At 39.7% G+C, this 1,094,963-nt stretch overlaps 6 protein-coding genes and 2 long non-coding RNA genes across 35 annotated transcripts; 3 read left to right on the forward strand and 5 right to left on the reverse strand.

Annotated features, from left to right (window-relative positions):
* Positions 1–229,536: 229,536 nt before the first annotated feature.
* PHEX (phosphate regulating endopeptidase X-linked) lies at positions 229,537–328,687 on the reverse strand. The gene is made up of 22 exons (XM_051608956.1): positions 328,576–328,687; positions 324,394–324,462; positions 322,333–322,494; positions 306,462–306,548; positions 305,147–305,373; positions 301,852–301,920; positions 299,100–299,216; positions 297,302–297,385; positions 296,862–297,007; positions 290,379–290,472; positions 283,639–283,767; positions 279,983–280,084; positions 262,166–262,243; positions 260,459–260,562; positions 254,585–254,643; positions 243,354–243,408; positions 240,113–240,180; positions 236,959–237,089; positions 234,019–234,084; positions 233,772–233,876; positions 231,906–231,982; positions 229,537–229,639 (listed from the first exon to the last, which is right to left on the reverse strand). The coding sequence occupies exons 1-22, from the start codon at positions 328,685–328,687 to the stop codon at positions 229,537–229,539; spliced, it is 2,244 nt and encodes a 747-aa protein (XP_051464916.1).
* On the reverse strand, positions 276,443–751,497 carry CNKSR2 (connector enhancer of kinase suppressor of Ras 2). Of its 16 annotated transcripts, none has more exons than XR_007888446.1 (25): positions 751,300–751,465; positions 709,509–709,672; positions 697,297–697,499; positions 686,330–686,417; positions 670,393–670,434; positions 658,860–658,979; positions 652,136–652,195; positions 647,363–647,431; positions 632,972–633,118; positions 622,707–622,840; positions 619,765–619,976; positions 615,193–615,282; positions 613,388–613,602; positions 591,701–591,749; positions 590,637–590,809; positions 588,692–588,765; positions 586,176–586,247; positions 580,473–580,540; positions 575,193–575,293; positions 573,494–574,034; positions 544,995–545,061; positions 535,746–535,840; positions 535,405–535,601; positions 530,844–532,291; positions 276,443–276,452 (listed from the first exon to the last, which is right to left on the reverse strand). XR_007888446.1 is itself a non-coding variant. In XM_051608949.1 (24 exons), exons 1-24 carry the CDS (start codon positions 751,361–751,363, stop codon positions 532,076–532,078), a joined length of 3,261 nt encoding a protein of 1,086 aa, XP_051464909.1. In that variant the 5' UTR covers positions 751,364–751,497; the 3' UTR covers positions 528,955–532,075. The 16 variants fall into 16 exon arrangements, 13 of the variants coding, with proteins under 13 accessions (XP_051464909.1, XP_051464900.1, XP_051464901.1 ...); XR_007888445.1 differs by lacking the exon at positions 276,443–276,452 and adding an exon at positions 357,678–357,689; XM_051608949.1 differs by lacking the exon at positions 276,443–276,452 and having other exon boundaries at positions 528,955–532,291; positions 751,300–751,497.
* On the reverse strand, positions 344,554–398,326 carry SMS (spermine synthase). Of its 2 annotated transcripts, XM_051608968.1 has the most exons (12): positions 398,186–398,326; positions 383,855–383,992; positions 380,612–380,732; positions 368,848–368,941; positions 368,022–368,086; positions 365,460–365,635; positions 363,474–363,630; positions 362,526–362,613; positions 361,403–361,517; positions 360,788–360,867; positions 350,735–350,850; positions 344,554–347,413 (listed from the first exon to the last, which is right to left on the reverse strand). In XM_051608968.1, exons 1-12 carry the CDS (start codon positions 398,232–398,234, stop codon positions 347,371–347,373), a joined length of 1,242 nt encoding a protein of 413 aa, XP_051464928.1. In that variant the 5' UTR covers positions 398,235–398,326; the 3' UTR covers positions 344,554–347,370. The 2 variants fall into 2 exon arrangements, with proteins under 2 accessions (XP_051464928.1, XP_051464929.1); XM_051608969.1 differs by lacking the exon at positions 383,855–383,992 and having other exon boundaries at positions 398,186–398,323.
* On the reverse strand, positions 416,942–453,723 carry MBTPS2 (membrane bound transcription factor peptidase, site 2). Its single transcript, XM_051608958.1, has 11 exons — positions 453,461–453,723; positions 448,117–448,265; positions 446,119–446,257; positions 443,372–443,475; positions 440,858–440,985; positions 437,728–437,846; positions 436,611–436,791; positions 433,421–433,515; positions 431,602–431,797; positions 425,472–425,547; positions 416,942–424,113 (listed from the first exon to the last, which is right to left on the reverse strand). Exons 1-11 carry the CDS (start codon positions 453,533–453,535, stop codon positions 423,891–423,893), a joined length of 1,485 nt encoding a protein of 494 aa, XP_051464918.1. The 5' UTR covers positions 453,536–453,723; the 3' UTR covers positions 416,942–423,890.
* Positions 453,715–455,135, forward strand: LOC127380251 (uncharacterized). The gene is made up of 2 exons (XR_007888452.1): positions 453,715–454,445; positions 454,970–455,135. It is a non-coding gene; the product is annotated as an uncharacterized LOC127380251 (long non-coding RNA).
* On the forward strand, positions 466,395–519,224 carry SMPX (small muscle protein X-linked). Of its 12 annotated transcripts, none has more exons than XR_007888451.1 (6): positions 466,395–466,553; positions 470,167–470,226; positions 475,207–475,296; positions 478,924–479,077; positions 481,384–481,453; positions 483,027–483,236. XR_007888451.1 is itself a non-coding variant. In XM_051608984.1 (5 exons), the coding sequence occupies exons 2-4, from the start codon at positions 470,188–470,190 to the stop codon at positions 479,062–479,064; spliced, it is 270 nt and encodes an 89-aa protein (XP_051464944.1). In that variant the 5' UTR covers positions 466,395–466,553; positions 470,167–470,187; the 3' UTR covers positions 479,065–479,077; positions 483,027–483,236. The 12 variants fall into 12 exon arrangements, 8 of the variants coding, with proteins under 8 accessions (XP_051464944.1, XP_051464942.1, XP_051464943.1 ...); XR_007888450.1 differs by lacking the exons at positions 481,384–481,453; positions 483,027–483,236 and adding exons at positions 481,256–481,296; positions 518,660–519,224 and having other exon boundaries at positions 466,396–466,553; XR_007888448.1 differs by lacking the exons at positions 481,384–481,453; positions 483,027–483,236 and adding exons at positions 481,256–481,296; positions 506,697–507,804 and having other exon boundaries at positions 466,396–466,553.
* KLHL34 (kelch like family member 34) lies at positions 525,697–528,853 on the forward strand. Its single transcript, XM_051608957.1, has one exon. The coding sequence runs from the start codon at positions 526,450–526,452 to the stop codon at positions 528,235–528,237; it is 1,788 nt and encodes a 595-aa protein (XP_051464917.1). The 5' UTR covers positions 525,697–526,449; the 3' UTR covers positions 528,238–528,853.
* A 68,783-nt stretch (positions 751,498–820,280) lies between the features above and the next one.
* LOC127396417 (uncharacterized) lies at positions 820,281–1,044,139 on the reverse strand. Its single transcript, XR_007891998.1, has 3 exons — positions 1,043,255–1,044,139; positions 1,042,246–1,042,318; positions 820,281–820,371 (listed from the first exon to the last, which is right to left on the reverse strand). It is a non-coding gene; the product is annotated as an uncharacterized LOC127396417 (long non-coding RNA).
* Positions 1,044,140–1,094,963: the final 50,824 nt, after the last annotated feature.

The raw sequence follows: 1,094,963 nt of genomic DNA on the forward strand, positions 1-1,094,963 counted from the left end.
TACATCAGGAAAACAGAGTAATAACAGCATATGGATTGAGACATACTGGTAAAGAGAGAATAATTTGTGTGAGCCTGTTTGGAAAGAAATAGTTATATTGGTTTTGTTATCTAATTTGAAAATAAACCTCAATGTTCTGCTAAACTATATATCTAAATATTTATAGAGTTTTCAAAGATAGAACCTTATACACTCTGTGTGAATTTCCTTTTTTATAACTGGGTTGAATCCCTTGGTTTTAGATGCTTTTCCTTTGTCAGTCCTTGCTGCATAACATCATCTCTTAAAATGGTGGCTTAAACAAAAGGCAGACTTTAAAGCAAGGAGGGCTTTTCCCCCACACCCACACTAATATCTAAAAATAGACTTGAAATTATTCAGTAGTGAAGCTCTTTATGGTGAAGTTCTTCAGATACATTGTGTTTTGCTTTTAGAGCAATGAGTCAGTTTTTCATATGCTGTACCACCTTCAGTCTGAATATTGCTATCATTTTTACATTTGTGGAGCACTGCAAAAAGCTGCCTGCTTATGATTTGATCAAAATAATTTAGTTTTAATGCTGTACTTTGGGGAGGGAGTATGTTTGATTGTAAGAGCTGAAAGGTGTACCACAATACATGGAAAGTAAAAAAAAAATGTTACAGTTAAATTCCTGCTAATTAAGTAGGTTCAGCCACGGTAATCTGTGATGGTACTATGAAAAATGCATTGTAATCAATTAGCACTGCTTGAATAGGAATCATCAATATTCAAAGATGTATGCCTTTTTGTTGCTTCCAAGTATCAAAAAGATTTTCACTGAAATGGAAAATAAAGTAGTAGCAAAACAAAACAAAAAAATGATACAGTGTTCCAATATTTCACTATTTAAGAAATAAATATTTTTATTTATGATTCCAACCTTCTTTTAAGGAAGATTGCTTGAAGGCAGGGAGGCTCTGCAGAAGGATCTGGACAGGCTTGATTGATGGGCCAAGGCCAATGGCATGAGTTTCATTCAGGCCAAATGTTGGGTCCTGCACTTGGGCCACAACAACGCCGGGCAGAGCTACAGGCTTAGGGAGGAGTTGCTGGAGAGCTGCCCAGCAGAGAGGGACTTGGGAGTGCTGGTTGACAGTCGGCTGAACATGAGCCAGCAGTGTGCCCAGGTGGCCAAGAAGGCCAACAGCGTCCTGGCCTGCCTCAGGAATAGAGTGACCAGCAGGACCAGGGAGGTGATCCTGCCCCTCTACTCCATCTTGGTGAGGCTGCACCTCAAGCACTGTGTGCAGGTTTGGGCACCACAGTGTAAGAAGGATATTGAGGTGCTGGAGAGAGTGCAGAGAAGGGCAACTAGGAGGATTAGGGGTCTGGAGAACAGGTCTTATGAGGAGAAGCTGAGGGAGCTGGGACTGTTCAGCCTGGAGGAGGCTGATGGGAGACCTCATTGCTCTCTACAACTACCTGAAGGGAGGTTGTAGTGAGGTGGGTGTTGGCCTCTTCTCCCTAGTCACTAGCAATAGGACAAGCGGAAATAGGGTCAAGTTGTGCCAGGGGAGGTTCAGATTGGATATTAGGAAAAAGTGGTGAGGCATTGGAACAGGCTGCCCAGGGAGGTGGTAGAGGTACCATCCCTGGAGGTGTTAAAAAAATGAGTGGACGTGGTGTTTCGGGAGATGGTTTAGTGGTCAGGGGTTGTACGGTGGATGGTTGGACTTTATGATCTTGAAAATCTTTTCCCACCTTGATCATTCTATTAATATACTTAGGAAAGAATGTTTAACACAAAGATTTGTCCTGCAAAGCTTCCTGCCTTTTGTCTCTTTTGTAGGACAGAATCTGTGGATACTATGGGGAATAAGGGAGAGAGAAACTTTAAGAAACTAGAATAGGCTTAATGAAAAGTAATACTGATGGTGAATTACAAATATATATATATAAACATGTAAACATGAAACCCACACTCCTCAGGTGGTAATTACTCCCCAGCCAGAAAAGCCCCAGACTGGACTCAGCAGCAGATAAGAGAGCCCAAGCCCAAGTTCTAGTAATAGTCCACCACAGCCTTGGAGCAACTGAGCTGGACCTACATAGTGAAGAGTGTTCTTTGGTGAGGAAACAAGATGCAGGAGGAGCAGCAAAGGGAACCATGACAGCCCCCAACCCAACCAGCACCCCAGCCATAGGAGGGCTCTCTGAGGAGCCATTTCATATTGAGCCCCAGGCGCAGGAGCCCTGTGGCTGGCCCATCTGGGTCCCCTGACCCACCCTCTCCTCCCCACAAGCACAGCTGCTCCCCCACTGTCACTGACCCACACACACAGCCCTGCAGCACTGTGGGGACAGGTGGGGTCAGGGCAGGATGGACCTGGGCAAGTTTTATACTGGTCCTCTCAAACCGGGACACCAGTTTACTTGTTGTGGTGTATAGGTTGGTTCTAGCAGGGTGTGTATGGTGTGCACTGTTGTATGTCTAATTTAGCAGATGAGGATCATTCTGCAGAGTGTGAGAGAATGGCAGGAAACCCAGCATTCCCACTAACACCTTCTTAGAGATGCTTTTCTGTCCCACTGAATGAATGACCACGAGCAGATGGAGATCACCCAGTGCACCTCAATTTGGTTTCATCCCAGATGAACGCAGACTGGGTGCTCTGAGGTTGCCCTGCAGTGGAAAGCAAAATGAAGGGGACTGCTTAGGAGAATCTCTTCAAAAGGGCACTCCTGACCCCAGCTACACTTGTAGTGGAGATGCATCTGTTGAAGCTGGGATTTTCAAACTGAGTTGAAGAGAATTAGTTGCCTCAAGAGCTGTATTCAGGCACTTGTAAGACAGTAATTCTGAACAGTGATAGACTGCTGCATCATTCATTTGCTTGAGCGGGAACAGAAGGTCTGTATTTTGAATTCTACAGTGGAGTGCAAGGTTTTGGTTAAAATGCTTTTAGGTCTTAATACACTACTGAAGTGTAAAACCCAGCAAAGCTTCATTAAACAAAATCTCAGCAGCTTCAGCTTCCAGACTTATCCTGCCATTTTTAATAGGAAAGCTAATTATCCTACCCTGCAGTAGAGGCTTGAAGCCCTGGAGACAGTGCTGCCCAAAGCTAGAATAAATATGTTTTCTGCACATTGCTCCAGTCCAGACATGGTGCTGGGAGAGTGCTTGTATCTCTCTCACTATATGACTTTGTATAGGGCGAGGTGGGCTATATGTTCTGCTTTCTGGCTTTCATTGGGCATGAGAACCCTGGTTCTCTCATGTTCCTCAAGTTGAAATGCTCATTTTAATTTCATTACTATAGCTGTCTAGCCTCCTGCTGACTCAAGTCTTTCCTCCTGCAGTAAGAAATGTTGTGTGGACACAGTAATTTTATACATATCCATGTTCAGTTTTCATTATTACCTGTATTAAGTCTCTCATACATCAGCAGCTTACCTATCAGTAGGGTGTCAGAGTGAGCAGCTGGAAAAATGTCAGTAATTTTTTAATCTCATCTGATTAACATAAAATATTAAAATTATTGCAATTCATTAATGGCACACATTTTTTCATTAGCAACATAACTTCTAGACCTCTTTTCTTGGTGAAATATTCTTACCACCTAATTTAATCAAAGAAATTAAATTTCCTTTGCATTGTAGTAGAAATGAGTAAAATTATCAGAGTTTGTGAACTGTTATGCATGCATTTAAGTGATCCATAACATTATAATTATACTGATAGAAATAAGACATTCCCAGACAAAAAATACATTTGTGATTACTCTGAATAAACTAAAATACAACTATTATGTCACAACCATGTCATAAAGTTACTTTCATTGTATCAATATTTTATTTTTTAATCCTTAAATCTGATGTAAGTGAAACAGTTTTAAACACATGCTTGATTTTAAAAAGAATTTTAGATTTTTCTTCCTTTTAATATTATGCAAAATTTGTGCACATATTTTTCATTTTAAACCACAAGCTGACATCTTTTCTACATGGAATACCTAATTGGTGAATATTAAACTCTGAGTCCACCCATTGTAAAAGTTCATAGGAGGTCAGTCTAAAAAGCAGTACAATTTAACTTCAGCATAACTTAGTTGAGTCTTTTACCTCAAGCATTATCTTCAGGTTGGTGTGCACCTGGAAGACACTGAAGCTTTTTGCTTATAACTTGCTAAGAGATCACCTTGCCAAACAACAGAAAGGTCCTGTAAATTGCCTCTTATACTGTGAGTGCAGTTATTGAAGAGCCTGTTCTGAAGAGCCACCAATATCTATCTGGGATCCCCTTTGAGCAATAAACTGTTTTAAAAGAAATGCATATTGAAAATGTTGAAAGGTGTCATGAGTCCTTGCATGCAGGGGAGAGATGGCATGCTATTAACAATCCTTTCTTACACAAGCCAATTTCAGTCATTTTATATAAAGCTGGAACAGAAATAAAAATAATCCTTCGTTAAATGCAGCCTTTTCTGCTGTTCCTATGGCACATTAGACTTATTTAAATAACATTGTGAATTCTTGGGGAAATAATACCTCAGCTATTATTTCAGTTGTAGTGTGGGAAGGGCTTTGCTGATGTAACAGCCATGTTGATGGATAAACCATACTAGACAGTGATTATGAAGGAGAGAAATGAGCTAACAGTGCAGGAAACTTCAGGTGATGTGCGACAGGAAAAACATGTAAAATTTTCTATAAATTCAGGTTAAAAATTTGGTCCAGAGTGATGTGAACAGGTTGGAACACAACAGATTTCATGCAGGGTTAGAAGTCAGGGATCCAATGAGGGCACTACTATGTTGTGTTAATTAGGTAAAACATGTACTAATGAATGTATTTTATCCTTCCTTTCCTTCATCTCAGACCAATGTTTCTTAGAGGCCCCTGGTGCCTAAAGTTGGTATGCGAGTCACTTCACAGGCGGGTGGTTCTTGATGCACTATCCTCCTCAGGAAGAAGGATTCCTTACAGTCCTCCCCTGCTTCCCCACAGGGTTCCTCTCATGGGAGAGAGTCCTCCACAAACCTCTCCTTCATGACACCTTCCCATGAGGTCCAGAGCAAGCTGCTCCAGCCTGGGCTTCCCACAGAGTCACGGACTCCTTTGAGATCAAAATCGCCTGGTGCCGGGGTCTTCCAAAGCTGTGTAATCAGAGTCCACTGGCACCAAAATCCAAGTTCACCCCTCCTGGTGCCTTCAGCGAATGTTCTACCACATTCCTCCATGAGTGCAGGGGCACAGCTGCCATCTCACCATGGGTTTCAGGGAAGCTTCTGCTTGGGCACCTTCTTACCCTTCTTCCTCACCAACCACCAGCACCGCTCGCCTTCACCAGCACTGCTCACCTTCCCCAGCACCGATCTTCTCCTCCAGCACAGCTCCTGTCCCCCCTCAAGTGCTTCTCTGCTCAGGTGTTCTCTCTGTTCTTTCGTATGTTAATGGCAGAGGTGCATCTATTGTCCCTCTAATGGCTTTTTGGCTGGGTTTGGAGCAGGGGGATCTTCTCAGCTTCTTGCAGGAGCCCCTCCTGTGGCCCTTCCCCTACTACCAAAAAACCCACCAAACCAATCCAGAACAGTGTGCAAAATCACAGCAGGAAGAAGTAGATGTAAAGCTCTCCAGTAGCAAAAAGCTTCTGAACTGCAATGAGAAATGCAGGGTTGATGAGATCCTCCAGTGACTTCAGATGGGCGCCCTATGAAACACGACAGCTTGAACCTGAGTGTGTCAGGGACAATCTGTAAGCAGGATAGTGGGTACATGTCATGGAACACAACTACAAGTAAAAAGAATATATTTTTGTAATTTTGCCATCTGTTGTGAATGTCTCTTACTGTCCTATATAATTCCCTTCTCTGTATACTTTACATGAGTCCAGGACTTGTTAGCTGCCCACACTGACATGGTATTTTCTTTATTGAGTCACAGCCATTCTAACAGCACATCTGAGGATGAACCTTGGCTGCTACTTGGTAATATGAAGAGAAGGGAAGTTTTGGGTTTTTTCTGAATCAAATGAATTTCCAACAAGTTGATATGAATCAACTTGTGTTGGGAAGATGGAGCCAGGCTTTTTACCGTGATGTCTAGTGAGGACTAGGGACAATGGCTAAAAACTGGAGCATAGGAGGTTCCACGTAAACATAAGGAAAAACTTTACTGTGAGAGTGACAGAGTGGTGGAACAGGCTGCCCAGAGAGGCTGTGGAGTCTCCTTCTCTGGAGACATTTAAAACCCGCCTGGACGCCTTCCTGTATGATGTGCTCTAGGTGATCCTGCTCTGGCAGGGGGGTTGGACTAGATGATCTTTTGAGGTTCCTTCCAACCTCTAAGATTCTGTGATTCTGTGACTCTGTAAATGTATTTCCACCTACCTTATAGATATGCATTTCACTATTTCTATATTTGAAATATTGACAGTGAATATTTGCTAGTGAATGACATTCTATCACTGTGTGATAACTATTATTCAGTCACAGGCTTGTATTTAAGCCTGGTAATTGCTCAAACACTAAAGACCACAATTATTTCTTCCGTAATTCGGGACTGATTGACTAGATAAATCATGTTATACTGTTTCTACTCCAGGAATAGATGTCTTCCAAATCGACAGAGAGTTTTATCAATTGGTACATCAATAATTCTGTGATAAAGAGTGATAAAATAGTGATGGCATAAGGGATATATGAAATATTTTTTCTTCTCATAGCCATTCCTGGAATAAAATCTTGTTTGCAGATTAAACTGTAGAGTTGTTTGGGAGTTGTAATTTACAGGCAAGCAGTCCCAGTAACTTTAAAAAGGCTGGTAGGGATGAAAAAAACAAGTAATTGATTCACCTTTAAGTGATTACACAGAAAGCTGTGTTTCTGTAACTAAAGGTGATTATTACTCTAGTGTGTGAACTTTAACTGACAAATGGGGTTGCATGGGGGTGCATGCATGTGAATGCCTACACAACCATAGATCATGACAATATTGCAGAGACAAAATAATCCAGTGACAGCTAGACATCTGGAAAAAAGAGTCAGAAAGATGAGGCTTTGATACCAATGACAGGAGGATGTCAATGGTTTCTAAGTAGTCCCACAAAACTTGTCAGACATGCCACATTAAAATTAAGATTTAGTGAATAAGGATAAAACTTTAATGTAGCTTCAGTGCCCTGACCTAGATAAAGTTTTTAATTTTTGATTTATAACTGGGTACATAATTTTAATCTGCAGTAAGAAGAGAAATTTTTCCATTTCAGTGAAAATAAGGGTTTTCTTTAAATACTGAGACTCTGAGACCAAACTCTTGTGACATGACATAATAACACCAAAGCTACTTTACCTCAGCACTGAGTTCAAGGTTTGACATATCCTCTGGACTCTGCCCAGTGCAAAGTGCAAAATGTGGTTGCTCTTGCTCTGGACAAAACTGACTGTGAATATATGCCATTTCAGATGTCTAACCACCACTGTGGTTTCTAGTCTTAAATGGGATTCTTGCTTGCTTATATGAAAACTTTATTTTTCCTCAAGTTCTTACTTCTCTTCTGTTACTGCCTGCTCTTCTTCCAGTATCACCTTGCCAGGAGGTCTGGTTTTATACACACATCCCTTGATCTACTAAGCAATCTTCCAATTACACGCCAAACATTACATGTGTTTTGCAAAATCCTGCATCTCTCAGTTTAATTAAATGGATTCTTTTTAAGCAGTGTCTTACCCTAGATTGAGAACGAGGTTGGTCTCACACTGCAGAGTAGAGCCTGTCCTGGTTTGCACACAGTGAGCAAAGCCACAGGCACCCTGCCTAGAGGCTGGTGTTGCTGGTTCATGCCATAGGCTGCTGGCAGGGGTGAGGTGCTGCCCAGAGCAGCTGGAGCACAGCTGGAAACATGAGGCTTATAGAGACACAAGCTGGGTAGGAGGAAGGAGGTGGCAGGAATGGGACACCTACAGTGTTGCATTGCCCTCTAGTGACAGTCCACCTAATTAGGTTTGTTTCTCACCACACCTTTTCAAGTTGTGCCAAATGTTTCCTTCATTGGATTTCTAGACATCCAGGCAGGTGTAGCATGGAATTATGGAGTAAAGATATGGACTGAAAAATGGACTCCAGGAGTCCCTAAGCTGAGGTTTGTCTCTGTAAAACCACTGTCTCACATTGTTGGTTTGCAGACCAAAGAAACCTCCATTCTCTATCTGCCAACATCACATACTTGGTCTGCCAGGAATAAGGCGATTTGCCTCCTCTGTGCTTATCCCACTGTTACCAGTTATTTTGAAAGCAAAAATAAGCTTCCAGATAGTACAAGGGGTAATGGATACAAGTTGGAGCATAGGAGGTTTAAGATGAATATCAGGAAAAATTTTTTTACTGTAAGAGTGACAGAGCACTGGAACAGGCTGCCCAGAGAGGTTGTGGAGTCTCCTTCGCTGGAGACATTCAAAACCCGCCTGGATGCCTTCCTGTGTGATGTACTCTAGGTGACCCTGCTCTGGCAGGGGGGTTGGACTAGATGATCTTTCGAGGTCCCTTCCAACCCCTAGGATTCTATGATTCTATGATTCTATGAACAGCAGTTGTAGGTCTTTTCTTACCTACAGAATAATAATTAATCGAAACATCAGATTTTAGTATGGCCAATAACAACTTTTTTTTTCTAATTAACAATGAGGAAGTTGGATCTGACATCACTACTGATTCACAAGCATTGAGGAGCAAGAAGGGATTCATACTTGTACACAGAGAGGAAAACAACAACTTAAAGTCGCCATCAAGCCAAGGTTTTTACAAACTCAGTCAGGTTACACTAAAAGAAATTACCTTATTTTTTGTTTACGTTCTTAATGTCTGTGAACTGTGGACATTTCTTGACAGCTTCTTAAGCTATATGATATAATTTCAGACAATTAGATAGCTAGTCAAAGGAAAAAGATTGATTTTATTATGAGTTTTTGAAGGTTATACATCTATTTTTGTTCCATACTGGGGCAAAATCACAACCTTGTAATTCTGTTATGTGAAAACATTTGAATCAAAATGTCAGTTTTCAAGTTGAGAAATGAAATATTTTGATTTCTTTTTCTCTTCCTTGTTTTCTTTCTGAAATTGATAAGGAACCTCTTTAAAATGTCATTGAAATGAATGTGTCCCTGCAAAACATTTTAGATTGCACCAAAAAATAGTCTAACCTACTTTAATCTACATGGCTATTTTGCTATTCAAAAATCCTGCTGAGGAAAAGGCTCATGTTATAATTACTGTTTACATTTTCTGATTTGCAATTAGTTTTTTTCTCTGACTCTTTCCAGATTTGCACCTGAAGCTTCAAAAACAGGGTCCTCCACACTTTGCAACACAATGCACACAATGAAGTTATAGTTCCATTGCAGTCAGTGGCAAATCTGTACTTCATTGGATCACAAGTATCAGCAATAATGATATCCCAAAGGAATTAAATATTTGGTCCATTTTTTGTATTTGGTTTATGTTGTCCTGAACTCATCATGCAGATTATTTTACCTTCTCTTATAGCACACCAGCCCAATAAGACATTGTTTCTTTCTTAGCAATGAACTACTGCTCAGTGGGCCAAGGTAAAACTTCTTGATTTGAGACAAACTAGACAGGGGAAGAACTTCTACATAAGAGTTAAAATTTTGATTTATCCACCCTTGCAATATCATTACTGGAACAGAGACATTTTCAGGTACTCTGCTTATTGCTGAGATGGAAAGGAGTGAGCATGGCAAGAGCCTTAAGCAACAAGTAAGCAAACTCAGGATCTGGAGCAATTACACAAAAAAGCAAGAAAAGAATAATATTAATGCACAAACTCTGCCTTTCACCTCTGGCTTTGTCTGTGCTTTCTAGTTCCACTGACTGCAGAAAGTATGTAGAGGTGAACCCATTCAGCAAGATTTGGACAGACTGGAGAGCTGAGCAAAGAGGAACCTAATGAGGTTCAACAAGAGTAAGTTAGGAGTCTTGCACCTGGGAAGGAACAACAGCAGGCACCAGTACAGGTTAGGAGGTGATCTGCTAGAAGGCAGCTCCATGGAGAAGGACCTTGGAGTCCTGGTGAACAACAAGTTATCCATGGGGCAGCAATGTGCCCTTGTAACCAAGACAGCCAGTAGTATCCTGGGATGCATTAGCAGCAGGTCAAGAGAGGTTCTCCTCCCCCTCTACTCTGCCCTACTGAGGCAACATCTGGAATATTGTGTCCAATTCTGGGCTCCCCAGTTCAAGAGGGACACGGATTTACTTGAGAGAATCCAATGGAGGGCTATGAGGATTATTAAGGGACTGGAACATCTGGCTTACGAGGAAAGTTTGAGAAACCTGGGGCTGTTTAGTCTAGAGAAGAGGAGACTGAGAGGGGATCTTATTAATGCCTATAAATATCTGAAGGGTGTCAAGAAGGAAGGGCAAATCTTTTTTTTCAGTTATGCCCTGTGATAGGACAAGGGGCAATGGATGCAAACGAGAGCACAGGAAGTTACACACCAACATGAGGAGGGACTTCTTTACTGTGACGTTTACAGAGCTCTGGAACAGGGTCCTCAGAGAGGCTGTGGAGTCTCCTTCTCTGAAGACTTTCAAGACCCATCTGGATAAATTTCTGAGTGACCTGCCCTACATTCTGTGGTGGTCATGCTCTGGCAGAGGAGTTGGACCCAATGATCTCCAGAGGTCACTTACAACCTCTAACATTCTGTGATTCTGTCATTCTGTGAAACTCAATTTTTTTCAAACTGAAGTTATGGGAAATAATTTGGTTTTATGTTTTAAATGTGAAGACATACAGTTTTAAAGCTGTTTCTATTTCTTATGTGTTTCTGCTTGACCATTACTTTTTTAGCTTCAAAGAAACACATTTATTTGGGTGGCATTGTTACTCTGGCCAGATGTGCATGTGACACATTTTCGTGTGTGTGGTACTCTAAAGAGAAATAGAAAAGTACACAAGATTGGGAAAATTCTCCTGGCTAGACTATTTTCAGCAGGCTTCAGTTTTTCCTTAGAAGACTGTTGGGACACTGAGAACATTTTGCATATGTTCACATTAAATGGCTCCATCTGAAGTGCTGTTTTAAAGGTCTGGCATTGTCTTTGCAGTAATTTCTTCACTCTTGCTCTTTACCTGCATGCTATGGCCTGCCATTGGCAGTACTGAAATATAGTCAACCTCTTATCCTAAACTAGTATTAGGTCCAAATATTCAGAGAGACTACTGGTTAAAATTTTTTGTGGTTAAATTCTTCTTTTAACATGTAAGGGTTAAGCTTTGCAATGTCAAAATCAGAGTGAGGAGCAGGTTGCCACGTGTATGATGACTGCAAATTGTCATGTTACTGATGGGCATGTGTCATCCATTTGAATCAGAACACCCCCTTTGCAACACTCAGAGCAAAGAGGCCAGTGTCTGGAAACCAGGGAGGTCCATCCGGCAACAACACAGTTCATAAAGTCTGCCCAGCCTGCGCTGATGGGTAGTGAACACATTCTGCTGGGGCTACGTGACTTGCTTTTCATTGTAAGTGGCAGCAGGTAGTTTAAAGTTACTTTAGACTCACTCATGAAGCAGCCAGAAACCTAGTGACTGCAAAGTAGCCACACCTATAGCAGGGATTCTGGGTAGAATGGTGGAAGCAATGTGTGAGGAACTGCAGTCCTAATGCCTGTACAACACAGGTTAATAAACTGTAAGGTAACACCCATCTGCCACAAGTTGTTAGTGCTTATACCTGTATTACCTCTTCTGTGGGAAGTAAATTGTAAAGTCATTATTCTGTTATCGTTTGGTCCTTTCTGAAGCCTTTAAAGCTTTGCTTGACTCTAAGGATCGGGTAAGGGATGTCTCAGTTCTCTCTGCTTCCAGCCAAGCACTTCTTTTTTTTCTCCGTCAGTGCAAAGTCTCATCTCATCTTATTAGGAAGGTCTCTCTTGCAACAGTGTGTGAATGTACAAATTTGCTCACAATCACAGTTGGAGTGACTTACAGTAGAGACAGGTCATGCTGGGATTTTTCACTTTGGCACCAATTAAATTCTTCTATGCAGCAGAGGAGGAAATATGAGTTTGTGGTTTAAAGTCAATAGAAGCTGCAGAGTGCAGGGCAACTTGTCTTTTTGTATGCTATTCTTTGTAGATACAATATTGTTAAGAAGTCAAGCTCACGCCTAGCCCTAGGGCTTAGTTGCCTATCTGTACTGCCAAATCTGTCCAACTAAGAGAAAATAGTCTGAAAACAAGGCGCAAGAAGATTTTGAAGAAAGTGCTATTAGGGTAAGCTGTGGCAAGTCTTTGCAGTGATCAAACTGGAACCTCTAAATATGTGATGTTTTAAAACAATTACATAAATTGTGCTTCATGGGCTTTTTAAACCTTGTGGCTTAAAGTAATTAAGAGAACATTCAGTGAGCTTTGGCGTAGTGACCCTTGAAACTTCAAAAAAATCATAGAAATAGAATGATACAGAAATATGAATAAGCTGATGGTGAACCTGCTTGAGAATGTGTCTATTCAGAACTTATGCTTTGTTAGGGCTTTCATAGTGTGCCCTGAAGTTTAATTATAGAACATGACATTGGAATCAGTATGGACTCAGAGCAGCTGATCTGTTAACATTTTTGCTCAGAGTTAATAGATGCTGAAACCTGATTTCCCGTTTCCTTTTCCATTTCCAGGTAATATTTGACTGCTTTGATTGTGCTTTTGCTTTGAATTATTAGGCTCATTCTAAACCTCAAGAAAAGCTGGAATTTTAATTGAAGTTCAAGACAAGAATCCTATTGTCGGACCTAAAATAAAAGCTGATTTTTAAAAAATGATTGGCAAATTGTGATATTGTGCTAGATTATTCTCATTACCACTTATTTTCTGCAGTGACAAGGAAAACTGATTTTTAAAAAATAGTTTTGCTACCAAATTACTCACTAATTGCAGATCAGGAGAAGGAATCTGACTGTTCTTCTGGATGTTTCACAGAAAATGGCCTTTTTGCAATTTACTGACAGCAAATGTAGCTTCAAGAGAAAGTGCAGGCAGTGCCATACATAGTCGAGTGGCATTTTGGCTGGATTAGATTTTGGTTAGTTCAGACTTTTTCTGCCACCGAGTATGAATGTAAAGTGTGAACTCACATGCATGATATTTACACCTCTTGAAGCTGGAATTAGTGGATATTTGCTCTAGAAGTAGTTCCCAATGGAGAATTGACAGAACAACGTATGACTCATTTGATCAATCACAGCTAGCTAATACATCTGAAACAGTAAGTATTGAACACTTCATAGGATAGCTTGTGGTGCATCTGGAGATATTCTTGCTCCTAGATAATTGTTTTGGATAATTGCGTTGTGTAATTGTTTTGGATAATTATCTAAGTAATGATCATATTTAGAGAAACTGTAGCCTTCTCTTACTGTATACTGAACATAAAAGTTACCAATTAATATGATAATCTATTGACTTTGTTCAGTGAGTCATTTATTTTAACTTGCAGTGAAGGAAAAGAATGCTAATCCTCTTTTTGAATTAAACTGCTGTAGCAAATTCGGTGCACAAGCACTCACATTTGAACCCCTGCTGCCCTGTTTTCCTTGTTCTTTAATTTTCCATGAAGGAGTTTAAGGCAAATGGGCAGTTGTGCTTTATGGTTAAATGGCAGTGCTATCTCTGCAGTAACATCAGCTTTATAGAGGCATGTGCTCAGCAGAGGTCCAGACTTGGTGCTTCGTCTCTCCTTTGTGCAAGGATTTTGATTTTGCTGTAATTGTTTTGGAATTAGATTGTGCTGTGGAATGAGTCATCTCCACAGACCATAGACCATGGGCATCTTTGCAATGTCTTTTCTCAAATAATAGCCTTACCGTTTGCCTTTTTCAGTCTGTACTGATCATTGCCAGGGGGTGACAAGAGGTAAAGGGTCTGTGTGGTGTTGCTGAGAGTTACCCTGGAGGAGAAGAGGAGGAAAAACTATTCTGAGACAAATACCAAGCAATCCCTGTTCTGAGGCATTTACAAAGGCCCCCCTCCCAAGCTCTGCTCAGTCCAGTTTTCTGGATAAAAATCCAAGTCAGTGGAAGCTCAGTTAAGTAAAAATAAACACCGGAAAAAGTCATGGGGTTGACTTTCAAAACACCTTCATAGTTCAGTCTAAAATCTCTCTCTGCCATATACAAAAAAAAATGTATAAGAAGTATGAAGGAAAGCAGCTGGGCAACTGTCCTGTGTTTGCACAGCTTGATAGACATGACATCTGTCTAATTTTCCAATTTACTAGCAGTGGGGAAACTCCTCAGCAGTAGTTCCGGTGAAGAGGATTCATTTTCTGGCAATTTGAAGACCACTAATGCATGATTGGTGTGGTCCACACTAATCAACATCACCTGGTTCATTTGAAATAAAAAAAGCACTGTTCAGCAGCCACCAAGAATGCAATCCCAATTGCTTGTTCACGGGGATCTTTTCTGTAGCTCTTCAAGCTATGTGCTTGTACAGGGGGCAAGTGGGTAGTGAGGAGATGAGTGTAAGAGAGGGAGATGTGCTTCTCTTGGTGCTGACTCAGCAGCTGCAGGTGTAAAACCAGCCAGGTGGGAGTCATGTCTGCTCCCTCCTGCCCTATGGTCTTTCCTTGCCTCTGTGCAACATGGAATGGAAAACCCTGCCCAACTCTTGCAAGCTGCCTGGGGTTGACATCCCTTTGCTGTGCGTTGCTTTCCATCAGCAGAAGTTCCTGGTGCTGCAACAGTTGGCAGCTCCTGAAAATCTCTGTCTTGGAGTACAAGGAGCAGGATACCTTCCACCTTGGCTCCAGAGGACAAGAGTAGGGAGCATATCTGCTGCTTTCCCCTTTGCTCTGTGCCAGGAATGGGACCTCCCTGGCACAAACGTGGCTTATGCTGAAAGAGGGATACACCCTCTGGCTGCTACCTGCTGCATGAAACATGCAGTGCTGCTGTTTCGTGAGCACAGTGCTGGGTTTTGTCGCCCAACAGTGTCACTGAGGTCCCCTCTTGGCTGTGTGGCACAGTGGTACATCGCCTCGCACTGCAAAGTCTCAATATGAGTTAGGTGGGAGAGATCTGGCACATTTGGATGGTAAACTGCTTCCTGGCTTAGTTAAAAAAATAAGGAAAAGCAATCTTATGGCACCATGCATGCTGAAGCATTAAATACAACCGTTTTTCCAGTAATGTGAATAACTAAATTACTATTGCCACCTATTTATTTACTGTTCTTTACGCTCTCTGAGCAGCTAATTTTTTTCCAGAAGAAAAGGTTTTAACAGAGAAGGTAATCTAAGCATTGTAAGAAATAATTATATTCTTCTGTGTTACTGATAAGCTAAGCAGGTTTTAATTGTGTTTGGTTTTGTAAACTTGCAATGTATTGAAAGTCTTGATTACCTCTTTTTCTAGGTATATATTTGTGTGTGGGTATTGTTCTACCCACCCAGCAGAAGTTTAGTTGCTATACACACTGAAATCAACCTGTGAATTTGTGGAAGTTTAAGACATTTAGAATTTAATTCAGCTAATATGCACTCAGAGTCCCTTGTGCTTTGATCTCTGCTGGCATCACCCATTTCTAATAGCAGGGCAGTTGCCTGAGCTATTGATGAATGATGGGCACAGTGGGACATCTGAAGAATTATGTATAAAAATCCCTGCTTTGGTTGCTGGCTCACTACTTAGCAGGGTTGTTAGACATCTCAGAAACTGAATATATTTTTGAACCAATAGAGGCCTGTTAATGCTTGAGCCTCAGAAAAGTGGGAAAAACCACTACCAGAATGGAAATCAAGAAGGTAAAGTACCAAAACTCTTTCTAGTGCATATTTTGGAGGGGAGCGTGAGTATGCAGAAATGTGAACGAGGAATACTGAGAGAAAGGAGGTATGTGCATGTAATGCCTATTTAAAAATGTCTAGTGTTCACATAATGTAACTATGGAACTAAAACTGAAGTACACTACTCTCTGTAATACTGCTCTGGACTTTGCTCCATGGTGCTGTGGAAAACATGGAAAATTATTGGACAGAAGGATTAGGGACCTGTGTTCTGGTCTTTCTCCTGAAAGTGGATGGCTCCCTGTGGGCAACTGCAGTTCTACACCCAGGTATGACACCTCTGCAAGGGTTTCATAGCCCAGTGGAGGGAGGGTGCCAGGTGTGCTTTTCCAGAGCTGCTTCCAAGGAGACACTGGAGAAGATTTGTTTTTATGTGAGGCACAGGCTAAACTAATTTGTTTGAATTCCAGCTCGATGTTGAGGAGTATCCTGTGTGGCTGTGTGTCCACTCAATAGGTGTTTCAGAGGGAGCCTGTGCCTCTGAAAATGCTATAGGGACTGCTAAAAGCTTGTGGTTACTGAAAGAGCTGAGAGGCTTTAAAAAAAGTGTCTTTCTTCAAGTTCCAGAGAACTGCTACTGAATTCCCAAATATGACAGTTTCCTCCTTCTCCTTCCCCTGTGGAAGACAAATCATGTTCTTGACCCTTCCCCTCCTTGCAAAAAGTACACAAAAAATAATTGGATTGACAGTTTGGTATCCCTTCCTTCCTGTGCTGATAAGATAATATGAAACCCTCCAAAACTTTCTGATAACATTCAGTAAACCAATTTAATAGTCATTGAATTCTTGAAAGTTCTCATTAGGATGCTAAAAGCAAGCATCTGTGTAATCTGAGTATGGTCAGCTTCACAGTGGAGCATGGGGAACTGATGTTGAAGCTGACTGTTCTTCATACAAACAAGAGTGTATTTATTTATCTTTTTAGTTACTGCAAATGTATTTGGAAGGATTGCACTGAGGGAAAGAAGAGGAAGGAGAAAAAATGATCACATTGTTTTCTTTGCTGGAAATCCAATGGTGTATATGCAACTGTATATATTCTTAGTCACATACTAAGCCTGATCAAAAGGTATTGTACTCCCTCTACCTTAAATTCAGCTGCTTTATGTTGTGCTACTGGTATTGTTCCAGTCCATCATATGCTTAGATGACTCATAGTGCATGCATTGTGGTATTTAACATAATGTTTTCCTCTTTTTAAGTTAGTCTGCAGTGTATAATGTGAAGTACAATTCACAATTAGCATTTCAGCACTATTAAATCCAGCTTGAAGTGTTTTGATGGAAACAGCAATCTGTTTTATTCTTCAGATTTACCTAAACAAAGCAAATGTATCGATAGCTAATAGTGTACATTATACGGTATTAACCGGTGTCTTTCAAACACAATAATATTTAAGAACTGCTTTTTCATAAGCCACTAGCAGTCAAAGAACCCATTCTCACCTCTTTCAACAGTGCTGAGTTATATCAGGTTTGCTTTGCTTTTGATTTATCCCTAGCACTTCTGTCAAGAGCCAAGAAGTGAGGCCACCTCTTTGTTTTGAGTTCCTTGGTCACAACCAACCACAATCAGGTGAGAGAAAACTAAGTGGGCAACTGATGTGATGCTGGATTGTTTTTGTAAGCGAAATAGCCAGAGTTGTTGTCGTGTCTGTGTTGATTATGAGGCCCTTCCAGGTTTGGCATTTAAAGTGACAATCTCTGACAAGGCCTCACAGGCAGAAGAAACTACAGCTGCAAGAGCTGGAGAGAAAGCTAATAGCACATGTACACATTTAAAACAGATGCAAACTGCATTGCAAAAAGAGGCATGACTCTGAAAAATACTAGAAATAGAAAGAATGGAGGCGGTGCATGGAAGAGAAAAACAAGAGAATAATTAAGCAAAGGAAGGTACAGGTGAAACAGTGAGGAAGAAGAAAAGAGCAATAATGTGATCGATTATTCCTCTAAAGCAACGTAAAGGTTGGATGGATGGGCCATTGGAGAGGTCATCAAATGAAGGACAGAGTTTAGCAGGACATTGCTCTCACTCATTAGCACCACTATGTGCAGTGATGTTAACGCAGCAGTGTGTCTGAGCAGAAGTGCTGACAGGGCTGTCTGACGATCACACGTCTGATTTAGAAAGTCCCTCTTCCATCTGAGATTGACTGTGCATACACAGTTGGTGTGATGCCTTGTGGAAGTTTTGGACTAACCCAGCCTGTATGGATCTTCTGGTAGAATTTGCAAATCTTAGTTTATCTTTGTCATCTGCTGAACAAAAATATGGGGCATAACAGGCAGACTGCAAGCTACTCAGTCAATCTGTGTCTTCCATCTGGACTGGGGGTTCTTTGCTCCAAGCCAAGATCCCTCCACCTATGACATTTCTGATGGTTTCAATCAAACAGTGCTTTGAAATGGAGCTGATGGAATTTTCATCACCCTCCAGAAAGATTTATTCTACTGACTTAACCATTACTGAAAACTTCTCAAAGCTCTATGCTGCAATTGAAACTCTCAGTATTTCATCTGGTTCATAGAGAACATATTTTGTTTTGTGCCTTGAAAACATTCTTCTCCAGATAAAACAATTCCAGTCCTTTCAGTTTTTCTTCAGAGATCAAATCTCTTCAACTTTGCTCAGCATTCTCGTCTGGGTTCTCTTTTGTCTGTTTACATCTTTCTTGAAAGGTCATGCCCAACAGGTGACACATCAGACCAGCTGAGACTCCATGGCTGGTGAAAAAAGTGGGAAAGAGAATTATTTCAGACCTTTTAGAGGTTATATTCCCATTTGTATATCCCAGTGTAAGGAGCACTAATTTCCACAGCAGTAGCCCACTGCTGAGACATTTTCTGTTTACATCTGTAGGATCTTTTCCAACATGACTGGTGCCATGATTCGTTGCTTCCCATGTTGTATTTGTGTACACTAATCTAGAACTAGAATTTACACTTACTGAATTGCATTTTTCCAGACCATTTTTCCAGTTTTTCAAGAATACCTTGCATTCTATCAGTGTTTGCAGTTCTGCACATCTTGTTGTCATCTAACAAAGCATGACCTCTGTTACAACACCTGGGTTACCAAGAAAACATTGAATGCACAAGGCCCCATAGAACTACTAGCCAGTGAAATGAACTTGAAATCTAATTCACATGCTCTAAGACCTCTCTGAGATGTGAATGAGAGCAAACCAAAGGGGAGAGGGAGAAGATTCACTTTTGATCCTAGCTAAAGCATTAATGTAATTGTATGCAAATAAAACTGTAAGAAAGGGAAGGAGATAAGAAGAAAGTGGAAAGTATTGTCTAAGTGGGAGAATGTAGTTTTGCTTTCTGGTAGTTTTAGCTGCAAAGAGAGCTTGTGACTCTGTTCTCTGTGTTTTATTAATTTGTTTTTATTTCTTTCCTTATAATTCCCTTTGATGATAATGTTACAAGTTTCCCACCAAGAAGTTCAGTCAGAAGGAATTGGCAGACTTAGAAATTCCACAACAAAATCTGTTTCTAAACTCTTAACTTTCAACTAATAATTGATGAGCACTGAATAGGATCTGCAGATCTTCAAATTATCATGAAGGCCTTGGCATATTAAGAACTTGAGTTTTGGCAAAGTATTTTTTGATATCCTGCAACCAGGTAAATGCAATAGGAGAACTCATTTCATCCATTTATGAGATTGACTTGGAGCCAGAATTCAGCAATAAGACAATATGAGACATGAGTTGCTACAATTAATATGACAATGAAAACCCTGTGATGACTGAAACATAGAGTATCAAAAGCAACTACAACAGTGTTGAAGCAGAGAAAAGATCAAACTGCTCAGAAATCAAATAATCAATCAAAATCTATGTAATTGCCTTGATAAGATGAGTATACTAAATTGTATATGAACAAAAGGCAGATATTCTTTATCTGCATTGTATCAGTTACAGATCAAAATGTACTGCAGTTCAGAACATCTTTGAGGTATACAGGCTACCTGCTCTTCCCTGACATGATTTTGCTTTAGATTCAATGGCTTCAGAGGATTCTTGCTGTGATTATGGATGCTTTCCTCTTGATGGCTAAAGCCTGTCTCTAGTTCCCTGTGGACTAAGGAACCTCTAATGATCTGGCTAAGGAAAGAATTTGCCCTTTTTGTTCAGTGCTGGTACAGTCTGATACAATGAGAGGCATATGAAAACTGTCAGTTTAAAAATAGTTGGTTGATAATTAGTACTAAAGAATGTTGATTTACTAATAACATAAATAGGATGAAGCAGTTCTTTATGTCTAAAAAATAGAAATATGTCCACAAATCGAAAATCTGCCAACTTGTGCTACTGTTTCCTCCACCTTGTTCTTTCCACCCTTATTATTCTTCTAGTAATGCCCCGTGAAGCTTTTATTCCTTGTCTGTCTCTTGCAGAGTGAGGTAGTCTTTTGGGCAGGATCTGTCTGAAATACTCTAAGCCTTCAAAAACTCAGGTGCTTTAGTCCATGCTAAAGATTTGGCCTCCATCTATCGCTGCAGAGTGGCACCTCTGCAGGGCAATTGAAAGGCATATAAATGAATGAATTGCTGCCTGGAGGTGCGTGTGGTTTTCCCATATCCTTCCTTAGGTTAGGAGAGACTGTCTCTCCTTGCTGCCTGCCTCTGATCTCCACCTCACCTTGTGAGCTTTTCACTTTCCTCTATTCACTAGCTCTCAGCATTCATGCTAGCTGATTCTGAGATCCAGAGCTTGAGATCTAAAGCCTTTTTGCTTTTAAAGGCTGCCAAATGATTGCACTAAACTCAAGGTCAGAAGCTGGGGGGGGGGGGGGGGGGGGGGGGGGGGGGGGGGCAAAACTCAAAGGAATTATACCCCTCACACTGCAAGTGTCTTGCACATCTGACAATTTGTGTATGTACAGTAACAGCATACCAAACAATATATATATATAAAATAAGAACAAAAATACTAAAGTATAAAATGTATTCTCTCAGCTCTGAGGACGCATTTCATTTGGGGCATTGATTCTGTGGAATTGTCTGAACTGATGCTTACACTGTCATTTGCAAAACGGCTTTGCTGTTACAGTGATTTCAGTGGAGAGAGACATTAGTCTGTCTCATAATCTTCATACTCTGTGTGTGTGAGCATTACAGAGCACATAAGTGAATAGGAGACCTATAAAATATTCTTTCTGATATAAATCAAATAAAAATTAAAACCTGAGGTAAGAGTGTTTGAGCACTCTGGGTCTCAGGGGCTCAGCACCTCTGGTTGTGTTGTCTCGTGCTGGAAGTTGGTTTGAGAAACCTTTGTCTCCCGCCTTACCATTTCTTTGCCTTCTAAAGAAGGCATCCTGCTTGCCAGTAGGGCCTCGAGCATATTTTAAATACATCCTCCAAAGCAGCGAGGTTGTCAGGGTTTGTCCTATAGCCAATAAAGAAACATTTGCTCTCACTGTATCTTTTGGAGCTAACCCCTCTGCCTCCCAGGGTTTGCAGAAGCCTCCAGTCCATTCTCCTAAGCTGCCACACCTGTCATCTCCCTTAACATGATATTAAACAACACATTGTCTGACAGTTCTGACTGCTCCAAGCAGCATTTCATGACAGCCTGTGGTATGACTTTTCCTATGTATCTCTGGATTGAGATTTTTAATATTGGGTATGTAAGTGCGTATACTACAGTGCATAATAAATATTCTGATTTTGAGATTTATCAGCTTCATGACTCATTCTTTGTACTCATTCTTGGTGTTTGGAATAATTCTGTATGTATGAATAAAGGCTAAGTGGATGGTCTTTAATTTTTTGAGCCATTGCTTGGTTTAATTACTGAAAGTGATATTATTTTTCCTGTTTAAACTGCTTAATAAAAAACTGAGCCTAACCAGGGACTCTGCAGACTTTTAATTCCCTTTATTTCTGAATAAGTACCTGTTTGCAAGATTTAAAATATCTTGAATATTTTCTTCCTGCTTGCCTGCTTCCTAATGGTCATACTTGAAGTCTTGGTGCATACGCTTGACTTTTCCCTTCCCCTAATGTACGGTTACAATGGCCTCTAAGAGCATCTTATTTGTTCACCTTATAGAATATTTTTGTGAATATTATTTTATTGCTTCCACTTCTTGATGACTTCTTAATTATATTAATTGCCTTCCTTTTTCTATATCTGGTACCCTTGACATTTAACACTCTTCATTCTGTAACATTATTTTACCTGCATACTGGGTTTTCAGTGTATCCACAGTTAGCACTTAATTTCTGAATTGTCTCTAGTAGCTGCACTTTTAACAATCTGTCAGCTCCAGCAAGTTTTTTTTTGTCTTTGTGGATCTTGGGTTTATTTGGTTCTGATTGAATTCTCAACCCTTTAGAAGTTGTACTATGGACCAATAACACAGTCACATTATTTTCTCAGTTATGGAAGTAAGAAATGGAGAATTTTCTGAAATAATAGTTTCTCTTTGGAAAAAGCATTTCTGTTTATAAATAGTAAAACTTTATGTAAAAAATCAGTTTCAATAACATCCAATTAGGGAAAAATGATGAAAATGTCTTTTTCACTCTTACCCATAATAAAATGTTGTGGTTTCTAATTTAAAAATACTTATCATTTTCACAATCTATGGTTAAACTGAACATAATATTAAATCAAAATCTGAACAAAAAGATTTGTATTTTGATATGTAGCATTTTACTTTATCCAATTATTTTTCTTTTATTAAATTTCCTTATAAAATAACATTCAGTTTCTCCTTTTGTCCCTATTCATAATGAAAACAAATCTGGTGTTTTCTAGTAGAACAGAAAGTCTGTGTTCAGACCATCATGAACTGACTTTATTTGCTTAGTATTGTAGAATAATTTTAACTGCCAAGCTATGTGGAATAGATTAAACATAAAAATGGTCATTATTTTTAGATATATATGTCAGCATTTGGAAGGAGGGAGAAGTTCTGCCCATAGCTGTAGTTTTCTGGGTTAGAATCTCCTACTTTGTGGTTAGCTGAGTGCCTCGAGTATATTGAAAGTTACCTTGATAATTTTTTGCTGCTCATTGTGCTCAATCAACTACTTCTTTTATTTATATTTTCATAGTTTATATAGCTGCACAAAAGACAGTTTTTATTCCGCTTTCTGTTATTTTTCTTGTAACTGGTTATGGAAAGCAATTTATAAGTGATCATACCAAATCTCCATTCCAAATAAGTATGAGCGATCTCCTTGGTGAAAATTGAATTCACAAGGGAAGGAGATACGTGATGTGAACCAGAGAAGTTAATGTGCAGCTTGGCAAAAAACACTCACTTTTGGAGAAGTAGAAATTACAGCATTTGCAGGATCTGAAAATGGCAGAAAAAAGGGATATGTTTAGTGCAGAAGATGCATGTGTCTTCCATTTTCAGTTATTGAAGACCTGGCCCACTGAAACAATTTTTTAAGCCTACATATTGCAGAAGGGGGCTGGTCAGCCGTGGCATTATGGGAGAGAGTATGACATGTCATAAAAAAACTGGGACTTCCAGTGATGTGTTGCCTCATCTTGCTTGTAATACATGATTCAAGACTTTTGGTGTAAAGTAAAAATCTAGTTCTGGCCAAAAGACAGCTGACATCAAACCCACCATCTCTCTTCTATGCTTTTGGAGGTTACTTAAACTGCTGGAAAGTCAGACAGCAGTCAAATGCAGTGAACACAGATGACCATTCATCTAATAAAGGAAAAATTTTAAGCTCTTCCTCGGAAAGATGTAAACCTAGCTTTGAGAAAGGATTAAGGAAACTGCACTGGAAAGAAAAGTCCTGTGTGGTAAGTTCTGAACCAGAAGACCTGTAATAGCTTTTGTTTTTATTGCTACTTTCTGAAACTATTGTTTTTTTACACATTTAGAGCCTAGTGCTGCTATTCAAATCACAGTGCCAGAGTCTATGCCTTCCTCACCTCCATATTCCTCGTGCAATTATGAATCTCCCATTTTACTTGCTTGTAATGAAAAAGTCTTACCCATATCCACTAGAAACCACAGTTTGTTGGAATTCAGAGTTTAATTCTTTGGGGTTTAGTCATGAGCTAGGCAAACTAAAGGCCCTCATTATAAGGCACAGAAGTATCAAAGATTTTGCTAAAGTTAATCTTACAAAGCACCATCTATTAACATGAAGTCACTTAGTCTCTCCAGACTATTTCCCACTGCTTTTAGCATGAAAGTTCTTAGACTGATTCCTGGAAAATGAATGTGCAAACTGAAAAAATAATATTTATCTTCAGCTTTTGCTTTGTCTTTGCATTATATCCCTCTGGTGGTGTCTTCATGAAGCCATCAAGGGAGACATTCATTTTACCCCTAATTTTTTCTTAGTATCTTCAGTTATGAAAATTGCTAATCCTGGAGTGTATGGTTTCTAAAAACACAGTGGCACTGGGAGAACTGGAAGCCATTGGTAATGAATTATCCAGGGAACTCTGGCCACACTGCAATTGCATGGCTGTGCGAAGTGTTGACTGACAGGAGAATAATGCTTGCTAAAGGATAGTCTGGTCTTCAAAGAGAATTATGTTTACTTGGATAAACATGATTTACAGAAACAAGAGCAATCAAAAGCCTTTCATTTTGAACATTCATTGTGAGATAGATTCTTTATGGTTATTATTCCATTTTGTATTTTGTTAAACAGTTGGTGTCTTTAACAAATGACATTTTCTGTCTTGCTCTCTTGTTTTCATGCCTAGACATTTAATACAGACCCTGCATCACAGATTTCAAAAATCTGCCATTGTTCTGACACAAATCATATTTTATGGGATAAAATAGCTATGGCTTAACTGCAAAGAAAAAGGATTGAAGCAGTCTTTTGAAAACACAACACTGCCTTCTTTGTAACCTGCACCATTAAATCCCATTCCAAGAAAGATATTTTGCATCTCTTTGCTTGTACTCCTTTACCAATGAGCAAATCAATCTGAATCTCTGTAAAGTTTTGGCCACTCCAGTACTTACTTGTTGACTCAGTGTTGGAATTTGCATATTTTACCATTCAGGAGAACAGGATGGCATTTTTCTTCTGATGAAATAGTATAGATTTTCTCCATCATTAATATTATCCTTAGCCTATTATTAATCAGGCATTTTCTCTGCGAGGTTCTCCAAATCATTTGGTCATGTCCTCTGTGGTCACATTGTAGCTTTAGCAACCCATATTTTATCTGAGCCCTCTAATTCAATGCCAACACAAAATCTCACATGTTACTTCTTGCTTTCCTTGCTCAGTGTTTGTCTGCATTCCTAGCCAAATTTGTTCAACATTAAGAGTGTGGAAGTTACGCACTTGAAAGAGACTGTTCTTAACCTCATCATATTTTTCTCTAATTTTTGAAATTTGGGAAGAGAAAAAGAGCTGCAGAGAGTCTTATACGTAGTGTTGGGATCTGACAAGGAAATAAACAGCATTCTGGGAAAAGATATAGGAAATTTATTACATTTATATATACTTTGACTATTTTACTCCTTAGGAACTTTGTATGGTGAAATTGTAAAACCTGTGCCTAGTAAGAGTCACAGCACCATTGTATTTGAATGGTACATGCAAATCAAACAATGTAAAAACAGAAATTAGAGGTTTCTTTTGTGTGCCTTTCTTTGTTGAAGAAGTGACAAAGTACTTTTCTAGGGCACTGGCAGAGGGGCAACAAATGGGAGACCAGCCTAACCCTTTGGTTAGAAGGAAAGTGTGAATTTGTCTGCTTTCACACGTAGGTGGATTGTGTAGCAAGCTATAGGGCTTGAAGGAAAAAATGAGGAATCTTTGAAAAATTAAAAAACCCTATTTTTAAACTTCAGCTGTTCATGGTGGTGTTTGGTTAGCTCTCTACTGGTGCAATCTTCTTGAGAAACTCAACATGACCTGGCAATGTGCTTTTGCAGCCCAGAAAGCCAACTGTATCCTAGGCTGCATCAAAAGAAGCGTGGCCAGCAGGTCGAGGGAGATGGTTCTCCCCTTCTACTCTGCTCTCGTGAGACCCCACCTGGAATACTGTGTCCAGTTCTGTGGCCCTCAACACAAGAGGGACATGTGCCTGTTGGAGTGAGTCCAGAGGAAGGCCATGAGTATCAGATGACTGCAGCACCACTCCTCTAAAGACAGGCTGAGAGAGTTGGGGCTGTTCAGCCTGAAGAAGAGAAGGCTCCAGGGAGACCTTGTAGTGGGCTTCCAGTACCTGAAGGGGCTACAGGAAAGCTGGGGAGGGGCTTTTTACCAGGGTGTGTAGTACTAGGGTTGGGGGTAATGGCTTTAAAATGGAAGAGGGTAGATGTAGGTTAAACGATTATGAAGAAATTCTTCACTATGAGGGTGGTGAGACACCAGCACAGGTTTCCCAGGGAAGCTGTGGATACCCTGTCCCTGAAAGTGTTCAAGGCCAGGTTGGATCGGGCTTTGAGCAACCTGGTCTAGTGGTAGGTGTCCCTGGCCATGGGAGGGGATTAAAACTAGATAATCTTTCAGGTCCCTTCCAACCCAAACCATTCTTTGATTCTGTGAATCTCTTCTGATGAATCTCTAGGGATGAAGGACAGATGGTACCTGCAATTTGTGCGTCTTTCCTACCATGGATCTCATACTGATAATGCAGAGCACCCTATGATGATTATGAAATTAGTATAGTGGAAACTGCTTGGGAATGTGGTTTGAAACAAACTGCAGATACTATGAGGCTGTCTAATAGGACAGTGCAGATTAGATACTATTTTTTCTTTGTGACTGTGTGCCTGCACATACCTATACATGTGCTTTCACTCTGTACCAAAGTACTAAATTACATTTAATCTAGTTATATTTTACTGATGCCTTATATACATACCAGTAGAAAGTGATCTCTTTCTTGCCTTTTTCCTCTCTTTCATGCGTTTCATTATTTATCAGTAATGCACCACACAAATGTCATAGATTTTTCAGTTTCTGATTGTATTTTTCTTGCTTATTGTTAGTCAGAATTTACTATCAGGAGCAGACAGCAGAAACTTATTTTTGGTGCCATCATTAATATAATATTGAGAGGCTGAAGATCTACTGCTGATGTCTATCACAACCCCTTATAAATTCTTTTGCTCTTGAAATTCACTTCCTCCCTTTGGTCTGTTTGCAGCCAGCCCAGTAAGACAACTTTTCGCTTATTTCATGTTTCTGCACTTTAAACTTTGATGAATTGCTTGGCTAAATGCTTTTTGGATATTTAAGTACTTAACTCTATTTTCACCAAATCTGTAGGACTGAAAAGTCTGCTAAGCAAGTCAGGCTGGTTTTAACCTTTTAATAGTATCTATTTTTATATAGACACTTTTGTCAGACAAAAAAAAAAAAATAAGGACTTACGCATCTCTCACTAATAAAATTAAAGTTGAATTAAATGTCAGGATTAATTATTTGGCCTAGAAAACCCGGTAGAGACAAAAAATGCTCAAACTTCATATCTCTTCTGTGAAGAACACAGCCAAATGTAGAGGAGGGCCCAAGGTGGGTCTTGCTGGAGAGGCATCATGATGCCCGGTGTTTGCCACAGGCGAGTCTGGCTCTGCTGCTTGTTTCTGCCTCATCTGGGCTTAACAACGAACAATGTAATCACACAGAGCTAGGAAGAGCGGGAAGGCTGGGGAATTTGAGGGGATGGTGGGCTTGTCCACAAATGGTTAATGAGTTCTGGGTCATGGAGAGCTTAATGGTAGCCACAGCTTTTAAATTACCTCTGATATATTTAAAATCCAGTTAATCTAAAAATGATGTTGACTAATATCTTTGATCCTAAGCCTACCTGAGGCCAATCTTGTCTGTTTCCTCAGATAACAGACATCAGCCTGGCAGACTAATGGTGAAGCAGGAGGGAGAGCTGGCATATTGCAGCTGAGGAGAAGGATGATATGACAAGGCTGGGGGATACTTCCCAAAGCCTAGATGTGGTAGGACCAGCACTGTCATCATTCCAGACACTGCTTTCCAAGCCTAACCACACAAGACTTGCAATGGGGTAACAAATCACCCCTGTGCTTCATGTTAAGCCCATACTTTCTGTCGCTATTCCAAAATGCCAAAGGCACGTGCCTCCTTGTTTGTATTGATGAACAGCTTCTGGCAATAAATGTATTGCACACTACTGTCAGGATATGAGCCATCTAAAAATTATTTTGTCCTGGCTCCATCAATTTTGTTCTGAAAGAAGTGCTCTAATACCTACCCTTCAGTTCCCTGTTTAAAGCACCCTAGCTTTCTTTACACAGAATCATAGAATCATCAGGGTTGGAGAAGACCTTCAAGATCATCAAGTCCAACTGTCTGCAACCCATATTTGTACTTTAATACAGTTTCTTTTCCCGTGATAGGTCTGGAACTTATTCGTTGACTGTCTGCCCACAGAAGTGGTTGAGTCACTATACCTGGAGGTATTTAAAGATGTATATAGTTGTATATAGATTAAAGACATGGTTTAGGGGGTAACTTGGCAGTGTTAGGTTAATAGTTGGACTTGAATTATCTTAAAGGTCTTTTCCAACCAAAACGATTCTATGATTCTATGATTGTATTCTATGATTTGCTCTTGAAACCAGTGTGACTTGATTTTAGAACACACATTTGAGGTTTTTGGAATTATTCTTCTTTCTTTCTGGAAACAAACTCTGTCCCACCTTCCCTAAAAACATCCTAATTCAAGTCTTCTGGTGAAGGACCATGGACATAGTGGCTATCAAAGCTCATGTCAGAAACATCCCAAGACAGAAGCGGAGGGATGCCAGCAAAGGGAGTGCTGTCAGGAGGGAGGCGGGGAAGGAGGAGAAAGAGAGAAAACTGAGATTGGATAAAAGTACTGGTATTTTAAGGGGATGATTTAAAAGATTTAATTTTTTTTTCTGAATCTCATGGAACAACAGGGATCATGAAAAGAAATGATAAATCACTTTATTTTCATTATTTGCTGTAGGTCCCACTGGCTTCTGTTCAAAGTAAATATTCATAGTTAATTTTGGTACAACCCCAAAACAGTATCTTACAGCAAAGCATTGTTCTTATTACAAGTTTTAGAGTGTTTATGAAAATGAATCAATGAGTCAGCTAGCAGAATTGAATTTCAAATGTGTGATGAGCTACCCACTTTAGGTATAGCTATACACAGAAATTATGTGCACCCTGCCATAAATTACGTGGGTGTTCAGTGCCGAAATGCTGGAATGCAATTCATTGCATTTGGAAGATTTGAAACTCCTTTCATTTTCTTACTTTGAAAGATGGCTAATAATTCAGGCCTATTCCATGGAAAATGTGGCTAGAAAGAAACGTATAAAAGCCCTAACAAGGCAGCTTTTGTCACTGTTTTGCTCATGATGCACAAACTAAAAGCTTACTATGAGACCTGTGCAGGTATATCTTCACCCCCATAAGGGTGTCTCTAGAGGGCCCAGCAGAACAACCTAAAACCTTTCACACTGGATAGACTAATGATGGCTTTTAGAAATCATTATATCTGAGAGGCCTATTTAATTTTGTTTTCAGTGAAAATAATTCTGTAGTCAGTAATTTTTTGCAGTACTGATTCACCAGCAAGTGACCTTAATTCCCTCATGCATTTGTTAATTTTCCTTCTTCGTCCTACCTCCCATGTGAAAAGGAAACTCTCAATAAAATAAAAAATCAGTTTCCCAAATAAAACTTAATCTCTTCAAGAAAAAACAGTCTCTTGCCCACATCTGCTATAAAAAAAATCTGATATTTTCATTGGGTTGATATAGAAGAACCTCCTGTATCACATAGCTTAAAATTAATGTGCTGATATATGCAGAAGAGGGAGTGCATTTTTGACAGATTGTGGTTCAGTCAAGAGCAGAAAAGTAGGCAGCAGTATATAGAGCGGAAAGCAGTTCACATCAGCATAGGAAACCATAGTGATCTCATCGGCTGACATTCCTTGCCATCTTTGCTGTCTCAGCATATGATCTGTCATGGTTCATGAAGCAACACCTTAAAACCAGCAAGGTATCTTCCCACCCTAGTTCCTACTGACAGCTCTCTTAGAATTGCCCTGGCTTGACTGTTGGGAACCTTCTTCTAACTTCAGGTTTCAATACATTAAAGAACATAACATAATATAAGGATATAAAAAAAGCTCTTTCTAGCCAAGCATTCTGTTTTTTCTGCAACCAGTGGCAGGTGCCTCATCTGCAGGAACACTAGAGCAAAGCAAAAGCTGATGTTTCCTTAGTGTATTATCCCTGCTCCCAAGAATATAAGAGTTGTTAACCCCTTTTTCTTTTTGCCTCTGGAGAAAGGCAGTAACTTGGGCAGAGACATCCTACAGGCTGAATCCAGCCTGTGGTCCAACATTTGAACTATACAGTCTTGTGTAATCACTGCAGAAGAAATTGTCCTGCTTAGACTATACCATATAGCCTTTCCTTTCCCAGATGTCAGGTAGTGATTTTCTTGCTGACACTGAGTGCTATCTTATTTCTAGCAGAGTACCACTGAGGTCACTACAAATTATATAGGTAAGGGAACCTTAGATGTGAATTTTGCACTCTAAGTTGAGGATTTAATCCACTCAGCATGGTGTAGCCTCTCTTCTTTCTAAACAGGGTCCCACTTTTTATGCCTCATGGTGAGGCTAATTATTCTCAATTTACTTGCACAGCCCTGCATTTGCCATCTATTATTCCTGAAATATAAAGTGATCTGACTTCTTTTATATCTGGCTGCACTACCTAATTACTCCTCGTTTGTTTTTATTCTCTTCCAATTTACTATCATCTGCAAAGTTGGAAATCATGTTTTCGTATCATAATTAGACCTCTAAGAACCTAAGAAAACTGCTTGGTGAATAAGCATACAAAAGGCTTGTGTTTTTCCCCCCCCTCCTATTCTCATTTTAATAGAGATCTACAGTGAGACAATAAATTAGAAATGCATGAAATTATGAACTAAAAAATTAAAGTTGTTTGCCTGTGGGCCATAATATTGCAGCAACCAGAAGTGATATGAGGAAGTAGTTATCATAGGAAAGTTGGTAAGGAATGGCTGATAAGGATGTAGAAACTGAGCTGATGCATGCCCAGCTCCTCACCAACTGTGCTGCATTAGAAGATGTGCTTATTTAGACAACATGTCTGCATTGCTGGTGTCAGGAGGATAAAAGTTCCCCTTCCTCTTCTGCCCTATCTGCCAACATGCAGAGGGAAGTCAATTAGCAGCTAGGACTTTGATGCAGATATAATTTTCTACCTTGAGCAAGTCTTTCTCCACCCTGAACATTAAAGGTTGTCCCACATTTAAAGAAGGGCTTATAGCATTTCCTGCACACCTTTAAAATATGACTTATAGTATTTACTGCACCTCAGAGATACACGTGTCTCACACCTGAAGAACAGTGAAGTTAATCAGCACACTTACAGTATGACAGAAGATTCTTTAATTATGGTACTTTTCATTCTGCAGCAGAAATTGACAGGTATGGCATTTTCTGATGCCAGCAAGGCAGAGCAACTCATGAGCCTTTGCTTCAGTCATCTATGTCTGGCAGTGTCTGTCTTAAATAGGATGAGTGCCATACAGTATAAATCTTCTGCCCTTTGGCTCATAGTGCTGCAGTTGGATGGCTTGCTTCAACAGATTACAGAGCTGTGAACAATTCAAACCACTATGTATTTTCTCAAATGTATACAATCAGAATGAGGGAATAACTGTCCCATAAACTAACAAACAAACAAAAGCAAATGAAACAGAAGATCACTCTTCACCATACATGTTTCAGTCCATGTTTTCATGAACAAGATTAATACTGAGGTCTGCAGTCCTGTCAGAAGAGGAGCAAATCTGATGGATCAGCCCAATCCAGGAACAGGCCTGGAGCTACAGATCCAGTTCAGACCCTGAATTGCTCTTCTTCTTCATTACCAAGTGGAAGAGATGGTGTTCTGCTTCTTGTACTATATAGGTATATAACTATCTTAAGCTCATTTCCAGCAGAGAATCACAGAGCATTCCCTGTGTGAGTTCAGACAGGTGCAGACTCTGCCAGTAAATTTATAACAACTGTGATACCCTCCTCTTTCCTGTTCAGACAATGCTCAGAACAGGTCACCTGCATTAAATTGCCCCCTCATGCTGTTCCTTATAGCCTTAGCTCCATTTTGGGGAATCGTAAAGCTATGGGACAGGGCATGGGAAGTCAGCTATGCCTTGCTGTTGGCTGCTTTGTTAGTCTTGATAAACCAGGCATGAAGAATGAAGCTCATTTTCCAAAGACACCGCTGTTGGCAATGGGTGTGACAGATGCTGTTGGGAATGAGGCTGGGCAAGCCATCACACTTGTGGAATCCATCTGATGATCTGAGCATTTCAGAGCCTGATTCTGACTTCCCTGATGGTGTCAGTCAAGAACAGCCCCTTCAAATTCTGTATGGTCGCACTGGATGGTCATATAGCATGAGAGATCATAGTCCCTCAGACTGCAAGAAGGGATAGTTTTTTAATTGCAACGTATAATGATTTTTTTGGACCTCACTTTGTAGGCACATTCAATTACAGGTGCAGCTGAAATAATTTATCTGTCTTGCTGGCTGACAGATGCATTGGTTAATGTCCTATCTGCAAAATTCTGCCCACAGATATGTGCACCTGTTGTTCTGAGCAAGCAGCAGGAATGCGTAGGTATGATACTTTAGTAACGTTATCTCATCTCTGTAGATTGCCAAAAAAAGGAACACATTTTTTTTAAATCCAATTGATCCTAGTAAGATAGGATATTTAAATATAGTTATTAAATATAGTATCTGCAGGGCAAGGTTGAAGGGCTTGTGTAATGTAACTTGGTATTTTCCTTAAATCTATCAGACATTACTCTTAATTGTAGCTTCAACTATAAATTTACAAGGTTTGGAGCAGCTTGGTTTTTGACAATGACATTCCTGCAAAACCTATGATGTTGCAGGGTGATTGAATCATTTATCTTGGAAAGTAAAAATGGTCATAAAATGGTTGCAATGAACACTTTAAGTCTGACCCTATTTCTGTAGAGCTCCTCCTGAATATAGATTAAAGTGTTCTTTGAGTGCATGGTTAGTGTCCTAAATCTAACATAATCTTTCTATTCCTTCATGAGATACTTCAAATATTTCAAAGGGAGTTTATAAATTACAAATTACAGATCTTAAGAAAAATGCTCTTTAACATTAACACACTTTTTTTTAAATTAATTTTTTTAATGATTACTTTTTAAAAATTTCAGGAACAATTTCAAGCATGCCTAACATTTCTTTAAACATTAAGAATAACTGACAATGAAACTGATACCAAATACCCAATTGCAGCAATCTGGATGTTATTCATATATCCTTAAAATGCTAATGTAACTCTTAGAAATTAAGAATTTATGTGCAAAAGAAAAAAAATGAAGGGGGGACAAAGACATCTGAAAATGCCATCTGAATTATAGAACTTTCAAGCTTGCAAGTAGGAACAAAAAAATATTTTGGTAAAAATCAACTTTGAAGACAATAAAAGATTTAGTTCAAAGGGAAAGCTTAAAATGAGATCCCTCCTTCGATCTGGTATGCCTTAACGGTGAAAATCTTCCAGTACTGACTTGGCCCAACTGAGTCCTAAACATCTTCTTCCCTTCCTTCCCATGCCTTACTGAATCATAGAACCATGGAATCACAGAACTATTCCATCTGGAAAAGACCCTTGGGATCACCGAGTCCAACCATCATCCCTACTCTACAAAGTTCTCCCCTAAAGCAGATCCACCAACACCACATCCAAATGACCCTTAAACACATCCAGGGATGGTGACTCAACCACCTCCCTGGGCAGCCGATTCCAGTGTCTAACCACTCTTTCTGTGAAAAAAATTTCCTAATGAGCCAAATTTTTTTTCCATTTGAGCCAAAGCAACTGGCTTTAAGGTGGGACAAGGTGAAGCCTCCAAGTCCCTGTGAATGACATTGCTCCCACCTTGTCCCTAAGGTTGTCACAGTGCTGGCCATGACTCTTCCAAACTCAGAGAGGAACTGAACATTGTGGGCTGTTGTACACCATGCTTTCCTATCATGATCAGTACAGAGACCTTGCTGTGCAGTGTCTGGTGATAAGTCAGCACAGAGATATTTTCTGTGGAAGTTGTTGGTCAAAAAATTCCAGTCACTTCTTTGCCTGTATTCTCCCAGCTCCCTCTATCCAGCAGCATCAAAAATATAAAGTGCTGCAGACAGCTCTGAGTCTCTACCTTTTTATACATTTTATTGCAACTGACATTCAATGTAACTAAGTAGGAATTACACCAAATTCCCTCATTACTGCTGGATTCAATGGAGAGGGCTGCCGAGTAGTTTTGAAGAAATTGGTGTGTTCTTGGGCTCTTTGTGATGCAAGTTCCTTCAGATTTCATGGTTTTGTTGTGCTTGAGGTCATGTGTACTGCACTGATCAGCCAGAAAACTATCCTTTATTTGAAATTAAATGTGGAGAAGTTGAAATTGTTCAGTGTGTATACAGCCATAAGTAGCTCGTCTTTGGCAGCACTCAGATTATTTATATGGCAGCTGCAGTAAATTTGAATTGCACCAAATGTAGCTCTCTAAATGGCAGCTCGATTTTCTCAAAATCTTGCATTTCAGTTGTTACATTACTTGTTGCAGATGCTAAAATTCTTCAAAGGACAACTATCACTTTGAGTGCAGCCAAGCATTCAGAAAAATATGGATCACGACGGGATATTTCTGTATTGTTTTTTCTAAAAAAAATATCAAAGTGACCTTTGCATAAATGTAAAGGTTTTGGGGTTGTGGGAATTCACCTTCTCTGTATATAGATAAACACAACTTTCCCATAACTTCTGATGACTGCAGTTAGTGTTAATGTAAAAGTTTGGGGCATATGGGTGGAGGCAAGTCCAACAGGACTTTCTTTTCTGCAGCTGAGTTAATGCAATCAAGTCCAGGAAATGTTAATTTAAAAGCTGACAATTTATGTAGACTTCTCACTGATTATGTTCATTTTTTATTATCTCCAAAAGTTGTCTACATTATTTTCAATAACAAAAGCAAGAACATAATTATTTATCATATAAGACCTTCTGCTAGGCAATTAGATGATCATAATTCGCAGTTTAAAAGTGGTAAGGCAATTCCTACATCCCTTTCAGAAACTCAGAAACTGCTGAGCTCAGGGTCAATTAATATTTTTATTCATTGAGAAAAATGAAAAGTTCATCACCACATGTAAGAGTTGGATGACAATAATAATTGATTGTCATTTTCTTGATTGAATTAGGGCACAATTTTCTGTTTTTGCATCAAGTAACAGAACAGAAATAAGGAGAATTTGTGTGAACGTGAGGCAAATCACTTGAAAGAAAAATGAAATATCTTAAAAGACAGCTTTTAAGTAGACTGGTAACCTGTATAACTTAGAGTGTTCTGTCTCCTGTCATACAACTATAGTCTAAGATTTTTGTTTGGATCAGGTGAAAAAAAAAATAATCTGTGTTCTTAGCTGTAGAGTTTTGAAGACCCCCATTGTATTACTTGTTACTGTGGATGTTAATGCCATGATGGGGCAGCAGCAGTGTGACAGATCTTGTCCTTCTGCAGCTTTGACTGTCAGATCACATTGATCCAAGTTACTGTTTGTTGGCATTTTCTTTTCTGACCAGTCACCTTTAATTCCTCAAAGTTTTAGCTTCACTTAATTGTAAATCAAGAAGCTAAGTTTCTAGACTGAAAAGAATTCCTTTTCATTGTGTTTTCACTGGTCACCTTGTTTGTGTAAATCAGGGACTGTTTGAATGGGATGGTATAATGGGAGGAAATGTTGGTTTGGAGAAAGTGCCACAGAAATTGCCTTACCTATATCTAGTTTTTTCAGCTTCACATATTCATTTTCAAAATACTTTCTAACCATTTTCCTTACTATGTTAAGTGTCTAATTTTTATTGTTCTCACAGATCACTCATTGAAATTTTCACCACAGTTACATCAGCTTATTGCCATTGTATTATCATTATTATAATGAGTTATGCTTCATTACCAAAAAACCAATTCTAGCGAGATAGGAAATATTATAACTTAACAAAATTATTGCCAGTGGAGTTCTTTTAAAAGAATATTAAGAGGACAAGTGTAATGCAGGTGCTCCAAATTTCTGGAGCAACACTTATTTTCCCATTATCTGTAAAAGGAGCCTTGCAAATGTAGTTCCCTTGGGTTTGTGGCTCTCCCTGCTGATCCTCAGACTCCAGAGGAGTTGGTGGTGGCTGCTTCCAGGGCCCTCTGGAGGGGTGATGCAGAGTGATGCTGAACCCATGAAATAACCTCAAGCAATTTCTAGGGGCCAAAATCTGTTCCACATTGTCTGGGTGAATTTGTAGGTATTGAAATAGTCAACAAAGGTACCTATAAAAATTAAGGAATAAATGGTTCTTTCCTTTTGGCCCAAGCACAGAAACAAGAGAATTAATTTTGGTTTTTAGGAAACATGCTGATTTAATTTGTGAGAATCTAGGAAACTTGTTCTATACTCAATGGGATCAGTCCTTTTACATGTGCAGAGCTTAGACAAAGGAAACCTCAGAATAGATGGGCAGAATATATATGAGGTAGAAAGGAGAGAGAAAAGGAAATCAATTCAACTAGAATATTAAAAAAAAAATTCATGCTCTGCTGGTGGAACAAGTACAAGATCTTTGAACTTATGGTTTGGCTGGGGAACATAATCTGAATTGGATCCACTTGAAAGGGTGAAAAGTATCACTGCTCTATACAGTAATGCCACAAATCTTCAGCTTTTGTGGTTGTTGTTATTAATGTAGCATCTGACTTTTGATAGGGAGTATTTACACTTCAATTTTAGCTTCCAGCTTGAGTTCACAATTTACCTTTTTGTAAAAGAGTTAAGTTCCATTGCTTTGAAGCCCAGTTTAATTTTTCATTTTGAGTTTGCCATGTAAACTTGATTTCTTAAGCATATTTTCCAGCTCTGCTCTTCTCTTATTAGACTCAGGATATTACGACATTTTCAAAATGCTTCCTATTTATAACTTAACATTATACAATGTCAAGAATAATCAAAAGCATAAAGACATGACAGAGAAAAATCCCATTTATGTGATCTTTCTGGGTCACAGTTCTGTGTTCCACTCAGAATGCCTGTTTTGGGAGCTAAAATTACCTTTTTAGCAAATGAAACATGCAAATAAAAGTTAACAGAAAATGGACATGAGGACTCAATAACTGTATTAGTACAGGTTGTCAAAGTTCAGAGCTAGGTGACTTCATCACAGATGTTTCAGGACTGGTGTCCAGCCCTCAGTGTGACTGACTTTTTCAATGTATGAGGACATAACCCCAGCTGACAGATTCTCTTTCTGTTAGGCACCATTTTCTCTCATTATTTTTTCCCTTGGTCTTCAGTTTTGCTGCTCTGGGTACAAAGTATAACTGTAATTTTAGTATTTCTTTACTTAAACTGTGTGTTTGAAGGAAGTACTGCCTTCAGAAATCAATATAATTAATATAATTTTGAAAAAATGACTTTATGACAGGCCAATTTTTATTATATATTTCTGCCATTTGTATATATATATGTATCCTCTTAAAACATATACTATTTTTATTTCCATCAGCTGATTGCTGTGTTGTCTTTATTTTTAGGATTAGGGCTTCATTAGGCTTCAGCCTCTCCACTTTTTGCATAAAGCCAGGCTGCTTGTAAAAAAAATTCTGAATCAGATGATGACAGTGCCTGTTTGTGCTCAGAGTTGGTGATACCACTTGAGCATTTAATGATGCTGATACAAAGAAAGGAAAAGATGTGGAGAAACTATTAGGGATTTGGGGTAAAGCTTCTCTGGGGCTTTGAGGGGACGTGGAACAGGGACAGTTACCCAATCATTCTTGCTGACTGTGGAGCTGATGGTGCAGCTGGCTAGGGAGGAGACCTTTAAAGCATGTTGCAAATTGCAGCAGAAAGATGGCAGAAACCTTGAAAGCTTCTTCTCTCCACTCCCTCTGAAATACAAACTCTGTACAATATGCTCTTCTTGCAGGACCTTCAACTTCCAGCTGCCCTCTTGCACCCAACAGTTCCTCCTACTCTGCTCTGCTCCTTTCCCCTGCCCCCTGCTATGCAGTGGGATCACGCAATAGCACTAGTGCTGCTGGTTGGAGGGAGCAGCAGGTGAGATGAGGAGAAAATCAGAGCTATAGCCAGGCCACAGAACACAGAACAGGTCAAGGAATGGCTTACAATGTGTCCTACATGGGATGGTAAGGCACAAGAGCTGTAAGGTAAGGCACAGCTCAGTGGTGTCAGCACCTAGTCAGTTAGGTGCCCTTTGGTGTGTTAAGATTTCAGTATATAGACTGACAATGCTGGCATGCATATACCTGCATGTATACCATGATCTGTTCCAGATGCTTAAACATATCATGGGTCTAGAAAGCGTACGATGTTATGGTTAAAAAAAGGTTATTTATAAGTCATAGGTCAAACAGGGGCTTTTATGCTACTTAATATTTGGAGACTCTAGACAGAATCCATAGCCTTAAGTTAGAGTTGTAGGTTTCCTATACAGTGTAAAAGAAAGATTGTGTGATTACCAATGACATGCACAACCCCAAGCCGTGAGCCATCTGAGGCAGCAATATCAAAGCCCTGGGGACTTACTTGTGTCTTAAATCCCCACCCTCTCAGAGGCTTAGGTGTGCATTTCTCTCCACACATGTTTTACAGCCATGAAACTAGGCACTTAATCCTTTTCTTCACAGAAAACCAGATAAAACAAGAATCAATCTTTTCTTTTAAAAGAGTACCAGAGTAGTAGGTGGTGATTCCTCTCACCTCCTCCTCACCTCCTTTTCAAGAGGACATCTTGTTTCAGTCCTTTTTTCTGCTAGTACAAGCACAGTCTGGCCTGGAAAGTTCCCCTGTATATAGCTGCCTGGGAGGAGAAATACTTTTGAACTCTGCCCTCGAGGATGTGGTGGATTGTATTAAAGAATTAAAGATTCAGTTTGCTAGGGACTGGGAGTAAGAGTAACCTTGATTTTCGCAGTGTTGTTGTTAGGCTGCTTCCACGGGTATTGAACACTCTAGGCAAGGCTTCAAGAACAATTTAATTATCTTCTGTTACATAGGTAGAAGATAAGGTATGGCAACAATTGTTGTAGCAGAGACAAATATTAAGGACTTTGCCTATGGAAATAGTTTCCCTAGGCAGCTACACTACAGGGCCAAGCCTGCTTCTTTATCTCCATTCCAATAACTGCAAAAAACCTCAAAAATTACTTAAGCAAAATACTTAAGAAAATTAAAATGCAAACTTATGTAAATCTCTAGAAAATTTTGGAAACTGATCACTATAATTTATTTAAGTACTTAATTTTGAAGATGGTTTAAAGAGCTAATTATATAAAGCAAGTGGGGAGACCTGCAAGCTTGAAAAATTGTAGTAAAAAAGTGAAATACTCTTCTAAGGAAAAAGGTAGGGATGACAGTACATGAAAGGGAAGAGTTATATAGATGAAGGGCACGACAGCAGTAAAAGACACAGAAGGAGGGTGACAGCATGAACCAATGGGGAGTGCAATAGGATCAGTGCAAATTGGCATAGAATTTCTGAATGGCACTTTTTGGAAAGAACAGACTTGTGTTGCATCAGTCTTAAGGACCTTCTGCTGCTCAGATTGTGACCTACCTGTGGTGAAATCCATGCAAAGATAGTTATCTAGCATGTATATAAATATACAAGTCTATATAGTGTGGATATATATATATAAAAGTAGATATTGAAATATTTGCCATGTACTGTGATGTGTCATGTTGTAGGACTTCCACAATAGCAATTTCTTCCTTGTGTATTTGAGAAGTATCTAATTATTGTTGATAGTGTACTTAGTTTCTCCAGCTCCTGCACACTGCACAGATACATATATACACCCACCTTCTCATTTTCTGCATATGTAGAAAACTTTTATCAGGGACCATTTAGGCAAATGATACAGAACTAATAGCACAGGACCTATCCACAGGCTGTAACATATGTTGGGGAGCAACACACAGGCACTTGGTACCTGGGTGGTGTGGAAGTCTGAATTGAAATGTTGAGGTTTTATCATGTGTGTAATATCACACACAGAGATACACACAGATTTATACAGGCACTGGCCCTGGCAACCTCTTCAAGCTCTGTCTACTGTAAAGGGTTGCACAGCTGTCAGTTGTATTACATGAATGGACAGGCTGATCAGGACAGGGATGTTATGCATCCTCTTATTCCAGCACTCTGCACCATTAGCAGCACTGCTCAGAAGTGCTGATAGGCCTGCACAGTGTTGCCTCCATCTTATAATACCCAATATCTCAGGCACAACATTTGTGAAGCAAATTTAGAATTTCCCCCTTTCTATATGTGCCATTATGGATGGCTACAGATGGTTCTGTTCTGTACAACGGTCTGTTGCAGAAGGTAAGAGCTATGAAGTATACACTTACATATGTGAAAAGTATGTGAATGTCAAATGTAAGCTAGTTTGGTTGGACCAGATAATTCAGAGTTTACCTCAATTTCAATGAAATTACTTACAGAAGAAGAAAATGTTTCACCTGAAAAACAGAGAGCTCTTGTAGCTGCAATGAAGGCTGAAGATACTGATGATAAGCAAAATTTAGACTTGAATGTTGGTAATATTAATGCTAACTAATGACATTAATACGGTAAAAAGACATGGTTTTAAAAGCATATATTATGTACAGAGTTATCTGTCAAACCTAGCTTGTAAGACCATAAAGCAAAAAGAATGAGAGCTATTGTTAGTAAAGAATTTCTTTCAGAGAACTCATTGTGTTTTCTCTTCCATAGTATAGGCATTTCTGAAAATAAGCTGAAGGTCACATCTGGAAGATGAGAATATATTTTCCCACAGAAGATATTAAAGGCTTTATGATTATGCCACAGCACACTGTTAAGTATATGGAACTGTTAAAGCTTGACAAGGCACCTGTTCTAGATTAATAACATTCCCAAATTCCAGAGGAATCATTAAGATAAAGTAAGAAAAGGTGTTAGAATGTCTTTTTTTCACATCTTGTTAACAGCTAGGGAAATATCAAAAGACAAAAAGAGGGTAGTGCTGTTTCTGTAATTTTTGGGAAAAGGCTGAAGATAGGAGTCTATGGAATGTGTGATATGGAATGATCAAGGCTAGTTAAAGACCAGGCGATCAACCTTGACAATTAAGCAAGGTTTTTGTGTTGACAGTCCTTAATAGCTAGAGGAAAGTAGACTAAAGGATATATTTTGTCTGGACTTAAGAGCTTCTTGAAACTATATTGTATGTAGATATTCACAAAATACATTACTTGAAAAAGTTAGGCTCAGATAAACATGGAGTGCTAGTGAAATTAATTTTAATTTAATTTAGGAGGAAAAGTAAAGCATCTAAATTAAAGGAAAATGCTTTATAAGAACAGATAAAACAAATAAGTCAGAACTAGTGTTCAAAACTGAACATCACTGGCATGCAAGAGGGAGAGTTACTGGAAAAAGAGCTGATTTTGCAAAAACAATGTATGGAACAAATGCAAAAATACCACTGTGTAAAGACAAAATAATGGTTTTAATACTATGCTACTAGGAAAGCATGACTGCTTCATTTAATTTAAAGTAGTAGAAGAATGCAATTAACCCCACCTCTGCAAGACACTGAATGACAATCAATAATAAGAGGTGAACATGAAGGTAGTAATCTATCTGTGCAATGCTTGCCAAGATAATAAAATAGATTACTTAATTTCTACATATAAACATACTGTATACCTACATGTAATACAGTTACTCTTATAAGTGGTATTACATGCAAGAGATTGATGGCAAAAGATAGACGATACTGTGCTGAGCTCTAAAGCATTTATTGTGCTGTGCAGAATATAAATCTATCTATATATCCATCTTAGTTTGCTGGGAATCATTCATCCTCCTAGCATCTCTGTCATGTTCCTATTCTTCGAGCAAATAATCTTCAGGTAGAACTTGACAGTTCTTTAATGTAGCTGTAGTTTATTTTGAGGTTAATCTGTGTCAAGCTTGTAATACTCCTTTGGCTTTTGAATACTAGTTTTGGATTGTGGGCAGAATCAGAAAAAACATGTTGCACAAACATTGAATGAAGCAGTGAGTAATGCAGGTCAGTCCCAGTGAAGTAACAATAAAACCTTTAGGCCATACCGTATTTTCATCTTCATGACACACATCACAGATACATGATTTTAAGAATATACAAGGGAATTTTACAGAGTATTTTAGCACACATTTTTCTGCTGGTAAAGCCTTGTGTTTCTGTACTGTAAGATCTGTTGTGCTGAGTGAGTTATCCCTGTGAAGAGGGAAAAAGACATAATGTTTTTAAGTAGAAGACCAGCTTCTTTCTCAGGGTTTCAGCTTCTAGTAGGTCTGCAAGGTCAGAAAAGGATATGAAGTCCTACATGAGAGCTGGGAATCAACTCCTGTGAATATTGTCATGTGAAGCCATACTTGCTGTCTCTGAAGGACTCTGCATTATTGAACTTCACAGCTGTCATGGTTTTGGGCATAGGAGGGGTGCTGCAGACGGAAAAAGCTTCTTACAGCCTTTGTGCAGAAGTAATCTCAAGGAAAGAAGTGCATAGTTGGTGGTTGCCATTTTAAAAAGTTTTTAAGGTTGATAAAAGCTGAGTCTCTGGCTTGGATGCTAACTAAATCCCAGATAATGAGAAGTGGGCAGAGGAAAATAGTATCTATTTTGAGCAGTAAATCTGGTTGGCAATACCTACAGGCTGAACTGATGGATCCACAGGTTTAAATTCTCTTCAGTGAACTTATCCCATAGCTTATATAAGTTTCAAATACACGTTATTAAAATAGTTATCCAGAAAAAAAAGGCCTTCTTTTGTGAAAAATTATCTCAAAATTGCAATTGCTCAGGCAGTATGCTTGCCCACTGCATTGTCTTAACAGTTTAAGTTGTTTATTTATAGCAACACAATTTTTCAAAGCACCCGCAAAAAACAACATCATCCTCTCCCAGAAAATTAATAACATGGGCTAGAATCTCCATTTGTCTGTGCTGTGCATGCTCATTTAGATTATGGTAAAGGGGGATATAAAACACTACTGGAACACAATGCAAATGATGTATGCCTCTTTGCAATGAGATAAACAATTATATGTGGTATCAGAGCCATAATTTTATGCTTGTTAGTCATCCAATTTTGATTAAGGGATCATTTATTTTAAGAATGAGTTGGCATCCCTGTGCAGGCTTTCTTTTTCTGCATCAAACTATATGTGAAAGAGAAGACAAAAAGCAACTCAAGACTAGGACAGCTGGGACTGGTGTGGTGGAACCAGCACAGCACTTAGCCAAACACTCCTCATTAGAAGAGGTACAAAATAGAGCTGTTGGTTTCCAGCTTCAAAGGTAGTTTTGGTTTAAAGGAACTTGGACCCTCAAGGTAGACATTGTTCATAAAATGCTAAAACCAGCACAGAATGTCTTCCTTCTAAACAGTATAAACTTTTCAGATTAATTCCACAATTATATACGACATGGCCATTTTGATAGTTCCTAAAGTATTTCTGTGGTTACATACAAGACAGATACTCCTGAACCAAGTTTAAATGAAATGAAAAAGGAGAGCCAGGATCATATTGGAAAGATCTTTACATTTTTACTGCTACCTCCTAAATCTCTCTTGTGCCAGTGTTATGAGTAAAACCAGGACTTTTTTTTTTTTTTCTTCCTTTCTATATAATTGAGTTGAGGTAATACCAAGTAAATATCCCTTCTGACAGGCAGGGTGACTCAATGCCAGAAGGAAGCGGTTCTTAGCTGTACCTTGGGTAGAAGAGTGTGAAGATGAGTGCCATATTCATTGCTATTTAGATTCAGGAAAACCTGTCTGATGGAAGATGTATGGGGTGTCTCCTCTGAGGCCTGTATCCAAATGTGTTCACTTCATTTGTATTGGGATAGCTGATTCCTGGTGCTTCTGGCCATAAACTCATACATGCACTGGAAAAAACTAAGTCTTTTTTAAGTACACAGTCATTTAAGGCTTTGGTTCAAACATTTGGGGAATGAAGGATCTAAAAATACGTGCTATCAGCATAATTTTCCTTGTATCTTAAGGAAACCATTTGCTCCTCTTATATACAAGCCAGCCAAGCTGGGTGCAAAATTCATATCCTGGCTCACAAAGGAAATAGTCTGCCACAATTCAGATATTTCAAAACATTTGTCATTTGAAGTATGACACAACTCTTTCCAGTATACCTATAGTGGCTTTGAATTCCTAGCTCCTGTATCAGTCACCACTGAACTGTAGCAGGGGGTCAGCTCATGGGCAGGAGATGTGTGCCAAGCCCCCTGCTGCTGTGGCTGCCTTGCCATGAGGAGCCTGGCTGGAGAGGGGCAGCTTCTGCAAGCAGGACTCATTTGACAATGGGATGCACTGCCTGGAAGATGTGGCTTCTTGCTGAAAGGGAGCAGGGTCCCCTGCCACCTGCTTGATGTGCATGGATTTATTACACCAGAGTTTTCAGTCCTGACAGAATGATTTAACATATATTTAAACCTGCACTGGCTGGGATATATTTCATATCACAGTTTTCTTTACGTCTAGTTGTCTCCACCATCCCAGTGAGCCTGCAGGGCACATTTTCCTGGAAGACAAATATGCTTTTCCATGTAACATCCCATTAAGTAAAGCCCTTTAGCAAGGACAAAGCCTCTGAAGATCCTCTTCTGGCATAGAATATTTACTGGCTGAAGCACAAAATCTGCTGTTTCATTAAAAAATAAAAAAATTTCAAAAATTCCCAGTTAATCTGCTGATTGCCCCATTGATTTTTTTCCATGGCTACACATACCGAAATGTTCTCTTTGTTTCCGTTTGATATTTCCCAGGAAAGCTGCTGCTGCTGTGGCTTCTTTAACCTCTTTGTAATGGCTTTGTCAATAATTTTCAAACATTTGTTGCTTTTTTTTTTTGTCAAGTTTGCATACTTCAGATCTATGTAAATAACAAGGGTGTTGGAAAAGAAAGGAGGATCCAGGCTACTGTACATGTGCAAGGCTCTGAGAACTGCAAAAACAGTGAGCTGTAGGTGTGCAATAGTTGTACTGTGCTGGATTGTGCCTCCAGCTGTGGAAATTGGGGAAAATATGCACCCAGCTGGAGAATGACACAATAGTGTGGGATGTCAGGGAAATCTTCTCTACAGAATGGCTATTTGGGATCAAAAGTTTGGTCTTGGTGTGGTGGAGTGGTTTCATGAGCCTTGGCTCTCAGCTTTGCAGATGTGGATTAGTAAAAAAACTGTCTGACAGGTTTAATATATTGCATGCCTGCAGAGCTATTCCAAACAAATTGGACATGTAGAGCTGGTGTCCATGGGATGAGTATCTTCCTGATGGATGTATTCCATGTTCTTAGCTTCAGATCAACATTAAACAGCTTTTTTTCCCCTATTTTTTCTCTGCCTAGCAAAGTGTTTCAGTCTGCCATTCACAACTTCAGTAGAATTTATTTCTTTCCACCTACCATGCACAGGAAATTTGACCCAGATGAGACGCAAATAGTATGCAGGGTTGACCTTTTCATTTACAGGATAACTAATTAGGTTGAAAAGTAAGATGTTTAGTAAAATACATATGTCATTAGATAATCCTCCCTAGCTCCTTTTGGTTGCTCCCTAAAATACATCTTACTTGTGTTGCAATTAACTGCTGGCTTGCTGTTGATGACCACAGACCTGTAACAAATGCAAAGTAACTTAATGCTCAGTCTCTGATCTGGCAACCTCATAGCTACTTCTTTAGTCATGCTTTGGCACCACAGTGTAGTGCTGACTGAGTGTCTTTTCCAGTTCTGCTTCCTTTTTGCTATAGGACAGAATGCAATGTGTGGTTTTGATATGAAAGACAGTAAAATATAAACATTTTTAAAGTAAACTTTTGGGAAAGGTAGACATTTCGGAGGTGGTCTAAACTCAAATGGCAGTCTGGACATGGCTTTAAGGTGAAGCTGTGCAATTTGCTGGGTGGCTTCCTTTAGCTAAGCTGTGTGATGGTATTTACATGTAGATGACTATGCTGAGGCCTGCTCTGTAGTTGTAATTCATATTGTTACTTCACTGAGCAACAGCTAAGAAAGAGGTTATCATTGTTATTATTAACTGTGAGGACAGCCTGGTATTCAAAAAGTCTGGGGAGAGGTAGTTGTGTCCTTCACCAAAAGAAGGGCACAGAAGAGGTGGTTATGTAAACACAAGGGATAGAAATAGAAAGAGATGGCCAAGAAGTGGCCCAGATAAGAATAACATGGTGCTGTTGGATTGAGTCTAGAGGAGGGCCATGAAGATGATCAGAGGACTGGAGCACCTCTCCTTTGAAGACAGGCTGAAAGAGTTGGGGTTGTTCAGCCTGAAGAAGAGAAAGCTCCAGGAAGTGGAGCGTAGTGGCCTTCCAGTACCTGAAGGGGCCTACAGGAAAGCTGGAGAGGGACTTTTTACAAGGGCATATAGCAAGAGGACAAGGGCCATGGCTTTAAACTTGAAGAGGGGAGATTTAGGTTAGACATTAGGAAATTCTTCACTATGAGCGTGGTGAGACACTGGAACAGGTTGACCAAGGAAACTGGATGCCCCATTCCTGGAAAAGTTCAAGGCCAGGTTGGATGGGGCTCTGAGCAATCTGATCTAGTGGCAGATCTCCACCCATGCAGGAGAGTTGGGTCTAGATGATCTTTAAGGTCCCTTCCAACCCAAACCATTCTATGATATGATTCTGTGATTCTGAGAATTTGACCCAGGTCTTCTAGGTCAACATGAAGAAGGTGGCCACTTGAAAAACACAAAGCCCACACGAGATTTCCTTTGGGTGTCATTTATGGCTATGAATACACATTCTCAACAACAGTTTACCTTAATTCTCACATGGTTTTGAATCTGATGTAGGATGATTAGTATTCCTTAGCTCTGGATTGCAGCATCTGGTTTTTGGTGCCACCTCACAGTATGGTGTGGCAACAGAGATAAATGGTACCCTGCTGCAAATGGTGAGCACTGATACTTTGCAATTCTAATGAGTTCATCCTGTGCTCTTCAGTGTCCTTTAAACTCCGAAAATTAGCAAGAGCAAAGAAGGGGGAAAAGTCTTACTGGGTGGCAGGTAACAGGGAAGTGAAGCCTGTGACTGCCTGCAGCAAAGAGTGTATGATCATTTTGTCCTGTTCTCTCTTCGGATTTATGTTGAAGGTGCTTATGTTTTTATTACAAAACACATCAGTTAACTGCTTCACTGTTTTATGTATTTTTTCCTGATCCAGAAGTGAGCCTGATATTGCCATTAAATCACCTGTTTTGTGTTTATTATTGTATTGTTCCTTGTCAATTTATTGCTTCTTTGCCTTTAATGAAGCAGAGGTGGCAGCTTTAAAGATGGGGAACTAGATCACAGAGAAACTACGTGGCTTTTTGCACGACCTATGCACACAAAATTAATACTCCCTCTTAGTGACAGGTACAGGCACTGGATGCGAGTGAAGTAAGCAGTTTAGCTATGTTGGCAGTGCTGATTTGTGAAAAGTTCAATTTTTATGAGAGAATGTTTGAGGTATTAGTGCAAATAGTCTTCTCTTCCTTACACTTTTACTCCTGGTGCACCCATTCAGCAAAGGCTTTATGTACCTTTAGGCCCTCCCCTGGATACTGCTGGGTACAATTTCTCTCCTCTATAACTAAAGTGCCATTGCTGAAGCTGCACCGGTTTTCATGTTTAGTATGGTCCCTCAGAGGAGCTACTTCCTCATGGAGCTCTCTTTAGCCTCCATAATTTCTTTCTTTTCCCTTCCTGCTAGCTTTCTGTCCTCCCTTATGGCCTTTTCTCATACTCTTCCTTTCTCCTTTTCTTTTAGCAGGGTCTCTCACTTGCAGTTTAGGGCAATCTTCCTCTCCCTTCTACCATTCACTTGGTTCTTTCCTAGAAGCGGGTGCTAGCTAGTGCTGACATCCTTCCCCTTGCCTCCCAGAAATAGAGTAGATTGCTTTGCTAATTCCTATAACAGAAATTTTGTGGGGGTGGTTTTTTTTGTGTGGGTTTTTTTTTTTTTTTCCTTTTGCTTTTTCCTTCAATTTTGACCTTTCTGCATCAAGCTGATCATTCTCTGGTGAGCTCAGCACAGTCAATGGAATCACTGTAGGCTTGTACAGAAGCATATCCTGTGTGGTCCGTATGAGGCACACAACAAAATCTATGATGTGTATTACAAAAACTCAAGATTTTGTAAACACCAGTGCTTCAGCTGAAGCCTTGTTATTGTTAATTGTCAGAACTGAAAGGCTGCTTACAACATTTTACCTATGTAACTGTACCGGGGCTTATGTGCATACAGAGGTAATCCTTGGGTAGAGCATAATGTTACTTAGCAACGTAAGACTAAGGGATCAGGCTTGAAAAGGAGCTTGTGGGAGGTAGCCTGGCTAAATAAGACAATTTTAAATCAGGTGGACTGTATGGATGTCATTGCTGGATTTTTAACAGTGGGACCATGATGTCTGAAAGACTTATTAGCAGATATCTTTGAGAAATGAGGACGACGGTGTGGTGCCACTAGGTGATAGAAGGGGAAATGTCTTTTAAGATGCAGGAAAAAGAAGAGCAAGGACAATATAGATCTGTCAGCTTCTTCAACACCCGCATGAGTGTTAATTGATGCTAGAGGCAAAATCATAGTGTATCTGCTGTCCCGTGTCAAACTCCAGACTCAAGTGCTACTTGTATAGAAGTTGGGTTCCCTAATGGTTTTGGAGAAGAGGCTTCCAGGTGAGGTTCTCACTTTGAATAAAGCTCTGTAGGAGCCTGTCTCTAGTCCTTGACTGCACAGGGGCCCAGGGGAAGTAAATTTTGAATCTAGGCTATGTTAATACCCTGCAGTGAGACTAAATCAGTTTAAAAGTAGTGACTATGTTCTATATGACTTACTATATAAAGCTTTCAATATTAACTGTAATGATTTGCTTTACTAAACTTTGTTGTCATGATTCCTCAATAATCAGAATTATTTGCCATATCTTGGAGGGTGACTGCAAGAGCAACCCAACCATAATCTCTTAGTAATAATTATTTTTGAGCAAGTAAGTGATTAATTTAGTATTATTTCTTAAAATATATGTATTTATTTATATATCAATACATTAAAGTACAATAAATATTATATATTTCTACTTTAACATATATATATTTATAATGAAAGCCATCTTATGTGGATGTGGATTAAGCTGGTATTTTATACAGAAATTATGAGTATTAAAATTATTCCTCTGAAACTTGTCCTTCTCCAGCATAAATTTCATTTGTATAAAGGTCCATGAGTCTGTCTGATCTTCATAGGAAAATGGGTAAGAAACAGAAAAAACTTCCAAAGAGTTCCTGAGATGTCCTTAGTACATCCCTTTACCTACTATACTTACATTATTCCTCAAAAATGTTTGTCTGTTCTTAAACCAGTCCCTCTATTATAAATTTATGCCCTAAATATTGTCTTAGGTAATTTGCAATTACAGTAGTGCTAATTAGTATTAACTGACAATGCTTACAAAAATGATCTTTTTTTCTAGTGGCATGGGTCATGTGGTATTTATTTTGTGGGGATGTAAATGGTTTTTCTATCAAGTGTGAGTTAGAAGTTAAAAATGTGAAAGTCTGAATGAGATAGACCTCTCACCAATGGTATCCTGTGGCTCAAAAAGATCTTGACACTGCACGAGGGGGATATGAATCGGATGGGATGTACAAAACAGACCAGAACTTCCACCTGGACACTGAAATACACATACCATTTTTTAACTCCAGAGAAAAAGCCTCCCTTTACTTATATGTTCATTTCAGTGCCTGGCATTTAGGTTTGCAATGGCACTGCCTTTTCTGTGTACCAAAATCCTTAAACTAAAATTTAGCCTAGGTACTTGTAGATGAGAATATACTAATCAGCAAATGTACTGTTTGCAGATATGGATAATTTTGTGACACATGACTAAAGCACCATTTTGAGAGCGTGAATTGATTTAATAGAGCTTCTCTCTTTTCCCCTTATAAAAGTCAACAATGGAAGACACATCTTAGGGCCTGCGACAGCCAGGGAGTAGTCTATCATGTATCATCACCATTGGACAGCTTTACTCTGAGCCCAGCCTGCAAACTCTAAATTTTCTGGTAAGAATCCAAATACTGGCTTATTTCTTTCTTACATACCCACTGTTAGTGGTCGCCAACGATGAACCACTCCTACCAGAGGAAACACTCCTGTTAGAATGAGAAGAGCTAAAGTCTTAGTCTTTTACCCCTGCTACAGGTCAAACAAATCACCCTGAATTTTTGGTATAATGAGAGTGACAGCTGAGAAAAGCAATTCATTTAAGACAATTTCATGATATTGAAGAACTGCTGTTTGAAATAAAAGATTCAGTGCAGAAAAAAAATTATCTAAAATAAGGTTGGAATATGTTGTCTTTTTCAGATCAAATGTTAATATTACTTGTAGCACTTCTTTTAGGAAGTCTGCAGTGCTCTGGCTCATCACCCCCATTCTGTGATTACCCATCTCATCCTCTGCAGCACCAGGGGGAAGCTGGCTCCCCAAAGACCACCTTTACCTTCATCTCTTACCCATGGGGCAGGTGGAGTGCCTGGGGCTTGATACTGCTCCTCTGGAGTCAATTTTAGTGAGAAAACTGGATAAGTATCCTACCCTACTGACTTAAAATTTTCAGATTTTGCACCATCTGCAGAACAGGAGGAGAGGCAAATTATGAATCCTTCACTTCCAGTCCTTGAACAGGAATTGAAAGGTCATGCAACAATATATAGAAACGGGCAGGTAATAATGGTATAGGCTGACCCTAGTGTCATAAGTATTGTATTTGATGTATTTTTAAGAGTGAGAGGCAGTAGATTTAGTATTCTAAGCTAAATGTATGGTAGTGTACACAATACATTATGCATCCAGTTGTTTCTGCATACATCAAGCATTTCATAAAGTAATGGCAGATTTGAAAATCTCTGCTGGATTGCAAAATGCTAATATACAGCATTTGGGTACTGGAGGAAATTACACCATGTTTAAGTCCCAGAGTGCCCATTACACAGTCATATAACAGCATGACAAATTGTCTATAACACATGACAAATTTTGTACCAATATCTACCAAGTAGACTCTGCTCCACAAAACATACATGATACCAATATTGGAAAAGAAGGGATGGCTTTTATATTGTGAATATTTCCTGCTCTTCCTCACTCCTATATGGATCAGAGATCTGGTAATGGTATAATTAGCTCACTTTTTCTTTCTTCTTGGCTGAAAGATCTGGATCCCTTTGGATAGTCATATGATGAATTTATTAGTAACTTTTCCATTGCCTTTCTAAAATAATTTGGCTAATTTGCAGAGCTGAACTTCCAGCCAAGTCTGAAAGGCTTTTTTCCAAGTTTAGAAAATGCAGCTGTTCCCTATGTGCAGCAATAGTTTTCCCTTAGAAGAGGGTAAAATTACTCCATCAGAATAGCCTCTGGTTTTCAGATACCTCTCTTGGGTACTTTCACAGAGAAAACGGCCTCACTAAAGTACTTATGAAAGGGAAACCCTTTTACCTGGTTTGAGACAGTCATGGAGTGCATTAGGTAGGTCTGGATGCCTCTGCTTTGTTTGCCTTCACAGTGTCCTCCTCTGTAGGACAGCACAGTTGAGCATCATTAGAGGCATACCTGCCTTGTCATTATGGCTGTACTAGCTTTGATCCTCAGCCTCTGAAGATGAAAAACTAGTTGGTGTCAACTACTGCAGTGACTTTTTGATCATTGCCAGGCTGGATCAAAGAGCAGAGCATTTTCGTGGAGCTTGCGTCAGGGCGTTGCCTCACGCAAGTGGGATGGAGGCAGACTGGGTGTGTAAGGAGTATCTTTGCCCCAGTCTGCTGTGGCTCTCCATGACAACATGATGGCAGAAGCAGACTGCTAGAGGTCAAGGCAGTGGCATTAAGGCAGCAGGCAAGAGGCTGCATACAGCAGCCAATTGAAGCTGGTGTGTCAGTCTGGTCTGCAAGATGACCAGGCTTGATAGCACCAGGCACAGTGCATGTGCAGCTGGCTGCCAAGGGGCAGGGTTATCTAAGAAACTGCAAGTGCAGTGGTGATTGGAGTATTTTCCCATAAATATCCCTTAAACATAAATAATAGTGATGAAATCATAAAAGTAATTGGCTCTTCTAACTCCTTTTTTGGAAACAAATTACACCTAAAAAAAAGTAGAGACTTCTTTTCCAGAATATTCTTGAAAATTAATAGACCATCTGAGTCTGCGGTATCATAAAGTCTGTAACCATTTTTTCACATACCTGCAGATTCATCTCCAGCAGCTCTCCCATCTGTTTGCAGGCTGTTTTCTGAACCAGTAAGATGCCTCAGGTGCAGAAGAGAGGGACAATAATTAACAATGTGGCCTACAGCATCTTGGGGAACAATTAATTTTAGTGAATGGATGGGGGAGGAGGAAGAGGGAAGGTAAGCTTTGCAAATTGGTCTGCTCGTGCATGCATGGCTGTGCATGTTGGATAGATGTACATACAGATATGTGTGTATCTCCCAAAGTTATTTTCAGCATCCAGGGTTTCACTCTTTTGCAATGTCTGTTGTGCACAGAAACTACTTGGAAAAGACAGTGCTGTCTGCACTGAGGAGATTAAGGGGTGTCAAGGAATATTCTTTTTCACTTTTCACATTCCTGCTTTTCTCCACCCTGTCCCTGGAAAAATCCCAGCTTTTAACCTGTCAAACAGTTTTAAAGCTGGTCTCTGGTGTATAGAAGCCTGTGAGAAATAACCGTGACAGCTACATACTGTCGAAGGAGTAAGACTGCATAAAAAAATACCCCCCCAATATTGCTGCATAAAAGAACAGGGAAATGCATGAGGCTGCAATAGCATGTGGAGTAGCTTTTTTCATGCATATCTATGTACATACACTGATGAGGGAATGCAGAATTTATATATAGAAAGACCATTTAATGGATTTATGCTAAGAGAGATTACAGTGTGTATACAAAGCACTGAAAATTAAAGATCTGTACATCTACAGAGAGGTTAAAAATGAAAACCATATGGTTAATTATACTTTTTTTTCCCCAAAAAAATTAGGTCCTGAAATTAGAAAATCCATTTATAAGCTCTTAAATGCAAGTGGCCTCATTTCAGATGTGCTGAGCAACTACTGCATCTGCTGGCTCCTATTAAGACTGTCTCCATTTCTGAAAAGCAGCTGTCAGGAAGGAGATCCTATAGGATCTCCTCTGACGTGTCTAGCTAGCAGATAGCCAAGCATGATTGCATTAGCTACGTGCCATATGAGTTCAGCTGGAGATACAGAGAAGGGGTGCTGATCTATCTGACTGGCTATGTAGTCTTCAGGGAGGAATCCAGCAGAGGCACTGAGGGAGGTACCTCATGACACAATAATTAAGTATTTTTCTGCTTTGGCTTCTTTACTCCGTTTTCATATCCCTCTGTCCCCTCTCCTTCACACACTGTTGCCCATGCTGAATGCAGAGACTATGTGAACCAGCAGCTGTGTTATTTTTAAGAGTGGGATATCACAGATGTCACTGCTTACTTCTGGGTGCTACACAGGCAAACTAGGTATTTCAAAACTGGTTCATCTCACAAGTGGCCAGATCTGGCAAATGGTTGTGTTAATAAGGGGAACCTGAAAGCTTAATCTTAGCCCAAATAAGGTGATTTCTAAACCTTCGTCTTTATTCTGCAGTTTTGTAATTGCACTAGTGTGAGTGCTGCAGAGAGAAAATAGAGTGCCTCACTGGAAACCCAGTAGGGCATTTGTGCCTTCAGAGAACAAACTCATTAGCCCTTTTCTTTTTATATCTGCTTATTCAAACAATTAAATAAATTAAAACCAAGAAAATGTTCTGCTCTGAGTCACTCTCAAATGTTTTCAGGCATTTCAGGCAATATATGAGAATCAGTAATCTAATGCAAAACTGATTTGGGCATGTTTACATGTTGTTAGGAAGCTAGAAGGTTTATTCGTGCCCTTGGTTCTGAGTTGATGTGAAAATATGTATTATGTCTAGAAACAGCTGCATATAGAAGCTGCTGTTGGCTGCCTGTTCTGTGAGGAAAAAAACCCACAACACAGCAAAACCTGAGCATTTGTCTTTTTCTCCTCTAAACGTCCACACTATGACAGCAGGGAAGACTACAGACTGTCTTCTAGGATGTGAAAGCTGTCATTTGTGCATCCAAGAGAGGACTGTGCTATGAAGGTAGAAGTATTTTTATAGAAGGAAATGACATGCTGGGAAAGAATGTAAACCTCTCTAGAATGTGAGGAGCAGATTATGTTAATATCTGCATATCAACTTTGCTCTCTTGATTCACTTCATGCTACATCAATTATACTGTAACTTTTCAAACTGCTGTCTGTAAGCAGTTTTGTTAGCTATAGCCAAAGGTTGGGAAAAGATTATCCTTTCAAAATTTGATTGCTTGCTCATCAGGAAAGCAACAAGAAGTGGGGGTGTGGGAAAAGTTTTGCCAGATCCTGCAGATCTTGTACAGAAATGGAATTCCATAAACTTTCACTTTTAAATGCAACTAAAAAATCAGAAATACCCATGTAGTATTCTAATCACTACACCTTTAATGTCTTTAAATCCTCCAGTTTTGACAGTATAAAAAAAATTTAATGTGAAATATGATTTTCGTTATTATATATGCATGATATTGCATAGCAGAAAAAATACATATCACACAACAGTGTCTATAAAAGAAAAGAAAACCAGAATATTTTACTTTGCCAAAATGCAAAATGCAACATTCCACTTCTCTTACTCAAAACCAATTTTATATAAAGAAGTTTTCATCAAAATTGACAGATTCCCATTAATTTTCTCATACCATTCAAGCTCCTAACTCCAGTGAAAGCTGTTCAGTTTAAAAATTTTCAACTTGTCATAGGTTCCCCAGGCTTATCTTGATTTAAAATGTAGTTTTCCATGTCATGGTTTGTATTACTCCTTTTTTTCATTGCTAATGGAAATGAATTTATGACTTGAAGAAGAAAGCAAACAGTAGCATAGGGAGCTCTTCCATAATGTAGACTGTAGAGCAGATGAAACAACTCCCAGGATGTGAGTTTTGTACATCTGTAACCTCTGTAATTCAGTGATATTTCTTTCATTTCTTCCAGTTCTTGGTTAAATGGCTACTGAATATAAAGGATTAGACTCTCTTAACTCATACTATTAAAACACTTGTTAGCAAAACTACTCTTTCTCTTTCACATCAGTAGGGGTTATTGCTTGAAAGAGTATCAGTCTTTCATGCTCGATGAAAGGTTTTCCCAATGCTCAGCATTCCCTTGTGTGAGTAAAGCCAGTCTAAGTATTGACCTCCTGATGTTAAAGATAACACAGAAGGAGCTATATAAATTACACCAGTAACTAAAGGGTGGGAGGAAAGAAAAATTATAGGGGGAGTGACAGCCGCAGAAGATTTACTAGGAAAAAAAAATGCTTTTCATGGGAAAAACATGAGTAACCAACAAAGAATCTAAAAGAAGGAAAACAGTACAAAGGTGGCTGTTGAAAAAATAGCATTTTAAGATAGGGAGATTAATGTGGAAAGAACTCTCCTTAGGTGCAGATTCTGTGCTGCCTGAGAGCACAGTTGGAGTCTCTGCTCTTCCTGATTAGCCAAATTCTACCGGAAGAGGGAAATGATGCCAGGGCAAGGCATGTTCCTCCTGAGAGGTGAGACTTGAGTGTGTTTTCAGATCTCTCTGCATGTTACTTGAAGACACAGTAAGAAAAACAAAATAAAAAACAAAACCACCAAGTAAAGGAAGAAATCTCATCTTCAGAAACTGTTATTTTATTTCATTGACATGATAAGAGTCCAAGGAACTCCAAGGCTGTTTGGTCCTGCAGTAACAAGGCATAGAAGAAGGAGGAACCTGTAGCAATACTGGAAATGTTCATAAATTATTTTGAGCATGCCCTATTGTAACGTTCTTGGTTTCAGAGAGAGCTGGTTCCTTAGCCCTGTGTGATGATGAGCCTGGCCCAGAGCAGTGAGAGAGGAAAGGAAGCAATCTAATGAATTCTAAAACAGAATTCAAAGTGCCCTGGTAGGGAGAAAGATTTTTTTTTTTCCAGTATTTTTGTCTTTCATGCTGCTGGCAGTCCGTGATGATATGGTAAAGCCACTATATACCAAGCAAAAATTGAAGCAAAAGAATATTAAAAAGGTGATGAATTCTTCCACCTCCCTTTTTACTGTGAATGAGACAGCTCTTTGTTTACACCACTAAGCATGGCTGGCAGTTACTGTATTCCCTGTCTCCTGACCTACAGATGTTCCTTAGGCATGCTATGCATATTTTAGCTCATTTGATCTTTCCTTTGAAGTCGTTCCCTCCAGCTCTGTCATTTTTCTTGTTTTTGTCTGGACTCCTTCTAATTCATCATGGCATGGAGGTAGCCAGATGGCAGTATTTAGGATGTGCTTTCAGATATATGCTATCAGGAAGGACTACCCAACCTTTTCCATCTCTCAGGTCACCGTGCTAAGTGCAGGGAACCACTAGTGGCCCTGGTGCCCTCCTGCTCCCAAACTGTATTTTACAGACTGGACACCTACAAGCATGTAATAAAAGAGCTGCACATTGCAGTGCCTGTTAGTTTTGATTTGTTTATTTTTTGTGACTGAATGCCACAATGCCAGTTCTGTGTATACTCCTTAGATCTTTCCCAGCATTGCTACCTTTCTGTTTTGTTTCTCCCAAAGAATGTCTATGCTGCAGTGCGTGATTCATTAGATACAGTCTTCTGCATTATTCCAATATGTATCTTCTTCTGTGTTTCTAGGTAGTATCACCAGGTGCCTTAGTGCATTGCCTTAGGTATTTGTGTTTCTCCTTGGAGGGATATTCCCATGAATCAGAGATTATTGTCTGGACTTTATGAGGTCAAGGCACATAATGGTCCCCATGTTACAAACAGGAGATTTTGGCTCAGTTTGCTGCTCTTTTTCAATTTCCTAAGTCTCTCTCCAGAGCCTTAGTCAAGAAGACAAACTATGTGGTTTCTCAACAGGTTTTGCTGCTATGCTCCTCATTTGGAATGCAAGTTAATTAACAATCTTTCCAGCACTTTTTGACCTTCAGTGATGTTTGAACAGTGAGTTCTGCAGCCTTGAAAGTGAAACTGTAAATAATAGAGATCTCTCAGGACAGTTTTTAAGAGATGAGATTGCTGTCCCATGCCTACGAAAAGGTAATATCCTTCTTCATGAAACTAACACACATGCCCTTCTTTTTCCCAAATGTGACGACAGTATCAAAGGGAAGGGTAATGGAATTATCATGTCAGGTATCTCAGTGTGATATTCCAGATAGATTAAACATGGTATCCTGAGTATCTCCAAACCAATGAATTCAGGTGTATTTCAGAATGTTCCAAATGTCTTATGAAATCCAGATCTTGTATTTATATCCTTTTCCATCAGCCATGTAGTTTATAGTCCCACCAAAAAAGCTGTCAAGATACTCTGCATTATTTATTCATTAATATGTCATGATTCATGCAATGTATTCACCTGGATGTTTTTTTGCTTAATTCTCCACTGTGCGTGCTGCTGTTTTTCTGTACAGTAATGCTTGGATAAACCTGTATTTTGTTCTTTGAAAGGCCTCCCTGCTTGCTACTTTTGTAGTTCCCTGTTTCACCAAACCTTTTGAAAAACAGCAATTAAATTATTCTCCAAATGCTAATTTTGTAATCCCCCATCAGGTGTACCATCTCAGTCTACTGATACTGAAACATATAATGAGAGAGCAGATCAAGAGGAGCAGCCGTCACAGTTAGTGATGTCCGTAGCCAGCAGAGTGGTAAAGCTCAGACTGGAAATTCATTTGCTATAGGGAGGCTAAAAGTTGAAAAATATAGTGTAGGTGAGAGGTAGAGAGAGATTTTTCAGAGAAGAAAAACGCACATTGATAGATATATACCAAAATAATTTTTTGCAGATGTTAGTAGATCAGTGTGTAGAAAGAGTGTATATGTATATTTGTACACACACATACATATACACATACTTGTGTGTGGGTGTCTACATCTTCAGACTTGTAAGCAGCAGAGGAGAATCCAGAAGCAAAATGGCATCTTCAAGGCCATTAAGGAGAGTCTTCAGCTGCAGCCAGGTAGCTCTGAGGGCCCTCTGAGATCTCCAGAGGACCCCCAAATGTCTTCCCAGGGCTAGCTGGTGTCAGAGTCAGAGGTGGCTAGGAGGCATCCTGCACTGCCTGAAGCATGAGGTGGGGGCTGGGTTGGGGGCTCCACAGCGTGCAAATAAAACAAGCTCCCTGTATTTACACAGCTGAATCTCAGGCTGGTGTCCAGATGAGCTCTTCCAAAGGAGCTCCTTAGCATCCACTAATGAGAAAAAGTTTAGTTATTTACATCTGAATACTGAAGTGGAAATGTCTTCACATCAATCTGAGTTTCTATCCTGATGTCAAACATATAACTCAATATGAATTATCAAGACAAGGTAGGAAAAGATACGACCACATCAGATGTAATTCTGTTTAATTTTGTACATTTTTTTTCTTTATGCAGGTACCTGCAATTAATGGCTTCCAATTAATTAGCTCCATCATGCCTTTACAGACTTTTAGCAAGCAAAGATAACTAAGCTACTGCTGGATATCCTCTCTTGTTCTGCACCTGGTGTTGTGTGCCACAAGCAAGCAAATCTTGTGGTACATTTGTTGTGTCAGGATGTGACAGTTTTCTGAGGAATTGGACACAGAACTAAGTGGAATGGATAAATAGAGGAAAAGCTCCAATGCTGTTAGAAAACTAGATATTTTGGTAGTCCTTGATCACACTCTGCTAGAGCCATATTCTACATGTCTAGAGTCATACCCTATATATCTACAGAGATTACATTACTTATAATTGAGATAATGAGGCTGATTAATGTAATGGCAGTCAGTGACCAGTCTATTTCTGTAATGCTGAGATAAAGCCTTTTTAAATAAAATGAGGCCCTGCTTCAGGCTGAATACTGCTAAGCCTCAAGAAATATGTAAGGTTTTATGAACTTCAAGTTCCTTCATCCTTTCTCCCTGTCTTCCTATCACTTCTTCCCTATCTGTTCTTCGATTTCACTATATCTGTGTGCCCTGTCCTTTCCTTCTCTATCTAGCCTGAAGGATACCATCCTTATCCTACTGTAACCTGACCTGCTGCCTTAATTTGTGCTGTAATGCCAGTATCTTTGTCCTCTTTGACCAATCAACTCCTGCATACTGAAACATCCCAAGATTTTAAAAAAGCTGTCACCAGCTGTTAACTGAAGATATGCTGGGGCCTGTGATTTTGAAAGGACACTGCAGTAAAAAGGATTAATCAAAACCTGTTACATATGGAAAAGTCTTTTCCTATCTCACAACAGAGGCAAAATTCACTCAAAAGCAGAGGGTCAGTGCAAGGGGAGTAAATTATCTAATCATAGCTTGAGAAACTAAGAAAAATACAGATTTGTGGTGGTTTTCTACACAGGGATGTATTTCAAAGGGGTAGAGCAAGACTGGGCAGATCTCCTCAAGTGCTGTTAGGGGTGATGAGACATGAGGCAATGGTGGCCAAAAGGCTGGATCACCACATTCATGTGGTGACAAACCAATGTGCTCAGCTCCAATGTGCAATCTGATGTGCATCTCTCTCTACTGCGAAGGTGTGGGGCTTTTTGACAATGTACGTGAAGCTCAATGCAGACAGATGAGGTTTTTCTTTTTCTGCATGCACTCAGACAGGTGTACCACAATACCATCAGAGATAGCAAAAATCATATCACAATATCAGAATTTGTGACTTTCTCACTTCTTTCCCCCCCCTTATTTTCGTGTCACATTTCCTGGAGTTTCTTAACCAGCCTAACTGAATACGTAACTATTGTGTTTGATTGCATTGAAATACACGTGACTTTTTAAAACACTGTTGTTTGCTTCAAGATGGATTGTTGCTGCCTCAAAACTCCCTTCCTTCTCTTTTTGCAGTTGCTTAAGATGGGAGCTGTGAGATCAAGGACATGAACAACAGCTGTACTAAGCAAAGAAGGAAATAGAATTCTCTGAACTTTGTTGTTCCTTACTGGCAGGGCTAGATAGTGCACTTACATCTGTTGTTATATGAATACTGCAGGAAGCCATGTGCACCTCAAAATCACACATTCTATGTTAATTCTTTTAACATGCACATGCAGTTTAAATGTGTATCATGGGTTTTTTTAAAACATGTGTCCTGTCATAATGCCTAAAATGCATGTCCAGCTGGGTTCCACTCTACTCAGTTATATGTAAAACAACATAATCCATTAACTCCTTAGCCATGAGCCTTGACAGTGGTGTGTGCATCAGGGCCCTGAGCACACCAGATGTAGCTGCAGCCTCCTCCTCCCTCCCCTGGCACTTGGCTGTCTGTGCTCAAGGCCATCAAGCTCTGATGTAGTGCTGCTGTGCAACCAGGCATTGGCCAGGACTCAGGGAACAGCCCAGTTGTAAGGAGGAGCTGTGAGGAGCTTCCTCTGGAGCCCACCCCTTAGCTCAGGAGCTGCACTGTGGCTAACTCCCTGTCACTGGGTCTCCACATGGGCCTCGCTGCAGCTGTGCCTGCACCTGCCCATCACCTGCTCTTGCCTCCTTGCCTTGGCTCTGCAGCCTTCCCAACCCCTTGGCCATGCCTGGCTCTCCCAGCTGTGCAGCAGACCCTGGTTGCTCTTCCTGGCCTGGCTCTCTTCGCCAACTCCAGCTGCAGTGGGATGGGGTTGTGGGGGGAGGTCCCTGACCCAGCCTGCTCCAGTGCCCCAGTGGTCCCTGCAATCATCCCACAGCTTGTTCTTGCTGCTGCCTGACAGACATGCCTGGTGCTGTGAATGTGTGCTATTTGTGCAGATACGGTCTTCCCATAGTTCCCAAGTAGGTGTACACTTCTAAAGCCATGCATTCCTTGATCGCTTGAAGCTTACCACACAAGGGCACTAAGTGAGACTGTCCTGTGGAGCTTTTTAACTGTAGGACAGAGGAAATTCATCAGCAGAAGAGGTTACTCAAAGGGAACTAAAGAGCAGCTTGACTATGAAATAGGCCCTGAGGCGACTGTGAAACGACTGAAAAAGAAACAGTGAAGGATATAGCTATAATGCGAATGCAGGCACAGATGCCCCTGTTGGAAAGATGTGCTTCAATTCCATGCTTTGTGAATGACAGTTTAATTGCTGGGTTTCTGTGTTTGTGCTTCATCCACTACAAAGAAGAAAATAAGTGGGAATAGAAATATGGGAATAAACATGCTGGGAGTAACTAAGCTGTATTGAAATGCTATGTACAAGCCGATGGTTTTATAATGGGCACATCTGCCCACCTCACAAAACCTCTGCAAAAATTGGCAGGATTTGTAACGTCTACTGAGAAAGTTTTATCTTCAGAATAGCAAAAGGTGTTGAATGTTGGAGTTTTGGAGCTCAGCTGCACAGGTGTTGAGATTCTTAGTTTCTTCTTGTGCTCTGGGAATGAGCCCTAATCCTGACCTCAACAGGCGGATTTTTCTCTTGCTTTTCTTCTGGACCTCCACTGAGATGTTAATTTTTTCCCCCTACTGGAAGCTGGCTTTGAGCCTGTTACAGTCTCCGTGTGTAAATTAGGCTCTCCTTACACTTTATCCACTTAGCAGCACTAGAAATTTTAACAGATATTTCCATCAACATCTCATTCTTTTTCTAAAAGTTCTAGTGGTTTTGGCACTGCATCTCTCAAAAGAAGTAAAATATTCACAGCAAAGCTTCTTTGCACAGATTGTATCACATTCTCTTGTAATATTGTGCTAAAGTGGTCTAAGCTTTCCACTCTTGCTATAGATAATGGTCATCTTGGAGCCTTCTGTAATCTTGTGAACGTTTTCCACTCTTTAAAAAAATTAAAGGTATTTCTCAGTATAAAAGTCTTCTGTAACATGAGCATGTCCAGTTCTCCTCACGGGATATAGCTGTTCACCTCCCAGACAGCTACTTTTTCATCCTTACTTGCCAACCAGTCCTGATGTTCTTTGGCAACTCCATTTACCTCTTATAAACAACTGCTTCTGCTCCCTGCTTCTGCACCACTTGAAATTACTCCTGCTTTGCCACCAGCAGGCTTTCTGCATTGGAAAACCAAAAGTTCAGTCAGTTGTCCCAGTCGGCTGCCTTTCAGCATTAACATATCAGCTATGTTCCCAGTTCTCTGAGAAGTTTCTCAATACCATCACTGCTTCTGTATGAACAGGTTTCTGATGTCTACATGTTGATACAACTGAGTGGCCCATCAGGCTCTGTTTTAGTTTGTTTTACATAGTGCTTCTTTCTTTCTGGTTCTGTAATGCCACCCTGCCCTTTATCAAGAAAAGTCTCTTCTGTTCCAGTCGCTTCCTCTCTTCCTCGTAAACAAGATTTCTTCTGAAAAATTTGTCTTTTTTCTACCCTTTTTTCTCCAAATACAGAGAAAGCAAACAAAGAAAATGTACAATGAATCTACAAAGCACTGCAGCTTGGTCTTGTGTTGTCAGGGAACAGCTATGATTCAACTTAAGGCAGAAGTTCAGCCTCAGCTTTGCTTTTCTTAAGAACTCCTAGAGGACTTTCAGTGCTTCTCACTTTTCTGCAACTTCAGAGGGGTAGTCCTGTGTTGCTGGCCAATGAAATACACCTCTTTGAGGCAGGCTCTTGTGTCACCAGCTCCCAAGATGGCCCTTGCATTAAAATGCACCCGGCTGCTTTACAAGATACCCTGGAGGACTGTACTGCAATGGTGGGCTTTGTAAGAGAACTCCAGGGCCTTCTTTGTAAAGATTACTATGCCACAAGGAATGGAATGACACAAATAAAAGAAAATGAAGGATACATTTGCGATGTCAGAATGAAATAACACAGTCACAAAAAAGTAGCCAATAGGAACATGGGAAACCCAAGATTTTATTTGTCTTTGTATCTAATCCAGGAGACCTTATGGAACTCCTTCTGTTGGCAAGGTATGAAGGTGGATCTAAAATGTGTGAGCAAGGGCTCAAAGTCCTGGCTGGTTGAAACCTACTGACCCAGTTGTGCCAGGCTCTGCTGCTTTTTCCATTCAGAACTAAAAAGTTTACCATCCAGCTCATGGATTTCTGAATCCCTCCCAGAATATCACTGGCTTCTACCCACTGCTTTGGAAATCATTAAGTTCCTTGGCAGAGACAGATGCAATTATTGCCTGCTTAGATGATAAACGGAATCAGATAATGGCAACTTTGGTGTTTGGTTAGACATCCCAGTTTAGCTCCTGTAAAGGCATGAAACCCTTTTCCATAAGGCTTGGTAGTAGTATTTTTTGTCTTCTGGATGACATATGTCATGCAAGTGTCATTTGCTATTCAAGCCTTGCACAATCACATAATTTGTATGTGCTACATACTACTGGCATTTGTTTGAGACTGCATTAACAACTAAACTTTGCTGAGGGGGTACTGAGTTAAGGAGTGACATTCACCTGAACTCTGTCCTTGGGAGCACTAATCAGTACTTGGCTGCATGAAAACTATCTGTAACTCCTGTTATTTATATCCACGAACAAAGTAAATGAGGTCACCAAATTGTATAGCTAAGTCTAAGGTCACAGAAGCAGGGCTTATACTTGACATAAAATATTCAGTTCAACTTCTATGGTTTGATTTTAAAATTAAAATTAAAAGGAACATTTTAACAGCTTTAGGTAGTTGGCATTGAATTAATGCCATTATGTATTGTAGGAGGTTAAGTATTACTAAGACTGACTGTCCTTGTGAGGCACTTCAGTAACAGCACATAACTTAATTAGAGAAGAAAATCCCTAATTGCCAAATATGTGGACCAACTTAGCTTTCATGAAATAAATACAGGATTGCTGAATTGATTAACAGTAGCAAATACAAGTCAAAAACTGGATGGGGATTTCCGTTCTTCTTGTATCACAAATGTGTGGTCCCTAAACCACTGATCTTACAGTCTAAAATAAAGATGAAAGTTATTTATTTATTTCTGGGGGTTTTCTCGTGAGCTGGTGAATATGCTGGTACATAGGCATTGTTCTCCTAATGACAAACTGCAACCTGATTTGAAATGTCATTGGTGTTTTTGTAGGACTATTTTAGGTTAATTGTTATTTGGGAATGATCAGGTCAAACCTCTTTGTGGTTTAGTAGTTGAATAATTTATGATCTCACTCATACATCAGAAACTCAAAAGTACTTGTCTGGGAAACCCATAGTTCACTGTGGTTGTGATTTTCTTACCTTGTGAAGAGGATAAAGGAATGTTTTGTGATTACTGTAGGTCTCTGGAAGCCATACTTACAACCTGCAAGAAGTTCACTGCTGTAGGAAGAGATCTGGCTGGTGCCGATGACCTGATGTGGGCAATTCTTCCCCATTTCAGGTAAGCTTTGCTTCAAACTAGCTCTGGTCTGGTCCAAAGGACTAAATGGTCATGGCAGCTGGAGGGCAGTATGTGTGTTCCTCAGTCCCATCTTCCAGTTTGATTTGTTTTGAAAAATAATCTGGTTCATATCCTTCAAGACCTCTCCATCATATGAATCAAAGCATGCAAAGTGGCAACAATTGCGAGATCTGCCTTCAAAAATTTGTGATCTGAACTAAAGCACAATCATAGGCACACTCTGTACGAAAATAAATACAGCTGCACTTAAAGGATTAATTTTATGTCAGAGTCCCATATTTTGGGATTTGGCTATAAACTCCTTAGTAACCTGAAATGTTGCAACTTGCCCCATAGCAACTTCTATATGAATGCCTGGACTTATTATTTCATTGTTTTCCATATTTTGCAGGTTGCTGAAAAAGAAACTTGTAGCACCCTGATCTAATTTACTAATTGGCTTGGAAATCACCTATAGTAAACAATGTAATTGTATGGGGAAATGGTGTTTTCTGTCCAAATGTATTATTCTGTGTGTGTAACTCCTTTTTCTGTGATGTTCATATTCAGATGCTACTGAGGCTTTATAGCAAGCTGTACATTTACTAAACTGCCTGCTCACCGAGCATTAAGAATGTTAGCGTGTATGCAGCATTTAAGGAAACACAAATTCATTTTGTCTGATTTTTGTTGAATAAGCATATCTAATTCAGCTTGCTCTTCGATGACAGAATGACAGTTTAATATCCTTTTTTACTTAATGTAACTAGCTTGCTATAAAAAAAAAAAAAACAGTTGAAAACTAACAGATTTTTTTTTCCCCCAGTCTTTCATTGCAGTTTCTTTAAATCAATGTATAAGCAGAGTGATAAAAATTATTAGCTGGAAATTATCTTGACTGAAATTTGAGACATGAAGCTCAGCTAGAGGTGCAGGAACTAGAGGAGTCAAATGTAGTTCTAATTAAAAATTATAAGTTAGAGCTGCAAGAGTGTGGGACCGCCTGCCTGGTGAACGATCTTACTTTCATATACATATATAAAAAGGTCACTGAGTTCCTGAACTCCTAGAGATTAAAAGCAAATAGACTCTGTCTCTTAGGGTCTCAAGAGAAAAGCAAGCACTTTGAAACTACTTTCCTTAGGATGTAATATTGTGGCTGAATTTCCTATCACAGGAAAATTTACCCTATCTTTTGCAGATATAAGAAGGAAGGAATAGCTAACCTGTTAGGAAAGTGATGGTCTCACAAGAGCCAATTAGTTAAGAAAGTTTGTCAGCATGAAGAAGTCACAAGTTCAGGCTCCCCTTCTCCTGATACAGGCTGGCTATGTGTGTAGCAGTTTTCTCAGGTGATTATGCTCTTCTAGCTCTTCCATGCTCCATCAGCCCAGCCCAGTCCAGGAAATAATTTAAATTCTCGTTTTCAAAAGGGGATTTCTGTCTGGTCCCCAGACTACCCTCAAATCTTAGAAACCATCCCTAAAGCTAGTACATTTCTGTGAATGGCAGGGTTGATGGAACAATGTACTCTTCTGAGAACATTTTTTACCAAGCCAACAGTACTTAGGCTTTTAACTTTCACCTCTCAGATTTATTATTGCAAGCTGTCTGATGAGTTGTCCAGACTTTCCCACATAAGGTCAGATTCCTCAGCAGCAATGGTTTCAGGGTCACTTTTCACTTAAATGAACATTCAGTTTCTGAGATACAGCTAGAAACCTGCCTTAATGAAGAATTTGTTTTTGTGCAGTCAATAACCAAGCTATCTGAGCATTTTATATCTGGAACATAAGGTTACCTGGTGTTTTTATTAGAAGGGACATATGTGATCATGGGAGACTTTTTCAAAGCAAGCGGATTCTCTCAGCTTGAAGCTCATTGTCAAAAACCACTGAATAATCTCTCCCCATGAAACTTTTCCCTTTGTTTCTAGCTCTTCACTGTGACCCCATGGATTCCCAGACTTATCTCAGTTACATATGGCTTGTCTGCATCATGGCTTGAACGTGTTACGTTCCTAATACAAATGTACTCTAAACTTGTCAAAATACTGTGGCTAGACAAACTTAAAGTAGGAAAGTGATGAGAAAACTCTTGATTATGGAGAAAGAGCTACTGCTATGAAAGTAGCAAACTAAGCATGGTAAACTTGTGTTGAAAACTAATCTGTTCCCCAAGCTGTAACTGAGTGCTACGTGGAAAGCTGCCCTGGTAGCTGTGGTTGAGGACTAGCTCTGAGGGCTCTCCCAGGCATGTGCTCTGGATCACCTCATTCCTGTGACACCTGTGCAGGGTAAGCATTTCCCCTGCATCCAAATGAATCCTCAAAGCACTTGCTAGGAAGGTCTGCATTCCCCTCCTGGCTAATCAGTTTAGGGAAGCATATTGTAGCACACTTTGCTGTTTGTGCAAATGCAAGTGAAGCCTTGTTCGAGCTTGTCTGTGACTGGGACAGACAAAGCCCTTTTGACAGGTTGATTTTCTATACCCTGCTCATCCTCCCGTTTCAGAAGCTGTTTGAACAGCAAACTTCTGACTCCTCCCTTTCTGGACACAGAGCTTGTTCTGTGAGTCTTTTCATGGCACTGGAGCAATTTACAAAGGATTAAGTGTAGGATGTTCCTGATAGTTCTGCAGAATGTGATGAACAGTTTGGTTTGTACAAAGGTGGCAAGAAGCATATGAAGAACACTGGTATCGCTGGGCAGTTTTGCTCACTGCCCATCACTGACATTTTTTTAACTCCTGCCAATCATAACATAGTCATCTGTCCACCCTTCCGAGCAGTGTCTGTGTGTAAGAGCAAATACATATCTAATGTCTTACTCTCTTTCTGCCTTATAACCTCCTTCTAACCAACACATCCATATATAAATGTAAGGAAGAATATTTAGACTATATTAAATAAGAGTTTTGAAAGGTGAGTGAGTATAAGAAATAACACATATTGCCCGTAAGTAGAAGGTTGTGTAACACTGGTAGCGGTATAGAATCGAAGGTTTTTGATAGACAGACAGAGACATAGGTAGACAGATAATGGGGAATGGAAGCTAAAGTAGATCTCCAGGCATTTTAACTCTCTGCTGCTGTTTAGGACCACAATCAATAGCTCTGAAAATGGAAAGGCATTTGAAATTCTAATTACAATTCACAAGTGGGGGTGTACTGAGTGGGTGGAAGAGTTAGTTATTTGCTTGCTGAGAGACATTTCAAAGCTGCTGACGTTCTGATACTCATAATTCTTTTTATAAAACAATTATCTGCTGAGCCCTTAGCTGACTACAACACAGAAATAATTTCTAAATCAAAGAAATCAAGGAGGGTGATACTTCCTCAGGTAGTGATTTTCTGGCAGGTTTAGTTTCTTGTCTCAGTGCTCCCACTGAAAGGAGAGATGCGATGGAGAGGTGCCCACCATGGAGCTTGCAGGACTGTTGGTGTTTGCTTGTCTTTAGAGATTTACAAAGAGTCTCTCAGTCCAAAGTTTTGTCAAATATTTCCTGTATTTTTTTTTTCCTATTTTCTGTCATCTATGTTTTTGATTTCTGAATAATAAATGGATATTTTCACCCATGACATGACCTGAATCTGCCAACCTTGTTTACCCTGGTTAGTGCACTACTCTGAGCAGGTTTGTTGACCCCACTGGAAGTACTTGAAGAATGAAGTGCAAATCAGGGTTACAGAGGGTGACAAAACCAAGCTCTTTCCTCCTCTCTCCCTCCTTAAGCTGGGGTGAATGTTCCCTGAACTCCACAAACTAACTCCACAGCGTGAAAATATATGTTTGTGTGTATCAGGCCAGAGTGGAAAATCATTTTGGGGAAGATGAGGAAGGAAAATAATGTTCTGATGCTAAGTCTTGTTTGTGCCAGCCAATTCTCAAAAGTGCCACAGATCTCTTAAGCATGTGGGAGCATGGAATAGCAAAGGCACCTGTCTCCTGACACCCTGCAGTCTGCTGCTGACCTCCCAGTATCCCCCGGGCTGCTCAGGTACAACTTGGGTTTGGATGTGGTGTGGAGTGGATGTTACTTTGTGCACTCAGATGCAATTATTAATTTGGTCTATGTGAAGATTTCTGCTTGACACAGGGTAAAAAAATGCCTTTCCAGGCCAATTCAGAATCAGAGTGAAATGTTTTCTAAAACACATTTGTTCTGAAAAATCCAAACAAAACAAAACAAAAGCTCAAACCTCAAACTTCTTTTTAACTTCTGCCAAATTCAACAAATAATTATTGGACAAAAATGGAGAACTTTAAAAAGGCAGTAGATTGTCTGTTTCCATTCCAATACAGTGTTCTGAAGCTAATTTTAGCACATTCAAATTTTCAATCAGGTGGAAAAAAAAGGTCATAAAATAAAATAATTAATCTCCAAGCAGTTTAATAATCTCCAGTTTGCCCTGAAAATTCTTACCCTCTCTTTAGTCACAATAAAATGTATTTATTACCTCCAAAAGTATGTAAACATTATAACTTAGTGAAGTACAGAAGATACCTTTTACTATGATCTTATAACATCTTCACTGCCTTGTGCCAACATGCTGCAGAGAGGTGGATCCCCTTCTGTAATGTCCAGGTAAAACTGGAATAACTCTGCTGATTCCAACAGGGTTCCTGAGAATATGTTCCAGAGTGTCTGCTAGCACAACCCAGCCAAAGACTGATATCAGAAAACCTGCTAATTTACAAGGAAACAAGGAACAAGGACTTAGGATGACTGTGTGATAATACGCAGAGTTGTAATGCTGTGAGCAGTCTTTCTTTGCTTCTCTTTCACATGGTTTCAAGAATCTTGTTCATATTTTTTATTTGGATTGCATTATCATTCAATATCCATCACAACGACTGAAACTGGCTCGTCTGGCAATGAAAAGTGGCAAGAAGAGGGATCCAGCAAACTGGATCCACAGGGACAACCTAACACAGGGTGGGACTCAGTACCTGTGCTCCAAAGGGCCATTGGCCCTGCAGGCTCAAGGTGGAGTGGTTAGATTGTGCCTGTTGCTTTAAAAATGATACCTTTCTCTTGGATGTTTAATATGGAACTGAGGAGTTTTGAGAACACCGGTCCTGCATACTGACTCACAGACAATAAATCTCTGGCTATGAACTCTGTGAAACTGTTTGGAGATTTGCTAGGTTGGTTTGTAACAAGATAAATGAACTCCAAGCACTTAATGAATGGGTAGTGGATCATTATATCTTGTGTAAATATTGAAAAAATCAACAAATAAATACAATGGATGACATTTTTAAAAAAACCAACATTGATGAATTGCAACAGGTACAGAAGCAGCAGTAAGATTCTCATTTTAGGAAATGCTCCAAATGAGCTCTAAAAAGGTGTGTCTTACTATCTGTAATATATGGCAATGTGACACCCCTTTAAAAGTCTCAGCACTGAGCGCTCATCTGCTTTCTCAAGGCAGATCGAGCCGAGACGGGACAGCTTGGGAGGCAGCAGGTTGTGAGGAGCAGGCTGTCTCATACAGGTCTGGGAAGGCTTGCTTGGATCAGAGGTCTCAATATCTGTGTTCATGTGATACTGAGCTCGAGTTAATGATCTGATGAATCTGCTTGCTTGGATGTGGTGCAGATGTGGTACTCCCACTCCTGGACATCAATTATCTGGAGTGGAGTGCTTGAGCACCAAATGAACTTTAGGAGTGAAACCCCCTGGGTGCAAAACAATATTTTCTAATGAAAGTTTATTTCCTATGAAATTTGCCAACTAATTATTCCAATCTCCTGTTAGTTTAAGCATGTAAAAATGTTTCTATGAGGACATATTATTCCAGTGGCTAGCCAGCCACCTCAGCCTGAGGTCTGGCATGATTTCCTCATTTGCATTTAATCATAAGTTCATTATTTCTAGCAGATACTCTGAAAGTTATGGTTCATGTGAATTGAAAGACCTGTGAAACTAATTACAAGATTATAATGTTAATCTGCACATTGGTACAAAGATTCTTCTTTCTAAAAACTCTGATAATTTCTCATGTCTTTCCCAGATGTCCATGCATTACTGAGAGTGCAACTAATTCTGTTCCTGTCTAACTCTATAGGCTGGTAATTTTCCTCAGCTTTCTTTAGCTGTATGTCTATTTTGAATAAAGCAGTTTCATCCTTTTGACAGTCAGATATTAATCTTTGGTTTAAACAACGTTAAGGCTGTGAGATAAAATCCAGGCAGTGTTTAAACAAGGTTGACATCATCTCCTTTAATCACGTGGCTTTGTGTCTTGGCACATGCTGGCATGCATTGTCAGATTAACTATGGTAGGATTTACAGTTTTATGGACTTCCAGTCTTGATTTTTCGCCTTTAACAAACCCGATGATTTCTTCCACCTTGGAACTTCTCACCAGGCTAGCGACCTCTTGTGAAAAACAAAAAAGAATTCATCACGTGTTCACCAGGTTGAATAACGTTAAAAGGAATTTGAAGATTATAAGACATGTTAATCTTCTCTTCTGGCTACTTTATGTCATGAACTGGGAGGAATTTGGGAAGACATATAAAAATTTATATCTAAATATAAAAAGTAAATAAAAAATGTAAGAAGGTGGTTGAATGAGATTTGAAACTTTCAGAATAAAAGCATACAGCAATACTTATAATTTTCAGATACTACAAAGAGAAGTAAAATTGTCTACTTATTTTCTTCAAATAAATATGTCAGGTTTTAGGAATTAAACCATTACATAAAAAAACCCAAAAAACAATCTCTAAAATAGTTCGTATTCAACTTGACAAAACCTGAAAGTATCTTGAGAATGGGAATAAGAAGAGAAATCTGGTTTTGTTAGTAAAGTGACAGCAGGTTTTTTTATGATTTTAGAGATTAAGAAACTAAAAATGTGTTGTGTTACATTACAAAAGAAGAAGAGAACTCAAAGTCCTCTGACACAATTTTGTTTTGCAGTCACTGGTTAGAAGGTATAGTTAGAATTTGAAAATGAGAAGCACTAAATGTTCTTCATGTGCTCATTTTTTTTCTAATGTATTGCAAATATGCTTAGCAGAGTCAAAGCTGTATGAGTGTGAGGGATGTCAGTATTTTGGGGTTTGGAATGGGGGTTTTACAATATGTTGAGTTGTGGCTAACATAACAGGGTCATAATTAGTGGTTCAGATGTTACTCTGTCCATAAATCCAGGAACTGGTCCCAACAGCCAACATTTGAGGCTGTCTTTTTTTTTAACCTTGTAAAAAGCATATTTCCGGGGGAGTGCCTGTGGGACACCCTCCCCAGACAGCAGAACTACAACCTGGGGCTAGGTGCACCAGACAGAGATGCTATATTCAACCTTAGGGCTGGCATGACACTTCAAGCCACTGGGTCACTCTGTTCAATTTGATTTGCTCAGGTCACGTTTCCAAATACTTGCTCCCTTGCTCCTAATCCCTTAATGCCTACCTCTGCATTTTGGCCTCTGTTTTGTAAAGGCTTTAATGGATGAGCTCTCAGATTACTCTGAGCATCCTTGTGTGCCATGCAGAGCTTGCGGGCAACCTGGGGTGCTTTGATCTACTTCTGGCATCCAACGTTTGTGTGTCCAACTCAGGCACTGGTGAAAGGAATACTGAATGTGTGCAATTCTGGGTCAGCATGTCTCTATTCCACTTCTTCTGACTCACAAATTGAATGGTTCATTCTTGAGTACCATGAGAGACTCCCTCAGCAGCTGACATATTTGACAGTCACATAGCACTTCAAAGAACTTCACAGGGTTGTTAGCAGTAGCAAGGATTTTCACAAAGTTGTATTTTTAGTGCAGAGTCTGAAGAACGGTTTGACATACAGTACAGTGATCATAACCGTATTCTGAGCATGATAGGCTGCTTAATTTATTGCTTCTTTTGGAAGTAAAAAAAAACCAGCATAGAATGCTTAGCACTGTTGAAGTTTCTCTGTAAGAACCACAGAAATGCTGGCTGAGCATTTATTAAAAGTAACTCTCATTGCATTGTTTATTCCATAGTATGATTGATTCCCTAGCTTTCCCTTCATTGTTTATTTCATGGAGTTTTGGCTGCTACCATTACAGTCAAAGAGATAGGGTTTTAGTAAAATACAGTAGCAAACTGGTTTAAAATAAATATTTTCTGTAATATTTGGACCAAAGGAAGAAGTTTCTGTTCTGGAACTTTCATTATCTGAAAGCATTTCCAGAGAAAAATGCGAATATGTTAAGTCTCTGTCTGATGAGTGCCCATGTGTCTCTTTTTTGACTCACTCAGGCATGTGACCAGTGATGAGTATTTTTAAAGGAAGAAAAATATGTTTTTAAAAAAATCTAACAGAATATATAAAGGTCAGTGAATTGTCAACAGTAGTTCAACCTTCTTTTGATTGCCTCCTTTCCCCTTCTTTCCTTATTCTTTCAATTCACCTATTTTTGCCACAAGTTATCATCCATCCTTTTCAACTAATTAAATCTGTGAGGAATAGACAATCGAAGCAAGTAGAACGTGAGCTTGCTATTATATTAAGTCATTGGCTGACGTGGTATTGCATTCAGACTTCTCAGCTTTTTCTTTCTTGTTCTTTTCTAAAGGATCTTCTTGTGTAGATGACATACTGTGTTATCTAGAAGATGGGAATTGACTCCATGTGATAAACCTGTTATCTTCTTTGGCCTTTTGTAGATTGATGTTCATGGCTCTGTTTGTAGTTTGAGCGAACTCACTGTAAATTTACTCAGTTCATACTGCTGCAAATACTTGTCTAGACACTTGGCAAATGTTTGTGGTATATGTTCAGATTAATCCAAGTATGTGCAGTGAGTATGTGTGTCGTGGAGCAAATCCTTCAGGCTACCATTTATATAGTGGTGGATCATTTAAACCAACACCAATCCGAGTTGTCACAGAGGTGCTAACTCTGTTCTGTGGTTGCCCTCGGTGGAGATGCTTTGCCCCTGCTGGACCCCTGCTTTCTGCAGTGTGCTCTGCCAGGTGGTATGGCCTCAGGCCTTGGGGAGTTTCACCATCATTGTGGTGATGATACCACCAGCAGGGTGTGTCTGATGTTTGTGAAATAGACATTCGGTTGATTAAAACAGGCGAGCATAAAATAAGCCTAAAGAAAAAAATTCAAAGGCTGCAGCAGACAATTTATGTAGAAAAGAATTTTTTCTAAGTGGAACTTCCTAGGGTTCCTGAATGAGTGTTGTAACGTTTCCTTTTTGCTTACACCATGGATATTTGTCAGCCCTACTTCCTGCTCTAGAAGGGAGTATGTAAATGATATTTCTCTTTACCTCATTACCTTAAATTTATTTTTTTTGCACTACTATGAATGTGAAAAAAAAAATAATTCAGGAACACTTATTTGTTAATTTCAGTTCCCGTACCTAATGGACTTAATGTCTCCTTTTAATCTTTCTTTCTTTCTTTCTTTCTTTCTTTCTTTCTTTCTTTCTTTCTTTCTTTCTTTCTTTCTTTCTTTCTTTCTTTCTTTCTTTCTTTCTTTCTTTCTTTCTTTCTTTCTTTCTTTCTTTCTTTCTTTCTTCTTCTTCTTTCTTTCTTTCTTTCTTTCTTTCTTTCTTTCTTTCTTTCTTTCTTTCTTTCTTTCTTTCTTTCTTTCTTTCTTTCTTTCTTTCTTTCTTTCTTTCTTTCTTTCTTTCTTTCTTTCTTTCTTTCTTTCTTTCTTTCTTTACATTAAAAGGTGCACTGAGTCTTTTTATCTGTTTTTCTGATTTACCTTATATGCATGGAAACATTTCTAAAACCTGAATAAGGGCATATCGATACCATTTAATTTTTTTCTGTGGGTTTATCCACCACATTTTATCTTAAACTGGGGGATTAATTTGTGTTGCATATTCATAGAATCATAGAATCATAGAATCATAGAATCTTAGGGGTTGGAAGGGACCTCGAAAGATCATCTAGTCCAACCCCCCCTGCCAGAGCAGGGTCACCTAGAGTACATCACATAGGAACGCATCCAGGTGGGTTTTGAATGTCTCCAGTGAAGGAGACTCCACAACCTCCCTGGGCAGCCTGTTCCAGTGCTCTGTCACTCTCACAGTAAAAAATTTTTTTTGCATATTCACCTTGAACCTCCTATGCTCCAATTTCCACCCATTACCCCTTGTCCTATCACTGGTCATCACTGAGAAAAGCCTAACTCCATCTCCCTGACACTCACCCCTTACATATTTGTAAACATTAATGAGGTCACCCCTCAGTCTCCTTTTCTCCAAGCTAAAGAGACCCAGCTCCCTCAGCCTCTCCTCATAAGGGAGATGTTCTACTCCCTTAATCATCTTTGTAGCTCTGCTATATGAGTCTGTCTAAGGGACAGAAAACATTAAAAGAAAAGTTTTTATTATTTTATGGAATTATGGTGAAGATTTTTTCTTTTCCTTTTGCAAAGAATACGAAACTATGAAAATCCACACAGATTAAAAACTATTAATATGAAGAATATAGTCTCTCTAAAATACAGGTAGCATTTTCTTGCATCTAAATCCATATGAAATGAATTTTGATGTGGCATAAAATCATAACTGCAGAGGTGGGGAGTGGTACAGAAAAAACAGAGAGCAGCAGCTGTCTGTTATCTTTCTGAATTTCTGTTGTAATACTGATGGAGAGAAAACTCTTTTAGAACTCTTTTATTCTTATATTTTTTATACTCCATTTTCACATGTAAAACCCATAGGCTGATTTAAGACAAAGAATGAGAAGTACCCTGTAAGTGAGCAGTGGTTCAGGTTGCAGGTGTGTAGGCATCAGGGAGTATATTCCTTTCCATGGCTGCCTGACGGCTGCAGCCTCCTCAGCATCTCCCCATCTCCTTCCTAGCAGATATGTCTTCCTGCCTACACCTCTGCTATTTTGTGATGTTTATCTCAGGCTGTAGGTAGCGGAGGCTTTATTTTCCAATCCTGTCACCTTTAAAAAGATCTAGGATGCCTGGGTTACAGATTACGCTGTGAAAAGATGGTACTTAAGCCATGACCTTGTGGGCTTCCAGATAACTACTGGATACATGTTTTTCTTTAGTTTATCCCATTCTTACAAGCCTTACATGTATTTTCACATGTCATTTGCCTCTCTAGGTATATCACAGTATCATACAATCACCAAGGCTGGAAAAGACCCTTAAGTTCATCAAGTCCAGCCTATGACCAACATCACTACATCGGCTAGATCATGGCACTAAGTGCCACATCCAGCCTTTCCTTGAACACATCCAGGGACAGTGCCTCCACCACTTCCTTGGGAAGTCCATTCCAATGTCTAATCACCTTCTCTGTGAGGAAGTACTTCTTAATATCCAACCTAAACCTCCCTTGGAGCAGCTTGAGGCCATGCCCTCTTGTCTTGTTGCTAGTTGCCTGGAAAAAGAGCCCAGCCCCCACCTGACTACAACCTCCCTTCAGGCAGTTGAAGAGAGCAATAAGGTCCCCCATGAGTCTCCTCTTCTCCAGGCTAAAAAGTAGTCAAAGTAGACCCTGCATTGTAATGTTTTCACTTTAACTCCAATCTTGTATGTATATTTTCAAAGACCATGAGTTGTTCATTATCTAATGGTTTAGGAGGCTCAGTGACTGTGATCCTGATTTGTACTGTGCTAATGGAGACTATAGTAAGAAACACAGCATCTCTGTACAGGTCTGAAGAAGGATAAAAAGTTTCCTCTGCTACTGAGTGCTGGTAACTGAAAGCACATTGTGAGTCAATAATGTGTTTGGTTACTTAACCACCTTTCCTAACCACTGAGGCAGACAGGCAGGCAGTGGCTTCAGTTCATACATTGTACTTGACAATTAGGCCAGAGGGATCTATTTTTCAATTTGCAAAAGTAGATTTAATCCATCAGCATAGAGGGCAATAGGAAGCACATTCAGATTATGAATACTGGTTTTCAGGGCCGGTTTTGGGCTCCTCAGGACATCCGTGCCTGGGAGGACAGACCATGTACCAGCTCAAAATCAGCTAATGTCTGAAGCATGTTATCAACCTGGGCCACAACCAGCCCAGCCTGATCCACGCTCTCCAAATGGTCTCTGGAAAGTTGGTGAGGCAGTGTGTGCAAACGACCAAAGTCCACCAGACTTGGACCTGTGCTGTGTGGGACCAGCTCAAGTCACTCTCCACTGCTGCCAGAGCAGCTGTGGGTTGAGTTATCCACTCCCACAGGGCATTCTAATTCATCCTTTATGTATAATGTGGCACCAGACCTGAAGGATACTGGTATAAAAGCTGCTATTCTAGATGCCAAAAGGGCTCTGACTTGTTGTGCCATTGGTTACTTGGAAGAGGGAATGTGTTGGAATTTTTTAAAATGATATTGAAGTGTATTTAGTGGACTTGAATTTGGATTCTGTAGGTGATGAGGAAACCATAGAGATGTTATAATGAAGTACACTGGTACTTCAGCATAGTCCCTTACTAGTAATGGGCCTTCATTTATGGGCTTTGACACAGAAAGAGGTTTATGCAATCTCTGAGTATCTGTTCTTAAATATGGTTTTCTAGCTTGAAATTTGTTGTTGAGAAACAACCAAAATTTGCTGAGCAAATATAGCAAGCAAAATATCCACCTTTGAATCAAGTGAACGAGGCCCATTTAAACCAGCTAATATAGTAATATTTATATTCTCCAGCTTTTCCTGGGTACTATTAAAAACTCTGCCTAAATTCAAAACCAACCAAAAAATCACATGGATTATTATAATGGAGGAAAACATAATTTTTCATGATGGGGGTCATAACTTTGCATCTTGATTGAATAATAATAAATCAAGTAAAGAGTATTAACTAGAAACCAAGTCAAAGTTTTAATTAAATCTACAACATTTTCTATTTTTCAATGTACAATGGAAGAGGCTGGGGATGATATATTCCCTCAACTGAAGAATGTTCAAGTTCCAGCTGAACAGCACTTTAATTAAGTTAATTTTCTCCCTTTTCTCAGCTGAGGTCCCACTTCTTTATGATTCTGAATCAATCTTAAATGTAATGTTTTGGAAAATATAGCTTTTTTGGTGTGTGACTGCAAAATATTTTTTTCAGGAGGCTGAAAACCTGAAGAGTTGGTACTCTGAAATTTGTGGTGGCAAGGGGGAGGTGGGGAAGCCAGAGGGAAGATTACAAATGTGGGAAGTGTGTCCTGTTCAAAGGCTGGTATGCAGCTCATGCTTTTAATGGAGATGCTTCTGTTTCTGCTGTTTGCCAGCTGTAGTGTGACACTGGGGATCTGCTCAGTAAAATGATAACACTTGCACAACAATTTGTCCCTGGCTGGTTGACAAACTGAGCGCAGTGGTATCATTGCTGAACAAGAGCCTAGAGTCTCCTCCTTGTCATCCTCTCACACTGAGCTAATTGCTAACAGTGGAAAACTAGCATCTATTTCACAAGTTGAAGTTGAAGGAATTTGTAGAAGTACCCAAGAGCCTGGGTCAAGGTTTTCCTCAAGCCTGACTTCATGGGTGTAGGTAAATCTTCACAGGGTCTTTACACAACTCAGGCAAAAGGCTAGTGGAAGGGACCTGCCACTAGTGGCAGCCAACACCAATCCTCTCCCTGCCAGTCACTGGAAATGTATTTTATAGCACATTCAGTAGGCAAAAGATGCCAGGTGTTATGCATGTAGCAACAATAATTTATCTTCTCAAACAGTTTTGATTTCAAGAGAATGGTGCCAGACAAATGAGGTTGGTCTTTGTAAACTGATCATTTGGGAAGGCTCCATTGAAAAGACAAGTGTGATGCATAGGTATCTAGACCACCTTTTATAGCCATGACTTTAATTTCACCTAGAAATGGCAGAATTAAGAAACAGGGTGTCAGCAGACTAATAACATCTAAACCAGGGGGCTGTCTGGGAGTTTGGTATACTAGAGAAGCCAAGACACAGCATGTCATGTGTAATGGTAAGGGACATAATGTTTCAATTATTAAATCAAGCTTGAAATGTAAATATTGCTTTTTTTCCCCCCCTAGATTTTGGTTTAGTGAGTTTCTTTTTTCTTCCCTGTCAATACTGTTTATAGGATAGCTTGGGTCTCAGGGACTTTTTTGATAGCTTCTGCTGGGTCTTCAAATGATCTAATATATTGAGATTATTACAGTTAGAGTTACTGAGATCTCAGAGGCAATGCTACTGCCAATTTTTATTTTTTTTTAAATTCCTTTTACTTAGTGATGCTTGTGGTGTTACCTCTAGGACAAAAGAGCAAGAGGAAGCTTTGAGTGGAGGTGTAGTTGTTTAACTCTCTATTTTCCTTGTTGAGACAGAGTATGGCAATGCTGCAGTGCAGAGATATTCGAGCTGGCATTAAACTAATCATGTTGGGTACTGGAAGCATATTGGCTACAGCAGAGTGGAGTCCAGTATGTTCTGATTTTCCCTGCCAAAAAGCTTAGCAGCTTGGGCACCAATGAACCAATAACAATAAACAGCAGTGTCTGGATAGGATTTTATGGGGGAGTTTGTTGTTCTGAAATTTTTCATGTTGCCCACTCTTGCTTCCGTAGTCTTTCATTTCTCTTTCCTAACTTCAAAGGAAAAAATGAAGCAAACAAGGATGACAGGATGCAGAAGCTGCGGGCAATACATCATCCAACAGCAGATGCCTGACTGCAGCTATTTCTCAAACGAAGGGTCCATGCAATAATTCCTGAGCTACACAAAACCAAATCTTTACACAGAAAATAGGAATTGAGCTTAATAAGAAGATAGGACAGATAGTGGTGACGAGGTCCCACTTTTGCTACCTCTGTATCCAAACCGGGTATTTCTTATAGGGTTGCCTAGCCAATAATTTACCAGTCCCTGGTGCCCCAGCAAGACTTCACTCCTTGATATGTTCCCAATTCTTCCTTTCACTATTTGTGAGGTTTGCCCATCATCACATCACTCTTAACCATCTGTGAAATCCAGTCATTCTTCATTACATTACCCCTAACACTTGTTACCTTCTCACTCTGTTTTCTGCCATGTCCAGTAATTCTCATGGTTGGTTCAGTGAACCTGTAGCAGAGAACTTGTGCCCGCCCCTACCCCACAGCCCTGTTGTGGGTGTTGGGGGTTCTTATATTATCTGTTAAGCTCTCTGGAGATGCTGGGCTGTGGAACTGCCAGCAGGCAGGTTGGCACTTTGTTTTTGCTGGCAATTTGGGGGTTGTGAGGGGTGACTGTCTGAAACATGCTCCCAAAAAGTGTTTTGGCCCAAACAATTGCCCATAACAATTAGTGAGGTTTACAAGACAGCTTGATGAAGGGTTAAGTGAATGGGATTTCAAGTCTGAGCTTAATTTGTCTCATAATTTGCCTGTGACTTGGTACCTAGTGCTGGTGCCAAAACAGAGCATCAGGATTCAACGATAAAGTGTGTGTAAAGGGGCTACATTTTCTGAATACATTGTAATAACAGCAAACGTAGAGCAGAAAATAAAATGCATAATTTCATTCCAAACTGCTGTTTGTCTTCTGTGATTTTCATAACTTTACTTTAAAAAAAAATAATAAAGTTGAGGGTCTGAAGTATAGAAGGAAAGAAAAATTTTCTTACAAGTTTGAAGTTTCAACTTATTTACAAATAAAGACAAAACTTTTGAAATGTGTCATCAAGAAGAAACAATGAAAGTAAACAACTAACTTTCCCCCCACTGCCTCCTCCTTTATTTCCTCTAAACACCATCAACAAAAAACCTAATAGCCTGCTGTACTCTCCTGAGGTAGTGAAGACCTTGCCATAAGTTTTAATTCCTACAGAAAGCAGAACTGACCAGGGTTTTCAATGACTAAATGAGTATCTTAGGCATCCAGCCATTTTAATGTACTCATGATTTTGCTTTCTCCAGAAATTGCATCCAACATCAGAGAAATGTGTTTAGTGAACTGTGTTGTTTTAGGCACTGGAAGAAGAACTGATATTTTAATTTTAAAAAATTAAAAAGTAAATAGGAGGCTGTGGACAAAAATGATTTGCAGGATAGCATGCAATACACAGAAACTTTAAAACTGCCTACCTCAAAACTGAAATCTTAGACCTGAGTGAAATGGAAAACATCCGTATTTATTCCCAAGCTGTGGACTATGGAGTACAGTGAAGTCCTGAAAAACATAAAGCATTTCTGAAACTTAATTAGTATTTAAAAAAACTCCTAAACACATCTGAGTTTGAAAGAATAAAATGAGGTGAGAGAACTATAAAAAAAATAAAATAAAAATAGAAGCACAGAAATTTAAACATCGTATCTTAAACAGTTTGATTACAAATTTTAAGATTAGATTTAGAACTTTGGCATTTAAAAGTCCAGCTCCTTCCAGTATCGTTTGCAGAAGAAAGTCCTGGATGTGGGTATAAAATGAGGATAAAATATGACACTAATTTGCACTGAAGTAGCAAATATTTTACAGTAGTTTCAGATCATTAATCTATCTTCCAGCTAAGGGAACTACATTAATAGCTTATGGGATTTACAGGGCAAGCATCAATTTAAGGGTTCACCTTAAGTTTGAGGAAAATAGGAAAGGGCAGGATACTAGAGCATACATTATATCTTGGTGCATTAAAAACAATGACAAAACTTTCTTGGCTTAAAATGGCTCCTAGATAGTTTCTAATTCCAGTGCTGCTGCTGCACCTTAATTTCCTGTCTGCAAAATGGAAGTGACCATCTTTGTCTGCCAAGCATTAAAATTGACTCTTCCCCTTAGAGCTCTGTCTTGAATAGGAAAATAATCTGAATGAATGTGGAGTTTTACTTGCGTTTTTGGAGACAGGCAGGGTGAGGGTTGCTTTTCTTCACAGTGACCTCAGTCTAGAGAGGAAATATCTGCAGGGTCACACAGTTTCTCTTGTGGTATTTTCTAAGTGGCTTCCGTCACTGGAGTCCTGCCTGTGATTTGTCACTAATCCCTGTGTTCTTTGCACTGTAATATTTTCCTGTGCTTTGATGCTAGGTGAGAAACCTTTTTTTGTTCCTTGCAGTTGGAGATAGAGGATACCTTTGTAAATAGTGAGAGGAGTGCATTATGCAGTCTGCAGATTATTCATGAGAAGGCTCAGAATAAGAACTGGAAAATAATCTTGCAACTTAATAGCTGAAACACTATCTTCACAGGGAAGAGTCATGCTAGTAGAGCACCTATAAATCAGTGTTGGTGCAGTGCATCATCAGATATGCAACCTTTTTTAAGGTGATAATTCCCATAATTTGGGTATTGACCTTGTTCTATGTTGTACAGACTTGTAATCTGTGTTTTTGAATGATCCCCACAGGTGGGACATTTCTAATGTGAAATCATGCTGTGAAACACCTCTGAGTGTGCTGGGAAGATGGGATTATAAATATTCATTGCTTTTGCAACCTTCAGCTATGAATGTTTCAAATTTTATCAGCTAAGCAGAACAGGGCCCAGTCAGAGAAGTAAAAAAAAAAAAACAAACAACAAAAAACAACTCACAACTTTGGTAAATCCGGGTGATAAATAAAGTGGAATGGATAAGAAAGTGAGAGTTTTTTTGCTAGGTTGATTGTGAACCCATGTGCCAATTTGATTAGGAGAGATACATAAGTGCAATATAAATTCTAATCACTTATGACAAAACCAAAGCAGGACAGATTTCCACTCCATTGGAAATACAATGACTGCTTTACAGTCTGGTTTCAACACTGAAGAGCAAAAGACCATGAGCTATATATATTTGCTGATCTCGCAATCTAACTCCCAGGTCTGAGGAACAAGCACGGTCAGGCTCCCCCATGCTGTCCTGTCCTTCCTCATGGTGGGACCCCAGCCACTGACCATGGGAAATTTAATCAGAGCTGTGAGCACTGGCTGTGGGCTTGGAGAAAAATCTGGCTCAAATCATGTGTAAAGCCACAGCAGTTTCTTTCAAGTCTATGTCTGACAAGCAAGGGATGGAGGGCAGTAGGGGCTCATTTTTGTTCCTTTCCTACTTCATTTGTCCAGATACAGAAGAAGGTCCTACCCCCCTGGCCCAAGGGCACCCTTCCTGAGGTGGGATCCTTGGGGTTATCCCTGGGAGACACAGGGCATAGATCTTCTGTTTCTGCCACTACATCGATTTTCTCTCTGTTCCCAGTGTGCAAATGGAGCTATTTATGAAGCTGCACTGGAAAATAAATCAGTAAAAAGTTTCAAATTAGAAAAATTATCCTTTTAGCAATTGGTATTTTTGCCTTGAATCTAAATGGCAGTTGGACAAGATGATCATTTTAGTTGTCTTCCAACTGAAATATTCTAGTCTAGTTTAGCCTAGCCTAGTCTAAAAGGAGAGGAGAAAGGGGGAAATGTTTTAAACTATGTTCCCTGGTGGACAGAAAATGGTGCTGGATTATCTCCTTTTTGATATGACAGGCCCAAAGCATAATATCTCTGTAAGATACTTTCCTGGTGGTGGTGACTTTTTACCAGGGCTTCAGGACACCTTCTTCCAAAAAAATATAAAATACTGTGTACTTGAACGAAGTACATAACAAGTGGAGAAATGGTTAAAGTCCCAGAAATCTTTCCCCCCAGGATCTGGCCTGCAGCTTTGCCCCCTGCTGAGCTTATGGGATGACTCATATGCATTAACAATCCCTGCGTTTCATATGGCATCTGCTGCTAGACATTTATTGCAGGATCATGTCTTAGAACAGCTGGTGACAACCCACTTCCTCTTGCTTTCTTCAGCAGAGATTTTTTTTTTTTCCAATTGTTTCTTGTTGTGCTGATGCGAAACCTAGTGTTGGAAAAACAAGCCCATTTACCCTGATTAGAACCAGCCATTTAAGCACTTGCCAATTAACAACCCATTTGTTATTCTTCTAAGGACCAAATAAATACTTTCTCTTCCTCCCGTTTCACTTTCTCTCCCTTCACTTTCTTCAGCTGTGGTTTCATATAAGCAGAACAAAATCAAGCCCTTTTTATGTGATGTGGTATTAATATTTCCTTTGTTCTCCCTCTTCCTTTTGTCCTACAGAGTTGGAGATGAAGGGATCCTTTACGAATCGTAATTAGCTTGACATCCTGATAACCATGCTGTCTCCTTAAACAAAAAGAAACTGCCACTAATGATGAGTGTTATAGACATGACCTTTGGAAAAACAAACAGGAGAACATCATGCTCACATTAGAAACAATGATACTAAATGTAATGAATTCTAGTTATTTTATGCCAATTGTAACAGGCACTAAGAAAAGTAATTTAACAAGCATGTGTCTTTAGCAAAATTAGAGACAGTCTGGTTTATCCTTGTCTACTACATTCAGTGAAACAGAATCCTTCTTTCAGGGATTTGATCTCAACAATCTCTATGAAATCATACACTATGTTTTCATACATTTGGAAAAAGTATGCACTAAAAATCTAGCTTAATGTTTAGACACTGTTTTTTTCTTTTTGTCCTCTCATTCAACACATCAACATTCCCTTGACAGGGACCACTTTTATTACATAAATATTTTAAGGAAGTACTAAATGTTCAATTGAGACCATCTTATTTCCATTTTTGAAAATACATTTATCTCAGACAACTCCAGTAGCAGTTACTTCAGAAACTGCATATGATCCTGTCAGACTTAAAGGCAATAAAGGTAAGGGCTCCTCTACTTTAAAACACTTGCTGTGTTTGTTGCTGATTTGATGGCTATATCATTCTGTAGGAATTTTCTAAGGATTTTTTTCCCCCTTTTCATAATTCCAGTTGAAATTATAAGCTGTAGTGTTTAGACTGTACTTTGCTGTTTATTCCTATAAATAGTATCTGCTTATATCTTCACTTGTGCTTCGTCTGTCCCTTAAAACCTAGGTATACTTATGGTAGATGGCTATTATGTGTTCTGTGTCTCTCTGCAGAGGTATCTGTGACAACCAGTGCACGCTGTGAGTTGAGTCTTCCCTTGTTAATGCCACAGAGCACCTGGCTGCAGAGGAAGGGTGGTTTTTTTTGGAGTTACGCTTGCTTCCTACCATTGCTGGGTATGTTGACTGGCCCTTTGTGATACACATTTCTTTGGGTCCTGATTTTAAATACCAAATAAGCACCTATATTTACTGAAGAGTTGCCAAATTTGGTTGTTATTTCTTTGTTTCCTGCGGCAAGGGAGGATTTCAAGCCACTTAATTGAAAACAGGATCTATTTTTGGTTCTCATTTGAGTTCCCATGATGGATCAGTTGAAAACTGTTACAACACTAATTTACTTAAAGATGTATTATGTGCACTTTGCTAAAATGCTGAGACGAAAAAGCTTTGCTTTTGCAGTTGTTTGGCCTGAAGCCACGATTCCCTGTGGTGCTGCATGAAGAAGCCAGAAGAGAATTATCCACATATTTTTAGGCATACAGCTTTAGTGAACTGATTGGCTTGTGAACCCATGCCCTTCTTAAAATATATTTTTAAATGGGCTGAAGGTGCACCCTTTCACTGTAGCTGTGCAAATCAAGGAGTGATTGTGAAGCATTTGAAGGAATCTGCTCCCTCGACCTGACATCAAAACAAAACATTACTGCCTTATAGTCAGAGATGAAAGGTTTCTCATTTCCTGAAAAGCAGCGCAAGTGCAAAGAGAGATGCCAAAAGCCATGATGTTCATTTTTTTGCAACAAACCATAAAGGTTAGGTACACATAACTGTTAGATAATTCCTACTGTATTAGCTGTAATTTCCACTTGAGCACACCTTCGGTCCGTGGTGCTCTGCAGCTGAATGCATAACGTCTCTTGGTCCCTGGGGCACTATTGGTAACAATTCACAGTGCAGCAACCTGTGTTATGCCTGCTCTATGAATAGCAGTGTCATTTGTCATGTAGTTGAAAAGACTGCCTGTTCAACATAGCTGATGACAAATTTTAGGGTGAGATAGATTTGTCCTCTAGTTCACAGACTAGTTCTTTTTCCCCCTGCAGTGCTGTTCACCGCAGGCTAACCCTTCCATGCCCTTTCTGTTCTCTGAGAGAAGACAGACCTGCAGATAGATGGATATTGAATATCTGTGTTTCAATGATCATATTATTTAAAGAATCTGGTGCTTCACTTAAAGTTCCTCAAATAGTTATCTTGATTATTTACTATTGCAGAGCTGGGGTAAACTCGTTCACTTCTCCATTTCTCTCTGCCTGAATTTTATTTCTGAAAGCAATCTCAGATAGAGATTTTAGAGTCCTGATTACATGCTGCTGTTGTCAGGTTTGTTGTTGCAAGTGGCAACACAGAGTATACTTTACCTTTCACTATATGAAATGCCAAGAACAGAATATATTCTTTTTATTGTGATATTTCAGAATGGCTTTTTTGTGAGTTTTTCCAGAATGGGCATATCCGAAAGCCAAGATAGCTGTATTCAGCAAGGATTTATCTATGATAGTTAATTACAAGAGTTCTGCATGTATTTACATAATATATTAGAGGGTTTTGCTGTGAAAAAACAGCTCAGAGCCCCTACAACAGTATCTGACTTTTTCCCCTCTCTCCTGTCAATTAGCCTTGAGTCATGCCACTTGCTTAAGCTTCAGGTCAATAAAAGGAATTTCAAAGCAGAATCCAGTAAGTGCTGAGACACTAACTTCATTGCCTGCCTCTAAAAAGTGCAGATTTTTTCATCATCCTTTTCTCCTAATGAGATAGTTCATCTGATTTTATTCTACAGAGGGATCCTAATGTATGTTCAATGTGGTTTCATTTAAATAATTTCTGCACATCCTTGGTTTCCATCAGCATGCACTTTATTTTTGTGTGCACAATTCTGAGGAAGAATCTTCAGTTTCATTCGCGTAATTTGCAAAAAACATCAGGTCCAGAAGGGGCAAATTTTATCATAGAAGTTTGATAAGGTAGATAGACTCTCCTTAAGATGAATAACAGTAAATGTTTTGTTATGTGTTTTGGAAGTTACAGAATACTTTATTGTTAGTTTCAATAATGCTGTGTGCTGTGTGTCTTAGGCAGTGTCAGTTATTATGAAATGGAGAATTTCCATGCCTTCTCATATTTGGTTTTGATAGAAAATTAGGCAAAATGTTGAAAGTGCAGAGTTCCATTAAACTGGAGTTGTTGTTTTACATTTTCAATCAACATAGAATACTCCTGAAATGGAAGAGAATTCCTGTAGAATGAAGAGAGTTGTGGTACTGGTTTTTATTGTTCCCAGCTGCTACTGCAATTCCCACATGCAACCATGGGATTATTATTATACTGCACCACATGGAAGTAATACAACCTGAGAGATACAGTGCATTACAGCTGGAGTAATTTAAAGTTCCTTGCCCCCAAAATAGTAAAGGATGGAATTAAAAAATAAACAACACAATACAACTACTGGGAATTGCAGGGGGAAATGCAGTCTAAAATACAAGCATTTGGATTTTTCGTGTTTTTCAGTATATTTCAGCTGAGTGTTTCTAATACTCATGACTCTATTTCCAATTATATGGAATATATTCCATATAGCAATTACACTATTACAGATAAAAATCTCAAGGGATCACAGTTTTCCCCCTTGTTTTACAGAATAACACACTAGAGAAGGTTAAAGGGGGCATATGATTTTACATTCCAGGAGTATGATTCCTGAACTTGGAGAGCAATAGTTTAGTAAAGATTTTAGGGAGAAACACACTCCATCACAGTGTCCCACTGCAGAAAAAAAACATGCTGACCCAATACTAGTGGAATTGTTCCATGACAAATTGTCCTGAGTGTACAGGTGGGTTTGCAGGCAGGCAGGGCACTTGTCCAGGTTTTTCACAAGCTAAATCAAGTAGTGCTGCAACTTCTCTTGTGCAGGATGAGAGAAGAGAAGGGGCTCAGGCTTGAGCCTTAGTTTTTTTTTAAGGAACCTCCTGGAACACAGAAGGTAGTCAGTAGTCACACAGTCAGTAGTTCCCAAGAGAGTACATACAAAATTCATAGAATCATAGAATCATTTATGTTGGAAAAGACCTATAACATCATTTAGTACAACAGTATTTAGACTCTGGATACTGTATAACCTTGTTTTGTACTGGATACCATACCTTCAATTTTTTTTTAGGAACTGTTTTCAGTTTAACTCCATCTCAAATGTTGGCTGCCAGATTTAAAGGAGGGGGGGAAAAAGCAGGAGAATGGAAATAATCAGAGAGAGAGATAGATGTTCCTTGTTGTTTCTCTATGGGTATCCCAGATAAAATATGGCATGTCTGGTACACTCAAAACTTTCATCTGACACATGAAGAAATAATGCCACGTTTTTTATTTTACTTTTTAAAAATTATTATTTATTTATTCTAAATAATCATCTTACTTTTCAGCAGCATGCTCAACACCTTCTTTGCCTCAGTCTTCAGCAATGGAACTAGCTGTTCCATGCATATACAGCCACATGAACTAGGAGACAGGGAGGAGATGCAGAATGAGGTCATCACAATTAAAGAGGAAGTGGTCAGAGACCCGATACTCCATTTAGACACACACAAGTCTATGGGACCAGATGGGCTACATCCAAGGGTGCTGAGAGAGTTGGCAGATGTGATTGCCAGGCCACCTTCCATGATGTACCTGAAGTCCTGGCTAACTGGGGAGGTCCCAATGGACTGGAGGGTAGCAAATGTAGCACCCATCTGTAAGAAAGGCAGAAAGGAGGATCTGGGAAACGATAGACCTGTCAGTCTGACCTCAGTACCAGTGAGGGTCATGGAGAAGATCATCTTGAGTGTTATTAGAAGTTATATAGTGGACAAGCAGGGGATCAGGCCCAGTCAGCACGGGTTTATGAAAGGCAGGTCCTGCCTGACTAACCTGATTTCCTTCTATGACCTGATGACCCGATTATTGGACAAGCGAAAGGCTGTGGATATTGTCTATCTGGACCTCCAAAAAGCATTTGACACAGTTTGCCGTAGAACTCTCATAAAAAACTGGCTGCTCATGGCCTGGATGAGCATACGATCTGAAAAGGACCTGGGGGTTCTAATTGACAAGTGGCTGAATATGAGCCAGCGGTGTGCCCGGGTGGCCAAGAAAGCCAATGGCATCCTGGCTTGGATTAGAAATAGTGTGACCAGCAGTAGAGAGGTGATTGTCCCCCTGTACTCAGCACTAGTGAGGCCACACCTGGAGTATTGCGTCCAGTTTTGGGCACCTCAATTCAAGAGAAATATCGAGGTGCTGGAGTGAGTGCACAGGAGGGCAGTGAAGCTGGTGAAGGGCCTAGAGAGTAAATCCTATGAAGAACACTTGAAGAAGCTGGGAATGTTTAGTTTGAGAAAGAGGAGCCTGAGGGGAGACCTCATCCGTCTCTACAACTACCTGAAAGGTCATTGTAGAGGGGTTGGTGCTGGTCTCTTCTCACAGGTAATTAGCGACAGAACAAGAGGGAATGGCTTCAAGCTGCAACAGGGGAGGTTTAGACTGGACATTAGGAAAAAAATTTTAATGGAAAGAGTGGTCAGACCCTGGAATAGGCTGCCCAGGGAGGTGGTTGAGTCACCATCCCTGGATGTGTTTAAGGGTTGTTTTGGTGTGGTGTTGGTGGATATGGTTTAGGGGAGAATTTTGTAGACTAGGGGTGATGGTTGGACTTGGTGATCCCAAGGGTCTTTTCCGACCTGAGTGGTTCTACGATTCTATGAAAAAGAAGTCAAGTGGGCCTCAGTTTCTGTTGACCAAAACTGTTTTCAAACCTTCAAAGGAAAATAGACATGTGGACACAAGAAAGCACAGATGGCATTTTGTTTTCTTCTTTGAACATACTCTGGTGAAAGGTCTGGTGACCTTTTGTAGAAGATGGCTTCCTGAGAATACAGTGAATTTCCCTTCCATTCTTCTCTCTGGAGATCAATCTGCCTTCTGTTTATAAAGAGTTGTCCTGGTTTGAGCCAGGATTAAGCCAATTTTTCTTTTCACTGATTTTTTTTTCCTTCAGTAAGCTTTCTTTTAACTAGCAACTGTGTGTTCTGCTAGGCTGATAAGACAGTGGAATGTTTTTCTAACTACTAAGGTTTCAAGGTTACACATTCACTCCGCCGGCTCAGACACTATGGGGAGATCTCTGACGCCCCCCCCGTGAGAGGCTGAGTTAGACAGACAGCAAAATTGGCCAAAGATATTCCATTCCATATATCTACGTAAGCTCAAAGGAAGGTCAGAGATCATAGAAGACAGCTTCCTTCTTTTCCTCGCCTTCTCTTCTGTCCATGGCCGGCGTCCAGGGAGGACTCTGTTCATCCATCACCGTCGACCCTTAGGCTCGAGCTCTCCTGACCCTCATAACTCTCTGCTTTCTCCAGCTGCAGCTCCGGGATTCCTCGGGACTCTTCCCAGTTCAGGGGAGTGCTGTGGGAGTTGCTGGGGGTGGGGGGAGGCGAGAGGCTTTTGCCCATATCTGAATATATCTGTATATAATTGTATATATTTTCTTGTATGATTCATTAGTGTTTTAATTAAAGCTGTGTAGTTTAGTTTTCAATCCAGCCAAGTCTCTCTCTTTTTCTCTCTCTCCTTCCCTACCTGGGTGTGGGGGGGAGGGGATCGAGAGCATTGTTGTCAGACCTGAGTCAAACGGTGACAAGAGTAAATAATCCACATCATATCGTCTTGGATTCAAGGATCCAACTAGCCCTTTATCTCTTTGGCTTTTGGTCTTCCAATGGCTGTTCATCATATACTTTAATAGGCAAATCTACCCATCAAAGTCAAGAATGAGACACCTATATGTGCTTAGGATTGTAATTGTGTTAGGAGTGACTTCATAGATGCATGTAAAGTCTTTGGAATAGTCATCCCCTGAATCAAGAACAATTCATCAGGTAAAACTAGGATGTTCTGGAAATTCAGATACATACAAAAAGTTGGAATATAGACTTCATGTTTATTCTTAAACATGTGTCTATTTCTGTGTAGATAAATATGCACACAATTTTTTTTGAGCATTAAAAAGTAATGATCTGATCTTTCACTCCCCACATTGCTATTTGTTCCACATCAGCAGCCTCATAACAGATTCACTGGCCCTTAAGCTACAGCTTTTCACAAGCAAGAGACAAATGCTTAGAGAGCTTTCCCTGTGTTTGATCCTTGTAATCAACTTTATTTCCTCTACAGAATTCCAATTATCTGATTAAACAATGAGTCAAGATGCTTATATTGATACAGGTGCCTTAATTGGTTAATTTATACTCCTGCCAGCCCCAGCTAAGAATCATTTCCCTGAGGCCTCCTTAGATAACCACAGTACCTCCTAAGCTGTAATGGTAATTCCTGGCAGGCAGAGTACTTGAGCGTGTTTAGACCTGTGCACAAGCAGCCCTCACCACACACTAAGCTGTGTTTAGCCATGTATAAACGTCTTGTTGAGCTTTTATTTGCTTCTACCTTATAATTTCTAACCTATTTAGTTTTAATGATAGGGTGACAATTATGCAACACTGACTGTATGTTTTTAAAACAAATTTGCAAGAAAAATCCTAATAATATTGTTTTTTTTAGTAGCACTCCAAAGGAAGTAAGCACTTATCAGATGCCAGTGCATTCAACTGTAGTCTATCATATGCACATTTATTTGCCTATGCTGTCTGATGAGTGGCATTGTTTTCATTATTGACTCATGAGGATGGAAGTAATGGACAGATTATTTACTGAGCTGTCTTTAATGCTGCATCTACCAAAATAGCTAATTAAATGTGTAACAGCTTTCACAGACACATGCTGGGAGATTTTAAAGTCAAGGTGAAGAAAAGGACAAGTGCTAGTCTGTGCTCTGTAAGACTTGTTCTCACTGTGGAAAGAAAATAGGATATCTAATCTTGTAACTCATCAGAGAAACCAGATAGAACTACAGATAGATTTTAAAAAAATAATTTAGTAGAAAATCAGTTTTTCGGGACTAGACAAACCTGCCAGTGAACTGCCAGAATTATTATTTTTCCAAACTCACATCCTGATAAGTGTCATTAGCAGGAGTTTCTTCTATAGACCCTAGAAGGAAGTTTCCAAAAGAACTATAGAAGATTCAAGTGCTGCGCTCAAGAGGCTGTAACAGTTGTTCCTTAACTTCATTTCCAGTTTAGCTTACTTCACCTATTTAATTTCTTTCCCTCTGCTGATGTTAATTAAGAAGTCATCTTCTCCTCCCCTTATTCTGCTACGTTAGCTGAGAGCTTGCAGGCAGGAATGGCTGTAGAAGAAGGCAGTGTCATCTCTAGTTCATAGATGTAGTACTGTACTTGCCAAAGGCAGCAGCTTCTAGAGAGCAACTTAAACTGCATCTTCTGAGTTGCAGACTAACATGCAGAATGTGGGATGATTCTGATTTTCTGTTCATTGGAATGTGTCTCTGTTTATCCTTTCAGAGGATGCATTCAGTTCATATTAAGTAAATTAAACAAGCAGTTTCTGCCAACCGTCGCGTACAATACCGATTTTGCATTCTCTCTGTTGTGGCTCTGCTGTATGACGTGGATAACTCCTTCAGATGTGCTAAAAGCTTCACACATGAACAATTTTTAATAATAAAAGAAGTAATGCCATTTGACTGGAAAACCCCCATTCACCCCAGCAAGATAGCCGTATCTGCAGAAAATACATACCAGCAAAGTATCTTGTTATACACGAGGTAACAGGAAAAATTTGTCAGTGGCTCAGTCACTATTCAGCTGAATCACCAATCTCTTAAAAAATAGCATGGTAGTGGGGAGGGTGTTCATCCCCTCTATAGTAAATTAGATCAAATTCAATGCAACACATTCTCTGAGGACATATATTTTGGGATAGAAAATAAATACTTTTCTCCTTGTGTGTTGGCTAATATTTTATATTGCTCAAGTAGCATCACTGATAGACTGGGGTGCCAATTGCTGCTATGCAGCAGTATGAATAACATCATTTCCAAATGTGCCATCTTCAGGAAAAAAATCACAAAAACAGTGAGGCTTCTCCTCCCAGGCATAAGTGAACTGCATAAAACAAGTTCCTGTTCCCAAATACATAACCTTCACAAGAGAATAATACCTACCTTTAGGAAACTTGCCTCAGAGAGGAAACCAATGAAAATGGTGACTAAGCTGCCCTTTCAGCTAGGCTCCCCAAAGACTACAGCTGGAGCATCCAGACTCTTGAGCACAAAGCAATTCCTAGAGGACACAAACATATTTTGCAATTCTGCTTCCTAAGAAATTCAGCCAGGATTCATTCCCTTTTTCCAAAACACCTACTTAGGTGGTAATTTGGTATTTCTTCAAATGTATGTGGCAGTATCTGGTACTTTGATTCCTTACATACAGTGTACATTTAATGTGTTTCATGGAGAGATCTTAGATAACTGTAACCTAATTCTACCCTTTGGTTTTCTTGGGTTTAGCCTGGGTCTATCCCCAGGTACCCATTATAAGCGGACAGAGCAGGTGAACGAACTTGCTGCTGGGACAGCTGGATGGGGAGTACTGGTTAGAGAGAGTTTTACAGAAACATGATTTAAAGAGGCTGGGTTGCAATACTAGGGGTGGTAACACTGCTGTGTTTTCTGAACATCACACAAAGCTTAATGTTCAGGGTCTAAATAGTTGTAAACACTTCCATTGTATGGAACAGTACACATTTTTTATTCATTTAAATGGCTCTATTAGCACTTGCCAAATTTTGTACCTTTTTAATCTCAAAATTTGCATGCCACCCAAATTAAACTCTTACAGCTGCTGTAATACATGCTGGGTGTGTACCCTTGCCAACTACTCCATTGAAATTACAGGTGGCCACATTGTGTGCATTGTTTGAAATGTATCTTCATCACATGTGGCATAAATTATGAGCTTTGGATGCCTGCTTTAGCAATAGAGGGATTATTGGCAGAATATGTTGTGGAATACCAGAAATCACACAATCACAGAATTATTTGGGTTGGAAGGGATCTTAAAGGTCATCTAGCTCTAACTCCCCTGCCATGGGCAGAGACATCTCCCACTAGATCAGGTTGCTCAGGGCCCCAGCTCAGGACCCCATCCAACCTGTCCTTGAACACTTCCAGGAACGGGGCATCCACAACCTCCCTGGCCAACATGTGCCAGTGTCTAACCACCTTTGTAGGGAAGAATTTAATCCTAATGTCTAATCTAAATCTGCCCCCTTTCCATTTAAAGCCATTGTCCCTTGTTCTATCTCTACAAGCCCTTGTAAAAACTCCCTCCCTGGCTTTCCTGTAGCCCCCTCAGATACGGGAAGGCCACTATAAGGTCCCCCCAGAGCCTTCTCTTCTCCAGGCTGAACAACCCCAGCTCTCTCAGCCTGTCTTCATAGGAGAGGTGCTCCAGCCCTCTTATCATCTTCATTCATGCAGAGACTGCACATCCTGTGTTCATGAATTGTTTTCAAACTCGAGGACCTGAGCTGCAAAAATTCCTCAGGAACGGGAACTAGACAGAGAACTCCCTGGACAATGAATTATTCATTCATTTTGCATAAGGAAGCAATAATCTTCAGATTGAGTTTTATTGATGGTTCAAAATGGTAAGCTGAGAAAACCTTTCCTACTGCTGGAGGTGAGCAGGAAATGAAAACCTTTCTGAAATACTGCACATCCTTTCCATGTGTTCTGACCAGTGTGGATAAAAAGGGTTTGTACGAGCAAAGGGGGACAGCCACCACCACAGAGTTTTCAACTCACTGCTCCCTGTGGTTGTTATCCAAAAGTAGCCTCAGTAGAAATGTCACAAATAAAATTAAAATAATTTTGTGAAGGTCTGAACAGACTGTCATTTACTTCCTGGGACCAAGAGAAGGAATGTCACCATGCTCATACAGGAAGGAAACTGTAGTGCTTGTCCAGCTGACATGAAGGAAGAGTCTCCTCCACTCTCCAGCTGTCCCATAGTGCGATCACTGAGTTGCAGGTGACCCTCACCAGTATCAGCTCAGGGTCAGTCCTACCATGGCAGCTCATTATGGGGCTGGCTGCCATGCATTTCAAGGGGAATTAGGCCTAAAACAGCAAAGCAGTCCTGGGCTTCAGCAAGGTTGAAATTTTGCTGCTCCCAAAGTATCTGACTGTGGGTCAAAAGAATGTGGTAGCCAGTGGTCTTGTTAGTGGCCATAAGATACTGAAAATAACTAGTACTGTGCTCAGACTCTTACAGAAGATGCATGTAAGGAGAGCACTGATGTTTTGAGGCTGAATTAGTAATAGTTGCTGGAACAAAACAGTGTATAACCCACAGAATTTTTTTTCCTGGGCTAAAAGTAATGAAATGACATAAATAATGGTTTCTAGTGGGTATAATTTCCACTTCAAATGGAACTCCAGGCAGTACAAAAGGCAAAGATAAGGCTATCCATAATGTTTCAAACATCTCTGAGTCTGAGTACCCATATGAGAGATTTATCTGCCACCTATGAATGAAGTTTTGATAGTAGGCTAAGATTCTTACACATTTGTAAGGAACTCTGCACCAAAATAGAGAGGATACAACTCACAATTTCATCTACCTTCTGCAAATCAGAGCACCAGAGTGGGTAAAGCAGAGTGTCATTCTAGAGGTCATTTAAGTGTTATTTTGGTCAAGACCAGCTAGTTAAACAGAACTGGTCTAACTAGTCAATTCTAGCTACTAACAGGAAAAAAAATAGAATTTGGGAATTTGTGCAATTTAGCTTCAAAGGTAGAGATGTGCTGAGCTTGCTTGCACTTTCTCTCCATGGTGGAGCATGTTCTGATTGCAACTGAGTCACCTGCATGTTCCTTGGTACAGAAATCACTGTCTAGAGATGGACGTTCTTGGCCCAGTGTTGAGGCAGACAAGACCTAGTAGTAAGAAATGCTCTCAGTCTTCTCTATAAGATATTATTTTTATCTGTTCCACCAAGATGATCAGCATTACCCACTGGTTTGAGAGCCCATTTGTGCCAGAGCAATGCAAAAGGAACAAGGCATGACTGAGAGAGACTCACAGTACAGTGCTTTTCACAGCTTAGTTTTAGACTGGAAATAATGTTGGTTTTGATCTTCCTTGACAGCTGTTTCCAAAGGCACCCAGAATGGGCATTGCTATTTTACCTGTCAATTCAATCTTGTTTACTAAATCAAGGAAGCATTTTAATGTACTGAGATTGTTGATTGTAGTTTTCTTTTCAGTTCTTTTCTTGACTCAGATAAAAAAAATTCCAGTAACTTACTTATTTTCACAGAACATTACTTTTTCTTTGCTGTACACAGGGGAAGTGGGTTTCTGGGATAGACCACATTTTCTCTGATTTACTTGATCTGTGTAGTGGGCTCTTGAAGAAGAAATGGTAACTAGGAGATAGCAATCCTGAGCCGAATGTAGGCAGAGTATGACCACAGGCCTCCTTGCAGAGACCCATGTTTTAGCATGAGTGACTGATGAATAGCCTGAGCCCTTTCCATGACTGTCATTAGCTCCTTCCTATAGAGACCTCTAGGAGTGTACTACTCTCAGCCAACTTGGTGACTGCTTAACTGATAAACTCTATCGGAGATGCCAGTGTGTGAGTCCAATACTGTACATGTGGACAACATAATCTACGTATTTTGTCTTGAGATGCAGCAGGGTGTCTACATGTAGCATTCCTTTACCTGGCAGAAGCAATGATAAATAGAATTATTTACTTCTAAGAAAATCCAATAAAATCTCCACAGACCATAACAACAAAGAACCTGGCCATGGATAGGATAAGAGCACTGTGCCATGACTTGTGTGAAGGGGCTTGTCCAGTGCCGCGATAAGAGGGGTTCACAGCATCAGAAAGGAGGTAAGATTGCTCTCACCTTTTCTACTCTGTCTGTTGGCATCAGAAGTGCTGTCACCTTTTTTTATCATCACTGTCACCTTTTATAGTACTTCTATTCTTTATACTATAAGATAGTTACATCTTTCTTATTCAGATCCCAAAAAGGCTGGCACCTCCTTGGCGCAAAACAAGATGTTGGGAGGACCTTCTGTTTTCATCTTAGTTTCATAAAAATCAAGTGGTGAACTACATGTTGTGGTGGCAGAGCATGCTTTGCTACTGATTTCCTGAACTTATTGGAGTTACTGTTAAGTCCTTTGTCAGCTTCCTTCAATGGCTGAGAATGATTGTTCTCATGGCTCCTGTGCTGAGCTAATGTAACTTTGCATGTTTCTCTTCAATGTTTTGGGAGTGCATCCAAATCCACATTTTCTTATGCAGAAAAGCCAGACATTTTGCAACTCCTTGAAATAGGTGTGAGTGCTAATCTGAGCCCAGCTAATTAGCAGTGACAAAACTTTCAATCCCTGGGTGGTGAGGAGGAGAGAGAGGAGAGCAGGGTGCACACACTCCCAAAATCTGGACTGTCTGTTTCTTCTGCTTAAATTTGTCTTGCATGGAGACCAGTTTGGGCTGAGGTGCATGACACACAGATCCCACAGATGATTAAAATTCAGCCACAAACAGCCAAGGCGTTAGGAGCTGCAGCTGCAACCTGTTCCTGGCCTGTATCCACGTTTCTGAGGCTCTATAGGGTGAGCAAAGGTGCAACTGGGTAATCTCTGTGCCAGGTGAGGGTGTATTCACCCAGGAGATTTTCCTTCAAGAGGGACTCCCCTTCAAGATACGGCTGCTGTTGTTCAGTTGGCTGGGTCAAAGTAGCTGGAAAAGGGCCTGGTTTGAATGTGCAGAAGGAGCAAAACAGATAATCAAAGACAGGGAGAGAGGATATTCCCTGGAGAATCAGGGCTGGCTGGTATGGTTGTTGTAACTCTCATCAGTGAAGCTACCAATGCTGAAGATGCCAAAGGGAAAAAGAGACTTGAGCAGAGCAGCAGGAAGCAAGAGGACAATTGCATTTTAAACCTTTTCCTGCTATCTCAGTAGATGGCTTTGATCCTTTCACAGAAACCAATGGGGGAAAGAAATGACACCAGAGAGGCAGAAAATCCATTTCATCCTCCTTTTTCCTCTTTTCTAATGTGTTCTCCAATAAAGAGATGGGAAAGATACATAATAACAGCAGAAAAACACACAGATGAGGATTGAAAGAAAAAGAAAACACACTAAATGCTACCTGCTCTCTGTCTCTCATCAGATCAAAACTAACAGGTCTCACCGCACATATTTTAATCTCTGGAATTCAAGTTTTAATTTGAAATCTGTGATTTCTCTGAAATTTTTGAATAAGTTTAAAGAAGGGCATAGGGAGAGAAGAGAAACAGGCAGGGACCGGTCAAGGACTAACTTCTTTCAAAGGCTGTTCTGCCCAAATATAACAAAGAAGTGCCTTAACAAAAGAGGAATTCTACCAAAGGAAAGTCAATGTGAGATAATAAAATGAAGGAAGAAACGTGTCGTAATAGAAGATTAATAGAAACATAATTATTCTCAAATTTGCTAGAGAAACAAAAGAAAAGAACCTCAGATGAGACAATTACTGGAAAATTGTGCCCAGTAATCTTGAAAGGATGGTAACTGCATTTATGTCAATGTGAGACATCTAACTCCAAGGTAAAATTTGCTATCCGTTCTTTCTCCCAGGGTTGTTTCTCTCTAGGGTTTTCATCAACCAAGTCCTGCACTTGGGCCACAACAACCCCACACAATGCTCCAGGCTTGGGGAAGTGTGAATGGAAAGTGTCTGGCAGAAAGGACCTGGGGGTTCTAATTGACGAGCAGTTGAATATGAGCCAGCAGTGTGCCCAGGTGGCCAAGAAAGCCAATGGCATCCTGGCTTGGATTAGAAATAGTGTGACCAGCAGAAGGAGAGAGGTGATTGTCCCCCTGTACTCAGCACTGGTGAGGCCACACCTGGAGTATTGTGTCCAGTTTTGGGCACCTCAATTCAAGAGAGATATCGAGGTGCTGCAGCAAGTGCAGAGGAGGGCAATAAAGCTGGTGAAGGGCCTAGAGAATAAATCTTATGAAGAACGCTTGAAGGAGCTGGGAATGTTTTGTCTGAGGAAGAGGAGGCTGAGGGGAGACCTCATCAGTCTCTACAACTACCTGAAAGGCCATTGTAGAAAGGTTGGTGCTGTCTCTTCTCACAGGTAATTAGCGACAGAACAAGAGGGAATGGCTTCAAGCTGCAACAGGGGAGGTTTAGACTGGACATTAGTAAAATTTTTTCAAAGAAAGGGTGCCCAGGGAGGTGGTTGAGTCACCATCCCTGGATGTGTTTAAGGGTTGTTTTGGTGTGGTGTTGGTGGATATGGTTTAGGGGAGAACTTTGTAGAATAGGGATGATGGCTGGACTTGGTGATCCCAAGGGTCTTTTCCAATCTGAATGGTTCTATGATTGTATGATTGTATGATCACACAGTCCCTAGCTGCCATTGATACAACAGCTGTTCAGAGGCTTTGCCAGTACTGGTGATATATCAAAGCTTCATTTCGCAAAGGGCAATGTCCACACCATCCAAAACCCCTCCTTGAACTCTATGGCTTGCTGGAATCAGAAGGAGCAGCACAGAGGTTTGAGGAGAAATCGGCATGGTGGAGGCAACCAAATGAGTCACACGGCTTAGGTTGGCTATATGTTAACCCATATTTTATCACCAGCTTCCTCAAAAGGAGCCCAGGAGCTGCTGGTTACTTGGCAGTATGTTTCTCTGAAGGCACCTGATGGGTTTTTCTTACATTGCAGTTTAATTACAAAGTATTTTCCTCCTCTGTACCTGGTTCCATCCATCTCACATTCAAATGAGTGGGCCTGATTTTTAGGTTCTTCCAACATCACAGTTCTGGAGTGCCCCTGAGACAGTAGTGTGCTTCAGCATTTTAGGGCTTTCCTGTGCTTAACTAAAGGTCCTGATTAATTGAGTTTTAAGTAGAACTGGGGTGTACTTTCTATCATATAAAGTTTAATGGAAAATTGTAGATATACCACACAACCTAGATGTCTCTGAAAACCGAAAAAGAATAGATCTTCTAATCTCTGAAATCACTATTGTAGCCAGCTCCTAGAATGGGTCACTTAGCCATTAGATTTGTTTTCCCTTGTGTATGTGTACAGATTCATAGTACTTCCATTCTACATATCAATTATGTAGAGGAATGCTACTTTTTAGTGTATCAGAAAAGCCGTGGAATATAGAAATGTCTCACAATTTTTACGCAGCTAGGTTCCAATTTAATGAAACTTCATTCTCCTCAGATAACAATCATCAATACCGAGGCCTAATCCAAAGTCCACTTGAGACCATTAGAAAGACATTTGGGCAACACTCCCATATGCTTTTTTGGTTGTTGCTAAAGATCACTCTAGAATATACTGTTTTAAAGAATTACCCCCATCTATGTACTTATCTTTCTCAGTCTGAAGTGATACATAAGGATTGCAGGCAGAGAAGCCACCAAAGTAGCTCTGTGTAGGCTAAACCCAGGACTGAAAGCACAGGGAATCCAAGCAGGTCTGGAAGCAGCACAGTGATGAGGAGCAAGGTTTGCTATTCAGCCAGTGTCACACAAGCAAGGCTCTGTTCTTTCTGACCTCAGCACATAATTTTACATGGCTTGAGCTGCAGAGGTTGAACTTGGGCCAAAAGCATTCAAATATGGGTGATTTCAGAGACTTCTAGTGCTTTAGAACAAACATCTGCTGAAAGATCTATTGTATTTTTCTAGTTAGTCAGTGTTTCTTGTCTTACCAAAGTAATAGTGATTGAGCTAGACATGCCTATATAAAATATGACAAGATTAAATTTACTTCAAATACTGTATGGACACAAATATGTAATGCAAAAATCATGAAGGTGGATTTTCAAAAAGAGATGGTTATTGGTTTTTTTGCTGTTTTGCAGTGCTGCTTTTTCTCTATTGAATGGTCTCCATAGTCCCTCTCAATGGTGTTAACTGGTTATATTCATTTACACGTCAAAAGAAAATACGAGGGGGATCTTTTAAGTTAGCTGTACAAAGGTACCTGCTGGTGGTCTTGATGTGATAATTGAGAGAATAAACACATTACTAGATAGCTATAGGAAGCCAAAGAAGCTACAAAGTTCATAGAAACAAATACCATGAGCTGAGCAGAAGCAGGATGTTACATAAGTGGGAGAGGCCTTGAGCATGTGTGAATCAATATTAAGTTGCCATAGTCAACAGCTACATGTAATTTAAATTGTATCAAGCCCTAGCCCCTTGATGATGATGAGAGACTATCTAATTCTGACATCCCTTTTTGCTAACTAAACCAGACCCTCAACCCTGACCACTCGCCTAACATCTCACCTTCTTCCCCTCGCCCATCGCAGACATTCCGTGTGCCAAACCTTTCTCACTCCCTCATCCCCAACTCATACACTCCTGGGATCCTGCAGCCCTGCACTATTTTGCTCCAATCTTTACCTTCCCTGTTATTCCAGGTCCCCTGGGACACTCCTGCAGCGACACCACCACAGCTCAGGGAGAGGGTGTAGCTCCATCACGGCAATTGTGACACAAAATGCTGGTCTGCTCCTCTCTTCTCCCATGACCCTTCCTGCACCTCCTGTCTCAGATAAAAGACAGTGAAGTGCAATGCTTTTCTCGTTACAATGGGTAAGTTCAAATAGCACTAAGTTTATGGACTTGGGCTGCCATCTGTACTATGCCAGAGTTCACCAATATCCCTGGTGTTACAAGAATATAAGAAGTATGTTATGCTGAGAATGACTGGGGTGGAATTTGAGCTGCATTTGTCTCTAAAAAAATAAGTTTCCAAGTTAGCAGGCTCCACTTCCTCCCTCTATCCAAATAATCTGTGCTTTTGGGGTGAAACTAGCCTGCAAAGCCTTCCTGAGTATGGGACCCCAATGCCACACATGCATTTTATACATCAAAAGACCACCTCAGAAAGCAGTGAAACTCAATGCCACTTGGTACCACAGTCAGCTGATATAATTTACAGATGCTCTCATTTTAGGACCGAAGGCAGGATAACTTCATTATCAGGTTGCCAGAACCAGACTCACTAGTAGCTAGCACTTCCCACACCAGTTGTCCCTGGCTCAAGGGCAAAACTGGGCTGTGAGTAATAAGGTATCAGAACAATTGGTGACTCACTGAAAGTCCATGGTCCAAGATATTGACAGTCTGCCAACCATTTCGGCATAGTTGTCACTGAGGGGCAAGATAAGAACAAAACTAAAAAGTCTCTTTGATTTTTAAAGGTCAGGGTAATTATGGCTCAAAGTCACTGTGGGTAGAATCTTCTGGAATTTCACACAGTTTCCACTAAGTAAGGGGTAAATAAAAAATTGTTATAATAATAATAATAATAGGATTACCTGCTCTTAATATAAAGAAATGCTGAATATATTGAAGTATTTACTTGTGCATTTATTGTCTCTCCCCCCACAAAGGTGGTGTCAGGTAAGTTTCTGCTGTGGGATTGGCAGAAAACAACCAATGAATCACATATGCTTGTAGTTGATCACCTCTGTTGAGGAAGGTGGGAGAGCTCCAAGAGTTAACAGTTGTGTCTGAAAAGCTTGCTTGCTTTGTATTTCCAGTCTGGGCAGATGATAGGTTTCACCTTGCTGTTCTACTGATCTTTTCCAAATTGACAAAATGACATTCAACTGGTTAAAGAATGCTATTCATTGTATACATTAATACAGATAATATCCCTGGGGTTTTCATTTGACACAAAACAGATTTAACAAAAAATCAGATTATCCTCAATATAAATGAGTTACAGTATTTTTGTGGTGCTGCAACTCACAGAAGAAATAGAAGATTACAAGCCAGGTGAAAAAAAGTCTGAGCCCATGGGAGATCTGTAGGTCCCTGAGCTTGAGATAGCTAGATGGAATAACTTATCCTTCAGGCTAGTCCTTCCATCTCTGACAGTGGCTGTCTCGTTTGTTATTCCTCTGCCCCTACTATATGTGGCTCACAACTGTTATCCTCACCACTTTTTCCATGAGCTTTTGAACACAATACTAGGATTTTTCCCTTTCTAGGTCTTGTTCTCTTGAATTACCCAGTCAAGAACATTTATTAATCAACCATATTTTCTACCTTTTTGCTCCATAGATTTAAACAATAATTTTTGCTTGAAGGGTAACACAGATAATGCAAGTGTGCTCCATTTTAGGTAGGTAGCTCAGCTGATCTGTTAAATATCTCTACAGTGTTCCTTTCTTGCTTTTCTTTTCAGACTCAAAGCAGAATTATTAACATTAACTTCTAAAATATGGGCAATAATAAGTATCGATACTGAGTCTAGACAGACATAAGCCACTGATTCACCCATACTGAGAAATTCCTCACTTTTTTGCAGCTCTTTTGGCACAGGAGACTTGAGCTTAAAACTCAAGCCTCCCTCGTGGTCATTGCATCACGCAGAATAATAGCTCATTGCAGTTGTGAAGCTGCTTTCTGTAAAGGTGAGAAAAGCCATTGCTCATCTTCATACTTCTGTATATTGAATAAATCCCTAGCTCTGAGACTGAGATACAGAAAAGTAATGCACAAGCTTCCATTGTGCAGCTGAGAGGACCACTGCAGAACATTCACCGGGTTTCTTTCATTGCGTCTCTTTGAGAACTTTGTGATTTCTCTAGGTCTTTGCTGCCTTGCATAAATAGTATTCTTTCAGCACAATAGCTGATGAAGAGCCCTTCTAGTGTTATCCTGACTTAATTTAGCAAAAACTGGCTGTATCTATTGTTAAGGAGAAACTCAGCATTCCCTAAAATACATTTTTGTATGGCCCCCTAATTTATGGCAAACCTAATTTTAAATTTGCCAGAATAATGCATTCCTACTGGTTCTTACAGTGTGGGGGATTTTTTTTAGTGTTGTTTTTTTTTTTAATTCCTTTATAAATTTTTATTGAAAACTTGTAATGCTAAAACTCAAAATGGAGGATCATTTAGCCAGATGGCTGACTGAAACAGTAGCAGAGCTTACTACAATAAGCTGCACAGACTCATAGCTTTGCCTTGCCTTTTCTATGTTTTTTTATCCTCATAAACTTGAAACACCATCCTGAAGACGAAAAGTGGAACCTTTTGGAAAATAAAAGTATTATTCTGTTTTTTTTCTTTCAAAGCAACCAGGATTTTAAAAGAAAAATGTACAGTAGTGAATGTACTATAAAATTTCCCCAAAATCTCTGGCTTTATGTGGCTCTTAAAGAGGACTCCTTCTTGTCCTGCATCACACTTCACGGCTAAGTAATTGTATGCCACAGAAAGTACTTATCAAAGGATTTGATCTTAGCTCGGTTTCCTGAAGGTTTTATGCCGAAGTTGTTCATATGTGCATGTGTCCTGTCCATCCTTGGTAATGTTGCAGCCTCCAGTCACCCTCAGTGACATCTGATAGAGCAGCAGAGTTCTCAGAGATGTTTATTCTGACAAGCTTCATAAAGATCCAAATGGGAGAGACATGTTTTGAGGTAGAGAACTTCATATATTCACTAAAGCTGGTCAGGCACTCCAGTGTTTGTCTCCTCCTTACATCCTCCTCTGCCAGTCCCTTCCTCTGCTTCTAGATCTTCCTGTGGTTAATAAGTGGTACTAAGTCTGATAATCTCATGCTTCAGCCTTGACATAACACAACTGAAATCTGTCCACTAATAGATGCAAAGTAGTTGCAACCCGGGCTTCCTTAAAGTACTCACGGAGATACTGGCATCTGACTGGAGACACAGCATCTTCAGAACATCTCAGCAAATTTAATATTCTTGATGCCCCACTAGCTGAATTCTTTATTTCATATGCAGTAAGTGAAAACTTGAAATATAACCAAACCTTTCATGGGTGTTCAGCTGAAAAGACAGTAATTTATACTCATATTCCATTGTGAAAAATCTTAATGGTATCAGACAATCCAACTCTGATAGTTTTTTCAAGACTCTATGATAAAAAAAATTGCCTTGCCTTATATGTTTTGTTTGTTTGTTTGTTTCCTTGCTTGTTTTTGTCTTGACCTTTCTGTGTTTATGGAATTTTCCTCCTTAATATTCCTTAGCTTTCAGAGAATAACTCAATCCCAGCACTAGGCGAAGTCTGCTGAACTAACCCATTTTTGTGTGGATCTCTGAACTGGGCTCTATTTTATTACTGAATTCTTATGAATTACTGAATTCTTATGAATTACTGAAACTTCAATGAAGACTGTTAATGAGAAGCTCGAAGTCCACTGATTAATTAATATGCTGTAGTCTCATTTCAAGTTTTAGTTCTCTACCACTGCCTGGGGCTATGGATCTCTTAGGCTATCTGGCAGCAGCCTCATTATTCAGGGAAATGGACAGTAGTTTCTTCAAATAAAATCTTTTCATTGATCTTAAAAGAGAAATTTTAACTTTGAGCTCTTTATTTAGTTTCATAGCTGTCTTTTTGTGCCATTGTTATAACACTGGGACCTGAGGTCTACTCTAAATGGTCATAACACTTTGTGCTATGTGTAATTAGGAGTTGCAGATCTGATACACTTGGATCAGGAACTACATAGCTGTGAAACTAAAACAACTGCGAAGATTGAGGTCTACGTGGATGGCATTCCTCCCTAGAAGTCACTTCGGAATAAAAGCACACAATACCATTTTGATTCTGGTTGAGGCAGCTTTCAGACACCTTTCACAAAAAACACAGTTCAAATTTATAACCTGCAGTCACTAGAGGTCAGATCCATAGACACTTCTAGATGTCCATTTTACACCCAGAACATCCCCTCAAAATCAGACAAGATAATGGATGCCCTTATAAGACTCAATGGTTAGTTTCATAGACGCAGGCAGGTTCAATATTTGTTGATGGTGTTTGATCTACCAAAATGCACCAAAACCTACCAGCTGGGATTTTCTGGCCTTAGGAATGTCTGCGTGGGATGCTAACTCTGCAGACCAGCCCCAACTCCAAGAGTTGTGTTCTGTCTAACTCAGTGCCCTTGTAGTTTCAGGAATGTAAGGACTCACTCTATATTTTATGACATTATCCTGGTTTTTGAAAAATATAAATTAGTCAATTAAATGTTAATTTATGGCTATATACTCTCAGGAGGACTTTCTCTGGAGAATAAAACAATTGTTGAAAATTTGTGAATACTGTATGTAACAGTTATGAGTCATGCTACATAACATTCAGCTGAAACACTTTGACAACATGCAATGATAATTATGATGTAAGAAGGATAGGATAGGATAGGATAGGATAGGATAGGATAGGATAGGATAGGATAGGATAGGATAGGATAGGATAGGATAGGATAGGATAGGACAGAACAAACAGAACAGGTATTCAAAGATGAAAGAACACAGTCTTCATAGGGCTGAAATGTATATCCATGTATGCTGCATGGCCACATTCAAATTTGCATTTCTGAAGGGTGTGAAAACTGCTGTAGGTTATTCAGCAATTGGGGTTATTCTATCTGTTTTATCAATTCTTTATTTCCCCCCTACTTATTTCCCCAATAATTTTCACCTCTGCTACTGCACATTAGGAGGTCTTTATGTTCACAATTATTGACTTTTGGAATCATTTGCTCCCTGTAGTGTAAATTGTACTTAAGAGAATGTGCATCATTTTGCTCTTACTTCCTGTGATCTGGAGAGATCATACCACATATACCACGATTTTTTTTTATATATTGGATATTCTCACTGACACATTTGAGAAACAAAGTGAAATCCAAGTTGAAAGACCTAATTTAGTTGCTTGACCTGGAGACTTCTAATGTCAGTACCCCACAGCAGAGTGTGTCTGTCTCTGGTGCATAAACACATAATAGTCAGTGGCATCAGATTCTGCCTTTGACACATTCCTCTAGAAATAAGTATTTCTCACTGGGTTATTGGAAGATCCTTCATGTTATAATTGGAATTTTATATTTCTATGACATAAAAACAAATCTGTGTGATTTGCAGAATCATTGTATATTATAGAGATGTTTAGGAAAGGAAAAATATGTCCAAGTTTGGAAAATGGTAAAAAATCTCCAGTTTCCCACATAGCTCTAAGATTTATTGTTCCCACTCTTCTCTGTGTGAAGAGAATATGTATACATATAATTTCTTCAACAGCTTTCCAGATGGTTTGCTGAATTTGACATGGAACTGGAGGACTTTTGACACTGTCTCCCTCAGCATTCTTCTAGACAAGCTGGTGGCTCATGGATTAGACAGGCATACTCTTTGCTGGATAAAAAAAATTGGGTGGATGGCCAGGCCCAAAGAGTTGTGGTGAGTGGAGTTACATCCAACTGGCAGCTGGTCACCAGTGCTGTTCCCCAGGGCTGTGTTTGGGCCAGTTGTCTTTTATATCTTTGCCAATCATCTGGATGAGGGCATTGAGTGGACCCTCAAGTAACTTTGCAGATGATACGAAACTAGTAGGTAGTGTTGATCTGCCTGAACGTAGGAAGGCTCTGCAGCAGGACCTGGACAGGCTGGATCAATGGTCTGAAGCCAATTGTATGAAGTTCAACAAGGCCAAGTGCCAGATCCTGCACTTGGGGCACAACAACCACATGCAATGCTACAGGCTTGGGGAAGAGTGGCTGGAAAGCTGCCCAGAGGAAAAGGACATGGAGGTGTTGGTCAACAGCTAGCTGAATATGAGCCAGCAGTGTGCCCAGGTCACCAAGAAGGCCAACAGCATCCTGGCTTGTGTCAGAAATAGTGTAGCCAGCAGAAGTAGGGAAGTGATTGTCCCCATGTACTTGGCACTGATGAGGCAGCACCTCAAATACCGTGCTCAGTTTTGGGCTCCTCACTACACGGAGGACATTGAGGTGTTGGAGGGAGTCCAGAGAAGGGCAGAAAAGCTGGTGAAGGGTCTGAAGCAAAAGACTGAAAGAGTGGTCAAGCGTTGGAACAGGTGGCCCAGGAAAGTGGTGGAATCACCATCCCTGGGTGCATTCAAAAAACCTGTAGCACTTCAGGACATGGTTCAGTGAGCATGGTTGTGTTGGGTTGACAGTTGGACTTGGTGATCTTAGAGGTATTTTCCAACCTTAATGATTCTATAATTGACTTCTATACTTGACTTAGATACACCATTTAGTAACAGGTTTGAAGCTGATAAGTGATTGGGTGTAACAGGGGGACCAGTAAGGGACAGACTGACAGGACCTCATCCCCAGTAGAACTAGGCTAGCCACACGTGAAACAGGTACTTTGTTTCAATGGAGGGAAAAGCACTGGTCAGATCTTAGTTTGTTAGCAAATTCAACCATAATTCCTCCTTAATAAATCAGACTTTGCTGTTTATACTGTTCCCAGAACTGTTTCTTATATGTTTATTTTAGGGCTCTGTCCCTGCCATAAATTTGGGGCTGTTTTTCAGAAAGTGACAGTGATATATTGGTATGACTATGCTGGCTCCCAGAAGTGGGACTGCAGATATGCTGAACAAACAGAAGTTCATGTTTCCTTTTTAAAAAAAAAAATAAAAAAATTCACCCGTCATGAAATTTATCTGTGGTCAGAGTCCATAAACATGGTTTACTGTTGACCACAGGGACTGTGAAAGAGCTCACTCAAGAACATTTGCTGCAGGGTGAATTTCAATTAGTAGTGTTCTTGAGCTGAATTAATTTTTTTTTATGATCTAACTTAAACAGTATCAGGATTTTCTTAGCATTATGGGGCTGGATAAGATCTTCTAGGCAGGCCATCAGTGTGAGGATAGATGTCTTTAAAAGCAGCCTTTTTCTTTCAAGACTTTTTCTCTATCTCAGCTGAAGTGAGAGCTGACTTCAAGAATAAAATTAAGGAAAAAAAATTTTTTTTGTTTGCCCTTAAAAAGTAGTGTCAAAAGCTCACCCATCATTACTGGCAGCAAGGTAGGGGACAATGAGGACAAGGTCAGAAGCATAGTTCAAAAATGGGAAGCTCTCAGAGACTGATGCTTCCTATGTGGACCAGGGGGATTTTTTTGGGTGCAAATCTTAGTGATCAGAAAGCAAAACGAACAGTGCAGGATGGGGACACGAGAGTAGGAGGAACATGTGGAGACCCAGGAAGTTAACCAGCAGCACCCTGGTGGGACAGGATGACAGCGAAAACACAAGCCAAAGCAGGCTGGGTTTGGGAGCAGAGTAGGGAGGGGTCAGGTGCCAGGGCAGGTGTACAAAGGGAAAGAGAAAAACATGAAACCTGGAAAGCAGTGAGAGAGCGAATGGCAGACAAGAGGATTTTGAACACCCCACACTGAGAGGAACAAAGGACTCAACACCCACTAGCTGGCCGCATTTCTTGTTCCTGGCAGTAGCTGGTCTATAGAACATAGACACTGGTTACTTTTTAGCCCGGGAGGTTATATACTAGGGTGACTCTGAAAGGTATCACTTCAGTTCTATGCCCATCGATACCAATTTTTGAAGACAACCCAAATTTTGGTGTTCCAGTGCATTTGAGTAGCTGACTTTGCAAACTTAACCTTGAATTCTTGTCATAATGTGTGTGTGCTAATAGAGATACATGATTGAGGGGAAAATGCCAGAAAACCAAGCTGAAGTATAAATAATGCAGCTGGCACAAATCCCAAAATAAGAGTGATACAAGGTTGTTCCTACCTGTTCCTCTTGTCCTTCTCTACCCACAGCCAGACAGAATGGGATGTTTTCCTAAACTGGTACAGATTATGTTTGCTGGCAAGGCTAACTGAGAATAGAAATTCAAGAATACCATTTCTGTTGCACCTGCTGCTTAAATGGACCATCAATTTGGTATTATAAATGTAACCACCAAAAATTACCTTCTAAACTGTGAAATCTGGGTGTAGGGGGAAAAAAGAAAAAAAAAAAAAGAAAAAAAAAAAGGAGTGGAAGTGATTGTGAATGATGCTTATATTTTTATGATTTTATGATTATGTACTGAAGTACTTCTGTGTCTATGATAAGAACACGCTCTCTGATCTCCTTTCAAGCTATATGCACAAAGATTGCTCAAGCCATCTTCTTTTCCCTGTTGACCTGATTACGACATCCCTAGCTTTGAGAAATCATTTATGTTGTCTTCTCCTCTCTGTTCTTTTCTCCTCTGTGCTGTCTCCTTCAAAGACCCACACAATTCTCTTATTCCTTATTTAATGCCTCTGACATGCTTCCAAATGCCCTCACTCCTCTGCAGGTGCTTTCCCAGTCTTTTCTGACAGCCTAGACAAGAATTGACTCCTATACTTCTAATTATTTGCAAGATTTTTGCAGTGTTTGGGGGTCATATCTGGACAAGTAGAGAAAATGTCTTCCATCACATCATGTATTTTTCTTTAGGAAAATTAGTCTAAGGCATCCTGTGAACCTTTTTCATTCACAATAAGGAAAATATGTAAACAAAATGCAAACATGTGGGGTCAGTACTATTCAATATTTTCATCAACGACCTGGATGAGGGAACAGAGTGTGCCCTCAGCAAGTTTGCTGATGACACTAAACTGGGAGGAGTGGCTGACACACCGGAAGGCTGTGCTGCCATTCAACAAGACCTTGACAAGCTGGAGAGTTGGGTGGGGAGAAAATGAAATTCAACAAGGGCAAGTGTAGAGTCTTGCATCTGGGGAAGAACAACCCCATGTACCAGTACAGGTTGGGGGCTGACCTGCTGGAGAGCAGTGTAGGAGAAAGGGACCTGGGGGTCCTGGTGGACAGGAGGATGACCATGAGCCAGCAATGTGTCCTCGTGGCCAAGAAGCCCAATGGCATCCTGGGGTGTATTAGAAAGGAGGTGGTTAGTAGGTCAAGAGAGGGTCTCCTCCCCCTCTATTCCGCCTTGGTGAGGCCACATCTGGAATATTGTGTCCAGTTCTGGGCCCCTCAATTCAAGAAGGACAGGGAACTGCTTGAAAGAGTCCAGTGCAGAGCCACAAAGACGATGAAGGGAGTGGAACATCTCCCTTATGAGGAAAGGCTGAGAGAGCTGGGTCTCTTTAGTTTGGAGAAAAGGAGACTGAAGGGTGACCTCATCAATGTTTACAAATATGTTAAGGGCGAGTGTCAGGAGGACAGAGCCAGGCTTTTTCAGTGATGTCCAGTGATAGGACAAGGGGCAACAGGTGCAAACTGGAACACAGGAGGTTCCACTTAAACATCAGAAAAAACTTCTTTGCTGTGAGAGTGACAGAGCACTGGAACAGGCTGCCCAGAGAGGCTGTGGAGTCTCCTTCACTGGAGACATTCAAAACCCACCTGGATGCATTCCTGTGTGATGTGCTCTGGGTGATCCTTCTCTGGCAGAAATTAAAAGAGGATGAAAAGGTTTTGAACTTCCATTGAAGCTTGTCTGTTCATCACCATGACCTTTCCTTTTTCTGCTGGCCAAACATGAAATGAAGTGCTTTGCTTTAAGGGACCAGCTTCACAGGCATCCTACTGGTGAGGTCGAAGGTGTGCACCTAAGCCAGTGGTCTGGATCCCAGTATTTTCCCTGCAGGTCATACCATAGCTGATCGATCCTCTTCAGCTGCATGATTCTGTAGGGAAGACAAATGTTTCTAGAATCACAGCAAGCCATGTTCCCCTGACACAGGTACACTCAAAGTGTGCCTGCTTCTACAAAGTGGAAAAGCTTTGATTAATAGGAGTAACACTAGACTTTAAGGCACACTTCATTTCATTGATGAGCTTTGAGGTGTCTCCAGCAGTAATGGTTTTGTAAACTGTAATCGTTAGCATCACTTATTCAGGATTTACAAGCGAGACTAACATTACCTATTTTTCCAGGCTGCTACAGGGATAAGTAACTGATGTTGAAGAAGCAGATCAGAATTTCTGTGTGGGGAAAAAAAAAAAAAGGAAAAGAAAAGAAAAAATAATGTTATGTGGCTTTTATAACTAGCAAGGCATTTTTCTGAGGTGCCTGTAAATGTGTATGGTGTGATGTGACTGTTTTACAAAAGAGGGAAGGGTGATGTGTAGGCTCCATTTCATAATATTATTGCAGAGCTTAACTGGTAAAGGGGCATAAGGGAAAAAAGATATCATGGAAATCAATTTACATCATATACCACTTAGAAAATATGACTATAACAAGATTAACTGCCAAGGAAATTAAAATTATGTAAGAAGAAAAGCTAAAGAGATAATCCAGGATGATCCAAAGGATTTTGCAGATATCCCTGTACTGTTAACAATCTTGCCATTAAATCTAGCAATTTAATGAGCTACATTCTCCATTGGTACAATTGGGTGTAGTTCCATTTATATATACCTAATGCATTTTCTACTTTAACATAGATCTAATCATGATATGCTGATCATGTTGTGCATTAGTACACATATATTTAGCAGTGCACTCCAGTTGAAGGCAGTATATCTGTGTAAAAAGCCAAGGATGTGATTCATAAACCATTACTTTCAAGAAGTCTGAAGCAAGTGCTTGAAATCGTGCTTTGTACTCACAGTGATGAACAACACTGCCTTGTATCTGCAGTTTAATCTCTCTGTTGGTGTTTGCTGTTGTCAGACATTTTGACACATTGTACTGCTTTTATTGGCTGAAAACCAATGTAATAGTAAATAAGAATAAAATGAGCCAGTTGTCTTCACAAGAAAAACACTTTAGAAAGGCGCTGTGATTTTCTTGATGGTTAAGTTGTGAATTTGCATAAAAATCCTTGTGGAGTAATATGACTGTTTCTATGAATGTAGTGAAGACAGTTTGGGACCATCTTCATGTCATAAGTCACAGTAGAAGCAGAAAGTGGCAAGAGCTGATTCCTGACCAGTGTTTATTGTGCTTTGTTTCAGTTAGTCTGATATGTTACAAAAGTCAGTGAGTGATTGCTGTCTTCCTTCTCCTGTCTTTTGCTTGCTTTTTATTACCTCCTGCTCCTGGAGATTTCTTGAAGCAAATTCAGTGCAACCCTTATCATCTCTTCTTGAAGTCTGTTGCTCCAATAAGCCTCTTCTTCCCATGAATAATCCCCGCTTTCTTTTTTAAAAATATTAATATGTGCTTCACTGGGGCTTTACTTGCTTCATCCAGTTGTCTTTGCAACACAGCCTACATCTCCTCCTCTGCATGTGAAACGTGTACAGATCAACTCAATGTTTTATAATGCCTTAATTACTATACTCACAGACTACTGGGTTATAACAGTATGCCAGAGGGTCAGTGAACCTTTCAAGTAAAATGAGGAGATGTATCTTCATGGGACCTAATTAGAAGGTGAAGTTAATAAAGACAGAAGGGGGAAAACAGCCACTAAGAAAGTAATCTATCTTCAAAAACTGTCGCGGGAAGTAATCTTCTGGGGTCTTTTTTAGTGCAAGCAGGGCTTTCTCAGTAGAGTGTGTAGGTCTTGGTGAGAGCTGGAAGTTCCAAAGTGGTAGTTCCCTTTGTAACCCAAGGATCTGCAGATGCGCATCCTTGTGACACCTCCCAAGAGGAGGAACAAGAGAAGCTGGGGAAGCAGCAAGAAGCTTGATTGACTGATCACATGGTGTTGGTAGTCTAAATAAAGGCAAGGAAAACAGTAGAAGTATGTTTGCTGATGTCTTCTCCATTAATGCTATGTGGGAACCGTGTTCCAGAGGAAGGGAGCCTATCTATTGACATGCCTATGTTGGAGAGATGGACACAGAGACAACTTCTAGGGCAAATAAGCCCAGAAAGCTTCTGTTTGAAAGAGCATGGAGGCTCTTATGCCATAGGCTTTTACTGATGCCATACACAGTGGGACCCCTATGTTTTAATGGGGGCTTTCTGTTGGGATTCTAAAACCTTCTTCTGAAGCCCTGAAAAAATAATTGCTTGAAGTTTGAGTATTTCTGAGTCGCTCAATTGCAATGTTGTTTTTAAGGGCTATGTATGGAATGAAAATAGGTGTTGTCCTCCTCCATGCAGCCTTAGGCAGAAAAATTCTTGATGAATTTCAGAAGTTGGTTGTTGGCACCACTGAATTGTATTTGGAAACAAACAAACAAACAAACAAAGCACTGCACTGATTTTCTTCAGTATTAGTGATTCAGTACTAAGAATAACAATCTATTGTTTCTATTATTCTGTGTTCATGTTCCTCTCTGAACTTTATATAAGCAGATCCCCATGTATATGTGTAGAAACCTATTGAATTCTGTGGAAACTCAGTATTAGCATTTATTTTTTCCAGCGTATGTAATTTGCTTAAAAGGGCAAGACTGTGACTTTGACATTCACACCTAAATTTCATTTTCTATTTTAGATATGTTCATTTTATTTGTAGATTCTTCTTTCCTTTTGTCAACAGTGCACAAATCCTGGATCCTCTCTGGATCATAAACACATATAGGATTCCTGTATGTTAAAAAACCTGCTCCATAGTATTTGGGTGTTTGCTAGGCACAAATATAATCTTTTATATTTTTGTATTTCTGAAATTATTTTCAAAATATCTGTACTTTCCTGATCTTTTTTTTCTGTGGGGCATTTTATTTTTTTGGGGGCAGGGGGAAAGGGGGACAGGGAGGAGCAAAGGGAATTAAAAAAACTTCTGTGGTTTAATTTTCATGCCTTGTTGGCTGAAAAAAGCCTTCAAAGCAAAGTGTGTATGTTCTTTTGGGGCAATTAATTTCTTAGAACCAATCTCATCTCTTTTATCTTTGTGAACCATGCATCATAAAAGGATATACTGGGCAAGTTCATGGCACTGTCTGCCAGGCTAGGCCAACAAAATTGTTGATGTTTTGCCCAGTACAGGACCTGGCTACCTTGGTGTTTTGAAAACATCAGCTCCTTGCATGGAGAGAAGAGTACTCATGATGCTCTGAGAATGTCAGATGGTCCTACAGCCTTCAAATAGCTATCACAAAACTCCAGGTTAGATTTTCTTGTTACTTTGGTGTGCCTCACTGTGCTGCAGTGAAAAGGCATTTCCCTATCAGAACCAAGGAGCACTTTTGAACTTAAAGTGAACAGAAGTTAAAATATAAAGGTCAATATTAAAAGAGTTTTACTCATAATGTTAACATAATATTCAGAATCACTTAGAGAAATGTGTGGGAAGCCAAATTTGCACAGCAGATCTGGGGTTGAGAGGTTGCCTTAGGTGAATGACACTGCTCTCAAATAGCTGGTGACAGGACTGTGCAAGCAAATGAGCAGGCATTGGGTTTTTTTCCTGATTGCTTTTTTGTGAAGGAGTAGGAGACACTTCTTCAAGTATTTCATCCCTGAATCTTCTGCATGACTGAACTCTTCCTAATGGAGCTGACGCATTCTGGGCCTGCTGTGAGATGACATAGCCCAGCAGAGCAGCAAACACAGCCAGTGAGAATGACTGTTTACAGAAAATTAAGACAAATCTGGATGTATAAGATTTGTCCTTTAGCAAGACACATGGGATACTGACATTTATAAGAAAACATGGGGAAATGTGAGAATGAGAATGAAGAACACTGAGGAAATGATGCCACACTTCCAGGAATGGAGATGGTTTCTGTGGATGTCACGTGTGCTGGTGTACTTGAAGCAATCTGCCATCATTGATCAGATAAATTCCTATTCAGGAGATGCAAAAAACCTTCTTTAAATCTGAAAGAAGGAAGTTTTTTTTCTTATTATAATGGGTGGGAAAGAATATGTTTAAAGGTCCAACAAAAGCAATTGCCTCTTGTGTGTGGAAGTGACCTATAGAAGTAAACTATTTAGATGAAGAACAGAGCCAGAACACAACACAGAATTCCTTCATAAAACATTTTCTTCAAAGATAGTTATATATATTTTTCTGTTGCAGAAATATAAGTTATACTGCTATGAGCTTTGCACAGATGAAATGTCTGTACAGTTTCGTGTTTATCTTTCCTTTGCTTTTACTAGAGTTTTACCAGGCTTCTGCACTTTTATTGGGCTGGTTTACACAGTTCACAGGGCTATATTTATTGTCCATTTTTTGATAAACCAAAGCCTTAGTTTTTTATTAGTCTAATTGTTCTCTTTTCCAGTGGTTGGTGCAGCTCTGCTAAAACTGTTATTTGCATTAGGTTTGTGAAGAGATTGAGATAAAATTCCACTTATAGGGGAATAATCTGTAATAGTTTGTGTATCTTCAGTGGATTTACTAAATTAATTGAAGCACTGAGATTGAAAAGATGCCCTTTTGAAGTTATCTGGGAATTTGGCCATTCATTTCTGTGGACCTGCAGTTTCACCCCAAATACAGACTCAATTCCTCAGAAGCTTTTCCCTCTAAGCCATCAATTTCCACGTTGTCTGTACCAATATTTTCAAGACATACATTTTCCCATACATTAATAACTCCATTTTCTTAATAAAGCAGGGCCAGCTCAATATAAAGGCTCTGTGGGCAGAGGAGATAGACCTCTAGCTAGCAAACAGTGAATGTCAACACATGCCTGTACTGAAATCAAAAATGGGGCCACGAAAATGATCGAAGGGCTGGAGCACCTCTGCAACAAAGACAGGCAGAGAGAGTTGGGCCTGTTCAGCCTAGAGAAGGCTCCGGGGAGACCTTATAGGGGCTACAGGAAAGCTGGGAAGGGATTCATCAGAGAAGATAGTGATAGAACAAGGGGTAATGGTTTAAAACTGAGAGAGGGGAGATTTAGGTTAGATATTAGGAAGAAATTCTTCACTATAAGGGTGGTGAGGAACTGGAATGGGTTGCCCAGCAAGGTTGTTGATGCCCCATCCCCGGAGGTTTTTAAGGCCAGGTTGGACGAGGTTTTGTGCAACCTGGTCTAGTGGTAGGGTTCCCTGCTCATGGCAGGGGGGTTGGAACTTGATGATCTTTAAGGTCCTGTCCAACCTCAATGATTCTATAATTCTATGAAAAACTCCCATTACCTGAATACTAAATACTTTATTCAGGAAAGCTGGGGAGGGACTTTTTAGAGGGCCTTGTAGTGAGATGACTGGGGTAATGGCTTAAAACTGGAAGAGGGGAGATTTAGATTAGACATTAGGATGAAATTCTTTAGTGTGAGAGTTACGAGATATTAACAGGTTTCCAAGGAAGTTGTGGCTGCATCATCCTTTAGAAGTGTTCAAGACCAGGTTGGGTTGGGCTCTGAGCAACCTGGTGTAGTGGGAGGTGTCCCTGCCCATGGCAGGGGTGTTGGAACTAAATGATCTTTAAGGTCCCTTCCAACCCAAGCCATTCTGTGTTTCTATGATTCTATGATATAGCAGAAAGACCAGAGATATTGCAATTGCAGAGTCAGAGGAATAAAATGAAATTAAAAAAGCTTCTGATTCATGAAGATTGTATGAAGCATCCGTAGCTAACCTAACCTAAACCTTCCGAAATTATTCTGTGCAAATTATCTTATTCTGTTCCACAATTCTGCTTCTCCAAATTGCAGTGAAGTTATCTGTCCCTAAGTCAAATGACCCTAACTATGTGTGGGCTGATAGTTGGAAATAAAAATCAATTTCACTGGTTAATTATCAGTTAATCAGTTACAGGTCTTTCAAAAGTGTACTAACAAAGTTGCTTTGATTAGAAATATATGAATATTGCATCCCTGGGAGTTCCAAAGCACCAGAACTTTCCATCCTCTTAGTCATATCTGGAGCTCCTTTAAATTCCCTCGCTAAGGTTAGTCAAGACAGTTTGCTGAAATGTGCCCTCTGTTTCAAGCTAGAGGCAAATTAGTGCCAAATTATGAGCTTTCTCTCTGCTTAGCTGATGGATAATATTTTAAAATATCATTTTGGAAAGACTCTAAATGTCACAACAAATATATATTTTTTTTTAAACAGAATCTTCACATTTCTTTTAGTGCTTTATTTTCAGGCAAAACATGCTACTGAAATGCATAAGAGAAAATTACATGTCTGAGATTTAGTAAAATGTTCACGTAAGGAACCATTGGTTTTGCTATTAGCATTTTGTAGCAATTAGAATGTTTCTGGTTTTCAGTCAAGGAAGTATATTCTTGTTCTGTATACCTGAATTTTTGTGAAGTTTAATGCATCTCTTCCTCCCTCCCAAGACTGGCCCAATACTTGGGTAATTTCAATTTTCTTCCTTTTTGATTTTTTTTCCTTTCTTGTCTTTTGTCTTGTTTTTTGACATAGCCTCTCAAAGCTTCAGCCAAGAGGAAAGCATTACTAAGTTATAACAAGCAGGATTAGGGCATTCCTTAGAAAGCCTCTAATCTAGCACAAAGTTTTGCAGATGTAGGACAAGGAGAGAGGAAACAAATTACATGAGAGATAATTAGGAGAAAAAGAAAAAAACAGTTTGTCTGGAAAGTCAGATGATTCCTCGTTGCTTTTTGTTTAGGCTAGAAAGTCAAATCAGAATGAAAATTTCAAAGGCACAAATATTATTTGAGTCCAGAAAGTTTTGTCTTTGCAGCTGCAATGGAAATGATCATCTGAATCCCTTCCTTGGCCTCAGTGACACCTGCTGTCCCCTGTAGCCTCTGCCTGTCCTTGGGCCACCACTGTGAATCACACAACTCCTTAGACTGACTGCTGTGGCCCACATGCTGTGTCTCCAGAGGTCTCCTCTCCTGGGGAAACAAGATCCACAGGAGTCCCATGGAACTGCTGTTCCCATACATTGAGCTGAAGCTTTACTAGCAGATTGGTTAGTGTCAGCTTGGTCTGAGCCTGTATGTTGAACTTCTGAGTGCAAAATTCTGCCTTATCTCTTTCCTCTTGCTTCCCCAGAAGCAAAATAACAAGCAAAATAATAATTACAGAGCAGTGTTCAAATTATGCTTGGAATAAGCATAGTTCCAAAGCCAAGTTGACTTTAGTTATCACTGCCAGAGAACAAGTGAGGCTGAAACCAGAGTTAAGTGACTTGGCAAAGATCACATAAAAGGCAATACAGCAACCATTGAGTCCACACATCTTGAAGGTTTTGCCTGCACAAACTCTTCAGTCAGTCTAAAAGCTGGAATTCATCTGATGTCACCTCCAAGATGCTTGGAAAATGATTTTGTTGTTGTGCAGTCTCTGCTTTGGGCTTGAGAGAGAGAAAAAAATCCTGAATGCCATGGGAAAACACTTGTCTTTCTGTTCTCTTTCTCTTCATTTTTCTTTCCTCTTCTTTTCCCTTTAGTTTTTCCATTTATTTTGTTCTTTCAGATGTAGGCAGACTGTTGAGTATTTATAGTCTATATATTAGCAAGTGTTATTCCCCATCTCCACCAATACATTTAGTGAAGACAAGTTTACATAATTTCTGCTTAGGGATTTCATATCGGACAGAGGATAATGCTAAACTTCATAGACGCCAGTGATCGTTTCCAATGGGAATGTGCTACACTGGCTTGATTTTGTGTTTCTGAAACTGTCATTACAGCTGTGTCAGGCTGTATATGGCAGCTCTGGAAAAGCAAAAGGCTCCACAGGGATTTCAGCGTTCCCAGCTTAATGTTTTTTGTTAATAAAAAATAAAAGCAAAGACAGCAATCAGGGATGAGGCTGGAGAGCTGCAAGTCTAACAGGGGATACTTTTTAACATCTTGTTAAACATACTGTTTGACATCTTTGTTGGAGATACGGACAGTGAGATTGAGTTTATTCTCAGCAAGTTTGCTGATGATACCAAGCTGTGTGGAGTGGTTGACACCCTAGAGGGAAGAGACACCATCCAGAGTGTCCTTGACTGGCTGGAGAGGTGGGCTAGTGCCAACCTCATGAAGTTCAACAAGGCCAAGAGCAACGTCCTGCACCTGAGTCGGTGCAACCCCAGGCACAAATACAGGCTGGGGGTAGAATGGCTAGAGAGCAGCCCTGAGGAGAAGGACTTGGGGGTGGGTGGTAGTTGATGAGAAGCTCAACATGAGCTGCCAGTGTGTGCTGGAGCCCAGAGAGAACTGCATCCTGGGCTGCATCAAAAGAAGTCTGGCCAGCAGGGCCAGGGAGGTGATTCTGCCCTTCTACTCTGCTCTGGTGAGACCCCACCTGAAGTACTGTGTACAGCTCTGGTGCCCTCAGCACAAGAAAGATACAGACTTGTTGGAGAGGGTCCAGAGAAGGGCCATGAAGATGATCGAAGGGCTGGAGCACCTCTGCAACAAAGACAGGCAGAGAGAGTTGGGGCTGTTCAGCCTAGAGAAGGCTCTGGGGAGACTTTATAGAGGCCTTCCAGTACTTGAAAGAGCTGCAGGAAAGCTGGGGAGGGACTTCATCAGAGAAGACAGTGATAGAACAAGGGGTAATGGTTTTAAATGGAGGGGAGATTTAGGTTAGATATTAGGAAGAAATTCTTCACTATAAGGGTGGTGAGGAACTGGAATGGGTTGCCCAGGGAGGTTGTTGATGCCCCATCCTGGGAGGTTTTTAAGGCCACGTTGGATGAGGTTTTGTGCAACCTGGTCTAGTGGTAGGGTTCCCTGCTCATGGCAGGGGGGCTGGAACTTTATGATCTTTAAGGTCCCTTCCAACCTTAATGATGCTATGATTCTATAATTCTACTTACTGTGGGGATGATTTGAGTTGGCTTGTTCCCCATGGCAACATAAGACCTCTGGAAGTCCTGCTGTTGCCCGTGCTGCCAGTGAGCACAGGCATGGAGGGCGATGGGGCAGAGTGGAAGGCAGGCAGGGGAGGAAGAGGAGAGGAAGGCACCTCTATCAGGGTCTGCACAGGGGCAGCCAGGAGCACCAGCTCAAGCCAAATCTTAGATGCAAGTTAAACTTGCACCTAAATTATGGTGTCTTGTGAAGGAGTCTTTCTAACTTAAATGTTCACATTCTCAAGTATTAGCAGGGGGACAGCTGGGCACTTTTGAAGGACAGCAGAGAGAAATCCCGGATGCTTGTGTTTTAAGCACCTGAATCAAGTGCCTGGTTCCCACCTGGCTGGTTCTGTATCACTCTCCTCTTCAAGCTTTTAGCTACAATAAACAGAAAATGGGCAGAACTGAAAGAGGCAGAAGTAATTAGTTCTCCCCTCTGTAAGGAAGTGTCTGGTACAAGAACTGAGGAGGAAAGAATCCTAGGCTTTCGTGCCTGGATTATAGCTCCTGTTTTGTTTGTTGGGTTGCAATCCACAAAGACTCTGGTGTAAAATGCATAGCCAGATGCAGGTTTCCATCTCCCAGGAATGTGTCCTGATCATTAGACTCCTAACCATCGGCATGAACAAACCCTTGAAATGTGACTGAGCAGAGAGCTTTCGTTAACCAGATCTGTCATCCACAGGCTTCCAGAGTTTTAAGTATGTTCCAGAATGAGCCACTAAAAATCAATTTTGTGCATTCCTTACATTTAAATTGCTCTTGTGACAACTATGGCAACCATTATAGCTAAAAAAACAAACCCACCTCGAGTGGAGAAAATGCACATTTGTTTTAAATTAAGGGATGGAAAGTAGAATAGGAAAATGTAGTGAAAAGAGCCTAAAGCAAGAAGCTGTTGCTGCTTATGATCACTTTGGTGTTTAATAGAATCTTCTTTCTTCTTTGACTTTTTATTTATATTTTTCTGTACATTCCAGCTGATTTTCTGCAAGTATGTCAGAATATTAGAGCATATTTTTTTTGTAGTTTCCTTTCTTTAAATGAAAAATAATCCAGACATAGTCTAATAAAGAGGCTACAATTTCTGATCTGATTCATGTGCAAAAGCCCTGACTGTGAAGTCCACAGAATGGGATATATATAATTCCACTTGGCTTTCAAGGGGTGAAGGAGCAGAGTGATGCCTACATATCCCTCAGGAAGTAGTCATAGCACAAAGAAAGTTCAAGTGGTTGTAAGGAGATTTATGCTTTAATGGAGTGGTTTTAAAGGTATGTAGAGACCTGTACATGTAGGTAGGTACTGAGGAGTATCAAAACAGCTAAGCAGGCTAAGTACCTAACTTGTGTAATTTCTGTGGAAGTTAGGGACCTAACATATTGAGCCAAGGTAATAAATTTCCCTAGCCACTATCTGTGCCTTGATATGTTTAACATGCCTGTGTACTTAGAACGCCAGCCTTAAATGTTAGTATCACCTATAAAACCATTTGATCATGACCGCAAACTCTAGCCATACTGCATAGTATTTACCATGGAAATGATTGTTAAGATTAGGGGCAAAACTAAGGAATTGTCACTGAAGTGAAAATGCCTTGTGTAGTTGTAGATGTAAGCTACTATTTAGGATTATTTTGGCAGCGATGACTCACTAGAAATCCATGCCAGTGGCTATGGAGTGGTGAAAGGTAAGTCTAGTTGTTCTGGCAAGATCTCACAAACACTGCTCTGCAAGAAAGAGCTTGCAGAACAGTCTTTTGGGCACAGCTGGCTGAGAGGAAATCATAGCCAGTGCTTGGAGGGAAGACTAGAATTTATGTATCTTTGAGTTCCCTAAGACCTAAGAGAAGCACTGGCAAAGGCTGGAGGGAGAGAAAAAATGAGAAACAGAAAAGCTGAATTGAAATACTTACAGTATACTTAACAGTAGGCTATTGTTTTTAAAATATCCTTTTTTTTTTTTTTCCATTAAAATTTTCCTGCTTCTAGTTAGAATTGGATAGGCAAGTTCTGTAAGAATGATTTTGGTATAAAAGCTGTTTCTCTATCAGCATGTTACCGCATGGGAGTTGCATAAGTCTCCATTCTCTCACTTGGTCTGGGCGCACCAAGAAAGACAAGAAGACAATAAGATCATCTGGCTTCTGAATAGAGCAGGGTACCATGAAAGAGAAATACAGCTTAGGGCTGAACTGACATTTAGCTAGTGTTTGAGGAATATTCAATAAACCAGAATGAATTATTTTTTTTTTCAACTTGTGAAATACTCTGTCAATACAAAACCTTTCAACTCTCTTGATTTTGTTTCTTCAGTATATCTCTCCAGCAGCAACCAAAGAAACTCTTTTCACTACAGTGTGAAGAAAAAGACAGATCTGAATATCCCCCAGGATGGTGGTTCTGATACAATAAACTCCTAGATCACTGAAGAAAAAAGATCCCTTTCCCAACCAGGCCGTGCACTGAAAGTGTCTTCTGTGCTCCCAGCCCTTCTGCTCTTCTGCTAAGGAAGAGCTCTCAGTGAGCAGCTCAGTGGCCCCAGCTGGGAACACAGGGGTGCAGGCTCAGCAATAGCAATGCTTTCTTTGCCTTTTCTGGAAAAAATCTAGGAATTTTGGTTTTGGATAGCTGCATGAAGAAACCATCTCTAACTCTTGTGATTTTTAGTTGAAAAATTTCATAAAACATAAGGGCACAGAAAGTGTACCAATAATGCAGCCACTGGAGTAAGAATATAAGCATGCTGAAGAATCAGCCTTCCATTTTTTGGTAAAAATGTAGCTTTCCCAAAAATATAGATAAAATATTATCTGATCATAATTTACCTAAACAGTCTAGTTACAAATTCAGGATACTTGCATCCAAAGATGCAGGGAGTTTGAATGAATGGTTTAAATTATTTTTTTCAGGTAATGAATAGATTAAAAAAATGCATTTTGTTTAATATATGATAAGTATTAAAGAGGCTAAATGCATGACATCTCTAGAAATTGTTCAGTGTTATCCACCACTATATCTTCCTTTCAATTTTTCAGTGACGGTGAAAATTATTGAACTGAGACTCTTGCAAAAGAATTTCACCAGGAGTGAGATTAAGGCAAATTCACTGAAGGGAAATTGAAATATCTCCTCCTTTATGTCTGTTTCTCTGCAGCACAATTACATTTCAGTAATGTTATTTAACATGTTTTTTTTATATAGTGCTCATTTAGGGCCTGCTGGATAATTACATGGGAAATACTGTGCTGTTACTGGGAGAAGTTTCTTGCAATTGCAGGCAGTAGGAAAGCATAGTTATAATAAACTGATAAAATATTGGTATTTTTACTGCAAAATCACTAGTAGCTATTATTTGCACTGCTTAGAATTAATTTAATTTACTTTGCTTTCAATTAGGGTTGTGCATACAGAAAAGTTTGCTTCGGGTTTTGCTCCTAGCTGAAAACAAATGTGGAGTGAGAAATACAGCACTTCAGTGCAGTATTTGTGGAAAACCCATCACTTATTACTGCTGGAGCTCATGAAACTGCCTGTGGCTAAGCTTGCCTGATATTTGCCATTAGCCCTATTTTCATTGGTTTATCGCTACACAGAATTGCTCAAGCTGAAATTTGCCATGCTTTCCTCCACCTTAGGTAGGGTTTTGTGAAATATTTCAGCAATAATTCCTCAGCTGCTTCCAAGAATGAGTTTAGAATGAATAAGTAACATTTAAGTGGTTTCTGCTTCTCCTTGGCAGTGTGCTAAAGACTAACAAAGGGCTAACATTCCAGCTGTGTTGCCTCTAAGGAAATGCTACTTGTTACTCTCTGCCAGGGAGCATGTTGTAACACATGTGTCTCTCTGGAGGCTACATCAGCATCTGTAGGGTCTGGTGAGGACAGGGGTGCACTTTGGCAGGACCACATGGACAGAGGGTGTGGACTCAGCTGCCACTGGAAATTCAGATTCAGTTGGATAGAGGAAAAGAAGGGAAGCTTTTCCTTCCTCCTCTATATTCAGCAGTAAAGCAGCAGGGACCTCTGTCCATCTGGCAGGTATCCAGGGAGTCACCAGCGTTCCTTTCTGGCCAAAGTGCCACATGGTGGCAGTGGGTTCCCTCCCGGCACTGCTCAGGAGCACAGTTAGTTACAGAAGTTTGCTTTAACAAGTCAACCAGAACAAAGTGCATGGTTATCCTCAGTACAGTGATTTCAGCTGCTGCTGAAGCACCAACCAAGAGCTCAGTCTCACTGGCAGACACTGGCTTCTCCAGGTTAGTGCCACAGCTCTTGAAGCCAAGGTGCCCATCACTTGGAGTGAGTCACTAGCCTTGGAAATCATTGGTATTCAGACCTGTTTGTTGGCATCCTCCTTGAAAGCTGCTGCTACATATTCACTTGTCATTCCTGGCAAAACTCCCCTCAGCAGCAAGAAGCTGTTTCCAACCTCTCCCTGCTCCTGGCATACAGCCTGCCCAGATGACACAGAGCTTTGTGGTCAGAGCCTCCCTGCCTCTGCTTCTGGTCCACAGACCATTCCTTGAATGAGAGCCCAGGATTATGATAGTGAAGGCATTGCTAGTCCCACTTCTCTGGCCACTTGGCCAGTGGGTACACTGCGGTGGGCCAAGACCTGGCTAAATGGTCAGTTTCTAAAAAAATTCTTGCTCAGTTCCAGTTTTTAATGCTTCTCTAAACCATCTTAAAACAAGCATGTTCCTTTGTGTCTTGGCTCTTTCTGAAGGCTGCACAAAACTGAAATGTTGTGTGGGATTGAGTGCAACATTAAGGCAAGGTAAGGCAGTGAAATGCTCAGGAAAGGTCCAGAAAAAAATGCTTCAGCTGCTTGTTGCCACCATTGGTGAAACCAGCAGCTTTATAGCTCTCTCAAGCAACTGAAGACTCCTACTTTTTTTGATAGATGGATAATGAAATAAGTTGGAGACAGTCAACTCTGACATGGTTAGGGATATGACCTAATGCAACTGTTAACCTGTTAAAACCCACTGTCTTTCAGAATAAATTTGTCAGGGATGTGTTTGCACTGGAGTTGTTTATAATCTTTTCAGCATGCTGGAAACAAAGCTCATGAATTCAGAGTCTGCTAGCAAATAGCTGTGTAAATCCCTGTCAAGGCAAGAGCTGTTTCTCCTGTCTAGTAGTTTGTCTACCCCACCTGTAATAACCATGACCAGTTTGTCTTGTTGGACCAGGAATCATCCCAACTGCTAATTAAAGTTCCTTTTCACTTGACATCTTGGGACTTGGTGTTATTTCACTTCCATAAAAATGCTTTGTTCCTTTGCAGCACTGACAAGGAATGTTCTTAGATGGTCTAATGACTAATTCATATGTACCTTTAATCACCTCTCTTTTTAATTTACCTAATTACTTTGAGCAAAAATTTTATCATATTACCTGTCCTCAGAGTTCAGGCTATTTCTACAATAAAAGATGATATTTCTGCAATTAGAACTGACTTTATAAAGTGGCCTAGTATGTTTTTAATTTTGTTATTCTTGTTTCCTTCTCTAAATAATTTTCTCAGCTGTGAGTGAAAAGACCTGTGAGAAAAACTGAACAGTGGTTTTATTATTACCTTACTTTTGTGTCCTTGGAAGCAAAAAACTAATTTAATGTTGTTACCTATTTTCTACACCTTTCATTATTGTTAGAGCATTTCAAACCTATTTGTAAAAAAATCCAGCCTTTATATTGTTGTTGTTGTCACAGTGTAACACAGGGCTGGCAATTAAACCCCTGACAATAATGTTCTTGATCCCCTCCCCCTCCCACCCAGGTAGGGAAAGGAGAGAGAATAGGGAGAGGCTTCTAGATTGAAAACTGAACTAGACAGCTTTAATTAAATACTAATGATAAAAGAAAATATGCAAAAAAGATATACAAGTCTGTGCAGGAATATACAAAACCCCTATCACTTCCCTCCACCCCCATCAACTCCCAGTGTAATCCTCTGACCTGTGGACATTCCCAAGGAGGTCCTGGGCTGGGCTGTTTCTGGAGACAGCAGCAGAGCAAACAGGAGCTGAGGGTAGAGATATGAGGGTCAGGAATGCACGGGCCTAGGGTTCAAAGGAGATGAACTGATGGAGTCCTCCTTGGACATCAGACATGGACAGAAGAAGGAAAAGGGGCTTGAATTTTGTGATCCCTGAATTTATACCGTGTGTGACATGTATATGGGATGGAATAATCTGTTTGGCCAATTGTCTAGTCCGCTTCTCCCAGTGAGAGGGTTGTAGATACAACTCTTTTGCTCCTTTAGTGTCCAAAGCAGCAGTTCCAACAAGCAGAGCGAAGTGTCCTTGGTCTCTCAGCAGTAACTATAAACATTTGGGCATTATCAGCCCACTGGCTGGAAAACTTGCTGCTACTTTCAGCAAGTGTGCTGCTTAAATGAGAGTTCACTGAAGAAAAAAAAAAAATAGTAGAAAGAAAATTGCCTTAATCCTAGCTCAAACAAAGACAGCTGTGAATCTCAACTTAATGCAGGAGTTCTGTGTTTAAAATTGATCTTAAGCTGGTATAAGTTTAAGTCCAGCAGACAAGCTCTGATGTTTTCTCCAGCTGTTTAGTATGTTACCAACCCATCTCCCATCTGTGACAGAGTCACAGGACCTGTCATATGTTACTATCCTTGTTTTTAGGGATTTCAGAGGGAACGTGCTTTCTGCACTTCACCTGCAGACTGTCTTTTGCAACTTTGGGCATGGCAGCAATGCCTCATGAAACCCTTGGGGTCTGGGATGACCTGACAGAGAGTGAGTGCTCCCTCCTCACCATCTGGCATGGAGCTGCAGAAAGCACACATCATCCAGCTCCCCTTTGTAGCACCCTAACTTCTGGGCAGACATTTGGACTGATGTCATTGAAATCCAGCTGGGTTTATGGCTGAGGGGGATAACTAAATATTGCAGTTACAGTATGGGAACACATTAAAAGAACTATATTTAATACCTTACATACTGAAGTCTAAATCCTCTCTGTCTCTTCAACTGGTTGGAAAAGAACGGAGAGATTTAGCAACCTCCCTAGAGTCTAGGGATCCCCATGTAGTATTCCACATGCAGGATTTCTAACCCTTCTTGGGAAAAAAAAAAACCAAAACTTTAAAAAGGGTAGTTTACTTCACAGTTGCCTTAATCATGTCTTCAGTATTTAATATGCCACTCAAATGATTTTTTTTTACCATCTTCTTGCGTTACACAGATAAAATTTTTGCTAATCATATGCCAGTTCAAATTATTTCTATTTGGTACCATTTAATATAATTGCCAGAATTTTATTTATTTCAATCTGTATCTGCATGTTCCTCAGATGATAATCAGCAGTCTTTTTCTTTCTCTGTCCCACGGGAGACAATGACCTTATCACTTTTTTCCTTGCTAAATTCTGCTCTGTTCCCCAGGCACCAATTGCATTTCCTTTCAGATTTGTCTAATTGATTGATGGAACTAAACTAAACTCAGAGCAATTGCTCTCAGCCTTTATACAGCAGCTGCGTTGCTGTTTCTATTTCAGACCTGAAGAGGAGCCGGTGTTCCAAAAAGAAGGGCTGTTATGCCAAAAACCTGCCTGCTTTTCCAAAGGACTAGTTATACTTCTTCCCCAGAAGCCTTTTTTCAGGTACACTCTCAGGCCATTGGAACTAAGAAACTACTACTCTAGGGTGTGTACCTTTGTAGATAGAATCTACTTCATATCGAATTATACCAAGGAAAGCATTTTTTGAAGATTGCAGTCTCCTGGATGCTAGCCAAAGCCACCTGTGCCCCATCAGTACACTGCAGCATAATGTACAAGCTTCAAAAAAGCACTAATATATAAAGTCAGCACACATTATTGTATTATGTTACATTCATAGCATCAGTCTAAATATTAAAAGCATAGCAAAGCTATGCTGTATCTATTTTATGCTTTTGTATCAGTCTGCCTCCAGAAAGAGAGATAGGATTTCACTGTTTTTGCAGCTACTTGCTTTAGATTCACTGGCTAGCAGAGCATGCCCTTTAGAGCTGATTAATTTATTTCTTGTACCCAGTGGCTGTATTGCAGATAATACTGGGATAATACTTAAAAAAACCAAAATCATGAGCTTTTTAAAGTAATGCTATTTCACTTTATAGCATGAAGATGCAGCTCCCATTACAAGCTCACAGATACTTACAAGCTCACAGATACTTTCAGTATCTGAATGACACAGGGAGGTATTCCCTTGGGAATCTTAATTATCCAGATGCAGGAGAAGCTTGAAATATTTAAGGAAAGAAGAAGGAGAAAAATAGATTACATTCCAATATTGCTTCTTATTAATAGAATTCAAACCTTAATGTCATTCATCCTTTAGTGCTTAGAAGGGAGACACAGCCTCTCTTGGGCCCTCCCCTAGACAAATTGATGTTTTCTTCTGTAAGCTGCCTCCTCCCAGGTCAGGATTGCCTCTGTTATAGTCCACCAGTTTTATTATAGAAAGGCACTGTATTTCAGTTTGGAAAAAAGGAAATCTTGATTGACACACTCAAGAATGGAGAAGAAATAATTCCAAAAACATTGTAAAAGCTAAAGCTCAGACACCTCAATAACTTAAGGTTGGAAACCTCCCTCAGTCAGCACTAGACTTCAACATTAAAGCTTAAAGGACAAATACAGCTATTGGCTGCACTGTTTGACTTTGTACTCATGTATATCTGCCTTGAGATGGTGAAGTCAAAAGCAGAACTAGCTGTACTTGTGTTTCACTTACTTTCCTTAAAGGGTTAAAAAATAATTCAGACTTTCATGTTGGGGCTTTTTTAAAATAAGTGTCATCTATCTCAATTGAAAGATGTCTGTGCCCTTTGAGAGCCCTTCTAATTATAGGTGGCAGGTTGTCCTTGAGCTTTGAAGCAAATGCTGTTATCCAGTTCAATATATTGTACATTACAGATTATTGTTTTATCTTTCCACCCAAAAGTACATTTTCAGCTTTTGGTCATAGGTTAACTGTAATTACATCACCCCTTCTAGAGGTGCAGGCTCTATAAGCACCTTAAAAGACAGGAGTAATACATTTACAAGTGCACACACAACGAATTTTCTCCATTTAAAAGTGAATTTCAAGAAATGTGTTCTTATTTCCCAGTATTGTATTCACCTGGGCATGGACTTCATGAGAACCCTTTGATGGCGGTGACAGAGTTACTGTTTTGTACTTGCTGAACTGATTGTCTGAATGTCTTGCCTAAAGAGCTCTTAGCTACATACTCCTTTGACATGATAATTTCAATTGATTATTTTCACTGTGTCCTGGAGACATATATAATTCTGAGAGTGCAGAAGTCATCAGGAAGAAACATGGGTACCAGGAAGACTAGCCCAATTCACACACAGACCAGAAAGAATTATTTTCACATCATTATAAAAGAGGTTAAAATGTTTTGTAAGCAGAAGTGATACTGGTCAGGCTTCCTAGCACAAGTTATCTCCTTTCAATCTGAAATAGAAGCAGAAATCCTTCAAATAAGTAGAGGTGGAGAATATTTGTTCCAAGTTTAACTTAATTATGTTGTTCAATTAATTAGTAACTCCTGGTTTCCTGGAGCATATATAAGTGACCTGACTGTCAGGACGAAAAGTCTGGTTTCACTCACTAACTTCAGCATAAAGCCATTAATCACTACTCTTTTCCCTTATACCAACACCAACCTTCTAGACACAGCAATAAAAATAAGCGACAATAACCTACCAATTATCAGGTTCCCATGGGCTGACACAATTACCTCCACAAATCAACCATCAACCTCAAGTCACCAGAAAGTCAGTGGTGCAGAACCAGCCCTTCAGGTGCTGCTGTGGTTGCTCTTTGTAGAGCACTTATGGACCCCACCTCACCAGTGAGAAGGGACCTCAGCCCAGGGAGGACTTTCCCCTGCAGTGAGAAATTATATTGCTTTTTCCAAAAGCTACAACAATGTGTATACCACTGCCTGCACATTTTCCTTACTTGGGCCATCACTGCTCTAATGATGCCATTACCATTTATTTAAACTGTCAGAATATTTTAAATATTTTTTGTATACTTAATATTTTTGTAATATTTTATCAATCCAGGGTACCATGGTGAATTGTGCTGATGGAAGTTGTTGTTTGTTGTTCACATCTTTTAAATTCTAATCTGTGTGTATTTTCTATGTAAGAAAATACACCAAGTTTTTAAATTAAGAAATACAGAATTCCTCTGGATGTTTTTCATCTTATCGATCAGTTCCAGAGGGATCTCATTTATGTATAGTGCTCCCTTTAACAATGTTAGTTACTTTTTTATTTGATTTTAGTATTTTTGAGAAGTACCAGACTTTAAAAATAAAGATAAACAAAGATTTCTGTGCAGGTCACCCTCTTAAGTCATTGAGAGATTATATTCAATTAATAAATTGCCACAATTTGAACACTACAGAAGTCTTACATATCAGGAACAGAAATGTGATGTACAAGAATATTTTAGGGATGACATAATAAGATAGGCATGCTGATAGCAGCACTGGCTGAGCTCCAAAACTCCCATTCCCAAGTGAAGTTGGTAGTATGTACTGTAAATTGCCTCAGAACACCAAAGGCAGCTTATTTCACATACTCTGTTTGATCACAGGTTACATTGAATATGAAGAATAAAAACTCCAAAGAATGTGTCTTTGCATTTTCCCAAGAAAGTGACTCATCTGACTTCTGGTGCAAACATGCCTTTCAACATAAATGAATACCATAGTTCTCAGAAATTCCTATATTAACAAAGTGATTGTATATTCCAGATGTGTTGACTCTACAGAGAGGTGTAGGTTTCATCCTCTGTGGCCACCAAACAACCAGACCTTCTTACAAGAACATAATAACATGCAAATGAGGTATTTTGGTTTTATATCACATAATGTATACTTCTTAAAAAATTGCATCATCACTGCATCTATCCCTGGAGCAGCTGACTTTTATTTTGTTACTGACTTATAGGACAGAATGCCACGGTAGCACTGACATCCTACAAAATCAAAGTCCACTTCTCAAATATTTCCCGGGCTGCTGTTCTGAACTGTCACCCAGGACGTGCAGGTTGAGTGCCATTACTGTGCTTGGAGATGATAACAAGGTGAACTGCAAGCCTTCCAGGATTTCTCCCATCTTTGTTTTACAGTTTTCCAAAGAGGAGTATGTACTCTGAGCGTCTTATCTGGAAATAGTTTCTCATTTGATTATTTTTTTAAAGAGAAATCTTTTACTTTTTCAGCAAGTAAAATACCCCAAGGACTGAAAACTAGGAAAGAAACAAGCTGGAACATAATAGATGTGGTCCATTTCTATAGAGACCATGTTGTGTCATGAGTTTATTCTCACTTTCTTTGTGCTGTTGAATATCACACAAGCCAAGCAAAGCAGATCCAGGATTTGCTTATTGATGCTGCTCATAACCAGGTCCCTGATTTACATCTGAATTGCAAATAATATTATTTCTTCACAAAAAGGCTAAGTGTTCAATTTAATTAGCAGATACTAAGGTATCATTGTATGCTTCTTCCCATTAATTTCAATGAGTAAATGACAGATGTATAAAATGTTTGTCTCAGAGACCTTATGACTGGCAGCTCTCAAAAGGCAGGCTGGTTTCTGTGTACTTTCATCATCTGATAGTTTTGATTTTGCAGTTCTACTCAAAAATGATACGTAAAAATAAGGTCAGATATCAAAGTTTATTTGAAGAAAAAGCAAAAAAATGTATTTATATTATCGTAATATTCTCTTAACTATTGTTGTGGCATAAACATGAAACATAGGTGTTTATTTGGAAGATGAGTCTAAGCCACCATCCAAGATCTAAATATTTTTGTCAAATGTTGATAAATGAAATTCTTGTAAGTGCAAAGATCTTTTCCCTCTGAGAGTCAGAATTCAAAACACAAAGACTCTTTAACTTATTTGAAATTGCTCATTTGACTCAGGGTATAGTCTTCAGTTTCCAAAAGAAAAGTAACTGTCAAAAATTCAAGATCCCTTTTGAAATCTTGAAATACTTCTCTAAAGCACATGATTTGGAATGTATATTTTTGTTGAGAAGAAAAATAACTTATCTGTACGAGCAATTTCCAATTTCTTGCATAGAAGCAAGGAGTGTTAATTCAGGTTCTTAGGCACAGAATTCTTCTTAGCAATTAACTAAGTATCTCTGAAAATAATCCTGCAAGCGGACAGCACAGACATACCATACGGTTTGTTTTTGATTCTCGAGCGTGCTAGAGTTGTATCCACTTCAGATTACTTTAAGCTCATCTTCACAGCAGTCAGTTTTCTAGCTTTCTAACAATTCGACAGCTAGTTGAGATTCACAGCGGTGATAACACTAAAACAATTAAAGCTATTGCAAATGAGGAAAAAGCAACAAGTCCTCATGCCTATTCTACAGTGTCAAATTCAGCCACTTCAAGTTCTAAAGCACTAATGAGACAAGATGAGGCTATAAATACACCTCTCCTCTTAGTACATGCTATTATTTATTACTTAGTTATTCCATAGTTATTATTTTTTTATTGTATCCCTGCCAGTCGCTGGCACTGTAAACCTCTCAAAGGGCACACTGTCTTTCTCTGTAGTGGTCCTACTGGGAAGACAATGGGAAGAGCCAGGCTCCTGATTTCTCGGTGGGTTTCCAGATCATTGTGGTGATAGTGAGTGAAAATCTTTCTCCATTGTTAAAGTTCCTGTGAGTCCATCCTAGAGACAAAACCTTGGAAGGTAATAATGTTTGTATTTTTAGACTCTGTTTTTATGTAAACCTTGGAAAATGGTATTCAAGTGTCTGAAAACCAAGGACCAGAAAGAATCAAGGTAGTCTGGAAAACCCGTAGAAGCACAGTTATGGAATGCAATTCAGTAGTAGTTTCAGTGGATGACTTTCATGTTAACATGGCATTAGCCATAACCCTTAGCACAGTGTGGTCAGGAGTTTGGTCTACCTTTCGCTTCAGCAAGGTATACTGTGGAAACTGTTCCATATTTTTGAAGCATTGCAGCTTCCAAAGGTCATCAGAAATCAGTGTTGGAAAGTGAATCACGAGACCTCAATACAGAACATGTAAAGCACTTCTGGAGCTTCAGAGCAGATTAAATTAAAAGAAACAACCAAGAAAAGTTGTAATCTAAAGTGAAAATTGACTAATATATTCTCATAGGTTTGACAAGAATAAGTGCACTGTCATAGTAATATAAGACATTCCTTGTCTCTAAGTTATTTGTATTACTTTCCATCAAAATGACCCTGACTTTTACCTCTCATGTGCAAAATAAACCCAATGGTTAACATAAGCCTGGGTTTTTCTGCATTTTGTGACAGAATTCCTGAGACAGCCAGTGTGGCTTCACAACGGGCAAGTCTTGCCTGACCAACCTAGTGGCTTTCTGTGAGGGAGTGACTACATAAATAGGCAAGGAAGAGCTATGGATGTCATCTACCTGGACTTCTGTAAGGCCTTTGACATGGGCCCCCACAACATGCTTCTCTCAAAATTGGAGAGATATGGATGTGATGGGTGGACTGTTTGATTGGATGGTCACATCCAGAGGGTAATGGTCAATGGCTCAATGTCCAAATGGAGATCAGTAGCAAGTGGTGTCCCTCATGGGTCTGTACTGGGACCAGTACTGGTTAGCATCTTATTCAATGACATAGATAATGGAATCAAGGGCACCCTTAGCAAGATTGCAGATAACAGCAATCTGAGTGAAGTGGTTGACACGCCCGAGGGACCAGATTCCATCCAGAGGGACCTTGTCAAGCTCAATAAAGGGGCTCATGCCAACCTTATGAAGTTCAATAAAGCCAGATTCCAGGTGCTGCACCTGGGTCAGGGCAATCCAAAGTGCCATTACAGGTTGGGTGGAGAAAGGATTGAGAAGAGCCCTAAGGAAAAGGACTTGGGATGTTGGCTGATGAGAAGCTATACGAGCTGGCAACATGCACTCACAGCCCAGAAAGCCAACTGTGTCCTGGGCTGCATCAAAAGAAACATGACCAATGTGTCCAGCATTTGTCACCTCCCTGGAAGTGTTCAAGGCCAGGTTGGATGGAGCTTTGAGCAACCTGGTCTAGTGGTAGGTATCCCTGCCCATGCAGGGGGGTTGGAACTAGATGATCTTTAAGGTCCCTTCCAACCCAAACCATTCTGTGATTCTATGTTTCTATGGCCAGCAGGTCAAGGGAGGTGATTCTTCCCCTCTAATTGGCTCTCGTGAGACCCTACTTGGAATACTATGTCCAATTTCAGGGCTCTCAACATAAGAAGGATACAGAGCTGTTGGAGCGAGACCAGAGCAGGGTCATGAAGATGATCAGAGGGCTGAAGCACCTGTTCTATGAAACCTAGAGAAGAGAAGGCTTTGAGGAGACCTTGTTGCAGTCTTTCAGTACTTACAGGGTGCTTATAAGAAAGATGAGGACAAGGGGTAATGGTTTTTAACTAAAAGAGGGTAGATTTAGCCTAGATATAAGGAAGGTGTTTTTTACAATTAAGGTGGTGAAACATTGGAACCGATTGCCCAGAGAGGTGGTAGATGCCCCATATCTGCAAACATTCAAGGACAGGTTGGATAGGGTTTTGAGCAACCTTTTGAAGTTGAAGATGTCGGTGCTCATTGCAAGCCAAGGGACTAGATTACCTTTAAAGGTACCCAAAGTATTATATGAGTCTGTAATTGAATGGCAGAAGTTTGGAATTAAAAGAAAAATGCAAGTTGACAAATACATTGAAAAAAAAATATGTAATAATCTCAAGGTAATACCACACTATTTTACATCTGCAGCCCCTCAAGAGATACTGTTATTCTGGAAATCATGCCCATAATTTTTTGAAACCTGTTAAAAAATCATAGGCAATGTTATTAAGAAACAGTAGAAGCCATAAAGGGTAGAAGTGCTGCAAACTTGTAAAGAGATGTAAGTACTTTCTCCAGGATACTCTTTTTCATGTCTTTTAGCAGTTCCAATGATTAACCTTGTTATGCATTATCATATCAGATTTGGGGGCTTTTTTCAGCACTTCTTTGATTTTGTTAAATTGAGAAATATGTTTGGCTGAAGAGGAAACATGGTCTAGTGGCACTCTTGGAATGATATTATTAGTAGGGTTCAAGAGTGAAGCAGTTTGCGATAGATAACTAGGGATTATGCAGAAATAATTGAAGTAACAAAACTAGGAAAGACATTGTGAGGAACAGTGAAACTAAGATATTTGGTTTATAAGTAGCCTAATAGCCTGGATTTAATTTGCCATTGTGTAGTCCCTCAAAGATTTAAATACAATGAACTTACATTCCACTGGATGATCTTAAGGGTTTTTTCCAACCAAAATGATTCTATGATTCTTCCACTGCCTGAGGGATCATTTTATGTAAAAGCTTTACTGATTTCTCTACAGATTCACACTGGATTTTATTTTTCATTAACTTCTTTGACACTGCATTTCGAGGTCTCAGGTTAAATACTTTTGCGGAAGTCTTTAATTAAGAATAAATGTTTTAATTAAGAATAAATATACTTTCTGAGTATATTCTGCCAGATTTTCAAAGAGATTGAGGCAGCCTCAGAGGCAAAGTGGTTCTTCAATTTCACAAACAAACGGTTAAAGAATTTAGTGAGTTCAGTAATTGATTCCAGACTTCTGCTTACACCCCAGTGCCAAAAATCTGTCCTGCCTAATGCAGGGGAAGGGCTAGAGCATCCCCCAGCCTCTCCAGCACTACCCAGCTCCACATTGTCAGTTTGGACAGGGAGGAGACAACTGGAGTAACATGGCCACCTATGTGGTGCTGAACAAATAGATGCACTCACGTCTTCTCTTCCAGCACTGAGTGCTGGGGCACATGAATTATCTAACTTGCACAGCCTGGCAGTTTGTCTCCAAAAAAGTGAAATAATGTTCTACCAAATAGCTGGACTTTTCTGCCTGGCTGCTTGAGATCTCAATTTGATTCTCACATGGTCAAAGCCTACTCTGTGTTGTGACAGGTCACTAAAGAGCATTTTCTACACACATTAGGGCACCAGTTTGGAAAAATGACTGAAAAATCTTTATCACAGGTTTAAAGACTGTAATTTCTTCTCTCTTTCTCTTTCCCTTTCTCTTTCTCTTTCCCTTTCCCTTTCCCTTTCCCTTTTTCTCTCCCTTATTCTTCCTCCTCCTGCTCCTCCTCCTACTCCTCCTGCGATATCTGTACAATTTTTCCACACATTCAAGGATGGTGATTCAACCACTTCCCTGGGCAGCCCGTTCCAGTCCTTAATAACACTTTATGTAAAGAAATTTTTCCTAACATCCCACCTAAACTGCCCCTGGCATAACTTAAAGCCATTTCCTCTTATCCTATTGCTAGTTACTACTGAGAAGATACCAACTCAAGTCAGTCAGTTTCATCTTAGTATGTAACTGATGAGCTACTGAAGCTAGCAGCAGATTTTCCAGCCAGCTTTGCTCTTCCCACACAGAATTCCAAGGTAAAGGTCTTGATGACCTCTGGAGGCCAAAGTGGGAAACTTAAAATTCTTACCATGTAGTTCTGCAAGAAGAGTGTAGAGCTGTATCCAGTATAAATCACTGCTCTCCGTTACCATTAATTAGGATATCCCACTAAGGACCAGGTCCAAGATACAGAAAAGGACTGAGGATGAAGGAATTTGGAAAAGCTGTATTTTTGTTTTATCAGAGAGCAAAAGTGTTTGATACAGACAGAAAGACAGTATCTATGGCTCTGACACTATTTACATTGAACATATTGTGGGAAACATAGAAGTATCATTATTTTACGTGTGATTTTTTTTTATTTTCTCATGCTCCCTCACACTATGGAAATTCAAGTAAATTCTCAAACCTCTTTCCTAAGTCTGACCTCTTGCCCTTATATTAATCCTGTTTGACTGCTTTGCCAAACACCTGTTTTAATTATTTCTTTGCTACTGAGAGGTTTATACTGCTATAAACATGGCAGTCAGTCTGGTTCTCCTTTCCTTAATGACAGTGAATATCAGTCATAATCAGTGTCAAATGATAAATTGGGCAGAAGGTACACTTGAGCTAATCCTGAACATAGGGTTTCACATTAAACAGGTACTTAAATTCTATTAAAACATGGAGGCCTAAACATCCCCATAAAGTCAAAACCATTCTTAGTGCTTTGCAGAATAAAAGATTATACTGTTGTTTATCTAAGATAGGGTAATTCCCAGTATCATCTCTATAATTTGCATCCTTAAATATTCTCTAATACTAACTTTTGGTATTTATCCTTATGAGGCTTATATTTTGACCTGACTGGTTTAGTATTTAAGATTAGATGGGATCGTCTGAACAAGCAGCCTTACTATCTGCAGACAAAGGCTTGTTATTGTCCCCATCATCCCTGCCTGGAGACCAGACCTGGTTAACTGAAGCACTGCTTCCATAAAGACACTTCCTTGGGACTTGTGGATATTGAATTTATTCTTCTAATGTCTTGCTCCAGTGGTCATGGACTGTTACTGTTAGAAGTTTGCACTTTATTTCTCAACCAGCTGTGGTTGGCCTCAATATTCAACCACTGGCTCTTGCTGTGGTCTTTGCTGAAGTTAAGAGCCCTTTTGCATCTTTCCCCTGAGGGCCACTCAGCACACATCACTTTGCAGTTCCTTCTTTGACAAGCTAAATAGACTCTCATTTTTTCACTGTGAGAAATTGTAATAATTTAAATTAAATTTAATTTGATTTAACTGAACCTAACATATTTCAACCATTTTAATAATTGTTGTGGTCCCAAATAGTTTTACTTTCTTTTTAAAATGTAGGCATCACAACTGTTACTTTCTATAGTACTATTTGTTTTCTCCTTTGAGATACTTTAATTTTTTTCAGAGTTCCTTGTGCTGGGACAGAGGGCTGTAGTCTCTTTGCATGGCATGCATCCCATTTTCCTACACATATCACTTTTCTTTTGGCTCTGTTAAAATGATTTGACTCAGTGTATGGTCTATTGAGAGCTTCCTTTGTTCATGCCCTGCTCTCATCACTGCAGACATCATTAGATGCATTCCTGTATGTAGGCTTAAACCAGCCAAATTGCATTAGGAATGATTTTGTATTTGCTTCTAGAACACAGATAGAAATGATGAAGAGTATCACTTAGCACTGATTTTTGTGAAAACCACTTAAGAGATGCCCTCATGGATTGCCTTTTGAGATTTTAAAACAGCTTAGTGTAAGGTTATATTGTATAGTACCAATCTCTCAACTAGGAGGTGTGTCTGTGTGTTTGTAGGAGTGTGATGACAACAAATAAAAAATGCATCAATTACATCTATTATATATATAAAAATACCTCTATTACATCTATTATAGTACAGCAATCAACCAGCACATAACCTCACTAAAGAATAAAATCAGGTTTGTTTTGACAAGTCTTGTTGCAATCAAATTATGTTGAGTGACTTTCACTGGTCTGATTGTTATTAATTAATTTTTATATTTTTCTCGGCTTGAAATCAGAATAACTCTGGTCTACAAATGCACACAACAGGCTGCTGGTCAAGTCTGAACACTTACCATGGGAATTTTGTTAAGCACTGAAAGTTAATAGTAATTAAGGTATGTACATCAATCAGAGGTCTCCTCGCCTGCCTCTTTCATGTTGATGGTTACTCAGGCCAGCTAGTTTAAAAACAGATGGCAGATGAAAATAACATCTTTTTTTGAGTCCTTTTTGAATAAAAAATGCTTCTTATCCTTTTTTCTTAATTAGTGAGCTATACTGCTTCCTTCCAAATAAAAACTAACTATTATTTATTGAAAACTATTTTCCTTCACTGTTAGCTGTGCTATCACTCTTGTGTATCATGACAGGTATATTTAGCATCTCTAAGATTTCTTCTTCCAATATAGTTGTTTTAATTCCATATCACCATTCACACTTCCAACCAACCATAATTTTTCTCAAGTTTTTCGCTTTTGACTTCCATTTTCATTTTTCTGTGCTCCAGAAGGTTACACTAGGTTTACACTGACTGCTGTCTATTCCTCCCTTTTCTCTTTGCAGCACATTTTGCTTATCGTCTTTGTCTTCATTTTGCTACTGAACTAAAAGGAGCTTTCAACAAAACATGACATCTTTTCAACTGTACATCCATGGCTTTTAAATCATCTAATATAAGTTTCTAAAGAGTCCTCTGAGAAGCAGAGAAAATTAGACTGCCAGGCAGAAAATAATCACTTCTTCTCATAATTTCCCTCAGCTTGAGACAACTAACCCTTATTTTCTGTTTTTTCACACTGAATGTAATCAGATTGTGATCACTGATCTCCAGCCTTTGCCTGTCTCCCCTCCAGCAACTCCAGCCAACAAAGCCTGCAACAGAATTGCTTTGTGTTGGACACAATACTGCTGCTGTGAGAATGCACCATTTACTGCTTCTGGACTGTGGTGTTTTACTACAGGCTCCCTGGATGAAACCTAAAAGCCCTCTAGCATTTTTTTTCTTTTTCCTCTGCATTGGCAAGGAGTGCACAGGAGGACACCCATGTTGCTCTGCTGCTCAGTTCATGCTGTGTCCTGTGGCAGCCACCCAGACTATCTTCCCTGTCTTGGTTTCCCCTCCTGGGTTTTGTCCGACATGCAGCAGACACTGCAGTTCCGCAGTTCTCTCAGTTGTGCTGTCCTGGAGCACTCCAGGTCTACAGCTACCTGCACTGCTGGCTGGGTCAGGGGGAAGAAACAGGCAGCTTGGCAGACTGGGGTCCCCTGGAGAGTGGGCGAGCCCAGCTCAAGTCTGAGCTCCCCTGAACACACAGCAACATAAAACTGTTGCCACTGCTGCAAAGTCCACCTTTGGACTTGCATAGTCTGGATACCCTGGCATTTTCTGGGGTGGCATAACACCAAGCTGAGTGAAGTCCTCACCTGAGCCTGGTTTGAACTATTGCCCTCAGGCAGCAAGGTGAGGAGAAAAGGTACGTGACTTTCTTCCTTCTGTGGGTACACCTCCAAGGCATCTGCACAAGCTTGGTATCAAACATCCACCACCCTTAATGAGTAGTTTTGAATTTAAAAGTACAGCTAGACACAGGAAATGAAACCAGAGTAAAAAGGTGCTGCAAGTATTTTAGAAGGACCATAAGGGCATTTCTTCACAGCACTGCAAGAATTCACTATTACCAACCTACCTGAAATCTCTAGCATTTTTGTTTGAAATAATATAATGTGTGTGTTGTTTTTTTTTCCTCTGATGGCTTCTCATTTTTAATTGCCTTTTGCTTGCAAATAAATTTTGAAAACTTCATTTGAAAACAGCTATAACTTCACAGTTTCCAATCAGAGTCAGAAATCTGTATGCAATTGCATCCAGTATTATATTTTGCATAACTTATTTGGAACTTGTTATTAAAGCTGCTTGCATAATAAAATTAAATGCAGTTTACATTTAGTAATGTGTCTGTTCACTTGCCTGTAATCAAACTGACAGCTTTTCCTTTCAACAGTCAATCAAGTCTCCAGTTCTTTTTGGCTCTGTTTGCTTTGATTGGAGTTGAGATGTCATAAAACAGAATGGAATGTTTTACAAGTTCTGATTACAGGCTTTGACTTTTTTAGGACTGCAATTTCTTTCATTCATAAAAAAACCCACCGAATTATTAAAATAACCCCAATTTTAGTTTCTCAGTTGATGCTACAGCTACCCAAAGCACAATCTGAATTCTAAATGTGTTTGGTTTGGGGTTTTTTTCTGCCAAAACTAGCTAAAAAGCCTACACACTAAGATCTTACTTGATTAGATTATAACAATGGTTTCACAAATAAGGCATAATTTTTCTAGGCTATATCCTATGAATAGAGCTGTATTTAAAGATAAGGTAAATGACTCTGCTATAGAACAGAATTTAGGAGCTGAATGATAAGCCTGTAGCTGGAATAGTAGGTGGTTGTTTGAAGTAAAAAATATTACCTGAATTTTTTTATTATTTAGAAATTAAGAACATGTCCCTAATGTCTTGAAAGGAAAGGAAATGAAAATCATCAATTAACATGAAGCACCATAAAACTTTATATCTAATTCATTAAAAGGTAGACTCTTGCTCATGTGTAGGAAAAACTCCTGAACATTATATTTCAGATCAGTCCTCACTTTCAATTTGTAGTATTTGGCAGACTGCATGAGCATCAAACACAGCCATATTTTTATTCATTTCATCTTACCCTTTGATGTTTTCACACATCATACACAGATACTTAATGGTCTTACTGCTACAGGTCTTGTGGGATTCTATAGTCAAAATGTATTTCTGAAACATGTATTTGAAATAAGCACTTTAAATACTTATGAAAACATGAAGGTTAAATTCACTTCTTTCTATATAACCTGTTAAAACTACCAAAAAACCTAGGACAAGTTTTTTGGTCCTGACTCCTTCTTTGGGTTGTGTCTAATTTGTAGTCCCAAGGCACCCAGACCATACCAAGATATGACTTCTAATAAAGATAAATAAACTAAGAATCCAAGCCAATGATATACCATACACCTAGAAGGAATGTATGTCATTTATAAAACTCTTCAAATACACTTCTTTAACTGTGTGACATGAACTCTGAAGAAGGTTATAGGACCAGCTTAAGATACCTTTTCTCCATGAAGTTTAAATAGGAATTCCCCATAGGAATGGTACCCCTGCTAGTAGACATATTCCTGTCTTTTATAGGTATATGATCTGCAAAACCAATATCTTGAAGCGGTCTTTCACAGGGAAAACAAGCACAGTGTGAGAAAGTGTAAGAAGCATGATTCAGAATTGTAGCCTTTACTTTGAGGTCTCACAAATTAAATTTGTGTCATGGGATTGGTGCTCTTTTCTGAATGTTTGGTTGTGCATAATTTTCATAAGTCTTAACTTGACTAGAGATGACCAAAATAAAGATAATGCCCTATACCTTGCTGAAATGTTTGCATTGATCCCGAGATGGGGGTGTAAGCCCTTCTTACCCAGCTTCTGCCCCATGAAAGCACCTGGGCTAAACCAGGGAGGTCTGTTCCCTTCCTAGACAGGGAGAGGGACCTTGGTAAGGCAGTAGCTAGCTTCAGGGTCTATCTGAGAACAGATTAATCACTTTCTCTCCTCCTAGTAGCTACGAGGACAGTCTAGGTCACTACAGAGAGTTCACGTATGGATTTTGCAGGACTACATTTATATAAGAGAAATCTGACCTGGACATAAAGACTGGTTGATTATTGTACTATTAATTAATGGTGACTACAATTTTAGCAGCTCCATTAAATTGAAAATATTCTGAATATCTCTTTGAGTATAAAAATTAAACTCTATATTATGGATATAACATTACTAGAAAGATAATGTGAAATATCCAGCCTGAGGGCCTTCTTACCTCCAGCCCTCGTGGATTCTTACAGTTCTTCCACATTTTAAGATACTGAAAATCTTAAAAGAAAATTGCCTTGTACTTTCTTCCTGTACTCTGTCAATACAGCTCCTAAAGGAAATGTCTGTAGATATAACGGAGTTCTATCTAAATTATTAGAATTCAGATTAACATTATCTGTAGACTTAAAAATTTACAGTTTGGAAGGTCAAAAAGTATCTTCTTCATATATAAATGCATCAGCAGTCTTCCAAACCCCTTTGAGAAGAAATTACCAGGATAATTACAGAATTTTTGGAGGTATGGGGAAATGAAATAATATACTAGTGCAGCGACTGAAGTACATTTCAATAGTCCTCTAGCCATTATGAGATTGTTTAGCTGCTAGAAGTAACAGTCTAATTTAGTCACTTCCTGTTTGTGGAAATTAAAAATAACATAAAATTGTTAGGGCTGTTTTTTTACATCTCACCTGTTCTCTTCTGGAGTATTTGCAGCTACTGGCAACTAAATACGTGAGATTATAATAAACCAGTCATTGAAAGAGGAGCAAATTTCTGTATCTTGATGGTGAAAAAGCTTATTCGACTCATTTTAGAGTCAAGGCTTTGCAGTCTATAGTACAATCTCACAATGCAGAGGACTCAAGGAGTATTGATCTTAGAGACAGTACAGGTTTCCATGCCTTCTTTCTGTTTTACGTGTGCACATATTTCCATAGGAATGCCTGCATTCCCGTTCTCTATGTTGGGCAAGGCTTGAAGCTTACCTGTGGATTTCCTTCCCTACATCCTCCACGTGGCTGAGCAGGGGCAAAATGGAGCAACCTGGGAAGGAGACAGGAGAGGACCAGCTGGCAGTGGCTAATAGCTGGTACAGCAGAGGCACCAGCACAGTACAAAGCTCAGCTGGGCAGCTTGGAGCTGCTCACAGGCATGAAGACCATCACACCCTGAGCTTTGCTTTTGGGCTTCCCCAAGTACAGGCGGGACATCTGGTGAAATTCTACAGTGACAGGTGGCAGCAGCTGGGCTTTACCTTGCTAGATTCACACTGCCATTTTTTGCCAAACATAAGTAATGCTCTTGAATCATGGTCATTAGGGCTCTGTAAAAGCATTTGGTATTTCCCCCTGCTGTACTTTTGCTTTAACTGCAAATAACTGTCCGCAGCACTTTTGTTTCTTTGCACAGCCCTAACTTGATATAGAGTCCCTTAGACTGGTATCTCATCGCTACTCCCTGCACATTACAGAAAGACAAGTCTTTATTTTATGGCAGTTTGGCTTTAGCTGAGCTTTGTGTGCTCCTCTTAACAAGACTGCAGAAGGAGGCTGCCTAAAATATTTAGCAACTTTGCAGTTACTTTGCCACAGAACAGCAGTTCAATGTTTACATGCAGGAGCCTAATAGGACCACGTAAGAAAAATGAGGGATCCTCTCCTTCCTAAAACAAGAATAACACTGGATACAACTTCTTTGCAAGAGGTTCTCCCCAGCCTTTGGAGAGAATATACTTCAAAGCTGCCAATCGTTTTTTCCCAGTCACAAAGCTGCCTGTTGATTTTCAAAGTGCTCTCTTGACATCTACAGCAGCCGTTCAGCATGCTCTGATGTGTGGCATGCTTGCCATCAGTCCCAGTGCAACAGATAAAATTATATCCTCTGACTAGTTGTCTTCTGTTTCATAGCCCAGCATCACAGCTTTTCTTTCCCATTCCCATGCACTCTCATTCAGTTGCATTTCCAACATGTCAAATAATTGGGCGACTGCATTTTAGAAGGGGGTTCCCAAAAATAGCAAAGCTCTCACCAGCTGGTGCTGACAACATTCATCGTACAGGGATGGTTTTGTTGCAGCTGTGGTGTGGATGCAATGCCTGTTTATCCCTGCTGACCAATTGCTAAGAAAGGGCTTGCCAGACTAAAGGAATAATTGGTTTCTGCCTGTCTAAGATTGCTTTCTACTCTCCTAAGATACCTATATTGCAATGGTGTTTTTTGAATGTATTTTTGAATTGTTGGTTAACTACTCCCATATATTTCAAGCAGAGAAGGGTTATTTTAGAACTTCAGGAAAATAAATCCACTTGCTTCTTGTGTATGTGCTGAGTATTGGTGTGTTACTGGAGTCAGTGTCATGGAGAGTCTCACAAAATGTGCAAAATTGCTTTTACTCCATGAGCAAAGACTTTCACTGTGTTTCCAGCCTGCAGCACAGCCAGGCTTTGGGCACCACCTGTAGGACTGTATCTTTCTATCAGGTTCAACTATCATTTGGCAAAACAGAAATTGACCCTCTCTTCACCACAGCTTGGCCTATACTTTGGTGATGCAGAGCATCCTCTGCAATATACCCCCACCCTGGGGAGGTTTTGGGATCAGGGTACATTGTTTTCTCAGGTAGTGCTCTAACTTCTGCCCTGGTTTGTAAAATGTAGGATGCCTTTTTGAGTGAAAATGGCCCTGGTTGCTGTGTACGTCCTGGGCTCAATGCTATCACATGCTTCAAGGGTAGCCCTCTAGGAAAGCTGGTAGAACCTATCCACCACTCTGTTTCAGTAGCAGCAATTTTATATACCTTATCAGAAATCCAGAAAATTCTGTTAGAAATATCTCTAGGCTACATTTCCCACACCAGTGTTCAGGATAGGTTTTGTTTTTGTAACCAGGGAGGGAAAATTTCCCTACATGTTGTCTATATGATGCATACTTCCTTTGGAGGCTATGAAACGAAAATGTCAGGCCAGAAATATTTTGAAAGAAACAAATTAAATGCACACCTTCCTCAGTGTTAACAAAGCATCCAAGAAACACTTTATCTTAAATACTTCATTATGTATCCTGGCATGAAGAGTTGCAAGAGGAAAAAAATTGAAGTAATGCTATTCATGAGTCCATTTATCATAAGTAAGATGAATTTACATGTTCTCAGGGTACTCAGCCTGAGTAGTGTGCGAGACACAATTTAAATAGATTTCTACAAGTTTTAAAAAAGCTGAAAGTGCTGTCCCTGAGATGAAAGGTCTTATTCATACAGATAGCTTCCCACATTAAAAATGAAAATGCCAGGCTGATATGTCATATTAAATTAAGCAGCAGCAATATTCAGACATAGTCAATCTGCCTAATTTGAAGCCAAAGAATAATGATGTTTATTTCCAAGCTTATTTAGATTGTATCTAAAACAGAAATATTTATTTTTTAAAGGATAAGAAGCATAATACACTAATACTGCTAGACTCATTACTTGGAGAAAGGACTAAAACTTTCAGTCATTAGGCGAAGTCCCATTTATTACTGGCATTTTAGCAGTTTTCCAGATTTGAATTCAAGACAGTGATGACATTTGCATTTTTCTGGGCAGCAGATAATAAATGAAGTTATCCCACATCTTTTATTGTTTAGTGGCATTATAACCTTATATATGCAGGAGACTGATCTGATTGAAAGATCACTCCTTTCAAAATCATCAGGTGATCATCAGACTGGGATGGACCTGTTTTATTTTTTTTTTAGTTGTAGTAGTATTAGCTGAAGTAGTTTTGTAAGAATAAAAGCCAGCCTTTTTGTCCCTATATTTAATTTAGAACACAAACCCTTGCACACTGTCTCTGTGTTGGTGAGGCTCACAGAAGTCACACCACTATCACAGTTTGAGTTGAGGGAAATTCATCACAGGAGCAGTTTCTGTTCAACTTTCCTCCCCTTGGGCACACCTTTTTTCCTGATGTTCAGGTATTTCCAGTGCTTTCACCAATGTTTTGTTTTCCGTCCCCAGGAAACATCTGTTTCAGGTACATTTGCCTCCCAATCCCTGGCAAACACTGTGACAGGGGAATAATTTTGGCTTCCAGCAAGTGTGAGCTCATTTGTCACAGCACTGCCTGTGCTGCCTCCACGGCTCCTTCTGCCTCACCCTCCCTGACCTCTAGATCTTCATACATTTGTAAAGAAGAGGATTTGTCTTCACAGTTCTCTTTATTTTTTATGTTTATTTCTGAGCTTGGGCCATCTGTTCTGTGTAGAAGGAAGGGTTTAAGGAGAAAGGCAGATATGTATGCCTTTACAAAATACTTTCTTTAGCTTTTTCAGCTTCTTTGACTGATGAGTCCTGCTCTTCCTATCTGCCATGATTTGACTTCATTAAATGCTCTGATCCATGCCTAAAAACATTTAGATCTGTGGCACTTCTTTACAGATCTCCTTCTTCATTTCTAAACATTGCATCCCTCAGCACTTAATCAAGGCAGAAAAGCTTCCTAAGGTACACTGTGAGGACAGCAGGCAGTGTAAACCCAGACAGAAGGATTAATTCAAGCCTGAAAGGTCTTTAAGCTGGGAAGGTGTGCTGGGAAGGTGTTCAGCACAGATAAGGATAGGAGACCCAGGGAGACAGAGCCTGAAGTCAGGTCTTTTTGAGAATTTTGGGGAAAAAAAGATGCCAGTTGAAATAGCAAGTAAGGATTCAACTGGACAATGCAGTATCTGGTAGAAAGGTGTTAATGGGGAGCCTTGGCCCTAGAGGAGCAGGGAAGCTGGGGAGGAAACTGAGAGGAATGGAGGTCATCATTGCTTGCAAATAGCAGGGAGGTGTTGGGACTGTGAGAAGAGTTGGGCAGTGGGTCCAGTTCCCTGCTCCACCAGCAGGCAGTGGAACAAGCATTAATTACAGCAAAACTACAAAAGTCTAGTGTTTCTCCCCCTCCCCACAAATTGAATTCACTCTTGACACTTGAATCCACTAGTGGACAGGATTTTTTCCAAAAATAGGAATGAAAAACTAATTGGAAAATCCAGATTCTGACTCTAAAACACTTCTGAAAAAAAAATGAAGGCTTTGGAAGGGTAGAAGAACAAGGTGAAAATCTTCCTGTTTCTACCCATACTGAAGAAAGACTGGAAGCTTTCCTCTCTTGCTATTTTTGCATTTTTCTTGGAAGCCCTTAGGGTCTCAAACCATATCTCTATGTAAGAGAAAATGAGAAGCATACCTGAATATAACAGTCATAAACAAAAAAGCAGGAACATAAAAAAAAAAACAACCCACTATGAAGAGAATCTAGAAAAAATGAGGAGGAAGGTTACAGCAAGCATTTTGGGAGAGCTGGAACTGGTGGTCTACGGAGACCTGGGAGAGTGAGCACTGTATATCTCTGTGAGGAAACAAAGACAATCGTACATATTGTGAGCAGGCTTATATATACTGTACAGGGAATTGTACCTCCATTTTAAGGTTTTTAAGAGTTCACAAAAAATAATTACAGAAAAATTAATTTAAAAAAAAGGCCATCGTGCTCAAGATGTTATTTCAATGTGAACTTTGTCCTTTCCATTATAGCTCCTAAACTCCACACTAAGGTGCATGTCTGTACATATTCTGCCTCTGGTTTAACTCCTAACATACAAAAACAGAAGGCTGTAGTAACTTGTAACAGGTTTTTGTTCCTTGTTAGAATAAGATTCAGAACTCACCAGCTTTGGGCTCACTCCAGAACAGGTTTTGTCCTTGCTACAGGAAAACTTTTAGGGTGAGATCCAAAATAACTATTGTCGTATCGAGTGCAACTTAGAGGTAAAGCACCTAACTCTAACAGCATGATCTGAGAAAACACTTCTCAGTCTTGTTAAAGCATTTAAGAGGTAGTAGTCTCCTAACTTTCCATAGCAAGCTCATTTACCTAGAGTTTTATTTTGTATACACCTACAAATGTCATGATTTTAGGTGCACTGAACTCACATCCCACCTGCCTATTTGGCAGGTGCCTCCACCACAGTCTCCTGAAGAGCCTGGCTCATTTGGCATGCTCAGGTAACACCAACACAGCACAGACAGCCCTCTATTCACTCAAAGAAAGGAGGAGAAGGAGAGCAAATGCAATGGATGCTGCTTTCATAATAGGTTTGCTGCAAAGGCACTCTCCCAGAAAGCAGGTGATACACATTCTTATTTATTCTGGCTCTGAAAAGAATTGAAACCTATACTTGTGGTACCTAATTTGTGGTACCTAAAGATGCTCCTGTGGTGGAAAGAGAGGACCACTCCCTCCTTCTCAAACAAAAAAGTTAAAGATGGAAGCTATGCTGCAGAGGAGCAAGAAAACAGAGTGGGTCTACTTTTAAGTGCTTAGTATCTGCATGAATGAGGCAGTTTCTGGCCTGCAGTTCCAGTCTGACAGAGGCATCTGTGCCTGGGAGGTGCGAGAATGTCCACCTGTTGCTGTGGTGGTCCTGAGCCGGTCTGCATATATTAGCATGAGACAGTTCTCAAGACAGTGCCCAATTATAAATAATTGTCACAGTTTCTGCCAGTACCCTCCTTATAGTCTTTTTAGACATGTTTAAATATCATAGAATGAAAATGGTTTTGTTAGAAGGGACCTTAAAGATCACAGTTCCAACACCCCTGCATGGAAAGGGATGTTTCCTACCAGACCAGGTTGCTTAAAGCCCCATACAGCCTGCTCTTGAACACCTCTAGGGATGGGGCATCCACAACTTCCCTGGGCAACCTGTTCCAGAGTTTTGCTACCCTCACTCATAGTGAAGAATTTCTTCCCAATATCTAATCTAAATCTACCCTCTTTCAGTTTAAAACCATTCTCCCTTGTCCTATCACTACAAGTCCTTGTAAAAAATCCCTCCCCAGCTTTCCTGTAGGCCCCCTTCAGGTACTGGAAGGCCACTATAAGGTCTTCCTGGAGCCTTCTCTTCTCCAGGCTGCACAACCCCAACTCTCTCAGCCTGTCTTCATAGGAGGGGTGTTTCAGCCCTCTAATCATTTTTGTGGCCCTTCTCTGTACCCTCTCCAATAGCTCCATGTCCTTTTTGTTCTGGGGGCTCCAGAACTTGATGGAGTACTCCAGGTGGGGCCTCACTAGAGGGGAGAATCACCTTCCTCAACTTGCTGGCCACGTTTCTTTTGATACAGCCCAGGATATGGTCGGCTTTCTGGGCTGGGAGTGCACATTGCCGACTTACGTTGAGCTTCTCATTGACAAGCAAATAAATTCTTTCCTGTTAAACTGGGTTTTGTGGATCCCATGAGAAGCTTCTTAACTCCAACCTCTAAGCATGTAGGAAGCACACACTTAGGCTGATACAACATCACCAATTCCTGATCCGGAGTGCAGGAAGTTTAAGGCTTTGCGGCACTGACTATCACAGTGGTGAAGCCCTGTATACAACTGTTTTAAATCTGTGTTAAAGAGCCATTAAGTTTTCATGGATACATACTGAGCATACACTTACATGCTTTTGTTGCCCCACGTTCTTCAAAAGTATTGTCATGAAAGACAGTATGACTGAGAGTTGAATTTCCGTAGTGGTTTAACAGCAATAGGCAGAAGATAGTCAGGATATCTCAAACCACTATAATTTACTTACTGCTACATCCCTTTCTTGTTTGCTCAGCTTCTATATGAGTTTAAATTCGAATTGACATTTGGCCTTTTGTCTCTTTGTGGCAAAGTGACTAGAAAAATATTTAATTACAGTTTTTCTGTTTAATCTATCATGTTAAAAATAGATCAGAGCTGAGTCCTGTAGTATTGCTTAAATAAGAGAATGCTCTCACAAAAATTATGGTATCTTGAACAAAATGTTCATATGATTATCTCAGTGTTTCCTCAGTGACATAATTAGGACATAAAACTTGTATGTTCCATTCTTTGGGGCAAGTGAAAAGAGACATGTCCTCCCATAAGTGCCTGAAAGATCTATGTTTGCATCCCAGCTTGTCTCCAAAGTGAGTATCAGGGGCTTGGGAAGCAGGAGGGGGGTTGGTATCTATGTGGAATAAAATATTCACAAATGGGTATGGAATTTTTTTTTTTTTTCCAGTGTGTCCTTAGATTTATCACTTCCTCAAACCAATTTCCTACAAAGACACCAAAGCCTCTGTTAGATGCAGACAGCATTTTTCACATGAGCTGTTTCAAGAGTCCCATTTTAATGCTTTTTGGAAGCTTATTGCTACATGGGTAATGGATTTTCTCACTCTGCCAAGTTATCTGACAGCTACTTGATAGCCAGTGATAAGCTAACACATATATGCTAGACAGGTGCCTGCATGTGATTAAATTAGCATTATCTGCATTTAAACTCTTTTTTTCTGCACAGTGAAAGTACACAAAGAGGAAGCAATCAGCAATTACTGAACCTGAGATGTGAAGTGCTACAATAGATTCTCAGTACAAAGGTTTTCTCTAGCTGGCAGTGTATTTTGGTTATCTAGTTTGATAAAAATGGAAATTCAGCTGCCTGATTTCAGGTGACTCTTCGGGTGTCTGTGTCTTCCATGCTTTTGCAGTGTCAGCTAAGTTTCTCATTAGCTGCTAGCTGTTCTGGCAATCTAGGGGCACAAGAAAACATGTTGTCAATGCCATAATTTGTTGCTGAAAATCTTCAGGATTTTCAGAAAAATCTTCATTTGGCAATTCCTCACAGCAACCCAAGCCCCTTAAAATCACAGGTTTCATGTTTTCTGTGGTCTTGGTGATCCTCATCCTGAGCCTTTCCCTACCCATTCCGGTCTTCTTCTGCCACAGCCCGCTTTTGGAAAATACTGTTTCTGATAAAGAGAAGAGTCTGTTCCCAGAAAATTCCTAGGTCTTGCTATGTCAGAAAAGAGGGCTGCAAAGAGGGATCAGGCTCTCAGGACAACAAACAAAATGTTTTACTAAATATATTGGTGTGGGAGAGGACATCATTTGGAACACCAGAGCCTGTGCTGTCACAGCCACCACTTCTTGTACTTTACTAAAGGTCTTTGTCTCCCTTCAGATTTACCATTGTACATGTTCAAGATCCATTGTTTAAAAGATATTTCTGGGGAAGTTTTAAGTGCTTTGTGATTTCCTCACTGATAATTATTCATCAGTTACACCAGTTTATACATGATGTGAATTCATCAGAGGCTTTAAGAATACTTGTCTGTGTTATGCTTCTTTGTGTAGTTAATTTCTTTTTCCCTTTGTGCCTTTTCCCTACCACTTTCTTTTCTGTCACTTGCCAGTGTGTAATGCTGTTTCCATCACTCAGTAATTTATTTATCTGATGCAGTGATAAAAGGATATGGTACCAGCCTTTCAGACTGTCATCTGCTTAAAAGAAATGTCAACAGTGCCAAAATCTATGTCACTCGTCACATTGACACTTCAAGGGTACAATTAAATGGCTAGATTAAGACCCATGTGGGTCAATTTTTTCATGCATTACAGCTAAATGAAGTTGAGTGTTGCAAATGAAAAAATGCCTCTTACTAAGCACTTAACATAATATCTTTCTGTTACCTTAGACACCTACAGAGAGCACATAGCTTGCATTAGCTTACTGAAGTACACTCTAAAGGTTCAGGGAAATGTCAGATAAAAGGACACTGTATGGGTTCTCCTACCAGTGTGGAGAGGTAATTCTCAGCACAGCTGTGGTGGGGAGGCCTGGGGAAGGATGGAGGTGGATTTCATAAGTCAGGAGTGAAACACATCAAGGTGCTGTTCAGAACCACAGTGTGCCTTCTTAGCCCAGGTGTTCTTTCAGCAAATGATTCACATAAAGCCCCAAAGAAGGATGGTGAGAGAAATAAGATTTTTTCCACCTGTGGAGGTCCACTGGACTGAGGTAGATAGTTATTCAAATATCTCAGCTAAGTTTTGGTTGCAGCTCTCACATTTATAGCATCCTGATTAATTCTTTATTATTGAACACACATAATTTACACACATGTTCCTTTTCCAATTTTGATAAAGTGGCCCACGCACTTGAGTAAGGCCAATATGTTAATGTTTGTATGTTGAAATGACTATATGATACCCTTTTCAAATCCTATGTACAATATTTCCTACAAGTTTCACATGGGATTGCTTCCCAGGGCATGAACATATATTGTCTATTTACAGTCAAAGAAGTCATACAGTAAACCATGGAGCTCAAAAATACACAGGCAATGTCCACTGACATTAATAGAGCTCTCCAAGAAGAGCTCAGCTGCATTCTTCTGTCAGGTCTTTGGCTATTCAGCCAGTCTTGAGGTTCTTCCTGTCTGGTTACTGCAACATGGACTAGATTCCTGCCTGGGGCCTTCACAATTGGAGTATGAGTGACTGGAGGTTTCCCACGCCCTAGTAGCTGGGGTAGTATGAGGGAACTGGACCAGGTAATGGGGAGAAGAGACTGCTCCCTGCAACCTGGCCAATCAGCCAGCCCTATAGGAAGGATGATATAGTTCCAGTTCAATGTATTGCCAGTTTATAAACTCCTTTCCTGCAAAACCTATTTCTTCTTCCTCCAGTCTGCTGTCACCTATGGCACCTGTGAACACTGCATAGCAACACAAGTCAGTGAGAGTTGTCAATGTCATATGTAACAGAGGAGTCATAAAAAAGCCCCCAAACACCTGCCTGACTCCTCCTAACACCACCCCTGGGCACAGGGCAACAGTCTATATGATCAGTTGCCAAAATGTTGTCTCAGCTAGAAAAGAACTATTGAGTGGTCAGTGAAGCCAGTCAATGGGTCTGGAGAAGGTAACCATAACTCAGCACTGGGGGAGAGGCTAAGTTGATTACCCCAAAGGACATCCAGCAGAACCACAAGAAGGTGTAGCCAGTGCAACAAAGCCCAGATAGTAACTAAGGTCCTGACTTAAGAGAGTCATGGTTACTCCTGCCAATTCACATACAGATTTCAAGTTATCCAGTCTACATACAGGTTTCTGTATATGACAATGCAAATGGCAGGAAGGAAAAAGGAGTGGGATCTTTAAAACAATGTGTCAAAAATGAAAAAATCTGCCTTTTTGGAATAAAAGGGGGAAATATAAGAGGACAAAGTATGCTGGGTTCCTCTAAGAGAAGGTGACCTTGATTTAAATCTTAAAGAGAAAACTGAGATCCCTCTGCTGGCAGAAGTGATTACCTTTCCTGACCCCCCTCCCCCACCCCCCTGAAAAACAAACAAACAAACAAACAACCCAACCACAATTCCTCTGCCTTCAATGACAGAACAAATCCAGCACAGACAACAATACTCTGCATCAGTCTATCACTGTGTCTCAAGTTTATTCAGAAGGGATCACTCCTAGGGCAGGAAATTACGCAGTTTTATTATGCAGTGCGACCATCAGTGTCAATTTTCTATCTGTCAGCAGGGTGCAAGCTGTGTCAGTGCTGCTGCACAGCTTTTTTGGCAACCTTAGCAGCCCAGGGCTCAGGCTGCAAGAGTGCCTGTTGGTGGCACCCACACTAGGTGAATCTGCACTAGCTTCGTAATCATAGAATGATAGAACACCAGGCTGGAAGGGGCCTCAAGGATCATCTGATCCAACCCTTCTAGGTAGTACTGTAGTTTGTATGAGATGGCTCAGGACACTGTCAAGCTGTGACTTAAAACTGTCCAATGTGGTGGACTCTACTACTTCCCTTGGGAGACTATTCCAAAGTTTGACTGAAAAATTTACCTCTTGTGTTCAGATGGAATCTCCCCAGGAGCAACTTGTGCCTATTACCCCTTCTTTGCCATGTGACTCCTTGTAAATAGGGAGTCTCCACCTTCTTGGTAGCCACCCTTTAAGTACTGGAACATGGTAATAAGGTCTCCCCAAAGACTCTTTTCTCAAGGTTGATCAAACCCAGTTTTCTCAGCCTCTCTTCATGTGGCAGGTCCTCCAGTCCTCTGATCGTCCCTGTGGCCCTTCTCTGGACCCTCTCTAATCTGTCTGCAGACTCTTTGTAGAGCAGGGACCAAAACTGAACACAACACTCCAGGTGTGGTCTGATAGGCGCTGAGTGGAGCGGGTTGATGACTTCTTTATCTCTGCTGGTGATGCCCTTGTTGATGCAGCCCAGCATCCTGTTGGCTTTCTTTGCCACTGCAGCACACTGCTCACTCATGTTGAGCCTGTTACCCACCAAGACCCCCAGGTCCCTTTCCACAGGGCTACTCTCTAGTCAGGTGGATCCCGGTCTGAACTGCACTCCTGCTTAGTTCTGTTTAGAACTGCTTAGGTCCCAATGGGCTGTGCCAGCCTGACATGTGGGCTACACCTTTCTTGTGGACAACCAAAAATCAGCCTGATGGAGGGCAGTTTCTTCAGCATGGGATTTCCTCTGCTGAGTATGTGTTGCTCCCTGTAAGGAAGAAGCAAAGCAGTGGAGAGACAAACCCATAATGCCTGTCTGTCTCTCTTTCCAACAGTTTAACCCATAATGCCTGTCTCTGTTTCTTTCCAACAATATGTCTTTCACAGCTCACTATGGGCACATCACTTACCAGACCAGAGAAAAGAAACACAGAAAAGCCATTGAATAAGAAAGCTATGGCTACAGGAAGCATCCTTCCAAGATACTGTTATGACTTCTTTCCGTGGGGGCAACCAATTTGTTAAAAATGCATATTATTCAATATCACAGAGCTAATGCTGTAAGAAACAACTCTTTTGACAGCTGTTTGATTTAGTAATCTATGGGAAAGTGGATCATATACACTTTCCTGTAACCTGTCACCATTTAACTCAGGATCAACAATTAAACGTCCTGCCCCCAGCAACTTTCAGTGTACTCCCCTGATCTGCAAGGTGGTCCTGAAAAAGTTCCAGACCACTCCTGGAGATAGTGGCAGAGCAGAGAGGAGCTGAGGGGTAGAGATATGAATGTCAAGAATACACAGGCTGAGGAATCAAAGGAGATGAGCTGATGTAGTCCTCCTTGGACACAGGCCATAGGCAGAAGAAGGAAGAGGGTCTTGGCTTCTGTGATCCCTGAATTTATACCATGTGTAACATATATATGGGATGGAATATTCCATTTGGCCAGTTTTGCCATCTGTCTAGTCCCTTCCTCTGAATGGGAGAATTGCAGATACGACTGATCTGCTCTTTTAGTGTGCAAAGCAGCAGATTCAACAAACTGAGCAAAGTGTCCTTCATCTCTCAGCAGTAACTATAAACATTTGGACATTATCAGCCCACTGGCTGGAAAACTTGCTGCTACTTTCAGCAAGTGTGCTGCTTAAAAGAGAGTTCACTGAAGAAAAAAAAAACGAACAGTAAAAAGAAAGTTGCCTTCATCCTGACTCAAACCAAGACACCTGACACATGGCATGATTTTGAAATGTCAACCCCAGACTTCTGAAATTTCTAGTCACAGAATCCACATAAATAGAAGTGAAAATTAAGGTATTGTGAAATACTTCTCCTGAGATCAATAGAACTCATACATATGGGGTGTTGATTTGTATTTTAAGAACTAATGTTAGGTTATTTTAGGTATTCCTGAAGAATGTTTGATCTCAATTTTAATTTTTAAAAGGAAAAAAAGAAATTAGGAAAATAAAAAAAAATATTTGATCAGCTCTAGGTATATGAAAAATGGGCAGAAAGAGTAAATTACCTGTTGGAAAAGAAGACATTATCTAGATTATATCTGAATTAGAGGGTAGATGGAAACAGTGGGATATATTATGTTCTGCTTGTGCCTCAGGTGGCCATGTTTCTACCATGGAAATCAAGATACAGAGCTGGGGGTGGATGTCCTCCTGACATCAACAAGCAGCACCTCCTTCATCAGGACTTTATCCTGCAGTTCAGAAATGGCATACTGAGAGTGCTCCCAACATTTCTCAGTCCTTTTCTCTCTGGACTCTACTATTTAAATTTGAGATGGCTCATAGAGAAAGTAATGGCATTTAGCCATTTATTCAGGAACATCCTACTGGATACTCACCTGGGAGATACAGGTAGAAGTCCCACTTTACAGCAAACTTGGAATATAGGTCAACAGACTTCAACTTCTCAAGTTTTACATGAATCCAAACGTCACCAAACAGGAGGGAAACAGAGCCAGAATAAAAGCCAACTATTTTCTCCTTGCACCTTCATGTTCTGTTTTCCATGGGTGAAAAAGAACATCTCCCATTACTCTACATTGACTACTGACAGGCTGGAAACAACTTCCTTGGGGTCTTGCTACATAAGTAACACATCAGGAGAAATTAAGTTGTGCCTTGACACACCATGGTACCGTGTGTCACTTCTGATGGAACAATGGCCATCTCCGTACGTTTCATTTGAAAATGATGGGAAATGATTGTGTGGGGACAGCAGGATGTTCCAGCTGCTGCAGATTAGAGAAGTCACCTTCAGCACATTCTGTATACCAACCTGAATGGGCAGAAAAAGGAAGCGGATGATGAAGCACTGCTAATTTGCAAAACACTTAACCTGTATGCAATTATCGTGTATAGTGCCTCTAGCAGATCAGCTCTGCCACTTTCTGCTCTTACAAAACAGCAGACCCGTGCTGGGGATCACCACAGGACTATAACTTCATGCAACTGGATTACAATGTAAGATGCTGTGTAATTTTCCACAAACCTGCTTACTTAATTGGTGCTGCCAGAAAAGCCAGTACTCTGCATTTCCTAAAGAAGTCAGAGAAGCACAAAACAAAATAAAAGAACATTTCTTTTCTAGGTGAAGACAATTTGTGAAAATATTAGGGGTGAATGGGTGGCACTGAATCTTTGCTGTAGTTTTTATCACAGCAGGCACCTAAGGTCATTAAATACAGATGCAATACACTTCTTATTGCACAGCCAAGATTACTAATAAATCAAAAGTTGCAAGGGTTCAGAAAGTTGTAATAATTAAACTTTTTATAAAGCTGCTCTCTAAAGAGACTGCTTTAAGGAAAAATAAGTGAGCTACCTGAATCATAAATCAATGTTTTTTATTTAGTGTTTGATCTAAAACAAATTGGATGGAAATTAGAGACCAGTTCTTCTCCTGCTTTTACAGGGGGTTTAAAGAGCACACCCTCTGGTATTTCCATTGCATTTCTGTTTTCTCAAATACCCTGTTTTTCAACCAGAGCGTTTGATCTGTAGAGAAATCTTCATCTTGTATACTAAAAGTGCATGATACTTGTCTTAGCTCTAAGTCTGCAATCTGGGGACTTTTCAGAACTACAGAAGACCTGAAAATGAGCTTCAGGTCTAAGTTATGTCTTTACAAACAGGACACATTTATTAGAATTAGCCTTTCCTTTTTGCTGCCCATCTCATCAGCCTATGGGCTTTTCTGTTTCCTGCCCATCAAAAGCAATTCTGGGACAGCTAAGTAAATTACAGGTCAAGTTTTTTAGTTCAGCTGCAATAGAAAACACCACCTTCATAAAGGCTGACAAATGCCAGGAGCCATATTAATACCTTTGCAGGGGCTTCCTCTGCAGTGAGCACCTCCCATGCTGGGAGACCCAAGGAGCACAATGCGGATGATACCTATTCCCATGTCTCCCTGAAGGAAGGGAAACTTTTCCAGAGGCCATTATGTTATGTAGAGCTGGAGGGAACTGCAGCCCTGGTGACTGTTTTCTGAGGTTTCAACCTCTTGCACTAAGCCTCACTCTCTCTGTTAGAAGGACGCAAGAGAAATCTGCAGGAGGAATGTCAGAAAAAAGAGTTTAGGCTCGTAATTTATTTTGCCCACAAAGGTCTTGGCCAGGTCCTGAATGAGACAGTGGCATGACTGCCCTGAAGCTAAGATCTACTCATGCCACATGTCAATGCAGTGGGTTGTGCAAAGCCCACTGAGTAGTAAATCCAAGGAGCTGACCAGACATAGGCAGGCCAGCAGTCATCTCGGATTTAATCAGCATCCATTTTGTGGCTCTGTAATTCATCACACAGGCCACTACCTGCTCCTCATACTTGGGGTTTGTCCTTTATTTTACATTTTTAATAGCTCAGTCTGTTGCTCCAAGTGTTTCTTAAATGTCGTGCAAATGGCCTCAGACCTGACACAATAAAAATTGCTTTCTGTACAGTGATAAAGTGATGCCCCTGAGGGAAACATAGGGATATTGCACCTCCCTCTGTCAAAACAGATTCTGAGTGGGTGGTATATAATTTACATCAAAAATAAAAACCACTGCAAGTGGAATTACTGGGAAGGTCATTTATACCAAGGAGGACACCTTGCAGCTGTTCAGGTTTCCTGCATGAATCTTTCATTTCTTTGTTCTTATTACTCTTTGTAGTGATGAGAGACACATATTTGGGCCTTGCAGGCCAAAGAGCCTGGGTATCATCATTAAGCAGACACTCGAAGATGTGGTACGTGTGCTAGGTAATCAGACTTGGGCTGAGACTGGAAATCCCCCTGCAACTGTTTAACATACACAAGAATCTGGCACAAGACTCACAGGGTTTAATCTGAGGACTTTTGCTGCTTGAGCCATATGAAGCTGCTTCTGTGATAATTAATCTGCAATTCTCTTTTGTAAGCTTGAATGTTCATGTGTTTATTCTTTTTCATAAGCTGCTTTGGCTGGCACATGAAACTGAAGAAAAGAGGGGAAATTATTCATTCCCACAGCCCAGACAGGAGACAGCAGTTCATAGGTGTTTTTCTGAGGGGGTACACTGAGTTCAAGGTCAGCTCTTATATGTGAACACCTTATCGGAGAATGGAACCCCTGTCTGCTTTAAGATAGTAAGTGTAAGGTGGATTCCACCCCCCATCTTTTGACCACTGCTCTGTAGTATTTGTTTTCATTCCTGTCAGACAGTGTATGAATTTTGGAGATGTCAGACTGCAGAAAGTTAGCTCTTCCACCAACTTTGACATTCTTCTTCCTCCACCCAAACCAGAAAATGTCCACATCTCACACCCAGAAGGATGTCAGTCCAGCAGCAACTCCTAGCCCGCTTGAAAGTTACCAGTCGCTGAAGCTCTCAGGAACAACCAGACCAGCTAAGAACCACCAAATGACATGCCCCTTCCTGCTTTACTGCCCAGCACCATGCCTTGGTCTGGGTAGGAGTGCAGTGTGCCCAGCCAGAGTGCTTGTGCTTGAGAATGGGGATCAGATCACACTGGCTCAGACCTCCCAGTGGCTGGCCTGTGTTAGGGGACCAAGCTGGACAAGTGTTGATGCCTACATATTTTCTTTTGTACTTTCAAATAATCTCCTGCAGCAATACATGCACCACATTATAAGAAGCCTTCCTGCTAGGTAAAGGACTGATCTGCTGGTGCCCTGCACCTTTTATAAGAAGAGATGGAAGATCTGGAGATTTAATCTCTAGTGTAGCAGATGAATCTCTAGAAGAAGAAGAAAAATATCTATAGGCTCTAGCAGGTGTCTAGCAGAATACTACATACTGCTATTGCAACCTCCAAAACATGTGCCAGGCTTCCTGTGACTGCTTAGCAGCCTCTCCAAGACAGGTCCAGACCTGCAGCCAGCCTGTGATATGGTCAGCTCTGGTCCCTGAGGGTGGGGAAGACCCACAGTGGTATTTCTTCTGATGCTGACTTTGGCACCTACTAAGCTTTGGTCCAGCACCAGCACTCTGAGGGTGTTATCTAGGTGCCAAAAGGAAAAAAACGGGTATTTCATGCATTGCATGGCAAAAGAGATCCACCTTCTTTTGTCATGAACTTCCCTTACCACAAAGGTCCCTCACTAACATTACAGGAAGGTGTGTGCCCAACCAGAAGTGAAGTGAAAGCATTCAGCATGAGGAGACACACTGGGCAGAACAAAAGGCAGCTGTAAATGCAGAGCAACAGTCAGCTGGAATAATGACTCAGGGAAAAATTTGCAAATTTAAAATCAATAGGCACCAATGAATCAACTGATAGCATTGAAGACCACATAGGGCTGAGAGAGTGATGGCCAGTGAGCATGTCTCATTAATAGTTTTATCCAAGGACTCTTGTTCTACACTCTTGGCCTATCTTCTATCACTGTTTTTCAGTCAAATATGAAGAAGTTGGCAAGTAATTCTTTGTATTGATATTAATTTACCTCTTGTCTGTTAACCCAGTCAGCCTCCCAGTACCTTTCAGGTTTGGTGGTCCCAGGACAGAGGAAAAACTTCTCTGGATGCTCTGATATGCTCTGAACCCTATCTTGAGTCTTCAATTACCTGCCCAATGCAGTTTGTCCCTGCCTACATTAACATTCAGATTTTATCACAGTACCACCATATAAGAAAGCTATAAAGATTTACTCTATTTTTGTAGCCAAGAAAGAGAAGTGGTAATTTGCCACCACAATGTTTGCAAAGCATTCCTGAAAAATGACAGGCAGGAAAACAAGAGTAATTGGAGCTAATGGAGACAAAAATCCACAGTTATAAAGGTATCTGGTACTTTAGAAAATTGATTTAGTACCTCTAGCCAAAAGCAAAAGGGAGAACACATGACATCCAGTCATTCACAATGTACTTGCTGTGAGTCTTCCTAATTGAATTGGTATCAGTATAAATCAAGCAAGCAATATAATAGATACCAATGATGATCCACTGATACTAATCAGTGTGAGATCAGAATGAATTTCAAGATGTGGATTTGAGTTACTTTGCTGCATGCTACTTGGTGACACGTAAAATACCACCAAGTAATTTTTAAGTCTCCACATGACTTAAATCAAGGTCGGAAGTCCAGTATTTTGCAGATCTTGTATCAGGACTGGATAAACTAGAAAAGTTGCTCCAGTGGTTTCTGCTAGAAAAAGACTCACACTTGCCAGGACACCAGTCAGTTTTCTTTAGGAAAAGGTATAGTACCTAGCATTTACCAAACAGCCTTTGTCCATATATATATGGATATAGATATAGATGCAGATATAGATATATTTTTATTATTTATTTTTAAGAGTACAATGTCACTGCACTTGATCTCACAAAGAAAAGCTGGTATTCTTGATGCACAATAGAAACTGAAAATATTTGATGTGGACATTGAATTTTAGGCATATAATTAAGGCATAAAGCAGAATATAGTTTGAGAGCTTACCTAATACATGGCTGGTTGACATAGTGTGTTGAAATAATTCTGCACTCTTCTCTCTAGCCAGATTTTGCCAGTGGGAGCAGAATGCATTATGCCATTTCTGCAAAAGATCTATTGTTAAATGCCTATATATAAAATGTAGTTGTTTTATTTCGATATACTTGGATATTATGATTATTCTGCCTTTTAACCATTCTTTCTTTGTGTGAATGTTGCTAAATATATTACACACACACATATATATATATGCACAATTTGATATTGAACCTGTGATCATGGAGTTAGTGTATGTAACATATGGCTAAATTAACTGTTTTCCAAGCAAGGCCTCCCATATGCTGCAATGGCCAAGGGACTGATAATTCAAGCATTTTTTTATTACACTGAGGCATTCCCTCTGTCAGTTCTCCATCCTTTTACTGAAATTCCCTGAGGAGTGACAAGTGCATTTATTGGCTGATAACAATGGATATCATGACTGGTACACCTTGAGTGTTCAAAACCTAACAGACACAACAGATTTCCTCTTCTCAGAAAAAGAAAATGGTTTTGCCTAAGGACATTCACTTTATAAGTATGTATGAGTTTGGGGCATGCCCTTGTAATCTTTTTGAGCAGGAGCAAGAAAAGCTGTTGAGCTTGGAGTTCAACAGGAAATTTTTGTGCATATATATTGCTTCTCCCATGGAGTTTTCAAAAAAATGTACTTCTTGTTGGTGCTTTGCAACAGGTTTTTTTCTTTTCTTCTTCACACGTCTCTCAGATGTTTTTCTGCACCATCCTTCCTGCGAGAGAAGTACATCTTAAACTGAACATGCCTCACAAGGAGATTGCCTTCCACTAAGTTTAAAAAAAAACTAAGAGAAACTGGGAAGGAAGACAGCTTTTTGTTCTTTTAGCACTGAAAAACCACTAAAATTGCTGTACAGGTTTATGAGAATGAATTTATATGAATCCACTCTAATTGTGCATAATCCATGCATTTTGAGGCAAGACTGAGAAATAACTCCTGTAAGAAGTCAAGTTTTCAAATAAAATAAACTTCAGTGAGTATACTGTTCTTAAGAGGCAACTTTTTAAGGCTTCTACAATCTCCAACACAATGTTATGTTATTGTCTTGAAATTACAGTGTTAACTTGCATGAACAAGCACCATTAGGAAGATACGCAGGAAAATGAAATAAAATTGCCTGGGGATAATGACTGCAATGACGTCAACTTTCTTTGTTCTATTTTGAGGGATTTTGTTTTGCTTCAGAGAGATTTTCCTCTTTTCCCCAAAGTACAATCTGACTATTAATAGCACCAGAGTATTCCATGGTCCTGATTCATCCCAATGTAATATACTGAAGTGTCATACCAGACTTTGAATTGAGTTACTTGCTCTCCGTCCCATCCATCCATCCATCCATCCATCCATCCATCCATCCATCCATCTATCCATCCACCCATCCATCCATCTTTTTGAACTGTTTATGGTCCATGAATAAGGGCCTACAGTCTGGTAAACAGAAACTGCTCTTTAATGTTTAAAACAAAACTCTTTCACCAGAAAACTATTCCTCACAGTGTTGCAACTGTGCAGCTGTGAATGAGGTGCTTAGACCCTCTGTTGCAGTACATGTCAGTTGGTGGTCTTGTAGTTGTGTCTGAGATCTGGAGGACATTTGTTTGCTGAATTGCTTCAGTTTTAGGTCTGTGGAACATTATTTTGTCTTCTGGACTATGGAACAAGTTTTGGGAATGGCTAGCATGACAGCTAGCAATGCAAAGTGATGATCTATTACCATCAGTTACATTGTTGCCATCAGGCTATTGACATGAATTCAAGGCTCATTAAATGGTTGAATGAATGACCTGTCAGTCCTTCACTCATTCATGGCAGGCCTACTAACATATGCTAGCTCATGTCCTCAGCTGATGTGCAAGCACACTAAGCCTTTCTATACGGTCAAAATAGATAACAATGTCTCAGATGCAAGTAGTTAAGCCAGGAACTGAGAACTAGGGTTTTTTAGCATGAGCACCCCCAGTAGCCTGAAGTTGTTAGCCTGTCTTTGCCCTTGATCTTGCTTTAGAGATGCTCACTAACCTTGTTGGCATCTAGCACTGGGTGTGGGAAGGTATATCCATGAAATACATGGATGCTCCTGGGGAATATCTATGAGTACTGTATCTAGTATATCTGTATTTTTTTATTGTGTTGTATTTTTTAATATATATTCTGTGTAGATATAGACGCCCTGTGCAACATAAGATGGTGGATTCTCTGGAATCATGCCATCTCTGTCCAGCTCTGTAGAACACTATTCCAGGAAAATTGTACCTGCAAGTACAGAATAGACAGGGATCTGGACGAGCTGGATCAATGGGACAAGGCCAGCTGTATGATGTTCAACAAGGCCAAGTGCCTGGTTCTGCATGTGGATCACAACAACCCAATACAATGCTACAGGTTTGGGGAGGAGTCACTGGAAAGCTGCCCAGAGGAACAGGACATGGGGGTATTGGTCAACAGCAAGCTGAACATGAACCAGCAGTGTGCCCAGGTGGTCAAGAAGGCCAACAGCATCTTGGCTTGTACCAGGAATAGTGTGTCCAGCAGGATGAGGGAAGTGATAGTTTCCCCATACTGAGCACTGGTGAAGCTGCACTGCAAATCCTGTGGTCAGTTCTGGGCCCATCACTACAAGGACATCAAGGTCCTGGAGGGAGTCCAGAGAAGAGCAACAAAGCTGGTGTAGAGTCTGGAGCACGAGAATTACAAGGGCAATCTGAAGGAACTGGAGTTGTTTGGTCTGAAGAAAAGGAGACTGAGGCCTCTTCACAACTACCTGAAAGGAAGTTGTTGTGAGGTGGGGGGCAGTCTCTTCTCCCAGGTAACAAGTGACAGGACAAGAGGAAATGGCCTTAAGTTGCACAATGGGAGGTTTAGATTGGATATTAGGAAGAAAATTATTTACCAAAAGAGTAGTCGGGCACTGGAACAGGCTGCTTAGAGAAGGGATTGACTCATTATCCATGGAAGTATTTGAAAGACATGTAGATACGGTGCTTAGGGATGTGATTTAGTGGTGGACTTGGCAATGTTAGATTAATGGTTGCATTTCATCTTAAAGGTCTTTCCAACCTAAATGATTCTATGATTCTGTAATCAGGACATGGACTTTAATGTCAAAAAGCCTTTGAACATCTCCCTCCACCTCAATAGTCATCCTGTTTTTTTCCTCTCAGTTTTGATAAGACACTGTAGACCATAATATTACAATAGTTTGTGAATACCTACTCAGATTTTTTTTAACTTCCATAATAAGATATCCATATATCCAGTGTAATAATTAGATTATTTTCCTCCATAGGCCATCAGTGTTGATGGAGAATATTGTTCTTTCTATTAGCACTGTTAAGCAATTCGCAAATGATGTGTTTCCATTACAACTCAACGGCACCAAATCCAATTCTTCTCCAAAATTTCTGAGACTTGGAAGAGAATCATAGGTCAGTAGGTGATTTAAAACCCATTTATGCAACATAAAACTGTAGAGAAATGTAAAAATCAATAAATTAATGGCATCCAAAGGTCAATTTTTAAACAGAAATTGGTATTAACCTATTCCTCTGGCCATGGGCTGTGCATACAAAGAAGGGTAACAGATACCATAGCACTTCAAGAATGAAAGTATATTTATCTCTATGTAGTGCAAATATAATAACTTGCACAATATGATTGATCAGAATGATTGAGCTCAGAGTGGGTGTCTAATAGATGATGGATATAAAAAATATGAAACTGAGAACAATTTTCATGTTCATTTGACTTATTCTTTAAAGTGTTTTAAATGAGCATTAGAAACTAAATCAGGGAGAATTGTCAGGACTTGGTTGAATGATGCTTGCTCAACACAGATTATCTGTCACTGGGCTACAGGTTATTGGTTGAACTAATGATCTAAAACAGGAGCTAATCGAAAATAATACAAAACCAAAAGTGATCATAAAAGAAGCCAATAGCAGCATGACAGACAAATCACTCTGTAAGAGCAAAGTAAGCATGACCTATGTATACCAGGCATCAGGCGGGATTTGCCAGCACAATTTGTCATTGGATTTCTGTTTCTCACAGATATTCATAATTAATGGTAAGCCATTTTCTGCCCTCTGAGTCTCTGCATAGTAAGTAAAATCTCAGATAAAATCTTCAAGTTAAATAGAAAAGGATTTAGCCACTACAAATCAGACTGTAGAGGATATAATCATCATTGTTGCTGTGTTGCTGTTGCAGTTGCCGATGCCACTGAAGCAGCAAAATTGCCAGTAGGATATGGTAAGCACACAAACCAACACAGAGAAAGCAATTGCTTCTCCAAGCCTCCTGTTGCATGTCCCATAAACCAGCACTCTGCTGCTATTGCTCTCCTTTCCCTCTGTGCCTTTCCAAGGAGTCTGGCACGGCCACTCTTTGCAGTGTAGGAACGCAAGGGTTTTCCTCGGTGTAGCAAAAAGGAAGACAAGGGTAAGAGCTGAGGTCTCAGGAGCAGGAGGGCAGACACCATTCTTGTGACATGGTAAAGATTTCCTACACTTTCTCAAGGCTCAGGTGAGGCACCACGGTCTTGGGAATCTTAAGCTACTCAGAGTTGAGGTTCAAGCAACGTTGACCTTGATACACAGTTCTAAACAGAAATCACTCAAGATGTACTGTATATATTCCTGACAGAAAAACTAAGCAAATGACATCTCAGAAGAGCTTAGGAAGCTGCAAATCTCTTCTTTCATTATCTGAGCCAGTTCTTGATAAGCTAGGTAAACCATAGCAACCAATAGTACTCATAAGACACTTGCAAATGACTTTTTTTAACAGGTCTATTAACACGTAATTGAGGAGATCAATTATATTTTTTTGTTAGACCTTTTATAGCACAATTCCTTGTTTTGTCATTAATACTTTGGTCTTTTCATAAAATTTCTCAAAACTGATCATAAAGCCTTCTATTTCCTGAGCGTAGAAAGAACATAAAATGTCTGCTTTTCTGGGGAAACAACACTAGAAAATAACCTTTTTGGGGGATAGAGAGAAGTAAAACTAAATACTTTAACAGCTTTTGAACTATCTTTTTCATGCCTCTTATACTTTAAATTTTCTTTTGGGTGTTTTTCAGTCATGTTTGTGTTATTGATGTGACAAAAATCTCAGTAAAATTTGTAGCTTATAGTTGTTTTCAAAGGCATTGCTTTTCCAAAAACTGTCAGATGGAGTGCTTAACTGGTAGAAAGCATAGATATCAGCAGACTTCTAAAAGCATTTGACCTAATATTATTTCCTTAAAATAATAGCATTATATGAAATAAAATAAAACCCTTTGTAAATGGATTGCAAACTGGCTGAATGATACATCTTGAATTACAGGATCGACTGAAAACAAAATCACCCTCTGAAAGGGTTGGTATCAGTCAAATCACCCAGAGATCTGTTTTAGCTCAGTGCTATTTAATATTCTCACCCATGACACAGAAGAAAATATGATTCATTGCTGGTACTGTTTTCAGATGGCACAAACATTATTGGATCAGGGAAGAGTTATAAACAGAAGTCAGTTTTACAGGATGATTTGTATTTCTTGATATTCTGGGTCTACATAGATGGAAATCTTCCATAATGAAGAGCTGGGGGCCTATGGAAACATCTATAGGGCTGCAAAACTATGCATCAAAGCCATAGAAAAACTGTTGAGGACACGAGTAAATCTGTCTTGAAAGTAAGACTATATTATGTGCAATATATAATGTGTGGAATACACACTGAACAGTAAAGAGAAAACAAAATGCTCGATAACTGCCCATAAGTGAGCACAGTCTATTTTAATCCACTGAATGAGACAAAGTGCAAAAAAGTGATTTGATCCTTTGCCGTAACTTTACACTTTAAACTTGTCAGATATGGTAAATTATAAAAGAATCAATGTGTGCATATCCTCATGAGTAAGACCCCAGCTCTCTCTGATTGAAAAGGCTTAATATATTGATTAATCACAAGCATTTGTACCACTGTCATGGTCTAGTAAGTATGTCTCAGCTGTCCAATTTACCAAATTGCAGGTATTGATCCAAATCTGATACTTAAAGTCCATTGTTCTTTACAGTTCTGTTTAAAACATTTCATTATTTAACTCATAAAAAGGAAATCACTGCATTTAACATAGATAACTAGCCTCAGCATGCAAAGCAAATCAGTCATGAACAGTGTATCCACAGAAAATTACCCGCTGAATTAGTAGGTGGATATTTACAACAATGGTATTGATTCAAGCAAAGTATTCCTGGTTTCCAAATGATTCGTCAACCAATAACTGTGATGAAAATGTAAACTCTTTAAATGAAAATATTATCCAACAGAAGCTTCTGCCTGTATATCTGTGGATTTCTTTTTGCACCCAGCTTCCTGATTCCTCAGTAGGCAGAAATTATTTAAACTGAAGCTGTACAACAGATCATAACCATTGTATGAATTACATGATTCATAAGGAAGTACTAGTGAAAGCTATTGTGAGGTTTCAAGGAGAGAGAAAGAATAAAATTTACCTAAAATAAAGGTGTTAATGCTGAAAGGTCTGGGCTATTGGTAAAAAGCTCATTTAGAAAGTGTGCTGATAATGGATTGAAAATCTGATGTTATGGAAATATTTACTGCTCATTGTGAACCTTGTTTAATTTGGTTAGAAAATGAGGGACAAGAAAACTGTTCCCAGGACATGTTGGTTTGGGAAAGCAAAGGTATGTTTTGGAAGCAGAAGGAATGGGATCTGAAGCAGTGAATGCAGCAGATCACAGTTTGACTAAGAGCTGTCACAGAGGCCCATAAATGCCATTAAAAATTTATTTCAAAGTTTCTAAGCCATTTAAAAATGTTTGACAGACACTCAAGATCTGTAGAAAATATTACTCTTTATTTGAGGGGTTTTTGTGTTTGTGGAGTGTTGTTACAATCATGTCCTGGAAGAAAGGTTAAGCCAACCATCCTAGTAAGCAAGGGCTTAAAAAATCTGTGTGGAATTGAAATAACTCCGTGAGGAAAAGCACAGTACATGTTATGGCAAGGAAGTGTTTCAATGTCATTACCATGCAGGTCTTTTCAGCTCCTTAAACAAGCACTGCTATATGTGTGTTTTCCTTCTCTCCATCTGCAGCAAAATTGGGTTAAAGTGTCATATTTTGCCAAGCAAGCTCAGCAGAACAAAAAATGGTTGCCCTCTATGTAACATAGAATTATAGACATGAGATGATGTAAATATTGTAGTGCCACAATAAAGCTGCCACAACACCAGGTAGTGAGGATACATTTAATCCTTATAAAACTAAAAAGAGATAGCTCAGCTCTTTAACAGTAAAGAGAAATGTGAGAGGTGTGTCATAAGACAGATATATTTATAAAATATCAGGAGGGTAATGAAAATTCATGTCAAATTTTGTATCCCCTGCCTTTTCTTTTTTGCTTTCCTTTGGTGTATTCATTGGTGGAATTGGGCAGTAAAGTAAAACAACATTCATTATGCCTGTCACTGTTTAATAAACTGACTTATAAAACTGTCCTTATCCCTTTATATTGATTACTATATTTTTTTCTCTGATTGATTAACAATATGTTAGTAATCTATTCATTTTCATCATCAAAGGAAAGGACAAGGAAATACCATTTGCTTTTCCACATTCATATATGCAGTGCTATTTTGAAATATGCCATCAGAATAAATATTGCTTAGGGTTTAAGCTTATTCTTATCCTAAAATAAGGAAACAAACAAACAAACAAACAAACAAAACCCCAAAAGAAAACAAACACCAAACCCTTAAAAAATGGTTGGAGAAAGACAACATTTTTTATTAAATACCATAGCTTTTCTTACAATGAACCATTATTTAAGAAACTCTAAGTTCTCTTCAAAGAGATGACAATTCCTAAAGTATGCATGAATACTCCATTGCTTGTATCGGATTGGGCTGTGATGCGAAACATGGGATGTGAAATACCCTCCCGCTTCCTCCTACCACTGGCCATTTGGCAGTGGGGTTAAAATATTGTTGCTGACAATCTAGTTGGTATTTAAACCACTCAGACCTTTGAGAGTGCAGAGAGTTGTTTCTCTGAGCTCTGGAAATGCTTCTCAGATGATATATTGATATCAGTATAAACTGCAAATGTACTTGTAAATGATAATTCAGTGTTTCACTTTAACAGCAAAATGAAACCGCAGTCCCAGACCCAGTGAACCTGCTGGGACGCATTCAACCAAGAAGGATTTTTATTAACACGGAACAGGCATTTGGCTGCAAATACACAAAAGGCGCTAAAGTATTCGTGACCAGTTCTGCCACAGTATTTCCCATAGAGAGTCATTTAGACATGAAGAATATGCATAATGCAAATATATTTTTCCTTTTTATCTGGGTCTTCCCATTTACTAAGGTTAGAGGACAAGACTTATGCCCTTTTGTACAATAGAAATAATTACTGCAACTTTTCAGTTTCAATATTATTATGTTTTCTGACCATCAACTTGTCTGAATCCCTTGGATTTCTATGCTTTATACAGTAGAGACAGACCCAAGCTACAAAATATCCATAAACTGGGTTCAATTGTAAAAGGTAAGGGATCGTTATTCCAAAATTTGGAATTTGCCAAATTTTCTTTAACTATATTTGTAGTACTATTTCATATATATATTCTCATATGTATATGTGTGTATATATATATATATATATTTTAGTACTATATTTCCCTTGCTGCACAGCAACTTTGAGGAGGAAACACAAAATGAATATTTCATCTTCTAAGGAGCATGTAGATGGCCATTATTCACCAAGACAAAGCAAAGAAAGCTACCACATTGCTTGCAAATACAAAACAAAATATGAAATTCAGGCACTATGCCTAACCTGAACATGTTCCTTTGCATGTAATACCACAGGGACTAAGCTTAGCATTAGTATTTCTATGCCTGTATAAGAAAAATGTCTGTATTTTTATCAAGTCTTGAAGATGATAGTTGAATAAAGAGCAGGGATTAAATGACAGACTAAATTCTGCTCAGAAGTCGTGAAGTTCTATACAAGTCCCTTCACTTTCAGATAATCTTCCAGGCCTGGCTAAATCTTTGAAGACCTCAGAATCACTGCACATACATAGGTCCCAGCAGCTATTTGATGATGTATGAAATGTACACCACTGTATCTGCCCATTTTCTAATAGATCATAGCTCAGCAACCATGACTGTGGTTTTAAGCACAGGACGTGCTTGTCTTAAAATCAATAGACCAAACTGTGTCCTCCCCTTCTGCCAGCACAGACTCTCAGAATCTGGATAACCTCAGGACCATCTAAAGCTGGTGTGGGTTCATTGCCTGTTTGCAATATGCTGGAGTCATGCTTCTACAGCCTTAAGAACAATCCGATGTTTGTCAAGATGAAATGTAATAGGAAAGATACATTTTGAGAAATGTTTGAAATGGAAAATAAGTAACAAAAAAACTTGCACAACATGTCTTCTTCCTTTGTCAATGATTTTTAAGAGTAAAGAGATACAGTAGTGAGGGAAAAATAGTATTTTGCATATATTGCTCATACCAAGGTATTAGATTTTAATATTCATCCTGGTTATCACATGAATGCTTTTGCTGAAGCTGAGCTAAGGAGGCAATCACTAAAGACTCTGTCACAGCTGTATGAGCACCAAGTTTGTGCTTCCCCAGCAATTTAAACTGATGTAACCTGTAACCACAGTGGTACTTAATTCCTTCTTTGTCCAAGCCGACACTGAAGTTCCCCCAGTTGGGCTGTGAGACGTTCAGGGATCTATTTGGCCCTCAGACTGAGTGCTGATTCATTTTGTTGGGTTAGTTCTCAGCTGGGTGCTCTCCTGGTGCAAACCTGTGCAGGGCAAGAAAAGAGGAGAGCAGCCCCAGTTGGCAATTAGTCTGATTTACACTGCTATAACCATTACTCACAACATCACTTAGAAGGGAGACCTTTCCTCAGTTCACATTTCTAGGTAGTTCAAGTGAGTCTACACTAAAGAACAACAACAAAATAAATAAACGAGAAAAGTCTATAAAGATGAAGTGAACCTACGCAGGGTGAAAATTAGGAGAGCCTAAGCACAGCTAGAGCTCAAACTAGCTACAGCTGTTAGGGATAAAAAAAATGTTTCTATAAGTTCATTAACAGCAAAAGGAGGATGAGGGAAAATCTCCATCCTTTATTGGATGCAAAGGGAATCTTACTAACAAAGAATGAGGAAAAGGCTGAGGTGCTCAACACCTACTTTGCCTCAGTCTTTAGCAGTGGAAGTAGCTGCTCCATGGATGTACAGCCACATGAGACAGGGAGGGGATGCAGAATGAGGTCATCACAATGAAAGAGGAAGTGGTCAGAGACCTGATACTCCATTTAGACACACACAAGTCTATGGGACCAGATGGGCTACATCCAAGGGTGCTGAGAGAGTTGGCAGATGTGATTGCCAGGCCACCTTCCATGATGTACCTGAAGTCCTGGCTAACTGGGGAGGTCCCAATGGACTGGAGGGTAGCAAATGTAGCATCCATCTGTAAGAAAGGCAGAAAGGAGGATCCAGGAAACTATAGACCTGTCAGTCTGACCTCGGTACCAGAGAAGGTCATGGAGCAGATCAGCTTGAGTCTTATTAGAAGACATATAGAGGATAACCAGAGGATCAGGCCCAGTCAGCATGGGTTTATGAAAGGCAGGTCCTGCCTGATGAATCTGATCTCCTTTTATAAGCTGATGACCTGACTATTGGACAAGGGAAAGGCTGTGGATATTGTCTATCTGGACCTCCAAAAAGCATTTGACCCAGTTCCCCTTTGAACTCTCATTTAAAAAACTGGCTGCTCGTAGCCTGGATGAGCACATGATCTGTTGGATCAAGCACTGGCTGGATGGTCAGGCCCAAAGAGTCAGTGGAGTCAATGGAGTCAAATCCAGCTGGAGGCCAGTCACAAGCGGTGTTCCTCCGGGCTCAGTGTTGGGACCGTTTCTGTTTAACATCTTTATTGATGATCTTGAGAAGGACATAGAGTGTATTATCAGTAAGCCTGCAGATGACACCAAGCTAGGTGGGAGTGTTGAACTGCATGAGGATAGGGAGGCTCTACAGAGAGACTTGGATAGATTAGATCCTTGGGCTAATGTTAATGGTCTGGGCTTCAACAAGGCCAAGTGCCGGGTCCTGTGTGGCTGGAAAGTGTCTGGCAGAAAGGACCTGGGGGTTCTAATTGACAAGCAGTTGAATATGAGCCAGCAGTGTGCCCAGATGGCCAAGAAAGCCAGTGTCATCCTGTCTTGGATTAGAAATAGTGTGACCAGCAGAATGAGAGAGGTGATTGTCCCCCTGTACTCAGCACTGGTGAGGCCACACCTGGAGTATTGTGTCCAGTTTTGGACACCTCAATTCAAGAGAGATATTGAGGTGCTGGAGTGAGTGCAGAGGAGGGCAGTGAAGCTGGTGAAGGGCCTAGAGAGTAAATCCTATGAAGAACACTTGAAGAAGCTGGGAATGTTTAGTTTGAGAAAGAGGAGCCTGAGGGGAGACCTCCTCAGTCTCTACAACTACCTGACAGGCCATTGTAGAGAGGCTGGTGCTGGTCGCTTTTTCACAGGTAATTAGTGACAGAACAAGAGGGAATGGCTTCAAGCTGCAACGGGAGGTTTAGACTGGACATTAGGAAAAAAAAAATTAATGGAAAGAGTGGTTAGACACTGGAATAGGCTGCCCAGGGAGGTGGTTGAGTCACCATCCCTCTATGTGTTTAAAGGTTGTTTGGATGTGGTGTTGGTGGATATGGTTTCGGGGAGAACTTTGTAGAGTAGGGATGATGGTTGGACTTGGTGATCCTAAGGGTCTTTTCCAACCTGAATAGGTCTATGATTCTATGATGATTCTAAATCTGGAATGGGATCTGAAACCCAGTGCTCCACATCATCTCCTTAGACCTTCTTGTCTCTCAAAAATACTACAATTTTACACCAACAACTCAGACAAGACCCCTACAAAAAGTTCAAATGGATACGCATAACTTTCCAGGACTTCAAATTACTAACTTTGATGTTCCAAAAGAGCAGGATTTTCTCACCATTAAATAGAAGTCAGCATAGTTTCAACCCATTTGGGGAACAAGTAAAGTGAAATCCTAGTCCTCCTGTAGTCCTTGCGATTATGGCTATTGATAAAGTTGGGGCTGCACCAGGAACCTTTGCTCCATCAGGCTGCTGAAGGAAATGGCATAATGTGCCAGATCCTAAATCCTCCCAGGGTTCCTTTTCCATGCTCCTCACAGAACTTCAGGATTTCTTCCAGCAACGACAGTAAGAAGGTAACTGAGATAAAACACCCCTAACTCTATGCATAATGGCTGTTCTGTTTATTACTCAGTCTCCTCACACCAAAAAGAATAGACATTGAATACATTTAGTTTTTCCAATAACTAAACTAATGAAAAGAAAATAAGTATATGATCTTTTGAAGGACTGTACATATTGTAGACTTTCAAAGCATTTTAAAGAAATATCTGCACTTACTGTGTTTAAATCAACATATATAAATCATAAATCCAAAAAAGTGATTACTTTCTCCTTTTTCTACTGTGTATTTAAGCCCTTGGGAAGATCCATTTTTTGTGTTCATACCTTGTTGGTTCTTTGTAACTCTTTCTAATTTCCTTAAGACTGTGTTTCCACAGACGTGGCACTATTCTGTGATAATGATAAATAGGCCTGTTAGAGATATTCAAAAACTCTATTCTTCATGTCTATCTATAGCACTGCAGTGCATGCTTTTTGGAAGCATTAATAGGTGCATTTCATTTTACTATATAAATATTTAAAGTTTGTAATTTCTCTGTTGCTGACACTGACAGTGTCAAGGCAATGCAATGTTTCATTATCAGCTCCTAGAATACACATAATCTTGTCAGACTTTGTTTCCAATAAATATAGCCTGATATATTTTGAATATTTGAATAGCTGAGTGCATTCATACTGCTTTCAGTCATGACCTGCTTACAAAATCTCAGCTAAGAAGTACAGCCACATGGAACAATAACCTCCAAGTATTGTGCCAATATATTTTCATTAGTAAGTGACACATAGCTGAAAAAAACAAAACAAACCAAAACAAACCAAATCAAAAAACAAACCAAAACAAACCAAAACCAACCAACAAAATTAGACTACGTCCTTCAGAAACAAGTCAGCTCCATTCCTGGATCCCCACATTAGTATGAGCCACATCCAGGACCAATATTGTTACTGTTTCAAAGTTGTAAGCAGGTAGTTCAAATTTAATCTACCCTTTTCCATTCCTCCTTCAGGAATCTTTCTCCATCAGTGCAGAGTTGCCTTGTGTGTGAACATCCAGGAGGAATGGATGCTCTCTTAGGTCTTCTGGGAAATCAGTCTCAGAACAAGTATTTATTAATGGCCTCTGATTTTGAACTGGCCGTGAATTTTGTATTATTCTGCCCCTTTCTGAAAGCTGCAATGTGTTTTATCAAAAGGGAAGATAACTTGGAGGAAGTCTCTCTTTTTGTCCCAATTACAGAAAATATAATTCTAAACAATATGGAAGCAATTTGTGAGATTCCTGCTGAATAAGTACATTCAGGTGTACTGAGTAACACAATATTATGTGGGATGTACCCAGGTTCTAACACAGAGGAAAGGAGGCAAGGGCACAGGTAAAACTGAAACTGCTCTCCTCTAGATAAAGCATCTTTAACCATGATAAATGAGAGCCCTGCCTGACCTCACAAAACAGAGGTCTGAAAGCCAACTGCCTCCTGACTCCCTGCAAGCCATCCTAGAGACTTTTCCCCCATTTTCCCTTTCACACCCAGTGCTAGCATCGTGGATCCTCAGTTAACTGCTGATGCATTTCCAGAACTCTTAATCTGGAGTTGATTAATGCATTTCTCAATTTTTGTTTTTTGGAACTGACTGATAGATGAAAAGGATGACTGTCTGTCAATGAAAAAGGTTTCCAGCTCACACAAGATTGAGCTTGTGAGGAACAACAATTAAGAAAAATTACTTTCATGTAGCCTATGAGCTCAGAGTCCCAGTACAAAAGAAAAATAATCTGAATGCTATTGCTAATTTTCAGGATTTTGAACCTGAACTCAGAATTGTTGAACCACGACACTATTCTTTAGTGCTAGGAGTACTGGACCAAATGCAGATTCAAGCTGTACTGGAAATATAGGCTAGTCAGATTTTCTCTCTGCCCAGTGGCTCTTGTTTAACAGTCAGAGATGAATTAGCACTGGGACTTGGGATACCCATGCCCAAATTTGTCTGCCTTCTCTGGATTTAAGATGAATTCTGTATAATTCACTGATGAGATGAAGCTTCATTTTCTTGAGTGAAATTTCTAACCACCAGTATCTTCTCATTGCTGCTGGGTTTTGTGCAAGAAAGGAATGATCCAGTTCCTTTGGTGGAACCAAAGATTCTGAGACAGTCCATGACTGTATATACCTAGAAGGAAATAAACAGCCTCCCCCAGTGCTGCAGAATTTATTTTGAGAGTAGAGATTTCTAAGCCTAATATTTGCATATAAACTTCTTAAGTACCTCCACTCTCTTTTAGCACAGAAATAAGGATCAGTCCAAAATGTTAGGTTTCTATTCATTTACAGTGCTAAGCAATATTACTTGAAACTATCCCTGAGGTGTAATGCACAGGCAATATTTTGTTATTATTTTTATTAAACTTTATGTTGCAGACACATATAAAAATCTGCAAGTTTATAGACTTTCTTACAGAGGTAGACACCTCTTTTGTGCTAAATAGCTCACCAAGCAATAAGCACAGCCACACAAAGAACATAATTTGTCCCTCAGAGCTCTTCTCCACTATTTGGACCATAATCTGGTCCTTGCAGCTTGCCATTTAGCTCAGTTTATCTCTCCTCTGAAACCAACTGATCTCTTACAATGATATTTAAATGGGTGTTCTGGTCTTTACTGGGCAGGCTGGTGAGTAGCCACATAGTAGTAGGTGACAACCTCTTCTTTCAGTGGTCATACATGAATTCCATTTAGATCCACTACAATGAAAGAAGAAGCCCCTCACAATTACATTAACACAGTTTATCATACTTTTTTCTGTCCCAAATAGTAGACTAAGAGCTTGACCTCTTGCTGAAAGAATGAAAATGCAACCAATGATGAATCAACCATGATGTGCAGAGGAGGGGAAAGACAGTAGAGATGTTGGTGAGGAATAAAAGATGTGGAAGTATCAAAAAGGCAGTCCAACAAGGACTAGTGTGCAATATGGTGGAGAAAGGAGCAGACAGCTTATTTTCAGCCTTTATTTTCAGCATTTCATTTGGTTTAAATATTTATTCGCTATAGCATTTAATCAATTTATTTTTTATTATTTTTTTTTTTTTACTATCCAATGAAATTACACAAAGAAGAGCTGAGCAGACCTAACCTATATGCATTTTAAAAGCTGACCTTGAACTCTTTTGTAGCTTTCCCTTGAGAAATCCTGATCATGTTTCCATAAACCATGTTTGAGGCTCTGGCGAAACACTGCCTTACATGGCAGCTGTTCATAGCTCAGGGACATCATCTTAATGCACCCTGAATCAAGTGAATAACTTGTGCAAAAAAAAGACCATGATAACAAAATGTCACATGAGAGTGGATTCAGCCATTGGGGTGGTTTCAAATGCTTCATAGCCTTCTGCTTTAGTACCGGAGATACCATCGTGATACTGAAGTTTTTTTTGTTAAATCTTCCCAACTCAGTGCATAAATTGTGCCAGAAGATGCTGTTGTGGCTGACAGCTGAGCTCAGGGAATGGTGTCACCACTTGCTTTCCTGCAACCCACACAGAAACATCTACCATTGTTCTCAACAGCCTTAGGGCAGGTGTATCTCCCATGGGCAGCTGAGCTCATCCTATGTCTTCATCCAGGGCTATAATGGCATCCCCAAATTACTAGTTGCTCCCTCTCCTGAATGTATATAATCCAAATCTGCATTTTTGTGGACTCAAGGATGCTGATTCACCAAAAAGCAAATGTAACCTTGTACTGGTTTGAGCCAGGATGAAGCCGATTTTCCTTTTACTGATTTTTTTTTCCTTCAGTGAGCTTTCTTTTAACTAGCAACATTCTGTTCTAGCTAGGCTGATAAGACATTGGAATGTTCTTCTAACTGCTGGGGCTTCAAGGCCGCACCTTCACTCTGTTGGCTCAGACACTACGGGGAGATGTATGAGCCCTCCATAGGAGGCTGAGTTAGACAGACAGCAAAACTGGCCAGAGATATTCCATTCCATATATCTACGTAAGCTCAGAGGAAGGTCAGAGATCACAGAAGACAACTTCCTTCCTGCTTCTTCTTCCCTTGTCTTCCATCCATGGCCGGTGTCCGGGGAGGACTCCTTCCATCCATCACTGTCGACCCCCAGGCTCGAGCTCTCCTGACCCTCATCACTCTCCGCTCTCTCCAGCAGCAGCTCCGGGGTTTCTCGGGACTGTTTCAGCTCCAGTGGTGGGAGTTGCTGGGGGTGGGGGGAGGCGAGAGGCTCTTGCACATACCTGAACATATCTGTATATAATTGCATATATTTTCTTATATCATTAGTGTTTAATTAAAGCTGTGTAGTTTAGTTTTCAATCCAGCCAAGTCTCTCTCTTTTTCTCTCTCTCCTTCCCTACCTGGGTGGGAGGGGGAGAGGATCGAGAGCATTGTTGTCAGACCTGAGTCAGCCGCTGACAACAATTTACTGGTGCCCGACGTGGGGCTTGATTTTAAGCCCAGATTACAAATTTTCATCAATTGGAAGTGTTCAAAATTCCATCTCTGATGGGAGGAAACCCTCAGATAGCAATGGGTAATAATTCTGCTGAATTTCCTGACGGATTGAAAACTGAACAGACACTTGCTGCAATGAATCTACTGGATCTTTTTCCAAACCTGCAACTGTACATGTGGTGTGCAGCTGAGAGCATTCTGCTCTTAGTAGCTGCTCTTGTGATTGTTCTATGGTTTATTGATAGAACTGTAGCCATAATCAACCGTATGATTACTGGCCTAGTGATCCTAGGGATTATGATACTGTTCTTTATGGGGGCACTGTATGTGTACAGTTACAGTACAATTGCTATTGTACAACTTCTAAGGTGAATGGAACGGTTCATGTTGATAACAGCAGTAGCTGGTTCAACTTTACCTCTCCATTTTCTTTCAAGCTGAATCTCCCAGCTCTTGATCTGAGTAGCATTGTTGCAGTAGGGATGCTTCTGCTGAATGTTTATAATGTATTGTGGATGCATAGGGCAAGATGCTGCTCTACTCACTGCCACTCCCCCACAGGCAATGCTGCTGCCACTGCTGCTGCCAACTCCACTGCTCCTGATACCACCACTCGTACTGCCACAAAAACAGCTGCCTCTACAAGTGCTGCCACAAAAACAGCTGCCTCTACAAGCGCTGCTACAAAAACAACTGTTTCTACAAAGATAAAGTCCACTCCCTTTCAAATTAGGCTAGTTCATCCTGTGACCAGAAGCAAGGCAAAGGCAAAACGCTCCTCCCTGAGATATCCGGAGCTTCTTGTAACAACAGAGGCTGAGACTGAGGAAGGAGAGGAATCTAAATCAGTTGATGGAGCAGGTACATCTCAAAGAGATAAGAAATCAGACCACTCTCAAGCAGATAGAAAAGCAGGCCCTCCTCAATCAGATGACGATGATGACCTTGTCCAGCCTTTCTCTATGAAAGAACTGCGCCTCATGAAAAAGGACTTCACCCGCTCTGATGGTGAGGGAATTCTTCCTTGGTTGCTCTGATGCTTTGATAGTGGTGTTGAAATCTACAACATGGATGAGAGAGAAGCCAAGCAATTGGGATCCCTGGCCAGAGATTCTGGTATCCATCCCCTCCCAAACCCTGAGTGTGAGTCTGATTGACATTTAAACCCATCCCTGATTCCTTCAAATCTTACCTCAAGGGTTGGCCTTAGGCGCAGATGTAGCACACACAGGCCCCCCTGTAGAATACAGGAAGTTACTGGTAAAAGGGCAACAGAGCTCTCTTCTGACAAGTAGCATTTCAATGGTAAGAAACACCTACTTGTGAGCAGAGCTGTCTGTAAAGTGCTGGCGAGGCAGCCTAGGACAGATCTGATCATTAGTGGGAAATGCTGTAGCAAGAACTAATCAATGCAATTAACATGGTTATTTAAACTTTTTGCTTACAAAGTAATTGTCAGGGTAATAAAAATTAAGACTGTGATAAAATTAGCCAGCTATCCTAATTACACTCCCAGTTTTGCTCCATTATTTTAAGTCTCCTCATTACCTCAAATATTACTAAGGCATGGGCCATGGTACATGTGTTAGTAATGTTCTGGATCACCTCTTTCACAAAAGCATTTTTCCATTTTACTATTAAATCTCTGGCATAGGCATAGTCTCTGGGAAAAATGTAAGGCAAATAAAAGTAAGCTACATTCTTTTTATGATTTAACATATTTCAGTAGTAGTGGTTTCCTTAAAATAAAAATGGTTTCTTCTATTAACTTATTTTTACAAAGCTTATAAACAGCAGAATCTAAATCAATTATGTTAATGGTTACAGGCTTTGTTGAGGCTTTCTTCTTAACAAACAAACTGAAAAACAAACCAAGTGGATTTCCAATCTTCAGTTGACAATAGGATACACAAAGAATTTTCACAGCAGTATTTAAATGCTGATTTCCTCCTAATGAAAATGGAAATGGAGTGTTTTTTTGCAGCAGGGTAAAGATAAGTGGTTTGTTGTTAAACCTTCCTATACAAGATGGTGAGTGAAGGATTTTTATTTTTTCCAAATACAGCTTTTTGTCACTTCCAAGAACCATTCTGCATCACTGAAGTGGAAAACATGTATGCTTGTCTAGACTGGTGGGGTTTCCCTGCTTCCCTCCCTACTGCCCATTGCTCCCTCAATCTCTGAGCAAGGCTGCATGGAACTGACAGGCTGATCTGGCCCTAAGCATCCTATCTCAGCCTTTTGAAATGGTGTTACTTCATTCAGGGAATTTGAATGATTACAGTAAATAAGTTATGAAATGAAGAAAGGATGTTTTCAAGACAAAATTCACTCATTAACTGCTAGAAAGCTGAAGAAAAATAAGGCAGGCTGCCAGGTTTTGTTACATTGAATTCTAGAGATTATAGCTGCTGTGTAGAAGTTTTTCAAATTAATGGCAAGTTAAAAAGAATCCACTTTCAAAAGGGAGCTTTTTTAAATCTGTGGATTGAAAACATGATTTTTACTTGTATATGCAGTTCACTTGACAGTGCAGGTTTTTCACACAGGTTGGTGTTAATAATTTATGTAGACACAAACTCTTACATACCTTATAAAAATGGAGCACAGCTGGATTCTCCATTTACAATCCATCCTCTATATACAACTCAGAGGGAAAAAGCTTTGTGTGCTGAAGCAGAAGTCATAGGGAAGCCTCTCCGTAAATTTAGCTCTTATTGTGAAGAATCTGAATGCATGCTGAAGCAAGACATGGGTAGCCTTCTCAACTATTTTTTGGTTGCTTGCCTTAAATATCTGTAGAGAATCTTAATGAGCTCTGCATCATCATGTATCCTGTAAACATCCCCAGCAGTACCATATTAATGGTCTCCATGAATGTACATGGTTTAATTAATAGGGGAAAAATTAATTTCTGTAGCAAGGCCAACCTTTTAGGTGCAGCCTGAAAGGGAGTAAGGGAAGACTTTCTTCTTTTGCCACTTAGCAGACCATTGCATATGGTTAGTCGAATATCCCAGATTCAACCCTGGAGATCATAGCCGGTCATCTTAATCTCCCTAATGAAGTGGGAAAATGTACCTGATAGTCTTAATCAAAACAGAGAAAAGAAACTAAAATTCTCAGTATTAATTTGCTGGTCATGCTGATACAGAACTGCTGCACAGTCTGGGGATGAGCTTTTCAAGCACGGACATTATAGCTGCTGGGGCTGATCCAAAGCCCTTTGCAGTGAATGGTAGTCTCTGAATTACATGGTATTGGCCTCATTGATTTAAATGGTCATTGGATCAGGTCCGTAATTAATTATTGCTTAATACAGTCCACAAGCATGGCTAAAATTGTTAGGTAAAACCCCAAGGAAGAAAAGCAGGTATATTGCAAATGTCTGTCACTTGATTTCCCATTACAAAATTTCCTACTTAATAAATATCATTGATTCAGATTGCAAACAATCACAGTCTGATCAAACCTACCATTCATAAAACCAGCTCTTTTAATTACATTCTGCAACACTTGGTTTCCCTTTTTATGGATCAGTGATAATGGTGTGGTGCTCTTCAGACTGTCTGCTGGAATTGATCAGGTTATGGAGACACTCCTAGGCCTGTATCATCACAGTAATCACCTGTGTTTAATACACCAGAGTGAGCAGTTAAAGCTCTGAATAAAGCTCTGAGCAGAGTAAAGCTCTGAAGCTTTACTCCTAAACTCCAAAGGGTCTCATTAGACAATAGATTATATCTGACCTAATTAATAGCATCTCTTGTGAGGATAATTTTTTTCTTGGTTTTATATTTCTTTCAAGTTCACAACAATCGTGTAAGTAACCATCTTACATCTTAACCTATCTGAAAGTACACGAATATGGAACTGTTATGTGATTCTAATTCATCTGGAGCGACAGTTAGTAGGCAGTAAATGACAGACCATAGTCAATATATTTAACAAAAACTGAGTGCATCAGGCTACTGAAATAAGCTTTTCAGGAACTTTTAAGTTCCTTTGTTTAACATTTCAACACAAAAATTTCTCACCTGGTCCTAAATTTCTACAGCATGAAGGCAAACACACAGCTAGTTAAGTCCTAATAACACTGGGCTGGTTCCCCACATAACCTGACATTCCATCCATAGTCACAAAACAGGCATACCTCCCTGTGAGAGGAAAAGCCTTCACTGCTCTGAATAGGCATTAATGCCAAGTAGGCATTAAATTAACAACAGTAGAGTCCTTTTCTCTCCCTTTCCTACTTCCCTTTCTCCCACCCTGGTGGGACTTCTAGCCAGCAGTAAGGCTGAACATGGAGCAGCCCAGTGCTGCTCAGGGTGGCCACCAGTAATTGCTACAGGACTGTCACCACCTTGGTCTTTAAAAAAGGAGACTACAAGCAGGGGGATATGTTCAGCCTCCCAGTTGGTTATAGGCACTTTCTGGTTGACTTGAGGTAAGCCTAAACCTACCCTAGGGAAAAAAAAAAAAACACAGAAAACTCAGTTTCTCAGTCTTCTCCGCTAACCAGCAGAGGCAGTGTGTCAGCTGCTGGGAAACGTGCTGTGGTACCTAGACCTCTTGCCTGGTGTGTGCAAAACTAGTGCAGCAGCTGTGAATTCAATGAGGCTTAAATGTTCTAAATATCTGCTCTGAATATCACATAGCTTAATACCTCCTTTGGGAATACATATCTAAAAGTGACAAAATTTTACTTCTGTGGTCTTGAAGGTAAGACACAGGTCATTTTCACCTCCTCTTCACAGTGATTGAATAGGTGGATGTATTTTGACCCCAGGCAGCAACCAAGCACCACACAGCCACTCATGTACTCCCCCTGCAGCAGGAGAAAACTCATGGGTTGAGATAAGAATGGTTTATTAATTTAAATAGTAATAATAACAACAATACTACTACTACTAATGAAAATAATAATGAAGAGGAGGAAGAAGTAGTTTTAATGAAAAGGAAAATAACAATGAGAGAGAAATAAAACCCAAGAAAGACAAGCGATGTAAATGAAAAAAAAAAAATGCCCGTTTGGGGTCAGCTGTCCCAGCTGCGTCCCCTCCCCTACTTGCTGGTGGAGTGGTGTGAGAAGCAGAAAAGGCTCTGGTTCTGTGTAAGTGCTGCTCAGCAGTATCTAAAATGTCCCTGTGTTACCAACACTGTTTCCAGTGCAAATCCAAAACATAGCCCCATACCAGTGAGTATGAGGAAAATTAATTCTATCCCAGCCAAAACCAGAACTGTGGAGAAAGCTCAAGTAACAGACCTTTACACTGACCCAATGATGTCCTCTTAGCTTGTGAAAGGATTTTGCAGTGAGCTGTACATTGCTTACAGAGGTGGGTTTTTTTCCTCAATTTTTTCTAGGAAGTAGCTTTAAAATGGCATTCTTTCTTTATAAGTGCTATGCTTCTGTTGAGTCAAATTGCAAATGGAAGAATCTTTTTTTCGTCCCCACTGCCAGTTCTATTAGTTTAGCTGTGGATCTGAATGTCAGGCAGAGCTATTTTGTTCCTTGTGGACCCTGAACAGTAATATTGGTTCCCCATTTGCAAGTTTGTTAACAAAGCTCTGGATGGGTATGAATCAGCACAGTAGTCACTTCTTTCCAATTAGCTGATTTGTTCCATAAGTTTTATAAAAACTGGGGCAGGGAAAAGCAAAAAGTTAGTAATAAACTGAAATAAGTGGGAAAAAGCCCTGAGCAGCCGGTGAACCAAGGGAGAAGGAGTTGTACAACTCTGAACCAACACAAAATTCCAAAAAATACTCCAGGCTCAGAAAAGTGTTATCAAAGGTTACAAAGCTGGAGTAAAAACCATTTTTCCCAATGGATTGATGCTCCCAGGATGGCTGCTCCTGTCTGGCAGTGATGGGTTTATCATCTAGTGTCAAAGCCTGCAGCAGAGAACAGACACAGCCTTAATGCTCTCAGCTGCAACAAACTAGCATGTGCATGTACTGAAGAAACAGTCTATAATTTCATGGAATGGCTTGAGTTGGAAGAGACCTTAAACATCTTCTAGTTCCAACACCCCTGCATAGGTATGGACACCTCCCACTAGATCAGGTTTCTCAAAGCTCCATCCAACCTGGCCTTGAACACTTCCAGGGATGGTGTAGCCACAACTTCCCTGGGCAACCTGTGCCAGTGTCTCACCACCCTTACACTGAAGAATTTCCTCCTAATGTCTAACCTAAATCTCCCCCCTTCCAGTTTCAATCCATTACCCTTTGTCCTGTCACTACAAGTCCCTCTCCAGCTTTCCTGTGGGCCCTTCAGGTACTGGAAGGCAGCTATGAGGTTTCTGCAGAACCTTCTCCTCTCCAGGCTGGACAATCCCAGCTCTCTCAGCCTGTCTTCACAGGAGAGGTGCTCCAGTCCTCTGATCATTTCTGTGGCCCTCCTCTGGACTTGTTCTGACAGGTCCATGTGAACTGGGCACAGTACTCCAGGTGAGGTCTCATGAGAGCCGAGCAGACGGGCAGTATCACCTCCCTTGCCCTGCTGGCCACACTTCTGCTGATGTGGCTCAGGATGCAGTTGGCTCTCTGGGCTGTGAGTTCACATTGTTTGCTCATGTCCAGCTTTTCATCCACTAGTACCCCCAGGTCCTTTTCTCCAGCCTGTCCAGGTCCTTCTGAATAATATCCCGTCCCTCTGGCATGTCAACTGCACCAGTCAGCTTCGTGTCATCTGCAAACTTGCTCAGGGCACCCTTGATCCCACTGTCTATATCACTGATGTAGAAATTAAACAGCACTGGTCCCAGTATGGACCCCTGAAGGACACCACTTGTCACCCCTCTCTATCTGGACATCAAGTAATTGATCACTGTCCTTCGGATGTGACCATCCAGCCAATTCCTTATCCACCAAACAGTCCCATCAAATTCATATCTTCCAAGGTACAGATGTTATGCTGACAGGATGGCAGTTCTTGGGGTCCTCCTTCCTACACTTTTTAAAAATGGATGTAATCTTTCCCTTTTTCCAGTCACCAGGAATTTTGCCATGATTTTGCAAGTATCATGGAGAGTGCCTTGGCAACTACATCAGCCATTTCCCTTAGGACTCTGGGATGCATCTCATGAAGTCCCCTAGACTTATGTATGTTCATGTTCCTCAGGTGACCCTGCACCTTGTCTTCACTTGCAGTGGGATGCACTTCCTCCCCCTGGTCCCCATCCTGAGGTCCTTTAACTCAGGAGGTGTGAGGAGAGAAGTAGCCAGTGAAGACTGAGGCAAAAAAAGTGGTTGAGAACCTCAGCCTTCTCCTCATCTCTTGTTACTAGTTAACCACTTTTGCTTGTCAGGAGGGGGACATTTTAACCTTCCTTTTCTGATTGATATACATGTAGAAGCCCTTTTTGTTATTCTTCACATCCTTTGCCAAGTTAGGCTCCAGCCATGGCTTGGCCTTCCTGACCCCATACCTGCACATCTGGGCAGTGTCCCTGTACTCCTCCCAAGATACCAGTCCCTGCCTGAACTACTTGTGCAGTTCCTTCTTGCCTTTTAATTTGGCCAGCAGGTCTCAACTCAGCCATGCTGGTCTCCTCCCTTCCTTACTTGATTTCTTGCACCTGGAGATCTACAGCTCTATGGAAAGCATCCTTAAAGACCTGCCAGCTCAGTTCTACTGCCTTGTCCCTGAGGAGTGTTTCCCAGGGGGTCCTACTGACAACTACTTGATGAGCTGGAAGTTTGCTTTCCTAAACTTCAGGGTCCTGACTACACTCCTCATCTGACTCATATCCCTTAGAACTCCACCAGTGCAGCCCACTCTGCCTCCAGTCTTGACATCCCTGATGAGTTCTCCTGCATTGGTGACCATCAGGTCCAGTGTCACATCCCAGGCAGGACTGTCTATTTGCTGGCTTAAGAAATTGTCTTCAAAGCACTCCAAGAGTCTCCTGGATTGCTTAGACCTCAAGTTACTTTTCCTGCATACATCATGGTGGTTGAAATTCCCCAGCAGGAAAACAGCTGGTGAGAAGGCTTTATCAGTAGGTTCCCCTTGATCAGGCAGCCTGTAGTAGACACCAACCACAAGGTTCTGCTTGTTGCTTCAGTCTCTTATTCTGCTCATAGTAGTAGCTGTTAATTTTCATTGTTCTGAAAGCAATCTTGAAAAGCCTAAACCAAAAGACCTGAAAGGTGTGACATTTCCCTTTCATCTTCATGAAATACTAATCCAGAAATCTAAAAGTGACAATTTAATTACCAATATTAATGGTAATGGATTTCATTGCAAACAGTTTTCATTAAAAGATAGTTATTTGCCTGTCTGGAAATATTTAACTGCTTAATCCTTCTGCAAATCTTGTTTTCGCCAAGCCCCTTTCAACTTCCCTAAACTTCTAGTTCCCCCATCTTCCATAGCCCACAGTCGACTCGAATCTGAAAGGACATACTAAAATAATTGAATTTAAAATCAATATGAATAGCCTAGGGCAATTGTGATGACTGCTGCATTCATTGGCTTTTTTTCCTGCTACACCAGAGCACAACAGAACGTGGTCCCCGCCACTGGATGCAGAAAACTCTGGCTTCAAGGTACTTCTCAAGGCAGCCTGTTGAGTACTTTTTGCTATCTTGCAGGCCAACGGCCAAGAATTTAAATTTAACCAATACAAGATTTATAGCCTGTTAGTAGTTCGCCTTTTTTTTTTTTTTTTTAATCCAAAATTGTTCTTCCATACACACATGTAAACACACATGTATCCCACACATGCCTGATTAAATTTGATATATCATCTCACAATGAAGAATTGTTTACTGTGAAAGATTTTTAGGGAAAAAAATTGTAATAGGATTCCCAGGATTCTGTATTGCCAAGTCTGGCTAGAACATGAATTCGTCAAATAGACAGATGCCTCATCATTTTCCCCAAACACTATCGAGTATGATAATAACATCAACCTTTCTTTTATCATCACTCAGAAACAAAGATTTACTCTAAATCCAGCCTTTTCCCATAAAAAAATGAGTTATTTGCCCCTGTCATATTGAGTATGGGAACATTAGAGCTGTTAGCATTTTCTTTCCTTAAACTCAAGGCATGTTATTTTACTCGAGGATATGACCTAGTGTCTCAGACAGAAACATTTTTCATCTTCATTGAGCAGAAATTAGTTAAGTTCAAAGTTACAATAGTGGTTTCTTCAGCGTAGTTCTGTGATGATGGTAATTTTGGCATGAACGAAATGTAATTTATCACCATTAAAACAGAGAATGGAAAACACAGAAGCTAATCAGAAAATTTTCTATAAAATTATTTTTTGAACAAGTAAAGTTAAAAGTGTTTTACTATTATAGTGAGCCTATTTAAAATTAAGGTGAAATCAATGTTTATGATAACTTGAAGAACATTGTGATTTTGTTTGGAGCTTTTGGGAAATCATCCAAAAAGCCTTGTTTGGGATTATTTCTTCAACATGTTCTTATTAATTAAGAAATGGTTGAGTGTCCTGGAGTCATGGGATGCCCAGGAGTAACAAGGTGATATGCTCCTTTCTGATAAGTAAATAGCAGCTATTAAAAGCAGAAAAAAACCCCAAGTGAATTAAACATACATTCCCATGAATGAAAGAATTTCACCCAGAATTGAGACTTTTCCTCAGGTTCAGATAGATCCAAATAATACATGGTCCCATCACTTTCAGGTGTTATATGTCTTGACACCCTCAGGTCACTAAGTACTGGGAATTTCAGAAGCAAGCCAGTCAGGATTTCTATTGCAGAAAAGCAGCTTGGATCATTCACACAATTGAATCAAAATCTCCAAACTCAGTTTATGACTGCTGCTGTTTGTTTGCCATTTAATACTCTTGGAAGAGCTCCACTAAAGCCCAGCTTCCTGCTACACCCTAAGGTCAGACCTCATATATAGTTGATGGTAATCCCCTGGAATCAATTGGCAGATGCATGGATCTCCTTCCTTGTCACAAAATAGCAGTTATAACTAACAGTCTGTACATTGTCCATATAAAGTTATTTTATCACTTTTAACAACCACAGTCACTAACACTGCTTCTTACGTATGTGGGTGACACAGGCAGGATAACTTGGGAGAGCTCCACCAGAGCTCTGTCAAAGCCAGTAGAGATACTGATTTATGCCAGCTGCTAACCTTGTTTTTCTTCTTTTCTATTTCTCCCCCTTTCTTTCACATGTGCATTGACAGGATGACAGTAACTCATCAGATCTGTTGTTATGCACTAAATCCAACAAAACTCAGCCCTTCCACAAGAAGCTTTGCTACCAGTAATCCACTGTTCCCATCCCTCTGTCAGGTCTGTAGTAACCACCTAGAGGAGACAGTACCAGTCAAATGAATATGCCCTTCAGTGGATGACATTTCCGTAACAAGCTGTTTTATTCAAATATGATTTTACTGTCTATTAGAAGTGTGAATACCTTTTTTCCCAAAGGCTGGATGCAGCCAATGTCTTCATTATAAGTGCATTATAAATATATTGTGTAAAAACCTCGGGATATTTCTCCTTTCTTACAACTTTTTCTTGAGCATAGTCAGAAAGCTGAACAGTGTTTTGGCCTTACCCAGCACATCCATTCTCACATCACTGAAGTAAGTGTTAGTCTGTAGCCTGCAAAAGGTCTTTTTGCTCTGCAACAAGGGAAGAGTTCCTCATTCCTGCTCTGGAGGTGTTACTACATGTGTAACTGGGTGTCAGGTAATATGCAATTCTTCTTTGAGCAGAATTGCAAGGTGGTGTCAGAAGAACATTTTGCAGCTGATCTGAGCACCCTGTGTGTGTTGGGAAAATGAATATATGAATCATATTTCGAAAGATCAATTTGTTTAATGTAGAAAGTGAACAAATGGAGTAACTGAAGACGGCACTTTGGCAGCAATGACAGATTAAACAAGGTGTGCCAATTTGTATGACAAGAAACATCACTAGATACAAGGCAAGACATCAAGTAACAGGAGAAACAAAATTCCAGTGGAAGTGTCAACTGGCAGAGACTATTTATATGGCTGCAAAATACAGACGTAATGCTAGAAGATGCTCAAGTCTTTGGGATTTAGAGGAAAGGAATGAAAACAACAACAAAAAGGGGTCCTTGGATTTAAAATTTTAACTTCTAAGCCTCAATTTTTTTTTATAAAAAGCACTCCAATCTTTAATTTAATACATGGATGTACAACTACTATGACTTTAAAAAATGAACAAGCAAACAAAAGAGTGCTTCTGAGCAGTGAAGAGCACTTTACAGCACTATTGTGTTTGCACTCATGGGAAATGCAGAGATGCCACAGTGATTGCAGTACTGGATGGAAAAGGGCATTTATTCTGAAATCATGAGAGTCACCTGTACTTGACCCTCTCTTTCCAGGAAATCAATATTGTGTCTGGCACTATGCATACCACAAGATTTTTAGCTAGCTTTGACATCTATTGAAGTCCTTCATCCACTAGTTCCAGTTTTCCCTGGGCTTTTCTACCTTTTTTCTAAAACAGGTTTTCTTATAATGTACATTGTTTGCTCTTTCACCAGGTAGCTTTCTGATAGCTCTTGTGAAGGGACAAAAGGTGGCTTATCTCCTCCTTATCACCTCACTTCAACACGTTTCTAAACTGCTGTGCTTTGTTTTCTGTATGCTTTTAATTATGACTCTCAGTCTTTTGGAAGGGTGAGGTTTGATTCCCTCCCTCCTGGGGGCTGTCCTATTTCCCCCAAAGCTCCCCCCACCCCCCCTCCACTTCTCTCCTCACTACCTTAGTATTGACAGTATCTTTATTAGTGTCTGATTCTGTCACCTCTTGTTCTTTAATTATGCTACCTGTCCTTCTCAGAACGGTGTTCTGAGGATTAGGGTTATATCTGTGCAGGTGTTTTGGAGCAGGGTGAGGGAGGCTCAGGAACCTCCCAAGGTCATTGTCCTGGTTTGAGACAGGACAGAACTAAATCTCTTTTTAGTTGTTTTACTTCTCAGTTAAGTCTCTTCTATTTAGCTGCACTTGCTGAAATTAACAATTTTGAGTCAGTGTCTGCTTCTAGGACTGATAATGCTCTATGTTTATAGGTATGGCTGGAGAAGGGTGTGCAGAAAAGGTTATACTTATTCCTATAGAAACTAAGATCACCGCTTTGTTCTGCCAAACTTATTGTGTACTGGAAATGAAAGGGAAGAAAAGGGGTCACACCTGCAACCCTCATCTGAAGAGAAGCCGACTGGACAGGTGACCAAAACTGACCAAACAAAGAATTTCATCCCATATGTGTTGTACTCCGTATAAAGCTGAGGGATCACAAGAGTCAAGCTCTTTTCTTTTTGATCCCAACCTGTATGTTCCTGCATCAAGCTCCCATCTATTACTGACTCCAGAATCCCAGTCCAGGACTTCCCCAGGTCCCGCCCTGCAGCCTCAGTGGTGACGTGAGCCTTATTGAGGGGTAACGCAGTAGCGGGTTTGTATATATTTGTACATATTTCCATATGTTTCCCTATATTTACATATATTTCATAATTTTCTTTTTCATAATTACTGTTTCATTAAAGCTGTGCAGCTTAGTTTCCAACCCATAATTCTCTCTCCCTTGTTCTCTTTTCTTTCCCTTTCTGAGAAGGGAGAAGGGTTAATAGAGAGCATCAGTCAGTCTCTTAATTGCAGCTCTAGCTGTTAGTAAATGATATGCCTTAACTGCCAGGAGAGCAAGGATGGGCTGGAGTTGGGGTGGAGAGTGGGCTTTGTTTTCCCTTATCTCCTTCCTTTTAGAAGCATTTACTTGCCATCTTTCCTTAGAGACAAAGTTGATTTGCCCTTACTAAACATACAGCTACCACAGGATGATGTTTCCTAGGCAACATTCCTATGGAGAAGTAGACTGCTGGCCATTCTCACTTTGAGACGCCTCTTGTGAAGTCAAGAAACAATAAAATTTATTATTCTTCAAAGTGTGGTGGCCACTTTGCAAGTGAAACAGAAGACAAAGTATTTAAGAAGATGCCACAAGCTGGTCTCTACACACTGCTCATCAGACAGCACCACTGGCAAAGTGCTCCATAGCCTCATAACCTTTTCTATATAAAATTATAATCTGCTGTTCAATGTAAGTGTTCTATGATTGAATAAACTGTAACTAGTCTTTTTATTTAAACTAGCAGTACAATCTGTGTCAGCAGCCCTAGATGGAGGTGACGATAGTCTCCAAGCTCTGTTGCAGAAGGCCTGTGCTGATTGCTGGGGTCAAAGTACCACACTTTGAATGCACACAGCACTGCACAAATGCTGAGGTCTGTTACTGAAGTGCTCCCCTTGTCATCATGTCTGTCACTATTGCATCATGAAATTTATATTTTTGTAAGATAATTGAAGCCTTCTTCCCTGATAAGCATGGCTTTAACCTTATTTTTTCTTTTCTTTTTCGAGGAAGAGGAAGGAAGGAAGCAAGTAGTGAAGGAAGCATCACCCACTGATGTAATCAACCACAGGAGAGAAAAGCAAAACCTCTTTAGCAGCAGGTGACACCTAAATGAATGGTGAACAAAGCAGTTAGTCAATACACTGGTCCTGTGCTTCCTGATCTGTCTTTCTTTCCTCAGATTCCTAACTTGACAGACTGTTGATTGCCCGCTTTTTCTCAGGAGACATCACTAAAGCCTGTCAGAGAAACTTGCTGTGTCTATTCTTAGCCTCCAGATCTATCACAGGAGAAGAGAGGTGGGGTTCTTCTGCTAGCCAAGACAAAAAACACAAGATCCAGCTGCCTGCAGGCTGATAAAAGCAAAGCTGAAATTTCTACTTATTCTTTGGTTTCATATATGTGGTATTGGGCTGCTTCAGCTCCCTGTCACTGTGAGGTCTGGCTTGTTGGGAGGAGCAGCCGTAGCTAACAAAAGAACTAGTGTCACTGTCTTATTACATCACTCCTAAGCAAAAAATGGTCCTCTCCTTGCAATCCCAGCAATTGTACCCCAGAAGCACAACAAAGAATAAACTAGGTGCTGTGTTTTAGATAGTTCATTCATGGACATGACACCCAAATGAGGTTGTTGTTTTATAGTGGGTAGATGGGGATCCCATCTTTTTTAGTTTATCTTGAACAAGCCACGGTGGAACATGAGCTGCAGAGGGCAAAGTGCTGGCCATCAGTGATCCTGAGGAGACTTTCTGTGCCAGCTTCTCCAGCTTAGCAGCATTTACTGTCACTGTAAAATTATGCAACTGGCTCTAGAGCAGAGTAGATCCATGCAACCCAGGGACATCAATGGTGGAATTCTGATACTTGCATGAGGAAACTTAAAGGCCTCACACACAGAATATGAGTTGATATAGTTTTCCTCATGGGTCTTGCCTATGCCCTTATGCATTCAACAATCAGAAGGAAAAACACCCTCCCCTCCACAATCCCAGAGGGCTGATGCAGGTCACACCTGAATGAAGGCAGCTATTTCACACTTGGCTTGCAGAGGACACAGTGTGAGCATCTGGGGGAGTGCAGAGAGGAGGGAATGGGGGAAGGAGGAGGAGGAGGGAAAATAGTGTGGTGGGACCTGAATCTGTCCTTGAATAATTTACAATACCATCTGGATCTAAATGCTATTCACTGAAGAGGTTGTCTTTGAGTATTTTCTTTGCTCATTTGTCAATGTCATTTTTTGAGGGGTTTTTGAGTTCTTAAGTAGTTTTTTGTTCTCTATCTTTGACTCACTGTATTTTGAGACTGCTTAGTTTAACTCGCAGACCTAGGAAATCCCACAAGCTGCCCTCCCAATGCCATTTAAAATTTTGAAGTCACTCATTACATACAGTGGAAAGAAGCATACTAGATTCATTTAGTGAAGTATATCCCAGGCACACCTGGCAGATAAAGCTAGTATAGATTTTTAAGAGATGCACCTACTTCAGCACATGCATGCTATCCCTGGTTCTGCTGTACAGCCCTTTAGGCCAGTAAAAGACAAAAATTTACCCCAAGGACATCTCAGATAGTGAAGAAGTGATGAGAACAATTTTTTATGCCTCTCAGTAAGCATAATTACAAGCCATGATGCTTGTGTGAAACCAGAGAGATGCAAAGCAGGCTGAGTGAGTGAAAACTGCCTGTTAGAAGTATATCTAGATACCTAGATTTTTAGATTTGCAGGTCAGGTTCTTAAAAATTCCCAGAAAGAAACAGAAACACTTTTCAAGTCTTTCTGAGACAAGTTTTGAATCACATAATCTAAAAAAGATTTCCCAGAATCTTTTTTTTACTTGTTCATTTTTTGTTTGTTTGTTTGTTGGTTTTTTTAATAAAAACTCATATTTGGAGAGGAGGAAGCACATTCTTTAAAAAAAAACAAGCAAAGGCAGCAAATGGATGCAGATTTATATAGTTTTATTCCTTTTCTGATTTGGACTCAAATTCAGGGTTTAACAAGAGTGTGCTCAGTCTTAAAGAAAGGTCCTCTGGGGTACAGAGCTCCAGAATGCAACTTTTTAAACAGGTTTTGGTCACTGTCTTGAGAACTGGTCACAGAATGGTTTCTCTCACACTTTGCTACAGGAAAAATAGCTTGGGGGTGGTAAAGTTACTGGTACATATCTGGCATGAATGGCACTAGGAAAGCTGATGTACTTCTTTTCAGGATCCATTTTACACTCCTTCCAGAGGCTGACATCCCTGCCTACACCAGGCACACCTTGACTGGGATGTGTAGCTGTCCCTGCAATGCTGTACTTACAGCTTAATATGTCAAAGCCAGCTCACATTAATTTTAATTCCTGTGACTATGCCAAGCTGTAAATTGAGGTGGTTCATGAATCATTCAGCTAGGGAGGCAGCTTCCAGGAGAGAAGCAAGGCAGATGGTTGTGGCAGCTAAACCTTCCTGGCTATCACAGGTTTAACTTACCCCTCTGGAGCAGTACTCTGTCTGCCTACTGCAGTTCTGCAGAGACAAAGTATTACCACTCCCTGCAGCTTGTTCAGCTTTCCTCCTCCCAGGAGCTACTCAGAGCTGTCAGCTCACCCATATTTGTCCCTAACCGGCTCCAGATGAAATGAGAAAGGAAAGCCAAACAGCTTCAGCTGTAGCCTTCTGGTAAGAAATCCCTGTTTGGATTGCACGGGAGGAGAGCTTGTCTGAGCACCTCAGGCAGTAATTCAGAGGGACAGAGACAACCAAGAGCAGAGCATGAGCAGCTGAGTTTTCCCTGGGAAACCTGGCCAGGGCAGTATTAGTGAGAGATTATCCCAGAAACTGGTGAGGAAGATGTTGAGCCTCATATTCTTAGTCAAGGAGCAGTGTACAGAAGAACTAGAATGCTTTTGAAGGCAGGAGAAAATATGGGCTAAAGATGGAATATTGCCTCACTATTATATTATATATATCTAATATCAAATATTGATTATCTAATATCTAAATCATTACTATATTACTATATATAAACTAGCTCCTTGCCTCTGCAAAGGAGCAGTCCTGATCTGCCTTGTAAAGATTTTATCTTTTAAGAAATCCCTCTCTAGAAGTCACCCCCTTCATTTATGTGTGTCCCAAATACAGGGCTCTCATCTCCTTCTGTATCTGAGAGCCGGAGGGCAGCTTCTCCCCAGGCCATAATGTACACGACAGTTCAGGCAGCGTTCTTTGGGAGCCCTCCTGCTCCCTGGATAACTAGCCCTTTCCTGTCTTCTAATCTCTGAGAGGTAAAACACAGGCATGCACCCCACTGCAGCTCTGGGAAATGCTTTTACTGTGAGGGGAACAATAGTGGTACCGTGATCCAGTTCTCCATTAATTACCTGATGCTCAGTAGCCCAGGGTTGTCCTTGGGCTCTCCTGGGTCTCCTAAGGTCCAAGCAAAGTGAGAGGCATAGGCAGGTACCCAAGAAGTGCCCCAAAACGAGTGCCTGACAAGGACAGGTTAATTCTGAATCAGCTCTGCAGAATAACAGGAATCTTTAAAATCAGTTATCTGAAAAGCTGAGGGAAGCCTCAGAATTTGCTTAATTTGCATTGTATCAGTTTTGTAAATACCTCAGAAGGGATACAGCCAGAAATGTTTCTACCATTAGATAGCACTGGCTTTGCATAGTAATGAGCAAAGAGTGAAGGAAAGGATAAAACAATGTTCTACAGTTGCATTATGTCTCCTGCAGCTCAACCAAACAACTCCCGATTTTGAGCTCATGAACATTTACTGTGCGTATATTTTATGGGCTTTGGGTAACTCTTCTCAGTCAAAGGATTTTTTCAGCACATATGGGCTTCCAAATATAGTGAAACCAATTTGCTTTGAAAAGCAATATATCTGCTAAAGGGCAGTTTTATTTTCCTTTAGGTAATGTACATCTTTTATGCACAGCAGGATCCTGAAACACAAAGCCCATCAGTTGGGGGTAGGGAGAGAGAGGATTGTAAAACTAGTTAAAAACTCTGTGACATATTTTAAAGTCTCTGAGGAACCTGAACTCAAACCTTTTTACAGCAGCTATTCCCAACTATTCAAGCTCCTGCCAGCACTTAAGCAAGAATGAGCAATCACTATTTCACTAACTGTATGTCTATTTAAAAAAAAATTAAAAATAAAAATAAAATTGTTTATACATTTGAATCATTTGTAAGCATTTCACTGAGAACATACTCAACGGTGATTAAAGAAAAGTAGGTCTGCCAAGAGTACTGCTTAGTAAGACAGTGAGACCTCTTCTGCCACACCTTGTGCACTGCCCCATCCATCCCTGCCTGCCCCACACTTCAAGCTGTGCTCTCACAGAGACCTGAAGCTTGTTAGTTCACTTGCTGCAGTGACTTGGGGAGCTAAAGGCAAAAACTGGAGTTCAGAGGTATCTGGGGTCTAGATGCCATGTCTAGCCAGCTGAGGACATCAGGAGCCAAAAACCTACAGTCTGAGAGGGAAGTTGCCAAGAGTTTGCCACTGGGAAACACTAGTTATGAGATCTTGCTGGCAGGGTGTGATGACTAAATATAACTGTGGTATGTTAAATGTCAAAACGTGACCCACATGCCCAGACTCTGTAACCAGTGGCGGGTCAGGTTCCAATTCAGCTCCCAAGCCTCACCTTCTGGTGCCATTTGAGACACTAAAGGGTAGCCAAGACACCTGCACAGGGCTGGCTGAGGTGATGTGGAGCTTAGGGAAGACCTCAGCCTCCTGGAGGGAGGCAGAACATACCACAAGAATAAAGCTATACTCAGTCCAGTTGGCAGAGCCAAGAGAGTTCACCTACAATGAATGGCAACACTTCACCCGGTCAAAAGCTCTCCTGGCTCTATTAACTGTATTGACAATATAGTCCACTGACCTTAATGGGAGCATGGCCACCAGGTTCTTATGTAGACAGCTACATTTTGGTGTGTTAAACTGGAGCTTAATCTCACCCTAAACGTGGTAACACGTCCAAATTCTTACTCACCTCTGGAGTGTGTAGGTTGCCATTCCACCAGGAGAAAAGTGGATGTCTTCTATGCAGCTAAATGAGGTCCAGTCTCCTTGAATAGCTGGTGAGGCTGACAAGATTGCTCTTCTGCTCCAAATTTGTTGCCATGCACAGCCAAGCATACAAAGGTCATGGGACATGAAGGTCCTTAATGTAGATGAGTGTGATGAGCAATACCATGAGAAAAAGGAACAGGTTCCTGATCCTGGATTGTGGGGCTTGGGGTTTTCATGAGTTTTGTTGGTTGATTTTCTTCATTTTGCAGAGAAGAGGAGCAGTTATGAATTGCAAAAAAGGCATCATCAGTCCCTATAATAGGAAGCAATGTCTGACTTCTTTTTTTTTCTTTCCACAAGTAACTGAGTAAATCATAGGGCTAGAGAGCTCAGGTCCCACTTGCCTACACTTACCCTGGTTTTGGAGGCTAATCCTCTCCTGGCCTCATTGCAACCCAATCCCATCAGTATCACAGTTACAGTGAGGAGGAAAAACTGAGGAAGATCTGTGTTGTATAAGCATCCCTATTTGAAGAGCATACCAGAACAGGGGACATACCTACTTGCTGGTTAAGGGATTCCCTAAGCAAGAAACATCAGCAGTGTCCTAGTCTGTATGAAGACATAATATTCACTGTTACAAATACAGCACAATGTGGAAACAGGGCCCATAGAGTAATATTGCACCAAAATAATATCCTGTGGGGTATTCAAATATTTAAATTAGTATATTCTGAAAACCTCTCTGTTGGGGACAGGTCTACCTGTATTGCTTTCAGAACACTAAAAAACTGATACATTTCAGCAACAGCTCTTGTCTTCCACAGCATTTAGATCTGTCCTTATTGTGGCAGAAGTAGTATTTTATTACTACTCAATAGCTGCCAAAATATATTTACAAGAGGCTCAGATCAAATTAAGTATCAATAGATTAATAAAATATGATAGGTAATTATTTCTAGCTAACATAGGTATTTGTAATTTTGTTACATGTTTTAATAAACAGTCCTCAAATTGATTTGTGAGGAAGGTGTGCATTCTGAATGCATATTTTCTACCTTCCTTGTCCCACTTCAAAAAGCATTATGTGCTGCTGTTGTGTGGTGGCAAGTTCCTCTGCATATAGAAGCAAGTGCTCCCTGGTTATCACAAACTGACATTCAGCAGCTTTGCTGATGTGTAGATAATGTTAGCCTGGAAAGGTGGCAGGCAGCATCTTGTCCAGCCTTCCCTGTGGTAAGGAAAGATAGGCATCTCCAGCTGTCAAAAATATTCTCCTTCGTTCTGTATGCAAAACTTACCTCCTATTTGTGGCAGCTGAGAATGGGAGATATGCCCTTGGTTCAACACACTTTGCAGTTAATCCTCTCCAAGGCGTCTTCTAAAGCCAACTGCAGTAACTCAGTATATTAAGGGATTTGGTCAGTGACCATATTTTAATGGGCATCACATTGATGGTTCTCCTCTTTATATTGTAATTATCTTGTGATACTTGCATATGCATTGCACGTACAAGCAAAACGGGAGGAGGGAATTTAATAAATCCAGGGACCTGAGCGAAATGCAACCCTGGACAGGAATGAAACCTGCACCATTTCGTTATTCTTTGTATCATTACCTATCTCAATTTGCAGAAACAAGCTGTTTATAATTGTAATGAAGAGACTGATGTATGATGGTTAATATTTTAAGCGCTTTAAATATAAGCTGCAACTATTGTACTTGCCCTAGACAGTGGCCTGACACAATGTGATGATACAGAGTGAGGCAAACCTAGCAAAAACAACCCAAACCCAGGCATAGGTACTATAAAATAAACCATTTTGGTACTACAAGGAAACATTTTTAAACCTGTTTTATGTGATAGCATGGGTTGTGCCTGTGTCTGCCTCTGAAACCTGTTGAGTCAGTAGCCAATTTCAACCAACTTTGACAAGCTTCCAAGTATATTCTGCTCCCACCAGCTCATGTCAACATTGGATGTCTGAACAGAGTTTAATACCCTAAAAAAGGAAGAGGGGGAGATAAAAAAAATAAGGGAAAACCAAAAAGGGACAAGGAGAGAACAAAATTGCCATCTTACTAGGCATCAGCCCTCTTGCTGCTAGGTGCAGACCAGTGCATTCACCACTTGCCTTGCCCCAGCACCCAGCATCTTGTAACCCACTGCACAAAGAACCCAGGCACCACACTTGGATGACATGAATTCCTCCAGCAAGTAGTGCCTGGCACCCACTGCCCCACACTAACACAATCTTGTTTGTGAGGTAGCAGTCCTGCAGATGAGTAACTGCTCTCCCAAGCCAGCAGACTGACCCAGCTGGGCATGCAATTCTGGAGATGGTCAAGTTCAATCCCTTGCACACCAGATGTGTGTCACGCTGAGTAACCTCCCTTGGCCTGCTGGTGAGACTCTGCCTAATGCAGCCCAGGCTGCTATTGGTCTTCTTTGCCATCAGGGCACACAGCTGGCTCGTGTACTAGCCTGGTGTCCACCAGGACTCCCTCATCCTTCTCTGCAAAGTTGCTTCCAAGACAATTGTCACTCAGAATGTACTGGTGCAGGGGGTTGTTCCTCCCCTGGTGAAGGGCTTGGTGCTTTCCCTTGTTGAACTTCATAAGGCTCCTGTCAGACCATTTCTCCAGCCTGTGGAGGTACCTCTGGATGGCGGTATGACCCTCTGGTGTCTCAGCCACTCCTTCCAGTTTTGCACTGCATAATGTTACACTGTCTCACAGCCAAGGTGCTGCTGTGGGATGATGCTGAGATTCAGTGAGAGGTAATTGCATTGTTTCATTACTTCCAGCTGAGGCTGAGCCTGCTGACTGGGGGGTGTGGACACTTAGAGGCCAAGGCAGGAATTAATTTACTACTCTGAAAGTAAATGTCCAGTTCTAGACAATTTACAAATGAACACCCAAGGTCTGAAATGCCTCTAGTGTGCAAGCATGGAGATTGTGCCCTGAGCCTTTTTTATGTAGCTCACCTTAAACGGTTAGTATTTGCTTTGTAACTAGATGTCTGAAACCATACTTCATCTGAACTAACTGCTGTGCATGACCTAACCATTATTTTCTTGTGAGAGATGTCAGATACAGCAGAAACTGCATTTCTACCTCCAACACAAATGCTTGCCAACCCCCAGACTTATGTGTGCTCAGGCCCAACAATAAGTCATCTGTCTTACATTTCTTTTTCTACTGGAAGCCACCAAAAATCAGTATGAAAACAGAAAAATGTGGAAAAACCTCAATCTGAGAATTTTAGGGCAGTGCTACTAGAAATATGGGTGCATTTCTAAGGCAGCTCGATTTGGCTAGGTTCATGCAATCAAAAAGGAAAGGAAATGAAAATATAGTTATTTCATTGGCATTGTGACTGCCTGTTTTACCTTTCCACAAGTAATAATAGGTTCTAAAATGTGGTGTTTTTTTTCCTGAACACATAGGATTTCAAATGTACTGCAGGAGGAACAGATGGAAATAGTGGTGGGTAAACAAAATTGCAAATGTGCTGGGGGGGAAGGTAGGGAGGATCAGGAATCTATAGTGACACCTGTGTCAGCCTGGCTGCTCACAGCTTGGAAGGCAGGACCCTACTCTCTAGGTATAATGGAGATCTATAAATAGCAGCATCATTATATAACCCAGTGGCAGCCTCATTCCCTTTCTAAATATAGGCTGTGCAGCAAAGGACAGGCTCGTGATGTGTTGCTGCTGGTACCGATTAATAGCATGACTCACACTGCCCGGCTGATAAAAATGAAATGCGTGCCTTGGAGGTACTGCCCTGGGTAGGGTATGCTTATTGGAGGGGGAAAAAAAAGAAAGAAAAGAAAAAGGAAAAAAAAAAAAATTGGTTTCATAACCAGCAGAGGAGAAACTGAAATCCAAGTGATTTCCTTATGCAGGGCAATATTGCATTAGGTTTCTCTAGTCATAATGAATTTAAAGAAATGTGAAGCTGTTTAAAATTTTAATGTCACCTGGCTAGCATGTGTGGGATGGGAGTTCAAAGGTGTGTCACTTTCAGTTTCACATCTCCCACTGTCAACAAGAGTCACACATGCAGATGTGAGGGGCAGTTTTCTCTAAAGTATAAATACTCTATGTAATGAGCTTTGAGATCAATGCAGCAAAATGCATCTAACACACACTTTGCCCTTCAAACTTCTTATCATTTAATAGTGAGGCATGTATACCCTTGTTCAGTCATACTGCCTGTGTGCTCCCTCACACCCACTTTCTGCAATCAATATTGCCTTTTCACACACAAGGACTTTACATCCACCTTTTTGTATTTCCAATGGGGGTACTGTCTCTGGTGAAGCCTTTTCTGATGTCTCTAGTTCATTACTAGCGGAAGGTGAATGTTTCACTCTAAGCTATGAATTTAATTTGATGGAAAGTGCTGCAGTGGAGTCCCCTTATAGATCAGGATGTTGGTTTTGCTCAGGAGTGAAATGCAGCTTTCTGCAGTGAAGTGCAGCAACATTTTGTACCATCACCTCCACCACTCTATCCACTTCTATGTCTTTCTTTAGAAACAGTTTTTTCATCTTCCAGAGGCCTCGTTGTGCAGTAAGGCAGCTCTCAACAGGAGTAAAGGTCTTTGATTGATGTAACATCTGTTCCTAGAAAGAAATTTGGAGGCGGGATTGAAATAACCCTCTCCACTCTTTGCATTAGCTAGGGACACAGTGAGGGGAGCTGTGCTAAAGTCTTCTATTTCTGTGGGGCAGCTCCCGTAGCTGCAGTAAGGGCTCTCATGCTTCCCTCACTCAGCTGCTCCTCCTGGCAGCAGCAGAAGCAGGAGCTGGGGCTGCATGCCCCTCTGCTTGCAGGCAGGAGCGGCACCCGAGACCATCTTGCCCTCCCAGCCTGCACAGACGCTGCTTCAAGACACCCCTTTGCCCTCCCCCTTTCTCACTGTCTGAGGCTGAGGGATAATTTATTAAAACATCTGGCTAATGTTATTTATGGGCAACACTGTCTTCCTTTTGTCTAGCTCAGTGTAACCAGCAGCAAAACTATAACAGCTGCAGACACAGTAGGTACCTGTGTGCTTTGGCCATTGCATGAAGGAGCCCCAAGGACTCTGCATGGGTCCCCAAGGAGATGTCTGTTGGAATAGCTGGGAAATTAGAGATGCTGTGTGCAGCTAACAAAGGTCCTGTTGTGAGATAAGGGTACCCCCTCAGCAGATTAGGCATCCCAGCATCCCTTAACCGCTCGCCCCTTGCCTTTCCCACCTTCTCATCCAGCAAGTGGCCCCACAGCTTGGCCCTTCCCTGCCCCTGTGAGGGGAGATACTGTGGTCCTGGCTGTCCTCAGCCTCTAGGGCGAACATCACGATTCTGTGTTTCTGTGGTTGCTGTCAGATGCTCAATGCTTTCACAATCATCTCCTCTGAATTGATCTGTGTGGTATTTCACATCATCATTTGATTCATTTCTAAGTTAAGAGGGGGTGGGCAGACCCCTTGGCACCTGATATCAGGTCAGGAAAGTGTCAGGAAAGGCTAATGCACTAGTTCAGGATACCTCTACATGCCAACACAGATGTACTCCAGCCTGGAGCCTTCTCCGTGTCCTTGGGCAAGTGAGGTAGTGCTTGCTCACCACTGGAACAGATACTGCTGTCTCATGAGGTTGTTTTGTAGCTGTGAGGCCACAGAAGCATCAAATGACATGATATGAAACTTGAGCCTCGACTTCCTTCTCTGATACATTTTATCTACCACCTCTTCAGACTCCAGCCCTATGATTCAACAGTAAATCAACCATTTCCTCACAGCACCACATGGTATTTTGGTGAGGAAAATCTTATTAGGTTAGCAAGCATCAGAGAAGAGGCAGTGTTATGATCTTTTTTTGCACGACTTCTCAGACTTTTCCCAATCTCTTGATTCAAGCAGGTAGGTGTTCAGTTGGCACCTCCAACACCCACAGTGTCAGTAATTTCTAATTTAAACGATTTAGCTGAGTTTCCCACCAAAACAACTTTTTGCTTCTTTTTCCTCAGGGTTTAGTGCTCTGCTCCAGCTGCTCCCCTTTGACAGATTTACGGTAATAAAAAATAAAATAAAAAAAGAGCCTTGCTTTTGCCTTCAAACACAAATCTTTTGTGACAGATTAGACATGGAGGGATAACCTACGCGGCTGGAGGAGTCAGGTATTTTTCTGCAGGAGTGCACAGCAGTAGTCAGTGGAGATTCGGTACCAGCAGCTTGATCTTGGTCATGTGAATAACCTTATAACCTTTAAAACCCAGGGAAATGTTAAAGAAAAGCTCAAAGGGAACTTGCACAGAAGTGACAAATCTTATTCCTGAGGAAGGTTTCTGCACTGAAAGCTTCACCTCTGCTACACAGCTCTTGCTGTCCCCACTTCCGAGTGCCTGCTCTCAGCTGAGGCTTTGCAGCAGGATACCAGCAGCCAGCCCATGGCTGCCCCATGCTCTGCAAGATGATTCAAATCTCCCAAATACAATCCCTGGGGGCATCCAAGACCTGTTGTGAACCCAAAAGATGCTGTATGGTGAGAAAGATTCAGATGCAAAAAAGAAAGCTAGGTACTGAGAGCCCAATTCTGATGAAAAGTCATTTGCATAAAAATTAGTGGTGAAGCAGTATCATAGGCTGGTGACATTTTCAAATGGGCACTGTACTTGGGTATTTCTATACCAGGTTTGAGTGGGCCTGAAGAGATGCTAACCTTGATGGACATCCAGGTAGAGATGACTTCTCACTGGACCCCACTGTGAGTATTGATCTGTAAGGCATTTTTAGTGCAAATTTAAGAAGCAAGGACACTTTTGGGTCATGGTAAAGTACAGAGGCACTCTGCTTGGATTTGAAGCAGAAGGAGGGAGAGGAGCACATTTTAGATACTCTGTTGGGGCTTTGAGCAACCTGGTCTAGTGGGAGGTGTCCTACCCATGTAACCGTGGCCAGTGGAAATTGATGATCTTAAGGTCCCTTCCAACCCAAACCATTCTATGATTTTATGATCATGAACTTCCCTGTGAAAGCCAGACTGTTTTTTCAGGAGATTACAGATTGTGTGGAAAGCCCCTGGGACAAGTGTTCCCAGATGGGCAGAGCACACCAAACCTGGCACAGCAGGGAAATCCAGAGTAATTATGTCTGAAGGCACAAGCAAAAAAAAAAAAAAAAAAAAAGTGCCTGATGGCCATATGGCAATTAAATCACCGTGTAAAGGCCAAGAGAGCAGAGATGTTATTCTCTGCTTCACTCTCTGCCACAAAAAGCTCAGGAGTTCCTCAGCACTGTGCTGAGGCCACCCTGCTGCCCCAACCAACATGCCTCTCAGGCAGGATTTAAAACTCAGCTGGATCTGGCGTTTCCCCAGTGGCAAGCTCCTGGGAGCTGGGTGCCAAGCCTGTCGTGGCTGCAAGGCAACACCCTGCCAAGGCTGTCCTCCTGTGCCTCCTGAAGTCTCTTGGATTCCCCTCACCCTGTCTGTAAAGCTGTCAGCCATCTGCCTCCACACCTTCTCAGCAAGGCAGCTGCATCTATTTTACAGTCTCTTCCCTGATTAATTATTTTGGAATGAGTAACAAATCATTAAAGCCCAGGCCTTTTATTGATAATTCGCAAATGAGAGCAACGGTTCAATTCTTGGAATTGATTATTTGTTACAGCCACTTCCCCATGACTATAAAACCCATGGCATTTGTTCTTGGATCATGTAGGTTAAAACTGCATCTAGGAAGAAAATATGCCTCCCTGTGGCATGCTCCAAAGGCAACTTATCTTTTACAAATCAGCTGTAAGAGGAAGGGAAAAGAAGCAATATGCTGCCTTAAAAATAATGTGTTCATTTTCCTGTGGAGAACAGACAGGTCTTCCTTTATTAGCTGCAAGAAAAAAAGGGTAAAGTGCAGGACAACATGGTTATTCAAACCTTATGAGCATGGACTGGAATTTGTTGAATCTTCCAAGCTGATTCACAAAGAGCCAGCTAGAAGTAAAAAGATCTACAAAGCTAAAAAACATTTCTGACTTACTTAAAACTAGCCTACTAAAGGAGGGAACAGAACATCCACTCTGCTTATCCCTCCATCCAACTGAAAGAACTGTAGAGGCTCTGCCTGTGTCCACATATGTCTGCAGGATCCCTCCAGGTGTGAAGGCCTCTCACATCCCCTCCACTGCTTTAGGAAGGATGTGACATGAACTTGCCTGATCCAGAGAAGCCCAGAGCATGGAAGGGTTTAATAGGATAAGCCAACAGACAACGCAGTCAGGCTACACTCTCCTGTGGCACAAATTCCTGACGGAATATCTGATTGAGCAATGGGGTAGGAAAGTGTGGAAGAAGAGCAGTCAGGGGAAACAAACAGTAGAGCTGGTTCTGAAGTTGTCTGTAAGGCTCTGGAAGACTGCAGGCAATGTGACACTTCCAAAACACATTACCTGTGTAATGTAAGCAGGTCAAAGTGTTTTCACAGGCTCTCTGTCCTACGCAGTCCTTCATGCTGCAGTGATGTCAGCATCCCATGCAGGGCCATTGCACCTCCCTGTGCCTTCCTGCTGATGCCTCTCACCACTTACTGCCTGCCACAGCCATGTCCCGCAGGTGGGACAGGCTGCACTGCTGCTCGCTCATAATTACCCCCAATTTACACTGCTATGCACTTATGCTTTCTGCCTTCCCTCTTCTTTGAATGTTTTAACACTGCAAATCAGCTGTCCTTCACCCAGCTTTTCCCCCTGTAACCCACGAGCAGAAGAAACTCCCCTCCACAAACACAGTTCCAGTGGGGTGGCAAATGATGCTAAACATGAGTGAGACTAAGTGATGCCATCCAATCCAAAGCAGAGCTTTGAACATTACATTTACTTTCTGTGCTTAGAAATGGAGTATCTCTTTTTCTGGCAAAGAAATACCAACATCCTCTATACTTTGCATAGCTGAAATTCATGCAGCAGAGATCGTGTGCGAAATGTTCTAACCACGTAAGCAACCTTAGAAAGGTAAAACTGGAACATTTTGCCCTTTGTGAGCAAGATGGCATCACAGTTCATTGGAATGTTGGAATTATTTAAAACTTGATACATATTAATCAAAAAGTAACTCTAAATAGATGGCTCACTTAGCAGCTATATTCTGTGTTGAAGCCCCTGCTAAATCTAAAATAGGGTTTATTTTATTACAGTAATAACAACAAACCCAGAAGCTTTAACCTACATTTGGTGTTCAAATATACTAATGCTGTAAAAATAATTCACTGTAAGATGGTTCTACGATGTGCAGACTATGCCTTGAAGAAACAAGAGAAAAAGGAATAGTTAGGGAAGGAATTATTACCTTTATTATATAGCTAAGGAACAGAGGCACTGAGTGATTAGCACTCTTGCTTGTAATACCATAGGAAGGCTATAGCTGACCCTAACCCGACCTAATAGGGTCTGGTTGTCCCAGACAATACGTTCTCACTATACTGCCATCTTTCTTCACTGATGTAAATGGCTTATTTCAAAAGTAGATTATAATTGGCATCAGCTTACACCCAAGTACTTATGACTGAATCATATATTGAAGCTGAATAACCTTTCTTCCTCTGCCACAGATGACTGTTATGGACAGCTGTGATTATAGGTACTCTAGCACTACAAGAAATACACTCATTTCAGTAAAAAAAAATAAATTAAAAAAATCAAAAAAGCTTCAGATCCTAAAGACAGCATTCAGAAAAGATCTTATCTTTTCTGAGAGCATCAACTCTATGTATGCTTATAGCATTGAGCAACAGATGTACGATTCTATATAATACTGCTGTAGAAAACACCTTGTAAAAAGCATCAGTAATCTCCCTGATATATAGCAGAAATAAAATAACTCAGGGAACACTCTTCAAAACCCATCTGAATCCAGGTGACCACAGTCAGAAATGCACACTAAAGAGGTTGTTGTATGTTGTGCTTATTCCTTGGTGTTTTCCCTTTGCTGAGGAATTTTCTTTCATTGATTTGGCCAGAAGTCTCACTGCATGCTCAATTTAATCAAGCAAAATCTCTATGATAACAGACCATAGCAGAATAAATCTTTTGTGCCAGCTGCTTAATTTACATAGCCCTATGCTAACATTTCTAGCACTTTTGTATTTTAGTAGAATATTTAATTGGAAATGTAGCATTGGGGGCAGGGATTACAAATCAAGTAATGGTGCATTAATTGCATTATATTTTTTTTTGTCTAAGTTGAATCCAGTCTTCTAAATGATAATCTAAATAATTTGAGAGGGAGACAAGAAAATATGGATCACTGGAGTCTTATGAGCAGCTGCTAAAGAAAGGAGTGGTGGCTGGGCACTAAGAATAAAGTGGAAGAACAGACCTGATGCTTCAGGTGATCTCTGTTATAAACCATAACGAAGGGGAAAGCAACCACATCTTTGCAAATCCCTGGAAACTGACCCAGAAATACATATACTCAGACCTGGTTCTGTGTTGCAGACAGAGTTTTTCCACCTGGAAATTGGCTGTCCCTGAGCTTTTCTGCTTTCTAAAGCACATTCATACAGACCCAACTAATAACTGTGGCTCTTCTGAGGACTGAGATCCAAACCATGGCTGACATCAGAGTTAGTGTCAAGACTCTGTCACTTTTCATTTGTGCCAGTTTTTCCTCCTCGGCTGATGCTTTTGCCCTCAATGTGCTCATAAGCTGTAGGAGCTGTATCTGTTGTTGATGCCTCACAGCTGACTGACAACAGATGGGCACAGTAATGGTCTCCTCTCTTCCCACAGCATTTTTACCTCACCTTTATTTTCTCACATTAGCTAGCTACTTTGTTTATGAAATAAAATTAATGGTCCAGGTGCAATCTATTTCAGGTCTTATCCAGACAGCTGGTTTTGGCAGTAATTAATCTGAGCATCAGGGGTCCTGCTAACCAGTTTTCAGCTTCTAGTCCTCAGCAGGAGGAGCTGAGCCACCTTAGTCTTGGTATACATATAAGTTGCTCCCATATACACTGGCAGCTAGAGACCCCAGTCAGGTAAAAAGGCAGCTCTTCATCCTAGAGAGAGCACAGCTATGGATTCATCAAAAAGGCACAAATGACAGATGAAACAAATCTGGAGAGGAAAAAGACAAGGCAGCTATGAAAGTTCCCTGTGGCCTCTTTGCAGCACTCATCACACTATGAGCAGTGACTTCAGGGACAACAATAGTGTTTAAAATATTATTCATACAAGAAAGGGTGTCATATTCTTGTCCTCACTTTACCAGCCAATCTACCATTTGCAGTAGACATCTATGCTTTCATGAAATTGCTTTTCTTCTTCCTCTGTTACTTACTAATAATTGTACATAAATCTTTATCACAGAAGTTTGCTACTCCAGTGAGACCACTTTCAGCAATTTAAAGAGCTCATTACATTGCTAGTCTAAAGGGCAGGAGGAAAAAGGTTTGCAATTTCTAGCTTAATTTGAGCTATTCTGTGCTTGTGTTTTGTGATGATGTTAAAAATGAAATGCAGGTGGACACGAGTTTTATACTGCATGAACATCTTCAGACCCACTTCCCAACAACAATGCAAAAGTCCACTTACTGTACAAGCTGCATGCAGAGAGTGACGTTATGTGCCCAACCTGTGGAAGAAAACCAAAACATAGTTATTAAGGAAATAACTTTTCCTCTGCGTGTGTGTCAAGGCTGGAAGGCCCATTGATTTTTCAGTGAAGTCAAAAGTAACATGTATCTCTTCAGTGTTTTGAAATCCAGGTACACTGGTGCTTTTTCTTTGTGACTGTGGCAAACAAGCTGCTTTCAGGGTTTCCAGGGCGTATTTCTCCTGTTACGAGTCAGGTTACTTCATATTTCTAATAGCAGAAAAAATGTTTCCTGGGGAGTCGGGCAACTAGAAACAGATCAGATGGTAGCATTTCTCTAAGTAAGTACAACATAAAAACAATCAAAATGTTGATATTTTCAGAAGGCTAGATTTTTAGATTAACAAGCACATTTGGAGAGGAACACAGTGATCTTGTAGTGGGAGGGTAGTGTGGCTCCTTACAAGGTAATGCAGATGAAGTAGAGACAAAAAGTTCATACCAAAGCTTTTCCTATTCAGATTTAATTTGGATTCCCCCGGTACCTCAGTCTTTCTTTTTTCTAATACACTGTAATGCTTGGACCAAAGTCATGGTGCCTGGGTCTCTGCTAGGATAAAACTAACGCAAGTTTTCAAGCTAGAATTCTCTGCATGGGCAGCTTGCTGTCTGCCTTTGCAGACTACTGCCATTTTGACAAAACTGTCAGAAAGGAGTGTGTTTGAATTTTAATTGTAGCTAAACCAGAAAATCACCTACTTGCTCTTTCAGATGTCATGTGCACTCCAGATTTCAGTGTCTTCTGAAAGGTTGTAAATTCAAGGTTATAATTTGGATTATCCATTTGTTCTTTAAATATTTTCCTCTTTTCCAGCTAGGTGGCATGCCAGGGCCCATAAACCTCTTAATATTCTAGCTTTACCACACAGCTTTTACAAACAAGGTCATACAGAACAGAGGAAAAACATATAATTAATAATTATCAAGACCTGCTGTTGTGTGGGCTGCAAGTCCCTGTTCAGAAATTAGAACCAAATTATTTCAGGCTTTAAAAAAAGTAGTTAAAATAGCCAATGTGCTAAATTAATTCCTCTGAGAGCATACACCAGCTCCATTATCTCCCCACATGCATTTTGATCCATGTTAACACGTATCACACACCTCAAATCACAGCAGCTGTGTTCCTTCCCATTGCACTTGCTTCACTCTCTAAAAGGTCTTTTCAGTTCCCTGTACCCTGTTTCTTTCTCCTCTCTGCATTAGTACCAGCTGATCTGGAACAAATTAATAGATTATTAGGCAAAGCAAGTGAAAAAAAGAAAAGGATTCAGCCAAGTAACTGCAAAAATAAGTAGTTCAATCCTAGTCCCTTTAGGAGTTCTCCAGGTTTGTTTCAGTCACTGGTAGAATGAAGGAGAACTACCAAGCAATGTAAATCCTAATCTGGGGTGCTTCTGAACAACTTGGTATAATCCTTATCTGGGGTATTTCTTGAACACCACAGACTAAGTATATGGTGGCATTCTTTATCAGAGTCTGAAAAAGAATTGTTAGCAAGAGAATTGTTAAGGATGCATAACTTGTAAGACTAGGAGGCACCAGAAGATTACCTAATCTGATTTTGTGCATAATCTTGGATATTGAATTTGTCCCATGTTTTCCTGGGAGATCCAGTAGCTTATGATTCTGTAAGGAATTATTTTATTGGCAAAAGTCTTCATATAACAATTTAAGACTCATTAAATTACTAGTCACCAGAGAGAAGTTTACTTTGTGTTCAGAAACTTGAAAAGTTGAAGATACATTCCCATACCATTCTATGATTCTGTGGGACATGTGGAAGTGGTGGACCAACACACTCCTCAAGAAGTGCTCCCTGGGAAGGTCTCTCCTCTTCACAGAAAAGAGCCTCTGTGTCTCAGATTTTGTACGTTCCCTCATCATACACTGTTCTCGTCCTTTGCCCAGAGACAAGGTCTGTGACTAGTCAAATACTACTTCAAAGGCATCTGTTTTCTTCTAGTAAAAGAATAATGACTCTTAAATTGTAATATAAATGCTTTCACCTATAAAATAATTAGTTATGTTCTTCTGACAAATAATAAAAGGGAATGAGATTAAGAGCATTTATTCCATAAATAAAAAGTAAGACTGTATCCAAACATCTGTCACCAAACTAAATGTTTCTGCAACCCAAATCCATTTGTTAATTGCCTCCTCTCTGCCTGGAATCCAGCTGTTTAAGTAATTTCTGAAGCAGAATCTCTGTCATTGACAGACATCTGTGTAGGATCAGTGATGTGCAGAAAATACTCTATTTATAGAGAGGCAATCATCCCTTTCTCTTTTTCCCTCCTTCCTCCCACTGATCTTTGTAGTGGTATCAAGGGAGTCTCAATTCTGGAATTAATTTCTTTTCAGCTGAAATGCACCCATAAACTTCAGTCAAGAACAAGTGAGTAAAGGAAAGAGAAGATAATTTTTTTATGCTGAGAAATATTTTTAGATACCAACCATGGAGATTTCCTAATGTTAGAAAAGGGCAGGATTTGTTGAAATAGGAAGAACAGAAAAATAACATTTAACAAATAGTACATCATCAATTATTTACCATAGCAATCTGTGGATAAAGTCCCAGAATAAAATACATTACTTTGAAGATGAAACAAAAAGAGGTGGCAATTATTACCAAAACTTTTTTTTTTTTTAAATTATTGAAATATGGCCTCTACCTGAGACAGTATTGCTTAAAAAATGCTTTAGCTCTTTCAAGATTCTCAGGCTGTTAAAAGAAAAAAAGATATTTGTATAATGTTCCATAGATTAAAAGCGTTCTACCTCTTTATCTATGGCTTTCTATGGAGCTAGGATGTTCCCATTCCATGACCAGTATACTGCATTATAATCTTACACACAGTATTTCTCGTGTTCCAGCCTCAGAATAGCTGGATTTACTTGAGTACTCCTTAGGAAAAGGAAAGCTCCTGAGAAACTTTGTAATGAAACATATACTAATCATAGTATTATTTAAGAGTAAAACATTGCAAAGTGCACGACAATATTTTACAGTTTTAGGGACTATTCAAATATTAAATATCATATTTTATTCACTTACAAGGAAAATGAGGTATTACTCTAATATGGAACATACACAGCAAGGCAGACAACTCTGTCATCACACACTGCTTTATCACCCACTCTCACCCACAGAAGAATGAGTTGTGAATTTTGAAGCATTCTAGCTAGTAATTGTTCTGTTTCCAAGAAACTGGTGCTCAACAGCAAGTTTTACATAGAGAATGTTTAAGTAAAAAAACTTTAACAGTAAACAAGTGACTGCACAGGTCCTACGTGAAGAAGAGTTAATTTGGTTTCTGCTTACCATTGTCTTCAGAATAGTCCTTTAACTCAATTTTCTGCTTTGCCTAAAATAAGAAAATCTCATACTCTGGTTTTCACTTCTCTGGACAGAATATCAAAGGATCTTAGGGTGATTTTGTGGAAATCAGGGTAACCTGGTATATCACAGGGGTTCTCATGGCTTTCCTGGGCCTCACCAAAGGACAGTACACCAAATGATTCAATTACATAATGATTCTATAACTTATCATAGAATCATAGGATTGGAGAATGGTTTGGGTTGAAAGAGACCTTAAAGATCATCTAGTTCCAATTCTCTTGCATGGGCGGGGACACGTTCCACTATACTATGTTGCTCAAAGCCTCATCCAGCCTGGACTTGAACAGTTCCAGGGAGGGACAGCCACAACCTCCCTGGGTAACCTGTTCCAGTGTCTCACCACCCTCACACTGAAAAATTTCTTCCTATTGTCTAACCTAAATCTCCCCTCTTCCAGTTTTAATCCATTACACCATGCCCTCTCACTACATGCCCTTGTAAAAATTCCCCCAATTTTCCTGTAGCCCCTTCAGGTGCTGGAAGGCCACTGTAAAGTCTCCCCAGAGCCTTCTTTTCTGCAGGCTGAACAATCCCAACTGTCTCAGCCTGTCTTCATAGCTGAACACAGTTCTCCAGAACTGGACATGGTACTCCAGGTGAGGTCTCATGAGAGCAAAGTAGAGGGGAAGAACTACCTTACTTGACCTGCTGGCCACGTTTCTTTTGATTCAGCCCAGAACACGGCTGGCTTTCCAGGCTGCAAGCACACATTGCTGGCTTATGTTGAGCTTCTCGTCCACCAACACCCCTGAGGTCTTTTACTCAGGGTTGTCCTCAATTCATTCTCCACCCAACCAGTAGCTGTGCTTGGGTTTGCCCTGACCCAGGTGCAGGACCTTACACTTGGCCTTGTGGAACTTCATGAAGTTGTCATGGGTCTCAAGCCTCTCAAATTGTAACTGTTATTATGTGCAAATTTTGCATGTGCACAGTCTATGCTTGCAGCCACACCTTTCATTAGAAACATTTCTAAATAATATGAGAAATTTGTAATAATCAAGAGATATAATTGGTATTCCTAAACAGCTATTCTTCAAAATATCTCAGGTCAGTTCATATCAAGGTTAGTGTTAGCCATATGTGTAATACAGATTGGTAATTGACATGCGTATCTTCTACAATCAGCTGAAAATCTTTCAGCAGCATGGGTGTGGTGATCCATTGGGTTTTTCTTGCCTAAGAATGATACCACAATGTCTAGAAATACTCTCCATGGAATCAAACTGCAAGTCAAGCTACACTAAAGACCACAACTGACTTTTCTGTAGACTCCCTCCTTGTTATTCATGTCTAATGTTTTTGTGTCTCATGCAAACAATCAGGCTCTACTACTGCTTCTGACCAGTGAAACATTTGAACTAGGCTTGTAGTGCTAATTTCACCAAGACCCTACATAAACCCACAAAAGAGTCATCCATTTTTGCAACCGTGATAAGCCACCTAGCAGACTAACCTTTTTCTCCCAGCCTAAAAAGTAGAAGAGCTCAATGTGCCTTCTTGAATGTAATGGATGTTAAGTACTAAAAGAGTTTAGGCACAACTTTGCAAAGTCTAAAGAGAAATCCTGACAACTGCAGTGTTCACAACTGCTCATGGGAGAGACAAATGCAGTCTAACCAGACAACTACAAATTTAGAAGCCCACACAGTACAGCACATCACATCACAGAGACAGTCCTGAGTCCAAAAGTGGCACTTACCCAGCAGAAGAAGTGCCAGGAAAACATCTAGCAGAGAACAGCCTGAGGCTAAACTCCTTGCTAATTTGCTTCCCTACTTCAATCTTTTTCTTTTACTGAAGGTTTTTACAGTCACCGTGTTTGTCAATACCAAACACAGATAAAATACAAGGCAGTTAGAACAAATATTAGTGGAAAACTGGTCAAGGGTTGTTGCCTAGATTCAGTCAAGTCCTTGCATTTTGGAGCATGACAGCTTAAATTTTTAAAAGCAGTTGTGTAAGACTGGGACTGCGTTCACGTCTCCTGCAACAGCAGGTAACTCTGCCCTCTGCCCTGGCAGGAAGGCTGGTCTTTCTGGTGGTGAACAGGGAGAATGTAATTTAAACAAGCTCCTCGGCTGCCTGCGAATATCTGCTCTACAGTGGGCTGCGAAAGTGCCACACCACTCCTGAAGACAACTCCACTTATTCATGAGGAAGAACAAATAGCCCAGTTCAATCCATTGTCCATGTGTGTAGCTCTCTTCGGGCTTCACGTTTTTCCTCCTAAATGATGAGGCACTTTCAAATGTGGAGCTGAAGAGAGATAAGTGACACAGGTTTGCAGGGCTGGCATAAATATAACTGGGTCACAGCTTATTCATGGTAGGTTGTATGCTCTTGAGATGCTTAGTGATTTACAGCTGATGTAAATTCTGATGCTTACTGTGCCATTAGCAAACCATTATCTCTGCCTAAGGGTCTCTAATCCATCATCTTCTAGTTGCACGGTGTTCTTGATACAGGACTAACACTGCAAGAGAATCACTAAGTTATTCAGGTTGGAAGAGATCTCTATCAGTCTCCAGTCCACTTTGCACACAAAACAGGACCAACTAGAGAAGGCTGCCTAGGTTGCTGCCAGTTGTGGTTTGAGTATTTCCTAAGATGGAGACTGTACTACCTCCCTAGTAATTTGTGCCAATTTTAACCTCCTTCATAGTGACTATTTTTTTTCTAATTATTTAGTTTCCCTTAGAGATATTTCTGTCCGTTGCCTCTTAACACTGCACCCCTCTGAGCAGAGTTTGGCTATATTTTCTCTCCACCCTTCTGTTAGATAGTTGTGGACAGCAATAAGATGTCCCCTTTACCTTGTCTTCTCCAGACTGAAAAAACCTAGTTCCCACAGTCTTTCCTTTATGTCATGTCTCAGTTTAGTGGTCAGGGAGAAAAAATAGCAGAAAATAATTGCTCTTTGTTACTCCTCACCATAAAAGCGGTATAAAGGATAAAGGGGGTGTAAGGAAGAGAGACTTCAGGGATGGAAGTTAAAACTGGAACAGGTTTACTGAAACAGGGAAGGGATTGTAACATGGGATGAGGAACAAACATACAAATACATAGAAAACATTATCTGGATGATCCCTGATGTAAGTGTCCAAAGGTACCTCGTGGCAGAGCTGACTCAAGAAAAGGGTCCAACAGCTCTTTCCAGCACTTAGTGAATTTGGATCCTGCAGAGAACATGGTGAGATAATTACAAAGGCAGTAGCACCTCTCCAAGACCTCTGAACATTGAGAAACATCAAGAATGAAGGGAGAAGAAAGGAAGCAAGACTTCTGTTCCTTCTGGTTTTTATAGAGTATGGCAGGAAAAGGGAGGGGATGCTGACCCTTCTCTGTTCTGCCCCCAGACCCTTCAGGGTCCTAAATACCCTCTATCTAAGTCCTTGGTACCATAAAATTAGCCTGTGATCCCTCAAAACATAACACAGGCGCTCCAGCTTCATGACCCTCTTGATGACTGGAGTTGGACTTGCTCAAGCAAGTTTGGATCTTTCTGTTAGTGGGGAGCCCAAAATTGAATGCAGAACCTTCAACGTAGTCTCAGAAGTGCCCAGAAGAAGGGAATTGTCACTTCCCTAGATCTGCTGGCTATGTTTTTGCTAAAACAGTGCAGGATAGGCCACCTTTTCTACAAGGACACACTACTCACTGATATTCTACTTGTACCAGCAAGATCCCTAGTTCCTTTTCTGAAAGATCAACTGCTAACCCTGGCACATACTGTTGCAGTGATACTCCTTTTCCACGTGCAGGACTGTACACTTCCCTGTGTTGAACTTCCTTAGGATTCTGTCAACGCATTGATCCAGTCTAGCAAGATGCCCCTGAACCAAGCTTCATGTCGATTGTAAACTTTCTGAGAGTGCACACTGTCGCATCATCTGTGTAATTAAAAAAGACATTAATCAATCCTGCTGCAGTTATCAATCCCTGAAGACCATCACTAGTGACCACCGACTAGATGTATATTCTACTGCTGATTAGCATTCTTTAAGACCAGTAGTCCAGACAATTTTTCATTCACTTTATTGCTCATTGTCCACCTAGTCAAACCATATCTCACCAATTTGACGATCAGGATACTAAGGGAAACCACAACAAAAGCTTTGCTGAAGTCAAAATATACAACATCCACTACTCCTTCCTCACTACAAGTCATCTGTCTCATCACAAAAGGCAATCAGTTTTGTCAGGCACAATATGCTGTTGGTAACTCCATTCTGGCTGTTTCCGATCACCTTTCTGACATTCAAGCACCTGGACAGGACTTCCAAGTCTACTGGCTCCAAACTTCATCATGCCTTTCCAAAGCTGCTATAGAGCAGCCACCTGGTGCTGTTGGCCTGCTCCTCTGGTGCTCCTAGAGACAGCCCATCTGGTCCATCTGGCTTGTACATGCCCAACTTGTTCTCTTACTCTGTCTTCCTCTCCTCTAGGTATTGGTGCACTCCCCCAGACTCTGCAACCAGCTTCAAGTGCATGAGAGCTCTGAAGGCAGTCTTCAGTAGCAACAAAAGGCAAAAAGGCACCAACTACCTCGGCCTTTTCCGTGTTTTTTGTGTTGTTATCTCTAGCCGTACTTAGCAGCAGGCTCACAGTTTCTTTAGTTTTCCTCTTGCACTTTTGTTACAGAAGCCCTTCTTGTTGTCCTTCACATCCCTTGCTGATTTAAGCTCCAACTGCTTTTCTGGTATCACTATGTGTTCTTATATTACAGTGAATTAGTTAAATTCATCCCATTGGTAGGAAGAAAAGCTCTAAGGAAGAGCTCACTGGAGCCATTTACACAAGGGAACTAGCAAAATGCCTCTAAATCTTTCAAGACTTGGAAGCAGCACCCAGATGGAAAGGGATAATTTCCAGATGTCAACCCTCCATGGAAGATTTGAAATCCTCAAAGAAAACAGCTCATAGAAAATACATCTTAAAAGAGACATCAAAGAAAGAGAAAATTAATTGTTCTGTTTTGTGGCTGTGCATCTGAAATCCTTCCCCAAACTCTGACTCTTGCTGTATATTTTTTATCTCAAAACACATATTAAATACCAATTGCATTTTAACATTCTGCCAGCACATTATATCTATTTTCACTTGGAAAACTTTTTGGGTTTTCCCCAGAGGGCATTAAGATAAGCACTTTATTAATTAAGCTGCCTGGAATTGGTTTTGATGATCGGGAGTGCTACCATTTCTGGTAGCATATCAACTCTGATACATCATTGTTTGGAAAGATGAAAGACAGCTCTGGGGGCAAAAAAGAAAAAGAAAAAACAAAACACCCCAAAAAAACACCAATCCATGGTTGAGCACACACTCAGGGGACAAAGTACTGTGTCCTTCAAATCATTGCTCCCCAATGCCTTCTTAGGATAATCATTGTGCAAACAAAATTTTGGAGAACAATAAGGTGTTTTTTTCCATTTATCGTCACAATGAAAGAAGACAAAGTTTTCAACATATGAACACAAAACCCCTAAAACCCTAGGAGAAGATAAAAAGTGTACTTGATCTTTCCTTGAAAGATTCTAGCTTGCTGCCAGGAGTTAATCTTATTTCATGTGACTTATACTGTAGCTTATAAAGGGTTCAACACATTCACTGGCTTTGCTAAAAGAAATTTGTGACATTTTCTCATTAAATACATCAGGTGAGAAAATGGCAGGAAAAGAAAAATCTGACCATTGAAGGAGGTGCTCTCTGGACTTCTGGCTTTTTTTCAAGTGACTATCCAGCCTGAGGTTGTCACAATAAATCTAAGAGAAGAATTTATATCATCTATCTTGCCAAAATTATCTCCTGTTGCCTTTTATGGCAAATGCTTTATCTCTTTTTCTTTTTAAACTTTTGCAGCAGTGTTGCATAAGGGAAGAGTTCCAATTTCACTTCACTTTCTACTAAAACAAAGTACACACCTTTATGTCTGTTGCTTGCTGTTTTAATGCCCAGGGCCAGCCTGGCTCTTTCTTTATCCTCTGCCTTGAGGCACCCTGCTTTTTCTGTGGTAGGGATGTGAGGCAGCAGGTCTCCAGTTCATAGAATCAAATAATGGTTTGGATTGAAAGGGACCTTAAAGATCATCTAGTCCTAACCCCCCTGCATGAGCAGGGACACCTCCCATTAGACCAGGTTGCTCAGAGCCCTATCTAACCTGCACTTGCACACTTCCAGGGAGGTGGCAGCCACAAGTTCCCTGGGCAATCTGTTCCAGTGTCTCACCACCCTCACACTGAAGAATTTCTTCCTAATGTCTAAATCTTCCCTCTTCCAGTTTTAATCCATTACCCTTTGTCCTCTTACTACAAGCCCTTGTAAAAAGTCCCTCCCCAGCTTTCCTGTAGGTCCCTTCCAATACTGGAAGGCTGCTATTAGGTTTCCCATAAAGTTGTATTCCAACTTAATACAGAAAAATAATACAGTGCTTTGAAGCTGCCCATTTATACATCACGGCTTCCACTGTTGTCAATTGCCCCTATAAAATTCTCCTACGGCATATGACGGTTACTGTCTTCATTTCCTACACTGTGCCTGTTTCTTTAGCTCTTGCAGCTTCTTCCCACATCAGTTTGAGAATTACTTTTCTGTTTTTCATGTCATATGGCATTTTGTCTGATGCTCTCCTGGTTAATGACTGTCTAACCACTTCTGTCAAGGCTTGGGAACTTTGCTGGCCAAACAAAAAGTCTTTCATTACGGGTTCATTTTAAGTGTCTCTGTATTCTTGCTGTATATTCTCTCCCAAATCCCACCTAGGATTTGCTTTTTTAACCCTCCTTCCTTTTGTCCAGCTTGATAGAACAACATTTAAACCATTGCTTTTAAATATTCATGTGCTCTATCACAGATTCACATCTCTGTTGTGATGCACTTAAAATCGTACCTCTTGTGTCTCATCTTGACACGGAGAGCAGGGCTCATCCAGTTCCTGTACTATATGATCATAGTTAAGTCCTGCCAGAATTATCTGAAAATTGTTTTTAAAATCACTTGTGTAAAACCAAACTATTTTCAGGATTAAATGCTCCTTCTAGAAAATTGTATATGTTGGTGGTATCTACCCTCTGCACAAGCAGAACCAAGCAAGTCTTGGGCACTCTTCAGGTGCCTTCTGAACTCCTAGGAAATTCGACATTGACGAGAGGCATTAAGTGCTTCTGTTCTTTTGTTTGGCACCTATCTCACTGCATTCTTGGCACCAAGGATATTTCACTCAATCACCCTGAGAGAAGGACCTGGACAGACACCTGTCACTTTCAGTTCCACCAGATCTGTCTTTGTATCCTGAGCTGTTGCCTGATAAAACACCGATCTAACAAACCAATCTGGAAATGCTTTACAATTACAGTTTTCCCCAGCAGGCATCAAACCCAGACCAATCATTTCACAAGCCTGTCATCACTTCTTGTGTGAAATCATCTTTCTCCATTTAAAATAACCCTCAACCACTCCCCCTTTCCTGCCAGCTGGTTAGCATTTGGATGCTTTGGTGCTGCTGTACTTGCTGCCAGTGACCCGGCTGTAGGGTCCCGGTACAGGGGTTGGCAGAAGATGAACAGTATGCCTGTGGTTTCCATGCTGGTGTAGGTCTGTCCCTGCCCAAGCTAGACCTTCCTCTTTGGAACTCCCTGAGCTTTTGGCAATGTGAAAATTGAACAACATTGCAAACACCAGTCCACCAGAAGTTGGGCTCTGAAAGGTTTTGACACTGAGGGAGAGCTAAAAAAAAAAGCACATAATTTTCTAAAAATACCTGGCTTCAAGTCGTTTTGGCAGAAATGTTATTGTCTGAAGAAAAAAGAAAATGTGATTTTTCAGAGGCATAGAATTTCATAAACAAAATTATTCCCCCAAAGATAAGAAAAGGCCCAACAGGACTTATTCCTTGGTTCACTGATTTTAAGGCCATAGAGGACCAGTATTAACATCAAGTCTGAGTATTTGAATAAGGCAGGCCACAGAATTTTCCGTATTAATTTCTTCATTAAAGCCATACTTTGTAGTTGAACAAAAGAACAGGTTTTATACTGGCATCCAATGAGACGCACTAGCAAATACCACTTCTCTCTCCAATTCCCCTTAGTAATTTATCTATTTTTTTAATAGAGTCATTTAAAAAAAAATTAAATGAATGTTCAGCTTCCCATTCTCACCTCCTAGAAGAGACCATTTGCTGTGAAGCACACAAGTGCTAAGACATGGGAAGCAGGTAAGAGAGAGATGAAAAAAAAAACGCCTCACTTCCAGCTGAGCACAGAGTAACCTAAGAGAGGAGGAAAGAAATCAGGGAACTGTTATTATTGGCAGAAAAGACCATAGTAACCTTTGAACTAAAGTTCTCCATCTAACACAGGGACAACTCCAGATTCTGGACAGAAGGCGGCCATTTCTGTATTTATGGTCAATATTCTCACACCTATCAAAGCAGGGAGAGAGCAAGGCTGGACCCAGGCAGCCTGAAGCAGCATATGAAGTTCTGCATCTCTCAAGGTTCCTTGATGACGTGGAGAGGTGGCCTTTCACAGCAGTGCAGCTCCACGCTCCTTCCCTTTACTGTGTCTGTAAAGCCCAGCTCAAAGGATGAGAGATGCATCTGGAGAGATGTTTTGCAACAGTGACAGCAGGTACACAAGGGGCAAGATAAGAACATCAGACCCTGAAATTTAAGGGAAGACTGCAGCAGAACTTCTAATCAAATTTGAAAGGATGGGCTCATGTCCAATAACAGGTTTTTTCCAACCCACTGGGAAAGCCATTATGGTGATGGCAATCAGATTGGTGCAGCCATGGCAATCTTGAAAGCATTTAGGATATCTTTGATTAAACGATGAAGTGGAGAAAGACTGAAATTGCTTCTCTCAAAAAAGCCCAGCATGGATAGTTTTTTTATTTAGAAAATCAAATATGGCACTTTTATTTCTAAAATCACAAGAAAGGGGGAAAATAAAACTGAGTGATATGAGAGAGGGAAAAATCCCCTTTGCTTTCTCATCTGGCTGATTATCACCACACTGTTTTAAAAATCCTTTTGCTTCTCCATGTAATCATGTTGATTAAAATCCTCTGAAGAAATAAAACAGCTGCACAGACCTCTAAAATCACACTCATCTCTACTGCATGTGCATTGTACTCTTTTCAGCAGCTTTGTTTTCAAATTATTCTTTTTCCCTTCATTGCCTCTGAAAGCCTATTACTGGATTTATTAAAACAAAGCTGAATAAGTATGCTAACTACAGATCTGGTGATTGCCTCAACACATGTTGTTCTTGCTAGGAGTACTGTGCTAGAGGGTCTGATCTGCTGGCTGTTGCTGAGCTGACTGTGAAACAAAGGAAAACCCAGCTGAAATAATGAAAGTGTTCACTAAAAGAAGGCTCCATATTTTGCCCTTCTATCACATGCTGAGGAACTAAAATAATAATAACTATCCAGTTGAAGGCAGACCATGACATTTTACTTCAGCCTAGGCTAGGAGGAGAAATGTTCCCGTATTATCTCTAAACGACCTGGCAGGTTTCCATTGTCTCAGGCTGGGACAAGGTAGAGCTGCTACGTGTTGATGCTGCCAGCTGTGCCTGCCGGTGGAATAGCCCAGCTGGGGTGGCTTGGGAAGGAGCCACACTGCTTCTTCCCAGCATTTGCTGGGCCTTGCTTTGCCTGGCTGCAGGGCGAGGGAGAGGGGAGCAGGAGAAGCTGGTGGGCAGGCTGGAGGCAGAGCACACTGCACACTGCCTGTGTGCATGTTGCACTTGTGCACTGCATATAGAATCATAGAATCATGGAACAGTAGGGATTGGAAGGGACCTTTAGAGATCATCTAGTCCAACCCCTCTGCTAAAGCAGGATAGCCTAGAACACATCACACAGGATTGCATCCAGGTGGGTCTCCAGAGGAGACTTGACAGCCCCTCTGGGCAGTTTGTTCCAGTGCTCTGCCACCCTCAATGGAAAGACATTTTTCCGAATGTTCAGATGGAACTTCCTGTGTTCCAGCTTGTGCCCACCACATAAGTGGATGTTGCACAACCCTCCCTGTTGGCAGGGCTGGGCTCCAGTGGGGCAGCTGTCACTGCTGCAGGGGAGCTGCAGGCCAGCAGTGGCCTTCCACCCAGATGTGAAATGAGGGGGAAGTAGGAGAAACACATGGATGCTGTCAGCTGGGCGGGTGGCACACTTGTGCTTGCACCACTCCTTCCACGTTTGAACCAAGGTGTGCCCGGCTGCTAAGACAGATCTCTCTGAGCCAAGCCCCTTTCTCCTCCCCATTTCATTTGCTTTTTTTTTTACAGGTGGACTTCCCTAAGGAAGCAGGAGGTTCAATCAAAGGGGGTTAAACCTGACTCTGTGAGCAGGTGGATTGCATCCACTGCTGAAGTGGGAACTGGTGCTGGAGCTGCTGGTGACACTGGACTTAGAAAACTTAGGTTCTTGTTTGGACTTGATGATCTCATACGTCTTTTCCAACCAGAACAGTTCTGTGATTCTGTGTGACTCCTGTTCAGGCATCACAGGGGGTCTCTGTTTCTTAACCAAGCCCTCCTCCTGCACTGCTCTCCCCGTGGTGGGGGGTTTGTTCCTCTCTCAGCTCATCCAGCTTTTTGAGTCATTTCGAAACACAGGGAAAAACACCCTGCACGTGGAGGCAGTTCTGCAGATGCCCATGGCTGTAACACTGCTGGGGCATGCACAAGCAAGGTGAGGTTGCTGAATTTTATAACTGGCTTCAGTTGGTATGATGGCTTGAGTTTTCCCATGAGTGTTTACCACAGGGCAAGAAAGTTGGTGAAGGGTCTGGAGCACAAGTTTTATGAGGAGCATCTGAGGCAAGTGTGATTATTTAGTCTGAAGAAAAGGAGACTGAGGGGAGACCTTATCGCTCTCTGCAGCTTCCTGAAAGGAAGTTGTAGAGAGGTGGGTGTTGGTCTCTTCTCCCTAGTAACAAGCAACAGCAGAAGATGAAATGGGTTCAAGTTGTGCTGTGGAAAGTTTAGACTGGATATTAGAAGAAACTACTTCACTGAAAGGGTTGATAAACACTGGACTAGGAGGCCCAGCGTGGTGGTTGAATCATCATCCCTAGAGGTGCTTAAAAGATGTGATGCTTAGGGACACGGTTTAGCACTGGACTTGATAGAGTTAGGGTGATGGTTGGACTTGGTGATCTTAAAGGTCTTTTCCAACCAGAATGATTCTTTGAAACATAGTGTTGATTTTCATGAGAAATTTACTTTAATTTCTTGTTTTGAACAATAGATGTCTTTGTTTTGCTCAGCTGTACATTTAAATGGTTTGGATGTAGAGCAAGGTGCACAGGGCAAGTACTCACTGCCTTCTTAGCAAGCAGCTTTTCCTGCCTGCCCTGTACCATGTCTCTTCCCCCTTGCCTTCCAGCACCTGGAGGCCCTGTCCCTGCTACGGGCACTCCAATGACATGAAACTTTTCTGTTTCATCACAGAGACAAAATGTCTCCTTGGCATAAATAAGCATAAACTTAGTTTTAAAAGACATCTCGTGTTTACTTTAGTGGTTAATAGAGCCTTATCTGGGGAAGTCAAGTTCAAAAAACTACTTTGCAATTCTCAAACAGTGATAAAGTAACTCTTAAAATGTTTAAAAAAATGAAAATGCGATATTTGCTGGACAAGAGTAAACAAAACAGTCAGTCCTATGCACATGACTGAGGACAGGGCAGCTTTTGAAAATCCCGAAGGCCAGAAATCTTTTTCTGGCTAGAAGAAAACGTGTCTCAAATAGTTTTAAATCAGTAAAGTCTATGTGCAGTTATTCAGATGGAACGAAATGCTGGCGCCACAGCTGTTAATCAAACAGTGAAATCAGTGAGGTCAGATTCTTACACTGAGGCTCTATTTTTAAAAAAAATAATTCACATTACTGACATTTTTATATTCTATTACATAGACTTACAGAATTCGTGTTCTGTGCCCATACATATATATGCTATATTTTATAGCACTACTGATGCTTTATAAAATTTTTTAATTATTTACAACACTAAATAAAATATTTTCTAATTTCTCTTTATCATCTTATTGAGGGGTCACTCTGTATGTTCCTCCAGTGCAAATCACTGATGCCCCACTCTAGCAGAATGATGTAAGGCATGCATTAAATGTCTGATTAAGAGCAGCCTTATTCCACAAAACCTACAGGTGTTTCTAAGATACAGTGGTGCTGCACTGTTTTGTAGCATGGTCCTATAAAGGCACTTTTTTTTCCCCCCCTTTAAAATGCCATGATAAGGAGATTAGTTGATTCATTGACTGTTACGTGTGTTTGGGAGAAAAGGACTGTGCTGTAACACCCACACACTCCCCAGGGAGTCACAAAGGCAGATGTATTCAGGTTTTTCTCCCAACATAAATCATCTGACAAGTTTGTCAACCATTCCCCTGGCCCCGTTTGGCACAATTATCTTCTACAAGAGCACTTTTTAAAATTGCCTATTATGGCATATATTCATAGATTCATATTTCCCTCATTGTTGTGTTTAAGAATCATAATTTTTGGTGGAGTTTTTGCCCAAATACTTTTGTAGTGTTGAAGTAAGAGGATTCAACATAATACTTTTTAATATTCCTGTACTGAAATCTCTGCTACTTGTATTTCAGAATGGGAATATGTATTGTCCATGTAAAACAATCAACACTGTCATTGCTCACAGCAGCACTGGTATGTTAACAAAATGTTGTGGTAGAAAAAGCTTTCAAATCCCTTTTGAAGCCTCTCCCCAGGCTTTGTTAAACAGGTCACTTTTTCACCAGTTAAACCAGGAGATACGGATGTGATAAAATCTTCTGAGATATTTTAAAAATCTGCATCTATATTCACACCTGCAGTTAATATATGGATCTGTGCATGTGTTTTAACTTTGTATGAAAAGCTGTACTGTGGTACTTAGGGATGATTTAAGATATATCATTATATCTCTTTGATCACAAACTAGGGTAATGCATTATCTTGATTCTCAGTAACTTCCAACTTTGATGTTATATTTCGTAAAACATAATGCTACATTGGAGAATCTTTTGGGAGTCTTCAATTTCTTTTCTGTTGTTGTTTTGGTTTGGTTTGGTTTTTTTTAATAGGTATTACGTTTTAAATGGAATTAAATTGTCTGATTAGGGAAGCGGGCTCTTGCAGTAGCAGATAAACCCTGAATATAGCCGCTCTATAGCCATTGTTAAGAAGCTTTCCAAGATGCAGGCAAGCTCAGCAAAACATTTTGCTCATGCTGAGGTTTCATGCTCCAACCCCAAGCTTTGCTTGGTAAATTATCCTTCCTCCACGAAAACCATTGCTTTTGCTTGCAGAAATGTTGGTAAGATTGTGCTATGAAGTAGGTGACAGAACAGATGTGGGTTTTCGAAGACAAAAATCTCCCTGCCACCCCAAACCCAAGAGCTGCGTGAGGAGTTTCTTGCAACAAAGCTATGGGCTATGAGAGGCTGTGTTGCCACAGAGCATTTTTCTAAAGGTACAATAAGGCAAGCTTCAGTCATTGTCCCCACCAGGTACAACTGTTCCTTGAGGTGGGCCAGCATGGCTGCTCATGGGCATCCAAGAAGTCATAGCCCAAGAAAGTAGGGCATCTAGCCCAGGAGAGCTAAGCTGGTACTGCATGAGACCATGGTACTGGCCCTGTGCATGACCAGCCCTTGAATGAATGCTTGGTCAGGCTCGTGAAGTACACAGTGAGGAACATCAGCAAGCAAAGATGCCCGCAGTCACACCACAGCCTGGAAGACCATGAAACTGCTTCTATGTGCTGTCTGGGAAGAGACATCTCTGAGCTGCAGTTCAAACTCGGGCACAGTGCTAGGGTTATCCTATTACAAACACTTCTGGAAAATGTGCAAAAGAATTTGAAAAGCAGGGGAGGCTACAAAGGCTGGGCTGCATCAGGAACAAGTTGGTGCAAGAGGAGAAGAGTGAGGCTGATGGGGAGGTGCATCTCCTTCCACCCCTTTCAGAGCTCCAATGGCTTCTAGCTGGAAAAGCTCGCCATCTGCTCTTCTGCAATTTCTGCAGCCTCTAGCCCTCATCTACAGTAGTTTGTCCTATGGTCATTTTAATTGCATCCAGCACATTAGTGGGGACAAGTGGAACTTAATAAAATCTGGCTGAAGATGGCTAGAGGACTCTGAGAGAGGAGGTCCTTCTTAGGCTGTCAAGCAGTAATAGTAGCCTTGAGAACCTGGGGCCATGTCATTATGCTCTTTATTACATTTTATAAAGTCTGTATTACAGGAGTAACAGTGTAGAGTTGGACAGTGACAGGACAAACAGCTTTTGCAAGACTGCAAGCGTAGAAAATTCCTCATTACTTAGGCTTTTATTGGCTAACACAATTGTCTTTAAAGCAGTTGATCAACTTATAATGCAAGAAGAAAAACATTTAAAGCACAACAGAATTACTAGCAAAAAAAGCCTCCAGATTAAAAAGACATAAACATGAAAGACCTTTGAACTCACCATAGTTCTGCCTCTTGAGTGGTCAGGTTTTAATATTTCTTTGGAGACAGATATATGTATACATATAAAGCATTGCTGTGAGATATATTTCTAAGCATGTAATTTGTTGAATAGTAGTCAACAAAAAGTCATACATAAACCCACCTGATTATTTTATAAATAGTTCAAACATTTAGAGTCATCAAAGCGTTCCTACCTAAAGAATGCTGAAGTCCCCCTGCACAGGGCACGAGACAGAACTTTATAATGTAGCTGGGTTTTTTGGTCCTTCAGCATCAAGAGCCAGTCTGGACATCATTTATATACATAAGCAGTTTGCACAGATGAATAGCACAGTCTTTTCAGAGAAATACCTGTGTGTAAAGCTCACTCTGTCACAATGTGATCAGCAGAAATACTCACAGTGTATAAGGTGGTCGTTTAGTGTTTTAGAGAGCGGAGGATAGGGGAGGAGACGGGGGAAGAAGGGAGGAGGGGGGAGGAGAGGAGTGGTTGACATATTTTCAGGACCCAAAGAAGGGGACATGGGACAGGAGTAGGAATTGTTTCTTTATATCTACATAGTAGAAAAATGTCTCTTCAAATTTACACAGGTACAAATGTTTTTTCTATAGGTGATCCTTTCCCTCCTGATCACTGGAAGAGATTACTGAGCCAACAGGAAGAAACATTAAACAATATGTTTAAAGGAAAAAGAATGTGGATGTAATTACCAGCAATTAAAAAAAAAAAATACCAGTTTAAAAGCTCTGGGAGAAGAATATGTATGACGAAGGAGCTGTTTGCATGGGTATAATAAGTGAGCTTTACAGCAACTCAGCAAGGCATTGCTAGCCTAAACCCAGGAGGCAAAAGGTAAAAGCAAGGCAGGGCCTGGGATTCTGATAAAACAAAGATATCAGGAAGAGTCCTCAAAAACCACCACTATGGTTTAGCTACCTTTGGTAACCGAGTTTTAAGAATGCATTTAATTATGCTTTACTTTCCAACTGGTACCTAAATAGCTGAATATAAAGTGAACTGTGACTCCAAAGTGAAGTGTAAATTGCATCATCAGCTGTTCAGTGTGAGGTAAACAGCAAGTGAAGCAGGCCAGGATCCTTGCATGGGCCTATGCAAGATGTCAGGCCAAGGCACTGAAAACCTGAACCAACAGCAAAGATACCCCAAATGGGGATACTATTGATGAATGTGCTGGTCAGCAGCAAGAACTTCTGGCTTTCCTGGCAGTGTGCAGGTCCTTCTCAACTGCTAAACCACAGTAGAAAATCTGGACATGCCCTCTTGTCCTCTTTTCCTCCCTCCTAGTGTATTGTCTGCAAAACCTCAAGCTCCCTGTTTTCCCTCAGCCCAGGACCTGACCCTCTGGCTGCTGCAGGCTGAGACAGTTTTGCAGTGGTTCCTGTGCTGTTGGGAATATGCATACCACAGTTCAAAAGTCCTTGGTATTATACATGAAAGACCTGAGCCTAGCAAGGAGCAGCAAGAGTGACATTTAAGGCAGCAAACATCAGGCATATTAGAAGATATAGATATTCAGTACAGAGAAACAACCCCATAAAAACCAAAATTATGGAATTTGTCCCACTGGAAAATAGCCATGAGAGAGGAACTCTTGCAAATGCATCTCTGATCTGAGAGATAAAAGTAGAAAACTCAGAGCTGACTGTTATGAAACCAACTTTGCTTACTCTAATAATTTAGGAAGTTTTATCTAGTGTTTGAGTTGGTGTCCTGACATTTCTGAGGGCAATGACCGTATTGATACCACCTTAAATGGGGCCAGGATGTGACCCCTGAACTTTGTGCTGTTGATCCAAAGCAGCCAATGTCAAGTTGTGTCAGTGCTCATGTGAGCAAAGGAATGAATTCAGTAGAGTATTCAGTTTGCTAAGGAATTTTCCCACTAGTAGGCAAACAGTAACACTTTGCTCAAGAACCTACCTGCTTGTTTGAGTACAGCCTCTATGAAAATACTGCCAGCAAAACAGTTTATGTGAAAAAAAATTAGTAGTGGCAACTCAAATTACAAACTGTAATCTCTAGAACTCAGAAACAGAGCTGGCTTGAAAGGAGGAAAAGTGCTTTTCCTTAAGAAAAATTGGACTTTTCCAGGGGAAAAAACTGAAAAGGAGAGTCCTGGTTCCAAAACCTAGTATTTTGTTTCTAAGAAGTGATAACAGTGCCTTGAGTTCAGGAGTGTCTGCTTCCTTCTGTCTGAAAGGTAGCTTGAGGGCCTATGTCCTTCCATAAATGTTTCCATGATGTCCCCCTTCTTTATAAGGAAAGACAGTAAACTAACCTTATTTATGAAAACTTAACTTCAGTTGAACCTTCTTCCACCTGGACTAGTGAACAATATTTCACTAATCCTTGTAAAAAAAAGTTTCTCTTACTAACATTTCTGTACTGATAAAACAAAATTTAAGCAAATAGGCAGAGACACATATAAATTTGTAATAATTAAATCAGTCTAAAGAAACGCTCCATTTGAAAGAATTCCACCATATAAAAGTGAATTAATGCACACAGTATAAATAAATACCAGTTAAATATGTATCTTTCTGTTGGGGAAGAAAGACGTGTTTTGGTTTTCCCCTGCTAGTAATAGTTATGTGTTTGAGTTCTTCTGCTAGTATAAAATATGGGGGTTTATAATTATTGTTAGAAATCAAATTGAAAACTCAACTGGCCTGCATTTATACTATATTTAAAAGTCCTTTACTTCTGAATTTCTCTTTTATCCAGACAAGTCAAATGCTGCTGGTACTCTATTTTTCAGTTAAGCATTTTTCTTTCCTTAAAATCACAAGCTGCCCTGCCCTGTCTGGAACTACTTACGTTCCTCTGTAAGACCCAGACACTAAGAAATCTCTAAATTAAAACTAGTTTAGTGTTTCAGACTTAAAAATAAATGCAGATGAAGGTACCTTCAGCACATGGTAAAAATCACCCCTTGGGAAAAAAACTCCTTCTAGTGTAAACAGGAATAAGTGCTGTAATATTTCTGAGTATCATAGTGCAGGGAATTCCCTCTGCAAGCCTCTGCTTTTCACCATAGATCGATTTTTAACATAAGCTGCTCTAAAATTACAAAAGGCCACAATCTGATGAGTATCCTTTCTGTTTAGTCCTAGCAGATGGAAACCATGAGGTGCTTTCTCAGCTTGAAACTGTTCCAAAACCTGAGGCACTAATCTGATATATTAAACCAAATTTATATAAATTCATGTGTCTTTACATCATGCAACATCATTTGTGGCATGCTGGGCAGTGACAGTTTAAGTTATGAAAATGCTGTATCACACAGCAGATCAGAGCTGGCTTTATAGCAGGTCTCACAAATTTCTTCATGCAGAAAGAATAAACGTTATGTGGGAGCATTCTTCATAGTACCCCTGCAGAGCAATAGATTGAAAGTGGACTTTAGCATTTACCTCTCACTCAACTATAATTCAGGAATTAGAATTGATAATGGCAGTTACCCATCAACAGCAATGCAACTGCAGATGAGCAGGAGTAGTCTTATGGATAAAAGGAGTTCCTTATCATTATTATTATTACTAGAGAAAATCTGTTCCCTTCTGTTTCAAATGTTTCTAGGCTCTGAATAGAGGGAGATTAGATCCATGCAGGTCATCAGCATGGATAAGGAAGATGCATTTAAAGTAACACCTCTCGATTGCAGAACATTATTCTGAAAATTTAGCAGTGGGCTTGAGCTCAGGTGCAGCAGCTCACATTGCAGCGCCCTCTTGGCAGAAGACTTGGAAGGGACATCTACCACAGCCGGCAGGATTCTGCCCCTCTGTTCATTGTTGTATTTGTTGGGCAATTGAAAGCTTTACGGAACTCTTCAAAGTTGCTCATGGCACCAATAACTCTGCAAAGAAAAAAGAGAAGTGATTGACATGCAAGTTGTCTTCTGTTCAACACTGCAGGCCTGTAAATGTTTCCAGTGTGTTCACTTCAGGTTGAATTTCCTGGCTTTCCATATCAATTTTCCCCACATAAAACCAAGTAAAGCACTCCCATTTAAAGTCAATGTGAAAACAAACTTGTTTCATTCCATGCTTTGAGAAGTATCTTCCTTTGCTAGAAACTCAACAAAAAGCAATTGCATTTTGTGGATACTATGTCATTTAGAGCATGTAAGCATGTGTATACACACTTGCTGGCTCCCTATGACTTTGCAGCCCGAAGCTGCAGGGGCAGGCAGAGCCTCCCTTATCAGCCAGCTCAGCCTTGCACCTGTAAGCATAACTCCTCTGATGTATTTGGAAATATGTTTTCTCTGACCAGCTCCCAGACTCTCTTGCTTCCTCCACAGATGGTGTGACACTGAAAGAGCAGAACATCCCTGTCTCACACAAGCTAGACAATGTGTCTGCATCCCAGACTGGCACCTTCAGGCATAGGGGAAGAGCTCACTCTTGGTGTGCAGTTATCCTTGGCTCCAGCTTTCATGTCTGTATTATTTCATGCTGTCAGAAATTATTATTTTACTACTGCCAGATTGGGACTGTGGTGTTGTGCTGATTTCTCTTAGGCTTTTAAGCATCTTGGAATTTACTAACCTGAAATTTGCAATGGTATTAAAGTAAACAGCACCCTGAGTTAAAAGCAGAAAAGTATCTACTGAGATATAAATTGCATGCCTTTCCACCCTTTTTGTTATGCAATGGGAAGGCATTTTTCTCCATTTCAGACAATCAGCTTCTCAGAGTAGCTCAGCGTGGTAGAACACATTCTTATTATATTGATTAGACTTTATGCGGATAAGAAAATTTGCAGTCAGCTGGCACAAAAAATGTCTAAAGGTCAATTTTGTAAGGAGAATTACAAAACGAGGTCAGGCTTCAAATAAGATACAGCTTTACTGTAAAAACATTGCAAATACATATTCAGGGACTGGAACAGTGAGAGCTGGTCATGCAGAACTACTTTAAAAAGGGCTGTTTGGGCTCTTTGGATAGCAAGAGCTGTACTGCTGTTATAATGGTCTTGGGATATAAATGAATCAAAGTTTGGGGAAAAGGGTAATATGTCAGCACTGCTGATATGATTGCAAGAAGAGACAAGCACCACAGTTTTCCTTTGGGTCTGAAACAGAAGCCTGTTCTGAGTATTTCACTTTAAAACTAAGAAAAACTTTTTTTCTGTTCTAGACCCCAAATTAATCTAATCTTCTCTGGATTTTTTCCTTTTTCTTAAGCTTGATTCCTTCATCACCTAAATTTAGACATGGAGAAAGTGGGATCCCAGCTCACTCTTGAGTGAATAGAAAGTGGTAGGAGTCTTCAGAAGGCAACTACTCCCGTGTAGTGGAAACGGCTCCATTACGAATCTGCTTGTGGAGTTAGCATCCTTCCCCCAAAAGTAATGTAGCACATGACTGAGTTAAAACACACAATTCTTAGTTAAGGAAATACAAACTATATGAATCCCAACAGAAAAAAAACTGCCTTTGGTCACACAGATTCTGTGGAGAAGCAGAATCATCTAAACTCTGCCTTCCAAATTCTTATGAAGTCTTTAAGCCTTCCTCCTTTTCCAGCCTTTCTTTCTTGAGGTTCAGGGATGTCTGTGGTCATGAGAGCGTGTGGGACATCTTTTGGGCAAGGCCACAGACATGCTGTTACAGCTGGACTACCAGAGCTCCTTCAAGCAAAATGTCTTGACAGGCAACTAAGAGTTCAATCTTGAACTGAATTTACAGGGCATGTTTTGCTTTGTATTATCAATAAAACTCAAGGTACTCACTCAAAAGCTTTTAACAAGCATGGGCAGATAAAATCAAGGACCCTCCTAATATTCTTTGTTTTCTAAACTCGAATTTCTTAGGAAAAAAAAGTACTAGGTTAGACGTTTTAGATACTCAGGCTGTGATTAGAGAACACCATAGGGATCAGAGTGTGTTCTGGTTCAACTGTTTTTGTAGGCAGATGCAATGCCCTCATTTTTACAGAGGAGCATTTGTAATAGTGAAAGATAAGCTAATAAAACCAGTTCAATTTCAATCTAAGCCAGGAGCACAGTCCAATTTTGTGTTTGCTCTTAAACCTCTCTTAAAATGTTACATTTCTGCATTTGTGCACTGAAGTGATTGATTCTGTATGTATACTGAGTAAATACATTATTTGCACTACCTGAACTGAGGAGGGCTGTGAGCTCCAATATATATTTGCTCTCTCGCAGATTCTGGTCTAAAGGAGTTGCATCTTACCTAATACAAGACAAAAAGAAGAAATAGGCATGTTATCTGGGATGATTTTGGAAGTAAAGGGGAATGTAATGTCACTGTTCTTAAAATGCCTATGACTTACAGAATGAACGAAACAGAAAGACACCACAAACTCCTGGGTTTTTTCACCTTTGCTAACTTGCACCTTTCTGTTGGCATATTCCCTTGTTTTTCAAATCCCTTCAGGGATCCAGCCTCTAACCATTGCTATTCTCCACCCACTCATCTAATTCCCATCATCTAATCAAAGTCACTTTTCTAGTTCTTATTTTGAGGTTTTCTATAATGGTAGCTTGCTTTTCAGCTTGTGCTGCACCATCTGACACCTTAATAATTATCAGGCATGTTTGGTCTCAGAACTATGTAATGTGTATAAAAGGTATGCATAATGATTCTTATTATCTGTAGAATTTCAACTCTATTACCTGACACATTTGTTCCATGTTGGAATGTCAGTTTCTTTTGAATTACTTATTTTTCAGGTTACCAACACTTGTTCCCAATTCACTATTCCTAACACAATACTTGACCCAATTGTAACTGACCACAAAACAGGGTAGAGAGAATATTTGCATGACTGAATAATCCCTCTCATGCTGTTTCAATCACATGAAAAATCTAATTTAAGCAGCCCCTGCCTCACCTAAGCTCTTATGTTGAATGGTTGCTATTGACAAAATCCTTTAAGCCAGACTGCCGAGAGGGTGTATGGACTTCAGTGCAGTTTTTGTTGGCTGAAGAAAGCCCTGGCAGTTTGAATGAGTCTTGAGCTCTGTGGAAACAGGCTGAGCTCAAGAGTTCCTGGCCTACACTGTTCTCACTCTGCAAGTGCCTCCCCTCAGAGGGTCGGTCCACTGTATATATGCTCCCTGCAGGGGTCCTGTAAGACCTCCTGATCTTCTCTATGGTTTCAAAGTTTTCTTGGAGAAAAACTGACATAATGGGAAACTCAACTTGGCATAAATGACCAAAATGGAGTTTTCTCAATGGTCATTATTGTCACACTTAAGTGGCCCATGGACCCATAGATTGCTACACTGGCTCTCAGCAGAGAAGTGATTTTCAGCCAGGATTGGTTAAAAACCAGTATTGGTTGCATTGGGCCTTTGTTTAGATGTTTCATTCCTTTGACTAGTGGGCAAAGTTTTATCCCCCAACTTTTACTCCTCATATAGGGCATTTGTCCCAGCTCTCTTAACCAAATAAATAATTTCTCATTATCTCCCTTGTTCTAAATGTTTTTCTTTTAAAACTCACATCACCTATGACAGGTTTACTACAACATATTTACTGTACAGCAAACAAAGATGGGTTTAAATTCACTAAGATTTTCTTCACTGCTGCTTAGTTTCCCTGAGCAACGTACTCACCAGTGAATGGTGATGATACATTTGCAACAGGAGTCTGTGGTGGAAGCAGTCAGAAAACACTGCACCAGAAAACTGGGAATCTAAAGTGGAAGGAGGTCAAGGAGCCCAATACATGCAAGAAGACATTCACAGTGCAGGGAAGCAGCAAAAGGAAAGCAAGCTGCTGTGACAACACTGCAAAACCAAGAATCACTTCAGAAGTTCTAGTATTATGGATGGATTGATAGATGAGGACAAAGAGAGAAGGAGAAAAGAAATAAGTCCTGGGAAAAGTCTCTGCTTATACCCTGAAAAGTCTGGCTTTGGCTGGTGCAGATTGTTGAAACTAAGTAGTCTCATGACTGCACTGTACATTGTATAGGTTAATAGATGGTGACTCAAACCATGTTTGTAATACTTACATGGGCATAACTCAGAAAGAAGAGCTGGTTGTGTGTGAACTCAAGGCCTGGCAGTAAAGGCTCTTCTTCTCCTCCCCTCTTTTCTGCAATCCATCGCCTGTATGCCTGATAAGAAAGAGATACTGAGTGTCTTTCAGTGACTTGGAGCCTAACTACAGCTTTTTCTTTTCTTCTATTTTCTGTTTTTGTTTTTTGTGTTTGTTTTTTTTTAATAGTACTGTGTTTTAGGAATTTTTCATCGACTTACCCTGAAAGCCTCTCGCAAACCTCCATTATCTGCAATGTTTTCTGCCAAGGTCCTCTTGCCTTTCACCTGGTAGAATGAACGAACATCAGTTATTCGACCCATTTCTAAATCTCCTTCTTGATCAACTTCAAGAAACCAGGGAAAAAATAAAACAAGGTGAGAATGACCTCAGCTGATTTCAACCATCACATCACTGGTTAAGAAAACTGGGTTTTGATGTGAAAACTGTCAGTAAACAATTTTCCATGATAAGTTATCCTGGCTCTGGTCCTAGATCTCTGTAGCACAAAATATAGTAGATAAAATGCACTCAAGAATCCAGTTCCTAACCTTTGATCTGAACATTGATATTTCTCCCCTGGAGACTGTTTTTCTCTGGTTACATGTGAGATCCAGTAGCCCCTTTCTTAATCTTTTATCTGAAAGGTTATATTTGTTCCTCTACATAAATCTTTATATACAACTGGGCTATTAAAATAAAACTTTTAATTCATAACCTAAAACAGTGGAATTAAAAATAACTCTCAGAGACAGAATTGAAATTGATAGTATATTCAGTGCTCTAAAAATATCCGCATGTTGCTTTCACCAGTATTGATTCCAAGAGCAAGAGCAAGAGCAACAAGAATATATTGTGAGAAGCAGCACTATCTAAACTTTCTGAAAAAGCCAGTCTCCTGGTATTACTAAGTGCAATATCATGATGAACAAATCCTCTTTTCTGCAAGTGCAGCATTATCTCTGATCACCCAGCCAGACAGGTAATTAAGCAGCTTTACTCTTTATTATGCCTCAAAAAAGCAAGGTAATTGAGCACAGTTTTGAGCAGAGGTCTGAAGGTCAATGCTGTCCTGCAAGTCCCCTGGTGACAGGCTCTCCCATGCTACAGGGATGAGCTTAGGGGGGCTGGGGTCAGGAACCACCTTAGTTTCATGGGGGCAAAAGAAGGGAAAATGAGGGAGAAGAGGTAAAAGGACCTAGGGGATACCCAGCTATGTGTACACATCCACACCAATCAGTGCAGATAACCACCTGGATTGGACCCCAAGTAATCTTGCTTGATGCCCAAGGGTGCAACAAAGGAGTGCACCCCTTTCCTGCCAAGCTCTCCCTCCCTTCAAGAAGTGTGAGAGAGGCTTCTAGGAGAGAAGAAAAAAAAAAAAGCACACAGGTCAGCTGGCTTTTTTTCTGGCCTGCATACTCATACATTTTTCTTGCAGGGGCCTGTGAAGTAGACTGATTTAGAGCATAAAATGAGAGTAACCTAGCAGTGGCACTTGGGTCACAGGCCATTTTAATAAGTGGAAGAAGTCTTTCTGCCAATCTCAGGCAGCCATGGGTCATGTATCTGAGACTACTCTGTGCAGACAGTCCGTGACAGGGCTTAGGGACCATGATAAGCCCTTTATTTGATCAGAAGACTTTATGTGATTACTGCACTCTGAAGCTATTTCTATATCCACATTTCCTTCCATTACACTTCTTTTCTGGAGACATTTTTATTGTAAACTGGATGAGAAAGAAGAAGAGTAAATAGATTTCTTGATTCATGTAAAATATTCCTACAGTGGTAGAAAACCTGCAGATCGTGCAAATATTGATGTAAATGACAGGGGAAAAAGGTTCTTTCATGCATAGCTCTTCACAGAGAAGCTATAAAATATGGCAGAAAATATAAAGATTCTTCCTCTACTGTCCAAAAAGTGCTTTAGGTTATCCCATGGAAATAGAAGGAAAAAGCCTTACAGATGACAAGGCTGTGAGTAACAGGATCTCTCCAGTAAGCCCATCCACCAGCTTCAAAGGCAGCAGCTACACTGGAGGGAAAAATTCAAATCTATTCCGTTTCAAGAGACACCCTAGAAAGTAATGGCAGCAGCATGGGAAGGGCTGAGTCACATCCTTGGCAAGGTTTTAATGACCTTTAAGTGACATTTTTTGTATTTTCTACAGATCTTCAGGAATGATTCTGAGAATTTTTGTTTGCGAATTAGCTTACATGAAGTACTTCAAGTCTGAGTTGTTGAAATTCAGAATGGACTACAATATAGCCTTGTTATCTCTGAGGCTAATACAAAAAGCCCACGGAAGAGTTAGAGTTATTGCTAAGCATTCAATGTGACCTTCTAAAAGGCAAAGAATTAACTGTATTTCTGATTCTAAAATGTCAGTAAAATTCGTACAATCAAGTAAAGATTGGGGTATGCGTTTTATTCTGAAAATTAAGATTCAAATCATGTCCCAGCCAACATTGCTGGAATTTTAACTATTGATTTCTGGAAAAATTGGAATTTATCCTATTTATTCTTCCTTTTGGATACTTCCATAATGTGCAGTTTCAGGGAATCCCATAACTCTAATACACAATGAAACAGAAACCATTCCCTTCCACTTTCTATGAGCTACTGCTATCCTGCTCCCTTCATTTGAGAACCAAAAATGGGTCTATGTGCACACTTGGAAGAAATAACAAGAGTTGAATGTGAAATAAAGTAGGGTTTATGCATCCATTTTATAGCTGTAATAAATAACAGGCAGAATTGCTAAAGGAATCTATAAAAAACGCTATTATATTCTTCTTTATAAGAAGAGTCACTGCTCCATTTTCATTACGGACCTCATATTTAGAAGACATTTAACATGCTCACAGTAATTAAACTGGCCCTCCTGAGCAGCTTCATCCTCTTCCTTTGATTCCAATACCATGTGATGGGGAGAAGTAGTTTAACCCTGTCACCAGGGTGTGAGTAGTGGTAGTTTACAGGGCTAATCAAATCTGACAGACAATTTTTTTCACAATTTTTCACTTCATAAAATTATTTCTTGTGAGAAATGAAGTCAGTAGCCTAATATCCCAATATATTGGAATTTATAAAAAGAAAACAAAAAACCCAAAACTTCTAATGCATCACTGTTTTCAATCACTGAGGTTTTACATACGTGTAAGCCAGCTTTCTTCCAGTAGTAGTTGCTGTATTGATTAATCATGCATTTTGTTTTCTCTTTAAATTTTTCTTCAGAGTCAGATGTCCACCAAGGGTCTAAGTTTCCATTTTTGTCATATTTCCGACCTTGAAAAGGAAAGAAAGAAAGAAAGAAAGAAAGAAAGAAAGAAAGAAAGAAAGAAAGAAAGAAAGAAAGAAAGAAAGAAAGAAAGAAAGAAAGAAAGAAAGAAAGAAAGAAAGAAAGAAAGAAAGAAAGAAAGAAAGAAAGAAAGAAAGAAAGAAAGAAAGAAAGAAAGAAAATAAAGGAGGGAGGGAGGGAGGGAGGGAGGGAGGGAGGGAGGGAAGAAGGAAGGAAGGAAGGAAGGAAGGAAGGAAGGAAGGAAGGAAGGAAGGAAGGAAGGAAGGAAGGAAGGAAGGAAGGAAGGAAGGAAGGAAGGAAGGAAGGAAGGAAGGAAGGAAGGAAGGAAGGAAGGAAGGAAGGAAGGAAGGAAAGGAAAGGAAGAAAGGAAAGGAAAGGAAGAAAGGAAAGGAAGAAAGGAAGAGAAAAAAAACATTGTTTTGGAGGAGAAAAACTCATACTTTCCAGTTTTGGAATCTATCACCTGCACAGAAATAAGAGGTAAATGTACTCATGCAAGTGTGTGTATAAAATGGATAAGATCAGTGAGAAAAAATTTTTACCTCACTCAAGTCACTGGTAAGAAGCTGGCATTCTATTTATCTTCATAATTTCAATTTTCAGGAAAAAACAGTAATGAATAATGAGTTCTATAGTACATTCTATAATTACATAGTATAAGAGGCATATGAGCTTCCTCCTAAGTGTAATTGTGAGTATTTTTCATCCTCAGACCATATGTCTTTGATACTGCAAACCTGATGATAACTAATATATTATTGATTAATTATATGCTTGATCAGAAAAAAAAATCCATTTCATGGAAACTCCTGCAGTTTCCATTTTTTGCCTTCGAGCAAAATCGAAACACTTGAATAGTATTCATGGAAGCAAGGAGAATATGTACATCCTATTCCCCAGGCTGATGGTTACAGCAGTGTCTCATGGAAGATTCAGTTTCAGATCCATGCTCCATATCATTTATAGCAGAGTATCTAATCTCCATTGAGACTCCAGCCAGTCACAGAGGAACAGAAGGTTTGCTTCTCTGAGCAGACCACTACCTCTTGCTGAGGCTCTTACCTTCTAAACACAGAAATAAATACATCTCTAGGGAATTTGTCATCTTGAAGACAACACATAGGGAAAAAATAAAGAAACAGAAAGATGAAAGAGGACACCTTCAATACATGGTATCATAGAATCATTAAGGTTGGAAAAGACCTTCAAGATCATCAAGTCCAACTGTCCACCCTACAACCTCTGGCCACTAAACCATCTCCTGAAACACCACGTCTACCCCTTTTTTTAACACTTCCAGGGATGGTGCATCCACCACCTCCCTGGGCAGCCTATTCCAATGCCTCACTAATTTTTCCGTGATTTTTTTTCCCTAATATCGATTCTGGCACAACTTGACCCCATTTCCTCTAGTCCTATCGCTGGTCACTAGGGAGAAGAGGCCAACACTCACCTCACCACAAACTCCTTTCAGGTAGCTGTAGAGAGCAATGAGGTCTCCCTTCAGCCTCCACTTCTCCAGCCTGAACACTCCCAGCTCCCTCAGCCTCTCCTCATAAGACCTGTTGTCCAGACCCCTAATGAGCCTAGTTGCCCTTCTCTGTACCCTCTCCAGCACTTCAATGCCTTCCTATACTGTGGTGCCCAAAACTGCACACAGTGCTTGAGGTGCAGCCTCACCAAGACTGAGTAGAGGGGCAGGATCACCTCCATGGTCCTGCTGGTCACACCATTCCTGGTACAAGCCATGATGGTGTTCTCCTTCTTGTCCACCTGGGCACACTGCTGTCTCATGTTCAGCTGGTTGTCAATCAAATCACAGAGAAAGACTGCATTCACATGGGCTGATAAACCTGCTCTCAAAAAAAGCCCTAACATGTCTTGCATCTATGCTATTGCAACAAATTACTATATAAAGCCAGACTGATGGGCTTTTAGGAACATTGAATCATTGCTCTGAGGACTAAGTCCAGGCCCTCCATATCATACTGCAGGATGGAAAAATCAGCCAGTATCCATGTGTTGTAACATCCTCTATAGCCGCATCTCTGAACAATACTATGCTCAGAAGAGGGTCTGTTCCAGAAGCAAGGTAGATCAAGTCAAACTATCCAGTTGAATACGTGGTTGTACTTGCTGCACCATAACCTGTCTGATATGAAAGTGTTAGGGCAGATGTGAGTTTGGGAAGAAGTGTTTCTCCATTCAGTAATGTTGGCTCATGCAAAATGCTGTGGAGCAGTGTCAACAGTATACAAGGTTTCCACTTTACTTTTTACCAGGTATTCAAAGGACTGCAATATAAGCAACCCAGCTTAAGTTGGGCAGTGAGCTACAAGTCTTCTTTTCCTTAAACTCCCTCCTATATTTTCAGTGGAAGAGGTTTCTCTAGAGAGGAAGTCAGAGTGGGATGTCAGTTAAACACTCAGAACTGCTCCCTGGAGGATGAGGTTCATGTTTCTCACTCTCTTCCCTGCCCCTCTCTCTCAGGAGCCCAATTTTAAAAAGCACTTTACTGACGCAGCTGAAGTTAGATGGTGGTAATGCCCCACAGCTTTTAAGAATAGTTGATTTGACATTTTCAGACAAATTCTTCTTTTTTTCTTTTTTAACTTTTTTAATAATTTGCAATACAATTTCTGTTCCACTTTTGTTCCAGTGTTGTATTTTAATATTGTGCATAACTATCTTTTGAAAAAGTCAAAACTGAAATGAAGGTTTTTCTTAGAAGTAATTTTCATAATTACTCCTTTACTTCCTCCTATCATCCTCAACTGGGACTTTCTGAATCTGTTGTTGCTTTAGTTTCCACTCAAAATAATAAGAAAGTGTGAAAAAAAAACCAAAGCACCCCAAAATCAAGTTGTTGTTTTTTCCACACAATTCAGCATTGTTAAAAATCAAGACAATAAAAAAGCCAAAGCATTTACAAGTCATCTTATAATCTGTCAGCTCTGTAAAAAAAAGAACAAAGTTATCAACACAGATATCAACACAGGCAGATACTTACCATTGCTGTCAAATCCATGAGTAAACTCATGGCCAACAATAACTCCTATGGCACCGTAGCTTAACGACCTGTAACACAAAGCAGTTTCTTCAGAAAGCGTCTGCACTCACAAACATCAAAAGACAGAAACCCTCAGGAAAGATAATTATTTCTTTAAACTGGGGTAAGGAATGGGACTGAAAATTATACCTGAACAATTTTGACTTAAAATTGTTGAAAGTCTGAATGTTAAACTCTTCATGTTTAAAAGCAACCTTTAATATCAAAATTTAAAGAGCATTTTGATGGTTCACTCTTCTAACCAAATCCGTTATTAGCATCATATGAGATCCAAAATGTCTCTTTCAGATGACTACTGCATTTTGTATATTCTGAGAAGAGGATAAAGTTATAGGTGAAATTATTCTCTTAGCATCACCACAAAAAAAGAAGAGATAAAAACTGAAATGGCTTCTGTAATGCTGGCTTGAATCATTCCTTGCTGGCAAGCAACAAAAAGACTTTCAAATGACTGACTCTAGGTTGTAAAACATTAAACAGAGCTTCTTTCCATCATAAAAGAGGTTGCACAATTTTCTTGCACCTGCCCAGGAACACGACATGATCTACAATCAAATCTAATGCCCTGGAGAAAAGGAATAGGAAGAAATATTTTGTATTCCTTATGGACAGTTAATTATATTTTCCTCATTATATCCAAATAAACATGCATTTGGGTGAAACAGGGATGAAAGAAGGTCCAGGCCTCTTTTATATCACACACAGTGGATATTTCAGGGGGAAAGTGACCTACTAAATTTGTTAAGTTGTTTTTTGTGATTTTAATTATTTCAGTTATTGAGATGCGATATTTCAAAGTAGCTTATAGTATTTAGAACATATTGTATTGAAATAGGAGAAAGGCAGAGGGTTTTGAAGTAACATGTTATTACTGGACCTAATGATCCATAGCAGACTAATTAATTGCTCATCTCAGTCATGCCCAAAAAGTATTATATGATTTAATTCCCCTGCTCCCATGACAATTCTTCACTTTGTTTTTGTCTTTCCTGAAAGGTAATTTGCATGTGATAAAATCTTCCCTACTGTTGTGGGTTTTTTCCCCTGGGTGCTGTTGCAAACCTTCACTAAAAAAGGCTGGTTAAAATTATGCATTTCAGTAATGGAAATATCTTTTTGTGTGGCAAATTTGTAATCTTGTGTAGCACACAGCGATAATTATCCATACTAGCTGTACCATGTTAGACTTGTTTTCAACATCTGAAGAAAAGTGGTTACAGGATCTTTTGCAGCTGGAAAACTATAAAAAGAATGGCACAAAACATGTAAAGAGGACAAGAACCAATAAGCTCTGTTACTAAAGACATCTTACTTTTCCTCTAGGATTCTTGGTCACTGGGAGTGGCAGGGACCAAGAAAAGACTGGTGCCCAGGCACTTCTAGGGCTTTCCTCAGCTTCTAAATATGGGGTGAAATTTGGCATGAACTTCGACCTCTGTTTCTGTGAACTCCCTTCAGCATTTTGTCCAGTTCAACAACTTTTTTTTTTGCCAGAAATGCTGTAAGCTCAGCTCATGCTCTTCACTCCTGGGACACAGCTGGACGGAGATGGAGGAGATTAGGTGCAACCAAGCAGGTACCACATTAGAGGAGAACTTTTTGAGGAGACTCAGAGGACCACAAGGAAGCTACCAACTCAGGTAGTTTGACATCTCCATTTCAATACACCTGACATCTTTCATAACTATGGAAGAAGGCATTTGAATGGCATTGAAAAACTATTTAATGTACTGAGATGTAAAGTGGTAGTTTAACTTCCCTTTATGCAAATAGATGCACCTGTTTTACAGTGGTTATACTAGGACTGGACACTAAAACTCCACTAAATGTTAAATATTTGCTAAATCAGTTTTTCAGGAAGTGCTGATGACTTTGATGATTTGTCTGTTCCAGTGCCATGTACTATTTCTTTTAAGCAGACAGAAAACTGATCAAGAATATTTCAAGGACAAAAGCAATCTGCTGCCTGATATAAACCAGCTACATTTGTTTACTAAATTTCATTTTGATAAGTACTCAAGCAAAACCAATTTAAGCTAAGGTAACCTTTAAAGAATAGAAATGAGCAAAATATAATTCTTTGAAAGAACTACAACTTTATAGCTATGGTAAAAGGTCAGGGTACAGAGAAATCTCTTCAGAAAGCAAAGCTGGAAATATGTCTGTAATAACCACAGCAAAAATTAAGTTCACCTTAATAAGAAAGAACTTTCTTCTATCCCCAGTTACCACTTAGAAAGTCACCTGGCTCATAAGAATTCTCTTTGAATGCAAATTAATTTGTTCCTAAATTGAATGTGTCTCTCTACATATATTGCCAAAATTCCTGTTTACAAGGACATATCCAGATTGGAAGATGGCAAATCCAAAATGTTTTAAAAGTTTGGTTTTTTAACAAAGATTTATTAAGGATATGTTTCACCAGTAACTGGCTTTATATAACTGCAAAATAACTTTCAGATACTGCTCTCAGAAACTTTTCATGGTTTCATCCTGCCCTAAAATAGAAAGTTATCGCGCTGCAAAAAAAGAGTGATTTTTCAAAATTAAATATATGTGACCTGTAATTAGTCTTCCTCAGCTACAGTATCACATGGATCTGCTCAGGCAATCAGTTCTGCACATGGAGATAATCTCATGCACCTCAAAAGGCACAAGTGAGGGCCCACTGTTAATCTTAGATATTATCTGAAAGTGAACAATAAACTCATAATAAATGGCTCCTCAGGGTATTCAGTTCTGTTCAGTAAGTGTTAGTTACCTGATTTATAATTCCTTTTAATACCTGCTATGTGCATACTGCTGCATCTGCATGCTCTAGCATTGAACCACTTCCACTCAGGTGCACTAAATTAGCAATTGCTGTGAGAAATCAGTCATCAGTTTAAGACAACAAGCAACATACACAGCTCCCAAGGGAAAGAAAAGTTATCACACAAAAGAGCAGTTTTCAAAGTCTGCTTTTTCAAAAGCAAAAGCAGGAAACAGCAGGGAAGAAAACACAGCCCAAGGGCCGAGCTTTCCCTACAAAAGGGCAACACAGTATTCCTGGGCACTACCTGATGGTCTTCTTCAGCAGCTTAGCTGCATCCTCCGTGCCCTCTTCTTTGTCTATATGTTTCCAATACCTTTCCCTGTTATTCCTCATTTCCGGGTAAATGTTCCCTGGTGCAGTACTTACCTAGGATACTCTGTTCCCCAAAAGAAAGGCTTTTGCAGTTCTCCAGCTGGGAATCCTGCAATAGCAAAACCAGTAATAGTGAGGTTCCTAGTTCAATACAGCTGAATGACAGTCACAAGGCCCAAGGGTTTGGATTTTATGACCTTTTTTTTTAGTTTCAGAAGGTTTTGAAAGAGGACCTTTCCCTCAGGTGGTAGTTTCAGAATGCAGTAGAGAGGATCCTTAGGAAGAAGGAGAGATCCTCTCTCCTTCAGGGCCACAATGGCAACAAGATGCTGCTCTGCTAGAACTTTATCCATGGCTATGTGCATGTCTGTGTTTGTAAGTACATGTGTTCCTGTGAATAAACACCTAGTGTTTCCTGTGAAGAAGAAGAAAACTATTGGATTGCTCTCAGATCTTGCCAGAGCAACAGAGAATGTAGCAGCTAAATGCAACAAGAACTAGGAAAGTGTTAGCCTTGTGAGGCTTCTGTGCAGCAGGAAACATACAGAAGTGAAAAAATGTAAGCTTAAGGCAGCACAGCCGCCCCATTTAGGGATCACACAATCCTGTGTGCATGTCATCACATCAATGTGCTATCCAGAGCTTCTAAGGAGCTGCAATTACTTTGTCCAGGTATAGGCTTGTGCAGTGAGGTTGCACTCGTCTGTGTGCCAGGTAGAGGTCATATACATTATTTAAAGTAAGCTAGGTGCAAATCTTGACTCAGGCTCATCCATGTAAGAAGTATAATCTAAAGGTATCTTCATAGGACATTGCTGAAATACCATTAAATGTGAACTAGGCAATAAGACAAAGTTTTCACTGAACGAATGGTGTGGATGAATGGGAAGAAGCTTCAATCTTGAATCCATACACAGATTGATAATGATATTACTCAAAGTTGGGATTCATTTTAGGTAAGACATGTCTGGGCATAGAGTTTGCTGAAGGAGTGGTTTCTGCTTTTGGGCAGCTGTGTAAAACATCTTTGTAGTCTGATTGCACTTAAGGAAGCTTAGGACATATTTTCAGGCCAAAGCAGAGTCAGAAGCCACTAGAATGTAATACGCTTTTAGGAAAAACTCAGGGAACTTGAAGGTATTACCCACAATAGGAATTTTTTTCTTTTTGAAGAAAAATACTATCTAGTTTTGAAAGTGATTCTTGGGCAGCTAGCAAAGGTGGCCTGTTCTCCAGAGAATAGTAGCACTAAATGAGAGGGAGGGCTTGTCCACTGTGGCAACACTACAAGGAAAAGATTCAAGGGCATCCGTCTGTATGCAATGCCTCCCTCAGGCAAGCATCAACCAGATCATCCTTGGAGGGAATAAAGATAACAATCTTCTAGACTTAGAATCTCCTTGAAATTATAACAGGAGCTTTATCACCTGACAGTTTCTTATTTTGTGGTGTTTAAATGTAGGCAATTCCCTTGTGAGGTCTTTTGCTTGCTTGCTTGGCATATTGTACCTAAAAGATTTAATGACAAAACTCAGAGCTCATAGTAGGCTGTAGAAGCAATAAATCCTAATAGCATTATTTATATGCCACTGGAGCTCAAACAAGCAAAGCACTGATCTGGAGGAGGAAGTCAGACAGACTTCAGTTTCACATCTTAAGGAATAGATACAGGCACTGGGAATGTACTTCAAGCTAACACTTCACCATAAATTTAGCCTGTAGTGCATCTTTTCACACTTTCTCTCTTTGCACAGCTCCAGAAGAGGGATATAGGCTGAAAATCTCTCTCTCCATACACTTTATTGCTAGTACAGGCTCAGAGCCTACACTCAAGGCCATTACTCACCAATAGCACACTGAAAGAAAAGTGTGTTGTCTTATTACAGACCCCACACAAACCTATCTGCCACATGTAGGACCTGGACTTTCAGAATCTGCCTTGCCTACCTTCTTACAACCTACCTACTTTTGGAGCAATGCCATAGGCCTGCAGCATCATTCTGAGATGGGAACTGGTGTGGACAACTTTCTCCTGCTGCTGCTACACTTATAGAAACATTTCTTGTTGCACTTTGCATCCTTCATCAGACTAATCTCCAGGTAGGCTTTGGCTTTCCAAAGTCCTGTGCCTGGATCCTTAAACAGTGACTCTTTTTTGAACTCTTACTCACCAACTGCTCTGGAATGCAGTGGAGTACATCTGGCTTACTTCAAATATTTCACTCTGAATTTATGCTGATCTTGAAGCGCTGACAGCACTTTTTACCTGCACAGGACTGCTTTTAATGTAATCAAAGGTGTCTAGCTTCATTTTATCCACTATATCATGTTCAGTCTCTCTCTGCAGGAAGGTGGTATAAAGCTTGTTACAATGTAGGTCAAATTTGAATATTTTTTTTTTTTTAAAAAAAGTTTTACAGTGGTTTTATTACCATTAGTGAATCCTTTTTCCAGCATATACCTTCAGGGTATTATTATGCACATTTTGCAGATGAACGCTCTGAGACTCAGTGTAATATTGTTACTTCACCAAGGCGACACAAGGAATCACATTTCAACTGATAGTTCCCTGAAACAACGCAGACTAACAATGGATGAAAAACAGGAAAAATGCATGAGGTGGCTCGTCAGATTTTGAGGAAATCTGGAGTTCAAATCTAAATATGAACTTGAAATCTACAGTTTTATTACATTATTCAGTTATATTGCATGATATCTTTTCACAGAGCAAGACAAGATCTAATGAAGCTTCATTCCAACTGCATTTACAGTTTCCAATAATTCATCGGTTTGCTTAAAGCAACTCCTGACAGGCTAATGAATCCAATATTTAAATAATGGATACAGGAGTCAGCCATGCTTAATTCTGTGATATACAGAGTACCCTGCAAATCATTTTACTTGCAATTATAAGAAGTGTTTAAAAGCTGTTTTTCAAGGGTCATTGAATGAACTCAGATGGCAAGTTTTTAAGGCATAAGATATAAGCAGAAATCTAACTGCTGGTCAGTAAATAAAAGCTATTGAATTCTGATAAGGAATGAAACATGAAGACAACTAGAGTGTTGGTTAGTTATCTAAAAGCAGCATGAAGGGCAGGATACATTTGTTTAAAATGGTTCCACAGACTTCCCTTTGGACAACTGAGCCTCTTCTCAGTGCCCTTTGAGATGACTTTGCTTGTCCTGCTTAGGCTCTAGCTGCCAGTCTAGATGGGCAAATGTCTCCTGCAAGTTCTCTCTCAGATACACCAGGCATGAGGAACTATATCAGATGTCGCAGAGCGTTCCAGACAGCTTTAAGCACCTCTTTGTAAGTGATTAAGATCAAACTCTCTCATAACAAGGAGCTGTATCCTACACTTCATGTCAGGTTTTATACTGTGGATAAAGAGGGTAGGAAACATAAATTGTCTAAGGATAGATCTGCTTTGGTAGATGAGGATGGGTTAGGGATCAGTTAAGCAATCTGGACATCCATAAATCGATGGGTCTGGATGGAATGCACCCATGGGTGCTGAGGGAACTGGTGGAGATCATTGCTAGGCCACTCTCCATCATCTTTGGTAAGTCGTGGGCAACAGGAGAGGTGCCTGAGGACTGGAGGAAAGCAAATATCACTCCAGTCTACAAGAAAGGCAAGAAGGAGGACCCGGGTAACTATAGACCGGTCAGCCTCACCTCCATCCCTGGAAAGGTGATGGAACAACTTGTTCTTGGCACTATGTGTAGGCATATCAAGTATGAGGGGGTCATTAAGAGCAGTCAACATGGTTTTACCGAGGGTAAGTCATGTTTCACCAACCTTATAGCCTTCTATGAGGAAGTAACTAGGTGGATAGATGATGGTTTGGGCAGTAGATGTGGTTTATCTTGATTTCAGTAAAGCATTTTACACTGTCTCCCACAGCATCCTTGTAGATAAGCTGAGGAAGTATGGGCTTGATGATCAGGTAGTGAGGTGGATCAAGAACTGGTTGAAAGGAAGAAGTCAGAGAGTTGTAGTCAATGGGACAGAATCTAGTTGGAGGCCTGTGACTAGTGGAGTCCCTCAGGGGTCGGTACTGGGACTGGTGTTGTTCAATATCTTCATCAATGAGCTGGATGAGGGAACAGAGTGTGCCCTCAGCAAGTTTGCTGATGACACTAAACTGGGAGGAGTGGCTGGCACACCGGAAGGCTGTGCTGCCATTGAGTGAGACCTGGACAGGCTGGAGAGTTGGGCGGGGAGAAACGTGATGAAATTCAACAAGGGCAAGTGTAGAGTCTTGCATCTGGGGAAGAAAACCCTATGTACCAGTACAGGTTGGGGGCTGACCTGCTGGAGAGCAGTGTAGGAGAAAGGGACCTGGGGGTCCTGGTGGACAGGAGGATGACCATGAGCCAGCAATGTGTCCTCGTGGCCAAGAAGGCCAATGGCATCCTGGGGTGTATTAGAAAGGGTGTGGTTAGTAGGTCAAGGGAGGTTCTCCTCCCCCTCTATTCTGCCTTGGTGAGGCCACATCTGGAATATTGTGTCCAGTTCTGGGCCCCTCAGTTCAAGAAGGACAGGGAACTGCTTGAAAGAGTCCACTCATCATCTCATCTGTGACCATAATTGAATAAAGAGAATATGAGTCACTAGTAAATAGGGAAAATTGAAAATAAGGGTTTACTTAAGAACACTTAAAGCTTACTTAAAAACAGGGCTCAGAAAGTGTACAGCCCAAATCTGTTATGTTCATTAATCTCCTAGAAACTAACGGCACATTTGAAACTACTTCATCAATAACCTTCCAATTAGTGTAGTCTTTAAGGGAAGAGAAAGTGCCCCTACGGGCAGTCTCGTCATCCTGCCCCAGTCACAGCACCATGTGCTGTTTGCCAGCACTTCCCTGGCTCCTGGCAAGATCAGAGTTCTCCCTTGCAACTCACAGCATCAGCAAGCTGCCAGCATCAATATCTGCATGCCACTTTCTATTAAGATGACACTTATTGGCTAATATGAGCTCTCATCTGTGGTTTTCTCTATGGATGTTAATTTGAACATAATTCTAAAATTCTGGTTTAGATTATATCTTCTTCCTGTAACACATAACAAAGCTGTTCTCCTAAAGAGGCCTCTTGACTTCCACTAGAGAACTGCAGTACAAGCACAAATGAGTTAGAAGGAGCACAGGTATAAACCTACAGATATAATATTAATGGTAGTTAATTAGCCAATACATCTATTCAAGCTTACACCTCATGAGTGTGTTGATTATATTTGCCTCAGTTCACTGTAAATCTACCTTTCATTACTGTTCACAACCCACAGAAGTTACTTTTTCAGATATTCTAGAGGCATAGGTATTTATGCTTGGAAAGAAAATTAAATACACCAAATCTCTAATGAGCTCTTCCCTTCTATCCTTAACATATTCAAGGGCCAATATGTAAGTGCTGTAACAAAATAAAACCTTTTCTTCAACAGAAGTATGCTAGCATACTTTGATCATCAATTCTATTTTCAGCACATATTTGTTGACTGCTCAAGAGCTCATTAAAATAAACAGTCTTTGGGAAAGTGATTTTGTGTTTCAATGATGATAATTAAAATGATAGTATTCATGCTGCTTAGGTTATATGAAGTGTGCTTAGATGTCTTTTTAGATTCTAAAGACAATGACACCCACCTGTTGTCCCTGTTAAGTACCTAAAATTGAGGGGAAATTGACTAGCAAAAGCAAAGAAAATTGAAAAATAATTCAAACTAGAACTGAAAAATTATAAACAACCATTAGAAACATGCATCGTTGTTAATCTAAGACACTTTGAATTATGGGAAAATAAGAAATAAATCAATAGAACTCATGTACAGAGAATATCAGGACTAAACTTGCATAATAATAAGATAATTATATGTACTGTATTTTATAACTCCATTATTTGCAGCACATCTTTCCTTAATATATCTACTTATTTTTTCTTTGGAAATATTAACAGAATTGTTGGCCATTGAAGTTATTGATAGTGTAGTAAGGAAAATTAGAGGAAGCATTAGCAAACATGTTTGTGCTAAAATACAGTAAGATTTGTTGCAATCTACTGCATATGCAAGTTTTGCTGTATTCTCCCAAATCTAGTACTTTTCTAAATCATCTAGGTGGAACTTCCTGTGTCCCAGCTTGTGCCCATGGCCTCTTGTTTCGTGTCACTAGACACCACTGAAAAGAATCTGGCTTCATCCTCCTTACACCCACCCTTTAGATATTTGTAGACATTGGTAAGGTCTCCTCTCAGTCTCCTATTCTCCAGGCTAAACAGTCCCAGCTGTCTCAGCCTTTCCTCATAAGGAAGATGCTCCAATCCCCCAGTCATCTTTGTTGGCCTCCACTGGACTCTCTCCAGCAGTTCCCTGTCTCTCTTGAACTGGAGAGCCCAGAACTGGACATTGGTATTCCAGATGTGGCCTCACTTAGGCAGAATAAAGGGAGAGGATGACCTACCTCAACCTACTGGCCACACTCTTCCAAATGCATCCCAAGCCACCATTGGCCTTTTTGGCCACAAGGGCACATTGCTGGCTCCTGGTTAACTTATTGGCTATGAGGACTCCAAGATCCTTCTCCTCAGAGCTGCTTCCCAGCAGGTCAGCCCCTAACCTCTACCAATGCATGGGGCTATTCCTCCTCAGGTTTAGGACCTTACATTTGCTGTTGTTGAACCTCATTAGGTTCCCCTCTGCCCAGCTCTCCAGCCTGTCCGGGTCATGCAGGATGGCAGCACAGCCCTCTGGAGTGTCAGCCACCCCTCCCAGTTTGGTATCATCAGCGAACTTGCTGAGGATACACTCTGTCCCCTCATCCAAGTCATTGACGAATATGATGAACAAGAACAGACCCAGTACTGACCCCTGGGGACACTGCTGGCTATAGGTCTCCATACTTGACCCTGCACAATTGATCATGACCCTCTGAGCTCTGTCACTCAATCAGCTCTCAATTCACCTCACTGTCCACTTATCTAACCCACACTTCCTGCATTTCTTAAGGAGAATATTATGGGAGACAGTGTCAAAAGCCTTGCTGAAGTCAAGGTAGATGACATCCACTGCTCTCACCTTATCTAATCAGCCAGTTATGATATCATAGAAAGCTATCAGATTGGTCAAGCATGATTTCCCTTTGGTGAATCCATGTTAACCACTCCCAGTAACTTTCTTGTTTTCCATATATTTGGAGATATCCAGAACAACTTGTTCTATCACCTTTCCAGAGACAGAGGTGAGACTAACCAGCCAGTAGTTTCCTGGATCATCCTTCTTGCCCTGTTTGAAGACTAGAGTGACATTGGCCTTCCTCCAGTCCTCAGATACCTCTTCTGTTCACCATGAGTTTTCAAAGATGACGGAGAGTAGCCTAGCGATAACGTCTGCCAGCTCTCTCAGGACACTATTTCTTTCAAGAAATGGAGTGGTCATGCAGTAAAATTAAAAATACTAGCAACCTTCATGTATCTGAAGATTGCATGGACTTGTATGGAGATTGCAGTGATTTTGTGTTAAACACTTAGGTCAGTGGTACAGGCTGCAGAGATGGAAGAATCTGCAATCCTTCTATTAGGAGTGTGTCAGAAACCTCCCTGTGCTCTGAGCACAGAAAGAACAAAAAACTTCCTAAAGTTCAGAAGTATCAGGACCTCCACATTCTCCTCCACTTCTGCAGGTATCTGATGTTAGCTCTTTTTCCGAATTCATGGTTCAGGGCACTGATGTTGCTTTTTCTCTAAATTCTTTCACGAAGCCTTCAGTAATTAACCATGTTTGGAGTTGCTGTGGTTATGTTATAACATCACACAGTACATTTCTTTTTCCAAATTGAATGGTCTTAATTTTTAGAATCAACTTTGGAACCAAGTATTTTCTGGTTAATGGGGAAGCTGCTTTCTGGAAACAATTTCTATTATGCATTTTAAAATTCTTACATCTCAAATTCTTCTTCTTAGTAAACTCATTTACCAAGAGCAAAAATAGATGGGCCTTGAGAACACTAAAATCTAGTTTGCTCACCAATGAGCAGGGGTACTCAAGCAGATGAAGAGCCTATCTGGCTCATTCTCTTATTTCCAGCAGCGACCAGTCATATGTGTGTAGGAAAAGAGTGTCAGGCACCTATCTCTGAGGTAATTCTTCTTCCAACAATAAAGTAGCAAGAGGGACCTGTCCTCTTGGACCAAGTTTGTACCTATCTGTTCTTTTGTTCAGAAAAGAATGCCCTCTTTTTCAGATCATCTGCTAATATAGTGACCAGCACAGATCCTCATAGCACACCTCTCAAACTATTTTGAAAATAAGTAATTTGTTCCTATGTCCTTTTCTTAGAGCTAATCAGTTATTAATTTACAAAAGGACCTTCATTCCTGTCCCATGATGACTTCAAGTTAATAGCATTGGCAAAGAATCTCATCAAATGTGTTACACAGAAATAAACATAGTATGTCAAGCATAATTACTAGCTTTCTGAATTTCAAAAAAACTCTAATTAGACTAAGATTTCTATTTTTTTTTTTTAAAGAAAAAGCAAAAACCAAGTACATTGGCTCTTCTTTACATCGTATGCTTATTCTTTCTCTCTTATTCACTCATGTTGTGGTCAAGACAAGTTTCCTTCATAGAGGCACTAGAATGCCTTTTTATGCAGATACCTGCAGATCATCCTTTGAAAAAAAAAGGATTTGGCACTTGCCACACCTACTCTTCCTGTGCTATGGCCACTGTAAGTGATAAGCTATACATCAAAGCTGGTTGTTTGGCAATTCCTAGTCTAAGTTCCTTTGAAATGCCTGAGAGACTATTATCTGGCCCTTACGTTTGTCACAGTTAATTATATGAATTTCTTCTAAAGTACCTGCTACTGACACTGAATTTGAAATTTGAATTTGAATTTGAGTCCCACTTTCTGGGACTTACCTCCCATAAGAAAAATCTCCAGTATAAGAATTTCCCAAACTCTTCCAAAGAAAAGTACTATTTTTATGCCTTAGAGATCCTCCTCATCTAGTGTATTTGGGAAAAATAAAAAGTTTTATTAGTAGTTCTTATGCACTTGGTCCTCAAAGTTTTTGTGGGCTTGCTACATATGTTTTACATTTAACTTGGTAGAGTTCATGCTTATTTCATATTCTCAAATAACTCCCTTCTGTAGAATATTTCCTGTTGTTTAACTGGGCCTTTAAAAAAGGCTACAGTTTTTATAGCATACAATCAGCACCTACAGAACTTTCTATAGATTATTACTGAAAACAAAGATGGAAAACAGTAAGGCAATAACTGCTGGGCATGAGATTTGCCCAGCAGATACATCCTGCAATATGAGTACGCCTAGGATCAGAAACTTCATTCTCCTGCTGTGCAGTTCTTCCCAGCAGCATTAATGGGAACTCAGTTGTGATGTGACAAGGACTTACCAGCAACTTCAGACTGAGCATGTTCCTCTCAAATTTCTGAGGGACCTCTTCCCCTGGAAATCATACCAGCCAGTGGTGGAAGACCATTTGTACTGTGCCTTTCTGTAAATATTCCCTTCCATGGAGCATCATTTTTAGGGCATGACTACATCGGTACCTCTCCCTCAGGTAGAAGAGTGTTCTCTTCAGAAAGAATCACTTGAACGCTTTTCCCTCTTAGAAGCAGTCCTTAAAGGACAGTGAGCAGCACTATATAAACTTCAAGGTCAGATGCCAGCAGTGCAAGAAGGTCAGCAGTTATGATAGAAAATACAATTGCCTCTACAGCCATGACTGATGGGTTACATTTGACAGCTCTCTGCTTCGTGACACCATTAGACACAGTGAGTGTGAAAATTAGCCTCAGTGACTCCAGCCTCTTGTTACAGCTTTCTCTAATGCGCCATGGTAGAGAGGTTGAGAGAGCTGAACTCTGCTGAAACTTGAAAGAACCCAATATTGAAGAAGACATAACAGTGACGCTTCTCATTTCAGGCTGACTGGGCATCCTCTCCATTCAGACAACACATCTGAAGCAGCGGTGGTGGTTGATGCTTAGTTCAGCAGAAACAGAGGCTGCCATGCTTCTCATGTACCTCAGAGCTATCCATGATCAGCTCAGGAAGTCTGCCTCAAGTGCTACCTCAGATGACCAAAAAAATGTGGCTGCTTAATGATGGCGGCCCTCTAATTAAGGTGGAATGGTCTAAGCTCAGAAATAATTTTAGTCAAGAGAACTGTCTAATTATCACACACACTTTACAAATGAGCTCACATAGACATAAAAGAATTTAAGTGAGTGGTTTGAAGACAAAAATTGTTTACAGAAATTCGCAGGAGCAGATACCAGCAGATCCAGATTGCCAGTCCTCCACTGTAACCTCTCCAGTGAGATCCATTCATTTTTTGCCTTTCAAAAATTTCTGCAAACACAAGAGATTCAGGAGAAAAAGGGCAGTTCCTCAGTGTTTTTTGATGCACCTGTTCTTGGTCACCAAGAACACAGAGAGTTTTTTTCAGCTGCCTTCTGGACCCTGACAGTACAGAACAAGAAGTCTGATGTAACTTGCAAAGCTAATAAAAGCAAGAAGTGTGAGGGTAAAGAAACACTGCTGCACACAGAAATATTGGTATAGACTTTTAAAGCCAGTTAGACTTCCCATGTAAAGTCCCATTAAAGCAAATGGTAATGAACATCCAAATCCTTATCCATCTTTGAAAAATGCAGTGCTCTTAGCTCATAGGCTTCTAAACCAAGATTCATGCTCTCTAAAAACAATCAGTAACTAAAATTGGCATAAGACTGGTTGTACTGTACATACGGGATAATTTCATCAAACTATACGGGTAACAATTTTAAGTTAACTACAGATAGCACTCCTTGTCCTTAGAGGTATTGAACAAATCCACTGGACATCACTTCTTAGGATTTCTGGTCTGTATCAGTCTCCCCTAGTCAGGTTCATTGCTATATGTTTACTAACACTAGAGCACTGAGTTGCTACACCTAAAGAGTTAGAGTATTTATGGAGGCATATGTACACGTTTTTACTATAAAAGTGATTGAAGCTAACACTTGGATGGACAGAGTACACACATAAGTGGTCACTGCAACTCAGCTGACACACAGTAACTTATTAAGCAATCTGTGGGATCCCTTGCTTGTCCAGAACTGTCACTTTAGATGTTCTGCAGCTGAATTACCGGGTCCGAGCTTTTGCTTGTCAGTCACAAACACAAAAACCATACAAATATAATCTGAAGCTTCATATATACATTTCTCATACAGGTGCTAAGGAGGCTCAGAAGTCAGATACTCACTGATCTGGTTGGTAGATGCACTATAAAAAGCATTTACAGTAGTTGGGCTTGTAAACCACCTGTAGTAACAGCAAAAGAAATCAGGGTCAGTACACTTGCACGTCTTTATTAATGCAATGAGCAAAGATAAAAAACTGAACTCAGTGGAAGGAAGCAAAACTGGGAAAGTCCTTGGATATATTAAAGTTTAAGTATTTCTTCATTCCAACACATGCCACCTACACTTTCTAGAACACTGAAATCTAGTGCTTAATGGCTTAAAGTGCATACAGTCAATAAATGTTCAACAGGAGCAATCGTTAAGCGCCCTATTACCCAATCTATTTTATTTCTAAGTGACTGTTGTGCTTGTGAAGTCTGCCATGCTGATGAACTGATGTTCACCCAACAGAAGCTGCAACGTTGATAGCAGGTCTGAAAACCCTCTTAAGTGTCTTCCAACCAAGTGTGGAGAAACTTCATCTTGAAATTAGAGAGCATTTTGAAACTAATTAATTGTCTTCAGATGTTTTGCTGAGCAACTACTTGAACAATTAGGATATTGCCAGCAACATGGGCAGATTCTTTCTGGGAACCTAAATTTAATATAAACAGCTTCATGTTCTGTACCCTACACAATGAACATGGCCATCAGTGTGCTCATAAACAAATGGACTTCTTGCAAGGCAAAACAAATTTTGAAAGGAATATTAGCATTTCTTCTTGTAGTTAGACTTCTCCTACATACTGGAAGAAAACCTAGATTTGAATAGCAAATAGGATTAATGAATTTCCTTAGCCTAAGCTCATCTATATTGACAGTGGTTTAACCCAGATGAGTTGAAAATCTCAACTGGCTTCAGCAAGATCCACATCTTGTGAGACGAAACTTTGAGTTCAGTGAGTCCAAGATTTCACTTTATTATAAGGAAGAACTGAGATAAAATGAAAGCAATAAATATGAGGATAATTAATGATTAATTCATAATTAATTAGAAGAAATTCTAGCAAATGTTCAAATAGAAACATCCTGGTGTATTTAGCAATGCATTACGTGAAAGTTTTGTAAAGTCAAATGAATGCAATGCAAATACTTTGGAATTTTTTTTTTAAGAGAAAAGATGGGAACTGCAAAACAAAGAGTAAGGCAAAGGAAGATATATTGGAACATGGAAAATGTGCAGTGTCAGTGATTTTCACATGTATAACCAGTGCTTTAAAATAGCATCATCAAATGAATGAGTCATCCACAGATCCTGTGCTTTCTGGCAAGTGGGGTCCTCAAATGTGACAAAGGGGAGAGGTTTAAAATGGCAGCAGTCTGTCTTTTATCAATAAAATTATCTGTTTCTCTCATCTTCAAAGCTGAGCAACTTATTTTACAATGCAGCAACTAGAAAAAATAACCAATGAAAGCAAAATGTGTTGTCATGTAAATATCTTAACCATCCATTATGTTAAAGGCTCTAATTGCCACAGGTAACTCTGTGTTTTGTTTACTAGGAGATTCTGAAGGGGAGGAACCAGGGGAGGTTGTTTTCCAACGTGTTTTCTGTTTCCTCTATAACAAAGAGATTACATATTAGGGGTAATGTACTGAGATAATGAAAAATTGAAGAAAGAATGCTTATAGTGAGGAGATAAAGAAAAAATTAGGGGGCTTAATTAACTGAATTTCAATTTCATGTTTGTTCACAGCAGTAATCAGCTGAAGTGTTTTGAAGGATGCAAGCCAGCCACTTACGAGGAGGGACCTGCTCTCCAGGCTTAGCAGGATCTCCGGAGGGCTCTGTTCTTTTTTTTTGACAAGGAGACAACCCACCTGAAAGGGACCCATCTGAAACACTCCAGATTTTAATTTGGATTTTACTATAAGTTTGAACAAAAACACATAGCATTGTGACTTCCACCTCACCCAGTGGACTTGTTCTACTTACAACAGACTTTCTGTTCTTTCTAACAGCATCTTTTAAGCATGAAAAAGGCTTCCAGGATAACAAATCCTCCCTGTTTACAAATCCTTCTTAGAGCAAATGTCTTACAGGCCTTCTCATTTCCAGCCACAGGATCAAGGGCCTGAGACAGATAGCAGACACTTAAAAACAGACAAATACGCTTTATTCTTTCCACCATCCTCCGCTGCTGCAGACCTAGGGGCTCACCAAAGCTGTTCCAGGAGAGAAACCACCTCGAGTAGTGGGTAAAGATCTCCTCACTGAAAGGCAACACCTTTCTAACAGTATAAGTTTACACCCGTTTTTATCGGGTGAGGATCTAATGAGTGATGCATGTGCTTGTCACCACAGGAGCACCTCACTCTGCCCAAGAAAAACTGCAAATGTTGTTGCCATTTGGTCCACAGCTACCAAGGGAGGACATCAAACCACTGCTGTCCAGGCTTTTATACCTATGAACTCAAAGACTCCTAGTTCATAAACCAGCTGCTAGGACTCATCACAACATCCCTGTCCTAAGACTGCTTCCTTCTTGATGATCTACCACTGCAGTAACAGTGCCCACTCTGTTTCCTGAGCTTAGTATGAGCCAAAGACCAATAGCAGCCCCAATTTTCTCACCCTAAAACTGAATTAAGTTCTTTCCAAGTCACTGTTTCATAATGAGGCCTCTAGAATGACCCCGTACGAAGGGTTTTTTGGTTTTTTTTAACAGCTAGGAAGAGGAGACTTAGCAGCTGTACAAAGGAGACAGGCAGAAAAGAGTTCTTTAGCGACAAGCAGAGTATGCCACTGGATTTCATATTTGACATTTAGACACTCAGCAAGGAGCATATTTATACTTTAACATTTTGTTGCACCATTCTGAGCCACACTCAAGAAGATTTAGGAATCATTTTCCACAAAAGAACAGAAATAACAGAGGCTGCTTCCATTCAGACTAACGGAACAACTTCACCTCTCATCTGTCATCCTCTTTAACCGAGCTCCTTCAAATGACTGAGCCTTCAGTGACAGACCTTAGCCAATAAAACATCAAATTACTATATGAAGGTCTGTAATAAATAGCTGTCACTGTTAAAATCTGAAGTGAAGAAAATTTAGAAATAGCTCTCATTCCCATGTGAAGTCAGGTTGCCTGGGCATTTGCTCTAGGTCTGGTGGTCTGGTTACTATTTCAGTGCATTTATCTATTAGCAGAAGGAAGAAATAAAAAGAAAAAACAGAAAAAAAAAAAAAAACAGAAAAGAAAAAAAAAGAAAGACCAGCATAACAAAATCTAAACTCTTATTAATTACTGAATCACAGAATTGTCATGGTTGGAAAGGACCTATAAGAACACAACCGACAACACAAACTAAAACAAAAAAAACCCCAAACAACCACAACCCCAGCCACTAGATAATGTCCTGAAGTGCCACATCTACACGTTTCTTGAATATATGCAAGGACGGTGACTCAACCACCTCCCTGGGCAGGCTGTTCCAGTGCTATGAGCAGGGACAGCTCACACTAGAGCAGGTTGCACAAAGCCTCATCCAACCTGGCCCTAAACACCTCCAGGAATGGGACTTCCACAGCCTCCCCAGGTAACCTACTCCTTCTTCCTGTAAGGCAGATAAGTGCCAGGCAGGAAGGGAGAAAAACAGAGGACAAAGAATGTTGAAAATTACTGCTGGTTCGGGAGATTTTCTTTCACTTTGTAGATTACAAGACTGTTGAATTTCCAGAATAACTTATTTCCACTTTGATAGCTACATTCCTTATTACTTTATCACACTCCTTTGTCTTGTACCTCCCAACTCCTCTGTCTGTTCCCTGATGGTGTTTCCTTGGTGCTTTGAGTGAACCATCATTTTGATTTCCATTAAGTTGTGTATGGTGAGGAAAGTTTTAAATAATATTGCTGTGAAATTTGGAATATTTGCTAAGTAAATATAGTGTTTTACCTTTTGGGTTTAATATTACTTTACTAGGTGTAACATTTCTTTAAACACTCGTTTTCCCATTTATCTTTATCAGTCCATAACTTCAACCACCTTACAGTCTTTTTCTCTAGATACAAGTGTTCTTCTAAAAGCTACTGAACTAGACAAAAGAAAAAAATGAAGAAAACAGAAACAAAACCCCAAGGCTAATTCTCTATTAACACCAGCTTTATTGTAGACCAAAGACCGGTGGAGTTCTATGAAACAGAAGAGCCTGTAAAAACCAAAAATAAGGAGGGGTGAAAGGAGGGAAAGTGGGATGGAAAAGGGAAAGGGCAAAAAAGGGGAAATTGAAGTAAAAGCATCAGAAAGCAGTAGAGTCCTATAGTTAAAATGTGGCTAGTGTTGGTATTTTTAAGGCCAGATTTTGCATACCTTAGACTGGTGAGTGGCTTATATTATAATAAATTAAAAAAAAAAATAATAATCTTGGAGGTGGCAATGACTCTCTGTGCTTTAGTGCCTCTCAGCCAACACAGGGAAATTGGACAGTGTACGGGACACCACTTTCAGATCCCTTTCCTGTCGCTGAGCAGGTGCAAAGGCAGAAGAGTCTCCCAGCAGGAATAGTTATGTCTGAGGGCTCAGATAGAGGTTACCCCCAGCCCCACAGAAGGCAGAGCCTATAACTGTGCTGACAAATGAAAGAGAGCAAAAACCAAACTAGGATCCCCCAGGCCAGAATGTGCCCTGCAGGATGACAAGAGAAGCAAAAAAAGGTGTTGAGGTGGCTACTGTTAAGTAGTCCTTGAAATATGATGGTCAAGACAAGCATGAGCAAGTGTTCAATCTTGAAGTGGGCAGTCAGTCAAAACCTTAATTTTTTAAGCATACTGATGTGACAGCTCTCAGTTTACAGCCCTTGAGGTGTACAATCAGGGATTACCTGCCAATTAATTTTATTACACAGGGAGATTTCCCACTGTGCCAAGAATCGGCATGACCCATGTTAGTGCTGCCCCAACGCTGTTCATGAGGAGGAGGCTGCTGCTCTCCATTGCTATAGAGAGGCAACTGTTATTTCACTGCTCTGATGGAAACTGCTGGTCTGAAGAGAATATACTGTTGTGATCTAGCCCTGGCATTCAAGGCTGCAGGAAATAAAAAAAATAAAATAAAGAAGCCCCTGAAAATATGGGGCCAAATTACCACACTCTGACAAGGAATAGCCTGTCCCTTTTCTGCTGACATCCTCTACCTGCCTCATGGACAACACAGAGCCACTTCCGAAACAAAGTATGGTTTAGTTTGAGAAGGAATTTTTGGAGCCCTCAGGAAATAGCACCACATGAGTTAAGCAGCAGCACCAAAATCAAAGTCTGTGTGTAGAAGAAGTAATTTTTAAGTAGCGTGATTAGATTAATTAAGTTGTGTTTAGGTTTTAATTTGCATTTTAAGGATTTGATTACCCACTAGTAAGAAAAGAGACTGATTCTCTCATGTATTTGATGACAGTATGTGACACAATCTGTAGTCTCAGGTTTACAAATAAATAAAAATAACATGTAAATTCAGTTCTGTTTTATTCCATATCATTGCTATCAATAGCAGGTAACTAACAATGCTGACTGCTATTACTAATAATACCATTATCTCCTACTAATGGTTCCATTCTTGGAAAAAATATTTCTTAAATCCCTGCTGTACCATTCCAAATTCTGTGACCAAGAGACATAATCCATTTTTAATTGAGATTCAATTACCCCTTTTTTCATTAAATTAAGTTTAAGCTGCAAGCATATGACTACTGTGCATCAGAACAGGGATACCTAGAACTTAAAAATAAAAAAAAATATCCACAGGGGTTTCTGAATAACTGGAGAGTTTGACCACATATTTTTTAGCTTTTCCTATTATAATAGGTTGCTGTGTATATCATTCTATTAAAACATAAATTGTGCAAATTAAAATATTGTTAGAAGATTGTGTAAATTTGCTTTTTGTCTACTCACTCTGTTTTTGGAACTTCTTTTCTAAGCCAGTAGAAATCCGATTGGGCTGCATATTTGCGAGTTTGCAACACGTTGCCAAAATAGTCACTCTCTGTAAACTTCAGCTGTATGGATAAAGCAGAGGCATCTTAAAAGTATGTCCAAGGAAACAAAAGCTGACATAAAACAATGATCAGTTTTACTGGAAACAAGATAATCACCTAATTCTTTAGCCATTGTTAAAGCAAGTAAAATTTTCACATTTGGCAGGGAGAATAAATATTTTGTGAGTTTAGTTAAAAACAATGGTTGAACTGATCTACAGAAGGGACCCGAACATCAGGAAAGCTCTTCCCTATGCAGAGAACAGCTGAGGAAATCAGAAGTACCCAAACATGAATTGCAGACGACATGTTTCTAAGGCTACTATCCAGGCAGCATCTTTTCCATAAGTACATCTACTTTTATTCTTAAAAGTGCATTTCAAAACCACTTTCAAGAATATAACAAAGACCCTTTTTTCAGTTTGTTTTGCGTTTTATTGCAAACCCTTTGTATTCTGAGCACTCCAAGGGTTCTGCCACTGCTTTCTCACTGTTTCTCACATTAAATGCTTACAGACACAGGGCTCCATGCTTCCATAAGACTCCAAATCTAATAGCAATCTCACACACACACACATATAACTAATCACGCAAGAAAAAGGGATGTCACCAGTTTCAAGCAATCCGAGTACTTGAGAGGAAGTTATACTTCAGATTTAAACTGTGATTTTGCAACTGTGGTTAACAAGTGTTTTTTACTAGACATTACCACTTATCTGGGCAAATAATTCCATACACTCAGTGATAAAGTTGGTCACATCCTCTATCTCATTACACTATGATTCCCAGCACCATCTTACCCCACTTTTCCCAGGAATAAGGACTAGCATAGTAGAGCTAGCTCTTCAAAGTTTTTTCAATACATTATACCCTTCTCTAGTGTTTGTACTCTCTAGTGTTCTCTGGCAAAAATTACTATCACTCTTGTATTTTTTCAAATTCAGGATTGAATTTGTGATTCTGCTTTGCCTGTGACTTTCAGTAATACAACTCATCACATGCATGCCACAGTTACTCCTTTGGAAACTGGTAAACTCTATTATTCTTTATCATCTGCCTTTCTGCCTTACTTAGGCTGAACAGATACCAGGCCAGGAAGGAGTACCTTCTAGTAACCACATCCACCAGCCAGCATGGTAGGTCTATACATTGGCTAGGACCTCTAAGCACAATTATAAGCACCAATCACCAACAAAATTCATAGCCTGGGTAGATGTGGAGAGTCTATAAAGGGCATCATAAATTGCAATATTCTGAGGAAAAATGCATTCACCTTTTTGAAGACTGCTATGTTGAAGAGGAATGCTTGGAGTTTATTTCATTTTTATGACTAAACACAAAATTTGTGCCAGTGTATGTTTAACCCTAAAAATGCTGAAGGTTCTTTGCACCCAGGTACGTTTTTCTCCCAGCAGGCCTTGTGGTCATCTCACTTAGACACACTGGCATTAACAATTTAGACATAAGAGCTAGCATACTTAATTCAATGTCTAAAAATAACCAGGCAAACAGAACTCCAGATGCATGCCAAACAAAGGAAGGGCTTTGATTTTAGACTGCAGCAAAACACAGCAAAGAATGGCTGCAATATGCAAAAGAAGAAAGCTGCAAGTCTGACACTTACTGTTTTGATGTCTTCATTAATATATGTGTCATTCATTATAAACTGAGGATAACCCACTTTTGCCATAACTGCTTTTGCCTTTGAAAAAGAAAAAAAGAAAATAAAAGAAAAAGTGTTAGGAGATATAACTATTTATCAGCATATTGGGTTTTTCTCCCACATTCTTTTTCTACTTTATATTACTATGCCTCCCTGAAGGCATTATCCTAATTTAAGTTCAAACTCACTTGCCTACAAGGTAAACTTGGTGCTGCAAATGAGCTTTGCAGCACAACATGGAAGGTCCATATTCCGTTGTCAGATTATCACAGTGGGTCTGTTGTCACCTGCAGAGCTTTTGCAGACTTACAACACTGTTTGAGTGCAAAACCTTAACAGTTTATTTTCCCTAGCAATTTTTGTGTTTATCAGGTGGTCAAAAGTACACTTAAAAAGTTTTCCAAAAGGTGATAGGAAATGTCCCATTTCACCATGGTGCAGTAGCTGGTACAAATCCAACTATTAAAATAGATTTGATACCCATATACAAATGAACCTGAGTCTCAGCAAACAGAGACTTGCCTGTTTCTACTGAGGGTAATTCCATTTACACCTGAGGATGGGAGCACTCTTTTCTGAAGGACACTGTACTTTCCTAAAACTGCAAAGTTAATCTTTGTTTCATTATCCACTTTTATTCTTCTACTTTTCTGTCTTTGCCCTTTCCCTAATGTCAGCAAAGGCTTTAAAATAAGACTTTTCACTGTTCATGAACTTAATGTTTTTTTCCTCTTTCAGTCATGACTTGGTCCCAAAGTTTATGCACAATCTGTGGAAACACTGGTGTGAAGCAATAGTAGTTTTGGTGAGCATTCCCATTTTGCAAATCATGGTGTAAGTATATAAACATCCTTAGTAACGTTCTCACTAAAACACCACTGGGCCACTCGGAATCTCTGTGGAAACAACACATTTCCAGAAGAAAAGCAGCAGCTTATCAAAGGATAAGGCAACATACCAAGAACTGAAATATGACAAGTTCATAGAATAAATTAAAGCCATGATGGACTAGGGTAACAAGAAACACGGTTAACACGAAGCTTTCTGTTTGAAAGTTTTCAGGATGCTGAAAATAATTTTTCCGTAAGTCTATGAAATTCACACACACACTTAAAAAAAGCTCGTCTGGAAATTTATTCTTCAAACTCAGTTGTCAACTCAAATTAATGTTGAAAGATATGAAGTGCAATAAATGGATTGGTCTTTAAACCAACTGCAGTCATACCAACCCTGCATTCTGCTCTCTGTGAGAGCTGGGACCTCTCTGGGTTCTGCCAACTTCTATTTTCCTCTTGCTGCACAGGGTGGCTGTTCAGGAGAAGAATCCCCTTCCTCCAAAATTTAATCCTTGCCCCCTTCTTCACCTCCACAATGTCTCAACAGGGCCTCCAATGACAGCAAGAATGAGAAACATTTGTTACATAAGAAGGAAGCTGATGGAGGACTGCCTCAGTTTAACCAAAATTATTTTGTCTGCTCTTTTATTTTTCAAGAAACCTCTTTACTTCTTCCAACTCTTTCAATGTCTCAATCTCATTTGCAACCCAGCATCATAATCCTCCATTTGTGAAACCACAATTAACTGCAGTTGAGATAATTAAGATGTCACAAACAGAAGATTACAACTTCAGGTAGGAAATTAGCAGCAGGAGCAGATAAACTCTTAAGCAAGAGAGATCCCATTGTCATGCAAATCTCCCTAGTGATTAAAAAAAACAACGAAAGACAAATGCTGAACAGGAAATATGAAATGAGCCAAATTAACTCTCGACAGAATGTAGTCTCAGTTTTCCAGAAGGTATAGCAGCCTTTCAAGGTATTTTAAGTGCTGGGGAAGGGGGGGACAGTTGGGTGTCAGGGGGGAAGTTGGGAGAGGGGAAGAACATTTTATCTCCAAATTTGGATATAATCAAGAGCATCTATTTTTTTTTCTGGTCGTGGTGTCAGGTCCAGCTGACTGAACTTTGCAAGGAACTGAAAAATTTCCGTTTTCCATTTCAAATGTTTCACAGTTGTTAACACTAGTTTTGAGAAAGCAAAGAATAAAACTCATCAGTTTTAGCTTTTCCTAAGTCAGCAGATTAATCAAGTTCAGTGTATCTCATATGTTCTTTGTGTATTCCAGGGTAATTATCTCAATCACTTACAGTAGCCTCTGTGTTGAATCTACTTAATTGAGCCCCTCAACATTTTGATTAAACAAATGTAATTTAAAAATTAATGTATATTATTAAGAATAACCACTTTTAAATCAGTCTACAGTGCAACTTGCAAAAAAATCAACAGTGGTTTTTAAAGAAAAAGTAAGGATTGTGTGTCAGTACAATGTCACTTCACTAATGATTTTGCTGGTACAATGATGATCAAAAATTATTGATTATGTATTGGCACGTAAAAGAACGCTTTTTGTTTTGAAATATATTATTACCTTTAAAAACACTCTTAATTCTATACTGTGTTCCAAATAAAAGCAAATTCACACCTCCTTGGCTGTAAACGCAGAAGACTATAAAGCCAGCCTAAATCTGGCAGCACTTTTCTGAAAGAATCAGAGACAAGTCCTGCTCTCGTTGGTGCTAGTCATCTGGCTGTGACCACAATATGTCCATCTCCACCTCAGCACATGGACATTTTGGGATCTTTGTAGAATATCTGCCACATCCATCTAAGTCTCTTCTTCCACATCAGCCCTCTGAAAGCAGCAGCTTGGTACTGCCAGGTTTTGGCCCTTTTAGATAACAGTCCTTAACCAAACATCTCTAAGGATTAGGATGATTCCTCCAGGTTCCATAACAGCAGGTCTGACATACATTTCCTAAATATCATATACAATCACATAATACAATAAATAATCACATAATTAATATTTAACATATGTTATATTTGTGTGTGTCACTTAAATCCCTTACTCTTGTCATGGCCCTGCTGCATTAGAAGAGGAAGGGTTCCCCCAACCAGACTGTCTCAGGAGAGCTGGGCTCACTTATCAGATCACACATACTCTTATTTTGTGAATGGGACGATTAATGTCATGAGCTTAAGATTTCCATGCATAAGGGAAAAATGGCCAGACACAATTTAGATATTTTGTTCGAAAGGCTATATAAAACCCTGGTAAATAACTGAGTTTGCCTCAAAGAGATTTCTGAAAGTAAACTCAAAAGATAATGTTTGATGTTTTATCAATGGCAAAATCTGTCTGTATTTTGTAAGACATCTATATATATGGGAAAAATATAACTTTATTCCATTTGTTACTTAGAAGTTTTTACCACAATATATGTTTTAGAAACCTGAGCAAGACACACAGTCAGCTATGTACTCTGTAATAACTAAACTCTAAGGTAGATCTTACTAGCACTGTGACTCTGACACATTCTGAAGTGTTCCATCAGTCAGGTAGGATAACAAAAATTCAGAAAAGTGCACACTGTTACTACACTACCAAGTTATTTTGCTATTAGAAATTTAAGTACATGCTTAAACAATATTACAAAGCTTCTAGGACCTCTAAAGTCACAAATTAACATAATCCTTTAGGAGCCTTTTTGAGAACTTCTAGAGCAAGAGCAGATGAGAACAAACTGATTGTCACATGCAATCCACATCTTGCTATACAGCTTTTCCCAGAGAAGAAATGCATATCAAAGTGGTCCTAATGGTATTTATGATGCTGCCAAAAATATAGATAGGCCATGCTTCCCTGAGATTGTACTGAGCTAGTGGCCCAGGGCCACCTTATCTCCATCACATAACACATACTGACATGGGAGGAAAAGGGGAATAAACTTGCTCGATCTGAAGGACCAAGAGCATCTCTCTTTTCAAAGAGCTGCTCCCAACATCCTGACTCCAGCCTGGGATGAGGTCCAAGCCCATCCAGCCCACACAGGTACTTAGGGCAGCAAGAGTGGGTGGCAGGCCAGAAGTCTGTGTCACATCAATAAGAACCCTGATGCCAACTGCAAAGGACATGTGGCTCCTGATAGAGGGGACTGTTTCACATAGCCAAAGCAAAACCTGTGAGAGGACGTAGGAAGCCCTCTGAAGTCTCTGGGAATCCCTCCAACTGGGATTCCTCCCAGGGACTTTGCATCAGGTCCAAGCCTGTTCAGCTGAGCTCAACACACAGCCCAGTTTATTTACATGACAGACAAGTTAGAAAGTACTGCATTAAGAGCAGGTTTCTAAATTTGCTGCTGGAAGTCTCTTGTTTCCTTTGCTATCTTTTCTGTTCACTTGAGTAATATTTAATGAGAGTTAGAAGATTCCTTATTCATGTAGAAAAGGAAAGTGGAAAACTCTTCTATGACTGGCTTGCTCTTTGATAATTAAGGCAGTAGTTCCCCCTTGATAAGATTAAAAGTATATTTAAAAGACCAGCCTTCCAGGAGGCATGAACTTACACGGAGGAAAAGCAAATGAAATGTGTCAAATGTATGGGAACCAGCCATGTGGTAATTGCACATGAATCCTCCGTAAACACACCATGCAAAAGTTTTTTATGACTTAAAGGCTCATTAAATTCCTTTTTCTAATTTGCATATTAAATAACAGGAAGAAAAGGGGCGATGGGTTATTTCCCCCAGCTGTCGTTAAGTACTCGGCCTACCTTAGGCAGTCGGGTAAATTCAGAGAACTCACCTCCGCAGGATTCCTCTTCTGCCACTGAAAGCAAGAGGCTCTTTCAGGGGGTGATGCAAAGCAGCAGCAGGCTCTGCAGTAAGTCATGGTATCTGTTTCCTGTCCCAGCAGCCCGAGAGCAGGCTGCGAGGCAGAGGACATGGAGAGGAGCTACTCCCTCCATTGCTGATTATGAAGAGAAGTTTCCCCACTGACTTCAGCACAGTCAGCATTTTATCATCAGTGTGTCATTCTGTTATGATTAGAACATTGCAAGGCAGTTTACTACAGAGACAAACTAATAAACAACTTTTCACTTCTCACTTAACAACTTGCCAATGTGGGACCACACACGTGTTTCAATGCTACAAAGCATCCCCCTTTCCAGTCTAGTCAAATTCTCACTTGGCAATGAACCTGGGCACGTGAGCCTTCCAAGAGCCTTCTTTTTTGCCCATCTGAATATGATTTGGATATTTTGTAGGCTTGATAGCAACATCAAGTACTGGCATATTGCACTTACAGTAAAAAGGACAAACCAAAACATGTATCTCAGCACTGACAAAGTTTTATGAGTCTGACACAGATCTTCTGCATATCAGCTTGACTCAAAATAACTTTGTGAAGATCATTTTCAAGCTTCTAAAAATATAAAAAATTAATACAATTACAGTTCACTGAAAAATTAGCATGAAATACATTCTGAAAGCTAAAATCATTCACGGCAAAGTAATGTTCCATTTAATTACAAAGATTAATTCACCCTTTATGTACATGTCTGGTCTTTTCATTTTTCATTGAAAACAGATGATTCAAGAGCCATCTGGTAAAACTGCTGCATAAATATCACTGCATCTATTTAGGTTTTACATATAGAAAAAGACCAGGAAAATAGATTGATGGTTCTTGGTAAAACACAGAAAATTTCCATCACAGGGCTTAAGCCCAGTCCTACAGATAATGGCAGGAAGTAACCTAATGACTTGAGTGGGAGATGGACTTAGCCCACCTTAATGATATATATCATTTCCTATGTAGGGGCCACACAAAATGCCAGGGATTTACACATCATCAATTGCAATCAAAAGTGAAGTGGCAACTTGAACATGGACACTTGGCCTGAAATGATAACTTTTAAGAGTGCTTAATCTGCAGTGAACTGGCTGTAATCCATACTCCAGAGTATAGCTAATAATCAAACTACTTATTTTTTAAAGTTTGGCTTTAACTTTCCTTTCAGATTTGCATATCACAGCAATACAAACTGTATAGACTTCTCAAAATTTTTGAGAGTTACTGTTCCATTTAATAAGTCACATACAACCACCTCACCATAAGCCTTCCTCCTGTATTTCAATCATTGTTTTTTGGATGTTCTAAATTAATCAGTTACGAAGATGGAAAATACAGCTGTCATTCCAGTCTTGTAATAACTTGAGGTCAGATGTAAAAATAAAATAAAATATAAAAAGAAATTAAAAATCAAGTGGCTTATGCGAATAATCACACCCATCAAGTACACATAAAATTGTTTCCATTAAATACACACTGTGGTTGCAAAAGTAGATGAGTCCCTTTATGAGCTTTTTGCTGTCAAATGAAAAAAATGTCCTAGTCCTCACTCTTCTCCCTTGCTCCTCCCATCTCTGTCCATACTCAGGCTCATGCACCCTGCACCTACAGCCTCCATAAGCTACCTCAGCTCCTTGCCACATCGTTCTGGGAGACTGCTTAGTTCACTAGCGTAGCAGAAGTCTATCCAAGTTTTTTCTCAGCTAATTTTTCCACCAGATCAGTGAGCTGAATCACTTGCTACATGGAGAGACTCACCAAGAGCTGTAACTAGCACAAGACAAGCACTGGGAACACATAATGTGGGAAAACAGAGACAGAACAACAAATGGGTTGTGTTACGCTAGTTACCTCTTGAAACTAAAGCCTCACTCAAAGAAAATGTCCTGACAAGAAAATATTAGCTAGTACACTTAAAATACCATACTATACATTAACACCCTAGGAAATGGAGGGGAAGAGGGACATTAACTTTTCCAAGCAAATTGTTGGTTGGGAGTATATATTCAGTCTCAATGTCCACCATCTAGCAAGTCAATATTATTATTACTGACCATAAAGTTGCAAGCACCTAGAAGCTCAGTAGGACTGCCATGCACAGAAGAGTCAGGAAAAAAAAGCCACATACATCAATGTCACTTTCTCATGTACTAAATCCCTTTTGCTTCTGTCTCTCTGGCAGATAAAGACTCAATCATTGGTTCAAGCACTGTGAGAATAATTTAACTGGAATTAAATTTTCAGTTTAAACTAATCCTACATTAAATTTATATTAATTTTTTTTAACAATGGAGCTGAACCAACTCACAGAAAATAGGAAACAATTTTACTTATATAAAATACAAATTAACTGTAATATTTTCAGAAGTATAACTCCTCAGTTCAATGCAGCATTATAATTACTAAATCTACCTATTTTCTCCTATCAGCTTTGTTCCAAACTCATTCTGCTGTCAGCTTTGCTTTCATTTTGCCAAGGAAAAGAATTCCTTTGCCCATTTTATTTTAATTCCATTTTCCATGTGTAACCTCTGTGTGACAATTACCATTATTCCATTATATTATACATAGTATATTATATATGACAGACATAAGTAATTTTTCCTTAACAAAACCACATCTCATTAAATACGTGTCTTTGTGGCACACGAGCGAATATCTTCCTCTGTGATTATACACTACATAAATGCACTTATACAGCAGACCAGCACAACTGAGTACCTGGCAAAAGATGTATTTAACACTTAATCATTACTGTCCAAAGGTCCTTGGACAGTTTTAAGGGTCTCTGGTTCTCAGTGGAGCTGGATCATGCCTGTGGAACAAAAGAAAGAGTGGTGCACAAATCTGCAAACTGTCCAGCTATGGCATCCCAGCACAAGGCCAACAATGAAAGCTCCAATCCAGCATTGGGATTCCTGTGCTGGATTCCCCTCTATGCACCTGTGGATCATTTAGTGCTTGACTACACAGGGGTGTGTGCAGACAGAGAGGAGCTCCTCTACTTGCACTTCAAATAAGCCAGAAGTGTTGTGGTCTCAAGGCACAGACCATCACTGCTATCATGCTGGGTTTATATATATATATATATGCCCCATGGCATGTGCTGCTAAGCTGCCTTTGACAGGACTCTAATAGCTCATGCACCTGAGTTAAATTCAGGAGCACCCTTAGCACTGTACCTCCTCATGCCTGCTTTTTTCAGGCAATGCTCTATTCTTTCCAATACAACTGTCTCTTAAAAAAAAATAAAAACCAACCAGACAACCCCAGCTAAAAATTCTCTTTATTTATCTTTTGAAATTACATTAGCTATCATTAGCAAATAAATTTTGCACTAGAATCCTAAGGATTTTCAATGACACAAAGAGAAAGCCACCTTTGACCAGTCCTTGACACATTGGTGAGCTGCAGAAATTACGATGTTGCCCTTTTTGTAGAAACTCCTTCCTTCTGCTCCTGTGAGCAGAAATTCCGCTGCTCACAGCCAGAGCTCCTCATCAGTCAGCCCGTACTCCCACTGTCGCGCCACCTCTTGCTAAAAACACGCCCACCTTGCTGCACAATCATTTCTGTTGGTTTTGGTTTAGCTCTGGGAAAAGAGCAGGCTTAACAAAGCCCACTGCACTGACAAAATAAAAGCCCCCAAGGACCCAAAAAGCCTAGTATGCTGAAGAGATCCATGGCACCAAATGCTGAGCAAGGGGCAGCCCCAGGGACTGGGAAAGGGCAAGGAAGCTCTTTCTCTATCACAGCCGTAAAGACAAGAGGCACCACAGCATTTCTTTTTGGTGGTTTTATGCAAAACTGAATAACCTGTTCTGAAGAGGGACAACTTCTGACCTTAGCCTCTGCTTGCATCAGTTTATACTCATTTAACATTTGCAAGGTTATCTTTGCTTAAGCAAAGGTTATAGAGCAACTTCTTTTTAATGAATAGAATGTGAAAAATTTCCCTTCTATTTCTAGCCACAAATTACTCAGACCCAGTCCAGATACAGCAGAGACCAGACATGGCAAAGACTTCTTCTTACACTATTCTAAAATTGAAATAGAGACTGAGGACCTAAACACAATGGCACTACCAGTGGTCCATGCCTTGTAATATATGGCAGGAAAGCAGACGTATACATAGACAAAAATGCAGGCTGCAGAGTATAGAAAAAAATAAGCAAAAAATGCTCTACTTTCTACTCAGGACCAAATCCCTCTATATACCAAATCTTTACATCTTTTTATTTTAAAATAAATTATAGGGTTTATTTATTTATTTATTTTCACATTGATGGAACTCACCACTTCCCCAGAGAACTGAGCACAAGACAGCTTGCAGGTCCCTCACGAAGAAGGGCAGATGAGGAAATCCTTATTCTTAGGCACAGCATCCTGGCTTCCTAAAGGCCACTAAAGGAGCAAATTCCTGAGTCTGATGATCTCCTTGTGGTAAAGCTCCTCAAAATGTAACGTCCAGCAATACCAGTACCTGAAGCCATTTAAACGTTTCACGGCTTAGCTTCAGACTTCTGTGACCAGTACAATACCTGAGCAAGTTAAAGGGCTGCTCAGGCTCCTGGACAGCTTGGTGCCCAGTGCTGAGACTCCATGCTGGAGCACCAGCCCATGGCCCTGCCTTGCTGAGCTTTCTGCTCACTTCCAGTGAGCAGGCAGCTCTCATCTCAGTGCCTCAAGTGGGCATATACAGGACATGGAGAACATGACAGCCAGAAAATGCACATTCACTGGAAATAGAGAGAGAATGCCAAGTAGATACCCGAGCATGCTTTTGTAGACTCCTTCATACAGAGAGTGGGTCTCCTATACCTCAATTTCAGTTACTGTTGACTTGGTGGACTACAATGTCCCTGTAACTGTTCCTCTACAGAAGGCAGTTTTACTTGGTAAAACAAGGAAGATAATGGAAGTTAAAGTTGAAACTGTTCAAGACTTCCAGGGGCGTTGGACGACTTCCTGCCCTTTGGAAGAATTAAGCTGTCCTTTAGCATATCAATGCTTTCATGTTACATTTCTGCCACACAAGCTCCAGATTCACCCTGGTCCCTGAGCATCTGCAGGTGTGTCCATCCATCTGTCTCCCTCCTATTTCAAGCATGAGATTTGTCACAAGTGTTTTGATGTCAAGCACCCATTCTGGCCTTATGGAGTCATGGCAGAGTCTGAAAAATGACAGCTGTGAGACCAGGGTTAAATACAATTTCCTCTCCCTTCACCTGTTTTCCACTATCTGTTTGCACGGTGCTCAGGTTATTAATGGAACTGACATCCCTGCACAACTGAGTGAGCAGTAGCAGCAGCCAGATAACAAGGGAGAAGCTGACAGCAGTGATCTAACCCCAGAGATAAGAGATAAGCAAACATGCCATGGCTATTAGTTTCAACTCTGGCCAATGGAGAAGCACATCTCCCATGGTTACTGAACAGGAAAGCCCAGTCCTCCTGAGAAGGTTAAATTAAATTCAGGATGGGAGAGAGATTATTCCTTGAGTTCAAAAATTTAAGTTTGTGATGAGGAAAAAAAAAAAAAACCCTAACAAAAAAACCCCAACAACCAACAAAAAGCAAGCAAGCAAACAAACAAACAAAAAAACAATAAAAAGTGTTGTTAATCTGATGGAAAGTGAAGATCTCTTTTTCTTCAGAAAAAGATCTATTTTTATTCAGAAGAAAGCGTGGAACACTTCTAGACAAAATACCTTGCATTGTCTGTATCTTCCAGGTGAAAAATATTACCCTAAACATTGGCATTTTCCAAACAGCTGTCTCAGGGATGATGTGGGAATAATAGCCTCAATGTCATGACCAAATTCCAAGCTAGGTAAGTAGTAATCCCCTACATAATTATGAGCTGTGCAGTGTCTACTTCACTTCCTGCAGTAGGATAAAGATGAGTTACACTGTGAAGATAAGTTCCTGGTGACACATATAACGCTCAAGGAACTGTAGACATATCAGAAAAGAGTTAAAATGTGACTGCCTATTCTGAACTCCAATCCATGTTTCCACTCTATCAGAAGACTGGTTCATTGCTCCCTGCAATGTAACTGCTACAATCTAGGCAGCACCTTAAAGTTTTGCATCTAAGTACTAGTCCAGACAGAGACTATCCTAATTTCAGAAAGTTTATTTCCACAAAGGAAAAGTGTGGCCAAGGTTCAACTGCCACTGTGCAGAAGTATGCTTTCCAGTTTAGAAATGACAAAGTTGTTTCACAAGGACCTGAATAAAACTTCTCTAGAATTTAAATGATAAAACACTGAATTTTTATGTCAGCAGTTAGACTCATTGGCTTTTGAACAGGAATGAAGTGTCTAAATGCAGCTAGAGCCTTTGGAAATTTCCCCTTTCTTTTCCATGTTCTTCTGAAGCAAGTCTGGTAACTGTCATTAGTGCTCTGAAGCAGTCTTAGACTTTGGGAAGTTCTCAGATATCCTTGAAACAAGGATATAAAGTAATGTTAAAAGAACTTGTAAAAGGTGTCTTGGGCTCTTTGATTTTCAAACTCCATCCCTCTCTTTCACGAAGTGCTATTCTGTCACCCTTATGCTGGCCTTCATTCCAGAAAAAACCTACTTGAGGTATAAGAGGGACTGAGATTCAGGGCTGGCTCCTCTATCATATTTTTGCATTATTTTACATAGAATGGGTCTGCAGACCCCACAAGGGACAAAAGGCATTTTTTCCTTTTGCAGAGCACACAGTGCCCACTCTCAAAATTAGACGCTTTGTCATCTTTGTGCAAAATTAGCATGGCCTTAAGCAAGATTAATTTCAGCTCCTAAAGATGTGGTGTCTGGCCTTTTTTTTTGGGTATGCCTCAGATCTTAATGAAAAGTGATTTTTCAGAACTGTATCTAGTGCACATCATGGACAGTCTATGCAAACAAACACAGAAGGCTCCATACTTCCTGGATGTATTGCTGTGCCAGAGTAACACATAAGCAAGAGTGGGCATGAGAAAAGAATAGACAGTGATGATTCTCTGGTTTCGCCACTACAAGAACATAGGGAGAAAAGAAGATACTTTCCAGACAAGCAAGAAGAGATGCTATCTCACACAGAGCACAGTGAGGCAGTGGAACTCATTGCCATGGGAAGCTGTGGATGATAAAAATTGTCGTGGGTTCAAAAAGTCATTAGACAAAGTCACAGCAGAAAAAGATGAATAAATACAAAAACACCACTTCTGTCTTAGGAAGCCACTGAGCTGCAGATTGTCAGAGGCCAGGAGAGGATAGTGGGAATGTATCTCTTTATGCTTGCCCTGTCCTTATGTTCATCTCTAAACATCTGTTACTGTTTGGCCACTATCTGAGCCAGACATTGGACCTCTGCTCTGAGCAGTATGGCTGTCATGTTTGTAGTGAAATCACCGAAATGTGGAGAGAGAGAGAGACCATGGAGAACTGAAAAAGATGGCAAGGGCTCAGCTAATTGACTGAAGGGCTGGATACAGCCAGTAAGCTCCAGCTGAGAAGCGAATGGCTTCAGTGGGATAACCCATGGACACTTCCCTCATTTAAAGTACCTTTACTTTGTTAAATTGAGGCTTGTACAGATGGCTTTTGATTTCCTAAGGGCTATTGGCCTAAACTACACTGTGTTATCTAGGGAGGTTCGCTGTAGCTCTCTGAAGCAGTAGAACAAACCCTGTAGGCTAAACAAAGATATCTAACACTGCCCAAGAGAGACACCTATAGCTAAGCACTGTCCTGTGGTCCTCTTGCCTCAGTTCTTCCGACTCAGAGAGATGCAAAGAAAACAAACTTTGCATATACAACTTCCTTGGAGAGAAATAAAGCCAAGCAGCAGCCAAGTTCAGTAGACAAAAAAAGATTGCACAGTGACCTTGGAATTTGTGCTCCATGACCTAAAGAAGTTAGTAATGTTACAGAAAAATCTTATTAGAGGAAAAACAAGCTTTTTTTGGCTTATCATCCATGCTTTAAAAATAGCATTGCAAAGCAAAAAAAATAACTTTCTACAATACTGGCTATTTTACAGGAGATTTGCCAACTTTCAGAAAACAGCCTCTTCTGTAAAAGTCCTTTTTTCAAGCCTCCGGTTAAACCCAAGCACAAAGGGCGTTTAAGGAAAGAAAACAACTGTTTAACAAAATAATGGCCCAAGATAACTATGCATCTCAGGGATGATCTTCTACTGAATTATCCTTTGAAGAGCAGCAGCAATAAAATACCATTTTAAAAATTAGCGTCCTGATCACATAAGTCGTGTCGATGGAGTTTTATTTGTGGGTTCTCCCTCTTCCTCCTGGGCCAGAGGTACAAAATGCGGCTGTCAATACCATTTGGCTGACACAGCCGGCTGCAATCTGCACCTTCTCTGTAAGGGAAACAAAAGGCTCCCCTCCCTCCCCCTTGCCTTCCTCATGAAGCTCGCCAGGTGCCTTGAGCAGCCGAGGGATCATTCTGCCCAGCTTCTGTAACTCAAGAGGTCAGGTACTTGGAGGCTGTTGCCAGACACCCCCTTGGAGCTGTACTCAGTTGAATAATTTGTATATCCTTCAAATGAGGGAAAATTTTAACCACCCTTTCAAAAGAAAGAGGCTAAAATGGCAAGAAGAGGAACCTTTAGGGGGTGTTTTCTGTGGGCTTTTTGTTGTTTTGGTTTGGGTTTTGTTTGGTTTTGTTTTTTTTAATCAGAGATCTCCATTGAAACTTCGGGAGATTAACAGGCATAGTTTAAGCAAATTTCAGGTGACTGTCAAATACAGAGCAATAAGACAAGGCTTGCGTAGAGCAGAGGAGGAGGAAGGACAAGACAGAAAACAGCATCACAGCACGGAGCCGAATGCTTCTCCTCGCCTCGGAGCTCCTTTGGAAGCAGCAGGAGCTCCATCCAGAGAGCTAGGTGAGAACTGCAGGCGAAGACAGACCGAGTCACCTAACCCTGCTAAAAACTTTCCTTGCAAGATTTATTTTCAGATGGTGGATTAAATCCACGTTTCGATCACAAAAAGAGGCGAATGGAGGGAGGATAGAAGGAAATTATTAGATGTTATCCTATGATACTGTTTTGTTCCTAATGGAAATTCAAACCTTAACTTCAAAGTATGCAAGGGCTAAAAGGGTGATTCTCAGAAATCAAAGCTGCAAGACATTTGTTCCCTATGCACAGGGACCAGTTGATATGATCCTCTTAATATTTCTTGGACTCATCAGATTAGTAGTGTCCCCCCTGAGTAACTTAACAGAACAGGCACAAAGAGTCACAAAGAGGAAAAATTTCAGTGATTAGATGGAGCTGACAGGCTGCCTAGAGCAAAATGCAAGCATCAATTCTACCAGAAGGCCTTTTGTAAGTTCTTCAGAGGTCGATGGTGCCTTTGATTGCAAAGCATCATGCTGACAGCAAGGTATACAAGTTTGGCCTCAGCCAAATGCACAAGAAAGGTGGGCATCGGTCAGAAAACAGGCAGTGGAAAACACACAAAACGGTGAGTAACCAAATCACAAAGAGCATTTGCAATTAATTCTCTTTAAAGCCTGCCAGGTCATTTGCATTACAGTTTTGTCATCTAAAGATACAGTCACCATGAGGAACAGAAGAGTAGTCAAGATGAGATGTTTTTCTAGGAAGTCTCTCCATGCTCACAGTCCAGACATGTGACAGCTACTCATAAAAGACCAAGACATTTTTTACCTAATTAATAACTTCCTTTCTTTACTTAATTGATAATAAGACTATACTCTAGTAAAATATTATATAAAATATATCAGCTGAAAGTGACCTACAAGGATGATCTAGTCCAACTGTTGGACCACTTTAGGGCTGACCAAAGTTCAAGCGTGTTGTTAAGTGCATTGTCCAAATATCTCTTAATCACTGACAAGCTTGGAGCTTCCCTCCTCAGGAAGCCATGGAGAGCAACTTTCTCAAAACTAGAGCAGCCCAAACTACTGAAACACTCCTAACAGGACATTCCTTCCAACCTTTTTACTACCGTCATTGCCCTTCCCTGGATGCATTCAAGTACCTTCACATCCTTCTTAAATGCTGGGGCCCAGAACTGCACTCAGTACTCCAGGCAAGACCTCACCAAGGCTGAAAACAGTTGAATAATAACTTTTTTTGGCTGGCTGGTTGTGCTGTGTTTGATGCTACCCAGGATGTGATTTCCCTTCTGTGCTGCCAGGGCACATGGCTGGCTCGTATTGAGCCTGCTACCGACCAGCACCCCCAGATCTCTTTCTGTTCTGGCTGCTCTCTGGCTACTGCTCTTCACATTTGTGCTTGTGCCCAGAATTACTCCATCCCTGGTGCAGAATCCAGCACTTGAACTTATTAAACTTCATCCCATTAATCATCTCTCAATGCTCCAAACTATGTAGATCCCACTGCAAGAGCCCCTGTCCCTTCAGAGGGTCAACAGCACCTCTCACATTGCTATCATCAGCAAATCTACTAGTGGTGCATTTAACTCCTGCATCCAAACCATTGGTAGAAATATTGAACATAACTAGCCCTAGGATTGAGCCCCAAGGAGCACTGCTGCTGACCATTCAGCAGCCACAGGTAGCCCCATTCACTACAACCCTTTGAGCCCTGCCCTTCAACAAGTTCTTCATCCAGTACACCTTGTAACTGCTCATCTCATAGCTGGACAACTTCTCCAGAAGGATGCTGCGAGGGACAGTTTCAAAAGCTTTATTAAAATCCAGAAAAGCTACATCCACCATCTTCCCTTCATCTACTAGGCAAGTGATCTTATTACAGAAGGATATCAGATTAACAATGAAGCAGGTGCCATCTTTTTTTATGGAAATAGAAACAAGCAGAAGATGCTCATGCAGGACTGAAAGTTATTTCCAAACAGAATATCTACTCTAATAAAAAAAAAACTTCTGCAGACATGTTAGTAACCACGGAGAACTGGAACAGTTGTTTTACTGTTATTGGGCTCAGCCTAGCATTAATTGGCTAAAATACTAGAGTTTGCCTATACAGAAGATCAATGTGAGAGTCTTTTCTGACCTTTGTCTGAAAGAAGGTACCCTCAGCACTACTGTGCTCTGTCATAACACTAGTCTCTATTTTGACAGTGGTCAGTTAAAAACATGACCATCCAAATGTCTGAGGACAAATCCAATATCCATTATTATCAATAAACAGTATTTAATAAACATGTGCAAACTCCATGTCTAAATCTACCAAAATGTTTCTCTAGATTCTTTCCTTCTAGCCAAGTAGCAGTTTTTGTGAGACTGAACTTAAGCTTACAGTTAAGACCTACTGCATAATTGTTGCTGTAATTTCTAAGTCATTATATAACATACGTGTCTTACAAGCTTGACCTTGTTCCTATGTCAGTAAACTAGAAAATTGTTGTTCAGGGCAGTGAAAATGGATTTAAACCATTTGCTATGGTTTGTACTACTATGTTTATTGTTCTAGTAGAATTTAGTTTGTCATGCATTGTTTGGCCCAGACTCACCCCATTAACTCCAGGAACTTAAATGAGATACCTAAAGAGGGAGCAAAGTGCCATAAGCTTCCTAAATGTGTCAACAGACAGAAAACAGGATCTCTACCTACAAAAGTTCTAACCTACCTTCTGAACTAAACCCTCCCTAAGTTGGGAAAGGGAGAGATTTTTAGGGAGTTAATTAGTTTGCAGCAATGCTTGTATTGTTTCCCTGCTGATAGCGAGGTAGCAAATTTTGAACAAAATGGTTAAGCAGATTGTTTGCTAGAAAAATCAACAACAGACCTGCCTGTAAATGTATACAGATATATAATAAGGATGTAATCAGAAAATCACCCTGGTCTTTGTTTGCACCAAATATGTCAAATACCTAGATTACAGATAATTTAATTTCTAAAGGTACTTCTAATTTAAAAAAAAAAAAAAAAAGTGCAGCTTAAGAGCCAGTAAGAAGTAATAATTGCAGTCCATTTACCATCAGGTTAGCAGGAAATAAATGGTATCTTGGTATCTTACTGTTATTCTCTTCCTGTGGAGTTTATTGGTGCATTTATGCAGCTCTGTTTCATTTGCACATCTGTGAAGAGCACTGCTGTATAAAATGTAAGTGGGCTGTATATGGAATTTAAAACTTTTCAGTGATTAAATGTCTCAACAGCTTTCTCATCAGAATTACCAAAATCTTTCAAGTCCATGTTTGTTTTTAAATCAAAGCATTGCTATTTTTATTCAAGCACAGTGTGCTGGAACAGTTCAGGACGCTGTCATGTCACCTTACTCAAAGAGGGTATTTACTAATTCACTGACATCCCATTGCCTCCACAAATAAGGAGACAGTCTTACACACTGCCCTCCACTCTTTGTTTATGCTCCTTCCAGTTGCTGCTATAGGGGCAGAGCTCTGCGTTTGGACAAGTTCCCTCTCCGCATATCACATGCTGTTAATGCGGGAACAGAGTGAAAAGGGACCTCCTCCTGCCTTCACCTTTACCTCCTGCATTTTATGGTCGCTCCCTCTGCAAGTAATCAGGACTGGTAAATGCCACCCTTGATCATAATACTTCATAAACGTCATTATTCTGTTGGTGGATGAGTGTGCAGTCGGGATGGCCATTGCACTCCTGGAAGATTACTTTCAAGGTAGGCCTCCCACTGTGACACTGGAGAAGGTATGAGACCTGGACTATTCTCATATCCCCTTCTAGGCTAGATCCTCCATCTTCACACCAAATACCCTCCCCTGTCTCAGATGTTATAGACACCATTTTCTGTTTGTATGTTGACTTGCCCTTGACATCCTAATCAAGATGAAAACCTTGTCAAGAAAAGCCACTGTGCAGGCAAATCTGAAATGACCTCTCAGTCTACATCAGGCAGAGCCAGACAGGGAAAGACAGAGGAAAGGGAGGAAGGACAAGGTAACAAAAATAACTTCAGCAGAGAAGAAGGAGTTCAAACAACTCAGCTTCTACCTAAACAAACATGGCATTTGTCCCTTCACAAACAAAATGATGGGTAAGTAGCTGGAACTGCAAGTACAGTCCATGTCATTCTCTTCTCAATCAAGTAAAATCTTCACCATAACATTAAGCTTTTAAACATTCAATATTTATATTTGTTACCTTTTCATAAGCTTTTCGTTTTGTTTCAGAGTCCATCCAGTCATTTTCCTTTTCCAACATGTCAATGAAAGCCCAGCGAATTCCTTCAGTCAACTCCTCCATCTGCAAAACATTTGGCAAACCCCTCTCCAGTAAAATATGTCTCAGCAGAATCATTATAAGAAAAGGTTTTATACATGCAGGAGTGATGGATTTGACTAGAACATTATTGACTCCAAATCAGACAGTATCTGCTGATCTTTCTTGAAGGCTAATTTCTTCTTTCTCCAGTCCTTAGACACTGCTTCTGAAAATAAATTTATTTTCATTTTCTTTTCGTTCAGGTGTACAACATGTTTGTCATTAAAAATACTGGGAGTTTTGCAGTGATCTGGGGAGATTTCTGACACTTTGGTTCTAGATCACTAGCCCATGCAGAAGAAGGAGCTGGCTGTAAGGCAGTTGTACAGATAAAGCCTTTTCTGCAGAGAGAGAATCTGAAGCCTTGTTTGGTTTATATCAGACTGAGACATGCTTTTTTAATACTGCCAAAGAACTGAATTCAGGCTGACAGTACCATGGCCCAAATACAAAGCAGTATCCAAATATTTAACCCATATTTAGCTGTAGTTGTGAAGTATTCCTCTCCTTTGCTTACTGCAGGGACAGAGGCCACTGCTCACAACACTGAGCAGCCTTAGCTGCTTCTGTGGCCTTGAACCACCAGTGACAGCTTGCACTTGTGGAAAGCTAGGAAAAACCACAACCATTTCAGCTTAGCTGCTTCTCCAGACAACTATGCAAAGCCACAAGTATATCACAAGCAATTAAATAATAATAATAATAATAATAATAATAATAATAATAATAATAATAATAATAATAATAATAATAGGAGTTTAGTGAGTATGTACACTAAGAAAACCCTGAAATGACAGAAAGTAAGAAATCTAATTACTAAGAGGTGCATTATAGCAGTATAAAGAGCAGAAATGCCCTCATGCCTATGCATCTGACAGCACAGATCAGAAAGATGTATGCAATCAGCTGCTTCTATTTATATTAATAGATGAACCTCATGACAGATAGCCACTGAGAATACTGTGAGAGTGAGGCAATTTGGGGGATCCAGCCATCACTGGAGTCTTTTAGCACAGACTAAACCAGAGCTAAGATAGCACAAAACATGACAGATAATCATTACATGAAGACTTGTTGGATCTATGTGTTATCAGTTACCTTACATTTTAAAATAATGAAAATGTCGGGTACCAGAGATTCATATAATTTTATTCTATAGATCAGGTAGTTCTAAAATGTCATTACAAGTGGGAGTTAAACCCTGGAAAGTAACATTACCTTTAGCTAAGTTGTCATTTATTTATCAGATGTATATTTTAATCTGGAACTGCTCTTAATTGGTGGTGGAGCCAGACAAAACAGAGCAAAACTTCTTTGATTATTCATTTTTTCCTACCCTTTTCAAACACCATTTTCTTATTTTTAGAGACAAAATGGGGCAACTGAAAACTGTCTACCATTAAATATGACTAAACAGCCAACAGTCTCAGTAAACTGCATCTTAGGGAATAGGGTAACTTAAAGCTATTGATGACAGAGCACTGACTCAATTAACTTAGTGCACTAATGAGGTGAACTCCCTGTACTTGGAGGTTGCAAGTTCAAACTAAAGCTCTGCAGCTGGCCCCTGGTGTATACTTAGGCTTTATGCACCAGCTGTAGCTGCAGGGGGCAGGGGGAGAAACCTATTCCTGCTATCAAAGTTATTACTGAAATTGCTCAGGCATAGCTCTAAGAAACACTGCAGGCACTCTGCGTTAGAAACAGTGCTATATTTAGACACAAATAATGTCTTTCTTGATAAAAGGAGAGAAGTATCTAAGGTATGAAACACCAGTGACGAAACATAGGGGAAAAAGAATCCATATTATCCATTACTCAGGATTTGCTTATCACAGATAGATATATGCCATAAGCCAAGAAAAAAAAAAAAAAAGAGCAAATAACTCAAATCTGTACAAATTACGAGTGCTTCTCTCAAGTGTTTTCTTGCTGTTTAAAAGAGACATAGAACTGAAAACCAGTGAAATGAAAATGGTAACACCACAAATTATTAACTTGAAAAGCACACTTTTCAATGCATTGCAACCAGTTTCACCTGTATTTAATTTTATCTCCATGGGCAGTTCACTGTAAGTCTCAATCTTGTGATCTACACGATACATTTTATATGCATCTCTTACAATAGATGCTACTGTGAGCTCAGACTTGGTAATTTTTCAACAATTTGGTCTGAAAGGAATGTACATGTTAAGAAATATTGCAATTAAGTTACATTTTGAGATAAACTCATTCTCTGTCATCTTCTCATAATTTTCCCCCACGTATACAAACATGAAAAAATGTTCATTTCCTCCATAAACTGTGCATTTCCTATAGTCCTCTTCCTGCTTATCCTGCACAGAGGTAATAGTTTGTAGTATCCCAGAAATACTTTTGCCACTAAGCTGCCAAATAGCACATTACAAACTTGATCAAGAAGCAGAGGACTGAAAAGCTGGATATCAGAGAGGGAACTCCAGCTGAAAGCATATAGCGGAAGAAATACCGAGCCTGAGAGGGAAATACATATCTCAAAGATTTTAACAAGCCAAATCAGAGTGTTGGTCTGTCTAAAATGGAGTCCTTCCCTGAGAAAATAGTCAGACTAGATAAAGTCAAACAGACAAACTCTGGGCTACTGAGTCAGGGTAGTGCAGGACTATCACAGAGCTGTCACTCACAGGGCAGGATGTTATTTCACGTTTCCTAAATTGTTATGCCTCTCCTGTGCTGAAAGCTAAGTTCAACAACTAAATTAGTTAATTTTAAACTGATTACTGTTGGAAAATGAATGGCTGGAACAGCAGACATTGGAAAACCCTATGAGAAAAATGTGAACTGAAAATAATGAATTATTGTGAAGGGCAATTAATCATTTTAATATGTTATTAGGAGCAATGATAATGTAGCTATGTTTGAAGTTTTAGAATGAGGGTGAACATCCAGCTATTCTTTGTACTCTGCAGCATGGAAGAATATATCTCTTCAGTGTTGAGCAAAAAAGATTCAAATAACAAATACAAACTGTCACTATATCGCCCTAAACATAATTTGGCCTGTCCCTTAATTTGAGCTGGACATCAGTTACACTTTACTCACTTAGACTATAGGTGTAATACAGTCAGCTTTAAAATGGTCATCCTGAAGCAGAGAGATGTATATCAGTCAGTAAACCTTTAGTATATAGAGTTATATTAGTTGTACTAAACCATTTCTCATTGATAACCCTCACTATGTTCCTGCACAACCTGGCTGTCAGTATTTAAATAAATTAGTGGTGTTCAGCCTGTCTTTAATCTGGCTATTTATTTGTCTGAAAGGCTGCATATAGAAGGAGTGGGCAGTGCCTAGTTGGACAGAAAGGTGATATTTCTTCAAATTTCTTCCATTTTCTCTTTGTCACTTTTTTTTTTTTTTTTTTTTTTTTTTGTAATTCAGTTACAGCATTTTTAAGATTTTTTTCTCCTTTTAAACTTTGGTCTAATATCAGAGGCAATTTGTGAGGAAGAAGCTACTAATTCAAAGTTTCTAGATAGATATCTCAAAGGACTCACCATCTCCTTCTTGTCTTCTTGAAAATGGGCATTCACAAACATCTTACCCACAACGTAGGGGAGAGCACTTTCAACGAGGTCCACACATTTATCCCACTGAGGCAGCAAAGTTGTGGTTCCATGGATCACCTGTTGGAAGGTGCATGAAGTAGGTCATAACATCATACTGTTCAAGAACAAATCTGCATCCACATACAGTATACTCTGAAGCTTATTTGTCAAATAGCTACCAAAAGGAAACAATAATGATATTTTATGATTATTTCTATTTTCATCAAGTGCTGTGACAAATCTTTTGAACTCCACTAAATAGCTATAAGATTTTAGACTTAGAAACAGTACAATGGTAATCTCTCAGAAAGGCTAGGACTAGAGGGTTAGTTATAGGAAGACATTCCCAAGTGCCAATTTTAGACTACTCTTGGTAGTCTTTCTGTGTTAAGTGGAGAGACACTTTCCTCTGGAAAATCCCTGCTCTGAGATATTTCCTGGAAAAGTTTCCCTCTATCCACTGCCTAGGTGAGAAGCCTGGGGAGTCAATCCTCATGAAAATTAGGTCAGTCCTTATGAAATACCTGCTACAGAGCCCTCCACTGTCATGAATTTATCTGTGCTAACTAATGGCTAACATTGGTAGGTATGGATCAACATTTCTTTGCCATTTACCTACTGGCTACTACTACCACAGCCTGTTGCTTTAAGTCCCTTTCCCAAACAGAATATTTTCGGAAGCAAACAGGTTTGAATCATCAAGAACACTGAACACTGAATATGTGTTTCTCCCCAAAATAGAAATATGTTGGTAGACAAGAGTGCATATTTTGCTAAAAGAATGGTGGCTAAATACACACGTCTAGGCTCTGATGATGTCCCTGCACCACCATACATGAGCTTCAAAAGAAAAATCATCAAGAGTGGTCAACATGCCAATGAACAAGGCAAAACAGAGCTCAAGCTATTGCTGCCTTGGTTTCTTCTTCTCACAGGAAGAATGTTTTTGTTACTATGGATGCTTACCCAGTTAACTGGTAGAAGTTAACGATTTTTAAAAGTACACACAGCAAAATATGAGATGGGTCCATATAAGCAATAGCCGTGATGATTTAAGAAACTTTTGTTGTTTCCAAGAGTCAAACAGTTCCCCTTCCACTTAAGGAACTCCTTGAGCTTTTCCACAGAGAAGAAGCAAAATTCCAGTCCAGCAGTTAATGCCTGTGAGCTGAGTAAATGCAGAGCACAGTCCACACCAGACCAGGTCAGTTGGGCTAGGAGTTTTGGCCTCCTACAGATTATAAAAGCCTCTTAAGCACTGATCTTGTAGTTTCTGAGCCTCTTCTTTTTCCTTCTCCTCCTTTGAGCCCAGGATTAAATTTCTAGCAAAACTGAAAGGTTTGGATTTGTTGTTTTCAAATAAGAAAAGATTTCATTGGAAAATTCCAGACTAGCTTAGCCCCCAGCTATTGAAGGTCAGATATTCTGGTAGTTCAGAGATTGATTTTCTCCATCATATTGTCTGTAATTAAGCTTAATCAATGACTCATACTTAAATACACCAGTGAATTGCATTTTCAAATGCTTTTTATTAATACTGTATGTGCACTAATAGATTTTCAATGACAGAGAGAACACTGCTTCTGTAAGAAAACAACATTGGCCAAACCAAAACATAATAAGGCAATAGTTTCCTCAACAGAGCCAAATTTGAAAAGAACTCTTTTCCAAATTCTTCAATCCTCATATATAGCACAAGATAATAAAAAAAATTAAAAAAAGAAAAAAGAAAAAGAAAAAAGAAAAAGAGAGAGAGAGAGAGAAAAGGAGAGAAGAAAACTGCTCTTCAGGGTCCAAGCAAAACCACAGTGGAGCTTTTTCCTAATGCAGGGGAAGAAAGGAAGTCATGGCATTAGTCATCAGACTTTGAAATTCCTTCTGAAAGCTCTGACTACGAATCAGCCACAGAAAAAGTCAGGAGAAAGAGCTGGCTTTTAGACTGTGACATATTATTACTCCAACTCTAATATCATTATTTTGAGGGAGGCTTGACTGTAAAGAGGACAGAAAGGCAGCACAGGCTGTGAGGCCAGTAAAAATAGAGCCGAGAGAAATAGATTATATCTCACAGCTGGTTTATTGATATTTATGTTACAACAGCCAGCTAGAACTCCCTCAAAATGCTCCTCCTAATATTCATGCACTACTCTAAAACACAGTACGCCAGGTAGTAACAGTGACTATAAATAGCAGGTTTCAAGCCCTCCCAGTCAATTCAGAGCTCCACAACATAATTAACTGATATCTTCCCCAGGTGTCACTGCACAGTTGCTAGGACTCAAAGTGCCATTGCAGAGGAGCTGCTGATAGTTGCTGATGTGGTAATCAAAGCACTTTCTCTAGAGTTGGCAGGTTTGTGTTATTTCTCAACCCAAAGTTTTTTGAAGTTTCAGTATGTCTTTTTTCCTGTTTTTGCCAAGAGTTTAAGTGTCTTGATGCCAAGATGTCTACGGGAAAAATGTAAAAGACACCAATAGAAAATGAGAACCTGGTGAAAAAAATACCACACTTATGATGGATGAGGCTGACTGGTTAATGAATAAATGAATAAAATATATCCTTTGCTCTAAGGGTCACCGATTCACCTCATGGTCATATATTTTTAGTAGTCATTCAATATTTTCTTCATTTACCTGGCAAGAGGTTGGTGGGCCCTTTTTATTACCCCAAATGATTTGTGTGCCTTTAGTCCTGCAATCCACACTGGACAAATCTGTTCAAGAAAGCCTTTGCCTTGAACTCCGTTTCTCATGTCCTTCTGCTGACCTGTGAAGTCTGTCCCCTGAGTTGTTTACTGAGCTTAACTTTAGCTATTAACTACTATCTACTGCTGTTTACTGCCCTCACCTAACTCCATCTCCAGGTTCTGGGGGAAGATAATGGGAATAGAATGCCAGGTTGGAAGGGACCTCAAGGATCACCTGCTCCAACCCTTCAAGGTACTATTACAGTTTGTGATGGCTCAGCACCCTGTTAAGCTGAGACTTAAAACTGTCCAATATGGGCGAATCCACCACTTCCCTTGGGAGACTATTCCAATGTTTAAGTGTCCTCCTGATGATAAATTTACCCCTGGTGTCCAACCGGAATCTCGCCAGGAGCAACTTGTGCCCATTACCCCTTGTCTTTTCCATGTGACTCCTTGTAAATGGGGAATCTACATCTTGGTAGCCACCCTTTAAGTACTGGAACATGGTAATAAGGTGTTCCCAAAGCCTTCTTTTCTCAAGGCTAAACAAACCCAGTTTTCCCAGCCTCTTCTCATATGGCAGGTCCTTCAGTCCTCTGATCACCCTTGTGGCCTTTCTCTGGGCCCTCTCCAATCTGTCTGCATCCTCTTTGTAAAGCGGGGACCAAAACTGAACACAACACTCCAGGTGTGGTCAGACCAGGGCTGAGAAGAGCAGGATGATGACTTCTTTATCTCTGCTGGTGATGCCCTTGTTGATGCAGCCCAGCATCCTGTTGGCTTTCTTTGCCACTGCAGCACACTGCTCACTCATGTTGAGCCTGTTATTCACCAAGACTCCCAGGTCTCTTTCCGCAGGGCTGCTCTCTAGCCAGGTGGATCCCAGTCCGAACAGCACTCTTGGATTATGTGTTCCCAGGTACAAGACCTTACACTTCCCCCTGTTGAACTTCAAAAAGTTTCTGCCTGTCTAGGTCATCCTGGAGTGTCAATATCTCCACTCATCTTGGTGTACTCAGCAAACTTCACTGAGGTGCTCTTGACCCCAACATCCAGGTCACTTATGAAGATTAGTTAAACAGCATTGGACCCAGTATCAGTCACTGGGGGACATCAATGTGACTGGTTGCCAGTTTGAGGATAGTTGAGTACTATCACCCTCTGGGTACGGAATGAGCTGCTGACTCATGGCTCTGGGCTGTTCTGCTCATCAAGCCACTTTCTATCATTTAGGAGCAGTCCTGGCTGACTGGGGAGGTACCAGCAGATTGGAAATCAGCCAGTGTAAACCCCATATATAAGAAGGGACAGAAGGATGATCTGGGAAATTACAGGCCTGTTAGTTTGACTTCAGTACCAGGGAATCTGATGGAGCAAATAATCCTGAGTACCATTATGGGATACATGCAGAACAACCAGTCAGCATGGGTTCATGAAGGGCAGGTCCTGTTTGACTAACTTGATCTCCTTCTATGACAGGGTGACACACATATTGGATGAGGGAAGGGCTGTAGATATTGTCTATCTTGACTTTAGCAAGGCTTTGACAAGGTTTCCAACGGCTTTCTCCTAGAGAAGCTGGCTGCTCATGGCTTGGATGTTCACATGTTTTGCTGGGTAAAAATGTGATCAGATGGCCAGGTCCAAAGAGCTGTGTTTAATGGAGATAAATCCAGTTTGCAGCTGATCATGAGTGGTGTTCCCCAGGGCTCAGTGATGGGGCTGCTCCTGTTTAACATCTTCATTGATGACTTGGATGAGCGGATAGAGTGCACCCACAGCAAGTTTGCAGATGACACTAAGTTGGGTGGGGCAGGTAGGCTCTGAAGAGGGATCTGGACAGGCTTGACTGATGGGACAAGGCCAGTCGCATGAATTCCAATAAGGCCAAATGTTGGGTCCTGCACTTGGGCCACAACAATCCCCAGCACTGCTACAGGCCTGGGAAGGAGTGGTTGGAGAGCTGCCCAGCAGAGAGGGACCTCGGGGTGCTGATTGACAACCAGCTGAATGTGAGCCAGCAGTGTGCCCAGGTGGCCAAGAGGGACAACACCATTTTGGCCTGCATCAGGAATAGTGTCACCAGCAGGACCAGGGAGGTGATCCTGCCCCTCTACTTGGCCTTGGTGAGGCCACACCTCAAGCACTGTGTGCAGGTTTTGGCACTGCAGTATAGGAAGGACATTGAGGTGCTGGAGGGGGTGTAGAGAAGGGCAGCTAGGCTGATTAGGGGTCTGGAGAACAGGTCTTATGAGGAGAGGCTGGGGGAGCTGGGGCTGTTCAGCCTGGAGAAGAGGAGGCTGAGGGGAGACCTTATTGGTCTCTACAACCACCTGAAAGGAAGCTGTGGTGAGGTGGTTGTTGGCTTCTTCTCCCTAGTGACCAGTGATAGGACTAGAGGAAATGGGGTCAAGTTGCACCAGGGGAGGTTCAGATTGGATATAAGGAAAAATTTCTTCACAGAAAGAGTGACGAGGCATTGGAACAGGCTGCCCAGGGAGGTGGTGGAGGCACCATCCCTGGAAGTGTTAAAAAAACGGGTAGACGTGGTGTTTCAGGAGATGGTTTAGTGGCCAGAGGTTGTAGGGTGGACAGTTGGACTTGATGATCTTGAAGGTCTTTTCCAACCTTGATGATTCTATGATTCTATGACATTTGTTAATAAGCATTGAATCAACTTAAATTAGTTTCCTCCCTAAGCTTCTAGAGAAAGCACCCAGAGAAGTGACATCAGCTAAGTAACATATCAAAATGCACAGTATCCAAAGCTTAAAGTTTCCTTCCAGGAATTTTTCTGACTATAATATAACTCAGCATTATGCTGCAGTCTGGCTGATGGCCAGCAACAATCTATTTTACTGGGCTAGCAAGGAGTGTCCCAAGAGGAGATACACTTACAAACTTGTTGCTGTGGTTCTGACAGCCAGTTTCTCACATTTTTGCATGAAGAAAATGGCATCTTTAACAAGACTGATTGGAATATCATTTCAGAAGTATAAGAGACAGCCTTTCCTGTGTAGTTTCCATCAAGCTGTTGAAGTTTATTTTTAGGTGTGTGATCAACACAGAACTATTCCAGTACTACTCAGGGAAAGACATTATGGGTGCCACCTGTGTGGTTCACCAGGGAGCACAAAGCACCCACGCCTCCTGTACTATATCACTGGCAGCATCATTCCAGCCTCCTGTTGTCATGATGTCATCAAGCAGCTAATTTTTATCATGACAGAAAAAAAGTTTTCCATCAAAACTGAAGTGTCTTGGAAACAACCTTGGTTTGCTTAAAGGGCCCTCACACTGCCCACTGGATTATCAGGGTAGCTTTCTATTCAGGGTTCACTTAATCAAATATATGTATTTTACATAAATGCCCATATTACTTAATAGATAATTAGTTCTGCTTTCATAGCTTGAGGCAGTGATTAATGTCTTCTGGGGTTTCTGCAACCCCAAACTGGAAGGCACCTGATTGGCGTTTCTGTGGAAATGGCTGGCATATGGACGTGCTAGAGCTCGTGAAAGCTGGCACTAGAGCATGAGAGAGGTTTAAGCAAATTTAGAAAAGCTGAAATCTTAGACTTTTGTTTTAGCAGAGCTATATTCATGCATGTGTAAACAGCAGGGTTTTTTTAAATCTTAGATTTTGGCTGAACAGGTTTGGCGTGCAGGAACAGCACAGGTCACAGCCCTGGCATGTAACTCATAAACTTTCCAGCTTTCAAGTTTCTGCATAAGAAGACTCAGGTTTTTAAAGGGGAGTTCTCAAGAACTCCTCAACATAAGACATTATGTCTAAAAGACATTTTGTTGTTAGGATCATATACAAGCATATGTACGTCTTATTTGTTTTAGAAGGAGTCTTCAACAAAAAAAAGGTTATGCAAGAAATTTATCCAGCAAGGAAAATACTTCCTGTTTTGCACAGGTATAAGCAACTAAAAGGGAAACCAATAATGTCAACACTAGTGCCATTGTAAATGCTATAAAAACATCAACTTACCCGAGAAAATTCCAGCCACCGATACTGAAAACGTCTACTGAGGTTAAATAACCTTGAATAAACCATCCTCCACACCAGATAGTTGGCAAGAGTCCTGTTAAACCACATATATCTTTGTCAGACATTAAATGCATATGATGTGATATAAAGCATGCACAGAAATCTCTACAAGCATTTCATCTGAATGGTGGAAATGTCACCTTGAAAATTAATGAGTGATGACAAAATTGATTAAAGAATCTGGAGGATTGCAACCAGTTAATATGTAATTTTATCATGATAACCATATTCTAGGGGATATTTGTAACAATTACTTGTATGCAATTTTTAGGTAATGCTTTTTTCAAAAGACAGTTTTAATTTTCCATAGAAGTGGTAAGAACTGTGTCATAATAATAGGTGCATAAAAGTTCTATCTAGAGATAAGAAAATAACTGATTTTTATTTTATAAATCAAAGTGAATGTTATCTTTCCTCATTAGTAGGGCACAAAAATTGTAATTATGAAACAGAATAGATAACAGTCCATCCCATTTTTGCTATCATTATCACATTTGTATTTTTCATTAGAAGTTATCAATATGATTTCAAAAGTTCTAACTACCCACAGAGTTATTAAAGTATTACCACTCTTATTTTGCAGATGTGTAATTGAAATACCAAAAAAGAGAAGTCTCAGTAACAAGAATCTTATAAGAACTGAGGCTGAGAGACCCAGGAAGAACTTGTTTAAAATTCCAAGGAGACCTGACATCCATGCCCCTTTTCTGAAACTTCAGTCATTTGACTAGAAGATTTATTTAGTCTAGAATGAGCTCTTTTCATGCTCAGCAGTGGCTGTATGAGGTAAAAGTATACAGTGAAACATACAATTAAACTACAAAACAATCTCAAAACAAGTCCAGTAATGGTATACACATTATTTTCATCTTGTTTTATACATGACATTTTTCAATGATAGTCATTGCTCCAAAGCTACGGATATCCAAATGAGGTTAGCTCTACACTGGGGTATACAAAGCATTTTGGGTAGGCCATAGACTTTTCCAGAGGGAGGAAAATTGCTCCTTTGCAACTGAAGATGCTGTTGCAGACCATTTGAACAACTCTCCCATCTCTGAAAATCCCATTTCTGCAATCTCCCATGGCCATAGTTGTGGAGCAGTGTAGCTGTTGCTACAGTGTCATTCCGTTATCTTCATTCACAGACACATCCTATACTGTTCCCTCCTCTGAATCATAACAGACTATAAACATATTTTCTGGCCGTGTTGTGTTCACAATGCAATTCGCCTGAGCCATAACTTGAGCTTTTCCTCTAACGAAGCTCCAGTCCACAAACCTGCACAGCAGTTGAGCATCCATGGCAGCCTGGGCAAAGCCTGCTTTACTCTTCAGTGGAGTTTGCGTGTGCTTGTAGGTCAGAAATATGGTCAACTAATTTCACACAGGAAAACTTGAGGGTGCAATCTCAAGCCAACTGTCACCTCAAAGGCCTGATATTCCCTAGTCTTTGTCACTAGCAGCAGCTTCTACAGGGAAGCAGAGAACTGCTGTGATTTATAAGTCCTGCCTTTTATAGTCCTCCTTATCTTTCATACTGGGCATATTCCCTCTTTTAGTATACAGATTTGTCATATAATACACATAAATCCCCACAGCAATCGTAAAACATATCTGAAATAAGCTTTTCAGCATGAATAATGCCCATTTTTAACACAGTACATGTTACAAAAGCCAAAACCAGTTAGCTCTGCTTAGATGATCAAACCATATTGAGATAGGGTCATTAAAAATTCATTCCAACTTATAAAATACCAAAAAGCATAGATTTCCCCCTTAACACCTTTCTGACAATGTGCAATTTCCTCACTCAATGGCAAATGAAGCACTTTAGAAGTGCTCAGCTCTCACTGGTTTTGTAAATTACTTGAACTCCACAAGCCCCACAACTGCCTCAGGAATTTCAGCAGAGCTAAATAGCACCCATGCTCCAGCAGTAACTCCTCTGTGGATCTAAACGAGAATTTATCCAAGTCCTACAGCCTGAAAGGTTTAAAGATTTTATTTCCAAAAAAACCCTTAGCTAAATAGACCAATCATAAACCTATTATGTGTTACAATTCAGTACTTAATTGCTACCAAAAAAACATTTCTCCCTTCTGTGTGCTTATGTGGCAGTATTTGTCCTTACATTTGAGGAAGCTCTGTCAAACTGGTAGTCAAAGAAAGACTGAAATTTGCAAAGGATAAGTGGCAAAGAGGTACCTTATTCAAAGACACTAATATCAGTGGGAATTCAAAAACTTCCATACCAGTCATAATTAACAAAGTCAGTTTCAGGAAATACCCCACTATTAATTGAGGTTTGGTTTAATTCGGAGAGGAAAAGAAGGCTGAAATGTCCTAACACAGAGCTGTCCAATGAGATTGTAATAATTCCTGATTGTAATCACATTAGAATCCACTGATGCATTCAATACTTAAAACAACATAAAAGTTTTTCTTCAAAGCCCAGAGGTATGATTATTTGCAGGGAGGGGACATAATGGGGGAAAGCTTGAGGGATTTTGTTGTTGTTAGTTTGAGGTGCAGCATTTATTTTGTTCTTCAAAACAAAATCATATTTTATCTGAGTTTGTTTCCCTATTTGGTGATGGTCATTTTGCATTTTTGGATAGCTATACAAATTTAAAATCAGTTGCTTGTCCTAACTTGGTTTAAAAACTGACACTTTTGATTATGAAATGCCCTTAGTGCATATCTTGGGGTGATTTTCATCCCAGTTTCACAAAAAATTTCACTAAGGCTCAGAGAAGTTAACCTCTTGACATAGCAAAATTCAACTCACAAATAAAACATACAAATCCTCTCTGCTCTTTTGATGAGACCACAGCATTTGTTGTTGTAGCCTCTCAGAAGAGCGCAGTACACAGGCCTCTACTTTAACTTAAAAATGACTATAACAGAAAGAAGTGTAGGCTTACTCTTAACGAATATGACCATCATTGTGATGCACACTCCCAAAGGAAGTGGTTGAGAGCTTGTTTGCTGGAACAGTTAGAATTATACCAGTGCCTATGAATATCTACTATGGAGCTCTCTACCATGTCTGGGATAAAGTAGGTTGCTCATGTACAATTCTGTGAGTTTGTAACATTTTAATCAACAGACACAGTGGCAATTAAAGACGATAGATTTAATATGAGATAGATGAACAAATTAATTGACATTTTAAGAAGTTCCCTTGCACAAATTCTGAGATCTGTTTGAAAATTGTATTTAGAGTTGAGTTATGAATCAATTTATAAGTACTGAAAAACTTGTGCTTCTATTGCTAGAGGCAATAGTTCAAGTCAAATTATTGTAACCACTCTGTTTAATTTTTCAAAGGCAGGCTAAGATCAGAAAGGAGATCTAGAGCTCCCATCCCTCTCTAAAGAAAATTTCTCTTATGCTGCAGGAATTACAGAGTGCTTCTATACTAATTGTCCCATACTAGAAAGACTGGGTAAGGTAAGGCAAAGGAAACCAGTTATTCGTTCTGACATCCCTGAAGATGGTAAAGCTGCTTCCTTCAACAGCTGCAGAAATTTCCAACAAGGACATAATTCGCTGTATCTGATTTCTGACTCACACATAAAGCACCAGCACATAAGTAAAGGGATTCACAGAATCACAGAAGTATCGTGGTTGGAAAGGACCTCTAAGATCACTGAGTCCAACCATCAAGACAAAATAAACCCCACAACCTCAGCCACTACAGCACACGACTTTTGAATATGTCCAGGGATGGTGACTCAACCACCTCCCTGGGCAGGCCATTCTGGTGCCTGACCACTCTTTCAAGAGATAAATTCTTCCTAATATCCAATCTAAACCTCCCCTGCTGCAACTTTAGGCCATCCCCTTCAGAGGAGGGATGTAAGGGGCTCCTAACTAGTGCCAGAATAGTCTTGTTTGCTCCCCTGCATGGCACAGCTGTGTTGGAGCCCTACTATTATCTCATTTATACCATAGTTATATCTGTATTTTCAATACGCACCTCCTCTTCACATAATAGATACAAACTCCATTAAAAATTAGTCGGTACTCAAAAAAGTTGGAGGAATCCTTGAAAAGTCTTTACAAAGAAGGTGGGGCTTACTTCAGTACTTAATACCTGACATGACAGGCTAGCTAGCCCAGGGCTGATGGGAACTCCTGTAGGCTCAGATGCTTGGGCAACTTCAACTTGCTACAGAGAGCTATGTTCCTGGTCAGAGCTCACAGCTGTGCCCTGACTTAGGAATTTCAGACAGACCTCCAAACCACACCACTGCATGTATTTCAAGCTCCACACAGTAACTTGATTATATGCAGCAGGGCTGTCAAGTAAATAATAGCCTTATTCTACTAAATTCACTCTACACCCTGCCAATATGCTATTTTCTAGTTACATTGCCATGTGAATGAATTCACAATTCTAGATTGTTCAGCAGATTCTCTGAGGGAGCAGTTTTTAATGTGGTGATTGTGAACCCATACAACTTGTCACCTCCATCATAAGAACTGCTTCTGTAGCCAGACTTAATTTTCACTCCATTCTTCCCTCCACCTGAAACAAATGTCAGGAAGTACTTTGCCGGATCCCTGAGTCTTGAAACATCTTTCTGTGCCATTTTGAATAGTACCCACGCCAGCAGGATACTCATCTGGTAAGTGTATGAGAATAGAAATATAATTTAGGGATAGAAATGTTGCAATAGAAAAGAATACAAACTTGGTGAAAGTACCTGCTTCTCCGAATGATGTTTCATCTCCTGAAATGATGAGAAGTTAATTCACGTTCTAATCACTGAAGCAGATCTAAACTTTTGGAATGCTTTACTAGGAATTTCACTGGTCTAGCTATTTACTGTAACAAACCAAATTCATGTTGTTTGCATCAATTTAACCTTTAAAATATCATATGGAGAATGAGAAATGAGATTAGCTAAAAGAAAACATTCTTGATAAACTTTTAGAGTTCACCCTGCAGATAAAATATGAAAACCTCATTCTTAGGAGTTCACATTAAGGTTATCTCCTAATTTTTTCAGGCGAGATAACAAGGTTACTTCTGGAGCAAACTCTGACATTTTAAGAAATGAGCATTATCAACTAATAGATAAACATGATCTTTTCTATAATGCAGTGACTGTTTGGACGGATTTTACATACAAGAACTGCAAGTCTGCATGGGTTGAGTTTAGCACTCTATTTGCCATTTCTAATATTTTATTATGCAAATTTCTCCTAATGCCTAAACCATTGCCAGCTATAAAATATGCAGCTTGAATATACTGGAAATTAGACACTGCTTTTTTGCCCCCTACCCATCTCCCCTGACCTGTAGGGATGAGGGAGCTGGTCTTGAGCTTTGCTGAAGACAGGCATCGCCATTCTTTCTGTTTATTCCTCCAGCCTGCCTCTGCCATGACATACAGGCTGGCTTAACTTCTCTTGAACACTCAGAGAAAGATTTTCCCTGAATAAGACCCTAATGGAGAAAGTCTCCAGGTATTTACTCCATAGTTATATAATATATTTTCATATAAGTGTATTTGTACACAGGGAATAATTATTTCTCTGCGGTCTTGCTACACATGCATCCTCTAAATCACCACTTTATTTCCATTGACATAACTAACTTCATGAGATGCAAAGCATGGACAGCCCAAACCATTTAGAAGGCTTTCTTCAGCAGATTAAAATTGGTGGTACACTAATGACGTTTATGTGAACATTATAAAGGAAGGATGTTTGATAATCTGTAGGCAGATCTACATGCTATTTTTCAGGTACTTTGAAGTAATACAAGCACTCTGTCACTGGAAACACCGAGCAACAATATAAGAATAATGCTTCTGAATTAGTCTTTTCTTCTGAAATGTAAAGTTAGTTGTGGCCATACTGTGCAATCAGCAGAGAATTATGTTTGGAGACAACAGCCTAATGATATTTTTTTCAAAGTTCAGCAACACGCCTCAGCAGAGAGCAAATTATCAGAGAAGTCACTTAGATGTCATCAAACATGACATTTCAAAACGGGATATCATCTTCAAGTACATTTTTTCATCACACTGCCCAAAGCTGTCTTGTTTCCATCTGCAAAGCACATCTACTATATTTAACCTGAGCTACCTGCATTTTACAACTATGTTCTCCAGGTGTACATGATTTACAAGATACAAGACGCTTTACAAGTAAAAAATGCTGAATGCATCTGCAAAAAGCAGCTTTACTGCAACCTATGTTTTTGGTTAAAAAAGAGGTGTTGAAACTGCAAATTCTCCTGCTACACACAAGCTAGTATCTATATCCTCATTCAGACAAAACCAAGCAGACCTTTAGACTAGAGGCTTGATTCCAAGAATATCTAAAGCACCTGAAAAAAAACAAGAAAATCCCAGCATTTGATGTGCCCTCATAAGTGTGGTCAAACCATCACACAATTCTTACTTTTTCCTTTCATTTTCTAGTATCCTGAATAAATCTTTGAAGTATTGGGGAACACGGACAATCACATTTTCTGAAGGACCTATATCTTTGAGCTCAGGATAGAGTCTGGTGTCAATCACTTTCTTGATGTATCCCAGCCAGTCAAACTGCAATGACAAAGAGAAGGCTGGTTGAAGCAGATTATGAAGAGAGATGATTTATTAATGAAGTTGCACCTTTGAGAATAATGGTTTCAAAGCTTTACTTTTTAAAAATTAAGAAACTACTGCACTTTTTTATTACACATTTTCAAACCTTAGTATTTAAAAGAATGTATATTGTAATTGAGTACACAAGTTCCTAATGATATTCCTTTAACATGCTGGTCTGCATGATAAAGGCAATTCTAACTATCTAGGTCAAACATTAAAAGAATAATTTTGCAATTATCCCCAACCAACCTGTGGAATCATGGCACTAAGCTCCGATATGTTCATTTTATTGTACATCACCTCACTTGTTCGATTTTCATATGGAATCATGATCTGGAGAAAACAAAACAACAAAACAAAAAAACATCAAAACAAGGATTTTCTTGGAAGGACCTGCTCTTACATCATTACTATCCATCATAATCCCAGTGCAGAAACTATCTCACCACCTGTTTTCCAAGCATTCATGACATTAACTTCCCTTTCCGTATATGGCATTTAACTAAGAGAAATAGAACGCAGTTCATCATCAGTGTAACTAATTTTTGATGAATGTAATGAGCTGCATGTCTTCTCTGAACATATTAGAACAATTTTTGCTCCAACTATATGCACGTTGATTCATAAGAGATAAAACACACCTAGACTATTAGGATTTATTCAACATATCATGTCTGGTAGAAGCCAGCTCCAAATCGTATGGTTTAAAAGGTCAAATCTGAGACAGGTGTATGCTGAAAGCACATGTTATCTCTTGGATTTGAACACGTTCCTTCTATGGCCTGACTCCATCTGAGGCAAGAGTCAGATACACCCCAATTTCTTCTCATTTTACCCCAGCATCCTGATTTCCATAGCACAAAATCTGGGTATATGGGCCAGACATTATTAAAAGCGTTTTCCAACCAGGCCTCTCATCTGGACAACCAGAGAAGCCAAATCTCAGGATCCCCTGTAGTGTCAAAGTCCAATGACATAGCAAAAGAAATCCTAAATATAGCACAAGTCCTTTTATAAACCTTCAGAAGGTCCTTTATATGGACCTTCGGACTCCAAGATGTCAGTATGGCTCATAGTAGAAAAAACCCAAACAAGTTCAAGATACAGCTCAAAACTTTCTCAGTGTTCAAGAGGAACAAGAATTCCTGATGGAATTCCAGCCCCACTCTAAGATAAATCCTATACAACTTGCTGCTGTATTCTGTGCAGTTTAAAGAGGAGAGAGGTTGACGCCAGACTACCCAGACACCTGGCAGTTCTCCAACCAAAATCCTCCAGTGTCTGCGGTTTTACTATTGCTCAAGCCATACAGGAAAAAAAAAAATAATAAAAAAATCTACTTTCTTCTCTCCTTCTGCAAATTTCATTTATCTGACAAAACTTTCAACTCTTCCTGAACCTGTGGTCCCTTCCTCAAAAATTTCTCTCTTTCTCCATTAATTCAAACCTACTTGAATTCTTCCTTGTACACAACAAGCTCTCTCAAGGCATGTCACTCCTTCCTACACCCAAAGTATCTTGCCTTTAGTCTTATTGTCTTGAGCACATGAGTTCTTTATTAAGTATGTTCACTTAAAAAGAACACAGAGGAGCACAGGATACAGTGAAAGCCCAAGTAACAAACAGGACTATTTCCTTTAAAACAATTGTAACTTTTTTATATGATTCATGGTGCTCATTAGAGATCATGTAACAATCCATGTACCTGGGTTCATGCCTAATATCTGCATATATTTTAGGAGGATTATTCATACTAAAGGGAAATCAGGTAACCATGAGCAAGTATGGCTCATTGCATAATGGCATACATTATGGATCCTGAAGGCTGTTATATGATCCATGTCATCTTATATGACAACTTCACCTATATACTAAGGGAGGAAAACTGTCCATCCTTTCTTCATCAGTTTCTGCTCCTTTCCTTCTATTTCCAAAAAACAAACACTGCTAAGGCTGTTAATATTACAAGGCTTTCAATTTTGAAATGGGATTGCCTTTTTTTTTTTTTTTTGAGCTAGTTTCAATCCCATCCCATTAAATTACCAACCTCAGCTATTTTAACTTCCAGTCTTAGAACTGACTTCATATCAGATTCGGCTCGTGAAGCATTTGCACCCAGAAGCACTGCTGTATCCACCATGAACTGCAAAAAAGCATCTCGGTACTGTAAAGAAAAGAAAAGAAGGAAAAAAATAAGGAAAAAAGGAAGTGACTACTGGATTTACACTTCAGCACAGCTGTAGCAGTCGACCAGGAATGCACATCTGTGGCAATGGGTTGTACTTCTATGCCCTAGCAACTGAAGTTGTACTTCCTTACCTTGAATGCCTGCTGTCATCAAGGAGAAAAGGACAGGTAACACTGTAAACATACTGTGCACGACAGACAGAGATGCCCACTGTGGTTCACAAAGCATAAATCTCAGGAAATGCAAATGACCATTCTGGATTAGACTGACAACACTTGCAGAGGGATTAGACAACGTGTATGAGTGTCAACCAGAATTTTACACAAACTCATACAGTAATCAGTGCAGGGCTGAAGAATTGGCTGAGAAGATAGGGAGATAAAGGGATGCTTCACTGAGCTCTCTCCTTTATTTCTGCCACAGTGCTGCAACACACGTATGTGCTACAGTGCTCTGCTCTGCTCTCCCCAGGCTATCCTAGTAAAGCACATTTTAGTCTCAGCATGTATAGGCAAATGTTAGCAAAGTACACTGTATGTAACGACACTGTGGTGATTTCTGTGCTACCTCCCTCCCAACATAATATTTTAGAGATTTTGGAGAGATCAGATTGGTCCTCACCATTCCTATGAGCCTGCAGTCCAACAAAAGCAAAAATATATTTGAGTGCATTTCCACTTTCAGTCTCTTACTAGATACAATTCTTTGTATTCTGGCATCATCTAGTCCGTTAAATGTGGCTAAAAAAATTACTGACCTCTCTGGGAACTGACAAGGGAAGCAAAACTGTAAAACCTTAATCAGTAGCAAAGACTTGTCCTCCCTGACAGCCCAAGGGGTTGTTTATTTGAGCTTTCAGCTGCATGTGCTGGATACTACCCACAGGCCTTCATCAAGTAAGGCGAAAAAGGTGTTGTCATTGTCAAATATTGATACATTAAAGCCTCTGACAAACATCACTGGTTCATGACTTCTATCCATAAAAAAGCAGCAAAACACTAAGTTGTAGCAGAGAAATCATAGAGGAGGAGGAAAGATGAAATGAATACTTGAAATCTTTTGAGGAACTCTTGTTCTATTTATTAAATGAATTCAGGCTAACTTGATGTCTGAGCCAACCTGTGGTGGCTCTTGAAATGTGCCCAGCCTTCTGGACTGATTAAGCCAAAGAGGCAGGCGCCCGGAGGGCAACCCACTGAGGCAGTCCATGGACATGGCAGTTTCTGCACTCACTTTGTTGAGATGTTCTTGAGCCTCTGGGAACTTTGATCATAATCTGGGAACTCCTAGGGCTCTCCCTGAAAGACAGGAGGACTCCTGATGCTTCCAGGTCTGGTAAAGGCTAAGGTGACAGTACCTCCAGCAGCTGCTAACAAACTGACAGCTGTGCTTGATCAAAGGGTGACCACAGCCTCTCTTCTAGCTGACTCCTAATTACAGAATCATAGAATATCTCAAGTTGGAAGGGATCCATAAGGATAATTGAATCTAACTCCCTGCTCCTTGCAGGACTACCTAAAACAAAACCATGCAACTAAAAGTGTCATCCAGATGCTCCCTGAACTCTGACAGGCTCAGTGCTGTGACCACCTCCCTTGGGAGCCTGCTGCAGTGACTGACCATCCTCTCAGTAAAGGATGATTAGGGAAGGCCAAGCACCCTCTGAGCCCATGCCAGAGGGTGGCTGACATTAGACCCAGGCCCAGAGCACAGCTCCCAGAGGCTGTCATTAAATGCAGCAGTTCACAGAAAAAAAGTCAGCAAACCTTGTCAGGCACACCCATCCTTAGATATGGTGGTCACACCCCATGGGACATGATCCCCAGGCACCTCTGGTGTAACTATCCCTTTGTTATCAGACTCTTGGACACAGACAGTGCTTCAGGAATCCCAGGCCCCTGAGAACAGAAGGGAAGCCTGGAGCAAGGAAGGCTTATCCTTGATGGAAGAGGACAAGATTAGGGAGCAAAGGGGACATAAGTAAAACTAGGGGGGCTGATAGGTTGTACTCATGAGTGCTGACAGAACTGTCTGACTCCATTGCAAAGTCACTCCCTTAGAAGGACCTAGCCATTGGAGAGGTTCCTAAGGACAGGAAGAGAGCAACCCATCTTCAAGAAATGCAAAAAGGAAGATTTGGGGAATTACAGGCTAGTCAGCTTCATATCAGTCCTTGGGAAGGTGATGGAGAAAATTATACTGGAAACTATTTCTAAATGGATGAAGGACAAAGTGATCAGAAGTAGTGAGCATGAATTTATGAAGGGGTAATCACACTTAACCAGTGTTCTACAATTACACTAATAGTTTGGTGGATCAGGGGAGAGTAGTTATTGTTCACCACGTTACAGAGGCTTTCAGTATTGTCTCTAACGTCCTCAGAGACAAGCTGACAAACTAAGGATTAGAAAAGTGCACAGTGGGGTGGATTGAAAATCCTCTATCAGAAGAGACCACCAACACAAGAACCACTACTACAAACACCCTTTCAAAGCTTCTCAATTGAAGATTTTTGTATAATCTGAGGCCCCTCCCAAAAGGAACAATTAAAAAAAAAAAAAAAAACTAAGGGGAAAAATGGTCACTCAGAGTTCTAGTTAGGAATACTTACAGATTTGGCTTCTGTGGTGTTTTCTAGGTAATCCTCTCGAGATGCAAGAGAGAGGCCTGCTTGATCAAGCTGTTGAAAATAAGAAGAATAACAATTTAATAGGTTAATTAATCAGAATTCAAAGATAGTTCTATAAGCAACCTTGAAAGAGTTAATGTTTTTCTGGCAATTACGGTAGGATGTATATAAATATCTAATACATAATACATTGCACCAGTCTGCTTTCCACAGGATTTCAAAACAACAGACAAATGCCATGCTGTGCTAGCAGACACTACCTAAATCTTACTGCTGGGATCTGGGGAATTTCACATGCCCCCTGCAATATCTGAGCCACCTACTACAGCAAAGAATCACCACGTGCTGTATGTGTTTATGGCTTCATAACTGAGTAGGTAATGTAATAGGACCGGGTCTACAGGATCAAACACTTTCTGCTGATGACCATGCATGCTACACATATTTCAGTGGCACAGGAGTCAAGCATTAGTCTAGTATATGGACCATTAGGTGCTGGAGCATGTCAGCTGCTGTTTGCCTGGAAAGCATCATTAGGCTTCTTTGACTGAAACTGAAGTTACACTTTTGAGCTTCAGCCTAGACCAGCACTGAGTACTGTATTTGGCTTTTTGAACAGATGCACTGAAACAGCTGGACACCAGCCATGGAAATGATTGCATGCATGCACAGGAAATTGTTATGCCTCCAGTACCTCAGCTAAAGAGTGGACCAGACAGGTGACCAAAAATGACCAAATTAAGTATTCCATCCCATACGTGTCATGCTCCATATAAATTTCAGGGATCACAAGGGTCAAGCTCTCTTCATCCATGGCGTCCTGGTGAGATTCTGTTTGTCTGCCTTTGATCTTGATCCATGTGTTCCCAAATCATGCACTTTTGTACCCAGCTCATGCCTGCTACTGACTCCAGGGGTGTGATAGTGGTTTCATATATATTTAATTATTTTCTTTTTTATCATTACTGCTTCATTAAAGCGGTGCAGTTTAGTTTCCAACCTGTAAGTCTCTCTCCCATATTTTCTCTCCTTTCCCTCCAGGGGATGGGAGAGGGGTTAATAGAGAGCATCCGTCAGTCATTTAATTGCCAGCCCAGCGTTAAACTGTGAGAAACAGTTTTGATGTTCTAAAATTATTATTTTTATGCTGTATTTGTTTTTTAAAAGATAAGTCTAGTGCAGAGAGATTGTACACATTCATACAATTTCACATAAATATTTTTAAATCTAAATCCTACACCAGTCATATTTCACGTTCTCTACCTTTATAAAAATGACCTAAATAAATACAACTAGGATCTCAAAAGAATGAATGTCAACTTTTCCTTTACTGACTGATGTACTCAACATTTAAAATATACCATCAACAAAATAAAACAAATCATCCACTAAAAGGTACAACTCTGATTCTTTGAAAAACTGTATCACCTTTTTTCAGCATACTGAAGCAAAAAGAATATACTCTTACACTTTGCGTATGTGTGTCCTGGTAATAGTTAACTCCAGATTATTTGGTCTGTTTCAATTAAGTGACTGTTGCATGAAATGCTGGCGTTTTCCTGGCTTAGGAGTTAGCTTTGACACCCCATTGAAACCAAGAAAGCACAATTATGAGGAATAAACAAAAAAGTTGAACAACATCTTCAGCCCTCCAGAAAGAAAGATCATGTTGAATGCTAAACAAAGTTTTATCTGGAGTTTTCTGATCCATTCATGATTTTGCAATGCTGAACAAAAAGAATTTTGCAACAGAACCACTTTCACAAGCAGACCGAAATACTTTGTGGTACATTTGCACCCTTGGGAACTTGTTAAAACACAGACAAAGTAGAATATTGGCTGATGCATTCTGCAGATCATGTTCTTAATCAAATTAACAACAACAGAATACCCTAAGGAATATGTTATTCATAACAAGTAATGCTCCAGTTATTTAGCTACTTAATTCTTAGTTGCCACTAAACATACTGAGTGAAGATAATACCAGGTATAACTCATTTCTAAGAGACCAGCAATAAGGTCTCTTATTACTACCCACACCTTCACTGACAGGTGACTTGGATTGAAATATTGCAACAAGAGATACCTAAATTACTCTCTTGATTCTACTTTTTCAGTTCTTTTAAACACATCTCCAGCTGAAGCAATCCTGATGGAATCTGAACAGCATCTCAGCAGAATGACATCTTTAATACAGCAAACTGTTGATATTCTGTTGACTGGACTGTTCAGAAAAATGTCTTAGATTTGGGGAAAAGCTACCATTCAATTTCACACCAGTTAAATGCCTCAGTCAAAAGACATTTTGAAGAACTGACTCAGAATTTACAACCACTCCAATACCACCACAATTAACTGTTGTTTCATCTCCAGATACAATGTATTCCTATAGCTAGTCAAGATGTTTGCATCTTAAGGCTCATAGATCCTATTTTGCTGTGATGAATGGCATAATAACTTTCTTCTTTGTCCCTTCTCTCTTGCCTGCATAAACTATTTCCTTGTAGCAGTGGAGGGCTGGTCTGCTCTTACTGCTCATCTTTATTTCTTACACAACAACAATCCACTGATCCCAGGTACTCAGTCTTCTCACAGTCACATCTCATAGTAATAGTTACAATTCTCTCCGGAGTTTTGTCAGACTACACTGAGGCAACATTTCTTGAGTCTTTCTCACTCATCTAAGCTGTTGTGTAATGCCATGCACTGTAAAGCTGCTAATGCTTTAGTCCAAAAGCAATTGCATTTCAGTAAAAAGGTAAATTCTCTATTTTAGGTTTAGTAGTGTTTGGGATACATCTGTGTTGCAAGGTGCTGTATAAGCCCAAGATAATATGTTTCCATCTCAAGAAAAATAGCTCAGGTTCAAAAGATTTGCTACTGATGCACTCACTATGCTTCATCTTCACAGACAAAAAAAAAACACATTCTTCATGCAACTGATGAGTTATAAGCAGCACCCAGAACACCCTCAAGACTGGATACCCACTGTTTTAATTTTCATGCACATAGATCCTGGACATTGATCCACTGGGAATCTATTTTACTTTTTTTGCCATTTGAAAGGAGCAAATGCCCTGTACAGAAATATTTTTTTAATAGCATGTAGTTCCTACTGCCTTCTACATTCTCTTAAGTTGGCCTATGTACATCTGTAAGTCAGTAGATAATAGCAAAAACAATTAAGTGTAAACATTTGGGATGTAAACATGCTTTTAAAAAAAATGATACCATGAAATACCACTCAAAGTTACCGATTAGATATGATATATTCTACCTTAAGGATATATTGATTGGAGATTTTGTCATCAGCAGCCACATACAAACGGATGAAGACGGAGTTACTGTATTGACCACGAAGAGTTGCCAAGGTTTGGACTAAGCTAAACCTCCTTTCTGACCATAGCCCTTCAGGTCCAATGCTGGATTCCAGCACAGGCCAGCGGAAAGGTGAATGCCTCAGTATACTTAACAGGGGTTTCACATCAGCTTTTTCAATTTTATCTGAAATGTCAAAATGTGACAACAATTACATTCCAAACAATTGAAATCCATCAGCAGCCACACAAGACAAAAAGATTTATCAGCACTGATTGATTTCTAGGCAAGGCAAAACACAATAGCTGAAACCCAAAGCCTCTGCACTGCCTGTCAGCATAGAAGCATGGGAGTCCAAACCCGTTTATCTGAATCAACAATAAGTGAGGCAAATCAGTTCCTTTCAAAAAAGACAAAGGGCTGGAATTAAGTCAATTTAAAAAATATTCCTTGCTTAGAATCTAGCATAGAAACTTCACTGATTCTGCGAGGGGGTTGTTGTACATAACCAAAGGTAGAAGGGTCAGCGTCTCAGCACCAAGACTGCTGGGCAGTCTGTCTTAATTGCTGGCAGTCAGTCTCAGGCCATGTTGGAAGAAAACCACTCCAGAATTAAAATCTGTTAGAGTCATGAGGACCAAAAGCACTTTGAAGGACAAAGTCCTCTCCCTCCCAACTCATCTTTCACACTTGTAGCTACATAAAGGTGGTGATGTGTCCCAACCTAGTGTACACCACCTTACAGCAACATTTTCAAGCTCAAGAAAAGTGATCCACAAATGTAGCTATAAGGTCCCCATCCAAACTTTATTAACATCCAGGTAACTCAAAGCTGAAGAGTCCATGGCTGTCTATAGGCAGCTATGTAGAAGTATTTTGATTAAATGTATTTAGAGAAATGTAGAAGGTGCTGAGCAATGGGCTCTTGAAAGTGTCAGTGCAAGAATTTAATCAGAGAGCTCCTCTGATTTGCCAGACTCTACCCCTGCACCCCCAGGGCATGGTTTTGTCATCCTTTTGCATAGATAAATATCCCTCCACAGTTCCCTGACAAACAGAGGCCTCTGTAAAACTGGCTTTTTGTGCCTTGGTGTACCTCAGTCTTGTTAGCAAACTCCAGAAACCAGCAGGAGACATCCTTCATTCAGTTGTGTCCAAATCAGCAAAAACTGTGTGGCTGCACAAGGCTTCACAGAGCTCAGTAGAGAGAAAAAGAGACTGCCTTTATCAACACAGGTAGCATGTATGTGTCCCTCTCAAATCAGGCCACTTACTCTCATTCATGCAGGATGCATACAGGATCTTGGCCTTCTGTACAGCTTCACTGTCTCGTCTTTTGCTGATGGGCTTCTCAAGCAAGGCTGAAAAAAAGAAATTACTTCTCTTACAATACACTGGAAAAAGTAGAAACTGTTTTCTGCCTCAGCTTTTGCTTTAATCACAGCATTAATTTAATTGAGGATGATGTTTCACATAGATTTTCTTAAGCAGTAGCATAGACACGAGAGACTTTCACATTTTTCCACCTCCAAAAGAGAATATCTATTTATTTATTTCTCTTTTTTTTTTCTTTTTTTTTTTCTTTTTATGAGGACTGTTTTAAAGCCAGTTGACAGATACTGCTGATTGTTCATCCTCACAAACAGCCCACCTCAGCAATCTGAGAGAACAGGGAATCACGAGGCAAAGGTGGAAACCAGCACACAGGGTAGGGAGTTAGGAATTCTTGCAAACAGCTCAGTCTCTGGTGCCAGTATCTTGTGAAATTGGGGTCTCAGCAAATTTGAGAAGGCAACATGATCCCAGGAGCAAGACCACTGGAATTCACTTTTGCCAGCTCTGCTGCTGCTGAAAGCAAGCAGCAGAGAACTTCCCCATAGTCTGTCAGACACATGCAACCTCAGTCTTGTAAATGGCTCAGAAGACCAAGTGTCCAACAACTATTTGAAAAGCTGTATTTTATAGATCACTCACACTACAGGTGACAACCTCCTTGGTGCCTGAAAGCCAAACTAGATTTTCTAAGCTGCTACCTGTCTGCATTCCTTGAATTCCTTACATTATGTTTTGGAAGTGAAATAGAATGAAAAGCAAATCTGAATCTCAGCAGTCTGTTCTCAGCTACTTTGAGCCATTGTATCCAAGTTGTACATCAGCCACAATGCAGCTGCAGATAGATATGCTATGGCTAAATGCAGGGGCAGCTTAGCTTCAGCAAGAGCTGTCAGCTCAGGCATAGCACACCGTGTGCACTTCCATGGCCAGGAGGAGCAGGGTAGTACTTATGCACAGCATGGAAGCAGGGCTAGCAAACCCTGTTGAACATGACCTGGTTTTGGAAGACCCAAACAGGTCCTGCACAGCATTACCTAACAGTTACTGGGACCATTGGAGAGTGGCTTTGCTGGGACCATGCCAGGCATCTCCTGTTGCATGCTCATCCAGAGCTAAAGAGCCTTGAAAAATTCAAGGTTGCCTTCTCTATACTGAACTCCCCAGTGCTCTGGGTTTCAAGAGGTTTTATGAGAAAATGCACAGTGCAAACTGACCTTGTGTGGTGCTGTGACTCAGCGGAGACACATGATCCACACAAAGGGGTGAACAAAGTACAACACAGGAGTCTCAGTGGCTTGTCAAAGCAGAGGGCCACTGAGACTTCATAGCACCAGCCATGGCAAAACCAAACTACTTCTAAACAGAGCTCAATCAGGTGTCAATGCGCCCTTTACTCTTCTCTGCCAGTACTGGCTGGGGTGATGCAGAGTACTGAAGAGGTGGTGGTGCTGCCATCCAAGATCAGCACCCCTCTGCAAACAGGCAGTAGCTGCTCAGTCTCCAGCCCTGTCTTTTCCAGCAGTTTGGCAGAGTCCGCTCTCTGATGTCACATCTCATGGGAGGTGAAAGTCCAACTCAGTGACACCACTCAGTTCTATAGCTGAGAAGAGTCTGAGTTTGTGCTGCTCCACTCAGGATAAGGAGCTCACTGCTGGAGGTAGGATTTAAAGACACATCTTTCTCAGGATTTTGTTACCACCTTGAAGAACCTACCATGCTGCACCTCTCAGATGTTCCCCACCTGTGTTCATCTAAGCAGCTACTCTCAGAGGAGCACACTGCTGACCTCAAAGTCAAAGAACAGTGACTCATGATCTCATGACCAGCATGTTGGCATTAGTCAAAGAATAACCTAGTGATGAACAAATGCCACTTATTCTCTCCCTCCAAACCTTTTTCTCCTTAGAAAACAAACCAACCAACTTCACTACAACTCATTTTCTTGGAAGTTGTAATGAGATTGTTCCCTTTTAGTTATAGATAAGCATTTCCCTAAAAATACTGTTGAACAGGATTCCAGATAATTTTTATTTCAAATTCTCAAATTGTCAATATTTCTCAACTTGTCATATATAATGTAATAGCAATAACTGACTGTACCTTCGGTGTGCACAGTTCTTAGGAGAATAATCAGGCCTGTTCCAATTTTAGGAATGGCATTTTAAAGAAAATATAAATAAAACCTACATAAAACTAAGGATGAAAAATTTCACTCTTATTAAAGTTATTGCAATAAGTTCTGTTCCTTGCCAGTGAACTCACCAGTCATGAAACTCTGAAGCTAATAAAATTCAATGGCTAAAGCCCAGCTAAAGCTCACGAGGGTTACAGAGAATGAGATCCAATAAAATAAAAAGAACTCTAGGAATACACCTGGATAAAATCCTGCTAAAATCACACCTGGTGTTTTCCCATCAAATCCTCTCATTATGAGACAAATGGAAGCTGTAACACTCTTTGGACTCTCAAAGACTGAGTTGGGTAGATGCAGCCAATTTGCTCAGAAGTAATTTATGAAGAAAAGTCTTGGTTCTGATGATGTAAAATCGAGGGATCAAACAGAAAAGCCTTAATGAGATGGTTGAATCCTGTGGATGCTGAAAAAGAGGATGAGAACCATGAGTGCTATTTTAGGCTATTGAAGTTCCTCTCCCTTAACCTCAACCTGCCAGAAAGACTAAGAAGCTCAACCTTGGAGCATGGGTCAGATTCATTTAATTTCTTCATTAGCTAATATAAAATCCAAATTTCCTATTGAACTCACAAATATATATGGATTTTATGTTGTCCTTGATTATTTACATTCTTCTTAAAGAAGAAGTAGAAAAGGCAAGAAGCAATGACGACTAATCAAAATATAGGTAATCAGTCCCTATACACTTTGCTATATCCATGGAAAGAAAGTCACTACTGTGACAGAAATTAATGTAGACACTTCAAGCTAACATTGAAGTAGCAATGCCAGGTACTGTGATGAGCCTTGGCCATACCAGCAGGCTGCAACAACTCCCCTCCTGCGCTGAGCTTATCTAACTGTGTGGGTGAGCGCAGGCTGAGCTCTGCAGTGCAGTATTTTTGAAGGTCTGCAGCTCACTTGATCCTATCCCAAGGACCTCGACAAGTTGAACAGATCTGCCTCGGGGCTATCCTGTGCTCTCACCAGCACTGAGAGGCACTCTGAACAGTGCTCCACCTCTTGATGTGTGACTTGGCATTTCAGGCTGTCTTCTACACTGCAGAAAATGCCAGCCGTTGACTCACAAAGAGGAAATTGAGCCCCTCTGAAATAATTCAACTCTGAGAGGACTGCCTTTCCACCTTGAAAAAATATAATGGCTTCAGAGATTTTTCTCTGAAAATATTTTTTCTTTCTGACAACAGAAAGAAAGCAAAACTTATGAGGTCTTCCAAGGGACTGGAAGAGAAAGACCAGCACAGACCAGTTAACGTTCCATGTCATGTGACACCCACAGAGCTGCTGTTGAGTTAGTTCTCTACTCTGCCTTTCCAAGCACCTACTCTCACCCCTCTCTAGGGGATGTGGTGTGTTCATGCAAATCTACTGAGAAGATCAGTCTAACAGGTCTTTCTGAAGTTCAGTGGCTGGAATTAAAAACTGTGGGCAAGTTATGGAGATCAAGTTTACCAACATTTTGACTAAAGTAGCTCGCTCAGTGTGCTATGAAGGACATTGAGTCAGTTCTTCTTGCAGCTTTCGTCTTTGTTTTGTTTTTAACTTGGTTTTCTTGTTTCAAAACAAAAAGCTCCAACTCTCTAAAGCAGTCTTCCATTTTAGGACATTAACTGAATTAAACTTGAATCTATAGGCAGGTTCAATAGCCCAAATGACATACACTTCACCAGATTCACTGCCTGTGAAATAAATTTTATCCAGCTTCCATCAGCATCTTTTAGCTTCATCTTTAAATAAGAAATTTTAGGAACAAATGGCTTTGACCAGACTAGGAAACACACAGCACTCCAATGATATTAAAAACCCCTCTTGAAATAACAGTTCATTTGTTAGCTCCCAGTTAAATGTTACAGTGCTAGAGAGGGAATTGCAATCTAGCTGAAGAGATTTTAAAATGACCCCCATCTAAGCTTTAAAGACCTCTGACAGAACATAGGATCATTATTAACAGCAATCACAATTTAACAACTTATTGCTGTTACTGACCCATCACTGGCCTACTGCAAATGCAAAGCAGAATATCATACCCAGAAATCACCAGGACAAGCAAAGGGAACCAGCATAGCTTAAGCCACCTTAAATATAAAGTCTGAGATCGTATTTCCACAGCCAAATACAAAGTACATGTTTGAATGGCTGTTTTAGCAAAGCAGCCCTTCTTCAGTCAAATCTTTTGTTTCCTTCACTTTCAAATTATTTCTAAAGATATTCCTTTCGGGATAATGGGGATCTTGGCCTGCACTACTGATCTTAGCACCTCATTGTCTGTGTTTCCATACGCACAGGATGCCCAGATGCAAGATTTATTTCTCCCTTCACATAAAACTCAGTATTGGCAAGTGTTAAAATGTATTGGTAATTGTGTTCCACAGTGCTGAAATAACAATATCTCATCAAGCTACCAGCACTTGCATGATCAGAAACGGGTTAAAGGTGTTCATGATATCCCAAACATTCTGAGGTTACAAAGTGCTTCATCATTAATTTTCTTCTACCATGGGTCTCAGGGTGGGAAGGTTCCCACTATAAATCAAAGTTCTTGTACTGCTGGTGGCCTAGGTCAGGCAGGCTTGCAACATCCCTCTCCCTAACTCTTGCGCAAAACACAAACTCTCAGCATTGCCAACAAAAAACACACCATAACTAAGAATGATTCTCCATTGTCTGAATTGTAGATGCTCAGATTGGTGGTCAAGGATAAAAAGCCACAGCTGAGGGGAGGGGGGGCACCGGGGGTGTGTAAAGCTGGGGTTGGGAAAGGAAGGAAGGAGGTTTATATTGAATGGCCTTCAGATGGTGCTTTTCCAGGGCAAGAGGCCTAAAAAAGGCCAGCTTCCTGTGGCTCACTACCCTACAGTAAATAACAATCATCTGCTATTAAAAGTGAGAGCAAGGCACTTTACAAAGTAAGCTTTGTTAGTGTGTGTTTATTTAAGTGCATACTATTCTGAAGCTGCTAAGGATAGTCTTGTGGTTAAGTGTTACCTTTAATCTTACTTTCCATTTTCGGTCTTTGTTGATTTTCCAGCCTACTGTCTCACACAGCTTTGCTTTGTTTTTCAACCACCATATTTTACTTAAGGCATTCAGAAAATCCTCTACCTTACCCTCTTTTGACTTTGACTGCATGAAAAAGGGACTGTACAGCTAGATTTGGGGGAAGGAAAAAGAAAGAAACATGCATACTATTTATTCAGATTAGGAATATTGCTTTAATTTATCAGTGTCCTGATCTGCAGATTGTAAATATTCTTCATGCTATCAGACAATTTTCTAAATATGCAGTTAAGTTGCACTCCTGAGAAACACTATGTGATTCATTAAGCTTATTTCTTATTCTACAGAGAAAAATGTAAGTTTTCTCTGCACTTTCCAACCCTAGATACAGACAATACATTATGCTAGCAAAGTTAGTAGCTTTTTTTTTCTCCACTTTTGTCCTTATCCTCTTACAAAACATTTGTTGTATGTGGAAAATGCAATCTGAAGTGTTTGTACAGTGATATCTGAAATGTATTATAATGCTTTGTATCTTGAAGAAAAACAACTGCATGTGCAAATATCCCAGTTGGACTTTAAAAAAAAAAAAAAAAAAAACTACACAAGAACCCGAAGGGGACATCCCATTTCCTGGAAAGTTGTAACCCTGGAGGAGTGAAAAGCTTGAAGCAGCCAAGTAATTCAGCATAAACTCCCAGGGCAATGCTAGAGCAAGCAGTTTTGGACTGCCAAAACAAGGAAGTATCAAAGTGGGGAGATGATAATATTGTTGTGTGCAGGCTGGTGAGACAGAATGGAACACTATCTGCCTGTCGATTGTTCCATATTTTTAGAACAATGTTGGACAGCTGGACAGGATGTAGAAAAACATCACAACCGTATGAGTTTTTATTTGGATGGAGTGGCTTGAGAAATGGAAGAGGGTGGGGAAGGTGGGTACCATGGGCAGGTGGTTACTTCCCTATGCATGAGGGAGCATGATTTATCTCAAACAAGATGGCAGAAGGGTGATAAGATTACAGTACGAGAAAGTACTTCACAATTAGAAAATGCTTGGTGTTTGGTGTTTTAGTCTATTGAAAAAAAAATACAAAGAAAGCCAACAATTGGAAGATGAAGACAAATTCAACAGACAGTGATTAACCACTGGAGCCAAGCAACCAGAGGAGATAGTGGCTTCTCTGCCCCTTAACATCTTCAAGACTTGATGCTTTTTTGGAAGATAAGCTTTAGCCCAATGTGAATTGTTTTATCTCAGTGCAAGCTATTGAGCTGCATTACATGGGTAATGTAATTGTCTGTGATATGAGAAAGGTCACAGGAGATAATTTAATGGTTATTCCTGGCATTACACGCTACACATTTAGGATAAGGATCTCAAAGCACTCTTAGACACGTGGAACCAAGAAGATAAAGCTATTATTCATTGTTGCAGATAAAGAAAGTGAGCTACAAAAGATTAATTCCTTGCCATCTAACTCATGTCAGAGACCTCCTAATAGGAATGATGCTCCATTATGAGCATAAAGCTTGCTAAACTTGATCCAAACACTCAAAGAGCTTGATCCTTTGGAGATGGTGGATGTCTTCCAGTCTCTTTAATGTCAGTGACAGTGGGAGTTGCTCGGCATTGCCTGGAGGATGCTCAGGGCTACTACTACTAAAAGCAATTTATAAGTACTGTTTTCAGGAGCAGCTATCAATCACAAGCTTTGTTTGCTTCCCAGGTTAGCACGATTATGTGCTACCTTTGTGAAGAAGCAAAATCTGAGTTATCCTTTGGAAATATGCAGGAGATCCTCTGATGCCAGCAACAGGGACTTCAGCTTAAAAGCAGAGAAAAACCTACTCAGATCTTGGTTTGAGTTTATCAATCAAACCGAACACGTAACACTTGTGTGCAGAATGTCATTCCCTGAGCCATAAGATAATGATTAATCTATCCCTCATTAAGAATGTCTAACCCTTAAAACCTGTATTTTCTTCCCACTAGAGCTACAACAAAAGAATTCCTGAAAAGCAACCATAACCCCTAAAACCCAAGTAGCCAACTGCACTTGTGCCACTAAGGGCAAGTAAGGACTCCAGCTGTGCCATGAAGGCACTGCCCTTTCTTCAAACTCCCAGTACTCAGTACAGTTCCCAGAGCAATGATTTGGTCAGGATGCTAAAGGACACACACACAAAAAAACAACCCTTCAGAACCACGCTGCTGTTACGGAAATCATCTAGACAAATGTACAGTCTTAATTACAGTAATACAAGCTTACATGTTCCCAGAGTGATTATTTCAGAATGGTTTGGGGTCAGCTGACGTTCATTTAGAGTATCTGGTTTCCAAATCCTTTTTTTTCAGGGCCTAAAGTCAAGCAAAGAAGAGCTGGCAGTGACAAGTGTTATAGATGAAGGCATACGAGGGGCACAATGTTCTACCTCAAAATAAAAGCACTGGCCACAGGATCTATAATTATACTCAAGACTATTGCAATTGCTTGACCAATGGTAACTTCCCTGTCTTGCTGCAGGAATAGATGAGTTTAATAGATGGCAGCACAAACAGTTCAGGTTAGAAGATCAAAGAAGAAAATCTTAATACATTTGGAAATCTGTCTCTTATAGCTGGAGAGGGGTATAGAGGGGACAGTGAAGTACATATTTAGAGATATAAGTTCTAAAAGAAAGTGACAGACTTAACTGACATATTTCAAAGCTACATATTTCTTGGGAACAAAACAAGAATAGTCAAGCCAAGAGTATTCTTAGAGTTAAATCTGTTCTCTCAGAGCATTCTACTGAAAAGGATGTGGACATCTCCCACTATACAATGCACATTTAATGTTTCAGTACAACTCTATCCTTCTTAGCAAGTTTATTAGCATAGGTCAAACTCCCACACTAATGCACCTGCCTGGCTTCCATTTCAGAGCTGCTTCACATCTGGGAGCCTCAGAACAAAAGCAGAGCTAGTTCATGCCTACCTGGAAAACACCAGAGACAAATCTCAGTGAAGGATGCAGATGCCAACTTACAGCCTTCTTCTGACATCAGTGTAACCCAACTTCAAATATATAAATTCAAGGCCTGATTAAATTCCCTTATGCTTTTAAAACACAAGTTCTTTCTGAGAATTTCTCCTGCTGTGCCACTTCAGTGTACAGTGCAATCCATTTCCTCTATTACAGTTGATAGCAGTATTTGTTTTCTGAGGCTTCTCTAAAATATGAGCTAACCTAAATTTATTTATTTTTGTAAACCACCTGTTCTGCTAACTGTCCTGCAGTGCTTCTTGCTAGTTCAGGTGTCTGGTGAATGGTCCAACATATGCAGCCTAAAGTCCTCATCCCTACCAGGCTCTTTCTAAGGCGTGAGCTGCAAATGATTGGTTTTTAAGTAAAAGTTTTCTTCCATGATTCCAAAATAAGAAAACATATTGTTTAAAGATGTAATTTTCACTGCCTTGCAACTAAAAAGGCAAAAAATGAAAAATTTTCTCACCACTGTAGTTAAAATATTTCTAAATATACCAGCACCTTACTGACATTAAGGCTGTTCTTTTTTTTTTTTTTTTTGGTGTCTGTGAATGTGACTTAGTTTCAGAGGACTGGAAGGGAAGCAGTCAGAGCATAATGCACTATAAAAATTAGTTAAATGCATGTTATAAATACATTTTTCAAATTTCTAATGCATTATGGTCCAGGTTTCTCTACTGTTTGCTAAATATATGTATATATGAAAAAACAAACTAGTGTCAAAGGCTTGCAGAAATCTTCCTCCATATGTTTAAAACTATCCTTGCCTAAATAAACCTTTTCCCTCTTAGCCTAAAATAAAGTAGAAAAGTAAGTCAGTATATTATTCTGGTGTTTATAATGTAGTTTTTTAATTTTACCAAAGCATATATTAATTCTATTTCCAGGCATTTTTTGTTCCCTCCTTAATCAGCCTTCTACTACTTTCTTACACTTTTTTCCCATTATAAATAATCAGGTCACCAGAATCATCTGACTGGAGTACAGAAGGACTTAAAATAATCACTCCAAGCAACTTTCATAAAGGCAAACTCCTTGTTCATGGAGGAATATGAAATAATGCAGAGTACTGTACAACAGCTACCTGCCATATCGTAGATTCCCATCATTTTGGAAGGCAGAAGAATCCCCCATGCCAATGAATGGGGCTATTAGTACCTTTCAGCAGGCCTACAAAGACTCAGATATGCCTCAAACAGTTTCCATATTTTCAGACCATTAACTGTTTGCTTGGTTGTTTGGTTTTTAAATAAAAACTATCACTGTATTCTGCTGCTCCAGGTGCATTCTTTCTACTTGTCTACTTGTCTTCGTGAAGCTGATGCCTTAATTTTGGCCTGCCTTGTTTTGATAAACTGCATCTCCCCCGCCCCTTGTTTTATTCTGTGGGTTTGGGGGGGAAAGATCATTTGTTTGTTTGCTTTGTTGTTTTTGTGTTTTGTTTTTTTTTTAAATTTCATGATGGTCAACACATCACTAACCAGTTCAGGAAAACATTTTGTATGTTATAAAAATAATGTCCATCAGCCTGCTTCTTGATGGCAGTGTCCATTATGGTTAGACCAGTGACTCTTGAAAACAACCATCCCATCATTATTAACTCCTCTGACATTCTGACAGAACATTTCACTATTATGAATTATTTTTGCATTAATAAGGAAATAATGAATATGCATGTCCTTGGGAATTCATGAAGAGTTAGTAATCAATCAATTCATATAGGTTCTAATTCCCAAGCAACAAAAATCAAGTACATCAAACAAATGTTCCCAAACACCAATTTCATGAAAGGATGCTATATTTACACAACTAGGCCTAATTAACATATTGAAATGTTAGGGTTCTCCTTCGCCCTTTGAGAAGAAATTCCCCAAACCTTTTCTTGAGTATCCATTTTGGCAATATGGAAGTGCTCATGGAAACGGCATTCAAACAGCTGTGCTTACATAACTGCTTCCTAATGCTGCTCAGTGCCCTAATGTACAGCACATTTCCTAAATGACAATGCTGTTTGTGTCCACAGTTTCAGCACTTTGTAAGTTCTCTGAGTTTGTATATGAAAAGATAAGCACACCCTGTGAGTTCCTCCAAACATCAACTAACATAACTGTACACAAACTGTAATAGAATGAAAAATCAACTTCTGGGAATGTAAGACCCTCTGTTCCTAAATCTAAGTTCAATAATAAATCATAATCTTTTGAGCAATACTCCCCCCTCCCCTGCCCCTCCAGCCTCCCAGTATTATGCTGTAGGGGATAACACATCATGGCAATATTAGGCGCAAGAGTTTAAATTGCATTTAAACAAGAAGATTGTGAGTTCCCCAATCGTTATAATATAGGTGGAGCTCCATATTAAACAGTAACATTAAGCTTTACTTTATAGCATTAATACTTTCAACAGGTACTTGTGTAATCTTTTTGTTAGTCAGAAAATGCGAAATAAGATGTCATGCATTGCTCTGCCTGCCAAGGTATGAATTCTCTTTATGCAAAACTACCAGTTCAAAGTACAGTCATATAATAATTTTGAAATTCAGCATCTGCAGATTTGAACGTATCATCCTTCTGTAGGCAATGGCCAAAACAGAGGTTCACTGCAAATCCAGGAGGAATATTGTGCGGCTTGTGGCACAGCAGCATGGCACAGAGCTTGCAGGAAGATGCTGTTCTGTTCTCCCAACCAGGGAGATGCTGTGGGAATCCTGTGGCTCAGTTTCTGTGCTGCCTTAAAACCTCATTTAGGAACCAAAATTATCTCCTTTCTGTACTCATGGTTTCCCAAAATGACCCATTACAAATACAACTTTCATTTTGAGCAGCCACAAAGCCTGGAAAAAGTCCTGGCTTCTCCACCTTTGAGTCAGGTACTTAATTTTACCGTAAGCTATTAACTTGTTGCTCAGAGAGATTTACCTCATTTGTGCTAATTATGTCTTTTCTTACATTTAGATGAATAAGCCATTATACAAAAGATCTGGACCCCTGAAAAAAAAAATGTCTGCAACATTGAAAACAAAATTATTTATAGTAGAAAAGATGAAGCAAAACATTGTTAAGAGCTGTTGCTGCTTGCTGCTACCTTGATATCCAGGAGTTGCTATCCAACAAGAAGATATTGGAGACAAGAACATAAATACCTCCTGAGGGTTGTTCAGTTTTATTGTTTGGTTTGTTCACTTTTTAATTACTGCTGGTACTCTCCCACTTACTGGGAACAGCTCTCAATCAGCTATCTCTAAAGGAAGAAATCACAAAAAACTGGCCAGCTGATCCAGGAACCTACGGATGAGCATCAGCAGCCACATTACAGTTTTCATGGGCTGCATCTAAGCCTTCCCAGCAGTTCCAACCAAGTCCCTGCCTTCTCTTCTCCCGCAGAAGAGAAACCAGCTCTAATAAGCCCTGTGGCAAAACAGCCACACTGACAGCAGCCACTCAACACCAACTCCTGGAATTTATCTAAAAGGAACATCCTATGGTCAAATACCATAAATTTTCATACAGAGATTTGTGTTGTTACTGGTTTTACTTTAAAAAGAACTTATTTTCTAATAAGAAAGATTATATTGCAGATTACATTGGGAAAACTTGCCTACACTGCCAAGTTATTTTATTTGCTATACGTGTCGTGCTCTTTAAAAACCCGCACACCATATCCTCCTAAAAGTCCCCCATTTCTTTCTCTTTGCCACAGTGGAATTTTCTCGCTTTAAATTGACTGGCATTCAGGAAACAGCTATGCTAGAAAGCTTAGCACAGCAAATTGGACTGAAGGAGGTGTCTCACTGGGCCAGGATCAGGATGGAGACTTAATCTGTAAACTGGTTTCCACAGACATAAATTAAATTTAAAAGGCCTGGAAGACATATTCACGAGTGATTAATGCAATTTAAATCAGCTCCTTTCCAGTGCTGAGATTTAGAAATGTTCGCGTAGTTTGGTCTTCTTTTTAATTTATTGCTTCCTGCATGGTCACTTAAAACAAAAGGAAAAAAAAAACACAGCTGTATGTAATTGTTCTGCAGACTTCAGAGTAAGGAAAAGAAGCTACTTGGTTCATGATCAACATTCATCACAGGTAATAGGCACTGATTTATTTGCCTCAGACTTCCAATTCTGAATTATTCACAAAAAAACACTTGCATTTCAATGGTAAGACAATAGTGCTCCTAAATTCTTAATTGAAGTCACCAATCAAAATTGGAAAATTCAGCAGGAACACAAATAGCTTTGCAGGAAATTTAATGGTAAGTGAAAAAACATTTATTAACTTTTTAGCCTAAATACTAGATGTCCAAAACCATGACTGTCTCCTTTTCATATAACTTTGGCTAGCTAAAACTGTCTTCAGTACATTCCTTGACAACGCATGAAATCCTGCTGCTGCTGACATCCAAAGAAGACCTACCACTGCCTTCACCAGGCTAGGATATTATGCATTTTGTATAGCCACGAGATCAAAGTGAGATACACATGTGGTTTGTGGATTCCTCCAAGAGCAGAAAAAAAATCCAAGTGACCCTCATTAGAAAAGAAATTAAAGGGGAAAGGATGATATAATTTTAACTTTAACCCATCCTGAGACAGCTAGAGAAAGCCACGGGAGCATGATATATTTACATATACATATTCCTACCCTGTTATAAACCCAAATCTTACAAAAATTAGGATTTTTAACTATCACATTCAGTTTTACAAATCTAGAAGAACCCTGAAATTAGCATTTCTTGTCCCACTCCTTCAATCGACCAGAGATACGCAGCCAAAAAATCCACCACCCAACAGTTCTCCACTATTTTGCATCAACCTATTCTCATTCTTCTCTTTGGCATTCCCTACTAAAGCACAAAAACCTTCACCAGTAAAGTCAATGTTCTACCCTTTCTTGAAGCCGACACCTGCAAAGTTGCATGTGCTTGTGTGTCTGCAACCTCAGAAAAAAAAAAAAAGAAAAAAACCCACAACACACCAAAACCAACCAACCAACAAGAAATAAAAACAAACAACAAACAAACAAAACCAAATAAACAACAAACCAACAAAAAAAACACCTTTGCTCTCAAACCCAGGTATTCTTAACGCATGGTTCAGTATGTAAAATCCAGCTGCACTTACTACTGCTTGCTAAAGCAAAACTAATTATACTGGCTACTCTTTATCACCTGGAAGATCTTACTCTGTAGCAGTTGCCTCTGAACAAAAAATGAAGCTTCCAGAAGACTGAAGATACCCTTGTGTAACCAAGGCCGTACATAGGTTTTTGCACAAATACCCACACTCCCTTTCTGCCCAATGCTCAGCAAAATTCAGGGACCACAAAACAGATTAGATGTTCAAATAATTTATTTTAAGTAACATCATTTTTTAATATATTGCTTGAGTAAATACTTCTGTCTATATCACACCATCAAATAATAAAAAAAAATATTAAAAATGTGGCTTTCTGGCCAAACCATGTCATCGCTTTAAGATTAATAGTTTTCTTTAATACGATAAATATTTCAGAAAATAGAATTTGCATCACAATCCGCTTCTTAAAGAGTAGGACTTTTTTCACCTACTGAGGGTCAAACAGGGACGTTTACAATGGAGTACAAACTTCCACTAAGAGTTCTTTAAGAATGAAAGGTTAAAATAGCTTCCAAGGTCTGACCAGCTGTGCTTATATTTATCTATGGAAGAGTTCCTCATTCTGCTAAAACTTTTGATAGCAAGGTTGTGGTTATCCGGAAAATAATAATTCAGAGTGTCAAGCTAATATATCGAAGTAAATGTAACTCAAGTTAAATTACAAACATACATAGAAGCTGATGTGATGCTTTGTTATTTTAGCTACCAACACTGACATCCAAAAGCATTTTTTTCTTCTCCTTTTTTTAATCACCAAGGATCTATTTTGAAAAGTTTATTAATTAAAAAGTTAAAGGGGGGATGATAAATGTTATATTAAATAAACTCCTCTACACCACTGAACATTTCACATCTTTGTGCCTGGACCATGCCAAAGAGCAGTTTAAGCCTCCTGTTCAAGTATTTGTCAGGCACCTTCATTATGCCTCTTTTTTGATACAGAGTTTCCATTAAGCAAATACTTCTCACTTAGATGTTTCTCTTTTTTTTGTCTTGTATTTTTTCCTAGCTAAGGATTAGCAACTTCTAAAGGCATTGAAGTCAGAAAACCATATAAAAATGTCACTTGGCATGATGTCCTTGCTTAAGCTTTGTAAAAGGAGGAAATTAAGGATGAGAGTCACAGCTTGCTGCTCTATATTCAATTAGGACTGTCTTCTTTGTGGCTGTGGTTCATGCAGGATGTGCAGTTATCTAATACAGCCCAATTCTGGCAGCAGAACAATTAGAATGCAAAGCATAATTTAAAACAGGCTCTGGCAATACTTTTTTCTTTTGGTTGTGACATCTTCAGCAGACTTAAAACAGCAGTCATCAGATTGTATCCTATGCTGAAATTCCAAACTCGTATTCTGAAACTGAATGCAGCTTTTAAAATACTTAATGATGTGAAAATTTAATATGATATGACTGAAGAAAGCAAGTGGAGATGAGCTTTGATGCCTACACAAGCACATATGTAGAAATCCAAAAGGAAAATGAATACTATATTTAAGCACAACATCCTAAAACTGACCTCTGATCTGTGGTGCTCTCTAAACACGCTCTTTGTCAACTAACAGGTCAATAGTGTGCTCAAGAAGTGCAACGCTCAAGCACACCACCACCAATAATATATCTTGCACACTTCCTTTCTTTTGTGTAACTTGCTTTTAGCAAAGATTGTAAGAATCTGGCAGGATTTTCCTACCTAACAATTATCATCATGCTTTCTCCCCAGTTGGTCTGCACAGCTTCCTGATGAGGTGGACGTGCTGCAGAGTATAGCCCAAAGTCAAGTCACACACAGATTAAAATACCTCTTCCTACACACTTCCACTCTGGGGCTATTTTTAAGCAGCCTTCTGTTTCACTGATGATAGCTCAGGTACTTCAGTGGTAACTTGAACTACCAGGTGAAGAAAACACAATACCCAAACCACCTCCACCTCCGGAAGTCTGCAAATTGCCTCCTGCCAAGAGCTAGGTAAATATACTGGAGAATATAACTCTGTTTTTCACTTATTACATTCTTTCCCTGCTATTGGCCACTGTTAGAAACAGTGTGCTGTTCTAGACTGATGTTTGCCTGGATTTGGGACATTCTTAAACGTGAGTGCTGTGCTGCTGCACTCTGATCTACCCACCTACTGCAAGGGGGAAAGATTTCAGATCCCCTCGTCTCTTTCTTTGGTAGAAGGACTATCCTTTTATCCCACCATTCTAACCTCTTACAGTTTCCAGCAGTTGTATTCTTCCTCCCAGATTCTGTTTCTGCTGTAATTCACTATCTCTCAACGTTATTTTCAATAAAAACCAGCAAAAATATGCTTAAAAGAGAACATCAAGTTGGGCTGTTGGACACTATCAAATTATCAGAAAGCACTGTGGAGTCCTCATAAATTTCAAAAACAACCAATTAACAAGCTACAGTGACAATCCAACCAAGCATTTTCAGAACTGAGATACTTACCCTTTAGTTTGAGGTCCACATTGTGTCGCAGCCAAGGATAAACACCATAGTTTGACATGTCTTCAGGAATAGGGTGATTATATATCCAGCCATCACATGCAAATCGATAAAAGTTCTCACATGGATCTACGGATTGATTTATCTTGCTTAGGATGCCAGCAGCTGTGAAAAAGACAACACAGAGTTTTTATGGAACACTTCTTCCTAAACAGTTAATTATATGAGGCCACAGTCCAGAAACTATTAACATTTATTACTCTGATGCTGACCTTACTTGCAAGCTAAGTCTTGCTGTTCTAGGACTGACACTGATCTCTGCCATTTTTTAAAGAGCAACAAGAATACCACCCAGCTTCTCTATCTAGCCTTTAACAGTGCCCACATGAGAAGCAAGAAAAAGACCAAAAAAATCCTCAATGGATATTCTTGAGTGTTGTACAGCAATGACCACTGAACCTAGCATTACAGGGCTGTGAACTAATGGAGCCAGACACTTGAAGACAGGCTCTCCACTGTCACCATGATGGAAGTAGTTGCCTGGGGAAATGAGTAGCAATACTTATCAAACAGATTGTAATTACCATTCCAGAAATTATGCACTGTTTACCTTTAGCTGAATAGCTGCACAAGAAAACAAACCAAGTTCAGATCTACCATTCATTGGGAAAGATAATTGTTGCATTTTCAGCTCCATTTTGTGACTGCATCCCTGCCAGCTATTGCAGATGAGACTGGTAAGGCAGAGATCAGCCTGACAAGGCAGAGACTTCATAACTTTGGAGTACATAATCAAATGAGTGTGCATCATGGTCATTGTAGCATAAATACACATCAGTCAAATAACATGGAATATATGGGTACTGGACATTTTTTGCCTAAATGACCATATGTTTTGAGGCTTATCTAAATAACTGATTAAAAAACCTAGCAGGAAATATGATAACTTTTACAGAGTTTATGGTACTATTTCTAGCACCCATTAACCCTTCTTCATCCACTCAGAGTAACTCTGCCTATGATATATTTATGTCTCAGCTGTAATTCTCTCTCTTACATTAGAAACTCTCTGACTACACTGGAGACATTTCAATCCTTAGCAATTCTCTGTCGCTGAAAAGCCGTTCAGCAAGGCAGGGCTCAGATCTCAAAACACTGTGTAGTCACTACACAGCCCACTCTGAGCTAAATCTGTCAAAATAATGTCACTGTCCAAGTCTGCTTTTGTGCCAAATGCCAGCTTCCACTGAGGTTACAAAAAAATCTGTGTTATTTCATTTGTACATGAGAAGAAGAATGACAATTCATATTCAGACCTCTTTTGCCATTGTTGTTCTAAAGCTGAAGTTGAAGCCTTCACATGTTTTTTGTTGGTATTTTGGGTTGGTATTTTCATTAGTCATCCCACTTTACTTAGATATTTCTGTTCATTCAAGAACCAGCTCTGAAGGGTAGTGCCCAGGGTGGCCAAGAGTACTATTAGTGCAGTGTAGAGCAGAATGACAAGAAACATCCTGATAATGTTGAGAACTGCAAATTTTTCAACTTAAGGAGCCCCACAGAATTTCTCAGGGTTTCAAACACACACCAAACACCTCACAGATTCAGCTTAATATGGTTCCAAATGGAAATAAATACTCTTACAAGATCTCTAAGTGTTCACTTTGTTTACAATAAAACAGTTGAGGGAGGGAGAGATTTCAAGATTTGGTAACTATTTTTTGTTCTATGCTCTCATTACACTCAACGATAAAGCTCTCCTTGATTCAGTGGGAACAAAACTCTGTTTTGGTTTCCTATTAAAAAAATAATAAACAGTATGGGAAACTTTGAGATAACCTGGGTAGTATTGATTTAAAATAATTGAAAATATGAATTTTAATTGTAGAAATAAACAGATACGCAGCATCTTAAACAATTACTTTTTTAAAAGGTGGGTCATTTCCTCCCCTCATTATTAATGAAGTTTTCAAAGTAAAATGCTTCACAGAAAAATTATACACAGTATAAATACCTCATTAACATACTATAATCATGATATAATAGGATAAAATTGTTGCTTACCAACTTCAATGCATTCTGAGGTCAAACAGTACTGTTGCTTCAAATGAAACTTTATAAGACCTTGGCTAGCTGCAAAATGGAAAACCATAATGAGATCACTTGTAATGAATTTTGACCACAGCAGCTGCATGTTGTGTACTGGATCACTCAAATGTCAGTGCAGACTCAGGCCCTAATGAGGGTCTGGTTGCATTGATTTAAAACTGTTAGAATGTATGCTAAGTAAATATTGCTGCTCGTAACAAATTACTTCCCCGTCCTGTGCCTGCTTCCTTCTTCCTCTGTGTCGGCTCATAGGTAGCATGGAGCAAGGCAGCATGTCTCTCCCTGCCCATTTGCACAGAGCCTGGAGTAACAACACTGCAGCTTTACTCACAGGCAGTGAGTGCCCCACAACACAATTAACCCTACTTGCTGTTACCCTCCAGAGAAGCACCATTCACAGCTGATGACATCATGTGGAGTACCTAGCCATCTTCTGCAGGGTTTCCACAGTTTCTCCTGAGCTCACCTGTATCTTCTGCAGCAGCACTGCATGGCCTGGTGCCACCCAGCATCAATGGGACACTTTCGGGCTCCCAGCTTGGGATAAACCAGAGGGCAATGGGCACAGGGATGGCTGTGGTTTATAACGCACAAGGTGGTTTCTGTCAGAACTGGCTTTGAAAAGTATTGCAGTTGTATTTGCTTCCCAAAACCTTGCTGACAAGAACTATGAAATTATCAGTTAATTTTGCTCATTTTTGGAAAGCACGTATTATAGCTGCCTCTGAAACTCAAGCATAGGAATTGCTCATTTCAGACTCTGCTGTCAGGCAGCAAATATGCAGATAATTGATACTCAGGATGAGGATGGGACAGTTTCAAGGGGTAGATGAAATAAGACTTACTAGATGTGCTCAGTAGACATAAAGAAATGCCTCTTATCCATTATCTTAGTAACTCAGTCTATGACAAAAACAAAACCAACAACAACAACAAAACAAGCAATGGAATATATTAAGGTATCATAACTTTACCAGTGCTGATACTTATAAAGCAATTTCTCCTGTAGTTATATAGTATTCAAAAGGGATAGGAAAATGTGAACTGTTATTTCAGCAGAGGAAAGTTTTATTATAAAAAACCTAATGCTTGAATTTAATATGAAGCTTTTTCATCTCTTCCAGCCTCATAGCTTTAATAACAATTAATGACAGAAATGGCTGGATTTCAATCACATTTTCTTAGAAACTGAGAATGTAAAACTATTTCTTTACTTCATCAAAGCTTGCATTGACTCAGTGAAACACAACACCTCAACAACCTTTGTAAATTAGCCAAGAAATACACAAGATTTTGAGGCATATTAAGATTGGAATTGGAGTATTGAACAGTAGAAAACAGAGAACTGAAGGTCTCCAGAATACCATATCAAGACATGTGAACTGCAAATAATAGACAATGTGCCTATTAATTAAGTGTTGCACTCGTCCCAGTTCACATTTTCTCTGCTTTAAAGTTAGCCTTTTAGAAACTGTCCAGGTCTTTAAAGTTGCTAGACTTTTTTTCTTAACAAAGAGGAGAAATGAGGGAAAATCCTAGACACTGTTTAATTCTTTTGCACTTGGTGGAAAATGAGGGAGAATAAAAAAGGATCCATAAAGAATCTGAAGTAGCCCTCATGGTTTTGATTCTTATAAACAAAGCAAAATACCATTTCAACTGGTTTGGTTCCATTTACAACTTCATCATTAGATGCAAATTAAAAATAATAATATTTGACAGTAATATTTCCCTTTTAACTAACAGCTTTTGATTGAAAAACTTTCCCTGGTTTTGTTCTCTTGCCTTTTTGTTGTCATTAAGAGAACTAACCATCACATTATTAATTACAATTATAGTTGTAACACTCAGTGTTTCAATTTCTTCCATCTTTAAGCCTGTACCCAGATTCTTAAGTGAATATAAATCCTAATTAATACGCCCAAAAAACCTGAAAGGGGAAAAGGCATACAAATAAGCAGATGCAATTAGTGTGGATGTTCCTATAATCTGAGAAGTCGAAAGGGTTGGCAAATCAGGAGGAGAGGCTACTGAACCGATGTTCAAAGCTGCTTTTTTTTTCCCAAGGGAACTGGAAATCAATTCAATTCCTTTTGCTCTGGCCTCAGCTCCCATGAAGGAGGTGGCTCCTGTCCTGCCACAGCCCAAATAACCATCTAAAGAGCAGAGGGAAAAACCCCATGTGATGCCAAGTGACTACCCTGGCAGCTCCCCGCTGAAGTCATGGTAGGGCTACAGCCAGTATAAGCAAGTAACAGTGAATACAAATATGTGATTCTCTCAAATTCTTCTTTGAGTTGTAGAAACTCTGAGATGAAGAAACAAAAGAAGCAGGAGAAGGCTACATTTCACTCCTCAGGCTGGAAAATTGAAGGAAAATTGTTTCAGGTCTACCAGAAAACAATTTTTTTTTCAGAAAACCGAAGAAAAAAAGGTTATCTTGAGGTGCCTGAAATGTTCCACACAATCAGAAAAATTGGTTTCCTTTTCTACAGTTTAACAAAAACTAAAGAAAGAGTTAAAATCAAACTTACAAACAAAACACAGTGTCACAACGAAACATGGAAACATTGCATTGACAAAAAGATAATGCAAAACCATGTAACTTTTTTCCTTTATTCTCTTGGTTGAAAACCTCAGACGATATCCAAACACATCCTAAAAACATTTTTGTTGACCCAAAGCCAGCAATTTTCTTTTCTTAGCAGTTAAGCCAATGAAAATTTTGACATTGGATCCCTGGCTGTTGAACAGGCCTAAGCACACTTAGAAAACTATCTTTAAGAATGAATATATTTACTTGAATTTTCACATGTGGTCTATGGACAAAGCACTTCTATCTCTGACTAGCTATGGTGGCGAACATCTATTCCTTTTTAAAAGCAATAAGCAAACATTCTAATGCCAAAAATCCCCCCAGAAATAAGGTCTCTCCATTACTCCCTGGTGTTTAATATTGTATTCTTTAAGTGAAAAACATTATTGTTCATTTAGAAACAGTATTTTACACTAACAAGTTGAAGATTCAATCTTGCTCATATTTATAGAGTTTTGTTGAACTGAGTGGGATCACTCTAATACATAAAAGCTTCTTGCCTGCAAGTGTTTGTAGAATTTGCTCTACAGCAGTAAAGCACTGATTGTGAGGCTGGTGTTTTAAATATTCTATAGAAAAGCTGTTGTAATTTTCTTTGTTGTGGTGATAAATGCAGAAGAACGTGCAAACAAGTTCACAAATGATCACAGAGAAGCAAAAGATATTCTTAGAGGCTAAGTTCCCTCCAGTTCAGGGAAATCTGTGTGTGCCTAAAGAAATTAAAAGTTGGGCTGAATTATTCCAAAAGAGGATCTGTCTCTGCAAGTTCTTACAGGATACAATGCTGTTTTCTCTTCTCTGCCTGGTGGTTTGGGTGCATTTATACTTCTTCACATCATTTTATAGATGGAGACATATGCTTCATTGTAATATTCCAAAAAAACTAATCTACAGATTCAAAATACGAGAGAAGAAAAACTAATTCCTTCTCTATCATGTCCAGTTACAGCTTGTAAATCTGATCAAAACATTTTAATTTCATCCCAGATGCACTCTTTATGGTTTTTGCTAAGACAACTTTGCAATTCATCGAAGAAGAACAGAAACATCTAAAAAATGTGCAAGCATATGCATTATTCAAGCCTTCTACAGGAATTTTAGGCAAGCCCTAAATGAAAACCAAATGAAGGAAAACCCAAAAGATTCCACAGAATGTGTGCATATTCAGGAAACAGAGGATATTAGCCCACATTGGTCTCAATCTGCGATTTGCAATCAGCACAACTGATGTGCATAATCCACCCCTGTCTCCCCATTCTGCTAAAGAACCCAATTTTGGCTAGAAGACATTCAACTGAGCATGCAAATTTAAATTCAGCATTCAAAAAGTTACTTGAGCTCACATTGTATCTTCCAGCTCTAACGTTCCCATAACGAATCCCTTCCTTTCCAGACACATTTCCACTTCAGGACAAATATAAAATGGGGGGGAAAGAAGCAGAGGCTGAGATTTTCACCAAAACACTCTGTGGAGCACAAACACTGGCACCGAGTGGAGAGGCTGGGGTCACATCCAGGTTAGCCTTGACCTTGTCACTTACCCAAGAAAAGTGCAGTGCCGAGCACAACGGTGCTGCTCACAAAGACGCCGAGGGCAATCCGTGTGGCTTTGCTGGCTCCTCTCCTGGCCTCGGGTGCTGTCTCTCCTTCCATCGGGATGGCTTGGGATGTGCTGGCTCTCATAGAAGTCTGGTTTTCCTCCACTGCTGTGGTATCAGTATTTCAACAAACTGCACCCATGAGCTCTCCTCCTCCTCCTCCTCCTCTCTCCTACTTACAACTCCAGGTTTCTGTTGTGAACCATTTCCTAGGGACTTCCTGCTCTCTCTCTCTCAAAGGAAAATCACAAGTAAAACAGAAGCTGTCTCCTACGTTTTCCTCTGACCAGGAGGAGGAAAGGCATGCAGTGACCAGGGTATGTACAGTCCTTGCTGCCTGTAGAGCCTCTCGTAGCCAATTGCTCAGCCGTCCCCCTTATCTGGGGTTCCGAACACGAGGATTTCACAACGTTGCGGAACAGATGTTTTAGCTATTCAAACATATAGCTGTAAACCCTTTACAATCAAAGCAGGATTGCTGACAACTTTTACAAACATGAGAATGACAGAAGGTTTTCTGTTTTCCCCTTGTGTTTATTTAAAAGGACTAATTATCTGCTGACTAAAGTTTCCTTCTCTTAAACCGTTCCCGCTGCATCATTTAGCTTCAGCAGAAGCGATACCCACTCAGCAGACAAATCCTTTTTTAAAGCTTCCTAAGAGCTCTCAGAATATCATGTAGCATTTTATTTTGGGACTTCGGTATGTGACAGTGTGTGCCAAAAATCACAGTCCTGCAGCACAAAACAATAATCAGCAGAACATATACAATTGTGCTGTTTTAAAAGCTAGATTTTAAAATTTATTTATTTTTTTCCAGGCAAGATATTTCAGTCCTAGCTGATGCACAATGAATCTTAGGAGACCATCCCATGCTTCCAAGTCAAGTACTACTATGAGCTTAGTGGAAAGTATCTACTGTACAAGCAGAGGGAAGAAAGGCATATGTCACAAGGTGTGTGTGATGGCAGTTACCCATTTGGAGACTGAATGGATTTTCCCTAGGAGCACCTGCACAAAATTGTCCTGAATCTCACATGGATGTAAAGGAAAAGCCCATTCCATCCACAAGAAGACTTAGAGTTTGAAGGTCCTGAAACCCTTCACTCCTCAATCCCCTCTACAGCCTGGACAAAGAGCCCTAATTTCTTATTGCTATGCCTTTTCTCCAGACAGCTCCAAAAGGACATTTTCTTTTTTGCTTGGCACAAAACAGGAAAAAAATAAATAAATAGGTTTCTTTTCACTTGCCTTCTTGACCCACATTTAACCCTCAAATTTTTACATCTATCAACTGAGGAATAAGGAGGAAATGGTGCCATCAAACCAGGAGGACCATGTACCTCTCAGTAAAAGAGTTCCCATTTGTGCATGAATGACTCCATGGGTGTGAGCAGTTCCCTGGCTATAAATAATCCCCAGCACAAGTCTTTTACCAGCACAGGTTGGATAAGGTATTTAAGTGACTTTGGTGCTATTGAGTCTTCATCTGAGAAATCAGTAGGAGTCTCCAAGGTGCTGCCAAAAGGGCAGGATGTTGACACAGAAAATGTATGGACATGCTGTGTCTCACACTCATCTCAACACTTAATCAATAATCCGAATGCTGAGTAAATTTCAGAAGAACCCTTTGACAAGCATTTGCTATAGGCTGCCTAATCATTTTCCTCCTGTGTCAGTATTGAAGCACCAACAGTACAAATGCTGAACAGCTTTTAGATTGACATATACTGTCCATCAGCTTTACATCCCCCCAACTTTAAATTATCACATCCCTACTCAAATTCCCCTATACTTACTAACTTCAAAGTTTTGCTCCCTAGAGAAGTAATAGCATGTGCTGAGTATCATGCTTTATAAGTGTTTCATTAACAGCATTTTGCTTGCAAGGTATGATCTCTTTCTAGGACAACATCAGCCCAGAAACAAGAACAGCTTCAACAGTGCAAAGCAGCAACCAGTTATTTCCAACAAGAAAACTGTGGAGGTGAAGAGGGAAAAGGGAGACAGGGAAGCAAATAAGGGAGAGGCTGGACAATTCAGCCCCTTTTCCAAAACAGCCAAAGGGAAGGTGAGGGCTATGAGAACATGAAGATATCCCAGCAAGAACCAGCAAGCTCCAACTACAGGACTCCTCTGAAGAGTCAGCCCCAAGCAGTGCATGATCCTTTGGCAAGAAAATCACAAATCAGCTGCCAGAAAATGAATGACTTCTCTAAGTTTAGGTCTGCAGGCACAGTATAAGCATCCTTCCCTCTGGTTGTAGTCAGTAACTCATCTTGGTTTCCCTACCATGTATAGAACTATGAAATTAAGCCTAAACGACAAACAGCTGCAGACAACGAGGTAGAGGTCCATTCCTGGCAATATTTGAAAAGGTGCACTGAGCAAATGCGAATCAGCTTCTGATACTACTGCTCAGTAACAGAAGTTTGTCGAATTTAATACATATTTCTGAGGAGTGTGCTAGGATTTGGTTGCCTTACTCATCACAGCTCCAGCAGCTCTTTGGCAGGTACATGATACATGGCCATGCTGGAACTGCTAATAGCACTCCTGGCTATTATAGCCCAATAAGGCACTTAACAAGGCTGTGCAAACACTCTTTTAACAGTCATAAAACACTGAACAGACAGAGGGGAAGAAAAAAAAGTAGTAATTAAATGCAACATGGTCTAAATCACTTTTCATTCACTCAGAACTGCCTCTTACCAAGATCCCACTCAAACAATGGGATGGTTCTGGCATTTGTAACAATGCCAGGGCAATACACAAACTTTTCCACCCAAACCCTTATGAAAGAGCTGGCAAACCCTCTGGAACATGCTCCAGGCTGAACCATAGCAATCCCAGATTCTAGAAAAAGTCTGTCTACATATGGAAGTGTTTCTGTATGAGAAGGCTTGTACTCTCACAAGCACCAGCACATGCCTGTTACTTTGCTGTTTCACAAGCAGTGACAATTCTCTCTTCCATCATTTATGCCAGAGTCAGGCAAGAGTGCATGATCAGAGCTAAAATCAATAGTACTACGCCAGTTTCTCCCCACATAGTTTGGTTTATGGCAGTTCCCATTTCCTGAGGTTTGATTATTCAGTAGACACACAAACCCCCACGTTTTGCCTAGTTTTCACTGGCAACAGTCAAATCCAGAGTTACAGAGGTGTCACTGAATGTCTGGAACAACAAAACTGCCCAAGGTCAGCAATGTTCAGCCTAAGCTTGTGGAAAGACCCACTGGCAATGACTTTGAGCACTGCAAAACATTTTGTCTTTCTTGCATTTAGGTAACTTCAAAAGGTATTATAACAATTACTGATACTTTTAATGCAGACAGAAACAGTTTAGCTTTAATTATAAAAACAAAAATAATGCATGTAAAACATATTAGGTTATGCCAATACATTAGTTACAAAAGACACTTCCTCAGAAGACGCTGTCCTCATGGTGCCCACTGAAGACTTTGCCCTAGTTGAGAGGCATCTGACAGCTTACCTTAGACGAATTAGTACAGTTCGACAGAAGCAGTTCACAATCAAAGCATCACACAGCTTTGATGATGCCCTACTGAGCATTTTTAGCTCATGGTAAAAGGAAGAATATAGTCACTAACATCCTGCTGGAGGCAGAGGCACCAGATACAGCTTGAATGGCTTCAGCAGAAAAGCAGAGGTGTATCTTGGCTTCATTTAGAGACAAATAGCAGGAGTCAGAGTACAGGTCGTATTCCCTTTCATACAAGTGTTCCACTATGGGGCCTTGAACTCTTTTTTCAAAATATGCAGCTGTTGTAGCCAGAATCAGCCAACTGGGCTTTATGTACAGATGACGTGCTTGAGAAAAACCCAACATGTCGCATTTGAAGACAGGTTGACCATTTGTCCTCACACCTCTGAAACTTAAAAATTATGCTCTCTTGACTACAAACCCCCAGAATTTCTGTGCTGCAGCCAACAGCAACCACACACTGGCAGAAATCGGTCCTATATTCATGTGACAGATACAGCTGGAAATAAATAACTCCATTGCTTTCCACTAGTACATCCACATCACAGAAGGTCTTAGTGCAGCTGTCAGAATGAGGGTAATTAATTAAGAGCCAAAACAGAGCCAATAGGCCTTGCAGGGCTCTGAACTCCTGGTGGCAAGCTTTTCCCCTAACTATAACTGCAACTGTGGAGAGAACACCCTGCAAAGCGGAAAACTTTGTCGTCCCAACACTTCACTCCCTAAATCAAATTTTTTTTAATTATTTTTTTTTTTAAATTCCAAGTAGGCTGAGCTGTTCTCATTTTTCCAATAAAAACTTGTCCCTGCTGTAGGAAACATTGCATTCTCTGACCAAAAGGTGTTTGTATCTAACTCAACCAGCAACTCACTATGAAAGCCAACATCTGGGATAATTAAATTAAAACCACTCAAGTTTGTAAGCTTTTTTAGAGCTGTTTTTGAAAAAGCACTTTCATGAAACAATGCATATGTTCTCTAGCAGAAAGAACTGCTGCTTTAGGTTTTCCAGCAATTTTTCTTCAAGATGCAGATGAAATTATAGCTAAACAAACCCCTACTTCTACTAAAGGTCACATTCACACTCTCACAAGAGTGTGTTTGCATACTGCCATCCTATGTGCATAGTCTTCATCTGTCACCCCACTGTATAGTTTAAACCTGGAGTCCATGTCCAGTGTACTTGCTGACATGGACTGCAGAAAAGCCTGTTATTTGGGAATTAAGAGATATATAAAATACTCTGTAGTAATCCAGAGCTTTTTTTTTTTTTTTTCATGAGCCAACTGTGAACAGAAGCTGAAAAAGCACTGAAAAAGACACTGCTGGGAAATGTGAGATTTCCAACAGCCACAGCATATGTGCAGGGGTGTAGACAGGACACATCTATCTCTTATTTCTTTAAAATATTGCATCAAAGCTTTACTAACCTATTTTCCTCTGTCCAAATGTTAATTAACAGCTGTTAAAGACTACTCATATGAACAGCAGAACCAAGAAACTTGGGTTTCCAATGAGTTTGTCTCATCGATGAATTTTTGGGTGTGTAGTAAGACATACATTCATCAACATTTAAAATAAAAATGAGCAGAGCCATCAGATCCATTTGGTGCTGCTCTCAGCATCTACCAAGGAGATCTCCCTGCTGTGCCCTCCACTCAGAGAAGCATGACTACCTCTGCAATGGCTCCTGCCTACTCTCACACTTGGATCTCCAAAAGTATTAGGGCAGCACCACAAATCTATCTTCAGAAGCATCAGAGCTTAGACACGGTTGAAGCCATGCACAGAGCAATTGCTCCACAAAGCCAGGAAACTGGGGGCGCCCTGACACTGTCAGAGGGTATCTGCTCACTTGTTTCTGCTGATCTTTATAGAAAACTTGAAAAAGTGGACCAAAAAACTCCTCCACAAGCTTTACTATCCAAGGCAGTAGAGCTCAACAGTCCCATAAGGTACCACCTCTGGTGAAATGAGGGCTGTTTGGTCACATCCCTCTGCATGATGGATTCTCTTGTGCCTATCAAGAGCTATACTCGCACTGACGTCTTTCTAGCAGAAACAAGAGACCTTTCCACCCAGTGAAAAACTTGTCAGAACTTAATACCTTTGAGCCCAAAACCCCTCTGTCAAATTTGGTTGAAGTTGGCTGACAAGGTCCATGGTTACTAAGCAAGACTTGGCAGGAGAAAGGGGAAACTGAGCTCAGGAAAGCACAGCCGGATAACCTCTGTTTTCAGGGAACAGGCTGGCTTTAAAAAAAAAAACAGCCCTGCTCCCCTCCAGGGAGGGTGCCCTCCTGGACCTGTTTTTGGTGAACAGGGAAGATCTTGTAGGGGAAGATGGAGGCCGTCTAGGGCCTCATCATCATGAGATGATTTTTTGATCCTTGGAGAAGCAAGGAGAGGGGTTAGTAAAACTGCCATCTTAGACTTCCGGAGGGCAAATTGACCTGCTCAGAAGAGCGATTGACAAAGTCTCTTGGGAGGCTGCCTTGAAGGATAAGGGAGTCCAGGAAGGCTGGACATACTTCAAGAAAGAAGTTTTAAAGGCACAGGAGCTGTCCATGTGTGCTGAAAAAACAGTAAGGGAGACCAGCCTGGCTAAATAGGGACCTTTGGCTGGACCTCAGGAACAAAAGGAGTGTTTTTGACCTTTGGAAGTGGGGACAGGTCACTCATGAAGTCTATAAAGATGAAGTGAACCTATGCAGGGTGAAAATTAGGAGAGCCAAAGCACAGCTAGAGCTCAAACTAGCTACAGCTGTTAGGGATAATAAAAAATGTTTCTATAAGTTCATTAACAGCAAAAGGAGGATTAGGGAAAATCTCTATCCTTTACTGGATGCAAAGGGAATCTTAGTAACACAGGATGAGGAAAAGGCTGAGGTGCTCAACACCTGTTTGCCTCAGTCTTCAGCAGTGGAACTAGCTGCTCCATGGATGTACAGCCACATGAGCTAGGAGACAGGGAGGGGATGCAGAATGAGGTCATCACAATGAAAGAGGAAGTGGTCAGAGACCTGACACTCCACTTAGACACACACAAGTCTATGGGACCAGATGGGCTACATCCAAGGGTGCTGAAAGAGTTGGCAGATGTGATTGCCAGGCCACCTTCCATTATTTACCTCAAGTCCTGGCTAACTGGGGAGGTCCCAATGGACTGGAGGGGAGCAAATGTAACACCCATCTATAAGAAAGGCAGAAAGGAGGATCCAGGAAACTACAGACCTGTCAGTCTGACCTCGGTACCAGGGAAGGTCATGGAGCAGATAATCTTGAGTGTTATTAGAAGACATATAGAGGATAACCAGGGGATCAGGCCCAGTCAGCACGGGTTTATGAAAGGCAGGTCCTGCCTGACGAACCTGATCTCCTTTTATAAACTGATGACCCTACTATTGGACCCTATGATTCTAGGGTATTGCTATAACTAGATCAGAATCATAGAATCATAGAATCATTGAATCATTAAGGTTGGAGAAGAACTCTAAGGTCATGAAGTCCAAACATTAACGCAACAGCACCATGCCAACTAAAAAATGTCCTGAGGTGCCACGTCTACACATTTGTTTTAACACTTCCATGGATGGTCCACCACTTCTCTGGGCAGCCTGTTCCAATGTTTGACCACTCCTTCAGCCATGAAATTTTCCCCAATATCCCATCTAATTCTCTCTTGGCACAACTTGGGGCTATTTCTTCTCATCCTATCACCAATGACTTGGGAGAAGTAATGCCCACAGGCATTTTACTCAAGTGGATTATTTTTTTCTCCCTCATCCCAAAATGAGGTTACAATTGACTTTAAACACAATTAAAAGCTAGAAAAATCCCACATTAAATAAGTTGTGACTACATCACCCCATGACAACATAAGACTTTGTGTCTCTCGTTCAGCAGAGCTATTTCCAGGTATCATCTGTTCTTGTTCCAGTCTCACTGGGACGCCAGTGATTACGTCCATGTCTGACAATAACATACAGCAGCCCCTGAGGAGGGCTTAAATGCACTTGGTGATCAAGTTCTTGGGAAAGTGGAGGCCAGAATCACTTTAGATTGAAACCACAGCATGAGGCCCCACAGGACAGAATCAGCAAGTCCTCAAGAATCAAAGAGTTAGGCATTAAATATAATTATCTTTATGACCCACATTGCTATGTCTCTGACAGCCCTTCCCTGAAGTTTCCAACATCTCTATTTAAAAGAAGGCTCTGTGTGTTTAGGCTGTGTTTCCTATTGACACATGGCTATAAACCACACACAGATTTGTCACTGCCTTACATTTTTATGGATTTATACCCAAACCTCACTAAAAACAGAACAAAACTTTGAGTAAAACTTGTGCATACATGCACGGAGTATCTGCTGCGTTCGTTTATATTTCCTCAAAGTCAGTGCTTCGGATTTTCACTAAATTTGAAATGATGAGTGTACTAGCTTCAAGCTTATTGCTATGCTTGGGAAGAGGATTTATGCAGGACCAAAGAAAAACAGTGATTTTATTCTTCTGTGACTTATCTGCAGACAATGGAGCAGGGAAGTAGGTGTTCTGGATTACTTGGTTTCAGTTTCTAGTATCATAAAAAATTTGCATGAGGAGGGCACAAATCTGAAAGGGGCTTAAGCAAAAATGCCAAACATTATTTCTGTTCTGAGCAGAATAATTTAGGAAAAACACTCATACCTCTGTTTGAAAGAGGAAAAAACAGAATAGGAACTTAGCAGTAACATTAAAAAAAAAAAGTTAAAAAGCATTACATTAACAATAATGTTGAATTAGCATTAGAAAGGTTGGTTCAAGCTTGTAAGGGGATCCAAAGATGGTACAGTGCTAAAGTCATCTAGATCTTTGCCACCTTAGCCATCACAGGCCAAAAGTATCAATGGAATAATGAAAATCTGAAGGGAAGCTCTGACAAACAAAGGTGTGAATCTGCAGCTGCTGAGAGGCTGCAGGATGAAACAGGCAGTGACAATATGTGGTCACTGAGTTTATCTGTCCCTGAAGAAAAAAATGAAAGACAGAATAGGCATCAGAATGAGGATTTCTGCACTGAGCTTTGTGTCAAATGCACCCAAACTACTTGATACCAAAAGCTGGATCACTGTGCAGTAATGATCCTGACACACTGTTGGTAGAACTCAAGAACAAACAGCTGGACTAGGGACCTAGTTCTCATTAAAGCACCTCAGTACAGCTCTTATTAGCTACTCTAAAAGAGCTGTGCAATGCAATTAGCAGTACTATTAGGGAAGCTAATCACGACGACAAAAATAGTCATGATAAAGAATGCTTACAGGGAAGAAAAGTCACCTTCCCTAAAACTAAACTGTTTTCTAAAGCTCATAGAAAAATCAAATTCTTCTGAAGTTCACTTAGGGTCTTCATTAGGCACTTCTCAAGCAAATGACAGAATCTTAGTCCACTTCACAGATCTTTAACAATTACACGCTATTTCTGATCACAGTTCTTTAAAATTACTGGAAACGTGATTAGCTTCTTCCTTGGTTGAACTGGTTGACTGAAATGAGAGATATATTACCCAATTTTACAACAATACTCAATAGGCATTGTAAGTATCCTGCAAGTTGGACAATCAGCAGAAATAAGTTTGGCCGGAACATACCTAGGCAAAACTCTACAGCTAGGCAATAAATTTCTGAATATAAACTAGGAGTATCATGGCTTTTGAAGCAGCAATTAGATAAAGTAAGATCCTGTACAGGCATATTCCACCTCTCCAATCCAGAGAGAAAGCACTCACACCCAGACTACATCTCCATTAAGACATACAAGAGAATTTCCTACTGGCTTCCCAAGTGTGACTTGAATCCCCATCTGGGCACAACCCACACCCACATTCAGGGTGGCCATGGACAGAAGAACACAAGACAATGTTGAGAGCTGCAGTGTGTTAGGGACAGCAAAGATCAGGATCCTGGGCTGTGCTGTAGCCAGCCAGGATATGGTCACATAGCCCAGATTATCAACTGTTTCAAGGGAAAGACCTCAGTTTCCTGACAGGTCTTTCTTACACCTCATAGAGCCTAAGACCTGCTCCTCCTGCACAGGCACTTCCAAACTTTATCTGGTACCAAATCTTACTCTAGAAAAGTAGTCTGAGAAAATAAAGTGCCACCTTCCAGCTTTCCAGCAGGCTGCTGACCTTTGCTGGAGTTAATTCATTCTCTTTGCAGTCACTACTCAGGTCTTTCAGAGCACCCGAACACGTTATCAAGAATGATGCCAAAACAGCTCGTTTCATTCTGGGTCAAACAGATAAACTCAGGGTCCCATCCAAGCTTCATACTGTGATGCTGTGACTGTATTTTCTTAGGGCATTACAGCCTTTGCCTTCACATTGGGAAAACAGGCTCTTAAGAGGAATCAGGTATTTTCAACTTTATTTCATAAAATCATTTATGGCTTGCTGTCTTTATTTTAACCATCTATTTTTCTTCACTTTATCTGGGGATTATAGCAACTATAAAGCCTTATTATAAGTTACATAAATACTGAATGAAACACATGCACTGTTACATGAATCTGGAAGCACTAACAAACATTTCACAGTATTAAAATGTACTTTGATTGGCATGACATGTAATGTATTTTATTGTCTGAAGATGTATTTGAGCATAGTTTGTTCACAACTGAATGCTCAAAAAAGGCCAAACTTCTGCCACTCACAAAAAAGCTTATCACTCACTGCCACCAGGCAGCCAAGCAAGTCCCAAGAAGCCAGGTCACAAGCACGATCCAGACCTAGCCTGTGTTTGTCTGCTCTCCTGAGTGACATGCATCCAGAAGGGAGAAGCGCTTCAGCTAGATGAAGGAAATAACTTTGGAGTGCTTCGCTGTGGCCCACACAGCTTCTTTCCAGCTGTAGTTCACTGAGCAACTGCTTACCTTTGCAATAACATAGAATACTACTCTGTCTCATATGGATCTAAAACCACATTACTGATCTTGCCTATAGTAAAAATAAAATTAAATAATAGGTCTTGCATTTCTTTCTTTGAAGAACCCAGCAAAATAGATCCAACAGCCAGGAAGCTTAATGCTGCATGAAATGGGTGCTGACCATGTATTTTTTACAATAAACCCCTTGTGGAAAAAAAACCCCACAAAACAACAAAAACAAACGTTAAAACTCAAGTGCTCTGGTAATCATAATTTTTAACCTAACCTCAGAAAAGAGAACAAATTCAGCCCATTTACCTGAAACAAAATGGGAGACTAAAATTGCTAAAATAAACAAAACTTTATTTAAAAGTTTTGAAGGCATGCATGGCAAAAGGTAACTGAAAAACAACACACTCTACAAAAGCTACATGCAGGGTATCAACACAGAAAAAGCTCTCAATTTCCATTAGATCAAAGTGACATGTGGTTTCTGCTGGGTCACCTTTTACCTGCTCCCAAAAATTCAAACAATTTGAAGCTTCTGGATGACTGAAATCCTATTACCATAGAGTATCTCAAGGTGGAAGGGACCCATAAATGATTCAGTAGATGGGATCAAAGAAAAAATAACAAGAAAACAAACAAGGGGTAACTCCCTTAACAATTCCTCCCCTGTAACTCTAAAGCAGGATTAAACTACGATGCTGCAACAGCTTTTACTTTGAACGTTTCTCCCTTATCCTGCAGCTTCCTCTGACCTGCTCTCCCCCATCACCAGTTCCCATGCCTGCACACCCCTCAGGTCTGCCAGCACAACAGCTTGTCTGGCAACACAATGAACCAGATAGGTCTGTTTTAAACTGATGTTTCATCCATTCTTTCCAGCAGTGTAGCTGATGTGACATGAGCTCCCCATCTTTTCATGAATCTGCTTGTTTTTAACCTAATTGGTTTGCCACATGGCCAGAGGAGAGCTAGCTGCAACTGTCACAGCAGAGGAACTAATACAAGGTGAGAATTAAGAGGTGGGAGTGTAGAGAAAATGGCTGTGACATGGCATAGCTACCAGATGAAATGCCTTCACAGCAACCCCTTCATGCAAGCTGCTAGTGTTGAAGGAACTCGGTTGAATAGATTTTAGAGAACACTCCAGTCAGTCAAGGAAGTCTGAAATATTTTTGAACTTTGAGAAGTTATGGCTAATTAAATTTTCATACATCTCTGTATATTCATGTGCGTTTGCAGCACATCTAGAAATAGAAGTTCGAAGAGAGAAAGAACAAGGGGGACTGCACCTTCTGGTCCCAGCAAACCTACTAGGTTCGTCCTGTGAGGAGGCTCTTACAATAGTTCTAGCGTGACCCATAGACTAGAGATACATGCTACATCAGAAAGGCTTTGGCAGCGGTTCAACTCTTTTGGTTGTTCTCTTGAGCTAGTTCTAACGTTATTATGGACAAATCTTCCAAAAGTTTTCAATATTTTCATGCATCCAGGCTACTCAGTCAGAAAGTAAAAAATGGTTAAGACTCAATTTGAATGAGGCTGTCTTTCTCTGCTTACCTTTGAGAGCACTAAATTCCTCTAGTCTTGTTCATTGACTTCCCAAGTCACTCACATTTAAAGTATCGTATTGTTCTATTTTCTTTTATGTTGAAGATGTTCCAGGAAGGCATTCCTGCAGCCTGCACATCAATCTCCAGAAGCATCCAGTGTTGGCTATCTCATCCATCCCCTATCAGCAGGGAACCCACACACAGTCTGTGGGCTACAGATCTGCCTTATGGTGAGAACAGTAGCCTACCCACAGCCACAAGTCTCATTTGTGTCCCTCTCCCTGTCCTACAGCTCTGTCTCCCATTTCCCCTCTGTAATTCACCTGGCACTCCTGGAAGGGAGGCTTCTGGGTGAGCACTGCCCCTTGTGTTTGAGTTGGCCCAATATGTCCAGTGCTTTAGTCTTACTGTCCAGATGCAAAGAGCACCCACAGTAAGCCTACCACTCTATGCAGCAAAGGGTTTTTGAGAGAAAAAGGGCCCAACTGCATGCACACAGGCTGGGGATGCACACAAGCACAGTGATGTTCTACATGTTGATGTCTTTGGATTGTAGTCAGAGGCCAGTTCTCTATGTCTCACACACAGTCGGGGCTCCACACAGGATGTAAGGCACCTCTACATTAAGGCAAGCTAATTTTTGTCAGAACTGGTATAGATCATGAAGGGAAGTTCTGGAATGTGACACTGCCATTTCATGTTTTCCACTATTGTACACACAAGTGACAGCCTGGACTGTCTTGATTCAACGTGATAGGGTAAGCAAGTGGTTTGCTATCTGTAAGTGGACTGCAGTCCACCAGCTGCTGGCCCCACCTGCTGTACATTAAGGTTTTGGGCTAGCTTGGGTCAGCCTTTTGCTTTTGACATCCCTTAAGCAGCTCCTAGCTTGCACCCCATATGTTGTCTGGGACAACGAAAAATATGCAGTGAAGACACAGCATGCCACCAATGTTTGAAGATTATAAGGTGCCCAGGAGATGTGGTTGTCTTCCCTGAGCTCACTTTGTACCTGGACACTCAACATGAAACACACTAAGTATAGCAAGTGTGCCCAAAGCTCAAGGCTAGTGAGTCAACAGCCATTGCTGTTGCTGGAGGCAACAGTATCTGCTTGATGCAGCTCCTGAACAGCAGAGCACATGCACGTTATCTGCATGACTACAAGATACCCACACTCCATGTTGTCATGTAACTTACTGTGTTCATGTATCAGCATGTAGAGGCCAGAGAGATTGTATTTGCTTTCCTTAGCACTTTCTAGTATCTGCTGCAGTCTTAGGCATGTTCATATAGCCTTCTTTATTTCATATAGCCAGAGGTGTGGCATTGATCCCAACCACCACAGAGGTAAAGGTACACAGGGCTTCATTAAGCAGAAGGTCAAAATCTCAAATAAGTAGAATTGAAGTGCATCTCAACTGTAACTTCTTAAGGCACATGGCTGTCTCAAAACCAACTCTAGAAATTGTGAGCAGATATCTTCTCCTCACCTAGTATTTAACTGTTATATATATAGTAATAATTTTATAATGGTAGTAGAAACTTTTTTACTACGTGTCACAGGTAAAAAAAAATTTAAAAGGATGCTAATCTTTTTAAAAATAGAAGTCAGTGCATCTTCCTTTACTCTTGTCAGTCTTCACTGAGCTTTTAAACAGTGAACTGTCAGAAACATGATGCCTGAAAAAACACCAAGGTATCACAGGAGATGCCAATCACTAGGAAGTAATTTCCCAGGATGTCCCAGTGTGAAGCTTAAGAGAATTTGGACAAGGTACAGAATAAATATAATAATTTTTAGAAGCAAACCCATCAGTTTTTGTAATTAACAAGCAAATCCATCAGTTTTGTAATTAACTAAAGAAAAGTTAAAGAGGGAAGTGTTAGATAACGTTAGCAGCTATTTGTAGATACAAAGACTACTCATACTAAGATGTTACCATTCTACATCAATAAAATACTTTCGTATTTGGGTCTTTCAAAGTAAATCATACTAATAGTGCTGCACAGGCAACACGGCACGCTATGTTGTGCACTCATCACTGAGGTCAATAAAACTTATTACCATCTCAAGTAAGATATAATGAAAGTTATAATTAAGGCACTTTGAAGTCAGGCGAAAAACCCTATAATGGCTGGAGCAATGCTGTTCTATTTTGTTTTCTTACACTTGCTGGTTCTGATTCATTTCCCAATTACAAGAGCTGAAGACAGCAGAGATGACACTGGTATGTTTCTGCCTTCCACACTTCCACGCTCACAATAACAACCCATGACAGTTAAATCCAGTTCCATCTCCTTTGGCTTTCCTGAGTATCTGTCTATGCTAGTGTTTCCTTTTGGCTACCATTTCATTTCCAGGAGTTACTTTCTTTTCCTCCTAAAATATTTAGGTGCCATCTTGTAATCATTACTCAGTAAAGAAAACCCAGACATGTCCAGTCTCTCTTCCTTTTACCTTGTATCTACAGAAGACAAGCAAAGCAGTGTGATTGGCACTTTTTTGGTACGTCTCAATGTGCTCCCCAAATCCCCAGCATACTTGTGCTGTCCTGTTTCTGGTTCCTCCTCCTGGTTCATTCCCCCAGTTCCTTCCTATCTGAACTGCTCTTGCTCCTGCATCCTTCTTCTTCCCTTGAAACTGCACAGGAGTACTTGTCATCGTATTTCCAACTATGAAGTGCATTTCACCCTCTTCTTTCCTTCCTTCCTTTCTACTTCTGAAGCTCAAGTTCACCAAAATGTAAGACTACTGTATGAACTTAATCATTTCTCGCATCCTTCCACCATTCTCATTCCATGTTTTTAATGCCTCACTTCTTAAAGCATCACACATTTTGAAAAGGCACTAATATGTTGCTCAGTGTTATTATTAATCATTCCTGCACTCACTTTCTCTGCTAGTTCTCTCACTTGTTCCCTCAGCATCTCCTGTAATGATTCCAACTACTCCTTTTTCCTGCAGGCAAGGTTTGTCAACTTCTTCCTCTTACCCTCAGGCAACACCATCTGCAGTGTCCTAATCCTAAATAAAAATAAGAAATTGAGTACTCTTCTCCTTCTCACTTGTCCCCTTCCTTCATTCCTTCCAGCATACTGTCAACACCTCAGACTCCTAACAGCAAAAAAAAAAAAAGCAAGCCATACCTATCTGCCCTGTCATGCATGTAGGCTCTTAACAATTGCTTTTTATTCTACCCTCAAAGTCTGTACATGAGACTTTCCTTTTCCTCAAAAAAATTAAGCCTTCCCCCTTCTTTTTCCCCAACCACCAAGCCATTTGCTGTCATCGTACTTAGGACAGATCTAAATACTTCTCCTTTCCAGTTAGCTGGAATATATGTAAATCTCTTTAAAATCTCTTTCAGAAGTCACATTCTTCTTTCACTGTCTGACATTATTAGACTTTCTGAATCACACCCCAAGGTAACTTCTTCAAAATGCCCATCCTGTTCATGTCCTTCAGCCTCTTCCTTCAACTTCTATGCCAAAGCTTGCATCATTCCTGATGTCTCTTATTTCTCATATGACTATCTTTTCTGTATGCCATGCAATGAGTCACACTGGCACCCAAAGCCAACTTGTCACTTCAGCAGAAAAACTTACTCTTACAAACCTCCAAAGGGTTCACACTTAATCTACCCTACAGAAAAATAACTCCTTCTAGGCAAGTATAACTGAAGCCTCAAGTGATCCTCCCCATCACAAAAATCAGCGTGCTGTTCCATACTACAGAGTACCTTATCTGAGTGCACACTATAAAGAAAATAACTGAATTTAATTATCTGAGAGAGACAGAAGAGATATTCAATAAAAGGAACATTAAGTACCTTTATGTTTGTTAGGCGATAAGGAAGAGAGGTACAATGGTAAGCATCATACCCATCAGTTCTATTGTTTTAACACTGAATCCACAATGTATTTAACAATTCAAACACACAAGTAATAATAGTGTACCTTTATTGTAATATGTGCACTGCACTGATGCAGTAGATACAATGCCAGCAGTCTTCTTTTTGCACAAACTACTATCAATCAAGTTTTTAAATAATCAAATCACATTTCTAGGTGGAAGCAGCATTTAGTGCCAAGAATAATTATGAAAATCCTAATGTTAACCATATCTGGGGAACTGTTTGCATACATGGTGGAGCAATCATAGCTTTTTCCCAGTTGACCTTAAATACGGAAAACTGATCAGCTATAGCAGTTTGCATTTGAAAATTCTAACAGAGACTTGCTTTCCTTTTAAAAAAACCCTAAACTACTGCAACAAATAAATAAAGACTGACACTGTATATATATTTGCCCAGAATCAACAACTTAATATAACATTCAGTGTTTGCTGATTTGCTTTATACTGCATCTATCCCTTTAAAAAAAAAAAAAAAAACTACATTAGAAAAAAGTTTAAAGAAAAACATAATTCCTTCAACTCTCTTTACGCTGTATCAGTTGAGAAGGAACAACTTGCAAGCACTGCTGCCTCTCACCTATCAGCATCAAATTCAGGTCCCCTGGTCATTCTAGGTAGTGACTGCAGAACACCCCTGCACACCCAACATCTCTGTGGTCAGCCAGCCCTGTGCAGCGACACTGAGGCAAAGTGCCAGCCTTGGTACAGCAAGCATATTAAGTCATCTTCCAGTTCATAAGCTTCTTTGCTAAAAAAAAAAAAAAGTCATTCCACTTCTTGTGACTGATTTCTACATCTACCAGTCTCACTCAGGAACAAATATGCTGTAAGCCCTGTCCTAGTGGATGTCTGTGTGCTTAATTCCACCTACATGAGTAATCACACCAGGAATCAATGGCATTATCCATGCTTGCAAAGTTAAGGATACATGTAACTTTACAGGACATCTGCATTCATTTGCAGCTATACAATACACTGATTGCAGTCCTGAAACATAAATGAAAGGTCACTGTTAGATCATAGGCAATAACACCAAGTTATTTTTTTGGGATGTATACAACAGAGCTAAAACAACTCAGAGAAAGGCAAGACACTTCTCTCTTCTGTTTAGAGGCAGGCTCTGCTCTTTGGGAGTATTTACGGATGCACAAGCTGTATGTCATGGAAGTAATGTGCCCCATATATACTAAAGAATTAACATGAACTGTAATAATTTAACACAGTAAGACTGATGAATATTTCTATTGCCTCTCCAAACTGAAAGCATTTCAACAGCAGAACTGTACAATACAAAAATAATTGTACACCGAGTTAAGAGGAAATTTTTCCATGTTTTTCTCTGGAATACCACATAGGCTACTCAGATTTCATAAACAATTAATGGGATGCACTAAAATTCTTATTTATGTGTAATTGAAGAAAACAGATCTTAGGAGTGCTATTTTTGTTTTGTTTTCATTAACAGTACCTTGGGGGGGTAAATCAACTCAATAACACTAAGAAAATGTTGATACTAGGTGTTAAAGGCAAAAAAACCAAAATCATTATGGTTCAGGATTACAGTGTTTAGGGAAATACTGCACTTTTTATTCTATCTTGGAAATGTACAGAGATGCACAGAAGGGTTATATCCTTCCTATCTCCTTTCAAGCAGGATCTTTTAAACACTGAAAGCAAAGTTTTAGTCAGTATATAGCACATTCTTACAAAAATATAATATTTCAGACAACATGAAAAACACTTAAAGAAAAATGCTTTATCTTTCAGAACAAAACTACAATGCAACCTAACTTCCACTGATTTTTACACTGGTCATTAATTTTATTCAGCAAGAGCCCCATACAACATGGTCATTCTGTGGCAATTTGATTAGGACCTACCCTACTGAAAGGTACATACTTGCCTCTAAACATTCAATAGTGGTGCACATGAATCTAGATCACACCCACACTTCTTTGCCCTTTAAAGCAACCTTTTCTTCTTCAAGAACCTAGTGCTTCCCTTAAGGTTGAGGAGTGTATGCCCACAAGAACTTCATTACACTCCATTTCTTGCACTGTGGTGGGATTGAAAACCAGCTTTATTTTCATGCTGATAAAGTTCAAAGTGCCTCTATAACCTACTGTTAAATCCATACAAAAATCCACATCATGTGGCAGCAGCTAAAGAATTCTATGAGGTGAAAGGCGATTCTTCTGCATAAGAGATTACAGCAATGACGAATGAAACTATAGTAAATAAGCAAAATGAAAGACTTTGCCCTCTGCAGTGAATAATCTGGGGTTTCCTTATAGAAGCCTTTTTTTCTTTCTTTCTTTTTATTTTTTAGTTCTGCTCTTCTTCGCTATATGGGAGCACTGTGGTGTTCATTTTAAACAATCAAACAAAAAAACCTCTCTCCACCCTTAAAAAGCACCATAGATAAAAAATCTGGTGGAAAACAAAACAAAACCTGAAACAAACTCCATGGACCACCCTTCAGGGATGAAATGCTAAAGATGTCTTTTTTAATCAATCAGTTTGTGAAGTTCTACAAAAAATAAAAAGGATCACATTCTAAAGGTTCAGTGCATTCAGCAGCTATGTAGTTTTGCTGCTGATTCATCTTTAAGTTGACTTTCAAAAATAACACCCTAGCTCATCAAAATATACATTTTCCATTTGCTTTAAATTAAAATAACAATAAAAAACATTTAAAGAATTCACAATCAATAGCATGACTAAGTTTCAGGATCATCTACAGCATATAATTTAAAGGTTCAAGATGCCAATATGCAGCACGTGGCAGGCGTATATGCTCCATGCAGCATGTACATTTAGGATAATCTCAAATAATCTTGATGTTCAGATGTCAGTTTGTTTCTTCCAAATAGTGTAGAATACCCATCTGGAGAAAATAAGCAGTTAAGGAAAAAAAGAAAAAAAAAAAAAGCAAAGTTTGCAGTACATAGTTATAATGGAAGTAGTTCTTTTCAATTACATTTTGATTCTGAACACTTCTGGTAGCTCATAAAGATGCAGTAGGTGAAAATCATAAACGTGAAAACTCCTTGAATCCTCTTTTTGGATCAGCAGTTCAAAAAAGCATCCCATTCCCACTTCAACCCTTTGCAAATCCATGTTTTCTAATTCCTGCTGTAAATTTTCTAGCTCTTCAGCAAGATTTTTTGCATTGCAACCACTGAATAAACTACAGAAGCACTTTGGGAATCATAAAATCACAGAATGGTTAGGTTGGAAAGGATCTTAAAAGATCACCTAGTTCCAAACCTCCTGGGTATGGGCAGGGACACCTCCTACTAGACCAGGTTGCTCAAAGCCCCAAAGGTTGCTCAAAGCCCAAGCATGATCAAAATTTTGATCAGAAGTTCACAAAGTTGGGATCCCTCTTGCTCATCTTCTCAATTGTAAAGTAGCCAGCTTGACTAGGAAAGAGACATCCAGCTACCTAATATGTGAATACCTAAGGCAGACACAATCAGACACTAAATACTGGGATGTTCAGTAGCTGAACACTAGGTGTCCAGGTAACTTACAGGGCAAAGATTGACATGTCTACTGCCTCCTAATTGCCTCATCAGGGTTTCTGTTGAATGCTCACTCAACAGATGCATCTAAATTTAGCCTATGCTTTTCTTCAAAACTTCTGTGGCATTTGCTTTTCAGAAAGCAGACCTTTATGTCATCTGGACTGAGCTAGAAACAGATACAGAGCAACTGTCAGCTGTATCAGTGCTCTTTTCATGGCACTTCTTGGGGGAGATGGACTCAGCTTCAGCATGAAGAAGCTTTGGTCAAACCACAGTTCTCTGAGGTATTCCTGGAAGGAGAGACAAAAGATTCTCAAGAACTCTCTTATCATGCTGAGCACGAGAGGAGAGGTCAGAGCTACCTAACTGTGACCCCCAACTACAAGAAGGGCCTGAAGGAGGATACAGGGAACTACAGGCCTGTCAGTCTGGCCTCAGTGCAGGGGGAAGGTTATGAAGCAGATCATCCTGAATACCATTATGCCACACATGCAGGACAACCAGGTGACCAGGACCAGTCAGCACAGGTCCCGCTTGACCAACCTAATCTCCTTCTATGACAAAGTGATCCGTTTAGTAGATGAGGGAAAGGCTGTGGATGTCTTTTACCTGGACGTTAATAAAGCCTTTGACACTGTTTCCCACAGAATTCTCCTGGAAAAGCTGGCTAAAGATGGCTTAGATCGGTGTACTCTCTGCTGCGTAAAAAACTGGCTGGCTGGCCAGGCCCAGTGAGTTGTGGTGAATGGAGTTACATCCAGCTGGTGACCGGTCACAAGTGGTGTTGCCCAGGGCTCAGTGCTGGGGCCAGTTCTCTTTAACATCTTTATCAATGATCTGGACAAGGGGAGTGAGTGCACCCTCAGTAAGTTTGCAGATGACAGTAAGTTGGGTGGGAGTGTTGATCTGCCTTAGGGTAGGAAGGCTCTACAGAGGGACTTGGACAGGCTGGATGGATGGGCTGAGGCACAGTGTACGAGGTTCAACAAGGCCAAATGTCAGATTCTGCACCTGAGCCACAAAAAACCAATGCAGCACTACAGACTTGGGGAAGAGGTATAACCTTCCATTCAGATACATACTCCTATATAACCTTATATATAACTTAACCTTATATAACTTAAAGAAAAGCAGTAACCTGAACCTGAAATGCCTGTAAAATGCTATCAGAAGTCCAAGGCCAAATTAAACATTTAGAGTACTTATTTTGGGCCAATCTGAAAAGATCAAGGTGACTTCTCCTTCAACATTCCAGTGCCTACACCATTATAACAGTGTTAATTAATTATGAAAAAAAAGCTAACTAATAAAGCCTGCCCCATTTCTTTAAGCACTGTTTATTTTCAAGCTCCTTTATACCTACTTAATGGACAGTTTTAATAAATTTATTGCTAAAAATATTTCTTAACTGTTAGCTTACTAGAAACATTTACATGTATTTTTCAAAGCAATGAAGTAGCATTTCTTACTCAATAGATTTAGAAACATTTTACATACTTCCAAATAAACAATGCAATAAGCATTTTGAAGACTTTTTGAGGATGCATACTTCAAATCATGTTGCATTAAGGCCTGGCAGTTGTAAAGGCACAAATAACAAAATTCTCTGAAACTGTAAGGTACAAGGGCAAAGATCTTCTTATCTTCCTTCACTTTTTGCTTTTTGTCTTGAAAATGTTAAAATCAAACCTGAGTTTCACTGGAGCTGACAATAACGAGAAACACGAGGATCTTGTTACAGTCATTATGGAGACCAGAACAGCACACTATAGCATTAACAGGATCAAGATTCAAGACAGAAAAGGGAGACAAAATGAACACACACAACAGAAGAAAGGCTGTGGCAGAGTTTCACATGCTTAACTTATAATGAATAAGCAGATCCTCGAGCAATCTCTCCTGTCATGAGCGGGACAGCCAGAACAGGCTGCAGAAAAATTTCTGAGGAGATCACACAAAAGTGTTAAAAAACTCAAGGCAAATACAGCCAGCAGAACCACCCTACAGGAGACCAAAATGCCCCTCCAGAGCTAATGGGTTGAAGCAGAAACTTCTAGCTCCCTGTGCAACTTGCCTGTCACCCACAAAATGAAGAAAATCTGAAGGATTATTTTTAGGAATGGGATGTTGCTGAGCAGCATATATACCTCACCAGTTGGAATATTTTTTCGGTAACACTAACCAGTAATGACACTAGGAATCACTTTTTTTCCCCCCATTAACAATAGTTTGAGCTTTGTGTTCAAGAACAGATCTATCAGAGAATAAAGATCTGCATCATGCTGGTCTGTTTGAAGTTTGTTTGCATTTTTTAGTGAAAGAAAAAAAGAAAAAGAATATACAGCCTTGCAAGAACTCCCAGGCAGCATTACTCCCATTGTACAGTTTATCCTATATCACATAAACAATACACTTGGAAACACTCAAAAACATTAACAAAAATATACACTGATTTTCAAAGGTGCTGATAATTTCACCAGCTGTGAATTTATGGCACTCAAAAAATAATTATTGCTATCATCCTCAAAATAAAACTGCAGTAGTGAATTTGCTATGAAAAAAACCAGCGTTTAAATTAGAACTGCCTTCTTGCACTTGAGTTCACTACCTCCAAGCCATCTAGGCTTGCTTGATTTATTGATTCACACTCTGCACTCTTTTTCCATCTTTAAGGATACAGTTCCATGTAGGAGGGAACACACACGGTTTCTTTTGAAAACTCCACAGGACAATAAAGCCTGCTAAGCTGTTCTTCATACAGAGTCAAGGCATCGGTCAGATTGATACAGTTTCCCTGAATAAAAAAAGAAAAGACCCAGTTACAATAAAACAAACGAGCAAAACTGCAGACGAATATGTACATTCTGATATTAAAACAAGGCTGACACATACTTCAGAACCAGTTACATGCTGTTCTTAATATTTAATATTTACAAGGCAAATACTGAACAGCTTGTCTTCATTCTGCCTACAGTAAACAACAATTTGTTTCTTTTCAGGAAAGGGTAAGTATGGGGGATTATCTATCTTCTTATTAGCAGAAGCAACCATTACATTAGGATTTCCACTTAAAACAGACTACCATGTGTTGTTTGCATATAACATCTACTCAATAACCATATTCTTTATGATTGCTTAAATATATTAATAAACAGTATTACAACATCCAGATTTTCTCAATTACTACATTGCCTAGGTCTTATAATGTTAAAATGCATGTTCTATAAATTACTCAGCTTTCCAGGCACAAGATGCCAAATAAAGACCCACCAAATATGAATGTATTGTTGCTGTGGTACAGCACAGACAAGACATTCTGATATTCCCCTCAAAAGGGAGATGATGTTAATAGGCCTTGGCACATTACAGCCAGATGAATCGATCTGTGATTTTCTACCTCCACCAGTCTCACGAGGAGCCTTCAGCTCAACCTATAGACCCTGAATATCCCTGAAGATGCTGCACACTACACAGAAAAACAAGTTATATGATGATGTTGAATTCACCCTGACGACACAGCATGTGCACATCTGGTTATATCTGTGGCAGCATGAGACATCTTCAGGAGATGTGTGTCTCCATCCTTCCCTGATGGTTGGGTTTACAAGCTTATAGTATAAACGCCTTTTACCCAGATCTAGGACAGAGCCTGCTTTCTTATTCTGATTTCTAATTAGTAGAACAGCAGCATCCACTAGCATTTCTCCAGTTTCTTTCAACATAAAAATCCTCAGCTTTCCCACATCTTACCATTTCTAGTTAAAGAACAAAGAACGTTTCAAACCATAGAATAATAATAAATAAAAAAAACCACAAACCAAAAAGGGAACTTTCATGTTAATGAATACTCAGCTCCTAGTAACCTAGGACAGGAGCCAAAGGCCCACAAAATTATGGTAACAGACCCAAGGTACCAAAGTTTGCTATTTATCTTGGACCACATGAAATTTAGACTAGATAATACAAGGATATACCTTAGCCAGAAAAAGGCCTGGTTACATATATTTAAAAAAAAAAAAAGAAAGAAAAAAGGAAGAAACAATCATTTACTAATACAGCCAGCTTATTGGTATCTAGATGACTTTCTGTTCGTGACTAGACAGGCCAAAAGCCTTCCAAAGAAAGCATTTCCAAGCAGAGCACTGCTTTAGATCTTTAAAAGTGCTGAACTTTGCAAGAAAAGACATTAATTAGAAAGTCTAAGGCAAACGATTCTAGAATGCCTAAAATAGAATGACTTCTGGAAATAGATGCACACACACAGACATAATTATGTGACTTTTTTGCAAAAAAGGTACATGGCTCACCTAAGAAAAAAGAACTACATCTAATTAAAAACTATAGCTCCCTTACAGCCACAGCTTATTCAGTATTTTAAGACCTCTAACTTGAAATGAAGGTTAAGTTCTTTAGGACCTAGGGAGCACAGGATTTATTCAACACTTCCAAAATGTCTAAACTAGCTACTTTTCACATGTGTGCATTGCTCTACTAACACATTATGAAGCTTTTTAACTCCAAGAGAATGGTCTTTAAGAAAGTAGCATTTTACTGTTTAACTTTTCAGTGTTACCAGATTTTTTAAAATGGCCTTAAAACAATGAAGTGTTCACAGAAACAACTGAAAGTTAATTCACACAAAACAAGGAATTAAGTGAGTTTGACCAACAACTACTACCTGTGCTTTTAAAAACAACCTACAATGAGTAAAGCCTGAACAAGCAGAGAACTTATTTGAAATATTTGTGTCTAAACAGCTAGGTCTACTTCCATGTAGCAACATCAGATAGTAACAAGAAACAAAGTCTATAATGAAACAAAGTGTATAATGCACACTCTGACTTTGGTATTAAAATTATTTTTTATACTTCTTGTTATGGGTAGGATTTTTTTCACCATGTATTTAAAATACTTTTTCAAAGTGAGAAGAGATTCCATCCTAATATTCTTCCTCTGAAATTTTATCATCATGCTCAAGTTTTCACATGCATAAAAGAAAACCTCAACTTAGAAAAAAATCCTATACAAAGCATCTTTTAAAAATTTGTATTCTTGAAGGCTCTCTTTCAAAAGAACTTGCATAAAACATGTTTGATTAGAATTTTGATCACATTCTAATAACAAACATGCACTTGGTTATTTGCTGAAGGAAGATGGGGTGCCTTATAGTCAGTATCTCATATTTGGGATTGGTTATCAGAAAACAGCAGTTTGTAAAGGTAAGAGATGAACACCAAGCACAACTGCACAAAGCACAACAATGAACAGACTACTCTAGTACTTGTTTAGTAACCTGTTATTATCCAGGGGACTGTAGCAGTTATTTGGTTTAGCTGCCCTTTACCAAACATATAATTTTGTTCCAACATCAGGCTGAATGCGAAAGGAAACTAAAAACCTGTGTGTGCAATTTGAGTCATAAATAGAGAACACTGCTAGTTTAATATGATGCACAATGAGATAAAAGTATCCAGAGTTTCCCACCCCTTTGCTTCAGTATTTCATCCTTTATGCCCTCTCCAGCAACAGACAAATCACTGCAGACAGTGTGGAAAACAAATTACAGGAACAATGAACCATGCCAATAAGCAATTTTAACTTTTCAAACCCACAGCTCCCCAGTCTCCAAATCAATGTCTTACCTAAAGGTTCAGACATCTCATCTAGCTGTTTATTAACCTCTCCTCCAGGAGACACACCACAGGATTTTTAGTTCCGCACAGTTACAATTTTTTTTTATAATTACTTGGCTTTACTCAACAAAAAGCTAAGAATAAAAATAAAACCAAACCTACAATACTTCGATACATTTATTTCAATAAAGAAAAAGTTAGTGAAAACTCATTATTATTAAGACCTTTCTGTAAAAAGTGACAAGCTTTATCAACTCAGACTACAGTGTCTATTTATATGTTCTTGTACCACTAAAATTAAGACACAGGGAGCCAAACCCAGAATGCAATACAGTGATCAATCTAATAACCTGCACTCATTTTAACTCCCCTGCCTAATGAAAACAGTTGTGGTAGAGAAATAAGTTTTTTGCTCTGAACAGCCACCATGTACTCAAACAATAATTAATATTGAACACAGTGTTTAATAAGGCTTTAAAAGCTGATGACTCACCAATTAAGACTTTTTCAAAAGGAAATATGCAAAATCTGAATTTCTTTTTTTCTCCCACGCTGTTCAGTCAATTTTCAACACATACAAAAACCCTACCAAATTCCTCTACCCACCTCTTCTTACTTAATCTTTGTTCCACATCAAACAGTTTGATGTGAAAGAAATTGGGGAATGCTGAAAAAAAAATTCTCTCCTTAACAAGCATCTCTCTGACATTAAACTATTTGAGGTAGTTTTAAAACTTTGAGATGAACCAATCTGTTTGTATAAGACCTTGTTTAAGACTGGCCATTCCTGAACTGCTTGATAGCATTTGTATTCTGAGTCTGCTGAGTGCTTGCACACACTTCAGCACTTCACACCTGTTTCCCAACACAAATTTTTCTGGGCTTTCGTAAGGCACACGTTCTGTAGTACCACGGGTTTTGTCTTTGGGTTTCTACAGCACAACACTGAACAATTTAAATACTAAATACCATTCTGTGCAGACAATAAATAACATTCCTTAAAAGAAGCAGTAAAAAAGGATTTGTTTAAAATAATCCTATAAATTCCAGTTAAGTTTACCCACCTATAATGGAGATGTGTCCATCAGCTGGTTGTAGGCTGAATTTAGGCCACTATGCCTCCTCCAATCTTAGAACATAAACTAGTGACTTGAAAGCAGACTGAATGGTCCCTTTCCATACTTGCCCATTTCTTACGTATCTTTCTTTCACCTCTTACCCTACATGTTGCTGCTACTGGACATCTGGTGTCTGTGACAGTATATTAGAGAAGTTCCATGTTTATTTTTAATTTCACATGCTTTTCTATTTTTATTTTACAATGAAAAGTGCAGGAGTTGAATGTGGCCAAGGCTTTTTCCTTTCCTCACTTCAGAGTGACTAAGAAGTGAGGAGATACACACAGAACGGAAGACCTACCATCAAAGCTAGGTTTGAGGTTTGGGTGACAGTGATAACTTTTAAGGAGGTAATGGAAGCAAACTTGACTGAAGGTATCTCCATTGGCAGTATGATCAATTAATTTAAAACTGAACTCTCAGTAACACAAGGAAATGAAAAGTCTGTTTCTTAAAGACTCTCAAACTGCCAAGAAATCACACAGGCTCACACAGGGAGGGACATGGATCCATTCTCCCAGCCTTCTTTCATACTGCAGTGAAGGAGAACCCTGTTCTCTCTTTGGAAGTGCTAATTAGAAAACCCACACAGCAGCCAAAAAAAGAAGTGTATGGAGTAACACCATGGTGGTCTGGACATTTAGAGGGTAGGGCCACGCTGTATTAGAGAGCAGCCAGGAAGGGACAGCTTGGTGAAGGGCCACATGTGTGTGTGTGGGAGACATCTGATCCCTTGCACTAGTGCTTAGCAGTGTTTACTGGAATGCAAACCCATGAGTGGTCTGAGACTGTTTCTATCCTGCCTGGGTTGGATGACCCAGACTAGAAAGGAGCAAATTCCTGTTCAGAGGTATTTTTAAAGGTTACACTTCATGAACAGGCTGAAAATGATAGCTCACTCAACCTCAAAGGATTAGGTCAGTGAAGCAAAAACTTAGCACAGAAAAAAGCCTTTTCATAGCTACACATAATCCACTGACATAGAGACAACCTTACAATCAGTCTCTGCATCTTGCAGAGTGTAGTTTCACAGATGTTGGGACTATCCTCACATGCTATGTGAAAGGTGCAGGATGGTGATGGTTCAGAAAAAAATCCAAAAACATATCACACTAGTGTTTACAAGTACACATACTCCACTGAAGTTGAAGAGATCATTTGGGCAAGCTAAAAACTATACTGGCTTTTAGGAGGTCCCATAGTATAAAAAGACTGAACATGTTCAGATACAAATTACTGAGAAAGTACATAAGAGATTAAACAAGACTTCAGGATACACCAAGTTCTAACATCCTCGCTAATGCCCACTTCTCTCCACTGTGATGGTTGGGAACTTACACCTGTAACTGGTTCCTCTTGGAGAATGCAACACTGAGCATCTCACAGACCTGGACGCATACTACATCACTGAACAATTCAGAGCACCAGCTTCAGAAGGAGATGGAAGAACAGAAACACAGCAAGCCATATGACACTAAAGCATCAGAATAGTGGAGTTTTTTTCAACAATAAGTTTTCAGAAACAAGACTCAAGTCTTAAACAAACAGACATGGCTGCAAGTTCTGCAGGCTAAGGGCCCTGAAGCCCATCTCTCTGTCCAAGTACTATGTAAGATGCAAGACTCTCAATACGGATGATGCAACTAAAAAAGCAAGGACATGAAAAGCAAGGCTACCAGTCATTCAAATAAGTTATTGTTCTTGTGACTACTATTTGTGGATGTGCAAAAGCATGTACAGATGCATTTTTTTTCCCCAATATACTAAGCACAAGACTTATAGCAGCAGAGAATAAGATCCATAAACTGCCCCTACTATCTTTCCAAAGCCGAAACAAGTAAAAAGTTGCTCCTTTATCCTAAAATTGGCCACATATGTCTTGCATCCCCTAGGAATATGAATAAACAGTCTGAAAAGCCTTTCATAGGCAGAATCACTCTATAAATGTTATTGAACTGCTAGGCAATAGTAGTTATCAGTCTCCACCTAGTGGTGAAAGGATATTCTGCATTAGTATTTGGAGACTGCTTTGAGGACCACCATGGCATCCCCAGGGAACAACCAGGTGTGTTAGGTAGTACGTCAAAAAAGTAATTATTTTGATAATCTGAAATTATAAGCATACCTATATATATCTATATAAGTAGCTTTTATCTAACTTCTATCAGTGTGCCTAATATACTCCTGTATTTCATAGCTGATTAACAAATACATGAAAATACTTGTAATTACTTGCTCAGAAACACCTAGCCAAAAACCTCCACACTTTCACTTTAAATCTCCCTTCTCCTTTACAGCTCTTGACTTAGACCTTTGTCAAAGTTTTTAAAGAGTTTCTTCTTAATCTTCTCCATACTACATAACTTCTTCCTATGTTATGCAAGTATTGAGTTCAGAGCTCAGATCTGACACATTCCTGCAATTACTGCAATGGCCTCAGGATTTTTAGCTGAATTTGCATGAGAATTTCTCATTGCCTGGCTGATTCTGGCAAGATCTCACGTAAAGCCAGGCACATGGGTCTCGGAAAGAAAGCCAGGAATGGCGTGTCACACTTGAATAAGAATTGTTAGCATTACCAAAACTCAAAATAATTTATGACCTATAAACGCTGTAGTACATACTACAACCATAACTGTCGGGGGGGTGGGTGGTGCCCCATTCTTGATGCACTTTGGTCTTCACTGAAATAAAGAGTATTAATACACCATTGTATTTTCCCAGAATTATTTTTTTTTTGCTAGTAACACACATACCATCCTAAAAATACACTATCTGCATTAAGGTATGCAAGATGTAATCAAAATCAAACTGGCCTGCCAATACTCTTATTGAAACCCATGAACTGTGCTACACCACAATGGCACCATATGTTTTGTCATCTCCTGCAGATGAAAAGAGAGAAGGCATCATGCCATCTGTACAATGCAGTTATGTAAAAACCAGACATTTCTGTGCACTGATGTTTTGATGAACTCAGATTCTAAGTTAATTAACAAAAAATACCATTATGTAACATGTAGGGTATTAGGAGCTTTTTTTCTAGTTAAGACACATGAAATTATTAAACATAACAACTAAGAGACAGGAAAAAATTCTGAAAGTTCAGAGCTATATCAGAGTGCCACAAGAAAAGTCTCACTTAATTCTCAATTAGGTTGAAAACAGTGAACTCTACAGGAAAGTATCCTGAATGGAAGCAGAAGAGGTTAAGCTGCCACCAAAGGTGCATGACTCTTCTGCCTGCCATTATTTTTTGTATTTACTTCCACTTTATTGCTTCCTGTTAGACAGCTCTAGACCCTGCCTGCTGAGAGCAGTCCTGAACAGCATTTGTAGTGGTATGCTCCTAGTAGTAACAAAAAGGTGCAACACACTGTCCACTGTAAAATACTTCAAAATCAATTTTCGTCCCGAAGAGAAAATTTTCCAAAACTAATGCAGACCTCAATGAAGAGGTGATCAGCATTTGAATGTTTTTTTCTCACCAGTGGCATTTAGAGAATTGGGCAGCAACACAGTATGTGAATGACTGGCATTCTGTGAAGAGAATTCCATTGTTGGGTAATGCACTTATTGAAAAAAATGGCCTTTTAACAAGATGCACAAGGTAACTCATGCAAGTAAAACTATTAGAGGCTACAAACTACAGAAGATGGAAAATTTAAATATTAGGTGGACATTTACTGGTGATATTTAATATATTTTATCTTTCAGAGAACCAAAACACACTTCAAGAATGCCTAAGGGGTGTGGGAGGGCACACAAAGTCCCAGATCTTAAAAACACAACTGCCTTAAAAGGCACATAATTCCTTCAGCAAGTGAAGTACTTAAGATAAGCAGCCTGGAAGCAAACAGTTGGAACAAAAGTAATTTCCATTTCCAATGTCAATACACAGAGCTAAAAAACCCTAGCATTTAACAGCTAACAAATCAGAGCATTCAAAACCATTTATGAGCTCCCAGTGTGTGACTATACTCAGATACCAAAGTCGGAAGTGGTCATATTTGAACTTCTGTCCATAGTCTAATCTTAACTCCTTCGATACACAGCTTCAATTAGTTTAAAACCTAATTTAAAGGAAGTTATAGATAGCCTTTTGTGTTTCTGTTTTTAAATCAAGCCCAACTGGGAAGGGGCTACAAGGACCATAAAATTTAGGGACGTGGTTTAGCACTGGAGTCTGTAGAGGTAGGGTAATGGTTGGACTCTATGATATTGAAGGTTTTTTCCTTCCAGAACAATTCTCTGATTGTGTGAAATGGGATGAGTATTTAACAGTATATATCAAAAGCTCTGATGGCTGTTTATCCCAATATCAATTTCCTTTTTTTAATACCCTCAGGGAGACTATGTTGCCAAAGTACATTGCTTTTGTACTTATGCCCTTTCAATGGCTACAAGTTACTCATACGTTCAAATTCACATCATTTAAATTTAAATATTGTTTATTTCCCACCCTGCCATGTCCCATCTTGTTGCTTTGGGACTGTCAAAGTGATATTACACAGTTTCCCAAAAGTTTAAACCAGGGCTGGTTCTGTTCTGCTGTCCTTTCTCCCTGTGCAAACAGATGCTGGGGAGCTGAATTATCTCCCCCCATCAGGACAGGACAGGCAGCAGGGCTGCACCAGTCTCCACCTCTATTGATCTCAGCTGACAGAAAATGATACTCCTGTACCCTTGCTGCAGCACAGCCATCACTCCAGCTTTCAGCACAAGATTCTTCCCAGAGTTCTGCTGCAAAGTCTGACAGATACTTGTCCACAGACAAAAAAATTAACATATGTTCTCATAAAGTCAGCTAGTCTCGTTGTTTATGTTACACGTATGACAACTGCAACACAAATGCTTGCTCTGTCCAAAAGATGTACTACCATTTCAACATCAAAATCTGTCATAAAAATTTCCAATGTTAACAGAATAGAAAAGTCATTAAGGTTTACAGCATGATGCATCCAGAGACTTTCGCATTTCTTTATAAAGCTGTCCAATTTCACAGTAAACCAGTGCCTTTACACATCTCAGAAACTCTACGCTGATGGGAATAGAGTTCAAATGCTTAATTTTTAGCTAGCTTATTTCAAAGATTAACAAGATTATTTGAAATGCTGTATGTAGATGCTCCACACATCAGAAGACTAGTTAAGGTATGGACATGACAAAAGAAATACAACTTCAGAGACTCACACTTCACTCAACCATCTGCTGGGTCTTGTCAGGTTTTTGTACAAGTGCATACAGCTTTGTGGTATTCTGAATTTAAGATTGCATACAGTAAGTATCTTCACACGAAATCTGTATCACAGCTATATTATCCATGCTATACTGTAGCAAGTGTAAAAACATCCTACTATTCATGTTTTTAAAGAAATGCATTAAAAACTTCATACACAAGGACAAAATCTTATTTATGACTACATAAAATACTTCACAAAATGCCAAGCATTGTAGCAAACATATTCAAATATTCAAAATCTGTTTCACAGAAAACAAACCAGTGACTTGCATTAGGAGTAAATAGTAACCAAAAAAGAATAATGAATAATTTTCTCATCCCATTGCACCTATGTCAAATTCTTATGCCTTTATGGATGACAAATATTTGTCACACTCTACTACTGGAGACGTTAGCTTAAAAATCATGTATCTGTTTAAAAAGTATATCTACTTTTCCATTAAATAACCTCTAAAATATTCTGTAGTATACCTAGCTGGTTCTTGAAATTATGCTTTAAAATTCAAAGGCACAAGCACTGCAAATTCAGCTGAAATTATGAAAGAGACGAGTCTATTAGCGAAGTCCAAATTTCATGCAAAAATCCCTAGTATATTGTGAAAAGGAGAAAATCAGCTTCCTAACAGATTTTTAGTTACTTGGTTTGGTTTTGCCCCCTTCCTTTTTTTTTCTTTTTACCTGAAAAATTTAGATGACAATACATACATAGCAATACTTCTTTATATTCAGATATGCTACCTGTGTGAAGTATTTTCCATCTTGTTTCAGGACTTTCATTGAGAGGTCAAGAATCAACCGCAGAAATTCCCATGTGGAATCTGCACACAGAGTATGATTTAAAAAAAGAGCACATTATTGGCTTGTTCACTATTCAAGACTTACCTACTGTTTAGTAAGTAGCTATCCCCTACCTTCTAAAAAAATGCAACAACAAAACAACAAGAAAATGAAAAAGCAGTTAAACCCCCCCACAACCCATCCACATTGGCAATGACAGGAGAAGTAACCCTTTTTCTCTTCCCAGTAATTTTCTAGTGTTTCAAATAAACTATACAATGGGGAAAAATGCACTGGAGTGTGTGAACTCCCCATACACTTTCTCAATAATTACAGGAGCTCATATTCTGGAACAAAAGCATAGTTTGAAAAAGTCCTACCAGTTGCTAATTTTTTCTAACATTCAAGAAAACTCAAAAGGAACAGATGTGTAACTATCATTCTTTGCCTCTCAGATTTGATATTGGAAGTGTAAGAATCCAAGTACTTTTGTGGCAAACTGACAACTATTATGCAGCAGAGGGGCAGAAATGTGAAAAATTCACAGAAGTTTGGGAATACAAATTAGAAGTTAACCTTCTTCTGGAGATGTGGAGATTGGAACAGCCGTGAGATCATTAATTACATAATCAAACATCCTTCCTTCTTTGGCATACTTCTTCAGTACAGGAATACAGTCTTCAACTAAAACCTGTAAGAATTAAATACTTTGGCTTGTCCTTCAAATACCTCAAAACTGATCAGGTAAAATGAACAAATGTGAATTTGCACGAACTAAAGACAGGAAAACTACAAAACTGAATAGATGTTTAATTTTAGATTCCCTTTTCAACTTTTTACATCATATAAAAAAAGGACATCCAATTTTAAGAACTATGACAATGACAATATAGGCACTATAGGACTGAATCTCCTAGCTCTGTCACTGACTGGTGAGTGACCACCGTTCTACCTAGCAAGTGGTAAGAACAGCTAGCAGTCTTAAGTAAAATATGAGAAAAATAAGATATTTGTATGAAGGGCCACGTGCATGTGACTTCTTTGTTAATTTTTTGCATGCTTTTTTTAAGCTAACACCTGTAAACTAGTGTCTGTGAAAGCCTTAAGGACCAGTAATGAAAACAAAAAGAAAATATTTCCAGTGAAGATGTCAGATTACACCTAAGCTAATTCGCAAACTTTGTCAGATGCAGCATTTCAAAACCTTACCTGCAGGGATGCAAGATTTATTTATAATTTTTTAAAAAATAAAAATGACATACTAGAAGTGTAATGCTAACAGATTTTTCCTGCAAAGTAATTTACAAATGTCTATTACAAATTCAGATAGTCTCAGCAGTACAGGACAACTAACTGAAATAAACATTCTATCTTTACATCAATTTAAGGAATTATATTTAACACTGCATCCTTACTGGTATTTCATCTTTATTTGTAAGATACGACAAAAAATATTCACCTATTTCACATGCCTTAAAAGCTACATATAACTATATGGAGGAGTCTGAGCACTAATGTATACTTCCAGCAAAAACGCCACTGCCAGCTATTAAAATTTAGAAGTGCAGTAAAAAAGGCAAAAATCTTTCCCAAAATTAATCGGAAAGCTTCTCCCCAAAACTTTGCCATAACAGTCTTCCAGGCTAGGTAAAACTGTGTTTGAAATACTACTTCTAATGGAAGAAAAATAAAAAATTACCTGATAGCACTCTCCTTTCAGATTGTCTAAGACATCTCCGCATGTTTTACGCATGTATTTTTTACACCCATCAATCACCATTTGGTCAATGTTTGAAGCTGGTTAAGGCATTCTATGTTCCAGAAATAATACAGTAACAGTTTCTATTTCTTCAGAAAGAAGTTCTCAAAAAGGTGACATTCACAAAGGAATAATAAGATGTGTATCTTGATAAATTATTGCAATAGTCAACCTTACGAATTTGCCTCCAAATTCTGTAAGAGGTTTAGGAAGTGCTTATTTTTGTTTTTAACCAGTATTTCTGGTACCTTAGGTTACAATTACTGTGAAAGCTTGAAATCTGAACAACAGGGCAGTGTGTTTTAAAACCCCAGAAAGCTAAACTAGGTTAAGACTTTGACACGGTTTTGAAACAATTATTTTTAGTTTCAAGCAAGGGGATACCAAAACCTATGACAAACAAAATTTCTTATGACTAACAGTATTTTCCTTTACAAACTATTGGAACTACAAAATGTCAAAAACTTGATTTGCATCAGTATTTTTAAGACAGGGCAAGAACTGGTCAGTCTGCCACCAACACAATTCACTAAGTCCTGACATTCTTGTTGATTAAACCTTTTCCTTCTAGGGATTATTTTTTTAATAGCTTTATTTAGGAAAATGGAAGAAACCAAGAAGGCAGAACTCAGCCCAAAGATACCAGTGTGCTGACAGAAGTGTTCCTTTCCAGTTCTATGTAACTTGCTACTCAAGAATTACAGTATGAATTGGGAACTTGAAAGCACGTGCTACATAACGATGCACAAATACGCAATCACTGAGTCATTTTAGACCCTATCTCCTCATGCAAATCAGAATGTGAAAGTTGTGTTCAACGCTAAGACATCAGCAGAAAACACAGGCTGAAAAATGTTGAAATGAATGTTAAGTCATTTGTCAAAGGATATCTCTACCATAGTAACCATCTTTGGCTTCAGTTTGACTATCTCATATAGTATACCTCCATCACCACCTCCCAAGATTAGTACTTCTTTCCCAGTGTAATCTTCCTTTCCGCTGCCCATTATGGCTTGAGTATATGCCAGGTCACTCTCTGCCAGATCTGAATGGAAGGAAGAGAACAAGTTGGACAGAATCATTTTATCTTTGATTCCTTCATTAACTAACTGGTATTAATCCAAAGGTAATATAATCCAGACCAAAGCAAGAGCATCCACAGAAACAACGTATCTCTCAGAGACAGCCAGGTAACAGAAGGCTGGTGATTTACCAAAGCTACTGACATCTTCCTCAGAATCATACACAGGATTTTTCTTGTTCTCAGTGCAAACCCGGCAACAGCGACCTCAGCATTAAGAAGTACTGCATGTTGAGAGAAGCAAAGTTGTAGAGCAAAGCAGTCAGTACTTAGGACTTGATGTCCACACTTGATATTCAGTGGGCTTTCACCTCAAACTAGTGCTGCATGAGACAGATTAGTAGATTTTTGAAAGCACACTCTAAACTAAACCCCAACTATAAAGACCAACGCAGATGCACCCCAGAGGATACCTGCACAGAAGCATTACCACCTTTAACATCTAACTGCTGAAAGGCCCTGAAGCATGCCTTCTGCTGACTTGTTCACCATTAGCTTAAAAGCAGACAGTAACATTCCTAAGCTCCAATAACAATTCTGAGCTACAAGGGCAAAGCATTGTGCAGCAGCGCATCATGGCATATCCTATCATTCTGCCTGGCAATCAGCACTTCACTGGTACAAAGCAGTATTTTAAAATCCCATGAAAGGTAAGCAAGTAATGCCATACCTCCCTTTCTATGAGGTACATTGTGAAAATGTTCAAACAAAACCTCATCTCCATATGAAACACTGATGAAAATATCTGGCCAGAAGTATGGAATAGCTAATTTGGTGTTTTCAAGTACAATTCTAACTGAATTAGAAAATACTTTGCTAATGAACTCAATAACAACACTTTTCAGCTGCCATCTGCACAGAAGTCCCCCTGACAGCTACAGAAAGCTAACTGCATGGTTAGAGGCATTTCTGGTGATTTAAAAAGCTATAGTCAAGTTTCTTAATTACTCTCCCATTAGACTGAAATTAGGTATTCTATCCCTAGACAACAACATCCCTCATTTACCTCAGTCAGTACTTTTCAACATAAGTACTGAGAGTTTTACAAAGCATACTCCTGGTTACCTAAATTTTCTAGCAAACAGCTTAAAAGAACAGCAGCCCATCTCCTCCCAAGTTCACTTTCACAAATACAAAGATCAGTGGGCAAGGAGTACCACATGTAAAGACCCTCCCATAAAGGTTGGGTTACTCTTCTAATTAACTTAAGATCTCAACTGAGCATTCTGAAGACAGTGTGAAAAGATGTTCACCAATAAAGCAGCTAAATGGTTTAAGAAAAAGCTGTCCTGTATCTCAGCAAGCAAGTAATTCCCTTAGAGAATCAAGGGCACAGCAGGATTATATCCACACATATACCCACCAGGTCCTATTTCTTCCTATTTCTTTAGAAGTCCCCCACATTTTGAAGAACTAAAGAATAGTTTGTTTCACTGCCAAAACCTTCAAGAGGTTGGACTTGCAACGAACAGGTAAAAGCTCATCTGGAAGAAAGGAGTAATCTCTGCTAGAGAGCACTCTGACTTCTATTCTTCCTTGCCACCTTTCACAGCAAAGACAACAATTTTGGAAAAAGAAGAAATCTTTTTTTGTACTCTAGATTTACATTGGTCAGCCTTTTAGATTAAAATGCTTTATACACAGGAACAGCTATATGTGTACACATATATACATGGCTTCCTGCATCAGACCCATGATCCTTCATAATCTAGTAAAACTGTGACACACCAAGATAGAAAAACCCCAACTCCTATAATTTCAGACAAAATATCCTCAAATGAGACAATACTTACTAACATCCCCACTGAGAATAAGAATATTCCCAAACTGTTTTGAATGCAGAATTTTAATATTCTGAAAAGGTGAATCTTCATCATAAACAACTTCATCTATGTCATATTCCACCAGGCGCCCATCAGCTGTGGGCCAGTATCTATCAATGACACCTCCTCTCAAAATGGCTGGCAATCTAGAAAGAGATAATAAGAAAAAAAGATTACAAAACAATTGAGAATGTTTAGTTTAAAAACAAATTTCAGCTAAACATCCCGTGGACTCACCATAATAAATATTTACAAGAGGGATCTAAGAGAATTTGCAAGATTTAATCCTCAATTAATTTAAGAAACCTATCAGCAATACATTAAATATATGTAACTTGCTATGGCACCGGTGAAATATAAATGGTTTTGCTTTATGGACAACTACAATGCCTGCATCTATCTACCTCTACCCTAAGAGAGGGGATTTACATAACATACCAGCCTCTGCAGATGAAACAACTCATTACTAGAAATGAATACAATACAAAAGCAGAATGCAGAAAACCATGACAATATCATTTCCCACTTTCAGCTCAGCTAAAAATGCCATTTCTTTCAGATTAGTGGATCTCATCCTTCTAAAGTTGTACTGAAAGACATTTGAAATACATATCCAAACATAAAAAGTGAACTATTAAAGCTGGCTGTTTGCATTATGTTTTAAAAGTGGTTCAAGCATCTGCATAGATTGTTTTTGTTTTGCTGGTTGGTTTTTTTGTGTGCTTTTTTGTTTGTGTAGGGTTTTTTTTGTTGTTGTTTGTTTTGGTTTTGTTCCAAATTCCTCATAGAAGTATCTTGGGTCGAATGGGTATTTCACCTGTAAAGACAAACTATATTTGAAATGGCAGCAAATTATCAAAATTATTACATCCCATTTCAAGCAAAATGTGCAGGCAAAGAGTTCATAAGATTCAGAATTAAAGGGGTTTTTTTCCAGAGGAGGGTGCAACAGAAAACCAGATGCAGACAAGCTGCTGCTAAATTCACCAAATGTCTCAATAAATGTTTCAGAAACATTTTTCACCCCCGGTGAGCCGCAAGATGGCAGCACACGGCGAGAGCAAGAGCATCCGTTCACTAGGACAGTAACAAGGCAGGAACGTTTCCAGCGTTAATTCTAATGGAGCTTCATGAATGAAGCTAACACTAGAAGGATGTAAAGCAAATCTAAAAACCAAAAGAAAAAAGCTGAGGGGTGTGTGACTTATGCCGGATCAACTGTTCTAGGAGGTTCATCTAAGGTAAACAAACTAATCCAGATGACTTCAGGCAGACTTTTTCCTGATCCATTTTTTGACAAATTCCTATCACTAGGATCCCACAAACTCCCAGTATCATATTTCAGTATCAAAATATCCTCAGAGAAAGAACTTCTCCTCCACATACACAAGATTATCTATATTTGCACGCTGTGTGCCAGTTGAGGCTTTACCAGGATGAAGTAAAGCAAGATAACTACCCCTCTGTGTTTTACACACACAACTGTTGAAAACAAAAAGCACTATTCAGGGTATAACATCACTTTGCAAATCATCACCCCTCTACTTGTGGTCTCACACAGCCTTCAGAATGCTTTCTGCTGAAGTACTCCTTAGCTGCTTTCCCATTCTATAGTTTACTCTTTAGCTTTACTGAATCTTCTTGATTTTAGACTGTTTTTTACTTTTCTTAAATCATTTCAACTTCTGACTAAGCTCTTCAAAAGCACCTGCAGCACCTTCCAGAAAGTCCATGCCTGCAGTAAGTGTTCCCTAGCTTCGAGGTGCCAGTCACCACCAGAGCCATCAGGAAGAGCGCAACTCAAGCTGTGTCCTTCCAGATCCCTGGGGAACTCCATCATGAATGCTGTTCCAGGAGCAGGCAATGAACTACAATTAGCATCCCTACAGTTTAATATATAACCTTGTATTTAAGTAAACCAAAATGACAGGTTTGCAAAGCCTTCTTCTGCAGTCATCAGTTATATTAAAAAAAAAAAGAGGACAGAAAAAAATTCTATATTCTTGGCGGGGCCCTAGCAGAGGTTCCCCAAGGTTTTTTGCCATGTGTGCCCCAAGATCAGTGCAGCAGGGCAGAGATGTGAGAGAGATGAAGGAAACCTTTTTGGGGGACCCTGGTCATCATCACCAGCCCTGCTCACCTTGTCCATAAGCTGTGGGATGTGGCCTAGAGGCTGTGGTTCATGCCCTGGCCTATCCCCCCACCACCCTTAATTCCCCAGCCCTTTCAGAGCAGTCTGCTCTTGCTTCCCGGTTCCATTTTCTCCCACCATTTCATGCAACTGTTGAAGCAAATTAAAGAAATAATGCTTGCCCAAAGTATCAAAACTAAAGAAGAAGCTTAGTAAGATGACAAACCTCACAGTATCTTCAATTCTGCAATAAAGTTATTTAAAAATATTGGGGGGAAAAAAAAAACATGCATAAATTTGTACTGCAGGTTATTCATTGCAGTACAGCAAAGTATAATTTGCTCATTATCTTTAGCAAATCTGCAGACAAGCCACATAGGGAACTAGATGTATAAACTTACCGTTTCACCCTTTTTATATTACCATGAAACAGTTCTTTCATTCTTTCTTCTACTTTGTTTAGAAGCTGAAAAAATAGCAAACAAAGAGAGGTGGAATTCATAGGAGGTCACTTCATGTAAAATATCTGTTAAATTAGGCTACATGGAAGGCAATAAAAAGTAGCACTTGCATAGAAAGGCTTTGAAATGTAATCTTAGAGCCTATGAATAACTGGCTGGTCACCTTATTCTCATTACTAGCAAGAATGTGCATATTGTAGCAGCTGCCATCACTGCATTTAGCTGTCCCCCAGGATAACATAGCCAGATTGTTCAGGCACGGCCAAAGAGGAAACACAAGACCCCCGTAAGGTTTCACTCCTGTCAAAGCAGTGGCCTATTCCCCTGCACTATCCAATTTCTGCAGCCTTCAGGTCAGGAAAGACGAAATTATTTTTCTCTGTGGGGAAGAAGTTTAAGCAGAGGCGCCCCATCTTTCAGGTCAGAGAAGGCAAAAAAGTAATGAACTAACACACCAGGTTGCGGGTTAAGCATCATTCCTTTCTCACTGCCCTGGGTACCTGAAGAGAGAGTCCTGAGCCCTAATCAAGCCTATTACATCTTTACTACTTTTACAGCAAAGAACATTGAGGCCCAGGACATGCAAAATACATGTATGTGTACGCAGCTACAGTAGGTGTTACTGCTCCTCATCTGCAAGCACTCAGGTTTAAACTAACTTCACTATTTTAAAATCTTTTGCCAATATATACTTTGACAGACCTGAAGAAAAGAAGGGGTTCTACATACAGTTTGATAATTCTAGTAAGATAAGCTTTACCCATACCTGATCGACTTCCTCTCTTCCTTTCGTATGATCATTGTAGCTCTGCAGATCCACCAACACTAATCCATGAGGGTGAATTCTCAAATTGGCAAAACTACAAAATAGAGACAGTGATGACAACTTTATAACTGAAAATCAGGTTGAGAGACAAAAGGAAGTCTGAAATGAGTTATATTAAATTTGGAATGCACGTTTCTTTTTCCAGCCATCTGTAACCATTGGCAATGCTAGCTCTGGTCTTAGTCTGCAAGTCACTAAGCAACAAACAGAAGTTGCAAGAGCATGCATGCCAGTCACTGTGTAACTAACAAAATCAGCAGGCAGCAAGGCAGTAAACAGGGTGTCTAAAACAGAACAACTACACTATGAGGGGAAAATATACTGTGCACTACTCTCAGCTCTTTAAGTTAGGGCTTCTTGAACTGCTGTATTGTGTTGGTTTGGTTTTGGTTTTCAACTGCAATGACAGAATCAAAGAACGGTTTGGGTTGAAAGGGATCTTAAAGATCATCTAGCTCCAAACCCCCTGCCATGGGCATGGACACCTACCACCGGACCAGGTTGCTCAAAGCCAAATACAACCTACTCTTGAACACTTCCAGGGATGAGGCTTCCACAACTTCCCTGGGCAACCTGCTCAAGTGCCTTGTCACCCTCACACTAAATAATTTCTTCCTAATGTCTAACCTAAATCTCCCCTCCTCCAGTTTTAATCCATTACCCCTTGTCCTTTCACTACAGGCCCTTGTAAAAGTCCCTCCCCAACTTTCCTGTAGCCCCTTCAGGTACTGGAAGGTTGTTGTAAGGTCTCTGTGGAGCCTTCTCTTCTCCAAGCTGAACAGCCCCAACTCTCTCAGCCTGTCTTCATAGGAGAGGTGCTCCAGCCCTCACATCTTCGTGGCACTCCTCCAGACCTGCACCAGCTCTATGACCTTCCCATGTTGAAGGCTCCAGAACTGGACACACAGTATTCCAGGTAAGGACTCACAAGAGCCGAGTAAAGGGGGAGAATCACCTCCCTTGACCTGCTGGCTACACTTCTTTGGATGCAGTCCAGGACATGGTTGGCCTTCTGGCCTGCAAGCACAAGTTGCCAGCTCGTGTTGAGTTTCTTGTCTACCATCACCCCCAAGTCCTTTTCCTCAGGGCTGTTCTCAATCCATTCTCCACCCAACCTGTATTTGTACTTGGGATTGCCCAACCCAAGTGCAGAATCTTGAACTTGGTCTTGTTGAACTTCATGCAGTTTGCACAAACCCACCTCTTAAACCTGTCAAGGTTCCTCTGGGTGGCATCCTTTCCCTCTAGTATGTCAACGTCACCACAGTTTTGTGTTATCAGGAAACTTGCTGAGGGTGCACTCAATGTCACTGTCCAAATCGCCAACAAAGATGTTAAATAGCACCAGTCCCAGTACCAACCCTTGGAGAGCACTACTTGCCACTGTTCTCCACCTGGACATCGAGTGGGTGACTACCAGTCTTTGAGTGCGACCACCCAGCCAGCTCCTTACCCAACGAGTGGTCCACCCATCAAATCCATACCATTCCAGTTTTGATACCAGGATATCATAAGGGACAGTGCTGAAGGCTTTGCACAGGTCCAGGTAGATGACATCAGTTGCTCTGCCTTCGTCCACTGATGTCGCAAGCCCACTGTAGAAGGCCATCAAATTAGTCAGGCAGGATTTGCCCTTGGCTGTCACCACTCACACCCTTGTTTTCCACGTGCCTTAGCAGAGCCTTCAGGAGGATCTGCTCCATGCTCTTGCTGGGCACAGAGGCAAGACTATAGTTCCCCAGGTCTTCCTTTTTTCCCTTCTTGAAAATAGGAGTTACATTTCCCCTTTTCCAGTCAGTAGGAATTTCTCCAGACTGCCATGACTTTTCAAATATGATGGACAGAGGCTTTGCAACTTCATCAGTCACTCCCTTCAGGAGCTGTGGACTTCCGCACCTTCAGATCTTTCAGATGGTCATGAACCTGCTCTTCTCCTACAGTGGGGAGATGTTCCTTTTCACAGTCCATGCCTTTGGCTTTTCTAATCAAGTCTCAAGAAAACAACTGAACACTTCCCTTACCCTGTATCTTCCTTTTCACTTCTTGGGTGTTTTGTTGGGTTTTTTATTTGCACAGGTTTTTAACTTTGTGGCAAATATTCACAGAGACAGTGTTCATATTCAAAGTGAATAAAAATTTATGAGTGAGAAACAGTAAGTGTCCTGAAGCTTTGACTGGCAAAGAAATTACAGCAGCAAAACCTCACAGGTAGATACAGAGGCAAGACAGATTAAACTTATATTGTATACTACATTTATTACAAAAGCATTTAAAGACCAAAAAGCAATGCTTCACTATGCTAGGTGTTGGGTAGACAAACAGAGGACCTTCAAGAACTTGCAACAATCAAAAGATAAGGACTACAGGGAAGGTGACAACAGAAATACAGAGTCAGAGGCAATATCCTTTCCATACTGGGGAGGGTAGTATACAAAAAGAAACAGAAAGGCTACAAGAGGATTACAGGTAAAGGAAGGGAGGGGAAGCATGTAAGAAAAGCAGAGGGCAGAGGAGGAGATGGGAACAGAACAACACCCAAGCAAAGAAGGGCATTGAGGGATGGAAGTCCATTAGGACAATACAGAGAAACCTCAGGTTAAGCTGTACACAGTTCTTTGAATGCCCCTTTTTTTCTTTGTCTGCTCTTACCACCCCACTTTGTCTCAAAGGCAAAACACAAACCAACCCTTGTTCACACAAAATGTTTAGGTGGCATCCCATTTCCCCACCACTCCCAGCTTTTTTTGTCCCTTCCAGAGGTCTTTTCCTAAACTGCCAGCCTCAATATGAACACCACCTCTGCCGTGGTGGTGGGCACTTTGGCCAGCGAACAACCTTAGTGCAGTAAGAGGGAAAATCCTGAATATTCTGTAGTGTTATCTGAAGATAATAAATTTTTGTAACTCTATAATGATCAAATTATGAACCAGAATGAAGTGATTAAAAAAATAAACACACTTGTGGACTTTGGACAGCAGTGATCTGTAGCTGTGATGTGTTTACAGCTTAACAAAGCAACTGGAGTGTCACCCACTTCTTTTCAAAAAACGAACCTGAGAAGTCTCGAGTTTTTCTGAAGACCTTAAGCACAAAACATAAACATTACGAACAGGTCTGCCCTGTTTTCCCCTCCCAAGTAGCTGCAGATTGTCACCATCTTTCAGTGACCCTGCCTACACCTCAGCGACTGTCCACCAGGAGTCCTCCCGACAACGCTTTTTGATCTAGGACCACAAAATGGCCCTACTCCCCATAGCCATTATGCAAAACCACAGAATAGCCTTAAAATATGCATTCCTCCCCACCTCCGCCCACACAACGAAATTACTCCTGCATAAAACAAACCACACTATTTTACCCCAATAAAAGGACAAACAGCTTTACCACAAGACTCCAGGAGATACAGATATATATTTTTATTTTTAAAAGGAGGGAAAGAGCAGAACTTTCTAGACAGAAGCACTGGTCACTCCAGCAAGTTTTGGACACAACCGTTCAATGAAAAGGGACATTTCTGATGAAGTCCACAGACCTGCTCCAGCCCTGCAGAGCTGCAGCACTACAGACAAGACAGCACCCTTATTAAATTATTTAAATCTGGCACAGTGCCAGAAATATTTCCACTTAGAAAAACTTTTTATCACCTTATTCCTATATTCATGGGTTTGCTATTTACACAGATAAGCAACAGATTTACTGTCCCATGACTTGAGTTCCCTTTTCAATTCCTTTCCTACAGGAATGACATAGGATTTAATGGCTGACATTGTCTTCAGTTCTCCTGGGACTGCATGAAATACTTCCTCAGGAGGGGACATTACTGCCTCTGCTTTGGGGTCTTTTTCTGGGTGAGAGCCAAGAAGAGGCAGAGAGGAGAGTTGCTCTGAAAAGCACAACCACACATCATTAAGTGGTATGACAGCATTTGAATATAGACAGTAACACTGCAGACCCATGATTCATTTCATCAAATTGTCACCTCTACCGGAATAGCAGGGTCCTGACAACTGCAGGGGGTAGAGAGATGAAAGGCAGGCACCAGCCTGGAGTAGTGTAGTGAGCGTCTGGCTGATGATCCCAGACAGTTAATTTCTCATAAACAACCTTAAATTAAATTTAAATTATTCAAAGAAGCTGATACAGATCCAGGTTGGTTATACATACACTAAAAGTCACCTGGTTAGAAATTAACACCAAAAATACCTACAATACCTGTAAAGATTTAAACACACTGCAAACAATGCATGTGTACATTCAGAAAAGTAACCAGACCAGTAGCGTTAGGGTAATGACTAAACCCAACACAGTTTCAACGAGCAGAGAGCAAAGGCTATGCTGGCCTTTGTTACCTGACACTCATCTGCTTGGCAGAATGCACATGAATGCTGATTTTCAGCAGCAGCTCTTGTAATATTTGGGATACAGCTTTAAGAACCTTGATAATATAGTTTCCATGTTCTCCTATGAAAATATAGCAAAGATTTCTTTACAGTCCAAATTGGTGGTAAAAACTGTGGAAAATGGAAGTTTTCTTCAAAAGTGTCTCCCCTGCATCTTGCCTTACTAAAAAATTTAATTCCCGTTTTCAAAATAAAACATCTGCTACACTTTTGGTGTGGGTGTTCGCATGCACGTTAGTAGAAGCAGTAAGAAAAGAGCCCAGTGAGAAAGGATCCTCTCTACCAGACAACGTGAAAAGGGGTACCCACTTTAACAAGGCCTCACTTGCGGCTGCACCTGCATACCTGCTGTGTCTCCTCCAGCAGAACTCAAGCTTTTAGCATTTGTATGCAAATGAGTCTCAACTACAGAAACAATCCTACTGAGTGCAGCATCTTGTCTTGAGTGCTGCAGCTTGCGACCTGGACAGAGAACATTAGATGTTAAGAAATAAATCCCAATTGCATGACTCAAAAAGTTAATGCTTTGAAACCAAGAGAGATTTTGGATGAGTATCCTCTTTACTTAAAGAGAACCAGAAGCACAGAAATCAATACACTCTGGGACAAAATGTGTATGCTACCTTAGTTACCTATACTGAAGAGTAAAAAATACTGCAATCCCACATATTCGAAAACTGGATAGACAGACAGGTGCCTACAAACACTGCTTCACCGGTCAAAGCTTTTATCTGTTGACAGAGTAACTGTCTCACTATAGATGAAGTAATTCAAGTATTGGAAAAATAGCCTGCCAATAATAGCATCACCTGTCAAATTACTATAATGAGGGAAGAAATTTAAACCAGCTTATACAAGGAGACCCAAAAAGTCATCAGGACATTGTTTAAATAAACCATATTCTATTTTTAAAAAACTTTTCATCCTAATTTTTAAGTCCTTAAGAGACCTTAAGGAATTAAGCAACTACAGTTTCTCGCTATACCATTATTCCTGTTCTCTTTTTACAAAATCAGGAAATTAGAACTGTGGCAGCTTTCACTGGTCTAAACTGTTGCTGATTCCTGGCAACTGCTTCCAATTCTTCAGCCTAGTTTTGGGCTCCACGTAACTCCATGAATAAACTCCAACATTTTAGCCTGAAACAAAGAACTGAGGAATGTTCATCCCCTTCCTTTAAAATATACTGACTAGCATAGATAGAATGGTTAGCAAAAGACTAACATAGTTCACAGTGTTAACATACTCATTGTTATCTCAGTGACACACAAACTAACTTCAACTGGATAAATCTTCCACTGCTGTGAACAGTGGAATCAAATACCAGAAGGATTACACTTCTCTAAACAAGAACTCAGACACAAAGCAGAAGCTAAAAATGGATGTGTGCATAGGGGAGGTCAAAGCTTTTCTAAAAGACAGTCTTCTTGTGCAGAGACAGTAATGCTTAAGCTTCAGGTTTTGTGGGTTTTTAAAGAAATTTCAAGTGCAACCTGACAAGAAGGAATGTCAATACATGAAGGTCAAGAAAAGCCCTGGTAGCTGTACACAGTATGTTACAGAAGAGTACCTGCTCACAAGTAGCAATGCTACCAAAATGTAGTATCAGTTGAGAAGATACTACACTTCCAAATCCTAGCTTTAATTATTTTCTCCCTACCCCTGCTTTAACAACCTTTTTTTTTTTAATCTGTTAAGATATACTGGGCCCTGTGACTCTGTACATTTAAAGACTTCAAACATTTTTTAACTGTCCAGTTGTTAGAAATGAAATGTAGTGTTGTTTTTGCATTCTAGTGCTAGAAACATACCCTGAAAACATTCTGGGAATAACCTGAAAATAAAGCTCAGGCAAACAACATACTGAGGCATCTCTCCTGCACGTGCTACTTTACCCCTATTCAGCATCGGGGCAAGGGAGGTGGCAAAGCAGACAGAAGCTACCCATCTCCCCACCACTACAGACAGGGACTTGCATGGCTGGTGAGCCATTTCCTGCCCGGCTCAAGAGCCTTGTGTTGACAATCCCATTAGTAGACGTTTTCAGCTGAACTTCCCTCAATTAGGTCCTTTGTCAGAGTCAATCACAAAGTAAATGGACCAGGTAGAGTTGCCACATGACTTTTGCTTGTTTAACTTCAGACAAAGGAGAACGGGGATCTGTTGCTTTGGTAATGACAACAGGAAAGCATGGCTTAATCCCCAAATCAGCTCCAAGTCGTTTAGCAACCACAGCCCTCCATGGGGCCGTTCATGTGGCATCTTTGTCAGAGACAAAGTTTTTGTTCACAGCAGCGCACACAATTCAACAGTCTGTAGCACCCTGCAGGCTACGGGGGGTTCTCTCTGCAGACTGGAGTTTAAGACATTGTTTAGCAACATATTACTATCGCTGCTAAAACGTGTCGGTTTTTTTCCTGGGATTAGTACCCAGCTTGTTAAACGTGCTGCACATCTTTGTCTTGCAATGGCTCAGTCGTCTGTGGCTGGTTAAAAATATTTGTATGTGCATACTGACACAGCATCAACTCAATCTTTCAGCCTGGGGAACTTATGCCCAGTTATCACCCATTCATCTACTCTTTGACATACCTACCACACCCCCTTACACATTTTTTTTCTGCCTTTTACTACAAGCTACTTCAGTTCCAGAAGTAGACTGTTTTGCAGGGAAGGTAAAGTCTGCACGTGCTGGATATAAAATGATATAAAGATAAAATGCAGACATAAAATTACTATTCAAATAAAGCCTGCTTAATTAGTATCACATCCTCCATATGTTCACCAGTTCATTCTTGCCCCTCACAAGATGTTTCTGTATTCAGCTGTCCAGGCTATTGTTTTTGAAGAGTTCACACCCCAATTTGTTTGATTAAACTGAAACTCCATCAACTGACATTAACTGAAATATGCTGTTTAAGGCTGCCTTTTAAAAGTATATGCATTTTCTCTGAGTGATCTGAAAACTCAAGAAAACAATACTCACAGGAATGCCTGCACATGCTACTGGCTCCCCAATTCAGTGTTTTTTTCATTGGGGCTGACAAAGCACAGAAGAGTACTTTAACTCACACCACTACAGTCAGTAAGTTGTTGATTAGCAAAGTGACTAATTTCCAGGGGAAATAAATTCAGTATGCATTGGAGTTCACAGAGCAATGAACATACTGAGAGAAAGCAGTAAGTATTCTTTATTAATTTACATTTACAACTGCACCAGAAACAGCCACTTGCAAAGTAAACAGTCTCCATAATATTCAGTTCTTCCATGCATTCTTGTTCTTCCTTCTTCAGTTTTGAGGCTGCATCACAAACTGCCATTCCTTATGTTTAGGATGTTCTCCTGGATAGCTTGTCTTACAAACTCAACTATTTCCAGATCTGCATTGTATCAGAACTTTGAGAACTTATGAAATAGGAGTCTTCATTAGCAAATGTAATTTCAAAATGACATTTGTTCACAACTTAACATTATGCTGACAACAGTAATTTGATATTATAACCAAGGTCGACTAAAACTTTTTGACATCTAACCACATTTCTGTTGGGGAGCCCATTCATGGTTGATTAGTGTTTCACATGTCTACTGGACTTCACTGTCTGCAACAAGGAAAGGTAAGGTTGCGGCACCTGCATATTTACAAGAAGGGAAGACTTCTACATCTGACTGCCAAAAGTAATGTAAAATGGCAAGTGATAGTGCAAGCTAATGCAAGTCAGGAAAGACAAAAATGGTGCTGCAGTAGTAAAAAGTCCATTCAGTATTTAGGATGCCTCGGTATTTAGAGTATATTTAAAACCACACTTGTCCCTGAAACTCAGTATTCACTTATCATATTTCAGTTGAAAAGAAACAGTGCTAGTTTAAGGTGTCCAGTATGTGATGCTATTAAACAGATGAGAACCAATACTTGACTAAATTGGTTGCATTCAGCCTGGAGCTGAGTGAAATATACCAAGAACTTCACAGAGCATGACTGGGAAAGTTATAAACATAGGACTGGACTCATGCCAGCTTGTTATTTTAAAGTCAGGTCTCAAGTTTACTAGTGTATTTGGCCTACAGTACTTCTATATATAAAAGTACATAGTTATAGAGCTGTACATACAGGTATGCTCATACACAGATCCCAGCAGGCAACACACCTGCCTAGGATCTAATTTTCCTAGATAGATCAGTTCTCTCTCTCTGTAATGAAGGAGAGAATCTACGCAACTTAAAAATCCTTAGGCAATTCTCATCTATGTTAGGAGTTGGTTACAACAGGACACCCAGGAGAAGACAGGCAACAAATGAAAGCTTATTTAGCTTAACTCCAATCTGAAGTTTCCTGAAGAACCCCTACTGAGGTAAGTAGAGACTTCAAAAAGAACAAAGCAGTGACTGCCACATTGAATGTCAATAACAAACAACTGAATAACTGGAAACAAATGAAGTGCAATAGAACTACAGCAGTTACTAATAAATAGGTCAGATAAATGTATACAGTAGTTAATTAACCCCAACACTGTAAAGCAGCTTCAGGCAATAAAGTGAATCTGGTTTTGCTTACCCGTCTATCCCAATAGATTCTGCTTATGTGAATGTTATTAATGACACAAATCACCTTTGCCATAGAATCACAGGGGTTGGAAGGGACCTCTGAAGATCAAGTCCAACTCCCCTGCTGCAACAGGAACACCTAGGGCAGATCACACAGAAAAGCATCCAGACAGGTCTTGAAAGTCTCCAGAGAAGGAGACTCCACAACCTCTCTGGGCAGCCTGTTCCAGTGCTCCATCACCCTCACAGTTGAGAAGTTTTTCCTCACATTGAGATGGAACTTCCTGTGTTGTAGCTTGGTGCCATTTCCCCTTGTCCTACCACAGGGCACCACTGAAAAGAGACTGGCCCATTCTTGACATCTACCCTTCAGGTATTTCTATACAATAAGGGTCCCTTCTCAGTCCTCTTTTCTCAAGACTAAACAGCCCCAGGTCTCTTAGCCTTTCCTTGTATTACAGATGTTCCAGTCCCTTAATCATCCTTGCAGCCCTCCACTGGACTCTTTCCAGTAAGTCCCTGCCCCTCTTGAACTGGGGAGCCCAGAACTGGACACAATTCTCCAGGTGTGGTCTCACTAGGGCAGAGTAGAGGGGGAGGAGAATCTCCCTCAACCTCCTGGACACATTGTTCTTAATGCATCCCAAGATACTATTGGCTCTTTTGGTAACAAGGGCACGTTGCTGCCCCATTAATAACTTGCTGTCTACCAGGACCCCAAGGTCCTTCTCCATGGGGCTGCTTTCTAGCAGGTCCACCCCCAATCTATACTGGTGCATGGTGTTTTTTTCTCCCCAGGTGCAGGACTCTACACTTACTCTTGTTCAACCTCAGTAGGTTCCTCTTTGCCCAGCTCTCCAGTCTGTCTAGATCTCATGGAATGGCTGCACAGCCTTCAGATATATCAGCCAATCCTCTCAGTTTAATATCATCAGCCAACTTGCTGAGGATACACTCTATCCCCTCATCCATGTCATTGATGAATATGTTGAGTAAGACTGGGCCCAGTACTGACCCCTGGGGAACACCACTAGTCACAGGTCTTTAACTGGACTCTGCACTGTTGATCACAACCCTCTGGGCTCCATTGTTTAGCCAGTTCTCAATCCATCTCACTGTCTACTCTTCTAACTCACACCTCCTGAGCTTATCCACAAGGATGTTATGGGAGACAGTGTCAAAAGCCTTGTTAAAGTTGAGGAAGACAACATCCACTGTTCTCCCTGCATCTATCCATTCTGTCACATCATCATAGAAGGCTATTAGTCAAACATGATTTTCCCTTGGTGAATCCATGCTGGCTGCTCCTCATAACCTTTTCTTCCATGTGCTTAGAGATGACCTCACAATAAGGTGCTCCATCATCTTTCCAGGGATGGAGGTGAGGCTGACTGGTCTGTAGTGACCCAGGTCCTGTTTCTTGCCCTTCTTGAAGACTGGAGTGATATTAGCTTTCCTCCAGTCCTCAGGCACCTCTCCCATTTTTCAGAACTTTTCAATGATAAACAGCCGTCTAGCAATTACTTCTGCCAACTCCCTCAGCACACATGGGTGCATCCCATTGAGGCCCATGGATTTCTAGATGTTCAGTTTCCTTAACTGATCTTTAACCCAATCTTCTTCAATCAAGGTTTGGAAGGTGGTCTGTGGTCTGGAAGGTTTGGGAATCCTGAGGGTCAGCCTTAGCAGTAAAGACCAAGGCAAATAAGACATTAAGCAACTCTGCCTTCTTCATATCCTCTGTCACCAGGGCACCCACTTCATTCAGCAATCGGCCCACATTTTCTCTGGTCTTCCTTTTACCTTCAATGTACCTGAAGAAGACTTTCTTGTTGTCCTTGACTTTCCTTGCCAGTTTTAATTCTAAGGAGGCCTTAGTTTTCCTTGCATCGCTACACCTTCTGACCACATTCTTGTATTCATCCCAAATGGCTGACCCCTTCTTTCACGATCTATACCTTACTTTCTTCCACTTAAGTTTGCTCAGTAGTTCCCTACTCAACCATGCAGGTCTCCTGGCTCTCTTATTTGATTTCTTACTCTTCAGAACACTTCAATCTTGAGCTTGGAGGAGGTGGCACTTGAATACTAACCAAATCTCTTGGGTCCCCTTTTCTTCCAGTACCCTATCCCATTGGATTTCTCCAAGCAGATCCTTGAAAAGACCAACATTACATCTTCTGAAATCCAGGGTTTTGACCCTGCTAGATGCTCAGTACCTGCTGCACATGATTCTGAACTCTATAATGGTCACTACAACCACAGCTGCCCCCATCGTTTGTGTCTTCTACTGTTGTCTTCTAATGTCATGCTGTTAAGTTACTTCAGGAGTTACTTGAGAATTTGAAGCATACAATGAGGTGTTTAAAAGCACATAGAACAAGTCAGAGGCAGAGAATTTTCATCAGTCACATGCTAAGGTTAGACTTGAACATATTTAGACATTCAATTGTCAAAAGAATTACAAGTACATTTAAATTACTTGAGCTGTGCTGAGACAGGAAGGACTGACCCCAAGACCAATACACCATACAATGTTACTGCTTCAATACAGGCCAGACTGACCAATTCAACTGTTCTGACATCCAAACTGCAAGATGACAGACAAGATTATCAACAGTATTCTGCTTTATTTTAGTCACTTCATATAGGAGGCTGGTAGAATAACAGTTTGCAGAACAGAAAGAGATCCAATAGAGTGAGAAGCAAATATTTTCCAGGAAGGATAGAATCTACAGTAAGAAAAAGAAAATCTACTCACCTGCCATTTTTTTTAATGTAGGTTGCTAAATAACCATGGTCTTCCCAGTTGTGAACTGTTTCTGTCATTCCCTGCTCCTGAAAAATGGGCTGTAGAGCTTTAAGAACGGCATTGCAATCAGCTGTGAGATTTGAGAGAAAAAAATAATCAGAAAGAAACCACAGCACTGACAAGAAACTTAGTAATCTCTCTGTCTTAAGGCTCAGTGTATTTTTCAAAGGCACTGAAAACTCGGTGCAACCTACCCTATCCACTTGGCTGTACAGGACTACCCATTTTCTAACATCCAGGACAGAGCAAGCCCCTGGGTGAAATCTTTGATGCTACAGAAAATACCTCCCATTCAGAACACCACACAAAAATTCACTTAGAAATAACTAAAGAAGTTAATCCGGTAAGGATCTTCAAAAAGCAACCTGATGCTTTGTCTCTGAAGATTTTTCTTCATTGAGAATATGCTCTTTTCTAAAGCCTCAGGTTTGCTGTACACATTAGTTTGGGTTGTTTTTTAAAAACAATATTCATTACAGCAATTTCAGATATTCTATTCAAACCAATGTCCCCAAAAAAAAAAAAAAACATTTGCAAGTTTTGTCAGTTAATTTTGGAATTCATAAGGCAAGTTAGTGAAGGATGCTGGTAAAGCTGCATCTGCCAGAACAGAAACAAAACTGGAAAGACTGTCATACCAGTGTGTCAGTGAGAAACCTATTCAGTATCAACCTATTGGCTGTCCCAATGAGGCAGGTATCATTTTTGCTTCACAAACAAAATTAAGTCACTATAGTCATGCAACATGCACTATTGTAACCAGGACTTAAAGAGTCTGTCAGAGAAATATCTGGCACAGCCACATTACAGAGGCACTGACATATTTTTTCCCGTGCCTGGGCCTATTAAAGTGTTATTATCAAGGCAATTACTTTGTTTTTCTCCCATGCCCAAATGCATATACTAGTGAAACCAGCAAGCATAGCCTGCAGACACAATCAGCAATAGTTTCCAGATGTTACTGATTTGTACAAGCTTCAAATACATGAACAAAAAATCTATACCAAGTAAATCACTAAGTTTGGCTCATCTATCACCTCAACACAACTCCACAGTAGACTAAACTGAAAACCTAGTTACCTGAAACCTAGGTTTTCCTTCTGTAAAGCCTAGACTCTACTACCCCTATATGTTTTAACCAGACAGAAATAACAGCATTTACTTTAATTTTCCTCTCCACAAAACTCAAGAGCAAGACAATTATCCAGTATTTTGCCAAGGACATTGAATACAAGTGGAAAGACCTTGCTTCTTACTGCTCATACTATCTGATATTGAATACATATTCTGAGATAAAATATTTATTTTTCACCTTCTACATTTCATTAACTCCTCATGTAACAAATTATGGGGAAATAGAATCAATAAGTTATGTTGGACAACAGTGAACGATTTAACTGCTGGCCCTTTGTAAGTAGGTGACACCAGTGGTAACTTTTACCCTCACTGAAACACCCCACACCATCCACTATCATGATCAAACTCTTTTTCCTTTCCTACCCTCCTATCAAAATCTGCATCGTTTGTACCAGTAAGTTTTTACACATCCTGCACTATGGTGCAGGTAATAATTAAGGCTCAGAATACACAGCTTATGTGGCCAGTTACTGTAGTGACAGTAGCAATAAGTAAGCCAACAATCAAGCCAACAAGTTTTTGGGACACTGAAAGCACAAAAGCAACAGGGCCATAATTAGAGCCATAGCTCTTAAACTGGTTCGAGTCTCTGCAGATTTGCACTGGGAAGGGAATTTTGCACAGCACACTCAACTTGCACCTTCTGGCATGTATCGGCACTCTTTTTAGGGATAGAACAGCTGATTCAAAGCCAGTACATTCACAACAATTGTTACTTCAGACACACAGTCCCCCTCTTCTTGCTTGGCATTTGGTTTCCTTGCCCCACCCTACCTTCTGCCTCATCTTTTATAAAACCCATGCTCATTTCCTTCCCTTACTTATATCACCACATTAAACAACAACTCAGTTTAGTAATGCATGCCATACCTTCCAGGTCCGCAAATTAGCTTGAAATACAAACCAAACTAGTAAGTAACTAACATCCAGAGCACTTTTGCAGCTCCTGCAAGGTGTTGAAACAATAAAAGGGAAACCGACTCCAGAAGAATGGAAGTGCATTATACCACATTAGTCTGCTTTCAATGGCTTCAAGGATTCCTGCTAGGTGCAGCTTGACAAAGACTGCAGGAGGGTCACAGATACTGCTCTGATCCAAGAACAAACTAATCCCTCACAAGCTACTCATCATTCAGCAGCAGGTTTCTTTGTTAAGCAGCCAGGCACAAGCTTGACTGCGTTCTAGCTATTATGCAATTAACTTTAGGATATTAAAACAACAACAACATGCTCTTTCATCAGGCCTCCTTTTGGTTATACCACACAAGATTTGCCTTGGAGGGCAAATTAATTTTCCAAAGTTGCAGACGCCTTTTTAAAATCTTTGAAGCATCAGTGGTTGCTTGAAGGCATGAAGAATTTCAGGGATCTCAGGATCTCTCACCCAAATCCACTTGCCACCACCTCACTCCAATATCAGATATGCTATATCAAGCACTAATAAGTGAAAAGGACAATGGCAATTAGAACAGAAGGAATATCTTTGATTCTAAATCAAAATGTTAATTCAGTTGGGGACTTGGGGTTTTTTTTTTTGCTATTCACAAATTCTGGTTACCAAACATTAAATACAGTTTTAACTACTTGCCAGAAGGAATGAAAAGGTCCAGAGTTTCAACTCAACAGAAACAAAAAACACTGTATATAAGATTTCAGAAGTACATATTTCTCAAGAGAGTTAATGTCCAGTTAAGCCAGACAATTTTGCAATTCTAGTACACTTAAATAGATGATCTGCAGTAGTTGCAGATGTTACTCTGAAATTTTACGAGACAAGCAGCCATTATTTGACAGAAATCTGTGAATGTGAGCAGAGCTCAAAGTCAGAGTTACTGTAAGCATCCAGTCTGACCTCATGTATAACACTGGCTAGTTTCAGACAGATACTACAACACTGAGCTCAGTATTCTGCTATTGAGCTAGACTACCTCCAAAAATATTCTGGTTTAAGACCTCCTCATACCAGAGGACTGATAAAATCATAGTAAACTATGGGAACAGATTAGGTCTCTTTTGAAAATATTTACCCTATTTCTGAGTTCAAACTTTTCTTACCCTGCTTTTGAGCCACCTCCTCTATCAAGTGAGAACATAACACAACCAAAGAGTAAGCAGGATACATCAAAGCACTTATATACACTTCCACATCTGATGTATTTTTCCTCTTGGTAGCTATACTTCCAATAGAGAAAGCTGAAGGAAAAAAAAATCAAATTCAGTGAGCTGTGCAAATTAATAATTTTGATGTATTAAGTCATTGTCTTGTGCAAGTCTGACATTCTCACACATGGGCACTGTACCTGTCAGCTCCAATTCTTCAAAAACCTCACAGGAAAAGTGCAAGGACAAGGTGACAGTGTCAGGTACAAGTGATGAAGGGAATACACCTGAGAAAAGAGATTCCTTTCTAATCAGGTGAGATCTCAGGGGCAGTTCAAGAGGAGGGCAGCAGAAGGCTGGGCGTTCCACCTGCTGCAGCAGCATACCTGACTGCTCTGGCACCAAGCCCACCAGAGGCAAGTCAAGCCACTCATGGTGCTTCCTTCTGCCACCACTTACTGGAAGCACAGTAAGCAGGCTTATATGTGTACAGGGGTTCCTCCTCTCATTCAGGGACTAATCTGAGGCATTTTTCCAATGCCAATATTGCTCAATCTTAATAATGAAAGAAACCTCCTGAATGAAGATTGTGCTGCAAAAATGCTTAGTGAGAAAAGTGTTCATAAATTTTACAATTCAGAGCTAAGGAAAAACTTTAGGCTCCAGTGCATGTAATTCACATGTACTAGATTTCCTTGAGGCACTAAAACATGGAGAAATACTTAAAGGAGACAAGGACACCATAGTATATGGAAAGCCAACAGCCTCATACTACCAGCTCTCTCACCCACATATGAGCATAGAACAGGACATCACAATTTACAGATAACAGGTTATCATTAAGTCATCAACTCCTGCATGCCAATCCTTTTCTTAAAATTTGAAGACTTCAGAAAATTGTTCCCCTTTTGTCCTGGTTAAAACTACCTGCCTGCATGGAAAAAGGTGTACACAGAGCACACTAGTGTTTGAAACAGTATCCAGCAAGGCTTCCACTGAAATATCACAAGCTCAACTAAGTTCAGAATGACAACAGTTGCCTCAGCTAGCCTTTTTCCTTCATAACAACTACAAAACAAGCCCACATCTCACAAGAATTAAAAGGCCCCCTCCAAGCACACCCGAAAGCCCCCGATATACTGACAGATGCAAATAAACAACTGATCTTAGCAACACACTTCTCAGGTACTGCTTGGTCATCTCTTGTCAGAACCCACCCCCACACATGAAGAAGCCTTTGTTTTGTCCTTGCCAGCCTTGTGAAAGCAGAAAAAAAGCATGAAGCAGAAATGCCTACTAAACTTACTCCTTTTAATCAATCTGCACCTAAGAGAGTCAACCTTATCATGCTGACTTACACACAATTCAACAAATCATGCAGGGCACAAGGCTTAAAAAAGGAGCAGAAATAGTCATCTACTATTCACCCAACTATGACAACACAGATAATCATGTTTCCCTGTGTACCTACTCCATTTCAGTATTCTGTATTACAGAAGGTTAACTGTAGAAAATGACTCTTCCTAAAGAGTTTCCACAGGACATCCCCCTCACTACTACTACAAGGACATGCAGCTACCCAGTGAATACAGGCAAATTAAGCTATACTGTGCCACAACAAGTGCATTACTTTACCAGCACAGCCATGTAATCACTACAGCCAATATAAATCACCCCGTACATCCAAGTGCCCTTTTAGAAGTCATGGGTAAAACAATCATGAATAACAATGAGCCTTTAAAGTAGAAAAGATAACCAACTACCAACAGAAGAATTCAACACTCCTTCCCCTCCACTACCACCAACTTTTCATCAGTTCAGATTGCCAAGAATACACACAAAACACACCTACATGAGATAAGAAATCTCTCTGGCAGAGACTATAAGTCTTTAATTCAAGTCTTTTATCTACTTGAGGGAGGCTAATGGAGGGCTACGAGGATAATTAAGGCACTGGAACACCTGCCTTACAAGGAAAGGCTAAGAGACCTGGGGCTTTTCAGTCTGGAGAGAAGACCGAGAGGGGGATCTAATTCATGTCTATAAAGATGAGGGCTGGGCATCAGGAAGGCACGGACAAGCTCTTTTAACTTGTGTCCTGTGATAGGACGAGGGGAAAATGGACTCAAACTCAAGCATAGAAGTTCCACCTCAACATGAGGAAGAACTTCTTTACTGTGAGGGTTGCAGAGGACTGGAACAGGCTCTGCAGAGGGGCTGTGGAGTCTCCTTCTCTGGAGACTTTCGAGATCTGTCTGGACACCTTTCTGAGTGTTCTGCTCTAGGGTTTGTTTGGGGTTTTTTTAAGTTTTTTGTTTGTTTCTTGGTTTGTGTTTTGGGTTATTTTGTTTTGTCCTGCTCTGGCAGGGGGGCTGGACTCAATGATCTTCAGATATCCCTTCCAATCCCTAATATTCTGTGACCTGTGATATTTGCAGCACTTCTGAGAGCATAAATGGTTTTCCCTTTATACCCAGCTAACTACTCTAAATTCCTCTTGCAATAATCATCTCTCTTCTCTTCCAATGTTCAGCACAAGTTAAACACAACGCACCTCCTCCCTTCCCACTCAGCAGCTTCCAGCTACCTTTTCCCCAGAGCATCCAGCCAACTAGGGACTGAATTTTTTTTCTTGTGTTGACCAATGCCAAGCTAAAAACCGCACTGCCAAACAGAGCACTCCCACGTTCTTATCCTGGCCTCTTCCAGATTCCACTAGGAGAGGCAATGGGGCAGGGTGAGAAGCTTCCAAAACAAATTCAACAGGTATTTTTAAAAGACATAAAAAGCAAGAGGGAAGAGTGAAAAGTGCTTAAGCCAATTATGTGACCATGCCGCCTGAACAAGTCTGCAGTTTACCTGAGGTGTGATTTTTCTATGCAAAGTCAATTCTGTCAATTATCTGGCATAGCCAGGTCAGGTAGCTACCACAGAATAGTAAAGGTTGGAAGGGGCCTCTGGAGATTGTCTCATCCAAGACCCTGCTCAGAGCAGGCTCAATGACAGCAGGCTGCTTAGGGTCATGGTCAGGTTTTCACTAGCTCCACAGACTGATACTCCACTGCCTCTGTGGGTTACCTATTACCATGTTCCAACACCCCTCACAATGTAAAGTGTTTTCTTATGTTCAGATCAAGTTTCATGTGTTCTAATTTGTGCCTACTGCCTCCTGTCCTGCCACACAGGGCACAACTAAGGAAAAGTTTAGCCTTCTCTACACCTCCAATAAGGTATAAAATGCTATAAATACATATATAAGATTTGACATGGCATTTAGGGACATGGTTCAGTGATGGACTTGATAGTGTTATGTTAATGGTTGGACTTGATCTTAAGGATCTTTTTCAACCTAAATGATTCTGTATCTAAGAATCCCTTAAGCTTTCTTTCTCTACTCCAGGCTGAGTAGTCACAGCTCAAAAAAGTGATCTTGTGTATCGAATACCCCATTGTTGCTTTGTGAATCTATAGTTCCTGAGGTTTTTTGTATCCTCAGTCTCAATAAAAATACCTTCCAACATCAGCAAGGTTTAGATGGTTTTGCTTCCAGGGGATACAAAATTCCCATTACTGGATTACATTAAAAGCACCTATTATCAAACTGCAGAAGAACATTACTATCACAGCTCCAAGTACCACCATTAAACACATATCTAGATAAAGGCTAATCTGAAACAGTGCTACACACAACAGCCATGATCATGACTAAAATGTCAATTTTCTAAGTTACCTTATAACTTAAAATTAAACGTATGAGAACAGCAGGTTTGATGCCACATTCAAGTAGAAGTGATGTAGCAGAACACTTCCATTGGCAGCATTTAAAAGCCAATATTCCATTTCCACCTAGTCTTTAAGACAAACTTTTTTTAAATGGTTAAACAGTGAATTTCTGCTACAAGGACAAATAATGTTACAAGAATTGATTACTTCAGTACACTCAACTACAAAACACCAGAACAGAGGCAAATTAGATCAGTGAGAGCAGAATGTAAGGTTTCCTAGACTATATCACAGCATTCCCACTCTGTCTCCCGTTAATTTTTTCAAACACGTAATTGAAATGAGAAAGTAAAGAATGCTAAGAAGGGTTGGGCAGTTTTACTGCTAACCATGTAGGATCTGGTCCAAATGCTTTCTTTGAGACAAGAACCACTGTATCAAGGAGTTTCTTACTCTAACACAACTACTCCTGCACATCAAACCTGCAGCAGAAGGTGAGTACCATTAGTGTATAAAGTGTGAAAATACACAGCTACTTTTTTTTCACTAAGTAATCGCCACATTCCTAGCAGCATAGGCCATTCTACATCTGTCTCATATTTTCATGTTTATAACCATGTTATTCAGTGTTTTTAAAATACATCAGAAACACGCAACCTAGGTAGTGGGCACAACAGAGAGAAGACTGGAGTAAAGGGCAGAATGAAGAGATCAAGGAACGACACAGATTGCAGCAGTTGCACAAAACACTCCTCTGTTTTACCCTCTGTCTCTTACCAGGACAACTAATCTTCAGGCAAGACAAATCATGAAGTGGAGCACCAAAATAAAACTATGTTCTCATTTTTTAATGTAAAGCTAGTCACTGACCAATATAAGCGTTACATAAATAATTTTCTTGCTTGAAAGAAGCAAGCACATTTCACAACTGAAATTAGGTAGATTAGCAAGTATTTTGAAGCACAAGCCTCATCACTGCAACATACATAATGAAAGAACCAGAACAAAACATGCTACTTATTTAGAGTTCATTCACACTTTGAAACTAACTTTAGATGAATTATGAACATGAAAGTGCTTATGAATGAATTTTATAGCCAGGAGCCACCTTCTCTTTTCGCCCTATCAGCCCACAGACTGACTTCCTGAATAATTTATTTTTTATTTTTGTGAGAAGATCACAGCCTTACTGAAGGCATTTTGTATTTAAAGACCACTCAGAAAGGATAAAACCTACTGACCAGCTGAGGACATAAGTTTATCCAGGTGACTGTAACATACAGTCACACACTTAATCTGTACACAAGTCATACAGACTGACTCAAAGAAGCCTTGAAACAGGTCACTTATGTCAAGTAGGTCACCTTTCTTGGTAAATTTTTATTACACATAATAAGAAATGCATTTACTAGTCTCCAAAATCCTTCTATGTACAATTTCTACCCACTTGTTAGACAAGGAACACCAGCCAGAGTTCAGGAGGACAGCAGGTATATGTGGCCTCTGCAGTATACCATGATCCTGCAGAGATACCTGTAAAAGTCAGAATGTACCACCCAAAAAAGTCTCTGAAAATCTGTACTAGTACAAAGAGATAAGTGATAAAACACAAACATTGGCCTACAGGAGCCCTCTCTTATGAGCATCATTAACAAAATATCTAGAGACACTGAAACAAAAGCAGACTACAACAGAAGCAGCAAGTCAAAGTTATAAAAAATTGCAGGATGTTTTAACTACTTGAAAGATTTAAAACAAAGGATAACCTTCCAGAATCCACCTTGATTTTATTTGCTGAAGTATTTGATTATCATCTGATATGACTGAAGAGTTACTTGGGAAAAGTCAAACACCACAAGCAAACTTTTCCCATCTTATTTACTGTACAAATACAGGGCTCCTACCTCTGGATTAATCATAAGAAGGCTCACTTCTGATGACTCCTGCATCATAATCAGGGACCTGTAGAGGGTTTCTTCCACGTAAGCCTTTAGCAAACTTTTAGAAGCCCCTCATTGCTGCTGGAAGCACTCAAAGGACTATTTTCAGCTAGCTATTAAAGGAGCATTGTTCATTTATGTAGGGTGAGTCCTCCATGAACATTCCACAAAACAAAATAAATTACCTTTAAGACATCAAGCATGCCAAATCCTGACTTGACAAACAGGACAACTCTGAAAGAGAAGCTAAGTATTGCCCCTTCAAAAAAAAAAAAGGCATAAAACAGATAAAAGCAACAAAGAACTACCATGTTACTATACCTTTCACAGTAATCATATGCAGAGCCAAAGAACATTTCAAAAGTCCGTCCCATTCACTTTTATATGTTCAGAAATTATTTCTTTCTGTACTTTTGATATTTTTGAAGTGGTTCTCTTATACCTGGCATCTCATTGCAGCTAGTTATGATGCTACACCTTATTATAGTTACCAACAACTTTCAAAATTCAGATCTTCTGGAATCATGCACAACAGCTCACCAGAAGTCCTGCCACTCTGGAAAAAAAGACATTTTGGGCCTCCACAAATAACGGTGGCTGGCATTCTCTAAGTAACACTGCTGTTTAATAATCACTCAAAAGTTTAAGAAAGCGATTTTCACTTTCTTCCTTTCCCCAATTGCTACTTTGCCCTGTAAGACTACAGGTTTTTCCACTTCATACATATTCATTGTTCTTTAACAAAGAAGTAACATTTGCTTACTTAGAGACAGACAGGTGAAGTCTTTGTCATACTGCCTGAGACAACCCACAAACAGTATCTTTTACCTTTAAAAAAAAAAAAATCTACGTCTCACAACAGACTCCTCCAGACATGCTGCTTAATCAAGTTTAGTTTTGCTATGGCAAGACAACTTCTCATTAAACTTCTTGCAATGCTTTATCCCAACAGACTATTAGAGCTTAACAGTAGGCAAAAAGGTAAACCAAAGGCATTTGCAAAACAACATTCCCATACATTAAGTCTGGCATAACACCTTTACACAGAGTATTTATGCACTCAGAAAATTTACTGCATGTGATATGTAGCTTGAGCCTTAACATCAACAAATATATTTTCAACACCTCAGCTCCACTAACTTCATTGGTCTGTCCCAGTTATGCATAAACTAAAGTCCATCATCAAGCACATAAAGACTGCTGACTCTTTAAAACATTATCACCTGTTGACATATCCCTAGCCCTTCCACCCAAAAAAAAGCAATAACCAAGAGTATACTTGGGTAACAGAACTTTAGCATGCCTAAATAATCAGTTCTCCCCTTCATTTACATCTCTCAAGTCACATTTATCACCCTTTTCTAGAAATATTAACAAAAATAACCAGTACTTGTCACACGTACTTTTCTCTTTCCTTCCAAAGATTTTGCTATTAAAAAGGAATTCTCAGAGAATTATACCTAGAACGGTAAATACTGATGTATCAAAAGTAGTTTTTACTTCCTGCAGGAATTAGTTCCAAAGCACCAAACCAGACCCTTGGGGAAAAAGGGTCTCCCATGCTGTTAACTTTTACAGGCAACAGTTCCTTCATGTCTGACCAAGCAGTCATTGAGTACCTGACATAGAGATGGAGAACCAGAGAATTGTATTTTCAGAGTTCCATTCATAAAAGTATTTTAATCTTAAAAATTAGTAACCAACAAAAGCTGGAAATGAGTTCATAGCAGTCCTTATTGCTAAAAATGGAAAACTATCAATTCCTGTACTAAGGCCTCCTGACAAATCCCCATTCCTGCTCTGACACACAGGTCTGGTCTTGTTCAGGCCTGTCTAAACTAGATTGTGAAGACCTGCACAGCTCAGCTGAAAACAGTCCAGACAAAAGCATAGGCTGAGCCCACACCACTCATGGAGGCTGCTAATGGAACACAACTAAAATGGACCTATTCATAGAATAGTTTGGGTTGGAAGGGACCTTTAAAGTTCCAACCCCCCTTGCCACAGGCAGGAATACCTTCCACTAAACCAAATTAACTCGAAGCTCCATTCAGCCTGGCCTTGAACACCTCCAGGGAGGGGGCAGCCACAGCCACCCTGGGAAACCTGTTCCAGTGTCTCACCACTCTCACACTGAAGAATAAATTCCTACTATCTAACCTAAATCACCCCTCTTCCAGTTTTAATCCATTACCCCTTGTCCTTTCACTACAGGCCCTTGTAAAAAGTCCTTCCCCAGCTTTCCTGTAGGCCCCTTCAGGTACTGGAAGGCCACTGTAAGGTCCCCCCCAAGTCTTCTCTTCTCCAGGCTGAACAACCCAAACTCAGTCTGTCTTCAGTGGAGAGGTGCTCCAGCCTTCTCATCATCTTCATGGGCCTCCTCTGGACTCACTCCAACAGCTCCTTGTCCTTCCCATTCTGGGGACTCCAGAACTGGAAACAGTACTCTAGGTGGGGTCTCAAGAGAGTGTAGTAGAGGGGGAGAATCACCTCCCTTGACCTGCTGGCCACACTTCTTTTGACGCAGCCCAGGACACTATTGGCTTTCTGGGCTGTGAGTGCACATTGCCAGCTTATACTGAGCTTCTTGTCAACCATTCCTGAACTGCAGCTGCAAACACACCTTTAGTCAAGGCTGATAGCAGAATTGCTAGCTCCAGAGGCATTTACTTGAGTCTTGCTTAATCTTTATTTACATGCTCTTCACACACAGATCACAGTTAACAAATGTTGATAACATACCATAAATTAATATGGTAAAGAAAAGATTAGCATATCATCCCAAAATGTTACCACTGTAATCAATGCTCCAGCACTTCAGACAAGCTGATACTTGAAAACAGCAGTCAAATTGAGCTACAAGGTTCAGAGATGCTGTTCCTCCCAAAGCATATTCAAATATACTTAAATGTATTTTTACTAACTTCAGCCAGCTCCAGTCCTGTAAGCAGAATCTGCCTATTAAGAAAAACAAAGCCTTAGCATCTCTAGTACATTAGGAAATAAACACCCATTACAGAGAATATTAATTTAAAAAGAACTCTATATACAATCAAGCACTCAAATGTTTTATTGAAGGAAGTTTATTTATCATCTTAGAAACTGCAAAGTATTTACTATTAGTTTAAGCCTTTCTCCTTCATACACAAAATTCTGACTTGTGGAAGAACTGTAGAAGAGACACCAAGTTTTCAATGCCAGTCACCTCTTCCTGCTTTCTCTGGTATTTCTACACTTAGCATCGGATGACTCAACAGCTAGAACTGCCCATTATCTGCTTATTAAACCAAATCAGTGACAATTTCAGATTGTCTTTCTATAGCAGGACAAAGCTCAACACAAGCTAGCAGCTGAATTCATGTATAGTTTTCGCCAGTAGAAATTCAGGTAGAGGTTTCAGGGATGGTAGCAAGGAAGAGCCAACACAGCACCCCTCATCATTTAGTTCTCTTCAACACTCCTGCTTCTGTGAGACCATCCCCTCAAAATGGTAGTTAGTCCTTAAAGTAAGGAAATTGAATCAAAAGGCTCCAAAGGGATGCAGAACTAAAGGCCTTGTCAACTCTTACCACACTCCAGGAGTTTAGATCAGCACAGCCAAGAACAAGCACGTAAAATCATGATCCTGCTCTATGAAGAACATTAAGACTTCAATCAGAACCAAGACAATAACAAAAATATTAACCACATGCAGGTCAAATTTCAACAATCCAATAGCCTAAGAAAAGACTTCGATACTGAAAGAACATTTAGTAAAGTTCATTTCAAGTATCTTACAATCAAGACTCTTTCAGAACACAACGTGTATGACCTATTAGTTACTACACTTTTAAGGATGTCAAACACTGGAATATATCATGCATGTGAGGGTTATTTAAATCTTTAGACCTTCAGCAACATTCCTGTCTGCTTAAAAATAGGGATAAAGTCTAAGATGTATTACTGCCAGTAGATTTAATAGCCCTTTCTTACACTGTAATGGATGTTCCAAACAGGACTTTTCATTTATTAACCAAGTTGTAAAGCAGTTACTGCCTCTCATTGAAAAAACTCCAAAATAAAAACTTTGTAAATTAAGCTTGTCTCCAATAAGCAAGTTATGCAGCAAAACACTAGCCAGAGTAGAAAGGTTTTTCCAAGTCAAATCCAATATACATTACTCCAGTTAGATTTAATATAATTTATTAGTAAAGAATCTCTTCAATATGTTGTTGGATAGAGATAATATCTAGACAGAAGTACTGCAGCCATTAGCCTTTTTCTATTTACATGTATTCCTACTGATGACAGGCTTTATTTTCTCACCAAGTTTCTCCCCAGTGTCAGAATTGAGCAGTTGACACTGCCAAAAGGAACAAAGCCACTAACAGCAGTCTTAAAGAGGAGGCTTAGCCCACAAAAGGTCATTCCCTCCTTTTTTTATCTTCATGAAGACATTCATTTGAAGAAAAAGGCACCATGTGCACACACATGTCCACATATCCTTTTCTTACCTGCACTACAGCCCTGACATTCCCATGGTGTCCTAATTCACGAGTTTCAAAAGAATTTGTTTCAGTAACTGTCAGCTCAGATGATCCCCTGCTCTCCTCCACCACCTCACTCATCTGGGCCCTTGCCACAAACATTGTCAGCGTGTCAGCTTATGCAGCTGTGCTCTGAACTGTAAAATCCTACACCCCAACCTCCCTCACTTCCCCTCAGCAATACTCCTAAACACTAAACTTTGAGACAGTTAGAGCAAATTTTTCAACAAGTATGTCCTTACTCTCTCACAGTAACTTTCCAAAGCAACTAAGAAACCAATTGGTTAATCTCAGGAGCCTGTACACTATCTTCCCCTCCATTAAAAGAAACCTGAAGAACTCAGCCACCAAAACACTTAAGCTTGTATGAGACATTAATGTATGGATAGAAACATTCCCATCTATAAGCAAATTTACAACATACAGTAATCTAAAATCAATTATCTGAAGGTCTAAGACATCAAACATCTACATACTTCCATAATCAAATTCCTCATTTCTCATTAACTAACAAAAACGTCATTAGCCCAGAAAATAAAGGCATAACTAAACCATTTTATGCCCCAATTAAAGAAGGCAAGAAATCTGTGTCAGTTTTCATAAATGTTAAAGCACTTTTCTTATATTTTAAGACATGGACCATTATGCTGTTTTGTCTGCTGAAGTTGTCTTATCTTGGGGGCCACTGAAAAGCAACATACTTCAGCTCAAAGGTCTGAGGTCTACAGTTGCTACTTTAAGCAGCTCTTGGGTAGACCATCACAAAGTCAGGCTGTATTACCCAGCCATTGAAGATTCAGCCCTGCATATATCTAACTGATAATTTTTTTAAGCTGATGCAATGCATAATTAGAAGAGGTAGAGTTACCAAGACAGGAAAAAAAGAGCCTTTTTTTCTTCTGACCAATTTGTAGGATGCTGGGTTTTTTAGTACGTTAAAGAAATGTATTGAAAAGTTTGAAGAAAACTGACAGCTTTTAGTAGAGGTCCATGGCTTCATCCATCTCATAGAGCCACATTCTCCAGATTATGCTTTATTCTCCCCCACCCCCACTGCAAATCAACACATGAGGGCTTGTTTTGTTCTCTAACTCCCTACACCCATGTTTTCATTGACATTGCTGGCATCTCTCAATACCTCCAACAACTACCAGGCTTACAGAAGTTTTTATGGTAAACACTAAAAAATGCCTACTATTCCTGTTACCATTCTCAAGATCCTTTGTGAGTTCATGTTTAAATCCTGAAGAATGTACCTGACAAGCACCACAGTCCAGTATCTGAAGAGAACTGGACTACCTGAAGAAAACAGGGCTGCTGTTGCAGGGTTTTGGCATATGCCAAGCAAGTCAGCCAGTGCCAATGACCTACTAGAATCTACATCATTCTGCAACATGAGCAGTTGCTAGCTGAGAGCCACAGAATTCTTAATGTGACAAAATCCCATCTTCCTAATGCAGAGCTGTGTCCTCCAGATCCTTTCACTGACACCCAAGGACAGCCTCCCTCCTTCAGTCCCTGAGAACCTCAGAAGACAGAATGAAGACAAGCCACACACCCCATAAAGAAAAAGATCCTGGAAAAAATTTAACATCTTGGAAACACTATCCCATCCTTTACTAATATTTTACTAAATGCCATTTCACAGCATTCCAAAACATTCATAAGTTTTATTGTCTAGTTGACAATCCAGCATTAAACTTTTAACTCATTTAACACAAACTACAAATGTGCATTCACCAATTTTTCCTCTGTAGACAATTCCTTATGTTTTGGGCCATAAGAACTACATGAGAGGAAAAATTCCACATGAAAGGTCCAGCCAAATTAAAAGCTGTCAGGTAGAAGAAATTTCTTCACATCTGACTGACAATGCTCATTATGCTCAAAAATAAGGGAAAAGGCTTCTCACTCATTTGACCTACACAGCAACACATCTTACAGTTGGTCCATTTCCCCACCCCATTCAGGAACGTACATCCTGACTGGAGAGATCCAAACATTGTGTCCAAAAGTAAAGGGAAATGGAATAGATAACCTACCTGAAAGCAAGACAATACTTAAGATTATTATCACACAGTTTAATTAATGTTGTACTTCTTACAGCATAGAGCAGCTAATTTAACTGCCACTTATTTTCAATACACCTAGTCTTACTTTTTTCCCTGGCAATTTTTCTGCAGAAACTGATGCAACCCTTGAACCCATGACAGTTCAAAGAACTAAGCAAGCAAAGAGGTCACTGCAGGGGCTGGGTGGTATCCGTGAAGGCTGCTTTTAGAATGCTTTCATTTCCCAGTTCTGCTCATGCTAAATTAGCAGAGCACAAGGTGGAAGTAAAATGGCAGAACTACCTCATGCACTGTGAGGTCACCAGCAGAACTGCTAAGCTGCACTAAAAAAAAGCTGCCCTTCTTACAAGGGCATGCAGTGATAGAAGGAGAAGTAACGGTTTCAGACTGAGTGCAGATTTAGACTAGATACTAGGAATAAATTCTTTACTGTGAGGGTGGTGAGACACTGGACCAGGGTGTTCACAGAAGTTGTGGATGCCCCCTCCCTGTAAGTGTTCAAGGCTAGGTTGGAATGAGCTTTGAGCAACGTGGTCTAAAGGAAGGTGTCCTTGCCCATGGCAGGGAGGTTGGCACTTTTAGGTTCCTTCCAACTCACACTATTCTGTGGTTCCGTGAAAAAAAAGTCTCACTGTAAAATGGAATCTGGAAGACTTTCACCATGAAGCACAGAATACCCTAAAGTGCACTGTTTGGGAACAACTCCACTTCCCCCTCTCTGCCTCTGGCTCCCCGAGGCATAAACGCAGCAACACTACAAAAGGTACAGCACATCGCAAAGCTCCTGCCTGAGGTCAGGAACCTCTCAAATCAAGCTACCGATTTTACTGGCAAATGCGGGGAACAGCCTTCACAGCTCGTGTCTCCAAAAACGGAAATAAAGAACAGGGGGAGCGCAGAGAACGGGAGATCCCCGGCGGCAGGGCAGCCCCGGGACCGGCCTGACCGCGGGGCGGGGGCGGCGGAGCGGGAAGGGCAGCCCGAGCCGCCTGCATCGCCCCGCTTTGGCGCCCACGGCAGCTCCCCCCCGGTTAAACCTTTTTTCACCCATCTTGGCCGTTGAAAAACGTGGTGGTGGTTCTCCCGGTTTCTGGCTCGACCGTGCCCTCTACAGATAGCTGCGGAGTAAAGCTTTGAAACAGCCGCTGGCTCAGCCGAAGCCGAGTTTCATCGCTAATCGCTTCTTCCACGCTCTTTGCGACGAGGTTAGCGAACGACCGAAGCGACAAGACGCCCCGGTGTACCCGCACCTCGCTCTTACGAGCCCGCTTCACCGCCCCACGCCTGCAGCGCGGTGCAAGGGCTGCACTCCGCGGGGCGCGGAACCCAGGCGGGTGTCGCGGGGAGCCCCGGCCCGGCCGCTCGCCAGCGGCCAGGCCCTCCCCCCGGGCCCTCGGCGCCGTACGGCACCTCCCGCCCGCCTCCCCTTCCTTGCCCGCGGGGAAAGCCCCCACCGGCGGACAGAACAAGCCCGCCGCGGTGATCGGCCGGGGAGGGGGCACCTGCACGGCCGGCCCCACCCCCCCCGGCACGGCCCCGCAGCGTCGCCTCGCCGCAAGCCGGGCTGTCCCCGGCGCGGGGCGGCCGCACGGCCCGGGGGGGCTCAGGGCAGGAGGCCGCAGCGGGCCGCCCACCTGCCCGGGGCGGCTGCGGAGGCATGGCGAGCCCGGGGAAAGAGCGGGGGCTCCTGCCCGCCGGCAGGGGCGGACAGGTCGGGGTGCGGGGGGCACCCGGGCGGGCAGGGAGCCCGGGGAAGGCCCGGGGGAGGGGGCGCCTGCGCAGGGCATGGCGGGCGGGCGGGCGAGCGGCCGCGCCGCTTCCTCGGCGGCAGGGACGGGGGGAGGCGGGGCAGGACGCACCGCCGAGGCGGCGACGGGGGATGAGGGGGCCGGCGGTGGGGGGGGGGCGGGCAGGGGAGGGGGGGGGGGGGGGGGGGGGGGGACACAGAGAAGAACGGAGGCGCCCCCCGCCCTGCTCTGCTCCGCTCCGCCCCGCTCTCCCTCCCGCCGAGGCGGCGGCGCTTACCTGTGGCGCCGAGCAGGAAGTCCAGGGTGCTGTGCCGCGCTGCTGCCATAGCGAGGGAGAGCCCTGGGCCATGCCTGGACGCGGCGGCGGCGGCGGCGCGGGGAGCGCGGAGGACCTGCCTATATGCGCGCGGGGGCTGCGGCGGCGCGGCGGGGGTGGGCGCGCGCCGCGGGGGGCGGGGCCGGGCGGGCGGGGCGGGGCGGGGCGGGAGAGAGGCGGGAGCGGTATCGGCGGGGCGGGAGGGAGGGAGGCCGGAGGCTGCCGCCGGGGGAGGTGGCGCCGGGCTTGGCTCCGCGGGTTCTCGGGAGTTCCGGGGGTCCCCGGGAAGTCGGCGGAGTGGGATGGCGGCCGCCCCGCCACGAGGGCTGCGGCGGTGGGTGCCTGCGCCTCCTCGGCCGCCGGCTCCCGCCTCGGGGCTGCGGGGCCGAGCGTGGTCCGTGCGCCCGAAAAATGCCCTCCTGAGGCCAGATTTTTCTTGAGATATCCCACCCACGCCCCCATCCGCCGGCGAAATCCCTCGGCGGGGTCCTAGCGCTGCCGCAGGGTTCCTCGCCGCCCGCTGCCCGTGCTGGGCAGGCAGGGTGCTGAGGGACCGTCACCAGGGACCGTCTGTACAGCCTTCCTTGTATCTGTGAAGGATAACTAAACCAGAGTGCTGAAGCCGCGTGTAGCTAGTCACAGGACTGATGTTTAGCTTTTGTCGGTTACTACCAGTTTTACGCCTCTTAGGTCCTTTTAATTTCTTTGAAGGATTGAGGTCCAAATTGTACAATACCGTGTCACCAGCGAGTTCGTGTGATTCCGCAATTAAAGGAAGAGCTTCACAGGCAGTCGTGAATGTGCAGTCTGATGTACTGCCTTAAGTATTCCTGCAAGCTGCAGTAATGTTTACTCAGTGCAAGCTTACACTATCCCTGTCTTGAAGAGTATGATTCCACGTATGCATCCTGAGCAAAGCAGAAGGCTCACTGGAGATAAGCATCCAAAGAGCCATAGATCTCTGCAGGTCTGTAATAACTACACTTTTATCAGCTGGTGTTTGTTTGACACAGCTCATCCATGAGAAGCTTTTTTTTAATTTCCTTTCTGTTTTATAATGAATAGTTAGCTAAAATATAGGGCTTTGCCACATTTCCATGCAACATCTTTTAATCCAGTCCTGAATGTTTCAGGTGATTACATAGTCTTGTTTGGGTGGATTTGGTATCCTTGTTGCCATTTCACCAAGAGTTCTGCTTTTTGCTTGCACTGTGCCTTTTACCAAAAAAAAACCCAAAAAAACCCCCAAAAAACAAAACAAAATCAATGCTACCATGCTACCATCTCTGTTCTCTACTGTTTTTTTCAGACATGCAGCTGCCACACATATGATGGAAAATCCCTGTACTTTTATGATCTTTTATGTCTCTCACTTCTGCTTGTGGTGGCTGCAGTAGTTTCTGTTACCTCATCACATAAAAGAGCTTAATGATTGTTGTTTTGCTGTCTTCAACTTCAGTGGTAGCAAGAAATAAACCAAAGCCTTTTGTTCGGTTCAACCTATTACATTATCTTTCCATTGTGGAATAGTTGGAAGGTGGCAATAATGATGTTGTCACCTAAGTACCTTCAATTGTATTTGTTCATACATGCCACATGCCTAGCTAAATTATGCCCTTACGTACACATGAGCAGCTTTATTGGGCTTACAGGAAAAAAAAAGGAACACCAATTTGTCATGCAGATCTTTTCCTAGCATTAATTGTGCTACTTAAGGCTGACCATTCTGGAGTGGCACTTGAAGAGGGTGGAGCATCATCTTTTTAATAAAATGTGCCATGGAAAAAAGAACAGTTGTCTTACCATGTCCTTTTCTATGTGGATGGGTATTTTATGGATTAGTAGTGGACTTCAAATGAAGAGCTGAAAAAGCTAATGAATTATTTCAGACAACACCCTGTAGTCTTTCTCAAACCTCACTGTAAAGGTCAGTCACCAGCCATAAATGCCTTTCACTACTGTTCTTTAGATTAGATGTAGCTGGGAAGGCTGACAAAACCGCATAAACAAATTCAAAAGAGGAATACGGGTAGAAAAGAAGAGGTTCACCTTGGAAACAGGCAAAAAAATCTGTAATATCAATGGATAGGAGTGAAAGGGGACGGTCAATTATATATGCTCTTACAGAACGGTGTAATAAGAAAGCCCACAAATTTTAAGCCTCCATGTGAAGGATCCCATCACTGAGGAAGGCACTAATAGACTTTCTCTTCTGCTGCTTTGGCATGACTACCCTGTGCACACTACTTAACTAAGTTGTGCTTGGGATATTTTTGGAAATATTCCTGTTAGAAAATTACACTGAAAGAAATTTAAAGAAGAGCAATTAAAATAATTAAAGAGATAGAGGGCTTGATTTATGAGACAAGATCAAAAGAGCTGGAATATTAAAACATGTTTCACAAATGCTGTGGAGTTTGGATGACATCATGTTGTTAAGATTAACACAGGCTGTATGGAAAGAGTTTATTTGGTGTGAGATTACGTGCATATTTTGAAACCAGTACCAACTGCAAAAATGGGTGCAACAGGGAAAAAAAGGTTGAGAAATCAGTGTTTGCCGAGTTAGGGAAAGCTTTGTGTTGAAAAGCAAGGGCAGAGGCCCTGCCCTCTACAGGTAGATTGGACAGATTAGATAAAAGACACAGGCTGATGGGAACAATCTTGCAGTGGAAAAATGTTGGGACAACAGCCTTGCATGGTATGCAATAACCAGCAGTAGGGGTGCGTTTTAACCTGCATCACCTCTCTTCTTCATACAGGACTATGGCGGGCTGAAGTACCAAGCATTTCAAGTCTCAAAGTTTTTCAAGCAAAGTGTAAGAATATTTTTAATCACAGGCTCCCAGTTCAGACTATTTTTTCTTGAATGGCGAAACAAGTTTCTAAAGGGATGACACATGGGAGACAGGAGTTCACAGAGGTTGTAGTAGCACTTGTTTAGGAATACCTGTATCTCTCATGGCTTTGTCCCTGGTGAATAATGTGGTCATCTTGCAATGCTAATCAGACATACCTATTTAAAATACACACAGAGAGAGGTTCTGTCCCAATGCCTGATTCTGTATATTCAAAGTATTGTTAAAATAATCAATTTATGCTAAGCAGAAGCATTTATACACTGAAATACAGTACAGTACAAGCAGTATAACATGTGCGAACATGTAGCCTTATGCTGAAGTGAGTGGTAGGAGATAGTACCAAAATGATAAAAGCAAGGGCTGCAAAGAAAAAAGGGTTGGAGTTTGATACAAACACCTAGAAGTGGTTTCATCACCTTCACTGTTTATGCATCATACTGGGTCCATTTTTTTTCCCCAGGTTTTTTTTTTAACACAGGTCTAGTCCTTTAGTATTTGCTTATCTGTGATAGAAGTAATGGTAAATTTTTAGGGGTAGGAGAGGGAAGCTAATGTTTTGTTTTAGAAAAGTAGTATTGGGGTAAAAAGGGTCTTGTAAGTTGGTGGTGGTTCTTAGAACGGTAAGAATGTGGTACCACAATCATGACCAAATAGGAAGTTCTCCTTTTTGCAAAACAGTGTATCTTATTATATAAGACAAATGGATGTTTTCTAGAGGTGAACATCTGTTTAATGCAGCTAAGAAAATTAGAACTCAATATTCTAATGAATTTACTTCTATAATTCTTATTTCTACTTTTGTGTCTGAGTATGTTACTGTTTACTAAAACAAATACAATATCTTTCCCCCTTGAATGCTCAAAATCAAATATGTAGGCTTGCAGAGGTGTTGCTCTGAAGGCTTTAAAAAGAAGACAGCAGACTGTCTCAAATGAAATTCAGGCACTGTGGATCCTACGTCTTACTGGAAAGGAAAAAAAGTCTCTAACTTCAAAAATAAGTACATTGAGTTGAACAAGGAAACACAATCAAGTAGATTTTTTTTTTTTCTTTTTTTTGCTGCAAACAAGGACCCTGGGGAGTCAAATTATATCATAGGATGAACCATCTGCTCTCACAGAACAAGAGAACAATTTCAGGAAGTTTTAGTGAACTCAGATAAGAGTTAATTGCTAAAATAAGTGCTACCATAAATTATGGCAGCTATTATACTCTCTGCTTTTTCAGATCCCTCTGCTTGATTTTGTACAGTGCTGTGTTTGAAGCCTCATGATGGGATTTCCTTTGATCCATATAGACTCCACTCTCTTTTGGGCAGAAATTATTTATCACGGAGGTGAGACCTCAGGCCCAGTGGTCCAAGGATCCTGATTACCCTACACACCTTCTTCAGGGACACTACCAGTGTTACCACACTCACTCATCAGCTTTCAAGGTTGAAAGAAACCAACAGAGTCTTTTGAGAAGTAGCAATGGAAACCACTGACAGATCATTCCTTACCTTTGCCTCCCCACCAACATCCTTTGGGCTTAGCCCAGGATTGTGCCTCTGATCTGCACATAATGGGGAGTTTGGCCATTGGTTTGCTCGGTTTCCTGTCAAAATGCCACAGGTCTGACAGTTTCTTCCCGTGTTTCTCTATGAATGTTTGACCATACAACAGAATTCCCCAGAATCCCAACTAGTATTTCCTCACCCCAAAACCAGATAAAAAGAAAGGCTAGATGAACACTGCATGTCCACCCTAACCACAATCTTGCCTGTAAACTCATCACATGTTGCAGCAAATCGGAGTCAAGCTTTCCTTAACATCTGTGTAATCTCTGAGAACAGCTACATCCTATAAGAAATCCCTTTTGGTGTTTGAAAATAGCCCCTGTGAGATAACTTTTTACAAATTTTATCAGATGACCTCCACCACTCCCTTTTCATCCCCAGTCATCATCTGATCCCATGGCCAGCTCATCAGGTGATTTCCAATCTGGCATCAAATGATCGTTATCTTGGTTAGCAACCAAAGAGCTTGTCTGGCTTGTCCACCTTCTTTATCATGCCTGTCACATAGTCCAGATATACCCCTTCGGACCCTGATAGGGCCTGCTGGTACTAGTCTTCCTTTGTGACCTAAGCTATAGAAGTTTAGGCTTAGTAGCTGCATCAGCTTGTTAGAGTATCTTAACCACTCCCAAGTGGTGACCTACAGACCCAGCTTCAGAACCAGACCTGTGGTTCACAGTCAAAAAGAACACAATAGAAAAAATTGGTTTCTGATGCTTTGTTTCCTTGTATGTAAAGCAGAATGATTGGCAAGCTCAGGTGAGGTCAGAAAACCAGTGATAGGGGTAGCTATTTGCAATATGGTTGGGACTTTATGATAGCCTTAGAGTCTTTTCCATCAGTGATAGAAGAGTCAATTTCCTATTACCATAAGCTAGGATTTTTTTCTGTTTTGGCTTCTATCTCTAGTCATAAATCCAGTAATACACAGTCCATGTTCCCAGTCTAGCCAAGTCACAGCATCTTGTATACTGATCAATCATTTCCCATGTTATGCAGGTGACGTGGGGAACAGGTCAGCTGCTGGCTATCAAAAACCCACACTGAACAGGTTAACTGTGTTCTTCATCACACCAGTGACAGCATTCTCCTGTCTTTTGATCAAGATAAGCAGTTACAGTTGAAATAATGTTAAAATGAAATCAGATCATTGAAAACTTAAAAAAAATTTGGTCAAGAAGAAAGGATTTCTTTTTTCATCATTTAAAACATTCTAAATTAGGGGAAAATATATATGGTTTGATATACATGGTAATCTCTGTCTTGCATAACATGAAGAAAGTACTGTACTTTCTGATCAAAGTGTTTATAGGGAGGTAGGAGAGTCCTGCACAGAGAAGAATGGATGGTAAATTGATTCAAATTAAAATTATTAATTCAGCCAGGCAGCAGGAGGAAGCAGTAACACAAATGACCAAAAGAGAGACAGTTTTTAAAAGAGAGTGGAAAAGATGTTTTACCTGCAGTAGAAAAGAGTTATATTTACCTCACTTTATATGCATGTTGTGCAACAATGTTTGTCTTAAAGTGGTTCTATTTAGTTTCCTTTTTTAATTCCTTTTTGAATGATGATGCCTCAGTGTGCAATCTCTGAGAAACACTAGTATATGTTAATATGATTTTTTTTCTTGTATCTGTATTATGTACAGATTCAGGGCTTCTTACATTGCCACCAAAGTCAAAGACAGACTTAATGCTGACTTCTAGGGAGACAGAATTTCGGTCTTTGTCTGGTGCACTGCAGGCATGATTAGGTTAATATTCTGTTTGTTGCATGGTCATTTGACTTTCTATGGAGAGTTGTACAAAATTTTATTCAAAATATAAAACCAGAGAGAATGAACAAAATGGTTCGGTACATGCTGATGAAAATGCTTAAATACATGCTGATAAATCATACTAGTTCTTACTAAGTCACACACATGCTGTCATAACTCTATAAGGGGTATTAGTTTATGCTCATTAGGTCATCTTTTTTATTATGAGCAGAGATATGACCATCTTGCCTGTCATGAGTGAACTTTTTGGCTGCAAGTGCAATACATTTTCCAAGTAAAAAGATGATCTCTTCCTCAAAGGGATTTCCAGATGAAATAAAGGTGCCAGTCTAAAAGGCCAGAGTGTCAGTGCAGACCAGCTGTTCCACATCAGGCTCTCCCGTGAGCCGTGAGCATGAAGCCCATCTCATCTAACTTCAGATGTCTGCAAACTAGAAGCCTGTATTTGATCTGGTTTTCTTGACTGTGTTCACAACCAGCAGAGAGCTCTTTTTAGATGCGATTCATCTCACCCTGAAGCAGATGTCTAAAACAGATCAGATAAATTGTGCTCTGCTTCTCTCTGTTGACTATGAACAGTTCAGGTGAATTCCACTCTGGCATTCCACATCAATAGAGTGCTTTGCACAGATTAAATTAATTTCCTTCTATTCAGAGATACTCTCAAGATGGAATAGGAGTTGCCATGTAGGGAGTTAGAGCAATGATTTATCTTGAAAGTTTGCTCCTTAGCATAAACTTTTGTACAGACTTCTCCATTTTCTATTGTAAATAAGAAACAACATGTGCTTAGGAAAGACAGAGGAGTTTTCTGAGGGAAAAAAATACAGTAAGATAAAGTAAGCCATAATCTCATTTTATTGGCTGCCAAACTATTTTTGAGTTGATTAAAGGCATCACAAAAAAATGTTGAACTTTATGAAGGACTTTGTGGTTATTCACAGACAGTTCCTTTAAGACATTGTCAGGTAACATCTAATTGTAAACCTGTATTTTAAATGCAAGGTAATTAAATCAAAAGGTAGAGTCAAGAATACAATCCAAAGTGATTGATCTATAGCTCACCTAAATACTTTCACAATTAAAACTACAATTAATAGACCAAATTTGGACAAACAGACAAAAATGTAGTTAATCTTCCAAACTTTACACAAGATTTCTAAGCCTATTGATAAGGTAAAATATTAGTGCATGGTAGTCTGATACCAAAATTTCATCAGAACTAAATATGCTTCTTTATTACTTGCTTTATGTTATTGTAATAATTCCTCAGACAGTCTTTATTATATTCTGCTTGTATTTAACCATTAGATTAATATGTTTCTTCTTTTTTTTTTTTAAAGTGTGTTTTTTCTAGGTTTTTTTGTTTGGTTTTGTTTTAGTTATTCTCCCTTGCTCTGATAGTTAATGTTGAATTGAAAGAACTACTGATGAACACAAATTATATGTGATATGTATAGCTACTAGTGATAGAACAGTTGTTCAGAAGATAATAAGTAGTTTGCTTAGAAGTTTTAGATGCAACACTTAGAGAATTACTACTATTGCCAGCAACATTAACCTAGAACACAAGAAAATCAGAATGTTAATTAGATAGAAATACATACTGTATGCAGAATTCAAATGCAACTTTGTTTTTTTCTCCTCAGCATCAGAAATCTGGAAAGTTTTCTTCAAAGGGATGAGTGGTGAAAATCATGAGAGGCAAGATTTTAAAATATTTAAAGAGATTTCAGATATAAGATATAGCTACATTATACTGCTAACACCTAAGTATCATTTTCAAAGGCAGGATGTTTGAGTACCTTTTCTATTTTGACTTTTAGCCTGAAAATGGTGAGAGAAATGCAAACTTCCAAAAAGAGACAGAGCAAAAGAATGTCTGATACTAAAATCAAAACACCATTCATTTCCTCCGTTCAGACAAAGTTAGAACAAAAGAACTGCCTGATGAGTTATGTCAAAGCATAGGCAATGAAGATGCCAGTTTCTTTGATACACAAAGCATTGCTCAGCTACATAAAGGAAGGGTGTTCATACAGGGTCCTGTAGTTTAAAGAGTTCAAATATCTTATGCAATAACATGCAGTTTATTAATTCAGAGTCTTACTTTTATGAATGTATGAATCCTAAAAAGAGCAAGTAGCTGTTTTATTTCCTTTAAGTCCTCAGTCCCAGCTTGACTAGCATGACATGCAAAATTACAAATGTCCATGAACAGATAGTCTCCTTAGAAATTATGGTGTGGAAACATATTATTTTTTCAATTAAATCTTGATAGAAAGATTGCCTTTATGACCTAAAGGAAATGATGGGTAAGTTAGTTTCATCTGGCTCCTAGGCTTTCAGTGATTTGTTAGAATTCTTAATGTGCAGGGTTTAGCTGTAAGAAGAAAAAAATGTATTGTCATACCTGCAGGGTACTAGAAATCACAGTTAGGTTTCTCTTCTGACCTAGACAGTAATATGGTGTCATTGAGTTGGTATCCTGGTGAATTCAAGCAACAAGCTGCTCTGTTTTGAGTGTTCAATTCTTCCTTACTTCTTTTTCTGTTTTGCCTTTTTTTCAAGGGCTGTGTCTATCATAGTCTACTATACTGTGTTTCCTTATGCCAAAAGAGCTCAAGTTGGTGTCTTGCCAATGCCAAAAGACATTATTGACTCAAAAGGACATTTGAGAATGCTGAAATGAAACTTCTGGATTATACTTTCTTTTTGATTCCTGTTTAAAGTATTGTATTTCTCTTCATCACATACTCAAACTAGCACAGCTCCATGTAAGAATAAACAATACTGAATTGCTAGCCTGTAACTTTTACTGTTTGCTTAAGAAGTGTGCAAGAGCTAGTGCAAAAGCATATAAATTAATTTTTTGACCGATGTATCATGAATAACAGATTTTGTAATAAAAATTGTTCAGAAAAACACAAGATACATCTTCTGTGTGACAGCCACTTTTGACTGTGTCAAACAAAGCCATAAAACTTAGCTTTAGCCAATATGTCATGCAGAGTTTTTGGAACAAAATTATGCAGTTGCCTGGCTCCATTCTTTCAGAAAACTTTTCCACAGATTTTATTCCACTCTGACATGGTTACACTATGCCACTGAAAGCCACTGAGACAAGGAGCCCAGGGCTTTCCTGGAAGATGACACTCATTGTCCTTTGTGTTTTGGGCAGCTACATGCAGCCAGACTTACCATGGAGCCTTTGGTGCCTCCAGAACTGTGTAGAGAAGCAGCGTACAGCTCTGCTTTCCCACACACTGTCTTGCACTGAAACTATTCAGCTGGATTAACAGACCTGGCCCTAAGAGATAAAAACTTATCCTGTCTTAAACCAGACATGAGTAATGATGTCAGAGTGCCTTATGCCTGACCAATCTGCAGAATGTTATTTCCCGCAGCACTTTCCGATGGTATTGAAACAAGGCCCAAAGGTTCAAACAGGGAGGATCCACAATAGATTTGCAGGAGGAAGCCAAAATGATAGGAGGAAATACTAGTACACACCTTGCTAGCCAAAGTATTCAGCTTCCCTGAAAATACAGTCTTGTCAGCATTGCTACTGTTGGATCCCTCCTTCCAGTTACGAGACCACATGATTATGATTTTGTGGGACAATTCTTTCAGTTTCTTAAATTTATTGCAGCAAATCTGTTATTACTAAGCATATTGGACTGTTTAGACTATTGACCTTCTGGCAACAAAGTGGCCTAGCTTACAATGAGTTTTATTTTCCTATTGTTTTTCTTTCTCTTTTGTGGATAATGTCCAGATAAAAATACATTTTAAAAAATGTCCCATGTGTTTTGTTCCAAACAAAAATGGTACTTTTTGATGGGAAAAAGACCGTACTTTTCTGCTTCTAGGCAGTATTACTAGACAAATTACATTCTGTAAGCAGCATAAGCTGTAAGCATACTTAAAATATGTTAGTAAGCCTCATTTCTACCTTTTGGAGCCTCACTTCAAGGGTCAGCACATCTTACACAGACACTTTATGTCATTGACAGACTAGTTCTATTCATATGACATACGCCATGCATGACTTATTTAATTGCCTGGACTATATGCAGTCTGTCTGAATGGTGACCCCAAGCAACACATTTACAGTATATCCTTGTATAGTACACTGCTGTTCAGGGCTCTGTTTATAAACTATTTAAGTGTTAAATGTCTTGCAGATGTTCCTGTCCATAAAAGCAAGAGCTCCCACTTCCACTGTAATAATGAAATGCAAACATTTATTTGCAAATCTGTCTCTGGACTGGTTTTATCAATTCTAAAACCCAGCTGAATCAATGAAATTTTATCTCTTCAGCTGGCTTTCAGTCAAGACCACAGTCACTTTCCCTGTGTGTCTTGAATGTTTAATCAGTAAACACTGCAGGGAAATATTTAACTACAAACAAAAATCTATCATCACTTCAATATCATAAACACATAGGGAAATTCCTATTTAATTTTCTGAAATTGCTTGCTTACAGCACTAAATATGTGGCATTGAACTAACTAAGAAAATGCAAACTGAAAAGCAGTAAGATGCTTTTGGCCATACGCTGTTTCTGTGCAATTTGCAAAAATGCTATCATGCAGCATTTCAGTTATGGCAGGAATGAACTGGAAATTGCTTGAGAAGAGGTGGTGGGTAGGTAAAAGGTTGCTATAAAACACTAAAACTCCCCTAAGGTCATATTGCAAGCTACTTGAAATAGCAATGCTAAAAACAAGTAATGGAACTGTGGTGTAAATACAAAAGTGTAGTCTAACTCACAAGACGGGGAGAGAGACAAATTAGATAGTGTACCTCCGAATGAAGGAGAAGCAATGGCTCTCTGTATGACCTATCCTTAATCCTTACATCGCTTCTGCAGTTTTCAAGTCCCAGTCATCTCTCCTATTCCCCCTCTGAGCGTTCCATCTTCTCAGAAGTGTTCCATTCTTCTTTCTTTTGCATGATTATCCCTTAACGTGTTCACTGACTGAATACCTCATTCTTTAAGGCTCTCTTCAGTTATTTCCCCTCCATCAGCTTGGTTCTTTATTTCCCATGTGCTACTCCAGCCCTGCTTCTGTCTGTAGCTCTTTGATACCTTATTCACTTTATTATCTTTCATACATCTTAGCATCACTATCTTTTATTTAAAAATCAGTGAAACTTTCTCTGCTTTCCCATTCAAACTGCACAGTCACTTGCCCAACCTGTTCTGAACGAAGCACTGTTTGTTCTCAGATGTCTTCCTTTCCTCTTCTTTTCCTAAGCCATACTTTATTCTGTTTGATAATACTCATTTGCATCCCCTCCTGCTGCAAGTCCTTTGTGTGATGTTTGTTCAGTCAGTTTCTGATTTCTCTGCTCTTTACAACCTCTTTTTCTTGCTCTGCCTGCTCTATTGCTGACTTCTTGACTGAATTAGTTTTCAAAAATGCACACTGCTCTTTGTGTTTGGACTGTGTGACAGAGATCATGTTTAGGAGCTAGTATATCTGTTCTGAAAGCCAAACTTCCCAGTGCACACTACACTCCAACTATCTTTTTATCAATCCCTGGAGGCCACCTCTCCAAGCTGAATTAATCATCACAACACCACACTTGGAAAACGGAGTTTCTGCACAGGGAATTTATGATCCAAGTACTGGAAACAAAAGGGATCAGCAAACATGAAAACGTTGCTCCTGTTTCACAGCGGCTGAGCTGAGAGTTTCATTTAGACTTTGTAAAACCTAGTGTGGTTTGCTAATGGTGGAATTATTCTGTGACAGGGATTGTCATCTCCCTGGTTCTCTTAGAAGCCAAACCAAGTCTGGGCAGATGTGAAGATTTTCTCAGCATCTACTGAAGTTACTTGGTGTCACAATTAAGGTGCTGCTGATTCTGATGACAGCTGCATGGCAGACTTTACTGTGAAGTGCAATCAACCAGTAGAAACCAGTTCAAGGGCACTGAAACAGGCTGCTATTATTTCAGCTGTCCAGGAAGCCAGTGTGATTGAATGTAACAATATGGTCAGTGCCCTTATTGGGAACAGTTTTCAGGTTTTCCAACCTTTTTCATTTTTTCTTTCAGTGAGAAGTAAATAAAAAACATTTGAAGATATAAACACAATTGTTAATGGGTAGTAAGCAATATTTTTTGGTGTGCAAGTTGATTCTTTTTAGAGGACTTGTTTTTCTGCTCTGTTGCATTGGAAAAGCAAATCCTTTGGAATGTGAATCTTAAAAACATACCCAGATTCTAAAGGCACTTTCCACAATCTTGACCACATCTTTCTATCATGCATATAATGCTTATTCATTGTAAAAACCTCTTTTTTCCTAAAGCAAATTACCCTTCAACATGAATCCAGGTTTTACCCTAACATACCTAATGCCCTCAAGGGAGATAAAGCATTAAGCAAGGGTTTGTATGAAAGTATATAACCTGGTATATATAAACTGCTAATAATCCCTGGCCAGAAATGCAGCCTTTCAAATAAGTGCCACAGCTGGCAAACAACATAGGTAGGAAGTCAGAGTACTATAAATGGTCCTTCTCAATCATATTGCACTAATTTATTTTAAAGAGATGTAAAGAACAGAAAGGTTGACAAATATATTTGCTAATTAAGTCCTCTGCTAAATCAGGAGTAAAACACACAGATGCCTTCCTCCTTTCCTTCCTCTGACTATGTACAAAAGCTGAGACATTCTCACTTTTTCATTTTAAAAAACTGGTTTTACTGATAAAACAAAGGGAGGCAGATACTAATAACTCTGGAAAGTGGCTCTGGATTTTGTGGTGAGAAGGTGAAATCAAGATGGGGAGGTGACGGAGGTGATGGGAAGCCCTGCCTTTAAGTATATGTTTGGCTTGTTTGTAAGCATATCCTAGGTAGATTGATTAACTTAACTAAAGCACTGTCTTCATAATTAATATTTTTAAGTGTTGTGTACTTTGTACCCTCATTGTCATTTTTCCTCTAAAAATAAGAAGAAATTTATAGTGCCAGATACCTAGCAACTGCAAGCTGTTCATCATCACGTTTCATTGATCTTAATGACACATACATATATAAAAGTTTATATTCTGCTACTAGACTAAAATATTTAAAATCAGGAATTATTCATACAAATACTTAAAATGTTTAGAACCTAATCTAAAACATTCTGTAGAGGAATGGTTGTACATTAATAAAGACCTTTTGATTAAGGCAATTGGCCATAAGTCAGTGTTTATTCATGCAAACATTTTTGTTCATTAATGCAAACATTTTTTTTCATTAATGCCCTATAGACCAAAGAAAGAAAGAAGAAATCAGGCAGTGTAATATTCATTGGTTTCAAGTTACTTAGATGGTGTTTGAGGGGTACTGTTTTATCCCATTACACTATATAACACCTGTCTAGGCGCTCTGAGCAATCCTATTTGTTGACATATTATTTCTTCAACATGGCTGTGGAGCTGTGTGCCTATGCTGCGTACCTACAGTACCCACAGTGTGTTGGGTGAGAAGCAGCCCCACAGCCTGATCACTCCTCAGATGGTTATCTGTGGTGGTACCTCGTTTTTTATTGACTGCAGACTATCCAAATACCTAATGCAAGTGACTCAAGCTAAGTGAGGATGAATCCCTGAATTCCTCCCCTCATAGCAGCACCCTGTTCAATCGACCAGCAGCCTTGAAAGCTTGTTACAGTCCAAAGCAGAGAAAACTTGGGTTTCATTTGATTGCCACACCCTTTTGCAATAACTTCTGCTACATAATTTTTACAAGGTCTACTTAGATGAATAGCCTTATATCTTATACTGTGCAGGTAAAAGGCTTTGCAAAACATGTTACCTATAACAAGGTAAACCTCTTGCTTCATTCCACAGATTGAAGAAACTGGGGCAAGGAAACTGTTTTCCTACCTTGGCAGGTCCAATTCTGTCACTGTTCTTTAGGCTGTGCCATCTCATTCCACTGTTACCTTGATAGTCCTCTCCATACAGGAGCAGGATGTTTCCCACTGACATCAGTGCAGCCAGATTACATCTCTTGTGATTAAGGATGGAAGGAGTCCTTTATATTTTCATATTAATAAAAGCCTTATTACTCATGTATAATTTGGCTCTGTTTTCATGTGAACATCATATTCAAGCATTTCTTTGTGGGCTCAGTTTAATTCAGACCTACGATTTTCTGGCATTAGGTCTAATTGTCTTTCTGCAGTGTTAGATATCACAGGGCAGCATTACAAAGCCTGGGAGGCACCAGTAGAAATTTCTAATTTCAGATGCCCAACTGGCTAATAATTTAAGCTGTTCTTAAGACAGATGACTTTTCTTACAGCTGGAGAACAGAAAGCTTTTATCAAAAACAAGCTTGCCACAGTTTATTTTCAATGATACATCAAGGTCAAACATATTTTCCCCACAGCTTAAAATTGACAGTAAAATTAACATTCCTCTCCAACAGGGAAACATGTCAGTCTTACATGGCTTTTACATATCTGTAGAGGAAGCATCCCCACACAGACTGCTGCATGATACTACAATTGATGGCCCTGGATACCAATCTCCTTTTGCTCCAAAACAAATACAGCAAAGATTAAAAAGCCCCAAGAATCAAAAGACACAATTTAAAACATTCCTGGAAACATCATGACTCTGTCCTGGAGATTGTAATAAGTCCTGGCCAGGACTTCACATTCACCTGTAGTATTAGATAAACAGTCTGGACAGTGGTTCACTAAATGGACATTGGATTGCACCCACAGCACATAACCCTGTGCCCACACACACATGCAGCATTTTCAAAGATAGAAATAACTCCTGCTGCATTTTGTGGAATGCTTGATTTAAAACTTCCATGCTGAGACCAAGTTCTCCACTGAACGTCTTGGGTGAGCAAGAGAAACAGCACTTGGCACTGCCAGACCTCAGCCTGAGCTTTTCTGCTGTGGCAGGGCTGGGCACATGCAGAAGACAACTCAAAGGTTATTTCAAGTAAAAATCTGAGGTAGTTCTGGAGGCCTATTGAGCACAGAGTAAGAAAGGTCTTAATTGTAGGGTGTCAGGAGCTCCACTGACTCAGATTTCCTCTTTAGGACTGTAGGTCCGTCTCTGAGTCTGGCCCTTACAGCCTGCTGCTGCTGGTCACACAGGGGAGGTGCAGCCCACGAGGCCATCTCTCCCACTGGTGCTCTCATCCTAGGCCCATACAGAGCTGCTGAACCACTTTTCTTCACTGCAAGCTCTTATTTATGGATCTGACAATGCCATTTCAATACCCTTCACTGCAGTTACAGCCTATATGTTTTACAGCTTTCTAAGGCCACTAACAATCATTATTTTTACCTAAGATGATGATAGCTAAGGTCAGTGGAAGTTAACCAAGTGCTTATCAAATTAGCATTTGTGTAAACACAAATTTGTGTATACATGCAAACCCATGGCAGAAGAAAAGAGATTTATTTCACATTTTGAAACACCCTTTTGATCTTGAAGACCTTCATTTAAAGGGCCTTTCCCCAAGTTTTTATGTATTTGTAATGAATAATAAATATTATTATTTTTAAAACCCACATGACCATTCATTTTTGGGATTATTTTTGCTATTTTACATCAAAGTATGACAAGTTTGGTTTCATGACTCTTTAATCAGCTACGTTCACTATCTAGATTTTTTTCCCCTGTTACTGTGATCACAAAACCTGGACTCCTGGTTTGGCTGCAACCTTAATGTCTTCAGGTACATTGTACAGCTATAGAAGCTCATGCAAATAATCTGCATTGCACTTGTATTTGACTTAGTATAGATCATGGGAAATTAATTGGAGAATCATATATATGAGAACAGAGTGAATTATCACATTTAGTATCACATTTAATATAACATTTTAAAATTATAGTTTAATTTTTACACCATCATTTGCACATGCTAAAAGCAAGCCACTCTAGGTTAGCCTGTAAGCGAAAGCTGAGATGTTTTCTTCAACCTTGCTTTTGTCAAGATAGAAAATAAAGGTTAAAAAGTTGTGCAGTTTCCAGTTAGATGGAGTCTCAAGTGAACAACAGGTTTCTGCACATTTATGAAGAAAATACGGCTTGATAATATGCTAATGTACTTTTCCACAACTATTCCAGTAATATTTTAACTTCTGGTTCAGTTATATTTAACTGCAGTTAGTCATATGCAGCAGCTACTTAGCTTAACTGCTGAAGTCTTCTCTCTGGGAGTAACCTGGAAGACAAATACTGCAAAAATAACCAGGGCCTTCTTATATAACTAACTTACCTGTACCGGCCCAGTAAATGAAACACTGAGTTTTATCTAGTTGTAAGAAGCACAGAATACAAGTTCTGGTTTGCCCCTTTCTTCCTTCGGTGCTGCAACATGTTGAATGCTGCAAACACCTTGCAGAACATTTCCAGGGAATAAATTCAAACATCTAATAAAGAGCAGTAAACAGTCGCAGTGAAAAAAAAGTTTGTTGGTATAACCAGTGGTAAGTACCCAGGAATTTGTGGTTTATAATGCACGTTCATAATCTGGCTTTGTTGATTTTGCAGCAATGATAGAGATACAGGTGGTTTGGCGTAGTTTCTGCTTATTGTTTAAATAGCTGCAGGAATGAAAACAAAGCCAAGGGGAAAAACATTATAAATATGGATTGATTAATTTTTCTTAATAATTGCATCTGTGAGGTCAACTCGTGCTGAAGCAGGAATATGGAAACAGGAGAAAAGTTCTGACTTTGCAGCCCAACTAACAGAAAGTAAGGTCAGACCCAAGCCTTAAAGAGGGAAAGGAACACACTCCGAGGTCCAAATGCCCTTAACTGCTATACAGGAGAGGCTTTTTATTGCCTCTCTGACCTTACTACATAGGCTGTTTTTACCAAGGATGGAAGTTTGTTAGTTTTCTTTGCAGGTCTGTTCTAGAAATGCTTCAAGGAGAAGAAAAAGGTAGTAAAAATGCTTGTCATGGGTTTACTAAGCAGCTTTTATATCTCCACTTGTAAAGCACATACACTCTCTTTCTGATTCAAAGATTTTGTAAATGAACAAAGCACCTCTCTCTATCCTACCCCTTCCCTGATTTTATCCTACCTATAACTCCCACTTCTTTTCTCCTGCAAGGAAAGAAAAGAGCCAAGTAGACAATTGTGGCAGTTTGCCAAGATGATCATAGTCCCCTCATACAGCCTTGTCTCCACCTGGTGCCTCTTCATTGCTTTCTGTAAATCTGCACACTGCTGCTACCACCACTCCACAGCTGGAAACAGATGGTATTTTCCTTATAAAGTAAGCCTTCCTTTTTCTTGCTGCAGATAGGGCAGCAATACTCCTTTCTGCTGACCCAAGGTCCAGAGCAGGAGGAGAATGTAAGTCTTCTGCTAGCATGACTTTTCTAAAACAGCCTGTATAGAACTATTACACACAAAGAAAAACGCTTAGATGTATTTTTATGTCAAATAAAACTCACTCAAAAAGCCTCATATTCCACTTTAGTTCATGAGTCAAAACAAAAAGAAATGCAAGGAAAGAAAAGGAGTCGATCTGGCTCAATTTGTTGCTCACATATAAGCATCTGGTGTGATACAGAATGCTTTTAGGTACTCCTCCTTGTATCCAGCTGCTGGTCCAGAATGTCTTTGATCTATAGGGCCTCACTCACATCAGCCAGCCGCATAAGTAGGTCTTAGAAACCGTAAGACCTAAAACAACAGGAGACAAATGAAGGCAAGTGGGGAATGAGTTTCTAAACACTGTTCCAAGTCAGGTTATTAACCTAAGAACACCTTAGGAAATCTCAGACCACACCAGATGTCTATGTGGGTAACTGAATCAAATTCAGTAGCCTTAGAGGAATTTTAATAGAAATCCTCACAGACCTGTGAAATGGAAAAAGACACAGAGGCTTTCATAATACATTAGCAAGTAAAAAGGATGACATTTAACAACAACAACAAAGTTTATTTTTAGTTTGAAAGACTCTTTTCAGGGGAAATGAGAAAGGATGTACAACCATATGTTTTAAAGACTGCCAGAAGTGGTGCTTACATATTCTTCAGCAACTACTACATTTGGAAAGAACTAAAAAGAGGTAGAATTAATGAGAAATGTCAAGAATAATATGCCTAATTGGTAAGAACATCAAATTCTATTTCAACAGCACTGTAGCAACAAAGTAAACACCAGACTCACACCTTCCTGAGGAAAAAAAGGGGGGAAAAGTTACAAGTCTTGGTGACTGCTGCTTAGATCTCACAAAGGTTGTGGATTCTCCCAGCTTAACACTGTAAGATTAGAATGAAACTTTAAATTGTATTTCATTGGGTAGTTCACATCAAAAGCTCACAACAATCTTAAAAGATATTTGAGTTCAGGAATGCTTCTGCTTCGGGATTCAAACTGGCATGATTACAGCAAGAATTATACTAAGCCTTCTTTATAAAGTTATCACCAGTAAGACTCATAGATACTTTATTTCTTTTTAAATCTTATCCTGAAATTATGTTAGTGATTAAGGCAACATTCCTCAAGATGACATTAAGACATGACTGATTTTATTCTGAAGTACAGAACACACATAATCAGAATACAGGCTTACATTTTCAAAATCAAGCAAAAAACCTTAGGACCCTCCTAGATGCTTAAATTCTTCAGGAAAACAAACAAACAAAACCAAAACCACCAACAAACAAACAAACAAACAAACACGAAACAAAGCTATTGTGTCTACCTTTAATATGGGTAAAAAAAGCGAAAGAAAGAAAAAAACAATCCAAAAACAAAAGGCCATCTCATCATGCAAGTATTCAGAAAACTGCACAGCGATCTATCTGGGAAATCCTACCAATGTGTCCATTCTGTGCTTTGTGCCTATTTCTCATGGTAATCTTTTATCTGGGAACAAAGCCATGCTTGCTGAAACAGCTCTGCTGCTTGTATAAAGTAACAGCTTGTCCAAAAAGCAACAAAGGACAATTTAGTTCTCAGTACAAATAACCTGGCTAACTCTAGTTGAGCTTGCTCAAGAAACAGAGCAGTAAGCTTCATTCTCAAATAAAGCTAAACAACCTGATTTCACCATGCTAACACAGCCCCAGATAGCATCTGGATACTTAAGTAAACTTGTTCAGAACCAGCCAGGCTACGTGCCCAGCTCTGGGCTGGCCTGTGTACATAAATCAAAGGTTGTGATACATAACATCACCTTAACGTCATTCGAAGATCAGACTTTTTAAGTTCTTCACATCGGACTGACCTTAACACCCAAAATGGTGGTTTCACTTCCCTTGACTATGGAATCCTTTGTCAAGTATTTCACTACAAACCAAGCTAACAGAAGTCTGTAAGAAAAGAATTACACAGGAACTAAGCCAAGACAAAGACATTTGCTCCTATAAAGCAGTCACTATGTACCTTGGCCATATTAAAATGAGGATTGCTTTACTCTGGAATATGTGGGTTTCTGTCTGCATGTACTTCTGTTATAACTCAAACTATTACTCTGATAAGCTGGTAAATAAGGGTAAGTAAAGTGATATTACTGAATATAAACAGCATATAAATACTACGAGAATATATGAGAGAATATAGTAGTTGCCACAAATAAGGGATTATGTCACTCTTCCCTTATTTAAATAAAAGCAAACAGCTTTAAGCACATTAACAATCAAACAATGAATTTATTTCCAGGATACATTTATCATACTTAGAAAACAATACTTATTGTTTGGTTGATTAAATAGAGAAAAAGGCAAAACAAAAACACAATACATTATTCAAAGTGTTCCATATATTTGTTAGCTGACATTTTCAAAATGAAGCTTTTTTTTTGCTTTGTTTGTTTTTTGTTTTGTTTTTTTTTTTAAAAAAAAGCAACCACCCCATGATCATGAACAATACATAGTGGGAACAAAGGGTCTAGAAATCTAACGTTCCACATCTGTGAGTCAGTGTGATAAAAAAGGCTATATAGAGGACAAAAACCCACAGCGAATTTCAAAACAATACATATTCCATTGACAGGCTTCAGATAAGAACGAAATCTAAAAGCAAAGTTATGTAATGCAAAGAGGAATTTAAAATATTGACAAACAACTTGTGAAGGAAGAAACTAGATTTCTCTAGTAATGCTTGGAAACAGTCTCGGAATCTTAAGATTAGTATCAAGTGAAGGCCAATTACACTTTGATGCTGCAAAAACCAACCCCCAGAGATGAACATCTACAGGTGAGAAATATCCATGTCCATTTTACCATGTAACCTAAGACTGCCCATACTGCTTATTCAGCACATGGAATGACAAAATATAAAAAGAAAAACAACAAAAAAAAGCTTGATCACCAGTCACTGAATGATTCAGTGAAGGGCTGGAAAACATATCTTTGTGCTCTGAAATGTTAATTACAAGTCCTTTTCACGTTTCATGTCAATGTAAATGGAATGAATGGAATTGCAGTGTCATATCCTGCTCTTTGTTCCTGTCCTTTCACAGTGGGTCAGCAATGTAAAGGTTTCATAAAGCTGCCATAAACTGAGGTTCTTCACTGCCCTTAGTTGCAGCCATCTGCTCTTCACATGATTGTAGTGGATGAGTCCAAGGAACAAGAAAGAGTCACAGAGCTGCCTTTTTCTGGCAGTCCCTAGTACAATGCTTCCCAAATGCTGCATTAATACAGGATATGTCAGCAGATAACTCTGCCACATTAAATAACTAACCTATATATAGCATCACATGAAGTTGAGGATAAAAAGGGTATAAAATAACTGCTAACATTGGATCTTACCTGAGTTAGATTCAGCTTCCTTATTCACAAGGACAAAGCTGAGGCAAGACTGATTGCAGGAACTGGTCTGAATGCATGTTTTAAAAATAACTAGTTATTTCAAGAGTTTAACTTACATCTTTTAAAAATAATTAAATACAGCCTAGGCTACATAAATCTTTATAACCTATCTTCATGTGTCATAAATGATATGCAGATACAAATTCAGATCTTTCAGACAGAAGACACACATAAGTAATTTAAAAATAATTAATTTTAAAAACTTACTTGCAACAGGTCACTCTTTGCCATTGTGTAAAATGTATAGGAAACTATTAGGAAACTTGGATTGTTGATGTTCTAAACTGAACAAAAAGATATCTTTGTTTCAAGAAAGCTGAAACATCCTGACTGCCATGGGAAAGCCTGTCCTGAACACATTATTTCTTCAGTATACACTACACAGTGTCACTCATCCAAGTGATCATCCAGAACAGCACAAATAGCAGCACTTATGAGAGTCATGGATTCTAAGGTTAACCTATTTTAGTTGCCCTGAAAATCTTTGTTTACCATGCTTGTAGCTAAGGCTTCACAGAAAGCAAGAAGCATATTTTAAACATTAGCTGAAGAAAACTCATGCAGCTGCGGTTACATTATGTCCATCACTTCTGTTAATAAAGAATTTAGATTAATTATGGGAGAAAATGGAACTCATAGGAAGAAAACCTGAAAAAAGATGACATTGCAGAGTATGGAGGACTGCTGTAAGTTACCCCTTCAAAAGCAGCAATATTGACTGTGTCAGTGTGTGTATCTATTCTATGTATGTATACATGTGTACACATGCATATACACAAACCTAGAATAATTATCACTGAAAAATATACCTGTCAATACAGTTGCTTGTTTAATTCCAAATAAAAAAAAGATGAATTAATAGATTTTCCATTGTGGCTTATAAATTTGGGCTAACTAATCTGCAAATTTGTCTCCTTTTTCTAGTGAAGTCTCTTTCATTTTAACTTACACAGAAACAAGCTGGTTTTCATTTCCTAAGTTACCCAAGAATGTGTAACTTTCCGTATGCTAAGAAGTTATTCATCTTCATGTCATATCATGCATTGTTATCAGAATATGCTATGGAAGTTTTTGCTGACAGAAAAGAAAATGTAACTTAAAAAATTAGAACAATGGCTGGTTATAATTATGGAATTCTTCTGGTAATTTTCAAATAAATTCCTATGTATAACACTTCCCAATTTTAGAAATTACTTTTTCCATCTGATACAGATGTAAAATGCATAGTATATACATAAATGGTAGTATCCATCCAATCTTTAAGAGTGTTCTGTTTTATACTCCAATCAATATGCCATATAACTATATTGATGGATTCTGTATTAAAGAATATGTTAGATTCTGAGGGACTACTCAGAAGAAGATCTCATTTTAAGGAAAGGCTTCCTTTCAGTTTTTACAAAAACAGAAATAGAAGAAACATTGCAAATACTCCAGAATAAAAATCCAACACACAAAAAAGGTGTCCTTCTGTGTTCTCTCTGCTGAACAAAAAAAACCTAGCAAACCCCCTCCCACTAACTATATGAATGGCACTTGCTTACTGGAATGTAATCCATATGTTAGGATTATATGAGAATTAAATGGATACACTGAACAACTTTTTCTTCAGAGAGTGGTCCAACTTAACTATTACCTTTGTTCACAGGTAATCTGAGATGTGCTGGGTCACCATTCACATCCAGTTTGCTTAAAGTATTAATTCAAATACATATCTACACACCTAAATTGACCCTTATTCAGCAGAATTCCAGCACATGGGAAACAGACCCATGAATTATTTTTAAACCATTCTAGCAGTCTCTCTCCCATAAAAGATAACCAGGTTATTTATGGTGTACTAATGTGTCTGTTTTCAAAAAAACATTTTTAACCCTCTTTTTGATTATGAGGTCAAACAGAGACTGAAGTTGTCCTTAGTGTAACTGTGGCTTTCAGTGATTGTGTACAGTAAAATAAATTTTATTTAGTTTCCTTTGACAAAACATTATGTTTTGTCGGTGCAATAAATAACCAAGAACAATCTGCCAGCCTCAGTACAGCAAAAAAACTTGTGTATGCTAATTCAGAAACCTTGTTTTTTTTAAATCTCTCACCTGCATTTCCAGGAGGGGTACTATGCTAAAAGATTGTCCCAAGCAGCTGTAGTCAAAATGAATATATAAAGTATCAAATTTGAAATGTTTTTCAGAGTATTTTTGAAATCACCATAGATGCAAGTCAGCACTGCAACTCTGATAAACAGAGTAGCTATTTTGAAACACAACCTTCCCGTTTTACTGAACTGCATTAAAACTCCTAAGTGCAGATTAACTTTGTGCACTGTAGCTTGGACAGAGGAAAGTGGCAGAGAGCCACTGAAAGGAAGAGCTCAGATTAGTAAACAGCCACTTAGGCAAGTGAGCAGGCTTCTGGATCATAGCTTCAGATCCAGGTTGGGCCAAGAACCAGGCTGCTCCTACCCCTCTCGTCCACTGAAGGATGGGAGAGTGTCCCATTAGAACTCCTACCCTGAAGTGTCTATACGTTTCCGGGACTAATGAGGAATTAGACATTCAGGGTGTCCTCAGAAGAAAAAGAATCCTGCTGGCAGTTTCTTATAGTTTGTTTTTCCTTTCTTGCCTTTGGTGTGACTTTTAACAGTACCCAGAGGGAGCAATTCCTGCTGGAGTTGAGTGGAGGATATACTCTCTCTTACTGATACCTGTGCTGACATGCCTGGGCTGAAATGATTGAAAATGAGAGGCACACGCCTGCCGCCCCACAGAGGTGAACTTCATGAGGCCCACCCAGCCTGTGACAGCACTGGAGAGGTAAGTAAACAAACACAACAACAAATCAACAAACATGCCCTCTCATTATGGCTTGCATCATTGTAAGAATGCATCTTAATTCAGTGTGAAGGCTATTATACAAAAATACAGTAACACATCAGTTGCCAAATGCAAATGTAGTTAAAAAGTGGTGGAGTTGGCTGTGCTGGGTTAACAGTTGGCCTTGATGATCTTACAGGTCTTTTCCAGCCAAAATGATTCTGTGATTCTATGAATCCATGCAGTAGCACCAGGAATTGGGCTCAACCCCATTTTTAAAATTACCCAGGCTTTTATCTCTCATGCCAAGAGAATCTGTTAGCTGGCCACAAATGCTTCAGTACTGCCTGCGGGCCAGTATCCGGGAGCTTAGCTCCTCCTTCACTTGCTGATGGAAAGACCGTTTCTGTAAAGGACCCCTGAGCTGCAGCAGCTCCTGTGGGGAACACTGTACAAGTCAGAAGCTGCAAGGCATTTTAAAAAATGTCCCTATTTCAAATACATAGGCTCCTGAACTAGACCAGTTTTTTTAAAAGATCTGAGGCAAGCAGCTGAATGAACCTGATTTATATAAAATAGGCAATATATAACAGGAGGATATATTATTATGTAATCTTATCAAGTACAAACTATTACAGAGCTTCAAAGTATGTCAGACATCCTTCAGTCAGCACAACACTGATTGTTCTTCCCCTGCTTGTTTAAGAGCAAGGATATGGTCCATATTCATTTCAGAAAGTAAAGCCAATTGTTTGAATAGCTCAATTCAGAATCATATTCCTCCTCTAAATAATTCTGATCCAAGACCAGCTTCAGCTAAACATCTTTGTTAGCTATCTGTGAACGAAATGAATCCTGTCAAAGGAAAACAACCCTTTGAAAGACACAAAACCACATTACATGCATAGCATCATAAGACAGACACCATAAACAACAGGTTTCACTTTTAACTGTCAACAGGTATAATACAGTATTATTTTCTGAGTAAAAATACACAAACATCACTTACCACTTAGGAACAATTGTGCACAGCACACTTCAGCACTCAGAAACTAAATTTCAGTTATCTTGTAGCTATTGCTGACAAATAATGCCTTCAAAAAAGTTTTCAGCTGGGTATGACAATATACAACCGAGTATGTAAGAAGCACAGACATGTGGGCTTGGTTATCCTCCCACATGCCGCAGTCTTAACAGACGCTGGCACCTCTCATCTACATCCTGAGGACAACATGCTTCCAGCCATTTTGGCCACCTGAAAAGCAAAGTTACTAACCCATATGGCCTCTCCCTCCTCATCAACAGATGGTAATAATTTACTTAGCTTTTCACCATTTTGAGATCAGACTTTAGGGCTTCTTAGACTCCAGTCTGGTAGAACTCCAGATTAAAAAAACAGAACATGATGCTGAAGACTATGCTGACTGAGACATGATCAGACCCCGCAGAGATTTTCTGACAATTGTTCAAATTATAAAATAAAACCTGTGTGGTTTCTTTCCTCCCACTTTACAAATGTTTGAGGCCAAATAACTCCCTTACTTTGAGATCTAAATTAATGAAGTCTTTCATGTGAAACTTCACATGTAATTTCTCCAAAATTAGTACAGTGCTTAAAGAGTATATAAAAGGTTCCCACTTCTATTACTTTTCCCATGATCACAGGCATAACGTTGTACAGATTTAAGTTAAAACAGCAGTCAACCGTGATTGTTCTTTCCATGTCATTTTAGGGGAATTTTTTTCAATCTCAGTACTGAACAATTTTAAAAGGCAATGGATTCATTATTTCTGTGTACTTTGAGAGTTGATGGAAGAGTATCCAATGTTCTATCGTGCTGTCACCATCCAAAGTCCCAGTGCAACATTGGCAGCCAAAAGTGCACTACCAGCAAGCAAAATTAAAAAGCCAACAAGCTCTCTGTTTTGTTTTTCTACAATCAGGGAGCTCAGAGTGGCTTCCAGGAATGAATTTAATATCCACTGTCCATCCAAAGCGAAGCAGGGTACGGCATTGATAACTGCCAGTGCTCCTGACAATGAAATCAGGTATCTGGTTGACACTTGTTAAGGTTCATGAATAATATCCAAGAAACTGTAAAAAATACATACATACATATATATATATATATATATATATAAATATAACATTACAGAACTTATTTTTTATTTCCAGTATGCAGAACCATACAAAAGTTGTGAGGTTTTTTAGCTGCCATTTTGTTTTTCATAAATTACGAGTACAATTATTTCTACACCAAAACATACCAGCTCAGAGAATTGCCTTTATAGATTAATTTGTTTTTAAGCACTAAGTTTGGATACTTAAACAACCTACACTTTTCACAATTCAGATGAAAGCAGGAAACAGCAAAACCACACTTGATATTGCCCATCTTCCTCCCTTGCTCTGTGTAGTTTTTGAGGAAGGTTATAGCTCTGACACCACACCTGAAGTAAGAAGGTATTCTAGACCTATGACCTAAGTATGAAATAATGATTAGGAATATTTTCCAAAACACTCCCTTGCTGGAGTAAGTAAATGGCTAGAATATAATTGGAAATTTGGCCTCTGTCTCCTACTTACCTGTTAGCCAGAAAAGCTGAGTGGATTTCTATACGTGCATGTGCATGTAAGAATGAAGCAAGGGTAGATCATTTTTATTGCTGGTAAAAGCTTGCTAACATTAATACCTAGCTCCCTCCTATTATGGCCAGGCAAGACAAAGGCACAAGGGTCAGCGTGGACCTTGGGGTGATCCCAGAAAAGGGGAACTTGTGTAGCATCTTTACGTTTACGGATAAAACTGAACTACACTGTTTAATTGTTCTATAGCCACACATAAACATTTCCCTTTCTAAGGCTAAGGGATCTTAGAATAGCAATATTACAGTCTACTATGCTTTATGTATGCATAGGTATTGAGAATTCATTAATAAGCACATCTTAACTGAATTATAATTCTGCTTTTTGAATAGGCTGTTTTCTTCTCTATTGGAGGAAAAAAGAAAGAAAAACCATACCCTGTTATTTAGTTCAGTATAATGACTCAATAATGATAAAACTCTGACATACCAAAGCTAGCAATAACATCTCATTTGTCCTGCTGTAAATTCAGGATTACTTTTGACTTTCTCATGAGAGCTGTTAAGACTCAGCCTCAAGAAAGAGTTAAAAAAAGCACTGGCCAAAAAACATCCTGCTAAGCACAAGCAAGTGAAAGATTTCATTTTTAGCTTGGCCCATGGACAATAATCAATGCATAGATGGGATAAAGATGTTAAAATGCTACAGAAATGTTTAATGGCATCCTGTCTATAAAATGATATCCGGCTGAAATTTTGCTAGGTCACCAAATTCTATAGAGTTCCCTTCTTGGCTTAAAAGAATAAACATACTTCAAAGGATACTTGCAAAATGTCTCTATCACCACAGGGAGATCAATGCTTAGGAAGTTTTGTCGTGGTACAAAACTGCTGAGACTTACTGAAATGAAAAGATAAAGATAGACAAAACATGAACAGTCATTCCAGGATTGCAACATTATGAATCTTAAGATGATAATTTTGTAGAAAATCAGATCTGAAATAATATCTTTTGAAGTGTGAATAACTAATCTAATTACAGTTTCGCTTGGTCTTTAAAGGACTGCAGCCATTAAATCTTTCTTAAACACAGTCATTATCACAGTAAAGTCACACAACAAAATACAATTAGCATTATTTCAGTAAAATTGGATCTAATATATATTTTTTCAGAGGCCACTGGACATCTGTGGTCATAAAGATCATATTGTGTATTTAAGTCCTTTTCAAAGAAAAACATATAAAAAGAGATTATAGTTACCAGACTTCACAACATATGCAGTCCTCATGTATACATTCATACTGTGGGTGCACACATGTAATTTCTCTCAAGGCCAGAAAACTCTTCTCTTGCAGAACCTGGACAAGATCCCCCTGTCCTAAGGCTGAGCTCATGGTGTACAGAAATGGGGCAGATAGGGGCAGAGTTCTAGAGTCACTCTGAGAAAGCAAAGGCTAAGAGATGATGCATGGGTGCATTACACATCTTAACACCAGTTAGCTAGTACGTAAATAGCTTCTTTTTCTGTCTTCAGATGATACCGTAAGTGACTCCAAGATGTAACAGTGCAAGTTAAAAACCTAGGTGGTGGGAGTCAGCATCCTTCATATAAATAGCAACTGGAAAATCACAGTGTCAAGTGTCACATGACCTTGAATAATTTCTTTAGTACTGTAACTTCTTTGAAGGTGTAACTTCTTTGAAGCTGAATGCATGTCAAATGCTTACAAGAGACTCTTCAAAGAAAACTGAGGTAGCTTGAGACTTCCCAAAGTGCACTCTCTTGGTACAGGGATGCTCTGTCTGGGTTGTCTCATAAAAAGTCTTGATGCAGGCTCTGAAAGTAAACACCAGTCTCAGTCTGCCAGCCTCAGGGACCATTTGAAAGCCTTAGTTCTGTGACAGCTGGAAAAGAGACATCTTTCCTACTAGAAGGTTCCACTCACAGCATAATGGAGTCTTATCCCCAGAAGGAAGAGGTTTGGGTAAATTAAAGCAGAGTTAGAAAATCACCTTAAGAATGAGCTTGCACAGTATCAACAATAGTCACTCTCTCCTTATAGAACAACTCTGGATGAGAGTTGAGGTCAACCACAACAGTCCAAAATTTCCTGACCAACCTAGGAAAAAGTTACAGCCATTCTGAAATGCCATTTCCACAGAGCAAGAGTCCAAATCCCACTCAATACAAACATCCCTTGAGAAAGGAACAATTTAACCTACCCTTTGAGAAATTTTAAAACCATAGGCTTAGAGGAGACTGGAAACCTCAACACTAGTACATAACATACCAAAAGTGCTGCAAAGTGTATCTTAGTTAACAGTGAGATCAGATATCTTCAAGTTCAATGAACAATTCAAGGACATCAGAACAAAGACATGAGGAAAGTATTTCCAGAGGCATATGAAGCAAAGAACTGGTCCACTAAATCACATAAACACATTTTCTTCTGCCCTCTGATGAGTCAGAAGTAATACAGCCAGCAAACATACCATGCGATGGAGAGATCTGGATAGCAAGGAGTCCCAGAATAAAAATGGGTTTGGTAGGGCAACAAGCAGAGAATTTTCCAATACCATAACTGCTGCAGCTCTGCCAAGACAGCTTGAAAATCATGTTGTCTCTTACCTTAGCTTAAGAAAGACCTTTGATTTAGGGGAAGCAAGAGAAAATAATTAAGTTTGTTGGACTACTGAGAGAAGAACATAACAGACAGAAATCCTGGACACTATCCAGCTCAGGAAGTCAGAGAGGCATCCAAGTCAAGTGATACCCAAAGCAAACAACTCATCAGGCTGGAGGCTGGCATCAGAACATCTGATCAGACCTCTTGTTTATGAGCCAAAAAAGCAAAATGGCTGAGGCAGACAGTGTATTCAAAGGTTTAAAAAGACACACAGTTTAACATAGTGTAATTTCAAAGCTTGACTGCTCCTTGACAAACACCTAATGACCACTAACAAGTCACCATCCTGAACCTGAAGTTCTACACTCCCAATGGATCAGTAATCTCCTTCCCTCTTTTTTACAACAAAGTGGTCCCTGACAGCCACTAGACGTGGATCTAAACTCCATATTTTGCTGCTGAAGCAATCTCCAAAGCACAAAGAAACTCTCTTCAAGAAGCTGCTGGACTGAACTCTAGACACTGCAATATGAGGCAATTCACTTAGTGGCAGTAATGGATCAAAACTAATGGCAGCAGGCAAATCTGTCCTTCGAGGAATAAGAAAAGAATTACAGAAATTATGTTCTCCAAGCCTGTCTTTCAAAAGACTCTGCTGGGAACAGGTGAACAGCAATGAGGCTGGGTGAGACAAAACAGTCACTGTTTTCCCACTCTAATGAAATAATTCTCTGACCTGGAATTAACATTTATTTTGTCAGCTAATGCTATATGTGTTGGCAAATATTGAGAAGAATGCACAACAGACACAAATTTAACTAGAAGTGATTTGGAGACCCGAAATTTTCCAAAGAGCTTTTCAAATCCTCTTCCTGGAGATAGAACAGCATGAGGTACTTCCGTGTGGTCTCCAGAAGAAGTATACGTGCAACCCTTTAAGTATGGGTTAAAGCAAAGAATGATCATCCTCAGGAGTAATGGGAAACATGTATGGAAAGACTAAGAAACCAGACTCTATCAGAGAGAACTTCATCAGGGATTATGGCTGTTGTTGCCCAAAAAACTCACCAAAGCTAGGAAGTGGCTTTTTTTTTTTTTTTTTTTTCCCCCAGAAGACTGGCTAAAACAAAAGTAGGACACTGGCCCAATTTGGGAAAATTATCTTGTATAATTATCTTGTATGTAAGTTCCATCTTCTTTTTATGAAGGAAATCTTGCAGTTTTTGATCCCTGATTGGTGATGCAGATACAGCAACATTCAGGGATATGATCTTCCCTCAGGCTGTGTGAATTCCAAATGTGAATGTCAGTTACCAAATTCTTCCCAACCAACAATGGCGAGAGAGGGAAGCCAAGATTTTGCAATACTAGAAATGATATGGAAGAATAAAAAATAAAGAACAAACTTTAAAGCTGCATGGCAGTAATGACAGCACCCTCCATTTCAATCTTATATATAATTTGTCCAGTACAGGGAGAGCAGTAAGAAAAGTCTTAAAGTCTTGAGCAATACCACATGAAGTAAACCCACAGTATGAATTTATATTGGATTATTTTAGATACTTTTAACAGAAAGAATGCTAATTAAAAGGATTAATCAATGTGTCCATCTTGAACGACATGCATGCCTAACCATTCCTTCTGGTTTAGTTTTGGCCAAATCTCCAGCACTGCAAGCTCACTTAAGAGTATGATACTTTGTATTTTTTTTTAATACCAGAAACAAGAGAGACATATAGCATCCATATCAACAAAAACTATTTTCATGAGGATATTTTCATTTGAGGAAACAGAAACATTTTATAGAAGTTACCTATATAGCTTTTTTCTTGTAATAGCTAATATGGATATAAATTTTTTTAAATATTGTATCTGGAAGCTAGTTTCAAATGAAAATATGAAATAATTTACTGCTTCTCCATAAACCAGGATTATAATGATAACAAGACAAGCCTAAGTAGAAAATAATGCATACATTACCTTGGAATGTTTTTCAAACATTATTTTAGTGATATTACTAGATAAAGTCAAATCGTAATACACACTAGAGCAACTCCCATACCAGGCTGTGTGTTAAATGTGGCACTATTCTAAAAAGTAATGTTTCTTGCAGGCAGAAAGGTAACAGTAAAGAATAGGGTGTTTCACTAAAACATATTCCTATTTCAAAAGCCACACAGTAGAGGAATAAATTATTTTCCTTTCTTAACTGTAGAAAAATGTTTACCACCTTCTGATCAGTCATATTTGGAAAACAAAAATCAAATCTGTTGGCCCCAAACCAGTATTGTACAGTGCAAAGTTAAGTCTGAAATATTTAAAGTTGTTCCACTGGAATGCACAGAACTCTGCAATGGTACAGTAGACTACCTGCTGCTCAAAGATCCTATAATTTTAGCTCTGGTGTTTTTCCAAGATGAGCACAGGTTGCATTTGCAGTAAAATTTGTAATAAACTCAAGTTTTTAGCTTTCAAATTAGCATACTCAATGTGCAATTCCTAGGATGCAGTAAAACACTTTAGAATTATATTCCTGTAAATTGTATTTTCACACAGTAATTTCTTAAAGTAGAACTACCTCTTAGATGTAATAACAATATTTTTTTACTTTTTAGCCTGGAGAAAAGGAAGCTGAGGGGAGACCTTATCACTTTCCACAACTACCTGAAAGGAGGTTGTAGTGAGGTGATGGACTGGTCTCCTCTCCCAAGTACCAAGTGATAGAATGAAAGGAAATGGCCTCAAGTTGTGCCAGGGGAAGTTTAGATTGTATGTTACGAAAAATTTTTCACTGAAAGGCTTGTCAGGCACTGGAACAGGCTGCTCAGGAAAGTGGTTGAGTCACCATACCTGGAGGTGTTTAGAAGATGTATTGTTTAGGGACATGGTTTAGTGATGGACTTGGCAGTGTTAGGCTACAGGTTGGACTTTATGACCTTAAAGGTCTTTTCCAACCAAAAAGATTCTGTGATTCTGAAAGACTGACAGGCTCAATTCAGTGGAAAACACTGACTAAAACTCCATTGCTCCAACATATTGGAAAAGAGAACAGTGTCAGTTGTTTCATTCTAGAATACCTACTGCTTGCATTGTTAAGACACCTAGAAAAGGAACTTAAAATAATTATCAAATGCTATTCTTAAAATTTGTTGCTGCATTTGGAATAGATGCGGTCAAATATAGAACTATGTATTGATATCACACAACTGAATGATGTTTCTTGTCCTAAATGGTAAGAGAGCAGAAATAACAAGTGAAGAGACCTTATTTCAGGCTTAAATGAGTGTATAGTGAAAACAAGTAAAAATAAATAATTTGTCATTGGGTATTAAAATATGACCAGCACAGAAAGATAAAGACTGACAGATTAACTAAATACATACTTATGCAAGAATTATAGTGGATTTACACTACTAGATTTCATCACTGTTTCTAAAGCTCTTTTGTACCTAATTCCAGTTCTTTTCAGAAAAGTAGAATGCCTTGTTAAGGAGATGCTTCAAGGTGCCTGAAATAGAATCTCCCCCTGTCAAATATAGATGTCTGTGAGGAACAGACAAGTTCCTCATAGGAAGGGACAGCAGTTTAACACTTCATACATTTTAAGCCCATCTGAAGCTCATTTTCATCATGCCACTCATGCTATTAAGTAGGAATGTAGATGAGTTTGTTCATTCTTTCCACTTGCTCCAAGAGCAGAATTACTCTTTACTTGTATACTTGGCCCAAGGATATAACCTTGCCTAAAGGAAAGCCACAGTCCATTTCAAAGTAAGGAACTAAACTGCTAGATGTTTTTTTTACTTTAGGGCTTCCAAATAATAAAAAAATAAATCAGGAAAAAACTATGTTGTGATTGTATTTGTGGCTCAGTAATCGTGGGAATCTGTCACAAATACTTGGACTTTTGGTGTGATTTAAACAGTCATGCTAATACTCCAGGGAAGGTGTTAGATAAAGATGCCCTAGAGATTTTACAATAGCATTTTGTGAAGTTTATGTGTCAGAAAAAATGAGGGTGTCTGGTTTCCATGACTAAACGGAGTGCGATCTGCTATAGAAATAGCCCTTCCAAATTTTTCTGAAAAAGAAAAACTATCTCATATCACACATGGTTTCTATTACCTTGGTAAATCATTGCACCATGCACATTTTGTTTTAGGCATGAGTAGTCCATGTTTCTTCACTGGCTGTAACAAGAGATGGATTCTGCACTTAACAGGTTAACTGACAAGTTAAACACTCCAAGACCTTGTTCAAGCAGCCAGGCAAAATAAACCACATTAAAAAACTTTTTTGTTAAACTGTTTTAATAAATAATACCAACCTGTGTACTGAAGATGCATGGGGTGTCCTACATACAACATGTCAATATGGGGTGGATGTTTCACCCTTATTAGCCTTGTTTGGTTCTCTAAAGAAGGAGTCACACAAAAGCTTGGAACAAAGTCCTTCTGGCAGTCCATGTTGCTTCGACAAATTTTGCTGGCCTCAATAACTTTTCGTGCTGGCAGACAGGCATACTGAAATAAGCATTTAGAATTATTATCAAATTTTAAAGTATTTTCCAACAGATCAGAAAAAAAGGTTCTATATAATCCTTTTTAAAGCAAAGGAAGTACCTCAGAGATATACTACCAGCCCATGAAGATCTGAAATCTGATTTTTTGGGTTATTTTGTTTTGTCAAATCCTTCAGACCCTTTATCTGATACTTATTCAACCTGTCATTCTGTTTTTGGTGGAATGAGGAAGAGAGGGTGTGCACATGTACAAAAATAATAGTTAACTACTTTTAAAAAGGTACACACAGTTTTAGTCTTCATTGACCTAAACCCTCATTTGTCTGCGCAAAACCTTGTGTTCAGCAAACAAACCAAAAAACCTACCAACTGCGTGATAGCTAAGAAACCATTCTCAACTAAGATGAATCTATTGCTGTGTCCCAAGCCCAACCTATAAAACTTTCACTCAGCAGTCTGAAAGTCTAGATCTTTCTTGCTCCCTGCAGGCCAAATTGACAACAGCAGAAAGGAACAGGAAATTGTTTTTCCTTCTTACGTCTCATAAAAGCTCAGTGGTGATTTTCATTTTGTTCTTAAACACAAGCAAGGAAAGTTATTTGTCTACTCTTTGCCTTAGTGAAACAAACAAATGAAAAAACCCAACAAAAATATATTTTCTTGCCTGTTAACCTGATATTTGCACTCCACATAGATGCATGAGTGTCAGACACTCTCCATTAAACTCAATACAAGCTCTTTCTATTCTAATGAGAGGGAGAAGGCACACTTTCAAATACTGCTGCATAGCACTGCAAAGTCTATTTAAAATAATTGTTCAAAAACTCACAGCCAATATAAGGACACTTGAAGGTCATAGGCTTCTGGATGCTTTTATTTCTTCTCTGTTCCTAAGTAGCAGCTATGAGCTTAAGAATGTCAAACCTCAGTGGGGTAGTGATTTATCAAATCTTGCTGAACTCTAGGATGTTACCAGCCACTGTGTTGTATTTCAAATGAATGCTGGTCTGTGCTCAGTTCTTAGTGGTTAAATACCACAAAAATACCTTGGATGGGAAGTTTACCATTGCAAAAACAAAAAGCAGCAGATGCAGGACCAGACTTATTTCAATTTCTTTAAGTATCTAGCACTACAAGTCAGAACAATAACAAAGTATTTGTATGTGTAGAAAAGTTTACACAGTTGATACTTTTGCTCTCTCTTGTAACTAGGACCGTTAGAAATATTCCATCGCTGTCAATATTTTAGCAAACATTTCTGTATTTTGAAGAGAGTAATTCAAAATTGTACTGAGAAACTGTGTACGTTTCCACGTGGTGAAAAAGGAGTCAAACAGAGGCACAGATATTGAGAAACTGGGCAATCTCTAGGACCTTCTCTTGGGATATAAGATCTTTTCTGGTTCTTCCAGAGACTCCCTGCTTGATCATGGGAAAAATCATAACTAATACTTTTGGGTTTTTAAGTTGCAAATGGGGAGGATAACATACACACACATCTTTATTACAAACTGTAGGTATTTGTAAGCACTTGAGTATGCTGCATAAATGTTGGTAAATATTACCAATTTAATTTAAATAATTTCAGGTTTACCAGAAAGAATTGGCAGTTTAAGTAACTTACCGAGTGGCTGTCCAAGTTATTGCTATAGGAGAAGCAAATGTCTGTCAGGCTGTTGTTACTACAACATTCAACCGTGCCATCAAGTCTTCTATAGACTGAAGAACATAGACATAAAGCAAATGATCAGTATTATAGTAAGTGCCTGAAAAGTCTCTGAATAAAGTAAAACAATCATTCTGTAGCCTTCAAGAACTATAGTAATTCACACAGCCTAACTCTGGTACAATCACAACTAAAAATAAGCTTCACCACTTATGTGTGTTAATGTGACTTCAGCCATGCCACATACTGTTTTTTTCATCTTAATAAATCTCCTTGAGATGCTAGGGACCTGCAATGTGCTGAGCATTATGAGTTACAAAATACTTTTATCCCTTGCCCCCAGCTTGCATTAAGATTTGGCACAGAAATTTATTAGCTGCTACAGTACTGATGTCACTGGTTGGCTGCAGAAATGTCCAAGACTCAAAATGTCCTCTTTAAAAGAAGAAAGCCTTTACAAGATTCAGGTTTTGAAAGCTTTCCAAGTCTTGAAGGCTGCAGCAGCAAATAAATGATGTCTTACCCCGTGATTTACCTAGTCTGGTACAGAATATTTGTCTGGGATGTTCTTCAAAGGAATTAAACCTAACTTGCTCTACAACAACTGCCTTTAAAAAATACACAAGAGTAGCCACTGTAAGAATCTGTCACAGCAGCACTGCAGTACCTTCCTTAGGTAGATCAAGCCCGAGATACTGGTTGCTGAGTTGTCACTGGATAACCTGCAGTCCAGTAACAGAGCTTATGCCTGAGGCTTACAGGTGCAAGCACTGTACCGTACAATCCTTTTTTCAAGTACCTTGAGGCTAAGCAACTACATATATTTTTGAATAGCGATTGACCATGAAATTAATTTCCTTATAAGGTCCACTGAAAACACCTTTTTTTTTTTTTTTTTTTTTTTTTAATTTCAAGAATGTCCTTGGGGCGTTGTTTTCTGTCTAGCTTCATACTCAGATAACTTACTCTCCATTTGTTTTATGGTCAAGTAGATAGGGTCCATTTGCTAGATACATTTTTATTGATATTCTGAATTTATGTCAAGTTGTGAACTGTCAAGATGTTGACAAATGACAGCTGCTAGAGACCAAACAGAGTTCATTTAATTTCAGAGGAATATTTCTCACTGCTGGAGGCTTATTACTCCAAAAATGCAAACAGACTGGTCTGATTAGAATGCAGTGGTGGGACAATGGGCTGCAAACACAATACACCAACCAAGCTTGGAAGCAATATCGAGTCCCCAGGATTAAGCCTCTAGTATTTCAATCTAAATAGGACTGTTTCAGATGCAAAATATGCATTTTTATTATCCATGACTCTGAAATTGCACTTCCGAGAACAGCAAAATCTGAGAATTGGTTCTTACTTGCCATCCCTGCCAAGCTGAAAGCATGTGCCAAAGTTGCCCTTCTCTTCACAGGGATAATCCAAACTGTTAGGTCTCTAAAAGCAGGTTCTCACCCATATTCTGTTTCCAGTTTAAATATTTATCTTAGTTCCAGCTGTAAGATTACTTTCCTTACATACTAAAAAATAAATGCATTAGCTTTTCACTCTCACAAGAGAATTATAATGCATCAAAAAACATGGGTAGTCGAGCTGCCTGACCTCCTGTTTACTTCCAGTATGATGGAAAAATGCTGTGAAAATTTTAAAGCTCTGAATAGCATCATACAGGTTTTGTTCAGTGGCAGCCCCTTACCTTTGGGGTTCTGTCTCTGTGGATGCTTGCATGAAACTAACTCTCAAGAGCTTCTGGACACGGCACAAAACATTCACAGAATGACAGAATCACAAAATCATCAATGTTGGAAAAGACCTTCAAGATCATCAAGTCCAACCATCCGCCCTACAACCCCTCTCCACTAAACCATCTCCCAAAACACCACGTCTACCCGTTTTTTGAACACCTCCAGGGATGGTGCCTCCACCACCTCCCTGGGCAGCCTGTTCCAATGCCTCGCCACTCTTTCTGTGAATAAATTTTTCCTAATATCCAATCTGAATCTCCCCTGGTGCAACTTGACCCCATTTCCTCTGATCCTATCATTATTTATTTGAGAGAAGAGGCCAACACCTGCCTCACTACAACCTCCTCTCAGGTAGTTGTATAGAGCAATAAGGTCTCCCCTCAGCCTCCTCTTCTCCAGGCTGAACAGCCTCAGCTCCTTCAGCCTCTCCTCATAAGGCTGGTTCTCAAACCCCCTGATCAGCTTAGCTGCCCTTCTCTGCGCCCTCTCCAGCACCTCAATGTCCTTCCTATACTGCAGTGCCCAAAACTGCAAATAGTGCTCAAGGTGCAGTCTCACCAAGGCTCCTCTGCAGTCAGCCAGGACTGCTGGTACATGATAGAAAGCGGCTTGGTGAGCACCCCCACCAGCTCTTTTAGCACTCCTGGGTGGATCCCATCCAGCCCCATAGATTTGTGCCCATCTACGTGGTGTAGCAGCATTCAGGCAATGTAACATGACTGTTCTTTTTTGTTCTACTTAATTTTTGTTAATTGCTTTAGTTGAGCTAAGTTCACTTTTTTTTTTTTTCTCAGGGCTAAGTCAGTTACAGCAACAAGCACTCTAATGAATACATGAAAACAGAAGTAAATAGACTGACCTTCAGAAGCAGTATGTGCAATCCAGACAAAGCTAAGTTTATGATAGGCAATGACACTGTGAGATTGAGGAGGTAAATTAAACATAAAACCCGTATAGTGAGACACATCAGAAGTGGCCATAATAAAGCACACCATTGGGTTAAGCCATACAATTTGTAATGTCATGCTGATCAAAGCAGTTAAATAGTCTGTGGAATTAGCATCTGCAAAAGATCACTGAGTTGATCCATGAACTAAAAATAGAGGAGATAATTTTATTACTGCTAATAACCAAGTTATGTAATATCCTAAAAAGGCAAATTTCCTTATTCAGATCATACAGTGTATTTGCACAGGATGACTGGAAGACCAGAGGAATTCTTTTATCTACCTCTTCCTCACTTTCATATTTCACAAAACAGAATGGCATATTGGTAACTGCTTAAAACAGGATAGCAGACTCAAGAAATCTGTCCCCATCAACAAAACCTAAATTCAAAATGGACATGATAAAATTACAATATAAAATAATGAACAGAGCACCTAAAGTCATACCTCTAGCTGGAAAGCTTAACTGCTGTAGGGTGGCTGCACTTACACAGTAGCCGACCTGTGACTTCTCTGAAATGTCTCCCAGACAGGAATTCCAGTCTTCCACACTATAAACGGGGCAATCTTGTAGGTTAGTGACAAGGTCTCCTACAAAAAGACCTCGTGGCCCATTGGCAGGAGAATCCTGAGAAGAAGCACTGAAGTCAGTCATATTATTATAGTTAAAACTACAAGGATTTGTTTACAGTTCTACTGAATAGCCAAGAAATATTTAGACTAAGATGCTATTTCCAAAGAAAAAGAAAATCTCAGGCTCCACTAGAACTGATTATTGCCATTTAGGATAGAGCATTACAAAACCAACATCCTTACTTACTTATTTAGCACAAAGAAAAAGGAAAGGGCAAGTCTCCAAGTATTTCATGGACCTCTTCAAATCTGAGTAGTTCTTCTCATACAAGTTAACAAGTTGTGTTTTTTTTTAACCATTTTAAGTTCAAGTAGCTTAAATTAATACCCTGAACCTTTCAAAAAAGCAGAGTGTATCTGTACTTTAGAAGGTATAAAGAATAATAAATGTCACTCTCCTGAGTTATATCAGTTCACTTTTAGATCCAAGGACTGAATCCTTTCAGCCCTGCTGTTCAACTGTTCTGTATTTGATTAAGCCAAAAAAATATCAGTCCTTTCCAGAATCTCAGCAGTCTCCCTCTAATTTCCTTCCAGCTGATCAAACAAGCAAGGAAATCAGCTCAAAATAATCTTTAGCCTTAAAACCAGATATCAATAACTACAGCAATAATGCAGTTTCCAGCAGGTTTACTTGGTGCCAATATTGAAAAGTTAAAAAACCTCTAGAAATAAGCCTGCAAACTCATCTCAAATGTCTAAACAGTTTTATAGAATGCTGAATAGTCTATAGGTATTCACATCATGTTCCTTCGTTTACTAATACTAAAACACATGAGACTGAAAAGGAAACATCAAGCACACAAAAAATGTAACGTATTAGATTCTGCAGAGTACTGCAATTACCAAATTTGATTGTGATAACAAGAGACATCGGTACACTTCAGGTCAGAAAGCATATAATGTGGAAACAGCAAAGATCTTTTCTTACCTCTGCAACCTCAGTGACAAGTGCCCCAACACCCGTGTAATAGAAAGGGAAAAGAATAGCTGGTAGCAGAAACAAAACCATGAAGCTTGCAACACTAAGAACAAAATTATGCCACACTCCTAAAAAGAAAGCAAAAAAAAATGTTTCTAAATAAATACTAAGAACAAAAAAAGTGTTTTTGAAGGGCAAGAATCTATGGTTACCTTCTATTTAACTTTCCTGGCCTAATTCCTGTAAGATTGGATGAAAAGTTAATTTGTGAACACAAGTATGAAAGAACACATGTATTACGTTACAAACTTAAGTTTCTATGATGTCACTTTGAAGGGGAGTTTTAGCGAAGCCTCTGAGCCCCTTAAAATTATACTATCAGAAAATACAGTGAAGTAGTAAGTTCATTTTTAAGGTGTCATTCTACCATATTGATATTTTGATATTGATATTTCAGCACATAACAATACTTTTCTAAGTACACAGCGGGCAGAGTATCCAGAAGAAAAACTGCACTTCTGAATCAACTATTAAACTAGTTTTTATTGAGTTGTCATCAATCACAAAGACTAAAAATCTAGTGAATGAAATGTAGTACTGGTCACTTTTTACCACAATCAACTGTTGAATTTATGAAGCTTAATAAATGGGCTTATATGCGAATAAATACTGTTTGTCCTGGTCAGCAAGATGTCTGAAGTTCTGTTGCAATTCAGTATTTTCTATGGTTATCTTCATTGTATCAATAAAAAGAATTACATATATATGTGCTAAACAAGTTTAGAAAATTATTTTTAAAAAGAGCTTCTTTCACAAAAAAATCTGGACCCAAAACCACATCAAGAAACTAAATCATGCAAGCAGCATTTCCTGAAACATTACTTTGGGCAACATACTTGAACTGCAATCTTTATATTATGCTGTTCTCCATAGGAAGAAATGAACCATTATCATAAGATGGACTTGGCTTCCTTCAACATCCAGTAAGATACACATTTTCTAATTTAGTTTGTCTCCTTGGACAAACATTTTATATGACTAATGCAGGAAAACTTTTCAATGTTGAAGACTCCTTATTTCCTTCACAGAGTGGGTCATCTTGTTAAGAGGGTTTTTATTCCATTCAATATTTACAGTGCAGTCACAGCACAGGGACTGAAATAAATAAATTTAAAAACATATTAAAATTATCTTTCTTGCACTGTATATAATACAGGAATGATACCACATGATAGACTCTTATTTCCCCTGGATATCTGTATATCTTTTATTTTGTTTCACCTGGTCTTCTTTTACATTTCTAATGCTGCAGAAATGAAAAACGTTTTTGGAGCACTTTAACTAAGGGTTTGATGCTACTTCCACTAGTAGATGCTTCTTGAAGTTATTTATTTTTCTACAGTTTTTAATCATATCTTATTGAAAGGCTATCAGATCGATGAAATGTTCCAGGATTCAGTTCTCTTTGTCTCACATACATACATATATAAAAATGTATACATACACACAAATGTAAGAAAAGTATTATGTAAACATTTTAACTTGTTTTAACTTTTTTATCTCAAAAATACTTTTTTCAGCTTAACTAAGGATAAAAATCTAAGACAAACAAAAATCCCTTGTAACAGTATGGCTGCGAGAGAGTAAACTGAAAAAAACCGCCCATAAATTAATAACAAATTGTCTGATGGAGCTACTAGAAGGTGACAAGGAATACTTTGAAACAGCTAGGAAAAAACAGACGGGCCTTAATACCTTAATCTACACAGGTTGCTGTGTGGAATACAGCAGAAAAATCTAAAATAGAAGGGCTTCAAATTAATCCCAGGTGATCCATAGAAAAATAAACAGGCTCAAAATTAGAATACCTGTAGAAGCACAGTGCTGAGTATACCATCAATTTAATTTTGTTAAAACAGCCTCGTTAACCTAATTCCTTATATTTAAAAAGGGACACTTCACATAACCCTTAGAACAGCTGATAATAGTTTTTAAAAAATATTTAAATCCTTTTTCTGTTAATGACAAGACAAAATGTATTAAAAAGGATCTAAAAACATATTACAAATATTTGAATTAATTATAAGAAAGCGCTGCACAGAAGCACTTTTCATCTACTAGGTATGGATTTAATGCTAAAAATATCACATCTTTCATTCACTATTCTTGAACTCATGATGCCATCTGCTGTACAACAAATATACTCCAGAGTACAGGTGGACTACAAAAGGAATATTTGGTGTTGTTTTCTACTCTAGCTCTTTCACTTAGCATGCCATTCAAGCATGTCTCTCTAAACTCAGATCCAGAGAACACTGAGAAAATGTTCATTAAATTGCTCTGAAAATTTAAAAAAACTGAGTCAAGTTTACTGAATATCACGTTATCATTATCAAACATCCTAGTTCTGAAACGTACTTACCATAAGGTGTAAAAAAAATACATGTATTTGTTCTGCCTAACTGATAACAAGTTATTGATGCTAAGCAGTCTTGCAATATGCTTGCTTGTAGCTCATACTCCCATATTTCATGTTTCCCAAGAAACCTGAAAAATTATTGTAGGTGTTTGCTTGTCATCAAAAACATGCAAGCAATTATTTTCTATTACATTTTATAATGGGAAGCACCTTTGCCTCTAGAAATCAATAATATGAGTGGTTCAAGGAGCATAACAGTTTCAGTTTAACTTTCCACAGCAACAGGCCTCTACTTCCCAGCAGACACAGGCTTCAAAAAACATCAAACCAAAACCATTTGGAGGTTATTTGGAACCTTATGCTGTGATTCTCTTTGGACGTTTGTGTTTTGGCCTTTATTTCCTCTTGATGGCAACAATAAAACATAGTGATCTGTATAATATCATAACTCACACATCACTGAAAATCACTCACAATACTATTGAAAAAATGACATAACAGATTGCTCCAGAAAACAGCACAATATGGACAGTAATGATCAAATGGTTTTCCAAAAATCACAGTGTAGGTTCAGAACAAAAGAATTACCTTTAGGTAAAGAGAAGCTTTTGTATTTATTAATTTTAAACCTTCAATCCTCAATTAAGGATTCACAAATAATGCTTGCAGAATAAGTTATTGTGTTAAGCAAAAATTTAATAAAAAAGCACAAGCTATTACCTGCACAAAATATCCTTAATTGCTGGACTGGAGATATCAGTTGTAAGTGGGTTGTGAAGAGGTCTACAAAAGCTCCAGGATAGACAATGAAGATAAAAATCCCAAATCCATTAAATCGTACTTGTTCTCTTAAAAAGAAAAGAAAAATGAAATGGTGTTACTGCAAACAAGCAAATGACAAACTGACAGATTCTACATAGCACACATTTTTTGGCAACGATGATAACTAAAATTATAGTCATAAAATGGACTTATTTTCATAATGCTAATAACTGAAAGATAATTAAACTAAAGGATGTTTCCTGCAGTAGTTGCCACTTTTTAGTAGCACACATTTGTGAGCCTGGTAGAAAAAGAAAGGATTAAGTTCAACTTCTTTTCAGTCTCCTGGTAACAGTAACACATGAAATACTTTAGAAAAAAAAACGTACTTTCAAGTTAATTTATCTTTTAATATTTGGGGGATTTTTTCTTTTAGGTAAAAAAATGGCAGCAGTTGCAATGGATGCAGTTGTAAACTAATGTATGAAAAATTATCTGGAAGAAGCAATTGCTTTCCTGTGAAAGAAACACAGATTTCTGGAATTTCTGTTTCTCCTGATTGAAATTTAGATTGAATTGAAAACTAACAAAAAAGAGGGAAATGTCATTTGAAAAAATGCAAACAAGTCAAGATAATACATATATTTATCAGAGGTTCTACCACTGCTTTTAAATGACATTTTTTCAATAACTACATAAAGGTTTTATGAAGCTAGAAATTTCGTAAGGGACTTACAGAGGCATGACAATCATGTTCCAAGACAATTACATTCCAATTATTATTCCAAGACAATCATGTTCCACGACAAACCAGGCACAGATTAGCTAATCCCATCTTTGTACTGAAACAATACACTGGGCATGGCATTTCATTTATTCACATTTATTTATTTCTTGTGGATATACAATAAAAGAAGACATAGAATTATAAACAAATAATCAGAATGAAGTAATACATTAATTTCTTGGAGTTAACTCATCAGACTTACCCATGCTACCAACTAGTAATAGGCAGTCTAATGCCTGTACATGACTTAATGGCTTGGGTAGGAGGTAAAAAAGGGAAGAAGAAAAAGGCTTTTTTAGCACAAGCCTTGACTAAGCTAAGGCTCAAATATTTCTTGTAGTTTACAACCATTACTACCTTGAACTGAAGCTGGCAGAAGCATATTAGATTTCAAGGAGTCAAAGTGATTTGCCAGAATAATAACGTTTGCCCACAGCATAGCTATTTAGTAAAGCCTAAACCCTGATGATTGACTGTAACAGCACTATAGACCCAACTTGTGCCAGGAGGAAAGAAAAGCAAACAAAACCAAACAAAAAACCAAAACAAAACAGTGAAGCAGAAAACAGCAGCAGCAACAGCAATGTTCATTGGGCAAACTATTTTTCCCCTGGAAATAACTGGGAATCCATTTTTTGACAGAAACATAACCTCAACTTGAATACTCAGAGCCTTTGATCTAGATCTTGAATGAAGATACCATACCACTAAGGTACAGAAATTATTCATTCTGCTTAAAAAGAGCTCTATAGTTACTACTGGCTCCTCTGCAGTCAGCCAGCAGCATGTGAAGGCACTGTAAGAGAACTGAAATTTTATTGCTTCTTCCTGTGATGGATTAAGCAAGAGCCAGAGCTTCATCCTCCACAGAAAGTCCCTATGAATATGAGGGGAAAAAAGCTGAAAGACAAACAGAGCTTATGAAACAGTGTGGGTTCCAAGCCACCCCTTTAACTGAGAACTTTGGGGATTATAAAAAAGGTAATAATGGGTTAAGATGCCGTCATGATGCTCTACACTCAAGAAAACCAGAGAAGCAACTTAGGACTTCATACTCGTGGGACAGATAAAGACAATGACCAGGAGAAAGGCAGAGGACGTGTAACTATCAGTCCCAGTAACCACCAGTTAACCCTCTTATGCTAGAGTGTCATTTAACAGTAATGACTAACCATACCCAATAACGTTTTTGTAAAGTAATAATCAGACACGATCAGTTAAGTAACATAAAAAATACTGTATTTGGTCAAAATTAACACATCACTGAGATTAATAACATTTTACTGAGTTACTGCTTCAGCCTGTTTAAACAAATCCACTTAAAACATATGCTGAAGTATCACTGTGCGATAGTGCACAGGTCCTCTTCAAGTCCCACAGCTGCAGAAACACAACTGCTGTATGAAAAAAAGGACCACTTATAAGAAGTACTATTTTAAACCTTATGCAGCATAGTATATTTGCAAAGAAGTCCTTTCTCGTTATCTGCGGAATAGACACGGGATTAAAACTCTATCCTTACTTATACACCCTTCCAAACTTAAAATCTATGGAAGCCGTGAAATACCAAATAAACAGATTCTCTAGATAAACTGAAGCAGTGCTAACAACATTCTTGTGTAAGTAAATGCTCTGCAATATTAGGCTTTGTTGGTACATAATAAGAGAAAAGTAATTTGTATTACCGAATAGCTGCCACCCCATGGCCGACTTCATGTATCACACCACTGATGAGGATTGCAGAGAAGAAATAGGTCAGCTGGCTGACTGGCAAATTTACACCAGGCACCTGTTGATGTGGGCATGACAACATAACAAAACACAGGAGGAAACAAAAAGGTACAAAGTCATTCTGCTCCCAGACTTGCTGCTCTCACTCAGATGCTTCAGACCTGCAACAGATGAGGGGCTGTTCTCACACAGCACTATCACTTTATACCTCTTCTCCTAATTTATTCAATGTATTAAAAAATATATTAATTATATATTCCTTTGGTGAAGGTTGAAAAGCTTTCCAGGCACAAAAGCCTTCTCCCTGTCCTACTTATTCCCTACAGCCCCTACCAAATGTGTCCTGCTCCGTGTTAAGTTTGAGAAGTTTATTAAAATGCACACAGACTTCCACTCCAACAAGACACGCCTGGCCACTGTATTAGTTTACAATTTCCTGCAGCTATTCATGTAGCTATAGAGAATATCCACCCTTCAAAAAAAAAACCCACAAACGAACAACTTTATGAAACTTAAAACACCATGAAACCTAAAAGTTCAAAAAATGAGACTACAGTTCGAACTGTCAGACTCCTTTCTCTCTCCATACCCAATTCACAAGACTATCCAAATTTACAAGGTCAAAAATAGGGTCACTTTTGTCTTTTGTTCAAGCTTTGGCAGTCTACATATGGTAATTTAACCTTTAAAAAAAAACACACATGAAATCAGCATGCTACTTTAATTTATGCGGAACATATTATGCAGGCCCCTCAAATTCCTCCTATTGCTGTGGTTTCCCACCTCTCTCCACATCCTTCATTGGACTGATCATGGGACACCAACTCCATCTAGACAGGCTTCAAAGCAGTCAGGATGAGGAATCTTCCCTTCTCTCCTCCTGCTCAGTTCCTATCCCCACTCAGTGGCCATGCTGCAGTGGGACAGCAAGATGACTTCTGCTGCTTGCTTTGAGACACCTCCTGTCTGCTCCTCAGCTTTCCCTGCTCAAAGCAGGGCACTCTCCAGCACAGTCGCTAACAGCTGATATGAATGCAACTTGAACTGCGATCCAGTGGCAGAAAAGAGATGCTATAGGCAAAAAAATTCCTGGCCTGTCTATAGCACTCTCTAAAAACTACCCTTATGGGACACAAAAGGCTGCAGATGCAAATGAACAGATCCCATTTGATCCTACCTTAATTCAGTCCTACACATTCCTCAATTATACACGTTCACCTACCCATGCAGCAGAACTCAACAACAGGTTGGTGAAACAATCTAGCTAAAAGAAAGTGACTGTTTTAATTCATGTTAAACTGAATAATTTCAAAAATTCTGTCCAGCGTGTGACCTAGACCAAGATATATATCTTAACTGGCATGACTATTGTGCCTCACTGTATAAAGACAGCTGGTCTTCACTTGTTAAGCACCCATTGCTTATATTACAGCATCAGCTGGTGGCACTAATGCATCAGTTAACTGGCATTACCAGTTGTCTTCTGCTCCAAACACATGGGAGTACAAACAGCAATAGCAAGAGTTGCCATCTTAATACCACCATGACTATAGCACTGGATGCTGTCACACTTCATGTCAAGGAAGCTAGTTTAACATTCACCTAAAAGGGAAGCTAACTCTCATTAAGGGTTCTAAAATCAATAGCAGTATTTTGTTAATAAGCATTGTCATCTTCTCTTTTGTGGTCTTCTGGAAATTTTTTTTAGTAAAAGAAGATCTTTTGCTAGTAACTGATCTGCCTCTTTCCCACTTAGGTCAGCAGGCAACCAACACAAGAGGGGGCAGCTAAAGAAAACCAGCTCTGTTACCTCCAGATACGTATTTTAAATAAAGTATGTGACTGAAGAAAAAACGAAAGGTGCAAAAATCTTAATCAATAAAATATAAGCAGAACTGTATCTCCCCCTCTCCATAGCCAAAGCAAGACAGATTTATGACACAGGCTAAAGTTGAGTTAAAAAAAAAGTTGGTTGTTTTTTTAAAACTAAGCCACTCTCCTCCAGGCAACCAAATTAAATAACTGATTTAAACATTGAGAAGGTCTTCCTGACTTGTTCTTCACTTCTTTGCTACCATACAAGGGTCACTTTTTTGTGTCAACTTATGCTAGCACATTCCTCTCAAAAATACCCAAACTCTTTAAACACACAATTATACAACTGTGACCATTCAGAAATGAAAGAATGAGGTAGGAAAGTAAGAGTACCACAAGTCAGTTTAGGAGAAGCAACCTTATTCCCATACATGATACTGCATTATTATCCCTGTATGTTACATTTTTTCCAGTGCCAGGTTGTCCTTGGTTTGAGTGCAGTGATAATGCCAGCAGCAATCACTGAGGAATCCATTTTGCATGGAAACTGTGAACATTATCCTAGATTTCTGCTTTCATAGTTCCAGTTCACACCAGATTAATTCCAAAAGCTCATCCTTACTTTGGTTGTCTCTGTTATTTTCTCAAAAGAACGATGTAAATTGCAAATGACCACTTTTCTCTGGTGTCACAAAAGTGGGTAGATCCACATCTCAGAAAATTAAGATGTAAGGGAGGCTTTTCTTACTCCACAATTTTTTGCAAATGAATATCAGGAGCTAGGTTATTCTTGCATGAGAGGATTTAAGCATCACATATCCCACTAAGAAGCTGGTTAAAATCAGTTCAAAACTCTCAAACAAATACCCGAGGAGAGAACACTTACCACAACTTGCAGCATACGATCATTCTGGGCTTTCGGTGCCTCAGTAAGCATCTGTGTCAGTGTTTGCATCAGTGTCTTTCCGAGAAGAATAACAGAGCCAAACATGGCAACTATACCAAACACCATTCCTATGCTGAACCTACAAAGAGAAACAGTTTAGCAATGCACAGCCATAATAACATGGAATATTTTCCTTGTTTAATTTTTCTTTTTTTTACATCCAAACCTAACCCTGATTAATTTTCAAATATTTTTATGTTGTTCTCACATTCTAATTTTTTTTCAGTTTCCCAATACATGTAACTTGCCATTAGCAGCCTTCCAGTACCTGAAGGGGGCCTACAAGAAAGCTGGGTAGGGACTTTTTATAAGGGCTTGTAGTGACAGGACAAGGGGTAACAGCCTGAAACTGGAAGACGGGAGATTTAGGTTAGACATTAGGAAGTTCTTTACAGTGAGAGTGCTGAAACGCTGGAACAGGTTGCCCACGGAAGCTGTGGATGCTCCATGCTTGGAAGTGTTCAAGGTGATGTTGGATGGGGCTTTGAGCAACCTGGTCCAGTGAAAGGTGTCCCTGCCCATGCAAGGGATTGGAACTAGATGATCTTTAAGGTCCCTTCCAACCCAAACCATTTTATGATTCTATGAATATAAAAACATAACTACTAATATATAATTAATCATGTAGCACTGCACCATCACCTGTTTAGAGACCATGATCAAATTATAAGGTGGCATACATGTTTATTTATATAAGCTTTTTCAATTAATTTTGCAACTTCATCACAAACAAAAAAAGTGCTAAAACCCAGTAACTAAGACTCAGCCTTTTTAAAAGAAGAACTAAAAGGTACAACTAGAAGACTAGACTTAAAACACATTGTTCTTCTAATAAAATTGTTTTTCATTAAAAACAGTGTTGAAAATAATTTCAATTTATGTCAGTCCACCTAGTGTTGAATTGTTAATCAGCATAATTATTATTATTTTACACTGTTCAATAGTTGAAGGGTATTACAAACTTCATTTTCCAGCTAAAACACTTCCATTCAGTACCAGTCCTTCTGCCTCTCATAATAGCATATTTTTTCTCTTACCATTCTTTAAGAAGCTTACTGGGAATTATCAAATTTATTTCATGCAATATGTACTTGTAATGTTAATTGAACAGACTGGTGGAAATATTATACTGCAATCAATTATACACATTAAAAATGGTGATTGATATAGAAATATTTCAAACTGAAATAGTAAAATAATTACATACAAGAGAAACCAATATGAAGCAGACCTGTCATGACTGTGTCATTGAGGGCAGCAATACAGAAAATGAAAAGAAATTCAAACTTATTTTATATTTTCAGAGCAGATACAAAGTAATTCTAGAAATGCAACTGAACAAAAATTTGTTAAATGAGTCCAGGAGCACCCATACTAACCACCCTGCTCATTAACCCATTCCCACCAGTCTGTGCAATCTTAGCCTGGAAAGGTGCCAGCAGGTAAAAGACAGAAGGTGAGCAATGTGCTTCTGAACAGGAATAGTTGCTGAATGTCTGGGCAGTGACTGACAACATGGACACAACTGCCTTTGAATACTTTTAAACTCTAGTGATCAGGGGAGAGCTCAGCATACAGTGATGAACAGATCTAGGATACGAGAAGCTGCTTTCAGACCTGCTTCTATATGCAGTATTACGTGTAATAGCTGTACTCTTAAGAATCATGTATAATTCAAACCATTGATAAATATTGTTTAGAGATTTCTAGCTTCATCGCATCTCTGTATGCAACCTACATTACAGCTATGTATGTTTCAGCAGAGGAGAAAAACATACTGGCACAGAACAATTAGGACAACCATGCCAGTTTGGTTTTATTATTAGCCTAGTAAAATAGCCATGTCTAACCATTACACTTTTCAGGCTGAAAGGCACAGATGTGGTTAAGTTGCTGACTATGTATGTGAAAGAAGAAAAAAAAATCCTGAATTTATACCATAAATAGAGAAATCTGGGCTTCCATCTCCCCCAGCTGTAGAACTGGCGGTTGAAGAGAGCTGTTTGCCATCGCATGTGAAAAGGAGAGACACTCAAGCCATATGACAGCAGCCAGTCTTCATAAGATGCCTTCAGAGAGTTGGATGACTGCAAAACAATGGAAACTGAGTTTAACCAAAAACTCCTAGGAAGATTTTGTCTCATGTGACCAACCAGTTTATATAAAAAAGGATGTATAACTTCAGGTAAATGTCCTGCATAGTATTCTGATTTTGATATATAGGTAGGTGTGACATATGAGAAAGTTATGCCCCTGTTCTGATGTAAATCATAATAGTTCTAAGACTGCGAGAGAGGTAAGTTATGCGGTGTTATCTGACTAACAAGGTCTTGTGTCATCTTTTCTAGTGTTAAATCACATTCAGTAGTTTTTAACTGTTTGGTTAGAAGGATAAAAACTGAAGAGTTTATGATCTTATTTCAATGTGCAATTATATTCCAATAAACATTTTTAAAACCATAATAAAGAAAAATGTTCTTTTGGTTTCAGCTGAAAAATCTGTTTCTAATATTGGTGAGAGGGATCAGTATTGTGGCTAACCTTTAATAAAGGTACAAATGAGATCTACTTTTCAAACACAGAGAATATGCCTAAGGAGACTCTGGAATATTTGATCATACTAACAAAAAGTGAGAAGGAATTTGAATTTACCAACCTGTATTGCAACAGTGATTTCACTATGATGATTTCCCAGCATTTCAAGATACTACTAGAATGCCTTCCTAGTAGTCCCCAAGAATTGTCTTTATGAGAAATCTGTTATATAAACTGTATGATGAATACTTATCTGCAGCATAATCTGATATAGACCAATAGACTCAGTTTTGCAATTGCTATTTTATATTCTATGGCACTTATCTTCTCAATAGGCTTTACTCGCCTGCTCCATGGAAGCTTGTATCAGAAACCCAATTGAACAAACGCTTTCCTTGGAGGTGAAAGAGGAGCTCATAGCTCAGGAAAAGTGCACCAGGGCTTTAAGCCTTCTCACTTCTAGCAGTTCCCAACGCAGGAGTGTCTCTGACATAATCCAGACAAGTCTTTGGAGCTGTCTGACATGGAGCACTGTTCCCAAGTTTCCCTATGAGCAGCAGCACCTACTGAAGACATTGGGAACACGTAATTCACAACATAGTTCCTCGCTATCATCCGTGTTTCTTTAAACAAATTTAGAACTTGTCAAGTTCCTTGCATTCCTCCTGTCTTTCACAGTGGCAGTGGGGAGTGAGGATCTCATCTTGCACAACTATCGTCATAGCTTTTCTCATTTGGTTAAATTAATTAACATTTGAACATAAAAAATTTATTTTAAGTAACAATTTTCCTAGGATGCAAGACCCATTTACTCAGATCATTTTGCTCATTTACCACCTATTATACCATTTATCCTTCCTGCCTTTATACTCCTGTGCTATTTCCTTCTTCTTCACTTTAATGATTTCAGTCACGTTTTTGTTCAGTCAGTTGAGGGCACTGACAGAAATTTTCATCTTCATGTATTCATATGTTCCAGTCACTCCCTATGGCACCAATAAATTTAGTGTCCACAGCCAGGTCAGCATTTGTTAACCCAGCATTTCCTAACTTTGGCAGAAGATATCACAAAGATAATTACATTTTTACAAGTAATACAAAAGTCAAAGAAACAAAGCAAAATACCTCCTCACATAATCTACTTTTAAATTATCTGTAAGAACAAAAACCCACATTAACTACCTCTGACATGAGAAAGTGTCTTTTTGGAATTAAGTAAACACATACTATTCATTCCCACACAGCCCCAAAAAACTCCAACCAAACCCATATTATTACAATAAGGGTAATCTGATATATTGATTTAGGACTTCTAAATGTGTTCCTTATATCACATACAAAAATCACTTTTCCCCTAGAAATTCCACAAATTCATCTTTACAAATTCACTCCAAACATATCACAGCCCCACTGTACTAGCAAGGCATAAATACATACAAAGTTTTCCACGAGATACATGGGATTACTGACCATACATTAGCCAAATGGGGAAAACAGGGTGTGGGAAGTACCATTTTCCTTTTGCAGTTTTCTCACAGGTTATGTAAATGCTATGAATGATCACTAAATTACTGCATGCCTTTACAAAATATATTTAAGAGCTCTATGCAAACGTTGCTCCTTCTGTCCATAGCCCAGTGGGATTACCACATTACCACAGGCACCCTCACACTCTGGTATGGGGTATGTTTGTACCCTGTGTTTCATTTCATTCATTAAGCTTCCTTCACACACGCCTGGGCTCTGCTTCTTTAAGGTGAGTTAGAAATATCTTTGTTATATTTATTTTACTATAAAGGCACTATCTTTTTTATTTATGCAAGTCTTCAAAATAATGAACGCCTGCTAAATACTCTAGGAGCTCCATAAGTATCTGCCAGCAAGCAGGAGTCCTTAACATTCTTCTCTGATGACAAAATTTGTTCAAGAACTGGGAACCATTTCAGCTTCCTGACCTTCAAAGCTGAAGGCTAACCTTGACTGAACACATCTAATGCATCCTTTATTTCTGATAGCAGAAGCAGGGAAAACCTTCCACTCTTGAGCCATTCCTGATCTTTCAGGCAAAATGAAATAGGATGATGGAGGATGCTGGGGAGCAGGAATTCGGGGATCCAGCTGAGTGATTCCCTTTTGTAGGATCCAAGCTTCAATGGAAACTTCCATGCCGGTGGTTCAATGAAGAACAACAAGATGGACTAAAAATTCCAAGTCCCAGCTTGATGCAGGGTATGTTTAGTTTGCTAACACTAATTTATCATCTAATTTAACTCTAGCAATATTATGCACACTATCTATATTGTAGACTTTCTAAGAGGCAGACTGTCTAACACAACGTTTGAAACCCAAACAAAACCATTAAGGGAGTAAAATGAGCAAGAGACATTGCACATTGAAAAGGTTTACAGAATAAACGTCAACTGCAAGTTACAGAACACACAGATCACTCTCTTGCCAAAAATACCAACAGGATCATGCATGGAAAAGTACTGCTGTATTACTTTTCACTCATGCTCTGCACATCCTTTTGGTGTAATTAAATTGTAAGTGATTTGAGGTCTTAGCAGGGACTGCATGTAGCTACAGCTGCTCACACCCTCAGGTCATGAATCTGATGGAAGATTTACAGTACCAGCTATAAAACAAGCAACCCTGAGTTTCCTAATTATATAAATCTGGTTATTTAATCCAAGTTCTATTCTGGCTGTGGTGTTCACAATGAAACTTGTCATTGAGATGTACACACAAGACCTAACAATGAGTTCACTGAAACCAAAGAGCTCCCACATCCTTTCAGTCAATTAATAACCTTTGTCAACTTTTAGTTAAAAGATCAAAGTTAAATCTTAAATCCCAGACTTTCCTGTTTCCTATAGCATTCCAGGCATTCTCCTTTCTTTTTCAACAAAAATCAGGCCCTAAGTTGGCTCTAAACACTGTGGGGGTTCTCTTTCTCCCCATGTGCTGCTGCTAAGCTCTATCAGAGGCTGTAACAAAGAGTAGCTGTTCTTACAAAAGTGAATGATTTTAGGGCCTAACGCTGCAAGAGATCTTTAGAATCTAAGAGATATAAACGGGTGTCAGCATCATGGCACAACACATCTGCCACCTGGCTATTGCTTCACACTCCGAGATTCCTCATCAGACACAAAGTTACTGGCAAAAGAAATCCAGCCTCTTGGCTGACCTTTCTGGTGAGTTTTGCTGTGTCTCACTACAGTCAAGAGCATGCTTTTCTGGTATCTGGCTAAACCTCTAATGGGTTTCAAAACAATACCATGTCTTTTTTCCCAAACAGCTAATATACACTCAATGTAATACAAATTTAAAAACCCACATAAATCGGATAAATTACTGTATTTTTAATTGTCATTACATACAATATTTGGCAATTTATAGCACTCATAATTTCACCAATGCTACATTTGCTCTCCAGTGACTAGCAGCAGGGGGAGCCACTTATTTTTCCAAGTTCTTCTCCTACACCATGACCATGACCATCCCCATCACCCAAGATTTCTTTTATTTCTTCTTATATTTTAAAGCAGTGACAAAATGAACAGTTTTTACTTTGAAATCGTTAGGCCCTATCTGCACATGGCAGAAACAGATGCAGCTCCTGGACTGTAACGTTAACCACAAAAAGCAGAAGATTTGCAGATCAAACCTTTCGCTTCGTTATTCCTCATATTTAACTAGCATACATCCTATTTTGCATATGTTCTTCCAACCCAATCATCTCTCAGAAATCACACCTCTCGATCTTCAAAAGAATAACCACTTAATGAAACTTCATGTGCAGTGCACAAATGCACCCTCAGCTATAATGAACAACGTCTTAGCTCATTTTCCTTTCAAACCTTCCTCTGTCCATCGGTAGGAAAAAGACGAGTCTTAACGATACTCTCTGAAATTAGAGTTTATTTCTTAAAAAAGTAGTTGCATTGAGATCTGTCTCAACGTGTTTTGTTTTGTTTTTTTTTTTAGTATAACGAGGAACATTCAAAAGATAAACAAGCGCCTTAGTGTTTACGTACAGTCGTTACAGAAAAATCTTCGTTATAAAACACATACTCTACAGCAAATGTACACATTAAAGGCGTTGCTTTTTCAGGATAACAACCCTTTGAACTCCACAGGAAAGTGCCACAGAACTATTTAAACTAAAGGCCGGCGTCCCCAGCGCCCTCAGGGCAGACCCGCAGCCCAGGCCGCCGGCTGGGAGGCGGCTTCAGCCTCCGCCACGGGCGGACGCAAAGCACACCCCGCCGCCGCGGCTTCCCGCGGGGCCCGGCGCTAGGCCGGGAGGGCAGGCTCGCCCTCGGGGGCAGGATGGCACGTAACCGCCGCCCGCCCCGAGCTCGGGGGAGGCGGGCAAGGGAGGCCCGCGGTTGCCCGCCCGCGGCTCCGAGCCTCCCGGAGCCCGGGACGGCGCTGGGGAACGGCCCGAGCCTGGCGCCGGCCGTGAGACGGGAGCTGCAGCGGGGCCGAGCCGGGCCAGCTGGGGCCTGCGGGCCCGGGCCGGAGAGCGGCGCCCGCAGGGGGAGAAGGGGGGTCCCGGCCAGCCCTGGCGGTGCGGAGGGCGGCCGCGGCGGGGATGCCTCGTCCCCGGTGGCTAATCTAGAACCCGCCCCAGGCGGGGATGGGGCTGCCGGCGCCCTCCCCCTGGCCCCGGCGGAGCGGCGCTCCCGCCCCAGCGTCTGCGGGGCCAAGGGCTCCCGCTCGGCTCTGCGGCCGCAGCCCTCACCTTGAGCAGCGTGTCCGCCAGGTAGACGGCGCACCAGCCGCCCAGCACGCACACCACCGCCGGGACCGGGATCATGGCAGTGCGGGCGGAGGAGCCCCCGGAACAAAACCTGCCCCGGAACCTTTCTCCATCAGCTGCACAGCCCAGCCGGGCGCTTCCGGGGACCTCGTTCCGAGCGAGGGCCGGTGCCGGGAAACGGGGCGGGGGCGTTGCCGTCCTGCGGCGGGCGGTGCTGGCGGGGGCGGGAGCTCGTCGTTCCTCCTCCCTCGCCTTGTCCTCTGTTCGCTGCAGGTGTCCCTGTGTCCGTACCCCGCGAGGAGGTGCCGCCGTGTGCGCCTGCGGGCCTTTCCTGGGGCCCCGGTCGTGCCCGCGGCGCAGCGGGCGGGGGAGCTGGAGGCCCGCGGAGAGGCTGGGCCGCAGGTGCTCGGGAGGGCATCAGGGAGAATCAAACTCGTTTGCGGTGGTGGGAGCGTGTGGGGAGCCTGCGTAGCCTGTGTGACAGCACCGGCTGGCGACAGCCCTTCAGCCGTGATTCCCTTGGACTACTGACCTGCTTCCAGAAGTTTAGCGGTGACTTCGTGACACGACAGGATCGTTCAGTGAGGCTAATTGTAGGAGTGGCTTTCAGGCGAGCACTCCCCAGGGCAGTGTTTCCTCCGCAGTCCACAACATAATTGTCTGATTTTATGCCTTCCCTGAACTCTCCCACTCCTTTTGTTCATGTCTTTAGCATCCTTGTTGGAGACACGGACCCTGTACAGCTCTGGTGCCCTCAGCACAAGAAAGATACAGACCTGTTGGAGAGGGTCCAGAGAAGAGCCACAAAGATGATCAGAGGGCTGGAGCACCTCTACTATAAAGACAGAATAAGGGAATTGGGGCTGTTCAGCCTGGAGAAGAGAAGACTCCGGGGAGACCTTATAGCACCTTCCAGTACTTGAAAGGGGATACAGGAAAGCTGGGGAGGAACTTTTCTTCAGAGAAGGTAGTAATAGGACAAGGGGCAATGGTTTTAAACTGAGAGAGGGGAGATACAGGTTAGGTATTAGGAAGAAATTCTTCATTATAAGGGTGGTGAGGAACTGGAATGGGTTGCCCAGGGGGGTTGTTGATGCCCCATCCCTGGAGGTTTTTAAGGCCAGCTTGGACAAGGTTTTGTGCAACATGGTCAAGTGGTAGGGTTCCCTGATCATGGCAGGGGGGTTGGAAGTTGGTGATCTTTAAGGTCCCTTCCAACCTTAATGATTCTGTGATTCTATCATTCTTCTGTTATTAGAAGTAGGAAGTACCATGAGGTCTCTAATCTGGAGAGTTGGTTACTCAGGCTTTCCTAGTTTAAAAAACAAAGTTGAGCACTGAGAGCAAACAAGTGTGCAGATTTGGCACAGGTAAAGGAAAAAAACTTGCCTACATAAAACTATGCCAACTGAACTGCCCCTCTGCTTCACCTTTGAAAAAAGATGCACTAACATGTCCTCAGTTTTCTCATTATTTCTAAATATTTTTCAGGAATCAAGACAGCAGCAGTGGGAGAGCCCTCTGCAGTTTCTGGCTTCCAGTCCAGCTTTCCCTGTGTGATCCAGATAAACTTTCACTGGCTGTGGTCTTTGAGAAATTACTCAGAAATCTGACACCTTTCTCCTGCAAATGCTTATTAAATCAGTCCTTCACCTCTGATGTGTTAGTCTGTGAGTTCATGGTCCATTCTGTGGAAGGGCTGGAACTGCTGTTAGGAAAACAGTTCATGAAACGAGCCACAGCCTGTCTTTTCCACACAGAAAGCTTTGGAGAAGTTGTGTTCTTAAAGTGGTATGCCAATGTCTGTCCTTTTAATGAAAATAAAAAAAATAATAATAAAAATTCTTCAAGCTCTCCCTTGGCTAGAATTAAAGTGTTTTTAATGCCACTTCTAAGTCACATTTTCAGATTTTTCATCTCTTTCTTTATTCTATATACACTTCTTCATCCTGTCCTTTGCAAAATTGATGCTGCAAGCTTTCATTATGTTACTAGCAGGAAGAACATCTCAGCTCTGAACTCCTTGTCTCTTTTCATTTCCCTCAATGATGACATTGCTGAGGGGAAGCAGAAATAAGGGGCTGTACCACAGGAGATGGTTAGATTAGCAAGCAAGTACAAGGAGACAGCCCTGGCCAACCTCTCATTGTTGACAATTGTGGGGGCAGAAGGGGAGATGAGAACTGGCAATCCATGCTTGCTTTCACTTGTTTTTTTTGCTTGGTGGATTTCTTTGTGTTTCCTCTCAAGTCAGGGGTGGTTTTCCCTGAAGTTTAGATTTTCCATTGTCCTTCAACCGCTGCCCTTTGGTGGTAGCTGTTTGTGTTACCCAAAGCCTTATGAGAACTTTGGAAAGAATTTCATTCCAACACAAAAGCTGAATAATTACAGGAAATTTATCCAGTCCCACATGTAATAAAATTTGAGTTTGTGCACTGACATTGACAACTTTGAGATGTCCTCAGCATCTCAAAGAAATTAGAAACAGAGTACCACAATAAACAGATCTGACTATGGCTCTTCTGCAGAGGTTCCCAATCTAGCAAATTCAATTGCAAATCATTGAGAAATTATGCAAATATGGTTACTTCTATGCCTTGTTAATTTGAAACAAAGGTTGTTCCATAAACCAAAGTGCATTTAATACAAATATACAATATTTATTCTAGTGGTGGTCTTTGGAAGCAACGGAAGGGAATCAAACAGTTAAGAACATGAGTACTTTTACTAGTGGCACAGACTCACTGAAATCAAACTTAGTAAAACAGACTTGTTTAAATGACCCAGACAATAAATAACTTTTGTAACATTACTGTATTTTTCTTCTATGTTCACTTAGTCTACCATATAAGTACAGACCTGAATTTAATTGAGTTGGTATAGAAATTAACAGTGCGAATAAAAGGGAATGCAATGAAAATACAGTCTGTATTTTATTGCTAAAAGGTTTATCACAAGAAAACAAACAGCATGAGAATTTTCTAGAATGATGAATACAGGAATTCTGAGTGAACTGGCAGCCCCAGTGTTTTTACTTGCGTAACTTGAGCAGGTATTTTGCTCCTGGCAGAAAGGTGGCATTGATCCTTGTTCTAATGGAATAAAATTTTTGCAGACTGTGAAGTGTTTCAGGGGGAGATTGCATTTTGCATTTTGAAAGTTAAAGTATTCAGAACTAAAGATTTACACTTTAAAATGGTTCAGAAGGTAATGCAGATATTTACTACTGCTTGTTTTATTTTACAGCCACATACTAGGCTGAAGTAGTGACTAAAGCAAAATGGCATACAGTAGTCAGGTTAGAATCATGGAATCACCACAGTTGGAAAAGACATTCAAGATCATCAAGTCCAACTGTCAGCCCTACACACCCACAACCACTAAACCGTCTCACAAAACACCACGTCTACCCATTTTTTGAACACCTCCAGGGATGGTACCTCCACCACCTTCCTGGGCAGCCTGTTCCAACGCCTCACCACTCTTTAAGTGAAGAAACTTTCCCTAATATCCAATCTGAATCTCCCCTGGTGCAACTTGACCCCATTTCCTCTGATCCTATCATTATTTACTTGAGAGAAGAGGCCAACACCTGCCTCACTACAACCTTCTTTCAGGTAGTTGTAGAGAGCAATGAGGTCTCCCCTCAGCCTCCTCTTCTCCAGGCTGAACAGTCCCAGCTCCCTCAGCCTCTCCTCATAAGACCTGTTCTCCAGACCCCTAATCAGCCTAGTTGCCCTTCTCTGCACCCTCTCCAGCACCTCAATGTCCTTCCTATACTGCGATGCCCAAAACTGCACACAGTGCTTGAGGTGCAGCCTCACCAAGGCCGAGTTAGACGGGCAGGATCACCTCCCTGGTCCTGCTGGTCACTATATTCCTGATGCAGGCCAGGATGGTGTTGGTCTTCTTGGCCACCTGGGCACATTGCTGGCTCATGTTCAGCTGGCTGTGAACCAGCAGCCCCAGGTCCCTCTCTGCTGGGCAGCTCTCCAGCCACTCCTCCCCAAGCCTGTAGCACTGTCAGGGGTTGTTGTGGCCCAAGTGCAGGACCCGACGTTTGGCCTTATTGAAACTTAGTACACAGTATCTATACGTTGTTACAAACCAGTGTAACCATCAGAGTTTTGAAGTCACATTTGAGGTGTTTGTTAATGGGAGGGCATGAGCGGACCTGAAAAGGACAAGTATCTAAGAATGTTAGAAAAGTGCGTTTATCAGTCATCATGCAAGAGTAACCAAGTCATGCAAAAACTTTAGACAGAAAAAGAATAATCTCCTAAGTCTAATAATACTGATTAAATGTAATTTGGCAAGTAAATACCAAACAAAATGGCTTATTCGTACATTAAGATATTATCAAATTCATTTAGTGGCTTGATATCATAGGGATATATTTATAGTAAAAATATTTATCTTAAAATTAATTATCAACATGTCTAATAATTAATTGCTTCAACTTTGATCTATTATTGAAGTAGATATGTGAATATTCAGATATTACCACCTATGACGTACCATTCCAGAGGGACCTTGACAGGCTTGAGAGGAGGACTCCTGCAAAGTACATGAAGTTCCATGAAGCCAAGTGCAAGGTTCTGCACCTGGGTCAGGGTAATCTCAAGCACAAATACAGGCTGGGTGGAGAATAGATCAGAAACAGCCCAGAGAAGAAGAACTTGGCAGTGATGGTGGATGAGAAGCTCAATGTGAGCCAACAATGTGCACTCACAGCCCAGAAAGCCAACTACATCCTGGGCTGCATCAAAAGAAACGTGGCCAACAGGTCAAGGGAGGTGGTTCTCTTTCTTTACTCAACTTTTGTGAGACCTCACCTGGAGTACAGGAAAGCTGGAGAGGGACTGTTCACAAGGGCTTGTAGTGAGAGGACAAGGGGTAATGGATTGAAAGAGGAAGGGGATAGATTTAGATTAGATATTAGGAAGAAATTATTTAGTGTGAGGGTGGTGAGACACTGGAAAGGTTGCCCAGGGAAGCTGTGGAAGCCCCATCCCTGGAAGTGTTCAAGAGTAGGTTGTATTTGGCTTTGAGCAACCTGGTCTCATGGAAGGCATCCCTGCCCATGCAGGGGGGTTGGATCTAAACGAACTTTAAAGTCCTTTCCAGCCCAAACCATTCTATGATTCTATGATCCTATGACACATTGCAAAGTAAAAATAAAACCCATCTTAACCACACTTTAAAAAACTCTGATGTTAGAGGGGTTTGAAGGGCTTCAGGGAAGTTGTACCTGCTCACATAGTTCATTGCAGGCTTAGGCCTAAAACCAGCTTAAGATGTGGATTTTAGCATGGAAAGTTTGAAAATTTTAACAGTTTGAAGACAATACAGTCAGAACATGACTTGGTTGATAAGTGTTTGAGCCTCAAGGAAATCAAATGGGTTTTTAGATATTTTCTGAGTAGTATTCATTACTAGATTGTTGATAATTCAGATGAACTAAGTAGAGGAAGGGAAGGCTGGAACAAAATGTAGCATGATTCTGCAAATGTTCATGTGCCATTGTGACTTGAAATGAAGAGGTGCTTTCATGGAGTGCATGAATGTTTGCAGAATGAGTGCCCAAGTCTATCTGAGAATTTAAAGTAGAGACAAGGATGCATGAAAGAAAAAACAGATGGGTAAGGATTAAATAGATGGTCCATTAAGCACTTATGCAGGTTGGGAGGTTGCTTTGGAGGAATAGGAAGATCAGATTAAAGAAGAAATCTGAGACACCAGAATAGAGATACAGAGACTGGCACAGTACAGAGGTGTATATAGCATTAATTATGCATGTCTGAAGGACAAATATGTTTTAGTTTACTTTACTAATATTATTAAGCAAAAATCTCAGTATATGTGACAAATTCAGATAATGGGATTGTAGAGATATATAATATGTACAGTCTTTTAAAGTGAAACTCAAACAAGAAAAAAAAAAGCCATCTTTGGTCCTTGCTGTGTTACACAGTTTTCTTCATAGGTTTTTTGTAGTCCAATTACAGTACAAAACAGTATTGCTTTATTTAAATAGAAATGAGGTCAAAGTATTCTGTTAAGGGTCATGATTTGTTTGCAGTATTTAACCTGGTTACCAAAATTACATGCTAGAAAGGTGAGATTTTGACTCCTAAAACAAATTTAAGTTAATTTTTAAGTCGCTGTTCATGTGACCAATGTAAGTAAAGGAAGAGCACAAGCATTCATAGGAACGTACCTTTACTAAGTTAATCTGTTACAAATAGTAGTAGTTGTAGTAGTGGTAATTGTACATGCTTTTTCACCATTTGCTAATTATTAATGTCTGTAACAAAACAAATTACAAGTCTTAATTGCTATAATTTTTCAGCATTTACTCTTCTGTTTTAGTGCCATTAGGCACACCATGACCAGAATTATAACTAAAAGAAGGTCCTCCAAAGCTGTTGTGCTCCAAGGAGAAATGGGTTTTAGGTTCTAAGGAAAAACAAAGGAAAAGAAGAAACTTGAGAGATGTGGCTCCAGTATTATTCTAGAATCCAGTTATACAAGAATATTAGTTTGAAGCTTCAGTCTATTTTAGCTGATAATCTTGCTTGCTCAGCTCCTGGGCTTTGCATCCTCTTCAGTCATTTAGAATCTGTTGTGGGTTGTTCTTTTTTCTTTTTACATTACATTACCTCTGAAGTATCTTAGTACACAAGTCCCTATCCTGCAGCAGAATGTAAAATAAATATAGAATAGTTTCAGTCTAACAGGCATGGTTTCATGCTTACTGTAATCTGAAGAAAACACACATGATTCCATTAGACCTTTAAAGTTTGACCCCCAAAACCTGTAGAGCAGCCTTGAACACTAGAGAATGAAGTGCATTTAGCTTGAGGAAGGGAAACTGAGGTAACACTTTGAAGAAAATAAAGTATTTTGGAGCTATTTGTTTAGCAGGCTGTTAAAGCCTGTAGCACTTCCATTCACTTATGCATAGATAGCATTTAGGTGTTCTGAGCAACAGGAATGTCTTGCACAGGACGAACTGATGAGCATATCACCATAACTCTCCATCTGTACTGTAGAGGTGCTTGAAGTAGCTCCTGAATTGCTTTATCATACAGCATAGCACCTGGTTAAACCTGCACGGATTTTGTTCTTCCTCAAGGAGCAGGCTGTAAGGAGCTTCCTCATGGTCATATAGCCCTTCATGCAGTGGATAAGCTGTGATCTTGACCAGTGTCCCAGTATTACAAACCCCCTTTTGCCCCTTGTCAGCCAGAGCACCTCTGAACTGTCCCCGACCAAACGGCAGTTTTGCCATACATAGATCAGTTTATGTTATCAACTTGAGCTAAGAATTATCCTTTTTTTCCTAATCAAAATAAATAATCAGTTTCAGGGTTGGCTGCAGTAAAGCTGTGAACATCTTCATGGATACTCTGATCAGAGTATTAAGGCCTAGAACCTCAGCATTAGTTGGCAGGCATAGGAAATGCAGAGCAGCCTGCAGTTCTCAAAAGTAATTTCCAGGTCAGATGATTTTCAAGGACCACTTTTAGCTCCAGATCTTGAGAACTGAACTGTACTTCAAAGGACTAAACCCTGTGCTGTGCAGCCTGATGTGATTGAATGAAGCAGCCTAATGTTTATAGTTTCTTTTTTCAGGTTTGTTATTATCCTTGGATAGAAGATATTGCCAGTCCACATCCCTCCTTCATATGAGTGTAGAGTAAGATGTGAAGATTTTTAAAACTACTTAGTATAATTTCCTAAGAGAAACTGTTTATACTATTTTTAACACTTGAGATTTGATTTTGTATTGGGAAACATAATTTAGAAGTTAGCAGCTGGAAGACTTTACTGATCTCCCTGTGCCAACACTGATTCTTTTTTTTTGGCAATTTTTCTCTGAACAGGTGCAGTATTTGTATGGCAGGAGACCACAGATGATTGAAAAATGTTCTTGTATCAGACCTGATTCCATAAAAGTAAGGTTTGATATAGATCATGTTTGACTACTTGATAGATAGGTATGACTAGTAGATTTATTCATAACTTCACCATAGAAGGCATTCATTCTTAATTGTCTTATTTTTCAGAATGTTGGAGGTATGAGAAGCAAAATATTTTTTTCCTTATGACTCATGGGAACTAAGATAAGTGTCCTGTTGTTGTTTCAAACTTTAGAAATCTTCACACTTACAGCTTATCGGTCTTAATTTTTTATTTTCTTTTCAGGAGGTACAAACCAAAGATAACAACTGATCGATCACATGATTCAGCAGGTTGGTGCAGTTGAGTCTGGTCATTTTTTATCTACAGGCATTAATGTATTTATAATATCCTTGGTATTCTGCTTCCTTCATCCCATTGCTTCATCACCCTTGTTCTGGGTCCATCTTTCCACTGGGTGGATTTTTCATGTCTCATTGCAGATGACTGCTCCACTCAAGTCTACTATATTTACTCTCACGGCAGGATCGTAGCCCTGTGTGAGCTCATTGCCTGCACAGCTGCAATTTTGTTTCATGCTTTATTACAAGAGATAAGTTCATAATTCTGTGTAGTTCTGAGTCCCTGGGTCCTCTGGTATATCTGTACTTGGTTCTTGTACATCTTTGGGTCAGATGGATACAACAGCAAAATTCCTTACTATACATCAGGTGAGGTCTTAATTTGACCATTGAAGACAAGAGCTAACAGTGTTCAGCAGATGTAATCAACTGACAGGCATGGCTCTCCTCGGAAGAAATCTATTATGGGATTGAAAAAGAATAAATGCCTATCTGAATTGATCAGATTTGTGAAAACAAGGAGTAGTCTTTCTGTTCAGAATTTCACCAGTGATTCATTCAGTTCCTATTTTGTCAAAGTTATTTGTCCAGAACAATATCTGATGGTGCAATGTTGTGGTTTTTGTTTTCTTCCAAATGTGGTTGAATCATTATAGCAGACAGGATGTTTACAAAATCAGCATGTCATTTAAAAGTTATATTCTCCTCAAAATCTGCTAGTGCCCTTACACTTTCTTACGGTGTTAGCTTTGCTGGGTATAGTGGCTAAAATTTCCCAGAAAAAAAGTGGAAACAGATTTGTTGCTTTTACATCATCCCTACATTTCAGTTACTCAATACATTTTGATAAGTAGGGATTTTACAGAATACAAAGCAACAAAGAATATGACTGTTAGATAATTTAGTCATTAAAGCTACAGTGTTCTAGAATTTGTGTGGGTTATATTCATAATGCAGTTTTTAGAACTTAATACAAATTCTTAGACAATGCTAACAAATCTATTAAAAGATGCTAGAACTCTGAAATTTAGAACAAGGTCACTGGCAGCCTCTAATGAGACCATCTTCTTAATACAAGGCTAATTATTTCTTGATGGAACAGTCCATGATAATAATCACCATGCTTTTATATGGAAAAGAAAGAGCATGCAGGAGTTGAATTAATATTTATCAGCTTAGAAATGTCACAGAAACAAAATCAGCTAATTCAGATGTTTGTTGATTTCCTGTCCACTACATAATACCAAACCATGTTATTTTATATCATTCGTTATTTAAACAGCCTGATGTTATTGTTGTTGTACATAGCTGTACATGTAGAAACTCAAGAGGAAGTGCTTGATTTTTGAATTGATATTAAGAAACATATGGATTGGGGGAAACTGGAAGAAACAACCAAACAGGAGATAATACGTCCTCAAACAACATTTCTTTTGACAAAGCAGCTGAAGTCCGATATTTTTTTCTGCAATTTAGGATTAAAAATTATTTTCAGTTTTATTCAAGGGTGAGAATGAGCTCTGGTGCCTGGTAATTGCTAGCTCCAGTGTATTTTAAATTTTTTTAGTTCTGCTTAACCTCATATGATGATATAATTGCTGGAATTCTCTGTCTTTCATCAAAAGTATGTGCCAAGTCATTGTTACATGAAGTAGATACATCTTTACTAAGGAAAAAGAAGCCAAAGGTCCAAGTAAAATCTGTGTGAGTTAGAAAATGGATGATCCTCTACATCAACCATCTCATGAATGTGTCTGATAGCAGGTTTCTTATCTTTAAATCTTAGTCAATAACTTGTGTTGAATGAAGAGAATAGTTTGTCTTGCACTGCAACTTTAGTTTTCATATTCCACACCAAACAATTCAAATGAAGGTAGAGATAGGAATTCATTAACAAAACTTTTAACGTCCTAGGTCCACTCTACTTACTTGGTAGTAAACTGTAATTTATCTTAAAATTAAGATAGGGAAGGAAAGTTTTGCTTTGCCAAGGATCTATATAATATGTTGCTACTAGTTGGCAATTTGAAGCAAAATTTCAGGAGTGTATTTTTTAACTTTTTACTTTAAAGAAGTCGTATTTCAAGAGAGGTGAGGTTGTGACTGCTCCCTTGCTGACTTGCACTTTCAGTTGTATTACATTGTTTGCATAAGCTCAAACATTTTGGGTTATAATAGGAAAAAATATTTTTCTTTTGGAAGCCTCAGTGATGTTATATCTGTGCTCATAGTGTTTCTCATAAACATTTAAGTAAGCACATTTAGTAGTGACAGTTTAAAGAAACAATTCTGACATTATCCAGTGAAATATTTCAGTCAAGAAGTAAGATGCCTACATGTTTCTGTTAACCATCAACTTTGCTTTCAAAACTAATAAGCTATTCCAGGATGTGTGTTAATTAGACAAATTAACAACAACAAAAGTCTATTTTGAACTATTCTGGGATTTTCATACTGGAGATAAATACATTGTTACTATGTCTTTTAGATGTACATGAGACACAATAATTTTATGCAGTGTGTGTCAGCATACCTGCCCCTAACTTGCCAGGCATTGAATCCATAATCTGATATACACATATGCCTCATTATTTGTGTTACTAAATGATCTGCTGCATGTACTTAGCAGAGGAATCTGCAAGTCACAGGTCTGTGCATTCCACTGGTTATTCAAACATAAAGGTAGTCTGCAAAATAATGTCTCTATTTTTCCCTTTAAAATCTACTCAGATCTACATTTTCTGATATTAGTAATAAAATTTGGGTGTACTCCTTTTATCTCAACAATTTAGTACAGTTTAGGTGCAATAGTTTATGGGTGGTGGGTGTGTGACAGAGGTAGACTCCTTGCCTGTTTATACATCACTGAGAGTATCTATGAAATTACTTGTCACTGTGATCAAAATTTGTTGAAGAGGACAGTGTTGAGCTGGTATTTCTTATGTATATTTGCAGGATGATGGGATTATAAAATGTAAGCAATGGGCTGCCTTTGCTAAATTAATGGAAGAAAGAACTCTACCCCAGAGCTGGGATAGACTAATAAAACTACTGTAATATAAATTGAAATAAATTCATGTGCAAGACCATGTTGCAAAAGTACATTGCCTCTTCCATTGCCTTGTAATACCTTTGTAGTAAATAAGAACATTCACAAGGGAGTATGTGAAGTCACACATCTGACTCCAGCTTTGCTTTAATGTGGTCTCAACTGCCTGGAAGGCAGGACCTTAGACTGTAACACCAAACTCCTCCATTCAAGGCACAAGACAGGTCTATGAGCCCTGTTGTGAACTCTGTCATGTTTCACACACAATAGTCTTCTCATGCCTCAAAATACTTGGTAACAGCCACACTCAGCCTTTCTGAGGAAGTCAGTTGAGGGTTCTCCTTGGAAGAAGCTGATTGCTTTACACACCTCTCTGTCTCAGCCTAACAAAAATGCATGTGCCTGTTACATGCCTACTTGTGTGCCCATCTTGTCAGGGCTCCTTGGGAAGGGGCTGGCTATAAGTAGTCTGCAAGCTGCTAGAGCAAGTCATCAGCTTTATTAGCTGCTTCCAGATGACAGCACTTTTGGGAAAGAGGGCAACAGAGTGAGTCACAGGCTTCATAAATTGGTCTAGGAGGTCATCTTCGTCTCTGAAATACATGAAATGAAAAGAGTGATAGGTTAAATAAATTAAAGTCAGGGGAAATCCTCTCTGAATCACTGTCCAACCACTAGTTGTTCTAAATAATTTTTGCACTAATTTTTAAAATTGTTGATCTCCTGAAGGTTGCAAGTAGCAGCAGGAAGTGGCCAGTAAAATATTAACTATAATGACACTGCCATTGTCAACGTTAGTGTCATGGGCCAGGTGGAGGACAGGTACGCCAGGGGAGTGATGAAGACCAAAGTTTACCCATGTGAAGATGCAGGGAGCAGGAGGTTGCACTTCTGGGAGTGGAAATATGAGGCTGTGCCCCACGCATGACTTGCTGTGGCTGATCTTCAGTAGCCTTCACTGAAGACAGCGCTCACAGGTAGCATGAGCACAACTGTATAATAGCATTTAACTTCCCTCTCTAGCTATTGCAGATCCACTACACACTGTTCCTTTAGCTTCTCTTCATCCCCATGCCCTAAGGTTCAGCAGCTGACTGCTATGGCCTCACACTGTCAGAAGTCCTCCTCCCCATGAGCACAGCTCTCCTGCACGCAGGAACCCTGTGCTGGGAGCCTGAGGCAATTGCTGTACAAGTTTGCTCCCAACCCGGCACTGATACAGTCACATTGGTGTGGTATTCACCTCCCATGGTTAGTCCCTCCGAGGTGGGTTCTTCATAATTATGTCTCCATAATTATTCCCTTGTCTGATGTGGCAGCAGGGAGGCACGCACTGCCCCAAACACCATGGGAGGAGTTGTGCATTACTTTCTGCCACTGTATGCCTGGTGCTTGTGAAAAACCCAGAAAGACAGGGAGAGGGAGGGCAGGAAAGGACCCCAAGGTGTGTTCCTTCAACACCTCCTGCTTGACACTTGAGCCCTGGTTTTACGATGGTCAAGTGTCACAGGGGACCAAGTTACAGGGTGAATCAAGATCTATATTTAGGAAGAACAACTGGAAGCTATGACAGGAATTCTCTTTTACACTTTGCTTCTCAGCCGAGTCCCACTCCAGCCTGGAGCAGCTCTTAGTGCCGTCCGGGCTGAAAGCATCAGAGCTATTTCAGACACGTTTAAAGGATCACAGTCCATACCTCAGCTGGTAGAAGAAGGTACCTCTTTCAGCATCGAAAGGAGGTGCACATACTCACTTGACGGTTTGGAGCTTTTCTTATATAAGTAAATAAGTAAGATAATCTTGAAGGGGTCCATTAAAAACTTGAAAGACCCTTATGAAAACTCTTTAATAACTGCTGTGAGGTGACTGCAATAGTTGTGGGTTTCTGCTTATTTTAATGTCTTGTTCAGCATATCAGTGTATTCAGGGCAGATTGTTATAGTTATTACTTCATAGTCTGTGGGGAATCTTTAAAGATTTAAAACAGAAAGTCATTTAAATACCTAGTGACTCACGAGCAGCCTAACCGCGTATTAGCTCAGATACTGTAGTACATAGGTACATGTTTATTGTTTTCTATGTGTTTGTTATGGCTAGGGAATTATGTGGGGGGGTTGATGGCAATAGAGGTGTTCTTTCACCATGAGCTTAACAGGTAACTGTAGCGGAGACAACTGTGGTACAGAAAATGTTACCGTATTTGTCTAGAGCATGTACTAAGTTTTTTGTAACAGACTGGAAGCTGCAAAGTGGGGATTTCTCTTCTTTAGTTGTACTAGCTGGCTCTCAAAGTAGCGTAGTTCCTGTCTAAGCCTTTTAATAACATAATACACTGCAGTTCTGTGTCCAAAATACCCGTTGTGCTTGATGCTGTGAGTGTGGCGGGGGGGAAAGGACAGCTTCCAGCTGGGGTAGGGGGAGGGCCCTTGCCCTTGTCTGCGTGCTACTGTACATCTTTTGTGCAGATTACAAAAGATGGTATTATCTCATCGTATGTAAAGCAAATGGAATAAGTCAGCTTATTATCTTGCTGCAGCACTGTCAGAAATTATTTTTAGCAGAGGGGCAGAAGATAAGTCCTTTGTTTCTTGAAGGTTCAAAAAACCAAAGATTTTCAAAACACTGATTTATTTCACTGTAGCACTCCTGTGTTTCACAAGTGGTCGTGCTCATGCGTACTTTCACTGCAAAGCAAGCGAATTTGCAGGGGAAGTCTGGCATGCAACAGCTCCAAACTGAACTAATGCTGCCCTTGCTTTCTAAGTTTGGCTCAGCATGCAGCCCATAAAAGGTAAAAGGTAAGGTGTGGGGAGGCCAGAAAGACACAGAGGAATACAGGCTGCCTGTGTCTGCATTTCTCTAGCTGCATACATCTGAAATCCTGCTGTGGAAATGAGGGTGAAGCGTGGGTTTTTTTTTCAAGTTTGAAGAGCTCATTGGAATGCCAGAAATAACTTAATACAATCAGTGTGGCACTCTTGACTCTCTCATTGAGACAAGTGGTGAAAAACCAAAAGAATTTATGAAAATGAACTAACCACTTCAGTAATAGGTACATCTGTAATCTAAGGTTTATCTCCCTGTGGTTGATGGTCAGTATTGCTCTGGAGGGAAATTCAGGGAGGGGAGGGAATGGGAGAAAGCCAGAGAAGATGGTCTATTTTTACTCTGTAGTGTTCTGTTGTCCTGATTTCTCTGGCGGTAATGAGGACAGCATGAACTGGTAGGAAAATCACCTCCTCCAAAGGCAGTCCTACACAAGTGTATCATGCATCCATCTTTAGGAACGGGTGTCTGATTGCAGTCACTTCAAACACAGACTTCCTGTGAACCCAGAGCACCTCACTGAGGTGCACTATTGCTGTGCTTGTTCTAAAGTTGAGATTCTGTGTAAATCCTTGTCCATTGAGCTCTAGGTGCCCCCAAAATTGTGTATCAGTGTTGTTGCAATGTACAGGCATACAAGATGGAGAAGTACATCTTAGCTTGAATTTCTTTGTGACAGTGTTTAGAAAGTAGATCCACAGTCGTTTAAAATGTTTTTATTCCCTGTGCTTTTGTTTCCATTTTTCATTCTGATTAGGAAGAGAAGATGATAAGAAAAATCAATTAAACTTTTCTTTATTATGAGTTCTATCTTTCCAATAATCTGGAGGATTGTTTTGTATTTGTCTTTGGAGTACAACTACTGGTTAAAAGTACAATTATTTTTAGGCATAGTAAGGATGTTCAAAAAAGAGTGTGCAGCAAATCCTTTTGACTTTTTGAAATCTGTACAAATTTTGTCATGAACTTGAGTGGCTGAGATTTCATCCCCCAATCTGAATCCTAAAGTTTTTAAAACTACCTCTGATTTAAGGTTTTATATGTAAATTTAAATATAAAATATAAATATACAATATATTTATATACATATAAATATAAACATACAATATAAAAGTCACAGGAAGCATGTTTTCATTTTGCACAGTGGGATTTTTTTTCTGCTTGATTCGTTTAGTGGAAGCAATTTAACCCCAAAGCAACCTATGAAGATTATGTCCTCTGATTTAACGCCATGTGTCGGTTTGGACAGCACTCTACAGATGACAGTGTGATCATAGGGAGACCTCTAATGGCGGGTCATTTTTCCTTTACCTTCAGCGTTATACACAGGTTTAAAGCCTATGTGAAAGTGTGCAAGACCAGGTCTTCCATGCAGCTCTGGTGATAAACTTTCAGGCTGATATTCCAGGCTGAAGTAAACCTATAATTAATCTGTACTTTTTTTGGCACTGCTTCCATGTGACAGTTAAACTCTTCGGAGTCCCAAAGTCTTTGACCCACTTTTGACTTCTCAGTGTGTTTCTACTATTCTCTCCTATGCAATTGATTACTTTTCTCAGTATTTTCTTTCTCATTTCAGGTTCAACATTGTAGCAAAAATATTATGTACTTTGTCTGTGGTCAATGAGCTCTGTCTTGAATTAATTTCTCCCCTTTTAGAATTACTATATTATTTTGCATTATAATAAATAACCAGACTTCGATGAAGGTCTAGTTCAGTTAAAATCTTAATTCTCCATGAAAGAATAAAAGACTAAGACAATGTTTCAATTAATCCATTAGTAAAATGTTTTGCCTTTTTTTTTTTTTTTTAATCTTTACAGAATAATGTTACTTTGGTGTATTTCCTTTTGTTATTGTGTATTAGCATTGTATCAGTCCATATATCTATGCCTGCATAAAATTATATGGAAATTTGTGTTTTTTATCTTATTGCCAAAGAAAATCCATATAATAAATCCATATGAATCCATATGATCTCAAACTTTGAAGAGAGGCTACTTTATGCTCTAGAAATTGTCAAACAGAACAGTTTGACCATCTTGATCTTTTTCAGTCTGTAGACATTAAAGATTTGCAAAGGATTTTTGAGTGAGAAAATGGCTGTGTCTGCATTTATCAATGTTTTGTAGCAAATTATGCTTTATTTGAAAGAAGGTTTAAACTGAGAGTTTTAATAATTCCCATATAGATACTGTGACAGAAGTAATCATACATTGTTTATCCTCAAATGCTTCCCCTAATTCTTACTCATTTTACAATGCCATTAAGGTTTGAGAGATTCCTTATCTGTGCTCATTATTGTTTTTAATGTGGGAGAGATAGCTCCATTTGTGGCTATGAAAGATTAATTGGAGAAGCTCAGGTGTTCTGTCTCCTTCTGACATTCAGAAGGAATAACTAAGCAACTCTGAAACTGAGACAGAAACAGGAGCTGGGCAGTTGAAATGGATGCCTGTCAAGAGGCAGCATGGGTTAAGCTCTAGCTTATCTCCCCTAGCTATCAGAATGTCAGAGCCTGTAACACTTTTCTATTTTGCTTGCAGGGATAAGCCTCTCTCTTAAAAATGTCAAAACAGCCAGCGTCACATGTCAAAGCCATTCAGGTAAGAGGCAGTATTTATGTTTCTAATATGATAAAATAATAAGTCCCAACCTCCATTGCTTGGCAAATTGCATTTTTCTGATACAAAACAGAACAGAATTGCCAACTTGGGGTTGCTCTTTTAAAGTGAAAAGCTTGGCAGATACAAAAGCACTGAAAAAATTTGACCTGAAGAGTGTCTTATGATCTGAGCTGATAAAAAACTGGATAAGTTGGTTGATGGCTTGCTTACATGGTCTTTCCAGTGTTAGGTTATGACTGTTGATAAGCTAAGCAAAACATCTGCATAATTGATCAGCATTATGAGTAAAATTAATTATTGCAACAATTAGATCTTGTGCAGACTTAATACAATGCTGGAAGAATTATAGGCTAAGAAGATAGTATAGGTATGGAAGATTTTCATGTCTGCATTCCTTTACGAAAAAAACCCACAACTTCCTATATTTGCTTAAGAAGCATTTTATTTAAAAGCCAAAGTAAAATGAGAGAAATGTTGATGTTTTCATTTACAAAATTCTTGTATGTCACATACCTGCTCAAATGGCATATGCTCACAGGATAAGTTCGTTGTTACATACTGGTAAAAGAAATAGCTGGAGAGTTATCCCAGTATCATCATGAAGTAGCATCATGAAGACTATTTAGGTCATGCTATCGTTTCTTCTTGTCAAAAGGCCAAAATACCTCCTGAGCTCCAGATTTTTAGAGAACTTCACTGTATTTTGTAAAATGCAGTTGTAATCAAATTTTCCCACATGTCCAGATTACCTTAAAATGACTTAAGACATACAAAATGGGATTTCTAAAGTCTGACCTATCCTCTGTTTCCCCAAGATAATATTAACTCCATGCCTGGAGTATCAAGACGATTAATTACTCACTGGGTAGGCAGCATACTGAAGTTGCAAGACACTGTAAAAATGCTAATTTTCCTTATCATCATCAGCTCCACAGCCACAGTCATACAAACTACTGTACAATATTTCAGTTGAAATTAGCAGAAACTTGCCATTGATTTCAGTCAGTTCAAATTTTCATCCCTCTTTGAAGTGTCTATGGAAATTTGTATGATAATGAAAATATGTAGATAATCCATATCTCAAAAGTATTTACATTTTACATATAAACTGTATAGGCTCATACAGATATTCTTAAGGAATGAATCCGGCTTACTGTTTTCCTCAAAGTAACGAAGCAGTTATAGAATCCTTTCTAGTTTTACGATGACTTCCCGGCTTCTGCATGTAACAAAATACTTCTAGTTTGTCAATTTTAAAAAGTGCATTAAATTTAAGGACCAAGTTTAATATTTTAAGAAACTTTAATTTTTGCAAAGGTAATTTGAATAGTGAGAAAAATTACAGTATAAACTTTAAAATAAATCTCTTAAACTTAGTGTGAACATTTGCTCCAGCAGAGAGACTTGGGCTTGAATTGATGCCTATTGGACTTGGAAAACTCTAAGAACATTGACTCAAAATGTCATATTACTTTTATATATCATGATTCATATATTATGATTCTTTCCTATTATGTGCTATTATAGTAGGACCAGCGTCCCCTGGAGAATATATGTCATGCTGCAGTGATGAAAATGTAATGACTTTTTACTAACTCAAGTATTTCATGGTACTCTTGAATCAGAAGTGGCTTCTTTCTGACCATACGAGATATACACTAAAATCTTCACTTGCCGACAGCCACTAATACAGATGTAGGAGAGTTAAAGGTAGCAACTTGTTCCCAAGAGTGGTTTAGGGTGATAAAGGACCTGTTAATTCCTGGTAACATTCATTGATGCCTCCCCCTCTCAGTGTGTAAGAGGTTGTGTATAGCTCTGGCTGACAATTATTCTACCTACAAACACCACTCTTGGCTTTCCCTAGAGATTAAGGGTGAGGGGTTCCTATTTTTTTTTTTAAATGATTTTTTTTTTTTTTTCTGAATTGCAGTCATTTTTCTCTGTAGTTCCTGTAAAATTTTTATGTTTTTTTTTAAACTTGAATGTGTTTACACTGAAGTGACTTTCCAGCTTGTTCAGTCATCCTTCTGGACAGCCAGGAATGGCTGTGTTGCTGGATAACTTATCCATAACAGCCCTCAACTCGTGCGTGGGTGCCTGTAATTCAAGACCAAACAGTTCCTGGTAGGGATGTACGGTCTCTAGTAAACAGCAAGAGGAACACAAACACGTCTCTAAGTACCAGTTTAATGGAGTCAAACTAGCAATATAGGTTGTATGTTGCGCTTACAGATGTTTTTCCTTTGGTCTGTTCAGAAGACCTGAGTCCGGTACATCAATACCTACTCATTATGAAAACCGTAATTACACCCAAAATATGGTAGATGCTTTCCAAAAACAAAGGAAGATGCAAGCCCATTAGTTTTGATAATTAGTATGCTTAAAAAGAATAAACACACCAACAAAGTCTGTCTAAAGCAATTGCAGTTTACAGCCTCAGAAGTCTGGAACAAAATATTTCCTGTTTAGCACTGTAGTGGATGGGGAGCAGGTGAGGAAGAGATCACTGAGGCTCCTATTTCCATCCTAACAGACAAGTGGCAAGACTCCTGAAATGTATCTTTAAAACAAAATTGCCAACTCGTGCTGATGACAGCATAATGCAGTCTTTGAAGGAGCTACACTGGGTTACAGAATTTGGTCTGCTCTTCACCTATTACATGGCTGCTCATCTGCAAGAAGGGGCTGGCATTGGATCAAGAAGGCTATTTACAGCTCAGAACTCTGATACCTCTGGTCAGGAACTGTTTGGAAATCAGTTATACTTCCCTTTCATACTATAAATATTTTACTGTATAGTATTTTTTATCAGATCCAGACTGAGCTAAACTATGTCTTAAAGGCTGCTCATTACCAAGCTAATATTTCATGTTTGCATCTGTCTTGTCCAAATTCTGATGTGCATGCACATATTGCAGATAAAATAGTTCAAGCCACTTCAGTGTGACACAGATTACTGTGAAAATGCTGGAGAAGACCAAAGAGTGGTTTATTTAATTTAATTAGCAGTCTGGCATGTAGTGGTTAATTTTTGTTTCCTGAGCCATTTTCCATCACAGTTGGTCTGTCAATCACAGTAGGAAATGCAAAGGCTGGTTATGGGAATTACCATGCTCTGGTACGCCCTGCGTGGCTGCAGGCAGCTGGCTTCTGCCTCTGCTGGCTCCAAGGGGAGGGAATGAGTGCCTGAGTTCAAAATGAGCACCAAGAAGAGAAATAACTCTTAATGTTTCAACTCTGCAAATGTGTATGATCATGCTAGCTGTAAAGTGCAGAAAAGTTTCATATTCCAAAAAAAGAGAAACTGCCTGGAGGTATCAGAGCCTAGCAGAGGAGATGCTTAAAATTAAAAATAGCAAAGCTGGCTTTTTTCACTCCTAAATGAAATAAGTGGTTACATAGTGTGAGGCTGAAAATGCCCTGTCTCCTGGGAACATATGAAGTGCAGATGAAAGGTATCACAATATCTAAACTAATACTTAGTGGAAAAAAAAAATAATGAAATGGATACCCAGTTGTCTAGAGTGTACATGGCCTCACAGACATTTGCCAGCCCCACTGAAATGGCAGCATCACCTTGCATGAAGTAAATAAAGGGAAACAGAAAAACAGAATAGAGGGAAAAGTGCTCATTTCACGGTAAATAGATTCTTAATTTGCTTGACATTTAACTGCAGCTGTCAAAACAGTTGTTACTGATAACAAGGGGCTGTTTTCCTGTGGTTACCCAACCTGGGGCATGATCTGCAAGACCACAGTTTGAGCGGAAGAACAGGATTATTCATCTTCATTTATTGTAAGTCAGTCAGATAGTAAACTACAGCAACACAGCTCACTGTTGGAAGGTTCTCTGTTTCCGCTCCATAACATTACCAACTCACCCCCTGTTTTTACCAGTGGGAGTCATGATATTTTGGTGACATTTCCTAGGAACAGCTTCTCTTCTGAGATCACAAGATAAGAATAGGTATAAATTGTGCATTTAGTTGATCACACCATTTGACTTTTAAAATAATCCAGGCTAGGTCACATTGGGAAATGGATACATTTTAGCTGCTCCTTTCTAAGCAACATTTTCTGCTGTTCTTTTCTCAAAAAACTCTACTTTTAAGTTATCTGTTATAAGCCCCATTTATGTTATGGCTACTGGATTTCTGCCCCAGATAAAAAATCAGGCTGATGCAGTCATGTGGGTATCATTCTGGAAGGAGTTTGCTAAAGCCAGGGGCTGACGGTCTCTCTAGCTTTGGAGCCATCTCAGCCTGCCTCAACCTGTGAGCCCCTGCGGCAGATCAAGCTGGGGCTGCTGGGCAAAACCCAGCAGGGCCTAGAGGGTCAAAAAGCCTTCCTGCCTTTTTCCACAGATCCTCTTTGCAACTGAGAGGCTTATTTCTAGGACTAAGACATTTTATTTGCAGTTTGTAGCATGTGTGGGGACATTTTGTCAGGAAAATCACATTTTAAACACTTGTGGCTTAAGTTTGCTCAGGACAGGCTTTTCTTGCTTGAAGTGAGAACTGATGTCACTGAGGGAGGGAGGGTGACCCAGTGGTTTGGGTATTATTGTAGAATTTGAGTGATTTACAGTTAATTTCTGATTCTGGCACTCACTTTCTGTTGTACCTTGGCCAAACTGAAGCAGACCCAGATGCCTAAAGACACTTTGGTGTCTGGTACACATTTTTTTAAAGTCCAGTGAAATCAGGGAGCATTAGTCCAAAATGCAGAACTTTTTCTAGGTGTCTTTTATTTTTTCACTTTCCATCTTTAAAATGGAGATGAAAGCACTTCCTTTTCCCACAAGAGTGGTGTAACGATGCAAAAATTGAAAGCATAATGCTCAGAAACCACAATAATGTCTATACTCTTGTCCCATCATTTTTGAGTTTTGCCTTTTACCAACTGTACGACTGTTTATCAGTCACTATTATATTAATCCTAATTTCCTTCTCACAGGCTAATATTAACATCCCAATGGGAGCATTTCGACCTGGTGCAGGCCACCCTCATAAAAGAAAAGAACTTACACCTGAAGAAGTGGAGGAGGTAAGAAAAGAAAAAAGAGGGGAAGAGAGGGTGTTGATTTTTCCCAACCCCCCCAGGGGAATCCCTGCCATTGATGGAAGAAAGCCTTTTAGTCAATCTTATAGCACGATGTATGAATCCTAGGCATCACAGCTGAAAATGCACTTGTCATTCATGGGAATAACTGGCCAGATACTAAACTCTTTGTATGTTTATTACTCTGGTTTTGATGTCGAGGCACCTGTATGAACTTAAACTGTTTCAAAGGTATGTAGCTTTACTTCAATAGCAGCATGATATCTACTGTCATGAAAGAGAGACAGGGTTTTGCCAGCAGTATTTAACTAGATAGGAGTTAATGGAATGCATAGGAAAAGTTATAGCAAGGCTTTGGAAGAATATGCTCCTACCTGCTGCCCTGCAATGGGATTTATTGTTACAGCTTAATAATATTGGAACAGGTTTTCAAACCTGTTGTTTTTTTGCAATGTTTATCAACAAAGAGAGATTGAATGTGGAGATATTTTCAAATTAAAAACAGGAACTATAAACCCATTCACTTGCATTGGAAAGAAAATACTCCATTTTAGGCTGGATTCTGTGTTTGCATGCCTGTGTTTTACAGAGAGTATTTAGCACTGAGTCTGGAATATGAAGTCCAGTTTATACCTTAACCAACATTGATCACAAAGGTTATGTTTAAACACAGGTATCATATGTCTGGATGATATTAAAGCATATTATTCACCATAAATATTTATTATAAATAAGAACTAAAACCAATACTTGAGGAAAAGGCAATGGAATACTCCAAACAAGAAAAGAACTCAACTAAATATGGGTGCTTATGGCTTCCTGGACAGCTGGCTGAGTTTGGCCGTATAGTGCCCACCCGAGAACTGGTCCTGCTGGACCAGAGCTGCACATGCTTCCCAGATCCAAGGGCAGGAAAGGGTCAAATTGACCTCATACAATCCATCTGCCTCTGGCAGGACTCAGCCGGGTGGACTTGCCATGTGGATGAAGCTAGGCTGTCATGGCTGGAGGAATTCTTGCTCACATGCAGAGCAGGGCTGTGAGGACCAAGAACGGGATGGATAGGCACTTTTCTCCAGCCATGCAGTAGTGCTGCTGGTGACTCAGACCCAAACAAGAAACAGTCAGATTACTTTTAGGCAAATCATCAGCTCCTTCTGACCTGGTAGAGGCACTTAAAATGGTCATGTTCAGTTCTGTAAGAGCTAATTCTTCCTGTTCTGTCTAAATCAGACAGACATATTTGATATAAATAGTGCTCAGTTTACAGAGAACCTTCCTGAAGAAATCAAACCCAGGCTGACCTAACTCTTCTTAGGAAGATTTTGAGAAACCAAAACCAAACATACAAAGTGACCTTGAACACATATTGTGGTTTTCTTCCCTGGAAAAAAATCAAAGCATGTTCTCTTTGCAGTAATTAAACTGTTGAAGGAATGCATGCTATTAAGCAGAAACTAATACAGCATGTGTGAATTCTGGTTATATTTGAGAAATAAAATAAATGACTTGTGATGATAATTAGATTTGGTTGGGTAATTGAATATTGCTTTGCTTCTCAGTTATGTGAATACTATATGTGAGACAGACATCATGGAAGTACTTGGCCCCAGTTTTATAGTCAGTATGCAATCTAAGCAGTGGGAGTAAAGACTACAGAAGCAGATCTTGTAACAGGAATAAAATAAAATCACTATCAGTGGACTTACCTTTTCAGCTTTCTCATCATGTTCAGTTTTGCAATACAGCTTGTGATTCTTTGGAACAGCTTTAGATTAATATAACTTTTGCTAACAGTGCTTAGCATTTTTCACTATATTTTAAAACCTTGGCAACAGAGATGAGGGAAATGTGCATCTTACTCAAAGTGGTGGTGAATTCAGAAGGCAACACATATTTTTCAAGGTCAGTGGAGTGGACTTTTAACCGGCAAAAGAAATGGGGGAATGGGAATTTAAAAATTAGCTCTTCTCCATTCAGTGCATTTCCATGCAGGTATTTCTTAACTCTTGTCACATATCTAAGTTAGTCTTTTGACTTCTTCCAATAAACTTAAGGCCGAGGTCTGACCTCAGTTGTGTATTGCACATAGAGTGGGCGACATAGGGAGGGGTGCAGTCATAGATAGCACACGCTTGGGATTAGAAGGGAAAGCTAACATCAATTTACAGAGTGCTGTGTCTCCAGAACATGGTCAATGTTTGTACTGTTAGTATGATGAGAAGGAATGGTATTGTAGTTGGCTTGAAACAGTATTTTTAAACAGTAACTGCTATGGGGGCTTGGGGGATGGCAGTTTTTTCTTGATTACTCAGATTATCTAGCAATGCATGCAAACTGTCAAAGGAGACAATACAAGCTCATGGCTTCAAGATCAGATAAGAAAAAAATGTAGATTTTCTAAAATTCCCAGTTTATGTGCTACTTGGCATTGCAAAATGTCTGTTTTCTCACTAGCATGTGATCCATTAGTCAACAGAAAAAAAAAGAGGAGTTTTCTGACTAATCATATTTGACAGATAACTTTGTAATTTTACAGATGAAGTAACATATTAAGAGTTGACTGTTCAAGATCAATGCATCTTTCCAAAAAGGGTGGCTAATGCATCTAAATACTGAAGTAAATCCAAAAAGGCCACCCTATGACATTCACAGAGTAATAAAAAACCAACAAAAAAACCCAAAACAAAATAAAAAACCCTAAAACATTGTGAAATTATTTGCAGTTAAATACTAATTCATCTCTGATCCTACACCATTACCCCTCTATGCCAGCTTTATAGAATGAAGAATAGGCTAAGTGAATCTTAAACTCCCTACTGGGAAACTGCTCCTTCAAAATGTTGCTCAGTCTAGGATAAAATACATGTTCTACCTCACCTAAGAGCAATAGCACAGCCAAGGAATTGCCAAGGAATTAGCAAGGACTGAAATATTTTGGTCCATTGGGATGTTAGCTGAGATGTTTGCTGTTGTGTAGGTACCAAAATTTAGCCTGAATTTTTAGACTGTCAGCAAAATAGCTGTCAAGCACTACCCTAATTCAAATGTAAAAATGACAAAAATTTTTCTGGTCTTACAACTGAGGTTAAGAAAAATTAAACATCAACTCAAACTGAGCTTGGATGGAGCTTCTGGGGTCTTTAACCTACTATCATAGCTCTTCACCAGAGCTGCAGAAGAGCATGATGGTTTTCTTCCCCAATTGGCTGGCAATTGTGAGAATCTGAAAGAAATTAGATGGTAAAAATTTTTCTTCCACTTTTATTCCCTAAAATATAAAGTACCTGGGAGTTGCCTTTAATACTCCATTCAGCTGATTTTCCACTAATGATCTGACACTGTAAATTCTTACTCATTTACCAAAAGTTCCACATTTGTCTGCACTGAGCACATTCTATTTTTTTGGTGGTTTTTTTTCAGAATGTTTTTAGAAATTTTAGACAACAATCAACAAAATATCCTTTCTCTTCTGATCACCTTCCCTTCAGTTTACATTGGGATTGTATTTTGTATAAATACATCCTTTCTTGGTTCTCAAGTAACTGACCTGTGCTCATGCTCAAGAGATTGCTATTGCAGCAGTAAAGTCACTGACATATTTTTTTGCAGAGTGTTCCTGCTTCAACTGAGGAGGAGAAAGAAAAGAAACATCTCCCAGGAGCTAAGAAACTTCCAGGTCCTGCTGTCAACTTGTCAGAGATTCAGAACATAAAGAGTGAACTGAAATTTGTCCCTAAAGCTGAACAGTAGCTGGAACAAGCAGGTGAGTACATGAGAGGTTCTTTGCATGGCTCTAGGAGAAGCAGGCTGATCCAGAAACCTATTTGTGTCAAAAGATGGCTTTCCAATTGCTTCAAAGGACCTGGAATCACACTCCATATATCAAAATAGAAGAAGAAAAGTCTTAATCCTTGGAATTCTTGATTGTTTCAAACATGGTGTATGTAGGATACTATATCTGATTATATATGGCACCCATCAACTGGCCTAACAAAAAGTGCATTCAGCTAGTAGGAGTATTGAAGCCAGCCTAAAAATACCAGCTTCTTGCTTTGCAAGTACAAGTTCCAGTTTTACAAAACATGGGACTTGTATTTGTACGCACTAACTACAAATAAATATATTGCAATGCAGATGAATTTATTGAGATGATGGACAAGTAGGTCAGTATTTTTAAAAAAGCTCCTCTCCAACAGTAGGTATTGGAAAACATTTTATTTCTGTAGTTCAAAATGGATATGCTAATGGCTTCACGTATTTGATCACACAAACATACCCGATGCTACTTGTGGCACCCAAGGACTTGCTATATATCTGTATGGGGCTCAGAAATATGATATAGGACCTTGGGGAGATATAGAACCTTGTGCTCCTCTGGAGTGACAGCTGGAGACCAGGCTGTCCCAGACCTGGGACCCTCAAGCACTGAAGGCAGCACCAGATGCCTACAGGTTGAGCCGCTGGTCTATGACTAGCACCACAGCTCTAACATCTTATTTTATTTAAAAGCAAACATTCAGCACTTCAATGCAGATTTCAGAATTATTTCTATCTAGTTGCAAACAAGATCAATAAGCCTCTGTTGTTCTAGAGTCTGAATCTTGAAGAAAATAACGATATTTTCTGTCCATTAAATGATCCTCTGATTTTCTTTGAAAAGCCTGAGTCAGTAAAGATGCTTCAAGCACTTACAATGAAAATTCAAGTGTGCAGAAATGTGTCAATACAAAAAAAACCCTGGCTACAATAAGAATATTATACTGGTGTCACATAGTAATAATGTGAATTGCCAGTTGTATCTATTGACACAAGTCCTTTTTAACATGTGGAGTGGCAGAGGAGTTGAGCTGAGTAGAAGAACATTATCTGGAATTTATTGTGTCAAAACATAAATGAAGAACAGAAGAAAGGAGAGAGCAGTGCAAACGGGTTCTGGAAAAGCAGAAGCACTATGGACCAGGAATCTTGAATGCAGTTGCATATAATCTGAGTGAATTGCCCCGACACACAGTACCACATAAAGTTATTTTTATATGCAGCATAAATAAGCCATTTAGAAGGAAAAAATGTTTCGTTTTTTCTTGCTTTTACCCTGCTGTGTCGTAATGTTCCTGTTATTTTAAAGGAAAAACAAGGGCTTTCTTTTCAGAAAACTTGGGAAAAGGAAAATTAACATTTTGTAAAATGTAACGTTGTAGTCATCACACTAAAGCAGTGCCCAGAGAAATGTGAATCTTTAATGCTGAAGCTTTAAAAAGATTTTCTCTGTGAGATATTTAGACACAAATGTAACCCCATATGTATTCTGAGATGATTGCTATTTCCAACATTTAAATAGTTTTTTAGTAATTAGCTTACATGTTTCTGCCAGAAATATACAGGTTATGCACAGAGATACACTCTAAAGAAAAGAATTCTACAGAAAGATTCGTGAAGTAAAGGGCATCTTGAATGCTGTGAGGTCATTATGAAGTCGTTTCTATCTATCTGCACTCTTCTTTCACTGTTACATTGGTTATCAGGTTCTGCAAGTGACACAGATTTCTAGATTTTGGATAGGACAGTCACAGATCATGTCTGAAAACTTTTCTAGAACTTTTCTAGAACAACTTTTTCTAGTTTCTAGAAGTGTTGGACACACAGTACTCACTTGAGACTAGAAGTTTGGGGTTGGTTGCAGTGTAGAACTGAGTATGTACATAAATGCACATTCCTCTTTCACCAAATTAAGAAACATTAATAGACTTGGTAAGGTCATAGTTGTAAGTCTAACAGTTTGTGGGAGGGATATAATTAGTGAGGTGTCATGAAGCTGGATCCACTGAAGGTCATAGAGTGCTTATCAGTGAAGATATTCCTGTAGTCATCCCCTGCTGCTGGTTTATCACCCGTAATTAACTAATTAGCATACTCTGTCATAAATTATTTTTTTCTTCCACAGACCTGTAGATGATGTGTTTGATGCAGCTATTTTTAATATCAGTGAGTTGTGATTAATTTTCCTTTTCTCTGTCTACAATTTTTTTTTTTGCTATTCCCTTTGCATGTGTATATTTCTACCTGCACAAGAGCAAAACATATGCAAAATAAAATAGTAACAAGATAGCACCTGCTGATCAGCTAAATATATATCCTATTGGTAAGTAATGGTAGAAAGCATTTGTGACAAATGGAGCCTGCTATGGCTGAGATTTATTCCTGCTTGTTGTGGTGTGTCATATGATAACCAGTAGGGTGATTGTACCTGAAAATGGGCCTGGGCGCAAAAGGGTGTTTCACCTGAGAGTATATATAACTGCAACCAGTTACTGCTGTAAGTCATGTTTGGTTTGTTTATTCATTCTCTACCCCTTCACATCCTGTGTTCTGAACTGGGGGGATATGTGTAACAAGACTTGTTACAATGATCTGTGGAGGATTATGGAGTCTGACTGCTGAACTCTGGTCTTAAAGGACCTAAACCTTCAGCTACAGTGATCTAATCTTTTCCTCTTGAAGGACACTTTCACACTTACTGAAGGAACTTGTAAAAAGGCTAAAATGGATCTTTACTGCCTCAAAGTTACAAAAAGGTCTGTCATGAGCATACGGGTAGCACTCCCAGCACTGTGTTCTGGTTGTGTTTTGAGAAAGGACTTGTCAGGATCCCCATCACAGTTCTGCTCAGAATTTGGCCAGGCAAGATTGCTGAGCTATGCCTGGGCTGTTCCAGACAGGGTCGCCATCTTGGTCAAGGTGTGAGAAACCATGCAAATAGATACCTGTAGATAATCTGTTGTATTTACTTGGAACTCTACTGGGGAGGGTGGTTTAACTGCAGAAGCTGAACAGTAGTTCTGGTGTCAGGGCTAGAGAAAGAAGAGACTTGTATTTTGAGGCCAGAAGATTAAATAGCTAGCAAAACTGACAAGATGTTCCTTGCTGCTATTAATTATTTACAAAAAAAGTCAATTACTCTGGGTTAAAAATATACACTAAAACTTTGCCCACTGAGTACTGTGGATTTTATTTACAGTTTCATGCTGTATACTACTTTTAAGCTGCATCTCAGCCATCTACCTCTCCTGATGTCACTGCTCTGGCATACTGCTCAATGATTGTGTCTTATTCCTGTGCTCAGATGGACCAGAGGTTTACAGTTAAACTGCTGTACAGTGACAAGCAAAGTTATTGCTGTTTTGCCCAGCAAACATGTCCAATGCATTGCTAGGGAAGGAACTCTGACATGCTGTGAGCTCTTGAAACAGCCCCCCATTTTTAACAAAATGTGTTCATTTTTACATCCAGAGGATGCCAAAGTAGGTTAGGATGCCAAGAGCAGGAAAAACGGTGAAGAAGGAGGAGGTACTGCAAGAATTTCTGTCAGAGGAGGTTCAGGGGAATCTCATCAGTGAGTACCTGAATGAAGGGTGCAAAGAGGAAGAGCCAGGCTTTTCTCAGAGGTGCCCAGTGATGGGCCATCCCCAGGTACACTCACTGTTTGGCTTGTGATGATTGCAAAATACTTCTTGTGGTTTTCTTCCCTTGGTTTCCTACCATCCTGCTGTATTTGCTTCAGAGCTCCCAGATTAGTAGCACTTGAGGATCTCATGGCCATCCATCAATTTTGCTAAGTCACTTCTGTTTGTAAAATTGTCCAAAGAAACAAGATAATTTAGGGGGTTTAGGATTTTTTAACAGCATGCTTAGGGTCCTTTTGGTTTGCTTTCCAGGTTTTTTGAGTCTCATTACGTCATGCTTCCAGAGTTCAAAACAGAACTAGAAATTTATTTTCAAAGAGAAAACTGGAATCCTCAGGACATAATTTAATACCAGAGGAACCTTTGGAATCATGTTATCTCCTCAATGGGAAAAAGTTATTCATGTTTTGTTTCCCAGAGTTTTTGTGTTCAGAAATAAAAATTCAGTTCATTGTCTTTTAACACGGCCTGCAGATGTCCGTCATGAATCAAAAGTCTCCTCTCTACCACTCAACCATTCCTCAGGCCTTTGCAAGCCAAGGAGAGATTTCCTTCAAGTTCTCAAGTTCAATGGTGGAAGTGAGGAGAAAAGCAGACTGGAGAGACTCTGCTTTCTAGATGCCTAAGAAGCTTGAAGATATGCTTTGGGAGATTGTTTTTAGCAAGTAAAGAACAGAACAACAAGTGTTTCTGCATAAACTAGTTAGGAAAAGATTGTGTTTCGTGGTTTTGAAAAGTGACTAATAACTGCAAAACAAACACTGAAAAATCAGAAAACACTTTGTTCCAAGGCAAACTGTAGGCATGGATACTTGAATTTTTTCAAAATGTAAAAAATGAAAAACAAGTCTTTTATTTCCAAACTGTGTCTTTAAGCAAAGTGTTTATATTACTGGAAGAGACTAGCACAAAGTAATAACTCAGAGAACTCTCTACTGATTTTTTAGAACATGAGCATGTTATTTACCTGTCTGCCTTTGCCTTACTGAAGAGTTTGCAGATATGTAGAGATGAATAGGCCTTTACACATAGATAAATTTGAGCCTCTCACTTTAATTAATGCCCTTTAAATAGCAAAATACTTCCCAAGCTAGCAGTGTGGTCCCACAAATCTCTGCTACGTCTTTGAAGGAGGTATGTCAGTTTCTGGGAAAAAGTTCCAAGTATTTTGTTTGAAACCTGAAAATGCTCCTTTAAAAAAAAAAAAAAAAAGTCACTGCTATTTAATAACTCCTCTCCTGTGATCACTCAGTTGATGATTTGGAGAAGATGGAATGAATGAGTGTGAAAGCAGCATGAGCGAGACCGAATAGGAGAGTGATATGGAGGAGGGCATAAGAGAGAGCCTGATGTGCACAGGCTGCAGCGCCAAGAGAGACCAGTGCTGGTGCCCCAAAGCCATGGAGCAGTTTCAGCAGCTCAGGGATGTTCTGTACATAGGTGATGGGGTGGTGGCTGTCACTCAGAACAAGTGGATGATCTGGATGGGGAGCAGCAACAGGTTTTCTAGATATCTGCAAACGGGACGAGTTATGTATGAGGTCCAGCTGGGTCACAGTACTGAGAGGTTGTGGAGTCTCCATCTCTGGAGACATTTAAAATAGGTCTGGATGCGTTACTGTGTGGTCTACTGTAGGTGAACCTGCTCTAGCAGTGGGGTTGGACTAGCTGATCTTCAGAGGTCCCTTCTGACTCCCATTATTCTGTGATTCTGTGTGATTCTGTGAACTTTTATTGTCAGATTCTTTAGTGTAGAAACCCTTATGTTCTCATCAGTGCTGTTCCTGATAGGTTTTTGTAAGAACTAAACTTTTTAGTCAATTCCCTAAGCTGGAAGCTATTTCTGGGTTGACATCACTCCGATGAAACTCAGAAAGGGAGGAGGCTTCCTGTAGATACAAAGCATGGAGAGATCAGTGAAGTGAGAAGATGGGACACAGTCAGTAGACTTCTCTTGTTTATCTCTGCTATATGTATTAAGAGATAATAGGAATGAACTGCAGCACTAAACATTAAGTAACCCTGGAATGTATCCTCTTTAAACTCTCAGAACAGGATAGCAGGAATCCCTAAAACTTCAGCTATTTGCTGTGTGAAGAGATCCTGTTATTTTGAGAAGGTCCAGTGACTTAAATGGTGCTTATTCTGAGACCCATGCATATGAATTAATGCAGAACTAATTGTAACCAGGGAACTGTGGGCATTAGAAGCTGTCTGAAGAGTGGCAAAAAGATAGTCCTGATCACCATTAAAGAGTTATGAGCGAGATGAGAGCGATGCTGTTTCTCTGTACCTGGGAACTGTCCCACTAGTGTAAGGTGTGCCTGGGGCACTCTGACACTGTAATGACAGGCGTCATCAGGAACCCAAAATAATAAGTAATTCCAGTCTCTCTAACCTTAAGCAGTTAAAAAAGTGTTCAGCACAAAGGTTTTCAAGTGTCTACATCAGAGTTAAAAATCTAACTGCGTTTGGCTACATGAAGTGCAACTTCCTACATTATTAACATCTCGGATAGTTTTATCAAATTTACATAAACTGTAGCCAATTAAGTTGACAGTATGATCTGAAATATCACAGCTCTGATGTGATAATCGAATGAATTTTCTTCTAAATTTAGTGCCTCATCATTTTGTTTTATAGTTTTTATTCATTTCATTTACTAGAAGACTACCTAATTATATTTTCACAGCCTTATGCTCAAGTACCACATAATTTACTGCATCACTTTTCTTTGTCATCTATTGCAGAGATGTCTAGATACCACACGAGCCTTGGGATCCCCAGAAGTGTCATGGCCCCTACTCTGTACTTGGAACTAGGTCTGCTTCAGCCACCAAATCACTCCTCCTGTGCCTTGTTCTGAAAAGTGTAGCACTTTTTAGTGCCAAGGCCACCTCTATTCCACACTTGTTTGCAAATTTATTCTGAGAATAAATAACATAGTACAATGGTAGAGCTCAACATACATAGGTAGAATATTGTATAGAGGTAGAGCTCACCATTACAGTCATCCCAACATCTGTTGCCCAGTCGGCAGCACTGAGGAAATATCATACTACAGATGTTACCGAGTTTTGTTGTCCCTATCTGCTGCTCATTTAACCTCCTAATTCCACTTTGACTTGCAGCAGCAGTCTCAAATACTGTATTTCCATGCACTAAGAGAACAAAGTACACAGCATAAATAAACACTTCCTCTGGGAATATGTATTGGTTTTACTCTCAGCATTGGACAGACTTTATTTTTCACATTTGATTTGCTGCAGGTTGTAGCTAGTTGAAAGGAAACTCAGATGAACTAACCTTTAATTGAACTTGGGAACAAATATAAAGTCTGGTTTGCTCTCCCACCATTTAGTGGTTATATTAGTATGACTGTGTTTCTGACCACAGACAACTGAGCTCCATGTACAGACGTGGATTCAATAAAAGCAGAATAAAACTCTCAGGCCCAGTGCTCAGAACTTACTCCCCTGCTTTGGTAAAGTTGCCATAATATTGCTTTTAACCCAATGATTCAGTTATCCAACTGATAAAAAAATAAATGGAGTCCTTCAGCTCTTAGCTCTCCTGGGTCTTTGTTCCTGTTTGTTGCCTTGGAGCGAACCTTGTCTTAAAATTGCTGTTACTCCTGCACAGTCTTACAGAGCCTTTCATGGTACAGAAATGGTAATCTTGGAGCAAACAATAGCTGTGGCCCTGAATGCACTCAGGGAAGAAAAGGGTGGTGGCTGTCCTTGCCCTGTTTCCCAGCAAATGAACCATGGGAGAAACAGGATAACTGGCTCACGTCTGCTGCCACGTTAATGTGCTTTAACAGCGGTGGTAGCAGCAATACCGGCGTGCACAAGGGGGGATCAGGGCTGGCAAAATTGCTTTTACTGAGGAAACTTCCAAGAACAAAAGAATTCCCCCCAAGCCAAACTGCTGCTGCTCTGAGAGAAGGACATGATGGCAATAACTAGATGGTGTTATTTCAAGGCTTTGAAAGGTGCAGCCTTTATATCTAAGATGAAAACAACACAAAGTGTGTACTGAAATGGAAAAAAATACATATCTGAAGACCTGAAAACAAATGTTTGAGCTGAAATAGGCAGAACACAAGGAAAAGCAAACTTCCAGTTGTTTCTGTGTTTGCAAATCATGCAGTTCTTGAGTGCCATGATCTTCCCAAAAACTGTGAAAGATCAGGACAGAGTATGTCCTCTGCTGTACATAGCAGTTCATTAAGGATCTCAGATCTCTTACTTTTGAGTTTCTCAATTTCCTTGGTTTTATGTTTTTAATGAAAAAAGTTGAATTGATCTGCCTCTTCAAGGCCTGAATGGAAGCTTTCATTTGGGAAGAAAAAAAAAAATAAAATCTTTCTCCCTTTTAATTCTCAAGACAATAAGAGACCTCTGTGTGAAGACAAGATGCATATCTTCAGTTTGCTGTCCATTTTGCTGAAAGTGAAGTGAATTCAGACAGGCATATCTTACATGTATCCTTTTTTCTTCTTTTTTTTTTTTTTCAGTTGAAAAACTTGGGGCCTACAGGAAACTACAGGGACTTTTTACAAGGGCTTTTAGTGAGAGGACAAGGGGAAATGGATTGAAACTGGAGGAGGGGAGATTTAGATTAGACATTAGGAAGAAATTCTTTAGTGTGAGGGTTTTTAGACACTGGCACAGGTTACCCAGGGAAGTTGTGGAAGCCCCATCCCTGGAAGTGTTATAGACCAGCTTGGATGGGCCTTTGAGTGACGTGGTCTAGTGGGAGGTGTCCCTGCCCATGCAAGAGGGTTAGAACTAGATGACCCATAATGTCCCTTCCAACCCAAAGCAGTCTATGATTCTATGATTAAGCCTTTCACTCAAAAGTACTAAATTAGGCAATGATGTAGTATTGCAGTCCTTTTTACTCTTCTCTTATTTTTTCTTCTTACTTTGGGCATATCTGGGAATAGATATGCTGTTAGATGTGTGAACATTAACTTCTGGGGCAAATCAGTTCTGCTTTTTTTAAGGAAAAGCTATGTGGTGTCTGTCACGTTACTGCAGTTTAATGCATTAGTAGACAATGCCTGAGTCTCTTTTGAGCATGTGCATGCTTCAAAATCTTTGACAAGCCAGTAGAAAGCCTCAGTGAAGATGTTAATTTTCTGCTTCACATGCATAAAGAGAAAGAGGTTAAACCTGTCCAAACACCAGAACCCTGCTGATGGCCAGTAGCTTGCTGGGTCACAGAGCAGCTTGGTCACATGTCCAAATGTGCAGTTATTTGCAGTTTGGTTAAAATTAAAGAAATCTGTTTCCCTAAGGCAGGATGAGAAATAGAGGAATTAGATCCAACTTCTCAAATGCCTTTCTTCAATAGGCACCATGGAGATGGCTGTAGACTGGCTCCCAGAGAAGCTTTTGCTGATCTGAGGCTAGAGGCCTCAGTTTTGAGCTGAAGATAGACCATCTTTCAGCAAAGCAAAGTCCTTGGGACCCCACCTGCAGTGAGAGTTTTGACACCTAACCATTTCTGTCACGGCAAACCTATGGTATGAAAATCATGTGCAAAGGCATTAGGGTGCCATGAGACAATGGAGAGCTCCTTGACGTTCCTCTCCAGTGGCTGGGATTTTATTAACAGCACAGATATCAGATACCTTTTGGGCAGAATGATGCAGGCAGGTGTTTCTGGTAGCTGGGGAGGATCGCAGAACAACACATTGCACAGCTGTGTATTCATTTGCCTCAGAGAGGCACTACAAGCCTCTGTCGTGGAGGTGGTGCTCTTGCATGAGCTACCAGCGAATACAACTGTCTGGACTCCACCTTCAGTTAAGCACGCACTGGCTGGCTGGCTGGACCATTAAATGAAGGGAGCTGAAGTGTCCCAGACCCTGGGGGTAGGCAGACAGGAGTGCAGAATAGGTGGTCCAGAGCCTATGGCACTGCCTTCTGCCTTGATTGCCATGTCCTGTGGGCTGAATCCAGCATTGTCTTCTCCTGGCAGAGTCCATCAGCATTGCTCAGGGACAAGTCCTAGTGCCTCTCAAGAAGAAATGGGCCATAAGGAGACCTACAAAGTTACAGAGAGAAGAAACGGCCTTGCAGACTCCCACCTCACCTATAGTTTCCAGAGTCTCTGATCCCACAGGTCCATTTAGAAACCTGCTGCTCTGTAGAAACCTGCTCTTCTTGCATCTCAAGAAGATGGTACTGCATAAGGTGTTAAGAAACCTTGAACCACTTCTGCAAGCAGCACTATGAAGCTCGTGTGGAGAGCTGTTTCAATACAGCTAATAGAAAAAAAAATGTCTTCCCTGGGGCTTCAGCAATATCCTGAGTAGAGCCAGAAGCCATTTCCCCTCACACCAGATTTACAGTGTGAACTGTCTCATCCAGATTCCCACCTGAGTATTTTTTTAAAAACAAGAACAATTTGAAAACCTGCAGGAGAAGAAATGTGATGGTGGCCCCTCCCTTTTACCTTGGCTCAGCAATTATCACACATAGCCAGCCAGGATGCATGAATAAAGCACATCAATTCCTTCTTCTCCTCAAAAAGGTTAAACTCCACATTTCTTGCCTCTCTGGAAATTGCAGACTACTTTGGCAGGGAAGACCCTTTCTAGACTTTGAGCTAGAGCTAGGCTGCTGTGCAGAAATGAATTAAAACTAATCTGCAGGCAAGTGAGCCTGACAGCAGCTGAGCAATGTGGAGCTCAGCTGGCAGTAGGGAAACCTGTTTCCATGTGCGTGTGGATTGCTGTGTACCTTGTCTAAAGGCTAATTTGTGTATCAACAATTTCCTCAGGCTGGGCTCTCAAAGAAACCAAGGTAGCTGCTGCTGTGTTTTTGTACGAAGCCTGTGCGATAAGGTAGGTGCCAAGGAAGAAGGTGCCTATGGAAATCCACCAAGTTTCTGGGTGCTGCTCATGGTGACATGTTTCTCAGGTACTGAGCTGAACAGGTTTATCAAAACTCAAGTATTTGTAGATGGCCATGAGCACAGTTTGAGGTTATGGTGTAGATGGACCACCGGTTTGATGTTCACAGTTTTGGAGTTAAGCACCTAAGTCCCATTTACATCTTAGGCACTCTGTTCCCTCAGTGCTAAGGAGCACAATCCCATTGCCGCTCACTGGGAGCTATGCTCCTAAGATGCTCAAGGGCTTATCAAAATCCCACTCCTAATCTGAATATGCAAATTGATTATTGTTCATTGTTAAGCGTGAATGGGCTTCTGTGTCCTTCTGCTGTCAGATCCAGGTCTTAGGCTGATACAGTTGTGTGAGTGTCCCAGTAGGAATGTGTACATTCTGAGAAGAGCCTTTCTGCAGTGTTGAGAAAAAGACATAGTTTCCACAGGAATTGTAGACCATGTTGGTTCAAATTCAAAACCAAAAAAATTGTCTTGGATGCATGTTTTTCTAGCAGCCCATGATTCCTCTTACCTTTTCTGTTTTGTTTTGTTTTGTTTTGTTTTGTTTTGTTTTGTTTTTTTAATATATATTTCTCTGTGGAGAACATACTCTTTTTTCAGCTTGTTTAAACAACTTTGTGTGATGAAACAGGGTGTCATGGGAAAGTTTAGCTCTCCCATCTATCTTTCACACAATACTAATACCTCATTTCTAAATGCTCGCCTGTCACATATTGCAGAATCAATTATTAAGAGTAAAGTCTTGTACACACAACATGCTGTAACATCTTCATTTACATTTTGAAGAAATCTGTTTATTCCGTGGGAAAAAAAAAAAGGGCTTACATTTGAAGCTCTAGTGAATGAGAAAACCCTACAAACACAACAAATATATATTGGTTAGTGATGTGAAAGAACTTAATGTATACTGAAACTGTATGTGTCAAACATTGAGCAACTCGACAATAAGCTTTGGGAAGAAGAGACAATTAGCATGCTACCTGCATTAGCTTTGAAGAAGCAAGATAATGTGAGGAATTAAGCATATCCTGCATGGGCCATATGTCAGAATACACAGTTTTCTAATACAGTCAGTTATACATCAAGTTTAAATAGCAGCCTGAGTATGAGTTTTTGCCTTCATGCTTATCCACCTCTGAAGAGATCTTGTTTATGTACAAGATGGCCGTCAAATTTCCTGAGCTGATTAAGATCTCTTGCTTTTCCCCAGCAAGGAGGCCACGAAATTCGGGACAAGAGTGTTAAATATTCAGAAGAGGCTGCAGATAATGTGAATTAGGAAAGGACTCTATGCTGGGATTTGACAGCAATCACTTTCTTACCATTCTTCCTTTTCCTCCCATTTGCTGTGCTGTTTTTCATTGTATTTTGCTTCATATGAAGTGCTAAGCATTTCAAAAAAGTATTTGCAAAGTGCACAGACACTTCATAGTCCTAATTTGAATTTTTAAAAATAAAACCATAGCTAACTCCATCTAATCTGTAACTATATTTGTAGGGATGTGACGTTTGCCTCAGGCCCTCTCTTTTTATTGTATATGCTAGAGTTATATTGAAAGAAAACAGGTGGATTAATAGTACCACAATTAATCACAGTTCAATTGTATGATAATATTATCTGTAGGCATATCAGATGTACACTGTATTTATATGGAACAACACTTGTACTTTATGAATTCTGTTCAGAAGAGCCATATGGCCAGAGAAAGTGTCATTTTTAGAAACTGTAACTAGCACAGAGAGTCAAACGTGGTCTATTTGCAGTACAGCTTGGGTAAGGTGGCAGAAAAGGTAGAAATAATGATGAATAAATTTGGTAATGCTGACCAAACAGACACAGCTGAGATTTCTATTTTCTTGCTTGGAGAGGAGCCCTCCTTTCCTCTAATGCATTAATAGCAAAGAAACCGATCTGACAGAGCTTAGCCATGAGTATTGCTTTGGGAGCAGCAGCACTTGGCTTGCCCCAACACCATCATCCCCACACTAGCCATCCCTGTTCCTGCAATACAGAGGTACTAAAGTGGTGAGAACCACACGGCTCCATGCCAGCCTCCCAGCTGAGGAGAAATAACCTCCCCTGTCCTTGCACCTTAGCCAGGGCTGCTGAACATCACTTCAGCTGCCTGGGATCTCTGGGCACATATCCTCTTTTGTTGAAGAGCTGCATGAAGCAGTGCAGTTCGCTTTGCAAAGTGCCCGAGTGCCAGCGAAATATCCGAGAAACCCTGAAAACTCCGAAATTACAGCAGAGCTGAGGCTGTCAAACAAATCCAAGATCCTGGCACAGCCTGTTCTGGGGTTTAGCTCCAGGCAGCTTCTGAAGCGAAGCAGGACAGTTCTCTGTGTCACTTGCAGCTTAGTTCTGCAGGGGTGAGCACAGCAGACGAGGAACATTTGCAGGACAGCCCTCACTCCCTTGGCTGCTGGGGTGGAGGGCACAGGGGCTGCAAGTGGCATGGGAGTGCCACAGCTACTGGCCACTGGCCACCGGCCACTGGTCACCAGCCACTGCCATGCCATGGCCCCTGGGACAAGGAACTGGACAAGGATTTCTTGGGTTTTAAGTGCCGAGGAGCCTTTGTCTTTACCAGCAAGGATAAAGGCTCAGGGTATAACTGCTCTCTGTACAACAAGGATTTATATAAGTTAACCTGCTGTACTTGTTCCTTTTCACTATAATAGCAGAAGCAGGTAGTCTGTGCTGCTGCCCCTCTGAGTTTCCCTGGCTACCACAGAAATGTCTTTTTTTTACTTCCCCCAACCTCTTCTCAATAGAAACATAAAGGAACTCTGTGTCCTGCAGCTCCTTCAGTCATATGAAATGCTAAAATGCAAAATACTATTTTCTGACAGTCATTTGTTTTCTTGTGCTCACTGAGTTTGTAATTAAGAAAGACTATTTTTTTCGAAGTATTTTTTTTTAAGATGAAGTTGTGGTTTTACCAACTCCACTTACATAATGATTCTGGTAAAGAACATTGCCCAAAAGGTTAACTTGTAATCTAGTTGCTTTAAACCCTGGGTTGTTAGTAAGGTTTTAGGTGAAGACTTTTTTTGTTTGGTTGTTTTGTTGTTTTATGGAAGAGAAGGGGAAAGAATTGTTATAGAGAGAAAAAATCACAGTCAAAACAGATATGCAAATACTGCACCGTGACAGTAACTCTCAAGGGAAACTAGAGGGCAGACTTCTAAAATATTTCAAGCTCCAAAGATGCAGCTGCCTCATCGGCTTCCTCAAAAAAAACCCCATTACTTAACTCCTAGGGGTTTTGCTTGTTTAACCAGCTAAATACTTTCAAAATACTGTCCTGAGATGGCTCGGGAAGCCTATTGCATAAAAATAATAGCGTGTCAGCAGCCAAGCAGCTCCTATTGTAAGTCTCCTAATTATTACACCCAATATAACTGAGTTGTCATTTCCTTATCCCTCCTTTGTCCCAAAGTTGTTGTGTCATGAATTGTGTCTTATTGTGTACTGGAAATCACTTTGGACTGGACAGGGTTTTAAAATTATTATTACATGTCTGAGTATTGCTTAGCATCTGCATGGGGCTTGGCTTCTGACCCATTCATTGTGGGATGTTTACAAAGTCATTGCAGTGGCACAGGAAAATGAAGAGAAGTAGATGTCATGGTCAAACCAGCAAGAAGAAAATTAAATAAATAGAAAATATACTTCGTGGGGTTTTTTTTGTTTGTTTTTTTTTTTTAACTTCTCATGATCCAGTCTTTGAGTCTGGGGGAGATGGAGCACACAATACCATTTTTAGGGCTTGGAGTTGACAAAATGAGTCTTGAAGTATCAAAGTGTTTGGCGTCAAGCACCTAAATGAAGGTGAAGATCAATGCAGCAGGAGACTGAGATGAGGTGGAAGCTGTGAAACCAGTTTGGTCATGCCAATTTTATGTTACACTACAGAGCTGGGTCCTGCCCTCAGCTGTCACAGAAATAGCAAGGGTAAAATAATTCTGTTTAATTAAAAAAAAAAAAAAAAAAAAAATTTCTCCACTGATTTGTAGAACTATCTCCAGTAACTTCTGGATGTTAGAAGTGTTGAGCAGGAATTAGAGTTTCCAAGTCTGACAGAAATCATCAGCTCTTGGAAGCCCCTGTCAAAAAGCTGCACCAGCCTCTTGGCAGGCTGCTGGGGAGCCAGCATGGGGGCTGATAAGAAACTGCCCAGATCAGTCATGCTCAATGTTCCATGTTGCATCAGGGGAGTTGCTGAAAGCAAGATGTTCCAGAAAAAGTTACACTTGCAAAGTATAAACCTTTCCCAGTGGAGAAATGTTCCGTCAGAAAATGTTGGACCAGTTTGACTCTTGGCATACTCTAAGGTACAAGAGCTCATTGCATTTTAAATAAACTTCAGCAGCCTCAGCCCATGCCAACTTGCAAATAACAAGTCAAGCAAACTTGATTTTTTTCACTCATAATTGTCCAACCTAATAATTCTCTTGTCATTTTCTCCTTTTGCTTCACTGAAGAAAGAAAGGTTGTGTTTGAAGTACACCAAGATGCTGTTTGCTTCTAGTTTCATTGCTCTGGAATCTGAAATTCATAAACAGTCATGATATAAATATATATAGCTTTCATCCCAAATTATGTATGTGCAAATGCCACCAAAATTCAATTACCTTCAGGACACACATGAACAGACTTTGTTTTATAAAACATTTTTGTGACATAGTCCTTTCTAAAACCAGCATGAAATGCACATTTTCTTCAGGGACAAATGAAAGACAAAGTCTGCCTTGCCAAGGTTTGAGCACATGGCTTTTGAAACTCTAACCAGTTAACACCTAATGCTTAGACCTTTTCCCTCAAACATTAAAGTTGTATGAGCGATGGAGAGTATTTGCAATGAAAAATGAATGGCAGAGCTAGCAACCTGGCGGACACGTGAGCTCTGAAGAATAACAAAGCAAAAATGTTCAGACAGTGTTCAAGTCTGGTAGGAACTAAAAAATCAGGCAGTATGGAAGCTAAGGGGGAACTTTTATATGTTTGTCAGTGCAGGTGTGCTAAAATACTGTACAGCCTACCTTATATTGTATGTTACCTGAAAAACATGATTTATAACCATTTTCTCCTCATCATCTCATATCTGCAAAATTACGTGTGGTTACAAAACTAACACAGCAATGATTCATCTTTTGTACATACCAGTACATCTCTGAAGTAATCTACCTCACATTACATATAGGGAAAAGAAATTTGGTAGGTCTATCTTAACTTTAGAATATTAATAACCACTATTAGGCTACATTTTCAGTCTTAACTGATAAAGTGATGCTTATGTGAGTCATTTGTCAACTTAATATTGTTTTAATATGTGCTTTTTATCATTCAGTTCCTCAGCTTTTTTGAAAAGGAAGAAGCCACAGACTCCACAAATGACAGAAATGCTATTAGTGAGGGCACATACGTCTAGAGTCATAGAAATAGCAATCTGTCAGATATTTCACTTTTCAAAGCCTTTGCCCCTGCAACTCTACCATCTTCTGAAAAAAAAAAAAAAAAAAAAAAATCATAATCCCTCCTTGAATTGTTTTTGTTTTAAAAATACCAATATTAAAAAAAAATCCTTCTCAGCATGTAAAGGCCATGAAGATAGCAGGCACTGTTGTTTACTGCTGGGCGTGCATCTCTGGCGAAAATGCCTGCTTATCAGGAATATTAAGTGGCAACCAGCATGACACTAACAAAAGACATGAGCATTCAGGTGTGAAATCAGAGAACCTTTCCAGCAGCAGCATTTTACTGAGTGATGTGTTGCATTCATATTTGTGAGAAAGTTTTGTACATAACTTAGAGTAAAGCTCTAATTTTTGCTTGGAGAGCTAGCATCAAGTAAAGTGCCAATGTAAAAGAAGCCCAGGCAAGAGCTTTCCTCCACAGTCTGTTCTGTGTAGTAAGACGATTTACTTGAAAATCATTGCTCATAATTTAATTATGTAGCACTGTTATGAATTTTGGAGTTCATATGGCATGAAACAGCACTATCTTGAGGGTGAGAGCCCACTGCTACAAAGGCTTTTATTGCACTGTTTGAGGGACTACAATAAGACTGCTGGAAGGATTCAACTGGAAGAGTCTTTACCTTACCATAAAAATGTCAGTAAAAACAAGGTCACTTTTCTGGAACTTTTAGCCTCCCAAAGTCAACAATTTTTCTGGAAAAACAAAACTGGTGGCCTGAATTTTCAGTTTCCTGAGAAAGAATAAAAATCTTTAAAATAAATCAGGCACTTTGCAAAAAGCTTTGTTTTTTCAGATTTCCAGCTTACTGACAACCCCAAATAGCAAATAACATTTCTAAGTACTTCCAACACCTGTTGTTCAGCAGCTTCAAACCCTTGATGCTATGCATCTGGTGCAGACATAGGGCATTAAGGTTGTTGCAAGGTTTTATAGTCCAAGCTACTAGACCAAGGATTTACACGGTTGTGAGATGCACCAGCAAATGTCCTCCTTCCCTCAGAGTGGTGGCTGACCCATGCAGCTTCTGTAGGGTGCTCTGAGCTGAGGGCCTGGCCAAGGCACACAAGGCTAGTAGTGTGAAACTTCCACCACAGTAAATGGGACTGCCAGGAGAGCAGGCAGCAAGGTTCTGAGAAGTGCACAATACCTTTGGCCCCCTGCTTGTGCTGCCCTATGTGGGACATGAGAGGGTTTGACTTTTCAGAGCCATAGTGCTTGCAGTGGATTAGCTCACCATCTAACCCAAAGGCCCCTACATTCATAAGTCATTTTTGAAACAATATAGGAATTCTGTTTTTTACCTTAGTAATAATTTGACTGTGTTTAATCTAAGCTACACCGTGTCCTGCCAGTAGTTGTGTTCCTGCTTCTTGTACTCCAGCTGCAGACATCTGTGAGGCATTTCCCCTCCCCCCTCAATTTATCTCTGTGGTGGGCTACCAAGCACTGACTGTAGGGAATCTCTGTAGTGAGTGCACTCACCACCATATACATTTTCTCCTAGCTGGAAACTTTGCTTTCAGAGACACATCCTGGTTGATAAACCCCAGTCACGCAATTAACTCTCAGCAGGTGCATTTCATATTGCATCGATGAGTGACTCCTTACAGAGCCTTCTTCACCTTCAGTACAACAAAGATGTCCTGTTGTTTTAAATGGCACAACTTTTTTTTACTTTTCTTTTACTAGTTAATTGTTGCTGGTTTTTTTTCAGTGCTGGATATTTTATCAACAATTATTTTATTTCTAATAGTGCTTAGCCTGGCCCTTCTGTACATATATTTGTTCTGTAGACATCACAAATCCCAGTCCATGGAAGGACTTAGCAACATCTTTTTCTTTTCACAGTGCACCACCACTCAAGTGTGTTTTACTGGCTCTTTATTCACCCTATGCCTGCAAGCTGCTAAGAGGCTCTGTTTACCATTGGAGAAATCAATAGGACTCACAGTATCTCAAAGGAGGCAATAAGCACTTTGCAGAATCAGCTTCTAGGCCTTGGCTTTCTTACTGATGAATTTGCTACAATAATGATTCCTGAAGTTTCACCATATCTGTTAGCCTTTGTCTTGAGAATCTGAATTGCTATGATGTGGAATGAAAATGAAATAAAACTAAACCATCCCAGAAATCCCTTTCTAATCTCAGTGCCATAATTTTTTTCCTGCTTAAGTTCTTTAAGTCATGTGGCTTCTTTAACAGACTATTTGAGCATCGCTGTTAATATGATCAGGATGACACCTTAAAAAGGAGACCAAGCCCTTGAGAGATGGCTAGACTGGGAATCAAATGCTTTTTTAAGCAGAGGTGGTATGGGTGAATGTGAACAGTTTAACATAAACTCAGAGTACAATTTTTACCCTTAATTAATTAATAATTACAAAGAATAATAATTATAGGCAAACACCCGTATAAACCTAGCAAGGCTTAGTAAAGTGCCACAGAGGGAAAACTTTGTTTTCTCTTCAAAAAGCAGTAATTTCAAAGGTAGTAAGCACCATGGTAGCGTTTTCATTAACAGAGGTAGAAAGAGCCACTGCAGCTCCTTATTAACAACTTTAATCATGCTGTTTGGTATATACTGCTCAATCTTTCCTTCCCGTTACGAATCACAAATGACCTCACACATTCCCAAAGTAATTGAAGATGGGTCTGCAAATTTTTTTATGGAATGACACTTCAGGTTATGGGAAGTTGGAGGAAAAATGTTGATGAAAAGCACAAATTTGTAATGAAAACCTGAATTTAATGAGGTAAACATGTTCCAGCCACTGTGCTTTAAGACATGTGAACTGTGAAGAGAAAATGTTAAAGGTAGGTCCAGAAAAAGTCACAGCTGCAGTAGCAATACCAATACCAGAAAGTATACCAGTTAGTAGTTTTTTTTTGTAATACCATTTTGAAGTGTTATGCATAATCAGTCCTAAAAAATGCAGTCTCTTTATGTACTGCTCAGATATGAGAAACTTCAAGATGTTTTACCAGCTTTAAGAAACTGTTGTTTTTTATCCCTATAAACAACATATTTATATCAGAGTTTGTAGTGAATCTATAAGCTAAAAAAATGTGTTCATTAAGGTGCTGCTTCATGCAAATAACTAACAGCCCATCACATATTGTCTTAGTCAGCTTTCTGATCTCAGCCAAGAGATGCCCAAACAAAAAACAATGACTGAGGAGACAGAAAAATTCAGAACGCATTTCTATGCTCTAGGAAGTGTAATGTTTGTACCACTTTATAAACCCTAAAACTTTTGAATTAGCACTAGTCAGGAAGTAGGAACACTTGTGGGAAGAAGTTTTTTCTTTTTCTCTGGAAACACTGAAATGTGAGGCGTTTTTTCACTTTTGAAACTGCTGCTAGTCACGACATCTTTGACTGTTAGGAATGACATATTTGGGTCATCTATATCTGGGTTCCACCTAACCAAGAAAAAAAGAAAGGCAGTATAACTCGTGTCAAGTATCATGGCTTTATGGATATTAGGGCTTTTCAGAGAACAAAAAATTAGAATTAGTGTTCTTTCAGAAATTTTGGAAAAAAAATTGATTCAGACATAAACAAAATGAGAGGGTTGGCTTCTCAAGAGAAATAAATTCTAAGGAGAAATAACTTAGAAAAAATAGAAATTGTTCAGTATGATTTTTCCCAACTATTTCAGCAGCCTTAATCTTTTGAAGCTCTACTCTGGGAGTGTTCTGGGAAGTGATGGCAGAATGGGCACTTGCCAGGTGTGTTGGTGGCTGCCCCGAACTCATCATTCTGGACATAGAGACTGGGAGCCCTACAGGCTCCAGCTCTGCTTAAGGTTTGCAGGGCTGCCTTACCCCTTACTGCAAATCTGTAACTGGAAGCATGAAGATACCAGAATCCATGATCAGCCTTGAATTTCTAAGGGTTCCAGAGCCTCTACTGAGAAGCCAGAACCCTGAAGTCCACAGACAGAAGTAGAAATCCTGCAGGTTCCCAAATATAGGAACTGGTTTGCAGAACATGGCTTGGACCCTCAGTGACCTGCTACCTTCGCTTGGCTCTCTGGTTCATGGCAGGGAGGGACGCTTGAGAGAAAAAAAAAACAACTAATTTGAGAAAAAACTTTGAGATGTTGTACCCTGAGTGAGACAGCTGCACTGTTGTCTTCTCAAGATGAGAAGATGCCTGTAGCTGGATAAGTCTCTTGTCTGAAAATTTATAATAGAATTTTTCATTTTGGATAATACTTGTCCTAAAGATGAGTGGAACCATCTGAATTGTTGGATTTTAGTGTTGTTGCATGGTTAATCCAAGGAAAAATAACAGGAAATATTGGTCTTTCATGGAACTGATAGACTTCTGTATTACAGAATACTTAGCCATTTGCTTTAGAAAGTTAAAAAACATCTGAAAGAGAGAAAGAAGCCAAGCTGATGCTTCAGCTGGTGTCAACCCGGAGTCTGTGCACAAACCTCATCACAGATAATATTCACACGCTTGCTTTTTTCTGGTGTTCTCTTGTTCATGCTTATTAACTCTCTGGGAACCACCTGCATAAATCAGCCGTAGTTGCAGCCTCCAAATAGCTAAGGGAACAACCTAGCAACCATGCAGTACAACTGCACTGAGTCAAAAATCCTCCAAAGACCTTCAGGCACATACTGATAGCTAATCTGTTTTTTTATCACTTAAACTGTTATGGCAGCCATTAGGTCAGTACAACATCACTCTTCTTAATTGTGTTATGTTGGCTAAGTACCCAATTTATACCTTTCAAAAGTGCCATGGATTTGTTCCTTACTTGGTGGGAGATAAACCTGCTGCCATAACATATTGATCTGAAAGGCCTCCATTTGATAGCTGTCTTCATTCTTGTGCAAGTTTCTTTGCTGACAAAGCTTTGTGTCAGTGTAGGTAACAAGAAATGTTGACAACAGTATGACAGGAGGAATGTTTTCACTTGCCTTTTTTTTTTGCCTTAAATAAAAGGTCTATTGTAGTTGACTAGACAGGACTCAATTGCAGCTTCCCTGTGCATGCACTGCTGGACTACAAACAGTGGAAAGGGTCAAAACTGTCCTTAGTTCCCCTTGTCATACTATCTGAGGACAGATGTAAGTTAATTTGAGGAATAACATATGTATGAGATAGTGAAACTTACTTTCAGTAATTTCTTCTTGGTGAAGACAAGTAAAATTCATTATCAGAAAGATTATTTTTGTTTTTCAGTGGAAAAAACATCCTTTTGGGCTGACATTCTTTGTCAGACAGAACAAAAGAGTAACAGTTCCAACTTTTTTTTTGTTTTGAAAGTCTGTGTGTATATGCACAACCTGAATCTCAATTTTTAGCTGCTTATCCACGTATTTCAATTGACTGTAGGTAAATTACAAAAAACCCCAACAAATTAAAAAACCCAGAAATTATTTAATCTTTCCAGTATTTCACAGAATCATGGACTGGTTGAAGTTGGAAGAGAGCTCTGGAAGTCATCTGATCCAACACCTCTGCTCAGGAAGGGCCACCTAGAGCAGGCTGCCAAGGACCATGCTCAGAAACTAAAAATGAGAGCAAAGATATTTTAAAAGATGATAGATATAGATAGATATAGATACATAGATATCTATAAAGATATAGATATAAAATATATATGAGAGATGCTCAGATATATGAAAGTTGCTATTATTATCCTGACATAAATGTAACAAACACTTTGAAATTGTTGACAAAAAAACATTCAAGAATGCAGAGTTTAATCCAAAGTAGGATTTTCCATTTAGTCAACCAGACTAACCACTGGGACGGAGTAAAAGCATGAGCTCCTCTTTACAACCTAAACCCTGTCTCTCATGTCCCATCACAGTATGGATCTGTTACCTTGGAGCACATTTATTTGCCTTCCTACTTCTTCCACTATCTGTGTAGACAGTGATACTGTATAAATGTTAAAGCAATTGCACAGGAGAAGATGATCTTTGCAAATGCTGCCCACTGAAGGGAAGTGAGGGCAGACAAGTTAAAGCAGATCCCTTGGCACTTCAGGTTGCTGTCTGTGGAAGGACAAGGCTTTTACCAGGTGTTTAGGAGAATTAGGGAGCTAAAGGAGATAGTACAGCTTTATTTCAAATTTCAAGTTCTCTAGACTAATCGAAGAAGACATGTCCCTGGATTTACTTTTTTCCCAGATTTTTATTCCTGAAGATCAGCCTGTTTGTAATTCTGGGCTAACTCTGTTTCAGACTAACGAAAGTTCATGAACTCTGTCCCCTTCTCACCTTACTGAAACTGATACCCTTTTCATTCCCAGGGTGTTATTTGCTAGGAATTCCCAGATGTCATTTAAAAGTTGTGGGAACTAAGCTCTTTCCTGGGTCTCCTAACTCCATAGGAAGTAATTGCCTTGATTTCCCACTTGTACTTTTGAAGAGGCATTTTTTGACCCTTTTAATTAAAAATTTTCTGATCACTGCAAAATTTTGTCCAAGTAGCCAGGCCTGTTATACAAGTGTAATGCCCACATTATGTAATTGATGCTTTCATTTGATTATAAACTTTAGAGTTTGCATTATTTAACTCGTACTTCACAGCTTGGTTAAACAGTGTTGTAAAGAAAAGACCCAGTTCTCCAACTGCAACCCTCCCCTTCCTCTCCCAAGTAGAGGCCTTCTTCTGCCTTTTCCTAAATGCTGCATATATGACTGTGATAGTGATGAGTAAGAGATCTATAAATGGCTTCTGGTGTGGAGTAAACATCATGTGATCATTCACTTTGGAAGCTTGTTGAGTGGGAGGCATTTACTGAACCATGGTGCACTCGCTATTATCACTGATTTTCTCTGAAGTGCTAAGGGGATATGTCTGTTTTCTCCTTTGTAAAGTTGCTTCTTATAAAACAGGCTGCCATAATAGAATCTTAGGGTTAAATGTATAAGGCTGGAAACCCTTCAAATGAAGACAAATTTTATTTAACCTTCAGGTGATTCATGCATGGGCTTTAATTATGTATTAGCTCTGAATGTGGTCATTTTGTTGCATATATGGAGATACAGCCAAAGTCTGGATTAATTTGATGTTTCATCTTCTTTCAGCTAACACGTTGTATAAGAACAGAAAATACTGACAGTTGGAATTACTGATGCTTTTTTTAGACTAAATCTTTCATCCGCTTGCTGTTAACCAGTTTGTGCATATTTTCAGGGAATAAAAGGGAGATGCAGCATGAAAAAACTAATGCTGAAGGAAAAAATGTGAGATGTGCAGTTATTTTACTTAGATTTGTTTTTAAAGTTGCACCTACATTGAATAGCACAAAAATTTGAATTATTTTTAACATAGAAATAGCCTTTGCTTTTTCCCATGGTTAGAAAACTCAAGGAACCAGTCTTTTTGTCCCAGAAGCTAACACTGGCATCTCATTGCCTGCAGTCACAGCCCAGTAGATCCTCAGACATGGAACGAAGAAAGCCTTGAGAGCTAAAAAAACCCTAATTCCATGATTCAAGAAAAGCTCCTAAGCATGTGCTTATGTCCATTCATAATCAGGACAACATTTAAGTCCTTGCTGTCAAGGACATCCTTTTCTGTGGGTTGGTTTGTTTGTTTGTTTTTTTTTAATGGCAGAGTGTTGTTCAGTAAAATAAGGCTGATTGGAGATGTAAGATAGACGCTGGAAGATAAGCTGCAGCAGCTGAAAGAATAACCAGAGAACATAACTGTGAGGGTTATTAATGTACCATAAGCAACCTATTTTTGAGTTTACAGACTCCCATTGATCTCTGGAGGAGTTTGAGCTCTAAAAATAACGTGCCTTTAGGAGCTGGGAGAGAGAGAATTGAAGCTGGCCAGAGGGAGGTCTGAGTGGATTGGAGCATCACAGGGAGATAACAGAGGACCCACTGACTGCAAAGGGAGTTCAGGTAGCAATTATAAGCAACCATAGAGCAGTGAGTACACCTGAGAGACAGATAAAATTATTAGCAGGTGTTCAAATAGCACTGCTTGCAAGCAGTGTGCTTTAGACAAAATTTGAGAAGAGTAGGCTTGATTTTTCTCTGCACCCAAGCATGGAGGCAAGGCTCATCATTTTGACAATTTGGTTGCTCCTGCATTTGGATGGCAAGTAGCAACTAGAGTTTCTATGGCTCAGTTGTGACTTGGAGAACTGGAGACAGCAGACCTTTTGGAGGGTCCACTGCCTAGTGAGAGTCCTGTGACAGGGGAGGGAGAGGAAGAGAGGCACTTGCATGGCTGGCTGGGATATGATGCCAGCTGGGGCCTTCTAACTCTGAGGTCATAAAGGTATTAAGTGATATTAACACTGAGTTCAGTGAGAGCTGGGTTTCAAAGGTCTGCAATTTATGAGAAAAGGAAAGGAGGACAAAGGAATATTTGAAGAAAAGGAGTGTGTGGCTAAAAGTAATCCCAGCAGCCAGATTATTTGAATTATTAGCAACAGAGTAATACAGCATATTACACCTTGTTCTTTCAGTTTGTAATCTAATTGACAGATCCACAGCAAAGCAGAGACAAGTAGAGATTTGCACCTGGCCCATGAATGCACCCTGGCCCTCATGAGTGGAGGACAGCTTCTCTTGAGATCAACAAAGGCTCTTCACAGACTCATAGACTGGCTGAGGCTGGAGAGCACTTCTGGAGACCAGTCCAATCTCCTGCTCATCACAGGGTCACTGCTCAAGGACATGTTCAGTTTTTTAATATCTCCAAGGATATATTGGGAAGAAATTCTTCACTATGGGGATGGTGAGACACTGGAACAGATTGCCCAGGGAAGCTGTGGATGCCCCATCCCTGGAAGTGTTCAAGGCCAGGTTGAATGGGGCTTTGAACAGCCTGGTCTACGTGGGAGGTCTCCCTGCCCATGCAGGGGCTTGGAACTAGATGATCTTTAAGGTCCCTTCCAACCCAAACCATTCTGTGATTCTGTGATTCTATGAAGGAAAGAGACAGAATTACAGAATTCAGAATTACAGACTCCACAACTTCTGTGGGCAAGCTGCTCCGGTGTTTGACCACCATGACAGTAAAAGAGATTTTGTTTTCTACTCACATGAAATTCCCTGTATTTTGATTTGTGCTTGTTGCCTCTTGTCCTGCCATGAGGTACCACTGAGGAAAGTCTGGCTCCATCTTCTTTGTACCTTTATCAACATGATCCCTGGGGGCTTGGTGTGTGCAGCACAGACAGCTGGCATTAGGAGCTCAGGAAATAAGGAAAGGCTAAACTACTTGGAGAAGATAAGCATGAAGTTCCCATGCAGGGCAGATGTCTCCTCCAGGATGACACTTGCAGAAAACACAGGCTTATCATCTAAGACGCTGAATCTGCTAGAAAGGTATAAAAAATGTCACGTAATCCTAGAAAAACTGAATGCTAAATTACAGCTTCACATCATAAACCTGCCCACAGTGTGTTTGGAGGCAGAACCCGACACTGGCCTCTTTCAGCAGAAGAATCAGAAAACACTTGTGACACACAGGGCCACATTGTGCTCAGATGTGCCTGCTGCACCCTGCACACCCTCTCTCCTGATCCCAGGCTTGAGTGTTTGAGTTTAGTCACAGCCAGCAATGTTTTATCCACCCACCAGTGGAAAACAGTGATATTCAGGAACAGGCACAGAACAGTGTGAAAGAGAAAGGAGAATACTCAGCTGAAACACAGGGAAAGCTGCGTGTAGGCAGGCAGTAATTATATAGGACAGGATTACACGTGCCTGCGTATCCCAGGGAGCCGTCAAATACAGCCTTAAAGTTGGCCTTTGTTTTTGAGATCAGATAGCTAAGTACCTAAAATTACCTGATTGGAAGGAAATTTCAGCTGAAACAAAATAGTCCATTGCCTCACTGAATCAGGCTACAAGATGATTGCATTGTTCAATTGCTAAAGGCCACAGAGCACATTAGTAGCACTGTGTATGGTTTTATCGCCTCTTTCCCATGGGCAATGACACCTCCTCACTTTTTTCAAGTCAAGGTAATTAACTTTTGTCTTCTTTATTCAAAAGTCGCCAACGCTTTCAAGCAGTTGGTGTAAGTCATGCAGGGTTTTTCTGAATAGCACCTCTTTTCTCTTGCGAAGTGTTTCTTCTCAAAGCTAAGCAGTTCTAGCCTTTTGAATGTCCCTCCAATATCTGTTCAAATGTGTACAGCCTACACATGTTCATGAGCACAGCAAAAGCTCACTTTATGTAACACATCACAAAATACAGAAGGCTGTCATTTTTTTCACTGTCCTGTAGCTTTTTCCTCTGCTTTCTGAGCATTTGTTAAAGGTTCATGAGCTCAATAAAATTTATCAAAAATAAGATGCATTTTTCCACCCCGAATACTTACGTCTTAACCGATTAAACATTTATACTGAGGAAGTCAGTGTCTTGAATTTTTTAAAGTTAATTGCAAAGCCTGTTTTCTGCAGTATTGAGCTGTCTGGAACCACCGATAATCAATAGCAACCACCGATATCTCTTAACTTCAAGGAGAACAGGAATAGACCCTATGCTGGGCTTCAAATTTGCTGTGACTATGCAGGAAAGTCACTGTAGAGAGGTGAATAAAAATAGCTCATTGTTCTCCAGACAGCAGCTAAACACTTCCCCGCCTCACTTTACATAAGTAATAAATAAGCTGTAATGGGATTTATACAAACAGCACAGAAAATGCTATGCTGTCAAGTCCAGAATGCTGTCTGCAATGCTGGTCAGCTATGAAAATTAAAACAGAAGTAGGGGAGGGGTGGGTGAAGCTGTGACAAAAATAGTTACAGGAACAGATACAGCACCAAAATAAAAGAGGCTGAAAATCCCTGGGACTGCTCAGTTTGGACAGTAGACAAAGAAGGAGATGCACCACCAGTAAGGACTCTAATGGGCAGAACAGAGGAAGCAAGAGGATAATCGAAGCAGCTACAAAAAATGTTAAAAAATAATATTTATGTATACGTCTACAGTCATACTAGTATTTACTGGTAAAATTAAATGCTGTTTTGATTTTTATCCAACTGATACATCCCTACTACCTGTGGCATGGCCACACTGCTGTGTCATACGGCACTGCCACCTGTGCCAGCTGAAGCAGTGCTGGGGCTTCCCTGGAGCAGAATCCCAGGGCCCATTTAGGGCTGGACCGTGCTCACCTGAGGGCAGGGGCAGCCCAGGAGCCCCTGACACCTGGTCTGACAGCTGGGGGGCCAGCTGGGCAGTGGGTTGGGGCAGCTACACCATACTGAGAGCAAAGCTCAAAGCTTTAAAAGCCTGAGATCTTAAGAGAATCATGAACTTTCATCATACAGAGATTTGAGGAGTGGGTGGAAAAAGCTAGTGGATCAAAAAGATTTGTCTCACACCCACTCTGTATTCCTTGAGTTTGGGTGTAAACAAGTACACTCAGTTAAAGCAAAATTGCAGTTGCAGGGAATCAACTCTGCCTCACAACTTACAGGTACTTTTGTGCATGCTCTCAAAATAGCTGTGAGTGCACTAATAAATTATTAATTCCTGGTCTTGAATTTGTCACACAGGTCTGACAAGAGAAACTGAGTGGATTCCAATGAACGGAGATAACTTGAAATATTTTATGTATTTGTATGAAGACTATGGATTTCCTAGCTCTGCAATACCCCATAGGAAACATCTTCTTTGTACATTTATATCAACACTTTCTTGTTGCTCATTTTGTTTAAAGTAGGAAAGTACAAATGAAATAAAACTGAAAGCAGTAACTAACATTGAATGTACATATATTCAGGAATGATTTTTGACCTGAGAATAGGGAATAGTATAAATTGCAATTTGAGCAAAAAAGGAAGAAACACTTTTTTGGAAAAAAAAAAAAAAAAGGCAAAAAAAAAAAAAAAGCTAAACATTACTTGCAATTAATTTGGTTTCTTTCCTTTTGAAAAAAAATAAATATGGACAAAAGAGTTTTAAATTATTTGACAAAATGCAAGGTAAATGAGGACGGTAACATCTAATATCCTGTTGTGTACTTCTGGATATAGAACAGGAATCATGTATCCTGTGTAATTAAGGACATGCAAAGGGATGGCCTTTCTGGTGAGTTTAGCTAAATTCTTCTCTTGTTGTAGAGCCAAAATACTTACTTTTGGTTTTGAGAGTCTAAAATGCACTGGTGTTCTGATATCTATGCATCACTTTTAGTTTATACAATGAAAATAAAAGATGTAAGCTAGCTGGCAGAAAACCTGCAGCAGGTCATCCAGCCTTGATGGAACATGCTCCTGTATATAAGTTGAAGGATCACTATCTTCAAACAACCAAGTAAAAAGAGGACATTGAAATACTAATGCTGAGGGAAAATCATGTATGATTACATCAACTCTTACACACAGTGATTAATCTCTGACAATTGTTTTATACAAACTGTACATAAATGAAGACTGTTCAATGCATGATCGATCTATTTTTTGAAATTAGATGTCATTGTTAGAGAAATTTAATATGCTGTGTCTCCTTGGTGTCTCTTGTGTTACTTACTGTGAAGGGATAAGAGGAGCTGTTTTGTAATAATATTCTTCTACTGTTGATTGTAACTGTTCTGCAAGCTATGAAACTCTGCTGACTCTTGTTTATTCAATTAAAATAAAGACAATTATTCTGTTTAGAAAACAGATTTCAAGTTGAGTATGACTAACAATGGCATCCATTTAATTCTCATTTAATCCATAAGAAAACACAAAAGCTAACTGGCAATATTTTTGTATTTTAAGTTATTACATATATTTGCTTGGCTTTTTACAAGGAAATTAGAAAGGAGCCCTACTCACTGCAGCTCAACTGCAAGGACATTCTTCTATTTTTTACTTCCAATATTCAATTCCGTCATTGCTTACTATCCTGCTTCATCCTTATGTGCTTAAGGCTTATTTCCCTTAATACACTCCTCGGAGACAAATATTTCCAAAAACAGGTTGAAATGGAAGTGTCAAGAGGCAGAATGCATCAGGAACACCATAATTTACACACCGGTGAGATTCACATATCTATTCAATTGGAAATGAACAATTTCCCCCCACACTGCATTATCAGTCACTGATATTGGACTGCATTGTTCCTGCCAGTATGGAATTGATAAGAAAAAAAGACACAATCCCTTGAGCCAAAAGCATGTTGAAGGTGATATGAGTCAGGTCCTCCACTTCTATTATTTTTTACTCACTTAAAAAATGCTCATTTCAGAGAACTGTGGAAAGTTAAAGTCACATTTTATTCCCCTTATTTCACAGTTAGGAAACTTCACAGTGGAAATTCCAGGGGATGGGGAGAGTTGAGACCACAGCCCAGTCATCACGTCTGTGTATATGAGAAAAAAAAACCTGACCCCATCCCTGACACAGAAGTGCACTGCTTTTGCCACATTTCAACTCCTTTCTCCCAAATGGAGGGGTACCACCAACAGCCACCAAAGAATCTTCATGATGGGGAGGGACTAAGCAGAGACAAAGAATATGTTTCCTCAGCTTCATTTCTGCTTTAAAAGACATTTCAAAATATATATAATTTTAAGCCATCTCAAGTCTGATAGCTATGGGGCATGGGAATCAGCAAGGACCTCAGGTTAGGGCTTGGCATTATAAAGGATCTTAATTAAGCATAAAATTAGCAATTAAATGCTGGAGGAGGGGAAAGGCTGTGAAGGCTCCTTGTGTCTTCAGCTAGCAAATCGTTCTGAACTGTTCTGAACCAGTATGTGCACGTGATATTACTTTCAATCTGAGCCTTATGAAAGGGTCTGACTGCAGGGCATACACAGACCAGTGAGAGATGCCTTAAGCAACTCTACCATCTATTACTTGTGGCATGGAAAATTTTCCTCCCTAAATGTGACTTTTTGGCACAAATTTAGGGAAAGATTGAAGGCTTGCAATGAAAGATGAGCACAGAAATACATTCTAAGAGATAATGCAGTATCATACCTATTTCATACGTTTATGTGCCAGCCTTTGTCAGCCAAACTCGCTTACTGCTATATATTGACACCTCACTAATGAGATGACACATGACCACTCCTTGGCAGTGAAGCTAAAGGAATGGTTGCAGCAAAATAAATAGTTATTATAACTGAACCACAGAGAGCTAAACTCCACTCCACCCCACAACCTTTAACCTGCTTAATGAAGAAGCCATGAAACAAAGCAAAATAGTTTGATTTCAAAGTCATTGCTATGCTCTGGTCCTGGCATGGTGCTGGTGTGACAGTAAATCAAAGGGACAGTATTGTCCTCGTGTCACTAAGCCCTATGCATGTAAGGTGGAGGAAAAGTTTCCTTTGTTAACTCCCTACCCAGTCCTCTGCACTATAATTATTTTCTATCCCAGAGCTGAAAGAGAGACTTCTTTAACTGAACACATTTTTCTGAGAAACTGCTCAACAATGTGGTGGAGACATCTATTGTTAGAAAAACAGGAATAGTTATTGTGATGTACCCACAGCAAAGGGTTTAGTCTAAAGAGACACTGAGACCCCACATGTTTGGGAAGAGAATTTTAATCATTTGCCACCGAACAAAAACATGCTCTAATGATTTCTCTGATTGTCTGCAGAGAAAAATCCAAACATACTTAACTTGAAAGTGAAGGTAAAGGCAGAGGTAAAATAATTACTTTTACTGGAAAACTTTTGGTGAGTTCGAATATATTTCAGTCAATGGCTCTGGTTTAATCACTTTCAATTAAAATATTACAATGCTTCTGCATTTCTAAGACAGATAGTGTTAAAACTCTGGAGGCCTGGCTTTTTTTGCATAATTTGAATTGTAGAACTAAACTGGCAGTTCTGTATTTTCTCTGATTGTGTAAGCTATTATTTTTAGTAGTAAAAGGAAGGTTCCACTGTACTAGTTTATTTACTCTACCAGCAGAACACATGTAGTTACAAGCAACTGTGTTTATGGACATGAATTCCCAAAATCAAAGTCTTGAGATGAGTTCAATGGCATTTTACCAGGGCTGTGTTCAGTCCAGTCACACGGGTGATAAAGATGGCTCTTTTATTTATCCCTTTTTCGATGCTGTCTGTAAATTATTTGTGGGAAGATGTAATATAAATCTGACACTTTCACCATTTCGTATTATTAAAATATGATGTTGAGAGAAGAGAATTAGAGAAGGCTGTCCAAGGAAAGTAGTTGCATTTTTCTTGGTAATAGCTTGGGGACCAAAATGTTGAAACAATTTTCTTTTGCTCTTGTGACTAAGTCCTGGTTTCTCTAATGTGTGCACATTTAATTTGAATGAGTTTTTGCTTTATAAATCAAGCAGATTAAGTAATGTAGTTAGCAAAAAAATCACAATTTTGGCATATGAGCAGCCTAGTTCTACTGGTGCCTGAATAATTACAAAGAAAACTCCCCCTAACACCAGGGTTTTAGCCCTCAAAAAGTACTACAGCTTTTCTTCTTACTTTATGCCCCTAGATAAAGCAGTTCTCTAGAGACAAAAAAACTTGGGCTTGGATATAAGATCAGTCAGACCTGGTAAAATCCAGTTTTCTGGAGTCTTTGGAAACAGTCTGAAGCCATTTATAAAATAAACACAACTGTTCATATGTTATATTCACTTCCCACTACTTCACTTTGCAGTAACTGTGAAGTGGATGTTTTCAAAGATATCCTACAGAAGCCTGGTGACTAACTGCAAGTGCAATAGCAAAGTGCAGTACCAAAGTGACAATGTTCTAGCCCTGATACCAACTGTGGGTTTCACAGGCAACAGTGGTAGATGAATCTTGTCTTTGAAAATTAAATTTGATTTTGTCTGGATGCCGTACTGAGAAAAGTGACCTAATCCTTTGCTGTATTTTTAGTGAAAGTGGAATTCAATTTGTCTTTCTTACAGATGCTGCACTCTCAGTAAATTTTTTTTTATAGGTACTGCAATAGTTTCTATTGAGAGTGTTCTTCATCTAATACAGTGGTTCTTCATCTTCATCTAATACTGATGACTTTCCTAATTGATCAGGGTCAGAATGGGTCTTAACAGAGCTCCTTTCTATCAGGAGATTTCTAAGGCAAGTGCTGACCTGAGAAGAAATGCAGAAGTCAGAATCTAGCTGAACTCAACTCTGTAACGATACAACAGACAGTATTTTCTCTCCAGTGTGGGGCAGAAATTGTTAATTTTCTCTTCGCACATAGATGTTGACTGTGTGGTCCCCCTGTACTCAGCACTGGTGAGGCTGCACCTTGAATCCTGTGTTCAGTTTTGGGCCCCTCACTACAAGCAGGACATTGAGGTTCAGGAGCAAGTCCAGAGAAGGGCAACAAAGCTGGTGAAAGGTCTGGAGAACAAGCCTTAGAAGGAATGGCTGAGGGAACTGGGGTTGTTTAGTCTAGAGACAAAGAGGCTGAGAGGAGACCTTATTACACTCTACAATTACCTGACAGGAGATTATAGCAACGTGAGGGTCAGTCCCTTCTCCCAAGCAACAACTGACAGGATGAGAGGAAATAGCTTCAGGTTGTGTCAGGGAAGGTTTAGATTAGATATTGGGAAAAGTGTCTTAACTGAAGCATTGCCAGCAACTGGAACTGGCTGCCCAGGGAAGTGGTTGAGTCGCCATCCCTGGAATTATTTAAAAGACATGTAGACATGGTGCTTAAGGACAAAGTTTCTTTATTGGTGGACTTGGCAGTGTTAGGTTAATGGTTGGACTTGATCTTAAATGTCTTTTCTAGCCTTAATGGTTCTATGATTCTACATTTGGACACAAGGGGCAGGATTCACTTGCGTGCTTGGACACAAGAAGGGTCCACAGAAGTAGATGGACTCATCAAGTGCAGTGGGAGAACACAAAAGAGACTGAGAAGGGGAAGGTGAGAGTGAGAAGCAGAAGAAGGGATAGGCATAGGTTTCTGTTTTGAGAAACAAGCCAGGGAGCAAGAATGATTTCATGGCTACCAAGATCTCTGCTGCCATACTGCTTCTTTCCTCCTGCTCAAATTTTCCCACAGGCAGATCAGCAGACACACAGGAACAGGTCCAGCAGGCTGGAGAAAAGTGTGTGCTGGGCTGACACATGACAGATGAAAGCTTAGAGGAAGGACAAATACTTGAGGAGGCATCTCAGGACACTTTGGATCATCACTGTTACTGAACCCAGGAAAACTACCTTAATCCTCACCAACAGTTCTGGTATGTGCTGAGGTGCTGTTTTGGAGATGCAGGGTGAGTGATTGAAGAAGCTTGTGGGGTTGGATAATTAAGGCTCTTCTTAGTGTTGTTAGTTGTCCTCACAATTGCTGCCAAGGCTGGCCCTGGCCTGGTGGTCATACCTAGAATTAGGCAGGTCAGGAGAATATCCAAATTAATGATTTCCTACAGAAACCAGGAAAAGAGCAGAAGTTCTTAACTTTTACTGCACAGTCAAGTCTCAAATATACACACACGCAAATCAAACAAAGCTCTGCCCTGTGAAACACATAGTGTCCTCCTTCTCCTCCCTCTTTCCATGACAGCCACCTGTTATCAGAGCTGGGGTATGGTTTACCAGCCCTCTGGCTTTCACAATGTACTCAGCACTTCTCACATACTTCCTGCATGCACATCCGTGCACTCATCCTCCGTTTTTGTTGCTGAAGGTTAGTGCGGATAAATGAAAGCTTCCAGTGCCACTTTCTATGGCCAGTTTATATCTCTCAGATAATCTCCTGTGAGGTCATCCACCTCTTCTAAATGTCATGCACGCATGTGATCTGAAAGTTGTTACAGGCTGTCCTCACGGCTGAATGACATCCCAGTGACTCAGGCACTAATGCCTTCAAATGAGGCCGCGTCTTAATTCCCTTCTCTGACTTTTTCTCCAATAAAATGCTGTTGACCATCCTCACGCTGAGAGCTATCAAGCCAGGCCGTGTGAGGGGGGGAGAGCTTCGTGGAGATCGGGAGAATTACACTGGACGGCACTGCACGGTTGAGCAAATTCAGTCAACACCAAATTTGTACAGTCATTATGGCACAAATGGGACATCTGGGCTCTTCCCTGGCCCTTGAGAAGAGAGGGATGTGCTCTGCCAATGCTGCCTGTCCAGCAAGGCAAGAAAAAGCTGCGTGTGCTACAGTCGTGTCGCTGACCTAAAAAAAGAGCCAGGTCATTTTGTGGTGCAGCATGACACTGGGCCACCTTTGTCGCTGAAGCTCTGCTGATTTGCACCAGCAGTTGCTTTTGCCCACAGCCTCGGAGGTTCAGAGGGAGAGAGAGACACTCCAAAGAGTGTGGGCTGTAAGGGAGGAAAAAAGACAAACTGATTCCTTCACACCGTGGGAGGGTGAACTTTGTTTTCTGGATTGGTATTTCAAGTATAAAGCTCACAGCTCACCAGCGCTTGCCTGGAGAAGGAGCTCAGCTGATCGTGGGCTCCGGAGGAGCCTGGGGAGGAGAGTGATTCAGAAAGGTGGGACTGCAGCCTCCCAGACCCCATCCAGGTGGGGTGACAGCAGGCCTAGGAGTCAGGGAGGGAGGACTCAAAGCCTCCCTTCCCTACTTTTTCTTCCAGCCAGCTCCAGTCTTTGCCAGGCTGGAAGAGACTCCCACAGTTGCCCCCATCCAGCCTGCTCAGTTGGGTCTTCCTGCTCTGCTATCCTGCAGGGAGCTCCTTACATCTGTGAGGAAGCACCCAGGGTGCCCAGGATTTCTAGTACTTCCCCACAAAGCAGGGAATATCTCAGGTCTCTGAGAGCTTCTTTTTTCCACTGCAAAGTCATTCTGGCCTGCTTGAGCAGCACATGAACACTGAGAAGTGATTTTGCATTGCAGTTTGGCAGGGTTATGTCAGGAAACACACAAGTACGTTGATGCAGGTGCATTATTCTTCCAAAATTTGGCTTGTAGTGTCCCAGCATTCACATTTATGTTGCATTTTCCAGCAAATCTTTACCAAAAGCAGCTTCCAACTCTGCAAGATGGTCTCTGTCCAACATCTGTATTTACCTGGGGCAGGACAGGATGAATCTGACAGAAGAACACGGCTGTTGTTAGTCCTGCTTGTTGAGTTTTTTGGCTTACTGATACTTTGCATGTTTTCCTCCTCCTCTTCAAGGTAAAACAACAAAAGGAAAGGTGTGTCCAGAAATGCAAATTCCTAATATCCAGACCTAGAACTATTTCTATTCAAATTTCAAATAAGATGGAAAATTACCCACTTTATTTCTCTTTATGTGAGGCAGGGGAAAAAAACACAACAAAACTCTGATGTCAGAAGTGGTGGAGTTAATTTCCATACTACTCCAGTCAGTTGTCAAAAATGGATTCTTCACAGACTGATCTCAGCATAAGTGCTCAAGTCATGACATCCCCAGGGAGCAGCTTTTTAAAGAGCAGTGATGTTGAGCAATGACCTTCCGGTGGCTTCTCCTGTGAAGAGAGGCAGTGCTTTCAGGCAGGCACTTTGCATGCCCTTTGCCCTGTAAACTTCCAGCTTACTGACATACTCAGTAAATTTTCCACAGCAATTATGGTGTCTCCAAAGCATCATACACCAGCATGCATCTCAAGCTTTTTCCTGTTTAAGTCTTTTGTGTTTCAGCGAAACATCTCTATTTAGAAAATAATTTGCATGAATCACCAAAGTCTGTTAAGACCCACGCCTCATAGTTCAGAGGATTTTGTGATTGAAGGCTTACCATGAGCAGAAGATCCTAGAGGATAGCCCTCAGAGGGATTCAAAAGACCTTCAAATTCACCTCCTTGCCTCCAAGGTGGAGCCACTATACTTGCCTAATTCCAGGCAGATTTGTAGGCAATATATTCTTTACAGGACACTATAAAGATCTATCCATGATGGCAACTCTACCACCTCCCTAGGCAACCTAATCCAACATTTTGTTATCCTTACAGTTAAAAAGTGTTTCCTAATTTAAAGCTGATATTTGGCCTATATCAATGCAACATCTATGGGTGATATTACATGCAATGCTAGTACATGAAACATACAACATTGAGTAGAGCAAATTATAAAATTATGTCAGTCCTATGATTTTCTGTCCTAGGGGTAAATGGAAACCTTATATTTCCTAAGACAGATGAACATGCATGCAAGTGGCTCTTAAGTAAGGGCCTTAATCTCTCCTGAATCTTCTAAGTCAGATGACAAAAATAATGAGTCTTAAAAGAAAATGAGCTGGTACTTGCTGAACCCAATCAAGCAAGAGCTAAAGGACCCCGGTCAGGACAACTGGTAGCACCCAGTCATGTGAAGCTTCACCTTCTCTTAAGCCTATACAGATCAAAATCAAAGCAAAGCAGAAAAGGAAGAGGAGAAATGTCTGAAAGTCTAAAAGTCAAACCACAGACCACTGCACCAGACAAGGTGTGTAGCTCAGCACAGAGTTTACTGCCTTTACAGGCAAGTAGCTCAGATGAGTATTCAGACAGTAAATGCTATTAGAAATTCTATAATTCAAATGAAAAACACTAGCATGAAAAGAGTCAGGACACAAAATTTGATAAAGCTTCCACAACAATTCTGCTGATTGGGATTATTGGTCATGATGAAATGAAAGGTAAGTATAAGAAGTAACTTCCACAGACCATTTCTTGTCTGAATAGTCTTAGGGAGTTGAGAAAAGGACAGTAGCAAAGATGAGGCTTTTCTGCAGTTGCAGGTTACTACATGTAGTTGTGTAGTGGACATAAAGGGGTTAAAATAGTTTGGGAAAACACAGACTTTTTTCTTTTATTTTTCTGAATACAAACTTTCACCATTTATAACAATCTAAGAAAATAATACTATTTTTCTCTCCCCTCTAGCCAGTTTTATTATATGAGAAAGTAACTCTAACTTCCCAGCAGACCATTAGCATCCAAAACATCAATCCCATCTAAAAGCATAAGCATAATGAAGGCAACCATTTCTATCACTGAATGCACCAGCTTTTAAAAATAACATGCTGAAATGGGCCAAGAGGATTAGAACTTCACTCGTCCATCCTTACACATAAGTCCCATAGTGATGTCTGCTTTTATGGCAATGCAGGCTTGCACTGGAAGCCAAAGTTAAATAGTTTAAGGTCGAATAGCTTGGCTCCCCTTGGAGCTAGCATCTGTGACCTTTAGAAGACTCTGCAAACCAAAAGCTGGTAAATATTTGTTTCTCAGAGAAACCCAAACAATTAAGAGCAACAAGATTTATTGACAGCAGTGACTCAGAGCAGTTGCCTGTTGGGAGGGCAGTTGCCAACACTTTCTGAGTGTTTCTGTAGTGCCCATCACACACAACACAGTCCTGAACCAAACTGGACAGTTTGGTGTCACCTTGCTAACATAATCACCACATATTACTAAGTAGGAAGGACATTGTCTTGAGCAGCACTGGCCGTTAGGATTGCCTGAAGGGATCTGGGCCTCTAACTGCTCTTTCTGCCCTTGAAAGTGCCCTGAATACTTTTGTTCCTGATGTCTGAATTATGCCTACTTATTCTCTCCATTCATCTTTGTAGTTGAGAATTTCAGTGTGTGGAAAACCACAAATAGCCTATAGGGACTTCAGTTCTCTGCAGTACCTCTCTTCTGGAGGTTGTGGTAATGTAATTCTGGAGACTGTGGAAATGTGGTATTTACTCCACTTACTCTTTTCTGAAAATATGAGGAAGAACAGGAGAGGGCCCTACCTGCCTAGCTTGGAAAAAACAAAACAAAACAAAAATAAAACCAAACCAAACAAACAATCATTTAACGAACACATTTCCAGAGGGTGAGGCTGTAGGAAACAAGCCTTTCTCTTTCTAAAGTAACCCAAGTGAAATCAGGGATAGCAACAGCAAGGGCAGCCATGCAGCACTGGTGACTGAAGACTCTGCTCCTCAAAGTGTCAGTGAAGGCTGCAGCAGGGCAGCAGAGCTTATTGCTGCCTTTCCCTGGCCTTGCTCACTAGGCCCTGACCACTCCATACAGACCACTGATGTGATGTCTACACATCAAGAGTTAGTGCATTAAAAATAACATGCTGTATGTAGAAACTCCTCAAGTTCTCTTCCGTAGCTGATGTAGGGCTCAATTGTAATGGGCCTGATCTTTAATACAACCTTTCTTCTAATAGGACCTTTGGGAGCTGAATATACCCTTCATGTCAGGTGAGAATGCTGGTATACAAGGCTGAAAAATGAAGACAGATACTTTGGCCCCCAGAACTTCTCTAATCTAAGAACACTGCATGTCTACTTGTAGTAGAGCTGAGGGCAAAATTCGTGTTGGCTTCAAAGGAAACCCCTATTTCCATACAATGCTGTAAACTTGGAACTGGAAAATATTACTCTATCACAAAGCTCATTTTAAAAACATGCAAAATAGAACCCCCTGCAGAAGATCTCTCAGACTTTTAACAGCTGTTTTGGTTTGTCAGAGGCAAATGAACCTGCTTGGGGAAAAATGGACAGGTAACTTGTATGGTGATTGCTTGCTTGCTTGATTGCTTGATTGATTATTCCTACTTACAGCCCATTAACCACAGTCAGGAATGCTGTGAAATATCAGGGTGTGCAGTATGTTTGCACAGATTGCTTGTTATTTTACACATACAGTGGGCAGGTGGCAGAAGTGAGTGGATATGGCTGTTTCAAAGCATCTCCTGAACTTGAGTGTTTTCTTTTCAAGGGAGTGTAATCATCCAGCCCTAGAAATGATGTTAGGGTGCTGATGTGGAGAAGTGTAGGGGAACAGACCTCATGCAATCTATCTTTTTAAAAGCTTTGGCTTAGCTAGGGTAATGAAAGTCCTATCCTAGTAATGCACAGTATATCCCTACATAGTGATGGGCTGGAAGTTTGCCTCAGGCCTAATTTGTGAAGCTAATATATTCATGTTTACACTTTTATTTTACCAGGGCTGTACACACATTCATATATTACTGTGTGCTAAATTAAGGTGTAGGCACAGAGATTGTCTAGTCCTCTACATATATAAACCTACTTACCTTTTTAAATCAGGTTTCCTCTGACCAGATTTGTTATTCCTATTTTGCATATTAAGGAAATTTTCTTTGTGGTAACTTGCTTGTTGATCCATCATTCAGCGAAGATGAAGACTGGATGAGGCCAAGAGGCAGGGAAACCATAGTTGTACCCTGTCCAGATGGTTAATGTTGGCCTAAACTACTGTGTTACTGTCATTGCATGATCTCCAAAAAGTGCTAATATTGTGATTACTTGTAATTTTAAAGAATTTGAAGCATGTACATTTATTTTTAATCTCCTCTCCCTTTCAATGGTAAGATATCAAATTTACACCATTGTATGTTAGCTCCATTTAACCACATTTCTCATATAACTCCAGCTTTCATTTGCATCCTCCCCTTTGACACAACTGCTGTAAGGATTAGAGGAGGTTCCTAGATGTCCCTCCATGTACTAGGGAGGAGGATGCAACTGGACTAGTTTTGTGTGTGCGAGGACTCCCCATGTTCTGGAATAAGCATGGAGTTCTGCTGAAGAATATTCCTCACCTCAAAAGAGCACTGTCTTTCTACTGCAGGAGGAGTTTTGCCAGTCCACCCGAGATGGCATCTCAGCCTGACCCACATCCCTCAAGAGGATGTGTGCTTATCCCAGGTGCATAGCTTGGTACCTCTGCAAGGCTGGAGTAGCCCATCCAAGGGCTGCTGACTTCTGATTGCAGGCAAATCCCATGGTTCTGCTGAGAGACCAGTGTCCTTGGGAGATGGGCCACCTGGGAGACCGATGGACAGATGAGTCTTTGCAGTACTGAGTAGGTGGTTTGCTCTCAGGCATTTCAAACCTTATGTATCCCTCCAAAGGGTTTCACAGGTTTCAGGTCCATCTATGCCCTATGCTTTTACCTGCCTACAATTTTATTTCTTCAGTGTGACAGAGGAACTAACATACAGCAATGACTTTTCTGCTGCAGAAAAAAAATCCAAAAGTCCCCTGAAAATTCTGCTGTTGTACCAAGAAAAGGATGCTGCACTGTCATGCCAAGCACATACTTCTGGGAGTCAGAGAGTGGACTATCTATGTTCGCTCCCTTTGAGCATCACTTAGGTCAGATGAGACCAAAATAAACCTGCTAAAAACCAGAACCAGTTTAAGTAGACTATGTGTTTTTTTCAGAGTAGACAAACCCTTCCCCTTCCGTGAGGAAGTCAATATTTGCATTGTTGCTGGCACAAGAACTCTGAATTAAAAATTAGTATAAATGAGCTTATAGTACATAGTTCTTGGAGAGTGCTTTAGGGATGAGGGCTTGGCACACTGCTATCCACAGCTTGTATGCTTCCCTGATATGCAACCAGCTCATATCAGGGGAAGAGGGGAGATTGCTGAAGCCATGGCTTGCTGGGACTCTATCCTGGCAAAGAAAATTTGACATACACAGTCCAGTTCCTGCAACTAAACTAGACATTTCATCCAGGAGTGGGTTTTAGAGACTTTGTCTACTGTAGAAGGAGATGTCTCTCTTCCTATTTGGTGAACAGGGCCACCAGAACCTTGTGCTGCTATGGAATGGCTCTGAGCTCAACCTGACAAACAACTGGTGAGACTTGCTGATCATTCTGTAATTCATGAAGATCAGGAAGGTGAATAAAATACATCCCATCAATGTCTTTTCCATACTCCTGTGTGGCTTTATTCAGTCAGAAGTCATTAGACAAAAAGCCTGCTGCAAACTTGGTGGTTTGCCATCCATCCTTCATCCTTCAGTACATGCAATTAATTCCAGCTGCACTTCACTTGGTGAGAAGGCTCTTCCTTAGCTATTCCTCCCACTCTCAAACCTGAGTGTTTGTGAGCAAATGAAATAGGATTACCATGTACAGGTGCAACCTCTTCAGTCCCAAGGGTAAGCCTGAGAGTTGCAGATCGTGGAGGGACTGGATTCAAGTCACTAGGTAACATGCTGCTTCTGCTGCTAACAATGATGGCAGGGATGATGCCATAGTTTACAGATTCTACGAACACTTTTAGTGATCAATGCAACCATCAGGCTCTCATTATCTCATAGAGTAACAGCACTCACAGCAGCTCATTACACTGTAACTTTTACTTTGCTAAGCATCAGTCTGTATCTTAGAGAGCATTTGCTTGAATGTGAATTAGGGCATGAAAGAGGTTGGAAGAGCTGAATCCTAACCAGTTTATGTGAAAAGCACCTTGATCCAGAGAGATGTCTGCATGCTGCAGCTTTACTTCATCTATATGGTGCCCCAATATTGGAGAATATAATTTGTGTGTTCTCCTCTGTGGTCCCAGGGCACTGCTTGTTCCTTACACTTCAGTCCCTATGAAAATACCACTACTAATTACAAGTAAACGTATTAAGAGACCATTGCAACACTAGGAGCTGGTCCCTATTTCCTTCTCAATTTCTTAGGCCTGAGGTGTGGATCCCAATTATACTGGTTTTGTACTGGGCACAGGTGTCAGTAGTACGACAGAAACCATGTCTGGGTGAATTGGGCTATTTGCAGTGAGGTCAGAGCTGGACTGTGCTGGATGTATCCAGGCACAGACCAAAGGGAAGGACCCAGCTGTCATGCCATTAGTGGTCATACAGCCCAAAGCTGCACCTTTTGCCACATACATGTACAATGAAGTTCAGGAAACCAGTTCAACCAGGAACCCAGTTCAGCCAGCCACCAGGTTTTGGGGAGGCAGCAGTGTCTCATGGGGGTCAAAAATGTTCCTTTTGTAGCAAGGGCATCTCCACACACAGAGAAGAGAACTGTGAGCAGAGCAGCTTCAGCTAGCGCTGTACGTGTTCTTATTGTGCAAAATCAGCAGCCACCATGGTCTCTGAGCAGCCTGGAGCTGGGTAGAGAGCAAAGCCCCCTTGGGCAGCTGCAGCAAAGGCAGCGCTGTCTACCTGGGGAGAGAAAGCACGGGCTTGATGCAGAACATCTCCAGTGCCACCAAACCATAACAGGAGCAGGCAGACCCCAAGCAACCCTCTGCCCTCCACTTTGAAGGCCATTAGTACATCTGCTCTGAAAGGGGCTCGTTAAAATACACATTCACCTTCATTATCCTGCAGCAGCATTGCCTGACTCATTCCCCTGCAGTTGCCCTAAATTGAGGATTCAAGTTAAAAACCTTCCCAACTTGTTTTTTGTTCACATCTAACCCACTGAGAGTGAAACAGAAGTCATTACATCTGTCTTCATGGGAGGTGAATGAGAAGGAACCTGAAAAAAAGGGAGAGGAAACAAATGAGGCACCAACTAATTGAAAGACAGTTCCTGCATGCTGCCTTACGGTTTGACACAGGATGCTTTCTTGCATCAATGTAGTTAGTGCTCAAGTAAACCAGCTGGGGCATATCCCCAGCCCAGGTGTGGCAACGGTATGCCTCCTTTCCTCCTTCTTTTCCCACAAAAGCACAGAAAACTGCCACAGAACTATGGCTTAGCAGCCATGGTCTTGCAACCATGGTTTAGCAGCTGTGGCCATGCAGCAGACTTTGGCTGGGATGCCTGCTCTGACTCCTAGCCACACTAGACCTCTTCTCCCCAGTGGCAGATAGAGGCTTGCACTCAGCCACAGTTTTTCTTGCCAGCATTGTCCCAGGTCTAGACCCCCTCCTAGGTGGTTCGTGAATGGATACAGTTTGCCAAGGATTTGCAGAGTCCTCCAAGGGGCTGGGGAATGCACTGCCTTGCACTCATTTCCTGCTCCCCCAGTCTATGGGTGGAGTGTCCTCTGGGCACCTCCATCTCCTTCACACACAGACAGCCTCCCCCTGCCAAAATGGAAACCTCACAGCCTAAGCCCACCTCACCCAAGCTGGTAACTTTCTCCTTTGTTTTTATACACAGACGTGATCTCACCAGACACTGTTTGTAGGTGCAAGAAAATTTCTCCCTCTTACTGTCTTGTTCTTTGAGACTGCCTTCCTGGGCTAAATATCCTTTGCTTTAAATAGATGAGGTGACCCAAATACAACTGTGAATGATTTATTCAAGGATGAAATAAAGACTCTAGTCCAATGATTTTTCCAAGACAACTTACATCAATATGATCTTTCAGACGAATAGTTTCCAGAAAATCTATATGCTACATCATACCTATCATATTAATAATTTGGATCACTTTTTCTGTATTTGCTATATTCATGTGATATGCTGTCAAGCATCTGAAGCATTTGCTCTGTTGTCCTCTGGACTGCACTGATTTCTTCTGGAACAAAGTGTAGGTCAGAAATCCTCTGCTGTGGATTTTTGTAATGAATATTTTTCAGTAAGCCACTCACTACTAGTGAGCCTAGTTTTACTTGTACAGCTCTTTTTATAACCTTTACTCTTAAAAAATAATTGGGAAAATTCACAATAGTAATTGATGTGTTTATTAACTGATGGACTAGTTGCAAGATTAAACTGAACACAATGTTGTAATTCAGACCTTTTTCAGCTTTGTACAGGAAAAAAATAACTTCAAGTGTGGAAGCCAACATTTTTCCCAGCACACAGTCTACTGCAGTATAGCAATTATTTCAACAAAAAATATACTAAAAGCCTGAAATCTAAATCTAATTTAAAGTCTAAATGATAAACACTATTAAAAATGCACTATCTATTCCCAGCAAATCATGTATCATCGAAACACTAATGTTTCCCTACTATTAAGCAACATCTAGTGAGTCAAATGTTAGGTCTGACTTTCAAATTACATCTGAGAAAAATAAGTTCATGGCTTGACTGCATCCCACCTAGTGCTAGATCTGTTCCTGAGACTCGTAAGTTGGCTATTTAGTCACTGCCTGCTCTTTTGCTAATGGACATTAAATATTCCTCCAAAGGTGCCAAAGACCCGAGCTGCTGTCTGGAGATAATTTGTCTGTTGATAAAGGAGGGTACTGGCTGAGTAGACTCCCTAGTTAGACAATGCTAACTGCCTAAAAATGGAGAGGGAGAAACCTCATTTCAATAATGATAATCTTTTTTTGTCACCCAAGAGCAAGGGACGGGAAAGGATTTGACTTCATTTCAATTACAAGTGAAAGAAAAAAAAAATAAATCTCTGGGCAATAAACAGCTTTATGAGGATCGTGATTCTTACTCTATCAGCCAGCTTGCCATGAAGATGAAATAGGTATGAGAGGGAATTGCACAGCAAATCTGCATACAATTATAGGACCTGCTTATGTGACACTGGTATTAAATCAATTAAGATAAATCAGTGCTGGCTCCTGTGGCAAGGCACTGCAATCAGCTGGCAACTGACCTGTATAAACTGCAGCTCCTGAACAGAATTCCTTTGGAGAACAAGTGGCACACAACCAGTTTGGTTAACACAGCATGTCTCTGGGCACAGGCCTGAGCCTCAGTGGGCTTCTGAAGCTACAGTGCTTGTGGTCCATGCTCTGCTGGTACGTGCCAGCAAAACCTGTGCAAGCCTGGGCAATGCCTGGCCTGGGAGGGAGAGGAAAAGTCATGTTGTCTTCACCTGCCGATGCATCACTTGATAGGGGGAACAAGCATGTTTTGTCTGCTGCTGGCAATACACACAGTTGCCCAAGCCAAATCTCTGACTCCTTTCTGGTACATCTGGATCCAGAGGAAGCAGGATTTAATTATGTGTCCTCAAGCCCAACTTCTATGGCTTACCATCGTGATGCAGCTTACCTCATGGAACAGGTTGCCCAGGGAAGTTGTGGCTGCCCCCTCCCTGGTAGTATTCAAGGCCAGGTTGGGTAGGACTTTGAGCAACCTGGTCTAGTGGGAGGTGTCCCTGCCATGCAGGGATGTTGGAACTAGATGATCTTTAAGGTCCCTCCTAACCCAAATCATTCTATGATCCTATGCCTGAAGCACTTCACCAGCGCTGGGGGGCTGGTTGGGGCACTACATCTGCTTGGGAAGCTATATAGTGAAGCAGGCTGAGGACCTGACCTGGGCTGCAGATATTTCTTCTCTATTGTATTTTTGGGTGTCCTCCCACTCCTCTCTGAGCATCAGCTTCTGACTGCATCACATCCCAGCCTGCTGCCTCAGAGCCATCATGGCACCATAGGCAATGGGGCTGGTGGATGGCAAGTATATGGTGAAGAAGACTTGCTGATGATAGAACTGCTTCAGAAATGATCCTCAAACTCAATTCTGTACTGAAGGCACAGCTCCCCTGCTATCCTGCACTTACCCCTCACTCTCCTGGGGAAAGTATGACGGTACAGTGCCAGCTTGCTGCTTTGAAAGAGTGGAGGTTTATCTGCATCTTGTGTTAGTGACTTCTGGTACCTTATGGGGTTGAACTGGGGAAAGCAGTATCTTTGGGAGTTGGAGTATTTAAGGCCTAGTCTCTTATCACCACCAAGCAATGAGGAGTGACAGCTACCTGATCTCTGGTTTTTCCAAATCAGGAAAAGCATCAAGCCAGAAGCATGAACTCAACTGCACAGCTCTGCTAAAATATCTGAAATACTTCAGAGCTGTCTCAACATGGACATAGGCAATGCCACTGGAAAAGAGGAACAAGGCATCCATTTCCTTCTACATCCCCACTGCCTGTACATGTAATTTTGTTAGCAAGGGGGAAGATTTTTTGGCAAAATACTGATTTATGGTCTATAATGTCATGATAGAAAGTAGATTCAAGAAATAAATCAGTTTTCAGATCTATACAGCAATGAAGAATTATGTTTTGGGAGTCCTTCTCCACAAACAAAGCAGAACATGCTTACATATTGGTCTGCTTAGCAAGACAGTTTAGGGTCACTAGAACAGCCGCATGACATGCGTGATCCTCATTAGGATCCAAGCAGCTCCCAAACACTCCTTGATTACAGGGGTGAGCCAGGATTTCATGACATCACATAAATAAATATAAGAAAATACAGCAAAAAATATTTACCTTTGTCTTGAGCAAAAGGTGAAATTTTTCAGTCCTGTGGGATCCTTCTCTGCCCCCAAGCCTGCTGGCTCATGATGCAGGAAAACGGTCTGGCATTTATCAACCCTGTCAAGGTTTGCAAGTAGTGAATATGTTTAACTTGGGCAGAAAGGTGTCAGAAGGAGATTCCTGAACACTTCCACCCAGAGCTAGGCAGGGAGAAAAAAAAAAAAAAGCAGCAAGCTTTAATAGGTCAGAACGTGTAGCCCACCCAGAGCTACTATTTCTGGTAGAAATTAGACCCTGAATGGCCTGGGTGAAAATCAGGGATAATCCCTGTATACGTGCTTCTAATTGGGACAAACTGAAAGTGAGAAAGCTGAGCAAGTCAGCCCTGGCCCATCCCTGGGGGCTCAGGGTTTGTTCCCGCCTGGTAAGCCTAGAGCACAATTATGCAAAGCCTCCTCTATAAAACAGAGGCCCGACTGGGGGAATCTATTTTTGTCACCACTTTGTACAAATGTGTTACCCTTGTGATTTCCAGCCAGGTCATTCCAAGTCAGCTGCTTTGGCTGAGGCTGTTGGTGGAAGCTCTTCTGTCTGCCCAGTCCCTGGCCCCTCTGCTTGCCCAGCTTCAGCTCCTGGGCAGGCTGGATGAGGGGATGTGCCTGTGGCTATTCTGGTAGCTGTGAGTTATGGCAGTGTCATGTGAAGCAAAGAGCCCAGAAATGCATGTCAAATCGAACCAGTGACTAATCATGATATTTTGGTTGTCTTAGTGCCTGCCGGGCAAAGATTTATGGGCTTAGAACATTTTCATGTAATAATCCCTGGGTGCTGGTTTGATCTTCAGCAGAGGCTTCCTAAGAGAGTGCAAAAAGAGGATGAAAAGGGGGCTGCAAACCCAGGGGAAGCAAGGTCTGATCTTACCTGAATTTGAAATACAAACAAGAGAGGAGGAAAGCCAGTGCTTCCTTCTCATCTGTGCCTGCTCAGAGCCATGCACTGGCAGCCAGAGAGGATCTATTTGATCTGCCTGCGGAGGAAGAAGGGTTGAGGGCTACGGTTGAACAGATACAAAGTGTCACTTCTTGGGATTGTCATCTAGCTCCCTCATCTGTCACCTGATGGGCAGCCAAGCAAGTGCTCCGCACAACTGTGGACCATTCATCCTTGCACAAGTGACGGAGGTGAGAAAAGTAAGCATCCTACAGCTGTTATGACATTCAGCTGTTTCTTTCTATGAAGGAATGCATTGGATTTACTACAGATCTATTAACTGTTCCCCCATGCCGGGCAGGATTCTGATTGAGACTGTTTTGTTGTTGTTGTTTGTTTGGGTTTTTTTTTGCGGGGGCTTTTCTCTAACAGCTGGAGGTTTGCTGGGCATTCAAGCAATGACTGTTGAGGAGAGCAGCTGTTTCAATATCTAATTGCATTTTAGCTTTAATAACTCAAGGGGAAAGTGTTGCATTGTCTGCCATGAGCTATTTCCTCTCCTACTGCAAAGCACACTGCACCGCTGTGCTCGCCCAGTACCAGACCCTGAGATCCGAGGGCTTTCTGTGTGATATTTTGCTGAAAGTGAAGGAAAATGAATTTCCTGCACACAAGTCCTTGTTGGCATGCTCCAGCGACTATTTCCGAGCAATGTTCAAAAGTTATACCCAAGAGTCTAAAGCCAGGGTAATTCACCTGCAAGTCGTCTCACCCACTGGTCTCCAGCACGTCCTGGATTTCATTTACACGTCTTTGTTGCCCCTTTCCTTTGAAAGCCTGGAAGATACCTTGGAAGCTGCAAGCTACTTGCAAGTGACTGATGCTATTGGCTTGTGCAATCAGTATTTAGTTAACAATCTTGCACTGGAAAACTGCTGCTTCTCTGCCAACGTGGCCAGGAAGTTCTACCTGCCGGATGCCTTAGCAGCAACAGAAAAATACATTGTCAATAATCTCTGGAAGCTGCTGGACTTGGATTTATCAGGACTGCTCGAGCTGAACTTCAGGTCTTTGCTAGCAGTGGTTGAATCACCAGATCTCCCCATGGTGAAAGAAACCCGCCTGCTGAATCTTGTGCTGCTGTGGCTGAAGCAGGACAAATCCAGGCTGACTCACACAATCAGCCTTTTAGAGCATATAAGATATGGCCTCATCCCAGTGGAAGAGCTGAGAAAAACCTACACACAGTCAGAAGTGCCCCTCTCCGCAGGTATTAAGTGCTTGATCATTAAAGCAATTAATTACCATACATCACTTTTCAAACAGCCTGTCCTGCAGGATAAATCCACCACTCTGAGAAACCAGAAAACTCGGATCATTCTGCTGGGGGGAGGGACAGCAAGGGAGGGGCTCGTCACTGATGTGGTGGCCTTTGACGTTTACAATCACAAATGGCGAGCTCTCACGCAGGTGCAGGACAGGGTGCAGAACCACAGCGTGTGCGTGGTGGGGAACTTCCTCTACGTCTTAGGGGGGGAAATAGAAAGCAGTGCCAAGGGTGATGCTAAAACTGAAAAGATCCTATCAGTTACGAACAAGGTCCATCGTTATGACCCGAGATTTAACGCATGGACCCAGATCACAGGCATGCTGGAAAAGAGATGCCAGTTTTCTTGTTGTGTCCTAGGCAAGGATATATTTGCCATAGGTGGAAGGGGTAAGGATGGGTCACTGCATTCGTCTGTGGAGGTCTACAACATCAGCAGGGACAGATGGACAAAGGCTAGGGAATTGCCATGCAAGTTATATGGCCATGCCAGTGCCATTTGCAAAAGCACTATATACATCTCGGGTGGCAAATACTCAGACCCAGCCAACACAAGTAAGGACGTGTATTCTCTGAGCTCCCTTGAAGGGCAGTGGATGGAACAAGCCCCGATGAGCATTGCTCGATTTGGGCATCAGATGGCAACAATCAGAGAAGCCATCTTCACCTTTTTAGGATTATATGAACCATTCTCTGAAATAGAAAGATACGACCCTGACCAGAACCAATGGACTCGGCTAAGGCCATTGATCTATGATCGATTTTCTTATGGCCTGGCAGTGGTAGAGGAAACGGCTCTTCTTATCGGGGGAAAGAAATGGCAAAACTCACAGGAAGTCCCTACACAAGACGTGGTTGGCTATGACATTGACAACGATGGCTGGGAAGAGATCTGCAAAGCCCCCTTGCCTTGGTGTGGGCTGCAGTGTGCAGTTCTGCAGCTCTCTGAACTGACTGATGAGCAGGACACTGACAGCCAGCAAAAGAGGCCACCAAACTGCTGAGCATACACACTGTGGGATCAGCATCACAGGAGATGAGCCAGCAGGGCGGTCCTTGAGAAGATTACAATGGTTCTGACTGTGACAGAGTAGAGGTTTTGCTTTGATAGGTCATACGCTTGGTGGAAACAGGCAAGAAAGTCTGGCTCCAAAATAGCAAAAGGTGCTGGGATTTATAGAGCTGGAAGCTGATCTCACTGAGGAAGGATGTAGCAAGTACCACATTTAGAGGTGAAGGACAAGAATCATAATCCCTGACTTTTGAAGAATAATACCTAGATAGCAATAAATAGGTGTTGCAATTCAGATTTTTTCAAAGGTTAAAAAATATAATCCATCTTTTCTGTTTTCTTAATCAGAGGTAATTTTCCCTGTCATTAAGTGCTATTGAATTTTATGCTATGGCTAAGCAAAATGGAAGTGAGCTGTATAAAGACTAGAAAATTGATGCCTATGAGAACTAATAATAAGCACTGCCAAGGAAAAGGTGTAATTTGATATCTTACATACTAGGCAAGAATGCCTTAGCTAACCAGTGTGAAATTACTGGACAGAAAGGATGGATTTTTTGCTCTGCAGACTCAGTTATGGCCATAAATTAAAACAGTGACTGATAGAAGCCACTCCTCTCTGAGCAGCCTTTCTTGTAGCATGCCTTTCAGATGCTTATTTTGTGTTATTTTAAACACACACACTTTGGTCCAGTACATATCCTCTGTATCCAAACCTTGTGTTAGTTTAGACAGCCAGAGCTGAATGGGTATACTTATTATTAGACTGTAGGAAACATGTTACAGGAGTTGCTGTAACTAATGCCTTGATACTTACCTGAGAAGCATATGCTGCTTTATTGTACCTGCTCACAATGGTAAAATTGTTCATAGCTGTAGAACTAGTACACGAGAGAATCCTGCAGTCAAAAAAGGTTTACTTTCATCAAAGAGTATGAAGGGGAGGGAGGTAACCGAAGGTTTTCAGAAGTCTTTGTTCAGCATCTGCCTACAGCTGAAGCAGCAATAGTCTTACTTCTTTTTTTGCAGTGTTGTTGGCAGTGTTCAAAGGTACAGATGATGGGGCTACTTGAAGGTACATGGATCTGTGAAATGCAGGTAAAATGGTCAGATGCTGAAGAATCACTTTGAGATGATGTAATTGAATTGAGGAAAAAATGTTCATTTAAATCTCAATTTATTGTACTTCATTTTACAGTGTTCCCTTTTCAGGCTGAGAGTTAATACAATAAAAATATATATAGAAGAACATTTAATAGTCTTAAAAGAAGGCAGCACAATGGAGAGGACACATGTTCTTTGTCATTAGACTAGCTTAAAAAACTGTAATGTTTAATTTTCACCTTTAAAGCAATCAAGCTGACTTTACTAATGTAAAGTGCAGGCAGAATAGCTGTTGCATAGCAACAGATCTAAGTCTTCTGAACTGCCTTGGCTTTGACAAGGAATCAACTACACAATGTGCATATACATTTATCAGATATAAAGAGTTTTTTATATGAATATATTTACTTTTGGTCCAGTAAAACAATAGCAAGAGAATCTAAATGCTTGGAACAATAGCACAATCCATTTCAAGTCAAGCATTTTTTCAGAGAAATGTACAAAAACCTCACAAATTTAATATACAAGTCAGTACCATGCAGTAAATAAATGTCCAGTTTATACAAACAATATTCTTCTAATGGTACAAATATTACATTGGAGCCAGAATTCTATACAAACATTAATACATGATTTGTCATCCAGATTGACTTGAATATAGGATTACTGAAAATGGGCTACAGAAAGGCCACTCTTCTGTACAATTGTGCAAAATCTGCAAAACATTTGCAATCCACCTGCAATGAAATAACAAGAAAGAAAGAGAAAAACATGGGGAGAAAGAAAGAAGAAAGAAGGAGAGGAAGGTGAGGAAAGCAGGAAGGCAGGCAGGAAAGCAGGAAGGCAGACAGAAAGGCAGGAAGGAAGGAGGCAGGCAGGCAGGAGGGAAGGCAGGCAGGAAGGCAGGAAGGCAGGCAGGAAGGCAGGAAGGCAGGAAGGCAGGCAGGAAGGCAGGAAGGAAGGCAGGCAGGCAGGAAGGCAGGCAGGCAGGCAGGCAGGCAGGCAGGAAGGCAGGCAGGCAGGCAGGAAGGCAGGAAGGCAGGAAGGCAGGAAGGAAGGCAGGAAGGCAGGCAGGCAGGCAGGCAGGCAGGCAGGCAGGCAGGAAGGAAGGAAGGAAGGAAGGAAGGAACGAAGGAAGGAAGGAAGGAAGGAAGGAAGGAAGGAAGGAAGGAAGGAAGGAAGGAAGGAAGGAAGGAAGGAAGGAAGGAAGGAAGGAAGGAAGGAAGGAAGGAAGGAAGGAAGGAGAGAAAACAAATCTTTCCATTCTTTCCTTCATCCCTTCATGGATATAACTGCCAGGAAATATCAGAGCTCATAAAGTTTAAAGTACATTCACTGAGCTGTACAGGCAATAATCTAAAGTTGGTTAAGAGTACAACTCTCTGTAATAAGTATAAAGGAGGCTTTTCCCTTTCGCATGAGCATAATTAAATCACATTGTGAATCCTAACTTATGCAGCAAAATACTGAAAAGCAGCAGAAATGTTTTGTCACGCTCTGATCACTTTTCAAAAACAAGCCCATAAAAAGTAAATATGTGATTTAAGATTTTCCTCCCACTTTCCTATTTCAGGCATGTGCCTAACTCTTGCAGAGCTATTTCAACTCATATTCACTGGGTTGTCTCCAGCACATCTCAAATCTTGTGGAAGCTTAAAACATTTTAATTGGCTTGTGAACTCAGCAGAACTCAGAAACATACCCCCCACACACACTTTCAAAAGTGAACCAGAGGCTTTCTTACTATTCTTTTTCAGGTTCTGTGCTCAGCTCTTCTCTCATCACACTTTTTCCCTTCCTACAAAATGGCCAAATTTCACAGCTCAGAAAGCATATAAGACACTACTTGAAAAATCCTATTCATTCCTTTTCTATTGTGAGAATTTTCAAAGCCTCTCAAATTCAGAGCATTTCATTGGGAACCTTTTCCACTGCTGCTTTGCTAGGCAAGAGAAATGCTGCTATCAAGGATGTTCAAAGTCTACATCTTTTGCAAAATCTGCACATTATACCTTCAATACAAAAGCAGCATAAATGATAGTACCATGACTAATTTTTTAAAAAAACAACCAAATGTGATTAAGAGACAAATAACACACAATTTGGTCTTAGAATACAATCCTTATGCACTCATGGTAAACCTTAATGACAGGCTTTTAAAAAAGCACAAGGAAATAAGACCTAACTTTTTGATAATTAAATTCTGTCTGCTGATTTTGACCCTTTTGTATGTTGGACAAAACTGAAACACAACCACTACTTTACACTTTTCCCCTGTTATGTAAGAAAACTCCTAGAGTTTCTCATGAAATATAAAAATTAGTTTTCTTCCACCACCAAAATAGTACCTGCACTCCAAAAATGCAATACTGGAATTATATAATATAAAATATCATTGTAAAAGTGACCTTCAATAACAAAACTCTTATTTTGTAGAACTTCCTGCCTGAAGGCCAGAGCCTTCCAAAAATGTTTTAAAATAGTTTAATAGCTAAAGATCATGTTCATTATTTCACAGAAGGTAAACACAAGCAGAGCATTGGTAGTGTATAAAATATACAAATCTTCATCAAAGATGTGGTATTGTTGACCACTGAAGGTTTACTTCACACAGCTGAGAAACATTAAAATAGAATTTACTAGAGCTCCCATATATTGATATAAAAACTACTTTATGCACTTAAGTAAAGGGCAGGAGTATAGCAAATGGACAAAAAGAGAGACCTTTATACATGTGTTTCAATGTAAGAGTGAGTGTGTGCTAAGGAGGCTATAAATGCATTAACCTCAGACGAACCATTAACAGAGTCCCTCAGGGTGCTGCTTTGATAGATGTCCATGAAGAGATCAAGGTACATTAGTTTCCATTCTTGAAAGTCTCTAGATGTCAGAGCTGGATTATCCAGAACTTTATCTATAACTGCTACTTCTCCTTCCCTGGCCTGTGAGAGAAAGAAACAGAGTCAATGCAAGTGATGAGTCACTGGCAAAATCAATCCCATGGGTGGAAGGAGAGAACAGGGGAATCAAATGCAAGCCACAGAGCCCCTAAAGCAGGGGAACCAGCTGACTGCTATACAACTGCTCACAAACAGAAGGCCTTCCTACAGGGTGTCACACATCAATCACCCTGTTGGGGCTAGGGCTTCCCACGCCTTGTCCAGCATCCTCAGAAATAGGCTCTATTCCTCCTCCTCACCCCTTGTTCAGCTCAGGAAAGAGTAAGCCCTGTACTGCTTGCATTAGCTGCTTGCATTTCTCAAAATGTATTTCGCATGACAAAATTCCATCTGTTTGCTCTCCTTGATCAGCAGAAGAAACACTGCATGGGTGTGTGGGATGCAGACAGATGGCCTCTCGCCTGCCAGCAAAACTAAGCCTTTATTACCAGGCTTGTCATGGGGACATCTGAGTGCTACATTGCAAAGGCTTGTGCAAGGACCCCTGCATTAATGGGTTCTTTTCACTAAAGATCCAGTGTATGCGATGGGCTGGCTGGCTGCAACCTCCTCCTACCACTGCAGTGGCAAAGAGAAGGCTGAAATGGGTAAAACCTAACAGCTGCTGGTACCTTCTTATCCACCGTGGAGGCAGGGGTTGTGGCTGTATCATAATCACTGGCCAGTGTTTAGTTCATCAAGAGATGACAGGCAGCTGGTATGGGTGTGAGTAAGTCTCAGATAGACTCACAGACACTCACAGTTGTTGCAAGCAGTGGAAGCTAGATGCAGCAATAGATTTAAGCCTTAGAAACACAGCTAAGATGCAGGTTTCCAGTACTACTCCTATGTGTAGGTATTGTGTGGCCACCAGCAATGTCCCCTCTATCCTCCCTGCCATACAGGTTTCACAATCCTCATCACTAATTCACATTTTCCATGTCCATACTACAAGTATGTTAAATCTCTCTGGGGAGCATGTTAAGGGAAATATTAAGGTGTGTCAGCTCACTTTGGTGGGAGAAGATCAGAAGGGTCAGAGATGTGACCAATAAACGGTAGGCTGAAATTAATTTTTCAGGCTTTGCAAACAGCAGCTAATTAATGCCATCTGCTAGAGTACTCATTTTCAGAAACAGAGGTGCAAGCTGAGAATCATGGGTGGAAATTAAACCATACAGACTCCTCATTATTGTATCTCTGCTTAAACTACCATAACCTGCTTCTCACAGATCATGGCTGGTACCCACACCTCAGCAGTACCAGCTGGGTAGCTCATACTCACTGGCAGGAGAATGTTTTTGTGATTTTCCTGATCACAGGAAAGAGAGCAGAGGGGTCTTTCATTGAGGATGATGGGACAGAAAGTCTACAGACAACAGGAGCTAGAAGCCATTTGGAAGGCTGTCTCAGACTACTAATAATTTGGATGAGTTCAAGGAGAGTTCAGAACACCAACTCTGACAGGCCAGTGCAAATGGCTGCATTCAGGAAGGAGAAATCAAAGGTGCTGATAAAAGCAAAAATCACTGGTTAAGTAACAGCAGAAGCTACCAGTAGATATGATTACCAGTAGCATGGCAGAGATGGAGCTTTGGGCTAGAATGGAGCTAGAAACTCATCATGAGTTACTATGATGCCATTGTGAAACACGCACATGCCACTCTTGTTCCATGCACAAGAAACAACAGTTATCTGTCTTTGGTACCTGCTGCTATTACATTTTCAATTATTGGTGTCAAGTACTCTAACAATGATTTTTCAAGGTCTGAACAAGGATGGTGACAGGTTTAGAAAATATGGCTCATGGACAGAGATTAAACAAATGGTGTTTGCTTCATCCAAAAGAAAGAAGTCCAGAGAAGCATGAAAACTGGCATCCACCGGGTCAAGGGAATGCTCTGTTTTTGGAATTCCCTGGCAGAAAGCAACTCCACTTGTAGAAGGCCATTGGCAATACATAGCCCAGGTACCAGTAAATGCCAACAAGACAGACAATTAAGCACAGCATTAAGCTGCTGATACTGAACCTCAGTTTTCGTATGAGTGATCCTGCTGTAGCACAAAAGCACAGATACAGTGTGAACCTCCTGCTGCCCCAATGTGTCTGAGTACTGTGATTTTGTTTCTGTTCCTTGTGCTTGTAGAAGTCAAGTGGAAAGCTGGTGTATCTTAACTTTTTCTCCCAGCCTCCAGTCCTGTAGAACTTATATAGTTAGGTAATACTACAAGCGGTAGTTTCCTTCAATGAGATGAGCCACTGCAGAAAGTTAAGCATGAGGAAGATTTTTTCAGGATGGGAGCCCCAGAGCATGAAAATAATATTGCTTAAATGCTTCTCTAGGTGATGAAAAACTAAATTAATTAATGTTGATAAAGCCCTCTTTTATGAAAGCTGTTACAAAATCCACTGTACAATTACCTAGTGACTCAAAATGAGGTGATTTAACATAGTTAACAGAGTCCCTGGGGAAATCCAGCATATAGTTTGCTAAAATCTCTATCAGGAAAGAGCTGAAACTGCTGTAACAAACAAAGAAGCTCACAAGGAGGCTAAATGAGCTGTGGTACACTTAAAATAAACATTAAAATCTTCAAATTGATCATTACCACTATCTATTTATTTAACCAGTTCTACTGATCAAATACAATGGTTCTATCAGCTTATGCAGAAAGCTAGCACAAAGATTCTTCCTGGGCAAGCTTAGGAATCAGAAAACAATCAAGTGTTGCAAAAGGTACTGGTCCCTTCTGGAAGGCTGGATTTGCTTAACTTTAGACTTCAGCAATCACAGTGTCAATGTATTTTGGTAAATGAAAATGTTAAGGGACAAAAAAGGGATTAAGGTCTATTCTGGTGTCAAATTCTGTTAAACTAGCTAGAGAAGAAGCAACTGACTGAGATCTTATCTGTGCCAAAATAAAAACTGATCCCCTCACTTTGCTCTCCCAAGGCATATTTTTCTCTGCTTTGTGAATTGTGTTTCCCCATGTCTCCCTTGCTTGTTTGGCACATTAGGTTTGGCCTGAACTCCAGCTCCATACAATTAATCTCCAAATACAATACAGTCTGATCCAACCCTGGGGCATGATTTTTCCTCCCTTTTTTATCTCACCTTTAAAGTGCTTTTCAGAATTCGCAGCTGGTGCAGTTTTTCATTGACTACTGGATCGCTACATCTCTTTATAAAAGATTTCTTATATTCCAGCTTAGTGGAAATCCGATGTTCTCCTAAAGGAGACAGGCTGGCCTGCTCCAAGGCTTTGTACAAATCTTGCAAGGAGTCTGCTGTTTTCTCCTCTATAGTTTCAACTGTAATGAGAAAAAGAAAAAAAAAAGAAGGAAAAAGTAGAGAAAGGAACAATGGATCATTAACGTGATTATATGAAGATCTATCAAAAACCTTCACAAAATGTTTAACATGTTTAACTAGACCATAAGGAGAACATTTCACACCTGGTAAGTTCCAGAAAGAAGTGCTGCAATTGTGACTGCTCCTTTTCCCTATTGCCTTCAGGAAAAAGGGAGAAAAACTTTCAAGAATGTCAAGTCTTGAGCCCCAAAGAAAGAAGAAAAAAAAAAAGAGATATAGTACAGGGTGTAGCAATATTACTGTGACATACTGTTAGAAATCACATCTCTAGTATCTCAGTTAAATATGCTGGTGACTTCTTTATTACAAGGAAAGGAAGCTCTGGAAGCATTCTGCTGAGGAAGGTGATCAGGGATGAGATGTCAGCCCAAGAGTGGTGATGAAGCATTCAAGGTTATGTTTATGATGGTGGCCTCGGAATTACATGCCATTTGCCTTCCTTGAAAAGTCCACTTCACAAAACCACAAAATTATTGAAGTTGGAAGGCACCTCTAGAGATCATCCAGTCTAATCCCCCTGCTAAAGCAGGATCACCTAGAGCACATCACACAGGATTGCATCCAGGTGGGTTTTGAATATCTCCAGAGAAGGAGACTCCACAACCTCCCTGGGCAGCCTGTTCCAGTGCTTTGGTGCTCACAGAGTAAGGAAGTTTTTCCTCATGTTTAGATGGAACTTCCTGTGTTCCAGCTTGTGCCTGTTGACTTCTTTGTGTCTCTTATTTTTGATAATTGAGAGTGCTGTTCAATAGTCAGTAATACTGTCACTTTGTGGTCTAATATTACCTGAAGGTTCAGCAGCAGACTACAAACTGGATGTAAGAGCACATTAATGATATCCTACCCAGCAGTGCAGCAAACCCGACCACTGCTGTTTGCATTATAGGTTCATTTATTTGCTGTAGGTTTTAAAGTAACTAGTCCCAGGAACATCTTAAAGAGAAAAAAAAAAAAAAAGAAAAAAAAGAAAAAAAAAAGGCTGGCCATGAAATGTTACTCTGATACGAGCATTTGAAATGTTTGTTTTAGAAGTCATTGAAAGATTTCAACTTCTCACACACTGTTTCCCCCAGAAGAAGCTATGAGATGACATTGTACAAATGTGGGAAGTGCCTGTGAGGTGCCAGGATTAGCTGAGTGGTGACCAGGAGAAGCCAGGGCAACCCTGGGGAAGCATTCAGCCAGCAGGGCCACAGCTCCATCCCTGCTGCCCCTCTGACACTGACACATCTGTATAGGCAGCAGCTGGCCACCACCTGCGCACAGCCTCCCAGTTGTCTCCAGAGTCCTTGAGACCCTCCCACCCAGTCTTGGCTCTCATAGCAGTGCATGTTTTCCTGGCACAATGTGCTCATGTCCTCAGGTTGCATTTATGAAAGCTCTTGTAGGAAGGCTACAGATGTTTGGTTTCACACATTACATTACTTCTATTGTGTGACTGACCCTGCACAAAGACATAACCATCTTTAAAAATTCAGCACATGCCTCTAAAGTAGTGAACCTCACTCTCCTTAGGTTTTTAGAGGATTTTTTATCAAGCACCAGAAGGGAGAACAGCTAGTCTTCGGAAGCAATATTTCTAGCCCACCAGGAGCTACCTAAGGCAACCTCCCATCCAAGCCCATACCAGGCAATGTGGCACCTACTCACCTCAGACTCAAGCAAGAACTCCAGAGACCCAAATCTCCACACTCCATCACAAAAAGTGATAGCGTTTCTATCGATCTTTATACAATGAAAGAACTTTGCAGTCAGCAACTAATATAACTGTATCACTTATTAATTTATTCTTTTCCATTTTTTTCAGGGAATGGCTGTTTTTAAAGCATTAATTTTCTTAAAATAAGAGACATGGAAGTGAAGAAGGGTTAGAGATTCTTTATTGATGGAGGTTTTGTGGGTCTGTACAGAGCTCCTGAAATCCTCCCATCACATGCTACCCTGCTTGGAAAGCTGATTTCATCACTGTATGGATGGCCAGGACTTAAAGAAAAATAGAAATGAGATGCTTTTCACCTTCTTGTTGAATTCTTCCTTATTAAATCATCTTATGTATTGAAGGGCAAAACATTCAGTAGCTGAATGCTTAAATATTGGTTAAAACTCTCCATGGTCTTGACTTCTATGCTTTCTTAAAAAGTCCATGCAGCAACAAAATCAGACATTTGGGATCTCTCCCTCAGTTCATATCACTGAACAGTGAAGTCCACCAGTCTGACAGCTGAGGAATGGAAGTGATTTGCTAAAGGGCACGAGGAAAAAAGAAGTATGTTACATCTGTTCCTTCCTCCCTTCCTTCTTCCCTTCCTTCCTTCCTCTTATTCTTTGTTATGCAAGGCAAAAAAGATCTTTCTTCAGGTCTCTTCTCCCCAGCAGCATTGTCATGTTGTGCCCTCAGGGGATTTGCACAGGGACAATCTGATGAAGAGACCAGTGTTTTGACTCCACATCATCTGAATTTACTTTGCTGGGGTGATCTAGAGCCCAGTCACCAGGTCCAGGCTTGCCACTGAAAGCCCTCCCCACCACGAAGAATAACAAAAATTGGGTTCAATCCTGAGGTTCAAACCTGAATGACAAGTCCCTTTAATGAGCCTGGAAGGCAGTATGGTCCGTATGGGTTCAAATATTGGCCTAGGCAGTTTCTGCTGCCCTTCCTCCCCAGGCCACCAGCATGGAGGTCTGCATGGCTGTCCTCAGTGTGGGCCTCAGATGGACTGCAGACAGAGTATTTCTGCCCTTGCCCTAAGTGGGGACAGCTCTGAGGCTCCATGGGAAGAGCTGCAGGGCTGTAGGGGCATGAAGCAGGCAGGGTAAATAGCCTTAAGTAGCCTGACAGCAGATCTTGGAAACTCATTGGCATGTCACCTCCACCCAGCTGGGGCTGCCTACCCTGGGCTCTGTCACCCCTTGGTGCTGTAGCTATGAGTGGCATGTAGAAAAGGTGATGAGGTTTGCTATAAAGAAGAGCATGGAAGAAAAAGAGCAAGTACCTTCCCTTAAATGTCTCGCTGCAGCTGAGGCTGGGGAAGACCAAACAGGGCAAAATGCCTGCTGCCTTGTTCCACCCACAGTGGGGGAGAAGGCCGTGGGCGTCATGCTAACACATCCCAAGCCCTTCATATTTTCCAGAGAAACACTGAAGGTGGTGGTACTGCTGCTCTCAATGGCTCTCAGGAGGCGGGAATGAGATTATACACGACTCTCCCCTCCCTCACCCTTCTGCTAAAGGCTTTGATTGATTTCCTGTAGGTGTTGGTGAAACCCTTGGCACCATAAAGCATCTAAGGCACTTGATTAGATACACAGCTGAGCTTAAAACATATTTTCTTTTTTTAAATTGGTGGAGTCATGCTATTACAGCAGATCTGTCTCCTTAAGGAAGAATAAGGCCTCAGGTATTGCTTTATTTAAGTAGAAAACATGCCCTAATGGGATTTGCAGATGACCTCAGAACAGCAGCCAGTGCAGCAGGTTGTTTCTCTCCCTCACTTGGCTGTGAGTCAGGGGTTGCATTTCTTCTGTTTCTCTGAATACAACCTCAGGTAGCTGTTTCCACACACTGCTAAAATGGAGGGACACTTCTCTGAAGCCATAATTTTGCCTCCTGCCCCACCAGAGCCTGAACAGTTCTAGTACCTTTGGAGCAGAAATAAAGGTGCAAAAACTCTGCAGGATCTAAAATCAGAAACATACCTTCTAAGTACAAGAACACACAGGTACTAAATTTTGTAACAGTGAAGCTTCTGCTGTGTCTTCAAGTGAATGCAAAGCCCTTTGCATTAAAATCAGCAGGTGAAGTATACATCAGTCTAGTAAACAACATATTATTCGTTATTCTGCTTTCTACACATAGGAGTTTCTTAACTTTTTTTACTTCGCCCTCACTTCTTACAATGCAGTAAATATTTCCATCTACTTTTACATTTTTTCAGGAGAGATGGAGATTGTAGCCCAGGGGGTGAAACTCAGAGAGTCCTGGAATAGTCTGGGTTGTTGGCATTCAGGAAAAAACTGGTGGGATTTCTTACACTGTGCTGTCATCTGTTGTTGCAAAGAGCATGCCCTGAGCTCCACAATGCACTAAGTGTAGCCCCCTCCTGGTTAATAGCCACTGAGCTATTAAACCTTCCACTATTTCCCTCTTTTAAACTGAGGTCCTAAGGGCAATGCAAATATCAGGCACTTGAGTGAAAAGTGACCAGAAAGAAACAGTTAATATCGGTATTTACATGGATCAAAAGATGACCAGTCCTTGTAAATTGATGATTCAGGAATATGATACTGAATAGGTTCATGTAGAAGGTGACTGTTGCAACCCAGCTGGCTAACACAAACCACCCTGCACAATCTCTAGGCACCCATTTCTGAAAAACTTTCTCCAAATATATGGCATAACTCCTAGAAATTTCCAGTGGAGTTTCCTGTGTTTCTGTCACTCACTTTTTCTGTAAAAGTTCAAGCCCTCAGAAGCTTGCACTGTTTTCCCCTTTCAGTGAGGTACCAAAGGAAGCAATAATTGCACCTGGGGCTATGAGTGCACGTAACTGCCAGTGCAGGCACAGTACAAGACAGTTAATCATAAATATTGTCACCCGTTGTGTTGACACCCTTTCCAAGGGTTTCACGTCTCCTTTGAGGCCCCTTTTGTACCTTACCAGTGCCACCTAATGCCACATAGGCTCATCCCATTGTCTTCAGTCTCCTCATCCTGATTGCTGGACAGCGCTGCCACCCTGACAGCATTCTCTGGTTTCCCACCATCCTCTTTGCTGCTTGATACCTTTACAGCTTAGTGACGCACTTTCCTCTGCTGTGTAACTCTCATGCACGCCCACTGCCCTGCTTGCAATTAGCCCTGCATTTGAACAAAATTAACACCCTCTGCAAATCCTGAGAAAGCCAAGCTGCTGCAAAATCTGTGACAGAGAGTAAACAAGGCACAGTCAGACTGAAATCCCCTGGCTCCACTGAAATTTAAACTCCCGTTTTCATTTCTTTTGGTGAACTTGCTTTCTCTGGCAGAGGGACCAGCTCCGTTCAGCTTCCTCAGGGTTTTAAGGAGGCAATTTTGTTAGAATACATCAGTAATTATGTTGCTAAACAGCTGCCATATGTTATTTCCCCGCTACCAACCCACATATTTGCTTCCAATTTGATAGTTACACTTTTCTGCTTCACCTTTTGCACAGGTGAAGCATCTACTTGAAGCCTGCCAGAGTGTCAGTAAATGCTCCACCAAAAACGGGAACATCCCTGGCCACTGGGAAATGGTCTGAGCTGGTTTTTTGTTTGTTTATTTCTTTTGTTTTGTTGGTTTTGTGTGGGTGTTTTTTTACTTTTTCTTTTTGACCCTGTTGTATCTATGTTGGGAATAGAGAAACTTCATCTGCCAGAAGCTAACCAGTAAGTGATATAATCCCAGGACCGACAAAGCATCTTCGTGTGCCACCACACGTTGGCTGTGCCATGTATAACTAGCATGTCTATCAAAACCTGCCTGGTCTCCTGCAAAAGTTTCACTGGCAGATAGTGCAGCAGAGAGATGCCTGTGTATCCATGGAGGAAGGGAGGCCCCTGGTGACAATCTCTGAAGTCCCAGGCTATCTGCTGGCCCAAGTGTGCTAACGGGCAGACAGGGTGGGGGAGGATAAAACATGGCCACAGGATCCAACAGCCAGGTTGGGCTTGTAAACCCCAGGGAGCACTTAGGAGAAAGGCAGAAGGGATATCCCCATATTTAAGGTGAGAAAACGAAAGGATGGAAGGAGAGTGGACATGGGTTTTAGCTGTGTTGGACGGGAGGGGAGAGAAGAAATCCTCCAAAGAAGTAGTTGTTGGTTTCTCAGTGCAAGGCTTAAATCCATCTCTGCTGCTATTGAGGTTAAACATTACAGTCCAGACTGCACAAAGGGAGGCATATCCAAATGTTTATCACAGAATCATTCTGGTTGGAAAATACCTTTAAGATCATCGAGTCCAACTATAACCTAACTCCACCAACCATTAACCTAACTCTATCAAGTCCAGTGCTTAAACCATGTTCCTAAGCAGCACACCTATATATCTTTTAACCACTTCCAGGGATTGTGATTCAACCAACTCCCTGGGCACACTGCTCCAGTGCTTGATTACCCTTTTGGTGAGGAAGTTTCTTCTAATATCTAATCTTATGATGCAAAGAAACAGGGATTACAGTCATATTTTATGCTACTTGAATGGATGGCGGGCTGACTAAGCTAGGTATTTCCTTTCCCCCCAGACTATAAGCTAAAAGGAACAAAACGGTGAAACTGAAGATAAAGTTTTACTACGAGATGGTGTCTGCACAGCTGTGTGCTGTGTATGAGGTGACCCCTGCACAGGTATGAGGGCAGCCACAGTGATGTGGAAAACCAGCTCCTGGCAGAAGAACACTACAGGTCTCATCTCTGAAAAGTAAGAAGCAATGTGGTGTTTACACCTGGCATGGTATAGGAGGTGCAATATAATGCAGTTCAGGTCTATGCAGAAGCTTTAGGTAATAAAAAGCAGATTTGCCTGTTAAAGCACAGGTAGAAACCTGTGTCATCTCCTATTACATGTTATGGAAAAATTGAGATGTGACTGGGCATGCAAGTATGCCTATATATCTATATATATGTGTATGTACACATATACACAAATATGTATTAATGAGACCTCTCCATGGCTGAAGAAAAGTTCAAGCTCAAGAAAAGCTGAGGGATTCCTGCACAGCACCTGGCCTTTGCAACCCTTCTCTCTGTTATTTCTTCCCTTTGCCTGCCCTTTTCTGATTCATGTAATCCTCCACCCTTTCTAGACCTGTGTCCCTGGAAGTGCAGGATTTCTCCCAGAGTTTTGAGTCAAGGAAGGGAAGAGCAGTGCTTAAAACCAAGCTTTGATACACGTGTTTAATGAAACATTAGCGGCTGGAAGATCAGAGATCAAGTATTAAATTTGCATTTTATACCATTCTTTCCTTCAAAGAGGGAGTATTTTGGGCTACCAGCATATTTGTACACTGCCTCTATTCTTTCCTATTATGTAAACCTGCAAGCAAAAAAGGTATTCCCTAGAAAGGATATGCACAGAAAGCACCAACACAAAAGAGCTCTGCAATGCTCTGGAGTTTTCCACCAGATAATACGAAGCGGCCTCTCCTTTCACATGCATGAGCATAAATTGGTTTCTTGAAATAAAGTGAACTGTGAAGGCAAGTGGAGAAATCACCTCCCATAGGACACATTTTTGAAAGTATTTCAGACATTTTCCCACTACAACCAAGTTCAAACAGAAGTGGTTAGGCACCATAACAGCTTTTAAAAGATCTCACCCTAGCCTTGGTAAGGCCTGAGAAATGCTAAAAACCTTTGCTGCGACACCAAAGGTCTAATTCTTCTTATGAACTGTTTATGGCACTAGTGGTTTTCTAAATGGATCAGCAGGTCCCTGTCAATCCCTTTTCCTTTGAGATCACCTCTCAGGTGATATCTGAACAACAAACTGCCTATACCTTGCCACAGCCTTGTGAGCCACCACTGCCCTGCAGGGTGAAGTTTGTGAGCTGGCAGGCTGAAGCACGTTGAACCTCCAAGGGACACTTGAGCTGGTCTTACTAGAAGTTTTACGCCTACATCAGTCACCTCTCTTCAGCTTTCCACACGAGTGGAATTGCTTATTAAAACCAGCTGATGCTAAAGTTGGCATTAGAAAAAAATCAGTCCTCAAGGTTTCTCCCCCTGCATTGTTGTGCTGACAGTAACATTTAGGCATTTTCAACATCCACTTAGCAGTGAAGTACAGATGCCAGCAAATGGGTTAATATGTTAGTGAGAAGGGACGGCACACACAGAGGAAATAATTAGCTGTCTCTTGATAGCTCTTACACCCATCGAATGAGCATCAGGAGAAACCCTTCATTTGCTCCCAGCTCTGCTGTTTCATGAGGTTATGTTGGTGGGCTGTGATTTCAGGGAGTGTAAGAATGACAATGAAATAACTTCAAAGCATCCCAAAGTAACAGGGAACTCTGATCAGTGGCAGAACTTTTTGGCAGCAGTATTATAACTGCATCCTTTGGTATTTGGACACAGTACTTTACTCATTAGGTTGCCTACGAAGAGATCAGTTTAACCTTCATCTGCTGAACAGATTTTAGTGACTCTTTTGGAGAATTTTAACGTGATGAAATAGGATATCCTGACATTTTTCTGTGACACACATTGCAAATTGTTTAATTTTACCACAAGATGAAGTGAAATAAACAGTGCAATTACATTTTGATGGTATGCTTCCCTGCAGTTCAGAAACAATGAAAAACTTCTTGTATTTATGAGGCAAGCTGGGAGCTGAAGCAAACTGGGCAAAACTGCTATATGTCTGGGGATGCTGTGACTTTTAAACAGAATGGGGAAGTCCCTACAGATACATCTTGCAAGCAATATATGGAAGCAATTACTCCTTCAGGAAAGTATTTATTCAAAAACCAAAGCTGTTACAGCACATGAAGTTGTGAAAGGTTAAGTGACAAATGATATGGACCCAGTGACATTACTCACCAGTCAGAATTAAGCCACAGTCACACTTGCTCAACAGCAAAGCTTGTCAAGGTTGAAGGGCTTGATACCTGACAAGAAGCTTAAATGGAAGGGGTATGTGTTCCTGGTGAGCAGTACCCATGGAGAAAATTAACTCTACTTCAAGGCTATGTCCCTAATTTGCTTATTTATATGAAAATATAAAATTTATATATATATATATTCATATTAATTTTTATATATTATAGAGAGTGAACTTTTCAAAAGTACTTGCACCACTTAGGAATTGCAATCATACTTTCAACATGAAAGACACACGGAAAATTAGTGTGGGTGAGGGCCAGATTAATTTAATAGCTGGCTCAGTTGCCTCTACAATGCACTGCAGACTGTTGGGGAAGAATTTCCTGAGGCGTTTATGGAAGGGGCTTGAAATACTTCTGCAAACCTTATCCCAGAAGATATCATATTTATTCAGATATTCAGATTTGTTACTTGATTTATAATTGCATGTGTTATGAGAGCTGCACTGATTAGATTCCATGATTCTAATTATTTTGCATCCTGATTTACATCTTACTTATGTAGGGCACAACACTGCCAAATATTAAGCACCCCCTGTCAGCTGCTGAAGGACCACCACATCACCACGGTCTGTAAGCAATGCAGAGTTCAAAGTACCTTTGAGAATAAAAGCTATTACTGTGATGAGAGAAATGCAATACCATGCAGTTTTTCTAGACATTACTCATGTCATCAGGTGTCGTAATGAACTTGTGAACACGTATGCACCTCAACATAAAGCTCACTCTCAAAACCGGCACCAGAGTCGTCACAGAAGAAAGGTCTGTTCCCCATCCTTTGGGCAGAATGTGTTTGCACGCAGAAGAAACAAGAGAAAGGAAACAAACATCAGCCCTGACAGACAATGGTTACACAAAGGCAAAACTGAAAAATTGCTGGCTTATTTCCTTTATTAAGCCCAAAATAACACCTGCGAAAAAATCCTGACTTCATGAATAAATCAAATGCCTTCATTAAAGAAACATTTACTGCCATTTTCTATACTTTATTTTAAGGCATACAGAAAAATATTCAACAAATGTGTATGCAATTAAATGCTGGGACTGCTCATTTACAGCCCTTCTGAATGCCTCTGCAAAACAAAGATACTCAATACAATATGTTAGAAAGGGTGGGGAAAAGAAAGAGAGGAAGCTGAAGATGACCAAATTCATTTTAGCATGGATATATGTTGCCCCTTGGCTATGAGCAGCAAATAAGCCATCAGCATAACCCCAAATGGCAGCCAAAGGACATTCTGAAATCACATCTTTGCTTCTGCTCCTCTAATTCATTTCCAAAATATTTCACCTCTAACTAATTATGGAACTTAATGACAGAATGTAAAAGACTGGCTGGGGTTGCAGGCCATTCCAACAAGGCTTTAATGACACATCTTTCAGGTGGCAGAATCTTTAAGTACTTAGCAGTGATTTGTCAGCCCTGACAGAGGCAGGTACTTCAAAGGCAACCTTATATAAAAAATAAGTTCTGCCTTTGCCAAGCGTTGGAAAGAGTACTAAATTAAATTTAAAAATCAATTCCTATGGACAAGAGAGTAATAAAAACTCAGTGGGTTTGTCTTTTGGCCAACAGGCAAAAACTTATGACAGTACAATTTTGTAATCAATAATAGCAATACAGTGTATGTTTTTGATTGGAAAAAATTAAAAGATGCCAAAACAACATTGCTAAATATTTAGGTTGATTTGTAACAGACCCATTGAGCAAAAACACAAAACATGCATTTTGATGAACTTCCAACTAGTTTATGTCATACTATACTTTTTTATTTTTCAAAAAAGAATATTAAAACTATTATAAGCTTTGTCACCTGCTGTAAGGCAGAATGATGTAGTTTTATTCACGGCACATTTCCTGTTTGTGAGGCAAAAAAGCATAATTTACTTCTTTATAAAAGGGAAATATATATAACTATATATATAATTTTATTGGTATTAACATAATGCAATACCATACATTGAGCAACCAGAAAGAAGACATTTCAAAATACATTTTTTTTAAAAGTATCTCCCCGTAAGATAGTATGAAATATCAAGTAGTTAGCATTAACATTATTACAATACACCCTTAGCCAAATATATTAAGGAAAATCCACATTCTAACCACAGAGATAGAGGCAAACATCAACCCGTAGGGGACCCAGAACATAATGATAAATACAATATCTGAATCTACTTTGAGTGACATCCAGACACATACTGGCCCCAAAACAGCCCTCTGGAGTCTGGGTGTTATACAGAGAATACTCGGTGCCTGCTTGGCCAGGCAGCATCACTCACATGTTTAAATCCTAGAAGATAAAGAGGAACTGAAGAGTTTATCTGCAGAGTCTAATACATCTCAGCGTGAGGTATCTTCTCCGTCATCATCCAAACCAGTGTCAGTGTACCCTCTGGTAATTCATTACAAATCATTAGATAAATGGAAGTCTCCAAAAGGTCTCTACATACTTCCACTTGATGGAATACACTTAATTTAGCATGACACAGTAAGGTGACTTCCTTCACTAATGTGAAGCACGTGTAAATGACATGATTCTGCCTGGTTGGCCTGAACAGGTTCACTGGAGTTCAGTAAAAGCAACAGGATTTTACAGTTACCATGGCTGAATCCCTCTTTATTTCCTTGAGGTCAGCAGAACAGAACTGAGTGACATCAAAGCCCTTCCCCTGCCAAGACCCTCTTCCCCTTCCGTTCTCCCATGCGGGGGGCAGTATTTTCTGCAAATGTGCTCCATGTAGACTGGATCTGACTTTGTGCCTAGTCCCATTGTGGAAAGGGTGCATTCTTCCAAAGACTGGCCATGCCCTTTGACACCTTCCTGGAGGTCTCATATGCAGGCATGTGGTTGTCTATGCTTTAACACATCTGTTCTCTGTTATAAACATCAAAGTTATTCAAGAAGAACTGACTTTCTGAACGGAGGCCATTAGGTTGCTTGCAAGAGGCTGAAGTTGAGTCTCCGTCGTGCCAATTCTCTAATGATAAGTTTATCAACCTTTGAGTCCAATCGGTTCAGTGCCAAGAGAAGTGGATCCCATTTGACATGGAGAGGTGCTATCAACTCTCGCAGTGTATTAGCCTAATATGATAAAGCAGTGATACAATATGTTGAAAGAAATGTGATGTGGCATTATTTCCATATCATATTAGTATATTAGAAATACTATCATGCAAACAAGAGCAAATAGCAAATCTGGCATACAGTAGCAGCACTACAGAGCTTTTCTAATCTGCATGCAGCTATGCTCATGAGGACAGAGACATGGCACAGTTCTGCTATTACACCTTGCTCCATGGAAATATCCATCCCTGACACAAAAGACATATTTAGGGCAGAAAGTTATATATGCTCCCTTTGTGGATATGCTTTAAAAAAGAAAACAACAGAACAAAGGCCAATTAAAAACCAAAACAACATAAAAAAATGAGAACAATACACATCCTAACCAACTTCAGTTGGTCTCCTCTTTGTTTAAAAGACATGAGCTCATTTGGAAGCACTGGAAAAGGGTCACATGAATGAGGGGAAAGGAAGAAAAGAATGTGCCCCAAATCCACCAAATGTGCTACAAACACAAAAAAAGTTGCCAACTTCTACACGAACTAGAAAAAGAGATGGCACAACACAATCTGACTCCAGCATTGTGCAATGTTGGGTGAAAGTTAAGATATGGAGCTAGGAAATCAAGTGATTCTGAAACCACACTGACATTACATACATCCAAAAGCTAGAGCTTGAGAACTCAAGAATCTTTGTGGATCTGTGTTAGCAAAGAAAAGGAGAGAGGTGGAATAAACAGCTTACAGCTAAGTTGTTTATTTTGAGTTTCTGTGTGGATATGCAGCCTCTGCACACAGGGCAGTTTCAAAAGCTCAGCTGCTCTCAGTACATACTCTCTTTTATTGTCTACTACAATTATTTGTAATAAAGAATAAAGGCTGAAACTTTTCCTGGATCTTGAAATCCACTGTGGTTTCAGATTCCAGATTTGAAAGGCTGGGGGTTGCTCTGTTGTTTAAAAAAACACCTTTGGAAAGAGTTATACTCTGCAGAATATAAAGATGTAAAAATTCAATGCAATTTAACTGGTAAGACTTGTTTATTCCTTGTTAAAGAGAACTGTTGTTTGTTGTTGTTATGTTTGTGTTTTTTTGTTTTGTTTTGTTTTTTTCTCCAAAAGACAGGATGAAAAGGGAAGGAAGATATCAAGCATTGCCATTTTGACCCTTGAGAGTATCACATAAGGGTCTGGAAAGCAGAAAGGAATGTCTCAGTGACAGAAGGCACAAAGTGGAAAGAATCCCAGATGGAAACATCGGTGCCATTTACTCCACCCACAGCAGCAAATGGAAAATGAGTTTCCAGACAGATGGAGGGTGAGCAATTCTATATGGAACTCAAACTGAGATCAGCCTCTCCTCCACTGCTGAAATTTCCTGAGGACCTTGTGTATCAACAGGGAGAGGAGGAAGAAGAAGGGAGAGGAAAACAGTTTATATAACTATGTACTTAGTACAGCAGTTGAGAGAATTTTTTACATAACTTATTGTTTAAAATAAGGCATGTTTTGATTCTACAAACAAAATTAAAAAAACAAACCAACCCCCAAACCCCTGACAAACAAAAGGCCAAACTAGCACATGGTCAGGACTCATGGGGCTGAAGGAAGGGAGATTTCTATAGGAAGGGAACATTTCAGAGGTCAGGCTTTGAGGAAAGAAACTTTCTTTTTTGTGAAATAAGGTGGCTATGAAATAGGGGAGGGTTACTGAAGTTACCTAGTGGATGTCTATACCCTGCTCTTCCACATGCCTTGCTGAGGCTGGCTGGGACACATCCTCTGTGGCTATGAAGGAGTTTGTGCTACCTCCAACAGATGGTGGGACAGGACTTTTTTATATACCTAAAATCCAACTAAATTTTGCATTAGAAGATGACTATTTCTGAAAAAAACATGCTAGTAAGACACACTTTGGAAAAGGCTATTCAGTAATATTGCTAAGGCTATTGCTGGCTTATCATCAAACACTGGTAAATCTTCACTATTGCAGTTTGGATTAATCACAATGTGCATGAATATCCTTTCATTAGGATCTCTTAAGATAAGTGGTAGCATACGCTGTCCTATTTACTTGAAGGTGAATATAATCAACAGGCACACTTTGGGGGCTTTTCTAGATAGATTTTCCCATTATTTTACTATGTTACTATGACAAACTGCACAGTATTTCCTATCAGTGCACATATACATTAAGAGTTAAGAAATCCTGCTTTTTTAAATAGTAAAATTATGTTTCCTTATTAAAAAACCACATTTTTCTTTCTGTATAACTAGCATTAGCAAAAGTATTTATGTAAAAAATCTCCAGCATATGGTTCCCTTTCTAGAAAATGGGTTTTTAAAATTTGTTTTAAAGGATAACTAATACAAAGAACAAAGAACAAGTAACATGCATTTGGATGGATACTTATTGACACTACAACTTATGAAACTCATGAGACTTGCAAACATTTTAGAAAATAGACCAACCACCATTCACATACAAAAACAAAGCAACCCTGTGAGAACAACGGAGTGAACCTACTGCATTTATCAACCAAATTAGGTTTGTGTTATGAGAAGACCTTTATCGCGGATGACTTCCCCAGAGACGTTACAGAAACAAAAGTGCTTCCTATAAATCTCCACTTATTTCTTCAGCTAATGTAGTCATGTAAGATGTAAGATCTGGTGTCTGAGCAAACCTGTAGCAGTAGGAGGTACATCACCCATTGCAAGTGGCAGTGAGAGAATGCATCAAGGTTGGAACCAACCTACCAAGCAAGAGCAAAGGGATGCTCTGCAGGCCTTTCTGGGCATGCCAACATGTCTCAAAAAAACCGAATGTCAGAGAAGGGGAGGAGAAAGTCCTCACCTGGGAGAAATGTTTGAGAGTAACAATCAATTAGGTCTCAAAACGGCTCTCAGCCAAAAAAGACCTATGTAAGGAAATTGGCATAGGAGGTGAGTCAACTATTTATTTTTCTCTTTGAGACCTATTTATGAATAATGAAGGCACACCAGCAGTCACTAATGAGAGGTTATTTAAGTTAGGGTTTTCACTTTGATGTGTTTTTTAATCAAATGCAAAACATTTTAGCACTGCCACTTGAGAATACACTTTCTTATGAATGTCCATTTTATATATTTTGCCTAAACAGCTACAAGATGCCTGATTGCTAAATGGTATATTTATGGTAAATTTGCTCTTCAGAGAAGCAGTAGGTTGAACAATAGCAGGTTAACAAACTTCGTTTTGAAATAAGTACTTAAGTTTGTGAAAAGGAAATGCCAGATTTCCCATGTACAGTGACAATTAGTAAAACTGTAACAACTTTTGAATCTATTCTTTCCTTCATTTGTATCCTATTTTTTGTACATATTGCTACAACTGTCTATATATTCATAAGAGATACAGAAGAACTTTGACTAGAAGCTCATACCTAGAACATTCACTAGGCTCTTTACTCTTCCTTAGGTCTTAGTCCAATAACAAAGTATGCTTAGTTACGTATATTCCCCTAAAGGCAAATACTACACATGAGTAATCAGGCTCTGAGTAAGAATGAATGCAAACAGTGGGAAAAGAAATTCTTCCTCATGTACTACAAATTACTACCTGGCTGCTTCTATCTTGAATCCAGTGGCAGGTATGTCTTCCTCCTTACTAGGGAAATGGCTCAACACTATTTGACACAGCGTCCTCCTGAGGAATGCTGGCAGACCTAAAACCCATTCCTCAATGGTGGGAAGCTCCTACCATCTTCAGGACTCCTCAGGTCTCAGACAGATGCCATGCAGAGATGAAAAGGAACTGCTATGGAGGCTGGTAATGAGAGTGCCTGAGGGAAAGGGTTTTGATGACACATTCAGTGCAGCTCCCTGACACCACTCCACAGCAGTACCTCTGCAAGTTATCCTGTACAAAGCCAGTTAGATGTGCAAGTAGTAGTAGCAGTCACCCAGTACTGCTCTGGAGATGAGTTACTGCAGCAAAGGGTGCTAAATAAAACAGTGATAACACAGGAATATGATATCTACAAATGGCAAGTTCCCAACATTACAGCATGTGCTTTAGTGTCCCTCGTGTCTGCACTGAGCTGAAAGTGACAATAAAGGAACATCAAGAGCACAAATGTTATATGAGAAAGCACCATAATGGGGAAGGGTGACAGGGAGGACAACTGGTGGTAGCAGATCACATATAACCTCCAGCATCTGCTCCTGCACAAGTGCTGCACTTGGCTCCTCAAAGAAAAGGAGGCATGAGGAAATTGCAGGGTTCTGATCTGCAGGGATTTTTCCTTCCACTTACCACAGCATTTCTAAATGTGTAAATGCAACCCAGCTCTGCCAGTATGCCCTTCACATACTACAGTTATTGCTAAATAACCCTTTATCTACTCTGCGCTAAAGAATTAAATCAATCCATCCAAACAAACAAGTGAGCAAGAACCTCACTAGAGCTATAAAAAAATAAAAAAATAATAAAAAAAATAATTTAAAAGGCACCTGGAGAACTGAAAATGCACAGTTAAGGCTGTCTTATATATTCTGATACCACATCACTGGCATACTTATTTAGTACACAGACTCCCGTTATTGTCTGTGTGATCCTGTATGAAGCTGTGCACATGTGTGCCGAATTGTATCTAGCTCACCTCACACGCAGGGAAGACCCATAAGCCTTATAAACTCCTGATGCTCCTCCCCAGACTCCTGCTTAGCCTTGCAGCTGCAGTGCCTGACACTGCTCTGTCCCTGGGCACAAATGCAGACATCACACTGGCAGTGTGTGCTGCACCAAATGTCACACAAAGCACTCTTACTGTTCTGTGAAAGCCACCTCTGATAAAAACAGCCATAGACTTGGGAGTTTGTGAGGACAGACTTTTCAATTATTTATAAGGCTTCTTTCTGCACTACCTTCTGCTAAAGTGATGCTTCAAACAAAGACGTCGAGGAAAAAGTTTACATAAAGAAGATGCTTTTGCTTAATCAAAACCGTTTCTCTAAATGACAAGAAGCTTTTTGATAATGCCAGTAGAGCTTCTATATTATTTGCTGTTTGTTTATAGAGGTTTAATTAAGTGATGAACTTCCACCAGCTTGCTCAACAAGTAGGTATGGTACCAGTATCAGTAATTAAACATCTAATGAAGGAGTGCCACACACCCATAAGGACATAATTTTTTGCTCCTCTCTGGTATGTAGATTTAAAAAACAGGTTACATATTCAATTGTCAAATTACTAATTCTTATTATCTTCCTATATGATATTCTTCCTAATTTTTACTAATTCTGTCCATATTATGTCCCTCTGTACTAGTTCTTTCTCAAGGTTATTTTTGTGCTGTACAGGTGTCTGTCTAGTATCTGTAAAACTCTCCCCTTCAGCTCATTGCTGGGATTTTACTGGAGAGATGATTTCAAACTCCAAGACAGACCAGTCTGAGTTGTAGTTCTGTCAGAAATCTGCAGTTATTTTTCCACAGTAGTTTGTTTCATAACCATTGTGAACTAATACAAAGAGTTGCTCCCAGACAGAGGAGGCCCTCTAATTTGGGACACAGTGAGACACAGTTGAATAACCATGGTCAATAAAAAACAAACAAACAAACAAAAAGAAGCTGGTCTGAGTTTCTCATAGCTTTATAAATGTTTAAAGGATGCGAGATATAATCAGGACTTTAGTGTCCCACTTGGCAATGTATGAATTCTGACAATGTTATTTAAATTTTTGCTTATTGGCACTCTAATTGCTGGACTACACAGAAACTAAGTTACACAGGCCTATGAGACAAGCCTCATCCAGAAGTCTATGTTACATTCAAAAGACAAGGACATGAGGCATACATCTAATGGTGAGGCTCCCTTCAATCCAATTCTTAGCACTGTCACAAACAGAAATTAGCCAGGTTACGATTGTAACGGCATGTAAATCTCAATTTAACCTATCAAACCTCCTGCATGTTTCATACTGAAAAATGTATGAAAAGACATGTCTTTATTTCCTGGCCAAGAAGAAGGAACTGTGGTTCCAGTTTGTTGCAGTTACTGTACAGCACAAAAGTGGGAGTTGTCTTCCCTTTGGCCTTCATCCCTGAAAAAAGAAGTACTGATTTTTTGCCTTTGTATCATCAAACTGTCTGAATAAGGAACATTTAAGGATGATTGGCCCTATTATCATAGCACTATTCTCTATATCACTTCTATCAGCAGCATATTTCTGGGAATTTTTATACATTAACTCACTCAGGGCTTTAAAAGCAAACAGAAAGGTATGGAATTAATTGCGACATGTCAGATTCAAATTTACACAAACAAATTTCTAACTTCAGCGTGTAGAATCCACTCTAGATAAAAAACACTTCAATAGCCCATCAGCAAGTAACATAATTGCTTTTCCTGATGGTGCCTTCTGTAGTGACAAAAATACTGATACACTGACAGAAACACTCATGTGAGTCAATAACACACAGCAAGAATGTCATCTCCCCACTGCCTGCCTGCATCCAAGGACAAAGAACTGAGATGCTGCTCCTACCACAGATGTTGAAAACTGCAGTAATTTTCCATCCTGGCTCAGGATCTCTCCTCCGAGTGAGTCAATAAGACAGATCACATAAACATTAAGTTATTGATATCAGACCACACAATTAAGGTAAAATGAGCAGACTGAGAAAAAAATGTCATCTTTCTCTTCCTGTCCTGTTCTGATGAGGCTGTTGAGCAGGTTTTGCTAAAACATTCAACATGAATGTGTGAAAACACATCCAGTTGAGGAAATCTGGGAGAGCAGATTATGATTACTACTACTATTACTATGATGCGTATGTTGAGATATTTTAATGGAGTATGGAGTCACAGAATCATAGAATGGTTAAAGTTGGAAGGGACCTTAAAGATCATTAGGTTCCAATCTCCCTGCTATGAGAAAGGTGACACCTCCCACTAGACCAGACTGCACAAAACCTCATCCAACTTAAACACCTCCAAGGAGGGGGCATCAGCAGTGTCCCTAGGCAACCTATTGCACCACCTTACTACCCTCATGGTGAAGAATTTCTTCCTAATGTCTAACCTAAATCTCCCCTCTTTCAGTTTAAAACCATTACCCCTTGTCTTATCACTACCCTCTCTGGTGAAAAGTCCCTCCCCAGCTTTCCTGTAGACCCTTCAGGCACTGGAAGGTCACTATAAGGTCTCCTTGGAGCCTTCTCATCTCCAGGCTGAACAGCCCCAACTCTCTCAGCCTGTCTTCTTAGCAGAGGTGCTCCAGCCCTTTGATCATCTTCGTGGCCCTTCTCTGGACCCTCTCCTGTCTTTCCTGTACTGGGGGCTCCAGAGCAGTACACAGTACTCCAGGTGGGGTCTCACCAGAGCAGAGCAGAGGGGCAGAATCACCTCTTTGGCCCTGTTGGCCACACTTCTTTTGATGTAGCCCAGGATGTGGTTGGCCCTCTGGGCTGCGAGCACACACTGGTGGCTCATGTCGAGCTTCTCATCAACTACCACCCCCAAGTCCTTCTCCTCAGGGCTGCTCTCCAGCCATTCTCCCCCCAGCCTGTATTTGTGCCTGGGGTTGTGCCAACCCAGGTGCAGGACCTTGCACTTGGCCTTGTTGAACTTCATGAGGTTGGCATTGGCCCACCTCTCCAGCTCCTCAACTATGGAGCTCACTGGAGAAGTACACAAGCAAAACATGGACTATGTTATTGCTCAGCTGGCAAAGCCAATAAGATAAATGTTGAGAATTCCCCTGTCTGGCTGTGCTACATATAACAAAGTTGTCCCCTTCTCTGTTCTCATTTACTAGCACGTTTGATCTGTTAATTCAACTTGCCTTGTCTATTCCCAGGCAAGAAATATTTTTCTGCACCAACTGTATCTTTGATTTAGTCAGATCTCTTCCAGGCTCAAGGAAGACCATGTTTAGGAATATACAAGCTATCAGGTCTGAAATCCCTTCCTCAGATTTTTAAACTGAAACACACTGCATAAAATTAGCATATAAATAAAATATTTTTAGAAACCTTGCTTTTAATTAATTTGATTTCCATAAAAATAAGGCAGAAATGGCCTTCCCTGTTTTAAAATAATGATTCAGCTGCTTTCTCAGATGTCTACAGTGTCCTGAAAGCTCACCAATACAGTAGTGAGCTTCTTGGTTTGCTGCAGTGAATTAATTACCTACTTGGGGATATAAAATGAAGAATTATTGGTAAAATATTTCACAGCTGGTAGACACTGAAAGCATAGATTTTCATCTGGTGAATTTAACTTTTTTTTTTTTTTATGAGAATAATTATATCTACATAAAAAGCTTGCACAGAAATGTTTTATGTAAGGTATCCTTCTGGCAAGCCAAACATCACTATGTTTTTTCTTTATAATTGCTTGTATATTTTTAACATGTAATAGCTGTTTGCAGAGATGCTCCAAATTTTTCATAAAAACGGTATCCTAAGTCTATCATATACCAAACACTGCCCTCACCAGTGTAATGAGAAAATCAGAGTTGGATGGGGATTTCATTATGCTAAAGGCTCCTCCTTACAGGAGTCAAATACTGAAAGTGTCAGAAGTTCCTCAGTGTATTTCACCTAAAGATAGCAACAAACAACAAATTTTCAATTATTTCAAATCCCTGAACATGCTAGAGGCAACAAGATCTATTTAATTGGATAGTATATCCTTAAGCCTGCAAAGAAAGTATTTTTATACACAATTTAGGAGAAGAAAAAACAGCAAACTAATCAAAGGAGCCTTCGGTCATACTACCTTCTGTATTCAAGTTCCTGCTTAAATGCTCATTCAGAAAACTCAAAGGCAGGTGTTTGTGGAAAGGAAAGGTAAAAGGTGTTTGTCAGACTTGTCAGGAAGCCCAAAGCTCAGGGATGGCACACCAGGGTTTCACAGCCACACGATACCCTTAGCCCTGCTGTCCCAGACTTCCCCTGAAATCCAGGCACCCATCAAAGACCCTCTTGGTGACAGAGGATCTGGTGTGCAGAGTGTTTTTTAAGAGAACTTCCTAATCAAGTTCTTGATGTGCTAGGACTACCAGGAAGGAGTCACTCCTACAGTTCCATCAATTCCTATAAGGTTTTTGCCTTCAATCATCATGGTACAAAGGTACAAAGACACTGGCATCCAAATTCATTGCTTCTCGTTAGCCTCCCGTTCCCTAATTCATCTCCAAGCAAGAAATGATTCTGTCACACATGTTGTGTTTGCTTCCATACTTCTGTATGTCAGCATTGTTTCACAGAATCCTGGGTTGAATAGATTACAGCACCAATACCTGACTTGGGCACTGGTTCTCTTCTCCTGCATGTCTGACCCCTTTCCAGTGTGGGAGAACACAGCCCTGCTTCTGCCCCAGTGCCCCACCCTGAGGGGCCAAGGGCAATGCTACTGAGTCTGGGGGAGACCTTCTGTCCTCCCAGGGTGATGGAGCAGCCCACCAGCATGGCCACATTGGCACGCAGGCACCAATTTCCCTTTCCTACAGCATCTCAAGCTCCTCCACCAGCATGAACCATCAGAACTGTGTTGGAAACAGGCCCTTCACAAAACCTTTTGAGATGTCAGAAGTGTTCTATCTTTTTCAGGAGAATGAAAATAGAATCTCGAGGGCTTTCAACTGGAAATGAGAGAGCATGTTTGTATTTGCTAGCTCTTGCTACCCCATCCAGGGTTTTAGATCACAAATAGGAAAAATCTCATTAGTTTCGTCAAAGTTAACCATATTCAGAAAAGAGAAGACAAAGGAAAGCGAGGGGAGCCCTTTCCCAAAGGACTTGCCCAGCTCTGGGAGCAGCCCTGTAGCAGGAGCACTGCTGGCATGAGACAGGAGCAGGGCAGGCTGAGCCCATGTCTTCTGTGAGGAAGGAGACTGGGAAGAAGGTGGCCAGCACGAGGTGGGAGAGAGCTGAATCCAGCAGGCACAGCAGAGGTCCCATAGCAGTTCCACTACTGCCACCTTGCCTCAGCCTTGCCATAGCAATCTGCTGCAAAGTGGGGGACACATTTCAGACATAATTAGTATTAAAAGACCCCTTTGATCCAGGTATTACTATGAGGGATCTGCCTGCCCCCCCAGCCTCCAGGTGAGCAAGTGATGCCAGTGACTTGAGTTGCTGGGACCCTTGGTCCTGCCAAGGGCCATGGAAAGGGTATTGAGAGGCCCAATAAGGGTGTCCCTTACTGTCACCACGATGGGTGGCTGTTGTGTGCAAGGGAATCTTGCTCAGCAAAGGGGCTGGGAAGAATAAACTGAAACACCCTCTGATGCTGGGGGCAGGTTACTGATGAAAACATCCACCCTTGGAAACTGCCAGGTAAGAGTCCCATCCCCTGAGAGGATGGTTAGCCAAAGAAGGCTTGTCCTGAGGGGTTTCTGCGCAGCTAGCTATGTCCTCCACTAATTTCATAACTAAGTTGTCTTTTTTAGTTTCCTTCTCCTCTGCAGTCTTGTATGTATGTGAACAGGCACTACAAACTCTTTTCATGCATCACCGACATCCAAACTATACCTTTACTTTTTTCCCTATAAGGCAGAACCATCTTATACAAACAGCCTCCATTAGCTTTCATCTTGGATTGCAAAGCTATGCTTGCAGGGCATTTGCTAAAACAAATCAAATCACCTTCCACAAAAAAAGACAGCTTGGGAGGCTTGGCTTCTACTTGTGAATAAAAAGAGAAAATAATGGAGATAAAGCAGGAAAAGAGAGTTTCAAAGACTGAAGTGTCTCATACTGAAGGCTGTATACTGCTCTGGCCTTCTAGCCTCAAAAAGCAGTACTGAGAAAGGCAGAGATATGGGCAGCTAGTGGTGGTGTGAAAGGTTTGTCCTGCAAGGTGTGACTGTAAGGCCTAGGATGATTCAAGACTTGGTCACCCCTATAAACAAGGGGGATGTCACAGAGATCTGTATGAGCACATACATGTACTAAGTAAAGAGAGAAAAGATAGATGATTGCCTTTTCCAGTAACAGGAACATCTGGAAGTTTGGGTGGCAAGTTGAAAAGTAACCAAGAGATTCTTTCCTTTCCAGCATGGAGTTAAAATGCGCAACTCCTTGTTACCATGATACAGCTAGAAATACATCTGAGTTCAAAATCAATAAAAGTATTTTGCGGAAGAATGATCCATCAAGGCCTACAAGAAAGATAACTTTAACTATTCCATAGAAATATGTTTTAGGCGCTGTCCAAGGCAAACTAACTGGGGTAGCAGGAATGTGGGGCTTAATGCTCTTCAGTGCAACGGATTGTGACTGCAGGTTTTTTGTGGTTTGTTTTGTTTTGCTGTTTTTTTTAAAATGAAAATATCTCAGAGTCTGAGATCTGATATAGATCTACAAAAATTAACATTTTAGACAATTTTTATTAAGCCCATATCTGCTGTGCAAAATACATAAGTTAGACTGCAAGATGAAATAATAAAAACTACAAGCTTAGTGAGTTTTTAATTTTGCAAGGATTTGTTTTTTCAGAAGAAATTAAGAAACCCTCTTAAAGAAGCTGTGTATCTGATTGCAATAAGCTCACTAATTTTCCTATGTAACAATAGGATTTGCTACCAGTACAGCTGGATATTCTAAAGAGGCTTTACAACACTAGACTTGTCACTAGTGCTACCATAATTTGCAGTGACTTGAATTTATGTTCATCTTCCTAAATGTTTTTTATTGCAGAAATATAGGTGAAGAGGTTCTGGAGAAATTATCCTGGTGCAACAATATGGAATTAGGCTACACATTTATCTTTGATTTATATAGCATCTTTCATAATTAGGGCAAAAGAAGCACAGAAAACATGATTACATGAGACCCCAGGAAAACTATTACAGAGATCATACTACCTTTAGAGCTTCCTTGCTTTTATCTGATATATGAAAGATTTTACTGTGGTTTCAGAGTAACCATAAAGTTCAGTGTATATTATAAGATACAGCTATTCAACAACACTGTGGAAAAATAGTAACTTTCTCAATTTAGCCCTTCTATGTGGAAGGACATAAGAAGACAGGAACGGGCAAGAATTTATCTATTCTTGTTACATTATGGTGTGATAGGCACCATATCAGCATAACTGCTGGCAATGAAAAAAAATGTTGGTGACCATGATTTACACACTACTCTGTGAACTATGAAATATAGCAAGTGTACAGTCAGCTTTATCTGAAGGCTTTTAAAACAACCCCTTAGCAGGTGTGTGCAGAAACCTTGGTGGGATTTCAGAATTGGAAATCCAGTTACATGCTTAAGTGCAGACAATAATCCCCCTGCTCAGCCTGGAACTGCTACAACCATTATATTTCCCTTGGAAGGAAGAGACATGTTAATAAAACCCAGGAGGAAGACAGACAAAGATCTGGCTATATACTTTTGATCATTAATAACAGTGTTAGCTATGGCAACTGCAAAAGGTGAGTAATAGCAGACTGAAGAAATGCAAAACATACAAGGACCAAATAAAAAACAGGCTCATAACTTTGTCTTTTAAAATATCTACTTGATTTCAATATGGTACAAACAATTAAGTCATCTGAAGAAAAAGTCTCACCAGTGGTCTCTGCTAAGACTTTTGGAAAACATGAGCTAAGGGGATATTATGAGAAGATTTTATTTGTCAAAAATAACTATCGTCTCAGTTAATTATGGACAGAGCTATTACAGGGTTTCCAAGATAATAATGAGCCAGATTCTCCTCCTCAGAGGACAACTTGGGCTGAAGAAACTTTTCTGGTTACTGGCACAGTCTGTCAGAATGTGGTTCCAGCATAAAATACGTCTACTTGGCTCACCTGCACAGCATGCTAAATCATGTAATTCCATGAAACAAAAGCAAAGGCAGCATAGGTGCATTTACAGTAGGTTATCCTGTAAGAACAATGCATCACTATAAAGACAAAACGCTGTTAAAACAGTTTTTCTAACTGGAGGAAATATTTATAACACCATCATCCTCAGCATAAAGGCTGATGGCATTTCATTTGAAAAACCAAACACAACTCAAGGAAACTTGTTCCATAGCTTATCCTCACCATTATATAAATTTGTCCTATTTCTGGTCATCTGCCTTTTGCTTCCATCTCACCCCACTGGATTTTTCCATGTCTTCCCCAGCTACCATGATGTTTCCTATTCCCTACAAGTACAACAGATCATGGCCTGTAGAAAGTTTCTCCTTTATTTTTATTACAGAATCACAGAATTGAAATGGTTGGAAAGGACTTCTGAGATCACTGAGTCCAACTATCAACACCACCAAAAAAACCCCCCACAAAGCCCCCCACAACCCTGGCCACTGGAGCAGTGCCTGAAGTGCCACATCTACACATTTCTTGAATACCTACAAGGATGGTGACTCCACCACCTCCCCGGGCAAGCCGTTCCAGTGCCTGACCACTCTTTCAGTGAAGAAATTCTTCCTAATGTCCAATCTGACCCTTCCCTGCCACAACTTCAGGACATTTCCTCAGGTCCCATCATTATTCACTTGGGAGAAGAGGCCAACACCCATCTCCCTACAACCTCCTTTCAGGTAGTCATAAAGGGCAATAAGGTCTCCCCTCAGCCTTCTCTCCTTCAAAATAAACCTCCCCAGTTCCCTCAGCTGCTCTTTGTATGACATGGTCTCTAGACCCTTCACCAGCCTTGTTGATCTCCTCTGGACCTGCTCCAGCACCTCAATGTCCTTCTTATAGTGAGGGGCCCAGAACTGCACATAGTACTTGAGATGCAGCCTCACCAGTACTGAGTACAGGGGTAGGATCACCTCCCTAGTCCTGCTGGTCACACTATTCCTGATGCAGGCCAGGATGCTATTGGCCTTCTCAGCCACCTGGGCACCCTGTTGGCTCATGTTCAGCTGGCTGTCAAGCAGCACCCTCAGGTCCTTTTCTGCTGGGCAGATCTCCAGCCACTCCTCCCCAAGCCTGTAGAGTTGCCTGGGGTTGTTGTGACTGAAATGCAGGACCTGGCACTGGTGTCCTGGTTTGATCCTGGATGAAGCCACTTTTCCTTTTACTGACGTTTTTTTCCTTCAGTAAGTGTTCCAATCAAACTGTGACAACTTGGTCTTGTTGGATCTCATAGAATTGGCCTCAGCCCATCAATGCAGCCTGTCCAGATCCCTCCACAGAGCCTTCCTCCCCTTGAGCAGATCAATGTTTCCACCCAGTTTGGTGTTGTCTGCAAACTTACTCGGGGTGCACTCAGTCCCCTCATCCAGATCATTGATAAAAATATTGAAAAAAACTGGCCCCAAAACTGAGCTTTGAGGGACAACACTGGTGACTGGCTGCCAGCTGGATTTGACCCTGTTTACCACAACTCTCTGGGCCTGGGTATCCAGCCAGTTTTTTACTCAGTGAAGAGTAGACGTGTCTCTGCCATGATTTTTCAGTTTCTCCAGAATAATGCTGGCAAATTAAGCCTCCACCACCTTGGTGGGGGTCTGCTTTCCTTTCTTTGTTTATTGGGTTACTCTCAGCAGCCTCCTGCTCCCCAGCATCCTGGATAGCTGTGGTGCTCAGAAACACACACAGTCTCCTGGCTGACATGGCAGAAGAGCCAAATCTAGGTGGCATATAAAATCTCACCCCTCAATTCCTGTTTTCCTCTCAGCAGAAATCCAAAGACTCCGGGTGTTGTGGAACTTCAAGGGATTGTGATGTCTGCTCAAGGCCATATGACTGTACCCTCAGCCTCCCACATGCAGCCTCCTCTAAAGTTCAGGAATAATGAAATCCATCAAGGTCCCAAGTGTTATATTCGAAACTGACTGAGGAGCCTAAATTTTTCTTCAAATGACTTTTCTACTCTCACTATAAATCGCATAATTTTGTTTAGTCACAACATGTACAAGCTTAGGATATTGACCTTTTGGGAAAGAGGAGAGCAAAAAGAAGGTAGCTGATAGTTTTTAGTTTCATTAACTGTAAAAGCTATTTCCAAGGCAACTATTTTTTCACTTTATGAAACCCATGAAACTTCCTTCTATCAATAGTTCACAATTAATTGAATCAAAAATTTCAGCTATCCTTTAAACAAATACTCCCAGGAAAACTAACACACATCCTCTTTTCCTTTCCTTTTACTATGGAGACATTTTACACATGTGAATTTTGAAACAGATTTTGCTATTCTTACTACAGAAAGATACTTCTGTAATTTTCTAGTTCTCATGTTCACCATTCTCCAGTACTCTATAATGACTGATCTGCATGTATAGGAGACACCTATTAGCTGAAAGGAGCCCACAGACACGTGTCTCTGGCATCGCGAAGCCCAGCCATACCAGAAGCCATACCAGGAAGAACCTTCTGAACCATTCCACCTGGTTAGTCTTCCTGGGTAGAGCGATCAAGGTACATTTCCTCCCCATTCTTACCCCTGCCATGCTGCTGTCTGATATTTGTCTGAATTTACAACCAGGAGAAATCTCCCAGGTGAGGTTTCTTTAATTTCACCTTCTCCCCAATGCCTATAATTCTTCACATGATTAAATCAACATTGCAAAAACTAGCTGAAAAGTGTTTTTAAACTAAAGGTTTTTGACAGCCTCTCTCCTCACTCTCTAACAGTGATAACAACTCAAATGTTTTTCAACAAACCAATGGTGATGTTTTATATTCCTAAAGGCCAAAGTTCATCCCTTTGGAATCCAGAGGAGAATAAATAATTAGATACTATTCTTTCATGCCAGCAGTACTCAAAATGTGGACCCAGAGAATGACTATCCTACTTAAAATGCAGCTATTTTCCTTATGTAAATACAGTGAGATCCCACAGAGAACTTGTTTCACACTTTGTCCATAAAATCATACCATTTAATAGCATTACACTAGGTACAATGATGTGAGAGTGTTAACTGTCACCAGCAAGATCAAAAACTTGCAAATTTGGGCCACAAAAGGAGACAGAACTTGTCTTTCAGCTTTTGAATGACATTTTTCAAAAACAAAGCCTGAAACCTTTATTATTAATGAGAACTGAGATCCCTGCAAAATTGCCTTATTACAGGCTTTTTTTTTTCTGTTTTAAATAAAGTAGCATATTATCACATTTGTTTCATAAGAACTGGCAATGCTTGATATTGAAAAACGACAGAAGAGCTTACAAATAAAACTCACATGTTTAGTACAAACTCAGAGCATTAAGCTCTTTTGAGGAACTGATGAAATCCCAAGTGACAAAAGGAGGAGCCTTCAGTTCCCTGCCTATCTCCAGGTAACATCTTCCCTGGCTATTTAGATGATGAATGAATGCGAGACAGGGCACAATCTTTTCCTTCTAGAAGTTCAGCTCCCAGAAGTGAGTGACATTAGCTACCCCTGATATCCAAGGTGTCCTCTGATAGTGGAGCCCAGATGGAAGAGACACCAGAGGCTCACTGTTAACAGGGAAGGCTGCACTATGTGGGGTTCCCCTGAGGCAGCTCTGCATCCAGAAACAGTCACAGACTGCACTAATGGCCTGGATAGTGGAAAAGAATAAACCTATTAAAATCCACAAGCATGAAGGTGTGAGGAAATGTCTCCCAGACTGCTGGAGGAGTCTCAGAAGTTGGAATAATTTGGAGGGGTGAAATCCCTTGCCAAGTTTCATACAGCAATATGGCAAATGCTGTGCTGACAGAAATAGAATTTGGCAAACACCAGGTTAGTCTGCAAGGCTTTTAATTTTTTTTTTGTCTACTCAGGCTGTTAGTTTTACAAAATTTATGTTTTTCTTGGTTGCCTGGTTTTAGCCCAATTAATTAGACATCTTAAATCACCAGAGATTTTTATTAACATGAGCTACTTAATATGGGTATGTGAGAGATGCAGGAATAATCAGCTCGAGGTTATTAGAAAACTAACCATAAAGCAGAAAAGTGTCTGGGATACTGTACAGCATGAACTGAAATGTGAAGTACAGTATGGCTGCAAAACAGATAAATATCACAGTGCAGTACATGAAATGCCCAGCAAAGCCATCTTCCTGGTCTCAGACAGGTGCACTGCACCAGGCTTGGATGCTTCCATCCTAGAAGAGATGGGAGGCATCAGGAAAACCCAGGGAAGCTCAGCCAGAAAGGTCAGAAGTCTAGAAAACACTACGTGTGAGGAAAACCAAAATCAACCTTCCTAACAACCTTTCAGCTTGCAAAAGAGCTGCTGTAATGGAGCAGTTTTTGGTTTCTGTGTCATAATGGAAACAAAATACTAGGCTTAAATTGCAAAGGGAACTATTGAACATCAATTAGGAGAAAAAATAATAATGCCTTTCCAATACAGCAAAGAGGAGAAGCACTGTCTGGAGGTAACGAGGAATGCCCACTGTGGGGATGTTTAAGAACAGATTCAGTAGGTATAGCAGCTCCAGATTCAGAGGGCAGAGCTATACTGGATAACCTTTAAATCCACTTCCAGCTCACTGGCTCCAAGACATGCACAGCACACTTACAGCCTCATGGGAGCCATTGGAGGGGCCAAGATTTTAGCCAACATATGCTGCCTTCCTGCCGTGGAAAGGTTTAGGAAACAAATAAGGAGATTAAGATGCAAAACATAAGCATTTAGTGCCATTTTAGTTGTCAAAGAGTATCCAAGCAAGTTGCACAGGGCTGGCAGGTAAAACATAGTGTTTACATGAGATCTGAGACCCTCCAGAGAAGTAGCTAGTGGCTAAAAGGAAAGGAAAGTGAGCCAAAGGCCAGGCTGGCACGATAGGAATATTCACAAAAAATTGTCCTGCAACATGTAGTTCATAGACCTCCATGACAATCTTCATCTTAAATCTGAGAACTCTAAGGATTTCTTAAAAAAAAAAAAAAACACAACAAAACAAAACAACCCAAAACAACACAAAAACTACACAGCAAAACTGATTGGTAGCAAATATGGGTTTTCTAGAATCTCCTGTCCAACAACAAAAATAATCTAGTAGGATGCTGACTGTTCACACTGAGGACTTTAATTTAATCTCATCCTGTTTCCCATGATGAACAGTAATTAAGCAAGAACACATGTTTATATAGGGACACTACAGAAGTTCAGCATGGTAGTAGTTTAATAAAACTACATCCCAAGTCCTTCTAAGCACTATTGACTCAAGTTCATCCCAGCATTAACAGTTGCCTTGAAAGAACCTGAGAGCCACAGACAGCAGATGGTACCACCTGGGGATATAATAAACATAATCAGAAGAGATTTTAGTCCTCCTCTGTTCTCCCAGTCCTACTGGTACTGCATCAGATTCTTCTGCTTTAATGACAATAGATTAGAGAAAGAGTTGGTTTTTCTTAGCTTTGACAAATCTAAACATTTTAAAAGCATACATTTTGAAAGAACATTATCACTCACACAATAGTGGGTTAACCTTTTATATTGTGGGTTTACTTTCCTTTCCATTAAGAAACTTTTAGATTAGGCTAAGCCCCTGCTGCATTTCACATAGGAATGATCGCAGTTCTGCAAAAATCCTAGTGAAGAATGGTTTCTTCATGCAGTGTGCAGTGGTCAAATCAGAGTGGCTTTCAAAAAATTTTCAGTGAGACGATTTATGTAAATTACTTTTACAAAATGCAAGCTTTTCATGTTTGAAATAAAAACGAATGTGAGTATAAATTTTGGGACAGGAAAAATCTTTTTAATGGGAAACTAAATATTTATTTTTTAAAAAAAGTCTGATTTTCCTTTTTCCAAGCAAAATAATTTCAAAAAAAGCTACATATACTCCTTTAGGAACAGTGACTTCAAAATTGAAACATATTTAGAATTGAGGGGGTGAAATCTGAAAGCGCAAAAAAGGCTTTTTTATATTGCTATTGAGGTGTATCAGACCAATAATCTGGGAAGCATTTGCATGTTCTTCAGTAAGGTAAACAAAGAACCCAGGAGGGCTTGGACTGTCCTCCTTGTATGGCTTGTGAAGTTTTCTGCCACTTATGAGTTGCCTTTTCCTAAGGTCTCTGCAGCCAGACTCAGACAGGGCAAGTGGCAAGGGCAGAGCTTGCTTAGACCAAGAAATGGAAAAATTAAAGGCAAACCAGATAGTTCATGTAACACCTAGCAAATGAATGAATGCAGAACGTAGGAAAAAAACAGAAATATATTCTCACATCCACAGATTCCTTATTCCCCCAGCCTAACCCAAAGGTGTCTCTGGTGGTACAACTCCATTAACAGCCACCAGCTGAGTAATAGATTTGCGGAAACTTTGCTAAAAAAGTAATCTATAAGAATGACCCTGTAGAAAATTCTTGTGTGCATTTCTTTTGTTTGTAAAAAGACCATTTAATCCATATATTTCAGACAAAAGCAGATGACCTTTGTTGGCAATGTCACACAAAGCTATTAAAACCCAAATAAGAGTAGAAATTCACCTCCTCTTTGCATTTTTAGCAGTATGGGCAATGGAAATGAATTAAAATTAAAATGGGGCAACAACATATCTATGGGTAAAAAGCATTTACATGTAAAAATACTAACAGGCATAAAATTAAACTACTTTTATTTTTGTTAGTAGCCCATATTGCTTTATGAATTGTTACTCAGTAACTGATTCAATATTCGGCTTTCAAACATTGCAGGTATTTTTTTCCCCTCAAACTGAAACTTAAAAATCATAATACAGAGCTTCTGAATTCCATCACTTTCATTTAGAATGCAAACCCACTTCTACAATGGAGTTTCTCTTGCATATGAGAATTGGAAAAGCTGTATTTTATAAAGTTTAAATTTTGAATTAGAGAGCATGCTCAGAAAGATATCTACTCCCAGTAGTTGTTTATCCAACTTAGTCTTCATATCAATACTTTAAAAAATATAATAAATAGCCTAACCACATCTTTATATTCACAGCTGAACATACACACATATATGGCAGCTAGAAGATAATTAAGCAACTCTTACTTGGAATGACAATTTTCCCAAATATGCAGTTGCTTCTGGAAGCTTATAGAAATTCTTATTCAGATAAACACGTATCTTAAAAGTTAACAAGGATAAAAGAAAAGTTTAGTGTGATATATAACCTAGATTATGAACGACGTTGTCCTCCCACCCATTAATTTTAAAATATAACAGCTCTCATAGGATCTCACTGGGTCTTATGACAAATGAAGCACGAAACGGTTTAGCTTGAAAAAGAAGAGTATGTGTCGAGGTGCCATTCCACTAGACATTTTGTATATCAAGTGTTTGCATTGAAAAGCAAACCAGGTGATACTGCAGCCACTGTCTTGTCCTGCTTTTCCACAGTTGCTTTCTCCCTGAAACTGTGACCCACTGATGAAAATTTCCTTGCAAATATATAAACTATCCATATCAAAGCATTGTAGTGCTAGCCATTAGCACTATAAATCAACAGGTTTAAGATAATATTTTTGAATATGACTAGGCAGTTTTTTTAGGCAAGCTCATTCTGAATGAATAGCAAAGCTAGAGCCTTGGAGGCAGCGGGAGGGAGAGAAGGAGCCCTAGAAGACAAGGCAAGAAACACTGATGGCTCCCAGCCCACAGGAATGCAAACACCCAGTCAAGTGCCACACGAATGCTTAAATGGGAATTAGGAAGGAAAAATCAGATCACAAAAACAAAGGTCAGAAAAAGCAGTCATTTCATTAGTCTGCTTCAGTGCCTGAGCATGCACAAGCTGTGCTGCCCAGGACCGAGAGCAAAAAAAAACCAACAACCGGCAAACTTTCTAGTTTTTACAGGATTTATAGTGGATGAAGTAAGTTAAAATAAAATCCTCCGTGTCCCAGAGGGTGCTGCACTTCATGCTATGAGTCAACCTCATTAGGAATATTTCTAATGTGAAACACTACCTGTCTTTTCTCCTAGCTCTACTTATTTAAACATTACCAGGCATGCACACCTTTACTAACCTGAATAATTCCAGAGGGTAAGATATGGTATCTTAATGGTCTCTCTCTTGCTTCTTGGTGTGGATAAAACTAACTAGGTGGTAAGATGACAGGACACCACTAATGGTATCCTCTCTAAACAGAAAGAGGCTGTGAGAAAAGCAAACCACCCTATTAATTTCAGATGCACATCCTCATCGACTCCAGCATGTGCAATCCAGGCTTTATGGATTACTCATACTGACTCCCACATTTCACTGCTGCTTAAACCTTGTCAAAGTGAAAAGACACCCTATCCAAACAGCAGAGAAGCAAATCCTAGAAGTGCACTGGTGCAGAGTGTACCACTTTATAACACAGCATTAAATTAGCAAACATTGATCTTTCTGAGACATACCGTTTTCACTGCACAGTAAAGTCCACTGATTAAAGGGAGGCAAGCCTCCTTGTACCTGTGTTTCAGAATTTGAAATACCTGATCATATTCAGAGTATATTTTTTACTAGGGCAAACTTCTTCTTGAAGCCAAATGCTGCCTAGGATGACCCACGGATACACTTTCTTGGGCACAGAGCGTGAAACACTACTTGTTGCTCGTCATTGGACTCCTTAAACCCATCAATCCTATTTTGTGACGGCACTGCCACCTTGAATTTAACTTCTGTAACTGGTAGGTGGGGTGGGATAAACTTCTTTCAGTTTCTCTTACTATTCTCTTGCTGGTTCCTAATTTTTTTACTGGGAAAAAAAAAGAAAAAAGCCTCAGGCTTGGTACCTCAGCACAAGGAGACATTTGATACCTCTTTTAGTGAACAGCTCTCACCAAGATCTAGGGGAGCTTTCCTGAAAGTCTTGGCAGGCACTAGACATGTATTTGAGCTGCAAAATGCCAGCACCAGCTCCTGCTCCAGCCTTTAACAAGTGTCTGCAAGCGGTTTAAGGTAACAAGCCAGGTTTCATAGACTGGAGCATGAGGCTACAGTGTTTCTCTGTGACAGTCCTCACTAGACTGTGTCATGGGTTGCCGGGAGATGTTAATAACCTGAACAAGAGCTTATGGTGATGGAGCAAAATGCCAGGGAATGTGTATGAGTGTGCCCAGGCTTAAGAAACACAGCAAAATCTTTTCAAGGTGACACAATTCAAAGATGGAAGATTGTTATATCTCATAAACACCCTGGGGGAAAGGGGAAATAAATCAATGCATCAAACAAATTGCCCTCATCCTTTAATTGCCCCCAAATGGCAACCACTGCTTTACTGAAATCTATTTAAGACTTTGCTATAGCTGTCTATCCTATATAGAAGTCACTCAAAAATTATGGTGATATGGTAGCCACAACAAAATCCTAAAGCACATGTCAGCAGGCATTACCATACTTAAGAGTGCAGGAAAAGGACAGAAAACTTGCTGAAGTGGAAGAACAAAGAGGTGAGGAACAATGCAGAAGGAAATGGGGTTGAAGAGTGGGAAGTCAGTCTAAGTGATTTCTTCCTACTCCAAATACCTTTTCAAACTCAAACATAGATGACAATGTTTTTCTATTGATACACCTAAAGAAATTTTATGGAGCCTGCAGAATGGAAAGCTCCCTTGCACACTGATGCAGGTCTCAGGTGTGAGTTCCCTGGAAGATGTGCCAATATTGCTCTGGCCAGGCCTGCAGCACATGGAGCCAGCAGCAGAGATCTTGCCCCAGCACTGTCTGGGCAGGTGTCAGCACCAGAGACTTCCATGCATGCTACTGCTCACCAAAGACTTTTTTCAGAGAGTACGGAGAAAAAGTAACAGTTTTTCTGTGACTAAATCAGGGGAATCTACAGCCAGTTACATTCTGTAGAGAGCTAGTATCTTCTCTTACATGCTGAACCCTTAGTAATTTCTGTTACTTTCCCACAAGTCAAAGTCTTTGAACATGAAGGAACCACCATCAAAACCACTTTCAAATAAAAAATAAAAAAGTGAAGCAAGCTCTCCTGGAACAAAGCCCTTAAATAGACTTCCAAGAAGATTCTACAAGTTTTCCTTAGACTTAAGTGGTGAAATCTGTTGAAACACAGAGGGCAAAGCCAGCGGTGGGGCTGGAGGGGGAGGGGATGAATGCACCATAAAGCACAGCTGCCTCCACCTATTACTTTGTACTATCAGAAGACAAACCTGAAAAGGCCCAACTTGTCCTGCACAACTGAGTCACAGAAACACAACACACTGTGCTATAGCCATAGACCTGCTCTCTGTGTGCAGGCAGCCTCTGAACAACACAGCAAGAGGGATGTTTGGTGTCAAAGGTCTGAATGTTTGCCATTTTCATAGCCTCAGGAGCAAACACATGGACAAACAAAAATATCCCACAAGAGAATCCTCTTCAATTACAAAGCAAAAAACCATTACAGGACAATCAATATGGAACATCTAAATGAATTACACAGAAGTAATTTTAATTAGGGAAGTAAAATAATCTATTAAAGATTAGCAGTGCAATGTTAACGTGATATAATGAGACAAAAAGAAGCAACTGAACACACAACGATGTTAGGTCCTATGGATAAATACAGGAAAGGACAACCCATATTTTCAGTTTACCATGACATATCTAGGCATTACATCAGAATTGATACACAGAACTATTTGCAGTGTCAGTAAAATCTTGCAATATCTCTTGAAGGCATAAAGTTCTGATTAACAGACAGCAGATTACTAGTTGTTGCAAAACTGTTTTAGTTGAAAGTCAACAGAACTATGTTAAACTGTAGCAGCTGAGGACAGCATCTGAAAAAAAAAAGCATGGAACTCCTAATTTGCAGTGTGGTTATTTGAGAGCAAGTCTGCAAAAGAAGTTGGAAGAAACAGGACTGAATTTTATTATTTGGTTTAAACTCAAAAGGTTTGAAAAGTGGGAACATAAGAACAAAAGGCTAAGAAAAACTTTTGGCAATGACACTTGACTTGTACAGCAACAACTGCAAATGAACTGCATTCCTTGTCCCACCCAAAAAGCAATAGGAATGATTAAGCTTTAAAACACATACATGTACACACAAGAACACATATAATCATCCAAGAACTCAGAGCTATGTCAGGATCACAAATGTGTAAGGCAAATAAATACATTTAAAAGGTAGATCTGATACCGCAACAGGGAATGTTCAAGGTGAGGTTCAAACATTTCTAAAAGGGAGAGGATTCACCTTCTCCATCCAGTTGCAATGTTTCGTTTTCCCAGAGCAATGGTGGTGAGGTGGGGCAATGATGTAGCACATACAAGGGCACCAATCCTGCTAGCAGACTTTGCAGTTATAAGCAAATCTCTTGGCTCAGATTTAAGAACACCACTCACATGAAATCCCTCCTGCATTTTACTGGTAAGAGCACTGGAAAAAGCCAGCATTGCAAACAGAACATTGCAGCCATAGCAACAAGCAATTCAACACTTAAACTCTTCAACAGACTAAACAGTGTTTTCTTTCTGGTTTTATAATTTCATGGCCAATAATTCACCATGAGCACTTTACTAGTCTAGCTGGTTGTTAATGTCTCAAAACCAATCTCCTGTTAAAGCTTCAACCAAGAAAACCTTCTTACCCAAAGAAAAATAAAGTGTGTGTACACAGGGCGACGGCTTCAAAAATTAAACTTTTTTTTCTCCCTATTTGGAAATTGGTATAGAAAAACAGAGAAAAGCCCAAGTTCTGGCCTGTTAAATCAAGCACTAGCCCTTTAGTAGCATTTTGTGCTATAAATGTTACAACCAGGATCACAAAAGCCTTAACATTGAGATTTAAAACAACAAACAACTTAAGCCACACCACAGTGTCTCTGAGTAATGCCTCAACACGACAGGCACTCCAATGGGAAGTCTCCTTGAGCCTTTTGTTGTCTGTGACGATTTTTTAAAATAATTTTTCTTATTGCTATCATTTGAAAACCAAAACTGAAGGCTAGAAATAGGAGAAAAGATTTTGCATGGTTGAGGAAATTTAACCCTGTTAATTAGACTGCTTCATTTCACAGTAAGACTCTAATATTATCCTAATAAATGCATGGGGTTTTTGGAAAGTGTCATGCATGAAAGTAACTGAAATAGTGCCTTTTTAAACTTTTAGTGGCATCAAATTTAATATCTGCAAAAGAAATCACTGTTTTCTCAAAGGCAAGAATTTGAGATATTTAGAACTTCTTGACTAAAGCATAAGGCCAATGGAAAACTGTCTATCTCTCCCAAGTAGACTAAATAATGTCCACATAAATTTTAATGCTCAACAAAGGTGTTAAACTTAATGAGTTAACTTACATAGGTAGTTAATTATCCAAAGCTTTCACTACCCTTTCCTATCTCTTTACCGTTTTTATACTTCTTTACTACAGTATAAAAATTGAACTTAAAGGAACCAGATTGCACAGATCTTTTGAGAGCTTCAGGATTCATCCTGACTTCCTTGCCACTTCAGGTACCGTAAGCCCACAATTCACAGATACAGGCTTTGTTGACTGACCTTACAACTTGGCTGTGAACTCTACTTTGCTAGCAACACATGCTGAGAAGCTCCATAAATGACAGTGAAGGACAGTGCATGAAACAGACAAAGAAATGTGTTTACACATTTAGGAGGAGCAGGGACCTTTTCCAAACCCTGTTTATTGGATTATTTTTGACTAGTAGTACTATTATCTATGGAGTTATTGTGCCGTGTAAGAGACAGTTACTAAGTGTTACGGTTTTTATTAAGCCCCGCTGGTCACATATTGTTCTCTATTAAATTTTTTGTTTGTTTGAAATGTTTTTTTAAATTTCTCTCTCACTAGATCACAAGCCGAGGAACTGGGGAAAATACACTTCTTACCACTTCTTACAGATTTTGGACTGTCTTGTGACCTGCCCACCTGGATACTACACAATCACAGACTGACCCTGCGCTCCAGGGTTTACTGAATGTTTTTTACAACCCAGATGGGGCTGGCTGGAAATCTTCATAAGTGTGTTCAGAGACACGTGTAGCAGAATACTGTGCAAGTGGAAGTGTGAAGAAAGCATGGAAGAAAAATCTGTATAACTAAAAATTACTAGTAGAAGGTGACTGGTGACCAGCCTATGGGGAAGTGTCTGGTGACTGCGACAGGTCATGCAGCGTTCCATCTGATCAGAGAGGTATGCAACAAAGGGGCACCTGGTAAAACATGGGGGATGTTGAAAGACTGTGGGGGTATTTTGACAGGAAAAAGGAAACACAACCTCTATATTACACGAACAGGACTCTTGAAAAGCCACAGAAATATCCCATACTTACTTTTATCTTCCTGGTTTTCTTCTGCTGCTTTGCCTTCCTCTTCCTCCTCCTCCTCCTCCACCTCCTTCTGTTGCGCTTCTTCATGGTGATCAGCGGCACCGACGGAAAGGCTCTGGCAGCAGTGGTTGAAACCGCTATCCCGAGGCAGAGTGAAACTTCGGGGCTTTCCCCCATTCCCATTCAGCACTTGCATCCGCTCCCCCTCCACCAGGGGGAAGGGACCGTAGTGGTCTTGCAGGTGGCACTTCTGGGTGGGCAAGGTTGACTGCCGCCGGTGCTCGGGGGAGACCACAGCCGCCTCGGAGAACACAGAGTCCTCCAACGGCAGCGTCTGCAGGTAGTGGAGTCCTGAGCTGGTCAAGGGCGTCTCGATGAGGTCCTGCCAGGAGCGCCGCTGACTTGCTGTCTTGCGCACCGGCGAGTCGGTGGTGCTCCCCGCCGCCTCCGGGCGGAACTCCTCATGTGACGACTGCGACTGGGAGGTCTCCGTGGACGAGAGTCGGCTGTGTTTTGGCTCCACGTAAGGGCTTGCACAGCTCATCTACAATGGCAGAAATGGAGCAATCTTCAGACCAGCCTAGACTGAGACCTATGACTAGTAATCATCATGCACTTGTCATTGTCATTAATGGTACCCAGTTCAGTATCGAAGGCACAAACTTAACTGATTAACCTGCCCTGGTCCTCACTTTAAGGCACACACATGTCTACACATGTCACACCTGTAGGTCAGACACTGACACTTATTCTTAGTAAGTATCTTCATTATGTCCTTTAGTCTGTAAAATAAGCCAGCACAATTATTTGCAGAAAACTTTGCGGAATACTGCACTATGAGAGACATAGACGAGATCTGCCTGCTCCACTGAAAATCTTAAAAATGCTTTCTAAATGCTTTTTTTCAACTTATCTTGCTAAAAGTTTCTTTGGAGTCCTGTTTGCAGTGCTTCAGTGCAGTTCAGAGATCTAGGATGTTGGAAGATAAAGTACTGCATTCGTACGAAACATATTAACACTATCTTTCCTCAGACTTCTTCAGTTCTTCAATCCAAATGTTTTCATTTTAAAAACTATAATCAGTTAATATGCACTAGTTAACCCTGTCTGAGTGTACCAACAAGAAAATTAAAATTACCAGCACAGAATAAGCTAGAAGTCCATATTGTGGTTTTATAACTGCTTCAAGAGAAAATAAAAACACATCCCCTTTTAATTTACAGAGAAATGTACTTTTTCATAACAACAGAACAACCGTATCACAGTTTGGGATATATGAGAGAACATTTTTATGTTAGAAAATCTGTGGAAATTCAAGTGTAATTTGTTACTGTAAAGCTTCACAACACAACTGGTGTGCCTCAGAAGGAGTCTGTGTTGTTACTGAGAAAATATTTTGTCAGAAAACCTAAGGAGGCAGTGAGGGACTGCATGGATGAGTAGGGGTCCATCATGACTGAAGAATAGGAGGAAAGAATTCTGAAACTTAATCCATTTTGCACAGCAATTTGGATTATAAATCTGTGTTCTCTGTGCACCAGTGGAAATAGCAATGATGGCTGTCAACGTTAGCAATGTATGCTGCTTAACAAATGCCTTAGTATTGACTCAAAAAAGATACTGGAGACTGCCCTACCTGCAGAAGACTAGGTAAAAGTGACACTTTATGTAGTCATTCCTGTAGATGTTGCAGGTGACTTACCGAAGGAGGCCGTGGGTATGTGTCATATGGGGGTGGCGGACTGTCTTGTTTGGGTGTCGACGGAGTGTCGGCTTCCTCCTTATCACTCTCACTCCAGTAATCTACAAGTTACATGCAGATCAGATGAAAAACTACCAACACATTTTGATACTCAGGGACTCATTTTCACAACAGCAACTGGAAACTCCATCCTTGGCATTACTGGGAGTTAGACACCAACTTGTAAATGTTAACTGCTGTAATTTGGAATTACTTTAATGTAAAAAGTGAAAATTCAAAACATTATGAGGTATACTAAGTCTAGTGCTCCATTGCAGAGATATTAAACAACAGCCTGCAAAACAGCCAAAAATGTAACTTTTGTACACACCTTACAAATACAACATGCATACCTAATACTCCCAATGCAGGTATCAGATTTTCCATACTTATACAACTATCAAAATAATAATGACTGGACATATATTGACTAGAAAATACGGAAAGTATTTTTTAAATAGAAAAGAAGAAAAATGTAACTAACTTCCAGAAGACTTGTTGACTGCAAATAACGTTAACAAATGGAATTAACACCAATTGGCAAATCAAACAAGTAGTGATTATTGCATACATAATTAATCAATGCTACTTCTCCACCCATTTTATTCATTGTATACTACCAGTTACCCAAGCTTTTAATTCAATTTCTAATAAGAAACAGCTGCATTTAAATAAGGAATAAAAAATTTATGTTACATATCTGCTTCATAAAACAGCTGTAGCCCTCTTATCCATGCAGGAATGTACAGGTGATATCATAAAGAAAAATAGGACCATGATACTTAAGCACAGAGTTCCAAAAGATGGATGAGAAAATAAAAAGGACACAGGTCTTGTGGGCTAAATTTATACGAGGTTTCATTTTGTCAGGAAATTAAGTCTTGGCCAAGCACATTTCATATGTTTGGTAGCTTGGTCAAAGGGAAAAACATGTTTATTCTGTTGCAAATACTTCTGAAGCAGAACAACATCTAAATAAATGGAACCAGATCTTAAAATTCCTTACAAAAGAAAACTACTTAGCAGCCGACTCAGCTCAAGATGGGTAACTTTAACATTTCTACACATTGTAAGACCTATGCAAACATTTATGTTGTCACTTTGTTTCTGACTGTATTACTTTCTAGTATTTGGGTAAATCATTGTATAACAGGACACTTTAGCTCAGACTGTTCTCAGATTAATCACAGGCATTTTCACTTTGCCTAGTGTTTAATTAACTACAAGACTTACTACTTTCTCTTGGACAGATGAGGAGAAAAAGATTGCTGCTTCATAAACAATCTAAACCGAAAATCCAAGTTGGCACAACATGTAATTTTGGCTTTAATGATTTTTTTGTTACCATGACAATTATTGTATTGTATGATTGATGACCTATTGTACCTAATCTTATTCAAGATTTAAAGCAAAAACTTACCTTAAAATGACACCATCCTGAAACAGGTGTCCCTGAAATTCTGTATATTTTTAGATTGTGTGGGCAGCCTTATTTATCTATTTATTTTTTCCAAGCAGTGACAACCCTGTTTTAACTCTGGCTCTCTTGATTTGAATACTTCAAGCTCCTAAATGAGAGATTCTCTTCAAGTGGTATAATAAATAGCAGAAATAAAGTTTTCCTGACTATGAAATACAAAATAATTAAAAAAAAAAGCAGTTGTCTCTAGAAATCTGAAAATAATTAACTTTTGGTGAATGAAAGACTAAACCAGAGAAAACTCTTTTAAATTCCTCTTAGTTTTAAGAAAACTTATTTCCAGCAACATAAAGCACTTGAAAATATTGGCATATAAGCATGTCTGTTCTTATTACAGTAAAGCCTAATGGTGCAATGTGTGGTGAGAGGCCTGTCAGAATTGCATCACTCAATGAGATTTCTGCAGACTTGGAGCTCAACTGTTTATTCTGAAAGTAAAATATAGCAGTTCCAGTGCAGGTTCCAATTTTGGCTAAAAATACAAAGATGTTCTTGCTGTCAAATCCACATACAATAAAAGACTGTATGATCACGCCTTTGCACACCTTACCTCAGGCAGGGAATTCTGTCAGCAGCCTGTGGCTTGTCTAGAAAAATTCTGCAGTCATAGGGGTCAACTTCCAGATGAAATGTATGAAAATAGTCTCCCACCAATTTAAAAAATGTTCTGGTTTTGGCAACTGACTCATTAGAGTCTATCTAAAATGTGTATAATGCTATTGAACAGTCGCTGTATTTCTCTGCAGCAAAATCTCTGCAGATTTTGTCCAACTCAGTGATGTGCAAGGTCAAGGCATTGGCCATATCTTGAAAGCTTTATGAATGAGCAATAGACTGCATATATTATATATAAACTAACACTGACCTGCCATTTGCCAATTAAATATTTTCTATTTATAAAAGCTAGAATTTTTTTTCACTGACTTTCTATGACTGGAAAGTATGTAACTTCTCCATCCAAGGAAGTCTCTTGCCATGTTGCTAACATTCAGTGTATTCAGTATGGAAAGTTGATGGCATTTTTATAAGATTGTTCTGTACAGAATGTGACATTTTATTCAGCAGTACACCCACAATTTGGTGATTCGTGCATCTCTGGAGCACTTCAAATGTATTTATGTACTTTAGATTCAGAACCATCCAACTCTTAATTGAAACAGGTTTGACAACTACTGTTGAATTGTTTCAGAGGTATTATAAAGCTTTGCTGCAGAGGGCTGAACTGAACAGAAATCAAAGATGTTTTGTGAAATCAAATATGTAGATGACAATTGTTACAGTCACTGAATACCAAAAATTCCAGCTTTGCAGTTTTTATAACTGCAAAAATGCTTGAAGTGATAGAGAGGTTTTACTTGACTAAATTGAGGTTTCTGGCTAATCAGGGACACTGAGCTGCTTAATAGTCCTTGTGCTGGCAGCCAAATATAATCACCAGAGGCATAAAACCAGTGGGGAGTGTGATACTGATTCCCCCACTACACACAACTAAGCAATGCATAGAGGATACGGTTTTACCTACCTGTATATGATAAATCAATTTGAGTGGCATTAGAGCTGTCATAAAGAGCTCTGTCAATGCCTGGGATGTAATTTCAATAGGGAGTGGGGTCTCACTGATTAACTTCAATAGGGAGACATGTTAAGAATAGGTAACATGAGGCCTGAATCCACATGAGCTCATGTCAAGGAGCCAGATCATCAGCTATTTTAGTATTCAGTGATTGTGAGGTAGAAAAATACTTCTCTACATTAATCTGGATTTTGAAAGGTGACTCATGTCTGCAATTGTGCACTTGGGACAGTGTTAGCATAACTGTTTTAGACGCCTTCTCCCTTACTGTCCCATGTTATTGTAATTCTAGTGCCAACCAGCTGTGAAGAGAAGTTTAAATTTAAATTTGAATGCTAACATGGAGGACTTTCTAGAAGACTCCAAGATTCAGAGTTTGCTCATGGCCTCTTCAAGCAGTGACAGAAGGTATACAGGTCCCCCCAAACTAGTTCCTGTGCTACTTCCTGAGGAGAACAGATTCTTAAACTGATTTTGAAGCCTGGTGAGTCACTGAGAACATGACTGGAGGAACAGTGAGCATGGTGCTGCTATCCTGGGCTGTGTGAACGCAGAGGGCCTGGTGTTATGAATGACATGATATGCCAAGGACCATACTGGACTAACACAGAAGGTGGGCAACACTTCCAGGATAAACAGCTGCACTTACTGGAAGAGGTGACTAGAAATGAGGCAACAGCCAGTACAGCCTAGTTATGTGTGAGAACGACAGAATGCCCCAAAACCTTCCCATGAATGCTGCTACCATGTAATTATGGTAGTGTGCTGTAAGCCACTGCTCTTCAACCCCAGGCTGATGCCCCCAGGTTGCTCTGTGGTGAGCCAATCAGGGCATGAATCAACGTAGACATAATTTTCTGATGCTATCTTTCAATCTTCTACCATTACAGAATAAGCTACCCTCTTGATGTTTCTACCTGGCTGCTGAAGTCACCCTTGCTTCTCACTGGGGAAAGGAGGTTTTTGCAGGTATCTCCCAGGAAAACAGCACTGCAGCAACACATTGCAGAGAGACAGACCATGCTCATCTTCCTCCTCACAGTATCAGCCCAAAAGGTCAGGGCTAATGCTGCTATCACATGGGTAAGTACAGCCCGGGGAGCAAGGAGGACACCATGTGGCAAATTCTGAAGCACAGTGACAGCCTTTTGAACAAAACTCTCCCTGAAAAATGTTTAGAAATACAGTCTTTGTAAAGAAAAGAATCGATTAAATGCATTACTGCTGCAGCTCTGAAATATAAACTTTCGGGGCCGAAAGGCTGCAGAGCCACAGAATTAAAAAGTGAGATCTTGTGTCAGTGAGCAGCAGGCAAACAGGCATCTGGGTAAGCTCTGGACCATCATGACCACTGCAATTTTCTGCTGCCTGCTGCCAGGTACATCCGGGAAAAACAGCGTGGATTCAATAGTCAGCTGCTTGCCAAAACAGCTAGTTAGATAGGAACATTTTTATGGATCCATGCCACTGGCAATTCTAGGAAAAAGCTTCCCCAACACAACTAAGGACTGACCCTTTCTTTTTCCTGTTTGCAAACAGGATTTCTACTACAGGAAACTAAAACAAAGCAACATGCTATTTTATATACGCTGCTTTTTTAAACCCATGAAATATTCCACATTCAAAATAAAAAGATGTAAAATGCTGTAAACCTGCAAATCCAAATAAAATGCCACCAGTGCTTCAGCATACATCTCAATATAGTAAAATCAGTAGAAATCACAACAAATTAAATGGCCTTAAAATTAAAGATTTTTTGGGAAATCCAATTATGTCCACAGGTTTTAGAAGAACTTTTGTATTGTTCCTGAGACTGATGTAATGCATTCCTGCCCCCTGTGAATTCAAACAACAAATGCAAATATTTTTTTTTGTGTAGTTTGCAGATTCTGGATTTTCTTCTTATAGGGGACACAGTCTCCTTGATATCATCTACCAGAGAATACATTTGCTGCTTTTACTTGCCTTCTGTGGCCTTCTCAGAAATAACCCGTGTCTGTGGACCAGAATCTGAAGGAGCTAATAAAAACCTCTGAGAGAGAAGGAATTCTCTAAAGCAACAACAGCGATGGCCATATGTGAATTCCTCTCAGATGACAAGAATAAGGCCTGGTACACAGCAGGGAAAAAAGAACAGATGAACTTGTGCTAAGATCTCACAGAATAAACCAAAATAACAACACCTTACCTTGCTCTTGTTTGATCCTCTCTCTTTCTGCATAGCCGGCAGCAAGCATGTTAATTCTGTTTAGCCATCTGAAATAATATTTAAAAAAGCAGTGATACTGAATCAGCCTCTTAATTTTTGGGTGCATTTCTACCAAAAAAAAAAAAGTTAGAAGCATCTGAAGGAGATTCAAGACAATGCTATTTACATAGCAGACAGCTGTTTTCTTTGATACTCTTACTCAGGGAGTCTCCAAAGATCTGTGATTTTGCTGTTGAACAAAATGTTTTCACAGCAAGATTTTATTTCAAATGGAAAACCATGGATTATGTAAAATACCTGTAAGATAAGAGATTTGTGGATAATCAAAGAACTATTAAGTCTGCTGCTCACAGATATGCCATCACACCAGTACTCCTGCTGTTCTAGTTTCTTAAGAATAAACACTACTTTTCATAGATTCAAGCAACATTTTAAGGCCTGAATTGGCAACTTAGCAGAGGAACAGAGCAGCAACCAGCAGTCAAAGAACAGGTTCACTCCCAAACAGACAGTGAGGTTTAATTATGCCACTATGTGGTTCAGAGCTTACCTAGAGTGCCAAGCACAAAGAAAAGGCGGCATATCAAAACTCACTTTTGTGTTCATGTCAGAGAAGCAGGGAGAGAAAAGACAGTTGCCTCAATGCAGTTCTCATCTAAGGCTCTAACCTGAACTTAGACTGTTCTGCAAGCTGCATAAATTTAAAAAAAACAACAGACTCTTGCTGTTCTCTTCTAGAAGGGCTCTCATGGCCAAACATACACTCAACTACCTGTAGCAGTGCACTGCTTCAACCTGCACTCTTCCCCCATGGGGCTATCAGTGTATTCATTATCCAAACAGTTATACAACATCAGGTCCTCCACCAATGAGGCTTTAAATCACCATGACAAGCTACTGTGGTTATCCATTCCATGGTAAACCTGGAATTACTTGCTCCAGTCATCCCATAGTCAGGATTTCACTGGCCTGGTTTGCCAACCTACTGGCTTGCAGTTTTACTGCTAGGGTATACAAAAAGGACAACTGAAGTCAGGTTTGCATTCGCTTCAGGAATGTGAGACTCCTGCTTCCGAAAACAGTGCCTGATGGGTTTAATTTGCATACACTATGCATGGAAACAGGCTGTAGTATTGTCTCAGCAAGGGGACACCTTTGTAATCACTCCTGTAGGCCAAATTTCAAGACATTTCAAAGCAGGGTAAGCAGGCACTAGATCACAAAATGCAGTTGCTCTCAAAATTAACTCCTGTTACTTCCACAAATGTTGACCACATGTATGATCTGTAAATCACATTGATGGTCCATAAACCATTGCACATTGAGATGAAAGCTATAGATTTACCCCTGAAGTGATTGCAGAATACTTCATGTTAGCATACAATCAAAATTTCTGCCAGAAGAATAGGGAAGCTGTAGAAGGACAGATGTAGTTGTTAGGAAGTGCCCCACACTTTTAAGAATAACTGGCACATAGGAACAGAAATCCAACAAATCATGTGTCAGACACTGATTTCACATCTTCACAGCAGAAAGATGACCCACGACAAAGCTATCTTTTTAGGTTCACATTATTGATTTGTGAAGGCTGCTTGGACAGCTCTGCCATCCCACATCAGACGCACTGAGGCAGAAACCTCACCCAAAGCACTCCAGCCTGTGCTGCTAACTGACCAGAAAAAGCCACAGGCTTGTCCATGTCTAAAGGGTAAAGCATCTCAAGAAGACAAGCCCCTGCTCTGTCAATGGCATGGTAGATGAGGGAAGTGGCCCTTTGCTTGCCTCTTGCCAAACCTGGATTTCATGTCCCCAGTTCAGCTCATGGCTTACCACCCCCCAGCACAGCCAGCAAGGGAACAGCCATATAGTGAACTCCTTTGAATCAGTCAGTGCTCCTGACCACTAAATGTTAGAAAATACACCTAGAAAGGTTGCCGTGTTGGAAAACTTCATTCTGTCCTAAACATGAGATAGTATTTTGCCTTAAGTGGGCGTGAGAGTAAGATAATGAAATAAACTAACACTTATTGACAGCCAATTGATACTCTTCCAGCAATTGTAGATGATTGTTTTCAGAAAAATGTTATTTCCTGAAAACTATAATCTAATGAGAACCCAGGAAATGTGTACCAGTTGGAGAGAGACACAGCAGACTGCCTTCACATGTAATGATTTTCTGTAATCATGTTCTGTGTCATGTCACCTGAATGCCTGTGGGGTGAATGAGAAGGCACTCATGTGGTTGCAAACCGTTAACAACCATAGCTTTTGAGCAGTTTTCTAAGTTAGAAACTAAGGAATGGCATTAACTTCTGCATATTTTCTGATATGCGGCTGTTAAAACTTCTTCAGATATGGTTAGTATATGTATGGTTAAAGAACCAGTATTATTTTAATAAAGCATGGCTAGACTTAAGGTTCACTGCATATGAGCAATGCAAAACAGTGGGCTTATATCACAAGGAAACATAAAGATCTCCTGCAGAACAGAAGAGGAGTAAAACATGCCCACTTTAAAATGCACTGGGGACAAAAGTTCTAAGCGTACAGTTATACAAATATTCCTTACTATGAATATTAAGAGATAAAAAGCCCTAGAACCTGGGAAGATTAAAATCTTTCTTCCCTACAGTGTGCTGTGTGCTGGTAGCCACTGTATCTTTTACAGGGCAAGAGGCCAAGAAAATATTTTTTTACTGCAAATACAGCTTTAATTTTCTTGTGAGAATTATATTGTTTGTTAGGTATGGCAATATATATTTTTTTTTTAATTATGACACATAGAAAAGAATTTTAAAAGATGCCAATCTTTCTGTAGACCTGTAACCCCCTTAAAGAAGGGAGGTCTACATAAGTTACACCTTATCTCATGCTCAGGTAGCTGCAATACTTTTAGACAAAGCAGGGTGTCCAATTGTCTTTAATCAAAAAACTCCAGGATATATGATGAGCTTGATATATGGGAATATCGATACCTTACAGTGTCTGTAAGTACCCAACTGCAGTTTAACCAGAATAAAGAGGCCTGTAGACAGTGCAGGGGTATTTCTAGAGTCCTTCTTCACTGAAATCTTCCAGAGATGTTCACATGGGCTAACACTGTGAGCTGACTTGAAGTCTTTCCTCTTGACCATAGAGCTATACTAAGGAAGAAAACTCTTATAAAACTCAATACTCCATGTCACAAAAAAGAGAAAGATAACAGCTCAGTTACAGCAGGTCAAGGAAGTTCTCAGCCAAATACTCCATATCAAGTTTCTGGCTCTACTTCCCTACCTAGAAGATATAATTTTGACAGCCATATAAGCAAATGCCTAAAAAATGGACAGCTTGGAATAAAAAGGAAGAATAAGAATATTGCAAGTATTTAAGCCAGCCAGTCCTGAAAAGGATGCATTTGCCTCTGAGCTGATGATCAGGGTTTTTGAGTCAAGAACAAATAGTCCATAAAGCAGCAGACACAGTTATCAAAGCAAATCAAAATAAAGCTATATATCATCAAGCAGAAGTATAAGTACTGCTTTCTACATTGGAATATTTTCTTGGAATGGGAATAACAATGAATTTCCAAGAAAGAGGTTTCTATGACTATACATTTAAGGTAGCAAAACAGTTCTTTGCATCAGCAGAGGATATTCTATCCTTCTCACCCAGACTAAGCATGTTATATGGGTAGAAAACACTTTTGGTGGAGCAACCATGTAGACAAAAGAACTTCAGACACCACAACAGTAAAGTTCTGTGATCATAGTTCTCCAGACTCCTTACCAGCATAATGGTGTGGCACAGTCATAAATTAGTAAGAAAATGTGAATAGTGCCAAAGTAAGTTGAGATTAAAACAGCCATTTTTTTGTGAGTAGATACACACAAACAAAAAAACTTAATAAACTGCATTCACTTTTTTTTTTTTTTTTTTTTTTAATGTAATTTTACACACGGGATGAAGGAATTGAACTTTCAGTCAGACAATGTATTAGCAGTTTTCTATTTTGGTTTCTTCTGTTTCAGGAATAAAACGAGTTTAAAAGACTGCATGATACATAATTAAAATGTATGTCAGAAACACAACAGGAGTTGTTTTAACTAAATAACTTGATTGTATGTTTTACTTCAGCTAGGCTACAAAATTATTTGAGACAGCAGTTATTCTAGACAGAAATATTTTATTATCTCTGTGTTTGAAAGATTATTTTTCAGTAACTCACTTTTTTCAATATAGCGTTAATTCAGTGTTTGTGAAAGTGGAGTGTTTTCTTTACTACATCTGGTAGCAGCTCGGATATAAGAATTTTAAGTAATTCCATAGACCTTGACAGAGTTGCTTTAAATGTATATGTGTATAACTCAGATCAAAATTTGGTCAAGCTCATTCTAAAAGAATTAATAAACACTTATTTCAAAATATGATAAAAAGACTATTTGTGCTGCAAAGTTGAAAACATTTAGCTCTTGGGTTTTTGACTCTGCAATGTATTTTTAAAGAACTGATGCATATTTGCTGCTGCTTTCTGATTGCTGAACAGTTGGATGAATTTTTATCCTTCAAAACAAGGCACCTTGTCATATTGACTGAGGACCTGGTGACAAAAATTATTTATCTACTGCTGTAGTTCGGGATATGCTGAATAGACCAAACCATTATTCTGTTTGCTGTGCAGCAATCTGCATTTTGAGTGACTGGCTTGACAGAATTATGGAAAGACAAGCCTAAAATTTTATAAACAAATAAAGAGGTTTTAAATTTTAGGACTGAGGAGAGACTTTTGAAGTGAGCCTTAGTCATGCATGAAATTTAAAAAAAATGTTGATAGCTATTTCTAAATGAAAGCAAGCATAGTATAGTATGAGTATACTTTTCCAGCCAAATATGATCAGTAAAGAACTGGCAGTACCCTGAAGGTGCTCTGCCAGGTACCTGAATCTAATACACACAGGAGACATCAAACCATGATTATAGCACTTACTAACAATTGTATGGATTGAGTTTTATCTGTTTTTCCTCTGTTTTAAAATCAATTTTGCTCAGTGAAGATGTCCACAGAACAATTCTCAGGCTGCAAGAATAGATTTCTGTTTGTGTCTTATGATGAAAATGACTTATTATTTTAAAGTGAAGTAATGCCAGTTTATGTTGTGAAAATAAATGAAATAAAACCACAAATATTTGAATAGACATGGGATCCATTCAAATTATTTAAGAGGAACTGTGTTTATTTTGTCCTGAAGTCCCAAACATTTCTCTGAAAAAATTGCATAAGTGGCCTAAAACATAAATTAAAACCCAGTACCCAAAGAACTAAGACTTAAGGCCTTGTTCTGTCTGAGTTGCTGAAATTTTCCTTCCCAAAACAAATGCAACCAAAATTTCACTTCAACATGTAGGTTAAATTCATGGCAGCAGCAAGAATCTGCAAAATTAATTCCTTGCATTTTCCACCTCGTTTTTCAATTTTTTCCAAAAATCTTCAAACCTTTGTTTAAAAAAAACCCAGTAATTTTTGCAGTAATTGAAGATTTGGCATACGCAGCCACTCAGAAACATGCTAGTCTGCACTTGTTTTCTCAGCTATTAAACATAACTTTTTAGATTAACACGTAATTTATTATCACTGTGTTATTACTAGCTCTAGAAGTGTTACATATAAGGAAAGGTTCTTTGAATTTTGCTAGATTTCCTTACCTGTTCATATCATCTAGATGTTCAGCAGCAAAATAAAAACTTTTGATCTTAGGATGGCAGGCTTTGAATGCACTGTAGAGGAAAAATATCATTATAAAAACATAATGGCACAACTCTATTTTTGTTTATTGGTAGTTTGTTGTTTGTTTGTTTAATTTAAGATATTGTGGTCATCAAGGAATTTGATGAGTTCAGATTTTCTGAGTTGTTGGGGTGCCCTCAAAGAGCCTATAAACATACAACTTTTAAGATTGTGCCAGATTTCACCCAGAAAAGTGCTCTTCAGCTACAGCTTTCTAACGAATTTTGATTCACATCTGCAGAAATATAGTTCAACAACTACCTGCAGTGTACTATATTTGGATAAAGTTAATCAGTTAAGGATAAAATTTTATGCAGCAGGTAATTTTGCTGATACACTTATAGGTGTCAAAATTTTTTTTTAACAGAAAATTTACTGAACAATTTATTTGATACAACAGAAAAACTTTTAGTCCCGGTGATTTCTCACATCCCAATGACCTTGACTTTAACTTTAGCTCTAATGACTGCATTTCAAACAGAAAAATGTGATGCACTGATTGACTTCTGAAAAGCTGTTATAAATCAACACTGTGTTTTCAAGGTCATTCTAAGTAACGGGCAATTATGTCTCATCTTTTCTTTCCACCAAAGTTATCAACATGACAGGGCTGAGAAAATTACTGCATTTCATACATAATATGAAATAAATTGGTAGAAATAATTTTTTAACTCCGTTGGATAAAGATTTATGGTGAAGTACTTGAAGATCCAGAAAATGCATCTGAAAGTAATTAATAATTTACAGTATAGAAGAATCATTTTTGAGAACAGCCCAAAGATCTCTCTTAAAATAAGAACAAAACATACTTAACAGTCACAATGAAAATAAGGAAAACTCCAAACATGATAGGTGAAGAACATTACCATTTTTCTGAGACACAAGAGATTATATATATAAAATATTATCATATAGTTCTCACTCTCTCTAATCCACTGTGACTCAGAAAAATGGTAATGATGTTCTTCATGTGTATTGTGTTTGCAATTTTCAATATATGTTTCTTTGTGTACATATATGTAAATATATGAAAACAAGTTATAAAAAAACAGGGATACAAAACTGCTAGTAAAGTAAAATTGAGACAAAAAAAAATTCCTCTAACACATCAGAACATGAGAAAATATTATGCAAGTGAAAGCAGATATAGAGTGACATTTGCTCAGTTTAGAAAGACCTCATTAAGTTACTGAGACCCAAAACTTGACTTTATAAAATTGTTAACAGCATCTGTTGTCTAGATGCTTAGAGGTTTTTTTTCTTTATCTGCCACTCAAGCAAGGAATTTTCATGGCTACATTTTATATTGTACTATCTGGTAGATACCAAATCAAGTAAAAAATGCAATTTAAGCAGGGTGCAATTCTGAGAAATGAGTTGACTTTATGCTGTTATCCCAAGAAAAAAGAAAAACTGAAGAATTTCAGTAATGTAGCCCAAATACACCGGAAAATAAGGCTAACCTGATGTATTTTTTTTTAAAGCAGTTTTCATTTTCTGCCTTTTGAGACCATAACGAATAGTAGAGTTCATCCTGAAGAGATACGTAGACCAACTGATACAATGTCAGTGTCTTCTCTAGAACTGTACGTGCAACAAATCTTAACATTCCGCTTTTACAATTTGTTATCTGTACACATTTCAGTGATTTCACGGTCTTGACAGACTTGAAAGAACAGTGAAACCATTAGAAGGCAAGACAAAATGTTTTAAGCAACAATGACTCTAAAAATACCTCTGTGGGAGTACACCTGTCACATTGCTGTATATCCTTAAACTTGCATCTAAATAAGAAATGGATTTGTGCAATGACACAAATCTGGACAGCAGCACACACAGCTAGGTGAGAAGAAAAGTTATTTGAGACCTTTAGGTCATACCTCAAAAATACTGCAAATCACTGTCACTTTCTTTTTAGTCTGCCTCAGGATTGATAGGCGGTGTCAGCAAACTTTGAGATGATGGTAACTAATTTGGAGTTACATTAAAGATTGATTCCCAGCCATGAACTTGGGGACTTTTTCACTTGGATGATCTCTTTATTATGCTTAGAGCTCTTTATTGAACTTAAATGTACCACACATACATACATTCCAACCCCCAAAAAACATGCACCAAGAGAAAACCCAAAACCAAGAAAGGAAACAATGAAAAAGGAAATCTAGGAAAATAAAATCAGCCAAATAGCCTTCCTGCTCTTAATTAATTTTGCTCTAGTCAAGTACTGTAATTCATGATAAAGTAAAACAAAACACAACACCTTCTTGAGGAAAGATGGCACACAGAAACCACACTGAATTTGTCAGTTCTGTATGACCTTATTCTGTGAGAGAAACAAATGATCATTGTAACAAAGTCCATTATGTCACTGTTTGAAGGAAAAGCCTTGTCCTTTTTTCTGTTGTATCATTGCATTATTTTTGAGCATACTTACTATTTCTTGCGGCATTCACTGGCTCTGTCAATTTTAAATTCAGGTAGACTGATGAATCCTTCTGCTTTTTCATCCTGCAAAGGCATGTCTAGATATTATTGCTGTTAAGGTGTCAGAAAGAAAACAACAAAAAAACCCCACCATACTGAAAACTTAAAGATATTCTCACTTGCCTGCTTCTTACATAAAGAGTACTAATATATGCTCTGCTTTGGCAAACCTCCCACAGAAGTCACTGGGACTTTTGCCAAAGTAGTAAGACAGATCCCTTGGTGTAAAATACAGTTTTAAATACCCAGTTTTCTCAAACAATTTTACAGCTGAAACAGCATTTGAAAATAGACAAAATGACCAAATATATTCAGGCAATTAGTTATTGTAATTAGCTAATTTTGGGGGAAGACAGACTAATTAGTAAGGAGAAATGCAGCCTACTGTACGAATTAGGGAAAAAGTAAATTTTTATGTGTGCTCTTTACTATCTTTATATGATATCACATCTAAGAGGCATGATACGCCTTCAACTACTTTCATCTCCCTCCAGAACCCAGGAGAGAAGTTATCTGGCCTTCCTCCCCTGTCCCCTGAAGACTTGCACGTAGTTGATTTTATTAGACATTTGATCTCCTTTGACTTTTCACAACTTGAAAGCGTGATTTATTTTAAGCTATTAATACATCAATAACACAGACCCTCTTATTTAACTGCTCATAACTTTGCCTGAGCAATTAATACAGGATCATGACAGTGAAGCTGCAGAAAACACAAATGCATGTTAAAGGAATTCCAGAGGATATCTTTTTCTCAGAATGTCCATGGCTATTTATGGTATATACACAATACATATGAGTACATGCTTTCTTAAAAATAAACAAATAAAAGACACAAATCAATGTATAAAGCTGGAATTAGACTTGTTCTGTGAAAGGTACAAGATTGTAACAGGTTCTGCATTAGAAAGGACTTTAAAATTGAAAGGACACTGTTTCTTTTTTGCATGGTTGCCTAAGGAAACAAAATTTTGGCAAGAGCACTGTTTGCTTGTCTGGCCTCCTCTGCCAGCTTTTGAATCTATTGGTGATTGCAAACACTGGTGAAGGAGCTGAGCTTTCAAAAATAACCAAGTCTCAGCAAATCTCAGGGAAATTTGGAACAGGGGGGAAGCAGAGGCACTCAGATTACTGCCCTCTCCATGAGAAAGTAAGACACAACTGAGGGGTTCCACATGCTCCTTGGCCAGGACCCGTGAGCAGTTATCATAGGTGTTAGATATGAATTACCACCCTGATGAAGACCTCGCAGTAGACCTTGAGGAGGGATGATGAACAGGAGGGAGTTAGGGAAACTGATCTGAAACTGGAATCAAGGCACAAATTGGATTAGTCTGTGGGAAAACAGGCTTCTATAATGCTGTTCATGGAACAATTTCCTTTTTATCTTCCCAGGAAAAAATTGGGAATTACATTGTTTTTAAAAGGTTGTGTACAAGTGTTCATTGCACAACCAAAGCTGCACAAATTTCAGTTGGGCTGCTCCAGAGCTCTTAAGTTTAGCATATTTGAGCACTGAAATAATATCAGAGGTTTCAAAGAAGGAATGACAGGGGAACACAACTGAGAGGACAAAAGCATCCTTAATTACCAGAAGTTCTGGTGATTTCACTAGTACAGATAAACAAAGAACATCAGGCAGCACATCATTAAAGTTTACAGTCCCATGACTTGAGGATAGATTTGTTCGGAACTGATAAGAGCAGGATACAGAAAAGATTACTACTTCTTCTTGTAGTAAAAGGTGAATTTAAAGGACCAAATATCTCTGGACATTTCAGTATGATCATTTGGGTGAATAAAGTTATTCAGATATATAAGCACTCAAAGTACTGGGTTCCCCCTCACTCATGACAACAGCATTACACAGGGTATTTGTTGAGACAGATCCTTACCTCTTCATTGATATACCAATACAGAGATGTATCCTTCAGGACAAACCAGTATTTTTTCCACTTCTGGGAGAAATAACTCTTGGCATCTTTCTTTTTCCAAAGCCAGCCTTCACAGTCCCCTCGACCAAGATCTTTACATGAGATCCGTCTTTTGCTTTTACCAGGAATAGGAGCTGAAAATGACATGGAGTTGATGAGAAAGCATTTGACGTGCTCATTCATACAGCAAGACAGCTAGCCAGAAAGCACTGCATACTTGCCTAAGAAATGAATTAAAATTTCAATTTCATTTTGCCCTGAATACATTATTACAAACTGTCTATTTTGACCACAAAGTCTATAAAAGGCACTGTAAGTTAAAAACAAAAACAGTGTTCAGCACCTCACCAAGCTCATATTCTATGGATAAGACAAAAAAACCCAACAAACCCCATACAAAAAAGCAACACAGAAAGATAAGACTTTATGCAGAAAAGAAGGGCAAGATATTTAAAAATATGAAAAATTGTTGTAATTTTCAACAAATTAGTATTTCACTTCAGATTAAAGCCCACAGCTTATACATTCATGTACTTGGCTGCCAAATACAACTATGTAAGAAGTACTTCATGGGTATTCAGAAACCTCTCTTTGCAGCTCTTTTTGCAACTAAACAATTCCTAAACCCTTTGTACTTCCAAATCAAAGAAGGACAATTTACTATGATATAAATTACCCGACAGCTTTGATAATGAACAAGGGCTGCTGGAAAAACACACAGCTCAGGCCTCAAAGAGGCTAAAGTCTAAATACTGAAAAAAACAAATCAAACAAAAAACCCCCCAAACACCAACAAACAACAACAACAACCAAAAAAAAAGAAAAGAAAAGAACAAAACAGCAGATATATGCAGGTAGAGGAGCATTAGGAAGCTGTGAGACATCACTAATGAAGTAACACTTCCTCAACGTGATCAGCTGAACTGAAGATTGGAGCTAATAAGTTCTAGTTCCTCAGATACTGTGTAAATGTTAATGTTGGCAATTCCTTCCTACCAACCTATGAAAACAAATGCAATGTTTACCTTTGTTCTTCTTTTTACTTTTCTGCTGTAGAGAAGACTGCTGAAATGTCTACAAGAAAATAAAAATGGAAGAAGTGAAAATACAGTGCTTATATTCAATCACATCCTTATCAAAACAGAAGTGCAATGTTGCGAACACTGAAAGTCATCACTAGGTAATACCAGGCAACAGACTTCTAGGCCTAAGAAAAAAAGGTAATTTTAGTTCACTTGTTCTTGAGGTTGTAAACCTAAATCACATAGTGAAACATCTTAAAATAGATCACAAAATAGTTTGCCAAAACAATTGAAGTTTCTCTCTAAAATGTTCTCTCATACTTTTTAGTATTGGTTAGTATGATAGTGAAGCTACACAGCCTGTGCATTTCTAATACATTGTCTAATTAAGGTCTTCCTGACATAAATATGAAAACATGAAAATTAACACTTTGCCTAATGCAAGTATGAAAGCATATATACAATATGTCTTTTGAACATCAGACAATATGCTCAAAACCAGGCCTAATATTTGTAAAGATACCAATAAAACTCTGCTAAATCAGAATTGGGAAAAAGTCACCCAAATAAATATTATGAAATAGAAAACACATCATTTTTTACCAGATTTTGACTGTATTTCTCTTCAGTTGATCCACTCCCATGAAGCAACCCATTGCCTTGGCACTGAGACAGGATGAAAATTATTCCTGTATTTAAGATCCTAGCTTATTAAAAATGGTAATGGGTAATTATATTTTAGGGTAATTTCTGTTAAAAAACTTAACTCAGATAATTACCATCACTCTAGTGAATTAAACAAATAATTCTGTAATTAATAATTTCAGAATTTAAAGATGTCATTTTAGTTGTTTTGAATTTTAGTTTCCTATAAAGATGGACAAACGTATTAGTACTGAAACTAAGTAAAAGCCCCATTAGAGAGTCTGAGTATTAAAGCCTCTTCTTTCAGCTTACCATGAATCAATACAAAAATTAAAGCTTTTGTGCCACTTGATAAAAATAAATCTAAGTAAAAGCACTATCATTCCTGTGAGTCCAAATCCTTGTCCTAGCAGATAAGACAAACCCTCGCTCCAGCTTACAAGGCTCCCTTTTCAATTCAGAGTGCTGCTTTTCATTTTCTGCTTCTTGCTTCCCATGCACCTGAGCTCACATGCAGGAGGCCTGAGGCTCAGCTTCCAAGGAATGTCTCACCACACAGCTAAGACATTCTCAAGCAGCAAATACTAACATGTCCATGTAAGTTACCAGCAATACAATGATAATGAAGTGTGATATACAAAATTTGCTGTCTCGGTAGATGTGCTGATTCCTTGTAGATCATATTTGAAGAAAGTTACTCAACTGTACTGCCATCTCAGGTGGCCAAAATGGATCTCCATTGGGAAGATAAAAAGAGCCCATCTGTTTTCATCCCCTGGCCCTTGTCTGTTTTCTGCTGCTACCGGTATCAATTCAATTGGCATCAGCTCTCAGCAAGCTGAGACAGCAACATCATCCCAACTTACATCACATGAAATATTTCGACCTGCATAGGACTAAGAGAGATCTGTATCGCCAAGGAGTATTAGGGTGTCTGGGCAGAAGTGTGCAAATAACTGCCTCTTAGGTGCTTAGAAAATCTTACCTAATCTAAAGTGGTTGGAAAAACACACATATGCGCAAACCCAAAACGTTAGCACTTCTCAGTTCACAACCCCAAGAATTTTATTCTGCTGCTTGACTTCACTAATATTTTCACAGAAAACTCTGCCAAAAGAGAAAAAGAAAACCTTCTCTTGGTTTTCTTATAGGTGATTTTGAAAGCAGATTAAAACAGTATGAAGAGCCTTCTCTTTAAATGTTTCACCTGTTAACTGAACTTGGAAACTTGAACTTGCACCTCTCAACCTCTCAGTTTTTGGGAAGAAAAGGTAATGAAGGGGTATCAGTTTTTGATAGGAAGACAGCACGTAACTTAGACATCTAGCCATTTTTCCATACACTACACCATACTGCAAAATAGAAATTAAATTATTATTCTAAATTAGCTCATGAAATTAAATTATAATTAATGACAAAATCTATAACAGAGTGAAGTTCCTAGGAATTATTCAAATTACTTCAGTGATTTTAGCTAACACTTTAAACTATTTTACATAGACTTCAGACTTTCAGTTGGTTTGTCCTTTGCAAAAACAACGCCACCTTTTTTATGTTTGCGGGTTTGGTTTTTTTTTTCTTTTTTCCCCAGAAAATAGATAAACAGTATGTATTAGTTGGTGCCATTCATTTTAAAACTCACATGATATGTCATCCAAAAAAGCCCAAGTGAGAATGAAATCTAAAAATGCTGCTTCTGTTGCTTTTTTTGAGGAAATAATCAAATGCAATCTGCAGCCTCCTCCCACTTATTAGATAATGCTTAATGCCATTTTTGCAGTGTTGTTTAGAATCACAGATTGATGAAGGAGGTCATGTCCTTCCTCTTGCTTAGAGCAAGGCTTTATTTGAAGCCAATGCTGAATCATGCTCTTCAGGGTCAACCCCAGCCTAGATCCAACTGTATTCGAAGAGCAAGATTTTACTGCCTCTTTAAGCAACCTGTCCTAACGCAGACAACCAAAATGTTTCCTCTTTTACAGCTTAATTATGTGCTGTGGCAAATATGGAAATAATATAAACACTTCTTTTTAATGCCATCAACCCTAAAAATATGGATTCACACTAAAGCCAGAAATTTAGCTGTACTAAAGCAAGTTTGCAGCAAGATACTGTTTAACCACCCACCCACGAGGCCAGATTTCAGCATATGTTCACTGCATTCTAACTGTGATACATCTTGAGCTTTGGGCAACTGCTTACACATACATCTTGTCCCAGTTTCCAAGAATTCATCTCTTCTACTAATTCTGAGAGCAAGCATGAAACGAAATAGAAAACAGCATTCTATACTAAAGAAAATTGTTAGTAACTCAAAATAATAAACAAAATGGAAATGAGACTGCCACTGAAAACAGGGAATAGATGAATACCTTGTCCCAGATAGATATTGTCACTCCTGAAGAAAATTTGAGACTGTTTAATTATATTCTGAATTATATGCTTTCCAGTTGCCCAAAATACAATTACCAAAACTTTCCATTATCCAAAAGCATGGTGTCACCTGATGTTCAATAAATATAAAAAATCCCTTGAATACCATGAGTCTTAGTTTTTTGAAAGTAGCAATTTTCTCCTGTAATATGTGATGTTTGAGCTTGTCGTATTTAATAATACACCTCAACTCAACACACAAGTAAGTAGAATATAAAATAAATATTTTAGGTATATATATATGTCTGCCTTTGCTATCAGCAGCCACCAAAGCACATGTATTTCAGGAGGAATAAAACATCATTTATTAATGGCATTTTTGTTATGTTTCTGCTTCTTTTTAACAAAGGTGCTAAGGCTACCTCTAGCCCTACCTGCGGGCTTAGCTGCATATCCCATCAGTCAATGGACATTTCATTGTGCATGGAAAAGCCAGAACAGTTCCTCTCTTCCTGCAACAGTTCATTACCAAACTTGCTATGTGGGTTATATTTACTTTGACACTCTTCAAAATGATTGACAGAGTTCTGAAAGCCCATCAGAAGACTGCAATGCTGTAAATAGCAATCTGCCCTACAGTACAACTTTCCATGCTTTTAGTATTATAGTGCAATAATACAGCAACATAGTAAAATTCTCCATGTGGAGGTTCATACTAACAAAAGAGGTCACCGAGGACGTATAACTGTTTGCTCCTTTAGCAGGAAAATAGTCACATATAAATGGTATAATCAATAATAGCTGCATGCACATGATCACACATCAGCGTAATTACATGTACAACACACATTTTTCAAGAAATGAGACCACCAGTTTTTCATCTCACCCTCAAGAATTTTCCAGTTTCCTGTCGGCTTTTGGCTCTTGGAATAAAGTATTAATTCTTGGTTAGTACCACACCTTCTGCATATTTGTGCAGAAGGCAAGATTGAAAGCTAGTCATGAACATTCAGAAGCCTGAAAATGTCAGTATTTATTATGAACTACTTAGTAGTAATATAACAGCTCTCTATTTGTAAAAACAAATTTAAATAAGTGATAAATAATTTAATTTTCAATCAATTTATTTGGTGTCAAATAGGAATTTTAATAATCTGATCTTTCAATACTAGTATTAAATTGGAGTGAAACAGCTATCAGGATTGACGAATATTTGATAAAACTCATGTTGTGATGAAAGTTATAAAATTTCAACTCCAGTTGATACCTCAAATAAAAGTAGAAGACAAGCAGATTGGTTAACAAAGCTACTGATTTCAGAGGACTGGTTATTTCGCCAAACTTCAAGAATCTGAGGAGGAAGTCCAAAGATGTGAGGTCAAACTATGCCTATATAAGAGTGTCTGTAGGAGCTGATGTAAACACCCTGTGTGAACAAGAGACCATGACATCCATGTCCAAAAAGTAGATATATTCTAATAATTACATGGTTTCCCTCATCGTTACAGAATTTGTAGTTCTACCAGAAAAGATCATAACTTAAAATTCTCTGAAAATCTGGGTTGGCCATAGCAATTAGTGCTAAATTTGGCAGCTTCTTTAAGTGCTTATTTGTTTCTTCACTTTTCTATAGAGATTTTCCACTCACTCATTTTTTGGAAAGCTGGAAGAGAGAACCAGGTTATGGAAATAATAATATCCAACTCTTTTACCTGAATTTGAGCTCAGTCTGACTGGAAAGGAAAATGGCAAGTATCTTTATTGCTTTTTAGAGAGCTCAAGTAAAATTCAATTTTTCTCAAACTGAGAGTTTAGATATTAAGGAACTATTTACTGTCAGACAGTTCCCCTCTTTTACTGTAAGATAACTTTCTCTAGTTTCAGCAGAGTAGCTTGTAACATTTCAGATTACTGGAACTTTCTACTGCAGATGAAAAAGCCAGTATCTGGAAAAAAAGAAAGCTGGTGCTGCCAATTATTTGATCGATCTCTCACACTTGATACTTAAACCACACTGGCAATGTTGTGTTTCCATAGTTTTCATACACTACATATACATATTCCTCTGTAGTTGGTATGCTGAGATCCAAAATTTCAGAGCAAAAATAAGAGTTAAAAAGGGGAAAAAAATCAAAGCTATTTATATTGCATTGTAACACTGTTTGTCACGATTAGCAACTCATGCTTAAGAGTACTCCCAGCAGAGCATTTTGCCAAAATCTTTTGTGTTTACCATCTTGTTTAGTCTCCATTAAAAGCTAACAATAGATAGTATTAATTATTTTAATGGATGTTTCTGGAAAAGATAGTTTTCAAGAACTACTTTACAAAGGTTTGATCAGAGGGGTCTAGGACAACTCTCTGCTGCCAGCTCTACACAGGACATCTCTCCAGTAGGACATCTCTCCACTAGGACATCTCTACTCCAGGATAACTGTCCACATATTAGCAGATGACACAGGGCTGTGTTAGTGTCCCAGTGTAGAGGTGTCCCAGCACAGAGATGTCCCTTTCTGTGATGAGAGTTTAGAAAGTTTGAAACCTCTTGCCAATCAGCAGCAGAATTTCATTCACAACAGATAACCATTTTGTTTACAGTAAGGCCAGGTATTGACCTGTTATTATGTTTTCCCCCCACGGTATGCAAAAAGATTACTGTTCGTAGTCAGCTAGGTCTTGAAGCTAATCAGGTCCACACCAGATATCTGCAAGGCAGCTTTTTGGAACAAGAGCTGAAACTGGGCCACACAGGACTCTACCCAGGGGAGCACAGGGGAGAAGATACAAAACATGACTTGATGTGCTGAAGTAGTCAGTTACCAGGACTACAGGTCAAATGAAGCAACTATGGGTGACATTACATACAAAAACCTATCTACTAAGAAGTGAGATAAGGAAAGACATGTTCTAAGTTATGACCCTGTTTAGGAAGGCAAAGACTTCACTGCCTTGCTTGAATAGTTTTCTGTGTTGACTGGGGTTCAAAGACTGCGAACAGAATGAGTATCTGTAAAAAAATCTCGTACTGGGCATATCTGATTTGTCAGGTCATGCAGGGTGTTTTATGAAATATTCCTGCTCCTGTAATCACAAACTCTACTAGTCCATTACCTTTTCTCATATTTTGCTGATTATTTTTTCATTTTTATTTACTTCAGGATTTTGAACTTCTCATACATTCAGTATTCTCTGATTTATCTGTGGCTACAACTATTTAGTTGCCCCAAAACAGTAGCAAGTGGCACTAAGTTGTGAATAAAGTACTTTTAATATACTGCAAGCTCTAGTTTACACAACCTTTCTAAAAGTGGGGCTTCACTCTGGATAGGTAAAACGCAAACACAGTACATGACATGGTCCATGTGAGACAAAAATCTAATACAAAAGCACAGCAGTGAATTTATGAAAGAAAATCCAAAAGTACTTCCTATGCTAAAGTTACAGGCTGACAAAACAGCCATCATACATATGTAAGTCATTCATAAATCCATGGTGACTTGGAATCTGAAGTGATTTATAGACAAAGGGTTCCACAGTTAAATAATAATTCCCTGAAACCGTCAGTTTTGACTCCCCAAACCACAATTTATTGAAACAAATCTTGATCTTTTGGTGCTTTGGTAACGGATAATTCTGCTCTCCCTGCACTGCTCACTCTGCTATTGAGCACACTCTTTAATAAAAACACCATACCTGGGTTTCAAAGGCCAGCATTCACTAAGTTTCTAGCTAAGAACTTAATGCCAAGCCACAGTATAACAATTATATATGAACAGACTTCTAAAAGTGAACTTTTGTAGTACAAACAAAAAGATTTCAACAAGTAAGGCAAATTCATTATACCAAATGCCCTGTGGATACTTCTCTTTTAAATGGCAGGTCTCTCAGACAGAGAGAAGCATGAATCACTGGTTCTGTCAAATGGGTTGTGAGAGGCACAGACACATTAACAGTCACTGGGAGAACAGATCCCAGAATTCATGGTTTGGTACATTATCCTGTATACTGCTCTTCCTCCCTCACTTTTGGTTTTCCAGAACTGCAAAAGGTGTTTCAATACCTAGGCCAAATGAATGTGTAATAGCAAAAGTTGGCAAAGCAATAGTTTTCTTGTCAGCAGCCAAAAAGTAAATTTTAGAAAAAATATTTTTCTACATTTACCTGACAACCAATGGCCCTGTTCCTGTTCCCACTCCTTCTCTTTTTCCCCCATAGTAGCTTCATGACAGGCTTCTAGGAAGTAGGAGATCTACAGTACATGGCTATGCCATCTATCAAGCACAGAGTTCTAACTGGATTCCTGTATTTTTGGAACTCTGACCATTAATTCACAATGCATGCATTTTGTTAGTGACCACAGGATAAAGTTCCGTTATGTGTCTTAAGAGGAACATGCTAAGAGCTTTTCACTGTAAGAAATGCAGCCTGAGACCTTGAAGCTCCCGACTTTCTAGCTGCCTCTATTGTAGGCAATGGCTACATTACTTAAGCAGCATGCTCTTTTTATTACCTAGTCTAGAAGGGCTGATAATTTTAAAGGTGTCTAATCTTTTCATACAACTGTTCCTATAGCTGGTTGTCCAAGAATAATATGCTAGCTAAGGACAGAACTGTGGTTGCCTGAAATGGGGCATCAAGCCCAGCTTTTCTGTTCAGAGATTGTTATTAATTCCCCCATCCCTAAACGTTTGCTTGTAACATGGGGAGGGGGGGTGGGACTCTGATGCAAATGCTGCATTAGCAGGATGCAAATTTCCAGTTACACAAGTAGTGAGGATTGTTTGTGCAAAGTTAGCATAATGCATGCAAGACATAAAAACTAAAACTTTTAAAAAATCTTCAGGCCATGTTGAGAAAATAATATACAATGGTCCTGATTTCCACCACCAGGGAAAGACTTTCCTTCTTAGTCTTTAAGCCACAGAACTCTTTAATTAAAATACTGAAGCAGTACAACTTCTGGACAATACCAAATTTAAATCAGAGTTCTCATATTCCCCCACTGTCTTTTCAACTGACAGAACAAGGACTGCAGCACTGTCATAGCTGCCTGAAGTAAATGAGGATAAAAAGTTAAACTAGACAAGTGCTGTTCATTAGAATAATTTATTCTGAGATCATTCTTCTGCTCTACATCTGCTCTGAAACATGTAATTTTTGTACCTCCCACACTGCTTTTATTGACAGTAAGTAATCTAAGAGAGAAAGGGAAAGTTCAAAAACTGTATGTATTCTTCAGTGGCAAAAGTCCAACATGCATCAGCTGTTCCATCACTCTGTATGTTTCAACTGCATCCAATTAAGAAAGAAAAAGAAACTTATCACCTGTTACATAACAGTATTTAACCCTTTACTTTGATTTCTACCCCAGGCCAATTCCCATTTTCATCTCTTACTGAAGAGAATGGACCAGTCGGAAAACCACAGAGTGGCTGAGGCAGGAGGGCACATCTGGAGATTGTCTCATCCACCTCAGTGGCTCCAAGCAGGGTCAACTAGAACAGGTTGCTCAGGGCCATGTCCAATTGGGTTTTTAGTATCTCCAAAGATGGAGACCCCACAAACACAACGGGCAACCTGCTCCAGTTAAACAATCTTTACAGTAAAAGCATTTTTTTTCTTATGTTTACATGGAATTTCCTGTATTTTGATTTATGACCATTGTCTGTTGTCCTTTCACACGGTATCACTGAGTCAAGTCACCCCATTTGTACTCCAGAAGCCTCGTGGATCGCTGTGTTGCCCCTGCAGCAGACACCAGTGAGTCAAACAAACCTCTTCCAGGCAATGCAATTTCCTCTAGGAAAAATCCAGTTTTGCTTAGAAAATTTCTGTCTTATGCACAGGAAAGGTAGGTTTTCTTATGTACATTTAACTAAATATTAAAACAAAAAGAATGTTATGGTTTGAGTGGGTCCAGCTAATTTTTTTTGCACCAATAGGAGGAATGAGGGAGAGGGTCTCTAGGACCCCAAAGGACTTGGGAGGGTCAGAACAGAGAGGGGTCAATATTCCCTCCTACTTCCTGCCATACACTACAAAAGTCAGGACAACCTTTCTTCCTTGCTGTTCCTTGCTGTTGCTTTCCTCAGAGGCTCCTGTTTTCCCGTTAACTCACCACATGCTCTGCAGAATCCAAATCCATCAGGTGCTATGAAGAGACACAGACCCCTCTCCCAAGTTGGCCTTTCCACAAAGGACCCTCACCTACCTATTTCTGTGACCATCAAGATTGGTTTTGTATATATTTGTATATAAATTTATATATCTGTTCCTCATCCTATGTGTTACTCCCCTCTTCATGTTACAGTAAACCTGTTCCAGTTTTAATTTCCAACCTTTAGGTCTCCCTTCCTTATTCCCCTGTTGTTTTCCCTTGGGACGGTGGAGGAGGGGTAATAGAGAACAATTCTACCCTGTGGTTTGTGGTTTGCCCTGACCACCAAACCTAGACGTAAGGCTGACCAAGCAAATTTAAGAAACTTACTCTGCAAGTCATCTATGTCAGATTAGAGCTGTGGTCTGTGGCACAGCATGGTTGGTCCTGGACCTTCTGAGAAGAAAACTTAAACTAGTGTAAAACACCACAGAAGTTAATCCCAGGGCATTTACAAAACCCTGCATCAGGTCCATGACCCTCCTAGATGAAAAGTCATTAGCTTAAAGTAAAGGTCCCATACCCTCTACAACACCTAGGTGCTTGCTTATGATGGAAAGAGTACATACACACCTCCTTCTGAAGGAGCACTTACCAACACTTCTGATTGTGTCCCTCAGCATGATCCCTCTCAGATCGTTCAGTTTGACTGCATGACAGAGGAAAGCACAATGGACACAGGTACTTTATAATGAGTAAGGGCAGAGCAGGGAATACAGATTTTTGCTTTACAGAAGATATTCTCTTGCAAGCTATTCTCTCTTGGCACCCAGGCATAATATTCTTACAGTGAAACAAAAAGAAAACTAATTCTGATTTTCAAAAATATTATGGTTTTGGTGGAAAAATCAATAAAACAGACAATTGTACTTTTCTGGAGCTAGGGAGTTTACAAGGGCTCTGCTTAAACAGGAAATCAGTGCACAGTTGTGTGTACGAGAAAGTCTTAGCAAAGGAGATGCACAAGACAAATTACAGCCACCAAAATGCTTTCCTTGCTCATGTCTAGAAGTTAAAACACAGATCCAAATATTGTCCTTTTAAGTAGTGCTATTAATTAGGATAAAACTATATCTACTGGTTATATTAGTGTTAAGGATATATCCTTATAATAATTTCCAAGTCTTGGAGATTGTACCCTTCATGACATTTCCAGAATGTAGTGCTTTGTGCCCTTTGTTGTTGTGCCATGCAACTGGGAATGGCTTGCAGCAATAATGGTGGTAATAGTTACATATCAGGGCTAAATTCAGGCAGCTCTTGACTGTAGGAAATAACAAGATCTTGAACAGAGAGGAAGTTTCCATGGGGAAATAAGAGAAAGGGTATTTGTACCTCAGCCATTACACATTCGGTTAAAATTCATACCAAGCACTTCCATTGCACCTAGGAATTAAGATAGAAAAAGAAAAATTCATTCCAGGATAAAAGTCACAGTGCTTGCTGGAACTTAGTGAAATTTCCTCAAAGCTTAAGATGAAACAGCTCTTCCCAGAAGGTGGGGAAAGATAACATTAGATCTTTTTAATTCTGTGCTGGGTATGGTGACCTTATGGGTACAAATCAGCTTACAAAATTAGTTTTACACTTCACTTGAAAGTCAGAACTCTGTAGTGTTGGAATTATTGACTTGGGTTAATCTGAAAGCAAAGGTATATACTTGAGAAATATTGATAAATAGACAAAATGCAGTTATTGCTATACGAAAAGTATGAAGGTTTTTTCCTTCACAGTACAGTAGTGGGAATGGATTGGCTGACTCAGAGATGAGGTGCTAAGCAACAAGCACTTCTTTCCAGTAAAACAGAAACACCTAATAAAACAGCTTCTGTTCAGCAGCAGCACTGCTGCAAAGAGCCATTTTCTTCCCAGGTGCAACCATACAATCTCCCACATTGTGTGTCAGCAAGAGGTTTGAGGGGCCACCGCTGGGTAAGCTGGATAGAGAAATGGGGCAGAGACTCCTGCAGAGTCAAAATCACTACTAAAATATCACTTGTTCAGAAATCATTGTGCTGCTTGTCAAAGCATTTTGATAAAATGGTAATGGGCATCTGCACACCCTTAATTCAAACAACACTTTCACCACTCAGAGTACAAGTTTTTTAGAATGCCAGTGTTCATGACACATGCCAGCTAATGCCCTTGGTTCACTGCTCTCACAGCCCTGATACCTCCTTTTTCCTCATGGAGAAAGGAGGGAAGAGAGAAGGCAGTTAAGAAGTCGGGACCTAGATGGAAGTTCTCACAGATGTGACACTCCCCACCATATTGCAGCTGGGATTCGTGCTGAGTCCCCTCTGTGCAATGCATAACATACACTTCTCTGCTACAATACACTGTGCTTAATCTCTTCTTTATCAAAGGGGAATAGCTGAGGGACTAAATAACTTATCCTGAATTTAAAAAATAAATCTCAACTATGCTATTTTGATTGTACCAGCTATAAGTAATGTAGCTTATTGGTGTATCGTATTAATACCTACAAAGGCAAAAGTCCTCCCTCTACCATGTAATAAAAGCAGGATACACCCTGAAATTATTAATTGGAATAGATAACAAAAATACAGAATGGGGATGTGAAAGGAAATGACGAAATGTTTTGAGTTGGGAGATTTATTAGTCTATAGATCTACATCTCTTGACAATGTAAAATTACACTTTCAGAGCATATGCTCTAGAATAAATCTAGACTGGCAGAGCTGGACTAGATGACCTTTACCATGACTCTCTTATTTTTAAAGAATTCTCCAGCTTCATCATGGAAAGAAATTATAACTAAGCATTTTTTCCCTCATGGTCAGATGTGAAAGAAGGTAATAGTGAAAGTTTAAAAATATTTTTTTTCCACAAAAACCCCTCCAATTGTGCTTCATGATGGCCCATAAACCAATTGTACCTCATCTCTAGAGCGTTTTGCTTTGCTGCAATAGTTAACTCTGGACTTTAATAAAAGTGACAGAGTATATAGAAATACATATAAAATCTCACATAGTCAATACCTTCAAATTTCATTTTGGCAACCACTTCCCCAGTAGGAGAAAATTAATGGTATTATCTGCTTCTTTCAAAGAGAGATAATGCAGATGTGAAAATATTCTCTCATCTGTGAGAGGAACAATGCAGATATTATTCTATATAATTAAAAGAACTTAGCACTCTCTCCTGAGGAGACAAAATATTACTATTTCACAACATGTGTGCTTAACCAGAACTCAAATACAAAAGCCACACATGCACATCCACTGTCTTCAGTCTCAAGTTCAAAGGACTAGGAGTACAGAACTGGCAAACCACACATGAGATCATTGACTCACTTTCACAAGATGATTTTAGCTGAACAGCAATGAAACAACAGAAATTGTGCCTTAAATCTGAGCAAGGTGCTATCCTCTCAGCTGCTGCTGAAACCCCTGATTCCTTGCTCACTTTCAACTTTTTTTGCCATGAGGACAGCCAAGCAGTGCAGCAGGTTGGCTGCGAGCTTGAGCAGCCTCCACCCCAGGAGGTTTTCGACACCGAACTGGGCAAGCCCTAAGAAGCTTTGTCTCACCTTAGAGCTGGCCTTGTGTTGAGATGAAGACCAGAGTAGAAACCTCCTGAGGTCCTTCCCAGACTGAATTATCCTATTCACTTTATGCTAGTTTCTGAGGCATTTGGATTTGTTTCTGTAGCAAATTGATTAGAAGCAATGCCTTTCTCTTGCTGGCAGGCTAATTACAATTGTGTTCTCTTTCCTCTCCCCATCCAAAATTTTCTTGGAATTATGACAACTGGCCATCCATTCACCCAGTTTACCACCTTTCACTGGTCCCATCGTTAGCAACAGCAATTTATACCATGTTTGAATGTGGAGTTAAATATATATATATATATATATATATATATATGAATAGGATTAAATGAAGGTGATTAATTGCAATAGCAGAGGACTTAGACCCAGGAGGCCTCTCTATTCCTCTATGTTGATTGCACTGGTCTAAAACTAATACAATACCATCTCCCATTAGCAAGGAATTTATATTACTATTTCTCTCTTGCCTTTTCTCTCAGAAATATAGAAGATATATTTCAGACCAGTTTTTTACCAACCCCAGTTGGAATACCTAGATTACCTTTTAACACAGCAAATTTATGGCTATCCAAATAATTTCCAACTGTCACAAGTACCTTATGGAGTGAGGCATTTCGCTTATTGGTTAACTCTTTCAGCATTTTGTTTGTTATATATGCCACAAAGTTCACTTACGGCCAGGTGAAGTTCCTACACTGATTTTAACAACAGAACCACTATCTTTGTTACTTGTTCTGTGTTTGTTAAATTTATAAAGTGCTGCATTCAAACAAAGGAATACATATAGTATCTTTTAGATGGTTTATTTTTGGAGTGAAAAAGCTTGAGAACACGAGAGATGCTGATCTTCTGTGTGAATCAGATAAATAAAACTAAGAGTCTCCAATTAAAAGAAGCCCAACTTGTGCCAATGAGTTTGCATTCAAAGCTGCCTGCAGCCAGTGGGACATTTGTGGCTGTGGGACGTGACAGTGTTTCAGACTCATGAAGGCACTATGTAAGAATTTTCTGTTATGTTTCTTGCTCTTACCTGTCTTCCCCTTACTGAATTTTAAAACTTGTTCTTTCCTACTGTTTCTCAGAGCAAAAGGCCTTCTATACCTGAACTATACTAAGTAGGCTGACAAGTTAAATGGATACAAGCTAGGTGTTCATGATGCCTTCATGGCTAAATTGGGTATTCTACTCTACATTGCATTATATGAAACATTTTACCAGCACTTTTGCCTCTGAATAGACATTGAGTATTTTTAAATAACTCCAAATCAGATTATTCTGTAACTTCATGAGCCTACACAGCTCTGTTTCTACAGTAGAATGGTGAGCTCCTTCCATTTCCACACATGTGGACCTAAATACCGTACAGACTTATTTTCTTGTTACATGCTCATTGATGGGAAAATTAACAATAAGTTGAAGTTATAGAACAGGCCAAAGTGCTCTCCCACATCCCCAATAAGCTACAAAAGCTAAGGTGAGATATAACAAGTGTAACCTACACAAGAAAGGGATGTAAATGTCAGAAATACTAGAGTGACCTCCAAGGAGGGATATCCCAGTGTTTCATTTTTTACCAGAGCCAAGCTATGCTGGACCTTCATAAACATACAAGTACTAGAGAAGAAACCAGGGCATTATACCAGTACATTCTATTGGACTTGTATTGCTGAGGCACCCAGGACCCTACTTGAAGTCTAGTCTTAGAAAGCTATTTTTGAAAAGGCTAGATATCATGAAAAAATGTCACTTGTGAAATTTCAACAGCGTCTGCGTTTTCCTGCCATTACAGTGGAAGCTAGTAAATGCACAATTATATTTAGACTGCAAAAGGCTAATTTGCCACAAATTTTCCTTGCTCAGGATTGATGCCTGTGAGTCTATAATCATACTGCAAGCTTCAGTACTATTTTAATACAAATATTTAAATGTAGATGGAAGACTATAAAGAAGAAGCATTGCTAATTCAAATGTTAACAAAAATGTTGGAAATTACATATGGAAAATATTTTTCACTCTGCACATAGGTTAAAACAGACTTTGATATGAACTGCTAGACTTTTAGTCTATAGTAATTACAAGGCTAACTATAGACAACTGTGAAAACAGAAGAGAAAAAGAAAAATTGAGCCTTGATATTTAAGTACTGCCATAGTTGGACTTTAAACATTTTGAAGAAGAAAATGTACCAACTCCATCTGTTGTAATGGTACAATGACATCCTAGATTTCAGACACCTACTTAAAATCTGTGCAATTGATTTTCTATTTTTTTCTCTACAAACTTATTTTTGTTTAATTAAAAATATCTGTAACAAAAATTCATCAAACAGAAACTCTTTAAATACTGTGATGCTTAACTTCATAATAAACTTAGTTTTTCTGTGGGGTGGTTTTGGTTTGATTTTTTTGGTAAGTACTTTTCCAGTATATCAAGCTTATTAGATGCCATTTCTATTAGGAAGATTTTTGAGAGAAATGGATGGGTAACTTGTGCACAACTTTATTAGAAAACTAATATACATATGTTCTGTACTTCCCTAAATGCAAGATACTGAGTACTACAATTAAAAGTTTTCATAAATACATGCCTATTCTATTCAATTATTTTAATTAAAAATGTAGGTTCTTTACATTCAAGTACTTTCTCTGTTTCGTTCCTTTCAGCCTTTCTGCAAAGAGGAATAGGATGAGTAAGAGAAAATCAGTGACTTAAATAGTTAGACTATCAAGTTTTCAAAATCATGAGGATTGGTAAATTCTTTTCTGTATTGAGAACACCTAAATACATACATTTTGAGCTGAACTTTTAAAAAGCATTTTCCTATATTTTTCACTGAAGGGGTCTGTAAGAGGCAAGAAATATCTGAAAATATGCATAATTTAAGTAGAAAAGTTGTTTTTCTTAAAAATCACTAACTCAAATTTATCTTATTAGCTAAAAAATGATTTTTGCAATAGTGGCAGAAGCAAATCTTCACATACAAAATGTTCAAGAAGACTAGTGTTGCAACCAGCTGACCTTTGCATGCCCAGACTGCTGTGGACCCACCACCTCTGCTGAGCAAACTCACTGAGCTGAACTTGGTACAGCAACCTCAGGAGGACTGGCAGAGGGAGACAACTGAAATTATAACCTTGGCCAAATCCCTTACGGTCATTATTCTCACTGGCAGAGTAGAAAGGAGAGTCCCCAGGTCTCTGTAGAAGCTCATTGCAGCAAGTATGGAAATTAATTTTTGAAGTTAAGAGTCACTGAGCTGCACTCCAACCATATGGATATATAGACATTGCTGAAGAGGAAAAAAAAATGTTTGCCAAAGGTGCACCAATTTCATTGAGTTTGCCGAAAAAAACCCTCCAAGTGATGGCTTTTATTTCATTACTCCCTTATTTAATGTAAAACTGGAACATCAAAGATATTGCATGTGTACATATCTCTACATGTAGATTCAGCAAAATTCCTATGGAACTAATCCTTCATTTTTTTCTGCAGATGTATGAACTTTAAATAGTATATCTTGCTACTAAACTTACTTTATTTTCAAGTCCAACTAAAATGACCATGAAAATGACTATCATTAAACAATCTTAAATAGGCTTGCTGTCAGCAAAGCAAGAAGCTGTTACCTTTTTGTCATTTTTCCTATGACAAGCAAGTCATTAGGTATTACTAAATACATATGAACAAGTGAGCATACACTAGAAAAGGCAAAGGGATAGGAGGCAGGAAGGCAGAAGGAAAAAGGTCAATGATAGAAGTTAATTGGTGTAGGTTTAGAAACAGTTTGTAAGCAAGATTACTTTTCCTTGTATAACTTCCTACCCTATGCAATAGACTGCAACCTTTTCTTCCCATAGCAATGGTGTTTCTAGACTAAGGGAAAGTTGTACTGATCCAGATAGGAGCCGATTATTATTAAGACGATGTGGAACTTCTTTTGACTCACAACACTATCTCCCTCCTAAATAACAACATTGTTTTCCTGCAATGAAAACAAAGCATAACGTACCAAAGAAATTCCCACACAGGATAACATAATGAGCTTAAAAACTATAATCATGTGTCAGAGCTTTCATTTCTTGTGCCCCAAAGGTCCAAGACAATTTTAACTGCACCGTTTTATATCTACAGCAATAGATCACATTCAACACCTGCTTGCACACTAGCTTAGTAACAGCTCAAACAGTTTGCATTGGCTTAATAGAAACATTAATACTCTGTGTTTGTATTTCCTTTGCAATGCCAAGGAAGAAAAATTGAATGAAAAGAGCAACTTGGCTAGTAATCAACATATGCTGGAAACACTTTCTGAAACAGGAAACAAAGCAAAGTGGTGAAGAGACTTTGTAAACGAGTATTAAAAAATACTGTAAGTGGATACAAGAGATTATTACTTCACAGACATAACACAAATTAGTTTTTCTTTTGCTATTATATCAGCTATCACATCGATTATGTTCAGCAGACACAAGTAAATGTAGTTCACTTTTAAAGGCCATAACTGAAATGGTCCCTTGACCCTACCATTTTTTATTGCAATGGTAGGTCATCGATATAAACAACGTTGTTAAAACCATTCTTGTGATTGCTTCAGAATGAAGAATCTGCTGGCATTTTTCAAAATACTTTTCAGCAAATAAACAACAACCACGCACTTCTGAATTACCATAGTAATTTTTTCAACACCATCCCCTTTGTTTACAGGACAAAACCACACCATTTCTATTGTGGTGGTATAACTCATCAGTGTATTTTTTTTATCAAAGATTTTTCTTTTCTATGGAACCATAGAAGGAAGGAATTGAAGTCAGCATAACTGTAAAAGCTGCTTTTCTGCAGAAAACCTTCACACTAAAATGTCATCAACCTGCACACATCAATGGCTGCAAAATTCAAAAGGAAAGAGGCATGGAATTGTAAGCAGAATTCATCATTAACTAGTGGGATGCATTCTTAGTCCAAAATTATTTAACTTTTATATCAATAGACTCAAAAAAGAATTAAAACATCATTAAATGAAGTAATAAATCAAAAGCCAGTGAATGACATGAGACCTGAATGCTGAATGAGCAGCATGATTTCTAGTCCAGGGAATCTAGAAATAAAAAGGAAAAAGAAAATAAATAATTAAATAAATTAAATATGTGTGTGTGTGGGAGGGGGGGTGTTAATTTTGTGTCATATGCATATTAAAAAGATAATTCCAAAACAAAGGGTTTGGTAGTTCCATTCCACAACAGACCTTGGATTCCTGGAGCTTCAATACCCCATCTTTTGGACTTGGGAATCATGGGGGCCCAATGTGAGACCCCAGATCTCTTACTTTCTAGTATTTCATACTTAGGGTTGTTTCAGAGACATAGATTATTCTGCAAGTATATACAAGAAGTCATACGTTTCAACATGGCCAACCACACACAATGTTATATGTGTAAGAACAAACAATGCAAGATATACGTTATTAGAATACCAGTTTTGCAAATCAGTGATTTTGAAAAGTCATAGAATCATAGAATATGCTGAGTTGGAAGGGACCCATCAGGATCATTGAGTCCAACTCCTGTCCTTGTGTAGGGCACCCCTAGAATCACACCATGTGCCTGAGAGCATCATCCAAATGCTTCTTGAACTCAGGCAGGCTTGGTGCTGTGACCACTTCCTTGGGAAGCTTGTTCCAGTGCTTGTTACAGTGTCATTACAGAAAAAAATAAAGCGAAAACCGTGTAATCAACATGCCTCCACTGTAAGTATATGGTTAAAATGGGTAAAAAGACCTTTAAATATTTAAATAAAGAGGTAGTAAACAGGAATAGAAATATTATATTACCTTTCTACCCAGCTCCTGGAAATTTATGCCATGTTCTGGAATACATACTTTAGGAGGGATATTTGTGATACTTAAGATACTTAAGGGTTAAATAAGAGGAGTTGAAATAATTATGAGAATGATGAAAGGCTATGAAAACACACACTGATGATAAACCCAGGTTGCTCATTCTATTTACAAGGCTACACAGTGATTTGATTATAACCTGAAAATTCCTATATTGGGAGATAAAATTAGGTAACAAAAGATCTTTAAACCTAGAGGATAAAGGTACGTTTATAAAGTTGGACACAGAAGCCAGGTAAACACAGGCTGAGAAGTAAAAGCTTTTAACAACAAGAGCAACCAGGGATTGGAAATACTTAACAGGCCTGGTGGAATATCGTCTAATATGGGGACCTAATACAAACAATGGAGGCACCAAGGGTACAAATACAACTACAGCAACCTGGTAGGAGCTGCACTGCAGGAAAATCCACTGGTTTGGGATATGCAGCACAGACAGTCACAATATTCTCTCTTCATCTGATATTCTAGTACGATGAAAACATCAACTTCTTAAAAAAAAACAAAAACAAAACAAAAACAAAAACCAAAACAAAGCCAAACAAAAACCCAAATAAAAAATTCCAGTCTTTTTCACTATTAGTGCAGGTTTCTGAGTTCCCATCATTCCTCTGCACTGAACTCAAGCTCATCCAGAGGCTCCCATTTACAGACCATGCAAAGTCTTCATGAAAACTAGGCACCTGATGTTTGTAAAAATATATTTTCTAGTAGGACAGGCACCTTTTAGCCATCTTTAAGATGCAATTTGAGCATTAAGTATGTTTCATTGACCTATTTGTTATGTATGGTTTAACAAAACTGTACTGCAGTCAAATAGGAGTTCGTGTTTTATCTGTATTCCCCTGTTCTTTATCTGGTCACTGCACTGCTTATTTAGGATTTTTTTAAGAAGTTCAGTCTGATTTATTACAAAACCTCTGGCTCTGCTATACAGCCCTATCTGCAAATCAGATTAGGGTTTCATAAGACTTGGCTTGGGTGCCATCACCTCACAAAGGGCACTGTATTGTACTGCTCGGTGGCAGCCAGGTGGCTTCCAGTGGTAGCACCAGCAATAATCAGCTGCAGAGCTGTAAATGCTTTGTGAAGGGCTCCTTCCCATTTCCCCATGAACAAATTAATAGCCTAAGCTTCCTCTTTCTGTTTTGTTTAACGCACTTTGCTTCAAAGCCAGTTAGCAGATTGAAATTTATTTGCATTCTGAAGAATAAATAACCTTTATTTATTTTTATAAATAAGCTCCCACTAAACTTTCAAAAAGATGCTGAAGATTTAATGGCATGATAGAAAGAGACATTCTTTAATGGTGATGACGCACAAAAGGGTTAGCAGGCACTGGAGGAGTTAGTGGTGTTAATAGTTCAGATGTACCAAAAATCATTTAATAAATCCCGCTGTCAGATTTCCAACTTACAAGTAAAATGTAAAAGTAAAGTTGGAAATAACAATATCTGAAATAATTTGTGTATCATCATGCCTAAATTACTACCATAAGAAAGAAAGGGAATAGCAGGTCTTGCAAGTGGGGACCTGATTTACTTTAAGTGCGCCACTTTTAATACTAAATGACATTTTCTTGGCAATTTATCAGACTCACCTATACACTGCAGCACACTAAGGGTTTTAGAAGCCAGTGGACCAAGCACTCAAATAATGTAAATGGATGTAAAGGCTCCATTAGTTTCAATTAATCTACATCAATTATAATGCAATAATCCATAGTGATGTTTTATAACAGGAAACCAAGTTACTTGTCTCTCACACGTTCAGTGAAGCTCCACCTGCCAGTTTTTCACAACAGACTTCCTGACAAGTCCCCACTGCCATCTCCCTTAGACACTGGCAATCTAAATTACATACTCTTTGTTAATGTACAAAGATAATTTCAATTATTTATATTGTTTACTGTACAGTTACTGTTTGTATATTCCTTTACAGTGACATCTGTTACTGAGATCTAAAATGTAAATAATTTTATGGCCTGAAAATGATATTGTACTTAAAATATCTTGTCATTTTATAACTCCATTTTCCTGACATATGTAAAACCTGGCAAGTTACTGCCATTTTCCTTTTACAGCATATTCAGCAGAATCCCTTCCTTCACATTTACTTGAGTTATTGAGGGCTATATGTTAAAAACAGTTTCACACACTACGATTCCCCTTACCTCAAAGGAAACACAAATGCCTCCAAGAAGTTTTTCTGCCATTATCAGGCCTTTCAAGTACCTGAAGTAAAAGGGTTGTCTGAAAAGCTGAAGGGCCATGAGAACAAGTCTTATGAGAAGCAGCTGAGGGAACTGGGGATATTTAGTCTGAAGAAAATGAGGCTGAGGGGAGACCTCATCACCCTCTACAACTACCTAAGAGGACATTGTAAAGAGGTAGGCACTGGTCTCTTCTCACAAGGTCTCTAGCTGGTGATAGAACAAGAGGAAATGGCCTCAAGCGGCACCAGGGGAGGCTTAGACTAGACATTAGGAAGGACTTTTTCACTGAAAGGGTTTTCAGACATTGGAACATGCTGCCCAGGAAGGTGGTTGAGTCACCATCCCTCGATGTGTTTAAAAGTCATTTAAATGTGGCACTAGGGAATATGGCTTAGTGCTGGACTTGATAGAGTAGGGTTAATGGTTGGACTCAATGATCTTAAAGGTCTTTTCCAACCTAAGGGATTCTATGATTCTATGAAAAGACTTAGCATATTGCAGTGACATAGGTGTTTGAAAGGTTTCTAGCCAGTCTGGAAACTGCTGCTTCTTCTCTTTTCATCAGTAGTAAGTGAAAGCAAAGATACCACACTCCATTTCAAACAGGACATCTTCTAAGTTAAAGGAGACAAAACACTGGTGTCCAGTCCACATTTCTAACAGCAAAATAAAAGAATTCTAAAATGTTTCTTTGGGATCTAGTTATTGTCTGAACAATAGGAATCGGTGCAACAGCAGCAGTCCAAAAAAGGTTTCAACACCTCTGTAAAAACAAGACAGTCTCTCATCATGAGCAAAGAGCATCACATTTTGTTAGTGTTATTTTTACTCACATGGTACAAAGCAGTTTCTGGTCCAGGTGTGCCCATGACTTCTTGTCTCAAGGAGTCCATTTGTAAACTAGGCAACAGCGAGTAATGACTTGGACTACTACTCTTGTCTCCCTTCTTTTTGGACTTTTTCCCAGTATCCTTTTTGCTATTCCTTTGAAACATGTAGTCTTCTTGACCTATTTTCTCATTGCTCATGTAGCGAAGCAATGAATTTTCTGTTGAAAGAAAAGTAATGCAAAACATCATTGTGAACTGTTGTTTGTAAGTTAATTGTCCTTCTAAAATATATACAATTCTTGCTAAGATCTACTGTCAATTTTTAACTCTTCAAGACTACTTAACAAAAACCATCTGCTTCTGTTGTCTGGATATAATAAGAAAGCAATCTTTTAGCAGGGAAAAGGAATGATTCTTGCAGTTTCTTTCAGAATAAAAGGAACAGAATATAAAAGAAGTCCCACTTGAATAAACTTTGTCTTGAAATTTTTAAAACATGAGCAATGATACACTTATGATCATACCTGTAATCTTTTTTTTAAAACAAACAAACAAAACAAAACCCGATATCTTAACAGATAAAAATGATTGTGGTGCCATACATTTTAAAATAATTTGCTTTGAACACTTATTTGAGATCATTCACAGTATTATTCCATACTTTTCTCCAATACACTTTCAGCATCAGCTTGTAGCTGAGGGACATCCTGAGGCAGAAGCAATGTTTGTGAATCTATGAAACCTCAGCAGATTTGTCTTTCATGAACTTGTCTGGTCTTTCCTTGTATAAATGTGAAGTTTTAGTATTCACAACTTCCCACAGCAAGAAGTTTCTTAGGTCAAACACGAACTGCATGTTGAGCCAGCACTGTTTCCTTTTAGCCAGCGCTCAGTGGAGACTTTTGATGTCTCTTTTGTCTTGTTTCAGAAAAAAATACTGACAAACCCATTTCCTTACTTCATTCCACACAACTTTATAAACCTTTATTATGTCCTGCCCAAAATGTCCCAAACTGATAATGGCCAGCTCTACTGGATTGACTCTGGTTTGGAAGTCAGCCACTCTATACCTGTGATAATTTTTGTTGTCTCCTAAACCTTCTTCAATTCTCTTGTATTTTTCTTATGAGATGAAGAGACCAGATGTGCACACACCCCCAGCATGAGCAAGATTTGTCTTGCATTCTTTTCCTAATAATTCATAACAGTGTTTCCTTTTTTGATCCCTACAGAACTTTTACTTAATATTTTTACAGAAACATCTATCATTACTGCAACACCTTGTTCCTGGGTGATAACAGCCATCTCAGAGATTATACTTTTGTATGTGAAGTTACACATCTGAGTCTCACAAACCAGAATTTTGAAGAATTTATCAATGATTTTGAGGTGAATCCCATGCTACTCTAGAATGTTTTCTATCCAAAAGGAACTCATAAAGACAGAGAAATGTGATATGTAATTCTCATTTAAGCATAACAATATTTATCAGTAATAACCATGCGTTTGTCCTCTAATATTATATTTAAGGCCAGTTTCAAAATGGAGTGGATAATACAGCTGAATCAATAAAAAGCAACATAAGCTAACTGCAGGGTTTTGCAGTCATAATTTTATTTTGCCTGCTGAGCAACTTTCTCACTCCTAATAGAGACTCTGCAAAAAATTAAGTATACATAATGAAAAAAAACAAAACAGGTTTACAAAATACATATCTAAGCAAACAGCAAAATGAGGTTGAAAAATACAGCTTAAAGTATGCTAAAGCCCATGATGCCTTGTACAAGATGTGTGGTCAGATCACTTACCTCTCCTACTGTCTCTTTTTATTTTATTGGGGTCTTCATAATCCCCCACCCAGTTGTATTCTACTGGCATAGAAATAGGCCTTAGTTTCCCTGGAAACAAAGGAAAAAATAGAGAACATGCACCATAAGGCACCACTAAACTAACATTCTTTAGAAGAAAGAACAAATTATGTGCTAAGCTGCTATTCTACAGGGTTGCTTATGAAAGAGGATCCAGCATCATTTCTGAATAAGAGGTTAAGATCTGAGTTCTATTTTCTTTAACAGACGAGAAGCATTTAATGGATTTTTTTTCATTTAGAAGATAAATCCATTGCCCTATAAAATCATCAGCAGACTGACGTCTGAGACTGACAAATGCATTCAAATTACTTTAGTTTTCACTGAACAACATCTATTTATTATTCTGGAAGCCTCTGGCACACACATGGGGAGAACCGTTTTAAAGCATACTTGAATCGTTGGTAACAGAAACGTGTCCACATCACTAAAGTACCTTCATAAATAGCATTTTTGCTACTGGGCTTAAAAGATCCATCAGTGACTGAGTAAGAAAAGAAGCAGAAATTCTCTACATGTAATTTCTTTTGTAGTGTTTCATCCACAGAAAGCAAAGTACATTAGTATTGGTAAATTCACTTTGATTTCAGACAGCACGAGACAGAAAAGCTGAAGACGATTATACCTTTTAAATTTTCATTTGGAAGCTGCAGAGCTGATTTTATAAAATACTGTGAACCATGATTTCTGTTTAAGGATTCCACAAACACAGTTGGAAATTCAGCAAAAGTGTGCTATGCAATTTAGTGGGATTACTTAAAGGGGTCTGAAGTTTTCAGCAAATTAAATAGTATATTGAGACAAAACATAGAGTAGCATAGCATATGGCACAATATCTGGCTGACTGAAAACAGAATATTTTCACAAGGCCAGCCGTCACTCTGTTTTGGATTGGTCACAAAACTGAACAGTGGTAAAATAATTTCCTTTTAAAAGTAGCAGAGTTTAAAGTAGAAACTTCAGAGGTCTTGTTAATAATTTTAGTAGAAAGCTCCTACATAAAGCTCCTCCACATTTTTGAGGTTAATTCCATAACACACTGAAAAAGAAAGATGGGTTTATAATGAGAACAAATACTCAGATATGTCTGTCTATCTATTGAGTATGGCATCCATGGGAAATACACCAATACCATGCAGGCAACATACTGGTAAAAGGCTGCATTGTCTTTTTAAAAAAATGACCAAAAAAAGTGTATGTTCCATACAGACCACAGGATCAGGTCACAAATACATCATTGCTCAGGAAATATAACATATATTTAACTTTTTATTTATAATTTATTTTACTATTTATGGACACATATTTAAGTCTGATTGAAACTGGTGAGATTCAGAGCATAGAGTTCAGAAGCCATTTCATGAATGGGGATGTATTCAGCTTATGTTTACTTGACAACAAGTAACTTTCAACAGTTACTTTTTCTAGAAATACAACTTCCTGTTTGTTGTGAGGCTGAATTCACAGCGTCTTATTGAAAGGACCTGCACACTTAAAAAGATACAAAAGCTGCAAAACCATGTAAAGTCTGATTGTTATCAAAAGCTATGCATGCTTTTTTTGTGTCTGGCAGTAATACTGTAATGACCAAACTTGTTTATTTCCTTAAATTCAAGTTTCATTCACCTGCTAGCTCTGCTCTTCTTTTTAGCCCCCATGGATTCCCTAAAGCTGGTGACTACAGTCAGGAAAATTTCTTCTGTGGGATTTGAACAGAAGCTTCTTGAGGCCAATTAGCAACAATTACACAACAGCAAGAAGCCAGCAAGAGCACGGAAGAGAAATCTCTTTGTTAACGTTGTCAAAAAATGTCAAAAGATCCCAAGAAAGAAACTACAGAGGGCCCTATAAACGTCTCAAAAGGAGGACTGATAAATATTAAAAATAATAATAATAAAAAATTAAAAATTAACACCACCACATAATTAATGATGAGAACATGTTGAAAATAATTATTTCTCTAGACCTTGGTACTCTGGACCTTCTTCAGTAGGTCACCATAAGCCAGAAGAGTGTCATTGTCGTTGTCCAGATTTCTGTGAAATCCTAAGGTCATGCCCAGCCACAAGTCTTATGCTAACAAATGCCATGTGGGAAACTTCAGAATTTAATGCTGAAATGGTAATGCTTCAGAAAATATATGAAAATGGACTTGATGGTGTGAATTCATTAAAACAGAAGTGAGATCAAAAGTGAAGGGATGTATAACAAATGTGCTAAATAATGACTTATTTTCAGAGCAGTCTTTGATCCATGTATTTATAACCTTTTCTGCTAATAGAAAAAAAAAAGTTTAAAAATCTGTCCTCCAAAAAAGATAATGGATCCAGCAGAAGAACTGTGTTCTTCTTCACTCTATAGCGTACATCTCTGTTATAGGAACTGACTGCATCCACCAAATGTAATAGTTGTACACTAGGGGCATGAATCATAGAATCATAGAATCATAGGGGTTGGAAGGGACCTCGAAAGATCATCTAGTCCAACCCCCCCTGACAGAGCAGGGTCACCTAGAGTACATCACATAGGAACGCATCCAGGTGAGTTTTGAATGTCTCCAGTGAAGGAGACTCCACAACCTCCCTGGGCAGCCTGTTCCAGTGCTCTGTCACTCTTACAGTAAAAAATTTTTTTTCGGATATTCACCTTGAACCTCCTATGCTCCAATTTACACCCATTACCCCTTGTCCTATCACTGGTCATCACTGAGAAGAGCCTAACTCCATCTCCCTGACACTCACCCCTTACATATTTGTAAACATTGATGAGGTCACCCCTCAGCCTCCTCTTCTCCAAGCTAAAGAGACCCAGCTCCCTCAACCTTTCCTCATAAGGGAGATGTTCCACTCCCTTAATCATCTTAGTAGCTCTGCGCTGGACTCTTTCCAGCAGTTGCCTGTCCTTCTTGAACTGAGGGGCCCAGAACTGGACACAATACTCCAGATGCGGCCTCACCAATGCAGAATAGAGGGGGAGGAGAACCTCTCTTGACCTACTAACCACACCCTTTCTAATGCACCCCAGGATGCCATTGGCCTTCTTGGCCACAAGGGCACATTGCTGGCTCATGGTCATCCTCCTGTCTACCAGGACCCCTAGGTCTCTTTCACCTACACTACTCTCCAGCAGGTCAGCCCCCAACCTATACTGGGACATCGTGTTGTTCTTCCCCAAATGCAAAACTCTACACTTCCCCATGGTTAGAAAACACCTGAGAACACATTGAAATCAAAAGGATAGTGACAATTTTTAAGCAGGATTCTGTAGTTGTGTAGAAAGGGTACATTTTATGAAAATGTACCCTTTACTGTTGTGCAAGCACAATGGTTCAGATCCTGAGGATACTTTAGACTCTCAAGCTCAATTTGTTTCAAGGTTTGCAGGTGATTTTGGAGCTTGGCTGCATGATGTACTAAACTTACACTTCCCCATAAATTAAGTCTACCTTCTTAAAGCCATACAATGTCAGGATTACTATAAGAACTCCAACATACAGCTTGTGCTCAGTTTAAAACTTGAAATAACACAGGAAATAGAGTGAAAAAATATTAATGTGTGTGCTCAGCTAATACCATAGTAATCAAAATATCTTTTTTAAACATGAGATTTCTTCTTAATTTTCTTCTGTATCTTAACAACTCTATGACTGCACAATTTTATACTTGGCAAGAGAAAAGCAGTCTTCCTGGTCTGAAGCAGAAGCAAGCTACAATACTAGCTAAATGAAGAGTTACAACTGATTTAAAGGGAAAAAAGCCTGGAGCATAAAGGTTGAAGGAGCAAAACTCTCACCAGAAACTGTTTCTCAGTTCTCACACTAAATAAATCCAAAATGTGAAAGTAGCATGAATACACGTGTGTTTACATGCAAAATTCTTCCATAGACCAAACTTAGCCTCAAATAAGGAGGAACTGCCATGTATAGGAAGTCATCAGTTCCCATACAGGAAGTTACAGGAGGTTAATCCAGTACTACAAAAAACACATACTACCATCATCTTCATTTCTGGGCCTAAATTAAAATTGAAATGTTTTAGAGAGCAGTGCAGCCTGAAAGCTGCATGCCATCTCTTTGTAAATGTGAAATGGTAAATATGACCTTTAAAACTATTACACCTGAGCAATTTTTTCACATCCTGAGTTATTAAAACTATGCAAGTCTTGCCCTTATACTGGGAGAACAAGTCCATTCTGTATATTTAGTAAAAAAAAATTAGTAGAAACTAAAATAACACTAAAGCATCATCTGCAAAATTAAGCTGATAACAAAATTATAGACCTTCTATTCAGAAAAATCACACAAAAAACCTCCTTGGAGTTGCCCTCCCTATCATAGTAAGTAATTAATTTTCTATAGCACAGAATAAACTTTTATCATTGTACCAAAATAGTACACAATTCTTAGCAAAACAAATGGCCACTGGAAATGTTTTCATGCTTAAAAACAAAAGCAGATGGACAAAAATCCTAAAATTGACAAATTAGGATTATCCTTACTAGATAATACCATACCATATGTTGGTGTGCTCTCTCTCCTTCCAGGACCACTTGTTCTTCCTTTCTCATATTCGTAGCAGTACAAAACTGCATCCTCTTCAACCACATTAAAGCGTTTCCGATACTCCTGGTCAAGAAATGAGTTTGGAGATTCGGATCCTGTATGAACTGGCTTGCCCACTATATGTCTGCCAACATCATCACACGGGAGATTTCCCTTTTCATCCCTTTAGTAAACAAAAGAGGTTTTTAATATATTAGGATAAGACAACGATTTTATTATTATTATTATTTATTTAAATTGTTTTTTTACTGTGAATAATTCAGTAAACATGGAAGTATGTCAATATTTTATATAGGCAAGAAACAGATGCCATTGACCAACATCAGAAACACACATCATATATGTATATATATACACCTGTGTGTCAGTTATCTCACACACCTCTGCTTATTCAGTTCTTTTACAGACTGTATCAGCAATAAAGCTGATGTGCAGCTACTCTTTTTTTTTCCATGATAAGGAGGGTGCCAGAGCTGGAAGGATCTTTACTGCCAGCAAGGAGAGAAGCACACAGCCACCAGGCAAACACCCTGTGCAACAGCCCTCTGGAGATGAGGGCTTCAGTTCTCGCCCGCTAAGGTATTTGACACATTTGAGCAGGCACTAACTTACGACCAGCACTTTTAAGTAACAGGGCAAATGGAAAGCATCAGTCCCTCTCTCTCATGCCATCCATGTGCAGTTAGGTCAGCAACTGTACTATCTCTCACCAAAGGGCACGGCTTCAGATTGCTACAATTTGCATCAAAATATCAAGTCTTTTACTCTATTTGAGTAACAAGAGGGCTTGTTTCTTTGGGTTTTTTTCCCCCCAGAACAGCAACGACAAAGGGAGAAACAGATGCTGAACAGCAGAAAAAAAGACATGCTTAAATATTGTTGATCATGGACAAAACAACCTAATAAAATACCAAAACAGATTATTCAGAAACACTGTACACTGTGTGACAAGTTTGTGAAATGCAGTATAGTCCATTAGGATTAAAGTGATTAAAAAAAATCAAATGTACATGGATTAATCTATTTCTAAAATTACAGCTTGTATTAATATGTATTATAAGATTTAATCAGAATTGTTCCAAACTACTGGATTATCATAATGATTGAAGAAATTTTATTAATAAAGAATCAAAATGTATTTTGAAGGTCCCAATTTCTAGAGCAGAGCACAAGAACTGATAAACAGCAAATACTGACTAAAAATACTTCAAGAAAGAAGATGCATTTCTTATCAAATAAAAGTGATTTTGTGGTGGTAAACATGATCAGCAGCAGTACAAAGGCATTAACTTCTTCCAAGGTAGTACAGTTCCAGTTTCAGGAGCAACAGGTCTTTATTATATAACTACTGCATTCAAAAACCTAAGAAACCTAGAGAAACCTAAGACTACATTTTGGTTGGGGTTTCCTACTGCAACTTTTTACATTAATGTGTCAGACTTAAATAATTGTGAGGGTCTTTTTCTGTGGATTTTCTGAAAACTGTTTCCTTAAAATATTTACATAGATGTAACAGATGTCTCTGTTATCAGAGAAATAAAAGACTAATTTAAAAGTGAACTAGACTATGTATTCTGTTTGTCCTTTGTCACTTTAAGAGAGATATTAGAGTAATTGTGTTAGCATGTTCAACTGTGTTATATATGCCACATTTGAAATACAATGGTAATAATTTTTTTTTCAAGAAATAAAAAACAAGCCAGATAACAGATGAGGCAGGGATGAGGAAGGAACATGGGACTCAACTTATGGTGAGACATTATCTAAATCATGAAGTAGAAAATCATTCTTTTGCCCTGGAAGGATTTTTGTATCTCTGAAGAGTAAGAACTTATCACAGAATCACATCTTCTCCTCCCCACTAGGCAATTTAATTTGCCATATACATCACTCGTGGATAACACCAAGGAAAGTCTTGTTAGTATCAGGTCATACATCTTATTAATTGGCTAGAAGAGTTATTGGTAAAAAAGTCTAAGAAAAACCCAGCTACAAAAAATTCAGGTACAACAAAGGACATGTTGCCCTTACAATCTTTCCAAGAAAGTTAACTAAAAGAGAAGCAAGAAGTAATTTAAAAATACATTGACTGGACATATGATAGCCTGTGTCTAAGAATATGGAAGCTTTAAAAATACTGTTTCCTCTTAAATACATTTCTAGGTAGCTACTTCTGCATTATGTGTAGGCTATAACTCTCGAAAGAATTTTAGGAAAACAGTATCTATATACATTCTGGGATGATACTGGAATTTGTGGTTGTGTGAGGGTAGGGTGATGAATCTGCAAGGAAGATATGCTGCTTTGTGGCTCAGCAAACCCAGAGACCTGGGAGAGATGAAAATGCCTGTTCCATGTGGCAGGCCAGAGTAGCATATATATTAACAGAGAACAGCATGGTCACTGCAGAGTGGAATTCTGAAATTTGCTCTAAAACTATCTAATCAAATATATCTGAAAAAGAAAACACTATGGCAGAATGAAACAGTACTACTTGAAAGTTTCTTGCTTTTAGCTCAGCGTCTCTTGTTGCATCATGGTTATTAGGCAAGGGGACAGATAGAAGCTTTTTCCTAGTAAGAGATTTAGAGTTTCAGATAATTTTTGCTCTTCTGAAATGAGACTGTTACAGACAGTAGTTTAACCCACATTTGAGAAAATAGGGTATTGAACCTTCTTTTCTAAAGGCTACTGTCTGTTTTGCAGACAAGACTGATTCTGATCATTGTGGGATTGATTCAGTATATCTACCCTTAATAACCAGTTCACCTGTAAAATGAAGTATTACCTGCCTAATCCTGCAGGTTAGGCTGATAAACGGGTAGGAGCAAAATGCTCAGTTACTTTAGAAATATTTTTTTCATTTGATTTTACCCAAAATGATCTTGTTTACCTTGGAACATAAGGTTCTGTTGGAGGAGGAGGTATGTAGAGATCCTGAAGAGCAGAGCTGTCTCTTTTTGTAGGTGTGCTGATAGTGCTGGATGGTGTAGCGACACTGCTTGTAGGACTTCTAGGAATAAGAGGCTGGTTAAAGAGAGAGAGAGAAATAACCAAGATTTTCTTTATATATTATAAACTTTTGTTTCAAAAAGCTATAAACATTCTGTAATCCAGAAAGTTAAAGAAACAGTAAACAGTTCTAATATTTTCTGTGCTTTTAAACTGACTGAAAAAACCCACTCATGCTAAGGAGACAGATCTATGAATGGACGTGTGTTGTGCTTATAAAATTGACTCCTCTGATTACATCTTTTTCCATTTTGCACAGCAAGATTACTGTCAATGCCCGTAAAAACGGTAATCAGTAGAGCCACATGTGAAATCTTAATGAGTAAATAACAGAGAATCCAGTGAATTCCTTAACTAAGTGAACATTGTAAAGAAAAAGTCTAATGTTTACAGTAAAAGGTGCATAAGCAGGCATTAAATTGAATGTCATCTTCCCCCATCTGCTCTACAGCTTAAGAATTAACTGTAAATGCTTCAATTTATGTTTGCAGATGCAGAAAAATCAGGTACTGCATCCTTAGAGCACAGGCACTATGAGACAGAATAAACTGGAGATTATTATTATTCTTCACTCCCATGGGCACACTCCTCATAAACTAACATTTACTTACAGGTAAATAAATTGTACACTCCTTGCAGAATAATAATGCATTCTAGCTATTGCTCTAGTCCAAATAGGATCCTTCCTCTTAATCACATCTCTCCCTCTTATGAATTAGGCATGCCTTTTTTCTTCCTCAAGTTAAATACCATGGCTAGCTAAATAATGACGAACCATTTGAAGAGTCTATTAAATCACTGTAGAGATGGAAATCATAGCAAGTTTTTCTAACAATCTCTCTACACCTGCAGAGAAATGAAAGGGGAAGAAAACTGATTGTTTTAATCTACTTAATAACGTCTGCCTAATAACAAAAGCCTTAAGTCTCTTGGCTTGTGTGATAGCTAAACTCAAGCAGAATAATAAGAAAAATGGCAAAACAGCAAGTACAACAGTATATTTGTATACTCTAAAATTAACCTGATATTAAATAAATCCTGAGTTTTGGTTTGAAAGAGTTCTTTCCCCTCCATCTTTCTGGAAGTGAACTCCTTGAAGAAACAAGTGTTGGGATTAAAGAGAGTTCACCATACTTATCATTTCTGACCTAAATAACTACTGGAGGACACAAACATTTCAATTTGTATTGATGGCAGAGAAGCTCTAAATACTGACTGAATGCTTGCACAGAAAGATCCTTCTGCCAAAACTATTCACAATACTTTATGACAGACCAACAGGACATTCCTGTGCAGAGTAATCAGTTCTCATTTTCCAGATATTAGTCTTGACACTGTAGCATTATGCCTATACTGCAGAAAACCCTAAGAGTTGAACAGCAGGAACTTTTTCAAAATGTTTGCCTTTCATAAACTAGCAATGAGCCATTTGAATTTATGCTTATCAAGCAAAAACACCAGTGTTACTTTTTTTTCAATCTATATGTAAGAATACTGCATGCTACCTAGGAAACCTCATCCTTTAGCCAGTTACTGCCTGGTTTTAGGATCAGAGCTGTGTTAGATGTTATTTTTCTCAAACATAATAAAATGTAGGCTTAAAATTTTCTTGTTAAAACTGCAAATCCTTTAGAGCAATAGCTATAAACTGACTCAAGTTTTTGCTTTTTGAATGTTGGAAAATCACCTCCTGTCAACAGTGATACTGCTGAATTCTTTCCTTGCTCATTAGAGTTAACTTGAGTATTCTGTAGCCAGGCTAATTCAAGACTGACAGTATTTACAGGAAGGGAGGGAGACAAACACACAAAACCAGACAGGCAAAAGATTTTACAACCAGAAAAACAAGAATCACAGAAGTCTGCAAAAATAAGAACAAAGTCTGCGGCAAAATTGAGTAAAAAAAAAAACAAACAACAACAAAAAAACCCCATCAAACCAACAACAGCAACAACAAAACTAAAAAAACCCCACCAAACAATCTCTTTCAGAGAAACAAAAGTCTTATCCCTTAAATTTTCACCTGTAACAGTAGCAATGGATGTTCTTGAAACACTTCCTAATATAACACCACTTATTTCCTTTCTGATATGTTGCACTTCCATGACAAGTAGCTTGCTAAGTAGCTTCTAGAATTAATTTTCATTGTAAACCAAAATAATTTTGTGACCCTGACCTTGTCTAGACTTGTTAAGCCCAGGCTGTTGTTGTTCAGGGCCCTTACTGGCAGAAGCACTAAGAAGAAGTCATGCTGGGTAGATGGATTTGCTCTTCTCCACTTTGAGGAAGAAGACAGCTTTATACTTTACCTGCATAAATAGGTAGGTAAGTGGAAAGGGGGCCCCTGCAGACTAAAGTGGTGGCCGAATACCAGTTTATGGTTTATGTCACATAAGGAAAATCATGCTCAAGCATAACAGTAATCTGGACTTACAACAGGTTGATGAGCTTCTGGTGGTCCTGACCGGTTGCTGGAGGGCTAGAGGACATGGGTAAGGAATTTCCCTTCTGTTACAGCCTGGAATACCTGGGCTCAACTATTTAAATACTAATTATATGAGCTTAATTTCTGAACAAAAAAAGAACAACCTCAAAACCCCTATTTTGCTGCAGAATGAGGCTTCTATTGGGTAACTTCACACTTCACTGGTCCCTAATACACAGCCCAGACATAAAAGTTGATTTGTCCCCCAGAACAGTTTGCTGGAAGATGCTGAAAATCATGGATCTTTCACAAATGTGTATTTTGGTTCATCTTTTGGCTCAGCAAGGTGGTTAAAACAGCAAGTGCAATAGCAAGAAATAGTATTCAGTCTGCTACAGAAAAACACTACTTAAAGGTAAAAGGTTTCCCTCACACTGATCCCATGTCAGACACTGCCAGAAGTAAAATTACAGTGTAATTACTGAGAGTCTGAATGACTTTGGTATCTCACAGGATAGGAATATGGGTACACCTTCCCAGGGCACTCAGAGCTCCCAAGGGGATAGAAACTATAGTACAATCTAGTACAACGGGAAGCAGAATCCTGTAGGATTGTCTCAAAACTTATTAGGATGTCTCATATCTTTTCCATTTTTGAGTCATATTGCCAAAGTTAGCTATCCAGCATACTTCCACAAAACAGAAAAGCTGTGTAACTAGAAAAAAAGGAGAAATCCAAATCTAAAAATATGTCACCACTTAGAAAAAAAACATTAAAAAAACATCACCACTTCACCAGTAAATCAGTAGATCTGTAAGAACTGCTACATGGTAAAGCATTCAAATGGTATGTCCTGGCAATAGCTCAACACATGGAGAGGATTAGTGTTCAGCTTTTTTTTAATAAAAAAGTAAAAGTCTTTGTGCCCTCCTGGTCGAAAAGAGAGCCTTCAGAATATAGCCTGCAAATATGGTGCATCTACATGACATTTTACAGTGCAATTTAGAGAGACCACCACCACTCAGTTCGAGTCCATCTGTGCACTTGCAGGTAAATCAGTTCTGGTAGCTCTGCAGTTCAATGGCAGCCATTCCGTGGACTATATGTAGCCACACTAACAGAAAAAAACATGAAACTCCATTCACATATTTCTGAATTGGATGCCCCAGAGAGCAGTGTTATCACTGAGTTAATTAACTTCCAAGGACTAGAGCTTTTTCCTGCTGCATTCCCATTTGGTAGGCTGGCAGGGACAAGCAAGATTGCTGAAACAGCAATAAAACGATAAAGTTTTGGGGTCGAAAGAGTTAAATATTTGACCCATGTGAATAGCCTGCCAGAGAAAGTTCAGAAGTTACATATTAAAACTGAAATAACCTCAGAAATGTCCCAGAAAAGACCCTGCATCAATCTTATTCCACACAAAGAGAAGAAACCCCCCATATTTCAATACATTTTGGAGTACTATTTCTCAAACATATTGGATGCACCATCCTCCTTCAGGATCATTAGTTGTTATGGACCCCTTCCCAAATTGTCAGTTGGTGAGGGAACAGACAACCAACCGTCTTTACTTACTGCAGCTCAGTTTATCTAACACAGGGAAATAAGAAGTCCCTGTAAGTAGTGACTGACAAAACACTGATACTGAAGTTCCCTCTCCTCCAGAAGCTGCTCTGTCCCAAGTTAACTCTGCCCTGTGGTCTCTACCTTTCTCTTGCCACCAGGACTTATTGCTGCTTTTCCATCCTCCAATCCTGAAGGCACTGAGAGGGTTGCCCCAGTAACTCAGCATACTATTTTTGCATTTTCTCTAAACAATGAATGTAATTAATATTATATATATATATATACACTATCTAACATTTTTGATGGTTTTTTTTTAATTCTTTGAACATTTTTATTAACACCCCTGGAAGCTACAATGCATAGTTTGAGAAATACTGCTCCAGAAAAAGACATACAGTTTTTAAAAATATAAGCAAAACCAATACAAAATTTAAGTGGTCATATCTTCATACAATATTTGCGTCAGTAAACAGATTTTACTGTTCATATATTTTTCATATCAGATCAAGGTTATGACAATTTATTCAACAGAATGTTTCCAATAAAATAAACTTTTTATAAGACCAATCATTACATGAACTAAGGACAAACTATAACTAATCCATAGCCTGTAGGAAGACTCAAGACAGAATCCATGCACAGAATGCCCAGTTCCCATGTAGTTAAAAGACAACTAAGCAACTGAAGAGCAAAAAAGGTAGTATTTTATTCAAATTGAATTATTAAAATGTGTAAGGTCAATAATTCTAATAATAAATTATGAAAACAGAATATATAATTGCATTTAGATGAATGAAGGAGGCAATATAATAAAGAAAAAATATTAAAAATAATAAAAGTCGTATTTTCTCTCAAACCAAGGATTCTGTTGTTAGTGTTGCTATTGTTTCTTAGGATGCTGAAAAACTGAATATATCATAGCAGTGATATGATGTATACCTAACCCAAAATACAGTCTGTAAAAAAAACTACAGATACTGAACTGTTGGTGATTTCATAATGGTACAATTTAATCACATACAAAACAGTACAGTGAAATATTTTAAATATACAAAAGCTGGCATTTAAATAAGCTTGGTGAAGAGTGTAACAGTGTTTAAGAGGAACTAGGAGGGTTTTTTCACAAGTCAACACTCAAGACATGGCTGGCAGCTGGACCTGCCCCCAACCTCACTGACAGCAGTTAAGAGCCTCTTCATTGATATTGGCAGGGTGTAGTCCAAATTAACTCAAGCATTGCAACGTGTTGCTCTGTTGCTCCTTTTCTGCATTATAAAGCAACTGGATGAAGACTCTTCCATGCTGCAGTCTAAGTGCAGTTTCTTTTGCCTTATTAACAAGACATTCTCCAGAAGGCAAAGAAGGACTTTGCAGACAGATTCTTGCTAGCATGATGACAACGACTTACATAAGATTTCATATGCTCTGAGAACCTTCTCTCTCAAACCTTCCACCCTTGTTCAAACAGCACTGCAGGGAGCCTCCTTCTGAGACCTCCCCAACACAGTACAAAGTGAAAAGGAGAAATAAAACAGACAATCTAGAATTGAGGAGGTTTATTTAAGTTGGTTTTTCAAGCAGACAAAAAACTTGGAGAGTTCAAAGAAAATTAAGTCACCTCTATGTCAAGTACGAAAAATAAAATATTAATAGTTAAACTTACTTGGTTTGTTCACCGCATTCAGTAGTAGTCAGAAATACAAACATTGCAATCTGAAATATTATTCCAGGCCTTCACACAATGAAAGCAAGTATCAGAAAAAGTAACTGAAAGGCAAATTTAGTAAGATTTGTCTTGCAGGCATAACATCTTAATATTTATGGTACAATGCCATGTTAATGAATACCTTCAATTGCAAGGGCAATCACTAAATTCCCCAAGGCTACAGTTGCCTAATTCGAATCTTACGAACCAAAAAAGAAAAATACAGGTGGAAAAATCCCTTGACTTCATAAATTCTGACATGATTCCAGAAGTCACCAAGGGAGAACTTTGATTATCTGCAAGAAGTTGGATACTGATGGATATTAGAACACACAATCATCAAGTGACTGAAAGCAAAACAAAACAAACCAACCAGCACTTCCTTTAATCGGGACACAAGAGAAGAAAAAGAATTATTTTCTTTCTGTACTGATTGACCTTAGAGCTGAAATTAATGCACTTGTAAATACCAGTTCATTATTTAATGGTGCATAGTATTGCCATAGGAAAATTGTATTATTTTACTGTACATCAAGCCATTTGATATCAGTTTCAACACTGCTACATAGGTTCCATTCTTCTTCTTTCTTTCCCTTAATCTGTCATATTTATTCTAAGGATATTTGTGAAAGGAATTAATATACCACATTCTGCTAAAAGGGAAAAAATTCTCTGAGAATAAAGAAATAATTATGTAGAGTGCATTGAACTTGTAACTCATGGCAAGTCTGCAATGTGAAGGCAAAGCTGCTGTAAGTAAACCACTGAACATTCTAAGAGGTATTTATGGCAATTAGTAACCAGTTAATATCTGAATGATCTAAAAGCTTTTTCTACACTGAGAGTCCACAAATGTGTGGCTGGCATATGGCTAATCTAGATCACTAACAGTGGACAGCAAGCTCTTAAAACATTTCATTATGAGAATGCATAATTCAATTACCAGGATGCCTTTTCACTCACACAGCAGGCTGCTTTATACAGTGGTAGTACCTGCATACTGTGTGAACTGGAAGACTTGTCTAGCATTTCCCATCTTACATGTATACTTAGTATGTCTCCACTAAATCTAGTTTTTCGTGTAGCTGCAAATGGCAAACTTCATGTTCTTACTTCAATTATTTACTAAACAAGCAGAATGTAATTTACCAATAGTGCCTCAACATCATTCACTTTCAGTTAAAATTAGATTTTGAAGGTTCTCAATTCAATTAAAGCATCCCAATGTGAGTCTCAGTGTAAATGTATTTCAATGAAATTCACTGAAATATTTGCCTTCCACATTTGCTGCAACAGCTGTTCAACATATCCATTGGCAGGGTGCATAAAAAACCTCCGTCTCCGCTTTTCTGTCAGCCTCCTTACATTAGGGCAAACTTCCACATTCCTACCTCGGTCATTGCAATTCCATTAGGATGTGACACCACATGTTTACTCTGTTCACTCCATTTGCAGAACATAAAAAACCCACAGCAGCCTGTTTGCAGATCCTAATTCCCATCTTATCAGAATTTCATTCCCATATCTTATTCTAGACTCTTTTGAATATTTTGTTCATATTTTGTACTTTAACAGAATTATTACTGAGTCATAATTTCTTTATAGCTTGTGTCTGTTGAATAATACATATGGTTCAATTAAATTAGCTCTAGGATGACAGCACGGTTGTAACATTCTCAATTATTTCATGGCATCCTGATATAGGAAAATAAGTTATCATAATTTCCTCAGCTTTCAAAGGTGATGGAAGCTTTTCCTTATGTTTTTTTACCTATTTGCTATTACTTTCCCCCTCTCCTCTCACACAGCCTCCCAAGCTTCTATTAGAGAATAGCACCCTTACATGAATAAGAAATTTCCCAGCAGCTGTGGGGCAAACTGCAATTACAAAACCTACAGCTTTTCTGAAGAAATTTTTCAGAAATTTTTGAAGCAAATTCTGTTAAGTAATCATGATTGCTTCATATTTTTAATAGCTATGAAGTTGCACTGCACTCTGACTGCTTTCTCTATGTGTTATTAATCAAATGTACAGTTCTGATTTCACACTTAGGCTACATTTAAACTTTAAGATCAGCTGACTTTACATCTGCTCACCTCTGATCTGCATAAATTAATAACAGAAATCTTCACATTATGCAGCTTCTGAAGTTTGTCTTCACTTTGCCCTGGAGCTTTTTCAACACAGTCTACTTAAGAAAACTGTTGTTTCTCACATTAAAATCACAAATTACAACAGACACACATATGCACACTTCATACTTCAGTGTTGAATGAGGTTCTGGCCTTTTCTTGGTGTCATGCTTGATAAAGTCAGAACAGTATCATCATGACACCAAAACTGTATTTCTAACGTTTAGCAGTATCTTTACTAGTACTTATATTAGCCTCCAAAATATTCATATTTTCCAGGCTACCAGCAAAAAAACCAACATCAAAAGCAATACTCCCATTACTATTCCCTCCCCCTGCCCCCTCCAAACCTTTAAGGTTACAGAAAACCTCTACATAGGATCAGTCTCATCTAATACAACCTACATTTGAGCTAGCTGTCCAGACTCCTTTTGTCAACAAGTGAAGAGAAAGAGGCATGTGCATGGTCCTATTCAGCTTATCCTAAGGCAGATCAGTTTAAAATAGGCCAAGATGAATGAACCAGTAACTGTTATGCTGGCCAAAGGAACTGAAAATGAGAAACTTGAATGATATGTAGGTGTGTACATATCAGATATCTAAAGTTAGATCACTTGAATAACACTCTATTATCTGTATTGAACTAAGCATGCTGAGATGTAAATCAAAGCCAAATAAAGCACACCAAAAGATCACTGGGTTTTTGTATCTGGAAGTGAGTGTGGAGTTTCAAACATGCCCACATTTTTAGCTCATGACTGTAAAAGGACCACACAAATCCTCACTTTCCTACTGGCCTTAGTTTAAATGGTGGAAATTGGTTTCTATCCAATTTCTTCCCACCCATTTGGAGTAGCCTGTCTTTATTTAATTGATTGTTTGCATTGTCTGAATCAATGGCCCATGTCAAAAACCTCTGTTCTGGGGTCTTCAGTGTAATTATTCTATGGGCAATGTATAAAGTAAAGCAAAAAGAAATATTTAGGAGAAAGACTCGACTCACCCAAAGAAATACCAAACTCACCCAAAGAGGATTTAGACTGAAAGCACTTGATGCCATTTAAAAGCAATGATGTGCATTTTTCATTTGTATTTCTATTCTCACTAAGGCTACAATAAAAGTACAGTCTTCAAGTATGGATATTCATACACTCATATCATGCACACAGATTTGCAATTCTGTGTTCAGACACTAATAAGGTTCTTTGGTTGAAAGTTTTTTGTAACGTGTCTAGTCAGTACTTTATATCTGAAAGACCAAGAATAATTTAAAAACATGGTTTCAAAGACAATTATGCATGTAACCATTATAAAAAAAATTATATATATATATACATATTTGAAATAAGTTCTTCATGGCATTAGTTCTTTTTATGAATCTCTTAAAATTTAAATGGCAAAGAACACAGCTACTGGCAATGGCATTTCCATATCTCATTTTCCTTTTACCCAAACTTTGCAGAAGTCTTTTCTCTCTCAAACTTACTTAATTTTAAATTAGACTTTTTATTGTGGTAATAAAAATGTCCTGAAAAATGTATTCTTTATGCTATGAAAATAAATTTCTAAACCTTGTTCTATTTGAACTGAATTAAAAAAACCCACACGATTATTTGTCAGTTCCATCTGTTGGTTACATGCTATCATCAGTCTGGACATAACTTTTATTTCCTAGACTAATCCATCACAGTGACATTTTATCCTAGAGTGAAACATGACAGCGAATAAAACCATTCTATTCTTTGTAGTACATTGCAAAATAACTAAAATTAAAAGGCTCAGCCAGACATTCTGTGCTACATTTCCTTATGTGCAAGGGTTTAATCTCAAGGACAACTCTGATATGAATATGACCTTATTTACATGAGGAAATTTTGATGGTCATATGGTTTATTGAATAAAATCACCTGATACATTTTCCTATAACTCCAGGATTGATCAAACTGAGTACTCAAGATATTTTCTTCCCTTTTTCTTTGACATTATACTGCACTGAGGGCTTAACAAGAAGGCCGACTAAAAATTATCAGTTTCTGAAGGATTCTTGTTTCCCTAAGGTAAGCAAAGTTATCTGGGACTACTTTTCTGCATCGTAAAACACTGGGATGATTACTTCTTAACTTTTAAAAGTTCTAATAACAGGTTTAATTTAAATTAAGGGTATTAGAACAAGCTGCAGAGAAATCATTTCAGAAACAATTTTTCGAAGTATACAAGAGTAAATCCATATGCTGCTGAGATGAAGCACAATAAAGCATCGAGATAATCTATAGTTAAAATGATGGTGTATGACTTATGATTAAGCTTCATTACCTGCAGAGCAAGGGGCTTCCATCTCATATTTTTCAGTAAAGCTGGTGCTGAGGTAAGCATGCTCTGAGGTCGTTTTTTCAAAGTTAAGATAACACCACTCGGATCCTCTCGTAGTGCATTCACCAAATTTTTCAACTGCCACCCCACCTGGTAACCAGTAAAATCATTACAATAAAATTGAGGTACAGTATTCAGTATTTAATGTTCCCTTTTTAAATAAGACTAGTAAAATAACATAATAGGAGTTTGTATATATATAAATATATATTATAGGAGATTAACTCAAGAAAAGTAAAAAATAAGCTACTGCATAAAAGTAATGTCAACTAAAATAATTACTATAATGCATTAAGATGGATACGTATCATTTTAGGTTTTAAAATTAAGAAGCTACTGTTACTCCATTGTATATGTACAATTAAATTTCAAGGTGTTTTCAAACTTAGCTCTGGTACATAGACTTTAGAGACTAGAAGGTTAAAAAGCCTTGGCTTTTGCCAAAACAGTTCAATTCAGAATTGAGCATTTTATATTCCATGGTTACTATTTTAAGCCCACTAGCCACATATATTCATACTACTACTCCTCGCAGCTTATGCAAGCACACGCCAGTTCAGGAAAATCTTACACTCTTCACACTGCTATAAACACAAAATCAAAATCATAACGTCTTTTTTCTAAAATAATACTTATTTCATCATTATTTCAGAAACAAATACAGTAAATTAACGACAGAAATGAAGTCTAGCCACTACTTGAGTATTAGTCCAAAGAAAAATTTTCCTAATTGAATTACAGCATTTTGAAATATTCTAAAATGAAGAACCTGACCAACATCAAAAGCAACAAGTCTTTATTTCTAAATGCAGGATTTCTGAATAATTTTCTTTGCCCTTTTTTAAAAAACTACTTCAAATATTAAAACAGCACAACTCATGGCAAGAGTTTTCAGTCTAAGTAAGTTCTGATTTTAGGTACCTATCTCGAAATGCTTAAAGATATTCAATCCTTGCATTCAATCCTAGAGTGGCAATACACAGAATCATAAATGCCTTGTAAATCTTGACCTGTAGACTTAGCAAGTTACTATTTCTATAGGCTTGACAGCTTTTCTACCTTTTTCTCTCTCTCTACTCCTTTAAAAAAAAAAAAAAAAGGTTCCTGGTGTTTAAAGGTGTCCAAAGGTACAAATACTTTCCTGCTTTCACAGCTTGTACAAGACCAATGTCAGGAATAAAATTAGCCATTTGAGAAGTGAAATTCTTACTGAAGAAACATCTAGAACTCTGAAATGATAAGGTAACATAGTCATAAAAATGTTACTTTATACCCTGTCAGTGAAAACAATCAAATAGGAAATGTGAACTAGGAGAATGCAGGTATTCCTTATCATTGGTATAGTGCAATAGGACACAAATACTTATTTGTTATCTATGCTTAAGCAAGGTAACCACACGGAGGCTGTTCCTATTTATTTTCTACCTTATTTCCTATTACACTGTAACTCACTTAGCTTAATATCACTTCTTTTAAGAACTGATACTACTTTATGAGCATGCCACTTATGCCAACACTAATGCTCACCCACAGTCCTGAATCACAGACATGGTTCAAACCTCACCCGTATCCCTCAGCTCCTGTTAACCCACCTGTCCTGTTTTCCATTCAGGATGCACTTCTACAGTAATATTATTGCAAACAAAGAAACAGAGCATTGGCAACATGCATCTTTATGATATATTTTCCAGTTTCCACAGAAGACTTCAAAGCATGCTGGAATTCTTATTTTCAGTCTAATGCACTGAGCATAATCCCTATTCTACTTGAACAAAATGAAACATGAATACAACCAACTTCAGCTCAACTCCTGCATCCTGCTGAAGTCTCCCATTTGTTTCAACAGTATCTAAACCAAGTCTCTGTAAGTCCAAGCTTTGTATCTTAATAGTATAATTTTATTTAAAAAATGCCTTGCTATTTACAATACTGTTTCCCTACTCGTAGAGACTTCCATCACTGTTTAGAAAAGACATATTTCCCATAGGTCCATAATGTTACCTTGGGCATATGCAAGGTTTCATTTCTACTCAAAAGAAGGAACTAAAGGTCTATAGTTCATGTAAAATATCTCTGTACGTAAGCTACTGTGAACTTTAATTCCCTAATGTAGCAACTGAAGACAGATTTCTGGAGAGGAATCCTTCTGCTGAATAAAGCAGCACAGGGAGCCTTGAGGATAACGTGATGTGACCCCACTTACAGGTTCAGGATGTAAAAATCTTGCCATTTAAGTTGGTAGGATGCTGCATGAAAAAGCTGTTCTTTAAAGCCATCTGTTTCTCACTGAAATAGCCAAAGTTATATAAATAAAACTGGGGTTTTTTGGTTATGCTAGCAGTTTTAAAATTTTTAAATCACTTTCCAGAGATAAACTTGTATCATGTATTTCAGCTACGCCTTACATTGCAATAAATGGGAGATCATCTAGTCTCTTTATGAGAGTTTAGGGGATTAAAGAAAAAAAATAACTTCAAAGCAGTGAATCCAATGTATTTAATTTAGAAGCTCACAAATATAAACAATTTAACTTAATTTTTCACAGGAAAATTCTGAGTTTACTATAAATTGTGAATGTTCATCCTTTGATTTTACTTAGTTCTCTGACAGAAGTTTTATGGCTGGTTCAGACAGCCCTTGGTTGTTTCTCATCTTTTGAATGGAAATTTCTAAATTGGACTAAGAAAAGCCAGTCCATACCACCTGAGGTGCAATACCCCAAGGCCAGATGAAAAGTGCTGCTGAGGAAAGGCAAGGGAAGGGCCATCACCCTCCCAGAGGGGAGGGCAATGCTCTGCATCAGGAGAAGCAGGCTGGCAGGCTGGTGCCTGTACCATCGGCATCAGGCCATCTCCAAACTTATAATCTTATTCCACTACCACATGGCTGTCGCCAGGCTGGGAAGCCACAACAGTGTGCTGTAGAGACACTTGGATGCACTCAGGTTGCTTCAGTGGGACAAGACAGGCAGGCAGGAGCCCTGCACAGATGCACCCAGCTCTGGCATACCCTCCTCATCACCTCTGCCCCCCCTCTTGCCTCCCACTGGCTTCTCCACCACAAGGAATATCCCAGCACCCACTGCCCCAAATACCAGAAAGTTTAATCAGGAGGTGCTGCTATAGAGGTCCACTCCTGCAGTCAACACCTGGAAAAAGATGTTACTAACCAACATGAGACCCCAAAATTTCTTTGGCTTGCAGCAAGAACACCTGGATGACAATATTACAATAGCCTGAAATGGAAGTTTTATTTTTAATTCCTATTCTAAATTGTAACAAACTTCAACATTTTAATCTAATACAAGTTGCTCTTATAGTAATGACTTTTTTCCCAGGTGAATCCAATGGCCTCTTTATGACAAGCTTGGAAAATTGGTAGCAATCTTCCCTTTTTCTGAAAGTAAGCAAGACCATTTATTGAATTTATTTTTTTTTACACAGCTACACCCATGACAGTATTCCTAAATGCCTGTGCTCATTCGTGTTTTCTGTACTACTGTATCTTATGAGTCAGAGAGGAACTCTGTAAAATATTAACATGCAGGCAGCTCAAATACAATGCTACAGGATCCAGTCTGAAAAATCCAGCATATGTATCCCAATGGAACACCTCCATCTTTTAAAAAGCAGTGTGCAAATCTAATACACACTGAAACTACATAATATAGAGGGTGTAATAATAGTCAAATGATAAACAGAACAGAGTCCATACTTTGTAGATGTATTCCTGTTCAAAGGGTCACCAGAGTCCCATGAAAGCTGGTGGGAGCTTTCATCTTCCATGAAGATAAAACTGTTGGGTTTTTTTGTTTGTTTTTGCAGTTACAGTAATTCATTCCTGATTTGCAGATTTCTAAAAGGGAATAGTAGTAATATCTTTACACTTTTGAAGGAAAAGTAGTATTTTCCTGTGAAACATAAACTGCCAAGCTGTCTGCTATTTTCTTGCTAAGCAAATATGCAAAATCCACTCTAGAGTTTAAAAGTTACTGGAATGGGGAGATAATAAAAATTCTTATTGCCTGTTGTAAGTGGAATGCAGCCAGAGCTCTACGAGTTATCAAACATATCAAGCTTCAAGCTTTAACTCACATTTGAGAAAAAAAAAATAAAAAATATATATATATATAGAAGGAAAATGTATTCGCTTTAAGATATATATATTTTTTAAAGAATTTCCACATCTATCACCCATCTTGCATTTTATAAATAAAAAATAGCACATAAGAAAAAAACCACCATACACTGCACTTCAAATAACTGTTTATCAAACTTAGCATGCTGTTAAGCAAGTTAGAATCTGAAAAAAAACCTATCTGGCATCATGCTGTTAGATTAACAGATTGATTTCCATGAACACTAGCCAGGAATAAGGATGGTCAGCCGGCAGCTCTGTGAAACAAACACGTTAACAGCAAACATCTCCTTCCCTTCCCCCAGCTGCAGCTGCCTGAAAAGCCTAAAAAATGAAGGAAAGCCATAGGTCTTCCGCCTCCAGAAAACACTCTTGGATGAGGAAACCAAAGAAGGATGTTTACAACATGAACTACCACAGAGATGAAAGCTTGATCTGTGTGTGGTAGGAGAAGCAGTGTCAGGAGAGTAGCAGATGCCTTTCAGGGATTTACTCAGATTCCTAGGCCAGCATGATAATGAATGTCCATGCTTACATAACAATTTTCTTCCAAAGGAAAGAGGTTAATAACATCGTGATTGCATATGTTGCAATTCTAATTAAAGAGTATTTTTGCTATATTATTTAAATAAATGCAATTTTAATCCCATGTTAAAGAAGTCAGTTATGTGTATCCTTAGAATGTCACTGATCACATTGCAGTGTATCATTGTCCAAAGTCACAACACAGTTTATATAAAGTACATTGGAGAAAATCACATCCTTTACTTGAACAAAACCTGATGTTTCATCAAAACTTTTGCTTACTACCACTAAGCTATGAAGAAAGTAATTTTTATATTAATTTTGGCTATGTAAACTAAAGCTCACAAGTAAGAGATTTTCCCAAGAATAAACTAATTTAGGACCCAAACTGACACCTGAATACAGATGTCACTGCTCTCATTAAGCTGCTCTGAACACGTCTCCATCAGAAAACTCATCTGATCCAGAGCATAACTTTTGACTGATTTTGTTACCTTGCTCTTTTTAGGTATTTGCACCTAGGTCAGTTCCACCACAATTCAACAAACTTCACAAATGTTAGTAATATGACTACAGAGCACCACAGTAATGGAAACAAGCATCTGTTTTATCCATGGGGGGGCTGAAACTTGAATTAATTAGGGACACAGAATCAGTTCTACATTGAAGTTTGCACACTGCTTCACAACAATGCTTACCTTTCAATTTTTAATGATACAATCAACCTTCAATTCAGAGCTACCCCACTGTTTGGTTTTTGAATCATTGCTAGCAACATCCTAGAACAAATAAACGAGTGTATTCATTGGGAACAGCAAAGACTCCAACTTTATGAGTTTGATTATAATGTCTATTTCAGATATAAGGTCAGTGACTAGGTAAAATTTTTGAGGAAAAAGGGTCTCATTTCCCTACTTTCAGGGTATGGCTCTAAGAAATGGGGTTGATTTCAGTTTACTCTGTTTTGAAGTACCTCTGAAATTGGAAGCATCCTCCCGCATTTGGGTATCTGCTCTTCCTCACAGTGACTGGCTGCCTCCAGCACAATGACTGTAAGGCATCTCCCTCTTCAACTGGAGGAGACAGATAGTGGCAATTTAGAGGGTTTTCATCTAGCCTTCCATCCACTTGCAGAATGTGGATCTATGCATTATTTAGCCTCAGAGGGAACTCAGTTTTTGAAATCATAGAGGGGTGCCTCAAGCACCAAGATGTGCATAATTTCAGGTTAAAGGCCTTTCCTGAAGGCAAAGCACTGTGCTGACAGGAAAAAATGAGTATGAAGGCCAGTTGTACAACAGGCAAGAAACCATCAGGACCCTGCATTAGGAGCAGGAAAACAAGGGGTTTGGTCCCAATTCCCAGTGGGTACTTTTTTGGGTAATATAAATGCAATACAAACTTGCCCTTATACTGCAGGGAACGGGTACTGAAAGCCACACTGTGACGAGTAGGCCCTGTATGTTCTTCCATAAGGACACAGACATTAAACTATTGGGAACAAGAGTGCTGCCATCAGAGTCCTCACTTGGCCTGATTTTCAGGAGCTCCCAGGGAACATGGGAGAGCCCAGGTGCCCACCTCTGTTTCAGCAGGGCTCCTGGAAAGCGACAAATCTCCATTGCCTGAGAAGAGACATTTCAGCATCCGCAGGTGGACACAAGTGAGCGCTAAAGAAACATTAAGGCTGAGTAAGGGAAGTGCTGCTCAGTGTCTACACAGGTGCAGAGAGCTGGTAGTGCAAGCTGAAGGATCAAGGCATGAAAACTTACGTAGCATCACTTCGCTACAGGAAGGACGGGGATAAGGAGTTAAAAGGAACTGTCATAATAGAGCAGTAATTATTTAACTGTGAGAGTTCTTTTCTTTTTTGTTACCTTTAACTGCTATTAAAATAATAAACAATAGACTATAGACAGTGTTCAAGCCACTGAGGTGTTCTAAGCTATTAGTAAGGGTTTTTTAAAATAAAAAATTACATATCCAGAGTGCTTCTATTCAAATCAGGCATAGAATTTCCCCATTTTAATTTTTCCTACCTCATGACACAGAGTTAACTTGCTTTTCTTACTGTTTTGATCTACTTTTACAACAACTATCACCATATTACACTTCCTCACAATTACCTCCTAACTTCATCAGAGTAAGATAATGAATTATGCAACAGAAGATCAGGCTGGAACCTGAAGATCAGCTGTGCAATTTACACAGCTGCTACCCACACAAAGCACAGAGGTATTCTGTGAATATCTCTACTGAATCCTAACTTGTACGTGGCCCAGGCTGTGCACAACTGTGGCATCAGCCAATTAATTTGCACAACTTTGAAGACATCTCTCCTTGCCTTTTATCTGCTTCTCTACAGTGTACTTCAATTTTCACCCATCTAAGTTAACAGGAATATTATTAGCTGCAGAATAATACCTGCCTTTCTTTCCAAATACACAAATACACATACCTGATTTTACACTAACAGTGAGCCTTTTAACCTGTTCTTGTATGAGACAAAGAGAGTAATGTAATCTGTATTCTCTTTTATAGGCATCAACGTAGTTAAGGATAGAAAATTCCAATTCTACTTATTATCTGCTAGCTTGGCATAAAACATATACTCTAATCATGCATATCATACATCAGTGAGCAAAAAATTTTTGAAGAATTCTTTTAATTGCAGAATTTACAGTATTCTCACTCTCAAGAACATACTGTGAACATTGTACTTTAAATTGTCTGCAAATAAAAACTGTACTAAGATTATTACCCAGAAGCAACTACTTTGAGACTATGAAAATAATTGTTATCAGGAATACATGAAAAAATATTTTGGCAGCATATTGTCTTTTAAGTATTTTGGTTGGCAATATTAACACCACCTCTCAGAAAATTATTGGTTTTTTATAGAAACATGAGCAATGGGGGGGAAACAAGAAAAAAATAAGACAACAGTAACAAATAAATAAATAAATAAATAAATAAATAAATAAATAAATATGCATCATCTCCCAGTACGTTCTGAGCAGAAAGATGAATTTTACAATTAGGTTACAGAATACTGCACCAGTTGGTAGCAGATACACTCTCAGAAGCATGGTCATAAGTATAGCTTGTATAAAAATACTTGATTTGGCTATGGACTCAGTAACTTGGCTATCACCTGCAGTGAAACTATGAAGGCCCACTGATGACATCCACAGAAAAAGCCAACTGGTACTGCAGCATAATTTTTAATATAATTATACTGCTTCTAAAAGAGACATTTGTGGATTCAAACTCAGCCCAGGTGTGTATTGACATACTGTAGCCAGTGCCATACAGAGCAGTCTATGTTATCAATTACTAAAGAACAGTCTGCTGAATGGTAATTAAGATATGTTAATCTAATCACATGAGTAAACTGCCAGGGCTCATTGATAATAGAGTTGTCCATTCTAGGGTACAGCCAGGACAGAAAAAAAAATATCTGGTTTTGAGTGAGCTGTGGAACACAGCAAATGGCAGCAGGTGACCAAAACCACAATCAGCTGGCAGGGAATACTTCTAGAAATACAGTGTATGGCCACTGAACCCACTTCCCAGTCCTATGAGAGAATGGGCATGTCCTGCTGCATCAGTTTCTTCTATTACTTCCTGAAAGGACTCCTGTAGTAATCTGAACCTCTCAGTGCTTGACAGCTCCATGAATATAGTATCAGTCCCACAGATCAGGCTTAACATGCCCAGCACATGTTCTTCAAGTACTGTAGTACAGCATAACTGCAGCTGAGAGTTGGGACCAGGTGCTCTGAAGCACAGATTTAAGAGCACACTGAGAGTGGGATGTCAGTGCGGGGGTCACAGGACCAAACTGGCCACTCATGAAGCCTTAGGCAGTAAGGAGTGGTTTCCACTTGTAACTTATGAGTCACCCTGCCAGTGCTCCCTTTCCATTTTGGGGCACAGTCAACCAGGTTTCATGCTTTCAGCTAAGCCAAACAGACTGGCTTTAAATTAAGGTAGAAGAGCTCAAACAGTTAAGCTCTGCTATCATCTAGGAGACAGGGAGCTGCTGAAAGTGCAGAGTGGTTTTCTGCTGCAACTGAACTTACTCCACTTGCTGGTGACACAGGTGTGCAAATTTCATGTGGAATGAACAAAGGGAAGTTACTTGAAGTTTGGCAGAAATGTGAAGCAACATGGGTTGGCCAAGCTTATGCTGCTCTAATGCGGATGCGACAATGACTTGTTAGCTGATTTGTCGTGCCAGAGTGAGAAGTGCAGGTGGATGCCCACACTGACACAGCACACTGTTTACATAAAAATGAGCTCATCAAAGCAGTGTGTGTTTCACACATCAACTCCAAGCAAGCCCCAGGGATCAATGGAAAACAGATTCCATGGACAAGAGCATCCAGCATTTTTGCTGCAGAAATGTCAGGAGAGTCCTTGCCCATTCAAACACTAAACTCCAAATCTGAAAGGGGTAGTTTTCAAAGCAGAGATATTTCATCTGTGGAGCTGCTGCCAGTGACATCCATTAATATTCCCACATATTACTTAATTTGAAAAATATTTGTGGAAAACTAAAAAGAAATCTATCTACATACATACACATGCATACTTTCCTAACTTCTTAAAAGACTAACTCCTATCTCCTCCTCAGAGTATTTGAGAATCCTTTCTCCCTGGAGAATATTTCCTGGAAATCACATTATAACCGATCTGCATTTGTCAAATTTGTCAAGTTGTTTCCCTTTTTCATTTACACTCATGTGAAAACATTTGCACTCACCATGAGAAAATAAAAGATCATCTTCCCTCACACATTTTATTTCTACAGTATCTCACTTCCCTGACATATGGGATATAAAATGATATATTTCTGTGATAAAATCATAAATAACACCACATAATCTCAACACAAATTCCATGTTAAAAGGAATCGCAAACTCAGGAAAAGCTTTTTCCTTTGGAGAGTATCATGACAATTTAGTTCCTTTTTTAGTACTACACAATACTTATGGAGACTGTAATGAAAGAATAAAGAATTTAACTGAAATGTTGGAAGGGAATTCATAAGACAGACTACATTTGCCAAAATCAAATTATGGTCTCTGTATCTTGACAAACTAGAGAGAGTTCAGGACAGATCGCTGCAGGGAACTAGGTTACTTTCATAAAGACTTTGATTAACACTTTTGAATAGACCTAAAAAGCTAGGTGTAAATCTCACCTACCTTTAAAAGTAAATATTCATGCTAACATTTATCAAGCCATTATAAACTGAGTAAGTCCAAGGATTTGGAAAGGATTAAAAAAAATTATCTGGGAGCTAATACTCTAGCTCCTCTTCTATAAAATCACATGCATGACAGTGACAGAAGGAAGCTGATCACAAAGTGTATTTCTTTTGAACTTTTATGATCTTGCTGCACTGTTCCATTGTTCAAGTTGAGCATCAGAGAATAAAAATACTAAATTAAGGACACTGTTATTGGAGTTGTTGTATAATGGTTGTTTAATATCTAACATCAAAATATTGCACTGTCACTGCTGTCCTGTCCCTTATACTCTTCCACCCCACTGCCCACTGAGTTTCTGTAGAAAATACCATTTCCTTCAAAGCCAAGTTAATAAGGCCTTAAATGAAATTACTGTGTTCAAAAAAACTAGCTTGGATCTGAAACAGACCCTGCTAAACAAAGCAGGAAAAACAAATACATAGAAATACTTGCAACATCATTTTTCTACTTACAGGTGTTATGTTTTGTTTTCCCCAAAATATCCACTGGGAACTCCATTTTGGATGCATACATACCAAAGACTCACGTGCAGCCCAAATACTGCATCTCCTTTCAGCTGAAATTTGCCAGCTCTCCACAAACCCCAGGAGGTTCTGTGGAGGCTGGACTCTTCTAACCAATTGTATGGTGAAGCTTAAAATCCTATTCCTTACTTTTTCTAAGCAAAGATTCAGTTAGGGTAAGGATCTTGAAAGGTATCACACCCTTCTTAAGTGTTTCCCCTTGCAGAAAAGAAAGGTATAGTTGTGTAAATGTATCCTCTTTCAGAGGAATTTTAGCTAGATCTCCTCAAGGTTTCTGTACTGTAAATACAAAAAGAATCCCAGCAACTCACTTCTGTGGACTTGGCTTGGCCCATGAGAGACCAGAGGAGTTTCCACAGTAAGGAACAAGTCATATAAAAGTTAGGTGTTATCTACACACTACATGATTCCAAAAGATTCTGTTTAAAATGTAACTAATAGGTGTTAAAGATACTGAACATGCCAGCTTCTGCATGGAACAAATCAATAACTGTCCATATTTTGCCAAATTAAACATATTTTTCCCATCTTCTATATTTACAGATGTTCTGGCGAGTTTCAGCAAACACAATTTTTGGGAATCCACACATCTCCCATGTCATACCATACTTGTATTAGAAGTATATGCAACGTGCCAAAAATGTCTCCAAAATAAAGTATGCACAGGAGACTTGAGCCTGCTATTGAAGAATCCTACATCATCCTGAGTCTATACCTCCCTGTTTTCTGCTTGGAGTATTTTCTGTACATCTTTATCACTGATGCAGCCAACAGGAATACTGTGACCAGGAATAATTCATGTAAGCTACAGTATGATCTCCTGCACTTTCAGTTGGTTAAAAGGAGGACTATCCTGAGGCAAAATATACTCTTATATATGGGCAGTAACATGAACACTGTGATACAGTGCAAATTCTGAATTGCCTGAATGACTTTTTTTATTACATTGGAAATATATTAGACACACAGGCTTTTAGAGAAAAATAAGGATGGAATTTACAGGGAAGTTTAAGGGAATACAGTGCATAATTCCTTTTAATTTTAATCAGGAAGCCATGCCTCTTGGTTACAAAGCTATTTAGAAAAAATTCTCTTCTGTAAGGCAAAACTGACACAATAGATTTGCATAGCTATCTAACTTCAATAAACCACCATGTAAATTACAGTTTTCTGAACATTAACTTTTTACTGACATTAGGCTGAATTTTATTATTATTTTTATTTTAAAAATTCAGAAAATATTTACATTCCAGACATCCTGCCAGCAACAAGTCGAATAGATCCTGCTATGCATGTTTTCTATCAACGTAGCAAGAGATCAGGGCAATCACTTAAAATCCTTTGATTTCAGTGCCAAATGAAATACTATGAAGATCAAGCATCACTACAAGAAAAGAGAGAATGTCTGTTTCTCAAATAACAGGTTTTTTATAATTATTAAAATGTGACTCTTGTAAAAAGTGTTAGAAAATAAGTTGGGTTTTTTAAATAGTTGTGTGACATTTATCTTCTTCATATTTCTATTCATACTTTGATATATATAGTACTGAAAGCCAGGTATTGACAAACAGAATACATTGAAAATATAGAAAAAGAGTTTAAAGTAAATTTAAAGTTAGATTTATTTTTTAGATTTTTATTCTCCAATTACAAGACACCAACTAAACAACAGTTACAGGTGAACAATACTTCCCTACATTTTTAGAGTTATATCTTTAAAAAGTATAGTTATTTTTATATGATACTGCATAAGTTACAAGGAGCAAGTTGAAAAACAGAGCCTGTGTTTTCAATTGCTGAGCAGTATTTGAAGTGTGAAAAATTTCAATAAATGGAAAAGACAAAATGTAATATGCTCAGAATTCTTAATCTCTTAAGTAAGAATCACTGTAAATCAGAACACCTCCCCAGACAGATTCCTCAAACTGGACAGTAAATTCCTTATGACAGGGGCCAGTGTACAAAAGGACTGACTTAGACTCTTTCCAAAAGAAAGAAAAATAATTAAAAATGCTGCAATATCTATAGAAAAGTTTGAATATTTGGGCTGTATAAATTGGAAAGTGAATGAAGTGCACCTTTGTAAAGGTAACATGCGAGGTGTTATCACATTTCTGGAGAATGCTAGGTGACTTGCTGCAGAAAGGAAACATTAAAAAACAAGGAAGTACAATACTACATATGCCAGTCACTTAAATTATAATGTTTATATAACAAAGCTAGAGAATACATAAATGTATGATTTAGTCTATTACTATCCATATGCTCTACACTAAATGTTATTGCTGAAAAATGAAATTGTTTGTCTTAGTCCCCTATGGTCTTTTTACTAGGAACATCACCAACTCCTTCTGTACATCTCAAAATACCTAGTTTCATTGATGTAAAAGCCAAAATACAACCAAAATTCCATCCAACTAGGTATGAAAGCTCAGGACTTGTCAAAATGTTTTTATTATTAGTCTTAGAAGTGAGAACCTGATCTTTACATCAAATAAATGCAGTGTAGATGTGCCAGGAAAACTAGAATAAAAACCTAGTTGAGTGGAAATTTTCATGTTGACAAGGCAACATGATGGTGCTATATAGTACCATCAGCATTTGTTGGAAAAACTAGCTAGCGTAAGGACTGAATGCTAGTAGATGTGCTTCTTCAGATGTGTAGACATTTTGGTAGCCAAAGTAATCATGTTCTAAATTTTGTTGTCATAGGCTTTCTTAGTGCAGAAAATAGAGAAATTAGTCATCAACTGTAAATGTAAGTAAGCACGGAACACAACACTTATGAAGAATCTATATGGCCAAAAAGCGTATTAAAATTTACGCTGATCTGCTTAGAGCTATCAAATTGCATTGCATAGCTCAAAAGATAACTTCTTATAAGTTAAGGTTCGCATATGTACAGTATGTTTGATATCAAACTTAGCTGGAGAGTATAATGAAATAATACACTAATTTGTGAAGAGTTGACAGGATGTACAATGACCTAAAGCTAGAAGTGGAACCCTATGAGGAATCACAAAACACACTTTTGACAAATGACTGCTGTATTAATAATGGTGATTTAGGTTGGGTTTTTTTTTGTCATTAAAATTGCTTGCAACTACACATGTAAATAATACCATATATTGACTTTCATTACTCTTAAGTAGCCTTATAATTAAAAAAAAATAGTTGTTTTCTATCTGGCAGTTTGCTCTTTCCTGTTACCAAGCTTTACCTTAGAAAAGATAATTCTATTTTAACAGTTCACCAATCCTAAATAAAATTACCAGGAGCTAACAAGCATCTGTTCACACAAAGAGCAATTTGTGTGGTATTAGTTTTCTTGCCTATCATATCTGAAAGATTTGCTTCATCTTAACTTTCCAAGTTTAAAAATCCATGTATAAATTAAGCTAAACACCCTAGGCACATTATGGGAATCTTAAATGCTTTTATTCTTGAAAACCATGTTCTACACATTCCCCTAAACTTGGACAGAGTACTAAGCTTTCCAGCTTCCAGGAAGCAATCTTGACCTTAAACCCACAAGGTCACAACATTTCCAACTCCCTGCATCCCTTCAACCCAAACCTTCTATTACAATAAAACCGTTTATTAATAGAGCACGAGTAAGCAGAAAACACAACATATCTTCCAAGCCACAGCTATTTAGCCTAAATTGATATATCCAGCAATGCTTAGCGGTTAGGAGCTTAACTTGAGAACTGAAGAACTAAGTGGTTTCAGAAGAGAAAAGGAAAATTTAGATGTTACAATAAATAATAATTTATAAAAACACATTTTTCTACACATTTCTTCTCTACACATGCTGATGTGCCATGACACCTTTATCTCCAATTGACACAGAATGTAGACATACATACCACAGTTTGGTGGTTAACTTGAATCACTTCGTCCCCAGCATGGATTTTCTTGCACCGATCTGCAGGTGACTGAATTTAAAATAAAAGAGATGATAAAGAATACAGTTCTTACTGGTCATCATCTCTCTTTCAGCAGTATGATTGCTAAGTTTTGTAAATCAGATTTGATTGATAATTACATTCTACTGTGAAATAAAAAGTTAAAGAATATTTAATAAATCACTTCATTGTTGGAGAAAAGTAATTTGTACTATTGTACACAATATAATAAAATGTTAAGAAAAGTATGAATATATATATATATTTTATTAAAGGGTAAATGAGTCCTAAGGTTTGTTCTGCCTGACATGTCTTAAACCTTGAAAGACAAATTTGGCTGAATTTTGAACTTATTGAGACTATCTGGAAATTCCTCATGAACAAATTTCACAACATTATCTTGTTATTCTACTTTGTCTCAGTATGTTGCAGAGAACTTCAGTAAATTACTGTTCTTCAAAGAGTACACAAGGAAAGAGAATGAGGTGAGACGGCAGCTAAGAAGATCATGTAAGTAACATGGTAAATTAGTTTCTAAGTCATTATTACAGTAAAAGAAATGCAACCAGAATTAATAGCTACAAACGTCACACTTTCAAAAAGCTAAGTATTTTTCTTCTTTGTTTTTGCCTCAAAAAAACCCAAACCCAACAAAACAAAACAATTCCAAAATAAAAACCTTGCAACTAAAAACCCTAACTAACCCTTTCCCATAAAGTAGCATCCACCCAAAACTTTTGCTTCTTCTGCCTTCTGTGTTTACAGTAAGCCAACTGTTTTCTGAGGGAAATGCCTCTGTATTTAGAGGAAAATAAGTTCCTTCTCAGCTTTACATAGGGTGACAATGTTTTGCTTTTTCTTCCAAAACCATGGTTACCAGCCTATGAAGGCACTTAATCAAATGAAAGATAGGAAGTGAGACAGTTTGAAAAAACCTGAAATACTCAGGAGAAGGTTTCAAAAATCTACTACGAATTTTACAGAAAGAAATGAAATTAAATTCAATTTCAGATGAGATAACAGGTCATCTAGAGATTATGCTCCAGGCCTGAAATGTGAACTGTTTTTAAAAACCTATGTATACCACATCCCCATTCAAAATACAAGTCCCATAGCTACTCCATGAGTTTTGAGTACAATTCCACATAGTTCATGGCCTAAGTTAAGAACAGTGTTTAAATGGGAGATAACCAAGAGAAACATGAGGCTGAAAGAAGGGTCACTCACGACTCAGCCCTAGGAGAAATTTCTCAGAACATCCTAAATCAAGCTGGCTGGTAAAAGTGTAATGGAAGACTTGACTTTTTGGCATTATTTCAGCATTATTAAAGGTGTTGGCTAAATGAATTGGGGAAAAATTTTAACACAGGTGATTATGTTCTAACGATCTATCTTCTGCCTGCTATTTCACTACTCACGCTTAGTCATTCATACCTCTAACAATCTTTATAATCCTCCTATGTAATACTGCTATTTTAGCTCAGATGTAGTTACACTTAAGACTTTCAAAATGTCAATGCAAGTGAATCTTGTGTCATTACTCTTGAACTCTCCAGGACTTGTGTTTGTATCACGATGCAAACTTTCTCATGTATTGACTTCAGCTCTTGCAGCTTAAAAAATCTTGACCAAATAGGTATTTTGTGTAGCAATTTACCAAGCCAGTAAATATGGTCTGAGAATTTTCAAATTGGAAATGCCTACTTAAAAAAAATACTCATTGCAATAATGCCTCAAACACACTGCAAGGTGAGGTAAAAATCATTTATACCGGAGTCTCTAGGCTGTGATCTTATGACTTTTTCCACTTCCCCCCCCCCCCAAGGAAAGAATACAGACCTTGCTGTAAAGAAACAGGATCTTTTGTAAGTACTATTTAAGGAAAACAGGCAAATTTATAAGCTCTTTCCTTTTTTAGATGCATATACTGATTACTAATTAAAACATCCATTCAAGAAGTCCTATTAGGAGGAACAAAGTGCGTCAAATCACAGCTTTAGCTTCTTTAGCTGGTAATTCAGTTGAACAGGAGTTGAAGACTGATGGAAGTATCTGTCACTGAGGATCACACATTGATACCCTTCAAGGTTATTCAGAAGCTTAGGGTTTATTCTTTAGAATAGTTTTGTTCTTTAAGCGAAAGGTTGTCTTTGTCCCATTCCCCCAATATACTTATACTGTCACAAAGACCAGTTTAGACCCCCTGGAGCACATTTGCTTCATGCCCAGAGTGGAGACTTCTCCGCTATTTCTTCTGAAAGGTCTCTCTTCCCTGAGATCTAAGGGCAACCAACAAACTCAACCAGTGCACAGTAAGTGAGGACACTGGGAGAACCCCTTCAAAGTTACACGCCTGCTGGAGAGGCACTGCATGCTATTACTTTAAAAAATGCTATTTTCCATTGAAAAACTAAATTGCAAAATGACCTTATTTGAAGAATACATTTGTTTTGTGAATTAAAATAATCTCTCCAGCACGGTCTAAAAGGCCTGATCAACAAGAAAGCTGTAATCTCTTGCTGACTCAATACAGCCTTTAGATTTGTTACTTCCATACAAAAGACAGAAGATGTCAACCATGAAGCTCAGCTTGCTCTGCTGCTACAGGACCACCAGAAAGAAGTTCTTACAGGGCAGTGACCTGTGATAAACTCTGCTCTCTCACAGTTCAAGTTTCAGAGCTCAGCTGCTTTGAACTGCAGGGCTGATGTGTTGGGAAAAATTAGTCCTAATGCTGAACAGCAAGATCCAAGCTCTAACGGGCTTTGTAGCTGGACATCGAGCACCTTGAATGGCAAACAAAAAAAGCAGAACCCCAGTTACAAAAAAAGACTACATTACATTAATGCAACTAGCTCTGCCATGCTATTGTGTTCATTAAAAAGACAAGTGCTTCTCTGTGATCTTTCAGGAAAGTGTCAGATAAAAAGCTATGCCAATTTCTCAACTCGAAGAGCAGAATTGGAAAGAATTTTGCTCACAGGGAAGGGAATTAAACATGTCAACACCAACAAGGTCAGATCACAACTGCACCACCATGACCTCATTCTGGTCATGCTACTTAGCTGTTTCTCTTCCCATCTGTCAGAATAATACTTTTTGTTTGTTTGGTTTTTGTTTGCTTGTTTGCTTTGCGGTTTGGTGTTTTGGTAATTTTTTGTGGGTTTTGGTTTGTTTGTTTCTTTTGCTTAAGGAAGCAGCTAGCAACTTGGTGTTTAAAGGCATTGCTCCTTTTCACAAATGCTTTACATGCAACAGGTTTTTCCCTAGATAGTAGACTGCAGTTTCTCAGTTTGCTGTGAGCACCTCCAGGGTGTTACAGCGAGTGAAAAAGTCAGTAAGCAAAGCAGAAAAGTCATCACAACTGCAGCTTCCTGACGTGGCTTTAAATTACATTCATGAATCACAAAAGATAACAGTTTTGAGGGAATGCATTAAGATTTTATTTTTATCTTTGCCCCTGGGAAATTAAATCTGATATTAGTAAGTCATGGAGAGAAATAGCTTCTTTTTTAATCTGAGATAAATTAAACTTTAAAAAACAACTGCTTTCTTTCATATGTTTTCTAGACTAAGCTCAAATATGGCTCTGTTGTTTCTGTTGGGTTTTGCTAATTTCATTGATGACATCTGTAGCTGTAGGACTGACTCCCTAGAATTTTTATTTCAAGATTGAAATTCCTTACATTTTCCTTATTCTGAGATAGGTTGCATTCAAAGAAATCTTAGCACTGATAATATCTATTTGGTCTAGGATATTCTGCCCCACAGCAGGAAAAAAAAAAAAAAGAAAGGCTATCAGGTTGCAGTTCCTAGGAAGGAATGAAAATAATATAAGTTTTATTGAGATGTTAATAGAACCTCTCTACACATCAGATGCAGCAGTTTTAAATACAATGTAGGTAGTTTTCACTTTCCATAGCATGACACAGTATCAGGATAAACCAAACATTTGTGACAGCTTCATTTTAAGAAAATGTCAACAAAATCTTTGAAAGGAAATGACTAAACCATTATGGAACAGTTCAGTGTTGTTTGTTGACTTGTTCCATGTTCATTGAAGATTATGGATAGAAGCCTTTCCCTCCAAAATTATGATTTTGCTGACTTCCTAACAGACAGCCAGTTCTCTAAATACAGTGTACAAGGAAAGCAGGTTGTGTTTCAAAGATAGTTTAAAAGTAGTCTATTATGTTTTGCTTGTTGTTTAATACCTTCAGTGAGAATTAGTACACCAGTATTAAGTATTCCTTTCTCTACACATTACTCACAAGTTCATGCAGAAATAAATGGTTATTTGTCAATGTGATGTCCTCATTTCCATGCACTTACATATTACAAAATAAAGCTTGATAGATGGAAAATTATAAAAGCTGTTTGTGTAACACTGCAGCAAACTCCAGCATATCAGCCTATACATAATAAAGACATTTATCTTTTATTCAGAGCAAGGTAAATCCAAGATATCTACTTCCTATCTTGTTCAAATACAGCATTTTAGGTGTCTTGCAAAAACAAATCAAAACTGTTTCCCCTGGTCCTCAACTGGGAACAACTTTCAATTCTCAGGTAAAGAAGCACAAGCATTTCTGCCGTCCAACATGCTATTGGTCCTCAACAGGCAACTAGCACACTTTTGCAAGCGAAATGTAGGCTATAGCAAAGGGAAAGCATAACCACAGGTGAGGTCAAAAAGGCTCCCAGGTCTGAACATACAGTATTAACAATACTTACATTTTCTGTTGTTCCAGTTATTACATGGAGACCATCATATGTTGATTTAATGTACATACCCTAAGAAAAAGACATCATGGGAAAGAATTTTTAAGTGTTTCACAAAGCATCACCATCCAAACATAACTTGCATATCTCTAAAAGGTTTTTTGATTGTTTGTTTGTTTCTTTGGTTTTCTTGGGCTTGTTTATTTGTTTAGATTTGTGGACTTTTAATGTATGTGCCATGAGGAATTTGTCTCTGGATAGAAAAGTACTTTTGGTTGCACTTTGAGAACAGCAGCCCGAATTACTCTGGCCCTAATTAGCAAGACCAAACTATAACTTCTACCACAGTCATCTCCATAAATACTCCCCAGATTTTTTAAATATTCTCTTTCTACTATAAATAAAACACCACCTGATCACACACAAAAAAAAACCCACCCAGAAATACAAATTGCCTTAGGATGATCAATACTTCCATTTTGCTTTGGAAGCTACAGAAGAATATAAATGATCTTGAGTCTCCGAGAGGCAGTGCTGAAAACGTAACTTTCTAAATGAAAACCAAAGCTCTGAAGTGTGCCAGCAAAATGGCTCTAAGACTTTCTGATAGCCTCACTCATCTCAGTGACAGGCCAGCTATAGAACTCTATGATGAAAACTTAGATATCAACTTTGTTAGCTGTCCCACTTCATTCAAAAATATATGGAAAAGGAGGGATAGCTTATGAACAGACAGAAGTTCCTGCATGGCTTTTCATCAAGTCATAATTCAAACATTTTAACAGCATCCACTAAGACAGTGAGAGAAGGAAAAAGGAGAGATAACTGGCATACACTGAGCATTCAACAGCTTCTGAGGAATCTCCTTTCCCCCAAAATGGTTCATAGAAAGCAGGTAAACTTTGAGTACTTGAGTAAATTTTATCTCCAAAACCTACTTTTTCTCCTTTTAATCAGAATGCTGCAGAGCAGTCTGTTCCTAGCTGCAGAACAGAGTGCACTTACAGATGATTAAATGGTAAAATGGCAAAGAAGACATACTAGGTTAGAGTAATCTAATTTGGGATGAGAACTCATTTACATTTTGGTAGTGGGGACAAGGAAGTACCCCACATTTAACAAAGTGTATGATAACCCCAGTAAAAACAAAAGGGACTTTACAAGTTTCTCAGGAGAGGGGGCTGAAAACTAAACTTCTGTTTTGCTCTGCACAATACATAGCAGCAATGGCATCAAATCCAGTTGCCATGTGGGCACATGCTAGAAGAGAATAAAGAATCTGCTCATTACTACACAAATATAAAACCTCTAGCATAATTCTTCAACTTCCAGCCCCTCTATGCACCTTCAACAATTTTTCCATTCATTGACTCCATGCATGTAGTTTCCTGTGTAATTATGTTATCTCAAATTTCAAATGGCAACTTCTTATGTTTATCCTCACAACACCCCTGTGAGGTAGGGAAACACTAATATACACACGTTTTACAGACAGGGAAATGAGCCACACAAGAGGCTGAGATAAACTGGTATCTGTTATTTGCTACTTATACCTACCCCAAACCAACAAAATCCAGGGACTAAATCCTTCTCAGGATCTAGATCTTAGGACATGACCATACAGCCTGAGACATGGCAAGAGCTGAAATCATGGTGACTTCATGGTGATAGGAACTATGAGTCAGGTTCTCACACAAAGCAATTTCTGAAGAAAGTCATGTCTGTGTTTTTATTGACTGTGAATTACTGTTTTCAATTGAAAACATTAGAGTGAAAGCTGAGGATAAAGTCTCACGCTTAATGGTTACACAGTGTTTAGCTTTGTGCAAGGCATTACTCTGAAGGATATCAAGGTCATCTATGTACGTTGCTGTGGAGGAGTACAATTCACATCTAATCCAGTCTTCTAAAGAAGCAAAAGAGGTGACAAAATTTTTGCAGAATTTTCTTTAAAAGTTAACATAAAGATTTTGTATGCTTTGGGAAAGAGAGAGGAGAGGGAAGCTGCAAAAAAAAAGATATTATTTGTATTACACATATGCAAAATTAATAAATGTTACACTAATACTATGGCACATTAATTTTGCAAGAGCCAATAATATTCTGTTTACAAAGCAGCTTTTAAATGGGGAGAGGTAACATTTTTCAGCTGAAGGTCAAGCTACCCTTTCATCCACATTCCTCCATGCCTTGTTTTAAGTGAACAATACATGGAAAACGGTACAAAGAAGAGCATGTTTCTGGCTTATTGTTTGATCCAGAATGGAAATAAGAATACTATAGACATATATAGGTTTTCCCCTCTCTGCCTCCTTGTGGCTGCACAATATCAACAGCATTTCTGGTGATGAAGAATACAGGGGAGATTAGTGTGTGTGCTGTTCATTTGTACTGAAACAAATAGGCAGATATACATCCTAGTTATCCAAAGATAATGCTAGGGTCCTATGAATTTACAAGAACCAGTTAGATAAAATAAAAGGAAAGATAATGCAGTTAATGTGATTAAAATAACCATAAGGTAACCACCCTAGGAATCAATAGCATGTGTATGACTAGACTAAAAAAATCAGGTAACTCATGCTTAATTACATCACAATTTGTCCTTCATGATCAGTTATGGGTAGAAATCTAATTTCAAACCATACATTTTATCTCTGTGCAAAATATTATTCAGTTAAGGGTTAGAAAATAGACCTTGTCCTTTTTTTTTCCCCCCTTTCTTTCCATTTTTATTTAAAGACTGAAACCGGACTCTGATATACTTTTAGCATATTTTACACAATGCTGGATGGAAAAGAAAAGAACATACTAGTTCAATTTTATCACAAACATAACTGAATTTTTACTCATTCTCTGTGATATAATCTTAATGGAGTCTCCCAAAGTTGCATGTGCCTCTTTAACCCCGAACAGTTCTCAGAACCCTGTTCATCTTTATTTTTTTTCTCAGTTCCTCTAATATTTGGAGCCAAATAACTCAGGAGAAATACTAGAAACAGTGGTACATTGGATTCCTGGAAAATACTTTTTGGCTACGCAGCCAGCAGTGCACTATTAACCAGCTGTCACATTCTGCCCTATCTTAGACTTGTATTTCATGATTGCTTTTTCTAATGACAGGCTCATTTTCTGTTTGCTTCAGCAGGCAAAGAGGAACCCAGAACAGTCAGTCTCACATTCTGATGGATTCACCTCTGTGTTTATGAATCTAGCAAGCTAGGTGACTAGCTGCTAGTCATATCATAGTGCCTGAACAAATTGGATTAAAATTATAGTAAGAACAGGAAAAACTGTAATTCAGGATTAAACCTTGCCACAGCTCTCTGATACTCTGTTATATATTTAAAAATAAATAAATAAAAATTAGTAAGAGTGTTGAAGAAAAACTTCCCAAGGAACAGATGTAGCTGTAACTTGGTTACCTGTTTTTTGTCTAACAAAAGGCATACAGTATTGTTCTTCTTTACCAAATACACTGTTTCAGTCAAGCAGTAATATTTTAAAGTCTGTTTCCTCACAAAATGTAATACCTAGACTAGCCAGTTTTGTCACTTTCTAGAACATCAATAGTCTAAAAACACACACACAAAAAATTCTGCATAATGACACAGATAAAACAACTTCCAAGTCCTCAAAAAAAACCCAAAACAACCCTAAAGAGAAAAAAAAGAAATAAGTGATTACTCGTGGTAGCACTGTGGTGATTGAAAAGCTGACCATGTTAATCAATTTCAGAGCTATTTAGAAGAACTTTCTGTATTTATAATTCCCTTTTCACCCCTACTTCCCAACCACTGCAAGCTGACTCTCTTCCTGCAGCAACACCTACTGGAGAACACGTATGCAGCCAGTCACATCACACCTGAACAACAGCTCAGGCCTAAAGGAAAGGAAAGAAAGAAAAAAAAAAAGGGGGGGTGGAGGGGGGGCTGGGGGGAAAGCAGCAATACCAAAACTCACCCATCCATAATGTTGCCTTATCAAGTATACAAGAGTTTCTCCACATCACACTCTTAACAACATTTTCTGCTTGCCTGTGTTAGTCTGTTTTTCTGGTAGGTGTTAACTACTTTTAATATCAGTAAGACACTGTAAACCCTGTAACAGAATTACTTTTTCCTTCTGCATCAAGGTATTAGTCTGACAGTTTATAATTACCTCTGACTGATACTCACGCTTCCACCAAAAAAGATCAGACACAGTGAAGGAACTATTTGTGTTCATTAAAACATCTTGATAGTGCTCCAATGTATTTTGAGTTGCAAAAAACTCCAACCATTTTCTCAATTCTGTCTTGTATTTACCATATGAGTTTAGGAAAATAGTATTGTTTTCCAAATATTTTATTTCCTTCACTTCTCCCTTCCTTTTTCTCTCCCTGATATACTTTAGATTGTCAGATAATAAAAATGAGACGTTGGATATTCTGTTTATGCTAGGTGACAAAAAAAATATCTTCCCAGTTAGCAGCCTTCCTTGTTCTTTTCCTTCTACTTGAAGTCTTTCCATCTTTACAGAAGATCTTATTTAGCGATTGGTGGAGTCAGCACAGAACTATCATATGGGTCAAAAATCTGGAAGAAAGTTTACAATAATCCATTTTTCCATCTTTATCATTGCATAAATCCTGGAAGAAGGTCCAGAAGTTATCAAGCTTCACATTCATCCAGGTGCTCCTGATACGCAGAGGATATTCGCAACCCCAAGCTCCACCATCAATTCTTAAACTGACACACTTGGCACTCAATAGGGCGGCACTGATACGCATTCACTCTATCTTAATTGGAAGATTTAGTTTAAAAAAGAAACAGCCCAACAACTCAAAAGCAATGTTTTCATATAGAGAACCAAGAACAATTGGACAAAGATGACCTGTTAGTAAGACTTGCACTATAACAAATGGGAAGGTATGATATTTCCCCTCCCAGCGTAAATATACCATCCTTAGTTCCTGCTCTGGAGAGCTCACAATCTAGAGGACACAGCACAATACAGAGGCAATAGATAGTGGCATACAGGCAAAGATGAAGGGGGGAAAGAAAAGACCATATCAAAATAGCATTGTATCCTTCTAAGGCTTGTATATTGCACAGTTGGTGTTTTCCATTTAAAAAAAACCCAAACATATAATAATTTTTATGACAGTGACATAGGAGTCCTCAGTCAGCAGAAAAACCCTGTTCAGCTGGCTCACAAATCTTAAAAAAACAACCCTGCCTTAGGAGCTTCCAGCTTACATAGAAAAGACAGTCAGAGGGAACAAAACAGACGCACAGAAGGGCCTGAGTTTCTCTGGTCAGCTACCTGGCAGGAACAGACCCACAAAACACCTTCTTATTCACAAAAATACTGCTCATCTTATTTCAGTCAGTGGGAGTTGACACCACCCTACAGAAAGACTTAAATGAGGACAAAAAATTAACAGTCACAAGACAGAAAGGAAAATAAAGTAGACCTCAGACACAAATGGACAGAACTCCAAAAAAAAGTGGTTTAGAGAAAGGAGGGAAAAAAACGTCATTACTGAGGAACATACAAGTTTGAAAGGTTGACTGCAGTGAGCTGGTGGAAGCAAGAACATTACAGGAGAAAGAAGGAAGAGTTTATCTATGAAAAGCTGAAATCCAAGAGCACTAGTTTGAAATGGATTCAGAGATAAAAAAGAAAGCCAGTGGAGAAAGGGAAAACAAAGAGCAAACAAAAACAAAGGATGGGGCAGTATTTACTCATCCAAATGGTTGGGTTTTTTTCTTGTATTTTAATTGTGATTTGCCAAAATGATTGAAAAATGTATTTTGTGTATAATTGATCTAAATATCAAGACATACAAAATTTGTCACAAAACTGCACCCAACCAAAACCCAACCACAACCAACCCACAAACCAAAATACTTTTCAAAGCTACACCATCCAAACAACTTCAAAAAACTGCTGCAAAAAGCACAGCAGTATTCCTTCTTACTCAAGAAAACTGAATGAGAATAAACGTGGTGCGAAGCTGCAAGAGCTATTTCATTAGGCAAAAAATGGTTAACTGTATTCTGATCATCTTCCCACCTCCAGGGGTTGTGGGAAGAGATATTCTTAGTGATGTAAAGTTGTAGAGCTGTCATTGTTATCAGTGTTGGTTTTTTTCCATGAACTGGGTGTTGGATACTTGAGTAAACAAAAGATTAATGGTCAACTCTTGAACAACATGGCATGGCTGCACTGAGCCTTTAAAGGAACCTGATTAAGCATGCAGAGCTCTTATCAAAAAGATTCAATAAAGTACTCTGCAGTGCTGTTAGTGCCCTTGAATAACTTATGAAATAGCTTTATATCCCAGAGATACTATGAAGCATATTCTAGAATTTGACAGGTTTTGTGCACAAACCCACGCAAACTCCTTGGTTGAGCTGATCTTAGTAATTTAAATCCCTTCAGACTTCAAGATCCTAGAACAATCTGAACCATTTTTCAAAAGCTAGTACAAATGGGAAGAACTTCTTGCTCATTTCTTCCTGTTGACTAAACTCTTTGCATACATCAGTCAGCCTTAAAAAACACTTCCCTGTTTGCCCAGCTACATGAGAAACCAAACTAGCATGACCAATCAAACCGTTTTCAGATTTTAAAATAGAAAAGGCTAAAATGTCCTATGCCTTTCCATATATACCACTTATTTAAAAAAAAAAAAAAAAATCACTTTCTCATCCTGGATGATGGTTTTGATTAACTGCGTACTTCTTACCAGCCCTTCACTTGGCTTGATGTTTGTAAGCTGGATCACTTCAAGGTGAGCAGACTGGGAAACCAGTGGATCAGAAGAGAGTGAGATAATGTGATCACAGACGCCAGAAAGAGTTTTACACTAGGAAGGAAAAAAGAAAATAAAAGGTCACAGTAAGCATAGCATTGATAACTACATGCATTTCAACTTACAATTTAAAGAACTGCATTTTAAAAGTACATATTAAATCACACTGCAGACTCTACGAGGCAGAGGGAATGAAGGAGGAGGGGGAAAGGCCTCAGTAGCATAGCAAAAAATTCAATGTTGTGATGACCCTGATACAGCATCAGACCAGGGGAGAACAGGAGGCAAATTTTTTGCATCTGAGTAGAGAAAAAGAGACTGCATGAGCTACTCCCACCATGTGTTCTCAAGGTTAGGTGCTCTGCCTCTGAGCTGTGCTCAGGCATGCAGGGAGCCAGTGGTAAGCTCCTTCTCTGCCTACATCTTCTGCAAAGACATTAAGTACCCCCAAACCCCACTCATTTCCATTAAACCTGCAGATGTTCAGCACAGATTAAAATCAAGCTCTTAACGATGATGGGTAACTCCCATTAGCTCTGAAGTTTTTTCTATAGTAATAAAACATGCTAATTGACTTTGGGCTGAGCTTCACATGTTCTACTGCTGCCAAGTGTTATTTACTATTGCAGGCATGAAGATTACAATAAATAACCACTTCATGATGAGATCATTCTTAAATTTGTTATCCTTGGCAGCCTCTTTCAGCAGAAAGAAATAAAGTTTCTAAAAAGGCTGAGACTGTCAAATGGGTGCCATGTATCTCCTCATGCCTCATTTCCTGAACACTCTTCTCAGAAGCAGGGAAGCTGTGATTTTTTTCCCATCATTCTCTCATATTTCTGTAAGCAAATGATTTTTAAGTGTTTCAATGTTTTCCGTGAAGTCCCCTTTCAGCAACTTAAACTGATTTCTTGGTTCAGGTTTCCAAATATATGTTTTGTCAGCACATTCAGGGATTAGGATATTTTTCTGGTCCCAAAACTGTGAGTACCTCCAAAACCAATTAGGAACAAGCTTAACTGCTCTCAAATTCAAAAGAAGGAAAGCTAACTAGTCTCCTCAACTGACTAAAACACAACTGCACACAACTGCTGTACCATCCATTCTTCCAAGATTGCAAAGCATACTTCTTGAATACCTACAATATCTACAATAATGCTATAAAAGAATAATATAAAACTGGATATAAACTCCGTATAAAATCACCATTATAATTCCAAATGCCTAACTCCAAATATCTTATGTAAAAAGGAAAGTAAAAAGACTGAAGTTGTAAGACCACAAAAAGCCAGTGACAGTGAATTTTTAATCCTGTTACAGACCATTACATTGGGATTTTCTCTTCTTTTAAATTATTTACAAACATTTGGAAGTTTAGGTTTGTATATAGATGGTTTATTTCATTGAATGATAATGTTTCAGAATGAACAAATTAATCAGAATCAAATGGAAAATATATCGGAATTTTTGTTACCAACATGACCTTCTTCCAAAGATATTACCTTCAAGCATAGACACACACCCACCCATTCTGCTTTATCTGTATCTCATGATGCAGAACCATTACTGAAAAAAGGAAGTAAAAATATATAAAATGGGGTTAAGAATGCTTTCTGCTTTACCTGAATCAGGTAGAAGTGAAAAAGTGAACTTTATTACAAAATATTTTAATGGCTTTTTAGATACATGAAAATTGCTTTGAGCTGACATTATAAGAAAGTAAAAATGATATAAAATTCCATAATAAAAATGAAAGCTTAGATTTCCTGTTTCTTCAGGTTTTTAAATACAATGCTGGCATGTTATTTGTATTTTAGTATTTCTTGTAACTCCACAGAGAATTATTGAAAAATTACTTTTAGAAAATTACAGAACAGTCAGCTCTCCAAATGCAAAGTGAAGAGATCGACATTATAAATCATTCTCTGGTGATGAAAAGTGAATCTTAAGACTTGCATTCACCCACATAGTCTTCCTATTAATCTCATTTTAAAACTACTACATTTATGGTGTCCTTAGCAGTTGTAGAGAAATTTCTATTTACAATGTATTAATGTATGATTTTATTTTTCTCTTCTTCCCAACTGTTGCATTGCAGGGAGATACCAAAATGCACAGAAAAGGAAGATTCTTACCACCTAACACAAAGTATGCCATTTCAAGTTCACAGACGTGGCTCTTCATTCAAAAAAAAAAGTCCTTGGCTGCCTTGACAGATCATGGGCAAAGGAGAGGAGAGAGGCAAGTCCTGGATGCAGCACAGAACAGAAGCCGAAGCTGAGATGCTCCCTGGAGCAGCTGCTCTCCTTCTGCTTTTCCATGAGAGGGCTACAAACAGTCTATATAGTAAGCCTATGGAGATCATCATTCCAATATGGTTATATTGATTGCAACCCTAAAACAAATCGGTGTGAATATTCCCCATGAGGAGCTCTGGGAATACTGGATGCCAAAATCACAAAGTTACCATGATAAACAAAAAATCTGCCATATGTTTCTATGCATTTCTAAAAGATTATTGTCTTTCTGGGTTTCTGGCTTTCTTTCCATCTTACATATTCATACGTTGTGGTATCATGCCTACTCTAAGCACTAAAAAAGCTGCAGCGAAGTCACCAGAGAAGACCCTATGATTAGAGGATGCTTTTCCAGATTAGGGCTTCAAAGTCTATGACCTTTCTAAAATATAAAGACTCCTTCAACATGTGGGGATGCATATGTGCAGGGGCAAAACACTGTAAAATCTTTTCCATTTCATAAGTACTCAGATCTCACCAGGGTGAAGACAGAAGCTGATGACAGAGAACTTTTAAAGCTCCATTAGAAGTTTTCAGGTTTATTACCATATGTTAGTATCAAAGCTGACTGGAAACAGCAAAAGTAAACTGAAGGTACAGAAAACACACAAAAGTTCTTGAATTACTTCTCTCAGTTCCTGACTAACAGAATTATCTCTTTTTCTTCTAATAGAGCAGCAGTGGATCTAAGTGATTCAGTAAAACAACATACCGTGAATTAACTGTAGTCACTCTAGATAATAAGACCTAATCACAACATCATCTGCTTAGTAATTAAGGAACAGTTCTCTCCAGTAAACTAATTTCATTAAAACATGTTTTGCTTTGCTTATGAGAACTGTCCTTTCCTTTGGAGGATATTTGCTGTAGGAGCAGTTTGAATTTAAGACTCACTGCTATTGCATGGCAAACTGGCATATTCACATTGCCAGCACTTCCAAGGAATGATTAGCTAATTTGGTTTTAATTAAACTGCTCACTTAATTTCAGAATAATACGCATTTTATTTCTGTGTTCTTGTTCAAGAATAATGTCAAGACAAAGAAAATTGTTTTAGAAAATGGACTTAGGATCTGCCCAACCATCTAAAAGTTGGAAGTATCTAACAATTTTAGTTTTCTTCTGAAAGAAGCCTGTTTGTATTAGAATACTTAGTGAATCTTACAAGCTTCCTTTAACTATTATAAATTCAAATAATTTTGGTTACATACTACTTGGTTAAAGAGTTGGATTGTAAGTAGGATCAGGCATCTATTGGGCTTGTCTGAATGCTTAGGTTGCCCAGAGCCAGGACAGGAAGGGGCCCACTCTTACATAGCAGATATCCTTGCCCTGCTGCCACTACAAGGCACATGGGCTCCCACTGAAAGCATATCCAGGGCAAAATAATGCATTTTTCCTTGCCTTTACTCTCAAAAATATTGCATTGGTTGTTTGTGGGTTTTATTCTTGTGTGTGTGTATCTGTGGAGGATGGGAGAAGGAAGAAGAGAGAAATTCAGTCCCAGGAATATATGGGAGCTTGGATGGCTCTAGGATACATTCATAGGATACAGCCATGTCAGTTTACAACTGAGTTTAATCAGTGGCTCTGAATATAGTTACCATCCAGCTCCTGCTCAGGTTATTGCTGTTGTCTTCACTGGCAAAGGTTTCATAGTAAACCAGTTAGCATAAACCAGTAGACAGACAAAACAGCCTTTTCACCAGGAGCGTGTATCGTCCCCATTAGGCTTCTTTATGGAAAAACACTTTGGATCTCTTCAGCGGATCAGGACCTTCCATGGCAAAGATTTTGCCATTTGGCACAGGAGCAATGTTCATTTAATGAAGGCAACACACTATTGTATTTAGCAAGTTTCCATTAAAACCCGCCTTTGACTTCTCTATGCTCCTCTTCCTAAACAGTTTACGCTGTGGCTCACCAGGTTCATTCAATATTCATTCAAGCAACCTCCCCACCTATATCTAAAATTATGTTTGATGCTACTTTATTTCTAGCTTGACTAAATTTTCACAAAGCTCCCCAGGCTACACTGGAGCTTTCATGTTTGCAGATGCAAAGCCAATTTGACAAATTATGTAGGTGCAATAAATAAGGCGAGGTTTATTATTATTATATTATTATAATTTATTAATAAAAAGTTTCTAAATTATTTTATTTGATTAAAAGTAATGGACTGACATAATTTGCATATAGGCTACTCAATTAATTTGAGTGGAAGAAAAGCACAGAAATAGTGCACTTTTGCTACTCATTTTGTACCAAACAATTTACCAACACATTACTTTTCAGTGTAACTATTCAGCACAAGGTGTATCATAAATGTGTATTTTAGTTTCACTAAAATCAGATGACAGTACAATTCACCTTTTCTCTCAATTGGTAGTTACCTTTTGTTACTTTGTAAAACTGCATATCTGTTTAAGAAATTACTGTTAACAGGTTCAGGATCCTTCCTCATTTGTAATTGTTGATTCCTCACTGCAATGCAGTACTAGCTACAGTAAGATGAACTGAAATATGAGCTTCCAATTGTTCCTACAAAAACCAGCAGGCATTAAAAATGCCCAGCCTTTCTCAAGCTGCCCTTCCAGCATGCAATGTATCTGAACAAAGAGAAAGGATTTGGCCAGGCCAAGAAAAAAACAAACAAACTAAACACAACAAATTACAAAAGATTAACTGAGACAAATCAACAGATGATTACATTTTCTCCTTTTTTCACAAAGTCCCTGTTTTCACTATAAGCCTTTGTTCTGGTTTGAGAGGACCAGTATAAAACTTGTCCAGGTCCATCCTGCCCTGAGCCCCCGAGGTGCTGTGGGGCTGTGTGTGTGGGTCAGTGACAGTGGGGGAGCAGCTGTGCCTGTGGGGAGGAGAGGGTGGGTCAGGGGACCCAGATGGGCCAGTCACAGGGCTCCTGCCCCTGGGGCTCAGTATGAAATGACTCCTCAGAGAGCCCTCCTATGGCTGGGGTGCTGGTTGGGTTGGGGGCTGTTTGTCATTGCTCCCTTTGCCGGTGCGCTTCCATTCTGTGTTCTTGCTGGAGAACATCATCCATCAAGACAGGTTGCCTTCCCCTGCTTCCCCGAGTAGGATCAACTCAGTTGCTATAAGACTTTTGTGGACTGTCATCAGGTCCCTGGATTCAGGCACCCCCATCTGCTGCTGAGACCAGTTTGGGACTTGTCTGACTGGGACATATTTGTCAACTGAGGAATGTGAGTTCCATATTTACATATTGTATATATTTGTAATTCACCACCAGCATTTTTACCACTACTTCATTAAACCTATTCTGTTTTTTTTTCCCAACCTTAAAGTCCCTCTCCCTTATTTCCTTTTTTATCTCCCCATGGGGGAGTAGTGGGGGCATAAAAGACAGCATCTGTCACCTGGTTATTGGCTAAAACCATGACAACCTTACAGCAATTACTTCAGTTCTCTTTTGCAGTAACTCGTCACTCCACCTTAATAATAAATTCTTCTCTTTATTCAGTGACAAACTTATACACCACAGGCTTTATGTGCAAAGCCTAATGGTTAAAAGGAGGATGAAAAATATCACTACAAAGCATCTAGTTGTTTGATAGAAATGCAAGAGGAAACATTTTCTTTCACAGGCAACTAGTTTACATCTCAGAGCATGAAGAATGAAAGATAATAATTAGTTTCTACTTGTATTTTTTGACTGTACTGTACTTATTTCTAATAGATTTTCCACAATTGCTCCTTTTCAGCCAGGGGGATGAGGGCTTACAGGTGACTATATCAGATCTGCATCTGTTCTGATTCCTAGTAGCTGCTTCAGTTTGTGCCGGGAAAACTTCCAGCAGAGTGGAAGTATACTCAGTGACTGTTCTGGTTTGAGCTAGTTTCAGAGGTCTCCACAAGCTGTGGCTTTTCTTCAAACTGTCCATCCATTATCTGTTCAATTCAGGCAGCTCTAAGGTCACAAAGCATTTCTGGTCAAGCAAACAGACTTGTGTTTTTTCCTGGCCTTAATTTTACCCAGGCTAGTGATCAAGCTTAAAATCTGTCTTGCCAAGTATTTGTTATATTGTAGCACCCTGGTTTAAACATATTCCAAGCGCTGAAGGCAAGAAAAGCACCAGCCTCCCCCATCAACTCTCTCACCTACATCATCGGCATGAGGGATAGAATGTCAGTAACATATACAGACATTCAGGGCTAAAAGTAAGACAAAAATGTCCTGGCAACGTTGTTTAGTCTATTAAAAAATAAAATAAAAATCAAAGTTCAATTAGTTACAACTGACCAAGACAAAGCAACTTGTCATAGGAGCACCAAAGATTAAGCCAAACTAGTTAGACAGATTAAGCCAAATTGAATAACTATTCATCAATTAATATTAGTCCAAACTATTTGTTGTACTGTATGGAATACATCAGTAACTCTGGCAATCTTAGAACCAAAGGGGCCTGGACTTGAATTTGCATACACATTAAGTTTAAGCAGTGAACTAAATTTTTTTTTTTTTTATGCAGAAGGAGAGGTTTCTATTAGACAGTGAAGTCTGCTGGGCCCAGTTTGCAAGGTAGACACTTGAAAGGAAGCAGGTGATTTCTTCTTTGTTTTTTTCTTTAATAAAACTATCAAAATTATACCTTTGATGATGCATTTTTAGCTGATTATAGTTCTATAACAAATATTCAAATATAGTGGCAGATTATTGTCATTGTGGTTCCTGCAAGGCTCTTACAAAAAGAGAACATTCTGATCCATTACTTGCTCTTTTCTGTTTCAATTTAGTAACTTTATTTTTTAAAAAAAGCTAATTTGTTTTTAAAAAACTTCTGAATATTAATTTTACTCTGTGGTTCTACTTCATCTTCTACTGAGTTTTCCAACTCAATAAAACTATATTTTTTTTTTGCAGTAAAAGCAGCACAATTTTAAGAAAGTGAAATAGCTTAGGAAAATATTATCTTTTTTAAAAAACAGAATTAAACTAAGAAGAAAATTCAGTTAAAACTTGTTATTAATCTACCTGGAGCCCAGCTTCTACTTTCTATAATTAGCCCTTGTTTTGCTCTCACTTAAACACTGTACTGTTTCACATGGATTAATCTGAACTAAATATTTCTATCATATGCAGCCCTTAACAGCTGGAGTGAATCAATAAATTATTCCTCAAAGATTTTAGATCTCCATTCTGACTTTCACAACAATTAACTTCTAAGTCTCCAAATAAGCAAAACTGATACCTTTTTAAGCTGAGTAGTTTGTCTTACATTTTATCCTCTCAAGTTAAATCAATATTAAAATTATAAACTAGCAGCAGCATAATAATTTGCAGTTTTGAAGAAAACACCACAGCTGTGGTTTATCCTTTCATATTTAGGCCCACTGTATTTTAAAACCTGTTCTTAAGTTAATATTCTCTATTGCCCTCTACTTCTGCTTGTATTAGTTACAGGTGATATTTACTTTCTGTTTATGTTAATAAATTCTTACAATTTGTATTAAGTTATTCCATCACTTACTAAGCAAAAGGTAACCTGAAAAAATACAGTGAGAAATAAAGTGGTAGAAATATCAAGCAATTCTCTGTATTCATGAATATTTCAGAAACATCAACATTTTAATGAGCAAAAAAGCAACACATTATTCCTGATGACTTTTATGCTTCTTATTCCACAGAAACTAAGTGTTTTTGTGAATGAATTCACAGTAAAAAACCCTTGAAAAATCCCAAAAAACAAACAAAACAAAAAAAAACACAACTTAAAAAAATAGAGTTGTTTTAAAATAATTATTTCAACACACCTATAATTCTAGGGCAAAACACTGTAGAAGAGATTTTTTCCTAGACACACTTTGCAGCTCCATTTAGATGGAGCACATTTAGTTGAAGTACATAATTTCTTCTTTAAACTTTATCAGTTTTCCATAAGACCTTTTTCCTTTAGATACTTTTTAGTTTAGGAGAATAACAAAGATTAGTTTACTACCTAACTCAGTATTTTGAGCAACAATAAAAATGCTTTTATATAGCATTTGAAATGTGAAGTTCTTGGAGTAAACAAAAATATTTTTTTCTGGAATATAAGCTGAATCTATACTGTTCTGCCTCCACAGAATACCATTTCTTAACTATAACAGCAATATCTAAAAAGCTGAAATCAGAATATATTTTTTAACATTACGACATACTGACTATGGACAAGGTGATTCAGCAGTCTCTCAACATGAACGCCCACACTGCCATCTCTGAAAGAAGGAGGGCATTCATTTGCTTTTCAGAAGATTTTACTGCCACCAAAATATGAGCACATTAACTGGTTTTTGGCCATACCTAATTAAAGAAAACCAATAATTCATTTAATTAAAGATGTTGCCTTTGTCGAGGGAAACATGCCTTAGAGGAAAGCATGAAGGCTCAGTGACAGGCTAACTTTGGAGGTATCAATGTATGTGCTTCAATAGCAGCAGCATGGTCTTATATTCCCCACCTGTGCCCACATGACATCTTGTCACCCAATTTGGTACAAAGTAGGCTTGCTCCAGGGGTAACAGGGCAGCATCCCCACAGCAGATGTGTGCTTACAGAGACCAAGTCCCTGAACTACACTACACAGCTCCAAAATTCAGAACACAGGTTCAACCTGAAGGAAACCACTGGACCACCAATACATAGTGAGGTCAAATATCAACTACTTTGATCCAATGGTCTGCTCATAAGGTGGTAAATTTCTTGATGTCCTAAAGAATAAAAATAGGTAACTGTCATTTAATTTATTTTCATTTCTGTAGCTGTAGTTCTTTTTTACTTACGTACAAAGAATCTCTCAAAATTTGCCTTCAGTCCTTAGTGGGTACAATACTTTGCAACAAGGATTTCCTCAGGCTAATTGCATAAATTCATAGAATCACAGAGTGGTTTGGGTTGGAAGGGACCGTTAGAGGTCATCTAGTCCAAACCCCTTGCAGTGAGCAGGAACATCTTCAACTAGATCAGGTTGCTCGGAGCCCCATCCAACCTGACCTTGAATACTTCCTGGATCTAGATGATCTTTAAGGTCTCTTCCTACCCAAACCATTCGGTGGTTCCGTGAAATTTACTGGATGCATGATCTGCAACAGGAGATTTAAATTCATAATCTCCCTCTAGAACATCTTTAATCTAAGTTGCACTTGCACAAATATTGTTATCTCATAAGGTATCTAATGTTCTCTCTTCTTTGACACCGGCATAAAAATACCACGCACTCTCTTGAGCTCTGGACATCAGTAGTCTTTACTTCTCTTTTTTATCTACATGTTAGATTTCTTCTCCCCAGACACCTAATGGGCTAGAGCCCCCACACCTTCCTCTGTCTTTCAAGGAGAGGAGTTAAAGGGAACTGTGAATGCTGTCAATTTGATTCCTATCATCAACCTTTTCAGCTGTACTTGTAACATATTTCCTGTCAAATTCAAAATACAGTTTCAGATCCCAATTTTTAATTATTTGATCCAGATTTATCTATTTTCCTTGATTACATTTAGTCAGTTTTTGTCCCATGAAATCCCATCCATCAGCTGAAATGCAACATGGTCAGAAATGACCCAAGTTACATTTAATACATATAGTCATTTTTAATCCTAGCATTCAGTAAAATATTCAGCTCTCTGTTCATGTTTCCTCGCAAGCTGGAATACTAATCACAGAAGTTAATTAAGCTCTCCACAATAGTACATATGTCCACCCATCATCACAATGAAGTTACCGTGGATTAAAAAAATAAACCTATATGTAAGATAATAACTTCTGAAACTTGTCTCAAATTTGTGCACTCATGTTTCTCAAACAAATCCCTTCTAGTTTCCTCAAAATCTTCTACTAAAGACTACATTAACTGGTGTTTCATCAGCTTCAAACACTGACATGTCCCTTCACAATCCTTTTTCTAATCTATAAAAGATAGATACTCTATATGGCAGACGTCAGAACTCTTGGCTCTTGCAACAGAAAACAAGCATGTATTGAAAACCTGGCTATATCTAATTATTTAAAACATATAACACTTCTAACTTTTGCCAAGATTACGCAATTAAAAATTTCATTGCTTAACTACTTGCAGAGATCAGCCTAGCAAAGATGATGATGTCAGCCTCACTAAAATCGCTAATTTGTGTTCCACAGGGGAAAAATGTCAGTGAAACTTAAAAATACAAGGAGACGTTTCATTCCACACCAATGTGAAATCAAAGCTCCAAAAGCTATTAGAGTTCCGCTTGCCAAGGTTTTGATATGGGAGGACTGATTAATAAATAAACAAATAAATAAATAAATAAATGTATAGCAAAATTTCCTGGGAAGCTCACCTTTTAAAATAAAGAAATGCAGCATTTTCTTACATAAGCTCTAGTAATAAAAAAGTAAGATACCAAAACCTTCTTAAACAGGAAATACAGTAAATAAATTAAACTAATTCATTGCTCACTCTTACGAATAATATCATCGAATCTAACTTTTAGAAACAAGCTCTGGGTTAAATTAATACTCACTAAACTACAGCCACAGCAGGACACATGATTTAGTATCTTAAACTTAGGTGCAGTTTTCAAAGTTTACTCAAGCTTTTCTCTCCATCCACCAAAGTATCAGCCTTTAAACTCATCCTGTGTTCTAATGCCTTGATGACTTTCATCTGCTTTACTTATTACCAATAGCACTACAGATTCAGGGAAAAGACCATTGTATTTATGCTGAGAATTCAGAAGGAAAGAATTGCATTAATTTTCCTATCATTAGGCTAGCTCCATGATCCTATGAGGAATAAAGCTGCATAAATTAAGCTATACCACTATCATAAATATATATATGATTTCATAGAAGGCTAGAAACCATCTCTCTTTAAAAAAAAAAAAAAAAAAAAGCTATTTTTCCAAATAATTCTTCTGACCATGTTTTCCAAATAACAGATCAACCTGAGCCAAACAAACACAAGCTCTTACAAAGTTCCTGGCTTCTCATATGCCAAATTCCACTTTGTTAACATCATTACCTCTTCACAAGTAGTTCATATATTCACTCAGTCATACCCGTACTAGTTCATTATCACATTGGCACTGCACAGGAAAAGCACAACACTCAGAGAACTAAAATTCTCTATGTCTGTAAACATATATTTATCTATAAGAATTCAAACACTACTCACCACATGAAGAATTTTATTTTCTGTTTCATATACTGTACAATCCTGAAAAAGGAAAGCAGAAAAGGCAGGTTAAATTGATCCAATCATTCATCATTCCTAGAATTGATTCCTAACTTATTCTTAGAATTAAAATAATTAAATGGAGCTGAAAAACCTTTAGAATTAAACAAAAGATTTCTAAGTGTTAAACAGAATTGAAAAAAAATCATATAACCAAAGTGTGAAGTCATCACAGAAAGGAAATATTGGTAAATGTTTATATCTATTCACTAGTTCTTGTTCCTTCCTTCCTCGAGACAGATAATTATCTTCCTCCACTTTACATCCTTTTGGCAGTCACATGTATGTCAGACAACTGGCTTCAACCAGCAGTCCCTGACCATGGGCAAAAATTACCTGCTTCTAGTGGGAACATTGAAAAATAAAGGTACCAGAAACAGTCGGACATGTTTACATACCCTGCCAAGGAGAGAAGGAAAATCCTGGGCGGAGGAAGCAGAAAAGTGAACTACTCATTGTTTTTACCACTCCATGCAATGGGAGGGAAAACAAAAGGCAGAATACAAAATGCACAGGAACCATCTTATTATACACAGCCTGCTGGGGACTGCATGCACACTGTTGTCACCTCATGTAGCTGTTTCTATAAGCAAGACTAACAGATGGGAGGCTGGAGGCTGTGAAAGTTTTTCTGACAGTCCAAAATCTCACTGGATATAGAGAAATGGAATTAACAAGGCAGAGAGCACATGAAGTAAAACCAACACTGATGAAAGAATCACTCTTTCTAAGCTCATCAGATGCTGTATCTTATGGTAACTAGTGTAAGCTCTGCTTAGAATGGATGCTTTACATCCTACCTAATAACTCACATGAAAAATGTGACTAAGTTTTCATGTTTTAAGTCTCATTTTTTAAACCAGTTTATCCTGCTAGAAAAACAACTTTGTTATATGCAACTGTTGTAAAAAGAACAACACAACAAAACAAAACAACCCAAACAACTTTTAATCCATTTAATGCTTCTAGTGTTACTTTGACAAGAAAGGCCAGTGTGTTCTTAAGCTTTATATAAAGCAACCTATGCAGAAGCAGCAGGTTGATCAGAGAGTATTTTCCTAATAACAGCTGTTGGCATTCAGGAAACATTTGCCAGTAAGTACAGCCGGAAACAAAATCTAACATGTTTAATTATATGCAGACATCAATGAAGTATTTGTAATCCTAGTAGCAAAACACACATTTCATTGTTACATGTGGGAGGGCATGTAAGATTTTCAATCTGGTTACATCTATGTTCTGCATGGTTTCTTATGAATAATTATGCAAAAATAGCAGGAAGGGATTGCAACATTTATACTGATTTTTTTTTTTTTTTTAAAAAGTGCTTTTAAGCAGACATAATTGTATCATTGGTAATAGGAAGGTATTACTATAAGTTTAAACATTCAGCCTAAAGTGGATACCGTTTGAGAAGTTTCACTACTAAGGGAAGAAGCATTCTGAGCTCTTAGCTGTTGTTGATGTTTATTACAACCAAGAAACCAGTGAATAATAGAGAAACACTGCTGCATCCTTGAAATGCAATTGTTCCACACAATCACAAAGTAAGCTGGAGAAATATGTTTATTTCTGCCAAATCAAGAGCATATATAAAACAATAAAATGTTTCTCAATCTACAAATAACAGTGAAGCGAGTGGAAAAATTTTCAGGCATCCATCCAGTCTATGTACAGGGGCAGGTGGCCTCACCCTTAAATTCTGTCCTCACACATAATTCCCTACAAATTCCAGGATCTGCAAAGAGGAATTGCTAAATGAGTTCACCACATAGTGGACAGCTGATTGTTGATACTACATCTTCATAATTAAGGGAAGAGAAAAATTAAGAGTTCATTAAACCAGAAGAGACAGAAAAACTGGAGGAGAGCTTAGGTATAAATCAGTTCCAAAATATACTTTTTCCTTACACGGATGGCATCCATGTAAACATAATTCAAGCATAAACTCACAGAAATGTGCAGGAATGCAAAGGTCCATGCTGGCATAACCCAGAGCAGCCCTGAAGTCTAGGATTCAAAGAAACTTCAAAAAGGTCACCAAGCTGATCCCCACATCGTAGCAAGTTCATGTTAACTTCCTGCAGCATTCCCTAGAGATGAGGGCTGAGGCTGCTTCTGAATGATCCCAAGAGCAAAACCTACATGTCAGTTTCTTTAATAGTAAACAGTTTATTTCCCCTTAGACTTTTTAACTCTCTCTCCACTGCTTTGTCCTTTATCTTAAAGCAAGCACTAAGGATTACTGTCCCCACCCGCGTCAAACATCCCTTAGGTATAATGATAAACCGAATGCTTATTACTGAGGGCCTGTACCATTTACAATTACTGCTTTTTCATACCCGTTTTATTGCAACTAAAAGAGCTTAAAGCACTTGAGAACTATAAAAAGAGTCGCTAACTATGCAATTAGAATTAAATGTGTATTCTTATTAGCATACCACCCACAGCTGGAGAGCATCTCTTCTTTCCATACCTAACTACAAGCCTGTATCTTACTCCTGAAAGATCTTCTGAAATATCTGTTTAACCACAGTACCAAAACATTGCAATTAAGGTAGGAAACAGATCATATGCAAGTTTAACATCAACTTTTTTTTCTACTTTAGAAAAGCAGGAACACACAAAAAATCTGCAACCAAGCTTTTGTACCTACACAAGCTAACAATTTGCTATTCACTTAGTGAAACAATACTGTGAGTATCCCTGAGCTGAGATCAGCACATACAGCAAGGCAAAGATATCTTACTTTAACCTGTTTATTGTCTGAGCTTCACACATATATTCCCTGCAAACTATAACTAAATCTAGGCTATTTTATCTTCATCTAACAAACCAATTAAAACTGCAGCTGAAACAGCATAAGGTTACCTTCTACAGGCAAATTATTTTATAAGATTAACAACGGGTTGCTAATAAAACAATAAAAGCTGTTCTGTGTTCATAGAAGCATAGAATGGTTTGGGTTGGAAGGGACCTTAAAGACTACCTAGTTCCCAATCCCCTGCCATGGGCAGGGACACCTCCCACTAGGCCAGGTTGCTCAAAGCCCCATCCAACCTGGCCTTGACCATCTTAATTTATAGTTCCTGAAGATGTAGCCAAATATTGGCAATGAGCAGTTTCAGAGAGGAAAATGGGACAGTATTATCTGCAAAGAAACAAATAAAAGGGAGTATGATGGACCAACTTGATTACTAATACCAGATCTTCATGGTCAGTCTTTCCAGCTCTCCCTCATGCATCATCAATGGCAAAAGTGACCTTTGTGCAGGCTAAATCCTAAAAAAAATCAGGTACAAAACTGGAAGAAAAGGGAAAAAAAAATGCAGTAAGGGAGGAAGATAAGAAGAGCAAGAACAAACCACAACAATCAGGGAGAATGTTCTTCTGCACTTTCAATCCTGGTATAATTTTAAGACCTATTTTTAAGACTAGGTAGACCTATGCTACACTGCAACTAAGAGGTATCACTTTTATTTCTTTCAGAACTTCGGACCTTCAGAACCACAATTTTGCATTATGTCTACAAAAATTAAAGTTTGATCTGCAAAGATCTGATTGTAATGTCATAAGTAATAATTACTAAAGACACTTAAATTACACCTGCTGAATTGGGTAGCACTGACTGGTGACAATGCTGCAAAATATACACATCTCACCCTACCCTGCCCCGGGCATTTCTAGAACAACTCACATATGAGGCAACACATATAAAATAAGAATATTTGTGGTTTTTATTTTTCAAAAGTAATGTTTATGACGCTTTATTTCTCCATTTTATTTTCCTCTCCTCTCACCATATCGTCTTTCTAAACATTTGTCTTAGTATGTCACAGAACTGGGGAATGAGGTCAGCTAATTACACCAGCACTTTCCTTATTCTTTAGTCTTTTGCTTTGCATCCAAGTTGATTAAATCTCAACTCAAAATGTGAAGTACTGTGATCTAGAAGATCTGCCAACTCATCCTATTGCTTTAATATCCCATAGGGGCAAAAAAATACATGCAGTTTTCTAGTAGTATAACTATGGGATACTATTCCATAGAAAAGACATATTTTTGCATATATATGATCTGGTTTACAAGCCCAAGTTGGAAACCTACCAAATTACCTATTGCAATTATGTCAAACACTTCTCTTGCTCTACCTATAGGCTAAAATCTTGAAACATACCATCATAACTACTAGTACTAGCCCTCCTCTTCCTTTTATTGCTCATGGTTTTGCCACATATTCTAGATAGCATGCGCACTGCAGTCTTCTTGGCAGTCTTAAGTTCCTGTCAAGTCCATAACTTATCTTCGGAGTAAAGTTAGGCTAGCTTAGAAAATAAAATATATACATAGAAATAATTAAGGGACACAAAAAGGGAGAACTGCAGAAGTATGTTAATTAGTTCCTTCGACAACAAATTTAGCAACATTTCAGCATTTCTAGTAACTCTTAGATCAGAGTGCTCAAGAAAGGGCATGGCCTTCTTTCACTGGAATTTCTTGTTCATCAGAATGCTTTAGTTGCTCATGTATATTTAGTCATCCTCATTTATTTTTTTCCTCCAAGGCAAGGAAATTTCCTAGGCATAGGAAGCAGGTTACAACATTGTCAAAAACAAAAACCAGATCTCCTGATTCTCAGGTAACACATAGCCAAAAAATGTTGTTTGTGAATTCATATGATAACAACAGTGCTCAAAAGCAGGCTGTGTGGTGCTACAGAGCAACTAGTGAAGAACAAGAGCTTGCCATGAGAGTGTTCATTCTTCAGGCAGCTTTCAAGCTGCTTCTAGTGAAGATTCTTCACTAGTTTTTCAGTTTCTTTTCCTCTGCAGTCCAACTGAAGTTACATGAAGACAATTTACATATGCCTGTTTTTATCTGTATTTTGTTGATAAAATGTAGGCAAAGTAAGGAACACAATTTAAAAAGTGTTACTGAAATTGCCTGGGAAATGCATCTTTCATGAGCAATCCCACACATCTTCCATATCTAGTTTTAATGGGGCAAAAAGCTAGATGTTATGTATTGCTTAAAAACAGATGTCTGATAGAATTGCTGTCACTATGATTTTGAAGTCATGCAAAATGTTCTAAACTATGTAACTCCAGTTCTCCATTTGTAAAAAAACTAAAGAATTACATGATTGCTAAAAGAGGGTTCAGACCCTCATGTGTTGCCAAATGTTTGGCATAAAATCTCTCTTGAGCAATGTAGTCATTGGAACTGAGCCAAGCCATCCTTTAAATCCCTTTGCTTCTCAGATTGGTTAACACTGTAACTGAATCCTTAAATACCAGTATATGTCAAATCGACAGTCTGTTGGTCTTGCTACTTGAGAATTAACTTGAGAATGCTCAGATCATAACTCCTAGTCCTTTTAGCCTCAGTACCACACCATCACAAATATGTTGTTCTGGCTTCAAGGAGCCCACTCTGAGCCTGTTCAAGTGTCACTAGCTCTAGGGAATTTATGCAATTGGCTCTTTAAAGGCTCTTTTGATTTGAATTCTGCCCAATTCAGCTATGGCAAGACAGCTTCAAGACTAAGGTTTGCTGGAGTTGTCACTGAAGGTTCTCGCAGGAGCTCTCAACATCAATGACAGTAAAGCCTAAAGCTTTGCCAACAAATGAAGATGGCCAAAGTTTTAGAGCTTTCATAGTACCTTCGTGTATGACCTTTCATCGCTTTTTTCTGCTCGAGACAGTGCTCCATAATTTCCAAACAGGTACAAGGGTAAGAGAGGTTGAGTTAATTTAGCCTTTCACCACTTAGAAAATGCATGAAAAATACATTTGATAGAGCTGGTGGCAGGGTTAAACAATGACAGCTTTGAAGCAATTAACTTGATCAATATAACACAGGCCATGGCAAAATGCAAAAATGTGTTCTGTAGTGCACAAGGATCAGAAAACTAAAAGAAATTAGGTAACTCTGCTCAGACTGTGATTTACTGGTATGTCTGGGTGACTACTGGAATAATAAAAAACCCAAAAATTGGCAGATATACAGATCTGTTCAGCCCCCTCCCCTCTAACCCCCCTCCACAAAAACAAGAAACAAAAACCCTTGAATACTCCCAAAGCTACAGAAGCTGGCAAGCAGATAACATTCTCCTCTGGCTGTAGGCAAAGAATTATGAGCATGACACAGGCAAAGGTTTCCTGAGGTCCTATACCACATATTTAATTCGAAGAAGCCTAGAAGGACTTTGGATACAAAAGGTGTGGGCCTTGGGGTCATAGACAATTACAAATATGTGGGACAGAAAGAAAGGAAGAGAAAATACCATTTTCCTGTCTCATTACCCAAAATGCAACAGCAAGTTTCTCTTAAGCTATGCAACAACCCAGGGCTTACATAGGTAATCCTTGGCTGCTGACAAACAAAAGGAATGTTTAAAATTACACAGCTCTTTTTAAAAACCTATATTGTATTTCTAAGAAGTTGTCCCAAAATACATGCTTTCCCTGAGTTTCTTCCTGCTGAGCTGCTCCAGAAGAGTCTCCTGCCGTGGCTGTTCTTCCTCCTTCCAACTGCTGCAGTCCCAGGGAGCTCTATCCTCAGCTCTCCCCTTTTCTGCAACCCCTTCCCTATTGCTCAGCAGCCTCCTAAAATCATGCTGCTTTAATTATCATCTCTGTGCGGATGAGTCACAGATCTCTCATGCCTTCTGTTCATATTTGCAGTTCAGGATCTCCTTCTGGATATTTGCCACCAGCCCTAACACAGTATGCTGAAAAGCTGAAATCACGTTTCTTCCCAAACCCTCTCTGTTCCCCTCTCCTTTCCCTACCTCTGTCAACAGTTCCACCACCTTATGTCCCACAAGCTCACAACCTGGGTGCCATTTTCAACTCCTCTTCACTTCCCACACAAATCCTGTCGATTTTCTTCCCACTGCTGTTCAGAAATACTTTCTTTCTTTTCCACTTATGCTACAATCATTCAGTCCCTGCAGTTTTTTGCCACTGGATCTATGGCATTCTCACTCTATTATTATTCCTTGTCCCTCCACAGTGAAGCCAGAGCTCATCTGTATCTGCAGCAACCCACGCTGTCCTCCCCCAATGGAAACATGCGTAAGAAGCAACAGAGATGGGAGAAAACAGAATGGTGAGCAGACACCATTTAAGATACTAAGGGAAGAGGAAAAAAAAAAAAAAATCTCTATTATGACAATTACAATGCAAGCTATTAAATAAATGCTAAATGAAAGGACATTTCCTATGCAACCTGCACAAATGCTTCTAAAAGTCTAGAGCTGTTCCCTGAATATTTAATGAACCTGCAGATCTCTTAAGTTCATAATCCTTGTGTACAAACTAATAGCGATTACCCAGCTTACTGAGTACAAAGAATTGCCTTAATTTTATTTAAACAATCTGTGTGGAGTGGCACCTATCACCATAGTAACAGAATACTTCATGTAAAACAACTTACATAAATCACCCACAGATCAAACAACTACTGGGAAAAATTGCTCACTGGATTACAAGAGACGCAATGTGCATACTAAGCTCTTTTCTTCTATCTTTCTGAAGTAATCTTCCATTTCCAGTTATTTCTACCCTCCTTTCTGTAAAAGACATCATCTTGCTTTCCTTTGGGATCTTGTCACGTATTTGTTCTCAGCTTGCATATACAGTGCAACACTTCTTCCTGCTATGTTGTTTCTAAAAATGAGCTGCTGTACCATTAGGTCAGAAACCATAACAAGTACTTTAGCACTGACTAAAATCACATTGATACTTGCTCATGTATTCTGCTAGAATCAAAGTGCTTACCTGGTCTAAATTGAAATTCAGCTCTTAGGATAATTTTTCTATGCAACAACATTCTCAGCAGGTAAAAGTAAAATCCACTGAAACTACCAAGAGATGAGAGGTTGGAAATGAGGAAAGAATGTTCCATCAAAAGAAAAAATCTCACCTTTTTTTCCCACACCTCTAATTCAGAAAAATAAGGAAATTTAGTGTAATGCATTCAAAACTAAATCTTTTATTACTGACATGCAAAACACAATTTCTAGTTCAATGTGTTGTTCTTAAGTTTTTAATGTCAATCCCAAGACCACTTAGAGGCAAATAACTTCTTAATTTTTCACTTCTGCTTTTCCTCTAGTACTGTCACAAAAAATAATTCTGGTTTATTGAACACAATTGAGGCAAAATATTTCATGTTTCTTATAGTGCCTAGGAGGTTATTCTGCCAACAGATGAAATAAAATTAATCGAATTTCAGAAAAAGTAATGATATTTAGGCAGATGGCATTTCAGGCTCAGCTGTAACTTGAATTTTCAATGTTGGATCATTTGAAATTTTTAATGCATTTTTAATGGATTTAAGCAAATAAACACATACATGCTGCACATCATACTCCTAAAATAAAAATTGATTCTATACTTCTACATGCTCAGGGCTTCTACTAGCTATCCAACAACACCAGTTTTCTGTAATTCCCTATGCTGAAATCTTGCTTTTCTGCACCTTGTTACAGAGACTGTAGTGTCTCTGCAAAGGAAAAGGAAATTAGTTTCCAAATGAAAAGAAATGCTGTCTCAGTCTTCACTTCTACTGATCTGACCAACATCATCTTAATCCATCATCATCAACCATTATATTTAGCATTTATAATTAATTACACAGAAAGCACAGCGTATCCTCTGTCTGCCTCTTTTCAAATGGAAACTGCGATGTCACTCAACACGCACTGACACAGTGCCCACAACAATCAGTCTAAGAAAAAAAGGTTTTACACAGAGGAAACATCTGAGATACTAGAATGCATTTTTCCCCCACTTTCTCTCAGATTCCACCAACCTCCTGCTACTTTCTGCCAGTGCTTCCAGGAGTGCATGAATTAACCCAACACTCCCTGACTCTTTCGCTGTCACCTTGACCCATTCAGGTTCCTTTTCTTGGAAAAATTTAAGTTGCATTCGTTTACCAGCATATGCCCCATCAAAAAGACTACTTTTATTATTATTCTGCTTTGCACTTCCTTATTCCCCATGTTCAGAGGCTGTGCATTGTTAATCTGGAAGAAAGACAACCCAAAAAAAAACAAACCCAAATGAGCCAAAATCAACCAATTTTCACTTTCTTTTCACTAAGCTTCTTACATACTCAGTAGTATTTTGGGGGGTTTCAATGTTTTTTATGCTTCTTCTATCCATGAGGAAAATAAACTACTTTCCCTAAGAAATAAAGAGAAAAACAGGACTTTACAGGTTGGATTTTTCTTAAGGCATGCAGTGGTTTCATATGTTACTTTGAAAATGTCACATCACAGACTAGAAAATTTAGGGAAAAAAAAAAACACCACACCTTTACAGCTTATATTTCAGTGACAACTAATGAGGCATGAAATTATTACTAGTGATTGTTCATATCTCTGTAGCCTCCTATTGATGTTTTTAACCTTTGAGCTATTCAATGCCTAATCCCGTTTCAAAAAGGACCCCAAAACTTAAATCAAAATACAATATTATATCTACAAGTAAGTAATTTAAAGGGAAAAAAGTATAATAAAATAGCAGGAGTAAACTATCAGAGTCAGAAAAGACATCAATTTTAAGCACCTTAGGCACTTTCTATATTACATCAAATTACATCTGAATTTTTTAATAAAAATGTTCTATAGAGAAATAAGCTACTCTGCTATGAAAAAGAGAAAAACATTACTGAAGAGCATAAATTGAAACTACTTTGATATAGCTTCTTGTAAACAAGAAACGGTTTGATTTTTCCAACAATCCTTTAAACTCTACTTTACCTTATACATCATACATTATACACTGACTCCTAAATGTGAAGAAAACAATGCCACAGGATAACAAGTATCCTGAAACACCACTACTTCTGAGCACTGCTTTGAACCTTATGCAGCAGAAAATCTTGCACTTGAGAGCAGCACTTGAAAGATACAAGGTGAGTGTAAATTTCTGTCAATGTTACTTGCTATGAGTTTAATGCCCTCATAGGAATACCATTCGGATTCCATGTACTATGGGCAGATATTGCCTGGGTAATCTTTTCAAGGGGGTGCTTTTTTGTTCTGTTTTCAACTTTAGACCACATCCATTTAGCTACCCACTTGTACCCTAACCCCCTTAACTTGTACACTTCTCAGATATGGGGCACTTTGTATAAACAGTGTACTATGCATATATATATATATATATATGTATATATGTATATGTACATATATTAAATTCCAAGAATATGGCCTGCTCACCATGAAGTATTTTTATTTAAAAGGGGGGAAGGGATTATTACCATGGTAGGCTAGCAATTATCTTCCTGCCAGCATTTAATAACAAAGCAGGGGTGGAAGCAATAATGTTGAAAAATGAAATTTAAAAATTGAAAATGTAATACATAACTGTTTCCATTAAACGTATGTTGCTTTGAAAATCCCCACAACCTGGAAGTGCAAAGCAGCTGTAATGAGGAATCAGTCAAATATTCACACCACTAAAGTATTAAAGCCAGTTTATGAGTTAAAGATTCCTGAGGTAATTACCTACTTGCTATGACCTAAAATTCAAAATTTTAAAGCTATATTTAGTCAGTCCTTAAACTCCTTAATAACTAGGACTTACAAATGAAAATGAGGTATCATGGTAGAAAAGATTATATGGGAGATACTTTGCACCCATTGCGAAGGGAGATACTTTTTACCCTTTTAACTGGCAAACAAGCCGGCACTTAGTTTCTCAGTGAGAAACTTCCTCACTGAAGTTACACACATTGATTATAAAAATCTCAGTGTCATATAAAAGTAGTGCATTACTCAAAAAATAATTTATGATCCTTCCCAATATATTTTATCTGAAAGATAGCAACAAGTAGCAGCCAAACACAGATTACCACTCTAGCACGGGATGAGTCCATCAAAGTACGGAGTATATGGACACTTACTTTTTCGCATCTCATCTTTAAGTGGGGAATAAGCTCCAAATCACTCAGCTGAGGGAGTGCACAGGATAATTATTCATGTGCTCTGTATTACGGTTTTAGCTCAAAATCCCAGCTGCCTATATGTCCAGACAGAGTTTTTCAATATGCTTATCCTCCATCTTGGCTGCCACTTCCCAATTTGCATCACTTAGGTTCTCACTCCCTGTCATCCATAATCTGAGTCTACTTTCAAATGTTTTTGAAAGACAGTTGATGTCAGAATTATGTTGTGAGAACAGTGCAATCCAAGTCCACGTCAACCAGCTGACTGTTCTCCATCTCTACCCTTGTTAGGCAGAATTGTTTCCATTGCATAGTCCCTCTTCAAAAAAGGGGTTTAGGCAGAGAAGTAATAGCAGTGAAGCTTTTATAAAGGAGTATTTACAGGCCTAGAGCTATGCTTCTCGTGAAGCATCTTGCTAAGTAAATCCCACAAGATGTTACAGCTGTGAAATAATTACTTATGACTTTAAAACCAAATAAACACAGCAAATCATTGTGAAAGTAAAAAATATGCAACAAGAGTGCTACTAATGATCACTACTAAACAGCAATAATAAGAACTTTGGTGTTCAGCTGTAAAGCTTTCTTTAAGTCTCTGATAATTTACAAAGCTGATATAAAATTAAACTTTTCAGATATGGCCAATTAGTTGGGATCAGGACAATGTGCAACACATACAAAAAGTGAAATGGTTAAAACAAAGTATTTGTTGTCATTTTGCATTTTATGTCAAAGTCCGTCTCTAAGGAGGTATTACAACTCTAACTTTCCTAATTATTTAAAGGTTAAAGTACAGACACTCAACAGATTTTCTTAGACTTCATACTTACAAGACAGAGCTGTAATTCTGTCATATTTTTCTTTATTATCCACTTAGTAATGATAATTGGGTAGGGGGACACCCAGCAACACTTAATTCTATAAGGAAACACTAAGATTACAATTAGCCTCAAAATCTGTAAAATAAAATTCAAGCAAGCCAGCTTAATTGTAGCTGTTTTACCTCAGTCTTGACTAACAAATAATTTTTGGTTAATAAATCTGAATGTTGGCTGTAACTTAACATAAAAAACTAGTCTTCAGTCCTCCTGGTGCTCAGTTACTGAGATGAATACTGGCATTCTCTATTATATGAATGTCTTAAAAGAAAAATATCAAAGCTATAAGAATATTTAGACTGTGTATTTTTTAGTAAAGTATTAAGCTTTATAAAAATCTGTCATTAGCTAATGTTGCAAGTATAAGTATAACATTGCCTTCTGTAGGTCCTTCACCAAAAAATATATTTTTTATTAAATCATAAACTATTACAAATTAGTGAAGTACTATAAAGTACTGTGCATATAAAAGAAAACAGAATCTGAGGCCGAAAAGTACCAGATAAAGTGATACTGAAACACTAAAAGTCACAGAATCACAGAAATGTTATGGCTGGAAAAGACCTCTAAGATCATTGAGTCCAACCACCCACCCAGTAATAAGAAACAAACAAAAAACAACAAATCACCAAACAAACAACAATACAACACCCACCATATCCACTATAGCATGTCCTGAAGTGCCACGTCTACATGTTTTTTTAATAACTCCAGAGATGGTGACTCCACCGCCTCCCTGGCAGCCTGTTCCAGTGCAGTCTTAAAGTGCAATGAGGATTTCCAGTGTGTTCGGTGATCATATAAAAGAAAAGCTCAGTGAAGACATTTTGAAATGCTACCTTGGAATGAAATTGGTTTAAGTAGAGATTAAACCACATGTGTTTGGGACTAGTAATGGAATTTTTCATTATCATTCTTCTGACTACAGCCCAATTCAATTTCAGCGTATACTTAAATTTAGGCACATAAATGTTCTTTTTGTCTTCCAAGTATGGACACGTGTACTGAACTGCTTCCTGATTGAGTTGTCAGTTTTGGAAACAATAAAACTGCTTTTCTCCAAAGGTATTAAATAGTAACATTTGCTCCCATTCACACTGAGAAATATACATAGAGAAATATTTACCTAGCAAATTAGCAGTATCATGGATAGGGATGAATTTGTATGAAAATCAACTGATATTGAGGTAATTCCTGGGAAATCTTACAGTGGCTGATATGTTTATCCACCTTCTCGCTAAAAGTGAACACATGAAAATGGATCAGGTGGCTTCCTCTGAATTACAAAACTAGATGGTGATGCAGAGCTGCTCCCAAGGAAAATGCTCAGTTTGGCCAAGTGGAAGGGATGCCTGTCATGCCGCCTTTTCCCAGAGCACCAATACCTTCTCACAGCTCAACAAGGGCACCACAAGCCACAGAACAGATAAAAAGCACATGTCAGGCAAAAGGTAGCCAAGAAAACGAAGCTCTGGGCTGACTTTCCACAGCCACCACTGCTGGCATCTCCATACCAGCTGGAGGCAGAATAATGGCGACAGCCCATTGGCGAGAAGGACAGGACTGGTGCAGCACCATTTGGCATTTAGGCCTGGGAATCAAACTTGAACACATGGGACTACCCATACTGCTTTCTCCAACTCAGGTGGGAGGTAAACCCAACTAATCATCAGTGTTGCACAAATTTATAAGAGTCAGAGAAAATTTTTTTTTTTTTTAATAGAAGAGAGAATATCATGATATAAAGTCATGCCAAGAGGCCATAGGAGAAGTTTAGCTTTGCTCAGTTTGGAGTGATTCTTCTGAAAACCAGAAAAAGTCTCCTCAGGGTTCCTACCAAGCTCACTCTTTCCCTTTATCTCTATTACACCTTCTCAAATGTAAATACTCCCTTGAACTTCTGCTTGGCAGCAGGAGTCCCTTCCCTCTGCTGTTCCTGAACCACCAGGAGATGCAACCTTTACTGGATCCTTTTCCCTCTGCATGATGGGATCTGCTGCCCTGCATAGTCACCTGATGGTATAAGATGGTACTGAGGCCCTTCACTGTCATCTGATGCAGACTGCTCTCAGAAATACATGCATCAGGGTAAATGATGAAGCTTAGCTGAACAGAACTGCTTCAAAATTCCTAGGTTATTTCCACAGAATTTGTTTCTAACATTAGTTTGAATTTGCAGTAAAAGAGACTCTTCAGTTTCAGCCAAACCACAGGCAACAATGGAGACAAACCTAAACCACACACAGGGAAGCAATAGAAGACGGGATAGATTCTCTAGGTTGCACTCCCAAATGATGCCAATTAAGCAAGTACTCTTCAGTACCTACTTCTGGATTTCTTGAAGGTAGGATGTAAAAAAATGTATATAAAATATTATAGACTCATGGGGACATGTCATCTTAACAGGTATCTAGATTATATCAGTTGTACAAAAGACCAGATGACTAAAGTCTAATTCATACAGACCTTTTGAACCAGAGAGTTGATTAAAAATTGAAGACAAAATATAAGAAAATAAATAGGCAAATTATCAAGTAGATTTCATAGATTTGTAGTGATGATATTAGACTAGAGAATCATAGAATCAAAGAAGGAAGGAAGGAATCATAAAGATCACCTAGTTCCAACCCCCATGCATGGGCAGGGACACCTCCCACTAGATCAGATTGCTCAGAGCTCCATCCAGCCTGGCCTTGAACACTGGCAGGGAAGGAGCATCCACAACTTCTCTGGGCAACCCATGCCAGTGTTTCACCACCAGCACACTAAAGAATGTCTTCCTAATGTCTAACCTAAATCTACACGCTTTCAGCTTAAAACCATTCCCCCTCATCCTATTGCTACATGCTCCTGTAAAAAGACCCTGCCTCCCCTCCCCAGTTTCCTGTAGCCCCTTCAGATACTGAAAGGCCGCTATACAGTCTCCCTGGAGCCTTCTCTTCTCCAGGCTAAACAAGTCCAACTCTCTCAGCCTGTCTTCACAGGAGAGGTGCTCCAGCCCTCTGATCATCTTTGTGACCCTCCTCTGGACTTGCTTGAACAGCTCCATGTCTTTCTTCTTTTGGGGACTCCAGAACTGGACACAGAACTCCAGGTGGAGTGTCACAAGAGCAGATGAGAGAGGGAGAATCACCTCCCTTGACTTGCTGGCAATGCTTATTTTGATGCAGCCCAGGATTTGATTGGCCTTCTGGGCTGTGAGTAAACATCATTAGCTCATGTTGACCTTCTCATCCACCTGCATCCTCAAGTCCTTCTCCACAGAGCTGTTCTCAACCCATTCTCAATACAGCCTGTATCTGTCCTTGGGATTCCCCCAACCTATGTGCAGGACCTTGCACTTGGCTTTATTGAACTTTGTGAGGTTGGCACTGGCCCTGTCAAAGTCCCTCTGGATGGCACCCCTTCCCTCCAGTGTGTCAACCATACCACACAGCTTGGTGTCAATGGCAAACTTGCTGAGGCTGCACTCAATTCCACTGTCCATGTAACCAACAAAGAAGTCAAACTGTGTCAGTCCCAGTACTGACCCCTGAGGAACACCACTTGTCACTGGTCTCCATTTGGACATCGAGCTATTAACCACAACTCTTTTGAGTGCAACCATCCAGCCAATTCCTTATGCACTGAGTGGTCCCTCCATTAAGTCCAGGTCTCTTCGATTTAGAGAGAAGGATGTTATAAAGATCAGTGTCAAATGCTTTGTACAAATCCAGATAGGTGGCATCAGTTGCTCTTCCCTTATCCACCAATGCTGTAGCCTCATCATAACAGGCCAAAGTTTTCAGGCATGATTTGCCCTTAGTGAAGCCAAGATGAATACTACTGAGACATGCAGAGGCATATACACAGCATAACCCAAACTAGTAGTATACGATCAGGAAGCAGAATTTTTATAAAGCATTTCCTAAGTACTAATATTCCCTTATTTTGTTAGACAATGATATAGACAGAGTAACACAAAATTGCATGAAGAGATAATGGCCATTTACAATTTAGGAAAAAAAAAATTGCTAAGCAGATGGTCTCATACCTGTTGTACTATTGTTGTTAGTTCCAGACAGAGCTGTATGACATTATTTCTTGTTACTGAATAATCTGTGACTGCAGCAAAAGGTGATCTAAAAAAAAAAAAAAAAAAAGGAAAAAATGTTGAATAGCACTAGCATTTATCCACTTGCTTCATTGGTTCACAATGTGCTTAATACATATTTTTTCTGGAGGTATCAAAATCACATAGAATACACAAAATGTACTCCTAAAATTGTATAATACAAGATACATAGCAATGGAAAATGTCCATCTCTCCTTAGTTTTGCAGTTTTTAAGTTCCTCTTTAAGAAATTAAATTTATAAAAACATTATTTCTCTCAGCCTTCTATTTTACCTCTGAACTGTCTTAACTCTTCCAGAAAATATCCACCTTGCTTTCTGCATTTGTTTGGGAATACCCTCATCAAGGCTGTCAGAGGCACCGTCTCCACCTGTGATGTCAATGGTGTCCAGATGTGAATTAGGTGAGGAAAGTATTTGGCTGAATGACTGGGATTCTTGGGACCTGATCTAAAATCCAGTTAAAAAGTGGTGGGATTCAGAAGGAAAATCTGTATCTAAAAGGGGAGAATAGCATTTAGAGCCAGAGATGCATCAAAGCTCAGAAGCAGCTGCAAAGGCTAAACTGGGGGCACAACCTAAAATCACAAATACTGTGCTACAATCAGAAGTGCTTAGTGAAATGAAAAGTGTAATCCAGCACTTAGAAATGTCACCTACATCTATTCTATACCTTAAAACTTCATGTTAGAATGTTTAAAATGCTTGTCTACCTAGAAACTTGATTGTTTTCTAGAGGCACTGTTAAAATGTATTTGGTTAGTGAGGCTGGCAGTCATCTTATTTCTGTAGTACAAGTCCGTGTTAAACTACTAATTCAACTCGGACTATTATCCATGTGCAAGAAGCAACCAAACACTAGGCAGGACTGGCATTTTCTCCAAGAAAAGTCAACATTTTTATTTCCTTGGTGCTGCACATGAGGCTTTTATGGGCATTATTAGCATCGCAAGGATGTTATTGCTCCCTAATACACCTGCTTCAAACATCTAAAAAAAAAGGTGGCAAAGAACCTCAAGGATTATAATGTTTGAATAAACTAACAATAGATCACGCAATGCACCAAGATCTCTAAACAATACTATAAATGTTGTTGCCTTTAAATTAAGTTGGGTGACAAGACTCTTCCCCAGCAGCCTTCTCTCATCCCATTTTAGCGCATATACCTTTAAGAGTTTTACAGTGCTGGTTGATATTATGCCTTCCTCACTTAGGCCTTTTATGCCAAATTTCCAGTACAAAGAACTCTCCTATAAGCAAGTCCAAATTATAACTACAAATATAGTTCAACTGGTTCTGAATAGGTTTCTAAACTTCATTTCCATATGCAGAATTACTGAAATTTTAGTGCAGGCAGAGGAACTCTCCGTTAATGTTCACGCTGTCCATGTCAACTACCCTATCTTCAGCTACTTCTAATGCCCTTTCTTCTTCAGGGATCCAAATTCAACCCTGATATTTCATAAGATAAAATGAACTTTGAGGTGCATAATAAAATCTAGCAGCTTTAGTTTGCTGCAAGACATTGTACAACAACATATACTTTCTGCCTGTATTTTCTACGGAAAAAAACAGTACAGCCTTTTAAAAATAAAAACACAAATTGAAAACCACATAGAATTTAAGAAACATAAAAGCAATGAGAGAGTGAGGGCTTAGTAGACAGCATGTGGTTAAGTTCCAAAAGTTGCCTAACAAAAGCTCTTTGACACAGATGTATAATCACAATTCAAACTCCAATTTTTTGCAGTATAGGGCAGCTGCACTGTAGATGCACGCTGCAGCAGGGCTACCCACAGATACACACACAGAGTATTACTGAAGTGTAGGAGACTTGTGAGCATATTAAAGGATAAAAGGTAACTGAACTGCTTGAATATGAACCATAATTGTGTTAAAAAAAGTACACTAATCAAGATGTACAAAAAGACTGACATTTTTCCTTTCAAAACTTTACTGTTGAGGTTCTGAAATCTACCTGAAACATTGATTTTAAAAGGTCATGTGTGTTTATGAACTTGCTTTTATTGAAGATGAATGGAAACAAGCCAGCAAATGGTATTGTTTTACTTTTAGTGTGGATGTTAATACAATTTGATCCTCAAATTACACAACTGGAATCTATTTGACATTTCAAAGCCTCCAGCATTTCTCTAAACAAAATTGCATGGTATACTTCGGCTTCTCATACTGCATCATCTTCCCTCATACTTCTACAATTTAGTTTGGTTTCACAATTCATGAGGAAAATAATGACATTTTTTACCATCACTGCTTTTAGTGAGTATTGCTAGAAATGCCTCAAATAAACTTTGTTGACAGTAAAGAACAGGCAAAGGGACCGAGACATTACTCATTTTTGTTACACTGAAGTTTACACAGTGAAGATTTACTGAAAACAGAATGTGAAGCAGGCAGCAAGCCTGCCAGAGGAGGGAAAAGACCACTAACAATCAATAACTAATATGTAGTATTTTGAAAAGTGCTTCTTGACTTGGAAGGATGAGACGAGCCTGTGTTATATGGACTTTGCTCCTGCAGAAAATGTAATGGGTCCTCGAGATGCCTTCTCTGTAGGCCTTTGTAGCTTATAAATCGACTCACTCACATCAGTTTCTGCTGATGCATCTCTGGGGTATTGCTGCAAATTGGACCAGTAAAACTGAAATCCCCTTTCCTCCCCAGTTCAGAACACTTCCCTGGAGGCAATCTGCATGCACAACAACAGTCATTACTGCATAGCAGCTGGGGAAATGGTAAAGCCTCTTTAAATATTTACTACCAAAGGAAATGTGTTTTGGTATTATATCCCAAGCGTCAGTTTCAATGGTTTCAAGTCCACCAAGACTTATTATAACAACATGCCAGGAGTTTAAATCAAAATATCAACACAAACATCATTGTAGGATCACTGATTGAATTTCATAAAAAACACAGTGTGAAACACCAATCTGACCAAAAAAACCCTCTTCATTAATGTATCCACTGATTGTATTTTTAATACCACACATCAGCATTTACTTGCAACAGATAAAACAGTATGTATAAATGCATATAAAGCCCACATACACTGACTTTTCAAGTGGCTGCTAAAATGCTTTCCTCTCAAGGCATCAGAAACACCTCAACTAAAAAGACTTCCTTGTTCAATTAGATCACTGTATACTTTAAAAAAAAAAAGAAAGAAAAGAAAAGAAAAGTATTTCCTTGGCTTGGCTAAGCCATTTCCATCCACTTGCAATTTCTAGTTCTTTCTTTCAAAGCCACATCTTCACAGCCCCTTGGACCTTAGACTCTCAGGTACCTCCTATGGCTCCAGTGAAGCAAAGTCCCTGAGAACATCTGCAAATTTCAATATGTGTGCTGCCCAATTCAGTGCTCTTTAAGTTAAACAAAAACTATAGAATTGCCTTGGACTGGCGCTTTATTTTGCCCCACTTCCTGCTGTGGCACTAACCTCAGTGTTCCATTTTGTCTCTTGTCTTAGTATTTTCCAATACCTTTTTCCACATACATTTCCCTATTTGTGGAACCTTTCTCACTCAATTACTCTTTAATAAACTTGTTCTTCCTTCAAAACCTCCCTGTGATTCTCTTCCTTTGCAACACCTGCATCAAAATACCTTTGTAGCTCCACAGCACACCTACATTAATTTCCTTCATTTCCCTTAATATACCTTTGTTTCTCCTTTCCATTCTTTCTCTACCCCTTCTTTGCCTGATATCTTAAGGAAAGGAGATGTATGCAGTCACATCAATGTTTCTGCACACACATGCAGGGTGGTTTTGCCCTTGTTCTCAAATTTTTCTCCTGCCTTCTCCTTTGCAATATTTGAAGCCATTAGGGACTTTCAAACCACTTTCACAACTTGGGGGTAATAAGTGTCAATTATAATTAAGTTCATACATGTTTTGTGATCATGCATGCAGCTGGAAAAGCCCTAACGCCAGGCATGACAGAGCTACTAGTTCTTTTCCCTTTTTTAAAACAGCGTTTGAGATAAGTAACAAACCACCTCTGAAACATTGGTTTGTTTATACATGTGTAATGCAGGTTCTAACACACATGCATGTATGTATACAATTTTATGAACTGAAACCCAACTGAAATCTTTGGCAGTATCATAATCAGAATTAAAAAAATTATATTACTTGCCATTAATAAATTAAGCCAGCCTGAAGGATCAGTAGAAAAGCCAGATATATCAATATAGCACAACGAATTCCCACACAGAACTAAGAAATAATATGATTCAATAGCTATTAATACAATGATTGATTGCACATGAAGGAAAATCTTTCCCAAACAATTAAAAACAGATGTATGTAGTAAAGGAGACGCTTACACTCAGTATTTCTATATTATCAAAATTTTTAGCCTCATATGCTTTAGCCTCCTCATCTCACTTCTCCATACAACTTTTGGTTAGGGGAAAATTATGTACAGTTTTAAAAGCTGCAATTTGGACAAATAAAGACCATTGTTGGTAAAAGCATTGACCCAAAATAGAAGTATTTTACCACTAGTGGTAATGCTGAGCTATTTTATAACAATAGGCTCGGTGAGGGGTTTAAAACCATATCATACTTATTTTAGAATTCTAAAAAGTTAAAACATCCTCAGAGTAGTTTCATTAAACATAATAGTCCAAAATCTTTTAAAGAGAGAAGTAACCAAATCAGTAATATAGCTCATTTTTCAAATGTAACATATTAAACTCAAGTAAAAATATGAATGTACAATATTACTAGATGATCTTTCGAGGTCCCTTCCAACCCCTATGATTCTATGATTCTATGATGATTCTATGATTATTGCATATATATTTGTGCCAAATCTGTCTAAGATTCCTAGTTCTAGGCTTTAATGAAACAAACATTTTATTTGTATTTCTAATGGAACTGCTTTTTGTAGAAACAGGGAGGAATGCAGTAAAATTCACACAGAAAAAGGGAATTCTTTAAATGAGTGCTCTGTTAAACATTTGCAGCTGTTCCAGTAGCACAGTATGATTTAAGTACCATAGCATTCTTAGGCAGCACTTACTGACAGGTTTGGCATACCATTCAAACAAGCGTAAAGGGGGGCAATAGTAAAGGAAACATATGATCCACAGGTTTAAGACTGAACACTAATTGACAGAAAGTGCATTGTTTGTGTGGCGAGCAAAGAATTGCTGAACTCTCTGGCTTCTTTTTGATTTGGTTTTCATTTTTCCCCCTCCTACCCTGCTATCTTGTGTGCAAACCAGAACTACCCTGTCAGGACAAACAATAACCAAGAACAACTAAGAGAACTGTATGAAGTTTCTTTTAAAGGACACTCTAAACCGCTAACACTTTATTTGTAAGGAAGAGGTTATGGGCTTGCAAACATTCAAGCATCATTTTCCCATTGAATGCTCCTCTTAAAACTACAAAAAAGTCACACCATAAACATCACCAAGACTCATCAATGGAAAAAAAGAGATAAATGAGACAAAAATTTAATGAGACGAAGAAATCCAGATGAAAACATTATCCCCACAGTGGAAGAAAATGTATGTATTGTGTGTCACCATGGTGAAAAGAGGGAGATCCATTTCTGAGTGAAAAGCATTCTGCTACCAGGGTGCTTTCATATAAAGGCTTAAAGGGTATGCTGAAGCTGAACACCTAGAACTGTTCACACTTAAACAAGAGTGTTTACATAATTGAAAGCTACGCTTCTCTGTAGACAATAGCATCACCAAAAAGAAATTTCCGGAGGCCACAGTGAGATTTGGAGACACCGTTCTGCTGTCCAGACTTAACCACTGAAGTACTCAAATATCCTTAACTTTAGGAACAAATTTTAGCCTTACTCAACTGAATTTATGTATACATATAAGTGCTTTGCATAATATTAGGATGTTTAAGCCCATGCCGAAATGACTTGCCTATCTGGGGTTAGGAATCAAAGGATTATACTCCAATATGCTATGAATGGCCCTAAAAGCAGACCTAGACTTTCCAGAAAGGCCTTTTACTCTGAAACTTTACATTTTGTTATTACTGTCAGCAATTTAACCCGTATCTTTTACATTATCAACAATTTCTATTTACAGTTGGTCTTTTTATTCATCTTCTTATTCCATTTTGTTCCTGTATCATGTATCCAGACAGCAGTGGTAAATTAATCAGTCTGGTGCACATTTGTCAGCCTGCTAGCTTTTCTCTGGCCACAGCACTGAAAGTCTGGAATACAAAATGTATCTCCAAAAGATCTCTTTGTTCCTACTACTTAGACTTCAGCATAACCTGCAGCAGCTTAAGTTTTTTATTTCCAAAAGGGGGATAGCATTAGGGTGAAAAGCAGGGGATATGAGAGAGTTGCTGTGAAAGACATTGAATCACTGCCCACACAGATGGCTGAGTCAAACAGTACACTAAAAAAATTCAGTTTTCCCTGGCAAATCCTAATTCCCAACCATTGAAATCTGTGACACAACAGACTTAGAATGTTGTAGTAGTTGTCTAATAGGAAGTCGATGATATTTTCTTAAATCCTTAACTTTAAGTCCACATTTATAATTTACACAGATATTGCTTGTTATTTGCTGATATCTAAAACACTGTTCTTGGTGCTGCGCAAGATACATGGTGTGAGGACTCCTTGCTTCAGGTAACGTGGCCCAAACACTACAGAGTAAGCTGGACCAGAAAGCCCAGAAGGACAACAAAGGAGTTTGTCTTGCTTAGTGCAGTCAGAAGGAAATACAGATTTCCAGGGTGTTTGGTTGGTGAAGAAGATGGAAGTGTGGTGGAAGTGAATGACTCATTAGAAGTCAAATTCAACACTCAACATTGTGCCAACTTCTGACAAAAAATACAACCTTCTGTATGTTTGTTTTGGTAAGTTCTGGAAGAAAAAGTATTAGTTGAATCTGAGCACCCCTCAGTCAGGACTCTTCACAATTTCAGAAGTACAAACAAATTAGTAGAAAAGGAATGTGATGTGAGTATAACGTAAGAGCGGGCTGTGTCTTAATCAGAAAGTTAGTGATAAGTATTGCTCAATGCATTAAACTTGGAGCTCAGAAGGATTTTCTGGGATCCCTATGATATAAGTGCTTTTCAGTTCATATTTGCCTTTGTACAAAAACTAGGAAGTTTTCACTGGTGTTAATGAAGATGCAAGTAACACAGCAAAATCCTAACATGGTTTTGTTAAAGATGAAAAAAGCAGTTTGATTCTCAAAATCCTCTGTGAGCTCATGGTGCTGTTAACGTGAGAAAGCCATGGATGGCTTTAATTCAGAAATTTCAGAGAGGCAGTGAACACTGACGCATCCACACACAAAGCAACATCTTTACAAACTGGTTTTCACATGGACTATAAATGTGTAATGTAAGAACAAAACATTATCTGGGATTAACAGAAATATATATGTCTAATTTCACTTTCAATTAAATGTGTAGCTACTACTCGACATACTACTGTACAGAAAAAAAATAATCTTATGAGGTTAGCAATAGCTTTATTGCAATCCATGTTGCGGATCCACAGTATTGAACTCACAAGAGTAATCCTACTTTAATCGTACATTTTAAAAAAAATCTTTCTGTAATACCTTATATTTAGCTTGAGGGACACAAAACTTTTTCCCTCTATTTTTATTTTTACATCAGTTGCACATATTTTTCAATTGTGTGCAATTTCATTACATCTGCCACTTGGCTTCCAGACTGTAGCACACTTTGTGGTTCAGAAGTATAAGGCAGATCTTTTCCTTGCTTGACCAGAGTGCTACTTATCTCCCTCTAACATTGATACCAAACAACAAATTTGCAAAAAATTAGTTGCCCAAACTTTGAAGGCAAGGTTGTTTTGTTTTCACTGTAATTCAAAAGATACATTTATCAGAACAGATAAACCTAATCTCAGGACAGGAAACACACTGTGCAGAAAGCACTGAGGTTTCCTTCATAGGATGAAGTGCATCAGCCCTGTAAAAGGGTGGAGAATTTCCAGGAAACTGACACATCAGAAAAGGAGGATTTAGCAAGACAGCACATATTACTATCCCATGGAACACAATTTCCATGAATTACAGGAGTAAAGACTGAAAAGAAACCAATGATGTAACTGGAAATCTAGAACACAAGGATGACTATATATATTATTCTCTAACTCTTGATAAGTATCACTGGAGACATTTCGACGCCAAGTTGCTTTAAATATCAGATAAGTAGTTATTCCTATAGTCTACAGTATGTTTTTTCATCAGCCTAACAGCTAAATTAATTGTCAAGTGGAAATGTACCATACTTTCACAAAAGACTCAGTTTTTCATGAATGCACCAATCCCATAAGTAAATTTGGTTGGGAAAATTTGAAGATTTAGGAAAGAGTATAAAATAAAACACTATTAGGCTACACAACTTTTTTTAAGTCTTCAGGAAGAGAAGATAGATTTTGGGTTGATAAAGTAACAGGAAGTTAAAAATAGTCTAAAAAGTTTAAGGACATAATTTGTTAGTGTGATGACAGTTTCTTTACAGGACATTATTGGAGAGCTATTTCATGCTTCTTAAAATAATCAGCCAACTTTTTTCAAAATTAGCTAGAATTCTCTATTATGTTTTCCAGTTCCCAAATGAAACTAAACCAGAAGACTTGCAAAGCCTGGCAATAATAGCTACTCTGATTTTCAGAGAAACTGAATCTCTGACATACATCTGGAAGTAGAACTGCTCCAGGCAGAGACCTGGAACAAAGAGAGTCGTTGGGTCGGCCCTGCACAGTGGCACTGCAAAAGCCACAGTGAAAGTAACACAGCAAACCCTGACTCTTACACTCCTTCTGATAATTGTGCCTGGCCTAAGGAGGTTCTTACAGATTGTAAGTGTCCTACAGAAACACCATAAAAAGAGAGCTTGCTAGAGCAGCAAGTGAAGCACAAGCTGTATGGAGTTATCACCATCCCCTACACATAAAAGCCACATCATTGCACTTCCACCCATTTGGAGTTGGTGCTAGCTGCTTTTTCCAGATGTGGCCTAAAAAACACTGCATGGGGCAGCCTAGTATCTTAGGATCTTACAATGGTGGGGATAACCCTAATAGCCACTTTATTGCTCCTGATGGTTCACCCTCCCTCCCCTCTCTCATACCCCAGAGATGAAACTGGTGTTAGAAACCAAACAAAAGACTTAGCTTTGGGACCCAGATTTAATAGTAACAGCTGTGCAGAATAAAATTAAATCCATGTTCCTGACTTTAAATACTTTATTTTTAAAATCTTTCTATCTCCCCCTAGTGGTCCCAATAGCATTTAGAAGGAATATAATAAGCAGTACTTCATTGATCTGCAGGTGTTCCCACTTCCTGAGAAAAACTACTTTGGGGGCTTCACAAAGAAGGAAGAACAAACCTAGCCAAAATACCCACACACTCATATATCAGAAAAGTCTTAAGAAGTTGCAGAAAACATTTTCCAGAACCAAGTGTTTAAGTTACAGATCCTCAAAAGCCTTTCCCAGAAATCTAAATAAAATAAAAATACCAGCCTTATATATTATTTGGACACTAAAGACAGCATTGTTAAAGGCAGGATACCACCATGGCTGTACTAATTTTTAACTTCTTGGAATCCCTGGATCTGATCAACTATCATTTCAGATAAATGCAAGAGTCATTTTGCATTTTACTGGGAGTAGAATTGATAGGCATTTTTAAAAAAAATATTTTAGAGATCTTCCCCTTCCAAAACTCACAGAGTTTTTTGTGACAAATACAAAATAGCTGCCTTGATAAACTTAATTGTACAAAGAAATAATTCTCAACACATTTCTGAGCTGCAAACAAGTTTTACAGACTGGATTTGTCTTTTAACACTAAAAGTGCATAATTTGGGCATGGTGCACAGTACTACAGTGAAACATTAGTGCTCAGGTGCAGATGTTTCCTAGTATCAAGAACTACTTTCTTCCTGAAGCTCAGTTACTAAGTTCATATTCAGATGCCAAAACCACATTGTTTTTCAATGTGTTAGATATGTGAAAGTTTACTAAATACCAGACTATTTTATGAAAAATATAATAAATCTCAACTTTGTTACTAGCAGTCTTTAGCCATTAGCCACAATTCCAATGAGAAAACAATCAAAGTTATCTCTAAATAGAAAGAAGTAGCAAATGCTGATTGGCCTATACAAAATAACATGGTTTTCCACTGTTCCTTCTGTTTTAAGGCCTCAAATTAAATGCTGTTTTCTGACAAAAATTATTTGCAGGAAGAAAAAGTGAAGCCTACAGGTCTTTCAAGTAACAACAATAGGCAAGCGGCAGACCTAAAATGTTTTCCTGATTTTCCAAGTCTCAATACTAAACTCTTCCATGAAAAGTACTTAAGTCCTGGTCCCACATACTTTCTAGGCAATAGAGATAAAAGTATAAGACAGTCCTGATTGCATCTACAGTTTCAGAGGTATTTCACTGCCATTTAAAAATCTAAAATGCAACATGCCTGTTTACACACACACACACACAAAGGAAGTACATATTGACACCAATATAATTAAAAGCATGACCCCAGTTTTGTGAAATTGATGCTATCGGAACAATGAATCTGAGTTATGCAGGGCAAAGTGCTGTTCTGTATTAATCATAAAATACATATATAACCAAATAATGTCATTCTGTTGCTATAATTTGTGTACGGTTGCACTGCATTTAGATGTATTGTACTGAAGTGCTATCTGAACTGCATGCTGACTTCATGAGAAAATATCGCTGCAAACATCCTCTCAGAATCAGTCAATTAATTCTGCTTCCAATTTAATGTCTACATTACATTTTGTGAAGAAGTTGCGGTTTGTGCGTGCGTGTGATCTCGTTACCTGTGACAAATTAGGAGGATTTTACCTGTCCAACCAAGCCAGAAGGCTTTTAGCTGCTCCAATCAGATCCACTACCGATGTCAGAAAATCATTTGGTAATTTGCGGCTGGTCCTTCCATCATAGTGACCACTCCTCCTCCTCCCAGTGATGAAGTTCTGCAGATTTTTGGCAGATGCATTGAGTTTGTGAGAAAGGGTTTTTAGATTTTCTGTTTCCAAACCGTAGTTCTGCATTGAAAATAAAAAACAAAGGAAGTTAGCTTTACAGCTGAACATGAAGTACCGAGAACATCAAGACTACTATTCTGTTTCAAAAGTTAACCATTCCTAATAATTAAGGTAGAAATACACCCACTCATTAGTTTTTAAATGTATGGTATGTTCTGTTTCTATAGTGCATAAAAATAGAACAAAAGAAGAGCAAAATTATGAGTGATCTTTTAGGTGGTTTTAAGTGAACTGAGAAAAACATCTCAAAATGAGGAAAAATATCTTGTCTGAAAGACTGACTTTCAAAGCAGGGCATCACTCTCCAATCAGACAGTTCTCTCAGGAGATTTGATGGAAAGGGATCAGTCCCTCATGTCCATACTAACACTAATTTCTAAAATCATGTTTGGCAAGAGGGCTTGCAACTAGCAGAAGAACAAAGTATGGACACAGTTTGACATCAGATTGCTTTTGTTGGTTTCAGGGAAGGAAGCACATTCATTTACTTATTTTTATTCTTGTCAGCAGTAAAGGACCACCAGAATCACAGACCGGAGAACATGCTGCTATCCTGCTAAATGTCTGTGTTGCCCTATTAAGCCAAGTTGTATCCTTTGCTTCCATTTAATAGACAATCCCTTCAACTTAAATTATGTCCTTCAGCTGTGCAGAAGGCACAGGAATAATTATGCAGAAATATTAACAAATAGTACTTGAAAGTCCTTAAATAAACAAACATTGCTGAAATAACTGCAGAGAATGCCCTAAATTCAATGTTCAATTACAATACAATATAATAACATCAGTGATTTGTTCCTTCTTTAACAGATTTGTTTTCCTCAAAGATGCAAAGAATAATAGTTATTTCAAAAGAGATCTTCTTTTGCCCTTGTAAAAGAATAAGGAATTACATAGGATTGAGATTATTATTCCTGTCAGAGAAAGATGGGACTTCTGAGTGTCCTCCTCACCTTAGCCACATCACAGGGCTATAACATAAGGTGCTCACAACTTTTTCCATTGACAATGGAAAGGGCTACTTACTATTGAAGATGCACCATTTCCTACCACAAATAATGATGAAGTAGGATGCAGAAAGCACCTCAGCTGCCCACAAAAAAATCTACCTCCTAATAACACCTTCTGTCCTCACCTACTCTACTCTCAGGTCCCCATTTTGGTTCCCATGCTAATCTGTCCACAAGCAGAAGAGATGGGAGAAGGGATATATCTGCCAGTGCTAATTTAAGACCTCTGAAGCTTAGTTACCTTTGTCTCTTTTCTATAAAAAATGTGTGTGTGTGATTATTTTATTATTTACAGCAGTTGTCTTGCTCCTAATTCAAGCCATCTACTAAATAAACTTAATCTCTTCTTTAATTACACAGGGACTGCAGGAATATAACAGTGGAGCTAGCCCTAGTGAGCCTCGAGCCACCCCACAACATCACTCCCAACCAAATGGAAGATCATCAGGGAAAGGAGAGACTTCAGCACACAGCTTGTTTGCCATCTCCTAGCCAGTCCTTCTTGCCTGTAAACTGAACACACATCGTGAGGGAGCCACTAAAACAACAGCCATCTCTCTGCAGCAGAGGATGCACTTTGGTACTTGGCTTAAGGGGGAAGTGACCACATGCTAAGGCTGCACTTTTAAAACTCCTACTGTAACTTCTGTGAATATCCATATTTTGGGCAAGGAAGATTTCGCATGCATGTTTCTCAACTGCACAGTTTCTGCACAGGTGCTGTCCTCTGCCACCCAGTTGGACAATTGTATGTTTGGGCAGTGGCTTTTCCACCATGTAAATATTCAACAGCAATTATACAACAGCTAGAGTTAGGTTATAAATAAAAAATTACAAGAAGAAAACAATAAATTTGGATGGAAAAGTAAAAAGTACTTTATTATTCATCTAAGCAGCTCATAAAGAATAACTTATTAAATAGGTTCCAATTACAGAGATAAACATCAGATAAAAATTAATTTCTTTCTGCTGCAATTTTCCATGTTTGTTGTGGCTGAGAGAGCACAATGGAGATCGAGGAATGGGTAAGTTTGAAAAAACCCCACAGGTTTGTTCTTATTTCATCCTGCTTCTTGAGCATCTAGCTCATTTTGGCAAAATTAACGGGGGAAGAAACAAATGAAAAGTATTTTGGATGAGAGATACATAACACTAAATGACTTACACATCAGCCAAACCAAAACCAAAACCAACCAAGCAAGTGCCACGATACCCATGCAACATGGCGCTCACCTTCTCCAAACATGGGGAGGAGAGGGGAAAGGCCACGAAGCACAGGCTGGCCACAGGGCTCCTCATAGATTTTCCTTCTTTCTCACACAGCAAACTGTTGGACTTCCTAACTCAGGGGACTGTTACTAAGAAGCTGAGTGCAATTATCTAAACACTACACTTGCTGTCAAACCACACCAGGTAAATTAAGGCCACGTAAATGAAGGCAGGAAAGGAACTGGTAAATTAAGGAAGGGTGGGCGCAGGGAAGGAACCGTCCAGGCCCAGGCAGCCACTCACCTCCCCAGCCCATCAGCATGGAGGGGCCAGGACTGGGGGCCTCGCACTGTAGCCCATGCTGGATTCCAATGATCCTCCACGACCCTGAATTATTTCACTCCCTTCTCTTTCTCCATCCTCCACTATGTCACCTTGTCTGTATCTCAGCCACTCAGAAAGGCAGGTGTTGGCTGCCAACCTGTGCTGGTGTGCTGTGCCCACCACAGCAGGAACATGAAGGCCTCTAGTCCCACCACAAAGCAGAGCACCAGCAAAAAGAATCGTAGAATCATAAAATTGTTTGGATTGGAAGAAACCTTAAAGATCATCTACTTCCAACTCTGCTTTATGGTCAGGGACACTGCCCACTAGTCCAGGTTACTCAAAGCCCCATCTAATATTGAACACTGTGGACCAAGCAAAACAATACTCAGAAATTTATTCTACAACAAGAAAATTTGGTGCACTCATGTATAAGCTGCTTTAGAAAACCAGCTCCTATAAAAGCTTAGTGGCCTGTTAACATCTCAAATGACGGCCACCTACAGACACACAATTTTGCAGACGTCTTTTTCCACCATCAGATATGTGGAAAGGAAGAGACAATGTTGACAGATACAAAGTCTACTTTCACATAAATCCATCAATTGCGTGCGTGTTCTTAACATAAAAACTGGGACAAATGTAACACTGCAATGACAAATGTAAGCTACATATAAAATCCAGTGTTACATGAGGAATTGCACTGATTACAGCAAAGCCTTCACCTGTAGTATGAGGCAGATAAAGCCAAGGATGGAAAATACAGACATTATTTTCAGGTAGAAAGTATTTTTGGGCAGCTATGTTTATTGAAGCCTTCAAGTAGAAGGATCCTAAAACAGCAGCCAAGATAACAGAATCCCCACACTGTTGATCACTAATATTTCTGGCCCACATTAAAAATGAACAAAGATTTGGATATTCCAATATCTGAAAAACGCTTACTAAAATAATAACTGCTAAGTTTAATCATACTTTATAAGCGATAATATACTATTAACAATATGGTTTTCTTAGAAACGCATTGCATTTATTTTCAAGCAATGTAAGAAGATAATTGCAGGCAGAGAAGACAATTATTTGCTTTCCCCTACTTCACATTTAGCCAGCCCTAACACACGTTACACTTTCATTAGCCAAACCAAATTTACAGTCACTGAAAGAACCACAAAGAAATCTCTGCATGCTTGTAGAGATTACAAGAAGTGAAGCAAGTCTACGCATCTGCTTCCTCAACGAGAGGCCACGCAGCAAGAGCCTCTTCGGAGACACCCTGCCTCAACAGAAACAGCTATAATAGAGTCTCTTCTGGCAATCACAAAATAAGGACTTGATGAAGCTAAGCTACACGGAGTAATAGCTTGTCAGCAGGTGTTCAAACTAAAGGTGGTGGAAGTTATTAATAGACATTTTACCTGCTAATTACATTTCTGTGGCTTCAAATGACAGTGTAAGTGATGAATTGTAGCTCTTTTCTTCACATGCTGACAAGCAGCAGCTATAATCACCACTGATGAGTTTTTTTTGTTTTTTTTTTTTGTTTTTTTTTTTTGGTGAGGGGAGCCAGCCTATTCCCTCAGCCAGCCTATCCTTACACCAGTACCACAAAGCAGAACGAGAGTTCAGTAACCAAACTTTGGAAGTAAAACGAACTATTTTTGGATTAGGTTGATCAATGTTCATTAGTTGTTCATTCCTCCCTGCAATTAAAAAACAAAACAAGACCAAAAAAAGCAATATAAAATCAGAGCTCATTTCATCTCTTTCCTGTGTTAAATTCACTTAACTCTTACCAGCAGGGAAGCGCACTTCACACTGCTAGCACAGGTTAAAAAGTAAATTGTTCCTAACTCATATAGTGCTAATTATTTCTGCTGGCTCGTACAGGGTGTCAAGAATCTCCTGAGACCTTTAGTTCTGAGTGTTTTTATGCTGCCTGTTTCAAGTGCAAAGACATCTCAGCTAACTGAAAACCCAAGCTCAGGTACCAAAAGAAGTCCATATCTAAACACACCATAATATGCAATAAAGATGTAGCCACAGTCCCATTAACAAATCCAGAAATCTTCCAGAACAGAAGTCCTGATTACAACTTGCATGCGACTGTGACTTCCCATACATCTCTAAGCACAAAGGCTACATTAAGTTCAGGAACATGATTTGACTCCTATGAACAATTCAAGATGGAGAAAGGAGCATATGGCTCCTCTGCCTACCTCCCTAAATAACTGTTTCTTCTCGTGCAGCCCTGAAAGCTGCTTGAAACAATGTGAAACAAAAGGGATGCAGTGACCAGTGCTAACTCCTACTGAAGAGACACCAGATGGAAACTTAAAATACTACTGGAACACTGGTGCTTGCGGGCAAAAGGAAAGTAAAAACAGTTTCTCCAGGCAGGCAGAACAGATAGCAGAGCTTACATCAATCCATTTCTGCTGCCCCTCTGTAGAAGGCAACCATAACTGTATAAACTACAGAAGGTAAAGGTTTTTTGGGGGGTTTTTTGCAAGTATTTGTTGCCACACACACAAATGTTATTTTTTTAAAGAAGGAAAAAAAATGCAACCTTTTGAAAAGACAAAAATTATACTCTATATAGCTACACTGTGTAATAAATTATATGCATTGCATAAGCAACTATCTGTCAAGGAACATAACTTCTCAGTTATGCCTGTTATCTCAGTAACATGGGTAACAGCTACAAGGATGAAATCCCAAGTTTTCTCTTTAATGTAACATTTTAAAAAGTCTTTTTTCATTTACTCATATACTGAATGCAGGAGTTTTAGGTAAGAATAGCACATGACTGCTAAGAAATGGACTTAACCTCATGCAAGCTTAATTTTGCTCCTCACTATTTTTCATTTTTTTCATCTTCCCTATTTAATTCTGCAGCATCATTTCTGTACATAATACTTATTGCTTTTAAACAAGCTACCCAGAAATAGTAAAGTTCATAGAGTCCTCACTTCTCCAGGAGCCTGAGTAAATTTTCACATGAATAATCAAAACAGTATCACATGGATACCACGTCATGCAGCAGCCATTTCAAAACCACGCCTGAAAAATTGGAGCAGCCAAAAATTTGCCAAGAAAAATTCCAACCTTTGTCTCCAAAGTTGTTTTTAAAAATGAACAAAATGCATTTGAACTTAATTCTCCAGAACACTTGGCTGCACACATCCCAGAAAGTACAAGGCAGATAGCTTGCCAGCCCAAAGTTGCAAGCAACTGAGAACACAGCTTGTCATATGGAAGGTGCCTTATGTAACTTTATACCTCATCAGATCTGCCTACAACATATATTTCTAACAGCCCCTATTCTTCCAGTATCACAAAATGCCAACACTAAGGTTATCTCTTCTTCAAATAGCTCTGACATATGGGGTAATTTAGAAGTGCACAACACACGATCCTTACACATCTGTTTCATAAACACAGTATGTAAGGAGAAAAAGGCAGATAGCTCAAATGACACTGATAATTTGCTGCAATTATTAAACATATACTGATTAAAAGGCAAATGGTTTCAAAGAGTATTTGTCCTAAATGTTTGTAGTCAGAAACAATTCAAGTGCTCTGCATCTCAGCTATAGTTCTGCAGAACTTGGGAAAGGTTCATAATCATCATTTTCCTCACCTTTTGTGAAAAAAAGCCTTTCTTTTTCCACAGCAAAATCAAGCAACACATCAAAAAGCCAAGCCCTGTGTATGCTATGTAGCACTAATAGAGGAATTATATATCTCTTCTTCTTACTCAATCAGCAGATACTGCCAGACCAAGTACTCATTTTTTTGTTGTTGTTTTGGTACTTTCTCATGTAATTTTGTCCCTTGCCAGCCAAGTGCTCATATTTCTCCAGAATTCAAACTACCCCTTACATATTCAGCTGAGTGCATTTCACAGCGTCTTAAACAGCTAATCAACAGGTTTTTTTTGGTGAAAAAAACCCCAAACAACAACAAAAAGGAAGTAGATTGCTACGAACACACTGCTTCCTTAAAACATTTTACAATGTAACAGACCTTTTTATGCAGTCTGCTTTTAACAAGGGGGTTGGATCTTTAAAGGTCCCTTCAAACCCAGACCATACTATACTTTTATAAAACAGAGCATGTATTTTGCACTTGCCCAAAACTCCAAACAGCTCAAAGTAAAAAACAAAGAATAGTATCTAGGAAGCATAACTGATTCTTGAGGCAGGTGGGAGAAAGGACATTGACCCTTTGCATACAAGCGTATTTACTGCCTCTGGCAAACCACAGAGTTTACTGCAGTTCTGTATAAAAGATCTAGTAACACGAACAACAAATATTTCCTGTGTGATCTACATGAGCTATCAGAAACCCTTGAACTCCTTAGCTTTATTGATCTGATGATGAACTTCAGGATTTCCTTCTCTGCAGTTTAGTTAGCTTAGGCTAAAGGCAGGAAGGCAGACAATAAATCAGAACTTTAACTTGCATGGGGCAATAGCAAAAAGGGTAAGTAATTCTTCTGCTATGAGGATGCAGAATACTAACAATAAATCCCAACGTCAGTACATATAAATCTCCATTCTGAAATGAAGTCTTCCTCATTTAGCACTACAGTGACTAATATTCACTGTTACTGAAAAAATAGCTTTAAGATCTGACTAGTGATAAGGGCAAAGGAAAGGATTTCTGTGTGAGAAATGGCATTAAGATGAAATTAAGATAAACCACATAATTCTTAAGAGGAATCCAATCATTCAGGGGTAAAGTGGCTCTATTTTTTTACATTTTTTTGCATATAAATATTTTGTGTTAGTGGTAAACAATAAATAATTTCATGCTGTTAGTGCACACCAATGTTTTCTTTGCCAAATAACAATGTTGTTTCATTTGCTGCAACCTTCTAGCTTTACAGATTCAAATATACAGTGTATAATACTTTCCTGTGCAGCCATAGCTGATTATAAGTAACTAGCTACTGAGGCCAGTACTGAAATCAGTATGCTGTACAAAGCAAAATCTGCTTGTTTTTTTACCCAAACTTTATTCTGCACAAATGCAGATTCTCTGAGGAAGTTTTTGCAAATTCATAGGGACTTTATGAAGTTCTTTGTTTAAAGAAGACCAAAACATTTAAAAGTTATTTGTGAAGTGTTCTAAATATTCTTATCTTCCCAGAACAAAATATTTTCCACTTTAAAGTCTCCTTTTAAAAATATTTGAAAATGTTCAAAATCAAACAAAACTAATTTAACCTCAATTCAAGCAAAATACACATGACATTTCTGAGAAGGAAACCAACAAAAAAAAATTATTCATGCACCAAGGAATTGGGGTGATAGGAAGATATCTTTGGCTGTGTGGTCTTTACTCTTTGTATTCTCCAGACAGCATGACAAAGGTTAGCATTTTCTGGGAAAAATATGATACCAAAGAGACATAAAATTTAGAGTCTATGGACATTCAGGAAAATACGGTGACATCCCATTTCAATAAATTAAACACCATCTCCTGACAAACAGATGATGGAAAAAGGATTATGATAATTTATTTCCTTTCTGCAGTGCAGCTGGGTATTTCAGGAGCTACAAGACTTCTAGATGCATCCCAAGCCTGAAGACTGATAAAATTATCTGATGACATTATCTAAGTAATCTGTTCTTCAGTATGCATTCCTCTTTTTATAAGCATCACCTCCATACTTCCTCAATTTACTTTCTCTTAGCACTTTAATTTAATCTCCAGTTCTTAAAGCAAACATCAGAGTAACATGGCTCATTGCATTTTGTGCATTGATGAAGGTCTGCTACACCGTGGTTTGTTTACTGATTGAATATAAACATAGACTAGATGCACCACCACTCATATACTAAAAAGGATCATTTTGAGGCTGGATCTGGGTGATAATGTTTTAACTGGTGAACAAGTGTATCTTTTATTACCTGGGAGTAGCCTGGAGAAAAAAAATACCATGGCAGCTAACTCAGTACAGTTTCTTCTGCATCTCTAGAGCTGGACATGCCGTTCTTTAGTTTACCATTTTTCAACCAGTTTTGCGATGTCAATTACTTTTTGAGATTTTGTCAGTATGAGTAAACACACCCACATCAAGCATGAATCTACCCATTGTTGCCACCAGTGTGATCTTGGTTTCATGTCCCAGTTTGAACAGAAAGAGACAAGAGACATGCTTTGCCAGAAATAGAACAACTCGACAGGTGTATCTCCATCATGCTATTTTCTGAAGGATGAACCAAAAACCATTCAAAAATGAAACACCATCACAGACCTCACTACTTCTTTTTTTAAGAACATACCATTTATCTTGCACTTTCTGACAAACGGATTTTTTAAAACACAAAACCACACTGAGATAAGATAATCACAGACTGAAGGAGAGAGTAAAGAAACAAACCACATTAGTTACACTGCCCTTTCTCTTCAGTGATGGTATGTGATATGTACACCCCTGTCAGTATCAGCAAGAGTGACCTGTAACAGCAGTAGCAGCTGGGCAAAATCTATATTCCTCCTTCTTTGAAGCACCATAGGAAAAGAAATACTATGAATCTCACCCCCAGGATCCTTGCTCTCTTGTCGAGAGCAGAGTATGGCAGGCTGGCAGCCAAGAGAAACTCTAATAAGATGGATAACACAGACCACCATTTGTTCTCTGATCAGCTAATGAATACTAGAGAATCTGTTTGTTACAAGTGCTTATGACAGGAGGGGAATACTGTGAAAAACCATAGCCACCCACCCACCTTCTGTCAAAAATCAATAAGCAACATTATTTAAATAGAACTACCAATCATAACTGGCTCCCAAATATTACTGTGGCACACAGTTTGTTTATTTATTTAGCACTGTTCAATAGCCTCTGCCTGGGTTAGGGCAATCCCATTCTTGCTCCATACCAGTCAAATATGCTTGTTCAGGCTTTCCACTTTCCTCCAGGAATAAAACGTTGCTCAGTGAATCACAGACATGCAACATAAGCAGCTGGGTTGCCATTTGCCATATCAACAGCTGACAGGGCTGAAACTGCAAGTAGAAGTTTACTAGCAAAAAGTGCTGAGAAGGGGTGCAGGAAGAAAGCAGCTCCTAAAACACATCACCTAATCAACACTGCAGAAGCTTATCTCATTGATGGTAACTGTCTTGGAAACTCTCCCCTGAAGAGTGGGAGCAGTAATGAACAGTGTGAAGTGCTTCTGTCCCCCTCAATCGTCTCCAGTGCCAAAAACTGTTCATGAATTCAGACAGGGGAAGAGAATCAGAAGTTACAATCATTCTGGTTTTCATTGATTGATCTTAAAACAATCAGAGATTATGCTTGCAAAGTAAAATTAACATTACTGTTTCTACCCCGTCATGCTACCTGTCATCTCCAGCATCCAGATAGATCTCAGCTCAGTTGGATAACATACTTGTAACTCATGCCAAGTTCTATCATGTCAGACCTCTGTAAAACTCCAGTGAAACAGAAAAAATAGTCATACAACTTCCATTAAAATAAAAAAGCAAACAACTTTGAACAGTGACTGCCTACATTGGAGAATCATAGGCTTGAAGTTCTTCAAAACAGTCAACATTATAGGCTAATCAGAATAAGGGGCAAGCACTAACCAGGACAGATACTTACTGATGCAATAAAAAAAGGAAAGCTTGTAAGTATAGGATCAGTAAACACAAAAGGATTGCCTAATTACATTTCCTAAGAGGTTTATCTGATTGGTGAACAATAAATTCAAATTAACTCCACTAAAATCAATATAACAATCACATTTTGTATCCCTGAGGAACCATCAGGAGCCAATTGTGAGACTGCAAAAACCTCAGCTTAAATGAGAAGCTGTGATCTGAATGCATGCTATTGTGTTTCAGTGATGAAGTTTTCTTTAAAACAAACTCAGAAAAACAGACAACACTATGTGCAACAAGGACCAGGAAAGTAGACTTGCTACCTGAATTAAGGATGTAGTGTTAGCCTTTGCTATGAATTCCTTATTTTGTATTCATCTTAGTTCCATACACTTTTGCCTACAAAGGGAGCTACAAAGACAAGTTGTACTTGTTTATCTAAAGATAACATCTGTAATTACCTATCCAGGCAGGGAAAAGGCATTTCAGCAAATAAACAAAGATGTTTTCTGTGAAAACGGGTTATTTTTGAAAGAGCCAAAATCTGTCTCCCTTTGTGCCTGGGAAGAATGGTCATCAGTGTTCACCTTAACCTAGATTTTGTTTCAGTTAATTAAAGTATTTTGTTTCTTGTTTCCTTTTGCACTGTCTAATGAGAAAAGCACTTTGTGAATAACTCTCTCTGTTCCCTTCTCCATCAATAGAGCAGTTTTTTATAGGATTGCACCCCTTCCATTATTTGAAAACAAACAGATGAGTTAACTTACTGGACTGAGCCACTTTGCAACATTACTAGAAGCACTACTCTAAAGAAGAGAATATAAAATGTATTTAAAATCAAATGTCATACTGTATGGGCAAGCTTTTCTCCCCTTCTCGCATTTATTATTTTTTTTTTCCACTCTCTTCATTACCCCTCACATCTGTCTCCCAAAGACGTAACAATAGGATATTCAGAAAAGCTGCTACATGCTGAGAATCCACAAGTCCTTCTGAAGAGCCTTTCAGCCTACCATCTTTGATCGCCTCTACTGGGACTCAGCTTTCTTAAAGCTGCTTCTGGGGCTTGGAAAAGTAGTGCACATCAAAAATTCACAAACCACCAGTTTAGGCAGTCAAGTACATCTTAGCAGAGCTCTTTGCAATCCTCGCTACAGTGGAGAATGCAGACAGTGTGCCCATCCTATCACTAATCTTTACAGGCAGACACAGAAAGTTTGTTAGGGTGAAGTCAGCACCACACCCCCCACCGAGGAGATAATGCCATTTTTACACCATGTGAAAAGGTCAAAAATGTCTCTGTATACTTCATCCAATATGTATTATTTACATGTAAGATAATTATTTCAGTATTTAATCCTTTATACTGTGAAATACAAGCAGCTATATTTCAGTAAGCTTGAATAATCATCTAAACCACAATTTGCATGGAAGGATCACTGAAAAATTACATGGTTGATATCAGGACATTTTGTTTGTAAAGGGCAACTGGCACTCAATTACTGCATTTGCATATATAACTGTTTTACATTCCAAACCAAAGCCAGTGTAGCCCTTCTGTGATTTGAGATAAGTTTTTCTTCTACAAAGATACACAAACCTTAAAGCTCAGATACCAATTTATTTAACAAGTACCAGCCTACCAGTAGCTTCTGCTCTTTATCTTGCCTCTGGCTTAAAATTGTTCATACATTGTTCAGCCATGTTCTGGTTTAAATTGTTCATACGTTACATGTCAGGAGTTTCTTGAGCAACTTAGTCTTTAGGATGTAGAAATTTGAATGCACAAACTGTGAATATGCAAACACTGTTCACTCCCTCCCCCATTTTGTCCCAAGAAGTTTACCAGTGCGCAGAGCAAGTCTACTGCTTCCAAGATAAGCTCCTGATGGCCAATTCGTGTGACTCCAAGATCTTCCAGTTCTTGATGAGTAATGCGCAGTAGCTGGTCACCACTAATCTTCTCTCTCTCAAAGTTCTTAATATATTGCTGCAGGCAATCATCAAGACCTGCAGAAACAGGACAGAAGAAAGGAGGACAAAAGTTAGCAACATTTTGTACTGCCATAGGAAATCAAAATGGGCTGAAACAAAAAAATTGAGTGAAGGGAGGATATTTGCCCTATCTTTGAGATAATTACTTCATTACACAGAATTTTATGCTATCCAGAAATCATAAGATTGGGAGAGTTATAGCAGCCATGGCTTTTCCACCAGTGGATGATAACCAACACTCCTGAACAGAGCCCTGAATTATTGTAGAGTACTGTGCTAGAAATTCATAACAGCAGTTAAGTTAGTAATACCTCCATTACATCAGGGAAGGGAGATGAAGGGAGGAAACAAGGGAGGGGATACATCAACAGATGCTGTTAATTGTTACAGCACTTCAAGAGACTGGAAATAAGGGAAAGCACTTGTATCAGAGACAAATTCTAAGGGTATAATGGGAGTGTGAATATATTTAATGCCACACATGCAGGAGTAACTACCTGCTAGTGCTTCTTAAACTCCCTCTCAGTGTACTCCTGCCTCAGTAGGTTGCATGATGAGAAGGGGCTGCTGCAGATCCCCCCAGCTAGAAACACATCTCTTCATTGGTCTCTTGAGTGCAGTGCCTCATACCCTGCTGAACTACCTGACAGTCTCCAGAACATTCCAGCCCCTAAATAGGCTGCAAAGGGCTCTGCAGAGCAAGAAAAGTGATAGCACTGCAAATGCATAAACTGGATCCCAATGGCAGCTGTATGGAGTCACTCAAGTCAAGACCTGGGTGCACTCCCCGGAATATGGTAATTGAGGAGCAGAAAGAGGCCCACTGTGCCATAAAAAACACCCTAGAAGTGCATGCAACAAGTTTGCTCAGGACCTGGATGAGTGCAGGACAGGACCAGGTCCTGCTTTGGGGGCCATCCCTATTGTAGCTGCTCAGTTTGAGTGTCAGTCTAACAACATGTAGCTGACTACACATTATTGCCTGGACCAAAAGCACTGCAGAACGTGAGACAATTCAATTAATCCCTTCCCGATCAAGCTTTGTTTAATAGGTTCAAACCAGTATAGGGAAGCTCTGCCGTGTGTGCATCCCTGTGTCAAGGGAATAAAGAAGACTCTTGGGTCTTTGGTGTTCCATCTAAAATTTGTGTCTGAATCTCTTCCAGTGGACCAACATAACTGACACCAAGTAGCAGGATTTGACAAAAACCTGAATGCATTCATTTAGCAGCTTCTTGAGAGACAGCACCTTTCTGATGGTTGTCTTCAATCCCAGCCAGCACATATCTCTCTCCCTGATGTTAAAAAGACAACCATTGCTCTTTAGGTTGCAATGAAGTAAGAACATTTGTACTTGCTAATCAAAATGTCTGAAAATCCTGAAGGTGAGGAGAAAAGAATGATCTGACTGCCAAGGCCCAGCTGACTCACAAGAACCTCAGCTTATAGCATAAGGATTCTCTGAAACTGGTTCTGTTGCATTTTTGTTCTCATTCACCCCTTTTAGGGTGTAACCACACCTCCAAAGAGAGTCACAGGAGGAACATGTTGTACCGCAGGCAGGGATGCCCCAGTGCAAGGCCAGCCTGCTGCTCTTGGCTCCGCCCTTGGCACACTATGTCCCTGCTACAACACACCAGCACAATCTTCATATGGCTTTGACTTCTCAAATTCACACACCAAAACCAAGCCACATGCAAACAGAATGTAAATCAAAGGCCCAAGACATAGGAAATTCTCTGAAGCAGGTCCCCAGTTCCAGTAACCTCTGATCACATCTTTTTAGAGCCTGCCACCTGATTTCCTGCCTCCAAAATAAAGCCACTTAAAGTTCTAGGTTAATCAAGCATTTGTAGCCATATCTCCATTAATTTCCCATTCTAATCATTGCTCAAGTCAGTCATATGCTCTATTAAAACTTGTTAGCAGAGAACAAAAATTGTGATCCACGACTGATCATGTATTACACCTTTGCATACAGCCTAGCTCTCAGATGTGCTTAACCAACTTGTGAGAAGTTAAAAATTGTTCCCTAATTCTCCAACAAAGAAAATACAAATGCCTACACTTTCAGTAAAAGCAATGATCTAATAAAGTTTTTATTCTCCTAAGTTTTGTTCCTTTAGAGTAGGGAAAACGGAATTATCAGAACCACCAACCCTGATCCATAAAATTATTTGGTTGCCACACATGGGCACAGAAAAGATGACAGAAACCCTCTTAGAAGTCAAAACAACAGGATTTGCTGCTTTATGGAGTGTCCTACTGTATTTTTTATATTTTTTTCCCTTTGTACTTAAATAACAAATACTCAGTCTTTGGCCTTAGAACTGCTTGTTAATCAAAAGTAATTGTCACTGTTTGACTCAGGCGCAACAACAACGCGCTCGATCCCTGCCCCCTTCCACTCAGGTAGGGAAGGAGAGAGTGAGAGAGACTTGGCTGGATTGAAAACTAAACTACACAGCTTTAATTAAGCACTAATGATATAAGAAAATATATAAAATTATATACAAATGTGTTCAGGATGTTCAGGAAATGTGCAAAACCCCTATTGACTCCTCCCAGCCCCAGCAACTCCCACAGCATTTCCTGAGCTGCAAACAGTCCCGAAAAATCCTGAAGCTGCTGCTGGAGAAAGCGGAGAGTGATGAGGGTCAGGAGAGCTCAAGCCTGGGGGTCGACAGTGCTGGATGGATGGAGTCCTCCCCGGATGCCGGCCATGGACATAAGAGAAGGGAAGAAGAAGAAGCAGGAAGGAAGTTGTCTCCTGTGATCTCTGACCTTCCTCTGAGCTTATGTAGATATATGGGATGGAATATGTCTGGCCAATTTTGCTGTCTGTCTAACTCAGCCCCCTTTGGGGGTCATAGATCTCCCTGTAGTGTCTGAGCCAGCAGAGTGAAGGTGCGACCTTGGAGACCCAGCAGTTAGAAAAACATTCCAGCTGTTATCATTCTTAGCTGGAACACTCTGCTATTAGTTAAAAAAAAACAACTTACTGAAGGAAAAAAAAAAAAAAATCAGTAAAAGGAAAAGTGGCTTCATCCTGGCTCAAACCAGGACAGTAATGTTTCACTGTAAAACAGCATAATAAATGCATAGTAGTGTGATGCACAAGAGAAAGATCTTAATTTCTTCCTTCAACACCATTGCTTCAGAACACACTAAAGAGCACAAGTCCTGCATATTCCCAATGGGAGCCCTTAATTTATCCAAACACTGGTGCTTCTTTTCTAAGTGCTAAGCAATGCTCACATTATTAACAAATAGAGAATCAGTAATAGAAATCAGGTATTATTTTCTGCATGACATCTGAAAGAAAGGCTGTTTACCAAGTTCCAGATCCATAAACACTCATTTAGACATCAAATTGAAGTTGTAAAAAGAAATATTTTTTCCTCAAGACTTCTTGAATCCACTTCACATGTTCACACACACATGAGATACCATTATCTTGAATTATCTGACATGAGTCTTCTTGTTTTATCTGTATTTGTACTTATTTTCTTCAAAAGACCTTCTTAGCTGAACTTTTCCATCTGGTATATTTAATTGCATGAGCTGTTTTACAAGTACAGTCTCATGTATAATGGCATTTATTTTTGAAAGAAATTGAATACTCTTGACAATACATAAAACACTTCATCTAAAAATATATATAAAGAATAGGTCATAGATGCACTTCTGCTAAATGACTAAAAAGGAAGGCAGTAAAGTGCTTCTGATATTCCTGACCTTAAATCCCACACTGCTTACATAGACTGATGAATGAGAATAATAACATTAAAATATTCAACGTCACCCAGTATCAAAAAATTCCCAGCTAAGAGACTAGCAACATAAATCCAGAATAAGACATGACAGATACACTTAATAAATACTTACTGACAGTTAATTCTAAATAAAGCCACTACTCTTTCTCCACCTGCTATCTATGTATTTTTGACATTCAGATGTAATAATAAAAGGCTGCATATAATTCATATAGGCTAAGAAAAAAATTTAAGACAACAAAAATATTACTGACAATTGTTTGACTCACCAATTTCGTAAAAGACACATCCAGGAAAGAACAAAATAATTTAACCGTACATTGCGTGACATTTTTAGAATAGCTTGCCACAATTAATTCCTCTCATTCCCTAAACAGAGTATCCTCTTAAAGTAATTTATTTCTGTCATTCTATTTCTTAATTAAAGAGCAGCAATTCTTTTTGTAAATAAAACTGTGCACAGATAGGACATAATAACAACAACAATAGAATACAAGGTCCTGCACGTGGGTTGGGGCAATCCCAAGCACAACTGCAGGTTGGACAGAGGATGAATTGAGAAAAGCCGTGCAGAGAAGGACTTGGGTGTGTTGGTCAATGAGAAGCTCAACACGAGCTGGCAATACGTGCCTGCAGCCCAGAAAGCCAACCCTGTCCTGAGCTGCATCAAAAGAAGCATGGCCAGCAGGTCAAGCGCGGTGATTCTACCTGTCTACTCCACTCTTGTGAGACCACACCTGGGAGTACTGTGTCCAGTTCTGAAGCTCACAACATGGGAATGAAATAGAACTGTTGGAGTGAGTCCAGAGAAGGGCCACAAAGATGATCAGAGGGCTGGAGCACCTCTCCTACAAAGACAGGCTGAGACAGTTGGGGCTGTTCAGCCTAGAGAAAAGAAGGCTCCAGGGAGACCCTACAGAGGCTTCGAGTACATGAAGGGGGCCTACAGGAAAGCTGAGGAGGGACTTTTAACAAGAGCTTGCAGTGAGAGGACAGAGGGAAATGTATTAAAAACTGGAAGAGGGGTGATATAGCTTAGATATCAGGAAAAAATTATTTAGTGTGAGAGTGGTGATACACTGGAACATGTAGCCCAGAAAAGTTGTGGATGCCCCATCCTTGGAATCATTAAAGGCCAGGTCAGATGGGGATTTGAGCAACCCAGTCTAGTGGGAAGTGTTCCTGCCCATGGCAGGAGGTTGGAACTAGATGATTTTTAAGCTCTCTCCCAACCTTACTCATTCTATGATTCTACGATAATAATGCAAAAGGGCTGACAGCATTCCTCACCCACATCTTTTGTTCCCAGAGCCATGGCAGACAGCCATGTTTGCCAGCAGCCAGTCAGCCACTGCTGTGTTCAGATCAACAGGAGGGGAACTGCAGGGAACAGGAGTTCCTGGCTGATAATGCCATTTAACTTGGCACAGGACAAGATGTACCATATAACATCAGGTGCCTGAGATCCATGGAGACACCCTGGAAGCTAACATTAAAAGCACAACTTTCTTAATTGCACTGTGTCTTTTACAATATTCCTGGAAGTTCAGCATACACCTAACCTCAATGTAGTAAGAAATTATTATAGCTGGCACCATCTGCTCGTCTTCTACCCCCAGATGCCCTCGTATCAGAGGTTGTCACACAGCCCACATACCACAGGAATACCAGCAAATAACTCACTTTGATGTACTATTCCCTATTCCTGGTCATGGGTGCAATTAAGGTGGCCAAGCTTCAGCCTGGCTCAAACCAGGACACAAGCATCTAACAGTCCTCACTGTTTCAAGAACAGTGGCCTCAGATTTTTATCAGGTTTGTTATTTTATTTTATTTTGGAAGCATAAAGCCCCATAGGATACCAAATGGGTGTTGTGATGTCGATACACAAGCAACAGTCTCATATTCAACAACTCCACTCCTCACCTAAAATAACTCCAAGATGTTTTGAGTGTATGTAAAGGTACAGATATTCCAACAATAAGAGAGTTTAAGGTAAAACCATATGATGATACTCCTCTTCCTTTTGCACTTACTATTTAAAAGAAACACTATATAATGTAACCTTCTTTTTATCTTGACAGATTCCTCAAGTCTTGTACTATTCAAGTACTCCCCCACCATGCATGCTTTCCACCTGAGCTTATCAACCACAGAGTCTAGCAGTGCTGCCCAGATCCCACTCATTACCTGGCCAGTTTGACTGGGGCCTAGAAGAGCATTTAAGAAGTTAATGCATTGCATATCTCTGCCACCTGGCATGCCCATGAGGTGTTATGTACACAGAAGGACTATTCTGTGCATTAATAGAAAAGGAGTAACTCTTTTCATTAAGTATAAAGCAAGTTCTACCTCATCTGTAGAGGGACTAAACAAATGAAAAAACCCAAACATAGCAGAAGTAAAGAAAGCTCCTCCAAAAGAAACATGGAATCATCAAGGCTGGAAAAGACCCTTAAGATCACCAAGTCCAGCCTATGACCAACACCACTACATTGGCTACACCCTGGCACTAAGTGCCACATCCAGCCTTTCCTTGAACACATCCAGGGACAGTGCCTCCACCACTTCCCTGGGAAATCTATTCCAATGTCTAATCACCCTCTCCGTGAGGAAGTACTTCCTAATATCCAACCTAAATCTCCCCTGGGGCAGCTTGAGGCCATGCCTTGTTGTCTTGTTGCTAGTTGCCTGGGAGAAGAGCCCAGCCCCACCTGACTGCAACCTCCCTTCAGGTAGTTATAGAGAGTTATAAGGTCACCCCTGAGTCTCCTCTTCTGCAGGATAAACAACCTCAGCTCCCTCAGCCTATCCCTATAAGACTTTCCCTCTAGTCCTTTCACCAGCCTTGCTGCCCTCCTCTCGACCTGCTCCAGCACCTCAATATCCTTCTGGAAGTGAGGGGCCCAGAACTGCACACAGTACTCGAGGTGAGGCCTCACCAGGGCTGAGAACAGAGGGAGAATTACATCCCTACTCCTGCTGGCCACACTACTCCTGATACAAGCCAGGATGCCACTGGCCTTCCAGGCCACCTGGGCACACTTCTGGCACATGTTCAACCAGCTGTCAACCAGTACTCTCAGGTCCCTCTCTGCTGGGCTGCTCTCCAGCCACTCACCCCCCAGTCTGTAGTGCTTCCTGGGGTTGTCATGGCCAAAGGGCAGGACCCTGTACTTGGTCTTTTTGAATTTCATGCCATTGGCCTCAGCCCATTGACCCAGCCTGTCCAGGTCCTCCTGCAGCTTCTTCCTACCCTCCAGCAGATCGACATTTCCCCCAAGCTTGGTGTCATCCTCGAACTTACTGAGGGTGGACTCAATCCCCACATCCAGGCCATCAATAAAGATGTTGAGTAGGACTGGGCCCAGTGCTGATCCCTGAGGGACACCACTGATTACCAGACACCGTTGGTCATCCAACCAGTTTTTAACCCAAAAAAAAGGGTGCACCTGTCCAAGCCGTAGACTGGTCAGAAGAATCAGAGCTTTTAAGACTCAGAAAACCCCAAACCTTCTCTAAAAAACTTTCTCTTGCAAGTAGAGCACACTGGAGCTGGATTTTTTCCCCCTACTTCATCACTGACTTGTATCTTGTGTGGTCCAAGTCAGAGTTAATCAAATCATTAACAATTTTTAATGGCTTGCTGATGTGAAATCAGGCAGATTTCTATGCAATGAATTCCTTTTATAGAAATGTGCAGTAGAGAATGATCAAGGAATATTTCATTTCATGTTTTTACTCATCTGATTTTGTGGAATGCGATTGCAGGAGGCAGCAATACCCTCTAGGGAAATCTTCCATGCTTCTAATCTCCTAACTAATAACACAACTCCACACCTCATGATCTCTCTGAGGTATTGTCTTATTTTGATGTGTGTAACAGGTTACCTTTTGAAACAAGCAAACCAACAAACCACCCTGTCTTTCACTGTCAGAACAGGTTATAAACACTGTGGTAATTCAAAATCAAATGACTTTCTCCACAAAACATATCCTCAGGTTCTGATCTCACAGTCTGCTCCTTCTCTGCAAGCATTTCAGTATATCCTCTCACCAATAAGAGACTATAAAGTATTAAAACAGACTTTTCTGTGGCTAGGTCTGAACTAAAATTTGTAATCAGCTGCTCAGATACACATGGGAAGATACAGTTTTTAAAACAGTGGCAACTAGGTAGAATATTCTTTCCTAAATTGTTGGCAAAATAATTTGTCCTTAAGACTTAAAAACTACAGCGAAAGTAACAGACCTTGTGATCTTATCGGCCTTCTTTTTAGTATGGGGTTAAGGGAAACGTGATAAACATCACAGGTGTAACTACCATACCTGACACTTTGACATAGGGGTGTATTTTTATGCTGCCCTGGTAAATCAAAATGAGGATGCAAACTGACAACTTCCCTTGGCAAGTCCTTGTTCTGTAAACCCAGCATTTACTGAAAAGCAATGACTTACAGACAACACATAGAATAATCTTGCACAGGAGGGAAAGACACACAGCTTTCTTCAAAAACAAATTACAGGTCTGGGGGGTTTTATTTTTCTTTAAATATAAGGCAAACAAATCTGTCTTTCAATCTGAACATAAAGAGTATGCCCTACCTGAATTCCATCAGGTTTACGCCTTAACAAATATAAATCCAGACAATGTGTGTAGCACAGAATTTAACAAGTCATTAAAAAACAAACAAACTTCACTTTAGTATAAGCTGGACATTTATGTAGCACTATCTAATGTCTTTTCAGATTGTAAATGATTACTTGCTACATTTTAACCTAAACAAACATGATGGAAGGGGATACTAAAACAGTAAACATTCAGAAAAAAAGTCACAGTTGCTTTCTCCCTGTTCACAAGTAAATATCCATTAAATTTAAGCCAACTATTCTTAAGGACTGACTACCTTTGAAATTGCAAACATGTCTACATATGTTTCAAATGTAAATATTTAACTGAGTTTCTGTTAAGTTAAAACATTGTGCTATGTTTTGCACATTTGTACCTAGGCTTTATTAATCTGGAGCTGGTAGGTTATTACCCTTTTCACTTTAATTATACAAAAATACAAGGTTTGCTTATGTCAAAGAGCAAGATGACCAACCAGAAAACTTCTCCCTTCTTTAACCTCAACCAGAGAGCTGCTCCTGGGCACTGATACTGCAGGCAGTCCAAAGCAGGCAATTGTCCCTATAACAGGAGCTTTTATCTGGGACATGCACTCATGTTTCCTCCCTAGGAGAACCAGAGCATGAGAGGAGAGACTAGGAAAGGCCAGGTTTCCCCAGAATCTGTACAAGAGAGATGGGCATTTGGAAACTCTCCATGTCCCTAAGCCTCAATGTCAGCACAGAAACCAGGTGCAAGCCAAGCCAGCTGCTTCCCCACCTGAGAGGCAAAGATAATTCTCTCCTGCCCACGTAAGGAATGCTCACGTAAGGGATGCTTGCTGCTTCGGACTCTTTAGCACCTCCTGGGCTTCATATGTGACAAACAGATGTCACAGTTATCAGTGCCAAAAGACAGAGCAAAGAACAGAATGTTTTAATTGCAGTAGACATCAAATGCCTATTGTTGACAGGATGGCTGCAAAAAAGTAATGTCCTATCCCAGAGAAGCACTGCAGGTAGAATGGCAAAAGAAACCCCAGAAGCAGCTTTCATTCTGGATTGGAAAAAATAAAGTATTTTTTAAACTGGAGGAAAAAAAAAAACATTAATTGAAGGCCCTAGATTTATGAATGGGTACAGGATTAAAGAAAAAAAAATAATTGCAAAATAGCAAGACAATCATTTTGTGCACTGGTTATCTCTGATTTAAGGCAAAAACCCTCTAACTGCAAAATGAATTTGTCCTTCACTCTATAAAATGATTATAGACTTTATTCTCTCTCACAGTCCTTCTCTCTCTCTCTCTGCAAATATCTATAAATGAGTCAAACAAAATTCCAAAAGTATTAAAAACAAATATTAAAAATTACTGAGGCGATCCAAATAATTATTCCTTCAAACACAACGTGCTTAGTCATAGGATACAGTATAAGAATACATTTTTTCATGTACAGTTTAGCGTAGATGTGGTTTTTTTCTGTGAATCTTTAACTGTTCATAGCCAAAACATTGCTGAAAGGTACTGCTAACAAAAAACTAAATATTTAGACAATGAAAGAGAAACACAATGCATTAAAAAACCCACTTCGTATCCCCTGTATATGTACTACTACATCCAGAAAAGCACATTAAGTTTGTAGAATGAAGAACTCAAAAGACAGATGACCCAAACATGAGAAGCAGTAATGTAATCCAAACTCAGCATCTCCTGAGTATCCTCCTATAAATGCCAAGATCCTGGCTACTAGACCTGAGGAACTTTGTACAGCAGTGAGGTAAATTAACACTTATCATACTGGGCTCCTGAAGACATGCACAAAATAAGGAATGTAAGTATTTTTTAGACCTTGCATGTTGCTTTGTTCTTTTTAAGGTACTTGCCAGAAGGGCCTGTGGTTGGTGAAATGAAAAGCCACCAGTGAACCAGGACAAGGCCTTATGCCAGGCAAGAACTTGGGAGTTCAGGAGTGTATAGTAACAGTACTGGGTTGAAACAGAAGTTTGAGCTTGGGTCACTATGAAGCTTGTCATGGGTCGCTATGAATTCTGTAATTAAAAATCAAATCCTGTTCTAATAATCTAACTGAAGTTTCTGCTGTTTCTGTGATGACAGGTAGACTCTCTTCTCATGATCATGGACTCTTAGGAGACCTGGATACCCATGATGGCAATAAATGGCAATTTTGTTCATCAGAAAATTGCAAAAACATCAAGACTGAGTGGATCATACATGACTCATCAACTGCTCTACTTTATGAAGAATTTCACACTGACCAATTTTTTAAAGGGTTTTCTTGAAGAAAAGAAAATGAAACTTAAAAAAGGAGACGAAGAGACAGAAAGTGTACATGTAGACTAACTACAAGCATGACTTAATGGTACAAAACACTGAACTGGATGTAGTGTCAAGTAGGATGTAGTGTCAATAAAATCAGAGCTTGCTGTTAAGATTGTTTATAATCAGGGCTTATTATGGCAAGCTAGACTTGTTAATTACAAGAAGAAAATCCAAAGTGTTCTGTTTAGCTGTTGATAAATGTAATCATTTATATTTTTCTGGATGCTTTTTGTTTCCATTATGCCTATCTGTATAGCAAAGCCAAATCTTTAAACAAGCACATACAAGTTTTGCAAAGTATTTGAAATCTTAAAACATGGATAACACTGCAACAACCACTATTGAGCTCTATTTCTATGGAATTCAAGGACTAGTATCCCTGATTATTAATATTGTTCTCAATGTAAGAGGTTATAATTATTGTTATATTTAGGACTCTTATTATTGGATTACAACAACCACATTGTTCAACTACAGCTGTGGCCTTTGCACACTAGAAATGCTGAAGTGTGCTGAAAAGTTAGTGTGGCTGATAATGGCAGCAGAAATCTCTTCACTAGTGGAAGGCAGAGGAGCTTGCCAAACAACCCACAGCATCATTAAATATCAGGAATCCCTCAAAGCCAATCAAAGGAATGCATAAATTTACTTCTGATAAACACTGCTACACCAAACTTCAGGGGCCTAGGGCAGCCACAAAGGGGATGGGATGAGAGAGTGTGCATTCACTCTCATAATTCAATATATAAAATGACAGATTTTAAGCTCGGGGTTAGAAGTTCAGCACACTCAGGGAGGCATCTAGAGATAAACTGGAAATATCTGAACTGTAATGTTGTTATTTTTATTTTTCTCCCTACCCCTACCCTCGTTCTCCCAAGAAAACCTACTTGTATTCTGAATTAAGACCAGATAGGCTAATGGGGAGAAGAGATGAAGTGTTTGTTTAAATATCATATTTTACCAAAACCAGAAGTTCTCCAAGTTGTCCAAGCATTACCAAGTTTGCTGAGAACACCAAGCTGTGTGGTATGGTTGACACACTGGAGGAAAAGGTGCCATCCAGCCTTGACAGGTTTGAGAGATGGGCCCACACCAACCTCATGAAGTTCAATAAGGCCAAGTGCAAGGTCCTGCACCTGGATTGCGGCAATCCCAAGCACAAATACAGGTTGGGTGGAGAATGGATTGAGAACAACTTTGAAGAGAAGGACCTGGGGATGTTGGTTGATAAAAAGTTCAACATGAGCCAGCGATGTGTGCCTGCAGCCCAGAAAGCCAGCTGTGTCCTGGGCTGCATCAAAAGAACTGTAGCCAGCAGGTCAAGGGAGGTGATTCTCTGCCTCTACTTCACTCTTGTGAGACCCCACCTGGAGTGCTGTGTAGAGCTCTGGAGTCCTCAACACAGGAAGGACACAGAGCATTTGGAGGGAGTCCAGAGGGGGGCCACAAATATAATCAGAGGGCTGGAGCACCTCTCCTATAAAGACACACTGAGAGAGTTGGGGCTCTTCAGCAGCCTTCCAGTACCTGAAGGGGGCCTACGGGAAAGCTGGGGAGGGACTTTTTACAGGGTTTTTAGTGATAGGACAAGGGGTAGTGGTTTTAAGCTGGAAGAGGTTAGATTAAGGTTAGACATTAGGAAGAAATTCTTTAGTGTGCTGCTGGAACAGGTTGCCCAGGGAAGCTGTGGATGCCCCATCCCTGGAAGTCTTCATGGGCAGGTTGGATGGGGCTTTGAGCAACCTGGTGTCGTGGGAAATGTCCCTGCCCATGCAGGGGGGTTGGAACTAGATGATCTTTAAGGTCCCTTCCAAGCTTAACCATTCTGTGATTCTGTGTGATTATACATATACTGAATTAAATACTCCCCTAAAAATTCTAAGAGGAAATCCCATTATTTTCTCAATTATTTTCCTACTATGCTGTCATAATTATTGAAGCAGCTTTGAGGACATGGAACGTACCCCCAAAGCTCTGGAAAAATCAAGAATAGAGAATGGCATTGTCACTTTACATGTAATAATATATTGTATGAGACACAAGGATCCTGCCAGTCTAGTCTTATTCATGGTCCCATAATGCCAGAGTCTGTACAAAGTAATATACAAGGAAACATGGCGCTAACCCAAGACACTGGAAACCTCTCTCTCCATGAAATTCAAGCTAGCTAGCTAATAGAGACAAATCTCTCAACAGCTACTTTTATTTCTACTATGTTTCACTTTGCAGCTTTCACGCTCTCACAATCACTCTCCTCATTTCTCAGGTGCTCCAGTTTGCAGAGTACTTCAGGAAAGCAAAGTCTTATTGGATTCAGTCAATGTTTAACTTCTTCCTCAAAGTACTACATTTCTGCTCCAATTATCACATCTAAACTAGAATGCACTGCAATTGTCTTGGCATACAGGCATTTTAAAATCAACACTATAACATTTAAGTTCTAAATACCATTAACTAATATCTTTTATGATTTGTGTTTGATAGGATAATTTTTTTTTTTTTTATTTCAAATGCTAACATTTTTCTCCTCTAAAATGATTCCATGTACAAAATCTCTCTGCATCACTACCACTGTAGGGATTTGATGTTTTCTAAGAACTTGCTACCAAACATCCGACTATAAGGAGTAAGTTTACTACTAATCAGTTTTCCCTAAAATATAAAGCAACTTATGGACGAGCACAACAAAAAGTTTTTCTCAGCAGTGTCCTTCTAACTTTAGAGTTCCTAGAGTTTTATCTTTGTAGTAGCACAAAGCATCCATACAAGATTAAAACACAGCTTATGGCCAAATATATAAGATTAAAATTCATCGCCAAACATGCATTTCAGTATCTGCAAACAAAAAAGGCTACACAACTGGTTTACACCAAGAGAGCAATTGCCCATCAAACAACAGCCAGCAACTTTATTACTTCTCCAACACATCTCTCCAGGAAGCAGTGAGCACTGACCATATCTAAATATGCTGAAGTGAGAACCACCAGGTTCAGGTTTTAGACTGGATATTAGGAAAAATTTCTTCACTGAAAGGACTGTCAGGCGCCGGAACAGGCTGCCTAGGGAAGTGTTTGAGTCACCATCCCTAGAGGTATTTAAAAGACGTGTAGATGTGGTGCTTAGGGACATGGTTTAGTGCTGGACTTGGCAGTTCTGAGTTAATGGTTAGACTTGATGATCTTAAAGGTCTTTTCCAACCAAAATGATTCTGTGATTCTATAACCACATGACCAACTAACAGTGCCAGAGCTGGAAGGGCTAGTGAGGGCACAGTGCGCCCAAGGCAAACCAGCCCACCATCCGTCCCATTCCTGGGGCCATGGCTGTGCATCTCCAACCACAGCTGCATTCACACACAGCACCTGCTCCTCTGAAAAAGCAGCAATGACAAACTACCAAATTCCCAAATATATGATTGCAAGCACTGACATTCAACCACTATATCCCCTAAGGATGGGAGGCGTTGTCTAAATAGGTGTGGTATTGGCTTCTTCAGCAGTTTAGAAGGGGCTATAAAGCTGAACAACCCCTCAGGACTTAAGATACAAAAGTCTTAATTTTCCATAGCTTTTCACCATCTCCCATGATTATTTGCAGCTGTGCTTCTCACTAGCAAATTACTTTAGGAAGTGCAAAGCCACCAAGTGTCTAGGTCTACAGCAGAGAGGCAGTAGGGAAAGTTTCTTCAGACTCTGAGTGAACTCCCTGCCATTCATTCCTCCTTCTCACAACGCCCATGCAATTCCCAGGCTTGGAGCTCTCTTTAGCAGAAGCTCACACAATTCAGCACAGTGTGAGATTTGGGACAGCTTTAGGGTTGTGGGCAGAAAAAGCTGTACGTTCCCCTCCACATGACAAAGAAACATCTGTAACTTAAAAACACTGGTCAAATACTTTGATATGTGTAGGAGTGTCTTGAGGAAGAAAGGGAAAGCCATACTCCTAATAGTCATCACTTCCATCACTTCACATACGAGGGCTCAGAAAGCATCCCACCCTGCTGCAAAATACAAATGAATCATGTATTAAAGGGAAAGAACAAGTATAATATGCGAGACAGACAGAAGATGTTTATGTAAGCCAAGCACACCCTTGACATTAACCAAGTAAGTAAATAAGTACTGGTTGTTCTTTCAAATGCCTTCTCATGTTTGCTTTTTTACAGCATGCTTCGGAGCAGCCACGTTAAACGTGTTGTTGTTGCCGCAAGAAGGGCCCTCCTCTTCTCGCTCCCTCACACAGGCTAATTTATGCTATTACATAAAGCAGTCAAATAAGCTCTGCCACAGCCTTTATCATAGTTCTTCACCACAGAAACCAGCTTTACAGCCAAGAATTTATTACGTCAGAAGGCATCCTTTGGAGCAAGCTGGAACATCATGGCCCTGAAGAAATAAAACAACAGTTGTTAAAGCTTTCCTTTCCTTTACACTGTCTCCCACTGAAGAAATCTGTTAATGATTCAGATAAGGCTTCAAGATTTATTTGGTGATGTCATCACACAGGGTCTGCAGGCTTCATGCATCCCAGCAGCATGGTTAAATGCAATACAATTCATTTTGCAACACAAGAAATTCCATGACTGTCACTGAACCTCTCTCTGGAGGAAGAGTGGGCAAGATATAAGGCTTGATTGGGAGTGCTTCTACTGTGACTTCCCCTCATGCTCCAAATTATTGTCTTTTCCTCTACATTTGATTTTCCTCCTAATACCAGCAAAATCACTCAGCATTCACTGGTTCTGTCTGCCTTTTCCCAGGAAGGATTTCAGAATTAAGCCAGAATCCTAATGACATCACCCAAAACTCAACAGAATATGTTGAAATAACTTTACAAACAGTCCTACAAGTACACCTTTATTGCATTCTGATATATATAGATCCACTCTATGCTACGAAGGTGAAAACATTTCAGTATTAAGCTTCTTGGCTGAAACAATCTTCTTCCAAGTACATTCAAAGTAGAGAGTTTTACATAAAAGTACATGCAAGGACAACTTCACATGCCTGCTCTTCCCCGCTTTCCCTCTTGCTCCCTCTTTTTTGGAATGAAAACATTCCATAATGCAAAATCTACAGTATGAACCATCAACTTGTGAAGCTGTGCTGCAACCCACACAACTGGATCATGGTAAATACATCTGTTAGTTTTTTATTTTCTTTGGCAATTTACTTTCTAAAAGAATGTTGTCAGCTTTGCATAAGTTGTAAATCCATGAAAAAAAAAATTAAAAAAACATAACTGTAGAAGTGACAACTTAAGTTACACTTCAGCTTGTTTCTCATTTTGCATAAACACTTGCTGATACAATTTACCCATATGAGCAAAAAGCAGTAACTAAGAATTAGATCCTTCGAAGACTGAATTAATCTACAGCGACATATTAGTGTCTTTTAAGTCTTGTCAATGTTACATCCCCAGGAAAGAAAAATGAATGTTCACATGGAAAGTAACGTACGCATGTGCCACACAAATTTTATAACAATTTGTTTTTAACTATTAACTGCATAGCACTAAGCTCGTGGTATGAAACTTGTCCCCGATGCTCTTTCCCAAAGAGAGGATGAGGTACTTCATTAAATAGCAGTATTACACCCCATACAGATTTTTGCAAAATGCTGCAGTTTAGTGCTACTAACATTTTATAATGCACATATTATAATGCACATAATATATTTTATAATGCACATATATATTCACACAGTTCTTAACTGATAAAGAGGCCTAACCCTGAGAAATCCAAAGAAAAACCTGAAATCCCCATTTTGTCACTAGTTTGTCACTGTTGCAAGCAACATTGAGAACCATCTAAGGAGAGGTGGAAGATGCACTCGGTGTTCAGCCTTCCAAGAAATTCATATTCAGTTTTGGGCACCTCAATTCAAGAGAGATATCGAGGTGCTGGAGTGAGTGCAGAGGAGGGCAACGAAGCTGGTGAAGGGCCTAGAGAATAAATCTTATGAAGAACGCTTGAAGGAGCTGGGAGTGTTTAGTTTGAGGAAGAGGAGGCTGAGGGGAGACCTCATCGGTCTCTACAACTACCTGAAAGTCACTGTAGAGAGGCTGGTGCTGGTCTCTTTTCACAGGTAATAAGTGACAGAACAAGAGGGAATGGCTTCAAGCTGCAACAGGGGAGGTTTAGACTGGACATTAGGAAAAATTTCTTCACAGAAAGAGTGGTTAGACACTGGAATAGGCTGCCCAGGGAGGTGGTTGAGTCACCATCCCTGGATGTGTTTAAGGGTAGTTTGGATGTGGTGTTGGTGGATATGGTTTAGGGGAGAACTTTGTAGAGTAGGGATGATGGTTGGACTCGGTGATCCCAAGGGTCTTTTCCAACCTGAATAGTTTTATGATTCTATATAGAAAGAGAGCAGAAAGACATGCCATTAGCAAGAGCTCTTAGACCCCTACTCATATGGAGCCCTCCAGAAGGCAGCATAAGGTAAGGTGATGCTCTCATATGTAATCTTCATCTTTTAACCTGCAATATCACTGGTAGAACTAAAGACTTGTATCAGTCAGTGTGGGATAGAGTTCTGATTATGGATGTTCCTGCCCATTTCTACCACACATCACTAGGAGGTAAATGCCATTTAAACACCTCATGTGTTAGCTATGTATAGCCAACTGTACTGTACTCTTTGGTCTTGCTCCATATCTCCTGCCCATTCAAGCACTGTTTACTTTATATTGAAACATAACAGAGAGGACATAGGACATATGAGTACAAAAATACAAAGTATTTCCACTAACACCTCATCCAGACCAAACCAAAGCTGGGAAAAAAATGAAACCAAATCTCGATTTTCACTCTGCAGAGTTTAACAGGACTAGATACATACTCATTTTCTTCCTGCATGAGAGATTCCTTATTCCATATTTATTCTTAGAAGTGTACCTGAAACATAAGGTTTCAAGTCATTGTAAAAACTGAATGAATTAATAGCATTTTGGTTATAGCAATTCTGACTGACTTTGCATGCCTTCCTCCTTGTCACTAAAGACTGAGGGAAGAGACTGTCCTTGTCACCTGCCACAGAATCCTTTGATCTCATTAAAAATGAACTTTCTGAACATAAGTGAGACTGAAAGAGCAGGTTTTCTTTAAAGACAAAGGACATATTTGTTTCAAGTACTTGTTCTAAGGTATCAAACACACCATTTGCACCATCATCTGCAAAAGCCAACCACTCTGTTAAATGTATTTATCAGCTGGATTCTGATTTTGCACAGAATCACATAACTCCTAGTGCTTATGCATTATTTTAGCCTCCTGTTCAGAAATGGTAATACCTTAACACTCTTCAGTCTCTTTTAGTCTCTTCACTAACTTGAACTCCTTCAAAAATAAAAGAGCTTTTAAAAATAAAGCATGCATGTAGTTAAGCAGTGTTAGATAGGGAATGGCAATCTGAATGCCTATAAAGATGAGATACAAGTCACCTTCTCATGACAGGTTCTCTGCTGAAGTCCCCTCAGAGCTGGTTCTCTGTATAATGGCCAGTTTCACAACTTTTATAGGGAGAAAAGTGGAAGATGAAAAAAATAAATAAATCCAAAGCTTTAATATTAATGGCTTAATTTAAAAGGTCAATAAATTGTTGGTATTATTTTGAAAAGAAAAGTAACATTAAAGCAATTTAGGACATGTAGATTTCTAGGACAGTACTTTTAAAAGCAGAAATTTACACAAAATGTTAAGGTGAAGTTTCTGGGCAGAAGAAGGCTCTCTCAGATGGAGTGTTTTTGCAACGCGCTGCCCAGGGGCAGGCAGACAATAGGACTCCTTCCTGAAAACCATCACCTTCTGCCCAGCTGTCCTAGCCTCCTTCAGCTGAAAGTGCAGCCCACTCCCACAGAACAGAAGTATTCTGTGTTTTGCATGGCAGCAAAAATTTAGTTGGAAACATCTAAGCACAAGTGATGCAATCTTGAATAAATGAAAACCTGTAACATGGCTTAAAATATTCTGCCATGATATTGTGCCAGTAAGACTATGTGGCCAACTTGTGGTTACAGTCAGATAAGGAAATCTTAACCATGGGCAAGTCTGTGGGAAGAACCCTAACTACCATCTTCAGCAGATGGGCAGGGAAATCTTGTTAGGATTCCCACCTGGAGAATCCATTTTACCACTGAGCTGGAGGCCGCATAAAGACCAGGTAAGCTTTACCCATATCAACATCACTCTCATTTATTCCTTTCACAGCATCAACACCAGCAAAAATTTCACTCAGCACACCTGTTACTCTACCAGCCCAACCCCCTCCCACTCTTCCTTATTCTTGCACCTAAACAGGAACAAGAAAACCATTTTAGTATATCTTCCACTTTTCATCCTCGTCTCTCTCCTTCCTGTGTAACTCCAAGGTCACAATCTCCTGCAGCATGCAGATTTCCTAAGTGGCAGGAGCATACCACAGACTGACAGGAGCCTCCACAATTTAGCTGCTCCATGAGAGCTGCTGCTAACAGCAGTGAAGCCACCCAGAAACAGCATTACTAGTTTCACCCTATTGCTGTCACTTGGAAAATCTGTGGCTAGCAACAGAGGTACCAAAGTCATCCTCCAAACAGCTGGCTGGCAATATTGTGGTGTGCCAGAACAAGGAAGAAAATATTGTTTATTCTACATAAAAACCTCAAACTCTGAGCAGCCTGCATGGATCCTCCCTCCTTACCAAGACAACTGCACCTCCAGCACTTGCAGAGAGAATTTTATTATTACTTATTCACATTATAAACCAGTTGTTGGCAGACAGAGCAGGGCTTTGACTTCCAGACATTCAAAGGGAGATCCTATTAACGAAACACTTTTAACCCCCATCATTCAGGTAGGGAGCGATTTGCTAACATGTCTCACAATGTTTGAGCACGGTGTTAATGTTGGGCCCACCTTCTCTGACACAATTTGACACTTCAGTCACATGTTAGGTTCTGAAGCGTCTGTTCCAAAATGAACTGTTCTCTGCTTGCCAAGAACCAAAGCATTGCCTTTTGGATGAGTATTGCTAAGTTGCAAGCCATAATTTAATACTCATCTGACATTGATGGTGACCCAACTTTTAATGGAGCTTAATGCTATTCTGATGCCACTGATTAAATTATTGTTCAGTTGTCCAGTTTCATAATTTACAATTTGCAAGGAAGCAAGACAGATATACAGGCACTATCTCCTCCGACATCAGTGAAACAGTTCACTGGCAAGGAAAGGTTTCCTAATTGAAGTTATGTACATTGTAGTGCATCATTCTTCAATACAGAATTTTGTTCAGATGCTTTAAGCCAATTATATTATTATGAAAAAGAAAAGCATGAATTATTCCCAAGTGCAAGAGGAGTATATGGGTAAAAGCCTTGACCCAGCATGTGCAATGACTTCATAACGTCCTGAGCACTGTCCAGGAAACTAAGTCCCCTGGCCAACAGGAGTTTCTATTAATTTTTCCCCTGCTAGGTTGTTTAAAAGTTTGGTCACTGCTTAGACACAGCTGTGCAAACAATCTTTCAATGTTTTGCCTGATGCTGTTGAACTCCTTCCCAAAATATCTCTCTCCCCTCCTTTCTGCACACAGGATGAGGAAGGCTAATCTGGACACAGAGGACTAGAGGCTTTCACAGCCCAACTTAAATCATTAGATCCTAACATTTTTGAGTTGTGAAAGAATTTTACTATGTAAATTAGCAAGTTTATATTAATATCTAAGACAGCTGGTAGCAACAGTACTTCCTTAATCATCTCAGGAAGGCCTATTCCCATCTTAAGGAAAAAAATGCCCTGTGAATACCCAAACATTTTAAAAAAATTAAAAGCAATTTTAAAAAAGCAATGAGAAAGAAAGCTTCTTAAAATGTCTTGGTTGAGAACAACTAGAAAGTTTCTGAGGGTACAGACATAAAAAAACCAAACACCTGCTTTTTGTAGCTTCCCACAAAGTAAACCCTTCATTCCAGATAAAGCAGAGGAATAGTGTCAGTATAGAAGAACTTTTGCAGGACTATACATTATTACATCATTTTCACAGCTATTGGCAACCCAAAACCACACCGCCCTCAATAAAGAAACTAAGGACTAACTACATGCAAATTCAATACTAGATGCTAGCACAAATGCAACATTAACACTGCAGGAAAATAAATAAATAAATGAATTAGAATCACAAAATCTCCAGAGCAAGGTTTCCAAAGTATATGTACCTCAGCTCCACTGGAGTTCTCAAATATGGGTCTTGCTTCTGAGACCATTCGCACTTCTAACTTCAAGCATGTGAACACTCTTACCAAAATGAGAGCAGATCATACTCGTGCTTTCTGTAAGCGTCACCTTGCACATCTTTTTAGGTGATTAAGTTCTTATAGCAAGTTGTGGAGTTACTCATGTCTTTCAGCTGTTAGCAGGCACAGACTAAGTAAATGTAATTGATATTATGGGAGGTATACACATCAGACCTAAGTATGTCCTTTACACTCTCAGAAACTAATGTCATTATGTTAGAATATTGTGAAAATCTCACAGGCATCAGCATTTGGATACAATTTTTAAAAGCCTTGCCATTAAATGCACATTATTAGCCAGTGTTAATACACAGAATATGCTCCAAAATAAATTCTAATACTGTTTTATAGAACCATGAGGCCTATTTACATATTCCTTCATTTTGGTCTTTATGAAGAAATTCTTTGGCAAAATAATTCCCATGTTTTTCAGAATTTGGTGTTCAAAACTTTTCCTTGTTATGTAACAACAGAAACAAACCAGCAACAAATTGCAAGTGTTTTGAACTTAAATAGCTGGTAATTAAATTTCAAAGTTCTCTGCATAGAACCTCAAAACCTAACACACTGCCCACAGGAAAAAGCTCTGCAGCTCCAACCCTGCACTGGAATTTCAGGAGGCAAGGTCCCAGATGTCTCCTTGTGAGGCACTTGTAACATCTTACGGTTTCTGAGACCTTAAGACATTTTGTCAAGGATAAACATATTTTAGTATTCTACAAGCTGTGAAGTGCATCCTTCTTCCCTTTTTTTTTAAATAAATATTTTCTATATTGTCAAGCCCACAAAAATATGTTAGATCTAGTAATAACTGACCTTCTTTTGTTTGTATCTTACTCTTCAATTGCACTTTCCCCACTGCTTACCACAAAGGTTATACTTCATCCAGGTCTGCAAAGTGGTTGTGTTTTCCACTGCTAAATGAAAGGAGCTAAGCTGCAGAGAGAAGAAGATTTTCTTCTGTAAAATCAACCCTCATCTCTCAGTGTCATCTAAATACCAATAGGAAAATTCACCCCATTGGCATGCAGGGAAATGCGTTAACAAAGTATTGTTTTTCTTGGTCAGGCTGTCACACTTTAGCCAGTCAGAATTTACAGGAAACAAAAGTCTGTTTTCCTGCACCTCAGTTCTTCCCAAGACCTTTTACTGCAGCAATCATCACCTGTGGTCCCTTGTCTTTCACCACGACTGGCTGAGGCAAGGAGAAAGAAATGTGTCTCAGCATGGTCCCAACTCATCACTGCAACTGTGACCAACAGCTACGAATAAATCCCAGAAGTACCCCTCTCTTTCATTCCTAATTCCCATGTACAAACCCTCTGCTATTCCTCCCCACCCACGCCTTGCAGGTACTTTGGGTCCCTCATTGCTTCCATTCCAGCTGAGGAAGACATCCCCACAACATGAACTCGTAGTGAAGACCTCTCCCACCACAGCTTGGGGCAGGTCATGACCATTTAGAACAACAAGAGAAGGCATACTCTCACTGATACTTTCCATCGCATTCCTTTCAGAGTTCCCCAGAATACACTACTAAAAATGAGTGTTCACTTTTAATCTTTCACACATTCTGTATTTTTAGAATACAAACAGTTATTTTTATTAAATGCCACCTTTGAGCAGATCTTAATTTAAGATAAAGGTCCTGCAATTATGGCCATCTGAAGAATTAGCTGTTATATTTTACTGTTATTTAGAACCTTTTGAATATGAGGCTGAAAACATTACAAAAGACTTTGCTTCAGTATTTTGAGGTTTTCTGATGCTTCTAAATTTTCCATTAACTTATAATTGACAGAGCTCTTCTTTAACATTAGTCAGAACTCTATTCCAAACAGCTTTTTAAATAGCTAACCAGCACTAGAGAAGAAAATGCAGTGAATGTATCACTGCTAGAGAATCAATGTTGCATCATGCTTATAATATTTCATTAAATAGCAGACCTGTAGAAGACAAGAAATCATTAGTTTGAATTGTGAGTTAAAGTATCCATCTTTGCACCAAACACTAAAAATGTCCAAAAATTTAGAGGCAGTAAAAGAGGATCTTCCAGGCTTCTGCATGGCATTTAGAATTATTTCATTACTAGTTTAAGATTTCAAAACTTTAAAAACATTATTTCTGAAAAAAGATGTAGTTTGCTTACTAATCTCAACACCCGAAACTGCTGCACTCCAAGTGAAGTTGTTAAAGTAGAACTTTTTCACTTACAATTTATTTTAAAAAAAAGCATTGCACTAGTGACTAGTGCTAACAAGAAAAGACACGGTGATTAAACGTTTCATGTCCTTTATTAGCTAATCTGAAGAGCTAATGAGTGTTCATAACATGACAAAAATGTCAATTGTTACAAAGCTTCTCCCTACACTGTAAAGTGATGAATTAACTTTTTTTTTTACCTTTTTTTTTTTTTACTTTTTTTTTTTTTCTTGAGTCAGAATCAGGACACCACAGGCTTGGTAGATTAAGCATTGGTTATGCAGAGTTCCTCTCTACAGGACTTCCTCAGAGGACTTCCCAGGTGTTTCAGCTCTCATCTATCTAGTGAGGAAGCCTCCTGGTTTCTCTCTGCTCCACACAGTCCACCCTTTTGTGTAAGGGCAGCCACCAGTTTCAGAAACCTAAATCTAATTAAAACAACAATATTAAAAACCTCTTGCCTTCCTTCAGATCAGCCAACCTGAACGAGGTTTCTTTGTTAACTGTGAGAGTTTACTGCACGCTTTCTTTGGATGCAGGTCTCACGTGCCAGGTAATTTCACCCCCAGTGAGCACATTAATAATCCATGGATGCAGCAGGGAGGCATGGAACTATGGTCAAAGACCCCTCCCCAGCCAGCACAGCACTATAGAATCACAGAAGGGTTTGTGTTGGAAGGGACCTTTAAGATCACCTAGTTCCAACCCCCCTGCATGGGCAGGGACACCTCCCACTAGACCAGGTTGCTCAAAGCCCCATCCAACCAGGCCTTGAACCCTTCTAGGGAGGGGGTATCTACAGCTTCTCTGGCCAACCCACTCCAACAGGTGCCACCCCACACCCAGACCAGCTTGGCACCAGCAGTGCGCCAGCACAGGCGCAGAGCCACCACCAGCAGGGACTGTGCTTGTACAACAGGAGCTCGGCACCCACACCAGGAACTGCATGACCATGGGCCAAAGCAAGAGCCACAACAGACCTTATTTTAGTTCTTCCACCAAAAGCATAAAGCATAAAGCATCTCCTCCTACTCTTCCATGTGACCTGCCTCGGTGTATGGTAACTACCGAAGCATTTTCCATATGTTGTCATTGTGAAATGATAAAAAGAAAAAAGGTGCATTGATTCTTCAAGACACATACCATTAGTTACTTTGGGTTTCTATAACTTTTATATTAGCATGGGCTGGCTTCTTTTCCTACCAGTCTTGACATTTTAATATTGTCTTTTCTCTTACGCAAAGTCATAGACAGAAAAGGCTTAGACTCAAACCGAAAAATTATGTCATTTCAAATTTTCCTTGAGAAAATCCATAAATACCCTTGAAAACATTCCTTTAGATGCCATCACGATTACTGGTGCAAATGAAAGCACAGAAGAACATCAACATTTACTGTGACTTTATTAATAAAGTGTGCTCTTGAAGACCTCAACTGATATTTTGAGCTCATTTTCATAGAATCATAGAATCACGGAACAGTCAAGGTTGGAAGGGACCTCAAAGATCATCAGGTTCCAACACTGCTGCTATGAGCAGGGGCACCTCACACTAGAGCAGCCTGCACAAAGCCTCATCCAACCTGCCCTTGAACACCTCCATGGAGGGGTTAGCCACAACCTTCCCAGGCAACCTATTCCAGGACCTTACTACCATCATGGTGAAGAATTTCTTCCTAATGTCTAACCTAAATCTCCCCTCTTTCAGTTTCAAACTGTTCCCCCTCATCTTATCACTACAAGCCCTTGTAAAAGGTCCCTCTCCAGCTTTCCTGTATCCCCTTCAGGTACTGGAAGGTGCTGTAAGGTCTCCCTGGAGCCTTCTCTTCTCCAGGCTGAACAGACCCAACTCTCTCAGCCTGTCTTCATAGCAGAGGTGCTCCAGCCCTCTGATCATCTTGGTGGCCCTTCTCTGGACCCTCTCTACAGTTCCATGTCTTTCCTGTGCTGAGAGCACCAGAACTGTACACAGTACTTCAGGTGGGGTCTCACCAGAGCAGAGCAGAGGGGCAGAATCACCTCCCTGGTCCTGCTGGCCACACTTCTTTTAATGCAGCCCAGGATGTGGTTGGCCGTCTGGGCTCCAGCGCACACTGGCAGCTCATGTCAAGCTTCTCAGCTACTACCACCCCCAAGTCCTTCTCTCTCTAGCCATTCTCCCCCCAACCTGTGTTTGTGCCTGAGGTTGCACTGAACCAGCTGCAGGACCTTGCACTTGGCCTTGTTAAACTTCATGAGGTTGGCACTGGCTGAACTCTCAAGCCTGTCAAGGTCCCTCTGGATGGCATCCCTCCTCTCTAGGGTGTCAACTACTCCACACAGCCTGGTAACATCAGCAAACTTGCTGAGGACACAGTCAATCCCACTAACCATGTCTCCAACAAAGATGTTAAACAGCACTGGTCCCAATACTGACCCCTGAGGGACACCACTTAACACTTGCCTCCACTTGGACACTGAAGCATTGACCACAACTCTCTGGGTGTGGTGATCCAGCCAATTACTTATCCACCATGTGGTCCATCTGTCAAATCCAGGTCTTGTTAGTTTGGAGACCCGGATGTCATGTGGGACACGGCCAATTACTTTGAACAAATCCAGGTAGGTAACATCTTCCATTATCCACTATCTCTGTAGTCTTGTCATAGAAGGCCACCAAATGGCTCAGGCATGACTTTCCCTTAGTGAAGCCACATTGGCTGTCACCCATCACCTCCTTATCTTCCATGTGCCTCAGCAGATTTTCCAGGAGGATCTGTTCCATGATCTTGCCAGGCACAGAGGTGAGACTGACTAGCCTGCAGTTCCCCATTTTAACACATGAATATACTATACAGACTCACCGAATGATCTATTAATCATATCTGTAGAGCACTTTTAAAAGTCTTTAAAGTCCTATTGTGACCTGACTCATAATCGGTAACTTACTGAGCAATATGTACTGAAGCTTCTGTAATAAATGGGATCCAGCTCACATCCACAGCAATGCCATGTATCAGTATTTTCTCAAAGCTCTGATATTTCTCATACAGTTTCAAGGAGCTTCTGAAATAGGGTTTGACGGTATCTTTGTTTATTTTTCATCAGCACAAATTTGTTTTGTAGTGTCTCACTTATCACTGTAACAGTGATATGCATGGAGAAAGATCAAAGCAGACCTATAGTTTATAGCAGGCAAGAATTTCACACCAAAGGGTTTCCTATTGCTCAAAATCATTTAACCAGATAATCTATATAAAACAAAAAACTTGCAGTACTCTTCTTTCTCTGCCTATTCATACATCGCCTCTCTCTTTTCACATATGCAGAAGTAGGTTATATAGGGCCGACCATTTTACAGAGCCTAAGACAAGAAGCACCCATCCAGTTGGTTTCTGACACTAAGCCTCTCCCAAAATACCACACTATGAATTATAAACACTCTCTCCCCTCCTACACTTAATCAGAATAATGGTAAACCAGATGGCAAATTGCGATGGCTTCTACTGTTCAGCCAGAAGCCTGTGCAATTATTGTTTGGTTACCAGATCTCTCCCTCCAAATAGCCCGCACAACTCACTTCACATATTCCATTGTGTCACTCAGGCTGCAATGTCCTTGGTGTCTGATTCTTTACTTAGGGATGAAGAAAGGAGCCTACGCAAGCCCATCTACATCCCTTCCTTTTGGGGAGGTGGGGTTGGTCGGTCCTCATTTTTAAGACTCCTATATTTGCAAAAAGAACACACCTTGTTTGATCAACAGACTTGGCAACAATATACTGAATAGAAACCTTATTTGTGAAATTTTAAGACACTAATAATTACTTTCTCCTTTTTTAATATGCTACAGAATCTGCACCAACATGACCTCTGAAGAATTTGTCAAGAGACTGCTTGACAGCTGGGACAAAAGTTAATGGGATTGTTAATCCTCAGCCAGCCCACCCCACCAGCATTTGACATGAGAAAAAGATATGAGGAAAAACAGGGTATGCATGATTTGTTTAGAAGGTGTCTCCACCTCAAGAGATGATCCAGCTTCCCAGCTGGGTGAAAGTCCTCAGATCTCCAGGTCTCAAACCTGAAGTCACAGGTAGCATGGCAGTCTTCAAGTCCCACCTGTGCACGCTCAGATCCGTATGGAAGAAATCAAAACACTGTAACAAGGAGACCACTAGAAAAACATCCAAGGCCTCACATAATCTGAAGGGCATCAACCAACACTGCATGTCTAAGGAGACAATCCTGCCTCATCACTAAAAAAGGCCTTTTTCCTGCCTGACAGCTTTTTAACAGGTTGCTAGCAAAGACATACTGTATGTTGTAATGATTTCTTTATTTAAAACTCATTCCCAAGCTTCATGTATCAAACTAAATGTCCCTCAATTTAGTCTTGCCGTAAAGCTGAGGTATTCACGTGCAAAACAAATTGTACTTCATGATGTTAAGCAAGACTGAAAATGTTTTCTGTATTAATGATTAACAAATCTTTGTATTTTCCAAGATATAAAATGCCTTAATACCTTATTATTTCTAAGTTACGCAAGTTCTAGACAGAGGCGTCCTACAAAGCCAACATCACCAATAAATGAACCTGTCAAAGAGCAAACAGTTTCTGCCTACCAAACCGGATATATAGAGAGTAATATAATGGAGAGTTTTTAATTAGCTGGGCATATAAAGCTGTTACAAGACAAATTTCTTTCATTAAAAAAAGCAGCCAGTCAGTTAGAAATGCTTCAGTGCACTTAAAGCAGAGATGACAAAAGGCATTTAACCCTCTCTCTCCCCCATAATGAGGAGGAGCCAGGGAACTTAGGAGGTTGGTAACAAGCAGCCTCTTCACCTGCTGCTGAAAGACTGTTAGCTCCCCAGTAAAGGGAACAATACAGAGGGTCCAGCAGCATGTGGGAAAAAATTCAGTGATATAAAGAACCATTTTCTGTAATGTTGTTCAGGCACACAGGATAAGAATGTCTTACACAATGAAATGTAGGATTTTCAAGGCCTTCCAGTACTGAGTACAAAAGTTTTGTGTTAGCCAAAAATGGCGTCTCCAGCAGTGTGGTATCCACAACAATATTCTGTTACTTTGGGTAATGGCTGCTTAGTTTCAGCACCAGATCCTGCAGGTTTAGGCTACTTGGTAAGCATCCTTGTATTACTAAATACAGGGAATTTTCTTCATTGCTTGTCTGGTTTTGTTTTTCTTTCCCTTTTTTCATCACAATGAAATATTTGCTCATTAGAAAAAGCAATTTCTCTTTCCCAGGGTTCCATTTCATACCATGTGGTTCCTCAGTCAAGAACTTACTGTTCTTCATGCAATTTCAAAAAAAAAGTAAAAATCTAACTTCAAAAAAAGAAAAATAATTTAACATAGAACAAAAAACAGAGAAAATATGTGTATGCATAGTATGCCTTTTTTCTCCTCTCCACTAAATGACTTTGCCTTCTACATCATACATTTGTATTACAACATACTGCTCCGACTTTCCTCCTTGCTTCAGGCTAGAGGTGCACCCCACAGAAGGGCTACACCAGATCCTTCTTCTCCCACAGCGGCCAAGAGACACATCAGAAATATCAATGAAAAACACACTGCATAGATTATTAGCAGAGGTGTGACTTTACCTAGGCCCACAGGGGGATTCACTCTTACACTAGACAGTAATTAGATACCTGACCACAATAATAAAAAAACACTCAACCTTTCAGGGCATGACTGCAGAGAATTTTGTCTGATCAAACTGGGATGGTGACAGACCCATCCTTGTCTTCCAAATCCTATTTTTGCCAATGCCATCCTGGGCACACCAGCCACACGTGTGCCCACATATACATGCACACACACACACCAGCCAGAATGCTCAAGTACTTAAGAGCACAAGCTACCTTATGCTTCAAGCCCTGTTCCCGGGAGGGTTAAAAGACTCAGGATAAAATGAAGAACAAAATACAGACAGTCACAAATGCAAAGTTGGGAATCCCATACTCCCCCTTGCAGCTAAATGGGGATTTGCTGGACAGCAGTTTCTTATTTGTTACATGAGTTTGGGAACAGAGATTACAAGATACGACATGAATGTAGGATTGTTCTGATTCAGTTCAAAACAAGTCATTGTTCTGGGATGAGAAACTGTGGTTTCTCAAAAGACAAACATCCCTTCTTGCTTGTTTCATTAAACTGGCTAAAGAAAATTTAATTCAAATTAAGAAAACTCATATTCAAATGGATCCACTGGAGAAAAACAATTGATATTTATGTGTTGTTGTCACTTTGCACTCATTACAGGGGCTAATGTTTTGAAAGACACATCTTTTAAACCTTACTAAGCTTATTATTTACTATCTCTTGACAAGCATGACTTCATTTCATAAGCTGGAACACATCCCAGTGTGAAAATCTAATATTTAATAACATATCCTAACTAAATATCCACATTTAATGCTAAAAACAAAAGCTAAAATTCAAAACAAAGCAAAAAACATTCATCTGACTAAACCAAGCAATTGGATCAGAACACACAGAGCAAACTTAAATAAAGTCACATATGCCACAGCAAAAAGTCATTAAAAAAAAGGGGAAAAAAAGGGAAAAAGCCCAACACTTAGGCAGACAACTATTCAAAGTTGGCCTTATCTGACCTCTCTGAACTCCTAAGCTAGTTTACTTCCCATCTGTCATACAATAACAACTTCAAAGGGAAGCACATACAGGAACTCATCAAAAGTTCATTCAAGTCAATTGTTCTTACAGTGCTTGATGACACACCAGAAGAGTGCATTCTTCTGGAGGAGTTACATGGATTTATTTTTCTCAACACTGATGGCTGATTTTTACCATTAAAACATTCACAATTTACCATTTAATGCTATTCTACAATGACACCAAAATCCTACATTAGTGAGCAGTAAAAAAAACAACTAACGATCTCTTGAGATGTAAACACCTAACCATGCCACTACAAATCTATTTATATCTAGTTGCTCATTTTTTAATTACTGTAACCTGGAATCCATTTTCTTTCTAGGCGATACACTCATAACATTTGATATTTACGAAGATGCTTTGAACTAAAAAACCTTGCACTACAACTTTGTGAACTGCCACAACACTTTCAAAGATTCTATCAAAAGAAAAGTAAATGACACAGATTTGTAACTTTAGAAAAAAATTTACCATCGATTGAAACTAAAACCCAACACACATCAATCTTTTCCATCACAGGTCTCATTTCAGCTCTTTCTTTAGATGAATTTTGATTTAGCAAGATTTATTAAAACACCATTCTGCAGAAAACACCTTCCAGCATTTGAGCACACTACATGAAAGGGTACAGGCTTAAGATTAAGAGTTTTAATTCTTAGGATAAATGCAACTTAATTATCTTGTAAGAGGTAGACCAAATTAACAAACATTTACAAAGTGAGGAAATCTAATGAAATGACAAGACACCATTACAATTCCTAGTTGCTATTTAATTTTGCATGTTAGTCAAATAAATTTTGTACATATGCAATTGAAGAGTTATTAGCATAGTCATTCTTCCTTTGAATCTAAAATGTCACCATTCTCACCATAGCTTGCAATGTATTATCAACTGATAAGCAAATGTTATCTAAAGTACAGGTTTGTTTGGTTTTTTGTTTTGTTTTGTTTTTAATAAGGGAACAGACAGCAAAGTTTTTACTCTGCTTAACCCCCTTTTCAACTAAAAGACAAATTCTGAGTTAATTTTTTGTTTGAAATTTGAAAATTTGAAAGAATGTAACACATAGCTAAGTTATCAAAGTTATCTTCTCAGTTACTCTGTCACATGAACACCACTCATTGCGATAAACAGGAGTTTGCATAGATTTGCTGAGGTGAAGAAACACTGAGGACGTGGTATCCTGCAAACTTGTTCCCCAAACCCTGGCATTCTGATGCTCAGGCAGCTACCTACAGCACGCCTGCTTTGGAAAGCATCATCTCAGGCAGACAGATAAAACCCTGTGATCGGATAACACCACCAGAGGCAGTCACTAATTGTCCAGTGTGTTCAGGTTTACTCATTCATATCTCATTAGCACTAGTTACCTTAAGCTCATAATCAAATAGTTCAGTGTTCCTTACAGTGAGCTGAGGACCAACAGTTAGGATGGAAGAGAGATGGTATCCAAATAAGTAACAGAAAAGGATTTTATTGACCAAGACAGAACCAGCAAAGAATCAGTGAGCTCCTTGCAAGCTAACTTTGTAAACTTTTAGTAACTGAAAAGAAATTATCTTTAGCTTTTCACAGCAAATACAATCTTCTATTCATCCAGCAAATACTACATAGTACCTGGGGTATATTTTTATAGAAAAGTGGGTTTTTTTGTCTTGCACCAGGTGTTTTGCTTTTTCAAGACCTTGGTTTGGCAAGCTGGTGAGACCATTTTCAAATGCTGACATTTCCACTAGGGAGATGGCTAGCATTCCTTTCTTAGCTTTGCCACAAGTCTTCAGCTGTTTATTCAAACCAAGGTAGTTATCAGGAACACAAAATCCTTTATTTAAAAGGAAAAACCAACAAACAAAAACCACCACTCAAGGAAACATGCTGATCTCAGGAATACAGAAGTTTCATTTTTGGACATCCACCATTTTACTTTCTGTAGTTGCTAAGGGTAGCTTCACCAGAACTCACATTAAAGCAGACATTTAAAACAATAATTTGAAGGCTATGAAATATCCAGTTATTTTAAGAAATTAGTTTATTTGTTCTCAGGGAATCCTTTCATATACATAACTTTCATATTTTTCTAATGATAAACTCTCCTCCTTCCCTCAAATGGTCAAACTGACACTTAGATGGAAAGTTCTTCTGTACAATGATTACACTTCCCAGCTGAACTTCTCTCAAACCCACACGCAGGGCATGACACATTTTTCACACTACACTATGCTCTTGGACTCAATTATCAGGGTTCCAGAAACAGGCTTTTGACCACAGACTGCTTTAAACAGCTAAGATTCATATGGTTTAAAACATAAAATGAAATAATCGCTAAAGTAACGAAAACTACATCTGATGTTGGAGTGCAACAGCCAACAGCTAAATTACTGATTATGGGTATTTTCAAGAGGACTTGTGGGGCACAACACTCGAGATTACACTAAAAAACATAAGGAGAAATTTAAGAAACAATAAGCCTCCATATTCTAGACTAAACCAATATATAGTTAGTTTTATTTGAAAATATTTGAAGACCACAATATTTGAAAAGGGCAATAAACACCTCTCTGAAAAACAATAGTGACCACTTTATCATCATGCCATTATAGAAATTTTAGAAACAAGTAGAAGTAGACTACAAAAATAAAACCACACTAACAGATTTGTATTTTTTTTTTCCGTATTACGTCTAATAAAACAAAGGCTACCAAAACCAGCCATGCTTGACCTCTGAAGAAAAATTGAGACAAAGGGCACGTGGCTCTGTCCATAACCATAAAGAAACAATAAATAAGCCAGCCTGAAGTCAACCAATGTTGGACACTCATCAGGGTACTTTTTGGATACTTCACCTCATAATTCAATCACACTTCAATCAGAATAAGACAAGAAGAAATTGTTATTTGTTAGGTGTTTAAAAGATGTACACAAAGCAGGATAAGTGAAGATTTACAACAGTTGATGGTACATAAGTTATTTTTTCAGAGAGCAACTCCTTTGCACTCAACATGTCCACCACCATTATTTTTGAAAATCTGAAACAAAATAAGGACAAGAGTGGCACTGCATCTTGCAAATCAAAATACCAACTGTGTGAAAGCAACCACAAAACTACAAAGCAATTCATGTAAGTAAGGAAGGCACATTGCAGTCATGGATATCAATGAGTGGAGTCCAGTTGCAAATATTTTAATTATTAACATGGAATTTAATTAGGGCACTAGAGTTGACTTTCCCACTATTATGAAGAATGCCAGCAAGCCTTCAGTAACCACACCTGGCCAAGACTTCACATTCACATCTCATTAAAAATAAGAAGGTCTCTTGTCATTCTCATTAATGGTTTCAGTGTTGACTCAGAGAGAAGAATGCCATCAAGTGAATTACTCAGACAACACTGGCGTGTCCCACCTATATTTACTTGCCCTCATTATGCAGAGGAAGGTTCTATTCACCTTCTTACTGACATTAAGATTACCAGGAGAGAAGAGAAACAGAAAAGGAAGCAAGACCAGGGAAGAGACTTAAAATAGGCCATTTATAGCTGTAGCTATTGGCAACTGGTAGATATAGCCAAACTAAAAAAAAAAATTGACACTTAAAAAAAAAACCAGTAATAGTATAACACTCTGTACAGGCAATGATCATCCTCTGTGGGAGGCAAGAGTCCTTCAGAGGTGACCTAGCCAGCTGCTCAGCAGTATCCATAGGTATGCTCATCCTTCCAGACACAAGAGGACCAAGCAAGAGGTGCCAGCATTATGCTTGCTCAGGCACACCCTTAGCTCCTACACCAACACTCCTCCAGATCATTTTGGCCAGCTCACACAGGAAGATTTCATTCCAACAGTGGTACTAGACCAAGAAGTAAAGGCATAGTTCCATCAGCGATATCAGAAGTTATATGAAAATGGCTTACAGGCTTGCACAGCTCAGCCATATATTCACTGACCACCCACAGTGGACACCCGAAAAATCCTAGCAGAGGATTCTGCAGCATTCACAATCAAATATTCAGCATTGCCAAACAAAGACCATGTTCTGCTTAGATCAATGGATATTTGAAGCTGATGCAAGTTTAAAACCCTTTGTTAGAAAAAGCTACTTGAACCTTTCACTTAAAGTCTCAATTAATTCTCAACTTTTTACCCTCTTTTTCACACAACAGAAAATGTACACTACAAAAGTCCTGCACTTTATATGCCACTATATTAAAATAATACACTTCAACTGAATACAGTTTAATTATGGCTTACTCTGGTACACTCATATATTAATTAACACTTTACTTGGAAATTCCCACCATATGGTACTGTAGCAGATGTTAATCATGTAAGGCCAAACACTTTGAAATTACTGTTCTAGGCACTTCATCTGAGGTACCAACTGCCCTAAATTTCTTCTTAAAGTATAAACTGGAAATGGTGAGCACCCTACAACATCACACTCGCAGTTATTTTCTCAAACATAGTATTTGGCAGATCAGCAGAATAAAAAGGGCTAGACTTTCAAGCCTACAGTGCTTTAAAATGGCTTGATATACTGTATTCCCTTTGCATAACAGAAATGCCTGCATGGGGAACCTCAAGGAAAAATTTGTTTCACCTACCAGACATCTGATCACCCCCATAAATGGTGAAACTCATGTGTATGAGTGGATGCTCATGTGGTATTCTAGATCTTGGATGTACCAGACCAACAGACCTGTGTCTTCCAGACCTTCACTCTTCAGTTGCAAGAAAGGAGCATTATGAGAAGAAACAGGTGCTTGTTCTGAGACAGTCAGCTATTATGAATTTAAGAGCAAATGTCCTGCTAGGTGCAACTATGCCACAAGCAGAAATTAAATTCCTTGCACAGTGCTGCAAGTAGGTTCACGTGGCAGTTACTTTCCTCTATATTTTGACTATAACATGGGCCTAATCTTGAACCCCAATTTTTTTTGTTCTTCTAAAATACAACTCATCTCCATGTCCCTACTTCATCTTTAAAAAAAAAAAAAAATGATGTATTTGAAAAGCTGGAAGAGATGAATGAAGAAAATCTGGCATTTCACAGTTTCCCAACACAGCCCTTCCAGAATTGAGTTTTTTTTCAGTAAGACATTTGAGAACTCTTGTCCAAGAGCATTTGTCTTCTTAACTATTCAGCTTCTAAACTGAAGGTTTAAAGGTCACACGAAGTAAATTATTTAAGCAGTAAGTGTAAAAGTAGCACAGTTATGTTTTATTTAGATCTAAAGCTGAGTTATCCTGCTAAAGGTAAATGCTTGTTAAAGACGATTGTTAATATAAGTATCCTATGATTAAATGAGGAAATGGTAACTTCTTGGAAAAAAATCACAGCATCTAAATAGCCAAGAAGCCTGAGGAATGAACTTTTATTTTCACATGGTTGCATACCTTTGAATGCAAGCCTATATATGAAGAATTTTCTCATGAAAATAGCTTTTCCTTAGTCCTCTGGAAATCGATAACAAGTATTACTCCTTGACTCTGAGAAACACAGTACAACCAAGTGCTGTGATAACTTTACTGAGATTAAATGGTTATCTACACTTTAGAGGATCAGTCAGATAGGCTACACCATTTGCCAGTTTGGGTTTCAGAAGACAACACTGCCTTTTCTACTATTGCCAAAGCACTAAAAGGCAACTACTTGCAAAGATTCTAAAAATACATCTGTATATACATTTCAAAACTCTCATCTGAAAAGTGATCTTGTTTATATCACTGCCTTGCAAAATTCTTGACACCCATTAACCAGACAAGGCATTTGTAAATTGCTGCGTTTAATACTGCAGTGTGTAAATAAATCCAAATAAGATCAGAATATAGAGCTTCACTGAGCTGTTGCAAAAAACCACTTGAGAAAACATATTGTGAGTCCATATTTAAACTAACAGATGTTTCAGAAACAGAACAATATGTTCAAACAAAATAAAGGTGTAAACAGGCAGAGCTTCAGAACCAGCGCATTAATTTCAGTAGCGAGTGAGACCACCTTGCCTAGGAAAGCTCCCTCCCAAAAAGATTATTAGTTTAGAAATGAATTCTCATATTGTACTTAAAATTTGGCTGCATGAATTATTTCCAGAGTCACTGCTTATGTAACATAGCCTTTGCTATGGCAACACCCAGGCTGTTGGGCTTTGTCACATCCCCCTTTCAACCGCAGTTTCATTTTCTGCTGATAAACAATGGCAGGAGAGGTTGTCTAATCACAAACCAAGATGCTCTGAAACACATCACCATGACTGATGTGGTGGACATTGATACTGTTAAAACTCCTAATGTCAGAAGGGCAAGCAAAAAGAGAGAGATCCACTGGAAAAATAAACAAGCTAAAGAGAGAGATCTTCCAGCGCTGCTTGCACTTCAGCTCTAACACTGAAGTCCCTAAAACTAAAGTTTGGAATACTGCAGTTTGACTATTGACTAAAGTTTGGAATACTGCAGTTTGACTCTTGACTATCAGTCTTTGTACAAACCCCTCTCTCCAAAAAGACCATCAACTTGCCTTACTAAAACCCTGATTACTTTCTTAAAAATGGAGTAACTATGTATCGACTAAAAAGTTCAGGAGGTCATTGTAACCGTGCTCCAGCTATAGCACTATTTCATATTGTTCTACAGCTTTTCTTGCTAGGCAGTACAGTAAAAGTCAGAACTCCATTTAATAGCATCACTTCAAAGCTAATGAAGTACTACATGTAGTCTGCAATAGTGCAAATTTTCAGTTTGCTTTTCTTCGGAGAAAAAAAGTTTTAATGCAGACAAATTGTAGAACACCTGATGTATTCCACATATGGCACTTAGCAAAGACTATTTAAATTCATGCCTATGCTGCAGCTCATAAGTCATCTACAAAAGCTTCACAAGGAATTAAAGTTTCAGAAACCAAGCATTTTTCATACTGTTAAATATCCAACTTTTCTTTCCCTGAGACAATCCAGCCTTTTTCATATTGTTTCTAATAGCCACATTTGTTAAGGGCCCTACCAAAAGCAACATGAAGGAAAATAGCATAAGAAAGCACTTTGACTCACTAAACCTTAGGGGGGAAAAAAAAAAAAAAAAAAAAAGGACAAAATTGAAAGCCCCAAATGAGACATACATATATGTGCACAAACTCCTCTCTACCTTAAAGTACCTACTCCCAGGTCTTTGTAGTCCATCCTACACTCCAGAAACAGCTGTCTCCTAAACAGTGTTCATAACACAGTCTTCTTCAGAGAAAGCCAAGGCAAAAAATGAAGTAGGTCTGATAGTGACCCTATGAACAGGAGTCATCCTTGCTAGTTTTAAGACTTAAATTTATTTGCTAGATCTCAGCACTACAAGAGGGTTTGTGCCTTCACTGATGAACTACCAAATGTCTCAGGAATAGCAGCAGGACCTGGATGTTGTCACAGAAGTCTTTGGGACATGCAGGAAAAGGACTAAGGGGATCCCCATGGCAACCTCTTTTTTAAAAAAAACAGTATTAAGTATTAGTCTTTTGTTTAAGAGCATCCCCACAAACTCTTGCATTTTCCTGACAAATAAAATACAATTCCAGTTATACCAAGTGGAGCACAGCTGTTGGTAGCCTATGACGACCCCATGCAAACACACACAGTACTGAAAATGGACATGAACTTCTGTATGTGAAGAGCAGACAGAAACTCAGTTCTTAAATACATATAGTATTTAATAATCCACATGGAGAACTTTTGCACTTCACTTTTGCTTTGCTAGCACATTAATGTTTCTCCTCCTCTTCTTTAGTCCTTCTAAATACTTTTATCTTCTAAACATTGATAGAGTAGATTTTATAGAGGTAAAGAGCCTCCATTCCTTAGCATTGGAAGCCTTTAGAGCAACTTCACGCCTCAGATGTCAGCTTCTTCAGTTTGACTACCATTACAACAGTTTAAGCAGTATGAGCTTAGTACAAACTCTGTGAGCTGTCATTCAGCAAACAAAAAATAAATATTTAAGCTTTGTTAGATAAAGTAATATCGATTTTTTCAGGTGGACTGCCATTTTGAACAGATTCTGCCAGGGAGATTGGAACTGAATTAAAACTACAGTATTGTTAAAAGCAGCAAGTCCTTATCAAACTACAGTCACTATAAATAACCTCAGACAAAAGAAGCTAGACTACAAGACTCAGTTAAAAACGCCCTGATGTTTGGAAAGTAATTGCATGTCTTTTGAGTTTTCTCAGTGCCTCAGAAATCTGAAACACATCTGACATGTTCCTTTCCTGAGTCAGTGAAAGCCATGACATTCAATGGTGCTCGCCTATGCAACGTGTCAACGTCTTGCAACGCAGCAGCAGAATTCACACCTGTCCTCCAAAAGGGAGGCAGAGGAGGTGATTGACAGTTTCAGCTCATTGATCCATGCAGGGCCTTTAAAATTAGTACTAAATATATGAAAAGCAAAATAATACAGAGTTCGAGCCAATTTAAATATTCGTTTTATCCTCCACATACAATATGTCATCCTGTGGGAGAGGTGAGCTAATCCATCTGCTCCTTTTCAAGCTCTATGACAGCTAATCTTCTGTTGGTCGGTTCATTTTAAGCCATACAAAAACTCATACTCTAACACAGGTTCCGCTCCTTTTGCCCTTTTCATTTACAAAGTTTTAGCTGGTAGTTTGATCCACAATTCTTTATCATACATGTTTTTATAGGTTGAAATGTAAGTAGTTGCTTATTTGCATAACCAATTCCAGGTACAACTCTACTTCAGCAGGATTAGAGTCCACAGCCTATTAAAGGATCCATAGACCAACCATGTACGAACCAAGGAGTTAAAAAATGAGAAGACATTGGAGAGGCTGTATTTACTCCATGAATACCCCCGGTCTTGAGCCTGCTCCTTCTCTAGCCATCCAGCCCAGAACTCTGCGCTTTTATCTAACATTGTAAGCAGGAATACTTTCCTTGTCTTCATTTCTCACATCTTTTAATATTAGGCCTGATGCTTCATCACTGTCCTGAACAAAATGCAACTGAAGGAATGGCTCTTTTGCCTAAATAAAGAATTCTAGACAGAGCTCTTTATTGCAAATGTTCAGGTCAGGTCATACAAGCAAGATCATCACAAAAACAATGAGAGCAATAAAATCTAAAGTGTTTCATTTCCCCTCACTTTCAGATAACTGTAAACAATGTTAAACAGTAGGATTTTCTTTTTCAGGAAAGATTTTGCTTTGAACATTTAAATCTATTTTGAAGAATACTCTTGACAAAGAGGAAGAGGTTAAAAACGAGTTCAACATTTATAATCCTGCAAAATAACCCCAGTAAATAGGCAAAATATTCTCACATCTTGAAGTTCAAGGCAAATTATGCAAACCAGACTTGACTGCTGCTAATGCAAAGACCACTAATGCAGTCATCTCAAAGTTCTCATCATAAAGACCCATTCACATTTCCCTCATTGAACTGTCTTGGATACCTCTTAGAACACAAATAAGCTATTTCTGAGACTTTCAGAACTAAAATTTGTTGGTGACAATAAGTTTAAAGAAGCAGTTGAACAACTTTTCATCCGGATTTCAGTAACAATGTATGCAATGTTACAAATGGTAAGTGAGGAAAACAAAGTTGTTGCAGCCAAGACCACTTGCCCTTAACAACTATTGTCCTTCCTGCAAACTCGGACAGGGGTGATCAAACATGATCCATCAGGCAGGACCAGACATGCCCACAGCTGGTGGTCATACCCATTTCCAGGCTCAACTTCTGAAACTATAGTGTCTGTCTAGGCACTTTGCCTCAAACAAATAGTGCTAATCAAAGGCAGGTGTTTTATCTCTTTGCACCTCACTCGAAGCAAAGATTCATCTGCAGTTCAGAAGACAGAATGAAGAAATGAAAGCTTGAAGCAAAATTTACATGTTTGCTCAGTAAAAATGAAAGCACTCCAGAGAAACAATGGAGTATTTGCACCAAAATAAACAGGTTTAACACTATAAAGAGAGCCTCATAACCCAAAAAGTAGACACAATTGCACTGTTTGTTTGGGGTTTTTTTTAAATTGTTTTCAGAAACAGATCAGCAGCTCTGTGAGTTAGTCAGGTTTCTAACCACAAACCTTTATCCAGCCTCACAATTGTTAATGTTAGCATTTAGTCAGCCTGTTGTTCTAAATAACTGATTCTGTATTGATGCAGTACAAGAGCAGTGTATGCAATGTACTTCACCTAGCATTTAAGAGTTGTTTGATGTAAGGCATTCCTTGAAGTGTTTTAAAAATGCACTATCTGTAAATTCATTATTTTTCTGCAGTATCTCAGACACTGATTTGAAAAAACTCCTACACAATCTTTTTTTTTTTTTTTTTTTTTTTCCTTTTTATCCCCTGAAGTAAAAATGCTGGAAGCTAAATTGCTGTAATAAAGCATTTTGAAGTAGAAAAGGGCTTGCTTTCAACACTGATCATCTGGCTCCTTCAAGTTTTTTTATTAATATTTACCAATTGGATATTGAATATTTACCAGGTAGATTGAGAATGCTTCAGAAACAGCAAAACTATGTATGTTACTGAATATAATTATAACTCAACAGCTTTAAATGCCAGGAGAGAATAACTGAAAACATATGCTATATGCCTGAAATTTTAAGGATGATGAAACTGTCACATTAGTAGATGCAGCATGGTATAAAGAACTCCCACAATGTAGCAGTTGTTCAAAAGTTGTACCCATCCGGACATTCTATCTTTATTAAAAGATACATAATACTAGATGGTGATTTATTCAAAACACAGCTGCAGCCTAACTTGAAGGGTAGAACAACAAAAAAACCACTCAAAACCAAACACCACCACAAAAAGACCTTTTATAAATTTCAGTGTTAAAGCCATGCCGATGCACGCAGAGTGACAAAAAAGCATTTCCAGAAAGTCCAAAATTTATTCTCATTAGACTTTATTTTGAGGGAGGACAGGTGAGGCATCTGGAGAAGCAGCGCAGCAGCACAAACACCCGGCAGCCCAGCGGACTCTTCCAGGCTACTGTAAATCATGGACCTCTAAATGCTGCCGCCCCTGGGGAGGGGGATCGCGACCCTCCCACTCGTGGGTGCCCTCGGCCCGCCCGGAGGAGCGGTAGGCCGGTTTCAGGGCACAGTGGAGGGGGGGGGTCGGCAGCCCCGGCGCTCCCGAAGGGGGCGGACAGACCCACCGACCCCGCCGGCTACGGTGCTGCCGCCGCACATCCCCCCAGTCCCCGCGGGGCGCGGTTGCAGCCGTGCCCCCCGCAGGGGCGAGTGCCCCACGTCAGGTTAAACTTTTATTTCTCGAGTCATCTCGCACCGCATCTGCCGGGAGCAGCCGGCCACGCTCCTCGCATCCCCTTCGCTGCTGGGGTGGGCAGCCCCATCCGCCACACCGCGGCTGCCGCCCGGGAGCATCCTCCGGGCACAGCCTTCCCCCCGTCCCTCCACACCGGCCTTATGGGCGGGCAGGAGCCGCCAGCCGCCCCCACCCTGCGCCCGGGAGCCGAGCGGGGAGCGCGGCCCCGCGCCCTGGGGCAGTCCGGGGCCCCCGACTCCTGCACTCCTCCCTAGCCCCGGCGGTGCGACCCCGATGGCGTTCCCCCCCTCCCTTCTCACCCCCAGCCAAAACGTGGGGGAGCCGGCGGTGCCGGGAGGCGTGACCCCGGGGCGGGGGGGAGCCGCGAAGCACCTGCGAGGATGGGGTGTTGGGTGATGGGAGAGGGGCACCGCGCAGCCCCGGCGCCGCTCCTCACCTTTCATCCAGTCGACGACTTGGCTCGGCGACCACTTACTGACGGGCTCCATGATGAGGGCCATGAGGGACTCGGGGGCGCGGGGCTCGGGCGGCCGCCGCTCTCTGGGCGAGGGGCGAGGCTGTGCGGGGCGGGGGGACGGCGCTGCCTGGTGCCCGAGCGGCGGCGGGAGGAGGAAGAGGAGAGAGCCGCTAAATCCCCGTTTGCCTCCGCTCCGCTCGCTCGCTCGCCGCCTCTGTGCCTCTCTGGGGATTTCAGTTCATGTTGCCGGCTCGGCGGGGAGGGGGAGGAGGAGGAAGGGGGAGGAGGCGGCGGCACGCTCCGACGCCTCCCGCCCCCGCGGACCCGCGGGCAGCGGCTCCCGGTCCCGCCGAGGGGCCGGTCCCCGGGCGGCAGAGCGGCCGGCGCGGGGGGGTCAGCCCGGCTCGCCTGTGCCCGGCCGTGCCCGCTGGCTCCCGCGGCTCGCCGCGGCTGCCGCGCCGGTGTCTTTTTCTCCTGGCGGAAATGACGAGGCGGCTCCTGCCACCCGAAAATATCTCCAAGTGAAATGGGAAGCGACACCCGAGGGCCTCCCGGGGCGGGGGGAGCGGGATGACTCGCAAGGTGGCGGCGTGGGGTGGTGGGGAGGGCGGCAGCAGCGCCGGGCACCTGCTCCTGCCGAGCCGGGGGCAGCGGGGAGAGGGGGCTGCGGGGGCGGGCAGCCAGCGGCACCGAGCCGGGGCTTGGGTTTTTTCCTCTCCTTAAAAAAAAAAGCATCGCTGCGTGGGCGGGAAAGGCAATTATTTATTTATTTATTTATTTGCTTGTTTATTTATTTATTTTTCCTGAGGAAAGCCCGGTTGTAAAAAGGCGGTGATGGACCGTGTCGCCGAGCGCCTGGAGGGAGCCGCGGTGCCGGGCAGCGCAGATGGGGTGGTGGCTTTTGACCGGGGTCTGCTGGCGGCCCGGGGAGGAGAGGGAGAGGAGAAGAGCTGCACCTTGGTATTTCGCCCGTCTCGACCCGAGAGTGCAGTTAAGGGGCAAACTGGAGTAGGGTCAACCATCAGAATCGGGGAAGGAATTAGCCTCAGCAGGGAGAGGAGGTCGGAGGGAACTGTTCTGCCCGCTCTGTCCCCTGCGTTGCTCTTCCAAGGTATGGTGTAAAAATCCACCGTCCCTTGCAGCGGGCCATCGTTGCTGGAGCTGTTCATCTTCTCCGTCGTGCCTCCCCAGGCTGCATCGTCCTGGAGGCCACCCCGAGGCAGCAATTCCCACAGCCCCTGTGCCACTGTGTCTGTCTGTAGGATTTCCTCCTCAACACCGAGCAATTCCTCCTAGGATTGCCGTGGATGCTTTTCAGGCACCCATCCTAGGAGCCTCCGCTCTGAGGAGGTGGCGGCACCCCCGGAGTTTCAGGCCGAGGGTAAATACTGCTAAAGGGTGTTTTCCTGCTAGTGAGTTGGCCGCTGCACAGCTTTGCTTGCATTTGCATTCGCCCTGCTTCTCTTGCCAAGGCTGAGGCAACGGCCATCGAGATGTTCCCTCTGACAGTGTCGGCTGCTGAACGCCAGATGCTGACGCTGACATTTAATATCTGTACGTGAGGGAAAAAGAGGATTCCCTCAGCCCTGAAGCGGCAACGGTGAAGGAATCCCTTTGTATGGTGTGGGCAGCAACAGAAGCTCTACCATTTTGGTACATGGGGCTAAAGTACTAGCCATGAGGATCAGTGAGGCACTCCTGGAGTTGGTAACACCTCTCCTTGCAGACCTAGGAGGAGTCTCCATAGCAGCATTGGTTAGACTTGACCCTCACTTTAAAGGTTTTACCTATCCTTGAGGAGACATTTATTTTAACTGAAAACTGGGGCTTACACACTAGTCATGTGTCTCCTGTGTCACATTCCTACCAGCACACTGACGAGGCAGTCTGCTTCTAAAGGTTGTGGTACCTTAACCCACTGAAACAATAAACCTCATTTGCAAATTAAGGCTGACTTTTTTCCTTATGAAAGGTTTGAAAGGTATGCAGCAGGATCCTTACATACTGGGTCATTGTTGTTGAAAGAGTGTGTCATAATTTTAATTAGAAACCAGTAGTTTAAAAGGTTTAGAAGTAAATATCCAAGATCCAACCGAAACCAGGCTTATAATTTATAACACCATTGTGTAATCTCATTCTGCTGAAAAGTTCTTCATGGGTGAAGAGACGAGAAGTAAGTTCTCAGTACATGTGTATGAAGTCCTGTAGTTCATAATTACGGCATGCACTGGGTTCCCTATAGCTTGCCAAGGGAATTTGGAGTTTTCCATTAAAGCATCTCTGACCCAGTGCTGTCCTAATTGTCAGTATCTATTACTTTTAAAGCCCCTTTATAGGGATTCTAGCAAATTATGCAATGGTAAAAGGGAGCTTACTCCTCCCACTTCAGTAAACAGATGATGTGTTGAGCATGGGATCTAATTACCTTCATTGTTCTTCTCATAGTGCATAGCCATCTCATAAATACTGGGGTAAATCTCACTGTTTTACTCAGTTCTTGCTTCAGCTTCACTGAAGAGCATTGACTTGGCTGTGCTGGGGAGGATTTGGCTCATTATGAGTGACGATAAAATTATCCAGCCATGGTATTTAACTCGATGACCTATTACAGCAATGAATACTATAGTCAGGACATGTGCTACATAATTTTTATTATTTTTTTTTTTTAATTTGCTTTAAATTTATTGCTGCCTGATTTTATTACTGTTCTCTCTTTCTCGGGTAAGAAGTCAAAAGGAGAGCTGGATGACTTTTCATGCTAAACTGCTTAAACTAAAGTGTTTCAGCCAAAATGCTTTAACCAAAGTGTATTGACTGTTTTAATCTTTCAGTTTAGTGGCCCTCATCTTGCCATCACACCTGCATGAGTCAGGCCTTTTATGTGAAGCGTATGGGACAGGCTGCTTTAGAGATGCTGAACTGCAGAATTATGTCCTAACTCACCTTTATAATTACTATGGTCCATATAGAGCATTGAAAATCCTTGTGTTTAAAAAATTGTATCTAGACATACTTGTCCTTGTTAGGTAAGTCTCAATTTATTCGGTAGTAAATGTAAAAGTAAGTACACAGTAAAATTCCATATTGAAAGAAAAATAAAAGAACAAATATGAGTTTACAACTGAAGTACAAGCCTGAATCCAGCAGTATAGACTACATATCTGCTTAAATATCTATTCTCTGGACACCTGTGGACATGGATGGACAAGCTCAGCAGGTAAGTCTGAGCACACACAGCTCCTGAATCAGCACTTCAGCCTGCAAACTGACAGAAGACGTTGCCTTTCTGTCACGGTACATTGTCAAAAATAAAAGTCCCTAGGGTTCATCTGTCAGTCATAGCTGCTACAGCAATACAAATTATAAATAATACAAGTAAATAGTTCAAGTATGTCTAATAATATGCACTTTTTTTAATGCCTATTTAATCAATAGGACAACTCCTGAAGCAGAGCACTGCTCAGGCTGAATAATGACAGAATTAGATACAAGTTCTAACACTGGTACATTGAGTGGGCAGTTGTTTTATGTGTGTGAAGCCAGCCTCCACAGTGGGTACCGGTGATGGGTACAAACATAAGTGTGGGTTCCCCAGAAACTGCATGGACTCTCTGCTTGGGTCTCTAGAAAACATACAAGATGAACGAAGATGAAAAAAATGTAGGTAAACTGACGGTTTTTAAAGCTGAGGTCTAATAAACCCAGCTGGATTAAAAAAACATAAATCAACAGACAATGTGAAAAAGTTAATACTTTCAAGTTAAGAAAGTATGTTTGTATTTTGATAAGAAATAAATTCCTGAATTTTACAAGGGAGGCTTTATTTGATAAGAATCAAGCTCTTCCACTGGCATTAGCTCATGCTACAAATATCTGCTTTGGAGGCTGTATCCACATTACTATAAAGTATTTTATTCCACAGCTTGGGAAAGTGTTTAAAGCAAGTTGCTGCTCTCCTTGAATAAAGACACTGGGCTCATTCCTTGCCTGCTGTCATCTGTCGTCTTTTCCCCAGAGTCTTTTTGCCTTCAGAGTGGTGTGTAAGCCAATGCCTTGTCAGTGCAAGCATTGCTGTCCCTGCCAAGAAAGGTGACTTCTGCGGAGGGCAGAGGCAGGGAATGTCAGGAAACGTTAGATGAGCTAAGGGACTTAGGTTGCATTGGAGACCCAAGCCCACTCAGAGGGACACACCATAATGACCAGTTGTCGCGGGCACTGGAGCAGCAGGGAGATGTGAAGGCTCCGGGGCCAGGAGGAAATCCATCCCAGCTGGGAAGAGCAGGCAGCTCTCCTGCCTGTGCCTCAGGAGGCTGCATGCTCCACTGGCAGCCAGCTATTGCTCACCCGATGTCCATAGGCAGCTTTTACTCATACGTCAAAGAGGACAAAAAGACAATGGCACTCCATTAATTTGGTGCCTACATTTGAGATCTTGCTGTTTCCTCCTTTCTTACCACTCATCTCCTTCAACCTGCCTGAAAGCACAAGGCTTTTAAAATAGTATTTCAGAAGCAAACACCTTGCCCTTAAAGTATATACCTTACATCCCTGATGGTTTAATTTGACATAAATATGAGAGGTGGTTTAATTTGACATAAATATGGGAGGCTTTTTGTGCAATTGATATTGTTTTTATATACTCAGAAATAGAAATTGTAATCCCCTGAAGATGTTTAATAATTGAGCATATTCAGAAGTCAATTAAGGCTCTTAAGAGACTAGAAATTAGATTAAAGGTGGCTAAAGGGTAAAATTTCAAGGACTTCAAACACCTTTTGCAATACAAAGGATCTTAAAAAATGAACAGACTTAGAATTTCCCCAAGAAATTCCTCTAATTTAAATTAGGTTTCTTCATTTAAAATAAAAATAAAGAAACTGCTCTATATACAATTGGACTTCCACTGCCTCTCTTAAACAGTGGACTCAAATAATTGCCTGCTGAGACCTCCTCCTTCCCAGGTTTGGGGACATGTGCAAAGACTTAATAGATTTTGAAGATCAGGAGGGACCACCTCAGCTATCTGATGTGTCCTCCACTGATGCCTGCCAAGGAATTTCTCCCAGTCTTTCCTACGGTGAGGCAAATTATCTTTCCTCTGGTCATATCTCTTCTCTGCACCAAATTACAGCCATTTCTCATTTCCCTCCATATGGAGTCAAGTGGCTGGTCCATTTTGCTGCTGAAAAAAACAGGAATCCCTAGCAATGTGACAGGCTCTTGCCCTTCTGCATCCCATGGTTGCTCCCAGCTGAGTCTCTTGGTAGGATGAGATGCTGCCACAGGGAAAGAGCCATGGGAGCCAGCAGCAGAGGGACAATGGATGTGTCCCTGCAGATGCAGAGGGTATTTCAGGAGCATTATCGACCAGGTTGGAGGTGGAGGGGAGCTGCCATTTCTAAAGAACAGTTTTCTGTTCCTTCATGAAAATAAATACACATAGGTGGTATTACGTGGGCCTTCTTGCTTTCTTTTTTTAGGCACAAGCTCGGGGAGGCTGTTTGTTTGCTCAGCTACTGTGCTAGGCTGAGGCTGCATTTATGCTACCACAACACAAAAGCCCTGCTTGAAACAATAACAAACACCAGGGAGGTGTGCTTCTGTGCTAAAATTATTAGAAAAAGATTATAAAGGGTAACAGCTACTAATTATTAACATCAGGTTCCCACTCATTATTAGCATCACAGATGCAAAATGGCTGCCAACAAGAGTCAGGCTCAGAAATCTCATTAGAAAGAAATGTCACAATTTATTCCTGATTATAAATGCTATTTCATTACCTTTCAAATGGTTGAGTGGCTTGGCTAAATGCAATGTGTGGCTCCCCTTGAGGTATGTATTTTTACTGATGAATTCATATTAGTGAAAGAATAATAAATATCTGATCATTTCTTAAGCAATCCTGAAAATAAAACAACATTTAGAATTGCAGAAGAATGTAGCCATCTAAATTGCACATGGGGGTACAGAAGCAAAAGAATAACAATATGGTAATATAAAAAGGACAAAACCGTAATGAGAAGGGACATTCGTCAGTATACTCAGAAAAGTACAATCTGTCTCCCTGGTAATTTGGTGGAATACAGAAAGTATTACATGCCATATTACAAGTATTACATTTTATTTCTGACTTCAGGAAGCATTGCCATATGTCTTCAAAGTCAGACGGCCTCTTAAATGTAGCGTGTTCTTTGTTCACACTGTGCAGGACCCATCCTGCTTGGGCAGTATTTATTCTGCATAAATTAAGACAGCATAAATCTTCTAGGGCCACAAGACTTCACATCAGCCAGCTTTTGTGGATGAAGCAGGCAGGAGCAATTTGGCTCCTAAGGACAAGAGAAACTCAACAGGTTTGCTTTATTTCTCAGACCTGACAACTTTCTCTAAAAGCTGTTGATATGGAAATATTCCTGCATTTCCCAGCCTTAAGAAGCTTTTACTACTTTCAAATGTATTTTACAGAAAATAATAAAGAAAAAAGGCAAATTTTCTCAAATATTCCAGGTGTAAAGCAGTGTGTTTATCTATGTTACAATTAAATATTCCCTGATGTGCTCTGATACTACTATGATTAGAAGTTATTCGAGATTTCATGCATTTACCTGAAGCTTCATGTTTACAGCTTGAGAAATTTGCAACCTAAGTTCCTAAGTCCTGTGAGCTGTCCTTCCTACTCCCCAAGTTCTCCCTGGAGCTGTGTTGCGACTGTGCCTAGACCTAAAGGTCCATCCATGTGATGTCACATGGAAGTCAAAGGGAATTTAGGGAGATTGATGGTCAAATCAAAAGGACACTGGCAGACCAGTATTAACCGGCGTACACGTTAGACTTACTTACATATGCCAAGTGTTCAGATATCACAACGGTGCCATAGTTTGGACATTTCTATACATTTGGACATGTAATGAATGTTCTTTTTCTGCTGCTGTTTACAGCCAGACCTGGTTAAAGCTTAAGAAACAATGATAAGGCAAAAGAGTATTGTTTTATGAAAGGGAAATACGAGGAATATTTTTACAAGGTCGGAACTTTTCTAGTGTCAAAGAATTGTAGTAAGGAAAGAAAAGTTGTCAGTATAGTAGGAAATGATGGATCAAGGTGAAAAGGTGGCATTATAAAAGGTGTGAAGAAGAATGACAGGGAATATACTACAGGAAGTAATGCAATAATCAGAAGAAAATATTACAATAAATTGGAAAAAACAAGGAGCATAAGAGGAAACAAAACAAATGTGCATAGGTACAGTTGGAATTGAGGGAGGGGAGGGTTAAAAAGAGTGAGAAATCAGTGGAGAGGGAAGATTTGGAAGAGTATTGAAACTGGGTGGAAATACAGAAGAAAATGCAAGTGTATTATAATAAAAAAACAAGAGATCCAAAGCATGGACAGGTTTGAGTAGAAATGATTTTAAGAAGGCAGGTAGATTGGACAGGATGGATTTTAAATGCCTAAAGTGACTCAGCAGGAGTAAGCCACAGAGAAATCCAAATAACTAATTAAACAGAGAAGCTTCTCACAAAACACACCCAGATCGAGAGCTAAACAAAAGCTTTTCCATTGTTATTTTTCTTGTTCCTTGGTGGACTACAGATAATGAACTGAACTCTGTGGAATTAAATGTGCCAGGCTCATTCTCTAGAATTGGTCTCAGATACTATAGGATGTCTCCTGTTCATAGCATTAAATAGCCTTTACCTCCAAGACCAACTGATTGCATGAGCCTGCACATTTTGAATGGTTCCTGGCCATGCTTACACCCAAACAGTTCTTGGGACTTGTTAGGGAGGTGTCAGCTGGCACAGCCCAAAGCTGTGCCGGAGAACATTTGAGCAGCTTGGTAGCACAAGCTTTCTCATGCCTGGAAATATTCCAAGACCTTGACAGATTTGCTGCTGAGGACTAAAGCATGGAGCCTACCTTCATACCACAAGCTCTGGCATTGCTTTTCAAATCTAGGTTCATACTCCACTGTTCTCTGACTTCAGTGTCACCATCAAACTGCAGCAGACTGTGTCCATTCCCCATAGCAGTGAATCCAGGGCTGGAGAGGGACCTTGACAGTCTCCAGCTGGCCATTCATTCCCTATACTTTGGCAATCGACAATGAAGGATGTCCTGGAGGTGTCCTAAATCCCAAAAGTGAGCTCTGGGGTGCCGTTCAGGTGATCTGAGGAAATGTTCTAAGCATGGTCTCAGTGAAATGATTTATAATCAACTGGAAATATCACAACAGCTTGCTTTCCCACAGAGTATCCATGTATATCTGTGCTTGACAAAGCAGGAGAATGAGGACAAATAGTCAATATTACACTACGGAGAAAACCATCTTTTCTCACTCGTTAGCTCCTTCTAGCTTTATGGCCTCTAAGTCCCACCTGAAAGTTGGCCATCCTCCTACCCAGACAGGCTAATGTTAATCATGAGTCCTACCCCAGCCCTGAGATCTCCTGAAGTTTTTGTTTCTGTAACTGGCAAAGAGGAGCACTGGGAAGTCAGGAAACAGGAGTCACAGATAAGAAACTTTTGCAAAGCTCTCAATTACTGTTTGAACAATTAGTCAGCAAAAATGTAAGCCATGGACTCATTTCAGATTCCTTGAACCGTCCCAATTTTAAAAGCTCTGTTAATCTCAGTGACAGCCAGGTATCACACCAATCTAATCTAACCTAACCTAATCTAATCTAATCTAATCTAATCTAATCTAATCTAATCTAATCTAATCTAATTTTATCTAATCTAATCTCTTCAGGCATTTCCATTGTACTCTTCTCTGTACTATTCTAAGCATTTTAAAGAACTAAATAAGTCTACTACATAATCTAATTAATATCAATCTTCGGTTCTCTTCTTCCTCAACATGGGCAGGAGGATAAGACACATAAGTAATCTGGTTTAATTTTTATTATTAAAATTATTACAGGGGGAAAGCAATGATAGAGAGGAGTCCTGCATTTTTAGCCAGCAGGCATCAATATATGTGGCTATTCCAGTCTTTCAAAGGAGGGAGTCCCAGAGAGAACTTTCGTCTCATAACATTGAGTAACACTGGAGAACTTCGCACTAGTATATCAAGATTTGTTCAAACAGTTTTTCAGCTGCAGGTATATAGCATAAGTGCATATGAGTGTTTTTACTGCTGCAGTGTATATGGTTGCATACCCAAAAAATGGAACTGCAAAAAATTTAAGACCTGCCTTGCATCCGTGCACAGGTTCATATCACAGCTTGCATAATGCATTACGCTGATGTGAATTCCTGTTGTGCAAATGCGCTCATATGGTATTTTAGAAATAAATCATCTTGCAAATAGTGTGCTATGAGTCTATTGGGACTGCTAAAGGTCAGATCAGAATCTGGAGGCACCACAATGATTTATTTGTACATTTTCCATTTCTTTGCAGGTCAACTAGTGTCTCTTGAGCCGGACTGAATTTTACATTTTCCTCTTCAGAGCTGTGGTGATATCTAAGTTGACTGGGTTGCATCTGCCACTCTGGAAGTCAACAGTGTGCAGAACCAATTCAGCATATGGTAGCCATGGACTGGGTGTCCTATTTTTCATCCCCAGATGAAAAATATTTCTCATCCCCAGATGAAACATATTTTTCTGTCAATCTTGAGTACTGAAAAACCCAATAGCAATGAAAAGTCCATGATGATTCCACAGCTAAAAATCTTCCCTGAAAGCTGTATCTGAAGGTAGTATTTCAGGACTATGTGCAGTCTACCTACAGAAACTCCATGGCCACCTGACTAGATCTGATCATTTGGCACAGGTGACATGCTGTGCCAGCTGGTGATGCTGGGAGAGAAAAAAGCCATTGTAGTCCTTGCTTGCCCATTAAAACCCCCTTTGTCTTTTATCCACCCACAACATATCACCTTCACACTGCAGGTACTTAGACCCAGCCTGTGGCTGTAGCACACTATCAGTTATACTCAGGTGCCAAACAGAAGAGGAAAGCTGCTGTCCAGTTTCACCAGCAAAGTGTGTAGAGAAGGAGGTGTAAGTGCTTCTCCAGCCTTCAGAGATAATTTTAGGATGACCTGAGTGATCATCATGGCCTGAATGACCACGATGCATCTTTGCTTTGGTGAAAAAGCTTTGTCAGCCAGCAGCAATATTTACTAAGCAAGAGCATACAGTATGTCTTAGACAACCAGAAGTATGGCCTTTGTCCATAGTTCATATCAAGAGAAAATGTGCTCCCAGCTGGCAATGATAGCAATTAATCTAGGATGAACTAAATGTGGTGTGTTTGAAAAGTTATTAATCACCCATTTTTTCCATTCAGTCCAGGAGGGAAAAAGTAACAGTTCAACAGGAAAAAAATTGCGGCAGGTTTTACATCTGACATATCCTTCTGCACTCTGCAGAAAATTACTGTCACCATCTCCAGTAATTGCAAGTGAAATTTTTCACCAATGTATAAAGCAACATCAATGTGTCCCGATTTCCATGGCACCTGTCTTATTGTTAGTCAAGAAATCCTTCTTATAGCTGCCAATAATAATGGAGAAACTCAATGGTTTACACAGTGATCATTTAATGAAAAAGGAAATGAGTCACTATGTGAAAGATAAAACCTTGCTGGTTAATATGCGTGTATTTGAAGGATATAAAAGTCTTAGGGATAAATTTTATTTGGGATGCTTTATATGGGCTTGCATATTGTACTGTAAATGCAATTACTATGCAAATGCACAGTAACCATGGAAGGAATTCAGGGTATAGTAGCATCATTCTTGGGTTTGAGATCATAGAAATTATTTTGACCAACTAATCCAATGTTACTGTGAGAAGCTAAAATTGATGTTGCCTTTTAACTTGGAAAGATATTTTTAAATGACACTCAATAAAAAGTATCTTCCAGACCCATCTTCATTATTATTTATTTATTTATTTATTTATTTATTGCAGTTGCATGTCTATGACTAACTAACTAACTAGATACGACTAACTAATTCTGGTTTCTGTAACCATTATCCCACATCTACTCAGACTGATGCTAACCACTTAGATTTTTCTCTTTTTCTCACCCTACCTCACACACATCGTTTCTGTGACGAAGAACTGAAAAGAGATTTTATTTGAACTGGTGGAGAGTGGTACTGAGTACTTCCCCATCACAGTGTGTGGTACAGCTGCCAATTCAAAAAAGGTGGGCAAGTTCCCTCTGCATCACCTCCTATCCTTTCTTTCTGAGTGATCCTTCTCCTCTGGGCTAATAAATCTCTCTGACCAGCAATGCAGGCCTGCTTCCAAAGCCTTATGTGTTAGCTCTCGTTCTAGTGGGTCCAGTTTTTCTGTGGATTAAACCCATTTAGCTCCAGAACAACTTCATCAACTTCAAAGCACCAAGCAAGTGAGTATTAAGTGTATGGAAGATGGAATTTAGTGTATCGACTTTGGTAGCGTTACGCTTCCCAGAACATCGTTGCATGTGAGGAGAAAGCAGGAACCTCATTGTTCATCACTGCCTATTAATATCAAGTATCTGGAGGCTTGTTTTAGTCTTGTTTTTGTCACAAGCTTGTCAAAGAGAAGAATAATGGAGTTTTAAAATGTTTTTGAAAGTTGTATCATTTTTCAATTTTGTTACTTTGTCATCATGACCTTTCTGCCTAGAAAGAAAGATACATAGTACTAGAATAAATTGTTCTGCTCTTTTTCTGCTAAAAGTCAATTAGTTCATTTCGTCAAAGCATCAGAAGTCTCTGTCAGTCACATCAGCTCTTTCTAAAGTAGCAGCAGAGCAGCATATATCAAAACAACACATAAATTCAGTGTTACAACCATAATGTTACATATTATTATCTTGTTTTGTTTTCAGAGAGTAAAAATAGGAAAGAGAACATTTATGAGAAGAAAACTGGATTTTTTTCAAATATTAGTTTTGTATTGATATTAATCCAGAGTGTGCACAGATCACACTTTGAATAAAGCTTCATGCTATTTAGCATTTACTTATGAAAAGTCACGTGTGTTATAATTTGTAGTCAAGTGGCTACTTAGAGGAACCCAAAGCATCAGGGAGAATTATGTCAGACTATAAAAAAGAACTGTGTACATTTTCACCCAATTCAAGGCACTCATAGTAGTTTACAAAACTTTAAAAGCTCATAAAATTGTCATTTGTTAATCATATATTCAGTAGGAAGTTGGAACTGGGGGAAGGTTGATTTTTTTTTTTTTTTAAATGCTATATTGAGGACTGACCAGTGAATTCAAATGGCTGTACTCCAGAAGTACTTTTCCATAACTATGTATCCAAATTTATGCACCAAATCTTCTAACATGACATTTGAATGCAGAGAGCATGTAGTTTATGTTGCTGCCACAGAACGGAGCAGGCAGACTCATTTAACTGTTTCCAGTCCTCATTGCTTCATGCTACTCAGAGGTAATTCCACTGATTGCCAGCTTTTGAGAATTACATCCATTTCTTGAGCAAATTGAGATTTTCTTTTCCCACATGCACACAGCTGTGCGTATTTGGGATCAGCCTTTAAAAGCTTTTCCACTCTGTTTGTCCTGGTGCTTGACATAACCACTTGTCACTGCCTTCATATTTATATAAGCATCTCTTATTCAGGGGTCTCTGGCAGCACAAGTATTAACCTGAAAATATATGTTGTTCCTCTGAAATACTTACAATCCTCTTCATGTGGAGGTGACAAATGCAGCGCACAAAGGCTAAAAGCAACCTGTGTGGCACACAGAGCTGGCAGCTCTGAGTCCTGGCTCCCAGCCTCATAACCACGAGGCTCATTGCCCTTCTGCATATTTCAGAAAGCAAGCCTTTAACTCCCAAAGACATTCCCAAAAAGGCTGTCCCACAACACTCCCAAGCTTTTTATCTCATGAGATTTAGTATACTGAGAAACCCAACAAAAGGCTGGTATCCCCAAAATGATGCCTTAATTTACCAGAGGGTGCAGTGGGCAAGTGCTGGGAGGAGGCTGCTGCACACAGCACATTCAGGGCACAAAGCCCCTGCTGCATGGGATGCAGGATCAACCAGCCCCCTCCATTGGCCCTCTCTTTCAAGCTGGACCCCGTGAGGTATCCAGGTGGCTCGCTTGGCTGGCATCGGTGGGGGACACCACGCAGGAACCCCACTGCTCCCATGAAGGAGGTCTTTGCAAGGCACCCTTCCTGCGTTTGGTGCTGGAGGGTAGAGTAGGGCTGTAAAATATTCATTGACCGTCTGCTGTCTGCAGCTACTGCGATATCTCTGCAGCCTGACTGCCCTGTGCTTTCACAGGCCTGCTGCCCCATCAGTCTCTGTGCTGCAAGGGGAACCACGAGGCAGGAGGGAGGTACATACGATTGCCTCTACTCAGGGTGAAATTCAGATGCAGTCAGTTAGGGCTCCCCCGAAAATTTTGATTCCATCATAAATTAAGCGTAGACGTTCCACCAGTATTTCAGTTGGTCTATGCTAGTATGTTTTCAAGGAGTCTTAGATTTTCAAAGTTTTTCAGATCCCCAGAAGTGTAAAGTAATCTAAAAATAAAGATGTAAAATCTGCAACACTTCTGAACTGTCACAAGTCTTTACTCTTTCCAAATATTTGGTACTGTGGCAAATATTTTTAACTCTTTATGCTCTGTCTCAGATCCCTCCTCTTTTTTACACTTTTACATTCTCTCCCAGGCTCTTGCTTATAAAAGGATCGGAAAATGGGTGCTTGCTTCCTTGCAAAAGCTCCCTGCATTATTTGAGGTCACCCACAACACCTTGGCTCATATTAAATAATCTGAACTTACTGTGAGATGGAAGGTTTAGTGATGAAACCTACAGGAAAATTTAGCAAAAAGTGAAGCCACTCTGTGCTGTTCTTGGTATAACTTTAATATTCTATAATGCTTGATATAATTCAAATATTCTATCATTTTCTTTATTTAATTCTAGAGCTTCCAAAAAAAGTCAGATTTTCTCATCAAAGGTCTGATTTCATAGGGAACCTAGAATCCAGCTACAGGGTTATGAAGATATGTTATAGCAACAGTATCCATGGAGCTTAGACTTTTCCATCCAAAGGAGACAAGTTTGGATTTTTTTCCCCTCTAGGTTACACAGTGGGTGTAAGACTTCCTTAAAGACAACGAAAAAATATGGAGCTGTGTGGCAACTAGAGTCATACAGAAATACAGATTTTATCAATCACCTCTAAATCTTTTTCTAAGCTGTCATTGAAAGGCACTCAGAAATCATTGCTGTATGGTAGGGCTGCTCACATCCAGATCATACAGGCACCACTGGTGTTGACACCAAATATTGGCTCTACCCCTGCTCTCCATGTCTCCTCCCACCACATACTCTCACACTGGAGTATCAGCCCTTCTGCCAACTTCATCTCTCAAAGCCCAGATGTCTGCAAATAGGGTCAGCAGTGGCAGTAGGTGGGATGGGTCAGGGCAGGCAGTAATGGCCTGAGTTGAGCCACGAGGTGGATACCTGCATGAACAGGTACATTAATAGCCTTTGAACAGGCAGTTCCTGGGCAATTCAAATTAGCATCCATATAGGAAGACGAAGGCTGCCAGGCTGTGGCCTTGGAAGTGGTTTGTGTGATGCCTGGGGCAATCATGCTGCATGTGGGGAGCCATGACTGATTTCAGTCTGCACCAGAATAGATCAAGGCACGTATTACCTGTGTGCTCCATGGCATGAGATGTGTAATGAGTGAATTATTTAGTGGTGATGCACGTCCTCTGAACATATTTGCCCTATTTAGGAGCTCACAAATGAAATAGCTGTTATGAGATTTTTCTCATCATCCGGTACATCAAACGCATGCCAGGCAGTTTTGGCAATAGGCTGGTACCTCAGCTATGAATCAGTTTGCATTTATTGTTGTTCCCTTTTTTCATTTTCTTTTTTCTTTTTCCTTCCCATTTTTTTATATGGTTAAGAAATATGGTACAATGCTAAAATTAAAATTAAATCAGAAGCAGTGTATGAAGAAGTATTTATTCTCTGAAGGTTGGAGGGCATTTTGTAGGTAAGGTACAACAGAACAACTTGTAGCTTGTGTTCCTGAGAAATTTGGTAGAGGTGAGGGCCAGAAAGTAGTACTCTTACTTAAGCCTGACATTGGTTTTAGTGTACCATGGTCTTTTTTATATACATTGCCATCCCTGCATTTTTTTTTTTTTTTTTTTTTTTTTTTACATGGGTGAAAAAAGTGGGTCCAGTACACTTGGGACAAATTCAGAAAAGGTGCATGGAAAGGGGCCAGATTTCTTTGAACTCTTTCAGTTAGTTACCATTCTGTCTTTAGGAATTTAACTGCCTAAAATGTGTGCAAAGGCTGAGGACAGTGCCTTTAGAAGAGCTCCACATGGCCGACGTGCAGCTGGCATGAAGCATTCTGCTATGCTTGTTTTAGTGGCAAGTTAGGGTGGAGGGACTTGGGAAAGTTCATAGCATCATATAATCATGGAATGGTTAAGGTTAGAAAGGACCTTAAAGATCGTCAGGTTCCAACCTCTGCCATGAGCAGGGACACCTCCCACTAGACCAGGCTGCACAAAGCCTCATCCAACCTGCCCTCAAACACCTCCAGGGAGGGGGCTTCCACAGCCTCCCTGGGCAACCTATTCTAGCACCTTACTACCCTCATGGTGAAGAATTTCTTTTTTATTTCTAACTTAAATCTACCCTCTTTCAGTTTAAAGCCATTACCCCTAGTCCTATCTCTACCCTCTGTTGTGAAAGTTATGGGTAATCAAGTGGTGAAGTTAACAGGCATAAGTTCAGGCATGTTAAACTCCTCAGACATGTGTTTTCACTCAGAATAAAAAGGCCAGAGTTTGCAGCAATTTAAACAGAATTAAGCTACAGAATATGAAAGCCATTTTATTCCTGTATAAGAGCACCCATATGGCGTTTATCAACCTGCAGCTCAGGTATCCTTGCATTCCACCTTTATTTGATTAACTTCCCTGCATGCCTTCATAATAGGCATCGTCTACAATTTTTCAGTTAGTTCAGGGAACCTAAAATATGCTACTTTAACTAATAACAGTTGTTGTTTATAAACTAATATGGACACAATTGCTAACCATAATCGAACCAAAAATGCTGTAACAGTTGCTTAAAAAATCCACAAGATTAAATACTTCTACTTTCAAAGTTAAAAAAAATAAAAATAAAAAAAGAGACATACTATAGTAGGACTAGCTCTCCAACAGAAATGAGCTTTTGTACATAGGTGAATAAGTAATTTTTTCCCCAGAAAGTACTAACTCCATCAGGTACATCTATGTTGTAAAATAACTATCCAGTTCATTTCCAGGTTCTGTCCTTTAATCATCCATATTAATCCAGTCTCAGACTCATTTGGCATGAACCTCCAAATGCCTGTGTCCACTTCCAGAATTAAATTTTGGGTTTGGTACAAGGTACTGCACCTTTTTAAATCCTTATCTTCCTGCTACTGTCAAGTAGTTTCATAGACATGACTGAATACCAAGATAAACAGTATGGCCTCAAGGTAGCACTTGGACTTGCAGTGCCTGCATTTGGTCCTACTGACCCAGGCTATGAGGTACATGGAGGACTGAAGCCCAAGAGCCAGTCTTGGTTACATTGGTTTGGAAGGGCAGCAACAGCAAGGAAGCAAAAAATGCAGGTTTTTGACAGGCAAAAGCAAATTTAAGAAAGAGAAAATAATAAGAAGAAATAAATGAGGAAAAAAGGGATAGAACTTCTCCGCCATCCTTACTCTAGTGTATGTGCCTCTATTGATCCAACATCTCCCTGCTTAATGAAGGAGGTACTGTGCCACAGTGTCAGTGCTTCTTGCTACTTTTGGGTAGTTGCTCCCACTGGTTTCATTTATCTGGAACTAATTTAGTATGTGATTGTTGCCTTATGTGATTAAAGACTCATCTTCCCACACACGAAGGAGCATAGAATCACCCTCGCAGGTGGGACAGGCAGTAACCTCACCAGAGAAAGGTACTCATGTCCGCACCCCTCCTCAGGCTATCACAGAAGATGACCAGGCCCATGGTCTTGGGAACATCCATCACTGTGGGGCCAGGGAGAAGCTCTGCAGAGGCTCTTACAGACTAAGGTAGGCCCTGCCTGTGGTGGGATGGCACTTATTTTGAGGAAGAAGGGAACTGGAATTGTTTAGTTTGAAGAAGAGGAGGCTGAGGGGAGACGTCATTGCCCTGTACAACTACCTGATAGAGGTTGCAGGGAGGTGGGAGTTGGCCTCTTCTGTCAAGTAAGTAATGACAGGATGAGGGAAAACGGCCTGAGGCTGTGCCAGGGGAGGTTTAGACTGGACATTAGGAAGAATTTCTTTACCAAAAGAATGGCTGGACAGTGGAACAGGCTGCCCAGGGAGGTTGTGGAGTCACCATCCCTGGAAGTATTTAAAAGAAATGTAGATACAGTGCTTAGCAACATGATTTAAGCACTGAATGGATAAGTAGGGGGATTTATGTTATGGGTGGACTTGATGATCTTCAAGGTCCCTTTCAACCAGGATGATTCTATGATTCTATAAACATCTGGGGACTGTGTAAGACTTAGGACAGGAAAGAGAGTTTGGGGAGGAACAAACTTAGGAAAGTAGAGGGAAGAGGAATGAATGGGGCCAGCTAAAGTTCAGCAGAGACTGCTCAGTGCAGTACGTTCTTTATCCATATCAAAAACCATTTCTACTTTCCTGGGGAAGGTGCTTGCTATTCTGCATGCAAGTATGTGGGGAGGGGTCTGATTCCCAGCAACTGGACCACAACCAGAGGGGGTCAGAGGCACACCATGTGTCTGTGCTGCCACAAGTAGCGCACATGAACCTCTGTGTCTTACTGTGTGATTTGCAAGTGAACATCAAGAGGGACTAGCCAGTGGGCCAGATAAGGATGTGGGAGCCAAGTATAGGAGCAACTGTGGGTCTGAGTTGGGTACTGGAGAGACGAGAGGCTCTGTGCATTGGCTACTGGAGGAGCCATGGGGTCCAAGTTGGTTACTGGAGAGACAGTGGGGTCTGGATGTTGACTACTGCTAAGTGCTAAATCTGGACTACCTACCAGAAATACCAGTTTGCATGTGTGTTTGTGTTTGGGCATGAGACAATGGGGCAATCAAGGGGAGCCAGGGACCAGCTGCTGGGTGCACTGGTTATCTAACACCCTTTACTGGAACAATCCATAGTGCATGTGTGTGTCTTCCTGTGCCAGTGTGTTTTTGTAGGTCCAAGTACTGGAGGGATCCCTATGTATATAAATTTTCCCCTGATGATCTTTCATTCTGGTCAGCCAGAGGGGAAAAAAGGATGAGGCCATTTTTCCTCCCTGGGTTTATGGGAGCGCGAAAACATTTTGGTCCATGCTGATCTGTGTATCTGTCTGTGTTTGTATGTATAAGTGTGCTGTATGTCTACATATGTGTGTGCCCACCGGGATTACCCACTCCTCCCGGCTGCTGGCTGGACCTGCAGAGCTGCATGGAGTTGCAGGAGCTTCACCCCTGCCAGGCTGCTGCCTGCATTGGCTCCTAATGTTGCTCATTGCCCTCCCTTTGAGCACAAGCACAGCCCTGAAACCTCTTCCTCCATTTATTGCTGCAACAGCCCTTCCTTGGCAGGAGAGCAGGAACTGTAATCTCCTGCAAGGCTGATACTGTTGGTGTGGTATGGATGGACTGTCAAAGAGGCCAGCACTCATACCCCTGAGGACAAAAAGTATTGCCCCTGAGGTTTTCCATCTGGCAAGGAAGCAGCAGTCCTGAGGTTATTCCTGAGCTTAGCTCCCCTGCCCTGAATTGCTCCATAAAATGAGATTTCTGGTCAGAGATTGAGGTTTTTCCCACTGTGTTAAATTTACTGTTGCATTTAAAGATGGCTATCTAGCTTAGGGATGGGAATCATCCTGTGGCTGATGCAGTCTAACACAGTCTAACACAGACTTCACAGTATTTTTTTTTTTTAAATAAATGATTGTTAAAAACATGTTAATAATATGCTATTAGAATGATCACTTTGTAAAGGTCTGAGTCTCTTCTACGCTTTTCATAGTAGAGCTAATTAGCTTTTATTTTTTAATTATGAAAGAATTCATATGTTAATTTAAAAAGTGAAAAGCAATTAAATACATCAATGGAAATAAAAATCATCATTAAAAAATCTGATTGATTATAGAGGTCTGTTTTCCCTATTGATGACACAGATCTATTTCCCACTGAAAGGTTCAGATATTGGAGGGTTTTTTAATACTAATATTTCTGTTCTAACATATCACATAACTTTATCTACAACTGATTTGATTGTAATTATCACACAAATTTATTTAAATTTTCACAGAAAATTTGAAGTTTTGTCATGAAAAATCATTTAAAAAATGAATCTTCTGGGGAAGGGGAAGTTTTAGTTTCCAAAGTAATTATCTAACTTCAACAATCAGTCAATAAAATGCAAAACTTTATAGGCACAGAATGTTGAACAGTCCAATTCACAGCAATCTTTACAGTTTTACACAAAACTTGCCATTGTTTTACAACCTTCTGATTAGCTACAGGCAAGTACTGACAAATAAATAATGTGTGCCTCCAGTACAGACTCTGAGAGGGATTTGTCTTGCTTAGGTTCAAGTAAGCAAACTTTTAGACATCTCAGTCTGAGCTGGTCACCTTCAAAGCCCAGTTAAGAGAAGCAGGCATTTGTAGAGGATGATTTGTCTTGAAGATCTATCTTAGAGGAAAAGGAATTGCCCTCTGGAAATAACTGTGTCTTTCAACAGACTCTAAAATGATCCAATAGTGAATAATTTAGACCCAGGCATTTAATTTCTCAGAAAATGTAAGGCTGGGTAGATTGAGTCCGTACTCTGTGAGCATAAGCCCACAAACCCAGAGGCTTATGTGACAAAGCAACAAAAGTAACGCTGGGCAGGTGTGTGCTTGAGCAAAATTGTATGGAGCTGCATATGTTGGGCATCTAATATCACCAGTTATCCCCAGAACAACATGAGAACTGTCCTGGGTGTATGAAGTGCACCTAGCTTCAGGAGGTTAATCATATTCCTTTCATTCTTGGTTTATAGGCTTACATCTCAAAATGATGTAACTTGACTGAAATAGGCCAAAAACTTTCCCTGTATATTTTGTGTGGGAGCTAAAACATTATGTTTATGGTCAACAGCTATGGAATGACTTCATGTATATGTGCTCATGTATACATGTTTTAACCTGAAGCTTAATTAAATCAAAGTTACTCTTGCATATTGCCCACCCTAAAGGAAATTCATGAAATGTATATGTATGCATACATACCTAGTGGATATTTTTTCTGCTGTGGTACAGCTATCTACACTTTGTCTTCCAAGCATTCCAGTTAGTCATAACTCTAGTAATGTTATTTCAGAGCATCAAAACTAATTTTCCTCAAAAACAGCCACATGTAATATGTCCCTCTTGATTCAGGGTGGGGTTTTGGGGGTTGTATGTTTGTTTGTTTGTTTATTTTCTGGTTGATTTGCTGGGATTTTTCATTATTTGGAGTTCTTTTTCTTTTCTATTTATAACATGCTTTATAGGATCATCTGATATATTGCACCCATCTGTCTCTCCGTCCCACAGCTAGAGAATCCCACAGACAACAGCCTCAGCTTTCTGTGCGTTGCCATAATACTTTTGTGGACTGTGTCCACATTTTCTCTTCCAGCAGTGCACAGGGGACAGTAATGAGGCTCAATCCCAACAGTAGGCTCAAGCCTGAGCAGACAACAGTGACCCATTCTGATTTTTTCCTGATCTTCTTTGGATGAAGGGTTGGTTTCGGGTAAAATTTCCTATGGTGGGTGAATGGTAAAACCCCTACTAAATTTGAAGGAGCCAGATTTTACCCTGACATTGCTTTTATCCTGCCAGATCTCAGTTTTTTGAGGAAGTCACCTGTCCCAGAACTACAGCCTGAAATCAAGGCTTCAGTTTTTCCACACAACCAAAAAGCAAAGCCAACTTCCACCACCTAGAAATATGAACTCTCTATTTCCTTTCATTTTTGTGATGTGCAGATGGATCTTCAGCTGATAGCAGTTTTAGGTTAAAAGTTGTAAGAGTCTTTCATATTCAACTAAAAAGGAAGAAATACTGTTTCAGTATTGCTAACAAGTAATGTTTTTATAGCTTAACTTAAAGCTAGTGAAGCTAGTTGCTATGCTCAATATCTTGTTTTATGGGCAAAGAGGAACCAACTTATATATGAAGACAGGAATTTATTGTTACTGTAATTGAAATCTTAGCAGTCTAATCCAAAAGTCATTATTGTTCCAGGTATAATTATTACAGGAAAAGAAAGGCAGAAAACATTTAAATCATAGCAGTAATTATAATACAGCTAAACCTGTGACATGCACACCCCTTAGTTTCTGTCACTTCTGGTGTAATACTCCTCATTTCCCAGCTCCTTGTGGTCCAAAGGCTGCTGCTTTTGCTCAGGTTTTGGAGCTGGGGGTTATGAGGAGCTGTTCTCATCAGCAGTCCTTCACAAGAAGAGATGTGATGTTCGTGTTGATGGTTTCTTCTCTCTCACTCTAGGATCTATTTGGGCTCATTTTTACATGTTAGCTAACATGTTTTTTCACCTTTGCTCTTTCTTAATTGGTCTGAGCCTCACATCTGGAGGCTCATCTCTGAGCCTCATCAGATCTGGATTTGCACAGTGCCTTTTACATATACTAGGTACTGTTATTTTGCTCTTTCTGTTTCCCCTAAAATCAGTTTTGTCCAGCTCCAGGTCTGCATTTCCTTAGCATACACTGATAAGTTGTTTATAGCTGTGGCATCTCCAGTGCCAAACCTGTGCCCCATCTCCTGTCATCTGGTGCTGGGACTCCCCTATGCTGTACCCCACATCTGCAGGTCCTAGAGCCTCTGCTGTGCCACCAGGGTGATATTTCTCCTACTGCATTGCTACTAGAGAGCTACAAAACTACACTGGTACCACACAACCATAAGCAAAATAAACCAAATTGGCCACAGGCACATGGTGAGAAGAAAAACTGCAGTTATAGCTAAAGCAAGTTAAAGTGGAGCTGCAGGGAGGTCAGACAGCACAAACTGCACAGGCTTCAACACCGAGGTCTGGCAAACTCAGCACAAAGCCCATGGCCAGATACTGTCAATGGTGACACTGTGTTGCAGGGCTGTGCAGGCGCACAGTTTGAGTCCTGCCTCTGAAGAACATCACTACCTCCATGTACTGAATGCAGCAGGTGAAAAGGCTGGCCTGTTTTTGAGTCAGTTTTATTTGCTTCCTCTGAAGCTCAGGCAGGAGAAAGGGAAAGGCTTTCCAGTATGACTGTTTCAGAACTCACTGGGGGCTGAGACCAGGTTTCCACTTCAGCATGAGCTCTTTAAATGCCCTCTGTCAAACCCAGGCCCCAGGGGTAAACCTGACTTCAGACCTTTGTTTATGACCAGAAATACAGGGCAGTGCAGACTGCCCTGCAGGCAGGAGCCATTAATTAAACCAACCTCAAGTGGATTGAGCCTGGGGAGGTCCTTGACCTGTACAACCTGCTGGAAAAGCTGCTCAGCGATACCCCCCTTACCAAAGGCTGCAGCGAAAAAGGTCCATCGATGGATGACCTCTGGGCTGGCTGGTGACTGTATGGGAACTTCAGGACCACACTGCTGCTCTGAAGTGTTTAATTTGCAGCATAATCTCATTTCAAATCCCTGAAGTCTTCAACGGACATAATCCTGGAGTGTTGTAATTCGGTGTATGTTATGCATGAAAGCTAACACCTTTAAACTCATTAAAAGTGTTAGCTGAAAGGTCTAGTATCTTAAATGAGAATAGTTAAAAAAACCTGTGATATCAGTGTTCTGTGGGGAAATATCACTTCTGGAAAGATCAGGAAAATATTTTTATAATGTTTGACATTTCTATGTTGAAATACTGGGGAATACTTGTGCTCCCTCTTTCACCCCAGCTCACCTCCCCATCTAGAAATGTGAATGAAAAATAGAACTCTTTGCATAAATAAAAGTAACATTTTAAATCTTAAAATATATCCTTTTTCTATCACTAAGAATATGCTAAAAACCTAAAATGGAAGTTAACTTTCTTTACAATGGGAAGTAAGGAAAAGTCATCCTCCTTGAATAATTTTGATTTCTTCATTTACTTCAGTGACGGGGTGGGAGAAGAGTGAGATACAAATTAAAAAATGAGAGAGATTTTGTAATGTGAAACAATGACTGTAATGTCTGTTAATTTTGAAATTTTGCTTAAATCTAATATATAGAATTTAAAATATTTTATGTCTTTGAACTCTAGAGTTATAGTTTCTACAAAACAAACCATTAAATGTTTTTGTATATAAGTGTTCATGTCAAGAAATTATTTCTAGAAATGGCCAAATTTTAGAGTACCCACATTTCCTACTATTTCCAGATGAAACAGTGCATATCGTTGTCACTTTCTGAATACTGACCTTTTTGAAAACTATTTCAAACTAAAACCCCACAACATTGGAATGTATTTTTCATGTCATAGACACTAAATATGAAGGCAAACATTTCAATAAGAGAAAGAATATCTGAAACTGTGTCTCACAGGGACAAAACACATAACATTCATGATAGAAGGCAGCAGAATATTACATCCCTTAGCAAATTAAATAATACATTACTGTAGGAATGGCCCTAAATGCTAACATTTGGAAAAGGTTTTCTTAGATTACAACCAACAAGGAAAAACCCATGTGAGTATCAAGCCTCACTAGGTTTGGATGTTTGTCATATTGCACCCAGCTATATTTTGTCTCTTTGCTTGTCTCCCTTTTCTTCTCTCTCTACTGTCTCCCTGCCCTCACCCATTAGATAGCAGAATATCAGATATAATTTATAGGAAATTAAATTTACTACTGGCTAATGCAAGTAGTAACGCTGCTGTCTTATGCTGGGATTTACGCATGGGAAAAAAAATATAGAATGTTTTAAATATAGCAGATCTGGGAAATTTGTGGTTATCCATGTAATTCACATGCTTGTGGAAGAAAAAGTAGTCAAAGTAGTAGAGTCTTTTTTTTTTTTTTTAATGTGCTTTTGCTTGTTGGACTGTTTAATTTTTCACATCTATTATTTACTTTCCTTTAGTGGATTCAGAGAGAAATCAGATCTCATAAAAATTTTAGATGAGCATTTTGTAACCTGTTGAGGTGAACATTAAGCTTCCTGGCTTCTTAAAAATCATTCTCATTAGTCATGTTACATACAGAGGAACCACATAGACTTTGTTTGCCCTTTTGTCTTTTACAGGTTAACTGAACAATTAAGGAGTGCACTGAAGTGAATATTGTAGAACAAGAAGGTCAAAAAGACCATCATCAAAGCCATTTGGTTCACTTGGCTTAATGACTAACAAAGAATACTGTCTGAAAAATACTTTATTCTACAGAGCAATTTGGTTGTCATGAAAATGCATAATTACAGAAATGACCCAGGTTGTTTATCCCAGAGAGCATCTGTTCTGCTTTTCTGGAGTTGTTTAGTTTGGCGACTCATTATCAAAAGTAATTTGTTGCTGGTATATTGAGATGACCAGTCTGATAATTAGGCTGGGCATTCTGAATAAAGTATTTTAATATATTATTAAAAAGTTTGTACCACATGTGCCTTGAGTATTCCATATTAAATATTCAGTCATTAGTCATATGGTTAGATTTTGGACAAATAATGAATGGATCAATGTTATGTACATTTCAACTCACTGTATAATATCATAATATATAATGTAATGGATCTCTATAAATAAATATATATTTACCTGATTGCCAAGCTGTAGTGTTTCTTCTTCACTTCAGGCATTTTGCTTCTGCCATAACCTTTGTAACGTCAAGCTCCCTTGCATTGATTTCTTCACTTGCTTTTTATAAACACTGTCACTTGGAATAGTAAATCCTGTTAAATCTGAAAAAGATGTTAGTATTATTTTGACATATTATCATTATTTTTCCTCCAAGCAAACTCATTTTCTACTCTCCATGAGATATATAAAACCATAAACAAACCTGCTTACTAAAGATGCTGACATTTGACACATTTTTTGCCTTAAAAACACTGAAATATGACTGACTCCTACTAAAATAAGATCACATGTATTTATCCTACATTAAACAGCATGACCTTTTCAGTACCACTTTACATGTCTTAGATTTGCTAAAGAAGACTCCGGAGTATGATTAATGAAATCGTCAAAGACATTCTGTAGCTGTCCCTCCACAGATGCCCCAAGGAAGCCAAAGGTAATTTATTTGGTAAGTTTGGGGATAATGCCACACAGCGTTTCCATTTTGTTAGCCTGATGTAATTCCTTCCCCAGACTCTCCACACATAGCTCACTTTAATACCCTTCCTGAGAGAAGACTACCAGAGGAAACAGAAACCTGCAAAACAAACTCTACACTGCCCCTACAAGCACAGTACTCACAGGGCTTTGTCAAGGATGCATCTACCAGGGAGACGAAATAAACTCATTTAGGGTGGTCTCACCCAGGAGGGGCTCTTCTGCACCAAAGATGCAGTGGCCAAAGGGTACCTTACATAAAAACTTGCGCTGAGCAGCCGGGGCTGCGGAGCCCGTCCCTGCGCATTCAGAGGCTGCTGCCCAGCTATGGCTGCTGTCCTTCAAATGTACCATAAAATACAAGGAAAGGTTCTGGCACAGAGAAAGTAAATCGAGCTGAAAGACCTGTTTTCAATGTATGTTGGATTTTAGCCCAGGTTTTTATGTTTCCAAAGATGTCATGTTGTTTTGCATAGACTGTAATATCAAACTTTTCTCTCATGGCCAGATTCCAATTTTAAGATGTCCAATCTTCATGAGTTAAATGTGAAAGCAACTTCAGGATTATTTGTGATGGAAAGTTACGAATTTTTTGCTACTGTTCAGTACATGCCTGTCTAGATATTTTCACCCTTTCCAAATGAATTCTCTATTCTCATGTCACAGAGGGCTTTCATTGCTAGGTAACGTACCACACACCTGTGTTCTCTTATCTCCGCTCTCTGCTTCCTATTTAAACTTACATTTCATTTCCAAAGTGCAGCCACATTGTCTGTCAGCTTCAAATAACAATTTTCTCTCCTTCCTATCTGACTTAATTTGCACAATTTAATTTTGGTTAACCTCTTGCTTTCAGAACTTGAAAGACATGAATGTGCAACACTTGGCACAAATTCTTGCATGGAAGCGCAGGACAAGGAATGATTGCAACTCTCTTGCAACAGGAATGAGCAGAGGTTACGGCCTTGATCTGGAAAAAATACTTAAACTTACACTTGTAAATCACAAAAAATACTTGCATACAAAACTCTGAGCACATGTATAGCTGTACTGCTGGATTGCTGCCAGTGTTTTTAAGACTAGACCACAAGTTTTATGTTCTGATACTTATTCATAGTGTAATACACTGATACTTCATCTTACAGTATTTTTTCATTGTGTCACCTGAGAAGTAATTCAGAAGCTATAGGCCTTTGCAACTTGTTTCCCTGTCACTGAGTCCTATGCAAAAAGAATGCACTCTCTCAAACATCAGAGAGTAGTTTCCATTTCTTAAACATCCATAGGTATATGGTCTCATAAATAAAAATAATACCACAATTTTTTTAAGGAACAAGAACTTACATTTTTAAGGAAGCTTCAGGTACCAGAATTTTTTAGATGTAACCACACGCTATTTCTGTATACTCTTAAACAGAAAAAAAAAAAAAAACAAAAAAAAAAAAGAAAAGAAAAGAAAAAAGATAAAGACTAGCTTTTAATATATCTGTCCTGAAACTACAATTTGACCATCTGTATACTTACCAAAGAAAAATGTGGAAAAACAAACCCCTTAATAAACATTTTTATTTCTTGCTAAAACAGCAAGCAAACCTCTGCAGTCTTTGGCTTTCACATACTGGAACAGGGTGTTCTATTCACCCACTCATTAAAGAAAAATAAAGCAATCTATGCAACAATGGAAAATTATTTTCCTGAAGAATATGGTGGCTTTTCTTTGAAGTATGGAGAGGTAGCTGTGATGACCAGAGAGAATTACATTTGTCTGATTAAATAATTAACAAAAAGGTACAGAGGAATCCAAAGGGTAGTGTTCAAAAAGAGTGGGAAGAAGATTAGTGGTAATTTGCAAAAGATTAACAGAACAGATTTTTCAGTTGTTTTTTCTTTTGCTAGTCTGGACACAGGGAGCATCTCTGATTCGTCAGATGTTCATGTGTGATATTGTACAAACTTGTGTGTCAGAGCCTACTCAGGGAGTCTCTGGAGGAGGTGTATCCTTTTATTGAGGTGTCCTTTTTGAAACACTTAATATGTACAATTCCAGCTATGGAAAACAAAGAACCCTACCACCAAAATGTTAATGTCATAAATATAACTCTTTAGGGTCCCATTCACCAAATCTGTGTGCTGTGCATGCACTTGTTATTTATTTATTCAGACCAAAATATTATATCCTGATTACTCTATGTAAATACAATGAGGATGCTTTTATTGAGTGCAGAATATGATATGGGTCTAATGGGGCATATTATCAAGGTAATGCATGCAAGCTACCAGGAAACTAAAGGACATGAACAAAATTAGACAACCCCAATTTCACACAGGTACATTTGTATCTCTCAGAAGGTATAAGTTAAGAAGAGATTCATCTATGTAATTAGTTAGCATATAGAAAATACATTACCAGATTATGCTAATGTTTCTACAGTGTCTAATCTTTCCCTTTACAAAACACTATCTTTCAGGCCCTCTCCTGCATTCTTACTGTATTCAAGGCTCCAAAAGCTATTGGCTGAATATAGGCTCTGTCTTCATGTGGGAACTGAGTTTTTAAGATCTCAGTCTGATTCAAAGTAAGACATCTAGTTATTTTCTTTACAAACTGACCTTTCTCTGATGATCTGCAGTTTCTTTAGTTCTTCTAGTGGCACAGAAGTTGCATGGGCAACCCCTTAGACTCCTCCTGTGGTGAGTGGGGAAAGAAATGATCCTTTGTAGAATCGTATGTTGCCTGGGAATAGCATTTAAGATAGATGAGTTAAATTGCCCTCTGAACATCCCTTTTTCTTCACTGGCCTCAGTGAGACAGGCTCGGGCTGTGTGCCTGGCTGACACAGCCAGCATTGGACAAGGTGGATCCCACCCCACATATCAATGTAAGATACTCTGTGGCCAGAAGGTGCTGAGACATCAGCAGGTAAATCCTACTCTCAGTCTTTCAACTGTTCCTGGCACCCTGTCCTCTGCCACCAGAGACAGAGGGACTCAGGCAGGTATTCAGTGACTATTGGTCCTTGGAACAACTGGACATGTATATTTATATATAAAGCACTGATCTTCAATTGCTTTTTAATTGCAAGCAATTAAGCACAACAACAATAATGCAGGAATCTGTAAAAATGTAAAACTGAGTTTCTAGCTAGCTCTGGTCAGCACAAATCTCAAGACATTTTACATAGTCAGGTATTTGAAATACCACACACTTCACAATTAGGCTAAGTTTTCTGGCCTAATTTCAGAGTAAGTAATTATTTTTACCTAGCAAAATTTCCCTACCAGGATACAGTGTTTTGCCCTTTGTAACTCACACTATTGCAGTGGAGAGATGATTGCACAAGTTGCCCCTGGGCCTGTGTGGCCTCCAGCAGTCTTGCTTGCCGGGCTTTAGGAAAGCAGGAGGCACAGCCATAATCCCTGCCTGGGGGTGCCTGTGCCCCTTCCTCGAGTCAGGCTGCTCTCAGAGACCTTGGCAGGCCAGCTCTGATGAGATCAGAGCAAGGATGGAATGCAAAAGACTGAGGTAGTCAAGGGAAGGATTTCCCCTATTTAAAGTCTCTTTGTACTAATGCATTTTTTAAGGCTCCACTCATTTGTTGAAATATGCTCTCCTAATTCCATTGTTCATCTCACTGGCCCAGCTGCACTGGAAAATGAGACAATTTTTAGAGGAAATGTTACATGGAATAAGATGCTATGTTTTAGCTACCTACTCATACATTTCCACAGCAATGCCCTGTATCCCTGTCACTCCTGGATCTCAGCTGCCTGCCCAGACTGTCTTATTCAGGTCTGACATGTACAGGCATTAGAACAGGGTCTTAAGAGAATTTTTGTGTTTTAGATACCTTGACTACCTGGACCACTGGGTTTTTCTGAGCAGCACTGTATTAAATGGAATTTTTCTAGCATTTCACCAATATTTCATATACAGTGTGATGCACAGTATTTGTTTTGCTGTGAATGTGTCCTTTTCATAATGTTTCCTTCTTTCTTTACCTTTCTATATTGTCTTATTAAGGTGCTTCCTGGGTTATCATAGTATCAGTTCATAGGGTTAGGGTCTACATGCATGCTCCATATATGCAATTTGTCTCCTAGCATAACACACATCATTTATAAACTGAAATAAATCTACAATATATTAGTGAGTACAATGTGGATATATGGATGTTTATGTCAGTGCTACTCAGCATGCATTTAGAGTAGGATAGACATAAGGTCACCATGCAACCAAGGAGCACAACATCTTGGTAAGGAGCTTCCCTAAAAGTGCTCAGAACTAGTAGCCTAGGTTAGAGCTGTGCAGAATCCACGCCTTACACTCAGCTCCATTAGGAATTGTTTTTCCAAGCTGGAGATCAAAAGGCAGCAGTGAGCCAACAGATTTGCCCTGCAGGAAGTGGGGCAGGGAGGAAGTTAGCAGAAGCTGCAGGCTGTCACAGGCTGGTGGAAATCCTGCACGCATAGCCCTCATGCCCTGACTTGCTTCCTCAAATCTGTGAAGGGAGAATTTGCAACTACTGAGGGGCTTCAGGAGCATAACAAACATAGGCAAGGCTGCATGGATGTATACATTCAGTGTAGTATATTGATTTAAAACCAAGTAAACAGAACCAGATATTTTGGCAATTCTGTATCCCAACAAGCACTGATATGTGAAAGAGTAAGTGGACAGCATGTGCAAAACATGATGGAGACACTGACTCCTCTTTCAAAAGAGACTCATGATGGAGACTGCAAAAGGACCCATCTCCTTCACAGAGACTGGCATAGAAAGTAATCTTAATGGCAATCATTTTTGGTTTGAAATAGAAATGGAGAAAAGTCAAGGTTGTTTTGATGGAAATAGTTGCTATTTTCTCTTTAGGTGTGTTGTGAGTGTTGGGCATCTTTGAGTATTGCTTATTGACTCTCTCAGAGATGCTAGGGTTTTACATCTGTTACAACTAGAAGAAATTATAGTCACATAGACTGGAACTGGTATTCTCATACTTTGGCCTTAACATGAGATGGAAAATAAAAACAGTTGAAAATAAAGTCAACTGAAAACATATACTTGCTAGAAACCAGTCATTATATTCCCATAGCTTGTGGTAGTAAAGTGCAGTCTCTTTGATTTTTCAAATGTCTTGAGAAAAGTGTTCCAGTTCATGCTGACAAGTTAATGACAATTCCCATATATCACAAAGCACTAGAAATTGATAATTTCATAATATAGTGCTTGGCTTTTTTAAACTAAAATAAAGTTGTTCAACACAGAAAAATAATGTCTTGATTCCTTTTGAAAGCAATAAATGGCTGCTTGCATAGATCTATGTCCAGAATACTCTTATGTTTTAGAGACACTCATCCCATGGTTGAAATCCTGTTGAGTTAATGTAAAGTTATTTGGCTGAACCAGTAAAAATTGTCATGTGCAGTTGGACACCTCTGGGTTCCTGATTGCTCTTACCTTCTTTCCACCATTTGCAGCACAGGCTGGTAAGGTCTCTTCTTGGAGAAGCTCTGTGGTGAGAGGCACAGGTTCACCAGGGAATTTCTCATTTATGCCCATCTGCTTGCACAGCAGCTTGAGCATCTGTCAGAATGTGAACCTGCAAACCTCATCCATTTGGAGAAAAGGGGGGTCATGGTGACTGGGGCAAGGACTTCCACTGCTGCTCTCTGTGGCTCCTTCCTGGGGATGACACTTGCCCTATCTGAGGTACTGCTGCTCCCCTGCTGTTGGCTGATGATGATCATTCCCCACTCTGAGAGGTTCTTGTAAAACAACCACATTTCCAAGAAAACGTCAGTCCGTGTAAACTTGTTGATACATTATTGTTAAATATTAACATAATACAAAAGGAGTTGGAAAGGAATCTCCTTGCTTTCATTTTATTCTGTGCTACACTGACTCTGTCTGAGATTGCTTCTGGCACACCTGCAAAACTCTGAGAAAAACATTTGAGCTATGCCTTCTGGAACAGTTCCTCTGGGGCAAAAAAGGCAGTGAAAAACAGCTATGCTGAGAGTTAAAGTCCTAAAAAGATTCATGATGTCTTGTCTTCTCATCAAAATGTACAGGAACCCCTTAGGAAATGACAACATGCTGTAGCACTTTGAGATCGTGGTGATATACATAGATATATTTATACACATATACATACGTGTATATATATATTTTTTTTAAATCCTCGTGATGATATAGATATATAGACACATAGACATATAGACACAGAGATAAAGAGATATAGAGATATCATCTGATGCCACTAAACCTATAAAAATGGCAAAAGAGCAAGTGGCTGAAGCGGAGCCCAGACAATATTCAGGTGAGGCTCATCAGAAAGAGTTGTCTTTAAAGACCAAAGATTTGTTCCCAGTTTCTGCCAAGGGCATTGGGTCCTCACTTGGCCAGCTGGTCAAGGCCAGATGTAGTTTAGGTGGGTATCCGTGCGGTTCCCTACAGAGAGTGGGTGATGAGGCTGTAGAAGTTTGCAAAAAAATGCTTTCTTGAATCTCATCTTCGCTGACAATCTTGACAAAGGCTCAGCAATGGCATTTGTCTCCTCCAGGCTAGCAACGCAGTAACTTGCTGAAGCCAAAGCTGACCCACAGGTTACATCCAGCTGGGAGCCTGGCTGGCCATCATCATGATGCTGTGGCTGCTGTGAACTCCTCAGCCTCCCAGTCTCAGCCAGTGTTCAGCACCAAGAAGATGCCTTGGCTTTAATTTCCAAATCAGGTGATGAATCTATCAATCCCCAGCTATGCCAAAATTTTGTGATGACACCTATGACCCTAGAAGGTGGCGCGAGTGAGAGGGCCAGATAGGTAATATGGGAGAAGCCCCAAGTCTTGTAGAAGAGCATTTGTCTCTGGCACAACATCTCAACACTGGGAGCTGGGCCTGACATTAGTAAGCTGTCCTACAAGGGACAGCTTCTGCCCCAGTTATGGAGCTAACAACTAAAATGGCCTCTTTAGTCCTCAGCTCCTTTAACTTCTCTCAGGATGAAACTGAGCAAAATTACCAGTCAAAGTAGCTTTCTCAGGCAGAGATCTGGCTTTATAACATACCTGAGACTCCCTGAAGTCCATCAGGGAATTTGCTGTTGCTATTGATTTTGCATAAAGCACCTTCATATACTAGAGCTGTAAGTGACAGAAAAAAATCTGTGAGAGGAGAAATTCATAGCTGTCTTTAAAGAACAATAAAGTGAAAAGGACAGATAGTTGAATAAATGTGAGCCAAATAGTATAAATTATCCTCAGGTCTGACAGAGAGACATTTCATTTTCAATAGCCATAAGCATTGAGTGTTAACAGTGGCATCTTAAGGGATAACCCGCTATGTTACCATCACAGATCCATTCCTCCCTCCTCACATGAGGATATTAGGGAACACCTGATAATGTTACCTGTGGCATTTTATGAAATTAATTCAGAAAATGTGTTGAGAAACCCACACTATTTCCTAGGAAATTTCTAAACTATCAATTTGCTGAGCTGGAAATGGAAGGCAGTCCTGTGAGGAGAAGGTCAGGGTGATGGTTGGTGGGTCTGCTGTCTTCATCACTGACACAGCATCATGTAGATGAAGTCTGGAACTGTTCCCAGAGCCAACACCAAGATAAATATTCAGTGTTTCCCTTCACATTTGTCTTCCCTCTTCCACCAGACTGTTTGCTTCCTAGTTGACCCATCTGACATTTCTGCCAATGGCAGACAGCTCCCCTTGGAAGAACAAGAGAAAGGGGAAAAAAAGAAAAAAAAAAGAAAAAAAAAAAAAAGATTGAAACTGTGATACAGGGCTTACAATACCAAGCATTACTAAAATAAGTCCTACACTCAGCAATAGCTTTGTGCCATGGTACTACCAGTCCCATATTTTAAGGCCAGATTTCCCTGAGTCAGGATAGATATTATGGCCTTTCCCTTCAAAAATAGCTTCTAAACCTAAGATTAATTTAGAACAGGGCAAACCCACTGCAGATGCAGTATCAGGCAATATAGATACAATACAAAGATCTCTTCACCATACTCTTCTCTGCAGCCATGGCAAGTCAGAGCCCCAGCAACTTTTACATGATGATAAACCCCAGGGAATCAGAAACAACTTGTAAAGAGCAATATTAAGTCTGACATGTCACTGAGCACCAGCCCAATTGATAGATTCAGGGCAAAGTTAGGGCATCCTCAACTCACCAATGCTTTTGCAGAGATTTGCAGTACTGTTCTTCCCAGTGGCTCATGTGTTCCTCTCCATCACAAGCCAGACTGGGCTATTCTCAGACTCTGAACCAGGAGGGAACACGGTCCTCTGGGCTGCCAGCAAGGTGGCCAAAGCTCATGTGTCCATATTCTTAAGTGCATAAGAATCAAGGCTAGCTGGTAATGCTGTCAAGTAAATGCTCCTTCAGCTAATACCTACCTACAAGAACCAGCACAGCCTACCTTATCTTGGGGGTCACTGATTTCCTAATGGAGTCAGGAGCTGTGAAAAAGTAACAGTCTTGTTCCTGTTAGTGCCATGGTCCCACATTTTCAATCGTTTGGATTCATTTGCCAAGCTGCCAATAACTTTTTATTTTCCTTTAACATTGACCTGAGATAACAAGGGCCTGCCTGTACAGTGGGTTTCCTTGATCTTTCACTGAGAATTTGGGGATGAAAACAAGTTCATTTCAGACATGGAGAAAAGTAAGCCGGAGCTGCAGACTACCAAAAGGTTTTATTATATGGTAAAATGTCCTTTCAAGTCAAGTGGTTCTGATGGTGTCAAACCATCTAGGAGCTCAGTCCTGCCCATATCCTCTAATGTGGAGGACTTCCACTCTGCTCTGCTCCTCTGCAGAGAGGACAAATGCTCCTGGAGCTGCTGAGCTGTCCTGCTGTGTGCCATCAGGACAGTTGTCGCTCTGCATCTCAAGTTCCTGCCAGAGTTGGCAGCCTTTACTAAATCCACTAGAAGGGCACTTGAAGGTGGTCTGACAGGGAAACGTGGATAGCAGATAAACTATGCCACTCCTAATGACATTCTTAGAGAAGATGTGACTTCTTCCTCTGAGGCAGGGTTCATCAAATACATTTAAAATATACATATTTTTCAAAAATGCAGAATCCTGTGCATTAACTGAGAAAGTATTTTTTTTATTTGTGTTATCCATAGTAAGTGATAACATTACCAATATTGTTAAATCTTCTTAGCAAATAACTTCCCTTGGTTTCAGTTGCTTGCCAGATTTAACTCATCCTACTGATCATATTGCTACAGCTTTTTGCTGGTTGCTAGCATTGTGGTAATACATGTAACATCACCTGCTGTGTACATCAGAGGTTAATATTCCTGTTGCAGTTTAATTTCCATTGCAGGGGTATAGTCAAGGAAGCTGGTTTCGATGTCTGGAGGAAATTAATGATAGAAATTACAACAAATTGTCAAATTACTGTTCTGAATATTAAGAATCAAAAGTAAAAGATGTGAAAGAAGCAACGTTATGGAAATTTCAATAAGCAGAGTGCTACCTCCCAAACTGCTGTTTTCACATATAGCAGCCAAAGATTTTGTGTGGGTGCACTCTAGCTCTGTAGCATGTCCAGGATGCAGTAGTAATTTTATTCTCTTAAGTATTTTAGACTGCCACAGAACTGCTTTTTAAAACGTACCTCAAATAGGGAGGATTTCACTAACCCTTCCAAAGATTTGAAGTGTAGATTCACAAAAGCCTGATTAAAACATCAGAAGTGAGTATTACTCACTGGAAGTTTTTTTTTGGGTTACTGAATGAGATACTTAGAGAGCCAATGGCTTTGGTTCTGTTATTTACACATTGTGTCACAATATAAATTTCTCTTTTTCATAAAGGAAGAAACTGCATGATTGTTTTATTTATTTTTCTTTCAGCAGTATTGGATGTTTTCACTGGAAGGAGGAGTTACATCATTAGACTCCATGATAATTAATTTACTGAGATTTCCCTGTGGCTCTAGGCAGTGAAGACAGGCATAGTTGCACCAAATATGCAAAATCAAAATATTAAGTGATTCCCATATTTTTCTTCAGTGTGGCAATCAAGGTATGGAGTGTGTTAAATCCCACAGCTCAGCTCCTTGCTGCCTCTCTGTATCTGGACTTTTGGATCTATTATATAACAGTCTAAAGGCATCCTCTCTCTTGCACACAGAGCCATGATAAACATCACATAAATGCCTACATTTCACAACAGTGGCATAACTTGTCTTTATGCTCCACATATGGATGTCAGAAAACACCATGCACATAAATGACTACAATGTTTCCATAGAAACTAATGTACTTCAGGCAGAAAAATGGAATGAGACTTATAAAATTCATTTAAAAAAAGCAAAAAGTAAAAAAAAAAATCCAAATCTTCTCCTATTTTTGTCAAAATTCTCAAAAGGTGTTCAATCCATCCCTTTATAAAGTATCTTTTAAAAATCATAATTTGTTTATCATAATGACACTGTGCTGGACTGCTACACTGTTTATATATTTTTCTCTGTATCTCTGTCTGAAATAATGTAATCCAGAGAGTGTTTTGCTTCCTGGCATCTTTCAGATGGTACTGAGCACAATGCAGAAGTGCCTGTGGGATGCCTGTGTGCCTGGCACGTGTCCTTTGAGGGCCTGACACAGGTCACTTCTGGGCGCTAAAGCTCGTGCTTCAGTTTATGTGTGGTTTAGTGTCAAAAAGAAAAGCAGAACCAACTGAGAGGGAGACACTGCTGCAGCCTTTCCTTCTTTAATTTTACAGGAAGATTGGAAGAGACAGACCAGGCACCACCTCTCTGTTCTCCCTGAGCAATTTCTTTGCTTAGATCTGCAATGACTGGACCCAACAGGGAAATTTTCTAGCTGAGCTCTGCCAACCCCAGAGCTGGGATGGCAGCATCACTGTGGCCACACAGTTTCTGGCACTCACAGTATATCAGTATATCCCATCTGTTCCCATGCTCACCAGCCACTGCTACAGCATGGGGTTTTGGTACTCTCCCTTTGGATCACAAATATTTCAGGGTGGCAGGAGGGAGGCACCAGGCTGCCTGCTCCTTGGCAACTATGGGCTGGCTGTCTCAGCTCCCCATCCAGCTGTATCAGCACTGATGGTGCTGCCTCCTCTGAATTTGTGAGACCTGCAAAAAATGTATGGGAAATTTTGAAAAGGCTGCTGCGACAGAACAGGGAGTGAGCAGTATTTTTCCATATTTATTTCCTTTGAGGGACAGGGAAAGTTTTAGTTTCACCTGGCATGTCATCAAAACAGGTCTCCTGCTCTGTCTCAAGTCTGACACAGACACAAACCAGATGTTGCTATACATTTTTCAGGAATTTTCTTACCCAAGTCTCTCAGTCTTCCCTCTGTGACTCCTGCATAATTCAGGTTGCTTACAGTGGTTTGATGTCCTGCTTTGAATTTCTCCTTGTTTGTTTGCCCTCTCCTTTGCTAGTGACTAAAATCATAATACTTTACCCCCAGTCTGGGGACTGCCACACCCACGCATCAGCAACACCTACCCACGGCTTCTCTGCAAGTCCCAGCCCTAGAAAGGAAGCTCTGACTGCTCTGAATCTTCAGTGAAGCATGTTGGACACCACAAACAGCAGCTTTCACAACAGAAACTAAAGAAAGGTCTAAGTGTACTATTATCAGTAAGGTTGTTTGGGGTTTTTTTTGAGGCTATCACCCATTAAGTGTGGGGGTTTGCATAATTTAGTAAGTGATTCCACTGCTTAGAAGTATGAATCTGAGCTGTTTTGGGAAAGGAAAAGTAACTAACTATATAGTTATGAAGTGACTGAGTATCTAAGAGGATGGGGCAGTGGACAATAGAAGCTTTCATTAATCATTCTTTTAAACTAACTCAGGTTCACCACAAGCAAGAACAATTTTACCTGCCAGCCAGCAAGTGCAGCTTGGTTTCTAGCACAGCACAAATTACAAAAATCACAACTGCCACTCTCTTTTGGTGGGCTCAGCAGTGAGAGATTTGACATGAAGACTGAACTACTGCCTTGCTTTAGCAGCGGTCATTTCAGGTGAGGACTGAAACACACACGTGGGTTTGTAGCAAAAAGCCAACAGCCAGTTACGTTAGAGCTGGATCCATCCATAAAGAGTGTGGGCACTGCAACATATAATTTTGGAAACTCTAATGTCTCCAGTGTCTTTTGAACACTGTTTTAGGCACCAAGACCCTCACCACCTCAACAGTGAGGCCTCTGTATCTGCTTTCTCTGCCCCATGGAGGGAACAAAGGTACCACAGAGGAGTTCCTGCCTTCAGGCTAAAGGCAATACAGCAGCATTAGTCCAGAGGTGTCTTATCCCTCTGATGGAATCAGTTTAAGGTGTAAACAAGTGTGGGTTTCAGTATATTAAAGATAGGTATCTTTAAGGGCATTTAGACTTTCAAATCAGTCTGCACACTGACAAACCCTTTGTTGCCTTAACTATAGGCTTAACCTCCATTTATAGAAAACTGCCCCAGAAACAGCAGCTCTAGCTGCACCTTCCTACTGTACAGGTAGTGGTAGGGTATGTCTGAGCAACACCAGTCATCTCCCAACCTATCTCATCAGCAGCCCTTGTGAGGCCTGATATTGCAAAAGGTTTCACTCTGCATTAACTTTAGCTATGTGCTATTTCTCCTTGACTTCAACAGAATTACTTGTATGTACACAGGTATGCACAAGCTTAAACCCCTTTTTAGTTTAAATCTATTTCTTCTTGAAAATGATGGAACCTGTTAAACAAAAGCAGAGCAGGACATGCTTGCTGCATTCTATTTAGCAGTGGGGAGCCAGAAAAGGCTCAGAGTGGTTGGGATATAATAGCAAGGTAGGATATTTAGCTCAAACTGACCAAAGAGTGCTTGCATTCTTCTAGTTATTTGGACCCATTTTGAGCATCTTGGTAAGTCTGTATCCTCAGAAATTGAAAAGCAACAACCCTTAAGAAACTGGGTTTTCTCAAGTCCTTCAGATGGAGCATCTTTACCCTCCAGAAAATTCTGAAAACTTTCATATCACCTCCTTGAAGACTACTGCAGATAGCAATTCCATGTAGCCTGTCTGCAGTGGTCCCTGAAACGTTATTAAACTTGCACTTGAATAAAAGTTCTCATCTCCTTCATTAAATGTTTGTGGCAGCTCTCTTGCTGTACACCTACAAGGTGGCTTCAGAATATACTAGGTAGTGATATGACTTAAACTATCACTGCAGACTCACCATATGCAATTAAACATACACATATCAAAAAACAGAGAAGTGGCAGAAGTAACAGCAAAGGCAGAACAGAAATTGTCTAGGAGGAGTATCTCCATCCAATGAAGTTACACATTCCAGATCTCTGTCAGCAAAGCTGACAGGATAAAATGCTTGTATTTTATTGTTGGACTTGATGATCTTCAAGGTCCCTTCCAACTAGGATGGTTCTGTGATTCTGTTCTATATCTAATTAAATCTCACAGTTTCTAATAAACACACAAAAATACACAATAGCATGTTTCAGTGGTGAAGTTTATGACTTTTTTAGAATGTACAGTTACTGCAGTAGGAGAGCAGCTTATGTCATCCATAGATCGCAGCTGACTGTAAATTGGCAGATCAGACACTACCTATTGGCAAACAGACTCATTCTACCATTTTCCTTACAGTGCATAATCAGAAGCCCTTCACAATATTCTGTTGTACTGCAGAGGCTGCAGAGCTGATCTTTTGGAGCTGAGAAGTTTCAGGCATTTTTCTGCTGTTTTTTTGGGAAGATTTGGATGGCTATGTTCATGCTGAGTAGTAGCACCGAGCTGCATATGGTCTCAGCAAGGATAATACTCCAACTCAGGCAGTAAGGTATTTCATCCCAGCCTCTGCTTGTGACACGACATGCTGCTGTCCACAGAAGGTAAAGAACCTGCTTTCACAAACAACAGTAGATGTCTGCTCAATGATTCACACTGTAAAATCCTGCCTTTCTTTTGCTGAGGTCTTAAGTTCTCTGTTTATATGCAGTCATGTTATAATTATAGCTTTCCACTGCAGTCTATGGACTTGTTAACAGCTGTCTACATCCTTCAGTTGTGATGAGCTCCCTTTCTGTGACTTCCCCGTAAGCATCCATCTTCCTCAGGTCTTTTGGCAGCCTTATTCGTGGCCATCTGCTACCATAGCAGGATGCTGCTTCCAGATTGGACCCTTGCTGCAGCAGAGGTCCTGGGAGAAGTTAAGATTATATAAGTTGCCTGTATAACACTGACTCATAAGTGAAAGGATCTTCTTTTGTGCCAGCTCCAAGGAATTTGAAACCTGTTTCTCTTTATGCTCAGTTCATTTGCAAAACCATTGTGTTTTTCCTCCAACAGCTAGGGTTGTCTGGGCCAGGTGGCCCTCTTTGTTGCTCAGCTGGAAAAGAGCTGAGGTGATTCCTATAAACAGCCTGGAAATCCCAAATCCAAGCTTAAAAGATGTAAGAGTTCAAGCATTCCCTGTAGTCAGTGTGTACAAAACCCTTGTTTCCATATTCCTGTACCTGCTGAAAGGTCAGAAGAATGGCTGTAGAGTGGTTATTGCTTGTTATTTTGAAAATTCTGTGTCTGAGTTAAGACACAATTAATTTGTCTTACCTTCCAGGCTAACAATCTGAAAGAGAATTGCATTTGGCATATTTTTCCAGGAAGATGACTTTTCCTGGGGGAAAAAGAAAAAAAAAAATAGGCAATTCATAACCAGGAAAATATATTTATTAGTAGAAAAGAAGGTAAAAACGAGTGAGGTTAAAAGACCTTTTGGTGACTAATATCTTGCTAGTCAGTGGACCATAAAAATCAATCTTGAGCTGGATAAGTTTGCATTTCTTCTCTGTAAATACCATGCTGGGGATGACTGGTAATATTTTGGGACCAAACTGAACAGCAGAACTAGAAGTGCCTGTTTACTCTAAGAAAGCAAACATCTTAAGTTGTACAACCTGTCTTGAAACTAGCAACATGTTACAGGGCTTGATCACATGAAACTACAGACAAATATTCACGTGTGTAGTTCTTTATTAAAATGACTCTTCAAAGTATAAGACATGGGATAAATAACAATTCTCATCTACAGAAAGGTCATAAAATATTAGTTCTTTCAGTAGAATGTAAAAGATTTAGAAAATGCTTCCCCCCCATCAAAATGGCAAACATTCAATGGAAGAAAAGCTACAACTCTTGTTAGCTGCACAAAGGCCAACTGTCCTAACTCACTAACACACATCGAATCATAGAATAGTTTGGGTTGGAAGGAATCTTAAAGATCATAACAATAAATGGGACTCTTTGCTACATGAGCAGCTAATTGGAATGTTTGATTGTGACCTCATTACTTTTTCTGTTTACAGTGATGAAAGGGGCACTAGTCTGTGAGAGACTACCTTTGTGTACATTTAGATGATTGAAGGAAGTAAAAGGAAACAAATTTCATATAAGAAAGAAACGGGAGTGTTGCAGCCTGTGTTTCTTTAGTAGAGCTCCCATGAATGTCTGCATAGAAAATTCCTCCCATCTCTCAGTTCAGAAGATGATGAAGTACTTGAAATGCCTCCCCAGATGGGAAGCACTTCCGTATACACACAGGAGAGGTGTGGTCAGAGCCCGTGAAGTTGACCAGTGTGATACAGAGTGGCACAGAGGAGTCAGCTCAGTGCTTAAATTTACTTTCTCGTGAGCAGAGCTGGGCTAACACTGATATTCTACTTCTGGAGCTTGTTCAGTTGGTACTAGCTCTGCTCGGTCTTACCTACGTTATCTGTTATCTGCTGCACAATACAACTACTCCTTGAGAGAAATAAATCAACCTCTAGGAAAAGAAAAATGCTGTCTGTGCTATGGCACATTTTCACCAATGCCAACTCTCTGAGTGGCCACATTCAGAAATGTTTGATAAAAGGAAGAAGATTCACTACCTTGACTAAGGTAGGGAGAAATTGCAGAGAAATGGAGCAGGGAAGAGAGTACATGGGCACAAAAGAGACACAATGAGAAGAGGGGAACTTGTCAATGTAAATATTTAGGTGAGTTCCCAGGAATGCCTGGAATCTTTATTGCTGGAGAACAAATCTCATCAGAGCTGACAGCTGCAGGAAAGCTCAAAGAGTTAGTCTAAATTATGAAATGAGGCATAAAAAAGGAGAAGTGTCCAATTGTTATCTCTATGCTGCTGTCTTATCATCAGTTCTGACACAAATATAATTGAGGCAAGAATTATGATGTGCACTCTTTTTAGTTCTTTGCATAATTGGACACTAATTACACATAGAGCTCATCTTCCAGATATTTGAAGTCTTTCCAAATTAGGTAGTAGTTCTTTTAGAATGAAAGATTTTGGTAGGCTGCCCAAACATGGATCCCTTCCTCCTGGATGGTGGACTTCAAATACTTTAGCCTTGGTACACCTTTGAACTGTTCTGAGGCAAAAGTACAGGTGTTCACAGAATCACAGAATCTCAGGGGTTGGAAGGGACCTTGAAAGATCATCCACTCCAAGCCCCCTGCCAGAGTAGGATCACCTAAAATACATCACACAGGAACATGTTCAGGTGGGTTTTTAATGTCTCCAGCAAAGGAGACTCCACAACCTCTCTGGGCAGCCTGTTCCAGTGCTCTGTCACTCTCACACTAAAGGAGGTTTTTCTGATATTTACGTGGAACCTCCTATGTTCCAGTTTGCACCTGTTGCCCCTTGTCCTATCACTGGACATCACTGAAAAAGCCTAGCTCTGTCCTCCTGACACTCGCCCTTAGCATATTCATAAACATTGATGAGGTCACCCCTCAGTCTCCTCTTCTCCAAGCTGAAGAGACCCAGCTCCCTCAGTCTTTCCTCATCAGGGAGATGTTCCACTCCCTTCATCATCTTTGTGGCTCTGCCCTGGATTCTTTTAAGCAGTTGCCTGTCCTTCTTGAACTGAGGGGCCCAGAACTGGACACAATATTCCAGATGTGGCCTCACCAAGGCAGAATAGAGGGGGAGGAGAACCTCTCTTGACCTACTAACCACACCCTTTCTAATACACCCCAGGATGCCATTGGGCTTCTTGGCCACGAGGACACATTGCTGGCTCATGGTCATCCTCCTGTCCACCAGGACCCCCAGGTCTCTTTCTCCTACACTGCTCTCCAGCAGGTCAGACCACAACCTGTACTGGTACATGGGGTTGTTCTTCCCCAGATGCAAGACTCTACACTTGCCCTTGTTGAATTTCATCCAGTTTCTTCCTGTCCAACTCTCCAGCCTGTCCAGGTCTCACTGAATGGCAGCACAGACTTCTGGTGTGTCAGCCACTCCTCCCAGTTCAGTGTCATCAGCAAACTTGCTGAGGGCACACTCTGTTCCCTCATCCAGCTCATTGATGAAGATGTTGAACAACACCAGTCCCAGTACTGATCCCTGAGGGACTCCACTAGTCACAGATCTCCAACTAGATTCTGTCCCATTGACTACAACTCTCTGACTTCTTCCTTTTAACCAGTTCACAATCCATCTCACTACCTGATCATCAAGACCACACTTCCTTAGCTTATCTACTAGGATGCTGTGGGAGACAGTGTCAAATGCTTTAGTGAAATCAAGATAAACCACATCCACTGCACTACCATCATCTAGTCACCTGGTTATTTCCTCATAGAAGGTTATAAGGTTGGTCAAACATCACTTCCCCTCGGTAAAACCATGTTGACTGCTCTTAATGACCCCCTCATCTTTGATATGCCTAGAGATAGTGCCAAGAACAAATTGTTCCATCACCTTTCCAGGGATGGAGGTGAGGCTGACCGGTCTATGGTGACCCAGGTCCTCCTTCTTGCCCTTCTTGTAGACTGGAGTGACATTTGCTATCCTCCAGTCCTCAGGCACCTCTCCTGTTGCCCGTGACTTACCAAAGATGATGGAGAGTGGCCTAGCAATGATCTCCACCAGTTCCCTCAGCACCCACAGGTGTGTTCCATCCGGACCCATCGATTTGTGGATGTCCAGATTGCTTAACTGATCCCTAACCCAATCCTCATCTACCAAAGCAAACTCCTCCTTCATCCTGACTTCTCCTGGGGCTTTAGGGATCTGAGGCTCCCGGGGAGAGTCTGCAGCAGTAAAGACAGAGGCAAAGAAGGCATTCAGCACATCTGCCTTCTTTATATCCTGTCACCAGGGCACCCACCACATTCAGCAGTGGGCCTATATTGTGTCTACTGTTAGTTCTATCTGCAATGTATTTGAAGAAGCCCTTTCTATTGTCTTTGACCTCCCTTGCAAGGTTTAGTTCCAAGGAGGCCTTAGCTTTCCTAGTTGGCTCCCTAAATCCTCTGACAACAGTCCCATATTCCTCCCAAGTGGCCAGCCCCTCCTTTCATGATCTATAGATTCTCTTTTTCCACTTGAGTTTGCCCAGCAGTTCCTTGTTTAACCATACAGGTCTCCTGGCTCCTTTTCTTGATTTCCTACCCTTGGGATGCTCAGACCCTGAGCTTGGAAGAAGTGGTCCTTAAATGTTGACCAACTATCTTGAGCCCCTTTATCATCTAGTACTGTGTCACATGAGATTTTCCCTAAAAATTGCTTGAATTATGTTGATTTCCTTGGGGTAATTTATTAGCTTTTTAAAAAAAAAAATCCAGGCTTTACATGAAGATCAAAGTTGTATCCACATATTAAAAAATTACTAGCAGACAGACAATTGATTTGGTTAAAACCTGTCCAGCCCAAATTACAATTGGCCACAAAATCATCAGCAGCAGTTACCATCAGTTACCCTTACCATCCAGATTAGCATCATATTGGACTGGATGGAGCCTTGAACTATGAGGAGCTTCCTGTTTCTCATGGATTCAGGTTCCTGACCCCCAGGAAGCAAAATTCCATCCACATCAAGGGGTGTTCCCTTGCACGGGAGGAAATAAGACAATGGCAAACTATGACACAGGCAGATTGAAGCAAACCTTGGGATTAAAAGGGAAGAGACAAAAAGGGAATGGGAAAAGATAAAGTATGAGACCTTGTTAGCAAGCCCAAATGAGATCACACAGTGTCATCCTGGGGAACAAGCAAGGGAAATGGCAGAGCGAGCCAGTACAGATGAGGGGGTTGATCTGAGTGGAAAAAAAGTGCAGTACTACAGGTGAGCATCTGAAAAGGTTGGCAGAAAGGCTTGGCCTCATTGAGCCTTTGAGAAGAACATGACTTTAAGAGCTCAATCCAAAGAGATGCTGTGCTCTGGAGCCAGAGTTCCATGGCATCCTTCCCTGAGTGCTCCCCTTACTGAGCGAGGCCGGCAAACTGCAGAGAGCTTTGTACTGACTCAGCTTTCTCTGACCAGCAAAAGGAGAGCTGGAGCTCAGCTCTCCCTTTTGTCCTGCAGTGCTTGTGTTGGCACACGGGCTCCAAGGGGAGCTTTTTAGAAATTCAGCAGATAATGGCCTTGTATAATCACCCGATCAGCTCTAAACCAAGCAGTGATCCCAGGGCTGAGAGGATGCTTTGCAAGCGATGCCTTATCTAAATCACAGCTACTTGGATCACGCAGTCATATTGTCTCCATGGGAAAGCCATGATTGCTTTGACAAAATGTGGACTCAGAAAGGAGGTAGAAAATAATCACCCTGCTCTCATTATCAGTGATATTTCTTTCATCTTTTCCCCCATGTGCTTATTTAATAATTTCGAAAGCACCCTTGTTTCTTTGCCACTGGCCATTCCTGTCCTGTCTCCAAATCATCTCTTAGGCATTTCGAGGCTTTCCCTCCTCCTTTTTTGTTTTATCATCAATTAGATTTTTTTTCTCTGGGAAACCTGAGGCTGAGAGGCCCAGCAGGAGTCAGCTGGCACATCTATATTGGTGGTACTGGAGCTTTGCTGATTCCTCCTGGACAATGATCTGGCTCAAAGATTTTAGAAATGACTGCTTTGCTTATGCTACTACTCCTTGCTGTGCAAATTGATATTTTCAGAGGCCTTTCAGATGCTGGTTCATACAGGAGATGCTAGCAGCCCAAAGGTGAGAAGGTTTTTAATACCACAGGTGACAAAGCTATAGGTGTCTGTATGCAGGTTTCTGGTCAAGTAAAAGGAGGAGAGCAAATTCCCTAGAACTCACCCTGATGAATCTTAATCTGCCTCAAACTATCCTCTGTTGCCTGCAAGAGGTTTGCTTTCTGCCTTCAGATAGCTGCAAACTGGGGTTCAGGCATACCATACTCATTTCTGCACAGTGGGTAAAGATTCTTGACCCACATATTAATCATCTGAATCAATACCAGAAGTCACTGTCAGAAGCAATTGTGTAATCTACAAGGAGCAATGAAAATACATGGAATAAAGTCTGTCTGCTTTTCTGTTAGCTCATTGTCCTCCAGTATCTCCTCGTAATTCCTTAGGAGACGGGGGATTTCTCAAATGTATTAATTTTGCAGATTTTTTTTCTTTGGACATCAGCTAGAGAAGTATCTTTGGGAATATGCAGTTTATTACTCATAAGTCACACTCTGTTGCTTAGTCATATCACTGCTTCTCCCTTCCCGGCTGGAAGAATTATGTAACATCTGTGCTCTATAGAAGGGTGATAGCAGGACGGGCTTCACATATTCAAGTGCTTATAACCTCTATGCACATACACATATGTATGTGTCTGAATTCTCAAATATTTATAGAGATAAATCCATCTTAATCACAGCAGTACATTTCTCAGACCTGTGGGGAGGACTGTCACAGACCAAAAGCTCTGGAAATGTGAACCTGCACAAGTTGGAGCAAGAGGATCCCTCACGTTGATAGTCCAAACCACTCTGGCATTATTCTGTGGGCAGAATAAGCCAAGCAAATGCTTCTGCAGTGCTGAGAATCTGCATGTGGTGCAAGAAAAAAATTCTACTTTGCGACATTTTTGTAGCCTGCTGTTCACTACACAGCTTCAGCCAGGGTGACCCAAAGGCTTCTGCAAGCCATCTTGGCAGGGTAGTCAGATGAGACTGAAAAGGTATCTAGAAGTCGCTGCAGTTTTAAGGGAGCCATGGAACTGTCTGGGCAGAACAAAGAGAGACAACCAGAAAGAAGAAAGCATCTGGCTACAGCTTACAGGCCAAACTGCGGAATGCCTTTCCCTTTGGAAATAAAAGAAACATCACTGCCCACATGTGCTTATATGTCAGCCATGTGCAGGCCGTGTTGCTTACCCAGATAATTAAGTCAGAGCATGGTTCTTTAGGAGACAGAATTGCTTCCATTTTCTATGGCTGAGTGCATATATCCTGGTGAAAACATTCCAATTTCCCCTGCACAAGGTGAAAAATAAATACACCCCCAGAAGCAAACCAGGATTAGAAATTAATAAACTGGAAAATAGGACTTCTGCCTTGTAAATCAGATTCAATGGCTTTTACCACCCCAGCTCATACACATGCAGTAATACAGTGCCCCCTACACCTCATCCCAGATTCATTCCAGAATTAGCTGTGCCCAGGTGACACCAAAGCAACACCATAATTTGCCAGAACACCTGGTCTTCCCCCAGAGGTTTCAGATCCAAAAGCTGAACTCTGACAGATTTTTCATGGTGTGATTGCAGACATGTAAATTGGAGGCAGCCAATTTCATTTCACTCACTAGCTTAAGAAATGTAAATCTGAGGCTCTGAAATATTCTAATTGCTTCCCTCGATGGATCTTTGTGGCTTGAATAATGCTAAAATTGCATGACATTCCACCCCCAGAAAATACATAATTCATATCTGCAATCCAGCTTCTGTATAAGCTCTGTTCAGCTTCAAGGAGAACATTAATTTCAGAATGAGGGAATCCCTTATTTCTTTATAGGGGTAAAAATTTCCATGTCGACTGCAATTTACATGTTATTCATCCTCAGGCAAGGAAGGACTGTGTTGGTTGTGTGTGCTGCACCAAGCTGCTGGTTCCTGAGTGCTGTAGGAAATATGTTCTGCCTGATAAATCTCATGTTGGCATCTCAGGCTGATGGTGGTGAAACCTTCACTGTCACCCAAACTGACTCAGTGGCACTGAGATGGGTGAATGCACTGTGCCTCTGCTGGGTGGGTGACTTGGGCTCCAGTGGGTACAGAGAACAGCGAAGAAGACATTATGAGTTGCCCTGTTTTGATAAGTGCAGACTAAAAGACCTCTCTAGACTGCTTCGTTTTAATAACCATCAGCTTCCAGGTTAGAAGCAGAGATAGCTCTGTGGCCTGCAAGACAGACTGCATTTTCTAGCAGACAGAAATCTGGAGTTTTCTGTTAATGCACAAAAGGAAGCTGGGAATTAGGCAGGGTGCTCTAAAAACAGGTGTGAAATGTGCACGAGATGGACACATTATAAAAACATGTGTGTTCCCATCACTTCTCTGCATCATCCTCACTCTAACTGTGTGTTTATTGTATTCCTTTGAAATGTAGCTGCTTTGTAAGTATAATTAAGAACGGGTGCCCTGCACTTCGCAAACATGGGGATGCTGCCATGGCAACAGCAGGGGAACACAGAGAAGCAGCTCTCTCTGATTAATGTAATTACATAGCAAGTATGTATAATGCCTTTAAATACAGTTTACTTTTGCATGAAGGAGGCATAACTGGATATTAGAAGTTCTACACGTGTTAACATTCCAGAAATGCTTTTCGTACATATTTTGAGATCATCATTAGTAGCATACGGAACACGTAATGAGGAACCTGCCATTCCGTGGCAATTAGGTCAGTGACGAGGTTTTGGTTTCTCTCAAGCTCAAAGTGAGCTTGTTCTTTACTTGTTTTATTTCTGTTGCATTTCAGGTTTATATTTCAAAGTAAGGTTTTGCAAATGCAGTTGATTTTACTCCTTTAGGGTTAGAAGCTTCAAGTCCATATATACTTGATCAACTCTGTTGAAGTTTGGAGTCTTATCCAGGTAAAAGAATTTTCAGGTAAGTAGCATTCCCCATATGGCTAAGTACTGGTTGTGTGAAGCCTCAGGAACATTGGTGTGCACATGCAGCTCCCCTGAGCAACTAATTGCCGCAGGCATTAATCCCGGTCCTGCATTCCTCAAACATTAACCCTCAACGCCCTCTTTTCCTGAGAAGCATTTTCAGCTTGCAGAGAACAAAGGGCTGAAACCAGAAGCCGGGGGCTGTTTCTCAGTAAGACAGGGTGGTGACCAGCAGCCTCAGTCCCTGTGTTTAAATGTCTGGTTTGGTACCACTTCAGCCAGCTCAGTCAGAAGCCTTCAACTGTTTTTCAGGAAGGGTAAGCATAATTTTTCCTTCCAGGGCATGCCTGGGACCTGAAAATGTATGCAACATGGCAGGGGTTATAGGAAGCTAGACAATAAATACCAGTGAAAAAATGGAAAGAAGCTTTGGAATTAAGGATCCTTTAATGAGGCCAAGAGGCAGGAAAGCTTGGCACAGTTCTTGCCAGGTATCAGTCTGTCTCACAAGAGGCATGAGCTCCCTCTTGGAGCCTGAGATCATCAGGATAATGCCACTGCCTCTGTGAAACTCTGCACATGTATTACAGTATGGAGTTTTTGGACACTGAACAGCAGCTTATCATAGGTAGTATTTTCATAGATAAAAAGAGAGGACATCCACCTAGAAACTGAAATCTTAGGATCTGGGGAACAATGTTCAGTGGACTGAGAAATTTTTACCAGGCTGAGATGCAGTAGCTCAGGAATAGTGTTGCCCCACAGCGTGATGTGCTACAAAAGGCCTGTGTGCTTGCAGTAACACAGCTTCCTCTGTTAGCACCAAGGTGTTTAAAACAACTATTTTCTGGTAACCATATGTGCTCTTGCTTTGAGTATTGTAATTTAAAAGCCTGTCAATACAAATTACTATTATTACATTCTTAGACTACCTTTCCTAAAACTGAAGAGCCAGATCCACTAGCTGAAGATATTATCCTGGATGTTCTTCTCTGAAAATCCAGGTGTCAGACCTCGAGTCCAGTTAATCCTTATTGGGTGTGGAATAAAAGGCAGGCACAATGCATGCTGGAACGTGCTCTCCAGCTGATGGCTTTTATGATCCACATGCTTTTTTCTGTGTTAGTGACCTCGAGAAGTGAGCACAGGAATTTGTATTAGAAGCCACCTCTGGGGTATATTACAAACATCCCCAAGTCCTGTCTCCACGCAGCTCCTTGTCTTATTCTTCTTTGACTATATGTATTTACCTAGGCTACTGCCACTTGTGTAAGTCTTCCCAACAGCACTGTTCAATCAGGAGAGCCTGGCACTTCTTACCTTGGATTGTGGGGATTGATTAGAGCTCACTGATTTTGCCAACACAAACAATTTGTTGAAAAAACTGGGTTTTGACATGTTTTGCTAGAAGAATGTGGGTTGTGGGTTTTTTTTAGATATTGAAGATTCTCACCATAGAGATTTGAAAATGTTTTTTATGTTCTTATTTTAAATTGTGACAAAATTCTCTTACATTGAATTTTTCTTACTTTGTCTCACAGTGGAGAAGGACAGAATAAAAATAAATTGAAAGGAAAAAATCCACTGGCAGGCCAGCTATTTCACCGAGACAAAAACAGGAGTTTAACTATTAAAAATGGTTCTGAAGTTTAATAAATTTTGAAAGAAATTGAAACTTTTATATTAAAATTTATTTGCAAAGCAAGCTTGCCTTTTATTAATACTGCTGTTTACCTTCACATTTTCCATGTATTCATTAGAATCCCTCTGAAAAGGACAATTCTTTGTAGCCTCCCATTAAGAACTCTTCTGCATGAACGAATCTGCCAACAAAAGCCAAGAAATAATCAGAAAGTTACTTCTGTGAAAGCTCAGCAGTGTTCTTAATTGCCGAGTGCTAGAGCATCTAACCTCTGGTAACAGAAGGACTTCCCTAAAAATTGAAGAGAAAGCTGACTTGTGATGTTGCATCTCATAGTGACTCAGAGCCAGACTCCTGACTAAGAGAATTTCATTGTTCATTCCACAGAATATTCTTAAATTACAAATTAGGAAAAGTGTTAGTCTGCACTCTCAGGCTGACATATGAATATGCATTATTCATTACATTCTCATTATTTCCTTTTCCTTCATGCCTAGGAAATCAAAGACTAAGCAATTCAGCATGAGGTGAGCTGAAGCTATGGATGCAGTCAATTCTAGACATATGTTCATTTTTATGTATTTAACCCCCACTTTTCTCTTTTAATTCCCCCTTTTTCCATTCTACCTTTCCCTCTATGTTTGCAGCCCTAAAATATGCACACATACTCCCTGGAGCACAGAGTATATTTTGCTTACTTGTTTTTTAGTGGAGTGTTCAGCAGTGGAACTAATGGAGCAATAGAAGACTAAACTCTTACTGCAGCCTCTAGATATTGCAGTAATATATTTATTAAGAATACCTGAATCCCTTTTAACAAGAATTACCATCACCTTGGTTCAGATTTTAAATCAGATTTTAACACTTAGAGACAACATTATGGTTTGGGTTTTGGTTTTTGTTTTGCTTATAGGTAGTTTTAATAAAGCATCCTGTTAAAATGTTTATATTGCAGTCTTCTGATTTTTAAAATTTTCATATACATATAAGCAATAATCCACTGGATTTCTCTCCCTTTTGCCCCTTCTGGTAAAGAAGTTCTCCAGTTATAAATCCACTGCTTCACAAGAACATTCTGTATTTTCCTTTTGAATTTCATAGTGACTGAATGGTGAAGCAGGGTAAAACAAGTATTAGACGTTAGATTTTGAAAGAGGTTTTCAAAGTGGTACTTTTTCACCTTCTCAGAAAGCACAAAGGAGTGAGGGACTGAACATGCAACAAATACCTACCATTTACCTGGTGATACAGACCAGGTTACTGGGATCAAGGATAAATGAAAATATATATTTTGCTTTGAAATCTATACACACAGTTTTAATTTTTCATGACACACTATGGGAAATGTTTGAGATGTCAATGTCAAGACACTGAAAATATAGTTGTACTTTTTTCTGTTTAGATATCCTCTTTAATCAGGTTTGTTTGCATACTGAATTAAAAATTTGAGCTCAAAACTATGCAGTACAATATGTCTCTCTCCAAGGGCTGCTTTTGCAACTCATTCTGTAGCAACTCTGAAAATACAGTGTTCAGCTTATAATAAACCTCCAAATGCATAAATTTAAAGACTACACACAATTAAAACAGCCCCCACGCATTGATGGTTGGCTCCCATGCTTTGGAACTGGTTAAAGACAGCAGCCTCTGACTTGCAAACTGTTTTCCTCTACCAGCTGAAGGAAGCAGGGGTAGGTTGTGTTTAAATTGCTGGGTTTCAGCACCCTTGTGCCATTCTCACCACGCCATCCCTCCTGGGCCACCTCCCTCCAGGGTGACACCAGTGTGTGAGGTGCAGCCTGGGATGGAGAAAGCACCTTTCCTCCTAGGATACACTCAGGACAGAATCAGCACATACGCCGAAGCCCACAAGTCTAAAAAGAGGCTGTGGGAAATTTCACTATGGGATGAGGTCTTTTGCATAATTGTAAAACACTTTGCTATATGACTGGCTTAACTGAAAAGCAACATCTTACAGGTTACTTATGCTTTCTGAGCATCAGCAAAAGTCTGAGGCTGCTGTATCGAAACTGCTTCATTTTGCTGGAAGCTGCAAATTCAGCCTCAACCTTATAAAGCTGTCTCAAGAAGCCTCACCACTAACTTCAGTGGAAAGAGCTGGACTTCTGACTTCTGTCCTCTCTTACTTCTATTTGGAATTTCTCCACCCATGAAATCTGTCAAATTTCAAAGGTGTGGTGAATATATGGAAGTGTCTTTATGGATCAGTCTAGTAAATCAGTTGATATCATTACATAAATAAGTTATAAAACCTAAATTTCTTTCATATATCAACAAAGACAATCACTTTCTCTTCATGACTTTCCAATGCAAAGGAGAACATGCCCACATTCTGAAGTTTCCTTGCTGGTCCTTGATCATCTGTTTTCTGAGTGTTCATGAGCTAGAAATAACATTGCCTGTGCTTTGTTGGCACAGACTTACTAGAAGAAAACACGGTATTTTGGGTGTAAGGGAATACTTATACTCAAACCAGTCTTCTACTTTATACCAGCCCTTCTTGAAACCCTTTGTCAACAACTTCAGCATACTCTTAATCAGAAAATAGCAATCATGTGGAGCATAGTTTTCCTCCATGAAGCAGATGAACTGTTGATTGAAGAAGTTAATGTTGGCAAGTATGGTGCTGCTAGAACTGCCTGATTTATTAGTCTGAAATAAATGACCTCATGAGCATGTCACAGAAGAGATGTGTTAATGTGAAAACTTAGATTTTTCATGAATTTTTTTTCTGTGCAGAATTAATTAGCAAAAGTGAACCAGTTTCAGAGTATTGGTTTTCATCTGTTCATTTAAGATATTTTTTAATTTTCTAATCAAGAGAGGGAAATCCTTTAATAGGTAGTTTTATAAACAGCAAGATATCTTTCTCTTTTCATACACTTCACATTCATAGTTTGGAATTCCAGGTCAGTGGCACAAATGGGGCTGACGAAGGATGGGTCCCAGGAGGATATTTTTCTTGTGAACTGTCTCAGCTTGCCCCTGGCACAGCCCTTGCTGCCTGACAGTGCTCTGTAGTAGTTAAGGAAAGGAAACTAGGGTCATGTTAAGTTGCAGAATGGCAGGTCATGTGAAGCCACCTGAGCTAACACCGTAGGAATATTTAGAATTCAGGCTAACACTCTTACACCTGGTGGGAGAGCATATTCTGTGGGTACAGTCTGGAAATATAGATAGATATAAGCATGCTTGGGAGATATCCTAGTATCTGCTAAGAAAATAAAATCTGCCACAATATGTATGGTTACTTTGAATCATCAAAGCAAGGCCAAGGAACAATCATGTCAGAAAAATACTATTTGTGTGGTAACTTCAAAGGAGCAGAGTGTTTTGGAAGTACTGCCCAGCAAAATGTAAGGAATGGCTCGTTTGCATGATGGGCACAGACTCATGTTGACGTTCAGGGGACTATCACTGAGTTCCATACTTTGTGCTTGGTAGGCTTCACTTCTGTAAATTATAAAAGCTCCATTGGACCAGTTCAGTCATGGTAAAGATTTGCATGTTTGGAGCTCTGTACAATTGTGGGGTTTTTTTCATTTTTTCTCCAAATGCTCCCTTTGTTTGGAATGCCAAAGACAGATATATTGGAGTGGGTTTGTCTAACTTCCTGTTAAATCAGTGTTTATTCACAGAAATATCTTTTATTGATATGTCACAGAAAGTTCATAGCATAGTTCACTGTGGCAATTTAGTTGGATTTGCAAGGAATGGGACTTCATGTTAGACAGTAGGTTCCAAGACCTTGTTTTGCTTTTGAGGGTTTAGACTCTTAATAAGATAAGGAGTTTGCCTAGTCCTGCGTCCCACCTATTGCCTACTGCGGAAAAAATGGAAGTGGCTTTATCTCTGTTTTTTCAGAAGCTTCCAAAGCTAAAAATTGCTTAGGAAATTGACTTAAGGGATGATGTAGATGACAGTTTCCAAAACTTAACTTTGGTGTCAGTAAACACATGAAGTCAGCCTATTTCCTCTGTTCAAAAAATTTCAGCAGAAAATCAAAAGAGTCTTCCTCTTTCTTCACTAGGAGTTAGATTAGGTCATACTGGCAGCAGCATGAAGAAAGGGGATTCCCTGTTTTGATTTGACATATGTTTATTAGTTTTGTTCAGCTGCAGATGTGAGACAGATGGAAGAAGGTAGCTGCATACCACAATAAATAAAATATATTAGAGTAGCATATTTATGTATGTTCACTAAGTTTTGACCCTTTGTTCTGACAGTCAGCATTTGGCAAAATCCCCAGTGTGCATTAAAATGAAAATATAAAAAAAGCTGGTTTAGTAAAGAAAATTTCCATCTTGACATCTTTGACAGTAGGTAACAACTGGAAATAACTTCATGCATATTTCTCCCATTATAACTGATACTACACTTGCCCTAACTTAATAAGAAATTATTAATCTCTTTTGTATAAAGCCCTTAATTAGGTTCTTCTGCATGGATGTGTAACAAAGCTGAAGCCTGGCACCTGAGAACCTTTTAGTGCATTACTAAACTGCCTTTTTACAAAAGAGTGTCCCAGCTTACTGGACTGCTTCAACTGAAAGCAGGTTTATCTTATGAATTATTTGTTTCACAGTGGCAATTAAAGGATTACATGGCTATCTGAGTCCCACTTGTGACAGGAATTGAACAGAGACTTAAAGAAAGATGGATAACATCTTGAAAAGCTGTCACACTAAGTTCAGAGGACAGGCCACAGAGAGGGTGGAAAGAGGGAGCAGCAAGATCCAAGCAACACTACATGTCTCCATCTCCCTAAGAGCTGTTCAGCAGTAGAGCCAGAGTTACACTGCACTTCCACTGGGCTTTGGTCTGGAGCTCTGTCTGCAAAGATGAAACCTTTCCCATAAAATGCAAAGTGGTGGTACCTCCCTGCTGGTGAGAGGACTGTAGAAACCCATGGGATGTACCCGAACAGCGCAGCTCCGTGGTCATTGAGCCTGGATCTGTCCTTACAAACTTGCATCAACACTTCATTAGAAATTAAGGAGCTGGCAAAACTTTACACAGCTTCTATAGATTTAAGTTCTTCAATAATTACCACAGTGATCAATTTAAATTCAACAAGATGGAGTGAGGGTTGGTCCTTTTTAAGACAGTGGGAATTTTGCCACTGATTACCATGGACCTCAGACTTCTTTTATTTTTTTTGCTAAGTGGGACAAGGATGTTCTGCTGCCTTAGCTACACAAGAAAGTTGTGTAAGTAAAGAGTGCTGAGTGCTCATGTGTTTGATCAAACTACTTTGAAATAATGCTGTCCATTATTAAAACCTGTAATTCCTTTCCACACACATGTAGTCACTAGTCATCTAGTCTATCACCTCTTGCTCAGTTTTCGTAAAAAGTTACAGCTAATAATCAGTGAATATGAAAAATCCATCTGGTCACAGCCTCAGATTTAATTAAAGCACAAATGTATGACAATGATTAAACACTTCGCTTTTAACTTCAGCGTCTGAGTACATCTCATACTTAAACAGATTTTTTCATAATCTTCAGGATTCTATCTTCATATTTATGAGTTTATATTTGTAGCTACTTTTGTCATTTGGTCTGTCATACTCTGTTCTTCTGTTCTTGCCAACCCTGGTCTCACCACAGTGTGACTTCTGAGCACCTTTATGTGAATCTTAACTCTAGGCAGTGTCATGGGGCTCTGTGTCAATGGAAATTTTCCAGGGAAGTATAGAAGAGCTGCGCCTTCAGATTTTGGGCTGATCTTTTTTGATTGTATTTGCCTGTAGTGTAGATCCCATGACATGATCAACTTCAAGGGGAACTGCATCAAGTGTCTTTGGGAGAACTGTTATACTGAAAAGCAAGTCTACTTTTAACCACCTGCACTTCTGCCCAGACAAAAACAAATTAATGAAGTAACTTATTTTTTCAGTCTTGGTAACAGTCAAAATTAATTTTGTCTTTCTACTTTTCCAGTTGCCTTCTAATATCTCTCTCTCTTCTCCTAATGTCAAGAAGGGTTTTGAGAAGGAGGAAAAGGAAAACAAAAGAAAACCTGGACTCAATAATAGAGAAACATCTAATTGTTCAACTAACACAAGGAAATTAAGATCAATGGAAAAGAAAAGCTTGGATTTCTGTTTTGAGATTAACATAATCATGGCTGTCAAATGGGCACTTCTGGAAACTAAAAAAAATCTTCTTATCCCAAATATTGATAACATAAAAATAAATTATCCTTGCCCAAAATGTTTCTTTCAGTGTTTTTATTTCCTTGCTATTGCCTTTGATGTTATCTGTATTTTAATATTAATTTGCCTAGGGTTTTGGTTTATTTCCTGGGTTCAATCCAAATCCTGTCAGGTGTGCTTAATATCACCATTCTGCTGCCAGCTGTATCTGATCCAGAGCCTGAAATGGTAATTCATGCTTTTGTTACCTCAAGATTAGACTATTCAAACTTCTTGCTGGTTGGTTTCCCTGATAATGCTTTCTATGAACTCCTGTTGCTACCAAATGTGTTTGCTGATGTGACGCACTGCCTGCAAAGTTACTGCAGTAGCTATTGATTAACTGCTCCATTTATTAAATTGAAATTATTCCATGTACCTACAAAAAGTCTAAACAGCCTCAGTATGCCATGTCCCTAAAATTTTTTAATTGTCAGTACAGGGACAGACTGGTTTTTGCCTGCTTCAGCAACACCTTAATCTAAGGATTGTCTCTGTGGTCTTCAGTGAGACACTATGGACTAAGGTCAGTAACAAGAAACACGGCAGAACTTGCCCATAATGAGGTAAATCTGTCAGATGTCACAAAGCTAGCTTTCATTAATTATATAAAGCACTGATTTTAATAGTGTTTTGTACTAATTCCAGCTATTGTCAGCCCACAGGTGGCCTTTAACTGCTAGCTTTAATACAACAGAATGCATTCTTCCTGTCAGCATTCAGTGTAATTTCCATTAGCCCCTTTATACAAACGTAAAAACATGCAAAACAGCACAAATCTTAATATAGATGCTATTCTAGTTTAATAACAACATACAGAGGAATCTGAAAAAAAATATAAAAAAAAAACCAACTTAAATTCCCAGAGCATCTAGCACTGTATGCACACACATATGTGTGCTTATTAGAGACAGGGAGGCAGAGAAAGAAAAAAGTGTAAGGAGAGGGAGCATTTGAGACATACACTCAAAATTGCAGACCGAAAATGTGTCATCCAGACTTAAGCCTATTAGAAACACCAATCTGCATTCTTACCTGGCCAAATACCTAATGAATTGGGTGTTGCTGATATGATAATACAAAAAAATCCCAGAGTCTGCTTTTATTTAACTTCTTTTCTGGTTACAGGATGTTCTGACACCACTTCAAACTAGCCTCCGTTTCATAGCATGCGTTCTCACCCTGACCCCAGTGCCATAAAGCAACCAGTACTGTTTACTGACATACTGCACTGGCAACTCCATCTTCTGTGGGCTGAAATCTGCCTTCTCTATTCACTGCAGGAGGAGCTGCAAGATGCCCCTTGATCTGTCACTCAGGTATGAACAGCTGCATAAGTAAACTGTTTTTCTTAAGACATCACAAGCAAAAGGAACAAAAAACTTTCAGACAGGTCTTTTGCACAGCACATGTGGAACTGAGCTTTCCCTGGCTACGATCATCAGACACAACCTCTCTTAACACAGAAAGAAAAGTAAGAAAGCATCCCTTGAAGCAAAAATTAACAATGCCACCCTATATGCTAATTAAGTGCTTTTAAATTGTGTACTGATCTGTGTTGCTCTGAATTGTGCAAATGGGAATAAAATCAAACCCATTTTCACCTTTATATCCTCAGAATTTGTGTAGTATTGATAGGGTATAAAAATGCTTTCATGCATTGTGCTTTATGCACACATATGAGAAATTACAGAAGGCTAAATAACTTCATCGAAACCAGAGTCCTCTGCTCTCTCCACAGTGAATGCTCCAGAGCAAAAGCATGAATGAATAATGGAGATTTATAACATGCCCCAAAGCTCAAAAGACTCTGACTTGGCCAGAACAATAAAGGGATCAGATTCCAATGGAGAGTGGCCTCCCCATAGCTCTTCTGGCCTCAGGTCTCCCTGGTCATGCAATGCAAAGGATTATTCACAAAAATACCTCAGTCAATCTCTAAATTTTTGTGGGGGTTACAGAGAAAGAAGCCCAGACCCCAATCATGTGGGACTACACTTGCTAAATCAACACCTCTGCTTTTACTTAGGTGGGCAGCAAAAGCCTGAAAAGCAACTCCAATATTCTTCCCCTTATTGTGGCAAATAAAAAAAAACAAACAAACCCACAAAACAAACCCGAACAAAACAAACAAACAAAAAACCAAACAAAACAACACACAAAACAAACAAGCAAACAAAAAAAAGCCAGGCAAGCAAGCAGGCAGATGAACTTTCTGCAAAGGGACAAAGGGTGCATTTGAATGTTAGAGGTGATTCTCATGAGAGGTGGAGAGTTAGGATGCCATAAAAGACTGTGCTAGCTGTAAAAGCTGTTTGAAGCTGACAGTGCCAAGCAGGACTTGTGACAAGTGGGAGTTCTGGGGACCAAAAGCTAGGTCCAGACTGGGCAATTTCTTGGCCAAAGATGTTCCTTATCCCATTCTCTCTTGACATACTACTCCTATGTTTTAGCTCAATCCTGTCACATACCTGCCCTCCTGCAAAGGCCTAAATGGTACAGTTAAAAAATAATGACAAAAATAGGTTTACCAGAAATTATAAATTTAGGATATATTAAATTATACGGGAATTATTTGCACTAATAAATAATGAGTTTTCAAAGACCCAATCCTTAATATCTAAATGAAGAAAAAAAATCAGATATCAAAAGTATCTTCCTATATCTTTAAGAACAAATGCATAGACTTGGAAACATTTTTAGAAGCATGAATCACACTTGAGATCTAACCTTAACTAGGGAAAGGTAATAGGGACATTATCTCTTCTCTGCATCAGTAAAATAAAATAATAGTCCTAACAACTTTACAATAGTTCGGACCAAGCTTCTTTTCTGTCTTCCCTTAAGTGAGGCCTTGGATTACTGTGGCAACAAGTAATGGCCGAGTGACCTTATCCATCCCAGCTGGACAATAAAATCTCATTCCTCATTCAGCAAGGTCAAAAGGCTGCTTGAAGAAAAAAGTTCATGTTTCACACTTACACGTTCACATCATCTGCAAAGCTTGTGTTTGAAGCTATCCAAGCCAGCAGAAGCCAGCTAAAGTTGTTTGAATTGTTTTGTTAGTAATCTAAATTTGAAAAAAAAAAAAAAAAAAAAGGACTAGGATACAGTCCAAGCACTGTGCTGAACACAAATATAAGAAGTGTGACATCAATGTGCAAAAACTAGTGTGTGGTAAGCAAGGTCTAATTAGTAAATAAAGTAAGGGCAAAAGAGAACTTGTCCAAATTATCTTCCTGTCACTTGTCAAAAAAGGGCTAACTAAGCCTTAAAGTTTAGTAATATCTGATCCTATAGAAGTATACACATAATTTAAATGGCAGCATCAGGGCCCTTCATAAACACTTGATATTTCATCCTTGGTCAACCATATCATATTTGTACAAATTAACACAGAGAAGATTATACTCTGAAGTTATCGGCAGTGTATTAAGCAGTTGAGCTGCTTAGTTTTCTTTTGTTCAGAAACTGGAGAAACATGCCTCATTCTTGTTTAAGAAAAATCAACAAAGAGAACTGCGTCATCAACATATTCTGGATACCCAAGAAAAGCAACTATCCTCAAGTTAATGTCATCTGCAAATGTATTCTCCTCTTAACAATCAACCAAAAAGTATTAGTGCTGAAAAAAATGGCAGAGTGGTGCCATGTGGCTGCAGAAACAAAAGGAAACCATGCTGTGAACCTTCCTCTAACTCACATAAATCTTCCTGTCCCACTGAAGCGCTTTCTACCAATAGCACCATCCTCCTGGGGAGGCTAGCAGTCACTGGAGGCAGCCAGTGTTTGGGGAGTGCCACCACATGGAAGAACTGATGGAAGGCAACGCAAAATCTTGTGCACAGCTTGTTAAATCTTGCCAATCTCCTAAAAAAAATACAAACAACCCTGTCTGATAGTTGAATGTATGAGTCAAAACTCTCACTAGGCATCCTGGACTTTGTCATGGAGTGTGCTACAGACTGACCGAGAGAAACTCACTCTCCTTTAGCAACATTTTTGGGCTTTTGTATGTAGTACAACTTTCCTCATGTTTGCTTAAAATCTCTTGGGGTTTTATTGTCTGATTGTAGATTGAGGTGCACTAAATATAACTGAAACCAAAAACATTTTGTTTTCCTACATATTTACTGTGTGTATGCAGATTTTGGAAAAGTTATTAATTCTAGATTTAAAAATGGCTTGCATTTTCAGTTAATGTTGGCACAAAACTAATGAAATGGAATGAAATTTCCAAATTCCATTTACAGCAAAACGTTTCTTTGTGGGCTGTATAGGCTAACTTGAAAGGGTCTCTTTGGCTGACATACAGCCTACATGCAATGACACTAAAAATAAAGTGGAGAGAAAAGTCTGCTATTGCTTTATACCTCCTGGGGGAAAAAAATAAAAAAACTCAACTAAGGAGTCTATAAAAGAGTCAGCACATTGATCAAGGGTGGGGAGGATTTAAAATCATCTAGACATTGATTATGTGAACTGTCATATTGAATTTATGGAAAAAGAATGTTCTTAAGATAAGGATGAGGGGCAACGGATAAAAACTGGAACACAGGAAGTTCCACTTCAACATAAGGAAGAACTTCTTTACTGTAAGGGTTATGAAGCACTGGAACAGGCTGCCCACAGAGGTTGTGGAGTCTCCTTCTCTGGAGACTTACAAGACCATTCTGGATACATTTCTGTGCAACTTGCCCTAGCTGATCCTGCTCTGGCAGGGGGGTTGGACTCAACGATCTCCAGAAGTCCCTTCCAACCCCTAACATTCCATGATTCTAAGCACAGGCACTTTCTGAACCACCATCTTTGAGTTGTCAACACAGTCAGGACACATGTATTAAAAATATGTCAGCAAAATCATGGTGAAAATGAGTGAATGTAATGAGTGGGAGCTAAGTTCACTTAACAAATCTGTGAAGAGTAACTGTAAATAAGACTAATAATTGAGTTACTGAGGTAGGTTATTGAGTTAGCGATCTTGAGTTAAGACTTCTATAACAATGCCCTTAATTCTCTCTGAGGGCATGTGTTGAGTAAGTCAGAAACTAAGTGTGTTAGAAAATGCTTTCAGCTGTGCAGAAAATAGCTGGCGTTGAACCATTCTCCATTGAAACATACACAAGTTCTCTGCTGCTGCATATAGTATCTTCAAAGGAGATTTCAAGCAGAGATTTTACTTCTCTAACCATTCTCTATTCTTAATCTTTATCATTCTATAGGAAAAAAATAAAATACTTGATACAGGTTGGGTTGGGTTTTTTTCAGTCAAATGGATTTGGAGACTGTAGACATTTCAAAAGAGGTTGGGAAAACAGTGGAATCTTCTCTTAATCCAGAGAATTAGCATTTGGTGAAGGTGAGTCTGCTTTTCTTGGCAGCAAATGCAGCATCAGTTTTGAGGAAACTGGTAACAATTTAAGAGAACACTGTGGAAACCTCTTCATTAAACTTTACAGTAATGTAAAAGAAAAGTCAAACTGCCTTTAACAAACTTATTGCAATTACTGTTTTTTAGGACCTGGTTCCTTAAGTGCATGGGGAATATAGGTCCAAGCACATGCACGAGACAGAAGCCCTAAGAAATGTCAAAACATAAAATAATAGAATCATCTAGGTTATAAAAGACCTTTAACACCATAGAGGTTAACCATGAACCTAATACTGCCAAGTTCACCACTAAACCATGTCCATAAGCACCATTTCTACATACACACAGAACAAAACAGAGAAGAAAACAAGACAAGATACAGTGAAGTGTCTCATTCTATGGTTCTATAGTTCTTAAAGACTACATAAAGTCTGACTTACATCTGCAATCCAGCTGAATACAGCTGAGCATATCAGGAAAGGCAACAAATGAAACACCTTTGCATACCTGAAGCCATGCACCTTTCCAGTTTTATCAGACTGGACAGATACAGGCAGATGTCATTAAACCAGCAAAAGATGAGCTTTCAAACTTCCAGAGACAACCTCTTGCTCTCAGAACTTTTGTCCTGGTTTTACTGGGATAGAATCACAGGGCAGACATCATATGGAGACTGTTAACACTTGTGGGTCAGCTGGGGGCTTAAGCTAGGAGGGGCCAATGCCAGGGCAGCTGGCTCCAATTGGCCAACAGGTGTATCCCATACCAGAAACGAGAGGCTCAATATATAAGGGGGAAGGCTGCCTTTTTTGTTTTTTTTCCAGGAGTTGCTAGTGCTGGAAAGACTCAAAATAATGCTCCTGGGGACTGCTTTCTGTTTATTGTGGGTGCTGTACTGGGCTGAGTGTAGCTTTGTGTCCTTTATATTATTGTTAGTGTTAATATTAGTTTTGCTGTTTCCTGAAATCTGTATTTGTTTAATTGCAACCTATGGGTTTCCTCTCCTTTTTATTCCTCTAGAAAGGTGCCTATCCTGAGACTCGGTGCTGGAAGCCATCTTAAATATAGCACTGAGCTTGTCTTGCAGCCCTCCTGTGCCAGACCCCCTTGTAGGAGCTATGCTGCACCACTAGCATTTTTATTCTATATCAAACATACCTACCAATCATAATAAGAGACATACCTAATTGAGACAAATATTCTCTGCTGTGTTATATACCTCAAACCCCAATGACTAATTAGAGCTCTTAATCTTTAAACTGTGTCACCTAATTCTTTTTTTCTTTTTTTAAGTTCATATTTCTATGTGTGGATACTGCTTGCTTTGTCTCTCCCCACAGCAAGCAGAGGTGATTGCAGCAGGGCAGTGATCATCCTCACATGAGACTGGCATCTTCAATAAATCATCTTTCTTGGGACAAAGTGATATCACTGTCACACAGTTTTGCAGAGCTGCACATGGTGAAATGTGGTTTGTGTGTGTGTACACTAGAGTTTGTGCTCAAGTTCTCACCAGCTTGGTTCAGAAAAGTGTTACTTTCCAATTCTCCATTACTATTTTAGTTAGTTGACTCAGGCTTTCAAATAAAAATTATTAATAATAAGTATCCTTTTCCTGCTGTGTTCACAGAATTGTTCTGGTTGGAAAAGACCTTTAAGGTCATTGAGTCTAACCATAACCTGCCTCCCTTAACCTAACTCTACCATGTGTGATGCCTAAACTGTGTTCCGAAGCATCACATCTGTGTGTCTTAAACACCTCCAGGGATGGTGATTCAGTCACCTCCCTGGGCAGCCTATTCCAGCGTTTAAGTACCCTTAAGTTGCCTTTCAGTGAAGAAGTTTCTTCACTGCGGCCTTGGGAACACCACTTCTGACTGGCTGCCAACTGGATTTAATCACATTCACCACGACTATTTGGGCCCAGCCAGCCAGTTTTGTTATCCATCAAAGAGTACGCCCATCCATCCAGGAACACCTAGTTTCAATAGGAGAATGCTGTGCAAAATAGCATCAAAGGCTTTACTAAAGTTCAGGTAAATAACATTTTCAGTACCAAAATATATGATAATATGGAAAGTCACAGTGTAGTTCATCTCCCTTGATCACCAACGTCACATATTGTTCTGGTTTGGTTTGGTGGGTTTTTCAGTAACAGGGGAAGGGCCCCAGGAGTGGCTGTGATAAGAAGCTGAGAAGCCCCCCCTGCTTCCAAAACCCAGCCAAGGAGCCATTAGAGCCATTAGAGGGACAATAGATGCACCTCGGTGATTAACATACAAAAGAACTGAGCAGAGAAGGACCTGGGGGAGAAGAGCTACGCTGGGGAGGGAGAGAGGTGCTGATGGTTAGTGAGGAAGAAGGTGCCCGAGCAGAAATTTCCCTGCAAGCAGTGGTGAGATGGCAGGCTGTGCCCCTGCACTCATGGAGGAACGTGGTGGATCATTCCCTGAAGGCAGCAGCTGGGGTGAACTTGGCCACTGGACTTCGATTTTGTGGCCAGTGGGTTTGCACACCTTTGGAAGACCCCGGTGCCAGGGGAGGTGACTGTTCCCAGGACCCGTGACTCTGTGGGAAGCCCAGGCTGGTGCAGCTCCAGACCTCATAGGAAGGACTCATGGAGGAGAGGTTGGTGGAGGACTCTCTCCCATAGGAGGGACCCCGTGGGGAAGCAGGGCAGGACTGTAAGGAATCCAGAAACACTCAGGGTCTCCTAAATCAAGTCACAAACTAAATCTCTATTTTTTGAGAGGAAAAAAAAAATGCTCATAAAGCCATCTGTAGAAATTCTTTCTTCTACATGCTGTCTGTACAGAGGGAAGATCCTCTTTGAGCTGAGAGAGTCAAAAAGGTGGTTGACCCACCTGCAGTGCTCTAGCTTCAGCTAGTAACTAGGGGAAGAGTCTTAAAAAATCCACGTGTGTGAGACAGGTTAGGTGGCATTTTTCTAAACAGAGAAGAAAATACCTATGATACAGCATTTTTGTGTACAGCTAGTGGTCAGTGTTATTTGGAGGGGAGCTAGTTATTCTGGAGATGAGAAGACAGGGTTTGCCAGCTTAAAGGAGCTGTGCATAGGGTTAACAACAAACCTGGGGTTGCGTATGGCAACTTGTGTCAAACATAGACTGCAACAACTATGTCACAGTACTATATGTGTTTATTGTCTCCCCAGCAGCAAAATAATACTTTGTGTGAAGTGTTGTTTAGAATATAATCTACAGGGGCAAAGTCTGCCTCCTTTTGCAGCTCTTACCTAGTCTACAAAGGGGAGCGTACAGATATATCATAGCCTTTCTCCAAGTCATTAGTTTTTCTTGTTTGTGGCATGACAGCGAACTCTGACTCAGAGCATTGCACTAAAATGTCATGGCTTTAATGCCTAGGACCTCAGAAAAGGAATTTTTTTTGATAGATTGCTGCAGATTCTGCTTCTATAAATCCACTGCTCTGATGTTGAAGGTTTTTTGACTCATGCTACATGCAGGAAGGTACAGAACAAGAGTCCCAAGGAAAATTGGTTATCATCAGGAAGAATGGGATGCAAATAAAGTTGGACTCTTGGGTTTTGTTACTGTTGGTTTTGTGTTATTGTTAGTTTGTTGTTTTTTTGTTTGTTTGGTTGGTTTTTTGCTGGAGGAAACATAGCTCTAGTAGAGAACACAAAAGTAGTTTCAAGTAGTCGATATTTGAAGATGCAAGCTCACCCATGATGAATCTATTGAGTCTGCTATGTTGGAAGGGTTTCTCTATGTACTACTGAATGTTTAAGCTAAACTTGAATCAGGCTGTAGGGGATATAATTAAGTTTAGATCAATATAGTAACAGAGTTGGCACTTGTGTTGGCTTTGGCATTGGCACAAAACAAACATTTTGTTTTAGTAAAGCAGCATCTTGCTTTGCTTCATCTTCTGCAATGATCTACTCAGTCCTGCTGCCTTTGAAGCCAGTTGGAAAACCACTCACTGGCTTCTGTGGAGACAATACTGCAACTTCTATTTCTAGCATGCTAACCACATTAAGGTGTTCCTGAGACTACATGTAAATCAAAACCTTCTGATTCTGAAGGTTTTGTTGGCTTGTATGAAAAATAAAGTGGTTTTTTTTCTCCCAGACTCCTACATAGTAACCAAACTGTAGACAAATAAGTGTGCCTGAAACAATCCAAATAATTATTTTTGTGTATGGTTCTGGATTTTAACTCTGCTATTGAATTTTGTTACTATTTTTGTCTTAATTTATTGATACAAAAATAATAGATTTTGCCAATTTTATTGTTATTGTTTTTAAGAAGAAGAGGAGAAAGATTTCCATGTCAAATAAAAAACAACCTCGCAATCATTTAGAGAGACTTCAATTCTGCACCATTCAGTTTCTCAGCTCAAAGAAGGAGGACAGCCTCATGGTTAAGATTCCACCTTTAACTTTGTTACACACTTTTTATGCAGGTTTGATCACTCCACATATACTTACTCTATTTTTTCTGTATTAGAATGTGAAAAAAGCTCTTTTTTTCATCCTGCTGAACTCCTAGTCAAAGACTGTTACTTGCCAGTTATTTGTACAACTCATAGCACAGCGAGGCCCCAGTTTAGTTGGAATTTAGTAAACAACTGAACAATAACAATTGAATCTGAAACAAAAGGATTTCTGGAGCTTTCATTGTTGTGTGTCTTGCATAATTGTCTTCTTCCTAGAAAGCATTAAACAGCTCATCCAGCCTTTCTAGGAGAATCTTCATAGCATAATAGCTGCTGACATCTGCTTAAATATGGTTATAATTTGCTCCTTATACAACAACTATGAGCCATAAAATGTATTGTATGTGTCAGACAAGGAAATGCATCTTTTTCCAGGGTACGTAAAGGGAAGATTCATCTTTTATCTCATGCTGACAACTGGAGGAAAAAAGAAGATGAAACAGGGCTTGGTGATAAAACACTAAAGGATACTGCAAAGCTAAAATAATATCTTTTTTTTTGGTGGATTCATTGCCATCGTCAAGGATTTTCATACCCCATTACAGTTCAATGATTCATAATATCATTTGCAAGAACACCTGGGTAGCTGTGGGTAGTTTTACTCTCACAGTACATTTTTCTTTCTTTAAATGTCTCAAACTACCTGATAAGCTTGGTCCCTGATGAGTTCATATGCTGAGTGGTCTAAAGTGCACTTTCCAGATCTATCTCACCATTTCTATCCAGAAAAGCAGTAATGATACACATAGGTGAAATACCTCTTAGAAAGTCCAAGTTGGTAAGCTTTAAATACATTCTAATATATTTAGTCCACTGTTTCTGAAACCACAGAACACAGCCAAGCTGTTTAGTGAACTACCTAGAGAGAACCAACTAAATACATTGCATAGTCTACTGTGGTTACCATGGTGTCAGTATATAACCACTAGCTTAAAGCAGTCAACTCACCTTGGCTTGCTTTGTCTTTTATTCTTCTCTTTTCCCTTCTCTCTAGAAAGTCCATATGGATCCGAACTCCACAACTGTGTAATCCCATATTTCTCCACATGTAGTAATATGTGATCCAACCAGTGCCACTGATAGGCTATCTCATGCATCACTCTCATGCAGTTTTAACAAGAAGAGGGACTAAAGTTATGATGACATAGTTCCAAAATCTACTGAAACCAATGGGATCTTTTCCACTAATGTCAGGCTGTGGATCAAAGTCTGGATGTTTTAGCCACCAGGGAACACAAAATCTAGAATTCCAGCCATTCTATATCAGTTGCTGTTTGTTGTGCTGTTTCCTGTTGATGATACGATGGTCAAAAGAAGTCTTGGAAAGGAACCTTCTTTTTATTGCCTTTAAAACATAACACATAATTTGAAAATTAGTTATTGTAAGTTTACACTGAAATAGTAGAGGATTGTCTAGCTAAGATTTGCATTTAAGCTCTCTAATCTACTTACAGTGTCGACCAGTATTTATTCAATGTTTTTTTTCCCTAAGCTTTTAACCACAGAAGCCTAGAGCTAAGCACATAAATAATTCCCCATTTGGCTCATTTCAAGATGTTTTCAAGTGCTCCAGACGTTGTTCTATGAGTCCTCATCACACCAATGTATAGCTTTCCCCAAATATGAACACATGATCAAATTTATTTTCTTTACAGGATTTATTTTAGTTAGTGTTAATTAAATTCAACTCTTTTTGGACAAAACTTTCTCAGATGAAGAGCCCCTTAGCTAAAAATTTGTACTTTATAGTTGAATATATTTACTAGCAGCCTATGTTTTCTGTTGTGCTTGCTACAACTGATGTTATTTGTATGTACAAACAGCTCTTTTTGTGGCATGGCTCAGTTCAGAAGATTTTAGTTTGGTACTTCAGAGCATCAAGTCTGGGAATCTGTTTAGAGATAAGGAAAACATGAAATGTGTTTAGCATACCAATCCTTTTAAAAGCTGCTCTGCAGAGAAATATGCCTTGAATATTCAAGATACTGTTTAAAAAAATAGCAGTTGCTTGAAAGTTATGCATTAAATTCTACTTCTAAAACAACTACACTACTCATTGAAAGCTCTGCTTCTTATTTAGGAAGTGTGAAAAGGATTTCAGGGCTAGGTACTTGGTTTGCAGAACCATCCTTGTTCTGTTTGGTTTGCTATGCTGTACACAACACTTCATTCAGTGCTATGCCTATTTACACATAAATTGTGTTTTAAAAAATTTATATTTTTCAGCATTTTCATAGAACGACATGACTGCAGTTTTAATTATCCTCCCATAAAATATTCACATGGAGTCTTGACTTCTCTGAAGTACAAATATTTTGAAGACATAGAGTGAATAAGCCAGTTTACAACTCTGTGGCCATTAGAGGGGGAGGTTAGAGCATTTCTCGTGCACAAACACTTCATCTGATGAATCTGAGGATGAGTGAAGACATTTATTTAGGCCAGCAAAATCTTGCAAATCTTAACAACTTAGCTGGCAATACTTGAAAATATTAATTAAAAAAAAACTTCCTTAAAAGAATCTTTTTTAAGTTCTTGCTTGCTTCCAGTTTGAGCAGGAAAAATAAAATTTAGTTCTAACTAGTTTGCTTACTTTGAAAAAAAGTCACACCAGCAGCTTTGAAAATTAAGGCTACAGGCTCTATCAAAGGAAGAAAAAATATTTTCCGCTTCAAACTACTTGCGAGAGATTATTAGTCTCTTGTGGCACCAAGGAGCTGTTGATAGGAACCCAAAAGGCCTCATATATCCTTAGTGAAAAGGAGGAGAAGAAGATTTTGTAATAGAATGAGACACTCAACATCTCCACACAGCACATACCATGGCAGAAACGTTCTGTGGAAACGAGCACTTTGAGGTGTAACTGGATATCAACAAGGAGTTAACAAAGCATGCTTCTCTTGGCAAGGGCTATGCATAAGCCGTTACTCAAAACAATTTAGTTTGGTTTTGCAGGGTGGTTCAGAAAACTTACCAGTGACAACTAACCAATTTCACATGTTCCTCTTTCCAAGGAGCAGGCAATTCTGAAAGCAAGCCTTTGATTTCTCTCACTGCAGAGTCAGGTTGCTCCTACATTCATAGGGGTATAAGTCATGGTTAAACACTGGGCTGGCAATTAAGCAACTGATAGATGCTCTCTATTAACCTCTCTCCCTCCCACTACAGGGAAGGGAGAGAGTATAAGGGAGAAAGACTTACAGGTTGGAAACTGAACTGCACAGCTTTAATGAAACAGTAGCAATGAAAAGGAAAACAACAAAATATATACATATGTATGAGAATATATACTGATCCACTATCACCTTCCCCTTCAATAATGCTCACAACCCCACCTGGGCTGCAGGGCAGGCCCTGGAAAAGCCCTGGATTCGACTCCTGGGATCAGTGGTAGATGGGAGCTGGATGCAGGAATGCACAGATTCAGGAATACATGGATAGACATCAAAGACAGACTGAAACCTTCTAGGACACCAGCCATGGACAAAGAAACTTTGACCCTCGTGATCCCTCAAATTTATACTGACTATGATGTGTATGGGATGGAATATTTAGTTTGGTTAATTTTGGTCACTTGTCTGATCCACTTCTCTCCAAAGGAGAATCGCAGCTGTGAACCCTTTACCTCCTTCTGTGTTCCAGACCATATGTTTAGCAGAACCAAACAGTGGTCTTGGTTCTGCATACCCATCTCCAGCAGTAACTAAAAACATGGACCGTTATCAGTACTATAAGCAGACATTGACTGAGAAACATGCCTTTCATTTCAGCAAGTGCAGCTACTTAGAAAAGAATTAACTGAAAAGTAAAATCACTAGAAAGAAAATTGGTTCTACCCTGGCTCAAATCAGGGCAGTACATATATACCCATATCTGCATATGTCTCTGTGTCTGTGCTCTGTCCTCTGTCCAGGCCAATTTCAGAAACAAAACATTCCTCTGTGCCTTCCATGCACAGGAAGCCCGTGGTCAGCCAGGCACAGAGTCACCAATCTAGTTGCAAAGTTCCCAAAATCTTGTCATGGTTAATTTGTTTGAAAATTTAGGTTTGTTGAGGCTTCTGAGCCTCATGGAGTTGAAGGTAGGCTGCTGTTCAGCCAGCCTTGACGTCCTTTCCCATTTGAATGTTTTATGTTGCTCAGATTGGTTTAGTTCATGCTTACTGTCATTGTTCTAAGTTATTTGTATTGCAACAGCATTTGGTTATTCCCAGGAACAAGGATCTCCTCACTGAAAGAGCTTATTTCTTTTACATTTGTCTTATCTCTACTTTTTACCCCTTTTGTATTGAGTTTCTCAAAGATTTTCATTGAAAGCCTCGAAGATTTACTTGCATTATCCACACAAACCAGCTACTCTTCAAGAGGACCTCTGGTATCTTAGAAATGTTGCAGAGGCTTTGATCAACTGATAGCAGCATTCACCATATATTGCCCCTCCCAGCTTCAGCTATCCCTAACATGTTTTGTGTTGCATAACTCTGCCATGAAATTTAAATAAATCTTTTTATTTAGAGAAGTGAAGAAAGATTTTTGGCAAGTCCTGAAACTTTGAAATGGAATACTTCTCTTACTGATGGAATTGATACCTTCCCTTCCAAAATAGCCAACATCTTTACTAAGTCTCATACATTACGTTTTTAAAGGAAACCGGGAATTACAGCAATGAATCACTAATGCTACTTTGTATTGTAGCAGCACTTAAAAATTATTTGACAGTTTTGAATTACTGGAGGGTATAGTTATATTTGCTATATTTACTTATACTCTGAAATTGAATTATTTTCAAAATTATTACTATTTAAGACTGAATATAACAGATTTCTGTAGATAAATATACATAGCTTTCATACAGACTGGACATATTATTCCAGATCACAGACTTCTGATGTCTAATACATTTTGCAACAATTATTGTCTCTGAGCAAATAAAATGAAAAATATTGAAATCTGTTTAAAAATAATCTAAATCAGCAATGTTCTTATGCAACAGTCTTCAAATTATGGCACAACATGGATTTGAGAGATAATATTTCAGTCGAGGCATTCGGGAAACTTACTCAAAACCATTCTGTGAAGCCCAGGTAGTTTTGCAAGCCTGAATAATTTTTCTGTGTCTTGAACACTGAGGTAGAGGAGATCATCCTTGTCCATCAGTCCCACCAAATACTTTTCTTCTAAATCAATCAAATTGCACTCGAAACCTATTAAGGTTTTAGCATTGCCATTGCAAGGATGTTCGAGAGCAGGAGAGCTGCAGACTCTTAATTCCCACACAGAATTTCCCCATTCCTTTGTCAATGTGACATTAAGCAGCTATTTTCCCTCTCTCATGTATTCATCAACAGCACGTGCATACCCTCCCACCCTCCATCTTGCTGGGCTAATGCACACATGCCTTGAATCTCTTTTTACAGGACAGCTTTTCCAAGTAAGAGAGATGTTCTCTCCAATAGCTGTGACACCTTCCTTGAGAAGTGTTTTCCTGCGGTAGAGAGTATAGTGCTCACACAAAAGACTATCTCATTTATTTAGTATTTATTTCTAAAAATATGAAAGATGGATGTCTATTAGTACAGCACATTGTTTTACTGACATCCTGGTAAGTTCTTGTGTTTGTTTTGTATGATGGTAGGAATCTCTTCCATCACAATTTCCATCTCCACAGTCTGTAACCTGCAGTGTGCCTTTCACCTTCCTGTGCACAGATTGTGAAGAATGACATAGCCTTTATTAAAAGCCATGACAACATGTCCAAACAAGGCCAATTAACTAGGAGATCTTCCATATTTAAGTGCTTTAATAAAGTCCCTAAGGCAGAAGACATTGACCTCTGAAATTTGTCTCTATATTACAACTTTTTCTTCCAATCTAGTGGATGCTTGAGCTTCTAAACTAAACCTCTTTTCTTTAGCAAAAAGAAAAGCAAACCAACGTAATGCAGAAAGAGGACAGTAAATCCCTTACCTGTATGACTAGCAGAAATCCTTGAGGCAATGTATACTAGCAGCCCAAGGACAAGGAGACCACTAATGGTGAGGTTTTTTCCATATTTGAGTGTACTAACAGCTGTTTTCAGTGACAGTATATTTCTAATTTATTTTATTTTTTTCTAATTGATTTATAGATCACTTTTTCCTGTGGGGTTCTGTTCATCTTTTCTTTGAAGTATTTTCCACTCTTCTTATGGATTTTTTAGTACATTTTGATGTGACGAGGAGCTGACAGGATAGTGAGAGTCTAAGGGTTTAAAATCTGACCAAAAGCCCACACATTACCTTTTGTGGCATCTAAATTTGTTCCTTAAGAAAATTCCTTGATGAAACTTGGGATACTCGCTGGTCATAGGTACATTTGGTTCTTTTTCCCTTTATTCTCTCTTACATTTTGTCATCCAGACTTTCTGTCACTCACAGCACATTTTTTCTTGGTTTATAATATGAAAGAGCCCTTGTGTTGGAAAACCAAATTCATCAAGTCCATACCAAAAGTCAATCCACTTTAGATTCTGAAGCAGAAGCATTTACGTGACAGTGCCTCTGACAAGTAGTGGATAAAAGTTGCTGCAGAGGTGAGGACATGCAAAAGCAGCAGTAAAGAGATTCCTCCTAAAATACTGAAGTTCCCTATGTGATCCAACCAGTTTAACAGTCAAGCCTAAAAAAAACATGCCAGAAACTTCTTAAATATAGCACAGGAAGACTAATTTATTAGGACTCCATGATAAGCAGTTTTCCAGGGCAGATAGAAGTCTGAAGAGCAAGAACTTGATCTCACAGGTGCGTGGCAGGTTTGCACTTCAGAGACTTCCCTTCAGTGTGCACTTTGGTCCACCATGCTTCTGTCTCAGCTCTGCCCTGCCTGCCTAGGCCATCTTGATGGAGGAGGCAGTAGTCCTTGCTCGGGGGGTTGCTGAGCACTCCAAGCACTCCTGACCAGCCACCCCTGCAAAGAGTTGACCTGAGATGATTTGGTAGAAACTTTCTAATTCCATACCTTGGGGGAAACTAAACCAAACCAACTTGTTTTAAATTGCAAAGAATCTGGTGCACTTGTGTGTGCATGTATATAGACATGTATTTATGTGAACAGTTATGATCTTTCTTTCTTTCTTTCTTTCTTTCTTTCTTGCTCTCGCTCTCTCTTTCTCTCTTTCTTTCTCTCTCTCTTTCTCTCTTTCTCTTTCTCTCTCTCTTTCTCTCTTTCTCTCTCTCTTTCTCTCCTTCTTTCCTTCTTTCCTTCTTTCTTTCCTTCTTTCTTTCTATATTGCTTCTGGATCTTCCAGGTCCCATATCACTGAATCCTATGGAAAACCAATTTTTGTTTTTTTATAGAAGGTAATGCTAAAAAATATTTGTTCTCTTCTTCTTGGACATTATACATTTGAACTCATGATAAGTAAGCCAGACAACAACTGAGGTATCAGAAATGTCAGTAAAATATTCTAAAACTGCACAATATTTCCAGTTTTACTGTGAACTTCAACATATCCTGAGTATATAATATCATGGCAGTGGAGAATTTACAAGCATTCATTTGGCAAGGTCTATCGGCAGCTTTCTACTTTTGGCAACATGCTGTCCTAAATTTACTCATATAAAACTTTCATGTTACCTTCATGTATCACTTTAGAAGTCATATACTAGTTATTATGATAAATGAGTGAAATGTCAATACCCCAGGTATTGGGAAGAGACATTCAGGACAAAAGTATGATGAGGTTAAGCCTGTTTTTTCAAAGGTAGACAGTGGAAACAACAGGAACTAGCAGCAAGTCACAGATTGAATTCATAACTGGACAAAAATTGAAATTTTATGGAAGGGGAAATTAAGCTGCATATTATTTTACCAGGGAGACACATGATTTTCAGGAAAAGTGAGTGCTGTGGAGTGTCCATCCTTGGAGGTATGCAAAATCTGCCTCGACCCAGTACTGGCAACCAGCTCTAGGTGGCTCTGCTTGAGTGGAGGTGGTTGGATCAGATGACCTCAAGATGCCCCTTCTCACCTCAGCTATTTTGTGACTCTTAATATCTAGAAGAACAGCAAAAGAACAGCAGACACTGCTGCCAGGGCAGGTACCAGAGCAGAACACTTCTATATATTCACTAGGAGTGTTACCAAAAGCCACAGAAACAGCTCTGAAGGGCTGGAAAAGTCCCTCTTCAGCCACAGCACAATGAAGTGCAAGACCAAGACAAGGAACAAAGGACCCTTGCTTCCACATCCACCTCCACCAGTTACTTTCTGTTCAACCCTGTAACTCTTTAAACCTTTTTACCCTCCACTTCCCTCATCTGTAATGAGTGCAGGCTTACTTGAGAAATGCTTTAGAATTGATAGCTGAAAAATACTACTACTATACTTGTTATTATACTTGTATAGTATATCTGAGAGGTCTCCTGGACAAATCAGTAGACTCTACAATTAAGGAAAGAATTAGAGAAAGCATGAAAAAATTGTTCTTTAAGGCAGAAGAGCCCAATCGGTTTTGTGAAGGGAATTTGTGCCACAAAGCCTGTCAAATATCTACAGAGGAATCAGTGACTGAGAGAGATATAATTTTGTTAAGATACATCCTTGTTCTTTTTACGATCTTTTTGGCAAGGTTCTTCATCAAAGGTTCTTAAGAAGCTAATTTTACATTGATTAATAATTGATAGAGAAAGAAGAGAAAGACCAGTGGCCAGCCTTACATTGGTCAAGATGATGAGTGGGTTGCTACTGTGATACCCGGTAAGATCAGTGCTTTGCAATCTCATCCCAAGAGATCCGAAAGCATGGGCAGCTAGTGAGTTGACTAACTTTGCTGGTGTTATAACACTAGGCAGGATAATAAAAACTAAAATTGGTTGTGAAGGATTAAAGTTTCATTGGCAAGCAATTAAACGGTTAGTAAAATTCTATGCTAATAAATGTGGTGTACCTGAGAAAAATAACTTCAGTTGCATAATTGTGAACTCTAAATGAACAATTAGAGCTCCAGAGGGAGAGAAGGGAATCACTGCGGTGAGCTCTATGAAACCATCAGTTTGATAGTCATCAGGGGGTCAAAATCAAAACAGAACATTAGGAGAAAAGGATTTGAGGGGAAAAAAACTAGAAATTATGTCCATGTGTGCCTCCAGTGGCACCCGCATCTTTACAGCTGTGTGCAATTTACATCCTGCTAGCTATAACCAGGCATAGTAGAAGTAGCATTCCCATTTCACAAAGGGTGGATTGCATTCCTTCCCTGGGCAAGATGTCATTCTGTGGATTTGCAACAGTGAAAGGTTTCCCCTCCCCAAAACTCCAGAAAACCCCCAACTCTTCCATTTGAAAGAGAGAAGACTGTATATGGAGGAGGCTGTAATAGCTATATGCATATCTCTGTGAATGACAGAGAGAGGGTGAAAAGCAAACGATTATAAAGTATTTATCACAGGGCAAGAACTGAAATCATCAGTCCACAGCTTTAAAACAAATCAAAATATTGCCCTCGTGCACACATTCCCCAAAGTGCCTAAGGAAACTGCAGAAACTGATTCCCACAGGATCATACAGGGACTAAAAAGGAGAATATCAATTAATGATAAATGATTATTAATAATATTAATAATTGCTTAATATTTATGTATATTAAGAGCACTGGCTTGAATACACCTTCTCGCACTGAAATCCTGAAGTCATTGATTGCAAGAATCTGGATCACTCTCAACTTCCCATTCTCATACATCTCCCCCTCATATCAGATACTAGCCTGTCAGTAGGAAAAACCTTTGACCAAAGTTTCAAGGACTTGTGCTTTGTACAAAACCTTAACTGATAGATCTTAGGTGTGTTTTTCTAGACAGACAATCAGACCCTGTACCCAGGTTAATTACAAGGCTGTTTCCAAGTCATTGGACAAATGAGCTTTTTGTGTAGAAAAAAGGTTTTGTCAGTACAACCTGAAGAAACATGAACTCTGTGCTCCCAGCTGTCCAAAAGGACCTCACCATTATGTTCAGGCATCTACTGAATCCATCTGAAAGACAGCAAAGCTGCTGAAGAGCAAGGGAGCTTGGCTTGGGTATTGTTTTAACACAAGAAACAACCTGTCCTAGGGAGCACTGCCTGAGTCCAAGGGCTTCACAGGCTTACAAAACCGAACCCTGCCTGCGACTCGTGCCCTCAGGCAGATTTATATTTCACTGTTGGGTCTCAGAAAATCAGCTAGATATTGTCTGGTAGGAGAGATGTTGCTTAAGAGTTTCAAAGATGAGTATTATTTTGTGAACTCTGTCCTGTGAACTGCGAGGAATAATTAACAGTCCATGGAAGTGTGAAAGAAATATGACATAAAAGGCTGCTATTGTCACAAGTCACATGTCAGTATCCACTGGCCATTAAAACATTTTAAAAATAACATTTATACTGAAACAGAACGGCTAAAAGTATGGAAAAATACCACAATCACACTGACTCCTCAGTCTCACTTTCTGGTGGGATGCTGACATGTACATAACCAACTCATTGCAGATGTCAGGAAGCAACCCCCAGGTTCAAACTGGAAAGGAGAAGCTTGTGAAGCCTAAATCTGTGATGCCTTGGAAAATTTTAGCCAGCACTCCCAATAGGCTTTGAGACCTGTTATAAATGGAAAACTAACCTCCCTGTTGCACTGAGATGGCCAGTTGGGGAGCATACAGGTAGCCATTGAGAGCAGAAGTAGTGGGGCACGTAGAGGACAATCTGGGTTTTGTGGGGTAGCATAGTGCACTCTGGTCTTGTTTGCTCTTCTTCCACCCAAGATCATGCAGCAGTCAGCTGTAATGTCCTAACAACAGGCATCAGGAATATTGGTACTCACAAGCCCTGCTGTGGAAAGGTTACCTATTGATCACTATCAATAAACGTGAGAATGTGGAGAAAATGAAGTCTAAAAGGGACATTGTGTCTAACAACTTATTTATAAGCTGTAGTGCCTGCTGTTGCAATAAGGTGAACCATTAAAATCACTAGATAAATTAAATTCCCAGATTCCGAAGGGTTTTTCTGAGTTATTCTGTGTCTGTTGGCAGATTACTTCTTTTACTGTCAGTCACTTGGGCAGTATGTTTTTAAAGGCACAAGAAGCATGTGGTTACAAGCTAGGGGAAATGGATTAATCATTCCCAGATCTGGTATTTGAAACTTCATTTATTTACTTTGGATGCTATGGCATGTAATTGCTTACTGTTCAGATACGGCACAGTGTCAAATACGAAAGCACCAGAGGAAATTTACAGATATTTCTGTTGTTTAAACCCTTTAAAAACCATTTGGGCATATATTAATGAAAGCAGAACAGTCCGATATTTGTTAAAGGATTTTTTTTTCCTTGTTTATCTTTTGCAAATGAAGCAAAGGCAGGTTATGATCATACATTAACTGTTACCTGTGTAAGGTTTAAATAAAAGCATTTTCTTGTGCTAAGTGTTTTCTCATCTGCAAATATTGGACTAATGAACAGCTTTCACTACAGTGCAGTGAAATCATTGGAAGGATTAATCATGAGTTTGCTTCAATTTCTAGGCAGATTAAGTTAGAGCTGTAGTGGAAACAAGATTGAAATTCATTAAATATGTACTGCAACAGTGTGAAAGGCTTGAGGAGCAACTGCAGAACCCTAGTTGCCCAAGAAAGTTATAAGCTAGGAGCTGGAGAGCTGTAAATCTTGACAACTCAGTAGTGTCCCCTTCTCGAAGGCTGTAGCCTTAGCATACCTTCACTTTAAAAATTGTGTCATTCTTCATAGGTTGGCAGACTTCTATGGGAACTGCATGGGAGTCTGTACACAAAGTAGCACCAATATTGACAGAAATTCTGAATACTTCTAAAACCTCCCTTTCCTAGGGAAAAGTGTGTTGGACTTCAAATACTTGTTAACAGAAGTGACAGTACAGAGAAAGGAGATATTGAGCCTTTGTGGGTCTCGTTCAACCGTATAGAGTGCAACGTGTAGAAGGGAAAGCAGCCGTTGAAAAATATCTTTGATTCTAACAGTTTATTTGGGGAGAAAAAGGGAGACACTTTACAGTCTTTTAAAGATAGTGTTGAGTTCTCTAGCTGATTACTTTTCTGAGACATGTACAACAACTGGAACAAAACAGTCACCCTGCTGACAGCCAGAAGACCTATGGTTCTCTTAACTAAAATCTTCAAGAAAAACTGAAGACTCTAAAAGGCTGGATCTACCTCAGTCAGAAGCTGTGTTTTGTTGATAATAATTGTATTTTCATAGCTTTGTGCTATATGCAGCTTGCAGTCATGAGGTGGTTTCCACTTCTGAACATGATGCTTGGAAGAATGCTGATTTTGGGGCATTTTTGCTGTCAGAGGTCTATAGCTACTAAGTCAAGTGGCTGCTCATTTCAATGGTTAGTCAATATTAGCAAGAATATAAACCTTTTCTCTAGCCCGTCATGCACTGAGTGGTGCCTCATGCAGTGAAGGACAACTTCAGTGTTGACTCATACAGATACTCTCTGCCTTTCAGATATTTTACTAGAAGAAATAACATTTTTAAAGGTATATGGAATATCCATATACTTCTTGAAGAGAACATTCCCCTGATGGACATTCCTTGCACGTTTTGCCTTCTTTTTTAAGCAGCTATGGGAAGTCACTGTCCAATCAGGGTATTCCTTGGCACTTTTAGTCCAGTTTAGTTCATGGAGCAGTTACATCTGACTTATTACTAGTAACTAAAAAGCAAAATATCCAGTGTCACTTGAACTAAAAATTACAAGACATAGGCAATTATTTAATTTATATGTCTGTTCCTTTGAATTCTGTTTTGTGCAGAATTTCTGCAGCACAGGCCTGCAGTCAGTGAACTGGAGAGCTCCTCGCTCTTGCTGTCTCATTCCTGGTCCATGTTCCCAGCTATGCATTTCACCACAGGGCTGAGGAGTGAGATACTGTCACTGATGTGGATGCTGCAGTGAATTTCTCCATCTCCTGCCACAGTGTTGCACTTAGTTAAAATTAATGAAAAACCGCTACCTGCAAAATAATTTTAAAACCCCAAAACCAAACCACACCAAAACCCAAAGCGAAACAGCTTTCACTGTGTAAAACCCAACAATAATTAAATTAAATATATTCTAATACAGTTCGTAACATTAAAGGATTAACCACACACTGAAGTCTGTGGAAACTTAAGAGGTAGAAGCTGCTTTATTCTTTTCCTGTGTCACCACTGACCATGATTCAAGAAATCAGAAACTTTTTAGCTAGAAGTGTTCTAGGTAAAGCAGGCTTGGAGAGTACAGAACTTGTGATTTGTGGCTTTAAGCAAGTGATAATTTATGTTACTAGCCAAACTGTAACTGTTATGGAGGAAAATAGTAAAAAAAAAATTGCCAGAGAATAATGACTTTTCAAAGTCAGCAAGTTATGAAATTAAAATAGGGCTGGTCACACACTCATCATTAAAGGCAACTGAAATGACAGTGCTGACAACTCTGATATGAAAAATTTCCTCTTAACACAGATTTAATACTCTAACCAATGCATTGTGTCAGTGGGGGAAAACCTTCTCTTAGATATCTGAGCTTTGGGATAGACGGGGTCTACAGCTTCATAGGCTTTGGTTTGCAGATCTCTGAAGAATTTGTCCAAGCCCCCTGTAACTGGTGTAATTCTGCCTTCTCCTTTGACTGCAGGAATGTACTGATACAAATGAGCAGGAGCATAGGGGGCCGTAACACTGATGGAAGGAAAACCATTTGCCTAAACAATAAAGACCCTGAAAGCTCATCTCTAATAGCTGTAGAAGTCTATAGAGTCACTTCCCTGATCTCTGCAGGCATATATGAATTAAGACTTGGTCTGTGCTGTGTCAGGTTGTACAACACACTTGATTTGACCAAGGAATGGTGTCACTCAACTCTCATTTAAGCTGATAGAGAAATCAAGATAAGTTCCTGAAGGTACATACAGAAGACATCATGCAGCATTAGAAGCTTGTTAGATGCAGAGAAAATAGCTGTTATCTAGCTACACTTCTGATAATTTCCTTGTTTTCAACACTGACATGTAAACACTTATTAAACCAGTGTTCCACTTGGCATAAACATTAAAAAAAAAAAAATCATAACCAAAAAAAACCCAAAAAGCATACTAGTCCAGCTCTCCAGAAATGTAGTTGTCAGAATTACTTCAAGATGTAATACAATGGTGTGGAGGGAGGATGAGAATTTTAATTCCATATGAAAAGGAGAGTTATTAGCAAGTAATTGAGTTTTATGCATACGAAGCCAAAAACTATTCTTTAAAATGGAATAGTTTAATGATGTTGTGTATTTGGTGTTGATGGCAAGATTTTGGCAGCAGAAGGGCTGCAGTGGTAGCCTATGTGGGAGGGGGACAGGAGCTGCCCTTTGCCAGACACAGCCAGTTCCCACTGGCTCTGCAACTGATGTGTAATGGATGTTCTTGTCTTTATGTCAACCCAGGAGCTTTTTCATCTTATTTTCTCCCTCTGTTCTCTTAAGGAGTGGGAGTGGGAGTAAGTGAGCAACTGGGTGGGCATCTGGCAGCCAACCAAGTTCAGCCCACTGCACTCTGGTATCAGAAAGTTGCATATTGCAAAACTGAGATAATTTCTTATTCTGTTTAATATTTACATAACACTGTAGGGAAATTAATTAAAATGTGGTAGCATTTGACTTCTCCTCCTTCCTTAGAGTCCACTCCTCTCCTTTTCACTGCTCTCAGCAGTACCTTTCTGTGTGAGTGTTTTATTTTCTGCTCTCTCTGGAAATATTGATAGAAGTTGTACAAACATGTTTTAAATCTCAACCATTGTGGTAAGCCCCAAAACAATATTGCTTGCTCACCATCTGAATGCTACCCTGTCAGTTTGTAGATGGTTCTTAAGGCTTTTTAGCCTGCTGGGATGTGCTGTTAGACCCACTGCTGGCAGTCTTCTTGCAGCATCACTAGCAGTCCCACGGCCACTTACTGCATGGCAGCATTCCTGCATAAAGCTGTTTTCTGAGTTGAGGAGAGGAATATTTATTGGTTTTTTTACATTCAGTGGGTGAGCTCAAGGAATGCAAAAAGCCAACAAACTTGTGAAAGACCTGATGTCTGGGTTCAGAGAGGAGTAGCTGTAGCAGCTGACCAAAATGGCAAGAATTAACCATCCGGCCATTCCACAGCCTTTCTCAGCAGCAGTGGTTCACCACTAACAATCAAGGCTGACAAAACTGTAGATTTCTAGACATGCTGAAGAGAGCATCATGTGACAATGTCTCTGAACTCTTCAGGCTACTGAAATGATCATAGATGAGTGACACAAGCATCCCATCTTTCAAACACTGTCCAATACCATCTGCTTTGTTTGCCTTGTATTTAGCAGCCATAATTTTCATGATGATCTAACAGGTGAGGGCTGACAGGGTTAAAATCTAAGCTTGGAACTGGAATGATTGTCATGGCCAGGAGTTTAGTGTTCCTGGGATTTCCAGACAGACAGACAGGCTAGTCTGCCTGGCAAACTGAATGCACAGGCTGCTGTAGAATTTCATCAGACCGAGCCAGTAGCAGAGTGTCAGGAACACAAGCCCAACTGTCGAGCAAAACAGTTTTTCACTGTGGGACCCCTGACGGCTGCCACTTTCTGAAGAAAGTCATTGCAAGTAACAGCTACATGATTCTCAGGCAACAGCACTTTAGAATCACAGACTCATAGAATGGCTAGGGTTGGAAGGGACCTTAAACATCTAGATGTTTAACTGCCCTGTATTGACAGGGATAAAGTCCCATCCAACTTGTCCTTGAACACTTCCAGGGATAAGGCTTCCACAACCTCCCTGGGCAACCTGTTCTAGTATCTCAGCATCCTCATAGTGAAGAATTTCTTCTTCATGTCTAATCTAAATATCCCCTCTTCAAGTTTTACTCCCTTACCCCCTGTCCTATCCTACATACCCTTATAAAAAGCCCCTCCCCAGTTTTTCTGTAGCCCCTTCAGGTGCTGGAAGGCCACAATGAAGTCTCTCTGGAGCCTTCTCTTCTCCAGGCTGAACAGCTCCAATTTTCTCAGCCTGTCCCCTACAACTAAAGATGTTCTCCAAGACATAAGGATATTTGCACCTGTGGGATATTTAGTAAGGTATGTTTTTTCATAAATATGTAAATTTATTTTTTTTTCAGAAATACATAGGTAGTCCCTGAATTTACAAGTCCTCATTAAAAAGACATCTGCTTGGAAAGATACAATTTTATTTAATATCCTCTCCTACATTCAGAACAAGATTCAAACCAATACACAAGATTCTAAAAGTGGTTGTCTAAAATTATGCCACTTATTCCCTGCCAGGGACTCGAATAACTGCTTTAATTTTCTAAAATACTAAATACCTATCAGCTCAAATGAAGCAGTTAGCACCAACTTGGTTATTAAAATGCCAGTAAATGTTTTGAAAAAGTGATCTCTTTGAAAGTGTCTGACTACAGGCTTAGAAGTCTGTCTCCATACACACATATTTTTCAGCTCAGCCAGTCCATACTTTTGTAATGGAGACAATTAAAGATGTGTTGACTGGATATGCAGTTAAATGAGAAGACTCTGTGTTTAGGAAAAAAAAAAAAAAGAAAATAGAAGAGTTTTCAATCTTGAACTCTCAAACTGACACATGTGGATTGCTATATAAGGCTGAAAATATATGACTCTATATGGCTGAGATATACATGAGGCTGAATTTATGAGTATATACATATGACTGTTCTATGAGACTTATATAATATATGGCTGTTGAATGAGACTTATATGAGACTTTTGTGAGACTGAATTAAGCAGTTACTAGCTCCAATAAAATTCCAAGGACCTAGTATACCAACAAAACCAGTTACCTGAAGTATGTTTTCTTTCCAGAGTCTTCTACAGCAATTATGGTTTTAGATAACTTCCTTTTCCTCTTCAGTGATTAAAAAACATCACTAAGAGTAAAAAACATAACTTTAGCTATAATTACTTAAACATTGAACCAATCTCCTTCCTGACTCGCTCAGTAATTTATGTCACTTGGAAATATAATAAGAAATATATATGTGTTATGTCTCTGTGTCCAGAGATGTGGACAAGCACTTGGACTTCAACAGATCAATAGAGTCTTCATGCTTAGGTTAGATAGTAGGGCCTCATGAACACCAAATGAAAAATTGCATTATTATGCAAATAAGGATTAAAGTTGCTATGGAAACCCAGGCTCTATTTTTTTCTGAGTTCAGAAGAATTAAAATGAAGGCATCTGAAAACATGAGGGAAAAGGTATGTCCAAAAAGAAGGAAAAATTATGTGGGAACAAGCAGTAGTTCCAGTAGGCTGTGGTAATTATTTAAAGTGGTCAGACAGACTGAGTGAAATGTGTAGAGAACATAAAACTCACTGTATTTGGCCAGAGCACACTTATGAATGTGATGCTACAGTGCTCCCTTACTGGTCCCTTAGTAAAAGGGACATGATGACTGTCCAGAGACATCTGAATCCTTCCACACAGCTGCCATGTAACAAAGGACGCTGCAAAAGTGCAACACAACCAAAGCATGTTCTGGGGCCTTTCCTCCTCTGTAGAGGAAAACAGGTTGATCTGAATCAGCTGGAACCCCAACAGATGTTTCTGATGGAACTATGCAGCTGGAGTGGGTACTCTAGTATCCAACAAGGCCCAGAGGCACCACAGGCTCTATCTTCTGTCGCAGTGCTGCTAAAATTTTCTTCCTGTGCATATTGTTCTGTAGGTAAGGGGTTGAGACCTGAGTGTATGATGGGCTGCAAGCTTTCCTTCCTAAAGTCCACTACTTTCTCCTCTCTGGTGTTGCGCTTATTAACAAGTGACAGGAACTTGGCCTCTTTGCAACGTCAGATTTGTCTGAAGCCAGCCAGTGGATTCAAATAGAGGAATGTAGAGGTACATGTTTGTGTGTGCACATCCGCTGAGCACAATCTCAGAAACCTCTTTTCCTTAAGCATCTGCAGGTTAATGTCAGTGAGCCAAACTTAGGTCTCCTTTTTCCCTTCCCTCACAGCTCAAAGAAGCTGATGTAGAGAGAACGTGGGCTGCAGATTTGCACCATGCGTTCATCCTGCTCAGAGAGGGATGAGAGCCAAGCTACGGGGAGGTAGCTAGTGTTCCCAAACCCCCTGAGCATTCTTCAGCACTGGAACCTGAAAATTAGATAATATCATCCTGACTCAGGACTGCTTTCCAATCTGAAATCCCAGAGAGACAGATCTATTTGGTGTGTATCCATGTAAAATCTGTGTGAGGCAAAGGTTAGATGCTGAACACAACAGGATACCCATTTAGACGGGGGACCTTTCATTTTCTCCCTACAGGCAACTGTTGTTAACTTTGTTTTGTTTTTATCCTTACGATTCCCTTTTTTTTTCCTCCCTCAGGTACCTTCTTTGTGGGGAATACTATTATTCTTCTATTCTACAAGCATTATTTTCTTTCCTCTGTAGCATCTGACAAAACATCGTATCATTTGTAAAAGTCCTTTCTCCACTTTAACTGCAGTTTTAAAAGTTATGTGACTGTTTTGATTGTAAAAAATACTGCTTCTAGGCTGCATAGGTGTAAGATCCATCTTTCACCTGCCCTTGGCACCTCTGTCTCTACCTGTTTGCTTTGCAACTACAGAGTAAGGCTTAAAGCCTTTTCGGGTGTGGAGGGTAGGCCTGTGTATCAGAAGCATTCACCTTTGGAGGCCATTCGTCACTGAGGTTTTGACACAGACAACAAAATGTGGTTTATTAGCCAAAAGTCTGATTTTGCCCAGTCAGAGGAAAATACAGGACAAGAAACTGTCATGAACATGATAGCACCCAGGCTCAGGCTTAGGTGAGGTGCATTGAGCTGGTCCTTTAGCTAAGCTGAGACACAGCTCTTGCAATTGACTGAAGCCGCAGCTCCTGGAGGCTGCTGGTATGCAGGAATCTCAATTTTTAAAGTAGCGTTCTAGTTCTCAGATTTGTGGGGAAAGGCTTAAAGACATATCCCAATTCAACTACACAACTTCAGGAAAAAAAAAGAAATCTCTATTTTATTCTGATTTTAAGTATAAAGTGGCCTCTTGTTATGGGTTGTCATGGTACAAATCCCAGTCCCAGTCAGCCAAGCTGCAAGTGAGTAGCTGTAAATGCATAAATGGACATTAAAACTGAGGGGGCAAGGGTGGTCAAGAAGGAGTTTTACCTGACTTCCCCTTGTGCCACTAGTTTTGGAGACCTGTCATAGCAACTGCCAGCTGAGGAGAGGCTGCGTGATCCAACAGGTGATTACTGAACACCTGAGGTAAGAACACCACTCGTATCACATAAAATGCTGTAGTGGAAGGACAACATGAACAGTACCGTACACAATACAGTTCTTTCAAAACAATCCATATTTAAACATTTTATAATTGAACTGCTGTTTGAATTAAATTATATCTGAATTTAATTTCTCCATTACTTTCAGCCACAAAATTTATGTCACCTCTTTCAGGAATTTTTTTATTAATGGGATAAACCATGGGAAAACATTTTTTCATACCGGTTCATACAAATTCTTGTCAGGTATGATGAGTTCAACAACAATAAATATTTTTCTGTTTTAAAAAAATAGAGAAGGTTTTAAGAGAAGCATGTATCAAAACACCTCAGATCTTTCCCACATGAAACTTTAAAATACAGTTGCCTTCAGTGAACAGCAGGACTTTCATTTATGGCCTTCACTGTGAAAATAAGAAGAGGAGCTTGCCTGCACTTAATCTTAAACTGCACCAACAACAAAAAGTGTGCCCGTAAACCTGCCTGCTGCTTTCTATACCTAGGAAATTGTATGCAGAAACACATTCTCCACCAAAATTGGAGAAAGAAGGCTTTTCCCTTTGGGGTTTGAAGCTGGAATAAAGGAAACCTTGGGAGCCAAATAATTCTGCATTTTTTTGTTGTTGTTACACTTCATTATTTAGAATAAACCAAAAACAAGCCACAGCACAACAGCATCCCATAATGACTAACAGCTGAACCACCACATCTCTTCTCTTCCCTTTTGTGCCCTGCCCTCACCCATTCCCTCCATCTCTCGAAGCACCAACAGATCTACCAGCAGGCTAGATCTGTGCCACCCACTGAGCTGCTCCCACTGTGTTGAATATTTCCCTCCGGAAACTAGTTTCTCCTCCTCCCTGCCCACTCATAAATCCCGCCTTTGGCAGCAGTCAGGCTTCTGCTGTTAAGAACTGCAACATCTCCTGTAACTCTACTCAAGGTGACTTGCCCAAGGAGATTTGGAAATACTGTAGAAATTACTGAGAGCTTATGTGGGCAAAGGATCAATGATTTGTCTGTTCAGCTGCAGCCTTGTTGCTGATGTCTCACAGTAGAAATTTGTGTCTCAGTAGATGCCCATTAACTTTAACTTCTTCTTTGTCATTACTGCTGCAAAACACAGGTATCCCCTTGCACTAACTATCCTTGTTTATGATTACTTTTGCTCAGAAACATTAGAATTCCTGTTGCAAAACTGAATTTCATTTTGTTACATTACAGAAGTACCATCTAATCTCTGTCTCACTGCTGCAGCATTTTGAGACCAGGCAGTCCTCTACATCAGTCTTTGACTTATTACCTTCTGGGAATTTATTTATCTCACTATTTATTGCTGTCCTAGCTTGAGATGTCTAGAATAATCAAAACATGTGGAATAACTGAATATTTTTGTTTGCCTGTCTCACTGTCCATGGAGGGTTTCATTGGGCTGTGCATTACCTCCAGTAATGGCAGGTATACAATGGGGAATCATAGAATCAAAGAATCATAGAATGTGTGGGGTTGGAAGGAACCTTTAAAGGTCATCTAGTCTAGTCCGCCCCCCCCCCCCCGCCCCCGCCCCTGTGCCCAGAGCCTCATCAAGCCTGATCTTGAATGTTTCCAGGGATGGGACATCTACCACTTCTCTGAGCAACCTGTTCCAGTGCTTCACCACCCTCATTGTAAAGAACTTCCTAATGTCTAATCTAAATCTACCCTACTCTGGTTTAAGACCACTGCTCCTTGACCTATCACTACACACCTTTGCAAACAGTTGTTCCCCAGCCCCCTCCAGGCACTGGAAAGCCACTATAAGGTCTCCCCGGAACCTTCTCCTCTCCAGGCTGAACAATCCTAGCTCCCTCAGCCTGTTTTCATAGCAGAGGTGCTCCAGCCCTCTGACCATTTTTGTGGCCCTTCTCTGGACTTGCTCCAACAGGTTCATGTCCTTCTTGTGTTGAGGTCTCCAGAGCTGGACACAGTACTCCAGGTGGGATCTCTTGAGAGCAGAGTAGAGGGAGAGAATAATCTCCATTGACCTGCTGGCCACACTCCAAACATATTAAACAGCACTGATCCCAGTACAGACTCCTGAGGCACACCACTTGTGGTGCCTCTCCATCTGGACATCAACCCATTGACCCCCTCTGGATGTGACCATCCAGCCAATTCCTTATCCACTGAACAGTCCACCCATCAAACCCATATCTCCCAATTTAGAAGGAAGAAGGTTGTGGGGGACTGTGTCAAAGGCCTTGCAGAAGTCCAGATAGATAACATCCACTTCTTTCCCTTGTCCACTGATGTAGTCTCTCCATTGCAGAAAGCCACTATGTTGGTCAGGCAGGATTAGGATTTTCTCCTAGTAAAGCTGTGCTAGCTGTCCTGAATCACCTCCCTGTCCTCCATGTGCCTTAGCATGTCTTCCAGGAGGATCTGTTTCTTGATCTTCCCAGCCACAGAGGTGAGGCTGACAGTCTGTAGTTCCCTGGGTCCTCCTTTCTACCCGTTTTAAAAATGGGTGGAGGCCCAGGTGGGAACAGTGTCACAGTGATTTGAACTGTGGCCCATCTGCTGCCTTGTGCTGGGGCTGCAAAACCTCATGGGAGAAGAAAAAACAGGGGGAATAGATAGGTGGTTTGCTCTGTTGCAGGTCAAGTTGTCTTTCTCCTCATCCACATGATCTTAGCTTGCATTGTTAGAATGTGTGTATTCAGTCCTTTAAAACACCTGACATGTTTATCAATGCAGTATCAATAAGGAATATGATATGAGTAATGGTTATCTGCCCCTTGATTAAATGTTCAAGGTGAATCATGGGAATGATATTTTATTTGGATTATTTAAACAGGGAATATTGTAAGACATGACCTTGATTCTTTTTGTGTTTCTCTTGTTTTCTGATGGACTTTACATACTGTATACACATCCTGTAATGATCAATGCGCCAGCGCTCAGAAACGAAAATTAAAAGCTCACATCAGAGATAAGTTTGGGAATGGAGCTTTTGAAAGAGCAATGTATTTTAGCACTGAAACACAAAATAGAAAAGAGAAGAGCAGGGCTTCAAGGCAAAAGAGAGCTAGTGTGTTTATGACCTAGTTACGACATGGTACCTTTATTTTCTGCTAAGTGCATTGATTTCTTGGTCACAGTCTCGTACAGTAAATAGGGCAGCTGAAGACGAACTATTCCTCTTCTCAGTTACATGCAGGTTTTCACAAAAAAAAAAACAAACAGAAAATGCAATTCAATTCCAGACAGTCCATGAGTTTGCTTGTTTGTTTGGGTTTTCCCTGCCCTTCCCAAAAGAAGCTCTTTAACATCTCTAAGTTCAATAGTATACGGGGACACAAAATTCAGGGCAGTGATTTTCATGGATTGTAACTTTCTTTTATGCATTGAGATCCATTTTTTTTAAGTGTATAAACATGGGAGCCCTACTATTTCTTATGTCTGGAAGACAAAAGATTCTTAGCTACTGTTGACACTTTCATATACAAAGCAGCAACCTACAGAAAGATGGCTCCTTTATGAAATTCAGCTTTATCAAAGCAGACAGCTGTCAGCTTCTTACCCGCAGCATACATGAGGAGCCATGTCCCAGCCCCCTCATGTTGCACCAGGGATTATCCCAAGGTTGCTGGCTGCTCTCGATCCTTCCTTCCCACGAAACAGACACATGAGGGGCAGCTGGCACAAAGGTCCCTTCACTGCTTCTTAAGGCACAGCCAGACTTTGAAGTGTGGGGACTGTGCCTTGCCCTAGCCTCATGGGTCCCTTGCCACTCTTGGCTCCACTGCCCAGAGGCTTTTGCACCTTACAGACCTGTGCACAGAGACCTGCAGCAACTGAACAGCACCCTCAGGATGGGGTTCTGCCCTCTGGCCATCCTGGGGGACCCCACAGGCAGAGCACTTTGGTTGTGGTTCTTCAACTCCAGCTCATGGGAAACAGGACTGAGACAGCAGTGACAGCCCCGCAGCAGGTGTGCCGGTCTCCTGTCCTCCCAAGCACTGTGCAGATTTTTGGGTCCAGGCCACAGCTGGAGCACAGCTGACTCCTCACCTCCAGCACAGAGGCAGAGCTTTAATGTCCCTCACTGCCAGAACTATAGCCATATGTCTATGAGGGATCAAGGACTAAGGCTGTCTCATGAAAATGCAATGGCATCAAAACAGTTTGTAGTAAAATAGGCAGCCACAACTAAGGTCGTAGGGTGAAAATCAAAATGAAAACCTGAGGAGGTGGAAGTCAGGCTTTCATGGACATCATTACCCCACAGGTCCCCTGTTTCTTTAATTTCTAGATTAAAGGAGCCTGAATTTTTGTATGGAAAAAAAAATAAGAAAAGAAAAGGGGGGGGGGTTGGTTTGGTTTGGTTTGGTTTTCTTCCTGTTGTGTTTTGGTTCTCTTCCTTCCTTATTCTGCCTACAGCCTTCCCTATCCCTCAGTGATCCCCCTATGGTGAGCCTGAATTGTTAATAAACTGTTTTCTAAAGTGTAGCCTGAGAGTGGTCAGACTTCCTTTATAACTGAATGTAGTCTGCTTGCCTTCCCCCATGGACACTGGGATAACTAGAAGGCACTCTCCCAATGCTTAGGATCCACAAGCACAATTCAAACACCACAAGTGCAATCTGCACCAGGTACCGGCTTGATAAAACAAGAGAAAGCCATGAGACAGCAGTTTCACCTCCCCTGTGCTTTGCTGCTTCTTCTGTACATGATATTTAGAGAGCATTATGGGACTCTGTGTACTTAATAACCACTACTTCAGAAGGATTTGGTCCCGAATACAAATAAGTAGCTATGTGATTAGGTTTCATGCATTTCGGTACATTTTATTACATGTTCCACTACCTTTTATTTTCATTTTTTTCATTTTAAGAAAAAGGAAAATTCAAGCAGGGAGGAAATGCCTTCTCTGTCAACAGTCTTATTGCCAACTCCATGTCTTGCAAGCTCCCAGGATAATTCTTATCCCTCAATATATGTGTCTGATTTTTAGGTTGCAAAGAGTTGTACACATAACTGTAGTAATATTTGAGAAAGCCTGCCACCATCATCTCTAGTTATCTCAGGTTAAAAAGTCAGATGCTTAAGCAGATACCAGCTACTCACATGCTGATAGCTTTTAACTTCTGCTTTCACCTGGGAGGAGAAAACTGTCAGTCTTCACCTCTTGCTCTGTTCTCTTACCTGACAGCCTCTCTCCACCCAAACTGCTTGCTTCCTCAGCTTCTCCTCTTCTCTTTGCAATCTCCTAATCTTGCTTCTTGTCCCAGGACAACTTTTGTCCGTTACCCACATGGTGGCTTTTCTTACCTTGCCCTCATCATCTCCCTTCTATCCTTCTGTGTTCCCAGTAGACTTCATCTCATGTTTCATTCTTGTCTAGGTTTGTCTCTGCTTTGCATCCTCTGAACCCTCTGCCACCCTCCCATCCTTGCTCCTCTTTCTGACTTACCCCTACCCTTACCTGCACCTGCCCTCCTGCCCCAGTTGCACTTCTGCTGCCACCCTCACTCTTCCTTGCCTCACTGCCTTTGACATCTCTTCTGGCTCATCCATGGCTTGAGGAAAATATTACCATGGCAGTGTCATCACCAAGGAAGCAAACATAACTTTCTGCTGCAGAGGATCTGTTTATGTAGCACACATACTACATTTCAGGCGTGGGTGCTGCATCTCCATCAGTACATCTGAGGTCTGAAATTAGATATCTGAAATCTTAATCATATGCTCTGTAATGGGACCAAAATGTTGCCATGGTGAAATATCAAGAGGACAGATCAATAACAAGACATTGAAAAATGACATTTCACTGAGGCATAACATCCCACATGAAAAAAGCTCAGACTACCCCTGTCCTATAATGTCTCTTAATTGGACCAGAATAAAGGCGGTTTTGTTCTTATGTCATCAAATCAGGTTCAGCCTTTGGGACTGGGATGATCCAGAATAGGAGCATCTGCAGTCTTTTTCACTTATCTATAGAGTTTTCTGCCCTCCATGCTCAGCACTCCTCCTGACAGCATGCCTGTGAAAAGCACTGTCAGCCACTGTAGGGACTCACAGCTGTATCCAGCCCAAATTGCTCTTCATGTCTGCTGGGTCTGAGACTGAAAGTGAGCTAAAATCACAGAAAAGTAAGTTTTGGCTGTTTCCTTAAGAAAAACTCTAAAACTTTAGAATTGATGAAATTTAGCAGTCGATTGCTGAATGTCCACACAGAGACTTCACCATGAGAGGGTTTTGGGAAGACGTCAGACTAACATCTTTCAGAATAGGTTTTGGTAGAGAACCTGCCCAGCAGCAGGGGATGCTTTAGATGACCTCCTGGGTCCTGACAGGACTGTTTTCTGTAAATCTGCTTGAGGGTTTTCTTATGGCCATTTCTGTGGCTGTGCAAAATGACAAGGAGTTTCCACATTTACCTTTACTTAATGCTCCACCCACCTTAAAAAGAACATGTATTATAATGTGTCCATGTATGTTTTCAGAAGAGCTTAGTTTTTATTGCAAAATATTTATTTATAACTTAAATATAAATGTATAACTTTATATTATTTATAACTTTTTTTTTATAACTTCAAACATTTTATTTAAGCAACCTGATCTAGTGGAATGTCTCTGACCATACCAGGGGGTTGAAACTAGACGATTTTTAAGGTCCCTTCCAGCTCAAACTATTCTAGAATTCTATGATTCTATGAACTCTTACAGCTGACTTAGTTTAATGTCTGGATTATTTCTATTTTACATCTAATCAGGAAGCTGGACATCTTCTGTCATCCCTCCCTGCCCTGAAGCTGGATTTTGCATGGAATCTCAGAAATGCATTAATTTCACTATAACTTCTTTAAATTTTTAATGTTCTACTCAGCCTATCTGTCTGATAGCTTAATTACCCCTTCACTCTTCCCAACAGGCTGTACAGAGTACATTTTCTGACTACTTCCTGAGCTGCTTTTTTTTTTTTTAATTAATCCCAGTTAAACTGGGGTGGGATTTTTTGTTTTGTTTTTAAATTTTGTCTCATATGCAAGGAGACATTGCCATTTATTTATTTTTTCCTTCTGACTTTATGTCACAGCTCTCATTTTTTAGTTTCTGGAAGGTAGACAGAGGTTTTAGGCCCTTGTTTACACACTATCCCAGTGCAATTTCAGCAGAAGCCTTTTTGAACTCTCCCCTACAGAAAGCCAGAGAGCCTTTGTTTGTGGATATATGCAAAATCAAAATAAGATAGTTATAGAAATATTGAGAGACGTTTTCTTTCACATTCTTGTGCATGCTGCTGCAGGCTGGATACCCTCAGCGGCCCATAAACACCTTTAAGGGTGGGCAAGGGTGTGGTGTACACCAGTAGTATGGGGGAGATGAAAGGCTATGAAAGGGCAATGAATAAAACAAGCCCTGACTACATCCCATCCTGCCTGCTACTAGCTGAATCAGGCAACTTGATACCTGCAGAAAAAGTAAGCTGATTTGCAAGCAATGGCCAGGAAAGAAGCTGCCCTTCTGCAGCAAGACTGGGGCTGTGATGCTGTGGGTCCAGCTGTGTCAAAACAAAGTATTTATTTTGTACTGGTTTGCAATAACAGATCTTTCTGGTCCTATGCTGTGTCTTTGAAGGGCTGCCAAGGCTGGGACACCTCTAGCATGGGGTCAGCAGTGTCAAACCCTCTGGGCTGCTGACTCTCTGGTGGCTGCCTGGCTGGGTGGCTGGGGGAGACACGCACACGATCACATGCAAGACACTTGCACACACGTGTCTGAATGCAAACACACTCTAAATGTGTCCATTTGTAAAGACCTTTTAGAGAAGAATGAGATGTTACAAAAAAGCCAGGGAGCTTTAGTGAAGGCAAATAATTTCAGACTGCTATAATTTCCTTCCTTGATAGGGTAGCAGGCCAAACAAAAGCACAAATGCAATATTGAAGTCATTAAAGCTTTTTGACCGTGTTGCACAATGTTTTCATAAGCATATTGAAAAATATTGTCAAAGAAATAGTGTTTTAAAATGGATATGGGACTAGCTAAAAACCCTCCTGAAAGAGTAGTTATGGAGGTTTCACTGTCAATATGGAATGGCATTTCCAGTGGGGTCAGTTCTGAATATGAGTCTACAACATATTTTCGGTGACAGTCTGCATGATGAAACAGACTGTAGGCTTTTAAATCCTGAGGATGCCACAAAGCTATCAGGGGTTGCAAGCACCTTGAATGACAGGATAAGAATTCAAAATGATCTTGATAAATTGAAGCAGCTGAAATCAATACGATGAAATTCAATAAAGACAACTGCAAAGTGATACACTTAGCAAGGAGAAATCAAATGCACGAATACAAATGAGGAATAACTGGTGAAGCAGGAACTCTGCCAGAAGAGGCCCTGGGGGCATTGTATACTGTGAGCTGAAAATAAATTAGCAATATGATCCTGCCTTAAAAATGACTGATTATTTCCCAGATGTAGTAATATAAGTTATTACAGGAAGTAGTTGCACTCATTTACATGGTACTGGTTATGTCACTGACAGACCACTGAGTCCCACTCTGGACAGCAAATTTAGTGAAAGAGCAAAAAGGCCCAGAAGAAAGAGAGAATAAAGATTAGAGAACTGCAAAATGTAACCTATGAAGCAAGACTGAAAAAGATATTTTGTTTTTAGTGAGAACAAAGACCATTTTTCAACATATAAAAAAATCCTTTGCAAAAACTACAATCAAATGAATTGTTTTGCCAATTGAAGGAAACAGGAAGAGTCACTGTTGGCTTAATTTGCAGAAAGAGATAATCAAATTTTATATTAATATAAATGAAGGGATGATAGTTCAGCACTGTGATGTAGAATATCCTCGTTGGGGTAGGTGGCATTGTAGGAAGCTTTTAGGACTGACTGGGGAATTAAATTCTAGTGCTGACCTAAGCAGACCTATCTTACTTCACAGCAGGAAAGTAAATTGAATAAACATGTATTTTGTTCTTTAACACTGTCTGAGGCAGTGCTGTAGAACTCTGACACCATTTTCAGTTCTTGCTTTAGTAGTTGTCTTGCTCAGCTGTTAATTTCAACGAAAATCCTAGAGATAAGAGGTGAACTGAAAGTGCCCTTTTTAGAACTGTGTTGATAAGATGATAACATGAGGGTCAACTACTTTCTGAGCACACAGTGCAGTACTGGACAAACATAGAATAAAGCCATAATTTCTACTCCATTGAATCTACAGTTTAAGATGAGGGAGCAAATGAATGCAGGTAGGAATGCAGGTGGAGGTGCAGAAGGATTTTAAGAGACAATATTAATCAGCATTGGCACTGCTACAAGCACGGGAGCAGTGGTACTTGTCAATTTTTATGGGTGTTGCAGCCGAGGAGAATGCTGAAGTAGGATCTGTAGAGGAATAACAAAGTAGTTTTGCAGGGTAGTCTTTTCTAAGCACTAGAGTATGAAAAAGTGTTTGAAGATGTGAAAGGCTAGTGACAGAGATAGGTATTGGGGCCAGTCTGAAAAGAGTTTAATTTTTTTGATTATGGGTAGTTATAGATCACAGAAAAAGACCCTGAGAAGAAATCAGATGCTGGTACACTAGAGGTTAATGTGGACTCACAAAGACAAGGGTGCTACCATACATGTGATAGGTGGGAAAATCACATATACAGCATTATTCTGGATGAATAAAAGTCAGAAAGGCTGATTTTGCTTGGGATGTAAGTTGACAACTTAGACCCTGGACATGAATTTCCGTTGCATGGATAGATGAGAATGGCTACAACTTTAGTAAGTTGTGTGGAAGAGTCTAACATAGCCTTTATGTGAGAACAGAGAGAATTCAGGTAACACCCAGGTAAAAGGCTAAGTGACAGGCAGGATAATGGAATTGCTGAAAGCAAGGGAGGAAGCAACAATCAAAAGGAGTTAGGAAGACAGCTAAGAAATATTATTTTAAATATTGAGACTGGATTTGCAGTGAAAAATCCAAAACTGGCTATAAGGATGATTAAGGGACTGGAACATCTGTCTTATGAGGAAAGGTTGGGAGATCTGGGGCTGTTTTGTATGGAGAAGACTGAGAGGGGAACTTATTAATGTTTACAGAAATCTGAAGGGTTGGTGTCAAGATGAGTGGAGCAGTCTCTTTTCAGTGGTGCCCTGTGATAGGACAGGGAGCAATGGATTCAAAACAGAACATAAGAAGTTCCACCTCAACATGAGGGAAAACTTCTTTACTGTGAGGGTGGCGGAGAACTGGATCAGGCTGCTCAGAGAGGTTGTGGAATCTCCTCTAGGGACTTTGAAGACCTGTCTGGATGTGTTTCTGTGTGACCTGCCCTAGTGTCATGATCCAAGTAACCCAGGGCAACCCAGGGAGATGCAGATTGGACCCCCTTACCTTCTAAACTCCTTCTCAGAGAGCAGCCTAGGTGTGGCTGGATCCAACTTTTGTCTCAGACCTGTCCCTTCCAGGGAGAGTGATTAAAAAAGTCACGGTCCAAGGAAATGCTTGACCATCTGATACCCCTTGATCAGATTAGGGTGAAACGACACTCAAGGTCTGTATTTGAATATTAGGTTTAATTAAAGCTATGGAAGGCATACGGATACTTCATTTATTATCTTAGGCTGCACAATCAAAAAGGCTGACAATTAGATCACAAGAGTACCATACATATTTGTTTAACATGCACAACCTGAGAAAAAAATCGTGGTTAGACCTTGTGTTACTTCATGATGTTAGGAAGGGAGAGAGAGAGTAGAAGAAAAGTTCAGAGAGAGATAGACAGCAGAAAGTAACCAGTCCTGGATCCAGCACTGGGCCAGCCAACAGAGGAGAGTTGGTGTCAGTGAGGTCCCAAAGCCCACCATTGCAGCTCCCTGTTTTATAGGCAGTTTCCTTGTATTGCAAGGATGAGCAAGTGTGTTTGAGTCAGAAGCCTGAGCAGCTGGAGCGGACCTCCGCCCATCCATCCTTCTCTCAGTTGCTATACATGCAGGCCCCACGCCATATGCAGCCATCAGTGCAGTCTCCAACCTTTCAGGCAGGCCTTTTGGGATGCAACAAGACTTTGTTTAGGGGTTAAAATGGGGTTTACACCACATCCAGTAAGTATAGGTCCTGAGGGCTGGTCCCTCACAGCTAGGGAGTCCTGCTCTGGCAGGGAGGTTGGACTCTATGATCTCCAGAGGTCCCTTCCAACCCCTACCATTCTGTGATTCTGTGATTCTATGATTCTATGAATGCCAGGAAGGCAGGCCAGATCTGGGACAGAGAATCACATTTTTAGGTCATATGCCCTAACCTCTATAATATACAAATTTTTCTGCCCATACTCACAACCAAGACAATTCTTCATCTGCAGGAATGTTTCTGGAGATGCAGACAGAAAGTGCAGAGGGAGTCCCTCCATTGGAGCTGGAGGGAACACAAAAAAAATCCCCTGGAGAGCAGAGAAAAATGCAAATAGGGAAAGATTTAAAGGAACCAGGTGAAATCAAGATGGATATCACAAGGTATATGACAAGTGAAGTTAGCTACAACTCAGTGCTCTTTTCTAGTAGGGGCAAAAAGAGACAGTCCTCTTACCAGAAAATGAAGCCATAACCCACTGAAACCATGAACTTCTTGTCATCCAAACTCAGTGAGTGCATTTCAGATTCTCTTCTCAAGGCTGGAGGAGGCATTATAAATCTTTCAAGTGCCCATCTGTTACTGAATGCTATAATTTTTGCACATCTTACTCAGGCCTGTACATAGTCTCTTTCATACCACTGCATAAATTCTGTAACACATTTGTGGTACTCCTCAAGTCATAGCAAATTATGTTTACCTCTGTATCTCAGCTCTTATAATCTTCAGGATTACCTAATTAGCCAAAACCACCACTTAGCACTGAGCACACACCTCTCTTGTAGCTGTTGGGGCAGTTCTGGGGCAGGACCTGTATGCAAAGCCCTGATGCTGGAGTCTCAGCAAGGCTTTCTGCTACCACTTGAGCAGTGCTACCACCTTCACAGTTGCTCAGCAGTGGAGGCACCTTGATTCTTTGCAATCTTGTGTGATCAGGGGCTGGGGGGAGAACAACAAAAAGATGGTCATGCACAAAGCTCCTTATCTGACCAGGGAAAATTCTAATAAGTGAAGTATGACTGGCTGTGACAAAACCTCCAGTGACAACATGGCAAAGCTGAGAACAGGTCATTTGGGTTACGTGACTTTTTCTTAACTCCCTTTATTATTTTCAGAGTACTACTTAACATTACCTGAGGGAAAGACAAGTATTTATTAGCCGAAGTGTTATAAAATTATCCTAATTTTATGGCTTCAGCAATAAAGATGTACGGTGGGTAACATTTATTCTCTCAGAGAGACCTGGAATTAATCTGGAAAATAACTGTTCCCTTTCTCCATTATTTATAGACTGTTGTTATTCCTAATCTTTTTAAGTTTATCTCATTTTTTAAAAAATTAAAAATCTACTTTTTCTTTTTTTTCATTTCTTTTTATAATCTTGGATGTCTCTTGCTATGAACAATGAAAAATTAAATAGTGTGATATGAGGACAACAGTAGCAAGATTAGCTGAATCATGGGCAGTGTGTAGCCTTTTTCCTCTGTCATGCTTTCCACAAAACCTCCCAGCACCACTGGCCCTGGGTCTGCTCTGTGGAGACGAACGCAGCATAGCAACTGTCTACATGCAGATAGAAATCTACAGGGTACAAGGTCTTCCCTTTTTATACTGGGAAACTAATTCTGCTGTTAGAGTTCCCTATATGCTTAAAAAAAAAAAAATTAAACGGTCTTGCCTTCTATACTAAAATGCTATGAATTTTATAAATTGGTGCCCAAGTCATGAAATGAGATGACTACTGGAAAGAGAACCAAGAACTGCCTGTTTCAGCTTGAGAGTCTCTCTTCTAGGTGTAATTTTCTCTGTTTCATTACTTATCATTTGAAGATCATAAAATATCTTTTCATGACCCTCTGTAATGCGCTCTGTTGCACTGAATTAAAAAATTGAGATTACAAATATAGAATAAGAAGAAAGAAAGAAACTCCATTTCAGCTTCAGTGAACAGGCTTTATTTCCTCTCACTTCTTTCTGCTTTTATCTGCCAGCCTAGCTCCAGTGACACTGGAGATTTATATCTGCAGCTGTGGCAGAAGAATTGGCCTGGGCACTGAGGGAAAAGAATACTTCAGACATAATGGACAAGTAGTTCAAAATCCTGACCACCATTTCTTTCTCCGTAGCGGCAGAGGGTTTGCATTCTCTTCATGAACAAAATGCATGGAAATATACCTAATACATATTTGAGAAATACCAGCTAAAAACAGCGCCAGTATTTGAAGTTTCTGAGAGGTTTCAGAGTAAACTGAAAAAAAGGTTTACATTCTTGTCTCTGGAAAAATACTAACATAGCTTTAAACACAGCATTAGACTACCTGCCTCTTTATGTTTTGGGCTAGAACTAATTTAAAGATCTCCCATGGCTTTCCAGCAGTGCATGTCTTTAGGGAAAAAAGTGCCATGCCTGTCCTTGTTCTGTGTTATTATTGCATCCCTGGGAAGCAAAAAAATGCAGATCCACCATGTATCATAACAGCTGGTACAGCCACCCTATCACATGCTGCTCATATCCTGGGGACTTTCCCATCTTAAGGGAGGTGATTCTCCCCCTCTACTCTGCTCTCATGAGACCCCACCTGGAGTCCAGTTCTGAAGGCCCAACACATGGACATGGACCTGCTGGAGTTAAGTCCAGAGGAGGGCCACAAAGACAATCAGAAGACTGGAGCACCTCATGCGTGAAGACAGGCTGAAAGAGTTAGGGTTGTTCAGCCTGGAGAAGAAAAGGCTCTTGGGAGATCTTATTGTGGCCTTCCAGTACCTGAAGGGGCTACAGGAAAGCTGGGGAGGGGCTTTTTACAAGGAAATGCAATGATAGAATGAGGGGTAATGGCTTTAAATTGGAAGAGGGGAGATTTAGATTAGACATTAAGAAAAAATTCTTCACTCTGAGCTTGGTGAGACACTGGAAGAGGTGGCTCAGGGACGTTGTGGATGCCTCATCCATGGAAGTGTTCAAGGCCAGGTTGGATGGGGCTTGGAGCAACCTGGTCTAGTGGGAGGTGTCCCTGCCTGTGCAGGGGGGCTGGAACTAGGTGATCTTTAAGGTCCTTTCCAAGCCAAACCATTCTGTGATTCTATGATATTTTTTTAGGCTTGCTAAGATGTCTGTTCTTGCTGTATTTTTCCCATTTCTCACTTTGTGGACTTTTTTGGGTGCCAGGTCTAAACAGGCTTAGACTACATTAAAAAAGGGTGAAAAGCAGAAAGAGCCAAAGCCATCACAGTAGGACTGGAGCCTCATAAAAAACATCTGCAGACACAAATACCTTGGCATACCTCAGAAGGGACAAGGCTCGCAGGTGCCACCTCGACAGCAGCACAGGAACCAGGATCAGCCAAGTGTTCTTTTATTCCTGGTCTCAGACAGGAGTGAGACAGAGTATGTAAAATGTGAATGAAATAAGGTGCAAGTCATTAATCACAATGCTCATTAAATGTTAATAAACAAATTATCATTAATTGCTCTATGCTAGGAGAAAATTACATTTGTGACCTTTGAGTCCTTTTACATATGAGACCAGAAATTACATTTATACTCTTTCTGGGGTTTGTAAAAAAATGTTGAGGTGCAAGTCTTCCTTTATATATATTTTTTTCCTATTAGTTGATTTTCCAGGCCGTATAGTAACAAACTATCTAACACAGGTTTATCATAGGTACAAAATTCTCAATACCAGTTTTAAAAATTCTAATTGTATAGCCAGCAATTTATAAGACCTTTAATGATACTAACTTTTTAGGTAAATATATGACACTATAGAGCAAGCATTCATGAAATAAATTAGCAAGATGTTAAATTAAAAGACAACATTGATTCTGAAAAATTTTTAAAATACAAAAGAGAATGAAAAAATAAATTCATAACTGGAAATCAAAATGCTGCTGTGTGGGATGTTGCATGTGTAAAAAACATAGCTGCATATTAGTCATATAAAAGGAAGACAGAGTTTGCAGAGACATGTAGATATTTCCTAGACACATATCTTGTATCAATGGTATTTTGAAACAAACTGTTTATCTCACTGTAATATTTGAGCATCATCAAATTAAATAAACATCAACAATTGACGTAAAAGGAGTATTTGAGTTCATTCTTATCATTAGCAAGGGAGGTTGCTGTTACTTTTTTCAGTACATGGAGCACAGATTTCATGTTTACATTTTAAATATTATTTTGCTGTGTAGAAATGCAAAAATCTTGACAAGTTAAGATTCAGACAGAATCTGTTCCTGACCTATTAAGCAAAAGAACATGCACAGAAAGAGAAATCTCAGGTTTTTACCCTGGCACATTTTTCTAGCCTGCTTCCAGCCTCCTGTTTCCATGGCTATCTGAAGCTGCAAGTGTTGCTGTGGTACATCTCCTAAGAGTGTCTTCAGATAGATAAAAATGAAGTAATAACCTTTCCATATTGAAAGCAGGTCAAAAATGGGATCAGAGATTGCGGAGGGTAGATACCTTTAATTTGTAAATACACATTTTCCTTGCCTTGACTCCAGGAGTGTGGAGGTAAACAGCAGCAGAATCAGTATTTTCTGGTTCAGATCCAGTGGAAAATATTCATATAGCTTTCCAGATTTTCTTCAGTGGCAAATCCAGGACTTAAACCCTTAATTTACCATTTTTATTTAACTTCACATGTAGCCAGAATCTAGCCTGGCGGAAGTATATCTAGCCTAGCCTTCAGTGGCAGGGCTACAGCCTCAAAATGTGAGAGGAGATTAAAGGGCACAAAAGGAAGCCCCAAAAATTCCCTTGCAGTAAAGCAAGCTCAGTCTTTTGGACTGAAAGGGAAACAACCTTCATTTCACTGGAGTGGTGGGGAGAGAATGCCAGGTTAACTTTCCAACCGGGAGCAACATCTATTAATTTCTGACTCTTCACTTTGGGGACTTTATCCCCTGAGTCAGATGTCACCTAGGGGCTAGCAGGGACTGCTCTCCTCCTCTTCCCTGTTTCTGAAGGCTCCAGCCACATCATCTGCTGGGCTGCCTCTCTCTGTGGGGAGGGCAACAGTCATTTGGCTGAGGCTGTTTTCTCCCCACACCTCCCTGCGCTAGGACACAGGGGGCATTCGTGGCAGTGCAACAAAATGCACCTCACGCAACCTGGGTGAACTGAGTTGTCTCAAACAGACTGTCATGCTTAACGTGAACTGAGCAGGGAAAGGGGTTCTCTGTAATTTGTCTGGAATGATGAATGGTTAGCTATTGAAGGGAGCAAACAAGGAAATGTAAGTGAAAAATAAAGTGAACAAAAACAAACCACCTTTTAAGCAGTATGACTTGCTTTGGGAATTCTAGATTTTAGTAACTGCTCTAGGAATATGTTCCAGATGCTTTCTTAGAAATATTTCCCCATTATTTGTAAATGGTCAGAAGATAATCATCAGGCTTATGGGAATGTTTATTCACCTTAACAGAAATATCTACGCTGTGAGCATTTACCTCTGAGCTAGCTGGCTAGACCGCTTTATGGTCCATGGAAAGTGGCAGGCAAGCTGAAGGTCTCATCCTGCTCAACCTAAGGTGGAGAGTCTGAAACACACCAGATGGATCCTGCAGAAGAAGATCCCATTTCTTTCCACCGGCTGTAATGGGAGACCTACACAGTAAGGTCAGATTAGTGGCCTACAATGTAGACATCTCTGCTTGTACAGATCCATTCTCCATCAAGATAAATGTTTACTTTTTTACTGTTATAACAAATTGGATTCCTCTATCCCATTTCTCTCTTGACAAGCAAAACAGCTTGTCAAAGGGAAGGCTGAGCTAAAAGGTAAAAACACAGGTGCAAAGCCTAAAAGGATTATTTTGTCTGTAAAACAGATGCATAAAATGAGCCCTCGCTGCATATCACTAAACACAATATTTTTCATATGAGTCTGAAATATGCTACTGATTTTTCTGATGACTACCATAGATTTTGGCTGGCTTTTCCATTTCATAATCATAACTCCTTGATTTTTTTATGCTCTGCCATTGCTCAGATATTAATGCAATCCTACTGGAAAGTGTTCAGTAGCCCAGATGAGATGCCAAAGGTTAGTAATGACTTTTGAACAAACATTGCTGAAGTGGCAGCGCATATTTGAAAAGGCACCATTTTTCCCAGCAGTTCAATATTGCATTTTAACTTTGTACAGAGTTAGCCTGTGGGTGTCCTTTTCATTTGTCAACAGCATGCAACAGAGCACTACCATTTTGCACTCTGATGGAAAAGTGTTACTTCAACCTAATTGACTCTCTTTGCTGGGTGGAAATTATTTCCCTAGAAATACTACAGTAGTGGGCCAAATCACTTTCAGTAGCAAAAAAACCCCCACAAACAATTACTTGAGTTTTTTAACAGGATGAAGATACTGCATTGTGGCAGTAGCTACCTCTATTGTTAAGGCTAAAATAATGCTGTACTGAACAAATTCTTCTTAGGCTGTCGCTTTCTCTTGGTTGTTGACTTTGTAGGGCAAGACAGGAGGGCTGTTCACCAAAGGACAAGGAAAGGGAAGGTTATTCAAGTATTGGCCCATTTAGCTGTATTTGGAATACATTCCAGTCAGATGGGCCAAAGAATGAAAACTGCACAAGTGCTGAATTTCTTTTGAATAAAAGGGAGTTTATTTTGTATATTGTTATGACATCTAAAAGCTAAGCTGAAAAGCTGAGGCTGTAATATCCATACTATAGTTCATTCTGCTTTAGAAATACCTGGGATGGCAAACCAGGTACTACATGACCATAGAAAAGGAGAAATTAGGATTTAGTCCTCAAACAGGAAAAAAAAAGAGGACTGAAAAGTTCCATGGACAGATCAGTATAATGTCAGTTCCCAGAAATATGGAGATATAATTCATCAATCACATTGTTTGCAAACAACTAAGAAATAACAAGGAGATAAACAACATGGGTTTATGTCCTCCCAAACCTCCATGGGTTTGGGAGGAACAGATTACAAACCAACTTCTCTGCCATGGTAGCATATCAGGTTTTGTGGTTAGAAGAAAAAACATACAAGATCTACATTTTGGCTTTTGCTGCCCTTTTGACTCCATCAGATTATAGTTTTGCAAGCATGCCTGGGCAACTTGGATATTAAGGAACCACGATAAGCAACAAAACTGGCTGGACAACAATACTGTGGAAATAGTTGCTGGCATCTCGCAACAAACCAGAGGGTATTTGGAAAGGGGCTTGGCAATGTGCTCTCTAAAGTCTGACGCCACACAGAATTTGTGTGCAGGAAGACAGCATAAGACCCCTGTTTACAGACCTCAAAGGCAATGGGAAGCTCATAGGAGGTGCTGAATAGAAACAGATGTGCACATGGCATGATGGTGTGGCATCATGAACAGGAATGTCAAGCATAAGGCACATAAATAAACCCTCCACATTTGCCAGTGTCCATGAAACTTCAGCAAGGGTACTGTGCCCTGAGAGCCCCATGCTTCAAGACAAATCTACAAAAATGCAGCCCATGTTTATAGGATTGAAAACATCCACTTAAGAAAATCTGAGAGGCATACTATAAGGCTTTTTTGCTTTTGTAATGCATGGATGCTAATAGGAGGGGAACAAATAGTTCTCCACACTGACCCATTGGGGGCATGAGGAAGCAGTGAGCTTAAATTACAACAAAAATGTAGATGAAATAGGAAAGCTTCCTGGTAGGAAAAAGATAGTAGAATCTACACCATGGGACACTTTAAAAAGCAGTTAGACAAGTCTTTGTCAAGAATGAGTTAAGTACAGCTGATGTTGCCCTAAAGCACAGAACTTATCAGATCTCTTTCAGCTGCTTTCTATTTTTTTTTACCTCTTTTTTATTAATTCTATGTGTCTCTATAGCAAAATCTGACACTCTTCTGAGAGAGAAAATGAGCCGGAAAATTCCGAATGAACAGACTTGAAAAGATGCCTTACAATAAGGAATACAATGTTAGCTTTTAATGAACCTAGTCCTCTAAAACAGTTTGGGCAAAACACTCATGTAACTCACAGACTGTGACCAGATAAAAGGATATAGTGAATAAACTTACAGTCTTGGTTTCTAAACATAATAGGTCTTATTTCATCCTCACATGTATGCAATCTGCAACAGTTCATTAAATTTATTAAAATGGAGAGGTGAGGGCCTAAATCTAGTCTATTTGTTGATTGCGCTCCATAAGTACATACTGCTAAATGAAAGGAGACCAGAGACCTGAGTGTTGAATCTCTTTTCCTTCCTTTTCTCCCTGGCTTTTTCTGAAGGCCACCATCTAGCTCTCTCTGAGACACCACCCATGGATAGTTTGGGTGAAGAGGCAGTGTGGGTGTGACTGTGCCCAGCCTGGTTTTCTGCCAGAGTCCTCTTACAAAAGTTCCCCTTCAGCCTTTTCATTCTCAAGAACCTCCTCACATCTCTCCTGACGAAATGTCACCTATAGCTCTCTGTCCTGCTGTATGGAAACCCCACTGGTGGACCACATCACAGCTTTCACAGTGTCCCAGAGACTCCAAGCTGGAAAAATGTACAGAAATGGCACAGAAACACCACAGATGTCACAGATGTCTCTGAGGACACCAGCCAGAGCGCAGGGCTATATCAGCCAATCTGCTCAGCCATAAGGAGCTAATGCTACAACACCTGGAGGTGACCAGTGGTGAACAGCTGGATCTCTTCCATTTAGCAGTGTAACCACAGTCCATCTCTCTCCGAGTTGCCTTGCATAAAGGTACGATTGATGCTGCAGGTTCATGTATATGTTCTGAATAGAAATGCCTGAAAACCAGTGTATTAAACCAGTTTAATACTTTAAATAGGATACTTAAACCTCCTTTCTCATTTCCTATACAAGATCTGAAGACACTTGTTTTTTGACTTCATATCTACCATATAGACTCAGAAGTTCATATGCATCATGTGACGGATATATTTTTAGAAAGTAGTTTTCTCTCCCTAGACTTTTTCTATTGTTTATTTCATATGGTAATAAAAATTAGAAATGGCTAAACAAATGAAGATCGAGGGCTTTCACAATCCTAATCTGAAATTTCTAAATATTTGGAAGACATTGCAATGTACAGTGGAAAAAGCTGTATATTTCCTAGCAATCAGTTCTAACCAAAGCATCAGTGAAGGTTCCTTTTTTGCTATCAGCAGCCACTTCAGCAAAGAGCCAGAACTGTTTTCAAGGTGTAAGTGGCAAGCAATTAATTTTTTTCTGAAAATTTTCTGATTTTTTTTTAATGAGCGAGAGATATGCAGCTAATAATTGTCTCTTTTTTATGTTGTTAATGCATTGATAGCACCAAATTAATGTTGCTGCCAAGCATTTTAACTTTGTGTAGTAATAGAAGAATTCTGGTGTTTTGTGAAAATGATCAGATGTCAGAAATGTTTTCCTCATAAATATGAAAAGCAGAGTTTTTATGAACAGCGGTGTGAAAAAAAAGTGAGATTTCAAAGCAAACAGAGTGGAGGATCAAATGTAGGTTCCTGATAAACTTGCTTGAAACTTCCACTGGATATTATCAGGATACCAGGTCTCTTCAGTGGAAATTCTATCCTCAGGCTATAAAAATTTAATCATACCTGATACACATCTGTTAAAGTTTTTCATTTCAACAAACCAGAGCATTTTGAAGAAAATAAGCTAAACAGCATTTCTAACCATTCCTAAGGCTGGGACACCTACATACAACAGTTGTTAATATATAGCACATTCTATTTTGAAAATAGTCTGGAGAATGGAAGCTGAATGTCCCTGTTTTGCATCTGTGTAAGCTTCATGATAAGTAGAATTTATCCTTTAGGTATATTACTTTCTCTGTGGTCCTCAATTACAATTTTCTTTCCTAATTACAACTTCTTTATAAGTCCATATAATGCATGTCCATTTTTGGTCCTTAACTGTGAATATTTTAAACTCCCTTTGCTCACCAGATGGCAATTGTTCAAAATATTGTGGACTAAGTTAAGTCCTCATCTAACTTCACTGACCTCTTTGCACTGCCTCAAGAAAGGACTTGGGGCCTTTCGTAGTTTTATCAGCTGTTTGCACAATTACACAGAATAACGAGCATAAATGTAACTACATTTTCCCTGATGTTTACATAATGCACTTTCTCTTCAGCTTTCTATGGCATTAATTCTCATGAGCTGATCCTCTTGTGTTAAAAATCCTGACTGTGAACCAGGAATCCTCCAGCTGCTCATGCCGTGAGCTGCTGATGACAGGAGCAGATGTGTCTGGTCTTTTGGGCTAGTTGAAACCTGATGAGCTCCTTTCCTCTCATTCTGTAAGGAGCAGACAGAACATTTTAATTGCTTTATACCCTTAAGAATTTGTGCTCCCAGGATGGGTAAAGGTTAGTAAAGAAGACAGCTAGCATAGACATAGAGTGCTGCATCTGCATGGGGGGATCCTCTGTGCAGAGTACTGGTCCCATGAGTAGGGCAGCAGGGTGCTTTTTGCAGCTCTCTGCTGTTCACAATGTACTGGATCCTAATGAAAGTCTCACAGCACAGTGAATCACACCATGTGTCTGCTTGGGTCAAGGACATTTCTCTACCCTACAAGTGTGAATGTTGTTTGCATGGCCAGTTGCTGGGTGAGGTGCTTGTTCATTATCATTGCCTTGGGTGACGTTTATGACAAGGTCTTTGTCTTTTGTAGCCACAACGCTGTGCCACACTCCAGCTGAAGCAGGTCCTTTAGTAAAGTGGTCAAGAATCTAAACACAGCTGATGAAAATGGGTTTAAAGCTTTTTGAGGGATCCTTTTTACACTTAAAAAAAGATGAATTCACCAAAACAGAATTGCTTTGCAGGACTGCTATAAAATCTAAAATAACATCCATTTTTATTTGATGTAAATGTATGCATACAGTGACTATGAAAATGCAAGGAGATAGGGAATAGATATTTGACAGACATAATAAATAAGTGACAATTTGAAATTCTCTGCTGTATTTGGAATAAGGTAGGTTTCACTTGCAGATCTACACATCTAGGCATAGACCTACATTATCATAAAAACATGAGCACATGAAACATTTTGTGCATTTTCATCTATGTCTTTGACTGTCAGAAAGTTACAAGTAAACCAACACGGAATGAAACTGATTTTTTATTTCAGTTAGTCTTTGATATTGAATAAGCTAAAATAATCACCTATTTCAATATTAATATGGTGTCTGAGCTCACAGCCTGTTACCAGGAATGTGCTTACGAGGAGCCCTAAAATATGATATTCTTTTCTTCCTTGCTTGAGATAGTAAACATTTTTTTGTAAAATAGACTGGGATTGCTTACCCTTTATTTTTGTTCATTCCTCTCCAAAGGATTTGACCCATTCCAGAAACATATAATGACTGCTTCTGGCAAAATACAGTGGTATATTGTGTTCCTCAATATGGAGCGGACCCCAAACAGTCCCATGTGCTGCTGAAATGAAACCAGTCTTATGCATACCTTTGGCAAGGGACAGGCCAGGGCTCTGTTACTGTAAGGGCTTATAGCATTCTCCTAGGTCATTTATAACACAGGAGACAGGCACACAAGCTCCAAGTGTCTTTTCACCTTTAATATAATTTTCTATACCTTTCTGCTGAGTGCTCATAAATCCTCTCCTTCAACCTGGAGCTCCTTTTCTCAGACTGAATCAACATTTCAGCCTGCCTCTGAAATCTCTGAGCTTAATGGCCTTGAAACTAACTTTTGTTTTTCCACCCATCACTCTCCCATAGACAGTCTTTCCGCTGTGATGACATCACCTCTCCTCCTTATGTCTGACATCTCTCTCATTCTGCCATAATACCCAGACATTTCCTAATCTTGTTCTCTTTGTCTTTCCCAATGAATCCCCAGCTGTTTTCCTTCATCTCAACACAAAAAAGCTCAGAGCCATTTCTTAGTCAGCTTCCCTTTGGATCACTGCAATTTCTTCTTCTGTAGTTTCCTTGACACTCACCTCCCTGTCCCATACAGAGTGCTTCCTCCAAAACTGATTTGACTGTTTCCATCTCAAACATCCCTGTCCTCAACTTTCAGATTTTAATGGCTTACTCTGGTGCTTGCACCTCTTTGCCCAGCTGTACAGCTGAAGCAAGATAGAAGAATTTCAACTCTGCTACAAGTGGACTGAAAATTTGCCATCTCCAGCAGGGAAGCCATTGACTAATGCCAGGATGGGATTCTGCCTAGGCTAAAAGCAGAGTGATGTTACATTTATTCATGGCAATGCAACTTGCAGAGTTCATAAGTTTTGCATCCACCTGCATCTGCTCAAATGGACACATGCTTAGTTTCACCCTTCTGCTGCCTTTCTCACTCAGGTATGTCTTAACACAGCCAGTTATCCATCTGAGTGACTCAAGCAGACACAGGCCAAGAAATAAGTTTAAATATACCGATTATGGTGCAGGATGAGTAATAGAACATACTTTATGCTTCATTTGACAGTCACATTTTTGGAAATCCTGTATGCTCCAGAAAGTTAGACATGAATCCAGCTGCAGCAGGTGGAGCTTCAGTTTACAGGCCAGCAATTGGTGTCACAAGAAGGATTTAGTAGGTGTAAATGCCATCATACAGAAGTGTGACATAAGTTCCCCTGTGTTGCTTATAAATGTTCACCTTTTGCTCAAAGTGATTTCAGTGAATTGCCATCAGTGAGGAGCTAAAGCTAACTTTCCCCCAAGGGATAATGATTCAATGTGCTTCATAAAACAAAGTGTGAAGTCTGAAATAAAAATATTAGACAATACTCTGTTCCTGCAAAATACATAAAAAGGAATTACTCCTCAAAGTAATACTATCCCATCTTGGCATGAAATTCAATGCTCCTGCTGATCTATTTCATCTGGTGAAGGTGTTTCCCTCTTTTAGGGTCTATTATGCAGATTTGCTGTGGAATTGAGCCAGTTTTCTTCTGAGTCCCTCTTTAATAGAAGTATTTTCTGGTGTCTTTTATGGCTAGCCATGTGCCTTCAGGTTGCAAGAACGTCTACTGCATTTTGTAAAGGAAATTAGACTCATGCTACATCTGTAGTTAAAAAAAAAAAAAAAACAAAGGTAAAAAGATAGTAGGGACATCAGACTGAATGTGAAAATAGGTCTAGCATGTTAAATGAAAACACTTCTTTTTGAAAGACAGTCAAGTTAAGGGACAATACCTCCTTGAAGACCACGGGCCTTCTGTCAAGCAATAATTTAATGTTCAGCAGCTTGTGACACTTGCAGCCCAGGGAACTATAATGCATTATGTATGTTCCATATTTTCTGATCCTTCCTTCTTTTGTATTTAATCCTCATCTTTACAGAAAACAAATATGAAATCTGTGGCTGGTTATGGAAATATGAAGAATAAAAGCTGAGGGCCAAAGGAGCAAAAATCTCTTTTTATGCAAGTGTCCTTCATAATTAGAAGCAGAACATATGAAGCAGAACTTTTTAAATTAAAAGTACTTACATAATTGGTCTCTAAACTGTCTATTTTCCAAACATATTTATGAGACCAGTAGAACATAAAAAGCCCTCTTCAACATCTGGTCTGATATATTCTCACTATGAGTGATAGTTACTGTTCATAATTTTCACTGTATCTTGAGTAGCAGTTGAAGGTTTTGCAGCTTTAGAGATTTGGAGAAATACAAGCTTTTAAATATTGTTTTAAAAAGATATATTAGGTAGAAGCTACTATGGTGTTGAGACATTCTTGCCTCCTGCACGGCTTCGTTTTATCCAGCAAAACAGCCTAGCTGAGAGATCACAATGGGAGGAGACCCACAGAGTTTGAGTTTCTCCTACTAGCTCCACCACTGGAGAAAATCACCCTTTCCTACTGCTCAAGGTTGCTAATGTCATTTAGCTATCTTCTGAAATGATCTTGAGGTACATCCACACAAATATGCTATGTATAACTACAGGCTTGCCCTGTTTTTATCTTGCACAGTATTGAACTTCAAATATAAGAGAAGGATCTATTTCAAAACTGTGAATATTGTAATACAATCTGGGTTTGGATTAGTATGTTTTACCACAAACAATTAATCAGTAATTCGAGCACTCTAGCAAAGTGCTGCTCATTTCTTTTGCTAAAAGAAAATGTTGACAGCTGACAGGGTCTGGGGTGGAAGAGTGGAAGGGAAGGGATATCTACCATCAGCACTGCAAGAGGATGACGAGCAGATTTTATGCTTGATTTGACACATTTCACAACAGCAAATTTTCACTGGTCACTGGGCTTCTTTGGCTTTTCCAATTCAATTCCCAAACCACAGCTTACTAGAGGCCTGCTCTTAGTAACTCTTTTGGCTTTACATAAACATGTGACAATTGTTATCTGGGTTTTGGAATTTCTCTGCTATTCTGTTACTTGAAGGTAATTTCAGCTACAGCTTTGTACTGGAGTAGTTTAGCCAACTTAAAATATAGAGCCTTTCATATTAATATCTACAGTTTCTTGCTACTTAGGTTCTCAAATCCTTTTTGCTGCATATAGCCTCTGTATCAACAGCTGCACTTAGTAGACAATTATGCTTTTCCCATCAATAAGCTACAGACATACACATTTTCTCCTCATAATTCTAATTTAGAAACATGAAGTAATATTCCTGCTATCTGTAACTACTTCCAAAACTGTAACTGTAACTGTTCACATACAACTAATGCCACCTTTTGCAGGCAGCTATCAGAATATGAAAACAAAGCAAAGAAACATTTAGCATGTCCTTTGTCTCTCTAGCCCATAATTCCATCTGCATCTTCTACCTCCCCATCCAACACTTCAAATGGGAAAATTCACATAGATATAAATGGAAAATAATTTTCATGAGGAAGGAAACACACTGTATTTCCTGGCAAAAGTACAGGGGAAAAACATTTGGACCAGAATACTTGGTACAATCTACCTATGGACATCGTTGCAAAATCTCTATTCCTTAAGGTCAACTACTTCTATTGCCTTTCCTTTGAATATTTCTCTTCTGTTGCAGGTATCATATTTTTTCCAGGAGGCATTTCACGTCATGCTTCCTTCAAAGAGGAGGGTGGTTTTGCATGAAAATTGTATTATAAAATCACTGAATCACTGATTCACAGGATGGTCAAGGGTAGAACACATCTCTGGGGGTCATCTGGACCAACCACCTTGCTCAAGTAGGGCCAACTACAACTAGTTTCTCAGGACCATGTCCAGGCAGCTTTTAAACATCCCTAAGGAGGGAAACTCCACAACCTCCCTGGGCAACCTTTTCCAGGGCTCAGTTATCCTCACAGTGAAAGTATTTGTTTCATGTTGTTCAGACAAAACCTCCTGTGTTTCAGTCTGTGCCCATTGCCTCAGGTCCTGTCACTGGGCACCACTGAAAAGATCCTAGTTCCATCCTCTATGAACCCTCCTGTAAGGTATTTATATAGTTGATGAGATCCTCCTGAGCCTTCTCTTCTCTTGAAGACTGAACAGTCCCTCCTCTCTCAGCTTGTCCTCATAGGAAAAGATGAACCAGACTCTCAATCACCTCAGAGGTGCTTTGCTGGACTCTTTCCAGTATGTTCATGCTTCTTTTGCACTGGGAAGTCCACACTTGGACCCAGCACTCCAGGTGTGGCCTCACCAGTGTTGAGTAGAAGGGAAGGGTCTTGCTGGCAATGCTTTGCCTAACAGAGCACAAATCATTGCTGTTGACCAGAATGCTTTAAAGACATATTTGGTGGATGATGCTGACAAATCTTTGATCCTTCATCAATCTGACACCACAGTTTCCTAATAATAAATACTTTTCCTCTTTAGGGATGTTGACTATTATTTTGCAGATAGAAATGAAATGACCTACCATTCACTTATGAGTTTTGTGAGCAAAAGTCACAGGCACATATACACAAGATGTAGCATTGAGCTGCCTTCATGCAATACAGAATGAAGTGTAAGTAAACCAGTTAGAGAAAAATTATGCCTACTGTGGCTCAAATTTCATGATGATTTCATGAAAATGTATTTACCTTAAAAACTCAAACACAGAGCAAGACCTTAACTGAAAAAAAATCATATTTAGAGGCACAATACTTTGTCTAAGCCAAAGAATCCAATCCATTTTTTTTGTTACCCAGTCAAATATTCTTCCCATTCCGAAGTATGGGATAGTAGAGTTTGCAATGAGATTTTCAGACCACCAATTATTTGGAGGTTTTTTCCCTTTTGTGCAGCCCCTAGTGCAAGATGACTCTTCATTCACTGCCATAAATCTTATTTGAACGTATAGATTAGCTTCTCAATTTTAAACACATCAGATTGTAAAGCATTGGCTTCAGCATGTATACTTTCCTAACACTAGGATCTGTAGTGACCAGCAGGAAGCTTTGACTTTGAAGACTGGAGTAGCACAAACAACTGGAAGTTTACCTGACCAAGTATAAGGTCATGCGAGACTTTATACAGTACCTTTGGGATCCCAAATGGAAAATGACAGACAAAGTCTGGGAGGTATCAGGTGACCATCAATAATTATGGTTCATGAAGGTAACCAACCAACAAAGAGTAAAAAACCAACCTCAACGCATAACATGAGTAGTGTTTCCAGTGCAAACAAGAAAATATCAAGACTGGTCCAAAAAGGCAGACATCTCCCCTAGGAGTCTGTATCAAATTCTGGCGAATTGAATCCAAGAAAAAGTCACAAAGATCCAATCCTGCAAGCATGTTCAGGAGCATAGGAAGACAGGAGGACATGACAGAAGCCCTTAATTTCTTTATGTCAGCAAAATGAAGGTGAAAAGGGCAAAAAATTGCTGTTTATAAATACACATGGGAGAAGTGAAAGGGGTCCTGCAGGAATTCAAATAATTCCAACCAAGTCTGAGAAAAATTTTCAAGTATTGGCACTAGAACAAACAGCTGGAAATTAGAAATAGGATTCTAATGCCAAACATCTTGGAGTAACCTCCCAGTGACAGCAAAAGAACTACTTCTGTTGCTGAATGTAACCTTTTAAGTGCATCAAAGGGTCAAAACAGCTCTTTGCAAGAGCAAATTAACCTGGAAGTCTCTTCCTGGTCTGTATGCCCCGTGGCTACACCTCAATTCCAAAACTTCCCTGGGTGAGTAACTGAATAAAAGCTGAAATTGCTCATGAAGTGCGAGATGAGATGTATGTGTAGCAACTCCCTCTCCTCCTAAGCGGGTAGCAGTTCCATTCTTAGCATGAAGAGATTTTTATTTCTGGACTGCAAGTGTTTCAACTAGCTAGATAGCTGCTAACTACCTCTAAGTGCCAGCAGCAGCTCAGCTTAACCAGAGCGAGCAAATGGTGTCAGTACTTGCAGCCAGTAATTCCAGCCAATTCCCACCACCCTGCCTTGGAGATGAGCAGCTGCCAACAAAAAGGGGTGAACAGGCACGAGTCAAAAGAAGGTTACAATTCCAACACACTCAAGAAGTACCACTCTGGAAAGACAGATTCAAACATGGTGTTAACTAACTTATTCCCACCACTTGAATGCCTAGCAACATCAAACTCATACCTGACACCATAAGCAAACTGCAGGCAGAAACTGTTTCCTCCCTCATCTACTCATACCATGGGAGAATTACTTCGGAGGATTTCAGCATACTTCTGTTTCAGCTTGCAGCTCTGATAACAGCACTATCCCTACTGTTGCTGAAATTGAGTTGAGCAAGAAATTAAGAATTTCTGTTCTATCCTCAGTTCCCTTCTAAGTTAGTTACATTTCCAAATACTTAATTCAAAAATATATTAATAAATGGTGACCTAATGCAACAGATATGCTGTGCTCATACTTTTTCTCCTCTTTTCTGGCAGCACTTTATATAGGTAGTCATTGTTTGACTGTTGCTCTAACAGTGACATTCTTCACACTGTGCCCCATGGCTGACTTCATTGTCAAGCTGCATTTAGTCTGGCATATATCTGTGTGTGGTTTAACCATAGGCTTGTTAAAGAGATCAGGGCCATTATCTCTTATTTTTCTTGAATGCATATCATTTCACACAGAGCTCCATTATTATCCCTGATATGAGCGTATCTGAGCAGGGTCATTTTAAAGACTAATTCAAAATACCACAGAATGTTTCCTCTAATGGCACAAAAACTGATTTACAATTTTGCAGGAAAGTTATTTGCACTGTTATATTGCATGGTTAATAGCTGAGGTCCATAAAGACTGCAATCGAGACATTTCAACACGTTTTATATCTGACTGCCTTTTATTGATAGGTTTCTTCTCCACTATATATGCCCTTTTATATGAAATATCTTCCCCTTTCCAGTGAGTTAATTCACCCTTTCTCTATTGTTATAGCTATTAGCAGATCTTTCATGTATTTATTACAGGGTGTTGTAATTTTTCCAAACAGGAAATTTCCAATCTAATTTCCATAAATGGGAATTTTTTAAGTATGCCTTGCTGTAACATTAAACTGAAGTAAATAAATGAGACCTGACAAGATGGAGAAAACAGTCTTAAGCCATGCCATCTGGGAACAGTGGGATTTGTTTACAGTTCCGTTTCCCACTCCAAGTCCTACCGTGTCCTAGCATGTAAAGATCTGTTAAGGAGCAGGGCCATCAGCTCAAGCATGTTGGATACCCCTGTGTGGCCAGCAGAACTGGTCAGCAGGCTGTAGCAGTGTTTGAAAAACTACAGTCAGTTTACGAGCTCTCATATAGCCCAGAGTTGGAATTGCCACAATCTGCATTGTTTCTGCATCTTTTTAATGTGACAACAATGTCAAATGAAGAGTGGCATAATTTCCATTTCAAAATACAAAGCTTGAGAAAAACTCGAAACTGCTTGCAGTCCTGCTATAAAAGAGGGCTCAGGTTTGACTGCAGTTTATATGCTTCCTTGTAGAGGAAGAAAAAAAAAGGATGTGCATAAGCAGGAAGAGAACATGGAAAAACTAGGACATAAGGTATCCATGACACATGACATAGGGGTCAACTCCTGGCTCAGGAACTGATTCCTGATGCTGAGCATATAATTTGACTTCTCTGTGTAAGACAGAGATGATGGTGTCTCCTGGAGTGGAGACAGCTTTTATAGCAGATGTTGTATTTCTCTTCTTGTGTACATGATGCCTAGCAAGAAGGGACCCTGACTTTGGTGGGAGCATCTATATGCTCATAGAAGGAGACAGCATTTGCACAGAATTTTTTTTGAAAAGCAATGATATCCTAATGGATTTATGCCCATCATTGTCCTCTTTCCTGATCTATATCAAAGCTCTGAATTTCCTCTGAGGTCTTGAAAAACCTCCCATTTAGTTATTTAATTTAGTATTTTATATAATGCTTATGATCTTGGCAGTTGGACCCTTTGTATGAAAGCAAAAATTTAACATTATGTAAGCCACCCACAACAGGTAGCAGAAGTGAGATTACTGCTGTTGAAAAACTTGATAGTCAAATTAAGCAGAATAAAACCAAACCAACAAACAAATAAACAAAAAACAGCACACAAAACAAACAAACAAAAAAAACAATCAATCAAAAAACTAAAACAAACACATCAAATTTGCGTTATACTCTCCAAGCCACAAAACTCAGACACCAGCTGGATCTGAGTGCCAAACTGGAAACTCCTTCTGCTGAATAAAGCCCTGCCCCAGTCCTCCTCACACATAGGACCAGATTGGCTGGTGGAGAACCCTCACTGCCAAACAAAAGGGGTAACAGAAACAGACTTGCCTCCCAGTTTTCTTGGCCATTTGCTTTTGAACAGTAAAAACATTTTCCTTCTCTGGAATGTGAAATTCATGCTGCTAGCAGCCACCCCTTTCAAGGAAGAAGCAGGGTAAAGTTCAGTGCCCCCAGAAAAAGGGACAAGTCGTATGGAGCTATGAGCCTGCACTAAGTCAGGTTGCTTTTTCCCTCCTTACACATAAGATGCATTCACTCCCTTACTCAGTTTCACATGGACCATACAGCTCTACAGTTCCTGAATGCTGGTTTTATGTAATTATAAAAACCTCTGGGGTGTAAGGGATTTTCAGCTCTTTTGTGTGCATAGAGAATAGTATGTTAATTGATTTATCTAAGCATGTGTTCAGAACTCTTCAGGAAAATAAAATCTTACTTTGAGTGGTAATGTGATCCTACAAATTAACATTGGGATAAGAAGCAATTCATTCAACAGACTGTTACTGAAATGTCACATATACCTGACATATGTTGTCAAAATCATGAGCTTCAGCAAGATGCAACCTGCTCTTCCCCACTCACACACATATACCCTAATTAGTCAGCTAGGTGAGTGGCCTTACCTTCAGAAGTGCTGAGCACCTGCAATTTGCACTGACTTTCACATCTGAAAAACCAATTCAGTGGGCTGTACGAATGATCATCATGTCTGAAAAGCAAGCTGTTTGGGTAAAAAAGGTAGGGATTTCATGCTCTTTTTTTAGGTTCAGCCTGCATTATGCTTTGGTTTTCCCATTTCAGAGATCATAACAGTTTGCCAACTTCATACAGACATAGGGTTTCTTACTTAGGAAAGCACTAAATAAATGCTGGATCTAATAAGTTCCTTATTAGTTTGGCAATGACGATGTTTCTGGCAGCTGGTGGCTCCAGGAGGCACTGAGTGAGTTTGTGTTCTGAGGGCAGAGATTCCAAGCTGCAGCCAGGTACCACTGTCCAACGGCAGAGCCTTGTTGCAGCCCAGAGGATGTGCAGTGCTACCCTTGGCAAAGAGGGGGCTTTGCAACATTCATCTGGAAGGGGACTTTTTGTAAGGGCATGTAATGATAGGACAAGGGGTAATGTTAGGTTAGACATTAGGAAGAAATTATTCACTGTGAGGGTGGTGAGACACTGGTACAGGTTGCCCAGGGCAGTTGTGGATTCCCCATCCCTGGAAGTGTTCAAGGCAAAGTTGGATAGGGCTTAGAGCAACCTGGACTAGCAGAAGGTGTCCCTGTCTGTGGCAGAGGGGTTGGAAATAGATGATCTTAAAGCAAACTATCCTATGATTCTATTATTCTGTGCATGCTAAGCCTAAATAACAGGCTGTGATTGCCAGACCCCACAAATCCAGCAGTAATTCCAAATAATAATGTGTTTCAGGAGTTCAGTCTGCATGATAGACATGGAGCTGAAATAAAACAATATAACGAATAGAGAGATCTAACCACTTTTTGTGAATATCACAGAAGTACTAATATAGCCATGAAGGTCTAAGAGCAGAAGGAAAGCAAAGTTGTGGGGAGAAGTCAAATGTTTCATTAGACTAGTTCACTAAAGCTGAAAACAACAAAGAAGTGATTGGACAGGGACATTCCTGGTGGACACAACAGTACTATAGTGGGGAAGTAGTTACATTCAATAACTTCCCTTGTGGAGAAAACACATACTCTGCACATAGTCTGCCTTGTCTTTTTTAGTCAGAGTGTCATATAGCTGCATGTTTGCACTGCTTCTGATTGAGGATAGACTTTCTTTGTGAGACAGGAAAAAAATTGCAGTGATGGCTCACTTGTTATTTCTCTCCCAATGCTTTTTCTTGAAATAGTCAACATAGCTGTTCAAAAAGGGTTTTTGCTTTGAGACTTGAAGCCCAATACGTTTCCTTGTCTTCTTCCTGAAGTTTCCGTAGAAGGAGTGATACTGGAATTAACTTCTGGCTCATTAAGGAAGTATGAAAAGTCATTCTAATTCCCAGTATACAAGTATGTAATCTGTTTTTTCTTCTAAGTAGCCACCTGGGCTTTTGGGCTGAACAAACAGTCCACCTTAGGTTAGCAGATTTTTCATTGACTGAAGATGTTTGTATGGTTCTTTATCAGGTAGGGGCTGGGGCAGATGTTGTTGTGTTAGTCAGTTCTTATGCTTGGTGCCTGTCACGGTTAGTATGATGGCATTTCGGAGTCTGTGTCAAAGTGTTTGAGGAAACTTCAGAAGCACTTCTTTCTTATTTCCGGTCATCATTTTGGAGTGGTTAGATGCAGGACATTACTTTCCAGATTTTTCTAGCATTCTAGTATATAACTTCTACAGTGTATTTGGAATGATGATTATTAGTCAAATGATTGCTGACCGTCATGTCCTCTAGAACGTTACTACTATGCTCCTGGAATAACTTCATACAGTAGAGGTCATTTTTTGAGCTAATAATTTATGACCCCTCTCTCTGCTAACACTGTCTCAGTTTCACAGATGCCAGCTGCCTTTTCTTTTTTTGTGATCTAACTTTGTTAACATAAAGAAATTAAGTCCAGAGTAATTGCTCCCTACTTGCATTTATCTTTGAAGTTTCGAGCTTCCATTTCAGACCTGCACAGGGCCTTGCATTTCTGAAATCTGTTTTCTCCAACCACAGTAATTGGTCCAATAAAAAAATATTACCTGTGCCTGCAAACCTTGACTTGCCTTGGACTGCCACAGCTCTTGCTTGAAGTGCAGTGGCACAGTTCCAGGTTCTCAGCTGAGGCAGAAGCCAAAAGGATTATAAACAATTAAAAACATCTTAATCCCCATTAAACAGTGGTGAGTCACTGAGGAATGCCCATGGCAGATCAAAAGATGTTGCAAGGAGACAAGCTGATATGGGAAAAGCCAGAGGTGGCTGGTCCTTCCAAGGTTGCCATACAGGGAGCAGACAGGCACCTTCAAAATCAGCATAATTTATTTTGGTTTTTAAATGGTATTTTTCACTAGTAGTAATTTTGCCCTGAAAAACAAGACTTTAAAGAGACTGCCTATTTATTGCATTATTCACTACTCTTGCCCACAGAGGGAATGGCCTTTCAAGATGGGAGCAGTTATCCAGCATGCAGAAGACCCCACAGTTAATAGCTAAAAACTGCAAGCCAGGAATGGCAGCTTCACACAGTCATGCCCCAGCTCATGCCTGCATGTGGGAAAGTGCACGGTTAGTGTCTGAGTCAGAAAATGGCTAAGAAGCAGAAGGATGAGGAGTGGAAAACTATTTGTAAGGTTGAATAACTCAAGGATACTTTTCATATGTCAGCTATGATGGTGTCTATGAAGTGGGAATGTAGAAGTGTCAATGTTTCTAGAGTTCAAAAAGATTTTAAAGAGGAACTGATGTGTTTATGCATCACGGAAACATCCAGAACTCTCTTATTCAGGAGAAAACAAAACACTAGTTCTTTGGCAGTACTGTCGCCTTGACGTGCCATCCCACAAGCTAGATTAACCCATTAGGCAAAAATATTCTGAAACTCTCAAAGGTGGATTGTTTCTCAATTGCATAGTTGTCTTTTTAAGTTTCCTTTGAGTACTTGATAGCTAGCTACTGCCAGACAAAAGTTGTTGAGAGTATCTGGCCTGTTTTAATATGAGAACAAATCTTCCAGTCCCCAGAATCTATGATTGTCTGAAGAAATGAGAATGTAATGCCCTCAAAATGGTTAGCAAATGAAGTGAGGAAAGCCATTGTTTCAAATTGAATCTGTAGGCTACAATTCTGTCATGGGTAGGTATAAAAGAGCATCTTTCATTTTGCCTATGGCTATCATAAATTCAAATTATTTTTGTGTTGTTCAAGCTTTGTTTCAAATAAAGTAATAATGGAAGAAATGATGGGGCTGGGGAAGAACTTTTGCATCTTTTCTTTTCCAAGCTCTCAAATGAATCACAGTCACACATGTCTGAGTAATCAATTTCACTAGTACATTTCCCAGACTCCCCAGCTGTAACTACGACAACGCAGTTAGAGATTGAAAATGTCTTTTAAAAAATAATAGAACTCAATTCACCCAGCCCCTTTATACCCTGTTAAGAGTAATTATGAGCCTTTTAATCAAGGTAGCAGTAGATAACCTTCTTGTGCTGCACTGACCCCTGCAAAGTAGACATGAAACCATTGGGACCAGTCATGTGTTCTGTTTTCAGCCTAGTGCTTTCTAATAATTCTATAATTAGGGAATGCTGTAAAAAATGACGTTACGGTATAATTAAAAACACTAGTACAGCATAAATATAAACATACATATGTGCGTATTAATGGGTGAACATGCACAGAAAAGATCTCATTCTGCTGGTAAAGGGTATGTTAATTCTGATGTTTCCTCCCTTTGGAGCACTTGGCTTTGTAGCTGTGGCAGTTTTGCTCTAACCTCTCTCACACAGCAGAAGGGAGACCATCAGGTTGCAGAAGGTCTGTGTGCCCCGAGCAATAGGTGATGCTAGAAAACAGCACGGAGTGGACAGCCAGGGGATGTCAGCCTGCTGCTGACTCCACCACCACTTCTGCTGAGACCCTGGGTCATGTCACCTCTCTCCTGGAAAATCCACCTCTAAAACAGGGGCAGCACAGATTGCGCCCCTCCGAGTCCACGTGAGACGGCTGTGCTGCTTTGGCCTTGGAGGGTCCTGCTCTTCTTCATGCGTGTGCCCAGTGTCCTCCCTTCATCTGGTGAGAGTTGTCTAGGCCTGACTGGTGATTCATGCAGTCTGAAAATAGAAAATGAGGCAGTTTTGAATACTAAGTTTTGAATTAGACAAGGTGGAAAAGAGCAGAGAACTTAGTTTTCTTTCATACATAAGTAAGTCTAGAAAATAGGAGAAAGTTCTCTGTGAGGCTGGACATGTTAAAGTTCACCTGTTGGTTTCTGCTGTGTGCTGTAAGTTCTTCATAGCTGCTGAGGATAGTTGACAGCTGTTACTTAGTATCTTCTGCCACATAGAGAATTATTCATGGGAGCCAAGCAAATGTCAGCACTAAACAGACCTGATTCTTTGTGACTGGCACTTGTGCTCTCCTGAATTTATCATCAATCATTTAATCGTATATTTCAAGTAAAACATTGAAGTCACATGAAATGCATCAAGCAGAAAGCTGATTAATGCTTACCTGTACCAAACTGACATTTTGTTACAACAACAAATGATTTTACAAATGACTGTCTTTGGGTCAGGAGAATGTCAAAGTTATATGGTTATTAACCAATTATTTTTTTTCCATTTTCCTGTTTCTTCTGAGTATAACCAGGACAACCAACATCCCCTGATGTTTTCTATAATATTCTGCAATAATTCTGGTGTAAGTACCCTTACTTACAAAAAAGGACATTTAGCTTCCTCCTCCTTCTCCAATAAATAACAGGTACTTTTAAGATGTTTCTGTATATCCAACATTTTTTAAGGCTATACTGACCAGGTAAAACCTTCTCTTGCTTAGCAGAGTTTTCTGGTTTCCTGTCAATCCAGAATGATTTTAAAGGCCTCCATGAATCCTTTTGGAGAATGTAAATTGCCTTGGGGAAGGGAAAAACTTATTTCACTGGTAATAATTTCAACCAAAATATGTACCTAGATATGCAGTAGCATTTGAAACAATTTCTCCCTCTTTCAAATGCAGCTCTATCTTCCCCTTCCCCCTGCATAAATATAGGCAGATGTCATTACCTTGGCATGCTCAGAGGAGGGACACATTGTGTGTTTGTGTGTGTGTGTCTACATTCCCCTTCTTGCCTAATCTGTCCATACCAGAATAGACTACATTAGCTCAAAGGACATGACAGGTAGCAGAACTGAACTCTGACATTGTCTTCTTTGCAAATTATGCCAGGTAATAATTTTTATAACAAGAATTAAATTGTTTTCAGAAATAAATAATGAAGAATCTTTTTTTTTTTTCCTTTTTTTTTTTTTTTCCACTTAGGAAGTCCTGTTACTGCCTTCTCTGGAAAAAAATATAATAATAGAAAATAATAAAATAAATTGCACAACCTTTTTTCAATTCAGATTTTTAAATGGGGGCCACTTATATGGCTTAGGATATCTAAACTTGTCTTGCCTTCTATATGCCTTTTCTGTAAAAGCTATACAAAGGAGCTTTACGTTAGAGCTGTTGTAAACTCCACATACATAAAGAAAAGACAAAAAAGCAACAATAAAAAAGCGGAAGAAAAAACCTACTTCAGAAAGAGTGTTATCATGTTAGACACACAATACACCATTCTCATTATTACCATTATTCATAAGAATGACTCACACCAACAACTGATGTGTGTTTATTTGAATTTTTTTTCCATTTGTTCTCTACAGAATCAGAGGTCATGAGGTGACAGTATGTCTGCTTTCTATAGTACATTGATTAAGAAAGGAGAAAAAGAATCTGCCTCATTTCTATAAGCAAGTAAGCATAAAATGCTTGTCTGCATTTCTTATGCATTAAAGAATCTGCACAGGGTCATGAGCAGTCAGCATTTATCCAAGCCCACTGACACATGGGTGTTTCCAGAAAAATTCCCATTAACTTCATGGTGAATTATAGACATAAATCTCTGTGCATGCTGGATAGAAGGTTAGGTACCTATTGTCAAAGAAGAGCAGAAAAAAATTTGACCAAACCAAACTAGACATAGACTTTACTTGGTGGACTTTCTATTCAATAAAACAAAATCCCTTATTTCTGTATATTGGGATGATCTGCGCTTCTTTGTTCCTCACTTAAAAAATCTAAGACTTATTCAGCTAATAGCATAGTTTCAGAAAAAGAAAAATTACCACGGTGCTCTGTGATATTTTTTTATTTAAATTCTAAACAATCATTTTATGCATCTGACTCCTTGCCATATATAAGGAATTTCTATGTAGAGCTGGAACCTTGCGTGTGCATCCGCCCTTTATTAAAGGAGGTCTGTACTTTGGGTGGTAATGGAAGTCTGATTCATGTGGAAGAAGGGTTTTTTTTATTACTTCCCCTAGACAGAAAATCAAAAGTCAAGACCCAGATTCCTACATACCAGTTGGACTGATCTAAAAAATGTCCCAGATTCCTACAAACATTTAGAACTCTGCATCTCATGGGTTTGATTGCATTTGTGTGCTTTTTGTGTAACATTGTCTGACTGTATTTTTTCCTAATGCACTGTCAATCTGGAAAACCAAGCCATCTTCTAAGAAGTTAGCATTATATTATGACTTTTCCCTGAAAAAAACAAAAAACAAAACCAAAACCAAAAACATAAAGCATCCAAGATTCTTTTGTTCTAACATGAGCTGAATTGTCATTCAGCTATTATATACTACATTAATATGTCATTCATTCAATATTGCAGGGCAATAGAAGCCCTGGCCTAGCACAGACATCTCCATCCTCAGCACAACTGCATTTCAGAAAGCCATTTCTTGGCTTTCTTCATTGTACTACAGAAGGAACATAAACTTAGGACTCTGGACACAACTCTGAGATCTGGACACTGAAAAGGTTTGTGCGAGCATGCTTACACTGCATTGCCTAAATAATTTATGGCATCTAGCTCTTGAGTTGATGATTTACACTTGGATTTGCAAAGAAGCTGGTAGAAAGAAATGTGGCACTGAAAGATGGTGATATTATGTTTGTAGCATTTTGAATTCCTGTTGACCAGAAGCATGTGTATGGACAACTAACAGGGTTCCTGTGATGCAGGATAACCTGTTAGGCTGAACTAACTCCTACATCTGAGCCCTAACTAAGAATTAAAATAGACAGCTATCAAAATAGGTCAGTAAATCCAAGCCTTACTACTGAGTTAGTCACCAGACAGGTACAATAGAAAAAGGAATCTGTAAAATCCTAAAATAAGACTGGAAACTTGTGGTTCATTATTTAAGTAAAAGTGCTTACATAAATGTAGATATTGCTTTCCAGTTCTAGTTTGAAAACTCTATGTGTGACAGGGAAATTATCTGTGTCATCAAAATATTTTACTTTTGAAATAAAATTATTCTGTACTCAAAAACCACATCTTGAAAGCTATTAACATCCCATCATCCAGATAGCTATTTTTTCTGGTGTCTAATCTCCTCTACTCTTTTCATCTCCCACCCTGGACATGTACATGAGACCTCAGCAGAAACGTTCAAGTGTGACACAACATTTGGGTGGTGGTTTAGCCTTCCTGGAGCCCTTTAGAAAAGAGAGAACTAACCATTCAATAATTTTGCAGGAGAGAGTTAAGCTCAATCAAGATTTGGTTCTCTATTCTCCTGATGCATTCCCACATGCTTTCATATGCTCACACATACATGCAGACGTTTTTTTCACACTCTAAAATAATAAAAGTATGCTACATCTCTGGGAGAATACAAAGGTAAAATATGAAAGAGAAGATTCTTTGAAAGGCTGAATTCCTAACACATTTTGTTCTCTGTTTTGTAGGGGTTAGGAATAGACCGCTGCAATCAGATGTTAGATTTACCAGCAAAATCCAGTGTTTCAACCCAGCAGGTATGTATAAATGTAGGAAAACTGCAAATGCTGGCATGAAATACACTTATATTGTGAATCCTATGCTCAGAAGGAGTCAACTGCTGCATCTTTGGACCTCATTCTTTTTAGTTTACTGAGCTGAAAGGCAAGACTCATATCCTTCCTCTCACCTCCAGCACTGACAATTTGAGCCCACTCCACCTGGGAGGAGCTCTCTTTCTGGTTAGTTGGTCAAGTAGAAGTATATTGATATACACTCTAAGTGTATCAAGACTCCCTATCTTCAGGATAGCATTAATTTAGGAAATCCCTGCCTAGTGTCCCAGCATTTTCTTAAATACCAGCTATTATATGTCACCTGAACACACAACACAAAAAATTTGAAATTATTCTGGATTTCTAGAGGATGGCAGTCCATCTGCTTCCTAAACTGTGTTTCAGACCTCTAAAAACAAATGTCACATCTTTATCTTTTCAAACTGAGTTGAACAATTTGGTACAGCCTAACTAAATGAAAGGTCATAAATTTATCTTTTCAGTAAATCAGAGCACACAAGTACTTTCTAGCTTTGTTGTGAAACTGAAGTCTGCTGTGAAACTCAAGCTTATCCTAGGCCTGTATTCTCATGTAAACTTTTTTCTTGTGTTGAAACAGCAAGCATTTAGCCTCATGTAGGCATCTGGTTGTTATTTGAATATTGTGATGAGCTTCAGCCACCTTGGAGCACTACCTGCAACAATATTTTCCCCACATCTAAATTTCGTCATTTGATGTATTTATCTGCCCTAGCTATGATATGAGTAATATCTTTCAAAAAATTTTCTGAGACAGATTTTCTTTGAGATCCAAAGGCATCATGTGGATTTTGGAGCAGGTAGAGCCCAGCATGAGAAAACAATGGTAGAATCAGGGGTTATATATCTGAGAAGTGATCTAATTATATGGTTTCTCAAGTCAACAGAGGTTGAAGCAGTAAGTCATTGCTAGGTAGGATGGCAGGTGTGGTGTATCAGTTACCTAGTTTACAGGCAATTTTGGCTAAAAGGCAGAGGACCTGCTATTGTTTCACTGATACTTTCCATTCCTCCACTTCTATCCTCCTTGCTCTGTGCTAGATATAGCTCACGAAATGCATCTTCTTCCCTGCATCCTGTGTGGCATTATAAATACATGGTTTCATCCACAGATATACAGATAAAAATGAACACGTGCACTTTCTTGAAAAGCCTCTTCACATAAACTGCTTCCTTTTTTTGAGTTGCCACTGGCTGCCTCCAGCACTCATTAATCTGATTACTCATAGCAGCTTGATGTTAAATTTTCTGTGGCACTCTTTTCTCATCACTGAGAGCAAGACTTGCCCATCTGAACAATCTGAATTGCACAGCCTTGTACTTGCAAGGATGTACTAAGCCCCAGTCTGATTTCCTGCTTGGAATCCCAGAGCTGGCAACTAGAAATTAAAAGGAAAAAGAAGTGAAAATAAGAATAATTTATATGGGGAAAAAACCACAAACAATCAACAAAAAAATAAAACAAAAAACTCCATGTCTTTTCTATGTAAATCCATTTCTTACTCCTACCAAAATCACATCAGACCATTTTCCAGTACAAATAAAGTAAAAAATTAATATTTGTCACTTGTGATTCAATTTTCCTCTCAAGGCAGAAAATAAATTTACAATTCCACAGTATCGGATTTTTAGTTACTTCCCAGGGAAGAAGTTTATTTTTTAAAAAGGCATTCAAGACCCTGCTGTATGCACTGCTTGTATGATGAACCACAGGCCAATCACATAGGAAATGCAACATAATTAATCCTATGTCATTATTGGTGGTGAGAATGTCACTTCTTGGCATTCAAAACTCCTGAGCCTATTTTAAACTTTTTAAACATAATTTTACTTCAGTCATCTGTGCTGAAAATTCTTAAGCTACATATCTCCTTCAGGCTGGGGTGGAATGCTGCTGCAGCCAAAACCAGGTTCAGCCATTTCTGAGAATGAAACCAGGCTTGGCTGTGCCAGATTATTATGGTGATGGTTTTTTCTTTGATGTCTATCATATGTTTATGAGGCAGACACCTCAAACTTGGAATTGGGTCTCATCACCTTAGACATTGGACTAGTTTGAATTTTTGCCTCTTAGCCACTTGCACATTTTATCACTCACTCAATCTGATGTGCAACTGGACTGTGCCCCACACTCAAGCTGAGCCTGGTTTATTGGTTTGCTGAGACTGCTGTTCATACACTACCAGCTGCAGTTGCCTGAATTAAAGCCATTAGTTGTACAGTGCTCCTTTCATGAGCAGCCTTTTCATGTTTGTTCTAATTGCTTAACGGCATACTGCATCACTGCTGGACCTCCGTCCTTCCCCGGGTGATGTCTGTCTGTCACTGCTAGCGAAGCTTTGCAAGATACAGCTTGACAGCTCCTCTCATGGGCAACCGGTTGACATCACCCCAAATGACTGTAAAAGCCCTTGAAGCTACAGATTTATGCTGACCGGTGCAAAGGGAAGAGTGGCAGTGAGGATGTGTGCGTGGGTGAGTTGAAGGAAGAAGAAGCTGGATGGAAGTGAAGCCTCACAGTCACATGTTGTATTTCAGCAGAACAGTATCCGTAGCAGTTTTCCTGAATTACAAATATGCTTTGTCATAGAAATTTTATTTTTAGTGGCAGTCTTTCTTTTTTAAACACAGGATATATTATCCCTTTATATATTTGCTGAATTTAATTCAAATACTGAAAGACATAGCTCCTGATCTGGCAAATTACCAACTACAGAGGGAAATATTTCCAATACTCATTTAGACATTCAAGTATTTAACAATATTTTGTTGGCAATAATAAACTAAAATAGATCCCTTACCAATTTTAGCCTTAGCATCAAAACTTAATAAAATAATTGTCTATATATTAATGCTGGTAAACATTACGAATTATGCTTGCTCAATTAATACTTCAAACTTTCCTGTACTGAAGTTGAAATAGACTTCCTATTGCCTTCAAAAGTTCTGGACCCATCAGAAACAGGTATATATCCAGCCTTGATCTCCTCATTTCCTAATAAGAATATATCAAAATGTCCAGCATAATTTCTTTCAGCATCTTTCTCTATGTACTGAGTTAAAGAATGTCTGAATGTTATTTAAAAAATGCTCTGAAAGTGTTAAAAGTTTGGCCACTCATCTTCTTTACAAGTGCACGATAACTACACAATATAAATAACAAAACTGAGAAAAGAGAAGAAAAAACAGTTATTAAGCAACATGGGGAAGACTTAATAGTTATTTGCAAACCTGAAATTTCCCCTTTGATTTGTCTTGCAATAATAACTTGATGATGGGCATGCCACAAGAACTTGTACTGAACAAAACAGGATTATTAGGTGTGCAATGTTCTTTGCATGGCAATTCTTATTCATGTTCTGCCTCAGTCTCTTTCTCCCCTGACTAATCAATATTTTTCAAAGAGTCTTTATTATCATGGCTGAAGCGAAATCACCCTTATATGTGTTTGCAATATGAGGTAAACGACAAGTTACGGTTTTCAGACACAGCACTCAAAATTATAATTTCCTCTCCTTCTTTCAGCCAGTGTCCTTCAACAGCATGCAAGCAAAGTGATCTTCTCTGTTGTGACAGAGTGCTCTCGCAGTCCTTATGTGCCCCTGCTGTTCTCCCCTAGTCCTGCAAATAATTTCAGGCTCTGAAACTTCTGGAATCAGTGCTGACATTCAGTATTTTAAATTCTGTTTCCAAGAAAACCACAGGCCTTCAGATAATATATTATTTAAACAACTAAAAGCACAAGGATTTTTGATAGTGCAACAGCTTAACCTGAGGGGGAAAAAAAAAAAAAAAAAAAAAAAAAAAAAAAAGACTTTGAGATACATGACTCATACACGTTATCAGAAGCTCTGAATGTTGTAAGTGCTAAAAGTAAGAACACTTCATATACGTGCAACCTGAAGAACTGCTCAAACTGGGAACAGCAAAATTGGGGCTTCTTGGGAAAACTAATGGAGAGAAAAATCTGTTTCATAGATCATAACAAACACAATCTCAAAAGTTGCTTCTTCAGCAAAAGAAGAGCCATGCTAAGGCTTTACAGTAAATAACTAACCCCACAACTGAGGCCAGTCTAAATCACTTTAGTTTAACGTGGAATACAGTAATGGTATCAGTGCACCAGATACTGTCAGAAACTTCTTGAGGGCCAGTGGTTTTTTTAGGATGCTTTTGTGATATTTCAAAAATATTTAGTAAAACAGTTTGCCTTAAGGTTTGCCTCCTTCTGTATGGCATGGGAGTAAGAGTAGGGATGAAGCATTTAAAATGTTGCAGTCCTTTTGCAGATCGTCTATTGGTTTGAGACATACTGCCCTAAAGGCTAGGACAGGTGGCAAAGCCCTACACAGGCTGGCATGACAACCTGGCCTGTGCATTTTCTAGCTCGTTTTCTGCCATTAACAGTGGTGATGGCTGTGAGCAGATATGGTCACCCTGCAGGAACCTTTCAGGGCTTGACTGACCCATCACTTTGCTCATCATGACTGCTGGTGCAAAATATGTTGAAGAAGCTCACCTTCAGGTGCAAACAAAAGCCCCCAGCAAAATAATAAATAAAGAAATGGTGCTATAATTTCTGACAAAACTGCTGTCCATACCTGTGCTGCATTATTAGTCAATTAATGCTTTTATCTGCAGCAGGTATTAGAAAGCAGGAGGAAAAATTTGTACATGGTTTACCAGGTAGCAAGCTCTGTTCTTTTGTTGTTAAAGGTGATAAATAGATCAGATTTTGCCATCAGTGAAAAAAAAAAAAAAGAAATTAAAAAAACCCCTCTCCATTGCTAAAGAGACTAGAGGCAAAGCCAAAAAGCTTACACTGTTTTGAGCCTGTGAGAGTTTGGCAATGGTTAAAAATGCAAAGTAATTTGTTAAAACACTCACCCAAAACCAAAATGTCATGGTTATCTATGCCATACATATTTAATACGTTGACAAGAAGGTGGTGTGTATTTAATTCAATGCACAGTGACTTTCCTCTGCAGCCTCCATTCAGTGTTTTAATCTTACTGACTACCATGGCACCAAACATTCATCCAGCTCCACAGATTGCAGTTGATCTCAAATGATTTCAGGTCAGACCCCATGTCTAATAAGCCCTAAAGATACAGGACTTCTTCAGAGTAATCTAAGGGAACGTACAGGAGGAGTTAGGAGAGTGGCAAATCTGAATCTTTCAGTGAGGATTAAGCCTTCTTATAGAGAAGGTGAGGAGAGGGCAATATTGCACAGGACAGTTTGACATACAGCTCCAAATCTCTGCAGCATGTGTTGCTGAATAATGTTTGGGAGTGATTTAGTGTACCCTTATTAAAATGTTTCATAGAGTATATGCATTTTTATTGCCTACTTTGTTTTAATCTATAGGAATTTCAACCACGTTCTAATCTGTCAACTTCCTTGTATATCTACAAACACTCTCTACACAAGTGGCTCTGCTATGGAACTGAAGTGCAGACAATCTTGTTGATAGGCACTTGAAATCAGCTTAATTATTAAATTCTCTTCAAACAGTCCTTATATTCACAACAGTTAATGTAACCAACACTGTGAATCTAATTTTCCCTCAATGCAATGTAGAAATAAGAATCTCACTGTGCAAAAAGCATGAGCCTTTCTGCTTCAGAGCTTGGCTCGCACCCGGGCTGGCACCCAGCAGAGGGACTCGGCAGAGCCCCCGGGTAGGTGTTCTCAGTAACGGCAGAGCCTGGACAAATCCTCTGCCCTTGCAACTGAGTTGGTACAGTACCTGGTGCTACCTACCTACATTCAGCTGGTGAAGCTTGCTAGCATCTGCTGCAGTCATACAGATATGCAGGATGTACCTTGGACACAATCTCTGGGTATTTTCGAGGTGTCCATCGCTACCATTTCTGAGCGCTTATCAAATTGTGCAGGACTTGAAGAAATGCAGGTGCAGGAGTGAGAAATAGTTTGATTTTTCCTTGTTCCAGAAAGTATTTTTATCCTAGGGGACAACAACATGGATAATAGACATTTCTCTGCAGTAATCTTTTATGAAGGAAAGGAGACCATAATTAGGCATTGAAAGATTTTACAAAAGAGTGTATGGCATTTTTTGCACTCAAAGTCTTCAACCAAATAGGGGATGCCTTTCTAAAAGGTAACTTTAGCTTAACTTGGTGTTACCTGAGCGGACAAAGGACTGCAGAGTTGGGCCCTGAAGCTATTTGACAGTTCACTAAGCTGAATGGCTGGTTATTATGGTCCCTCTCCTGAAAATTATTAATCTAGTCCCTACACTTCCATGCATAACACATAAATTGCTTGAGCTTAATAAAAGAATTCTATTATTTTACTGGAATTTATTGTGATAACTTTAAAAAAGCTACAGTACAGAAAGTTGTTATTCATCTGGCTGTCCTGGAGAAGAAACAAATGTAACTCTCATCCTGTGAATATCAGTCAAAAAATTGAAATCTTGGTGGTGTTTTCAATTTGACAAATTGGAAATGCCCAGAGGAGGTGATACTGATTATGGAGAACAGTTTCTGGGAAGTAAAAGGGATTCAAATGAAAAAGGCTTGGTGGACTTGCAAACAGTTATGCCATGTGGCTCTGTCTCTCAAGCTCTTACACCCCCACGCACTTTCTAGGCATATAATTGCATTTTCCAAAAAAATAATGATTTTCAGCACTCTGTCTTAAATGCATGCCAATGTGTTTTTTCTTCAAATATAAGTAGGGTTTTTTGTTTGTTTTGAGGCAGAGAAGATACAGAGTGTTATGTTTCTGCATATAACACCCATACAGCTTTAGATTTTCCGAAATGCCCAACATTTAGTAGCTGAGGGGACTAAGCCATCTGGCAGAGAAGTGTGTCTGTTTCTAACTATGCATTTGCATCTAGCAGGATCCCCATTTGATGACTGCCCCTGGAGTATCTCTGTACACCTAGTGAAAAACATAAATCACTAAAAATTTCTTACAGCTGAACTCCACTTTTCCTGCTACTGGGAAGACTATGTATCTTGTAGGAAGGTTTGTTTGTTTGTTTTATTTCTGATGTGTGTGTTTAAGAGGGGAAGATATTAAAACAATGTTCTTTATATTGGTTATTGGTCATTTCTATGGCTGATGACATTTGCTATGAGAATCTGTAGGCTACATGTATGTAGTCAATAAGAATCTATAGACTAGGCCAGAGCTTTAGGACAAATCATGTTCCATACATATGCTTCCTTCCTGTTAATCCACATAATGCTTCTCAAAAACTTTATAGTCAGATAAATCAAATATCAAGAAAATCGTTGTGGAACATTTGTAGTTCAAAGGCTTGTTCTGGTTTGGTGGGTTTTTTGGTAGCAGGGGAAGGGTACCAGGAGTGTGAAGCTCCCTCTGCTTCAAAAGCAGTCAAAAAGCCATTAGAGGGACAATAGATGCACCTCGGCGATTAACATAGGAAAGAGCAGCTATTACACCTGAGCAGAGAGGCACTTAGGGGAGAAAAACTGTGTTGGAGAAGGACACCAGTGCTGGTGGTTGGTGAGGAAGAAGGTGCCCAAGCAGAAGTTTCCCTGCAACCCATGGCAAGATGGCAGGCTGTCCCTCTGCACTCATGAAGGAATGTGGTGGAACATTCCCTGAAGGTGTCAGGAGGGGTGAACTTGGCCAGTGGACTTGGATTCTGTGGCCAGTGGATTTGGTGGCCAGTGGACTCTGATTATGCAGCTTTGGAAGACCCCAGTGCCAGGGGAGGTGGCTGTTCCCGAAGCAGCCCCTGACTCTGTGGGAAGCCCAGGCTGGAGCAGCTCTGGACCTCGTGGGAAGGACTCATGAAGGAGAGGTTGGTGGAGGACTCTCTCCCATAGGAGGGACCCCGTGGGGAAGCAGGGCAGGACTGTAAGGGATCCTTCTTCCTGAGGAGGAAGGAGCAGCAGGAACCACCAGCCTGTGAAGTGACTCTAAACCCCATCCCCTGTCCCCCTGTGCCGCTGGGGGGAAGGAGGGAGAGAAACTGGGAACAAAGGGATTTGGGCCTGGGAAGAAGGGAGGGGTGGGGTAACATATGCAAGCCCTGCTCTGTGTGTTGTCTGTGTCCTGGGTGTGTTTGATTAGTGTGAAATTAAATTATTATTTTTTCCCCAAGTTGAGTCTGTTTTGCCCAGGACCTTAATAAGTGAAGAACCATCCTTGTCCTTGGTCTCAACCCATGAGCTTTGTCCTCCTCATCCCAGTGTGTGTGTGTGGGGAGTTGAGTGAGCAGCCATGGGGCTGTTCCTTTTGTTGTCATGTTGGGTCCAAACCACGACAAAGCTCCTCCTTTCCAAATTCATGTATGTAAGAGTCATAACAAAGTTTCTACTAAATGGCATTAATTTGTGACCTGCACAGGACATAGAACCCACTGGATTTTACCACTTTTAGCAGAATTTTTAAAAAGACATTTCTGCTAGACCTTTGGCACAGATGTAGCTTTTGCCATTCAACTGGGATAAAAATCTAGGATAGATGTGATACAACAAACTTCAAGAGAAACCTAAAGGATAGCCTGGAAGGTTTGCAGCACATGTACTCTATTCCCACTGAACATCCAGAAAATTAGCTTTTCCCCTAGCCATATGTACAGCAGGGTTACAACATGCATCTGCTTAGAAGTCATTTATGACATACTGACATACTATTCTCAATTTCCTGACAGGCTAAATCTTAGAATGAGAAATCTTAGAATGAGAAAGGCTTTACTTCATCTTTTCTCCAAAAAAAATGTATAGCCACTCATTGGGGAATTCATTAGGAAGTGTATTAATGGAAGCTGTGGGTTTGTCAGAGAATTCCACATTAACTTCAATAATATTCTAATAGGTAAATTCAGGTTCCATACTTCCCTTCACATGAAACAGTTACTTTCACTAAGATAAATAGCTGTTAAAACGTTATATAGCCTGTTCTCTATGCCCCATATACATAATACACAGAGTAGAGTTAAATCTGATTCTGAATTATTTAATTCCAAAACGTAATGCATACAAACAATATTCAAAACATATGTAACTGATCTCTAGCTGTTGAAAATCAGCACGATACCCAAATTTTGAAGTTAGGAGTAAGAGAAAACCACAGCAGCAGAGTGCTTTATGTGAGTTAATGCTGCCAGCTTCTCAGCAGAACTCATTAGCTTTGATGGAGCTCTCACCTAACATAGTTATACAACAGCTGGTATCCAGACTAATTTGTTTAGAGCTGGTTTGGGTAGCCCTGCACCACAAGTACTCTTTCAAGGTAGCCTTGCCACACAAGGAATTTTTCAATTCAATTTATGGGGAAAACTCCACAGTTTGTGCATCCAAAAAGTCAGATGAACTTATCATAAAAGTCCTTCTGACAATATTATCTGGGACTAAAATTACCATTAATATTTCACTTGCTTTTAAGGAAATACCAAAGGCCTGAAAAAAAGTGCTTGTTGAGTAGGTCTATTTCATCAAATAAGGCTTAAACTTCTGCAAAGACAAAGGGAATCAGTGTGTTGTATAATTTTTTGAGGGTTTTTGGATTATTCCATCATTGGCCTGTTTATTTTCCCTACGTCTTTTATGGTAAATTACGCAAAGTGAATGTTACAACTCCTACCTGGAAGGATTTAATTTTGATTGCTGAAAATGATTGGCAGAGAGGAAGGGAGAACATACAGGGATCTGAAACTCTCAGTGGCCTAATAGCTGGCATGACATTCAGAAATGTTAGAAACCTTATAATAGCCAGGAGCTTGAGAATATTAGCTAGAGCTAGGCAGAACATGTTTCTCAAGCTGCTCTGCCAGCTCTGCTCCTGCAAATCCATGTCATGTCAACATCAAGCCTTTCTGCAACGGATGAACATTTGTTCTGGTGATGTATTTGGAAGAAATACATGGGCCCTGCTATCAGAACGACAGCAGGTAGTCACAGTTGTGTTGATTAGATGTACAATAAGAGCAATATTTCTGAAACCAAACCATTAGAGGCTTATCATTATTCCTTGCATTTCCTGCCAGATAAATGGTTATGTAAAGTTCAGTCAGATAAGAGGCTGTAGCAAGGCAATGCTCTGCGTAAGAACTAATAGCAGAGGCTTGATCCCCAAGCTCAGCTGAGACCTTGATGAAACTAAATCATCCCATTATGTCTTTAGTACTGAGATAGGCTAGCACGGGCCTCACTCTAAAATATAGCATATTAAACTCCTCCTAATTTATGCCTGCCTGTGCTCATCTCTAAGGATTTTCCTGGAGGTAGTTTCTCCAGCTATGTCTCTTCTTCCACTACAGGACTGGAAAGGGAGAGAGAAGGCAGGGAACAAATGGAGATATTAAGTAATGTCCAACAGATAACAAGCACAATGCAATAAGGAATAGAGTAATCATGTTCAATTTCTACACAGGATTGGCTTTTTTTTTTGCCACCCTTTTTCTTTTCTTAAGTCTTCCTTCCTTCTTAAGGTCTACAGATAAGTATGGAGAACAATCCAGACATAATAAAACCATGATACAATGCATGAAGTGTAATTGAAGGTCAGTAACTAGCAGTTACAGAACAATACTGGGTCCAATCCTATTTAACATGTTCATTAAGGATCTGGATGACAAGTCAGAGTGAGCAGAGTGTATGCTCAGCAAGTCTGCCAATGACACAACTGGGAGGGGTGACTGATACACCAGAGGGTCATGCTGCCATTCAGAGGGACCTCAATAAATAGGCAGGAGAAATGGGTTGACAGAAACATCATTAAGTTCAATAGAGGAAAGTGCAAAATCCTTCAAATGGGAAGTAACAACCCCAGGCACCAAACTCATCTGGAAAGAAGCTTGCCAGTATGGCACCTGGATGTCCTGGTGGACATCAAGTTGAACATGAGCCAGCAATGTGCCCTTATTACAAAAAAAAGGTTAACAGTGCCCTGGACGTCATTTGGTAAAGTTGAGGGAGATGATCCTTCCCCTCTGCTCAGCACTGGTGAGGCCACACCCAGAGTATTGTGTCCAGCTCGTCTCCCTAGTACAATGGAGACATGGATATATAATGGAGAGGAGCCAGTGAAGGGCCACAAAGATGATGAAGGGATTGAAGCACCACTCATATGAGGAAAAGCTGACACCTGGGATAGTTTAAGCTGGAGAAGAGAAGGCTAGGAGGAGGATCTCAACAGTGTATATAAACACCTGAAGAGAGGGTGCAGAGAGGATGGAACCAGGCTCTGCTCAGTGGTGCCTGGAAACAGGACCGTAGGCAATAGGCACACACTGAAGGTTCCTCCTAAACGTCAAGAAACATTTTACTTACTGTGAGGATGAGGGTATCTTGAAGATATTCAAAAGCTGCCTTAATATCGTCCTGGACAACCTGGGCAGCCCTGCTTGCATAGTGGCTTGGACCAGATGACCTCCAGAGATCCCTCCCAATCTCAACTGTTCTGCGATTCTGTGATACTACATAACAAGAGAACAGGCAGCATAGAAGGGATATACCACATTGGTACGTCCCAACTTATGTTCTTCCCCACATCATGAGTGCATGAGGGAATAATACAGATAGATTCACATACATCCATCTCCAAAACCCTTCAGCTGCTCTCCATTAGCTCAAAATTTTAGGTGAAGTATCCAGAAGAAGGAGGATAACATAAAGTCTTTGAAAAGAAAGTAGCCAAATATATGCAAAGTTTAGTTCAATGGGATTACCTTTCCATCTCCCCACTCATTAGGCTTCCTTCTCAAAACACTCCTTTTCTACAACAGGTATGGAGAATTAAAAAGCTGCATGCCATTCCCTTTTATGGCCTATAGACAGAGCACTGATGCAAGACAAGAGAACTGCCTTATTTCCCAAATACTCTTCTATTGTATGATCTTGAAAGACTAGATTGTTTTATTTCCCTCTGCTTCTTTGTCCATCTGTACTACAGGGATAACACTTCTGACGTTTTTCGTATTACAGTTGGGATTTACTGATATAAAATATTATGTAGACTCCATCCTTAGATCTGTTTCAAAAACAAGGCACTTTATCTCTACCGGCAGAATGTACGTACATCGTGTATAGCGGCTTTAGTGCTTGTACTAATCAAGTTCTGTTCTTTGATTACCTCCTGGATGTGGAAACCCCTGAAACACCGGTAGACACTATATTGTGCTCTTCTCTCTCTCTCTAGAGTAGAGGTAGACAGTGAAGAGTAGAGATGAACATTGTGTTGAAGACTTATCATGCTACAAATTTGGTGTAAGAGTGTGTTTTTCTGCTGCGGTCTGCATGAGAAGCTTTTTAGGTCTCTGAAACAGAATTTTGCACTGGGTCATTACAAGTACGTAACCATAGTGTTCTGCAATGGCTGCAGATGTTCTGTATCATAGTTATATGGCTGCAAACAAGTCTGCATTTAGACATCATCAGGCACTAATTCATCTCCTGTAGCTGCAGAAGACATATTTCTGGTCATGTATCAGGGAAGCTGGTATGAAGTTGTGAATCCAGCTTTCTCTGCTTCCCTGGCAACACCATGGATGTCTTATTTGCAGATAAGCATTGCTTATCAAACTTATATCAGGAGTCTGGTTCAAATTTCAAAGCAAAGCAGATTTTTGAAATAACTCTCAGATCTTTGGCTTTGCAAGCAGTTCATTGTGCCTTTTTACAGTATGAGAAATGAATTCTTCCCCTTGAGTGGGGCATGTTGAACTTTTCCTCTTACATCACCTTCTGGTTTCACTCTCTCATGCATGTTAACTTTCACAGCCTGAAAACAGCAAAGGAAAGAAAAATAATTGTTCAGCAACTCAAAACTTCTAGGAGTAGAAAGAGCACTCCTGTGAACCTGGTATGTTGTATGGCTGAATCTGACCCATGCTTCCTAAACCATAAGCCATCTGTTCTTAAGCCATCTGGATTTGCTTTGAATCTTGATGGGCAGATAGCATTGCTGAAAGGAAGCATGTGTTAAAACAGAGCAAAACAAATGTCACCAGTCACCGGCATGGAGCTTTAAACTGCGAGATTAAATGTGAGACACTGCAGGCTGCAAAGTTCCTCTTTTTTTCTGGATAATGAGAGATTTCTATTATTTTGCAAAGACAGATCTTTCCACAATAAAACAAACTTACACAAAGTGTTCCTTTGAACAATTTTGTGTAACAGCCAGACATTTTTCAGCACAACAGTATAAATATCTGTCTTTATTACAGCAAAACCTGACAAGGGAAACATACAGCAGTAGCCCTTTGATCTTTTATCATGTCACTAACAAGGAAGGAGTTTACCGTGAATTGATGTCAGCCTTCCTATGAATTGAGTGTTGCTTCATCACCATTCATTCAGTAAAAACAGGTTTGATTTTGACCCTAGAGCACTGTACGCATTAGTTAATTATGCCCAAAACAGCACCCAAAACTCAAAACCTCTGAGATTTGTGACTTCTTAAATGTGAACATAGAACCTGTAAGACAGGCACGTCTTTAAACATAGTTTCCCTTCCTGGCTATCTTGGAGGCTCCATGAGCCATGCAAGAGCCCATTGTACTTCAACCCCAGGACATTTCAGCAAAGCCCAAAAGTTGCTTGGGGTCTTTTCACAGTAGGCTTTGAATCAGTACCGAAAAAGCACTTACCAAGCATCCTCTGAAAAAAATGCTCTATTTGCAGCTCAGTGTGCCCAGTAATTTGTACTGCATGCATAGCAAGCCAAGCAATGGCAAGGAGGACTACAAACCTTCATGCCCATAACCCGCACATAGCCAGATGTTTGCCCCTCACATCCCATCATTTCAGGTGACTCCTTGTTTGAAATACTTTAACACCCCTTTGACAAAGTGAGCCATGCACCATGGATAACTAACTGGATTGCAGAGAGAAGTTGATACAACTTTAATGAGGGAACTGTGTTATTCAAACAGCCACTCCTGTTCTATAAATCATAGATCTGAAATTATAGACACAGTTGAAAGACAGGTTTGAGATTGTAAACAAAGAACCTACTAAATTGCAGTGTCCTGGTTTGGCTTTTATAGAATTTGTCTGTCCTCATACTGTGTAACATTTTTATTGATGACTCAGTCTGAATGTTACTGATAAAGCTTGTGGGTGTACAGATACCAGAGGAATTTCAAATGAAGCAGGGAATAATAGATCATGTACAGGAGGCCAGTAAAAAAAGGACCAGACATAATCTGTGCAATTTAAAATGCCCTAATGTAGAAACAGGACATGAAGCCAGATGTCATTCTTACAGGACAGGAAACTGTATTTTAGAAAATGATAAATCTGAAATCAATTTGGAAACCACAGTGGATAATCTGCTGAATATGAGCATAAAATGTTGTAGCCAAGACGATAACACACTGGGGAAGCTCTGTCATCTGCATAATTGGCACTAGGGTACAGTCCGCTGCCAGTATCCACATTCTAACCAGGAATCAGACCAGAACCACGAGAAATATTAAGGGATCCAAAAACACATCCTATAATTAATGAATCAAAGACGTAAACTGATTAAGCTTATATTAAAAAAAAAAAAAAAAAAAAGGGCCAAGAGCTGAGCTGAACAGTCTTTTATATATCAATAAGGGAAAACAAGTCAATAAAGGAGGAGTATCCTAACTAAAAGATAAAGGTTTGGAAAGATGCTACAGCTAGAAGCTCAGACCCAAGCTATTCAGGAATAAAAATGTCAGGTGCATGTTTTTAACACCTTTAACTTGAGTTTGAATAGTTTTTCAAAAGGTGTGGTCTGGCTCTTGTACAAATTCACCTGGCAAAGTCACATGTCCTTCCTGTAGAGGAGGTCACAGCTGCCCACAATGTTCCTCTCTGTCTACAAATTACAAGTGGTACAGGAAGAATTAAGCATCTCTGTAATGAAAAATAAACAGTCATAATTCTGCCCTATTCCACTAAAAGAACCAAAAGGCAATGAGCAGATGAAATATGATCCGTACATCAGAGTGGGGTCTATCCTAACTTAATTGCCAGAAGTTAGCTTGAACTAAAAAAAAAAAGAAGATAAATTTCCCTAGAAGAGCATTCATCCCATCTATCTCTTTCCTTGATTATAGTGTAAGCATAGGCAACCAGATAACTATTTTTAAATAAGACGTGTCCTGCCATGAAAGCAAAGGAACATTAGGTCACATATGAAAGATTGTTATTTCCTGTTAAATTAAATTTTACAAAGCTCCATTGCATAAAATAATTCATTAAGGCCAAAAATAACTGAGTATGTTAAAAAAAGTTTTTCTACATTGAGAATTTTTAGTCACCATTAGCCATTAACTATGTTATTTTATAATCCTAATTACCAAACACTGATGAAGCAGTGACCACAAGACTTTGACATTACTCAGAATCTCCATTTTAAAAAAGTGTTTAGGAGATTTTGTAATTCAGTCACACGGAACAACAGCAATATGCATTGTTATGGCAACAGCAATCATAGAATCACATCTTGTAACTCCACCTACATAACTGTTTTACATTCTTTCAGCCTATGAGCCAAGTCTTTGGGTGAGATAAAGCAGCAAAGTTCTGCTGAACTTCATGCATGATCATAGGATGATGAATACAATTAAAAACCAGCTAATAAATAGAGTTTCAAGTGCATTTTTTTCTAATTTATATATACTTATATAATGGTAATTTTTAACAAAAATGCTTTCTCAAAACAAAATTACTCCAAATATGCATGATATTAACTCAGTACAAACTGTTAGTGTGATATTTCCATGTACTTGAATTTTAGTAGTGCCGAGTCAAGACCAAAGCCTCAGATCTGAAGGAATTTTGACTCAGCTCTGGATACCATGTTACATTTGAAGAACATGAATTAAATAGTCATGGGCTAGGAATAAGGCTAATGAGTTTTCAGCTGCAAAGTGGAGATTATTCAGAGTTGTCATCTGTAATGTAAGTACCTTTAATAGTGTGTGAGCTATTTTGAGCAACACACAAGCTGACACAGAGCCAGATCTGCCCTTATAGTTACTCCCACTGATGTTCGTGATACCTGCTACCCCCATACCATGGTTTTAACCTATAAAAATAGTTTGTGAATCTCTGCCTTAAATTATTTAGGCTGTATTTGTCACAAGCAGAATGAGTTCAGGAACTAAATGCTCTCTTCCTTTGGGGATAAACACAACCTTGTACAGAAGCAGTCAAAAATCAGGGATACCCCAACTGCACTGGGATGCACATTGATTTTCAGAGCCCCAAAAGGCCACTAAAGCAAATGAGGGTAGATGAAGGTCCCCAAACCACCAACCATTTCCATGCTTAACAGGTTTCTGTCTGCAGAAAGTATCATCAGAGAGCTACTCTGATTATTTTTCTGCTGATTTGTACCAGCAGAGCAGTTCAAATCAGCCATAAAGTAGCATTTGGCACCAGACCAAATCACTCAGCCCTTTGACAAAATTCAGCTCTGAATCCCACTTAAGTTGGCCAGGGTCATTTCTACCTTTAAAAATATGTTCTAGTTAAATGAGCCTTTTCTACAAACTTAGGAGGGGAAATGTTAATTTAGGAGAGTAGAAAGTATTATTTTAAGCTTGACTGAGTATGCACCATGCTGAACACCGCTTCCAGAGGCAAGGGGTGCACTGTGTTACCAAATGATTACTTATGACTCATAATCCCTGTGCATTAGATAGCACTCCTGAAGAATTAGTTTTAAATGGGGTAGTGGTGTCTACTCAAGATGTGGAGCTAGATGTCAAATCATCATAATAGCTACATTTTTGTATCAGAGAACATAGAATTTTAGCACTTTGTAGCTGGAATGTACTCAGGCATATACCCACTGCTGGACTGATTCATGACTGCAGGGTAAGGAAAATGATTTAACAAAAGCTTTTGGTGCCAAGTATTATACTTTGATGAATTACACTTTGAACCAAAATATTTATATTCCCGCTTTTGAATATCCAGTTTAATTTAGCTCTTGCCAATTGAGTTGGCTAGCTGCCCTCCTGTAATTGTTATCCAGTCGCTACCTACATATAAAACATATCCAGAATCTCACAGCAGAATATTGTTCTTAGATTTTACCAAAAATGTGAAAAAATGCCAGATGTCAAGAGGCAAAAAACGTTCTAAGCCAGATTTGCAGGAGTCATCACTTCATCTGCCTTCAACAACACATTTTACAGACTATTTAATGCAAACTTCAACAGGAAAAAAATATTAAATAAATAAATAAATTACAAAAACAATAATACAAGCTTTTCTTCTAACAAAAGAAACCACTGAACTTCTTTGTTTGCATTTACTAAGCAAGAATTGTAAAGCATTAATAGCAGGTCCATATGATCTTTATAAAATATATTTAATCGTTATGATTTAGAAAAATGTTTAAGAACACATGAATGGTTGTGCTGGGTCAGATCAGAAGTCCAGCTAGACCCAGCAACAGCTTTCTGATGGATGCTAACAAAGTTGCTAATAAAAGTGCACAATTGAACTTAACCACAGGTTTCAAACAGACACTGCTAAACAGAGAGGGGGTGAGCTACTGAATTAGAGCTCTGCTTCTGAGATTATAAATATGCTACCTGGCGTTATGCTGCCATGCAAAACCAAAATAGTAATAAGTTAATGTAGAAAAGTTTCAATATCTGCCTTGTTTGGATTTAGTAATCCTGAGCTCAAGTGGCAGTCAATGGGCAAAGGGAAAAGCTACCATTTCTGAGTAAAGAATTCTGCACATTTTAAATTAACAAAGTAATATTCAACATTTATTTTAAAATAACTTAATAATGGATATAGAATGGCATAAAGTGTTTGGCAAACATACAGGAAGAATAAAATGTATTCTCTGTAGTCACTCATAGGTCCTTGTTAATTTCTAGTGCATAGAAATACTGATTTGTATGTGCTAATGAATTAAGTCATGGAAATCTTAATCTTTGTGACCACAGTGAGCTCCACAAAGCCTCAGAGATTAGTATAGGATTAAAGGCTTGTAGTAACATTATTTTACCTAATTTTACCAATCCAAAAATCAGCCATCTGGTTGGTTTTTCATGGAAAGATACAGACACTTACAGAGGGCGAGTCCAGTGTTTAAAGCAAGTGGTGTGTATTGCCCACTGGAGCCATTTTTTGCCTTTACTCCCACTGGCTCTAGAGGCAGTTAGGACTGGACACCTGCCTTTTAAACACCTCAGTGGTGACACCATCAGTGTCTGCTCTATGGAAGATCTATAATGTATTTTTTTTCCCTTTTTGACCATGGATCAAAGTTTATCTCTGTCATCTTTAATCTGAAGAATCACAGTGCATACCATTTCCACAGTACAAACCATCAGTACTAGTTACAATTAATTTTTCCAAAGATTATCTGACAAACAAAATAGATAAACTTAGAAGAGGTGAAGTAAATTTGTCTAAAGAGAAGAAAATATTTTGGGCTAAAAAATGTAACTCTGAGTTAATCAAATTTGTGGAGGAAAAATCACAAAAGGCAAGCAGTTAATCCTTTATTGTTATTGACTTTTAAAGAACAAATAGAATTTTCATTGGTTAGTAAATGTATTTAAATCTGCTGATGAAAATTAATTTGTGTATTTACCTGACAAATAGCAGCATATTTGACAATTCATGTTTAGCCAAGTGTTATCTGGAGGGGTCTCCAAAAATATATACATGGGTCTGCTAATCTCATCCCACAGTTTCTTTAAGTAATATATTATACATACTCCTTTCCTATGGATAATTGTCATACCATGTGGGTTTCACTGTCTCCTCTTTAAATTGGATTAATCATTGTATGATAAATGTTAATGGTTGGGTTTTACATTATCACTCACAAAGGCAGGTGGAGTGCTGCCCAAAGCCACAAAGAGCCTAAAGGGGAGCTTCATGAGCACAGATAAGCTTTGCTTTATTTCTAAAGGTATCTGCAGGGGTTAAGAGGAGTGGCAAGCAGGGATTTCATTCTAGAATTTGGGTGAAAGATGGGTGCACGTCTTATCTAAGCACCTAAAGACACAGCATGATCTTTCAAGATGCTTTGCTGCCTTCACTCCTGCTGAGCTCACTGATCACTGAAGACATTGTTTTGAACAGAAATAACAAGCACAAGACCAGAGGCACACATTATCATACATTTAGATGGCTGAAGGGGATCAGACAGCTCTTTCCGTTTGTTATCTTTTACAGCTGCTAATTAGACAGGCCATTCTGAATAAACATGTGATGTGTTCATTACTTAATATCTAATGAACTGTGTGGGATGTAGATTTTAGGAGGTTTGTAACAAACTGCTTTAAAGATATATTCTCAGCGGTTCAGATTAAAGAACTAAATATAAAAGAAGCATTTAAGCAGAATGATGTGCAGTGTCATCACTCTTTCTTTCAAGATACCAGACTCAGGAGGAGTGTATCCTGGACAAACAAATTAGGCACCTAAGCGTTTTACATAATGTGTGTGGAAAGATACCTAAACATTAAAATCAAACCAAGCTTCAGACAAAAATCCAAATGGAGTTCCATGAAAATCTGTCCATCTCCTGGCTGAGGATACACGTTTGCAGCCTTATGATGTGCTTCTGTGACACTCAGATGCTAAGCTGAAGATAAGAGTGGAGCTGAAGTGCTTTAGATGATCACTTCCAAAAGCGATGGGGACTCACTTTCTAGAGCAGTTACCTGCTAGTTGAACCACTCACCTGATGTATGTGATGCACAGGTCTGATTAGTCTCTAGACTAAGAATGTGTGTTGCAGAATGGCTTGAGCAGCAGGGCCATGGGCCCCTGCTATCTCCTCGAGAGGCCTTGAGAGTGTAGCACAAACAACAGCTGTACAAGCAATCTCTTTTTTTAGCCTAACACAAGTATAAACAATCTCTGTTAGCTTAAACTAACTCAAGGACAAGGTAGAGAAGTAGAATGATAGAAAACAAGGAAGAACTCTGGAACTCAGATGTGTGTTACTATCCAGTAAAATCACTGCAAGTAGTTGCTGTCCAGTGAAATCACTACAAGTAGTTACTATCCAATGAATTCACTCTGCGTGGTTACTATCCAATGAATTCACTACATGTAGGTTCGGAAAAGGGTATAAAAGTAACACTGTGTATTCCATAAATCGAAGCTTGCTTTATCAATCACATTGATTCTGGACTGCTTGCTTCCCTCGCCGCCAGCAAATGTGCAAATCTACAGCTCCTATAGAGTATCCAGACAGAAATCACCTTTAAAAGGTTCTTTGAAGATGCTCATTCAGGAATGTAAGACTAATGAAATCAGGATATCGAGAGGGAGTTTAATGCATTAGCTGAGTATACCCTGAGCAGCAAGGACCAGAATTCATACCTCCCACTCCCTGTGTGTTTGTGTTCTGACACCAGTAGGCAGCTAGATTTTATCCCTGGGACATGAGTTTTGAGTGCTCAGTGCCATTATAATAACCTTGAATTGTTCATGGGGGTCACATCACAGGTTAGTCCACTCAGAGGGCTTAGGAGTTACAGTTTTCAATTCCCACCTGGGAATCACATGTAAGTCAATGGATGAGGTGCATCTGCAGGAGCAGGACTGAAGGCTCTTCTACAGCTAAAAGCTCTCTGAAGTGGTTTAGCCAATTTGTTTGTGAATTATGGCCTTGATGTAGAAACCTAAATTCCACCTCAATCATTCAGAAATGCTGTATTTTGGGAACATCACCCCATGTTCCCAAATAGCCAGACAGGAATCAAGAGTACAAATAGTGCTGTTTGGGAAAATATGGATAATTCAAATTAAAGAAAAGGAGAAGGATCACAGCAAGCAACATCTGGCCCGCTTTTAGGGGTTTTGACACAGAAATTTTTTAATAGAAAATACCCAGTCCAAGTATATTGAAAATATTGCTTAGTGCATCAAGTCTTAGCTGTATGAATTGCACCCTCAGTTCCTCAGCACAGTTCAGTGCCCATGAGTGACAAAGAACTGGATCTCCTCTCTCTGAAAAAATGTTTGTCAGTTGGAGCCTGTATCTAGGTCACTCCTCTTGGGTACAGCACTCTATCTCATCAGATTAGAAAGAGAAGCAACCTACCAATATACCAGAAAGAATTCCGTTTGCATTATTATTCCAAATATCCTGTATGTGCTTCATTGTGTCCTAACTACTTACAAAAAGCATTCTCAGAATAAAAACTTGTCTGACCAACAAGCAGGTTCCATAGCTAACTGCTGTATACTAACTATGTGTTTTAAAAACAAAGTCTCAGAAAGGTAGTCTTCCTTTAATCCTTTAGACTTAACTGTGAAAGATATGTCTCAAAACAACAAATTACTCTTCATTTATAATCTTAACAGTATGCACTGTTAAGATCTTGAGATACTTAACAATTTAACTGGAAGGAGCAAAAAGGTCAAATTAGGCTGTAGAAATAGTAACAGCAGCAACAACAGCAACAACAAGATAATAAACAACCAGATTGTGCACGGAGTTTTCCATCCATAAATCATATCATTAGAGTCATTTTAGAGATAAAACAAAGATGAGAGATTACTTGCCTGAGGTGACTAAAGAAGTTATAGCATTCAGTCACTTTTGCTGACATCTTATACCAGCATCTATGATCCTGCTTTACCCATGCAAGGTCACTAAATGCTCTCTATTCTGGACCTGAACATTAAGCTAGTTCAGTGGGCATGAAAGCCTGGAATGAAGTGATAGGTATGTAGGAAAATGTGTACATGTGAGAGAAAAGGGAGATAGAAAATAAACAGTGATTTATTTATTATTTTTTTTTTAATCCAGTAAGGGGCACCGTGACATGGAGGATGAGAAGAACAAAAAACTGAGAATATATATGTTTTCCATAATTGAAGGAAGAAAAAAGCTCGACAAGAGTATAAAAATCACAGGTTTTGGAAGAAATAAGTGGAAAGAGAAAATGAGAGAAAAGAAGAAGAGCAACAAAAGGAGAAATTATGGAGTTTTCTTTGTGAGAAAAAGCAGGACCATTTGGGTTGAGAAGAGTTGAGCCATCCACAGACACAAAGATGAAAGGAACTTTCTGGAGAAACTTTGTCAGCTGCTACTTCAGGTTGTCACCTATGAGCCACTCATCTACAAGCTGCTCTAACATACCAACAAGCCATGTCTTGTTCAACATCATGGGCCCTAGGGTGTTCAGCAGGGCCTGCATTCACTCAGCTGTGTGCTGCTGGGTGTTTTCACTGGGGAGCAAAGGCACCCAGTCAGAAGACAGCCTGGAGGACTTCTGAGGGGGTAAGTGGTATTGAAAGGAATTCTGAATTCCTGAAGGAATCAGTAAATCAGAAGGCAGCATGTTTTCCTTCCAGTATCCACACCCTCTTTTGAAAATAAAATATCAAAACAAAAAAAATGTCAGGCATTTTTTCAGTTAAGACCCTGTGGAAATGATGACTCAGCTGGTATGTTATTTGCCAGTTCTAGGGCTGAGAAAGTAAGTGCCATGTGGCACACAGATCCAGGAATAGCCTATAAAACTTAGCAAAGTCACAAAATATAAACCAGGTTAAAATGTGTCTCAAGCAGGAGGAAACAGTCTTTACGAAGAAAGATGCTTGTTGATGAGTAGAATGAAATGGATTTACTTCAGCTGACTTGTCACTTGAGTGACAAAGATATAAAAAGTTTAACTCGTGAATCACTGGCCAGGTCAACAACTGCTCCAACCCACATTAATTAAGACACCAGTACACTGTATAAATTTCCATGTAACCCCAAAATTACTGAATTTAAAAATTCTAAAACTTTCCCATACTTACGCATTCCCAACAGAAAGTTTCTCCAGCCTTCTTCAGAAAAAGAAATAAATGAAGCTGTGCTATATTTGACAGTAAAATAGTATTAAGTGAATACCAAGTATGACATTTCTGCTAAGGGACCATGCTCTTTGTGTGGCTCTAAGAGGCTGGAAGAACATAAAGTCACTGACAGAAATTTCCACAGTGGTTTGTCAAATGCTTTCAGCACAAAATTCTAGGGGCATACATGTACTTCACACAGCATGGCACATCTAATACGCTTTTTCTGTTTCTATTTACTTTTCCCTCTTTTTTTTTTTTCTTAAGTAACATGAAAACTACACCTCAAAATTTTCCCTAGTTCAAGAGTCAGATTGTTCTAAATATTCAAAAGTTAGAGCATTTGGCTCACCCCCATAAGCATATGGGCACATGCTATGAGTCTAAAAAAAGCAAGAGCTTCAGAGAAGGTTTGATTTTACATCGAATGAGTCATTGAGAGTTTAAGATTTAATCTGCATGAATGAGATTCTGAAGCTGAGATTTCCTCAAAACACAGAATTTCATTGCTCCCATAAAAGTCAATGGGAGTTTTACCAGTATAAGAAGCCCACAAATGTTAGAACATATGATAAATTTTATGTCAGATACTTTTATAAAACTGTGTCAAGCACAGAGGAATGATAATCTAAATACTTCTTGGAACAGACCAAAAAAAGACCATAAATAATTCATCTTTAACATCCTACATATTGGTTTTGAGTACTTGAGTCAGTATTTCACCATAAACGTGTACTAGGACATGAACTGAAGATTTTGCGAGTGTAATATAAAAATTGAAAAAATAATTGTCCTTATTGTAATTTGGGCCATTCTTCTATTTATAACAAAATTACTGTCTTGTCTGATTTTGGATCAGCTGGAGGAATCTTATTTCTTTATAATGACCTTCCTTCCAAGATTAATCTTTTCCAGAAAGCTCTCAATGTATAGGGAGTCTGCATTTATCCCATAAGTGAGGATCCAGACTCCTTCTCTAGATGTTGCCAGCATTCTTGATGCAATTTCTGCTGCCTCATAATCAGTTCTATTAATTAGGTTATTCATATTTATACTATTCATACTTAGCAGAGAGGTCCCTGTATCATAAAATCATAAAATGGCCTGGGCTGGAAGGAACCTTAAAAATCATCTAGGTGCAAGCCCCCTGCCATGGGCAGGGACACCTCCCACTAGACCAGCTTGCTCAAAGCCCCATCCAACCTGTCCTTGAACACTACCAGTGTGAGGGCTTTCACAGCTTCCCTGGGCAACCTGTTCCAGTGTCTCACCACCCTCACACTAAATAATTTCTTCCTAATGTCTTGCCTAAATCTCCCCTCTTCTAGTTTAAAGCCATTCCACCCTGTCCTCTCAGCACAAGCCCTTGTAAAAAGTCCCTCCCCAGCTTTCCAGTGGGTCCTTCAGGTACTGGAAGGCTGCTATAAGGTCTCTCTGGAGCCTTCTCTTCTCCAGGCTGAACAATCCTAATGCTCTCAGTCTGTCTTCACAGGAGAGGTTCTCCAGTCCTCTAATCATCTTCATGGCCCTTCTCTGGACTCACTCAAACAGCTCCATGTCCTTCATGTGTTGTGGTCTCTAGAACTGGACACAGTACTCCAGGTGGGATCTCATGAGAACAGAGTAGAGGGGGACAATCACCTCCCTTGACCTGCTGGCTGCGCTTCTGTTGATGCAGCCCAGGACACAGCTGGCTTTCTGGGCTACAAGCAACATTGCCAACTCATGTAGAGCTTCTCATCAACCAACACCCTCATGTCCTTTTCCTCAGGGCTGTTCTTAATCCATTCTCCACACAACCTGTAATAGTGTTTGGGATTGCCCTGACCCAGCTGCAGGATCTTGCACTTGGCCTTGCTGAACTTCACAAGGTTGGCAAGGGCCAAACTGACAAGCCTGTCAGTGTCTCTCTGGGTGGCCTCACTTCCCTCCAGCATGTTTTCCACACCACACAGGTTGATATCATTGGCAAACTTGCGGAGGGTGCAATCAACTCCACTGTCCATGTCTCTGACAAAGATGTTAAACAGCATCAGTCCCCATACCAACCACTGAGGAACATTACTCATCACTGGTCTCTATTTGGACACTGAGCTATTGATCACTACTCTCTGAGTGCAACCATCCAGCCAATTCCTTATGCATCAAGAGGTCCATCTATCAAATCCCTGTCTTTCTAATTTAGAGGCCAGAATGTAGTGCAGGAGAGTGTTGAATGCTTTGTACAAGTCCAGGTATGTTTGACATGTTTCTCATGTATCTACCTCGTCTTTCTTCCAGGACTGGAAACAAGAATGACATCATCCTTTAAGACAAAAAATACTCGTTGATGTGTACAGTCTTTGGTAGCAGGTAGGCAATCTTAAAATTACACAAGAAAGGTAAGCACAGGATCTTTTTCTTATTTTCAGCCTTTCAGGGAGGTCTGATCCACCCTCTGATTGGAGTTTGGCTCAAAATAAAGTATGACATTTCCTGAAGTCACTTATGGAAGAGGTGATGCATCACTGGAAACACAAATTCTTATCTCAACAGAAGCACCGGTGTGGAAGTGGTCTGTAGACTTGTGAGGTTGACTGTCAAATCTACAGATCAAGAACATCTCTTACTGACTGCACTGTGAATTCCTCAACTTGAAATAACAGGAGATACTGGAACAGGATTTGTCTGTAATTTGCTTAACTAGGATGAGGTTTTTCCCTATTGGTTGCTTCTCACCAAGTACCTTACCATGAGCAGTAACTGTTTTCTTAGGAGTCTCTCCTGGCAGGTCACATGGAAGATCCGAAGACTTGACACACAAATCTGACAAAAGCTGCTTACATGCTGTGTGTACTTAGCCTGAGTGTTTATTGCTATTTGACATTGTTTTTCCACCAATAGCTTACTTAGTGTAATCACTTTTCAAAAGTAATAAAATATTCCTTTGCACACTGCAGATAATTGTCCTCTACCTATTAGCTCTTCTGTCTTTTTTGTTCCGGATTTTTTTGCCTTAATACTAATTAATATCAATGAAACAGCAGTAAACTGAAATACTTCCCATAGCCCATGAAATTATTTAGAACCACTCAGTTGTCACCTCAGCATCCTTTACATGTACTGCTCTTTCATCCTTTTCTTGTCATCCTCAACACTCATAGCTTATACTAATTATAAAACTCCTAGTTTTTATGTGCTTGCATCTCATCCAGCATCACAAGGTTTCAAACTTCATGGTTCTTTGCAATGCAAGTGGAATGTTGATAAGGTAAGTTAGTCTTGGTGTCTCATCACCCTTGTTTCTGGTGGGCTTGTATGGGGAAAGACTCATATAAAACAAAGATTCAAGGCTACAGCCCTAGGAATGAATAAGCACAAAGAAATTATTTGTTTTCATGAAAGTATGCAATATAAATATGATATAACTACCTTTTTTTGGTGTCTATGTGCAAATACGTAACTTTCTGGGTGTCTCTCTAATAAAATAGTTAAATTAATGTAAATGTTTTGCCACTGAAAGCATTCTCTATATGTGCCTTGCACTCTTCCTGAGGTCTGACTCAGAAAGTCGTCATATTCCTCTTCAGCTGAAACGGTCTTCTCAGGATAGTGTACAGATGGAATCTGTGGACTTGTGTAAGTGAGAAATAGCATTAACTCTTTTCTTGAACAGATCATCAAATCACAGAACGCTTTGGGCTGGAAGGGACCTTAAAGACCGTTCAGTTCTAACCCTCCCTGCCATGGGCAGGGACACCTCCCACTAGGCCAGGTTGCTCAAAGCTCCATCCAACCTGGCCTTGAACAATTCCAGGGAGGGGGGCAGCCACAACCTTCCTGGGCAACCTGTGCCTCATAGTAAAGAATTTCTTCCTAATATCTGATCTAAATCTACAGTCTCTCAGCTTGAAACCATTACCCCTCATCCTATACATGGGCACCTAAATTGTAGTTCTACAAAAAGCAATGCAAACTTTAATAAATACTACTTTTTACCCCATCAAATATCTCTGCAAAAGAATACTTCTATGCTTAATAAGAAAGATACAAGATATTTGCACCAGCCTCCGAAGAAAGACAAATTTCTTTTCATTCACTTGTTAAAAAAAAAAAAAGCAAATAAAATTAAAGTTTCCACATAACTTCCGATTTGTGCAAATCACTGGAGACCAATCCCATGCCAAAAAAAGTGTAAGAAATTTCATCTAAACCTCAGACGATACAGCAGGCTCAGAGACTGTAGTAGAAGAACTCATCTTTTTTCCACAACGGATGCTCATCAGCTGTTTTAGGGGCAATAGGAGTAGGACCATGAAGCTCACAGTCAAGCAATTCATCACTGTTTTGCTTGTGAACCACTTTTCATCCAATAAAATGAAATCTTTGTACATATAATCAATTTACCTAACTCTTTACTAGTGTTACTTGTCTAATTATTTATAATGAAGGAAGTGACAAAGCATTGAGGAGTGTGTAAGTAATAAATTAAAGATGTCGAGCATTGTAGATCATCTAACTGTTAAATGAAGGTATTCCCTACACTGGAATGTATAAGAAGCATATCCAGTTAAAGGGTGTTCTAGTTTTATCTGTCACCCATGGACTGCACATAATTCCTTTGAATGTATTTTGCACATTCCAGAACATCTGCCATTACACTTTCTATAACTACTTATTGTGAAATATCCCACTGTAGATTATTTATTTGACTGAGCTTCTTCTGTAACAACAAATTCCCCATGTTGGAATTTTAGTTGACAAGCATCAATGCCTTGTAAAGGGTTATAGCAAAAATGCTCTTTTAATTTATACTCCAATATAACCAATAATTACAAAATCCTTACATTTGGCTAAAAACTTGAAGGAAAATATGTATGTGTTTTAATCCTGTTTCTACCACTTCCACTACATTTCTTGGTTTGGTTGTTTGGGATGAGTGACAAGCGAAATCACGGATCCCCTCAAGTAACTCGAAATTTTGCTCATGATCTAATGGATCCAAGATAGTATCTTTCCATGAATATGGATAGCATTAAAATTCTTGCCAGCAATATGAACAGATATTATTGTACACTGTTTTTGTAATGCATTAAAACAATTTTTTCCCATTATTTTCTTTTTGAAGCATTTAATGGATATGAATGCCTAGATGTTGTTACTATCTGCATTTCCTGTGATAGTACTAACCCTTCTTAGATCCTGTAAACAAAAACAGAACAAAGTCAGCTTTTAGAGGCAGAGAATTGGAAAGCAATACTCTTTCAAGACGGAAAGAGAGATAACGAGAAAAGTGATGGTGTCATGGCAGAGATATGGGAGGAAGGCTTCATTCACATATGAACAGAACAGAATAAAACTGTGGAGGAAAGTTCTCCTAAAATGGAAGCTGACTGGAATGTAGCTATCTTAAGAAGTTAAGATATAATATGGTGGCTTTTGTACAGATACAGGAAAGCATCTGGCTTCTTCCTAGAACTGCAGAAGGCCTTCAAAATTCCTTCAGATGTATGGGTTTTGCATATGCTGTCCCAGTGCAATGTCTCACAAAGTACCTTAGTGACAGACCTCTTTTATTTCCACTGCTGTCTAGCGTCCGAAGTTCCCCAAGAGGAAGCATAAACATGTCCAAGAGCGGTAGGAGGAACTTCATAATGGATTTTTTTAGTCCTCTAGCAACTCTTCTCTGTACTTGAGCTTACTGCTCTTTGAGCAGTCCCCATTTACCATCATGTTCCCCAAGTACAGATGGTGGGTCACAGTCGTGCCTCCCCTTTGCACTGCTAAGGAGCAGAGCACACCACACCATCTGAAAAACCTTGCAGGAATACAACCCTTTCAATTAAAGCTCCATCAGATATCCACCAAATCTGAGCCTATGATCAGAGGACAACATGAAGTCAAGCACCATCCCTATACACACCTCCATGAAAGCCCTATCACAGAACCGTAATTTTGGCTATGTCATCTATAATAGCTACATCTGGGCAAAGATGAACAGAGGGCCAACTGAAGGACCTTGAGATTTTAGACAAGGACAGAAAAACTAAAGGATATTTATAGCAGGAACAAACACCTCAGGTGCAGAGAACCACTCTTGATAGATATTTAATGTGAAGGGCTATTGATGCAGAACATCACTTTGCTTCCCTAGAGTCACGTAAAGATTAAGAGGCTAAAAGCAATGCCTCATGCAAACAAGAGATGTCTTTGTCAAGAAAGCAGACATCCTTACTTAGTTAGATGAAACTTGGTGGATTTTATTGTCAATGGGATGCAGTTCAATAGTGGCTTGTTGACTTGCTTTTAAGAAATGCAGTTTATGTAATACAGTCATGCCTGAGACACTGTACAAGAGTAACTGCTGGGTGTACTGAGAAAGCAAAGAGATCCTGTACATTCTCTTTAGTTGTGTCATTCTTAATATACCTATGAAGTATTCAAAAGTCTTCTCGTGAGCTCGGAAATATTCTGTAAAAGACCATGTCTTTGATCTAATCTTATTTCTAACCTGTCTGAATTCTTGAGGACAGGACAGGGAGCAACGGGCACTAGCTCGAACACAAGAAGTTCAATCTGAACATGAGGAAAAACGTCTGTATTGTAAGGGTGGCAAAGCACCGGAACAGGCAGCCCAGAGAGGTTGTGGAGTCTCTTTTGGAGATACCAAAACACCCGCCTCGATGTAGTCCTGTGTAATGTGCTCTGGAGGATCCTGCCTTGGCAGAAGGCTTAGACTAGACGATCTCAAGAGGTGTGTTCCAACTTTGATGATTCTGTGACAGGAAAAAGCCTTAAATTCAGGTTTGCAACAACCTCTGATTCAGACTTAACACAATTACTATATGGGTAAGAAAACATTATAGCTTTCTAGTGCTGCGCACATTTCTTCATTCTTCCTTAAAAACACACACAAGTATGAACTTACCCTGAAAATTCTGCTAAAAAAACACATCTCCTTTACAACACAGCTCTTCCAGATAGATTTTCTTTCCCTTCTGATTTCTGAATAGCACTTATTTGACAGCAACCTTAGCCTTATTCAATACAGGGGTTTAGTTTGTTTGCTTGTTTTTCATAATTTTCTATTCCAGAATAGTGGTAGGAAAAAAACCTCTTGGCATTTGAGACTGATTTCCTTTGCCTCCCAGTTTGCACACAAATATTTGAAAACAATGTTCTAGCAGCAGTAATATTTTTTTTTCTAGTGTCTTGGTTACTTATGTATATCTCATAATTCTGTGTGTGATTCGTTACAGGACAACATTCTCACAAAATTCAGTTAAAGGGGGTTTTTTTGTGCACTCTTAAGACTGTTGCAACTGCAAGCACAAAATCAATTAGGCTCATCAGGGTTCATGCTGAACCTAAAATGAAAGCATTGAGAGGTCAAGACAAAAGTTTACAGCTGTTCACACACACAGCTTCCAGAGAAGTTAGACAAACCTAGAGTCTTGTCGTCAGTAAACTTGCTCATAATCTTTTTACTGGAAAATCTTTTAAATATATTCCAAATGACACCTACATTATTTCATTTTGCAAATATTTAACCCCTGCCTTGCAAAACAAAAACAAACTTCCTGAGTCAAACAGGGAGAGAAACTCCAACTAGCCCTCCTAGTTGATGGCTCTGGGTCTGGAGTGCATGGATCCTTGAGGATTTAGGAATTTCCTCTAAAAGGCTATTAAGAAGTAACCTAAAGTGAAGCAAGGTCCTACTTGTAATGCTATAACCTACATGTTTCTGTTTTCAGGAATTTATCATTGTCTGTTATTATCTGAAAGTTGCTCAGATATTATGGTAAATCATAGCAACAGGAAACCACAGGCAAACTCAGCAGCACCAAAATACCAAGCTTCAAATAGAAGCTTAAATCCCATCATTACAGGAGGAGTTGGTTCCTCCAGAATGTAACTTTCATAAATTGTTTCTAAAGTACTCCACAACCCAGCAAACAACCCAGCACTGCACATGGCTGCCATTTGGACCACTAATCTAGCTGTTAACTATTACAAATACAGTCTCCAGGGATAATGAAGAATAAATTTAGTCTTTGGATTCCTCAGCTGCATATGAATAACAGTATAGCTTTACAAATATTTACAGCCGCCTTGGTATGTGTTAAGGACATAAAATCTGCACTGCCACCACAGCATGGAAAACATCTGCCATTATGGTAATTCAACTAATAAATGACAGTATGCTTTATAGTGAAATCTATATAAAATTTGCATCTTCTGATGGTAAGTTTAAGAAATACACAAATACATTTTAGAAAGCAATGCAAATGCCAAGATGTTGCAGTAAAATATTAGGGGCCATATCCAGAGCAGCTCACCTCTTCATGCCTCAGACCTTGCTGATGTCACAGAAGTACACCAGAGTCTCACCTCACCAAGGGATAGATAACAGCTGAGGATCTATCTCCATTACCCACCGCCCCCCCCCCCCCCCTTGCAATGACATCTGTGGACTTCTGGTTTAACTGCCTGTGATAGTGATTAGGGAGGAGAAATACTGGCCTGTCAGATAAGTAGCCACTCTGTCCTTAACTTCAGACTTCCCCAAAGCTCTCAAACATTCAAACTGCTTTTTGCACCAAGTCCAGTGACACATCCATGCGATGCTCCCACCTGAGTTAAGGTTCCTAAAAGAGAAAGGCAACTTCATTGCCTTGCAAGTACCTATGGAAGAGCCACAGTGACGGGACAACACTACGCATGTTCACATATCTGGACATACATATGGAGGAAACAAATGCATTCTACACAGAGATTTTGAGGAAGTCCACAGGCCACAGAAGGTCCTTAAGGTTTAGTATCTTACACGTAGTGAAACTGGAATCTCTGCCTAACCCAGAGAACTAGGTAGAAAAAAGCCTGATGATTACTTTGATTTAGATTCTACTTGACACTTAACCATTACTCCCTGTACATAACTGCACACAAGGAAATTCTTCACCCAAGTGCAGTTCAGCAGGGGAGTATGTAATTAGATCTCAGCATAAATTAAGATAAATAAACCAGTCTGATACTGTTAATACACATTGCCTCATCATTTATGTTATCCTAACTTTTAAAAAATCACATTTTGCAGTAAAATACACTTGAAAATAAACCCACAGAAAATATCATCCTGTACTACACACATGAGCACAATATTTTCTAGCTTATCTTTGACATAGGCTTAATTTTCTGCACACAGGTATTTTTATGTTTCTAACTGTATCTCCCACTGGTGGAATTTCATATAGTCCTGTGAGGAGATATTTTCCAATAGGAGACACCATCTTCATATTTTAAACTGCCCATAATTTCTGTTCAGCCATGCACTTAGGACGAAGCATACTCTATATATTTTATCAGTTCTGCTGTAAGACAGCATACTTCTTGATATCCTTTACAACTAGCACAGTTTTTGTATGATCAGATACCCTAAGTTTGGCGTGGCATTTGGCCATATATATTTGGCCTTGACTAGACGAGGCTTACAGGTCTATCATGTAACAAGCAGACTGTGTGCTGCCATAAGGACATGCAGGGTCAGTCCTGTCTCACCCCAGCATCACAGCCCATTACATCACCCTGCTCATTTTGGCATCACTTGCTATCCTCAGAAGACTGTGTAGGAGAAAAGGAGAGGATGTACAGAAAACCTTGACGAATTTCCCTGCTATTTCTGGAGAGCAGCACAGTGAAACTGTGATCTCCCCCACGTGGAAATAGGGCCTGCTTCCCTACCAGCAGGAGGAACATGTTTCAGCTGAAACCCCATGAAGAGCAGTTGTTAAGAAGCACTAAATAACACTTAGCTTGTCTTTTCTTGTTATATTTACCAGAAACGTAACAAAAATTGCATTTCGTAACTTAACATGTAACAAGATGGCTTGTGCAGTACCAGCATGCAGAGGCCAGGCTCCTGTCAAAGCTTTATTGAGATGTTAGACTGTCTTGACTAATCCTTCTAAATCCTGTCATCAGCTGCCATTGTGTTAAGATATGTCAGCCTTAAAAATGAAGAAATATCTTAAGGAAATAATGCCTTGCAAGGAATAAAGCTGAATTTGGATTTAGTAGGAAGATAATTACTTCTCTTTTGTTGTAGAGCCATCTCACGCAACTGGTACTAGTTCCCAAGCACACTCTTTTTTTCTAACAGCTGCTCAGGAACATTAAATAAATAAATAAATAAAGTGTTTTGCCTGTAATATTTCTCCTAAATTGTGCTTCAAGATTAAAAAAATCCAACAACCCTGCAATGGAGATCCAGCAGAGGTCATTGATTTGCAGCTGAATCTCCTGAGGTCTTGGATCTGACTGTAAATAAAACACAAATTGTGTTTGAGTGTGTAGTCTCTTGGACTATTAGTGTATTGTATCAGACAAACTTGACCTACAGCTGACTTATAGTGCAAGGATTGGTATGCTGGATTCATTGCTTATTAGCAGGGACAATTCCAAATAATTGGTGCAAGCTGATTGCTATATGTAAAAACAGTGCTCCCAGAGAACTCTGAGAAGATGGTTTTTGTTTTGCTTCAGAGAGCTATTTCTGAACAATTTATTCTTTTGAAACTAAAGTTAAATAAATGTTAGCAACAGAACCTGTAGAGTGAAATTGTGAAACCAACCTCACCAGCTTTTGCACTACAACCACATCAAAGAGAAAGGACTTTGCTTTTACGTAAATGGAGTTTATTTCCCAGAAAGATGAAATCTTAGACAGTAATATTAGTATTGCTGGAGAATCTTTGGTGTACAGATGTTCAGAACTAGCAAATTGCTGTTAACAAGATTTCCACTTTCACATTCCATGGAGATCTAGGGAAACTTAGGTTGAATAGAGGAGACAACTTATGACTACTCCCATAATCCTTTCTGTACTTATTTTGTGAAAAATTCCAAACTAAACAATGTTTCCATTCCCTCCATGTTCATTTACCAAAAATAGTTAAAAATTAGTAGAATTCTTCTATGAACTCTACACCTCTTTTCAGAAATTTGTTATGCCGTGTTTTGCCTGTCCTAAATTGCCTTTCTCTTCATTAAGTGTTACCATTAAGTTTTTGGTTCTATAAGACTAAATAACAGCTTTGCCTAAGAAGCCATCTGAACTTTTGTGCATCTTTATGCAAAAAGAAGCAGATGGTTATGTCTTATTTGCCAACTCCCCAGGACTGCACTGGTGAATCACCTTCAGTCTCCAGCACATTAGTACGTGATTGTCCACGCTATTAAGTCGTGTCTCTCAGTGTTAGTCAGCATATTGGTCTGATGTATCCAAGTTGCATGATTTCACCAAGGAGATCTCAGAAGAAAAATATCTCTCATCAAATGCTTCATAATTCACAAGGTCATGTATGAATACAAAAGAAAATACAGAAAAGGTTTAACCATTTTTTTCTTTGGACTTGTTATACTTGTTATTTTCTTATTCAAAATAGAAAGGGATGAAAAAATGCAAGCCCGTTTCAATTTCAACCCACTGTTTTTAATTTGTGAGAGCAACTTGGGTGCAGTTCTAGTTTTCATTGAATTAATTTCCACAAAGTTGGATCTGAGTACACATGCCAGTTTCATTAGGTGGTACAAAATATTTTCACCAAGAAGGCAGAAGATGGCATCAATAACAAACTTCAGCGAGTTAGAAAACATCAGAGTGGCAATTTAGGAATAATTATAATGCAATGGGGGGTCAAGGGGAAGAAAAGGTTTATACTCTATAAACATACAAAAAACTGAAAAAAAAAAAAAACAAAAAAACCCCCAATTTATTTTTATTTATTTCCCTAACATGAGGCCTACATTTCCTTAATGTGGCTTTCCTGACAAATTAAAAATCTTCTCTGACTTGAACAATAACAGTTTACATGAATGCTTGGTAACATAACTGCAACAAGAAAAAAATAACAATATTGTCTATAATACACCTCCATATATATTCTTTCAGCTGTTTTGTGTCTGGTAATTAATCACCAGCTGTAATTGTTATCAAGTGCAGAACACACTACAGGTAGTCTTCAGCACACAAGATTGATGGGACCCATGGTAGGAAATTCAATTAGATATCAGATAATTTGTTCCAGGATAATTTGCTTACTCTAACTTCCTTGGACTCCCAGGGTATTTTGCTAGAAGATCTTTAATGTTACAGACTATTTCTGCACACATCACAAATCTGATTATCTGTTTTTCTGCCCTTTGTACAGACAGAGTCTCTCTCGTCAGTCCCAAGTATATGAAAATCATGTCAGACCTAAGCCATCAAATTATGAGTTTGGATGGAGAAAAGCAACTGCAGTATTTTAATAGAATAAGTGTAGAGGTCTTTATCTTGTTTCTGATAAGATCTGTTTCATAACATCAAGATGACAGATAAAACAAATGCCTTATTTACTGTTTAGTGTCAGAATTATTTGGAAAAAAAAGAATGAAGAAAAAAGTTATATAATGCAGTCAAAGCTGCAAAGAAATAAAGATACCAAGACCTGCAGGGCCCACAGGCTCACACCAATAGCTGCCAGATGTGGGAGGGACAGAATGTGTGTCAGTCCTTGTGTCAAATTGTTCAGCATAAATGGTATCAAAAGGAACCTCCCTAATTTCCTTGAAATGGGTTGGAGTGCAGCTAAACACAGACATGAATAAATAACAATAATAACAGCAACAACAAAGCTAAACAGTCTGTAAACTCCCATAATTGAATTCATAAATCTGAATCTTTTAGAGGGTTAGCACTAGGACTAACGTAGCTTGACCTAGAGTGATTGTTGATGCTGCACCAGTTATAAGCCTCCTACCAGCCAGCAGTGAGGGGAGAAATAAATAAATAAAGCAATAAGACTCTCAGGAGCACTTGAGGAATAACCATTTCTGTCTGCCATAGTTATCATTCAGCCTGCAGCATCTCAGCGCTAGCCGGCTAGAGACAGCAATCTAATCATTGCACTGCAGCAAGCCGGGAAAACACCGCCCCAGCTGCTGAAATCCAGGAAATACTTCACAGGCAGTGGACAGCTGATAATTGCTGATGTCAAACAAGCTTATAAAATGGAAGGACTTCTTCCCCCTCACCCCACCCTCCGCACAGTCCCTAGCAGTGATCTGAGATGCTGCAGCCTACAATACTGTAACAAGCCTGAGGCTTGATCCTGCAAAGCACCAGCACGACTCTCATGCTCACCAGCCTCAGTTGTTATTCACCATTGGGCTCCCTGAGAGAGATGACTTGCAATAATAAAGTTTGCCCTGGGAAGGGTTGGCATTGTGTGAGCCCTTGTTCTGCAGAGCACTTTCTACACAGCGTCACATCCTGCTCTATTTGCCTTTATTTTGTTCCTTGCCTGTATTATCTTTAGGGGATCGAATACACTGCATTGCTGTTAAATGTACCTTCAGGGTATAATCTTTTTTAAATTTATGCTGCTCTTTAACAGCAGCTGCCTGACACAAAGTAGCACATTATGTGGTCTCTACAAATTACAACAATATTCATAATAATAGCATTTTGATGGCTTTATTAACACACAGTCATCTAGAGGCTTGTAAAATATGCATGTGAGACCTTTGAATCTCTGTAGCTTGACAGTGGAAGGTCTCCTCTTGTTTAGCCAATGGCTTATGAGTTTGGATGATTATCCAACAGGCCACTGAAAAATCATCTCCATGAAATTGCAATAAGGAGGTGAAAATTAGTCTGGGTCTCAACATTTCTCAGCTTTAGCCATGATTCTTCATGTTCTGTCTCAATTAGCTTTCCAAAGGTCTAGGCTGGAACCACCACAGAGAACACCTGTGTAGAGACCTCTGAGCATCTCTGGGTCACGTGTTTCCTTTCCTGCCACCATAATATTGGAAAACATCAACTCTAGTTTCACTCCAGGTGAGCACAATAGGGTCTAGATATTGCCCATTTTCTGTGCTGTGCCTTCACATAATTGTTTACCTTTCTAATAATAAAACTTTTGGGATAAGTAGGTTATGGAGTAGAATACTAGAGATAAGTTGGCTTTGTAAACATTATGGTACAATCCCACTAAAATCCTTAGCTTATGACGGCAGTTTTCAACCTGAACACAAGAATGGAAAAAGGGCAAAGCCCATTTTACTCATCCTTCAGAAGACAACTGAAATCCATTTAACATTTCTTTTTAATCAGATCAGAGTTTGCTTCATAAGTCAGAATAAATCTTCAAAGCCTTAGCACAAATTCAGTTTACACATACTTCCACAGCAAAGAAAACCACAAATGCTTAAGAATTGTTCAATAGTTCATTGCAGAAAATTCTCCACAGGAGATAAAGGACACTTTTTTTCACCTGTTTCCTGTGTCAGCACCTTATGCAAATTTAGTTGAGTATTGACTATGAATATTATATAATTTTTCCTAATACTGAAAGCATTCAGAATGAGTTCCACAATATTCTTGTATTTATTGGTTGGATATGCTTTTTTCTTATGATCTCATTGGGATCTATCACTCTCATACTTTCTATATCCATTTCTTACATAACCAAATCTTCTTTCTTAATGCAACTTTTTGTCACCTCATAAAAATACTGTATTAATTTGCATTAGTTTGTGCACCAAAGTTGGGGTTAGGGTTTTTTAACCTCCCAGTTGGAAAGCTCTTGATGTTAATGCATTAAGGTCTTGAGTTACATCCTGGATAGTGATTTTCCACTCAGCTACTGTTGCATCATTTTTTCTTGTGTCATTGTTTATTCCTGGAAAAGCTTAGTACATCAAACTTTAGCCCAAGCACCCTAAATTCCAGAGACAGACACAATAAAAAATGCACATCGGTCATGACTTTGGAAATAATGCAAAATATCCATCTGATGCATAAAAGAATAAAAGAAAAAAAATATAAGTAAGATAGGAAGTACAAGTATATTCTGAAAGCAGTCTTCTCACTAGTGAGCCAAATATTCATCTGCCTCTCTTGGAGAATCATCATTGCTAAGCACCAGAGTCAAAAGGTACAAATTATTTTCATGCTACATCTTGTATAAAATGTTTATAATAAAGGTATTGTTTGTAATAAAAATATTGTTTAAAAGAGGAGGCAGAAAACATAAAAAATGCTCAACTATTGCCATCACCAACTCAACCTTGACATACTTCTAAGAGGCTTCATACTCGGGCTCAAAACTTTCTCCAATTTACATGTTTAATCTACACTGAACAACTCACAGAGATCTATAATCTGTTACTGAATCAATCAATACTGCACAAGATAATATGGCAAGCAGCTTTTATGAAGTTCTTAGATAACATTTTCCTTTAACACTAAGCTACAGCTCCTGACTTTGGTTGGATCTGTCTTAGTCTCACAAACATGTTTGATGGCTCTTGTTCCTCCCACCAAATAAGAAGTGCCTGTAGATGATTCTCCACAGAAATAACTCAGATGAAAGTACTGCCAGCAGTAATAAAAGGGTCTCTACAATAAATTTACTAGAAATAAGCTGTGCCTTTGTTACACAAGTAATATGCCAGTATGCCAAAGATGGTGTCATCCCAAAGTTTATTGTGGATAACACTGGAGCTCATCTTGACTCATGGGGAGAAGGCCCATTTTTAGTTTCCATGGAAATGTTTCAGCCTACAAATAATTTAAAAAGCAGAGGATGTTGTACACTGAAGGTTGGTTTATTTGCTTTTATAAGTATACTCTCAGAGGGCCTGGGTTTAGGAATGCTAGGCAGTACTGAGAGTTTTGTCCAAAAATTAATAGCAGATGATGCATAGCCAATTTGGCTCTATGGAACATTTCTGTGTATACATAAAAAGTTGATTAGTTTCTTTTCTAAATGTTTTGGTTTTTTTATTATTTCACATACAGGGTTACACTTCTGATCTCTGTGTCTACAACATGGCACTAACTTTCCATGGTCCTTACTCAGTCCCAAAAGTTTGCATTTTGGTATATGGAGAAGTAAAGAAAAAAAAAAAAAAACAAGAGATTTTCTCCCTTTGACCATTCCCAGAACATGCCCTGAGTTCTCTGTGTTAAAGAGATGCTCAGACAAAGCATTTCCCAAAAAAGAAAGGAGACTCCTAGGATCATGGTTTCCTACTAAAACTCCTGCCAGTCTGACAGAATTTAAAAGAGTTCTTCTGCTTTGTACAAGCTCTGTTCTTTCTAGCACTCCTAGATCCTGCAATGCTTCACACACAAAACCATGGATTGCAACAAGATATCATAATCTTGCAATTGCTGATCAGTTTTAGATATCAGACCTGTGTGTTAAGCATGAGATGTATTTAGAAATGACAGTTAGTGTAGCAATTTGTAGCATGCAAAGATGAGCACATGAAGGACTCCCAAGTCAGCTAGAGCTTTGAGGAGCGTCTATATGGATCATCTCCTTGAAGTGACCTTTTCGTAACAGATCAAAAGACTTTTCAGACAGAAATACATATATATATACACACAGATATATATATATAAACTACATTTTGTTAGAGAAGAAATACAAGCTTTTTTTTAACAGAAAAAAAAAAACAACAATGCTCAAAGCCACTATCTAAGAGCACAAATGAAAGTTAATAATCCAGTCTCTCCCTATCCATGGTATCTCTGCTTATAAGACTAGTTTCAGCAAATACAGTCACTCTCCAAGGTGCCCCGAGCATTGCATAACCACTCAGCCCCCCAAAAATTTCCTTTTCATTAGTTTTGAGGTCTATCTGCTCATTAACACCTCTCCACTGCACTGACCTCTCTGCAGGAGCCCAGCCTGGGCTCTGATCACCTTGGCTGCCAGCCCTGCTGTTTCCTTCCCTGAGCAAGGCACCCACCTTCTCCTCCTCACTTTCCAGGAGTTTCTGCAGAAAGCCAGTTGTCTCATTTAATAATTTAAAAATAGTATTAAAAAATATGAAGAAATATATCAAGAGCACTGGCTATCACAAATCCTCATTTCCCTTCTAAGGAAACCAGGAAAGATAAGAAAAACACATCTGTTTTCAGTCAGACTTTCACTGTCAACTTGTAGTCCACACCTTCCCTGGAAAACAGCCGGGGGTAGTAGATCAGAAAGAGAAAACTGCTTCCTGAGGATTACTAATGCATGATGACAAGATGATATTATCATGGTTTCTGCTTTATCCTTCATCCTAGTACACCTTATAACCTGGTTCTCTTCTTTTGTGAGCAACTTTCAAGCTTAGTGTCCTTATCTCCACACTCAGGAGTCAGAAAAAATATATTCCTGCATTAAAATAATCATTTGGGCTTGGTATAAGATATGGTAAGTAAAATAAATATGTTAATTTTTTACACCAAATAATATATAGCAGTTAAATATTTCCATAAAATAACCCTATCTTACTCAGGAAACTGTGTTAAACGTGTAACAACTGTCATTGTTCAGGAGGGATAAGCAGACTCACTTTTTTTTCCTTTTTGCTTTTTTTCTCTCTTGTTTGTAATAATATCATCAGATTCATTCAATGCACCAGGCAAATTAAATCACAAGTTTTATTTATAACTATAAAAACCTTGCACTGAGCTATTGAACACAGAAAAAAAAATGGAATGTTTGAATTTGTTTGTCTGACGTTTATATATACTATCCTCTGGAGACCACGAAGATATCAATCTATTATTTATGGAAACGAGATCAGAAATAGGTGCCCATGGTTGCAGACAAATGTAGCAGCCTGTGCAAATGCTCATTTCCTCTCTCAGTTGGTTTACAGCCTCTCTTGTTATTGAAAAAAATTACATTTATTGCATTGAATACTACATAATGATGCAAAATTATGATATTCCAAAGGGTGGGAAATTAATACTTTAGCTTTCACACAGAGAGAGTGCTAATACTGATGTTAAATCTCTGTATTTCATGCAAAATAGCAGTATTTCCTCTCAGAGATGTCAGCCTTTCTAAGAAGATCATAACACTTAAATGATACTGAGACAGTTACTGTATCATCCTTTCAATTAATGTTTTTATTTATTTTATTTTGCAAACTAGAAATTGCAGAAGGTTTCTGAAATTTCTGGCCTCTTAGAAGACATGGGAGAATAGTTTGCAACAAGCAGCTCTTTGATGCGTTCTCATTTATTTCTTTAATTCAAGATATACCTGTATGTAAATTGTGTGGTTTCTTCCCAAATGCATTTATCATAAGTGGCCAGTTAGCCAAGAAATGCTTCTATTAATCGTATTTAACTGCTGGGTGCTGTCTGTAAGATTCCTCTATTTTGGGCCACAAATGAGGCAGTAAGGCTAGGTCCACCACTGTCTGCATGTGGCACCAAGTGGGACACAACTTCAAAGCCTGGAGCTCAGTTTAGGTGAGATACACTCTGCTTCCAAGCAGACTCAAGCAGGCCTGTTGTGTCCCACTCAGGTACAAAGCAAGCAGGAATGGGTCTCTCAGAGGAGAGAGAATTCAAAACGTGAATTAACAGTTTTGAGACATGGCTCCTAAGACCAGCCAAATCTGACCTAAAGTGTCATATATTACCCTTAATGGAGCCAGGGCCACCAAAGCGAATACTGTAGCCTTATATTTAGACAAGAGCACGAGTATCTTGCAGGTTCTTCTGGCTACAGGTAAAACAACCTAGATGGGGCATATGTATCACCCACTCTCTGCAAAACTTTCTAGACCCTGTACTTATGCTGGCTTAGAATTAATTCCCCAGTTGCTGGCGCAAGACTTGCAGCTATTCCTCCAAGATGGGACTAGTTTGGCTTAACTTCTCAGCAACAAGGAGGAAAAACCTATCAGGGATGCACCAACAAACCAACACAGGACAAGAGCAAGAACATAAGCAAGGCGAATGGGTCCCCATCCTCCCTGCTCCTGGTAACAGCCTGTGCAAAGTGCTTAGGCAAAATGTGTAAGAACAGAGTGACTTCCTCCATGTCCTGCTTCCAGGCTCTGGGTGCACTTATGAGACAGATTAAGCAACATAAACCAGAACACCACCCTGCTCCACAGCAACATTGTCCTGCCCACCCCTTTGTCCAGGCCTCTGTGATTAATGACCTCAGGAGGCAGAGGTGACAGAAAAGTATCCCTTCAACTATGGTACTATTGTCCTTTATTTCAGAAACCTGACACATCTCATCACAGCATCAGAGGTATGCCAATGCCAGGACAACAGGGTTGCAGGGGGGGAAGGACACATCTGGTTTTGGACAACAGATGCACTGATCAACAGAGTTACATTGCTGCAGAACTGCCGGGTTTGCCTTTTCTCAGCCTGAGGCTGTAGCCACAACAGCTGATTGACAGGTCTCTGTTGCAATTGCTATTTGAACGCATCTATACTTTCAGACTTCAAAGATATCAGTGAGTTCCAAAAGTAATTCTGCCCTGAACTGAAAAAGTGCATGTCTGAAACTTGCTGCCTGAGTCCAGCTCTGTTCTCTCGACCCCCTCCCTTCCTATCTGGACCAGGCTACTAAGTTGTTTTTTGTATAGGAGCTGCTCCATACCCCAGCAGTCCTTGCTACCTTATTTATGTAACAGATATAGTACACATCTATCAAGAGAGAGAGCTACAATGATTTTATAAATATATTGCACTGTTTTTAAAAGAAAGGGAGCCATGCTCAGACCCCCACACGTTCACTGGATTCATAGTGACAAAAGCAAAATATTAAACAGCATTTTTGTCCCCTTTATTAGTTCCTAATGTTGTGTCTGCTTTTTTGGAAAGGTGCTGAGCACTGAGCCAGTGTATTTACAGAACAATCTCTAGTGACTCTGGGCCCTGGCTTGCATGGTAATGTAATGCTGATTTAGATCCTCTCACTGTGGGCATATAGCTAGGATATGTTTTCTCGTGTGTTTTACTTTGCATTTGTAGGTACAGAATGCAAATTCCATGGCCTGTTCTCATCTGTATTTTAAAATATAAACATGAACATACATATACGTGTATTATACATGCACACATACACATACACACACTTTCATATTATAATGCATATCTATTTATTAGCATATTTAACAGTAAAGACCTCAGCACAGATGCCTAAGTAATGCCATTGTCACCCTCCTCCCTTATGAATTTTTTTGTCATCCCTTGTGAAGTTTACATTTAATTTGTTTATGTTCTTCTTCCGTTTGAACATGATGTTCATTTTAGGTCTTTTAGCTCCTAGTAATCCCCTTTACTCTGATGTTTAACTTTGAAGATTTACTTGGAGTTCTTTTCCAAGTTTTATTTTTCCATAAAGAAAGCTCTTCAGGAGAGATAGAAAAGGAAGGAGAGGTGGTGGGGTGGCCCTGTATATTAGGAATGGTTATGGATGTCTAGAACTTGAATATAGTGATGACAAGGTTGAGTGTGTTTGGATCAGGACTAGGGGCAAGCCAAAAAAGGCTGATATTGCTGTGGGAGTCTGCTCTAGACCTCCCAACCAGGGCAGTGAGGTAGATGGACTGTTCTATAATCACAGTCATTTGCCCTTGTTCTTGTGGGGGACTTCAACTTCCCTGATATGTGACGTAATTACAACACAGCAGAGAGGGAACAGCCCCAGACATTCATAGAATGTGTCAAAGATAATTTCATGACACAGCTGGTGAGTAAACAAACCAAGGAATCTGCTCTGCTAAACCTGTTATTTCTGAACAGGGAAGGGCTGGTAGGAGATGTGACAGTTGGAGGCCATCTTGGGCACAGTGATCATCAATTGTTAGAGTTCTCTATTCTTAGAGATGCCAGGAGGAGAGGCAGTAAAACTGCCTCCCTAGACTTCTGAAGGGCAAACTTTAACTTGTTCAGTAGCCTGACTGCCAGAATCCTTTGGAAAACTGTCCTGAAGGGTTATAGGAGTCCAGGAAGGCTGGACACTCTTCAAGAAGGAAGTCTTGAAGGCACAGGAACAGGACATCTCCACGTGCTGTAAGGTGAGCCTGCAGCACAGGAGACAAGCCTGGCTGAACAGGGAGCTTTGTTTGGTGCTCAGGGAGAAAAAGGGAATATATATCCCTTGGAGAAAGGGGAAGGCCACTCACAATGACTATCCTGTGAGGCTATGCAGGGAGTGAATTAGAAGGTCTGAAGACCAGCTAGGAATTAATCTGGCCTCCATGGTAAAGGACACCAAGGAAAGCTTCTAAATATATTAACAATAAAAGAAAGAACAGAGAGACACTCCATCCCCTACTAGATGCAGGAGGAAACAGTGATGAACCACGAGGAAAAGGCTGAGGTGCTAAAGGACTTCTTTGCCTCAGTATTTAGTAACAGGACCAGTTATGTAGAGAGAATACAACTCCCTAAACTAGGGCATAGAGACCAGGAACAGACTGAGTCCACCACAATCCAGGAGGAGTTAGTCAACGACCTGCTCCACCATAAAGATGCACACAAATCTATGGGGCCAGATGGGATGCACTGAAGAGTGCTGAAAGAGCTGGCAGGGATGCTCACCAAGCCACTTTCCATCATTTATCAGCAGTCCTGGCTGACTAGGGAGCTACCAGCAGACTGGAAATCAGCCAATGTAACCCACATATATAGGAAGGGACAGAAGGATGATCCAGGAAATAACAAGCCTGTTAGTTTGACTTCAGTACCAGGAAGCTGATGGAGCAGATAATCCTGAGTACTTTTATGTGGTACACATATGTGCATACATACACGCATACATACATCCAACCAGGTGATCAGGCCCAGTCAGCATAGGTTCATGAAGGTCAGGTCTTGTTTGACTAACCTCATCTCCTTCTAGGACAGGGTGACCTGCTCATTGGATGAGGGAAGGCCCATGGATGTTGTCTATCTTGAATTTAGCAAGGTCTTTAAGATGGTTTGCCACGACATTCTTCTAGAGAAGCTGGCTACTCATGGCTTGTATGTGCACATGTTTTGCTGGATAAAAAACTACTTAGATGGCAGGGTCCAAAGAGTTGTATTCAATGGAGCTAAATCCAGTTGGTGGCCAGTCATGAGTGGTGTTCTCCAGGGCTCAGTGCTGGGGCTGCTCCTGTTTAACATCTTTATTGATTACTTGGATGAGGGGATAGAGTGCACCCTCAGTAAGTTTGCAGATGACACTAATTTGGGTGGAAGTGTCGATCTGCTTGAGGGTAGCGAGGCTCTGCAGAGGGATCTAGACAGGCTTGACTGATGGGCCAAGGCTGATGGCATGAGTTTCAATAAGGCCAAATGTCAGGTCCTGTACTTGGGTCACAACAACCCCCAGGAGGGCTACAGGCTTGGGGAGGAGTGGCTGGAGAGCTGCCCAGCACAGAGGGACCTGGGAGTACTGGTTGACAGTCGGCTGAACATGAGCCAGCAGTGTGCCCAGGTGGCCCAGAAGACCAATGGCATCCTGGCTTGTATCAGGAATAGAGTGACCAGCAGGACCAGGGAGGTGATCCTGCACCTCTACTTGGCCTTGGTGAGTCTGCACCTTGAGCACTGTGTGCAGTTTGGGGTGCCGCAGCATAGGAAGGACATTGAGGTGCTGGAGAGGGTGCAGAGAAGGGCAACTAAGCTGATTAGGGGTCTGGAGAACAGGTCTTATGAAGAGAAGCTCAGGGAGAAGTGGCTGTTCAGCCTGGAGAAGAGGTTCAGACTGGATATCAGGAAAAATTTCTTCACAAAAAGAGTGGTGAGGCATTGGAACAGGCTGTCTAGGAGGTGCTAGAGGCACCATCTCTGGAGGTGTTCAAAAAGGGGTAGATGTGATGTTTCAGGAGATGGTTTAGTGGTCAGGGGTTGTAGGGCAGACAGTTTGACTTGATGATCTTGAAGGTCTTTTCCAAACTTAATGATTCTATGATTCTACATGTGAAATAGATTTATTTTGAAGTGCCAGTATATTTAAGCAATGGCCATGTTGTGCCACAAACATTTTTTTCTTTTGGCTGTTCCTTTTTTTTTCTTGCAAGTAGTTGATTGATGTTTATAGGAAGAGGGGAAGGGGAAGGAAAATAGAAGGAAGGGAATTTGTTTTGCATCATTACTTTTTCAGAGATGAGAGGAAGCACAAAGTAAGCAGTCTGTCTGCACCTCAAGAGTTTTCTTGTTATTTTTGTGCTGCAGTATAGCACTCAGAGAGCTGAGCCCATGAAAGGCACTACCACTGGTTGCACCTGGCACAAAGATTTCTAAAGGGATAACATACAACTTTATTTGCTGCAATAAGCTAAGCCACGACTTCTTCATGACTGAATGGTGGGAGAAATGGCCTGTCTTCCTTGTTGTAGGGGGAAGGGGGAAGAAATTACGGAAACCAACATATGACTTGCAGCACCAAATCAGATACAGTCCACATCTATACAGTCTAATAAGCTGTACTAATTTGAGGCAAGATCACTCTGGGTGATTTGGATTAACTGTTCAACATAGAAGTACTAACACACACATTGAGGTTAAATGTATTTTCCTTCTGTATGGGATTTGAGTCACAAATGGAGCTAACATCACAGAGAAAATAAACCCTTAGCCATTTTCCTACGAAACAATGAAAAATGTGACTTTGAGTCGTGTTTTGGGGTTTTTGTTTTTTTTTTTTAATCTAGCACCTGCATAGCCATGCTATGCACTGAATGTTGCTGATTAATTAATGAAGTCCATCTGATGATGTCTCCCTGTGAAGGACATACAATCTATATTTCAAATTACTTTTGAAAATTTAATCATCAGAAAGTAGGATTTGCTCATTAGTTAGTAATAATATATTAAGTTCCTCTGCCTGTCCCCAGATAGGATGGATAAAGACTAACTAATTAAAGGTATGCTGCAGAATTTGTGAAGTCCCACCGGTGACATAAAAAGTAGCAAAGAAAGCTATAAATCCTGGATATGTTAGATGTGCAGCAATGTGTTATTGATTGGACAGCCTATCACTAACACAGATACTTTCTAGGAAATAATAAAGAATTGCTTCAAAATATACAGTCTAAATACAGATGGTTTTCATCCTAACTGCAACGTTAAAGTTCTCTTTGATATGTTTTTTTCTCAAACAATACCGCAGTTGAGTCTGTAAAATCTCTGAAAGAGATATTTCTGATCTTGCCCTGCAACCAGTTAAGGCAATTTTTACTGGGTAATAGAGAAATCTCATGAAAAGTACAACGTGCTTTGCATTGCCCACAAGCATCTGTGGAAATATCCTAACTGGAATCATCACTCTAACTGTAGCAATTACCATCTGCCTGACAAATGTGCAGTGTGTTCTCAGGAGTAGACTGTGGTGTTTAGCCACAAAAAGCAATTATCACCATAGTCAGTGTCCTGCAGGAGGGAATGGAAGCTCTCTTTCCTCTCACTTGACTTCCCAGTTATCTTAGAGGTGGTGTCCATGTCCATGACTCTTTAAAGAGGAGGAAATGAAGTCTGCTCTATACAAATGGTCAGTTTGTTGAAAACAGGGCACTGCCATCTCCGTGACTTGCTGCTAAGAAGGTGCACTGCCCTCTCAACCCTGAGCATAAGGACTGTCCCATCACAGAATTCATTAGTCTCTGCTCCACTGTGCATTCTGATGCTTTATGTCATTCATTTGTCCTGTCATATATATTTGCTTAAAGTTCCTCAACACAGATCTGGTTAGTAGCAGAGAAAAATATAGATTCCAGCATTTCAACTTTTTGAGATATTTGAAAGCAATCAAATTCAATCTGATTTTACAGCAATTCATATTTGGAAAACATAGCGGGCTGCATAATAAATTCAGATCACCATAGGAAATATATCTAAATTCTAATAGGAACCAATAGCATTTATATGAATAGTTACAGTGCATAGACCAGAAAATTAAAAGGCAATTTCTTCCCACTGTGACTCATTCTGTCACTTGAATACTGATATCTATAGAATGTAATGAGGCTACAGATGCTTTATACTAAGCTTATTTTTTTCACAGATCTATGTAATGTATGTTAGTCCAAAGGCAACCGCTCTTACATTTTTGCTTTCATATTAATACCACGACTCATTCCTCTTCAGAAAATACAGTGTACACATTTCCTCTTCATTTTTGCTCTTCACACGTTTTCTGTCAGCCCTACCTATCATAGAGAGTACAATACCTTTCCTTCCCAAAGTATGGGATTTTTGAACATCATTGGTTCTCATTGACATTTTTCTCTTCTGACAATAAATACCTGAACCCTAATTTACATATTAAAATCAAGGTCACAGTCAATCACTAGATGTTTAATAAACTTGTAATTGTTGACAAGGGTATTTTTCTGTCTCCTGATTGCTCTGTAAGAGAAAAGATCTTATAAACATCCCATTTGCTCCTCATAACATATCCCCTCCTGCAGAGCAATTTAACTGCCCCTGGAAACAGGCCCCAAAAAGACTTATTTATGAAGGAATACAGAATGTGCATCTTAAGCGCATCTACAGGAGTAGGTGGACATCAGTCAAGTCATGATAGAATTCTCCCTGACTCCCACGCAGTCCTGTGTCTTCTTTGCATTTCAAGGTCAAAGACAGCTGTACACTGACTAATTTTCTCCTGAAGTTTAGTAAGGAGTAGTCGTTTCTGATTCTCCATAATAATAATTTATAACAAACAGGCTTCTCCCCCACCCTTGGCTCTGAATGCTAAAATAAATGTATTGAACACAGCAAGAATACAATCAAGTCCAGAGACAGCTTTAAATTCCCAGGTCTCAAAAAACTTCAGCCACAGTCGTGCTCACTTCACTATTGTGCTCCTTCATTAAAATTCCTCCTTTTGGAAACATCTCTCTTTGATCCAGTTCTGTTCCCATAGTTTTATATTTTTCTGTGAAAATTCATGTCTGCTGCTTTTTATCTTTCATCAAAAAATATATTTCTGTTTTTTTATTTGTGTGAACTGACATACTTAGATCAATATTTCTTTCCAAAATCCTTCTAAAACCTTTTACAGTAAAAATGTTAATATCCAGATCTATGAGAGGGACATCAATTTTGACCTCTTTCAGTGATTAGCCTTATGTAGTGTCAGATACAGCTCATACAGCTTCAATTTCACTCTCAGAACTGCCTACATAAAAATCTTTTCCAGATCCACACACATTTTCTACTAAGGTGAATTAATTTTAAATATAGGATAGAAATTATAACTGCAGGCATTCATTAGCTGACATTGGCTGATTCATCTCTTTGGAACTGCTACTTAAAGTTTCTACATTTTCTAACAGACTAGTGCTACTAACCAAGTACTTGTTTTGTTTTTTTTATTCTGGTACTCAGCATCCCCCCAAAAATACTTCTTTATTTTGTGTTTTTACTGTTTCAATCTCAAATTGTGACTCTTTTTCACTTTCTAGCTGATTAACAGAGATGGTCCTAAGTAACACTACATACATTCTGTTAAATGTTTTATTGTCACTTCTTTTACTGATTCCCTGGGCTGGAAAACCTGACATTTTACTGTGCCCTTATAACAAGACCAATGCACACACCTCTCCTGACTCCTTTCTGAACTCATCAGTGTACTGTTAGAGGGCCAAATACAGAAAGCATCAATTCACCCTCTAACAGCATCCACATAATACCCTAAATTGAAAGATATATTTTTTTACTCACTAAACTGGGTTGCGTGACAACCAGTTCCACTTGCCAGAATAAGTTCTGTAGCTTGATTTGATCCCCCTATAACTGCAGCTTCCAGCAAAGGAGATTTTCTCCACTCCCTTCTACTGTAGCATGATCTACTCCCACTCTCTTGCCTGCCCATTAAAACCAGAAAGGTAAAGAATAATTCCTTTTACAAAAAAAAGGAATATGCCACGTAACAGAAAATTAATTATAGGATTCATTTCTTTTAATAAAATTACTTTCAAAAGCAATTACCACAATGACCCCATCTCTGTCTATTGTCAGTATTCATACTGTTACTGGTCTAATTTAAACAGTAAATTTTGTAGAGCAGAATTTTTTATTTTTATGTATCAATGCAAATAAATATCACATACTTCTGCAATGCTGTAGGTTGGTTTGTGCTTGGCTGCTACAAACACCTAAAGAGAGAGGGATAAAAGGCAAGTCTGCTCTTGTGCATCTCTGAATTCTGTATTAAACACTTTGCTTTGAGGTTTTCCTGACATAGTACAAGCTCCTAAGGAAAGGGAGAGACTGGGCCAATTACCATATGGCTGAGGGGAATACTTGATGCCATATAAGGAGATAACACAGTTTTCAGTGTTTCTTTGTTTCTTCATGTAATCGGATGATTTTGTGAGGCATAAGACAAAGTGATATTACCTCAAGAGCCGATAGAATGAGTATAAGTCACTTCAGTTCCACAAGGACCAAATTATTTTTCAGCATTTTCAAAATGTCAGTGATCACAAAGCTACTATGTATACACAATGTTTTTCTAAAAATAACAACTAAATAAAAAATACAGCCACAGTTTAAAATAACACACCAAAACAGGAGACAAATGGTTTTCTCTCAGATGCAGCACAGACCATATGCTTATTGGTGTGGGTTACCTTACTGCTTTCACTGGAACTGTGCTGTTGTGCTGGGGATTTGGTGTGAGCAGACTAGCTCATAAGGGGTTTACCAAGCACCTGCATAGTCCTGTTTGGCTGCACAGAGGACACAGATACTGAAGATTCAAAAATGTACTTAAATCCCTTCTTCCCAAAACTGACTGGAAGAACTGCCTCACCTGTCACATAGGTTGCAATCCCACCCTCAGGTGACAGGCTGTAGAGCTTGGTTGCCCAAGCAGGCAACACAGCATTCCTGCTGGCCTCAGCATTTTGATGGGTATGTGACTCTTAAAGTCCCTGGAAACAGGAAATACAGGAAAACAGCTTTCTACACCTTCTCTTGTAATTCTCCCTATGTGGTGTCAAGAGTTTGCCTTGCAATGAAAAATATCTGTCTTCTGGACATAGCATGGGGAAGGGGTATGATTGAGTTTTCTTATTTTTAAATTTATTTTTTTTAAATCTTTCTGATGACTTCCAAGGTAAACAATCAATCAATACTTCTCTTGGAACTGAAAATCCTTCTCAGTCAGTTCTATTTTAAAATTCTTATATGACTTTCAAAAACATGGTTTATCTTCCTAAGGCAGTAATTTGCTTCTGAAAACTGTCTGAAATCAAGAGGATTCACCCAGCTAGCCACTTCTCTGATACTGGCAAATCGACATACCAGAACACATGAAAGAATAAAACATGGTAGAGCAATGTTCTTTTCCTCCCGTTTCTGTGGTTGCTAAAGCATTTGAAGTAAAACATCTATTAATCTTTAAAAACATTGAATTTAATTACCCTGAATACTGTTAGCTTGTACCAAATGTTACAGATCTGTTTTCCTTCATACAGTACAGAATGTTCTTCTAAATTTAAGTTTGACTAACTAAACTCTAGTTCTCTGAGCAATTTCCTAGCTAATTCCAACTGTCAATTGGCATAAAAGCAGCTTTTCTGCAGTCATCCAGTCACCTAGTTCACTTTTCTTCACCCAAACAAGTTATGAAATGCATTAGTTTGATGCTTCTCTTTTAAAATCCAACAGAAGCCCAGGGTAATTTTTATCAGCTTCCATGAGATCATTACTGTTTTTATTAGCAACTTCACAAAATGTGCTTTTCCTCAGTAACAATCCTGGATCTGACTTGTCTTATATTTTCAGGGGATCTAGATTGGCTGGGGAAGAGCTGCAGAGTACAGTACTTGTATTCTGATAAGGTGCTGCAGAGTTGAATCATAGGCAACTTGAGCTTTCATGTATGGTTACAGGTTTTAGAAAGTGGAAATGCATCATCGGTGGTCCTATGTTGCCTCCAGCAGAGCTCCAGAAAACCAGACTGGCTGCTGCTTCTGGGGCTTGACTGGTAAATACTGGGTGGCACCTAGTCTTGAAGAGGTGCTTTGTTTATCATCATTCAGGAACAGCAGACTCTGTCCTGACCCTTCCTATTCCTCTGTCAACAGTGCCAAAATAAGCCTAGCCTCCCAGGGTTCTCCTGAGACTCTCCCATTCCCTCAAGTCCACATTGCTCACCAGCCTAAATCAGGCTGGACTGCAAAGCAAAAAACAACAGATGTTTCCTGACAGAAGAAATAGAACAAAATGTTATCTACTGTTCAAGCTCTCGATAAAATAGAATAAAATATATATACACACATACACATACCTATAACAATTTAATACTATTATTGCAGAGAGGTAAGAGAAATAAAATTCGAAGCACATTCAAATCCAGCAGTTAGAGAGTACGGGGAAAAAAGGGATAAGCACAGATAGGAGAATCATTACAATTTTTTGAAGTGGAGATGCAGGCAAAGTGGAAGGGATAAAGACTGTTGTTGTTTTGCATAATCTTGGCCCTGTGGTATCGAAGTCCAACTGGGATTCTAAGGCTGTCCTATGGAGGGCCAACACATTTTCTGCTTAAGAACATGAAAGTCCTTTTAATCCAGTGGTGAGATACGGAATGCAAAATGTTAATGAAGTCCCTGGTTCATTAAACTTATTTTTGATGCAGCCTGAATTATGATTATTCTTTAACAACCATTACAAACCACAAAATACAAACAAAGTCAAATATTGCTGCTAGCTATACTCCTTACTAAGAAGAGATCATTACCACTCATTACAAAGAAACTCCACTTTGCCAAGAAAATTCTTTATTCATTATCTCCTGGGCACTTACCTGCTCACTAATGTGCATCCATTGCTTTTTTCAGCAATAAGCTTCCTTGCTCACTCAGTGAAGCAACATAGTTTTATAGTATTTCTGTCTTAATTTTTTTTTTTTTTTCTTCTCACTGGAGTTTATGGACCATTCTCAATTGCAGCTCAAAATTGCTGATTATGGGTCACACACACTCTGAAAGTAATACTAAACTCTGGCTCAGCATTGGTAAGTTTGGACACACAAACAGCTTGAAAAGGAGTCACAGAAAAGAGAGAAGATTCCCTTTCTGAAAAATGCTGTGGTAATCTGCCAAGAACTATTATAAGTACGAATAAACCCAAAAGAAAAAAATACAGTTAAAAATGGTAGGAAAGATTAAAGTTATTCATGCAAAATGCTTGACAACCACAAAGCAAGAGGGAAAAACATATCTCCTCGTTAGAATGAAGAGGAATCACTTTATGTATGAATTAGAAATTTTTGTTCAAATATCAGTCTCTCATCACAACTATATGCTATTTCCAGGAGGATACTGTAAAACCAGGTACAGAGAAAGATGCAGAGAAGTGCAGTACCACCCGAGGCAGAAACAGCATCTGGGCAAGCAAACAGTATTTAGACCAGAAGTCTTCAGCCTGGAAGAACAAAATCAAAGGAGGATGTGATAGAGGTCTACAAAATAATCTTTTAAAGCAGGGATATCAATTAAAATGTCCAGAGGACAGGTCCAAGAAAAAGGAGGTAGTTTTTTGAATTATATGTAGTTCAACTGCAGAATTCATCTCTCTGGGTCCTTCATACAAGAACGTTTGCATGAATGCAACAAACTTTTAGACACATTCTTGGATGGAAAAAATCCACAAAGGGTTAATAGGCATTAAAAGACTCTCTAGCTCAATAAATGCCTAAGCCATGAGTGTCTGGAAAACCAGCAGGCCTACCCAGGGGACTATGCTTGTTTTTTTCTCTTTCTCCATTTTGTATTTGTTGCTGTTAAAGACAGAGGACTTGGCTAGGTGGACCTCTGGTCTGAATCAGTGTGGTGATTCTTGCACTCTAATGACTTCATGTACTTCATGCTTCAAAGAACTAAATGCTTACTTTCCTGCCTGTTGTTCAGACCTGAACACTCAGCTCTTATTTTCTACAAGCTTGATAATTATATAACTGTCAAAATATTGGATTAACACTATTTCCACAGCATACCAATACAAATGAATACTCAGGATGGTGTTTTATGAAGGGAAAGACCTAGCTGCACAATTCAATATAGACATCAGCTAGCTTTAACAAATTTAAATTCACTGGTAGAACAAGTAATATCCCGCAATTTCTAAAAATACACTTAGCTTCTTTGCTGGATTAGCAACTAAAGGATTTTCACATGTTGAGAAGACAGATTTCAGAGATTAATTAATTGGCATGCAGGAAAGAGAGAAGATGATTAACACCAGCCATAGCTAGGATAAGAGACGGACAAGATTTAGAAATGCTACGCAATTAACACAGACATAGTAAGGATTTTGGACGTCATAAGTGCACTTCCACATAGGGGCAGCCCCAATCACACAGCAAGAAACTGCCTCCAAAAAGGCTTCACATTCCTTGCTCAGTAAGTGAGGCCAGTCAAATACATGGTAATGTCACAGAAAAACACTGCAGAACAGCAAATCAGCTGCACGGGCATAGTACCTTAATATGCAATCAGTGTTTTTCCAACATCTGGGCAGCATGAGCAGCTCAGCATCCTAGCAGTAGATGCTCAAAGTCAAGCTTGGTTGAAAAAATATTACCTTCCATATGCAGTCATGCACTGTCATACTGCATAAGACTTTTGGCATTGCTTTCAATGCCTGCTGGGTGGGCTGGGCGATCCCCCCAACCTGGGGGACTGAAGCCCCTGCCCTGAGTATAGTGTTTTTTACCCACATCCATACACACAAGCACAATATATTACTACTACAGTGTCTCTGACAACAAACTGTTAAGTGACTATGATGGAAAGTCTGATCACAGGCTGCAAGAATAAACAAGGAGAAAAAAATTTGAAAAACCTTCTGACCCTTATGTTGTAATCTTCTGTTGCCTTATGAAAGGCCAGTTCTCTTCTGAAAGCATTGGAGAAGGAGGAAAAAAAAGAGGAAAATCTAAAAAAAACCCAACAGAATTAGAGGAAATCTGAAATCTAGCCCTTATGAAAATTAGCAAAGTGAATAATAACAACAGAAATACAGAAATACAGGAAAAAAAAGAAAAAAAAAGAAAAAAAAAAACAAAGCATAGTGGATATTACAAATAGGCAACAGGAAAGAATGAAGACAATTCATCACCCTCTCCTGACCCAAAAGACAGCACAAAATTATTATACCAGGCATCTTGAAATATTTAGCTTCTCACTGTTACATCTTTTCTTCTTTCATTTTTGCATGGAAATATAAAAATATTTCAGCATAAAGTCATGGTTTAAATGAGCACACTGACCTGCTTGCCATTAACATTTTCCACTCTCCATGCTGGAATCAGTTATCTATCAGTGCATACCAATCAGTTATAGGTGATCTGTTACTTGCTGCTTAGGTGAAATGTAACATCTCAGTACTACCAGGCACACATGCTGCTATAGGATAGTAATGCATTAGGTCTCAAAATGTACATTAGAAAGGTCCAGCATAACCTTCAGAAGACTACCAGAAACTGTAAGACACCAGCACATGAAAGGAACTTAGCAACTTCAGAGATGCATTTTGATGTAAATATTTTGTGCCTCTACAGAAAGTTGTTTGCTTTGAGTTTTTTTGCAATCTTCCTAAGAGCCTTCTGCAAACTGCCTAAACCTCACTGACATTTAACTTCCTCCAGCAAGCCAAACTTTTTTCCCTCTGATGAAAACAAGGTTGGAGAGGGCCATATTCCTGTTTCTTGTGCAAGTTTCTGATGGTAGCAAAAGTGCCGTAAGGGATCATTGGTTTTCTTAACCTCTGCTCTCTCCTCTGTGAGACCCCAACTGGAGTACTGTGTCCAGATCTGAAGCCCTCAATACAGGATGAACACAGAGCTTTTGGAGCAAGTCCAGAGGAGGGCCACAGAAGGCAGGAGCACCTCTCCTATGAAGACAGCCTGAGAGTGTTGAGGCTATTCAGCCTGGAGAAGAGAAGGCTCCATGGAGAACTTATAGTGGCCTTCCAGTACCTGAATGGGCTGCAGGAAGGCTGGGAGGGAATTTTTACCAGAGAGGACAGTGATAGGACTAGGGGTAATGGTTTTAAATTGGATGAGGATAGATTTAGGTTAGATGTTAGGAAGAAATTATTTCCTGTTAGGGTGGTGAGACACTGGCACAGGTTGCCCAGGGAGCTTGTGGATGCCTCCTCCCTGGAAGCGTTCAAGGTCAGGTTGGATGGGGCTTTGTGCAACTTGGTCTAGTGGAAGATGTCCCTGCCCTTGCAGGGGGGCTGGGACTAGATTATTTTCTAGGTCCTTCCAACCTAAGCCATTCTATGATTTTCACAACTTTGTCCCAGATCTCAACCATTTTTAGTCTGCCATCACTCTGTGGGACCAGTGGCCCAGCAGCCTCAAACACCCTGGTTGTGCCTCGCAGCAAGCCTTGCCCTGAGCTCACTCGTGTGCCAAATGGATACCCCTGCCTCCACGCTCAGGGAGCCCAACAGGGGTGTGAGTGCACAGCCATACACGTCCTCACCCACACAGCGGCACTGTCACCCTTATGAGAGCTGACAGTAACACGTAAACAGTGGCCTTTTCACATAGCACTGTAAGCTGAAGTAGACTGGCAAAAACTTTATTCAATTATTAACTTAACCAAATAAAAACAAGACCTACATTTTGATAAGGATAATCCCAGAGAGATGAGCTAAAAACTATCAATGACAGTTTGTTGTTAACTAACCCACCTGACCTTTCTCCCACTTTCTGTAAAAATTTCCTTTGTCCTCCACTTTAGGCTTTATACCATGGGCTTCATCACAAGAATGTGTTTCTTCTTTTTTTATTAGTATTTAAACAAGCCATTGGAAGCTGAAAGAAAAAGCCAAGAAAGCTTTTAAAGAACACAGAAGAATTCAGTAGTGTTGTCTTTATTCTTGAAGTGCGTACACTGAACAAAAACAATGTGCTTTAAATTATCACATGAATGAAATAAGTGACTCCACTTATAAAAATAAAAAGCTGTTGCAATACTACTGGCTTTTAAGTTTGGTGATATAAAATGCTTTTGGTTTCTAAAGAAGTCAACCTTTTTCTTCATTGCTGGGCACAATATGCCAAAATTCTGCCTCCTGACACAGGGCCCACTTACAATAAGTGCTCCCTCAATGTATTACTGCAGTCTGTCAAGCTGTTGAGGCAGGGAACACTGTCCCAAATAAACCTTTCCCATAGTTAAGTAAAAAAAGAAGTTTATTATGGTATGCCCATGACCCTTTTCCCATAGGATCCCCCTGTGACATGTAGGCTGGCAGCAGGGCCATGTAAAACTACTCAATTACTTTCATCACAAAGAGACCACACTTTGGAGAGAGAATTCCTGGTGATCAGTTGAAGTGGTGATGTAGGTGTCTTGTATCAGTGAGCTGGATGTAGAGAGAGTATTAAGGAAACCCAGTCACCAAAGTCTAACAGGGTTTTAAATTGCTGCAGGACATCAACCTGTTGTAGGTTAACAGTGACTGTGCCCTGTTCAGGTGCAATTTTACTAGAGGATCTGAAGGGGCTCTAGCCCACTCCCTAGAAGCACTGTTTAGAGGACATGATACAAAAGCCATCATTGCCCACAGCTGCCCCCCTTTATCCCAATTGCAGCTGGCCACATCCACCGTTGACCCATCCACCCAGCTGCTGTTATTAATGTAATTTCAATTATTGCTACCAGTTGTCATTTAAGTCTAAGAGCCAAGGGTGATGTCTAATGCAGGCAAGAATTACAAATCTTATGAATTACCAAACAAATTATGAGCTTCTGCACTAATTTTTCTACCTTGCAGGATGAAGGATGTGTTTTTTAATATGGCGAAGGAACCATCTTCACATCTCTTTTGTAGGAAAGAATTTGACTAGCATGCCATGGAACAGACAGGAAACTTGAGGTATGTCATGCAAATTTATGCAGAGCCAGCTAAAAAGAATAGAAACATAATTTCTATATATATGCATGCCAATTACACTCTATGATTCCATTTTTATTTTTTCTTCTGTGTCACTCACACTTCAGCCACCTGCTTATTATTTCACACAAGTACATATGAAGGAACCGTCCCTTCCACTTGCACAAAAAAAATCCAAACCAAACCAAAAAAAATTGCTATTTTTAAGAAAGTGTCAGCAACCATTCATTCAAAAACTGTTCAGAGCACTCATCTGAGGTTGCTACTTGACAAACTACATATTCACCTGTCTCCTTATTAGCAAAAGTAGAGAAATTAGCAAGCAATGGGGGTGAAGGACAGTACTGATTTAATAGTGTCCACATAAAGCCTGTCAGGGCTGCAGGAACTTGGGCTGTTAACTTGCTCAGACTTCTATGAAACTTATCTTCCTCAGCTGCAGAGAAGTACAAGTGTTAATTAGACAGAAACTCCATCACACTTCTGAAAATGTTTTTTCATTATCCTGATTTGGAGTCCAAATATTTGGTTGTAAGTGACATTGCTTAGATGAGAAGTGTCAGTTAATAAGTTGCAGGTGTTTTTTCCTTTTTTTCTTTTCTTTTCTTTTTTTTCTTTTTTTTTCTTTTTTTTCTTTTTTTTTTTTTTTTGACAAATTCATTGTTGTTGCCAATACCCTGATCATGAAAACATGAATAAATGTGAGTGACTGGAAGGCTGACAACCTGCAGTAATGTATCAGTGCTGCATGTCACAGATCCATACATAGAGCAGTCAGATCACTGCTGGAGAGACCCCATGATTGAGTGCACTACTATACAACAGATCCCACTGAACATTCAGCCCCCTTAAACTTTGTGATAAATGTCCTACACATTTACGGCCTTGTAGTATTCACCCAATTTGGTGTTTAATGTCCTAAAATATCTTGATAGCTACCAAACCACCACAGGTGTTTTACTGCGCTTTTATGAGGTTTACTTCCAAAGCTGCAGGGTTCTACTACAAAACCACAGATGACCCGAGGCTGGCTCACTTAGTAAGTGGAAAAGACAGGCAAGATAATGAGCAGAAGATAATGGAATTGTACAGCAGAGCAGCCATCAGTCATCCAAAACTCTCATTGCAACCAGTGCAGAGTGAAATCACACAGTTAACTCCTCAACAACATTCTGCCGCTGGAGCTGTTTTCCTTTTCCACAGTGAAATGTGCACTGAGGTGCTGTAGAAGGTTCATTGCTGTATTCATGTACCTTCCTTCCTGCTAGGCCTCTGTGCTGCTAACTCTCTGCTGAAATACCAAAGAACACAATTTGTGGTACACGGTGTTGTATGCAAACTGGGGACACTCACACGACAGATATTTGTTGCTGGAATAAAGAGCTTGAAAAAAACCAACCCACACACCGTCCAAGACGTTGCTTTCTGTGTCAGGTCCTGGCAAAGCTCACACCAACCCAAGGGCAGATTTGGTGTCTTTGTTTCCAGACAACTGAGCATCAGACGCTGTGGGTGACCAGGCAGGAGGGGAGAAAGCTCTTCTGGCTCTCCCTGGACCACAGGTAATGGTTGCTTCTGCTTTTGGGGGTAAGTGGCAATTTAAAGACAGTGGGTGTGATAAAGGGACACTGCCCTCCATTCCACTTGCCCAGGAGGGCACCACTGCATCAACACTGCGTTCTAATTACATGTGTGTTTCCATGCACCCCAGGGATACACGTAGGGCATTCTTTGAACATGGGTATTGGAAAGTGACCCATCAGAAACAATATTAAAAAAATAATATCTAAATACTGGTCACCCTTTTTTCTCACCTCGTCTCCTCTCTAAAAGCAGGATTTTAAAACCATATATATTGTACCTCTATGGATTGTGCTTCCACTCATTCCACCCACTCTGTGTAGTTTTACTTGAGGTCTTTCACAAGCTCTGGTTTAATAAATATATTCATAAAATAATTTATCTTCCTTCCTGCTCTGCTCCTCCTTTTATGTGTAGATTTCTGTGATGCCATTCCTTCCTTTCTCTGTCATGTCACTCAGAATTCCAAATATTTGATTGATTCAGTCTTCTAAAACTAAACTGTGCTAAATTAGGTTTCATTTGGTTTTATTTGGATCAGCTTTGTTTTTGGGAACCTCCCATATTCCATCTCTCCTAACAGAATATTATTGGTCTCAGTGCATAACCTGGCTGAATCAGAAAACTCGGCACAGAAAACCTAGCAAGTAAGATGTCAAAATGCTCATCTTGAAAGAAAAACTCACTGGCATATTCTGATTAAAAGCTTAGAAGTATAAACCTAGAATGACTTAATTGACTTTGGCAGAGTAACTTCAAATTTACACAGCTGAAATCAGGATCTCAGTCCAGTCCTCATTTTGTAGAAAATACCTCAATGTATATTTTTCCCTAGATAGAAGTAGAATGTATGAGCACAAAACAAAACAAAACAAAACAAAAAAACCCAAACAAAAATAACTCCAGGAAGTAATATACTTTGGGGTCTGTATCCACCCTTGTACTGTTCTTTTTCATAGCATCAGGGATGAATTTGTCCCTTCTTGTTGGCTGCAGTAACTCATGGTGTTATTTTACATTGCTACTTTCTTTTTTTTGCTTTCATTCATGCCAAAAAGACCATGAGTAGGCGTCATATAAGATAAATCTCACTAATTTTAAAAAAGAAAAGCAAGTGAACAGGAGGTGATAAATGCTGCACTGCCTACTCAGGTTCTGTCAGATAAGATGTCACTTCTTTATTTTAATTATATTTTCTGCCAGCTCACAAAAGCAAGCGATTTGTACTGCATGTGATCTACCTTTTGCTATCAAATGTTTCTGCATAGCTAATTGCAAAATGCATCTACTTGCTTCGGTCCTAGTTTTTTCCCATATTCATTTTTGTGGCTGCTTCCTGATGTTCTATAGAAACTGTCTCTTCAGGAAATGTTAATACATAAATAACAGCTTGTTCATTGCAAAATGACTCAGACTATTTGCACATGGAATTAATTTCTTTCAAGCATTAGTAAAATACATAGGGAATTCAAAAAACATCTACATTTTAGATCATTTTGCTAATGCACTCTCACAGCTAGCTAGTTTTGATAAAAAATTTCACTAGATTAAAAAGCTGAAAGCTAAAAAACTCTGGGATCTAGAATGCACTAACAGAAAATTGGTGTCTGTTTGCACGGCAGGCAAGAATTCTTGTCATCCTAGAGGGTGAACTAAAATGATCTTCTAGCAACACCAGCTGTTTGATCGACTGCTAACATTGGCAGATGCTTTGAGCAGAAGGGCTACCTGTATCAGAACTGGGCTGATCACTGCCTGTCACTGAAGCAGCCTCATATCTAGACAGTCCGCTGATACAGTGATAAAATTCCACATTTCACCAAAATAAAATTCACTTTGCAAATGGAAACATTAAAATATTGATATATGTGTATATAGATAGATAGGTAGATATAGATATGTATAATAATATAAATCAAATCAAAGGCTGACGAGCACAAATAGAGTTTTGAACACAAGGTTCACTGTGAGTGTAGTGCTCCTGTGAGTGAAGGAGGTGGATTAGGGGCTTTGATTCATTTTATTTGAAGCAATACATCTCAAGAATTTCTTTCAGTCACAGAATTAGAAGCAATAAAAGAAATTGTTTATTATTACCCTACTAAACTGGAAATCATAAGTAGGAATGAGAGAGTGATTTGTAGGATGGAACCTACTAATCAAGAGTAGATAAAGAAAGAACAGCACAAGATCAGGTAGCTTAACTACACACAGGGGGAGCAATCAGCTGAATTATCCTGCAGACAACTTCAGGTCCAAGCTGGGCTAATTCAACAAAATCAAAACCAACTGGATCACAGTCTGAATGCAAAATTACACTTCTGAAGTACTCAAAGTTGTGATTTTTGTACTATAACTGTCCAGTCAGATCTGTACTATTCAGCCTTGAATGAAGGAAGAAGATGCTGCCTTTTCATCTGACCATTTATTTTTCACTAATCACAATATCCTTATTATGCTAAAAAAGAGACTGAATAGAGATTGAACATAAAATTTAAGTACGTCTCAAGTAAAATACAGATTCTTTAACAGTTTATCATTGTCAAATGAAATAACCACCAAGTCAGTAATTTTTTCTCTTTGATGGGACCCTCTACTGAAGGATAAGTGAAGTTTTCCACCTCTTAAGTGCCTGGAGCACTGCTCTGTAGAAATACTTCTCAGTTCAAACTCCAGCTCTGTACAGTTTGGAAGTTTAGGTTGTTCAAAACCACAGCTTGACTTGTTTTCCTGAATGTATCTCTACGGTTAGATCCAGCAGAGTACTTGTTCACCTGCTGGGACAACTCTTAACTCAGAAAAGAATTAATAAGGAACCTCTGCATTTGCTTTCTTGACACCTCAAGCCTCTTCATGGGGAAGGAGCATCTACTTTATCTGACTATAAAGCCAGTAGTTTCTCCTTTTTCAAAATAAAAATTCTATGTATACATCATTTACCTCACAGGACTCTTTAAATAAAGTTTGTTTATATTTAGAACAGACATCTTTATGTCCTTGTTTATGCTTACACATTTAAAAATAATAAACATGTCACCCATATAATCTGTGTCAAATCAACTTTTGCTGTTTATAGTATAGCATGGAAGCACTAAGTTAACAGTATATTCACAAATATTTTGTATTTCCCAGAAGCTTCCACTGAATCTTCTGATAATTTGGAGAAAATCACTGAAGGTGGTCCAAGCCCTATTTCAAATCAGTTTCAGGAAGATTTATAACTAATTCTTCTTCAAATGATCCATCTAGGATTTCTCAGCTGCTTTTCTTTCTGTCATTTCTAAAGGTCCTTTAGTAAGAAAATTCCCAAAAGCCAGTGGATGTAATATTTCTGGAATTCAGCAAGGCTTTTGATACTGTCTCTCACAGTATCCTCCTGGACAAAACGTCCAGCACACAGCTGGACAACCATGATATACAATGGGTGAGCAACTGGCTCACAGGTCAAACACAGAGTGACAGTGAATGGGGTAACATCAGGCTGGTGACCAGTTACTAGTGGGGTCCCACAGGGCTCCATCCTAGGCCCAGTCCTCCTCAACATTGTCAGCAATGACTTGGATGTAGGACTCAAAGGAATTCTAAGCAAGTTTGCTGATGATACAAAGCTGGGAGGAGCTGTCGACTCCCTCGAGGACAGGCAGGCCCTGCAGAGAGACCTCAACAAGTTAGAGGGATGGGCAGGCACCAGCCACATGAAGTTTAACAAGAGCAAGTGCCAGATTCTGCACCTGGGACGGGGCAGCCCTGGTGGTAAGTACAGACTAGGGAATGAGTGGCTGGAGAGCAGCGTGGTGGAGAGGGACCTGGGGATCCTGGCTTGTGGCAAACTGAATATGAGCCAGCAGTGTGTCCTGGCAGCCAGGAGGGCCAACTGTGTCCTGGGGTGCATCAAGCAGAGCGTTGCCAGCTGGTCAAGGGAGGTGATTGTCCTGCTCTACTCTGCACTGGTGTGGCCTCATCTTGAGTACTGAGTGCAGTTTTGGGGACCACAATATAAAAGGACATCAGGCTACAGAAGAGAGTCCAAAGGAGAGCCACGAGGATGGTGAAGGGTCAGGAAGGAATGACTTAGGAGGAGCAGCTGAGTATTCCTTTAAAAGCAAACATCTATCAGTAATTTTGCAGGGGAATTGGGACTTGGAGATTATGGTCCTATTACTGCTCATTCCTTCTGCTCACTTGATGACTTTACACAAGTCACAACATGTCTCTGTTACCTCAGCTACCCCTTTTTGTCTTCCCATATTAAATGTGCTGTAACTGTGGCAAGGACTGTAACATACAATCCATTTCTATGATGCCTTGCACAATGAGAACTTGATCACAGCGGGGGTCTATAGACACAGCGTGTCAAGACAAATAACAAGAGACCTGGAGTATGGGAAAGGAGCAGCAGAATGAATTGTTTTTTGATAACTTCTTATAATTTTCCACTAGAAATACAATAGAAACAGCCTTAGAAAAGTGTCAGAGTGTCTTTATCTCACCTCTAAGCAGTACTTTCCAAGCACATCTCTCTGCCAGATGTACTAAGAAATTTCTGGCTGCGTCTGCAATGAGTTCACTGAGAAGGAAAAGAATAGCAAGCTCTGAAATTGTATGAAAGAATCAGGTTCCCTCGGATCACTGTTCCATTTATGCCAAGGACACAAGGAGTACTATCTGAAAAACAACTCTGAGATGTGCAGTATTTCCCTCAACTTGCCAAAGTCATCTGCTGATGTCAGTGAAAGTAGTAACTGAGTTATTGAAAAATGTTAGTGGGTTCCTATGCATGGGACTTCAGCTGCCCAAGTGATCTCAAGAAGAGGAGAAAGTTGTACAAAAAATATACATGCAACAAGTTCGCAGCAAGACAAAAGGAACCACAGAACCATGCTGTCACTATTAACAGCAGCAAGGAAGAAACTTCCCTTGATTACTGCTTTTCTAAGAAATGCTAGATAATACTGTGCCTGTAGATCATGCAAAACATTACTAGATACCAGAGGTCTCTTTTTACATCTAGTCCTGTTATGGAACAAAGTCTCTTGTAGCCTCACTTCTAGCTCCCAGCATGCCTGAAATATCACAAATGCAAATTTTTTTCCTCCTAACTTGTATTTAACTGATTGTTCAAACTCATCCAGAGCTGTTCAGTCTTCACAGAAAACAAAATCAACTTCAGCTGAAGTGAGATGACTAACATGACAAGTAGAGCCCTTAACTGTAACAGCACTACTAATATGCCCCTTTAAAAGACTTGAGTTGTCTTTTGACACATTTAGCTAATTTATGTCATATATGTCATATATCGGAAGTAAGTGACTCCTCTATTGCAATTACCTTGCTCCAGCACATAAAAGAAAAAAGTTTAGGAGGCATGCCATGAAACCGATTTGAAAATAATCATTTTCTCTTGTCACTGTTTCCATTATTAGAAATGTTTCAAGTCCCATTGGGGTTTTTTGGGGTTGTTTTGTTTTTTCCTGGAAGTGAATCACCTCAGCTATATCCAAGTGCTGTGAAGTATCAGGAGACAAATGATGATACCACGACACAGACACGAGTTAGAAAAACAGTTAACTACCGTTGCTGATGTGAGCTCAAGATTCACATGCAGAAATGTACATGTGCTTCAGCATTTCTATTTCTGCACAAAACTATCACAGTTATGTACCCATGAGTATTTTAGCTTCTTGAACCACGGGAGGCTTATTTTTATAATTATAGACTCACATGTCTTAATGTGAATGTATTTTCCTTCAAAACCAGATTTATTTCTTTACAATTTGACTGCATAAACCACAAAAAAAAACCTTTTTCTGAGCTAAAAGTAAAGGTGCTTTAGGAATCCACAGTCATTTTAAAAAATTTCCTGCTTTAAACACAGTTATATTGTATAAAGTAATTGCTAAAAAACATAGAACAGTGTATCAGTGTTCCACGTTTCGGTGTTTCACTGCAACTATAAAAGGATAAGTATTTGTCTAAGCTACACACACTACATCTTTCCTAGCTGAAAGAATTCTTTAAACCAAAGAAAATAGAAACCTCTTTGCTAGAGATAAGGCTTCCAATTTTATTGTCCATATATATGGAAAAGCAGCCCAGCAACCTTGATAGATACTGAATTTAAAGCCTTGCTTATGAAGCAGTCAACACAGGCAACTTCATTTCACACCTTTAGTTAATTGCAGTGTACTTTAAATATTTTAAAAACACTTCCATATATGTGACTGTTGGTAAACATATTTTTATTGTAAGATCCCCCTTAAATTACAAAGTAACAGCAATTTGGTTTTGTTTAATTGACAGCCAGATATCAGTGGCTTTAAATACACAATGGAAGTTCTCCAATAATGAGACCTTTGAAAATAAGCTTTAACAATCTGGAAAGAACGAGCTGGATCTGTCAGTATACAAGCCTGTACTGTTCCAACCACATGCAGTCCTATCTTACCATTCAGCTAAAATTAGGATTCCAAAGTGAGGATGTACATACCATCTGTGGGAAAAAAAAAAAAAAAAAAAAAAAAAAACCACCAAAGGAAAAACAAAATAAAACAAAAAAACCAAAACAACACAAGAAAAAAAAAACAAAACAAACACCCTCCCAGAGACCTGGCCTTTCTTCTTTTCTCAATGATGGAAGAAAAAGATTCCTCAGTCTGTACCGAGCCTTGCAAACAGCCCAGCAGAGGTACTGCTGCCTGCGTTTCCCCACAAGAAGATACAGGGGTTGGAAGACCACTTCTTCCTGAGGTCATGCACATTACGTCCTCCCCACAAGGATTGCTCTCTGTATATGTATATAGAATGCTCTCTCCAGTATAATTCTCTCTCTCTCTGAATAAGCCTAAAAAAAGTGAATCTAAGCTTGAGAACTCCATTTGTAGAAAATACATGCTTTTTTGATAGAGTAGATAATTTTAATGGTTTTCCAGATGGCAGAATGGAGTTTAGTTTGCCAACACTAAAGAACAGAGCTCCCACCTCTTGGGCACCTCTTTCCTTCAGCACTTAGATGCACACCCAATACCACAAAGAAGTGGAGGGGCAGCTAAGAGAAAGGGACCAAACAGGCACCTGCTCCTCCCCGGAGATGGTTCTGCCTGTGTGTTGACCAGAGAGTCCTTCCCTCTCACAACCCTTGGAGATGTTTCCCGGCTACAGCCTCAAGGCATCTTGAGGCAAAGCCACTAAGAACATCAGCTTCTCCTTCTCTGACGACCTCCTTCTCGTAATCCTCCTGCCCAGGTTTCCCTGCTGAGGAGAAACAAGGACACAGCTGATCTGGACAGCAGAAGCGCCAGCACTGCACACGTAGCACAGACACCCACCAGCCCACTGGTTGCCTGCTGTTTTCCTCTGGGCTGTGGTATGTTTCTCTCTTCCTCTTCAGCATAGCTTGGTTTTAAGAATATCTGCTTTATGCTGACCAGTGAATCATGATGGGATAAACTGCAAACCGATTAGTTGTTTTGACTTGCAGGGACTAGTTACAGTGAGTGAAAAAGCACAAAGTCTTACACCAACAGGTAAAGGCACAAGAATTATAACCTAAAAAGAGGTATTGGAGGAGAATAGAGATATCCATAGGTAGCAATCACAGATCATAGAATCATAGAATGGTCTGGGTTGGAAAGAGACCTTAAAGATCATCGAGATCCAAACCCCCTGCCATGGGCAGGGACACTTCCCACTAGATCAAGTTGCTCAGAGCTCCGTCCAACCTGGCCTTGAACACTTCCAGGGACAGGGCTTCCACAACCTCCCTGCATGACCTGCCCATTGTCTCACCACCCTCATAATGAAGAATTTCATTCTAATGTCTAACCTAAATCTTCCCTCTTCCAGTTTAAAACCATTAACCTTTTTCCTATCACTACCCTCTCTGGTGAAAAGTCCCTTCCCAGCTTTTCTGTAGCCCTCTTCAGGTACTGCAAGGTGCTCTAAGGTCTGCCTGGAGCCTGCTCTTCTCCAGGCTGAGCAATCCCAATGCTCTCAGTCTGTCTTCACAGGAGAGGTGCTCCAGCCCTCTCATCATCTTCGTGGCCCTTCTCTGGACTCACTCGAACAGCTCCTTATCCTTCATGTGTTTGGGGGCTCCAGATCTGGACACAGTACTCCAGGTGGAGTCTCATGAGAGTGGAGTAGAGGGGCAGAATCACCTCCCTTGACCTGCTGGTCACACTTCTTTTGATTGCAGCCCAGGACACATCTGGGTTTCTGGGCTGTGAGTGCACATTGCCAGCCCAATGATAGTTACGATATTCTAATTTTGCATTTTGATAGTTCAAAAAAATTTGGCACTTCCTTGCTGAAATCGGAAGACACTAATTAAAATGTAATGGGAGCAATGACAGGAAGTTAATGTATTGGACTCTCTGGTTTGAAAATGCAATTTTGGAGTGTATCACCTAAAATATCTCTCATGAATTTGAGTAACCATATAAAAACAGCTAAAAAACAAAGCCTAACTTAGTCACCAAACCACAGCTTTTCAGCAGTCAGGAAAAGGCTTCTTTAAATTGGTATTTTGTGTACATTTCAGGGAAAGTCAGACACCCACCTGCCAGTATATGTGCAAGAGGATATGACAGCATTAAAGGCAGCATCAAACCTGCAATACTGTGAATCTTCCTAAACCTAACTAGTAGTTTTGTCATAGTCATATCATGTGAAATAATACTAATCCAGCCTCCGGCTGAATAATCCTGAGGGTCTGCATGTACTATGATACATGCAGAGGCAGATGTGAATGTGGAGTTGAGAGCACTGTTGTGGGTGATAAACTCAGCTGACTTAGTGACATTCAACCAGGAAACCCCCAAACTATTCTGTTTCTTTCTTTTTTTGACACTGGGAAAACTGGAGGCCCAATTCACTTTTAGGACACATTTTTCTAGTGTTATGGTGGCAGTGACTTTACTCAGTACAACACCTTAACCTGATTCCTTCATAAAATATCACCAGCAGAAAGAGGGGTTAGAAAGCAGAGCCAAGGACAAGGTCGCAGGTGAACACACAGACATGCAGCTCTAAAAAAGCTTAGGAAAAAAAAGCAAACAGCTTTATGTCCCTAGAGCAAACTTACACACACACAAGCATTGCTTTAAACTCCTTTTGTCTCTACTTACTGTCTCATGCACAGCTCATGTTAACCAGTACCTTACATCTGAAATAAACTGGCAGTTTTCCACTTCAAGAAGTTAAGAACAGGACCTCCACTTGTACACCATGTTGTTATAGAAAGAAACTTTCCTCACAATGCCCCTTTCACACTTGAGGTACAAGTGCTGTTTCAAACAACAGAATAAAAATAACCATAAAAATACTCAGAAGTTTACTGATTGACAACTACCTCATGATCACGTCTTGCTTTTATCATTTCCATCACACTGTGAGGAGAAAGCACTAAATTGTTATAAAAGATCCCCAAGTTGTTTCTGTACCAGTAACAACAGGATTGCTATTGATTTGATTTTGTTATGGATTGCTAATTTACAGGCTTGCTTAATAGAAACAATAGAATGTAACACACAGTGATGACAGGACCTTGTTTGTCCATGAGAGGTTGCACTACTGCAATCTTGAGTGGCATATTACAGTGTTACTTTTGTTTTCTGAAGTGGCAATTAATCTGCCCAGAAATGTAGAACATGCATACTAGCATGTTAACAATCCTCTCTCAGAGAGGTGATGAAGACAATATACAAGCTAATGAGGATGCTGTACTAAAACATGTGATAGTCAGCTCTGGGAAGCTGTTCAGTAAGTTCAAATGCCAGCAGGGAAAAATAAGAGACTGCAAAAAAGCCAGATGGACAAAGTAGTTGTATCATTTGGACAGTAACAAAGGGAGAACAGGGACTGTAGTGCTATGAACTATGCTTTATCATCAGTATCAAGGAAACAGTCTCTGGGTCACAGCAAAAAAATTAAGCTGATGAAACTGAAGACAGCAGAAGCAGCACAGCATGGGATATCATATAACTAAGATCTTCTTGACAAAATCCCATCCTCCTTCAAATAAAAGGGTGTTCATTTTTTTTCTGCTGCCCTGTATTTGGAAATTCTATGCTGTGTAATAGCGGTTTTGCCTCTGTGACAAATTAAATACATCAACATGCATCTCACCCAATTCCTTGCTCTCCTGATGCAAGATGAATGTATAAGGTACAGAGAAAATGGCTGCCCTCAAAAATGGGCTCATTGAGGAAGTTCTACACCAGGCCACATTCACTACTGGGATGCCACATAACACATCTTTCACTGATACAGATCCTCCCTACCCACTGCCACTAATACAAAGAGGGAGTAAGGAGGAAGCCCTATTGCTAGTCAGACACCAGGTTTCAGGTGAACACACTAAAAAAGATATCAAAGACACTTCAAACAATCAAACAAAATTACCCTGATGAGGGATACCATTCAGAGGGACCTTTACAGGCTTGAGAGGTGGACCCATAGCAACCACCTGAAGTTCAACAAGGCCAAGTGTAAGGTCCTGCACCTGGGTTGGGGCAATCCCAAGCACTGTTACAGGTTGTGTGGAGAATGGATTAAGAACAGCCTTGGGGAAAACGACTGGGTTGATGAGAAGCTCTACGTGAGCTGGTGCTGTGTGCTTGCAGCCCAGAAAGCCAAACATGTCCTGGGCTGCATCAACAGAAGCATAGCCAGCAGGTCAAAGGAGGTGTATTTGGACACTTGGGATGCCTGGTGTATTTCTTGAGATATCTAAGAGTTAAACAGGATTTGTTGCTGGACTGAAGAGATGTCTCAGGATCTCACCAAACTGTTTTACCCCTCAGCCCCTGCACACCTGCAAACTGGGGAGTTTGGTATGGCACATGCTGAGATGGGAGAGCAGGATGTCCAGCAGTAACTGGGCCATGAGATTTCATGTAAATCACCTACTTGGCAAGAAAAGTAGAGTGCCAGTGTCAAGCTGACCCCTCCACCTAATAAACTAATTCTGAGGTGCCAAGTAGTCTCAACATCCTGTCTCACATAGAAATTAGTCAAGGATGTGTTGCTGGCCCAATCAATGGCTTATCTTGTTAATTAGCCTGACAAAGACCATCTGCAAGGTATAGGGCAGCACCATACTCCACCCCACCCCCCCCCGCCCCCATCCCCAAGGAGCATGAAGCCTCCCCTGCACAGGGAGAAAGGGGGAGAGTGGGCAAGAATTGTATAAAAATCTGTGACACTATGGCTGCAGGGAAGTGCTTCCCCACCAGCTGTGGTGGTAACTATCTTTGCTATTCTCTGCATTTCTGCTTTTCCTTTCTTCTTGTTTTCCTCCCTGCTCTAGGGACTTTGTTGTGTAACTTCAATAAATTTGGTGTATACGTGATATCTGACCTCGTTTGCGTCTTAATTTCACCATTTGAGATCACCTTTAAACCTTCTCACAGGTCCTGCAGGACAACAAAGAATACAGCTGCCATGCAGCTTATCCCAGGGGACGGAAGGCAGAATCCAGCCCCAGCCTCCCACTGCAGTGAGGAGTGTTAGAAAGCAAGGGGGTTCTGCCTGATCTCTCATAAGACCGCACACCAGCCCCAGTGCCTGTCTGTGCACACGATGTTGTGTTATCCTTGTTTTGTCCTGGCAAGATTGTAAAAAATCACCACTTATCCGAATACTGGATTGTGACAGGTGGGTTGGATGGGGCTCCAACCTGGTCTTGTGGAAGGTGTCCCTGCTCATGCAGGGTGGGGTTGGAACTTGATGATCTTTAAGTTCCCTTTCCAACCCAAAACATTCTATGATTCTATGTTATCAGCATTTTAGATTACATCACTGCTTCTGTCCCTTTGGGTGTATAACCTGTGCTGCTTCAGTTGTTTGGTTTATGAACAGATGTCCACAATCCCACATCTTCATACCCATCTAAGACCTGATTCTTCCATGGGGCTGCCCCTCTCTCTTCCCACACTAATTACAGAGGAAGACTGAGGCATCTCAGCTCTGACTGGAGGTGGTCCACTTGAGTTTCATGGTTTAGGAGGGATGAACTGCATATTCTTTGGGCTACAATCTGTAAACATTTTTCCCCCATACACATACATCCCCCTCACACAACCAAGAGCTGAACCCTTTTAGGATCTTTTGTTCACAGCATGAACAAAAAACAACACTTGAGTCAGCTTTCAGTTAGCTGGACACAATTAACAATGTTATTTGTTAACAAGGTTATATTATGATACCTGGGCAGAGATTGTGGAGACTGGCTCTATTCTGTTACACTCTTTCTGGACTCAAGACAACATTAAAGATATCAAGCCATGCACATAAAGCAGGAAGTTTAACCCCACTTGTTATTCTCTGCATGAACTTAATCCACATGATAATACAGTCTCTACAGAAACAAAATCTCATTTCAAAATTTTAGACAAAACACAGATTTTTCATAACTATTATAAATGTGAACTATTTTTGTTATTTGTTTAAAAATTCCATCTCATCAATGGATCTTTATATTCTTTGAGATTATAATGTTTTATCAACAGGTCATATCAGGCAAGGAAACCTTTCTATGGAAATATGTCCTGCAGTTCTCTGAGTCAATGTGGTTTTCCTAATACGCTGCAGTGACATGAAAACATTTCTAAATAGCAGTATTTTTCTGAAGTGATGTTTTATCTGAAGAACATATTCTTGCCATTATCTATGCACTTGCTCATTGTCCTGGGAATAAAAATGCAGATATGAAAGCAGTTGTACATGTATTCCCACTAACGCATGACTTCACATTACAGTATTTACTCTGCTTTTAGTAAAGGGGAAGTTTCTGAATCCTGACCATGAAAGGGGGGAATCTCCTGTGAGGAAAATGCTTATTTGAAGGAAACACATCTACTTATCAATACCAAATAAATGTTCTTTCTTGCACTATCCAATATTGTTCTTTTCCATTAGAATCAAGGAAACACATATGTAGGATATCCCTTATATTCAAGGATCAGTAGTCAGTCAGTATCTTTATCCAAGCTTACAGGAATGAAAAAAAAAGTGTTTGATAGCATCTGGGGAAAAATCTGAAATGCTTCTAAAAGGTCGAGATCAGCTGGTGCTCTTTACTGAATGTATTCATGCACCTTCAAATATGTTTGACACTCATTTTCAGTTGGTGTCCATATCCCCCAGTCACAGTGCTGTGAGAAGTCTGCATTATTTGTAGACCTAGGGAGAGTTTTAAATGTGGATCCTAAATCTGTATCACCACAGAGGATATGAGGATATGGGCATAAGCCACAGGAGATTTCACCAAGTCTCCTAATGTTTTTGGTTTTTTTCTACCAGGCATTTGGCACACAATGGCAAGACACTTACAAGCAGAGGTTGTTAGACGGAGTTTGTTCCACTGCAGTGTCCTGTAGTGAGCTAAGACAACATCATTCATATGACATCCAAATCCCTCACTGGACATAAATTTTGCCTCTATTCTGATTATCTCTCAATATCTATTAAAGATAGCTTAGGTAGGAAGACTCAGATCCAGATCTCAAGAATGCCAAGATCCAGGCATGCTCAAGGTCACATGAAAAGAGCAGCTTGCAGATCATTATCAAAGACTGGTGCATTTCAGTAAGTGAGCACTTTTGTGTTTTAGAAAAACAGTGGAATTAACACAGACATATTTCTTATTCTGGGTAAGTCTCAAAAGTCACTGCTTTTTGAGGTCTTCCACAAATCCTGAACTTCCTTCATCTTACTAGTTTTCTTCCCAAAATTGAAGCTGAATTCAGAAAGGCTATTTCGTCTTACCATATCAGTAAGAGAGGAGACCGCATCATATGCCATACTCCAAGTTATACTACCTTTGACCTTTAAACCTTTACCTATCATAAATCTTATCAGAGACAACCGTTTTCTTATAGTCAAGTGCCTTTGTTTATTTCCATTTTAAATGTCTCTCCTTATTGCCAATGTACTCATTTAAGACGGTCCTAGAAATAGTTGCCTTTAAAACAAATCCGAAAAATATAATTTGACGTGGGTCTGGAGGTTACCACATATGTAAATTACTATGCTGATTAGAGTTTAAATTTTGTAGGGATAAAGGCAGTTTATCACTGATCAAGCAAATACAGAATTCATTTATAATATTTTACACAGGAAAAAAAGAGATAGAATGGAAGAGAAACATATATGCTCAGCCATGCAGCAGGTGCAATATAGTGAAGCTTTGCCAAAATCAGGGCATACGAGCACAAAACATTTGGCATAGCCAATAAAACTAAGTGAAGAATCACAGAAAATAAAAATTTCAAATTTTGCATTTTTATTAAGGGACGTCTTTATTACAAAAATTATAGACTGCTCATGGAGGGAGACTAAAACATTATAGCCACAGTGCAAAGAATGTCCTCTTCACTGATAAACATCTACAAGAGCCAAATTACCCTGAGCGATGCAACAGAGCACACAGCCACAACATGTCCTCCTGGTGTTCTAGTACATCTGGAGGCTGATTAATCTCATCAGATACAAAATGATTGTGATGTTGCATCCATATTGTTCATATTCCTCTAGGTTCTGCCTTCATCTGAACCATTTCCCATTCCCCAAACATGTTTTCCCAAACAATTAAACTAGAGGAGCAGAAATAGAACTTCTGGTTTTTGGAAGTAACATACAAAGTCAACAAGACTTGATTATACACAGGTGGATCGTTCACTGTACAGACCTTGAACCTGTTCCTTTGAACTCAGCAGCACTTCTACAATCATCTTGAGAAGAAGCAAGTATAGAATAAAGAAGAAATGGTCCAGTATGATAATTTGCTGGTTGCTGGTGTCGTTACTTGTTAGGAAAAGAAGAAACTTATTTAAAGTAAAAAGATAGATTGTAAAAAAGAAAGCATAAGAAATGTAATATGATCCACACACTGATACTGCATTATGCCTTCGGAGAACCTACCATAGATAGTTGACTATTTATTATCAACAATTCATTTTGTAGAACTTAGCAAAATCCTAAGGAAAAAAAAAAAAGAATCAGACATCACACTTTGTCTAATGATAGGAAGCCAGATGGAAAACTAGCATCTTATAAATTCATTACAAAGAAAAAACCCTCTGTTGAATGCTACTTAGGCACATGGACTCTCATGAAGCAAATGGGCTCAGGAACAGCAATTGAATGTCATCAATGTCATCAAACCTTTCCTTCCTAATTCTCATAGACACTCAGATAATTTTTCAAAGCCTCTTAAAATAAAACTTTTAGTTCTCAGAAGTGTTCCTGGCAGTAATTTGGGCTGATGATAAACAAGCCTCCATTAACTACATTTAAAGACAGAAGAAAAGTCTTCATATCCTAAATTAGATATGCTTAAACGGAATGAAGGATGACAGCAATGAAAACAAAACCTCTAGACTATTTCTTTCAACAAACGGATTTCCAACACAGTTTGTTTGTATGTGGAAGTTTATTGACTTTCTATATAGAAAGTAGTAGGTGAGTGAGTTAATTATTTATGAAAGCTTACTCAACAGTTCTATTTAATTCCAGAAGAAACTATGCTTGAACTGAATACATCCAGCTTGAGAAGAAACACCACAAAACTAACTTTTTCTTAACATCTCATTACACTCACATTCTCATTCTACCTGGAAAGAATTAATTTATCTGCTGCTGTGTGGAGTTATTGCTGGCAAAAGAAACATCAATGAAAAAATAGTATTTAAGGTATCTTAAGTACACAAGAGCTTCCTGTAGCAGGAGAAAAATAATGGATCGTATGAATAAATTAAGTTTACCTATGGGGTTGTTTGAAATCTCTGAAAACAGGCAAGCAAGGCCTTCAAATGTCCAAGCTAAGACTAAAATGCATAACTAGAAAGGAATTTTTTTCTGCAGGATTCAGAGGATAAACAGGTAGGTATGTCTTCTACTTATCACCACAGCTGTCAGTTTTAACAGACTGAATATGGAAAATTATGAAGAGCCTCAAAGAAGCCACAGGGGGTAAAAGAAGACATGCTCCTCTCTTTGTCAGCATAGCTGCTTTTCACACTTGCTGATTACTTATACTGCAGCAACTATCTTGCACTTGCACCAGTGCTTTGGCATCTAAGTTGACACAGCAAAGTGAAAAGTTCACAGATTTCTGATATTTCTTTTGTACCTGCTCTCTGAACACAGCAGCTGAAATTCTGTGTACCTGAAAGCAAGATTCAGATAGCTTGTGTGATCTATAAGTATGCAAAAATCCAAGTCACAATCTGGCCCTTAAATTGTATTAAGTAGTCTCTCAAGTAGAGCTTCTTTACAGAAGACATTTAAAATTAAATGAGACATACCACTGGAGAGCATATTGTAGAATAAACTTGTGTTCTGACTCGGCTGGGGAGAGAGGAAGAAAAATTAATGTCTCAACTAGCAAGAATGCATGATGTTTTGCAGTTACAAATAAATTTGGTATTTCAAGAACAGAAATAAGAAATGCCCAGGGAAATGGAAGGGAGGCACAGATTCAAACCATGCCCTAGTAAAGAAGAAGGCAGTGACCGTCACACAACTTGCATGAAGGGCACACAATACTCCAGTGAATTACAGCACAGCGTGTTTTGTTTCTGCTCAGCACAATTCACATGCCCTTCATGAAAACAAAACAAGCACTGTTCATTCCACCACTGGAAGCCAATGAAAACAGGGAAAAGTTGAATCCTGTCATCCGTGTGAAGATGCATTACAACATGACAAGCATCCACAAGCAATAAATTTGTAATGCAAAAAGGAATAGTAATTCAAGGCCTGCCCCAGCACATTTCAGATTAGAGCTTGAAACTGTCAGAAAGCAAATGGTTCAAAATTTTTCAACACAGAAAAAAAGTATTTTGAAATGGGGTTGTAGGTATAGAGAGGGCTAAAATGATATGCTGCTCAGCTGGAAGAAGCACCTTTCACCTAGGTTTCAGAGATTTAATGGGTGTGGAAGATGAAGAGCAAATGCAAGAAGAGTGTTCTGTGAATGAAAATAGACATAAAGAATAAAGGTTAGTTGTGACAGTCTCCTTAGGTCTTATAAGGTTTTATTCAAAGATATAGTGTGGTGTTGAACAACACATTCTGGGCGGAAAGACAGGCAAAATTTTGGCTGTAGTTTGCTGTGCAAGCACCATGCACAAATCCACAGCCTCTTTTGACCAATGAAGAGCTCATCTCAGGTGAAATTACTTTCAAAAGAAAATCACACAACATTCAGAACACTTCCATATTTGCCCTTCTTATCCATATTGAAACACAAGCTATCATCAGAAAAGGCATAAAGCACAAAATAAAAGGGTCTTCAACATTTTTCAAAAACATTAACACTTTTTTTGTAGGAAATTAGTGCAAGAAATACTACAAAGTGTAATTGCAACTTATATAAATATAAGGATAGGTACAAGCCAGTAACCAATTAAACATTACCCTAACAGCAAGGTCACTGACATAACTCCAAATTAATTGAGAGTGGAGACTCAGAAAAGGTATCTCATCTACTAACAGAAATTTTCCCAATTTTAGTTCAGATGATATTTCATACATTGATTATATAGTAGTGTACATATATAATTATACGTTATTATACATATGTATAATATAATTGCTCTGTAAAGTGTTCTTGAAGTGAATCCACAATGATCTGATTATTTTTACTCTGCATAACCAGAAATTGTCCATTGTTTTCAGATTTTTTGAGCAACAGAAAACCAAGATAAACACTTAGACCTGCAATGAAGCTGTGATCCCTGAAGTTTGGCTTCTCTGAATAAGAGATTCTAAGAACATCTCTGTAGTTTTCTGTCATGAATACTGATTCATTACTATGTCAATTTGCTGAGAATGGGCAATTTAGGCCCCTTAAAAAGTCACTGTTAAAGGTATTTGCAACAATGTTTTTATTGAAATATTATGTTATGAAAGTGTAACTGAACAACTTTTGATGGCAAAGTTGACTCTATTACTGCACTGCACAAAGGACATAGACACTGGAACAGGTTGCCCAGATAAGTTGCGGAAGCCGCGTCCCTTGCAGTGCTCAAGGCCATGTCGGATGTGGCTTGGAGAAACTTGGTCTACTGGGAGGTGTTCCTGCCCATTTCAGGGGGCTTGGATCTAGATGATCTTTAAGGTTGCTTCCAACCCAAACCTTTCTGTGTTTCTATGAAATAACAATGATTCAAGACAGAATCAGTTACCAAGGGAAGATTGCCACTATGCAGCCAGCTGCTTAGGAGGCAGAGCTCAAAGAAGGCTCACTTAGGCTGCCATGTTTACTGAATAAAGTCATTGGCTCATAGTCAAAGTACCTGTGATGAAAAAGGTATGCATGAGACTCCTGATACTAACTTTGTTCCCTAATAAATGAGGCTTGGAAAAGCCAACATGTGTTAATCACATGGTGTTTCAAGCTTGTGTGCATTTATGCTCACCATGTCACTCTTCCTTTTCAGGTTTTCAGAGAGCAGATCGGAACTAGAGAAGTTCTTAGCCTGGTTAAGGCTCAGGCCTTTAACTCCTTTGGAGTCTGTACTAAACTACTGCAAGTTTGGTTAAGGGTTTGAGTGCATCTGCCACAGTTTCTAGGCCTATTCTTCCAAAACATTCCAGACAGGCTACAGACCACTCCCTAGTGAAGTAACTAGGAATTTTATAATTAAGTTCAGTCGTGCAGGAACTGTAATGAAATTATATAGGAAGGAACTTGTCCTAATTTTTTGTATTTGATTTCTTGATTATTCAACCTGCCATCTGAAGTAAGTTATTCCTAATGTTTAATAAAAAGGAAAGTTCTATAAGATTGGTTTCATTATTGTTCTGCTGCACTGGCAGAAGCAAAAAAGACCCCAGTCAAGTCTTACAGACACTGGAGTGCTACAGAGTGTGAAGGATGAAAAACTTTGGAGACTATGTGTGGGGGCAGGCAAGAGTATGTCACACTAAGGAGGCTCAGTTTTGAATGTCCATACAAGCAATTTGTTTGTTAAGAAAAGCAGTTGATTTTTCAAACACTTTCTAGTAGACTATAAAAACACGTTTTTTGTTCACAGAACTCATGTAAAGTATAGTTATATTTGAGCAATTCTCTTAACCACATGCAGAAAGAATAATGCTCTTGTCCACTGCTCTAAGAGGATGCCCTGATCTTAGCTCCAGAGCTATGGGTGGACGTGAAAATATTCAGGCAGCATGTATTTTAACACACGTATTAATAATTCCCTATTACGAACCTTTTTGCCCACAGCTAGCAAAGCGTTTTGTCCACACTAGGTAAGACCACTTTACCTTCCCTTTGCCCCAGCCCACTGTTTACTTACCTTTAGAGAGCAGGGACCAAGGGCCAGACTTGCTCTACTGGCACAAGAATCCTCTCCCCTGTTTTCTGATTTTCCTTTCATAGCCCTTCTTCCTCCTTAATGCCTCTCTCCTTTGTTATGTTTTCAAAGGAAGATCCAAGAGTGCAATGGTGATATACGAATGTGAAACAACCCTCTGCCCCCTTCCTTGTACCCAGAGAGCTGACAATACAGAGGACCTACAAAGCACTCACTTCAGGAGAGCCAGTCACCACAAAGAAGTCTGCTGCTTCCTGCCTAGAGGAGAAGATTGAGGCCAAGCAAGAAACGACCTGGCAAAAGCACAAACCTGAGGGGGGATGAGGAACTGAGAAGGTGATCCTGCAAGACGTGCCTGACCAAGGGAACTGCAGCCCTCTTAATGGCCCTGGTAAAACTGTACGCACAGGGTGATGGGAATAGCAGCACAGACAGTTGTTCAGCAAATGGTACCAAGAAACCAAAATAGCAATGCAAGGCATCTGGGAAATTGTCTCCTTCAAAAAAAGATTCTTTTTGAAGGATATTCTTGGTGGTGAATAATGTTTTCTCCAACATATTTCTGGCAGCCATCAAAGCAAGATTGTGTAAGTAGGGCACAAGCTGAAGCACTCCTGTGTCCCAGGAACTCTCAACTGCTTGAAGAGGCCCCTAGGCAATGGGCAGCTGGATCTAACTTACAACAGACTGAGCCTTCGCTCCTCTGTTGCACTCAGAAGAACTTGACTAAACCACTATTATCCTTTCAACCATTACTGTCCCCATAAAGGCACATCTTCTTTTACTTTTGAAATTATTCTTCTTATGTCACCCATTGCCCATGCTTTTTTGACAGTTTTCTTCAACCATAAGCCAGAGGAGTAAACTTTATTACATTAGTGCTATCTCTAGAAAAATATTTACACAATTTCCCTGGAAAAGGCTCATGTAAGTAATAATAATACTATGAAAGTACATGTTTTGTAAACTATTAATAAACACTGTGAATGGACTGAAGTCTCCAAGCTCCAGTCTTTCAGAATGTGTCTATCTGCTGGTGGTAGGTGTCAATTGCATTATAAAACATGGCAAAGGATCTAATGTAAATTTAATTTTCTTGTTTTAAACCTGAAATTCTGTAAGCTTTTTGAGAAGCATTTGTACTTCACTGAATCTTTGTATTTCTTTAACTTATTATAGAAGAAAATAGCAGGAACAATCGTGTCTTAATTAACTCAACATGGACCAGCTCCTATTTAAGGTGGGAATTACCCAAATTAAAAACCTTCACAGTCCCTCAGGTTCCCTTTCCACTTTGGCACAGGTGGTAAGTTTGCCCTCTTTCTTTTCTGCTGAGCTAGGTATCATACCAAACACCTGAGGTTCCCAAGACAAGGTCAGACGAAGGGGAAAGCACACTTCCTGGTCTGTTCTGGATTCACTGTATCTCTGAAACTGTCTCAGGGTGCCCTGTGAAGAAAAAGCATTGTCATTGTTATTACTTTCAATCATTCCCACTTTGAGAATACTTTCTCCTTACAAAATGTCCCTTTGACAAATGGAGACAATTTGCAACTTAACAGACCTTATTACCAACTAGATGCAGAGCTGCTGGAATTAAAAATTCTTTCCAAACAAGTAAGCTCTAGAATTTGCATTGTGTCCATTATGTCACCTGTCCATCTGCCAAAAGTGTAAAAATTGTGGAGGGAAGTATTCTGCGAACTGTCATTCTATGATACTCATCCAGAGACTTTCCCCCACAAGAACAAGAAGCTCGACACAGTAGTATCCCAGGCCTTCCTGCAGTACCTCAGGTCAGCCAGCTGAATGAAATCAGTTTCTCCTCTGCTCTCGAACGCAAGTTTCTGCTATGTCTATGGAACTGAAAAGTGTGCCAAAGCACTAGAAGTTAATTTTCACACATAAATTTATTTTTTTCTGCTCAATATAGTATACAGTATGAATTATTACATTACATGAGACAGGAAATAGATGGTAAATAGACAAGAAATGCAGTGGGAAGAGAAAGAAAATAATTCCACACGCATTAAGTCACAAAGAAAGATAAATTTTCTTGAATCATTGATCTAGTTGGATAAGGTCTTTAACCTTTGAGAACTTGGCCCAGGACTTGTGACCTAGTCTAGGGCATAGAGGAGGATCTAGGAAGATCCAGGATTAACCTCTAGTCCACATTAGTATTGCTGCATATCAGGCCATAATAACAATAAGGGAAAGGATGACACTGTGGCTAAAGTATAAGACTAGGAGTGAAAAAAATTGAAACTTCCTGGCTCTGATGCAAAACTTAATAATGTGGCTTTAGGTAGAGAATATAGTCTCCATGTTCCCACTTTCCACCTCTATGAAAAGGCAATAATATACTTCCTCTCCCTTCAAAGTTACATACACAAACAGCTTTATTCACCTGAGGGCTCCATCTGGTCTGTAATGTACTAGTGTTCACATCTAAGCTACTCAGAAAAGCAGGCTGTCTTTTAAATAAATGAACATCATTTACCACAGGTTGATCTAAGTAAGCAGTTTATTGTTTTGCTGCAAAAACTGAGATGTAATTTCTTCCTGTTGACATACCCTTGTCTGAATGGATAGCCTGTGACTCTCAGACAGCAAAAGACTGTAGACTCTGTCTCTGGCCTACTGAACGTTTAATCATGTATTTCACAAAAAATGCAATGAAGCAAACTCTAGGGAGTGAGGGGATGTCAATATATCTTAGGTCATGATGCTTACGGAGAGGAAAAGCAATCTGCTTTCTACACCAGTTTTGGCCTAAACAGCTCTTTAAAGCTAGATCTAAGAAGCAGAGAAGAGAACAGAAGATGAAAAGGGAAATAAAAAGAGCAGCATAGGAGGACTGGATGAGTAGCTGAATTCTGGAGGGAGAGAGGACAAGCAATAAAACAGAGAATTCAATGCAATCTGAATTTGCTGTTATGATACTGCAATTGAAGCTTGGAACGCTTGCAGAGTCAAGAAGCTAGTGAACCACTATTAAAAAGCCTGCCTGGGTTTCCAAACGCACTTAGACCCAAGTGGCTTTTCCATACCCATTGTTTACCTTCTCCAGTTACACTGTGAAGGACAAAAAAGCTCCTGCTACAGTACTGTTCAAATTAGTTTTTTTGTTTAAAGAATAACATTTATGCAGCTTCCTAAAGAACTTAAAAACACTGTCATGACCCAAAGCTGGGACTGCTTCATCCTTCCACTAACAGTCCTGTATTTGGCCAAAAGAGGAAGTGGAGAAAGAAAAACATTCAGATGCACACCTTTATTTTTAGCGTGTATTTTCACTACCTGCTCACAATAGCCACTTGTTGTCTCCCTCTTTTATTTCGTTATAAGGTCATCATGGCAGGAACCATTTTCATGCCCTGCCTAGCACAATGCAGTGCTCCCCATGATGGCTGTAGTAGTAGTGAAGAGTTACAGTATGTGTAAAAAGCAAATAGGTATTGAGGATTGATCATTATAGTGGCATTCTTGCTCAGAACTGTAGTTAATGTCTTCGTAGATGCTACTTCCTCCATAATACTTGGAATAAAGCCTTCACTGCAGAGGGTCATGCAAGTCCTGGCATTGCATAGCAAGGCACCATTTCTGAGAAAGACACATAAGGAAGATGAAGAAGCAAAGAGGTAATTAACTTTCCAGCAGGTAGACATTAATCCACAGAGAGCCTACTCCTATCAGTATGACTGCAGATGGCAGCCTGGAAATGTTAAAGATCTTCAAGTCTCAGCCCAGTCTTAGGCTGAAACTTTGCAGTTCTAGAGGGAAATCAGACATGGCTAGACGGGAAGAGAGGTGAGACAAAGCCAAGAGTCCAGAGAGAGGGGAGTTGGCAGCCAGGAAACAAAACCTTGGTTTAACTACATAAAAAGTATCCTGTAACATTTCTATCTGTCTTACTCACTATTTGTAATTTTTCCACATTAATCATTCCACCCAGAACAGGCAGCACTGTACCTCAGAGCTGAAGTCTGGTGTTCAGTGCTCCTGTGAAGAACCAAAGGAAAGAGCCAGGGAGATTGGTGACTTGGGCATCACTTAGCAACAGTAGAGAGATCACAGCTTAATTCAGTTGCTTCTTTCCTGAAAAAAAAAAAACAAACCCCCAAAAAACACCAAAAAGAAACAAACAAACAAAAAAACCACAACCCACTAAAAATCTACCTTCAGTGTTTACTTCTGCACCCGAGTGCTCTGCTCCTTCTTATTTCATGCATTTAAGTTGCTCCCAGGCTGGACCAAGCTCACTAGTCCCCTCCAAGTCGCAGTCCAATGTTTGTTCACTCTAGCTAGGGGCCACTCTATCTGGACAGTATGCAAATATATTGTAACACTTTGGTTCACCACCACTCATCAAACACTACATGCCTATAAAAGCACCAGTACAGGAGTCAGTCACAGCCAATCAGAGGCAATTTGAACTGAGGGAAAAAATTCTTACGTCTTAAGACCATCCATACTAACCAAAAGATAACCCAGCCATGACCAATGCTATGAGAAGTGGCCTAGTTGTTCCTATAAAAAAACCTGCCACAAGAAATGTGAATCCTATCTATTTTACCTCACTCTTTTCATCAGTGCAGATATAGCTATGGACATATTAGTCAAGTTCCTGCTATCAGTTGTCATCTGGAGGAGCCTCCCACTCCACTGATTAATTGTAGAGAGACTTTAAGAAGCTCAGGCCCCAAGCTTCATAATCTGAATGAATTGCCTGAAGAACAACACTGTGAGTACTTCCTTTGCATGACTAAACTCACAGCATTTATTCCAATTGAAACAAATGTGAAATTCCGACAGGATTTTGCACTGGGATGCAACCAGGATATTACCTCCAAGAACAGATGAAAAAACATGATGTAGAATTACAGTATCTTTATGTTGGACATCATTAACCACAACCTTAATGCAGGAGTTTCCACTGCAGAATCTACAAGTGTTTAGGAAACAAACCTTTGAACATTTGATGGCTGAAGTATCTTCAGTAGTATTGTTATATCTAGTACACAGCAAGCCAAAATGTGCTAAGCACATTTCAGGATACACGGAGAATGAGCCCTGATTCTCGCGATTTCCAAACACACTGCTTGCATATGAAGCCTAAGAGTGAAACTGATATGAAGTGGACAGCAGATAATACAGGCTCTCCTCTCTACCACAAAACTCATGGATAAATCAAAAGCCTTTAACACAGCTTTTAGTAGGAAAAACAAACTTCCTGGCAAATAAAAAAATTTAAGCCTCATATCTTGGCTTAATCAAGGTTATATTAGGAGAACCTGTCTAGCAAATGTCAACACTCGCTTAGGCAGTTAAGAAAGTACTTCTGAGGAACAGATTTTTTTTATTGATTGATTTTTTTCAAAAAGACTGCATCCTGTGGAATGGCACTAATTATTTAATAGTGATTAGACAAAGATGCATGTAGTTGAAGATAGGAGAGCTGGAAAAAAAGAAACAAAACAACACGTAGTTCACTCACTATAACAGCATACATTGTTTATACTTCACCCTGGGGATATCTGTCAGCACACAGATTTTGCAAGTGTCACTGTTAGACCAAAACATTGTGATGGGTTGTCTCAAGAACAGTGTTGAAGAGAGTTTCTGGAAGCAAAGAGAGTAAAAAAGGCTAAGTAGAGGCAAGGCACTGAGAGAAAATCAAGGCATGACAGAACCACAAAAACGTGACATTTTTTAAATATCCAAATCTGGTAGACAGTCATCATAACTGGAATAATATGTAGCTTTAGAGAACTTGATGGAAAGACACAAATAAAACTCTGAAACAAAAACCAAAAGGAAGAGGGCCATTTCAGAAGAGTGCAAGTATTCTGAAACAGATGGCCCTTGGAAAGAGAGACAAGAGTAGGCAAAAAGAGGATGAGCAGATGTTATCGATGCTTCATCTGAATGATGGGTAGTACTAAATTCTACACCAAAACTAGGACTGATGGAAAAAATCACATCATGCCCAAGGAAAGGCATGCGTCACCAGCAGAGTGCACTCACATGTCTAGACATGCGCTTGGATAGCCACAGCCAAAGACAAACTTGGAAGTCAGATGGAATGCAGAGGAGTCAAAATAAATGAAGCAGCACCAGCCATATGAAAGCAGATGGTTCAAGATGCTGCTGGACAGACCTGACTCCTGCCTCAATGTCATTGCAAGAGTACTGCTGTGGGGATACAGTAAGTGACTAATTAGAACACTTCTCTGCAAGTAGATTTTATTACCTTCCCTGATGCTTCATTTCCAGTAAGAACAGTAAGTCTTAAACACACAGTTGGGATTCACTGTCAAGAGTTTTCAAGAAAAGGAGACATTTTAGTCTGCTTCATTTCAAACTGCCACACACAGGGAAATCTTAAAACTGCTAGGGACTAGACCCTGGCAATTTTCTCTTCCTTTATTTTATTTTTCAGGGTCCTTCTGTCCTCATCTTTATCCTTTCCAAAGGCCCCACTGCTCTGAAAGCTTCAGTGACTGATTCAGCACTGAATTAGCCACTATTGAAAGTTCAACTGTGAACACATCCAGTGCTCTTGAAGTGACAAACACAAGCGGGACTGTCAGAAACTGTCATGCCTGGAACTCCCCTACTCTTTTTAAGCTTAATGAGCTGCACTATCCCAAAAGAATTACTGACTGAACTCCCTGACCTTCATCCATTATCCTCCTTCTAGCCATGAAGAGCAGCATGTGAAGCATACACAGGCTTTCAGTCCAGTAAGATTCCATAAGAAGAAAAATGGTGTTAGCAGAATCAGCCTTAACTGTCTGATTTGAGTTCAGGTCACAACCATGAGCATGGCAAAATGGATGCTCTGCAATTCCAGTTCTCTTTGACAAGCCTGTTATCTCTGCAGCAAGACTTCAGTTGGTTAAAGCAGAAAGTGTCATTTATTCTTCCAGAAAATCTTTCCGATTTTTAGTCTCTGCAATCAACACCCTTCTCATAATTATCTTTTGTTAATTAAGGAAAAATGTCAATATGACTCCAAAAGGTACACAACAATAGTTTCCACCCACGCTAGAATTTTTTTCACAACCTGTGTTCATTATTTTTTAATTTGAATCCTCCTTACAGAGGGCTAGAATTGCTAGGACCCCTGTGAAATAACAGCTACAGGCACCAGCTGGATTTTTTAGGCTGTAATAGTATTCATAGTAAGGTAGAGAGCAGCAAAATCCCTATTTTAAAGATGAATTTTGCCTATCAATTCTTTTTTTCTGATAGCTTGATCTAAGGATCTGTCACCCACAGCAGCTACATTTACTTGACAAGAATCTTTGCTGCAGGACCAGGACATCACCCTGTGACTATGCACCAATCAGATCTTCCCTCCAAGTTTCCACTGCTCTTTAGCAAAATCATCTGCAAAACCCAACAAAGTAGTTGCCCTGTTATGAAAGACCACTATACCAAAGCTTACGTCATATTGCATGACTGGTCCTAATATCATGTTGGGAGAGAGGAAAGTAGATATAAATGACTGGTGGTGTAATAGGTGAATGTAGCAGAGTAATACATACACAACTAGCATGTCGTTAGCAGTCATATCACTGTTTCAATTGAACTAACACTTTTAGGACACAAATGACTATTTGACTAGCTAGGTTGCAAGGTAGACTGCTGCTAAAAACTCAGTGTGTGTAAATGTGGGTTAAAAAGCCCTCTCAGATTCTGCTTGTAGTAGGACTGAAACATAAACACTTGTCTATCTGAGACTGAACTGCTCCCAGATAATTTTCTAGACTTGTGTGACATTTTTAATGACTCTGATGTTCTCCAGCTTGAAAATATCATAAATAACAATAAACTATTAAAAAAGCTTACAGAGATATCTTAGCAATGGGAGCTTCACAGTGGCCTTCAAATAAGGGCAGGATTTAATCTTGAAAATCTTTTAATGTTTTATTTTGACTTGGGGAAGAGGAAAATAACAGAGTCAGCTAAGAAACTTCAATTGTCATAGAAACATCATAGAATGGTTTGGGCTGGAAGGGGCCTTAAAGATCATCTAATTCAATCCCCCTGCATGGGCAGGGACACATTCCACTAGATCAGGTTGCTCAAAGCCCCATCCAACCTGGCCTTGAACACTGCCAGAGAGGGGGCATCCACAGCTTCTCCAGGTAACATTTGCTACTGTATCATCCCCCTCGTAGTGAAGAATTTCTTCCTAGTGTCTAACCTAAACCTACCCTGTTTCAGTTTAAAGCCATTACCCCTTGTCTTACCACTACATGCTCTTGAAAATGTCCCTCCCCAGCTTTCCTATTGGTCCCTTCAGGTATTGGAAAGCCTCTATAAGGTGTCTCTGGAGCCTTCATTTTTTGAGGCTGAACAACCCCAACTCCAACCCCAGACATCTGCTGGGAATACAACACAGCAGAAAGGGAACATTCCAAGAGGTTCCTGGAATGTGTGGAAGATAACTTCCACACACAGCTGATAAGCGAGCTGACCAGGGAGGGTGCCCTCCTGGACCTGTTTCTGGTGAACAGGGAAGATCTTGTAAGGGAAGTCAAAGTTGGAGGCCATTTAGGGCACAGTGGGGAAGGGGATGCTTAAAGCTGTGTTTTTCAGAGGAGGTTAAAAAAATTGGTATTGTCAGTCCACACTGAATTTCAGTGAGAAGTGGCTCCCTAACCTTCTTATACTCTACTGCAAGTCCAATCTGAAAAAAATACCACCCTAACACCTAATTGTTTCTATTTTGTATCTGTGAAGGAGTCTATAAATTCTGTAAGTGCAGGGATAGGACTCCACTCCTCCTCATCTCATCTCATCTCAACTCATCTCATCTCAGCTGTATCACTCTGAGAATTTTCATATTAATATTTATGAGGCTGTTTCACTCACAGTTTGAGAGGGCAGCATGAAAAATAGCAATATGGCTATTTAAAAACATTTCCTTAGTGTTGAAGTGTTAAGATTTTGAATTTTTTTTTTATGTTTGAGAAGATCTTTATCTGTTATGACAGATTAAGACAGCCTTCCTCTGTGTTTTCCTCTAGACCAGCAGCACTATCTGAGACCAAAGTGAACTGCTCTTCCAAAAAAAACCATTAGTTTTTAAGTGTCTTTGTGTGACTGCAAATGAAATTCTTTAAGTATGTCTAAGCTTCTCTGAATTCTGACCCACGATAAACATTCATAGTTGGGATAGAAGAGCAGTCAGCTACAAGGACCTTTGAAAACAAGTGGGCGTGCTCCACAACAATAAAATGGGATTTTGCTCTGATGTGTAAAACTCTCCCGATCTCAGTTCTTATAGGGGCATTGTCTTGGATTGAGGCACAAGACCCGAAGAGCTGACATACTACCGCTCTGGAAACTTTACCTAGAAAGTCACAAAGGAATTAAACTCACAAATTTTTAAACTGGATTAGAAAGCAAAAGTCTGAGCATGGGCACAAATCCAGAAATTTAAAAAGGAAAAATATATTATATGGCACAGTGTCTGAATGGCAAAATCAAACATACTTACTGTAACATTGCCAGAAGTACATGCATTCAAACATTTTGACTTTATAAAGTAACTGGTATTAAGATGACCTAACTTATACTATAGAGTGGCATAAACTCAAAATAAAAGTTTCATTCTTTCCGTTTAGATAACTCATAATTCATATATAAAAAAAAGGTGAGGGGAAACAAATTTATTTGATAAATTATTGGTTGAAAAGTCTAATGACTCATTAAGGAGGTTACTACAGAGATCTCCATCAGGAAAGAGTAACAAATTTCATTCGGATATTTTGGGGGGGGTTTTGGTGAGAGAAGAAAGTCATGCAAGGACAGGGCTTTGGATATGGGTTTCAGCTTGCCTAATACATACGGGGAAAGCTTTAAAGGATGAAGCAGAATTCCAAGTGTCAGAATATTGAGTAGGAGGCAAGTGGCAATTTGGAGCTAAAATAACAATTTTATTTTAGACACAGTAGGCATATTTCATCGTGGTTCCAAAAAAGATCTATTGTTGAATTTTACTGAGTTGGTAGAAGCCTTGCTTTTTTTCTGAAAGTGCAACATTTGATTGTCATACTGGAGGCCACTGGTTGTCCCTGGCTTAAGCAAAATTGAGTCAGAATGTGTGGGACTTCAAATTTCCTGAGAAGGGACAAAAAATTCAGAGATCTTTGTTCTCTACAACTGAAAAATAAGCATTTCAGAAATACAACATACGAAATAATGGTAAAAACATAAATGGTTTTCCACCTGAATTTTTACAGAGAACCACAGAATCACAGAATCTTAGGTGTTGGAAGGGACCTCAAAAGATCACCCAGTCCAACCCCCCTGCCAGAGCAGGGTCACCCAAAGCACATCACACAGAAACGTGTCCAGGCGGGTTTTGAATGTCTCCAGTGAAGGAGACTCCACAGCCTCTCTGGGCAGCCTGTCCCAGTGCTCTGTCACTCTCACAGGAAAGAAGTTTTTTCTGATGTTTACGTGGAAAAGAGGCTGTTAACATCCCATCTACATATGAACATATTTACTTGTACTTTGAGCATCCAGGGTGGCTAGACCCAGATCATTTCACATTTTACAAGATCTGAATGTCAGATTTCAGAATAACACATTTTATCACAATAAATGTCAGACATAAAGTCACAATATTTGGCCAGTTAGACCTGTTCTCCCTTGCTGTCAAGAAAGCTGGGTAAGTGGATAGAAATGAAATGGTGCTGTTCAAGAATTTGTTAAATGACAGGATTGACCACCATGATTCAGAATCAGACAGTAAGCAGGGGCTCACTGAGGTGTCTTGGCATTGTATTGTTACAACGTTGGATGCCTAAGACTAAGACGTAGAGGCTGGCTCACAATTTATGTATCTTGCCCAGTTAAAAATTAGAAAAGGTTGATCATTATTTTTATCCTGACTGGGAAAAGGTCAGAACCAGAAAAACAGATGAGAACACGGGAGACAGGTTGGGAATCCAGCCCCTGCCTCAGAGGCCCACCCCTTGTAAACCCGGTGCTTACAGTATCCATCAAACGCCAGCAACACTCCACTCGGAGCCACTGACATTGCCTTTCACCCTCCTCAATGCTTCACCTTGAGAGTTGCTCCAGAACCTGATACCACCAATGGTTAGAGGCTTTTTCAACTACAATTTATTCAGAGCCAGTTTTGCACCCATTTGTTATTGTGCCAAACCATCCTCTAGATTAAGTCTTTTATTATCTTTGGCACTATGACACTGCCAGCTGCAGCCATAAGTAGAACCATCTTGCAGGAAATCTCAGCTGCCATCCTCTAACTCACCCAGAAGCAGTATGGTAAGAAAGCAGTAGATACAACTCCAGCATCTGCTGTGGACTTCCTATTTCCTACAACATTCGATGCTGCCTGTACTGAGCATCACCAGACTGCAATAACATCTTTCCATGCTGTGCATTTTTTTGTTATCTTTTCAAATACTGAGGACTTTTAGGTTGCTTTGCTTGCTTCCTTTTTCAGTAAGTACAGAAATAGAAGGCTGTCATGTCCTTGGATCCTCCAATTTTCTTATATTTTGTGCTCTGTCTTTTCAAAACTGACATTTTGTCCTGAGCATCAGAGGACACAGGAATTCAGGGCACAGTAGGCTAAAAGGAACATTTGGGTCAAGGCACAGAATGTCATGGGATTCATTAGGCTGAAATTATGTAGCGTGGGCTCTTTAGTTTAAGGCAGGACATTTGGCAAAGTTAATTGATTATTAAATAATTAGATAGTTTTGCACAAACTAGAAAGTGATAAAAATAATAATAAATTGTATTATTTTGCAATAACAACACAGTACTCTCCCAGGGTTAGGAGCCCACTAGGGAGCTGATGGGGATGCGACAGTTGTCTTCAAGCATATACTAGCAGTAAAGAGCGTGAAAGATGGCAAGTCAATCTCATAAGAAGAGTTAGCTGCTCAGTTGGTGTTCTGTGCCCTACAGAACTTCTTGCTATTACTCATCCTCCCCATCGTTCATCCACAGTCTTGTCTGCCCCTCCAGCTAAGACTGTGAACACACTACTGGCCACCCATGACTTTGCTGTTTCCAGGATCTTGAACAAAGCCTTTCTCAAGGCCTCCTACTCAGGACATTCAAAGCTAATGAGATTGTGTGGAAGAAACCACTGAACATCCTCTTGAGAAATATGCAGAAAAAAGAAGACAAAAGAAAACAGGATAAACCCTGCACCCATGGATTTCCATGGCTGTCCTGGTCTGAGCCAGGATGAAGCCAATTTCCCTTTTTACTGATTTTTTTTTTCTTCAGTAAGCTTTCTTTTAACTAGCAACATTCTGTTCTAGCTAGGCTGATAAGACATTGGAATGTTTCTCTAACCGCTGGGTCTTCAAGGTCGCACCTTCACTCTGCCAGCTCAGACACTACGGGGAGATCTGTGACCCACCCCCCATAGGAGGCTGAGTTAGACAGACAGCAAAATTGGCCAGAGATATTCCATTCCATATATCTACGTAAGCTCAGAGGAAGGTCAGAGATCACAGAAGACAACTTCCTTCCTGCTTCTTCTTCCCTTCTCTTCCATCTATGGCCGGTGTCTGGGGAGGACTCCGTCCATCCATCACCGTCGACCCCTAGGCTCGAGCTCTCCTGACCCTCATCACTCTCCGCTTTCTCCAGCAGCAGCTCCGGGATTTCTCGGGACTGTTCCAGCTCAGGTGAGTGTGGTGGGAGTTGCTGGGGGTGGGGGGAGGCAAGAGGCTCTTGCACATACCAGAACATATTTGTATATAATTGTATATATTTTCTTATATCATTCATTAGTATTTAATTAAAGCTGTGTAGTTTAGTTTTCAATCCAGCCAAGTCTCTCTCTTTTTCTCTCTCTCCTTCCCTGCCTGGGTGGGAGGGGGAGGGGATCGAGAGCATTGTTGTCGGACCTGAGTCAAACGCTGACAATGGCTCAGTGGCATCTAAGCCAAACTTACTGCAAACAGGCCATGCAGGACCTTACTGATGGCTCTGTCCTCCTGCAAGTACACCAGGGAGAGAACTGAAAGCCTGAACACAACAAGGGCAGAGACTGCTCACCAGAACTATAAAATATGAGCTGCATTAGCCCCATTTTAACATCACAAAAGATACATGCTAGTTTTCAGGTACCATGCACAGTTTCAAATATCCTGATTTGGACTAGGGTTTCCTTTCAGCTATCTTATGGGTATTGTGAGTGGCTGAGTTGCATGCTAAATGTAGAAGTCATAAAGCCTAGCACCATATCTATGCTTTCACTTTCTCATAACCTCTACCTAAGCATGTAGACAATAACATTATGCCAGTAAGTCAAGACTGAGAGTAAGAATAAGACTAATGCCATGGATGTGGAAGAAGTGTAATGTTTTTATGCATTTGAATTTTACAAAATTAAAAGAAAAAACGTATTATCTTTAAATGCTGTTATTTTTATGTCTGGAAGTTCCAGGCATGAGCCAAGATTTCTTTGTGAAGGTCATAATAAGTTTACTTTTAAAAGTTATTCTAAAATAAATGATGTTCCCCCTGTTCTGCTTTACCTGTCTGCTACTAATCACTGACAATATTAAGATACTACAGACACTGGCAAAGTAATCTGATCCACCATAGAAAATCTTACCTCTTAATTTTCATAGAATTAATTTCTTAAGGTTTACATATAGAGCAAAAGCTCTCTGCCTTTAAAATATTACAACAGATAAACAATACACAGAAATGCCATTTACTGGGTCAAAATTAGAAACACTGAGCTGCTCAGATCTCCTATCCTTTTGCAGGATCTGCGTATGACTCTAAATGTCACTGTGTTCTGGATTTAAAGTGCAACATGTTCTGCAATGGGCTGCACTACCCCACATGATACATCACTGGAAGTCATATTCAGGTTGAAAGTAAGAAGATGCAAATAGAGAGCCACACAGCAAAAAGCTTTCCAAGTAACCTCCTCAACAGGCAAATTTCCATAACGCTGTCAATGAATTGGGAAGCTAGCTCTTTCTTTTTCACATGAGCAACCTTTGCACTCGCAGTGCTGTAAACCTGCCTCAGTTTTCTCTTGATACAGATGACTAATTGCAGGGAAAAATCTAAAATCAAAAAGACCTAAGGGAGGTAAATAATGCTAGTTTGGGTTACTACATGAGCAAAGGGAAACAGACAAGCAGAAAAACCTAAAGGAGAATTAATAGCAGGAGAAATGTAAGCCGTTCAGAAAAGCCTGCTGTTTCACCAAAAGCACTAGAAGAGCCTTGGGGGTTCCTAGTATTCAGCAGTGATGATGCAATCCGTAAATGTAAGTCAACTTTGCTCTCCACTAATCACACAACCCATTAAAAAATAACAAGAGGAAAAAAGCCCTAGCAGCAAATTAGATTGAGGCAGGCAGCAATTTTATGTGGTCCTTTCTGAACTATTAGCATAAATCCTAATCTTCTCCAAAGGAATGGCTGCTCTTCCACCAACTCAGAGGTCCTGGAAATGATAGTTCAATACCACAGGAGCTGACAGCTCAGTGGAGATTGATTAGAGGACTAAGGGCAGTCAGAAATGGTTCACAAAGTGTCACTGTTCACGCTCCAACCTCCTACTTTGCATTTAGATTTGTATGCTCCTTAACACAAAAAACAAAAGTTCTGAAAATTTCTCCAAATACTGTTCCTCCTTGTTATAAATTGTACAGATAAGTAATTTCTACTATCCAGTCACTCCTCCTCTTTCACAGTCAGGCTTAAAAATACGTTTTCCTTCTGGCAAAATGTATGATACAAGTCATTTGCAACAGCGTAGAGTTGAACGATGTTTGTCAACCTCCTTTAACCTGGGAAATCACAGCCCATCTCGTGCCACAGCGATTCACTGTGTTGTTGAAACTGTTCCTTAATCACCAAGTGAAAATTACAGTAGACTATAAGTGTTCATTCATTGCTTTTATTTCCACTCACCGTTTTGTAGAAAAAAGTACATTTATGTTCAGAAAATAAAGCAATTCCAGTCATTGCATAGACTACAGTCTATGTCTCCAGGTGCATCTTTGGATCACCAGGTGGGAAGCACTGGTGGAATAAAGCACAAGCTATTTCTAAAGCAGCAGGATGGGCAGATGGAAGCACTATTCCCACAAAAGGAGAGTTTCTATATGACCGCAGCTATACTGCTTCTACTCTTAATAACAGCTAGCTTGGCTGTCTCTCCAGTGCAAACACACTGACAGAGACCAGTAGCAGTGCTTCTTCCCAGCAACTCCACTAGGAGACGTACAGCTATAAAGTCAGGTCAGGTAAAGGTCAGAGCATACAAACCACTTGCATGCTAGCTGAAAAGAAAATGTTATGTTTCAGTTGGAACTTCTACCTGTAAAAATCATCCATCTATTAGCTTTCAGACTCCCTCTCCCCATCTTCTTCAACTACGCAAACACACATTTACACATTTATTGAGAGGGAACTTTCCTCATCAATACACTTGCTCAGCCTGGCTTCAATAACTGACTGAAGCCATAAGTAACTGTTTGTCATCTCTGCTCACACACATCCTCAGTTCACAGAAAATACCTCCTATAACCAAGTCCTAAGCAGAGCTCTGCCCCATCAGTTTATTCAAAAACTAAATATATTTGACACTGTCTTTACTCATTCCTGCATAAAATCAAGATAAGGAATGAAAGCCCATTTTAAGTACAAAAACCTTTACTAAAGTTCATCCTACAATACTTAATGCTTAGGAACTTTTGAATGTTTCTGGATGGAGGAAACTTGACTATTTCTTTTTTTTCTTTTTTTTCTTTTTTTTCTTTTTTTTTTTCCCTGAGGAATTTTCTAGAATAGAAAAGAAACATAAGAAATATTCATTTAATATTTTCAAGTATGATGGTAGATAGCTGCAGAAAAATTACTGGGCTGGAAATCTGACCAGAACATGATCACGTTTGGTTTAAGCTAGAAAATGCCTGATATCTCCTCTCCAAACAATACTAGAAAGATAGGTTGATCACTTCTCCATCTAGTTTTTGAGTTAAAAAAACCAAAACTGCACTAATTACATGTGCACTAATCTGAGTTTAAAAATCTGCATTTATTTGGAACTATGTAAAAGTACCAGAATATTTAGGTACTTCAGTTATACAATATCTGTAACTGCACTATTTAATTTAGAATTAGATGTAGGATCTCAATATTGTACTTCATGACACCATGAAACTTTATATCAAGATAGTAATCTTTAGGCTGTGATTTGAACCAATTTCTAATGCATACATTAGTTGACAGACCTGCCAGTAAGTACCAAGACTGCCTTCCAGATCGAAAAATTATAGACAATATGTCCAAAACCGGGACCTATTGTACAGGAAACATTTGTGTAAACATTTGCTTTCCAGGCACTGCATTTTGTGGAGAGATGTTCTGCTTCCCCCATGTTGGAACAGAACCCTTTTAATTCAGCAGTCAAAGTTGTGTGGAATACAGTACTTCTATCTCCTCTCAATGCATCACATTATTTGGGGTGTATTAAGAGGAGTGTCTCCAGCAGATTGAAGGAGGTTCTCCTCCCCCTCTACTCAGTCCTGGTGAGACCTCACTTGGAGTATTGTGTCCAGTTCTGGGCTCCTCAGTTCAAGAGGGACAGGGATTTACTTGAGAGAGGCCAACGGAGGGCTACGAGGATGATAAAGGGACTGGAACACCTGTCTTATGAGGAAAGGCTGAGAGACCTGGGGCTTTTCAGTCTAGACAGGAGAAGACTGAGGGGAGATCTAATAAATACATGAGGGCTGGGCATCAAGGTGGGAGGGACAACCTCTTTTCACTTGTGCCCTGTGACAGGACTTAAACTTGAGCACAGGAAGTTCCATCTTAACATGGGGAAGAACTTCTTTACTGTGAGGGTTACAGAGCACTGGAACAGGCTCCCCAGAGAGGTTGTGGAGTCTCCTTCTCTGGAGACTTTCAAGACCTATCTGGATGCCTTTCTGAGTGATCTGCCCTAGTTGGTGGTTTTGTTTGGGTTTTTTTGTCTGCTCTGGCAGGAAGATTGGACTCAACGGTCTTCAGAGGTCCCTTCCAACCCCTAATATTCTGTGATTCTGTGATTCTGTAATTATAAGTGATGAACACTCCCATCTCACTGACCCTGAACATGTCTTCTTTAACACTTGGATTTAATCTCTCACTTGAAATGCACTGGTGTTAATGCCAAAATGATTCTTAATGTAGACAGAGCTCCAACAGCTCCTACTGCTTTCTTCTTCATTCTCTTAGCCAAATTAGAAGGAGAATGAATGTGACTAATGTTGAGCATTCTACATAGTAAGATGGCAGACAAACCCAAACTCACTCTGCCCACAGACCATATTGTCTACAGGCCAGTAAACGTTTGCTCAAGCACATGATCTTAAAACCATCTAGAATCACAGCACTAGGAAAATGCTTAATCTAGTTTCCATCTGCCCCTGGAGATACATTTCTGGTGATGGCGAGGGGTCAGTATACAGCTTATTCCCAGTGCTCTGAATTCATCAGTAAAATTTCCTTCTGCAAAGTGGCTTACTATGAGAGGCTAGGCAGCAAAACTGTGAGTGAGAAGCTTTGTAGCCTGCATTTATTAATTGACATGAGGGTGCATTTATAGCTATGGCCAGAGGTCCCTCCACGAGATTGGAGAGTCACTACAAAGCACCTGTAGCTGCCTTCCCTGCCACAATCATTGTCCCCCTCCTCACTTCATGGCTCTCACAGCTTTATCCAGGCACTTATAACCCCTACCACCAACATCCAGTGACCAGAAGAGACTCTGAAGAAGGGAAAGGGAGGTCAGGACTCTAAGCAGTTGGAAGAGAAGATGAAGTGCAGGGAAGGAAGACACTACCTTCAGCAAGTAATAAAGACTGTAGAAAGGCAGGGGAGGAGAAGAGTGGGGAAAAACAGCGCTGGTGATGGGGTTATATCCTCAGCACCCAAGTCTCTCACTGCAGTTCTGGAAGCAAGCACTTAAAATCTGTTAAAGCCAGCAATGTGAAACAGCAAACCTAACATTTTGGCAGTCAGTTTCATACCACCTGCAAAAACTAAGCATGTGATAAGAAACAGAGTAAATGAGCAGTTCTCATGTGTATATGGGATCTTCAGCCCCTGCGTTATCCTGCCACATGAACTGAACTGCTCCCAGAGCCACAGAGCTGGAAAACTCCAGTTTTCCAGTTCTTCAAAATCTAGGCAGATCCACCAAGAACCTCAGAGCTGTCCAGAATTCCTCTCTAAATTCATCAAATTCATTGAACTGGAGTTGCTTTGAATGGAATGCATTCTTCCTTGTGAAATTAATAATTTTTATTCTTGACCCAACTTCTCCATCTTCAGTAATTTTTCTACAAGGTACTAACTGTTCTCTGACAAGTAGTGAGAGCAGTAAGCAATAGCTGGTAAGAAACCCATGTTGTATTTCATGGTCATTTCTATTCTCTTCCACATCCCTGATAAGGTTTTCTCTCAATAATTCCTTTAAAACTGTTAACAGAGATGACAGGTCCTGAAGCCGGTTGAGTGACCTTTTTCATTGTGTTAGCTCAAATAAACTAAGGCAAATTAACACAAAACCACCTGTACATTTTTTACTGTCCTAAGCTGGATCCAGCTGGAAATACGGCTTTCTGTATTGTAACTTTGGTAGTTTTGCTATATGAGAAGTATTCTTGGTTATTGGTAGCTTTCCTGACAATTTATATTTTAAAAATTATTAAAGCTCAAAGTCATGCAGTTACCATTTAATAATTACGGTTAGTAATAACAGCACGTTTGGTTTGAAAAGGTTGACTTTGCTTCAGAAAGGTGAGATACCATTTTGTAAACAACCTTGATATGACATAAAACATCAGATGACTAAAAAAGAAACCATAAAGTTGCATCATGACAGTTTAGCTGTCTCCCAGCTCACTCCTCATAGCTACCAGGAAGAAATCATGAAACATGAACCAAGCATGCAGGGTGTAAAACACTTTTAAAAAAAACAAACCCGAAAAAACAACTAGGCAATATTTCTCATTTACAATTGCTTTGATTTTCCAATCCCTCAGACAGAATTATGAAGGGGAAGTTTCCCACTCCAGTGTTTTCTGTCCTGTGAATGCAATAAGGACTTTCAGTTTCAAGGCATTGGCGAAACAATTTAGAAATCCTCTGGGTTTTTTATGCCAGATCCTCCCCCAACATAAAGAGGAAATAATGACAGCAACCACCTTGTCTACAGCAGCATCAATGTTTTTAAGATACGAGCCTCTGGATTTTTAAGGATCAGAAAGACGCTATTCACAAGGAAGCAACTTATTAACAAGGATGAGGGCCTCAGGAGTGGATTGATCTTTCCTATAACTGAAACATTCTTTGCACTACAGTTAATCTCAAATTCATGTTAGAAAAACAATTACTGACATTCATATGCTAGAATTGATTAATTTCCTGTCCCTTCTGGCTAAAACCTTACATCACAAAAGATTGCATAGCAGCACATCACCAGCAAGTTAGAATAGTATTGTATTTATTTAGTCACTGGAAATTATAATTTATATACAATTTCAGTGAGGACTGCATCTGTTTCCATTTTCCTTTCTGATCAAAAACTAATGAATGAATCATTCTTCCTAATTCTCATGTATGACGGGATCTAGTGTTTCTGCATCACTTTAGGTCTTCAGGCTCCTGAAACTGTCAAAGGACAGAGCACTTGCTCAGGCTCTATGAAAGGACTCTCTGGCCTCAGATCATCCTACCTAACTTTGCTGCCTATGATGAAGGTTCAATAGTTCAATAGTTCAAACTCCTTTTATATGCACTGAAAGAGACAAACACCTCCAAAAGAGTAGTTCAAGACAAGCTCAAGTCCTGCCTATTTCTTATCATTAATGATGAAGGAAACAAAAGGAGTCTATACCTATGTTCTGCACTACTAACCTAGTCTACATTACTAGAAAAAGGTCTGCTTCCCAGTTTCCAGGGACTACTTACATAACTTGGTTGCCTCATGATGGGAAATGGGCTGACCACACATTGGCTCATTTCTACTCTTCATCTTATACTTTATTTTCCATGAAAAGAAGGCCCAGGCAAAAGGTGGGAAGGAATGGGGCACTATGTTGCATTTTAAGAGAACCCTAGCACAATCCTTGAGAATCACTTGCCTTGATAAAAGTAAAGCCATGCAACAGATTCACTTCCACCTAGTTCCTATCTTTTCATTTTCTTTCTGTCATGGCATGACATATTCTTGGTACAAACTGCTTGCTCCTGTACTGGGAAAGAGAAATTGGACTGGCTGTATTCTTCTGCTTGAAGATACAAGCACTGCAGGATTTAGCAAGAGTGGAAGACAGCTTTGGACCTACATCCTGAAGCTTCATTTAAACCCACAACACAAAGTATGAATCGCATCTCATGTTGTCACAGCTGTCACAGCAGCTCCTAGGGACAATTTCAAGTTCTACATCAGAGTGTGGTCACTATAACAAGGAGGTCAGCACAACATTAACTCACCTCCCCTTGTGAGTTTGCAGCCAATAATCAATGGAATTCTGGCAGCATTGGGGCTCCTTATGTTAGCTCAGGTATGTCTTGATGAACTGTGCACACAGCGAAGGCTACAGTGAACACAGTTCCTAAGCTGAACAACATTTATTCTTCTGTCTTGGTTCAAAGTGGAAGCAAAACCAGGTAGATCCTTGAAGCGGACTGCACTTTAACTCTGCTTCAGTTTGAAGCAAAAAAACTCCCAGTGTATTACTCAGCTTGTTCATTATGAGTGCTGAGATGCTCTTAACAAAAGGAGCTCCTTAAAACTGTATAGAAATTTTGGGGGAAAATGCCCTCGAAAATGGTAAAGATTATGTTAGGAACAGTGAACTGACTTTTTTCAAAGTATGGAATCCTTTTTAAGATACTCTGAGGACAGTTCCGGAAAACAATTTACAAGACAACATATTTAAGTTTAAATTGAGCTCAGCTAAACTAAATTAGACTTATACAGATAATGATCTGCACGCACTGTTCCAAGGGCTCCAAAGCAAATTTTTAGTCTGTTCCCATAAGGAAAAAGAGAACGTATACTCACAGCTATTGAGAAGCATATTTGCAAATAACACCGAGGGGGGGAAATGCACATGGCTAAAATTTTTTTATCCAAAAATATTTCTCAGTTAACAGAACTGCTTGATGAACCTGATCTCTTTCTATGACAAGATGACCTGCCTGGTCCATGAGGGAAAGGTTAACTTTCCAAATCATAATGTCAGTATTTTGGGATATGATTTTGCTTAATTTTTTAATATAAACTCATGTATTTTTTTCTCATTTATTGTAACTTTTATATAAATTATCTTTCTGTTTGATTTTCTCCTTTTAAGTGCTTTCTCTTTTCAGCTGGGGCTTGGCCTTCTCTTATCTACAATGAGAGAAACAGCCTTGACTTTTAACATCTGTTTTTTTCTCATATCTAGCTGGCTGCTTCTTATTTATAATAACTTGGCCATGATTCTTCACAACAGTAAATGCAAGAGGCAATCTACAGTACAGTTGGTATGCTTAATAAACAGCATCTAGATACAGAAGTTGTAGACACACAGCTGAAGCATTTCAGCTTGTACTTATGATTTTCTCAATGCTTAGTGCTACCAATCTTTAAGTGTCAAACTCATGTGAGAAAGAATTTCTGAAGATTTTGTAATAATTTAAAAAAATTACACTTTTAGGAGGCATTATTTTCATTTTTTTCACGTTTATTGTCAGGGGCATCTTCCCATAATAGATCTTAACTCTCCTTTTCTGCACCTGTGCTTGACTGCAATTTGTGGTTCGTTTCAGACAGAGAAAAAAGACAGGCAGGATATCCTGGTAAACCATGAATTAGAAAGGAAATTCCTTCTTTGGTAGAGGACATCCCTTGAACATACTCATTTAGAATCCAAACCTGCTTCACTTGTCCCTGTCTCTTTCTAAATCAAGTTTTTATATCAAGGGAAGAATTTTTTTAAAAATAAGCTACCAAAAGCAGGGCTCATTTTAGAATTAGTTTTATTAGCCACCAATACAACTCTGTAGTTATCACTTCCACAATTCTCCATTGGAGTGAAACTTAACAAGCACTTAAGAGTACATAGCAACAGTACACCACAGTTAGGACATAAAGAACAAACTGCAAAAATACTTAAATTAAGTGGTAAATAATTATCACACTGATATTTGGTCTCGATACGGGGTTTAGCACTTCCACCCCTATGCAAAGCTCCACGAAGTCTTTCAGCACCCTCACAAGCCCATCGTTAGATTTTACACCTCTCAACTCTGCCACATTGCTGAGGATGAACCCACTAATGCAGTCACGGTTGCCAGGTTTACCTGAGGTGGCCCATCATGAAGCAGTTAAGCATGGTTCTGCTTCACAAAATCCTGGTTAGATCTCCCTGTGGGAAGAACATGAAGGAGACTGATGACTTTTCAGTGTAATAGTGCTGAAAAAATTGCATTAATTCCTTCACCAGGCCCATCTAAATAGAAAAGTCAAAGCTTCTTTTTCAGCATAAGGCCGACATGGGTTTAAAGTTCAGTTGCACTGTGACACTGCAGAACACAGCCTGGTTCTTCTATGCATCGCCCCTCATGGGTCAGTGGTTCACAGCTGTGCAAGGATGAGTGCAGAACATGTGTGCATATTGCTCAGTGTGCTTTGGGCATGTTTTTACTGGACATCCTGAACTTTGTGAGAACTGAAACTACTGCCAATGAGGAGCAAGATGACGTAACATGTTCTCTCTCTCATTCTCCTTCTTTTTTTTTTTTTTTTTTTTCCAGAGTTATTTTTAATTTAGTTAGATTTTGTGATTGCTAGGTTTCCATTTAGTTTACAACAGCTTCAGCAGTTATAAACTCTCCAAAGCCCCAGTAAATGGTCTGGCTGCCTGAAATAGTTACAGGAAAGACCTCCTAAATATTACCCCTCTCCTCTGGGTATGCTAAAGGCTTGGTGATATCTACATGGAGGAAATCCCTATATATAGCCAGGTAAATTAAAGACAGAATATTGAATGAGATAAAACACTTGTGTAGCAATTTAAATAAGAGTGTAGCATGAACCACAACATGCAGTCAAGCACAGTTTAGCAACTGCTTTCATGTGCTGTTTTGTAATACAACTTACCTTGACTTCCTCATTGTTTTATGGGCACTAAGAAAAATAAAATCTAGTTTACCATCAGCATCAGAGATTTTTTTAACCTACTTATTATTTTAATTATCCTGTTGATACTAATCAGTTTAGGCTTTCCAACAATATTATCAAGCTTCTAATAAAATTACGTGAAGATATATAAAACCTCTGTGGAATATATTTTTTAAATAAATTCTATTTCTTGTTTAGAAGAAGCAAACTTGCTATTATCAGAGAGCAATGGAACTGCTTCTCTGGGTCTCAGGTTCTGTTCGTTGCTGGGTGCCACTGTTTCTCTGTGCAGGGCAGTACAATAGCTTCTGCAAAACCAAAGGACACCAGAGTTTAATTACTCAGACTGAAATACTGGCCACAATTCAGAAGGGAAAATGAGATTCTGGGAAATGCTCCTGCTGATGCTCCATCATTACTGAGTGTGTGGCACAACGACAACAAAAAGGTAGAGCTTTTGACTTCTCTGCCTACAGAAACTCTACAGTACTGTAGCTGCCCAGAGATTACCTATGCACGTGAGTAATTTCATGAATACTGTCATTGAGAAACATTACACTGCAAAGTAATAATAATAATTTCTTCTTTTGCAAAAGGAAGGTTTCTGAAAAAGCTGCAAAGTTCTTCCAATGATTTCCAGAGAATTAGAGAGTCTGACACACAAAGCTCAAAACATTAACTTTGATATGAATCCTACTTAAAAGGCCATATTCCCATTAAACTGATTATCAGTTTTTAATTCCTTGGGTGTTTTTTTTACCCACTTGAAAGATCAAAAAATATTCCAGTTTTGAGAGTCGTGAGCACCATTCCCTTGAAAGCTGGTATAACCCAAATCAGCTCATGACTTCAGAAAAAAATCTGGCACAGGTGAAATGGCCCAAAACAACACAATTCAATGGGAATGGAAGTCTCCTATAGCTCAGGCAAGATGTCTACCTACCAAATTCTCATTACCCTCCACCTTGCTCTGTGATCTCCCTGTAGTGCCTACACTGCCTGGAACTGAATACACCTCAATTTATAGACAAGTAAAAGCATAGATTCTGGAGATGATTACAGGATATGTAGCAGTAAGTCATATTTGGGCATAGCTTCCATAGTCCTCACTCTCTTTTCCTTTCAATCATTTTTACTGCCATTTTACTAGCATAAGTTAAATTAAGGTCACAAAAATTACATTTAAATTAACATTTTCTCTGTGTACAATCCTTATAAATTCTAAATATGCCAACACAAAATAGCGTGACAGGAATGTATTAATGAATAAATTAGTCAGAGAAAGGGCATCTCCTGCTTTCTTCATTATCAAATGCCATCAGATGTATGTGCTAAGTCTCCTGTATAAGATAATTTCTTAAGCCATATACAGACTATGTATTACCTACTTTACACAGTTACTACACTGAGGTTGCATATTTGGATTTTTTCAGTCAGAGGCTAAGGAAAGAAATAATCTTTCTTCAGTCAGTATTTTGTTTTTTTAACATGCTGAAGTTAGCTATGTCTTTTTCTGCTCTTCTTAGCAAATGAATAGTTATGAGATACACAGGAGGTGACAAAAGCCACATGTCTTATCTAAAGTGCAACTCTCTGGAGGAGAACTATCACCCAGGCTTTATCTTAACGAACTCAAAATTTCTAGAAGAGGATATTTAGAGGAAGTTCAGTATTCCCTCCTTATCACTGTGTCATCCATGAAATCACTTGAACTTAGTCTCCAGAGTCTGATGATGTTAAACATCATTCTGACCTAAAAGCATTAATACATAAATAGAGGGAAATGTGAATTTGTTATAATTTAAGTTAAAGCACGAAAAAATTATATAGTTTGCTTGACTTCTCATGCCAGTGATAAATGCTGATGCTTGGAATAAAGTCAATAATTTTCTTCACGTTTTTCAGGGTCTTCTTTAGCATGAATAATCACAATGACAGCACTCTGTGAAGCTCTAATCATTGCTATTTAGAATTTGCTTGCATGGTTCAAAGTATAGTTTGAAAGAGTTTGACTAAAAACTACTGATATTTTATAAATAAAGATATTTTCTTTGGCTTGGATAACAACTTCAGGATATATTTCTTCTATGGGTGTTACTAGAGCAGCAACATAGGGATCTGTGCTAAAGACCTCCATTCTCTGAAACTGACTTCAAATAGATTTCTCAAAGGTCACAGATTACTAGTGTGAAATTCTTACCTCCCTTCTAGCTGGCTGCCACAAACAACTGTGCTGTATAATTGCAGTTGTAAATTAATAAAATTCCATCTTAAGACAGGGCAAGTCACTGCTATCCTTAGCATCAATGGCACCTGTTTCTCTGCTCATTAAAAGGACCTCTGAAAGCACAGAATGATTCATTTGTGTACAGCTGCATAGTCCACTCTACTGGATTAAGATACCTGTTGCATTACTTGGGAGGACGGCATCAGGATTGTGAAGGAAACAGATGAAAAGAGGTAGGGATGGCTTGGGAGAAAATGTTTAAAAATGTCTAGTTTTCTGTTGAGGTGTGTGGGGGGATGTTCCTGGTTTTGGTTCTTTTTAGTGCCATTGCAGATGGAATCTACCTCATTCTTCTTGTTCTGCGCCATCCTGGATTTTAGGTCATATTCAGATTTAGTAGGATTGCTCAAAGGCAAGGGACTATTTGCATCAGCCCTGCTTCTTGAAGAAGGCATCTTGGAAGAAAGATTATTGAACAGGTGTTTGATGTGTTGGTTATCAGAGGCAGGGACTTAAATCTGGAGAGAAAGTACAATATTCTTCCTTCCTCCCCGGCAATTTTCTCCATCTCCAGCTAGTCAATCTCACTCTCATTCACAATTTAATCGCATCAATGCTATTTTGCATGTGGAATGTAGTGACTGCTCTCCATTAGGAAAAAATATTTCTTTTTAACACAAATGACATCATCGCAGACAAAATAAGCACTTAAAAATAGGATAAAGCACATTGTTTTCAACAATGTAAGAGTGGAGTACATAGCACCCAGGATTCTCCTTCTAACTTTGAAATTTGGGTCTATCTAAGGTTTACTCAAGTCTTACGAAAGAATGCTGTGACCTGATTAAATAAAAAAGTCTTCTTTGTAAAACTGCAAGACATTTGAAAGACAGTAATCTCACTTTTGTAACAAAAATAATGTCACTCACTTCCCTATCCAACACTGTAAAAATGAAATAAGCACTTGACTAAAGCACTTAAGATGTCATAAGAAAGTGAAACTAGGTCAAATTGCTTCTATAAAATTCAGAGTATTTGTATTTATATTTTATTATTTACATTAAAAATAAAACTATGATTCTCTAAAACATTACGTTTGAAGTCTGAAACCAAAAACTTAATTGCATAAAACATTTGCTTTTAAAATATGAACTTTGAAGCTGAAATATTCTTTGAAACCCGTAAATTAAAATGTAAAACAATGGTTAAAATTACTTATCATATTTTTCTATCATTTCAGTCTAAGAATACACAGAATTACATAATTTAGGCATTTTTTTTTACAAGTATATATCTAGAAGTTGGTACCAGAATGGAATGACATTTAATTATGTTTAAAAAGGAATATAAAATTAATAAACTTGACTGTAGTTTCTGTCTCTAATGTGAAGAAGACAGCTGATATGGCACTAACAAATATAGAGAACTGGAACAATATGAAGTCTTGCCATTAGACTCCATCACTTCACCTATCCCACTGGAAGACCACTGTCATAATACCATTTAACAATTCCTGGGTTTCCTAGTTCAGAAAACAAAAAAAAGTTCAGTTTCACTTTTGAAGCTTCATTTAAAAGGCTACAGACTATTAGAACACCAGCAGAGGGCAATTCAGAACTCAGAATATTAAACAAATGGTCATTCCAGCAGCAGATTTATTTATTTTTTTTAGAAATATTATTGCAAGTCAGTCAGTAACTCTCCCTTCTCTATCCTTCTATTGTGTATTCAAGTAGGTCTTTAGGACTTCATCTGCCCATGGCAAACAAAATTTTACTACTTGCAGTAACTGCAGGACACTGCTGTGCCTTGCCAGGTCCAAATGCTGAACTGCAGAGATCTGAGGAAGAACTAGGCATATTTGTTGTGCAAGCAACTGAGTACATCCTCTGTATTTCATAGCCTACGTATTTTGTTTACGTTCCCCCACCAAAATATCAAGAGCTATCAAAAATCAGAGCAATAATCTAGATAATGCTTTAAAAATATTCTATCAGAACAAGTGAATATGAATATGTCCCAGGGCTTGTGTGAGATGAGAGACTAACGAAACCAAGGGTGCCCATTAAGCAAGACCTCCAGTGACCCACATAGCTATTAAGTGCCATGGTCAGCAATACAAAAACAACTGAGTGTAACAAATGGAAGAACACAGGATAGTCCAGGTGGACCTTTGAGTATGGAAATTTTCATGTTTTAACAATTGAAAACATGGAGCCTCTGTCCCATGAGAAATACGTTGTACACCTGTTTTGCAAAGAATATAAAAATCATGATGCAGCAGGTCCTAACTGAACTATACAAGCTTTCCCCTTTACTACTATGTAGTGTGGAGGGACTTCTGAAAGACCCCTTCTGATGCAAACAGACTGTGGCTTTATTAGCATTTTAATTAAGAAAAGTGCTGAGCTGTTAAAATAAAAGCCGTCATTCCTACTTTTTGTGCACTGATGTAAATTTTTAAGTGGCTTGGTGCATGCAGGCTAGGTACTGACGGAGGAAATTAAAGCAGATTATTTACTCCATGTGCATATCATGAACAACTTCCCCTTAGTTAGCACATACAAATTTTAACCTACCACTCCTTGGACCTCCACCAGAAAATCCTCAAGCATTTACTGAGGCTGCATGCTTTAACAGAAAGTTCTCAAAACACCAAGAGTTGTATTCCAAAATACAGACATGTTTGTCATGCTATATAAACAGACAATGACATCTGCTCCCTTGTTTTTACTGTCAGCCACCAGCCATCAGGTCTCACATAATTTTCATAGAATCAGAGAATTGTCATGGTTTGAAAGGACCCCCAAGATCACTGAATCCATCCAACACAAAAAAAACCCCGAAACACAAACAACCACACACACTCCACCAGAATAGACCAACTGAAACAAAACAAAAACCAAAATAAACAAACAAACAAAACAACAAAACAAAACAAAACAAAAAACACACACAAAAAAAGGCAAAACTCAGCCACTAGAGCATGCTCTGAAGTGCCACACTTACACGTTTCTTGAACACCTTCAAGGATGGTGACTCATCCACCTCTCTGGGTAGGCTGTTCTAGTGCCTGACCATTCTTTCAGTATAAAAATTCTTTAGAATCATAGATTCCTAGAATATGCTGAGTTGGAAGGGACCCATCAGGATCATTGATTCCAACTCCTGTCCCTGTGTAGTGCGTGCCTAGAATTTCACCATGTGCCTGAGAGCATCCTCCTAAAGTCCAATCTAAACCTCCTGTGTCACAACTTCAGACCATTTCCTCTAGTCCTGTCATTATTCACTTGGGTGAAGAGGCCAACATCCACCTCCCTACAACCTCCTTTCAGGTTGTTGAGGTTTCCCCTCAACCTCCTCTTCTCCAAACTAAATATCCCCAGTTCCTAAGATGCTCCTTGTATGACTTGTTCTCTAGACTTTGAATGGATTTGATCAAACTCATAAATATACACCAGTCTGTCTCTATGTGAGATTAATAGATCAGGGCTATGCCTAAAGAAATATTCAGAAGTTGGTACATTGGATTAACTGTATTCTGTAATTTATTATTATGCCTTTTTTAATTACTTCCTTCTCAGGAACTGTTTTCTTTATCATTTTACAGTCTGGATGGGAAATAATATGCCTGAGTAGTCTTGCTCTATATTTATCACAGAAAAATCTAGTATTTAAACATTTCTCAGATTGAGAAACTATTGTAGTCTTTAAAGATTTACGTACATTTAGTCAGATTTAAATACAGACCCTCCAAAACTTTAATTAAATATGTGCCTGAAGTGAGATATATGGACTTACTTAGACTATACATTATTTAGGATTTGCTTTACATGCTATGCATTATTAAGGAATAAGCAAGAAGATGACGAAACAGCCCAGTAGATTCTCTCTCACTTGGATATAGGAAAAAAGCAGAAAACGTTTCTATTCCTTTTCTGCCAACTTCTTTAGTTCAGTATTCAGACAGGATTAACTAACGCAGTGATTTTTGTTCTAGTTATGGCACAGAGAAAAGCTCTGATTTTATGTAAAATTAGCTTTCTTAGTAATAGAAAAACTAAGTTAAAAGCAGCCTTTGTGTGAAAAATTAGTGACAGCCACTATGCAGCCAGTAGCTACCACTTCGAAGCACTCTGGTGGAAATTTCTTATAAATATGTCAGAGTTTAAACAATCCCTTATCCATTAGAAGTCTCATTTTAAGTTTCATTTCTTATTAGAAGCCAGATGGTGTACAATCTTAATGCAGATATACAAACAGGAGTAAAAAGCTTGGTGCAAATCTGAGAAAGAACTTGTGTCCTGGTTTGGGCCAGTGTGCAGCAAATTTTCTTTTTACTGAGTTTTTTTTCCCTTCAGTGAACTCTCATTTAAGCAGCACACTTGCTGAAAGTAGCAGCAAGTTTTCCAGCCAGTGGACTGATAATGCCCAAATGTTTATAGTTACTGCTGAGAGACCCAGACACTTTGCTTTGCTTGTTTGATCTGCTGCTTCAGATACTGAAGGAGCAGAAAAGTCATATCTACAACCCTCACATTGGGAGCAGTGGTCTAGACAGATGGCAAAATTGGCCAAATGGAATATTCCATCCCATATACGTCATACTTGGTATAAATTCAGGGATCATGGAAATAAACTCTTTTTCATCCATGGCTTATGTCCAAGACAGACTCCGTCTATCCATCTCCTTTGATCCCTAGGCCCATGTGTTCCACACCTCTCGTATCTCTACCCTCAGCTCCTATTTGCCTTATCACTAGCTCTGCAGGAGGTCCAGAACTTTTTCAGGACTACCTACAGCTCAGCGGAGTGCCATAATAGTTGCTGGGGACCACGGGGAGGGCAATAGAGGTTTTGTACATTCATGCATGTATTTGTATATTTTAACATATTTTCTTTTATCACTCTATTTCATTAAAGCTGTCTAATTTTGTTTTCAATCCAGAAGCCTCTTCTTATTCTCTTCCTCCTTTCCTTATCTGGGTGGGAGGAGGAAGGGATAGAGAGCATTATTGTCATTCATTTAATTGCCAGCCCTGAATTAAACTGTGACAACCTGGTGATATGTGACACATGAAGCAGTGGGAAAACTCGGCACTGATCTAAATTGCTCTGATAACTCTTAAAACCCTCTATACATGCAACACCAAAAAAAACCCCTTCAGTTCATACCTCTCCCAATCTCTGTCAACTCCACCAACATAATTCTCAGATGATATTAGTATCAAGAAAGGCAAGCAGAATTGCCAGTCCACCATTGGAGGATCTATGGCATCTCTTACATCTTTGCCTCATTTGGGGAATATAAAATAAGACAAAGGGAATCCTGAGAACAGACCATGGTTTTGCTTGCCTGTCCCTTCAGACAAAGCAGAGCCTTTGTGCTCCTGGGGTCAAAAAGGAACATCAGTCTGGAGTCACCTGATGATCCCTTACATGTAAAGAAGCTCTTCATCCTTTTTTGTGCTCCTGTCACACAACATAGTTTTGACCATCCCTAGGAATTACCTCTTTGGCACCCATGCTCCAGATGCTTTGATTTATTCAGCCATCGGCTACTTCATTTTAACAGCATCTTTTCCCAATACAGAAAATTATTTTTTGATCCTCACCAAGGATGACAGGCTATGAAGGTGCTGTTCATTAATTATTACCGAGCAGTGGCATCTATTATTTATTACCAAAACTGATGTGGACTCTGCAGAAGGAATTGACCTCAGCAGACAGTTTGTATTCATCTCTGATTCCTGGAAATGCAAAATAAAATTTGTTTTGCTCTTCCTCTTATGTATTGGGGTTTTTTCTCAGTAAGTGGATTTTTCTATTTGCTTTATTGGTTTTTGGCTCGTTTTGTTGTGTTCTTAATTTTAAAAAAATTATTGGATTCATTACTGAATGAACACTAATAGATTTGGTTTTGCAGTACACTGTTTTTTCCACATAAACTAAGCAGAATAGTTGTATAAGAGCATGTTACACATACTAAATAGTTAAAGTACATTGCATTTGTTATAACTTGCTATCTGACAGGAATCCATATTGGTATTTTCCTATAGAGTGTGGAAAATACCCATATGGAATATGGATTTCTGTGGCAAGGTTTTGGTAGTGGAGGAGTTGAAGGGGTGGCTTTTGTGGGAAGATAACAGAAGCTGTTCCCACATTGACACAGCCAGTTTCCTCCACCTCCAAGACACATCTGTTACCGGTCAAAGCTAAGCCCATCAGTAATGGTGGTAGAGCCTCTGTGTTAACACATTTAAGAAAGGGTAAAAAAAGCTGCACAAAAAAGCTGCAGCTGGGAGAGATGAGTGAGAATACGTGAGAGAAATAACTCTGCAGACACCAAGGTCAGTGAAAAAGGAGCAGGAGGAGGTGCTCCAGGTGCCAAAGCAAAGATTGATCTGCTGCTCATGTATGTAGTCAGGAGTTAAGTTAATCCTGGGCAGAAATAGGGGGTAGAGGAAGGGTGTTTTAGATTTACTCTTGTTTCTCATTATCTTACTATGTTACTAACTGGCGAGAAATTAATTTCCCAACGTTAAGTCTGCCTTGCCCTTGGTGGTATTTGTTGAGTGATCCCCCTGTCCTTATCTTGACCCATGAGCTTTTTGTTGTATTTTATGCCACTGTTTGACTGAGTAGGTGGGAGTTCTAGAGTGGCTTGATGGGCACCTGGCAGCCAGCCAAGCTCAACCCACCACATAAGGCTAACGATAAGAATAAATAATGCCATTTTCTAGAGTGTTGTTGTCCTAGGTTGTACAGGTAGATCTCTGGGACAGATACATGATTGAGGGCCTGATGTAGAAGATAATAGCCAGAGCTGGTCAATGGCTCTTTGAAGGTGAACTTCTCCTCAATCAGGAGCTCTATTCTTCAGGTCAGATGAAGAGAACCAGAGTTATGATGTGTATCCTAGTGTTAAGTACAATGAAGAAAAAGAAAATCTTTGTGTTCAGCTCTACCTGCAGCAGTTCTGGAAAATACCAACCAGTTGTAAAAAAAAAAACACAACAAAAAACAAACAAACAAACAAAATATACTGGGCATGAAATCTCCAGTAATCTCCCACTTGGATTCATATGCATTCCAAATCAAGAGGGTTGTTTTTTTTCCTCTGAATGACATTTTAAGGACAGGCTGCCAAGCCCATCTGTCCCCTCATTTTCAGATAATTCTTGTCTCCATGAGCTTTCCACATGCTGTTCAATTTTCTGGTAGAGAACAGTTAGTTTTATTTCTGCAATGGATTTCCTTTCTGAGAATATGCTGCCCTCCCACCACCTGGGGAGCTGCAACCTTCATGGAAATCAGTATTTCAGAAAAATAAACAAAATTGATATTCAATACAATCACACACTCAAAAACTTTAAAAGTCATGTCTAGCATGTTCATTCAACTAGGCATCTTGAAATAAAAGCACCAAAAATCAGAGGGCAGTTTTGGCCTACAATCTTCTACTTCCTGTTACTGGAGTTTTGTCAACTGCCTAATGATTCCACCATCACATTTGCAAACAACACCTCCACTACATGTGATCTGAAAACAATGCGTCAATCTCTAAATAGTTATGTAACAGGTATGGCCATTCAAATAGTTCTGATGACACTACCAACCACAAGAGGTAGAGAACTCACCCCTCCAAATATTGTCTTGAGTCATGCTGCTGCATAGTTGCAGCTTTAATAACTTTGTTTTTCAGATCTTCTACTATACCAAAACTGCATAAAAATTTAAAAAAAAAGAAAAAGAAGTTGCCTTTCCACTGTCAGAAGAGCTGAGGCATAGCTTTTTAAAGAAACCAAAGGAGGAAAAAGTCAGACTTTATCATATAAGAAAGCCACTCTAACTCCCATAGAGGAAAATTAATCACACTCTCTTAGAAATAGCAACAGCTGGAAAATATTTGTTAGAATAACAACTGGAATTAATCTTTATCATCAGATTTTGTAATATTCCTCATTGTCCTCAATGCAGTGGAATATGCTGCTGTCTTCTTAGGACATGAAATATAATCTAATCATTATAGATTACTAGATTCTCACAATTTATTTCATTTGACCAGATCTATTAATAATCTCTTACGCATGTGGGACAACTCACTGACACAATTTAAAGAAATAATTCAGATTTATTATTTTCTGTCCCATTCCTTTCCTTCTTTTATTATTTTTATTTTTTTCCATTTACCTATTGGTATTATACAATAAAAGAGAAAGTAGAATTTTATTATACAAAGATTGTGTCTGTCAAGTTTCAACCCAGAAGGAATTCCTATAGGCAAACTATCTGCATACTCAAGCTTTTAATTTCCAGCATGGGAAATTCCAGTAGGGTTTTTGAAGGGAGAAAAGGGTGTCAAAATAACAAGAAAATGTATTGAACTGAAAGGGAATTAGGTTTGAAAAGTAATAAATTGCATTATATAGATCTCAACATAGTAGAATCTGGAGATACTTCACATTCATGAACTCATATTGACTAATGCATTTGTGGATTAGAGTGTAATTTCCTCCGTTATCAGATACATTTCTACTCTTCTAATTACCAAAGAGTGCAGAGTACTCTACCCACTTAATGGCATTCTTTCTATAGCACACTAGAGAAATGTCTCAACCTATGCATTTGTGTCTGTGTTATAGAGTACCAAAGGCACGTTGTTCATCCTTGGCTTGATAGTTTCTTGGCAGAACCTTCCACACTTCTTTTTCTATGTGTCCCTTTCATCCAGGATTTCACAGTTAATGATGCTGTTTCCTTGTTGGTACACACAAAAGGAGAAATTGCATTGGCTTTTCCTTGTTTGCTTGATATTCTGAAAGTTAGGTTACTTTCTGTCAGACTAAGCTGAGACATCTGCCTTTTCGAAAACACCTAGTTTCAATTTGCAGCCTTCAGCCTTTTACACTAAGCACCATAAAACCTGAAATAAATTTCTTCTTCTTAACTACGAACTATTTTCCTTTGTCTTCTTCTAAGATGCAAATGACAGCTGCTTTCCCATATCCTAACCTCTAAACACATAGAAATGACTAAGAAGCTTAAATCACATCAAATGAGATTTAGGTCAGACCTCTAGAAGAAAGCTTTTCTGATTCTACAAATAGTGAAACACTGGAAGACACCAGTAAGAGAAAATGAAGTTGTTGCCATTAGGTGGTAACAAGCACCTTTAATGGAAGATTTTCAGGGAGAGGTTATATTTCCCTCCTCCTGGAGAAACTGACTCATTATGGCCTTGACAAGTGGTCTGTGGGGTGGCTGGGGAAGTGGCTGACAGACCATACCCAGAGGGTGATAGTAAATAGTTCTTCCTCAAAGTGGCAAACGGTCACAAGTGGGGTCCTCCAGGGATTGATATTGAGCCCAATGCTCTTCAATATCTTCATAAGTGACCTGGATGTTGGGATCAAGAGCACCCTGATGAAGTTTGCTGATGACACCAAAATGAGTGGAGAGGCTGACACTCCAGAAGGGAGAGCCACCCTCCAGGATCGCCTAGACAGGCTGGAGGACTGGACTAGCAGGAATCTTACTAAGCTATCTGGGGAGAAGTGTAAGGTCTTGCATCTGGGAACACATAACTCAGGAGCATAGCTCAGACCGAGATCCACCTGGCTGGAGAGTAGTCCTGTGGAAAGGGACCTGGGGATCTTGGTGGACAACAGGCTCAACATGAGTGAACAGTGTGCTGCAGTGGCAAAGAAAGCCAACAGGATGCTGGGCTGCATCAACAAGGGCATCACCACCAGAGATAAAGAAATCATCATCCCGCTCTACTCGGCGCCTGTCAGACCACACCTGGAGTGTTGTGTTCAGTTTTGGTCCTCGCTCTACAAAAAGGATGCAGAGAGGCTGGAGAGGGTCCAGAGAAGGGCCACAGAGATGATCAGAGGACTGGAGGACCTGCCATATGAGGAGAGGCTGAGAAAACTGGGTTTCTTCAACCTTGAGAAAAGAAGGCTTTGGGGAGAACTTATTACCATGTTCCAGTACTTAAAGGGTGGCTACCAAGAAGGTGGAGATTTCCTATTTACAAGGAGTCACATGGAAAAGACAAGGGGTCATGGGCACAGGTTGCTCCTGGGGAGATTCTGATTGGACAAAAGAGGTAAATTTTTCACCATGAGGACAGTCAAACAGAAGTGGTAGATTCCCCTACATTGGACCGTTTTAAGTCTCAGCTTGACAAAGTGTAGAGCTGTCTCATACAAACTATAATATTACCTAGAAAGGCTGGACTAGATAATTCTTGAAGTCCCTTCCAACCTGGCATTCTATGATTCTATTATATAACTGGGGGCTGGGGGGGGAAAGACAATTTTGGGACCTATTAATCCTTCTTTAGATATGATAACAGCACAACAAACAGCAAACTAAGTCCAAGCTGAGACTAAACTAATTGACTAGGTAAACTGAAGGAGTAGATTGCATCAACAAAAGCACAAAGGTGTAGCAAAGATAGTATATTTAGAAAATTATACATGATCAAGAAAACAATATCTCAATTGAGCTTTCAAATTTTATTAGCTATATTACAAATTTTAGTCTTCATTTTTTAATGCTGTTTTCTGTAAATCCTCATCAAGGATCAGGACAGAGCAGTCAGAGATGGACGGACTGTTTGCTGAAAACATATTAATGCCTATAGCTACTAATTTCTATTCTTTACCAATTGCCTTTGTGAACATACGTTGGTACAGGGAAGTTGTCCATTTTCACTCACACTTTCTAAGAATGCAGTGATGAAAATACACCACAAAAATTGCTCTCATGTGTGATTTGTATGAGTGCCCTTCCAGCAAAAATTTCACTGCAATGGAAATGTGTTTGTCACTCTTACAAGGTCTGGTTTCATTTACTGCCTACTGGTCTACAGGAAATTATTTTCTGGTTATGTGTTGGCCAGGTTGGGAGGCTGGAAGGTAGGAGACCGAATACAGGAAAAAGCTTTATAAGTTTCATTGTCTTCTACATCAATTGCTGATAGCTTCTAGTAGAGATTTCAGCATCAGAGAGTGTGCAGTATCTTCTTGTATGTTTTGCAAGACTTTCCTTTTTTCACCCTAGTGACAGAAAGCTGGCCTATTCAAAATTGTATTTTATTTGTCTAGCACAACGGCTTTGATGTAAGTCCTCTGAGTTTCTGAGGCAGGTGGTAAGACAATTTTTTCACAGGCAGGTGACATAAACATCCAGACTGTCAAATACAATCGAGGCTCTTGGGGTGTTTTAGAGGATTTCTGATATTGTGGAGAAAGGTGTTTGGGTCAAGCGTTTTTCTGTATATAGTAGAATCTAAGTTGCAATTTCTATGATGCTCATGTAACTGAAAAGGTTAATGATGTGTACTTGTACTCCCAGACAGTTTCCTAACAGCTGTTATTAATGAGATATTACAAAAGCAATGAACGTTCCCTATCCAGGTAAGCAAGGTGGTGAAGGTGATCTTTGTTAGGTACAGTGGTGCTTTATTGAATCAAGTATCTGGAAAATCTTCATAGTGTTTACCCAAATCTTGCCAATTATTTCAAGAACTGTCTTGATGACCCTAACTATGCCTAGAATCTACAGAAAACGGTGGCTAGACTTAATAGACAAGCACACAGACCAGATGATCTGCAAAGTCTTCCTCCCTGAATCATGGTTCATAGTTCAGCATTTCATATATATAGTAAGAATGTACATGGAAATTTTCCACAGTGCTAAGAATTAACTTTGGATTCACCATGGGGATAGATAATCCAGCAATTCATGTGGTAAGCATACAAAAATAGAGACTCTTCACCACTGAGGAGAGCACAGGATGGCGTCTTACTGAAACTGGGAAAGTGTTTAACCAAAAATCTTCCAAACTGCAGTAAGAAGACCAGTGAAATGATAACACAGTGATAGATAAGATGGTCAAAACCAGAACTTGACTGCATTGCCTTTTACATGTTGTTTTGAAAGAGGTATGAATTAAGGATGGTTAATAAATTCAGCTTGATATTCTTTCTAAATAAAAAGGGGTTGTTTTTATTTGACCTAATTAGAAGAGGAGTTGAGCATCTTCAGGTGCTTCAGACTTCAATTAAAGATTAAAATATTCACTATTGCTGCATAAACAGCAGCTGAACAATATTCTAGTAAATTTACAAAAAATAAAACATCTTTAATCTTGCTTCCTTATTGCATTACCTTTTTCCATGGAAAACAAGTAGGACTAAAAATAAAATTGAAAATCACAGACCTTGAAGAAAAATTTAAAGCTTAAATTATTAGAACTTTTAACAAGATTTTAAAATACTAAAGACCATTAACTGTGTTTTCCAACCAAGCTAACATGCCTGTACCTGTGTTGGAGCAGAATAAGGTGACCCAATCTGCTCCAAGTACAACAACCAGTGCACCCAAGAAAAGCAACAGGTGATAGAAGTAGGTGATTCTCTTCACAGACCAGACCAGCTCTCTAGAGAAGTGTGCTGTCTACCAGGTGCTCACATCAGGGATGTCACTGAGAGGCTCCCTAGCCTCATACACCTAACTACTACTGCTCCTGGTGTTTCATGTGGGTACTACTGATGAAGCCACCAGCAGTTTTAAGAATATTAAAAAGGATTACTGGGCCCTGGGAGCAGCAGTTGAGAATCTGGAGCACAGGCAGTATTTTCATCAGTCCTGCTGGTCAAAGGGAAAGGGATAGATGGGGCAAATCAGATTCAGCAAATCAACAACTGGCAACGTTACTGCTGCTACAGCCAGGGGTAGCATGAGCCATTCAGGGAACAGGCAACTAATACCCGCTGATTCATTCTGACAGATGCTATCTATTCAGTACACATTTTTAAGGAAAGTCATGCAAGAGCAGGTGTAGGCAAGCAGGAGTCACAAGAAGTCCTATATTCAGTGGAGTCAGGATAAGTTGCTCTCTCTTAAGTAATCCATTCTTAGATACTACTCTCTCACAGTTCCCAATCCTGGCCTATATATGTATGTGTATCTGCACCACACTAGACCGTCTTGGCAGGTATTACTCTGCTCTTCATGAGACCCACTGACCCCATGCCAGAACGTGCTGCAGAAAGTCAATCATGCTCCTTGATAACAGGGCAAGTATTAAGTAAACATAACCACATTGCTTCTTTTCTAAAGGCTGAAGCACAGAGAGTGTCTCTCCAGGGACAGAAAATTCTCTGTAGGGAGAGCCTGCAGAAACTTGAAGCTTTAAGAACAAAACTGGATATAGCAATTAGTTTTTTAGAAGAAAGCTGTAGCTTTCTTGAATATTAAGAATAGGATGACTTTCTCTTAAGACCAGCAGAGAGAATGCAAGTCCTCCATTAATGACTGAGGAATGACATAGGTAGAAACAATTTAATTGCTGCATTACACACTTTGTGGATTAAGCATATAAAAATAAGCATAAATATATAGCTCTGGTTAGTGGTGTAAGTAAGTTTTAGCCACCACCTCTCATTTCCTCATGGCACTCATTTTCTCCTTCTTTTTCCTTGACTGTGGAAGAGAAATTTCTGTACACATAGTTGGTATAGATTCAGAGGTCCTACTCAGTCATCTGCATCACAATAATATTGCAAAAGTAACTTCACCAGAGTTTCTTATATACTTGGAAAATAAACTGAATTCCCAGGGGCTCAGCACGGGATGGATAGAATTGATGTTCAACATATTCCAACAAATGGAAGAAGGATAACTTAAATTATTCAGGTTAGCTTTGTCAAAACATAGTCCAAAACATCTGCTTATAAACCACAGGAATAGCCTGTAGCCCCTGCTGTGACAGCCAAGAAATGTAGACAGGCCTGGTACCTCTGGTACTTAGCTCTGCAATAGCTGTACAGCAGCTTTCCAGCTGTGGCAACACATGGCACAGCCTGGCTCACCTGGCAGCTACCCAGCACATATCCTGTTCTAAGCTTTAGTTAGGCAGACACCAGTGCCTGAGCCACTCTGCTCCAAACTAGCACAAGTGTGTTTATACTAGATTTCTACTCATAACTCTGCCAGCAGTAGATCTGTAGGATTAAAGCTTTGTTGCACCAAATGAGTGAGGGAATCCTAAGACATTTAAACACTGAGCAAAAGCGTGAAGTATATATAGTAAGTAAGAATCCTACACCACCTGGGAAGATGCTCTCAGGTACATATTATGATGTGACATCATTTTCTATGGTCCACTGGTTTTTATGCCTGATTCAACAAATACTAATTCTGTGATGCTCTTTTCTACGTGAGTATTCTCTGAAATGCAGAAATATATTTTAAACATTTTTAAAAATATATATAAATGTACTGAAATAGTGTAGTTTCCAGTCCAAATATATTAATCTGTAATCCAGCCCTGACCCTCCATGGCAGAACATCAAAGTATTTTCATTGATGGGTAATAAATTTTAACTAAATTACCTACCTAGACGTATTACAAATTATTAGTTGTCAATTAAGTATACTGGTAATGCAGATCATTATGTGTTTTAAGTAACATACCTGTACTTTGACATGCATTTACAGACTGATTAGCATTTCTGGCAAGCCTCTAGAAATAGAGCATTCAAAGTAGAAATAATAAAGTAATTTTGATCCATGTCTTTCTCTTACTCTCTTTTTACCCCATGGCTTTTATTCTCCAATTACTTTAATGGGGAGTATTTAGCCTCTCAGAAACACACAGTGATCCTTACAGAGATTTCTGCAATTAGTTTATTTTGCATCTTAAGAATAAAGGAAAACAAAACCTTCTCATCTCAGGGCCTGGATCATAAAGAGCAGAACTATTTGATGGTCTTGTTGAAAATGAAATGTTTCATAGACATACAGAAGTGTCACCAGGAAAGGGTTTTGAAGCCAGTGCTGACCTAGAGAGAGCAACTAGTCAAATGTAAAAAACCTTCCTCCATTAAATGGTCCTGCCTGCAAACCAAAATGCAGAATCATAATTGTGTTTCCAAACAGCAGATGGAAGGTTTTGGTCGTGCTCTAATAACACCACACATTGGAATGAAACAAAATGCAAAACCCTGCAAGTCACTAAGAATGAATTCTTGCCCTCTGGACAGCTCTATGGCAAAGATCCGTTTTTTCTATGTGGCCAGTGACAAAGGACAGAATTTTTACTCATAACTGAGCACATACAAGAATTACATTTTGTCATTTTTCATAAATTCTAGAGAAATGTTTTTAGAGATGTCCATGTGGAGATAAGTTGAAGGAATGCTGTTCTCTGGAATCCTAAATTAAAGCTTTTTATTACTTCTGCTGGTAAAGAAAATTGTAACACTCAATGGTCTCTAAAGACCTACAACAATAGAGAGAACAGAGGGACTGGGGGTCTATGATGCATGGGAATTTATGGATGTCTGTGATATCTAATTTTGTCTCCTATACAAGGGGCTGGGAATGACTGGAATTAAAAAAAAAAAAAAGAGAGAGAAAGCCATTACTAAGAAAACACTTCTTACCAATTGCAGCCTCCAACCCAATAGTGCAGTCTTCATCAATAGCTTATGCTTTTGAGGTTTATGAATGAAGTTACATACATAAAACTTGATATAACGATTTATGGTTTCCATATTTAATTATATATAACATATCTACTGTGAGACTATCAAACCAGTGATGAACGAAACATAAACCTTTCTAAATTACAAAGCTTACTAGCAGAGTCTCCTTCAACAATGAAAGGCATTATAACTGTTTAATATTCTGTCCTCTTTAATGAGACCATACAGAGTTTTATATTGAGATACAAGTTACATCAAGACTCATAACACACACCCAAGTCATGTAAGAGAGGGGTTCTTTTTCCCTCAGATGACTATTCTAGCTGGGGAGTATAGAACTTAAACAAGGCTTTTGTTCTCCTGTCTACAATGGATGCCCTTCTTCTGAAGGCCTTTCAGTAGATAATAGCACAACCCAAACAGAATGACACAATTTGAATTACATAAAATGTTTGTCACAAAGGCATGCCTGGTGTACAGTAAGGGCACTGCCAACATGGATTAGCCCAGAGACACAATCTGATTTCTTATTGTTTACCCTTATCTTACTGTGTCCTAAGCCAATATTCTGTGAAGGCAAACCAATTATTTTGCCAGCCAGAAACTGAAAAGGAGATTATAGCACTGTGCAAGTTAAACTTCCAGTAAAAATATACATTTGCTAAGTGTTTGTATAGTTTTTGTGATGTATTTTAGAGGACTGATAAAGGAGAAAACTGGAAAGAAAAAAAAAAAAAGGAAAAAATGTTGGAATCCACTGTGCTTAATGCAAAACTCCCTTAGGAATTTAGCTCACTGTTCAAGAAAACACTGTGACAGAAAGAGGGAGCAGAAATTCCAAGTTAAATTCACTCCGTCTTCTGCTGTCATCAGCAGCAGCTTCATTGTTACTGTAATGGTGCCTACGATCAAGACGTTTGCTGTGCTGTGCAACATATCAACACAGGGCAATAAAAAGAGCCCCATGAAGCTTTCAATTATAACTTAAATGTATCCTTTTAGTGTCAGTCCCTAGAAGAAATTTTGTCGTCTGTTTTCAGAATGGGATTGTGGAACACCCCTCACTTACACCCTGCATACTTCAGATGAAGCTGCAGTTTCACAAAATTACAGACAAGACCCATCCAACAGTACTCAAAAATCAGGAGGTGCCAGAGCACCCACGTGAATACCCTCTGTCTTTTCCTTCATCACTCACTGAGAGCCAGCACTCTGGACTCTGATGAGGAGAAAGAACTACATGTCTTGAACACAAATAAGAGCAAGCTCCAGTTCTAAAATACAGTGAACACAGCAACCTCTCGGTTAAAAGCTACTGTGCACTTGATACGACGTTACATTCCCTCACATGATATTAAATGGGGATTTTGTGATCCCTTATCTAATATAGCAAAACTTCTATTTAAGACTATCCCAAAACAAACTATGACTCCCCATTATATTTATCACCCTTCCCAACACAATTCAGTTTTCAATTATTCTTCCTTTAGTCTCTAATTCCCTAACTAGAAAGCTCCCAGAGGCAAACTTGCACAATGGATAAGTTAATTTTAAAAAATTATTCACTTTTTGTGTACCTTAATTAACAAACTTCCTAGTCCAGCAAATAGTCTGTTACTCATTAGCACAGATGTGCCCACATCACTAACCAAAATCAGGAAAACTGCACTCCTTTGCAAGTTCATCACTTCATATTACTTTTGTAGCATATCATTATCTCCTGTATTTTAATTTGAGAATTCAGATCTGCCCTTTGTGAACAAAGCACATACGATGTAAGTATTAACACTATTTTTTTGCAATACACTGTAGATATATATGTTCCAGGAAGCACAGTGCTCATAAACTGAATAAAAATATTTTATACAATTAAATAACCAATGCTGCACCCTAAGTCTACCCTTTCTCAGTGCACTATTTAGTGCATCATAAATATTGCATTTCCTAACTTGTCCACTGCTGGAGTTTACCAACTTGTTATTCCTTTAGCCGTGTGTATATGTTGGTTTATCATCTTAGTGGTGTTTGTAGTATACCATTTGTGCTGCAACATTCAACTATTTTCTCTACTTAGAAATCTTTTCTCAGAGGAGAAAGTATGAGTTTTAAAACAGAAAGTCCTTCTGCTGATCCTCAAAGACAAGCTATAAACAGCCATCTTTGAGACCTCTCAAATAAAAGACTGCTTTTATAGTGAAAAACACAAGCTGATCTATCTACAAAGGAGACCATAACATTTCCTTCTTATTCATATGGGTAAATGAGAGGCATTAAAATGTACTCATAAGGGAGTTCTGAAAATTTTGCATGTATGTTCCCCAGAAAAGAAGCCCATATGTTTTCAGCCATAGTCCTTCCCTTTTACCCTCTGCTAGAATACACTACTGTGCATACTAACTGAGAATGCTGGTAGATAAAAATTATGAATGACTGAAATTGCTTAAAAGACAGTTACAGAATCGTTCATATGTCCACTCCATGTCTTGGTCTGCTCCTAATAGCAGGCTGTACCTTAAACACATAGCTAAACACCAAGACACTCATTTTAACATACATTACAAATCAAATGGTTCAGAAAATAAAAGTATAGTAATCCTATGCTTCAGGTTTCTCCAACCAACAGCACAAGAGCTGTATGCTTCTAAGCCAATCCTGTTGATCTCAGGGAAGATTCAGTCAAGTCACAAAAGAGCAAAACTTCTGCAACAGCAGGCCCTGACACATTTTATAATTTTGAATGAAAATATGACATTGTGTAAATTTGTGCTTGCTGAGAGGTGCTGGCAGCAGGACTTGTTGGGAAATGGGAAACCTAGGACCTTAGTGTCTGAAGGAAAAAAAATGTTTCTTACTTTGGAAAGGACAGGTCAAGGATATACAGAGCAAGAATCAACAGGCAAAATCTTAACTTCAGTAGAGGGTCTTGACTAACTCTACCTGACTACTTCCATTCATCTACTTAAAACTTCCCCTGGCAGCTGTCCTAGTCTCTAGCCATCTCACATCAGGAAATTCACATTTAAAATCTTCAATAATTCAGCTGTTCAATTAGTCAGCCAATCAATTATTCAGCTATTGATCTGCCCCATAAGGAAATTAAACTTTAATAGATAGACAGTTTACCTTTCACAAAGAAAAGAATCTGAGTTGCTGATTACAGCTTAAGTTTGGTCTCTTCCCAATTCTTCAGGGGGGTGGGGAACAAAAAACAACAACAACCAAAACACTTTCCCTTTGCACTTCTCAGTTTAGCCCTGTTACAGTTCCAGAAAATGAGAAATATCTGAAAGCTTTCAGCTTTTTGCCACCAGGAGTAACCTTACAGGTGATGCTTATCTACCTCAATTCCTTTTTGCTTAGGAAATTATTAGGACTGAAATTATGCATTTTCCTGGAGATAATTAAATACTCTCCTCTAAAAGCTACAATGGAATTTTTAAAATTCAGTTGCATTATTCTGTTTCTTGCTTTTCCTATGCTAGATGTAATTTCTTCATAAGGGAACCTTCCAAAAAGTCTTTCTTTCCCCTTACAAGCTTCTTACTTCTGATCTACAGCTTTCTTTTTAAACCTGCTACCTGCCAGTTCCTCTTCCTGCCTTTCTCAGTGACCATTAGGTTGAAAGACCATCTCTTTCATTCTCCTCTCTCTAGACTCATGATGATCCCTCCAGATTTTACAGGGACTGCTCTTGCTTTGAAATAGCTCCCACAGGTAGACATTGGTGTACCAAAGGACTTGAGACTCTATGAAACAACTTGGCTAACCAAGTTCATCCCAGGGCACAGAACTTATTCTTGAAGATACTCCAACTTCTGTGCTGCTAAATGCTGCCACCACTAGTTTCATACCCTTCTGTCAGCAGAAAAAGGGAAAGTACTACCAGTCAGTTACTAACACCCCAGCAAAAACCTGTTTGCTACTGCCAAGGTCTCTAGGTTTTTATTTTATTTTATTTTTATTAATTATTGTTTATATTATTTTATTTCAGGAAGGAAGGGAGGGAAAGGAGGGAAACCAGGAGCAAAAGCAAAGGAGAATACCTTAAAGGCCTTCCAGAAATTAAAATCACTATTTTCAAAACATTTTCTGATGAACCACTGGTATCACAGGGTTGGTATTTTTATGAAAGTGAGACTAGTGAAGAAAAGTGAAAAGAAAGTGAATCATAGATCATCCTCAACCAGAAGTCCCTCTGCACAGGGGTGGTTATCCCAGTAGAGGTGTTAACTAACCCAAAAGGAGAAGGATGCCTGATGTCCTCCTAGAGCTCTCAGCAGTTACATGGTCCTTTTCATACTTGCCAGTGCCCAGCAGATGAGCCCACACAACTTTGATCACTGAAGGTTTTCATATAGGCTGATTAAAGGTCTGAGAAAGGCCTACTTTAGAGAAGAGGAAGGAGGGAAAAACTCATGCAACACGTGATGTATAGTACAGAAACATATACACCTGTATGGGATTTTAGCTCCATCATAATGCATTTCTCCCAGTTGCAGTTACAGGAAACATAGCAGCCATTGCCTTGCATGATTGTAGCAAAGTACTACTTTATCCATAAGACACACATGCTATGAAATATATCAATCTTGAAAATGAGCTTTCAATGCAATGAAACACTTCTAATCAATAATTTGTAGCCTGTGATCATTTTAAATTGCAACAGTGCCTAGCCCTACCACCAGAATCCAAACAATGGCACTAAAAAGAAAAAAGCACAACTTGTCTAACTTTCAGTTTAACGTTTAACAAATTTATGTAAGCTTGTACAGACAATTTTTTTTTACCAAAGCACAAATATACAAATAATAAATCAACTTCAGCAAATTATTGCGAAATACTCACTGAAGAGGAAAAAAATATCAGTAGCTTCACATTCATGATGATAGAAATTGAATCATAAAACTGTCAAAGATAGCTTATTAGCTATTTTAAATAGGCATTCAATAATTGAAGTACCCGGAGGAATAATTACAGGCTATATTAAGACGACAAGAGTTCAAATTCATACAGCTAACAATACATGCCATAAAGTGCCAGATACATTGAATGATTCCCAATTTCCTTTGCATTTACACCTGCCCCTGCATTTCTCCTCCTTCTCTTCTATGTACAAAGAACAACCAAGTACTTTTAATCTAAATCGGGTTTTTTAGGTCTTTGGAAAACTGCAAACACACACATGACCTGAGAAAGAAGCATCAGTGAAACCTCCCTCAGAAACACACTCCAACTCATACTGATCATCAGTTGGGAAGTGCCTTCTCCAGAGTGAAACTGCCCAGAAACACACTTGTGTAGCAAACATAAAGCAGATTAATAGAAGATGTTCCTTAGACAGTGTCTCCTACCATATCAGTAATATCATGCTACTCAGATTATATTTCTGGAATGCCAGTGTTTCCCACAGCTCATAAAATCTTGAGCATCATCTCTGCAAAACAGGTATCCCATCAGGAGACCATCTCACTTGAAAACAGGCAGTTTTTCTCTTCTTCTTTTTCACCAGCTTAGACAAGGCAAAGGAATCAAGAGACATCAAAGTGTCTGTAGAATAATGGGGAAAAAAAACAGACAAAACACAGGATGTTGGTCTGGTTTGGGGTGTCTCTGCTCTCACTAGTCTGAGGTTCCTTTCCCCAGATACCTGTATCTTTCCACAGATTGTAATGTCACCAGTTCTACCAGCTTTGTATCTCAAAAACTCACCAATGAGACAGCTTACAGCATTGTCCGGGTAGAGTTTGCCCAGATGTTCCCATGCTTATTTTCAGCTATGTTTTTGCAGAGGGATACATGTCAACAATCTATCAACTGAAAACTGAACAACCTCACGTGAGATTTATTGCCACAGAAAAAAAACTTCTCAGTGATATATGACAATCATAAGTAGAAAAAGAAAATGCAATACATTACCATAGAATCATAGAATGGTTAAGGTTGGAAGGGACCTTAAAGATCATCAGGTTCCAATCTCCTTCCTATGAGCAGGGACACCTCCCAATAGACCAGGTTGCACAAAGCCTCATCCAACCCGGCCTTAGACACCTCCAGGAATGGGACTTCCACAACCTCCCTGGACAACCTATTCCAGTGCCTTAATAACCTCATGGTGAAGAATTTATTCCTGATGTCTAACCTAAATCTACCCTCTTTCAGTTTAAAACCATTACCCTTTGTCCTATCACTGCCCTTTCTGGTGAAGAGTCCCTCCCCAGCTTTCCTGTAGCCCCTTCAGGTACTGGAGGGCTGCTATAAGGTCTCCCTGGAGCCTTCTCTTTAGGCTGAACAGCCCCAACTCTCTCAGCCTGTCTTCATAGCAGAGATGCTCCAGCCCTTTGATCATCTTGGTGGCCCTTCTCTGGACCCTCTCCAACAGCTCCATGTCTTTCCTGTGCTGAGGGCACCAGAACTGTACACAGTATTCCAGGTGCAGCCTCAGCAGAGTAGAGTAGAGGGGCAAAATCACCTCTCCTGGCCACACTTCTTTTGATACAGTCCAGACATGATTACCACTGCTATTTAGTGTCAAATCACTAATTCCACAATTCATTGCTTATAGAGACCAAAGATTTTTTCTACCTGCAGTGAAACAGCCCAAATTTTAGAGCAGTTACAACTGAAGTATATGATGGCAAATGGAAGAATATAATAGAAAAAACATATGGGAACATCAAAATTATTTTAATTTACAAACTCCCTACCACTTTACATGGCTAACATTGGCACTAACATATACAAAAATAAAATTATGTAATCAGGGGCTACTATTCCTGTATTTAGTGTCCTAAACAGGTAGCTTGAATTCCACAAGCAAGAAGAATATTCAAGCCCAAATAACCTTCTTGATAATTTCAGATTACTTTGAAAGTCAGATTACTTCTGTTTTGGATCTCACATGCATATTTTTATACAGAAATGCAAGCCACTCAGACTGAATATTTTCACCTATGGATAAATTTGACAGTAAAACGCACCTACAAAGGATCCACAGGACAGGGCAATAGCAGTGTTTTCCATATCTGTGTGACTCTGGTTGCTTTGATTTATTTGGCTTGAAAGAAGACAGTGTGTCTTTTCAGAAGTATGTAACATTTTTTCCTCTGGCATTCTTTATTTTATTGTCTCCAAAGTTCCATTTTCCAGCTTATGCCAGAAGTTGTGATCTCAGTCTAATAATTAATTGTATTAACTAGTAGTTCCCAGTGAAGTGAAAGGTTTTGTTTACATGCTATTTTCCCTTTGAGATGGAAAAGACTGAGCATAAATAAAGCATTATTTAAGTAACTACTGGAAAAATATATTTTTATCTGCTGTGAAATTCACTTATATTCTTATCTCGTTGCTTTTCTTAGCTTTTTCTTTTTTCCTTGTCCTTTTGAGAAAGATCAAGGTTTGCATTTAAAATTAAACACTCCAAACAAAATAAGTTCTAAGTACTGTAGTACACTACTGTACACAGAGTACACTACATAACTCAGCAACTACCTGAAATACTGACATTTTCATCTCTGTAACTTCAAAGTGGGACTGACACACACCTTTATTCAGCCTGATGATTTAGAGACATACTAAGCCTTGAAATACATTGATCTGCAGATAAAGCAAGATTGTTTTCCTCAGAAGTTCAACAGACTGACTATACCGTAACCATACTGTGATTATACTGCTAATAATCATAATTTCTTATGCTAGCAGATGACAGAACTGCAGTTTGCAAACACTGTTAGTAGTTGCAGGGTAGGAAATAAATCAAACAAAAGCCAGTATGATTGGATTACTTTTCCCACCACTGAAAAAGTAAAATCTTTGTATCCAGATTTGTCTACAGAGTTCTCTACAAATGGTGATTTCTGTATATTCATATCACTGTTATAATAGGGAGATCCCTGACCTACTTTGGTTAATTTACACCAGAAAACAGGCTGTGTCAAGGGTCAGGAAAGCCCTCCTAAATCATGTCTGCTTTTCAGAAGTCGGAAACAAGAAATTGATTTCCTGAAGACTCAAAGTGAACCAGACACCAGAGGCAGTATTCCCTCCTGGGAAGCTGCTACTAAACCCAGGCATTAGAAATACATCTATAAGTACTGAATTCAAAAAGCGATGTTCTACATGGTATCTTTGAAGTATATCTCAAGACCCAATGGGTATAAATATAAGCAATCCTTATAACTTCTCCCCCAAAATTTCACTGTACCTACTCCAGGCAACCAACACTTGTGCACACGGGGACTCTCAAAAGATCTTATTCTTGTCTACGTTTATACACAAACTGTAAGAAGCATACACTGACAAGCAAGGGAACATATTTACTGTGCAGATCTTGACAGGAAAAAAAAGGTTGTTTTCTTTGGATGGAGACTTAAGCCACTGCTTCCTCAGTGACTTTAATATTTTCCTCCCACACTAGGTTTATTTTTTATTCTCATTCTTTCCTATGGCACAGTCTAAAGTCCCTTCTACTTGGAAGCCACTCTTTCACTGTCCAGCTGCTTTCTCTTGCCATTGACACCAGGATAGCTTTTCAATTAACAGATAAAATTTACAAGTACATTACAAGCAAAATTACAGGCAGTCTTCCTGTTTGTCAGGAACAGAATTGAATTATGATTTCCAGAGGTATATCTTCCACAAACAATGTATGCAGTTTCTCATTTCCTCTTGGCAAGAATGGTATATCCAATCTGTGATAATTGGTTCCTGTAGACACCCTTCTAAACAATAATTTGCACCAAAAAAAAAAAAAAAAAAAAAAAGTAATAAAATAAGATGCTGATTATTTTAGGCAAATCCTTCTCAGTTTTAACTATCCACAGGGAAATAACCTGAGACACAGCATAGCAGTAGAACATTAATGTTATCTCCTTCTGTCAAATGAAGCAGGATTTTGCAAATGTTTAATTTATCGCTGTATGATGCCAGGCATAGGTAAAAGTGCTCAGAACAATTTCCTGTTAGGTCGACTTCAAAACTTACACTCAAGCTATCTTTCAAAAACAATTCCTTTCTTAATCTCAAACTAAATTGAATGTCCTGATAAGACTTAGAGCTACCCAATATCAGCAATACCCATACCACAGACTTTTCTCAAATACACATTTTGGTAATATCTAATTTGGTCTGATGCTGCAAAATTCAGACTCAGAGTAAACATGAGTAAATGTGTCAGACACTAAAGGGTCAGAGAAACAACTGATAAATCAGTCCATACTAAATGGGTAAACATAACCTAGAGAAGTGGCATATAGTGGATTAGGCACCTGAAAAAAAAGTCAGGATATCTAAGTTCTATTACTGGCTCTAGCTATATATCCTCTCAGATGATACCTGGAGAGTATAGCCTCCTCATGCTCCCTATCTCTCCATCTCTATCCCCCAGACTTTCTAGAGTGCTTCCAGTGTGAGGTTCTGCTTAAAAATACCACATTTTAACATGCATATCCCACAAGCTACATGTGAAAAACTAAAAATTTACCAGTATGAATTGTAAGGGAGTATAATTGATGTAAAAGTTACACAAAAGACCACCCCTTCTCCTATAGCCTTCTTTCTCTTCCCATTACATCCCTTGTCTCTGTCTTTCATTACCTAAGTGATGCATTTCCAAGCACTACTTCTATGTCAAATATCGAGATTTGGGCAATGACTGAGTTTGAGTAGTTTTGCTTGTACAAATACACAGAGTATTAGGCCCACACGTAATATCAAATTAAGATTTTGTCGGTTGGATAACTAGAAGTTGATGGTATGAGTCAGAAAAATTACTTTTTGATGGGAGGTGCTCTCTTACCAAAAAAGATCACTGCAGAAATGTATGTGGTGACAAGCATCAGAAAACAAAATTTAAAAATTAGAGAAGGTAGAGACAAAAAGAAAGGCCAGATACAAAAAGAGGACTTTTTTTACACCTGAAAGGCACTCAAACTGAAATATTATCTATTTATAGACAAACTCTTGGAGGTCATCTTCTTCAATTCAGTTATATTCTGCTTTAGGATTATGAGCACCAGATAAAAAATATGGCTGACTGTATTGACTACACAGTGAATTCCACCTCTTGCTTTCTGAGTGCCATTAATTTAGCTCTGGTTTTCATTCAGTAGTTTGCTGCTTCTGTGGTGGCAGGAATTCTTCAGTTATTGTTGTTTGTTTGCTTGAATTCATTACTTCTCTATCACTTGATAACAGCTACACATTCCATTTTTTTTTCAGTGGGAAACACCAGAGACCTTTAAGACCTCATTTTTTATAGGTATCTTTTTTAAAACTACTATTCATCAGGAGGTGGGTTGTTACATACAAATTACTTACTTTTCTGAAAAAAAACTTGTTTTTTTAAGAGGAAAAATACCCCCACCAGTTCATTTAATACTTCCAAATCCAATGCAATTGTGTATGTTTATTAATTTGTAGACCCAGTGTATTCTCACAACACTTTAACCTCCAAACCCTTGCAGATGTTTGCTACAATATGAGGAATGTTGCTTACATAATGGCATACATCAAGAGTTAAAAAATACTATACAGAACAATAGCCCAAAGTTTCACAGAATTAAAAATGGCAAAAGCCCAAATCTCCAAAATTACGTAGCAATACCTCTCTGTGTTGTTTAATGACTGAGGACAATAAGGATGTGAACTTTCTCTCATCAGACACTACAGGAAATAACAACACTTGTTTTAGTGAAATTACAAGCAAGGTTTTAATTATTTCTATATTTAGATTCTTATGTTGCAATCCAGAGGATATAATGAAATGCCATGTACAGTGACTTCAGCTCTATTTGACATCCATATACTTGAAAAGCATCTGCATCTTTTTTTCCTTTATGGCCTCATTCAAATGCAGCAATCACTAAGCACCTGAAGGGACAGACCACACATTGCACATTAATCAAGGAGCTATAAACAGAAACAAACTTTATTCTAAAAAATAAATACTTAATACCACCTAAACAACTCCACTCAGCTTTTAATAATTTATTTATAGGAATGTCACTACAATACACAGAGTGGGTTACCTCTGATTCATCCTAACCATATGAAAGTCATGCACTTTGCTCCACAAATGGTTAGCAGCCTACACTAATTGTTCCAACCCTCAGTGATTAGTCTATTTTATACTTCATTTTGCATACAAATACGTAAATCCATTATACCATTTCCAGACCACCAAACTGGTATATACCACCAAGTTTTGCAAATAGGGAAATATGTTACAGGGGTTTTTACCTCCAGTTTTGGGAAAGGACAGACTTAGATTAAAATCCGCATAATTTTCTAGCTGCCTGGCCATTATTTAAAAAAATAAAACAACAACCAAAAACCAAAACCAAACAAACAAAAAAAAACCCAAAACAACAAAACCCAAAACAAACCCACAACAACAACAAAAAACACACATCATTATTTAATTAAAAAATAAGTGTTATTTTATGGGAAGAAGCAGGGTAGCGTTCTCTGGTTTTACACTGATGCAAGCTTCTCCTGACTGTCCCAAGTTACTGAAGACATTAGACCACAACTAAAATAATTAACATTTTTAAAGCCAGTCAGATAAGATACATGACAGTTAACAATTTTGAGGAAAAATGGCTGGACCACTGTCACAGAAGATATTCTTCAACCAGTACAGACCACATCTTTGGATTCTAGAGTTCACAGAATCACAAACCAGCTGGGGCTGGAGGTCACCTCTGGAGACCATCCAGTCCAACCCTCTGCTCAAAGCAAGGTCAACTACAGCAGGTTGTTCAGGGCCATGTCCAGTTAGGTTTTGAGTACCTTCAAGAATGGAAACTCTACAAGCCTCTGAACAACCTGTGTCAGTGTTTATCACCCTCACAATAAAAAGATTTTTCCTAGTGTTTACATGCAATTCCATGTATTTCAATTTGTGCCTACTGCCTTCTCCCTCTGCTGTTTGGAATAATCTGGCTTCATCTTCTTTACTCACTCCCATCAGGTATTTAGACACACTGATGGTGTTAGCCCTCAGCCTTACCTTTACCAGGCTGAACAGTCCCAGCTCTCTAAGCCTCTCCTCATACTATAGATGCTCCAATTCCTTACTCATCTTTGTGGGCTTATGCTGGACTTGTTCCAATATGGATGCCTCTCTTGTACTGGAGAACTAAGACAGCTCACATCTGATACAGCCCTGTACCAACACAGCCCAGGATGCTATTCCTCTTTATTGCTTCAAGGGCTCACTGCTGTCTCATGTTCAATTTCTTGACTATCTGGACTATGACACAGTTGTCCTCCAGCATTTATTGCCATATGTTGTTATTCCTTCCAAGACATAAGACTCTTGTATTTCTTTTTCTTGACATTCATGAAGCTCCTATCAGTCTATTTCCCCAGCCTGACCTGGTCACTCTGAATAGCAGTCATGCTGTCAGCATACTTGCCACTCCCTTCAAACTGGTGTCATTAGCAAACTGCTGAGAGTATTTCTGTCCTGCTATCCAGGTTGACAATGGAGATATTAAACAGGATAGGTCCCAGTGACAGATCCTTGAGGGGAACTACCAGTTAGTGTCCACCTGTTAGGCTTTGCATTCAAACAGGACTCTGAACCCAGCAGTCCAGGCAGTTTCTACGCTCTCACTTATCCAGCCCACATCTCACTAATCTGGTGATAAAAAGACTCTGTTAAAGGTCTTGCTAAAGCCAAAGTATACAGAACTCACTGCCATCCCCTACACTGTAGGGAGAATTACTTCATTGTAAAAAGCAATCAGGTTGGTCAGACATGATTTGCTCTTTTTTAAGTCGATGCTGAGTGCTCCAAATCACCTTGTGTCCTTGCCCCATAAACTTCCCAGGGGCTGAGGCTGACCTGGATCTTCCTTCTTGCTCTTTTTTTAAGTAAGTGTGATATTTGCTTTTCCAGTCATCTGGCTGCCATGACCTTTCCAGGAACAGCAGCCTTTCCTGCAGCATCCCAGCCAACGATTACAACACACTTGGGTTTTTTGGGGGGTTTTTTGGTAAAAGGCATTTGAGAACATTAGCAAAACTGTTTCCCCACACTTTTAACATGTTCTCACTGACCAACGAAGTCAGTGCCACTGCTGTTCTCTCTGGCAGTGGGTCTCGCCGTCCTCAGGCTGCCTTGTTTGAAGCCAGTATCCTCCTTGCACCTCACTGTCTGTCTCCACCCAGGCACAAAAAACCCTGTGTACATCTCTCTTTTGCACAGAAACCAAACATTTAATCACTGCTTTCCCTCTTCCGATCCCTATTCTGTCTTTTCCAAATATTAAGTACCAGTTGTCTTTTGTGTTTTAAAAGATACACCTTAAATAAAATGCAAATAATGTTCTCTGAATTTTGACTTCTTTTTAAAGTCTTCTGTTTCTGTTTCAGAGCTGGAACAACCAGTTTTCCACACATTAGTTGATCTGATAAACAATAATACTTTTATCTCGCCTATGGAATTAACCTGGTCATTTCCACTTCGTTGTTTACCCTGTGCACTACCCTTTTCTTCCACTTAGAATGTAAAACATTTAAGACAAGGGATCTGTGCTGCTTCATGATTCTTCACTGCCCAGCTGTATCTTTTATACCACAAAAGATACCACAACTGGTATCTTTCACCGTTCCTTATGTATCACTGAAAATAATTTGTAATAAAAATAGATTGCCATTTTATGGAAAATAGGTCCTAAATGTTGATGGCACTGTGTATTTGGTTAATTTGTGCTTCAGTTAACAGTAAGTATGTTATTAAAATTTCTTAGAAACATTATGATATTGTGTCATGTGAAAAGGAATAATAGCACTATGAATAACTGTATTAAACAGAGTGAGGATTGATTGATGGAAGAGCCTCAACAATAACTATAAATTTCAGACCACTGTGCTGTGAGAAACTTTTTGCAAAGACTGGTAGGAATTACTTCTGAACTGACCACGAGTCCTCACACAAACCCATGTTGTTATGAATAATGCAGAAGAAAATGTCCAACACTTGCAGGTGACAAAAGGGCAATAGAGTGCAAATAGTGGTGACAGATAAGATTGATTTGAATGGCTTTGGTGAAATAGATTAATTTAAGTAATACCAATTTTAATACAAACACAAATCTATTTAAAAAGAACATATGCCAAAGCACATAATAGATGGAAGACTGTAATCTCAAATTTAGAAGGATGCTAGGGATCATGGCAGATTACTGATTGAACCAAAGTTCCAAATGCAATGTAGTGACAAGTGTAGGTGTCCACACTTCAACTGAAGAATTAGAAGTGGCTTAGGAAAAACTGCAAGAAAGACACAAGTTCAGAAAATATGCAACTATGACTAAGTGACTTAATCTACCCAAGAAAATGTTTAACTAGCCCCCTTGCTCAGAGTAGAGAAGCCTCCCATTAGAAAGACACTGCTGATAGAAATTTCAACATCATGAATATCAGAGAGAAATCTGGACTAGAAACAAGGTATAGTGTTGCAACTGTAAGGGCAAGTCATTTCTGAGGAGAGTTTACTAGACATGCATGCTGCTATCCGCTCTGTGTAAATCAGGACAGATATTTTTCTATACAGTATGTCATGGAAAAAAAATACAGGCCTCATGGAGAACTGAGTGAGGTTTTGCACCCTGTCTCATAGAGGAGGCCAAGGTACATGATCTTTTCTGCCCTTAACCTGTGAATCTAAGATCACACTTGAGGTCTGTAGCAGAATGAGCATTTTAGCACAGTCCACAAATTTATACCCAGACCAATGTTTCTTCTGAGTCAGAAGTTATGCAGCATCTTCTGTGCACAGGAGGTGATCTGTTTTGACAGAGGTCATGTTTTCACCTTGGTTCTCTTCTGTTTAATATTTAGCCAAAACTGAAACATCTGAGAGCAGGTTCAGCACTGTCATTAACCTCACATGCACCCCGATTCTGCCTGGCTGCTGTAAGCAGTTCAGATCAGTCACGCTCAGGTATGACTGTAGCATTAGGATAATTGCCTGTAAACTCAGAACTTGATCCTATATGTATCTCAGCTCTTGGTCTATGTTACTTCTTTCTAAAGTGACACGTCACTGTGAAACATGAACAGCCCATACAGTTTCAATCAGCTCTACTACTGAAAAAAAGATCCTAATACAGTGTGTTCTGGGTCAACATTCTAGCCAGCTTCTTGCTTATGATTGGCAATGGCTGGTAGCCATAACAATTCTGCTGATACTGATTCAAATCACTTGTTGTCCTACATAGTCTTTCAGCAGTGAAGTCTGTGCAATTATTTTCCTTTTGCATCCATAATTATAATTAATAGCTTGCATCTATAACTATCATCAGTATCATGATATGCCAGTTAGTCACTTCTCATGTGCTTTGTGGAAATTGTGGAATTTTGCAGATTCATAATGTAAAACCATTAATCTACAGAAGTTACAGCTCCTTGGGATTCCTGATTTGTGTATGAAGGCAGAGTGGTTGCACAGCCATCAATTTGAAAGAATCTTATAAAGACAAGTGTAGCCCCCATTTCTTTGCTTTATTGTCTGGTGTGTTCACTGGTAGATTAGGATGGCTGAGAATGACTAGCAACCAACATCATAACTCACCTGTAAAATAACTGCCAGTAAAATGGTATGGCTTGTGGAACTGGCAAATACTGACCACCCAGAAGAGCTGAACATTGAAACTGTCTGGCAAGCATTTTTTCACACTGTGTGTCGGCAATTTTTGTTCAAACAATTTTTAAAATTTTACATAGGAAACTGCAAGTTATGATGTGCAATTGGAACCACAAGGCTGTATCCTTCTACTTTATCCTGATGTTTTCTTCCTGTCTCAATTCACATGTATGTATTACATACCACACCCTAACATCCTACCATCATGTCTTAATATTTGTTGTTCTCCCTGCATTCTACTCTGAGTGTTGGAACTGGAACGAAGTTTGGAAGCTGTCTGTAACACCGTTAAGATCTCTGAACACAGACAAGTCAGGAAATTATTGTCCAATAGCACTTTGCACCAAGAAAGTGATCTGAAGTCTTGTTTATTAACATGATATACAGACTTTCTGCCACAAATCTTAGTATTGTCTTTTACAGTTTGTTTCAGTCACTTAATAGGGAACAGTGTGCTTTAGAGTTGATTGTTAAACTAGAAATCAAGACAGCATAGTCTTTGTGTAGCAGCATATGACCAGTCATTTAAGATCCTAATACATGCTCAGTACTGTACCAAAGAAGAACAAATCCTTGTCACTGATATAAAAGTAAGAAACTGTGAGTAGCTTTGAAAACAAGGTAATTACAGGCAAAATAATTAAATAGTTCTTAAACTGTCTGAATCTGGGTAATTCCAGGTGAATAACTGGAAAGCAGTTTGATGAATCTATCACCTCATGTTAAGTTTCTATGCACTGCCAATGTAAAAATAATCAGTCTAGACTTATTTCTCCCACCATGCCTATTTTAGGCAGCTCTATGAAAAGTCAGCTATCACCAAATTCCTCCCAGTAAGTCCAGTTTAATGAAACCAGGGCAAACTTTGAGCAACCAGATTTGCTTCCTTAGCAGAAATTTTATGTATCCATAGCATGAGTAAGTGTAAACCTCTATCAAAATGCATTCCCATCATCCACAATTATGTCCTTGAGTCAGAGAACTGCAAGTACAGTACGTTCTGCTGTTTCTTTTGCTGCATCCGTGCTGTTGATTCTCCCACCAGAAAAGTTTTCAAGAGCACCAGGCTGTTGTTATGACTCATGGTAAACACCAACGCAAAGCAAGCAGCCCAATGTTCTTCTTTCCTCCTTTCACTCACACACATTCAGTTAGAAGGGAGAAGGAAAAAAAAAAAAAAAGAAATGAGAAAATAGCAAAAATTCAGTTCTTCTAAGCTTGTAAGTCCATGGTGAGAAAAGAGAAGGCTGGAGAGGACAACAGAAGAGACGAACAAAAATACCATAGCAATTCAACACATGGTGAGGAGGTGGAGTGGGATAACACTACAAAAATGAATGCTTATGACTCTCGCATCATCGCCCCCAAAATAATCAGCCAAGAGAGATAATTATCAGGTTTAGCTTAAGTATATATATGTATATATGCAGAAATGAACAGAATGAAAGGAGCTGATCAAAACCTCCATCTCAAATGAGAGATTGATTCAATGTATTACTTAGTAGACAAACATAAGCTCTAGGTGAGATCAAACTCAAATTTAGAGTTGCAAGATTTCTGACAGCAGTGTCTGTCTTAACAACATGAATTGAGTGGGTTATGGCACAGTGATGAGATCAAAGCCCACAACTCTAAAACCATTTATGGAAATACTCAAAATAGCACTTCTGAATGTAAAGGTTTAAGAAGTTCATCAAAACCCAAGCTTCACCCAAATTACGAGCTGGTAAGAGAGCCACAATCCTGGACCCAAGGGTTTTAGCTGGAGAATGCTGATGGGTTCTCAGTAAGCAATGAGGACAAAGACCGAGGGCTCTCCACAAGCCAAATCCATACATGCTACTGGACCTACTCCTTTACAGGTCTTAAATCATATGGGTGAGAAAACCTGTGGCAACAGCAGTTGTTCAACAACTTTTACAGTCAGACTATTTTTTTTTTTTCTGAATCCATATTTAGGAATGTAATTTGAGATTCTTGGTTTGGGCTTTGAACCATTTTATTAAATTGGACACTTATGCTTTTTCAACATGAAAGCAAGTGAAAAAGAAATTAAATAGCCTTACTACATATAAAAACTATTTCATTTGTTTTCTGATTTAGTGTCACAAGCTGTTTCAAAAAAAAGGCAGATGTAGGCAAAGGAAGGCTGTAAGGTACTCTGTAAACAAAACAAAAAATATAAATTATTTCAAAAGTTTTATCTATTTCAGAGTGATCATTGTTAATCTTAAATAAAGCAATGAGAACTATCCAAATTATCCAAAACAAAGCTATTATGTTTCATTATATTTGAAACAATTTCTAAACCATTATTTTCTCTATTGCTCAATTAAAGAACAACATTCGGGTACTACTGAAGTATTCATCACCACATTTGTCCTTAAGAAAATTCAACCTTGAGTTCATTTTTTAAATGAAAATTCCCTTGAGAAATGTGAAAGACAATGTGGGGCACTTTTGTTCCTTGAATTTAATACAGAAACCCCTATCATAGTCTGCTTCTAGAATGAGTTTTCATTTGAGCATTTTTTTTTAATTGCTGTTATTCAAATTAAAGCTTGCTCTTAAATTTCCAAGTTGACACGATGATTCACTCCATGAGTGGGCCACAACCATTTGCAAAGTCAACAAGATCCCCAAGCATACATCAGTTTCAAGGATGGCTTTTAGACAGGTCACCCATCTCTTCTGTATAAGAATAAAAATAAAAATAATACTGCCACAAAAATGCTGAGGCACCCAATAAAGAATTCACCTGCAAGTCCAGCCAGGCAATTACTGATCAGACAGTTACTGGTAAATTTCCATTCTGGTTTTCTGTTGCTCAAATTCAACCTCAATATTCCCTTTCTAGAATAAAAAGTTCCTTGTCAGTATAGCTGCAATCAATACCAAGACTTTTCTGCACACTCAGCAACAGATTTACAGACTCAAAACAGCAGTAGGTGGGCCACATGCAACTACTAAAAATGTCACTCTGTTAGTTAACATTTGATAGCAAGCACTAAACTACGTAGCACAAATAACTATAACCACAGAGGACAATGGAAAAATGATTGACAACTTCATCTAGCTTAAGGAAAGCATCAGGAGAAGTTTTGAATGGAGAGGAAATGAGAATAGAAGAATCACAAAAACTACTCATTAAATAATCCTACTCAGAAAGACTAGGGTTAAAAAAAATCTTGCCATGGGCCTTAGGGGAGCCATCTACTACAGATTTTGGGATCATGGCCTGGAAAAGGCTAAGAGTTTCTGAGTAGAATGAAAAAGATTTAATGTAGCCATGGGAGCTATCAACACTCAAAATGACCTCATTTCATTTCAGAGTGGGTGTTCTTGTAAAATATAGACAATTTTGATCCAGGATTAATGGATTTTCATGTATCTTCACTTATTACCTTGTCTATGCTATTACCTTGTCACCAAACTGTGAGAGAAAGTTCCAGTCTACAAAGTGTTACAAGAAGAGAAGGGTCTCAGCAAAGAAACAAGTGCCTGCAGCTCCCTCCTGTTGCGAGAAGAAGGGAGCTGAAGTAACAGAAAATCTCTGTGGATTGGAGAGAACTTCACAGCATTTGCTGCAAAACAGAAAGTTACTGAGATGTCTGAAACCAGAAGGAAACAAGAATCCAACTGCAATGACAGAGTAGCAGAAGGACTTTTAATTATGGAAATTTATTCTACCTCCAATCGTTTTCAGCTTTTGTTATTTAAGGAAAAAAACTGCTTTTCTAATTATTATATTCTCAGAAAACCTTAGGTGTCTTCAATTCAAAATCTTGTGGTCTTCTTTGAGAGTTCACTGTAAGGAAAAGTTTTAAGCAAATTCAGCTCAAAGTTCTGAAGAACTGGTCAACTTCTTCAGTTATACCAGACATAGCACCACCTAAAGGCTAGGAAAAATTTTAATTCCCTCAGTAGAACTGGCTGTTGTGTATCATCGACTAGCAATTTAGATCAGGATGGACCCTAGTTAAATGCCAGTCAGGAAACAGGAGTGGAATTAGTAACTGTTTAGGATATCTATTGGGGAAAAATGTCTTTGGCAGATATCCTTTCCTGTCATATCACTCCAACTAAGAAAAAAAAAAACCCACATTATTTCTGACACTTTCACAGTCAGCAATGCTGTGAGTAGCTGTAGCAGCATCTTCTGAAAGGAAGGATGTTAGATAAAGGTGAGACAGCAAGAGGAAAAGTTTAGAATCGTACAGTGGTTAACTTCATTTAATAGATTGCCTTACCAGGCCAAGAAAGAGATCTGGCATGTGGCCTGCTCTGCAGAGACTGCAGTGGCATGCATCCAATTACATATATCTGGCATCTAAGTTTTTCTTCTCTCCACTCCTCATCCTGCAGCTAAATTTATAATAGACGATGATCCCTCTCCTTCTCCTCTCACATACAGGCACAAGTGAGGGATGTGGTCTACCACCGAGTTGACTGGCATCGCTTTGAGAGTGCAGGAGGGCATGCCTTTTGAAAATACTTGACTGTTAGCCAGAGGTTAACATTTCTCTGTAGCTAATGTCATTACAAGCCAGTGATACCTCAGAGAAGAAAACATAAATAAAAATTTCCAAATACTCTAATTTTTTTAACAAATAAATTAGGACCCAAGAGAAAGAAAAAGAAAACAGTGAGGAATCTGGGAAGAAAACTAACAGGTGCCAACTATGAAAATTAAATTTCTAGCTGTAATATAGGTAGAAACCAACAGGCTGATGGTCTCACGTGACCCTCAGTTTTTCTCAATGCCTTCTTCTGTTACTATTTCAGCAGCTTTTTGATATACACACATATTAGCTACTTTCCTAAAAGAAGGCACAGAGGGTGTCATTCTAATTGCTGACTCCTTAGATGGCTGTGTCATTTGCTCTTCACACAAGAAACAGTTTGACAAAGCCTTGCCTGCAGTCAAGTCCCACATGCTTCTCTCTACTGTGTCACAAATGTGCAGGCCTAACATCAGCTCTGGCTGGCTTCTGCCAGTGCCTACACAACAAAGCACATGAATTCTATTAAAAGACATGTATTACTCAGTGGGACAGTGCCCAAACTTCACCCACTACACTGAGCAAAAGGAGTGCAGAAAATACATGGGTCAGGCTTATGGTTGTTCGTATACAGAGAGAACCAAGCACTGCAGTTTATCATTTAAATAACCTTGTACATAAAATAAGAAAGAGACCATGCACTTATGATACTTCTGTAATCTGGTGGCCTACTTTAAAAGGGTCCTATGAACTGTCTAATCTTTCACTCATATTTTTTTCCCCTCTCAAACAGTTCTTTTTTTACTCTCTCTCTGAGTCACAAACACCATTAAGAGAAACAGAAGTTCAAGCAAATCAGCCAGCTGGGATCTGATGGAAAGCTAAAGGTTCTGGCTAGCTTTCCTCAGTAAATGGCCTAGCAAATACCAGCTGGGGGCTTTCAATGCACTCTTATGTACTCTTAGTGCAGTACATAACCGTGCCATAAGAAAAGGAACACCCTTATCTCTCCATTGGATTTCACCATGTAGTACTCCAAGGGGACCCTCTGAGCTGATTCTCACCACGCTTTGCGGTGTAGAACTGAGCAGAGCTGAACATCTTTGCACAGACTGTCCTCTACGCTGGCAGCTGTGCAGGCCACAACCTGGAGTAAACAACATACTGCAGGAACATCTAGATGTACTCTCCTTCTCAGCCTCAGTTTTAGTATTTAAATTTGCTGTGGGTTTGAGCTGTTTCACAAGTTTTGGAGTTGATATATCCTTCACAAGCTATATGTTGAGGACTGCTACTCTACAGGGCCCTAAGAGGGAACTGCAAAGTAAAAGGACATAGAAATTAGACAGTCCTATGTCTGAGGTAGAAATCACAAATCTCATCATGGCACTATACCTCACTCAGCAAATAATTAACCCATATTGTTTTCCCAAGAAAATCAGTGCTTGTGCACAGTCACTTTCAAAAATTTGTTGCACATGTAGCATATATTTTTAAACTACCAAAGTGATTTGTTTCATCTTTTTACTAAAAGCCAGAATAGTCAAAAATACATTTGGTTAAAAGTGGTTTGCAAGATGACTTTCAAAGCATAAGTCTGTCCAGTTCCCCATAGTCCTCTGATCTATGCCTTCTTCAGTCTCGATCTGTTGAACTTGGCATCAGCATAAATAACATACTCAACCTATATGTTTTCTTCATTTATTTACTTTCTTTGACACTGCTGAGTGTTGGCTATGAGCCATCTCTTATAATCTCACTGTGCTCAGAACAAAACTGGTGAAATTGTTTCATTATTGCATTCCCTGAAGCAGTCGATTTTGCTTCTACAAACTTAATTATATTAACACTGTGTTATGAAAGATACTGGATGAACAGTGCAGGAAAAAACATCCTTGTTTTCACCAATACATGCCTTAGGTCATCACCTCTCTTCCTCCCTATATCAGGAAACATTATTATGTTTCTTAGAAAAAGTTTAAGGGGTGTAGCATATGGGATTTTCTATAAGCAGTTAAATCAGACCACAAAATGGTTTCCAAAATAAAGGCGTTTCATACTGCAAGCTAATACCAGTGGGATTAATAAGTCTGCTGTAAATATGTCAAAGGCCTAGGTTTTCTTCAGACTTGTACTCAGCAGCTCTCATTCCACAACTGTGTAGACAGACATCTCTTCTGTTTATTTGGCATAAGGGGATTGTTGTTGTTTTTCCCCATAAGAAAGGCATAAGTTTCAGATGAAACTGTGAAAGCCTCTTGCAAATTTTCTCTGGATCTTGACATGAAGAATAAGAATAGAGAATGAAGCAAGATTAGTAACATTCAAAAATAAAATGAGAGAGCCTCCTCCATATTTGTGGAGAAAATTCCCTTTGCTCAGTATTCTGTCCACTCTATGCCTCTAAGCACCACAGTCATTTTTCAGGCTGATATGCTATAGGTCAAATGCATGAAAAACTGAAATAGGTCTGATATTTGGCTGACATTATTCCAGTGGGCTTTCCCAGTAGAGAAGAGTAAGGCTAGTAAAGTGACAGTACTTTTTGGGGTGGTTTTGTGTTGTTGTTGTTTTGGTTTGTTGTTTTTTTGTGGGGTTTATTTTGGTTTTTTTTGTTTTGTTTAAAAAGAGTCGAGTTAAAATCAGTTGCTGAAAGCTAAATTTCAGGATTTCTTGCAACTGAGAACCAGGGACGTCTCTTTTCTCGCCTGAGCTAAAATACAGTATTTTCTATTTAATAGTGCCCTCTAGCGAAAGTAAAAGAATTTTCAAACAGACAAGGTTAACGTTTCTCAACAGGTTAAAAATTAGGTAAAAGACTATCTTGAAACTATTTGAGTCGATATATAACTGATTTTATTGCCACCAAGGGACTTCAGTGTTAATGTCTGCCTCTGCTAGGCTGCAGCCAAAAAGCAGCCTTATTGTACCAGTTGCTCCCAAAATCATTGCTGAAAATTGTAATTTGAGTCTATGGCATAGCACTGTAAGGCAGGTTCACCTGAATGGGATTAAAGAAGCATCCTGCAACTGCATACACTTGTTGAAATCTAAGACTACCATCTCTACCATGGTAACACAGTGCTTCTGATTCTGTCAGAGAAGGTAAGAATTGATAGTGCATTGTACCCTGAACTCTTGCATCTTTTCTCAGGCAGCCTTTAGGCCTACAGAAAGCTGGGCATCCTCTATGCTCCATGGTCAATATTATAATTTAAAATAAACACAGTCAACTAAGAAGTCTAAAGTAATCCTATGAAATCAACTATATTAATAATTTTACAATGTAGCTGTAACATCTAACTTTTTTTTAATATTGTTATTTTTTATCTGTCATGAGAGAAATAAGCTGAAGCACCAAAAAGTAATGCAGATTATCATGTGGAGTTTTTTTATATATAGATGAAAACGTAACTAATCTTGCTTTGCTGAAGCCTATATTGCTAAGTCTGGCCATCGCTTTTTGTCTTATGTTGCATCCTATTATGCATATAATTCAAGTACATGGAATAAATAATACATATAAGTGAAACACAAAACTCACCTTAAAGCAGCTGTTTTCTAAATGGTTTTATAAAGAACACAAAACTCACCTTAAAGCAGCTGTTTTCTAGATGGTTTTATAAAGAACACAAAACTCACCTTAAAGCAGCTGTTTTCTAGATGGTTTTATAAAGAACAGAGGAGACTGTATGAATTCAAGTGAATTAAAATGTGACCTCTATTTAAATTCCCTCCTTCCTGATACTTCAGGCTGCTCTGAGAGACACATTTACTGCTAATTCACTTTCAGCTGTGGCATGGAAAAAAAAATATTCTGAAGTTTTAAAGACATTTTAAAGATTTTTAACACTAAAACAGTAAGAGATAATTCCCATTTCTCCCTCTTTTAACTAACCCAATTACCCAATTTCAGGTCTGTGTAAAAACTACGGGAAAACAGTAGAAATGTCACTACAACTATTATAAAAACTCAGTGTTCTTTGACAAGGGCATCCTGGCCACACTTCGCCACTCAGCAGACAGACAGAAGACAGACATCAGCAGGGTGCCTGCTGCAGAGCTTCAAGGTGGTGACATCAGCTCCTTGCCAGTTTCTCCGCTCAGGGACAGCTGCATCCCGAGTGCAGTACCACTGATGGCAGATCTCCCCTACTTTGGACTGGCTTCTACCTGGGGACTCAAAATGACAATGCAAACACATGCTGAGCCCCATTTGGCACACAGCTAGGGCCAGCTGGAAAAATCTGCCTCAAGCACTTGCAAGCCCAGTTGCAGCAAATCATACACAAAGCACCTCCAGCTGAATCAAATCTCTATTGGACAGCTCTGCCAGTGATCCTTCTACCGGCTCATCACCCCGTGGAATTCACTACAATTTTATGCATGTACCCACACCAATGTGCAAGAACTCATTTCTGTCTCTTTGGCATGGCCAATGCATACCCACAACTGAAACCAATTTTGACAATGAGAAATAACTAGAGATGACAAGAAGTCAGCTGGGGGGAGGCAGGGATTTTCTTAAGGCTGCCATCATGGGCTCAGGTTGCGCCAGGGGAGGTTCAGATTGGATGTTAGAAACATTTCCTCACAGGAGTGGTGAGGCTTTGGAACAGGCTGCCTGGAGAGAGGGTGGAGGCACCGTCCTTGGAGGTGCTCAAAAAATGGGTGGACGTGGTGCTTTGGAAGGTGGTTTAGTGGTTAGGAGTTGGAAGGTGGACGGTGGGACTTGATGATCTTGAAGGTCTTTACCAACCTTGATGATTCTACAGTTCTTTGATTCTGTGCTCGTTTCCACCCTGCGTGCTTCGAACCTGAATTGCCTCAAACTTGTGCAGAGGCTTTTTGCTTTCCCCGCCTTTTGCCTACCCTTTGCATGTTGGGAGGATATAAAACGGGTGGTTAGCTTTCGGTTTGTAGAAAAGAATAAAAGTCAGCGCGGTATAAAAAAAACAAAAAACAAAACAAAACAAAAAACCGGAGTTTTAACTTGGCACTGATCACCACCCCACTCAAGCGAGCGCAGCCCAGGTGCTGGTGTCTTTCATAGAATCATAGAATCCTAGAGGTTGGAAGGGACCTCGAAAGATCATCTAGTCCAACCCCCTGCCAGAGCAGGGTCACCCAGAGCACATCACACAGGAACGTGTCCAGGCGGGTTTTGAATGTCTCCAGAGAAGGGGACTCCACAACCTCTCTGGGCAGCCTGTCCCAGTGCTCTGAAAAGTCTCCCGCTCCAGAGGCAGAAGAGGACATGTTCTGGTTTAGCGTCACTCGCTGCCCAGCGGCCTGAAGGCTCCTCCGCCCGCAAGAGCCGCCGCGGCTCCCTCCCTCCCTCCCGCACGCAGGACGCGCCGGCCCCGCCAGCCCCCGCTGCCCGCCACGCACCGGCAGCGCCACCTGCCGCTGGCTGCGGGCGCGGCGGGAGGGGCCGCGGCAGCGCTGCGGGGTCCCGCCGCAGCCCCTTGCTGCCTGCCAGGAAACGTGAGCCCGCGGGACGCGGCCCGAGCCGCGGATGGCCCAGGGAAGCGCCCGGCCGGGCAGAGCTGTGGTGCTGGATCCGCGGCCCCGGCAGAGGGCCCGGGCTGGGAACCCCGGCGGCATCCGAGGCGGGGGAGCGGGGCTGGGTGAGCGAGCGAAGAGCGCTGTGCGGCAGGTTGAGCAGGCGTAGCCTCGCCCGGTCCCCGCTGCAGGACTGGTCCTGCCGGCTGCGACGGGCTGGCCGCCCTGCGGAGCCCCTGCTGCCCGGGACGGGGCCCCTGCTGCCCGGGACGGGCCCGGCAGCCGCCGCCTCTCCGCAGCGTCACGAAACCCTTCTGGTTGGGGAAGACCTTCTGTATCCTCCAGTCCGGACCCGGCAGGGCGGCTTTCCTCTGCAGTGCAGCCGCTGCAGCAGAAGGCAGCCCTGATCCCTAGAGACAGCTCTGACACTGTTCCTGCCCTACACCTTTCCACCTTTCCCTACCTTTTTTTTTTTTTTTTTTTTTTTTTTTCAGGAAGAGGATGAGCAGCGAATGAGGCGGAGAGGGATGGGGGTAAAGGTGAGCACCTGTAGGAACAGCTGGGGTGTCTGTGGGACCATGTGCAAGGGGAGTGTGACAGCAGGAGGCAGAGATCGTCAGTCCCCCAGGAAAACTGCAAGAGGAGAGACAAGGAAGAAACCCGACTGTCAGTCCTCTTCTGTGTCTTGTTTCCTTCCATAGGTTAAATCCAAAGCTTCATCAGTCGGAATCTGAAACCATTCTAAACACCCAAACTTCATCTTTACCATCCTAATCCCCAAACACTGATCTAGAGATAATTTCCTCCTAGTGATCATTATCCCTCTGCCAGAATACTGAGCTGAACTTCCAGGCCCTCAGTTCAGTCCTCCACAGCTCCCCCATACATTTCCATCAGATCCCAGCCTACCTAGGGCAGCTTTTCTTTCTTTGACTGACTTCTTCACAGCATTGCACAAAGGCTAGGAACACAATATTGACAAAGTATTCTCTAAACCAAAACTACTTTCAGTTTTCCAGTGCTGTCTTTAAAGATTCACAGGCTCGTGTACCTTTTAAGCTGATCTCTTCATTTCTGCAAGTCAAAGTTATGGTGTCTTCTCTGCCTCTTATTTTTTATGTATCATCTTACATGTGTCTACAGATAACTTCCTCTGCTCAAAGCAGTCACTTCATAAAGCTCGGCCTTTGATTCCATTTTGCTGTGTGCTTGTCATACCTGGGGTGGACTGATCCTATAGGGTAATTCTAAGTCTTCTAAGACTCTGTCCCTTCATCACCTCAACATTGTTCCCAAGTAATCCAGGGCCTAGAGTTGAACTAGCCCTACCCAGGTCATGCTGGGATTTTGGTTTTTTTCCAGCAGCCCTGTTTTCAGCAACAGGAGACAATGGGAGAACAGCTAAAAAGATACGGAACTGAAGTTACAAGTGAAAATTAAGCTCACCATTTGGTACTGACATGCTATGTTTTGTTACCAATGGATTCACTAAATTCCCAAGCAGCCTGTTGATGCTGCGTGCATCACTGTACCTGTTTTTATCCCACATTCCACCTTGCCACACATGTTTCATACAGCCAGGCTGAATTTTACCATAATTCATCCAACTTCTTCTGTTTATGCACTAACCATAGCCTCCTATGCAGACAAGGCTCAAATGAGTAACAGAATAGATGAAGTCAGAGGATCTGGAAGAAGTCAAGTAGCAGTCCCCTTCATCTCCAAGAAGGAAATCCAGCAACTGCCACACACAGCAGATTGTTAACAGCGTGATGTCTCACTGCTCTGCCAGGTAGACATGGGCTCAGCAGCATGTACAGAAGGAGATGCCTTTCCTTATTCCACCCATCTGCATCCACCCAATACAAGTGAACACTAGACACTCGTTCTTGCTTGTTATTACTTTGCATTAATAAAACTGGCTACATACAGTGTAAAGATGATATTCAGAACATCTAGGCTTTGCTGCTGTTTCCATTTGAAATGTAGTTACACAATAAAGGATTCAAGATTAATCTGCTTGAAATGCTAGAGAAGTTAAGTGACAGGAAGCTGGGAACAATGATTTAGAAATGGCAGCTCAATTATGCAGCTCAGAGAAAAACAAACAGAGACTGAAATTGAAGCTGAAATGCTTGTAATTCATCCTATTTTGAACAAAAATGTGGATAACATTCACTTACTGGTGAACAGCCAGACTCAGCTGCAAATAGTGCTGTCTAATGAGCAGCCGGAAGGCAGTTAACAAAGGAGATGAGTGCAGACTCACTGTGCTGCAGAGACTTTGAGACAGTTGCAGGAGGGAGACAGTAAAGGAAGAACACTCTCTTTGAGAGGTTCTCTGCATAGCTTTGGCCTAATGAGCAAGTCCAAAAGCTCACATGAAGTAGGGGTTAACTGAGACTTTCTTTCTTTCTGTTTGTACAGGAAAGAGGCCAACAGAACCTCCAGGGACCATGAATTGTCATGATGAATGACTGTGTCAGATTAGCTCCCTCAGCACACTTCAGAGGATTAAGGTGAGCTCATAGGGTGTTTTCTGAGTTCATTTGCCCAGCCTTCAAGGATAAGCATGAACCAGCATTGACTTCTTGAGCTTTGCCAAGGCTGCCTTCAAGACCAAACCCATTGAGCCTGAAGGACAGAACATCCAAGAGATTTCCCCTCCAACCAGGAAATTATTGCAACAATTAAGGTACAAAAGAGATGATATGGTGAGTTTCCCTGACAGGGCAGGAATATGTGAAGCCCCAACTGTCCTCCTTTCTTTTAAGGCTAATGGTAAGCTATTCTGGGCTGCATGAGTAGAATAATTGCCAGCAGGTCAAGGGAGATAATATATGCCATCAGCATTGGTGATGCCAGTGATGGAGTGATGTACCCATGTTTGGACTCCCCAGTGAAAAAGAAGCATGGACATACTGGAAAGAGTCCAGCAAAGCACCACTGAGATGGTAAGAGACGGGAGCATCCTTTCCTATGAGAACAGGCTGAGAGAGCTGGGACTGATCAGTTTGGAGAAGGCACAGGGGGATCTCATCAACTTATATAAGTATCTTGCAGGAGGGTGTACGCGGGATGGAGCCAGACTTTTTTCAGTGGTGCACAGAGGCAACAGGCACAAACTGAAGCACAAGAGGTTCCCTCTGAACATCAGGAAACACTTTTTTTGCTCTGAGGGTGACTGAGCCCTGGCACAGGGCGCCCAGGGAGGTTGTGGAATCTCCTTTCTCGGAAGTATTCAAAAGCTGCCTGGACATGGTTCTGGGCAACCAGCTGCAGGTGGCCCTGCTGGAGCAGGGTGGTTGGACCAGATGACCTCCAGAGGTGCCTTCCAACCTTAACCAGTCTGTGATTCCGTGAAGGACTGTGTTAACCTATGCCTCATGAGTGAATTCAGTGGCCTGTTTCTCCACTGCCTTTATAATTATTGTAAATTACTGAAAGCAGTATCAAGACCATGCGTGCAAACACCCACACATAGAAAAACCACATCGACCACCTAATTTCAATTTTGTAGCATTTTACATCGGCTCATTCTGATGTAAATCACTAGGCCACAATATTCTAAATTTTGCATATTTTATCCCATTTACAAACAAGTCAGCTACCTTCTCCCCAAGAAAGTTTACCTGTGTAAATGTTAGGTAGGAAGATATTTTCCCCTTTATTCAAGGTAGCCTGGAATAGCAGTGGCATTTGAATACACCAAATGACAGCACCTCAGAGCATGGAGAAGTGGTACCTCGGTGGTTTCATTTAAGGAGCTGCCTGCAAACAGAAGCATAGCAATGACTAGCTGAGGTTTCTAATACATCTTATTACCTTGGCACAACAGCAAATATAGATGTTCCTCATTTTACAGATGGAGAAACTGAAGCACAGAAAAACCCATTAGTGATGTGTGATCAGTGAGTCAGAGTAAAGAAAAGGGAAGGAAGAAAAATCTGTATGGCTGAAAAGAGTGAGAGAACAAAGAGCTGTGAGAAGTTCAGCTGACAGGCTTATAGTGATCTTAATGTGTACTTACCCATTTAAGTGCACAGAAATGGCACACTTAGAACTGAAAAGTTTGATAGATGTATTTTTAACTGACTATAGACTAGTTATTCTGTTTCCCTTGAGTCACTGCTAAATTACTCCAGATATAGGGAACAAAAAGAAGAAAAAATAGATCCAAAACATGTAAGATAAGTATCTTGATACAGTGTAGCATCTACAAAAAGACATTTACATGGTTCTCAGGTAAATTCTCTTGACAATGGTCCTGACTTTTGTCCTAGTCTTTTCTGTTCCTTCCTGTGTAAAGTAACTTGCTATAACTGTAGTCAGATTTTAACCCTTGGAGTTCTACGTGTGCTCCAGCAGTAACAGATTTAAGATGTCGGTTTATATTATCTTGCTGCGCTTCAGATAAAGTGTGCAAAATCACTATCGGATCAGAATTCTCCATCTGTAGGTACTGGTAGCAGTATCTAGCCATCATGAGCTGTAGAAAGTCATAGTGGCTTGTACCATACTCAACAGGAAACAAATCAAAAGCATGAACCAGGAGGCCAAGAGCAAAGAAGAAACTGAAGTGATACCTCTTGGAGTTGGCTTTTTTTAAAATGAGGATGGTGTAGAGCTTATGACACAAAACACAGGAAAGTAATGAAAGTATTTTTGCACATATATAAGGTAGATTTTTGAGCTAACAAAAAGTGGTCAGGAGACAGACACAATCAGTAAAGCTGTATGAAAAATAGTGTTCCCCTCCTGTGAAAATGTGTAAAATTTTGCATTTTCCTGTGTTAAATTGCAATATTAAAAATCTCAAAAGTATTCACAAATGACGCACATGCAAAAAAAACCTTGGCTAGACAGAGAGGTCACACTAAATCTTTTCTGTTTCAAGCATTTTGAATGTCATGTTTTTAGAAACGGTTTCATTTTCCAAAGGAAAAAATTAGTTGGCAAAAAAGAAACTGGATTTGTTTATTTTTCAGAATGCTAAAGCAAAATGTCAAAATTCACATTAAAAAATGTGACTAGGCCTTCCCCATGAAGAGGCTTCTGAAAAAAAAACAGGTTTTTGAATGAGAAAAGCAGCCACTGAATATTCTGAGGCAGCAATAGTAATCTAATAACCTTTTCCACAACTCACTCCCTATAGTACGAAGCTGTTTTGAAACAGTAGAGATATCTTTTTCCCATGAGTGCTCTCTTTTCCCTTTTAACCACAATATATTATATAGTAGGTGACATGAAGACATTTGTGGACATTCATGCACATGAAAGAGGGGAAAGAAGAGATGGAATTTACTCTTCTTCCAAATTTTGCATCAGTGAAACAATGTCTAATAAAAAGCCATTGTTGCTCTGATAACAACTACAACTCAGATTGCTGTAGACCACTGATTATGGTCACAGAAAAAGCTGAAACCAAAGTGTCAACCTAAAAGATCAACTGACACCATCTAGTACTTGAGAAACACAGAACCTTTAACCGCTAGTTATCTCTATCTTTGCTATTTTCATGAACCATGAATCCTTGGCATTACCCTGTGGCTTGAATATATTCCATATGCGAATAATATTCTGGTAAAACAGTTCCATCAGTGTCATGAGGTCTTTGTTCTGGTGTACCCAGAATAACTAGAAGAAAACATTGGACTACTCATTAAATATCTCTACATTGATCTCATGCTGTAATAATGCAATTCTAGAAAAGAAACATTTATCTTCATTGAAAGCATGCACCAGTGTGGAGCAGAAAGTAGCTGAAATGCAATTTACAATAAAAGAATCAAAGTGGTTAATCAGGGTATACATCAACCCTTTAGGGAAATTAATGAAATAATACACAGAGCAATCTAAAAACAAATTTGCAGGTTGATGCATGTAACTCCCTGTTAAATTTTAAAGCTATAGAAGAAAGATGGGGAACTGTAATCAAAATTGTATTTGCAATTCAAACTCCAGTTACAAACTATAGCCCAGCTATCCACAAGAGTCAGGAAAGATTTCAATTTACATTGTCTGATTTTATGCAGAGGATAGAATAGCATGAAGCGTGACCTTTCTTGGGATCATTAGAAATGGCCAACAATTTGACAGATTGGTTCTTCTGATCCTTATGAGCCACAGGCCATCTGAGAATGTAGTAGCAAAATGGCAATGCAAACCCAGCAGAGTAGGGAATAAATTACTCAGGATGACAAATGGAATATAACATCTCATCTATATCTTGCCTATTTATCGTCTAAAGCTTTATTGGTGATTCATTTCACTCGTAACTTCCTTAGCATTTCCAACCCTTGACAGGATCATTTAAAAAAAAAAGAAACACTATTTAGATGTTTTAGTCCAGAGTCCTTCAGTTGTAGTGCATGACATAACAAGCATTTGCTGAAGGCAGCCACAGATCTACCTGTTCTGTACAACATGTCATGAGCTGAAGGCAGTAGCAGAGGGTCAAAAGTCAGCTGCAGCATGTCATAAGAGGAGGCAAACACTTTCAGATTAAATTCCCGTGTTGCCTTAGGATGTAACACCCTCCTGTTACCCAGGAAAATGTAAACCATATTCAACAATCCCTGACCTTCTGACCTGAGGGGAACTTCCTGCTGCCTTCAGATCTAGTGATTAATTTAATCCTGACTCCGTAAATGCAGTAGATCAACGAGAGACTTCCTAGCATCCTGCCTTGTAACCACATCAGAAAGCTGATTTAGGTTTCCAGGGAAAAGGAGGGGAACCATCTCTGTGCCCTGTCAGCAAGGGCCCTGACATTCTGGATCACTGTGGTACAAGTGGAATGCAAACAAACAGCAATGCTGTGTCTTTCCAGAACATCTGAAAAATGCACTTCACCTGCTGCATCCTATAATTACATTAGCCTCTTTTGCAGCTACCTCATACTGGTGAGTCAGTGCTATTATATACTCACTTGAGACATTCAGGTGTCTTTTTGCCACCTCTTACAGTCTTTAGTTTACTGCAGAATTTCCCATTGTAAGTCCCTCAGAGCATGGCCTTGAACATTGCACTGTCCCATTTCTATCCCTCTTCGTAACATGCTGTCTCTATTTTTATTATTCCAGGGGAGAAGGATATATGTTTCTTTCTCACTACTGATGGAGCCATCCTTTAACTGACAAGAGCAATCAGCTTTAGTCTCTGTGACATTAACTGGTACAGACCTGCCCCTTACTGCAGGGAGGCTAGTGTCCCCTAGCACTTTAATTCATTCAAACCATTAGCCCTCTGCACAAAATAAAACAGCAGTGACTGGAAAGAAACCACAGGGAAGTGAAAAGAAGTGAGAAATAATATCTCTATAGCGGCAGCAGGATTAGTTATTTTTCTTAAAATTATTACTTCCCATCTATTCCTCATTACATTTCCTAAAGCTAAAAAGGCAGCACATTTCAGCTGTGCTTGAAGGGGTTAATATCAGACAAAATGTACTAATATTCTTTCACAGCATGGAGTATTGCCATCTTGTGGCTGTTTTACCTATACTGTGCTGAAAATATGAATAAGTGCACTTTTTTTTCTTTTTCCTTTTTTTTAATCTGTATTAAGCATAACCATTTAAGAAATATGAGAGGGATCAATCACAAGTGGATTATTGTTTATCTGAGCTTTTCTGAAACTTCACTCTGACTTAGTACCATGCCATCAAACTCTCCTTTATGCGTGCAGGCTGTTTTTCTGAACTGTAACCTGTATGTTGATTGCTTCACTGATATGATTATTTCTTATTTTTTTTATTTTACATATAGTGAAATGCAATTGAGTGACATCTTTTCTTGCAGGATCTTATTTTTACTTTTATTGTACTTGATTCTGGAAAGAAAAATTCCTCTAACCAGAATGTGTAAATAGTTGAAGTAAATTTAGCAGGAACTTTGATATGACCAAAGAATAAAATAATTAGTTAAAAAAAGCACCAAGAATATGTGAAGATAAACGCTATATTGCAGCAGAAACATCTTAGTTGTATATGTTCTGATCAATAGAACACATTTTTTCTTGGTCATATCTGCAAAATACATACACGGAGTAAATGTTTGCACAGAAAATTAATTACAGTGATGCGTTCTTTGGATTATCTTTAACACCACTTAGTCTCCTATAGTATCATCCATATAGAATTAAATTTATTTGAGATCATCTTATTTCAGGAAAAGATCTCTACTGAGTAATATATATGAGTCCAAGACATGTTTCCCTGAACATGAGTAGACTGCAGCTGGCACTTTAATGCCTTCCTGGATTAATGCCTATAAAGAGATCTGTGTTGATTATGAAACTGCTCCACTTTAGTGACAGTAAGAAGAATAAATCAGAAAGTGACTCTTAGTGATTTCATCATTGCTTTGATCTTGTTCTCTTTTCATGAAGACATAAATCAGATAAAAAAAAATTGAGAAAAATCAGTGGAAGCATGTGAAGTTACATTGGCAAGAGATAAACATAAAGACAAGAAAGTAACTCTCAGTTACCACCTAACGATCTCCCTTCAAAAATATTCTGGATTTTGAAGCCTTTCACACTCACACTTACATTGGCTGGATTTGGTTCTTCAATATTTAAGAAACCTCAAGTTTCTTCAGTCTGAATAAGTCATTGCTGTTGCCCAGGGCAAGCACTGGCAATGGGATATAGTCTGTTATTTTGTGCTTGGATTACAAGGGATCAGAAGCAAGCCTTTTGGCTGCTGAGCATTCCTTAGTCTGTAAAAATAAATTAAGGAATTTACCTGATCAAACATCAGTGTGTTCACCCTTGCCAGTGAGGGAATACGGACTAGGACTGAAAAACCCCACGCTTTTCTGACCTTGCCAATGCCAAATGGAGGCTGTTTTCAGCTTATTTGTGACACCCTCACCTGATCTGCTGCTTCTGAAGATGGCTGAAGCAGCTTCCTGGCAAGACAGTTGTGTACAATTTCATACCTTCCATGTTTTCATGGGGATTTCTGAAAAGAACACCTCCATGGTTGTGGTCAACTGTGTTGCTCCTTCCTTAGCAGGGTAAAGAAAGCCTAGTGTTCACAGGCTTCCAGATGGGAAAGATGAACAGTCCATGTGGCAGAACATGACCCTGGGCATCAACTACTGTTTCCCATTATGAGCCATTGGCACCAGTCCGTACTTCCTAGAGCAGCTCTCCAGCAGTCTTGCAGCTGCAGCACACAAAGCTCACGCTAAGCTAAAAATCATCCAGAAAACACTGCTGATCTTCACAGGAAGAAGAGATTAATCACTTCCTTTTTACAGTCCTCTGTCCCCCATTTTGCTTTTATGTAAGATTGGGGTAGAGAAATAATCACAAATTTCATTTGCTTGGAAATAGAGAAAAACCATGGAACAGATTTCCAATTATGGTCTCTCATTCAGCTGTCACTCATAGTAATTTAAACAGTCCCAGGCTTCCTTCCTCACTCCCTCTTCTCCATCTCTGTTGTGCAATTCAAGTGTTTTTCCCCTGAACTCTAACAGACAACCACTCAGTCTGAAGAATAACCTGGCAAAATGAATAAGCTATTTTCAGTTGTACCAAGTCCCCGATGAATTCACTGCTTACCTGCATAAGCAGTAAAAGACAGAGAAGAGGTAACACTGGAGCAAGCAGCTGTGGGAAAAGTGCGTGGATAGCAGACAGGAGCTGTTTGTACATTGAATTTCAGTTGTAGAGTCCTTCCATTTTCAGGAAGCAATAAACTTTCAGAAAGCTGTATGTTGGAGAGCTCAGGGTAATTAGAACTGTGTTTGTAGTGCGATTTGGGCAATACAGAGATAGATTTACTAAAAAGAGATTTTGAAAGTGCCTTGGCACTTGTCTCCAGTGGCTTTGAACATCTGTTCTGAAGTGTACCTGTACTGGTGTAATGATTCCCAGGCTACTAACCCTGTCTGTTGCCTGAACAGAGCAAATCCAGGTCCTTCTGTGCAAAAAAGCACGAGTCCCACAGGATTGCCAGCTTTCCCTAGATAAGCGATTAATTCAGCAGGTAGCAGTAGCAGACTCTGATGTGCCCACACAGGAGGCTGTGTTATACATAAATCATAAACTAAGCGCTGAATTTCATTTTCAGCATGTTAGATGATGAGGAAGGAAAGTGAAGAATTTTGCCAGACTGAATGACCTTGTATTCCAGGAGCACCTGTGATTGCTGGTGTCAGTAAAACATACAGCAGAATGTGGCCTTGAAATCCTAACTTCATTTTCATTTTGATATTCTGCAAAGAGAAAGGCCCTGATTTCAGCATGAAGAAGACAAAGGGTTGAACTATGCATCCTATGTTTTTAACTGCATCTGAACCAAGTTGGATCAGCCATTACAGTTGAGCAGAGTGTGGCTGAGAGCCTGCAGTTATGTTTGGGTTAGCTAAGAGTTGTGTTGGGAGGTATTATGTACTTAAGGTCCAAGTACAAGATGATGACTCCTGGCATTTCTTAGAAGCTGATAGCCACAGGTAGTGGCAGAGGAATTGGCTGTGATACAGCAGTACTGTCAGCACTGCCATTCTTAATACAGGTCGACTGCAAGTGCCCAGAGGTTTGTTCTTGTTCAGCTACTGCATTTCTGCTTTATTTTTAGAGCAAACACTCTTCTCTAGATAACTGCAGGCGAGATGTCTCCTGGATTTCTCCAGAAGCTGCAGAAAGCCCAAGTAGAAGAGTGTTGGCACATGTAGGAATTGTCATCAATGATAGAAGGTAGTATTCAAACGAAAATGAGAATCTGAAGTACATTTCCTTTCAAGACGACACCTTGGTTAGAGTGTGTCTTCATCTGGAGTAACCAATATCTGTTCAGAGAGTCAAACATTGCATAATATATCTGGAAAATATGAGTGCACTTTTTAAAAAATTAAACCCTTTAGCATTGTTGTTGTTTTGGGATTTTTTTAACTTAAAGCCATATTAAAGGAAAAGAGAGTACTGATTTGATCTGCCAGGTGGTAAAGCAATTCATCCAGGCTGCAATCTCTTCAAGTCCAGCCAGTTTAAGCTCTATTTTAAAAGTGTTAATTACTTGCTATGGGCCTGGCAGTCAGGGAGAGACAACCATGGAATGCAACAAAATTACTTTACTTCTTGGGAGGCAGAGAGAAGGGGACAAGGGTTTTAGTAATGACTTCAAAGTTGTTACTAAGTCCTCTTTGATGCATATATGAAGTTAAGCACCTTGGAAATTGCTGTACATATTCTCTATAGAAGGCAATGTTGAGACTGTCTCTAGAAAATTATCCACACTGAAATAAGACCTGAACAAGATGCACAGTACATGTATGGGGAGATGAAATATGTAAAGAAAGTAGCAGAAAAAGCACCTACATATATAAAAGGCTTAATTAAAAATCATTGACCTGTGTAGTGGATGAGGGAAAGGCCATGGATGCTGTCTATCTAGACTTTAGTAAAACTTTTGATGCAATTTCTCACAGTATCCGCCTAGGGAAACTGGCTCTTGGCTTGTGTGTGTGTATGCTTTGCTGGGTTAAAAACTGGCTGTATGTTCAGGGCCCAAAGAGTTTTGGTGAACGAAGTTCATTCCAGCTGGCAGCCAGTCATGAGTGGTGTTTCCTAGGGCTCAGTGTTGGGGCCAGTTCTCTTTAATGTCTAGATCAATTATCTGGACAAGGGGATCAAGTGCACCCTCAGTAACTTTGCAGATGACACCAAGCTGGGCAGGAGCATAGATCTGCCTGAGGGTAGAAAGAATCTACACAGGGACATGAACAAGCTAGATCAATGGGCCAAGGCCAGTTGTATGAGGTTCAACAAGGCCAAGTGCCAGGTCCTGCACTTTGGTCACAACAACGCCCTGCAGTGCTGCACACTTGGGGAAGAGTGGCTGGAAAGCTGCCTGGTGAAAAAGGATCTGGAGGTGTTGGTCAACAGCCAGCAGGGTGCCCATGTGGCCAAGAAGGCCAAGGCATCTTGGGTTGTATCAGAAACAGTGTAGCCAGCAGGAGTATGGAAGGGATTGTCCCCCTCTAGTTGGCACTGGTGAGGCCACTCCTCCAGTCCTGTGTTCAGTTTTTTCACTACAAGAAGGACATTGAGGTGCAGAGCAAGTCGAGAGAAGGGCAGTGAAGCTGGTGAAGGGTCTGGAGAGCAAGTCTTATGAGGAGCATCAGAGGGAACTGGGGTTAATCTAGAGACAAGGAGGCTGAGGGGAGACCTTATCGCTCTCTGCATCTACCTAAAAGGAAGTTGCAGCAAGGTGGGTGTCCATCTCTTCTCCCAATTAACAAGAGATAGGAGAACAGGAAATAGCTTCAATTTGTGCCAGGGGAGGCTTAGATTGGATATTAGGAAAAATTTCTTCACCAAAAGGGTTGTCAGGCACTGGAACAGGCTGCCCAGGGAAGTGCTGCAGTCTGTATCTCTGGAGGTATTTACAAAATGTGTAGATGTGGTACTTAGTGCTGGACTTGATGTGCTGGGTTAATGGTTGGGCTTGATGATCTTAAAGGTCCTTTCCAAACTAATTGATTCTATGATTATATTCTTGAAAAAAAAAAAAAAAGCTGCTGGAAAAACAAATAGGGGGATCATAGATTACAGTCTCTCTGTTTTCATTAAAATCAAATAAGAAAATGGAAAACATTGTTTTGAAATTGTTATTAGCAGAGAGTATCTGTGATAGCAGTACTGTTAAAACCTTAAAGATTAAAATAACTTAGATTTATGGACATTTGTTACATTGTACTTATATAGCACTTTGTAGAAATAGAAACTGATTTTAGATGCATTAACTTTAGTATCTGAAGTGCCCTTGCAATGTCAGCACTGAATTCAGTGGACGGTTTCTGAGCTTACTGAAACGTTAGTCCATCCATTACAAGAGGAAAATCCTAAAAGCAGCAGGTGATTTTATATATAAAGGTTATTGACTCATGAAGTCAGCAACCTGTCAGAAGACAGGCATCAAAGTGTTTGAGGTTTGCTCTGGAGTTTTGGGCTTAAGTCAGAACATAGGTCAGACAGCAGAAATTTGCTTTCTCAAGATCAAGTCTGGCAAAGCGACTGTAAAACTCTTTTGTTTCTTCCAATGGTGTTTTCTGATATCCCCAGGAAAATTCTTATTTTCACAGCATTTTCTTCCCATGTACGCAGTGCTAAAGCTATACTGGTAAAATGGTTGCATAACAGATGCAGATTTGCTTATGGTTCACTGGAAGGCAAGAACTGACAACATGCTAATGCCCACAAAGATATGTTGATGCCTACCAGAATGTTGATGTGTGTCACTTTCATTCACTTTACATTGCATGTTCATCCCACCAGTCCTGCCTAGATGATGGATGAGACTCAGTTCCTACTCTGCTGATGTGTGTGACGGCTCTAGTTGCAGTGTAGAAGGAAGGTTCAATAAGCACCTGTCACTTTTCTTAGGTTAGGGTTGCAAAAGAAAAGGTGTAACCTTACCACTGAACAAGACAAAAATACAGTGTTAGATGGCCTTGACAGTCATTCACTGTAGCAGAAATCTATTAGTCTACCCCAAAAAACACTGCAGAAGAAAAGGGTAACATTAAAGTATTTGTCTGCTTCTTGAAATAACACTTACTGCTGCTGGAATTCCATGTTTACCACATCCCACAGGCTGCCAAGCGGAATCTGCCCTACTTTGAAACAAATTATAAATTAAAATTGTTTTAATCCAGTCCTGAAACACTCACCAGGAATCTAAAAGTCCACGTGGCTAGCTGCATTGTCAGGAAGAGAGGTTTTGAAAACTTTGGAATAGAAATTAAGTGAACAGGATCACGGGCATTAGGTATTGCAGAAGCACACCCCCTCCTTCCTCTGATGAATGTCAGTGGAAGGAGGGAAGGATGGGAAGGACAGCAACTTTTTGTGGAAGCATGCTAATCACTGGAGACTGCAGAAAGGATTCTGAACAGATAAATGGATTTTTATTAAATATGGGGACACCTTTTTATCTTTTTTTTTTTTTCATCTTACTTTTCAACATGGAGTGACCCTGTGGGTCCAATCCCAAACCCTGCCGAAGGCTGCCATCAGTTCACCAGACTCAGTATGACAGGGTTTAATTCCCTTCAGAATGTTTCAATTTTTTATCCCTTCAAAATAACGCAGCCAGTAAGAACAATTTTTGACACCTTGGTAATGTCATGACTATTACTAGTGACACTCAAATGCAGCTGCTTGAAACCGTATGTCCATTTTGGTTTAGCAAAACAAATTGATTTCCTGAACGCAGTAAGGAGAGGTTAAGGCTTAATTCCAATTCTGCATACTGACACCAGGCAAAGAAAAATCCTTGGCTGAGTAGACAAAAGCATAAACAAAAGAAGAATTAAGGTGGTTTAATTAATCACATTGTTAAGCATCCTAATTATATCATTAAGATGTAAACATCATTTGTGGAATAAGCAACTCAGTACACAAGCCAGATCTGCTGCCTTTCCACTGCCTCTCCCTCAACAATTCAGAAGAAAAGTTACAGTTACAACTGAACTCCCTTTAAGTTACCATGGATCAACATCCTTGGTATCTTATTAAAACCCTGCATTACTGCCCTCAGACTTCTAGTGTTTCTTACATTAGTTTTCAGCAAACCAGAACTCTACAAAAGGAGTAAGTCTGAGGCTGCTATACTTACTTCAGCCTTTACATGTCCAGAGCTATCCATAGTGACTGTGAGAGAGCAGAGAGAGGAAAGTCCATCTTGCAGTTCTTGGCAAGCTATCCTCCAGTTGCTTTGCATTACACGACCAGCAGTCCATGTTGTTCAGCATTCTTGGTGCTCAGAGTACAGCCCATTTCAACCAAGTCCAGTTTTTTAGACATGATGCTTAAGCAGGGCCACCTTACCCAGAACATAATGAAACCAAGTTTCCCTTCCTACACAATAATGCTGAACTGAAAAGAGCAATAAAGTACACACACTGCCTCAAATCTAACAGGTTTTCCAGGGACAGAAATTTACATCATTATATCTTGGAGCAGCTTCTGTCATCCATTATGCCAGGCGTCTACCCAAGGGTGTCAGCAATGGTCCACTACTCTGCTCAGACTTTTTCTTTAGTGGAGACCTTCTCCAAGGTGTATCTCTCTGGCTATTTCTCAGACTCTTTTCAGACATACAAACACACAAATTGCCCCACTGCATCAGGTTCAATTCCAGTTTAGCCCAGAATGTGGATTCAACAGCACTCATTAGCCAATATTTCAGGAGAGTGTGTAACAAGTGGAAGTACATGGTGATATAACAGAAGTGTGCAGTGATAAAATAAATGCTGCTTTCCAGAAGTTAGCTTTTCAGAAACTGATTATTCTGCAATTTGTACTGGACCACAGTGTTTAATACACATAACTGGACTATCCATTTGGACTTCTTTTGTAAGCAGTGCTGTGATTTAATTTTGAATAGTGCAAAAAAATGGTTCCTTTGTGTGTTTTTTCAAACCCAGTGTTGAGGATTTAATTGGATGTCCCTTGAAACTCAAGGACAAAATATTGCATGTAATCATTCTCTGTTCACCTTCTCTAAACCACTTACAATTTTATAGGCTGTTAACATATTACCTTCTCATCCATGTCTTTTCCAGACTGGAGAGCTGAAGTCGATCTTGCTGTTGCATATCTTTGATCACCTTGCAGACCTTCTCTATCTCATCTCTACTTTTCTTATATCTGCCTTGAGGCTACTGGGAAAGAACTGTACACTCATCCAAGCTGTGGGAGCACCATGAATTTATGCAATGACATAAAAACATTTCCTAGCTCTATCCAGTCCATTTCTCAATAATTCCTAATGTTACTATATTCTTTTGACCTCCCACAAGCATGGAGCTGATGTTTCTAGGAATCTATCCGCACTCAATCCATAGCTACTTCAGAGTCTGTTGGCATGTATGAATTGTTTGAGTTATTTTTGTTCCATTTGCATTACATTCCACTTATGAGCATTAATTTTCATTTGCCATTTTATTATTCAGTTACTCAGTATTACGAGATTCTGCTACAGCTCTTTGCAGTCAGCTTTAGATTAGACTGTTTGGAATAATTTATTATCAGATGTAATCATCTCAATGCTATTTTTATCCCCTTTTCCAGCTCTTTCCAGCTTCATATTTTCCATTCTCTGTCCCTTACATAGATTTCTCTAGAACATGCCCATCACTCCCTTCCTAATCCTCTTCCAGGCTTCCTCCTCAGAATACCACAAAAAAAATAGAGGCCTGAATCTCCCATTCAGTTAGCATCTCTACAACAGGCTGTCTGTGTGGGATTCACTTCATCTAACTTTAAATGGTGACATCTATTTTTGAGCCAAATTCCCTCTATAATCAACTAGAGAGGAAACAGGCAGTGCTACAGTGGAAGTGATCCAACACTAATGTAAATGTCTAAAATGCATCAGATGATTCATGTCCTAAAAGTGTTTATTCCTCCTCATTGACTCAAAGAGAGTGGAGCACAATATCTACGTCAGAGGCAGAGACATCATCAATTAGGTGAGAAGAATCCTGCTTTTCCCCCACAGATCCCACTGGGCTGCAAGAGCATAATTTTCCTGGTGAACTGAAAAACCAAGAACCACATTCTTTAAAGACCTTAAACCTGGAGTGAGGAAGGACTGGGCTTAGCAGAAGGCTACAGGTAACATCTTTTGACATTTCCCGTACAGGGACAATGCAGCTTCCTTTGCACTCTATGCTGTACAGCAAGGGGCCCAAGAATAGCCAGGATCTGGTCCAGCTGGATGCAGGCTTCCTAGAACAGAGTGGACATAACTGTGCACAAGCAATAATTCACATGCTCTGTCCCTCATTCCTGCATTACTCTAGCTCAGTAGTACTGTAATGCCACCACAGTTGCTATCAGAAAGTTTTAACAGGACTGGTCTTCCTTTGGAAAGGTTTGTTTGCGCTTGAAATAGACCATTTCCTTTCATCATTTCTATGGAATTGGATCCTCCACAGAGAGAACAAGCTCGTAATGGGTACACATACATCAGCTTCTCTTTCCTCTTACTCACCATCCTTTTCACCTCAACTCACCTTTCACAGCAATCTAGAGTCATGCCTGTCAGGGAATCATTCACTTAGAGCTTTTAGACTGTTCCCTCCACAAGTTAACGATAAAAGCTACATTTCTAAAAGAGCAGTGTTCTCACAAGAGTCCGCTGAAGTAGCTAATATAATCTTGAGACACTTGGCAGTAAAGTTATGTCTGAGGTCTGTTTTGCAGCCGATAATATATATGGAAAGTGCTGCACTCAGGACGTAAAAAATTTTCTGCAAAAATCTAATTCATTTCCCTGTATGCAATATTCACCACAGTACAAATATCCAGGGACCAGCTTGTTCTAAAGCTTCAAAATGTTACTGCAAATTAATGTGCACTGGTTAGTACCCTTAAGCAAGTGAACTATTCTGAAAACATAGTTTATAAATATACTTTTTCCTCTCCAGAGGAAATATTCAGAAAACACAGCCTAGGAAAGTGGGGTTTTTTTCACAAAAAAATAATCTTTTTATCTCCAATTAGTCTTCAAAGCAATCTCCTGACCCTAGCTTGGATCAAATACTGTCTAAGATAAGAGTAAAGAAGAAATAAGATATATAAAATATAGTATAGAGAGAGTATTACTGCCTACCTTAGGAGAAGTGATGGTGTATTGGAGATGGGAATAAAACAAGCTTTTATTCTGGACCTTTCAATGGTCCAAACTAACCCTCTTCACTACAGTTTCACCTGGAAGACCCACATCCTCTCCAGAAATGGCAAAGGAGTGCAGCTATTCTCCCAAAAGAAAGTTGGAAACAAGAGAGAAGACATCAAAAGAATTTTTAAGAATATTCAGTGGTAAAAAAGACAGAACATCATTAATCTAATTATGTAATTGTTAATCTAGCTCTTAAATAACATGTACCTTTTCCCATCTGAATAATGGGAGACTTAGTCATGTCTTTTATGTACACCCAAGAGTTATCAGTGCTATGAGATATCAAAAAAATCACAGATTGGTTTGGGTTGGAAAGGACCTTAATCGAGTTCAAACCCCCCTGAACAGGCAGGGATGCCTCACACTAGACCAGGTTGCTCAGAGCCCCATCCATCCTGGTCTTGAACACTTCCAGGGATAAGACATCCACAACTTCCCCGGGCAACCTGTATCAGTGTCTCACCACCCTGACGGTAAATAATTTCTTCCCAATATTCAATCTAAATCTACCTACAAAGCACTGGAATTCAGTGTAAAGCCCTGCCAAATGCCTGATAACTAAACCCATAAGAAACTGACAGGGAGATGGAGGCTAACCTAATATAGTGAGGAATATAAAGAAAAATCAAGTGATTGCAACAAAAAACTCTTACAGTATGAAGGTAAGATTCATCTCTGCCCAGTGGTACAATGTGGGTGTCCCCAGCTGAGTGCTCCCCTTCAGCCCCTTTTACAGTTAGTGGAGCAAAACCAGATATTTCTGTGGTATAATTCATCTCTTCTTAAATTAGACCCTTAAATTAGGACACAGCTGTGGAAACACCACCTCCAGAATACTGCCTTCTGAGCAGTCTCCCATCCCTGGATCCTACTGCTGATTTTCACTAAGAATTTTCTAGTTATCCTTGAATGCAAATGATGTGTCTCAAGAGCACTGTAATCTATCTACTCATTCGGAAAATCTTATTGAGCTGTATTCTTGTGTAACGGCTTAGGACCTGCACAAATGTTAGTGGAGTACCCTTATCTGAAATTGATTCCTCTGTGATACGGAGCAAAGCGTGCATTGGGCTCCTTCTTCCCCCATCATTATTTTTTATCTTAGGAAGTTAACTGACTTGCAGTTGTAAACTTGAATTCTGGCATTTGGTATATGTTATATATCATATATATATGATAAATAATTTCTCTCATTAGATGGCAGTTTCAACAGTATTCGGGTTAGCCCTTAAGGTAGATGCCATAAGCCAGAGGGCCCAGCCTGTGTGTTACAAATGGCTTCACACCAACAGCAAGGCACAGCAATCGGTGGTGATGCTCAACTTTCAGAACCAGGGAATCTGCTGCAGCAATGTTGCTGTCCTCTCCCATCAGTCAGCACCTATACCGAGCTCAGAAACAGACGTGTGAGACATCAACCAGATTGCAAGTGGGACCCAGGGGAAAGCCTGGGCTGGATGCAGCTGCAGTCTACGGGGAGCGACTGTCCTGCTTTTGCTGCTGCTGTACAGCTCGCCCTCCTGAACATGCTCTGAATCACACTGTGATCAAGGATGGAATGCAACTGGAGAGAGAGGCAGGTTTCTGGCTTCTGAATCCACTGCCATGGTTTAACGCAGCCAATGAAACAAATGCCAGATGCTCTCTGTTAACCCACCTTTCTCCCGTCACAGGGAAAAGAGAGGGAATAAGGGACAGAGACTCTTATAGGTTGCAAACTAAACTACACATCTCTAATGAGACAGTAGTGATATATGCAAATATGTACAAATATACACAAAAGCATTATCGTGCTTTCCCCCTGCCCCCCAATAATGACACATCACCATCGAGGCTGCAGGGCAGGCCCTGGAAAAGTCCCTGATTCAAATCCTGAAGTCCATGAAAAACAGGAGCTGGGATGCAGGAATGCAGAGATCACAATCAAAGGCAGATAAACAGACAGAGTCCTCCCAGGTTGCAAGCCTGGTCCTTCTGATCTCTCAAATTTATACCCAGTATGTTGTGTATGGGATGGGATAATTCGTTTGGTTAACTTTGGTCACCTGTTTGGTCCACTTCTCCCCAAAGGAGGGTCTCAGGTGTGACTCCTTACTTCCTTCTGCTTCCAGAGCATAAGATGTTTTCTTCAGAACCAAGAAGTGGCCTGGTTCTACACACCATTCTCTCACCATAACTATAAACATCAAGTGTTATCAGTCCTAGAGGCAGACCCTGACTGGAAAACATGCTGTAAATTTCAGCAACTGCAGCTGCTAGAAGGGTCTTAACTGAAAAGTAAAATCAACCAGAAAATTAGTTCTATTTTGGCTCGAACCAGGACAGGCAACCTTGTAAGTCTTGCTGAGAGTGACAAGTGTATTTCCCGAAAAACAGCACTTCTGTATGGATGCAGTATATACTTAAGAGTTAATGCACACAAATTCATGAAAAAAATAATATTCCATTTTCTTGTGATGTGAACATGACCCAGGCCAATGCATATTTACAGAGGACATAAGCACAGTGCTTGCAGATCCACCCTTAGCTCCTAATTCAGTACCCTCCCCTGTTACTTATGTAAATACCAAAAAAAACCCAAAAAAAACATAATTTACAACTTCTTTTTTCTTACAGGGGATGTAACAGAAATCTCAATGAAAGGCATATAAAACACATTTTAGGACATTTATTTAGAGCTTTTGGGGATTTGACCCATACTGCAAAAGGAAATTTTTTTTCCTAATCACCCAGATGCTGCTTTTCACAGATTGTAACACATTTTACAGAAGTGGCTAAAAATTTTCTTCATTTTTCTCACCAGGAAGTGCATTCATCTCCTTTTTAGCATTTAATTCCTGAATGCTCAGAATTAACTACATCAAATGAAATCTTGGAAAAGTTCCCTTTAATTACAGCAGGTCCAGATTTCACCACAGGATAAGTTTTCAGAACTGTTGCTGGCTCCTAGCTCTGAGGGAGATCAATGAAAACCTCAAGTGCTCAGAGAAGCAGAAAATCTGAGCCTTCACATAGGAATCTCAGGCTGAGCAAAAGCAAAAGCATCTCAGTTAGGACTCCACTGTTGAAAATTTGCCTGCATGTATGGGAACTTGTCACTTTCCATGTCTGTGTCTATGACCTACCTTCTGGGCTACAGACCTAACCCATGGGATTTTTATCGTAACTATAGCTAGGGTAAAAAGCCAAAAGTAGCTTTTTTGTTGATGTGGCTCCTGTAATTTGAGTGCCTTGGATCGCTGAACACAACTTCACCCCATGCAGGCTAGACATAGAGGAAGGGAGAGGATTTTGACAGAAATCAATAACGTAGTTTAGAGGAGGCATTACGGGGAGCGTCTGTCTGCTTTGGTATCTCCTTCCAGTTTTCCAGTGGGGATAATGAGCTTTGACATCTTGCCAGCTCTGCCATCCTAGAGAAGAGGTCATTGCTAGTTTAAGTCAGAGTGGCTCTTGCTAATCTACCACTAACCACAGCACTCTTAGGTAATTATTTCTGTCTGGCATTTCCATCATGAAGAGAATATTCAACTTACCTTGCAATGCAGAAGTTTTTTTACCAGTGCAGCTTTTTGTGACCTCCCAGGAAATTACTCTTGCATTTTCCCCCTATGCAAAGGACCAAGAATTAAGAAGTGAATTTGTACCAAAAACCTAAGGAGAGCAAACAAAGACAACAACCTCTGAAAATTAAGCAGGAATGGAATATGGGTAACAAAATAATCCCTTTCAAGGAGAGATGACTGCTGTAAAGTTTTAAAATGAGCTAAAATTTTTTTATGAAAAGAGATTCTAATTATGCTGAGTATGATGAGTATTGTTATTTGACTTACTGCAAATACATGTTTTTGTTTTATTTTTACATATTTTGACTGTTACTTATGAAGCATCTGTCTTCTGAGATGGATATTCCCTGATAAATTGAAAACAGAGTCCATTTAATAAATACTAGATTAAACAAAATGCTGCATTTTCTATATCATCTCTTGAAAATGGTTTTCAGTGAGTTTGACAGCAAAATATTATTGATAAAATTAAAAAAAATAATTAAAAATCAAGTGGTGTGGGTAAAGAACCGAGAGAGAAATTTTCCATTAAGGTTTGCAGACAGCAAATTAAGCAGGAAAATGGAAAATCAGGAAGACTTTTTTCTCTCACACCATGTGCAGAACAAAAATCCTCTTGCAGCAGTATTTGAAAAGCAATAGGGAGGAAAAGAATGAAAGCAAATCCTGCAAGAACAAAAAAAGTAAGAAAAAACACAGTCAGATTTGGACAGCTAGGCCCATATGCCCAACAAGACTGGAAGATACTACATTATTAGTGATATGCTATTGTGGTAGCTATTTTCTCTCCTCTCTGCAGTACTCTTCACCCCTCACGTCTCTTGACTTACTCCAACCTCTCACTGGAAATAATCCCAAGCTCTTCACGATCTCTTTGTCCTGATGTGCCATTTTGTCTGTTCCTGATATCCCTGGAAATGCTGGGAGCTGGAAATGCCAGACAGTCCCACTGCCACTCTAGCAAGATCCATACACCTACCTGCAGCTGCAGCTCCCCCGTCGCTCTGTTTTTTTCCGTTCTTTGCCCCATGCTCAGAATATCCTGTACCAGATGATGTGCTGCTCAGCTCAGTTATGTTTTTCCTCTTTGCTCATTGTTCCACTTTTCTTTCCAGGTCTCAAGAAAATTGCCAGGAAGAAAAAAAATATCTGCTTTTACAGTTTTCCTAAAAATTGTTTTCTTCTCTCTGTCTCCTGCTATGCAAGGCCTTTGCTGAGTAACTAGATGTTCTTCTGAAGATGACTTTATGCTTCCTCAGTTCCTGTGTAACTTTGTCAAAATTAGGGCATGAGTCCTCACAAAATCTACTTGTTCTATTCTGGTTTGTTACCCATCCTCCTCCATGGCATTGCAACTGAAGTGAGTTAATTGGGGCAGGGACGCTGTCTTTTCATTTCTGTCATGGAAAGCTTACAAAGCTCTCCATGACTATAAAAATATAATTACCCCAGCATTTATTGCTGGGGCAATATTAGTGGACTCCAGAGAGGCTGGTCACTTCAAGTCCTTTAAGCCCTGCTTCTTAATGTTGTCATTCCCCAAAGCTTTTCTTCAAAGGAGAGTTTTTGTGGCTGGATGCCAGAGAATTATGCAATGTCTTTAAAATGTGAGGCACAGAACGGATTAGTACTTAGTTTGTGAACTGAAAATTTGGGCAATTTTCATGTACCAGGATAAAAGTGGTTTAAAGAAATTGTGAAGCTGCCACAAACATTCTGTTACCATTTGCTTGTTCTGAGCTAATGCTGAAATAGCTGTGGCAATGCTGTTGCCACTCCATCTCTGTGTAGGCAAAGGATCACTGCAGGAGACACAAAATTGGGACACAGGATGCTGCAGTGCTCTGAGCCTTCTGCAGCTCACTTTAACCGAGGAAGTTGTGCAATTAGTTTAATTCAAAGTGATAATTGACCCAACTCATTGCTATTTCTAGGATGAAAGGAGAAGAAGAGATGGTTTGGTGCTTACTGTGTCTCAGCCACTTCAGGCTTTCTGGTTATCTTCTTTATATATTTAATTAAGTACACTTGAAGGACAAATCTAGAGGGCAATGAGCTTTTACAACTTGCATGGAAATTAAAAGCAGCTGCACATGTTCCTGAGGTTTTGAAATAAATATATTAATCCCATTAAAAATACATTAGATGACCATTAAAGTTCTAAAACATGACAATAAAAGCAAGTACATTTCTAATTAGGGCTGCCTCTCACTCATCAGACACAGGCTGGCGTCTCCTTCACTACTCAATCAATGCTTTGCTCTTATTTTATATTTTCTTAATTTTTCCTTCATGTTTTGTGTTCAGAGTTGTGGATGAAAAGTGCTATAAATAAGCAAGCTGCTGTTACTGCTGATCACAGCCTACTGCCTGAAAGTTTTGTTTTCCTGGCTGTCAGGCTGATTTGAAAGGAATTGCTTACAGGAGTGAGAAGTGCTTGTTCTCATCCTAGCAAGTTTCTCTAGAATAAATATTGGGATTTGAACTAGAGATTTCATCCTTTCTATTGATGAACTTACAGATACAACACTATCTCATGTCAAAGGCACAGAGTTGTGATGATGCCAGATGACAGGACAAAGCCCAGTGGTACATAACTGATGACTTTGGGAGACAAGGCTTTTATTTATATTGAATCATAGATTATAAAAATTTTGGCAGTTCCTACCTGAGTATACACTCCATTTATGTGACTTGAATTCCAGTAAAATGTGTCATATTAAGGGAATTAAAAGCTGATGATTAGATTGATAGGGGCACACAAATTAGATAAACAAATTATTTTAGTGAGCAAAAGGATCCATCATCTTGCAGACCTAGAGATAGTATTTAAAAGCAGTGTTGGTATTATGAGTATTTCCATATAGTGATAAATAAGGCTTCAATATAGCAGTTACACTAACATATCTCTTCAGACTGATAGGATAAACTTGTTTGAACAATCATATGTTTTAACACAGTCATAAGCGTGGAGCATGGAATGTGAGACAAGCTTGTAGGACGGAGATGAGATCTTGGAAAGCATGGACATTAAAAATATTGCAGAGGTCCCAATATATAATCAGCTAAATATGTGTTTTCTTGTATCAGCAAATAGGAACAAGTATTACAATAGCTAAGAGAGTGAATATAATCAGTATTTAAGATAAAGGAAATTTCAAATTCTTGTATCTACACATCAAGGACACACTGACAGATGACATAAAACTCAAACAAAAGATTCAAGATGCAGAAAAATTTATATTTTTGTCTCTCTGAGTGGAAGTTATATGTTCCGGTTTTGCTTGTTCTGAATGGATTAAGAAGTGTCAGCAAGGAAGTGGAGACTGAAGGAAAGCATTGCACTATAGGATTCTCTGATTTCCCATCACAGGTTTTTCAATAGTGTGCTTCCTGTGAAAACAGTGATGCAGGAGCATAGCCAAGAGGGCAGATCATTTAGAAGTGGTTTCAGACTGCATGACTTTTTTGTTAGCATTTAGTCAGTATTTTAGTCAGCTACCACAGTGACTGCACATGAATTATCACCTCCTCGACTAAAGAATGAGAAGGCATCAAAACTACCACAGTTGGGCAGCTCTTGGTAAAAAGCATCATTGCACCAAGTGGAGAAGAAGGAGGACATGAACCTGCCTTCACAACAGCATCCTTCCATCCTTCCCTCCCTGCATGGAAAGGCTGCCAACAGAAACAAAGCAGAGGGGAAGCTTTCAAGTCATACATCATGGACAAAGGTGTTAGGGAGAGAAGGAGGGAGGAAGAATAGAGAAATGAAATCATGAAGGCTGCAAAATGGCAGGAATAAGAGGAAAGAAAATGAGAAACAGGATTAGCCAAAAAATATCAGGAAAGATGCCTCATATTCTAGAAGAGTTGCACTATTGTAGTGTTATTAGCATAGGAAGAAGAGAAAATGTGCTTAGTTAAAAATGTGTGACTCCAGTGGTGTCTATCATACTTTCCTGTCTCCTGCTCTTGTCAGTTCTAATAAGGGTCAGGAAGCAATGAGGGGCTGAGGATCATAGCAAGAGAGCGGATGTTCTTGGCTACCCTCAAACTTCCTCTCCTCTCTTGGTCTCAGTTTATTCTTGTATTTCCTCTGAAAGTCTGAGACCTCGACTTGGTGTCTTGTACAGCATTACACAAGTCACCCATCTGGAAGCAGCCTGTTGTGCAGGCAAGGAAAAGATGCTGCTGCTTTGCAGTTTAGATACATGTGAAAAAAGAACAGCTTGAAGCATTGTGGCTGTGAAATACTGGCTACTTTGATTATTTTTACACACACTTCTCTCCCCATTTCCTTCAAGAGGTATGGAATATTTATGCTCTTATCTACTCTTACACTCTTACAGTTATTCTACAGGAGTGGTTTTAACTCTGTCTTTTATGGAGTTTGATCCTTTAAAAAAAATTTTTTCCCACTGTCTCCTTTCACAGTAATGAGGTTCTACTTGCAATACATACCAACATGTTTACTGTAATTATATGCATAGCAGTACAAGTAAACCGTGGCTGAGGACACATTTTCTGCTTTTGTTTATTGTGTCTTTTCCGAGTATTTCTTCTGGTCCTGAAATTCAGTGCTACAGAATCATTTCTTTTAAGTGAGAGATGTGGTAGGTTCTGCCCTCCTTCCCCACAATCATGACCAGGACACGATTTTCCTTAGCTCATATTCCTTTATCTTCTGGCTTCCCAGCTTTTCTTCTATCCTAAACCAAGCTCCATGTGGAAATTATTATTATTATTAATAATAGTAGTAATAGTAAGAGTAATAATAATAATAATAATAATAATAATACTAATAATCCCTCTAGGTGACTCCCAGTCCAACATTGTTAAGGGAAGTAAAAAATTACCCAAAAAAAATGAAGTATGTCTTTTGTTGTCACCCCTTCTACTTGTTTCATATACAAAACAATTGAGGAAAGTCAAGGTGTCTGTAGAGGTTGCAAAGGAGATTTTCTTCTGGAAGAAAGTGCTTCTGTTTTTCCACCTTCTGCAGTCAGCAGCCCCAAAGGAAAGTTAAGAAGCAAAGGCAGAGGCAATGACTGGGAGAGAAGCCAGCGCTGGGGAGGTGAACTGAATTGATTCTCACAACCCATATGAAGAGGTTACCTACACTCCTCATGCAAGTACTTGATGTTCAGTCTCTCAAACTGTGGGTTATAAGTTCTTGGAAATAGCTTTAACATCTCAGATTGCCAAGGCCTCTGTCATTAATTTGATCTGAATGTCTACACACTGAGATTGGCATTTCTGGCTTTGCAATTAAATCACAGTCATATATGTGGCACAGAGCTTTGGAGAAACTTTTCCAAATGATGGTTACCCAAGGCAGATGCCTGTCAGGGAGAAGATACAATCCCAGGAGAATTTAGAATCCCAACAAGTTGAGGGTTCAGCTGGCATTCTCTGGCTTCTTAGCATATTTCAAAAGTTGACTACTTTTAAAAAAAGGAACTGTCTCCTTGACATACCACTATTGTGGTCACAACATAGTAGTCAAGGTAAGACACAGATACTATCAAGATTATAAAATACAAAAAAACATTCACAGGAAAAGTTCAGTTTGGGTAACAATGCATTAATCAGTAGCAGAAATAGCTCTTGATAAATCATTTATCAAATCAAAGAAAAAACAAAAGATTTGGAATTTAGAATATTTCTTTCTCACCATTAGTAGCACCTCTGCTATGAAGATAGGCTGACAGTTGGGGTTGTTCAGCTAAGAGAAGAGAAGGCTCTGGGGAGACCTTATAGCACCTTCCAGTGCATGAAGGGGCTACAGGAAAGCTGGGGAGGGGCTTTTCATCAGAGAAGATAGTGATAGGACAAGGGGTAATGGTTTTAAACTGAGAGAGGGGAGATTTAGGTTAGATATTAGGAACAAATTCTTCACTCTGAGGGTGGTGAGGAACTGGAATGGGTTGCCCAGGGAGGCTGCTGATGCCGTATCCCTGGAGGTTTTTAAGGCCAGATTGGATGAGGTTTTGTGCAACCTGATCTAGTGGTAGGGTTCCCTGCTTATGGCAGGGGGTTGGAACTTGATGATCTTTAAGGTCCCTTCCAACCTTAATGATTCTATGATTCTAAGTCCCCTCAAGACTGCTGAATTTATCCTGGTCTCTGATGGCAACTGATTAGATGATCAGGGTAACTCAGAATTCTTCCTAGTTGTATTAGCAGGCTATCAAAACCTAAATTTAAGCGTCTGACAACTAATTTGAAGACAGTTCCCCTGGACACTTCCCCTCACTTCAGGAATTCATTTCTCTTTTGAATGTAACTAAGGCAACACGTAGTGACCCTGCAGAGCCTGTGCATGTTCTGTCCATTTTTCAAAAGCCTGTTTGAGAAAATATTTGATCTGAAAAAAATAACTCCTGTGTATTCTACGAGAAACATAATTTTTGAGAGGACCAGTATAAATCTTGCCCAGGTCCATCCTGCTCTGAGCCCACCAGTCTCCCCAGTGCTGCAGGGCTGTGTGTGTGGGTCAGTGACAGTGGGGGGAGCAGCTGTGCCTGTGGGGAGGAGAGGGACCCACATGGGACAATCACAGGGCTCCTGCCCCTGGGGCTCAGTATGAAATGGCTCTTCAGAGAACCCTTCTCTGCTCTCTCCAGCTGGTGTGCTTTGTTTGGTGTTGCTTCCTTGTTTCCCTGCTTCCCGTCTCTCCATGTGCTACTGGTGTTCATGCTTTTCTCACCAAACAAGAACATCGTTCACCAAGACTTGTCGCCTTCCCTTGACTCTCTGAGTAGGAGCAGCTCAACTGCTCCAAGGCTGTTGTGGACCCTGTACTTGGGCACCCCCATCTGCTGCTGAGTCCAGTCTGGGAATTCTCTGGTTGGAATGTAATTACCAATTGAGGAGTGTGGATTCCATATTTGTATGTAATTCACCACCATAATTATTACTGTTTGTTATTTAATTAAACCTATTCTAGTTAGGTTTTCTTATTCCAGCCCTTAAGTCTCTCACACTTACTCCTCTTTTTATCTTCCCTGGGAGAGTAGTGGGAAGATAACACCATCTGTCACCTGATTATTGGCTAAAACCATAACAATTGCAAATTAGAGTTTGGGGAAGGTGTGTGCCTCTACTCAGAACCATTCAATCCAACCTGTTTTCTTTTTCAGCTCAGTAGTCTTCCTTTTTATGACCATCTGGTTAATACTTCTCTCCCTCCTTTATAAATGCCCATTTTACCATGAGAATTCCTGTCTGGCACGAAATATTCCTTGACAAGTATTACCCTAATGCTGAATTATTTTATATTCTTCAGTATTGATTTCTTCTTTATTCCTACCCCAGCATAAGCAAAGCCAATTATTTTTATACCAAACCTACACCATCATCAAGACTTGGGAGGCAATCCTTAGTTTTCTGTATTGGGTGGCAGTTGTTTTCCATGGACCTTATCAGTCAGTGTAGGGAGTAGCAGTAATTTTGATTCAGTTGCACTGAAAAGTGAGTTGTGCTATTCTGTAGGTTCAAAAATATCAATATATTGCCTATTCAGTTTTTTCTTCAGGTAACAGGTGCAGCACAATCACACTGTGTTTTTCTTAATAGATTCAGTACCTGATCTTCATTAGTACTAAAACTCCTTGCAAGTTTCTGTGTGAAATAAAGAACCACCAGTAAGAAGGAAAATGTACTGTATATAAAAAAAATGTTGGATGCTCCAGCATGCCAGCAACTAGCATATTTATTTTGAATCTGGCTTGTCGACCATTCTTCTTTCAGCCATCTCTCCTTTCAAGCTGTTCAAAATATGAAAGCAATAAAAGCAAGTCTCCCGAGACTGAATGCCAGGAAAGATGAAGTGTAGTAAAGGAAAGAGTACAGGAATACATGCATATACGATGGGGCGGCTGCTGTCTTTGGTGAGATGGGCAGAGGTGAAGTGCAAGGGCAGGAGGAAGAATTCAAAAGACATGAGAAGCAGCGTACCTGAAATAAAAATGCTTCACTGGAATGTATGAGCTATACAATAGCCCATTCATAGCCCAAAGGATTGGTCAGATTTATAAGCATACAGTTTGTAAAACATCTCACAAGTGCTCTCAAATAAGGAAATTATAACTGTAATCAGAGATGCACTATGACAGGTCTCTGATTTCTTACATGCGTATATTATCTTGACAGTTGACTACACTGAGCAATTTAGGAGCTTAGAGGAGCATGCTTACCCATAAATGAATTCCTAGGCTAATGAGCTCTCCCTTCACTTGATTAATGGTTTTGTTGGAAGTGGAATAATGTAACAACAAAAAAATAAATTAAAGTTATGAGAAGCAAAACCACTGTGTCATTGAGACAGAGATGTCTAGTAACAAACATACTCTGAGCTTGAGAAAGCCACGTAGCAGGATAGCCAGAGAGCATCTTTTAAAATCTGTTGCCAAGCACAGGCAATGACAGTGTGAGATGACTGTTTCCAGAAGATGGAACGTATTTTTCAGGTGGTTCATTTGGGCAGGAAAACTGTGTTGTGCCTTATGCAATGTTAGTAGTTACTAAAGTAATGCATATTTAAACGCCTGCCCCCAGGGAATACTGAGAAAAGGAAGCTGGAAGCCACACAAGCTTCTATCATAATGGCATTTTCAATCAAAATGTCACTCTGCTCTTTCAGAGCAGCTATGTTTTTCTTTAATGACCGATAGTATCTATCTGCAAACACTTGAGCTATGTCCAGGAATCATTCCTGGTAATCCCTAGTTTACTAAGGAATTTCATTGCTACAACAAGAATTTTTAAGGATATTTTGGCAGAAATATTTCTTCTGTATCAATGTACAATTTGTATCAGTGTCAGCCTTTTTACATTGTTACACACTGACATGAATTTAAGTTTTGTTTCAAATTAAGACAAAAGTTTTCTTGTCATTTTCTGAGCTTTTATCCGTTGACTGAGATAATTTCTTATACAGGTCTTCTACAATCTGTATCCTCCCAAATACTGGTGTCCCAGTATAACAAAGTTTGTAGCAAACAACTATTTCTGCCCTTTTGAAGCAGGGAATTTGTCAGTGACCTTCTCCATACAAAGGTTTGTCTTCAAGACAGAAAGAACAAAAACATTGGAGCTGCAATGAGGAGACACTGGGGCTTAAATTTACAGCCCATGCAGGCACTCAAACTCAGTCATCATAGCTGAGCAAAAGAGTGATTAAGTCCCTCTGGGAACTGTCTACCAGACTCCTGTGCAACGTCACTGGCACCAGTTGTCTTCTGGGCTATACATAATACTATCAAACATCAGAGAAAATATTGAAAGTGGGAGAAATTGCCAATTCCCAGGTTTATGTCAGGAGCCAGCCCACTTCCCACCGCCAGAGCTTCTGCCTGGAGACAGCTTTCACTCCGTACACAGCACAGAGCATTAGTTTCCACTTACTGTATGAAGCTCTCTGTACCCCAGGGTCCAAAAGAAGATTGCAGCAGTATAAACCCTGTACTAAATGTTACCAAAAAAACCCTCAGGAAAGCTGTCAGCCCACTGCACCTGCCTCCTGAAAGGGATGTGTACGTACACAGCCTCAGTGGGATGGAAAGCTTTGCTCTGGGCAGAAGAGCTGTAAGAGCCCTTGGGATGGCTGAGCACCGACAACTCCCAGCAGCTGCCTTGGAGCTGCAGGAGGGATCATGAAGGTCCAGGCAACAGAGAGAGAGGCTGTGGGCTGGTGCCATGGAGGGTGGCCAAGGACCACTGAGGTCATGGGCGGAGGAGCGGGCACTGACATCTGGGGAAGGCAGAGCTTGAGGCCTCTGGGGATCCCTAGGGAAAGGAAATGAGGGGATGCACAGGCATCAACAGCATTTCCCTCCAATATTTTTTGGTCCGTGCTCTCAAACATCGACCTTAATACATAGCAAATAAAACAGTTAGGAGAATTTATTTAATCTAGCTCTCACTGTTGGGTTTTTTTGTTGGTTTGGGGGTTGTTCCCAGGAAGATGATTTCACAACAAGAAAATCGCAACTCCAGAGTAAGAAATGCAAAAAATGTTCCTGAAGCCAGATGAAGTATTTGAGTTCAGTTCAATTACCCAGGTATCTATAACCTCTACTCTTTTTGCTGCATGGATTAGGACAGAGTGTACAAGTTTCAGTGAGTCAGAAGATAATTGAAATATTCAAGTCCTTTGTACTTCTTCAGTTACAAGCGTAATCATCTTGTATCTCGTGTTGTTCTTCTACAAACTGTAATTTCCTGCATAAAAAAAAACAACCAATTTTAAACTTTTATCTCCAGGTTGTTCAGATAATCCAGAAAATTGCTCAGAATTGTGGTGGAGTGGCCATTATACTGAAGTACTAATTGCATCTATGTTCACTGATGCCTGTTTTATAATCTGAAAAAGCAAGCTGCTGTCAGTTACTAGTGCACAGCCAGCTTATAGAACAACAGTCTTAAAACAAAAAATTCTCTCTGTGCAGATTGTGCAGCTGTTGTGCAAGGAAATAGGTTTGACAAATAGCAGATTGGAAGAGGTATGCCAGTAGGAAAAAAAAGGAAAGAGAAAAAAAAGTGTCATTATCTCTTGCTTAATATTAATTTAGAGCAAGACAAAATACTACAGTAGATGGTAATTATTGTCAATAAAAACAGCAGTGGTTTAAAAAAAAAACAAAAAAAAACTTAGCAACCCTTCCATCCCTCAAAACCCCAAACTTCCAGTAAATAAATGTTTTGCAGTAAACCAAGGGAGGATGAAAATAACCAAGCCAAAATCATATCTTGCTATAATATTTGCATTGTGATGTCACTTTTTCAGCTTTACAGTGACTGAATGAGGTTTCACCATGGCCCAATCAAGTCCTTTTGGGGCTTCCTTCCCCCACCTCCACCACTATACCCAGGAGTGACACCCTATGATCCACCCACTTGGAGCTGGAAAATCAGAGCATCACACCCATTTACCAGATGTGTCATCTCCAGTGTGTCCAAATGGACTCAGCCCTCCTGTGAGCAAGGCTTCTGGAGTCTGTGCTCAGTATGACGCTGCACTGACTACAGGGAAGCCTCTTCAGAACATATGATGTATCTGTCCCTGGCAACAGTGCAGAGCCAAAAGATTGAAATAATAAAACCTCTGCACTTCCTATGCCACCAAACTCCAGATTTTCTCTAATTCTGACTAACTGGGCATTTAAAATTACATTTTAAGATTTACATCCCTCTCCATTTGAAGTTTGGGAGACACAAGCTATGTCATTTTTTCCAGACAGGCTGAACATCCAATCTGTTATTCATGTCAGGATTTCTGGGTTCCCATCTGGATATCATCTGTGGTAAGAACCTGAGTTACTGCATGTGATGAAGTTAATTTGTGTGTATCAACATTGTAGATTACATAGCATATCTTATTCTTCATTAAGCATCAAGTCATTGAATTAGAGCTGGTGCCAGATTTCTGGATACCCAGTAAGAGCTCCAGGAAAACTTAAATCTGCTGTTCCACAATAACCAACAAGTCCGTGACCTCCTAGAAGGTATCTAAACGTCACACTTGTCACTTAATATCTATCTTTAAAAGTACGATTAGTAAAGTATTATTGTAAGTGGAGATCTCCAGGTTTTTCATATTTATATGTCATAATGTTCTAGACAAAAAAAAAAAAAAAAAACACCCAAAAACTAACAGAACAAACAAATTATTTGTTATAGAATCAGTTTTTTACAGAATCAATTTCAAAATCAATCAATCAACAAATAGAATTTGTTACCCTAATGTCCTGCTTAAAGTAATAGATCATCTCATTACTATTTTGGAGTTCTCTTCTTTCCTGGCCTCCTTTGTTCACAGATGTTAATATAGAAAAGGATATTCCTTCCTCTAACACTTTCTGGTTTTTTTGTGGATTATGGAGATATCTCAGGAGTCTTGTATAATTTACTCTGACTTTCTCCTGCAATTTTACATCTTACATAACAGATTATATGACAGGTCCATGAAGAGAATCTAGCCAGTGGATTTGGCCTGTACAATAGACTTTTCATCACAAATCCCCAGTATTTTAAGCAGTTGCAACACTTTCAGGTCAGCTGCAGACCTCCATTTAAAAGTAGCATTTATTATCACTGAAATGTGTGCCTCAAGATGCACCAGACCTACAGCCTAAACAAACCAATTAGCTCCAGACATATATGTAATCTTTTTTGCTCTGATGCCTTCCACACATGATTTATAGAAAGATTTTAGCAAAGGCCAAAACCACATATGTAACTTCTAACTCCTAAATTTTCATCAGATCACAGAATGGTTTGGGCTGGAACGGACCTTAAAGATCATCTGGTTCCAACCCCCCTGCATGGGCAGGGACACCTCCCACTAGATCAGGTTGCTCAAAGCCCTGTCCAACCCCCTTGAACACTTCCAGGGATAGGGCATCCACAATTTCTCTGAGCAACCAATTCAAGTTGCTCATGACCCTTATTATAAAAAATTTCTTCCTAATATCTAATCTATATTTACCCTTTTTCAGCTTATGCTGAATTCCTTGATGAGCATTTGTTCACTAAGAACAGCAACTCCTGCACCTTCAGCAGACTATATGAAGAATTAGTTATTTCATTCCCTGTGATGATTGTTTATCAGAACCCCTAAACTTCTTTTTTTCTCTTTTTCTAGATAACTTTTTGAAGTTGGCTGAAGATGTAATCCTAATACGTTAGGGGGATTTCATTCTGACATGAGAATGAATGAGGAAACATCATCACTGTTGTGGAAGAAGGTTCACCACGTGATTGAATAAACGGAAAGAGGCAAGAAATGAAGGTGCTATGAAGTCAATACACATGTACCAAAGAATGAGTGGGCATTACTCACATAGGTATGAATAACACATTTTGATGTCTGTGCCATTTCACATTAGCCCAGGGTGTTTCACATGCGCTCATGATTACGGAAATAGAAACAGATTGTGAGTCAGAGAAAAAGTTGAGTCAGAATGAATATGTGAAATGAGTAGAAAGGAATTATCAAAGCCATTAACTTTGCCTGTGAAAAGTAGTAAGGCAAGACCAGTTAAAGAACTGAGGCAAAAGGGGCACCCAAAGGGCAACTGGGTAAAATTGCCAAATGTGTTGACAGCTAAAATGACAGATTTTTCTATTATCCATAGCAGTTACATCTGCATGTTACAGAAGCTCAGACGACAGTCTATGTAAATCTTCTGAGCAATTTCTGTTGACATTATTTCCTTCTGCCTTTGTGTTCATTATCTGAGACATGTTTGTACCTTGACCAAACAAAGTAAAATATAAATGTTTCCCCTTGACAATGTAGGGAGTCAACAGGAGTGTGCTCACAGACTGTACATGAAGGAGACACAGATATTTGACTTCTTGATGTTTGATTTATTTCACAGAGCTTGGAAGAGCTAGAATGCTGCAGTTGCAAATGCAACAGGGGAAATGTGCTAGAGAAACTTTCTGTTGGTGAATGGAACCAAAGAAAATCAAATTTCCTTATAAGACAGCTTTCTGTTTTGGCTAGTTCACAGATACCATGGAACTAGAATACATAGATTATTTTAGTGTTGCAGCTCTGATTTAATTACGGTTGTTTTAAGGGAGAGAATTGTTAACAAGATATCAGTTATATCAAATCATGCTTCATTTAGTGTCATGTTTGGGTCAATCATTCTATTAGAAATGCTTACTTCTCAACATTAACATCTTGAAACAGAAATCTAAATGACCAAAACAATCACCCTGTAAAGATCCTATAAAATTCACTCTAGAATATTTTGTGTTACATGTATGTAAGTTTGGAATACGTTATAAAATTCAGAGCACTTTGGATTAATTGGTTAAAGATGCTGTCTCACTGGAAAGATACAATTTGCAAAGACAGGCAATCTTATTTGGTCAATTTACATTGTTGAGAAAACAAACAAGCTTTCAGGCACACAAATACTTGTTCAAGTCTGCAGTAGCAGAAGCATTTTGCAAAGCTTAACACAAATAGAGAACAAGACTGAGTTTAACTTAGCTGTCAAACAGTGGGACCTGAAAGAAAAATTTGCAGGCACTAAAGGAGTGATGGTGGGACATGATCATGGAGAGAAATGTGGATTATCTCCTGTAGGTCAGAAAATAAAAAAGGGAATCATAATCTGTTGGATACGATTAGGTCTTCATGAGTATTATTACATTACAATGGGAGGCATTGGTTTTTTCCTTACATTTCTCTCATTACAAAGAATAAAATGCCATGAATCTTGAACAGAACACCTAGGTTTTGCTGACCCAGGAAAGATAATGAATTGAATCTTTATTACTTTTTGAACCTGATCATCTATTTTTCCACTTACTGGTTGAAGTCAGTCCCAGCACCCACCTATGCATTATTCCATAGTCACGACAATACAGAATAAGGTCTTGGTGTTGCAGATGTGAATATCTCTCAGCATAAGAATAGTCCTTTTGATACCACTGGATTAATTATATGTTTACCGTGTGTTTTGAAGACTACATAAAAATCTAGAGGAGTTTTTAATTTAGCAAGCTCAGTAAAGATTAGGAGTTATTTTTAAATATAAGCACATTAAAAGATAAATGCCATGACTGTCATCAAAACTGTGATCAAAAATTATCTTTCGACATCACAGGCCCCCTACCTCAACTGACACTAATTGAAAAGTTTGTTGACAACACTGACAAAAAAGCCATGGACCACATCAACAAGAACTCACCATCTTATCTTAAAATGGCTCCTTCCATTGATACATTGAAGGTGTGAGTGGCAATGTGTGGACAAATCCAAACACTCTCCAGTCAAGATACAGACATTTCAGACTAAGAATCCTTCTGTGATTTCTACCACAGGAAAACCAGCAACCCCTCCAAGGCAGGGAGCCTGGCAGAGGTCTGCTCCACAAATATTTTGGGTCTAGCTGCACCGCACTGCTGAACATACAGTGCTCCACACATTAATCAGTCCCAGCTGGGTCCCGGAAGAGGCTCTCAGACAGCTCCCCTGCTAAAACCAACAACAATAATCAAACTATATTAAAAATTTTCAAATGCCAGCCCATACTTCAGTTTATGGTGTTTGCCATAGCATATGAAGATCCATATGTTGTTTTTTGTAACATCAACTATGAATTTATTACTTCTTCCTGCACTAAGTCTCTTTTCTGCTGTGTTTTGGATTTTGTACTATCAACCACATCTGAGATTTTCTCCATCTGCTGCCTCACCTCTGTACAGTGATGTGCAATATGAAGCTTCTTTGCACAACACAATCCAGGGCTTTAAACATCTTCTCTGATATCCTTGAAAATGGACAATTGCTACCACCAGTAAGTTATGTCCTGGACTAGGTACATTCTTTTGAATAATAGTTTGTAACTTTTATACTTAGGTGTAGTTCCCTGTTGCATGTGTTGCCCACAATGCTGACCAAATTTCCTATTAGATAACTTTTTTGCCATCTGATGTAAGCACAATTTGGAGCTCCCAACCCAGCTGCAAGATTGGCTTATCAGTTGCAAATCAGTAATTCCTGGAATCAATTAAATCAGAAAATACACCAGGACCATCTATCATCAGAAACAATGCTACTTTTTAATCTTCTGATACCCCTTCTGGTCTGTTTCTTAATTCAGGTCCCTTTCCCTTTTCCCTTTCCCTCTCTCTCTTCCTCTCCCTGTCCCTCTCCCCTCTGCCCTGCTCCTCTCCTCTCCTCCTCTCCTCTTCTTTCCTTTTCTTTTCTCCCAAAATTATTTAGAAGTGAGATGCTCCTTTGTCATCAGCATCCCTAAGAGTCGTTGTGAAACTATCAGCTAATTCTGCATATGGTGTGTTATCTCATGCAAGCTTTTCTTCCTGCAGCAGAACCAAGTGATTAATGCAACTCCACTGTGCTCTTCGCCCTTCACTTTAATGAGTCACACAGGCTGGATAATGGTGGCCTTGCATCCTTTTCAGTTAGGGTTTATTTGAATACATGGTAATTTTTCAGGGCCACTATAATCAGGATGTTATGTATTAAAAGGGGTGTGCAAGATTACAGCTTTTTACACTCTCCCATCTTAAAAATAAATTTTGCAATAATCGTAAGATTAAATCATCTCCTGTTCTTCTGAGAAAGAGGGAAAATCTTTGGTTTTAAAAAAAATAAAGAATAACTCATCTCAGACTTATGGCGTTATGAGTTTTAGGACTGAGTAACCACCAGAAGAATTCCTCATTCCAATGCTTATCTTCTCAGCCCATGAACCAAGTGTTCTGGATCTCCACCTGGGGCAAGAAGAAGCATGCACTGGCAAGCAAGCTGACAACCACTATTGTACCCTGAGCACCATGGCAGCTCCGTCAGTCTTTCCATACCCTCATTGGAGAGCTGATACATACAACAGCATGTGTCACCCTTCCCCTGCACCCTGCCTGCAGCAATGCATTTGCAAGGGCAACCTCCCCACAGACTTGACTCATAGAGGTACCTGATTGGACTCGGTACTAGGGGTGAGAGGGCTGATAAAGGCATTTGACACTTCACAGTCCCAGAAAAATAAAAATAATAATAAAAAAAACCTAATCAGCCAGACCAGCCCCTGTGCACTTCTGCAAGTGCTATCAACTGTTAAGCTGTGGTGGTAGCCTGGGGTATAGCAGGGAGCTCACAGTATCTGTGGCTCTCATCTAATGAACATCATCAGGCTGGTTCAGTTTCGTGTGGGGATTTTAAGAAACAAGCAACCCAAAACCTAAAGATATGCCTAGAAAAAACTGCCAAGACTCTATAGCAGAAGATTATCTGGGCTGCTCAATAGAAAGTCCCTACCCTGCCCTTTTATGGCTTCCTTTTATCCTGAATTCTGACTTTCAGCTAAAATATGAAACTGCTAACATTCACCAGGAGATGGGCATGGGTGGTTTTAATGAATGCTAGCAGCAATACTTACACACACACACAAGAAAGAGAGGATATGTCTACATGCTGAAATGAAACATAACAGACAAATTTAGCCCAAATTAATATCAGTAGAGCTAGCTCTAGTGGTGTAGGTTGCCCCTGTGTTAGCTGTGCTTGTCCTAATCAGCCTTCTGGAGAGTAAAGGTCTTTTCAGATGGATAGAGCATGTTTTGGCATGAGCTGGTATCTCCCCATGACACTGGCTGCATGATTAAGATGTAGCTATTCACTTCAGTGTGACCCAGGTTTCTCAACTTGACCCTCAGCTATCCAGTGAGGACATGCCACCACTCACCTGCTTCTCCCTTTCCAGAAGCAGAGATGTGTGCCCTGAGCAGAGCCCTCTCAGTCCACCATGGTGTAACTAGGATCCAAGTGCTTCAGCATGGTTATGATTTAACTCTTGTACTTGCCACAGAGAACCTTCAAATGATTAAATAACATCCTGTATTTGGGGCCAGAATCTACAGAAAGGGCTGACCTATCTGAAAAATAGTGATTGCATGGACAAGATTCACTTCCCACACACAGAAATTAGCCAAAGCGCCTCTGAAACTTGTACATAGCTTTGCATTTTCTAATAACTTTTAATGGCTTTAATAATTTGGAAAAGGAAATCTCATTTCATAAAATAAACTTCTCACAAAGCACATTCTTTAGAAGTACTTCACACTATTACCAAAATCCCCTTTTCCCTTTCTGGACCATCGTTTTGCTTTCCTGTCCAAGTGTAGCTATTCCTTGCTGCTTGAAATGGCGGACAAAAGGCTACATCTGACAGAAGGAATTCAACCTTGCAATTAGCTGCCTTCAGAGCTAATGGAGAAGAGGCAGTATCAGTTTTCACAAATCACATTCAGCAGGCTCATCATAGTCCAGATTGTGCTTATGTGACTCCCTGTGTCTACTACTGTTTCAGTGGAGTGTTTCCATGGTCTTCACCTTCTCTTTTTCTTGCAATTTACTTATATGGGAAAAAGGGAGCAAATCAAGCACACATTTTTTTCTTTCCTTTAGTGTTTCTTTCCTTTAGTTTACACCAAAGCAAACGTGCAGAGATGTCACAGAGATTTGGAGGAAATGTGAAGTTTTCCTTTTTCCTAGACAGGAGCATGGGAGGAGCAGTGTGAGGTGATTCTGATGTTCCAGAGTGAACCACGCCAAGAAGAAACAGGGAAGTGGCACATGGGGGTGCCCTGCCAAGCGAGGGACCCTGCAGACAGTCAGAGTGAACACACATCCATCTTCCTGCTTCCTAGAAAACACAAAACAAAAAGGTTAACATAACCAAGACAAGAAAGGACACAGACTATCAGGACAGAGGAAGCTGGAAACTCATGACTTCAGCCTCCAGAAGGAAGGCATCATTGCCACATCCACTTGCAACAGAAGAGGAACAAGTTCTGCAGGTGGACACTTGGGACTGGACATCTCTCTGTTCAGATTCGGACCAACATTATAATATTTTTTTATAGTATTAGTGACATGTGACCCCCTTCTGTAGGAAGGAGAAGAACCCCTTTGACATCCAGACCAATCATCCCAGCACATTTGATGCTGGAGCAGCTTTGCTTGGCACCCAGATCCATGATACCATAGAGAGATACTGAGGCCCAGGCAGATGCCTGACTGCTTCTCTTTGTTGCTCATCCATGTGGGTGATACAGCCAGAGAAAACCCTGAGTAGATTAAAAGCAACCATAAAGCCTCAGGAGGACAGGTGGACATAAGATGCCCAAGTGGTGTTCTTGTTAGTCCTTGCAGTCACAGGGGGAGGCCCTGAAAGGTTCTGACACAACTGGGAGACCAGTGTCTTACACACAGCTGAGATCACTAGCAAGGATTCAGATTCCTTTACCATGTTGTCTTGTCTGACTATGAGCAAGGACTGCTGAGAAGGCAGGGGACCCATTGAACCAAGAGAAAAAAAATAATTTTGTGGCCATGTTTGTTGAGCTGATTCGATCTTTAAACCAGATTCACTAGGGAACAGGCGCTGAAGTCCAGAGAGGAAAGAGAAGCTCAAACAGAGGACATATGCGAGGGAGAAGACCCCTTGAGGAACTTCTGCATTCCTGCTCAGATGGGAAGTTCACTCAGAGGCTTTCTTCTACTCCCTGTACAGAGCTCATGTGCAAAGCCTGAGCAACAGAAGGACCCACAAGTCCAAGCACAGTGGCAAGGCTACAACAGGGCATTAACTTGCATGTTACGCATTTGCACAGACAACAAAAACTGGGCTTTAGGAAGTGATAAGCAGACCACTCAGCACCTGGTTGACAACCTCAACACATTCTGGCTTTCTCAAGGTCATTGATTTATAGGTTTCAGCTGCAGGTTAAATTACATTTAAAAATTACAGTGTTGTAGGCACTGGATGGGTTGATCAACAAGATTTATCAACAAGGCCAAATGCAAGGTCCTGCACCTGGGTTGGGGCAACCCCCAATATCAGCACAGAGTGGGGATTACTGGATTGAGAGCAGCCCTGAGGAGAAGGACAGGGGGGCACTAGCTGGTGAAAGCTGGACATGAGCTGACAGTGCGCACTTACCGCCCAGAAAGCCAACCACATCCTGGGCTGCATCAAAAAAAGTGTGGGCAGCAGTTCAAGGGAGGTGATTCTTCCCCTCTACTGCTCTCTGGTGAGACCCTGCCTGGAGTGCTGTGTCCAGTTCTGGAGCCCCCAGCACAAGAAAGACATGAACCTGCTGGAGTGAGTCCAGAGGAGGGCCATGAGCATGATCCGAGGGCTGGAGCACCTCTCCTATGAAGGCAGGCTGAGAAAGTTGGGGCTGTTCAGCCTGGAGAAGGCTCCAGGGACACCTCATAGAGGCCTTCCAGTACTTGAAAGGGGCCTACAGGAAACTGGGGATGGACTTTTTAGAAGGGCTTGTAGTGAAAGGACAAGGGTTACTGGTTTTAAACTGAAAGAGGGAAGATTTAGGTTAGACATTAGAAAGACATTCTTCACCATGAGGGTAGTGAGACACTGGCACAGGTTGCCCAGGCAAGTTGTGGATGGCCTGTCCCTGGAGTGTTCAAGGGCAGGTTGGATGGAGCTCTGAGAAACCTGGTCTAGTGGGAGGTGTCCCTGCCCGTGCAGGGGGGGTTGGAACCAGATGATCTTTAAGGTCCCTTCCAACCTAAAACATTCTGTGATTTTCTGACTCTAAGATTCCACAAATGAACTCACAGCTTCTTAATAAGGGAGCTGTGTTTTTCAATTGAATATGTTTACAGTAAAGGAATAAATGAAAGTTAAATAAACAAAGGAATTACCTTTTTGCTTTGATCGAGAGAAAAAAATCCATCTGCCGTAATAGAAATAAGAATCTTGATCAAACAGAAAGGGGATTTTTGTTATGGAAAAGATAATATTTTTTTTGTCTTTTATACTGAATTGAGCTCTAAAACCAACAGTTACCACAGAATATTCCCTTCTTAAAATAATTACTTTGTATTACTCCAAATTTTCAGCTCAATAAACACCATTTTAAACCTCTTTTTTGTAGAATAACCAAGTGATTTTTGAGGTGATAATTTTTTTTACTGCAGGAACATTTTTTCTCTAAAAATAACTCCAAACAGCTATCCACTGAAATCTGTATCAATTTAAGAAATACATTTCACTACCGCACTCTTCTTTCTAGAGACAGCTGTTTGACAAATGTTTTTGAACAGCTCTCATGGAATCTAGATGGGGAGTCGTGAGGAAATACATCTGATCCTTCTGTTAAGATCAGGACAGTTTAATTGTTAGAAAGCTTTAGCTACAGAATGTATGTCATCTTCTTCAGGAGACAGAAGTTGAGGTATCCTACCCTCCCTGGGGTCAGTAAAACAACATGAAAGTGGCCAAATTCAATTAGTGGAGACAGATCTTGTCCAATATGGTAAAGCTTATGTGCAGAGCTCTTCTTTTGTTCCAAAATGTACCCAGAATTTACACCCTAGTCTTCTAAAATATATAAATATACAGCTATCAAATGCAGTGGTAATCACTTGCAAGAGTAAATATGCTTCTTTATTGCTTATCTTTCCCTTTTGTGTCATTACAGGAGAGTAAGAGTGGAGTGCAAATCTCCTCAAGGAGAGGAATCTTTTTAAATAAAATTCACCAAGAATTTTACAGGGCTATAATTAAATATATAAAGATATTTTAAAATTATGTTTTACACCTTCTGTTCATGATCTGTTAGTCCTGCTCTGCATTCTGAGATCAAAATGCAACAGAAGCAGACAGATATAGCACAGTCCTTTCCACCTCAGTGAAACCTGTCTGTCTCTCTCTTTTATTTCCCATCCATTACCATTTCAGCAGCATGCATTTATGGAATAATCAAAAGAAAACATCCCAGAAATTTCTGAGATAACTTCTCTTTTTTCTTCCCCCTCCATCTCAAACACGGCCAGACACACACTCTGAGACTGCGTCATAGTGAGGGGCTTTTTGGTTATTTAATTACCGTTTTTAATTAATGTGAGAAAGCTTAACTGATCCTAAATAGTGCTAGCAGTTGACAAATTATGAGAGCATAAAAACTAATGCTGCAAGGAAAGCACAGGAAATCAACACTAGTTTGTAATCAGTTACATTTCAAAGAAATAGTTTTTCCAAGTGTCTTTGTGCATGTGGGATTACTATCGTCTTTGAAGTTTAAATCATTTTTAAGATCTGGCCAGGGGCAAATTAGATAAGTAAGTGGCTGTGCAATTAAATTAATACTTTGGGAAGCTCATAAGGTTATAAAATCCAAATACTTACCCTGATAAAATGCTGCCAACACTTTAAAGAGATGTACCAACTTATTTTTTATCTATAAATTTTGTTGCTGACAGATTTGGTGGATGCATGATTCAGAGTGTAGCACTGGTAACATGATTCATCCAGGTTTCTGAACAGTTGTCTGAGATGAAGGTTCCAGCAAGAACTCTAGCACTGTGAATTGACTTCCACAGGACTTGGCCATGCTGGCAATACATCTTGGCTTGCTGAGGCAAGGCTTGGTGCTGTTTTCCAGCTCAACCCACTGAAACAGGGACCAAAAACATCTGCTTGAAGTGGTGCCAGACCCATCGAGTCCCACACATGATCACAAGGCTCATTTCTCACACCCACCAGCCAGGGTCTCTGAGCAGCTGTGCCTCCTGCCTGGCTTCCCTGGGCGGGGAGCTGGACCACAGCAGGCAATAGGCACTGCTCAGAGACAGATGCTCTAGCAACATCCTCCCCCATGGCACATGGTTCCCCCATGCCATCTTCATCACATTGTCTGGCACACTCATCTCATGCCTTCATCACCTGATATGAATGCCTGTCCCCATCACTGAGCCCATACAGGATTCCTGCATAGGACTTCACTAACTGGATAGGTCTGTTGCAATGGACTGACAGATCCTGTCTGCATCTCTTGTAGATTATGTGGGTTTGGACTGTCAATCAGTCTTCCTGACAAAGAAATCAGTTCTCTCCACAGCCAAGTGGTTTTGTAAAATGCATTCTGAATCATATCAACCAGATGCCTGTAAAAGCTGCATTTGTGACCTAGATTTGATAAAAGAAAGGGAGTTACAAACTAAAGTATAACTTAATCTTTAAGCCTCTCAAAAAGTCAGCTAACTGTATGGAGCAATGGTAGGCAACTGAAAAGGGGGTGCTAAGTCAGCCCGTGTATATAAATCTTCATTTCTATGAAAAACTCCAACAAAAGTAGTCTCATTTTTTTAAGGAAATAAATTCTCATCCATGTTTGCAAGAAGGAAGAGCCGAAGCTTCATGCAGACTCCTTTCACACAATGTTCGGGAGCTGAGCCCCGTTTGTTTGAGCAGCAAGTGTTCAAAGTGATTCCTTGTGATTCACTCCAAGAGTAAATACCTGTGTTCTTTTGGAAGTCCTATTATGCGATAGTGATATATCTGGATGCCTGAGTATTATTAGAAGCCTGCCTTTGTTTGCCTGTCATGTACACATGGGTAAGGAGGAATTATCGCCATTTTCTAGACTCAGAAATGGAGATGCACAGAAGTTGAATTGTCTACCTAGGGAAGCACACAAGAACAGTCCCACTGGGTTAGAGCAAAGATTCACTCAACCCAGGAGATGATCCTGAACAATGTCAGCAATGGAGACCCAGGAGAAGGCTGTAAGTAATGTGTCTTGAGTTGTATTTCCCCTGTTTTGCCTACACAGCCCTTAGCAACTGTTAGAGAAGAGACTATTTGAGACAGAGTTGCATCCAGCTGACCACGTTCAACAGCCAGCAACAGAGAAGTGAGCTATTGGCTGAGAATGGATCAGATCCAAATTTTTAGCCTCCTCCCTTGTAGGCTGGATCCTTGTAAAGGATGTCTAAAGCCTGGAATCAAGTTCACCTTAAGATTGAAATCTCCTGAATGTGAAAACATGAAATAAATGTCCCATGAGAAGCTAAAGACAGAACTCAGCCTGGCTTCAGGGACACAAGGTTTTGACATGGACTGTCTCACAGAATTTAAATTTTCCATTTGTAACCTGGATCTACTAAGGTGGCCAAAAGTATTACAAATCTCCACAGAGCCAACTGGACAGTTAAGGTTGCTATCTATGAGGCAGAGTAAGGTGAATCACTTATCATCATCATTGCATTCAACACGCTTCCTAAGAGGAATCTCTAGAGCTTTCAAGAGCACTTCAAGGTTTGTTTTGCTGCAGTATCTGTTGCACAGGACTGCATTTTCCACTGTAATGTACTGCTTTAGAATGAATCCCTACAAGGTAAAAATTTCCTGAGCTATTGTTTTCCTTGTTGGTTACAAATATCTCTAGCACTCCTTGCAAGCAAAGTAAGGAAGGAGTCGCTGCAAGCTGTGTCAGCTGAAAACAACTGAAAGGATCAACAAATTCACCTGCCAGGCATCACTCACTCATCAGGTTGGCTTTCATTTACCTAAAACACCCACAGATTAACAGTTCTTTACTTGCCCACGAAAAAGAAAAAGCACACTTCTGAGAAGTTAGCTGTATTACATCTTGTAGAATGTTTGTGGCAGAGGGGTGGGTAGGTTTTGCAGCTCGTTGCATGAAAACCAATGCCTTTGTTTAAAGAAAAAAAAAAAAAGGTCAGAAAAGCAGAGAACAGAAGACAAGTGGGAATGACACTGCAGCAGCATAGCTCCTTGGAAGCTGGACAAAGTTACTGGAGCATCTCCGGTTTAGCAAGTCAATGCTGCGATGTGCTAAGCATCTCCATTCCTGCTGAAGTTAATGGACTTCCAGAATCTTGAAGGAGGAGAAATATTTCTAAACTAAAAATTCTTTTACTCAGGTCTTTCTGTTTGCTGAAGCAAAAAAATCGCTGAGTTCAAAATCAGTGAAAAGCTGATCCAACAGCTTATGCAAGTAAGTTTCTTGCCAAAAGAAGGAATGCTGGAACAAATTAATAACTTCAGGAAAAATGGAAATACAGTGGTAACGTCTAAAATGATTTAACAATATGCCTGAGCCCATTAAAAATGTTATTTTTTACAAGACTAAGGAAATGGAGTATTTACATTTCCAAATAAAAAGCAAAACCTAAATGTCATCTTGCAATTATTAAGCAGTTACATTGTCAAAAGAAACAAATAAACAAACAAAAATTACAGGTTATGTTTATAGAGCACAGTGCAGTACCAGCTAAGGACACCCAGACGAGCCCTTACACTGGATTTGGGAGAAGGGTATTGCCAAGGAGTCTGTCAATGCAAGTATAACCTGCTGCTGCTGGTAGTGAAGCAAGGCAGGGTCATGCTGTGTTGATCAGGTCCCTCCTAGAATCAGAATTACCTTGTAGAGAACTGGTGTGAAAATTTCTGGATGGCACTGCCCTTTGCTATGTAACCTAAAGGAGTCTGTGTTAGCCTAGGCATTTTATCTAAACCTCTTTCTTGGTTTATAGAGGCTTTTTGAGCAAGCTTCTAGACATGGTGTTTGGTTTTCCCTCTTTGCCATTATATTCCTCTGTATATTTTATTCAGTGTTGAAAGGGAACAAGCTCATAAAATGCAACTGATGCCTGTCCAAGCTAAAATACTTGTATTTCAAAAGCAAGCAAATAGAAAATAATGTATTTAGGCTCTTGTGACAATCCATATCAGTCATAAACTTGGTGTCTGCAGTCCCTGTGGGAGTGCTGGCTGGCATGCCAACTCCATTTTGGATATGCAGAACTTCACCTTGACAGACATCCTTTCAGCCTTCTTCAACATAAAATTCCCAAGGGCTGCTAGCACAAACCTAAAAATAGAGACTTACTAAGCAAACTGGCTCCTTCATAAAAACATAAACATCTCAGACAACACAACAGGAGGGGAATGATTTGACCGATCACTCTGCAGCTCTCCTTGGCAAGGAAGCTACTTTGCCGGGGTCTCCATCCCTTGGGGAGCCTGAGCAGGGAGTTGTGTGCCAGTCACACTGTGGTGAGATCTGCTGGAAAGCATTTGGGTGCAAAAGATTTTGACAGAGAAAAGACTGTTGAAAAGAAGCTGCTTTAAATGAGGAACAATACAAGAGGTAGAAACAGATGGATGAGCTAAGGGAGAACAACAAAAAACTAAATTTTTCATCAATGTTCGTACTTTTTTAAAAATACATTTTTTCTAATATTTATGTGAAAGACAGACATCATTTTTCAATGTACTTCATGACTAGTCTTTGCACAGAGATTTGCCCTTCCTTGCTCTTTTTCTTCCTTCTGACATCCTAACAAGGAAAAACTCTGTTTGCTATAACGTCATCTCTTTCCCCAGTATGACTTCACTTGCCTTAGCCCCAAAAACTAAAACCCGAGTTACCTTGAGTAGAGGCTGGAGGAGAAGGAATGATCACGGTAAGACTCAAGGTTAATTCTCCTGCTTAAATCAACGTAATTCCCCTCCTGCTAGCCCTGACATCTTCTGAAATCTACCAGCAGATGTAGAAAACCTCACCAACAACCTCCCTGTGCAGTAGCCCTACTTCCTTTTCTCAGGCATGACCACAAGCAGATAGCTATCCACAAATTTTTGCTAGCACCCAACTTCAAGATACTTGAAAAGCAGAGAAAAGTGATGCAGATAGATTGGATTCTACAATAAAGAAAAACTATATCTAGATGTACAAGACTTTACTTATTCACTCTAACCAAATTCCACACTGTTCACTGTCTCCAAAGCATAAGGATGCATTTCCTTTTGAAAGCATTGTAGAAATACTGCTCAGGAATATTTCCAGCTTCTTCCTTTACTCACTTTTCACAGTTAATCTTATTCATAACTGGCAATACTAGTCTCCCCTTTGGAAGCAGCAGCTAGTGTAGTTGGTAGAAAAAATAAAACCAGCACTGGAAAGTATGGCCCGAGGAGCCAACAACATTGAAAGTTGCAGACATGACAGAAAGGTAAGCAGGTCGTGCTTTTAGGAGGAAACTAAAAAAAATAGTGGGTTTTCATGAGCTGTGGAAAACAGCTGACACCTATCAGCTGAGGACATGGTGTATGGTAGGGAGTAATCAATAACGTGCCAGATGGGTTTCTCCTCCAAGTCATATTTCCTTTTGTGCACTTCTGTTTGTAGCGGTGTTCAGGCTGCTACAGGCTACTTGGATGATTTTTTCTTACACCTTCCATTTCCACAAGATCATTTCAGCAGGGGCATTTCCACTGTCAGCAAAACCAAACTGTTCCTGCTTGTATCAGGCAAACCAGATGGAGAAAACAAATCATTAATCTATGTCTCAGAAGATACAATTTTATAACAGAACTTTGTAAAACCCTAGACTTCTAATTTAATTTTTTCATTACATTTATGAGCAGATAGGAAAACAAAATTAGAAATTGATTCCTGGCAGTGGCAACATGCTGTCCTTAATCCTCAGGAATACAGATCCCCTTCTGCCAGTAGCAGCCACAGGTAAAGCTGTTCCTGCTTCCACATGTTCTCATGGTGGGTGTAAGGGATCAGGGCTGCCTGGAGCACAGGGACAGGCATTTGGGTACAGCAACATCTTTGCTCAGCAGAGCAGCAGAAATGCTGCACGCCTGGCTGCAGCCTTGGCCATCAGGGATCTGTCGAGTACAGAAGTCCCATCTCTTCTTTGATTCTGGTGACCTTCCCCATGCTCTTCTGCCAGCCATGATGGAGGAGAGACACGGGTTTTATTAGCTTAACATAAACATGCCTTACTGTTCCCAGTGTTTGCCAATGCTTGGGAAGGGAGTCAGGATGTTCACCCTCCTGTGTTTAGAGCTTCACACAGATACACCTAATGTGCCCTGCACAAGAGTGATGCACCTCATGTTAGGAGTTGCCTGGAGCAAGCACTTGTGGTGACAGCCAAGCACTGTGAGCTGCAGGAGGGGTCCTGTTAGCCTGTGACAGCTCCACAGGCATAGCCCAGGATCTTACACCTGCAAGATTTCCCAATGGCTAGGGGAGGAAAGGTTTGATCAGAAACACTGCTTGTCATGCCTTAACAAGGTGGAAGGCCTCTCCATCTCCACTGTTGAATAATTCCCACAGGAAAAGAGAGTGTGTGCTGTCTCTCTCTGCTCCCACAGCTCCTCTAATATCTTCACAGGGCAAATGACTGTGTATCTCCGAGTGCTTTGGATAGCCCTTCCTGTTTTGTTTTTTTTATGGACCTCTGTGCATCACAGTTAATAATCACTCAATTCATTGATAATGCTGACACTGAAATAAGGCCATGAAAGTCCACACACTTTGGAAACTGGATCAGATTATTGGTTTTGTTTGTAAAATTGCTCAGATTGGGGGAATAGTTACAGGCTTTAAGGGGGCAATTTGTTTTTTTTAAGTCAGATGAAGTGGCTGTTGCTTTCAGTTAATTGCCAACTCTATTTTTCAGCACTCTACAGAAAACAAATTCTGTTCTGTTCCTTACAATGAGCCAATTCCAATTAGGGTAATTACCATGGGATAATTGTAGACTACCTATTGTTAATTAGGACTCCACTGTGTGTTTACCACGCTCCAGGGGTGTAAATATTTTATGATAACCACAGCTTCATACACTGTTACAATTTAATTTAATATATAAAGTCATTGTTATTGGGAGGGTGGGAGAGAAAAAGAGGCAACCCCCTGAAAATCAACAGAAAAAGCTACCGTCTCTTTCCCCCATAATCAGTCACCCTGCCAGATAATGTCATAATGCTGAAAGATTCCCACTTTTAGGTCATCTTATGTTCACTCAGCAGGAAAAACAAGAGCACCATCATCAGCACTGGGCTTTGAGCTTGATGATGAGAAGAGAAGAAAAGCAAAGGGAGTCAGGAGATGGTGCTGGACCCAGTCCTTCCCATGCAGTCCTGTCTCTCTGGGGCCCCGCATCCTCACTCCACTGAAAAACACTTCATCAAACACAAATAATCTCATTGGGATGAAACGGAGAAAAAACAATAAATCTCTGGAAGTTTACTCAGTATGCTATTGGCTGGTCTCCTTAGAAATATGTTTTCCATTTATTCATTATTTCATCAAAAATGTGACATCGTGACCAGGAAAAGAGAGAGAGAAACTGAGCATTTGACTTCTCCATAGGAAATTCCACCTGCAATCAGATCTGAGATGGTGAATATAAACCCCACAGAGCCCTGTCAGTTTGCTAATTAGGCTCTCAACATTTGACCCATGTGCAAAAATGAGCATTTAATAGGAAAAAAAAAAAAAAAAAAAAAAGGTTCCCCAAAGCATAGCCCTGTCTGGGGTGTGAGCAAGTGATTTAGTTTGTCAGTTGTGTAGTGTAACTCTTAATGTATTAAAGTATTTCCCTAAACATAGAGAAGATCAGAACCCCCATCCCAGACTGTAGATAAAGTGCTGGTCTCTTCTCCCAGTTAAAAGTGATAGGACAAGTTGTGCCAGGGGAGGTTTAGATCAGATATTAGGAATAATTTCTTCACCAAAAGAGTTGTCATGCACTGGAACAGGCTGCCCAGGCCAGTGGTGCAGTCAGCATCTCTGGAGGTATTTACAAGACGTGTAGATGTGGTGCTTAGGAACATGGTTTAGTGGTGGACTTGGCAGTGCTGGGTTTATGGTTGGACTTGATTATTTTAAAGGTCTTTTTCAACCAAAATTATTCTGTGATTCCAAATTCTAAAAAAATCACTCCCTTTCTCTTCACTATACAAGAAAATACCCATGTCTAATACGGTTTTGGTGTGAGCGCTCATTGCAGTTTCCAGCTTTATCAGTATTTTATAAAAATTAATATCATTCATATGTAAAGAAAACTTTTAGTCAAAATCTTAGTATATAACCTTTCTCAGAAAACAGCCCTAACCACAGCAGCTGAGTTAATAACTCTCTTTGCCAGTATTCTTCAGGGTAACCTCGCATTCAGAGTCAGCTGACACAATGGTTGATTTTCTTCTCCACTTAACTTATTCTGTTCCCTGAATAATACTACAAGTAATTTGGAAAAATTCTGCTCAAATACCTCTGGTGTTCTTCAGAAGGGAAAACTAGGTTTGCAGCACAACTGGTGAAAGCTTCTTTGTATGCCAAGACTAATGGGTATTTTTGCTGCTAATTTTCTTCATTGGCTTTCAGCCAGGACAATATATTAGACATGTATTATCATTAAATTCCTGAGTATAACTCAGCAGTTAGATGAAATGATGAGAATTATAGACATCCATGAGAAAGATCATGTTTTATTCATGCTATGCATCTCACCGCTGACCTGTACAAACTGAGGAACTAAATGTGGCTCATCTGCCCATTTTCTGTGGAAGCAGGAAAAGGGTGGGAGCAGTGTCAGTGATTCATGTCTCCTCTGGAGATGGCCCCAGTGCACTTTTTAACCCATAAGTATTGATTCCAGGTCCCCTATTTAGACATAGCCTCTGGGTCTATCCCAAACATGAATTACTCTTGGAGACAAAAGCTCGTGTTTGTGTGCATTCCCTGGCTTGTTATCACCTTCTTAACCTTCTTTAAGGATTATTTCAGAATTCTTTCACAATCTCTAAATATAGTACAATCATGCTTATAGTTTTGGTCGTTATGAAGAAATCTTCAAAAGCACAGAAGCTTTTAAAGTGACAGCGTTCCATCTGCCTGCATCTGCAGTATTGCCAGCTTTGTGGTGCCCAGTTCATCTTGGAAACCCAAATTATGACAATTTATATTAAAACTTTTTGTTACATCTGAGTTATTGATGTTAACAAAGTGAACTGATTTGGGGTTTGCTCATTTTCTCTAAAACTCTATTACCTAGAGATCACCCTTGGCAACTTCATTTACTGAGTTAGGACTGTCTTCAAGAGAATTTAAGAGACACCAAAGATTGAAATTGTGGAGCAACATTTAAAAAAATTAAATCATGGACTGTGCTGTATTTACTGTACTTACAGTACAGTATTACTTACAGTAATTTACTGTACTTACAGTACTGTATTATTGTAAGTGTTCAGTATTCAAATCATGACATGACACAGTATCCACTGTACAAGTTGTACTACTTCTCTGGTTTGTATTTAATTAAAAAATAAAATACTTTAAAAATTCTGTTAATGTTGCTGCCAGCTTTCTATTGCACTTAATCCAGAGATCTCGTGGGTAATTACAAACTCATTTGCTTCCAGGACTTGACTGAAGGCCAGCTGAGACACTTGGCTTCTCAACTACTTGCGCATTGGGAAGAGGAAAGAGCAAAGAAACTGCTGTCATTTAAGCAGCTTTGCCAAAGGAGGACAGGAGGAATCAACTAGGGTTGAATGTGTCCTTTGTGGAAAAGGCATATTGCAGGAGAGGTGTGCTGCAGGGAGGCAGAGGTCAGGCAGCAGGGATCACAGCTGAGGCATCTCAGAAACTGGCCAGTAAGTGAGACAGAGCCTGAGAGAGCAGATCTGTGCAATTTCCCCTTGCTTTCTTCCCTGAGCATCACCAAGGCCTGCCACATTGTCAGGAATATGCTGGTCTTCCAGCAGCTCAAGAAAATTCCCTTCTGTTTCCTTGTGGGTTCACATCTTGCACAAAACATGCATGTAAACTTCAGCTTCTGAAGGTACTTTATTCAACTGGCTGCAAACCAGATCAACAGTGAAATGTGTTTTCTTTTCAATGCCAAAGAAAATGAATAGCTGCATTAAAAACTCTCCATCTTTAATAAGGTTAACTAAGTTATCTGACAGCCACGTTTTTCATTGCCACTCCTCATTAAAACCTCATCATTAGCTGTTTGCCAAAAGCAAAGCCTTATTTAACTACTCAAGTGATAAGTTACTTATTTCAAAGCTAAAACTAACAATTCTTACAAGAAAACCAAAGCTCATAAAGAAAAAATCCACCTGATCCAATCACATTTCCCTTTCTTGAGCTCATCCTCCTTCTTAATAGCTTAAATCACCTCTGAAGGAGAAAAATAATCAATCCACACACATCTTTGGAGCAAAGCAGAATTATTTTTAGATTGCACTTTGTGGCTAAAGCTATAACATATTGTTCTGCTCTGAGAAAGCAATCCATAAACGTGGCATCACATAGGTCTGCTTCAGAAATATATCTGCTGGTCATTTCTGAAAGAACAGGAATGATCACAATTAATTACATCTTGAATAGTGTACTTCCATTAAACATTACTTTATGGCTATGCTAAAGATAAAGGCTAGTAACCAGTGAGAATTTAGTTACAATCTTAGGAAGATAACTGTTGTACACAGCCAATCCTCTTTAAAAATCAGGAGGAGGTAGATAATAGAATAACTGCCATATGGATACACTTTTGGAAGACTTTAAAAACAGCAAAAAAAAGAGTCTTGGGAAGGAAGTCTTTACACATAGTAAAGATATTTGGAAAACAGTCAGCTGTCATTACCAAGCAGCCTTCTGATCTTAAGCCTAAGCAAATTCCTCTATAAAAGTGGGTCACAGGTGAACAGATCACATTTCTTTGGGATATATAAAGGACCAAGGAAGGCAAGGAGAGCAAAAATATGAGCCTGATGATCCTGGTTTATTTAAGCTCTGTGTTCAGAGCAATACTAAAATATATATGCAGGGGGCAATGTGGCCTTAAGGTAGCTTCTACTTCTACTTAAAGGTAACTTGGAAAATAACAGAAAATTACAGACATAGAGTAAACAGAAAATCAGCAAAATGCAAGCCCCGCACTCTGTGCTCTTCTGGTCCATGTGTACCAAGCAGGGACTGTACTATCAGCACCATGTACTAACAATTCATTCTTTCCCAAAACCCAACCTGGTCAGGCTACTGTTCCTTTGGATGTGCATTATGTATCTGACTTGCTCTAGCACCATTTTCAGCTGCTTTGACAGCCATGCTCTGGAGGCTTTAAACATCCTCCAATTTATTCTTAAGGGAATCCAAGTCCATAAAATATAAGTCTTTCACCCCTGGCAGGGGGTGGGGGGGGGAAGAAAAAACAAACAAACAAACAAAAAAAACCACCAACACCCAAACTGTGGTAGAACAGTATTGAGCAGAGCTGAAAATACGGCCTGTAGTGGGCTTTATATATGAGCTGTGCTGACCCAGTTTAATGAAAACGGGAGATAGCTGATGAATTACATAATCTCTATACCTCCTACTGCCTGCATGGCTTAACTTGCCAAGTATTCAGAGCTGCTGAGCTATTGTTTTCAGAAGAAAGGGTGTGGGTGAGTTCTTCGCTCCTTCATGCCGAGTGAAACATTCCCTTCGCTCTCCCCTCTAAGTCATAATGTGCTCTGGCTATATTGTTGGAGGAATACTTTTTGTCTTCCAAGGTTCTTCCTATTCATGTGTCTTTCTAAACTTTACAAATGCTCTATTGCATTTCAGAGCAGATGCCAGCATGGACCTCTACAAGCATCACTTCGTTCTTTCTCAATTACACAAACCGTATTTCTGAAATTGCTTGGTTAACTTTATTATATCCGTGGGGTTTTTAAAGGGTTTTTAACTATATCCCTCATTGTCTTAGGTATCCAGCCTCTTAACAGGAAGCAAATTTATAAAATCAACTTCACAACTGGCTACAGCAGCAGGTTTTTTCTCAAAAAGAACATGATGTTTTTGTCTACACAGTGACACAGCTTCAGTAGAGAAATGTGAGACCTAAACATGTCAAATTGTGACCATGGTAGGCATTGAAATCATTATTTTATTTTAAGGAGAAAATAATTTAGCATTTTTAAAAAATCAGTTTAATTCCTTGGTATTTTGGTGATGGTTCTATTGAGTCCAAAGACAGAAGAAAGACTGGGCATGTTTACTAGAGTAACTCAAATCAAGAAGTATGTTCACATAGTCTGAACACTTAGTGAAGAAGAAAGCTTTTTCCACAGTAAAGTCTCACGAAGATGCAGTTTCCATGAAACGTGATCACATGAAGAAGCTGCAATAGAGCCATGGTAAACTTTATAATGAACAACCTCACTTAAACAGACCTTATAAAAAGAGAAAGCAAAATAAATGACATGTGTTTCCTATCACATAGATGATTAATGGTGCAACAGCACCTTGAAAGTTAAAGGTGAAGTGATTTCAAATCTGTTATGCCTGTAGCAAAATAGGAGTTTTGTAGATTATTTGCCACTGATGTACTTCTCTTTAGCTGAAGATTCCATTTTGCTAGTCATGATGGAATGTGTCACTGGGAACTAAAACCTGCAGAGAAAAGACCTAAATAACAACCAGGCAGAGCATAAAGAGCCTGCACCATCTATTTGTACAAAGCAAAATAGCAAGAGTAGTGATTTGTGCTTGGGCCTTGCTGAAGATGTACAATATGAAAATGAATTGTTATAGTTTAATATAACTATAGGTCATGTAGATTTATGAAGTCTAACCCTGAAAGTGGGGAATATTGCTTAGCTACAGATGCTAGACTGTGTCATGGCAACTGTGTGAACTATTTTCACCCTATTATGCATGATGCAGTCAGGAGCAAAAGCATCATATCCTGGGCTGTGCTCCAAGATGATGGAGTCATGTAAATCCATCTGACGAAAACATGGTGCTTGGCACTTAGCCAGAAGTGTTGCACCTTCAAGAGGAGAATCTTTCCAGACATTAAGAGTCCTGGACCTAGAATATGACAACTGGATATTATAGCCAAATATAACATATATATTTCCACGTGTGTATCATGTCAGCTTCATAGTTGTGTGCCATTTTCCTTCTTTTGATAAATTTCATCCTCAAGTTCCTTTCATATGTTATCGACATCCGTTTTCCATTACACAACAACCCATACCTCAGTCAATCACTTGAATATTTGTATTACTTGATACTAGGAATGCAGTGCTGGAAATTATAATCTGTATGTGTACTGATTTGAGAAATCTATGTTCAGATGAAATTATACTACATATTAGCTTTAAAACTGAAGTACTGTGGAAAATTGCTGGGTGAATATATCTTTATTTTTGTGGTCTGCAAATGTTAGTGATTTTTTTAGGAGCAAAAACATCCTACAACAAGGGTTTAAGTGAAACCAGCCAATTTTCCCCTTCCAGACAAAACAAAAAGAATATCATCTAAAACAGAGGAAGAAAATCAATACCCAAAGAAAAAAGCCAAGCATTGGAAAGGGAGGTTCACAAAGCTACATTAAAATCTTGTACACTATGTATTCTGCAGCATTGGAGACTGTCTATTCTAAATAATTTAATAGCATGTCAAGGACCCTGTTATTAAGTTTACAGCTTCTAATGTAATCAGACAATATTTTCTTTATAACACTGATTACTTTTTACTGTCTATGGACAAGTATATCTGTCTATTTTTATAAACCATTCAGTACTATATACAACTAACTCAATTCTTATAATTTGCAATAGCTTGTACATTAAAAAGAGAAAAATAATAAAAATAAGAAGGAAATCCTGTTTCTATTAAAGTTAACCAATACTTTGCTATTGTTTCCAGCACGGGAGACATTTCCCCAGAAAAGAGAATACTTATATAAACTCAGTTTGTTTACTTGGCAGCGTCACACAATTGTATCAGTGTCTTTGTCCACAGTTTTAAGGGGAAGAGAGACTTTTCAGTCATTTTTCAATTTGAACTCTATATGATGCCTTTATAAAAGTTTTAGGTATTTTCTAAGTAGCCAAGATATTTTAGAAAGTAAAGAAAGAGATGAGGAAGCCAACTAAGATATATTGGACATTCTTGTTCTATTGCATTTTGGTTTTGATAATCCAGTGATATATATATCTCCTGTCATTACTATAAAAATATTTTAACACTATCAATCTGCAACAAATCCCTTGTCGGGGTGTTTTTATTGCAAGCACACCCAGCTGATTGATCAGCTGACAACTAACAGCTGACAAATTAGGGTTTCATCAAACAAGGGGATAGAAAGAAAACCATGGGATTAGCTTTAACTGAGTCTTCTGATGTTCCTATATATTTTAGTACTTGTGAAGTGTATTATGTGTGCTGTTGAGGACAAGTCACTTCAATCAAATTCATCTTCACTTTTTTTTCAGTGTTCCTGCAAGGACAAGTGCAGACCTCTGCTCTGGCATGAAATAAGTAAGGAAAACTTCCTGATGTCAGTAGTCGGTGGCATGACATTGACAGAAAGGAGTGAGCTCAACTACCTGAGCTCTAATGTAATGCCCAGGGTGGGAGGGTCAGTAATGAACTGGACTGTCTAGCTGAATGTGATCTGGTGTGGACTTTGATTACACTCTTTTTCACCTTTTCTGTAGCTCCTAGCTCACCCCTAGAGAAGCAGAAAGCTAGACTAGAAAACACGACTAGATTATATGCAGCTTGATTTTATCTATAGCTGTACAGCCAAAATCCCTGTGGCAACTGTGCAGCTCAGGATGTCCCCCTAAGCCCTGTCCTCAAAGAGCAGAATAAAATTTGAGATTCACTCCCAGCACTAAAATGCATCAGTAATATAAGTGCCTGATATATGTGTTAGCAAAAGAGATAAAATATCTGAGAGTACAAAACCTGAAAGTAGTAAAACAGACAAGCATACTCTCCGTGCTACTCTCCAGGTAGACAATAGCAATTCTACAGGTCTCATCAAACTATCCTGTAAAGTGGCATTGAATTTTAGGCGCCTTGTTGCACAGATTAGCAGTATTAATCTGATGAAAGACAGATGTGTAGAACAGGCTTACAGTCAAACATGAAAATTACTAATAAAAATATACTTGTGGAGAGCATGAAGATGAAAGTGTCTACACTACAGAGAGGGAACACAGGTATGCTAAATAGTACACAGGTATGCTTAAAATTATTAGTTTCTAACAGTCAGTTCTATCGCTCTTACAAATCATTGTCCAAAAAATTTATGAAGCACATTTTTCAAAACTTTTTAAACAAGACATATTGTGGTTACCCTGAAAAAAATGTTTGCAGTAGAGTTTCATTAAGATGTGGTTAAAAATGATGACCCAACAGGATTGGTCATTGTTAATTCATCCAGTTCTGTTATATGTCCCTGAAGTGGTATATAACATCCCTCACATTTTATAGAAGTCTGATGTCATGTGATAAATACTACTGGAAACAAAATGAATGGATCAATTAGCCACCCATTGCTCCTTTTATCTGTGTGCATTTTCAGCTTTTTATGGCAACATGAAAGCTGTAAAAATGACAAGGTCCATTTTATCAATATTTATGGGTAGGTGGTCCATCCAGAGAAAGAACTGGTCCTGCCATCTGGGAAAATATAGGCTACATTTAGCAAAACCTACAGTTTATACTTTTCAATATTCATAGAAATACTATGCACATAGCATGCATCATCAATAAAGAGTTTTTTTATAGAGGTAATAGCTTTATAAGTAAATAATATATTTTCTATATCTTATATATACGAGTATGTATATGTACACCTGAATTAAGTACTATTACAGATTTCATTTGATTTCTTCCCGAGACAGGAACCATTTATGGTGTCTGAGACAGTATTGAGCCATGTCAGACTATTTCTGTGCTTCCTGTAAAATTTATTTCTTAACGGTTAAATGGATAAATTACCCACTAACATAAATTAGTCATTATTTAAACAACACTTCACTGTGGATAGTTGTTTTGTTCTCTTTTCTTTATCATTACAAATTTGATTGATTAGAAATTGGGAGGGGTGGGCAGAGGAAATGCAGTGGAAGGAGAATAAGAGAACAATCATCATGCATTGATCCCAACTGCGCTGCACTAATCCCGGGTTTCTCAGTCACACTAAGTTGCTGATGCCTGAAAACCAACTTTAATAAGTTGTTTCATCTGTTGTTCTACAATTAGAGTGACTTCCATAAAAATTAATAGAAGATCCAAGCAAGGAAACTTAGCTGTTAAAATGCAGTGGGAAAGGGGTGAGTAGGCAAGTCTCCTTCAGACAGATTGCAGGATAGCCCTCAGTGGTTACTGACTCAATTTACAGCAGGAAAAGTAGCTTCTTGGCCAGGGAGAATAGACCTTTTGCCATCTTTCTTGTATTTACAGATCAAGAGACAGCCCAAGCATTCAGCTGAGCAGCTTTAGTTTGGTCCATTATGTCTCCCAGTTGAAACAAGAATCCATTTATGATTGGTATAACTTTCTCAGTTAGAATCTCCTATTTACATTTTTAGTATCCACAGGGCATTGGTGAGAAGAACTGAAGAGCCAAGAGGAAAACTGACAGAAGTCCCCAGATTAGTGTAAAACTATAGCATCATCTGCCTCCTTGAGCTGTCTCTCATTTTTTGTTAGAGGTGTACCTGAGCAGTCCCAAGGGCTTAAAGAGGTGGAGTTGGCTCCTTTTGCTTCCCTGGCAGCTGATTATTTTGCAGCCATTACAACAGCTGGTGTTTTTAAAACTGGCAGGTTTCTTTTTAAAAAAAAAACAGATGAGTATTTTATGCCTCCAGTTTGCTTTCACTACAGTGCAACTCACCGTATAATTTTCCGGATTGGAAATGATCATTGATTATGGCTGGGGGAAGCGAGGTGTTGGGAGAGTCATGGAAGGGCCAAAAAATAATAAGAAGCTAAAAAAAAAAATAGAGAAAAATGACCATGAAATATCAGTTGTGCAATCGCCATCTCTCCTAGGAAGCCTGATAAGGAAAACTGCTTAGAAAGCACTTTAAAATCTTCAAGTGGTAGCACAAACTGTTATTACCATTATAATTTCCCTCCCTCCTGCAAGTTGGATGGCTTAGTCACTGGAAGCCAAAATGACTCACTGAATGGGCATGTGTTTGTGTCTGATCACAGGCACAGAGAAACCTCAGAAGATCCCTGACTTTAGCAAGGAAACTGAGGAAGGAATCAGTGTGCCAGTGCTGCTGTGCGCCCAGCACTGCTGACAGACCTCTGGAGCAAAGCACGGGGGCTTCAAAACTGCTCCAGCAAATATTGGTGGTTTTGTTTCAACCACTGTGTGCCCTTGAGGGCTATGGCAAAGCACACAGAGGAGAGGAAATGCAGAGCAGGGCCTCTCCCAGGACACCTCTGGCACTTGGGCCAGGCTGAGCCATTCTGGCCCAAATACTCTCATTTTTAATTCAGGCTTTGGACTCAGCCTCAAAAGCCATCAGAGGACAGTTCAGCCCTTTTGTGACAAATGAACATCAGAAATAGGCCCAAATGATCCCTCCCATGGCTCTCCCAACCCTTGCATTGTTATTTTGCCTGTGTAACAGGCACTCTGCATGCGCTGCCATCCCTGTGCCAGCTTCGGCATGGTCCTTGTTCAAAGGCAGCATCACTCCAAGCCACTGGGAAAAGCAGGTTAGGACATGCTAGCTAAAGGCAAGGTACAGAGGGTGGCCTGAAGGAATTAAATGACTAGGAGATATTTTGGGAGACAACGAGGGATCTCATGCTGAGACGTAATTCAAGTCCCACATCTGTATTTGGGCAGGCAAACAGATGAGACTTGGCATTCACAAGTGTAACCCTTGGCAGCTGTTAGACAGAGTTGGCCAATGTCCTGTGTGAATGCATTAATAAAATATGCCCTAGTATTGCTAGCAACAATGTCAGCAAGTTATTGTTCTTTAAATGCTGCAATAACATTCATGCATGAGGAGCACAAGACTGAACAGAGAGGTTTCACCCTAGGCCAAGCTTATCCTTGCTCTGACTTCCCTGATAAAAGAGGACATACAACAGCCTTAATCATGCCTGATATGTCCAAGTGCTTCAGACATGAATGCAATTGGTTTCTTTGAGGGAGGAGGAATGTGACTTACTTAAGAACAAGAAAACAACATACCCACTTGCAAACTAATAAGTGCATTGTGTGCCAAGGCAAAGGCTGAAGGAAGGGGAGGCAGCAGGCAGAGCTGGGATCTTCAAACAGCGTCCTTGGCCATGTTTCTAACATGTCCTTGACCGTGGTTTTACACACCTGTATAAGCTAAAAACATCTGAAGAAATCTGCAGCTGCAAGGATGAGTGAAGCACAATGCCGGAGGAGCAGAGCACAAGCCTGTCAGGGATGTCCTGAAGGCACCCTGCAGAGCATATTGGAGGAGCCTGTGTCCTGGCTCACTATGGGGACCGTCCAGGTGTGTGGACCACATGGGAGTTTGACCTCACCTTCAGCAGTGCATAAGGTGCACTCACAGGACAGCTCTGCTCCCATCCCCACAAGCAGATAGAGATTGGGAGGGAAAGGAAATATTAAAACTCCTCTGCAGAGGAGGAAGGGAGGATATTTAGTCCCATGGCTGCAAATGGGCTTTTCTGCAGGTGTTCTGGTTTGGTTTGGTGGGTTTTTTGGTAGCAGGGGAAGGGCACCAGGAACAGCTCCGGTAAGAAGTTGAGAAGCTCCCCGTGCTCCAAACCCAGCCAAGGAGCCATTAGAGGGACAATAGATGCACCTCAGCGATTAACATACAAAAGAAGGGGTGTAACACCTGAGCAGAGGAGCACTTACAGGAGAAGAGCTGTACTGGAGGAGGAGAGCTGTGTTGCTGGTTGGTGAGGAAGAAGGGGAAGAAGGTGCCCAAGCAGAAGTTTCCCTCCAAGCCATGGTGAGATGGCAGCTGTGCCCCTGCACTCATGGAGGAATGTGGTGGAACATTCCCTGAAGGTGCCAGAAGGGGTGAACGTGGCCACTGGATTTAGATTCTGTGGCCAGAGGATTTGCTGCTAGTGGACTCTGATTACACAGCTTTGGAAGACCCCGGGGCCAGGGGAGGTGGCTGTTCCCGAAGCAGCCCGTGACTCTGTGGGAAGCCCAGGCTGGAGCAGCTCCGGACCTCGTGGGAAGGACTCATGAAGGAGAGGTTGCTGGAGGACTCTCTCCCATGGGAGGGACTCTGTGGGGAAGCAGGGAAGGACTGTGAGGAATCCTTCTTCCTGAGGAGGAAGGAGGGGCAGGAACCACCAGCCTGTGAACTGACTCTAAACCCCATCCCCTGTCCCCCTGTGCCGCTGGGGGGAAGGAGGGAGAGAAACCGGGAACAAAGGGATTTTGGCCCGGGAAGAAGGGAGGGGTGGGGTAACATATGCAAGCCCTGCTCTGTGTGTGTCTGTGTCCTGGGTGTGTTTGATTAGTGTGAAATTAAATTATTATTTTTTCCCCAAGTTGAGTCTGTTTTGCCCGGGACCTTAATCGGTGAAGACCCCTCCTTGTCCTTTGTCTCGACCCATGAGCTTTGTCCTCATCCCAGAGTGTGTGTGGGGGGGAGTTGAGTGAGCGGCCATGGGGCTGTTCCTTTGTTGTTGTGTTGGGCCCAAACCATGACAGCAGGATTCTTAAATCTTCTCATAGACTCATAAAAGTGACCGTCATCTGCAGTTTTTTCACATGAGAGCATTAATCCCAACAAGAGAATAAGCAGGGACATCTTACTTTGCATTTTTCAAAGAAAGGATGACATGCCAAGAATATTATTCCAGAAAGAAATACAGGAAGCTTTGCCAAGCGCTACACATCAGGAAGCACTTTACTCCACATGACCAAAAAGCATTGCATTCAACAGTGCTTTCATGATAACGGGCTTTCCTCTGCTTGAGCAGCTAAAATACATTGTTACATCTACGAAAGGATTGGTGACAGTTGCTTCACAATGCAATTCTGACACTTGTGCCTGACAGATAATTTCTCACAAAGGTGCTTGAGCTGATCCAGGCATTTATAGATAAATATGAGATGATAGTAATTCAATATTGCAAAGTGAATTCTACCTGCTATGATTATCTATATCATTTGAAAATTAAATGGGTTTGAGGATGAGGAATGTAACTCAAGCTGCATTATGGTTCTTCAGACACAAAGCTTATGTTAATCTTCATTGACTTTCATTTAAGCAACAAAAGAACAGAAAACTGCCACCCAGAAGCAGTGCCTGCCTTTTTCTGCGTTTAACCAGTCAGCTGTTGAAAGAAAATAAAATTCACCAAAAAATAAGATATTAAAGTTTAAAAAGTTGAATGGATGGAAGAATATTATATATATCCTTCAAAAGCAAATGCACATTCAGTGTCTTGCATGAGGTAATATATTTTGAATACATTTTGCAATGTAGTTTACTTTTAGGTCACATCTGTACCAACCAAAAGGGTTAATTAAAAGTCTTTCTAACCTAAAACGCCATGTGTTTGGGACATCATCCTGAGAAAGGACTCATAAGAGGACTGCCTGACAGAGAAACCTTTCCCCAGGTTTGGTCACTCTCAGGCTCTGCAAGCAAAGAAGCAAGGACCAATGCAGCAGCTGTGACCGCTGTTCTGTTCCTCAAGGGTCGATACTTGGACTGGTGCTGTTTAACATCTTTGTTGGCAACATGGACAGTGGCATTGAGTGCACCCTCAGCAAGTTTGCTGATAATGCCAAGCTGTGTAATATGTTCTACAGCCTGGAGGGAAGGGATGTCATCCAGAGGGACATTGACAGGCTTGAGAGGTGGGCCCATGCCGACCTCATGAAGTTCAACAAGGCCAAGTACAAGGTCCTGCACTTGGATCAGGGCAATCCCTAGCACGGGTTATAATCCTGAGCACTTGCAGACCAGAAAGCCAACCATGTCCTGGGCTGCATCAAAAAAAGTGTGGGCAGCAGGTTAAGGGAGGTGATTCTCCCCATCTACTCTGCTCTGGTGAGACCACACCTGGAGTACGGTGTCCAGTTCTGGAGCCCCCAGCACAAGAAAGACATGAACCTGCTGGAGTGAGTCCAGAGGAGGGCCATGAGGATGATCAGAGGGCTGGAGCACCTCTCCTATGAAGGCAGGCTGAGAGAGTTGGGGCTGTTCAGCCTGGAGAAGAGAAGGCGTCGGAGAAACCTTATAGCTGCCTTCTAATACCTGAAGAGGCTACAGGAAAGCTGGGGAGGGACTTTTTACAAGGGCTTGTAGTGAGAGCACAAGGCATAATGACTCTAAACTGGAAGATGGTACATTCAGGTTAAACATTAGGAAAAAATTCTTTAGTGTGAGGGTAGCAAGACGGGAACAAGTTGCCCGTGCAAGGTGTGGCTCACTCATCCCTGGAAGTGTTCAGGGCCAGGCTGGATGGGGCTTTGAGCAACCTGGTCTAGTGGGAGGTGTCCCTGCCCATGCAGGGGAGTTGGAACTAGATGACCTTTACGATCCCTTCCAACCCAAACCATTCTGTGATTCTGTGATTCCAGCAAGCCCTGGAAAAGGGAGCAGCAAGGTGGGCTAGTGTGTGTTGCCACTGGCTGTGCAGTGCCTCTGCCCCCTAGATGGGATGACTGTAGTGCCATTTCCTTTTTGATCACCAGAGGCAGGTAGTCCTCAAGGAGGGTACATATATCACTATGGGGACCTCAATGACTTTAAAGTACATATCTGGCAAATGCCTGGGACCTTCCCTCATGAAGAGAGCTTTGAAAGAGACGTGGGGGGGCTGATGAGACTTGACCAAAGCAGTCGTCCATTTGTCACTCCTTTGAAACTTCTTTACCAGGGGAATTAAGGGAAAACAGCTTTTAAATTTTCACCATGGTCCATTAAAAGATTGCACAGGCGCAGGTATTTTGGTACGGGAAGGATAAATATAAGCAACAGTGAGTTTCTTCCTCTTTCAGCCTTTGCCATCATAATGAAACTACATAAAATCCCTGTCCTACTGAGCATCTTCTTACATAGGGTCATTTAGTGTTATTGCATAAGGCACCTGGATATAGCAATTAGAACCTAAGTGCTGCTGTACAACTTACATGCTTTCTTCAAGGCCATAATTAACCAAATTAACCAAATCCTGGTTTGGAGGAAGAGGGGGAGGCCTTTCATGACACTGCCATGACTTTGCAGTGAGCATAGTTTTCCCCAGCACCATCTCCAGCTGCAGTTTATTGGCTTCACTCTCAGACGTGATGGGGGGGAGAGAGGAATGACTGCCAGCAGTGAATGCCAGGAAGCTCAATTCTGGTCACAATTCTGGTCACTTGCCATATTTCCCAAGTCTGAATGCAGGCCTGCCCACACAGGGACACTTGGCCAGGGCTAGAAAGCTGCACAGAAGGAGAGATGCAGAGCAGAAAGGTGGCAGGAATCAGGACAATAAGAAGCGAAGAGTCCCATCTTCCCCCAGGTGCTGTCATGGGGACAGCTCTGCTGAGGGCATGTGGCTGGAGTGTGCTTCTCCTGGGGCTGGGGTGATCTACAGGCTACCCTTGCCCAAGAGGCTTTTCTGGGGACTAGCAAAAATGCCACTTTTCTGCTGGGCTTGTTCTGCTGAGGAGGAAGAGCGTGTGTGGTCTCCTGGCTTATGAAACGCTCAGCATTTTATTGCTCCTTAGCTTTAGAGTGGCTGAATTGCAGCAGTTTGTCTGCCATCCGGGCCAAGTGTGCCTCAACTTGCATAAAAGGAAATTAACACTGAGGGTTTTGAGCTAAGACCACTTCTATACTAGGGTAAAACTGAAGCATTTTGACACATTCAGCTAATTTGTGCAGCAATCTAAACAGCGGGAAAGAAGTCCCTCATGTTTGCCCACGAGTAGCTAATACCCACTCCAACTATAATTTCTCACACCATAAAAAGGATTGAATCCTCTCTCCTTAAAATGTTGCCCTCAGGAATCCCTGAGGATTTCGGCACACTTTCATTCACACTCTTGAAACACCATCTTTCCCTAGTGGGGACAGGCCCTCAGCTAGGCTGGATTCATGAATGGTGAGTCTGGAGGGAATACAAAGAGCTTTGCTTTATCAACCACTGCAGCTGGACTGCCTGAGCTGTGCTGAGCATTGATCAGCTTTATTTAATTAATTTTTATTATTTTAGGAAGGGCTAATGATGGTAACCTATGGCAGCAAGCTGTCTTTACTAAGCAAATCCATTAAGCATTCTGATGGGTTTAAAGGTATGAAACTATAACATCACTGACACAATATAATCCAAAGGGCAGGATTCGTTTTCATCTTTAAGGTATTGATTGTGGCTGTTACTGTTCTGAGAAGAATAGTCAAATGCCAGTAAAAAGCCAAACGGCATTACAGTTTTACAACTAAATAATCAACACGATCCTAAAAAAAATTATCTTACCCCTGACCAATAAAACAACAATAAGAAAAAGTCATAATAAGCTAATTATTTTTCAACAACTCCACATATAAATCTAAACCCAGCCGTTTCAGGGAAACCACATTTGAACAGGCAGGGATAGGTCATGCAATTATATACAGTCTGTTCCTGTGGGAATTTGTACTAGCTGGAAAAGAAGCTACAATCATACCTCACTACATGGGACAGGGAAAGACTCTCTTCAGCTGCCCCATGAAGAGTGAATAAGCTTGTGCTTTCTGTAAACCTTTGAGGTCCAACTTAAGTACACTACTAGCATGACTGTAAGTTTTCTGTGAAGCATGTCTGCATCTGTCTTGTGGGTCCTGAGGGTTTCAGCTGCAAGTCAGAAGCCCACACTGCTGGTGCTCTTCTGGGAAAGGAGGGGTTTAAACTGTAGGGGGAGAGTGAAGAGCTAGAGCCCGGATACTGTGGCCAGCCCACTGAGATGATGAGTTTATGCACACAAAGGGGCTTATCTCCTGACAAGTAGCTTAATGGCACCTTTACAAGTACAGACCTAGAGTTTCCCGAGGGATCCAGGAGCTTTGTCCAACAGTTACAATTTACTAACCAATCGATGAGGTCTTTCAGCCAGACAAGTGTCACACAAACTCTTAGCAGTGGGGTTTGTAAATAAGATCCCCACAGCATTCAGGATATGATTGACTACTAGAAGGAAATACTTAATGCTTAGAGGAAAGTAATAATTTCTGCTAACCAACAGAGATGCCACCATGTTGGGTTAGGGTCTGCCTGAAGCTGCAAAGTGTTTTTCAAATGCCCACTACTTGCTGCTTTGAAATTGCTCCCCAGTCAACCAGTACTAGAGTTTTGACATCTGGCTCCACTAAACACATCTCTGGGTGCAAGCACATGCTGGCTGACTTGACTTTACTGCCTCCAGAAAGAGAGTGCAAAGCAAACCTACTGGCTTTACTCTGGACTCTCCTCTTTGTGGGTGACAACAAAAGTGACTATTCTAGAAAAGCCAAAGGTTGATGTCTTCATTGCAAAACTGGAAATTAGTATCCCAGAGGAAGAGTGAAGCGATGAAGCCTGGTTCTAGCCTGGCTCAGTCTGGTTGCCAACAGATTGCTTTTTTGTGTCCTTCATCTACAATCCCTAAGTCAAGCCTTAGACAGTAAAAGTGCAACATCAGCTACTTCAGCAGCACCCTAAGATCTGAACACTGAGCTCTCCTAGCTTTATGAATACAGCTCTTTCAGTTCTTCTTCTCTGTGCCTACAAGGTATCCAGGCTTTACCTGGAAATGGTTGCCTTTAACACTGAAAGTTGCTTTTGATATAGATCTTCTTTGAACTACAGGCTCCTTCTACCACTTCCTTAATTCATTTCAGAAATTACTCATGCGTATCATGATCAGCTCCTGACCTGTCCAGATACAGGTGAAGTATTCACAGCTTATCGTGGGTTGAGGGGTTATCTCGACTATTCAATGCACTTCCTGGTTGTTACAACATTTAGAATTCTGATCCTGTATGCTACTAATTACATTTCAGTTGCACATACTCTTACTATGTGTCATTAAACAATCTCTACCATTACTTTACCTCTTCACAGAAATTACACAGTGCATAGATACTGTAGGTGATGGACACTGTGAAAGGGCTTTTAGTTCAAGCAGCTTCCACTCCACCCCACCAAGGCACAGGACACTTTGATGCCATGGTGACTACTTCAGAGATGAGGACACGATACCCGTGAGAGCCACAAGTCTGATGTCTGCAAACACTGATCTTCTGCTTTGATAATTGCTGTGTGGTTTCTGAGACAGAACAAATTTAAAACAGAAAGGAATTACTTCTCCTGTGTTTAAAAGCTACAAATAAACTTGGCTCATAACACATTTTCAGCAGAATCAAATTCTAATCATAAATAGAAGTATGAGTACATAAGCCTGTTATTGCACAGGGCTTTTCCTCCAAGATTATGAAGTGCAAAAAGCAATCATGCTGCTTGGCTCCAATTCTAAGCTAAACTACTCCAGCAAATGCTGCTTCATGATCCTGAATCTGCTGACAAATATATATTGTCTACTGTGTTATTTTTTATGTCCTTGTTAAGCAAATTGAGAAAAGTGACACACACACAGTTGGAACTAAAAAGACTTTGATTTTATATTCGAAATGCAAGGATACTTAGATGATAAAGAAGAGTTTAAGTTTGTGAGGTATTTTATTGTCAAGTTATTTTCAAAAGTTTCTCTATGAATCCTCGGCTTCCTGCATTGAAACTGTTTGGGGCTGCTGAGGAAGCAGTAGCCTGGTAGCCATAGGCTAGGATGCCACTTCTTCACTGGTCCTCTAATACGTCTAGTAATATTAACTCTATCTGCAGCTATGTATGGGTGGTTCATAAAATTTATTGGTGACCATATATTTTGTGACCTAAACAAAAAACTAAACTCTTGCTTTTCTTGGCATTTATTTTTATCATTCTCATTTCCTTTTTCTATGTATGTGGCTATTGCACATCCCTGGGGGCTAATACCTTCTAAAAGCTGTGGTATATATCCTAGGAGCTCTAAGAAGGAGAGCTGCAATGATTTGATGCATATTCAGTTGTTGAACACATGAGAGGAAGAAGTATTTGGCTTTTAAGACCCCAGCTTTTTAGGTATTGCAAGATGTGGTCTTCCCAGCTGCCCTGGCTTGCTCTTGTCAGGGCATTCACGTGACATAGTCATAAGCCAGAGCTGTTAGGCAGAACTGCAGTACTTTCAGTGTAGCCACAAAAAGGATAAACTCCCCCCACCCAAGAAAAAGGAACAAACACAACTTCTTCATCTGCAAATTCATCTACTAGTAAGTATGCCATGCTATCATGTAAGATTGTTCCCAGTTTTAATACTTATTTAATAACTTTCACAGTCTGTAAAATTTTCAGCACAGGGTTGTGCCATCGTCATTTTTATCACCTTCAGAAGCTGGCTGAGTCACTGAGATGGCAATCTGAAGGGAAACCACCATTTCTCTGAGCTACTGCATCCAGTGCAAGAGTGTGAATGGGACTTTTTGAGGGCTCTCAGAAGGAAAAAGGTCCAGGGTAATGTTCCAGATACAAAAAAATCAGGGAGCCTCTCTGAAGTACTTAAAGCACATGCAAAGAAGAAAAGAGGACTGTTAAAGTCCAGATCAAAAGAATGCTGGCACTATGGTTAAAAAGAAACAAACCAAACCAAACCAATAAAAAAAAAAAATCAGAGATAAAATCTAGAAGCTAGAACAAGAAAAACAAAAAAATACTTGCACACATTAGAAAAAAAAAAAGAAAGAAAAAAAAAAGGAGGTGCTTGAGATCAACACTATAATCAAAACTGTTTGAAGATCATGAGATTTGCTGCCTACTGGCATTGGCCCTTTTATGAATCATTGATTGCAAAAGTTGAGAAATATTTTTAAAATAAGCTGCAAACTTTATTGCTTTTTCCCCTCTGCATTCCTGCTGGGACACTTGCTTGTTTTTCAACATGATACTGCAACACGTAAACTGAAAACCTCCCTTATACAGTGCCTGGTTTTGATATGTATTAGTTACTCTCAGACTCTTCCCCTCTCAGTTCAATACACACACACACACACAATTGTGTGTGCAGGTTACAAAATTAAATTCAGTTGTGAAATGTCCCTGTCACCTACTGATCTGGATCTTCTCACAGACATTACCTATGAAAACAAAAAGAATGTAGATCTGTGCCAAGTTACTGTTTATTTCCATAGCAACTATGTGCTGAGAAAAAAGGTAAGCTCTGTCAACGTGAAAAACTTTACCTCTTAAAAACTTAGAGTCACCATAAAGGGACATTGGAAGCAGCAATATTGTTTGCTATCAAAACCAGAATCTCCTAATGAAATGTCTCCTAGTTCATAGGATCCCTGTACTAATCTTAAGAACAGTCATTCAGAACTGGACCAAAGCCATCTAGGCAAGTATCTGATGGTGAGGAACAGCAGATATAAGAAAGGTTATAAAAACAAGACTAACATATGAAGATATTCTCCCAGAATACTCTCCCATCCCAGAGAATGCACTAGACAATAATTTCCAGAGCCAGAGCTGCATGTTTAATCTTAGCATTAAACAGGCTTTGGTGCTTTGCTGTGTTTTGGGGTTTCTTTAATTTTCGTTAACTCATCTAATTACTTTTTGAATCAATGTAAATTTTTAATACCTAGAGTATCCCCAGGCCTGGGTCCTACAGCTCTCTGGTGACATCCTTGGATTCTCACTTTTATTTTAGAAGAGCAAAATTATCCTTCCTTATTGATCTCCATGCCATACATGATTTTATAGCTCTCTTTCATAACTCCTCTGGGTCATTTTTTTTCATAACTAGAGTCCTTGTGTATTTGATTTTTTTTATTGAGCCTATTTCATGGAATCACAGAATTGTCAGAGCTGGAAGGGACCTCTGGAGATGATCTAGTCCAACTCCCCTGCTAAAGCAGAGCACATTACACAGGACTGCATCTAGACAGATCTTGAAAGTCTCCCGCGAAGGAGACTCCATAACCTCTCTGGGCAGCCTGTTCCAGTGCTCTGTCACCCTCACCATAAAGAAGTTTTTCCTCATATTTAAATGGAACTTCCCATGTTCCAGCTTGTGCCTGTAGCCCCTTGTCTTGTCACTGAGAACTACTGAAGAGAGTTGGCTTCAACCTCCTTGCTCCCATCCTTTAGATACTTATAGGCATTAATATGGTCTCCCCTCAGCCTTCTCTGCTCCAGGCTAAAGAGTCCCAGCTCTCTCAGCTTCCCTCATAAGGGAGATGCTCCAATCCCCCAATCATCTTTGTTGCCCTCCACTGGACATATGATTGTTCTTGTTGTTCTATTACAGTTCATTTTTTCATAGAATCATAGAATCCTAGGGGTTGGAAGGGACCTCGAGAGATCATCTAGTCCAACCCCCCCTGCCAGAGCAGGGTCACCTAGAGTACATCACATAGGAACGCATCCAGGTGGGTTTTGAATGTCTCCAGTGAAGGAGACTCCACAACCTCCCTGGGCAGCCTGTTCCAGTGCTCTGTCACTCTTACAGTAAAAAAATTTTTTCGGATATTCACCTTGAACCTCCTATGCTCCAATTTACACCCATTACCCCTTGTCCTATCACTGGTCATCACTGAGAAGAGCCTAACTCCATCTCCCTGACACTCACCCCTTACATATTTGTAAACACTGATGAGGTCATCCCTCAGCCTCCTCTTCTCCAAGCTAAAGAGACCCAGCTCCCTCAACCTTTCCTCATAAGGGAGATGTTCTACTCCCTGAATCATCTTAGTAGCTCTGCGCTGGACTCTTTCCAGCAGTTGCCTGTCCTTCTTGAACTGAGGGGCCCAGAACTGGACACAATACTCCAGATGCGGCCTCACCAAGGCAGAATAGAGGGGGAGGAGAACCTCTCTTGACCGACTAACCACACCCTTTCTAATGCACCCCAGGATGCCATTGGCCTTCTTGGCCACAAGGGCACATTGCTGGCTCATGGTCATCCTCCTGTCTACCAGGACCCCCAGGTCTCTTTCACCTACACTACTCTCCAGCAGGTCAGCCCCCAACCTATACTGGGACATCGTGTTGTTCTTCCCCAAATGCAAAACTCTACACTTGCCCTTGTTGAATTTCATCACGTTTCTCCCCGCCCAACTCTCCAGCCTGTCTAAGTCTCTCTGAATGGCAGCACAGCCTTCTGGTGTGTCAGCCACTCCTCCCAGCTTAGTGTCATCAGCAAACTTGCTGAGGGTACATTCTATACCCTCATCCAGGTCGTTGATGAAGATGTTGAACAACACCGGTCCCAGTACCGACCCCTGAGGGACTCCACTAGTCACACCTATTATACATATATATATATATATATATATACAGTAAACTGAGGGCTAAAATGCTCACAGCGTTCAAGACATTGCAGCCTAATGTCGTTGTATGGGTTGTTCTCCTTTCCAGCCCTTTGCTTCCTTTTGACTGCCATTCAGCACTGTGCTGATGTTCCTACAGAAGTTGCTATTATAACTTCAGAATCTTTGTACTAGTTGATAATAGCTTTTTCAGAGCCTCTAACTGCATATATTAAATTAGGATTTCTCTTGTGAACTCTGTATTTTCATACATTCTCTTCCCCCACCCCACAATGTTACTCAGTATCACATGACATTATAGCAACTCTTCATACTTTGCCAGCTTTTGCTTTTTCCACCAGGAGGAGTTCAGAATAGTCACTGAAATTTCTCACTTCATTTTTCACCCCTTTTCCATTAATTTGTGAATGTGATGAAGAGCAGGGCTCCTCAGATAAGTCCCTGTGGGACTACAGTGGTAAGCTCCCTCTGGTGAGAAAAGTAACTGTTTATTCTTTTAATCAGTTGCATTTCCATGTCAGCACTGTCCATCTCATCCCGGTCTTAATTTCTTTAAGACCCTTTGGTGAATGATCTTGGCAAGTGCCGCTCAGTATCTAAGGAGACCATATCAGCTGTGTCTCCCATATCAACATGCTTGTTCTTTCCTTCAGAGAACTCTGATAGATTTAGGAGGAAAGAATTCCCTTTACAAAATCATGAAGAATCTTGCCCAATGTATCATATTTGCCTACATATAAAATAATCCTTCTATTTTATTAATGTCCAGCACTGGTGTGTAATCTTCAAAAGTCCCTGCAACTCCTTTCAACAACAGGTAATATCATTTGCTACATTTCCATTCCTCTGGTATCCAGGTTATTGGCTGTGGGTGAGAGATAAGTGATTGTAGATTACAACAAGTAGTTTAGCTGTTTCAAATTTGCGTCACTTTGGAGCTCTGATGAAAAACAAGGTCCTGCTGGTAACTCTCAGTTAGCACTCCATGTGGTGGCCACTTAGGGCAATCTGTCTTTTCATGGGTTTGGCATTGCCAAGGCTCAGTCCTCCAAAACTACTTCAGGTTCAGGACATTCTAAAGTAATCTTTTATTCCAATGAGAGTAACTAAAGTTAGAGTTGTGAAAAGGGCAGGAGAGTTAAAAAACATAACAACCTGTCACTGGAAGACCACATCAGAATGCATCTTTCGAAAGCTGGACATTTAAAACCTCCTTATTAAGCTTCCCATGGTGTTCCTTGAAAAGCTCTTTGGACCAGCAGAAGACAATAGCAAGAGCCTGTGTTCAGAACAGTCTCTTTTCCCATTCAGTTGTGTTTCTTTTTCTGTCTACACTCTCCTGGCTCAAAAGGAAAGAACAAACAAAAGACCATGGTGAAGCGGCATGCTTTTTCAAAGTAGGATGAGTCTTCATGAAATAAAAATTTCTGTAACAAAGGTTTTTTAGACACTGGGGCTTTTTATACATTGCTCACATATAATTTAGTAATGAGTAGTTACCAATGTAGTTAGGCAGTTGTGGACGCAATTATCCAATTACTGCAACTGACTGCACAAACAGAGTAATTGTAGAGAGAACATGCTCATGTACTTTGCATTCGTGCTTTTGAAAGCCTGGCGTTACCCTGTCAGTGCTACGTCAGACTGGGAACAGTTCACCTTGTTTATTTTCATCTCTGGCCCTGGGGAAGTTTTAGCGCATGTTTTGGGGAGAAAACATTCTGGGTTTTCACAGAAGGCAGCTAGTGGTGGAACTATGACAAGATATCTGGCAAGCAGGAATATTGATTCTTTCAAACTCAGATGGCACTGAAGTTAAATTTGCCGGCTTCCCTGAGCTTCCTATTCTCAAAGTTGTCTTTTATGGTAAGATAATTCTATTTCTTATAGATGGTGATAAGTCATAGCAGCTTCATCATCCAGAAATTTGCATGCAACTGAAATCCACAGTGCAAACTGAAGATTCTCCTTTGCCTTAATGGAATATTAGAGTTCAGTGCATGCCACAAACTACAAACCCAGATCCTATTCACTACAAATTTTAGCATTCTTCATGTTATTCCTCTTGACACTTGGATTTGGCATGAGAAGAGAGAGGTGCATCTATCAAGTCTGTGCCTGTGCAACAGCAGTATAAATAATTATGCAAACTTTCCTTCAAGACTCAAGTTCATGTGCAAAGCTAAAAAATAAGAGCAGATTGTATGGGCAGTTGCAAATAAATCAGATAAACATTTCATGCGAAGTGGGATTGGCTACATATTCTTCCACAAACTGAAGTATTTCCCCTCACACTTGTATTTCAGGCTGTGAATTTTTGTGTAGGAAGTCTAATGGCTTGGGGCAATTACAGAATAAAATAACACTGCAGGAAAGGTT

This window comes from Apus apus, chromosome 1 (assembly GCF_020740795.1).
Source record: "Apus apus isolate bApuApu2 chromosome 1, bApuApu2.pri.cur, whole genome shotgun sequence".
NCBI lineage: Eukaryota > Metazoa > Chordata > Aves > Apodiformes > Apodidae > Apus > Apus apus.

Excerpts from the sequence above, each read along its gene's own strand:
- SMS (XM_051608968.1), bottom strand. The coding sequence starts at position 398,234 with ATGGCAGCAGCGCGGCACAGCACCCTGGACTTCCTGCTCGGCGCCACA. Across the intron at positions 350,851-360,787 it reads ATGGAAAATACTTCACACAG|GGAAACTGTATCAATCTGAC; the intron begins GTAGCATATCTG and ends TTTTTTATTCAG. Across the intron at positions 347,414-350,734 it reads GTTCCCTCCTACATGGAACT|ATGGGTATTCTACACTATTT; the intron begins GTATCCTTAAAG and ends TATTTTCTCCAG.
- CNKSR2 (XM_051608949.1), bottom strand. The coding sequence starts at position 751,363 with ATGGCCCTCATCATGGAGCCCGTCAGTAAGTGGTCGCCGAGCCAAGTC. Across the intron at positions 709,673-751,299 it reads AGTCGTCGACTGGATGAAAG|GTCTTGATGATTGCCTGCAG; the intron begins GTGAGGAGCGGC and ends CTGTTTCTGCAG. Across the intron at positions 615,283-619,764 it reads AGAGAGCACACCAACATATG|GGAAACTAAGGCCTATTTCT; the intron begins GTATGGTATTAT and ends CTTTGTTTCCAG.
- PHEX (XM_051608956.1), bottom strand. The coding sequence starts at position 328,687 with ATGGAAGGAGAGACAGCACCCGAGGCCAGGAGAGGAGCCAGCAAAGCC. Across the intron at positions 306,549-322,332 it reads TGTGGACCTCAAACTAAAGG|CCTTGCTTGAGAAGCCCATC; the intron begins GTAAGTATCTCA and ends TCTTTTTTTCAG. Across the intron at positions 240,181-243,353 it reads TGGGGAACAGAGTATCCTAG|GTCGTTAAGCTACGGTGCCA; the intron begins GTAAGTACTGCA and ends TTTGTGTTACAG.
- KLHL34 (XM_051608957.1), top strand. The coding sequence starts at position 526,450 with ATGAGCTATTTCCTCTCCTACTGCAAAGCACACTGCACCGCTGTGCTC.
- MBTPS2 (XM_051608958.1), bottom strand. The coding sequence starts at position 453,535 with ATGATCCCGGTCCCGGCGGTGGTGTGCGTGCTGGGCGGCTGGTGCGCC. Across the intron at positions 443,476-446,118 it reads ATCGTATGCTGCAAGTTGTG|GTGCCTGGTGTAAATTTGCC; the intron begins GTAAGTGTTCTC and ends CCACATCAACAG. Across the intron at positions 437,847-440,857 it reads ATTAAGGATATTTTGTGCAG|GAGTGTGGCATAATTTTGTT; the intron begins GTAATAGCTTGT and ends CTTTCTTTTTAG.
- SMPX (XM_051608984.1), top strand. The coding sequence starts at position 470,188 with ATGTCAAAACAGCCAGCGTCACATGTCAAAGCCATTCAG. Across the intron at positions 470,227-475,206 it reads CACATGTCAAAGCCATTCAG|GCTAATATTAACATCCCAAT; the intron begins GTAAGAGGCAGT and ends TCCTTCTCACAG. Across the intron at positions 475,297-478,923 it reads CACCTGAAGAAGTGGAGGAG|AGTGTTCCTGCTTCAACTGA; the intron begins GTAAGAAAAGAA and ends ATTTTTTTGCAG.